General features: G+C 40.7%; 3 protein-coding genes, 1 non-coding gene and 1 pseudogene across 11 annotated transcripts in view; 2 read left to right on the plus strand and 3 right to left on the minus strand.

Moving 5' to 3' along the window:
• The first annotated feature begins 175,453 nt into the window (after nucleotides 1-175,453).
• ZP4 (zona pellucida glycoprotein 4) lies at nucleotides 175,454-182,346 on the plus strand. 2 transcript variants are annotated; one of them, XM_027596653.1, is made up of 11 exons: nucleotides 175,454-175,680; nucleotides 175,950-176,240; nucleotides 177,427-177,576; nucleotides 178,070-178,266; nucleotides 178,805-178,902; nucleotides 179,726-179,856; nucleotides 180,040-180,229; nucleotides 180,306-180,450; nucleotides 180,768-180,846; nucleotides 181,872-181,988; nucleotides 182,204-182,344. In XM_027596653.1, the coding sequence occupies exons 1-11, from the start codon at nucleotides 175,509-175,511 to the stop codon at nucleotides 182,305-182,307; spliced, it is 1,674 nt and encodes a 557-aa protein (XP_027452454.1). In that variant the 5' UTR covers nucleotides 175,454-175,508; the 3' UTR covers nucleotides 182,308-182,344. The 2 variants fall into 2 exon arrangements, with proteins under 2 accessions (XP_027452454.1, XP_027452453.1); XM_027596652.1 differs by having other exon boundaries at nucleotides 175,479-175,680; nucleotides 177,379-177,576; nucleotides 182,204-182,346.
• Nucleotides 182,347-237,211: 54,865 nt separating this feature from the next.
• Nucleotides 237,212-969,968, minus strand: RYR2 (ryanodine receptor 2). The gene is given in 107 exon segments (XM_027588196.2): nucleotides 237,212-238,656; nucleotides 239,393-239,444; nucleotides 240,321-240,421; nucleotides 242,083-242,147; nucleotides 243,609-243,765; nucleotides 251,804-251,938; nucleotides 253,680-253,768; nucleotides 253,771-253,825; nucleotides 257,723-257,783; nucleotides 261,617-261,750; nucleotides 264,769-264,811; nucleotides 266,145-266,275; nucleotides 267,774-267,992; nucleotides 268,634-268,720; nucleotides 271,675-271,822; nucleotides 273,275-273,342; nucleotides 274,505-275,802; nucleotides 277,860-277,941; nucleotides 280,757-280,861; nucleotides 290,186-290,314; nucleotides 292,024-292,112; nucleotides 292,902-292,982; nucleotides 302,788-302,861; nucleotides 303,657-303,733; nucleotides 306,297-306,376; nucleotides 307,901-308,000; nucleotides 319,205-319,228; nucleotides 320,456-320,509; nucleotides 330,075-330,126; nucleotides 331,659-331,762; nucleotides 334,149-334,245; nucleotides 336,673-336,785; nucleotides 337,544-337,579; nucleotides 340,792-340,926; nucleotides 343,656-343,715; nucleotides 344,819-344,989; nucleotides 352,092-352,184; nucleotides 354,446-354,533; nucleotides 354,947-355,187; nucleotides 356,856-357,176; nucleotides 359,693-359,823; nucleotides 364,868-364,949; nucleotides 366,622-366,860; nucleotides 368,082-368,142; nucleotides 377,926-377,975; nucleotides 384,108-384,229; nucleotides 386,632-386,696; nucleotides 390,099-390,214; nucleotides 390,686-390,839; nucleotides 395,171-395,246; nucleotides 396,995-397,072; nucleotides 398,850-398,987; nucleotides 399,655-399,744; nucleotides 401,858-401,936; nucleotides 404,158-404,321; nucleotides 405,773-405,913; nucleotides 407,901-407,991; nucleotides 409,301-409,521; nucleotides 410,668-410,837; nucleotides 415,976-416,096; nucleotides 417,886-417,991; nucleotides 419,625-419,811; nucleotides 420,360-420,495; nucleotides 424,114-424,217; nucleotides 424,424-424,556; nucleotides 425,933-426,047; nucleotides 430,600-430,873; nucleotides 432,566-432,709; nucleotides 439,239-439,344; nucleotides 445,537-445,737; nucleotides 446,931-447,735; nucleotides 450,428-450,654; nucleotides 461,165-461,251; nucleotides 461,850-462,009; nucleotides 463,866-464,026; nucleotides 465,005-465,119; nucleotides 466,843-467,195; nucleotides 467,666-467,874; nucleotides 484,111-484,285; nucleotides 486,100-486,308; nucleotides 501,964-502,111; nucleotides 505,152-505,311; nucleotides 529,090-529,173; nucleotides 534,660-534,763; nucleotides 537,937-538,041; nucleotides 539,806-540,022; nucleotides 542,127-542,319; nucleotides 547,181-547,422; nucleotides 549,103-549,236; nucleotides 549,576-549,694; nucleotides 567,854-567,949; nucleotides 590,314-590,449; nucleotides 593,642-593,825; nucleotides 597,967-598,088; nucleotides 602,471-602,635; nucleotides 612,100-612,256; nucleotides 617,730-617,804; nucleotides 642,052-642,148; nucleotides 642,868-642,967; nucleotides 650,291-650,403; nucleotides 653,557-653,635; nucleotides 657,518-657,592; nucleotides 663,145-663,159; nucleotides 671,400-671,420; nucleotides 697,580-697,684; nucleotides 773,802-773,921; nucleotides 969,788-969,968. Coding segments are annotated over 107 exon segments (14,955 nt in total). The 5' UTR covers nucleotides 969,836-969,968; the 3' UTR covers nucleotides 237,212-238,560.
• LOC113923986 lies at nucleotides 811,953-812,085 on the minus strand. Its single transcript, XR_003520491.1, has one exon. It is a non-coding gene; the product is annotated as a small nucleolar RNA SNORA2/SNORA34 family (small nucleolar RNA).
• Nucleotides 969,969-1,063,959: 93,991 nt separating the features above from the next.
• On the plus strand, nucleotides 1,063,960-1,064,046 carry LOC113924017 (annotated as a pseudogene).
• Nucleotides 1,064,047-1,076,431: 12,385 nt separating this feature from the next.
• MTR (5-methyltetrahydrofolate-homocysteine methyltransferase) overlaps nucleotides 1,076,432-1,153,433 on the minus strand; it is a 100,617-nt gene continuing 23,615 nt past the window's right edge. For 2 of the 7 annotated variants that reach the window (XM_027595885.2, XM_027595882.2), the window contains 25 exons: nucleotides 1,148,853-1,148,953; nucleotides 1,147,656-1,147,717; nucleotides 1,146,313-1,146,380; nucleotides 1,144,077-1,144,156; nucleotides 1,141,166-1,141,278; nucleotides 1,137,778-1,137,918; nucleotides 1,135,337-1,135,522; nucleotides 1,123,360-1,123,539; nucleotides 1,121,261-1,121,377; nucleotides 1,120,846-1,120,986; nucleotides 1,115,012-1,115,101; nucleotides 1,113,593-1,113,745; nucleotides 1,111,708-1,111,815; nucleotides 1,110,476-1,110,576; nucleotides 1,104,320-1,104,387; nucleotides 1,103,617-1,103,737; nucleotides 1,096,504-1,096,585; nucleotides 1,092,384-1,092,482; nucleotides 1,091,252-1,091,327; nucleotides 1,087,932-1,088,087; nucleotides 1,086,503-1,086,699; nucleotides 1,083,815-1,084,015; nucleotides 1,082,874-1,083,066; nucleotides 1,081,648-1,081,760; nucleotides 1,076,432-1,081,208 (listed from right to left, as the gene is read on the minus strand). In XM_027595885.2, coding sequence (XP_027451686.1) covers nucleotides 1,081,122-1,081,208; nucleotides 1,081,648-1,081,760; nucleotides 1,082,874-1,083,066; nucleotides 1,083,815-1,084,015; nucleotides 1,086,503-1,086,699; nucleotides 1,087,932-1,088,087; nucleotides 1,091,252-1,091,327; nucleotides 1,092,384-1,092,482; nucleotides 1,096,504-1,096,585; nucleotides 1,103,617-1,103,737; nucleotides 1,104,320-1,104,387; nucleotides 1,110,476-1,110,576; nucleotides 1,111,708-1,111,815; nucleotides 1,113,593-1,113,745; nucleotides 1,115,012-1,115,101; nucleotides 1,120,846-1,120,986; nucleotides 1,121,261-1,121,377; nucleotides 1,123,360-1,123,539; nucleotides 1,135,337-1,135,522; nucleotides 1,137,778-1,137,918; nucleotides 1,141,166-1,141,278; nucleotides 1,144,077-1,144,156; nucleotides 1,146,313-1,146,380; nucleotides 1,147,656-1,147,717; nucleotides 1,148,853-1,148,953 — 3,034 coding nt within the window. In that variant the 3' untranslated portion in view covers nucleotides 1,076,432-1,081,121. Of the gene's footprint in view, nucleotides 1,081,209-1,081,647; nucleotides 1,081,761-1,082,290; nucleotides 1,082,424-1,082,873; nucleotides 1,083,067-1,083,135; nucleotides 1,083,536-1,083,814; nucleotides 1,084,016-1,086,502; nucleotides 1,086,700-1,087,931; nucleotides 1,088,088-1,091,251; nucleotides 1,091,328-1,092,383; nucleotides 1,092,483-1,096,503; nucleotides 1,096,586-1,103,616; nucleotides 1,103,738-1,104,319; nucleotides 1,104,388-1,110,475; nucleotides 1,110,577-1,111,707; nucleotides 1,111,816-1,113,592; nucleotides 1,113,746-1,115,011; nucleotides 1,115,102-1,120,845; nucleotides 1,120,987-1,121,260; nucleotides 1,121,378-1,123,359; nucleotides 1,123,540-1,135,336; nucleotides 1,135,523-1,137,777; nucleotides 1,137,919-1,141,165; nucleotides 1,141,279-1,144,076; nucleotides 1,144,157-1,146,312; nucleotides 1,146,381-1,147,655; nucleotides 1,147,718-1,148,852; nucleotides 1,148,954-1,153,433 lie in introns of those variants that run through there. The other 5 variants (XR_003520298.1, XR_003520297.2, XR_003520299.2 and 2 more) reach the window with 5 other exon arrangements.

The raw sequence follows: 1,153,433 nt of genomic DNA on the forward strand, positions 1-1,153,433 counted from the left end.
TATATATATATACACAAAAACTCAAGATGTGCAATATAGACAAAAAAATACTCATATATATTGGATTTTCATTCCTAAGCACATTCATTTAAACAGGGTTTCAGTGAAATTTATATACTAATTTTTGTATTTACTCATACACGTTTACTACCTAATTCCATCCTCTATGCTCAGCTTGGCTTTTCACTATCTGGAAGACACTCGTGAAACGATTTTCAAAATGTTTTAAAAACCACCGAGTCTCAGAGGGAAAGATCCTCCCGTACAGCCAAAAGCAGACCAGAGTGATGGGCTCTGGAAGAGGGCTCACCCCCCATCTTGATGGTGCCTCCACCCTGAGTGCCTCCCTCTTGCCACCCCAGCTCACCTCCAGCCTGCCATGAAGAAGACCCAGCTGGTCCAGAGCAGGAAGGGGCAGGTGAACCTGGAAGGACCCTTGAGCAGAGGATGGCCACGCCCAACGAGAAAGTGCAGCTGATTAAGGATTACTGAAGGAAAGCGTCATCATCATCTTTGCTGAGCTTTATCTGCACCCCATCTGGAATCCTTCGGTATTGAGTAGCCAGTGCAATTAATCCAGAGGAATGTCTTGCATCTAAAAATGAAAAGATTTTCCTCCCAGTAGCTAGCTGAAGTTGCATGTGGTGATGATCAAAAACAAATGATAGCTAATTCCCAAGCAATTAACCAATAGACATTTGATATAAGTCAGAAAGAGACGCCACCCACACACCATTCTGCTTGGGGCTGGCTCTTCACTTTTCTGTATTTTACTAGGAGCTACCTAATAACCCAGAGCTTGCCTACACACGGACTAAAACAGCTTTCTAGGAGGCCATCAGAGAACTTACACATCGAAGGAAGACATAAAAGACAGTACCCTCCTCATGCAGTCTTTTAGGGACAACCCACAATCTATGACAGCAGACATTGCAGGAGAAGAATGTGAAGAAGCAGAATGGGCAGAAAACTAAATGCAGGGGTGTGGGGGACATCCTTCTTCCCCTCTAGAAACCTTTCTATACCTCTCCAATTTCTTATTCCGCGTGGATTTCCTATAGTGAAGGAACCCATTCAGGTGTATGGAATCAATTGTGTAAATAGACTTTTCACTCTGCAGGCTTGGGGAACCTCCATTCCTTGATTTCGGTTTGTCTTGTCCTTCCTGGTGTGCAATTACTGCTGTAGAAAAGTATTATTGGCCTCATTTCATATAAACACAAATAACGTCCAAACATTTCGTGTACAGGACTAAAAATGCATCTGGTATTGAAGTACCTGAACCAGTTCGGCAACTGTCTGTGTTTTATATTGCTGTCAGGGTATGGAAAGATAGTTAATTTGCATTTAAAGAGTGTTCTACGTAACTTTGTAATTTCTACATTCCTTTCTTTCCTCTTCTTTAGGACTTCCTTTCAGTAAGCAACTTTTCTGTGCTTTTCATGTATTTATTTTTAGTGGGAATCTAGAAGCATTAGATTGAATGGAAAAGCAGTTGACATTTCTGGCCTGGGAGTCACAAACTGAAAAGCCTCCTGTATATTAGGGAGGTCTTGTCTGTCTGTGACAACAGGATGTCTCCTTATTCACACTCCATTGGCTGTTGTTAAAGTTGACAACCTGTCTTTTTTTTTTTTTTTTTTTTTAAGTTGACAACCTGTCTTTATCATTCCGGTATTCAGTATTCGGTATTCGCTTTACCTTGTGAAAGAATTAGCATGGTGCTACCAGAATACAAGCCTTGCTTTTGGCAAATTAAAGGGCATGCCATTTCCTAATACACTAGAAATGGGAAATAAGGCACACAAGTCCACCTCTGAAACTTCAGTATTTTTCCCTGCAGATGTGTGCACTCTGAGAGTATCTGGGTTGGGCCACTACTGCATGTGGTTTATGAAATGTGAAACTGTTGTGCCCTGTGTAACAGCGGAGTTACATAAAATAAAATCACATTTTATAAACCATTTACTCTGCCTTTGTAACAAGGGCATGTGGGTATTTCAAGTGACAGATGAATTTACTACTTTCTGAAATTTACTAATAGTTTTTATTTTATGTAAGGTGTGTGGGGACACCCATATTTCTTCACTGTGATACCTTTGTCTAGGGATGCCTGAAAATGTATGGAATTGGACTACATTTATTACAGTAAGTGGTTTATCATGGACCAGTATCGGAGATTTGTTTCCTGCTTTCAGGAGACAGAGGGGGGTCTGAGTGTCCTTGCACCTGCTATTTCTCAAGTAACTTTTATTGCCCAAGTGGTCCCTACACGCATCACTCTTTCTGATATCTGGTATCTTCAATATAAGATTATCCCGATTAATGCATCTCATGTTAAATAGAAGGAAAAGAAAAGAACTGTTAACATATATATATATATATATATATATATATATATATATGCAAATATATTCACAGCAAAAGAAGGAAGAAATACTCCTACTGCTCTAGTCCTTGTTTCTGAAACCAGGCGTGTGGTCATAATATTTACAAAGTTGTTGCTTTTTTTCCTACCCATTCCATGTTCCTTTGCTGTCAGCAGAAACTTCCGCTGGTCCTTGTCCCTTGCAGAGTAGCATGACCGAAACCTTCCCTCCCGAGGGGCCTGTGCCTTTTGTTGTCAAGGTTGCCATAGGACGAGGGAGGCCGCTGAAGCATGCCAATGAACTCCTGCATTTCAGAGATTTCCTCCCTGTCCCCGCTGTGCCCTCCATTCCGCTGGGTCCCCTTAACCATACGACCAGTCATCTCAGCCATGTCTGCCATCACCTTTATCACCTGTAGTTTCTGAAATGAGAACGATTTCGTCCCACATCCTTCTCCAGGGGTTTCCGGGATTCATCGATCTATTATCTATTCTACTGATAACCTGACCTGGTTCTATGTTTGACCTTATGTATATTTGAAAAAGTTAACACTTTCAATATAGAACTATATATGATATATGATAATATATAACAGTTATACATATAATTATATATCAGTTATCATGTACTGTTTCCTAACTGTATTCCGAATTTTCTAGGCTACGTCTTCTTTTTTTTCCTTTAACCAGATTGATTATAAATTCCATAAGGTCTTCTGTCTCTTTATCTCCCAGAGAGATACTTTCATTAACAATTTTTCTTGAGAAGTCTTAGGAAAGTCAATAGAATTCTCTTCTGGAATGCACTGCATTCAAAGTGCTAAATTTTAGGAAGAAAACCCGATACAAATATTTCAACCTGATCACCTCTGAATTATTCATCCCTGATATATATTTTGCTCCCTGTAAGATTTGCCTGTGTCTTAGCAACCTAAGCTGACAGAGCCCTATTGAATGAAAAGTAATTTGAAAGCATGTCATGGGTGGCAAAAATAAATAAATGCTAGATTTTCTACTCCAGGTAATATAAATATGAGATTTTTTTATTATCTTCTCCACTGATTCCAGTCTTTAAGAGATGGCTGTAAACCTACTAGTAAATTCCAGATACTGTCTCAACATTCTTGTAACTAAATAAGAATAGTCAAAAGAAAAACATATATACATAGATAAAAGGAAATTTCAGGTTTAATAATTGTCCAGAAATTCACTTGTCCCAAGATTCTCCAGGCCAAGAGCCATGTCTTACTGGTCTCTGTAATTCCCCTGTTTGATATGGTACCTGACACAAAGAAGACACTCTATTATGAATGGAATCATTGTTATGATTGTGATTATTATTACTTTGCAGACTGAAGGTAGTGAGCGTGGCCGTGTTGGTAAAGGACACCATGTCCTCTCAAGGGTTTGTCTTCATTGGGATACCCTTCTATTGCAATCTTAGCTCGTGTTCTCCCAGGAAACAGATTGTCATAGAGAGTCAGATGCAGGAGCTGTAATGGGGCAGGTGCTCAGGACCCACACCTGGGAGGGAGAGATTGGGCAGAGGAGGAAGCTGAACTGGGATGCCCAGTTTCAACAAAGGTCTCAGCAGATCCATCCCATAGTAGACTCTGGAGCTGGGAAGGTTCCCTCGGAGTTGCTCTTCCCTGAGGCAGGGGGACCTGGCCCTCAAGGAGCAGGCATTTGGATGCAGGCAGATCCAGGGAGGGGCACCTCACTTGGGACAGGCAGCTCCCTTTAGCCAAGGCAAGGCCTCAAGAGGACCTCAGCTGAGAGACTCTGAGCAATTGGGTATCAACTATTCGGGTATTGGGTATTGTCTCCCTGAACACCGTCAGTAAGCCTGGAATAAAGTATTCATTGTGATTTTAATCATCTCCCAGCCACAGGGAAACCAGTATCTTTGCCCTGAAGGGGGATAAGGACAGGGCACTACACCCTCCAGCACGTTTTCTACGTGAATTTTCCAAATAATTCCCTCCCCGGGTTTTCATTTTGCACGGTTGGACTTGCAAGCATGTAGTTTGTGTTTTAAACTTTTCTAAACAAGCTGACGTCTGGTTTTCAGTTATTTTAGTTCTGAGCTGTACGTGGACATGCTCTCTAATAGGGTAAACATACTCTTTAGATATCGTAAATGACAAATGTTAGCCAGAATTTTTAGTGAATTGGAAAATGTAACAGCACGTCTAGAATATCTGTGTGTTGGCAAATGACAAAACCTACTTCTCAAGAAAAGGCTCAACGTTAGACGCATACATATCCCTCATATCCTTCCCTTTCCCTCTCAGTAATGATTGATAGAAGAGTATTTGTGGTCTCTTTTATGTGAAGGAGACAGGGAGGCAAGAGCAAGGGAGCAAAGACAATGAATACATAGCACCTTCCCGTTAACTGTTCAGTAAACTGTAAAATCCCACAGGGCACGTTTGGCCTCTTTCAATTCATCTCATTCTGCAAAGAATACATTCATGTGTTATTACAGAACTTTCTTTCTTCCTTTTTCTCCCTCTCTTCCCTCTTTCCCTCTCTCTTCCTTTCTCCCCTCTGTTCTTTCTTGTGACCTCAGATACAAAATTGTAATAAATCCTATTCTTCAATTCACTGCAGATAATCTCCCCGCATTCACGCAAGATGTACTCCTTGCCTGGGAAATATTTTTGTTCGTTCATTTTTCATTTGTTCATGTCCCCCGAACCTCCCAGACGTACATGCCTAATACATTTAAAAGGTATAAGTGAATTTGTAAAATATGTGGACATGGTGTATATATTTGACTTATGCACATTTTACTATAGATCTCATTCTGATTTTTTTCTCACTCAGCACCATTTTCTGGGATGTAGCCTCTCCTTCCTACTACCACACACAATTCTGCAACTTGGACCTTTTTCTTTATGGATGTGTGTGAGCAGGTCCTTGTGGACATATACCTAGAAGAGGGGTGGATGGATTGCAGCATATTTGCTCCCAGCTGACCATTCCACGCTGCCTTCAGCATGTACAACAGGTGTTTATTTATCAGATGGGTCATAACTTACAATTTCAGTCAAAACATTGAGACCCAGAGTACACACACATCAGGCAAGATGTGCCTTCAAAAAATGGTGGTGTCAGCGCATATAAGCCTGACATTTTGAGAGATAGCTAGATGTAGTTCTTAAAAAAAAAAAAAAAACACACACACAAAAAAAACAACTCTTTGACTTCTGTTAAAAGTGGAGATATTTTACCCTTCAAGGTGAATTTAATTTTCATTTAAATTAATTTTAATTTAAACTCAATTTAAATATCTTCATCTCTTTCATATGGTTGGACAAACAGGAAAGCGGCAATACTAGAAGCAGGAACCTCCTCCAATCAGCCCCAGATACTCAGCAAAAAGGTTCCTCTGTTCTCCCATTGCAGCCACCTTCTCTATCTGTTCTCCTTCACTATAGTTGTCCTGGAGGTGTCTTATGGTTCTAAACTCTCTCTTTCCCAACATCACTCTGCCTTTACTCCCGGAAGAACTAGATACCTGAGTCTAGGCACTTCACATATATATTATCTTCCTTAAACCTCTTTCTCCTCTCAAATGCATGAGCTGTGTATTTGCAGCTGGGTAATACTTTCCCCATCTACTGAAATGAGCAGATTAGACAAGAAGAATGCCAAGGGATACCCTAACTCAAAAATTCTAGGGGTGTCACATTGGCACAGTCAATTAAGTGTCTGCCTTCAGCTCAGGTCATGATCCCAGGGTCCTGGAATGGAGCCCCACCTCAGTCAGGCTCTCTGCTCAGCAGGGAGCCTGCTTCTCCCTCTCCCTCTGCCACTCCCCCTACTTGTGTTCTCTCACTCTCTCTCTCAAATAAAATTAGAAAAATTCTGTAATTTTGCCCATTTTTAAATAATTAGTGCTTTCTCTCTATTAAGTCACTAGTTTTGTTGCAAAAGTGTCATATCATTTAACTATACCCAGTAGCCCTGGGCGCCTGGGTGGCTCAGTTGGTTAAGCGACTGCCTTCGGCTCAGGTCATGATCCTGGAGTCCCGGGATCGAGTCCCGCATTGGGCTCCCTGCTCAGCAGGGAGTCTGCTTCTCCCTCTGACCCTCTTCCCTCTCGTGCTCTCTATCTCTCATTCTCTCTTTCTCAAATAAATAAAATCTTTAAAAAAAAAAAAAAGATAACTGTATCCAGTAGCCCTATTCTTTTCTACAGAGGAAAAGCAGGAGAGCTGAAAATTCACATAGTTTTCTTTATGATATGGTCCTGTAGTTCTCAAATTTAGAACCTATTTGAGTTGGGGCTTTGTAGAAATATAAAAATTATCTCTTATGAAAGATATAAATACACATATGCTGAACACTAGTTTCTCTTATAGCAAAGAATAAATCCATGCATATAAGGACTAACACACTGTTCCTTATTATTATATAACCAAAGCTCCACTATGAACTAGAGAAAAATCTCTATTACAGTGAACACATACTGATTCACCGCAATTTTTTCTTAAATGATTTATCATATATAAAAACAGAACAAGCCTTCCAAGTTGAGGTGATATAGGGAAAATTCCATGGATCGTGGTATAGAGGAATAAATCCCTCATTGCACAGGGAATTAAGCTGGGAAGAAACCATCTTCTGGAATTATTTTTATTCATGCTAAAGAACATAAGTGAAAATATTTAAAGCCATTAAGTTTTGTTGAAATAATGGAAAGTATCTTGGTTAAGCTCAAACTCCAGGAAGACTCTTGACAATTGGGTTTTTTATCCCTGAATGCTTACTGTCAGTGAGACTGGAATAAAGTGTTCATTGCAATTTAACAATAAAGACACATTTCAGTTTACACTGCCAATATCGCAGCCAAGGAAGTGAGGCAGAGGTAAGCTGGTTTCCATAGAATCTAGAACCTTGCAGTGTTATAATGTATTCAACAAACATTTCTTGGAAGCCTACCATGTTGCAAGCATATCATTCATTCAGCAAAGATACTGAGAGGCTGCCACATAGACTACTTCGTGCTAAGTGTTTTGGGATCTGAAGAGAAAAAGAACTTTCTGGGGTTTTTTTTTAAGATTTTATTTATTTATTTATTTATTTATTTATTTATTTATTTATTTATTTATAGAGCATGCACGTGAGTTGTGGGGGGGAGGGAGTCAGAGGGAGAGAGAAAGAAATAATCTCCAGCAGACTCCCCACTGAGCGTGGAGCCCCACTCTGGGCTCGATCCCATGACCTTGAGATCAAGACCTGAGCCAAAATCAAGAGCCTGACACAGGGGCACCTGTGTGGGCATCTGATTTCAGCTCAGGTCCTGGAAGTTAGACCGGCATGGGGCTCCCTGATCAGTGGGGAGTCTGTTTGTCTCTCTGCCCCTCCGCTCACTTGTGCTCTCTCGTTCAAATGAATGAATAAAATCTTAAAAAAATAAAAAGTCCAGGGGCACCTGGGTGATTCAGTTGGTTAAGCATCTGCCTTCGGCTCAGGTCATGATCCCAGGATCCTGGGATCAAGTCCCGCATCAGATTCCCAGCTAGCAAGGAGCCTACTTCTCCCTCCCTCTGCTGCTCCCCCTGCTTGTGCTCTCTCTCAAATAAATTCTTAAAAAGAAAAAAAAAAAGTCTGACACTTAACCAACTGAGCCACCCAGGTGCCCCAAGAACTTTGTTGCTTCAGAATATTTTCAACCATTTTACAGGAGGAAATAAGTAGAAAAAAGTTCAAAATATATGTACCCATCCATATATATGCTGGGTTCTCTAGAATGTTCTTTAGCACTAACACTTTTTTTAAAAATGTATGAGAAACTTGCCTTAAATAAATGTATATAGGAATATTGAACATACAGGTAATTATTAATGACATTAAGTATATGCAACTCATTGGATTCATGGCAGGATTGTAGACATAGTATGGGTCTACTTACTTCCTTTCCTGATGAATGTTTCCCTTTCACTATATCTCTATGGCCATTTCCTTGTTTGTTTTTCCAGAGTGCTTACAGCATTTTGAGGAAAGGGAAAAGTTCTCAGGAAGGAATGGGAAGGAGCAGAAACTTTGTTATAATGGTCCAGGAAAGATGAAGCCTGTTGAAGAGGGCAGCACCCATGTCATCCCCAGGGAAAGTACAGGTGGCACCAATATTTACTCCGTAAGGGCAGGAATCATGGGTGTGTCTTTGTTGCAACCAGCCATGTGGCAGACTGGCTAATTAACAATATTATTTGTTAATACTGCATGCATACATTTCTATGCTGGATTTACTGGAACTATTATACTGTTTTTTAAAGTAGGCTCCATGCCCATCAGGGAGCCCAATGGGGGGCTTGAATTCACAACCCTGAGATCAAGACCAGAGCTGAGATCAAGAGTTGGACACTTAACCGACTGAGCCACCCAGGCACGCTGGAATTATCATAATTTCTTAAATGAAGTATTAAGAATTCAAACTCACATCTGGATATTAAAATAAAAATTAATAGACTGACTAGTTTTTCTCTTTCTTCTATTCATCCAGCATTTACTACTCTTAATACTAAAATTAGATCCTGTTTTATAATTCACAAGAAATAATCAGATGGCTTCACAGAAATGAAGAAAATGTACACAAGAATGACTCTCATTCTCAGTATAAAATATTCCACCTGGAGGGGCGCCTGGGTGGCTCAGCAGGTTACGTGTCTGCCTTTGGCTCAGGTCATGATCCCGGAGTCCTGGGATTGAGGACTGTGTCAGGCTCCCTGCTCAGTGGAGAGTCTGCTCTCCTTCTGCCCCCCGGCCCCTGTGCTCTCTCTCTCTGAAATGAATAAGTAAAATCTTAAAAAAAAAAAAAGCACAAGAAGATCTTTAAAATAATATTCTACTGAACAAAAAAAAAATAAGAAGGGCTAAGTGCATTTTGCTAATAAATTAATGTTTTTCAATTTATCAATGCTAAATCATACCATGACCAGAAAGTTCATATTGTTGAAAAGAATTTTCCAGGAAATACTAATGAGTGAACAATTCCTTGTATAGAACAATAATCAGTACTCATTAAATGACATTATGAGATTTCTCTGTTTTATGAGGATGTTGGTTAAAATCATATACATAATGATAAGTTTTTAGGAAGGGGATATACATAATTCAATAAGTAATCTTAAAGTTTTAACTTTTCAAGTAAGCGTATGTTATTTCTTAAAAGTATATAGGGACCCACAGGTTTCTCCTCTCAGACAAAAAGTAAAACAGTTGTTTAAAACTATTCGGAATTTTCCATCTCATGGTTTTGGTTAATTATTATACTTCCCATTTGAATAGGGGTTTTATCTTTCATATAATATTCCCAATAAGTTCCTGAGAGTAAAGGACTCAAGTGTGTTTTTTCTTTGTAACACAAGTCAGGAGCAGGGACTCTCAGGAGGGCATTAGGGACTTTTGTATTATTTTTGTTTTCATTGTCAACTGTATTTGCTTAGTATACACAGAATGTGTTGCCTGTTCTTATGATATTGGTTCTATAAATTCTATATATTCCCCACACACAGAATTCTTTATGGCCATAAATCTGAATAGCAGACATATCCCAGGTGAGTCTCACTGGGGTCTCATGAGCCCTTAGTGACATGTTAGGAGACAACATGGCAGAGGGGCCCATGTACCTGTGCAGAAGGTAGGCAGATAAGGTTCTTCCCCAATGCTAACTACTCCTCTCAGGCTTATTAGGACCATTTTCTGTTCCATCACTCCTATCACCTACGTTTAAATAGCTCTCGGAACACATTGACAAAGGAAAAGAAAAATGCATTGTCAGAGTTTCCTAGGTGCTCATTATATTCATTTCCTAGGGCTGCTATTGAAAATTACCACAAATGGGTGGCTTAAAAACCAAAAATACATTGTCTAACAGTTCTAGAATCTAGAAGCTCACATCAAGAGTCTGGCAGGGCCATTCTCCCTCTGAAACCTACAGAGGGGAATCCTACTTTGCCTTTTCTAGCCTGTGATGTTTGCTGCCAATCCTTGATGGATACTTATAGAGGCATCATCACTCCAGTCTCTGACTATGTCACCCCATCGCTATCTTCTTCCTGTGTGGCTCTCCTCTTCTTATTAGGACAATGATGATATCAGATTAACGACCCACCCTACCCCACTATAACCGCATCTTAACTAATTGTATCTGCTTTGACTCTATTTCCAAATAAAGTCACATTCTGAGATACTGGAGATTCGGACTTCAACGTATCATTTTAGGGAACATAATTCAATCTATAACACTCATCAAACTCATTCCCTGTTCTTCCTCACATAGCTACACTAGAGTTTCTAGCCTCCATAGCAGACAGAGACATCCATAGAAGCCATTCTGGCTGATAGGATGAAAGCAGAAATTATTTACGACACTTCTGGCCCGGCTATAGAAACTCCCATGCAGTCCTCTGATACCTTTCTTTCTCTATGTTGCCTGTATCCAGTGGAGGAGACTGCTGAACAGGAAGCTGTAAACAATGGAGGAGGCTGCTAAACATGGTAGAGCCATTGGCTAGAAGAAGCTTGAACCTCACATGACTGCATGAAGCAGAATGCCACTCCCACTGACCCACATTGGATTGTGTCATGAGCAAAAAATAAACCTTTACGGCTAAAGCAACAGAGATTTTGAGTTATCCCACCGTGCCAAAAACAGGCCCCCATGGCTATGACATTCCTTCAACTATAAAAACACAATATAAGCATCATGAATTAAACATGGGCTGGTTTGGAGTATGGCAGAAAAATATAAAATCAAACATTTTTTTGTTGTTCTATGTAGTCTTCACATTTTTATTTGATTTCTCTTCCTTTCTGATCTACATCTATAAGCTTCATCATTTCCATTGTCAGAGGGAATCTTTATCAAATGGTCATACTTTTTGATATTGTTACCATCCTTTTTATTTAAATAATGAAACACATTAGCAAACCTTCCTCCTTTCAGAAGAAAAAGGTGGAGAAAGAAGGGTAACTGTCAGAGGTATAGGAATGTGTACATTTCCTACAGTCAGATCCATATCCTGATGTGTAAGAGCCAAGCCTATGACCAACCATGGGAATGGCTTCCCCTCAAGGGAGAAGCTATAGAAGTTCTGCCTGACCCTTGGAGTGGTTGTCTCCAGGGCCATAGTTCTGTATGTGTACCTCCTGGGACGAGTGAGATGAGAGTTCAATATTGGTTGATAAGCTCTTCCGATGCAGGTTAGGAGAAGATGATAATTACGTTAATCCGAAGGCTACACTGTCAACTAGTCACAAAGTTCAATTCATAATCTATTTCCCTCTTAAAGCATACCCAGCTACAATGTCTAACATAATTCACTGAAAATGACTACAGACACAAGACAATCTAAGCACCATATGAGTTTCCAAATTTAGAAAACTATTAGCTCCTGATGTTAGGTTCCTACAAATGAAAATCCAAAAATCGAAGTTTCATTTTGTTTTTACAAAAGTAAGAAGGGAAACATCCCCAAGTAAAATAATTTATCCCACTGAATAAATTAAATTCTCCCCAAAATTAAAGTTACAAAATCTTCTCTGGCCAATTTCCCCACTTCTTCATGTGAGCCCAAACATCCTTAAGTCGGATGCCCGGCTGATTAATTTTCCTACTTTATCACCTTCAGCAGCCCATGCCATCTCCTGCTGGAACCGATGTAACTTTTCAAAATCCAATTCCAAATTTCTCATGTGTCCTGATTTGCAAAATTTCAGAATCCAAAGGACACATAGAGCTATCAAGTACCAGCTCCAATTCCATAGCCTTTATAAAACACCAGCAACTCCATCAGTAGCCTGCCCAGCAGCTGTTAACTCCTTCCTTCTTGTTGGCAGGATCCTGACTTTGTTCAAGGGCCCAGTCTTCTCTATGAAGTGAGGTACTTTAGGGTACATGAATCCCAACCCCAGTCATACCTGTCCCACTGTATATTATCACATCTGTATGGGACGCCTGATTCTGAAGCAGCCAACTTGCAACCACCGAGGGGAACCAATCGTGACACTGATGATGGTTTTATCAGTAAAGGTTCATTCAGAGAAGCGAAACTGATATGAGTTATACAGAATAAGGAATTTATTATGGGGATTCAACTGTCCACAATTCTAGGAGAAGCTAGGGGAAATAACTATCCAGAAGGGAATTGTTAAGAGATCACAGAAGAGTAAGTGAAGAAGTCCCTACAAGAGTTCTATTGCCTCTGCATCTGGTCACGGGCATGAAGTCAGTGCAGGTTTGCAGGGTAGGCAGTTAAGAAGAAAAGCTGATGGGTATCTGGGTGGCTCAGTTTGTTAAGCGTCTGCCTTTGACTAGGGTATGATCTCAGGATCCTGGGATGGAGCCCCGCATTGCATCAGGGCTCCCTGCTCAGCAGGGAATCTGCTTCTTCCTCTCCCTCTGCCCCCCCCCCCTACTCATGCTCTCTCTTTACTCATTTAAATAAAATCTAAAAAATAAAAATAAAAAAGAAGAAAAGCTGAATGTGAAGTGAGGATAATCAAAGACAGAGTGGAATCCATGAAAACAAACTGAAATCTCTGTCTCTAACAACACCCAACCCTGATGCCGCACACAGGTAACCCATAGAAGATGGTACCCATCACCAAATAGCCGTACACAGATCTACCCAAGGACTCAGCAAAGCTGAAGGGGGAGATGTTATTTGTGCTGGAGAAGCTGCTGACTTAACCTGCTGCCCTTCACCGAGGACTGGAGCCAGCAGATCAGAGACAACAGGTGTAATCAACCACAGCACCTTCCAAGCTGAGTGGTTGCTGCCTCATCTTTCACTTGCAGATTGCATGCAAATTTGTCTTGTGGTCAACCCTAACTCAGAACTATAGAGGGAAGGGAGTTCCCAGAAATAAATTTTCAGCTTCACTATATCACCGTACAAATCCACCACGTTGGGAAATAGAAAGATGCAAAGAATTGGGCCTCTTGGTTACATCATTGAGCTGCTGTATACACCAACTTTGAGAACTATCTTACCGTCAGATTTCTTATTTATGAGAAAAAAAATATTTTTATGAGATAATGTCTGTTGAGTTGTGGTCTTCTACTTCTAGCCAAAATTATCCTGATAAACCAATATTCTTCATAATCTAGAGACATATTACCACCAGCTAAACACCATAGGGAAACTTAGTGTTATCTGGAAAACAAGGAGAAATAATGAAATTGAACAGAAACGACTCTTTATAATATTTCTCTAGATATCAATCACTATGTCAATGATTGAGCTAAAATCTGTGAATTGAAATTGAAATGGAAGGAACCTCCCACCCTTAAGGGGGAAAATATCCACCTATACATGGTTTCTCCTTTGTCAGAGGGTGGCATTTAACATACTCCTTCTTTTTGAAATGCAAACAACTATAAGGAAGAATCTGTGTCACCAAATTGATCCAGGGTTTATCATGGGACGCAGCATGTCTATTTAAATTACCTTTATTTCCGTGTCACCTCAACCCATGACTTTCTAGTGTCACAAAACTGGATGGCCCAGAGATCCACTTGAGAGGCTCTGTTGTGAGGAGAGTACCCCACTTCCTACAGCTAAGCCCTTTCTTGTGTTTATAATCCAAGGGGAATCCTAACTAAGGCATATTTGCCCTGTTCTCTAAGCTCCCTGCTCCGGTTGTGTAAACCTATGAAGGTTGTGTCCTATGAGAATGTTCTCATTGGTCCTCATCTTTGATCCAGCAGAAGAGTCACCTTCAACACACACCTGTCCTGAAGCACAGGACTTGATGCTTCAGAAGCTGGTCCCTTCCAGGCTCAGTGAAGGCTACTGTGTCGTCCGTAGTGTGCTCTTGCCCTGCTTGCCTTTCATCTTTTAATTTTCCAGGCCTTGGGTAATTTGGGTTATATCAGTAATAGCAGAAACCTGCATTGCTACTATTTTTCTCTATTCACGGGAGATGCCTCTGGTATCTCTACCTCTATCATCCATCTATCCCTTTTAAGAGATCAGCCAAGGTCCTCTTCCTACTCTACCACAAACAAGGCCCATCTCTCTCTGTTATGAGCATACCAGTCTCTCCTTTCTGTTTGTCGACATTCTTATTGCCTGCAAGAGTAAGACACCCTTTCTTCCTGAAATTCTGTGTTTCCCTCTAAAGCTCTTTTCTCATGTCAAACTCCAAGCCTTCTCGGTTTCTTACAGCAAAATTTCCTTCTGCCTAAGAGTGAATTTGATTGCAAGAACCAAACTGACCCAGCCACTTAGCTGGGTCATTTTAATCTCATTGGCACTTAATTTTACAATAATTTTATTGAGATTTTCCTAAGATGAAAAATGCCCTATGGAATAGAGGCCCCTATTTTTTATTATCTATGCATTAATATTTTAACCACTACAATGAACTTGACCTATGATTCCATATTCCAAAGCATAATTAGCATCTAACCCACATTCAAAATATGAAGGGGAGGAGGGGAAATATGACAATGCAGGGAATGCTTTAGGCTTGGATACAGTTCACAACAAAGTAAGGACATGTGTCTTTCATGTCACTACCACCGCAAATAAGAGCATATTAAACGTTAAGGTGGGCTTAGTGGATTCACCTAGAAACCCCTGCCACACCCATGGGCCCTTAAACTGTGTACATAATGCCCAGTCCTCCTTTCAGAGTTTTCTTAGAGATTTTTTTTTATATTCTGATACTTTATTATTATTAACATATAATGTATTATTTGTTTCAGGGGTACAGGTCTGTGATTCATCAGTCCCACACAAGACACAGTGCTCACCACAACACACATCCTCCCCAATGTCCATCACCCAGCCACCCCATCCCTCCCACCCCCTCCACAGAGATGTTTTATGTGTAAGACTCCATATCTTCATCAGGTGGAGTCAAATGGAGAGCCCCCAGAATTAATCCCGCCATCAAGAAGGTCCCTCTCCATCCTCTTGATGCTTGGAGACTCTCCAGCATTTTTTTTTAATTTGGGGATTATTGAGACTCATCCCCTAATGTCATTTTTGACTGTCCCTGTCAATTACCATAGGAAGGATCAATTTCCAGATTGGGGGAGTGAGGACCTCAGTGGACCACCCTCTTGCAAAAACAATGAAAATGTTGGGAAAACAACTAAAAGTAACCATTTCAGAAATCTGAAAATTACTCAAAGCCACAGAAAAACAAAATTATGTATGCAGGAGAAACTACTGACCCTCAGTAGGACTGTGGGGTCGGTGACATTTTCAATCCCATTTGTGCTGCTCAGTGGCACAGCAGACTCATGAAAACCCAGCGGACTCACAGATAGCCGAGGACTGACCACTGTTGGAGCTCTAAGAAAAGCTGAAGTTCAGCGTCTTGTCCAAACTTCCAGACACCTAGAAAATCTCTATTCCTAGGGCACTTGGCTATTTGACTTAACTCAGAACCCAGCTCAGCAGAAATGAAGGTCCCTACCTCCATGGCGTTCGCAAAGCAACTGGGATGTCATTCGGTGCAAACAAGAGACAGGCCCTGAATTTACAAGGATCTCCTAGAAAACAAGAGGAACAGAAGGAATCTGAAGAAGCTCCAATATATTCCTGGGAGCCTAAGAGGCTGTTTGCATTATGCAAGGTGGTGTGCATACCCAGGAAGGGCTGCAATCACTCCCTGGCTGGTCTTAAAGTCCTGTCAGAGCTGGAAGTGAGAGCTAAAATTGTCTTGTAAACCGCTGGAAATTTGAAGGTTTGCTTTCTCACATGGAACACCTTCAGAAATGCTGGAAGAAATGCAGGCAAGGCATTTAAGGAAATCTGCCAATCACTGGCTGACCGCTACATATATGGACTCACTGATGACCCCTAGGAAGCCAGGCATGAAGATAAATAGAATAATTAAAAAAAAAAAAATAATGGAGAATGTGTGCTATACATTGTATTGCAAGGAATACAGAATCCACAGAATTCGTTTAGGAAAGTCCATAAACAAATGAGCAGCAACAATAAGATTAAGAACAACAAACAGCCAGCAACAAAAACAAACTCTGGGGGATGGCCAAGGGGATTCGCTGATGTCAGAGTTGTTGCAACCTCCTATCCAAAATGTCTGGGTTTCAACAAGAAATTATGAGGCATGCACAGAACTCTGGAGTTGAAAACTACCATAAGTGAACTAATTCACTAGAGGGGAGAGGGGAGAAGAACGGGGAGTGACCACTAATGGGTCCTGGATGTCTTTTGGGGTGATAAAAATGTTCTAAAGTTAGATTGTATTAGTGATTGTACCATTCTGTGATTACAGTAGGACAAACCACTGGACTATATATTTTAAATGGATAAGTGTTATGATGTGTGACATATCTCAACAGTTATTTAATAATTACCATAGAAAGCCCAGCACTCTGGCACCTGGGTGGCGTAATCGGTTAAGTGTCTGACTCTTGCTTTTGGCTCAGGTCATGATCCTGGGGTCGTGAGATTGAGCCCCATGTCAGGCTCCATGCTGGATGTGGAGCCTGCTTAAGATTCTCCCTCTCCCTCTGCCCCTTGCACTCTGTTTCTCTCCCTGAAAGAAAGAAAGAAAGAAAGAAAGAAAGAAAGAAAGAAAGAAAGAAAGAAAGAAAGAAACAGAGAGAGGGAGGAAGGAAGGAAGGAAGAGAAAGAAAAAGAAAGAAAGAAAGAAAAAGAAAGAAAGAAAGAAAGAAAGAAAGAAAGAAAGAAAGAAAGAAAGAAAGGAAGGAAGGAAGGAAGGAAGGAAGGAAGGAAGGAAGGAAGGAAGGAAGGAAGGAAGGAAGGAAGGAAGGAAGGAAGGAAGGAAGAAAGAAAGAAAGAAAGAAAGAAAGAAAGAAAGAAAGAAAGAAAGAAAGAAAGAAAGAAAAGAAAAGAAAAGAAAAGAAAAGAAAAGAAAAGAAAAGAAAAGAAAAGAAAAGAAAAGAAAAGAAAAAAGAAAAAGAGAGAGGAAGGAAGGAAGGAAGCCCAGCACTCCAAATTCATAATTCATTTCTTACATTCTACTCAACTTTCAATCCTATTCCTGCCTTATTTTACCCCATATCCCATCCCTCCTCTTCACTAGAAACTCCCTCATTGTGCCCTCTGGAACTCGAGGTAGGTGATCACAAAATCTGCTTTGTCTTCATCATCTGCTCTCAACATTCCCTTCAATATTCTTGCTGTAGCTAAAACCTGCTCTCCCTGAAAACACTGCTTCCCTGCAATTTTCTCAAATGCTTGTTCTTTTATCCTACATGTTTCACACTTTGGGACATGCAGATGTCTTACCGATTTTCTTAAGTAATTAAACAAAGAATTTTTTCTTTTAAACAGCATTATTGAAACCCTATTTCAACACAGGCGAATGCTGCTAACATTTACAAGGCCTAGAAATGGATACAGGTGTGAGGGCTCCAGCTTGTAGCCAGCTTCTGCCTTCTTCCCACTCCAAGCTCCATCCCACACTGTGTGGGGCCTTATGTGCATGTGTGTACACACCACCACTGCACATCTAAGCTCAGTCTGCCTCCCTGTCCCCAGCCATTCTTTGGGTCCCCTTGGGACCAAGCATGGTCTACCATTGGGAGGATGGCTTCAGGTATAGGCCGATCCAGGCCCTAGTAGCTACATTCAAGACCATTCGGGGATGGACCTGAAGTGTTCCATATACATGGTGTGTAGTCCAGAAGGGGTCTGCTGGTTCTGAGTGACTTGTCCTTCTCTCCCCATGGAATTCATCCTCCAAGGAGATGGGCATGGCAGGAAGAGGACCTACTCTGAGCCTGGAAAAATGTAGGACTCAAAAACAGAGGCCTCACTTGTCTGAGTCTGAGGATGACACTGTCATTATAGTGCCCTGTGCATAAAATATATTTATGAACACCCCTATACATTGACTTGTTTTGAAAGTGAAATTTCCTTCATCTTTGAAGTAGTCAATGTTACATATGGGACTAGAATAAAGACTTACTCAAAAACAACTCTTCTTAATGAAGGGGGGGAAATCGGAGCAGGAGACGAACCATGAGAGACGATGGACTCTGAAAAACAAACTGAGGGTTCTAGAGGGGAGGGGGTTGGGGGGGATGGGTTAGCCTGGTGATGGGTATTAAAGAGGGCTCCTTCTGCATGGAGCACTGGGTGTTATGCACAAACAATGAATCATGGAACACTACATCAAAAACTAATGATGCATTGTATGGTGATTAACATAACAATAAAAAATCTAAAGAAGAAAGAAACAACTCTTCTTAAGCATTCCTTAAACTGCTCTGTTGAAATATGCAATTTTTGGAAAAAGACATGAATCAATAGTTTACCAAAAAAGATATAAAATTAGCCCTCAAATATTAAAAAAAGCTCAAAGTTGCTCATAATTAGAGAAATACACATTAATACAATACTGAGATACCATTTCTTACCTACTAGATTGGTAAAAATTTACAAGGATGACAAAACATTTCCATTGGACATTCTGTAAAGAAGCAGGCATTCACCTTTCAACCTGTCAATCCTGCTTCTAAGAATCAATTCCTGAAGATATACCTCCAACCATATCAAAATGCAGATGGACACATTTATTCATTGTAGTGTTGTTTGTAATTGCAAAATAGTGGGAACAACCTAAATGTCCACATGTAGGAAAGCAAGTGAATAAAGTATAGTACATCCCATGATGGAATACTATATACTTGTGAGAAAAGGATGAGGAAGATCTTTATGAATTGATACAGAATGATTCTGTGACATACTGTCAGGTGAAAAAAGCCAAGTGCAAAATACTATGGACAGTAGGCTACCCTTCAAGTGAGAAACTTGATATAAGTGATACAAATACATAAACATGGATCTGTTCATTTGTGCAGAGATACGGGAAGGATAAACCTGAAACTTTATGAAAAGAGAAGTTATCTACAGAGGGTGAGAGCTAAGGGGTTAGAGAGAAGGAAGGAATAAGAACAGGTAGTGACAATTCTCAGAACATACCTTTTTGTATAGCTCTGACTCTTAGAACCTTGGGTTTCATATACCACAAAATAGATAAACAATTAAAATCAACCAGAATGTTGGTATTCCTAAGTGAAATATCAGCAATAACAAACGAGCCTAAGTAAATGAATATTTTAATCACACTGAAGGGAGTGAGAGAGAAAAAGAACTAACCTAAGTAACTTTGGAAAACAATATTTTGATTGGATATTATGAGGCTATAGACAAAAACAAGTCTATTCAAAAACTGTAATCTAATTAGTAATTTTGTTTCTCCTAGGGGTACTGGTTAGCAATTCTGAAACCATTTTATGTTTATATTAGGATTAAACCAATAAATATATGAAATAATGAAAGCCAAGTTTCTCATCACTAAAGAATAATGTTGGGGAACATAGTTCCTGTAAACAAAGAATAAAGGAAGGCTAGAAATAAACCTGTGGTGTGGGTCTAGAATTAGAGGTATCAGTACAAGGAGAAACAGGATATTTGCAGAGTATCCAAGTATCTCCTTTAAGATGCATATTCATTGCAAAAGGAAAAGAGAGATTTTACAATAAAGAAATCTGGCAGATTTCTTAACCAAATGACTCAGGTTAATATCAATGGCAGTAAGACATACAGACCTCAGGTACCCCTGATATGATGTACTAATAGCACAGCATCATTTCTGTGGCATTCATGACAAAAATGTCTAACCTCAATCAAATTTTGAGAAGACACCAGACAAACACAATTTGAAGGACATTCTACAAAACAACTGACATTCTGACTTGTTGACAACAACACTCTTTAACAGTGTCAAGGTCATAAAAGACAAGGAAAGACTGAGGAACTGTCAGAGATTGGAGAAGACTAAGGACCAGTGACAATTAAATTCAATGTGAGATCCTATACTGGATCCTGGAACAGAAAAAAGGATATTGGCGGAAAAACTGGTGAAATTTGAGTAAGGTCTATGATGGTGTTTACGCTACTCTGTACCCATGTTGACTTCCTGGTTTTAATCATTGTGCTATGGCGACATAAGATATTAATTTGGGGGAGAGGGATTGTTGATGAACAACAAATGGGAAATTTGGTATAAATAAAAGTTATTTTTATTTTTATTTTTTTTAAATGTTTTCTATTGTTGGATCTGGGTGATGGACTCATGGGGGTTCATTATATTATTCTTTCTACTATTTTTTTTAAAGATTTTATTTATTTTTCAACAGAGAGAGAGAGAGAGAGACAGCGAGAGAGGGAACACAAGCAGGGGGAGAGGGAGAGGGAGAAGCAGGCTTCCCGCGGAGCAGGGAGCCCGATGCGGGGCTCGATCCCAGGACCCTGGGATCATGACCTGAGCCGAAGGCAGACGCTTAATGACTGAGACACCGAGGTGCCCCTAAAAGTTATTTTTAAATAAAAAGTTTGAAAATAATAAATGTTTTTTGAAACTCCTTGTTTCCTTGGACACCAGTTGGCTGCTTTTTTTAAAAAAATATTTTATTTATTTATTTGAGGGAGAGAGTGAGAGGGAGAGCATGAGCAGGGGGAGCAGCAGAGGGAGGGGGAGAAGCAGGTTCCCCACTGAGCAGGGGAGCGTGAGGCAGGGCTCGATCCCAGGACCCCGAGATCAGACGCTTAACCAACTGAGCCACCCAGGCATCCCTGTTGGCTGCTTTTTGAATCAGTTTTAAAAGCTAATCTCCTCTGAGCTCAGGAGGTTTTTAAAATCCATCTCAGAGACCTGGAAGTTTCCTAAAATTCTATGGAGGGTGAGGGAGGGGGAGTGGGGGAGCATGTAGCAACTAAAGAGAGGAGAAACATGCAAGAAGAGGCAGTGTTATCGGCCAAGAGTATCTGTAATTTGAAGGAGTCAAGACAACACAGTTTACCCAAATTAATTCACTGCACTACTGGGAGCATGAAAGTTCATCATTAACTATTAATGTTTTAGCCATGATAACTAGATACAAGATCTCTGGTTCTCTACGAAAAGGCAGAACGGGATAACATGAAGCCATTATCAGCTATTAACACTTCACTGTGCATTTATTCATGTTGCTCTTTAACACAAACATTGCACGGCTTCAGCTAGAACTCCAAAGGAGTGGGACCCAAGGCATTCATACCTTAGAAAGAGAACAGAGGGACACAGTTCAAACATCAACTCACTTGCATGCCTTCTGACCTTGTTTGGATTAGGTGGCCTTCCCAGTGGACCCCTCAGCCTCTGGGTCTTCTATATTATAGCATCTAAGGCACTATTACCCTTTGTCTCCATGACACCTTAGGTACAAATATTTTTATTCTATATTAAAATTTTTTGTTCCTAGAAACAATGGTGGTACTTAATGTACACAAGATAGTCAATATTATGCTGTTGCAAGATCAAGGCAAACATTTCAGCCCATACTTCTTCTACTATTAAACATCAGGTAAAATTTTGTGAAGAGTGTCTCTTGGTAGTTACTAATACTGTGAGGGATTTTTAAACCATGTTTGCATTCATTACAATTAGTATCTTTTAGTCACATTTGTGTGGATCATCTTCACATATCAATAGTTGATTGTCTAGTAAATAGTAAAACCTAGTTACTAGATCATTACTGCTATATACACACACATATATAGACAACTTAGAGTATATTCATACTTTATAGATTTATAAATGTATTTATATGTTATAAAATATAACATGATATAAAATATAAATCTATTTTTCTGTAACTGATTAGGTATCTTGGCCAATTCAGAAAAGAAATTTCTACACCACAATTGCACTGATTCCGATATATGTTTCCTTTGGGTGTCTGGGTGACAAAGTATTCACACAGTAGGGACTCTAAGGGCAAAGTAGAGAGATCCTTTACATCATTTGGTGTGGAGGCCTATTTCAGTGAGGGGAATGCCAGGCTCACTCACCAACCTTGATTGCATCAAAAAGTGGAGTCATAAGTGATTTGGCAAATAAGATGAAAGAGCCGATACTTCCAGCTACTGTCTAAAAAGGCATTAGGAACTAGAAACATACGGGAAGAACTTTCTACAGAGTCCCTCTGGAAATGGATTTCCTACATTCTACCATCAAAGATTCAGGTATAAATTAAGTGTGTTAGTTTCTCAAATTCTTGTCTTTCCAGTCAGAATAAGGTGTAAAACCATAAAAGTTCAAATGTCTGCATGCTGGCCTTTAGCAAGGAAGGGCGTCCTTCTCAGCCACCAGCCTATTGGTCAGCCTAGCTTATCCCGAACTGGGCTAGGCATTACAGAGGCTGCAGAGAACACTGATGACCACAGTGTGACAATGAGACTAGGGTGCAAACCCATCCGGGAGTTAATTCCACCACAGCCAAAGTCAGTAATTGTGAGCTCATCCTCATTCCAGAGGGCAAGAATTAGGAGAAGCTATAAAAGAAGATGCTCACAGGGGCGCCTGGGTGGCTCAGTCAGTTAAGCATCTGCCTTTGGCTCAGGTCATGATCCCAGGGTCCTGGGATCGAGTCCCGCATTGGGCTCCCTGCTCAGTGGAGAGTCTGCTTCTGCCCCCCACCCCTCCCCCCTGCTCATGTGCATTCGCTCTCTCTCTCACAAATAAATAAATAAAACCTTGGGTGCCTGGGTGGCTCAGTCGGTTAAGTGTCTGCCTTCAGCTCAGGTCATGATCCCAGGGTCCTGGAATCAAGTCCTGCATCAGGCTCCTTGCACAGCAGGGAGCCTGCTTCTCCCTCTGCCTGCCGTTCCCCCTGCTTGTGCTCTCTCTCTCTCTCTCTCTCTCTCTCATTCTTTCTGACAAATAAATAAATAAAAACTTGAAAAAAAATAAGTAAAATCTTAAAAAAGAGAAGATGCTCACATTCTCATGTCTAAGCCTCATACCAACCCTGTCTGAGAAATCTCCCTCTTACAAAGTTTGTATAACCATCCGATCCAGTTTCCTTTATTGTCAGCCCTCTTCAATTTCCATCATCCTTTTATCTTTCCACATAATTATTTTATCTATGAATATTTGATGACAGTGTGCAAGAAATCCATTTTTCCAAACTCCTTTTCAGAATATGCCTCTGAGTGTAATAATCTTAATGGGGTAAGCCTATTTTTAAACTGAATAGCTCAAAGCCTTGTTATCAATTCAAGTATGCTTATTTATTTATAATCACAATTTTAGCATGAAGAGTCTCTTAAAGGCCCTTTTTTCTGAGCTGTAGTAATTGCAATATCTCTGATTAAATTTGAAAACTAAAATCAAGTTTTAAATGATTTTGCAACTGCAAACTTTATTCCTACCATAAATTATTATATCCTATCTTTATAAAGAATAACCACAAATGCTATTTCCTTATACAGGTGAAGAAATTGCTGTTGTGTTTAAAAGAGCCTATTTCCATAAATGAAGATATGTTTTAGGAGATAAATTGCTTTTTGTTAAGAATGCAACAACTTTTTTAGGATATAGTTACTGGGATGTAGTCTGTTGACTTGAGTACAGTGTTCTGTTTTGTGACCACTTTGTACAACACAGAGTAACAAATTCTCAGACAGACAAGCGGTAAAGATCAGGGGTGGGGGGGGTGGGAAGATGGGGGAAGGTAGGGTCTGAAATCAAAAGTTAATCGACCTAAATACTGACTCCTACAAGCTCTCAGAAAACTGTGGGAAATATACATGTAAACCCTGAAGTATGAGGTAGACTCCATACATACAATAGGGTACTCAGTACATCTGAGCTGTGTTGCCAAAGCTGCTTCTCTTCTTCTTTTCACTTGTGTTTGTTATGAAGATCTAGAGCTACGACAAATTTTGCTTACTTCTGTCTCAGGATCCCACAGCAAAGTTATCTGCAGTTATTTCAACTGTATTTCTTTAGATAACTGCCCATTTTACAGCCCTCTACACCACTCCAGGGCTTTGTATTTATTTGTTAGCCATAAGCTTGGAACTTCGCCACACATAAAACCTTATAAAGAATTTCAGAGCTACAAAAAAAAAAAAAATTATAAAGGAAAAAACAGGACAAAGTGAGAAACAAAAACAGCATCACTAGAATTCACCCTGAGGAAATAAATGATAATGAAAAAGAAAGAAGCAAAGAACACGTGGGAGACGTGGATGGTCTTCATCCACTGTCAGGTGCTTGGTTACAGAGGACCACATATCTTTCTTTATGGCTCCAAGCTCGTCACCTAACTTTGCAATGGGTAGTATTTTTTTTTAATAATTTTTTATTGTTATGTTAATCACCATACATTACATCATTAGTTTTTGATGTACTGTTCCATGATTCATTGTTTGTGCATAACACCCAGTGCTCCACGCAGAACGTGCCCTCCTTAATACCCATCACCAGGCTAACCCATCCCCCCACCCCCTCCCCTCTAGAACCCTCAGTTTGTTTTTCAGAGTCCATTGTCTCTCATGGTTCGTCTCCCCCTCCGACTTACTCCCCTTCATTCTTCCCCTCCTATCTTCTTCTTTTTCTTAACATACTGCATTATTTGTTTCAGAAGTACAGATCTGTGATTCAACAGTCTTGCACAATTCACAGCGCTCACCATAGCACATACCCTCCCCAATGTCCATCACCCAGCCACCCCATCCCTCCCACCCCCAACCACTCCAGCAACCCTCAGTTTGTTTCCTGAGATTAAGAATTCCTCTTATCAGTGAGGTCATAGGATACATGTCTTTCTCTGACTGATTTCACTCAGCATAACACCCTCCAGTTGCAATGGGTAGTATTTATATTATCATGTATCTATAAATGGTACTTAGATTGAGTTAATTTAGACTCCCCCTGGAGGCAATACTTGGAATATTCCATCATAATACGTCAAGGGGTCAGGGAGGGAAGCTGGAATTCCACATACAGGTCGAAGCTACTGTGCACAGGAGGAACTCCTTCTCTTCTGGATACCTCAGCCCTGCTTGTATGGTCTTCCAAATGATGAAGGCAGGCCTCCTTAGATTATCTGGAACCAATTCCTTTAGTTCGAGTCAACTGATTAGAGATTTTAATTCCATCTGCAAAATCCCACCACAATAAAACCGAGATTAGTGTTGGATTGAGAAGCTGGGGACTGCAGCCAAGCAAGGTGACACATCAAAGCAATCATCACAGTCCACCACCAGTCAACCTCACACCCCCTAACAGTCCACAATCAGTCATCTCCCTTCCCACACCACCATCACCCCTCACGCTGAAGCACAAGAGGATTTTCCCAAACGAACCCAGAAGGTGGGGGATTTTAAGTTCCTGGCCAACGCTGGGAACCTGCCCAGAATCTGCCATTTTCTCAGATCCAAACAGTCAGTCCCACAGTCCCCAAAGTAGAGGCCATGAAAATGGAAAAAAATGAATAAAGGAGTGCTTATAATATATAGTCCCATGCCCAACCCCTCATTCTGAGGACTGCCAGTAAGACGCAGTAAGGGTAACTAATCTGCCTCCACTAGGTTTCATACAAATATATTGGAAGATGTCCTTTAATTCAGGAGGTTTCTTCTTCTTTTTAAGAATGAGGCAGAATACTTTCTCCCAAGAAAATTTCTCTGGTGTTCTCTACCAACCCTTAAGTATGTTTGGACTGTCCACTGCTCTTTGCTGAAACTGCTCCTGTACCAAGCTGATGTCCAAAAACAACTGCGTAATTCAAAGCTAAAGCTTTCAGAAGCTGACTTTCAAAACTGTCAAAGCAAGTAGCCACTGAGGAGAGGAGGGCTTCCATCACTCACCTCCCCTGGGGATACATTTTTTAATATCCTGACGTCCGTTTTGCCAGTGGACAGGCGGCCACGCACCACGATTTCAGACTGAACATCTCCAGCTGCCTAGTCCTGACCCACACTACCTCCTGAGATGTGTACACCTGGAAAGTGAGGCGTGCCTGCCACTAATTCAGAGAAACTCTCTCAGCCACTGGCAAAGGAAGGGACTCAGTTATGCAGCACTCACAAACTGAAGTTAATGAACAATGAAGCAGAAAATGTACCAGCTGGCTGACCATGTGCACGCAAGGTCATGGGGAAACTCCACTGAGAGCTCTCAGTGCAGCCTATCCATAGCAGGCAGGGGCCCCTGCAAAGCCAGCACCACGTCATCTAGGCCGGACCCCCGGGAGCTCTGTGCAGCTCCACTTACTAGGGCTTCAGGGGGCAGCCCAGCGTCCACACCAGGAGCCTCTACCAGCACCAGGAGAAGCCAGTCTCGCCGCCCTCAGAACTCTCTCACACAGACGTACGCCTCCATGATAAAAGAGTCAACAGGTACTGCATCCAGTTTCCTAATCTATCTAAGCCCACGGGGAACCCCGGGGGATTGGTGGCCTCTACAAGTTCACGCTCAAACAGGGAGTCACTTGGAATGATAGGCACTTGATTTACTAAATGCCAATGGTGAAAACATCTCTTCCGTATCGCTCAGAAGCCACTTTTTACTCTCCCGATATTAAAAACTTGCCAGGCGTGCTAATTTTGACCCAACTCCTACTTGTAATCACTCTGGTATTTTTGCAAATTTGGTTGGTGAACATGGTGGCACAGATAGGCCTCTTTTGTCTTCATTCAGTCAGCACACCCTGGATCACCTGCTTCTTGAGAACGGCTGCCTTTCAAGTGTGGGTACCCTGGTGCAGCTTATATCCCTTCGTTGGGGCCGCCTAGTGGCTGGAGCCCTGAAGACCAGGCTAGACTACAGCAGTAGTAAACAGGATTCCCTGGTCTACCCCTATCTACAAGTCAGCAGCCAGAAAAGAGCTGTGGCAGGATGGGCATGCAACATGGCACAACTGGGTAGTATGAGGCATCTATCCAGGGTGGGCAAATCCTGCCTCTTCAAAGGCCCGGAGACAACCACAATACCTACCACAGCTGAGGAGATCCAAAGGTAAGAACCAGCTTACATAGTCACCACTGGCCCCTGGTTGGCTAGAGCCCCCATCCATTGCACTTTCTGCCATGCCCTATCGCCAACATTCCCCCAAGCTTCCAAAGCTGTCCTCAGCAGACCAGCTGACACAGACGGGAGCACCCACCTCCCTGAGGGGTCATTAGCTCCATAAATTGCCCTTCTGCCCTAACAGCTCGGTCTCTACCTCCCCCCGCACATCACCGTGTTTCCATAAGGTCCCAGCTAACTCATGGGCATCTATTGATCCTGCTCAGTGGTGAGAAGAGGGTGTCTCTCACCACTATTTTTGCACTTCCATGATTCCCATTGAAACCACAAGGTGGTGGTCTCAGCAGCCCATGTAGAATGGGAAATCTTCCAGGTGAGAGAAGACCGGGATTGTGGGCTCACTGACTCCTTGTTATTTTAAACTTGGGTGGGAGGGGAGCCTGGGTGGCTCAGTCGGGTAAGCGTCTGCCTTCGGCTCAGGGGTCGTGGGATGCCTGCTACTCACTCTCCCTCTGTCTGCCACTCCCCTTGCTTGCGCTCTCTCTGTGTCGAATGAATAAATAAAAAAATCTTTAAAAAAATTTTTAAAAACTTGGGTGGGAGATATGGGTGGGCTAGCACCCTCAAAATCTTTCTATTACCATAAAGGAAATTTCTAGCTGCACCACAGCTGTAAAAACCTCATTTCTTTTCAATTTCATTTCATGCTGTGTCATTGGCCCACTGAAGGGTTCAGTGTATCAGAACTTACCTTAGTAATTCTTTCTGTGTTATTTTTCTATATTTATGAGGCTTTTTAATGAAAAAGAGCACATAATAGAAAAATAAGTTCTTATTTAAATTTGACCCTTGAGGGACATAAGAGAGATTCCTAGGGTGATAAAAAATGTGAATATCTTGAAAGAGATACTGGTTTCCGCAGTAAGTGTACCATGGTGACCATCTGTCACCATACCAGGTTATTACAGTGTTACTGACCATATTCCCTTTGCTGTGCTTGTCATCCCCATGACTTATTTTATAATGGGAAGTTTGTACCTCTTAATGCCCTTTCACCTAGCTCACCCATCCCCCACCCCTCTCCCCTCTGACCATCACTGGTTTGTGCTCTGTATTTATGAGTGTTTCTCGCTTTTTGTTTGGTCGGTTAGTTTTGTCATGTAGATTAGGTGAGCATTACGTAATGTGTAGAACTGTGGAATCACTATGTTGTGCACCTGAAACTAATACAACATATACTTCCATAAGGAGAGATCATGGTTTCACAGATATGTACATTTAGCAAAACCCATCAAGTTGTACACTTAAGATCTGTACATTTCCAACAATGTGAATGTGCTTAATGCCAAAAAATCCTATACCTAAAATTGGTTCAAATGGTACATCTTAGGTTATGTATATTTAACTACAATATTAAAACGATCTGGGCATTTCACTGTATGTTAAATTTGTCTTAAAAGAAGGCTATTTTAAAGTTCCATCCGTGTGTTAATTGAACATTCACAGAACATAAGGAATTATATGTCATACATACTGCCTCCAAGCCACAAAGTCTAAACTCAGCCTGTGATGCGGAGTTTTTATCCTTGCAGAGTGTATTACTTTCCAGCTTTATTCAGTCAGGCACCCTACTAGTTCGTTGGCACTGTTTTTCAGTGAAGAGTACTTTTGGGAATGACTTTTGTTGTTCCTTTCACCACTTCTCCTAAGGACTGTATAGCTGCCCTGAAGCCCCAGTAGCAGATTCTTTCCAGAGCCCCTCTCCAGAGACGGGATGGGGACCCCACAGCATGCTGGGGAATGACTGTGGGCTCCGAAGAAACCGTGGAGCTTTTCAGCTGACAGGTGCGAGGTAACCTGACAGTGAGTTACTGAAAAGCCTGCTGCCATAAAGACTACCCATGGCAGGGCAGTTCCTGGTAAAGACTGCGATTTTTATTTCTCACCTTTGGGGGGAAAAAAATCAATCTCTTTTTAAGAATCTGTACAGTGAACACAAAAATGCCTTTGTTGGATGAGCACGCTTTCAACAGCAGTTCAAATCAGAGCTAAGCCAACAAGTTAACAGTCTCAGAATAAAAAAAGAAAGGGAACTGGATCGAGGAAAGATGTTTTGGCTCTTCCTTTTCATTCACATGCAGGGACGTGTGTTCCAGTGAAGCCCGGATTTCCAGAAGACATTGTTTCTGAAGCCTTTAATTTCATCGACTTTGATAGTGTTGGTCACAGTTTAAAGGAAAACTGTTTTCCTCAATTAATTGGACTGATCAAGACTCCTAAAATAATTCCTGGTGTCTTACACTTGGGACTGGCATCTGGTCTATGTATCCTAAAACTGACATCCTTCATTGATATCATATAAAAATAGAAAAAGAAACCACTTCTGTGGAAAAGTAGAAAATGTACATTAAAAACAAAACAAACTTCATCCCTTGCTTGGGTCTTCTGATAGGATAAAGTTGAAACTTCCTGGCAAACACAGTTCTCAAAAAGAATGCAGATCAGAACAGGAGGACTACATTCTATAAGATTGAAATGTAGAAGAGTCAGTTTCAGATTTAGCACTTAGGACACCTAAAAGCAATACAAAAAAACAGGATGGAGCAAAAAGGTCTTAGCAAAACTACGTTTGAAAAGACTAAGAGGGTTTAGTTGACTACTAGTTTGTACAAATAAATTATATATACATATATAATTACACATATATATAGTTGCAAATTATACAAAATAATGCCGCTGTAACAGATTATTCTACAGTATTATTTTGCAGAATTTGTAAGGAAGGTCCTGGTTTGATGGTACTTGGAGAATGGCATCAATTTCTGGGACTACATGTATGTTAAGGATGTAAACAAATGAAAGTACATCCAGAGGAGAGTGGTTAGAATGTTGAAGGCTTTAGAACCAGGTCACATGAGGAAATATTAAAGGCATGAGGCTTCGTTGCTTGATCAAGGAAAGACTCAAGTGCATTTTTTGTTATCTTCACACATCATGGGAAGACAGATTTGAATGATTTTACATTACATTAAGATAAGGTACGATAAGTGACAATTAAAAGGCAACTGTCCAACACAAAGGCTGCATCAGAAGGTCCAAAAGTCCCCTTTAGAAAAGGTGTTCAGACGTATAGAAGTCCATTAAATTATGTTGTCTACAGGCTCTTTCTTCCTTTATATAAAATTTAAATGGACAGGGTTTTTGTGGTTTCTGTTTTCCTTTTTAAAGATTGTATTTATTTATTTGACACAGAGAGGAAGAGAGAGAGAGAGAGAGAGAGAGAGAGAGCATAAGCAGGGGGAGGGGCAGAGGGAGAAGCAGACTCCCCGCTGAGCAGGGAGCCTGATGTGGGACTCATCCCAGGACCCTGAGGTCATGACCTGAACTGAAAGCAGACGCTTAACCAACTGAACCCCCAGGTGCCCCTCTGTTTTCCATTTTAAAGGTACAAAATGAATTGTCTCCCTTCTGACATTGTTTCTTATTATGTATCAGTCATCATTCTTTCATCATTTTATTGTATATAACGTATTTTTCCCCTCTAGATAATTTTAGTTTTCTCTTTATTTCTGATTTTAAAAAACTTGACTATAATGTAACCTAGGTGTCTTTTTATTTGTATTTATCCTTACTCTGGTTAACTGAGCTTCTTAGGTGTGTAAGCTTACAGTTTTCATCAAATTTAGAAATTTTTCAGAAATTTTCTTCTTATTTTTTTTTTCTGCTGCAATTTCCTCTGTCTCTTTTATCCTCTGGAACCCCAATAACATGTATGTTAAACATGGTATTTTGCCAGCAGTCACTCTCTTTTTTTTTTTTCAGTATTTTTTCCTCTCTGTGGTTTAGCTTCAATGAGTTCCTAACATCTTGCCTTCATGTTAATTTCTTTTGTTCCACTGGGTCAGATCTGCCATTAAACCCACTTAGTGAATTTTTTTATTTCTAGAATTTCCATTTGTTTGATTTTTATAATTTTAATCCTTCAGCTGGGATCCCGTATATAGTCAGTATATTCTCATTGAGACTCCATACTTTCACTTAAACCCTTGAATATATTTGCAATAGCTATTTTAAAGTCCTTTCTCCTAATTCCAAAATCTTTATCATTCCTGTATTGGATCTATGCAACCGACTGTTCTGTCTCCTGATTATGGATGTTATGTTGCTTTTTTCTCTCATACACAAATTTATTTTTTCATTCTCTGACTGTATATTGTGGGTGCTACATTGTTGAAAATGTGGATGTTTTCTTCTTCCTTTAAAAAGTACTGTGTTTTCAGGGCACCTGGGTGGCTCAGTCATCAGACCCTGAGCTGAAGGTCACGATTCCAGGGTCCCTGCTTGGCAGGAAGCCTGTTTCTCCTTCTCCCACACCCCTGCTTGTGTTCCCTCTCTCTGTGTCTCTCTCTGGTCAAATAAATAAATAAAACCTTAAAAAAAAAAAAGTATTGTGTTTTCTTCTGACAGTTCATTACTGATGGAACAGTGTATTTTGTTCAACACTTGGTTTTACACTTCGATAAGGCAGGTCTAGAGTGGCCATTACTCTAAATCAATGATATCCAACGGAAATTTCTATGATGATAGAGATGTATCTTCACTCTTTAATACCATAGCCACTGGTAACATGTGGCCATTGAGCATTTAAAAATGTGGCTACTGTGACTGAATAACTATTTTTTATTTTGTTCCATTTTATTTCATTTAAATTTAAATAGCCACCTCTGGCTAGAGGCTACCATTTTGAACAGGACAGCCCTAAGACTTGAGTAAACCTCCTCCTTAGGCATAAACTTTCCGTGGTCTCAAATACATGTTCAGCATGGTTTCTTTACTCTGAATGACCTGAATTCTCATGTCCCACAGCATTGTGTGACCTCTTATATCCTGTTTAGCTCACCATCCTCCAGTAACTGTTCTCTGACCAATCTTTTGGAATTGCATGATACCCATAAACTTAGTATTCCATCAACGATTCCAAAGGGGGCGCCTGGGTGGCTCAGTTAGTTAAGTGTTCAACTCTTGATTTCAGCTTATGTCATGAACTCACGGTCGTGAGACTGAACCCCATGTCGAGCTCTGCGTTGGGTTCTGCGCTTAGCATGAAGTCTGAGATTTTCTTTCTCCTTCTGCCTCTACTAGTGCTCACTCTCTCTCTAAATAAATAAATAAAATCTTAAGAAAAAAAAAGATTCCAAAGGACACTCATGTGGATTTTTGGAACTTTTACTCTGCAGAGCTCTCCCTTCTATATTCAGTCTCAAAAATTCTAGCAACCTGGGAATCCCTGAGCTCCAATCTATTTTTTCCTTATTTAGTGACACCCACTGGTCTCTGTTTAGGTTCTACGGCCCACTGTTGCATTATGGAAACTGCTGCAGGCAGAAAGCTGGAGTGAATGTGGATCCCATGTCATGTGGATCCTTTATCCTCAAAGATGGCAGCCATCAGCCCTACCCTGTCTGTTTTTCAGTACCTATAAGTAGCTGCTTCATACATTTTCTCTACTTTTGTAATTGTTTACATTGTGAAAGTACTAAACCCATTAATTCTTCAAGATCTGATCCAGAAATAAAAAAGATTGCTTTCAGGGCATCTGGGTGGCTCAGCTGGTTAGGCGTCCAACTCTTGATTTCAGCCCACATCATGATCTCATGGTTGTGAGATTGAGCCCTGCATTGTGCTTGTGCTGGGCATGGAACCTGCTTGGGATTCTCTCTCTCTCTCTATCTCCACCCCTTCCCTGGGCATGCTCAATCTATCTCTCTCTCTCTAAAAAAAAAAAAAAAAAAAAAAAGGATTGCTTTCATTTTTATTTAGGTTTTTTTATATAAAGCTTTCACATAATTTCAAAGTTAAAATTATATAACCAGGTACATGTACACAAATGTCATCTCCAAACTTGTCCTCTCTGTTCTGTTCCTTCTCATAGGTTAACATATGAACTTTAGGTTTACACTTCTTTAATATGTAGGTAGGTAGATAGGCGTACTTTCTTGTGTAAAGGATGCCTTCTATAAACACTCTGCACATTGCTGTCTTTACTTAAAAATAGATCTTGAGAGTGCCTGGGTGGCTCAGTTGGTTGGACAGCCGACTCTTGGTTTCAGCTGGGGTCATGATCTCAGGGTCATGATATTTAGCCCCACGTTGGGCTCCATGCTCAGCAGGGGGTCTGCTTGAAATTTTCTCTCTTCTCTCCCTCTGCCCCTCTTCCCTGCTCGCTCACTCAAAAATAAATAAATCTTTAAGCAAAACAGGTCTTGGATATCATTCATTCCCTTTTATTGCTGCATATTTCTCAATTATACAGATATGCCATTTTTTCATTCAACCAATCTCCTTTATATCAACATCACAACCACTTCCAATTCTGTGCTATTAAAACAATGCTTCAGTGAACAGCTATGCACATTTGTCATTGCCCGTGTATCATTGAGACAGATTCCAAGAAATGGGATCTGGCGGGGTCGGTGGGGGGGTCAAAAGGAAAATCTCTTCATTTTACATCTATATGTGTCTGCAATTCTATATGCTACACACTACGTACTCTGCATAAACTGTATTGTTTGCAGTTTCCTAGAAAGCATTCTTTCCTGTCCCTGGGTCTTGCTACAAGTTAGTTCTTCTATTGGAAGTTCTATTACTCCATCCTCCTCCTAACCTGACTTCACTGAACTGACTCCTTTGGACTTCATTTTAGTGATCACTTTCTCACAGGGGCATTATTCTCAGCTCTACCCTCTGCCACACTCACACACAATTTCACACTCACATCCACAGGCACAGATCCATACACACACATGCACACACACATTTTCACACATGCACACACTCTTGCGTATGCATATACACACTCACACAGCCAACACTCACACGTGCACACACTCACACATGCACACACTCTTGCGTATGCATATACACACTCACACAGCCAACACTCACACATGTACACACTCACACATGCACACACAGCTGTGCTTGCCCCTATGCCTTTCCATCTCATCTTTGCTCTCACGCATGTTGCAGAGCTTACAACTCTACATCATGACTGTCTTCTTACTCCCGTTTCCCTTTTTAAATGACATTTCCTGAGACAGTGTCTTCTTTTCCCCTTTATTCTCTACTTCTACTTCTAAGATAATGCCTGCCAAACACTGGCACATTACAAACATTTGGCTAATGAATGTTATTTACGATCAGAAGGTAACTGTGAATACTAAAGTATTTCTTTTAAAGTTTTACTTATCCTTCAGCTGCACCAGAAAGATTTCAGGTTCTTCACTTTCTAAAGAAAGAGCACTTTGTTTATTTTCAGTGCTTTGATCTTTCCTTGTGATGAACACAAGAGTCTAAGTGTCTTTCTTTTACCTGTGAAATCCATAAGAAAAAGCTAGTGTATTAAAAGATGAATATTCATATCCAAAGACCAGAAGCAGAGGAAAAGGAATGCAGACCTGGTGTGGTGTGTGGTGAGAAAAAAAACAAACAAACATTGGAAAGATCTCTCTGCTGCACAGGAGTGCAAGCACATGCTGGTAATTCAGGTGAAAAGCCTCTCAAAGACAAAAATAATACAACAGCAGGAAGAGAGACATAGTAGCAGAGATGGTAGAAATGAGAAACAGCAACATGGATGAGGGAAAATAGGAAATCATATCTCTGTAAGCACAGCTGGTAAAAAATGAGCTCCAGAATTGGATCAAAATATAGAACCTGAGAAATTACCCTTGAGGGTGGAAAGAGGAAAGAAAAATTCAAGGAGTTCATGAAGAAAAACAGCATGTAGAGTTTGATGATTAGCCATTACCCACTTTTGGGGGGGGGCACTGAATAACGAATGACTAACTAAAATAACAACAAAACAGGTTAAGCATTAGAAATGACATATCAGATAAAGGGCTAGTATCCAAAATCTATAAAGAACTTATCAAACTCAACACCCAAAGAATAAATGATCCAATCAAGAAATGGGCAGAAGACATGAACAGACATTTTTCCAAAGAAGATATCCAAATGGCCAACAGACACATGAAAAAGTGCTCAACATCACTCAGCATCAGGGAAATCCAAATCAAAACCTCAATGAGATACCACCTCATACCAGTCAGAATGGCTAAAATTAACAAGTCAGGAAACGACAGATGTTGGCAGGGATGCGGAGAAAGGGGAATGCTCCTACATGTTGGTGGGAATGCAGGCTGGTGCATCCACTCTGGAAAACAGTATGGAGGTTCCTCAAAAAGTTGAAAATAGAGCTACCATACAATCCAGCAATTGTACTACTGGGTATTTACCCCAAAGGGGTACGTGCACCCTGATGTTTATAGTAGCAATGTCCACAATAGACAAACTGTGGAAAGAGCCAAGATGTCCATCGACAGATGAATGGATAAAGAAGAAGTGGCATGCATATATATATATATATATATATATATATATATATATATATATAATGGAATATTATGCAGCCATCAAAAGGAATGAGATTTTTGCCATTTGCAACAACATGGATGGAACTGGAGGGTATTACGCTGAGTGAAATAAGTCAATCAGAGAAAGACATGTATCCTATGACCTCACTGATATGAGGAATTCTTAATCTCAGGAAACAAACTGAGGGTTGCTGGAGTGGTGGGGGTGTGGGAGGGATGCGGTGGCTGGGTGATAGACATTGGGGAGGGTATGTACTATGGTGAGCACTGTGAATTGTGCAAGACTGTTGAATCACAGATCTGTACCTCTGAAACGAATAATACTATATATGTAAAAAAAAAAAGAAGATAAAAAAAGAAAAAGAAATAAATGTCCTTCATCCTATGGGTTTTCTGACATTAATTAATTTATTGGAGAAGGCTGAGGAATCTGATAACATTGAAAGGAAACCACCTTTGAAAATCATGTACTGATAATATAATATTGATAATAATTAAAAGAGTGAGGCATAGAAATGGACTGAGAGATCAATGTAACAGATTAGAAAATTCAGGACAAGATGAAAACATACATATATGAATTAGACTATATTAAAGGTACTAATTCAACCACCAATGATTTACCCAAGTAAAATAAATAAGGATGCTTGCAAATATTTAGCTGTAAGGATATGCATAGTAGCGCTTCACAGAACAGCAAAGAAAAACCAAATTTCCCAGCTACTTAAGTGTACCTGAAGAATGAAACTGCTAGAATATATTAAAAGCATTACTTTAGAAACATGGTCACTGATATGGAAAATGATCGTGATATGCATGCGATTGGGTGAATACAATGGATTATAAAACAGTATAGACAGCACGTTAGTATTTTGTAAATATATCTGCACCTATATACAGATAAAGTCTTCTAAACATAGTCACAGAACAACATCTGGGAGTTTATACTCTGAAATGTTATCAATTATTCTTGGTGGTAGAATTATAGATTTTTTTCTGCTTCTTTGCCTTTTAATTTCAGAATATTAATGAATAACATAAAATGCAGTATTAATACCATTTTAAATGAAATAGACTGCTTCTAGTCTAAGTGCATCGAATAATAATGAACACTACTAATACCAATTAGTTATTTGAAATAAAATAAACAACTTCCAATCTTTCCCAGAGGCATAAGAAGGAAAGGATTCTTTCCCCCCACGCTGAGCCTGTTTATATGGTAAATAGACATGACCTAGCTCGATAAAATAGTTCGATCTTGTAAACATCTCTTACTGTAGTCTTTAAAGGTTGTCTTGGTACTCAGAATTATTTACACCATTAAAAGCAAATTAAAAAGATCAAAACATTTCTCGTGGGGTTTCCTCTGTGGAAGTTAAAACTATAACTGCTGGGATTATGTAGATACCAGTTTTAATAACTTCATAGTGCCACATAAACACATGGCAAAATTATAATATGCTACTGAGGCAGAAACCTTCAGCTTCTTATACTAATGTGGAAACAGCTTTAAGTTACTGAAGACTGAGTGACAAAACAAAGATCCTCCACCAGACACACAGACTATTATATCCTGCTGATTCCCAAATTTAAGCTGAACAAAGGAATTTAACAAGCTCAAAAAGACCTACAATCAAAAGAGGCCCTTCTGTAAGTTGAAAAATAAGCTGTAATTGCTGTTTACTTGAAAACTGCACTGAAGGGTACATGGGAAGCCTTTCCAGGGAGGAGAAATAATGTAAATTTTCTCTCTCATTCTTTCTTTGGTTGCTACTGTCTTATTTGAAGTATTCATCATAAATTTTATGCATCACTTAATAGCATTTATAAGTAGGAGGAAGATATATTTTCCTTCTTTTTTTTAAGATTTTATTTATTTATTTATTTATTTGTCAGAGAGAGAGAGAGAGAGGTCATAAGCAGGGGGAACAGCAGACGGAGAGAGAGAGAAGCAGGCTCCCCACTGAGCAAGGAGCCCAATGCGGGACTCTATCTCAGGACCCTGGGATCATGACCTAAGCTGAAGACAGACGCTTAACCACCTGAGCCACCCAGGTGTCCCAGGAAGACGTATTTTCAATGTTGGCCACTGGGCAATTTATACCCACCAGTATCCATGTATCAAAAAAAAAAAAAAAAAAAGGAAAAGAAAAGAAAAAGACCATTCATTCATTTTACATCTCCACTCGGATGTGAACATTTCTCCAAGTATTTACTCGGATTTTACAGAAAAGCAGCATCTTTACCTTCTTGACCATGCTTCCACTGCTTTGCTGCACACACTGCCACACTCAACGCACACATTACACTGTTCTCTACTAGCTTCTTTATTCCTAGGACAGGTAGTGTCGTTTGTCCAGGATTCCTCCTTCCCTCCCTGCCACTGCCGTGCTTCTCCTGGATGTTGCATTAATCCCCACCTCACTGGCTGAGAAGAGCAGGCCTGGAACAGCAGCTCCCCCTTGCCAGGACTCCAGAAAGATGGGCAGGTGGAGGAGACCTGGACCCAACCAGCACCTTGCAACCTAGAGTTAAGTACAGACAAGAAGAAGCTGCTGTGCGGGTCCCTGAGCATGAAAGAAAAATGTGTTGCCATGAACTACCAAGTCAGGGGCGCCTGGGTGGCTCAGTTGGTTTCGAGTCTGCCTTTGGCTCAGGTTGTGATCCCGGGGTCCCGGGCATCTCCCTCTCCCTCTGCCCTGCCCCTGCTCATGCTCTCTCATGTTCTCTCTCAAATAGATATATTAAAAAAAAAAAAAAAAAAACTACCAAGTTCTGAGTTGGTTTGTTGTGCAACAAACCTGATTTCTAACAATGATGTATTCCCAGAAAGGTAGAAGCAGGATACTCCTAGCCAAAGGAATTCTGAGTAGATTAAGGCAATTGCACTGAATCATTAATTCCCCTTGCATTTTCCTAACACAAACAGTACTTTTTGGGTGGCTGTCTCATGGCTCTTGTATGAAATAAATACCTAGTCTCCACATCTAAAAAATTGCAACCATGTACAAAAATTAAGAAACAAGAAGGAACGGACATATGAACAAAGGAGCAAAATTCAAACATTTTGGCTAGAAAACCATCCACTTCATGCAAACCATCTGGGTGTACATTTTTTAAAGATATGTTTATGTGTTTGAGAGAGAGAACGAGCAGGGGGAGGGGCAGAGGGAGAGAGAGAGAGAGAGAATCTCAAGCAGACTCTGTGCTGAGCATAGTGCCCGATGAAGGGCTCAATCCCACGACCCTGAGATCATGACCTGAGCCGAAACTGAGTCAGATGCTTAACCAACTGAGCCACCCAGGTGCCCCTGAGTGTATTTTTATTTATATATAAAGATCCAATACATTGATGGATAATAAGATGACTGTCCAAGAAGAGTTTATATTCAGCACCATTATAACACTGTTATTCTGAAATCCTGGTACTTGGTCAGATAACCCTCCTTCGTCTTCCATAGCACCTACATCCCCCCCCCCCCCCCGTCTGCACCCGTGCTGTAGTGTTACAATTGCCCTTGTGTCTGTCTCATTGGACTCTGGAGTCGGGGAAAAGCGTGTTTCCCTCTCTCTATTCCTGGCGCACTGTAGTGGCTACCACTTGTTTTTCAGTGAGCTTCTTGACTTTCCTTCGAATTGTGATACTAAGGATACTTTTCTTTATCCTCCGATAAAAGTTATTTTCGCTTGTATCAACTGGCCAGTGAAATGTAGCAGAGAACAAAGGGAGGACTAACCGTAAAGGACAGAAATTAGTCAAGCAAGAAACAGTTAAACCATGTTAACATTTTCTCTGAATTTTTCCTGGTCTTCAGTCTAGGGTTCTTTTCTTCCTTTCCTGGCCTCCCCATTACACTAGAGTACTGAATAAAACTCACATCCCTGGGAGAGGGAAGAATAGATAAAAAATTGGAAATTGACACTACAAGTAAAAACTAACAGTGCAAAACTTAGTCAATGAGAGAAGGAGAACCCTGAAACCTCCAAAAATAATCACGGAATAAATGTGATGAGCTTTGGTAATTCAATTTGCTAATGCAGGGAAAATCAAATCTGAGTTACTTTCAGATGAAGTGGATGGAAGCAAGGACAGGGATTAGCATTCCTCAAAAAGACACAGCTGAAGTACTGCGATACACTCAGAGAGGGAGGTGAGAGTGGGGGAGGGGAAATCTCTGCCACAACTTGGAGTCAATTCTAACACCGAGTTTGGATAAATGGGAAGTAAGAGCCCTCAGACAGAATTCTTCATTTTAGACTCCTTGCCTATAATGGTACATATGTTAGTGTTGTCAAATATTTTGAGTGCTTTCAATAAGTAAAGCATCCATTAGACTATTGGTTGTGGTGTGAATATGCTGTCAAAGAAAAAGAAATATATATATATATCCTTATTTTCATACAATAAAATCCAAAATTTGTAACACTATATTATGAGCCTGTGTGTGCTGAAATATAGGAGATAGAATTATTAGAAGTTAGCTAATTAACTATCCAATCTACAGGGAGAAAAATTAAGAGGCAATAACACAATCAAGATGTCTTGGAATACATAGCAGAAACTACCTGAGCTACAAACACGGTCAGCTGAGGACGGGGGCTGCTACCCTCCTGACTTGAGCAACAGGGGAAACCTAGCCAGACTACAAATGCCAGGCATCTTTGAAGGTCCTCCACCACTTCTCTCCTCTGCACTCTCTCTCGATATTCCCTCTGGCATCAATGTGTATAGTTTCCATAACTCCACGATATTCAGCGCCAAGCGGAATCTAGCCTATTGTCTGCTGTACATGACCTTTTAAACTGCAGTGTGAGAATGTGGGGTGGTGATGTCACAAATACATGTAATGAACACCATCCGAGGTGACTTCCAACGCCCCCCAGGGACTGACAGAGTCCCGCATGGCTACAAGTTTACCAACCTTCACAGAAACAGAAAAGCAGAGCACAGTTCATAGAAGACAGGATGAATGCCCGGCTTTGTCAGTATGCTCATTGGTGGGACAAAGAAAATCTGTACATCAGAATTTTTCATTTGTAAACCATGATACCACCATTGCTAGAGGTGAATATGAACTCCACCAATGACTCACCCTTGGGGCAGCATCTAACATTTTTGGATTATTGTCACAAATGGGTCGCTCGTATATTTTCCTCATCGAGTTAAGATGTAGGCCTGAAGAGATGACTCACCAACGTTCCCCAAACTGGCTCTAAATGCCAATCCTGAGGGGAAAGGGTTTTGGCAGTCTACCCACAACTGACTCCCTCACCCCCCACCATGACACTGAGTACTTACAATGAGTACTAGAGAGAGTACACGCAAAGGACTGGGAGCACGGGGTCTGGACCAGCCAGGGGCACGTCCCAGAGCTTCTGTCCACTGAAGGGGGCAACACTGCACAAAATACCTGACCTCTCTGTCTTATTTCCTCATTTGTAGAAGAGGACAATTACAATCAACGCCCCATAAAGTTGTTGCGGGAATTATATGAGATAATGTAAGTAAAGAGCTTATAAGTAGCAAGAAGTGTTCATTGTTATTTGTTGCTTTTCATGGCACAGTATTTCTGTAACTATCACTACTACTATTTTTTTTATTATTATGTTATGTTAATCACCATACATTACATCATTAGTTTTTGATGTAGTGTTCCCTGCTCCATTACTACCACTACTACCATTGCTACCAGTACAAGTGTAACTCCTCCTTCTGCCACTAATATGTCATACTGGGTCTAAGTCTGGACTAAGCCAACTCCCAGAGGGCCCCTGCTCGGTGGAGCTCGTCTATTATGGAGAGGCAGACAGACGAATGAGTGCCAAAAAGCAGATGCTCTAATCAAATGTCTCCTCAGGGTTCCAAAGAAACACAAAGGGAAGAAGGCAGGAATGGAGACTTGGAGTACTGAAGCACCCTGGAATATTCAGGAATCAATCATAACTCAGGCTGGACCCTAGGGAGCACCCGATGGACTGAGGATGGAAGTAGGCGAAATTAGGAAGTGCTGTCAACACTGTTTAGGAGATAAGCGTCAACATCTCTGTCTTTTGAACAACTCCTATGTGGAAAGAACTTTCTAGATCTTTTTCTCAGCCTTTTGTAGTAGACAGCATTAAATCAATTTTAAAGAGAGGAAACTGAGGAAGGGGGTAGGGGGAGGTGTTAAATGATATGCCCAAAGTTACAGAGCTAGTAAGTGGTAATGCTGGGGCTTGAGCCCAGAATTCACACTCCCAGTCTCTAGAAGCCTGCCGTACACCACGGGTGAGCCTTGTTGGATGGACAGATTGCATGATCACACCTCTGGCTTGGAGCATCCTCTGCAACAGTATGGGGAGTGGCCTGGAGGGTTATTGGACTTACAAGAACAGCCAACTACAGTCAAATCATTTCCCCTCAAAGAAGAAGAGAAATCTTGGAATATTCTTGTCTGTTCCACAAAGCTTGGCGCACTGAGGTCTGGGCATAGAACCATGCTCCTACAGTACTAGATGAGGCTAGTTTTCTGTGTGAAATTCTTTAAGATAAAACAAACGCTGGAAGTTCCTGTGGAAGGGAAAATTCTAAACAGCAAGTTCTTATGTTCATAGCTTGGCCAAAGGTCTGTACCCATCACCCATTGCCTGTTTTATACCTGAGAACAAGAAAGGAATCAAACTGCGATTATTTGGACGTTTGTCCTCTTCACTACAGTTCTGGGAAGATTCTTTTGTCTTGACACAGGGGGGAAAGAGAGTTCATAAGGAGAGTTTACTTAGTATTAGCCAGACATTGTTACTGCCGTTGATGGGTTTTAGCTTACAAAACTGCAACTGACTAATTTTTCTCACTTCACAAATCTGTACTCTGTGTCATGTTCTTCCTGCCCACTCTCAATTGTCATGTAAATAAGGATTTTTCCCCAGCAGAAGCTGCCCTCCATTTATAAACTGGCTGTATTTCCCAAGTTCATTTGTAAGTCAATTGTTGGGAACTCAGAATACATTGTCTCAAACTAGCAATTAAGATAATGTTGATTAGGTCCCAGGCCTGCCCACAAGATCTAACCCAGAGTGTGACTAAATCTACCTCAGAGCGTTTCAGTCCCACAAAACCACCATTCATTCCCAATCCCGTTTCCTCAAGGTAATAGATCCTGGGTGCCTTGGAATATAATCCCCTCTCTGGCAGAGGAAGAGTTAAGACAATCCTGAACAGTTGCCACTGGTTATTGTCCACAGTTGTGCCAAAATAAGTCTCTTTCTAAGTCTACTTAAGAAAAAGTCCCTCTAACCTTCCTACACAGTTGGTGGGAATGCAAGCTGGTGCAGCCACTCTGGAAAAAGAGTATGGAGCTTCCTCAAAAAGTTGAAAATAGAGTTACCCTACGACCTCTGGCTTGGAGCATCCTCTGCAACAGTTTGGTATTTGGGTATTTACCCCAAAGATACCAATGTAGTGATCCGAAGGGGCACATGCACCCCAATGTTTATAGCAGCAATGTCCACAATAGCCAAACTGTGAAAAGAGCCTAGATGTCCATCAACAGATGAATGGATAAGAAGGTGTGGTGTACACGTACACACACACACACACACACACACACACACACACACACACACACACACACACTGGAATATTATGCAGCCATCAAAAAAATCTTGCCATTTGCAATGAGTGGATGGAACTAGAGGGTATTCTGCTAAGCAAAATAAGTCAATCAGAGAAAGACAAGTATATGATCTCACTGATATGAGGAATTCTTCATCTCAGGAAACAAACTGAGGGTTGCTGGAGTGGTGGGGGGTGGGAGGGATGGGGTGGCTGGGTGATAGACATTGGGGAGGGTATGTGCTATGGTGAGCGCTGTGAATTGTGTAAGACTGATGAATCACAGACCTGTACCTGTGAAACAAATAATACAGTATATGTTGGAAGGAAGGAAGGAAGGAAGGAAGGAAGGAAGGAAGGAAGGAAGGAAGGAAGGAAGGAAGGAAGGAAGGAGAAAGGGAGGGAGGGAGAGACCCTCTAGGGGTCCCTGGGTGGCTCAGCTGGTTAAGCATCTGCCTTTGGCTCAGGTCATGATCCCAGGGTACTAGGATCGAGCTCTGTGTTGGGCTCCCTGCTCAGCAGAGAGTCTGCTTCTCCCTCTCCCGCTGCCTGTCTCCGCAGCTTGTACTCTCTCTCTCTCTCTCTCAAATAAATACATAAAATCTTCCCAAAAAAAGTCCCTCTAGAGGTGCCTAGGTGGCGTAGTCAGTTCTAAGTGTGGACTCTTGGTTTCAGCCCTGGTCCAGGGTCCTGAGATCAAGACCTGTGACAGGCTCTCTGGTCAGTGTAGAGTCTGCTTAAGCTCTCTCTCCCTCTGCCCCTCCCTGCCACACACACCCTCTCTAAAATAAATAAGTCTTAAAAAAAAAAAGTCCCTCTCCATTTCTATATATATTCATCCACGAGAATGTTCTGCTTTATGTCAAATACCTTTGGCACTGCTTTTTGGAATTTAAGATTTATTTGAATTATTCCCAAAGATTCTAATTTAGTCTCTCTGGAGTGGGGCCTACGAATCTACATTATAAACAAACTCTCCAATGATATCATTTTTTTTAATTCAGATATAATTTACATAGAATAACATGCACAGATGTTATATGTTTGGTTTGATGAGTTTTGACAGTTGGTGAAACCACCACTCCAAACAAGATATAGAACATTTTCATCCTCTCAGAAACTTCCTGATACTTTTCTTCGTTCAATTTTCCCACATTGAGTAGAGTGGGGAAAACCAGAGATTGGAGTTTACTGTTTTAGAACTTCATATAAATGGAATCATACAATATATTCCATCTTGTGTGTCTCATGGTGTTTGTGAAAGACATCCATGTAGTAGCATCTATCATTGGTATGTTTCTTAAAAAAAAAAAAAGATTTTATTTATTTATTTGACAGAGAGAGAGACAGTGCACAAGCAGGGGGAGGGGCAGTCAGAGAGAGAGAGAAGCAGGCTCCCCGCTGAGCAGGGAGCCCGACACAGGGCTCAATCCCAGGACCCTGAGATCATGACCCCAGCCAAAGGCAGACACCCAACTGACTGAGCCACCCAGGCACCCTATTATGTTTCTTTTTGTAGCTGACTAGCAGTTTGTGGCATGGATGTATTACCAATTAGTTTATTACTTTTCTCTTTTTTTAAAATATTTATTTTATTATGTTATGTTATGTTAGACATCATAGAGTACATTGTTAGTTTTTGATGTAGTGTTCCATTGTTTGTGTATAACACCCAGTGCTCCACGCAGAACGTGCCCTCCTTAATACCCGTCACCAGGCTAACCCATTCCCCCACCCCCCTCCCCTCTAAAACCCTCAGTTTGTTTCTCAGAGTCCATAGTCTCTCATGGTTCGTCTCCCCCTCCGATTTCCCCCTTTTCATTTTTCCCTTCCTTCTCCTAATGTCCTCCCTGCTATTCCTTATGTTCCACAAATAAGTGAAACCATATGATAATTGACTTTCTCTGCTTAGCTTGTTTCACTTAGCATAATCTCCTCCAGTCCTGTCCATGTTGATGCAAAAGCTGGGTATTCACCCTTTCTGATGGCTGAGTAATATTCCATTGTATATATGGACCACATCTTCTTTATCCATTTGTCTATCGAAGGGCATCTCGGCTCCTTCCACAGTTTGGCTATTGTGGACATTGCCGCTATGAACACTGGGGTGCATATGGCCCTTTTTCTCACCACCTCTGTGTCTTTGGGGTAAATACCCAGTAGAGCAATTGCTAGGTCATAGGGTAGCTCTACTTTTAGTTTTTTGTTTTCCAAAGTGGCTGTACCAACTTGCCTTCCCACCTACAGTGTAAGAGGGTTCCCCTTTCTCCACAACCTCTCCAACATTTGTTGTTTCTTGGCTTGTCAATTTTTGCCATTCTAACCGGTATAACATGGTATCTCAATGTGGTTTTGATTTGAATCTCCCTGATGGCAAATGATAATGAACATTTTTTTCATGTGTCTGTTAACCATTTGTATGTCTTCTTTGGAGAAGTGTCTGTTCATGTCTTCTGCCCATTTTTTGACCTGATTATTTGTTTTTTGGGTGTTGAGTTTGAGAAGTTCTTTATAGATCTTGGATATCAGCCCTTTGTCTATAGTGTCATTTGCAAATATCTTCTCCCATTCTGTGGGTTGCCTCTTTGTTTTGTTTCCTAAAAAGCTGTGCAGAAGCTTTTTATCTTGACGAAGTCCCAAAAGTTCGTTTTCGCTTTTGTTTCCCTTGCCTTTGGAGATGTGTCTTGAAAGAAGTTACTATGGCCGATGTTGAAGAGGTTACTGCCTATGTTCTCCTCTAGGATTTTGATGGATTCCTGTCTCACATGGAGGTCTTTCATCCATTTTGAGTTTATCTTTGTGTATGGTGTAAGAGAATGGTCGAGTTTCATTCTTCTGTATATAGCTGTCCAATTTTCCCAGCACCATTTATTGAAGAGACTGGTCTTTTTTCCATTGCATATTTTTTCCTGCTTTGTTGAAGATTATTTGACCATAGAGTTGAGGGTCCATATCTGGGCTCTCTATTCTGTTCCATTGGTCTATGTGTCTGTTTTTGTGCCAGTACCATGCTGTCTTGGTGATCACAGCTTTGTAATATAGCTTAAAATCAGGCAACATGATGCCCCCAGCTTTTTCTTTTTCAACATTTCCTTGGCAATTTGGGGTCTTTTCTGATTCCATACAAATTTTAGGATTGTTTGTCCAATTAGTTTTTTGTTCTCTAGTCATGGACATTTCCAATTTGAAGCTATTGTGAATAAGACTATTATGAGCATTTGTGTATAAGTCGTTTTGTGGACCTAGGAGTAGAATTGCTGAGTCCTAGGTAGATGCATTTTTTTTTATACAGTCAAAAAAATTTTCCTAACTAACTATACCATTGTATACTGATAGTAATAATGTACAAGACTGGTCTACATCCTCCCCATATTTTATATGAGGAGTCTTTTTCATTTTGGCCATTGAAATATGTATAAAATAGTACTTTATTACAGTTTAATTTGCATTTTCTGATAACCATAATTTGAGTACCTTTGCATGTACTTATTGTCCATTATATTCTCTTCTTTTGGAAAATGTTCAAGACTTTTGCCCATCTTTCTATTAGCTTGTTTGTCTTCTGTGTGTAGGAATTCTAAATATAACTAGATTTGGTTCCTATGTCATACGTGTGGATTGTTACTGTCTTCTGGGTCTGGGATTTGCCTATTGATTTTCTTAGTTAAGTCCTTGATCTAATTTGTTGAATGTATTGCATAAAGTTGTCCATAACATCCTCTTATTATCCTTTCCACATCTATGGTGGTATCTTCAAAGCCTCTGGAAAGGTTCTATCTCAGTGCCTCTGCCTGTCTCCAGCATTTGGCATTCATACCCACCAAGTGAGGGGCAATGAGAAAGAAATAGTAAGTGTGTGCAGGTTCACTTTGTGCCTGCTTTTCCTCAGTATTCTAATTTATCTTGTCAGCCCAAACATATAGTCATTAAAAACTTACTAAAACTTCTACTTGTTTCTTCCTGCCCCTGTCCATGGTGGATTCCACACATTCCCAACACTCTGCCAGGTATGAAAGGAATAAAGTGTCTCTCAGCTCCCAGAAGACTTAACAGCTGCCTAGATTTTAGTTCATGTAAGTCCATTTCTGTTTTCAGGCCTCTGGTGGATTTTTTAAAACTATGGTTTTATAGCTTGCTGCTAATCTGGTTTATTATTATTAGAATAGAAGCAATAGTCTCTCGTGGCTTCCTACATCCCAACCAGAAAGGAAGTTTCCCCAGTTCACTGATGCAAGTGCCCCATGAACAACACTCAAAGGAGCCTTTCCTGTGTATTCTCATTGGGGATATAAACAATGGCTGGTTCCATTAGGGTGGAGGTTAAGACTCCAGTTGTAAAATTTTCTGCCCCTGTAGATATTCATATATCTTGTGAGGGAGTTCTTATTGCTTAGGAAATCTCAACATGGATGTACTACTTTTATTATAGAGTAAAATGGAAAGTTAGGAAGTGTATACTGAGAACTTTAAATACCAGACTTGAAAATAACTGCTTTATCATGAAAAACTTAAGCCCTCATTTCTTCTTTCTCTCAAGAACAAAACTCTAGAATTAGCAATCTTCATTCTAACTCTTCAACAATAAGAAAGTTTTCCTTTTATTCCATACCAGAACGAACTTTATTCCAGATGGTAATGCCTAAGCTAAGGAAGCAGTACTTTTAATGAATTTTAAAATTAAACCAGAGAGATGTGCTTTGACAGTTGGAACAGGAGAATATAATTCTAGATATGTACTTTTCCACTAGAAGTTTTTATTACTTATTTATAACTATTTACCATGTCAAACTATTCTACTTTCCAAAGAGAAAAGAAATTTTCTCTTTTTTGTGTCTGTATTGTCTCAACTCTGATGATCTCTGGGGAGATTCACATGATTAATAACATCTAAGGGGTCATTAATGAAATAACAGTATATATCATATCTACCACAATTTAAATTAAGGGTTCATGCCTGTGAGGTCATAATTCGTATCTTGTGTTTGAGTCACACAAATTTATATTTTTACTCGGCTTTTCAAAGCATACCCTGGTTTCTAAACAGAGTCATAAAACCTAGAGTCAAAATAACACCCTCAGGACGGCAGACAGGATATCTTCAACTGTACTTCTTTGAGGGTACCATATTTCAGAATCTGGTCCCCAGCCTCTCCGTTCACCACCCTGGATTTTCTTAATATATCTTCAGGCACTTGATAACTAAGAACAAAATACTCACAGAAACTAAATATACCCCAAAATGGTACATAAAGTGTAAAGCTAATTGGCAGCAGACCTATCACTTCTTCACGGTCAGTATGCTTCAGTTCCTACTTAGAACATCCTGTCCTCAGCAAACCAAGATGCGCAAATCCTGAATTAGTTCTCATCACTCTGCTCTCTGATCCTGTCATTCTAACAACAAAGGTAAAATAATCTCAAGGGTATGTTTTATCTGAGCTCTGGAAAAGTACAACCATATACTGATCCCATGTGAGGCAATGTAAGTTGCTCACTTTGCACAGATGTACTATCCAAAAATATTATCACTTTCTCTCCCAGCTCTCACCCATGCATATATTGATTACATTCCTTGTGGTTATGATTTTTCTTTTTCTTAAATATGTTATTATCACTAGTGAAACTCTGTTAAGGGTTATTTTCTTGAGCCGAGGAAACAATTTTGTGTTCATTATTAGGGTTGCTCATGATCCAATTAAAACGAGATTAAACAATGGTTTGAACAGAAAAGTACTTCAGTATTTAAGGCAGAGTTTGAATCTGGCCAGGATCCAGGCTCCCACCGTCCTTTTTTTTTTGGGGTCAATGTCATTGCTTTTTGGCTATCATCTTAAGTAAACTCTCTCCTTATGGTCCTGGGGTGGCTGCCTATCTCCAGGGCCAGCTTTCTTCATTCCTACGCACTGGGAAAATGAAAGTCTCTTTTGATTGATTTCACAGGGAAAAAAAAAAAAGAGGTACTTTAGAGATTGTGTCCTCAAATCTCACTGGCTCTGGCTAGATTATGTGCCTATCTCTGTCCCAGCCACTGTGATCTGGGGGTTGCGATATCTCAATTTCCTGAAGCCAATCAAGACCTAGCCCTGAAAGAAAATGAAAAAAGGAGAAGAGGAAGGGGAAGGAGGAAGAGGAGGAGAAGGAGAAGGAAGAAGGAGAAGGAGAAGGAAGAAGAAGAAGAAGGAGAAGGAGAAGGAAGAAGGAAGAAGGAAGAAGGAAGGAGGAAGGAGAAAAGACCTAGCCCTGGAGCTTGAAGTAGTCAAGGCCACCCAAACTACATAATTAAAATGGGAGTGAGTGGGGGCACCTGGGTGGCTCAGTCGTTAAGTGTCTGCCTTCGGCTCAGGTCATGATCCCGGGGTCCTGGGATCGAGCCCCGCATTGGGCTCCCTGCTCCGCAGGAAGCCTGCTTCTCCCTCTCCCACTCCCCCTGCTCGTGTTCCTGCTCTCGCTGTGTCTCTCTCTGTCAAATAAATAAATAAAATCTTTAAAAAGAAACAAATGGGAGTGAGTGAATTCCTCAAGAGAAAATTAGGCAGATGATGGGGAAAGAACCAACAATCCCCACTGTGGGCTCCTTGAATAATGAGTTTATCAAATTAACAAAATCTCATTGTATCTGGGGTCTCCGTGACAGTAAGCTACAGGAATTTCCCAAGGGAGGTCAGAGAAACAGGAGAGTGGACATAGAAGCAGCTCCCTATTTAAATATCTCTGCTAAGAAGAAGGTGGATAATCCCTACTTTCAGCTCACATCTGATGCTTGATAATGGTTAAGATTTTATTCTAGTTTCAACCGAAACAGGATGAAAGCACAAAATGAAAACTTACAAAAGTTTGATACATTAGACTGCTAAGCTTGCCGCAGTAATCACTGTCCCAGAATCATGCCCACAGTGACGAGACTGATGCAGGTAGAGTCCAGCCTCGGGCCATACAACAAGACACATATGACATCCTAGACCTATGTCAGAGGCATGTGACAAATACAGCCATCCCTCCTTTCCCACGCTCTCCGTGTCAGGTGGAATATTTGTTCTCAAGTCCCTTTTGTCCTTTCTCAACAACCAGTGTTGGATGGAGCCATTCCAATTTACTCAACATGTTGCAAAACGACTCAAACTGTTTAAAACCGATCATTCTCAGAAGACCCCTGGGTTTCTCTGCTCTTTTGCTCATCCTTTCTCCAGAAACTGCCGCACTCCCTACATCAAGAGAAACAGAGATTGAAGTAACTTCAGTCTATTCACACTCAGAACTGATGCCAAGGCTCTGGGTCAATACCAATGGACAGTGTGGGATGAAGAAGAAGTAGGATTCACCCCCAAACTGAAGATGGACGCTCAAAGATGGCTTAGCACTCCAACTACTCAAAATGAAAACTGTGCAAGAAATTATATTTTTAGCTGGAAAGATATCATAGAAGGGAAAAGGATAAGAAAGGAGAAAAACAAAGGAGAGAGGAAAAAATGCTACCTCCTAAGAAATCTCATTTTCACTTGTTTTGGTTATAGGAATGAAATAAAAATCACCCGCATTCCTCTGAATCACTATTTATACCTAATTATAGGCAGCATAGGAATAAATTCATTCATGAAAAATGGTCCAAACCTGCATTGCTGTTATCTTATTTGATTAGGACATTCAATCGTGTTCATTTCTGTTCAGCCATCCTAGCTAGTTCACTGAGTAACATGTTTATCTACTGAAAACTTGGGTGAATTCTGTAGGCTCACTGCTTTCTATCACATGCACAGCATTGCAGTTTGAGGGAGGGAAAGAAGTTGAAGTGGGAGCACAAATAAACACTCCATGATCCTACTCTCAGGTTACCAAGAAGCCAAAATTTCATTCCTACATTAAAGTGCGCAAACAAGAAAATCTCAAAAAAAACAACATATAGTATAATTATAACACATACATTTTGTGGACATATTAAAACCAAGATAAAAGTCTTTGGACTGGGGTGCCTGGGTGGCTCAGTTGGTTAAGGGTCTGACTCTTGGTTTTAGCTCAGGTCATGATCTCAGGGTCTAGAGATCCAGCGGGCCCCACGCCAGGCTCCGTGCTCAGTGTAGAGTCTGCTTGGGATTCTCTCTCCCTCTCCTCCTGTCGCTCCCCATACACCCTTCCCCCACCAATAAAAAAATCTTGAAAAAAGTCTTTGGAGATATATATATATATATATATATATATATATATATATATATACACACACATATACATACATACACACGCACGTTTATGTGACTTGAAAACAAAATATATTAGATATAAAACAAATTATCATTGTACACAAGTTTCAAAAACATGGATTTGTCAAGGCTTCACATTTTGAGATACTTCTATTTTCAGAACTCGTTACATTTCAGCAGCAGGAATTATTTATGCCAATCTACTTAAAAAACTCACAGTTTATAGTACAATACTAAAGAGTAAAACAAAGAAATGTCAAGAGTTTGATCATGTGTCTTTGATTATTCGGATATAGGTGGGAGTCATTGGATGAGACACAGGATGAAATTAGGAAGTGCCAAATAAGCACAGAAGGATCTTGTGAAAATACAGTAATTGGGAATGTGTCTATACTGGCCAGGTGGAAGTTGCAATGATTTTTAATATGTGATCAAAATAGTCTAATTGTGAAGTTACAGAAATTTTTATATATACATTTTCTTTATTTATTCATCTGTCAACTGGCACTTAGGTTGTTTCTGTGTCTTAGCTTTTGTTAATAATGCTACAGTGAAGGGGGGGCGGAGCGGGGGCAGATATTTTTTGGGGATAGTGATTTAATTTCCAGCAGCGGAATTGCAAAATCATATGGTAGTTCTATTTTTGATGTAATGAGGAACTTCCATACTGTTTCCCACACTGGCTATACCAATGTACATTCCCACCAGCAGTATACAAGTGTTCTCCTTTCTTCATATCCTGGCCAACACTTGTTATCTCTTGTATTTTCAACAACAGCAATTCTATCAAGTGTGAGGTGATATCACAGTGTGGTTTTGATTTGCATTCTCCTGATGATTAATGATGTTGAGCACCTTTACATTTACCTATTGGCCATGTGTAGGTCTTCTTTGGAAAAATGTCTATTCTGATTCTTTGCCCATTTTTAAATCAGATTGTGGTGTGTGTGTGTGTGTTGTTTTTTTTTTCCAGTTGAGTTGTATAAATTCCTTATGTATTTTGAGAGTGTTTCCTACTCTTCAATTTTTTGGAAGAGTTTGAGAAGGACCGGTGTTCATCATTCTTTAGTTGTTTGGTAACATTCACCAGTAAAACCATCTGGTCCTAGGTTTTTCTTTGCGGGGAGCTTTTTCATTACTGAGTCTATCTCCTTACTCATTATTGGTCTGTTCACATCTTCTATTTCTCCTGATTCAGTCTTGCTAAGTGGTATGTTTCTAGTAATATATCCTTCTGGGTTATCTAATTTATTGGCATATAGTTATTCACAGTAGTGTCTTATGATCCTTTGTATTTCTGTGATATCAGTTATAACGTCTCCTCTTTCATTCATAATTTTCTTTGAGTTCTCTCTCTTTTTTGCTTGGTTAATCTGCATTTTGTCATTTTTAGCTTAAAAAAAGCCAACTATTCGACTTATTGATCTTTTCTATTTTTTTTTCCTATTCTCTATTTCATTTCTTCCTGCTGTAATCTTCATTTCCTTTCCTCTGCTAACTTCAGGCTTTGTTTGTTCTCCTTTCCTAATTCCTTCACATATAAATTTGGATTGTTTATTTAACATCTTTCTTTTTTTTTCCTTCATGTAGGTGTTTATAGCTTTAAACTTCCCTCTTATAACTGCTTTTGCTGCATCCCATAAGCTTTGGTATGTTGTATTTCCACTTTCATTTGTCTCAAGATATTTTTTTTTTTATTTCTCTTTTATTTCTTCTTTGACCTATTGGTTGTTCAGGAATGTATTAATTCTACATGTATGTGAATTTTCCAGTTTTGCTCCTGTTACTGATTTCCTGTTATACACCATTGTGGTTGGGAATGACAGTTGATATCATTTCATCCTTTTTTAGTTTGTTAAGACTTGTTTTGTGGCCTAACATACAATCTGTCATAAAGAATGTTGCATGTGCTCTTGAGAAGAATGTGCATTCTGTTGCTGCTGGATGGAATATTCTGTATATATCTGTATGGTCCATTTGGTCTATAGTGTTATTCAAACATGCTGTTGTTCAGGGGCACCTGGGTGGCTCAGTCGCCAGGCGTCTGCCTTCGGCTGGGGTCGTGATCCCAGGGTCCTGGGATCAAGCCCTGGATCGGGCTCCCTGCTCCGCGGGAAGCCTGCTTCTCTCTCTCCCACTCCTCCTGCTTGTGTTCCCTCTCTCTCTGTGTCTCTCTGGATGGTTCAGTCAGTTAAGCATCCGACTCTTGATATCAGCTCAAGTCTTGGTCTCAGGGTCATGAGTTCAAGTCCTATGTTGGGCTCTATGCTGGGCATGGAGCCTTGGTACAGAAAAAAAAAAAATGCTGACAGCTTCTCCTCTGCTGTCCTGCCTGCTGCTCCCTTATGATGTATTCAAGAAACTTCTATCTCCTCAGGGATCTGCTGGGTTTGGAGATTCCACACCAAGTCGGGTGCCAGAGATAGAAACGCTTGGTCACGGGCCAGGGGAGCACAGAGTGCGGCCGGAGACCGGGGACACGGGAGTGACTGACCGCTTTTCTCTGGGGGCTCACCGAGGAGCAGGGGCCCGAGCCCCTAGCTCCCCCGGGGGCGGAGACTGGGAGGCCGCCATTTTCACCCTCGTCCTCCCGTGAAGTTATAGGAATTTTGAATTGAAACCTAGGTGATGAGTCTGCATTCTCTTTGTCAGTCTGTTCTAGAAAATACAGAGTGGCAGGGCTCTGGCACTGGAAGGAACATAGCAAGGGTCAACACAAGCAATGCTTCGTCGTTCTCCACCACTGACTCCTCGGTTCCGTGTGGTTCAAACACGTCAATAGCTCAAATCATCAGCAACTTTGTAATTTAGAAAAGATGTCTAAACTACAGAAAAGTGGAAAATAGTACAATAAGCTCTCCTCTATCCATCACCTACACTCAGCTATTTTTATCTTTTTGCATTAATGAGTCTCACTCTCTTACTCTCTCTAAAGAGAGTGTATACTTTTTTAAAAATTAGGATATGTGTCATCTATTTTTTTTTTATTTAATGAAAAAAAAGGAATTCAAATTTAATTTTTACTCTTCTCTTCTCTTTTCTTATCATTCACCTATCTTTACCAAGTTTGGCTCTTTCACCTCTCGAAGGGTTACTCATCCATTTCCTCCCATTTGCATGACTGTTGCCCTGGTTCAAGCTCCCATTGTTTCTTTAACCATGTTATAGCCACAGTCTCCTAACTGGCGTTCCTGTCTCTAATGTTTCCTTCCTCTGACCCAGCTTCTGTTTGCACAGTTGTACGTCTGACATGCATCAATGTCTCACCACCCCACCGTCTGTACCATCGAGCCCAGACTCCTTAGACATCTTGGAAGGGGCCCCAGGCTTCCTTTCCATTCTTGCTGTCTGCTTTTCCCCTTGGAGCTCCTTTTTTTTAGCCACAGCCATTTTACTGCCATTCCCACAAGGGACTGTCCATGTTCTTGGTCTCAAATGCCCTCTCCCCTCTGTTCATTCAGCGTTCAGAATCTCACTAGCGTAGTCTTCTTTGACTCCACAAGCTGCTGGATTCCTCTTCTAGGTTCCTGAAACATTTTAACTTGTCACACTGCACTGTTACCATTTATTTTCAAATCTGTCTCCTCCCATAGAATGTATTTCCACCCCTGCCCGATAGCTGGAGCATTGGACAGTTTCTCACTGTGGTTCTTAACTGTAAAATGAGGCACTTAATATTTTCTAATTCTGAATTTTAGCAATTTAGGACTGGAAAGAAAATACCTTTAACACTTGAAAGAAAGGACATTAGACCTTGTTTTCATTGGTTTTCCTAGGTTCTGGTATGTCTTAATGCCATTTGCTATTGCATGCTTCTGAGACTCACAAAGCCATTGTCTAAAGTATTTGGCCACCCACAGAGGTGGAATTTGACCAATAATTAAAGACCAGTGACTGTGGTCCATGTTGATAACAAAGAAGATCCCAAAACAAATAAGACCCTCAAAATTAACTAATATATAAGGTCCAATTAAATTACAGCCAAAGTGAGAAAAGTGAAGCTTAAGGAACAGAAAGTATAACACAAGAAATGGATTTTTCATAAGCTGCTAATGTGGGGACCAGCACCCACATGTTTAGGTACCTAATATTACATTACACCATCCCATCTAACTCTCCATCAGATAACATGGTTTTTTAAAAATTTTTTTCTTTTTCTTTTATTATTATTGCTAATTTTTTACCTGAGCTTTACATTCAGAACTTCAATTCTTTCCTAGGAAAGGCTTAAAACCTAGGGCTACACGTGGAAATTAAATGTAGATACATATTAGCATAGACTTATCTGGAAAACAGCTAAGAATAGCTTCCTTCGGACGTTTTGCAGCCAAGTATTTTTCCTTCTATTTTTTCCCCACACAGCTACAGGAAACTTTTTCTCCCCCTCCTTCCCCTGTTCTCTCATTCACAGCTTTGGCTTCCTGCCTTGTCTATTGTTTCCAAGTGCTTCTGCACTGTGTGTGAAAAGCCACTCCAGCTCCCAAGACGTCCAACAAGTAACCATATTGGTTTTGCCAAGGGACAGCAATGGGACTCCCACAACTTCCTGTAAGTAAAACCTTCTGGGATGAGTATTCTTTGGCCTAGATATAGCCTTCTCTTATCACCATACCTCCAGAAATAGCTAATTATTAAACTTTTACCCCCTGTCCTTAATGCACATACATGCACACACACACACACACACACACACACACACACACACACACACCCCTTAATTCAATAGAAGTATCAAGGAATTGAGGGCACAGTGCTCTTAGCTGCTCACTAAATCCCTGACAACATCAGCGTGGACTCTGGCCTTTAGGGGAGCCACTGTGGATTACAGCACATAACCCTTAGCTATTCTGATTATGGAAAATTCTCAGAGTCCAGAGCTAATGTATGAGCACCATAATAAACCTTTTACTTGTCTAGTGTCTGCCTCTGTGTGACAGATTGCCACTCAATGACTGCATTACTTAGACAATTCTGCACTATTTGAGGAAAAGTCATGACTACAAGTTGTCTTGTCCCAGGGCTTGAATTTGCTGTGTATAGAGGCCCAGAACCCCTTTTAGGGAGGTCGACTGCCTCCCTAAAAGGGAGGGGCTATAGGTCTCATTGCAGAAGGGCAGGGTCACCTGTCCAGTCTTCCAAACCCACAAGGAAAGTGGTCATACCAGTCCCAGAACTCAGTGAAGAACAAAGCCTGAGAGAACCCTGTGTTTCTTTTAGTAAACAAAGTCACCGCCCCTTCTGCACCGTTCAAGTAAGGATCAAGCAGGCTTGCACCTTCTGCTCCACAATGTAATAAAGTTGCTCCCCATCATTATCAAAAACAACAACTGGATATCCCAGTGGCCCATCCTACCTCAGCCCACACCCTGGAAATTGCTTACTCAAATAACATTATCAGGACTAGGATCAAATTGCAGCTTGTACACTTGTTTGTTTGTGGCTTCTTTATATACGCGTGAAAGTAAAATTTCACATTTGCATGGAGAAAGGAAGAAAAGAGCAGTCACAAAGCTAAGCCACGCTACTTGATTACTACATCCAAGTAATCAATTCAGCTCTGAATCCCTAAGTTGTTGCCTGTATATAGTTTATATCGTCTCCAAAAACCTAAATTTACTGCCTTATTTCCCTTTTATCACTCTAATCCATTTGCATTCAAGGTCCTGAATCAAGTTACTGTGAGCATTGGAAAATGGTATTTCAGTGTAACTCAGATTACTTCACTGGAAAGAAACTGTATCTTGTCTATCAGGTTGAGAGAGATCTGGCTTTAATGATTTTCTTTTTAAATTACATTTTCTACTGGAAATTCTTTGAAGCAAATTATCAGGTGGTTTGTGGACTATTTTCAAGGTTTGGAAAATCGTATTTAGGTAAGGAAAGCAACTTCTGTATCATAAATAACCTACTTTATAATCGTAACTGCCCAATAGTCACTGAGAGTGCTAATATTCGGTGGCTGTTAAACATCTTGCTTTGTCAGACAGTGAAATGTGGACTTTTCCCTAATGAGTAAACCATCTCATTTCTGACCTCTACACTATCAAAATTTAGAGTGTTGCACTGAGAGAGAAGATATTCTCATTGATTTGCGTGTTAAAAAAAATTAGTCCCCTGAGGCAAGTAACTTAAAAGATAAAGCTTGGGTCCTTAAGAATTACAATCAGGAAAAGATGAAGCCCCACCTGAGCTAGCTGGTGGAGAAGCAGAAAACAGAAAAGGGTTATTTAGCTGTACAGTGCAAAGACAACTGTTCATAGCCTCAGTCTGGTCACAAGGAGGAGAACATCAGACATGTCCAGCTTCCAAACTGTCACAGTCAGGAGAGATAAAGGAAGACAGGGGAACTGTCACAGATTAGAGGAGACAGGAGGGCGGGAGGACCCAAATCTAGAAGATGAGCCTCCTGTACCTCTGCTTCGGACTTCACATCTGTGCCAGGCCTCCTATACAATTAATTACAAGAAGGAGGCTCCCATCACCAGAACCTACATTCAATGACAAGCAAACAAGGATTGCCAATGAGAAATAGTAATGGTCAATTAAATACGCCCAAACATTTGAGGAAAATCCGTACCTGCAAGAGAGGCCCCAGAGCCAAAAAAAAGAACTAAAAGAGTCAGAGTTAATAAACAGAAGAAAACATAAAAATAAGATTAATTTGTATTCTCAGGCAAAGTCAAGACACATCTTATTCAAAATCCAAAGAAGCTGATATAAAGAAAAAAATAGTGGTTTTGGAAATTAAAAATATGATGGTCGAAAATTTTTAAAAATGCAACAGATAAGCTGAATAGCAGGACCTACAGAAAGTTTAAATAGAGAGCTTAAGTTTAAGCTGAAAGATTCTTCCAAAATGCATGCAAAATACAGAAAATATGCATGAGTATTCACATAAGTGGCTGAGATCTCTGTCTTGCATGTCTACAGAGGAGAATAATAAATTAATTATTTTTAATATACCTTTTTTAAAGTTTTTATTTTAATTCCAGTTAGTTAACATATAGCAAGTCTAATATATCTTTATCCTCCAGCCCCCAGCACAGTCATATAAACATAATACATGACAACTCACATGTCAGAGAAACTTAAATAAAGGTTTATGGAACAAACCTGAAATGGAAAGGTGTCAAGCACTTTGAAAAGCAATGAAACATAGTATATGAACTCAGATATATGTGGGATCCACTCTGGTTTTGCTGCTTAGGGGAACTGGAACAACATCTTGTTTCTCGCAACTCAAATAAAATTCATGCTGGCAATGTGTATATCCTAGGATTAGCATGAAGATTAAATAGTATGAGATTAGCTAGCATAAAACCAAAGAGTAGCATCATAAAAGTAAAAAAACAAAAAAAAACAAAAAAATGAAAGAAAGAAATTACAGACAGAATTTAATTTATTTCATTTTCACAATGTAACAGGAAAAAACCTGGAGATTACAAAATGTACAACTTTTGGGCCAAAAAAATTGGATTTGTTTTTAGAAAATATGCTTTCATGTAGCTTGAGGAAAACAGGCTGTTAAATAGAACACCATCCAGGTTACAAGCTGTCTCTATGTCGGATGTAATAACACACACACACACACACACACACACAATTCTAGCAGTCATGAAATTAAAACAAAACCAGAATTAAATAGGGAAAAGGGACATATGTTAGGTATGTGTGCCTAGTTGGAGCATGAGATCTGAGTTGCATTCCAAATCCATATACTATAGCACCAGGAAAACAGATGTATCATTGGAAATCAAAACCTTAGTCATGACTATGTCACTCCTCCAATGACAGTATTTTTCCTTCTCTTGACACCTGCAGACAACCTTACCTACATCTTCTTCCATTCCATTTCTCCTGTTCTCCTCTTCTCTCAATACAAGCTGAATACCCTTGTCAAAAGCTCATCTTCCGCTCTGACACTCTTGACTATTCCCTCCACAGTAGGCTTTTAAGATACCAGCTCCTGGTTTTTCTTATACCTTGATAACCAGTCTTTTCACAGGCTCTTCTTTTCCCTTTCCTTAGTTATTAGGCATTGCCCAGAGTTCTATCTTTAGTTCTCATCTTTCCGATCTAGATGCTCCAAAGCATCAACTATCGCTTCTAGATACATGACTACCAAATCTATGTAAATACAAATATCCAACCACTGTAGACATCATGTAGAGAAACACTGTCCTATGAGGAACTGGAATTTTATGTTTTCCTTACTAATATTTATCTGTAAAAGACAATGTAGCCAAAGACGTAACTTATAAAAGGGCATTGGGAGCGGCAGTGCTCTGGCATAATTAAGAGTTTGATATCCTTGGGGGATCTGGGTGACTTAGTCGGTACAGTGTCTGACTCTTGATCTCAGCTCAGGTCTTGATCTCAGGGTCATGAGGTTGAACCCCACGTTGGGCTCCACTCTGGGTGTAGAGCTTACTCAAAAAAAAAAGTTTGATACTCTCTTATCATCATAGTCCAGTAATGGTTGGCAAAGAAATTAATAAAAATCCTGTTGTTGCTGTTTTACAAAACCTCAGACAACTTGGTCTGTTAACACATTGTTTTCCAATATATTGGAGTGAATGAGTCTACTTTTACATTCTACTTCACAGTGTGGATTTTACTCTTCAGAAAGCCATCAGAGATAGATTTGGGATACTAACACAAATGAAAATTTTTATTAGGAAAAAATAAAATGATTGCAACTTTAACTATTTTGTAGTGGCGAATACGTCCATCTTGGACTTCATAAATTAAAAAAAAATTTTTTTTAATAAAATTAAAGCACAATTCTGAAACCAAGAATCTATATATCATGTGACTCCTGGGCTGTATAACATGCAGTATGTTAGAGTATCAATCCTAGGATATGTGCTTATCTCCTAATATTCACCAAATTGTTTTGAAGTTCTGTGTTATTTATTTTTTTTTACAGTAATGACTGTTTCTAATATGTCCTTAACCCCAAGCACCCAACACAATCATTTAAACACAATAAATGACAACTCCCATGTCATAGAAACTTAACAAACGTTTGTGGAACAAAACTGAAATGGAAAGGTGCAAGCACTTTGAAGAGCAAGACAACATAGTGTATGAGTTCAGTTATACATGGGATCTACTTGGGTTTTGCGGCTTATGGGTGTTGGGGCAACACCTTATTTCTCTCAACTCAAATAAAAATAATGTAGGACAAACAATCCTAAAGTTTGTATGGAACCACAAAAGACCTTGAATAGCTAAAGCAATCTTGAAAAATAAAAACAAAACTGGAGGGTATTATAATTCCATATGTCAAATTATATTACAAAGCAGCAGTAATCAAAACAGTATGATGCTGGCATAAAATTAGACACATAGATCAATGGCAGAGAATAGAAAACCCAGAAACAAACAATCAATATGGTCACTTAATTTTTGACAAAGGAGGAATGAATATAAAATGGGAAAAAGACAGTCTCTCCAATCAATGGTGTTGGGAGAACTGGACAGCCACGTGCAAAAGAAAGAAACTGGACCACTTTCTTTCTCTATACACAAAAATAAACTCAAAATGGATTAAAGACCTAAATGTGAGACCCGAAACCATAAAAATTCTATAAGAGAGCACAGGCAGTTATCTATCTGAGATCGGTTATAGCAACATTTTTCTAGATATGTCTCCTGAGGCAAGGGAAGTAATAAAATAAACTATTGGGACTACATCAAAATAAAAAGCTTCTGCAAAGCAAAGGAAACAATAAACAAAACTAAAAGGCAACATACAGAATGGGAGAAGATATTCGCAAATGACATATTCCATAAAGGGTTAGTATCCGAAATATATAAAGAACTTACATAACTCAACACGTAAAGATACAATCCAATTAAAAATGGGCAGAAGACATTAACAGACATTTCTCCAAAGAAGACATCCAGATGGCCAAAAGAGACATAGGAAAAGATGCTCAACATCACTGATAATCAGGGAAATGCAAATCAAAACTACAAGGAGATAATCACCTGTCAGAATGGCTAAAATTAAAAACACAGGAAACAACTGTTGGCGAGGATGTGGAGAAAACGGAACCCTCCTGCACTGTTTGTAGGAATATAAACTGGTGCAGCCACTGTGGAAACCTGTACGGAGGTTTCTCAAAAAATTAAAAATAGAAATACCTTATAATCCAGTAATCACACTACTGGGTATTTACCCCCAAAATACGAAAACACTAATTCAAAGGAATACATGTACCCTTATGTTTATTGCAGCATCATTTACAATAGCCAAACTATGGAAGTAGCCCAAGTGTCCACTGATTTTATATATATATATATATATTTTATATATATATATAATAAAATGGAATATTAGCCATAAAAAAGAATGCAATCTTGCCATTTGTAACAACATGGAGCTAGGGAGTATAATGCTGAGGGAAATAAGTCAGAGAAAGTCAAATACCATAGGATCTCATGTATATGTGGAATTTAAGAAACAAAACAAATGACCAAAGGAAGAAAAAGGAGAGACACACCAAGATTTTTTTTTAACAGACTCTTAACTATAGAGAACAAATTGATGCTTACCAGAGGGAGGGAAGGGGGGAGAATGGGGATTGAAGAGCACACTTATCATGATGAAATAAAATAAAGCATGATGGAAATGTGTATATCTTAGAATTAGTATGAAGATTAAGTAACATGAAATTAGGCAGCATAAAACCAAATGAAGCAGCATTATCATAAACCCAGTATTATGTGACTTTTGCCCTGGATAAAATGATGGTTAAAACTGTAAGCAATCATTTTCAATAAGAAATGAGGAGAGACAAAACTACTCATAACTACTTTTGATGGTGTAACACACTAAGTTAACCCTTTGTTTAGGAGAGTAAGAATCTTCCATTTCTGGAAATATGGTAGAATAGATATTCTGATAATCCTTCATGCTAGAAAATATCTAGATGATGGATAATATTTCAACAGGTGTCCTTTAAATACATAGTTGAGCTTCCAAGAATTTAAGTAGACACAACTCAGGGACCAAAAATGAAGAGGGAGCTGAAAATCAAGTGGTGAATTAGCACTGAACCCGAAGCTGTCCCAGGAGATGTGACAAAGCCAGAAGCCTGATGTGCAGGCATTTGTCACCACACAACCACTTGGAGCACAGAAGACAAAAATCTTGGCTACACAGAATGTTAGAAGTTGGAAATTAGATCTTCACATAAAGTTCTCAATTATTACACCTGCAATGAATCCGGGAGTCAGGGGGGAAAATGTCTTAACTGCTAAAATGACAAGAAATCAAAACCATTTCCACTGAGAACTTAAGAATGTTTTAGGACACGAAGGAAGTCTCAACAAATTTCAAAGAATTAGTATCTAACAGTCCACATTATCCGGACAAATGGAGTTCAATTGGAAATCAACAATTTAGATAAATAATGTATCAGTCAAAGAAGAAATTAGAATGGCAATCGAAATACACCTTTTGGAAAGAAAAAAAAACCCTGTGTTTCCTCATATATATCATATATATCTGCTAACTGTGGCCTCTTTGCTCTTATTATAACATACTGTAACATAAGAACTTAGAAAGAAATTATGATAATGTAATATATGACCATGGTTTTTTCTTTGTAAGTTAAGACATTATTTGTAAGTATGATATTTATGGAAGTAAACATAAAATAAGTGAATCAAGGGGTGCCTGGGTGGTTCAGTCAGTTAAGCTTCCGACTCTTGGTTTTGGCTCTGGTCATGATATTAGAGTCACGAGATGGAGCCCACATCAGGCTCCAAGCTCAGCTCAGAGTCTGCTTGAGGTTCCCTCTCTCCCTCTGCCCTTCCCACTCGTGTTCTCTCTCTCTCTCAAATAAATAAATAAATCTTTTAAAAAATATAAGTGATTCAGAGGTACAGGTCTGTGATTCAACATGTTAAAAAAAAGAAGAAGTAGGAAGGGAAAAATGAAGGGGGCGGAATCAGAGGCAGAGACGAGCCATGAGAGACGATGGACTCTGAGAAACCAACTGAGGGTTCTAGAGGGGAGGGGGTCGGGGGATGGGTCAGCCTGGTGATGGGTATTAAGGAGGGCACGTTCTGCATGGAGCACTGGGTGTTATACGAAGACAATGAATCATGGAACACTACATCAAAAACTAATGATGTAATGTATGGTGATTAACATAATAAAATAAAATTTAAGAAAAGAATGGAAAAAAATATAAGTGAATCGAAGGGGTTATTTTTAAAACACAAATTTCATTGTTCCATATTTACAAAGCCTATGATACACAGTAGGTATTCAATACTTGCTAGGTATTTTTATAAAAGGTGATGCGACATCATAGCAATAAGTAAACTTTACCCTCAGTCATTTTTTTATCCTTTTACCAAGAATACTACCTGGAAATTAGCATTTCCCACAGCCCAAGCCACAAACCAACTTTCGTTTTTCATTTGAAAAGTAATAGAGTTTTTCAAATGGGGGAGCGGGAGGTGTGTTGATGCACTCCAGACAAAATGAATAGAAACAGCACCGTGAAACCAACCAGTTCGTGTCTCTTTGCAAGAATGGAGGGGGAAACGTATGTAGTGTACTTTTTGCAGTGACATATTTATTTAACCTATTTATTTTTATTTAATATTTAATCTGAAGTGTAACCTGCATAAAAAGCCTATCAGATTTGTTGTGGACAACACCTCTGGCCATTTTATTTTTTTAAAAGATGTTTATTTATTCATGAGAGAGAGAGAGAGGGAGAGGGAGAGGGGGAAGCAGGCTCCCCATGGAGCAGGGAGCCTGACGCGGGACGCGATCCCAGGACCCTGGGATCATGACCTGAACCAAAGGCAGACGCCTAACTGACTGAGTCACCCATGCGCCCTACCTCTGGCCATTTTAAAACTGGAAAAGAAGTTTCACTGTATCCTTCCACAAGATGGACTCCTTCCGGTAGTTTTGTTGTTAAAGGGTGAATATTTTGGTGTGGGTAAAAATGTTCATTTTTAGGTGATTTTTAAATAAATTCTCTACCACTGTGTCTTCTCTGTGGACAGTTAATTGTTTAATGGGTATGTATTCATTGTGTGATGCAACCCTGTTTGTGGAGACTAAAATCCTGTTTAGCTTCATATTTTATAAACTGCCAGACTGTAGAACTTTTATGTGTATTTTCAAGGCTTGATGATGTGAGGGTAATTAAGTTAAATGGCATATTTTTGTACCTCATGTACAATCTCACAATTCTGCTGATCGATGATGGCATCTCAAGTTTAGCCAAACACAAATAAAGGTAGTTTTAAATTTGGAAAAAGGAAAAAGATGAAAAGGAGGAAAATTTTCATGGTCATTAAATCTTTTTGAACTTCCATGAAGCTCAAAAATGGCTTCTCCTGTCCCCATGGAAAAGAGAATGGCAGTTCCTCAAAATATTAAAAATAGAATTATCATATGATGTCGTAATTCTGCCTCTGAATTTATACAGGACTTGAACAGATGTTTGTATACCCATGTTCGTAGCAGTATTATTCAAGAGAGGCAAAGGGTAGAAGCAAACTGCCCATTAATAGATGAATAAATAAAATGTGATGTACACATATAATGGAATATTACTCAGCCTTAAAAGGAAGGACATTCTGACATAGGCTACAACGTGGATGAATCTTGAGGGCATTACACTCAGTGAAATAAGCCAGTCACAAAAGGACAAATACCGTATGAGTCCACTTGTACGAAGTACCACGAAGAGTCAAAAAGTAGAATGCTGGTGGCCAGAGGTTGTGAGGACAAGGGAATGGGGAGTTGTTGTTTAATGGGGACAGAGTTTCAGTTTTGCAAGATGAGAAGTGTTCTGGAGACGGACTGGTGGTGATGGTCGCACCACAGTGTGAACGTACGCAATGCCCCTGAAATGGACGCTTAGAGATGGGTAATATGGTAAATTTTACATTATGTGTTTCTTACTATAACTTATAAAAATGGCTCTTCCCACTTTAAACCATACAATCTGCCCAGCCTCCACTGTTGCCAACTGGTTTCTGCTCCAAGCTAAAGGGAAGATGAGGCTACTCTTAATTTTGTGAGAAGTATTTCTCTTTCTCCCACATTGGCTTTCCCTCCGTTATTTAAAGCGAACCCATCTTTTATGGATGCATGAGGATTAATGAGATCTGACAGAAATACTGACAAGAAACCCCATAAGAATGAAACATACGTATTCTTTTCTAAATATAGCATAAATATAGGCTGCTCTCCAGCAGTAATAATAGTTAGCATTCGGATGTTAAGAGTGTTTACTTCTACTGAACCAGGCCCTCATTATCCCACTATGATTTGTTAGGCTTCATTATATATAACAGGAGTATTACTAATATACAGTTATACACTCACTCACTCACTGCGTAGACCGCCACTTGCAGAGCAAAGTGTGACTGCTCAATTGTATAAGCGAGTTCATGGTTTTTTATGAGAAAAGAAATTGTTTTACCCAACAGAAATGCCTGCAGGGCAGTATCACTGCATATGAGAAGAAAAGGAAATTTGTTTATTAGGATGATTTCTTCTCTAACGTTGATTCTTATTTTTGAATTTACTAAGACTTTAAAATTGCGCTTTAAAATACGCAGGACCTATTTGAGCATCTCCAACAAATATATTCTGGACCCTAATCTCATTTTCAGTAGCTCTTCATTAAGCAAGGGTAGACGCTAGTGAGCCGCAGAGTGGCGGAGAGAAAGAAACAGGCTTATCCCATGGGTAAGGCAAGAACACACGGACGACTGCAGTGACTATATTAAAACCACGAGTGCACTTTTCAAAAATAACCCACCCTTCAGTTACTCCAGTCCCTAAAAATAAGAGCAGTAATCTTCACAGAGATAAGAACTACATGTCCCTGACCTCTTTTTTTTTTTTCCCCTCCACACATAGAGTTCTGTGTTCATCAATTATTTCAAGTGCTTAAATATTTACTGGGCAATTAGAATTTCCCAGACACTGTTCTAGTCACTAGGGATTCAAGTGCAAAGGAAACAAAGCCCTGTTTTCCCTAGCAGTTGTATTTGCATCTGGAACATGCCGTGTGTTCAATAAATTGGAACAGATTTATAAAGAGGAGAAAATTTTTAATGGCTTTTTGTATCTTTTGGTTAATTCAGGACTCACGTCAGGAGAGGGACTCCAGGTGTGAGATATTCCCTTATCTGTAGTAGGTATCTTCTACACAAGCTACAGAACTTTTGTTGCTTCTCTCTGTGGTCTCTTGAAATCGAATGTCGTGGGCATAAATGAATCTATGAGTTTTGTGCAAACACACACACCCTCTGACACCATGCCCAGGAAGACAGCCCTAAGCTGCTTGGTGAAGTATCTTTGCTTCCACGTGGGCTTTTTTCTCACTTGTAAACAAACCCAGTTCCCTTTCTTTCCCCAACTTAGGGAATCTTTTCCCAAAGGGCCCTCATCAGCTCTTCTTCACTGACGCCATATTACGTGTACTTCTCGATATTGTGCATGCTAAGTTTCCTTCAAGTGTTTCTTACAAGAAAGATACTTAAAGAAAAATATTTTCCGTGACTTTTTAAAATGGAACAGCGTAAAGGAGAGATTCTGAGTTGTTGAAAAGTCATTTCCTGAATTACACTGCATCATTTTACCATTAAACTTGATCTGTGCTGGTTTCAGAAACATGCTAAAAATGTCTCTAGTTGTAAAGGCTGCTTATTAGAAATGTATTTCTATGAAAGATGGCTTTCACTGTTCAGGCACAACATGACCTTTCTTCCCTGACGACTGAGAAAACAATTGTGAGACTGAAATAATAAAGATGTTGCTGGGAATGGGTATGCTTTTAAAATTCCATTTAACATAATTTTCTTTAACGGTGATTTTGTTTTTTTGGTTTCTCTCCCTTCCCAACTAGAAGTTGGCAGGTCAGAGTAAAACCTTTAGTAAAACAAACAGAACTGTGCTTCTCACAATTTTAAACAATGTCTCAACTGCCTTTTTACAACCAATGTCATGCTCACTTCATCTCCTGTTAAGGAAGGTTCTGCACACTTTTTTCTATGAGCTGGAGATTAAGCTACAACCATAGATATAAAGAACACTGATGAATTGGTGAATGAATTGTAAGATGCTGAAAAGTGGTATTTACATTTAGGATTCCATTGCCTTTCAAATTTCAAGAATAAAATTTCTGAATTTTGGAAGTGAGATGCACATCACTCAGCCTCCGTGGTCTCCTGGGTTTGAGGATCTGCTCTGGGGTTCTTTCAGAAGAAATAAGAAACAGATGGATAGAGCAGTTTCCACAAAGATTGGGCTCTGGACTGAACACTCAGAATTCTGAGACATTTTTATTTATTTATTTATTTATTTTAAAGATTTATTTATTCATTAGAGAGAGAGAGAGAACATGTAGGAGAGGAGCAGAGGGAGAGAGAAAATCTCAACCTGACTCCCCACGGAGCCTGGAGCCTGACTCTTGGCTCAATCTCATGACCCTGAGATCATGACCTGCGCTGAATCAAGAGTCTCGGGACACAACCAACTGAGGCACCCAGGTACCCCTCCCTGAAATATTTTTTATTTATTTATTTTTAAAGATTTTATTTATTTCACAGAGAGACACAGCGAGAGAGGGAACACAAGCAGGGGGAGTGGGAGAGGGAGAAGCAGGCTTCCCGTTGAGCAGGGCGCCCGATGTGGGACTCAATCCCAGGACCCTGGGATCATGACCTGAACTGAAGGCAGACACTTAACGACTGAGCCATCCAATTTTAGTATATGTGCTGCCGAAGCGAGCACGACTGAGCCATCCAGGTGCCCCTGAAACATTTTTTTAAAAATTCAAATTCTAGGACTTCAATTCCACACTAAGAATAAGAATACCCAAGATGCTACCCAAGGCACTGCATGTTTATATGCACCTTAGGTGATTTTTATGCACACTGAATTTGAGACCCAAATGTATTCGAGATGAAGAAATAAAAAAGATAAGAACTAGATGTTAGATTTTTATCCTCTTTCATATTCCAGCCAATACAAGTGACTGCCTCTTAAATATGTTGACTCTTCTGATCCCTTAGCTGATGGCAATAATTAGTAGCTAAGAATATAAAAGGTGGGGTATGGAAGAAAGAGATCACCAGGAAATGGTTCTCCCTCTCTCTCTGCCTTTCTCTGTCTCTCTCTCTCTCTCACATACACACACACAAAATGGACCTCGGTTGTTTCTCTTTTTTATTTGGATATTGCTTTTTAACAGAATTAAGTCATGCCAAATCACTGGAAAAGGAATGTTTATAATTTGATATTCAAATAAATAACATTTGACTAATTAATACGTTTAATGCCTACTTCTCTTTTTTTAAGATTTATTTATTTGTTTGAGGGAGAGTGCATAGAGGGGGTACAGAGCAGTGGGGAGAGGGAGAGAAAAACCTAAGCAGTCTCCTTGCTGAGCATGAGCCCAACACAGGGCTCATCTTGGGGCTCGACCCCATGACCCTGAGATCATGACCAAGAGTTCAACAGTCAACCAACTGAGCGACCCAGGTGCTCCTAATGCCTGATTCTTAAAAACGCTACTACTCACATCCCAGCCCATTAATGAGCCAGTCAAGACATTTAATGGCCACAGTAGAAGGATGTCTTAACATAAACACATAAACATATTGAGTTAATGACAGTATTAAAAAAATAGCAATGGAAGTAAATTCTGGTAGGAGTGGAAATGGGAGAGTAACTCTGGATTGCCTTTAAGGAAGATCTGAAACTTGACAGGGTTTTCAGCACAAGTGGGATTTTTCACAGATAGGAAAGTTTAGAGAAGGCACGTCTGAGTGGGGCAGTCAATTGCTTAAATGTTTTACAGATCTGTCTGTTGTTTACTGAAGGCAGCATGAAAAAGGTGTCAGCTTAGTTCAAAAGTATAAATAGACCAGGTTTCTTACTTCACCCAAGACAACAATTCTGTAAGATCTTTTGCCAGGAGAAAAATTATTCATTTTCTCCCTCTCTTACCTTCTCTCTACTGTTCTTGGTTATAGATTTTTTTTTTTTAGAGACAGCATTTTTTTAAAAGTAATGTCCAAATAGATTTTGCACTTGAGATATCAAGGGGAAAGATGAATGACTGCCTGACACAGAATATGGACTTCATAACAGACTAATTAATCATACAGATAGGGCCCAGTTCGCATATCCAGACACCCACTCCTTATGCCCAAAGGGCATTTTAAACTCGCCCTTCAATTCCTAGGTCAAACTTTATCTCCTTTGCGAATTATTTTGTCATCCACCATCAGAATCACTGGCTTCACTCCTGCATTTCTGCAGCACTTTCTACCTTTTTTTTACAGCACTGCTTCGAGTTGTTCTTCGGTCCATTTTTCCATGAAAGTCTAACAACTAAGCTATGAACTTCTGTAGGATTGGGGTCTTGACTTAGAAAAAAAAGGAACTACGCTGGGGTGGCTAGGTGGCTCAGTCAGTTAAGCACTGAGCTCTTGGCTTCAGCTCAGGTCACAATCACATGGGTGGTGAGCTCGAGCCCCCACATTGGGTTCAGCTGGGAGTCTGCTTGAAGAATCTCTGCCTCTGCCCCTCCCCCGCTCGTGTGCGTGCGCCACACACACTCTCTCTCAAATAATCTTTTTAAAAAGTATGCTTAAAACGGCATATGGCAGGCACTTAATAAATGTTTGATGAATGAATGAATGGGTGGATGGATGGATGAATGAATGGAAAATATAATACAGTATGATACCCAAGAAACTGCTAGACCCAGCTTGGCGGGGAGAAAAGAGTCCTGACGCCAGCCTCTATGATCTCCTCTGATCCTACAACCATTCATGTCTCATTGTTCTGTTTTCAGTTCTAATCCTCTTCTGGTTCTCTTTCCTCTGCCTACAAGTGGTCTCAAGTCTCTCTGAGGCTGCAACAATTAGAAGTAACAAAATGCTCCCGCTGTCTGCATTCACCTTATCTACTTCCTGAGTTCCCGTTCACTATGCAACTGGCAGCGGTTTGGTTGTTGGGCATTCTACATTTCCACTGAAACCATTCAGGCAACCATCACCAGCAACATCCCACTTGTCAAATAGTCACATAAATTCTTATTTTTTAACTCCTCTGTTTTTTTTTTAATGTTTTATTTATTTGACAGAGAGAGAGAAGGAACACAAGCAGGGGGAGCAGCAGAGGGAGAGGGAGAAGCGGACACCCCGCTGAGCAGGGAGCCCCATGTGTGGCTCCATATCAGGACCCTGGGATCATGACCTGAACCGAAGGCAGACGCCTAACCGACTGGAGCCACCCAGGCGCCCCTAACTCCTCTGTTTTTAATGAGTATGTTGAAACTTCATATAAAATTCTCTCCTCCCTAGACCTCTGTGACACTCCTTATTTTGGGCTTGCCTTCTCCTTCCCCCTCGCCCCTTCATTTACTCATTAGCTAAAACTCATGTCCCTCAGGACTTTGTGTTTTAGCTCAAAGCATGTCTACTCCATGCTTCCCCCGAGTAATAGCACCTGCTCTTGTGGTGGATGCCGATGACTCCTGAATGATCATCTGACACCTGCTCAGTTTTAGACTCCCTTATTCTATGACTGTCCTTATGTGTCTTAAACTGGATTCCCTAGGAGCAGGACCTGAGATGGAGATTATTTTTTCTTAAGCTTTTATTTAAATTCCAGTTAGTTAACACAGTGTAATATTAGTTTCAGGTGTACAATTTAGTGATTCGACACTTGGTGCTCATCACGACAAGTGCCCCCCTTAACCCCCATCACCTATTTCACCCATCCCCCCACCCCTCTCCCCTCTGGTGACCATCAGTTTGTTCTCTGCAGTTAAGAGTCTGTTTCTTGTTTGCTTCTCTCTCTTTATCCCCCTATGATCATTTGTTTTGTTTCTTAAATTCCACATATGAGTGAAATCATATGGTATTTGTCTTTCTCTGGCTCACCTAGTTCACCTCCATAAGACACTCTAGTTCCATCCATGTCATTGCAAATGTCAAGATTTCACTCTTATTTATGGCTGAGTAATAGTCCATTGTATTTATACCACCTCTTCTTTATTCATCAGTTGATGGACATTTGGGCTCTTTCCATAATTTGGCTATTGTAGATAACGATGCTATCAACATTGGGGTGCATATATCCCTTCAAATCTATATTTTTTTGTATCCTTTGGTTCAATACCTAGCAGTGCAATTGCTGGATCATAGGTAACTTTTTGAGGAACCTTCATACTGCTTTCCAGAGTGGCTGTAGCAGTTTACATGCCCACCAACAGTGCAAGGGGATTCCCCTTTCTCCACATCCTCACCAATACCTGGAGATTCTTGTACAAGGGGTTTAATAGAAGAATCTCTGCCTCTGCCCTTTCTCCTTTTGTCGAGGGAACAACAAAAACTTTTGGGTCTATGAGTCTAAAGTGCCTATCAAACACCCGGGTTGATAGAAAGCAATGGCATAACCTCAAGTCAGTGTCCCAGTTTAAAATACTGAAATGTCCAACTCTAGAAGTTCTGTAAACCTCATTTTTTAGTGTGGACTATTTTGTTTTTAGTTGAGAGTCTGAAATTTTCAAAATAAAATATTCTTGATAATACCTCTGTGGTGATATAACATTTCTGAAATACTATCAAAGATTTCTGTTCTTGGTATTTCCTTTTACCTCTGGTTCTTTCCCCGGTGCATCTAAGCAATGCATGTTCACCAACTCAAAAGAGGGATGACAAAACAGACAGAGAGGTCTAAAATCTGGTAAGACACTCTGGGCATAAACAGTAGATTTAGGAGAATATCTGGTGCATCTGGACAGGACTTCCATGTCCCAAGACTAAAAAAGTCCACAAGTTGGGGCACAGTAGCAGAGAGTATGAGTAGAGGAGAAGCAAGGAGAGCTTAGATCTGACTGGGCTTAGGGAAGGGGCCCAACACCTGCTTCTGGAATGCAGGGTCTGAGAGAAATCCAGAAAGCATTCAGGAATATATGAGCTTATTCTCAAGAGAAATGCTCTGGAAGAAAAATGGCAATGTGGAGAATGTAGGCATCCTGGTCCTAAGATAGTCACACCAAACTTCCTGTGCCCCAGGGTGGAGGGAAGAAGCATAAAGACACCTAGGTAGCCTGAGGGGGTCCCTGAGGTAGCAGAGAGCCCCAACAGAGGAGGCTTTGTGATTAGGAATGAGGGGTGACACAGCTGTGACCCAGGAGAATGGTGGACCTGGGAGGATGGCGGATGTAAAAGAGGATGCTCGGACTGACAGAGAGAGAGACAAACATCCCCGGCCCAACGCCCAGGACACGAGGAGCACCAGAGGAAAGGCCTCCCCTGAACTGACTCTGATTACTGACGTGGATGGTCAAAATAAAATTGAACTGATTTTTACATATCAAGACAGTTCTATTTCTTGCATAGATCAGGTTGTAGACTGAGATAAGTAACTAATAATTCATCTTATCTGAAAATATAGCTTGGGCCAAGAAGAAAGTATTTTTACTGCATTATATTTTTCTCATGTACAAGAACATTGCACTGAGAAGGGAGCACCAAAGAGTGAGTCCAAGGATGTGCGTTAGTTTGGCTGTGTGTGTGTGAGAGGGGGAGTGAGGGAGTGTGTGTGTGTGTGTGTGTGTGTGTGTGACTGCGTGTATGAGGGGGAGTGTGTATCTATGTGTGTCTGTGTGTGTGAGAGAGAATGTGTGTCTCTATGTGAGGGGGGAGTGTGTGTGTGTCTGTGTATGTGTGAGGGAGAGTGTGTATATGTGTGTGTCTGTGTGTGAGGGGGAGTGTGTGTGTGTGTGTGTGTGTGATGGCAAGTGTGTATATGTGTGTGTGAGAAGGAATGTGTGTTTCTATGTGAGGGGGGACTATGTGTGTATATGTGTATGTGTGAGGGAGAGTGTGTATATGTGTGTTTCTGTGTGTGTGAGAAGGAATGTTTGTCTCTCTGTGAGGGGGAGTGTGTGTGTGTGTGTGTGTGTGTGTGTGTGAGGGAGAGTGTGTATATGGGTGTGTCTGTGTGTGTGAGGAGGAGTGGGTGTGTGTGACAGGGAGGGTGTATATATGTGTGTCTGTGTGTATGAGGGGGAGTGTGTTGGGGCTACATCTTGAGCAAGTGCTTCTGGGGCAACTTATTCAGGAGGGAGGGGTTCCAAGACTCACATAAAATTACCACTCTGTAACAAATCTTTTTTCTTTGGTCCTCAAAACTAATTGGATAGTAGTATTAAATATAAAACTTGCTCCAGTAACTATTATAATTCAGCAATGTGAACTGAAATACAAATAGTGTTTAAAATCTAGGTGTATAACAAGCATTTGGTAGCATATTTAGAAATGATTGATGAATTCATTTTCCCAGGGCAGCCTGGTCCTGAGGTCATGCCAAGTTTAGGGAGACTCATTCTCAAATGAACCCATAAATCGAGCCCAATCACCATCCAGCCAAGGACAAAATATGGTATGAAGGCTGAGCAGTTACTGTTCCCTGGATGGGATGGGAAGGCCCGGATTCCCTCAGGGCCCCCCAGGTCACTTTGACAGTCTCTGTGATTCTGGTATGGGCTGTGTGACCTGCCTGGAGGGTGACCACTGTGACATTTTACTCTCCTCATTAGCGAAGGATCCTCCGCTTTCTTCCCTTACAGATGTACAGAAACACAGAAGGCGGCCTAAAGCTAGTTTGAGTTTAATCAGTAACTTCTGAGTGTGTATTTCTATGTAAAGGACCAGCTCATTCAGATGGAGAAGAATCTGCTCAGAAACAGAAAATTAGGCTTAACCAAACTCACACACGTTATGTGAGCTGAGGTGAATCCATGTAATTTTCAATGGCTTAGTTTCCTCATCTGGAAAATAAATAAATGATGATTAGTCGATCCCTTAGGTCAATCCCTCAGCTCCAGTATTCTATAATCAAGGTTAAGCAACAACCTTGGTGCAAGAGGGGTGCGGGCAGGGGCAGGGGCAGGGGCAGGGGCATATACATCTTCCCAGCCCATCTACTTCCCTAAATATTTTATTCTGTCAATATGGCATTCTCCCAGTTTATTCAAAGCCCATAGCTGTACTACACTGGAGAGAAATATTCACTTCCCAAGGCATCAGAAAGCTCCTCTAAGACAGACTTGCTCTTGTTCCCACCTTTTGTGAACTTATGAAAAAGCCAGATTCTTTTAAAATCTAAATATCATGTTGAGTTCCCCGACACATCTTGTGTGTCATACACATTTGAAATAGAACGTCATGCATGGCATTCAGCAATTTTAACATTTGGTTTCAAACCTCTGAAAAAAAAGAAATGAATCAAAGAATCCTCCATGCAGCTCTGCACCTCTCCTGGTCGAGATATGTGGTTGCCTGTCCTTTTCTGAAGTCTCTCTGGAAAAGGAGCTATTTCAGTTTCTCTTCTTAATCCTTGTCAGTCTGTGTTCAATGTTCTTTACGAAAGAATGGAGTGTTCTCCATGCAGGTTTCAATGACAACTGAAGCCTGTTATGCTCCCCACCCTTGGCCTACAGTCTAGAAAATGGGATCCCTAGGAAGGCATTTCTAGTTCATTTCCTTGACATGCCACATTCACATATAGCTGTAAAGCTGGACAGGCACTGAGTAACAACACTCCCCCTCATCTTCCTTCCCTTAGAAAGCTCCCTCTTCCAAATCAGAATCTATATATTCAGACATCCACTTTTAATTCTGGACAAGGTTATATGGAAAAGATCGTTGAGCTTTGTATTAGTTACCAGAAAACAGCATACTCAAATTGGATAATTTGATGTTAGTTCAGTAAGGGGACTACTTACAAAGAAGGAATCCAGAGTCTGGGGAAAGCGTCAAGGTATGAGGCAGTACTATGGAGCTTAGAACAGGGGGAACCATCACCACCCCCAGGCCTGAAGGAGCAAAGGGTTGGGGGTGGTTACCCAACCCAAAGAGATTGTTGTTTAGAAAGAGTGACCTGAGGAAGACTGTGATCTTTGGAAGAGGTGCTAAGACCTGGCAGGAAGGAATCAAAGAAATAAATGGCTCACCCTCCCCTCAGCCAATACATCTATTGCTGGGGCCCCCATAGCCTAAATGGAACCAGAATTCAGAGGGCACTCTAAATGGGTCAGCCTAAATGGGTGGAGCAGTGTGGGATATAAATACAGAGGGTCAAATGGAAAGTGATAGATGTCTAGGTTACAAATGGTGGAAAAGGCAGAGGAAACGTGGCTTTTCTATGATGGCTCTGATTCTGAAATTTTCAGCATCCAAATTGTATCAGTTCTGCTGCCTTTTAAACCGGGAAGCAGTACGTTATTTGTTGTCTATTGCTGCATAACAAATGACCACAAATTTTGCAGCGTAAAGCAACACACATGTACTTTATCACAGTCCCTGTGGGCGAGCAGTCCAGGGACAGTTTAGCTGCGTTCTCTGCAAGGCAGCAATCAGGGATGGGATGTCATCTCATGCTTCACCTGGGAAACCATCCACCTGTTTCTCACTCAGGTCATTGGTGGATTTTGCTTCTTTTAAGCTACAGAACCAAGGGCTGTGGCTTATTGCTGGCTGTACTGGAGATGGCCCTCAGATCCTAGGGACCATGCACAACTCCTCACCATCCAAAACCCCCAACATGGCCAATTGCTTCATGAAAGCTGGCGAGAAAGAGAAGAGTCCCTAAAGTGAGTCTGTTAGCAAGACAAATTTTTCTACTGTATAATGTAGTAACAGAAGTGACATCCCTTCACCTTTGCTATGTTCTATTGTTTGAATTACCAGCCCCACCTACATTCGAGGGGAAGAAAGTATACAAGGATGTGAACGTCAGGAGATGGGGATCACTGGGAATCACCTGAAAGCCTGTCCAGTGCCCAATACAAAAATCAATTGATTTGGTCATGATATCATTCTTTTTGCATATATAGTAAATATAATGCACGTGATTTTGGCTTCTACACTGGACATTTTACAGGTTTGCTTGCCCATATCTCTTGTAATGTAGACAGCCTACAACAGCTCCAAAGACCTAATGATATTTATGTCTGTCACCTGACCCAAGCATAGCCAAATCACGGGATGGCCAATAAACCTACCATCTGTGTGGCCAGTCTTTAAAATGTGGTTTTTGCCCTCATATTACTCTTACAGGAATAGGGAATTGGGAATTAAAGAGATTAAGGCAGTTGGTAGTGGAATCAAAGGTAAAAGGATGCCAAAGAGCAAACTGAGACCCTACTGAGCCAAATACATTCTCAAGGGGAAGGTATAAGGAAGTTGAAAAGATGTGGACAGTAGTTGAGGTAATATTCAACCAGGAGAAGAAAATGAAAGAGACACCCAGAGGGAAACAGATGGGCCAGGAGGGAAAAGCTGGTTCCTAGGTTGCCCTAGAGCTTATGTTTTCCAATTTCCAGCTATAAGCGTTTTTACCAGAAGCACTAATTCTCTCCAGTTAATTGGAGTGAGTCTGTTTTTCACAAAAACAATTTCCAATGTCTCTTCTCTCCTGGGGCTTGATTTCTTTGTTCTCTCACTTAACAAACCAATCTTACCTACCTGTTCAGTTTGATTATAATCTCCGGTCTTAACAACAGCAAAGTTGCTATGTTTTTGCTTTGTACAAAATTAGCTGAAAAGATTTGGTCCCATATTATAGTTGTTTTTAGGCCACAGCAGAAAATTATGCAATGTGAACTTCAAGAGATGAACAACTAAGCAACAGACAACTAGATGCTATCTCATCTCTTAAAAAGGTTTGCCAAAAATCTTAAATCCCTGAATGTTGATTCTGTCATGTTCTTGAATGTCCGGCAGTTCCTTGAAGTCAAATTTAATATTAGGAATTCAATGCAGTGACAACCATAGATTGAAAAAATATGTAAATTCATTGACCTCTGCCATCTACATAAGCATTTTATCATGAAATCATGTTCAGGAGATTATGAAAGTTAATCCTGTTTATTTACATCATATAGTATCAAAAGCCATTTAACATTGCTTCAGACACTGCTCAATATGACCTTGTATGTCATAGACCCTTGGGTTCTATTCCATTAGTAAGCTCTTCATCTCTCTAATTTTCAACACATGTAATTTTTTATTGCGATTAGTTCTTGGGTTTTGTTTACCCATATTGTACACCAGAGACTGTTTGTCACCTATATATCTCCTGAACTTAGCTTCTGTTTTTCAAGTTAATATTTTTCATGGAAAGAATAGTTTTAAAGAGACAGTACAGCAACTATAAGAAACTCCATTCAAAATATAAATAGGATAAACATGAGGAAAGGTTTCTTGTGTGATACTAAATTAAAATTACAAAAGCTCAGGGCATTGGGTTGCTCAGTTGGATAAGCATCCAACTCTTGATTTCAGCTCAGGTCGTGATCTCAGGGTCCTGAGATCTACCCCTAGTTGAGGCTCTGCCCTTAGCAGGGAGTCCGCTTGAAGATTCTCTCCCTCTGCCCCTCCCCCACTTGCTCTCCCTTTCTCTCAAATCTTAAAAAAAATAAAAGTATAAAAGCTCAAATTATACATTGTGATCTTAACTATTTAAAAAAACTGGATACAGATATAACAAAATATTAACAAAGTTGTTTCTAGGAATACAATTATAGATGTTCTTTCTCCTTCAAATTTTGCATTTGCCAAATTTTTATAGGGAGGATGGGTTGTGTTTTATTTGGAAAAACAAACTTTATTAAACAAGCACAATGCGGGGCACCTGGGTGGCTCAGTTGGTTAAGCAACTGCCTTTAGCTCAGGTCATGATCCCAGAGTCCTGGGATTGAGTCCTGCATCGGGCTCCCTGCTCAGTGGGGAGTCTGCGTCTCCCTCTGACCCTCCCCCCTGCCATGCTCTATCTCATTCTCTCTCTCAAATAAATAAACAAAATCTTTTAAAAAAAAACGCACAATGCATTGATTTAAAACTGGTTAAATTATTATCTTGCTATTTGGTGTTACATAGAACAGTATTTTCTTGATAATTACAACTTAAAGTACAAATAAAACATCCTTACAAAATTTGTTATTGTGGGACAAAACTTTCAAAGAGAGGATTTTAAGCTTCAGGATAGCTTTATGATTACTTCTCACTTTTTATTGTTCAGCAGGATTTAAGTTCATTATTGTCATATTGATTTCACTGCCTTTTTTTTAACTGTATCAGTGTTGTCATAAAACTTCCCTACATGTGCTGATATAGTGTTCATAATAGTTGTCATAAGGTCTCATTTATTCAACAGGAGAAGGAATTTTTTAAATTTTTAAAATTTTTAAATCTTTTACAAATGCAGCCCTTATCATACTGGTCGTAAGTAACATAAAAGTTTAGTGCTAAGAGCTGACTCCTACCCTGAGTCAGACAGGAACAGGAAATGTGGCACATCTGACTATGGACATGTCTGGACACCAACAGATATGGGCCACCATCACCAGGTCAGCCAAGAAGTCTCTGAGAAGAGCTCATTCCCTCACATCCTTCTAACCAACAGAGCCTACCCAACGGAGAGCCTCTACCTCCAGGACCTAGGACTGAGGAGAAACCACAGAAAATAAATAGGATGCCCCACACTTGTTATTTCTGACAGATGTTCATGTGTACAATTTCATTGGCCTTACACGAACCTCAAAGAAAACCATAAATTTTAATTCCTTCTGATTTTCTTCAAAAACGTGAACCTAGTGTGGAACTCCTACGTGGTTAGAATCCACTGTCTTTTATAATTTATTTCATAGAAATTTTATATTTTATTACTACAGAGTTTGATTTAGCCATTCACATTAAACCATATATAATGTTCATAAGATTCCAAGTTAAGGAACATCTTATAAATAATGTTACAAAATATATCGATGCCTGAATTCAGTACATCTACTATATTATAACAGTCAAGGTAAGTGGCAATCCTAAGAGAATTCTGCCTTCATTAGGCTTTTTTTCTGCCTGGGCTTTGCTACATGCTACATCAATAATTTCAATAACACCAAAAGCTCAATATGACTGAATAATATTGAGTATTTTAGCCTTCTAACACCAGTAAGTTATTAAAAACAAAGAGCCAGCTTTAAGTTCATGAAATTAAATTCATTCTTCCTTATCCTTGGCCATTCAGTGCTTTACCCATTGCTACTAGGCATAGTAAGTGTGATCATATTAAATCATTTTAACCTTTCATAAAGAAAGGACAATTAAGATTCTCAATATGATTTCTTATGAGCACACTCAAGTAGTAGGAAGAGAAACAAATGTGGTTATTTTCCACATCCTGCTCAGTTTTGCAATAAATTACTACCTTCTCTGTGTGTAATATCTAAAATGATAAAGACTTTTATTTACTAATAAAAAATGTAAACAAAAGGGGTCAAATAAAGATGATTGCTATACACTGAATAATCAAAAGATATCTAAAAAAAGAATAAATAAATGTTTAAGAAGAATATTTTCTGCAAGTAAACTATGATATTATGGCCATTTCAGACTTTATGTTGAAAGAAGTTCAAATAAAAAAATTTTAAGGTCTAAATAGGTTAGAACCCACCAACTATTTTTGTCTCTCCTTTTCCAGTGCGTCCTATTTCTTATTCCTCCTCCACATTTGTTCTTATAATGATGTTATATGTGTTCATAAACAATATTTATTTTAGTATTTGTTGTCTGGCTCATCATTAGAATAATTTATTAAGCCATGAATATTGTATGTCATCCTCATTGTTATAGTCCAGCACCTACAGCAGATCATAACTGCTCAGTAAATATCTGTTGTCTTTCCCCCCTTATCAATATACATGTGACTGAGACTCCAAGATGCATGAATCTACGTGGGTTATAATATTATGCAAAATTTCCTCACTGAGATCTAGTTCTTAAAACTTACTTCACTCACATAGACAAGGTACCTTGGAGTTTCTCTTTGCTCCCTTTTGCCTGGCAATAAGTCTCTTATACTCTATTTGTGGACAAGATGTAAGGTACGTGATTGTATAATTAGGTACATACGAGGTAAATGATCTTATTCAAAGATTATGTCTATAAAGAGCTGAATAATCATTCAGTTTTAGCTTGGAGAAGGAAATCCAGACTGATGGATTCCAAACTTGCCTGTACATCAAAACAAACTGAAGAGGTTTATTTAAAATTGAAAAGTAGAAATGAAGTAAGAACAATAATAAGTTATATATTATAAGTAACATATCATGTGTTGTATGCTCTGATAAATAGAAATGAAACAACTTAAGTAGAAAGAAGCAGTAAAAAGAAAAGTTGAACAGATCATTGCTTATTGTATAGACAAGAGGAGGGAGTTAAACATTGTATGAAAGACGTACAAATCCGATTAGAAGGTTAAACGAAAAGACATGGGGCTAAGGGCATTAAATACTGTATAAGTACAAAGATAATCATTAAAACAAAAATACAAACTCTCCCGAATACCCAAAGAATTCTTAAAATAAAAGATCACAGAAAATAAATCACAAAAAGAAACACACCAAATACACCATAATAACTCTAACATAAAATATATGACAGAACTGAGACGAAGTGATTCAGTCGTATCAATAAATATCAATGGGCACAACTTAACCTGTCAAAAGAAAAATATTTTCTCTTTGGCTCTCAAAGTTAAGATCCAACTATATCTGATGTAAAAGAAACAGGCCCCAAACACAGATATGCAGAAAAACTAATACTAAAATAAAATGCTCAAAAGTAATGGGGGTATGCAGAGGGTTACAGATGTCAGCGTGAAGGAGCTCTCATTAAATAGTATGGGACAATAAGAGCATCAAAATAAGTAATGGTGATACCACACTGAAGAAAATAGGAAGGAAGGAAGGAAGGAAGGAAGGAAGGAAGGAAGGAAGGAAGGAAGGAAGGAAGGAAGGAAGGAAGGAAGGAAGGAAGGAAGGAAGGAAGGAAGGAAGAAAGAAAGAAAGAAAGAAAGAAAGAAAGAAAGAAAGAAAGAAAGAAAGAAAGAAAGAAAGAAAGAAAAATATCTTCCTTAGAATGCTAACTAATGTAGAAAGAATGATGAAATTATAAAATCATTACCAAGTAACCAATAAATAATTATTTTAGGCAAGAATCACCAATATTTGCTAAAACTAGTGAAAAAAATTCAATGATATATAGGACATTCAGACATATCTCTTCACAGTGTATTTACTAATCACCAAAGGGAAAAAGTTGTTAGTTTGCAGTACAGAAACCCAGCAGACTTAACTCTTACCAAGTGACTAAAGTTAGCATTATCTGTGATGGGACAAAAACCATCATGTTCCTCCTGACACCATCCATATACTGAAAGGACACCACAGCACTTGTATGGTACCCATGAGTTTTGTTTTAATACATAACATGCATCAAATCATGAGAAAACATCACACACACCCAAACTGAAGGATGTTCTACAAAATAAATGGCCTGTACTCTTCAAAAATGTCAAGATCATGGAGGTAAGAAAACAATGAGGAATTGTCACAGATGAAAGAACACTACAGAGGCATGATGGAATCCACGAGTGAACATGGCGCCAGAATGAGAATGTCTTAGGAAACAAACATGAAATATTCAGTGGTAAAGGGGCACTGCATCTCATAAGGATCAGGGGGAAAAAATGTCTAAATGTATGTGTAGAGAGAATTCTCAAAATAATAAAGCAAAAGTGATGAATTTCTAATATTTGAAGAATTGTGGTGAAGGATATATGTATGGGAATTCTTTGCACTATTTTTAAATTTCTTCTGTAAGTCTGAAATTATTTCAAAATAAGAGTTAAAAAGAGTTACCTTTAAAAAAAACCTAAAAATTAAAAACAACCCAAAACAAATGAATGTAATCGTATATCTAATTGTTAATATTAGAGAGCTTTTTTTTTTATCCCTTATACATATTTAGTGGGATGTTGTCTAGGATTGAAAGGAATGACCCAGAAATTTCAAATTTCACTGGTGTTTCACTAGAGAAAAGAATTTTTTTTAAGATTTTATTTATTTATTTGAGAGAGAGAGAATGAGAGGGGGGAGGGTCAGAGGGCAGACTCCCCCGAGCAGGGACCCCGATGCGGGACTCAATCCCAGGACTCCGGGATCATGACCTGAGCCGAAGGCAGTGGCTTAACCAACTGAGCCACCCAGGCGCCCTCACTACAGTAAATCTTATAGAGTTATTGTTACTAATAATATCTTGTTATTTTGATACTATTTTTTTACATTATGAAAATAAGCAAAATAAGTAATTTGGTTAATGTCAAAAACAAGGTTTTCAAGTTAGGGGAAAAGGTACAATTGAGAAGTCAAATAAGAATTAAAGTGCTGTCATATTCAAATGAAATTGAAAATTAGCAGTATGAGCTTATGATTTCTAAACTGTCTCTTTTCTGACCATGTTCCACGAAATGGTACCTAAGCAACGTCGCCCCAGCAGCAATGAGCTTCCTTCATGCAGATTTTTCTAATAACATTCACACTGACAGGATGAACTTTCTTAGATAAATGGCTGATTTCATGCCTAAGACAGGGAAGGCCAAAGACGGGCTTAGGACACGTTGGTGGGTCAGAGGGCAAAGAGGCTTTCAGTGCTGTGTCAATAGGAAATGGTGGCCAGACAGAAGATGCGCCCAGGGGCTGCAATAATGACAGTTTGAACATGAGAAGGAAGAGGAGGTGAGTGTAACACACTGCATCTACATGCATGCGTGAGTCCGTAATGACACTCACCAAGGCCAGAAAAACCTCTTCTTTCACTGTTCAAAAGGCAATTTATTAAATCAACGCCTCAACCTGAAAACTGGCAATTGAAGGGAAAGAAGGAAGCAGTTATTCAGGAAGAACTGAATTTCAGGATAACCAAAGGCTCCTGTTGACCAGCAAAAGCTCTTTAGAAGAATTCCAGTTAAATGTCTAAGAAATGATATCATTTTTCATGTTTATGCCATTGCATTATTTCAATAATATAAAATCTGCATTGATTTATTGAATAGAGCTTTACTGAAGTATGACGGACAAATAAAAATTGTATATATTTACGGTGGGGAAAAAAAAGAAATGATACCATTTTTTCAAATTCTAAGGAAATTACTGATTAAGGCAAAAATTGATGTTAAAGCCATTAGGTGAATGGTTGATGGGCAATAAGCCCAGAGCTTGATTCTGAGAGTAGGGGAGGCAGGAAAAGAGGAAAAAAGAAACTGATGGAATCCAGCTATAATTTGAAAAGTTGACCCTGATGATAAGCCAGTAAAGATAATTCTATAATATGGCTTAAATGAGGAACTGCTAGCTTTTACATCTCCTTTTGTAAGTTAAATTAACATGAAGTTCTCATCTATGATTAGAATCCAATTAAAATTCTCCACACACAGTCTTAGGGGGCAACAATTTACATTCTCATTAGGAAAGCCCAAAAGTCAAACTTTGTCTTTATCTTCTTCACCTTGAACAAACTGGTAAAAACTCAACGTTGGGGAACCTAGAAAGCCCTACAATTTTCTAGACAACATAAGTTGATGATGTTTATTGTGGTTCATGGATAGCAAAACACTGTAATTACCAACTACAGTTGACCCTTGAACAATGTGGCAGTTAGGGGCACCAACCCCCATGCTGTCAAAAATCCATGCCTACCATTTGACTCCTCCCAAATTTAACTATTAATAGCCTACTGTTGACTAGAATTCTTCCTGATGAATTAAGTTGATTAACACATTTTTTTGTATGTTATATGTATTATATACTGTATTCCTACAATAAAGTAAGCTAGAGAAAGGGAAATATTATTAAGAAAACCATAAGGGAGAGAAAATACATTTACAGTACTGTACTGTCTTTATTGAAAAGAATCCAAGTGTAAGGGGACCTGTAAAGTTCAAACCCATGTTGTTCAAGGGTCAATTGTACTGTTTTGTCATTGAACAGTGATTGCATGCCAATGACTTTCCAAGGATAAAGCACATCCACTTTTGTGATGCAAATGTAGTGAGAAAAAAAAATTAATTATGCACACAACTCTTATGGAGGGCTCTCAGTATAAGACCGCTCAGGCTTGGATGGTGAGATGCTGAGGCAGGGATAAAGGAATTTAGAAAATCAGTTCTCGCCCAGGAATGCCTGTCCCCCGATCTTATGTTCTTGTAGCAGATCCTATTTATAAAAGCCAGAAGATGAATATCATTCCCCTACATGTTCTTGAACAAATGATACAGGGGGAAAAAAAAAAAGCAAATTAAATAATTTTCAAACAATTAACCATTACAAAAATGCTGCATTAGGTGGATTTCCAGAGAATTAGAAGTATTTAATGTTAGGAAATGCTTTAAAACAGTTGTAAAATCACTATGTACAGAATTTTATTGCTGATGTCATAATGAATATATTATCAATTTAACATTTACATTTCACTCATTGCCTAACTACAATTAATTCTATGCTGTTACATTATTATTATTGACATTATCTCATCATGTTGGAGCTTTCAGAAAATTTTCCCCATGGTAATATCAGTGAATAGCTTAGCATGAAGATTTTGATATCAATATTCTTTAGTTAAGCTAATTTGCATTATGTGATTAGATTTATCCTCAGGATAAAGGCAGAGTTATTTTATGTAATGCTGTTTCAATGAATTGTACATTTTCCACAAAAACTGATTAGTAACTTTATTATTGAAAAAAAAGTCTCAATTCTAGCAGATTTTGCACAGATTTACCTTGTAACCCTGAGAAATCTACAGGTTTGAGTACCATCCACTCCAAGTGATAAGCAGGACCATAGTATTCTAGATCCAACAACCAGGTGTGTTTCCCTGAAGAGGAAACCAGACACTCTTTGCCCATGATTTATGAGCAGGTATAAAGAGCAAACAATGAACCACAAGTGTGCAGAAAGCCCCTTCCTGGGTAGGTCTGCTTTCCCTGAAGAAGTCAGCTTGGAGATGTATATCCCTGGATAGTGCATCTGTATACTGTGGGCTCCAGATGTCTGAATGAGGAAAACTTTATTTGGGGTTCATGTACCAACTTTATTTAGCTGCTCTAATTTTCCCAAGGCAAGTCATTAAATTTAATAAGATAATGGAGTTTTCCAGTTATCTGTTTGCAGAGCAACATGTGACCGGGGAACACACCTGTTGCCCTACACTTCTTTTTTTTTTTTGATTTTTTATTGTTATGTTAATCACCATATATTACATCATTTGTTTTGGTGTAGTGTTCCATGATTCATTGTTTGTTCATAACACCCAGTGCTCCATGCAGAACGTGCCCTCTTTAATACCCATCACCAGGCTAACCCATCCCCCTACCCCCCTCCCCTCTAGAACCCTCAGTTTGTTTTTCAGAGTCCATCATCTCTCCTGGTTCGTCTCCCCCTCTGACTTACTCCTCTTCATTCTTCCTCTCCTGCTATCTTCTTCTTTTTCTTTTTTTTTTAATTTTTTTATTGTTATGTTAATCACCATATATTACATCATTAGTTTTTGGTGCAGTGTTCCATGATTCATTGTTTGTTCATAACACCCAGTGCTCCATGCAGAACGTGCCCTCCTCAATACCCATCACCAGGCTAACCCATCCCCCTACCGCCCTCCCCTCTAGAACCCTCAGTTTGTTTTTCAGAGTCCATCATCTCTCATGGTTCGTCTCCCCCTCTGACATACTCCCCTTTTCTTCCTCTCCTGTTATCTTCTTCTTTTTCTTTTTTCTTAAAATATGTTGCGTTATTTGTTTCAGAAGTACAGAACTCTGATTCAACAGTCTTGCACAATTCACAGCGCTCACCGTAGCACATACCCTCCCCAATGTCTATCACCCAGCCACCCCATCCCTCCCACCCCCAACCACTGCAGTAACACTCAGTTTCTTTCCTGAGATTAAGAATTCCTCATATCAGTGAGGTCATGTGATACATGTCTTTCTCTGATTGACTTATTTCACTCAGCATAACACCCTCCAGTTCCATCCACGTCGTTGCAAATGGCAAGATCTCATTCCTTTTGATGGCTGCATAATATTCCATTGTGTATATATACCACCTCTTCTTTATCCATTCATCTGTCGATGGGCATCTTGGCTCTTTCCACAGTTTGGCTATGGTGGACATTGCTGCTATAAACATTGGGGTACACGTACCCCTTCGGGTCCCTACATTTGTATCTTTGTGGTAAATACCCAGGAGTGCAATTGCTGGATCGAACGGTAGCTCTAATTTCAACTGTTTGAGGAACCTCCATACTGTTTTCCAGAGGGGTTGCACCAGCTTGCATTCCCACCAACAGTGTAGGAGGGTTCCCCTTTCTCCACATCCCCGCCAACATCTGTCGTTCCCTGACTTGTTAATTTTAGCCATTCTGACGGGTGTGAGGTGGTATCTCATGGAGGTTTTGATTTGGATTTCCCTGATGCCGAGCGATGTTGAGCACTTTTTCATGTGCCTGTTGGCCATTTGGATGTCTTCTTTGGAGAAATGTCTGTTCATGTCTTCTGCCCATTTCTTGATTGGATTATTTGTTATTTGGGTGTTGAGTTTGATTAAGTTCTTTATAGATTTTGGATACTAGCCCTTTATCTGATAGGTGATTTGCAAATATTTTCTCCCATTCTGTCGGTTGTCTTTTGGTTTTGTGGACTGTTTCTTTTGCTGTGCAGAAGCTTTTTATCTTGATGAAATCCCAATAGTTCATTTTTGCCCTGGCTTCCCGTGCCTTTGGCGATGTTTCTAGGAAGAAGTTGCTGCGGCTAAGGTCGAAAAGGTTGCTACCTTTGTTCTCCTTTAGGATTTGGATGGACTCCTGTCTCACGTTTAGGTCTTTCAACCATTTGGAGTCTATTTTTGTGTGTGGTGTAAGGAAATGGTCCAGTTTCATTCTTCTGCATGTGGCTGTCCAATTTTCCCAACACCATTTGTTGAAGAGACTGTCTCTTTTCCATTGGACATTCTTTCCTGCTTTGTCAAAGATAAGTTGACCATAGAGTTGAGGGTCCATTTCTGGGCTCTCGATTCTGTTCCATTGATCGATGTGTCTGTTTTTGTGCCAGTACCATACTGTCTTGATGATGACAGCTTTGTAATAGAGCTGGAAGTCCGGGATTGTGATGCCGCCAGCTTTGCTTTTCTTTTTCAGTATTCCTCTGGCTATTCTGGGTCCCTTCTGGTTCCATACAAATTTTAGGATTATTTGTTCCATTTCTTTGAAAAAAGTGGATGGTATTTTGATGGGGATTGCATTGAATGTGTAGATTGCTCTAGGTAGCATTGACCTCTTCACAATGTTGATTCTCCCAATCCATGAGCATGGAACGTTTTTCCATTTCTTTGTGTCTTCTTCAATTTCTTTCATGAGTATTTTATAGTTTTCTGAGTACAGATCCTTTGCCTCTTTGGTTAGATTTATTCCTAGGTATCTAATGGTTTTGGGTGCAATTGTAAATGGGATCGACTCCTTGATTTGTCTCTCTTCTGTCTTGTTGTTGGTGTATAGGAATGCCACTGATTTCTGTGCATTGATTTTATATCCTGCTACTTGACTGAATTCCTGTATGAGTTCTAGCAGTTTTGGGGTGGAGTCTTTTGGGTTTTCCACATACAGTATCATATCATCTGCAAAGAGTGAGAGTTTGACTTCCTCTTTGCCGATTTGGATGCCTTTGATTTCTTTTTGTTGTCTGATTGCTGTGGCTAGGACTTCTAATACTATGTTGAATAGCAGTGGTGAGAGTGGACATCCCTGCCGCGTTCCTGACCTTAGGGGAAAAGCTCTCAGCCTTTCCCCATTGAGAATGATATTCGCTGTAGGTTTTTCATAGATGGCTTTTATGATATTGAGGTATGTACCCTCTATCCCTATACTCTGAAGAGTTTTGATCAAGAAAGGATGCTGTACTTTGTCAAATGCTTTTTCTGCATCTATTGAGAGGATCATATGATTCTTGCTCTTTCTTTTGTTAATGTATTGTATCACGTTGATTGATTTGCGGATGTTGAACCAGCCTTGCAGCCCAGGGATAAATCCCACTTGGTCATGGTGAATAATCCTTTTAATGTACTGTTGAATCCTATTGGCTAGTATTTTGGTGAGAATTTTTGCATCCATGTTCATCAGGGATATTGGTCTGTAATTCTCTTTTTTGATGGGGTCTTTGTCTGGTTTTGGGATCAAGGTAATGCTGGCCTCATAAAAAGAGTTTGGAAGTTTCCCTTCCATTTCTATTTTTTGGAACAGTTTCAGGAGAATAGGTATTAATTCTTCTTGAAATGTCTGATAGAATTCCCCTGGGAAGCCATCTGGCCCTGGGCTTTTGTTTCTTGGGAGATTTTTGATGACTGTTTCAATTTCCTTAGTGGTTATAGGTCTGTTCAGGTTTTCTATTTCTTCCTGGTTCAATTTTGGTAGTTGATACATCTCTAGGAAGGCACCCATTTCTTCCAGGTTATCTAATTTGCTGGCACAGAGTTGCTTATAATATGTTCTTATAATTGTTTGTATTTCTTTGGTGTTGGTTGTGATCTCTCCTCTTTCATTCATGATTTTGTTGATTTGGGTCATTTCTCTTTTCTTTTTGATCAGTCTGGCCAGGGGTTTATCAATCTTGTTAATTCTTTCAAAGAACCAGCTCCTAGTTTCGTTGATCTGTTCTACTGTTCTTTTGGTTTCTAGTTCATTGATTTCTGCTCTGATCTTTATGATTTCTCTTCTCCTGCTGGGTTTAGGCTTTCTTTGCTGTTCTTTCTCCAGCTCCTTTAGGTGTAGGGTTAGGTTGTGTATTTGAGACCTTTCTTGTTTCTTGAGAAAGGCTTGTATTGCTATATACGTTCCTCTCAGGACTGCCTGTGCTGTATCCCAAAGATTTTGAACAGTTGTGTTTTCATTTTCATTGGTTTCCATGAATTTTTTTTAATTCTTCTTTAATTTCCTGGTTGACCCATTCATTCTTTAGTAGGATGCTCTTTAGCTTCCATGTATTTGAGTTCTTTCCGACTTTCCTCTTGTGATTGAGTTCTAGTTTCAAAGCGTTGTGGTCTGAAAATATGCAGGGAATGATCCCAATCTTTTGGTACCGGTTGAGACCTGATTTATGACCTAGGATGTGATCAATTCTGGAGAATGTTCCATGGGCACTAGAGAAGAATGTGTATTCCGTTGCTTTGGGATGGAACGTTCTGAATAGGTCTGTGAAGTCCATTTGGTCCAGTGTGTCATTTAAAGTCTTTATTTCCTTGTTGATCTTTTTCTTAGATGATCTGTCCATTTCAGTCGGGGGGGTGTTAAAGTCCCCCACTATTATTGTATTGTTGTCAATGTGTTTCTTTGCTTTTGTTATTAATTGCCTTATATAATTGGCTGCTCCCATGTTCAGGGCATAGATATTTACAATTGTTAGATCTTCTTGTTGGATAGACCCTTTAAGTAGGATAGAGTGTCCTTCCTCATCTCTTATTACAGTCTTTGTTTTAAAATCTAGTTTGTCTGATATAAGGATTGCCACCCTAGCTTTCTTTTGGTGTCCATTAGCATGGTAAATGGTTTTTCACCCCCTCACTTTCAATCTGGGGGTGTCTTTGGGTCTCATATGAGTCTCTTGCAGACAGCATATGGATGGGTCTTGTTTTTTAATCCAATCTGATAGCCTGTGTCTTTTGATTGGGGCATTTAGCCCATTTACGTTCAGGGTAACTATTGAAAGGTATGAATTTAGTGCCATTGTATTGCCTGTAAGGTGACTGTTACTGTATGTTGTCTGTGTTCCTTTCTGATCTTTGCTGCTTTTAGGCTCTCTCTTTGCTTAGAGGACCCCTTTCAATATTTCTTGGAGGGCTGGTTTCGTGTTTGCAAATTCCTTTAGTTTTTGTTTGTTCTGGAAGCTTTTTATCTCTCCTTGTATTTTCAATGACAGCCTAGCTGGATATAGTATTCGTGGCTGCATATTTTTCTCGTTTAGTGCTCTGAAGATATCTTGCCAGTCCTTTCTGGTCTGCCAGGTCTCTGTGGATAGGTCTGTTGCCAATCTAATATTTTTACCATTGTAGGTTACATATCTCTTCTCCCGAGCTGCTTTCAGGATTTTCTCTTTGTCTCTGAGACTCGTAAGTTTTACTATTAGATGTCGGGGTGTTGACCTATTTTTATCGATTTTGAGAGGGGTTCTCTGTGCCTCCTGGATTTTGATGCCTGTTTCCTTCGTCACATTAGGGAAGTTCTCTATTATTTGCTCCAATATACCTTCTGCCCCTCTCTCTCTTTCTTCTTCTTCTGGGATCCCAATTATTCTAATGTTGTTTCGTCTTATCGAATCATTTATCTCTCGAATTCTGCCCTCGTGATCCTGTAGTTGTTTCTCCCTCTTTTTCTCAGCCTCTTTACTTTCCATCATTTGGTCTTCTATATCACTGATTCTCTCTTCTGCCTCATTTATCCTAGCAGTTAGTGCCCCCATTTTTGATTGCACCTCATCAATAGCCTTTTTGATTTCGACTTGCTTAGATTTTAGTTCTTTTCTTTCTCCAGAAAGGGTTTCTCTAATAACTTCCATGCTTTTTTCAAGCCCAGCTAGTACCTTTAAAGTCATGATTCTGAACTCTAGGTCCGACATCGTACTAATGTCCGTATTGAGTAGGTCCCTGGCTGACGGTACTACCTCTTGTCCTTTTTGCTGAGGTGATTTCTTTTGTCTTGTCATTTTGTCCAGAGGAGAATAGATGAATGAGAGAACAAAATGCTAACAGGTTTACAACGTCCCCAGCAAATATACTGTATACAAATCAGAAAAGACCTGAAACCAGGGGAAAAGAAAGGGAAAGAAAGAAAAAAGAAAGAGAAAAAAAAAAAGATAAAAACAAAAACAGAACAATACAAAAAAAGCAGAATGTGATCAAATATGATCAGGCTAGTGCATAGATCAGTGCCACACACTAGATTTTGGGTGTATTTTGGTCTGTTAGAAGAAAGTGCCTCCTAAAATTTTAAAGGAAGAAAGATATATATATACAAAATAAGGGTTGATACAATGAAGGGATAGAAGATGACTGTAAAGATGAAAATTATAAAAGATTTTATAAAAGGACTTGATAAGATAAGAAGTTGTTTGAAAAAAGAAAGAAGATTTAAAAAAAAAAGACAAAAGGGAGAGAATGTGATCAGGCAGGAGACTAGAATAGAGCCATACACTAGTGAATTAGGGTATATTTTTATCTGTTAGAAGAAACTGTATCTCAAAATTTTAAAGAGAGAACAACTTATATATATATATGCCAAAAATAAGGGTAACTACTATGAAGGGATAAAATATGACTCTAAAAATGAAAAATAAAAATTGTTTTTTTTTTTTAAAAAGAGATTGATAAGATATTGGTTGAAAAAGGGAAAAAGAAAAAAAAACAGTTAACAAAAATTAACTTTGATGAACTAATGAATCATGGTAAAAAAAAGCCATGAATTCTTTGTGTAGTATTCCCCTAGCGCTGGAGTTCTCCCGTTCTCCTTGATCGGTAAACTTGGTCTTGGCTTGCTGGCTGTTTGTGCTGATCTTCTGGGGGAGGGGCCTGTTGCTGTGGTTTCCAAATGTCTTTGCCAGAGGCTGAATTGCCCCGCCCTTGTCGGTCCGGGCTAAGCAAGCTGCTTGGGTTTGATCTCAGGAGCTTTTGTTCCCTGCAAGCTCTCCGTACAGACTTGGAGGACCAGGTCAAAAATGGTGGCCTCCCAGTCTCCGCCCGGAGGAGCTGAGAACTCGGGGCCCCGCTCCTCAGTGCGCCCCCAGAGAAAAGCAGTCACTCCCGTCTCCCCGGTCTCCGGCCGCACTCCGTGCTCACCCGGCCTGTGACCGAGCGTTTCTATCTCTGGCACCCGACCCCGTGTGGAGTCTCCAAACCCAGCAGATCCCTGCGGTGCGCTCCCACGCCGCTCCTCCCCGGGAAGGAAGGGGAGTCTCCCCGGATCTGCCGCTTGTTGGGTTCCTGCTGCAGGAGCAGTGGCCCGACAGGGCCGCGGATCACAGTTTATGGCAACCCTAAGCTGAGAGCCCGCGCCTCGGCTCTGTCTCTGCAGCCGGCTTCCCCGCTCCGATACCTGGGAGCTCTGGCGCACTCAGGCACCCCCGGTCTCTCTGTGACCCCAAGGGTCCTGAGACCACACTGTCCCGGGAGGATTCCACCCCCTGCTTAGCCACTGCAGCGACGTCCCCCCGCGGAGCCGACTTCTAAAAGGTCCGATTTTGTGCTCCGCGGCTCTAGCACTTGCCAGAAGCGGCCGACGGAGGCCCCCTCCCCCGCCGTCTATCCTCCCGAATATCGCCTCGGATTCACTTTTCCGCACGTCCTACCTTCCAGTAAGTGGTCGCTTCTCTGTTCAGATAGTTGTTGCTACTCTCCTCTTTGATCTCCTGTTGAGTTCGTAGGTGTTCAGAATGGTTTGATCCCTATTCAGCTGAATTCCTGAGACCAGACGAAATCTAGGTCTCCTACTCCTCTGCCATCTTGCTCCGCCCCCTCCCCTACACTTCTCATGCCTCCCTGGTCTCCACCTCTATCTTGATCCAGAGCCTTTCACAATTTCTTTTATTCTATTCCCCATCCTGTGTGTTCTTGGCTGCAGTTTCTTTGCTTTGTCTCATCCAACAGGCTTCCATCTGCCTTAGCCTTCCAGAAATTTATAATCTACAACTCATTCTCTTCACTACATGGGTCATTCCATTCTTAAGTCATTTTATTGTTTGCTTAAGAAGGAAGGAGAGTCACAGCTGTTCTTAGCCTGACATTTTTTTTTTGTATTTTTAAGACTTTTTTTTTAAGAGTAGTTGTAGGTTTAAAACAAAATTGAGAGGAAAGTACAGAGATTTCTCATACACCCCCTACCTCAACACATGCATAGCCTCCCCCATTATCAACATTGTTCACAGAATTTTTTTTTTTTTTAAATCAAGGATGAACCTACAATGACATATCATCATCAACCAAAGTTCATAGTTCACCTTAGAGTTCACTCTTGGTATTGTAATTCTATGGGTTTGAACAGAAGTATATTGACATAAATTCATCATTATGATGTCATACAGAATATATTTACTACCCTAAAATTCTTTTGTGTTCTGCTGTTCATCTCTCCCCAACATATACAACAATACATGCCTGGAAACCATTGAGCCACCCCCCCCCCCCCCCGCTTTTTAAGATTTTATTTATTGGAGAGAGAGAGAGAGAAAGATCACGGTGGGGGGGGGGCATGGAGGGGCAGAGGGAGAGGGAGAAGCAGACTCTCCACTGAGCAGGGAGCCCAAAACCAGGCTCTATCCCAAGACCCGGAGATCATGACCTAAGCTGAAGGCAGACACAATCAACTGAGCTACCCAGGCACTCCCATCAATCTTTTTATTGTCTCTACAGTTTTGCCTTTTCCCAGAAAGACCTACAGTTGGAGTTATACACTATGAAGCCTTTTCAGATGGGGTTCTTTCATTTAGTAATATGCATTTACGTTTCCTCCATGTCTTTTCATGGCTAGACAGCACATTTCTTTTTAGCACTGAATAATATTCCATTGTCTGCATATACCACAGTTTATTTACCCATTCCTCTACTAAAGGACATATTCATTGCTTCTAAGATTTAACTATTATAATTAAAGTCCAACAAATGTCCATATGCAGGTTTCTTGTGGACATAAGTTTTCATCTGCTTTGGGTAAATACCCAGGAGCACAACTGCTAGATCATATGGTAAGAATATATATTAAGTTTTTTTTAAAAGAAATTGCCATATCTATTTCAAAGTGGCTGTAACATTTCACATTGCCTCCAGCAATGAGGGAGAGTTCCTGTTGCTCCACATTCTCACCAGCATTTGGTGTTGTCAGTGCTCTAGATTTTGGCCATTTTGATAGGTGTTTAGTGGTAGCTTATTGCTTTAATTTGCATTTCACTGATGACATATGATGTGAAGCATCTTTCCATATACTTATTTGCCATCTCTATATCTTCTTTGGTAAGGTGTCTATTGAGATCCTTGACCCATTTTTCAGCCGATTTGTTTGTTCTCTTATTGTTGAGCTTTAAGAATTCTTTGTATATTTGGGATAACAGTCCTTTACCAGATGTGTCTTCTGCAAATATTTTCTCCCAATCTATGTCTTGTCTCCTAATCCTCCTGATATTCTCTTTTGCAGAACCATTTTTAATTTTAATGGAGTACTGCTTAACCAATCTCTCTTTTGTAGATGTGTTCGGTGTTATATCTAAAAAGGCATTGCCATACCCAGTGCATCATCTAAATTTTCACCTGTGTTATCTTCTAGGAGTTTTACAGTTTTGCATTTTGTATTTAGGCCTGGGATCCATTTTGAGCTAGTTTTTGTGAAGGGTGTAAAGTCTGTGTCCATATTCTTTTTTTTGTTTTGTTTTTTGCCCCCGGCATGTGGATATCCAGTTGTTCCAATAACATATGTTAGAAAGACGGTCTTTTCTCCATTGTATTGCCTTTGCTTTTTGTCAAGAGAAGTCTTTGACTATATTTATGTGGGTCTATTTCCAGAATCTCTATTCTGTTCCACTGGCATATTTGTCTATTCTTTTATCAAAACCAAACTGTCTTAATTACTTTACAGTAACTGTACAGTAAAACCTAAAACCCTCATTTTGTTTTGCTCCTTCAGTCTTATATTGGCTATTCTGGGACTTTTGCCTCTCCATATAAATTTTAGAATCTGTTTGTCGATATCCATAAAATAATTCGGGGGGATTTTGATTAGGATTGTAATGTACTGATAGATCAAATTGGGAAGAACTGACATCTCGAGAATATTGAGTTTTCCTATTCATGAACTTGGAGTATCTCTCCATTTATTTTTTAGATTTCTTTCATTAGTTTTCCTCATATAGATTTTGTGCATATCTTGTTAGATTTATAACTAAGTACCTCATTTGGGGAGGTTCTAATGTAAACTTTTTTTTTTTAATCTCAATTCCACATGTTCATTGCTGCTATTTAGGGAAGCAATTGACTTTCATATATTAATCCTGTATCCTACCACCTTGCTATAATTGCTTATTAATTCCAGGAGTTTTTCAGCATGTCATTTGGAACCAAAAGATTCTTGTCCCTTTTTTCTACCACTATTCTTTCCTTCTCCTTCTAGTTTCAATCTTTTCAGCCTCATCTGTTCCTATTATTACCAGTAAAACCAAAATATTTTATTTTTGCCTTATCTAAAACCCTTTACAGGATTTCTGCTTAAGTATCTTCAAAGAAAAAAAAAATGGATCAAAATGAAGAAAATAAAATAACCAAATCTTGGTTCAGGCTCAATAATTTAATATTAACATTTACTAATACAACATAACTAAAGTACTTTCTAGCAAGATATATAACTTTTGTGAAAATAAGTGACAGGCAGAGGGATGGGATGAAGGAAAGAAAAGAGGCTATGATTTGATTATTTTCAAAAATTCCTTCAAAGTTAACTACTTTTGCTACCACAAAAAGACACATTAAACATTACGTGCAGGTTTTTCCCTAAGAAGGTAATGCTGACTTTGTGCGTTCTATTTTAGAGTGTCCTATTAATGGGTGTCCTATTACTAGCTTTCCCTTTTATACTGACCTATTAACGAATGCTTTCAGAAGTTCATGGATTTGAAAGACATCGTGATCAATTTTATAATTATCTGGGGAAGGAAACAGCACATGCAGCATTCAAGAGAACTTTGTATATACAGTGCTAAGGGAATTGACATGTTCTGTAGACATGTAACCACTGGGACTATCATCTACTGATTTAAAAAGCTACGCTTTCGCAGTTAAGCAATGAGTCCAAGGAATTTCACATGCATTCTAACGCTGGACACAGAGAATGACCTCCTCATGGTTACAGGAGTAGGAAAGGCTTCATTCTCACCTGGGATCTATATAGAGTCAAATCTATTTCTCTCTCTCATTTTCTCTCTCCCTTCCCTCTGACATTTTACTCATATTACTTAGTTCTAACTGGGGGCACCTGGGGGGCTTAGTCGGTTAAGTGACTGACTCTTGGCTTTGGCTCAGGTCATGACCTCAGGGTCTTGAGATCCTGAGGTCAATCCCCATGTCAGGCCCCGAGCTCAATGGGGAGTCTGCCTGAGATTCTCTCCCTCTCCCTCTGCCCTTCTTCTGCTTGTGCTCTCACTCTCTCTCAAATAAATAAATACATCTTTAAAAATATTTAGTTATAACTGTCCAGGAAACATGGTGACTCTTTTGATACATTATCTAAGGACAAAGCACATTAAATCTCCTAGAACATAATTTATCTTTAATATCAGATCCATTTAAGTAATAAATATTAATAAAATATAACCCAAAGTAGCTATAAAGATAAAACATACAAGAAATTAAGAATTCCTCATATCAGTGAGGTCATATGATACATGTCTTTCTCTGATTGACTGATTTCACTCAGCATAACACCCTCCAGTTCCATCCACGTCGTTGCAAATGGCAAGATCTCACTCCTTTTGATGGCTGCATAATATTCCATTGTGTATTCTTAATCTCAGGAACAAACTGAGGGTTGCTGGAGTGGTCGGGGGTGGGAGGGATGGGGTGGCTGGGTGATGGACATTGGGGAAGATATGTGCTACGGTGAGCGCTGTGAATTGTGTAAGACTGTTGAATCACAGATCTGTACTTCTGAAACAAATAACGCAACATATTTTAAGAAAAAAGAAAAAGAAGAAGATAGCAGGAGAGGAAGAATGAAGGGGAGTAAGTCAGAGGGGGAGACGAACCAGGAGAGATGATGGACTCTGAAAAACAAACTGAGGTTTCTGGAGGGGAGGAGGGTGGGGGGATGGGTTAGCCTGGTGATGGGTATTAAAGAGGGCACGTTCTGCGTGGAGCACTGGGTGTTATGAGCAAACAATGAATCATGGAACACTACACCAAAACAAATGATGTAATATATGGTGATTAACATAACAATAAAAAAATAAAAAAAAAAAAAAACATACAAGAAAATGTTAGGAGTATGTAAACCAAATCTCTACAGTCCAGGTAAAATATAACTGATATTCCTTATCACCTCTCATGATTCAAGGCCATCTTAGCTCCATAAGTTATGACAATTAAATGTCTCATTTCACATCATCATCATATTTCTTCATAAGCAAGGTCTAATTCATTCCTCCCCCAACTAATCCTTTTAGTAAGTACAAGAACAGTCAGTCATTCGGTCTTTATACAGTAGCTGGAATTATCTGTGTCTCATGAAGAGAAAACCAGAAAATATAATTGGACCTCTTATGGACCTCAACCTCTTCCCTTGTTGCTGCTACCATGTGATGTAATTGAAAATAAATGATCTTTTATTTTTATTTTTTAACATGGTAGAATGCAATTTAGGATATTTATTAAAAATTTTAACACACCACCAGGACGTCTGGATGATGCAGTCAGTTAAGCCTCTGATTCTTGGTTTCCTATCAGCTTCTGATCTCAGGGTCGTGAGACAGAGTCCCACATGGGGGTCCACGCTCAGCATGCAGTCTGCCTGAGATTCTCTCTCCTCTCCCTCTGCCCCTCCCACTCATGCTCTCTCTTGCTCTCACTCTAAAATAAATAAATCTTTTAAAAAATTGTAATACACTACCAATCCTTCAGTACTTTATCCGTGTTTACAATTCTAAAATAAAATTTTCAGAAAATGAAATCACCCTGATATCAATCAAAAGAGAAAGTGTTAAAAGAATTGGAGTACAATTGTAATGTGGAATACTAAGTTTCAGATTAAGAGAACTATATCTAGAGAGAGAGAGATGGACAGATAGATTACCATGTACATATACCAAATGTGTGTGTGTGTGTGTGTGTGTGTGTGTGTGTGTGTGTGTGTGTGTGTAAAGATTATCAAGAGGGGCGCCTGGGTGGCTCAGTTGCTTAAGTGTCTGCCTCTGGCTCAGGTCATGATCCCAGGGTCCTGGGACCGAGTCCCGCCTCGGGCTCCCTCCTCAGTGGGGAGTCTGCTTCTCCCTCTTTCTCTGCCTCTCCTCCCAGCTTGTGTTCTCTCTCTCAAATAAATAAATACAATCTTTAAAAAAAGATTATCAAGAAAGATTGGGAATATTGGAAACTGAATCCAAAGACTACATTATTTGGATTGCAAAAGTCCAAAGTTCCAAAAACGGATCCAAAGATCCCAGTTTTCCAAAGATGACCAACACATACTTCTAAGTAATAGAAGCAATTGCAAAATTAGACATGCAGAATGTAACTATGTCAAAATAGAAGAGAGGTGGAAAAAGGAGAAGTATAACTCTTCTGGTGGGAAGCAGTAACTTAGGACAGACCGGCCTCCCACTGAGAATAAATAGAAGAGCCACAGTTAAAATGCAGAGTGAAAAACACATAATGTGCAGAGTTGATGTGTGTGAAGGCAGTAGAGAGGTGTGGGGACAAGTAGAGAGAGTTAAGGGAAAACATGGACACTGGGCAGAGTTGATTCTGCAGCTGCTTCTACCGCAAAGCAATTGCCAATTGGGAACACAGACACAAGGGTCCGAATCAGAGCTCGGCCCCCTCAAAGGGCTACTGTCAGGGAACGAGCACCTAACAGAAGCTCTGGCAGAGACTGGAACAGTCCCAGTCCAGCAGCCTGATTTCTCCCCATGTTATCTGCCACAGCTGGCGGTGGGTGGGGTGGCACACCAGACTCCTAGGCAAAAACCCTCTGAAAAGCAGAATGAGGTTTTCAGTGGTTTCATGAGACAAAGACGAACTTCAGTGGCCCACAGTGGGGAAGGACTCCAGAAAATCCTCAGGTTCTCAGATGCAAATCCTACAGAAACAGGGTCAATCAAGAGGGGGACAGAGCCTTACCAAACCTGCGACCCAGCCCACAACCCAGCACAGAGAAGCCATAGCAACTCACTCTCGAACACATCTTTGTTCTGCATGTGATTACTTGAGTGGCAAGGCAGATGGACACTTGTGATTCTGAGCTAGGATGTAACAGGACATTTTCTGGGTGATTTACCTCCATCAGTAGAACAGGCAGCTTCTCTTGCCTCATCATACCACCAGGAAGAAAGAACAACCATCCCTAGAGCCTGGGAGCAAATGACCAGTTATCCTGTTTTCCAAATATGCACAACACATCTTAGAATGCTGCCCCTGTCTCAAAAATCTGGTGACCATGACATGCCTGTACCTTGCTGAGAGGGATGGGATTTTAGGACAAGACCTTACGGAGCAACTTCGATGCAATATATGACTTCAGTGTCTGCTCAAACTGACAGTCAGAAATAACACTAATTTATTTTTTTAAAAGATTTTTATTTATTTATTCATGAGAGACACACACAGAGAGAGAGAGAGAGAGAGAGAGAGAAGCAGAGGGAGAAGCAGGCTCCCTGCTGAGCAGGGAGCCCGATGTGGGACTCGATCCCAGGACCCCGGGATCATGACCTGAGCCAAAGGCAGATGCTTAACCATCTGAGCCACCCAGGCGCCCAGAAATAACACTAATTTAGATGAAGATGCTTGTTTACAATGAGAATGCAAAGAGGCTGTGCTTTCCAAAATAAAGGGCCTAGTCCTTAGAGGTGAGATATTCTTATCCTTACTTCATTCAGATGATGAAATTAAGTTTTAGAGAGATGAAGAAAGATGCACAAGGTAATACAGCCACTGGTACGTCTGGGAGTCAAACTCTGGTTTGATTTCAAAATCATACTTATTCTGTTACAAAACAGTGTCTCAAAAAGCTGCCGATATTGTCATCATTGTTTAAAGCGTTGGAAATTAAAAGAATTTTAGTCACACCCACATTCAAAACCTAGTACAAAACCTGTAAAGCAGGGTGAGTAATTAAGTCTGTGCCTTGGATATAAGGCAGTAAGAGGAAAGTGAAATTTAATAATGAGAATGAAGAGAGGCATTTGCACAGAGGAGGGAGGCTCAAAACGGGGAGGGTTTGATGTAACACGAATCATTCAGAATAGGCTGCATTATGCTGAGTAACAAATGATCCCCCAAAACTCAGAGGTTTAAAACCACAAAGATTAATTTTTTTTCCTGTATTATACCTCACTGAAAGTCAGCTTGGGTCCAGTCATCTTCCCGGGGACCAGGATAATCCAGCAGCCACTATCTTGATATATTCTGGCCACCAAGACAAGGGTGAAGAGAGCTCGAGAACACATCTTCAGTAGGAACACATCTCCCAAGCACATTCAATTGACTAAAACAAGTCCTGTGGACACCCCAAACTGCAAGCATGTTTAAGGGAGTGTGGTCTTACCATGAGCCTGCAAGGAGAGAAAGCCAGAATCTCTAGAATATCTGTGAACAGTCGTAATGGTCCCCACATAATGAAAGCTCATCTGAGTGTTGCTTTTATTACCACCAAAGTGGCCCAAACCACCAACTATACCACATACATAATGAGAAGGAAAGCTGTCATTTATTGAGTTCCTAAAAAGCAGAAAGTATACCCCTGAGTCCTTTTTTAAAAAGTTCAATATGATTTTCCCTACATTTTGGAAAAGAATCTGAGACTCTGAAAGCTTCAGTGAAGGATTCAGTTTCAAGATTGTATACCAGGAACATGCATTTAGCTTCTATCGCTTCTTTGAAATGTCTATCCCAAGTCTTTGAAATGGAAGCAAAGAACAAAAGGGAATAAATGTATAACCAGGCAATGAAAAGGAGAGAGATATTGTGGAAGAGAGATTTGTTGCATTTCTCAAACCAAAGAAGAACCCATAAAACAGAGTGGGAAGGGGGGCTCCTCATTCTGAATACTCACGGATGGAGGTGGGAGTGGAAACAATGACAGAGAGCAGCATGATTAATTGAAGATAAATCTAAAAAACAGCTTTGTCAGACCGCCCGGAAACCTCACCCACCACCATACCTGCAAACCACTTGGCAAAGTGACACTGATCACGTGCGACTCCTATGAGTCTGCCTTCTGACGCAGTTGAACGATTTCCTAGGGGAGGGCTAGTGGCCCTGTTGTGGGTATCCGTTTCCCTCTCTCCTGTGTCATGGGTCCAATCTGGTGGGGCTGCTCCAGCCCGCCTGCTCTGCACCCATGTGCTCTCAAGTGCATGCCATGCACACATGAAGAGTTCTCAATCAGCCCACCAGTCCATTGGAAGGGTGTAGGAGGCTGGCGGGCTGAGTCTTCACAACATCACCATCATCGTCACCACTGCAATAAAATGATAGCTAATATCCTTCGTGTGTGAAGGCTAAACAAGTGATCTCTCTGTTTCTGTGTGATTCTGGAACCACTTGGGACATAGACAATGGAGTCAGTCTGACAGAGAGTAAAATGTTAACTTTATTAATAAAAAGGCAACTGGAAAACCTGAATTAGGTCTCCAGCAGCAATGGACCTGGCTCATAGGACTAGACCCCAGAATCAGGAAGGTCTACCAACATAGTTATGGCAAGACCACTTCCTGGGGCTGGCCCCTCTTCCCAGAGAGCAAAGCAAAAATACATACTCTGCACAGGTTGGCTGGCCCCAAAGAACAAGAGAAAGGAAGGAGATGAACTATGTATCACTGTCCCTCCTCACAAAGTTACCAATCAGACTAAACACCGCTCCTTCTTGGGTGTAAGACCCCCAAATGCTATTCACATGGAAGCTTCTCCAAATGAAGCAAAAACCAGAGAAGAGGCTTCTACCCTTAACACCTTATCAGTCAGCATCCAACCAGAGAAAGAAAACCACCTGAGCTTTTTAGTACAGAGGCCATTTAATACAGGGAATTGGTTTCATAGGAGACGGAAGAGTCTGAACAGCCCACCAAAGAATAATCAGGCAACTAACAAATTAGCAATCTCAGGAAGCCACTGCCACCCACAAAAAGATGAGGCGGTTCTATTGGAACCTGTGGGTGTCCTTACCCAGAAGAATCTGAAAGCACAGCAGGCATCACCTTTGGGGCCGAAGCTATGGAAACACAAGGAAAACTGTCCATGCACCTGTACCCAGCTTCTCACTGGCTGCCCTCGCCAGCCAGAACCCAGCAGACACACAGCTCTAGGAGAACAGACTGAAGAGTCTCAAAGGGGAGACTGAGGTTGGGTCTAAGGACAGACAGGTCATGGGATGGCACAATCACTGATGTTTACTTGCATGCTCGCTCTGTACCAGACACTACATGTGCTAAATATTCTACATAGATTACCTCATTTAATTTTACAGCAAATGTCTATGGTAGATACTTACTGCCACTATTCCACTGGATAGATAAGAAGCCTATTTAAGTTGACCGACAGAACCAATATAAATGATGAGTAACAATCGGGGAGGGTAGTTTTGTGGGGTAATCGACAGATAACGTTTAAAATTGACAAATGGATACCTATATGTATAATAATACCATTTAGGATTCTGGAGGAAACCGGTAGAACTAAACCAAGAAATAGTTAAGAGGATCACCCCTGTGCAACATGACTAGGATGGGGGCAGGAGATTTTTGCCATTTTATTTCATAATTTGCTAAGATACCTGGATTTTTGCCAAATTCCTAATTGCTTTCATAATAAAAAGAGGGGAAAAGGGAGTTGATTGGCAGAGTCAATGTCATACAACTCTAACGTTCATGTTTTTACATTACATGGCACTGTCTGCACACCAGGATTGACCTGTAAATAATTTCTCTGCCCCAGAAACCAGTCCCACCTGTGACCGTGTGATACACTTACTGGACACTCGGTCTGCACGGCTGGGAATCCTAGAGGAAGGGAAAATGCCGTGGGACCTCAAGGCCAAAACAGTGTGCTTCTTTGTGATTCAAGACGTAGAACAGCCATCAAGCTCTTCTTAATCTACTGAAATAAGTTATCTGAAGGATGCTGATTGCTATACAACCAACAGCTACAGTGAGGCAGTGTTAGCATATATTCTGATAGTTGATTAGTTACTCTGAGGCACTGCCTGCAAAGTTTCTCTGTGATGGGTTTAAATAACTGAGCTTTTCATCTGTGAAGTGTGTACAGGATAAATAATGTAATCAGGTGTTGTGATTGGTTTTATGGACTATCTCTAATCAGTGATAAGGTAATTGACACAAAATTATTTTATAAACCTGAAATGTACTCTTTCTTCACTTCAGTGAACACCTGCTGCAATCTCAGCGAGATCCCATTGTAATAGCCAAACACAACATCATCATAGTGAACTTGATTCGCCCTCCAAAGGCTCATTTAATTACCCCCAGGAAATGAGGAACGTAATGCTTAAAGTCCTATGTGATTTAGTCTCCAACCTCATAGTTTTCAGCAAAACAAAATTATGACTTCACCTCAATATTTTTCTTCCTCCCTCAAACCTGGTGAAGAGGAAGTCCTTTTGTTGGAGACACAGTCAAGCATAATTATTCAAGTGAGTCACAGGAGGAGAGGTAGCCAGGATCAGGGAGTTGTCTCCTACTTGGGTTGATCCAGAGACTAAGGTGCATGGGAAGATCCTACTGGTCTTCATCAAAGATGGAGTAGGGAAAGGGCTCAGCGGGGCGCCCGGGTGGCTCCATCGTTGAGCGTCTGCCTTCGGCTCAGGTCATGATCCCAGGTCCTGGGATGGAGCCCCGCGTCGGGCGCCCTGCTCCGCGGGAAGCCTGCTTCTCCCTCTCCCACTGCCCCCCTGCTTGTGTTCCCTCTCTCGCTGTGTCTCTCCCTGTCAAACAAATAAATAAAATCTTTTTAAAAAAAAAGAAATGTGCTCAGAAGCTGCAAGCAGGTCCGGCTTCTTGGGCAGGCAACCCACGCAATCACACTGAGCCCTGACTCAGATGGATCCTGCATTTGGTTTAATGCCTCTGCTATCACCAACTTGAAATTCTTACTTTTTTTTTTTTTTATTAGGGGCCTGTATTTTTGTTTACACTGGGCCCCACAAATTATGTAGCTGGTCCTTCACTGAGGACAAAGCCAAGACCTTGGGGACTGGATTGAGGGGACTATGGGTGGGGATGAGAAAAAGGAAGAAGAACAGAAAAAGACAAGATCCCAGGACACTCAAATTGAGGTGAACTTATCTGGACTGAAAGGAGAGAAAAATGGAAAAAGAAAACTGTTTTGCATTATCTCGTGGACTGATAGAAGACTATCCCCAAAGGCTTGTTTATCCTAATACTAGATCCATAAGAGTGGGTGTAGGTTATCTTTAGCTCATATTAACTAACCTATCAATTCTTCTTCTTCTTTGAAGAATTCATATTTGGCCTTATTTACATGACTTTATTATTTTCATCTTACTTTATATTGCTTACTTTTATCCTATTTTTGTTATTTTGTTATCTAACCTTATTTGCCACTATATTATTTGACATAATTTGCCTAAATTTATTTGATGTTATTGGGACAATAATCCACAACCAACTTAGAATTTCTACCATATTTTTTTTCATTCCATTAATGATTACTTTCTCTAGCACTTAAAATCAGACATACCAAAAAAGGAAAAATCAGACATACCAGTTCAGTTCAAAATGATAACTTAAAAAGATTCCGAACTCACCTCTTCCTATGGAAGCATCCCACGCCTGGTGCAGCCACACACAATTGGGAGGGAACTCACAACCCTGAGCCCCTCCCTGAAGAGTGAAGGGTTTGAACCCCATATCTAGTACTCCAGCTTTCAAGATCTATAACTGAGAGAAGAGACGCCAAAACAACTAGCTTTGAAAACCAAGAGTGCTTATGTCCATGAGAACCACAATGGTATACTGAAATGAGAAACAGTTTTGTTTTGTTTTGTTTTGTTTAGGCACCAGGCCCAGCAGAGCCCAATGCAGAGCCCGAAATCACGACCCTAAGATCAAGACCTGAGCTGAGATCACGAATTGCACACTTAAATGACTGAACCACCCAGGTGGCCGGAGAAACCGCTCTTAACAGGGTTCCCCCAGACTTCTTCACCAGGACTCAGCACACAGGCAGCCAATCGAAAAGTTCCCAATGTTCTATGAAAGAGGCTTGTTTGCTTATCTTAAAACTTGGGCCTGAGGGGCAGGCATCTAATCTAACGCACAGGCAGGGGTTTCCGAGATACTCTCCAAAGCCTGAAGCCAGCAGGAGCTGTTTGCACCCCCCTCTGCCTCGCTCCAGGTCACTGGTATCCCCAACAAGGGAGTTTGTACACTCCTCTGGTGCCCCAATTTTTGTAGCTATTAGCCAGGGGACACCACTGGATTGCCTGGCTCTGGTGGCCAGTGGGGCTTATATTCATGGGTCCCACAGGACTTGAACAAGTGGGGAAAACACTTCTTAATCACCTGCTGTCCCTCCACCCTACAGCACACTTGCAGAGACCACAGACTGAAATTCATCCCCAGTCTTCCCGTGAAAGAGGTGTATTACCTTATCTTCGTAGCTGTGACCAGAGTGGTAGGCTGCCAATTACACACACATTTCAGGGCAGACTGCAATCCTCTCCAGAAACCAGGGAGACCAGGGGTACCATCTTTGCGCTCTCTGTTGTCCCATTCCGGGTCATCAGTGTCTCCAAGGAAAGAGCTTATAGACCTGTCTGGTACCTTGGCTTTGGTGGCTGCCACTCAGAGGACACAGCCCTCAATAGCCCCACTCCAGTTCTTAGTGGGGCTTATGTTTACAGGTTCAACGGGACAGTAGCCAACAAAGAAACAGTTCTTAACTGGCTATCACCCCAGGGCCCACTGCAGAAGAAGCAGACAGGAATGTCCATCTCCCCAGTCTTCCCTTGAAAGGGGAACTAGAAAATGAAATCTTTTCCTGTGGTGCTAAATTTAGAAACTCTCTTTGTGAGCTTAGATGAACGGAATGTGAGGATTTGAAGCTCTATGAGTAAGGTCAAAGAAATGATGCAACAGCTCTCCCTTCCCCTCAGTGTGACTCATTCTCTTTCAACTATTTCTAATGCCATGGGACCCTAGGGAGCATTTATGATATTGTTTCCTTGAGCATTCTTTCTTCTAGGAGCTTTCCTCTCTAACACCTTTAATGTCCACAGAGCTCCCAGACTCTTGCCAATTCTGTCCCCGGCCACATTCATTGGTTCAAGGATGGACACATGACCCAAACTGGGTCCCTCTAACACCTCACTTTCTTAGCCATTCTTTATTGGTGTGGGGCTGGACACCTTGCCCAGAGGGACTAATGGAAGCCCTCCCCTGGGACTTATAAATGTAGGAGCACCTTTTCTGGTTGTAAGAATCATAAGAGGTGACATCAGAAGTTGTTATTGCCACGCTTCCCGCCATCTGTAGGAAACTGGTTCAGAGGATGAGAACTAAGCAAATTGAGAGAAACAGAAGAAAATACTGGTGACAGAATTTTCTGGAGGTGTTCAGACCTCTGATGTCAGATACTCTGGAAGTCCAGCTGTATCTCAATACCTCATGACATCGTTCTTCAACTCTTCATTCAAATATATGAAATAACCACACATGCTTGCAGTAAATGCATCCCTTTTTCAAAGTTTGAGTTAAGACTTATCACTTGTAACCTAAATTATCATAACTGTAACAAGGACTAAAATGTTAGCATTCTTATACCTCACAATATGCAATGCTTGTGATAAAACATTTAATTTACAGCACACTTCTTTAACAGTTCAAGTATCCAAACAAAATGTATGATCCTCAAGAACGAACTCCATTATAGAAAAGTGACCCATGTAATCTTTTATCCTACATAGGTCCTGCACGACATCAAAGTAATATCATCACAAAGGTTACTGATATGTGTCCCTCAGAAAGCTAGAAACAGCACAGTATTTCAAAACTAAATTCTTAAGGTATGCTTTTTTGGTCCAGTTTTTCCTTACCCACAAAACTATAAGTACGAGCTCATACTGTTTGAAGGACCACACAGAGACACACACAGAGACACAAACAAGTTCCAATCATTTTAAAATTATTTCAAGAAAGCAGTAAATTTTGGCACTTACTGAGCCCGTGTCAAACTTTAGCTAGACCTTGTTTCATAGCTGAGAAATCTTGTGGGAGGGCTTAGTTGCCAAGGTGAAAAGGACGCTGGTCCCTGTGAAAAGGTGACTTAACAGAACTCTGTGCATGTCCATCAGGAAAGAGAAGGAGAGACAGTTGGGCCTTCCTGGTAACAGACGCTCATATGACAGCCCCAAAGGGACTTTCACAGCCGCCAACATCGAGGCTCATGGATTCCGTCAAGGCATTAATACTGTCATGAAAAAACATGCTTTACAATTTTTATAGCTTGGCATCCACATCCTTTGACAGATCATCTGCCCTATTCCATTCTGTCCCTTTCTCCCCCACCCCACCCTGCCCTCCATGACACCAGCTGCATTTAGAGACAAATGGAAGAGGAAAATGTGGACAATTGGAGTTTCTGTCTTTCTGTTTGCACGGCAGTGTTTCTGGGGTGACTAAGACTTCAGTGATTTTAATGCAGATGAAAAGAAATAGGAACGATTTTACCTGAATGGAGAGAGAGAAAATCTTAGCAGTACTGAGATAGGAAAACTGAAGGACTCCACAAAAAGCTGCTCTTTGCTCCTTCTCCTGCTTCTTTCCGTTCTTGCTAGAACTTGCTCCCCCACTTTATACATGCTGCGTAAGGCAAATGGTGTATGTCCTCCTCGTGAGGAGCAAGAAGTCAGTGATTTTTCGAGAACAGACAACATCTAAGGAAGGACCAAGTGAGAAATACGTGATGAAGTTACCATATGCCTATTCCAGACTACCAGAGCTAGACATCTTTCAACACCAAGACCCCTGGCTCCAAGGAATAACACTCATCTTTGCTCTCATGGCTCCTGGATGCCTGAGGGGACACGAACACCAGACCATGATCCTCACTAAAAAACCCCAGATCCCAAGCAAAGACTCCCTCCTTTCCTTTCTGAGTCTCTGTGTGTACCTGCGCTCCCTGCTCTCACCTCCTGCTGGTTCACGTTTGATTTCTATCCTGTGTGCAACCAGGTACCCTCTTGGCTGGTCCTGCGGGACCCCCTCTGGGTCCTCAGACTCACCTGCCAGCATCAGTATAAACCTCTCACACCAACTCTCATAGGACCCTCCCAGGGAATGCTCTGCCTGGAAGCAGAATAGAACAATCTAGCTCTGCCCTCCCCCACCCATCTTTGGCCTCAGGAGAGATTATCAGTTGGCCTGAATGGAAGTAGCAGATAGATCTTTTAGGAACTGATTCAAAGCCATTTTATTTGATTCAGACTATTGCGTTTTTCTAAAACCTGACAAAAGTATTTTGCTTTTGCTTTTGTTTTTTCTGGGGGAGAAGAGAAGCCAATTTAAATTGGGCATTGATGTGAAAGTGGATTTTTCTCAAAAGCAACTTCTCTGACAATAAGACATGGGGGGTGACTACAGTCCTCCGTCTTCTGGCTGGTGGCAGGTGGGGCTCAGGATGGATGCAGAAGGTTGATAACTTGAGCTTTATCTAATTTAGCTAACAGTTTTTCATGTTATTAAACACATATAAAAACTGCTGCTTTTACGAATTCTTCAGTACTACGAACATATAGGGAATGGAAAGAAGTAAAAAAAAAAAAACCCAACACACACTTATACACACACTTACACAGACACTCCCCACACAATAAAAATTCACTGACAGTTTACAGCTCTGAAAACATATCACATTGCTCAGGGCCTCCTTCCCAATCTGTTTACGCTGAACATTGATCACAAGTTCTTTATGTTTCCTGAGGCAGACAAGAGTTTTGTAAATGGATACAGCTTATTTGCGATCCCCAGTGTAATGAATAAAGCAACTCTCATAACCGACTGGTTCAAATAATGATTTGGGGAAGGAAAACAGTGTTTCCAGAGACATAGATACGGTCTACCTGCTGTGTATGGCCCTGAATCAAGGGCATCATCTGTGTTTAAACAGGCCGTGGAGCTTCCTCAGGGTGCTGATACCCATCTCTCTCCTCCCTAAAGGATCTCAACCTTATTCTCGGCCCTCCCCTTTCGCTGCCCCAGGAGCATCCTCAACTCTTCCCTCTCCAGTAGCTTCTTTCATTTTTCCTTCTAGATAACATCTCCCTCAGCTTATAAAAACTTCCCCTAATTGTCTTCCATGTGTTTCTTCTCATCTTTATTTTCAAACTGCTCACAATGTGCCTTAGTTCATGGGGTTCCTTATCCTCTGACTGACCCTCCACCTACATTCCGTGCTCTGTCTACACACACACTCTTTTCTCTCCCTGCTCATCCAACACACACACTTGGTTTACGGATGTGAGGGAAAGACTCAGACATATGGACTTCGAGGTTGAAAAGCATAAACCAAAAAACGACAAGGAGAAACAATATCTTATTTGATTCTCCAACACCTAGAACCACCTCTTGATGAAAATAAATACTCAGTGATTTTGTGCGGTGTCTTTAACAATGGGTGTCTTGTTCAGAGAATGACATAGGAAGAAGTTGGCCCATGACAGGCCTGGCTTCTAGCTGTTGTCCCAACATGACCACGAATAGTTTCCCTCTCACACTCAAAAATGAAGAGTGCCAGGACAGTTGGGAGGCTCAATCAGTTAAGTGGTGGACTCTTGATTTCGGCTCAGGTCATGACCTCAGGGTCCTAGGACTGAGCCCCAAATCTGGCTCTGTGCTCAGCAGGGAGTCTGCTTGAGGATTCTCCCTCTCCCTCTGCCCTTCCCCCCTCAAATAAAAAAATAAATCTTTTTAAAAATGAAGCTTGCCCTCTCTGCTATAGGTTTGAACAATAAGTTTTTTGATCACCCTACCTATGAGTACCTCATATATAGTCCCCAAAAGGACCAAAAATCCTTAAGGAGATATATATTTTATTTCCTGTTATAAACATTAGAAGTATAATAAAAGCATATTTGCTTTACTATAAAGCAAATAAAGGGGAAAATGTAATAATATTTAAAAATTTGATTATTCTAAAAATAAGTCAAGGGGTGCTGGGCTGGCTCAGTAGGGGGAATGCACAACTCTTGATCTTGGGGTTGTGAGCTTGAGCCCCATGTTGGATGTAGAGATGAATTAAAAATAAAGTCTTTAAAAATAAATAAATAAATAAATAAATAAATAAAATTAGTCAAGAAACGAGGGAAAAAAGAACAAAAACAGATGGGACAAATAGAAAAGAAATAATATATAATAGATATAAACCCAAATGCATCAGTACGTTTTTAAATATAAATGTTTAAACACACCAATTAAAAAGACTCTCAGACCAGATATTTTTTCAATCTTACTATATACTACACGCAAGAGAGACACAGAAAGTTTGAAAGCAGAAACAAACAAACCAGAAGGTATAGTATGTGAACACTCACCAAAAGAAAGCTGACATGGACCCTACAAATATTTAGACCTGTGGACTTTAAAGGAACACACAATCACTAGGTTAAAAAAGGACACATTTCCTAAAGATAAAAGGTCGATTCTAAATAAAAATGTAACAATCTGAAATTGATATCCACCTAATAACATAGCCTAAAGATACATAGTGTCAAACAGAGCAAAACTACAAGAAGACGGAAAAAGCCACCTTTATGGAGATGTTAACATGACTCTCTGGATAACTGATAACAAAACAGACAATCAGAAGGGACACTGAGAAACTGAACAACACAATTAACAAACTTGACATGACTGGCAAACATAGGGCAGAACAGCCAATGGGTGTAAAATACATGCCCTCTTAAACTGGACGTGGAACATTTGCTGAAACTGGCCAGTGACTAGGCCTGAAGCAAATCTCAAAAAAATTCAGAGTATTGTAATCTCATAGATTATATTTTTCAGCCATAGTAGAATAAGCTAGGAAACATTAACAAAAAGCTAGAAGATTTCCAAATACTTAGAAACTAACGATCTCAAATAATCCATGGGTCAAAGGAAAAATCAAAATGAAAATCAGAAAATATTTTCAACTAAATGCTAATGTAAAAAAGACACATATCAAAACTGTGACCTGCAGCTGAACCCATACTTACGGAAAAGTCGTAACCTTGAATAAATATATTTGCAAAGAAAAAAGACTGAAAAAAACCACAACGTACTCATAACCCAACTCAAAACGCTACAAAATAAATAGCAAAGTAGAAGCAAAGGATCTAGAATTAAGAAAACAAGAAAGAAAGTAAGTTGAAATGGAAAACAAACATACAACAGAGAAAAATCTAAAAATAGTTTCCTTAAAACTAAAAGTATTTTCTTAGAAAGTATTTATAAAATGTATAAACCCCTATAAGGACTAATCAAGAAAAGGAGAGAAAGCACAAATCATTAGTATAAGGAATGAGAAGGGGGACATCAGTAACACCCCAAAGACATTAAAAAAATAGGAAAGAGTGCCTGGGTGGCTCAGTCGGTTAAGCCTTCAACTCTTGATTTTGGCACAGGTCATGATCTCATGGGTCATGGGGATTGAGCCCCATGTGGGACTCTGCGCTCAGCAGGGAGTCTGCTTGAAGAGTCTCTCCCTCTCCCCCCTACTTTCTCTCTCACTCTCTCTCTCTCTCTAAAATAAGTAAATAAATCTTTTAAAAAAATAAGAAAAGGGGACTTTTCATTATAGAAGAATTCCATATAATATATGCAGATAGTGCTCCCATAAAAGGTGGACCTTAATTCCTCTCCTCCTGAGTATGAGCAGGTCTTAGCGACTCAATTTCAAAGAACAGAGTACGACAATCCTACAGCGGAGAAGCCTGGCAGACACCAGGTAATTAGCCCATAATTAAAAAATGATTCACAGATTAACACAAATCTGTTACTTAGCAAAGAGGAGATTCAAAAACCGTGTCTGTCCCTCTATGGCAAATGTATTATTTTGGATTATTAATTTGCCTCCTACCAAAAGATTATTTGCTTTGCTTTAATGTTCCCACTTCTTTGCTCTTCTTTCTCTTCCATCCCCTATCATCCTACAGAATGGAAACATAAATATCTGGAAACACAGTATCCAGAAAATGATTGCAGTAGACTGCAAAGGTGACCCCATGTGCTTCCCATTCTTGCATGCTCATTTCTTTGCCGTGTGATGTTGGCAGTTTCTCCCATCAAGGGCTGGATTTTATTTCTCTTCCCCTAAGTCTGGACTTGGTCATTATCTTGCCTCAGCCAATGGAACAATAGTAAATGCAAGCAGAGACTTGGAACTTTTGAGATAGCCATGAGAAAAGTCCAAGCCAGGCTGCTAAAAGATGAGAGCCACGAGGAACAGAGATAAACTGTCTTATCAGAGGCCCCTCCCACATCAACCAGTATGCCAAACATCACACACGTGGGTGAGACCACTGCAGACCATCCAGCCCCAGCTGGGCCAGCCCACACTGAAAGAATCACTGGACAAATCCACAGTCATGAGAAATAGTACATGTTTGTTCTTTCAAGTCACTAAGTTTTGGGATGGATTGTTAGGCAACAGAAGTTAACTGATACAATCACCTTTTCTGCTTTTTATCCCTTCTGAGATAGTCAAGCCAAAAAAAAAAAAAACAACAAACCACTATATAATTAATGACCAGATTCCCACGGCCATCACTCTTCAAATCCAGTAAAGAGGTTCTTGACCACACATCTAGAAGTAGAGTGTACCTCAGAATCTAGGCCCAATTTTGACCCTAGTGTTGCCATAGCCCTAGGGCAATTATGCACATGGCCAACAGTGAGTCCAGCTTGCCACTGGTCTTCGCCTGATTTGGGACTTCTGCTTCTTCAAGCTGCCAGTTCATGTACCTGAAACAGTCCCTGATTGAATCCACTTAATTAAATTTCCTAAATACCTACCTGTGCCAAGAATGTACCTGAGGGGTAGAGACAAAGGAGAGTAAGACAGCCTTGCTCTCAAGAAGGTGTGGTGCAGGGGAGACAGGCAAACCCAGAGGGAACATGACACACTGCCACGTCTAGTAGAGAGCGATACTGAACTGGTACCTCAGTTCTTCCCTAACACACATTTGCCTGGTTGCCTGAGACTGCCTGGCGTCTCCATCAACCAGGCTGTGGTTTCTGTGAAACCATAGCTCCTCTTTCTCAAGCTGCTCATTGCCTGCCTGAGCCTTCAGCAGTTGCTTGTTCTTTGAGTCTTGAGAGTCACAAATCTCCCCAGGTCCCAGCTTGGATAGAGGCCTTGGCTCAGGTGATTAGCCTGGCTACTCTCCTCTTCGAAATGTGATCTGTTGATCTCAGACCCACCTCTGTTTTCACATCCCTGTCAGCACCTCCCCTGTTCCTGTCTCTGCCCCCTGCTCCATGGTGTGGCCACACCAGTGTTTACGCAGCCCCATATGTCTTGCCTGGATATGTGATTACACTTTTCATGGGCAATGCTGATCCTGCCCCATCAAGTCTCCGCCTCGCCCTACCTGTGCTACTCTGGATTCCCCACTGCCAGCGGTTTCATGCACTCACCAATTGAGTATGCTTCCCACTATCTTCTGTTCTCCATTCCGCCATTTTCCCCTGCTTTGGGCATCACCACTTGTCTCATAATGAATCTGATTATAGTAAATGCCCAAACTAGAAAATATAAACCCAATGTCAATCGGGCAGAATAACTGAATCAGTCTACATTGATCAAAATCATGCCTCAGCATGTATTTATAAGAGAATGGATAATTGTAGTTAATACGAGAACATTTCTAAGTTTTCTAAATAACAAGGTATGGGAGAGTCATCAACATCTCAGGGACAAATTCCTTGGAGATATTTTAAAGGCTAACTAGTAGGTAGGAAAGACATGGAATCTGGTTCCATTACTGTTACCTTTTCCCTCAGCAGTGAATCTATGGAAAAAGAGTTGTTTAACACACTGCCTTAGAATCTCCTGACTAATCCTTCCCCTTCTCTGGGCAGCCTGATTAAAACAAAGGCAGGAAACAAAGCCCAGACGACCAGCAGAATATCTCCTGCCAGAACAAGCAAACAACAATAATAAAAGGATCCAACAACTGATGAAAACCAGGGCTGTCGTTTAGTCTATGAACAACCTTGAGTTGACATTGAACCCCTGTGCAGAACTCGGGTTATTCCACTGGGGATCCCTGTGCCCAGGAAACTCCCTCATCAATCACCCTTACCCTGCACAACCTCATATTTTCTCCTAGTAGCATGTGTAAATAAAACAAAACCTTCCCTGAAGGCAAAACTAATGACTGCCCATTAAAATGACACTGTTTGTCCTAAACAAATAGGGGACCGGGTATCTATAATTCTGCATGAAATGACAGTGATATTTTTTAAATAGCTGAGATGCTAGTAAGATCATGACTAGGCTGTATTTAATAACTCTAAATGTTAAGTGTAACATTTAGAGAAAATCAATTTAAATTGGCAAGGAAAAAAATGTCAGGGTTAGAAATGACGGATTTGGGCATATTATACGTAACTTCTGCTGATAGTTGAATAAGAAACTTGCCAGGGCTCAAGCACTGGCTGGATCTGAAGCAAGAGAAGAGAACCATGAACTACTGTGATGCTCCTGGCAGAAGTGGAAGCCGGTATTTCGGGGCAAGACGTGAGCTGGGTTCGTCATGTAAGCCAGAGATGTTAGCTGCCCTTGAGGTAACTTTTGAGAGTTGACCTGAATGCAATTCCTTGGCCGGTGACCACTCAAAGCCACTCACCAAGAGTTCCACTTGGAGTCCACGAGTTCCCCTTCTTCTTTCTGCCCCTCCCCTCTGTGCCAAGCACATCTGGTGCTGGCGCTCACCATCACCAGCTCCACAAGAAATGTTTTGGATGTACTGATAATGTATATTCGCAGGGAGGGATGGATCCAGCCATCTCTCTGACTCCACATCCACCAACTTTCTCTTTCTCTTCCACCCCTCATCCTTGCTTCCTGAAGCCTTAAAAGAGCAGCCTCCCGGACCCATGTGCTGATCAACATTACACACACCCAGGGGTCCCCTCTTTCACCCCCAGTACTCTCCAGAGAGATTTTACAAACAGATATAGTTCCTTCTCCAAGATGAGTATTGGTGGGTTGTTTTTTTTTTTTCTTCTTGATCCCATTGAATTATATCGATTTTCATCTTTGGAGTGTGTTGGAGGATGCCATTTATATTCTTGATTTTCTTTTCTTCACTAGTGCTACCGTTGCTGTAGTAGTACCTTACTTCTCTTACTTAATCAACATTTTAACAGCCTTATTGAGTTTATAATTGATATAAAAGAACTGCACATATTTAATGTGTACAATTTGATGACCTTGGACATAATGCAAATGCCCAGGATGCCATCATCATAATCGAGGTAATAGACATATCCCAGCAGCTCCCCAGGTTTCCTTGTGGCCCTTTGTTTGTTTGTTTGCTTGTTTTGTGGCAGGAACACTTAACACGAGATATGCTGGTACGATGCTCTCCCGTGATGCTGGGCAGTGGCAGCCCGCACAGCTCCTAGGTCGCCATGAATCGCAAGGGTGACAACCGATACACATACCACCATTCTGCACCCACATGGCCATTCTGTTTTTGTCTTTCAGTACAATATTCAATAAATTACATGAAATAATCAACACTTTATTAAAATACACTTTCTGAGAGTGCCTGGGTGGTTCAGTTGGTTGAGCGTCTGACTCTCGATATCAGCTCAGGGTCGTGGGATCAAGCCTGGGGTTGGGCTCCACACTCGGCGGGGAGTCTGCTTGATGTTCTCTTTCTCCCTCTCCCCCTCCCTCAGCTCGCACTCTCTCTCTCTAAATAAATTTTTAAACAAAAACACTTTCTGTTGGATGATTTTGCCCAACTGTAGGCTAATGTAAGTGTTCTGAGTACATTTAAGGTAGGCTAGGCTAATCTATGGCATTTGGTAGGTTAGATGTATTAAATGCATTTTTGATTTATGATACTTTGAACTTACAATGGGTTTTTTTTTTTTTAAGATTTTATTTATTTATTTGACAGAGAGACCCAGCGAGAGAGGGGACACAAGCAGGGGTAGTGGGAGAGGGAGAAACGGGCTTCCTGCGGAGCAGGGGCTCGATCCCAGGACTCTGGGATCATGGCCTGAGCTAAAGGCTGACGCTTAACAGACTGAGCCACCCAGGAGCCCTGTACAATGAGTTTCTTGAGATGTAACCCTACCATAAGTCAAGAAAGATCTGTATAGATTTATAAAAATCTTTTAGCCTCATAGGAGCACTTTTGGATGGAGTTACTATGAATCTGTCAGCCTCCCCATGAGGCCGAAATTACCTAGCCCCAAACTACTTTCTCCAGTGGGGTGCTTCGAATCTTACTACACAGATATTGGATACTTCTTGCTAAGCAGGGAAGATGGATAGTGACCAGAATAACCTCTGTTCAAACAGCAGCAACAGCAATAACAGGAGAGATCTATCATGTTTACTGGCAATGCCAACTGTTTGCGTTTAGTATAAATTCCCTTCCTTTAAATTGGCCTCATCAGGAAAAACCTTAGAATTTTAAATTGCTTTCCCTTGCCAAGTATAGAAGTTCTGTCCTTTTCTCAACAAAAAAATGATGTGTTTTCCTAGATAGTAAATTACTCTATTATCTCAGAAAGAAAAGAAATCCTGGAGAGGAGCATCATGAGAACTCCATCAAACATTAGTGAGAAAAAAATTCCCATAAACTGAGCTTTGAGACTTCGCCCTAAAGGATAGCCATTGAAGAAGAAGAAATTGTAAACTCTAGTAGAGAAAAGGACTAAACTATAAAGGAGGAACTGGTAAACATTTTTTTTTTCCAGAGCTGAAAAATGGTCAAATTCTTAAATGTTATTTTTCCTTCTTATTGACTCCTTACTACATTCAACAACAAAAATCTGATGATGTTATAATCATATTATGGTTCACATGCATAGATTTCCTTGACATTACAAGCTTCCTCTCTATCGGGAGAGTATTATAGTGGGGGTAAAAAACGATGTTGACTCTTGTACTCTATTTCAGAAAGTTTCAAAAAATTAGTAAAGTTCTCATCAATAGTCACAATTTCTCTAAGAGCTTCTAAACTCCAAAATCTAGAGGGCTTTTTCCTCTCTTTTAATATTTTTTTTTGAGATACCAGATGTTTTTCTTTATCACAATTAAAAATCAAACCATCTCCATTAATTTCCATTGACATTTTAAACTTCACGTTCTCTGGGGCAACTCAAGGGTTTTTATAATTTTCTCATTTCAAATGCGAGGAATAGGAATTGAGTTTATTAACATTTGAAAATAGAAAACTATTACTTGTGAGCCTTTTTTAAGAAAAAAAAATATACAGAGTAGCAACTAAAGTCTTTAAAAATAACGTACCCTACTCTCCCTGGAACATATATAATTTCTTTGAAGTTAAAGGCCTCCTGAAGCTAACATAGACTAAAAGGCAAACCCTGAGGGCCAAATTAATGTTCTTCCACTTGTATCTAAATGCTTACCAGGGAGCCATCCACACAAGAATTTTGAGAACCAAAGACATTACTGGTTACTATTTACATATTTTGTATTTCTCACCACAGGCTTGCACTTTTATATAAAGTAGGCTTTAAGACTAAATGCAAACTCAACTTACCCATTATTGAGATCCATAAGTGATTAGACTGAACTAATAATTTGAATTTTTTCTTGATTAGCTGTTTCAGTCATCAATCAGACTACTGGGCAGAACGTGGGCCATCTTTTCGCCTCGAGCCTTCCATCTGATCACTGTGGGTCTGTCAATTCCTCTTCCCACTGCACGTGGTAGGACTGGAATACAATTTGAAAGTCCCCCTGTTCCTTTTGCCTTAAACCCTAGATATTAAAATTGAGTAAGGACTTTCCCAGAGGGAAAGAGCTTAGTTAGCAGATCCAATTCAGGGGGGGATTTAGGGAATTAATCATGTGCCAACTAGGGTTAGTCGCTTGTGAATATGTCCCCAGGCTATAATTCCTTTGAGAACAGAGACCATAACTTACTCCCTTCTGTTTAGTACCTAACGCTGTAAAGTCTCAAAGCCTGTTTACAGAATTGAAGGAACAAATTAACGAGTGAACAGACGAACAAATGAATTCCTCAATCCTTTTCCCTTGACATTGGTGAACTGCCCTAAGCCTTCAAAGCAGAAGGGTTCGGAAAGACTAGGAAGGCTGGAAAGCTAGTATGTATTGGACACTAACTACATACATATTCATATATGTTACTTCATGAGGTTCAGAGTTGTTCCATGACATTGACCAAGGTCACACACAGCCACTACGTGGTGAGGTCGGGTTTTAAAACTAATTCTGTTTTCTATCTCACTCTCTCTCTCAAATAAATAAAAAAATAAATCTTTAAAAAAAAGAAGAAGAAGAAGAAGGGCGCCTGGGTGGCTCAGTTGGTTGAGCAACTGCCTTCGGCTCAGGTCATGATCCTGGAGTCCCGGGATCAAGTCCCACATCGGGCTCCCTGCTCAGCAGAGAGTCTGCTTCTCCCTCTGACCCTCCCCCCTCTCATGTTCTCTATCTCATTCTCTCTCTCAAATAAATAAATAAATCTTTAAAAAAATAAATAAATAAAACTAATTCTGACATGAAAGCCAGTGATCCTTCTGCCACCCCAATACCTGTTACTTTATGCCTGTTTTACAATACGTGGGGATGAGGAGAGAAGAGGAAGTAAAAGTTTTGCGTCCTGAAGGAGAGGATGTACTTTGGAAGACTTGTAATTAAAATGTCTTTCAGATGACTTAGGGAAACCAGTAATCGCGGAGAAAGAAAAAGCTGGGTCTGTGGTGTATTAAGAAACCGGGTAAGGGGGCGCCTGGGTGGCTCAGTCATTAAGCGTCTGCCTTCGGCTCAGGTCATGGTCCCAGGGTCCTGGGATCGAGCCCCACATCGGGCTCCCTGCTCAGCGGGAAGCCTGCTTCTCCCTCTCCCACACCCCCTGCTTGTATTCCCTCTCTCGCTGTCTCTCTGTCGAATAAATAAATAAAATCTTAAAAAAAAAAAAAAAGAAAAAGAAAAAAGGGAGGAAAGGCTACAATACTGTGTAAGTAATTAGTTCTTAATGGCCACTCATAGCCTCTGTTGGGGTTCATTAGTGAAGCACCACAGTCTCAAGTCAGCAACTAAATCACCAAGCCCAATCGTTAAGATGTTTGCCCCCCAAAATTCAGGAAATAACATGTATTCACCTTGGATCTGGGTCTGGGTCACTGCATATATTCATTAGCATGAAGGTTCAGTCCTCCTTAGCACCAGGAAGCCCACATGCTGACGAATGTCGCTGTAGGACATGTATTCCCTCTGACAAGTCTCTTTATCTCAGCTAATATCCTACAAACAAAGCAAGTCTTAAGCAAGGGTCTTAATGTGGGTCCAGTGTACCTCTACTGGTTCATGCTTGGACTTCAGAGAATGCAAGAAACCCTGAAATTGTAGAATTATTGGCAACAATTGCTGTGTGTGTGCATTTTTTTTTTTTTTTTTGGCAAGAAGTTCTCTAGCTATTATTAGACTCCAAAGTGGTTCAAAACTGAAAAGGTTAGAAATTTCTGGGAGAGAAAATACTCCTCGTAATTATAATTCCTACTTTATATTATATGTCTCTGATGCTAACATGTGTATTCTCATTTATATTTTATGACTGGATAAAGTATGCTTTTGCTATAAACTCCCAAAGGTAAAAACTGAATAAACACATCATTAGATAGTTAAGTCGAGGCAGTAGAAAGGCTGGAAATTGCTGAAGCGAAGCCTGCTGGTGGGTGCCGGCAAGAGGTCTCAGCCCAGAGCTCAGACTTCCTCTCCAGAGCAGGGCCTCACACACAGGACGGGGAGAAATGCCAAAAGCCTCTTAAAGGGAGTTCAAGTCTATGCAAAGCTTGCTACGAGGCATGGCCATAAAGACGCCAAGGTCATCACTGTTGAGAAAGCAGGTGCCACTTACTCCAAACACAAAAGAGTGATGGCATGCACTAGCATCAATTATATGGAGATCTGTCGCACCATGGGAACACAGGGCCGAGAGTTGAGTCACCTCTGTATGTCCCAAGGCAGCCAGGGAAAAGGTGCAGATCATTCCAGTTCCACACATTGCCGCTTTCCTAAAGCACATCCATCGACTGCTTGCACTCAGCAAAGTGCCTGGGAATCATTAGTACTTGTTATTACTGTGCTCACATGGACCAGGATGTTTTATGATTCCTACATACAAATTGGCAAAATAAGCCCTAACTACACCCAAGGAGCCAATATGGCACATTACATCAAGAACATAGCATGAACAATTCCCTGGATAGATACTGTGAAGTCACAGTCTCGTAGTTTCAATAGAGGTGCTGACTTGTATTGTGTCAAACAGCTGTAAGTTAAAGACTCTCTAGATAGTGATACGACATAATATATTAGCAGTTGCTTGCTGTGCCAATCATCTGAAGCTAATGTGATAAGACGTTGCATATAAAAACTAGAGGAAAAACAGATTAGGTCTGTTAAAATTCAACTAAGTCTAGTTTGTAGATTATAATAACCTTGCCAAACCCCTTGGTATTTTGAATTGAGTGGTTCCACTGCACAGCCTTCCCAAAGTCTAACACTGAAGCAAGAATGAAGACCAGCAAGCTGAGCTAGTTTGTACACAGAGTGTTCCCACCAACTCATAAATTTCACATGAGCTATTAAATCCATTCGTGGTACAAGATGCTAATGAGCCACGGTCAAGATTTGACCCCACAGGTGCCACTTAGTTTCACCGAAGTCTGTGACGGAAGATAAAATGCCAAGTGCTGACAGCCTTTCTGCTGGTGAGCACCAGGGGACAAGAGAGGAAAGGGCCAATTTCTCACTAATGCTAAGCAAGGTCGGGGGAGGAGCGGGGAGGCCTGTATTTTGCACAAGTCAAAACCAGTCACATTTCAAACCAGGACCACAACTTCGTTCTGTTCCCTGTGCTGGCTGCATGCTCTCTTGAAGGCAGAACATGGCACCATCCACACAAATTAGGCCCCTTCTGTATTCTCCACAGAATGTCACGCGGCACTAAGAACTTGGGACTAATTTGTGGAGTTAGAGTAACATGGTAAATATCTGCATTTTAATAATAATAATTTTTCTCATTAGAAAAAAAATAAGGCAATAATACAATTACACCCCATCAATCTCATATGTATACACATATGTACATATACATATATATGTACACACATACATATACGCATAGATACACAATACAAATATTGTTCTCTATGTTTATCTTCCACAAAACAGGATCACACTATATATACTATTGTGTTAGGTGATTTTTTTCCCCTTAGTGATAGGTCATAAAAATCAGCTAATTGAAGAAACAGTTCTAAAATATGCTTAATAATACACTGCATGATGTAATCTGAAACATGTACCTTCAGCAGAAATTCTTCCTGACCTTTTGAAAACTGAAATCTATAGCACTGCCAAAGGTTTGAAACTTTGGACCAAGCAACAATCCTATCTTGATTTTCCTTCTCAGGCCCTATCTAAACCCCTACCTTTACGGGTGAGAAGCTTTGATGCTCCTTTGCTGCCAACTAGTGGTAAATGTTGACCCAGGTTCCTCCTGAGGACAAGGACTGCATATCCTTTGAAAGCCCTTACATCTAGACAAGACCCAGACTTCAGACTACAGCCCACAACCCTTCAGTGATTGTGAAATCCATTTCATTTTTCAGGGAACCTATAAGAAAAGAAAGGAATAGAAAAATAAGAAGCACATCACAAAGTAAATACAGGTGTTGGATTATGAAACTCTAAGTAGAAAACAACTGATCGAGGGAGAGGAGCCTTTAGAAAAGCAGAATTCCAAAGATCCGCCTAAAACCCCTCTGTACTTAAAAAAAAAAAAAAGGAAAGAAAGAAAGTTTAATGCGTAAATCCATTAAGTCTGGACTCTCTCCAACAGCTTCAGGGCTCCAAGTAGCTGGCCTCCATATTTGTTAAAAGCAAACCTTTGACAGATTCCTTACTGCCTGCTGCTGGGTTCGTACAGGAAAAATGAAATGTGTGCAGCCTGACTTATTTTAATCATAAAACTAGGCATGTTTCTGGAATAATGAATCTTCTGATTAAAGACTGCAAAGTTCAAAGACTCGTTTTGGCCGCAAGAAATAAAATGATTTGGAATTAAAGACAAAAGCATTGAAGCAGGTGAAATGCAAAATGGCTCAACCACTGCTCTGGTACAAGTCTCTCCCCTTCTAAGGAATCTCCACAAGAGGAGATAATCAGAGGAGACAATTGCTATTGGAACCAATCCTCAGGCTCTGCACAACATCCATAAATTTAGGACACAATAAAAAGTTCCTGTTTTGACTTTTGACCATTAACAACTTTATGAAACAAGACACTATGATATCCACAAAAGACTGTAAAATACTGTATTAAATCCACTAACTCAACATAAGCCACATCTCCAAAATGTGATCATCGATTGGCAGGGTTTGAATTGAAAGGCTTAATAGTTCACTTTGGGAATTAATTGGACAGTTCTCGGTCTGTGTCCTTTAAAATAGTCTATTTCTTGTGAACGTCATGAATGATTACTTATCTGTTCAATGCAAGATCTGCATCCTTCACAAAGCTTTCCCTGACTCTCCTTTTCTTTCCTTTTAACAGTAATAACACACATTCTGAACCATAGTAAGGTATGTAAATATATATTACAGTGGACTATTCACTATTTAATACGTCGTAACTTTTTAACCTGGATCCTCACAGGTAAGGACAGGGTTTGGCATATCATAATCCCCAGATTAACAGAACAATACCGAGTACAAACTGGTCCCTCAACCAGTATTGATTAAATAATAAAACAGAAACTGAGAAGGAAACCAGCATTTATTGACATCCTAAATAGCACTGACAATTATTCCTATTTTACAAATGAAGAAAACTGAGCTCAGTAATGTTCAACAATTGATGAAGCATTCCCCAAGGTCTCCAGAACCTGGAGATCTTTGGACCATATCAGGGATGACAAATATATGCCACCTCCCTGGCAGATAATCATAGTGCTCCTTCCTACTGAGACAAGACATAACTTTAGAACCCTACTCTGCTCTGGGCAGCTTCAACCAATTGGGCACAGTTCATTCAGGAGCTGGAAACAAATTTCAATCCTTGAAATTCAGCATCTTGTCTCCAAGAAAATTTCCAACTCAGATAGTCCATAATTTCTACCCAAACCCATTAAAGAGTTTATAATAATACATTTTTGGAATAAAGATTTTAAATAATATAAATAAAATTATTATAATTTTTACATAATAAATTAGAAAAGTCAAAGTCCTAGTTGAAAAATGACGCTTCAAGATGTCACCTTATCAAGAGTCCAACTGTCAGTAGGGGCTTGTCTGTGCCTCCAAGCACCCAGGCTCCCTGATTTACCCTCCCCAACCATCTCTGCTTCACTGTCTCTTCTGGCATTATCTTAGATCTGCCCTGTCTTATCTGATAGCACTATCCACATGAACTATAAGCTAGTGCTAACTGAAATGTGCTGTAAGTATAAAATACTCCCTAGATTTTGAAGATGTGGTATGAAAAAGAGAAAGTATCTCATTAGTAATGTTTTATGTGGGTCACATAGTGTCATCAGAATATTTTGGATATAACTGAGTTAAATAAAATATATTGTTGGGGCAACTGGCTGGCTCAGTTGGAAGAGCATGCAACTCTTGATCTCGGGATTTTGAGTTTGAGCCCCACATTGGGCATAGAGATCACTTAAAAAAAATAAAGATTTTTAAAAATATACACATATTGTTTGCCTTCCCACCAACAGGGTAAGAGGGTTCCCCTTTCTCCGCATCCTCACCAACATCTGTTGTTTCCTCACTTGTTAATTTTAGCCATTCTGACAGGTATGAGGTGGTATCTCATTGTGGTTTTGATTTGGATTTCCCTGATGCCAAGTGATGTTGAGCATTTTTTCATGTGTCTGTTGGCCATTTGTATGTCTTCTTTGGAGAAATGTCTGTTCGTGTCTTCTGCCCATTTCTTGACTAGATTGTCTTTTGGATGTTGAGTTTGATAAGCTCTTTACAGATTTTTGGATACTAGCCCTTTATCTGGTGGGAATGCGAACTGGTACAGCCACTATGGAAAACAGTAAGGGGATTTCTCAAAAAGTTAAAAATAGAGCTACCCTATGACCCAGAAATTGCACTACTAGGTATTTATCCAAAGGATACAAACATAGTAATTCCAAGGGGCACATGCACCCCAATATTTATAGCAGCAATGTCCACAACAGCCAAACTATGGAAAAAGCCCAGATGTCCATTGACAAATGAGTGGATAAAGAAGATGTGGTGCGTATACACACACACACACACACACACACACACACACACACAATGGAATATTACTCAGCCATCAAAAAAGAATGAAATCTTACCATTTATAACAGTGTGGATGGAACCAGAGGGTATTATGCTGAGCAAAATAAGTCAGAGAAAGACAAATACCATATGATTTCACTCATATGTGGAATATAATAAACAAAACAGATGAACATAGGGGAAGGAAGGGAAAAATAAAATAAGACAAAAATCAGAGAGGGAGACAAACCATAAGAGACTCTTAACTATAGGAAACAAACCGAGGGTTGTTGGAGGGGAGATGGGTGGGGAAATGTGGTAACTGTGTGATGGGCATTAAGGAGGGCACATGATGTAATGAACTCTGGGTGTTACATGCAACTGGTGAATCACTAAACTCTACCTCCAAAACTCATAATACACTCTATGTTAATTGATTTTAAAATAAAAAACAACCCTAATTTGCCCCTATACAAAAAAAAAATAAAACAAGTAAAACATATACATTGTTAAAATTAGTTTCACACGTTTCTTTTTACGTTTTTGTAATGTGGCTACTGGAAAATTTAAACACACATGTGGCTCTTATTCATGGCTTGCATTGTATTTCTATTAGATGACCCTTCCATAAAAGCTTCCATCTTCCATCTTTAATTCTTCTGTCATCCTCCCTTCTGCCCAGCTTCTTATTCCATTTTCAAGTCTGGATAGTCCTCCATCTTCCTTAGTTGCTGGCTAAGCCTTGCTGCAGTCTGCGTCTGGCTTTCATGCGGTGGAGCCGCTGTTCCTTCTCTCAGTCGGCCACAGTCTCCCCTCTGCAACAGCCCTCTACCTCCCACTGTTGTTGCCAAGAAACCTCTGAACCCTCAGCCAGATTGCAGTTCTTCTAGCCAAACCCCATTACTTGTAGCAACCTTAGTTTCTTAAGAGTTCTTCTAGAGATGCACATCAAAAGATCAAATTTGGAATGGGAAAGTGGGAAGACCACCAAATCTCTCCCTCTGTTGCCTAGGAATATACCTTCTGTTGGAATACACCATCTCAAAGAATTCCACCAACGGCTGACTGATAAAGCATCAGAAGAGGGTGATCCATGCCGATGAGAGCTTACCAACTGTCATGGTATGGAAAATGGTAGTAGAAGTGGAACAGCTGAGGCCACAACTAGAAACAGCCAGAGCGAGGCAGATAGTGGTTAGGGGTCCAAACAGGAGATTCAGAGCAGGAACTGGCTCTTTGGGAGGCAGAGGGGAACCTCAGGAAGATTCAAAGCCAAGAAATTCACCTACAGACTACAGTAAAAGAGCAAACCAGCCAGAGACAAACCCCATTAGTCAAAAATAGAAAAACTGTCAAAAGATCTGTGTTCACATCTCTGCTCTACTGCCTGATGCTATCAGTTGTGTCATTAACTTTTGCATCTGAAAACTGTAGACAATAATGCTTATCTTACCTGGGTCGGTGCCAGTTAGATAAAACACATAGGGAAGAGGGGAAAGTTGCAGAAAGAGAAGGTAATCGAATTTTCCCCCAGATTGGGGAAAAATGTGTAGCTATAAGGGAATGTGATATTTACCAAAAAAGCACACAAAAGCAGGTGTATACATTATAAAACATAAACTGCAGTTTTGTTGCTTCTAAACAACATAAAAATATATTTTTTTAATCATGAATGACCATTTTAAAAAAGAAAAGAAAACAACAACAACAACAGTAATTTCAGTGGAACTTGGAGGCTGCTGCCTTTGGAAGGCTCTCTCCTCACCACACCTACTTCTCCAAAAGTTTAGGCACAAGAATGAAATCGTGGGTATGAAAGTTCTCTGGAATCTTTGCTCAGGTTACACTAGGCTTCTTGCTTTTCTTCAGTCATGGTAAACTTGTTCCTGCTTCTGGTAAACTTGTTCCTGCTTCTGGAAGGCCTCTGGACTTGCCGTTCCCCTGGCTGCAGTGCTTTCCCCCCAGCTCACCCCCTCATTCCTCTTCTGCTCATCGGGACCACCCCACCTGCTATGCGCCCCAGAAGACCTTTGGAGGTTAAATTAAACCACAGCCTCAGGTGTTTCCCAGTGGGTAATGTTGCAGTAAGTCCGGTGTCGCAGGCCACACCAGGGTGGGGAGAAGAGAGCCACTCGGGTGGTGTGGGAGCTGCCCAGGCATAAAAGCCTCCTGCCCCACAGAAGCCAGTAACTCCGACAATAAGTTAATGGGCATATCTTACAGAGTCTCCAAAACCAACATGCTGGCTGTAAGACTCATGGACTCAGAGAAGCCCAAAGCACGGCACCTCCATCAGATACTGAGAGTTTATTTGTGGTACCTCCTAGTTCAGATGCAACTTACCAATATGGCATCATTTGTATCATAAATAAGTATGCTTAATAACATAGTTGGTATTTTTTACCCTTATCAGATCACCAGAGAAACAGGTCTAGGAAGCTGAACTGTAGAACAGATTCTCAGGAAGAAGATTTAGTTAGCCATCTAAAATAGCCATGTGTTCTGTCACTCTAGATTTTCAACCCCCTTGCCCCGCTTTATTTCTATTCATAACATACATCATCGTTTACTTATTTATGTGTGTGTTTGTTGCCTGCTGCCCCCCATTATCAGCTCCATTAGAACAAAGTCCTATCCGATGTGTTCCCTGCTGTACCCAGAGACAAGAAGGATGTCTGGGATGACAATAAATGTTGTCCAAAGATGTTCAATAAACATCTGTTAAATTAATAACATCCAATAGCCAGGATTTTGTGCAAAGAGAAGGAATCCAGGCTATTATTGGCAGTCTAACCGGCAAGCAATGAGTAGACATGCAAGTGGCAGGCAGTCCCTTAGCAATCCATCAGCATACCCAGCGCCCCTGCTCCCCAGAGACCTGGTCCCAAGAGCACAAGGGCTCAAAGAAAATAATCATATTTCTAAAGCAACTGGGGTAGCAGTCAGGGCTTTTGTTACAGAGCAGTAATAGTGACATAGTCCCTAGGCCCTGGCAAGCTGGAAAACGGCAACAGCAAACAGAAAGAACCTAACACAGCAATCTAACTACTGGGACATGAGAATGCTGTCATTGGAATGGGCTCATCACCAAGACGGCTCCATCAACAGTTGGGTAAACTCTACAAGAGGCCCCAGCACAATAGATCAAGTTACAATATCTTCCACCAGGATTTCCCAAAGAGTTCTGTGAGCCGTCAATAAATACTATCTGGAAGAGTACTCTTGCCTGGTTAAGTCCCAGGTCAAACACTTCCGTGAGAATTTACTTTGGGAGAACACAAACCAAGCATTTCACCCAAATTCTTAAAACTGTAGAACCCTTCTTTCACAGAGCAGCTCACTGTCCTTTGGAACAACGTTCATAAACTTATTTTATGCTATTTGGCGGAAAATCATATATTGCATATGCTATGAGCAGAACTCCCCCAAACGAGGAAGCAGGAACTAAGCTGACAGTAAAATTAACATACTCAGTGTGATTCTGAGTGTATAATTTAACTATAAAAATACATCATTCTTAACTTAAAAAGTTATTTTTTTTTTCAGAAAATATATATACAGTTAGCAATTTACAAGTCTGTCCCTGAATACCTACCAGATCCCCGTGTCCCGGATCTGTTCCAGTCTCCACAGAATGGGCCCTTTTATGTCTTCTAATTTTAAGAACCGTGAATACCCACGAAACCATAGTGCTTATACAACCTGAATAATTTCAAACCCTTAAACAGCTAGCTTAATACCTACCTTTGATAATAGGCAATCTAAGAAAATAGCAATTTTATGTTTAATCAGGCACCGAATGGAACATTCTTTTCCTGAAATGTACCAAAAACAAGAAGAAAAGAAAAACAAATTTGAAAATAAATCTGCCAACCCAATTTGTGACCCAAACCTTGCATCCATTATTTGAAGCGAGCATCTGGGTATCTAAAGGCCACTCTCTCGTACACATGGATGGTGTGTGTGAGGCAGCTGACCCTCCCCATTCCCTTTCTCCTGGCCTCAGTCAAACACACCCAGGGAAAAAACTGGGAGTTTCGTTTGTCCCCTTCTGACACATGAGAAATTCGCAAAATTTTTCTAAGGCAGAATAATATGCTACCATGCAGAAAGCGAGCCGCATGCAAAGAAGTCTAAATTAACCCAAAATTATATACTCTTTTATCATTGTAGTCCTCAGATGCTTCCAACAGCCAAATGAAGAGAAATAAAGAGGGTTTTTTTTAAAATAAGAGAAATTACCATTAATTGCTTTCCACATAAACTAAGCTAATAGCAAATCAAGAATCTCCCGTTTTGCCTAAACATGTGAACAAAGGTTGTGTCCAGCATTAATATTCATCTCTGAAATACTGACATGTTAACACTTCCTGTAGTTCTTCACACTTCATGACAAGCAATTTATTATACATAAGAGATTTTTAAATGTGCACTTCTGGCAGAATAATCATCAATTTTTTACAACGAATGACCAAGGAAACATCTTAATTCCAATCCCCATTGCAATATATTTCACTGCCTCACTCCTGGCTACGGAACCTCAAAACATTTGAGCAATCTCCTCCCACATGCCTTACCCCTAGCAGCATAAGGGGAGTTGGGGGGGGGGGCACTTTAAAACTTGATGTGTCCTGCAGTTTTTTGGCAGTCTGCTAACACTTTAAGCATACCATGAATCATAAAACATTTTCAATCCTATCTGTCTCAAAGTTTAAAGAAAAAGATTCATTGATTGGTTTATAGAAAGCAGAGAACAAAGTTGAAGTCATTCTTAAAACAAAAATGGTCTGCTTCCCTGTTCATATGTTATCTCATTCCCAAATATGCAAAAGGAAAGCCTTCTCTATCACGTGTCTTCAATGCACGTAAGAACACAGCTATACATGCATGGCAATAACAGGAGAAACACGAAATGCCTATTACGATATTTGACTGCTATCAAATCAGTGAGCATCAGAAGGTGGCACTGCATTCCCCTTGGAGACCCCTCCATCATTCAGCTCCTGCCTCGTGGCAAGTGCTCGCCCGCTTCCAGCTTGATCTCCAACTTCCAACCAAGTTTCAGGTCATTTTATCCAAACCGGCCCACATTTAGCAGTCTATAATGACGAATTAGATGTGAAGTGCAAAGAAACCCTTCCATTGGTTATGTCCTTGTTCCCAAAGCTTTGCTGGGGGCTGACACGGCATAAGAAGAGGGCAGGTAAACCCTGGGTGTACCGTGTGACCTGGAAAAAATGCCACCTTGCTCCTCTAGACTTCCCATTACAGCTGGGGCTCTTTGTGACCCCGCACCAAGTGCTTAGACTGCTGTACTGAAAAGAATACTGATATTATGTGTGCTCTCTATAGAGACCACTTGAGGGCAAATCAAGTGAAACCAACTCGAGCTAGCTTAAGCAAAAAAGTTTTTATTATGAGAAAAAAGGGGTATTTCATGGAACCACAGAGGAGAAATTCTTCTAGGTCTCAGGAAGCCTGAAACGAGGACCAGCAAAGCTCTCAATGTTTCCATGTTTCTCTGTCTCCTTGCTTTTGTCTGCACTCTAGTCCCATTTTCCTTTGGCCAATGGGGCATGTTCTGCTTCACTCCAGTCCCTAGGGTGGAATATGGCCACCCCAGATCTCTAAAGAAACTGACTGGCTGGCTGTCAGTCCCAATTCAAATTTCTGAGAAAGAACTGAAGTGTCCCAGCCTGGGTTGGGTGTCTACTCCAAGCCTGAACTGTGTTTAGGGAAATTGGGTTAAGAGATGCAGAGGCAGTGCCGGAAGCCTGCCCTATAGATCAGTGATAAAGAGATAATTCACAGCGCCCCCCCCCAAAAAAAAGGCAGTCAGTAACTCATGAACAAACCAGACACCCAAAAGTCACATGTTCCAATGGGCAATTATGAAATGCAGGGTCTGGCTTACTGCTTTAGGGACATTTCTGCCTTAAATACAATGTTTCTTTTAACTTTATTAAATGTGAAAAATATTCAATTATCTTGAGAAATGTGTCTACTGTAAAATATCATTTAATTTACACCGATTCTATCAGATGGAGCTGACAAAACTGCTTATGATTTGTAATACTTTTTAAAAAGAGAGAACTTAGTAGCAGAACTTTGATGTGAAAAATTGATCTTACTTTATAACTATATTGGGCATACATGTATACAAGCATACCATATTTCCCAATTGGTTATGACGTCACATGGATTTTTAAAGCCCCTCAAATTCATTCTTGTGATGGAGAGTTATAGACTGTGAGTGCCTACAGGCTATGGTCTGGATCCCACCTCTGTCAATAGCTTTGTAAATGTCGCCTGCACTAAGTCAGTTTCTCTTTTGGAAAAGAGTTCATAACTCTCTCAATAGGCTTTTATGAGGATTTTTAAAGGAATATGTAAAATACGTTGTGCCATTTGGCACGTAATAAGTGCTCAGTTAATGTCAATTCCCTTCCTCTACAATAAAAGGAATATTAAATTAAAACAATTTTGAGAAGGGGAAAGGCTTCAAACACTTAAGTCAAGAATAGGCATTATCTTATGAATAAAAACAGATTGAGCCCCACAGTTGCCTCAGATGGAGTACCCAAGCAGAGGCTGGGCAACTCTCAGGCAGCTGGAGGGGGCCACCAGTTTGCCAAATGGCCACTCCTCCAACTGACACTAATGATTAATTTTTGCACCCACCATTTCTTTTCTGTTACCAACCACTTTCTTAGTTGGGGTCAAGTCTGGTTTCATAAAACAGAAAAACTCCAACTAAAAGTGGCCTAAACAAGATAATCGTTTATTCCCCCCTCCCATAAAAGAAAAAAAAAAAGTACTGAATTAGGCATGAGGGCTGGTGGGGCAGTCCCACGAGGTGACCAGAGACTGCACACCAACCTTCCTTCCTGCTCCACCATCCTCTCCCATGTCTACCATCTGCCGGAGCACTTTGTGGTCCAGGACGGTGGGTGGTGCTCCTGCTGTCACGTGGTTCTTCTAAGCCAATGGGAGGAGAGTAATAAACAGAGGGAGCCTGTCCGTTCCTAGACATCCACATATACTTCAGCTTACGTTTCGCTGGACCGAACTCAGGTATGTGCCACAGCGAACTGCAAGGAGGCTGACAAATACATCGTAGCTGGCTGGACCTGTGCTCAGGGGAAAACCAGGCTTCTGTTCCTAGGTCCCAGGCAGCAAGGGGACAATGGATGTGAGGGTACACAAGTAGAAATCACCACCATACCAAACTTGCCCAGACCATGTTCAGCCACAGACTCATAACAACCTTCCCCTCTGCGGCTTTCTCTAATCTATCACACACTCAAGTCAATCATCCTAAAAATCTCTTCCACTTGCAGAGTACAAGATGAGACCAAGCCTTTCAAATCCGCATCCCCTAACTCCCCACATTCACTTCATTCCTGAGAATATTTAAGAACCACCCCTGCCCAACCTTCCAAAAGTTCAGTGCCTTAAGGACGTCAATGGCCCAGCCACAAGATGCCCCTCTCCAGATTTTTCACCTTTATTAAAACAGGGCTCCAGCTAAATCATTCACTCAACATCCACTGAATGCAGCCAGGGTTCTTCTACCTCTGAAATCTGTCTTTCATTGTTTACACCACCGACCTAGAATTTATTCTCCTTCTCGTCCTCATTCCATGCCCCACTCCCTCTGTTCTTCTAGTCAAAATGTTTATATCCTTTAAAAGCAAAATAAAGTTCCATCTTCTCGTCGATGCAAAGCCTGGAATTCATCCCCCTAACTAGATATAATTCATCTGAATTGTATACCCTTCGTGTCTCTATTTATTTAATGCTTATTATTAATCTATTCCAGTCTTACCTCTCCTCTAAAGCTGTCACAGAGCCTTTCTATTCTTTAAGGTTATCATGCAGTTTAAATGGTATATTTACCGATTCACATCTACTAGAGCTTCTAGCCTACCTATAGTAAATATGCAACAAACACTTCTGGCCTGGGTTACCTCTATCTGGGTCTCACTTGGTATGACTTTAAACTTTATTTAAGATGCTATTCTACTTTCCCCCAAATACTGTAAGGCACAAAAAGCTGCTGTTATCCTTTTCTGGGTGATACAGGGTAGTCAAACCTGTAGTATTTTAATTTCTGTCCCCATACTATTTCAGGATTTCCCCTGCCAAAGCAGAAACTAAAGTCTCACATGAAGCATATAATTTTCATAGCTGGAAATCATCAAGGTGCTTTCCTGAAACTTTTGCGGCCTATATATCACTTTTACAGTGCCTTATCTTATTGGGGCAAGAAGAGCAGAGATTATATTTGATGCCAGAAGCTATATAAACTACTATGGAAGAGTGATTTTTAAACTGATGCTTTTGGAAACACCAACTAGATAAATCAAAGCAGAGGAACTAGAGAGAAGTTTACTTTGGAAGCATCTATGAATAAACATTAGCTCGGCATGAAAAATTTGTGCTTCTGCAGTCACTTAGAGGGTTCAAGATTAGACCAGGCAAGTCAGATCCCTGTTTCCTAATCTCCTAAACTCACTTCACTCAGCTCCTGAAAAACAACATCCAAAGTGGATTCACTGGCACTTATTGTACAGGTACAGAATTCTTTGTTTTGATCACAATTCCTCTGGAACAATCACATTCCCTTAGTCACAATCATGATCCCACCCTACTCTGTGATCCCAGAGAAACAGAAGTTTCTTTTTTTTTTTAAGATTCTATTTATTTATTTGAGAGAGAGAGAATGAGAGATAGAGAGCACGAGAGGGAAGAGGGTCAGAGGGAGAAGCAGACTCCCCGCCCAGCAGGGAGCCCGATGTGGGACTCGACCCCGGGACTCCAGGATCATGACCTGAGCCGAAGGCCGTCGCTTAACCAACTGAGCCACCCAGGCGCCCGAGAAACAGAATTTTCTATCAGCTGAAGCAGGGACATAGATTAAGTCCTACTGATGTGTTGAGAATAAATACTAATGTTCGTGATAAACTCTAATATTGACTGATTATTTTGTAGGTGTCTGATGTGGATAATACTACCATCTCCGTTTTGGATGAAGAAACCAAGGAGCAGAAAGGTTAAGTGACCTGCTTGCAATTATATAACTAGCAGGTGGCACAGCTGGGTTTGTGTCTGGCTATCAGGCCTCAGACTCTGTGCCCCTAATCATGCCGCTGCTCTGTAATGAGGTAAGGAAGTGATGCTTCAGATGTCAACAAAAAACACAGTTCACCATCAGGGATCAGGTACAACTTAAGATACTATAGACCTCACAGAAACACACCTGGCCTGGCATCCTGTTTCACCTACAGGAAAATAAAAGAAAGAAAAAGCGTAGGGAAAATGTAGTAGGAATTTAGAACACCAGTAATAATACTTTCCCAGTTTTCACAAACACATGCCAACAGGCATGTAACAGGCTTATTATATAACACTTTATAAATTGGAAATCCCTAGAAACCAATACTTCTGGTCCCACCAGTGTAACAGTAGGTCTAAAAACTTGCATCGACATACATATAAATTAATTAGGCTGCAGTCTATTTGCTGGGATTAGCAAGGATTTTCAGAAAGTCGTCACCTATGTTTTACTGATATTCTTGAACAATGCTGATGATTTGCCAATAAAAAAAAACTTTTCTTTATTTAGCACATAAAGGACAAAAAGAGATGCCATAAAGAAGTGGTCTTCTGAGCAATATTAATTATTTCTTTGCAAACTGACAAAAAATTTTAAAATGAAACACGTAATATTTTTTTAAAACTGTCTATTGGATGCTTGTGAAGATACTTAAGTCAATGTGAAAGCACATAGAATTATAAATATATAATGAGAAAGTACAAATTTGGGTAATGGGATATGAGGAATAAATTTACTTTTTTAAAGATTTTAGTTATTTGAGAGAGAGCACAAGCAGAGGGAGGGGTAGAGGGAGAGGGAAAGCAGGCTCCCCACCGAGGAGGGAGCCCTACTCGGGGCTCAAACCCAGGACCCTGGGATTCTGGCTTGAGCCAAAGGCAGACACTTAACTGGCTGAGCCACCCAGGTGCCCCAAATAAATTTAATTATAAAAGTGGGGTTATCATTGAATTTTCATATTAAAGAGTACAGTTGATAACTCCCCAGCTGTGGTTACTCTAGTTGTAAGAAAATCCTCTTTACTCTTTTAACGAACAAAGATTTAGCATTAGGCTAGCTGCTTTAGTTAATATAAAAAATCACCCAGCAAGTGTTGATCTTAACTAGAGATAGACAGCAACACTATCATCTTCCAAAAGGTCCATCTTTGGCAAGGTCCACATGGATTCCAAAAAATTATACAAGTCTCAGTTGGGTGAGCTACTGAAGATGGCTGATTAAAGAAGCTATTCTAACAGCTTGAATTCTCTAGGTGACTTGAGAAATGTGACAGAAAATAACAAGGAACTTTGAAATGATGTAGCAAATTGATGATTGCTGTCAGATTACAGCTCATTTTTTTAATCAATTTCAAAGGATTTGCAGAGAGTGCTGCCACAGCTCCAATCATTCTAAATAATAGATCTAATCAATTTATATACTGTTACACAAAATTAAAGCTTCTTGAAAAGTTCAAAGTATTTTCTATTTGAAAAATCTTAGAGCTTCTAATTTATAAGGAAAAGCTGAAGAGGTGTTTATCAGAAAAACATAATTTTGTTATTTAAACTATCTAATGTTAACATCTGAATAACTGATATGAACATCAGAATTTTCAGAGTCAGGGCTCTGAAATCATATTTGGTTAAAATTTTGACTTTTCCAATCTGTGACTGTGAGACCTAAGGCATTACTCACTTTGTTTAGGTTTAATTTTTGTCATAAGTACCGCATACTTCCACAAGGTTATCCTAAGTTTGAAATGAAATGTGCAGTAGTGTTTAGCATAGTGTGTGACATATTGCAAAGATCTCAATTATGATGGACTTTTAAAAAATTCAATATATAGGTATCCCTTACTGTCCCTCTCTCTCCATGGAAAGAAGGTGACCACAGTGAATATAGGAACACGAATTTGTTCAGTGCACTGCTAAAGCCATGTCTGATAATATTATAAGTGCTCAGTAAATATTTGTTGATTGGAGAACTGATACTTCATAATTATTTGAAATGGAATATCCTACTACTCTAAAGTCCATGATTTTCATATTCTAAAATGTTTTTTTCTATTATAAAATATAAGAGGGGCTCTCACTATTGATCCATGGACATTAAAAAGATAGTAAGGGAATATTATGAATAACCTATGCCCACATGCTTGATAACTCAGATGAAATGGATCAACTCCTTGAAAGATGCAATCTGCCAAAACTCAGATAAGAAGAAATAGATAATGTGAATGGACCTATAGCTATTAAAGAAATTGAATCAACAATTAATCATCTTCTAAAACAGAAAGCATCAGGGCAAGATGGTTTCCTTGGTGAATTCTACCACATAGTTTAGGAAGAAATAATAACAATTTTCTACAATCTCTTCCAAAAATAAAAGCAGAAGGGATACTTTATTCATTCTACGAGGCCAGAATCACCTAATACCAAAAGTAGATAAAGACATTACAGGAAAGGAAAATGACAGACCAATATCTCTTATGAACATAGATGCAAAACTCTCAAAAAAAGGATACTAGCAAATCAAATCTAACAATGTATACAAAGAATTATATACTATGATCGAATGGTAACAATTAATCCATCACATAAACAAGCTAAAGAAGAAAATTTACATTATCATATTAATAGAAGCAAAAAAAGCATTTGACAGAATCTGACACCAATATATGATTAAAAACTCTCATAGAAAACTAGGAATGGAGGTGAATTTCCTCAACTTGATAAAGCATATCTACAGAAGAACCTATAGTTAACATCATATTTAACAGAGAGAAACTATTCTGTTTTTCCACTAAGTTCAGGAACAAGGCAAGGTTTCCCTTCCCAGCCCTGTATTCAACATTGTACTGGAAGTCCTAGTTAATGTAATAAGAGAAGAAATGAAAGTTATACAGATTGGGAAGGAAGAAATAAAATTGTCTTAGTTCTCAGATGATATAATCGTCTATGTAGAAGATCCCAAAGAATCAACAACAAAACAGCAAAAAATTGGAACTAATAAGTGACTATAGCAAGGTTGCAGGACACAACACTAATATACAAAAAGTCATGAACAATTGGAATTTGAAATTAAAAATAAATATGCCATTTACATTAGCACCAAAAAGATGAAATACTTAAGTATAAATCTAGCAAAATATGAATAAGATCTGTATGAAGATCAGATAACTTAAATAGGGTAGAGACATTTGAAGAACTCTATTGAACTTATAGGCAATCCACACTTTTTATTACCTCATAATCCACTTTTTAGAACCCAATTCACGCAGAAATCCCTATTTTTAAGGACATCACTATCCCATAATAATGACAGGATGCATGTATCTTTAAAAATAGATCCATGTACATTGATAAGACAGGTTCAGAATTAAAATAGAAGATTCCTCTTAGGTGATACCATTGTTTTCTCTGGAGAACAGCCTCATCCATCAATTTTTCTACTTATACAGCCACAATCTCCAAGCCACATGACTTGAAACAAACTAATGGACCACTCTAAACTTAGTTTTCTTTATTAAATGGAGATAGTCATCATTAACATCCTCATTGACTTATTGACATTTAAATAAGATCATCAGTATAAAGCTCTTAGTTTAGTGCCTTGCACATAGTAAATACTAGCTGTTCTTGACTGGCTTTTCTAATCTTCAAAGTAGAAAGGGAAGAGGGAAAAGGAAACAAATTGTCATTCCATTTGTCTCAGTTTACTGTGGCTTGGAAATCTCTGGCGGGGTTACCTTTCTGCAGCTTGACTAACATGTATTCATGTAATCTGAAGACCAATAGCTAAAATAAAGTCTAGAAATACAAAATACTAAAGATGAAAGTAAGTGGATGTTAGCAGACACAAAAATGGATCTTGTCAAAATTATATCTAATTGATTTTTGCCAGGGCAATTAGACAAGAAAAAGAAATAAAAGGCATCCAAATTGGAAAGTAAGAAGTAAAACTATATTTACTGATGGCATAATCTTAAATATTGATAATTCTAAGGAATGTGTTTTTGAAAACTACTAGAATAAGTTTAACGAGACTGTAAAATATACGATCAATTTACAAAAATCAATTGAAATTTTTTTTTAAAGATTTTATTTCTTTATTTGACAGACAGAGAGGCAGCAAGAGGGAACAGAAGCAGGGGAGTGGGAGAGGGAGAAGCAGGCCTCCCGCTGAGCAGAGAGCCCACCGTGGGGCTCCATCCAGGACCCTGGGATCATGACCTGAGCTGAAGGCAGACGTTTAACGACTGAGCAACCCAGGTGCCCCAAAAATCAATTGAGTTTATATAGAATAGCATCAAAAGAACCAAAATACTAAATTAAGGAAATAATTCCATTTACAACAATATTCAAAAGAATATAATACTTAGGAATACATTCCATGGTTGGGAAGATTCAACATTGTAAAGATAGCAGTACTCTCCAAATTGATCTATAGATTCAATACAATCTCTGTCAAAGTATCAGCTTGCTTTTTCACATAAATTGACAAGCTAATCCTAGAATTCATGTAGAAATGCAAGGGACTCAAGTAGCCAAAATAATCTTGAAAAAGAAGAACAAAGTATGAGGACTCACATTTACTGGTCTCAAACCTTGCTACAAAGATGGTAATCAAGACCACGTAGTACTGGCATAGAGTAGATACAGATCTATGGAATAGCACAAAGAGACCAAAAATAAAAGCTCACATACGGTCAACTGACTTTTGACAAGGGTACCAAGACAATTCTTTGCAACAAACGATGCTGGGGTAACTGGATATTCACATACAAAAGAACGAAGTTGGACTCCTACCTCATATCATATACAAAAATTCACTCAACCTATGTGGACCTAAATGTAAGAGCTAGAACTATAAACCACTTAGAAAAAAACACAAGCATAAATCTGTGACTGTGGATTAGGCAATAATTTTCTAGGCAGGACATCAAAAGCACAAGTGACAAAAGAGAGAGAGGATAAGGGAAGGAGGGGAGAGGGGGAGGGGGGGAGGGAGGGAGGGAGGGAGGGAGGGAGGAAGGGAGGAAGGAAAAGGAAGGAAAAGAAAAAAGATAAATCTGACATCATTAATACTGAAAAATTGTTTTGCTTCAAATGACAGCACCATCAAGAAAGTGAAAAGAACTCATAGAAGGAGAGAAAACATTTTCAAATCACGTCACTTAAAAGACCTATATCCACAATATAATTCTTAAAAATCTTACTACCCCACCATAAAAAGACAAATGACCCAATTTTAAAATGGCAAGAGACTATTCAAGACTTTTGTCCAAGTAAGATATGGAAATGACCAATAAGCCCATGAAAAGACATTCAGCATCATTAGCCATTAGGGAAATGCAAATCAGAACTACTATGAGATACCCCCTCATACCCACAAGGATGGATATAATCAAAAAGAGAGATAATTACTGGGGCGCCTGGGTGGCTCCGTCATTAAGGGTCTGCCTTCGGCTCAGGTCATGGTCCCAGGGTCCTGGGATGGAGCCCCCATCGGGCTCCCCGCTCAGCGGGAAGCCTGCCTCTCCCTCTCCCACTCCCCCTGCTTGTGTTCCCTCTCTCGCTGTGTCTCTCTCTGTCAAATAAATAAAATCTTAAAAAAATAAAAGATAATTACTAATGTTGGTGAAATGTGAAGACATTGGAACCCTCATGCATTGCTGCTGGGGGTGTAATATGGTGTGGCCACCTTAGGAAATAATGAGGCACTTACTCAGAGAGGAATTTTCATATGATCCATCAATTCTACTCTGTAGTGGCTACTTTGAAGCAAGTGATTAGGGATCTCACCTTTAAGGATAGCCCTCAAATCAAAGGAATGTTATAAATTCTGACATTAAAATATCAAAGGTCACTTTTACACACATGTGCAAATCATACTCAGCAAAGTCCTTGTAAGTCTACAGAGGCAAACTCTCATTAAACCCTTATCAACATTAGCACTGGTGTTAGTTCGATTTGTTGTTGGTAAATTCATTTGCCTATTCCGTACATCTAAATATTTGATGTCTTCTTATATAATCAATGTCTGCTTAGACCCATGTTATAAGACTTGGACCTGCATTTTGGCATCTTAAATAATCATAGGTTTTTAGGTGGGCTATCTTTCTTTTGCCCAGCACAAAGCTCTTCTTTATTGAAGTTTAATCCCTGGACAAGAAAGCAACGTTAGTGTAGACATTGAGGGAGGACTCTGTACACTGACCTAAACTACCCAGCTGCTCAGCCCCTCCAGTCCAGCTTCCAACATACTTGCTGTTCCCCTGAGAAGCAGGACGCTCTCCATTCTGGAAAGTTCCCTCTGCCTGTGATTCCCTCTCATTCCCTTCTATTCTCTCTCTCTCTCTCTCTCTTTCTCCCCACTCCCTCCCGACCTCTCTTTTGTTCTGTCTTCCTCCACTAATCAAAGTCCTACCATAGCTAACTTAAAAAACAACAGCAACAAAACTGAAGGAAATTTCTTTCTTATTCCCTCCATCATAACGTTTGGGTATTTTCTCTGTGTTCCAACTGAATAAAAATGGTAAATCTAACACATTGAGGGTTTACCGCGTGGCAGGCTCTGTTGCTAAACACTACAGAGTTGGGGAAAGTCATAGAAAAGACATGACCGCCAAATGACCCATGAGGTGGACCCAGGCACTCAGAGGTTCCTCATCTCCTCTCCTGTCCTTGAAATGTGGGCACCTCCTGCCTTTCCCACTCCCAGAGTTTGCTCCAAGGACACAGCCTTGAGAAAGTGATGTGGTGTTGAGAACACCCATATGCTCTATGTGACTGAACCCAGTTAAGGCCTCTTTATAAACTTTTAAGATTTGGTGGACGGGTGTGGGGATCCATTCATCTTGCTGTCATCTAAGACAATCCTCATATGTGAGTTCCCTTCATTTATTAAAACTGCTATCTACCATCTGGAGTGGCCTGCTTCTTTCTTCGGTCTCTTCCTGTCCTCCACGTATAGAGGGCAGTTTCAGATTTCACTCTGGCAGCTCTGGAGAGGGCTGCAAACCAACACAGAGATCACCTCATTTAATCCCCCCAATATCCCACATAATGAAGGTTTTATTAATCCCAGCTTTTTTTTATTAACATTCTTAGTTTATTGATCCTCTCATGAAAAATCTGCACAACCACCACAGATAAAGCCACTGCAGCATCTTTACTCCCTCTGTTGTCCAATCTCCAGCTCACTTTTTGCCAGCACCATCGTTGGCTTTTGCAGTCCCCCTGACTTTCTTCATTCTGTTCTTACGTTCCTTTCGCTGTTTTCTTGATGTCTTTTTCTTCTCATACAGGCCATGTCTTGCAAGTCTGTGTTTGGGTTCATTTTTCTTTGCATAATCCAAAGAATCATAAATCATGCCAAAGCCGGTTGTCTTGCCACCACCAAAATGGGTTCTGAATCCAAACACAAACATGACATCTGGTGTGGTCTTGTACATTTTGGCTAGTTTTTCCCGAATTTCTGTCTTAGGTACCGTTGCCCTTCCAGGGTGAAGAACATCAATGACCATCTGTTTCCGCTGAAGTAGTCGGTTAGTCATGAACTTCCTGGTCCGGATAGTTACTGTGTCGTTCATGATGGCGGCGAGGCCTATTAATCCCATTTTACAGGTGAGAAAAACAGGTATGGAAATTTTAGGAAGACACCTGTCATAAGAGGTAGAGCTGGATTCAAGCCCAGGGACACTGACTCTGAAACTAGCCCTGGGCTCTGATCCCACTGGCCAGAATCCTACCTGTATTCAGGTCACTAGTTTCTGGACGGCCTGCTCTTCTCATTTGACTGTGAATCTGAGGATGAGGGGTGGGGACAGGGGTAGAAAAGCATCTTCTTATTCTTCCTTCTACCTTACCAGCCCCTGGCACAATGCCTGGGACATAATGGTGCCCAATTCACACTTATAGAATTAAATTATCATAATGTTCCCATGGTAAATTACAACCAGCTTTAGGATAATGCTTCATAATATTTGTCCAGAAACATCTTGTGGCCAAAAGACTGGATTTCAGTGATGTGCTTTTCACCCACTCCTTATTACTTGGAATCATCTGCCATATCAATACCACCCACTCTTGTTCCTCAGTACTCAGAAATAAGCAAAAGCTCTGTCCAACCACTGATGGAGAAGATGATGATTACAATAACTAGAACCATCATCATTATACATGTCAGTATTCTAAGTGTTTTATACATGCATCATTTCAAATATATAACAAACCTACGAAGTATGTGCTGTTATCTCCATTTTAAAGACAAGAATACTGAGACTCAGGTTAAATAACCTATCTGAGGTCACGGAGAATGAGTCCCAGCTGTCTCCCTGCAGAACCTGCAGGCACATGAACGGCCCCGCCAACATCAGTCACTGATCCTGCTCTGGAACAGAGTTTGGTGCATGTATCAGGCCAGAGAGTGAGCAGCTCCCAACCAATGCCTCCTCCGCTCCCCATGATGTCCTCCAGGTCGGAGAAGTCCCACGACATTCTTCAGCCCCAGGCAACACCATTTTATACGAACAAGTACCACGTATTTGTAAACACAAGAAAATATTTTGTTGTCTTAGTGGTTTTTTATTCCTCTTCTGTCACTAGCCTCTTGACATCTCCACAAAATTGCTAGCAGGATAATGATCATCTCAATTCCATTTCAAAGAACCAACTTATAATCCCTTTTTTGGGGGGGCGTCCCTAACCCAGAATACAGTCTTTCTGCTCTTCTCACATGAGTTAATGGGATGCTAGCAGTCTGCATTTTAGGCTAAAGCATGCACTCTACACCTGAAGAAGCAGTTCATTGTGTGGTGTCGTGCTCTGTTGTCTTGTCTCGTCTCATTTCATGTTACTGGCATAGTAAAAGTAGATTTAATGGCAGAGAAAAACATCTTCTGGGTCATTTCAAAGTAGTCATTGGAAATTCCCCTTCTAACAACAGAGAGCTGTTAGGTGCTGATGTCAGTGAAAACACAATACCTTAGTATCATTTCTGGGCATATGAAGTGCTTCATTTCCTTTTTCTTTCTTTCTTGTTTTAATCCCACTTTTCCTCCTCGTCGGCATAGTCAGAATGGCACGGACTCATCCTATGTTAACAGGATCAGTTGCCAAGAGTCCCCATAAAGCTGGAAAATAAGAAGTCCCTCCATAACTCTTGCTTTCTGGGGCCTTCCTACCAGACATGAAAGAACAGATCCCACTGATATGAAGAGAAAGCACTTTTGCAAAGAACAACATCTTACGGATGTTTGTACAAAATGATCCCAAGAATGAATTCTTAGAGGGGAGATATCTGAATGTATTAAATTTGCAACATAAATCCTTTAACCTTTCCATTAATTTGTTTAATAATTAGTCTGGCATTTTTGCTGCCCATTCTCAGCCTTGTCTAATCAAATTTAACTAATGTTTATGTAAATTTGCAAATCTTATTTGAGCAATTAATATTATAACAAGGATGATTCTTAAATTAAAGCCTGTTTACCAGGGAAAAACGAGCCCGTGAGAGTGGCTTGTCCATTGTTGCCAGCTTCTCTGTTTCCTTTAGGATTCTGCAGCAAATGGGCATCATTTATATTTTTGGCTTAGTTTTCATTTCCCCGGTAACAAAACTCCTGCAAAGGGCGGACTGTAGCTAGGTTTGAGGACCATGAGGAGGGCTTGCTCAGGCCTCTGAGGGTGTGCCTTTGACAAAGAAACAAAAGCAACAAGAAATAACTGACCAGGGAAATTATATTCACTATTTATATTCTGTCCCTTTGAATTCTCAGTGTTCTACTTTATTTTCTCTTCCAAATATTTTACAGAAGCATCTCTGACTAAAAGCCAATGAAACTAAATAAGCAGGCAAGGAATGAGACAGAAGCATGGTAAACAGAAAGAGTTGTTACTCCATTTAATTTTTATTATTTTTAAAAACTTTATTTTATTATATTATGTCACCATACAGTACTTTTAAACAGTAGATTTGGGTAAGGGTTGTCGGCGTCCAGAGCTAAGCTAAGGCAAGGTGGTGAAGCAGGTGCTTGGGCCTACCTCTCTTAATGTCCACTGCTAGGTGCTCAGCGCCCCCTGGCTTCCTACCTTCAAGGTCCAGAACCACTTTCCTCCACGCCTACCTGCATGAGTGCCCACTGGGCCTGACGCCATCTGATAGAACCCTGCAGAGGCTGGTATTTGGGCTGAGGCTTTAGCAAGTTTACACTGACATCTGGAAGTTAGCCTTTAACCCTTGAACCCAAAGGAATCAATCATGAGATGTCAAAGATGGAATTTTCCCCAACGAATTAATAATAATTACATCTATTTTTTCAGAGCCGTTTCTACCTGTCACCACATTTGCTTCTGCAAAATGAAATAACCCTGAGAGGTATTGCATAGCAAATAATAATGGCAGTGGTCGCATTCTCTTTTTAATGGAGGAGGATACTGACGTTTTCTTGGGGAAGAGGCAACGGGTTTCTCAAGGTCATGGGACTAATGTATTGGCAATTCAGGCCCCAGTCAGGGACATCAGCTCAGAGTAGTCCCCTTTCCACCTCCGACAAACAAGGCCACCCTATGGACTCAGTGCTTCCTGGATCTCACTGTGTCTCTGGTGGGCTAGGCTATATACATAGCCCGTAACTATCACAGTCTGAGCAGCGGTGTAGAGCCAGCTCGTGATAAGGGTTGTTCCTCTGATCTGGGATAGAGGAGATCCCTCCTCCTCAGCCTCCCCTCGCCTACACCATATCCACCCACTTTCCAAGGGCCCAGCTCAGAAGGAAGAACAATTTCTCTGCTATTTAACTGAAATTCCTCACATCCCTTACTCCATATGTTTTTCACTGAGTTTCTAAAGGAGATGGATTCCTAAGGTTTTAAAATATTTTCTTGTAAACTTCTTGTGTTTAATTCATACTATTCTTTAATGTCATAGTAGGAAGAGCAGTATATAAAATAAAATTATTACTTATAATCTCTCCCAACCAGTGTTGAAAATGGAAGGGCAGGAGCAAAGGTCTGGAGGGAAAGCATCCTCAACTTAAGCCCTCTTGATCCCCACAGATAAGGGCTAACTAAACAAGAACTCATCACCAAAGATCCCCATATCTTCACGGAAACAGATCTGATGGTGACAAACAACCGATAATACATTCAGAGCCCCTAGAACCACAGTCAACAAAATTATTGGATACAGAACACAAAGTGACCATGTCTGAAACATTAAACAATAAAATAAGTAAAATAAAATAAAAGTAGAGGAAAGACCAAGAAAGAAGCAGCTATCAAAAATGAATAGGCAGATATAAAAAAGAACTAAATATAACCATTAGAAAGAAACATAATTTTTGAAACTAAAAACACAGCGGAGGGGTTAAAAAGTACATTAGTCCACAGTCAAGGAAAAAATTGGGAATTAGTCAGTGGGAAGACAGATGTAAAATAATTACTTAAAAAGTGAAGCTCAGAGAGACTAAAGATAAAAATATGAAAGAGGGATTAAAAAATACAGAAAAGTAGAATGAGAGAACTGTTATAAAGAATTTAGCTGCCAGGGACACCTGGGTGGCTCAGATGGTTAAGCCTCTGCCTTCAGCTCAGGTCATGATCCCAGGGCCCTGGGATCGAGCCCTGCATGGGGTTCCCTGCTCAGCAGGGAGTCTGCTTCTCCCCCTCCCTCTGCTTCTACCCCTGCTCCTGCTCTCTTTCTCTCTCTGTATCTCTGTGTCTCGAATGAATTAAAAAAAAATAAAAAATCTTAAAAAAAATTTTTTTTAATTAAAAAAAAGAATTTGGCTGCCATTTGTCCCCCAGTTCCTGGGAAGAAGTCTCTGAATATTTGGAAGTACTCCAGTGATGGGGGTGTCTTTGTTTTTAGGGTGTACCCCAATAACACAGGTTATCATGGTGGCTGGTGGTGAGTCCCTAGATAGTTATGCTAATGAGAGACTCAGAAGGGGGCAGGCCCCATCAGAAAGACCCACCATGTTAGGGCAGTGGGGGTTCTGAGCCACGTGATATCAGCCCAATATCCACAGAGGGGAGGGAAGCTGGAGACTGTGTTCAGTTACATGGTCACTGATTCAATCAATCATGCTTACATGATGAAACTTGAATAACAGTTCTGCACACTAAGCTCAGGTGAGCTTCCCTGGTTAACGATACTCTGCGCATATTCTTTTTTTTTTTAAGATTTTATTTATTTATTTGAGAGAGAGAGAATGAGAGATAGAGAGTGCATGAGAGGGAAGAGGGTCAGAGGGAGAAGCAGACTCCCCGCCGAGCAGGGAGCCCGATGCGGGACTCGATCCCGGGACTCCAGGATCATGACCCGAGCCGAAGGCAGTCGCTTAACCAACTGAGCCACCCAGGTGCCCTACTCTGTGCATATTCTTACATAACAATGTGCTGGGAAGGTGATACATCCTGACTTCATAAGGAAAGGACACAGAAGTTCCACATCTGGGACCCCCTCGGAACTCATCCTGGCTGGTGTTGATTTGAACCCTTTCTGCCATAATAAAACTGTTAAGTATAGCTTTTTCCTGAGTTCTAGGAGTCATTCTAGTGAATTATGGAATCTGAGAAGATAGTGCGAACCCCTGAACTTGTAGTCAGTTGGTTAGAAGTACAGGAGGCCTGGGGACCCCTGAGTTTGTGGCTGGTGTCTGAAGTAAGGACAGACTGTGACCTTCACTTGTGATGTTTCGCTAGTTGGTATTGGAAGTCGTTGAAATAACATATGTTTAAGCAGAGTCCCAGAAGGGAAAAAAAAAAAAAAAACAAACTGGAAATTGTAACAATCCATCTGTGGTTTAGACAGAATGAAAGATCCAGTGTGTTTGTGAATGAGCCTGTCCAGGTGTTAGGGAACCACAGATCACAAGGCACAAACTCATGATCAAAGTCTGTCACCCCAGGTAGAAAGACTGGCTGTACAGATAGATACTCAATAAATTAATGAACCAGCTCCAAGTTTAGTCAGGCCTCTGGAAGGCCTGCGATGTCAGGTAGCGATCCACAAAGCAACTTTTGTTCTAAAAACATCCCTGGAGGGCGCCTGGGTGGCTCAGTTGGTTAAGCGACTGCCTTTGGCTTGGGTCATGATCCTGGAGTCCCGGGATCGAGTCCCACGTCGGGCTCCCTGCTCAGCGGGGTGTCTGCTTCTCCCTCTGACCCTCTTCCCTCTCATGCTCTCTATCTTTCATTCTCTCTCTCTCTCGAATAAATAAAAATAAAATCTTAAAAAAAATAAAAAAAATAAAAAATAAAAAATAAAAACATCCCTGGAGGGATCCGATCCAGGGTCTCAGTTTGTATAGTCTTCACCTCCCTCCACTGCGGCTCTGCCTGCCCATGGTTGTTCTGTTTCCTCTTCCTCCTAGCTCATGGATTCTGCTTCCATGTGGATTCTCCTGACTCACAGGCGACTTCCACGTTCTCCCTTGTCTGTCTGAGTGTCCCTCTCTGAAGTGTTTACATTCAGATTCTGACTAAGAGGAGATGTGACGAGCTGTCACTCCACAGAGAAGCCCTCTCTGACAGGCCGGCGCTCACAGTAGGATTTCTCACAGGCTGCTGGTCTTTCTGAAGCCCAGTCTGCAAAGCACTGACTTCCTTTGGGTCCAGAACTTACCCTCAACCCAATCAGTTACCCCAGTAACTGCTGTTTCCTGTGGCATTCAACATGTGTACCAGGAACCTCTTCTGGCTTCTCTGTACAGAATTAAGCTACGAAGTAGGACAAACAGCCCAAGTATTTTGGATTCCTCTCTATGGCTTCTAAGTGTATGACTCTTGAAGGGTTCCTGGATTTTGTTTCCTTCTTTACTTGGATAAAATATCACTGTGCCAAAGACTTCCACCATAGCCTATACAAGACAGGGACACAGCCCTCTCATTTCACTCAATCCGCTCATCCCTTCAATACTTTCATCAAATCTGCATTAATGGCCTATTGTTCTAGGGCGACGGGCTGGCTCAGTCGCTTAAGCATCTATCTGACTCCTGGTTTTGGCTCAGGTGGTGATCTGAGGGTCGTGAGATCGAGTCGCACACTCAGCGTGGAGTCGGCTTCAGTTTCTCTCCCTCGGCCCCTCCCACTTGTGTTCTCTCTAAAATAAATAAATAAATCTTTCAAAAAATAGCCTATCATTCTCCCACTACCAAATGTGCCATGTGATTTCAGAACATCCTGATAAGAACAGTATAGATCTGCTTCTGACTTCTGTTTCTACCACTTCAGCATCAGAAAAGCTAAATAACAAGATTGGTAGTAATAGCTGACTTATTAGCTACCAGGCACTATATAAGGAATTCTGTTACATCTGTGAACGCATTTATCGCTTGTAAAAGCCTCCATAAAACAAGTAGTATTATTATCCCCTTTTTTGCAGGTAGGGAAACTGAGTTTAAGGGACTGGGGTCACACAGTTCCTGGAGAGGCAGAGCCAGATGGCCCGACCTCCGAGCCTCTGCCCTTCCGAGCCTCTGCCCTTCCCCATCATGCTAATAACCACATATTTCGTGGCCATGCATTCAAGAGTCAGGAAAACTTGGACTGAAATCCAAGGTTTTTCACTTTTAGTTGTGTGGCCTAAGTTTTGTTATCATCTGTAGTGTGGAGTTAATTCTCTTACAGGATTGTCGGAATAATTAAATGAGATCATACATAAAGAGTACTTAGCATCGTGTCTAAAAAGCAGTAAGTGGCTATAAGTTGTAGCTCATTAGTACTGTACTGAGCCCTATTCAGAATGTTAGCCTCAAATCAGTATTAAATAAATATCAACTATTAATTGTTTTTCTTGTGACAGCATACTGAAGGCCATACAAACAAAAAACAGACAAGCATGGCGCTCACACTCAGACATCTTAGAGTCTGAAACTATCAACGCTGCTCTCAAGTTCAGAAAAGAAAGCACAGAGAACTACCCATTGATGAAATGCATGAACTGAACAAAGGATTGGACAAGTCCATCAATCTGAAGGGGAAATGTGGTGACGGAGGAGGGAAGGTGAAGGTTGTATGTGGGCTGGTGTGGGACACGCATATGGAGTTAGTACCGCATCCCGCCATCCAGGGAATACTTCACAAAGAGGTAAGAACTAAGGGAAACCCTGAAGGTGAAGAAGAGGATCATGGAACTTTTGAGAGGAGAAAAACAGAAGGAAATTTGTGAAGGGACAGAGGACTGAATTTCCTGAGTTTCTCTCCCTAGATGATTTGTTTAATGAATTGAGCTAACATCACTTCCCGCTTTGTGTCTTCTCAAATTATCAGGATTTCCTGAGCCATCTGTTCTTCCAAGCTATCTATTGGTTATCCTAGATGCTTAAGGGCAAAATATGTGTTCATCTTCCCCAGCCTCCAGTTAGGTGCCCAGAATTTAGTACGTGCTCAATAAGTGATTATTTGATGAACCTTGGTGACCACATGCAGTGAAAACTCCTACATTCTAATAAGGTCCTGCATGCCTAACTATGTGTCACACTGTTATTAATCTCAGCATCTTTCTACCACCATCATCTTATTTGACCTGGTGCCAATTGCAAAGACGCATATTTGTTTCTCTGCAGTAAAGAAAGAAAAGCTTCTGGCAGCATGATTAACACAAGTTCACACACACATATGACTGACAGCCCCTAATAAAAGCGTCAAACAAAACAAAACAACAAACAAAAACCATCAGAATGTTGGAGAAAAGAACTGGCTCACAGATCTCAGCAGACTAGTTGAAAGGTCTTTATGGAATTGTTCTATCGGCCACAAAGTAATTCTGTATTGACACGAGTTTGAATAAGGTTAACAAAAGATTTTTCAGCCCCCAATTTAACTTCAGAGCATTCACATCAAGGCAAATGGCCATGGTAGCTTTAAAGTTTTAATATACATATTCTGCATGAATGGAAAATTGTTAAATGAGGAGGAAAAAAACATTCTGATATAATTCTTGCTTCATTTAGTAGAGAATACAAGAAAAACTAACCTTTCTGAAATACTTTATTCTTATTCAATGAACAGTTCAACTTTTACTTTTCCCTCAAACATTGGTATTTATAATTAGTTTTCTTTGTACTTTTAAAAGAAATAGTGTTAAGAAAAGACTCAAAATGAGTTATATTTTGTTCATTAACATTGGCCATTCACATTCTTAGCATCTCATACGCCATTGTAAAGTTAATTCCAATTCAGTGGTTTCAGAAGAGTTTTTGTTGTTGATAATAACTAAGCATAAAAGGGAAGCAAGTGCAGGCGTTTTTTTACACGATCATCACATTTTGTAATGCAAATAACTTTTCCAATCTAACTTTTTAGCTATGTGACAAAATTAACTATATTTGAGAGGGAATTCTAACTTTTTTGTATTAGATACATTACTCATAGAAATAGATTATTATATGCTAAAAATATTGGGAGTAAGAAAACACTAATGTTGTGCGTGTCGGAAAGTGTTGCAAAAGGGGCATTTACACTGCCTCTGTTCATCCAACAAAAGGACTCGAGTTCGGTATGGGTTCCAATTTACCCTTCTGATTGGATGCCCATGGTAAACACTAGTGGCATTCACTTAGGAACAATATTACCCAATCGATCCATTTAGGAACCAATTCTGCCCAGTTCCCTTTCCTCTCAGTAGATGAATAGCCTCACCTCCTACTTCACAAGAATAGAGATCTCAGCTTTCTGATAACAGATCTACACACCTTCTGGAGGTGAAACTTGTCTGTTTCTCCCTATCGCTAGGTCCCTTCTCCAATGTAAAGTCAATTCCTCAGCTTATGCTCTGGGCCCATTTCCTCTCGCCTTTGCTGGATTCTTACTTAACACTATCACTGACCTCTTCTTTTCCTGCATTTTTTCTTACCTTTCTTGTTAATGATTTCATTCCAGGTTTAAAACAGTTTGAAGTCTCCTCCATCCTAAAATAAAAGTCATTCCTCTTTTACCGCTTACTCTTCCAGTCACTGCCCTATCTCTTCTCCTGGACAGAGAAATGTCAATATAATTCTGTGTTAACTCACTATCTCTATTTCTCACCTCCCCAAACTCAATTCTTTTCCAGATGACTTTCATCTCTTTCTCAATCAAAATTCTCTAGAGGTTGTCAGTGACTGCAATGACAATGAATCCAATTAAATTGTTCAGTCTTCATCTCACTTAACCTTTCAAGAGACTCCGTCAACCTTCCCTCTGAAAAGGGAACCTTCAGAGGGAACCTTCCCTCCCTCCCTACCAGCTTTGATGGCATTATACACTATTGGCTTCCCCTGGCTACTCTCCAATCTCCTTGGTTAATTCATTCTTCTCCGAATACCCTTTTAAATAAGAGGGGGCTCCTCAGGAATTAGCCACAGGTCTGCCTTCTGTTTCCACTTCATACTTTGTTTAGATGATCTCATGGCTGCCAACACCATCCAGATGTCAACAACTTCCTATTTAAATATATAACCCAGACCTTTTCTTGGAGTTCCAATACCAATACATCCCACTGCCTACTCAACATTACCAGATGAAGCCCCGAAGGCACATTAAATTCAGCATGGCGCAAACCAAACTTAGGGCCTTCCGCAAAAACCTAGTCTCCCTCTAGCTTTCCATATCTTAGAGAATGGCAACTAACACCATCAGGCTACGCACACCAGAAACCTAAGAGCCAATCCTGACACCACACCCCCTTCTTCCAGCCCTGCCAGTTACTACTTACCTAATTTCCACATCCTTCACTCTGTCTCTACCACTACCACCCTCGACCAAACTACCTTCTCTTACTTGGACTATTGCTCGAGCTTTCTAACTGGCCCTGCCCATATCCAAAGTTGACCTTCAATCTGTTCTTCACACCACAGCCAGAGTAAGCTTTTCAAACTGTGATCTGCTTATTTCATTCTCTAGCTCAAAATCTTGTGATGGACTCCCACTGCTGTCATGATAAGGAACAAAATATCTGATGTGTTCTCCAAGGCTCCAGGTGATCTGATCCAGACATGTCTTCACAACACCTTCCTCCTCTCTCTCCACCCCAGCCACACCAACCTTCTTTAGTATTCTCAGCCCGTCTAATAGCACTCTCCATTTTTTCTTCATTGCCTTTATCATACCTTTTACATATTTATTTTTGGAGTACTTGATTATCTGTCTCCTCCAAAAAACCAGTTTTTAAAATTATCCCTCAGCATTTTGTTCACACATAGCCAGTGTTCCCCACACATCTATTGGATGGAAGTCTAAATTAGGGATATTAGACTTGTGATTAATCAGTTAAAACTACAGGAGCAGATGAGCTCAGCTAGAATGAGAAGAGAAGTAGATCCTGAGAGAGCTGCCCCAAGGTACCTTCCTTGGGTACCCAAGGAAGAATGTGTAGGATAGTTAAGGTTGTAGGAAATTAAGCCAATATGGCATATTTTAAGTAGCTCTGGAAACGTATTTTCTTAGCATAGGTTATCCCCCCCCCCCCAATTTTACTTGTTTCTCCTCAATTCTTAACAGAACAGGGTATGCAATTTCTCGTGGATATACTATGGAGTAGAGACTCACCTCGTAACCTAGGGTGAAATAAGTACCAACTTCACTTGTTTTCATTGATGTGCAATAGAAAAATAATCATCGAGTTTACTCTAGAGGTCCCCAAGGCACGGTTCCCTCAGGAATTGGCATCACAGGTGTGTCACACACATATCTGCCAGGTGCAAAGTTTTCACTGTCTCAGAGGCTGGTAGGAGTGTGAATAAAGGACCCACTTGGGTGAAGAGGCTGTGACAAGCCTCCTCTGCTTTCTGAAAGTCACATGCCAGTCATCCATCTCCCTTCTCCTAGGAAGAATAGCTTACATCTCTCAATAACAAGGCAGCAAGAAATCCAACAGGAATACTGAACCTCATAAAAATGATGCCGGATCAAATATAGGGTACTCACTCAAGTCTAGATTTCAGATAAACAACAAATAATGTGTACTATAAATATATCCATGCAATATTTAGTTACACTAAAAAAGGGATTCATTTATTAGAAATTCAAATATACCGGGTGTGCTGTATATTTATTTGCTGAATCTGATAACCCTACCCAAAGTCCACTCATTGATTGATTCATTCACTCATTCATTCTTCAAATATATTTGAGTGCCAACTGTGAGCCAGTCTCTGTTCTAGCTGCTAAGGCTCAGCAGTGAACAAAATAAAATCCCTCACAAACTTTTAGTCAATAATGTAAACTAAACCTAGGTGCCTGTAAAACAAACCTGGCAGGGTTCACTGTCTGAGGAGTGGCCCCAACCCACCACTCAGCACAAGATGTCCCCGTCAAAAGACATACAGCTGGTCTCCCCTCAAAGACTCGCAGTCTCCTTGTTAAAATATTCTTTTCTTAGAAGAATAGATAGTCACACCAAAATGTTAACAGGGATTGTCATTGGGATTGGGAGTTTGAATAATTTTCTTTCTTTTCCTACGTCTCTGCATTTTCCACATCTTCTAAATGTATACATATTATTTATAAAAATAGTATGAATTGTTCCATCAACTCAAGTTGTCACTTTTTAAATAAAAGATTCAAGCCCTGATCTGTATCATTAGCAAGATGTCTATTATCTATTGCTGAGATGCCCCTTATCTCCAGAATTGTCCGGGTACTGTAGCAGCCCCAAAGCAGTTGCGGGTGAGGGTTGGGGGGAGGGCAGAGATCTCATCACTGAAGCAGGGCTAGCACCAGAGTCTACTTACCACCTCTTGAAGGCTCTATTCCTGTGGGAAGTGTGTCCTGTGCCTATACCAACAGCAGGATCTGAGCCTCTAGGGAATGGCTGCCTGCCTAGAGGCTCTCTACAGTAGGGTCCACACACTCCTTCAATAATCCACTGTGCACCTGAGGCTCTAGCAGGGATTTCAGGGAGGCCAACACCCAGGCTGGTGAAATTAGCAGTTTCCCTTCTGGGGTTCCAAAGCACTTTCCTGGCTCTCCTTTCAGGAGAGAAAAAAAAGGTACAAATGTAATTTCTAGAAGGGCCTCCCCATGTATCCATAGAGAATACATAAAAATAACATAAAGCATACTGAGCCTACATCCCACCATTCACCAATGGACTTGATATGGATTTCTTAAGCTCTTATGTCAGACAAAGCTTTTCTTTCATTACCTTTATCTTACTAGGTAACTAACTCATAATGGAAAAATCCTTCATTTGGACTAATTTTTAGAATTAGAAATAAAGCTGAATGTATCAAGGTAATGTGCCCTGACATACATTTAATGGAAAACTGTTCATTTTTAAATGATATTTTATTTCACTGGTCTTGGTATGATCTCTTATGCCTAACAATTCATAGCTATCTATATATAATTTAAAAAAAAACAGAGCTTGCCTTAAACAGAATTTTCATCATGAACAAAACTGTTAGGAAGACTTTCCAATTCGTACATCACAGGCCACAGTTAACATTTTTATCAGAATGAGTCAAAATGATAATTAAATAAAATAAGCTTCAGCCTCACAAGGCCTAAGTCATAGGATTTTAGTGCAGGAAAGATGATAACCAAGAACGCTTTTATTTCCCAGCAGAGGAAACTGATACCCAGACAGGCAAACGTACAAGATCCAACTAGCTTACCATGCATTCAGCAACACGTTCAGTTCACAACTCTGACATGCGAGCCCTCGGATAGCAATTCCAAGGATGAAGACATTGTACATGGAATTATCTGGCCAGGCCTCCTCAATCCCAGGCCAAATTTTTTCCTTCCCTAGAAGACAGGCTATTGCAATGGCCTCTGTTCCCTCTGGGACATTGAATTGAATGGCATTTAATGCCTGGTTGCATTAGCGAATACCCAGCCAATATCCCACACTCTGAGGGTTTCACTCACTGTCAAGGGGTCACCTGCACACCCATATACTAATAACCTCTGTTTGAAAATAAAGAAGGAAATGAAAATAAAGAAAGTTTGGAAAATTAATTATTTCCAAAGTCATACAAATAACTTTGAATCCAGTGGTATTATCAAATCCCCACATGACTTTGAATGCTTTCTCCTTCATTTCAAGTCTCTACTAAATTATCTATGCCCCGGAGCATGAAAATGCAGTGCATAAATCAAAAACAGGTTGTTGGTTGGTTGTTGTTTTTTTTTTTTTCCTGTGCTGTTACAGAAATGTCAATTTGCCACATCATTTAGCAGCAGAGAAGGCTATACAAATGGGAGAGGGGAAGCATGAGCAGACAGCCTGATCACTTGGGAAAAAACTTGGGACCGAAGGGAATTCCTTAGTTTCAGAGAAAGGTATTAACAGCATGTAGATAAAAGAGGAGGCGTGAAGAATTGCCTCCCCTCCCCAGACTGTCTGGGTTTTTTATTTACTCCTAATTCTCTCCCACATACTGACCCCTTCTGGCTATCCACAACACCATCATCGTCACTGCCGTCTTGGTGTTTCCCTTTTAAATTTCTTTCTTTTTTTTTTTTCCCTAATTAACTGATGGTTTCCCTAGCTGAGACAAAATCCAGATTCCTTATCTAACTTGGCAAGCAAGAATCCATGTTTTTGAAATACACGGAGGAAAATGAGTATGTACGCACCACCAGAGGACACACCTGGAAGAAGGTATTTGCTTCCATGGAAAAGTCCTTAGGCTTAGGTTTAGGAGAGCTGGATTCTGGTTCCAGGTCTGACATTCAAATATAAACATCTCCAGATCTAAATTACTCACCCTGTACATTTGCTCCCAATCAAGGCACATGTCAAATTTATCTCCCAACAGAGACCTGCTCCACTGGACATGACCCTTTACTGTCTCCCACCTACATCCTATTGATTCCTTGTTCTAAGTGTTCCTTCATGGCTCTAGTCATTGACTTTTCACCAGTCACTCATTCATCAAATCTAGATTTAACCTCCTTCCTTAACATCTACCCTTTCCTACGAGACCATCCTCAACAAGAACTCAAATTCCACCTCTGGATAGCTTCAATTCCAATGTCATTGGCTCTGCCCTGCTCTGAAGTCCTCTCTCCTTCTGCTAGCATCACACATTTTTCGCTTGGTTATATAATGTCTCGTGTTATTGTTTTAGAATTTGTTTGCATTATTTATTCATTGCTTCACTGGGTTTGCCTTGGCTCCCATCTGAGTTCTGAACTCTTACTCTATTTAATCAAAAGTCCCAGTTTCTTGCTCCAGTTCTCAACTACTTCTAACTACTCTGGGCAAAACCAACAGTATTCCATTTTCTTAGATAAAAAATAAGATCTTGAGGAGGCGGAGCAAGATGGCGGAGGAGTAGGAGACCTAGATTTCGTCTGGTCTCAGGAATTCAGCTGAATAGGGATCAAACCATTCTGAACACCTACGAACTCAACAGGAGATCGAACAGGAGAGTAGCAACAACTCTCTGAACAGAGAAGCGCCCACTTACTGGAAGGTAGGGCGTCCGGAGAAGTGAATCCGAGGCGATATTCCGGAGGATAGACGGCGGGGGAGGGGCCTCCGTCGGCCGCTTCTGGCAAGTGATAGAGCCGCGGAGCACAGAATCGGAACTTTTAGAAGTTGGCTCGGCGGAGGGACGTCGCTGCAGTGGCTAAGCGGGGGGTGGAACCCTCGTGGGACAGTGTGGTCTCAGGACCCTCGGGGTCACAGAAAGACCGGGGGTGCCTGAGTGCGGCAGAGGTCCCAGGTATCAGAGCAGGGAAGCCGGCTGCAGATACGGAGCAGAGTCGCGGGCTCTCAGCTCGGGGTGGCCATAAACTGTGATCTGCGGCCCAGTTGGGCCACGGCTCCTCCAGCAGGGACCCAGCAGGCGGCAGATCCGGGGAGACTCCCCTTCCTTCCCGGGGAGGAGCGGTGCGGGAACGCACTGCAGGGATCTGCTGGGTTTGGAGACTCCACACGGGGTCGGGTGCCAGAGATAGCAACGCTCGATCACAGGCCGGGTGAGCGCGGAGTGCGGCCGGAGACCGGTGACACGGGAGTGACTGCTTTTCTCTGGGGGCGCACTGAGGAGCGGGGCCCCGAGTTCTCAGCTCCTCCGAGTGGAGATTGGGAGGCCACCATTTCTGCCCTGGTCCTCCAAAGCTGTACCGAGAGCTTGCAGGGAACAAAAGCTCCTGAGAGCAAACCGGAGCAGCTTCCTTAGCCCAGACCGACAAGGGCGGGGCAATTCCGCCTCCGGCAAAGACATTTGGAAACCACAGCAACAGGCCCCTCCCCCAGAAGATCAACACAAACAGCCAGCAAGCCAAGACCAAGTTGATCGATCAAGGAGAATAGGAGAACTCCAGCGCTAGGGGAATACTGCACATAGATTCATGGCTTTTTATTTATTTTTTTTTTTACCATGATTCATTATTTCATCAAAGTTAATTTTTGTTGACTGTTTTTTTTTATTTTTCTTTTTCCCTTTTTCAAACATCTTATAAATCCCTTTTTTTAAAAAAAAAACATTTTTTATTTTTCATTTTTAGAGTCATATTTTATCCCTTCATAGTAGTTACCCTTATTTTTGGCATATATATATAAGTTGTTCTCTCTTTAAAATTTTGAGGTACAGTTTCTTCTAACAGATCAAAATATACCCTAAATCACTAGTGTATGGCTTTGTTCTAGTCTCCTGCCTGATCACATTCTCTCCCTTTTTCCTTTTTTTTTTTCTTAAATCTTCTTTCTTTTTTCAAACAACTTATCTTACCAAGTTCTTTTATAAAATCTTTTATAATTTTCATCTTTACAGTCATCTTCCATCCCTTCATTGTATCAACCCTTATTTTGTACATATATGTCTTTCTTCCTTTAAAATTTTAGGAGGCACTTTTTTCTAACAGACCAAAATACGCCCAAAATCTAGTGTGTGGCACTGATCTATGCACTAGCCTGATCATATTTGATCATATTCTGCCTTTCTTGTATTGTTTTGTTTTTGTTTTTATCTTTTTTTTTTCTTTTTCTCTTTCTTTTTTCTTTCTTTCCCTTTCTTTTCCCCTGGTTTCAGGTCTTTTCTGATTTGTGTACAGTATATTTGCTGGGGACGTTGTAAACCTGTTAGCATTTTGTTCTCTCATTCATCTATTCTCCTCTGGACAAAATGACAAGACGAAAGAAATCACCTCAGCAAAAAGAACAAGAGGTAGTACCGTCAGCCAGGGACCTACTCAATATGGACATTAGTACGATGTCGGACCTAGAGTTCAGAATCATGACTTTAAAGATACTAGCTGGGCTTGAAAAAAGCGTGGAAGTTATTAGAGAAACCCTTTCTGGAGAAATAAAAGAACTAAAATCTAACCAAGTCGAAATCAAAAAGGCTATTGATGAGGTGCAATCAAAAATGGGGGCACTAAATGCTAGGATAAATGAGGCAGAAGAGAGAATCAGCGATATAGAAGACCAAATGATGGAAAATAAAGAGGCTGAGAAAAAGAGAGAGAAACAACTACAGGATCACGAGGGCAGAATTCGAGAGATAAGTAATATGATAAGACGAAACAACATTAGAATAATTGGGATCCCAGAAGAAGAAGAGAGAGAGGGGCAGAAGGTATATTGGAGCAAATTATAGCAGAGAACTTCCCTAATGTGAGGAAGGAAACAGGCATTAAAATCCAGGAGGCACAGAGAACCCCTCTCAAAATCAATAATAATAGGTCAACACCCCGACATCTAATAGTAAAACTGACGAGTCTCAGAGACAAAGAGAAAATCCTGAAAGCAGCTCGGGAGAAGAGATATGTAACCTACAATGGTAGAAACATTAGATTGGCAACAGACCTATCCACAGAGACCTGGCAGGCCAGAAAGGACTGGCAAGATATCTTCAGAGCACTAAACGAGAAAAATATGCAGCCAAGAATACTATATCCAGCTAGGCTATCATTGAAAATAGAAGGAGAGATAAAAAGCTTCCAGAACAAACAAAAACTAAAGGAATTTGCAAACACGAAACCAGCCCTCCAAGAAATATTGAGAGGGGTCCTCTAAGCAAAGAGAGAACCTAAAAGCAGCAAAGAGCAGAAACGAACACAGACAACAGACAGTTAACAGTCACCTTACAGGTAATACAATGGAACTAAATTCATACCTTTCAATAGTTACCCTGAATGTTAATGGGCTAAATGCCCCAATCAAAAGACACAGGCTATCAGATTGGATTAAAAAACAAGACCCATCAATATGCTGTCTGCAAGAGACTCATTTTAGACCCAAAGACACCCCCAGATTGAAAGTGAGGGGGTGGAAAACCATTTACCATGCTAATGGACACCAAAAGAAAGCTGGGGTGGCAATCCTTATATCAGACAAACTAGATTTTAAAACAAAGACTGTAATAAGAGATGAGGAAGGACACTATATCCTACTTAAAGGGTCTATCCAACAAGAAGATCTAACAATTGTAAATATCTATGCCCCGAACATGGGAGCAGCCAATTATATAAGGCAATTAATAACAAAAGCAAAGAAACACATTGACAACAATACAATAATAGTGGGGGACTTTAACACCCCTCTGACTGAAATGGACAGATCATCTAAGCAAAAGATCAACAAGGAAATAAAGACTTTAAATGGCACACTGGACCAAATGGACTTCACAGACATATTCAGAACATTCCATCCCAAAGCAACGGAATACACATTCTTCTCTAGTGCCCATGGAACATTCTCCAGAATTGATCACATCCTAGGTCACAAATCAGGTCTCAACCGCTACCAAAAGATTGGGATCATTCCCTGCATATTTTCAGACCACAATGCTTTGAAACTAGAACTCAACCACAAGAGGAAACTCGGAAAGAACTCAAATACATGGAGGCTAAAGAGCATCCTACTAAAGAATGAATGGGTTAACCAAGAAATTAAAGAAGAATTAAAAAAATTCATGGAAACCAATGAAAATGAAAACACAACTGTTCAAAATCTTTGGGATACAGCAAAGGCAGTCCTGAGAGGAAAGTATATAGCAATACAAGCCTTTCTCAAGAAACAAGAAAGGTCTCAAATACACAACCTAACCCTACACCTAAAGGAGCTGGAGAAAGAACAGCAAATAAAGCCTAAACCCAGCAGGAGAAGAGAAATCATAAAGATCAGAGCAGAAATCAATGAACTAGAAACCAAAAGAACAGTAGAACAGATCAACGAAACTAGGAGCTGGTTCTTTGAAAGAATTAACAAGATTGATAAACCGCTGGCCAGACTGATCAAAAAGAAAAGAGAAATGACCCAAATCAACAAAATCATGAATGAAAGAGGAGAGATCACAACCAACACGAAAGAAATACAAACAATTATAAGAACATATTATGAGCAACTCTATGCCAGCTAATTAGATAACCTGGAAGAAATGGGTGCATTCCTAGAGATGTATCAACTACCAAAATTGAACCAGGAAGAAATAGAAAACCTGAACAGACCTATAACCACTAAGGAAATTGAAACAGTCATCAAAAATCTCCCAAGAAACAAAAGCCCAGGGCCAGATGGCTTCCCAGGGGAATTCTATCAGACATTTCAAGAAGAATTAATACCTATTCTCCTGAAACTGTTCCAAAAAATAGAAATGGAAGGGAAACTTCCAAACTCATTTTATGAGGCCAGCATTACCTTGATCCCAAAACCAGACAAAGACCCCATCAAAAAAGAGAATTACAGACCAATATCCTTGATGAACATGGATGCAAAAATTCTCACCAAAATACTAGCCAATAGGATCCAACAGTACATTAAAAGGATTATTCACCACGACCAAGTGGGATTTATCCCTGGGCTGCAAGGCTGGTTCAACATCCGCAAATCAATCAACGTGATACAATACATTAACAAAAGAAAGAAGAAGAATCCTATGATCCTCTCAATAGATGCAGAAAAAGCATTTGACAAAGTACAGCATCCTTTCTTGATCAAAACTCTTCAGAGTATAGGGATAGAGGGTACATACCTCAATATCATAAAAGCCATCTATGAAAAACCTACAGCGAATATCATTCTCAATGGGGAAAGGCTGAGAGCTTTTCCCCTAAGGTCAGGTACGCGGCAGGGATGTCCACTATCACCACTGCTATTCAACATAGTATTAGAAGTCCTAGCCACAGCAATTAGACAACAAAAAGAAATCAAAGGCATCCAAATCGGCAGAGGAAGTCAAACTCTCACTCTTTGCAGATGATATGATACTGTATGTGGAAAACCCAAAAGACTCCACCCCAAAACTGCTAGAACTCATACAGGAATTCAGTCAAGTAGCAGGATATAAAATCAATGCACAGAAATCAGTGGCATTCTTATACACCAACAACAAGACAGAAGAGAGACAAATCAAGGAGTTGATCCCATTTACAATTGCACCCAAAACCATTAGATACCTAGGAATAAATCTAACCAAAGAGGCAAAGGATCTGTACTCAGAAAACTATAAAATACTCATGAAAGAAATTGAAGAAGACACAAAGAAATGGAAAAACGTTCCATGCTCATGGATTGGGAGAATCAACATTGTGAAGATGTCAATGCTACCTAGAGCAATCTACACATTCAATGCAATCCCCATCAAAATACCATCCACTTTTTTCAAAGAAATGGAACAAATAATCCTAAAATTTGTATGGAACCAGAAGAGACCCAGAATAGCCAGAGGAATACTGAAAAAGAAAAGCAAAGCTGGCGGCATCACAATTCCGGACTTCCAGCTCTATTACAAAGCTGTCATCATCAAGACAGTATGGTACTGGCACAAAAACAGACACATCGATCAATGGAACAGAATCGAGAGCCCAGAAATGGACCCTCAACTCTATGGTCAACTTATCTTTGACAAAGCAGGAAAGAATGTCCAATGGAAAAGAGACAGTCTCTTCAACAAATGGTGTTGGGAAAATTGGACAGCCACATGCAGAAGAATGAAACTGGACCATTCCCTTACACCACACACAAAAATAGACTCCAAATGGTTGAAAGACCTAAACGTGAGACAGGAGTCCATCCAAATCCTAAAGGAGAACACAGGTAGCAACCTTTTCGACCTTAGCCACAGCAACTTCTTCCTAGAAACATCGCCAAAGGCACGGGAAGCCAGGGCAAAAATGAACTATTGGGATTTCATCAAGATAAAAAGCTTTTGCACAGCAAAAGAAACAGTCCACAAAACCAAAAGACAACCGACAGAATGGGAGAAAATATTTGCAAATGACATATCAGATAAAGGGCTAGTATCCAAAATCTATAAAGAACTTATCAAACTCAACACCCAAAGAACAAATAATCCAATCAAGAAATGGGCAGAAGACATGAACAGACATTTCTCCAAAGAAGACATCCAAATGGCCAACAGGCACATGAAAAAATGCTCAACATCGCTCGGCATCAGGGAAATCCAAATCAAAGCCTCAATGAGATACCACCTCACACCCGTCAGAATGGCTAAAATTAACAAGTCAGGGAACGACAGATGTTGGCGGGGATGTGGAGAAAGGGGAACCCTCCTACACTGTTGGTGGGAATGCAAGCTGGTGCAACCCCTCTGGAAAACAGTATGGAGGTTCCTCAAACAGTTGAAATTAGAGCTACCGTTCGATCCAGCAATTGCACTCCTGGGTATTTACCACAAAGATACAAATGTAGGGACCCGAAGGGGTACGTGTACCCCAATGTTTATAGCAGCAATGTCCACCATAGCCAAACTGTGGAAAGAGCCAAGATGCCCATCGACAGATGAATGGATAAAGAAGCAGTGGTATAGATACACAATGGAATATTATGCAGCCATCAAAAGGAATGAGATCTTGCCATTTGCAACGACGTGGATGGAACTGGAGGGTGTTATGCTGAGTGAAATAAGTCAATCAGAGAAAGACATGGATCACATGACCTCACTGATATGAGGAATTCTTAATCTCAGGAAAGAAACTGAGTGTTACTGGAGTGGTTGGGGGTGGGAGGGATGGGGTGGCTGGGTGATAGACATTGGGAAGGGTATGTGCTACGGTGAGCGCTGTGAATTGTGCAAGACTGTTGAATCACAGTTCTGTACTTCTGAAACAAATAACGCAACATATTTTAAGAAAAAAGAAAAAGAAGAAGATAACAGGAGAGGAAGAAAAGGGGAGTATGTCAGAGGGGGAGACGAACCATGAGAGACGATGGACTCTGAAAAACAAACTGAGGATTCTAGAGGGGAGGGGGGTGAGGGGATGGGTTAGCCTGGTGATGGGTATTAAGGAGGGCACGTTCTGCATGGAGCACTGGGTGTTATGAACAAACAATGAATCATGGAACACTGCACCAAAAACTAATGATGTAATATATGGTGATTAACATAACAATAAAAAATTTTAAAAAAAATAAGATCTTTAAAATTGCTTCCAGCTCCAATAGCATGGAAGTCTGAGATTTTCTTTACTATTTAAAAATTCAGATTTGTTCCTTTGAGTTTTATTATTATCACTCCTTTCAATTCCTAGCACAATTATAGCATTTCATACACTATTTCCTTGAACAACACAGGTTTGAACTGCACAGGTCCACTTATATGCAGGTAGATTTTTTTTTCGATAAATACAGTACCATAAATGTATTTTCTCATGATTTTTTTTAACATTTTATTTTCTCTAGCTTACTTTATTTAAGAATAGAGTATGGAACATACAAGATATGCATTAATTGACTGTTCGTGTTATCAGTAAGGTTTCTGGTCAACAATAGGCAATAGTTTTGAGGGAGTCAAAATTTATACATGGATTTTCAACTCTGTAGGGGGTCAGCACTCCTAATCTCCACATTGTTCAAGGGTCAACTGCAGATGCTTAATCAAGGAGAAAGTTTAAATGAGGCCAGTGAGATCATCTAACCCTAACCCTGGCTACTCTGTGGAAGTGCCAGAATTCAAGGGTTGAAATGAAGTGTCTTTGGAAGGGTCCCTCAACTCCTAAAGCTTTTGCTATTTAGCTCTGAGCTTCATCAAAATGTCTTTTTCCCCCATTCAAAGCACTGAAAAAGATGCTATACACACAGCTCACTCCTTATTGGAAGAAAAATCTCCCTAAAAATCCATCTTCAAAGCTTATGATTTCCAACCGATGAAAGACAATTCCTTTACCTCCAAAGGCCATAAGTCTTCTGTGTTTTTAAATAAAGGGAAGGTATGGGGGCACCTGAGTTGCTCAGTCGTTAAGCGTCTGCCTTCGGCTCAGGTCATGGTCCTAGGGTCCTGGGATCAAGCCCCGCATCAGGCTCCCTGCTCAGCGGGAAGCCTGCTTCTCCCTCTCCCACTCCCCCTGCTTGTGTTCCCTCTCTCGCTGTATCTGTCTCTGTCAAACAAATACATAAAATCTTTAAAAATAAATAAATAAATAAAGGGAAGGTATGACCTGTCACACAACAAGTCAACAACACGACCCAATTTAAGAAGAAAGAAACGAAATGATCAACATTTCATTTGCAATTCGGTTTGCAATTTGGAAAGAGAGGGCGATAGCTGATAATCCTGGCATGTTCCTCATTTTCTGCTTGAGGAAAAAATAAAGGGTATTTATGGGAACTGTCCTGTGTTATTAAAGTGAGATGATTGCTTCAGCCCTTCTAAAATGTTTTGTAATATTAATTTTTCACTAATGACATTTTTAATATACTCCATAATAAATCCCTGCCAGAGTCTAGCTCTCACCAGTGTGGGTACATGGGGCTGTAATAAGCATGACCCCAGCCTCCTACATAGATTGGAATCATTTATTACCCAATGCCATGGCCAATTTGCATCTCTGATCCATAAGCAATCTTTCTCCAGCTGTTACCTCAATTTGTCCTTGCAACGATTTTCATCAGTTCTGGAGAAATTTTTGTGATAAAGCTGTGCCAAGTATCACTAGGAGTGGAGGTAAGGGAGCAAAGAGAGATCGCGTGTCCTCCATGACAGGACACCAGGGAGTCTGCAGTCAGCTTCCAGGGGAGACTCACCAAGGCAGCCCTCTTGGCCTTCAGAACCTGCAGACTCCCCAGTCAGAGACACCAGCCCAAAAGCTAGTTGTCTGTAGGCTCCTGCTGAATTTGGAGGAATCTTACTTAAAATTTTACTGGCATCAAGGAAATCAGATGGCTTTGTAAAATGAGGGTTTTGAAGTTTGAGGGGAAATAAACAAGCAACCTCAAGTAGATTTTCTAGCTCGGATTCTGCCACATGCAGGAAGAAAGGAAAAGGAGGAGAATGAAAAATACACGGAGAAGATGAATATTGGAGGCATTCTCTGGAATACTTGGCACCTTGTCAGAAAGGACAGCCCCCAAACCACATGCCCTGATAAAACCAGCTGCTGGTTGTTCTTAAATGTATAGAAACATTTGAAATTGGCTTAACCATGATTTTATAGTTTTATTCATTTATTCATTCTTCAAGTATCCATTGCCAGATACTGGACTAGGCAAAGGAATCCATGTGTGATTACCTGTTGTTCAGACAGCATCTCATCTGCAAATTCCATGAGACCGAGGACCTCCCATTTACTACTAGACCCTCCAAGCCTAGCATAGTACGTGGCAGGGAGTATGTCTGATGAAAGAGAGAACCAGAAAATGAGGGCAGGAGAAAGCTTGAGTTCCATCCCCAGGATCTAGGAAAATATCTGATCCAGAATAGAGGCTCAGTGAATGTTACTTGTTGTTTATACATACAGTGGAATTAACATGAGTATTTTTGTTGTTGTCGTTGTTGTTTTGAGACACAGGGAGAGAGAGGAGAGAGAGAGAGTGCAAGTACAAGTGAGCCGGGGGACAGAGGGCGAGAGGGAGAGAGAATCTTAAGCAGGCTCACACCCAGCCCAGCGTGGAGCCTGGCTCGGGGCTCGATCTCATGACCCAGAGATCATGACCTGAGCTGAAATCCAGAGTAGGATGCTCAACGGACTGAGCCACCCAGGCGCCCCATGAATTAACCTGATTGATTCTCAGAACATTCACTAACTATATGACTTATCTGTGTTCAGGTTGGATAAAAAGATCTTAACAGAAAAATTTTATGCTCCCATTGATATTTGCTTAGACTTAAATGAACCCAGTTACGTCTGCTCTTCTCCAAGATACAGTTTTGTATATGCACAAATACAGTTAAATGATTTAACTAGTCCCACTTCCAGGGAAGGTTGTAAAGAAAGTAAACTCTGTTTAACTAAATGCAAATAGGACTGCTAGTCAGCAGGGTAGAATGCAGGATATATGCAAGAGGGTAGGAGGGGCATTCAATGGGTTAGTTAAATTTCTTTTAAGCCTCATTCCCAGAACATTATCTGCCCATTCTGGAATTATTTATTGAGGCCTTGCTGTGTTGAAGGCACGAAAGGAGAAGGGACACATCCTGCACTCAAAGACCCTGTGGTCGAGAAAGCCCCAGACAGAGGAAATAACAATTAAGATGCACTGAGAAGGGCTGTAGGAACACGAGGCACTGAGGTGCCCCGGGACACAGCCCCCAACCCAGCCCCAGGGACCAGTGGCCAGAGAAGAATTTCCAGAGGAGGTGATGCCTCAGCCAGACATTTGAAAGAATAAGATGCAATGATGACGCTCCTGGGGACTCAGCTGGTTGAGCATCCGACTCTTGATTTCGGCTCAGGTCATGATCTCAGGGTCCTGGGATTGAGCCACTCACTGGGCTCCACACTTAGCAGGGAGGTGGCTTGAGATTCTCTCTCTCTCTCTCTCTCTGCCTTTGCTCCTCCCCCCACTTGTGTTTTCTCTCTCTCTCTCTCAAGTAAATAAATATATTTTTTAAAAAAATGCAATGATGTAAGTTAAAATAAGCCAAACAGGAGCAAACAAGCAGCCAAAGCCAGAGAGGGTGTTCCAGAAGAAAAAACAGCCCAGGCCACAGCACAGGCTGGGAGAGGTCAGAGTAGGTATGGGAAACCTCAGAGGAATTCCATTTGTCCTGCCACTGGGAGGGAAGAGTCTGCCGTGGACCTGTGGGCAGGGACATGACTGGGGAGGACTTGGGGCCATGCCAAGGAGCCTGCATCTTAGCCTGAAGATAACAGGAAGTTTTCTACTCACATGCTGAGATAAGCACAAAAACACAGGCTGGTGGCAAATATGAAGTAGGCCCTGCAAAACTGGTTCTCCTCGGAAGCATGATGCAAATCGTTTAAATACTCAGAGTTTAAATACATACATACATACATACATACATACATACATACATACATATATACATACTCAGAGTTCATTTGTCTCAAAAATACTGTCTGAGCACATGGGCAAATCATGTGGTTAATTCAAAGGTGAGTATGACACGGCCTTCAAGGACTTTATAATCCATGAGGAGAAGTAGAATACTGGATCATAACGGTCCTAAGAGGAACAGAGAGAGCACTGGAAACCAAATCAAGAGGCAATGACCTCCAGTTTGGGGATCAGGAAATGCCTCATTAGAAGAGGATCTGGAAAACACTATCCCATTGCCCTGGTTCCCAAACTTGAATATGCATCAGAACCAACTAGAAGACTTAACCATACACTGCTGGTGCCCACACCAGAGCTTCTGATTCACCAGGTCTGGAGTCATGCTGCCAAATTTACACTTCCAGTATGTCCTCACTTGAGGCTGACACTGCTGGTCCAGGGACAAGTCTTTGGAGAACCTTTGCTTGCAGTGAAAGTAGGGAACTGGTCCAACAGAGATGAGACCATAGTCATCACATGAAGAGGAAGCTATGTATGTAAAGGCACCTGGTTAGAAAAGTAAGGCTATATCCTGGTTACAAGTTGGGGTAGAATGTAAGAAACTTGAGTATATAAGATAGCATCAGACACAACATTTGTAAACTACCCAATCGACTCCAATCAGCTGAGAACAATTGCAATGACCAATGTGGGCATGGCTTCCAAGTTGGCTGCACCTTTCCTCCTAAATTTTCTATCCTTCAGCTGTCCTGGCTCACCAGGTCCGCCCTGCTTTCTAAACCAAAACAGCCCATTGGTACCAACCAACTCAGTGGATTACTGATCCCTTTCCTCTAAACAAAAAGGAACTTTAAAAATCCCTTTAGTTTAGAAGGAAAATTTCCAAATTCATTCTATGAGACCAGCATTACCTTGATACCAAAACCAGATAAAGAAATCACACAAAAAAAGAGAACTACAGGCCAATATCCCTGATGAACATAGATGCAAAAATCCTCAACAAAATACTATGAACCAGAATGCAGCAATGCAGCAAAAAAAATCATTCACCATGATCAAATGGGATTTATTCCGGGACTTCAGGTGGTTCAGGATTCACAAATCAATCAATGTGATACATCACATCAATAAGAGAAAGGGTAAGAACCGTATGATCATCTCAGTAGATGCAGAAAAGGCATTTGGCAAAGTACAACAACTATTCATGATAAAAAACCTCCACAAAGTAGGTCCACAGCTATCATCCTTAATTGGGAAAAACTGAAAGTTTTTCCCCTAAGGTTAGGAACAAGACAAGGATGTCCACTCTCACCAGTTTTATTCAACATAGTACTAGGAGTCCAAGCCACAGCAATCAGACAACAAAAAGAAATAAAAGGCATCCAAATTGGTAAGGAAGAAGTATAACTTTCACTATTTGCAGATGAAAAATACTATATATAGAAAACCCAAAAACTCTATCAAAAAACTGCTAGAACTGATAAATTCAGTAAAGTTTCAGGATACAAAAATCAATGTACAGAAATCTGTCGCATTTCTATACACCAATAATGAAGCAGCAGAAAGAGAAATTAAGAAAACAATCGCATTTACAATAGCACCAAAAGTAATAAAACACCTAGGAATAAACCAAGCCAAGGAGGTAAAAGACCTGTACTCTGAAAACTATAAAACACTGATGAAAGAAACTGAAGATGATACAAAGAAATAGAAAGATATTCCATGCTCATGGATGTGAAGAACAAGTATTGTTAAAGTGTTCATACTGCCCAAAGCAATCTACACATTTAATGCAATCCCTATCAAAATACCAACAGATTTTTCACGGAACTAGAATAAACAATCCTAAAATTTGTATGGAACCACAAAAAAGCCCCAAATAGATAAGCAATCTTGAAAAAAAAACAAAGCTGGAGGCATCACAAGTCTGGACTTCAAGTTATATTATGAAGCTGTGGTAATCAAAACAGTATGGGAGTGGCACAAAAATAGACACATAGATTAAGAGAACAGAAGAGAAAACCCATAAATGAACCCACAACTATATGGTCAATAAATCCTTGACAAAGCAGGAAAGAACATCCAATGGGAAAAAATACAGTCTCTTCAAGAAATGGTGTTGGGAAAACTGGACAGCAATGTGCAAAAGAATGAAACTGGGCTACATTCTTTCACCATACACAAAAATAAATTCAAAATGGATTAAACACCTAAATGTGTGACTTAAAACTATAAAAATTCTAGAGGAGAACATAGACAATAACCTCCTTGACAGCAGCCATAGCAACTTCTTATTAGACATGTCTCCCGAGGCAAGGGAAACAAAAGCAAAAATAAACAGTTGGGACCGCATCAAATAAAAAGCTTTTGCACAGCAAAGGAAACAACAAAACTAAAAGGTAACTTATGGAATGGGAGAAGATATTTGCAAATGACATATCCAGTAAAGGGTTAGTTTCTGAAATATATAAAGAACATATAAAACTCAATGCACAAAAAGTGAACAATCCAATTAAAAAATGGGCAGAAGACATGAATAGACATTTTTCCAAAGAAGACATCCAACTGGCCAAGACACACATGAAAAGATGCTCAATATCACCAATCATCAGGGAAATACAAATCAAAACCAAAATGAGATATTACCTTACAGCTATCACAATGACTAAAATCAACAACACAAGAAACAGCAGGTGTTGGCAAGGATGTGGAGAAAGGGGTGCACTGTTGGTGGGAATGCAAACTGGTGCAACCATTCTGGAAATAGTATGGAGGTTCCCCAGAAAGTTAAAAATAGAACTACCCCAGGGGCGCCTGGGTGGCTCAGTTGTTAAGTGTCTGCCTTCAGCTCAGGTCATGATCCCAGGGTCCTGGGATTGAGCCCTGCATCGGGCTCCCTGCTCTGAGGGAAGCCTGCTTCTCCCGCTCCCACTCCCCCTGCTTGTGTTCCCTCTCTCGCTGCCTCTCTCTCTCTCTCTGTCAAAATAAATAAATAAAATCTTTTTAAAAAAAAGAGCTACCCTATGAATACAAAAGAATACAAAAATAGTATTTCAAAGGGATACATGCACCCCAGTGTTTATAGCAGCATTATCTACAATAACCAAATTATGGAAACAGCGCAAATGTCCATCAACTGATGAATGGATAAAGAAGAATTTATATATATATAAATAAATTTATATAAATTTATTTATATATATATACATATATATGTGATGGAATATTACTCAGCCATAAAAAAGAATGAAATCTTGCCATTTCCAACAATCTGGGTGGAGTTAGAGAGTATCATGCTAAGTGAAATAAGTCAGAGAAAGACAAATACCATATGATTTCATGCATATGTGGAATTTAGGAAACAAAGGAGCAGAGGGAAAAAGGAGAGAAAGACAAATCAAGAAACAGATTCCTATACAGAGCTGATGGTTACCAGAGGGAAAGGAGTGGAGGGATGGGAGAAATAGGTGCTGGGAATAAAGCATGCACTTGTGATGAGCTCCAGGTGATATATGGAATTGCTGAATCACTGTATTATACACCTCATACTGATATTACACTGCATGTTAACTAACTGGAATTAAAATTAAAAACTTTATGGGTCGCCTGGGTGCCTCAGTCAGTTAAGCAACCAACTCTTGATTTCAGCTCGGGTCATGACCTCAGGGTCAGGAGATTCAGCCCCACATTGGGCTCCATGCTCTGCACAAAGTCTACTTCAGAGTCTCTCTCCCTTTCCCCTCTGCCCCTTCCCTCCTTTCCCTGTCTCTCTAAAAAGAGATAAATAAAAATAAAAACTTTAAACAACAGATAAAAAATAAATAAAAATCCGTTCAGTTTTGCCAAAGCAAGGTGGGGAATTTTTTAAAGGAATTTTAATAAGGAAATAAAAACTCTGAAAGTGAAGAAACAAAGGCATTCACATGCACACAGTTCTCATGTCATCCATATATATATATATATATATATATATATATATATATATATATATGCCCAAAGATTGGTTTGGCTGATGCAGCTTTACAATGTTTTGCAAGATGTTTTGAGTTGAATTATGCCTAACAAAGACATGTTAAAGATAGGGTCTTTACGGAGGTAATGAAGTTAAAATGAGGTAATTAGTGTGGGCCCTAATCCAATATGCCTGGTGCCTTACCCTTAAGTAGATGAACATAATGAAAGGCGGGGGATCATTTCAATTGACACCCTAATATAAATCAGAAACAGCAATGGTATCTGTGAATCCCTACCCCAAAGTCCTTAATTTCAGCTCTTTTTCTTTTTTTTGGCAACTTACTCTCCTACCTCTTTCCTAAACATCCCTTCCACTTCAAGAGAGAGGAACACCAATATATTGACCTTCCTCTCAAAGTCCAAAAAGCTATTCATCTGGGTCTTCCTGTCTGTGCAAGGGGATCTTTCTCCCTACAGGTAGCCGTTGGCCCTGGTGGCAAAGAAAGGGGGGGAGAGGAGAGGCAAAACAACTTCAGAGCAGAGTGGGTACTAGGGAGGCGCGCTGTGCGGGCACTAGGGAGGCGCGCTGTGCGGGCACTAGGGAGGCGCGCTGTGCGGGCACTAGGGAGGCGCGCTGTGCGGGCACTAGGGAGGTGCGCTGTGCGGGCACTAGGGAGGTGCGCTGTGTGGGCACTAGGGAGGCGCGCTGTGTGGCTGAGGATGGAGACCGGAAGTCGAAAGAAGAGACCCAGCAATGGGACCCATCACCTCACAACTGACTCAGGCTTACATTTCATTCTTGTTTGTTGAAAAGAAAAACCATGTAAGTATTTACAGTAAATTAAGTTTGACATCTTCCTTCAGAAGAGAAGTGTCCTAATTTCCACCACATGCCGAGAACAGCTGGGTGCTCCCTCACTGCTCCCTAATTACTGATTAGCACACACAATGGTCTAATCGCTCCTCCATATTTGGGAGTAATTTTGATTATTGCTTTATCAGACTTGAAGAGGGTTTCCTGGGGTTTTGTTTACCCCATACATCACCCTCCAGTCAGAAGGACACACTCCAGTCACAGCAAGGGAACCACTGTAAATGCCTATCCCAAGGAACAGCCAGAAAACTTTGTAACAACACTGGTACTATCAAAATGCAACCAATCTCTAGAGAAATCGTTGTGTGTGCCCATATTCCAATAAAGGGAACATTAGTAAACTGCATAGTGATACCCTTGTTTTCTAGTTTAAACTGAAACATTCAAATATGACTTGGGACAAATATGTCCCGATTGAGTAAGGATTCTGGAAATCACAGTTTGCCTTGTCCCAGGGGCAGAAACTACCCTGTCCTCCCCTCTTACCATGACACTCAGTGGCAGACCAGTGAAAGAGGAATGGGCAGGATCTTAGCCAAGGTTCTCCAGAGAAATAGAAAGAATAATATATATATATATTTATACACACACACACACACACACACACATACACACACACACACGTTTATATATCTCTATATAGAGATTTATTATGAGGAATTTGGCTCACGTATTTATGAAGGCTGAGAAGTCCTATGATTTGCTGTCTGTAAGCTGGAGGCCTTGGAAAGCTAGGGCCATAATTCCAGTCCAAGCCTGAAGCCCTGAGAACCCAGGGAGTGAAGGGTGTAAATTGTAGTCCAAGAGCAGGGTAAGATCAATAACCCAACTCAAGCTTGCAGGCAGGAATTAAAAAGGTGGCAGGGGTGAGGGGGAATCCCTCCTTCTTCATCTGTTTATTCTATTTAGGCCCTCCATCAGTTAGATGATGCCTTTCTACACAGGGTAGGGCAATCTTCTGAGCCCACAGATTCAAACATTAATGCCATCCAGAAACACCCTCACAGACACACCCAGAAATAATGTTTAATCTGGGCACTCCATGTCACAGTCAAGCTGACACATAAAATTAACCATTACAGGCAGTTTAGCCTCCTGTTTGGGACTCCCCACTACTTTGGTAGGTGACACAAGGTGGATCCTTAAATATGCCTGTAAAATATGGATCAAAGGAATGTTACCATGATTACAGGGCTTTTGGTAAGTCTCTACAAGTTATGCTGATTTGTATTCCATATGTAATTCCACAAAAATTATTTTTAAATGACCGAGTGATTCTAACATAAAACAGCATCTGCCTTTCCAAATTCAAAGAGCAGAGCAATACTTTTGAGATAATAGGGGGATAGGATATCTTATCAGTTAAACTTGGGGCTCCTCAAGGTGGATCACATGCTATCCGTGCATTTCCTCTCCCGAAATTGAGTGGTATAGTTGAATGAGTATGTCTTCGGAGGATTTAGCCACAGGAGCGAGTGAGCATGAATCACCTAACCCCAGGCCCCTGCTGGCATATTCTCCTGGGAACTCATCCTTCATCCTCTGTGGCATCAGGGTGACTGGTATGAGCCTGGGTGGACTCCTCTGTGGCATCAGGGTGACTGGTATGAGCCTGGGTGGACCTCCAGATATCTCAACCCAGTCTCAGATTTATATGTTCATTTCTTAACTCTGTAAACACACAACCTCACTACAGAATGTGGTCCCACCAGGATAGGCTGTTCCTCGGACTCCCCACCAATCCAAGGAGGCCACTGCTTGGCACCCGCTTCACCTTTGTGTCCCAAGCAGGTGGACTGGTCTTGTTGACATTCCTGACACTGACAAGTAACAGTTACACAGCAAGTTTTGTAACAGACACTGTATACACATTATCTTATTTCATCAAACAATACCTATTGGTTGTACTAATACTTCTATGTGAGGTAGGTGTTACTATCCCCACGTCACAGATGTAAAATTTGGAACTCACTGACAGAGGTCACAGGTGTAGGAAGTAATGACTTAGAATTTGTACCGTTTCATTTGTTGCCAAAATCCAAAAAACCATGACACGACACTGCCCCCAAAGCATTAGCAAAAAGAGCAACTCTCCTTGAGCCTTCCCTGCTTTAGAGAACAGCATTCGTAAGTTAGCGGGGAGACTGGCCTTTAAGCTACTGAGACATAACACACATCACCTTCTTTCTTACACTTGCAATCACATATATAGTGACTTGAAGAAAAAACAGGTAAAGGTCATGAGTTGGAGCCACATTTTCAAGGAGGTAAGCCTTAGGACATGGCCACTAATGAAAGCACATTCACTGCTTCATTCCTGACTCAGAGAACACAAAGTATACACTAAGGCATTCAGGATGCAATGAAAAATAAGTAAGAGGCCCTTAGAATCCAATGTGGTAAGTCCTGTGAGCAAGTAAATGGGGTGTGTCAGGAGTGGCCAAATCCACTGCAGACAGAGGATGTCAGGAAGCCACATCCCACCCAGGAAGGCAGAGTCCAGCATTCCTTCAGTGTTTTCTGTTTACCACGTGGTTAAATGAGCCATCCAATTTCCCCCGGCTTATTTGCTCTCTTCTATTAGTTGACGAGAATTAGAGATACCTGTATATACATTCTCAGTGCTCTGGCTAAGACTTCTGCTGACTCGGGAAATGTTTTTGTATAATAAATATTGAGCTACATGTAGTCAGAAGACCGTTTTGGGGAAAGACCACAGAGGCCAGTTTTCATGTCCCTGCTTCACCAGGGGGTAGTAGATCCATCCATTCCTCAGTCTCTTAGAATGTGTCCAGAATCTGGCCTGACGCTATGGCCCAAACAGTGGCCAGAACACGTAAACCACATACCTCGTAAAGAGGAGAACAACAATGTGGAAACCAAACAAATAAGAAACTCCCACATATTTATGAAAATATGTCCTAAAACATAGGTAAGTGATGAGAGATTTTGAAATATCCGTAAGAGGCAAAATTCCTTTGGGGAATTCATGTCGTGATCCACATTTCCTCTTAGGTCCTGTAGGGGAGCCCGACAGGACAAGTATGGCAAATAAAAGCTTTGAAACTTGTCAAGAAAAGACTTCAGTGGTAGAACTCTCTCTTAGGACTAGGGAAAAGTTCTAAATCAGGTTGTGTGTGTTTTTTTTTTAATCAAGGGTAAATTTCTGTGAAATTTCAAGCCAGGCTCCAATTGTGCAGTGACTTCTTGTGAAAGCTTAGAACCATGAAGGTACCGGGGGTCCTTAAAGGCCCCAACAGTGTTTACCGAGCGCTCTTTGGCTAAGTATTTGCCACACACTTGACACAGAATATTCTCACTTAACCCTCAAGAATACTACTACCGTGAGATACTATTCCCATTTTACAGAAGAGAAAACTGAGTGTCCAAAAGGTTGTAACTTAGCCAAATTGCATAGCTCACAAGTGGCAGAGCTCAGACTCATACCCAAATGTGGAAAATGAGAGAGGATGGTCTTCTAAAGTCAATAAGCTACTAGAATAAGTGCTACCCTGAGCAACTTTGGGGAAGCCTCTTTTAGCTAAAAGGTACCACATTTTTCCTAAGCTTGGAATTGCCTGGATTGCAATGTTTAAAGTAATGCAGCTGCAGACTATAGCCTAAAGTGAATGAAGCTGGGGGAATCACCCTTTCCAAAGGAGGCCCACCTGCATATCACAGCAGGTGTGCCCCTGAAGCCAGTTTCTTCTGTATATAAAGAACCTCACGGAGCATGGGGAGCTCTGGTTCTTGGGAAACAAGGCAGGTCTTACGGCCAGTGGGGGCTCCTAGCGGCGCTATGTGGCTGCTACAGTCCATCTTGCTCTGTTTTCCCTTGGCTCTTGCTTCGAGCAGCCACCAGAAGCCGGAGGCACCAGATTATCCTGGTGAACTCCACTGCGGGCTACAGAGTCTTCAGTTCACCATAAACGTGAGCCAGGGGACAGCGACTCCTGCACTGATAGCTTGGGGTAAGTTTGCTGACTCACTGGGCTTAGCCCTCTAGCTTCCTTCCCCTCCTAACACTCTCCGCCTTTGGTAAACTCTGCAGCCTCTCCTACCGACTGAATCGTCTCAAATAGAACTTCTCTTCCCAATCGGAGCCCCCTCTTGTTCCTCTCTCTTCTTGCTGCTTCCCCCTTGGGGTCTGACGGCAAACCTGGCTGTCCTTTCCCAGCACTGAGGACTGTGGTGACTGACCCCCCCCCCCCGTGCTTTTTTGCTCCCCCCTGCCCTCCAGACAACCGCGGGCTGCCACACAGGCTGCAGAATGACTCTGGCTGTGGTATCTGGCTAAGGGAGGGCCCAGGCAGCTCCACGGTATTAGAAGCCTCTTACGGCAGCTGCTATGTCACTGAGTGGACCAGGATGACCCAGTCACCAGGAATGCTGAGACCCCCTGCACCGCCATCAGGGGTGACTCCCCAGGACCCCCACTATATCATGCTACTTGGAGTTGAAGAAGCAGATGTGGCCGGACACAGCATGGTTACGAAGACAAAGATGCTCAAGTGTCCTACGGACCGCCCAGGTAAGGGCTGGAAACTTTCAGGGTCTGGGTGGTGCGCTCTTGAGCCTCCTCTACCCGCTCTGTGCAGTGACAGTGACATGAAGGACCGTCCTCCAGCTCCCCTGCACATGCGGTCCTTAAGATAACTACCACATGAGTGATCAGATGACTCGGTGCAAGGCACTGTGGAGGGCAGAGCGCTTCGCCGTCCCCTCCCCTGTCCTAACCAGTGCGGTATATGCTATTCCTTCCCCCGCCTGGTAAGCTCTTGGTGAGCAGCAGAGCTGGGATTCGAACAAGAATTTACCCAAGGTGGGGGGGGGCGGGGGCACATGGGTGGCTCATGGGTGGCTCGGATGGTTAAGCGTCTGCCTTCGGCTCAGGGTCCTGGGATCGAGCCCCACATCGGGCTCTCTGCTTGGCGGGGAGCCTGCTTCCCCCTCGCCCTCTACTGTTCCCTCTACTGTGCTCTCTCACTCTCTCTGTCAAATAAATAAATGAAACATCTTTAAAAAAAAAAAAAAAAGAATTAACCCAAGACCAGGAGCTCCTTGGTCTTGAGAAGTGTAGGGAAAGAAGCTGAAGCTACTAAGGATACTTGGCAAATGCCTCTGAGGATCAACTGTGCCCTGAAAACAGGGCTCAGGCCTTTCAGCTGGAGGCTCCTTAATCACTTACCTGGGGAACTAGCAGGAAGTGTGACTCCTACTCAGCTTCAGCAAATCTTGTCTTGCCCTCTGCAAGCCCTACCTCAAAGTCCTAAGGGATTCAAACCTGTAGTGCACTCTTCTCCTCTGCCCTGTATCCAAAATCTAATCCAGAGAGGTAACACAGATAAAATGCAGAATCCCAGTCCCCGTATCAGACCTGCTGTACCAGAACCCGCACTTCAGAAAGACCCCCCAGTAACTCGCCGTGCGGGAGGACTGAGAAGCACCTCTGCAGAACAGAAGAATTCTTTGCTTGAAGGAAAAAAGGAGCCCCACTGCTTCTACTGATCTTGCTGGTATTCTCTTTCAAGAAGTACTAATTTCAGGGGACTTAAGATTTACTTAACTTTCGGAAACTTAATTGCTAGTATATAATATAGACCTACCCGGATCATCTGGACATCTGTGGGAATTTTAATACTTTGTAACGAAATTTTTCTTTTCTTAAGACACAACTTCGTTATCTAGCTCAAGTTACTCGCCTCTTCAAAACGTAGCCCTAGATGCTCCAAACGCTGACCTGTGTGACTCTGTCCCAGTGTGGGACAGGCTGCCTTGTGCTCCTTCACCTATCACTCAAGGAGACTGTGAGAAGCTTGGCTGCTGCTACAATTTGGAGGCAAGTTCCTGTTACTATGGAAACACAGGTGAGTTACTGCATCTCTGAAACCAGCTAAAGTACCAACAACTTGCAATTAAATCTGGAGAAGAGTGATCTTCCCTCCTCCCTACCCCTAGAAGACAAATGTTAAAGATGACCAGAAGTTAGTGTATAAGCAATCAGCATATCCTAGAATCCCTGACCCTAAGTGATCACTATTCAGACCCTAAGCTCTGAATACTGATAAGTAAAACAAAGCAAGTACTATTATCCCCATTTTATAAATGAAGCTAGAGCAAGGAGGTTAGATGCTTGGCCTGAGGTTGCTCAGTAAACGGTGGAGGCAACATTCAAACCCAGGGGCTCAATCCAGGCGCTCGTTCAGTCCTTCCGTTGAGCTCTGGACAGCTAAACTTGCACGGAGTCCACTCGGTGGGACTGCCAACCTCTTGGGGAGGGATCAAAACTCTCTAAATATTTAGCTGGCTCAAAACAGGCGGTATGACCTGTTTTCAGCACAGCCACTCTGGTTTTTTCAGTGACCTCACACTGTACCCAAGATGGCCACTTCTCCATTGCCGTGTCTCGGAAGGTGACCTCACCTCCGCTGCTCTTAAATTCTGTGCGCTTGGCGCGCTTGGCCTTCAGGAATGACCATGAATGTACCCCTGTGATGGCAACACGTACCTTTGCCCTCTTCTGGTTTTCGTTTAATTCCTGTGGCACCACAAGACTGGTAAGAACAGTTGGCCTTTGGCTCTGTTCCTAACTCTAGAAGTCGGATAGAAATGTCCTAGCGACTGGAGGGAGAGGTGGACTAGCTTAGCCCTGAAGGAGAGAGCTGACCACTGCTTGGTGCATATGATGGTCTCTAGGACGGAAGAATGCTTCACCATTGAGAAAGCAGAAACCTCCCCTGGGCATTCAGCTAAGATCACAGCTGTGCTCCAGCAAGGGGCTAGTACTTCTACCAAGCCATAGACGAGAGGAACAAGTAATAGTTTCTTCTCGCCACACTGCCCTGGAAAGCAAGCGGGTTGGCTGACATTGCAGTCCTGTTCCTGGCTGCCTCTATGATAAGCCCTATCGCCTTATCCTGAGGTAAAGTGAAGTGATAATGTCCCAGGTTAGTTGCCACCTGCTTTTGCCTCCACTCAAGGAGCAGAAAGTGCAGCCTAAAATAGCCTAGCACTGCTGATTATTGAGTCAGAGCAAGTTCTGAGTGAAGTGACACCTGGCTAGCAGGAATAATACTTCTTTCCCCATACTTCTAGATCATTGGAGACCAGGCAGTATATGAAAATGAGCTGGTCGCAGCTAGAGATGTGAGAACTTGGAGCCATGGTTCTATCACCCGTGACAGTATTTTCAGGTAAAGGTCTTAGTTAACCTGACCCTGCTTGACCAGAATGCCTTCCCTCCCATAAAACAGGAGTTCTAGGGTAAGCTCTGAATCCACAGAACCTCTCCTCATGACAAGAGAACCTCTCCTCATGACAAGAGAACCTGTCTCCTGCCTTGGTTGTCCGATCTCAAGGACCATTATTTAAGTCACTGCCATCAAACTCCCCTGGACTCCTATTTCACTTGCGTGGACTCTCATTTTGGCCGTCTCCCTCCATAGTCCATGCTGTAATAAAGAATCCCCTCAACACCTCAGAAGATTGCACCCTTAAAGCTTCCTCATTGTCTTGCCACAGCTTAAACTTGGCGTCATGAATGTAACCTGAAGGACCCTGCATCAAACACCTCCTACTTTTCTCTTCAGCCCCACCTCCTCGAACACCCTCCATCCCTCACTCACTATTCCCCAAACTCAGACTGAAGTCCCTTGAAGATTCTATAGAAGGACAAACTGGTGTCCATTCTCTGTTCTGTCAGCTGTTTCTCTCCCTCCCCTTACCTCCATTACTTTCTATCTTCCTTCAAGACCTCTCCCTGCAAGCTCTTCCCTAATTACCCTCTCTACAGAAAGCACCTGTTTCTCACAGTACTACATTGACACTGATCCCATCTACACATTGGTCTCCTGAACTAAGATCTAGCTCCCACAAGCTCAGGAACCATACCCCCTCATGTTTACAAACTTGTCCAGCACCTAGCATGTAATGGTTCCTAAAACCTTCAAAAACTGAACGGTGGCATGGCCCATCCTACCACCCACACTAGCTAAGAAAGCTCTTGTTTTTCTGTAGGCTTCGAGTTAGCTGCAGCTACTCGATCAGTAGCAATGCCTTCCCGGTTAATGTCCAGGTTTTTACGCTCCCACCACCCCATCCTGAGACCCAGGCTGGACCCCTCACTCTGGAACTCAAGATTGCCAAAGGTAAGACCCACTTGGCTGGAGCATCTGGCCTACAGTCTAAAGCCCTGTCTCTTTTCTGGGCATTAAGAGAACTTTGTAATGAGACACTTGCTGGAGGTGTTTATGTGTATATGCTCTGTCTCAGGCAATGTAGAGGTTCCTAATTCTGGTTTTACTGCTTCAACTCCTTTTGGCCTCTTGCAGATAAGCAATATGGATCCTACTACACTGCCGGTGACTACCCAGTGGTGAAGCTACTTCGGGATCCCATTTACGTGGAGGTCTCTATCCGCCACAGAACAGACCCCTACCTGGGGCTACTTCTCCATCACTGTTGGGCCACACCCAGCACAAACTCGCAGCATCAGCCCCAGTGGCCCATGCTGGTGAAAGGGTAAGTGGCTCTTTCATGCACCTGTGCTGGAGTCCCTCCGAGAAGCCCCTCCTGACTGCCAGATATCTTTGCTTAGATGCCCCTACGCTGGAGACAACTATCAGACGCAGCTGATCCCTGTCCAGAAAGCCCTGGACCCTCCATTTCCGTCTCACTACCAGCGTTTCAGCATTTTCACCTTCAGCTTTGTGGACTCAGTGACAAAGGCACTTGGGGGACCGGTATGATGCTTCCCTCTGTGTTCCTCAGCAGGGCTCAGAAGACCACCCCCCCAACTCAGAATTGTTTCCACATCCTACCACTCCGTGACCAGGACTGCCCTTTAAATGTAGTTGTTGGTACTCTCTCAGAGCCACCACTGATCCCAAAGCCATGAGTGACATTTGCCTACTGGACTCTACTTCTTTAGTGGTATTGTGATGTCATCTTGGGAGGTCAAGATTTTCTGATAACTTTCTTTCAACTTCTTCCCGGGGAGTTAAGTTTGAAGACTTGTGATGTGGTTCTACACCATGTTCTCCATTCTGTTGGCTCCCAGGTGTATCTGCACTGTAGCGCATCTGTCTGCCAGCCTGCTGGGACACCATCCTGTATGATAACCTGTCCTGTTGCCAGGCGTGAGTATCCAAGCTGTCCACACTGGAGGACAAACTTGAAATAATCTTGAGTCCCACTGCTAACCTTCTTTAGCCTGTAAGCAAATGATTCAAAGTAAAGATTCATCTTATTAATGAGGCTGCATTAGGCATTTTATGATGCAGTAGAACAGACAACCAGCTTCCTAGAATTCCAGGCCTTTTAAATATAAGTTACAAATCCTCAAGTCTCAGCCTTAGTCAAAATGTATATGGAAAAAGCTAAGTGAGGACTCAAACTGGCTCATGACCTACACATGGCTCAGTCTAACAAAACACTTATCTGGCTAGTTCACAAATCAAGCCATTTACACCTGCTTGAAGGCAAGTCTAGCAACATTGCCTGAAGATCTATAGTTGGCATATGCCTGCAGACAGTAGGTGCTCTAGTTGGTCAGACCCAGTCCTCCTATAATGTGTGTGTACTCCTAGCTGGTCCACTAACTTTCACCTGTCTAGCACCTGAATTAATTGGGATTCATGACCCCTAAAGCTTTAAGTCCCTTCTTGGGGTGGGAGGAGACTCATAGTAATGTAATGATAGTAATGAAATACTTCAATAAATATTTAGAACCTAACTCCGATGACATCTATTCCATACCTTTCTAAAAGAAATGGCTATGCTCCTAAAAGAAATGGATACCCTTCTAAAAGAAAACTTAGATCCTATAACTGGCAATAGAAATAGGATCAAACAGCTTTGCTCTGTTACTGTCTTACCAGTTACCTTTGTAGCTTAGGAAAAGGTCTTGATATTAACATATTTCTGTCCAAATACCTCTTCTACAGAAGAATGGCAGTTTGGGGAAAGTGTAATCTCTATTATCAAATTCTGGTGAAAATGAGGTAGCAGGGTTAGGTACAAAGTCTTAGACTTGTTTGAGTTTCTATTAACACACTTAAGACATGGAACAAAACTGTACATATTGAGGGACCTAACTCTCCCATTCCTACATCACCATGTGCAAAAAATCCTGACTAATCCCTAGCTCTCCTCTCTCCAACAGGAAGAAGAAACTCTAACATCCATTTTCACAACTATACTGCTAGCATTTCTAGCAAGGGTCCCATGATTCTACTCCAAGCCACTAAGGACTCCTCAGAAAAGCTCCATAAAAACTCAAGTGAGTGGGCAGAGACTTTAGCTACTGGAAGCCCCTTACCTGAACCAATAATCAAGCCAAAGCTACTTCCTCATCCCTAATTTTTCTCCCTTGCTGATATGACCGATGTGAATCTCAAATTGACCGGCTTGTTTTTCCTATACCTAAAGATGTCTTTTTCAGGATACAGAATCACTTGGTCTTGGCATACATTAACCTACCTTTCTACCCTACAGGTTCTCCTGTAGATTCCCAAGCTCTGTGGATGGCAGGCCTTTCTGGGACCTTAATCATTGGAGCCTTGTTAGTGTCCTACTTGGCTATCAGGAAATGGAGATGAATTATTCCAGTTGTGTTAATAAAACCAGATTGCACTACCAGCCTGTGCCCAGCTTCTCATTTGAAAGAAAGTAAGTAAAATATCTGCTGTTGGCATCTCCTCTTTCTAGCTTGGGGTAGTATTTTGCATGACAATAGAATAACAACATGATACCCTAGGCCTCTACTCCAGCCCTTCTAGCTTCTGAATAGAACGTTTCAGTAGATTCATAGTTGGTTGACAAATCAGGTAGTATATACAAGAACTATAGAGAGGGTTACAAGCTTAAGAGAGGTATAAAACAAAACTCTTCCACAAAATCAATCAAACTAAAGTAGAACTAGCCTAGAGCTAGTGTGGAATCTTCTAGACAGTGTGCATCAGGATCAAAGGAGGGCTGATGGGTGAAAATCGATTACTAGCCCCACCCCCAGAATTTAAATAGGTCTGAGCTAAGGCTTAAAAACTTGCATTTCTAACCATTTCTCAGGTGATTATGGTATTCTAAGCATCACACTGAAAACCAATGTCTAGAACAGTGACTAAAAGGAATTATCTGATCATGGATTGGTCAACTGGAAGTGGTTTGATCAGAAGAGGTTTAGTTTTGAGCCAGACCAACAAGTAATTCCCTAGTTTAATAGTCCTTAAGACTAATAGAAACACATGGTGACTTCTCAAGGTAAATCTTCTGCTCAAAGAACTCTCTAGTAACTAACACTGTTGGCCAGACTGTCAGTCTCTACTCTCATCATGGTGGAGTTCTGAAATTAATGCTGGTTAAACAAAGTTTCCCCATTTGTCTGCAGGGAAGAACTTTTAGGTTGCTTTATATTTCAGCAAAGTTAAAGGCATTAATCTTGGTACTTAAATACCTGCTTTGTAGGCAAGTCAACTCCACTTCAAACTGCTTCTAGGCAGGGACTGAATATTTCCTTATTCAACTGACAGGGACACTATATGCTTTTTATGTGACAGGAACTATCCTACATGCTGGAATAACACACTTGAGCTTCATGAAAACCTAAAGAGGTAAACATTCATCCCTGATTTCCAGGATTTGGAACACCTATAAAGCCAAGTAACTTACCCAGTATCACTTAGTCAACTAATGGCAAGGCTGGACCATGAATTCAAGTCTGATTTCAGATATTGTGCTTTTAACTCCATATTCTACTGCAAATACTCAGTTCTTCCATAGGACCAATTTCCAGTGGTACAGAGATTCAGCTTGACCAAAGTTTTTCTGAAGCTTGCCTGTTGCCTAGAACAAAGGTCTGGGACTAATGACTGACTACCCTCTGTGCTAAAGAGGAAGAACAATGATCTTCGATTGCCGTGGTGATAATGGTTAACTTGGTCCCTAAACAAGGGTAACTGTAGGTTACCTGGGCAATCATGAGTAGATGTATTAAATACAACTAAAATTTGTATCACTTAGGTAAAGCATAATTTGAGATTTTTATACCCATGTATATTTATAGTACATCACAATTTGCAGGTTAAAAATTAGCTAGAAGTACCATATTTTTAGGTCTCCTAAGATTTACAGTTAAACAGGTTCATGTACCCAAATTGTTCCAAACATAAGTCTTCTTGTAGCTGAACAAAGTAGGTGTTTCCAAACTTAAAATTCTTATACTAGCCACACTTCATGTGTCTGTAGCCACATCTGGCTAGGAGCTACTTGAGCTAAGAGCTACAGCATGCATGAAGTCACTAAATTCAAACATGTACCAGACATTCTATGTGACAGGCATTATACTAGCATGGAAAGTAAAGCAACATAAACCATGAAAAATGTCCCAGCAACAAGGGCAGACAAATGTCTGATGGCAAATAAGGGGGCGGGGGGGATCAAAAGAATGATGGGAAGAAGAATTGCCAAGTCCTGTCGTGCTCTGCCTGTGAGAACACTAAGTGGATATGGCCATGGGTTCTTGATTCATTCCACTAAAAGCAAGTGTGTGGGGTCCTGTAAATGAAACCGATTATGCCAAGTATCTGGTTTACAACAGAGAAAAGAAGGCTCCGGTAGCAGAGTACCTGGCATGTTAAGTTATTCACTGACAATGGACTTTTTTTTTTTTTTTTTTTTTTTTTTTAGAAAGAACATGAACAGTGGGGAGGGAGAGGGAGAATCCCAAGTAGACTCTGTGCTGTGCTCAAGCCTGACCTGAGGCTTGATCCCATGGCCCTGAGATCATGACCTGAGCCAAAACCAAAATGTTGGATGCTTAACTGAGCCACCCAGGTGTCCCCCACTTTTTTTTTTTTTTTTTTTTTTGAGGAAAGGTAGTAACATCTATAGTTATACTAGAGCCAATCAAAGGAAGAAAAAAATCCTGGTGCTTAAGCCTTGACCTAGAACCTGCCAGGTTCTCTCTAGCAGGGCTTCTCAGGTTGCTTATATTAATGTCCTGTGAGCCTCCAAAGGGAGCTAAAAACTATTTTGAAAACATATTTGACCATGGAAACGTGTCTCCCCCCCACCCCCGAGAATCTTACAGTAGTGTTCTACAGAACATACTTCTATAGATCTAGGGTGTTTCTGCTTTCCTAACCATGGAATCCTTATTGGAACTTAGCCTGCTCAACAGGGAGAAAGGAATATTGCAGGGAGAAATTATTACAGTATACCTCTGAATTGAAAAGTCTCTGGCCAAAACTACCTAGCTTAAAGTTAAATCATTGCTCTAAAGCGAAATATCAGGACCATTAATTTGAGTAGCTTATTAATACATAGTCTCTTAGCTAAATTGGAAACTTTATTATCCCCAGAGGGGATAATTCTAAACATTCTCAAATTTATACTACTTTTTGGCATTTGTCTAATTTTAAGAGACTTTTTCTGGTAACTTTTTATAAGCTTATATTCCCACCCCAGACTCTTCCCTACCTTCACAAAACCCTCCAAACTTAATGAAACAGATTTCTAGATAATAATTCTTTACCCATGGACTAAAGGACTGTTGAAATCTAGCTACAATAATGTAATTCACTCTTGTATGTTTTAGGTTTTTCCTGGATAAAATCATAGGTGATTTTTTTTATTCCTCTGTGTGTAATTAGATATCTCTAATTATCTTGCCAAGTCTTCACATGATAACATAGCCTCTCTTGGTGGCTCCCTAGGCCTGTTACACAGCTGTCAGCCTATGATTTCCCTTTGAGGTCTTCCCTTTCTCTTGGATGAGTTCTAGGTCATGTTTCAGTTTACTTAGCTCTGGCAGCATATATCATTTTTTGTATTCATTTGAGAAAGAATGGCATAGAAGGCAAACTTTAAGAACTTGGATGCCTGAGAGTATCCTTCTCCCTGCCCCTCCCCCCAAGCTGGCTCTTGACAGTTTAGCTAGGTATCAAATTATAGATAAGTGGCCTATTCTCTATTTTGAAGGTATTGCTCCGTTGACTTCCAGGTTTCAGTGTTGTAGCCTGTTATTCTGACTTCTGATCACCTGTCTTTGGCTATTCCATATGCTTTAGAACATTCTCTATCACCATTCTCTGGTCTTCTTCTATCTGTGATTTGTTGCTAGAAAAGAATTATAAGGGGGGTGCCTGGCTGGCTCAGTCGTTAAGCATCTGTCTTCGGCTCAGGTCATGATCCCAGGGTTCTGGGATCGAGTCCCACATCGGACTCCCTGCTCAGCGGGAAGCCTGCTTCTCCCTCTCCCACTCCCCCCCCCTGCTTGTGTTCCCTCTCTTGCTGTATCTCTGTCAAATAAATCTTTAAAAAAAATATATTAAGGGATGCCTGGGTGGCTCAGTTAAGCATCTGCCTTCACCTCAGGTCATGATCCCAGGATCCTGGGATTGAGCCCTGTGTTGAGCTCCCTGCCTAGCCAGGAGTCTGCTGCTTCCCCCCCACTTTGTGCATTCTCTAACAACAAAAAAAAAAATTTAAATCTAGAGTACATGCTTTTGAACTCAAGGAAAATTCTTATTTCTGATTTACCCTCTCTTCTGTCTTGTCTCTATCCCCCTGGTTCATTTCCAGAGGAAATGTTCTTAAATTGCCTCTTCATTTCCTTGATTTGTCTTTAGTTTAGGCACATACTTTGAGACTTAGAAATATTGTACATTCTGACTTTTCAAATACAAATCTTGTTTATCCTGAATTGTCTTCAACTCCTTCCTTGATAGTATGTCTTCAAATATCAATTTTGTCCATTCATATGGTACTATAGCCAATTGGAAGCTCTGTGTAACTGAAGACTAATAAGTGCCAACTTTGACCACAAATTACCAGTGCTCATATTTCTTCCCCACTTATATGGATCTACTTGTTCAAAGTAACACTGGAAGAATCTAGGTCTATAACAATTATGTTTTCTACAATGTCTAACACCCCCAAATTCCAGGAATCCCTAATCCCAGGTCCATCTCTTCACTGCCAGGATGGAAGAAAGTAAATCCCCTAGTCATATGACAAAAGGATTAGAGGTTTAACAGTTCCTGATTTTAACTTATCGAGTCCTACTACATACAACGAAGCATATAAGGTGTACCAATGTTGTAGAGAGCCTGCTGAAAATATATCTGTTTAACCACCACCCTGATCAAAAGATAAATGAAGCAACCCCAGAAAGTCTCTTAATTTTTATTCCTGATCAAACTTCCTAGAGGTGCTAACTATTCTATCACCAGAGGTTAGTTTTACTTGTTCTTGAACTTCATATAAATGGAATCATACTCTTCTGTTTAGACTCTTTAGTGTCTGAGATCTACACTGCGTGTGTCAACAGTTCTTTTATGTACTACATTACATTAAATATATCAGTTTAGATGTGCCTGGGTGGCTCATTCACTTGAGTGTCCGACTCTTGATTTTTTTGGTTCAGGTCATGATTTCGGGGTCATGAGTTTGAGGCCCCCATCAGGCTCTGCACCAGCACAGACTCTGTCCCTCTCCCTCTGTTCCTCCGCCTGTTTGCTTGCTCGCTCTCTCCTTCCCCCCACCCCTTTCTCTCTCTCAAAATCATTTTAAAATATGAGCTCAGGGCACCCGGGTGCTCAGTTGGTAAAGTGTCGCCTTCGGCTCAGGTCATGATCCTGGGGTCATGGGATTGAGTCCTGCTTCAGGCTCCCCGCTCAGCAGGAAGTTTGCTTCTCCCTCTACCCTTCCCCCTGCTCATGATCCATCTCTGTCTCTCTCCTCTCTCTATCTCTCTCTCAAAATCTTGAAAAAAGAATAAACTTTTTATTTTTTCTCTTATTGATGAGCATTTGAGTTGTTTCCAGGTTGGGGTTATTAAACACCAGTAACCAGTCTCCTTCCTAGTGTACAACAACCTTATGCAATCTCCTACTCTGAAGCAAACTTGGTCCTGTGACAACAGAACATAGTAAAAGTGACAGTGTGACTGGGCATAGATTATAAAAGACTGTGCGGCTTCCGCCTTGTCTTTGGAGAAGCCAGTTGTCCTGCCACAGTAAGGATGCTGAAGTGGCCCTGAGGAGAGGGACTGAGCCCCTCACCAGCCAACAGCCATGTGAGCGCCTCCTTGGAAGAGAATCCTCCAGCCCCTATCCACATCTGCCTGCAACCTTATAAAAGACCTTGCACTAGAACCACCCAGCGGAGCTGGTTCTGAATACCTGCTCTACACAACCACGAGAAAGAAACGATTATTACTCTTACAAGACACTACATTTCTGGGGTGACTTTTTTAAAGGCACAATAGGTAACTAAAATTCCTTAGTTGTTTGTTCTTTTGTGGAGATGTCTCATCTTGGATGTGAAAAGGTAGAATTGTTCAGTCATGGGGAAGTGCATACTTCATAAGTAACTGCCCAACTGTTTTCCAAAGTATTTCTATTTTTGCACTCAGACTAGCTATTAGCTATGTAAAAGAGTTCTAATTGCAAATTCCTGAAGGATAGGCACCTATTTTCAGAGGTAAGACCTGCTATAGTCCAGTGTCAGCTCCTCCTCCTTAGGTTGTACCTAATCCAGCCTACAGGGGTCCCCTCTGCCATCACTCTAGTTTCGGATACTATGTGATTTGGGAACCGCAGATCCTATTAGACTGCTATGTCCTCAGTGTTAGCAAGCTGGGGGGCTGTTGCTCCTTGCGTCTAATCAGCCCATAAGCAAGGGAGCTTTAAAATAAGCCAATGAAATACCTTAGATTCATAAAACCTATAAAATTGAGAGACAAAAGGTAACATTTTCAGTCAATAAGGATGGAAATCTGCTGGTCATTGACCACTTAGGGACCTAAGAAGTGCTAAGATTCCATCATTTTGTCACTTTCCAGAGAAACAGAATTTCCTCTTAGGACAAATCTAAGAAAACCCAAAGCAGTTGGCAGATGATGGGAAATAACATCTTGACTTGAGCACCATGTACTGAAACTATATCTTCATGTTCAACAAAATAAACTCCCTTTTGTACTAGGAATTGAAATTACAGTGATCTATTTCAATGGCCAACAGAGAATTTACACAGTCTGAGAACAGGAGAAACAACAGAAAACAGAAAATTGAACCTGGCATCACAGTGACCATTATAGAGAAAGCCTATTGTTTTTAATAGAGATTGTTGGCCCCTGCCGCCCCCCTCTTCACCCAAAATATTCAGACCAGGATACTAGCTACATGAGTGTTGGTAAAACATTTAACCTCTACAGACTTGACTTTCTCACATCTGAAATAAGGACTAAATTATTTCTATCTTTCTGGATTTAAATTCTTGGCTCTTGGAATTTTCTGAATCTCCTTTGGTCATTTTCGTTGGTCCTGATTCCTGGTTATGCCTTAGAAATTCTACTTCCCATAATTCCTTGCTCAGGATTTTCATGCTGTAAGTTGGCGATGTGCTTTTGTCCTACACCACAGCATACTTCTGCCTTCTGAGAGCTAAAGCCTGGCTGTTTTTCAATAAAAGTCTGAGCAAGCCTTATTGCAATAGCCACAGGCCAGGGGGAGCAGAAATTAGAAGGTCCTACCACTCACCAACCTCTTCTCATTTTTTCCAAGAAGTACTCTTCTTTCATCCTTGCTGTTATGGAAGGGACCAAAGACCTTGACAAAGAGAAATAAATCACTTTCTCCAGCACCCCCAATAGCTGAGTTAGGTGACAAGAAATGGCCAAATCCAGTGAAATCTCTCAAATAGGTTAGGAGGGGAAGAAGCAGAGGACAAAGTGCTGACTGTAAAAAGATTGATGGTGGTCAAATAAAGAATTAGGCTTCAATGATACTGGACAAAATGAAATATACTGGTCAAGTTTTATCTTTTAATCTCAATATTGGAGTAAGGGCTGGATTATAATAGTTACTGCTGCATGTTTACCAGCCGTTCTTCCCATGTGCCTGTCTGGTAATTCATCGCCTCATCAGTACATAAGCGGGGCTCTCTCAGCATGTTGACTTTATTTTCCATGGGTCAAAGATACCTATGAGTTTAGTTCTCAAAGAAGCATCTGTTCTCTTATCCTCGTGATTATTTGGCCTTATTGTGTTCTGCAGGGTAAACCTAGGGGTGTTGGCAAGGAGGGGGTGAGGAGACAGGCACCAACCTAAGGAGAGAAACCCATTGTCTACCGGTCACTATTTCCTCATAGTGGCAAAGGGCGCACCCAGGAAGTGCCCTGAGACCAACAACATGGCCGTTGGGAGGTCTGCTTCCTGTTGCCCGTTGCCTTCACAGCTGGTTGTGCTACCCAGATCTCCTCAGACTCTCATCCTTAAAAATTCCCTTGTCCTTGTCCAGGACGAAGGGCCTGGCACAGCCTGGGAGCAGCAAATGCCAGAAACGGGGAACATTTGCTGAGTGAATCACACCAAACTATGACATAATTTAACCAGATTTAAAGGAGCCTAGAAAATCCCCAGAAAATGGTTGAATGTATCCAGAACATACTCATTCCCTAGGGTGGGAATCCCTGACCAGGCCGGCTTTTTAGGACACGGACTCTGCTTCTGTTAGCAACCCCTTCTTCACTCCCTGAGTCCTCACGGTCCACAGGAATGGAAAATGCTTCAGGATAAACAAAGGATTGTCCCTTTGAACAAACTCCAGTGTCTTAATCTTTTGACGATTAGAAAACCCACAGACTTTGTTATCCTATTAGAACACCCACAACTCATTTTTTTCCCTTTGAGGAAAAGTACTTTACCAAAGCATAAAAATGCCCCAAAGAAAAATTATAAATCCAATGGCAACTATAGCCCTTTTTTCTCTTCAGAAACCTAGTCTTTGGTTCTCATATAACTTAATAGTTATATTGAGATATAACTCACATTCCATACAATTTAAAATGTGTACTTCCATGGTTTTTCGTATACTCAGAGTTGTGCAACCACCACTCCACTCACTTTTAGAACCTTTTCATCAGCCCAAAAGAAATACCAATGGCAGTCACTCCCCTGCCCCTCCTTTCCCTAGCCCCTGACATCCCCTAATCTACTGCTTGTCTTTAGAGATTTGTCTATTCTGGAATATCTCACATAAATGAAATCATATAATATGGCCCTTTGTGACTGGTTTCTTTCATCAGTGTAACATTTTCAAGGTTGATTTATGCTATAGCATGTGTCAATACTTCTGTCCTTTTTATGGCTAGACAATATTCCTTGTTTCATTTTTTTTAGTTGATGGGCATTTGGGTTTTCATCTTTGGCCATTAGGAATAATGCTGGTATACATGTTTGCGTGTACAAGTTCTTGTGCAGACACAGGTTCTTATTTCTCGTGGATCTCGACCTAGGAGTAGATTATGGGGGTCATGTAGCAGCTCTATGTTTAACATTTTAGGAGCTTCATGAGTGTTTTCCAAAGTGAGTGTAGGAAGGTCCCATTTCTCCACATCCTCACCAACTCCTATTACCCGTCTTTTTGTCTTATAAGGCAACATTTGTAAACTATTTTTAAATATGAAAAAGTATAAAGACAATGAAAGGGCCCATAATCCTACCAAAAAAATATTAAAGTGTATGACTCAAAATAATACAAACCACGTACAAAAGCCAAATGAACAGAACAGAACTCCCACCGCCCCCCCCCACGCCCTGTTGCTCTTCCTGAAAGCAAGTCTTCGATGGTATCCTGCATGTCAGTCCTGAAACAAGCCTCAAGGGCACGTGTGTTTCAGTTTACGCGATGGTGACGACGCTTTTTGTGCCCTCCTGTACACAGTTGTCACCGTTGTTTTTCCCTATGGTATAGGTTAGCTGGTTAGCTGCCTCTTGTCCAAAAGGCCTATAGTTTTCAAAAAATAAGGAAGCCCAGCATGCCCATCAGGAGTCCTGAAGGGCAGAGTACTATCTGTTCCCTCTGTGTCTTCCCACAGGCCTAGTCAAACACAGGAAAACCATTTTCACAAGATCACTTTTCTTCGACCACGATGGGAAGGAGGAGCGTGTGTGTTGGCTTTTTTGCTGAGCACTCTAAAGTAAATCCCGGGTATGCGGAAGGCAGAGGCCAGGGTCAGTGGTGCTTTTATGTGCTTGCATCGTATTCTACATTAGGCTATTAGATCAGTCTCCGTGCTCCTGCTAATACTCTGCACATTATCTTCCTTGTCTCCCTCAAATGGTTTATACCTGCAAGCATGCTGTTTCTGGCATTTGCTGTTACCCAGGAAGCTGCAGAGACAAATGATGGGAAAGTGCTCATAAATAAGTCTGTCCATAATGAAGGCCAGGGAAGAAGCCCTCTGTCAAAGTCACATTTAAATTCGGTGAGTCAACCCTTTCTGCAATTAACATGCAGACAAGCTTAATATAATCTATTGGAGTGGCCTCCGTAACATGACACCAAAGCCCTGAGACACCTCCAGGACGACTTGGTGCCCTTGGTTTGGGGGCCAATTGACTTAATGTTCTGTGTTTCCTGTGAATAAGTCCTTCCCCTCAACTCACCCCACTGGCAAGATTATAATTCCCTAAATTCTCACTTTACCCTTTTCTTTTTTTTTTTTCTTTCTTTTTTTAATCTCTGGTACCTCAGGAACCATCTTCTTCTGGCCACAAAAAAAAAAATAAAATCTGGAATGTGGTAGCACAATGAAAGTACTTCTCCAGCTGAGGTCTGATAAATATACGAGAATATATTAATGGGAAAGTGGACAGAGCACAAAAACAGTGTGACTTAAATATGACATTTGCAATAAATATTTATTTCACGTTAACGATGAACTGGGTAAAATTAAAAACAAAATGAGATGCAGAATTAATCATGAGTCCACCCTGATGAACTTATCCAGGTGAAAGGTTATTCTATGAAAGAGATGGTGTTGAAAGGAAAATATTAATTTGTGCGTACCCCTGAAGAAAATGTTTAGAAAGCATAAAATAACAATCATCATTTTTAGCACATACAACATGCCAAACACTGTGTAAGCAATTTCCACGGATGATTTTAATGCTCACAATTATCTATGAAGTAGGCAATATTATGATGAACACCTTAAAAAAAAAAAAGATTTCTGAGTGTTATAAAGCTCAGGCTACACAGAAGAGCATGATTTATATAGCAGACCTGCAAGAATACTTCATGAATGAATGGCGAATTAATGTTGTCCGTGGACTACACCACAGAACCAAGCAGGCTAGCCCAGAGGTCAACACTCCTCCAGTTCTAAAAGTCTGGGAACTAAAGAAGAAACCAATCAAACCCCTAATTTTGCAAGACATGCCCATATATTCCAACTCAAAAAGCTTTTTGATTTTTTGCTTTACTACTTACCAGCTTCCACACAGCTTCAGAAACGGAAACCCAGAGCACTCATTAATCCACTTGGTAATCCAAATTTGGATTTGAATTTTCCCAATTCCAAAGAGCATGTCCTTTCTACAGTGGCACTTCCCTACATTCTTCCTCATTCTAATATTTCTCTTTATTTTCTCCACTTTAATTTGGAAGTATCAAATTACAGTATTCCATGTAAGCCTTGGCTCCATACCTCTGTTTAGGTGCTTGCACAGAATTTATGAATAGAAGCCAGTGGCCAGCGGTCTGCGCTCCCCTCCTTGAAGCTCAGCAGGAAAGCCTTCCCCGCTCAGTCCTTCTGTTGGTAGGTGTATTTTGTTAGTTAGTGTATTTGGATATCTACATCTGCATCCTTATCTCCATCAACAGGATGCTCAAACAACCTGTGGCTTAAGTCACTAATATGAGATGCCTTGACTTTTCATGTACCACAGTTCAACTCCTACCAAGACTTTGAGGATCTGAGCAATTTGTCTCAAAATAGCTCTTCTAGGGGCACCTGGGTGGCTCAGTTGGTCGAGTGTCTGACTCTTGCTTTCGGCTCAGGTAGGGATCTCAGGGTTCTAAGATCAAGCCCCATGTCGGGCACAGAACTCAGCGGGGAGTCTGCTTGTCCCTCTTCCTCTACTCCTCCCCCCTGCTCTCCCACTCTCCCGCACTCTCTCTCTCATAAGTAAATAAAATCTTTAAAAAGAAAAAAGGTAGCTCTTCTATCACATCAGTCCCCAGCAGGACCTTCAAGACCCTCCAATCCGCATAACCGCCTTCCCTTAACTATGCTCCTTGTCTATCCTGGCCCCTGAGGCTTCAGCTGCCTCTCTTAGGTCACTTGCTGGGGACTTCACGCAAGACCCCCGCTCTGACTGCAGCACACTCTTCCTCTCTGCCTTCAAACCCCTGTTCAAAATTCGCTATTCGCAGGAAGCTCCAGAGTATACTTTGGGAAGATGGAAAAGATGACATTCATATATAGAAAAGAGTTATGAGAATTAAATGGGATATGTTTAATCAGCTTAGCACAGTGCATGTCACCCACAAAAATGGTAGCGATTCATGGTATTGACATCACTATTATCACCATGGGATGGTTATTAAATATTATACTTTTAGTACAGAAATATAGCTGCACCTAAGAAGATGAGCAAGATTAATGAGCTATCCAGGACCCACTTCCATCCCTCCTTCCTGACAGAACGGTCATTTGAATCTACCGCACCCCACACCTCTGTGTTCTTAGGTGAAGCTGACCCCACCCCTGCTCGGGGAGGTGGCCTCGTTGGTCTAAGAGCCATCCCGTCTCCTTTATTAATAGCTGGTTCTGGAGTGAATGTGTGAACACACCCTGGCTCTGAGACTGGAGAATTCCTGTTGAGGGAATTTGGAAAAGGCTCCTCACTCCTAAGGGGGAGCTATCAGAGATACTCTCCTCTTCCTCCAGGTAACTGTGTGCAGCTCTGGCAGCTGACGCTGCTGAGTCCTGTGTGCTTTCTCTCTACCTTCAAAGGCTGAGCCTAAGGGGACAGACTGAAGTTAGGGAAAAATACCGGCGTTCCTGGCGACATCTCTGAGCCATGCAGTCATCCTATCTCTGGACTTGTAGAAATACATGGGAACAAATGTCCTTTTCGTTTAAGACAGATACCCCTCAAATATACCACAGCTGTTAAATATATAGACACAGGCAAAAACAGCAAAACCTGCTGAATGTTTATAGTATGCTGCCATCCTTCAGAGGAGCAGATAATCATGGGAAAACAAACTCTTAACTTATGTACCCAAAAGTCTCTTTTGAGTTTATCATGGGAGGTTGCCTAAGATTGTTTTGTTTTCCCACCCACCTGGTACTTTCCTGGGCGAGAATGAGGGGTGCACACTCCTTCATGGAAGCCAAAGTAAAATTCATTCCAAAATTCAAAGACATTCTCTTAAACACTCTTTCAGGGCGCCTGGGTGGCTCAGTCGGTTGAGCGTCTGCCTTCAGCTCAGGTCATGATCCCAGGGTCCTGGGATGGAGCCCCACATCAGGCTCCCTGCCCAGCAGAGAGTCGGCTTCTCCCTCTCCCACTGCTCCTCGCCCCGTGCTCACTTGCGTGTGTGCCCGCACTCTCGCTCTCATAAATAATAAATAAAATCTTTTTTAAAAACCCACTCTCTCGTCAGGCACGGTGTGAGGGAGGTACTAAGGATCAGAACTCACAGTCTAGAGAATACCTTACTGAGGTAATTGTAATACAGAGAAAGAGACAAGGAAGCGTACTGACTATGCCACATGCAGGGACCCAAAATGCGAGGGCTTAAAAAGCTGGGGGTCAAATTGGTGAATAATTGGCTTGGGAGGGACAGTCAGAGGGCTAAGGGCTTAGAAGGAGACAAAGGAGGACATTCCAAGCAGAAGAAAAAGCATGATCAAAGTCAGGGGGAGGCAACAAACAGCCCGATGTAGCCAACAGATGCCCAAGCATATGATAAAGCTATCAATCCGTAAACACTCTGAAAATGGTTCTAGAATGGTCAAGCAAACCAGAGAGCTGAAAGAAAACCATTCATATCAGTGAATTTCATATATAAAAAAGGTAACATTTCCAATCATTGCAGAAACGCTGAGGGATTTCACTTTTCACTCTACCACTATATTGTTTGAATTCTTTACAACATATTTATATATTATGTATGTTTAATGAAAATAGAAATTCTTTACGCCTTTTCATGACTGTAAAAGTAGACATGTGCATTAAACATTTAGAAAACATATAAAAGATAACAAGCATTACCCTTGGGTGCATGCTGTTCCAAAATTCTTATTATTTTTCTTTTTACCAAAGTAGGATTACGATTTATGTTCTGTTTCCATTTTACTACCCCTAGCCTCGTAGTTGTTTTAAAATATTTCTTTGACATTTCTCCCATTAAGAAGTAGAGCCTTACTGCTTCCCCTGAATGTGGGTCAGGCTTAGTGACTGGCTTCTAACCAATACAGTAGGTTGGAAGGACAGGGTATGAATTCTAAGGGGAGGTCATAAAAAAGATATTGTTTCTGTCTTCTGTGCTGCTGTTGTACAGCAAAATATAAAAAACAAATAACAAATACACCAATATATCACAGACATCTCAATGTTAACATAAGTCCGCATTATTATTAAATGGTGTGGCAAACCGACCTTAGCCAATCTGACCAAGTACAAATCTTTAAGTTCTTTTTGGTAGATAGTAGTAGCCACAGAATGTTTAGGTATTTGAGAGTTAGTTACTTCCCACCACGAATGAAAGCAAGGCTCGGCCCACATTCACACCCACACACATACACAGACGAGCAAACCATCTGTACCAAGAGCTAGGTGAAAGCCCAGCGCTGTGGGTATTTTGTTTTTGTTTTTGTTTTGTTTTTTTACCATTTTTGTCATGAGCTAGATCCCAAGACTTGACCTTTACTGCTCACCTACTTGTACCCACTGACCTTTGTGCCACATTTTTCCTTAAGCTCTTCTTTCCACATTAGCTCTTAACTCAGGCAAAGGACCCTGTGGGCATAACATCCCACGATGGAAACAGAAACTACCCCTCAAGCAATAGTGACTGCCCAGAGGAAGAGCTCCAGTGGCCCAAGTCCAGCCAGACCAGTTTGAGCTAAGCCCCCGACTCATGCCTAGGCAGATGGACCATGGAGTGACCCAGTTATCTCTACCTCATTATAGTACTAACATCTCCACCCAAAAGAACCTCAGCCTCATTTACATAACATGCAATGTGTGTACAGGCATGTTTCCTTAAGGCGCATGCACAGCTTTATGCTCATCTCTACATATGATGGCAAGGCTCCCCTTTCTGAATATTCATTCTAACCCTAAATAAAAGGAACCCATCCACCCTTGCTGGGGAGTCCCAGCTTTGGAAGTTATTCCCCGTGATTCTCCTTATTTGCTGCAAATGAAGTTTCCTTTGTGTTAATTCTACCTGTAACTCACCAAGGAGCAGATTCACATTGATTTGGTTACATCTTGAATGAAAGCTTCAGTCCGGCAATATAGAATATCTTAGAATTCAGTCAGCCTGGGCAAGCCGAAACCAGAATCCAGACCCAAATGGAGCACTGTTGAAAGACCCGCTCGAATCAGCCACCGGATTTTTTAGGATCAAGCTTCAAGGCATCACCCCTTCGGGTGTGGCCCACAGGCCTTGCTAAATTCTTACACCTTTTTCAGGTGAAGGTAGGGGGTATTTCAAATAACGAATTCAACCCATGATCTTAAATACCACTGATTTCGCCAATGAGGCCCATCTCTAACAATCATTAGGGTAATTAGCTAAGTCTGTGGGGCTGAGGAAACAATGGGAGAGAGGCTCCCTAGCTGTGGTCACACTGAGTGGAGGCTTCCTGATTAGAATGTTAGCTGACTATCCCTGCAGGGCTCAAATTTCTGAGGGAATAAACAGCTATATCCAGGGTGTAACTTTTTTTTTTTAAGGTTTGGTTTTGTTTTTAGTGATCTCTACACTCAACACAGGGCTTGAACTCACAACCCTGAGATCAAGAGTTGCATGTTCCACTGACTGCACCAGCAGGCCACCCCTCCAGGGTATAACTTTTAAAACACTGCCTGTGGTGAAATTTTTTAAAGCAAGTAACAGACATCACTGTAAACAATGCCATAGTATTCCAATGTATGTTTATACCAGACTTTTTAAAATCATGTTCATTTAATAAACATTTATGTCATGGTCCATTCTTTTTCATATGGGAAACAATTCAGAGATGAATGCCCTTTACATATATTTTTTGTGCCCTGTTCTAATTATTCTGTAACTGGGGTTCAAGGGTGCAAGAGCATCTGGCTCCAGGGGTCCCAAACAGACCAGGTTCAGTCACCTGCCACTGATAAAATCCAAAGGCTGAGATAAGTGGTAGTGACACAAGAAAGGAACTTATTTCCGTGAGGCCAACACTGGAAATAATGGGAGAAAAAGAAAGACCGGACTTTGTTGCAGCTCATAGGCTCCAGGCAGGATTCCTAATTGTAACTCCTACAGTTCCCACAAGGACTTTCTTTAATGTTTTACCATTATAGCTTTGCTCTAGTTAGTGTCACTTCACTCCGATAACCATAAACTACCTCCCCCAAAATATACGTTGGCAATCATCTTTCAAACATATGGCACACTGACATACATCTGAAGGATCTCATAACTGAGGTTTTATTGGACAAGAATAAAAGCAACCTTTTCCCAACAACAGCTAGCCCTCCAAGCTCCTGGAGACCTTGCTTCTAATATGCAAAAATTCCTTAGAGACCTACCCTATCCCTAAGCCCCACTAACTAAAAAGTACATAATCAATGACCCCTCACCATCCCAGTGCAGCTTTTTCTGCCCACGGGTCCTGTCCCCATGCTTTAATAAAAGCAGCCTTTTGCACCGAAAATGTCTCAGGAATTCTTTCTTGACCTTTAGCTTGCAGCCCCACATCAGGAAGTCTGGGGACTAACGGTTCAAAGACGGTCTCCAAAGTGCTGAAAATACTTCTAGGTTTATATAAGGAGGACGTGGGACAAAGGTCAATGGGTATGAGAGCTGGGACTGGACTCAAGTCCCCTCAATCCTGACTGTAACCCCAGCTGAAACCAGACCCCCGAGTAGCACACCTTGCAGGAACGCAGGGGTTAGGAAACTTACCAAAGGGGGCTCCACCACGAAGACCGGTAAAGACAGCACCAAACCAGTCTGCTCTGAGGTGGACCCCAGTGCTGAGCCTCAACAAACTTTCTCCCTCATTATAACACTTAAAATCACCCCCACGGTGCGCAGATTTAAGGAGCTAAGGAGACCCACGGGGCAGGTTGTAGCTACTGTGCCTGTGCACGCAACTTCCGGTCTCTCTCTCCCTCCCCCCGCCCCTACGTACTTAGACGTCACTCCTTTCCCGCCTCAGTCTCTCAAAATCTCTCCTCGGCGTTTGATCCGGCAGCAAGCGAGGAGGACTCGCGTCTTTTGCCCGAGTTTAAAGGTAAGCTGAAAAAGTGCTCAACATCACTCGGCATAAGGGAAATCCATGAGATACCACCTCACACCAGTCAGAACGGCTAAAATTAACAAGTCAGGAAACGACAGATGTTGGCGGGGATGTGGAGAAAGGGGAACCGTCCTACACTGTTGGTGGGAATGCAAGCTGGTGCAGCCACTCTGGAAAACAGTATGGAGGTTCCTCAAACAGTTGAATATAGAGCTACCATACGATCCATCAATTGCACTATTGGGTATTTACCCCAAAGATACAAATGTAGGGATCCAGAGGGGTACGTGCACCCCAATGTTTATAGCAGCAATGTCCACAATAGCCAAACTGTGGAAAGAGCCAACGTGTCCATCGACAGATGAATGGATAAAGAAGAAGTGGTATATATACACAATGGAATATTATGCAGCCCCCCTCAAAAGGAATGAGATCTTGCCATTTGCAACGACGTGGTTGGAACTGGAGGGTGTTAGTCTGAGTGAAATAAGTCAATCAGAGAAAGACATGTATCATACGACCTCACTGATATGAGGAATTCTTAACCTCAGGAAACAAACTGAGGGTTGCTGGAGTGGTGGGGGGTGGGAGGGATGGGGTGGCTGGGTGATAGACATTGGGGAGGGTATGTGCTATGGTGAGTGCTGTGAATTGTGCAATACCGTTGAATCACGGATCTGTACTTTTGAAACAAATAATGCAATATATGTTAAGAAAAAAGAAAAAGAAGGAGATAGCAGGAGGGGAAGAATGAAGGGGGGGAAATCAGAGGGGGAGACGAACCATGAGAGAGGACGGACTCTGAAAAACAAACAGGGTTCTAGAGGGGAGGAGGGTGGGGGGATGGGTTAGCCTGTTGATGGGTATTAAAGAGGGCACGTTCTGCATGGAGCACTGGGTGTTATGCACAAACAATGAATCATGGAACACTACATCAAAAACTAATGATGTAATATATGATGATTAACATAACAAAAAAATTTAAAATAAAAAAAAGGTAAGCTGGAAAGAGAAACTGAATCACCTAGAAAATACAGACTGAGGTCAAAATGGAGGCAATTGAAGTTCTCTTTCATTTCCTTGGGATAAATTTCTCCAAGTGGAATTGCTGGGTCAGATGGTATGTGTGTTGCCCATTTTCTCAAAAAAAAAAAAAAAATGTGAGAACAATATGTAAGGAAGTTGGGTGAAGACTTTAAATGAAAGAGTACTTTTTTAAAGATTTAAATATTTGAGAGAGCACCGAGGGCAGGGGGGAAGGACAGAGGGGGAGAGAAGCTCAGGCCGACTCGCTGCTGAGCACCAGCCGGCTGACTAACCTGGGGCTGACCTCAGAACCCTGAAATCATGAGCTGAAACCAAAAGCGGTCGCTCAACCGACTGAGTCGCCCAGGTGCCCCAAAGAAATGGTACTTTAAAATTAAAAGCAGGTAATAACAAAGCGAAGCTCCAAACAGGAAAAGTAAAAGGAATCCGTGTTTTCAGATCGCCAATTCTCAAACTAAGGTTTGCGCCCAGATTGCTTCCAGGCTCCCTGCGACCTCACCCCCACCCCGCCATTCCTGGAAGGAACAAGTACATAGTCCTAGGTTAATTAATGGAATTGCTTAGCGTGAGGGTTTTTCCTTAGCATGCAATTCTATTATTTCCTTCTCTTTTGCCCTCAGGGGGAGGAATGGGAAATGAAATCTTAGTCCTTTCTCCCATCTCAAAGTAAAGACAACACAATTCTCTCAGGGTTGGATGAGCACAATTGGAGAAGACCCAAACTCCTGACTCCGGGGTGTTCTAGCAAAAAAAGGGATTAGCCTCGCTTCAGTCAGCACTCTTAAGAGGAGGCAGTGTAGGTCCAGACAAGAATAATCCAGTTCCAGTTTCTGAACTGAGGAAAAAGACTCTTCAAGTGACCAATTAAATCTTTACATGACTGAAACCAATTTACATAAATATTTCCCACTTTCAAACAAAGGGATAACAAACTTCAAGCTCCTAAAGAACAGAGGGGATTGGGAAAGCGGGTAGTCTCAAGGTTACCTGGGGCAGGATCTGGTACGCAGAGATAAGAGTCAAATCCTGGAGCCCAGGCTGAGTTCCCACGGGGCAAATGCTTGTTTTATTCATTGTCCAATTTTAAAGTGCTAGCCAACTATTCCACTGGTTGAGTTCATTTCCACTGAGGAAAAGTGAGAGAAGGAAGAAGCCGGCAGTGCCAAATGACTCCTAGGCAGGATGGACAGACCGACAAGGACAGGGACCATAGCGCTGTCTTACTGTCTCAGCAGCACAGGTCCGGCCAGCACTGGTAATCGAGGGACAGCTGATGACTGAATGCATGAATGTTTGATAAGCTTGCATCACGGCGCTGATCCCCCAGCAGTTATTCATCAGGGATCAATGCCCCCACTGGACTGTAAGCCACCTGATAGAAATTGGGAAACAGGTGCTGTCAGTCTGTTTTAAGTGTCCAGGCACAGGCGCTCGCTGAAGAACGAGTGGATGCCGCAAGAATGCTCCTCATTAGTGGTTCAGTTCCCATTGGAGCCTAGGCAGCCTTTAATCAAAATCAGACACGAATGATGTGTTTCAGCACTCTTTATACAGACTGTAAGCGCCCCTTCCCCTCAACAAACAGGAAGGTAAGCCACCTCCTTCAGCCCACGTCATTTTCAAAACCCAGGAGTGGCCTCAGAAAGCCTCCTGACTTACTTGACAGATAATAAGTGAAAAATAATGTTTTATGAGAAAACAAAACATTGGTATGTTATTTATCATTAAAAACAATCTTTAATGGGAAAAAGAAGTCACAGTGAATATGAAATCACAACTCCAGTCAAGCACATGCCCATTAATACAAAAAACACACAAAAAAAAACCATAAACGCCACAAGCAATTAGACCAAAATTGCCCTGTTCTGACCCTCTTCTTCGGATATTTCCTATCTTGGTTAGTGGCACCAACATGCATCTGTTTCCTAGGCCAGAAACCTAGGACTCTGCTAACTCACTCTCTTCATCCAGTTAATCTCCCTATCTCATTGTTCCTGACCTGGTTCACAGTCTGTCCCTCCTGCCTGCATAACTATGCTGTATGGCCAGAGTGGCATGCCCAAAACAAATTTGATCCCTTCCTCTCCTTTTTTAAGTGTTCATTATTTCTTCATTGCCTAGAAAATATGCAACACCCCCCCCCCCCATTTGATCCCAGCCTCACTCTCTCCTTCCCAGCCAGGCCTTGACACTGGGATGCCCTGATGACACCTGCCTCTCCCACGTGGCTTTAGTTAATCAGGAACCACCAAAGGCCAGCAGTGCTTTGGGAACAGTCCGGAGACCTTGGCCTTGGCGGAGAGGTCAAAACTCCCTCTGTGTGCCGGCAAGGCAGTGGCAAAGCAGCGCCCTCAAGTGGGTGAGAAGCAGAAGTCAGCATCTAAAGGAAGCAGAGAGTGTGGATCAGAAATACTTGGGTGGCAGGATGGTATTTACAGACAATAGAGGCCCCACATTATTCGTGCAGGTGAAAATGACAACACATTTGGATTATAACTGTTACTGTAACCCCCTTAAGCTAGCAAGTTCTGGAAAAAGTTAAATCAGACTTAAAGGCGATTTATTCATTCTATTTGATTTTGCTCTCACTAAAAGTAAAAATGATAGGGTTTTTCTTTGGTTTTGTTGTTTGCTTAATTTGTTTTTACTTTTAATAAACTTTCAGAAATACACATATGAAATTTTCTCAGAAACAAGCCAGGTGGCAGCACACAGTAGCCTTTCATGGCTTTGTTTTTCTGATGGTTAAAAATGACAAGGGGCACCTGGGTGGCTCAGTGGCTTGAGTGCTGGACTCTTGACTAACACTCAGGGCATGATCTCCCGGTTGTGAGATCGAGCCTGGAGTCTGCTTGAGATCCTCTCCCTCGGCCCCTCCTACCACTCACACATGCATGTGCTCTCTCAGAAAAATAACATAAATCTTTAAAAAAATGACAAGATTGAATTTCATGACTCCTAAATTTCCTTCTAGCTCAGGAATACTGTATTTCTGGGGTGCATGAGATGTTTATCTCTCTATTTGACAAGTTGTATTAGAATTGTCATAATTCCATTAAAAGTAGTTTAAAATAGGGAACAGGGTTGTACTCACACTGGCTCATATTAAGGGGATTTGCCTGGAGAGGAGGATTTAGGAAGGGCATCTCAGGAGAAGCCAGGGACACAAGCTGAAATTCACCCAGGCCTCAGGGATTTTTGGGGAGCTGTCAGGAGCTGAGCTATTCTCTGACGTGGCCTCCCCCTCTCATGGGCTATGAGCACCCCTCCTGGCTTCTACTCCCCCCCCGCCCCCCACCCTCCGCCACGCTGACCAGCTGGGATCCCTATGTCTTCACAGCTCCTAATGCTGACCAGGACCCTGACGCTGTTGCAGGGGCTTTAATGCTCAGTTCCCCAGAGCCAATCCACTTTCTATTTCCCAATTCCAAACTCCATGCAGAGAAATAAGATCGGAGCAGCTCATCTTTGGTGTCAGACCTCGCTAATTACTAGCAGCCCCTGATTGTCCTCGAGGCACGTAACCACCCCGGTTCAATCATCTGTGGGTAGGTGGGCAAGGTCGTGTGACACAAACCCTGGCCCCTGATGCGTGGGTGGGGCAGATTCCCTTAGCGTGGGTTGGCGTCCCTACCTGTGCTCTCTGACGTGGTAGCCACTAGCTACGTGCAGAAATTCAAATTGATTGAAATAAAGTCGCATTAAAAAATTCAGTTCCCACCCAAGTACTAACCAGGCCCGACCCTGCTTAGCTTCCGGGATCAGACGAGATTGGGTGCGTTCAGGGCGGTATATTTACACTATCCACATTTCAGGTGTTCATGTGACTAGTGGTTACTACACTGAATTGCACACGTATAGATAGGGAGCATGTCCATCATTTTAAAAAATTCTGTTGAATAGCCCTGGCTTCTAGATGATAGATATCTCTGGTGGAGTTATTACATGCAAAAGATGATGGGAATCTAAGTTCAAATTAATTGAGATAAAATTTTAAAAATCCAATTCCTCATTGACCCTGGCCACATTTCAGGAACTCAGTAACCACGTGACTCATGGCTACTACCTTGAGTCGCACAGATACAGGACATTTTCCATCGTAGAAAGTTCTGGCCTCTACAAAATAGATACCTCTAGTACTTACTAAATATAAAAGATGGCAGGAAGAGAGAATTCTTTCATCAGCTTGTTGTCTATCTTGATGTTACAACTTAGATTTTAGAGAGAGGCTTTTGAGAAATATAATAGGCAGAGGACATCCAGTTTTCCTCACGTACTTGCTGAGGATCATAAGGCAGCCAAAGTGACACCCCATCAGCCATCTCTTTCTCAACGAGGCAGAGACTATTTCCTAAGTTGTGGCCTGGTCCATGATTTTGGGATCAGCAAGAAAATCTGCAGATGCACAAGGGGAAAAATGAGAACTTGGGTTTTTTTGTTTTGTTTTTGATTCATTTTGTCTCTGTCATAAAAGCCCCAGATTCACAGTTGTGAGATTTGGTACCTATGCCAACAGGGGTTCCAATGTCTGCCCTGTCAGGATGACCCTCAAAGAAAGGTGTTGAAGCATTAGAAGCACAGTGTTTGGTCCTAGCACAATAAGAAAAAAAAATAGATTGGTCAGGGTCCTATTGCCTCTCCTGTCTTTATTCTCATAACCAGAGGGACCATTTATGAAGCACCTGTGGGGTGATATTCCTCACAGGGTGCAGAGGGGGGGAGAGCGGGGGAGAGAGAGAGAGAGAGAGAGAAAAGAAGTCAGAAGAGAGAAGCATTAAAGTGACTTCCTTTGTACCTCTGATCACCTGCCCCAAAGTGCCACCCTTGTAAACAGTCAATACTTTTCCTTTGCTTGAAGGAGTCTAATTTAGGTTTTTTTTTACTTGCAGCCAAAGGAATCTTCATTTTCCTCACGTCTTGAAGCCAGCTAATGACAGGAAAGAAAATTAGCTCATAATGTAACGGATGCTAAATTGTAAGTTACTCATGGCTTTAATGTTGCATCTGCTTACCCAAGTTTAATTCAGATTTTTGAAAGTACACTGAAGATTTGATGCTCTCTTTCTGTAACACTCTATTATTTGCTTTTTTGTTCTTTTCCTCACTCTCTCACCTTATTAACAGGGTTCATTTTTTTAAGAGCAGTTTTAGGTTTATAGAAAATTGAGCAGAAAGTACAGAGGCTTCCCCTCCTTCCCTTCACCAACTGTTGGTGGGACCCCAACAATTTCCCCTGTTATTAACATCTTGCATTAGTGTGGTGCATTTATCACAATTGATGAACCAAGAGTAATACATTATTATTAACCACAGTCCATAATTTACATTACGGTTCACTTTTTAGGATATTGTATATTCTCCAGGTTGTGACAAATGTGTGATGTTGTGTATCCACCATTGCGGTATCGCACAGAACAGATCCACTGCCCTAAAAATTCTCTGTGCTCCACATGTTTGTTCCCCTCTCCCCACAAACCCCTGGTAACCCCTGACCTGTTTACTGCCTCCATTGTTTGCTTTCTCCAGAATGTCAGAGTTGAAATCATACAATATGCAGTCCTTTTAGATTGGCTTCTTTCCCTTAGTAATATGCGTTAAAGTTTCCTCTATGATTTCTCATGGTTTAATAGCTCATTTCCTTTTATTGCTGAATAATATTCCATGTCTGGATGGACCACATTTTATTTACCCATTCACCTACTGGAGGATATCTCGGTTGCTTCCAAGCTGCATTAGATAGTATATGACCTTTTTCTCTTATGGCCCTTTTCTGTCCTTTTCTGAAAGCTGCTTTTCATTTTTCAGGAGCTACTCAGATGTCAGTGGCCTGACAACCTTCCCAGCTCCCCCAGATGGTATAAATCATACCACGGTGTCTTCCTACCACACTTCCTGTATGTTTCTATAAGCATTATCCCATTATTGGGTGGTTTCTTGGTGTCTGTATCTTTTGCCACCGTGAACTCTTTCAGGATGTACTCTGCTGAGCTACTCTACTTCCCTTTGTCTTGGTTTCCTTGTCTGTAAAATGAAGGATGAAGGGCGCCTGGGTGGCTCAGACGGTTAAGCGTCTGCCTTCGGCTCAGGTCATTATCCTAGGGTCCTGGGATCGAGCCCCTCATCGGGCTCCTTGCTCAGCGGGAAGCCTGCCTCTCCCTCTCCCACTCTCCCTGCTTGTGTTCCCTCTCGCTGTCTCTCTCTCTGTCAAATAAATAAAATCTTAAAAAAAAAAAAATTTTAAATGAAGATGATAGGGTTATTGTGAGAAGTAAATAAATAAGTAAATTTAGAATAAATTTATATTTACAATGTATATAGATTGTATATATTTAGAATATATATTTAGAGCATATATAGATTATATATCATTAGGATATATATTTAAAATACATATTTAGAATATGTATATGTATAGATTACATATATTTAGAACATGTACATTCAGAACATATATTGAGAATATATATTTTTGTGTATATAGATTAGAATACATATATTTAGAAGTATATACTTAGAATAGTACCTGGCACACAGTATACACATAAATTTTAGCTATTATTCTTTTCATTATTAATACTAATCTGCGTATACATAGCCACCAGAATATAGATACCATTTCATAAATAATTTTTGAATCAATAGTTTCCTCATGGGTTGGTTGATACATGACTGATGTTGACTTATAATTTAATGTAGTGATAACTCTGTCAGAGTCCTACCATCTCTGCTAGTGGGGGCTTCCCCACATGGAGACTCCAGGCTCAGCTCTACCTGGGCTGAGGACCTGACAGGCGATGGCCAGATGACCAGGCCTGGAATTATTTTTTTTTTATTTTATTATGTTAATCGCCATATATTACATCATTAGTTTTTGATGTAGTGTTCCAGGATTCATTGTTTGCATATAACACCCAGTGCTCCACGCAGAACGTGCCCTCTTTAATACCCATCGCCGGGCTAACGCATCCCCCACCCCCCTCCCCTCTAGAACCCTCAGGCCTGGAATTATTAGAAGAACTGGGGCATCTACCACTTTCAGGTTCACAAACTTGGTAGATCCAGAAACTTTACATCTAGTGCTTCTGACTTGATTCACCTCACAGGAATTGACACACACTCAAATAACATAAACTCAGCAGGCTCTGGGGAGAAAACTAGAACATTAATTCTTTAATTTTCCATAAAATCTATGATTGCCAGGGGGAGGTGAATGGTTGGCTAACCCTGATCAGTGCGTTTATTTTCTCCCTGTAGGAAACTCAGTGCCACAATCCTACCTCAGTCTGCGGGTTTAAAGACATTTCACCCAATTTATATACAATCTGTGCCATTTACGTAAGGAATATAGAAAACATCAATGCTTCCTTCATATCCTCGTCCCCTTTTCAGCAAGAAATAATTAAAGTCAAGCTATAGTCAGTGTGTGCTGGACACCCTGGGACCCAAGTCCCAAAGTCTCAAATTTGGAACATATCCGAGTTCAAATAATAATCCAACTGCCCCTCAGCTTGTTTTTGCAGTAGGGTTAGGGATACCTACTTCCAAGGGTGGTTGTGGAGGGAGTTGGATAGGGAATGCACTGCAGGCATTTAGCAGAGAACCTGCCTCAAGTTCCCTTTCTCTCCCTCTCTCTCCTTTTTTTTGGGGGGGGGGTGAAGAGAGAGCACACCGTACAGGGGTGGCATGCAACATGTGGCACAGAGGGAGAGAGAAAATCCCAAGCAGGCTCCACGCCCAACACAGAGCCTGATGCAGGGCCAGATCCCACAGCCCTGAGATCATGACCTGAGCCCAAATCAAGAGTCAGATGCCTAGAGGGCCCAGGTCCTGCTGCTGAACCCCCACCTCCCAGTGCAACAGGATTTCCGGAGGCCCCCCTGCATGGCTCATGGCTAACTTGTCTTAAGGCTTAGCTATAACCAGCTTTTTCAAAAGTTCAAAGATTAAAATTTCGAAAAAGTTCAATCTCTTTTGGCCACAACAGCACTTGAGACTTCATTACTTTATAAAGAGCTTTGATCTCTCGGTTGTGACAGGCTTTCCATCCCCCCCACCACAGTTCGGTCGACTATGGCTAATTATCTTATCTTGCTAAGTCATTAAGTATGCACTTGCTGAAGTCATTTCCCTTCTCCCCCCCCCCCCCCGCCCCCCCCACCCTCCCTGGAGATTTTATCCTAATTACTGATTTGCTTTCCTTCGGGAGAGTATGATTCGTTTGTGAGTCCTTTGTTTGCTAAGGTATCTGTGTAGCTGGGGGGCCTCGTGAATCCACTGTTCGGATACCAGTTGTGTCCCCCTTCCCCTTTCTCTCCCAAGGAGAGACTTGGTAGGAAGAGAAGTCCAAACCCCACAGTGGGTCTAAATGAGCAGTTTTTGAACTGGTTCAACCACTGCTGTCTTAGCCAGGGCTCCTCTGAAGCGAACGCTGAGACGAAGTCTTCAGGGCCGGTAGTTTGCATGTTGGCAGGACAAGAGGGAGAGACCAAGAGGGGTTACACTCTCCCTCAGGGAAGGAGTGAGAGGCAATGCAAGGGCATGTTGCCGGGTTAGCCACTCTTTCAATGCACAGGGGTTCCATCCTGCTGAACTCGGATATACCTTTCTTCATTCCCTTAAACCTATATTAGGCTCTCCCTCCGCAGTAACTTTACATGCTGCACATGGACACATTCCTCCACCTCTCTGCAGGAAGTGTTAACCTTGTCTTCTTGTTCTTTTTCCTGGAGTTAATTACAGGGGCCAGGGTTAGGATGCTGGTTGATAATGTCTGTCTTACCGATATCAGACATGAGGTGAACATCTAACAAACCAGAAGCCCCAGATGGCGCTAGGATGCCAACAACAACTTGTAACCTGGAGAAGTTTTGAGGTCTGTGCAGGTCCTGCCCTAACCTCCACATGCTTTGCTAATCATCTATAAAACTGTTCCTAGGCTCAATAGGACAAGGCAGATTTGGGACCGATCCCCTGCCTTCTCATTGGGCTGCCCTTCTGATAATAAAGCTTTCTCTGTTTCCAACCCAGTAATTCAGAGATTGGCTTACTGTGCATCAGACTCATGAATCTGATTTCAGGGTTTGGCAACACTGGCATTTTCTGAGGATCTTTCTGACCTGTGGCTCTGAATGTCTTTCCCAGGGAAGCAGCATTTATCCATTGACCCTGGTTCCCTATCAGTCATCGTGATGTGGTTTTGGAATACAGGTGAGGTTCGGGGTGAGGTCTGGAGCTGACGACCAAGAAAGAATTCTTGAGGTGTCTTTGGTGCAAAATGGTGGTTTATTAAAGCACATGGCCCTGACGCCTGGGCAGAAAGAGCTGCTGCACCGGGGTCTTGAGGAGTGGTGATTATATACTCAGGAGTTGGGGGAAGTAAGAAAAGGGAGGTTTCAAAAGAACTTTCATATGCTAAAGAGGACTGCTCTACAAGATACCAGAGGTCTTGCCATTGGCAAGTTAAGGTGGTTTTCTCCTCTAGCAAGGTATTAACATTAAGAGAGTTGGGAGATTCCTGGAAGAATGTCACACATGTCCCACCCAGGGGTGGGGGGTGGGGGGAGGTTGCAGGGTGTCATCTTGTGCTTTGTCTTCTGCTAGCCTTCTGCTCCCTCATCAATAGGACTTAACTCCTCCGGCTGTCCTTCCGGGTAGCAGGTGTATGAGTAACCTCATAGGTGATAGAAGCCTCCGTCTTGTCATGCTACAGTGGCAGAAAAGCCCAGAGTAGGAAGCAACAGGTCCACAGCACGATCCAGGCAAGGCCCTGCAGGAAGCAGCAGCTCCTGCGGGGAGACAGCTGCGTGGAAGGACAAGGATGACAGGCGTACACTAGGGATCACACCTTCACCCCTTTTATTTTTTTACTTCCAGTCTAATTTCACAAATGATACAACCCTTTCTCAAATCCTATATCTGGCGCTACTCATTTCGAACTGAAGTTGAGAAGGAAAATTAAGTCGACTCTCAGCACTATTTAATGACACTCTGGGTGCTGTCAGTTATTTCAAAGAACACATTGTGAAATCCTCCAAAAATGATTTGAACTTAATGTTTACAAATACCACAGCACACATTTAAGAGTAGTATTGAGTTGGGGAGGGAGGCATGTCGTTGAGTCAAGCAGCAATGATAATGTCCCTCCTCATAGAGCGTCAGGAGTTTGCTTCAAGCATGACACCCGCCTTGACACTGTCCTGTGGAAGCTAGTGGCTGCCTGGAAAGCTGCTGCCACTGAATACCCTTTAGGGAGCGAGGAGACCTCAAATCCAAGATGATGGAGGTGCAGAGAATGAATGCTGCCTTGACAAATAGAACGTGTTTGGGAAAATATTTTTCTCTGGCAACGCAGGAAACCGTTGCCTGCTTCTGAAGTGGCTGGCATGTGATTCAGGCGGAGCATTTTTATATTTCTTAGCATAACAAAAGTAATTTAGAGTCTTAATGCACGAGACTCTAGAGGGCAGGGTGTTGATTTATATACTTCCCACATTGTGGCTAATCATGTATTTGAAAAACAAGATGAATTACACTAAGTAAGACAGGCAAATATGTAAAGGCCAGAGTGTCTTCGGAAATCAATTACTCCACTCTGGTTAAAAGTCACATCCATGGTAACTGGCAGGAGGAGGTTTACATTCAGATCTGTAGAGAAAACATGACCTTCACCATCTAAGTTAATGAAAGAACACTGATGCATTGCCCTGAGGAAAAACAACAATCCTCTCTAGTCCCCAGAAAAGTGAGCTACTTAACTATATAAATTATGAGCATGTGGTTGCAGTTCTCATCAGCTGCGATTTCTCATTCTGAGGATGTTTTCAGGAAGAGAGCCTGACATTAGGGCAAGGAAGTAGGATATTTACCTGAAAAGAGTCAGTCGAAAGCCTGAAAAAAAAAAAAACTTTCAGGTATGTTACAATTTCTGGAGGAGAACAGACCTTATGGTATTTGTCTATGCTATTTCTAATCTGAGACAATGGATAATTGAAGAAAGTTGATGTCCTAGATGACCCTGTGGAGAAAAAGTCAGAAGGGGGATCCATCCATAGAATGATTGAGTGAAGCAGGTGGGTAAGTGGTGGAGGCAGAATGTTGGAGGTAGGGCAGAAACTAGGAAGGAATATTTGTAAGATTAGTCATCTTTAGACAGTATGGGCATCGAAGACAGAAGATAAAGTGTTGAGAAAGGGATAGGCAAGGTCAAGGCCTTAAGAAACAAAGGCAGTTTAGGAAGTTTATTTTAGAAGCTGCAAGCAAGATACGGACAAGAAGGTTATGCTAAAGGCATATTTATATGAATGAGGGATTTAGCTGCAAGCTTTGGATACATTTAGCTGTAACTCAATAAAAATGATTAAGGATAAGAAGAGAATCAGCCATGATTTTACTCTCCTGCTCCAATAACTGAGAAGTTTAACCTTTGCTCTTCTGGAATTGGAGACATGGCAAGAAGCTCAGGCCAAGCTGGATAATAATAGGAAAAGTAAGATTGCTGTGTGTGTGAGAGAAAAAGAGAGAGATGCTCTGGGAGGCTTCTACATAAAACCAGACTGCCAACATGTTTATAAATGTAATTAACGTCAATGAATTCTTATCAAGAGGATTAAAAAAATTTAAAAAATAGAAAGTGCTGTATAACTGACTTGGGAACATCAGATGCAAATCATATGGAAGACAAATTCCAGTTAAGGAAGACAAGAAAGGGGCGCCTGGGTGGCTTAGTCGTTAAGCATCTGCCTTCAGCTCAGGTCATGGTCCCAGGGTCCTGGGATCAAGCCCCGCATCGGGCTCCTTGCTCAGCGGGAAGCCTGCTTCTCCCTCTCCCACTCCCCCTGCTTGTGTTCCCTCTCTCGCTGTGTCTCTCCCTCTGTCAAATAAATAAATAAAAATCTTAAAAAAAAAAAAACCACAAGAGAAACTTTTAGAGGTTATCAGCTTCCAGTAAGCAAATAAAATAATAAAAGAAAGACCATAAACTTTCTCTTAAATACCAAAGGGTAGTTGAAGCACACAGTCTATTACAGTGCCATTGTGAGGATTATTATAATGTAACCAGAAATCCTAATCACATTCAATTTTTCAGTATTTTAAACTACTGAAATAACAAAAACAGCAAGGAGAATTCAGAGCATTTGATTTACCACCTGTTTGAAATATGGATACAGATTATTAACAGATATGATAAAGATTAATATTTACTGAGCATTGTTGCTCCTTGCTAGGCTCCTCCAGTAGTGATCCCCAGGGAGACAGACATTCAGCCTGAAACTCTGTGCTGGGAGAAGCTGCATGTCTTTGGCTCAGTTCAGTTGCCTTTTCCTGGCTCTGATTATGCCTTGCCTTGCTTTTGTGAAAATGGTTCAGTAAAGTGGTAAGTACTCATACAAAGTGCAGGGAGCGGGGGGACTTCCTTTCTGGTGGTATAAGTGCTCTACCTACCCTGAGCATCTGTCCCGGGAGAAACAAACAAATACACTGAATAAAATAAAGAAACTAACTTTGGTTTTAAATAAACATTTTTAAAATATTTGAGAGAGTGAGGGAGAGCACAAGCAGGGGGGAGAGGGAGAGGGAGCCCAACAGGGGACTCAATCCCAGCACCCTAGAATCATGACCTGAGCCGAAGGCAGATGCTTAACTGACTGAACCACCCAGGCGCCCTAAATAAACATTTTTATTCAAGTATATCATGCATAGAGAAAAATATTCCAGTAATTGCATAGTTAATTAGCACAAAGTGAACACATCTGGATAATAACCACCCAGATCAACAAATGTAACCCCACTTGCATTTTAAAAGCTAGCCTGTGCCTGCTCTCAGTCACAAAGCTTCTCCTCTTCCCAAGTTGATTTTAAAATCATAAGTTACTTTTGGCTGTTGGGTATCATATAGTACTTATTGTTTTCAGATGTAGCTTCTTTCAACTTTTCCCTCCCTCCCTCCCTCCCTCCCTTCCTTCCTCCCACCTGTCTATCCTTCCTTAATAATTCAGCCATTAGGGCGCCTGGGTGGCTCAGTCGGTTAAGCGACTGCCTTCGGCTCAGGTCATGATCCTGGAGTCCCGGGATCGAGTCCCACATCGGGCTCCCTGCTCGGCAGGGAGTCTGCTTCTCCCTCTGACCCTCCCCCCTCTCATGTGCTCTCTCTCTCATTCTCTCTCTCTCAAATAAATAAAATCTTTAAAAAAATCATAATAATTCAGCCATTAGATGGGGCACCTGGGCCAGGAGGGGCCAGTGGTAGCATTCCTGTGTGGGCTAAAGGAATCCCAAAGAAGTGAGGAGGACAGCTTGAGAGAGAGAGAGAGAGAGAAGATGAGGGGGGTGGGAGCAGCCCAGAGAGGGCTGTTGAGGGATGTGGAAGGTGTCCAGGTTGGAGGAAAGTGACCAGCTGGGTAGCAGCAGTGACTGGACATGGGGTGGCTGCATAGGCATGAGCAGCCTATGGAAATACCAGAATCCGAGTGAGGTGAGGAGAGGGGCCCAATGGATGATGTTGTAGCAATGGGAGACTGGTTACATAGAGTATCCATCTAATAAATAAATCTATTCAGAATAAGGGGGTTTTTAACTGTTGGAGAAAAAACTTACAAATATGGAAGGGGAGATTCTAGAATGAACTCTGTGGTTTTGGACTAAAGTTGGGAATATCATTGTGAATTCATAGTTTTCAATATGTAGAGATATAGAAATGTAGATGTGGATATAAGTGCGTGTGTGTGTGTGTAGAAATATACATATATCCCCTAGGTTTGTCCACTACGAATATGAATAGTTTTACTTCTTCCTTTTCAATCTGGGTGTCTTTTTTCTTTAAAGATTTGTTTATTTATTTTAGAGAGAGCGAGAGCGCACCAGGGGTGGGGGGAGCAGAGGGAGAGGAGAGAGAGAGAGAATCCCAAGCAGACTCCCTACTGAGCACAGAGCCCAACTTGGGGGCTCGATCCCACAACCCTGAGATCATGACCTGAGTCGAAACCAAGAGTCAGACACTTTACCAGCTGAGCTATCCAAGCGCCCATTTCTTTTTCTTGCCACCTACTTTCCCTGGCTAGAACCTTTAATATAAAGTTGAATAGAAATGGCGAGAATGACATTTTAATTTTGGTCCTAATGTTAGGGGGGGAAAGCATTCTGTCTTTTGTCACTAATTATGACATTAGTTGAGCGGTTTTTACAGATGTTATCAGGTTTAGGAAATTCCTATCTCTTGTTTATTGAGCGTTTTCATCATGAAAGGCTATTGGATTTTGTTAAATGGTTTTTCTGCGTCTCTTGAGATGTTCATGTATATTTTTGTGCTTTATTCATTTTTTTTTTTTAAGATTTTACTTATTTGAGAGAGAGAGAGCACAAGTAGGGGGCGGGTGGTGAGAGGCAGAGGGAGAGGGAGAAACAGACTCCCCGCTGAGCAGAGAGCCCAACACGGGACTCAATTCCAGGACCCGGAGATCATGACCTGAGTTAAAGACAGACGCTTAACCGACTGAGCCACCCAGGCACTCCATGTTTTATTCACTTTTTAAGTGAAGTTCCTATTTCCAGTCTTTTTTCTCTCCATGATTTACTTTCAGTAAATCATTGTGATTTCTTCAAGTTCCCTAGTCTTTTCTTCTGCACCCTAAACTTTTGTTAATCCCATCCCACATACCTGTCTTTGCAGACACTGTACCATTACATTACTGTGTCTCTCCTGGTATTTGTTTTCTATTGCTATCAGAACAAATTACTACACATTTGGCACCTTAAAACAACACTTATTAATTATCTCATAGTTCTGTAGGTCAGAAGTCCAGGCACCGTGTGACTCAGCCGATTCTAAGCTTTGTGTCTTAAAGGGTTGAACTCAAGGTGTTGGCAGGGCTATGTTCCTCTCTTGAGGCTCTGGGGATGAATACACTTCCAGGTTCGTTCAGGACGTTGGTAGAATTTACTTCCGTGCTGCTCTAGGTGAGAGCTCCTGTTTCCTTGCTGGCCGTTGGCCAGGGTCATTCTCACCTCCTGGAGGTCACCTGCATTTTTGGTCCTTGCTGGCCGTTGGCCAGGGTCATTCTCACCTCCTGGAGGTCACCTGCATTTCTGGTCCCAGCTATTCTCTATCTTTAAAGCCAACAGCTCTGGTATAAGTCCTTGTCACACTTTCAATCTTACTCTAACAGCCTCTTCCGACTTGTCTCTTTTCTGCCTTCAGCCTGAGGAAATTGTTTCAGATGTTTTGTTGTTATTGTTTTGTTTGTTTTTGTTGTTCCTGGCCTTAGGTGTTTTCCTCACAGGCTTCTGTTGTTCATTACCCAACTAAAGACTGGAGGGGACCCTCTACACATCACAGATTTCTGTCTCTCTCTCTCTCTCTCTCCAGCTTTCCTCTTTCTCTGGTTCTCTTCCCATAGAACCCTAACCACTGTTGGCCTTGCCGGACTCCTAGCAACATCTCCTCTAACTTAGACAAGGTGGTAGTGTTATTTCGAGTAAGGGAAATTAACCAGCTGCGCCCTCTGACCCTCCCCCCTCTCACGTGCTCTCTCTCTCTCATTCTCTCTCTCTCAAATAAATAAATAAAATCTTTAAGAAAAAAAAAAAAAGAAAAAAACCAGCACTATCTTAAATAATCGATTTACATTGGTTGCAAATATCAAAAATTTAAATTCTTATATTCACTGACACCAAAGATTATATCCTTGAGCACCAGTTGAGAAATACTGATCTATATGAAGAAATCCAAAAATATTATTTCAGGACTGTTAATGGGTTGAGTTGTATCCTTCCAACAAAAGATATGTTGGTACCCTAGCCCCCAGTACCTCATAATGTGGACTTATTTAGTGATGGGGTCTTTACAGAGGTAATCAAATTAAAATGGGATTCTTATGAGGGAGGGGGTTGGGGGGCTAATCCAATATGACAGGTGTCCTTATAAAAAAGGGAACTACGGACCCAGACACAGACATAGGGAGAATGCCATGTGAAGGTTAGAGTTGCATTGACATAGTGAAGTCACACTGAAGAGTGCCAGCAAACACCAGAAGCATGGTGTTTCCTGGGGCAGAGGCATGGGGCAGGTGTTGGGCAGACTCAGTGAGAAGTGTGATTTCAGAATGAACTGAGACAATACATTTCTGTTCAAGCCACTCAGAAGAGAATATAAACAAACTGAGCATTGAACATGTTTCTAGTTAGACAACTAGAAGGATGTTGGTTTTCTACAAATTAGTCAATAATTTTAACAATTAAAATCAAAACCCTAATAGGAATTTTTTGGAACTTGTGCAAATGATTTAGGTATTATCTGAAAAGAATTAAAGCATTAGAAAAATCAAGAATTTGGGGAGGAATAATAAATGAGGATGGAGCGAGGGCTTGCTCTATTATATATTAACACATTTTGAAGTTTTTGTGATTAAAATATGGCCCTTGCAAGTAACAGAAAATTAGTTCAAACCAGCTTAAGCAGTAATGAAAATGTTAGTGTTTCCTATAAATGAAAAGCTGTACGGTAGGCTTCTGGTGATGGTTTAGTCTAGATGTTCACGATGACACTAGGAGCACAGCTCTGTTTCTCTGTGCTTCTCTCTTCTGCCTTCTCCTTCTGCCAGCATCATTCTTGGACTGCCTTTTCTCACAGCAAAATGACCCTCTAAACTGTCCCATAGTATCAAGTCCCATAACTATCAAAAGTCCCAAGCTTATTCCTGGTGGACCGTCTTAAGTCACCTGCCTACCCCTGTAATAATCACCAGATCAAGGACATGGTTACTTCACTGCTGACCATCTTTGAACAATATAAAAAGGCTCTTCTTATGCAAGAATAATTTGGAACCAGAACGAAAGGACACTTGAAATAGGAGGGAAGACACAATTGAATAGAATTCACCACTAAAACCACCTTTTAAGGAATGTTTTTGATGACAAATTCAGTCTTGTCAGTGTGGTATAGTGTTTTTCAGGAATGTGTCCATTTCATTTTAGAAAAACTAAACGGTCAAGTTTATGGTTATATAGTTCATAATACTTATTCCTTTGGATACCTATAGTATCCACAGTGATATCCTTTCTTTTATTCCTGATATTAGTAAATCACGCTTTCTCTCTTTACTTTTTTCACGCTCAGTGTTCCTTTCAAAGGACCAGTTTTGGCTTAATTAATCTTCTCTATTTTTTGCTTTTATTTTATTGATTTCAGCTCGTATCTTTTTTCTACTTATTTTGGGTTTAATTTCTTTTTTCTATCCTACAGAATTGATTTTAAACCTTTACTTTTTACTAATATAAAGACTTAAGCTATAAATTTGCCTCTACCTAGAGCTTTAGCTACATCCCATAAATTTTGATATGCTCAATTTTACTTATCATTCTTCTTGAAATAACTTCTAAACTTCTTAAGGGTTTTTTTTTTATTTCAAATGGCAAAAAAAAAAAAAAAAAAAAACGAGGACAGGCTAACAATAATGATAAATATGAGAAAGTGGCAAAGTTCATATAATCATGGTCCCTATTCTCTGTTTTTAACCAGCTTCTGGCCTTTGATTTTTATATTAGGGTTGGGAAGAAAGGGGGCCAGCAAACCCATCTCCTCACCTTCCTTCCAGGTTAAGGCCTTTAACCAAGCACTTGCTAATTCCTTTTTCCATAATGTCCCTTTATCCAGTATTACAACCAAAGATGAAGTTCAAAATAAGTGGCCAGTGATTGCTTTCTGAATCTTGGACCTGGGTGGACTCACTTGCCCTGGAAAGCTAATACTCCTTACCCTTTTGGTACTTTCTCAGAGGAGCAATAAGAACCCAATAATAAATAAACAAAATTTGTATGAGATGATAAACATAAAATCTAAATATTCTTTTACAACCACAGAGAATAAAGTAGAAAGAATTAAACAATCGGAATTACAGAGAAAATGCTCCATTCTAGATTTGCTTAATGAGGCAATTTTTCAAAAGTTAAGGCACTGAATTTTACAATTATGAACAAACTGAACTGATAAAAAAATTTCCTCCTTAGTCCTAGGAAAACTAGGTTTAGGAGTGCTGGTTATCTCTTGCAAAAATCTCATTTAGCTACACTGTAAAGGTTAGTAATGTCAAGTCCCTTGCTTTGAGTTGTTTTTCAGTTCTTAACATTTGCATAAACTTTGATCCTTAAAATTCTGCCATTAAGTATCAGATAGAGCAGTCCAGTCTTAGCCAGGTTAAATGAATTCATCAATGCAGGTTAAATAAATTTACCAAATGTATATAGCTGGCAAGTGCCAGACCTGGGGTTGAAATCCAGGTCACCTGACTCCTAGGTCAGTGCTCTGACACATCACACTGAAGGCCAGTGCCTCCTGTCCTCAGCAAATAGTCAAAGGATCTTAGGGGCGTCAAGATCATTAATGCAACTTTCCCTTCAGCTGTAGTCAGTGAACTACTTGTACCAAATATTGTGCGCTGGGGGAGACTGGGTACTGATTTGAGATGCAGCGTCCCTGGCCTTATCAGGCCTTCCAAATCAGAATATTTTGGAGTATGGCTGAGGCATCTGAATTACTGATGAATTCCCAGGTGACTTATGCTCCTAGACTGAGAATCTCTCTTCTAGGAATGCCGAAAAATTGCCCTGTAGTCTCTACTTAAATACTTCTCAAGGGAGTATCATCTCCCAAATTTGCCTCACTGTTGGGCAGAAGTATTAAAAGGGCAACGGAAAGTTGAGAAGAATCTACCTATATATTACTTCTGACAAGTGGTTACACCTTTTTGGAACAAAAGTGTTTGTTTTTCCTATGACATCTTCAAAAACTTGTATTTTTCAAATTTGATGAGCAGACCATCTATACTTTCATTCAAGCAATTAATTGAACCATTCTCCTTGTTGGAGAAAATGAAAGTAGAGTAAATGTTAAGAAAACTTTGTTCTCTTTCTGTGACCTTTCAGCATGAGGCATGTTCCCCTAAGCTTTGAAGCTACTTTTTTCTTGTCTTTCATTTTTGATTATTAAATATTTCAAGTATATAAAAGGCAAATGAAAACTCATACAATGGACACTTGTATCAGACGCAAACCTCATGTGCTTCAGATTTATTTCCTCCATGCCACCTGTTTCTGGGGCCTTCCAGCCTTTGGCTCTGCCTCAGCCTCCTGCACCAGACAACTTTTTTTAAGCCCTCCTCGTTCAGCCTGGGGCTGACCAGTCTCTTGCCATTGACACATTGGCCTCCTCTAGGCCCTCTGTGTGCGTTCAGGCTGAGTGGCTCCTCTTCCTACTTCCCAGCTTGGATCCATATGGGTCATGGATCATATGGATCCAAGCATACGGATCTGATATGCCTCAGGGTGAACCTTGACCAATGGGAAACAGGAGATGGAGGAGAAATGACAGATGTACTCCCTGCCCCATCTCCTTCCCGTGGATTATTCCAAGGTACAATTTCTTTTTACAGAATGTCATGTGAGGTCCCAGCATGCCAACTGGACACACCTGCCAAGCTGCCAAGCAGCTTTTCTCTTTTCTCTTCCAGACTCATGGTGGAGTGCGACCATTGCATGCATCCATTAGTCGGCATTGCTACACAGCCTTCCTTGACTCACCCTTGCTGCTTGGCTGTCCCAATAAAGCACAAGCACTTCCATCTTTGCCTCAGGCTACATTCTGGAGACCGGAGCCTAAGATAAAACCATGTAGGCACTAGCTGACATAAATAGGACCTAGTTCTTTTCATGCTATTATGCCTAGTATGGAATATAAATTATTTGTGCCTCAGCTCATTCTAAACTTGGCCTTCATGACATTTTTATATGCGGGCAGTCCCCTATGTTAAGAGTTTCTAGCAGTTTACCTCACTGGTGAGAAAATGTTGCTTAAATAATTGTTTTTCTTCTGTATGTATAAAAATAATGACAATCATCTGGCTATGAATTTTTATTAATTTGTAATATATTCTGCCAAGACTTCTGCTCTGTTCATCTTTTATTTTATGTGGGAGGGAGGCCCTTAGCTTGGTCATAATATTAAAAGCTTAAATAGATATCTCCAATTGCTCTTTCTGCCAGTAAAGAATGTAACATCTCCAGACCATCGATTACTTCTTATCTTCCTGTATTTCTGAATTTACATATAAAGTACTAGGTCTACCTAATGTTAACACAGTTTTGAAAATTAGGTTGAAAACTGCAGGTAATTCAAATTACAATGTGCAATAACTTCCAGGTTTGGTAGTCTTTTTAAAAAGTCACTAACTCTAGTGTTTCTACTTACATGTTAATATAGTATTGTTCATGTTAGGAGCATCACACTTTATAATACTTAATAGTGTTAACCAGGTCTGTAAAAAGTAAATTTTTTTTCTCTACAAACAAAAATTCAAAGGCCCATTTAGCCATGCCTAATGCAAAGGGAGGGCACATATATCAAGTTTACAAATTTCTTAGAGGAAAATAAACTTTACGTGTGGAAGGAATCAGAACATACTGTGGGTGTGTGGGAGTTGGTGTACAAGAAAGGCAAATCAGATGCTCCTTTGACATTAAAACACCTTTGATGGGGCACCTGGGTGGCTCAGTTAAGCATCTGCCTTCAGCTCAGGTCATGATCCTGGAGTCCTGGGATGGAGCCCCACACTGGGCTCCCTGCTCAGTGGGGAGTCTGCTTCTCCCTCTGCCCCTCACCTTGCTCTCATACTGTCTCTCAGTGTCTCTCTCTTTCTCTCTCAATCTCCCTCTCAAATAAATAAAATCTTAAAAAAAAAATCTTTGAAATGCTAATATGTAGGATTCTTTGATTCCCTCAAACTTTTCCTCAACTGACGATACCCAATATGTTCAAGAAGAAAATATGAACCAAATTATTATTTTCTTTTGAGAGAGGGGGGGGGTGCACATGCATGCATCTGCGAGCAGGGTGGACAGAGGAGCAGAGGGAGGGGGTGCATCTTAAACAGACTCCATGCCCAGCATGGAGCTTGTTGCAGGGCTCAGTCTCACGACCCTGAGATCATGACCTGAGCTGAATCAAGAGTTGGATGCTTAACCATCTGAGCCACCCAGGTGCCCCTGAACCTGAATTATTTGAATCATGGTAAATATTACAATGAGAACTGGATCTGTTAGCCACAATAAAGTAACTTATGACCATTAGGAAAACCAGTGAAACATCCAATAAAACTATTCCTTATGTTCCACATATGAGTGAAACCATATGATAATTGTCTTTCTCTGCTTGACTTATTTCACTTAGCATAATCCCCTCCGGTTCCATCCATGTCGATGCAAATGGTGGGTGTTCATCCTTTCTGATGGCTGAGTCATATTCCATTGTATATAGGGACCACATCTTCTTTATCCATTCATCTGTTGAAGGGCATCTCGGCTCTTTCCACAGTTTGGCTATTGTGGACATTGCTACTATGAATACTGGGGTGCATATGGCCCTTCTTTTCACTACATCTGTGTCTTTGGGGTAAATACCTAGTAGTGCAATTGTTGGGTCATAGGGTAGCTCTATTTTTAATTTTCTGAGGCACCTCCACACTTTTTTCTGAAGTGGCTGTACCAAGTTGCATTCCCACCCACAGTGTAAGAGGGTTCCCCTTTCTCCACAACCTCGCCAACATTTGTTTCCTGCCTTGTTAATTTTTACCATTTTAACTGGTGTAAAGTGGTATCTCCTTGTGGTTTTGATTTGGATTTCCCTGATGGCTAGTGATGTTGAACATTTTCTCATGTGTCTGTTATCCATTTGTATTTCTTCTTTGGAGAAATGTCTTTTCATGTCTTCTGCCCATTTTTTGACTGGATTATTTGGTTTTTGGGTGTTGTTTGAGAAGTTCTTTATAGATCTCTTGGATACCAGCCCTTTATCTGTACTGTCATTTGCAAATATCTTCTCCCATTCCGTGGGTTGCCTCTTTGTTTTGTTGACTGTTTCTTTGCTGTGCAGAAGCTTTTTATCTTGATGAAGTCCCAAAAGTTCATTTTCGCTTTTGTTTCCCTTGCCTTTGGAGACGTGTCTTGAAAGAATTTGCTGTGGCCGATGTTGAAGAGGTTACTGCCTATGTCCTCCTCTAGGATTTTGATGGATTCCTGTCTCACATGGAGGTCTTTCATCCATTTAGAGTTTATCTTTGTGTATGGTGTAAGGGAATAGTCCAGTTTCATTCTCCTGTATGTAGCTGTCCAATTTTTCTAGCACCATTTATTGAAGAGACTGTCTTTTTCCATTGGATATTTTTTCCTGATTTGTCAAAGATGAGTTGACCATAGAGTTGAGGGTCCATTTCCGGAATCTCTATTCTGTTCCACTGATCTACGTGTCCCTTTTTGTGCCAATACCATCCTGTCTTGGTGATCACAGCCTTGTAATATAGCATGCAGTCAGGCAATGTGATGCCCCCAGCATTGTTTTTCTTTTTCAACATTCCCTTGGTGATTCATGGTCTTTTCTAGTTCCATACAAATTTTCGGATGGTTTGTTCCAGCTCTTTGAAAACATGCTAATGGTATTTTAATAGGGATGGCATTGAAAATGTAGATTGCTCTGGGCAGCATAGACATTTTAACAGTGTTTATTCTTCCAATCCATGAGCATGGGAAGTTTTTCCATCTTTCTGTGTCTTCTTCAATTTCCTTCATAAGTGTTCTGTAGTTTCTAGAGTATAGATCCCTTACCTCCTTGGTTAGGTTTATTCCTGGGTATCTTACGGGTTTTGGTGCTATTGTAGATGGAATCAATTCCTTAATTTCCCTCTCTACAGTTATATTGTTAGTGTATAGAAAAGCAACTGATTTCTGTGCATTGATTTCGTATCCTGCGACATTGCTGAATTGCCGTATGAGTTCTAGTAACATGGGGGTGGAGTCTTTTGGGTTTTCCACATAAAGTATGACATCGTCTTCGGAGAGAGAGTTTGACTTATTCTTTGCCAATCTGAATGCCTTTAATTTCTTTTTGTTGTCTGATTGCTGATGCTAGGACTTCTAGTAATGTTGAACAGTAGTGGTGAGAGCGGGCATCCCTGTCATGTTCCTGACCTTAAAGGAAAAGCTCTCAGCTTTTCCCCCATTGAGAATGATATCACTGTGGGCTTTTCATAGATGGTTTTTATGATATTGAGGAATGTTCCCTCTATCCCTACACTCTGAAGAGTTTTAATCTGGAAAGGATGCTGTATTTTGTCAAAAGCTTTTTCTGCATCAATTGAGAGGATCTTATGGTTCTTGTCTTTTATTAATGTGCTCTATCACATTGATTTGCGACTGTTGAACCACTCTTATATCCCAGGAATAAATCCTACCTGGTCATGATGGATAATCCTTTTAATATACTGTTGGAGCCTGTTGGCTAGGATCTTGTTGAGTAGTCTGACATCCATGTTCATCAGGGATATTGGTCTGTAATTCTCCTTTTGGATGGGGTCTTTGCCTGATTTTGGGATAAGGGTAATGCTCGCCTCATAGAACGAGTTTGGTTGGAAGTTTTCCTTCTGTTTCTATTTTTTGAAACAGCTTCAGTAGAATAGGTATTATTTCTTCTGTATATGTTTGGTAGAATTCCCCTGGGAAGTCATCTGGCCCTGGACTCTTGTTTTTTGGGAGGTTTTTGATTACTGCTTCAATTTCATTACTGGTTATTCATCTATTCATTTTGTCTATTTCTTCCAGGTTGCTTAATTTGGTGGCATATAGTTGCTTGCAATAATTTCTAATCATTGTTTCTACTTCCTTGGTGTTAGTCATGATCTCTCCCCTTTCATTCATGATTTTATTGATTTGGGTCCTTTCTCTTTTCTTTTGGATAAGTTTGGCCAGAGGTTTGTCAATCATATTAATTTTTTTAAAGAACCAGCCTCTAGTTTCATTGATCTGGTTTCTATTTCATTGATCTCTTCTCTAATTATTGTTTCTCTTCCCCTGCTTGGTTTAGGTTTTATTTGCTATTCTTTCTCCAGCTCCTTTAGGTGTTAGGTTAGCTTGTGCATTTGGGATTTTTCTAGTTTTTTGAGAGAGGCTTAGATGGCTATGTATTTCCCCCTTAGGACTGCCTTTGCAGTATCCCATAGGTTTTGGACCAATGTGTTTTCATTCTCATAGGTTTCCATGAATTGTTTAAGTTCTTCTTTAATTTCCTGGTTGACCCAATTGTTCTTTAGCAGGATGCTCTTTAACTTCCAAGTGTTTGAATTCCTTCCAAATTTTTTCTTGTGATTGAGTTCCAATTTCAAAGTGTTGTGTTCTCATAACATACAGGGAATAATCTCAGTCTTTAATTTTTTATTGTTATGTTAATCACCATACATTACATGATTAGTTTTTGATGTAGTGATCCATGATTCATTGTTTGTGCATAACACCCAGTGCTCCACGCAGAATGTGCCCTCTTTAATACCCATCAACAGGCTAACCCATCCCCTCACCCCCCTCCCCTCTAGAACTCTGTTTTTCAGAGTCCATCTTCTCCTCATGGTTTGTCTCCCCCTCTGACTTACTCCCTTTCATTCTTCCCCTCCTGCTATCATCTTCTTTTTTTTTTCTTAACATATATTGCATTATTTGTTTCAGAGTACAGAACTGTGATTCAACACTCTTGTACAATTCACAGCGCTCACCATAGCACATACCCTCCCCAATGTCTATCACCCAGCCACCCCATCCCTCCCACCTCCCACCACTCCACCAACCCTCAGTTTGTTTCCTGAGATTAAGAATTCCTCGCATCAGTGAGGTCATATGATACATGTCTTTCTCTGATTGATTTATTTCACTCAGCATAACACCCTCCAGTTCCAACCACGTCGTTGCAAATGGCAAGATCTCATTCCTTTTGATGGCTGCATAATATTCCATTGTGTATATATACCACTTCTTCTTTATCCATTCATCTGTTGATGGACATCTTGGCTCCTTCCACAGTTTGGCTATTGTGGACATTGCTGCTATAAATATTGGGGTGCACGTACCCCTTCAGAGCCCTACATTTGTATCTTTGGGGTAAATACCCAGTAGTGCAGTTGCTGGATCCTATGGTAGCTCTATTTTCAACTGCTTGAGGAACCTCCATACTGTTTTCCAGAGGGGTTGCACCAACTTGCATTCCCACCAACACCGTAGGAGGGTTCCCCTTTCTCTGCATCCCCTCCAACATCTGTCATTTCCTGACTTGTTAATTTTAGCCATTCTGACTGGTGTGAGGTGGTATCTCATTGAGGTTTTGACTTGGATTTCCCTGATGCCGAGCGATGTGGAGCACTATATCATGTGTCTGTTGGCCATTTGGATGTCTTCTTTGGAAAAATGTCTGTTCATGTCTTCTGCCCATTTCTTGATTGGATTATTTGTTACTTGGGTGTTGAGTTTGATAAGTTCTTTATAGATTTTGGATACTAGCCCTTTATCTGATATGTCATTTGCAAATATTTTCTCCCATTCTGTCGGTTGTCTTTTGGTTTTGTGGACTGTTTCTTATGCTGTGCAAAAGCTTTTTATCTTGATGAAATCCCAATAGTTCATTTTTGCCCTGGCTTCCCTTGCCTTTGGCGATGTTTCTAGGAAGAAGTTGCTGCGGCTGAGGTCGAAGAGGTTGCTACCTGTGTTTCCCTTTAGGATTTTGATAGACTCCTGTCTCACGTTTAGGTCTTTCAACCCTTTGGAGTCTATTTTTGTGTGTGGTGTAAGGAAACGGTCCCATTTCATTCTTCTGCATGTGGCTGTCCAATTTTCCCAACACCATTTGTTGAAGAGACTGTCTTTTTTCTATTGGACATTCTTTCCTGCTTTGTCGAAGATTAGTTGGCCATAGAGTTGAGGGTCCATTTCTGGGCTCTCTATTCTGTTCCATTGATCGATGTGTCTGTTTTTGTGCCAGTACCATGCTGTCTTGATGATGACAGCTTTGTAATAGAGCTGGAAGTCCGGAATTGTGATGCCGCCAGCTTTGCTTTTCTTTTTCAATATTCCTCTGGCTATTCGGGGTCTCTACTGGTTCCATACAAATTTGAGGATTATTTGTTCCATTTCTTTGAAAAAAGTGGTTGGTATTTTGATGGAGATTGCATTATTGCATTGAATGTGTAGATTGCTCTAGGTAGCATGGACATCTTCACAATGTTTGTTCTTCCAATCCATGAGCATGGAACGTTTTTCCATTTCTTTGTGTCTTCAATTTCTTTCATGAGTATTTTATAGTTTTCTGAGTACAGATCCTTTGCCTCTTTGGTTAAATTTATTCCTAGGTATCTTATGGTTTTGGCTGTAATTGTAAATGCGAACGACTCCTTGATTTGTCTCTCTTCTGTTTTGTTGTTGGTGTATAGGAATGCCACTGATTTCTGTGCATTGATTTTATAGCCTGCTACTTGACTGAATTCCTGTATGAGTTCTAGCAGTTTTGGGGTGGAGTCTTTTGGGTTTTCCACATACAGTATCATATCATCTGCAAAGAGTGAGAGTTTGACTTCCTCTTTGCCGATTTGGATGCCTTTGATTTCTTTTTGTTGTCTGATTGCTGTGGCTAGGACTTCTAATACTATGTTGAGTAGCAGTGGTGAGAGTGGACATCCCTGCCGCGTTCCTGACCTTAGGGGAGAAGCTCTCAGCTTTTCCCCATTGAGAATGATATTCGCTGTAGGTTTTTCATAGATGACTTTTATGATATTGAGGTATGTACCCTCTATACCTATACTCTAAAGAGTTTTGAGCAAGAAAGGATGCTGTACTTTGTCAAATGCTTTTTCTGCATCTATTGAGAGGATCATAGGATTCTTCTTCTTTCTTTTGTTAACGTATTGTATCATGTTGATTGATTTGCGGATGTTGAACCAACCTTGCAGCCCAGGGATAAATCCCGCTTGGTCGTGGTGAATAATCCTTTTAATGTACTGTTGGATCCTGTTGGCTAGTATTTTGGTGAGAATTTTTGCATCCATGTTCCTCAAAGATATTGGTCTGTAATTCTCCTTTTTGTTGGGGTCTTTGTCTGGTTTTGGGATCAAGGTAATGGTGGCCTCCTAAAAGGAGTTTGGAAGTTTTCCTTCCATTTCTACTTTTTGGAACAGTTTCAGGAGAATAGGTATTAATACTTCTTGAAATGTCTGGTAGAATTCCCCTGGGAAGCCATCTGGCCCTGGGCTTTTGTTTGTTGGGAGATTTTGATGATTGCTTTAAATTCCTTAGTGGTTATAGGTCTGTTCAGGTTTTCTATTTCTTCCTGGTTCAATTTTGGTAGTGGATACATCTCTAGGAAGGCACCCATTTCTTCCAGGTTATCTAATTTGCTGGCATAGAGTTGCTCATAATATGTTCTTATAATTGTTTATATTTCTTTGGTGTTGGTTGTAATCTCTCCTCTTTCATTCAAGATTTTGTTGATTTGGGACATTTCTCTTTTCTTTTGGATAAGTCTGGCCAGGGGTTTATCGATCTTGTTACTTCTTTCAAAGAACCAGCTCCTACTTTTGTGGATCTGTTCTACTGTTCTTTTGGTTTCTATGTCATTGATTTCTGCTCTGATCTTTATTATTTCTCTTCTCCTGCTGGGTTTAGGCTTTATTTGCTGTTCTTTCTCTAGTTCCTTTAGGTGTAGGGTTAGGTTGTGTATTTGCGACCTTTCTTGTTTCTTGAGAAAGGCTTGTATTGCTATATACTTTCCTCTCAGGACTGCCTTTGCTGTATCCCAAAGATTTTGAACAGTTGTGTTTTCATTTTCATTGGTATCCATGAATTTTTCTAATTCTTCTTTAATGTCCTGATTGACCCATTCATTCTTTAGTAGGATGCCCTTTAGCCTCCATGTATTTGAGTTCTTTCCGACTTTCCTCTTGTGATTGAGTTCTAGTTTCAAAGCATTGTGGTCTGAAAATATGCAGGGAATGATCCCAATCTTTTGATACTGGTTGAGACCTGATTTGTGACCTAAGATGTGATCAATTCTGGAGAATGTTCCATGGGTACTAGAGAAGAATGTGTATTCCGTTGCTTTGGGATGGAATGTTCTGAATAGGTCTGTGAGGTCCATTTGGTCCAGTGTTTCATTTAAAGTCTTTATTTCCTTGTTGATCTTTTGCTTAGATGATCTGTCCATTTCAGTCAGGGAGGGGGGTGTTAATGTCCCCCACTATTATTGTATTGTTGTCAATGTGTTTCTTTGCTTTTGTTATTAAGTGCCTTATATAATTGGCTGCTCCCATGTTCGGGGCATAGATATTTACAATTGTTAGATCTTCTTGTTGGATAGACCCTTTAAGTAGGATATAGTGTCCTTCTTCATCTCTTATTACAGTCTTTGTTTTAAAATCTAATTTGTCTGATATAAGGATGGCCACCCCAGCTTTCTTTTGGTGTCCATTAGCATGGTAAATGACTTTCCACCCCCTCACTTTCAATCTGGGGGTGTCTTTGGGTGTAAAATGAGTCTCTTGCAGACAGCATATGGATGGGTCTTGTTTTGTAATCCAATTTGATAGCCTGTGTCTTTTGATTGGGGCATTTAGCCCGTTTACATTCAGGGTAACTGTTGAAAGATATGAATTAATGCCGTTATATTGACTGTAAGGTGACTCTTACTGTATATTGTCTGTGTTCCTTTCTGATCTATGCTGCTTTTAGGCTCTCTTTGCTTAGAGGACCCCTCTCAATATTTCTTGTAGGGCTGGTTTCGTGTTTGCAAATTCCTTTAGTTTTTGTTTGTCCTGGAAGCTTTTTATCTCTCCTTCTATTTTCAGTGACGTCCTAGCTGGATATGGTATTTTGGCTGCATACTTTTCTCATTTAGTGCTCTGGAGATATCATGCCAGCCCTTCCTGGTCTGCCAGGTCTCTCTGGATAGGTCTGTTGCCAATCTAATGTTTCTACCATTTAGGTTACATATCTCTTCTCCCGAGCTGCTTCCAGGATTTTCTCTTTGTCTCTGAGATTCATAAGTTTTATTATTAGATGTCGGGGTGTTGACCTATTTTTACTGATTTTGAGAGGGGTTCTCTGTGCCTCCTGGATTTTGATGCCTGTTTCCTTCCCCACATTAGGGAAGTTCTCTGCTATAATTTGCTCCAATATACCTTCTGCCCCTCTCTCTCTTTCTTCTTCTTCTGGGATCCCAATTATTCTAATGTTGTTTCGTCTTATCGTATCGCTTATCTCTCAAATTCTGCCCTCGTGATTCTGTAGTTGTTTCTCTCTCTTTTTCTCACCTCTTTATTTTCCATCATTTGGTCTTCTATATCACTGATTCTCTCTTCTCCCTCATTTATCCTAGCAGTTAGTGCCCCCATTTTTGATTGCACCTCATCAATAGCCTTTTTGATTTCGACTTGGTTAGATTTTAGTTCTTTTGTTTCTCCAGAAAGCGTTTCTCTAATAACTTCCATGCTTTTTTCAAACCCAGCTAGTATCTTTAAAGTCATGATTCTGAACTCTAGGTTCGACATCGTACTAATGTCTGTACTGGGTAGGTCCCTGGCAGAGGATACTACCTCTTGTTCTTTTTGCTGAGGTGATTTCTTTCGTCTTGTCATTTTGTCCAGAGGAGAATAGATGAATGAGAGAACAAAATGCTAACAGGTTAACAACGTCCCCAGCAAATATACTCTGTACAAATCAGAAAAGACCTGAAACCAGGGGAAAAGAATGGGAAAGAGAAAAAAGAAAGAAAAAAAGAAAAAGATAAAAACAAACAAAAACAGAACAAAACAAAACAGAAAAAAGAATATGATCAAATATGATCAGGCTAGTGCATAGATCAGTGCCACACACTAGATTTTGGGCGTATTTTGGTCTGTTAGAAGAAAGTGCCTCCTAAAATTTTAAAGGAGGAAAGACTTAAGGGTTGATACAATGGAGAGATGGAAGATGACTGTAAAGATGAAACTTATAAAAGATTTGATAAAAGGAATTGATAAGTTGTTTGAAAAAAGAAAGAAGATTAAAAAAAAAAAAAAAAACAGAAAAGGGAGAGAATGTGATCCAGCAGGAGACTAGAACAAAACCATATACTAGTGATTTAGGTATATTTTGATATGTTAGAAGAAACTGTATCTCAAAATTTTAAAGAGAGAACAACTTATATATATATACCAAAAATAAGGGTAACTACTATGAAGGGATAAAATATGACTCTAAAAATGAAAAATAAAAAATGTTTTTTTTAAAAAAGGGATTGATAAGATGTTGGTTGAAAAAGGGAAAAAAAATTAAAAAAAAACAGTTAAAAAAATTAACTTTGAAAACGTAATGAATCATGGTAAAAAAGCCATGAATTCTATGTGCAGTATTCCCCTAGCGCTGGAGTTCTCCCGTTCTCCTTGATCGGTAAACTGGGTCTTGGCTTGCTGGCTTTTCGGGCTGATCTTCTGGAGGAGGGGCCTGTTGCCGTGGTTCCCAAATGTCTTTGCCGGAGGCGGAAGTGCCCCGCCCTTGTCGGTCCGGGCTAAGCAAGCTGCTCGGGTTTGCTCTCAGGAGCTTTTGTTCCCTGCAAGCTCTCGGTACAGCTTTGGAGGACGAGAGTGAAAATGGTGGCCTCCCAATCTCCGCCCGGAGGAGCTGAGAACTCGGGGCCCCGCCCCTCAGTGCGCCCCCAGAGAAAAGCAGTCACTCCCGTGTCCCCGGTCTCCGGCCGCACTCCGCGCTCACCCGGCCTGTGACCGAGCGTTGCTATCTCTGGCACCCGACCCCGTGTGGAGTCTCCAAACCCAGCAGATCCCTGCGGTGCGCTCCCGCGCCGCTCCTCCCAGGGGAGGAAGGGGATTCTCCCCGGCTCTGCCGCTTGTTGGGTCCCTGCTGGAGGAGCAGTGGCCTGACTGGGCCGCGGGTCACAGTTTATGGCCACCCCGAGCTGAGAGCCCGCGCCTCGGCTCCGTCTCTGCAGCCGGCTTCCCTGCTCCGATCCCTGGGAGCTCTGGCGCACTCAGGCACCCCGGTCTTTCTGTGACCCCGAGGGTCCTGAGACCACACTGTCCCACAAGGGTTCCACCCCCTGCTTAGCCACCGGAGCGACGTCCCTCAGCGGAGCCGACTTCTAAAAGGTCCGATTTTGTGCTCCGTGGCTCTAGCACTTGCCAGAAGCGTCCAACGGAGGCCCCCTCCCCCGCCGTCTATCCTTCCGAATATCGCCTCGGATTCACTTCTCCGCACGTCCTACCTTCCAGAAAGTGGTCGCTTCTCTGTTCAGAGAGTTGTTGCTATACTTTTCTTCGATCTCCTGTTGAGTTCGTAGGTGTTCAGAATGGTTTGATCCCTATTCAGCTGAATTCCTGAGACCAGACGAAATCCAGGTGTCCTACTCCTCTGCCATCTTGCTCTGGGCCCCAACTCTCAGTCTTTTGATATTGGTTGAGACCTGATTTGTGACCCAAGTATGTGGTCTATTCTGGAGAAAGTTCTGTGTGCACTTGAGAAGAACAAGTATTCTATTGTTTTAGGGTGGAATGTTCTGTATATATGTACGAAGTCCATCTGGTCCAGTGTGTCATTCAAAGCTCTTGTTTCTTTGTTGATCTTCTGCTTAGATGATGTGTCCATTGCTAGACTGTGGAGTGTTGAGGTTTCCTACTATTAATGTATTATTACCAATATGATTCTTAATTTTGGTTAGCAGTTGGCCTATGTAGTTGGCTGCTCCCATGTTGGGGGCATAGATATTTACAATTGTTAGATTTTCTTGTTGGATAGACCGTTTAAGTAGGATATAGTGTCCTTCTCCATCTCTTACATAGTCTTTGGTTTAAAATCTAATTTGTCTGATATGAGAATTGCTACCCCCAGTTTCTTTTGAGGTCCCTTGGCATGATAAATCTTTCTTCATCCCCTCACTTTCATTCTGGAGGTGTCTGGAGTTTCAAAATGAGTCTCTTGTAGACACCATATGGATGGGTCCTGTCTTTTTATCCAGTCTGTAACCCTATGCCATTTCATGGGAGCATTTAGGCCATTCACATTGAGGGTAACTATGGAAAGATATGAATTTAGTGCCACCGTTTTGCCTGTAAAGTCCCTGTTTCTATAGATTGTCTCTGTAAATTTCTGGTCTTTGATACTCTTGGGGTCTTTCTTCTTTTATAGAATCCCCCTTAAAATTTCTTGCAGGGCTGGCTTGGTGATCACATATTCTTTCAGTTTCTGCCTGTCCTGCAAGCTGTCTCTCTGTCCATTCTGAATGACAGCCTTGCTGGATAAAGTATTCTTGGCTGCATGTTCTTCTCATTTAGTACCCTGAATATGTCTTGCCATCCCTTTCTGGCTTGCGAGGTCTCTGTGGATAGGTCTGATATTATTCTGATGTTCCTCCCTCCATATATAAGAAACCTCTTCCCCCTAGCTGCTCTCCGGATAGCTTCCTTGGCTCTAAGATTTGCGAGTTTTACTATTATATGCTGGAGTGTTGGTCTATTTTTATTGATCTCGGGAGGTGTCCTCTCTGCCTCTTGGACTCGAATGCTTGTTTCCTTCCCCAGATTAGGGAATCTCAGCTATGATTTGCTCAAATATACCTTCTAGTCCTCCTTCTCACTCCATCTCCTCAGGGATCCCAATAATTTTGACATTGGAACGTTTCATGGCATCATTGATCTAAATCTGATCTCATGGGCTTTTTAGCTGTATCCCTATCTCCTCGGCTTCCTTCCTTCCTATCAGCTTATCTTCTAGATCACTAATTCTTTCTTCTGCCTTATTTACTCTGGCTGTTAAGAGTATCCAGTTTAGACTGCATCTCATTCATAGCATTTTTAAGTTTGGCCTGATTAGATCTCATTTCTGCTAATGATTTTCTCAAGCCTAGCTATTGACTTCATAATTGCTACCCTGAAGTCTGTCTCTGACATCTTGTTTGATTAGGTCTGTGGCAGAGGCCACTGTCTCTGGTTCTTTTTTTTGTTGGGGGTTCCTCCTCCTCCTCTTCATTCTGTTGAGGGATGGTTGAGGGAATGTACAGAGTCCAAAATATCAACCACGACTCAAGCAAGATACACCCTAGGAAAATCCAGAGCGGTCGGTAGCCACCACCAAAAAGACAAAGCCAAAATGAAATGCAAGAATAAAATTTATAAAATTAAAAAAAAAATTTAGAAAAAAAATTAAAAATTTTAAAAGGGAGGGGTGAGAGGAAGGGGGGCTATAATCTCTCAGTGTGGACAAAGTAGGGTGTTTCAGTTGTTCATGGGTGTATTTTGTTCTGTTTGTTAGAGGACACTACTCAAAATCACAGGGAAAGTAAAACTTGTATATATATTATATAAAGGTAATGAATAGGGAAAAAGGACTACATTGAAGCATATATCTATAAAAAACCATAGGTGTGAAAAAGTATAAGTTAAAAACCTATGAAGTATGATATATTAAACATCTAGTTGAAATGAGAAAAAGTAAAAAGAAAAAACAGAGGGAAAGGGAGAAGCAGACTCCCTGCTGAGCAGGGAGCCCCATGCGGGGCTCGATCCCAGGATTCTGGGATCACGACCCAAGCCAAAGGCAGTCGCTTAACCGACTGAGCCACCTAGGCCTCTCCCTTTCCTTCTGCCTGCCCCTCTGCCTACCTGTGCTCTCTGCCTCTCCGTCAAATAAATAAATAAATAAATAAATAAATAAATAAATAAATAAATAAATAAGTAAGTAAATAAAATATCTTAAAAATTAAAAAAAAGCGTAAGAGAAAGAATAAAAAGAGTTGTATCTGAAAACTAAGCCATGAGGCAACGACTAGAGCTCAATATACTATTTCCCCTGGTGTTGGGATTTTACAGTTTTATGGGAACCATAGCGTTGTTTTCCTCTCCTTCTTCCAGGTCTTCCAGCCTGTCTTCTGGGGGAGGGGCCTGCGGCACTGTTTCTCAGTTAACGCTGCTTGGGTAGAGTTGCTCTGCCCCCCCCCCCCCCCACCCCGGGGGTGCTATTTTCCATGGAAACCGGTGTTTTGAGCTTTTGTTCTCTGGTGACTTTCTGCACCTCTTCTGAGAGTCAGAACAAAAACGGCCCCACCCAAACCTCTGTCCCAGAGCAGAGAAATTGCATTCTGTTCTCTTCACTAAACCCTCCAAAACACAGTCTCTGTTTCTGTAAGCACCACTGAAAACCGTCACCTCCCGTAGTAGTGCGTGCCCACAATGACTCTCAGAGGTCGATCCCACGAACCTGCTGCGTGTCCCTGCCCTTGGTGCTTCTAAAACCTCCAGTCCATCCCGGGTTAGGCACGTGCACCGCCGCCCCCTGCAGCTCCTGGATCCTGCCTGAGGGCTGCTCTTACAGCCCTTTCCCAGCTGCTACTGCTTGCTCTTCGAGGTATGCTGGTCCCCCAGGGCAGGACGCTTTTGTGCTCAGGTGTTATATCACTTTCCAGGTGTCAGCTTAGGGCAGCTCCCTCCCCCTTCTGTTTTTCTTCTGATATCTCCCCACAGACGCACGACTCTACCCTTCCTACCTTGCAACAGGTGGTGTTTTTCTGCTTGTAGCGATCCAGATACATATTCTTACATCTCAGGCTGATTTCGTGGGTGTTCAGAATAGTTTCGTAGATATCCAGCTAAATTCAGGGGACTGGTTGAAATGGGGTACCCTACTCCTCTGCCATCTTGCCTCCCTGTCTTGGATTAAAATTGATGCTAAGTTTCTTTTTCTCAGAAATAGCTGTGTTCAGTGGTGCCTTCTGAAACCAGCTATTCATTTGATAATCACTTCCAGAATTCTCCTTATCACAGATGCAGACTGTCGGTGGGCACTGGTGACATTTCATCAAAGCTTCTGTACTAACCGCTTTCCGGTTTCATTTTTGCTGGGTCATAAAGAACCTGTTATTTTTCAAACCATTTTGGCCACAATAGGAAAAAGATTAAACAGAAACCTTGCTTTTTAGAAAAAGCTCCAGCTCTGCCACTAACCAGAGCTATGGCATTTAACCTGCCTAGAGTGCTCACCTGAAACATGCTTGCTCAAGTCTTTTCCGTCTCTAATGTTCTAGAAAGCCTCAAATGTTACACATACAAGGAAAGTAGTGCTTCCGCTGCTGTCTCCGTACTGAGTTGTGACATTATAAATACTGTGTAATTTGGGGAACGTGGAACTCAACCTACTTAGCTACCTGTTTAATACTCGCGTTAGCACACAATTGAATATTATGGCTCTAGATGATATGATAGTGTCAGACCTTGTCCCATTAAGAAATGTGTTATTTATATTTACGGCCATTAAAAAACCCAGGTGCCATGCATGTGCTTGTCCCAACATGGAGACCCTCCTTTTCCAGTTTCTGTCCTAGGTATTGCAGACTGCTGGACAGAAATGTCACCAGTAAGGGGACAGGGAGGTCGTCTTCTTTAGCACACAGTAGATACTTATAAAATAATCTGGAGAATGTCTAACTGTCCAAAGCTTTCCATGTCAAGTTATACCAGGCTTAGGTAAATGTATTAAATACATTTTTTTTTAAAGTTCTCCTTTACCGTGTCCAGAGTAAATGAAGCACTCACCACACTGACCCAAAGCCCTTTCCAGCAATGGCAGGGGTCGGGGGGAGGTATATTGGTATATTCACCCAGAAAATTAGAGTTTAAGGAATAGGAACACTTACACCAGGTAAAGCAAGACAATGGGGAAAAAAAGGTATCACTTTCATAGATAAGCGTTTACAGTCAGGAAGAAAGTATTTTCATTACAATATAACTTTTAAATGATGTTTTGAGAGGCTAAGAACGGCCTCCTGCACATGAGAACTAATGAGCATCAGTCCAACGACTAAGTACCATTTAGTGCATTTGGAAAACTTCAACTGTGATTCTACATTTGCTTGATGGAGTTAGATCAAGACATGTTTCCGGGGCAGGGGGCAGTGAGAAAAAGAAACAAGAATGGCAGGAGAATGTGAGTGTCCAGATGGAAATATGTAGACATTATAACGTCTGTTGTGAAGGTCTGAATAGTTGTATAATACAAATGCTCTAAAGGGATTACATTTCTGGAGCTTGAGTCAAGCAGTCGTGAGTTTAATCAGAGAAGTGGAGAGCCTCATTGACTTCATGGGACATTTCCTGGGAGAATTAGTAATGCTGAACCAGAAAAGCCCCTTCTTCCCTTGAGGCCTTGAGAAGGGAATGGAGAGGTGACCTCCCCTAAGTGTTGGCCATGAGGAGGCTGGGCAGTGGGTGGCTTTCTAATGTGACTGGCTCTGCTCCCTTACTCTTCCTTCAACGCTGATGCCCAAAGTCTGTGGGTGGGGGGAAAGCTTCCTTTCCAGAATTCAGTCTTTTTCTTGCTTCTCTGTGAGCACTGTCACCTTCCCATGCACTAAAGCCAGGAGCGATCAATTAGAGTCAACAAGTCTGCAAAATCCAGGCCGGGTGACAACTAGGCATTTGTTCATTCACCTCTCACCTGTGCTGTTGTTTCATATCAAACCTGCCTTTGTCTGATAAATAGAAGACCTGAATCTATGAGCAGATTTTATGTCCTGGAGAAATATTATTCCTGTTTTCTGTGTGCTTCCTCTGCGGTGTTTCCTGGCAAAGGGGAACATGCTTTTATGTTTTATGGGGCCGATCTGATTTATTTTATTCAGACTCCTGGGAAGCTTAGAGTACGTCCCCTGGGCAGGCTTGGGAGTTCCCGTGGTGTGGCCAAATTGATTCCCCCTTCCTTCTCCCAAACAAAAATAATACCAAAAGACAAATGCAAAATCTAGGTACCACGGCCCTGGTGGTGTGTCAGTAAGGTGACAAATGACAGGTGATACCCAGCACAGTGCTTGGCACACAGTGAGTGTTCAATTAGTGTTTTGAGTATTTAATACACCCATTCCTAGTGTACCAGTTCTTTCATACGAAGGCAGAAAATGAACCCCTGCTATTACAGGGAAACATTTGCCCCGAGCAAGGAAGAACCTTATAGAGTGAGAGCTGTATAAAAGTTGAATGATTTGGGAGACAGTGATTTTTCTGTCATAGGTGGTTTTAAGGAACTTGGGATGGCCGCATGTCAGGGAAATGACAGGGAGGGGGTAGGGCATTCAAACTGCCTGCTGACTCACTCTGGCTCTGTAATCCTAAAGGCGGGAACTTGCTTAGCCACAGGGAAATCTCAGTTGTTAAAGGCTGTATGGCAGGGTTTGCATTGCCCTGGACCCCCCCCCTCACGTTATTAAAAGCTCAAGATTTTATAAAGCCTCCCCACTATAAGTGAAACGGGGAAAGAAGAGAGTGAGAACGTTAGTGAAACAGTTTAATCAGAGCAGTTTTACAATTCTAAAATTAACAAGCAGACTCGTAATAAAAGAGCTCCAATGTTTGCAAAATGATCTTGCTTCCATTCTGAATCTGTCTTTTTATTTGTAAAGATAAAGCATTACATTTAAAAGGACTCAAAATGGAGTGATAATTAATCTGTGTTTTTTTTTTTTTTTGATGCAACTGATGAAATCCCTGAATGGATATTGCTTCAGCTTTGATATTAAAAAATGGCCTGACAAGAAGTCCTTAATCAGCAACTGATCACAGGTGGCCAAAAGAAAGAGAAAAAAACCCAAAACTACTGTCAAGTTTATAATGTATCACATTGTTGGTGGATGACACTGGCTCCGAACGTACAATTAAGCCCACGACACTTTATTACTATGAATATAATTATCATGAATGTTCTCTCACGTTGATCAGCTTGCTTCTGGAGGTTTTCTTTGTTCTTTTAAACTTGCATAATAAACATGCAATGAATTATTTCTTTTGAAAGTATATTTTTTTTGCAGTCTTTTTGTTTTCATACAAAGATTTCATAAAGTTGCGTTGTTGCATCAGAGCATTACCAAAATAAGAGCAGGAGCACATGGGGAGGGTAAATGTGAATTTAGCGAATGAGAAGAGCCTCCTCTCATCCTGAGACAGGCCACCCGTCTTTTTTTTTTAAAGGTGCGCACAAACTGCTTTTCTTACCCTCCCCCACCAGAGAAAAGAATAAAGAAAAAAAAAAAAACCCACAAAATCAATCTAAGGACAAAAAAAAAAAATCGACATAAAGAAAATAAAGATTTTTTTTCATGCACATATCTTCTGCATAGCTCAACCCACATATAGTAAGGCACTATTTCCCTTCGTAACTGGTGTCCACGGCAATCTCTTAAGTGCTACAGTGCTCTGTGACCATAAGAACGTTCCTTTCAGGATGGTGAAATAAAGAGGCTGGGGATGAGTGTGGCTGTCACGCTTTTATGTGACTGTCCCATAGCTCAAGGGGACTTCCCAGGAGTCTTGGAAGGAAATCAATCTGTTGGCATTACGTTTGAGAGTGTCCAAAACGGTGTTCTTTCCAGAGTTCCTAGTTTGTCTGTGTATGAGTTTAGGTTATTCTTCAGTCTTTATTCTCAAAGAAAATACACAAGGTGGGGGGGGGGAGCACAGTCAGGTCTTCAGAAACAGAGTTCACTGCTCCCAGAAAGCATAGAATGCTGGCAATTCACAAATTCAGCAAGATGTTTCCAAGAGAGCAGAGAGAGAGCAAGGGAGAGACTGAGACAGAAAGAGTGAATGTGTATGTTTTGGTTTTCAGAGGTGATCTGAGTCTGAGTCTAATTTAGCTGGTCCTCATACTGTTTCCGGAAACAGTCCCCTGCTGGGAAAAATTCCCAGCACCTTTCTTGATACATCTTCCAAACATAAGATTCCTGGAAAAGTAAAGGAAATGTATTAACATCAGGTCTTTCCCCAGAGTCTGTGCATTACCGCAAAACAGAAGACAGAAAGAAACACAAATTTGTTGCACGTATATGTCAGACATCTAGGTAACTGTGTAATTATACATAATTTACATGATTGGAGAAGCCCATATTCATTTAGGGAGCTCCTAACCATACCAGACCTCACTTAATGCTATTAATAATCAATCTTCATCTGGACCATAATATAATAATGATTAAAAAACCTATTTGTGGTATATGATTTTAAGAGTTCTTCTACAGATATTCCTATTAATTGTATCCTTCAAATTCAAGCTGTTAACAACTGGAGGCGGATATCTGCAGAGGCAGAATTTCAAATACTTAAGGAGAACCTTAGACATTTCATACACAATTATTTTTAACTGACCCGAATACTGTGGGTTGAAGTTCATCTGAAATCATCTGCTATCTGATTAAGCAATCAAGGACATTATACTTAGCAAAACCCAAACTCAGCATGTTCAGCTAATACAAGCTTAAAGTTTTTATGTGAACTTACAGTTTTACTTTTTCTACAAAGAGGATCTTTGCACACTCATCCAGGATAACAGGAATTTAAGATACTATGACTAATATCTGAAAGCAATTCCAACTCTTCATGTTTCATGCACACGTATTCCCACCATGTAGGGATTCTCTATCACTTCTTTCAGAAGATGGTGTATGGTCACTGTTTACCTACCTGTCCTGTGTGCTCTGTTTCATCTTTGTTTATGAGATACATCAGAAAAAACCTACAGATACAGAGAGACTAATCAGAGATGGATGGAATGGAAATGTCAGCATACACAGATACTTCTGATCGGGCTACATGGTAACTCTTCAGACTGTCGGCAGGGCAAAGAAATGGATCAAAATGGCAAGGCAAAAAAAAAAAAAAAAAAATGCCAGGGGAAACAAAAACTTAACCTTTTTTAAAGGTAGTTTTTTATTCACTCATGGGCTAGGAATCACAATCCCCACTTAGAAAACCAGGGATCAAAAATTTTAAATAACTTGCCAAATGCCCCACAGCTGTGAATTCCAAAGCCCACTTTTTTCTTTTGCTACAAAGCTACTCTGCATCTCTTCTGTTTGATATTAAAATTGCATTAGAAACTAAGAACTACATTTTACCTAACTGCAGTTCGCGCCAGTCGTCAGCCACAGCCACATTTCTATGTGTTTAAAAAAAAAAAAAAAATGGAACTTTTAACCATGTTAAAATCTAAAGAGATAATAGTGCCTTCAAGAGATCTGTAGGTCCTCAGAAAAGAAAAATGGAGATTCACAGATCTCTAGGAAGCAGCTGGAGTCTTCCTACTGGACACGGGAAACGTGGCCAGGGCTCTCTGAGAGGCTGAGCGTGTATTCCATTTACTCTTTTCCATCTTTCCATTTCATGTTCTAGAAGGTATCATTCACACGAAGGGCTGCAAGTTCTTTATGTGAACCTCCTCTTGAGGACAAGAGAACCACTAGCTGGGGGTCCCTCTCTCAAAGCCTGAGCTCGAGCCTATGAAGAAAAGGAAGCTGCTGCATCTCTCTCCTGTTTCTCAAGCTTGCTGAGAAGGGGGCATTGGTGAGGCGGGGGGGGGGGGGGCCTAAGAGTCTGAGACAGGCACACTCACAGGTAATTGGCCAGGTTGTGTTCCTGTAAAGTGTGGGTTTCAAAGCCATGTGGCACCGTGTCGAAGTAGTCGTTGCCTATTCCACAGATGAAGCATTTGGTCTAGAAGACAAAGGGAAATACTAAAATGTCCGATTTCAGGAAGCAAAACAGAGGAACGCACAACTCACCACTTAGGAGCAGCTGTTTGGTTTACTCAGTATTGTAGATGGTCATGAGGGAAGGCTGTGCCAAGCACGTGAATATTAATGTAACTGTTGCCTCAACTGTATCTTACTGGAGGCTTAAAAGCATAGAGCATAATGAGGGCCATAAAGCGCTGTCTTTTCCTTATTTTCTCCAGCCTAAGTGAGAATGCCCAGACTTAGCGATCACTCTAGTTCACGACGTTGACTGAAGTTATATCGGCAAGACTCTGTATCCTCGACTGAGACCACAAACTTGGCACCTACCTGAACAAAGTCTGATGGCCCAGGGGAGAAAGGCACAGATGACTCCCATTTGGGGAGGGCCAAATCAAATACCAAGCTGTGGGGTATTCAGTCCATGCCTGAGAGGGTCTGCTGTGTGCCAGGCACCATGCTAGATACAGAATTAACCAATGAACAGGTACTGGGGTAACTTTCTACTCTAGGGATGGGGGTGCTGCTCCTTCTGCACCCTGCCTGTTCTCACCATATCTCTTAGAGCAGCACCTCCTCAGGTCTGCCATCCACAGGACTGGCACACAAGACCCAGAGAAGCAGGCTTTTTTATTATTAGAATTTCATAGGTATCAGCTAGAGTGATTTTAATCATTGTGGCCCTCGTGTGGCTCCAGATGCTCATCTTCCTTGCAAATTAGAAACTGTTTAATACCATTGAAGACATGTTTACGATGCCTTAGATTCTAGGGCCTCGACTCGAGATGATTAAAATAATTTATTAAATTCTCTCTGCCTTATTGATCAACAACTGTGGACAGCAATAGGTCTTTATAGCACTCGGTGTCTTAACTAAACAGGCTCACACGCAACAGTTCACTCATGAACCTGCCCCTCCTCTGTGTTACCTCTTGTAGTTACTCTGGGTGTAACTGAGCCACCATCCGTCTGGTAGCACATGCTGGAAATCTGAGCATCCTCCCTGCTTGCTCCAAACCCTTCATCCTCTGCATCTGGCCACTTCTCACCCACTTCTCACGCCAACCCCGAAGTACTGCTTGAATCCATCTGGTCCCTACATCTTCGGTGGATTTCTTCAGCAGGAGCCTCATAATCTCCTGCTGAAAAAATGCTCACAGCCCGCTTCCCTGCCCCTGATCTCGCCAGTTGCTAATGTACTCCCCATGTTTTAAACCATAGTTCTCTTTGTAAAATGTAAACCCCCGTCACCGTGCTTAAAACCCATTTCTGGTTTTCCACAGCCTCTAAGTTACACCATAAAGTTCTCCTTTGAGTTATTAGAAAGGGCTCAACATACTGCTTTGCAGTTGTCTGTTTACTTATTTGTCAATGAATCCATCGTCTTGAATGGGCGGTTCTCCCACTCCTTGAGGGGTGGACGGTGCCATATTAGTGTGCATGCACCCGGAGCCCGCCACTGTTCCCACCTAGCACACTGGTCAGGGGTATGTATTGCCCAGATCCGAAAGAGGCCAAGGTAGTCACATGGTGCTTATGTCGTCCCCCCACTTTCTCCCGTAGTCATGATTCTTGGATAAAGACAGTAGGGGAAACAAGTGCCCACAGCAACAAAGCTGAGCCAGACACGGAAAGACTCACCTCCATGTCTTCTTTGACTTGCTCCTGTTGGTCTCTTAGTTCTCCAAAAGCATCAATAATTAAACCTAGTGTTCAATAAAAACACACTCTAATCTTTATCAACCAGAGAAGAATTATTAAGTTCACAGCCCCTTGGCTAATCCTTCCAAGGAAAGGGAAAATGGACAGCCACCGGGAAATGCTCAGAATGTGGTACAGGTTGTGAGCACACACCCGGCAGTCTCTCTTTGGGGGCAGGAAGGGGTTTCACAATGAAGGGATAGAGCAGGAAAAACCCTTCATTACCTTAGCACATACAGAGGGTATGTTTCTCGCTACTTCACCCTGAGAAAGAGCAATTGTGATTTCTGGTTGGAAAGCGCAGAGAACTCCACTAATGAGATTTTCAAGTACCAATTTGGAAATCAAACATTACCATATTAACTGAGGAACATGCCTCCAATCATTCTTTTCACAAGTTCCTGGCAAATAAACTCGCCATCACATTATTAACTGTGTCAGCCAGGAACTAACCGCCCTGTGCTGTTTTCCCTCGGACCCTTTTCCTTCTCTGACTCACTGGCTGCCCCTCTTCCAAGGGATTTACGAGTTTGCTCTCTTATAAAACACATCATTGTTACACGCAATAAAGACATAAAGGATGGACTATGAGTCCTTTAAACTTGTTCATGTGCTTTACTGGAAGAAAACAAAAGTCCTGTTTTGTGACCCGTAGAACCCAGAGGATTATATCACGTTCATAGACATTTAATTCAAGCCAGGATCGATGGATGAAGATAAAGATAACAAGACTGATTTTTCTGAGGGAGGAAAACACGACATTCCAAGTGTCCTTGGAGTAAAGGGAAGAACTGGTGGGTCAATGCGGTACTCTGGTTTCAAGTGAGGGCTCTGAGTTTGGGATTCCAGCCCTGACACTTCTTAACTGTGCACTTTGGCCAAGCTACTTAGACGTATTATGGTTCAGTTTCTTCAGATGTAAATAATACCACCATTCTCACAGGATGCATGAGGGTAAAATGAAAACATGTCTAGGCACATAGTAGATATCCAAGGACGATCGCCTTAAAATTGTTTAGGAGGCCCTAATTGTGCATTAGGTACGGCCTGGGTACTCATATATATCACTTCTTCAAAAGAAAAAAGAAAATCTTTTCAATAATACTATGGCTGCGAGATTTATATAATGCCAATTTGAAAGACCCAAGGGAGTTACATGGCTCACCCACCCAACATTTTAAGCCAGTCAGTGGCAGGGCAGAGAGTCAAACTGAGGGAAGTGCTCCTTCTGCCAGGTTATGGGAAAGGGGTCCCGTATCCAACCTCCGCATGGTCCCAGGGAGTCCCATGCTGCTTCGATTCTTCCCTCTACAGATTTTGAATGAAGGAATCCTGAAAAGAACAGTTCTATTTGGCTCTTCCAGAAAGCACTTGACATCCTTACCCTACCTAACCGTTAGCTTAAACAACAGGTGCCTTACATTCTAGATCCCCTTGCACTTCAGTGAAGACAATGCTTAGCTTACCTTGTATTATGGCCAAGAGAATGACAATCACGAAGAAGAAGAAGGTGATGTCAAAGATGATTCGATAGATTTCATATTCATCGCCCGCTGGGTCCTCGATTTCATCACCAATACCTCCTCCAGCACGTACCCCAACATACATGTGGAACATATAGCACTGCGAAGGAGAGAAAGGGTCACTTCTTGGAGGAACACTGCCTGTTTTCACATCCAACAAAGCTAAGATTCTCCCTCTAGTTCCTAGTCCTCACTCTGGAAACGATGGGAATCTTTGCATTCTACCTTGCCTCTTTTTGTTTCAGAATCTGTGATTGTGATGCCAACACTTGGCCTTTACACTCTGCGGCTGTTTAAACAAAACTCTGCACTGCACACTCTGCTTAGCACCTTCTGTCACACTTGGCGGAGAATGAAAAATACCTCACTAGAATCTGGCATAAGGTAATCCTGTTAAGATCACACTGAAGTCCACAAGACTATGCTTAATCACCCTATTCGTGTTTTTAGCATAACAGACATAGGAAAGAGGAAGTAAGAGCCCAATGTATAATAAGATGGACTCTCAGAAATTAAGCTAGGAAAAAACAGACCTGATAACCCTCGCCGGCCCCTCATCTGTCACGTATGGAATGTGGTGCTGAAATTTTTCTACTCGAACATGAAGAATAACAAAGACAGGGGAAAGGCAGGGAGGAAATAACAGCTCATTGCTTAAAGTGTGAAACATTAAAGCAAGCAATAGTAAGTACAGCTCCAAGTGCCCACTGCAGAAAAGGGAGGGGTTTCTCAGCATCAGCACTGTTGACATTCTGAGCCAGACCATTCTTTGTGTGGGATCTGTCCTGTGCATTGTAGGGTATTTTAGAAGGATCCCTGGCCTCTACCCACTTAATGCCAATCGCACCCATCCCGAGGATAACCAAAAATGTTTGTAGACATTGCCAAGTGTCCCCTGGGAGGCAAAATCACAACAGTTGAGAGCCAGTGGCTGAAAGCATCCATGATTTATCTTTATTCAGGATAAGCTCATACTCTCCATGTTGGCGCCTCAGATTTAGTGACACTTCACCCCTCTCCGATGATCAGTCATGGCTCCCAAACACCACCCTCCATCCTAGCCACGCCCCTCAGATAAACTATCCCGGGTTCTAGGTCTTGGTTTCCACATTCTCATCTTGAAAAATAATTTCACTTTTTTATCCCATCCCTTTCCCCTTCGACCCTCAGTTAATCCTTCCTCCATGAGACCGTCTTAAACTGTTCCCAACACCCTGATCTACCCAACCGATGTCACCCACCAGTACAAGGCACATTTACCCACTGTCTGCCATGAGGAAGGGGACAAAGGCCTTGCTTGACACAGTTCTTCTCTTAGGGAGACATCACAATCCCCTCGTTTTCTTCTGCATTTCTGGCCATTCCTTCTCAGCCTCACTGGCCACTTCCTCCTCATCTCCCTATCTTTTCATGAACCAATGCCCTAGCACTGGGTTCTCTGACCTCTCTTCTGTTAGGACACTCCCTAAGGGAGTGTGCCAGGTGCCTACTTAAGTTCTCATCTCTGTGCTAAGTACTCTGTGCTAATTAAAAACATTTGTTTAATGCCATGGGGTCTCCTTCCTGAATTCCACACCTGTATCTCCAATTTACCTATTTTTGATGCTTTATGATCCCTCTCACTCCGCTAGGATTGGCTTCATTACAAGAACTATTTTGGTTACTGCTCTCTTATCAGTGCCTAAAAGAATGTCCAGCACGTGATAGGAACTTGTAAATCACTTGTGGGATGAACGAGGAGTGAAAGGTCATGACTGATCAGTGTTCTCATGGAGACTTCACTGCCTTGACCTATGAACCTCAAATTCTCAGATCACCTTAAAAAGCACAAAGAGCAGGCATAGGACCAGCAGCAAGGGGACACCAAAATGCTTATAGTTCAACAGCTAATAGTGATAGATACAGATAAAAAGTTTCTTGGGTCAGAGGCCTGGAATTTAAGGAACAGAATTAAAAAAAAAAAAAGACTGGATCACTCAGAAAGGAAGTCTGTCAGCCTGACACACAATGAACAGTATCACAAGGCAGCTCTGCACTCCATCCCACCCCCCAGCCCCCCACCCCGTCTCAAGAACTGTTCTGGAGCTCAGGTACGGGGTCCTTCTTGCAGAGAGGCCCGGAAAGTCATTCTTTAGAGCCCAATGAGACCAATGTTGCCTAAACCAAACTCTGCATCTGGATCTCCTAGAGGCATAAACGCTGGGGATTCCTGGTACCTCCTACTGAACCAAACTCTGGAAGTAAAATTTTGAAGACAGTCATTTAAAAAAAGTATCCCTCCAGACACTGCATTAATTTCCAATAACTGTGTGTCTAAAACAGTACTTGAAACCCAGAACAGTGGATCTGCAGAAAAAGGAAATTTTATTTTCACTGTATACTCTTGCATACGGTTAGGATTATTTTTACCGTAAGCATTTATTTTTATTAAGAAAAAGCTTGGGTTGTATGTTTTTCTCCAAATCTGTCTTCTTATGTGCTTAGTCGTGGCCATGGGAAATAGATAATTATTGCAGCTGCCTACTCTTTACTTAGTGAACTAACATAGGCCACCCATTCCTGGCTTCCCCATACTTAGCTTTGTTTGTACTCCCCTCTCTGGGCTGGGGACTCAGTGTGGACACCCTGCCTGGCTCTGGTCTGACACTTCTCCATATCCAATTCTGGCCCTCTGGCCCCCACACTCATACTATACCCATATTGGGCCAACAGTGTATCACTGCCACTCCCCATCCAGGTTCTGGAATGTCCTAGCTCTCCAAGTCCTGCTTCTTTGACATGGAGGGGATGAAGATCATCTAGCTCCTTTTTGCTAAATCTTGCTAACCAAGACTTTGGATTATAATTTGGCTTCCAACATGGAGTTTGTGTTTACTTGTGGCACAAACTCTTAACGAGTAGGATGTTGGTATTCTGACTCATCCACCTGACTCTTAGGAGCCTGGTTAATAGGAGTCTGTCCTCAAGAGAATGATTCATTTTTATTTTCTAGACATGCACAGCTGGAGACAAGACCGTGGAATGAGGCTAAATTACCAAAGTAAATGTCTACTATTTACTATTCTCAGATTTTCAGATCTCAGTCATCTAGCCTCTCCCAGCAATATCCCGGTCTCTCTGCTCACCTTCGTTCTGTGACAACTCTGACTGATGACCAAAAACGGACACCACCATATTTCAGTAATAGACTTATGGCCATGCTGAAGAGATAGGTAGTCTTACGGATTTGATTATTTAGGCTTAATAAGATACATTTTAAAAGAATAAAATGCATGGTTCACCTGTGGGATTTTGATACTGATTTTACCAACCTTACCCTTCACAACCTGGTGAACTAGTAGGTAGATGGCTGCTACGGTGGAATATGAGATAGTGTGGTAAACACCTGTGAACCTGGGGCCGTCAGGCTTTTAGTTGTCAGGTTATCATTCTGCTCCTGAAAACGGAAAACCTCTCATTCAGCTTCCTTTTCATAAAATCAGCTCAAACCTGAATGTCAGAGCTGGAGAATGGAAAGAGTAATTCCAGGAGACAAACAGATGTACTCTGAGTCACGAGGAAGGAAGGTGCCTGGCACTACAAACAACTAGAAATAGTTGTTAATTCTCAAGATTTACTATTCTACGGCTTCTGCCCCAGTCACCCATCTCAATGGATTCAACAGCTTTAGGAAACACGGAGGAGGAGCAGTTGCTGAAGGATTGGTGAAGATCCTTACAAGATCTTTATCCTGACCAAAAAAAGGGAGGCGGGGGGAGAAAGAGAGATCGAGACAGAGACACATTACTTGTTGTGAGAGTAAAATAAGTGATTCAGAATTGGGGCGCCCGTGTGGCGCAGTTGGTTAAGTGTCCGACTCTTGATTTTGGCTCAGGTCGTGATCTCAGGGTCCTGGGATTGAGCCCTACCTAGGGCTCCCCACTCATGGGGGGCTTTGTCTCCCTCCCCTGGCTCCTCTTGCTCGCTGGCATGCTCTCATTCTCTAAAATCAGTCAATCAATCAATCAAAAAAAAAAAAAAAAAAAAAAGCAATCACCTAAGCTGGTAATTTCCCCAGGAGTGACTAGTTGTCTCAACCACCTGGAAAGTTTGGAAAGTTTTTTTTTGTTTTGTTTTTTTCCCAAAAATACACAGGTCTTGACACCTTCCCTGCAGTTTCTGATTCAGGGGATCTGGGGGTGGCCTCACTGACCTGTGGATTCATAAAGAGCTGCCCTGAATCCTCTGTGCATTGGAGGTTGAGAACCACCCCTTTTGAGATGAACGTCTTTATTTATGCCAACTCAGTCTCCCTGGCTATCTAGCTGCAATCATCTTTCTGCCCAGGACTTTGGAACTTTGGATCATTTTTCACTTTCTCCTCCTATCTTCTTGGAGAGGAGGTTCAAATTCTCTCAGGATACTGATGGCTTAATTAGATTGTCAGGCTCAAAACACCATGATCCTAAATAAGTAAGTAGAGAAAGAGAAAGAAGGAGAAGAAAAAGAAAAGAGGAAGGAAGAGGAGGGGAGGGAGGGAGGAGGGGAGGGGAGGGAGGAAGCCAGCCAAGTCTGAAGCATCACCTAGTCTGAAAAACTGCAGCTACAGCGCCACCTTCTGTTAGGTATGAAACACTGGCAGGTGAACCAAGACCCTGTGAAAACCTAAAATGTTCCTACAATACCCTAGGAAACAACCAGAAATAACAAAGGCAGTGGAAGCTCAGCATGATGCCCAGAAAATAGGGCATGAGTGAAGAAAACCTATCTCAAGCAAACAATACCAGGCTTCCCCCTGTGAAGACTAAATGCTAGAGATGATAGAAGGATTCTCTTGTGAGAAACACATGAAAGAAATCAAACATGACCACCTCCTACTCCAGCCTTCTGTCTTGCTGGCTGCTTGGTTGTGCTAAGCCATGACTTCTGATGAGCACTACCATAAGTGATCAGTTGCATTTTACATGTTGTTGGCTTGTTCAAACCTCCCTGCAGGAGTATCAGCATGAGGCAAATTAAAAGGTGTTTTGAGACCTAACACTGTAAGGGAAATCTAGGTCATGTGGCCTGTGATGCCACGGTTTTTAAGAACCATCAGCTAGACTCGGGCACGTGCAAAGCTACGCAGCCTCCCCTGTGGTTGGTCCTCTTGACAGCCATACACAGGACTGGCAGCCGAGATGGTGCTTGTATCTTGGCACTGAGTCTTCTTTTGCAAGAAAAACACTTCTAAGAGGTATCCTTGTGATGCCCCCAACCTTACCCCAGCCAAAGGCAAGACAGAAAGCTTGTCATGCGTAGGAATATAAACACGCACAACAGAGCTGGTTGTAGGTAGTCTCACTGGTAAGAGCAGAAACCCCTTCAACCGAGCAAAATCCAGGCTCAGTCCTGAGCCCATAGTTGAAAATATCAAACAGCTTTATTTCCTCCTCCTACAGTGAGGCGAATTTGTCTGCCTTCTCCATACATGCCCCATGCAATTGGTGAAGGCGGTTAGTTGTCTTCCTAAGCCACCTCTTGTTCAAATCACGCCTGGATTCTTCTCATAATAAGTACGTTGGCAAAATTTACAAAAGCAATGGAAACACATACTGAGAGTGATATTCAAAATGTAGTCATCCAAGGATACCATTAGGATAATTGAACAGGGTCACATCTGACTCATGATGTTAGAAGAGGAGACCAGGATGTTGCAGGGGTCCCACTGTGGTAGGAGACGGGGTGGGGAACAAAGGCCCCACTGTTCCTATTCCCTAAGACAGGCCACTCAGTACCACTCCCTGAAGTCATCCCGCCTCTCCAGCATCCTTCAGCAGTGCATGAGCACCATACCCTCTGAGAATGAACGACCTTAGTAAACCTTCTGACCTGGGGAGCGTGGACTTTGAGATTTAGAACCAAAGGGGAAGGGGTGCGAGGGGGGTTCTCCTGGAATAGAAATGAATCTCCCTGGAGTCAATGGAGACACAACGGCCTGCTGTTACTATTTACTGAGTTCCTTTTGTGCCTTGTCGCTTCCTCCAGCCTTCCGATCCCCTCCCTGCCTCTAGCCACCTGCTACCCCTAGTCTTCAGGGTCATCAGGTAGAGAAGCAAGGTGGATATTAAAAGCAGCTCCCGGAAGAGGAGGTGAAGGATCTCGCAAGTACTTCCTTACTGATTGTAAAGTGTTGCATGTTCGTGATTCTGGTGGGTGTTATGCTACCAGTGACCAGTCTCTTTACTGTTTATTCTCTCCCTAATCTGTGGTCCTACTCCCTGTAGGAACCCTTGTTAACAGTTTACTACGTATCCTTCTAGAAACACTGTATCCATATCGTAGCATACCCAACACGTGCATTGTAGCGTGTGTGTGTACGTGCGCGCATGCGCACAATCAGGATCTTACAATACCGTTCAAGATCTTGCTTCGCTCCGCTTACAGGCAATTTGTGTGTCTTTCTATATCAACATGTGCAGATCTGTCTTATTTTTAAATAGCTACTTACTTTTCTGTGGTATGGATTTGCCATATTGACTTAATTGGGACTCTGCTGATAATTTAGATTATTTCCAATTTGTGATTAGCAGCAAGTATCCTTGAACATACAGGAGCATATTTGTAAATAAACATTTAAATCAATACTAGCAGGGGCACTGACGAGGCAAAGGGTAAGTACAATTAAAAATGTGAGAGATCTTGCAAAATATCTCTGAAGTCATTGTGTTACTTTAAATTCCCAACAGTATTCATGAAAGTGCCAGTTTTCCCGTCAATTTAACAACTGTGGGTGTTAACAAACTTTAATATTTTGCAAACCTGACAGGTAAAAAGTGGCAGTTATTTGTTTTGAGTCGCATTTCTTTAATTACAGTAGAGGGTAAGCGTTTTCCCAATTTATAAGCTGACTGAATTTTACCACCAGTTGTCTGGACATAGTCTTCATTTTTCTCTTGGCTTCTTTATTTCCTAGTGATGTGATAAGGACTCAGTAAATTAAGGACACTGGCCCTTTGTTGTAGTGTTGAGTATATTTTTCCCAGTTTCTCATTTGTCTTTAGATTTTGCTTATAGTTGTTCCTTCTTAAAGTAAGTTTTTAAGCTTCCATGCATTTTAGGTTTTATGTCATACTCAGAAATACCTTTTCCCACAAAAATTGTTATTATTTCAAAAGTCAAATTCTGGGTTTTTTTTGCATTAAAATATTTGTTCCATTCAGGATTTATTTTGATTTAAAGAACTAGGCTGGTATCAATTTTTATCTAAATTTCCTCAAAAGCACATCCGTAGTACCAATACTATTTATTGAATTCTTTTTCATCCATGATTTCAGAAGCCACTTTTATTGCATTTTTAATTTCCAAGTGTGTCTGAATGTATTTCTAGACTATCTTGTCCTATAGATTTATAATTCTCTAGTTCAAAACCTGCCTGAAGTACTAGTTTTATAACATTGGTTCTCTCTCACTACTCTTTTGGGATGTTTATATTTTCCAGAGTAATTTTACTCTCATTTCGTTAGTCTCTTACCCCACTAACCCCGTGGATGTAGGTATTTTGATTTGGTGCTCCATGAAGAATTCCTATCCTTTCAGCTAGAGGTACATATTTCCAATCTAGGATCTCATGTCGGGTAACTTCTGATGTGCCATTTTCAGAGAGGTGGGTTACAGAACAGTGATAGGCCAATATGAAAACTTTCCCATCCGTTGATTTTAAAACCAAGACTAAAAAGATAATTTAAGCCAGGATACTGAATATAAAAGCAAAAACTCACAGTTCTATTAAGAGATTTATTTTTGGACTTCAGTGACGTCAGTTAATAGCATTACGGTGAACCAGTCACTAAGGCTTCAAAATATTTTCCGAGGAAATAATTTTACCTGCTGTCCTGGAATCTATGAACCAATAAGCTGAAGTGTTGACATTAATCCTTCCCGTTCTAAGTTCTTTATGCAGGAAATTTACTCATTATCAGGTTGGTGCCGCAGGTGTGCAAAAACAGTAGAAATGCTCCTTTATGTTTCATAAACTTTTTTTTTTTTTTAAAGGGCCACACAACTTTTTACTGTGTATGCTGTTTTCTCTTCCACATGGCTGAAGAATGACTACACAACCATTTGGATTGAAGAAGCAGGAGAATTTTTTCATTCACATGAGATCAAAGCGAACTTACCGTTAGCATATCATCACATTTCATATCTGGAGTATCACCATCTTCACTTTTATTGTAGAATTTTCGGAAAAAATTGAATGCCACAACCGTATATAGGTATACGACAACAGCCAGTAAGCCAACGGTTAACACAAGCTGGAAAGCAATGTGAATTGAACGTGCATTAGAAATGCAAGACATATATGACTGGCATATTTGACATCAGGGAGGAGAGCTTTCTATGAGCACATAGCTGGATTTATTGACTGGAAAGTAATGGAATCCATAGCTCACTCCCTATCTTCCTTACCCCGCAGGGGGTGGGAGTTTATTTTCATATTCTCTTTATTTTATCAAGTTTTCAGACTATGTCATGCAAAACTTCCCTACTTAATTGGCAGCTGGAATAGTATTAAACTCTGATTTACTTTCATGTCCAAACTGATCATGGTATGTCTATGTTGAAAACATGACTTTCACCAAGTTGGTGAAATATATTTCTATTTTTATCACAGAAACTCTAAACACACCAAAATGCATTCTCTTTTCTACTTCCTCTGACTACAATGAATCCCTATGTTCTGGACTGTGGCGGCATACATTAAGTTGTTCAAAAATCACTTTATAATTATCTGGAGAAAACATGTTATCTGAATAGAGGGCTTAATTCACTTCTATAAGTTAAGTACAATGCCACTGTAAATTTCTGCGTGTTTTACCTATAAGGACTATGAAGCTCTCTAGATTTCTGCAAATGAAAAACTGATAGCTCAAAAAGAAAAGGAATAATCACAGCAAAATTTTAGAAGTTAACTGAAAGTAGTGCCAGACCTTTTGTGTGAAAATACACAATAGGTTCAGCATCTCCAGTTCTTTAAATATATTAGGAACTCAATACTGTGAATGAATAAGCATAGTACACTTTTTTGCTAATGTCAAACATTCAGAAACTAAAATGGCATATATAAGAACAATGTGTTGAAATTTAGGAAACTAAAGATCATGATAATTTAACTGAATCATGTGAATTTAACAGTGGGCATGGTTCAAGTTTTTTGCAGGGGCACGTATTTAAAAATATGCTGGATTATAAAATTCTGGAAAAGGACTCTGTTAAGCCAAATAACTGACAGAGAATGTGTTATCTCTCCCAGTGGACACTTGATAGAGAATGAATCAATTAATACATGCTTCTACAGTAAGTTTATTAATAATGAAAGTTTTCACATTATAGTTGGGCTCCATTAAAACATAAATCGATTTATCTGGAACTAAGCCATTATTACGTAAGTACTCTAAGTATGACCCTGTCAAGTATGAAACATTATTATTTTTTCTGCCCAATTTAAAAGTAGAGAAAAGAATACCTGGATATCCACTTTTGAAATATTCCATTAAATTAAGAATGTGGCATCTCGTGTTTTATTACTATTACAACTAGTGCCTCAGGATGCTACAACACATTTTGGTTCCCTATGGTATCAAATGGAGCAAATATCATATTGGGAAAAAATTAACTATTTCCTGGGCGTGTTTCCTATGTGCCGGGACCTGTGCTAACACCTCCACATTTACGTTTTTATTTAATTTGCCCCCAAACTCTAAAAGGCAGGTACATTTATTGTATTCATTTTACAAAATGAGTAGAGATTTAAAAATGTTAAGTAAGTTATCCAAGGTCACTCAGCGAATCCGTCAAGCCAAGACTTGAATGTGGGTTTAGGGAACTCTTCAACTAATAATCCTCATGGTTTATAAAAGAAAAAGTGCAGATCCCCCATTCACAAAAATCTTTACAACTGCATATTGCCATTGGAGGTTGGGTTTATTTGGGTTAGTATATTATTTGTTGGGATTTTTTGGTTTTTTACAGGAGGGAAAAAAGATCAACTTTTACCTGCTTGCCATTGTGAGTTACTGACGACAAGATGGTTCTTAGTGTCTTGAATCCCATAGCAATGTCAAGAAGATGAGCGGCAAAAAAAAGTTGTTATAGTGTCCAAGAACGGACATAGTCATATACCAGGCCAGGTAGAGGAAGGACTGAGAAGACAAAACAGGAGGGAAGCATATCAGAATATAGAATGAGTGACTACTGTCAAAAACTACTCTGATTTCATTCTACTATAATCACTTCATTTACTTCTTAGTCTATACATTTATATCATTCTAAGTAGTTACATCAGTTTGTGTATTTTGTTTTCCTTTAGTTCTGAGAGGTTCAAAGTCATTCTCTCCTTTATATCAGAGAGGGTGTTCTTGCGAATCTTCCCACAGAGAAAGTTTTATTGACTTAATATTTGATAGCAAGGGATCTCCACTTCCGCACTACTGATAGTTTACCCAGGATAATTCTTCGCTGTGGGGGACCATCCATGTAGGATGGTTAGTTACAACCCTGGTCTCTACCCACCAGATGCCAGGAGCTCCCTCCCTAGCCTTGGCCACCAAAGATGTCCCCGGACATTGCCTAATGTCACTTGGGGGACAAAACTGCCCCCGCTGGGAGCCCCTGCTGCACAGTCAACCAAAGAACCAACTTTCCTTCCCTCTTTTCCTTTCCTCTTTCATTTTTCACTTACTTACTTAATCAGTGTTTGTTGAGACCTACTAGTTACAAGAGATTATATGTGGTGTCTTCTTAACCAAGCATCTCACTTCACGTGAGCCCAAACAAGTCGAGGAGAAAATGCAAATACTATTTAATGTCACTGAACACTATATAATAAACCTAACGATACGACTGGTACTACCTGTAGAAATCTCGATTACAATCAGTGTGAGGGATTAACTTTACAGAGGCTAGAAAATGTATATATTTTTGAGGGGAGGGGAATGAATAAAGTAGAAGGAAGATACTGTGATCATGCTTACTTTTTGGATTACAGTCTCTTGGGCAAAAGGCATGTTTTGCCAGTGGGGTCGGGAGCTACCTATTTTGGGAAGGGGTGGAAACCTTCCTTTTGACCAGAATATATCTTAGACCTTAGAACAAAAACAAGATGGGGGGGGGGGGGCTGAGGGAGTACAGAGTTTTTATGGGCAGCTTGGGGCTGAAGTTAGAAACCAGGCTGAGAAAAAGGAAACGGTATTTGAAGAAAGACACTGAGATAAGACTATGGAGAATGTGCTCAAGAATGACAGTTTGGCTTTAGAGTGAGTTTCTGTTTCAGGAGATGAGAGTCTGGAAATGTACAGCAGGGTTGGAAGGCTTTAAGGCCAAGTGAAGGGATGCAGGCACATCTTTTGGCCCGTGAGAGCCCCTGGAGCATCATACAGAATAATGGTGTATGAAAAGCAGCATCTTATGAACGTGTCTTGAGCACCTGCCAAGTGCTGGTCACTGCCCCATATATTTGTCTAGCAAGACCCCTGGTAAGTAGGCAATTTTAGCCCCAAATTTACAAATGAGGAAAGTGGGCTCACTCCGGCCAAGCTCCTTCCTGAAAGAAGGTGTAAGGGGCAGAGCCATTCCGTTAGGAGACCACTGGACGACCCCACGGGTGGGTGAGGTTATGAGAGCCATGACTGGCAGCAGAACTGGCCAGGGCAGAAGGGAGAATCACAGAGGACGGAAGAACAATCCAATCAGGCACATAATTAAAGGTGTATATTGAAGGAAAAGGAGGAGTCCAAACTGGTCATGGGAGTGTAGAAGATACTCAGGGATGGAGGCAATGGCAGATAGGGGACTGCATTTAGTGGGGAGGACAGGGCAGGGTACATTTGTCACGGGACTTCTGGATGGACACATCTAGCAGGCTATTAAGAAATGCCAAGGGGGCGCCTGGGTGGCTCAGTTGGTTAAGCGACTGCCTTCGGCTCAGGTCATGATCCTGGAGTCCCTGGATCGAGTCCCGCATCGGGCTCCCTGCTCAGCGGGGAGTCTGCTTCTCCCTCTGACCCTCCCCCCATCTCATGTGCTTTCTCTCTCATTCTCTGTCTCTCAAATAAATAAATAAAATCTTTAAAAAAAAAAAAAAGAAAAAAAAGAAATGCCAAGGGTGAGGAGCAAGGACAAGTTTGTGTACGTAATATGAGTGAGAGGCCTAATACAGGTGATAAGCTGAGCCAAAGATACATGTGTAGACTACACAGGGTCTCTGCTTAGCCAGATTTAGCAAATAAAAACAAAGGCTGCCCAGTGACAGCAGAACATCAGGTAAAGAAGAACTAGTATTATTATTACTTTTTAAGATTTTATTTTTAACCGACTGAGCTACCAGGCAACCCCCCCCCTTTTCTAAAAGATTTTATTCATTTATTTAAGAAAGAGCGAGAGAAGATTTTAAGTGATCTCCACACCCAATGTGGGGCTCAAACCCACAACCCCAAGATCAAGAGTCCTATGCTCCACTGACTGAGCCAGCCAGGTGCCCCAAGAATAAGTAATTTTTAGATTAAGTATGTCCCCTGCAATATTTGGGACATATTTATTTGTGAGCATAAGTACATAAGTGTCTACATTTAGTTATCTGAAATTTAAATTTAACTAGGAATCTTGTACTGCATCTGGTAACCCCCACTGTGTTTCAGACAGAAACTGCACTATGGAAGATTGAAGACATATTGAGAGGTGACGGGCCAAACAGAAGCCATGAAACTGCAGGAGGATGAATGATATATCAGAATACTGCATCAGGAAGAAGTCTGAAGAAGTCTGTCCATGCCCCAATTATCTGGAGAACAAGACAACCGCACGGCAAGATGAGCATTACTGTGGCATATGAGGAGGTCAAGGAAGATTGGCCTTCACAGGCAGAGGCCAAGTCAGTGGGGCTACCTGAATGGAAAACACCACTGCTGGAGATGAGGTGGTCTTTGGACCCAAGGGAGATGCTTCCATTATTGGATGAGAAATTAGTCCATAGGACATCTTATTAACAGTTGACAGTTCCAAAGGATACTTACAAGACTTGCTTACGAGCTCTGTGGAGAGTTCTCTAAGAGCCTCAGAGTTCTGGGCCCATGGTTGGGTGTGGTAGGGCTAAGGATGGAGGTGGGAGAAGGTCACGTGCCTTTAGGAGAGTAGAACTAACGTTCACTATAAAAGTCAGTGCTACTGAGAGTGACATTTTGAGACTAAATGAGATGTCCAAGGGAGAAAGCACAAAAGCAAAAACAGTGGGAGGCCTAGCGCTAAGCCTTTGGGTTTGTCTGCACGTTCCCCTTCACAGGTGTGTGAGGATGGTAAGAGGATTATGAGCCAGCAGGAGGAGATAAGCTGAGACCCCACAGCAAAAAACGTATAGTTGATCCATCCAGCCGAATTTCATGACTGTCTCCAGCAACTTCCCATTGACAACAAATGGGAGCATAAAAAAGGGCGATGGTAACAATTTTTTAAAACTGAAAATTCTAAAAGTCAAAAATGTACAGCTACTGAGCAAGCCAGGGTGGTAAAATGTGACTGACTGAGCTGACAGCTGGTGGCTTTTAGTACTAGGTGATTTTTTTCCTTATGTTTGTACATAGGCTTGGGCCCTATGTTTAGTTCATAGGCTCCTAGGCTCTCTGAGAAAAGAAGGATCGATCAAGAACTAGAAGAGTTCCAACGTACTTAATTGGGAGACACTTAAATTTATCACAGTTAATGTTTTTAAATTTTATTTATTTAGAACTTTCATTTTAACATCTCAAACTTTGAGGTATGCCACTGCCCAACTAAAACCTAAATGAAAATACACATGAATTTGCATCTCAGTTTCAAATTTTTCTTGTATAAATATATTTTCGTGTTAATCTTTTGGCTACTGAAAGAAATGGAATGAGAGATCGGCTAATTAATCCTGTGTTTCCCTGGGTCATTGTCAAGTAATGATCTGTATTAAATGAATTGATACTTGATTAACTTTCTTAAGTAACTGGGATTCATCAGAAGCCCAGCAGACTCATCTAATGTGAGTGTGGTGTACTTTGTGGAAATGAAGGAGGGCTTACGTTGTCAGTGAAGACGACTCCTAGTTTCCACATCTGATACTTCACGTCGATAGAGTTCAGTCTGGAAAGACAAAGAAGAATTTGTAGATATGCACATGTAGCAGAGACTCAGAGGACTGTAAGAAGCTGCCAGCATTGCTCCCATGGGATGAGACTAACAACCATCTTGGGAAATCAGTTCCTTCCTGGGGGGCGCCAAGGGAGGAGCTGATGGATGATATGTTACAGGGTTTTGAGATGCCTTTTCAGAGGGATCTTGGAAGACAAAACAAAACATCACCACCTTCAACCTCTATGATTTAAGAATAGCCCTTTCTTGTTCTACATCACATAGAAGGTTAACTCACTTCTTATGTGAGAATGATCCCTGGAAACTCTGCCAGGTTAACCAACATGGGTGCATCAAGTGTCCTCACTAGACATTGGTAAATGCATTCCAACAAAATAATTTTTACTTACACGAATAAAAACTTGCATAAACAGGCATATTCATTGTACAACTGTACTTAATTTGCCAAATGAAAGGCCTTTTTCATCTTGTTTGTGTTTCCTTTTGTTCTCAAAAGCCTTCTCTACCCAAGAAGGGATTCACCTCTTCCCCTTGGTTCCCAGAGCACCTTGTAGGCTTAGACTTACTATGATTACTCACGTTGTGTGGTCATGGGTGTGTAGGTATCTATGTATACATTTATGCCTTTCTCCCTAATCTGTGAGCTCTCTAGCCCACCAAGCACATTATATCATACATGAAATGTCTCTCAATAAATACATGTTGAGTGAATAAATCTTAGCATAAATATTCATGATCTTCGCAGATTAAATACTCAAAATATACTTTCTAATTTTTTTTTTCAGAACTTGACACTGATTTATGGGCTAAAAATTATACCTTTGTTCGCCTTTCCAATATTCCAGGTAACTAATATAACACAATATAATATTAGCATTATTTTCAAAAGGGCTTCTCTAGACTTACTGTTTTAGTCTTTGATTACTTCTTTAGTCATTTCTTTTAAGAAGGCCAATCTTAAATTATAAATGCTAGGATCAATCATTGCCAATCAAAACTGACTTCTTAGGAGACTTTGCCCCCAAAGTTTTATTGACCTTAGCCCAGGACTTTTTTTTTTTTTTTTTAAATATTATTTATTTATTTATTTGAGAGCGAGCGAGCGAGCAAGAGAGCACAAGCTGGGGGAGAAGCAGACTCCCCTGCTGAGCAGGGAGCCTGATGCGGGGTTTGATCCCAGGACCCTGGGATCGTGACCAGAGCTGAAGGCAGATGCTTAACCGACTGAGCCACCCAGGTGCCCCAGGACTTTTTATTTTAAGGAAATAAAGTTATCTTTGAGCTAGAATCAATTTTGTTACTAAAGGACACTTTTTAATATTAAATTTATTTTAGAGGCAGAGTGGGGGGAGGGGCAGAGAGACAGAATCTTGAGCAGAATCCCTGCTGAGCATGGAGCCCTACACAGCGCTCGATCCGATCCCACAACGCTGAGATTATGACCTGAGCCAAAATCAACAGTCTGATGATCAACCAATAGAGCCACCCATGCACCCCTGCTAAAGAATATTTTTTAAAGTTCCGTGAATATTTACAACGGGTTTCAATATGAAACTATATTATTTTCTTAAAAAAAGAAAAAAATGGGGAAAAAATGTGGTAAAATGCTCGGGAGCATGATTATTTTCTATGAAAGCAATCTAAAAGTAAGTATTTCTATCAGGATGCCTGAATGTCCCATGGCAGTTTCTTTATTTAAAATGCTGTTCTCATTTTTTTTCATCCCTATCAAAGTCTGCTGTCAACATCATGCAGAAGCATGTCCTTTTCCTAGTGCGGGGCATTTTTCTCACCAATCTTGGCAGTACTGATGTTTGGGTGGGGCTGGCCCCCAGGGATGGGCGATGGCTGACCTAGGCCAGCCAGGGCATGCATTCACCTCACCACAGCGCTTGGCTCAGGGGAAAACTATAAGCCAGAAGCTGGCTTTCTGCCAGCTTGCTAGATGGTTTTGCGATATGCCACAAATGAAATGAAAAGATGTAGGCTGCAGGCAGCCATTCTATCCCCAGAAGGTAATCTGGCTACCTATTTATTTGATTAACAAGCCCTGTATATTTCATTGGCAAATACATGTGCAGACAGATATGTGAATCATGCTTGTATTCAAACGTTCACATTAAGATAATATACAAACCAGATAATCTTTTAAAGATCTTTCTAAATGTTTTAAATAAAGGAACACTACCTGTAACTCTTTCCTAGTTGTGAACATTATTTACTAGATGTGTATTTTTCTATTTTTATTATCCATATTTAAAGGTATTAATGCCTGGGGAAAAAAAAAAAACTAAGAAAAAAATAAAGGTAATAATGCCATATTAATTTCTTGGTACTTTGTGAGGAGTCAAACTTGCAAACATTTCCTAGGTGAAATAATGGAAAATTCCCCTCATTTAAACCTATTTGTTCATAGTGGAAAAAAAAAAACAACCCACAAAAACCAACAATAAAAAACCAGTCTAAACTTTCCTTCCATTTTTCAGACTGATGTTCCAGGGTCATAAATATGGCCGTGGAAAGGGCATAATCCCGTAAAACTAGTTGTTTGTACACTGTTTGTCGGAGATCTGGAAATGTTAATAGGAAGCTCAGCACCACTCTGACCACAGTCCTTGTTTTACATGAAATCCTACCATAAGGGCTCGTAGTTCTCAGCACCATCAATGTGCTTCGTTTTCTATCCAGCGACACAGTCTTTAAGTCCCACATGTGTTTTCTTGAAGTACCCAGGTGATATTTTGGATCTAAATTCTTGCAGTTTCTGTCATATGTTTGCCAGTCTAATTTTCAACTGAGTTCATATTATTTAAAAAAAAAATGTAGCTCTAACAATTTTTCAGATAAAAAATATATGACCAATGAGATAGTTCAGCCCAAATGTTTTTTTTTTAATGCTAGCTAAAATATTTATCTGAGACAAAATACTACTACCCTACAGAGCCTCAAATATCTACAGTCACCACATCCTAGTTGACTGACATAAATACACAAATAAGAAAGGTTGACATGTTTTAAAGGGAAGGTAACTACTGTGTTTCCTCTAAAATCATTAAATGGCTACAATAAGAAATTACATTTTTAAAAGCACGTAGGCTTTACATTTATTCCAGAATTACAGGTGATCCAATTTGCAAAATATATTATGTATATATATGTACACTCAACACTACATATGTGTGTGTGTGTGTGTGTGTGTGTGTGTGTGTGAAATTCCATCTCGGGCAAATTCAATTCAACTGGTTCACATCCTGCTAGTTATATATTATTCCCTTAAAGCATGGTATTAGGAGTGCCTCATTTTAAAAATTAAATTTCCAAGTAACAGCATGACAACATAGTATTTCTGGCATACGAGTCTTTGCTATTTAAATAAAACACATTATAATAAAAGAATATGAACTTTGAACATTTCTAATAAAAGGGCTACACAAATTCCCTTTTCCAAAACATAAAAAAGATTAACCTCTTTTCAGGCAGGAAGCATCAGAAAAGAAAGTCAAATATGGTGCTTTTGCATATGTTTGACTTTGACTTAAGTGGCATTTAGGGATTAGAAAAAGCAAATTAAGAACACAAATCTTTATTTTTCCTTTATGTAAATACCAAAAAGGTCACCTTCCAAAATTATTAGGGAAGAAATCCAATCAGTCCGTAGCTGAAAATACCCGGAAGTTTAAAGCAGACCTTCGGTACATCTGCTTCCCTCCTCCCTTCCTCAGACATCGAGGGGAAGGAAATCAGTGCACTATCAAGTTCAGAAACGTCTGAATTTCTCCTCTTTTCAGGCTAGAGCTACAGGAAAGGTCGTAAGCAACACTCACACGGCCGACAGGGAGCTGTCTTTCTTCGGCTTCTTCTTCTCCCGGGCATCGCTGAAGTCCAGAGCAGCTTTGTCCATACCGAGGAGCTCGCTGATTCTGTCCCGGCCATAGAACTCTCCGTACTTATCCATAACCTGGGGGACAGGAATAAAAGCACTTTACCGGCCTCGTGCATTAACTAACCCCCTGTATGCATGTGTATACAAACATCTAATTATTTTTACACTTACTCCTTATTTGCCGTATGTTCAAGTTCACTTAAAAGTTCTTGTTTAGGGCTCCTTTTCTGTGATCGCACTGCTTAAGGTCCAAGCAACTTACAGTGTTTTAGATAAACCCTCTCAAAGGAACAAGATTTCTTACTCGAGGGAGGCGTGCCAAAGGAAGGGGCTAGGCCAAGTATCTAAGTCAAGAAGTGGAAGAAGATGGAATGAAAGGAACTTCAACCAAATTCTCATACTTTGTGCCTGGAATTACGGTAAGAACTCTGACCTGCTCTCCCTCATGGGATTGTCACAGTGTATCAGTTTCCTGTTATTAGCATCCTCCTCTGCAGATAAAGAAGGTGTGTCTTAGGAAGTAGAACATGCTCAAGGTTGCTAAGCCTGGCCAGAGACGGCACGAGAATGCTTCCAAGCAGGGCCTGACTCGCAGCCAAGATCTGCACAGACCACCGCGGACCCAGGGTGGGCCACTCGGGATGGCATCCCCTCTGGGGTGTCCGTTGCCACCATCCAACACTCCCTCCCATTGTTTCCTGACTGGAGCAGCCCCCCAGGAATCCCCGGAGCCTTGTCACCCACCTCGTGTCTTCAGCGCAGTCCTAGCATAGGTTCTTGGGGCACCGTTCGAATCCCTTCTGAGCAACCCCTCAGCGCCCTGGCCCCTCTGTCCCTCGGCCACATGCGCCTGGCTTGGCCCATGTGTCGTGTTTTCAGACCAGTGCGTAGACTGCCCACAGCTCAGCCCTGAGCCCAGGAAGTGCGGCTCCGGGACACGGCCACTCGACCCAGCGCTGACAGACCACAAGAGTTCCCCACACAGTGAAAGTGGGGGCAGCAGGAAGAGGAAGGAGAGAGGACCGGCCGCTGAGGGGAAAGGAGGCAGGGAATGCCAGCGAGAGTGGATGAGGAAATACACCAATGGAAAAGAAGAAGGGACTAGGAGAAGGAAAAATCAGGGGCGCCTGGGGTGCTCAGTTGGTTAAGGGTCTGACTCTTGGTTTCGGCTCAGGTGGTGATCTCAGGGTCACAGGATGGAGCCCTGTACGGGGCTCTGCGCTCAGCGGGGAGTCTGCTGGAGATTCTCTTTCCCCCTGTCCCTCCTCCCACCCTGTTCTCTCACTCTCTCAAATAAATAATTCCTAAAAAAATAAAATAAAATAAAAATCAGCTTTCTCTAAAGGTATATAATCAAGGTAAGTGAAAACATGAAAGAGTAAAGAGTCTGTGAACACTGATTACAAAGGTTCATGAAAACATTTGTTCTGCGTTATTGTCACGGCACTACAGATGGGCTGGGATGAGCTGAGTGGTCGCTCCCTCTGGATTGTGTTCTCACCTTGTTCCCAGGAGAACAAATCGGGCAACACACAGACACACACACACACACACACACACACACATATAGCAGGAATGCCACTAAGAGTCCTAGCTGCAATTACAATTTATTTATTTGACTCTGAATATGTAGTTTCCTTCCGAGAAACTTGTGCTTTAACAATTTAAAGCAGTTTCTTCATTAATTAAGGAGACTAAAATGATCAAATTATTTAAAATTATTTAAAAATAAGTCTTTCAAAGCTTTGGCCTAGTTTGGATGTGCTCGGAGGCAGAGCAATGTTACTCAAAATGCCAGGTCACACAAGGAGACAAAAAACTTGCACCAAAATAGGGGCGCTTGGGTGGCTCAGTCAGTTAAGCGTCTGCCTTCAGCTCAGGTCATGATCCCAGGGTCCTGGGATTGAGCCCCGCATCGAGCCCCGCATCGAGCCCCGCATCAGGCTTCCCGCTCGGCGGGGAGCCTGCTTCTCCCTCCCCCACTCCCCCTGCTTGTCGTCCCTCTCTCACTGTGTCTCTCTCTGTCAAATAAATAAATAAAATCTTTAAAAAAAAAAAAAAACTTGCACCAAAATAAAAATTGACAAACATGCTACTTCTCTCAACTAGAAAGTCTTGTTATTAAGGAAAAAAAAAAAGGTCACTGTGTTTCATCATGTACCTGACTTAAATTCCTGGTGCAAGCCTTCTATCTCCCCTCAGACTGGTAACATAAAATTTGCGACGGCTGGTTGCGAACCGTCCTGAGTAACACTGAACTGGTGAAATCCAAGGGAACAAGACCACTTCATTTGGCAGGTGTTTCTGTCTATTCAGACAGCATCCTCTGGGACTAGAACCCATTATGGAACAGAGGGTGAGCTGGGTCAGTTTGGCAATTAGAAAGGTTCAAAGAGTAAGTAGGAGCTAGCGTATAATCATTATAGTATTTTATGACATACAAGTAATGGCACATATATTATTTCATTCAAAAATGTGATTAACGTTAAAATTCTGTGTGGTGGAAAGAGCAGAGATGATCCTTGACTCTCAAAATCTGACTCAGCCGGTGCCACAGTGGACCCCTGACTCCATATTGCTGTTCTTTCTACCACCCTCTGAGGGAGTGGGCATCAGAAGAATAAAACTTGATGAAAATAAAAAGATCTTTAAAGTTTGTATAAAGTAAATAAAACTCGGTCCTTTGTTGTCATGCAAGAGCTTGACTTCTGTAATGTAAAGCAGGATTCCAGCCCTGGTGATTTATAGCTGTCTTATCAGAAAATGGCCATCGGCTAATTTAGGTTACCCAAACAATCACAGAGAAAATTCTCACTAAGTCCTGTTGCTGTGCGGACTGAGCACCGTTTATTCGCCTGAGTCAGAGGATAGGTGGATGAAGCAGTGCTTATTTATTTTATAGCTAGAGAGTATGGGTTTTTTTTTACGTGCAATTTTTGAAATTCATTTTCAATTCCACTGCCACTTTGAAATTGACATTGACAGATAAAGCACACCTCAATATTTCATTCTACATAGGAGCCACATCAAATTCAAGTCTGAATTGTGCTCTAGGAAAGAAACAGAGAACGCATTCCTTTTGAGAAGTATTACCTTTCTTTTAACAAATTTGTCCCAGTAGTTGTTGGGAAATGACCTAAAAAATATAAAAGCATAAAAGTAAAATAATAACATTTGAAAAATGATAAACAATATCTTGTTTGGAATATACAACATATTTAAAATAATATGTAAACATATATTCTTCCATTCACAAAAATCATAATGAATTTATGTCCCATCTTATCCCACAATTTTTCTATATCATAGGTAGATCAAATATTATTTAAAGGTTATGCTATCAATATATACATGCAGAATCACAAAAAGACTATGGACTACTATTTTAATGGAGAAGAATATGAGCATATTTATTAATAAGCAGTTCTTGTTATATTTATTTACTTGTCAATATATGTCATTTGTAACATGTCAAATACATTTTTTTGTCAATTGTGTTCAAAAATTAAAGTATCTAAAAATCTGTCATTGTTTTTCCTACAAAGTAAAAAAATCTCATTTGTCCTCAAGGAAACTGAGCAAGACACCAAATCCTCCAGGAAACTGGCACCTTGACTAACACCGAGTTCACTTAAAGGGACAGACTTAATTTGACTTCGTATAAACAGCTAGAGTTGATAAATAAAACACTGAGCCTTTAGAGTAAACATTTATAATGCACAAAGAAACCATCCCTATTTGAAAACTCGGAGCTTATTAGAAATTTTAACTTCGTAAGAATAAGCAAGACTGATGACAATAAAAAGATATTTCACACTTGAGTAGTACAGACCACTCAAAAGCTACTGCATCACTAATACCTTTAGCGGTGGACAATTACACTTTTGGGATGGATTTATACCTGGAACAGCAGCTAGTAGTTTGGGTCTTGATCTCACAAGTGTAATATTTAGTGTATAGAAAAAAAGTATTTGTTTCTCTGCCTTAAGTTTTACAGGTCTTACTCCTTAACTAGTTTGATGCCCGGCTGCTTGATGATATCAACAGCAAGTTTACAAGTTCGATACATTAGAAGTATGAAATGCAGTATTTCTGCCTTTAGTGCTAAAACTCTTTCCTTAATTTTTGCCTCCTCTGTGCTTTTGGAGGAGAGAACCCTGCTCTGTAGGTTACGTACCTCCAGCTACACTCTTCCCTGAACAGAGTAATGGGTGTCACATTCCATCAGTGCTTTGAAAATGGACTCAAAGCCATTTTTGATTAAGGAATTCAGAACACAGATGGGAAAAAATTGACGGCATCCATTAAGAAGCTGACAGCGTTTAGTCTTTTGATATTCTTGGCTGAAAATATCACTATTATTCACCTCCGCTAAACTTCTGACAAATCCGCAAGAACTCCAGCAAAGTATTTTTTTTTTGTCTTGAAATTTTTGAGCATAGAAATGTCTCACATAATTCTTTACTCACTGTGTGTTGATTACAAGTCTATCCCACTGGCCTTTAATATCATCTTCTGAAGGCTGTTCTGTAATGTAAAGCCCATCAAATTCCAATTTTCGAGCTACTTCCTTTTCTCGCTTAAAAATAACCAATGGGACCTACATTTGAAAAAATAAACACATTAAAATTAGTTTAGATTTACTGGTATCTCTTGTGGTCACTATCTGTACAAAACAGATTTTTGGAAAAAGAAATATTTCCCATGTGACTTCCAGGAAGGTAAACCTCGGTGAAAATGAATTGGTTATATTTAGGCAGAAAGGAACATCTAGAGGTTTAGGAAAAACAAATGGAATAGATATCATATATAATCCTATGTTTCTAAACACATGCATATTTACAGATACTTGCACTAAAGAAATCACTTTTAAGTATCAAAGAGAAAAGGATTCAATATATCCTTTATTACAACATATTTATTATATATCTTTATATATGAGACACGAACAGCTACAATAAAATGTAGCAATGTTCCCAATGTTCCCAAATGCATGCTTCTAAAAAGTGCAGTTTTATTTGTGAAATCTCTTTAATGATTCCATGCTCAGAGTGTCCACATGCATTTTGAAATAAGTTTTAATTTCAGCATCAGCAAAAATCTTTGTCAGTTTGCCAAAATGTTTCCAGAAGATATTGATTCATCTCATCTTCTCATCTGGACAGATTTTACACAAGGCAGATAGAAGGATGCAGACGTTTTGGAAGTATTCAAGAATACCTCCCCCTACCCCAACTCATAAAACAAAGGAAAGAAAACGAGGGAGAGGAATTTCTAAAGAAAATTTTACATTCTAGTCTTTTACTCTAGGCTCTGGTTTTTCAAAAGTCTTCTAGAAGTTTCACAATCAGAGGCAGGGGACAGCGAAATAAAGTGTTACCATGAAAAGGTGTCTTGCCAGGAAAAAATAAAGACGTTTGCAAAAGTGATGGGCAGCCCTGAGCGCTCGGAGACTCTTGAGTTCTAGTCACCAAATTATATTATTCTCTTGGTAGGGATCTAGGGATAGAGCTGTATTATTTTCTGGGTGAAATGTGACAAACTATAAAGCATTTGTGCCAGTGATGGCATTAGATAGGTACCTAATAACAGGACAATCAGAACGACTCAGGTTCCACACGATGTATTCGGTAACTCTAATACACCAGAGCACTGCTAGGACACATGGTGGGTTACTTCTGCGGGGTCAAGTTTTGGTGAAACGGGCCATTATGTGAATAATTACCAATATGTGATAAAGCTATATAACAAGATGGCCCAAAGCCATCTGCCCTTCCTGGGACAGCCTGCAGCCAACGTGGAGCTCTGAAGACCAGGCTCCAATGCCCTAGCCCAAGACAACCCTGTAGGGACATCCCAACTCATGGCCTGAGGCCCGTGCATGGGCCCTGTCACGTCTGAAAGGTAGCACCGCTTTCCCCTCTGTTGCACTCTGCTTCCTTCCCTTGCCCCGCTGGTGTTGACTCATTGAACATTCCCTAATAATCCTCATGCAGGTGATTTGCCCATCTCAGAGTCTGCTTCCGCAGAGGTCCAACCTGCAACAGACACAGGCATACACGGACACACACGGGTACCTTGGTGCCTTACTAGCTTACTTTCAAGCAGTAGTATCCGATGATGCAGAAGAAAGAAATGACCGTGTGGAGAATAGCTAAGATCCTCAGCGTGGGCTCCATATACCCGCTGCTCTCCTCCAGGACGTAGTGAACCGCGATGATTCTGGGCGAGCCGCCATCTAGGCTGCTAACTTTGGCATTTTCACTCGAACTGCGAGGGGGGAGCTCCTTTCCTTCAACCACAGAAGAAGTGGAGACCTGATTCAAACCATTTAAAGGAGAGTCAGTCGCTTCCTCGAAGATTATCGGTGCAAACAAGAAACCCAGTAGAAACCCAGGGGAAACCCAGCCTTATCAGCGAAGAGCCAGAGATGAAGCCCGTGTCCCATGAAAAGACTAAAAGCAAAGGCTAAAAATAAAGAGAGAGCTTTTCAAAACCCAATGGCAAATAATGAGCATACTCTTTAAAATTCCTTCTAACCCAAGCAAGAGTTATGAGGATTCTAAGGCATGCGGGGGTGGGGGTTGGGCGTGGTGAGAACAGATGGCTAAGCTGCCTTCCCAGTTATCCAAAGAATTTAACGTAATAAAAGTATGCCACACCCAGATATGGTAACAAGTGAGATATTCAGCCAAATTAGGCTAGGGACACTGGGGAAACCCTCCACTGAATCAAATGCTCATCAGCTGAGACATTTCCCACTTAGTTTGGAAGAAAAAATCTACTCCTGTCCTACTAGACCATCAGTGATGTGCTTGACCTCTAGGTTTTCTCTTTCATCAAAACATATTTTAGAATAGGTTTAGACGTGCTCGTTAGTGGATCGGTGAAATCTACACATGCAATTCAGTCCATCTGCAGTTTCATACTGGTTATTGAAAGACAAAGACATACGTACCTTATAAAAGAGCAAGATGAAATTGATTGCAAATGCGACAAATAAGGCTAACATTCTCATGTTGTAAAAGTTGCGAGCAAAATAGTTCTGAAGGTGAAAAAAATGATTAAAAGGTCACTGAATCAAGAGATTGACATGTGCAGACAATTTACATTAAGCATTCCTTCGTTTACCCAAAACTATTTCTCGAGAGCCTACTGTGTATCAAGTAGCATTCTTGGTGCTGTAGACATAACAGCAAATAAGAAAATCTGAGCCACCATGGAGGACACAAAGGATAAAGAAGCACATCCGCAGATTAAAGAAGACGAAACAAAACATAATCTCAAGGGATGCTAAATGCTATGAAGAAAAAGCCATCAGGTTAAGGGCTTAGGGAATGGGGGTGCTATTTTAGACAGGTGGGTCAGGGAAGGCTTATTTTAGGTAATAACATTTGAGCATGGGCCTGAACACCATGGGCCAGCAAGGCAAGTGAACAATGTCGGGGGAGAGTGTATTGAGAGAGAGAGAGCATGGGTTATGGGGCACCAAGGTTCTGAGTTCCGAGTGACGGTGCGCTTGGGGACAGCGAGAGAGGACAGGAAATAGTGGGAGGGAATGAGGTCAGAGAGGTGAGGAGGACATAGGCTTACAGGCTTTTGATAAAAGTTTGTAATGTTCCTTCCAGTGCAATGGGTTGGCTTATGACCTCTGGGGCCACGCTGCCCGACTGCGGAGCCCACCCTCACCACTCACTCACTGCAGATGCAGACAAGCACCTAACCACTCCTGCAGTATCACTCTGATCATCTGTAAAGTGGGCGTAACAACAGAACCTTCCTCAGAGGTTTGCTGTGAGGATAAGTTCATGGAGGGAAAGTTAGTTATTAATCTTGTTATCATCACTGGAATTATTACTGTATTCCAGGTGGGATGGCAAGCTATTGGGGGATCTGAAGAGGGCTTGATATGACTGGAAATTATAACTTCCCTGTGGGAGACAGATAAGAAGCAAGCATGGAAGGAAGGGGACGAATTAGAGCGACCACAGGAGAGCAGGAGGGGTGGTACTGGTGGCGGTGGCCTGGCCTGGGAGGAGCTGTGGAGACAGAAGAACTGAGCAGACTCTGGCTATACTTGGAAGACAGAACTGGGAAGAATTCCCACTGGATTGGATTTGAGGGAGGAAAGAGAGAGAGGACTCAGATATCGTAACTTCTGGATTTGGGGTCAGAGCAACTCAATAAATGGTTGGTGCCATTTATCGGCTGGAAAAACACCTAGAGGAGAAGTAGATCGAAGGAAAAAGGCGATCGGAAATATCAAGTACTTGTTTTACTGTGAAATGGGAGAGGTCCATGGGGCATCCAAGAGGATATGCCAGGGGCTTTAGCATGACAGGCCCTACCAAGATGACAACGTATCCTATTATCGGTCTCCATGTACACACCCCATTCGGGCTGTGTCATCTCCCACACAGGACCCCGCCTTTACTGCCACGGCTTATGGACTACCTACCACAGCCAAACCAGGTCAGTCACACTGGTTCTTCTTGTGGAAGGCTGGAACTGGGTCATGAGAGGCTGAGCTGGTAACCTTGGTTATCTGAGCTGGCAGGTCACAAAGACTTGAGGGACAAGGGGCCTGTGGTGGCCTGATGTGGCCATGATCAGTCTTGTGTAGACAAAATGGTGGGCAGAGGAAGTCATATTGGAAAGAGAAGCAGGAAAACAGAGAACACATGACCCTGAGGCAGACGATGGAAGACAGACCTCACTGACTGGCTTTGCACGACTGTAGTTAAACACGGTCTTCAGGAATCCACTGGGGCTATGGCGGGTTATCGGGGAGCCCATTCAACCCCATGCCCTACCATCTATGCTGCACCTGTCACCATGGCAACTATCACAACACAGCATATCAGTGATTATCTAGGGGTATCTACAGAACGTTTACGTTCGGAATACTTGGTACCAAACAATGTGGGGAAAATAAAGGGAGTTGAGGAAGACATAATTGAAACTATTAACTAAAATATGTTTGCATAAATTATATAAGAATGTGTAATATTTATTTATACATATATATAATTATATACATATATAATTACTGAGGACACTCCATTTCCCTTCTAGGTGAAGGGCTATAGTATACCGAGTTTCTTGCCTATTTTTGATTTCACAAAGGCTGTAAAACATTAAATATGATTTTGTCTTTCAAATGGCTTTATTATGAGGAATGTTGGTCTTGGTTTCTAGGTCGGACATTATTGGTTAGCACCTCTTGTAGGTTTACTCTGCACACTCATCTCCCAACATTTTCCTGCTTTAAAAAAGTGTATACATTATAATAAAAGGCCTTTCAGCCAAAATTTTTATGAATTCCATCTTGTATGAATATGAACAGAGAACTACACCTTTCTTGGTTTTTCAAATATGAATATGCATTTTATTAATTTGGAGAGCATTTCTGCAAAATATATAGGACACTACATAAAGAACTGTCTTCTCTCTTTTCATTCCCTTCTTTTCCTTGTTTCTGTTTAAAGAATAAATTTGAATAGACCTTATTATCAGTAGGAAGTCGGCTCACTACATTAATGTTTTTGTAACTGGGCTTTTAATAAAAAGGTGATGTTCTAGAAAAACTGATGAACCCAGTTCTGGAACATCAATATGAATTACTTGTACCCTCAAAGTCGTGTTTTGCTTTCATTCACCGCAGACCCTCACACAGTGTGTCCCGCAGAGTATACTTATTAATCTGCCCTAAAGCCTTTGTGGGAACACACCGGTTGCCCTGTGTTGGCAGTCACTGTATCAGATGGTTTCAGGTAATGTGGATGTGTGTGGAGGTTATGGTTTGATGACAGGGAGCAGTGGACCAAAGGCATTTATTATAAAATATGAACACACTCAGGTGAGTAAATAAAACATATTTGTAGGACTGACTTGGTCCCCTGATTGCCACCCAAGGAAAGGTCAACGAGTATTTACTAGGCCTGAATTGCTATGGTCTCACAATATATCAATAACAATATTCACTCTAGAACATCTTACTAGAAGTTTCTGTTGATATGCTATGATTTTCTTCCAGAACGCAGACTCGGGAATTTCCGGCTCCCCGTATCTGTGTGTGTGGAGCTGTCTCAACTTCTGTTTACCCTTATCTTCTTTGGCTTTTTCTTCTTTTTCCCCATCTTCTCCCCTGCAAACACAAATGACTGAAATATAAGCCATCCAGAAACTAAAGAGGTGAACGGGTTTGTGCCAAATTAGACACACGAACAAATACTTAAATCAGAGCATCCTTGTTGAAAACTAGTTCCTCTTTCAGTCCATTATCATATTCAGATTTTTAGAACGAGGGCTAAGATTTCCTGCCTCTCACTGCCTCCCATAGATGGACAATCCTGTGAGGGTCAAATCTAAAGGACATTTTACAGGCTTGAAGTGTTTTTAGAGCTATATGTAACACATTCCCTTCCGGTTGTGCAATAAAAACACTTAAGTAAAAAGAGGCTATCAAAGAAGACACTTTTTTTTTTTTTTTTTGCTGTGACTTTCCAAACAACCTTATTTTTAAATTATGATTTTCAGGTTCAGTTTTCACACTGACCAGCCATTAGGACTTAAAATCAGAGGCGTATGCATTTGGTTGTTCACATGGATAAAGCATGTCAAGATATTCATTTTGCAGACAATTATGGAATCAGAAGCACTGATATTTGACACCTACAACCCTTCTGGTTATAAAATACCAAAATCCTTCAGGAAAGCCTATTTATGTCACATATACACAACCCATACTTAACCTGTATGAGCTCTAACATTTTTTTAACATGAAAGAACTGTCCCTGAAATGGCTGTCATGCTGTTTCATTTCATTAAACAGTCATTAATGTGGCCATTTTTACAACCAAGAAGGATCTATAAATAGTGCCAACTGTAAAGAATAGCCAAAGAAAATAGCAATGAAGAGAAAAATATAAGTGCTAAGGGAGCACAGTGGCTCTTACAGGTACTTCAGATTTGACTTCACTGATTTTTTAAAAGTGTGCACATGAAGCCGTCTAAACTGGGGGAAAGATGTAGGTTTCAGTGATTGACAGAAAGCCAGTGTTATGAGGAAGTGATCCATTTTTATTGTTTCACATTCAGCTCTTTATTTCTTACTGCTCTGTAGCACTGGGAATGTGGGGGGAAACTGAAGATTTCTGGGTCCCGCACCAGATCTGCTGAATCAGGGATCTCTGCGGTGGGGCCCGGGGATGGATCTTGGTTTTTAACAAATTCGCCGGGCCATTTTTATGCGTGGGACGTCAGTGCAAGAATTCTACACAACGGCGTTCAGAACGTTTGTCTCCTCCCTGGCTGACGAGGACAGTAGTGTCTGCACGGTTTTAGGCCCGGAACTGAAGCAGTCAGTGCCCTTGTGGACAGCATGACACGGAATCACGGGAGTCGCCCACAAACAGAATCCTCATGGAACAAAGAAGACGGGATGGCGTGGCAGCCCGAGGGCTTGCCAGAGCCTCTCCTCTGGGATGGCGGATTTCGTCCTGTAGCACCAGACTGTCCGTCATGTGCTCAGGAGGGAGGGCGAGCAAGTAACGGAGACTTAGTGAAACAAAGGGAGGTACACAGAAACAACACATACTCCGCCTTTTCGGGTTCAGATTTGTTTTCTTCTTTTTCCTCCTTTTCTTCCTCTTTCACCTTCTGTTCCTTGAATGAGCCAAGGGGGAGAAGAAAGAAAAGCAGGGATTACACGTCACCTTTGAGCGAGTTGAGGGAACCCTGTGACCATGAGGCAAACCATAACCTGCAGATGATACCCTCTTGCCACACTGGCGCTTCCTTCCACTCGTCCCTCCCACGCCAGCAGGAAGCACAGACCTGCTGGGCTCCTTCTCACTTTCTTTGCATACTTCAGAAGGACCTTCTTGCCCTCATCCACCTCCTCAAACGTTACTCACCCCTTTAGGTTTCACCGAAGTACTCCAAACCGTAGTGACATCTCTGCTCTCTCAATGTTTGTGACCTCTACTGTCTAGTGTCTATATTTACTGAGCACTTACTAATTTCCCAGTTTTTTCGTGAGTGTTAGTTAGACCTTTCTAACAAACTCTTTAAGGGGCACCTGGGTGGCTCAGTCATTAAGCGTCCGCCTTCGGCTCAGGTCACGGTCCCAGGGTCCTGGGATCGAGCCCCGCATCGGGCTCCCTGCTCCGTGGGAAGCCTGCTTCTCCCTCTCCCACTCCCCCTGCTTGTGTTCCCGCTCTCGCTGTGTCTCTCTGTGTCAAATGAATAAAATCTTTAAAAAAATAAAAGGCAATTTGAAAGCAGTGGTCACATCTTCTGTTTCCCTGAATGCGCTATGATACCCAGTGGCGTTAGGCACATGGTAAAGACTCATAAAATATGTGCGGCCAGGATGACTGCTCAGCTGACTGTTGTCGTTAGGGTGGGGACTTGAGCTTATACCTTAACGGTTTAAGATACTTCAGTAATTTGTAAAGAGTCTTAACAAGGCCGGCGTTGCCTACCATTTCCCTTTGGAAACTCAAGTCATGTATTTTTTTTTTTTTTTTTTAAGATTTTATTTATTTGACAGAGAGAGACACAGCAGGAGAGGGAACACAAGCAGGGGCAGAGGGAGAGGGAGAAGCAGGCTTCCCGCGGAGCGGGGAGCCCGATGCGGGGCTCGATCCCAGGACCCCGGGACCGTGACCTGAGCCGACGGCAGACGCTTAACGACGGAGCCACCCAGGCGCCCCTCAAGTCACGTATTTAACACCACTCTGGCACCAGCCCGAGAACGGGGCTGAAGTTCATTTTTCACACCCACCTGAAGTCCAGAGGGCTACGGTGACTTAGAGTCCATTACCTGGAATTTTTCTTGCACATCGGGGATGGGGACCGGGTTGCTCATGAGGTCACTGAGGCCAGCATTTGGATTATGGGGAATGAGTTTGTACTGTCCTCCTTCTCTCTTCAGATCCAAGCCAAATATGTCTGAAAGAAGGTCGCTTTCCTCCGTCAGCTCCTTCAGGTCTGTCAGATCTTCCGAGGGCAGGGCGGCTTCCATGGGTCTCCTGTCTCCCTCCTCGCCATCCTCCCTCACCTCATCCTGAGTGGGGTCCGGCATGTTGGCTAAGAGCTCTGCCACCCTGATCTTCTTTGCTCCTTCTACCAGGCTGCCCCCCAGCAGCAGGCTGCAAACGATGCGGAAAAAGCCTCGGGAAACACTGGCCACGAAGTGCAGGAGGCTCGCGAACATACTCCAATAGGATGAAAAGGCGGCTGTGACCATATCCTTCACGGTCATCTTCTTCACCTTCTTCATCTGTTTCTTCAGGCTCTTCAGGCTGAGCATTCGCATGAGGGTCAAGATATTGTACCTGAGAGCCAACAGTGCCGACTTGACCGTCAGAATGGAAAAGAAACCCATTCTGGGCCCCTGCTCTTCGGGCTTCTCCTTCTCACATTCGTCCTTATTTGCCGACCTCTCGTTCAGATCCGACTCGGAGATCTGCGCCGCCAGTTGCATTTCAAATATGGTGTCCTCGCAGAAGTTGACGAAAAGCTCCATCTTCTCCTTTTCTCCCCCTTCGTTGACCACGTCAAAGATGAACTGCCGTTTGGACTCCTTGACCTGGGGCTTCTCCCACTGGGTGCGGCTGGACTCACTGATTTCGAAATAAACCCGCTCGATGCGTTTGGCACTTCCCATGATCTCGATGCGGCCCAGAAAGGGCTGGAAGTAATTCAGGACGCTCTCTGCCAACTCCAGGAACGTCTGCAGTCGAGTGTCGTTGGGCATGTGTTCGGACAGGTTGGTCAGGAGAACGGCAACGTTGAAGCCGATGTCCTTCGCGGGCTCGTGGAACCGTTTGACAAACTCTTCATAGTCGAGGGTCTCGTTTTCATCGGTCTCTGCACAGGACAGAAGAAACTCGGTTTCTGACTGCGTGTAGTGCTTATGGCTCTCCATCGCTTTATGGAAGTCCCTCTTGGAAATGACTCCCTTGCCGTCGGGATCATATTCCTTAAATGTGTCAGAAGAAGTCAAATCCTTTAGTTTTAAGAACATGTCAAAAAACTTGAGAATCATCTCCACGTTGTTGGAAGATTCCACGAGCATATCGACCATCTGTTTGCCAATGGTTCCATTAACAACATTACCTGGTGGCAAAGAATTGCATGCGTTCAAAGGAAACATTTTTGATAAAACCAGTGCCTACAGAAAGAAAATGACAATATAACTCTTCCATGACATCTGAATCAAGGATACCTCCTTGTTTATCTTCCACTGCACGAAGTCTCAGGAAAAGATGGAGAGTGATTTGTAAACTCTAGCTTAAAGGAGGGATTACATAAACACATGCAAAACCATATTTTGCAAAGGGGTTAGACTAACAAGGGTACAACAGTATTTGAACAAAAGCTGTTGTTTTTTTTCCCTCAAATTGATCAAGGAAGCAACATATTCTCAGATAGAGAAAATGGGGGAATATTTTTATATCCTAAAGCCAGAAACTTAAGTCCAGTTTCATATTAATAATAAAAATGAGCATTTGGACAGCTTTTTAGGGTTGAAAAATCATTACTCGTAGACAATGCCTGATTTAATGCTCATAGCTCTGTAAGGCAGTTTACTTTTTATTAATTCTGATTTTACTATTGAGGAAAGTGAAGTTTAGCAAATCAGTGGGCTAAATCAATGTGCCCGTTGTGACGGGATTAGTGAGGATGAGTGCCAGGGCTTTAAACAGATCCTCTGAAAGCAAATTATATGCTCTTTCTGGTTTACAATGTAAAGCCCTCTCCTTACATTTCTTCATGGTCCGGAATATTTATTGTCAGAAAATGGAAGATCACTGATAAGCTTGAGAAAATTAGATAGTACCCTAAATTATAGAGTCACAGAACGCTTTTATTCCTTGAACAGAATGTGCAGTGTAACATAAAGACAGAAACAGAACAAAGACACGTGGTGAGGTCTGCTGGAGTCCACTTGTGCCGCAGTAAACACCGTGGTTATGAGCGCGGGCTCAGGAGCCACACTGTTGGGTTTGAATCCAGGCTCCACCATCTACTAGCTGAGCAACCTCAGCTTTCGGTGCCTCAGTTTCCTCATTTCCAAAACAGCAGTAATGATACTACCAAACTCCTAACCCTGGCATGAGGATTAAATGAGGAGCTGCTACATGATAGCGGGTGGATTTACATTGTCACGGGTGCAGTCACTGCTTCTCCTGCTTTTATTCTGCTTGTTACTATTAACTAGACGAAAATTTGATTTGACATCATGGTAAAGGGTCCTGCGCTCCAGTGGCTGCCACCTAAGGGTTTCTGCCAACGTGGCATCTTTGAAGTCCTACCACAAGGCACGCCTCTTGCCTTCGTTAATCGAAGGGCAGTTACGCAAAGCATGGCCAACTGAGAACCAGAGAAAAATTAGGAGGGAGTCAAGAAAAAAGGATAGGTAACGATAGCAAACATTTTTTAGTAGCTTTGGTCACAGTCACATGATTTCACTGACTTCTCACATTCCCTCTGTCATTACCTCCATTTTACGGAGAAGGAAATGGAGAAGGAACTAGGGCAAGGGTCGCACTGCTAGGAAGTGGGAAAGCGGGGATTCGAACCCAAGCTCTTGACCATCACGCTTATTACTGCCCGACACAGAAGAGAAATGCAGTAGCAGAGAAAGGCAAGTTGGAAAGAGAAAAGAGAGAGAATGCGAGCGGAGGGAGGCCCACGGCAGAAGCACGCACGAGACTGCCACCAGCAGCTGTTCTGGGGGGTAGTGCCCCCTGTTCTCCTTCTCCTGAAGGATGTGAACAACCCTTGGGAGTCACAGTGTTTACGGAGTTGGAGTTTATCCAAATGCCCGTCATCCCCACTGATCATAAACAGACTAACAAGCAAATAGCATCTTTATATACTATGTGTCTGGAGAGCGTATTCTTTAGGCTATCGCTGTGAGACGAAAAGTGTCGCTATACATCACGACTGGTTTCACCCCACCGCTATGTAAACTGAGATAGGCAAGGCACCTCTTTTTAAAAAAGATAACTTTGAGAAAACAGTAATAAAGCCAGCGATAAATCCAAGGTATCTGCCGCGTCTCAGTGTTGGTATTTCATTCTTTGTGGCATGCTGACTTCATAAGCAAGCGCACACTGATCCTTGAAATAAGAGAATGACGGGAACTTGAAAATATAAATCAAAACTACCTTCTAACATGGACAGCAACATGACCACCATGTCCTTCTGAAGATCCATTAATTCTTTTAATAGCTCAATTTGACTGGAATCCTGAAAATATTAACATACATTATATTAACATACAACACATAATACATAATATATATAATATATAGCATACATACTGCATTTGAGAGAATATGAGATGATTATGTAGCAGGGACATACTTATTCTCACAAAGAGTAGTGCTTTACCAATCATAAATACTTTCTAGGATTACCGAATAAAAGAAAGGCCAAGTATGTAGCCTATTGCAAAGAGATATACTTCAGAGTTAGTATTTACTACTGATTCTATCTCATTTTATTAAAGTATGTGTGAGGACAATGAACAAGTCTAACAGAAGGATGAGAGCAGCCTCAGATTCTCTAGCACCACACGAGACTCATGTGCCTCTACACATCTGATTTCTTTTTTATTTTATTTTATTATGTTAATCACCATACAGTACATCATTAGTTTTTGATGTAGTGTTCCATGATTCATTGTTTGCGTATAACACCCAGTGCTCCACGCAGAACGCGCCCTCTTTAATACCCATCACCAGGCTAACCCATCCCCCACCCCCCTCCCCTCTAGAACCCTCAGTTTGTTTCTCAGAGTCCTGAGTCTCTCATAGTTCCTGACATCTTTCTTTTTACTTGAAGACTGAACTTGTTTTTCCTTCTTCCTAACTTATTATACAAAAATGTTATATGTTTTGTAAAAATTAACTTATTCAGGAAAAATAGGCATAACAGTGATATGACAAATTTATTTTATATAAATCTAACAAAAATGTACCCCAGTACCACCTATATGAACAATGCATAATATATGTTATTTACCAGTTTTATTAAACTCCCTGATATTTCTCTGGTTAACGTTTTCTAGGTCTTTTTGTTTGTGTTTGCTTTTGAATTTTCATCATGAAAAAAATTCTTTTACAGAGATACATTGTGTCCAAACATCACTGCTTAGATTCAGCGTCTAGAAACACAGAATGTACTTACATCCACATTACGACATTATGAATCACCAAATTTTCTTTTCATTTGAAACTATGCTTTGTTTCTTTTAAAAAAATTACACAAGGTATCATTGTATTCATTTAGATTTGGCTACATATAAGGCTAAATTTCTCTATGGCTGGAAAAAGGAGACTTTCTTTCTAAATAATGTGCCCTTGGCTAGGTCTACAAACTGAACAACTGCTAGGTAGCGCCAGATGTTAATAAAACGATGGAACTACACCAGAATGAGAACTCTCTTGTAAGTGTATCAATTTGGTTCATGTTGGTTTCTTCTACTTACTAAAATGTCACTAGTGATTAGATGAAAGAATCATGTTATTTCCTTATTTGGTGGAAGGCACCAATAACTAGATGTTGACAAAACTCAAGCCAGGCTCTTCTGAGTCCTCTTTTCAACTAGGGTTCAATCTTGGGCTATAACGACTTGAACAAAATACTAATATAGTTTCTACCTGCTTAAGGTTGCATCCCTAGGATGACCCTAGCCCACCTTAGAGGGACTGCCTGGGAAAACCCAAGGCTGCTAAAAAAAAAACAAACAAACAAAAAAAAATTGTCCCGTTTGTGCCTGCTGACACCTGGGGACCAGTCTCCTCTCCCAGTCTCTGTGTGAGGGTAGGAGCTGAACTTCAATAACTGTGCCTGTGGGCACAGCTGGTATAATCATCTCTCTCCCTTCCTGCCTTTACTGCCCTCCCCTGCCTGGTTCCTCGTTCTCCCTTTAAAACACCCACTCACCTCTGTACAAATCAAAGTGGAGCTCCGTTCATGCTGGACTCTTTGCCCTACTATGATAGTTAATTACTGATGAAAACCTGTCCTCACCACTTTAACCAATGCCTGGCTTTGTTTATCTCTGACAATATGCTCCTGCATATTGGGGGGGCAGGTGCAAGTGTCCTCACTTCACTGGAGAAAAGGAAGCTGGTGCACACATACTGTCGGGACACATGAATGAAAACACGGGGCAGGACGGGCAATGGTTGGCCTTAAATCCAGCAGTCTTTCCTCTCCCTGACACCTGGCAAACACCCATGCCCTGACAGGTATGTCAGATCTCAGGACCCATCATCAAAGTTCACCGCATCAAAGAGACTTATTTACTCTTTTCTGCAAATCTGTTCTTTACGTGCTTATCCTTACATATTTTTTCTCTTTGACTTTCGCAAAGTTAAATGTCCTGTTGATGAGTGAATGTCATCTATTGAGAACAGCAGCTCGTTTATGACTCAGTAAGAAAACTGTCGCTCTTTAGCAAGGGATTTGCAGATTACAAATCCTTTTTCAGTTACCTGGCAGGAGGAGGAAAATTCCAGTGAATAATCACCAAGAAGTGGGTCTATGAAGGATGGTAAAATGTACAATGTTTGAGGACTACACTGTGTTATTTCTCCATTATATTCAATTCCTTAATACCTTTTGTTCTCAGATTTGAATAATGGCTCCCACCTATTCTTAGCTTGCATAAAATTCTTTTATTAAAAGGTTGTTTTTTTGTTTTTGTTTTTGTTTTTAATAGAGTAAAAAGGGTGCCTGGGTGACTCAGTTGGTTAAGCATGTGACTCTTGATTTCGGCTGAGGTCGTGATCTCAGGGTCATGAGATCAAGCCCCACGTCGGGCTCTGTGCTCAGCACAGAGTCTGCTTGCTAATCTCTCTCTCTCCTTCTCCCTCTGCTCCTCCCCTGCCCAGCTCGCTCTCTCTCTCAAATAAATAAATAAAATCTTTAAGAAATATGTAGAGAGTAAACGATGTATAAAGAAGTGATCTAAGAAAGATGATATTCAAACAAAGGTAAGCATGTTGAATTTGCCAACGATTATAGTATTTGTCATTTAGGATGGAGGATTTACCTGAGACAGCTTCATCTGCATGTGGGCAAATACATGAAGAAAGCCCACAACTGCATCCCACAGCCTGCTGTGGGCCAAGCTCTGCTGATTCCCAGTACAAGGACCCTGGAGCAGAAACAGAGAGACAGCAATCATTCTCGAGAACTTAATGGCCAAAATAAACTTTCCACTAATAAGCAGGGACAAAATTAACTTAGTGTTTACGTATAACGAATTCTAAAAACAGTTTCTCAAGGATTTTCATGTTCTCTTTCTGTATGCTTAATAAAACACTGACAAAAAAAGAATGGTGAATTACTTCATGTTTGTCTGGTTTTTAGTTTCTTTTATTTAGAGGAAGAGGGTAGGAGCCAGTTGTTTTGGTTAAGTCAAATCAATCAGTCCTTACTCTCTGGTGTAGGATCTGAGATTAAGCTTAAGATAAGAGGCAATTACTTCTTATTGCTAAATAGTAACCTGGACAAAGCATTCATATCGAGGAAAAAGTCCTCTTTAGCGATTTCTTAAGTGTACAGCTGTTTTACCACCTTTACAACCATTGAGATTTTAAAAAGATGATTCCCCGGTCATTAACTTCGTGAACCCAGAATCCAGGGCAATTGGAACCTAACTTTGCTCTCTTAGCTCACACCTCAGAAGTGATCTTTATGTGATACCAGAGAAGGCAGACCGCTTGAATGGAGGCAGTTTCTATTTTTATTTTCCAAGGAAAAATTCTACAATCACTAAGTTTTGCAAACATGCCTACATCGACCAGGGAAATAAATGACGGATTCTATTAAAAAAGAAAAAATATATATACAACACAGTTCTTAACTTCCAATTCACTCATTCCTTTCAACAAATGACTCGCAATGAGTATAAATTTGAGAGAACGTTAAAACACGTTTACTCTAGGAACAAGTGACCTGAAGAGATGCCCACATTGAAGATACTGACAAGATGTTGAAGTGGAACTTTGTCCTGTTCTCGGCTTCTCTTTTCTCCTAAAGCCGATGGTAAAAGACAGTAAGTGCCAGGTACCTGCGTGTTTCAAAAGCAAGGTGCTAGACTAAGTGTGTGCAAAGGGGGAGACTCAATAGATCTTTCCACCCTAAGGATATAAAGGGGATGAAAGTGAAAACTGAGAGACTTTGGAGAGCTCCCCATGTCCTGGGCATCTCCACCTTCCGCTCCTGTTGTGATGGAAAAGGAGAGACACTGCATCCTTTACACCAAGCGAGCAAGGAGCCTTCGAGAGAGCCATCCGGAGTGCTTGGCACCTGTCTCCTGAAGCTGGGTATTAGAAAGTGTGAAAGGCACAGAGTGACAAAAAAAAAGAGATGTGTTTCTCATACGGGCTCCTACAAGACTATGGAATCTTGCCCAAGACACTGTCTGAAAAGGTGGTGATTCCACGGCGAATGGACAGAGGTCACGGATGCACAGTGTCTGGGTGGGAAAAGAGGCATGTCCGGGCACTGAAAGCCGTCGGTGGGCCAAGTCCACTCATCAGAGGAAGAATACAATAGGCCACCAGACCCAGCTCTGCTGTGCAGTCCGGAATTACACGTGCCCTGGAGGAAGGAAGACCTTCTCCACCATCCCTACCCCCTCGCCCACGCTTCTTCCTCTCAGCACAGGTCCAGTCCAACCCTGAGGACCCCAGAGGCTGAGGGGAAGGAGAGGAAGGAGGAGGAAGAAAAGAATCTTATGGGGGAGACAGACGAGAAGCGCAGATCATATGCCTGGCCCTCCACCCTCACATGAGAGGCATTTCTAGCCCAAGGGCGAGGGGAGATTACAGATAAGAAGGAGCTAAGTGTGCCACTGCACTATGACTGAGTGGGATGCTTCCTGGGACAAAATAAGCATGGAGGCTAATGATGAGCTTTTATTCACAGTGTTCATAACAGTCAGTAAACAGAATGCCAACACAAGCTTCCTCAAAATGTATTTCATTAAATTCAACGTGGTGGCTTAGACTGGTTCCCGGCAGAGAAAAAGGACCATCGTGGAAAAACTGGTAAAGTCAGTATAAAGTCTGTAATTTAGATTAGAAGATTCTATTTCTTGCTTTTGATAAATATGTCATAGTTAAATAAAATGTCAATGTTAGGGAGAGCTGGCCGGGTGAATCTTACATGGAGACTTTCTCTAGTTTTTCTTTTCAACTTTTCTGTATATCTAAAATTTTTATCAACATATACATTTCAGAAATGATTAGTTTATATAAAAATGCCATATAAACTAGGAGTAACAAGGAATTAAAAAATGAACAAGCCATGGGGCGCCCGGGTGGCTCAGTCAGTTGAGCGTCTGCCTTTAGCTCAGGTCATGATCCCAGGGTCCGCAGGATCTCCTGAGTCAGGCTCCCTGCTCAGTAGGGGGGTCTGCTTCTCCCTCCCTGCTCCTGCTCTCTATCTCAAATAAATAGATTTTTAAATATTTTCAAAAAAAATGAACAAGCCATAATAAGCCAAGCTACTTTATTCCTTGAATTCTCATATAGAATGTTCTCTGTTACACAAACATGTGAGAATAAAGTTTGGGGTTCCAGTTCAAGATGGTGACATAGGAGGATCCTAAACGCACCTCCCCCCATGGATACACCATATCTATAGCTACGTATGGAACAATCTCCTTTGAAAAAAACCCTAAAAATTGGCGGGCTGACCCCTACTTGTCAGCAAATGAGACAGAAAGCATATGGTAGCAGGCAGGAAAGGCTGAGCAGTCTCACCATAAACCCCACTTGAGGTATGATAACCCCACAACTGGAAGAAAACTCAAAACCCAGAGTTTCTCCATGAGAAGCAAAGGGATTTGTACCCTACATTGCGCACCCCAACTATTAATACCAGTACCTGAGAAATAAGCCCTCCAAACATTTGGCTTTTAAGACCAATGGGGCTCCCGCCCACAAGACCCACGGGGCTGTGGTGAAACTGAGGAAAGAAACTCTCATAAAGTGCCCTTGAGTGCAGACTCACCCACCCCAGGGCCCAGCGCAGAAGGAGCCCCTTGTAAAGTACCCACATTTCATGTGAAAGAGACTCATTTCCTAATTCCGAAGCATGGGTCTGAGGGGCAAGGGCCCGCCAGGATCTCCCCAGGGAGGGAGGCTGCCATCTTCCCGTTTCTCCTCTGCCTCACCAACACTAGCTGGCCTCATCTCTCTTCTCCAGTTTGTGGGCTTCTCTCATCTATGCTCTCCCAGGGCTTGACTAAAGCTGGTGGGCGCCATCTTTCAAATTCTTCTTCTTCTTCTTTTTTTTTTAATTTTTCTGGTGTGTACCCTGTTTACACTCCCCCTCTGCCTCACTCCAGCCACTGAGCGCTATCTTTGTGCTCTCCCTCTGCTGTGCGTGGGAGCGCCAGTATCTCCGCAGGGGAGCTTCTACACACATCTGGTGGACTTGCGATCCTGGGTCCCATGAGCCTCTAACCACCACAGAGGAGTTCCTAACGGACCACCCCTCCCAGGGCACTGCACAGAGAGCCGCGAGAAACACATCCTGGTGTTTCTGAGAAGCGGTCTATGTGTGTAAGTGCTCTGGCCTGGGGGCAAGCGTCTGGGGTGAGCCACTTACAGGGCCCTATGGAGCCGTGCTCAGGGAAGGAAGGCCGGTGAACACAGTCTTTGGGCTCTCCTCCTCCCTCGCTCCAGCAAATTGGTATCTTACAGAAAGGGGCTTATACTCTTCTCTGGTGCCCTGATTTTTGTGGCTGACAGGGAACCTCTACGTTGCCTGGCTCTGGTGGCCAGGGAGGCTTAACCTCAGAGGCCCACCGGATTATAACCAATGCGGGAAGAGTTCTTAAAAGCTACCACCCCCAGGGCACAGCAAAGCTGCAACAGACCCAGGAGCTCAATCTTTCTGTGAAAGGGGTCTATTAGCCTATCAACAGAACTGTAGCCTGAGGGGCGGGCTTCTCCTTAATAAACAAAAGGCTGACTCTAAATCCCTCCTGAGACCTTGGAGGGCATACATTTTCTTCACACTCTCCTTCTGCCACATTCCAGAGAGCCAGCATCTCTCAGAGGGGAGATCTTCTATGTGCCTCATTTCTATGTCAGGTACCCTGGTTTATGTGAATGCTGCCAGGGGATACCCCTGGATCACTTGGCTTTGGGGAGCAGGGTGGCTTGGGTTTCTGGGTCCCACTGGACGGTAAGGAGCAGAGAAAGAGCTCTTGGCAGGCTACCACCCCCAGGGCACGGGTCACAGGGAGCAGACAGAAACACATCCCTCCCCTTTCCATGAAAGAGGACACCTTGCTAGTCCTGGGGCTTTTGCCTTGGGGGCAGTCCTCAGGTTTGAGCACACATCTAGGAGCCAAGAAGCTGGTCTCAGGGAACACAAGCCAAGGAATGCCTTCATTGTGCCCTCCGGCCCCTGCCTTACTACAGTTCACTGGTAGTTCTCAGAAAGGAGCATGCACACTCATCTGGAGCCCTGATTTTTACAACTGCTGCCCAGGGGGACACCTCCAGATTGTCTTGCTCTAGGGCCAGCAGGGTTTATGCTTGCCATCCCACAGGACTGTACACATTTGCATTAAAAAAAAAAAAAAAAAGCTGCTGCCTGAGGATCTAGTTTCCGATCAGCCCGAATCTAGGTGCTAAGCTCTTCCCCTTTGGGACACTGACTGGCCCGGCACACCTTCAACTACTGTCAGTTATTAAAAATAAAATACACTGCTTGGACAATCATGACAGTTTGAGGCGCAACCAAGAGCTAGGGCAGGGCTGAACAGTAAAGTTCATCTCCTACAGGAGGCCCCTCCTTCAAGACTAGGAGGGTGGCTGTTTCATCTAATGCACAGAAACTAACAGAGTCAAAAAGAAGAAGAAATATGTTACAAATGAAAGAACAAGATAAAACCTCAGAAAAAAAATATTAACAAAACAATATGGAGTTCAAAGGCATGGTCATAAGGATGCTGCCCAAACTCAGGGGAAAAGATGGGTAAGTGAGAAATTCAACAAAGAAAGAAAATATAAGAAAATTCCAAACAGAAGTCACAGAGCTGAAGAATACAATAACTGAACTGAAAAATACACAAGAGGGGTTCAGCAGCAAACAAGATAGAGCCGAGGAGAGCATCAGTGAACTAAAAGGGCAGGGGCGCCTGGGTGGCTCAGTCAGTTAAGCGTCTGCCTTCGGCTCAGGTCATGATCCCAGGGTCCTGGGATCGAGCCCCGCATCGGGCTCCCTGCTCCGCGGGAAGCCTGCTTCTCCCTCTCCCACTCCCCCTGCTCGTGTTCCCTCTCTCGCTGTGTCTCTGTCAAATAAATAAATAAATAATCTTTAAAAAAATAATAAATACAAAACACAGATTTAAAAAAAAAGAAAGACAGGGCAGTGGAACTCACCCAGTCAGAGCAGCAAAAATGAAAAAGAATGAAAAAAAGTGAAGCTAGCTTAAGGGACTTATGGGACAGTATCAAGCCAACTAACATTCACATCAGAGGGGTCCCATCAGGAGAAGAGAAAGGAAGAGAAAACTTATTTGAAGAGATAATGGCTGAAAACTTCCTTAGCCTGGGGAAAGTAACCAAATAAGAAGCACCAAAAGAGACCAAGGCACATTATAATTAAAATATCAAAAGTTAAAGACAAGGAGAGACTCTTAAAAGTAGCAAGAGAAAAACAACTTGTTACATCCAAGGGAAACCCCCATAAAACTAGTGGCAAATTTTTTCAGCAGAAACTTTTCCTCTAAAATCAGAAATAAGTCAAGGATGCCGACTCCTTGCAAAAGTGAATTTTGCAAAGGCAAAAACAAACAAGTGGGACTCCATTTTTATTCAATGTAGTACTGGAAGTCTTAGCCAGAGCTATTAGGCAAGAGAAATAAAAGATATCCAAATTGGGAAGAAAGAAGTAAAACTATTACTATTTGCATGAGGACAGGATACTGTATATAGAAAACCCTAAAATACACTCCACCAAAAAATGGTGAGAACTAATAAGTCAATTCAGGAAAGCTGAAGGATACAAAATTAACATACAGAAATCTGTTGTATTCCTATAAACTAATAATAAACTATCAGAAAGAGAAATTAGGGCAGCAATTCCACATACAATTGCATCAAAAGATTAAAATACCTAGGAACAAATTTGACCGAGGAGGTAAAAGTCTTGTACAGTGATAACTGTAAGGCACTGATGAAAGAATTTGAAGAAGAGACAAACAAATGCAAAGATATCCCATGCTCATTGATTGAAAGACTATATATTGTTAAAATGTCCATACTATCCAAAGTGATTCAATGCAATGCCTCTCAAAATTCCAGTGGCATTTTTCATGAAATAGAACAAAGAATGCTAAATTTTGCAAGGAACCACAAAAGACCCTGAGTAGCCAAAGCAATCTTGTGAAATCAGGAGGTATCATGTTCCCTGATTTCAAACTATATACTACGAAGCTATAGTATTGAAAGTAGGATTGTACTGGCATAAAAACAGACCCGCAGATCAACAGAACAGAAGAGAGTCAGGAAATAAACCCACACATATGTAGTCAATTAACTGATGACAAGAAACCAAGAATATACAAGGGGAAAGGACAGTCTCTTCCATAAATTGTGTTGGGAAAACAACATATACCACATACACAAGAATGAAACTGGACCACTCCCTTACACCATACACAAAAATTAACTCAACATGTATTAAAGACTTGAACGTAAGATCTGAAAACCAGAAGCTCTTTAGAGAAAAAACAGTGGTAAGATCCTTGATATAAGTCTTGGCAATAATTTTTTGGATTTGACACCAAAAATAAAGGCCACAAAAGCAAAAACAAAGAAGTGGGACTATATCAAACTAAAAGGCTTCTGCACAGCAAAGGAAACCATCAACAAAATGAAAAGGCCACCTACTGAATGAGACAAAATACATGTAAATCATATATCTGATAAGGGGTTAATATCTAAAATATATAAAACTCACACAACTCAACACCAAAAAATAATCTGATTACAAATGAGCAGAGGACCTGAATAGACATTTTTCAAAAAAGACATACAGATGGCCAACAGACACCTGAAAAGGTGTTCAACGTCACTCATCATCAGGGAAATGCAAATCAAAATCATAATGGATATCATCTCACACATTTTAGGATGGCTATTTTAAAAAAATATATATATATAAGAAAAAACAAGCATTGGCAAGGGTGTGGAGAAAAGAGAACCCTTGTGCACTGTTGGTGGGAATGTAAATTAGTTCAGCCACTGCAGAAAACAGTATGGAGTTTCCTCAAAAAATTAAAATAGAACTACCAAACGGTCCGGCAATTCCACTTACAGGTATTTACCTGAAGAAAATGAAAACACTAACTCAAAAAGATCTATGCAATCCTATGTTCACTGCGGCATTACCTATAATAGCTAAGATACGGTAATAACTTAAGTGTCTATTGATAGATGACTGGATAAAGAAAATGTGCTCTCTCTCTCTCTCTCTCACACACACACACACACACACACACACACACACACAATGGAGTATTATTCAGCCATAAAAAAAGAAACTTGCCACTTGTAACATGGATGGACCTTGAGGGCATTATGCTAAGTGAAATAAGTCAGACAGAGACAGACAATTACTATATGATCTCACTTAAATGTAGAATCTAAAAACAAACAGATGAATAAGCTCATAAACACAGAGAATAGACTGGCAGTTGCCAGAGGTGGTGGTGGTGGGGGGGCATGAAATGGGCGAAGGGGTCAGAAGGTACAAACTTTCAGTTATAAAATAAATAAGTCCTGGGAAGGTAATGTATAACATGGTGACAACAGTTAATAACACCGTATTGCATATTTGAAACTTGCTGTGAGAGTAAATCCTAAATTTTCTCCTAAGAAACTGTACCTATACACAGTGACAGATGGTAACTAAGTTGACATAGTACAGTGATCATTTTGCAATATATACAGATATCAAATTATTGTTGTATGTCTAAAACTAATATAATGTTTTGTCGAGATATCTCAATAAAAAATTGTTTTGCACATAGTGAGAGGTTAATGGATTCTTCTAGCTCTGTATAAATTTAGGAATCTCACCTATTTTAGGAACCAGGAAATGCTCACTCTCCACTGAAAAGGCATTTAAGTTCCATATGTTATATAGAAACCATTTTATCAGCTTTCTAGAGAATTCACACGCTTGCTATGTCATCAGATAATTTTATTATTTAATCAAGAGAATTCATATATCGATATCTTGCGAGACATGCGTGAGAATATGAAGGCAGCAGTGGAAGCCAGTGAAGACAAGGAAACAGGAATGTGAACGGACTGAAACAGATTTAAACTTCCAGTTTTATTTGATTTAAAGAAAAATTCTCAGAATGATCAAGTGTGGCTTTTCCATTTTGAAATGCTGAGATAAGGCATTATCTTCTTCCCCACCCAGGGAGCGAATACAGAAAGTGAGATCCTTCGACTAGAGAGGAGAGAAAGGGCAGGAGGAAGTGAGGGTCATGTCCCTCTCACCCCCAACCTCTGCAGCACCTCCCCTGCATCAGCCTCACATGGCCATGCGTGGTCATGCGCTCAGTCAGTCATTCCTTAAACACCTGCAGCGATGCAGGCCCCGGGGGACCATCTGTTATTTTTACTTCTTCCCCCCACAAGATTCCGTTCAGTCTAATGAAACAAACTAGATGCAGCCCTCCTGTTTGCTCCTTGTCAGGTGGCACTTCAAACACAGTGACTGATGGATTCAGAATAATACTGGCCATGGAGACAGAAAACAGAAAGATGGCCCACAGTCCCCTAGGAAATCGCAAAGTTTCACGTGTTGAAAATAAAACAAAATTTTATAAACTCTTTTAAAAATCTGCAGGTTAAGTCTAGAAGTTTAGCCTAAGGAAAATATAAAACAAATTGATGTTTAAAAAAAAAAAAAGATACTTTCTTCATGGTTATTGGAATTCTACCTGGAATATACATTACTATATGATTTTATATGTATGTGTGTGTATGTGCCTTCACACACGTATGTGTTCTAACATGAAGTTTTACTATTCTCTTTTACATGAAGTTTCTATGAAACTCCTTCCTTAGTTTTACTGGAACACAATAAAGAGTAATTTAGTGCTCTGTCCTTTCTCTTTCCCGTCTTCTTTCTTTTTCCTCCCTCTTTTCTTTACTACTTACTGAGTGCTTAATATATATATACGAGGCCCTAGAGATACAATAGTCAACAATATCCTGATCTGCCAAACAGTAAAGCAAATTCAGTCCATACCAATTCCCATCTCAACCTGATATTTAATTGTCATCACTGGCTAAGAATCTATATGAAAGGTTAATAGCAAATGTGAAACATGGCAGGAAAGTAGTCACATTGTATTTTTCCATGGAATTCAAAGCTAACCACTTGACTATTTTTTTTCTTCAAACAGCAGAAATATTTAAATGTTTACCTGAATATACTCTGTGAGAGTGTTAAAGACTTGCTTTGCTACTTGAATTGCTTTAGAGAAATTCCGTTGTCCTTGTTCATCAATAACATCTTTCCCGGAGTAATACCAATAGAAATCACTAATGGATTCCTGGAAAAGACGGATGATACAGTTAAGACAGACTCTAAAGCTACCACTAACCTGTCCTCCTCAGACAGAAATAACAGCTGGGGAGAAGCAGCAGAAAACTGAGTTTTTTTTTTTTTTTTTTTAAGATTTTTTATTTATTTATTAGAGAGAGAGAATGAGAGAGAGCACGAGAGGGAAGAGGGTCAGAGGGAGAAGCAGACTCCCCGCCGAGCGGGGAGCCCGATGCGGGACTCGATCCCGGGACTCCAGGATCATGACCTGAGCCGAAGGCGGTCGCTCAACCAACTGAGCCACCCAGGCGCCCCAAAACTGAGCTTTTTTAAAAATGACTTTCTGTCTCTGATGACCTTAAACTTCACAGACGTAAGGATTCACAAGATTAATGCATAGTTATCCATTGAGCAAAGTTAAATGTTTACTACGTAAGCACAAAAATTAGACAAATCATGGATGTTTTCTGGGTTACAGACATCAGGCCTTTTTCTCCAACAAAGCCCGTAACGTTTCCTCATGAGAACTCCGAAACGTTCCTTGTTTCTATAAATGTCCCTCAAGGGTGACTGGGTGGCTCAGTCGTTAAGCGTCTGCCTTCGGCTCGGGTCAGGATCCCAGGGTCCTGGGATCGAGTCCCGCATCGGGCTCCCTGCTCCGCGGGAAGCCTGCTTCTCCCTCTCCCACTCCCCCTGCTCGTGTTCCTGCTCTCGCTGTCTCTCTCTGTCAAATAAATAAAATAAAATCTTTAAAAAATATATATATAAATGTCCCTCAAGAAACTGATTAGACTACTTAAAAACACTGACAACAACCATAAACAAACATCTAAACAGGATCAACCTTTTTAAACAGGATGTTTTCAACAATAACTTACACTGGAAGGAACTTTAGTTGGCTAAAGGAATAAAACCATGTAGTCCAGCGCACATGCTACATTTGGGTTTTGAGATATGATTTTAAAAACGACAAATGTGTTTTTGGCAATATTTTTTGTAATTTGCTTCAAAAATGGAAGCATTAGGTAAAAAAAATATCGTGCTTTTACATATTCAAAAGATTAAGGGAGAAACTGAAAGTTTGAAGGTGCAGGTTTTAAACTACTGTATCTGGCTGCTCTTATAAAAAAGATGAGGGAAATAAAATTTGTACAGGGCTCCCATTACTTAGGAGCCTACGCCTTCAGATTCAGTTTTATTATTAACATGTGAAAGATTACTACAAAATCAAGGAGATTCTTAAGTGATGGGGTGTTAAGCTGAATTTTAAAATTAATTCAAGTATCGGGACAGCTGAAAAGAACTACCTGTTAAATTTAAGTATATTGTAGGTATTTTGAAAGCCTTTCTTTCTCCCTTTTGAAAATGTTTCAAATACTCTTCCCCCATTTATCTATCAACTGTAACAGAAGGAGCAGAGCATGTAAATACTTTGCAAAAACAAAATGAATTTAAAATGCAATCAGGCTAAAAACTATGGGGGAAAAAATTCCCGCTTACAGAAATAATGAGCAAAGGAGGAGCCAGGATGGAGGCAAAGACAAAAGGAGCAGTTTCACCCTAAGACTTGGTGAAAGGCTATGATCAAAGACAAAGTATCTCAAAAAATTCTGTCTAGTCATCCATCAAAGCACATTACAACACGTCAGTTTAATAACTCTGTCCCCTTATTTCAACTAACCAATCCCTTCCATTTCTTCCTAACAGAAGGCAACATACCTGGACTCTCAGGAGGTAGTCTACGGTAGAGATGATTATGTTGACAGTTGTATTATTGCCAGTCTGAGTTCTCAGATAATTTTGAAAATCTACATAAGATCAAAAGACATTACAAAAGCTTCCTCAACGGTTTCAAATGAGATATTTGAAGAACTCCAAAAGCAAATGAGGTTTCCAGCAAAATCCTTGGGGCTAAGAGTGGTGCTTTATCCAAGAGGATTGTTTTAAGTGGGCATCCCAACCACATCGAGGTGCTTCACAGAATATCAATATTCAATTTTTGGTCTATGAGGTAGCTAACACCTGTTTCCCGATTCCTAGCTCTAGAGCTCTGGGCATGTGAATCGCTGGAAGGGGCTCCATCCCTTAGGGTATAGTAATTAAATTATGTATTCAAGAATCATTTGTTCCTGAGTACTGTGCTCAGTGCTGGGGAAACAAAGATAAAATTAAGATACGATTCCTGCCTGCACAGGTGCACAAGCCCGGGAGAGAGCTATTTATATTAACCACAAAGGAAAATACATTGTGCCAAGTAATACAATGAAGTAGATTCCCCAGTTGAAGAGAAGTGGTATAAAAGAAATAAAGCTATTTCTCTGTAGGTATCTGTCTCATGTATACCTTTTTTCCACCTGTCTTCTCTAACAGAAGAACAACTGATGGGAATTAAGGGAAGTGGCTAGCTAGCAAAGGACTTTGAAAGTAGGAATGTAATACATAAAATGTCACACTGCATATACCAAACATATCGAAGAAGGCCAAGATTGTTTGTTGACTCAGGGATGAAGTGTAATTAGAACTAGCAGGCCCCTGTCATTACTGGTTTCAAAATTCTGATTCCTTGGTACCATCACATAGTCTGAGGTCTCACGCACCTGAGTTGTGTCCCTCACAAAGCAGTTGTAGGAAGCGGAAGAGGTCGCAAGTGAACTCGTCATCCTGGAGAACCTTTTCTCCTGTAGAAAGTCCAGAGAAATCAGACATGATCAACGACCCTGGCCTGGTCCTCCCTTTCTATCCCACCTCCATAAAACTTGCATGTTGATCTAGCATTGTTCTGAACCAAAAACAGTCACAAATCATAGCCACTTTTCTATCTGAAGCTCATACAATCATGCGCTTGGCAGATAGATGCACTTTTTTCTTTGTCAGAAAAGAACATTCGAATCTTAAAACTCAAGTTTCTCTCTGTTAAAAGTAGCAGCATGGGTTTGGCAACATTTTAGAAACAACCTGAAGATTTAAACTTTTCTTTTTCTTTTCTTTCCTTTTCTTTTTTTGGGTAATGTATGTCTAGGAATGATCTCTCCATCTCTTGAAAACACCCAAGTTAAGTCTGCTTTGTTCCCGGAGTATGACCAAATGATTCAAAATGCAAAGGCATTCAGTGCATATAGAAAAGAGGGCCAAGAGTTTCTTTTATTTAAAGAATAATTAAAACAATCTTGTAGAAATTGTAAATGACTAGAAAATGTTCCTTAATTCATTTCAATTCACAGTCTCATTAACTTGCCTATGGATTTAAAAAAAGTAAAGGCTTCAGAAATCTGATATAGCGACTTCATTGGTTGGAGCATTACTTCCAGAGGAGAGAGGACTGGTGAACAGACCTAATTATAAATATTAAACCAAAAGAAAGACTTTGGTGGCTCATGCTCTGTGAGTAAATCTAAGCAGGAAAGATGAAAAGAAGGCTATCTTAGAGCTACAGAAGCCACTCAGCACCATTTAAAAAAAACTGTATTTGTGGGGCAAGCATGACACCTCAGAAAAGGGTTCAGATATTTTACCTACATTTCAATCAAAATGTATCTTGATCACAAGTCACTCTGAAAGCAAAAACACAAAGAAAGAAACAAACAGAAAAACAGCACCACACAAATGAAAGTTGATTTTAAAAGCATAGAGTGTCAGTGGAAAAATTTTCAACGTTATGAGTGTACGTTCTGGCATCTAAATTTGTTGTTTAGAAATCAAAATGACACAAAAATGTTGTTCAGCAAGTGGATGAATGTACTTATGTCTTTAAAAAAAAATGATAATAACTTTCCAGACTAGAGGAAATACTTTGGGCCAAGAAAGAAAACTATGCAATGACCATGTGTTTACTTTAAATAAATTATGAATGATTATAAGGACAGAGAGCTGATGGACTTACCAGTCTGCAGTCTGTGACTTTCAAAGTGAGAGGCTTCATATAATGGGAGGGTTAGGAAGCAAAACCATTTTGAAAACTAATATAAACATTAAAAAAAGTACATAAAATCACTGTACTGGTTTCCCTGCAAGATATGATATTTGGTGATCAAACTAAAATCACCATGCACACAGATCAGTCATGTGGCCAGTTCAAGTTTAAGTGCACATTGCTGTGAATCTCAGTCCATGGCTGATAAGCCCATTCCTCAGTGTCTACATTCATGGCGGGGTATAGAAAAGAAAGGGAGAACAGTCTAGGCTAATAAACTAAACTCTTCACTGATGATACTTACTATCTTTCCACGAACTATTTGAATCAGAAGAGTCTTTAACGTGATCTTTAAATCAAAATATTATGAGCTAGTTACACAGACTTATTGACTCTCTCCTTGTGAGCCCATCTAAAATGTTTTTTTTTTTCCCCTAGAAAATTGCATCAATAGGCCATGTACTTTCAATGTTCATATACTCAATGTGGAATAAGTAACCTTTGATAGAAAGTATTCAGAAAGGTTAACAATGAAAAAAAATATCATAGAGTCTACCTGTGTTCCTAAAAATGCTCTGCACAACGCACACTGATTTATAACATAAGGCTGTATTTATTGTCCGCATGCACAGTATTTTCATGACTATATGCCAAAACACATACAAGTAACTTTACTCACATAAGAACACGCAACACACAGCAGAACAACAGGGAGAGGAGAGTGGGGGAGGGGGGCGGCCAACCCTTTATTTACCATCAGGTGATAAGAGGTATAAACTGGGGTGCTATTGCTTAACGGACACATTACTATCTGATTAAAATGCTGCCATTCCCCATGCTGCATGTAAGTGGTACAGTAACAGAGATGGATGATGGCTTTATGTCTGCAGAAGGTACAGGATCAACAGTCTATTTTGTGATGTATGCAAAAGAAATTGCATTGTAAGATGGAAACCAAGATTAATAACATAACGAAATGGAGTAAAATGTACTTGAAAGTGCTCTGATGTTCTTAAAATATTATTTGTAATAGCTGTGTGATGGCCAAATGTGAATATGATAGAGGGCATTCCTTTGGTTTCATTTTTAATTATAAGGGGCTTATGATTGCTAATACTGTGATAAAGGGAGAGTTATTTCAATACTGTTGCTGATGATGAGATGGCCTTTTTGTGCCTCGGTGTTCTCATCTGTAAAATGAGAACATGTGCACTGTCTACCTCACTAGTTCTTCATAATTTGTGAGACCATTTTTAGAAATTGTGGAAAGGTTACAATTATTAGTAGAAGTGGCAGTAACACCAAATAAAGATGGGAACAACATGCCTAGGTGATGAATACGGTTATTTGAACATATTTATTAAATGTGTTTATTATTTCTAAAAAGCCAATTTTAATGGAGCGAAATACTCTCAAAAACATAAATTTTCACTTGGAAATAATATTAGTAGGCTTTCTTTTTTGTTCAAGCTATCAGTAAAATTAATTCCTATTTTAAAAACCTAATCCCTTTTTAGTTTTTACTTGAGAGAGTGAGCGGGAGAGAAAGCAAGTAAGGGGAGGGCCACAGGGAGAGAATCTTCGAGCAGAATCCCCACTGAGCGTGGAGCCCAGTGTGGGGCTCGATCTCACGATCCATGAGATCATGACCTGAGATGAAACCAAGAGCTAGATGCTCAAGTGACCGAGCCACCCAAGCACCCCTTAAAAATCTATCATTTTAAAGGTCACTGTTCTACTCACTATTGGTTTATCTAATTAATAGAAAAGTACACAAGGGTTTGCTTAAGTGTTTATTTTATTGGTTACCTAAAACATCAATGGTCATAGTTCAACACTGTGGCCTCGAGGGGCTTGGTTTAATTGTTATTAATTGCTAAAAGTTATCAATCATTGCTAAAAAAATGAATGCGATGAGTGAAAAGACTACCTAGTAGATATATAAAAACAACTGAATTAGGATAAATAAACCGGAAGACTAAGATCCTCTTTGTTGTAAGGTCTTTTCATGGCAACATCTCCAGCAATGGAAAGCTAAAAGGGTGAGAAGCATGGAATGGAAGACTGGTTGCATCAAAGAACTCCCTACAAAAGCTTGTTAAGTGGAACTCAACAGTGTTTTCCGCACCAGCCCCCACCCCGCCACTGCCATGGAAGAAATAATTCTGATCATTGATCTTCAGAGGACTCAAATACCTATTTTATGCAATGGCAAAACTGAAAGATTAAGATAAAAATATTTTTAAATAGTGAAAAGTCAGGTATTTGATTCCATGTGGGTGATTTTAATGTTACCGCTTAAATGGTTTAACTGGCTGCTTAAATTATACTACCACTCAACCAACAAAGGATACAATTTTTTAAATGGATTCACGATTAACGTTTAGTGACTACAGTGCGCTAGGCATTGTGCTAGATATATTTTCTCATCATGTCATTTCAGATTTGCAATAATCCTATGAATCGGGTGACATGAATCCCATCTTGTGGTTCAGTAAACAACTGAGAAATTAAGTAACTTGACTAAGGTCCTATAGCTATTAACTAGTAAAGGGTTTGAGTCCAGTAAATTTCAATAAACATTAAGTGTCACCTGTACGCTAGGCACCTTGTGAGGTCCTGAGCATATAAAGACTAACAAACACAAACCTGAGCCTGAAGTTTATAGTCTAATGGAAAAGATAGGCAATGAACAGGTCATTTCAATATCATAAGGTCTTTCTGAGTCCAGTATTCTATAGTTTCTAAACTTCCTAAAGCTCACATCAGTAATCGATAAGCTCTTTGGCTAACAATCATTGACTACATGTACCATATGTTAGTTAAATTGTGAACTCCTACTTGTTTTTAATCAATTTTACAACCTAAGGAAACCCATCTTCCAGATATGTGGTCTTGGGAAAGTCAATTCACCTTTCTGAGCCTCTGTTTCATCATTTTGATGTGCGAATTAACAATCTCCAGAACTCCTTACTTTACAGGGTTGTTGGGAGAATAAAATTGGTTTGAGCAAGTATAATTGCTTTGAAATATGCAAAGCACAATAGGAATAAAAGTGACATTTCAACAACATGAAGTCATAGGTTCAGAAGACCTAGGTTTCTAAAATATAGACTTTCAGTGGGTTGTGGATGTAATAAATAATCTACATATTCCATGAACTCAACTTGACACCAGTGAATAAAATGTATTCCTCTTTCAGATCCCAAGACAGCAAAAATGACCACTATGTGAAATAAATTAGGTATGTCCCTTGGATAACAGAATTGAAGTACATGTTAGCTATGGAAGAAGACATCCCTTTGCTTTCAAATGTGATTTGCAGATTATTTCTCTTATAACCTCTTCTTAATGCCTTTCAGCTTGCATTACTCTAACTGGAATCCTTACTGTTCATTCATCCATTCCATCCACCAACATCCTAACTGATCTCCCTACCCTCAGACTGTGATATCCATCTTATGCACTCTTGCCTACAACACTCGTAGGCAATTTAATTATAACACTCTCCCAATAAACAGATTCTTTTAACAGGAATTACGAAAAATATACTCTCAAAAATTCCCTCAATCTATCACTAAACATAATAACCTCAAAGCTCCACAACTTCCATGAAGGAAATCATGCTGCTCACTATCTTTGGAAGACTGAGGGTCTGTTTAGCATGCTAGCATTACTGAGGAATGAGTAATCTGTGCACTTTAATGTTGCTGGTTTGAACAATGGATGCTAGGAACTTACTGTGAGGTGGACACTACTGATGTGTTACTTACCTAATGGCTCTTCGTGGCCTCAGAAAGGAAGCATGGAATTCCTTGGCATGGCACAAAAGGCTTTCACAGGGTCCCACAAACTATCTTTCCCTTCTAGTCTATTTCTCTCCAACCATATTAGGTCAGTGATGTTCTTTGTCGTGCTTTGTACCTTCAGCATTGCATATGCAGTTCCCTTCCATTGAAATGTCTTCCTTTGCCTTCCTTCTTTACCAGGTAAACACCTACTTCAGGCCATCTGTTACTTCTTCTGTGATCCTTACCCCATGAGCCTGGCAGCCAAGTACTTCAACTCAGTTTACTCATACACACACAGATCATGGGTTTCGAAGTTATTTGTTTACAAGTCTGTCTATACGACACTGAGCCCATAAAGAACTCTAATGCCTAGGACAGCGTCTAGCACACAATAGCCACTCAAATTTCGGTCAGCGCTTTACTGTTTAAAAATTGTGCAGGGATGTTAGAAAAATCTATTTAGTGTCATGAATTAACACCACAGGCTTTCCTTGAAAAGAAACTTGACCCAAAAGAAGGGCAGAGCAGTGTAGTCAGAACTCAGGGGGTAAGCAGAACTACACTTGTGTTGGACTTTGCAAACCTGGGGTGGGAGATAGCCAATAAATAATTAAAGTACTAAGTAACTTCACTACTAACAAAAAATTAGGACATCCAATATTGAGAGACTGTGTTAATAATTGTTTTGATTAATTAACAATTCTTTTGCTGCAACTGCATACAAACTTGATGAGGTCACTATAAACACACCGAGTAAGAACCTCAATTCAGCGCATTATCAGATACAGATGGAAACTTAGAAAGGTTAATTGGTAGTTAATGTTTTAATATAGAATTTTTAAAAATCAAACAATTTCTGAGGGATGAGATCAGCTTCAAGATTTCATCTTGCTGATAAAGTCTAGGACCACTGCAAAAGGATCAAAAAATAAAATATCTTCCACTACATTCCAAGAAGTTTGATAGAAGAAAAATTGCACTTTCAAGCTCATAATGACTTCTTAATGAGGTTTAATGGTTCCGAGACAAAAAAAAAAAAAAAATCCAAGGAGGGAATGAAATTTTAAATACTCATATAGGTTTTTGGTTTTGAACTTCATTATATGTTAAAGGAAAACACATATGACTAAAAAATATACAGAGAGGACAACACCGAGCACATCACAAATCTACTAAACACACCTGCCAAGGAAAACTGGTTTTTGTTTTGTTTTGTTTTTAAACAAGTGGGTGGTCCTGGCTTTTGTAGAAATGGGGGAAATTTAGGAAGAAGGGATAGTAATACTGGCAAACTTACATGATGGTAACAGCAGTGGAAAAAGGAGTGTTAAATGATTAGTCTGAAATCCTTACGTACAAACCTTAAAAAGGCATGTATTTCCCAATGATATCTCAAAACAAGATTAGGAGTATCACGTGTAATCATACAAAGTTCCAAAGTGATTTTACAACTTCAACATTAAGTGCAAAAGTTAGCAATAGATTAGTGTCTTTGAAGGGAGGAATGAGCAATAAGTAAAGAAGCAAAAAATACTACCTAACCCAATACGGTGAGTATAAAATAAGCCCCGGGAAGATATTAAAAGATGGAGGAAGGGACGGGCTTATGCAATTGTTAACAGTGGGGGGGGGCAGAAGGCCTGCATTTCAGTCTTGACCCTGCCATTACACTGTGTGATAGTGGATAAGCCGTGTAACCTTTCCACCCCTCAGTCTCTTTACCTATAAAATGGGGACAATATCTTACTGGTGGTTGTAGGTATCAAAAAGGTATATTTAAATTAAACACTTGGCATGGCTATATAATTTACAGTCATTCTTATCATCATCAGGAAGAGATTTAGCCTAATAGAGACAGCTGCTTAGGATGGAGAAAAGTTAGATCATCAGATTATTTGCTCAGGGCTGAGTTTATACTGTTTGGGCCTCAGGCTCTGAAGCTACAACAGCACTAACAGATTGAGATTTTTCAACCTTCTCTATGTATTCTGGGAGGGATGATCGATTTTCCTTCTTCTATGAGGGTACAAACTTTTCTTAACTTCTGGAGACCCTTAAACAAAAGAATGGGCATGTCACAGAAATTTTAAAAATATGCCAAAAAACACAGTTGCTCTAGGTATTCTTAATTTGGGAAGTATATTATTCGTAGAGCGACTGAATTACCATCGTGTGTGCTAACTGGCCTCTTGATAAAGGCAAGACTGAATATTCAGAGAGCACAATTTGTTATTACATTAGTTTGCAACTGTTTCTACCCGACTTCGAATTCAGTCTCAAGAATGAAAACCAGTTTTTATGTTAAGAAGGTTTTTAATGTGTGATGTTTTCAAAGGACTAGAGTAAAACTCTGTAGATCTCTCAACATTTGGAAGGAAACTGTCAGAGCTCCCTGGCCGCAAGGAAACTCAGCCAGTCCCCGTCTCCCCAACCCCCAACCGGATCACCACTGATTTTCCCGTGCACCCATTGGTGCAGCCATAAAGCCACAGTATGTCCAAGACAGAAATGCCACAGGGAGACTACTGCACACATCTATGATTCATTCATTTACACAACAGTTGCAAACACTGGGTCCACCAGAATTTTTTCAAAACGAAAGAAACGGAACAAAACAAATCCAAAAACGTGAACTGAAATGCTTCTCGCCCCTCCATGGCTAATATGTTAATAACTGCACATCCTCATGGAAAGAAATAAAAAGGAAAGCTTGGTATATGAATTTCAAAATAAAAGGATGCATAACGATGGAAATGAAATGACCTATTCTTTAAACAGTCTATAAAAGGAAGAAATGCACACACAAAAAAACTGTTACTGTCAAGACTACACAAAGCTAAGGACAAATGAAGGAGCAAATAAAGAAAAGGCAGATCATTTGTAATAATTACCACGCTCATGTGTGATGACTGAGGAAGGGAGGAAAGTACATTTACAGTCGACAGAAAAAGAAATGGGGAAAAAAAGAAGTTGAGATGTTGTTTTTGCCTTGCTGTTTGTAAGGAAGTAAAATAGAAAAAGTGTTAATCAGTTTGGGCAATTATCTGTGTGTGTTGAAAAAGAATAAACAAATCAAATCAATCTCACAGTGAGAGATGGGACTAATTCTCGCATAGAATGGTCATTCTCATCAAGCGATTTCTGAGCTGGGACTCACGAATATTACTCCAATCCGTATCTGGCTGACAAAGGACAGTAGACCCAGTAAAGTAAGCCTGCTGGGGGCCACTGGTCCTGTGTGAGCCGATATGAACACTGATGAAGAATGATTAATGGGCCTGTGTTCATGCCTCTGGAACATTAAGTAATAACTGTAGGGAAAAATGAAATTGATTTCTAATTCCAAGACAGGGAAGTCAGACTTTGGACAGAGAATTCATTCATTTTCAGGCACTTTACAGCTAAAGGAATATGCCCAGGGCTTCCTGGAGACCCCAGAGGCAGGCAGGTAATAGGCCCTGCGATTTGTAAGGACTCTGAATTCTCTAGATGGGGCCCTCAGGCTGGGTGTTAGAATGGTTGACACAACCCTTAATAATGAAGAGCTTTAGCTGGATATTCATTTCGGGGAAAATTTAAGTTTAGATTGCTGCTGGCAATTTTTCTTCAAGTTAGCTAACACAATTAGGTAACTGTAGGACTGACAGTTGATGATTGAACCTATACATTCAAATGTCAAGTAGAAAACAAAAGCACACAGGAGCTGTATAGTAGTAGAAGCATTAGAATATACATAAGTGATAATTTTTAGAAAGCGGTAAGAAATATGCGGCTAATTCTTTTCACCTATTGTGAGAACAAAAATATATGGAAATAATTAGAGAGATTAGTTATTTCTAAAATATTTCAGAAAGGTAAGCAGACTACAAATGGCAGATGGGATAAAATTTATTTTTTTGCAACAAGATTAGTTTTATCAAAGATCTGATGCTCCAAAACTAATATATTGATAAGATGACCACTCCAAACAAGACCAAGCAAACAAAAACAGATAAACACACAGGGCCTCACTGAAGCTAAATTAATTGAAAAAAGTCAATGCAAAAGAATAAAAGCAAATCAAGACAAAAAAATATTGAAGATTTTTTTCTTAATAAATACTGAAATGAAAGTGCAGCAAGTTATTTCTGCTTTAAATGTCCTGTGTGCTAAATTTTCTAGTTTATACGCACATCTATTTACAGAGAAAAACAAACTCTAAGATTATGTGAGTCATTCTATTTGTGCACATGTATATTAAGTGATCAGGATTATTTAAACATTAAAAATGACTCCTTAATTATTTTCATCAAATTTGGACTTGCAAAGACATATGGATGTATGAGATATCTGTTCTAAAAGGGAGGAGACAGTCGAAATAATGGTTAAAGGAAGGATCGCAAAGCATCACTATTCTAAGGAGACAGAAGAATCTGAGAGTTGGGCAGTTTGCCAAAGTAGCCACAAGAAGTCAAACATTCTCTAATTTGGTTCATCCATGTGCTTTATAATTTTACAGATAATTCATTATCTAATAAGGGATCTTGATCTACCACCCAACCAGGGGAAAGGTGACTTACAGTAGGTCTGGAACAAAAAAGAGTTAATGGCCAACAGGGAAGGTTGAGTTTTGGGTGTGATCTGAGGGAGTGTGCAATTATGAACTTTTAAATGAATCACATAAGCATTTGGCCACTACTTAAAAATAACCTTGTATCTCTTTGTATTGAAAAGGTAATTGGTAACTGACTCATTTCAGGAAAGGGGGGGGCAGTTGATCCTTTTAACTTAAGTGATCAATACCTGATCCTTCCTCGGTCACCATTCCAAGTCCTTCAGCTTTGTTTTGTCGCTCAAATGCATTTAGGTCGAGGACACTACAATAACAGGGAGAAAGACGCTTAGAGGACGAAGAGAAAATCTTCTTTCTTCAGGAGAGTGAGTGTCTACAAAGCGTGTATCACAAAACGCAAACCAAATATTAACATACACTGAAGACATGCCCCAGTTCAATGTCTACCAAACATACTTTCCTAGTAGCAGCCCAGTTTCTCCCCAGGGTCTGCACTGAAATGATCCATGTGAAAGGCAAACATAAGGCATTAATGGGTTTCAACTTTGGGAGTACATTACAAAGTTAGCAGACATGCTGAAATATAATTATAATAATCATGTTTTTCCAGCTGGATAACTTATTACATTAAGTATCTGTCAGATTCCTTTGTCAAATGCTGTCTGAATGATTTTAAGTATTGTAAAAAATAGAAACTGATTATCATAAATTAGTTGGTGAAGGATCATTTATTTAGGGAAAATGAGAAATGGTCTACAAGCTCCCAAATAAAACTCATCAGAATTTTCCTTTTCCTCTTTTAAAATTCATACACTGCTCACTTTCAAGTATGCAGAACACACATTAATTCCCCAAGGTCCCTATTTCATCATAGGGAAGACTATTACAAGACATCATTAACAATGAGTACGTTAATAATTAAGATATTACTAACAGCTAACAATAAGACAGAAAATAAGACACCCTCTATTGTCCCACTTTAATGTGTACTTAATCATTAAAAAATATTCTCTGTATCATTAGTGTCAGCAATGCAAAACAAAAACTTTGAAAGATACAATCCACTGAGTAGACCAAAACAAGGGAGGTATGTGCTTACCTGCATGACTGCATCAGACCAGCCAGGCTCTGAAAGAAGCCCACATCTTTTTTCTCCTTGAGGTAGTCAAGCATTTTCTATAGTAAATATATAAACCACAGGGCCACTGAACACAAATCTCATTTTTTGTTAAATAAGAAACAACTAAAATATGCTTTCTATGCTGGAATAAAGATGAAAAAACACTCAGTGCATACAAATATGACCGTAACTTTACCATGAAACAGTGATGAGCATGTCAAGGCAGGATGGTTGTACATTTCAATGTCAATAAAAGTGGCTCTGAACAAAGGAGGTGCTTTACATAAACATCATAAGCACCATGAATATCGGGGGAAAAATAATACTCTTAACTCTCTTCTAGTCACTCTTTAAGTATTTGAAGACTCAGATTTTTTAGTTCAAGCCTACTGGGAAGGTCCACCAAGATGCTAGTCATAGATTTCCATACAAAAGTGGGGTCCTTAAATGAGGGTAGTGTTGACTACCATATGCTAATGTTATAGACAGAAATTTAGTTTCCATTATCATGATCTCTAAACCCAAGGAATGGTAGGAATCATTTGACTATTAAATTTTTCTTCTCTGTTGTCAGAATGATGTCCAGATTCTGTGGTCAATATTTTGATTAAACACAAAAGTAAAAAATGCGAGAACAATGCATGGCTCTACCTTCTTAGCTTATTAATTTATATTACAATGAAACAGCTGCTTTGAATGTGGAACAAATGTGTTGGAAGTTTCAAACAAGAAGTACCCACAAGATGATAGAGTGATAGAACGCACACCAAAGGTCTGAAGAAAATAAAGATACTGCTCTTCTCTGAATCTTGAATAGAGGTGAGTAATTCCTATTATCAGTGTCGTCTCAATAGGGTTGAGCTAAAAGGGTCAACATTTTGGTAGTAATCTGGTTTCCAGAAATTTGAGTGAAAGGTAAGTTACTAAAGATGTAAAGGCTGTGTGTGTGTGTGTGTGTGTGTGTGTATTACATATATATACCTCACATGTATATACACATACACACAAATAAGTACACACCGAGATACACACAAACACCTGGCCGTTTTGGGGGGAGTGTGATAAGTTACTGGTCTAATAAAACATGAAGCACTGATTAATCACTGGAAGTTTAAAACACAAGGAATATGGCTGAGAGTTAAAGAGAGGTGGTAGAATATGTATCTGAAGGTGTACAGAAAAAAGAAAAGCCTGTGTAGACAAGTACGTGTATTACGTGATCTCTCATGGCTCCTTTCAGCTCCAAGGATTTCTGAATCTATGTGCTATATAATTAAGGACTTTTGAAGTAAAACATAAAGGGAAATTATTTTGTGCTAAATATTATAGAGGTAGATTTCTTCAGTTTTCCTTTTTTTTTTTTATTTAAGTCATGTAGTCATTTGCTATGGAAATCAAAAAAGGACATCTGTAAAGTGGATGGGGAAAAAAGACATCATTATTTTCACTAAGTTCTAATGGAAACTTAGCATTCCTTTCAACTATTAATATAAGCAACAGACTCTGATATCATCACCAATAGAAATTTCAGAGATCTTCGTATCACAGTCATTGTTGAAGTGATTTAAAAATATTTAGACTAATCATTTCTTCTCAATAATTAGATCAAGTACTAGATCTTTTATTTAATGAGTTCATAAAGGAACACAAACTACTTTATCAAAAACCTGTTTATAATATTTGAATAATCACATTTCACGAGGTGTGGTTTCTTGTGTAAACCTGTGCAATTTCACTTTGCAATTTAAAAACATGACACCAGAGGAGTCCAGATGCTTCACTAAACTGTCAGAGGCATTAAAAAGAAAAAGTTAGGCACCCTGGGTTAAATTAGACTGATACTCCTCCAATCCGAAAATGTCACAATTGTATTTGCAGAAAAAGAGGCACGCAATTTGAGAAAAATGTAAAGACGAGTTTTTCAGCTACTCTGGGTTGCTAACTTAACCTAGTCCAAATCTTCACCAACCCAAAGGCAACCTTCAAATTTTCTCTGCTTTTCTTAGAATCAAAGGTCTTCTGGGAACATATTCAGGGCTTTGTCCCACTGTCGTGTTTCTGGGGCTCACAGCAACCTGAAGTCAAATATCCTAAGGTTTTCATTAGCCTTCCCTTCCTACCCCGCCCTTCCTGGTAGGGGAGCCCTTTCCCTGCCTCGCCAAAACTTACCCAAGAAACAATGGTTATTAGTTCCATGTTCGTAAACTGTTCTTTCTCATTACAGAAGCCGATACAGAAAAATATGAGAGAGATGGTATAACACTATAAAACATGTTGCCAAACTAGGCGCGTGAGGTAAGAATATTTACTTTTCTCCACTATGAAAACAAACCATTTCGTGCCGATTTATTCACATGAAATGCAAATTTCACATGATGACACCATCTGATAGGACTTCAGACTTCTCAAGAGCGTTTTAGTGCCCCACATGGCAGGGTGTGACCTAGATGTTTGAATCATGGGAGGAAATGGCCATCAAATAAATGCATTTTTTTTTTTTTTTTTTTTTTTTTTTTTACAACTAATAGTTCTTCTAGGATGACTAGAACAGTTCAATGGGATGACAATACGGTCCATCTGTTTGAAGAGCACTTTCTGGGGTTGGCTTATAGGCATTACCTGCTGTACTGTGGAGTTGCCACCATTTAAGATAGCAATTCCAAGTTTCAAAGTTGCAGCTACCATTGGTCCAGTATCACCTGAAAAAACATAAAAAATAGCATAATGTACACTTTTAAAATTATCACTCCCCTACAAATCTGCATAACGATGGACAGACTGACTTATGTACCAAAAACATTTCAAGAATAATAATGCATATTTTGCCATCAATGTTTTTACTAAATTCTGTCTAAGGTATCCAGGAATTGAAAATATATGGGGATGTTAAGAAAAAAAAGGTGGGGGCGCCTGGGTGGCTCAGTTGGTTAAGCATCCAACTCTTGATTTCAGCTTAGATTGTGATTTCAGGGTCATGAGATGGGGCTCCATGCTCGGTAGAGAGTCTGCTTCAGATTCTTTCTCTCCCTCTCCCTCTGCCCCTCCCTCTTGCTTGCATGCACATTCTCTAATAAAATCTTTAAAAATTAAAAAAAAAGAAACAATTGATTTTGAAATACTGACACCTAAAACTATAAAGATTCAAAACTAATCATGAATATTAAAATAATACTTGAAATGAATAGGGGCCACTTAAGATTTCAAGGAAAATTACTCTCCCCTCTTCTCTCAGTATTATGTTTGAACAATGTTTATCATTTATCATTTCAACTTTTATCTTACTATCTTTATAGTATTGCTTTATTAGGATGACTGGTCACAATTTTAAGTCATTCAAACAATAATGACAAAATTTTAAGTTTATTTTTTTTTTTAGTAATCTCTATAGCCAACATGGGGCTGAGATCAAGAGTTACATGCTCTTCTGACTAAGCTAGCCGGGTGCCCAATAATGACAAAATTTTAAATCCAACCAGTTGTCTATCATTGAGTATATTTTATTTTTATGTTATTCACCTCTACTTACCTGAGAAATGGAATATAGAAAAAAAAAACAGAAATAGAAACAATAATAGAGATAGAAATATCTTAGAAATCTGGGAAAGGGGTGCTTAATAACAGAATGCATAACTGTTATTTCTCCACTCCATTACAAAGTATAGTAAAAATGTTTCTACAAAGAAGATATTACTAATGTAAGAAAAATTATCTTGGCTGGCACTGAAAAATACAATAGTATTTTAATTGTTAAGAAGGGCTCACTTTAAAAGTCTAAACTTTTACATCAAGGGTCAGCAAACTACGGACTAAAGGGTCAAGTCCAGCCTGTCATATGTTTTTGTAAATTTATTGTAACTCAGCCACACGGTTTGTTTACATATTGTCTCTAGCTGCTTCCCTGTTACTATGGCAGAGTTCGAGTCCAGCAAAGCCAAAAACGTTTTATTATCTCGCCTCTCCCAGAAAACGTCTGCCCATCCCTGATTGATATGGTTTGTTAGGCTTGTGTCATGAGAGAATTTCCAAAACTTAATGAACAGAAATAAACATTTTAGTAAGACTGAAAAAAAACCCCAGTGTTGGACTGGGTTAATGAGAGCCTGCATTTCTGAAGTCACCTGACCTCGTGATGAACAAGAAATTCAGGGCCGACCAAATCAGTAGAATTGAAATAAGGGTGCTCCTAGGGAATGAAGAAGTCTGAGGAGAGCAGCGAGCCTCACCTTTGCTGGCACTGATGGTCTGCAGCACCATCTCTGCTGCCCCGCGGTCATGGAGCCTGGCTTGTTGGTAGAGAAGCTTTTGCTTTTCCATTTCTTTTTCCTGAACACAAATCCCAACCATTTATGTTGTGGCTATCATTAAGCATAGCAGCTTTCTATAAACCGTATTTTTAGTCATCTCTTCATGTATGGGCTCTATGACAACATTATGGACCATTTCAACACCAACAATGTTATTCAACAGATGTTAACAATATTCGACTCTCGGTTTTGCCCCTTCATATTTTTCTTGATATGCTTTTGGTACTGGCTCATCAGGATGGATTTTTCTCAATTGTAATTGTTTGATCAGTCCAAAGCCTGTATCACAGTTTTGAAGTACTATACTTCGTCACTGAAACTTGCACTTTCTGAATTATACATTTGTGCATCAGTTTGTTACGTTTTCAATCATCTCCCATGCCATGGCCGTAACTTGATACTGCTCAGCAAATGGCTCGAGTTGCAAGTTATCACTGAATGACAGAAAAACATTCACTGAGACATGTTGGCGTTTAAGCAAAATTGAAAAGTTGATATGAATAAAAAGGTAGGCTTCCACTAAGTAGCGGACTTATGATACACATCTCCCCAGTCACCCCCCCAAGAATAAAAGAAGCAATGTGCCTTTATATTTTGTATTCTCTGGTGGTAACAACGATACTGCATGGTGCTGCTAGTGCAAATGGCTGGGGTTTGTTCTTTTCCACTTAAACTACCACTGAAAACATAAAGAAGAAAATAAAAATAAAATATAAAGGCACAGCAAGTTCAAGACTGGTAGGATCATTCACTTGAGCTATCCAGTTCGCTGGAGAATTGAGACGGAACTAAGCAGTATAAGTTGCAAAATGAAAGTTGCATAGAGCCCTAGGACAGCGAGTCCATCAAATGGCGTGGTAGAGAAGCTTAGTCAATGGGACATGAAACAGTCAATTAGTATCATGTCCATAACACAACGGCCAAAACATATATGACCTAAGAGCAGAAAGAGCTGCAGCAGAAGTAGCCAGAGTGACAGTTTTGCTGCCATAAACTTTCCATCCAAAGTACAGAAAATAGGCAAAGGAAGATGGAAGAGGTTTAAAAAATGAAGGCTTGCTAGTTACAGAATATGAAAAAGAAAGTAAACTAAAAGGAGGAGGGGGGGAAAGAAATGGGCTCAAACAAATGAAAAAAGAAACCTTCAAATCAAAAGCAACCGACACAGACATTTATGCTGTTACCAGAGAGTTCTCGCCGAGGCTGGCAAATTTGTTTCTTAAATCTTTGATAATATCGTGCTGCGAAAACAAAATTGATCAGGTTTTGTTTTTTTTTTCACACTATAGTTAGAGCTCCTGTGGTTAAAGTTTTATTTTTTTCTTAAATTATGTGATAGGTCTAAATGGAAGCAGAGAAAAGGAAAAAGAAAAAAAAAAAAAGAGGCAGCTTTGCTTTATATGTAGCCATGCTAACATCTAAAAGGTTTGCCTTCATGTTTAAACCTCTTCCTGCAGAGTCAAGAACAAAATGAAAACAAAACCACACAGACACACAAAACCATATTGTCATTACAACACAGTTTCAGAAAAACTGAAAGAAGACCCTTTCGCCTGCTCTTCAGGTGTGGCTTAAAATTGGTCAGCAACATTTGATCCCTCCTTTTAGACCCAACAATCTTTCACTTTCCTCCTGTTGCCAGAGCTATGTAAGAACTTTGCACTTCTGCTTCCCAGGGTAACCAATGCCTTTCGTGGAAGACGTTTTCAGGAAGACAGTGATAAGCAATTACTGGCTAAGGAACCGCCCTATCGCTTTCATCAACTAAAGAGGCGAGGTAATTAGAAAGACTGATTCTTCTAGTGACCCAATAGAACATAAGAAGATAGTCATCAGGAAACCCAAAGAAGAGACAAGATGGCAGCATGCCGTATATTCTTGAGGAAAACAAACCAACCACAAAACCCTTTGCTGTTTGTGCTCCAAAAGTAGGTGGACCACCTCAAAGATCTGCTAGAACCACTTCCACAGTACATTCTAGACCCCCCTATCCTCTTCAGTAATGGAAATCATGCCTGACGGATCAATGTCAGGAGGATCAAGAGACAGACAGGATATCAAATTGCCTTCTTTAAAAAAATAAACTCCCTGGGCAAAGATCACCCTCATCTTTCTCACAATGCACCTAAAAATCAGTAATAATAAATACTTCTGGGGAGACGATGAGATTCATATGAAAAAAAAAAAAAAACAAGCTAAAAAAGATACACTGAGCTAGAAGCAGGAAACCCATACTTCCTAAAGAGGGATCAGGTCAACCTCTCAGTTGAGTTTCTTCTTTGTCATACTGAGTTGGAAGCTTTCTCTTCAGAAGATATTTAATATTATTTCTTTCTGGTGCTGTGTCCTTTGAGAAGTGCTTCTGGGCATGTAATTCAATCTCACCATTGGAGATTTTATCACAGCGTAATAAAATAAAACCTTGAAAGCTTAACCAGAAAGTTTTCAGACGATAAAATGATGGATTGTGTGGAAAGAAAGAAAATTCTTTAATTTCAAATTTACGGCAGATTAGCTTTTCTAAGAAAACTGTAGATATTTTTAAAGTATTTTACTTGGGGAAATAGCACCTTGAAAGGACCTTTTTAAAGCAGCTTTTTAAAGTAGGGTTCCTGCCCCATCCCAGATTCCGCCTAAACTGCCAAAGGGTCTTAAATAAACATTATACCTCTACTTGAAGTTCAGTCTTTCAATGATTCTAAGGTTACAAAAAAGGTTGGGGTGGGGGGAGGAGCTCCACAATTTCAATTTTCTCTCAGGCAAAAAGTTCCGATCACCAAGAGCAACTAGGAATTATCAGCTGTTTTCCTAAAAAGACCGTTAGGAGTCTTTTCAAGGTCAGTGGTGGTAATAAATCAGACCTATGATTAAATTGCAGACATTGAATGGGAAGTATTCTACATCATGATTGCTTTTAGTATGACTGAAGTTGGTAATAAAGGTGCTAACAGTCTTTCATTTTTTTCCCAGGGTGCCTTGCTTTTAGCAATTGATGTGGGGGGGGGGTGCGGGGGAGGGAGTAGAAGGCCTGAAGAAAAAAAATCCATTCAGTTCTTCAAAAATTTGTCTTATATGAGAAAAATACTGAAATTAAAAAAAAAAAATTACAACTGCCCCTTGCTCCTTGATGGAGAAAATAGTTTATCTCTATGATGGAGATAAACGATATTTTAAAGGAGAGCAGCCTTTTGACAGCAAAACTTGTACCCTGTTTCTGATGGGCCCTCCTCAATGATGTGGGCATTTTGGGCGGTTTGTGCATCACAGCTCAGTCTGTGCCTAACACCGCATGAGCCCAGTGGGCTTGCTTTTTTTCCTTTGAGTTTCCAAGCCTTCAGCAACTGCTGAAAAGGTTTTCACAATGTTTTTCTCTTCAGCTGCACGTGGAAGCTACCTGTAAGTGAACAGAAATCTCCAGCAGCCGAATTCTTTTTAAAAATCTTTCCCATAATTTTGCAATAAGTCAACATTAAATATTCTTCTGATTTGGTATCTTAAATGTAGTCATAACCTACAAGGTGATGTTGAATCTCAACATGATAAGAAAAAAAAGATGGAAATACAGGAGATTCAATTGGATAACTATGAGGACAAAAGCGAACGGCAGTGAAATGGTAGTAATAATTTGGTTTACGACACAAACAGGCCAACTCACACTAAGGGAAAACAAAAATATAGATAAGAGTTGTATTGTCCATTTCATTAATTTTGTTCGGTATTCTAGTTTCTGATACTGTAGGTTGGCCACATACATAAAGAATTGACTTGCAGTGCTAGGAAAACACTTAAGATTCTAACTTTGTTTAAAAATGGATGGTCCCTCAAATTTATCAATTTTAAATTTTTTTTTAAAAAATTAAATGAATGTATATGGAGTTTCCTACAAGTAAGTTGCCATGAGGACAGGGTCTCCAGAGGTTTTGTTTGCTTGTTTTAACCACAAGTGTACATATACTATATATCCAGTAAAGTTCCCTGCACATAACAGGTGTTCAAGAAAATGTGATGAATAACGGAACTAAATAATGTGGTATCATGTAGCATCTATAATCTGAAGTGACAAATGTTATCTTTTCATTTGAAAAGCTACAAAGCTAGTAAAATGAGAAACGTCTAGTTTGCTTTTGGTACATCGTCAAAGAGGTCGAGAATTATACACATGCGAACAATAATTCTCAAATTGTGGTTTTTTTTAGGTCAATTAATTTACCGTCTGTACCTTTATTACCCATTGTCTTTGTTGCTGAATACTGAAGAGTATAATAATCTTCCAGAGTTCTATTTTTCAATAGGATGGGCATAATTTCTAATGCTCTCTCTTTAACAACAACAACAACAAAAAAAACCAAAACACAAAAAAACAAAAAGAAAGAAAGAAATGTTTTTACCCAAAGCAAACTTTGTTTAAATGCCAAAGTTTTACTAATAGATAATCAGAGAGGACAAAAATTCTAAAGTAGAAAAATGTAGTCCAGTTAATATGTTGGAGGCTTTAAAGTTTAGATGTGCTGTGTAGTGTGACTATGGCTTACTTCTTTATCATTTATACTTCCACGCTTGTTAAAATATTGTTTCCCTTGGATTCAGCATATTTAGTCTAATTATCACTAGACTAAAACAATAAAATCTAGCTGCGCTGAAATAATTTTCAATTTCAGAGTCCTGTTGACAAAATTTATACTACATCACAAAAAGGTTCACAAACAAACTATAAAGTAGGAGGGGAAAAATGAGCCACTATAAAATCAGAAGGTATCAAATTAGCAAGGTTAGACTGAGTTATCATTAGAGGGAATGGGGTTTGTTCTGAGCACAAAATTGATTTAGCACAGGCTTCATTTACCTATTTGTTTGTTGAAGCCTTAAAAGCACCGAATACTGCCTTGAATACAGAAAGAAAATGCTGTGTGGTTCTACTAACATAGCCTGACAAAACAAAGAAGAAGAACAATAAGGTGATCGATGACCTCGACTAATACGAAGGATCACGAAGGTGCCAGAATGTTGGGATAATTTGCGGGAAAAAGAGAAGTTAGAATAAATTTTACCATAGAGCGGATCGTGACAAGTCATCATTTGGATTTTGAGTTCTCTCAGTTCTAGCTGTTTTAGTGTTTATAATTCTAAGTTTTCACACATGGTTACTGGTCCTACCCCAGATCAACCCTTGAGAAACAGCTGCGTGAACCCTGTAAGGACCCGATGCAGTCTCTAATTCCCTGCCAGATGTTACCTATTCAGCTGAGAGATGGATTTTTCTGGAGACTGTCTTAAGGAAACATAGTCCTTTCATTCTTCTAGATTCCTGGTACTTATCCTGTGCTCAGCCAGCCTCAGATGTCACCTGGACATCTGGACTTTATTGTATAAATTCTCAAATTATTACCTCTATTGAATTGCTGCAGATTATATGACATGTTGTCCTCCCTCACAGAGATTCTCGGGAATTTTTGTTTCTCCCAAACAAGAAGACTGTGTTTATTTCACTGATACAGTAAACTGTGAAATTTCTGTGACTTGATGCTCACTCCTAGAAATTCTGCTTGGGATCGGTAGTGCTAACAAACTCCTGTTAATTAGCAAGAGTCTAAAGCATTGGTTTCTGGACTAACCTCATCCTTGGAAGGCTCCACTTGGTGTCCCTGAACCCCTCTCAGGCCTCTATACTTCTTCCTTCTATATCTACCTGTGTCATGTATAATTGTGTGATACTTTAAACACCGAACTAGGACAAGGTAGAGATACATATATATGTACAGAAGCTAGGCTAGTGTCTATAAAGCATTTTTATTGTGACATTACTAGTCTAAATAACATCAAGTTTATTTTCTTTTTCACTCCTCCACAAAAGACTGGAAGAAGAAAAAATATCAAAAATTTGCATGCTTCTATTAATATTCATGCATTTAGGAGCAATATGAAATTGCCCTGAAAAATGAAAAGAACTTACTCATGAACAGCAAATCAGACACTTTTAAAGGTGAGTATGACCCCTGAAAACGTCTAGTTTAAAGCTTTTAGTTCAAAGCAGAAAAAGCTGAGGCACAGAGTAATTTAAATGTGACCCGCTCAAGGTCACCTGGTGAGCACCTGCACGAGACCCCAGGTCTCCTGTCCTGTGTAGTTCTGTGTTCACCATCCTGTGAAAGTTCTTCTAAGGGCTTCCCTGGCTTGATTTTAGTAGGAAGGTAAAATTGATTAAAAGTCATAATAACAGGGGCACCTGGGTGGCTCAGATGGTTAAGCATCTGCCTTCGACTCAGGTCATGATCCCAGGGTCCTGGGATCGAGCCCCGCATCAGGCTCCCTGCTCAGTGCAGAGCCTGCTTCTCCCTCTCCCTCTGCCATTCCCCCCGACTTGCTCTCTCTGGCTCTATCTCTCTGTCAGATAAATAAATAAAATCTTTTTTTTTTTTTTTAAAAAGGCATAAAACAGTAAATCCCTAGAGAGCTTGTTATATGACAGCCAATGTTCTGAGTGTATTATATGTATTAACTAATTTAATCCTTACCACAATCCCATGAAATAGATACTATAATTAGCCCCATTTTATAGATAGGAAAATTGAGGCTTGAGATCACATAGGTAGGTGGTGGAGTTGGGATTCAAAGGCAGGTAGTTTGTTCAAATATCTATGCTCTGAATGATTCTGCTATATCCCATCTGCTGTACATAATGCAGTCAGGCATTATGGGATTAATTATTATCAACTGGGATTATTTTTAAATAAGAGCACACTATGTCAAACTATTGTATGCATCAAAAATGCACAACTATATGTTTAAGTATTATGTTCTATACAGTTTGCTATTTGGGTTCACATACTCGATATGCTTGAATTACCATACACAATATAGAGAGGACTGTGCTTTCTGGGAATTTTCCTCATGCCAGAACCAGTACTTCATCGCACCCTTATACCCCCTTTCTCTCCAAGACTTGGCAACTTGCCTTGCTTCTCAGACAGAGTGTGGTTATAAAAGCTGGCTCCTACCACTTCTAGCACCCACTAAGGAGGTTCCATATACAGAGAGACTGCAGTACCTGAACACTCGGTAGGCTGGACCCAAGCTGGCTTTGGCTTTCCCGGGCGGGGGTGCATGGAAAATCTGCTTAACATCAGGAAGTGTGAAGAAACTAAGTCCCTATGACCAATAAAAGACAGGAGGTGGGACAGAACCAGTGCTCATCCTTCTTTCCCAGGAGGCACTGTTCCAAGATGCATACATACGGTTTTTCTAGGGCCATCTGATACTATGTTGAATAGGCACGGTCAGCTCAAGAACCCACTACCTTGTATTTGCGCTGCCTCCTTCCTTAGATAATATGCTCTCTTTTTCTCCTCATTCTTACTCCCCTGGGATTATATCAACCCCCCCCCCCCCCACCCCCCATAAAGTGTTAGCACAGAATCTCTCTGCTCTGTTTTCTAAGAAACCTGGGCTAAGACATGAGGGTATTAACTTAAGGATGATAATTTCGGTATATAACAATGCAGTTAGCAGGTTGCAGCAAGAGGGATGAGAACAGTGGCCATCAAAATTCCTTCCCCCTCCCCTCTATGATTCAATAGTACAACAAGCAACTCAACACTTTGGTCCCTAGTTTGGAAACCACAGTGCTTCTGTAGTAGAAACTAAGTAACTCTTAAGTTTACCTGATAAAAGGAATCAAGGTTTCAATGTTCTATATCCATAGCTGCATCTTTGATTTTTTTATATATATGAGGGTCGTCTTCGGTAAGATTCAGGGAGCCCTTCTTATTTAAATTGCTTTGTTCTGATGAACAGAACTAAATAAACCCATTCAAAGATCAAATTATATAGCTATTAGAGAGGGTACATCTTACAGCCAATTTATTCTTGCAGGATTGCCAAGGAATGGAATTCTATTCAAAATTAGACCACTGGAGGGGCCAGACAAAGGTGATTTTGTCATTAGGTAGAGCTATATAACATCAGACCTTAAGACATCGGGGCCTAAATTGATTCTTCCACACTTAGTGGTGTATCTTTTGGAATACGAGCTGGGTATTGGTCTGAATACTTTAGCAGGTATGATGTCATTTTTGGTTATGACTGAGGCCCATCTGGGAGAGAATGTAAGAGAGTCTCTTAAGTCTTTTATTACAGAATGTCAACTCTGCCATAGGCGTATTTAGTATTTAAGACACAAGTTATTCTCTAATCAACAGTACAGAATAATAGGACCTCAGGGCCTCAGAAGAGAATTCATCTGTGAATTAGAAATTGGGCATTTGCCAAAGGATGATGCAACTTGCCTAATATTTGAGAAAGATGGTCTAGAAGGCAAGTCAATGCTCCATCCCTCTGGCTTATTTAAGCTCCACCGTCATTAATTTCAGTCTTTATTAAGTAATAAATCTATATTATAGTACCTTAATAGTCCACAGAAATGCTTCCGTTGAATTAGCATTTAATTCCACACACTCAGATTTTAGAGAATGGCATTAGGGAAGAAGCAACCGTCTGGGGAACGTTTGTATGTATTTTGCACACAAGTTTAAAGTTTAAAGTTTAAAAATGGGGTTTGTTCTGGTACCAAATCTCTTTGTGAATCTAGATGAGAAAAATCCATGGTGCTCAGACTTGCTTTGACTTGCAACATTATTAATTTGTTGTTATTATTATTTGCTTTGGCTTATAAAAATTCACAGCTAAACAATGCACTCGGCTGTACTAATGGACATTTTGAGTCACTGCTAAGATATTTCTTCCCTTTCAGTTATTCCTCGCCTTTTCATAAGATTTAACAGTCCTTTTTGTAGTTTTAGTATTGAAGTAGTCCCAAATCTAAAAAGGTTATATATACTTAACTAAATAAGCAATAAAGTTTTTAAATAAACAGTTGTAGAGAATATTTACATATATCATTTCGATGGAGCAGGGAATTAGAATTATCAAGTTAAATCTCTTTGCAAGTTTTAACAGAATCCTACCAGTAAAACATAGATGTGATGGAATAAGAAAAGAGCTGGCAAATATTTTAAGCATTTTAGTCCCCATTTCCCGTGTTTCATGTTTCTTAAGCTTTGTTTCTTTCCTCATGGAAATTATAATGCCCCTTTTTAAAAATGCCTACTTCCTTCTTCGTATTTTCATTGAATACTTACAGATAAAGAATTTAACTGGAAAGTATAGCAACTATTAATAATCAGTCAGTTATGGGAATAAAATTCAATTATCACACACTATGTTATTCCCAAATTTATTTAACATAATTTAAGAGTTCTTGAAATTGCCAGATAACCTCTCAGATTTATTATAACTTAGATGAAAATTCTATGAGACTATCTCTAAATGATATTAAACAACCAGAAACTTCAACTAAAAAGTCTGGTATATTATTAAATTTATAAAGAGAAAGTAATAATCCAGTTGTCTGGTCAAATTTTCAGTAGTTTTGTTGGTATCACAGAGTCAACCTCAGACAAGAGTGTCTTCATAGGTTAGCGAGCACCTGCACACCTCTGTTTCTCAACTTGGCCGAGTTTCTATTGCTTACTCACAGAGGACATATTTTGTGAAAAGTAGCATGCTACACAAATTAGGCATACATAGTAAGTTATAGTCCCAAATCACATGGAAATTCAGTAAAATATCTGGTTAAGAAGTACAAATTCCCCAATCTTGTCTATGGTGTTATGCTTATAAGTAGCAATCATAAGAAATTTTAAAATCCTGTTTCATGGGGGACAGTTATACCTGCTGGTTTATAGTCTCTTTCCTGTGACTGAATGCCAGGCTTCACCACTGTGTGAATGTCTTGCCCATCATCCTAAATCCAGGGCAGGTAGCCTGTTCTCTCAGGTCAGGCTCCGCATCCTCACCTGATTTCTTGTCTTCACTCTGACCTGAATCCTATATGCTAAAAGCAGATTCCACTAACCATTCCTAGACTTCTTTTCTGAATTGGGAACTTCTCCAATGTCACCAAATTTGACCCTATTTACCAAACTGGATTTGCTTTTAGATTCCCCTGCAACTGCATTCCTCTTTCAGAGGAAGATGGTTTTCTTAACCAGCAATGCCTTCTGATTCTGACCTTCCTTATCTACACTTATCCCACAGATATCCACACTCTTGGGGCATGAAGTTTGGTGCTAGGACATTAAATCTCTGGCTACTGTTAGGAGGTCGCTTCTTGCTTTCCACCCTCAATCATCCACAAGAATTCTATTTGAGATAATTAGTGATAAAAGCATAAATATCAACTTAGTATCACACTCATTATTGCCTACTATTTAAGCCCAGAATATATTATTGTTATGTCTATTATAAATCATTAACTATTATATCCATCCAACTAGAGCTATATCTGATAGCTGTATGAATTCAAATTTTTAAATTTATAAGGATCGTAGTGTAATGATAATATATTCCTCCAAATATAAGAGTTAAAATATTATCATTTGTTTCTTCTAAATAGATTCTTCATGACATTCTAAATTCATTTTAACAGCAATTTTTTTTTTTTTAAACTAAAGCCATGATGGATATTTTTTCCCCCTGGGATGTTCTGTCTGATCAATTTTCCTATGAATTAGTCTCATGAAAATAAAATGTAAGCCTAATGGGGTTCCTACCAAAGAAAAAATTTTGTGATGCTAGATCAAAATGGTTTTTTTTTTAGCAAATGTTCCAAGCACTTAGCTATTCAAAATATATTAAGAGATAGAAATAATCATTAAGTGCTTCCCTGTAATGAATGCTGAAATCAACATTAACATCATGGAACACCCTCTCCAGTTACTAACTGGAGAGATTACTAGCACAACGGGAAAGTAGACTTCTTTCCAATCTCACCAGTGATGCCATTTATCATGTCTTTTTTTGAGTAACAAGACTTGTATTAAATAAGCATCAAGAGGGGATGAGGCCAGAATGCGGTCCTGAAAGGTCCCGAGCTAAAAGTTAATCAGCTAAAGGGCTAGCCCCTTTTTACCTGAGCACAGCATGCAGCCAAGAGTTCACATGTAGGATAAAATTTCAAATTATGAGTCATTTAAACTCCAAGAAGAATAAACCTATGTCAAGGAAGGGGTACTGAAGAGACCAATTGCATGGGAGCTACAAACTTGTAAAAAGATCGCCAAGACCTTTTATTACAAAAGAATCCAAGATGTTGGGTCTAACAAAGGTAAATGTCACAAGAAACCAAAACTCAGACCCGGACAAATACACACATATATATAGTTTTACCTTGCTGCGTTGGGATCCTGTGACCTTAAGGAAGGATGTGGACAAGAAGCAAAATAGCAATAAACAATTGCTCGGAAGACAGCTGGTAGACCATAAATGGTGTGCACTTCAGAAAACACAGTATTATTTGCTGCTCAGAGCTCATTCTAATTTACCTCAGTTTCTTATCAATAAAGACGGATTTGAGAATAGGACACACATACATTAGAAAAGATTATAGTGTCACATAGGAAATTAATCTGATGGCATTTTTTCTCAGCAACAGTCATGGGTTGTTCTCAGATTAGCTTTTGTACTTTCTACACACTGATTTCAATGTTGCAGAGATGCTATATCAAATTGTTCCTGGAAGAGGCCCTACTCTATGTCCACCCCTCAACCTGTTCCTTTCAGTAGGACCACTGTCACAAGGACTGACTGCTGGTTACTAATATATTTCCAGACTTCTAGCTCAAAATCCAGATACATAATAGAAAAAAAAAATAATAATGTAATCTATTTCTTTCTACTTCATTTCTTTTTGAACATTAAAAAAAAAAAAAGAAAAAAGAAAAAAAAAGGAGAAAAGTGGTAGTTAGCAACAACTCTTTTCTTCATAGAAAGCAAAAGTAAAATCTAAACAAATGGGGCCAAATAATATTTACTTTCCTTCTGGCTAATTAGCATTGAGCAGTATTTCTAATTTTCTGGATATTTAAGAGCTGAGAACATCTGAGAAAGTAACCGTAAAATAGAACACAGTCCCAGGAATATATGCACTCCTACCTCATGCAAGCAAAGGGCATTGTGTGCCACCATCTACATATGTACAGGGAATGAGTGACCTATTTGAAGTCAAAAGAGGCCAGATCTTTAAGACTTCTTCAATTCAGAAGAAAATAGCCAACCAAGGGTTTAATTAAAACCTCGATGTCATGTTGCTCTTCAATAAATGTTTTCCTCATATGTCCATTGGAAATTTCAGATCATGACATTCACTGAGATGAGAACAGTTTGAAGCACTCTCTGAGAGTTCTCAGGGACACTCATTCTGAACATATGGGTTTTATGGGATTATTTCATTATTCTATGTTCCTTGGTCTTAACTTTAGCAAATGTTAGGACTCAGATTTGTCCATCCAGCTTCTGACATGCAGTTCCTTGACACAATAAGCTGCAATAAGCCATGAAGCAAGAAACATAAATGTCAGTTATAAGCTATGAAACAATGTTTCAAAATAGAAAAGACAAATCTAGAAAGATCCATCTTACTTCAAAACTCTTCACTTCTTCTTCACCATCATCATCTTCCTCATCATGACAACTCTGAGACATGGAAAACATTAAGAAAAGGTCAGCAGGGTTAGAATATGTTGAGGCAGAAAGTACAAAACAATGCAGCACGAAATACCAAATCATTTGTACTAAGTTGTCATCGACATTGTCGAAACAGATGTATTAGATACAGTAAATGTAGATGGCATTATCAACGAATTCAGGACCTAAAAGAAAATTATGCTGTGCTTTTACAAAATCAAAAATATTAAATTGCCAATTTTAGGCACAGCACAGAGATACAGACGAGATACCTACCATAGTACCTGTACCTCTTATTCATGCATTTATTACCTTGTTCGAACGAAACTGCAAGCCTTAAAGACAAGGATAATTGTTTTCTCTTATTTTATGTTGTCATTAGAACACATGAATATAGATATATGCAATAACTGTGAATTAAAATTAACAGAAAGCATGTCCATTGTTTAAACTGAATCTTGTAATCTTTTATGTTCATTTTTTTACTGTAATTGGTCCAAAGGAGGAAAATGAAATTCTAGCTGCTACTAATATTATTATTTTATTGAAAAATAACTGACTAATCCATTATTTTGAGTTATTTTCCCAGAAATGATAAAGGAGTTATGCTAATCCATGCATATATTCTTACCTAATTGCCACAGCTCAAGTTTTTGCTTGCTAAATTTAAGGAAGAGCGGTGTGATTAGGACCAGAGCCTGAGGACACAGAATGCCTGCTTTAAATCCTGATGCTGCCAATCATTAGCTGTTCAGCTTAGGGCAAGTTTCTTTACCTCTCTGGGTCTCCCTTTCCTCATATTTAAGGTAGAAATAAGACAAAGAGGGGCAGGGCTCCCTCCCGAGAGGATTATATGATTTAACATATGCAAATTGTTTGCATAATTGTTTAAGTGTCCGAAAAATAATAAGCATTTAATAAATCTCAACTGCTATTATTATTATGGTCGGGAATAGAAAGTATCATGTTGACCAAAGGAAGCTGGTCACTAACCAATACCCGTGGCAGGGAAAAAACCTATAGCTCTTCCAACCCTTCTCAAGATTTCTTCTGGTCCACAAGCACTCAGTGTATCAGTGAAGTGAATGGTAGCAAGTAATTAAATATAAGTGACAAACCAGAAAAACAGTTTCAATTCAGTAATTCCCAGTATTTTGAGTATGGAGATGAAGTGGGGATGGGAGGGAGGGCAGAAAACATGATCCTTCCACCCGCACAATGATCAATTCTAAAATGTCTGTCAAGTTCTTTTGTTCACTCAACAAATACTATCACCCTTTCCAATTAGGAATAAGAAGACTGACAACATGGTTTGCAGAGGAGAAAATAAAGGATTCTGCTATTTGGAAGAGATGTCCCATCGCATGTTTCCCCACAGAAATAAAGATGTTAATTATTTATTCAAGAGTACTGGAAATATTCTGCTATGTGCTATCGTCACCTTGGCTCCCACACCATCGGTTAACTGGGAATTTAAGAAAAAGAACCCATGGGGGCGCCTGGGTGGCTCAGTCGTTAAGCGTCTGCCTTCGGCTCAGGTCATGGTCCCAGGATCCTGGGATCGAGCCCCCGCATGGGGCTCCCTGCTCCGCGGGGAGTCTGCTTCTCCCTCTGCCTGTCCCTCCCCCTGCCTGTCCCTCCCCCTTCCCCCCCCTCTGACAAATAAATAAAATCTTTAAAAAAAAGAAAAAGAAAAAGAACCCATGAAAATTTGAGCAAAACACATCTGATAAGCAAATCTGTGGTCCTCTGTAAATACTGTGCATCTAATGTTAAACACAGAGGAATTTTGGCTTATCTGCCCTCTAAGATTATCTCTGATGTTTCCTTCCTCTGCATTAGGAATTAGAAGTAAAGCACAGGCATTTTATCAGGTAACAAGCATGTTTACTATTTAAGCAAATCAGAACACTAATCTGTCTCTTGAGAATGTGAAGTTTAGGGGCGCCTGGGTGACTCAGTCAGTTAAGGGTCTGCCTTTTGCTCAGGTCACAATCCCAGGGTCTTGGGATTGAGTACCATGTCGGGCCCCTTGCTCTGGGAAGAGTCTGCTTCTCCCTCTCCCTCTGCCTGCCACTCCCCCTGCTTGTGCTCTTTCTGTCAAATAAAAAAATAAAATCTTAAAAAAAAAATGTGCAGTTTAAGAAAAAATGCGGTTTTACATTTTCTCAAATTATCTCCTTATAAATTTCATTATCTTTAGAAATATAGAGAAGAAACAAGTTCTGAGATGAAGAATACATTCAGAAAAAATATCATTTTCGGTTACAATGATATGCTTTAATCTATAAAATTCATATGATATGCTTGCTTTTGGAATGCCTTCAAAAATTTAGAGCTCTAGCTGACAAATATTTTTTTACAAATATTTAATTTTTTTAACAAAGATTTATTTTTAAATAAAATAAACTATTTTAAAAATCTTTCTATGAAAATTTAGTAGGATCTGCTTCTAATAAGGTTAAAATTTGTGGTCTTTAGAACCTATTTAGCTTAAATCAATTTGGAGTGGATACCTGACCAAACTCATCAAACCTATAAACTATTTTGAACGTCTACTGATTGGATACATTGAGGATACACTGGGACCAATTTTTTAATGTACTAGGAAGAAAAAGGATTTATAGGTATAGGAGATATGCTTTTCACTAGCAAACTGCATCTATGTAGTAGATATGGTAAGTAAAGAGGCAGTTCTGTTAGATGGCTTTAGCTTTCTGCATCAAAATGACAAACTCCAGGCATCGAGGAGTTATACCATATGCCAGAAGGGAAAAAGTGAGTAAAATCCATACACAAAAGGGCAGAAGCATGGAGCAAGAGAATTTAGAAGAAGAAAAAAAAAAAGAGAGAGAGAAAACTAAAATAGAGGATACTTCAGACCATTCAGGGGTCTAGATCAAAATTCAAAATTGGTGATGAGAACCCATAGCCAGTCAATAGGGCACTTCACTTTGCCCGCATCACCTGGGCATTTCTTTCTGCAGAGCAAGTACATTTCACACATGTTTAAGTTGCCTTTCTGACTGTGGCACTCCTCAGAAGATGGAGGAAGCAAACCAGAAACTTTTAGTATGGATTTAAATTTAAAAGCTGATGGGTGAGACCGAAGTGAGAGTAATCTCCTAAGAAAGTGATGCTAGTGTTTGATAATTTTAATAAAACCAACAATGGATAGAACCCTGGGCATAACTTAATGCAGATCCTAAATATTTCAATAAGTTAGTAAGAGAAGGAGGAGGAAAAGATTTTCTCAGCCAGAAAGTCAAAATTGTGGAAATACTGTTGAGTGTTTAACTTATGATGGCATCATTCTAGAGACTTCCACATGGTTATCTTGTTCATGTTGGTAGAAACATCCCAGTTGTGTGAAACGGCTTCAGATTCTTGAGGAGAGCTAACGGGTAATACTGAGGCATTCTGGGAACCGAGTGTGAGGGGCCATGATGATGACAAAAGCAGTGGCAACAGCAACACAAGCCAATGTGGATAAATTTGTAAAGTGGTGGCGTACACGACAGGAAAAAAAAGAGTATTAATCTCAGATTTAAAATAAAGTATGACTTGAAAAACACAAAGATTTTAAGATGATTTTTTTCAAGATATAGCCAAAGCAAGGAGAATGAGGAATAGTAAGTATAGGGTTTAGAGCAGAGGCTATAACAATAATAATAATAATAGAGAAGTTCAGAGGTACTCATCAGCTGTTTGATTCAGATTTTACCACCAGAGAGAGTGATTTTTATTTTTTATTTGTTTGTTTATTTTTTAGAGAGACAGTGTGAGCACGGGGAGGGGCAGAGGTAGAAGGAGAGAGAATCCCACACTGAGCATGGAGCCCGATGCTGGGCCACCGCCCAACATCCCAAGACCATGACCTAAGCCAAAACCAAGATCCAAAAGCTCAAATGACTAAGCCACTCACACACCACAAGAAGTGATTTCTAAATATAGAAATCAGCCAACAGAAATGAAAATTATGACCCCAATGAAAGACCATCTTATACCCATTTGGTTAACAGAAATTGAGAAACCATATAATATCAAATACTGGAAAGATGTGGCTCACCAGACTCTCTCTTAAACATTGTTGGTAAGAAGGTAATTTGATGCAATAAACCTGGAAAAATCATTTGCCATTTTCTTCTGAAGCTGAACATTCTTACATCTTACCACGGCTCTTGCCTCTCATACAATAGTAAAAATGAATAAGAATAGGAAGTTTGACCCAGTTACCCCATCTCCCCACCTTCCTCTCCTCCGGGAACTCTCACTTTGTTTCCTATGATTGAGTCTCTTATGCTTTGCCTCCCTCTCTGATTTCGTCTTGTTTTATTTTTTTCCTCTCTTCCCCTATGATCCTCTGTTTTGGAGGGAATGGGATGTAATGAGCACTGGGTATTATATAAAACTGATGAATCACTGACCTCTACCTCTGGAACTATATACATTATATGTTAATTAAAAAATAAATATAAAAAAATAACCCTCATGATGTCTTCCTTCCTTTCTCTGTCTCATTTCCCCAGTGACTTACCAGTATTTCCTGAAATCACTTCCTATATGCGCTATATGCTAATGTTAATATGTTATATGCTAAAGTTTGCCTCCTCCTCCCCCAAAAGTTTATGTTGAAACCTAATCCCCTATGTGATGGTATTTGGAGGTGTGGTCTCTGGGAGGTAACTACACCATGAGGGAGGAACCCCATGAGTGGGATTACTGCCCTTATAAAAGAGACCCCAGAGAGCTTCCTTGGCCCTCTGCTATGTGAGGACACAGCAAGATTTACACTTCCCAGCCTAGGACAGAAAAATGTCTCTTGTTTATTTAAAAAAAAAAAAAAAAAAGAAGAAGAAGAAGAGGAATTTTGAACCCTTTCCACATTAGCAAAACCACAGATTCAACACAAAAGGCTATCAACAGAAAACTAAGTGAATAAACTTTGGTGTAGTTGCACAATGGAATATAATGTGATAGTCAAATCCAATGAACTCTACCAATACACACAAGTGTCAATGAACCTCAGAAAACAGTATTGAGTACAACAAGTACCAAGAGATTATACAGAGCATACTGCCCTTTTAAAAGTAAAAAACAACTAAAATTAAAAAAATATATAACTATATGTATAATTATAATATATTCCCATTTGTATTTTTGTGATATATATGTATTAATAAGTATGTACGATAAGTGAAAATGATATACAAGGAAAGCAAGGGTATCTGAAACATGGGATTAGGGTGATGGTTTCCTTGTATGGGGAGGTGGGGTATGGGTTAATCGGGGGGGACCTTACAATTATATGTAAGTTATTATGAAGGTTTAACTCTTCTCGTGTGTTGTGCATTTTTGGGTACTTGCTACATTATTAGAAGTGACTAAGTCACTAACTTAGTAAAAGTGGGCCTCTATAATGGACCAACGACGAGAGTCTCACATGGAATCCAGAGCTATGATTTAACCCAATTCCGTGCTCCTGGGGTTAAAACAGCAAGACTGAAAATAAAAACCCAATTGAGATGTGAGTGGTGCATTCAAAAAGATCCTGCAATGGTGAAAGACACTAAGGCATACGTGTCTGAAAGTGAGTTCAGGTTCTAAGACTCAAGGCAAAAATAATCATTATGTGAATATAAAATGACTGTTGATAAACTCTGAGGAACAAGGAAGGCCAAGAGAAAGTCTCAGAAGCTGGGATGCTGATTCCCCCCCCCCCTTTTTTTTTAAAGAGAGTCTTCTTAGTGCTTCCTCAAATCATTAAAAAAAAAAACCAAAAACACCATATATTTATCTTCTCCTGATAAACATATTACTGTATTTCTAATCTTAATCTTGCAGTGGAGAAATAAAATATGAATAGCAAATAAGAATTGTAATTAAGAAAACATGAGATAATTTCAAGGTCTTTATTTGGCCCACTTTAGAAATTCCTTGTGTTTTCATACTTAATTTAGGGACTTTGTGGTCATTGGATTCTTCCCCCCAAAATAGCCACCCAAAGAGCTAATTCTTTAACTTTCAATTTTTGGTGTATACCTGTGAATGAATCTAAAAATACTTTTATTGATTAACTACGTAGTTAAAAATTAACAGCAAAGCCCCCAAAAATACTATTTTCTGCAAAAAATAAATTCTTAGTACTTAAAGAAATAGTTCTCTCTTCAAACTATTCTACACAGGCACATGCACGATTTTCAGTGAACTGTCAGTACAGTGGATCTACATTTGTATTTCATAATGCTGACTAAAACTAATACTCATCTGTTTATTTTTTTATTATTATTATTTTCATCGTGATAAGTGCGCTCTTTAATCCCCTTTGCCTATTTCACCCATTCCCTACCCTCTCCCCTCTGGGAACCAACAGTTTGCTCTCTATAGTTAAGAGTCTTTTTCTAGCATTATACCCTCTAGCTCTCTCTGTTGTTGCAAATGGCAAGATTTCATTCTGTTTTATGGCTGAATAATATTTCATGTATATGTACACCACATCTTCTTCATCCATTCATCAATCGATGGACATGGGCCGTTTCCGGTTTGGCTATTGTAAATAATGCTGCTCTAAACATAAGGGCACATGTATCCCTTTGAATTAGTCTTTTTGTATTTTGGGGGTAAACATCCTGTAGTGCAATTACTGGATTGTAGGGTAGTTCTATTTTTAATTTTTTGAGGAACTTCCAAACTGTTTTCCATAGTGACTGCACCAGCTTCTGGGATACTGATTTTCAAAATGAAGAAAGGCAACCTCCAGAGACTCTTTCCTAAGAAGTTAGATATCAATCATCAAAACTAGCAACTGAGATAAACACAGGGAAAGCACAGTTATCAAGTTCGTGGCTAGCGTAAACGTAAGGAGCTATTTAACACTGAATAATAGAGCTGAACTTTAAAAATATTTTGGCCTTGGTCTATGGTCTGACTCTAATTAGAGAAACGATGACATATATTAAAAATTATTAAAACCGGGGCCTGAGTGGTTTGGTCGGTTAAGTGTCCGACTCTCGATCTCGACTTGGGTCTTAATCTCAGGATCATGAGTTCAAGCCCTGCACTGGGCTCCATGGTGGGAGAGAAGCCTAGTTCAAAAAAATAAATAAATAAATAAAGACAAAAACAAAAAGAATTATTAAAATTAAAAATACACCGACTGTCAGTATAGGTAGGAGATGAAACTCCATAGAAATTCATAAATGCCTTGGAATTTTGGTGGACAGGCAAGCTCAAAAGGAGGCAAAAAATTTCAGATTAATGAGTTCCTACAATTTATTGTAAATGTATGGGATCCTAAGCAGTGCAGAGAGGATATGGTCCCAACAGGCACTACACAGGTGAACTCACAACTAGGACACTGTGTTCAATTAATTTCTGGGTGGCACATACTAAAAAACTAGAGTATGTGTGGAGTAGAATGAACTGAGTGATGGAAGACTGACACTCCTGGCATACCTCTGACGATAAGAGGAGTAAGGTGATTTAATTATCAAGGGGAAAATCTTGAGAGAAGGGGAGCAACACCAAATACTTGACCATGTATCAAAAGAGATAAGCTGCTTTAGGACACAAGGAGACCCAGGGGGAGGCAAATTCTGCTTCAGCAAGGAAGAACTTTAACAATCAGGAATATCTTATCCGCAAACCATGAGGTTCTACCTTTGTAGCCCACCTGCTTGGTGGTTCTTCAAATGCAGAGGACAACAGTCTATGGACTCCTTTACAACCCCCTTATTTGTCAGCTCCCTTCTTCTTCATGCCGTTATTTATCCTAGTTAAGAGTCCATGATCAAGGAGGAAATATCCTTCCCTCTTTTATCTTTTAGCTCAGTGTTTTTTAAACTATGGGTTTCAGCCCATTCACTGGATGCAGAATCTATTTAATGAGTCAGGATCCAAAAGATTTTTTTTTATTTAAATATAATAGAAAATATCAGACTCTACTGCTCATTGGAAGGGTATAATTTCATGAAAATTTTCTTTCAATGTATCTATTTTTATGTTTCCATAAATATACTGGGTAAATGTGTTTCTTATTGGGGGTTACAGCTTAAAATAAAGTTGGAAAGACACAGCTTTTCCTCATGCTCTGGAACCTGTGCTCTTGCCCTGCTCCCATTCACTCAAGACCTCACACCACAAATTACTCCCTTGGCCTCTCTACTGCTTCCTTCCCACCAGGACAGAAGCATGTTCAAATCCCTCACATAAAAGTAAACCAGTGTCAAGCAAACAAAAATAATCCCTCTTCAACGTCACAATCCCATCTAGGTATTGATCCCTTTATATTGTTTCTCCCCTCTCTCAATCTTCTAGTAAAGAAATGTCTAGGCCACATCTCAAATGTGAATCTCTACTTTCTTCCCTACAACATGGCACTCGCGCCGCCAATGGCCTCTCTCCATAATCTCCTGAAACTGTTCTTACCGTGGTCACATGATGCACATGTACTAAATCCCAGAGAAGTCTCAATCCTCACCTTGTTCATCCATACCCTCAGCAGCATACGGTTCTGTTGAGTACCCACTTAGGCCCACAGCTCCTACATATGCTCACGCTTAAGATTCTCTCCCCACCCCCTTTTTCTGTGGGTTCCTTTTCTTCTAATCATCTTTTATATACCAATGTCCTTAGAGGCGTGGTCATGGGCCTTTCGCTCTCATGATGCCTTCTCTGCCTGGGGCAAGACCATCCATTCGAATGGCTTCGATTCCCTTCAAATGTGCATACATCCCAAATCTGTTATTTATTAGCTGTCCCTGAGATGCTGAATGTCAGACAGGAACGCCTCATCACGTATCTGACCTCTCCACAGGGCTGTCTTACGGGCATTTTTAACTCACATGTCCAAAATGCAACTTGCCATCTCTCCCCTTCACTCCAGGCCTGCAATTCTTCTAGTGCTCCCCACCTCAGTAGCTGGTACCACGGTGGACCCAGTTGCCCACGTCAGAGGCCTCAGAGACACGCTGATTCCTCTGTTAAACTCACCCCCTCATTCACCCTCCCCTTGTGAGATATAAATGAAATAGACACTCAGTAAATACGAGCTGTTCCTATTTTTGCGTGGTCCACTCGTCATTAGGCAGTCGAGGACTTCCTTAAACCTTAGCCTAAGCAACCCTCACTACTTTCCTATGCAACCTCTTCCCTATACCCCTAATAGCGCCTCTACCATTAAACTTAGCAGAGCTTTCTGTAATCACCTGCTTACATTTTGTCTTCTCCATCAGACTATACACTCCAGGAAAGGTGTGTGCATTTCCTTCTTATTCACCGTGTTACCTCCAATACCTTGACGCCCTGTATTTGTTAAATGAATGAATGAATGTTTGGAAACTTAATGAGCTCCCCATAAAAAAAATGTTAAGTGAGCAAACAATAATTATCTGTAAAGGAAGTCAGAACAGAGACTCATGCAACAAGTGGAAAATTGAGATTAATACCCCTTAGGTTTCTAAGATTTAACAGTATTTTATTTGGACCCAGAAATACATATTCTTTATCCTTTGTCAGACGAAAATGATTTTCCTTTATTAAAATTAAACATTAAAATCAAGATATATCTGCTTACCTTTGCCATAATATCTGCATAAGCCATATATAAAAAATCTTCTTCCAGTTTGCTATGAAAAACAAAAAGAAAACATGAGTTTTTAAGTCGGAGGCTAGTCATATGTAAAACTGCCATCACTGTATAAAATAACCTTTATTCTTCAACCAGTATGCCTTTTTAAAATGAAATAAACACAAAACTTAGGCAAAGTCATCATTCAAAAATATGGTAGAATCAGACAGCAAAGATCTCAGACCTAAATAGCTGACCCATCTTACCGTCCAGAAGAGGCCTTCAAGACTCACAAAATAAATGGTCTACTGATTTACACACAAATGTAACAGCTTTAATTTTCTTGAAACTACACAAGCTGAAACAAGCAGGTTTAAACGAGGTAGGGGCTTTTGACAGAAGTGATATTTGACATTTGATGGGAGGACTCCCCAAATTATTATGCTACTACACTGTTGAAAAATACAACAGTCCTAGTGATTCTTAAAAATTAAAAAATATGTTTAATATCTTCTTTTTAAGACATATGGAAACCATTAATTCATGAAGAAAGGTTTCCATCAAAAAGTATCTAATATTTGCAAAGTTATTTTAGCAGTTTTAAGGTTCAGCCATCAGAAAAATTCACTTATGAAAATACCTCATTACCTGACAATGCCAGACAGAGGGTTGCTCTATGCTTAGGGATGAGATGATTTTGTTAGTTAGGAAATAATAAGAGAGAGAGAGAGACATCGTGAGAGAAGGATGGATCACATTGGCTAAGAGGGAGAAATGTGCATCATTATGGCATGCATAGAGGTCAAATGAACTTGTCTAGACTCTCAAAAGACTCATGTGGATAGGACTGATCATTAAATTATCTTCCAGCTTTTGCAGGAATGAGAGTGAAGCCTAGGGGAAAGTAGGCTCCCTTTTGCCTGGCAGGGAGGCAGATAAATGTTTTATAACCTCTGAAAGAGTTTCATCCACAGAATCTCTGCAGTGCTCCCTATTATGAGCAAATGCTGAGCCCATTTTGATTACTGGGCATCTGAGGACATAGAGGTTTAACTACACAGAGGTTTGGCCTTTGTAGCTTTGGAGAATTCATATAAATAAGACTGTAGAAGCCACGGAGCCCTTAAAACAGACCTCAAAGAAACTTCCTGTTGAGCTGATGGCTCACCTGCCTCCTAAAGGTTTCCTAAGACCCACTGCACAATGGAGACACAATCTACCCAGGAAATTTGGGTCACCATTGGCTTCCACACATTTTTTCGTACTGGAATTTGCTTTGGGCTCTTTTGTTTTATTTATAAAGGCCATTTGTGATAAAGAAAAAATAATTTCATAAGATTCGGGATCAACTGCATGAGCTAATGACAAAACTGTTACAAAAAATTGGAGCTCACAGACAGACATTAAAGCCTGAACTTGAATGAATGTTGGTCCACAGGCGTATGGCAGACTGCTCCTATCTCGGAACAATTCTCTCTCCTAACAAGAACAAGATGAAATTGCAACATGAACGTGTGAAACACAAGATACTCAGACATGGGGTTTCTTTATCTGTTCTTCCTATGCTCACACGAACCCTCCCAACCATACCATTTCTCTGTTAAAGCTGTTCGACTAAACAGAAGGATGAGCTGATGGAGGGGATCAACTCTCTTCGTGCCTTCCTCTTCTTCTGGAGGGTTGGCTCCAGGTTTCTACAAAAAAGCCAAATTGATAAAATTTCACATTAAATGAAATGCACACACAAAGCCAGGAGTAATATGAGGGTCAGGGACAATGACTAAAAGGAAAGTCATCTTCTTCCTGCTCTGGCGTGTGTGTGTCGTGTGTGTGTGTTTTATATGAAATGTGCATGCAAGCGTGTGTGCTTTTAGGCACTGTGCATGCACACGTGTGTTTTATATACATTGTGCATGCATGTGTGCGTGTTACATTAATCAGTGCAAAACTATGCAGCTTAAAAAAAAAGATATTTAGGGCGCCTGGGTGGCTCAGTGGTTAAGCATCTACCTTGGGCTCAGGTCATGATCCCAGGGTCCTGGGATCGAGCCCCGCATCGGGCTCCCTGCTCTGCAGGAAGTCTGCTTCTCCCTCTCCCACTCCCCCTGCTTGTGTTCCCTCTCTCGCTGTCTCTATCAAATAAATAAATAAAATCTTAAAAAAATAAAAATAAAAAGATATTTAATAATTGGACCAAAAGACATTGAGCAAGGATGACTCACATCATTTAAAAATTCTGAATGCTATTCTTAGAAGCAGATTCACAACTGGGAGTGTATTTGGTACAGAGATTTCAGCTTTAGGGAGGGCTCAACTTGCAAAGAATTACAACAAAATCCTCAGTCACTCCAAGTATAAACATTTAGTTCACAGAGCAGTGAAAACTGATTATTATCAAACAAAACATTTTCCTTGCCTACACAAACAATGTCAGGTAAAGAATGCTAAATGACTTAATGCTTGAACCACTTACATGTTTGTTTGTTTTTTTTATTTTCAGTTACTTTAAACTTAGAATACTTTTGTACTATTAGAACTTTTAACACGAGGAAATTTATTAAGCATTTTTACTCAATGTAGAATTAATCTTGACTGTTAAATGGTTTAATGACTTTTATATCTTTCTTGCCTTACACAGACTGATTTTTTGATTTTTTTGATTTTTATTTATTATGTTCAGTTAGCCAGCATATAGTATATCATAAGTTTTTGTTGTAGTGTTCAACGATTCATTAGTCATGTATAACACCCAGTGCTCATCACAACATGTGCCCTCCTTAATAGCCATCACCCGGCTACCCCATTCCCCACCCCCCCTCTGCTCTGTAACCCTCAGTTTGAGTGAATGAGTGAAACCATACGATAATTGTCTTTCTCTGCTTGACTCATTTCACTTAGCATAATCCCCTCCAGTTCCATCCATGTCGATGCAAACGGTGGGTATTCACCCTTTCTGATGGCTGAGTAATATTCCATTGTATATATGAACCATGTCTTCTTTATCCATTTGTCTGCCGAAGGGCATCTCAGTTCCTTCCACAGTTTGGCTATTGTGGACATCGCTGCTCTGGACGCTGGGGTTCATGTGCCCCTTCTATTTACTATATCTGTATCTTTGGGGTAAATACCTAGTAGTGCAATCGCTGGGTCATGGGGTAGCTCTATTTTTAACGCAGACTGATTTTTTTCTCTACATAAAAGATCTTCTTTTCCTGGATTTATGGCTTAATATTGTAGATAATACATGGGTAAATTTCTGTAAGCTATCTAATATTCTATGGGTTGTTTTGGTTCTAATTCACTTAAAATATATGGGGAAAATCAAGGTCAAGCTTTCATGAATTATATCAGTTTTTCCAATATTCCCTGATAACTTGTGAGTTAAAAAAGTAACTTTTAGAGAGGAGGTCATTAACTTGGGAATCATGAAGCCTCCAACTAGTCTGCAAAATTCTACCAGACCATATGCTTATCAATTTTTCTGAGAAGATGGCTTTAATCAGATATTTTAACAGATCCACGACTTAGAAAAGAATAAGACAATGGCTGTCCAGAGTGCTCTGCTCTCAGTACAAGAGCATCCTTACCAGCACAGCATGGTGGAACCAAAAGTCTACTTGCCATCTCCTACATTTACCATGACTTCCTGTTCTTCTTGTATCCAGTCTATCATTCTCTGCCCTGTGTGTTTTTAAAAGCCAGCTACTTTTCATTGGCTTTGTTAACCTTCACTTATGTTTGGTGAATAACTTCGTTATGGTTCAGGTTTTATAGCTCTATACTGGTTCTGAGGTAGTTAAAGGGGCTTTGAGGAAGAATTGAAGAGAATAATGGAATCAACATTTGGTTAATAATAAACTATCATTCAGCTTCACTTCTGAATTGCATGGTGTTGAAGAGAGCTCTTTGAAATAAGGATAAAATTTTCCCTAAACCCTGAATGCAATGACAATCAAGAATAAGCTTCCTAGGACGAATACACTACAACGATATTTTCTCTTCAATATGATAAGTGCTCACACCAATGTTATTCCTCCAAACCCAAACCCGCTTTCATCTTATAACCCCATTAAAACATACTGCTAAATCTTCTATCAGTTTATCTTCAAAGTAGTGTTCTTCTGTTTCAATCCAAGACTTTTCATATCCCTGAAGAAAGAGATTGACAGCCCGGTGCCTAAAAGATAAGCACAATTTCAAACAAAGAATTTTTTAAATACACTGGAAAAGTATTCATTAGTGCTTTATCACTGGACTTTCCATGCACTAAGAAAGATAAAACAGCAAACTTCCTACTCATGATTGCAGAGGCAATACATCGTAGTGAAGAAGGCAAGGCTTCTCCGATCACAGGCTGACTTACATTCACATTCTGGCTCAGCCATTTCTAAGCTTCACAACACACCGGCCAAGTTATTCACTGTACCAACTTTCACTCTTTCCATTGATAAAACTAGGAGAACCCCATCTGCACTTCAGTTTTGCAAGATGTAAAAGGAGAGAAGCAATGTAAAGCACATTGGGTAGACAGATGGTCATTAGGTAGTAGCTATTATGACATAAGGTGGCTCTGGATAAACCCTGTACTAAGTGTTCAGAAAGGAATTATTCAGTGTTTGAGTTAAGATTCGGTACAAGCCCTGAGGATTACAAAACAAAATGTATTACGTGAACTTAATAGGAGTATGTATCCAAACACTAAATCCTAGGATACTGAAGATAAATGGTTGCCTATGAAATAAAAGAGCACCAAAGACTAAAAGAATCAATAAACTCATCATGAAGTTGATGAGAGGTACACATAAGACTCCACCATAAGAAAGGATAAAAGAAAGTCATGACCATAAGGAAACATCCTAAGAGAATGTCAGAAGTGTTAAAAGGAGACGTGCCATCACAGGATGGAAAGCTGAGCCTAGCGGTACTAAGGGCGGGCTATGCAGTCATGAGGCATATGGTCAGATAGGTTTACAAAGAGTCTGGAAAATCAATGGGAGGAACTGACGATGCGCCTGGAACTGCTAGAAATCGTCATAAAGTCCTGTGCATGAGACAGGCATGACAAAGGATGGGACAGCCGAATCACAGGAACAGCTTTCGCACAATACACTTGCTAAGCACTCACAGAAATGCCGATTCAATAGGTTGAAGCTTGGGTGTTTCTGAAATGAATTTGAGTGTATTTCCCCAAAGCGCCAGCTTTGAGAGCCACCACAAAAAGGGATACAATTCTGAAAAGCTTTCATCAGAGGGAGTGGATCAGCAGACTCTGTGACATTGGGAAACGAGCTCGGAATCTGCTGCCATCAACCTGATAAGAGGCGATAAACAAGTGAGCTGAAGAGGTGGCCATCAAGGGAAGAGTATCCCTGTGAAGCAGATCAAAGAAAAAATCTGAAGGAACTTGGAGAATGACTGGACGGGAGTGACCAGAAAAGGAGTAAGACAATGAATTCAAAGTTAATGTTCTAGTGACTAACTGGTGACACCGTAACGGAGTCAGAGAATTTAAAAGGCGCACATGGCCTGAGGGGGAAATTCATGTGTTTTTGTACTCAGTGAGTATGTCAGAGCAAGGAGTCCAGCCGTCTTAGTGAAAGGGGAATGTGTGAAGTTTGTTTGCTTTTTTGTTTTGTTTTACTCCCTGACTCATTTATTTATTCAAACATGTACTGAAAGTCAGAGTTCTAGGTACTGAGGATATAAAGTTGAACACCACTCTAAAGGATCTCAAAGTTCGGATCAGAGAGACAAATAGGCCCAGCGCTACGGGAACGTGCCCACAGCTAGAGGTCTGGAAAAGCATCCTAGAAACAAAGAGGAGGAAGCATTCCATCTTCAAGGAGTGGAAGAGCCTGCTCCGTAGGAGAGATGCAGCTGAGCCGAGTCCTGTTTACCAGATGTGGGGATGATGCCACTGACACAAAGGTCCGAGTGGAAAGGGCACAGTTTCTTGGGAAAACTACAAGGAGGCTGAACTGGTACCTCAGCCCTGAAGGCAGACTCAAATGTACCAGGTTATTTCTCTATTAACAAGTACCCCGCTGTAAGAGAAGGTAGGGGGTCTGTTGAACGCAGTGACGTTATTGCCATGAACTAGTTCCATATCAGTTCTTCTCCCCAAGACAGACAATCCCCCAAAATAATAAACAACAATTAACACGTATAGCGTTAAGTTCGGCTCTAAGCACCCTGTACCTCAACCCATTAAGTCATCTGAACAAGTCCACCAGGCAAATCTCATCATGGTACACCTGAAGAAACTTGGTCAGGTAAGAAACTTGACCAATGTCAGGCAGCCATCAGCTGAGATGCCAGGATTCAAATCAAGGTAGTCTGAGTTCCTAATTACCGCACCCTGCCTTACACATGTGAGCAGATTTTCCTCAGTATTTAAGGGTATTTAACAATCACACTGTAGACCACAGTCCTCTGGGAACACCCAGCAAAGAAAAACAAACTCAAGTATTACACAGAAGAACCAAAGCATCTCTCCCATCTCTCTCAGACTATTGCACTCATGTTACAATGGACGCTACATTCCTACTGCTTAGTAGGGAAAAAAATAACTTCAATCTATTATAGACATTAAAAAAAGTCTGACCTTGGCAGATTGTATAACGGAGCCATCCGGAAGCAGGCTACCACTGCCCTTTTCCTCTGTTTGGATAACAGTTTGTGCCAAACAGCCTTCTTCGATCTCTGTGGATGCTCCACCTGAGGTAAAAGGATACAAAAAAAAAAAAAAAAAATTAAATATTTAAACCCCCGACTACCCTCAAAAACATAATAACAGCTGTGCCTTTTAGATTAAAAACTTTTGGAATTTCAATTCCAAAAGCATCTTGCAATTATTATGGAAAAACCCATGTCCTAGAAGTAACCCAATGCTAAATTGGAAATAGGTTTGAATGTTTCATATTTTCTTTAGTCAAAATATAATATTTCCCCAGTAGTGTGTACTTAAGAAGCTATGTCATCTCTAAAAATCAAAGAAATATAAAACCATTCTACATAAAATCATGTTTTCAGAATTTGGTTATGGTTCTAAAACATATTTTCTGTCTACACAAAAAATTAACCTACTTACTTATGTATCCATTTAAACCAATTCTTTCCTAAGAGTTTACAGCAGTCAACAGGAATAGAGGCAGACACAGAAAATTCTACCAAAAATTCAACTGTTCCTTAATAGGATGGAGAGAAGATGACAAGGCTTTGGGAACACATTACTAGGAGTGAGGTAAAGAATTTAATTTTGCAAAAATGTTAAAATACGTAATTATTTTGTTAGAGAGGGACAAATGAGAATTCAAAGTTGTAGTAAATGAGGCAAGCAAGCTATATATTTAGCTAATGGTGTTTGGAGCTCCAAGATGGAAAAGAGATTAATTATAAGTATTAGAGAGAAAAGAAACCCAACATGTAATTCTAAATTAATTAGTAGTCTCTAGGTAATTGAACACTGTACTTCCCAGACTGTAATATCTCCGGCGCATACATGTAGATTTCTGGAAGAAATAAAAATGTTGCGTTAGCTAAAAAAATAAAACTAAAATCTATTATCCTTTGCAGTAAAGGGTCAAAATATGCATGTCATAATGCATATTATGCATAATGCATAATGCAACAATGTCTGGACTACAGTGGTTTAGAAATTTTAACGAAGCAACTTGTATAATTGGAAAACACTTATTTCTGTGATGGTCATCCCTCCACAGGATCAGTAACCACTTTCTGACAATTGTCCTCTTCTGTTTTCTTCTGGATGACTGTGTTAAGTGAATCAAGGGTAGTACTGTTCAACTAGATCCAATGCATTCAAGTTCCATTTTGAGATTCAGTCTGTACAGACTAGCTTTCTGTGGGAATCCGGCACTCTGATCGGTGTGGGTGACAGTCAACAATTACAATAAAGTACCGAAGCACTGAAGATCCAGTTGCGAACACGGTAGAAAATGTGTCTGTCATCATGAAGCTTACCACTTGGCAGAGCATTTTATTATACATGAAAAGTCCCTGAATAGTGAATTTTCTTCTGTCTGAATGCCGGGAGGTGCTGATGTGTTAGCATGGCTTGAGTTTGAGTATTAGGAAATTGCAAGGGGACAGGTTACTCTCATGGGACCAATGACCAGATGTGCAGTATAAAATATACAATTGCAGGGGCACCTGGGTGGCTCAGTTTGTTAATCCTCTACCTTCTGCTCAGGTCATGATCCCAGGGTCTTGGGATCCAGCCCCACATCGGGCTCCTTGCTCAAGCAGGGAGCCTGCTTCTCCCTCTGCCTGCCACTCCCCCTGCTTGTGGGGCTTTCTCTCTCTCTCTCTCTCTCTCTCTCTCAAATAAAATCTTTAAAAAAAAAAAGAAATAAAATATACAATTGCAAAGGTTGCTGATATGGGAGATAAATTAAATCAAATATCTGCTACCCACCCACTGTTTTCGCACTGAGTTTAGCAAGTGAAGATATTCTTCGCAAGCTACTCAATGAATGAGGGACAAATTAACATTAGAATAGAGGTATTGAAGGCATGAATTCCTCTTGCAGCCCATCTTTCACTCTTTATTCTAGTCTTTGGTAATTGATGATTTCTTTTTACTCATATTCTTAACAATGTGAAGAATAGTTGACCTTAACTAAAATCTGACCCCCTTACCTTTTCCTAGAAAATTCCTTTAAGATTATGGGGATCACCTACTTGGCAACGAGACTGTCTGGACTCCTTATATAGTCTATTCAGCACATTTTGTGTCCCGGCACATCTGTATCATTACATCTTTATCTATTCACGTGTCCACATGCTCTACTACGGCATGACCTACTTGAGTCGAGAGACAGCATTCAATCCCCAGAACCTGCAGAGTCTAATGCTGCCATACAGTAGTGCATACAATAAATGTTCATGGAGGGAAGGGCTGCGTCATAGAATGAATCTCACTACTTTACATATGACTTCGTTCATTACGATTGAATACAGTTATCAGTATATGTCGCTAGAATAAAACAACATCAGATTTCAATAAGCTTCATTTAATGTTATCTAAAATTCATTCAAACAAATCCAGACATGCGCATGAAAACTAGGAAGAATTAAAACCTTACAGTACGGGGTGCCTGGGTGGCTCGATTGTTGAGCATCTGACTCTGAATTTCAGCTCAGGTCATGATCTCAGGGTCGTGAGATCGAGCCCTGCCTCAGGCTCTGTGCTGGGTGTGGAGCCTGCTTGGGATTCTTGGTCTCCCTCTCTTTGCCCCTCCCCCCACCCTCTCTAAAAAAACAAAACAAAAAAAAACCCTTATGGTAGGAGTACCTCTGCCAGACATAATCCTCCAGTACACATGAAATAGATATTTAACATTCTTAAATATGTATATAATGCTGGAAAAACAACTCTATGACTTTATATGTCATTTAAAATTTCATTACCTTAAGTCTCATCACCTGCTGACTGATAATTTGTACTTACTATTTCATGAAAATATTATGGAAATATTTAGGGGAGTATTAAGTTTCCTAAATTTTATTACATTATTAATAGTGTGGTGTCAAACAATGTAAATACATGTCGATAGCCATGTGGTTTAAAGGTATCCTAGTTAAATTTCATCAGGTGTAGTGATAAATTGTACGCCATGGGAGAAGTTATTAATGTCTGAGGGGCACTTGTGTAAGGAAGAAGGAAAGTAAGAGGCTACTACATTAGGTGATATCCTTATGTTATTCAACTGGTCAAGGCAGGGACAGAATCACCAGGTAACATAAAATAGGAATCAAAGAAAAATGTTTGTTATTGCTATGCCAATATGGTCTTCAAAACATTTAGGTGACAAATCTCATCCTGAGATGACATAGGCCCTTTTATTATTTTATGTTTGTTGTAAAATGAGAGAACTGTCATGTCAGGTGAGGACTGTCATGAAGGCCCAAGGACAGATCACACTGTTGGGTTCACACTGAGCTCCCTCACTTGGTGTCATTCTGCTGAACGGATCTCATGAGACACAGGGATGCTGTCTCTGTATCACAGATATATTACCTAAACCAGAAGATTCCTTACACAACAATATAACCCATGGATGGATAATGTTTCAAATATTACTGGTTGGGGAATTGCTGAATAATGAATGAGGAAATCAAACACATAGGGAACTTTGTAGTTTAAGGCAGGATACAACTGAAAATTTATATAAAAACACTATTCTCACACAATTTTCATACCAATGCACTGCTCTTCTCTAAATGTAATATGTTGCTGATCTTGGAGAAAATTAACTCAAAAATATCTCTAATGAAAGGTACAGCAAATGACCAAAAAAAAATTCAAATATTAAACTAGTGAGAGCATCTCAAACATATTGTTATGAGCAGTAATAAAAAATGATATGTAGAACATGCAATCAGGTAACTCTTGAAATTTTTGTTAGAATGATTTAAAATTAAATATACAGTCCTATTTATCTGTATAATCACAGAAATATTTTGAGAAAAGACAAAAAAACAAAGGCTGTGATATCCCAAAATACATTAGCTCTATATTGCTACAAAAGTTATAAGCTTGGAAATTTTGCTTATTAGATATAAGCACCCCTTAATCATATATTCTTTATAATAAATATGCTAAACATACATGTTTTTTTGGCCTACAGCTTACAATGAATCATTTAAAATGCGCTTACATGGTTAAGGCAAATACGATAGAATCAATGCAGAATCTAACCTGCTCAAGATGAAAAAGCACATTGGCTATATCTAATACTCTTTCCACAGTCTTCTCCGGATCTGATGGATCTTCAGTCCTGTTTGGTAAATCTTTGTAAAGAGCCATTTGCCATCTGATAGCAGGATCCTCCAACTGCAGAAAAAATGAAAAAGTTTCAAAAATACAAGGTTACAACCCAAAGGGGGGAAGACCTACTTTCTTGAGTGTAGCCCAGTGTCAAAACTCTGTGCAGAGATCAGTGATCTCGTACTCATGAAATTAATCATCTAGTGGAGAAGACAGAAATTAAATATGTACAATTGTGATGAAGGCTACTCAAGAGAAATATAAGGTATCATGAGCTTCAACTTAACCTGCTGGTGGTTGGTAAGATTCCCCTGAACAAGGGAAGGTTTGCCTAAGACGTAAGGATGAGCTGGACATAGTCAAGGCAAGGAAGTAGACAAAGCAACCTTCTATCTTTCTCTTCCCCTTTCACAAACACTGAAAGATCCACATACTTACTTTCACAGGCAATGATACGGGATCACACTTAACTATAAATAGAGGGACTCTACAACTGAGTTCAGTTTCACTGAAACAAAGATATCAATATAAACTGATGGAGGGCTAATAAAGTCATATTCTATAATAAAGGAGTCTTTTTAACACTGTCAAATTTCCTGAGTGGGAGATATAACTGAATTCTGTATGTTTTTGAGAAGGATTATTATAAAATCATAGAAACTGAAAAATACAAGCATCCTTACAAGGAACAGATCACATTACTGCAAAGAAATAACATAGAAATAACTATGTCATTAAAAACAGGCAAAGCAATCCCCTTATATTTCTCTTCCCCTTTCAAATTTCCATTAAGAATGGGAGACAGAGGGTAATGAAACAAAGGTAAACGGACAACATCTGAAACTTCACAACTCCTAGTCTGAGAAAACACAGTTGGAAATGTGAAAAATAACTTTCACCTAGAGGCAAACACTGAATGACTTGTAAACACCATTTGTCCTTTGATAAAACGAAATGTTTTCTCCCATATACTTTTTTCGTCCGAGGACTGTGTTTGGTACTTCTGAATTTTAATACACGTTTACTTGTATTTGGCAAGATAAGTAGAAACTTTATTCTTTCTAATATAAAATTACTCCTTCTGGCTCCCAGGATTACCAGTCCTACAATTTCAAGACAATATATTTGAGAAGGTGTTAGGAACAAAAGAATTCATCTTCTGTTAATCTGTATGGCTCCATAATATGTGTGCCTAACTCGCAGAAACAAGTATAGACTGAAATGTCAAAGAGAAAATCTATGTATTCATCACCACTTTCTTTTCATGTCTCATTCATTCTAAAGTGAAATGTTGATTATGAACGTGTTTCTTCCTCTGCTCTTCTTTCTTCCTGATTCCCCAGTACACAACATAAATTGTCCACAGTACTCTTACAAGTAACCTCTAGAATATAATGGAAGAATTTCCTTCTGGGGCACCTGGGTGGCTCAGTCATTAAATGTCTGCCTTCGGCTCAGGTCATGATCCCAGGGTCCTGGGATCGAGCCCCGCATTGGGCTCTCTGCTCTACAGGAAGCCTGCTTCTCCCTCTCCCGCTCCCCCTGCTTGTGTTCCCTCTCTAGCTGTGTTTCTCTCTGTCAAATAAATAAATAAAACCTTTTTTAAAAAAAGTTTCCTTCTGCTTCTTCAAGACAACCTTTTTCATTTGATTACTTCCTGAGAGAAGCACAGACCCTTCCTTAAAAGGTACTAAACATCTCCTGACTCTCCTGACTCTATCTGAGTCCCCCAGGAGACCCTTGACTACATGATCTCCGCAAACACATGTAGCATAAACCCTTCACTCGAGGTTTAGTTGGAAGATCTATTAGTACATTTTAAAATGTTCAAAATCTTTTAGCCATCTGAAAAGGGATCAAGCTCTAATAGGAATTTATCTCCTGTTCTAGACAAGTTTATAACTAAATGTATGACTGAGTACATACACATCAAGGTGCACAGGAAATTTGTTTTAATATTTGTTTCTTGTGAATATTGGAAAGGTACATCTCACCTCTATCATATTGTAGTCCTAAGTGTTAAAGGAAAAGAATATGGTTTTGATCTTGGAAAGAAACATTTTAATACCCAGAAAAGCAAACATTATATTGCAGTCACTACTTTTTGACATTTGGACATTTTCATAATTGAGAAAATTCTCCAGAAGGGACACCAGAATGGAAGCAAATACACTGAATCAAAATAATAAACTGCTAGATTTCATACATAGGAGGTTCCATAAACAAATGAACAATTTATCTCCTAGTATGAGAAAAATTCCAAATAATAGTATATGCTTACTGGACTGCAAAACGTACTTCTAGCATTTTTTTTTTTTTTACCCAACATTAATAAGTAGCTGTTCTCATGATTTCCATTCATGTTTTCCTTCACCTCCCTAGGTAAATTCATTTATTCCTATTATGGCAATTCTTAATATCTCCTATGTATTAATGACTCTTAAATACACATATTTAATTTCTGGTCACTAGATGTAAAAGTTTAAATTCTTATGGACACCTGTCTCCATGTCTCCAAAAGTCCTCAAACACAGCTAGTGAAGGAAATTTCCAACCTTTATTTCAAATCATGACAGAATTTCTTCAAAGTCTGAGATTCTTTGATGATCTACTTTAAAAATCCATCATTTGTTATCTTGAGAGTCTTTAATACCAAAAGGTTTACAAGCAGAATAAAGACTGATTAAAGTATTATATTTCTACTTTCTTAACTGCTGAAGTAACATTATATGTAGTACTATTCAAAGAGAGATTAACTAATTCATAAATACTAAATGTGGTTAAATTTGGCTTACCTTGCCTTGTAAATGAATATTACTGCGGATCATATCTCGTACTTCATCCTCAGTGTCTTTCTGTCAAGAAATAAATGTTACCTAAAAGAAGTCTTACAATGAATGCATCAACTGTCACAAGTCAATAGAAATAAATCTAACTGCTTTTGAAATAGTATATGTCAAAATAGACATATTTACAGGATTTAAATACATGTCACAAATTTGGGGGAGGTCCTTTCTCAGACAATTTCTTGATACTGCCGTAACTAGAAACAAGATAACAACCTACTTTATTTCTACAGTAAGTGCCGCTAAGACTCAATGGAACAGAATTTCCAGTTCACAAGAAGTGGGAGAACCATGTTCCCTTGCGTTCAAACAGAAGTATGTGTCCATTATTCTCTGAAATCTCCACCAAGTAATTTTGGCACTTAATGATATCCCCCATGCTCCAGTAATAACAAGGAGCATATCCTGAGAATCAAATAGTAGAACAACCGTCAACAGAACCGCATCCGTGCAGTCCAGTCCGCTACAACATCCCCTTAATCATCTCACAGTATTAAACTCTAGATATACAGAAAGGTGCTTCATTCAGTGTGGGAACAGGCAGAGGAAGAATATGTGCTCCAATTTCCCTAAATATAAAATAGTAATCCCAATGTATATTTTTGTAAAATTGCATCTTTATAGGCATGAAGAGAAAACACAGGGGCCATAAAGAGATCTGGAAAACTTAAATTTCAAAGCTTGCAAAGGAGAAGAGCTGCTGATTTAAAAGTCAACACCTTATCCAGCCACCATCAGCACAGTAGATGATTCTTCTAACAGTGAAAAATTACCCCTCAAAAATTTGAAGAGACGTTTCATAACAAATTTTATATAGGAGTTCATACGGAATCCATTTTTTTTTTTCCCACTACCAGGAACTTGTTTACATCTTTTCTCTATGGTTCCTGAGTAGTCCCTGAAGGTGATTAACATAATTTAGAAATAAAAACAGCCACAAAAAAAAGAGGCAGTCTTTGTATCTGAATGGTAGAGTTTACACAGAGAAACTGCTTAATAGGACATTTAATGCCAATGAAATATTGACACAGAGCAGTGAGCAGAAGGAGTCTACACATTTGAGAGTTGGGAGGACAAGTGATCGTCATCGCTGGTGTGCACAGGAAACTTACCATACTGAATCGGTTTTTGGCCAGAGCAATGAGCTCCTGGTCCCCAGGGGCACAGATATTCAACCCAATGGGCAGCAATCGCTTCAGAGCTGCTACAATAAGAGAAGTCTGCATGGAATATCGATCTCCTTTGCGCTTCATTTTCTTCCTTTCCTGATCAGAGACAGCTGCCTACAGAACAAAGCTAAGTGTTAGAATTTGTGACTGCTTTTCTCAAGTTCAGAACTATGAACCTCTCCTAACTTGTCTGTGGTTCCATCTTCCTTATTTTCAGTTCCCTGTTTTTGAGACCTATTTCCTTCTTAGCATCCCTTGCTAATTTCCAAGTCCTACTTTCAGCTTCCCAGGTCATTACCATTCACTGGTGTGCTTTCTACACACTTTCAGAAGGAGAACACACATTGCAATTTTAGAAGAGCAGACGGATATATGAAAAATCCATGGGAATTTCAGATATAGTATGTTTTGTAGTTTTCATTGCTTATGAGGAAAAAATGTGAGAATATATGGTTTATTTTTGTTTTGACAGATGCTTGCTTTGAAATATGAACTCTTTCTCTCACACACAAGCACACGCTACATATAAAACTATTAGAAAATATATTAGCCTTTTATGTAATCTGCAGACTTGTCTCCCTAGGGCATTAACCCCTCTCTAGTGGAAACAGATGTAATATACTAATTGGTGTAACATAAATATTCAGGATTATCTCTGGATGACCTGTTTACATCTGAATACTGCCATGCTACTTGAGGGTTCTTTTGTGATTTTGGTTAAATTTTATGTCCGTGCCTCAGGGTCACTTTAAATGCAGGGTCTAATTTTCACTGGGTAATGAGTTTTATTCTATTAAGGGGGTATACTCAAACATCAAAATTAAAATAATTGTCCCATGTCCACTTCTTTGTGCATGTTAAATTTCTTTGTAGCAATAAATCAAACACTGAAGATATTTTCGGGATAGTAACATACTGTAATAGGTTTGGCCAACTGAGAAAAAAAACAGAAGAGAATTTAACATACAAATGATTGGCTTTCCCCACAAAGAGACAAAATCTATCACAACATGTTGAATTTTTTCATATTAAGTAGGAAAATAATTGTCATCATAAAGTAATGGTAGCTTATATATTGATATTATGTAATGTATTTACTATGATATATATTATATATTGATCTATCAAACCCATAATATCTTAACTATAGCAATGAAATTATATTAACTTTCCAAAGAGATGTACTTATTGAATGGATCCTGCTCTTTACCAATTTGTAAGAGATTAATTTCAGTAAGTTTAGGAGAAAAAAAACCAATGGATAATTATTTGTACTATTAAATTGATTAACCCATTAAAAAATGGATCAGTGGTTTTAAATGAGCTCTTTGCTAAAAGGAAATGCAACCACAGTGATAAAAATAATTACCCAAATAAGGAACTGACACCCTAAAAATTAAACAAATTGATACAAATTACACAAACATATTTCTATCCAATTCTGGTAATTTCGCTTCAGCAAAACAATGTCCTACAATACGTTAATGTCTACATTTTGTTGGTGTTGCGGTTTTCTTTGATTTTAACTTGTAAAGTTCTTTTGGGTTTATGATTGTGTAAGCACAAGGAGCTTTTACCTGGTTTGATAAATATTTAAGTGACCATATAATAAAAATAATTAAAATCAACACTAAAGGCAACTATAAATTGCTCAATTTTGAGAAACACCAGATCAATAAATTCCTACTTATGCTCAAACAATAATCTTGCATCATATGCAACAGGAAATCTTGCCGTAGGAGCTGCTGAGTAATTTGAGCAGAACTGCTAAAGCTACTGAATTTGCATATTTCATTTTCAACCAATTCCTAACATTTGAATCAGAGAAGATGAATTTGCAATAGCTTGGTCAATATATGGCCATACTTAGAGAGGAAAGTAGGATAAACTGACCTCTGTCATCAGTCTCCCTCTGTCTCTCTCTCACTCTCACACACACAAAAATAGCTCTAACAATCTCACCTAAAATAATCTAAAATTTAATAGAGATCAGGAAAAAAGGGAAGCATTTTCTAATACTCCTACACTGAAATAGCCTGCCAAAGCAAAATAAAACTCACAGATATTTATTAATGGTTTTAAAAAATATTATAGACATATTAATTATAAAAGTGAGCCTAATGATCAAAAAGACAAGAGATAATAAATGCTGGCGATGATGTGGGGAAAGGGAGCTCTTGAGCGCTATTGGTGGGAATGCAAATGGGTGCAGGCACTGTGGGAAACAGTATGAAGGTTCTTCAAAAAATTAAAAATAGAAAGATATGATCCAGCAATTACACTGCCAGATATTCATCCAAAGGAAATGAAAACAGGGTCTCAAAGAGACACCTGCACTCTTCTGTTCACTGCAGCATTATTCACAATAGCCAAGATCTGGAAACAACCTATGAGTTCATGCATGGATATATACACGGGGTGGGGTGTTATTCAACTACGAGAAGGAAAGAAATCCTGCCACTGCAACAACATGGGTGAATCCTGAGAGCATTGTGCTAAATGAATAAGTTAGACAGAGAAAGACAAATACCATATGATATCACATATACGTGGAATCTAAAAAAGCCAAACCGAGGAAAACAGAGAGCAGAGTGGTGGTTCCCAGGGGCTGGGAACTTGGGGGGCAGGGTGGGGAATGGGGAGAGGCTGATCAAAGGGTACACACCTCCAGTTATAAGATAAATAAGTTCTGGGGATCTAAGGTACAGCAGAGTGATTATAGTTAATGATCCTATGTTATCTCCTTGAAAGTTGTCAAGAGAGTAGATCTCAAGTGTCCTCACCACAAAAAAACAGATGGTAATTATTTGACATGATGCGGGTATTAACTAATGCTTTGCTGATAATCAAGTCGCAATACAGAGGTGTATCAAATCAATATGTTGTTGATTTGTTCACCTTACATTACATAATGTTATATGCCAATTGTATTTTAATAAAGCTGGGGAAAATAGTGACTTTTAAATAACTAAGGCCAGTTGCTACATTTCAACAGGAACTGAAATCTTAATACAAAATAGGATATAATTCTTTTTTTTATTTTAAAGATTTTATTTATTTGTCAGAGAGAGACACGGCGAGAGAGGAAACACGAGCAGGGGGAGTGGGAGAGGGAGAAGCAGGCTTCCTGCGGAGCAGGGAGCCCGATGCGGGGCTCGATCCCAGGATTCTGGGATCATGACCTGAGCCGAAGGCGGACGCTTAACACCTGAGCCACCCAGGTGCCCCGAAAATAGGATATAATTCTATAATGCAACAGGCAAAACCCACTATTTTTTTTCTCACATCGACAAACAGAGTTTGTAACAGATGCTACCTGTATATGTTTTTTTTAAAACAAGTTATGAAATTAAAAACTTCAGCAATGCTAGCCCTATAATGATGCAACATTATATATTTTACACCAATCCAACAGTGAGTCTGGAAAAACAATAGTAAAGTACGACACACACAAATGCCCAGGTTAAGGACCAAATTTTAAACTCTTTAAATTCAAATTTTCATTTGATTTATCCATACTAATTAAGTAGCCGTTATGCACCAAGTGCTACATTGAGCTTTAGAGTTACCAAGTCAATAAAACATGTTCCCTGCCTTTGTAGAATGTTTGGTCTAAAAGAAGTCACAGTGGGGCTTCACACAAAGGGCCCAGGGCCCGGCTGGAAGGAAGGGCTCAGAGCAAGAGCAGGGGGCAGGAGGGAATGCCTTCCTTGGAGGGAGGGCACTCACGACCCTACATGTTAACAACCGGGGGAAGTACACTAATAGCCCCTTGCAGTAGTCAGCAGCACCATTGTCCACACCTTGGACAAAAGCAGAGCTGGGCTGCCACACCCCACATGTGTGGTCACCCTCTCTGAAGAGCATTATGGCCAATTTCAAATGCACTGGCCTCTCTCTGCCTTATGGGCTATGTACATATTAAGTCAAAATGAGGTTCCCAATCCCAGATTACCATATTCCGAATTGCTGGCTTCAGCTGTGCATGTCCATATTTTACCTAGAGTCATCTAATTTCATCTTATCAAGTGTGGAAATGGTACGCCATACAAATAGCAATCATCCCTGCTTGGATACATGACAATTTGTTCTGTGGTTTAAGTTTGGGTCTGAATCTCCATTCAAAAGAGTTCCTTCTTTCTTCTGGACTCTGGGGGATGGATCGATGGGTCATGGTGATGTCTCGGGCAGACAGTTTGAGGCTTTGTCAGAGGAATCCCCGAAGCCTTCTGCATCATTCTGTTCTCAGCATCGCATGGGGGGAACACCTCCCCGTCCATTTCAGCTTCAGATGTCAGACCTATGGCTGCCCTCCTGTTATCCATTCTTGGCACTAGATCTGAACAGGACAGACTTTCGGGAAAGATGTTACTCATCCCCTGACTATATCCCTCTTCTGGGTCCTTCATGCCATCTGGGCTTAGCAGAGCACCTCAACGGCACTGATAAAAGTATAGTTATGACGCTACTTTGGCCAACACAGTTACTCTCAAAGCTGTCCAAATGCTGAAACACAAGGGCATCATGATTCCTTTGGTGAAACAATATAGCATATTAGTGAATTGGACTCCATTATTTAAACTAGAAACATTACTTCTAGGAAAAAAGTTCATGGTACTCATGCGATATAAAATTTTAAGCACATATGCAGACAAAATCAACAAATCTTAAAAACAAGGAAGGAAAGCATGATCACTGATTTCTAAAAACTTCGTCAAGGGCACCTAGGTGGCTCAGTTGGTGAAGCATCTGTCTTCAACTCAGGTCATGATCTCAGGGGCCTGGGATTGAGCCCCGAGGTGGGGTCCCTGCTCAGCGGGAAGTCTGTTTCTCCCTCCCCCTCTGCCCCTCACCCTGCTCATGTTCTCTCTCTCAAATAATCTTTCAATAAATAAATAAATAAATAAATAAATAAAGTCCCTTGTCAATGTTGCTGTAATGTGCTATGATATCCTGTCTCAGAGTGTCAGCAGTCATATGGTAAAGAAAGGTTTGAGAAAATTTAGCGCATGTGGAGGTGGGGCTGGGGGGGTGCGGATATTAAGATGCTTCAATCCATTACTTTGCATTTTCTCCGTGCAAATAGGAGTAAATGTTACTCTGGGTCAATCTGTACAGAAGCCCCCGGTCTGGCTTCCAGGATGCAAAGTGGACTATAATGAAGAAAAAGAGGGAAGAGAGGGGCGCCTGGGTGGCTCAGTTGGTTGGGCAACTGCCTTTGGCTCAGGTCATGATCTGGAGTCCCGGGATCGAGTCCCACATCGGGCTCTCTGCTCAGTGGGGAGTCTGCTTCTCCCTCTAACCTTCCCCCTCTCATGTGCTCTCTCTCTCTCTCAAATAAATAAACCTTAAAAAAAAAAAGAGGAAAGAAGATGTCTGTGTAAGAACAGGCCAGGCCTCTGCTCTAAAGACTTTTCACTTATCATTGAGTTTCATGATAGACCAGAATCACCATTATTGACCCAAAGGAAACACTGACCCCCTTTTGCCCTCTCTCTATGCCTTTGTTAACACGGTCCTAAGTTGACAACATGCTGTCAAAGCAGAAACATTCACTAACAGTTTTCAGTTCAAAACATCCATGAGACATGCACAGGACATCTCAGGACAGCAACAGCTCACTCTTCAGGCTTATTGGCAGCCCAGAGGAGAGCAAAGTTCTCATCTTACATGTGTGCTTCCAGAGCACAGGCACATAAACAGTCTGTCAGTTGGACAGATGTTCTAGGTATGCAAACCTTCAGCGAGGCTTAGCTTTTAGTTCATGTGTAGAAGTGTCAAATCCATGGCATTTAAAACTCTAAAAAAGACCAGGAGCATTGAGTGATGCTAGTCAACTATCCTCGTGGCCACCAACAAAGCAGGTGACAGGTACCAATCATTCCTGGGGTCAGTGCAGTAGGTTGTCCCTCCCACTGAAACTCTCTCCCATCATTGACAGAGTAGGTAGACACTGATTTCCTTGGCCAGACTCACATTATTCTGCATCTTTGGCCATGTGGCAGCATACTTTCTCTGTTACCCCCATGTAACATATTCATATTTAGTGGTAATTTGAAGAATAAAGGCATGAATTTTAAAGTGTTTTGAACGTTCCTCCCCTCCCCAACATGAGTGACAGAGAAAACAAAAATCTAGAGCCATACATCCCATCTCCTATGTGAGGATCTGGAATTCATACATGTGGTTCTTAAACAGTGCAGCTAATTATTTTGATGTTTACATACTTGGCACAAATAAATGCACATATATTTAATCTTGATGAATAGGCGGTGTTGACTAATTATATGTATATTACACTGAGTGGCAATTATGTGTGTGTGTGTGGTGTTAAGTATGTCTTTTTACTCTGATTCTTTGACATCTTAGGGTCTTGCTGATCTTTGACTGTCCCTCCTAATACTGATCATTTCCTACAGATAATAAATTACTTTCCTGCAAGCATGCTTTTCATATACGAACCAACCAACCCAGACTCTCATATTCCCCAATTATGTCTTTTCTTGGGTCTCGATCCACCTGCTCTAATCGCCCCAGGGCTAGGTACCAGACAACTAGGGATGCTCCCTACACCCCAGAGTCCATTGAAATTACTCGAACTAGTCAATCCTAAACCTGCTTACCCTGCTTTGCCTGCCCCGTCCCACAAAAACCTCAACAAAGTTTCCTGCCCACCTCTTCCCCCTCGTTCCCTCTGCCACAAGACTAACAATGATGCTTTGCCACATGCCCCCACCATATACCATGCCTTCAGTTTCTAGGGAACTGTGAGTAAAACCTTCTTCCTTCATGAAAGTCATTTCTGTGTCTGTGTGTCTTACTGTAACTACTTAAATCCCGCATACCCTTAAAACCTTGTGTATGCGTGTATGCATTTAATCAGTAAACATTACAAAATCTCTAAAATCTCAGTTGTACACCTTCCAAAAAATGTAGAAAAAAATCAACAATGAAAGTTACATTCAAGGGGCACCGGGGTCGTTAAGCGCCTGCCTTCGGCTCAGGTCATGATCCCAGGGTCCTGGGATCGAGCCCCGCATCGGGCTCCCTGCTCAGTGGGAAGCTTGCTTCTCCCTCTCCCACTTCCCCTGCTTGTGTTCCTGCTCTCACTATCTCTCTTTGTCAAATAAATAAAATCTTAAAAAAAGAAAAAAAGAAAAAAAAGAAAGTTACATTCAAAAATTTTCTAGAACTGGGCAACAGATTATAGTAATACCTTTGACATCTTTGACTTGGTGTCAGTGATAAGGAAAGACATATTGTTGATTTCATTCTGTACCACGAAGTTCTGCTCTTCCCTCTTGAAATTCTGAGAATTTGCAAAGAAAACTTCAGTTAAAATATAACTGATATATAACATGGATAAGAAGTCCATGTAAGTAGAGGTTACACGGGACCCAAAAGTTTATACAAAGATAAGCAGTAATTTGATATATAAGACTTACCAAGAAAAGGGAGCAAATATTTTTTTAAATATCCAGTGAGGGTGCTTGGCTTGGGGCAACAATTCTGGGAACTAGATATAAATATGTAAGCTTCAAAGGTGGGAAAACTAAGGTCCAGAATATTTAAATACCAATGTCACACATCTACCGAAGGGTGGAGTGAGTATTCAAATCCCAATTTAGCTGGTGAAAGGCATATACTGCTTCTTGGGAGAAAAACAGGGTACACACATCTATGATGTAACTTTCCAGTCTGTCAGATATTTTATCTACTTTCTCATTATTATCTACTATAACATTATTTTATTCACTTTTAACTCAAGAACATAAGGACACAGGCAAAGCCAAGTGTCTGAGCAGTGAGTAAAGAAGGCAAACAAAATAAAAGCGAGATCATCAGAGTTTGAAAAGAGAATGTAATGATCTAAGCATATGCCTTCCTCTTTGGGATGAGCAAAACCCAAATAAAATGATTTCCTAGTGAGTATCCAAATATGTTAATAACTGATGAGTAATAAAAGGTTTTGTGTGAAGGATCATTCAGCTCACACTAACATTCTGATCTTACCGTTTATAATAACATGGTTGCTCATAGAGTTTCACCTTTAAATATCTGGGGAAGAGTATATACGACACATACGAACAGATTTGGGTTTTAAATATACCCATGAGATTCAAAAGTACATATTCAGATTTTTTTCTTACTCTTGAAATTATCATTAGACATTCCTCTAAAAATCTACTGACTGTGATAAATACTCCTCCAAATACTTGTTCCAAAATTTTGACTTGCATATATATTTAAAGAAGCTTTTTTGGTATTTGGGTGATTGATGAAGTTGAAGATTCTCAGTCCTTCAAGGAAAAATATGCAGTTTTTACTTTTCCTGATTTACTCCTGGGCTCTGGATTTTAAATATTCCTTCGGAAGCACCCTGAATGATCTAATGCACCCTTTTCAACATGAGTTACACAGGCTCAGAAATCATTTGCTTTTATCTAGAGGAACATAAAGGATCTAAAAGAATTTTAGACATCATAGAAAATGAAAGTCAATGTGAAGATATAAGTGCATATATTAAAAAAAAAATTATTCCACCTATTATTTCAGTGTAATTATATTTTATATACATTTTGGTAGCAAGTTTGACAGACTCCTCAGAAGTAGGCAATAAATAATATTTATTATCCTAAACATTAAGTAGAAAAATTTTATTTTTTAAAAAAATATGACATTTCTAAAATAAAAGAATTTGTATAACCATCTGATAAAATAAATTGGGAAGTCACCTCAAATAATGAAGCTGAGGTTGAGGTTTTGTTTTTATTTTCTTGGAGTCTCCCATTTGCTAAGTGCCATCAAGAACTATAATTGACACAAAAATTCTAAGCTTTTGAAATAATTTGGGGCAACAATAAATGCTTACTTACCCATAGTTGCTAGTTATTGGAAATAATTATAGAATACTATATCAAGTTCTTCTTATTAAAATCCTTTCCCAATTCAAAAATACAGAGTTCTACTTGTGACATACAAAATAGTGAAAATTCACTAAAGATGTACTTACAAGTTCTATCAACAGGATTCCTAGAAGGAGCTGTATTTTATTCTAACATGAGCAAAACTAAACTCCTGTAGAAACAAAGGTGTGTGCTGCTGGAGCAAATTTAAAGAAGTAGTACCTTTACAAGTAAACAAGTGTTATCTTGTGCTTGAAAAACAGAAGTCTATCTCAGCATTTCTCAAACTTGGCATGAGCCCCCCCCCCCGGGGGGGGGGGCTTAGCAAAACCTCTACACAGAGGAAAGCCTGCAGGATAAAAGGCCACATCTCTACGTCCATGTTATCCTAAAATTTAGGGGCAAATAGAAAAAAACCCCACCATTTATGGAGTGCAACTAAAAACCCCTGTGATTTTTCCCAAACTCAAAAAGAAGGTTTAACACTGCCTCAAACTACCGAAGGGAGTCTGTTCTCTCTCCACACCAGTTAAGGGATACCTAGGAAGCAAGCTTGAGAAACATTATCATAGGTATTTACTAAGGGGACCGGAAAATTGGTTAAGAACTTGAAAGCCCTTAACCTAAACCAAACAGGAAGCCCTGTCGATATTTTCCTACTTACATGGGATTTCGACCAGTAGATAAACACTTCGGCCACCATGCGGAAAAGGTCCTCTGCTTCTGGGTTAGGCTCTTTTAGCCACTTTGCCCTGGATCACATAATAAATGAAGTGGTTTCTTAGTTACTCCTTCGAGTTCATTTTTTTGTTTTTTAAATCACCCACTCAATGTTAAATTTGAAACCAAGTCAACTAAGGGCAAGCCTGTGCCCACAGAGCTCACAAGTGGCTTCAGAGTCCATTTGTTTAACATTTAAAACAGTTTAAACATTGTAACCGTCAAACTGCTAACTTTAACCTGCAAAAGGCAGCCTGCTCCAGAATGTGATTTCCCGCTGTAATTTTGAGATGCTTGGTGAAAATCACCCTGTCTATAAACATTTGGTTATGTCACAATCATGGACAAACTAATCACGTAGTCAATGACGAAATTCCACTGGGACATATGAACCCAGCAAGGACATGACTGAATCAGAGAAATTCATTGCTTTTGAACACTGTACCTGTTGTAGTCCACAAATCTAATCAAGAGCGGGTAGAAGGCATAGAGATCTCTGGCCAGTGTGGTGAACTCATCCAGAATGAGAAGTTCCGCCTCAGACATATCCCCCCTGGCCTCGGCCTTCAGATGGTCCTCCTCAGACACCACCATCGCTGCTTTCTTCTTGAGTTTCTCCATTAATGGCAAGAAATGAGTTTTCAGGAGCTGAGGTTTCACTTTATTTATAATGGGCTGGGAGAAAACTGTTTGAAGACAGACATTAATATTCTGCCCTGCATCAACATTCATTAAAATGAAGATAGATTATAATTACAATTGTAATTGCATGATTTACGCGCTCTAGCCACCCCGCCCCCGCCAGCACGTGGCTTCTTTCAGGATTCAGCCCATGCCTCAGCCATTTTTCCAGTCCCGAACCTAATTGCACAGTTGCTGTTCAAAAATGATTACTGAATTGAATTTGATGTGCTTTCTTGTTTTTTGTTTTTAATTGGCAGCTAATTTGGAATAGGAAAAAAAAACCAGAAACACGTTCATTCACTTCAGAAATCAATTATTCTTACAAAAGGAAGAAAAAAATCCCCAAATGGAAAAGGTTCCTCTGGCCCTTTCTTTACAAGGAATATGCACCACTGAATAATTATGGCAGTACATCCAGTTGTATTACTTTATTACGTTGTATTACTGTATTACCAGATGCTTCCCCATCCTTGTCTCAATGGGAGACTTACATTGCATGGGACACTGTTGCTTTCATTTACTAATAATAAATGTATAAAAGAGAAAACACCCTACCCAAATTAGTAAGACATCAGTGTATTACTTTGGAGTTTAAGTAAATGAATAATTTTCTTTCTTTTTCTTTCTTTCTGAATTTAATTCTTTAAAACCCCCTTTTTAAAAACATTTTTTTATGTGAATCACCATACATTACATCATTAGTTTTTGATGCAGTGTCCCATGATTCATTGTTTGCGTATAACACCCAGTGCTCCATGCAGTACGTGCCCTCTTTAATACCCAACACCGGGCTAACCCCATCCCCCCACCCCCCTCCCCTCTTAGAACCCTCAGTTTGTTTCTCAGAGTCCATAGTCTCTCATGGTTCGTCTCCCTTCTTTTCATCCTTGAAATTGCTTCCTGGGGTGCCTGGGTGGCTCAGTCGGTGAAGCGTCTGCCTTTGGCTCAGGTTGAGATCTCGGGGTCCTGGAATGGAGCCCCTGTTGGGCTCCCTGCTCAGAAGCAGAGTCTGCTTCTCCCTCTCCCCATTTGTGCTCTCTCTCTCAAATAATAAATAAAATCTTTAAAAAAAAATAAAAAGAAATCGCTTCCCATTATCCAATGTAAATAGTGCAATGATAAACAAATGTAAATTTTTGACTGCATGCTTTGATTTTCTTCCCCTACTCCTAAAAAGACGAATTGTTAAAAGGGGGTTGTTTCAAAATCCAGTTTTATTTTTCTCTCTGTCTACAGAATCATTAGTTTTCACCCGGCATTTACTGATTACTCTTACAGAGACTGTTCAATCAGGAAAACGTTTACTTGCGTAAAAGTTGTAATAACAACAACAAAAGTTGTAACGATATGGCAAGTTACCTGATGCCTGATTAAATCTATATTTTTTTAAAGAATGGCATGACAGAAATAATATTTTTAGTATTTTTGACAACAGAAGAAAATATTGATAAAGACTAAGATAGGAAAGTTCTAGTCTTCTGTATCTCATTTTTTTTAAGTTTGTTTATTTAGGGAATCTCTACACCCAACGTGGGGCTCGAACTCATGACCCCAAGATCAAGAGGCACATATTCTACTGAATGAGCCAGCCAGGCGCCCCTAGTCTTCTGATTTCAAATCCTTTTGGAAATAAAATAAATTCAAGTAGCTCATTCCTTTCCAATTCTTACCTGCTAACCTCTTCATCCAGGCGCCCTCATCAATTCCCAAGTTATTATATATGATTTTCAATATATTCCCCAGGAGTGTGTTCATGTGCTCGGAGTTCAGCGCGGTGCAGCACATTTCAGCCCTTTCCGGATTGTTTTCAGGTCCATGCTCCCACCAACGGGACATGTAGCTGCAAAGCATGGGCAGTATGACTTCCATCACATGTGGTATTTGTGTGTAGCGAATGCCAGACTCAGCTAATTCCACAATTTCTTCCATGAGTTTCTCCAAAGACGGTATATTTGGGCAAACATCTTCCACATTAGTTGGCAAATTGAGAGCTAAAGAAACACACATAAAAAATGAACGGTGTTCGGTGAAAGAATGGACTGACAGTGACAGCCAGATTTCTAGAAGGCACAAGCAAGACCGGGCATGCCTTCGACTGGCTCCTCTCTCTTTACTCATGGCAGCTATCACATTTTCTCTCGTTTTCCCAAGTTCCTATCCTACCCCCACTCCCTTAAGATCACAGAACGACCATTTCTTCCACTTCGGAGAAAACCAGAATATCCAACGTCTCTGCCTGTAAGCCTTCTGTAGGGTCCATCCTCCCACGTCCATTCCCCATTTTCAGTGCAAGGAGCTCTGAGGTCCCTGTTCACGGTTGGGCCTGTGTTCTCAAGGTGAAGAACTGCCCCACCTGCAAGAGCCTTGCCTGGCCTCTTGAGCCCCTTGCTCTGTAGCATCTCCTTCCCGGTAGCCTGTAGTTGTGCTTCCACTCTCCCCTGGATTAATTAGCTTTCCAGAAATGAAGGCCTCCGCCTACCGCACTTAATGATTTCCCTGTTTCACACTTACTGAAACTTTTACCCCACTAACTGATACGGGGGCTTCCGCATCACTGACGGAATTCCCTTTTCCTCAACTTCAATGCATTCGGTCTTCCTGACTCCCTCCTGAATTCTGTCAGGCTCCTTTCCTGGCTGTTCACTCCTTGATGAACTTCAAAATGTTGTGGGTTTTTTTAGGGATTCACCCTGAATTCTCTTTTCTTTTTCACCTTCTATGTTCGCCTGGGTAACTGTGGCCATTCCTATGGGTTTCTGCTATACGCTAATAACTCTCAGAGCCAGATTTCTTAAAACTTTTGCGTGTAATACTGAATGTCTCAAAAGCAACTTAAAACACAACGGATCTAACTTTAAACTCGACCTTTCCTCTCCCGCCCACCTCATGAACATGTCTTGGCGAAGACAACATTATCCAGTCTCCCGGACTAGAAACAGAGAAGAAACTTCCAGGCTGTAATGCCCCCGTGTTTCCCACACAACAGGATGGGACCTCCAGGATTTCTCACAACCATGAGATCCTCCAGCCAAAGGGCCTTCCTCAATCTCCTCTCTCCTGAATAATCATTCACTGCAATTTCTTTACTTTGTTATGCAGAGGATGTGTTACAGAAACAAAAGCAGGTAAATTATCTGCCCTGTGCATTTTCTTATCTGTAATGAATAACAAATCTGCCTCATTCTGGACTCATAGCAAAAGTATTCAACAATCAAAAATCCTAAATAAGACAACTTAATAAGGCAGGTTTACACAGATGATTAATAGCTCGAACTCAACCACGTTTTACTATTTACAAATATACTGTGGAATTTACGCAGAGAAATATTGCTAAATCACATTCAACATATTTTTCTTTAACTTCCTGTTATATGAAATTAGAATTATAAAACAGGCAAATTAAATAATGATTACTCAAGCTTTTAAAAGATTCCTTACTTGGTAAAAGGCATTATAAAATCAGTATAACCAGCAGCTCCCCTAAAAACATGAGTTTTAGTTACAGAGAAATAATCTCATTAACAGGGAGGTATGCATTTGTGAACAGCAAACAGTTCTTGCCCAAGTTTTGAGAACTTTTTAGGGCTACTGGAGAGCAAATAGAATACATTATACTGTATCAGACTTTGAGGAATTCAAACAAAAGAGTGCTACTAGAGGACATCTGTGTACCTTCAGGCCTTGAGAACTCTGTTTCCTTTGCTTTAAATGGCTCATTAGAGAAATAACTACTTTCTGCTACATTAACTATTTCTTATCCAAGTCAATTCAATCCTAGCAAATAATTCTAATAGGTTCTTATAAACGAATCCTTGAAATCATAAGCAATGGCTCTAAGAGGTTTTTTAACTGGGAGAGTGGGAAAAAATGAGCCTACCTACTCAGCCTACCTACTAAGCAACATGAGGTATACTATATTTATAGATGCCCAGTATACATGCAGACATAAAAATCTTAAACATATGCAGGCTAAGGTCAGGTTCAAATTTAAGTCACTGATTGTGTCTCAGTGACTTAAAACATTAAAAAAATAGGTTTTTAAATGTTAATAATTGGACTACACTATTAGAAAAAATCCCACGGAATAAAACTGTCCCAATAAAATGGACGTATCTGGTGAACAAAAGAACCCGAAGGGTATAAATCCATAAACGTAACAAATAAGAACACCACACACTTGCTGACTACCTATAGGAGATAACTGAATCAGAAATCAGATTGATCTACTTTTTTCCATTTCCGCCCATTATTCTGTCTTATTCTTACCAGTGTTAATTTGTCTGTGATTCATTAACTTAGAAGAAATTAAACAAATTTTCCTTTACAGACCCTATGGGAATAGTATGTAACATTCCAAAAAGATCCAAATAATAACATTTAAGAACCAATATCACTGGAGATAACAAATTGAAATGGCCCATTAAAAAAAAAATCACTGTAGGAAAATACAATAAATGCATTGAGTTTCAACTTCATATCTCAAATACTGAACATGCTTCTGTGTTACCTGCTCTTTCTCTTGAGGACTTAGTATTGTAGATAGAGTAAATGTTATGTTTGTCAAGATGAGTTTCCAAAAATGCTACAGGAAAGGCACCAGCAAAAGCCGCAAGACATTCTCCTAATGCAGAACGTTGCCTACAAGTGGAAAATATTTATGTTTTTTATGTCTTCCAAGTAAATAACTGAAGAAGTTATACTACAATTGACCAGTTTAACCTACAAGAGGTATAATACTAGTGCTACTAATAAAATTAACTCCAAAATCCAATTTCTATGTCGCAAACATCATATGCTTTCAATAGCAAAGTCCCCGCCATTTAAAAGAAAAAAAAAAAGCACAATTATTTGTTAGTTAAAAAGAAAACCAAATTCATACCAAAGCAAAGAAAATAAAACTAACACACAGAAAGAAAAAAAAAAAAAGAAGACCAAATTCAAAGAAAAACCCTGTCAAATCCCCCCGCCCCCCCCCCCCCACAAGTTTGGACATTTCTTTTGCTTTGCTTTCTTTTCTTTCTTTACATCTTCCTTTTTTAAACATAGTGACCTGATGAAGAATTCTTGCTAGGTAAATAAATGCATTGATAAACATTAAAAAAATAAAGTACTGACACCAATAGACTAACACAATTTACTATATAGAAGTAATTTCAGAGCAGCTAAGAAATATTAAGACATAATAAATGCCAAAAATTAATAACACTCCAAAATGATTTATCATTTTTAAGGGAAGGAAGAAGCGTAAGGAATCATTCTGTGATCAGTTGATTCAGGGCAGGGTCTGACCCAAAGCTCCCCCTGCCACTGACAAAAATTCTCTCTCTCTCAGTTACCTATGGCATCCAAGGATTCACTGGCACATTATTAAATGTAGAACAATATGAGAGTTATTTCAGCATATTATGACCTCCTTAAATTATTGTATATAAATGTTTTATTTTCAAAGTCAACAAAATGCATCTAATTAAGAAAAGATTACATTATTCAGTTAGGTAGTCCTAAATTTCTAACTGAAAAATATGATTACTTAAAATTAACAATGCCTCATTGCCTAATATTGTAATTAAAAATGATTAGGCATTTAGTCAGCTAGGAGAAAATATCCCTTCATAGAATGACATTCAATAACACAGAGTTTAATTCAAACACTGAGTAGCATTTCATTGTTAAAAATAATTTAGGATATCAAGAAATTACAAAGGGTACAGGCTTTGATTCAGATAGACCTGAGTCGCAAACTTATTCCTAATATTTGTGTCACTACAGGAAAATTACTCACTCTTTCTAATGTTTTGCTTTCCTCACCTAAAAATAGGGATGCAGAATTGCAAAAATTCTGGCACATATAATGAGTTCAATATATGTTTGAAAATAATGGGAATATATTTACTCAAGAATTTAATAGCCTAAAATGTTTCCTGTATGACCCCAAAGTAATTTATTTCCTTACATCTGACTGGATAAGTCCTTTTATTTCATTAATAATTCATGTGACCTATTTAATCATTTACTTCAAATTTTCGATTCAATTAGTAATTCCCAGACCAACTCTGATCATTTGTGTTGGTATTCTGGAAATAGCAATTGTTTTTAGATGAGTCTTATTAAAATATCTACATTTTTCTTTTTTTTAAAAGATTTTATTTATTTATTGAGAGAGAGAGAGAGAGAGAGCACAATTTGGTGGAGAGGTAGAGGGAGAGAGAGAATCTCAAGCAGACTCTGCTGAGCACAGAGCCCTTCTCAGGCCCTGAGATCATGACCCGAGCTAAAAATCAAGAGCCAGATGCTTAACTGACTGAGCCCCCCAGGAGTCCCAATATCTACATTTTTCTCAGTTATGGTGTCACTTTTTCATTTTTTTCAAAATATCTTTTACTCATCTTTTGATTTTCATTTTTATAATCTCCCCCAATGACTTTATAATTGCAAACAATTAGAACCTAACAAAAGGATCCCAAATTTTATCCAAAAAAAAAAAAAAAAAAAACCCACAAAACCCAGAAGTAAGAAAAGAAACAGCAACAGTACTGCTAAGGCAATGAGAGAGTTTGGACTGCCAGATACTAAAATGTATTACAAACTACTAACAATTCAGGCTACATGGTAATGATCTAATCATTTAAAAAATCAAATAATAGAACAGAATGGAGATTCTAGAAATATGATCTAGTAAATATATTACCTCAGAATATGATGAAGGTTTTATTTTAAATCAGCAGATAAAAGAAATATTTGATAAATCACTACTTGGGGAGGGAGTTGGGGGGACAAGTGAAATAGGTAATGAGCATTAAGAGGCACAAACGTCTAGACATAAAATAAGTCACAGAGGGGCACCTGGGTGGCTTGGTCGGTTAAGCGTCCGACTTTTAATTTTGGCTCAGGTCATGATCTCAGAGTTGTGGGATTGAGCCCCAGGCAGGGATTCACGCTCAGTGGGGAGTCTGCTTGAGGATTCTCTCCCTCTGCCCCTAACTCCCCCCCAACTCGTTGCGCTCACTCTCTCTAAAATAAATAAATCTTGAAAAAGAACAAAATAAAATACGACACAGAGATGAAAAGTGTAGCATAGGGAATAAAGTCAATAATACTGCAATAATGTTGCACAGTGATACATGTAACTACATTTATGGTGGCAAACACAGAGTAATGTATAGAAAAGTCCAATCACCACGCTGTACACCTGAAACTAATGTGACTTTGTATGCCAACTACATTTCAGTTAAAAATCAATACTTTCCATGTGGTGGATGATTTTAAACATTTAATATGAATTCTACGTAACACTAAAGAGAAATATGAAATTCAGATTCATTTCTAGTAAGTTCCCTTCTTCCTCCAGAGAGGATCACTTCACTTCACTCTCCTCGAACTTCTTACATTTCCTTTCTCAACCATCACTTGGCGGAGGCACACTTCATAGAGAAAACGGAAGCCATCCAACACAGACTGGTCTATACCTGATTTATCTACTACCCGCTTTCTGTTGAATGGAGGAAAGTTCGGAGCTTAAAAAATCATGTTCTCAAACATACAGTCTTGAGTACCCCATGTCATTCTCTTTATTGTGTGCTTATTCACACATGATAACCTGGCAGTATTACATTTTCCACTTTATCTGTTGTGGGTTTTGTTTTTTTTTTTTTTCTGTTTCCCCATTAGGTATAAGCTCTTTGAGAATAGGCATCCATCTTGCTTACTGCTTGTCACAGAACCTGGCATTTAGTATTTATTGAATGAGCAATGGATTAAAAAGCTAAATTTAAACTGAAAGGATGAAAAACCTAAGAGAATAAATATTTGAATTTCTAGCTGTTAAGAGAACGGTATAACCTGTCTAAAAATATTAAACTAAGGGGGAATAAAAACCCATGAAATAATTGACAGGTCAAATAAAAATCAAAATTCCCATGTCATAAAACATTATCTGTACATACATTTATACATAATCACTACAAAGTCATGAAAACGCTAAAAGTCACAAAGATGGTAGAAATAATAGGCACGAGGGTAATAGTTTTAATAAATAAAATTCATTAATCACCAACACATTAAGAGAAAAATGTATAACAGATATAAAAGGCAATTTAAAAAATAAAGAAATAAAAATGGCAAAGAAAACACACACAAAAAAAATGGCTAGGAACCAGAAACTAGGGAAATGCATGTGAAAAGAAAAATGGAATTCCATTTTTAACTACTATATTTTTAAATAGAAAAAAGAATAATAATCAGAAATGAGGAAAACGTAAGGAAATAAGGATCCTCTTGTAAAACTTAACAATGTCAACTGAAACAATTTTTTGAAAAGACAGTGAGATGTGTATCATAATCCTCTAGTCTATGTCTAATATATGTCTCTTTAACGTACATTTCTAAATTCTAAGAATACAGCTAAAATAAATAAAAATAAATATATGCAGAAAACTGTGAACATAGATTTAGCATTTACGGAAATGAAAAAACAGCCTACAAATAAAAAATAAAGTAACATTTCTATAAATTATAAAACTTCCTTAGTATAAGATATTTTGAAGCCAGAAAAATCATATGAAAATAGAGATTAACTGAAAATGTAGATAAGGGGCGCCTGGGTGGCGCAGTCAGTTAAGCGTCCAACTCCTGATTTCAGCTCAGGTCACTATCTCAGGTTCATGGGATTAAGCCCCGCATCAGGCTCCACACTCAGCACGGAATCTGCTTAAGATTCTCTCCCCTTTTCCCTATGCCTCTCCCCACTCCCCTCAAGCGCTCTTTCTCTCCAAAATAAATAAATCTATCCAAAGAAAAAAATATGCAGGTAAACAATATGCAGCGTGAATCCAATTATCCTTTTACATTGATTTACTGTCCTATCTCTATCCACTTGCTACCCTATTGTAATTATTGATACTTTATAAGTTTTAATATTCGGTAGGCCAATGAGTATCCTTCCATTACTTTTTTCATCTCAAAATTTTATTGGCTAGTCTCATGAGTTATTCTTTCAACAGAAATTTCAAATTCTTTTGTCAAGTTCAATAAAAAGCAAATTTCTACTTCAAATTTTATTGTAATTAACTATCGATTAATTTGGGGAGAATTTACCTCTTTTCAATATTATTCCATCAGAATATACTTTCATTTATTTATTTATCAGTCTTCTCTCTGAATGTCATTTTCTTTAGCCTTTCAAAAAACTGCCCTCTTTTTCTCTTCTCCTTTTCACAGAAATCTTATGCTGTCATTACCAGTGACCCCTTATTTTAAATGCAGTAGGGTCTTTGTCTTGACCTGTCCACATCACCTGCTAATCTCCTCCTCTTGAACGTAAGAACATGCAAAAATAAAGCTCATCCTAATAACTGCCAATATTTATGCTTATTTTCCTTTTCAGATATCTAATGAGAAACTGTTCTAGCAAACTCCTTCATAAAACTCATAAACACTCTCTTTAATCTTTACATTAAATATGATCTTTACCATTATTGCCTTACCTTTTCTCTACATAATTTAATTGACTCTTATTATATCAATTCAAATTTAACTTAAAGATTGTTCAATTACTCCCAAGGAATTCAATTTGTTATCTGGTTGTTTAGTTTATAACTAAGGAAAAACTGATAAAGCAAAGACTTGAAATAGTTATAACACTTGAAACAGCTATTAATACAAAGTTAAACTTTTAACAGCTTACCTTTCCACATAAATACTTTTGCTGGTTCCCAAAGCATATAAGCTAGTCAGAATTCTATAACACGACACCTGTACATCTTCCACTAAGGAAAAACAGAAACAAGAACAAAAACACTTGTTATTTATATGTTGTCCTAAGAAAGTTTAGGCTGAAACCAAAATTCCATACTGAGGGCATACTAATGTTTTTACCTTTAAAAAAAAGAAAAATTAGAACAAATAGGTAAAATGAAATATAAAAACTATTTCTCAAATACAATTCTTTTCTTTAAGGAGCTGAAATGTACTATAATTTATTTAGAACATTCTCAGGAGCATTTTTTTTTATAATTTTTCTCTAGATAGAAGAAAAAAGGATTTCTTCGAGAATACAATTAAGCACAAGACCATCTGGGAGGACAGATTTTTGTCTCCTGTTCTGAAGGTACATAAAGATTGGGTCTTTTATTTTAACACCTAAGTGAACAGTAATGACAATACTGGAGGAGGCAGTGAGTTAATTTCTGACCTGACATTCAAGGCATAAGTAAGTCAATCCTATAGTGAAGCCAGAAAATAAAATAAAACCTTATAGATGATCTATGATCCAATAAGACAGGTTTAAGAGGCAAAAAAAAAAAAAAATCTAAGAACCCTGGATTTCTAATTCTAATTCTTCTACTATTTCCTGGAGAATCTACCATGATAGGAATGGAGAAATCATTCTCCAAAAAGATCACATCCAGACCTGTTTCCATGACACTACAATGTAAGCAATGTTCCTATAATGGTTCAAGGAAATGTTTGGCGAGTAGCAGTTGTGTTACCCACTGAGTAATGCAGTGGTTTTCACCCAGAGCGCTGCTTCACCTGGGAGACCTACAAGGTTGAGGGTCTGAGAGGTGTGTCTGCAGTCAAGACCCACTTGACTGTTTAACAAGGAGATACATCTTCTTTCATGTTCATATCAGCAGGAAACTGGGACAGGTCTGATATTATTTGTATTTCCACACTGGGTTGAGCAATCTGTGGATTTTTTTGTTTTAAAGATTTTATTTATTTATTTGACAGAGAGAGACACAGCGAGAGAGGGAACACAAGCAGGGGGAGTGGGGGAGAGAGAAGCAGGCCTCCCGCGGAGCAGGGAGCCCGATGCGGGGCTCCATCCCAGGACGCTAGGATCACGACCTGAGCCAAAAGCAGACGCTTAACGACTGAGCCACCCAGGTGCCCCAAGCGAATATTTTTAATAATTATGGAATTCCAGGCAAAACCAGCTGATTAAATCCCCCATGAAAATAGACTGAAACCTATAAACAAAAAATATGTGAGCCACCCTAGTAGACCAATGATTTAGACACAAACTTTGTCTCCGTAGTTTCATATTTGTTGGTACAAACAGCTTGTACAAACAATCAGCACTGACTCAGATATAATTCAAAAACATTTAACGTTGCATGTCCCATGCTCAAACTGCACAGGAAAAATTCCATGGAAAGAGAGAACACAGAAATAGTAAAATTTGGAGAACCTGCACTTCAACAAGATGGCAGTGAGTGCCCACAACCACCGCCTTTACCGGTCCCTTCTGTAAAGCCACGTGACTCAGGGATCTATCTCTTTAAGAATGGTTTCTATAACTCAAATGTCAACCTAATGTTGTGGGGAAAAAAACAAGCGCAGTTTAACGAGTAGGCAGTGTATGAGTAACCAGAGCTTTTATAATTTCTCATTGTACTATTAGATAATGAAACTCTAAGTAATAGATTTACATACAGATCAGATCTTCTCCGAACTGATGCTGGCCAATATGCTCAAATAATGATGACAGCATCGGCAACAGAGCCACTGTGGTGTAATTGATAATCTGAGTGACACCTCTGGGTTGGTTTCGGGTGTGGGTGAACTGGCCCTGCTTGAGATTCTCCATGGTCTTCTCCAGGTCCTCCGCGGCGTTGTCCAGGAAAGCTCGGAGGGCGCTTTTAACACTCTCTAGGCCAGTCTTCATTACGGTCCTAGGAAGGAAAGAAGGGAGAACATACACCTTGCGAAAGGAGCAAGTGGGAATACAAATAAAACGTGCTTCTACTCTCTATTTATCCATTACAGCCACTCAGTCAACTAAATCTTTTTAATTCACTCCCAATTTTTTCAGTGTACTTGAACTTACAAGCAGTATCACTCTGTAAATGCATCACCTTTCCTAAATGCCTTCAGAGTCAACTTACTTAGGACCCCAATCAAAAAGGCAGTGGTAATGCTTTCTATTTTCTACCAGTATTTTCAAATTTTGAGAGTATTTGTTTTATACTCTGACAAAACACAGTTTTTGAGCCAGTTGAGTTAATCCCAAATCCAACACAACCAGAATGTTTCCTGAGGCACTGTATGGGAAAGAAACATTTAATCCCGGCTCAACCCAGTCATCAAATGATACGGATGTTTTGTGCTTTAAGTGTGGCAATCAGCTAAATGAGCCTCCAAAGGCTGAACTTTGTACAGAAGTGACCCTCTAATACCACCAAGTCTAGTAGGAAATGAAGGTGTATAATAGCATCTACTTATTTTTTTTCATTTATTATACAAAATGCCTCACATAAAATTTTAAACGTGAAAATAAATAAAGAGCATCATGGCACATTCTCTGTAGGAGACATTTAGGAACTTTTATTTAGATTTATCCTGGATAATAAATGAAATACACATATGGCTTAAAGGCTGAATCAACTCTGAGATACACTGATTTTGTATTTAGGCAACCTATTGGATTTCCAGTCATGTTGCCAGAAGCGCAGTACACACACTGAGCTGTGGTCTACTTCCACACTTGGTATGCAATCTTTAGCTTCACTGTACTCATCTGTAAAATAAGAATAAAACCCTGTTCCTATAAAGCTAAATGGTATCACAAATGCGGAGCACAATGGTACCACACCCGGAAGCTACTAAGACTTCTCAAGTTGGAGCTTACCGTTTCTACTTCATGTGATACATTCCCAATTCAACCCTCCGTTACGTTCCTAGCTGCTACAGAAATTACTTGAAATGTGAATAACAATTTATACAAGATCATAAAAACAATAAAATGCCATTGTATCCGTCATTTACAAAATATTTTTTCACCCACACTTAAGTCTTTATTACAATTCCAAAGAATAAAATCAAGAGACAAGGTGAGTCTTCATATTCTTGTGTAGCATTCCTACAGTTATGTAGACAAAAATGTATCCACTTACCTGGCATCCAAAGTCTGACCCAAAATATGAAGGCAGTTGACAATTGATGTGGCATCGTTTCCTAAAGAGGAAAAAGAAGGCTGTGTAAATTGCCCTGAGGATTTCTCACTGTTCTTTTCTAGTAAGATTTGCGTACCAAAAATTAGCCAGTGGTACAATTCCATAATAACGCAATTAAAACGATTTTCTGATGATCAAGTTTGAAATCATGCGGTTTTTCTGCTCAAAAGTGGTTATGCAAATGTAAGGAGAAAAGCGATAAAGCATGTCTCATCAAATAGCTGACATACTCAAGAAGCATTCAAAGCGTTGTGCCAGGCTGAGGTGCTTTAACTGAATTCTTCAAATATATTCGCCTCCCCATACTGGCTCATCTTCTTTCTAAGTCATATTGTGTGTCAACTTTTAAAGTGAACTCTTATGTTTAAGAAAGGAGGTGGGCTAAAAGTCTAATAAATTTAACTCCCTTTTAACTACCCAAGTGTCTCTACATTAAGATGAATTAATGCACCTGAATGTTTTTGGTCTTTGGTAAAAAAAGAACTACCAAACTGTCCTGCAAATAAGCTTCAGTGGCTGAAGAAGTTAAATCCTCTTCTTACGAGATGATTGAAATGGGGATGACTTTTCTTGAAAGTCAGATGAAATTCACCCATTTTGATTGGCATGTTTTATCAGAAAGTACAGAAATATGAGTTATGCAATTACTATGTCCATTCTACTCTGTGATAAAGATACATGTGAGCAAATAAACAAAATGATGAATCCAAAGTTACAAAGTAATTTGACCACTCACAATATAGTGTGCTAGTGTTACTTCCTCATTTTATACTTTCCTATTTATAATATGCAAAGTCATTTCCTGGGCCCAGAGATTAATGACTCCTATTTGAATGTAAGTTTTTGTAACTTTTGAGTATGTTATACTCTGTGCAAAAAAGAGTCTAAGATGAATGAAATATACATGAAAAATAACAACTACCTTGGAACCTAGATAAGCCAGTTTAGTGATACGATACAAATAAGAAAAAAAAAATAAGGTATTCGTTGCTAGACTCTGAGTTCTTAAATAAAATGTTCCATTCTTCTTGTGCTTTGATTCTCAGAATTTCTGGTAATAATGAAGACAAAATCAGCAGAAACGCAGAATTTGTTACATCCTTGTCTACTGATTAGTGGCAGTCTTAGAGCTTCCACTTTGGTCCGTAGAAGTATTACTCATTTAATGATTCATTCACTCAATCAATACTTGTCAAATACCAGGCATTCTCAAAGTTCCAGTAATAAGTAAAAGAAAGTTCTCATGGTACTTGCATTTTAATGCGGGACACAAGGAATAAAATTTTAAGAAAAAAATCAATAGGAAACATAATATCAGGCTACACCAAAATAAGTATTTTATATTTGTAGATTATATTAATTATATATAATTAAATAATTTAGAGTATATGTTATATAATTAATATTCATATATGTCAGGGGCTAGGGATTAGAGCAACTGGACAGAGTAAGAGGGTGAGTGGTCACCAAGCCCTTTCTAAGAAGGTGGCACCTGAGCAGAGATTTGAATGAAGGAATGAATCATGCATAGATCTGGGAGAAGGCACCCAGGCAGAGGGACCAGCATGTGCAAAGGGTCTGAGGCAGAAAATGGAGCTGGTGTTCCAGGCAAGGAAGTGGCTAATGCATGATCAAGATTCAGGGGAAAGAAGGACCCTATGAGGTAGAGAGAAAGGGAGTGGCCAGATTCTAGAGCCTTGCAACCAGCACAAGAACTTTGATTTTTTTTTTTTTTTTCAAGTGCAATAGGGAGACATTCTTAAGGTTTTGAACAGGATGGGATCTGATTTACATTTTAAAAGGATTAATTCACCATGTGCAAAACTCTGGAAGGGCAAAAGTAAAGTCGGTTAGGAATCTACTAGAGTCGTCTAGACTCAGAGAATTGATGGCAGTGAATTTGGATTAGGGTATCCGCAGTGAAGAATTTATTTTAAAGATATGCTTATGGCCTGAACATGAGATGAGACGGGAAGGAGCTAAAGATAACTCCAAGACTGTTTGGGTGAGCACTTGGTATGAGCAACTGGGTGAATGGTGGTAAGATTTCCTGATGCGGAAAGAGCCCAAGAAAGGAGCCACAAGAGAGAGAAGAGGGGCAGCATGGGGCGGGGGGAGGTAGCACGCTCTTCTTTGGACAGGTTGGGTATGATGGGCCTGCTGATCTCAGGTAGAGAGGCAGAACAGGCAGTTGGTACACAAATCTGGGATGCAGGGAACAGATCTGACCTGGAGCTCTACATTTGGGCACCATAAGCATACAGATATTTTCAAAAATTGTGGGCCTGAATGAAGTAAGTCAGCATGTGCATAAACACAGAAGAAAAAGGGTCTCGGGGCCTCCAATGTTTGGAAGTGGGAAAGATAAGGAGAATGCAGCACAGAAAAGGAGAAAGACAAAGGCCCAGGAGGAAGACGGGATACACAGCAATGTGCAACTATTATTTAGCACCAAGTCAGAGAGGCTGACCCTTCACTCTCATCCTAAAACTCACAGTTCTTTTCCCCTTTCCCTTACAGTCTGCTGGCTCCTCGTATAGATGACCTTGTTTGTACTTTGTCCTAAGCCTGACCATGCCCTCTTCCAAAGGAGCGGTTGGGGCATTTTAAACCTCCATTCGTAAGAACTCGTGAGGTGGGACTTTTGTTCCCTGCTGTGGGCCAGCCCCTAGGACAGTGTCTGGCCTACAGCAGGCATTCAACTGAATCTTGTGGGTTGTGAAGAGGAGGAAACTGTACCAGTGGCCAGAAAAGTTCTGTGAGTCAGATTAAAATGCATATGGTGAATGTGAAAGTTCTGTGATTGTAAAGTCACAAGCCATAAGCCCCGTGAAGCGGGGTGCCCCATAGGAGATGCAGTATGACTTTGAACGGCAACATCTCAGTGTGAAAAGTGGTGGAGAAAGGATCCTAACAGATCGAGGAAAAGTATTAATTGAATCTTCAACATTTTGTGGTGTACACCAAGCAAAAGCATCTATTCTATCAGCACAGGTAAAAGCCTAACTAATGGTTAGTCTTGAAGAGATTAAAGCTTGCAGTAGGAGTTTTAAATAAAATAAGAATTGCCCACATCCTGCCCTTCTTCAGGCTCTCCAGATCACCATCACCAGAAATGTCAATCACGCCATCAGTAAAAACAGGAAAGACAAGTGAACGTGTAGTACAATGGTAAAATTTTAAAGCGATGGTTGTATTTTCAAAATATTTAACTACGTGTAATTGCTTCACTGCTCAGACTAGAATAAAAACCAAAAGTTTGATACTTTTCAACTGACGCTCTTTTAAGGTCCAAACTACTTCCTTTGGCTTCAAACATACCTGCATCACCTCTAAACACCTAGGGAAACACCTATGGATTGCATATTTGTCTTTAAGATTGTGTGTTTGCATCAGTGTGTAAGCATAAAAGGTACATAATTAAAAGCATAACTTATACCTGAGTCTAACAGCGACAGACGGCCAGCGTCCAGTTTTTAAAATCATTGTACCAAGTCTCATACAATAACTCTCTAAATAAAAATAACGAAGTTAAAGATGTTAGAGTCAAAATATTCTTTGTATTTTACTCCCAAATTGTTTTGTGGTTTTTAATTTATGGTCTCTGTATCTCAGGAGCTTTTAGTGTTATCCACAATGTGACATATAATGGCCTGCTTCTGTTTTGCCATCTGATGTACGGAGTATTATCAGAAGGGACTTTCCCTCCACTGGGAAAGCAGTAACCACCATTCTAAGTTTCGTTCTTCTACCTCACTTTTCTTGCATGGCAATACCGCATTGCATTCTCTCCTTTGAAGAAATGATTAATCTTGGCAGAATCCTCATTAATAATGAGGCATAAAATTATGCTAGAGATACAAACTTCTCTCAAATTAGGGGGGGGATAGAGAGAAACTGAAAAGTGCCAATGACTTTATTCCTTCTGAAATCTGCAATCCTGGACAGAATAAAATTACTGAAACTTTAACTTGGTGAGAAGTTTCAGTTAAACTGAAGACATATTTTACGTAATTACATATTCTGTTCATTTACTCCAAAGTCAGGACATTCTCTCCCATAGAAATATGTACAGGGGAAAGAAACATCTGTATTGCTCTAATACTGTTTTCTGATGTGATCCTCATTATAGGTTTTTAACTCTGGTATTTTAACATAACCATAGAATTGTTATGTTAGGGAAAGACCTTAATGGTCCTCAAGCCATGACAACAATAATCAGCAAAAGTAGCAGACTGTGCATAACTGAGCCATTAGATACCCAGCATAATGACAGGTTCAGTTCTTTGATAGGCACAGTCCTCAGAGACTCTGAGTACTTTAATTTTCCTTTCATTATGTGTCCTAGGAAACAAATGCAAGCACGATCTGAACCTTCTTAAGGATAACACGTACATGGACTAATTTTCTAATATCTCCTGATACGAGATAGTCCTCATTTTAAACACCTCAGTGGGTTTTGGGAGTGGGCAGATAACAGATGGATCAACATAAACTTAACCCACTAATTTTTTAATCAGGGAGAGATACCAACTGATAGAATCCACTATATTAATAACTTCACTCTTGAAACTCTTCTAAATATAACATTAGGATTTAGGCAGCAGTTTAAATCAGGCATCCCCACCTGGAGGGAGAAAACCCAACATTTTAACAAGAACTACTGCTTCATTTAAATACATGACAATCCTTATCTTGTTCAATGGCCCTGTGGCTAATACTGGAGTGGAGTGAATGATGTGCCACATAGGGCTCTAGGGTCACTGAGGTCAAACCAGAAGAAATTTTGGAGTGCTGTGCTCATCATGTTACTGAGGGCTTGCTGGAGTCCAGGCCTTTCTAGAAGTCTCTCAGCCAAATTTGGAAACTCTCCAGTAACTCTGGACAATTTGCTCTCTCGTTAATATGTTAAAAATTCACCAGAAAATGGGAAAGTAGAAAAGGCCTTCAAATGACAACTGTTTGGTGACAGCCTTCTCAAATCGTTCTTGTAGCTGAAAGGATCACTTGTTGGTCGGGTTTAACGATCATGTTTGAAGAGTCATTACTTAACGTGTTACTTCCTGTTCAGTGTAAGTGCCCTGTTTTCTCGTACAGCTTAAGGAATAAAAAAAAAAAAAATGTGATTCTTATAAATTGTGGGACAACTGGGTACTACATTTTTCACAATCTCATAAGAAAAAAAAGTAAAATTTCAGTTATTCATGAATGTAAGAAAGTTTAAAATCAAGAGCTCTTACTGCATCGTTCTTAGTGTCTACTCTTCTCTAGCAGACTGTGGGCTGGGCTTCCTGAAGGCAGGACCTAGTTCGTTCACTCATTCAATCATCAGATACTGATAAATATGTACTATGTGCCAGACCTCAGATACAACAATAAGCCCTCAGTGAGCGGAGAGGTTTGTGTGAGTGAGACATGTGAATCTGGTGACATCATCACTGAGATGAAGGAAAGGTATTGGGAGCTGTGAGAATGTTGTAATAGGAGGGGGAGAGATTGGGGGAGGTTTTCCTGACAGAGTAGGTAATATTTAGGTTGAAGTCTGAAGGATGAGCGGTTTACTCCATTATGGGTGTAGAGGACCAGAGAGGTGACTGCTATGTCTGGAGACCCCATTCCAGTCAGGAATTATAGCACGTGCAAAGACCCTGCGCAGAAAGGAATACAACACTTTGAAGAAGCAGAAAGAGGGCCACTTAGGTAGAACCATCGAGAGTGAGAAAGTGCCAGGAAACGAGGATGGAGTAGTACACTGGGGACACTTTGTGAAACACTGTTGTGGCCAGATTCAGATTTTTTATTTTCAAGCAAAGGGAAGCCACTGAATACGCAGGAGTGTGACAGGAGAGACTGGGTTTGGGGAAGATTGAACTGTTGTGGAGCATGGTTTGGAAGAGCAAGAGGGGATTCAGAGAGAATGGTCAGTTTGCTCTTGGAGGAGGACCGGTGGCAAATGCCTGGACTGGCCTGGTTGCCGTGCACAGGTGCAGAAACCTTCATTTTCCTATCCCCACAGCCTGAAAGCATGCCTCCCACACAGCAGAACACAGTCAATGTTTATTGAATGGGTGCATCAAATGCATGTCATTAAAGCATTAGATTTATTTTCATATCTAAAAATAGAGCCCTTAAGAAGCCCTGACATGCATACACTTGTGGTACCATCTCTGTCCCTGTTGGAGGCTTTGTTACGGATTCTGCTTCCTGTAAAACTGACTGAAAGGCTTAAATGGGCTGTAATAGGAGGGCTTATGTATTTTCTAACTGCCTTGACATTAGTGATCAGAATTTCCACTTAGTAAAAGTGGGATAAAATGATGGGATTAAAAGCAATATTCCATTAATCAATAATGGGTCCTTGAAAATGGCCAGTGGGATCCTTACTACTTCTCAACTTGCCTGGGTCTTATCTACGCCCTAACCAATTTTCTAAAATACTAGAGTGCACCAACTTACAATCACTGACAAGCATTTCAGAATTCAAACAGAAAGCCTATCTATATATTATGAAGACACTAATTTATTTATTATTTTTTTCCATAAAGCACTTTAATGGATACACCAGAACTACTGTTCTGTGGGGGAAAAGGGCTTGTTCCCCTTTTTAAAAAACTTACCTTTTTCAAATATAAAATGAAATAGCTTAAACACCTCAAAAAGAATATATGAAACATAAAAACATGACTAATCTCTTTAATTCGTAGTGTGCCTCAATGTTTAGAACATATCTTAAAGTAGGTAAAAGACATACACAAAGAGAAGTCAAAATTGGGGGAATCTTCAATATATCAGATAAGTTTCCACTACAGATAAGGTCTGGAGGTACAACGACAACTTGGTAGCCAGCCTGGAATAAACAGTCCATTACTCATCAAACCCTGACCTCACCACAAGTATTCTGTCTGTTGGTTTACATTAATGTTCCCCCTTGTGTCTCCAATCTCACCTTCCTGATACGTTGAAGGCTAATGTGTATCTTTCTACATCTTTATCTTTGCTCATTGTTCATAAGACACAAAGCCCAAGTATTTCTTTGCTAACCTCCATTTCAAACTATCTTAATTTACCCTTAGCTTAAGTCATAAAAAGTGTTTTGAACTAAGTCAGTACAGGAAAAACATTTTGATCATCAGTTTATTCATTTATTCCATCAGAATATGGAAAAATGGTATCATGTAAAAGAAGGGAGAAGGAAAAAAATAAGAGATTAATAGGACTATAAAGGACCACTGTGTGTGTGTGTGTGTGTGTATATATATCATTAGGTCTCTCTCTTTAAGGAAATCCACAATGGCAGAACTGATACATCAAAAATAAATACCTGGCATACCACTTCCATTGCATTCTGGAAATGGGAAGATTATAAAGCCTTCATTGTACAGGTACTTTAAATAGCCAAGTCCCCTAGTCTGGTTCATTTGTAGTTTGATTTATCTAAATAAAAACTGTGCAGATAAGACTAGGAATCCCTTAGATTTGAAAGCTGGACAGTTAAAGTTTCCACAGCACTTGAGCATTCATTACCCTACATTAGACCAGTTATGTGCAACTGATCTCTAAGATCAGGAGTCATTTTAACCTACTTTAAAAATGACAAAAAAAAAAGAAAAACAAGAGTTCAGAGAAGTCAAGTCCTTTATCTAAATCATTCAGCTGGTCTAGTTGCAAATACAGCACCTAAATCTAGGTTTAAATCTAGGTTTTTCTATTTGAAGCCCACTATTTTCCCGGGACATCCTATTAGTGTCTAAAGTCAGGTTATAACTGTCAAGTGTAGACATGACATGGATAAGACTTAAAATTCCAATAACTTGACCAGTCTGTATTAGAAAATGTTTGATTAATGAAGGCCTCTTGAAGTTTGTATTACTTTACAGGCAAATGTCAAGCAAAATTTGAAACAATGAAAACAAGAGAGGCTAGAATAATATAAAGAAGACACACAAATACACTTTTGAGGGAAAGACACATAGTAGCTCTCCAGTAAATTCCTGTTAAAAATAAAAGTAATAGTATTTAAAGGCTAAGGGGTTTAAGATACAGTGCCTAAATGGGATATCAGCATCATAGAGGGATGGAATGGATGTTAAAGTCGAGGTATGACAAGTTTTATTGTGCATTTATCTTCAATTACTGGACCCTTAAAAAAAACAGGAGATTAAAGAATAGGCAAAATTAACCCACGGTAATGGAGGTCTACATATAATTTCTTTGCAGAAGGTAATAAATTGGAAAATGGCACAAGGGAGGCTTCTGAGATGCTGGAAATGTTCTATGTCTTGATCCATATATATATGGAAAATTTCAACAAACTATATCATTAAGCTATCTTCAAGATTTGTGTACTTTGTTCTATATATGGAATACCTCAAAAAATTTTAAAGAAAATTATAGTGAAATGTAACATAGAAAACCAAGAATTTACAATATGCAAGAAGTTAGAAATAGCACACAAGAAAGTATTATTATGCTCATTAGTAAGAATGCAAACACTGCACTTGAGAAAAGGGGTCCCTGTCAGAATGATATGTAATAAGACAAACGGAGGACACTTGAATCCACTGTTTTTACAAGAAAGTTGAAGAGTGTATAATTCTGTCTCCACAATGTTCACAGAAATTTTTCTATGTTGAAGAGAAGTCAAACAAAGGTCAGTAAACTAGAAATTATCTTGAAGATAATCTGCACATTGATTTGGGATAACTGAAACATTAATGCAAAAACTCAGGCAATTTAAATGAAATAGAACTTTCAATTACTAAATTTAAGAGCACCAAATATTGGATCTAATAAAATTAGCAACCAGAGGTTTAAGGAATTATATCCAGAAACTATCATTTCTCAAAAAATAGACCGTTTTAAAGGACTTAATTGTGTATGTGTGTGTGTGTGTGTGTGTGTGTGTGAAGATATATACATACACATACCTATTCCTCCGTTCATTCATTGTGGCTTTTAAAGAAATGACATAATCCTTAGCTTTTCCTGTAAATGGAATTGAACTTGCAACACGTGTATCGGTACACTCAATATTTTATGACCGATATTACCCCAACACTGTCTCATCACCTAGAGTGCACAGGGCTGAAGTTTGCTTTTGTGGTTTATAAAAGCAGAGACAGGAAATAAAAATACAAATTCTGCCAGTTTCTCTCGGGTCCTACAGCCCCACACCAAGGAGGACCTGTGGAAAGTGTCCAAAAGCAGGTGCTCGGATGGGTGGACTTCAGTTACGTGAATAGAATACCCAGACACAAACAAAAATGGGCTCGAAAAGTCCCTTTTGCCAAGTGAAGTCCTTGCCTCACTGTCTCTACTATGAAGCTCCAATGTCTGGAATGCAGTCAACATGCAGATCTGTAGTCAAGAGCATTACAAAAAAAAAAAAAAATTAAAATAAGTGCAGTTAAAATTTTTTGATTTCTGACAGCTCATTCTGCAATCTATTAGAAACAGACAAATTCGAGGGCCCAGTTCTGCTTCACCCCTCTGAAATAAAATACGGCAGAAGCTGCCACTTGCATTCATTTTTCTCTCTCATAATAAACCTTTTGATTTTCCCAAATGTGCTTTGGACCAGCATGAAAAAGTTACAGTCTTCAATTTCACCGCAGATAATACTACTTACAAACAACCTCGAGGACCTTATCTTGGCCTATGACGACCATGCATGCAGCCATGCAAACATGCATTCATGCAACATAGCAGCACACAACACAGTGCAAAACTGGCAAAGAAAACCAAGTGATGGCCATGCTCGTATTCGTTTCAAGGGTCTCCTTACCAAATAGTGAAATCCTATGCCTGACAAGAACTCCAAGTTTGCAGAATAGGCTGAAGACAAAAGAAAAACAAAAGAGAAAGGGGGAAAAAGGGGGAGGGAAGGTAGAAAAGACAGGGAGAAATTAAAATAAAATTAAAAAAAAAGAAAAAAGAAAAATAAACAGCTGATATATGAGCAGGAAAAAGCAACATGATGTCACGCAGAAAGAATCAATTCTCTGAGCAGAATGTGGAGTAAAGGTATTAAAGAAAGAATCTCTGAGTGCGTATCTTAAACATGGTTAAAAAAGCACATATTATAAGTAAAGAAACCAAAAAAAACTTGAAAGCAAAGCTAATTAATATAAAAGCCATCTATCTGAACTCCACAAGAATAAAACTACTCAAATACCACAAGGAACACACTTAAATTTTATCTGCCCAAATGTAACCACTGGAATTCTAGAATATTTGTTATTGTTGTCATGGACATTATTTAAAACCAGAAGTATGGCACATTGGGCATAAAAGGTTACTTGAAGTTTCAGTATGTTAATCACTTGAACTTTCCTTTTTTCCAACTGTGACCACACCCCTTACAAAGCATCCCGTGAATCTGAACACAGTGAAGGAGAGAGAGAATTTGAACAACTGATAAACATTACAGCTGGGATAACTTCAAGGGATCTCAATGCTAAGGCTTGAGTTGAGCTGGTTTCTTATCTCCTCTAGGTCTCTGTGTCCTCCCTGGGGATCAGTAGTGGGGGAGACTGCAAGGAAGGGTGGCCTGCATTTAGCATGATAGCGCTGGTATGCGCTAACTCGCACATCAGACCCCAGAACCCTGGGCAAGACTTGCTACTGACCTGGCTGGTCACCAGGCCACAGTCTAGTAGGCTCCTTCTAAGTATTTTTGGGAATACTCTTCACTCACTTCCCTGCTACACTCCCTTCTACCCACCCCTCAGGATTCAGCATGGGACAAGTCCACTCCAACAAACCTTTGCTAATACCCAGGGCTCCTTCTCCCCTGCCAGTCCAAGCTGGAAGGGGAACTCTTTGGCAAATCTCCACCATGACACCTATCCTTCCATATTCCAACTGATACTAGTGTCACATCTACCCACTCTCTCCTGAGCTCTGGGGAGAGCACAGGATCTGCATAACCCGAGCTTACCAAAGCTCTAGCCCTGACGATCCATTCATACGGTGCTACCCACACCCAGCCTGACTGTTCCAATGATGGAAACAGCTATATTCTGACTGTCCCATCCTGTCTTGCAAAGTTCTCCCGTGAACAGCACTGTGCAGACGTACACTCGTCAGGATATACACAATGCCATGGGGAAAAAAAAATGGAGTCACGTGCTCATGGCAGGATGGGAGAAAGGAGACAGGGAATCACCTTGGTGATACTGACCTTCTTAACATGAAGTTTTGGCTACCATTTCTCATTTCAGTAACTATGCCAATAAGGTAAGAATGAAAATTAATTATATAGGGCATTGTATAGCTTTTCCAAGAGAACATTCATCGACAAATGTCTAAGTGAATTTGAGGTCTTGAGAAATCTCCTAGCAGTTCTAAAAGTTTTGAAAACAATGATCTGTTCAAGTAGATATTAGAATTTAAAATAAGACATCAGCCTCCTGAGCTGCATTATTATTCATCTCTGTGTATACTGTAAGGAAAAAAAAAAAGACAATAAACCTAAAGCAACCTTTTCCAGGTGCCCTCATCCACTGAGCCTTATGCATGCTAACTCAACAAAGGTCTGTCCCCATCCGAAGAGAGTGATAACTTCTTAAGAGTTGTACACATTTTGGATCTCTACATGTATACCAACCTATTTTAAGTGGTCTCTTTAGCACTTCCTGAGACTCTAGGTCTGCATGAAACATATGGAGATAATGTTGAATTTAGGACACTAGGATCATGTTCTAAACCAATTCATCCGGACCTAGGACATTTTGCTGTGATGGAAAACAGAACTGCTCTGTATCACCTTCTGTTGGATACTGAATGTCTGAGAAAAATGACTTCTTATAGTAACAACTGCTTCTTAACTTTACTTGTTCCTAATCAGTGGCCAATGTGCTACCAGAGAGAAATACAGATATGTAGAAAACCAAGTGCACCTAAAAGACAAATCATATTTTTTTCCTCTCCTGTGCCATCCACTTTCAGATTGTAGTTTCTATCCTGACTATAAGGTTTCATTACGAAGCTTTGGCGTATGGTTTTCTCCAAAAATATTTTCCATAATGTTGTTATTCCCTTACTGTATATCCCATCATTACTAACATTCTTAAGAATTTATAATGCATCTACACTTCCTTAGCTTTGATGCCTTGCTTTGTCATTTTGCTTTTCACCTCATTGCTCTACTGAAAAGCTCCCTAGGTAGTCTCAATACCTGCCAATCAGCAAATCTAATAACACCTTCTCAACCTCCATCCTGAAGAGCTCTCTGCGGTACGTGGCATCATCGACTATTTCAATCTGGGAAACTCGGAATTCTGTTTTACAGCAATGCATTTCCCCTTTTTCTCCAATTAATCATTGTCAGTGTTCTTTAAGAGCCCACTTCTGAAAACCCTTCAGACGGAATAATTCGCCAAGTTTATTCAGACCTTTTTGCTTCTCTCTCCATTCCCCCTTCTCATCTGCTTTCAGAACTTGGAGCATCACAGGGGTACAATCTCTGAACGTGTCATTTCTTGCTCTGGTCTCTCCACCCATACCAAACTCTCATTTCCAACCTTTGGCTGGACATCTCCAGCCGAATGACCTGCTACTACTTCCTTATATACTTCAATGATTTCCTACCCAAATTTAACGTCTTCTACTCAAAACCAGTTCTGTCATTTCTTTTTGCTGTCACCACCAATATTGTTCCAACCACTCATCATCGAAACTCCAGCACCATGTTGACCTCCTTCTTCCTACCTTCCATAGGACTCATTGCCCTGTCCTGCGATTTTCTCTCATCCATGCTTCCCATATCCAGCCCCACTGTGCACGTGTATCTTCTCTATATTCCCGGACCTTTATGTACGTTTCCATTACTCAGCACAACTTACTAAGTGGTTAGCTCTACATGTAAGCGGCTACTCAGCTGCACTTTGAAGTGCACTGGAGTTAGGAACCGCATTGTTTTATGTGCTTGTTCATCCTCAAACCCAGGACAGCACCTTGCACATGGCAGCCGTTCAAAAAGACGCGCTGAATGAATCAGTGGGTAGAACCACCCATTTGAGGAAGCAGGTCTGTCTCAACAGCCTGCACTGCTGTCACAGCCTCCTAGCAAGCTGATTCTTCTCCATCCTGCTTTTGCTGCCGGACTGCCCTGTATCTCAATGGCTTCCTAGGGCTAATGAATTAAGTAAAAAAGACTAAATGTAAACATTAAAAAGAAAAAAGGAAGATGATGCCTTATTCTGGCAGTTAATGTCAATTAGAGTATTCCATAAGGAATCTACATAACCCACATTGCCCCTAAATTACTACATTCTACACTCTCTATGCTATTATCTACATGTAGAAAATAGTCCCCCTTCTGAATCTATGACCTACAAGTTCTCTAAGATCAATTGTGAGTTATCATGGCTTTTCCTTATCTCTAGCCTGTCCACACCCATCCAGTGTGGCCTCACTTTACTTGGAATCCCACAGCACTGCATGGCTTTCTTCTAGAATTGTATTTCTACTCACATACCCAGCTATTGCCAGATACACTCCCAGAGTGCAGAGGCCACACCTCACCCCTTTCCACACACATGATCATAGAGTAAATGCTCAGTACGTGAGGTCTAATGCCAGGAAGTATCTAAACATCCAATGGAAACAACCCGTTCTTAAATGTGCAAGTTAACTTAGACCCACAGAACTACTGCTACACACAACTGTTAAATACAAATTAAAATGATCACTTCAGTGTTCAACCTGCGTATGAAGGCATGACTGCTTATCCACAGTAGCAGGGCCAGTGTTTTTTGTTGGGTTTTATCCTATTTTTTTTTTTTTTTACCAATTTTGTTCACTGAAGTAATATTTAACTGAAGTGGTAAGAAATCACACATTTATAAATCTCAGTGATTCCATTTTAACATAGCAAACAAAAATTTTAGTCGGTTTTTATTAGTTTGATGGTGATTTCGGTTGTTTTAAAACACATTTTTAGGATTATAAAAGGTTTTTCACTTTAAAAACTTTAAAAATATACAAAAGTAGTAAGAAAAAATATCTACTATACTTCCCCCAATGAAAACAATTATTAAAATCAAGTTTCTTCCCTACCAGTATTTTTCTACATATACAAATATGGGTTTTTTTAAAAAATCTAGATGTATACTATTTAAATATGTATTTTACTTTTTAAGTAATCATTGTCCTAGGTTATTACATATTTGCATGCATACTTTTAGTGACTGGACAGCATTTTGCATGTGCCATAATTTATCATTACCTTAATTCATTTTTTCATTCCAAAATTTTTCTGAGGTTAAATTTATCTACATTTGGTGCACAGGTGCTGTGATGAAATTAATCTACTCCTATTAGTGTGTGTCTCAGTCCTGTATATTGTTATTTTAGACGGATTTCTCTTTTGGAAACGGCAAAGGGAAAAGTAAACTTTGCCAACCCTCTTTCCAGGAGGTGAAGAAAAACTGAAGATGACATTATGGAAAACAGTCTGGTGCAGTGTTAATAAGAAGGGGGTACCTCAGGCCCCCAAACCACATTAACTGAGGCTGGCACAGAATAACAATGCTCTTCTGATTTATTCTGTGAGGGAGAGTCGGCAAAGGAAAATTAGTTACTTCTGAGGTCAGGGAACAGTTCTAAGAATGAAACGTAATGAAGATAAAACATGATACAGGAGAGAGGGAAGAACAGAGTTTGCATACTTGTATTTTTTTCCTACAGTCTCTGACCGCATTGTCTCTTAGTTTACGTAATTGAGTGACAGCTACATCAACAACAACTCTGGGAACAAAGCTGTTGTTATGAAAGGCTGGGGGGGGTGGGGTGGGGTGTGAGGAGACTTTGCAGTTAGGGCTGCAGGAGGTTTAAAGGTAACTTGATGCCCTGGCATTTTCTAGCTGCTGAGACCCTCCCAGTCCCCTGGGGATGGTGAGCCTGTGAAATGCAGAGGGATGGGCCTCTCTCTCCTGGGGAAAGAAGACCACGCCAAAGGGAGAAGGGGAAGGGGGTTCACGTCTTGGAAAGTAGCCCCTCACTCCTTTTTTTCCGGTAACAAAGTTGGTGGAAACAAAGTATGCCCCTGGATGGATTCTCTGTTTCCTTAACTATCATCGGTTTTACCAACTTGACAGGAAGATCACTATTTGAGGAAGTTTGCGGCCATTTTTAACCCTGTTGCAATCTTATATCACATGACATCACAGATCACTAAAGTCAAGTCCAAGGAAAGCTTGTATCTTGCTTCGTGTAGGTTACTCACTTTTATATAAATTTTATTTTTCAGACACAATCTAAGGGCTTGGTGTCGATTCCTGTGCGATTTGGTAATATAGAAATAGATTTGCTGAGTAATCGAATCTCACACGTACTAAATTTTGGCAGAATTCTGCAAACTCAGACTTGAAATACCCAGCAGAATCACAAATCAATCTATGAGGACTACCTAGGTTCAAAGAGAAATGAAGAAAGCATGGCTAAGATACCAGCTTGAGTGGTGTGAGGGCAAAGCTTCAGAAAGTACATATTTTTAGGTCATTTTCTTCCACAAGTGGTCATTATTTTCAAACAAACATCGTAAAAGATAATTTCTGTAAATGGGATTTTACAATCCAGAAAAATGCCTGTATTTTTCAAGATTTTGGCAAAAATAATAGATCCGGAGAAATTTTAAAGGAAGGAATGTGAAAAGCAGCATTTATCACAAATACTAATCCGGACATGCCTCTACTTGTGGATTCTGTACTGGTTGCCTTATTCCTTCCATTCACCATTATATTTAGCAGCAAAAGAGAAGAGCTCAACATTTAGAACACATGTATTAACTTGCAGAGAGCATCCTCCTCCTCACAGTGTTTGGATTCCAAAGGGCCAGGGGTCAGGAAGCCGGGGGAGGGGGGGGGCATTCTGCATGCTCCCCTTTCAAGGTACCCAGCAGCTCTTTCTGCAATGCAAATACAGTTCACTCCACAACAGTCTTTATTTTATGTAGCTGTTTACCTAGTCACCATTTCCTTCTCCTTGTTTGACGCATGTCCTCCAGAACAGAGAGGTCTGCTTGCTGCAGATAAGAAGTATAAACGATGGTTTTTGAAATACTGATCAATTAAAGGAAGAACAACCTGAAAGAAAGGAAAAGAGAACAAATCCACACAGTGGGCTGAGGCCCTGGAGCAATCAGAGTTCTATCCACACCCAGCAGGTCACCCAATATCCGTAGCCATGCTAGTCGGCAGGATTTTAGAGCACACCTCTCTTAAATCTCACCCTATCTCCGGTCCCTGTGTGTGTGTGTGTGTGTGCGCGCATATGCACATGTGCATACATGAGACAGAACGTGATTATGGGGAATACACCAAATTTTCAACAGTTTGGAATTACTTTCAATATCTTTTTAAAATGAAATATTCTTAGCATTTTCATCTAATGTGGTTCAGTGCCCGATCGGTTCAAAAATAATCAACAACTACCATTTATGGAGTCTCTACTAAGTGTGAAGATCGCAACTGACATACTGGCATTTCATTTTTTCTAGCAACTTCTCTGTATGGCAAGCGTCATCACCCGTGTTTTATACGGAGTCAAGTGAGGTGCAGAATGTGAGCGACTTCCTCAAAGTCACGTTGCCCACAACCCACCTCCACGGTGTTCTTACCTGGCCTCTCCCCAAGCCCACTTGCGATTCCTGGATGCTAATGCTGCTGGTCTTTGGCAAATTCCCCCTCTTCACCCTGTGTGCTCGCACCACAAGGCTTTGCATATGCCATTCCCTATCCCTGAAATGCTCTTCCCACACCCCATAACCCATTCACTCTACTCCTGCAGACCTCAGCCCAGTGACACTCCCTCAGATAACCCTTCACTGACCTCCTCAACTAGATAAAACCCCCATATTCTGTGTTCTTATAGCATCATTTGCAAAAAACAAAAACAAAACAAAACAAAACAAAACACTTTGATTTTGAATTAGTCTCTCACCATAGAAGTCTATAAGGTATATACAACAGGCATTTCTGGGTTTGTTCCCCTTAGTGCCCTCTCCTAGCCTCTATGACCACTCTTGGCTCTGTTTTGTTTACTACTGGATCACTAGCACGCAGGACTTTGCGGGACCTACTAGATCAATACTGGTTAAAAAAAAATAAATGAAAAAAGTAATAATAACTGGATCACCAGTGTTTAAACTCAAGTCTGTCTAACTACATTTTTTTCCTACAATGTGGTATAGCATATTTATATAATAGCAAAATATAAATGTTTTGTAATCTTCCTAGAAAGTTGTGACATTGCTTGAACTTAGTGACTGGCACATAATAGCTACTCAATAAATATGTGAATGAATGAATCATAGAAGAAATTAAACCACATGAAGCATCTGCAAACAAAATCACTACCGGTGCTGAGTACACAGGGCGATACAAGAATGTATCTTAAATGTATGATTAGAGGCCATGAATACAGCACTTGTAATAATTGGCTATTAGGGGCATTACAACCCAGTAGAATAGAATAACTAGCGATATGCAGCTCAAGACAAACTTGAGATGGTTGATACAGATTTTGAGCAGTATACTGAGTGATAAGACAAGAGAAATCTCCCTTACAGAAAGGGCACAGTGCTGAAAACATATAATAGAAGTCCAATATTAATCAATTGAAATAACGTGCCATTTTGCAAATGATCTACAGTAACCACCAAATGCAAGTACTTTGAAAGTAAATTGACAGAAAACATTAAGTCTTCCGGTTAATTGTAGCGTACTATAAACAGGAAAACTTCCCAAGGGCATTCTGTGTCCATGAGAGTAATCCCTGGGATGTAGTCTAACAGCTGACAGAGGCTAGGCACATAGTACATGCTGTGTAAGTGAATGAAACCAATGTGGAGAATCTGCAACACTCTGTCTCCTTCCCTTACTAGCGGAAAGAAAGTCATGAATGTGCCAGGCAAAAAGCAGATTACTGATAAATTCTTATTAAATGGAATGAATAATAGAAATAGATATAGTGGATATATAAACAGTTTATCCTCTCTGATCCTCAGCTTCTTCATCTGTAAAACGAGGACAGAGGTCCCACCATAAAGATTATACGGTAAAGCTTCTAATAATGTAAAACTTTTAAATTTTATAATTTTAAATGAAAAATGCTTTTCCTCCTTATAAAACAAATGCTCATAATTTTTTTTAAATCATAACCACCGTCGCATATTAGGAAGTAGATATTTTTCTTCTATGTCATTTGATAAAAGCCCCAAAAAGGGGAGCTTTGAATTAGACTCCATACAGATGGAAGTGATTGTGGAGGATTCGGGCAGGAAGGACAGGGAGTTGAAGTATGACCAAGTATCCTGGCAACAAATTTATCCCACATGATTCAAGCAGTTACTTCTGTGCCAGAGAATATTTACTTGCAGAATTCACATTTGTAGACCAGCACGCCCTGGAAAGAGGCAAAGATCTATAGAGTATATTTGGTAAACAAACATACTGAAGCAAAAACAAAATGGGACTGTATACTGTACTTTAGCGAAGAACTTGATTTCCTGTTCGTAAGGGAAATGTTCTCCTTTGCTTCTGCTGCCACCATCTGTTGATGGGAAGAGGGGTTTAGGAACGTGTCTGACTTCAAACATTACAAGATATTCACCCGAAATGCAACAATTAGAACACACTGCTCAATGTGTTATCCCCGTAAACTGAACACAGAAAGGCATCCAAAATATCAAGGCTAACTTCATTCAGCAGGATAATAATATTTAAAAAGGATTTAAAAAAAAATACCCAAATCAAAATCAAAAATTTATTGAGGAGAGCCCATACATGGGGTTAAGAGCACACACGCGGAGTAGCTTTATGATCTTCTTGACACGTAGGGGACAAATGGAATGAAATAGAGTAAAAATCCCAGGTCTTCTTCCAGTAAGAAAGAAGCTCACTGGAGTGAGCACAGCCACTACAAACTAAGGAAACAAAATTGGTAACATTTTAACCCTGGCCTCTAATAAAGAGTGTTACTTCTTGCGGTGACTGACAGTTACAATATTACTATACCCAACTAAAAAGCTGCAGGAAGCCAGCTTGGGATGGGAGGGAGGATCACCACCATAGTATGAGATTGGAAAATGAACATGCTGCTCAGGGATAAGGAAGTTCACTTATGTCACAAGATGATTTCCATAAGCAAAGCAAAGACACCCAAGTTTTCCCCAGGGTGTAGAAAATGATTTCTAGGTTAAGAACTGATTGACCTCATGCATTTAGCTTGGAAGTGGCCTTCTGCACCTCCTTCATGCATACAGAAGGGACTTCCTGCATATAGAAGAAGTAACGGCAACTATAATAACTGAGATGATATGCAGAACACACCAGAGAGCAAAAAAATTCAGAACTGGATATAAAGTTTTGGTAAAATTTATAAGCAGAGCTTCCTTATTTTATTAAGAATCAAACTGATTTTTGCTTGAAAAAGTTCTTTTGCAAGTGGAAATTAAAGCAATTTGAGATATATTTCATTAAATCTGAGACATGAGTTTGGGATAATTTTTAGGAAATTTAGGTAATATTTTGTAATATCAAATACCAAACAATGCTCTTCCCATGAATAAGTAAAAGAAAATTATGCCTTTTTTATACTCACAGATTTCATTTTTGTATTGCTTTTACATCCGATCTCTCTCAAGACTATTACGTAAAATGGCTGCATCCATTTAAGGGACTGTCTCATATAAACTATGTCAAGACAGAGTTTTGCACATAGCTAAATATGCTAACATTTCAAGGAATTAAATAGGAAATATCTTTCCTTTTTACACCATTACACATTTTAACGAAAATGCTTATGTGCAAAGTCCTGATGGAGAGAATATGATCTAGATGTAATACAAAAATCAGAAAAAGGCATATGCGTATTCTTACTATGGCCATTAGCCTCAGATGTGTTGCAAGGGCAGTAAATTTAAAGATAAAAGAAGGCATGATAGAAGTTTCACTTGCAGGGACAATGAAAAATGAAAATCAAAATAAATGTAAACAATCCCAACTCTGCTCCTCTAACAGAGTTCTTGGTGACAGCCATCTGGAAAAGGAACATGTGGAAAAAACCTAATTCCTTGGGCTCTACACTGACCTAGCCTCACTTTCTCCCCAACATTGGGTTTAGAAGACCCTCTACCCTATGGAAAGAAAGAAATACGCTAAGCAGGTGAATTTGCAGCCACGTTCTCACCACTCCCTCTGCACAAACACTGGTTTATTCAGAAACTTGAATACAATGTGGATAAGACCCAAACACATTTGTCCGTCACATTTCTGTTTCTGTTATCCCTGCAGGGTTTAAAAAAAAGTGTTTTTATTAATACTCTGATTTTGCCTTCCTTCTCTCTTGACGTAAGGAAGACCAAATTTGAGTTGCTACTCATATCAGATACTTTTAAACATGCTTGAGAAATTTCAGTTTTTAGCTCTATGCACAAAGGCTTCAAAAATTCACCATGGCCTCATTTTTTTTTTTAAACAAATTTCATTAATTGAGACTAATTTGCTACTTTTCAGGGTAACTCATAAATCATATTTTTTTTTAAAAAAGTCATTGTATGAGCTACAGAGAGATTACGTATTACAAATTAGTTTGCACCGCTGGCTTTTGGGAAAAGATAGTTAAGGGGAAAGCCAAAGTACAGCCCTTGGCTACAGATAAAGAGCAGGCTGAGAAAGGAGGAGGCTCTTTAAGAGAACAATACTCAACTGGAAAATCTTCCCTCACATTTAGGATACAGGAGACCAGGAACAAGAAAATACCAAAGGGCTCGAATTTCTATGAACTTTAATCTGACATGCCAAACACTAAGTCCTAAATCCTAAGAAAACAGTAGCAAAAAGAGCCCCTGGTCAGGATGGGTTTGTGGAGGATATATTTATTGCTAAGGGATCTAGGACTATGGGCCCTGAGAATGAGGATTAAAAAACAAAAATTAAAACAGAAAAAAAAAGCATGAAAAAGAAAATAAAAAGATAATTACCAGAACACACTTGTTTTTCCAAAGGGGCTATCTTAATCCTTAATCCTTCTATCTTACTAGCAACCAGGGGCTGGAACATGATCTGACATGGAGCTCAGCACTTAACCACTCACATTTTAAGTCAGTAGTGCTGAGGACAATCATGAAATAAGATATGAGAAGAGGCTGTCTTGAAAATCTGTTCTGAATCTAAGATTTAAAACAAGGAATTCTTGAGGCACCTCAAGGTGGCTCAGTCAGTTAAGCATCTGCCTTTGACTTAGGTCATGATCCCAGGGTCCTGGGATCGAGTCCCACATCGGGCTCCCTATCGGGCTCCCTGCTCAGCTGGGAGTCTGCTTCTCCCTCTCCCTCTGCCCCTCTTTCTGCTCATGTTCCCTCTCTCTCTCAAACAAATAAATAAAACCTTTTAAAGGATAAAAAAAAATTAAACAAGGAATTCTCTTCATACTTCGGTAGCATGGGGTCACATGGGGAGGAGGTCTTCCGTTTTACTTTAACAGGGTAACAAAGTGTTCCTCATCGCAGATACTCTAGTATAAATGTATATCCCGACAAAGGCTAAACTCAAGGCCTTCACACCGCTTAGAAAGTTTGGGGATCCACAGTTTCGGTTTTTATCAAGAGCAGGGCCATTAATTTCATAAGGAAAGATTTAACTGTATCTTAAATTCTGATGTCCATATAGGTCTTTCAAAAATAAAAAATCAATCACAATAAACATTATAAGGAGAAAAGAATGGTATGTTTGATTTTTTTTTTTTAAAGGTTTCTAAAATTACCCATCCCTAAGAACACGTTTGCCTACTGACTGTTAGGTTCTATTTAGTAATAGGATGGGTAGACGGTGTTTATACCGCCAGGGAACAGACCAAAAACAGCCTGGCAGTCTGTGCTGTTCTAGACCCTGATGTTGTCAACATGAAGAATAACAAACACTGGACTGTTAGTAATAGGACGATGGTACCTACCAAACTCCAGGATGTACTGATGGGCTTCATCCACATAGCGAATGAGTTGCTGAAGGAAGCTATAGGCAAATCGTTTCTCAATGGACGGTGTGTCCAATTCCAGGTCCTTGAACCCCCTAGAGCAGCAAAAATGAAATATGGAAATCAGTTCCTACAAAGACTACTGGAAGGTCCAATTTTGCTTAAAAAGTATATATGGTATATATAAAAATGGAAGGTGATCTAATATCCTTGGAGCTAAAGGCAAAAGTGAGATTTAATTTATAAGGAATATCTTGTATCTGATATAAAACTCTAGAGAGTAACTCTATTATTACGCCAAAAAAGTCACCTTTAGAGAAAGAGAGGGTCATTTTCGCCAAAAATTTGTGCCCAAAAGATGGATGAGATTTAACCTAGGTAGTGAAAGGAACCAATCGGGTGACAAACAGCCAAGGGCGTTAATGTTTCTGATGTGTGTATTTTGAAGATACTATAGCTCTAAGGTTTAAATGGATCACTGAATCATCTTCAGCATTAAATCTGACAGGGATGTTTAAACATTCAGTCTTCTTAACAAGAACGTGTAGTGGTCGGTGTGCTTTTACCTGGATACAGCATAGCCATTGATCTGCAAGAATTTGAGGATGTCCTGTGCTTTTTCCCTATCCTTGGCTTTCTCTTTGGCTGTCAGTGTATCATAGGGTACCAGCAGGGGATGATTTCCACCTCCTGAGAGCATGCCGAGACAAGAACACAGCACTGCAATTAGAAAATAATCTGAAATGTGATAGAGCGGCATGTGTAACAGGACCACATTACAGAACTTCTAGTATCTATTATACACGGAGTATATATAAGTCATATAAGGCTCTTGCCTCTCCAGTGTCTTTAATGTTCTAATTAATTTAGGAAACCCATTCAAAGAAAGACTGTGCATAGGCCTTCTAAGAGGCAATTAAAATACGGATGCGCGGGTATTTGTGGTGTCAAGTTCTGATGACATCTGCAAGCACATGAGAAGGGAGGAGAAGCCGCATGCCCTCTCCATCCAAAGGAATTCTGGATGTGGAGTGTTTAAATACAGCCCAAAACATGCACAGCTTGAGCTAGTGAAATTATAAGGCACATTTCAAGGGATAGGCTTCATTTTCCACCCCCAAGAGAGAGAGAAGGAAAAAAATGTCTTAAGTATGGAATTTTTATTTTTTTTTAAAGATTTTATTTATTTATTTGAGAGAGCGAGAATGAGAGAGAGAGAGAGAGAGCACATGAGAGGGGGGATCAGAGGGAGAAGCAGACTCCCTGCTGAGCAGGGAGCCTGACGCAGGACTCGATCCCGGGACTCCAGGATCATGACCTGAGCCGAAGGCAGTCGCTTAACCAACTGACCCACCCAGGCGCCCCAAATATGGAATTTTTAGTATGCTTCCCAGATCAAACAGTACTTTAGAGTCACATATTCCACACAAAACCTATACTTACGCGCTAAAAGCGAATCTCTCTTAAATGTCTAATAAGACTAGCATAGATACTTGACTGATTAAAAATTTTGGCAAGCATCTAGGTTTCCAGTTTACCTATTTTAGTGAAAAGTACAAAAGAGCATCCTTTTAGATTTAGAAAATACTGAACTTTTTAAAAAACGAATACTGAAAAATGTCTTTATAAAATTACGGACTTTGTAAAAATTTCTGTAAAATTTATAAAAGTTTCAGAACATGCACTGGTAATTCCAGATGTAAAGATCTGATGAGCGGTGTGCCCCAGGTGTAAAGTTTATAAAACACGTATGGGAATATATTTTCAACAGGATGCTGAAATTCCTGGAAACCAAGCTGCTAATGGGAATTCCAGAAAAAATACCTAAAAATAAATATTTGATTTGAATTGTGGGGACAACATAGAGCCTATTAGATCAGTGTCCAGTATGATGTCGCCGGGAGCCATTAAAACAATCACAAATAATGAATTTGCCTGACGTGTGAAATAAGCAATCAAAAAGGCAAAGGAGAAAATGCCATATTTCCCTGGAATTTGCTTGGACTGAGAGTTCCATCTACAGAAATGCAATCGCGCACTGAGCTTTCTCACCATTAGGTGACACTATAGTGTCATAAATGCAAAGAACAGTCTGCTGCTACCAAGCCAACAAACACTGAACACATGAAGGATCCGCCAGTTATTTTATAGTCTGGTATTAATAGTATCGAGTATAAAGCAATTGTTAGAAGACAATAGAAACCAGCACTCTGCAAAGAGCAAGAAGGATAAAGAATATATTATTAAGCACACCGAGAACAGATTTGACTTCTACCATAGTCAAAGATGTAACAGGATGTTTTATGAAAAAAAAATTGTAAACCAAACATCGAATTTAATCCTGCAATCATCTCCTATTTTGAACTCCACTATTGCATTTAGTCCTTTATTCCTAGAAAATTATATTAATTTGGCAACCACAGTGATTTGGGAGTCAGATACCAATACCAGATAATCAAGGAAGGAGAGAGAGAGAGAGAGAGAGAGAGAGAGAGAGAAAGAAAATAAAAAGCCCAGGATAGGTGGAAACTAAAGTATGCAGCTCCTGAACAGATTCTTTTAGATGTCTAGGTGTGTGATTGTAAATTGTAAATGACTGTAAAGGTAAATGACTTTCTGTTTCTAGCTGTCTCCTTGTTCCTGACTTCCTGTACTTCTCTCCTGCTGTTCCTTCCTCCATCCCTCCCTTCCTCACTTACACACACACACACACACACACACGCACACACGCACGCACACCACAGGCACCAAGACAGGGACCGTGACTGGCACCTGAGGACACAGGTTAGTGTCAAAGTCCCCAGGAGAGAGAACAAATTTGAGAAAAGGCACAAGTCGTTTTTTTCCTAAAGCTGTCCACAGCCTCTCGCTTATCTTCTTCCTAAGACTCATCTCTCCGACTGTTGTTAGTCTCAACAACCAAAAGCCAAGATTCAGTGCTGTATATTCCAACACCTTTCCTCCTGGTCTGCTGTTTTGGTCCTCAACCACTCACTTTCTCCTTCAAAAGGGGAAGGTTATGTGGAGTAAGAAGATTAAAGGTTTTGAGGACTAACATCACCACCTCACCGTTTGGCCTGACACACCCACGCTTGTCTCCTAACCACGCAGTCTGAATCTGGACCAATACAAGTTGTCCACAGAGGTCTGGACGTCTCACAGGCAGCATGCCTTCAGGAAAACACTGGCTGTGGGACACCTAATGGCTGGCTCAGAAATTGACCAAGCCATAGTGACTGAAACCTACTTGGAAAAAAATAGATTTTTTTCATGTCATCAGCTCATGTGAAAAATAGGGATTTTGTTTACTAGTCATGTGGACAATGCTCCTTCAAGAATTCCACTAAGCAAAACTCTATGCCACTATGACTCAGCTAGCCATCCATCCATCCATCCATCCATCCATCCATTTAACAAATGTTCATGGAATGATTCTAGAAAAATAGGCCTAGCCCTAAGTCAAATTTTGCAGTAGCCAATTGTGGTGTAAGAAATCCTCTCTGTTCCCAAGATGTCCATCAACAGATGAATGGATAGAGAAGATGTGGTACACACACACACACACACACACAATGGAATATTATGCAGCCATCAAAAGGAATGAGATTTTGCCATTTGCAACGACGTGGATGGAACTGGAGGGTGTTATGCTGAGTGAAATAAGTCAATCAGAGAAAGACATGTATCATATGACCTCACTGATATGAGGAATTCTTAATCTCAGGAAACAAACTGAGGGTTGCTGGAGTGGTGGGGGGTGGGAGGGAGGGGGTGGCTGGGTGATAGACATTGGGGAGGGTATGTGCTATGGTGAGCGCTGTGAATTGTGCAAGACTGTTGAATCACAGATCTGTACCTCTGAAACAAATAATGCAATATATGTTAAGAAAAAAAAAAAGAAGAAGATAGCAGGAGGGGGAGAATGAAGGGGGGTAAATCGGAGCGGGAGACGAACCATGAGAGACGATGGACTCTGAGAAACGGACTGGGGGTTCTAGAGGGGAGGGGGGTGGGGGATGGGTTAGCCTGGTGGTGGGTATAAAGGAGGGCACATTCTGCGTGGAGCACTGGGTGTTATGCACAAACAATGAATCATGGAACACTACATCAAAAACTAATGATGTAATATACGGTGATTAACATAACAATAAAAAATTAAAAAAAAAAGAAATCCTCTCTGTTCATTTCCATGGCTGACTCTAATTTGTGCTACTCTGCTTCCTAGTGTTTGGTACATGGTACCATCCTACAATATCACAGCTATACTTTTCACCCTGAAATACCCCAGACCTTCAAAACTATCTCCCATATATTTTTACCTATGCCAACAAATAAGAAATAGAGTTTCTTGGTGCCTAGAACTACACAGTAAATATTACAAAAGTAACAGAAGTTATGGTCCTGATCTTGAGACAGTTATATTCTCGGGGTGGGGGGGGGAATAGAAGTCCATATAGGAAGTAATCAGAGGTGTGCACGTGCATGCACACACAAAATCATGTTTATAGACCAATACTGAATAAATAACAATGAACGAGATCATCGGTGTAGGAGGCACTAGACTGAAGAAATGATTTATGCAAATAAGTTAAAAAAAGATTTGAGAAATTACTAAGAATATTTAGTCATTTTAGTATGTAAGAAAAACAGCAGAAGAGAAAAGCAAAAGCATGTAAGAGAGAAGAACATGACTGGACTGACCAGAAGTGGAAAGGGATGATGTAAGGAAAATATTCAAGTTAGGGATAGAAGTCAGTGAGCAAGGTCTAAGTAATTCACAGAATACCTTGAATGTTAGGATGAGAAACCAATATCTACAAGCTAAAATGTGTAAGAGAGAGCCATCAGAATTCTGAGACACGAAGAAATGTACACTTGCCGTCAGGTAATTATGGAATTTCCACCTGAAACTGTTACAGGCGTATTTGAACTGTTCTAAGAAAACAAATGTATAATAAGTTCTCATTCTAAAAAGACCGTTTTATCCATTTCAGAGATTCACAGAGTCGCACTCTGATTGTTTTTTAATCAGGATTTTTAGAAAACATTACCTTTGGATTCCAGTTCCAGTTTCTTTTTCTTTGCCCAAATATTATGGTAGTTTTCAGCCATCATTTCTGCCATAGCCTTAAATGAACGAAATATTTAGCAAATCAGTTATAATTTAAGGAGTAGAAATAGAGGACTTTGCTTGCCAATATGTAATATCATAACATACTTTAAATTAATAAATCATAGCTTGTCAGTGCTAAAATACCTCTGAAAGATAGTGAACACAACTCTTAGTTGGAATCTAAATCCCAGATAATTCTACCAGCCTGTGAAACCACGCAGTAGTAAATGGCAGAGGTGATTTGATGGGAATGATTCTTGTTATTTGTAATGTTCAAGGACACAGGTTTTATTAATTCAATAATGAAACTTCAAATTAGCCGTGAACTTTAACAAAAAATCTATTTATTTACAAGTTCTTATTGTAATCTCCAAAGCTTTAAAAGACAATCTAAACTTTACTAAACAATGAATGCAAAGAACCCTAGAGGGACATTCTAGATTCCATGTCTGTCCCAAACTTGGGGAGAGACCAGACAACTCAGACAAACCACATTAACCTTTCTGTGGACTTTTGGTTTTTTTTTTTTTTTTTTTTATTTGAGAGAGAGAGAGAATGTGTGTGTGCAGGGGGAGGGGCAGAGGGAAAGAATCTCAAGCAGACTCCCACTTGAGTGGGGAGACCAACGCAGGGCTCGATCTCACAACCATGAGACCATGACCCGAGCTAAATTCAAAAGTCAGACACTTAACAGACTGAGGCACCCAGGTGCCCTTCTGTGGCCTTTTGCTTTTTGATAAGATTGCCTCTCAGATTCTTTTTCCCTTTTGATTTTCAAGTTAACTATCTCATTTTAAGATACCCATCCATACAGGAGCATCGGGCAAGCCAAACAATGGAAGATAATTAACATGACCAACGACATAGGGTTTGCCTTTACGTATTTATTTCTCTTGGAATAATACTAACAATACCAATATTGTTGTTTGATCATTATGTCAACCTGTCAACTTCTGATCCAGGACAACACATTTTCTTTTACTCAAAGCAGCCATTTCAAAGTATGTTCCTTAGGGACAAAGGAGAACAGATACACCTATGGATGGAACAGGCAGAACGCCACCAGTTCAAAATGACTTAAAAGATACGTTCTTTAATGAGTAACTGTGGTTACTGGATAAATGACTTAAAATTCACATTGTTTAATGAGTAACTGGATAAATGACTTAAAATATACATTCTTTAATGAGTAACTAAGGTTACCGGATAAATGACTTAAAATACACATTCTTTAATGAGTAACTGAGGTTACCCTTAAGCAGAGCATTACTAATTCCTTATTTACTCTCTTTTCACACACAACTACTTCATTATAGGAGGATTTTTTTTAATAGACATTATCTTTAAGGAAAAGAAATTATCTAGAGGAAACATCCTAGAAAAAGTTATGCCAACTTTAAAAGCAATTAAGAAGTTAAGGTCCATAATCTATAAATTCGATAGACCCTTTATATGATCACCACATTCAAATAATTCATGAGGAAAAATATGGAAAGGAAAGTGTTACAGTATGCTTTTTAAAAAATGAACTTTGCAGGATACTTTTTAAAAAAATATTTTATTTATTTATTTGATAGCGCACAAGCGGGCAGAACAGCAGACGGAGAGGGAGAGAGAAGCTGACTCCCCGCTGAGCAGGGAGCCCGATGCGGGGCTCGATCCCAGGACCCCGGGATCATGACCTGAGCCGAAGGCAGACGCTTCACCAACTGAGCCACCCAGGCGCCCCTGCAGGATACGTTTAAAAGTCAATAATACTTACGTGCAGGTCTCTGGACAGTGTGACATTGCTCATGTCAATGGCTCGGGGGCTATAACCATGCGCAGCATCTACAGAAACCTAAACGATTTATGTGAAAAAAATGGAGTCTAATTAAAAAACCCAGTGGAGACCTAAGACAAACGTCAGAAATGTGGGACAAATAAACCTCCACGTGTAATGTTTCGTCAGCTGAAACTGGCAAGTATATCTGTACAAACTTAGTTCACAAACATATCTAGCAAATTAAATCATGTTTGGGTGTCTGATCATTTCCATTGATGACTGAATAATACATCCCAACATCTCAGGGACTGCCAATCCCAAAAGCTAATGGTCAGAATTCAACAAATTGTGCAAAGAATCCAAGATTCTGAAACATTACCTTCGTCAAAGGATCCCTGTATTCTTCAGTTTCTCACAGATTCGAATTGGCTGCAATAAAATTTACTCTTCCTCATGCAAACAGTAATTAATCAAAGAGGGCAATATCTACAAATGTCTCAATGGGCCAAATGTTAAGACAACATACAACCAACTCTTTAATTTTAAAAGTAGTCGGTAGTCAACGATTAACAAAGTTATCCCCAACAACAAGGAAACATAGTTTCTGAATTTTGGCAATTTCTGAATTTTGGCACTTTTTAAAAATGAAACATATCTTTTCATCAACTCTAAGGCTTCTCATACTGTCTTGTGTTCTTTTTTTTTTAAGGTTCATTTATTTGAGACGTGGGTTGGGGGAAGGGCAGAGGGAGAGGGAGAAGCAGACTCCCCGCTGAGCAGGGAGCCCGATGCGGGGCTCGATCCCAGGACCCTGGGGTCATGACCTGAGCAGAAGGCAGACGCCTAACCAGTAGAGCCACCCAGGCGCCCTACTCCCACTTCCACCCATCTCAAGGTCTTTTAACTTTTTTTTAAATTTTTTTATTGTTATGTTAATCACCATACATTACATCATTAGTTCTTGATGTAGTGTTCCATGATTCATTGTTTGTGCATAACACCCAGTGCTCCACGCAGAACGTGCCCTCTTTAATACCCATCACCAGGCTAACCCATCCCCCCACCCCCGCCCCTCTAGAACCCTCAGTTTGTTTCTCAGAGTCCATCGTCTCTCATGGTTCCTCTCCCCCTCCGACTTACTCCCCTTCATTCTACTCAAGGTCTTTTAACTTTGATCGTACTGGGAAAGCCCAAGTAAAACAGTACTTTCATAAGATTCCAGCAACTGGGGATCATCTTTGGGAGATTCTGCCTAACACAACATCTATAATCAAATTATTGTTCTGACCTTGTCATGTCCGAGGGCTGCTGTGTTCCCTACCTTACCTAACATAACCACCCACCTGGCCGGCCGGCCCGGATCCATGGCTATCGCCTCGGATTACTCCTCCTCATCCACAATCCTCTATCAGACAGTCACAAAATTCTGTCTTTTCTACTTCAACAATATCTCCAGGACATATCCACTTCCCTCCATTCCCATTATCTTTGCTCTAATTCCGATATTTACTACTTCTGTTTTGTTTCACGGGATGTCTACAGTATCTCCCAAGGAATCGGCCTTTCTGTCTTCAATCTCCCCCTTCTTTAATTCATTCGCCATTCTGTCATCAGAACTGTATTTCCAAAATGTTTGTTATTCTCCAAATTTTTCCGCTATACAGGAAAAATCTGCGGACATAGGCTGAGCCATCCTTGCCTCAGTATTTCCTGTAGCACCAAGCCATACTTCATCAACCCCACAATGATGAAATGATTCCTAATTTCGCAGATACCATGGCAAATGTATGTCTTAAAACTGACAAAAACCAGAATTAGACATGAGCAGTGGATTCACCACTGTGGTGCTCACCTGACTTGTCTGAGAAATTCGACGCGTGCGGTTATAGAGCGCCATGCTGTCTCCCTCCCGTGTTCTCTCAATCCTCCAACCCCACGCCAACATGGTTTTTAAAGACTCTTTGATTGGCCAGCGATAAATTTCTTTTTCCTAGCGACAAAAAGAAAGAGGAAAAAAAAAAGGGCGTGGGTGTGATGAATCCGAATGAAACTAAAAAATCTGAAATAGACTGCCTCTACTTATAAAGAAAAAAAGATTGGCATTGTTTATTTAAAAATGAAAAAGTAAAGTAAAATCTCTGAAAAGCAGAGTGTGAGCTGAGACTTAGTTTGACTAAGACTGCTAAAGAGGGATCTCAGCGTGGAGGTTAATTGCCTTTAGTTTCCCTACTTCTGATACTTTAGATAGAAACTAAAAAGGAGAAACAGTGCCAGATTATATGATACGCATGTGAAGGCTTTTCCATCATCTGAATAAACAGACAAGAATAACTCTTGCTCCATAAGCACCAAGCTACAAAGTCCTTTTCACCTCATTTGTCAAGATACTGACTGTTCCTCCTAATAAGCAAAATACATGAAAACTTATAAATAACAATCATTGTAAATAATACTTCATTATCCCTCATCAAGAAACTCTTAAGCATGATAAGAATATTTTCTAAAGTCCTTAAAAATACTGGGGAGGAATAAAAATAAAAAAAGGGACAGAAAAATATTGTGAGAATAACCTCATAATTTACATAATTTACATAAATTGCATAATAAAAATTCAAAATAAATTAAACTACATATCCAAAAAAAAAAAAAACCCTCACCTTTTCAGATAATAGTTTATATGGCTTCATTAATGGTTGAACTTTAGATGAATCTGAATATATTTCTCCATAAATCCATCCATTTGCCAACTTAAAAAAAATCATCAAAATTATTTATACAGATTAGTTTTTTTTTTAAAAAAGATTTTATTTATTTACTTGACACACAGAGAGAGACAGCGAGAGAGAGAGAGGGAGAGAGCACAAGCAGGGGGAGCGGCAGGCAGAGGGAGAAGCAGGCTTCTCGCATGAGCAGGGAGCCCGATGTGGGGCTCGATCCCAGGACCCCGGGATCATGACCTGAGCTGAAGGCGGCGGTTTAACCAACTGAGCCACCCAGGCGCCCCTATACAGATTAGTTTTTGAGAGTGTAGGTGTGCATGTGTTTAAGTGTATTTGGTAAAATAAATCTAAAATAAACTAAGACATTAAGGTTTGATTTCCACCCAGCATAAGTCAATATAAAGATTTCCATCCTAACCAGTATTATTTTTGAGTAAACACTGAGAGCAATTCTTCTCATCCAAAGATTAAACACACCCAGTCTTCCTTAAACAGACCCAGGTCTGTGATTCTGTCATAAGCACTCCCCCCAGGAGCAAATTACGGGGTGCATGGCCCCCATCATATTGATTCTGCCACATCTTGGGACCCTCCACCTGAGATGCTCTTTTTATTATTTTTTAAAATGTTTTTTTGAAATGCTCATTTTAAACAGGAAAACTGGATTATTCTGCTTTATGTGGAAGCTTCTCTGAATAATGCTACCTGTTTTGTCTGCTCCAGTATTCAATCATCTCTCAACACATTTGTTCCATGTTATTTTGCCCATATACATATTCTGTATCCATCACCGTTTCCCTATCTCCTCTCATATCTGCCTATGGAATCTGAGTAACTGGACTGGAATTGCTCAGGACAGCCTACCTGGACATTTCCTGTCCATCACCACCAGCTCAGTACCCAACATAAAAGAGAAGTCTTTACATAAAAGAGAACTTAACTCATACTGACTCACCTCGTAAGTAAACGAGTGAACAAAGTGAAGGAGCCACACATTTATCAAACCAAAAAGAGGGTTTCTTAGGAGAAGGAGACGGACTGGTTAAGGCAAGAACTGAAATTGAATAGAAAGTCTAGCAGGATGACACAGAGCTGCTGTACAAAACCTCAGAACCTGTGATGTTTGACCTTCACGCCTCCAACAGTGCATGCTTCTCTTAGATTCCTGCATCCTCAGCTCAATTTCTCTGACAAACCTTCACAGTTATCATCTCTCAAATTTAACCAGCCTCAACATAGTGTGACTACTCAGCCACAAGCTTTCTTTTGGAGAATTTCATGGTAGGTAGGACATGTGTTACTTATCTCATTTGCTTACACTATTTTTTTTTTTTTTTTTGACAACACAGACATGTCATCTTGCCATGTGATTTATCCTTAGTGACCTACAGATCTTCTGGGTAGTAAGACACACAACAGAGGAGTAGAAGATGTAAACACTCAATTCGAATCAATAATTTTCAAGGTTTTATCTAATATAAAATTATATATAAAGTCAAAGTTTCTTTAAAGGATTTCTGATGCAGAGTCACCTTTTCAGATAATAGTTTCTATGGTTTCACTAATGGCTGAACTTTAGATGAGTCGGAATATGTTTCTCCATAAATCCATCCATCTGCCATGATTATTACTTGTACTTATGATTTTTACTTTGTACTCCCATAAACAATGTGTTTAGAAACAATATTTATGACTTAATACAATTTTTATTCCTAAAACTGTGCTTAAGAACAAATACTTTTTTTTTTAAGATTTTATTTATTTATTTGAGTGGGGGAAGGGGCAGAGGGAGAGAATTCTCAAGCAGACTCCCCACTGAGCACAGAGACAGGCGTTAGGCTTGATCTCACAACCCTGAGATCCTGACCTGAGCTGAAACCAAGAGTCTGTTGCTTAACTAAGTGAGCCACCCAGGCGCCCCTTTATGAACAAATATTGTTATTCATATGTATATTACACATGTGTTAATGGCAGAACTAACTAAATACTGTATCAACAAATCATAATTAAATGTTCTTTCTTAATCTAGACACAGCTTTCACTTTAAAGTAGAAAACTGTCATGGTCAGAAATATTTGAGCAGTGACTCGTCATTAGGCACACTCAGTACTGAGTTAGAATGTGATACTCTGACTTTTACCTTGTCCATTGACCATTTGTCATGAGAATGTTCCGCATATTTGTTAATGAAGTATTCCAACTTCTCAGGAATTGTAATACTATGAGAAAAATAAAGGAAAAAAAGCTTGATTTTTATAGGATTTACAGGAAATCATACCAATAATTTACTCACAGCTTATGGCTGCACAAATCCCACTTGATGCACAACTGTTAAAAAATTATCTTAACAAGGTATTACTTTTCCATAGTGTAGGAACAAAGTAAAACGCAAGCCGTAATGTTCTATCTGCTTATCTTATATTAATCCATACATTATTATGGCTCCACATAAGTTATATATGATAAAAATTATATATAATATAAATAAAAATAATTAAATTATATTCAAAGATAAGGACAATAGATTATACCAAAAAAAATTTAAAACCAGAATCAAGATACAGTTTGACGCAATGAGCTTAGAGACATACTTCTCTTCTATATTCATTCTTTGAAGTTATTCTCCCTTTTTGACTTAAGTCTTGTCTACAACAACTGTAAGTGGGTAAAAGATGGCTGAAATCTGGTTACATTTTTTAAATGTACTAATATTTTAAATTAATGTCCCACAACTGGTGATGTGTTAATGATTTTAAACTTCATGGTCTACAAATAACATTCTAACTGTTGTTAATATGGATTATAGTGAAAAGTAACCTACTCATGCTCTGTGATCTTAACACTTATTTTTGATTCCTTTCATATTTAACTAATATTTGATCTCTTGAACAGATGTTGAGTGCATGCAAGTGATAACCCAGTCTAATGGTAAATATGGGACTTGGAAATATTAAATATATTGATGAATGGACTATTAAATATACAAACACATATATATATTTCCATTCATTCACACACATAACTTATTAACACAATTAACATTGAGAACTGAACTCTAAATAAAACCTAGCATAATGAGATGGTTTACTGTTCTTTTTCAACAATGTTATTAGTCAGTGATTGAACTACAGGACACAGACATACTTAAGAAACGATATATAAAAATCACAAAGATGTAGAAATGATTGATATCACTAAGTAAACCTAACCTGGTAAGAATTCCCCGAAGGGGCAAGCCTTGGTAAATGATTACACATGCCCAACAGTTGTTAATTAATTAGATTTAATTAATCAACACCAAGACCATGACATGTTTGGATATTATTTTAAAATCCTGGATTATATTGTATGTTAGCAAACCACACACTTACCCATGTAGGAACTGAGCATGTGATAGTCTGATTTACTTACATTGGAAGAGATACAAAGGATCAATCACATAAGCCAAATACTGGGGGGTAGAGTCTTTTCTCACAGGACTGTCATCAAATACCAAACATGCAAATGTAAGGCATTATCCAACTAATGGCATACCACTCGGGTTGAAATTTTGATCGGTTATGGAAGCTCAACCAGCCGGGGGCCACCCAGAAGCCTAAAAGTTGAACTCCCAAGCCAATTCAGACGCTGTGGATGGTAGCTACCAAGTGACTACCTTGCTAACCACTGATCTTGCGGAGTCACCATGGAATCGATAAGATAATGTAGCATGAAGAGTCAGCTCTCCTCCCCAATGGGAAACCATGGTCCTACTCAAAGACAGTAACAACAAAAATGCTGAGACTCCCAAACACCTGAAGTACTGAGACATCCCACTTGCAAAATGATTTACGCAACTAAGTACGAGTAAGAAGTTTTATAATGTTAAGTAACATTTTATCTGTGGCTAAGGTTGTCACACTGTGTTCTAACTATATGCTCAATTTTCCACCAATATTCTCATTTGATATTCCCTGGAATCTCATGCTTTGCTTTATGATGCTGAACATCGGCTACTACCCCTAGGCTTCACTAGATGTACATGGTGGAGTGACTTCCCGCAGCTCAGAGGACCAGCTTTGCCCTGCGTGCTGGTATCACCCCCAGTCAAAGACAATAGACGGAGGTTGGCTGCAATTATTAATAAACATTCAGGGTAAATTTTCAACTAAAAATATAGCTGATATGCTTTCTTGATTCTCGTTATTGTAGATATTACCATGTGGTTACATACAGAGAATCTGGGTTGAGTATCCTAGAAGGTAGATCTTGTCTACTTCTGATATTTGTATAATCATTATTGGTACTACCATCATTTCGTCAAGTAAAGGGACCCCTATCAAAAGGATACCAATTCAAAGGGGGCATGGATTAGAGAAAGTTCACTTTAGTACCTTATTCAATTTCAGACTTCACACATCATTTACAATAAAAATCTGCTGCAATAGAAAGAGTCCATACTTTGAGGTATCAACAGGTTGTGGGTTAAAGTTCCCTTCAGAATCCATTGATGACTGTTTTTCCATCATACTGACATAATTTGACTCCATGTAGTCTGGAGGCAAAGCTCCCGCAACTGCACTCAGGCAAGGCAGTGCCAGTTTGAAAAGTTCTTGTTCATATTTCTGAGAAGAAATGGAGGACCAGAAAAAAAAAACAAAACAAAAAACCAACAAACAAACAAAAACACCAAAACACAAAAAACCTGTATTACTATTGAGCAAAATTTGTCAAAATGTTTGCTGTGGCTGGCAAGATGTTTTAAGAGAAAATCAGAATGACCCTAGGCTAACTCAACTCCCTCACAGATTCTTTCTCTAGCAAATGGAACATAACATTTCACGGCCTGAAATCCCACCAGACAGGAGAGAGGCTGAAGTCAGATTTACTGCAGTTGCCACTTAAGAAGAAAATCTTTGCTTCTTCAAGAGTTTTTCTCCAATATTTTATGAAATAAACCTGAATATTCTAAATGTGTAACATGTCTTTACAACACAATTTCAATCAATAGCATAATTATAGAAGATTGCTACACCATATTATAAAGACTATACTTGAAACACACATAAAAGGACATTCCAGAGAGTAAGAAATTTAAACAGATCTGTATCACATTACAAAGGTATGAAAAATAGAATTCTAAACTAAGAAAGAAATTGTATAGGGAATATGCACAATCAAAATTTCTGGGAAGTGTTATTTGTATATTAATTACATAAGTGATTAAATTTGTATTTATAGATTTTTTTAAAAAAATATTATTTAAAAATTATCTCACTTTAAGTGTTCAGTTTTAAATTAATGTTGTAAATCCTTCTAAAACGGCCTCCTACGTATTATTTTAAAAGGACCCTCAGTTTACCAAAGGCAATTCAGTGACAAAAAGCATCAAGATGTAGCTTCCAACTGTAATCTCGAGTGAACTTCACTCTATTACACAGCAAACTTCTCGATATCCTGCTCCAGTTGCTTAATAATGTCTATCCAGGAGTTCAAACTGATTTTGATTAATCATTTAAGCAGAAGCATACAAAGCACCCTGTTCTGATTTTCCCTGAAGAACTAGCCCCACCCCCAGCCTTGTGAAAATATATAAACTACTCTTTATAAATATATCAACTCGTACAGAATATTGCATATAGAAAGCAACACGGAGTGGAGTGACTTAAATCTCCACAGCAGCAAAGTGGGAAAAGCCAGTAAGGCCACTGGGATATTATAATTTTATGAGATTGCATATTTTTATATTTGATTGTACTTCTTCATGGTTTTTAAGATCCGGGTGACTAGGGAGGGTTTGAGTCCAGGTTAAGTCCAAATCATCAGAAACTCAACCATGTGCATGATTTCCTGAAATGCTTAGCCATTTTAAGTTCTGAAGGTGTTACGATCACAAGGAACGTGTTACCATAATGATTACCAAAATTAAATATAAATTGTATTCTCAACATTTGTTGGACATTAAAAAAGGAAAAAGAACTATCTAAGTCTTAACAAGTAAAGATAATATTCCACTAGGAATATTTATAGCTCTTAAATTATTGCATCACACAAAGTCCATAAAATCTTAAATCACCTTTTGAGATAGGGCGTCAAAAATGCCCCAAAACAACTTTCTTGATAAATGAAGTTCTTCTTCAGAGGCAGCTCCAAAGTTCCCCCACCCTCCAGGCAGGCAGTAATATTTCCAGCATCTTTCATAATGATTTGTCAGCAGCTATGTGAGAAAACAATTATAAAAGCAATGAGTGGAAGATACCTTTTATATTTTTCCCCTTTCTTCCCATTTGACATTCAAATGCCACGTAATAAGGTCAACTGAAACAGAACTGCTCAATCCCATACGAATTCGTCTGGAGAACACTATTTACCTTTTATACATGCCTCTTTGAAATATAACACTGAGCACAGTATGAGGACCCAATGCCCAATTTAACACATAAGTGCGCCTTGAACAGCATTCTTTATGAGGTTGGTTATTGACGTATCCCTGAGTCCTGTATTAGTTGCTATCATTTACTCAGTTTTACGAATCGCGATCCTCTGGATATGCACATCTGCACTTAATGAAAGGACTAATGTCAGGGTGACCCAGAGGCACAAGGAAGTATCTCTAGGATACAGCACCTGAAATGTACATTCTAAGGGAAATCTACCTCTGAATATTTTTGCTTCCTTTTTGCCAATCCTTAATCACCACACTTTAGGCTTTGCTTCAGAACTTAACATCTCTAAGTAAACTTCCCAAACTACTCCATTTCAGTAATTTCTTTACCTATCTTTCTTTGGTGGTTATGGATGCTAAATTTCTTATCTTGCCCAGTGTCTGTGTTCATCTTCAGTTTTCCTCTGTCTACATTTTGTTTGTTTAGGACTAAACTGTAAGTTTAAAGACAAGGATAGAATCTTCTAATTCTTCTGTGGTTCTTGAGTAATTCATTTTTGATCTTTAAACTAACAAATATTCACAACTACTTGCTGAATTAATAAAATTATCTTATGAATCAACTATAAATTTTGGGACTCTCTTTTCCGTAACTGAGGGAACTAGATCAAAAAGGATTGATGTTATTAAAACAAACTACATCTTTTACTAGAGAAATACTCACACACACACAATTTAGAAATCTCAAATGATGAAATGTTAAGAACTAATGTGTTTGGATTAACTTGGAAATATCTACAACCTAAAAGAGTTTAACACATAAAGTAATACCATCTCTTTTTTCAGGTAACTTCCAGCTCATTTGTATGAAGAAAATTTTGTATGGGAAGAGCTCTTCTAGAGGATAAAAACTGTAAAAATGGGATTTTCAGCAAGGATATCATTTACTCTGCATCATTCATTAACCTAAATTTATTAAACCAAGACGAATTTTCAGGGAGAAAGACTGTATTTGCTAAATATCTAGGGAAGCTTAGAGTAACAGCAGCTCAAAACACTGACTCATTTATATCTCAAACTTCTTTTTTCCAGCACTGGGTGGCCATGAGGAAAAATGAGGTTTACCAGATGACAGCGCAGAGAAGCTACCCATAAAAGAGTCCATTACATGCCTACGACCTCCACGCACAGACCATGCTATTAGATGTATTGGGACACACCGAATATTCTAATCCTAAAACTGGACTGCAAAATTAGATGACAGAAAAATATTCTCAAGTCAGTGAGACAGTATGAGACCCGTTCATTCATGTACAGAATAATGAAGCCAGACAGAGAAAATGTCAGTGATTCTTCCATACCCGGTGACAAACTGTAACTGCAGAGACAGAGAGGTTATCTTTGAACCCTAAGACATAACATTTGGAAATTGCCATGTGATTACCGACTTAGAAAGTGGGTGTTTTTGAAAGCCTGCTCTTTATCCCCGAAGGTTGCTAATATTTCAGGCCACACCTATTACATGTTTTCTACCCTAAAGAATACCTTGGCTCATGTTTTCTTTGTTCCCCATTTTTCCCATTGATTTCCATCGCCATTCACCCACAGGAAATCAATCTTAGAACTCCTATGATCTTTTAGGACTTATTGTATTGTGATGTACACATTTCTCAAATTTATATGCCCACTTCCAAGAATTGGGAGAAATTTTCCAGCATTGAAAATCAAGCCTGGTGTTTCTAAGAGCTGTACATACTGTAAGAGGAGAAAAGTCAGAGGACCCAGTAATCACCTAACTACAGCCATTTCCTCTACTTACCTTAAGAGGCATCTTTGCATGTTCATTTAATAATGGCACGTCAAATACTAATCTTCGGAGTAAGTGCTGCATCATAGAAGGTCTCAATTGGCTGGTGGGACAAAGTTCATTTTAATAATGAAGGGCGATGTCTCTAAACTGAGGAAATAATTCATGAGACTAACTTCTATAAGCCAAGAACCTGTACCTACATCTCTCTTCAGATGGGGTTAATGAGGTGTCCCCAATCCAAAGATTAGCCCACCACTACACAATTTTATACAAGGCTACATTTCCAACTCCTCTCTATCACCCAAGATCTGAAGCCCACTCCTTATTTGCTTCCGATGTTCCTCTTCTCCCTTCACTTCCCAACCACCCACCACGATAGGCCCTACTGTTTCCTGAGACCCTTGACTCCAGCAATTACAGTAAGCGCTTCTTCCCTCACTCCATTGGCCAGGAAGGGTCTTCCGTGACGGAATTAGAAGCAAACACAAGAGGGTGCGCGGAAACAGGAGGGAGGGGGGGAAAGGCTGAGGCAGAAATCCGGCCAGAGGAGGATGGGAAAGAAGACTCACACACATCTACTGTGTCAGGTCATCCTGACTGCTTCAGCTCCTTTAAGAAGTAGATAAACTCTGGGAGATAGTGACTTTGGTCACATTTTACAGAATGTTAGCGTCAGGGGAGTCAGAGACATAACCCTCTCATTTTTCATCTCCGTCAGCCCCATCTGGCTTCTAAATCCACGTAGTTGGCTGTGAGTGAAAACATTTCTTCACCAGGGCACCGCGAGACCACACGCCTTCGCCTGTTCTTGCAATCAGAAGGAAGCCACCACCCCACCCAGGGACGTGAGAAACTGTCACATCAGCCGTCAGAACCCCAAGAGGAGAAGGAACGTTCCGGCTTTCAGAGTAAGACCTATAGGAACACTTCGACCTATAGGAAGTGGTTTTCCAGCATGAAGGACATAGCCTTCATAATGGCCACATTAAGGCTTTAATATTATACTGCATCATCTTTTATATTTAATAAGTCTCTTTTTTTCCTTTCTCTTCTGGAAGAGGAGTTAAAATCATCGCACATAGTCAAAAGGGGAGAATCTTCTAATCTTACACAAAAGTGACCAGGGACTCCTCTCGCACAGTTCCCCTGCCCACCAACATCCAGAAAACTGGTCCAGCACTCTATCCAATGGCCAAATACCCTAGAGAGCCCTGGAAGAAGACTCCTGAACTTGACCAGGAGCAAGGGTGCCCTGATTCCAACCTCGGGTACAGGGCACTACCTAAAATGAATTCGCTTTTCGGTATGGAAATTTCTTCCAAAATTCCTAACCATCTGTCAAGGGCCCTATCGTAAATTCTCTCTCTCAAAGCAGCAGCAGCTTGATACGGAGTTAGTTTCCCACTTACCCACAAATAGAGAGTAAACAAACTTCTATGGAATCCCGCTGAGCTTTGGTAAGAGAGCAGCCCTTAGAGAGTCTGTACACAGTATGAAGTAAGGAGTCAATGAGAGAAGCGTGGTGCTCTGTGCCCGCAAAAAGAGGGGCACATCTCGTTAACAAAGGCAGCACGGCTGTGCAAAGGTACCGATTGAGGGCCAAGGCCATGTCTGTAGCACTCAGAGCAGCCTAGAAAGGAATTGTGAGAGTAGAAAGTCATTTGCGTTTGGCGGTAGACAACTCTCAAAGGGATGAACGTGCGGACATGGGATTTCATTCTCTAGAAAATGACAAGTACATGAACAATGGAGACGGACTCCTTGGGTGTGTCTTCATGTGTGGCTCATATGATTTTTTACCACTGGAAACAATCAACTTTCAATTGCTCATAAACAGATAAAGAGGAAGTGATATCTCTAGTCCTAGCTCCCTCACCAAGAAGCCCAAGAGGCTCACATTCTACAATAAGATATCAAGGGGAGGATGGATGTGTGATGAAGACACTGATGATAGTTAGGAATGTGAGTTATTTATATTTATATTTTAGCTCATGTCCAGCAGAATCAATAGCCAAAGGCTGATTGTCTTATTACAGTATCAGCTCTCCTGTTTAGGTTCAGAATTTCATGTGAACACACCCAACAAAGGAAAAAGAAACTTGAGTTTATTTTTATGATTCTCCTCTCCTGACTTTCCTGAAAGAGCTACTGTCAACTCAAGATCTGATTTCCTCTGGAAGCAAAAAGATCCATTTAATTGAGAATAAAAGGAGGTATTATTATAACTACTGAAATAACATTTAGAGCTTCAGCTTATTCTACAATGCTCCGGACAGTAGAATATTTACACTAGTAATGACAGATTCTTGATGTGGGCCACTGGATGTACAGGAGAGATTTCAGCCTTATCTGTGCTTTAAAAATAAAAGACACCAGGATGACAGTGTAATTGGCCCAACTCAACAATGTCCATTAAACATTCTTAATACTGTAATTGCTTTCATTGAGAAGCACAATTCTTTAGGCCAGTCTGGAGGTTAGAAGGAGCCACTGTCACTTCCCAAACTAGGGTTATATACACTTATTGTCTTCCGTAGTACCTGATCAGAATTCTTATCATACTCCTGAGGTGGTAAGTTTTCTCCACTATTCAGTGAATTCCTTAAGACAAAGTCTATTTTATTTTCTGTTTACCCACTGCCTCCCTAAAACTATAATAGATACTCAATAAACATTTAGTGACAATAAATAAATGAATGAATATATCTATGGAGAATATCGCAAGCCAGCGAAGGAAAAGTCAAAAGTTGAGGATGTCAACTGTTCAAATCATTACCGTATCTAAAGAAGCTGCAGCCCGGAGATCTGGCAGAAAGCCAACCTCGAGAAGGTGGAGGAGGAAATCTTGAACCTCAATCCCATAGACCCTGTCAAGGAACAAAACCATGGCTGCCTTGTGATCTGGGCAAAACCCCGCAGACATGTCAGGCTCCACCACATTCCCATCTAAAAGAGAGAAGGTGACATGTCGTTGTTAATGGATAGATTGCAAATGGATAGATTGCTTCTCTCCAGCCTCCTCAAGTTTTAAGTTACCAGTTGAATGGATTTTTGTCCTTCTACTACCCACATACAAGTGCTGGGAATTGGCTGAGGAATTATGCCAGTGCAATTTAAATTCAAGGTCATTCAAAATGTGATCTGGGAATCTATTTATTAATCGCGTGTATGAGCGAAGACATAGTATTCGGCTAGATAATGAGAAGGAAACAAAAAGCCACCCAAAATCTACATCGTAAAACTAGCAGTAAATGCCATAAAAAGTTAAACCGTGACGTTTTTCCTGTTTTCAAAAATGAGAGCCTCTTTTAAACACTAATAAAACTCATGGATCCCTATGTGATAATCGCGGTTCATTTACACATTTATGGCTTAGACAACTGCAAAATGATGAAACAACTCTATGAATTGGTTTGACTTTCAAAGGAAATATGCTTCCTTAAACATAATAGCATTTAACAACATTTAAAACATATTTGAGAGTCATATTATTTTTCTCTATTAATAGTCAATATGTGATGCCTAGATAGATGAGTGAGTCTCTTACTAGAATTCCATAGATTCACAGGTTGGGAACCACTGATGTGAGGAATTTGGGGATTATGTACCAATTGAAAATACTGGCAGATTTTGTTCCTGTTTGACCATGTGATAATTATGCCAAATAACACTGCTCAAATGACACACTGTAAAATTCTACAAATAATGTCACAGAATCTTTAATATTGATGCAGGACGCAGGGAAAGAGGATACATGACCACAATCATCCCGAAAAAATAAAGTCACAACTTTTTTGTTTTCCTTCATAACTAAGGAATGGATTTCTTATCCGAATCATGAAAATAAACAAGAAACAATATTTTAAGGGTAATTATATTAAAGGCTAATATGAAAGAGCTTCCATTCCTTATTAAATTATAATACTCAATACACTAAGTACTTTTCTTCCTATAATTAAAATAATGGGAATAATAGCTCTTGTTTGTGTTGTTATCAGGCACCCTGCTGGGAAGGTGACAGACACAATCTCGTACAGTCTTCAAAAGCACACTGTGAGGCTGGTATTCTTAGCTACGTTTAACAGATGGCAACCGACCTTCAGGGAAGTTAAGTAACGTTCCCAGGGTTGTATACCTAGTAATTGGCAAAGTTAGATTTAAACCAAGGAAAATCGGATTTAAAACCCAACCAAAGCTGATCTAGTCCTTAACGTTAAATCAGTGTGCTATATTCTTAATCAAAAATCTGTACAAAATTCCAGTTTAATATCTCCTAAAAATCACATTATTAGGGAGTTTAAGTTTAAAAGATTCTATGATTTTAATATGCACTTGTGCCGAAGGAAGCGGTAAGTCACCCATTGATCCGAAAATAAGATTTCTGTTTTAAACACTCATTCACACAGACATCTGTTTTCAAGCATGCTAACAGCTCCATATACCTGGGACTCAAGACTCATCGATTTGCTAGAGCTACTGTTTTATCTTCACTCTCTCCTGAACACACTGGAGACTATAAAGTTGAGGAACTGCCTCCTGTCAGACTTCTGGCTTTTGAACTGGAAGGAGGCGGACCAGGTGCACTGGCCTTTCCCTGTGGTACCTGCAAAAATATTCATCTGCCTGCAATTAGGGCCTCGGACAGTCTGTCCAAACCTGCCAGGGCTAAGCGCTGCAGGAACGGAACATCGACTTTTGAAACTGTGTGCTTGCCCTCAGGTTTCTGAACCGCTCCTGCTTGCATTATTATTCTGGGGCACGCTGTAGTTCTAAAATAGGTAGGATAAAAGATTTTGAGCTATCACTAAGGGAGGAAGAGGCAAACTTCACATACTAAATATAGGACATACAACAACAATTATCAGTGATAATCGGTGATGTTTAAAGAACCAGCTGATGGCTACGGTGAGCGCTGTGAATTGTGCAAGACTGTTGAATCACAGATCTGTACTTCTGAAACAAATAATGCAACATATTTTAAGAAAAAAGAAAAAGAAGAAGATAACAGGAGAGGAAGAAAAGGGGAGTATGTCAGAGGGGGAGACGAACCATGAGAGATGATGGACTCTGAAAAACAAACTGAGGGTTCTAGAGGGGAGGGGGGTAGGGGGATGGGTTAGCCTGGTGATGGGTATTGAGGAGGGCACGTTCTGCATGGAGCACTGGGTGTTATGAACAAACAATGAATCATGGAACACTGCACCAAAAACTAATGATGTAATATATGGTGATTAACATAACAATAAAAAATTAAAAAAGAAAAAAAAAAAAAAAAAAAAAAAGAACCAGCTGATGTGTCCCTGGAACATATAAAAACAAAACAAAAAAACAACTACCGATTGAAGTTTTAAAGTTGATTTAAATGCATGTCGCGGCAAAATAAAAACATGCAATTTTCTGTCTGTACTTTCCATAAAAGGATAGTGGTAAAAGAAACATGTAGAAATTTAACAATAACCAATGGATTGGGTTTTAAAAGTTCACCTTCATCATGATTTTGATAGTTCAGCCACCCACACAAAATCCTTTAAATCCCAAGGTAGACAATACAGTGCACATTTACAAAGAAAAACATCACAAAATAATACGATTATAGCACAACTAAGTGGAAGAAGAAAGAGACCAACTTGAAAAATATTAAAGGTTGGTAAAGGCAGGTAAGTAGAGCAAAATTAGGAGACATACAGAGACTTTGGGGAAATTCTGAATGGGTTATCTGCTTCTCTTTTTTTGTTTTTTTTTTTTAAAGAATGTATTTTGCTGCTTTAGGATGAAATGTTTTGTTTTGTTTTTTTTTAAAGATTTTATTTATTTATTTGACAGAGAGAGAGATAGCAAGAGCAGGAACACAAGCAGGGGGAGCGATAGAGGGAGAAGCAGGCTTCCAGCCGAGCAGGAAGCCCCATGTGGGGCTCGATCCCAGGACCCCGGGATCATGACCTGAGCCAAAGGCAGACGCTTAATGACTGAGCCACCCAGGCGCCCCGGGTTATCTGCTTCTCTTATCACCCATGCTCTTGGTTGTCATTACTAATTTTACCTTAAAATGTAACGCTTCTCTATTCCCTAATCTGTGTATCACTGGCATTCTTATCTTTTTCCTGACTGTTGTCAATTTTGTGGCTCAGAATGTGGGGAAAAGAAAAGACATCTTATTTAAGTAAATGAACACTAGAACAAGAAGATCTTGTATGTACACACAAAAAAAGAAGAAATTGCCTCAAGTGGAGAAGGGAACAAGCCATGGGACAATTTTTCAGTTGCAGCTTTCCCTCCCATCAGAATGAATGTTCGACTCTTGTGGTTGCTTATGTCACCTGGAAGGAAGGTTTGGGTTTGTGAGCTTGGGTGCATATGAAACATTGCTTCCTCATAATCAGAAGGCTGGCAAAGGAGGGGAAGCCGACTTCAGTTACGCGGTGGTCCCTTCATTCCAGACTTCAGGTAATAACAGTTAATCCTCTGTGGGGCATAACTGATGCAAGAAAATGATCATAACATGTATGTTCTACCTAACTGCATGTTCTTCTAAAATTAGAAGTTTAGGGAAAAATGATATGTGCAACAATACCCAATAAAGTATTGAAAAGGGAACACAACTGAAGCTGGAAAATTAACACTAACGTGGAATCTAACTATCCCTTGGGTGTCTTCAATAACTCTCAAATCTTTGTTTCTGTGGGAGGCAGAGTGTGAACCGCCACCAGGGGACTGGGCCTCAGGCCTATGCCATGTGGCCATTTCTGCAGTAGCTTGGGGGCGCTGCAGGGGAGCGGTGTGAGTGTCATTCGAGGCCCTCCAGGCACCCCCACAGTGGAGCATCTGCACCTCACTCAGTGCTGTCTGAGCCCTCTCTCTTCCCCAACCCAAGCTGGGCTGCAGGGTGACGGGCCACCGCTGCTGGCATTTACACAGAGAGCAGGTTATAACTTTATTCTCCATGCTTTTGAGTTAATTTTAAAAATTAATCGGTGTGCCTGGGTGGCTCAGTCGGTTAAGCATCCATCGGACTCTTGGTTTCCGCTCAGGTCATGATCTCAGTGTCGTGAGATGGAGCCCGAGGTCAGATTCCAGAGTCAGTGAGGAGTCTGCTTGAGATTCTCTCTCTCCCTCTCCCCACTCACACTCTCCCCTCCTCTCTAAAATAAATAAATAAAATCAAATCTTTAAAAGCAAACAAACAAAAAACTAATCGCAAGCAGTTGCTAAACCAAAATGACATAATGCAAAAGGACAATAAACATTTGATGAAAATGGTAAAAATTTTTATTTTGAAAATTTTCTCCTTAGCCTTTTTTTTTTTTAGATTGTATTTATTTATTTGACAGAGAGAGACACAGCGAGATGCTTAACAAGCATCTGAGCCACTCCTTTGTCTTGAGAAGAGCGCTTCTTTCAACACACTGGGAATCTTTTAATCTCTAAGTCAAAAGCTATAATTGGGGGAGGGGGGAAGTGTCATAAGAAAATGGTAATGAAAAATATCCCAAAGGGCAAATAAAAGAATTGCAGTCAAGAAAGAGAAGAATGAGGACCAAAAATAGTAGGAAAGAAATTAGGTGAGACAGGTGAGGTATGTATTTCCTCTTTTCAGGGAAACGGTCAGAAATGTCATATAAAAAATGATTCAAATTTCATTGAAAACAACTATTTAAAAACAAGGAGAACAGAAAATACTTTATAAAAAAGCGGTATCTTTTTTCATTTAGATATAAATGTTTGTAAACATATGCGCAGAAGAATATGGGAATAGAGCATTTCTTAACTCAATCAAAATAATGTACTTTATAGTTCTCTTCTTAAAGAAACTTAAGTCCTGTAACTATGCTGTAGGACAGGGTAGGGTGCAGGAGGGCGGGGGGGGGGGGGGCGCGGAATGCAGATGCTGATATTATTATTTAAAACTCCTGTCCTGGGTGTTATACGAAAACAATGAATCCTGGATCACTACATCAGAAGTAATGATGTATTGTATGGTGACTAACATAACATAATAAAATAAAATTTAAAAAATAAAAAAATAAAAAATAAAACTCCTATCCTCCAATGCCCCACTGAATTACAAAGAATGGAAGTTGGCTTACCTTTGGCTATCGTGGGCATCTGAAAAGCAATGCTGATTACTCCCACCAAATCTCCCAGCGGAATTAAGGATCTCAAAATGGACCGGATTCTGATGGCTTCCCCCTTACCAGCATGAATCAACTAGGGAAGAAAAATAAAGGAACATTAGAAAATCTTTGTGAAATCAATGTTATAATTCCATCCAGAAAAATCTCAAGTATGGGAATCCAAGTCTAAAACACTTTTCTGTTCATGATACCTATTAAAGTTAGACCTCTCGCAGAAATGGTTGTTTCAGGCTTACATTTCAGACAGGTATTGACTTGCCCCAGTTTTATTGACATCAGCATATGCCGATTTATGTATTACAAAGCAAAAAATTATCTTTAGACCCAGAATATATAGTAATAGTTATGACTGATTTAGCCTCTTTCTTGCTTGGGGTTGAAAATATAACTGTATATCCATCTCTACTCCACACAGATTTCTCCCAAGGAAGGGTGTGTAATGTGTGTGTGTTGGGGCGGGGGGCGGGGAGAGAATGGTGAATAGGAACCGTAACAGGTTTTTCAGACCGTCACTGGCTAACCAAGCACCTGTGAAGATCGTAAATCTGACCCTTCGAGAATCTCAGCCAGGCTCTGGAGCAGACTGCAGGCTTCCAGAACCTGGGTGCGCATCTGCTTCCTTCCCCACGAGGTGCGAAACACAAGGATAATTTCTCACACACAGGAGGTCCTCAACCAACAGTTACAGAAGATGAGTAAACACAGAAGTGCACGGTTAGTCCCTTATTGAATCACTTGGTTTTTTTCCTCCCACTGATAGAATAAAAAACTATTTATTAGCTAATTTCTTGGTTCTTTTGATCTTTCACTTGAATGGAAAAAGAATGAATGCTGTAAGCATAAACCTTTTTGTCTGCAATCACCTCCAGCATACAAATTTTTGATAATCTACTCCCATTTCCCAGGATGAAAATCTCATTAGTGGCAAGGTCAGCTTTTATAAAAATCAGGCTCTAGGTTTGCTAACATTCTGACATTTCTCCATGCTGTGATTCCTCCCTGTTCACAATGAAAGCTTATATCAAGAGGACATGGAGGTTTTATCCTACAGCTGAGAGAGAAAGGGACACCCCTCCCCCCAAAAAAGAAAAGAAAACACAACACAAAAACAAACACCCAAAACCTCCATAGATGCTAAGGGTGCTCTGGGAGCAAAGGACCCTTTGCTTCACGCTCAGACCCGTTTAGAAGCGTATTTGCTTTCTACCCCAGCACCACTCACTGTGTTTCAATCTCCGTGTCGTTTCCCATTTCCAGCTCACGAGGCCGATTTTAGGAGCCCTAACTAGCATTTTTAAAATGAGTATAATAGAATGAAACAGATCAGGATAAAATAAAGTAAAAGTTATCCAAATGCATTACAGAGTAAAAGGAAGTACCGTTCCGTGAAACTTAATTTCTTCTTGATTGAAACGTTGTGGAAAATGCCAACCCATCGATCCTGAAGAGCTGCTTCAGAATCGCAACTGCCCCCACCCCCACTGCCCCTCAGCCAATGACACGAAATGGTGTACTCCAAGAAAATGACTCTTGACAGAAAGGGTTGCTCCCTGCATGCACTAAATGAGGAGAGGAAATTTATAGGAAAACACTGTTTTCTTCTTCAAGTGCTGAGTTTTAGAGATACACGAGCAACGTGGCTCTTCTACTAATGACTTGTCCTGAAATCTCATTACTAATTTTTACAACCAAGACATTTCCAACTACATAAGCACTTGCTCAGCAATTAGGCTGCAGCTCTTATTTTTAATGAAGCGTGGAGATTATTGGTTTTGGATGCTGTTATCATCTTCGCCCGCTATGGATTTCTTCACATAGATGGATAAGCCAGGACCGCCGCTCTCAGGCGGCAAAGCACTTACATGCATTTCAGGAGCACAGCGTCCTAAGAGGTCGATCAAAGCTGCATAAAAGGTCATGATGGCGTTCCCCATGTGGATAGTGTCATCCTCCTGCTCTTCTGTGTCACTTTCATGGATTTTTTTCAAAAGAAACAGAGAGCAAAGCAAACAGGATAATAAAGTGACATTTCAGATTTATTGCATATTTCTTGGAGGAAAGGGATCCCCAAGATAGTTCATTCTGCCTCTTCTGGCAGACACATCCTGTGTGTGATGAATTTGCACCTTGACATTTTTAAAGGAAAATGACCTTAAAGACCGGACACCAAAAACACATTTGTGGGAAATTTGATAATAAGAGTCCTTCAAAAGGGAAAAAAGAGGAATTGCCAATTTGATGGATTCTGCTTATTTCTAGGGGCAGATCAGGCTTTGTTTTAACAAAGAAAATAACTAATGAAAAGACTTGGTAAGTTTAGACTACTTTTGAAAGCAGCGTACATTTTAGAGAAAGGGTGACAAAGATCTGTCCTATAAGGTAACACAGGTAAGGCACTCAGGACAGCGCTTTGCCCAGATTAAGTACTTCAGAAATGTGGTACCATTTACTTACCTATGTCTTTACCATCTCCTCTACCTCACCCATCCACTCCCCAAAATCCAACATGTCTCCCTCCCCACCTCTGTGAGAAAACACAGAGGTTCCATTATCTTGCGGGTAAGAGACAAATCTAGATGGGCCTTGGAAGAGCCCATCATTTTTCCTCCCTTGGTAGTTCAGGTGGGCTCAGCAGTCTGCAGGGTGACAGCGAGGCCTTGTTGAAAACATCATCCCGGCATGCAACACTGCTCCCAGGGCCCCCATGTGCCCACCCACCACTGTGGTCCCAGACCGGAGACCCCTGATGTATTTTCCATTACTTAGAGAAACTGAGGGCCCCCTAGTCCCTCTGTGGCCAATTGACAAACACGTAAGAAGGCCTTGGAGGACCTCCCAGTCTGAAACCATCTTGGTCTTGGCGTGGACAGAACATGTAAGGGCAGTCTATGTATGGAAGAATGACGGTTTGCAGAACTGCTCTGCTTGGAAATTTGCCTCCAGTAAGCCCTGTATTCTGTCTTTACCAGCGGTATTAATAGGACACTCACCTCCACAGATAAAAACTGAGAAGTGACATGCCTGGATTGACTTATGTCTACTGTTGGAATCAAGTATTAGTAACGTATACCATGGATAAATGTAAGGTAGTTACTGCCTGCCCTATCTGCCATAACACCTTAACCAAGCATTTTACTCCTCAGAATGACAATATCCCCTTTTCTGGACTTTAACACCATACTAGTTAAGCCCCCCATTCTCTCACTAAGGTCTTACTTTCTTACTATTATCTTGAAAATTCATTCCAGCTAGCTCTCCACTAAACCCTACTACAATTTCAGAGGCTCACCTGCCATCATTTGTAATAACTCACTTTGCCATAGCCTCCTGGAAAAATTCACAAAATACATCTCCTCCTACAACCTAAACTTCTCCCTGCTAAATCCACCCAATCTTCCTTAGTTTTCTCTTTTTCATTCAACCTACTCCCACAGCAAATTCCATCCATTCTTCCAGGCCTAATTCACTGTATTTTCAAGGGCAGAAATCATGAGCACCAGAAAATGATATTGCAATTGACAGAATGCAAATCATGTTTTATAAAATTTCAAGCCAAGGAACATGATTTACTCTTAAATAAGAGTGTGTATATTAGACCTACAGTGTTTTACTGGACCCGCTAGTTGGTGAGGGACCATCTCGAGAAGGATCCTCGGCTATTTTTATGGCTTCTTCCATGGCCGCGAGCAGACCATTCCCACCTTCCCCTCTCAAAGCAGGACCGAAACACTCGGGCCTCCGGATGAGCAGCCTCACCACGACGTTAGCATTCTCTTCCACGCTCTCCCCTAAAATCAAACGAGGAACAAGAGTAAATAAACACTGGTTATGTGGACGTTCTGAGCAAATAAATGTTATACTAATTCATTTATACTTAAAGAAAAATAACAAAAACCAAAGAACATAGTCACTAATAAAGCTAAAATTCAATTCAAATCACTAGTTTTATGTACACAAGACACAGTAAGTTTCTTCTTTTGTACTCACAATTTTCAAAGTAAAGAAAAGCATTATAGAGGCATAAAGTATTCATTTTTGTTAATTCTTTATAGGAAATGAAGCCATTAGCCCACCTATTATTAGAACCCAATTATAAAAGTCTGTAAGAATTTGTAACTGCCTAAAATTTTTAATTTAATAATAAAGGCAAAGCATTGCTATTGAAATATTAGAAATTAAATTATTACTGTGGAAAAAAGTACTGATTATAAAATATTCAATTTCTTTACTAATATTTACTTCCTTCATGAAAATGCTGGAATATACCATTTTTGATGTATCTATTTTTATGCAGTTTTAATCATGACCAAAAAAGACCCCAAGCAATCAGTCCTACCATTACAGAAGACAGCAAATCTGAGAAAGTCAAGGTATCTTTCCCCCTCAACTGGATTCCATCCAATGTCCGGATAACCCTTAGACACCAGCATCTGGCAGCTCTGCAGTCCACAACCAGCCAAATATCGAACTACCTACAAAAAAGATGATAAGCAAAAGTGTTATCCTGTGGGTAAGGAGTCATGAGATGCTAACACTACACATGACAAGTGATATCCTCAAAGGTTGGTTTAAAATGCATGTGGTTTTGCAAGTTCTTTTTAATCCCATGACAATCCACATGAACTCCCTGCAGTAAAACCTTAGAGTTAAGAAATATTTACAAATCATAACAAAGTGCTATCGTAATAAAAATATTTATGAATCAACTCTGTGAAAGAAAAATATTCCTAAGTTTCATATTATTTAATTTGAAACTTGTATCTATAAATGTCATGATATTTGGGGGGGCCTGCCTGGCTCCGTCGGGAAATCAGACGGCTCTTGATCTCAAGCTCATGAGATCAAACCCCATATTGGGTGTAGAGCTTACACAAAAACAAAAACAAGGGCGCCTGGGTGGCTCAGTTGGTTAAGCGACTGCCTTCGGCTCAGGTCATGATCCTGGAGTCCTGGGATCGAGTCCCGCATCGGGCTTCCTGCTCAGCAGGGAGTCTGCTTCTCCCTCTGACCCTCCCCCCTCTCATGCTCTCTCTCTATCTCATTCTCTCTCTCAAATAAGATCTTTAAAAAAAACAAAAACAAAAACAAAACACACAATATAAACGTCACTGGTATTTGATAAAAGTTGAAAATGTCAAAAGACATCTGACCCCAGTGTAAACCCGGATTCCATCTGAGGTATTCAAAGACCCATCTGAGATACAGTGATATTCCATTTGGAATTTACTTCCAAAATTATATTATCAAATTAATGCGGGGGGGATATATTTGAGAAAACACACAGAGAAATAGAAAAAACTAAGCTTAGGTTCAAATATCCTTGGATTCAAATCCATCCTGCATTACTTACTGGATCATTCTGTGCCATGATTTCATGGTCTATAAAATTTGGGATAGTATTAAGTACCTTTCAGTATCATTGAATTTAACACAAAGTTTTCTGCTTATCTTTGCCTTTTAAATTATTGTTTTATATGAATGCTGATCCTTTACAGTATTTCACAACTGATCCAGTTTTAAAAGAACTCCCTAAGTTATTATCAATGGTGGTAGATTGTCAGACAAACAACTTATCAATCAAGTTACACCTAGCTCAAGCTAAAGCAGGTTTAAAAAGAAATAAGTAACACAGCTAAAAATATTTTGTGCCAACTTTATCTAACTATAATTTATGTACAATAAATGCATCTATTTAAAGTATAAATTCAAGGTGCCTGGGTGGCTCAGTCTTAGGTTAAGCAACTGACTCTTGATTCCGGCTTAGGTCATGATCCCAGGGTCATGAGCCTGAGTCCCACAAGGGCTCAGCGCTGAGTGTGGAGCCTGCTTAAGATTTTCTCTCTCCCCCTCTCCCTCTGCCCCTCCTCCCCACCCTGCTTGTGCATGCACATGCACACTCTCTCTCTAAAAAGGAAATAAAAAATTAAAATATAAATTCAGTGAGCTTTGAGAGATTTATACTTCTGTAAAAACACACCCCAGTCAAGATGCACAACATTTCCATCACTCCTCAGGCCCCACCCATCCTCCCTGCATGCGATGGCCTTAACAATCTTCTTTGTAACACTACAAATTAGCTTGTGTATTCTAGAACATTTATATATGCAATCATCCAGTATGTATCCTTTTATGCCTGGCTTCTTTCACTCAGAATACTGATTTTGAGATTCATTTACACTGTAGCACATGTCAGTACTTCTTTCCTTCTTATTGCATAATAACAGCATTCCACAGCACATGGAAATCGTCCACATTTCCTTATCCATTCATCAGTTGATGGACATTTGAACTGTCCCCAGTTTTTGGCTAAGATGGGTAACGTTGTTACCAACATTCATGTACACACATTCCTATTTCAATTAAGTATCTACAAGTAGGAAGTAGGTATATATATATATGTCTATGACAGATGTATGTTTTATTAAGAAACTTATTTGTTAAGTTAGGGGCGCCTGGGTGGCTCAGCTGGTTAAGTGTCCGACTCTTAATCTTGGCTCAGGTCATGATCCCAGGGTTGTGAGATCAAGCCCTGCCTGCATCAGGTTCTGCACTGAGCATGGAGTCTGCTTAAGATTCTCTCTCTCCTCTCCCTCTGCCCCTCCCCTACCACGCTCTCTCTCTCTCGGGGTGGGGGGGGTAGGGGCGGGGGCGGGGGGATTTAAGTTAAATTTGTTAAGAACCTGCCAACCTGCTTTGCAAAATGACTCTACCATTTTTCATCTCAACAGCAATAGATGAAAGTTTCCGTTGCTCCACACCCTCCAAAATGTTTGGTATCATCAACTTTTTAAATGTCAGCCATATTTCAGTGTGTAGGTTAAAAGATTTTAAAATATGTATGAGAGAAAATGCTCCCAAGGGTTAGTCGAAGATGCAAAGCTTTGTGATCCAATCCTGGCAAGTCAGAAGTGTTTGGGAAAGAGTTCACTCTTTCATGCCTTCACCAGCTGTGCAATGATGACTTATCCAATGCCAATGTTGTTCTCGAAGACCGGAATAAAGTAGTGAACAACAGAGAAAAAACATGCCCTGAACTCATTGGCCTTACGTTATGATAGGGAGCGGATTTTTTAAAATACTCAAATGTTTATTTTATATAAATAACACGGAAATGTATATTTCTGTATATAATATACAAATATATTTCTCCAACTGTTGGAAAATAAAGCAGTAAAGAAGACAAGACAGGAAACAGAGAAGAGGTTTCAATTTTAAATGGCAGGGACATGAAGAGCTAACAAAAAGGCGACTTTGATCAATGACTAGAAGGACGTCAGGAAAAGAGCCATGAAGACATCTGGCAGAAGAATCCTGCAGATGGAGGGAAGAGCAAGCACAAAGTCCCTGCGGCAGGAGCGTACCTGGCAAGTTCCCACAAGAGCAAGGGGACCAGTGTGGTTGGAGCAAATAGAAAAGATCAGGAGAACGGCAGGCAATAAGAGGGATATGTGAAATCAGATGGGTTAGAAGCCATTATGATGCCTTTAGCTTTTACTTGAAGTGAGATGGTAAGTATCAGGAAGAGTTGTGGACACCGGATTAATCCGCTTTTTTTAAGAGGCTCATTCTGGCTGCCAAGTAGGGGAGCCAGGAAGGATCAGGAAGACCACTTAGAAAGCAATCACAATGACGATGCAGGGGAAACTTATCTATGTTCCAGCAAACATGCATGCAGCCTCAAGCGCTCAGAGCACAGGGTCTTAGTATGTCAGTGACGCCTTGCATTGGAATATATGTCTACACGATACAAAATGTACTTTGAAATGTTAAAACCACCTCTGAAAAAATTGGAACTGTATGACTAAAGCAAAAGTAACAACAAATACCATGAAAGGACAGAAACCCACAGGACAGAAACTTCCCTTTCCAGAGGAAAATGTACGTGATCAGAGGAAACACTTGATCTCAACTTTCCTGTTCTTTGTAATTTACAATTATACGTTCTATGTAATATATGTAACATGTTTATAATATACTATATTTTATAATTGTGTCAATATAATTACAACTCTATTATGGTTATACTTCAGTAGTCTTGAGAAACGACTAGCATGACTCACACAAACACAAGGGGCGAGGATGTTGCTTACCTTTTCCAAATCTGGCTCACGCAGAGCTAAGGCCAGTTCATTATTATCCATCACTGAGGCAGCTGCCACATCCAGTGGTGTTGAACCTCTCATAGCTGGTGAGGCTGTTAATTCAAACGAAGTTGAGACAAAACCTGGATTGTGCTACAACTACGGATTCCATATAAAAACACTGTCCCTTAAAATTTCATTTCTAAATACAACACATACTGCATTAATCTAAAATTACTTTGCATTAAAGTTTAAAATTTCACATAGTATGTATATTGTTTTTATCTTAAGGATTAAATAAAAGCCATAATTTACTTACCAAGACCAACACTGCTGTTCTCCAATAAATAGCTGAGATGATCAAACATAGCTTTTTGATTCTGCCTACTTATACGACAGAAGTAACAAAGGAAACGGCAACAGTTGGCCACCATCTTGGGAAAAGTGATTTCCTACATAAAGAGCATTTAGTTAGCTGTGAGAGCAAATGGTCTTCAGAAAACTGAGTTCAGAAGTTGAGGTCCAATCACATTGTCAACCCATGTGGGCCCATGTCTGCCAAGTTTCAGATTCTAAAGCCTTCAACTCACCTACTCCTTGAGCCACTGAAAATCAAAGCCGACACTAATTTAGAAACCTCATTACCATCAAGGGGGTGATCTGGAACTAATCCACAGCCCTAAATCTATAGGTGGCATAAACCTGATTTAGCAATCAGGCAGACTTGGTTGTGATTCCTGACTCACACTGTGAACTGTGCTTCCTTGGGAGACTAGTCTCATTGAATCGATTCTGTAAAAGTGGAATGAAATGGATAATAATACTTAATTTAGGAAAGAGAGGAAAAGTTCAATGAGACCTTTTATGAAAAATACCCTATTTCCTCCTTGAAACCACATTAGGGCATTCCTATCATAAGTGTTGTTGTTTTTAAGATTCTAGGAGTCACACCTTCCCTGATTTGGACATGACTCATCTGCTATGATGAACACCCTGACCAGAAGGCCTGCATGCTAGACCCCACCAAATACATCTCCCTTAAGCGCCTAATCTTGTTCTAGTATACCCCCAGAGGATCCCTGGAGTCTCTCCTTAACAGAGTATTTTATAAATATCTTTATGAGTCTGTCTAACTGGTGAACTGAACATGAGAAATATGAACGGTTCCCTATTTTGAAAAATACATCTTAAAATTTCAAAAAATAGTGAAATATATTTTGTAAATCATAGATCATAAAATTATACTGATTCACATGAAATTGTTATATTACTCTATTCACTAGGTTTTGAAGGTTTGAAAGTTTGAAAAGTTTCACTTCATCTTAACTTTGAATCACTTAAAAAAATTCACTTTATAGTCTTAAAACAAATACTCCAGGACATCATCTTCAAATTTTGGCCTGGATCAGGAATTTAGCAGAACCAACTGCCATCTCAATTAAGGGGAACGTCTGGGTCTGAAGAACATGTTTGTGTTTTGGACTTTCAATCTGATGGGCTTTAATTTATAATTAAAAATTTTTTAAATAGTAAAGTATTAACATTTAAAGTTTCTAAGTAACCACTAAATAGGAAAAGTTTAGGAGGCCGCAAATTACACAGCACAAGAGAGAAATTGTTATCAATATCAAAGGAAAAAATAACTAGTAGCATAGCCAATTCTCAATCTATAAGGTTTGCTTTTTGTTCTGTTTTGTTTTTGCAAAAGGTGTTCTTTAAAAAACAGTCCTCCTAAGAGGATTTAAGAAACCCTCATTAAGAATATGCAGTGTATGCACTCTAGGAGTTACATTCATTGGCATCTTAATAGTCAAGGGTTATCCTTTACCTTGGACTGTCCACCTCCAAGGACATTCACCATGACCTCCATCACTGTCTCGTGCATCCCAAGTGCCCTCATGAGATTAGGGTGCTGGTAAAACACTTTATTATTCATGATATCCCTAGAAAGGACAATATCGGTTTGGGGGGTGAGAAGCACAGAGGGCAGAGAAAATTTTAAATAAAAATTTATGTGAGATCCTGATAACAATTCTGGAAATAATTACTGGCATGAACAGAAAAGTAAGCTCAATCATGATGAAAGTTAATAAAAGCAAAAGTTAGTAAGCACAACTAATTGAGTTTTCCTCAAAAAATACTGATAGCCCCTCAAAAATAGTATACAAGTTATCTACTCTTTTCAGATACAAGAAATGTACTAAATATGTAAACATTCATCTATATGAAATATATTTTTGGACACTTATCATTCCTAATTTTATGTATATCCGAACATCTGTTCATTCTTCTTTAGCGCAGAAATATGAATCAGTTATACCATGTTCTATGAAAATTCCTATATAAATTATTGATATACAAGTATCTGCTTTTCATGTAGGATACTTTTAGTACTACCTTCAGTATTTGTATGTTTAATAACAGTAGTGTTATTTCTTACTACATTTGTGTTATCTTTCCAGAGATCTGCTTATAAAGGATTTATATTCTCAAAGAGAAACTGAATACCCATCAAGTCCAGGTACAAGTAATACAACAAATTAAAGTTGACATTTGATTTGAAAAACCAGCAGCAGCTGATACCCAAAATGTTTCATATTATCATGATTTCATTATATGTTATTATGCTATGTATGTAAAGGTATTCCTAAGGATATTAATGCTCCATAGTCATTAAAAATAAAGAACTCTGCTGATTTTTATTTGAACATAAATCAGATCAATACAGGAGGTTTTTTTTTTTTTTCCTACAAGACACTTCCTGTCACAGCTCTAACAAGAAAATTTTAGAATGCGCAGCCTACAAGAAAGCAAGCTTTCCCTGCAGATCTCATCTCCTTAGTTGACTCACCTCTTCATTTGGTCATATGCTAACTTTTAGTTACTCCACGTATATCAAGATAGTGAAACAGTAGAATTCCTGTATAATGAATCTTTTTTTTAGTTTTAGTTTTCCGCTTTTAATTGAGTTTAGTTTTGCCTTAATGACAAGAGTTTATAGATAGCACAACTCAAAAAAAATGACATGGGGGCCGAGGACTAAAATAGGTCTGATCTATTTTGTGCAAGAACAAATGGAGTAAAGAAAGGCCTCCTTTTCCCTCACATAAGACAGCAACATATTTAGTAGGAGAACCTTCAATTTTCAAACCACAGTTGTAATCACAGGAATTGTTCTTTCGTTATTTCAAATCCTTTTGTATGACCCAACTTTGGACAATATTGTATTGAAAAAGTCTTGTTTGCCTTTCATTCTAGGTAAATCAAGTGGATTTATAATTCTACCACTTGGTAGGCAGGTTGTCATTTACTAAATGTGTCCTTTGAGAAATATTTCTAATACCACAAAAACATAACTTTTTATTTTGTTTTATAATCATTGTGAGTTTTATCACTACTGAGTGATTTATGTGTTAACAGCACATACTACTGTTATATGTTCATTTGAGAAGAAAGTGCCCTGTATTTCCTGGAAGGCTTCCTTTCTCATGTGGTTAATGAAGATCACTCATGTGAAGCCCTTTTCAGTTAGACTGAAGTATTAATATCCAAAAAAAAAAAAAAAAAGATTCACGCTGATACAATTATAAAGACCACCAAATTTGCTTTTGTTTTTTTAAGCTTTTCTGTTCTTTTGTTCCGTTAGTATATTTATTTTTAGTGTGCAATAATAACAATTTTGGAATATAACCTTCAGGCTTATTAATGACTGCAAACACTTGACAGGTCTAAGGGCAATACATAGTATTGTGTTCTGCATGTACACAAATAATACTACACAAACTGAGTCTTTCTATACTATTATTTTTTACCCACAGGATAATTTTTTAGATCAAAGAAAACAGTGGTTATTCTATTCCATTAGTTTTTTGAAGAACCAACTCTAGGTTTCTTAAAACTTTTTACTGTTTCTTTACATCCTTTTTTATCCATGTCAATAATTACTTTCATTCTCTCTTCTTTATCTAATATTTATGTAACTAGATAAGCTTTTTTGGCAGAATATTTGTATTCTATCTCACTTTTCAACATTCTACATTCAATTTCTACATCCTTATGTTTCGGTATCTTTTTCTTGCAGACATGAGAAAGCTTAATTTAAGCTTCTATTGTTCTTCTATTTTTATAATCCCAAACTACGCAAGCTCGTGAATGATTCCCAGATTTATGCATATATGCGCCAATAATGCACTCACTGAAACTTTTGCTTCCCATTCTTTCTCTCTGAATTCCATTATCTTTTCTCTAATGTGCAGCCTTTAGAAGGTCTTTCAATGGACCGTAAGTAAATATTCTGAAATATCTTTGTTTTGCCATCACTCTTAAAATATGGGATATAAATCCTCATCTCCAAATCTCCATGAAGTACAAGGTCATGGTGTGGCATTCTCAGTTGAGTAACACATTCTAAATTGATGGTTATTTTCCATCAGAATTTGTGAGTGTGGTATTCCATTGAGTAATGATCTCTAGTTTTGCCGTTGAGAATTCCATATACTGGCAGGGGTTTTTTTGTAAGTATTCTGGCTTTTCTTTCAACTTGCTTTGAAAATAGTCTATTCATCACTGGTTTTATGGCAGTTTCACTAGCCTATGCAGGTGAAGATGTGGAGCTACCTGTGCTTTGGGATAATCTGTGAATTCATGCTCTTCATCGATTCTGAAAATCTCAAGCCAATAGCTCTTGAAATATTCCCATTCCATAAATCATCTATTCTGTCTTTTCCAGAAATCCTGTTTACCGTAACCTGGACCTTCTTATACTCTCCCTTAGGTCTCGTAACTGCTCTTTCGAATTTCCTTATCGTTACCTCTCAGGGCTACAGTACTCAGTAATTTTCTCAGATCTATGATCCAACTTACTAATTTTCTCTTCAGCTTATCCAATTTAATTAATTTACTGTTTTTAAATGTCATTTATTATATTTTTCATTTCTAGAAACTCTATTTGGATCTTTTTCAGATCTTCGTGGACTTCTCCCCACATCTTATTTTTGGAGAATTGATTTATTCCTTTGTATTCCTAACCATTTTAAATATAGTCACTTATGTTCTCTTTCTGGCATTGCACTATCTGAAGTTCTTGAAACAGGTGTTGTGACCCCACTACTATTGTATTTGTAGACCCTTGCTTATGGAGGATTTTTCCTTAGGAGCTTTGTAATTTTGATCATAAGCTAATCATTGGTAGTATTTAGTTTTCTCCTGCAAGGTTTCACAGTGACTTAAGTTGAGAAAGTATACCTCCGGGGCCAACTGTTACATTCTCGGTTTGGGACTCCTTAGACCACACATGAGATATAAACGTTAATCCCCAAATTCACACAGGAAGCACACCTATGGTATTGAACTATCAGAAGAACTGCGTTGTTTTCCCCATTCTTTTTTCAAGGCCCAGTGGATATAGACAAAACACCTTATTATTTCCTGCTGGTGAGTGTTTTTCTCTGCATTGATTTTAATGTGTTTTTTATTAATCTGTATTTTTTACATATGATTGCACATTACTGAAAAATTAATCTTAAAAACCTCTAAAATATGTGCTGCATATCATAGCCACCTTAGCATCTAGTTGTAAAATTAGTCACATTTTGCTGTTGAGCAACTTTTCTATTTAGCTTAAAAACATGTCTAGAAAAGCAACAATCTCATTTAATAATGATATACAGAAATACCTCACAAATATGGCAGATTTGGATCCAGCTCACAGCAATAAAGCAAATATTGTAATAAAGCAAATCAAATAAATTTTTTTGGTTTTCCAGTACATACAAAAGTTATGTTTACAATACACTATAGGTTATTAAGAGTGTAACAGTATTATGTTTTAAAAATCAATGTAAAAGAAGAAGATAGCAGGAGGGGAAGAATGAAGGGGGTGAAATCGGAGGGGGAGACAAACCATGAGAGACGATGGACTCTGAAAAACTGAGGGTTCTAGAGGGGAGGGGGTGGGGGCATGGGTTAGCCTGGTGATGGGTATTAAAGAGGGCACGTTCTGCATGGAGCACTGGGTGTTATACGCAAACAATGAATCATAGAACACTACATCAAAAACTAATGATGTAATGTATGGTGATTAACATAACAATAAAAAATTTTAAAAAATCAAAAATACTTTACTACTAAAAATGCTACCATCTCCTGAAATTTCAATGAGTTGCAATCATTGATCACAGGTCACCATAACAATTATGATATAATAAAAAGTTGGAAATACTGTGAGAATTGCCATCATGTGACAGAGAGACACAAAGTGAGCAAACGCCATTAAAAAAATGGTGCCAACAGACTTGCTCAATGCAAGGTAGTCACAAACCTCCAATTTGTAAAAACACACTATCTGCGAAGTGCAATAAAGGCACAATAAAAATGAGGCATGCCTGTAATCGAAATAGTGGATTTGTATTAATATACGTACTGTGCAACTACTGGGACAAACAAGTAGAAAGAAGACATTTATAAGACAAAGGTTGTAATAGTTAAATAAATTACCCTAATCCACGAATCATAAGCTTCTCTTCTTCTTTGCCCATTCTTACACTCAGGAGAGAACGAATCTGACCAAGAGATGCCAGCAGGTTGATGGTATCCTCCACGGAGACACCATTTATAGTGTAGGTCTTCGGCAGAGCCCGGACCAGACCCCCAATGCCATCATACTGTCGATGCAGCAACACAAACATGGCCCTCACCAATTCGGGGTCTTCAATGACAGACTCTTGCGCCCATCGGACCATGGTCTCAGAAATCAACTGCTGAAGAGTGGCTGTAAAGTCATTATGGATGTTTTTTTAAAAGGAAAATAATAAGAGAAGACAAATTCGTTGGGCATTTCAACTGTACCTCTCATAGTCCCAAACTAGTAACTATATTTGTACCAGAATTGAAAAGGCCAGGGATATTCTTTGAGGAAAATAAAGTTCACTTCAACATTTTATATATATGTCAGTAAAAATGAGTTATGAACATGCAAGGATAAAAATACACAAGCTTTTCCTTAAAAACTCCTCTTATTAAGGAATTTAAGCGGTTCAGAATTGCACCTACTTTTTCAAAACTACTGTTGGCAGTCCATAGGGCAATCAATAGGAGTTGTCCTAATACTTTTACTTCCATTTTCTTTGTTCCATTATTTTCCTCCCAGATCTGACATCATATATCCTTATAAAGTCAGTTATGGGCATCCAAGGAATTAACTATTTTTCTCTCTCCTCATTTGAACCATTTGCAAAAGTGACCTCATATAATTATATTTTTACTATAATTTGGATCCTTAACTGTCACTTGAAATGTTTTGATTGTGAAGCTGTATTAAAGTGAAACATTATTCTATACATAGGAGACTACGTGCAATGTGACATGCAGTGTAGTACACATAAAAGCAACAGAATTTCCAAACCTCCTGAAATAAACAGCAAAATTATGAAAGCTAAGTAGGGTTGAAGTGATAAAGACACAAGTAATGAAGTACTAATTCCTAATCCTGGCAGATTTTCAAAAGAAGCTGTTTTACCTGCTTTAATCTATACATTATTTAAGGACAAACAAAAACTACCAATTTTAACTGAATCCAAAACGCAGATAAAATGCCAGTATACCTCCACATGCCTCAAAACCACATTGACATTTTTAATAGGTCAAAATCATAAACGTGATAATGAAAAGTGGTTCATAAGAAACCTTGGACTCTCATTTTGAAGAAGACTTGATTCAAATAAATTTGGTTGTGATACTAAAGAATAAATTTAGAGTTCATTGTATGGATGAAAGGTTCCCATTGTAAGTTAGCACCAAAAAAAAAAAAAAAACCCTAAAATTTTTCATGAGTTCATTTTTCTTCTTTCAGTAAAAACTGTTCCTAAACCAGTGCTACATCAAAGAATGAATGGGGACTGAGATGTGAGGTAATAAGTAAGATGGATCTCACCAACCTACTACTTGAACCCATTCTGGATGAGAGTTGTGTCTGAGACTCATTGCCCCAGTGTGCTTATTTTCAGAGTATCAGCTGTTACTCTTAAGTAGGATAAAAATGAACCAGAAATGCTTAACGGTTTAGAAAATATCTCAGAACCAAAATATAGTTACAGATACTACTTAAACTTTAAGAAAAGTTTAACTTGGTACAAGAATATTTGAAAGTCAATAGCGTAATAGATAGGAAAGCTAAATTACTCCCTTTGTACTTTCTCTTGATAGTGTCTGATCAAATACCTAAATTTGTAGTCCTCTAAGGAGCCCATCCACCCTTATAAATACTGCTACCTCTCAATCTTTTCCTACAAACCAAGTTTGATGCTGCTGTCTACTTCTGTCAGCCACAGGCATCTACTTAAGAATCTGATTCTTGGAAGCTTCCAACTCAGTTTTCTCACTGGCTCATCTAGTCTGATGTTACTTCGAAGGATGAATAAATGTCAGCAGAGTCGCTTTGCCAGTGCCCTTCCATACTGCTTACAGGATTTCTTGGAGTCACTCTCAACTGGTTTTTCAGCTTGTTTCTTCTTCAGGTATGTCACCTTTTCTACCAGGGACAGCAGGCGGCCCCTAATTGTTAAGTCATTGTTCCCATCCAAAGACCCATCTTCATCCAGCTCAATTCCTAGCAACAGAAAAACAAAGAGAAAGAAGAAAAGAAAACTGCATTTGAAAAACATATACTTAGGAGAAATAATGCTCTGGTTTTGCAACTTTTTCCATTCATAGCTTAAAGCAACCCTGCCATGTCCAAAACATTTGACATTATTGAATTAAGCACTCCTGCTCACTAGCACATGGGTAAAATCCACTCACTGGCCTCTTGTCTTCCTTTCTCTTTTTCTCCTGTTCCGACGGGCCCAGGGCTATTAGTAGCCAAGACAAAATACAAAACTGAGCAGACAGCAAAAAGATGATCTCAGGAGTCAAGATCAATTCTGGTATTTGGTCTGACCCTTAGGCTGACCCTGAGACATGTCTGACTTTAGGGGCTATCTGCCTAGACCTACAGTTTTAACCTGCAAAAAACCTCCTAGGCTTTCAGCCTCCTCATTTGCCTCTAATAATCACAGTGGCATTTTAATAAATTGAGAGGAGAGCAGGCATAATTAGGTATCCTAATTCAGGGAACGCTTTATGTCTGAAGCAATAATACTACCATTTTAGAGTGCCCCTTTATTTATGGTAGATAATATAACTTTCTGGCACTCGTTTAGTGGCTCTTTATTCATAAGCTGAATTAATATGCAAGGTGATGCTTATATTCTCTTCATTAAAATAAAATAAGAACAATGCAACTGGTGTTACACATCACTTAAGAAATGGCAAATTCATTTTCCTTCACTGGAACACTTTGTCCATATCATGGCTTAAAGGGAAAAGAATCACAGATTCAGAACTTCAAATAAATTCCATTTTAAAAGTTCTTAGAGTAAAAGGAGAGTAAAGCTCCCTTAATAGATTTGGGCTACTGACATAAACTTAATGAAGGATTTCCTTAGGCATTAATTAATTTCAAAAGATACATGCTGCATTTCCTAGGGCAATACTAAAAAGTGCCCCACAACTGGTTTAAATACAACTATTTGTGATCAATTGTCTTTAGACTAAATCAATCTAACACTCATCTCTCTGCCAAAGCATCTGGTTACATGTCTCCATTCCCCCTTTCTATTCTCTGCCACTGAGGAGAAGAGAGAAAAGAAATAAAATTTTGGTTATCTCCTACTTGGTCTTAAAGTCTTTCAGATATCTCTACCTGTCATGATTTTCCACATAGGGTCAGTTAACCATTTTTGCAATAATAAATATTCTTACATGAGCTCCTACCAGGCAACATGTATATTTATGAGCCTATTTACATATATATTAACTTTTGTATCAGTATATGTGTATGAAAAATATACATTTGACAACTAAACAATATTATGAAAACAGTTCAAAACAAAAAAAGAAGTTTGACAAGGAAATAGTAACCAATAAATGAACAAACAGAAATCCTAGAGTTGAAAAATACAAAAACTGAACAATGCAACTGAGAGTGTCAAAGATAGACTTAACCATGCAGAAGGAAGAATCAACAACCTGAAGAATAGGTCAATGAAAATCATGCACTCTGAAGAAAGCCTGTAAGATTTATGGGACACAATGGAAAGCTTCCCACAATATTCAGGATATGGGGATTCCAGAAGGTGACAAGAAAGAAAAAGGGACAGAAAGTATATTTAAAGTAATAGTGGCTGAAAACTTCCCAAATCTGGGGAGAGAAATGGACATGCAGATCGATCGATGAGGCCCCAAAGACCCAAAATGTACTGAACTTGAATAGGGCTACACTGAGACACATGATAATTAAATTGTCAAAAGGCAAAGGCAAAGAAGGAATTTTAAAAAGGAGCAAGAGAAAAGAGAGAAGTTACATAAAAGGGAACACCCATAAGACTATTGGCAGATTTCTCATCAGAAACTTTTCAAGACAGGAGAGAATGGGATCACATATTCAAAATATTGAAAGAAAGTAACTACTCACCAAGAATTCTACACCCAGTCAAGCTGTCCTTCAGAAAAGGGAGGGGGGATAGAGGCTTTCCCCAACAAACAAAAGCTGAGGAAGTTCATTACTACCAGATCTGTCTTACAAGGAATGCTAGAGGAAATTCTTTGAATGGAAGTCAAAGAACAATAATTAACATTGTAAAAACACAAAAAGGTAGTATAAATCTCACTGGTAATGATAAACATATAATCAACATTAGATTCTACAATATGGTAATAGTGTTGCATAACTCATAACTCTAGTTTAAATTTTTTTTTAATGAATTAAAATAGGTTGTTATAACTTGTAGATATTGTATGTAAACCTTACAGTAACCACAAGGGAAAATCTTGTAGTAATTATACAAAAGAACACAATAAAGAAGTCAAAGCATACTCATAACAAATATATCAACACATACATACACGAAATACAGAAGGATATGAAACAAGGAAAAACAGATCTACAAAATAAAAAAAAAATTAAAATAGCAATAGTAAGTCCTTACCTATCAATTACTTTAAGTATAAATGGATAGACTTCTCCAACCAAAAGACATAGAATGGTTGAATGAAAAAACAAGATCTAACCATATGCTGCCCCTAAGAGATTCACATTAACCTTAAAGACACACAAAGACTAAGCAAAAGGATGAAAAATGACATTTCAAGCAAGTGGTAATCAAACAAAACAAAACAACAACAAAACAGGGGAAGCTATACTTACATCAGACAAAATAGACTTTAAACATGGCAAAAAGAGACAAAGAAGGTCATTATATAATGATAAAGGGGTCAATATATCAAGAAGATAAAATAATTATTAAATATTTTTACACCCAATACCAAAGTACCTAAACATATAAAGCAAAAACTAAAAAAACTAAAAGGGGAAATAAGGAGTAATACAGTAATAATTGGGGGACTTCTGTATCCCACTCTTAACAACGGATAGATCATACAGGAGAGAATCAATAAGGAAAGAGTGGATTTTAACAACACTGTAGACCAAATGGACGTAACAGACATATACAAAAACATTCTATCAAGTGACAGCAGAATAGACATTCTCCTCAAGTGTACACGGAATATTTTCTAGGATAGTATATGTGTTAAGCCAAAGAACAAGTCTTAGCAAATTCAAGAAGGTTGAAATTATACCAGTAATCTTCTCTGACCACAAACTAGAAATCAACGACAAGGGAAAAACTGGAAAATTCATGAACACAGAGAAATTAAACAACACTCTTTAACAACCAATGAATCCGAGAAGAAATTTAAGGGGAAATAAAAGAAAGAATTTACTGAGACAAACAAAACTGGAAATACAACATACCAGAATTAATGGGTGCTGCTAAAGCACTTCTAATAGGGAAGATCATAGCAATAAATGCCTACATGAAGAAGAAAGATCTCAAATAAACGACCTAACTCTACATCTTAAGGAACTAGAAAAAGAAGAACCAACAGAGCCTGAAGGTAGTAAAAGAAAGATTAGAGCAGAAATTATTGAAATAGAAATCAAAAAACCATAGAAAAGATTAACCAAACTAAGTTAATTTCCTGAAAAAAATAAAAAATAAAATTGACAAACCCTTAGCTAGCCTAAGGGGAATAAAGACAGTACTCAAATCAACAACATTATAAATGAAAAAGGAGACATTGTAAATGAAAAAATTAAAAAGATACCCCAGAAATTCAAAGGCTTGTAAAACAGTACTATGAACATTATCAGTGAACAAAGTGGACAAGCTAGAAGAAATGGAAAAGTTCTTAGAAACATACAACTTACCAAGTAAGAAATGGAAAATCTGAATAGGCCCATTAATCGTAAGGAGAGTACATCAGTAATCAAAACCTCACAATGAAGCAAAGCTTTACTGGTGAATTTTACTAAACATTTAAAGAATTACACCAATTCTTCTCAAACTCTTCCAAAAAAAACGAAAGAGGAGGAAACACTCTCAAAATCACTTTACTAGGACAGCATTATCCCGATTACCAAAAATGCAAAAGGACACTACCAGAAAAGAAAATCATAGGCCACTATCCCTGATGAACACAGATGCAAAATTTCTCAATAAAATACCAGCAAACTGAATTCAACAGCATATTAAAAGGATCATTTACCATGATCGAGTGAGATTTATCACTGGGATGCTAGGATGGTCCAACATATGCAAGACAATCAATGTGACACACCACAATAACAGAATGAATGAAAAGAATCATATGATCATCATATGATCATCTCACTAGGCACTAGAAGTAAAATGGTCTCTATATGCAGACAACATGATTTTATACGTAGAAAATCCTAGGGGCGCCTGGTGGCTCAGTTGGTTAAGCGACTGCCTTCAGCTCAGGTCATGATCTCAGGGTCCTGGGATCGAGCCCCGCATCGGGCTCCCTGCTCGGCAGGAAGCCTGCTTCTCCCTCTGACCCTCCCCCTGCTTGTGTTCCCTCTCTCGCTGTCTCTCTCTCTCTCTCTCTCTCTCTCTGTCAATTAAATAAATAAATAAAATCTTTAAAAAAAAAAAAGAAAAAGAAAATCCTAAAGACTCAACCAAAAAACTGTTAAACCTAATCAATGAATCCAATAAAGTTGCAAGACATAAAATTAACATACAACAATATAAAGTGTTTTCATAAACTAAAATGAAATTTCTGAAAAAGAAATGAAGAAATCAATCTCATTTACAATAGCATCAAGAACAATAAAATTCTTAGGAATAAGTTTAATGAAGGAGGTGAGAGATCTCTTACAAATTACAAGAGACTGGTGAAAAGGAAAGAGGATACAAATACATGGAAAGGCATCTTAAAATGGTAATATTATCAAAAGCTATCTATAGATTCAACGCAATCCCTATCAAGATTCCAATGGCATTTTTTATAGAAGTAGGAATAAAACCTTCCCAAAATTTGTATGAAATCACAAAATCTCCCTAAAAGCCAAAGAAATCCTGAGGAAGAAGAATAAAGTAAGAAGTATCACACTTCGTGGTTTAAGCTAAGCTATTAAAGCTATAGTCATCAAACAGTATGGTACTGACATAAAAATGGACAAAGAGATATATGGAAAAGAACTGAGAGCCCAGAAATAAACCCAAGCATGTATGGTCTACTATGAGTTGACAAGGGAGCCAAGAATACCCAATGGAGAAAAGGTAGTGTTCAATAAACAGGGCTGGGATAATTGGATATTCACATTTAAAAGAATGAAACTGGACCATATCTTAACCACTCATAAAAATTAACTAGAAATAGAGGAAAGACTTAAATGTATGACCTGATATCATGAAACTCCTAGCAAAAAACATAACAATAAAGCCCCTTGATATGGATTTTGGTAATAATTTTTTGGATATGACACCTAAACTACAAGTAACAATAGCAAAAAATAAATATATGGGACTACATCAAACTAAACAGTTTCCATAAAAACCAAAAGAAACCACTAACAAAGTGAAAAGACAAGCTACAGAATGGGAAGAAATGTATGTAAACTATATATCTGATAAGGAATTAATATCTAAAATATTACAAAGGACTCGTATAACTCAAAAGCAAAAAATAAACAAAACAGTATAGAGGATCCTCAAAAAATTTTAAAAATAGGGGTGCTAGGGTGGCTCAGTTGTTAAGTGTCTGCCTTCGGCTCAGGTCATGATCCCAGGGTCCTGGGATCGAGCCCTGCATCGGGCTCCCTGCTCAGCGGGGAGCCTGCTTCTCCCTCTCCCACTCCCCCTGCTTGTGTTCCCTCTCTAGCTGTCTCTCTCTCTCTCTGTCAAATAAATAAATAAAATCTAAAAAAAAATTTAAAAATAGAATTACCATATGATCCAGTAATTCACTTCCGGGAATATATCCAAAGGAAATGAAAACACTTACTTGAAAAAAGTATCTGCACCCCCCTGTTCACAGCAGCATTATTTACGACAGCCAAGATATGGAAACAACTTAAGTGCCCACCAACAAATGAATGGATAAAGAAGTCGTGGTATATACATACAATGGAATATTATTGAGCCAAAAAACAAGGAAATCCTACCACCTGTGACAACATGGTCAGAACTTGAAGGCATTATGCTAAGAGAAGTCAGACAGAGAGAAGAGAAATACCATGTGATCTCACTCATATGTGGAAACTAAAAACAAACAACAAACTCAGAGAAAAAGAGATCATATTTGTTATTAGAAGTGGGGAGTAGGGAGAGAGGAATTCAAGGAAAGTGGTCAAAAGTTACAAACTTTAAATAAGTACTAGGGATGCAACACACAGCATGATGAGTGTAGCTAACACTGCCGTACAATATACAGGAAAGTTCTTTTTCAGAGGGTAAATCCTAAGAGTATTTGTCTCAAGGAAAAACAAATTTGCCTTTATTTGTTCTTCCTTTCTTTTTATTGCATGTATATGAGAAGATGGATGTTAGCCAAACCTATCATGGTAATCATTTCAAAATGTAGGTAAATCAAACAATCACAAAGTACATCCTAAATTTATACAGTGGTATATGTCAATTATTTCTTAATATAATTATTTCTCAATAAATAAACAAGTAAATAAATATATAACACATCTAATAAGAGTTGTTAAGTCAAGAAGACTTTACCACAATGTGTCATCAAATCTTCATGAAAATCTAAGAGTTGGTCACGGATTTCTTCAGGACATGGACATTCACTTTTGTCATCCTTAAAATTGAGAAGCATATTGATCTGAAAGTTTGGGAAAACAAGAAGGAGAACAAGAGAAAAAGAACAGTGAATTCAGGAATGACAGCAAAAAAAAAAATCATAAAAACCTAAAGATGTTCAAACCTTTGAGTATTCATAAATTGATGCCCAACATATGAAAAATCATTATCACTCAATACAACGAATACCAAAAAATAAATAAAACTATTCAAAGCTTAGCTTGCTGCAAAACAGTCACATAATTTGCTTCCTTTTCCTCAATTCCAGAGTATGTTAGACCCTTGTATACTTAGTGTTCTTAAATCAACTAAAATCTAAATATTATTTTAAAAATATTTTATTATGCTTCTCCTAGATTTCCATTTTTTTTCTTGCTAATTTCTAAACTTCATGGAGTATTTTAAAGAACACTTTTTGAGAAGGATATACAGCAAAGATGAAGAAAAATCCAAATAGAAAATACAGTGGATAGCTATGCTTTTACTAACATTAATGGTTCAATTAAATAAACTTCAAGAAACTATCCTCCATTTGTTTTAGCTTTAGACACAAAAATACTACATTTATGAATGAAGAATGTTGCTGTTTCATAATTTCCCCTGGGGAAACAATTTTAAGTTTGCTTTTTAGACTTTTTTACGTGAAATTCTTGTTTAACTTTTATTTTGCGATAACTACATGCATATGCTGTAAGATATAATCAAAGAGATACCATACACCCTTTACCCAGTTCCCCCTGGGAATGGGTAACATCTTACAAAACAGCAGTACAATATCACAGTCAGAGCCCTGACATTGATAGTCAAAACAGAGAACAATTTCATCACTTGAAGGATCATTCCTGCTACCCCTTTATAATCACAACCACTACCCTCCTGCCTGCTCCTCATCCCTTGTTCCCGTCAATCACTAATCTGTTGTCCATTTCCATATTATTGTCATTTCAAGAATGTTACATAAATGAAATCATACAAGATATGCATGCATACATTCCCATCTGATCCTTTTGATGTCTGCAGGGTCTGTAGTGATACCTCATTTCATTCCTGATATTGGTAATTTGTGGCTTCTGTTAGCCTTTTCAGCAGTTTGTAGATTTTATTGATATTTTTAAATGACCAGTTTTTAGATTCCTTTTTTTTTTCAATTGTCCTGTTTTCAGTTTCATTGATTTCTGCTTTTACCTATATTATTGCCTTCCTTCTGCTTGCTTTGGATTTTTCTCTTCTTTTTCTAAATGCTTGTGATGGAAGCTTATTGATTTGTTTTTCTCTCTTTAAATGTAAATATTTAGTGTCATAAATTATCCTCTCAGCACTGCTTTAGCTATTCCCACAAATTTTAATATGTGATATTTTCATTTTCTTTCAGTTCAATGTATTTTTAAATTTCCCCGAAACTTCCACCATGGGTTATTTAAAATTGTGTTAATTCCCTAGTATTGGGAAATTGTCCTGTTATCTTTCTTTTATTGATTTCTAAGGTGAACTCCATTGTGGTCAGAAAAAAGATTCTGTATGAAAAAAATCCAATGCTTTTAAATCTGTTTAGGTTGTTTTATGGCCCAGGATACAGTCCATCATCGAGAATGTTTCATGGGAACTTGAAAAAAAAAATGTATTATGTTTTTGGGTGGAGTGTTCTACAAATATCCAAAGATCCTGTTAGGTAGTGATAGGGTTGTGTTTTCCTAGATTCTTGCTGACTTTTGTCTAGCTATTCTATCAATTCTTGACAGAGGGGTGTTGAAGTCTCCAACTATAATTGTGTATTTATGTATTTCTTCTTTCAGTCCTTACTGTGCAGACTTCACATATTTTTCAGCTCTATTATTTAGTATATGTACATTTGTCTTCTTGGTGAGTTGCTCTTTTATCATTGTATAATGTTCCTGTCCGCCTGTGATATCTCTTTGTTCTGATATACACTTATTTTAATTTTTCGCAATATATCTTTTTTCACAGATTTGAAGGGATACATACACCCAGATGTTTATAGCAGCCTTATCAACATTAGCCAAACTATGGAGAGAGCTTAAATGTCCACCAACTGATGAGTGGATAAAGAAGATGTGGTATATCTGTACAATGGAATATCACTCAGCCATCAAAAAGAATGAAGTCTTGCCTTTTGCAATGACATGGATGGAGCTACGGTATATTATGCTAAGTGAAATAAGTCAGTACCATATGATATCACTCATATGTGGAATTTAAGAAAGACAGATGAACATATGGGAAGGGAGAAAAGAAAAAACGGAGAGAGGGAAACAAGCCATAAGAGACTCTTAATGACACAGAACAAACTGAGGGTTGGTGGAAGGAGGTGGGTGGGGGATTGGCTAGATGGGTGATGGGTATTAAGGAGGGCACTTGTGATGAGCCCTGGGTGTTATATGTAAGTGACGAATCACTGAATTCTACTCCAGAAACCAATTTTGCACTGTATGTTAACTACCTAAAATTTAAAAATATCTATGTCTATATCTACATATCTACACCTCCATAGACATAGATAAATAGATATCTTTTTTCATCCTTTCACTTTCAACCTGTCTACATCATTCTTTTTGATGTGAGTTTCTCCTAGAAACATCTCATCATAGAAATATCTCATAGAGACCTAGCAGCATATGGTCAGGCCAAGCTTTAAAATCCACTCTGCCAATCTCTGCCTTTTAATTAGTGTATTTAGATTATTTATATTCATGACTTTATTGATGTGCTATGACATAAGCCTGTAATTTTACATGTTTTTTTTCGCTTTTGCCTCATTTTTCCCAACTTGCTATGGGTTCCTTGAACTATTTTTAGGATCCCCTCATTTTGAGTTATCCCTGGCATTTTTTTAGTGTATCTCTATGTATAGCATTTTAAGTGGTTGCTCTGGATATTACATTATACATACATAATTCATCACAGACTACTGGCATCAATATCAGTTTGAGTGAAGCACAGAAAATTCACCTCCCTTTATACCCCTATCCTCCTTTATTTAAAATATAAATATCTTGGGGTGCCTGGGTGGCTCAGTCAGTTAAGCATCCAACTCCTGGTTTCAGCTTGGGTGATGATCTCAGGGTCATGGGACCCAGCCCCACATCAGGCTCTAGGCTCAGCACAGAGTCTACTTGTCCCTCCCCCTTTGCCCCCGCCCCTTGCTCTAGCTCATGCACACGTGCTCGCTCTCCCTAAAATAAATAGATGAATAAATTTAAAAAAAAAATTAAAAAATAGTCTTAAATATTTCCTACATATTTAGAACACATTAGACAGCTTTATCATTTTTGCTTCAACCATCAAATATAACTTAGAAAACTCAAAATGAAAAGGAAAATGCATTGCATTTATCCATGCTTTAACACCTTCCATAATTCTTTCTTCGTTCCAGCTTTTCACAATTTTCTTCTACTGTCATTTTTCTGTTTCAAGGACTTTGTTTAGGATTCCTTCAGGGTTGATCTGCTGTAGTCCAATTCTCAGTGTTTTCCTTCATTGGTGACTGTCTTGATCTCCCCTGAATTCCTGAAGGATGTTTTCACTGCCTATAGAATTCTGGGTTTTCAGTTTTTTTCCAGTTGGAAACCGGTGGGCCTCTTCCGTCTCTGTCTGGCCTCCATGTTTTCTGACCTGAAATCACAGTCACTCACGTGTTGCTTTTCCCTCTCTAGGTGTCATATCTTTCTCACTGCTTTCAAGATTTTCTTCTGTGTCTTTAGTTTTCAGAGGTTTGACGATGATGTGTCTGTCTTGGTTTAGATTTCTTTGGGTATCTGGTTTATTCAGCTTCTTGAGTCTCTTTCTTGATATCTTTTGCCAAACTTGAAATGTTTCAACCATTATTTTTCGAAGGTTTCTGTTTGTTTTTAGTTCCCCCTTTCTCCTATCTCTGGGACTCTAATGTCACAAATGTTAGATCTTTTGTTATATTTGCAGGTTCCTGGGGCTTTTTCTTTTTCTGTTTTTCAGAATGGATAATTCTTTTTTTATTTTTAAAGATTGATTATTTATTTATTTATTTATTTATTTATTTATTTATTTATTTATTTAGAGCACGAGCGAGCGAGCGTGCGCAGGAGCAGGGAAGGGGCAGAGGGAGAGGGAAAGACAGGATCTCAAGCAGACTCCCTGCAGATCACAGAGCCTGACATGGGGCTTAATCTCACGACCCTGAAATCATGACCTGAGCCAAAATCAGAAGTCAGACACTTAACCGACAGCCACCCAGACGTCCCTGAACTGGGCAATTCTTGTTCTCTCTTCAGTTCAGTGATTCTTTTCTCTTTCTCCTTCCTTCTGCTGCTAAGTCCATTCACTGAAGGTTTCTTTATTCTGGTTATTTTTGAGTTCTAAAATTTCCATTTGGTTCTTCTTTCTATCTTTATTTCTTTGTGAAGACTTCCCCCCCCCCCCATTTCAAAGCAGTTTTATGATGGCTGCTTTAAAAGCCCTGTCAGACAAATTTAACATCTCCGTCACCTTAGAGTTGGTATCTATTGATTGTCTTTTCTTCATTCAAGTTTTTTCTGGCTCTTGGTGTGATGAGTGATTTTTTTTAAATGGAAACCTTGACATTTTGGTCTTATGAGACTTCTGGACCTTATTTAAATGTCCAGCGTCTTCTGACACTAGCTAGCAGGAGAAGTTTGAGCTGCCGTGTTACTTGCTACTGCCAGGTGGGAATGGAAGCCCTTTTCCTTACTCAGCCTCCATGGACACTTGAGAGAGGAAGAAGACCTTGTTCTCACTGGTGAGATTGGGAAATCCAGTTCCCCACTAGACCTGTACTCATACAACCCTGGCTGGAAAGGGCCAGAGTGCCATATACGTCTCCCTCTCTGGTCTCTAGTGACACTCTGGAAGAAGCAGGCCACATTACTTCTCACCAGCTCCCCATAGTTCCACCTGGAGCACCTCATTAGAGCCTGATGAAGGTGGAAGTCTAGGCTCCCCCCTCAGCGTCTGCTGGTTGGGGTGGAGGTGGAGCACAGCTCTGTCTAGTGTTCGGCTGGAGTAGTATGTTTAGTACCTAAAAGTTTTCGGTTTTGCTAGAGAGACGGTTTTCTTGGTCTTCTGGCTAGACATCGAAGTCTTTGGTTGAGGCTTTTCTTGTCGATGCCCATTGACATTTCTGGGTTGCTGGCTCCTTTACCCCCAAGTCTGGGATAGATGAGGCAAAAAGAAAACCCAGGGGACTCACCACCACGGTGTTCCTCAGGTCCCAAGTTCCATAGCCCGTCTCCTTGCTTCTATCTTTTGGAGTCTTCCTATCTAGTCTTTTGTGTAATTTTTATGTAATTCCTTCTAGTTGTACTTAGAAGGAAGAATAGAAAAAGGCACCCGTACTCCATTTTTCCAGAAGTAGGAGCCTCCCTTTAGCAGCTTAACAAATGGAGTTAATTTGGGAGAGCTTGGACTCTTTTTGTGCTCAATACATGTTGTTCATGGCAATGAACAAATTTCCATGCCCCCTCCCTCAAAGAAGTTACATTCTGGTGAGAAAGCAAATTCTGCTATTAGTTCCTAAACATTTTCACTTGGCAATTATCTTGATACAGGGAAATGCTAAGGGTAAGAGACTGAAGATTAGATCTGGCAGTTCTACCTTTTCACCACCATCTTGGTCATTTCCCACACTATGCATCCCATCTTGAAGTAGATTCCAGACTAGTCCATTGTCTGGCTCAGGCATGTGCCCCTTGTTCTACTGTATGCCAGGAAGAGAGCTGGGTTTGGAGTGAGCAATCAGAAGAACCATAAACAGGTGATCCATCTTCCAGCAAGCCTTGGGGCAGTGACATTTGGTCTTTCAGGAGGGACCAAACAGAAAGTATCTGACATTGAGTCTTAGGAGGGAAGGGCTCCTTTTCACTGGGGTGGTACCTTGCCAGCCAAAGCAGATCCACCTGTGGCTGGATATTGTTTCTATTTGCAGAACCTCAGAATCTGGCAAACACATCTCATCCAAGAGTCTACAATACACATGATCCCTTTCAGTAAGCCTCTTGTCTGTTTAAGCTAACTGAGTAGACTTTTTTTGGCAAAACAAAGAATTACTGACTAAGTCAACCCGGCTTATTCAAGGAGAACAGGAAAACAACCGCCCTGGGAACTTAGGATATAATGTCGTAATGTATGGATACTGAAGGAAGTAAAACCCAAAGTGAAAAGGAAGAATTTCCATTTCATTTCCATTTCCATTTCATTCTTGTACCTGCTCTTGAGGGGGCGATCTAAATTCCTTCGTTTTCCTGGCAGTGAGCGCAGCTGACATGTTTAAGGCTTGCATCACTTCGTTGTATCGGAAGCGTTGATTGTCTTGGAGCTTTGCTACAAAGTCATCTGAAAAGGCCACAATGGCTTCTATCCGGTGCCGGACCTGGCAGTCACAGAGGTACTGAAGCAGCAGGCACATCTAAAAACATGATGAAAAAAGACATCAGATTTAATTTCTCGATCTTTAAATGGTTAATGCATATCAAATCAAAATCCGTGGCAGACATGCTTAGTGGCCAACTCTTCCATGAACAGAATTCTGATTTTGCGTACACAGCACTGTGCTTGGTCCCAGGGGATAAAACATAATTTTTCTAAGCCGAAAGGGTAAATACATGTTCTTCTGGTGGACACTTACCATCCTGGCCTCCTCTGCAGCTACAGGTGCTATGGCGAGTAAGATACATAATGAGAAGTTAGACAGGGGGTCCTGCGGCAACAATTCCCCATCAATAATAGAAGACTAGGGGGCACCCGGGTGGCTCAGGCGTTAGGCATCTGCCTTCAGCTCAGGGCATGGTCCCAGGGTCCTGGGATCGAGTCCCACATCGGGCTCCCTGCTCCGCAGGAAGCCTGCTTCTCCTTCTCCCACTCCCCCTGCTTGTGTTCCCTCTCTGTGTTTCTCTGTCAAATAAATAAATTAAATCTTTAAAAAATAATAATAAAAGACTAGAACACCTTTTTTTCAAAATTGGTATAAGTGGGTAATGAGTGACAGGATCATTTCACTTGAGGATGAAAACCACACACTGAGGAGCACAGGAAAATATTAAGAGCTGGGTTCCTGAGAACGTTCTAGATGTCCTAGAACTGTGTACCTTTTCAGACTTCCTATGTAAATTAATTAAGTGGTTTCATTGCTTATCCATTAAATGGTTAGTTGCATATTCCTCCACCTGAAGCCAAAAGGATTTCTAACTGATAGAGTATGTTGGTAGAAAGTGGCGGCAGGGTAAGAAAGGGATGAGGTGCCTTCTATTCCAGGCATTCCAACAAAGAAATTGCTAACGAAGAGGGAGGAGAAAAAGAGCTGGCAGGCAGACACCTACAGCTACACACACAGACACAAATGACTAACGGTATCTCTTATGAACTACTATCAGTTGACTCCATTGGAAAATTCATGAATTCCATTCTAAATGCAACACAATTATTATACTGGCACATCCCAAAGCACAACAGGAAGTTAGTTAATTTTATGAAAAACTATCATGACATAGGAACCCAAAAGTACACACACACAACCCCCAAGAGTAAAGGAAGCAAAGGCAAATATCAATACCTTCATAGTTAGTAACTCTGAAATTCACTAAAATCATTTCTTCTGATTACCTGCAATTTAACTGGCTCAGGCAGTTTCATTTGGAGCAGGCCTTCCTTTGGCCTCTTATCCCCTTTGGCTTCTTCTTCACCAGCTCCTTCTGGCTTGGCATCTTCTGGGCTGGGCTCTTTGTCCAGCGCATCTGTCTCCTCGTCCAGAGTGGCGGCTTCCTTGAACACACTGGGCTCTATCAACTGCAAGATGTGTTTCAAGTCCTCATTGTGGAAGATCCCCATGATGAGCAGAGTATAGAAAAGCTTGATGAGAGGTACAAAGAGGAACTCAGTGGTCCCCCCAACGGGGTCCCGGGCATGAAGGCTGCCCTCCTTAACAGCTTCTGTCAACATCTGAATGGTTTTGGCCTTGAGGATGTCCAGCGGGAACTCTGGACTGTACTGGTAACATTCATTATTAATGCTTACAAAACTGGGGGAGGAAAACTGTATTCGGGGCCTGAGGGAGGTGCTGAGGCCAATCCCTGGGAGGCCATGTTTTTTGTTCTCGTCGGGGAAAAGGGTGATGCTTTTGGTCTCCTCCGTCATGGGCACGATGAATTCACTGTTCATCATGAGCCTGGCCGTGGCGTAGGAGCTAAGGTGGATGTCAATCAGCAGGTCATAGTAGCCCGCGCGCAGCAAACCGGGCATGTACTTGTTCTCGATAGCGTAGAGCAGCTGAGGTTCATCCACGTGGCTGCACAAAGCGTGCGCCACCCGATGGTTCCCAAGAGCGCAGACAGCGGAGTAAAGCCGGAGAGTGTGATAGTGGAATTTTAGCAGCTCCTCCTGCTCTGTCAACTCCAGTATGTCCACGGATCTGCGGAAGGGAGGAGGGTGGGAGCAAGGTTACACAGGCGACATTTTTCAAAATTCTGAATCAGAGGAGAAATCTGTGTACATCACAAATTCTGCACAGAGCACTGGGTGTTATATGCAAACAATGAGTCATGGAACACTGCATCAAAAACTAATGATGTAATGTATGGTGATTAACATAACATAATAAAAAAGAAGTTACTGAAACACTTTTGTTTTTATGGTTTTCTGTGGCAGGTTTCATGATAGCATAGTGGTTTGTTTGTTTTTTTCCCTTAGTCAGTACTACATATGTTACAAGTTTTCCTCTGCATACAATTCTACGTTGGAAATTTCCAACTGGTAGCACTTGGAGCTTCTTCATCTTCCGTCACCCCAAGGTTTGGGGCACCTCTTTTCGATACAGTCTCCATCTGGATGTGGGGACTGCCTTTCTTTCAAAATTTGAGCACTCCTTGGAAAATCCTGACTGTCCCTTTCCAACTTGGCTAAGCAGGCTCAAGAAGCCAGAAAACTCTGCCTTAAGCTATGTTGCCCTTGTCTGTGACCCGTGATTTGCTCTTACACTGCCCAGTCAGAAGTAAGCGAGCGGAGGGCTAATTCCTCTGACATGAGTTATGGTTTCATACATCCTTCACAGCCCCACACGTCCACCAACGCAGCTCTGGTTTCCACCAGATTTGTGCAGCTCATGAAACAAACATGATCTGTGACATTGCACTTGGGAAAGTTTCTACTGGGAATCTGGTGACAATGGGCTCTTAATTCAGGTCATTTTGCTTCTACCACATATCATGACCTTCCAACACATAAAACCTTAAAAGTATGGCCAGAATATGCCTAAAGTAAAGCCATTTCTTTCAAAATAGAGTCAATTTTAAAAGCACATAATTCTTTTCAATGTACTAAATTTCCTAGACTATTTATTTAAATTATTAAGATGGCTCATGGGTGACACTGTAGAATTAAAAGTAGAAACTTGATATATTCACAATAAAGGGAATGACTCATTCATCTAGGAAAGCGTCCTTAGTGAGACTGTAATATAAACTCATCAGGACATGGGTTATTATATGACTTGTGTATTAATATTCATCCTGCACTTAGCCTGGTACACAGTAGGGGCTGAGGATTTCTTTGTGATTATTTGTTGTTAAACTCTGTCACGTCCTTAGGTACTCTCTCATCCTGTCCATGCCCACCTACCGTATCTATGCTGCCCGGCTCACAGGTATTCCACTGAAAGCTTGACAGTGCAGAATTGTTCCAGACCGCACCTCCCAAACTTCAGAATCAGAAGCTTCATGCATTAGAAACCCAAAGTGAATGATTACCCACCCTGTGTACCACCTAGGCCTCCAGGAAACCACACAACCATGGGTCTCAGCTGCTAGCACCCAGTTCTGGGGAAGGTATAATTGAGCAGGCTTTCTCCTTCAAAGTATAGTGGACAATGATTCCCATATCTTAACTAGACCCCCCAGTGTCTCAAGAAGACTGTTAGCCTGGCCGATGGTCAAATATAGATAAACCTGTTCATTGTAGCAACACAGAACATCTGCATTCTAGGTTCTTATTGAAGAGCACAACTTCACCTACTGTCTAATCACCCTCAAATTGTCAGTTTCTAGAAACAACATCTAAGGACTCTACATTGTTGCTGCCACCTTCCAACCCACCCCCCATTATTCATTCTATGGCACACCATTCCTTCCTTTAAAGCACCTCTCTTCCCTACTACACCATGAAATCTTTTAAGGTAAGAGTCCTGTCTGTTTTGTACGCCATTTACTATCCAGTGCCAGGGACACAGTGGGAACTAAGACATATTTGTGGAATGAATGAATAAGGGAATTCTGAGGATGTATAGTCTACATCTCCCAACTCTACATTTAGGTCAAGGCAAACCAAAGCATAGACCTCAACCAGTTTAATCTGTCTTCCCATACCAACTCCTTATAGCAATATTCATATGTCAACAAGCTATGGCTTCAACTGGAGGATAGCAAAAGAAATAACTCATTGTTTTATCTGTTATGAGGACAATACTAAACATAAAACAAAACACCTGCTTGGCACATAATACAGATTATACTCTTGTTTCTATATATTCTCCCTCTTCCTTCTTCCCTGTATGTGGAGTAATCTCCGCCCTACTTATTTTGGGCTTGGCTATATGACTTGCTTGGGTCAAGAAAACATGAGTGAACGTAACATCTGCCACAAGCGAAAAGAAGTTCTCAGAGACCTCAGGTGTCTGTTAACCCTCCTGTACATCCATGCTTGGCCATGGAAACCCTATGTCTCAGGCTGGGAGCTGCCCCAGCAGCTTGGGTCTCAGGGTAAGAAGGCCCGTGGACCACACGCATCGCCCATCCCAGCCTGGCGCAGACCTTGTTCAACCGCTTAGTCTTAAGTCAGATTGCAGCTGTACTTGTCTGAATGTTTACCTGCTCTTAGCGGCGATAAAACAAGAGGAAAGGAACAATATCCTATGGCCCCTTCAAGGGTGGTATAATCATTTTGTTTCAGTAACAAAGTAGATAAGAAAGAGATTTCAACTTGGAATATGTGAAATAATATCTCCATTGCCCCCAAGAAATTAGACATTTTTAAGCTTTCTTTTGTATCCCCAGCAACATCCCCAATTCCGAAGGGTCCCAATCGGACAGCAAAGGGCATGCAGGGCTGACCTGTTCTCCTCCGGGATATGAAGAGACATGAACTGCAGAGGATCCAAACACTGCACTAGCCAGCCTTGGCGCTCACTTATTCGAGAGACATCGACCTTCAGGAACTGGTTGGGCATCCTGCTCCACAGGACATGGGATAGAAATTGCACGTGGAGACGCGGTGGACACTGTGGCACAGGATTTTTGTGCTCACTCTTGAATAATCCCGCCGATAGAGGCATCACATTCTAGGGAATGGGGGAGTAGAAAAAGAATTAATTTTTAACAGTTTTGGGGGTTAATGAAGTAATGACCACAGTCCTGCACAAGAGAGAGATACTGGAAGTAAGATACCCTCCGCATCCAGCAAAGTCAATACAAGAAATAGTAGAACTTGGATTGAGTTGCTTCTGCAAGGACAAGAGGAGAAAATATTATGAGAGAACGTATCTAAAACTGGTTGGGGATATTGCTTTCCTATACACTCTCTGGCTACCTGGGAACGCAATGGCAACCAAGTATAACCACAGAATCTTCATATTTCTTTGCCAAGCTGGGCCCTCGGTGAAATCCAGCAAGCCTTCAGCCTGCTTTTGGCGCCCAACTCCGGAAAGAGTTACATCCACTTGGCTCTCTCCTTGTCTGTCCCCTGTCACCCACCTCCTCCTTCAACCACTCACACACTCACTGTCAGGTTTATCAGGCTTTAGTGGCTGGTGGTATACCGGAGACAGCTCAACAAATAAATGGGACCATTACAGAAGGAAACAGAATTCATCAGACATTAACACAATTTATTTGTCGTTCACCTTCCTCCACCTCCAATACATACCATCTTCAGCCTTCCTAATCCCTTCTGTCTAGTCTCAAGGAAAGAGAGGTCTCTACTATGCCAAAACTTATTCTTCCACTTATGACCTTGATACTACCCCCACCTACCTCTTATGGGCCATATAAAAACAATGACTTCACCTTTCCCATTACCTTCAGTGTCTCCCTCTCCCATAAAGCCTTGTCTACTGCATACTTATACACGGTTTCATCCTCAAGCTACTTTCCTATTCTCCTCTGCTAATGGGGGGTAAAAAAAAAAAAAAGGCCCAGCATTGCTTTAGGCACTGAATGAACAGAACACACAAAATCCCTCCTCTCATCCAGCTCCCATCATTTTTTTATTGGAGATAAAAAAAAAAATAAAGTCAGAAAGCAGATTCAACAGCAGACCCAGGACGGAGGAAACAGAAGGCAGGGCAGGAATAATAAACAGAGTAGTCAGAAGGGGAGTCACTGAGAAGGTGATAAAGAAAGACCCAAAGAAGAAGCATGTGGACATGGAGGGGAAGAAATTTCCATGCAGAAGGGACAGTCAATGCAAAGGACCCGAGGAGGAAGTCTGCCTGGCAAGTTTGAGGAAGAGCTGGAGGCCAGGGTGGCTGGAGTGGAATGAAGGAGGGGACAGCAGCAGGAGATGAAGTCAAGGAGGTAAAAGGAGAGCAGACTGTTTAGACTTGAGAACCATCACGAGACCTTGGGTTTTTGTACTCAGGGAAAGAAGGTTTCAAGCAGTGGAATGACACAATCTGATTTCTATTTGAGAGCAGTGACAGTCACTCAGATTGTTGTGTGATGAACAGATGGGCAAGGGGGAATTCAGGAGACCCCATCAAGAGGTTACTGGAGGAATCTGATGAGGAATGATGGTGATGGAGATGGGTGTGATCATCAGAAGGGGCGATGGCGACAGGTCGCGGGCCAGGGATTAGCTGGCAGATGAAACTGGGATGCGGAATGTCAAGGAGAGAAGTCAAGCATGACCTCAAGGTTGTGGGCCTAAGCAAGTGGGTTTGCTATTTACTGACATGAAGAAGACGGTAGATCGGAAAGGTTAGGAGGAGGAGGTATATGATGGTCCGCATTTCTATTTTGGACATATTTAGACGTATTTAATTTGCGATGTCTGTAACATACCCAGACGGAAATGTCAAATAGACCAACATGAGTCAGAGTTCTAAGAAACGAGCACTTTTTTGGTTAAATTATATATACATATATATATATATATATATATTTATAAAATATATAAATTACATGTATATATACACACATATATATGTGTGTGTGTGTGTGTGTGTATATATATAAAACCATCCAAATTTGCTGTCTTTCTCTCATTTTCAGTCCTGAATTTGCTATAATATAGCTTCATCCATCATTTCGCTGAAATTCTTCTGCCAAGGTCACGGAAGCCTTCCTAATGAATAAGACTCACGGATTTCCTTAGTCCATATTATATTTGCCTTCCTGTGGCTACTGAGAATCTCATTTTACAAAGGTAGAAACTGAGCTCACACAGTTGAAGGAAAAAAATGTCCAAAGTCACCGAGCCAGCCCTGTAAAACTGTCTACGGTATGCATCCTGATGTGTGCCTTGCATTTCAAATTTATAATTGCAAAATTCAATTCAGTTCCTCTTCCTGCATTTCAGCAAGCTCTTCGGCTTATTGTATTAGCATCCCTTACTTGTCCAAACTAAAAAAAAAAAAAATAGTAATAATAATAATTTAATCCCTGAATCTTCATTCTCCTTGAGTACTTGGATCCAATTCAGCAACAAATCCTATCAATCCAATTAATTGTCACATTTTATTCATTTCTCCTCTACAACATCTTCTCATTTATCATTCTCTCTCCATTATGACTTCCACGGCTCTCATCGTCTTGTCCCATGAAGACAGTATCAAATCGGGGTACCTCATTGTTCCTGCCTGTTCTCATTCTCGAGAGAGCAGGTACTTCCCCACAATGCCACCTCCACATGACGGCCAATGTATTTTTCCAAAACAGGTTTCATTGTATTCAGGCCCCTGCTTCAAGTATCCAATGGATCAACAGTGTCCACATAAGAGGTGCCAACTTCTTAGCATGGCATTCAAGGCCTTTCCAGCTTGGACTCAGTCTCCCTTCTATCCACAATAATCTCCAGCCACATCCTGGAAGGCACCCTTGGTTAAAGTTGCATTGAATTCCTTAACCTTCGGCACTGTGATTCACATACTTTTGCTTTCTTGCACCCTCTGTCCAGAATGGCCTTTCCTATCCTACTAAATGTATTCTGAGCTCTCTTATTCAATGATTAAGAATCAACCTACATAGGGCGGAGCAAGATGGCGGAGGAGTAAGAAACCTGGATTTCGTCTGGTCTCAGGAATTCAGCTGAATAGGGTTCAAACCATTCTGAACACCTACGAACTCAACAGGAGATCGAAGAAAAGAATGGCAGCAACTCTCTGAACAGAAAAGCGACCACTTTCTGGAAGGTAGGATGTGCAGAGAAGTGAATCGGAGGCGATATTTGGGAGGATAGACGGCGGGGAAGGGGGCCTCCGTCAGCTGCTTGTGGGAAGTGACAGAGCCGTGGAGCACAAAATCGGAACTTTTAGAAGTTGGCTCTGCTGAGGGACGTCACTCCAGTGGCTAAGCTGGCGGTGGAACCCTTGCAGGACAGTATGGTCTCAGGACCCTCAGGGTCACAGAAAGACCGGGGGAGCCTGAGTGCGGCAGAGCTCCCAGGTATTGGAGCGGGGAAGCCGGCTGCAGAGACGGAGCCGAGGCGTGGGCTCTCAGCTCGGAGTTGCCATAAACTGTGATCGGCGACACAGTCGGGCCACTGCTCCTCCAGCAGGGACCCAACAAGTGGCAGATCGGAGAGACTCCCCTTCCTCCCCGCAGGGGAGCGGCACAGGAGCGCACCGCAGGGATCTGCTGGATTTGGAGACTCCACACGGGGTCGGGTGCCAGAGATAGAAACGTTCGGTCACAGGCCGGGTGATCACGGAGGGCGGCCAGAGACCGGGGACACAGGAGTGACCGACTGCTTTTCTCTGGGGGCGCACTGAGGAGCAGGGCCCCGAGTTCTTGGCTCCTCCAGGTGGAGATTGGGAGACCGCCATTTTCACTGTCGCCCTCCAATGTGGTACGGAAAGCTTGCAGGGAACAAAGCTCCCGAGAGTAAACCCGGGCAAATTGCTTAGCCTGGACCAGTTAAGGGCGGGGCAATTCCGCCTCCAGCAAAGAGATTTGGCAACCACGGCAACAGGCCCCTCCCCCAGAAGATCAGCACGAACAGCCAGCCAAGACCAAGTTTACTGATCAATGAGAACGGCAGAACTCCAGCGCTAGGGGTAACACTGCACATAGAATTCATGGCTTTTTTTTACCATGATTCATTAGTCTTTCAAAGTTAATTTTTTTTCAACGATTTTTTTTTGAATTTTTCTTTTTCCCTTTTTCAACCAACATCTTATCAATCCCTTTTTTTAAAAAAACATTTTTATTTTTCATTTTTAGAGTCATATTCTATCCCTTCATAGTAGTTACCCTTATTTTTGGCATATATATATATATATATATATATATATATATAAGTTGTTCTCTCTTTAAAATTTTGAAATACACTTTCTTCTAAGAGATCAAAATATACCCTAAAACTCTAATGTATGGCTTTGTTCTAGTCTCCTGCCTGATCACATTCTCTCCCCCCCCGTTTTTTCTTTCTTTCCTTTTTTTTTTAAATCCTTTCTTTTTTCAAACATCTTATCAATTCTTTTAAAATTTTTTATAATTTTCATCTTTACAGTCATATTCCATCCCTTCATCGTATCAACCCTTATTTTGTACATATATAAGTCTTTCTTTCTTTAAAATTTTAGGAGGCACTTTCTTCTAACAGACCAAAATACACCCAAAATCTAGTGTGTGGCACTGATCTATGCACCAGCCTGATCATATTTGATCATATTCTGGGCTTTTTTGTTTTGTTTTGTTCTGTTTTTGTTTGTTTTTATCTTTTTCCTTTTTTTTGTTTTCGCTTTCTTTTCTCTTTCTTTCCCTTTCTTTTCCCCTGGTTTCAGGTCTTTTCTGATTTGATTGGAGTATATTTTCTGGGGACGTTGTTAACCTGTTAGCATTTTGTTCTCTCATTCATCTATTCTCCTCTGGACAACATGAAAAGACAAACAAAATCACCTCAACAAAAAGAACAAGAGGTCCTACTTAATACGGACATTAGTACGATGTCGGACCTAGAGTTCAGAATCATGACTTTAAAGATACTAGCTGGGTTTGAACAAAGCATGGAAGTTATTAGAGAAACCCTTTCTGGAGAAATAAAAGAACTAAAATCTAACCAAGTCGAAATCAAAAAGGCTATTCATGAGGTGCAATCAAAAATGGGGCACTAACTGCTAGGATAAATGAGGCAGAAGAGAGAATCAGCGACATAGAAACCAAATGATGGAAAATAAAGAAGCTGAGAAAAAGAGAGGTAAACAACTACTGGATCATGAGGGCAGAATCTGAGAGGAAAGCGATACCATAAGATGAAACAAAATTAGAGTAATTGGAATCCCAGAAGAAGAAGAGAGAGAGGGGCAGAAGGTATACTGGAGCAAATTATAGCAGAGAACTTCCCTAAGGTGGGGAAGGAAACAGGGATCAAAATCCAGGAGGCACAGAGAACCCCTCTCAAAATCAATAAAAATAGTCAACACCCCGACATCTAATATGAAAACTTACGAGTCTCAGAGACAAAGAGAAAATCCTGAAAGCAGCTCGGGAGAAGAGATATGTAACCTACAATGGTAGAAACATTAGACTGGCAACAGACCTAACCACAGAGACCTGGCAGGCCAGAAAGGACTGGCAAGATATCTTCAGAGCACTAAACAAGAAAAATATGTAGCCAAGAACACTATATCCAGCTAGGCTGTCACTGAAAATAGAAGGAGAGGTAAAAAGCTTCCAGGACAAACAAAAACTAAAGGAATTTGCAAACACGAAACCAACCCTACAAAAAATATTGAAAGGGGTCCTCTAAGCAAAGAGAGAGCCTAAAAGCAGTATAGACGAGAAAGGAATACAGACAATATACAGTAACAGTCACCTTACAGGCAATACAATGGCACTAAATTCATGTCTTTCAATAGTTACCCTGAATGTAAATGGGCTAAATGCCCCAGTCAAAAGACACAAGCTATCAGATTGGATGAAAAAACAAGACCCATCGATATGCTGTCTGCAAGAGACTCATTTTAGACCCAAAGGCACCGCCAGATTGAAAGTGAGGGGGTGGAAAACCATTTACCATGCTAATGGACACCAAAAGAAAGCAGGGGTGGCAATCCTTATATCAGACAAATTAGATTTTAAAACAAAGACTGCAATAAGAGATGAGGAAGGACACTATATCCTACTTAAAGGGTCTATCCAACAAAAAGATCTAACAATTGTAAATATCTATGCCCCGAACATAGGAGCAGCCAATTATATAAACAATTAATAACAAAAATGAAGAAACACATTGACAGCAATACAATAATAGTGGGGGACTTGAACACCCCCCTCACTGCAATGGACAGATCATCTAAGCAAAAGATCAACAAGGAAATAAAGACTTTAAATGACACACTGGACCAAATGGACTTCACAGACATATTCAGATCATTCCATCCCAAAGCAAAGGAATACACATTCTTCTCTAGTGCCCATGGAACATTCTCCAGAATAGATCACATCCTAGGTCACAAATCAGGTCTCAACCGGTACCAAAAGATTGGGATTATGCCCTGCATATTTTCAGACCACAATGCTTTGAAACTAGAACTCAACCACAAGAGGAAAGCTGGAAAGAACTCAAATACATGGAGGCTAAAGAGCATCCTATTAAAGAATGAATGGGTCAACTAGGAAATTAAAGAAGAATTAAATAAATTCATGGAAACCAATGAAAATGAAAACACAACTGTTCAAAATCTTTGGGATGCAGCAAAGGCAGTCCTGAGAGGAAAGTATATAGCAATACAAGGCGTTCTCAAGAAACAAGAAAGGTCTCAAATACACAACCTAACCCTACACCTAAAGGAGCTGGAGAAAGAACAGCAAATAAAGCCTAAACCCAGCAGGAGAAGAGAAATAATAAAGATCAGAGCAGAAATCAATGAACTAGAAACCAAAAGCACAGTAGAACAGATCAACGAAACTAGGAGCTGGTTCTTTGAAAGAATTAACAAGATTGATAAACCCCTGGCCACACTTATCAAAAAGAAGAGAAATGATCCAAATCAACAAAATCATGAATGAAAGAGGAGAGATCACAACCAACACCAAAGAAATACAAACAATTATAAGAACATGCTATGAGCAACTCTATGCCAGCAAATTAGATAACCTGGTAGAAATGGGTGCATTCCCAGAGATGTATCAACTACCAAAATTGAACCAGGAAGAAATAGAAAACATGAACAGACCTATAACCACTAAGGAAATTGAAGCAATCATCAAAAATCCCCCAACAAACAAAAGCCCAGTGCCAGATGGCTTCCCAGGGGAATTCTACCAAACATTTAAAGAAGAATTAATAGCTATTCTCCTGAAACTGTTCCAAAAAATAGAGATGGAAGGAAAACTTCCAAACTCATTTTATGAGGCCACCATTACCTTGATCCCCAAACCAGACAAAGACCCCATCAAAAAGGAGAATTACAGACCAATATTCTTGATGAACATGGATGCAAAAATTCTCACCAAAATACTAGCCAATAGGACCCAACAGTACTTTAAAAGGATTATTCACCACGACCAAGTGGGATTTATCCCTGGGCTGCAAGGTTGGTTCAACATCCGCAAATCAATCAATGTGATACAATACATTAGCAAAAGAAAGAACAAGAATCATATGATCCTCTCAATAGATGCAGAAAAAGCACTTGACAAAGTACAGCATCCTTTCTTGCTCAAAACTCTTCAGAGTATAGGGATAGAGGGTACATACCTCAATATCATCAAAGCCATCTATGAAAAACCTACAGCAAATATCATTCTCAATGGGGGAAAACTGAGAGCTTTCCCCCTAAGGTCAGGAAGGCGCCAGGGATGTTCACTATCACCACTGCTGTTCAACATAGTATTAGAAGTCCTAGCCACAGCAATCAGACAACAAAAAGAAATCAAAGGCATCCAAATTGGCAAAGAGGAAGTCAAACTCTCACTCTTTGCAGATGATACGATAATTTATATGGAAAATCCAAAAGACTCCACCCCAAAACTGCTAGAACTCATACAGGAATTCAGTAAAGTGGCAGGATATAAAATCAATGCACAGAAATCAGTGGCATTCCTATACACCAACAAGACAGAAGAGAGACTAATTAAGGAGTCGACCCCATTTACAACTGCACCCAAAACCATAAGATACCTAGGAATAAATCTAACCAAAGAGACAAAGGATCTGTACTCAGAAAACTATAAAATACTCATGAAAGAAATTGAGGAAGACACAAAGAAATGAAAAAATGTTCCATGCTCATGGATCAGAAGAACAAACGTTGTGAAGATGTCAATGCTACCTAGAGCAATCCACACATTCAATGTAATCCCCATCAAAATACCATCCACTCTTTTCAAAGAAATGGAACAAATACTCCTAAAATTTGTATGGAACCAGAAAAGACCCCGAATAGCCAGAGGAATGTTGAAAAAAAAAAAGCAAAGCTGGCGGCATCACAATTCCGGACTTCCAGCTCTATTACAAAGCTGTCATCATCAAGACAGTATGGTACTGGCACAAAAACAGACACATAGATCAATGGAACAGAATAGAGAGCCCAGAAATGGACCCTGAACTCTATGGTCAACTACTCTTCAACAAAGCAGGAAAGAATGTCCAATGGAAAAAAGACAGTCTCTTCAACAAATGGTGTTGGGAAAATTGGACAGCCACATGCAGAAGAATGAAACGGGACCATTTCCTTACACCACACACAAAAATAGACTCCAAAGGGTTGAAAGACCTAAACGTGAGACAGGAGTCCATCAAAATCCTAAAGGAGAACACAGGCAGCAACGTCTTTGACCTCAGCCGCAGTAACTTCTTCCTAGAAACATCGCCAAAGGCAAGGGAAGCAAGGGCAAAAATGAACTACTGGGATTTCATCAAGATAAAAAGCTTTTGCACAGCAAAAGAAACAGTCCACAAAACCAAAAGACAAGCAACAGAATGGGAGAAAATATTTGCAAATGACCTATCAGATAAAGGGCTAGTATCCAAAATCTATAAAGAACTTACCAAACTCAACACCCAAAGAACAAATAATCCAATCAAGAAATGGGCAGAAGACCCAAAATGTCTGTACTTTTTTCCAAAGAAGACATCCAAATGGCCAAAAGACACATGAAAAAGTGCTCCACATCGCTCGGCATCAGGGAAATCCAAATCAAAACCTCAATGAGATACCACCTCACACCAGTCAGAATGGCTAAAATTAACAAGTCAGGAAACGACAGATGTTGGCGGGGATGCGGAGAAAGGGGAACCGTCCTACACTGTTGGTGGGAATGCAAGCTGGTGCAACCCCTCTGGAAAACAGTGTGGAGGTTCCTCAAAAAGTTGAAAATAGAGCTACCATAGGATCCAGCAATTGCACTACTGGGTATTTACCCCAAAGATACAAATGCAGGGATCTGAAGGGGTACGTGCACCGCAATGTTTATAGCAGCAATGTCCACAATAGCGAAACTGTGGAAAGAGCCAAGATGTCCATCGACAGATGAATGGCTAAAGAAGAAGTGGTATATATACACAATGGAATATTATGCAGCCATCAAAAGGAATGAGATCTTGCCATTTGCAACGACGTGGATGGAACTGGAGGGTGTTATGCTGAGTGAAATAAGTCAATCAGAGAAAGACATGTATCATATGACCTCACTGATATGAGGAATTCTTAATCTCAGGAAACAAACTGAGGGTTGCTGGAGTGGTTGGGGGGTGGGAGGGACGGGGTGGCTGGGTGATAGACATTGGGGAGGGTATGCGCTATGGTGAGCGCTGTGAATTGTGCAAGACTGTTGAATCACGGATCTGTACCTGTGAAACAAATAATGCAACATATGTTAAGAAAAAAAAAAAAAAGAAGACAGCAGGAGGGGAAGAATGAAGGGTGGGAAATCAGAGGGGGAGACGAACCAGGAGAGATGATGGACTCTGAGAAACAAACTGAGGGTTCTGGGAGGGGGGGAGTGGGTTGGCCTGGTGATGGGTATTGGGGAGGGCACGTTCTGCATGGAGCACTGGGGGTTGTGCACAAACAATGAATCATGGAACACTGCATCAAAAACTAATGATGTAATGTATGGTGATTAACATAACAATAAAAAAATTAAAGAGAAAAAAAAAGAGTCAACCTACATGTCCCCTCTTCCTTTAGCTTTACCTGGTCCACCCGGTCCAACCTCCAACTTCTTTGTTCTTCCACTTGTTCCCACAGTAGTGTACACCTGCACTCTTCTAGCACTTACCAGTATGTAGCAGTTTTGTGTCTTTAAGCCCATTTACTAGCTCACCTGTGAGTTCAATGATTATCGAATGGTATGTTATTTGGCATTTTTGTTCCATATAAGCCTAGTTTTCTTGAATAATATATTTATGATGACCACAGAGAAGCCCTTCTTTGTTCTTAACTATTTTAATGAATTAGTAAATGCTTTAAATTGTTGCAGAAACCCTTTCTAATTAATTTCGTTGCCCCAGTGACCTGAAGGAGATGACAGAACTTTCGAGCATGGCTTACCTTTCTTTCAAAGGATCATTTATGTAACTGATATCAGTACTAAAAAAAAAAATACTGAATTCATTTAAAGAAATAAGTGCTATTCCCTAATAGAAAGACCCCAAATATAATATCAGCAACGAGTCTTTCTCACCTTTATTCTTCCCAACTCAAACTGGAAAACATTGGGACTTGTAGCTTGTGCAAACACTGCAGGAAATAATTTTGTACTTGGCTCCACCTTAAACAAACAAATAAATTTGGTAAGATCAGGCAACGAAAAACACAAAGAAAAAATATTTTCTTTATAACGACTAAGGGACACTTTACAGAAGGGGACTGGACACTTGCATTCTCTCAGACAGATATCCCCTTTCAATAATGATTTGGATTATTTAACGGCATTATCATATGAACATTTCCAGAGGAATGCACTGTTTCCTCTGAAAGGCACTGTTATTATTCAAACAGAGATGAAAAGGGCAGAAATAAACTCATCTGTTTTCATTTTATTCTACTTTCTTTTTTTTTTTTTAAGATTTTAATTTATTTGAGAGAGAGGGATCGCATGCAAGCGGGAGGGGCAGAGGGAGAGAGAGAATCCTAAGCAGACTCCCTGCTGAGCAGGGAGCCTGACCCAGGGCTCAACTCCATGACCTTGAGATCATGACCTGAGCCAAAATCAAGAGTCGAGGCTTAACCGACTGAGCCACCCAGGCGCCCCATAAATAAATTTTCTTCTAATTTCTGATGTACTTTTTGGTCTAAAGTGTGTTTTTCCTCTCATGGGGAGAAAAGGCTTTCTTTCTGGAAGCACGCCACCATCTCTGCCCACAGACCTGGTAGTACGTGCCCAGCTCCTTGCCGTTGGCAGTGAACGTGAGCAGCCCACTGGCGGCGTCCACCACACACCCGATCTCCAGGCCATTGTTGTTGCGTCCTTGCCCGGGGCTCATGCTCTCACCCGCACACACCATATAGCAGTTGCTGCGTTTGATGCTGAATTTCAAAAAAAAAACAAAAAACAAACAAAAAAAAACAAAGAAACACATTTCATCTTCGTACGACCACAGACATGAGAGAAAGCATGTATATCTTGCAAACTAAACCTAAATTATGCTGCGCAAGCAACAAGCTCATGCTGTAATGGGAGAGGTGCACAATGGGCCTGATTCTGTGACTCTGAGCAAAACTCCATTGACTTCGTGGACATTCTGAATCAGGTCTTACACGTCTCTGAATTTCGCACCTAATGGAGACAGGTCAACAAGTTGGAACCAAGTAAAAACTGACCTGCACCTTCCCTCCAAAAACTCAAACCAAACTGGACCTTTTTCTGAGGTTCAAAAAAGTTTAACTATTTAATAATCATCCAAATTTGCAATTTTCATTCTCAAAGGGTTTTTTTTTTCTTTTTAAACCACTTGTTCATGGATGAGAAGCATTCATTTCCAAACACTATCAAAATCCTGAGGCAAATTCTACATGAGCCATCAGTGATTCAGTATATTTAAAATTTGGCTAAAATTATGTCCCTTTGTGGACAATTTCCGGTGATCTGTTATGAGAGAAAGAATTAGCTAGAATATGCATTAAAATAAGTGATATTAACAACAAACCCTTGTTTCACCCTCACCGAAACCTTTACCAGAGATGGTAATAAACGTGATTTGAGCTTTGCCTCCTTCCCTTTCTCTGCCACAACAGAGTGCATGTGTTCATGAAACGATCAAAAAAAAAAAAGTCAAAGGCAGGCAAGTAGGAGGAAAAGAAAAAGGAGACTGAGATAAAGTCAGTTTCGGAATCATCAAGTTGGCTCTGTTTCTTCGCCCTAGTTACGTGAGATTCGACAACCCTTCCCTACCCTCTTATTTCTTATGCTAAAATCATCTCTCGGGTATCCCATCCCCACTGTTGGGTTATTTCCTTATACTATTGCCATCTCTGAAAAATCAGCTGTGTCCTGCAAGAATATTCCCAGAGACAGGTGGTTTGGGACCCCCATACTGAAATATCAAGCACTCTTGACTGGAGATTTTGGCTTCGCCCACTGTCTCCAGGACTCCAGGGTTACAACCTGAAGGCAGGGGAGTGAGCTTCCAGTCATCACAAATGATGGTGCAGGTAGAGAAGAGAAGCAAGGTTATAGAGGACTTTTTCTATGAGACCTGTCACAGCAGATCAGAGAGGATGCATGGGCACAAAAGGTAGATGCAAATGGTCAGATCTTCTCTTGTCTTATTCTGCAAGGAAGATAGCCTTCTTCACTTTTTTGAAGGTTTGGTTTGAGTTTGGTTTTGTCTTACAAATGAAAAAGGATGGCACAGAAAGTGTAAGTGACTTACCCAAAGCCACACAGCGAGTCAATGGCAAAGCTGAGGAAAGAACCCACTGCTCCTCAGTCTGAGTTCAAATGCATCCACCTGGTCTCAACTACTAGCCCATATTCTCTTCACTTTTTTCTCCCCACCACATAACCAGTTCCCAAGACACATTTCAGACCACAGAGATCTCACATTCACCCATTCCTAATCCCAAAAACAAAGGCTAAGGACGGGTAACCCAAACTGTTAGTCACACACAGTGTCACCTGAAGGAATATACGATTTTTACCCAAAAAAAGATGCACTGCTCTTACTTTTATAATGTTTTTCACTTTTAATATATTCAGATTCCTTACTGGTTTGTAGGAGTAACAAAAAGGAACCGACATGAATGGTTTGATGATATTGTTCCTATAAATACAATATTATCCTGGACATGAAACCCAAGGTGGGGGGGAAACAAAACACCTAAGTTCATCAACATTTTCGTCAGATATCATTCATGTAAAAAGAAAATTGAGAAAAACCGACCTTTCATGCACTTTTCCCTTTTCGTCTCCTAGAGTAACGGTTACTGTACGGACTCTGTCCAAGTCAAAGCCTGTATCATATTGATGGAAATCTGATGTAATCCAGCCTACCCAGACATTAGTAGGTTCTTGGCCAGGAAAGATTCTCACTGAGTAATAGTACTGTCAAGACAGTAAAACCAAGTGTTGGCAAAGTAAGAAGAAACAAAACTTTGATAGGCAATGTCTTTGAACTGCCTAAGACTGTATTTCTTGGTTTAAAATCATTTGGCCTAATTCAAATGTTACAGGTACAAAGAACTGACACTGTGAGGTAGGTCTGAAAACAGAGCGAAGGGAAATTAAATCACAAATAATGGGAAAAAGAGAAAAGATTTTATCAGAGCAAACATTCTAAGTGATGTGAGGCTTTATTATACTCGTAAGTATGTAAGTTTTATGTACATCCATAACATACATACAAATGTGTGTGTACATATATATAGTACACTTATGTAGAAAAATAATCCATTTAGGCAGGTAAGTTTCATAGTCTTTAAGTTTACAGAAGCATACTTATCAATGCTGAGTTTTTATACCTGTCACCCACCTCTTTGAATATGCTTCACCTTTTCCACCAATAACATAATATTTTGACACCTTAAAATCACTTTGAAATAGTTCACAAGTAATAAGTGAAAATCTAGCTCAAACATGGGGGCACTCTATGAGGGGCAGAACTATATATTTTTTCCCATTTGGCATTTTAGGAAAAGTTGCTTTAAAAACGGTAAGTGGTGGATGGCAAAACGTGACCTCCAACACAATATTTTAAATCATCTTCCTTTAGACATATCACTAAGATGAAGGAAATCATATGCACTTGGAAAAATTAAATGGAAATCAAAATTTTTCCAAGAAACGGGATAGCAAAATCAGGATTAAGCACACCATCAGGATATTTTGCCTAAAATAGTTCTCTTAGTACATAATATACGTCAGAATATACCTATGCTTTTCAAAAGTTTGGCCCCCAAAATATAAGCAAATAATTATTTTAAAATAAGCTGACTAAATAGGATGAATGAAAATGAACTCTTTGAAATGCAACACATAATAAGTGACAAAGAGGAGTAAGTGACAAAAGCTGCAACCTCATACCGTGGATGTTTGCATCAAATAATCGTAATCATCCCGATCATCTGCAAGGACATCTTCAGTGAGTCTTGCAGAATGGCTCGTGCTGTAATCTGGCTTTGTTCTTCTAAGCAAAAATCTGAAATATATTACAGCACTAAGAATAAGCAACATTAAAATGTTCTGCCTCACTGGAACATGAGCATATAATCATGTTAGTAGAGTGGTTCGAAACAAGGGTGATTTTGCTCCCCAGAGGACATCTGGTACTATCTGGAGACATTTCTGGTTGATGCAGCCGGGGGTGTGGGCCCCTGACATCTAAATGGGTGGAGGCCAGGGATGCTACTAAATATCCTTAACAGGGCAGACGCTCATAACAAATAATTATCTGACCCAGAGCACTGATCATGCCGAGGTTGAGAAATAAGGATTTAGTGCAAAAAAGGATGCTAAAATAACTTGCCTTCTTGTCGATGAAAAAATACTACTTGGAGAGAATCCTCTAGAATACTCTCTAAGTTTCAACCAAGAACAAAAATATAAACATCTTAAAAACTAACTCTTAGGAGGGCACGTTCTGCATGGAGCACTGGGTGTTACATGCAAACAATGAATCACGGAACACTACATCAAAAACTAATGACGTGATGTATGGTGATTCACATAACAATAAAAAATTAAAAAAAAACTAACTCTTAGGAGAAAATACTTGTAAATAATATATCTGATAAGGGGTTAATATCCAGAATATACAAAGAACTCCTAGAACTCAACAACAAAGAAGCAAATAACCCAATAAAAAAAGGGGGGGCAAAGAACCTGAAAAGACATTTCTCCAAAGATGATCCACAAATGGCCTACAAGCGTATGAAAAGATACTCAACATGATTAATCATCAGGGAAACGCAAATCAAAACCACAGCAGAGATGTCACTTCACAGCCATTAGGATGGCCATTATCAAAAAATCGGAAAGTAACAGGGGTTGCTAAGAATGTGCAGAAACTGGAACCCTTGTGCACTGTTGGTGGGAATATAAAATGGTGCAACTGCTATGGAAAATAGTATGAAGGTTCCTCAAAAACTTAAAAACAGAACTAGCAGCAATTCCACTTCTGGGTGTATATCCAGAATAATTTGAAGTAGGGCCTTGAAAATATATTCATACATGCATGTTCTTATCACCACTATTTGCAATAGCCAAGACGCAGAATCAATCCAAAGTCCATCGATGGATGGATGGATAAACAAAATGTGTCTGTACTCAATGGGATAATATTCAGCCTTATAAAGGAAGGAAGTTCTGACACATGCAGCAACGTGGATGAACTTTGAGGACATTACGCTAAGTGAGTTAAGTCAATCGCACACAGAAAAAAAAAAAAAACAAAAAACAACACAGTATGATTCCGCTTCATAAAGTGGTCAGATTCGTAGAAATAAAAAGTAGAACACTGATGACCACAGGCTGGTGGGGAGATGGAAAGGAGAGTAGTTTAATGGGTACAGAGTTTCAATTTTTCAAGATGAAAAAGTTCTGGAGACCTGTCTCACAACAATGTGAATCTACTTGACACTACTCAACTGTACGCTTAAAAAAAACGGCTAAAATGGCAAATTTTGTTATGCGTTTCTTACCACAATAAAGAAGTGCCTTAAATAAGTAACTCTTGGGATAGATTATGTCTGTGGTAACAAACGAGATGGCAAACAGGTTGTTTTTCTTGTCCCCTGTTGAATCCTTTATACGCAGAGGAGGAGGAGGAGGAAGTTGACACTGGGAAATCCCTTGCTCTTTCCTGTATACCCCTCCCCGCATAATAACTACACATTTAAAATCATGTTGCATGGATCAATGACCTTTGTTTCAGACGAGAGGGCTTTTCCTGAGCATAATCTTTGTGGTTATTAAATTCTGGTTTTGTGGCTTCCTTGTCTTTGTCAACTCGATCTGGCACCAGATGGCCATGAGCAGTCTTCATTAGAACCTCAAAGTCAGAATCTGCATCATAGTCCTCAAGATCATTCTTGGGCCCAAAGAGGCCGGCGCCTGGGAGTCCTCCTGCCACCGTCTTGGAGAAGACTTCTGCGCACTCGATAGGCATGCTCAGACGATAGAACATGATATCGGTGCTGCTCTTCTGAGAACCGAAGGATTTCTGAGTCACCTTCAAACACGGAGAACTGTCTATGGTGCCGTCTATTCTGGTCACCTAGCAAATGAAGAAGCGAGAGTTCAAATGTGAATCAACACTGTCGACCTCCTGATTCTAAAGATCGCTAACAGACGTCACATCTTTCAAACCCCGAACACGGCCCGCGCGTGGCATAATTTAGCAACTGACAAGATTAAACGCAGGGAGTCCTGTGTTACAGACTCATAGCTCTGCTTCTGATTCCAAGGACAGTTTAGGAAATCCATGTTACAATTATATTTATTCCTATTGAGCCTGGTGTTGACTATATAAAAAGAGAATTGATTATTGTTAATCAGTCTAATCAGGTACTCATAAAGTACTTAACATCAGAATCTAATGCTGTGCTCAGCTTCCACTACTATGTAGCACTTTAGGGCCACCTTTTTAAGTAAGTGGCAATAATTGTCCAAGGGGGAATTCCCATGCATTAAAGACATTCATCCCTCGTTTTTGGCAATGGTCTGAATTTTAAAGAAAAAGCAAACCTCGATATGCTCATGATTTGATGGGACCTGGAGAAACTGAGGAAGCCTCTTGCTTAGCCACATGGTAATATCCCTGTTGGTGTTAACAGCAAATGGCTCATAGCCCTCTTGTAAGCCACAAATGGTGAAATATTTCAAGGTGCTGACATCCTTTCCAAAGTTCATCCTGCCCACTTGAGCCACTCCAAGGCTACAGACAGGAATGAATCCTGGGAAGAAAAAATAAATAAATAAAATTTTCAGTATCATTCGTACGACAGCCTGTTTGCATGGAATTTCCAAAAGCACTGCTCCATTACTCTTGTCTTTGGGAGACGGTGGCACAAGGTCAAACAATATTCGGAGAAAAGAGACCACTGATGCTAAGTATTAAAAGGTAAGGGTCAGAAGACCAGGGTTTGATCATAATTTACTAAATGCGGCCCCTAGATAAGACCCTTCTTTCACCCTGGACTTCTGTGAAAAGAGGTAAGTGCCCAGTAGCCCCCAGTCCTCCAGGGATCTCAGGGTGGTCAATAATAGAGGGACCTCCCCCACCCACAGCCTCTTAGCTCAGGAACGCATGGGACTCCCTCATAGAGGGAAGGTAAGAAAGATGTAAATGCCAAAGTGGGTTGCTCTTCAACCTAGAACAAGCATTTGAAACACGCAAAGTACTGAGCACAGCCTGAGCCACAGATTTCTTCACATATAACTCAAGGAAAAAAGATTAAAGGCAACATTTTTAAGTTTTCATTCACTTATAGCTGCTTTTGAGTTTTGAGGAAAACTGTGCCTTTATCTGGGGTACACTAGAACTAAGTGTAGAAAACACGTAAAAAACATATATAAATAAATTTTCACAAGTAGTTGCTAAAAATCCCACTGAAACTCCTCCCATCCGTCCCTTTCCCTTTGATGTCACTGCCATTATAGATTAAGTAAGGCAATTCACGTCTGACCTAAATAATTAAGATATGAAATCAAAGTATAAGTTAAAAATAAATAAGAAACTAAATCAAAAGCAATAGCTATATGCAATAGGGGCAAATATCAAAATACTTCATCAGCTAATCTAATGTGTGGCAGGTTTAGTAAATCTTTCCACTACTGAATAATTGTTTAATTATTTAATTATAATTTAATTATAACAATATATTATATTTAATTATAACAATAGAAATTAAATTATTTATAATTAAATAATTATAAACAATCATTGTTTCTTTGAATTCCTTGGAATCAATTGTCTTTAGCAAGGGGCTGAGATGAAATTTTTCAGTGTGGAGGGTATGTGGAGGGATGTTTATGTACTCTTCATTTCCTTCTAGAATATTTCACACAGAAATTCAAGTAGTCAGTACAATAAACAAGGTCAGTATTGGAAAACAGACTACAGAGCAGAGGATCTAATTTACGGATCAAAAAAGCAGTGGATCCTAAGAAAAAACTAGCAATTGTCTACCATTATGATTTATACTTCTTCCCTTGTTGAAATTAGTGACAATAAAAGCAATATATAACCCTCAAAATAGCATGAGACAGTAAAAACTGCATCCTATAATTCATAACGATCTCACTCAGTTTGTATTCATCACGATATATATGCAAATAAATGGTTGTAGAATAGTGTTACCGACCAGGAAGCAAGAACACACCCAGCTGTGTGCAAGGAAGTGTGGATGATGAGTTTCTACTTAAAACTAAAACCCACAGCTGTGTCTGCAGCTGTGACAGGTCTTGAAGCATCAGTCAAGGGAAATTGTTTAAAATAAGTGTCCCCAAAGGAATCAAAGGAAAGGACTGGATAAACACAATAGACCTGAGACAGCTTGAGCCACATTTGCACAAATCGGCAAATCGAACACCCATTTGACATAAACTAGGGGATACCAAGAGAGAAACATTTCAGATTGTAAAGACTTATTTCTTGCTAGTCACTTTACATGTAGAAGGAATCCCTACCCTATAAGTGAAGCTAGAAATCCCTGCATAGATCTTTGGGTGTTTGTTATACTAATATCTGAACTTTTCTGTAGGTTGAGATATTTTCATTTAAAAAAAAAAAAGAAAACAAGTAACTTGGGTTGCCCACAGAGATTCATGTCCCAAAGTGTTCGCTATGGCTGCATTTATGATCAGAGAATACTGAGTGCACGATAGATGTATGTTTTTTCCCTTGAGATGTAATATTTAGTCTTTGAATCTGGTTTTCAAAGGTTCATTAATATATAGAAAAAATATTCATAATAAGTATTTTATGAAAGATACAGCATATGATTTATTTCTAAACCTAGGAAAGCATTAGAAATTTTTTTAATTAAAAAAGTGACAGAATGTAAAAAAAAAAGGTTACAGAATGCAAAATAAAAGTTACAGAATGGTGGGATTTTTTAAAACTCATTGCTCTTTCTTTTTCTGCTTCTCAATTTCACAAATTGTCTTCACTGAATATATATTTTACTATGAAAACAAGTGATAGCCTTTGTAAAAAATAAAGTATTCATTGAATAAATCGGAGAACCGGAGTATACCTACATCTTTCTCATACAGAAACGTGTAAGAGTAGTGCGGGTATAAAAAAAAAAGTCAAACAAGTTCAGCCTCTTGAAGCTCAAGCTCTCTACGCTGCTGGGTATGCGGTGCGTTCAGTACCAGAGATCTTGCCAATAAATTGAATTAGTACAGGAATTATGAAGAGAAATTTAGTAATAGGCATCAAGACACTTTCAACCACTTCCTTATGCAAAAAAATACTTAGGAGCTGCTGCCATGGCCAGAAACTGGGAATAATAGTTGACTAACACACAGACATCAGCCCAAAGGTTCTCACAGTCTACTGAGGTGGGAAGACAGGCAAAGAAGTTCTACCTCCTGAGCCATCTCCGGAGATGGGGTGCTAAGAGCAGAGGAAGGGGAGAGCAATGAAATTCAGGCAGGTTGTCAGAGGAGTTATCATCTGAGAGGGCAGATGGGCGTAGGTCCTACGAAATGACTAAGAACACAGAGCTTTGCGTCTAAGACACCCGCATGAAAATCTCCTTCCACCAAGTGTCAGCTATTTGACTTTTGACAAAGTCCTTAAATTCTCTAAGCTTTAATCCTTTCTTCTGTAACATCTACCCCACACGATTACAGTTTTAAAAATGAGATCCTCCGTGGATAGTGCTCACAACATGGATGCTCAGTGAACAAAATTTAAAAATTGGGGGGGGAGGTAAAAGTAACTAAATATCCACAAAAGAAATGGACAATTATGATATATGCACAAAAAATGAGTATGTGTGGGCATTAAGAATCATGTTTAGGACTCATCAGAATGTAATTGCAGGGAGAGAGAAAACCAATATAACAAAATAAAAACAAGTGGTGATTCCAGCTAAGGGTAAACAGGTGTTCACTGCACTATTCTTGCACTTTTCTGAAAGGTTATTTCTCAAAATATAAAGTTGGTTAGAAAAATCAAAAGTTAAGTTTAAAATGTTTTTATATTGTGGAACAACATTTATAATATTAAGTTAAAAAGCTGGCTGGAGAAAATTATTTTTACATCTCCATGCTTTAAATGGAAGAAAACTACACTGAAGTCAAATTTCTCTCTGGGTAAAGGGAACCTCTACGGTTTTTAGCCATTTTCATTATACTCCTTTGTGTTTTCCAAATATGCAACCAGAATTTATTACTTCTTGATAAACAAACAGATGTAATTTTTCATTGTTTACAGCAGATACACACTTACACATGGTATTTTTACTGCTTTTCCTGTTTTAGGCCCCTTTCAAGGAATGTATTCATGAAAGTATATCCATACGTAGAAACTGGCATATGGTTTTTTTCCTCTCTTTAATTTAGATGAAGAACTTAATAAAAGTTAAATCATACTGTGACTTCTGAAGATGCAGTTTTATGTTTTGTTTTGTTTGTAGAGGGGAGGAGAAAGAGAGAGGGTGCTAGCTGTGGGAGGTGGGGAGAGGTGGAGGGAGAGAGAGAATCTTAAGCAGGCTCTATGCCCAGCAAGGAGCCGGACGAAAGGCTCCATCTCAAGACCCTGAGATCATGACCTGAGGCGAAATCAAGAGCCAGGTGCTTAACCGACTGAACCACCCAGGCGCCCCCGAAGATGCAGTTTTCCTAAAACTTCTGTGATAAAAAGACAACCAGTATTTCTAAAAATTGCATGTTTTTAAATTAGCGTACGCACAGCAGGAGCAACTGGATGGCCACGACATCAGGGAAGAGAGTGGAGGGAAACTACAGGTGCTTTTCAGTCACGTGACAGAAGGGCCAGGCCTCAGGCACTTGCATTTGGCCAGTACTTGGCAAAGTGCCTAGCAAAGAAAGGTGCAGACAATGGATGACATGCCCGTCACACAAGGCTCCCTAGTAGTGGCTAATGGTCCCTGAGTGTTTTTATCTGATGCTCCTCTCACTGAAGTTAACAACCATTGGTTGAGATAGGAATCATTATCACTTTCCTGACAAGGCAACCAACCTTTTAGCTTAAATCGCTTGCTCACAACAAAGTGGCCAGAGAAGAAACCCAGGCCTGCCAGATCCTAAGGCCCATGCTTTAAGTCAGGGCCATACATAACCAGAGAGGAGAGATTTTAGGTTTCGTGGGCCATACAGTCTGGCAAAACTACTCAAACCTGAGATGCAGTGCAAAAGGGGCCGTATAATTAAACGAATGAGTGTGACTATATTCCAATACAACTTTATTTACAAAAACAGGTGGCAAGCTGGATCTGCTTCAGGGCTTGGTATGCCAACCCCTGCTATAAGTTACTTTTCAACATTGTCTCCATATAGTATCAGGTCCTGCCATTCACTAAGTATTTAATGAACACCTACCATGTGCCAAGCACTGTTCTTGGCTGAAGATACAGCTGTGAACAGAATGGAAGAGTCCCTTTCTGGAGCTCACCTTTGGGTGGGCATAAGTAAATAAACATAGTTATATATACATATATAAAATATAATGTCAGGAAATGATAAATGCTACCAAGACTTACTGAATGTTTGCCATAAATTAAACAAGATGGGTTGATAAATGACATCACTCTTAATAATTGCCCAGAGCAAAACAGGATAACTGAGGTTCAATTCTTTATTAGTTCAAAATAAGCTGAACACACAAATACTCCAACACAAGAAAACAGATTTCCACAAATTCAGGCACATACCTCAGCATAAGTAAAATTTTGGTCCTACCTTCCTGTGCTTTGCGTTCTCCATCTTCCATTCTAGTCACCTTAACTGACACCCTGCAAATAACAAAGCCTGATGATATCTAAGGGAAGTTTTCTTCCTAGCAGTGGATCTTAAATTTAGTACACATGAGTCCAATTGGTTTCTTGGGACTGAGCCAGACCCACCCTAGCCATTTGTAAATCTGTTAAAACAGTAGCTACAACGTATGGTTAAACTGCTTCCTCCAACAAAAGACAGATGGCTTCAGCAAATTTTAACTTTCTCCGATGATGAGCCTCCCTGCTCCGGAGCAGAGGGGTGTGTGACAAGCGTGCAAGTCCAGCAAAGGAATTGGCAGGCACAGGATTGTGGGGGTGTGATGCAGGCGTGAAATCTGTGGCGGGGGCTAAAATGACAGAAGATAAAGCAGATCACAAGCATACCAGCTTGTTGTAAGACATACGGTTTCAGACTTCGAAATTTCTGAACTACAGATACGAATCCACATTTATAACCCAAACCAAATGGCCGGAAGCAGTAAAAATGGGCAGTATTAGACTAAAATGTACATCTGAATTATTTGATCAGAAGGAAGAATAACACTTAATAGTGGCTTAGTATGTGCCAGATAATATATAGGCACTTTGCCACTTATTATAAATTATTAACCTCATTTTTCAAGATGAGGAAACAAATAAGATGTTAAATCATTTGTCTAAGGTCCTGTAGCTGGTTAAACAGGAAGCAAGACTGAATCAAGAATGCAAGAAGGAGGGTAAAACAGAAATAAGACATACTTGCCTTAGATCTCTGGGATCTTTAGAACTGGAAGGGGCATAAAGAGATCATTTCCAGTTAGAGCTTTTTATTTTAAGGAAACAAAAACAGAGAGGCTATTTGCCCAAAGCCATACAAGAAGAATTATTTTCAGAATTGGGTCTAGAACCCAGGACTTCAGACATGAAATCTGCTGCTTTTATTCCACTTTGGCTTAGAAAATGACTTAATAAATACACGGAGGAAGGACTTTTGGAATTTATTATGTTTCAAGTGTATCTTTAGTGCAAAGACTTTGTATTACCAATTTTGGCACAAATAGGGACAACCCTATACTTTCCTCTTGGCTCTGGGTTCACTTCAGATAATCAAGATCAGTAGGCAATTTTATTTTTGCTCCTGAATACTATTAAGTGTCCTCTTTTCATCAACATACACAATGTAAATGTCAATTAACTGGTCAGTTTAAGCTAAGCAGGGTTTGGTTTTCACTGAACTCATCGATCATTTCACAGTGAATTTCCCCAAATAACATGTGTAGAAAATATATACGTGAACTCAAAAGACAGAAACTAGATCATCTGAAATTTAACTCTAAGTAATCAAAATAAAAGTTCCCCTCATTTGTTAAAGTCATACATATTTAAGAGTTTTCTTCCTGGAGAAGTCCAAAGAATTTCTAGAATCTCTCTTTTCTGATTCTAGACGAAACTATGAAATGGATTATGCCAGTTCCCAACATCTTCAGACTCTAGAATTTGTCTACCACTTTATAACTAACTGCCTTTATCGTCACTCAAAATATCCAGTGTCCCAACACAATTTTGGGGCTGTTTGGATGGCCCCACTGCAGTGACTCACAGTCTTGACTTCTCTCAGCAAGTGCTAATTTTTAATTAGGGATATCCTTAATAAGTTACTGTCCCAGGTGGGATACAGACGTGCATCTGAGGTCTGTATCAACGGCAGGTTTCACAGTGACACTTGTTACAGGAAGGACAGATGTCCTGGGCGAGCTGGAAGGCGGGGATCTGGGACTGTCCGTCCTTCTGCTACTCTTAACTTTATGTCATGTTGAAAACCTTCTAGGGCGCCTGGGTGGCTCAGTTGGTTAAGCGACTGCCTTCGGCTCAGGTCATGATCCTGGAGTCCCAGGATCGAGTCCCGCATCGGGCTCCCTGCTTGGCGGGGAGTCTAACTCTCCCTCTGACCTTCTTCCCTCTCGTGCTCTCTCTCTACCATTCTCTCTCTCTCAATAAACAAAAATCTTTAAAAAAATTAAAAAAAAGAAAACCTTCTAAATCTGTATCCATGAAGTGGTTAAACTGTTGCAATATTTCAAGGAGCATAAAAAAGAATACGTTAGTCTGCAGGTTCCATGCTCTTGTTTGTTTCCTTCTTTCTTTTTTAAAGGTAGGATGATAAAATCAGTAATGGAAGGTTATGCTTCCCTTTTTCCTTAGAGGGCTTTTCAGCCTAAAGCTACGCCATTACTTTAATTACAACAATATTCTTCTGTTTTTTTGCTCCCGTGGAAAGGAATTCCATGCAGTCTAAGCCCCGGGAGTTCAGTTTTGCTCGCTGTCCTTCCAGGTGGCAGACAGAGCATCACAAGCATCAGTTCTGGATTTGGTTATAATCATTACAGATGTAGAACCTGAGGGCCCTGAGCTGATCTTTACTTACAGAAGAGCCGAGGAGGTTGAAAAAGCTCCAGCACGATGAGGCCTTTACACAACACAAGATAACGTACCTACAGCCAACTCTGTCAAAGGCAGGTAATCTCCAGACAAAATAACTATTCCTTCACCATATGGCAAGATTTTAAACGACTCTCTTCCTTGCTTTAAATCAAGGGTTATGATTAGCTCTTCAAACCACTGGTGACAGAAGGCTCCGCACATAAATCATGAGTGCTACTAGGTTCGCAGGGGACATGTGCGGAGGGGGGGCAGTTTATCAGTTTCCTCGGGGTTCCATTTAACAAAATCCCCGACTAGGTGGGTTAAACAACAGAAATTTCTTCTCACATTTCTGGAGACAGAAAGTCCAAGATCAGGGTGTCCATGGGTTTGGTTTCTCTGGAAGCCTCTCTCATGGCTTGGGGATGGCTGCCTTCCCATGGCCTTTGCTCTGTGCATGGGCACTCCTGGTGTCTCTTCATCTTCTTATAAGGACCAGTCATCCCTGATTAGGGCCTGACCCTTATGAACTCATCTAACCTTAACGATTTCTTTAAAGGCCCAAATACACTCACATTAGGGGGTTAGGGCTTCAACGTATGAGTCTGGGTGGGGCGTACAATTCAGGCCATAACAGGGGGGATCGAGAAGTGGTTGCATTCAGAATGCCGTATTCACCAGCAGACACCTCTCTGAACCCATGCTTGCTGGGCCTCAAGGAACCCCGAAGGAAACCCTGGATCAGAAGAATCTGAACTCTAGGAAGAATTTCATTTAATACTCACACCAGGCATTTCTTCTTCTTTTTTTTTAAGTAAGCCTAGCTGATTTTTCATATGCTTCAGGAGGTAGCAAGCCCCAGCAGAAGACATGCATTCATCTTCATGGTAGTAAGGATTGGCTCATATTATACAGGCTCTCCTTTCAAGTAAGTGAGGCCATGAGTTATGTCTGAGAGGAAATTCTGTACACCATCAGTGTGTCAGGGAAATGTCATACCGTTTGCATGTTTCACCACTGTTTCTTTGTCTTTGTTTCCTTTTTGGCTTTATTTTTGCTATTTTGTTTTGCTTTCCTTACGTTTATATTTTTCTTTACATCTATATTTCGCGAGGGAATCTGAAATTTATAGTATGTGACAATTAAGAAAGTGACTGAGTAGAGCTGGTTGACAACCAAACTAAAGAAAAAAGAAAGGAGGGAATGCCTTTTAAGTTAGGGTATAACTATGTTTACTACCCACATAATTTTAGGGGGATTTGGTACTGCTTTAGTATAAATGAGGTTTAATTGGGAGGCTCAGGGATGCATCCATATTATTCCAATTGAAATTAGTGATAATTAGTTTTGACCTATGGAAATTTGCCCTATGAGTGTGCTTTTAAGTAATAAATTATCCTCATAAGGCAGGGAAGAGGGCACAGGACTAATAAAAAGTACCATTTGCTATGAGCTGGTATTTGGGACTAAGATTCTGTTTTTAAATCGGGGTACTGAGTTACATCATGCATGAACCACAAGATTTCCTTCAGCTTCTCCAGAGACCTAGAGAAAAAGCCACCGTCTCGTCTTCCTGGCTTCTTTTCTCCAGGCTAATAAACCAAATATCAGGCTTTTAGAGTTTGCCATTCTGATGGTACCAAAAAGCAAGAGATAACACCACCCCAAAAGCTCACCAAAGAAAAGGTCATTTTTCCCTGAGGCCGGAAGCAGCTTTGAGCATTCAATGAAGGGCTCCTCCCTCCCTGAGGTGGCCTCAGACTGACCCTAAGAATGGAGGGCAGGGGAGGAACACCCCATTCCCACTACCTCACCAAAACTGCAGAATGGGAGAAGAGATTTCAAAGAGATAAACCTCCCCCAAAGGGGTGACGCATCATTAGAATTCCTGTTCAGGAACCTCTGAAAAGTTTTCTCAGGCACCTGGATGGCTCCATCGTTAGGCGTCTGCCTCTGGCTCAGGTCATGATCCCAGGGTCCTGGGATCGAGCCCCACATCGGGCTCCCTGCTCGGCAGAAGCCTGCTTCCCCCTCTCCCACTCCCCCTGCTTGTGTTCCCTCTCTCGCTGTGTCTCTCTCTCTGTCAAATAAATAAATAAAATCTTTAAGGAAAAAAAAAAAAGTTTTCTCTGTGGAGACCTCTGTTGGAATGTGGACGGGAGACCTCTCCCCAGAGATAGGATTCCAGAGAAGGAAGCAACAAGGTAAGAGGTAGGACACAAGATGACCAAATATTAGGGAGTTGAGGGAGATGGAAAAAAAGCAAAGAAATTTGGGACTCTGGGAAATACGACACCATTCATTTTGCTTGGAGGGCTCACCTGCAAACGTGAGGCACTGTGCTCATAAGACACAGACCATTACTATTCCTTATATCCAGACCCTTACTTTCGCTGCTGTAAGAGGAAAAATTCTTCTTTGTGCTGGAGATCACACCCGCTTCACCTTACCAGGAACTTCCGTTAATATCGTCTCTCAGACTTTTACCATCAATTTCTCCCTCTCTACTAGATTATTCCCCAAAGCTCTACAGACATGCTCATGAATCTTATTTCTTTGTTAAGAATCTCAAGTGCACAGAAGGGGAAGGTGGATTAATTACAAACTGTTGTTCCTGACACACTCTCATCATGACCTGCTTTTGCTTCGTTCTTTAGTTGGAACTTTTTAGATACTGCAATAAGCATTTGCTAACCCACCACCCAAAGGAAAACCTAGAGCCTTAATGATAGCATACATCTAACCATATTACGCTGATTTTCCCATCTCCCTGCCTCCCTCCACCTGAAAAAAAAACCATCACCCCAAATCCTAAAATCAGCACTCTCTTACTTTCTTTATATGTACTTTAAAAATATACTTTGGGGGAACCTGGGCGGCTCAGTCGGGTAAGCGTCTGCCTTCTGCTCAGGTCATGATCTCAGGGTCCTGGGATCGAGCCCCGCATTGGGCTCCCTGCTCAGTGGGGAGTCTGCTTCTCTCTCTGCCTCTCCCTCTGTGTGTGCGCTTGCTCTCTCTCTCTCTCTCTCTGGCTCTGAGTCTCTCTCAAATAAATGAACAAAATCTTTAAAAATAATAATAAAATAAAACATACTTTGAAAGTTTGGGTTGTATGTAACTTTTACAAAAATGGTAACATCCTGTGTGATTCTTGATTTCATTTCCTATTGCTTTTTAACAAAACATCACAACTTTAGTGGCTTAAGACAAAACCAATTTATTAGCTTGTATTTCTGAAGGCCAGAAGTCCAAGATGGATTTTCCTGGGCTAGCAGGTGTCCACAGGGCTTGTGTTCCTTCTAGGGACTCTGGACTCTGGGAAGAGTCTGGTCCCTGCCCTTTCCAGCTTCTAGAGGCTTCCTATCTTCCCTCACTCTTTACTTCTTCAGAAACCAGCATCTTCAAATCTCTCCTTCTCTCTCTTGTGCCCCCCCCCCCAGCTAACTCCAGCCTCTCTCTTTTTCTTTTTTTAATTTTATTATGTTACGTTAGTCACCATACACCATCAGTCTTTGATGTGGTGATCCACGATCCATTGTTTTCCTCTTACACTGTTGGTGGGAATGCAAGTTGGTACAGCCACTTTGGAAAACAGTGTGGAGGTTCCTCAAAAATTTAAAAACAGAGCTACCCTATGACCCAGCAATTGCACTCCTGGGTATTTACCCCAAAGACACAGATGTAGTGAAAAGGAGGGCCATATGCACCCCAATGTTCATAGCAGCAATGTCCGCAATAGCCAAACTGTGGAAAGAGCCGAGATGCCCTTCAGCAGATGAATGGATGAAGAAGATGTGGTCCATCTGTACCATGGAATATGACTCAGCCAGCCTCTCTCTTAAAAGGACCTTTGTGATTACACTGGAACCACCCAGAAAATCCAGGACAATCTTCCAAACTCAAGTTCCTTATCTTAATCACATCTGCAAAATCCCTTTGCTACGTAAGGTCATGTATTGACTGGTTTTAGGGAGAAGGACATGGACATCTTTTGGGGGCACGGTCTGCCTACCGTAGTTACCTTTCAGGACTTACTTCTCACCTTGAAATATTCCTATGCCACCTGTCTCTGCAGCTTCCCTGTTTATTCATGCACTCTCCGGCAGGTGTGCATTGGATGGCTTCCTGGCTTTGGCTGCCATAAGCAGTGTTCCTATGCACATTCTTGTTCATGTCTCCTGCTGTCAAGATATACAAAGGTCATTGGGGAAACTGGGATAGAATTTCCGGGCCATTGGGAGGTAAATATTCAACTTTCAGAGATACTGTCAAAGTGGTTTTTTTGTTTTGTTTTGTTTTTTAAGTGAGAGCACCATGTGCACTCCTAAGAGCAATGGAAAGGGGTTCAATGGAAAGCCAATGCTTGGTATTGCCCAATCTCTAAAAAATTTTTGCCAGCAGAATGGATCTAAAATAGCATCTAATCATGGTTTACATTTCCCTGATCATTAACAAATAGTTCCTCAAATGTTTATTGTCCATCTGAATTTCTTCTACAAGATGTCTACTCATGGCTTTTCTTCCTTTTTCTTAGTGATTTCAGTTCTTTATGTTTTTCCTAACACTAACATTGTTTTCAGTTGTTTACATTGCATTTGGGTTCCCTGACCCTACTACTAAATTGTTTGGTTTTTTTCATTCCCTTTAAGGTTTTTTTGGTTGTTCTTTAAATGAAAGTTCTTAAGTTTGTGTAGATGGGTTTACCAGTCTTTTATAGTCACTGGGTTTTGTTTACATTTGTTTGTTCTACTCTAAAATAAAAGTTTCCCACGCCATCGTCTAAAAAGATTTCCCTCTATTTCCTACCAAGAACTGCAAAGTTTTATTTTTGACATTTAAGACCTCAGTCCATTTATGGTGTGAGGAAATAATCCAATCTCATCTTTTCATTCAAATCCCATTTATCTCAAACTCACTTTCCCCCACCACCCTGACAATGGCATCCATCACATTATAAGGTTCCACACGTGGGCTGATGGGTTATTCCATCCTCTCTACTTTATCCTCTTGATTCATTGCCTATCTCTGCACAAATACTACTCTCTCTTAATGATTACAGCTTCAAAATAAATCCTTATTGGGGAGCCTGGGGGGCTCAGTCGGTTAAGAATCCGACTCTTGGGTTCAGCTCAGGCCATGATCTCAGGGTCGTGAAATTGAACCCTGCATCCCGCTCTGTGCTCAGTGTAGAGTCTGCTTAAGATTCTCTCTCTCTCTCTCTCTCTCTCCCCCTCTGCCCCTCCAGCCCCCTGCATGCATGCACATGCATGCGCGTGCTCTTTCTCCAAAATAAATCAATCTTAAAAAAATCCTTATTTTATCCTTCAAAATAAATACAACAGAACATATACCCTATCCTTGCTCTTCTTTATCATAAGTAATCTAGAGATTTTAGTGTTTTACTCTCTCATATACTTTTTGGAAACATTTTCTTAAGCCCCATGAGAAACTCCTTGAGACTTTAATGGACAAAGCACAATGTTGGAAGAATTAATATCTTAAGGCTATTGTTTTCTCTCTGAACATAATAGAGCTCTCATTTATTGAGTAATAAATCTTTTTTAAACTATTTTATTAAGTTATGATGGACATATCAAAGTCTGTACATACTTAGTATGCACAACTTGATGAGTTTAGAGATAAGTATACGCCCATGAAATCATCACAATCTACACCATAAACCTATCAGTTATCTCCGAAATCTTACCGCTGCCCTCTTATTTTTATCATTATCATTATTAATGTGTGGGGGGGTGTAAAATAAGAACACTTAACATCTGCCTTTGCAAAATTTTAGGCATTGTAATTCAGGCCTATAGTTAACTAAAGGCAGGAGCTCTCTAGGACTTACTCATCCTGTATAACTGAAGATTTGTACCCTTTGATTAATACTTCTCTATTTCTCTCTTTCCTCAGCCCCAATCTCTACTAGGCCCTGCTCTTGTCCCCCCACCTAACATGGTAAGAATCACCTCCACTGTGCTCTTGAGGAAGTATATCAAGAAATGCTCCGTATAAAAATGATTACTTTAAAAGAAAAAAAAAAGCTTTAGTCCCAAATTTGATTTGGGATAATCATCTCTGGCTTTATTGAGATACACTAGGTTAAGTCAAAACTCCTTTCAGGTTCTTGCTAAGGGACGGAGGTCATAGCCTGACTGGCTATGAGAACGCTGTGGGTAACGGTATGAGAATGTCAACTGCTATAGGCAACATGGTGTGTGATAAAAATCTGCATAGGGACTGGGAGAATTACATACACGTCTAAGTGATTCCTGATGAAGAGGAGTGCTTGAGGCTGCATTACACGTGCTCAAGTTCCTCTTCACTATCCCTCTGAGTAGACTGGCTCCAGGGATGGCCTTTGTAGTACTTTAGCAACAACAGCATATTCCTGTGGCTTTTCATACTTGCTCTTTTGTGCCCCCGTTGTCTCGAGGGCTGTCACTCAGTGGTGACGGGGAAACGAAGGAGCCCGTCTCAAGGCCTCCCGTTAGTTACACCCAGAGCAGGCCCCTCGAATTTCTTATTTTTCAGTAAGCTGTGTAAAGTTAATTGAGAGGGAAATGGAAAATTCCACTCCAAAAAGCATTTTCAAGTCACAGGCCTGGATAAACTCCATTTATGGAGGAAGATTTAGAATTATGAGTGGCCTCTATAAAGTTAATTGCAAATGATCATGGCTATGTGAAATAATAACCTGCCTTGGAGACCAAAAAGATACCTCCCCAGCACCTCCAACAAAAGCCCAACAATATGTACCATAAAATTTTCAGGCAATTCATCAGAATGCTATATTAACTCTATAATAGAGGTACCAAAATAAGTTTCAAGTCAATTTTTTAAATCTTAAAAATTCTGTGAAGTGTAAAGTCAAAAACGTTGTTTATAAGACTGTACCAGACAGACTCGCTCAGAGTCTATTTCACGTCCACGATGTGACTGACTGGTCTTTGCAACAGCGCTGCAAGCATTAACATTTGTCATGTGCTTAAATAGTATGGATGGGCATTCCGTGTTGTTTATAATTCTAACATCATTCTCTGAATCTACGTGGCATTAATTAAGCAAACAGAACTCACACAGTCATTTCCTTCCAATGAAGGAAGGCACAGTATACAACAATTTTTAAATAACAACCAATTAAAAAAATAAAAGCTCAGGTCACATCTATCAATACAGACAGAACCCACAGAAAAAGCCCCTCTCCCACCTTCCCCTGATACATTAACACTCATAAAGACAATCCCACAGAAAGGGAGACCGGGGAGGGCCAGTTTTGCTACCCAGAGATACGGGTGTGCAAAGCAGAAATTAAGTTATAAAAATGTAGAATTCTGGGGTGCCTGGGTGGCTCAGTCAGTTAAGTGGCTGCCTTCGGCTCAGGTCATGATCTTGGGGTCCTGAGATAGAGCCCCATATCAAGTTCCCTGCTTATTGGGGAGTCTGCTTCTCCCTCTCCCCCCACACCCCTACTCATGCTCTCTCTCAGATAAATACAATCTTTTAAAAAAATGTAGAATTCCTATCACTTTTGCAAATCTGTATTTGAGAAATGATGGTCACACCTGTTTACAAGCTTACTGAATGAATGAATATAGAACTTAACGCAAATAATGAGGGGGCTAACTTTTTGAGCATCAGTGACTTTTTTTTGTTTAAGATTTTATTCATCCATTTGAGAGAGAGAGAGAGAGCACGCATGAGCAGGGGGAGGGGCATAAAGAGGGGAGAAGCAGACTCCCTGCTGAGCAAGGACCCGACATGAATGACATTGTACCTGGGGCCCACGGGGCTTCATGAACTCCAAGACCACGACCTGAGCCAATCAAAATCAAGAGTTGGTTGCTTAACCAACTGAGCCAGCCAGGCACCCCTCCAAAAGCCATTTTGAAAAAAAATGTGTTAGTGCATTTTAAAATGAGGTATTTATATAATATTTTACTAATTCTTTGTACCGTATTTTTGTACTGTCTTGTTTTCATGCTCTAGAGCAACACCATCGAATACAACTTCCTGTGATGCTGTAAGTGTTCTCCATCTGTGCTGTTCAAGAGGGCTACCATTAGCCACAGGTGGGCACTGCATCCTTGAAATGGAACAAGTGCCACTAGGAAACTCAATTTTAGCGGTATTTCATTTCAACTAATGTGAATTCAAATAACCCCACGTGGCCAGTGGCCACCTTCCTGGAAGTGCGGCTCTGATGAATAAATGCTCTTTCATTTTTCATTTGTTTCACGAAGGGCTTTCAACTTCCCTTTCCAACCTTGCTCAAGGTCATCTCAGAGCCCCGCGTTGTGCTTCTGCTATTTAGAGTTTCCTTACTAAAGAGAAAGCATTCCAGTAATGACTTCCCTGCGTATACTGTAATCTACACAAAAATAGGACAATATTTTACTAATCTCCATCATCTCAGCATCCGGCAGAGGGCTTGGTCCATGGTGGGTTCTCATTACATTTTTGTGAAATGAATGAACAGAAAGAAGCATCAGCAGTTGATTATACAGGGAAGTTCTAAGTGAAAATTTCACGTTTGTGGAAAACTATCCTTTTGCCCGCCATTTATTTTCTTATTCACATGCATAAAAGCCATTTCTACCTTATTGAAATCCTAGCTAAGTAGTAGAGGTGGTGTTTCTGCTACAGTAATTTCAAGGGGGTCTGATCAAATGAGCCATATGGCAACCTTGCAATTTACAGCTGCATCTCGTCTTCTCGTTCACCCTCAAAGATGGCTGGTGATGAAGCATGAGAGCCAACACTCGCTCATTCCTGCTGCAGACCTGAAAGCAACACCAAATGCAGAACACTTACCATCACCAACATCAAAGTCCTTGAATGCCAGTTCTGAGCCCGAATCATCAAGAAGGATTTCGCCATTCAGCGTGAACATCATGGTGTGCTCTGTCATGTCAACCATGCACCCCACCACATCGCCCGCTTGCCAAGAGCGCCCATAGTGCTCATTACCCTGGTGCCACCGCTGAGCCTAGGGACAGAGAGTCACCTGTCACAGAAAAAGCCAGGAGAAGAGGACCCACCCACCAACCCACCACTGCTGGCATGACTCACAGCACCTCCTTCTATGAACACAGCAGGAGGAAGGACTGAGTTCTACCACACACATCAGTGTGGTGTGATGCCCTAGCTGACGTGGAGGTGTCTGGGAATTCCGATTCCCTCATACTAACATTGTATGTTATTGAATCTTGAGGAAAGACCCAAATGCTATTTCATCATTTTGAGAAACGATTAATCTAAAAATCTAACCCAACATACTTTCTATTAACAAAACAAAACCCTCTAAGTCTTTAGAAATTAATTTTTTGCACTAAAATGAATGTTTCCCAGGATATGGGTTGTTTTTCTCTATTTCCCAAAATACAAAGAACTGTGAGTAGAGAATGAAGCTGAGAACTTATCTTTGGAAATGACATTCTAATTTTCATCTCTTTCAAAATAAAATTCCATTTGTTGGAACCAATGGCACTGATACATTAACAAAACAGAAATCTTGAAGCATTTCAGTATATACTAAAACCAAAAAAGCTTCAGATCAAACCTAAAAGACTTTTACTGAAATAATGAGTCAAAAATTAAATATACATGCCAACAATGTCTTGTATACATAGGTGAAATCTCATATTATAAATACATCTCAAACATAGTTTTGATAATGGGACTTTTGAGTCTCTAAATATAGTCCACTGATTTATGGGTACAAAATTAGTTATATTATTTTGTCAGATAAATCTTTTCATTTTTCCTAAGAATCGCCTCCACTGTGAATTGATATGTAAGGGGGGAGAGTCACCAATGCAAAGCAGTGATATGATTATTCCCAAGCACAATACATTGTACTTTTTAAAAATCTATTCCAGTGAATCAGGTATCCAAAGATGTTAAATTTTCCATATGAAGTAAAAAACACGTTCAGGAAATGTGGTGTTTCAAAACAAAGTGGGTCAGTTGTTCCAGAAGACACAATATTAACTTCTAGCCTAGAAATGCTTTCCCACACATGCATACCTCAGTACACGAGACATGTATAAATGTCAAATCTCTTCATGATTGCTTATTTTTCTAATTTTCCTTTTTTAATTAAAAATAACATTTCCCTTCCTATGAGAAGGAATGCAAATTCACAAAGAAAATAAGGAAATAAGATAAAGGAATAAAATATAATTTTATCAGTCAAAAATAGCTATCATTATCCTACTGTAGATAGATGCCTATATACATTTTTTATTTTAAAATATTTTTACACATAAAATAATTTTTAAACATTTATATAATGCCTAAGTAAATAATGAACAAGCACCTGACCAGCTTCCATCCACTGTAAGAAAAATTATAATATTGAAAATGAAAACTTTTTGTGATTTTAAACATTGTCTTAAGCACTCTCATGGCTATTAAATGCACACACCTACCATTACTGCTCAAGGATAAATTCCTTCTATGGAATTGCTGTGTCAAAGCGTGTGCATTTTTAGTTAGCATACGCATTTTTAACACTTCCGACAAAGATGATTCATTTTTTTGATAACGGTGGAGAAGCAATGTTTTACTTCTTGAATTTCACTGGGGGGAAGGGGTGTGGAGGGGCATGTTTTGAGATCACAAGGACCGGGAACCTTTTTTTCCGGGGTTGTGCTCCAGAAAGTCCCAATGTTGCTGCCCTCCCCCAGAGGAGTGACGGCAATGGAGGCACACACAGGCGTACATGCCCCGGCAGACAGCAGCCTACAAAATCAGGAGCCTACAAACTTCAGCGTCTGGGGCTCAGCAAAGTCTCCTTACCTTGAAGCCATCAAAAGCAAAGGCACGTTCGTCAGAGCCAAGCTCTTGATCAGGTTGACAACCTGGCCTGCTCCAGCCAACCCTCATGTCACCCGCAGTGACCGTCTCGAATTCAAAATACCATCTTCCTGCCTTGACAGCGTAGGTCTTCTCAGCACGGAAGATTCGGAACCGCTCCCCGGTGCCACTACACACTTCCGCTCTGGCAGCTGTGAAGGTAAAGAGATCCTAGGGATCAATGGGTGGGAAATTGAAAGAGGAGGGAGGATGTCCCATAACATCTGTAATTAAAGTTAACAGGGATGATGGTAACCATACGGTCTTTCTTACCCAGGCTCACATTTTATGAAGTGTTTTCATACACATGGATCAGCCACCATCCCATGGAACCAGCTTGGAGAAAGGGAAAGCACAAGGGCTCCCACTGGAGAGACTGGTGTCAAACCTCAGTGACCTTGCAAGGGTGGGCAGTGCTTCCTCTGTTAGCCCCGGGTTCAGGAGGGAACTATGTGCAGGGGAAAGCCTCTCAGCCTCTTGGCGGTTTGGCGGTGGAAACTGAGATGAACTTGAGGTCATGGATGGAAAGAAGTGAATAAAAGAGACCTGAACTGTTCTGCCCAAGAAATGAATAGACACTTGGGGGTGAGGAAGAAGAAGGAAGAAGCAGCCAGAAGGTGAGGAGGAGAGAGAAAGCAACAAGGTAAAGAGATAAATACTAGAGAAGGGTAACCATTGACTAATTTCCCAGACAGGATGGCTAAGAGCAAAGCTCTGCTAATATCTCACACCTTCATCATAATGTGCTACACATACAAATGTTGCGTTTAAGTTTTGAGGGAAAAAGAAAAGGGCCAAGTCCAACATCAAGGATCAGTGTGGTGCAAAGAGGTGGGTGGGGGGGCATATGTATATGTAAAAATAAGACGCACATGGATTGAAAATGCCAGGAGTACAAAACCTCAGACCCAGGGGCCTGGAGCCAGGACAGCCATGAGAACTTAAGTCCTTAGAAAATCACAGGGCATGAGGACAAGGGTCCACTGAGTTGATATGTCAAAGGATAAACTGTCAGCTCAGCTAAGATCTGGGTTAGACAGAAGGCAACATTTAAGTGACATTGACCAAAGTCACACAACTAACAGATGGAAGAATTCCAGAGCTGCCTAATGCTACAGCCCCTGTTCTTTCCATTCTGCCTCCAATAGCAGGCACAGAATCAACAGGTCCTGGTTAAATATTAGCTCTCATCTGTTTTCCTTTCAGGAGATGGGAAAGACCTTATAAATAATAGAAGTTTAATATCAGCTTAACCATGATTTGATATGAACAAACAAGAAATATAAAAATAATTCAAATAAGCTTGCCAATAAACACACAGCCAGATCATCTACTGAAGATTAGACTGGCATCAAGAAACAATGGGCTAAGATGTTTCTATTGATTGCAGGACATACAGGTGAACTGTATCTCTTGATAAATCTTTCAAAAGCTGGTTAAAAGCTTAAGCTTCTGAATAGGCAAAACTTTTGTTGTTCCATCTCCCCCACCACCACGTACACACCCATGCACACCCCTAACAACCTAGTCTGCTCTAAGCAACTGTCATGTCTCTAGCAGTGACAGCCTCAAATTCAAAACGCCACCTTGCATGGGTGCACGCACACACGCACACACGCACACACACACACACACACACACACACACACACACCATGCAATGCATTCAAACATCTTGCTGAAAAATAAATGCATTAATAGTTTAAAAATAAGACATTCATAATAGTATATGGAGCATGCTGCATGTACGGAATCCTCTGAAGAGGAAAAAGTTTGTTTCTAATACATTCAAGTTGGGGGTGGACAGGAACCTGAATGAGAAACATCTCTATGGTGAAGGATAAAAAACTTTTATGTCTGTTACTTAGTAACAATGATTTTTGGGAGATAGGAGAGCAAACTGCTTTTTGAGGAAAAAAATATGATCAGATTTTATGATACTTAGAGGCAGTTACTGCAATTAAGAAAATTGCCCAGGGGCACCTGGCTGGCTGTCAGTAAAGCATGCGAGGCTTGATCTCAAAGTTATGAGTTCGAGCCCCACAGTGGGTGTGGAGCCTACTTGAAAAAAAAAAAATTCTAAATATTGCAATAGTAAAAAAAAAAAAAGTCAGATTTTCAGATGTAATATTTCCTCAAGTAACAGCACACTGATCCATTACTTCCTTAAGTCATGGTTGCAACCTTCCCTGGATTACTCTAAGGCACACAGAATACTGAACCAAGATCCACATGGACATTTGGAAGTTACTTTTCATGAAAGAAAAAAGTTCCCGTGTAGTTATCCATATTTTTAATTATGTCAACATTTGCAGATAAAATCATACATTGTATTCTAGTATGTACTAATAAATTAAACTCCCAATTTTCTAAGGATAAAATATTGTTCTTTAGAAAACTAAAATACTAAAAAAAAACCTCACAAGTTCTTTTTTCCCTTTTTATGTTTCCAGGCCATTGGACCCCACTCACATGCACAGTGTTTTCAAGGAAAGCAAACAAATTTTAATATGAGCTTACATCAAGTATGTCGGAAGGCAAATTTGGTATAAAAATGTAACAGATCGATGAATCACGGATCTGTACTTCTGAAACAAATAATGCAATATATGTTAAGGAAAAAAAAAAAGAAGAAGAAGATAGCAGGAGGGGAAGAATGAAGGGGGGGAAATCAGAGGGGGAGACGAACCATGAGAGACGATGGACTCTGAAAAACAAACTGAGGGTTCTAGAGGGGAGGGGGTGGGGGGATGGGTTAGCTTGGTGATGGGTATTAAAGAGGGCACGTTCTGCGTGGAGCACTGGGTGTTACGCACAAACAATGAATCATGGAACACTACATCCAAAACTAATGATGTAATGTATGGTGATTAACATAACAATACAAAGTTATTAAAAAAATGTAACAGATCATTTCCTTAAAAAGCCACTACAAATTTCTCTTGGTAATAAGATTTACCACGAAAAATCTCTACATATAGATAATGAAAATAGGGGGCAGCATTTGGAAAATGTGTGGCAATCACAGGCAACAATGCAGAATTTCTTGGTCCTGGTATTTTTTTTTTTCCTGACCTTAGCTCTCGCATTATTCTTACACTCATTGATGAGACTCAACCTGAACTGGAAACGCACATGCTATTCATAGACACCATTATGCAAGGGACTTGTAACCTCCATGGATCTTCCTCCAAACGTCTGTATGATCCATGGTTCCTATTCTATATTTTTTACATTAGTTTAGGGCAGCTTACAAACATGGTTGCAAGAAGCAACAGTTCAGCATTCTATTTCTTGATAAAATACTAACATTAAATGGAAATCTGGATCTACAGAAGTTAAAAAAAAAAAAAGATCCCAGGCAATCTGTAACAATTTATTTTGCATACCCTGTGGCATCAATCAGCTGGACACAAAGTAGGTGTTCTTTAAGTACCTGTGAGAGTATATCTAGGAACAAAGACTTTCCTGAGCCTGGACATAGGAGCCCAGACAAATACCTAATGAGCAGTGTTAGTCTCAAAGGCATAGAGCTCTCCCCACAAATATGCAATTCTTATGCTTTCCTTAATTTTAAACACTACACATTCATATAAGTTTGGTAGGTGACTCTAGCTCATGTAAGTATGTATAGATGATTTTCTTCTATTGTTATAATGAACATAACAATAACTGACATTAAAAAAAAAAATGAACCATTAGCCCACGTATTCCTGGCGAATTTTATCAAGGATATTGATACTCAAAGAAGAAACTCAGGAATTGTGCCTTTAACAAACCACCTCAAGATAAATGGTAAGGCCTGATAAAATCCTGTGTTCCCAGGACCCCAGGGATCCTGGCACAAAGAGGGCACATACCAATGACTGACCAAATAGGACCTAAAGCATCCATACACGTTGTACTCCAAACCCTACCTTTAAAAGATACTTACCACTAGGGGGCAATCAAGATCTAATTATGTATTAAAAAATGTAAGTTACTTATAATAAGCTATAAAGGCAGGCAGGCTAGTCTCTTTAAAAATTTTATAGATATCTAAAAAAATTTTTACACATATCCTTCAGGTGTGTTTACATAACAATTTTAAAAATTATTGATACTAACCAGTCATCCTTTCAACTTCCTGGTATTATTTCTAATCAAACAATTCAAACCTTGATAAAACCTTGCGGGAAGAATAACTTAGTGTTTCAAATGTCTTAAAATGTTATCTAGAACAATACTCCAAAGTTAGTATGTTTCGCATACTGAGTTCATCTTCAAGGTGTAATATGTAAGCTGATGAATAGAAAACAAATTATAACCCGTGATTTAAGTACATAGGGTTAGATTCAATTTCATCAAAATTTTTAAGCCCTTTCTTTTTAATGTCAGCAAGGGCAACACAGCCAGTTATGTTTTTAATTTTATCTCAGTAATCACCAGATTTATTTTGCTTTATTCCATAAAATCTCTCCCATCTATCTTTTAATTTCCATGTTCACCATCCTTGTTCTGAAAATCACAAATTTTCCAAAGCTTCCCAACTGGTCTATCTCCGAGCACTCTCCCCCTCCAATCTGTTCCTTCCCACTGTTGCCATAGTTATATTGCTATTGTAAACTGTGATCACACATCAAGCTTTTGCTTTAAAACTTCCTGAGGCTAGAATTCCTTGCACAAATTTATCCACATTTCTTAGCGGGCCTTTCAAGATATTCCCTATTTTGTCTTAATCCTTCACCTTCAACCAGTAGTGCTTTCTCCCCACTTACAGCTCATAATTTTGCCCGATGAGACTACCAATCGTCCCTCAAATCTTTCTATACTTAATTACATCAGATATAATTTCCCTCTGGCAGAAATGCTCTCATCTACTCTCTACTTGTTGACATTTTGATCCCTTCCACACCCAACTCAGATGTCATTTTCTCCCCTTATTGATTCCTCCACTTAGAAAATAAATCTTTCTTGGGGCGCCTGGGTGGCTCAGTGGGTTAAGCGTCTGCCTTCGGCTCAGGTCATGGTCCCGGGGTCCTGGGATCGAGCCCCGCGTCGGGCTCCCTGCTCCGCGGGAAGCCTGCCTCTCCCTCTCCCACTCCCCCTGCTCGTGTTCCCTCTCTCGCTGTCTCTCTCTCTGTCAAATAAATAAATAAAGTCTTTAAAAAAATAAATCTTTCTTATGTATTTTCCATAAAGAACAGTCAAATCCCTACGATGAGGTTGGCATTCTATCGTATACCAGGACACAGTGGTGCACAAGAAACAGGATCTCAGCCTTCCCGCAGAGTACACTACACTAGCCTATCTGTTGCCCGTGGAACTTCGATGAGACCCTGCCCACCAACAATCAATGGTTCTCTCTAAATTCCCAACTTTCAGATACCATGCCATCCTCTGATCACCACCTTTTCCTTCTAGTGTCCTCATTTCCTGCACAAACACGTTCACTCCTTGAACACATTAACTTCTTCCTAGGCTTCCCTTATCTAGATAGCCTTTGACGTCTTCTGCCCTATTTCTCTTCTCCTTATTTGCTGTCAAACCCAACCGTTGTCTGATTTCAGGGTCTTCATTCTCCTCAACATCTATTATTTGCTCTACTGACCTTGCTGGAAAGCACAGGCACACGGCAGATTGGCGCTACTACTAGACTAGCCCATAGTCTCCAATCTCAATGGGACCATTAATGTTTCTCTGCAGTCTTTTTATCTGTTCTCAACTAGCTCTGTTACATCCCACAAAACAACCATTTCTAATTTTTATTGTTGAATGTCATCAGCAAGACAGAGTAAAGACCTCCAAAAATCCTCTTCCATAAAACTAATGAGAACACTGGAAAACACTGTCAAAATCAACTTTTCAGAGCTCTAGAAATTAGCCAAAGTCTGGCAACAAGCTGGGCCATGTTATTTGATCAAAGTGGATGAATGTTTGTTAAGGACAGCAGGCTTACTGGGGTTTTAACTTGCTTCGGTGCCATCCCCTTCTCTCTAGCTACATGCACACTGAAAACCAATAGCCTCTCCATTACAGTGAAAATCAGCACCCTAGACGCCTCAAGAGGGAACAAAATGGAATCAGAATTCCTCCAAAGCTCAATTCACAGATAACTATCATTATTTTCCCTTAATGGTAGTTCCTTGGAAAATCCCTTTTGCAAGGCTTCTCTTTATTTGACCTTTGTTTGCCCAGTGCAAACAATGATTTCCCCAAGGGCATTTGCTGACAATAATCAGAGGCAATTTTTTTTTTTTTTAAGCACTGCAGCTGCTTGAGGCTTCAGTAACCACTAGTGAGGCAAGCGTTAAGATGACCAAAAATTTAAAAAGAATAGCTGAGGAATGACATGTCCATGGTGGCTTGTGAAAAGTTCCAGTGTAATCCTGGCAATCCAGATTGCCACACTCAGGCCTGAGCCTAGGCGTGTGTGTGTGTGTGTGTGTGTGTGTGTGTGTGTGTGTGTGTGTGTGTGTGTTCTGGAAAGACCCGAGAAGCCCATGAGTTCTCACTACTGGGATACCTTAAGGCTTTGCACAAGCAGTAAGTGAAGGCTAAAGTGAGGACTGCCTGGTGGTATGTTGGAGGCTTGTCCCAACAGGCACACAAAGCCTCTCCCTCAACAAAGACTGGGAGACTTGTAAGTGCCAGACATTTACAGAAGTCTCTGCCCAATCCCTAGTTGACTATGAGGCTAATGAAAGACAGACTCCAGGGGCCACACATAAAAAAGAAAAAAAAAAGTGTTCAAAACTAGTTAAGAAAGTCATTAAACAAACAAATGACTGACAATTACAACAAGCATAATAACAAACCATGGGTAAGGGGAGATTCCAGAGATGCTGTATTATATTGTTTAAAATATCTGGTTTTCAACAAAAAGAGTGAGACATGCAAAGTCACAAGAAAGTATGTCTCCTACAGGGGAAAAAAAGGAGTCAGAAATTGTCCCTGATACTGGACTTATTAGACAAAGGTTTTTAATTAGCTATTTTAAAAATGTTCAAAGAACTAAAATAAACCATGTCTAAAGAACAAAAGAAAAGCATGAGAATGATGTCTCACCAAATAGAGAATATCAATAAAGAGACCGAGATTATAAAAAAGAACCAAACGGAAATTCTGGAAAAGTACAATAACTGAAAATAAAATCCCACTAGAGGGGTCACTTGTAGGTTTAAGCTAGCAAAAGACAGAATCAATGAACCTGAGGATAGATCCACTGAGATTATCAAGTATGAAAAACTGGAGGGGGGAAAAGCAATGAAAAAATAAACAGCCAGAGAGGCCTGTGGGACACCTTATGTGTATGCCAACATACACATAAGGGACATCTCAGCAGAAGAGAGGAAAAGGGCAGAAAGAATATTTAAAGAAACAATGATCACTCTCCAAATATGATGATATTCATTTATAGTTCCAAGAAGCTCACCAAAATCCAAGTAGGGTAAACTCAAAGAAATCCACACTAGACACATTATAATCAAATTACTGAAAGACAAAGAATCTCGAAAGGACCAGGAGAAGCAAGGCATCCCATACAAGGATCTTTAATACGAGTAACAACTAGTGTCTCATCAGAAAACACGGGGGGCGGGGGCGCGGCCAGAAGGCCAGTGACAGGACATATACATAGTGCTGAAGGAAAGAAAAAGAAAAGCCAACCTAGAAGTCTACATTTGGCAAATCTTCACTGTTCTCTTTAAGGCTTCCAACACAGCCCAGCCCTCTCCCACTCCTGCCCCCTTAGCAAGTAAGTTCACTTTATATTTCAACAGAAAATAGGACCCACGTAGCAAGAATTCCCTGTGCTTTGTCCTGACTTTCCATGAAAACAGGTTTCTCCATTCTCTTCAATCCTGACCTCTTTCCTCTTTAGGGGCGCAGATGTTCTCCCTATTAGGCCAGTCCCTTCATCCATGCTCTGAATTCACCCCCCACCCTCTCAGACACTACATTTCCTCTAGCTCCTTTCCTTTATCATCAACCTCCTACTTTCTGCTGGTTCTTTCCCTGAGCATAAAAAAATGTCCAAATGCCACCCATAAAAATAAATAAATAAATGAAATCTTTAATCCTTTCTTCCTCTCTAGTGGACAGTCTCAGCTTTATACTTACATATGGAACTGAGTCCTGGTAGCTCTGTCTAGTGTCTCGCATGCATTTCAAACTCAACATGTTTATTTTACTTTTTTTTTCTTTTTTTTTTGGGGGGGGGAGAGAGAGAGAGAGAGAGAGAGAGAGGAGGGGGGAAGGGCAGAAGGAGAGGGAGTATCTTAAGCAGGCTCCATGTACAGCACAACTCTGAGATCGTGACCTGAGCTGAAATCAAGACTCAGACGCATAACCGACTGAGCCACTCAGGCACCCCAAACTCAACATGTTTAAAGTCAAACTTGGAATCTCCCCAATATCCCATCTCTATCTGCTCTGACTCCCGTGCTCCCTGCGAAGGTGGATGCACTTGACATCTACCAACCCAGAAACCATCCCTGACACCTGCTTTGTCCTTCTGCTGATTCCACTTCTAAACATAGAATGAGTCTGTCCTCTCTGTGAACAGTATTGCCAAAGCCTGGGACTCGACACTCCTTATCTACGCTTCTTTTATAGCCAAACTGTTGTCCTCACCTCCACTTATGTTCACATTCAACCCATTCTCCCAAGAGTCACTAGATTTTTTTTTAATAGAGAAACCTTTCTTATTTTTTCTTCCAATCACTGCCTCCTCTACTTCATTTCCTGCCACTTCTCAGACTCTACATTTAGCCACACAAAGGTGAAATCGCCATGTGCAATGCTCCCTCGTGGCTCCAAGCTTTTAGACACAGCATTCTCTTGGAATACATGGAACTTGGTTGACTCCTATTTATCCTTCCAAATTTTACCGTAGCTTTACCTACTTTTAAACATGTCTGCAAATATTTTGTCACATTGCCTTTCAAAAAGTGTGGGTTTGAGTGTGGGCTGCTTTACTGACTCACTTGTAACAAACAGAATATGGTAGAAGTAACTGTAATGGGCATTGATGCCTCCCCCACACACTATGTCTTATTCACACTGGGGGAAGTCAGCTGCTATGTGAAGGCACTCAAGCATCTCTATGAGGTGGTCTACTGGCAAGGAACTTAGGCCTCTTGCTACAAGCCAGAGAGAAACCGAATCCTTTGGCCAACAATTATGCAAACGAGCTATCCTAGAAGCAAATCCTCCAGCCCCACTGAGGTCTTTATGACCATTTCCCTGACCAACTTGACAGCAACCTCAAGACAGACCATGATCCAGAACTACCTGACTAATCCACTCTCAAATTCCAAACCATGGAAACCTTGAGATGTTCATTAAGTCATTAAGTTTTCGGGGGAAATTTGTTACACAGCAATAGATAACCAACATACTTCCTCTGTGAAGACTGCTCTGACATCACCAAGCTTAGTTAAACCCTCTGCTGGGACACTTGAGCATTAATTCTTATACCACATAATAGTGTTGACAATTTAGTCTCTCTTCCTTGCCTCCCCTGAGAGCTACCTATGGGCAAAAACGGTTTTACTCATTTTTGAATCCCCAGAACTAGGCACAGATGTTCCATAACTATGTATTAAAAGCAAATGGAAATGAGGATGATTTGAAATATGGAAGTAACATTAAACCCAAACATGGATTTTATAAATATGAACTCCTTCCCTTTCTTCTTTAAATTCACATAGGCAACAAGAAAGTAGGTAACTGTAAGGTAGCAATACATTGCCTCACAAGGGTGTGAAGAAGACAAAATTGTATTATGGTTGTAAATACTGTAAAATTATATGTCATAAGGGCAACATCTTATGCAGTATCCAGGGAATAAGGTTATCCCTAAAAGTGAATATATTAGATGTAACTGACACAGTCTATGCCCTTGACTAATAATGTCTTTAAAATATAACCATCACTAGTTATTTTTTTCCGGCATATACTGCACATTTCCTTGTACAGGGTAAAATGCACTCCCTTTCTTGTATGTCAACCATAATTTTTTTTAACAGTGCATTTATTTTGTTTGTTTGAATGGGTAATGCAAATACAGTATAAAATTTAAAAGAAATGATATGTGGCAAAATGTAAATTTCCCCTCCCACAGCTGTCTGTCAGCTATCTAGCTATCTTTCCTAGAAGCAATCACTGTTACCATTGTTTTCTGTGTCTATCCAGGGTCCGTCTGTGCATGTGTAAGCATTTACGTATATTCTTCCTTATAACGCAAATAGTACCATGCTCTTCGCAGAGTTCATGACTTTGCTATTTAACCTTAATAAGAAACACTTGCAATTGTTTCCCATTAGCACTGCATTGTATTTAACAGCTTCATAATATTCCATTGTATGAATGTACCATCGTAATTTTAACCAGCTCCAATGCCAGGATGTTATCTAATCTGATTTTTGTTTTATTTTGGGGTGTGTGTGTGTGTGTGTGTGTGTTTGTGTTTGTATAAGTATGTGTGGGAGAGGGTGTGTGTGTGTGTATGAATATGTGTTTGGGAGCTCAAACAGAGACTACAGTATTCAGCTCATTCATATTATTCTGTTGGACTGTGTAAGTCTCCTCTATTGCTTTTGTTTTCCTTTTTCTTAATCCTTGATCACAAAATACATTTCCTCACTCCCTTCTCCATCACTGGCATTACTCCAATATGTGCGCTGTTTTTCCTTGGATGGTTTGTATTCTTGTAAGCTGTAGAATACTTAGAAATGATATTAATGGTATTATATTCCTGCTCTATCCCATACTTCATGATCACCACTTCTGAATTGCTGCATGTTATGTTTTTTTATTTTTTATTTTTTTAAAGATTTTATTTATTTATTTGAGAGAGAGAGAATGAGAGAGAGCACGAGAGGGAAGAGGGTCAGAGGGAGAAGCAGACCCCCCCACTGAGCAGGGAGCCCGATGCGGGACTCGATCCCGGGACTCCAGGATCATGACCCGAGCCGAAGGCAGTCGCTTAACCAACTGAGCCACCCAGGCGCCCATGTTATATTTTTTTAACATTTCTATTATTTTTATCTAATAATATTTCCCAGAAATAGACACATAGGATGCTTCCAGATTTCATGATCATAAATAATGCTGTAATAAACGCATTCCTACACACGCCTGTCTGGACCTATACATGAGTGTTTCTACATCCAAGTGTATGTAGCATTTTCTGGGACATATTCATGGTTTCTATATAATACAAGCTTTTCACACATCACCTTTGCCAAGTTACACTCTTAACAAAAACACATGGGGTTCCTTTTGTGTCATATCCTTGTCAACACTTGGGATCATATAAATATATCCAGTTCTTCATTAAAATGTACAGTTAGTAGGTCACGTTAAAGAGCGCTCATGGGGCTGTGAAGCCAGGGGCTCTAACACTAACCAAAGACTGAAGTCTGAGAGACTGGATGCCACAGTCTCTCAACAGTGCTGTTATTATCCTAAGGAGACAGGAGACATAGACACTCATAATTATGAGAACTGACTCATAATAATCCATGATTGGTAATGTGGAAGAATAAATAAGTACCTGAAAGTTTAACCAAAAAAATACATTTAAGATCAATTCACTCTTAGAAAGATTCATAAAAGCAATAAATCCCTAAGCAGGCTGACCATGACCAAAAAAGAGAAACATAGGGGCACCTGGGTGGCTCAGTCATTGGGATTCTGCTTTTGGCTCAGGGCATAATCCCAGGGTCCTGGGATCGAGCCCCGCATCGGGCTCCCTGCTTGGCAGGAAACCTGCTTCTCCCTCGCCCACTCCCCCTGCTTGTGTTCCCTCTCTCGCTGTGTCTCTCTCTGTCAAAATAAATAAATAAATTCTTAAAAAAAAAAGAGAGAGAGAGAAACATAAACTCTCAACACAAAGAATAAAAAGAAGCGCCACTAGAGACCCTATAAACATCAAAGGGATCATAAGGCGACATTAGGACAGCTTTATGCCAATAGATATGGCAATTTAAATGAAATTAACTTATTGAAAATGTATAACTTATCAAAACTGATATAAGAAGAGAAAATCTAAATATCTCCCATAAAAGCTGTTAAAGAAATTGAATTCATAATCAAATAAGTTTCCTAAAAGATAAAATGATATGCCCAGTTTTGTTTTGTTTGCCCAGTTTTAATGATAAATTCTATAAGACATTAAAGTAAGAAAGAATACAAAACTAACCCGAATTCAGAAAACAGGGGGAACATTTCCTACCTTATATCATGAAGCCATTATTGCTCTCATATCAATAACTGACAAAGTGATGTTGCAAGAAAAGGAAATTACGTATCGGTATTCCTTATGACATATATGCAAAAATCCTTAACAAAATAGCAAATAGAATCCAGCTATATATAAAAAAGCATAATACATCCAGGTAGAGTTATTGCAGAAATGCAAACTTATTTTAACATCCAAAAATCAGTGTTATTCACAGTATTAGCAGAATAAAGGAGAAGAATATATAATCATCTCAATAAATGGCAAAAAAGAAAAGTATTTGACAGAATTCAACATCCCATTCATGATAAAAGCTCCCAACAAACTAGGAAGAAAAAGGAAATTCTTCACTGTGATAAAGGGCATCTAGACCTACCGTTAACATCATACTTCATAGTGAAACATCAAGACTTTTTCCCTTAAGACTGGGAACAAGGCAGGATAAACTCTCTCACCACGTATATTAAACACTGTAAAAGTCTTAACGAGTTCACTAAGTCAAAAGACAAAAAAGGCATGATAATTATAAAGGAAAAAGTAAAATTTTTTGTGGGGTGGGGGGAGACATCATGGTTATGTAGGTAGAAAATCCTATATACTTTATACACAAAAAAAGAGAACGAGAAAAAGAAAAAAAGATGAATTCTGCCAGACCACAGGATATAATAACAATATATACATACTAATTGTGTTTCTCATATTCACAGTGAACAACTGGAAGGTGAAATGAAATGAAAACTAGTTTCATTTATGACAGTTCCAAAATATCGTATACCTCTAAAAAATAACGGGCAAGACCTCTACTCTGAAAGTAGGAGACAAATTAAAGAGGACCAAAATAAACGGAAAGCTATGCCACATTCATGAACTAGTAGACTAAATATTGTTAAAATGTCAATTCTCCCCTAACTGACCTGCATAGTCAACTGTAATCCCATCAAAACCAAATTTATAAGTGGAATCTAAAATTTATAAGGAAATGCAAAGAAAAAAGGAGACTGAAAAACCTCTTAAAGAAGTTAGAGGACCTACCTTACCTGACTTTAAGATTTTTTTATAAGGTTATAATAATAAGGACAGTAGTGTGGTACTGACTTAAGGATAGACATATAGATCAATAGAACACAATGGTCAACAGATAACTTGACAAAGGTGCCAAGGTATTTAATGAGGAAAGGATAATTTGTTCCAATAAATGGTGCTGAGACAGCTGGATATCCACCTGGACAAAAGTGAACCTTGACCTATTCTCTCATCACAAACAAAACGCAACTCAAATTAGACTATAGACCTAAACGAAAAAGTAAAATAATAAAACTTCTGGAAGAAAGCATAAGAGAAAATCTTTGTTTTTGCATAGGCAAAGATTTCTCAGGACATAAAATATATGACCATAAAGGGAAAAAAATCATAAAGGACTTTATCAAAATTAAGAATGTTCTGCTCTCTGAAAGATCTCACGAGAAAATGAAAGCACAACCCACAAACTACGAGGAATTATTTCCAATATCTGACATAGTCCTTATATCCAGAAAATTTATATATATATATATATATATATGCTTACAATTATATATACTTAAAATTCAATAAAAAGACAAAACCACCCAATTTTTAAAACGGATATAGATTTGAAAAAGAAAAAAGACCACTTATACCAATGGACATTAAGTATAAGAAAAAAATTTCAACATTATTATTCACGAGGAGAATGAGAATTAAAACTGTAAGATCCCATTTTGCATCTACCAGAATGGTTAAAATCAGAAAGATTCACTACCCAATTCTTGGCCAGGATGTGGGAGCAACTGGAACCCTCATACGTTGGTCATGGGAGTAACTTCGCAGAACCATCTGGAATCCTCTTATAAAGACTCTATCTGTCCCATGATCCACTAATTTTACTCCCTAGATATTTACCCAAAGAGAAATGAAAAGTCTAAGTCCACACAAAGACTTGTCTACAAGTGTTCATAGCAGTTTTATTCATAATAGCCAAAAACTGGAAACAATCCAAATCCTTATCAACAGAAGAATGGATAAAAAAACTTACGGTTTATTAGAATAGAATACTACTCAGTAATTCTGTTACGTCTTAGCTTAGAAGCCTTGTATTGTGTATTTCCATTCCAGTGGTCATGTGAACTACAGACTCTTTAAGACAGGGATCCTTCTGGTACCTTTCATACCTGATAGCATCTCATTAATAAGGGTTTACCAAATATTTGTTGCTATAAAACTGACCTCAAGAGAAAATAAGGAGTTATATTATAATTACGAATATTATTGTTATCAAGGGAATATCTAATTTTATTTGCAGCAAATGTAAGGACTCAATATCTACTAAGAGCTCTTAAGATGTTAACTACATACTGAATCAACTCCAGAGACTGAAATCTGGAATCAGAATGCCTGGGAATGGGATTCTGCATCGACAACATAGTAAATGGAAAGGCACAGCAGTCTCTGAATCTCAGGTTCCTAATCTGTAAAATGAGCATAATGCATGGGCCATCCCCACAGGGTTACTACTGTGAGGATTATGTAATTGTAAAGGTCTCAGAAATACTTGTTGCACATGATAAGCAGTATATAAACATTAGCTATTATTACTACTTACAGTCTGGATTTCTATGCACAGATACAACACTGAAGATATTGGTCATTAGAGAATATTAAGAATACATTTTTTAAAAACTTTCTATCAAAAAAATATAGGCACTATAAGGAAACACACATTGTTTATTTCACTTTGCCAATTTTAAAATATGGATATTCATACCAACTCAAACTTCAGGCATAGGATAAAGGAATTGATACTGATATTTTAAACTATATTCTTAAAATGTATTATTTTAAAGGGAAATGTGTTCTTTATAAGACATCTGAAAACCCATCTCTTCAACACAAATTTATTGAATACCTATTCTAATGTGTTTATCTTAAAGCAAAATGTTGCACTAATTAGTTACAATTACCTATAGGTATGAGTATCAAATAATGAAGATTCAGAAGACACTAGCTAAAGCAATTAAACCAACTCTTTTTTGAAGGAGAACTGGTGGGGTCGGGTGGGGGCAAAACCCGAGTTAAGAGAGTTAACTGCTCACCTCAAACTCTTTGGGAAGGTAACCCCACTTTTTCCCCCGGCAGAAACACTGTGGTCCTGAGACACTCAAATGGGAGAGGAGTCTAATCCCTCAAGTGTCCTTCAGGAAAAAAAAAATGCTCTAAACCACTGGCCTAAATTACAAACTAGATGACATCCCAAAGGACTCATCCTATACTCCCCACTTTTAGTTAATTATTTGGCTTTGAAGAACTACTACACAACTTTGCAGGCTGAGAGGAAGAAAGGAAAACCAAAATACCATGGTCCTGGGCGCCTGGGTGGCTCAGTGGATTAAGAGCCTGCCTTTGGCTCAGGTCACGATCCCAGGGTTCTGGGATCGAGCCCCGCATCGGGCTCCCTGCTCGGTGGGGAGGCTGCTTCTCCCTTTCCCTCTGCCCCTCCCCCTGCTCATGCTCTCTCTCTATCTCTCTCTCTCTCAAATAAATAAATAAAACCTTTTTAAAAAATACCATGATCCTGATCTGGCGCCTCCAGGTTGTAGCCATATCCCAGCAAGGTGCGCACGGCCTCACGGAGGCTGTCCTTATTGGATTTCTTGGTGCGGTCATCTAGAAGGGCATAGGGAACCAGGCGAGGGTTTCTTCTGTTCTTTACATCCTACAGGAAGAGAAAAGATGTTGGTCATCAAAGCAGTACTAAAGCAATCGTTTTGGAAATATGACAGCCACCTAATACAATAGAATGTGAAGCCCGTGAGGTAAAAGCTGCCCCTCCCCTACCACCTTAGTCTTCTCAGGTAACAGAAGTTACTGAACCCCTAGCAATATAAAAGATGGAATCAAATGAGTAAGTGTAGGCCCTCCCCAGGAGAAGAAAAGTAAAAAACAATAATAACAAAAGCGAACTGGAAGGATCTCTCCATCATCTTCCATCTGCTGGGGTCACAAGGCAGTGGGTGAATTTAGAGAACACAGAATTTCCTTGCACAACTGACAGACAAGTCTTTGTTACAAAAATAGCCAAATGATCACTGGTCACCTCTCGGTGATTTTAGTCTACAAACAACACATGGCTGCTGTCTCTTTCTCGGAAAAACCCAGGGTGTTAAAGACAGCCATTCTACGAACTCAAATAGCCTGAACAATATGCATTAGGGTGACTCCATCAACCTGTGAAGCCAGTTAATAGCCAAAGTACTGAAAAACCTACAAAACTTATGATTTGTCTATGACAAAAGAGGCTCCAGGTTTTAAATGTGATGAAACTGGTGTTTGTTGGCAAAGCAAGAAAGCTGGATATCCTACTATCCCGGCAAAAAAAATCACTTCCTTCCATCCACTCCCTGAGACTCTCCTGCAGATTTTGTCGGACTTTCTAGGTTTCTGGAAGCATTCTCAATTCTCAGGTTAACCTGAGCATGACTACGAATGAGGAGGCTGTGGATCCTCCCAAACCTTCTCAAAACAAATACGCTACATGGTGGATGGGGTTTGTCTTGGTTGGGTAGGAGCAAAGAAAGCTTTTCCTACTGTCTTCTCCCCTAGTCTCTAGCAAATTCGTACTAAATATCTGCTCCTGAATACATGAACATGAACTGACACAGTTGAGGGGTCAAGATCAGCTAGTTTGTTTGGCGGGGAGCACCACTCCAAAGCCACCCCAAATAAATCAACAGTGTAAACATCACCCCACACTCCTTTCCACTTGGTTTTAGCCCCCAAACTTTTCCTCTGTAGAAAGTCTGAAGCCTTGAATGAATCATCCTCTCTAGAGATGGTGTCCTGGGACTCTGTTAAAAGGAGCTCCCCAGGGGATTCAATGCACAGTCATGGTTTGAAAGCAGCTGTGCTAGAGAGACAGAGAAGAGGGTAATTCAAGGAAACTGCTCTCAAGGACTTTCAGTGAAGTTCTAAACTAGATTATGTTAAGGTGATGGAAGGTGATGGAAAATTCAAGACAACATTCATTCAAATAATCCGGCAAACATGGGCTATGTCAGTGGGGAATGTGGTGGAGGGATGGGGTGCAACCTGGGGGAAGGAATGGGGAAATGATTCCGGCAGGTTCAAAGAGAGCCTTGTGTTTTTACGAGGAACCACATGCACAGGAAGGAGCACCCCCACCCCCAGAAGAGAGGGACCTCAGGGAAATCCTGGTTTGTCTGACAGAGCTACGTGGTCTTCAAGGCAAGTAAGCCCTCCTTTTGCAGACAGCCAGTGTGGACCCCTGATCCTTCTGGTGTATGAGGTTCAGGTTCTCTCTCTCTCTCTCTCTCTCTCTCTCTCTCTCTTTCACACACACACGCACACACACACACAATGCTGGAGCAGATGTAGTGTTGACATTCTCATCAGTTACAACCAGCTTATTCAATATAAAAATATATTTTATGAGGTACATCAAGGCTCTTCAATGTTTCTTTAGCCTTCCCAATAGCAAGAAGTCAGTGGCTCAGAAGGATTTTAGAAGTTCATCTTTTCAAACCAATATTTAGGCTGTTTCCTGGACCACAGTCTAAGCCTGTAAGTAAGAATCCATTTTAGTCCTAAAGAATTTTAAGTAAAGGAAGGCTAAACTGAGCTGGCAAGAGGCACTGCAACAAGGAAGTGAAGAATTTTGGCTCTGGAGTCAGAAGGCTTGATCCCAAGCAGGTCTGCCACCTGCTAACTGTGTAGCGCTGGGCAAACTGCTCCCAAGAAGGCTCCCCGTGCACCATATGTGAACTGGGAATAAAAATAATCCCTCCCTCACAGAACTGTTGTCAGAGTTAAAGAGAATATGTGTAAAACTCTAGACATGGGGACTGCCACCTAATTGAATAGCAAACTGCCGTACGTATTTGGTGGGGCCCCGGCACTGCTATGAGCCTTTCTCATATGTAAGTTATAAAATGACATTAAATCACTTACTGATGAGGAAGACAGTGGTGCAGAGAATTTAAGTAGCCTGCCCAAGGTCACACAGTGACTCAGAGGCGAGGCTCAAATTTGCTCTTCGGCCCCTCTGCTATGCTGCCTCGGGATGTACTCAATGACTGTTAGTCACTCCCGCTAGCACCAACATTAATAGAGATCCATGCCTCTAACATCCAGAAACCTCAGAAAACTCTATCCTTTACTAAGTTTAACAAAAACTCAGTTGGTGGTAAAACACGACCTGAATTGATGCAAGCCTGTTTATAGGCTTTATTTATCCCTCTTGGTATTATCATGCCTACACTGTGCTGAACAAATAGTAATTTACATTCTGCTGTCCCGCTGAGGGTGCTAAGAAACATGTAATGTATCACCGTATCGCCATTCTGGAAACCGAAAGATATCTGGATTCTGACATTCATCTGACCCCGGGGTTTTTGAATGAGGAACTGTGGACCTCTTTTATTATTATTTTATCTCAACTGTCTCATATTTCAAAAGTTTCTCCTTAAATACAATCTCAGAGAGAGAAATGCCATGAAACCACGTTATAAATGACTGTTCTAGTTAAAATTCACTGTGTACCTCATGTGAACACTCAGGGTTATGGTCATCTGACTTCTTGAGTCCAGCACTGAACAGGTATGTCAGTGCATATGTACATGAAGATATGTATCTGAGTTTCAAAACAGTCATTATTTAATCTCTCCTGTTAGGAATTATGCTGATTACCACTTAAGCAAATCTCAGCTTCCATGCTATCAAGCTAAATTCCCATGTACCTGTTGGATGCCGTAAGTCCAGCCCTGCCGGATTCGATCCCGGGCCCACACATTATGAGCATTTTCTGCCAACTTGTCCACCATCGCTTCCTGAGATGGGGTGAGTTTGATGAAGCTCAGGTCCATTGGGGCAGGCTTATACCCACTTGTCAGCTGGTAACTACAAAGCAAAACAAAAGAAATATAAAATTGGCCTTTCTGAAAAAGGCAAGGCTTAAAAATCCCTGTAACAGTCTTTTTATGGCCCCACCTACCTCTAATGGTTCATTTAACCACGTGGTTACCACTGGTGAGCAAGCCTGGAACCCTTCACTTAAGCTAATAACTCATTAGGTAGAAAGGCCACACAATCATGGTCTTCATTTTTATACCAATAAAAGTGAAATGAGACAACTTACCGATCTCTCAAAGTTGAGAAGGATTTATTGAGTCCCTAACTGATGAGGCTTTTCTATAGTACAAACCAAAATACTGGTTACCAATGAAAACATCTGATGGATTTCTCTTCTTATTTTCTTCAACTTTTAAATGTTATATTAACTTGTATATTTACATATTTAATAAATCTGTGGATCTTTACAGATACTAGCTGTTTATTATTCTATAGGTAAATTTTAATGCATTTATAAATTATTTTCCTATTCGCTTTTCCTAGTTATAGAATTTAGGAAGTCTCTGGATAAGACAGAGTAGAAAATCCCAGATATTTTATCATCCAGAAAATTATTAAGGCCTGGATTTTAAGGAACTCTTCCCAGAGACTACTTCCATACTCTGAAATGGAGAGAAAGTACTAAAACAAGTATAGGTTTTCATCTTTTGGAAGAAATATAAAATTGAAAATATAAAATTTTCAGTATGTACATATTGGGGCATGGTACATACATATTGGGGCATGGTACATACATGGTACCATGGTACATAATACTGTCCTGCTCCCCAAAGACACGCACAGAGTCACCTCATTCTATTTAACTACTGAGATTCCAACAAAACCTATTTTATAGCTGCTTCTCTTACATTCTTCTGTCATTGTTATATTCCCTATTATCAACTAAGCCTTGAGGTCAGGATTTGTTTCTAATCCATTTTTCTAACTGCCATTATACTTGAAATAGTGCATGGCAGATAATTAGCCTTTTGATCTATAGTTTTTGAAAGAATTAGTAGGGAGAAGAAAGATGGAAGAGTAGGGAACCTTGTTTCATCGGGTGCCTTGTATTTAGCTAGGTAACTATCACATCATTCTGAAAACCTATGAATTCAACCTGAGATGTAAGAAAAGAATTGCTGGAATTCTACAAATAGAAAAGTGACCACTTTTGGCAAGGTAGGAGGTGCAAAGTGAATTGGAGGGGATATATTGGAAAATAAACAGCACGGGGAGGGAGCCTCTGTAAGCCAGCTACCGGAGAGAGATAGAGCCCCAGAGCACAAAATCAGTGCTTTAAAAATCTGCTCCAGTGAGAGACATCCCTGCCTTAAAGGTGCTCAGATGGCAAAGCAGGGCAAAATCCTAGGTGGGACTGTGTGGTCTCAGGATCCCCAGGGTCACGGAAAGAATGGGGGTGCCTGAGCGGGCAGAGTTCCCAAGCACCGGAGCAGGGAAACTGGCTATGGTCAGCGAGCTCAGGAGTGGGCTCTCAGCTCAGTTTGCCATAAACCGTGAATGGCAGTACAATCGGGGACCACTCTCTGTGTGGAGGTCCTGCAAGTGGCAGGCCGGTGAGAACCCTCTTCTCTCCCCCCGAGAAGATAAGCACGGTGTGCTTTGAAGGAGTCTGCAGAGTTCGGTGCACACAAAAGTGAGGACTGCTTTTCCCTAAAGGTTTACTTAAGTTAGGGGGCCGAGATCTTTCAGCTTGGGCTGGAGATTGGGATGCGGCCATTTTTATTTTCATCTTCTAATGGGGCGCAGAAAGACTTCAGGGAATAAAAGCCACACAGAGCAACCCAAAGCACCTTACACTGAGACCAGCCCCCCGGCAAGGGGCAGTGCAACTCCACCCAGGCAAAGACACCGGAGAATCAGCGCAACAGGTACCTCCCCCAGAAAACCAGCTGTAACATCAGTGGAATACCAAGTTTACCAAGCACACAGAATTGCAAAACTCCTGTGCTAGGGGAAAATAGTATATAGTATTTGAGGTTTTTTTCCCACGATTCTTTTATCCTTTCAGTTTATAATTTCCTTTTTTCCTTTTCAACTCATTTCTTATTTTAGCAACTCTTTGTTTTTTTCTTTTTTAACTTCCATTTTTACATTTACATCTTATAGCTATATTCTTCATTTTTGGCTTCCTTTCAATGTACTCAATTTTATTTTGTGTGTGTGTATGTGTGTGTGTGTGTGTGTATAAAGTTTTGCTTTCTTTGCAATTTTGGGATTTAGGGTCTTCTAACAGAGCAAAATACACCCAGGACCAGGTAGATCACCCTGTTTTGTCCATCTGGGAGATTATAATCTTTTTCCTTTTTTTTTTTTCTTTTCATTTTTGGTTTCAGACCGCTTCAGCTTTGTCTAGTGGGTATTTCGCTTGGGTCATGGTTGATATTTTTTATTTTGTTCCCTCGTTCATCCATTCTTCTCTGGGCAAAATGACTAGAAAGAAGAATTCACAACAAAAGAAAGAACCAGAAGTAATACTCTCTGCCACAGACCTAATCAATATGGATATAAGTAAAAAGCTGCAATTGAGGATAACGATTATTAAGTTACTAGCTGGGCTTGAGAAAAGCATAAAAGACACTCGAGAATCTCTTAGTGCAGAAATAAAATCTAATCAGGTTGAAATTTAAAAATGCTTTAACTGAGATGCATTCTAAATTGGATGCTCTAACAGCTAGGGTAAATGAGGCAGAAGAGAGAGTGAGTGAGTGACACAGAAGACAGGATGATGTAAAGGAAGGAATCTGAGGAAAAGAGAGAAAAAAACTAATGGACCATGAAGAGAGGCTTTGAGAAATCAGCGATATCATAAAGCGAAACAATATTAGAATTATTGGGGTCCCAGAGAAAGAAGAAAGAGAGAGAAGGACAGAAGGTATATTTGAGCAAATCACAGCTGAGAACTTCCCTAATCTGGGGAAGGAAAGAGACATTCAAGTCCAAGAGGTAGAGAGAGGGCCCCCACAAAATCAATAAAAATAGATTAAAACCCCAACATATAATAGTGAAGCATGCAAATTTCAGAGATAAAGAGAAAATCCTAAAAGCAGCTTGAGGCAAGAGCTCCTTAACCTACAACGGTAGAAACATTAGACTGGCATCAGACCTAGCTACAGAGACCTGGCTGGTCAGAAAGGGCTGATGGCATGATATATCCACGATACTAAATGAGAAAAACATGCAGCCAAGAATGCTTTTTCCAGCTAAGGTGTCATTCAGAATGGAAAGAAAGATAGAGAGCTTCCAGGACAAACAGAAACTAAAAGAAACTATGATTACTAAACCAGCCCTGCGAGAAATATTAAAGGGGATCCTGTAAGTGAAGAGAGAGCCCAAAAGTAACACAGATCAGAAAGAAACAGAGACAATCTACAGAAACAGGGACTTTACAGGTAATACAATGGCACTATATTCATATCCTTCAATAATTACTCTGAATGTAAATGGGCTCCATGCTCCAGTCAAAAGACACAGGGTATCAGACTAGATAAAAAGCAAGACCAATCCATATGCTGCCTACAAGAGATGGATTTTAGACCCAAAGGCACCTCCAGATTGAAAGTGAGGGGGAGTAGAACAATTTATCATGCCAATGGATGTCAAAAGAAAGCTGGGACAGCAATCCACATATCAGACAAATTAGATTTTAAACCAAAGACTGTGGTAAGGGATGAAGAGGGACACTATGTCATAATTAAAGGGTTTATCCAACAGAAGATCTAACAATTATAAGTATTTATGCTCCTAATTTGGGAGCAGCCAATTGTATAAATCAATTAATAACCAAATTAAGGAAACACATTGATAATAATACAATAATAGTAGGGGATTTCACCCCACTCACAGCAATGGGCAGCTCATCTAAGCATAATATCAACAAGGAAATAAGGGCTTTGAATGACACACTGGACCAGATGGACTTCACAGATATTTACAGAGCATTCCATCCTAATGCAACAGAATACACATTCTTCTCAAGTGCACATGGAACACTCTCCAGAACAGAGCACATACTGGGTCATAAATCAGGCCTCAGCCAGTACCAGAGGACTGGGATTATTCCGTTCATATTTTCAAACCACAATGCACTGAAACTTGAACTCAGTCACAAGAGGAAATTTGAAAGGAACTCAAACACTTGGAGGTTAAAGAGCATCCTACTAAAGAATGAATGGGTCAACCAGGAGATGAAAGAATTAAAAAAAAAATTCATAGAAACAAATGAAAATGAAAACACAACTGTTCAAAAACTTTGGGATGCAGCAAAGGTAGTACTTTTAAAGGGGAAGTATATAGCATACAAGCCTTTCTCAAGAAACAAGAAAGGTCTCAAACACACAACCTAAACTTACACCTAAAGGAGCTGGAGAAAGAACAGCATATAAAGCCTAAGCCCAGCAGAAGTGAATCCATAAAGATTAGAGCAGAAATCATTGAAATAGAAACCAAAACCACAGTAAAACAGATCAACGAAACTAGGAGCCAGTTCTCCAAAAGAATTAAAGATCGATAAACTCCAAGCCGGACTTATCAAAAAGAAGAGAAAGGACACAAATAAATAAAATCATGAATGAAAGAGGAGAGATCACAACCAACACCAAAGACATACCAACAATCATAAGAACATATTATAAGCAACTATATGCCCCAAATTAGGCAATCTGGAAGAAACAGATGCATTCCTAGAGATGTATAAATACCAAGACTGAACCAGGAAGAAATAGAAAACCTGAACAGACCCATAACCAGCAAAGAAATTGAATCAGTAATCAAAATTCTCCCAACAAACAAGAGTCCAGGGCCAGATGGCTTCCCAGGGGAAGAACTAATACCTATTCTTCTGAAGCTGTTTCAAAATACAGAAAGGGAAGGAAAACTTCCAAACTCGTTCTAGGAGGCTAGCTCTACCTTGATCCCCAAACCAGACAAAGCTCCATCAAAAAGAAGAAATACAGACCAATATCCCTGATGAACATGGATGCGAAAATACTCACCAAGATACTAGTCAGTAGGATCCAACAGTAGAGTAAAAGGATTATTCACCATGACCAAGTGGGATTTATTCCTGGGCTGCATGGGTGGTTCAACATTTGCAAATCAATCAACATGATACATCACATTAATAAAAGAAAGGACAAGAACCATATGATCCTCTCAATTCATGAGAAAAAGCATTTGACAAAATATAGCGCCATTTCTTAACTAAAACTCTCCACAGTGTAGGGATAGAGGGAACACACCTCAATATCATAAAAGCCATCTATGAAAAACCCATGGAGAATATCATTCTCATTGGGGAAAAACTGAGAGCTTCTCCCCTAAAGTCAGGAACATGACAGGGATGCCCACTCTCACCACTGTTGTTCAACACAGTGCTAGAAGTCCTAGTCTTGGCAGTCAGACAACAAAAATAAATTAAAGGCATGCAAGTTGACAATGAAGAAGTCAAACTCACTCTTCGCAGATGACATGATACTTTATGTGGAAAACCTGAAAGACTCCACCCCAAAATTGCGAAAACTCAACAGAAATTCAGCAACGTGGCAGGATATAGAATCAATGCACAGAAGTCAGTTGCATTATGTGCATTATGCACTAACAATGAGACAGAAGAAAGCAAAATTAAGGAGTTGATTTACAATTGTACCAAAACCGATAAGATAACCAGGAATAAACCTAACCAAAGAGGTAAAGGATCTGTATTCTAAAAACTATAGAACACATATCAAAGAAATTGAGGAAGACACAAAGAAATGGAAAAAGCATTCCATGTTCATGGAGTGGAAGAATAAATATTGCTAAAATGTCTACACTACTAGGGAAATCTGTACATTCCATGCAATCCTTATCAAAATACCATCAAGTCTTTTTACAGAGCTGGAACAAATAATCCTAAAATCTGTATGGAACAGAAAAGACCCTGAATAGCCAGAGGAATGCTGAAAAAGAAAACCAAAGCTGGTGGCATCATATTGCCAGACTTCAAGCTCTATACAAAGCTGAATCATCAAGACAGTATGGTATTGGTACAAAAACAGACACGTAGACCAATGGAACAGAATAGAGACTCCAGAAACGGACTCTCAACTCTATGGTCAACTAATCTTTGATAAAACAGGAAGGACGATCTAACGGGAAAAGGAGAGTCTCTTCAATAAATGGTGCTGGGAAAATTGGACAGCCACATGTAGAAGAATGAAACTGGACCATTTTCTTACACCACACAAAGATAAACTCAAAATGGATGGAAGACCTAAATGTGAGACAGGAATCCATCAAAATCCTGGAAGAGAACACAGGCAGCAACTTCTGTGACCTCGGCTGCAGAACTTCTTGAGAGACATGTCTCCAAAGACAAGGGAAACAAAAGCAAAAATGAACTATTGGGACTTCATCAAGATAAAAAGCTCCTGCACAGCAAAGAAAACAGTCAACAAAACTAAAAGGCAACCTATGGAATAGAAGAAGAGATTTGCAAATGACATATCAAATAAAGGGCTAGTATCCATGATCTATAAAGAACTTATCAACCTCAACACCTCAAAAAACATAATCTAGTCAAGAAATGGGCAGAAGACATGAACAGACATTTCTCCAAAGAAGACATACAACGACCAACAGACACATGAAAAATTGCTCCACATCCCTTGGCATCAGAGAAATACACATGAAAACAAGGATGAGATACCACCTCACACCCGTCAGAATGGCAAAAATTAACAACTCGGGAAACAATAGTGTTGGAGAGGATGAAGAGAAAGGGGAACCCTCCTACACTGTTGGTGGGAATGCAAGCTGGTGCAGCCACTCTGGAAAACAGTATGGAGGTTCCTCAAGAAGTTGAAATTAGAGCTACCCTATGACCCAGCAATTGCACTACTATGTATTTACCCCAAAGATACAAATGTAGGGGTCCAAAGGGGCACCTGCAACCCAATGTTCACAGCAGCAATGTCCACAATAGCCAAACTGTGGAAAGAGCTGAGAAGTCCATCAAAAGATGAAAGGATAAAGAAGATGTGGTATATATATATATATACGGAATATTACTCAGCCATCAGAAAGTATGAATACTTACCATTTACATTGATGTGGATGGAACTGGAGGGTATTATGTTGAGCGAAATAACTCAATCAGAGAAAGACAATTATCATATGGTTTTACTCATATGTGGAATGTAAGAAACAGCATAAAGGATCACAGGGGAAGGGAGGAAAAACTGAATGGGAAGTCATCAGAAAGGGAGAAAAACCATGATTTACTCTTAACTATAGGAAACAAACTGAGGGTTGCTGGAGGGGAGGTGGGCAGGGGGATGGGGTAATTGGGTGATGGGCATTAAGGAGGGCATGTGATGTGATAAGCACTGGGCATTATACACAACTGATGAATCACTGAACACTACAACTGATACTAATGGTGTACTATACGTTGGCTAGTTAAATTTAAATTAAAAAAAAGAATTAACTTTACATGCTGAATTAATATAAAGGTACATGTATCTTCATCTCAAAGATTCTCCTTTGTACAAAGAAAATTCACCAGCTAATTATGCCAGGTTAAACAAGATGATCAGAAGAGGAGAAAATGCTGAGATAAAACTAAGTCATCTCTTTTAAGTATTCTGGGCTATGGCTAGCAGAATTACCAGGTAAGCTTCTTTATGGCAGGGAGTTCGACTGCTTTATTCCTTGCTATCCACAAAACGGAGAATAGCATCTGATTCATGGTAGGCATTCAGTAAAAATATGTTGAATGAATCCATGTGTTACAGCAAATAATTTTTAAGCATGAATAAAGCTGAGATTGCCTTAGTTACTATTTCATTATAAGACGTCTCGTATGTTATAAATCATTTATCTATAGACAAAAGTATTGGAAATATTTTGTTTTGTGTAAGGGGATTAGATTAGTCTGGCAGTTGTAACAATTATGGCTAATTACGGCCTTATGTCATTCAATTTACATCCAAGCCACGTTTATAGATGAGAAATTTTGTTCTGTTTTAAATCAGAACTCTGCATGTTTAGGTAATCAACAATATTTTTTATTTCATTTTTTTTAAAAAGAAGCCACATGGGATTTTTTACTTATTTTTATTTTTTAAAAGTATTTTATTTATTTGTCAGAGAGAGAGAGAGAGCACAAGCAGGGGGAGCGGGAGGCAGAGGGAGAAGCAGGGCTGAGCAAGGAGCCTAATGTGGAACTCGATCCCAGGACACCGGGATCATGACCTGAGCAGAAGGCAGACACTTAACTGACTGAGCCACCCAGGCGTCCCACATGGGATTTTTTAATTGCTCATACAAATCATTGTATGTCAGAGAATTCTGATTCTAAATAGATAAATCTGTAAACTGTAAGCACAGCCTATGTACAAGTTCTCATTCAGAAAATATTTTTTTCAAGAAGGGACTCCCAATACATTTCCAACGTACCAACAGATGATCAAGCTGGCAGAGTCTGATTTCCAAGTTTAACGTGACTTGTTGGAAGCAGCGTTAGGAACAATGACAAAGAACTAGCTTCGCTCCTGTACCATCTTCCTGTCTGTCTGCTTGACACCCTCCCCTCCTGATTTCCGCACAACTGCCCAGCACAGGGTAGCCCAACAGCACACAATTCTTTCTTCTCCCATTTTCCCATGGCCCTGAGCCCTCCCAGCCATCACGGAAAGGACACACAGGACAGAGTTCTGAAACTAAACTATGAAAAATTGATTAGAGCCTAAGCCATCTTAATGAGCGATGTGTGCATTGAAAAGAGGAAAAATCCTCTCTGGCAACCCATTTTAATGGTAGACCTCCCAGCAATATCTCATATGGAAGAGGGGGGGATGTTTGAAAGGTGGAGGATGGGAAGGACGTCCTTCCAAGTCAAAGACTATAGGTAAGTTCTACTAATGTGTAAAGCTGGATAATATAGGACATAAGTGTTTCTCTTGATTTTCTAAATTTTTCCCCTCCTACGTGGAATATCTACTAGAGCTGCTTTAATTTGTGGTCACAATGAAAACCCATGGAGATGTATTTGCATCCGTTGATTTCAAACAGCACAATAATTAATTAGTTCATGCTCACTATCAGATGTAGACCACAATTCATTTTACTTTCCTAAATAACCCTGTGTGAGGAAGGATTTGAAGGTTTAAGTGATTCTTTTAAATGGCTAATAATCCCTTCCCAATTAAAGTTACCAACTTCCATTTCACCTCAACCTTACTTCCATACTGTTATACTTCAAACCGTCTACAGTAAAGATAAATACAAATATCTTTGAAATTCATAGACTTCAACCTACTGTATTTGATAAAAATGCTGACATCATCAATGCCTAACTAATATGAATCAGTATCAACAATGATTTATAGAACTCTCTTTGTTTGTAGTACATGTTGACAATCAAACCACTGATTCAAAATAGGATTTTTTTTTTAAAGAGCATAAATGAACTTTGGCAAATCGTGTGCATTTCACCTTATTAATGTAATTTCATTAGGTACATAAAGGTCAACCAACTGCTAATTGGAAATATTATCTTCTTGTGGTTGAAAAAGAACAAAAAGCAAAGCTTTTGAGAAAAATGAGATTGACACAAGCCTTGGAAGCTAAGTGGTTTCAAGTAAAGTTTCAGATTAATTTCCAGAAATTTAAAAGAAATGAAAGAAAGACTGCTGTATCAATTCTTGGGAATTAGAATTTCATAGCCCAAGTAATACGGAAAAGTAATATCATTAGTAATTACATTAATACAAAATACATACAGCTCATATTAAAGACATTCATGTGTTACATCCTACTTTCTTGAGCTTCCTGGGAAAATTCTACCAGAATCAGTCAATAGATATTTTCTCCTGCAAGCTATTTGTTTAGTTGGTATCATTTTAACTTCCTTTACCTTAATATGCAAAGTCCCCATTCCATCAATCATTCTGAAATTTAGCTAATGAGGAATATATGTGGAACTAAATAAATACCTTCAATATACTCACTTTCCAAGGTATCAAAATTCTCTTGCAGTTATTAGCTCTCAATTTTGGTGTAGCATATAATCCAGTAATTAAAATAAAACAGTAAGATTAATAAACTATATATACTGGGCTTCAGTTTCTTTTTTAAAATACCTTTTTGCTCGGAAAAAATAAAAACTGGCAAACTGCCAGTTTCATCTGCATTAAATTACCAAAGATGCAAACAAAAAATTGATAACACTTGGCCCCACTGATGAGCTGTCATGTTAAGTAGCTATTTAGTTTTGTGCTTCATTCCCACCTGACCCACTTTTTTCCTAAGCAGGTATTCTAAATGAGCCTTTGAAAAAAGCGTTCACTGTATCATCACTAAAGGGGCAATTAAAGTGGTGCGCAAAAAACATGGCAGAATACCAAAAACACTAAGCAGAAAAACCTTTTCTTTTTTTTCTAGTCTCTCCCACCTCTCAAGCTTCCTTGTTCAGTAGGAATCAGGTTAAATGAAGCTTGGAAGTCTTTATGCTGTGAAGGATGTGCAGTAAACATGAAAAGATTATGTCCAAGTTCAGTGGATGTTAGGTGTGAATTTCAAAACCAAATCAGCCCTTCAAGTACCTTGGAACAAATGGGAAAATCTCAGATGACTGCACACCAGAGATATTAAGGACAAGTTTTGCTGGAAGCACATCTACTAAAAATGCATACTGGGCTGACATTTTCACAGAAAGAATAGAGCGAGAATTAAAAAAACCCTTCTCTAGGAAACAAATACAGGAGAATTAATTTCAATGTAGAAATTAGAAAGGAAACAGACAAGGGATATATTTTTTCTAGGACTTCACTTCTTTGTCTTTAAGTAAATGTAATACAATGAAGTGCCTGGGAGGCCTCCCTTATCCCACCCAATTCCTTTTTTATCAATTTCTTTTTACTCCAAGGCCTTCCGTTACCCCACAGGCCCTTTGAAACAAAACCACAAGGTATCCAATGCCCCAAGGAGGGGTCATCTCAAGAGAGAGACCACAGAAGCCATTCTTGGCTTTTGGATTTTAAAAAATAGGCTTTGAAAATTCACTGCAGAGACAAAAGTCTTTTAGATAAAAGGCCTTCTGAAATTAAAAGTTATGCTTTTTGAATATCAAAAAAGCAAACCCTTGAGACTTGAGGAAAACCAGATAAAGACTCCTTCTCCTGCCCAGACAGGTTCCAGAACCTAGAGGACAGGGGAGCTGGAGGGAAGCCAAAGCTCCCCAACACCCACCCAGGTAGAGACAAGGAAGATCCCAGGGCCAAGGTGAACTTCTGTCTTGCTTCCAGAGCATACAAAGGAAAATGGCCAGGTCTTAGAATCTCCCACACTCAACCCGTCCCTTGCACAACACAACTTCAGAAAAATAGATATGGCAACCAACCAAGTCTAGGCTGATAGGCCACCCTCCCCACTTGCTCCACCAACAGATTGCAATACTCAAATTGCCAGAAAGAGTATTCTTAGGTTTCTGACACTCCCTAAATTGACTTAAAGGAAGCTAAAAGAAGAGCAGTGACCTGGAGTACTCACAGAAATGAGAAGAAACCCACTGTATAGACCCATGACCAAAGACCAGCGGGGAAAACGGTTATCCCGTAGGATACCAGCAGCGATGAATGAAGACAATTGACAAAGACACTCCTCTGACCAAACTTGAGTCAGGCTCCTCTGAGCCCCCCTCTTTTGGACTGGGACTCTGACCTTGGGCTCTGTCCTTGTTCCAATCAGTTCCATTTTAGCAAGAACCCTACTGGATCGGTTTAACAAAAATCCTCCATCCTTGATATCTGATCACAATCTTCATCTCCCACCCTTGATATCTTATCACAAGGTCTGCCTTCAAACAAGAATCCTGTCAAGTTCCTTTTGCAGAATCCCCCTTCTCCTTGATGTTTCCTATTAGTAATCTTCTATCCACTGCCCTCCTCCACCCCTGACCCTTACCCTTGGCAATAAATCCCCACTTGTCCTTGTTCAGAAAGGAGTTCAGTTTGACACAGAGGTCTCTCTTCCCCTATTGCAAGAGTTCCTGAATAAAATTTGCCTTTATAGCTTTGACTTCTGTCCAGCTCCAGTTTGCTTTGACATAATTCCGTCATCACGGCAAAATCAAAGGAGGTGGACCACGGATCCAATGTCTCCTCCCCAACGGGTGAGTGTCCCAAACACAGGAAGCCCCAGTGGTAAGAGGGAGGGAGACATTGAATTCAAATTCAACAACGAATACTCATTCAGTGGTAGAATTAAAACATTCTAGGCCCTATTCTAGGAACTAATGATATATCATGGAATAACGTGGACAAAAAAAAGTATCTTTATAGGAATTATGTTCTGATGCAGAATCAGGCAATAAAGTAAGTGCAGAACGATAGTATGTTAGAAGATGTAAGTGCTGTGGGGAAGAATAAAAGAGAAAAGGGGGCATGCGGAAATGTACAATTTTAAAAAGGGAGCAAGTTTATTTATTTTTTATTAAATAGGGAATAATCTTAAAGAAGTGAAGAAGGATTGCTTTGAGAAGATGGTATTTGAATAAAAACTTAATGGTGAAAATAAACACAGAAAACATTGATTTTAACAGAGTTTGCACTGAACAGACTAGGATTAAGTTTCTAATACTAAGCTTCATTCTGGTGCAAGGTCCATTGGGCTTAAATATGAAATTAAACCTGATCAGAGAAAATAAAGAACATTACATATTAGCACATTTTTAATTCTTTTTTAATTTTTTTATTGTTATGTTAATCACCATACATTACATCATTAGTTTTGGATGTAGTGTTCCATGATTCATTGTTTGTGCCTAACACCCAGTGCTCCACGCAGAACGTGCCCTCTTTAATACCCATCACCAGGCTAACCCATCCCCCCACCCTCCTCCCCTCTACAACCCTCAGTTTGTTTCTCAGAGTCCACAGACTCTCATGGTTCGTCTCCCCCTCCGACTTACTCCCCTTCATTCTTCCTCTCCTGCTATCTTCTTCTTTTTCTTTTCTCTTAACGTAGGTTGCATTATTTGTTTCAGAAGTACAGATCTGTGATTCAATAGTCTTGCACAATTCACAGCGCTCACCATAGCACATGCCATACCCAATGTCTATCACCCAGCCACCCCATCCCTCCACCCCCCATCACTCCAGCAACACTCAGTTTGTTTCCTGAGATTAAGAATTCCTCATATCAGTGAGGTCATGTGATACATGTCTTTCTCTGATTGACTTATTTCACTCAGCATAACACCCTCCAGTTCCATCCACGTCGTTGCAAATGGCAAGATCTCATTCCTTTTGATGGCTGCATAATATTCCATTGTGTATATGTACCACATCTTCTTTATCCATTCCATATTAGCACATTTTTAAATTTGTGGTTTGTGAAATTTACTCATTACACATAAAAGGAGTGTATAAACCTGTTTTTTTCCCCTTCACGATCACAGTGCTTCATCATTAAAGAAAAAAATCCAACTGTATTTGTAACACCATCTTTCATTTAGGTAAGTATTTACGTAAACTGAATGTGGTACATGTGCTATGTCTATATAAACAGTGTGTGTGTGTGTGTGTGTGTGTGTGTGTGTGTGTGTGTGTGTATATATATCTTGGGCCTACACAGTCAGCATCCAAGTCTTCAAATTAGAAAGTCATTTATATATACCTATATGCATTGAGAATATCATTCTTAGCCTTTTATGTGCCCCCATATGCCTGAGATACCACTCATCCCTTCACTTCCCATCACTACCAGGGGCTTCATAGAATTAGTGGTAAAAAGGTGATGGGAGACAGAGGGAATTTACCACTGGATTTAAAGACCTCTCAGACAATTCTAAACACTACCAATTCATAATTCAACACTAGCTGTTACCTCCCAGTGATATATACAGGCAACCAGTTCCTGATCTACTATGTTTGTGCTATTTTAATAACACAGATAAGTGCTCAAGTTTTAACAAATGGCATTGGTATTCAGACAAGATTTTTTTCATTTTTTTCTTAAAAGATTTTATTTATTTACTTGAGAGAAGAGAGAGAGCGTGCACACACAAGCCAGGGCGAGAGGAAGAAGGAGAGGGAGAAGCAGACTTCCTGCTTGAGCAGGGCGCCTGACACGGGACTCAATCCCGGGACCCTGGCGTCATGACCTGAGCTGAAAGCAGATGCTTACCTGACTGAGCCACCCAGGCGCCCTGGATTTTTTTCATTTAAACCTATAATTCTGTTCTGTTTTTAAATCTCAATTACTCAGGCATACTAGAAATTGGCAATCACAAGATCTCTAAGTGGATTCTTTCCACTGCATGTTTCTTTGTCCCTATGGTAAACATGGACTCTGTTCATCAAACTATGCAGTGTGTCCAGAGCTTCACTTTACAATAAATGTAGGAAGATCTATGAATTTAAGAACTGATGATAATGTTACACTCTTCAATTGCCTGCTTGTGTGTTTTGAGGAGGAATAAGAAGGGGGGAAAGAACTGACAAATCACACATTCCACAAAAGTCCTTAAAGATTTTTAATGAAATGGTGTGTTTTATACATAAGGAAAAAAATACTCAATTAGCCTATTTTCAAATAGGAAATGCAGCCTATAATTCAAATGACGCTTTGAGTCTATGGGCATCCTTAAATCTGAAAATGGGTCTCTTGTAGACAGCATGTAGTTGGATTTTTTTTTTTCCATCCAGCCACTCTGTGCCTTTTGATTGGTAACCAATCAACCCATGTACATTTAGAGTAATTGTTGACATGTAAGAACTTATTCATGAATGCCATCTTATTCATTACTTTCTGGTCGTTTTGTATTTTCCCCCTCTGTTCATGCCTAGTTTTGTACATTGGTTATACTCCACAGAGGTATGCTCTGTTTCCCTTTGTCTTTTGCAGATCCACTCTAGGGATTTGCTTTGTGGTTACCTTGTGAATTACATAAAATATCTTATAGATAAAACAGTCCATTTTAGGCTGAGAGTAATGTATCTTCGAACACCTGTGAAGAGGGGCAAAGGGAGAGAGAGAGTATCCCAAACAGACTCTGTGCTGCGCAAGGAGCCTGACCTGGAGCTTGATCTCACGACCCTGAGATCATGACCTGAGTTGAAATCAAGAGTTGGACACTCAACCGACTGAGCCACCCAGGTGCCCCAGCGGCTATAGTTCTTATTACTCTTCTACTTTGATTTCCATACTATAGTCGCATGGTTAACACACCATCCAAATAAAGAGTTACAGGTCTCTGACTGTCTGATTTTTCCCCATTATCAGTGTGCTGTTAGCTTTCACATGCTGCTATATTCTTGGGTTACCGTCTTCCCATTTCAGCATGAAGAATTCCTTTCAGCATTTCTTGCAAAGCAGGTCTAGAGGTGGTGAACCCCCTCAGCTTTTGTCTGGGAAAGCGTTTATTTCTCTTTCATATGTGAAGGATAACTACCAGATATTCTTGGCGGGCAATTTTTATCTTTCAACACTTTGAATACATCACCCCACTCTCTCCCGGCTTGTCAGAGTTTCTGTTGAGAAATCTGCTGAGAGCCTAATGGGGGTTCCTTTGTCAGTTACTTTCTTTTTTCCCTGGCTTCAAGATTCTTTATGGCTGATTTTTGACAGTTTCATTAAAAAGTGTCTTGGAGAAGGCATTTTTACACTGAGATAACAGGGTATGCTATTAGCTTCATGGACTTGTACATACAAGTCTTTCCCTGGGTTTGGGAAGTTCTTGACTATTTTTTCTTTAAATAAACTCTGCCCCTCCCCTTCCCTTCTCGAGCCTGATCATTCAGATATTTGCTTTTCTGATAGAACCTGAGAGCTTTTTTAGGCTTTCTTCACTCTTTTTAAACTTTCCCTGCTCCTCTTGTAAGTATATTAATTCTATATTCATATTCTCTAAGCCATTATTCTTCCTCCACCTGATCTGCCCTGAGACAGATGTTCTCCTCTACATTCTTCATCTCATTCACTGAATTCTTCAGGTTCAGTATTTCCATTTGGTTCTTTTTTAGAATCTCAATCGCCTTGGTAAAGAGCTCCTTCTGCTCATTAACTTTACCCCTGATTTCACTGGATTGTCTGTGAGTTTTCTTGTAGCTTGTTGAATTTCTTCATAACAGCTATTTTGAATTATCAGACAGTAATATTCTATCCCTTTGAGCTTGGTTGCTGGAAAATTATTTTCTTTTTGTGATGCCATATTTCCTTGATTTTTCATATTACTTGTAGGTATGCGTTTTTGCTTGTGCATTTGAAATAACCAAGACCCTCTTAATTAGCTCTGTGTCTTCTCTGGTTCTTACAGTCTGCTAGGCAGGTGTATTAAAAACCTCTATTTTTTTTTTTTAATTTCCAGAGGGGTGTGCTATATTTCAGGTTTGTGGCTTCTCCCTTGCCCACCAATGGTGGCCTGTGTTCTGAGCATGCTCCCCATCTCCTGAAGCTTGTCCATATAGATGGACATACTCAGGAGCACACACCCAGCTGGCAGAGTTGGGGGAAGTATGGATTTAACACTTGGTGAGTTGGGGATGCCCATGGACTTGGTAGGGAGATGGGGTAGGGCATATCACTCCCAAAGGCTTGTGGGTGGACTTTCTGCTGAGCACATTAAAGACTGTTTGAAATTTGTATCTCCCTCTTTCCCCAAATCCTCCCAGAGCTCTCATGACTAAGCTCCCACCGTAGTACTCTGGGTTCTGGTGGACAGAAATGGGTTTCCCTAGCTGCATCCTGCCAACTGGGAAAACTGAATCCTCTCTCACCACCTGCCTCTTTGCCTGCAGAAGAGTCACCTCTACCAATAAATCAGCCCCCAAAGGCTCCTTCTTGGAAGTAGGGCAGTGCCTAGAAAGTTTCTCTTACCACTTTCACTATGACTCAACTCATAGTTTTCTTTTCCTTTCTTCTTCAACAGCATGTTGGCATCTGCCTTTTGGAAGGCTAGATTTCTGCAAGTTCTCTTGGTCAGTGAGTGCATGCTCAGTTCAGCCATGCCCAATTCTTGCCCATTAGCCCCAAGAGGGGTCCAGGCAGTTTCACCGGCTACTCGGGTTCCACAGTTTCTATGGAGTTTGTCTGTGTCCTAACATCTGCACTGGTGAGTGAGATTCCTCTTGGGTCCCTTGGGGTAAGGTGCAAAATCTGGAAACCTCCATAAAGATGCTCTTGTTTATGTATGGATGTCTAATTTGTTGATTACAAAGGGGGATAAAAAGGAGAAACAACTTCTGAGTCATGTTGCTGATGTCATTCCTGTACTAAGCATTTTAGAAACTAGGGGCATTGTAATAAACAAAGCCCAGCCCTTACTGAGTGCATATCCACAGAGGTCTGTTCCTCTTTTGTTAGATTTATTCCTAGGTTTCTCATCTGTCTTAGATATTAAGGATTTGTTTATTTCTTTGTGTTTGTACATGATATCTAAATGGTATTTTAAAAGATATCTAGCAATATTACTGAATTTATTGTTAACAAATAATTCTGTAGATTCTCCTGAGTTTTCCATGTCATAATAACATTACCTGCTATTGATGACAGTTCGTTTTCTTCCTTTCCAATACTCATACTGTTTTTCTTGTCTCATTGTATCGGTTGTGTTGAATATACCAGGTTAACAGTGGCTTTTACTATCTCATTCCTGAATCTTAAAGGAAAAACTTTTGGGCTTTACCTTGTAGATTAGTGGTTGCTGTTGGCCTTTTATGAGGTTAAGACAGTTTTCTCAGATTTTTGCTTGCTAAGAGTTCATATGCTTATAAGTAAAACATCTTAGAGTTATTTCTAAATGTATTGGGATAATTTTAAACTAATACAATTCCTTTAATAGCTATAACTCTAATAACATTTTCTTTCTTCTTGACTCAGTTTTGGTTTTACTCTACACAACTGTCCGTATCATTTAAATTCAGAAAATTTTGGCACAAATTACCTTTTGCTAGATCTGAAAATATCCCTAAAATTGCGAAGCCTTTTTTTCCCTTTATCAGTGGTTCCAGATTTTTTTCCTGCTTATGAAAAATGCTTTCTCTAAGTAGTGTTTTATATAAACAATTCATGTTTTGATACAATCTTTTCCATTCTTGTGTTTTTAAATTATCGTGATGATACATTTGATTCACTAGTTATTTAGAACTACATTTTAATGTTTCTAAATATGTCATGGCTTTATATATTTTTTTGGTTGTTGTTGTTAGTCCTTGTGATCCAGTGAATATGATCTTTATGATATCAATGTCCTCATGTCATAGATGCAAAATTGTATATATGTTCCTTATGTACAGTGTTCTATATATGTCAATATTTTAGTTTATAGGAGTTAAAATTTTTATTAATCTTCATTAATATTTGTCTGTTGCACATATCAGTCTCTGAGAGTTGTGTTATGAGTTATTACTATGACTGCACATTTGTCTATTTTGGAAAATCTATTAATATTTTGACTTTTTAAAACTATTTTACTTGGTGCATACATGAGTAAGTATAGTCTAATGCTTGGGGTTTTTTTTAAATCTTTGTACAATGACCTTCTGTTCTTAATTTTGCCTTCAGAGCTATTTTGTCTTACATGGGACATGTAATTTCTCCTTTTGAATAATATTTCTTCGTACCTCATGTTCTCACTAGTTTCAATTTTTCTATGTTCTAACTTTAGTTTTTATTTAAATACTAGGTAACATAGAGTGTAATGTTTAGTTTTAGCTGTACTATGTAGTGATTCAGCACTCCCATACAAAACCCAGCGCTCATCTCAACAAGGGCACTCCTTAATCCCCATCACCTTCTTAGCCCATGCCCTCACCCACCTGCCCTCTGGTAACCATCTGTTTTTTTCTCTAGAGTTAAGAGTTTGTCTCTTGGTTTCTCTCTCTTTGTTCCGCTTTGCTCATTTGTTTTCTTTCTTAAATTCCACATATGAGTGAAATCATATGGTATTTGTCTTTCTTTGACTTATTTCACTTAGCATAATACGCTCTAGTTCTATCCATGTTGTGGCAAATGGCAAGATTTCATTCTTTCTTATGGCTGAGTAACGTTCCATTGTATATACACACCACATCTTCCTTATCCATTCATCAGCTGATGGACACTTGGGCTGTTTCCATAATTTGGCTATTGTAGATAATGCTGCTATAATCACCAGGGAGCAGGTATACCTCGGAATCAGCATTTTTGTATTCTTTGGGTAAATACCTAGCAGTGCAATATCTGGATCGTAGAGTAGTTCCATTTTTCTAAATTTAGTGATGTGTCTTCACATAGCTGGGTTTTATTTTTGTGCGGTGTGTACAATGTGAGTTATCTTTTTGAATCCAATCTGACAATCTCTGTATCTTTCCTGAAAAAATAAATCCATTTGCCTTTTATGATTATTGATGGACTTGGATTTTCAGTCATATTTTGATTTTTTTTAAAATAACTATTCTTGAGGCTCCTCAAAAAGTTGAAAATAGAGCTACCATACGACCCAGCAAGTACACTACTGGGTATTTACCCCAAAGATACAAATGTAGGGATCCAAAGGGGTACATGTACCCCAATGTTTATAGCAGCAATGTCCACAATAGCCAAACTGTGGAAAGAGCCAAGATGTCCATCGACAGATAAATGGATAAAGAAGATGTGGTATATATACACAATGGAATATTATGCAGCCATCAAAAGGAATGAGATCTTGCCATTTGCAACAACGTGGATGGAACTGGAGGGTATTATGCTGAGCGAAATAAGTCAATCAGAGAAAGACATGTATCCTATGATCTCACCGATACGAGAAATTCTTAATCTCAGGAAACAAACTGAGGGTTGCTGGAGTGGTGGGGGGTGGGAGGGATGGGGTGGCTGGGTGATAGACATTGGGGAGGGTATGTGCTATGGTGAGCGCTGTGAATTGTACAAGACTGTTGAATCACAGACCTATACCTCTGAAACAAATAATACATTATATGTTAAAAAAAAAAGAAGAAGATAGTAGGAAGGGTAAAATGAAGGGGGGGAAATCGGAGGGGGAGATGAACCGTGAGAGACTATGGACTCTGGGAAACAAACTGAGGGTTTTGGAGGCGAGGCAGGTGGGGGGACGGGGTAGCCAGGGTTGGGTATTAAGGAGGGCACGTGTTATAATTAACACTGGGTGTTATATGCAAACAATGAATCATGGAACACTACATCAAAAACTAATGATGTAATGTATGGTGATTAACATAGTAAAATTTTAAAAAAACTATTCTTGACACAAAAGAATATGCTTTAAAGCATTATAACAGAGTGAATTCCATTAACCCACCACGTTAAGAATTAGATTATTAATACCACCCTATCTGTGTGCTCCCCATATATATGTATACACACACATATACATATTATATATAAATGTTTTGTTTTTCAGTCTTAAAGTTAGTATTATACTTTATATAGCCTTGTGGGATATATTCTTATCCAACCTCAACATTATTTTTTAGGTTCATCTATGTTGCCATTTATGACTAAAATTCATTCATTTTATGATGTGATTATATCCAACTTAATCCATCTTCCTACTGACTAATATTTCTCCTATTCCTCTCCCTTATTTTTATGCCATTAAAAATAGTATTTCTAAAAACAATGGCTTTCATGTTTGTTGATGTGGACTTTCTCTAGGGCATATCTCTAGGAGTGACTGCTGGGTAAGAAGATGTGCAAATGTTTAATTTTATACAGTTATGTCAAACTACTTTAAAAATTATTGTAAACACATTCCAACCTTTTAGACTTGTGTGGATCTACATCCACATCAATCCTTGTTATTAACAAATTTCTTAATTTTTGCCAATAAATAGTAAGATGGTATCTCATGGAAAACTGAGATGTAGTATAGACTGCCAGCAGGTGTGAATAGTTTCCATTCAATGACATCATTGTGTCCATTTCCCCCATCTATTTTCAAGTAATGCAGAACAACTAAAAGCAACACAAATAAAAGGCATCAGTAAAAAATTATGAAGGCAGAGGAGTTTAATCCAACCCTCAACAAGACTAACTTATTGCAAACCCTATGCTCTATGTATCCATTGATCAATCATTTGGTTTCTATTTATCTCAGATTTAAGATCAGAATCGAGGTGGCTATTACAGAAACATACATCAACCCCTTTATTTCAACAGAAAAAAGAAGCCTGACATTTTCTGACCAAAGATAATTCTATTTAAACTGATGGTTTTCACAGTGAAAACTGGTTTTACCAATGAGGTTTTATGGCAAATGAATTCCATAAACTGAATAAGCTAAATTCTGACCCCCAGGAGGGGGTTGTTTATTTTTTTAAGACTATTTTTTGGAGCAGTTTTATGTTCACAGCAGAACTGAGAAGAAGATACAGAGATATCCTCTGCCTCCACAACAAAGCTTTCCCCATTATCAACATTCTCCACGCAAAGTGGTACATTTGTTACAATTCACGAACCTATATTGAGACATCATTATCATCCATTAACCATTATCGTCACCCCTGGCTTACATTAGGTGTCGTACATTTCATGGGTTTTGATAAATGTATAATGACATTATCTAGTCATTACAGTGTCATACAGAATATTTTCACTGTCTTGAAAATCCCTGTGCTCTGACCATTCATCTCTTCCTACCTCCCAACCCCTGGCAACCACTGATATTTTTACTGACTCTATCGTGTTGTCTCTTCCAGAACGTCATATCGATGGAATCATACAGATTTCATGCTTTTCAGAGAGACTACTTTGCCCCAAAGTTTTGACAAGATAAACACACACACACACACATAGCACATGATAATAATAGTTTCTTAAATATATTATGCTGGCAAAGGTAATCTGAAATTAGTATTTCCATCTTCTTATCCTTATGTACATCAGGTTAGGTATCTCTAAGTGAATGAGTAGCAGATATAACTACTCGTTTTGTTGTTGTTTTTCATTTTAATAATGTCTTTATGATATAATTACCAAAAAACCGAGATAGTGAGTGACTTTCATAAGATAATAAATTCTTTCCCAAGTAAGGTAGTTTCTAATTTTTTGCTTTTAAGAAACTCAACAAGGAAGGACATGACTGAGTCATCATGTGATAGGTCATCCAATATGATTTTTGAGGATGAACCACTATTAAGTTCCAGTTCATTGAACTGATTTTTATTTCTTCTTTCAACAGATTTTTTTCTTTGAACTGAATTTAATAAAAATGTATTTATTTATGTAAACAAAGAATGCAAATGACCCAGAACTTGTCTTTTTATCCATAAATGCTTATACATGGGTATATGATATAAATGGAAAAAGAATAGCCGAATCCATTTCATTATGCACTACTTCCAATAAAATCTTACTTTTTACATTGATTTTTATCAAAAATGAATTTATGTTGAAGACTTGTATACCCAATTAATTATAATACCTCGGAAGAAAAATGTCAACATTTACTGTGATCACAGAAAACAAAACAAAACTCAATTTAGATTTGGTTATAAAGAAGTATGATCAGAGAGATCAATCAAAATATATTTAATAGGGTAACATTTTGTGAAGGAAATGGACTGGAAACACAATTCAAAGAGAAAATGATGCAAAAAATATATTATCGATGTTTACATATAGTTTTAAATAGATGATGGTACATATCTAATCACTGAGGATCTGCTTTTATTAGTGATTCTCAAAACTGACAAAGAAGTGTCATTTCAAAACGTAAATATGCGAAAATGCCCTAAAATAGCATCCAATGGAAGTGCTCAAACTTTTGAAGAAAACGTTTAGAACTTAAAAATATGCTACGTAGTAACATAGCTTTTACACATTTTTTAACGGAATACCTGAGTAACAGTTTTTGTTGAACTACTTGCATGAACTGGCATCTGCAGAGCAAGTTCACGATTTCTATTTTGATTTTATATTTATCAGGGGTAACTTGAGGTCAGGGTGATAGATGGAGAGTATGGGGTGGCTGCTTTGCTTTATCCTCATATTACTTAACACGTGGCCAGAACTGCCATCTATAAGGCATAGGCCTTGGAAATTAAAACAAACATGAAACAGCAATCATTTGTCCCGAACTTACTCATTTAATACCAAACGTTTCCCCATGAAAAAGGTATCACCTGTTAGCAGCTAAGAAAGCTGAAGTTTTGAGAGGTTCAACAGGCTCACGGACAGAGGTTATAGCCCAGCAGGCAAAAATCACCCCAATAGCATTCACGGCCTTAGTTTACTCATCTTAAAGTGGGGGTAATAATACCAACTTTATAACTCTTCCTAAAATATGTTCTTTAGGTGAAAAACAAATTAAATTAGGGGTGCCTGGGTGGTGCAGTCAGTTAAACATCTGATCTTGGTTTCAGCTCAGGCTGTGATCTCAGGGTTGTGAGATCAAGCCCCGTGTCAGGCTCCACAATGCGCGTGGAGCCTGCTAAGTTTCTCTCTCTCCCTCTCCTCTGGCCCTCCCCCCACTTGCATTCTCTCTCCCTTTCTCAAATAAATCTTCAAAAAATCAAATTATATTATAAAAATATCTTTTGGTGCAAAGTGGAAAACTAGATATAAGCAGTTAGGGATATGGGCACTGGTGTGTTCACACGTACCTACATTCAAGAAAAATAACACACTTTTTATAACATACTCCCAATATTTTCTGAACTTTGTCTCCTCTCAGGGCAAGTCATCTAGGTATCCATCAAGAGGTCCAATCCATTTGTACCCAAGTAATTGAATGCATGATTGAATCAATGCACAGACTATTTAATATTGCTTAGACATTCAACTTACTTCTTGGGCAGCTTCATTTTTTTCACCTTTTCTTCAGCATGTTCATCTGATATACCCACATGACATCCTAATGCCAGCAAAGTCCTGGAAAACAAAACCAGAGATAAGCTGCAAGAACTCCTTCTCTATCTCCAGAATAACCCAACCTAATGGCAGACGGGAATCAGGTGTAACAGTCCACCTTGAAAGCAGAGCAGAAATTGCCTTTAAAGCAAAGGAAAAACATTTATTTATAAATCATATCCTTTTGAGTAAGTCATTGAAAATTGAAATATCACAAAGAGCAATATATTGAATAGTAAGTCTTTCTCCAATCACCTTCTTGTAGTCCTGTTTCTTTTCCTAAAGGCACTGATTGCTACTGATTCTTGAATATCCTGCTCTAATCTGTGCAAATACTAACACAAGTTTATGTGTGTGTGTGTGAGCATGCACACGGGCATGCATATTGTTTCGTTTTCCCCCTTTTACACAATGGGTACATAACAAGAGAGAGCTCTCTGCAATTTTCTATCTTGACCTTACAGCATAACTGATATACTCTTCTTTCATATAAAGCTGGTTTATTTTTCAACAGCTCTGAAGTATTCCATTAGTTGGATGTGTCATAATGTTTTTACCCAGTTCTTTGTTCATAGTCTTCTGTTGTTACAAATAATGCTGCAATGAATAACTTCATACATTTAATACATGTACTATATCCTTCATCTGTGGGTTAAAAATTCCTAGACATGGAATTACTGGGTCATAGGGTATATACATTTTAAAGATTCACAAATATTGTCAAATGTCTATAGAGTCAGTAGTAATTTACATTCCTACCAGCCATGTATGACATTACCCGCTTCCCAGTTCTCAAACTGCTTAAACTTTGTCAATTGGTAGGTTAAAAAGGCATCTAACTAGATAGATAGATAGATAGATAGATAGATAGATAGATAGATAGATAGATAGATAGATAGATAGATAGGGGAAAAAAAAAAAGGTATCTCATTAGGGACGCCTGGGCGGCTCAGTCAGTTAAGCGTCTGCCTTCACCTCAAGTCTCGATCCCAGATCCTGGGATCAAGTCCCACATCGGGTTCCTTGCTCAACAGGGAGCCTGCTTCTCCCTCTGCCTGTCACTCCCCCTGCTTGTGCTCTCTCTCTCGCTCTGACAACTAAATAAAATCTTTAAAAAAGAGAGAGAGAGAGAAGGTATCTCATTATCATTTTAGTTTGTCTTACATGGGGCTTGCTTGCACTTGTAATCCCAAGATCAAGAGTTGCACATTCCACCGACTCAGCCAGCCAGGCACCCATGTATTTTTCTTAAAATAAGTGTATTTGAGCACCTTTTTCATATGCTTGGTATTTGTATTTACTTTTTTCTGTGAAAATATTCTTTGTTCAACTTCCCATTAGATATGGGTTTTTAATTGCATTTTAGAAGCTCTTCCTGTGTCTGAGATATGAGCTGCAAATATTTTTCTCTAGTTTGTCTTTTTACTTTCTTTATATTATCATCTCCGAGCAGAATTCCAAATCTGTTTTTATATAACTGAAATTTTACATCTTTTCTTCTGGCTTTTGGGTTTCATATGGCACTCAGAAATTCCCCATTTGTAAAATCATTTAAAGGAAAATGTCCATGCTTTCCTGTGAGGGGGTGATGGGGAAGGGATTCTATTAGCTTAAGGACAGCTTAGCTTTATTTTTTTTTTTTCAGACAGATATCCAATTCTCCATAAAATACTTACTGAATAATCCATCCTTTACCCCTGGTTTGAAATGCAACCTTTATTAGATACAAATTCCCCATATGTTTTTAATCCTTCAGGGACTTTCTAGTCTAGAAACAAATCTCATTTTCAAATGACATATCGGGATCCCTGTTTGCCAGGAACTACTTGTCCATTTTTTAAGATACTCTATTTTTTTCCTCCCCTGAATGACCTTCGGTTGATTTTTCCCAAGGAAGATCCTTACAATTCACATGCACTCCCTTTAGAGTCCTCCAGGTTTATATGGAACAATATGACTTTACTCTCCACGACAGGGAGTGGTTTCTCCTATCTCAAAAGAATAAGATACAATGGCTTATCCTTTTTGGGTTACAGAATTTCTAGGGTCTAGTCAGTTCCAGTAGGGATATGGCAAGTATCTACAATTCACTTACACTTATCCTCCACAACATCTGAAAAATGAAAATCTGGAGACAGATAAGACAGATGGTATAAGTAGATAGAGCTGCATGTATTTATACATACACTGTTATCACATTAAATTTTAGGTTATACACGTCAAAACGAAGATGACCCTGTGAGATTACCCTCCAAGCGTTAACCTACATAACTATGGATAGATCAAGAACTGACCGAAGCTATAAAATTACCTAAATAAACCTTCTCTTTTAGACAAAAATCATGCCTCTTCCTTAACTACTTTTCTCCCTTCCCTATTGCTCTCCTTGGTGTCCCTGTGTCTTTATGCCTCCCATCCCTCCCTACATATATATACAAACACATTGCACTTCCCAAAATCAATTTTAAGGAAAAAAAACTACTTGAACAGAAGAAAAAATATTGTTCTAGTCTTGCTCTATTTTTGTTAACTTCCAAGGAAAGATTCTATGAAAGTATATGAGATGTTAAGAATCCTTGTAACATTCATTTCCTAAACATAAGTCATTTATTCAAAAGTCAAGATCTGGAATTCTGAAATTACTGTAAGTAAAGCAGAAACTAAACCTTTAGTGACACTGGTTAAATCGGGGGTGGGTTGACAGGCATGCTGTAACCACTGGGTTGTCCTGAGAGAGGGTGCGGGAAGTTTTGCAGGGCTCTGCAATCCACAGATGACCAGCAAATCTGAAGCTGTCTTTCCCAACAATTTACATGACAAAAAAAAAAATCACAGAAAGAGCATCTAAAATTCATATTCACGTGAAATCACTCTTCAATCCAAAATAAGGGATATTCTGGAGTAAGCTTCTGCTTATTTGTTACTTGGCACTCCTCAGAATCCAAATGAATAAAGTTTTGATCCTTCCCATGAATTTTTTATAGATTTTATTTATTTATTTGTGGCGGGGGGAGAGAGAGATGGAGGGAGAGAGAGAGTGCAGAAGCAGGGGGAGCGGCAGGCAGAAGGAGAGGGAGAAGCAGGCTCCCCGTTGAGCAGGAACCCCCGACATGGGGCTCAATCCCAGGATCCTGGGATCATGACCTGAGCCGAAGGCAGACGCTTAACTGACTGAGTCACCCAGGTGTCCCCTTCCCATGATACTTTTATGGGGTGTGTCAGACATATGGGGCTCCAAGCTTGATCAGCATTATCATTTAGTCCCCACCACAATTCCATGAAGCAGATACACCATGACCCCCACTTTATGGATGGAAGAAAATCTAAGGTTCGGAAAATCTAAGACTCCCTTTGGAGCAGCAAGTCCTTGACCCCATACCATCCAACACCAGAGCCTGTGTTCTTACTTACTCTGCTCTGGGGGCTACCAAGTAAACAAGGTTCTAATGGAAATACAGAAAGAAACTACCGTGCTTACTCTCAACTACGGAGATTGGGCTAAGTGTGAATTTTGGAGAAGTAGGGGTTCTCCCTGTTCTAATTTAAATTTTAAAGAAATAGGTTAAATCAGCTCATCGTAAAATCATAAAATATTGAGGATTAGCTCATGGAAAAGGTCATTAGCATTGACCGTGGGCTATAGCACCAGGGTACATGCAGTGTGATGATTCATCAAACCAGCCCTCAGTCCCTCTTAGGAATGAGATCAGATTACATGCAGTCAGAATCCACACACTATGCAAATACAGAATTTTCTCCACTTCATCGCTTCCTGGGATCTGTCCTTTGCAATAGCTGGCTAGTTGTCAATCACTAAAACTATAGGGAAAGTACTACAAATTTAACTAAATTATCTTAGACCTTTCAATAAAACATTTCATTGAAAAAGATGAGCAAATGGTGAGCTGCGTGAATCCCTTATTGAAATGTACAAGCCCCTCATCAAGGATGCAAAGGGAGGCAGGGGATCCTAAACACGAGGTACACAGGTCATAGCCATGCATTACGCATTCTTCATCACAGACAAGCTCTGTCAGTTTTTATCTCTGGGAGGTTCTCAATTTACTTGATTTGTATATATTTCCCTTTCCTTTTAAATTACTAGTAGAACCTAAACTCATTCTATGCCCAAAATGTTAATTTCCGTAATGATTATTACAATCACATCTTTGAAGAAATACCCCTGAACCCAAAACCTAGAGTTTGACACAATGGTGAAGTTTTATGATCTGAGTCCTTGGTAAAATCACTTCAAGGAAGTAACTGCTTATTCTTAACAAAACTGAAACAAAAATGTTCACAAGTATATAAGCCTAATATAAACATGCATTAGGGTAAGTGGCCTATTTGAATAAATCTAGTTCTAGAGGCCACCAAGGATAGAAAAGCAATTAAAGAAACATGATAGTCTTCTTAAAAATATTTTCTGAACTTTTCTTTTCTTTTGAGAGGGAGAGAGAGCTAGAGGGGCAGACGGAGAGGGAGAGACTCTTATGCAGGCTCCATGCCCTGAGATCATGACCTGAGTCAAAATCAAGAGTCAGATGCTTAACTAACTGAGCCACCTAGGTGCCCCTTTTATAAACTTTTTATATTAAAATTTAAAATTACTTTCCTTCATTTTACCCCACCTCATTCTTTCATTTGCAATGGTTAAGTGGCAAATTTCCTGAACACAATTGACAGTGTCACTGAAAAGCATATCTGCCTTTAAAGATAACATGCAAATTGCCTAAGGCAGCTTTTCTCAACATGTGTTTCTCTGGCAGAGCCCCCCCACCCCGGAAAAAAAAAGATGGTGTGGTAAAAACAAGGTACTCTCTGGAAGAAAAAAAAAAAAAAAGGTGGTAAACGGATTCCATCCCATTTTAGAGATTCACAGCACTAAAAAAATCCATCAGTAAAATAAACAATTGTTTTAACTCAGCATCTTTAAAATATATTAGAGCAGTGTTTCTCAAACTATCTGTGATGAAGGGCCAATTTTCTTTTAATTTCCAGCCTATTGTGAGTTGATTCTCTGATAAAATACAGTAAAACTTGTTAGAGAAAATTAAAATTTTTAAATGAAGACATATAAAATATAAGCCTACATTTTATAAATTATGAGATACAATAAGACATAAAATTGTTCCCTTAAATTGGTATAAAAGTTTTTCAACACTTACTATTAGTATCTTTACTTACGTTGTCACAAATCAAAAGCAATTTGTGAACAGACCTGGTCCCTGGCCCACACTGCAAACAGCATTTCATCTGATCAAAGAACCCTCGTATTCTGTAATACCCAAAATATCCATAGAACACTCTTTGGTAAATATTTTATAAAGCATAAAGATATAAAATAGCAGGGTCAAAAGTCTAATTCCCAACAAACAGTGATCCAGTCCACCTGTGCATTATGAAAAGTTCTGAGTTAATTTAATTCTAACTGAATTAAAGTGTATTGATACCTTGTTTGTTTGAGGTCAGGCAGATCAGAAAATAGGAAAAGTTAAGAAACTCACTTCAGGGTCTCAAGCGACATCTGTAAGTTGTAATTGCGTTCCTGTTCAGGCAGCTTGGAGAATTCCACCAGACATGGGTGTTGTCTCTTATTGTCATCTCTAACCTGAAACAGGACAGAAAATCCTCATAATAAAAATCTCCAATTTCAGATACCAGCAATGGCAATCCAACTGCGTGGCAGGAAAATGAAGGGGAAAAGCAAGAAGGAAGGCTCGGCTTACCACCCCAGCAAAGCTGTCCCTGTTAAGCCCCAGGCACGCTAATGTTTGCGGTCAGTGGTAAAACCGGGCATCATCTGGGCCCCCTGTTCTGTTCAGTACAGTTCCTGGCCCCAGGGCCCATGCCTGCTCTACCCCGACACCTGCAAGCTTACCCTCCAGCCCCCTCCAGCATTTGCTTAAATCTTACTTCCTCAACCAGGTTCATCCTGTTCCCTTCCCAATATGGCCAACTGCCCACTCACCCTACTTTCATTTTCTTCCGTAACAAATTCCACCTGCTGGCAGAACCAGACCCTTATTGGTTTAGGGTCTATTTCCTAGCACTAACATGTAAGACCAAAGAAAAGAGGGATTTTGTTCTCTTTTCTTCTTTGATGTATTCCCAGCACCCAGAACATGCCTAATACATGGTAGGCACTCAACAAATGTTTCACGTATTGAAATGAAGTCTACATAAGAAAGGTGTAGTGCTGACTTAGTTTTAATGTGTAGTAATTTTATGTGTTTAGAGCCAAACGGACTAGGGATGTCCATCGACAACGTGACTGATCTAAGGTCTTTGCAGGGGTTCCAGCTGTGCATTTCACCCACTGTAACTTGCAGATATTACAAATTATTCCTTTACCTTAACAAAAGTCAGTTAGCCTCATTCAGGCACTTTTCATACTAATCCTTCAAAGTGTATATTAGCCAGCCATCAGAGTAAACAAAATCCAAGATTTTAGGAATGAATTAATGAGAAAGATGTTCTAGATCCTTGCACTAGTAGATAGACTATCTTCTTGGAGTCCTAAATGACACAGCATTACCATGTGGTAGCTCCCAGATGACAGCCCAGGTTCTGGAAATGCCACCTAAAAAGTGCGCAAACCTAAGCAAGGACTTTTTACTTTTATTTTTTTTTTAAGAATTTATTTATTCAGGGGCGCCTGGGTGGCTCAGTTGGTTAAGCGACTGCCTTCGGCTCAGGTCATGATCCTGGAGTCCCAGGATCGAGCCCCGCATTGGGCTCCCTGCTCAGCGGGGAGTCTGCTTCTCCCTCTGACCCTCCCCCCTCTCGCGTTCTCTCTCTCATTGTCTCTCTCTAATAAATAAATAAAATCTTAAAAAAAAATAAAAAATAAAAACCTTTAAAAATATTTATTTATTTATTTGACAGAGAGAGACACAGCGAGAGAGAGGGAGCACAAGTGGGGAACTGGGGAAGAGAGAAGCAGGCTTCCCACTGAGCAGGGAGCCCGATGTGGGGCTTGAAGCCAGGACCCTGGGACCATGACCTGAGCTGAAGGCAGACGCTTAACGACTGAGCCACCCAGGCGCCCCGCAAGAACTTTTTTTAAACTCTTCAGGTCATCGCTAAGTTAAAAATAACATATTATTTCTTCTTCCTGGTGATCTTTACAATTGAACAGGACTTACACAAAAGCATAAATCATACGTACTTAATGGGTAGATCCATAAGTGAAATCTAGAATTACAAAATTTCACTCTGAATTCTAAACATCAAAGTAGAAATGAAGGTGTCCAAGTCCTGAAATAATCTACTCCCCATTTATGTAATGTCCACTTCGCCTCTCTTCTCTACATGGGAGAATCATGGACACCACTGTGCTCTTGGGTGTCCAAGCAAAAACCAGAAACTTGTGCAGATTTCCCTCCCTCTCTTCCCCATACCCTAAACGTGAACTCTAAAACATGTCTCGCAATCATGTTTCCCCTTCCCCACTGCCAGGCACACATTTGTGAAACTCTTGCCGTCTCCCACCTCGGTCACTCGAAGAGCATTGGCAAGTCTTACAGTGAAAACAGTTCTAGAGTAAAAGCTAGAAAGTCTGGATCCCAGTGCTAGCTCCTCATGAGCTCTGCGACTGTCGAGGCCCAACTCTCAGAGATGTCATCACCAGCAAAACTGAAATAACAGCCCTGTGTGCTGTTATGAAAATTTAACCCAATAACCTGATAGAGTGTATGTGAAAATGGAAAGCTCTAAATAAATATATAAACGTGAGGAAGTAGTGTGGGGTATCATATGGTATTCACCACTAGCACTAATAAAAAATGTTCTGTATTTAAAGCTCAATGCAATAAACTAGGAGAGGGTGAATGCACTCATTTCTACATTCAGTCAAATATAAGAAAGTGTTAGAAACTTTGGGCTACCTAGACTAATAATATTATAAAAATAAAAGTATTGCCACAGTCCTGCCAAAAATAGGTGTATGATACACTGAATTACATAGGAAATTTTTTTAATATAAATTTTATTGACAAACCATAAACTAAGATCTTTATTTTTTTTTTGAAGATTTTATTTATTTATTTATTTATCTGAGAGAGAGTGAGCGAGAGAGCAAGCATGGTGTGGTCGGGGGGGGGGGGCGGTGCAGAGGGAGAGGGAAGAGATAGAATTTCAAGCAAATTCCCTGCTGAGCATGGAGCCTGACATGGGGCTCGATCCCACGACCCTGAGATCATGACCTGACCTGAAATCAAGAGTCAAATGCTTAACCAATTGAGCCACCCAGGTGCCCCCTAAGATCTTTAAATAATAATTTGGAAATATATCCAATCATTATATCTCAGTCTGTCTTCCACCTATGAAACCAACTGCGGCCCTCAGCCCACAGGACCTGTAGGGACTCCTACACACAGTTAAGACTAAAAGAAGCAAAGCACCAGATAAAGGAAAAGGAAAATGACTCATTTCTTTCCATTTTCAGCTTTCACTTTCAATTTCAGTGAGTTTCTTTTTTCCTCAGGGGCTTACAAGTCAATGCCTATTGTCTGTATATATTAACTTTGATTTAAAAATATAACTCTCAGCCTCGAGAATGACAACTTTTCAATTGTCTAGTCAACTGAGCCATCCTTCAACAAACATGACAATAATGTCATTCCCTCTTGTAAAGAAAAACTGAACAAAAACTCACGTGTAGGGGAAAAAAAAAATCAATCTAATTGATTCAGGTTGCCAAATAGCAGGATGAGTGAGAAAAGGTTATGTTTTTAGAAAGATGTATTAACAAATCTGAAAATAAATTTCAAGATTACGTACCGGACCATACTGCCAGCCAAGTTCAATTTTATTCATAACCCAGAGTTCATGGATATTCTCGGCCAGTTTTTCTCTTATTCTCTCTAGGTGAGGAGGTAACACGATCTAAAATAAGAAAGAAAACACACATCAGAAACAAATGCAATAAAACCATGCTAATTGTCCTCACTGTGAATTGAAACAAATAAAACCATTGTAAACCATTAAAATGTTAATAATATAACTAGATTCTAACCCTTCTAATGTAGTTATAAATATATAACGAGGTATATCTAAAAATTGTTTAGGTAATTTGCGGACTTTTTGGTGGGACAGCTTAGTTTCCAAGTGAATTTATGAACAAAAGTTGGGAAGAAGGAAAACACGGGTGTTGGTGGGGACAGTCACCATTAAGAACAATGCCTTCATGGATGTGGGATGTAAGCACCAGAGCGTGCATCACTTAAAAAGAGAAATCACCCCAAAGTTCTTAAACTAACTGGCTAGTACACATAGGCCAGAATGAAGGCAATTCAGTGACCAAAGGATAATCCACTGGCTCTTTGAGCCTGTAAATATTTGCAGTGATTTATGCTTTTCCCTTGACTCTGCTGTTATTTCTAGTGGTTTCCAAGAATAAGCTTCTAGGGAAAACAATCTTTACATGTTCTCATTCAAAAGAGGAAGTTTAATGACTTCTTCATAAAGAACATGAATGGTTTTCAAGGTCAGGGGTTGGTTGTTGGTGTTTGGCAATGCACTTAGGTGTCACCCCACAGCCAGTCCCTCCACAAACATAGAGCAGGTGACTGCCTACAGCGTTCACTGACGAGACAGTTTCCCCAGGGAGCAGGCTATCACTGCTCCCTTTCCCCACAACGGTAGAGATAATCTACAACATAGGAAATCCTCAATGCGCTCCCAATGCATAATCCAATCGTCCATCCCAATCCATTTCTAGCCTCCTAATCATGTTTACTACTAAACTGGGGTAGCACCACACATATCCTGCCATCCTGCAGCAAGGAACACCACACTGAATTTTAGCCATGAACAAAGCTTGCTTCTTGCCCTCAATAATTTCAAGAACAGCATGATGAGACAGAAAACAGAATTCAAGGCGCTAAACAAGTTTTGCTCAACAACTGAACCTTCTGAGGCCTGGTATTAACTCTACTTCAGACTTTAGAGGCAATCTCATGGATCTTCACAAACTTTGCATAACTAACCTTACTGAAGTTACTTCAGCATCAAGATAAAGCAATTATTTATTTAATTCATTGTCAACGTCAAGATGTGTTCACATCTATGAAACAGAAAAGAATAAGGATTCACATTTCTCAGGTGCCTGTTTGCAAAGTGTCATGCTAATGTGTTATTTATTAACTCTGTCAAACATACTCTTAGCATCCCAATTCACAAGAGGAGCGACTTCCTCAAGGTCCCCAAGTAGGCAATTGACCCCAAGCACTCTTGACTCTAGAGTCCAGGATCTCAATCTCTACTTAAGATAAAGGTCAGTTAAATTGCTTCAAAATAATAGTGTATCTACATGACTGAAGAACTAAACTCCACGTCCACCTCCACCGTAGGTAAAAAGTGCACCCTAAAATTAGTATGCATTACCTCCAATTGTGACCCATATTAGTGCATCATGAAATCAGTGTAGTGGCTTGAGATCACTCTTTAAAAAACAGAATAGAATTGACTACAAAATAGGTGAGTGGCTCTGACAAAGGTAAGCATTATTTTACGAAACTTTCTTCGATTCTGCATATAAACTGTATGACTGTCAGATGGGTTCCCGTGCGCCGTGGTTCAAAGAGTCCAAAAGCCACTGCCCATCAGAACAACGGCACAAGAGCATGACAGTACAGGTGCTCTGGGTACCTGGCTGGTATCCACGGGGATTGGCGTGAAGGCGGCCTGCGTCAGGGAGACTGTGGGGCCCAGGAGGTCTCGTGTGTAAGTTCTTTCTTGCTTGTACTCTCGGCTGTGCTCCACTTTCAACTTTTCTTTTGGCAGAACAGCTTCGTAACAAGGAGCATACCCAGGTGGCGGGAGGAATTTAAATTCTCCGTGTCTCCCCCCGAGCAGAAAGCGTACCCTAAAAGGGATGCATGTCAGGGTCAGGTATAGCTCTGGTGTACTGAAAGTTCCCCAATCAACAAAACACAGGGAATAAATGATTAGCACAAAATGAACTTTATCAGAAGCCACATTTTCCCCCGAGTACCATCAGAGTGTGGACACCTTGGAGCCTAAGAACCTCTAAGCACAAAAGTAAAACAGGATGAGAGAACAAGCTGATTACGTTACATTGATGGATCCGAGAAAACTTACCACTCACTGGAGAAACAGCAAAAGCACATGCATCATATTCCTATAGGAGAAATACCTAATACCTGTGCACAGTAATTGCTCATTTAATGTCTCCAGGGGGTGCAAAGAGTCAACAGAGAAAGAGCAGACATTATCTAAATATCTACATACTTAAAATTACAGGACTGCATGAGGTCTGATAAAAAGAAACAACAGTCACTTTCCAATGTCCAACTTCCCAGTGAAATTCCTTAAAGAGAACTCAAATGATACTTTGCAGAAGAAAGAAGGTCACCTTATTTCTTCTTCAAAGACAAAAAGAAAACCCCAAAAAACCCTTAAAGTCTTTTATATATCAAAGTCCTTTAATTAAAAATAATTTAAAACAAGTTCCATTGAACAATGCTTTTTGAAACACAGCTAAACAATACTGATTTCACGGGCCCTCTGCTTACAAAAATAAAATCAGATTTTCATTTTCCTTGCAATTCTTTTTCTAATTTGTGGTTCATTTTCAGGTCAAAAATAATAGCAATAATAATAAAGCGAATAAAATAAAAGGCAAAGAGCAAAAAACGAGGAAAACAAAAATTTTAAAACATTCCAGAGGCTTGTAGAAAGAAATATAATTTGTATAAACAGAACAGAAAAGGTCATTGGTGCATGGAGAGCTAATACTTCATGCTTTCTCTGTCCCCTCTTCAATCTGGTGCTTCTATAACCATGAATTATTCATATGAATAGAATTATAATGGGAAAAATAACCAGAGTAACTTGATGGCCAGTCTTAATAAGGGATCCACTCTCCTGAGGTAGCTACATGCACATTTTCATATGTGACAGCGTAGTCCCTTATCGCAACAGACCATCGCTTGTTAAAGTTCTCTTTATAGGGGCACCTGGGTGGCTCAGTTGGTTAAGCAACTGGCTTTGCTTAAGGTCATGATCGGTTCGGGTCATGATCCTGGAGTCCCGGGATGGAGTCCCGCATGGGGCTCCCTGCTCAGCGGGGAGTCTGCTTCTCCCTCTGACCCTCCCCCCTCTCATTCTCTCTCAAGTAAATAAAATTAAAAAAAAAAAGTTCTGGGGGCACCTGGGTGGCTCAGTCGGTTAGGCATCTGCCTTCGGCTCAGGTCATGATCCCACGGTCCTGGGATCGAGCCCCGCATCGGGCTCCCTGCTCAGCGGGGAGCCTGCTTCTCCCTCTCCCACTCCCCCTGCCTGTGTTCCCTCTCTCGCTGTCTCTCTCTCTGTGTCAAATAAATAAATCTTAAAAAAAAAAGTTCTCTTTGTAGAACTCCAAAGAATTATCATTCATCTATTTCCATCTGCTAACAGCAAGAAAGCAAAAGGTTAGAGGAAACCCTCTTCACCCAGCTGTTCACAGCGGATAATTTACAAGTACAACAGAGAGAGGGTAACACAGAGAGGTGATAGCTTGACCTGATGAACAGCAACCAAAAAAAAAATCCATTCAGTTTCTGTAAAGATGAGGAGGTTTGGAGTGGGGTGGGGAAATATGATGACAAGAAAAGGAAAATTAATGAAATACAAAGAAAAGACGGTATTTTCTTATGCAGTGCTGTTCATTTCCCTTATTAAATAAAGAAGTAAACTGAAATGGGCGTGAAATATTTCAGGACACGGATTTGGGGCAGGGTTAGCTGACTGCCCCGTCTAAACGCTAGAACAGGTGGACAAAGCATTCAGCCTCCCAAGATGCCTCTCTTGGGTGAATCTTACCTCTTCCTCCAAAGAAATGCCCTGGGCACAGATGCCCAGGAGTGAGGTAGAAGGTTAGCAGGGCATGGGGCATGGCAGTGCCAAGTGTTCTGTGAAAGTATAAGAAGTCAGATGGGACACAGACCACAACACATAGAAATACTAACTTTATTCCTGCAGAGAAACTAACAACTGGAAAGAAGAGGCCATCAATGTTGAAATTCTCAAACATTCCTTGAACAGGTTGTCCGTTAATTCGGAACGAGATGCTCGGGGCACTCAGATCTAGACAGCAACTGATGACGTCATCAGTTCTCAGCAGATGCTGGTTTGGTGAGCTTACAGTACGAGCAATACAGCCTATAGAGGAAAAACAGTAAGGACGGTGATTTTTTTTCCCTCACAGAATCATCTTCAGAGGCAAAGATCTGACTAGGTACTGACAAATCAATGCACAATACTGGAAGAGAATAAATCTTGAATGCATACTAATGCTATATGTTAAATCCTTTGTCCAAAAACTTTTTTTTTTTAATTTTCAGAAGCCATGCCCCTCTCTTTATTGTAAAATGGACCTTCTGATATGCAGAGGAACTTCTGCTTGGAGAAGGATGGCATTTGATGCACAAATCAGCTGAAGCCGATAATATAATGATGTCAGAGAGAAATCTTGAGGGAGAGACTTGAGTTCCAACAGATGCTTTACCACCTACTACTTGGATGACCATCAGCAAATTACATAACTTCTCTAAACCTTGATTTCTTGGAAGCCAAATGCCATCACCTTGCAGAGTCGTTATGATGATTAAATTAATGGTTTAAAAGAACACAGAGTCTCGGACACAGCAGGGCTTGCACGTCAGGACCCTTTCCAAATATACAGTCCCCTTTGTTTTATAAAATAAAAATAATAGGGATAAGGAAAGCAGAAAATGTGTTCATAAGTGCATTGTTTGCTAAGAGGCAAATGCATGCCAACTGGTTTGCTTTACAGTTTATTTCACACAAGATCTTGGTTGGCTTCCTGAGAACAGCAGGATACGAGCTGAGGTGTGACAAGGATTATTTGATAAATGTCATTTCTTGCCCCGGCCAACCTGTGGCCTACGCTCATTCTTGACTATGTCAAAACTCCTTTGCTAATTAGTCTCTGTGGACATACTGGAAGACATGAAGGTAAGGCTCTCTCAAACACATGCTCACAAATGCATACAAACTTTCTCAATTTGAGCAAAGACAGAGATAGATTTCACGGTACAAGATTTGCATTTTTATAAGACCTTTTTAAAATTTCTAGCATGCCAAAATTTTTACCAACAGCATATCTGAAATGCCAGTGGTAGAGCATATCTACTTTTTAAAATGTGTCAGTTTTATTTTATCAATATTCAAATCTGCAAGCAATAAATTCATTATCAAGTAGGACTTCTAAAATTCCCTGAATAAAGATGGCTTTTTAAAAAAATCATATAAAAGCAATGCAACTCACATAAAAAGGTCTATACCTTTGTTTGTATCAAGAACTATAGCTAATAAAAATGTTATTATACAGATATTTATACACTCCAAATATACTGCTCAGTCTGAGGGATATTATTATGCTAATGCTAAGGACTAAAAACCACCATGGCAAACTCTCTTGTGATGCCTGAAACACACAGGATCACTAGTGAACAACCTCAGGTTCACAATTTCAGTGGTATGTGCACACCGTTGAATCCAATTAGAAGCATTTTCAGGTCACATTTATGCAAACCGATCACATCCAGATGACAACTACATTCCTGTTCTCTGTACTAGCCATAAAGGAAGACAGCAACAGTGTGATTTATCACTCCTGGATTAGAAATCTGTACCCATCTTTCGCTTCTACTGTTCTAGGACATTCCTCCACACTTCCATATTTAAATGCTCTCAAAGCACCAAGATTTTTCACACTTTTGGCCCTCCCTTACAAACACTTGGAACTTGGATGCCCAAAATCGAGTTCTGCCTTTGCAGAGAAGACAATGTAGCAACACTGTGCAAAGTTTAAAGTGGAAAGAATAAGTGAAGACAAAGCTCAAAACTTGTGCTCGTGAACCCAGTTCTCGTTCCAAAAAACATCACCACCCTTAAATTATAGCAGGTTAAATGATAAAGAATGTGCTTTATACCAGAAATCACAGATTTAAATTCTACTTTAACTATTAAAAAGAAAAAGAACAGAAGAGTGACCCCCAAGAAAATTATCTGAATTACTATGACTCTGACCTTGGTAAATCAGTCAGAAGCCAATTGATTTAGCTTTGTCTTTGTTGACTACGAATCTAAAACTAGGAAAGCATTTAATATGGCCAATGTCAGAGAAATTACTGCCTGTGTCCTCTTCCAGTATTTTTATGGTTTCAGGTCTCACATTTAGGTCTCTCATCCATTCTGAATTTTGTGTATGGTAAAAGAAAGTGGTCCAGTTTCATTCTTTTCCATGTTGCTGTCCAATTTTCCCAACACTATCTGCTGAAGAGACTGTCTTTTTCCCATCAAATATTCTTTCCTGCTTTGTCAAAGATTAATCAGCCATATAATTGTGGATTTTTTTTATTCCATTCTATTGATCGATGTGTCTATTTGTGTGCCAGTGCCATACTGTCTTGATTACTACAGCTTTGTAATAGAGCTTGAAGTTCGGAATTCTGACACTTCCAGCTTTGCTTTTCTTCAAAATTGTTTTTGGCAATTTGGAGTCTTTTCTGGTTCCATATAAATTTTAGGATTTTTTTCATTCTAGTGCTATTGTCATTTGCTAGGGATTGTATTAAATATGTAGCTTGTTTTGTGTAGTATAGACATTTTAACAATATTGGCTCTTCTAATCCATGAACATGGAATGTCTTCCCATTTTTTTGTGTCATCTTCAGTTTCTTTCATCAGTGTTTTATAGTTTTCAGAGTGCAGGTCTTTCACCTCTTTGGTTAGGTTTACTCCTAAGTATGTTATGGTTTTGGTGTAATTGTAAAAGGGATTGTTTTCTTATTCTTTCTGCTGCTTCATTACTGGTGTATAGAAATGCAACAGATTTCTGCACACTGATTTTGTGTCCTGCTACTTTACTGAATTCCTATATCAGTTCTGGCAGCTTTTTGGTGGAGTCTCTCAGGTTTTCTACATATAATATCACGTCAACTGCAAATAGTGAAAGTTTTACTTCTTTCTTACCAAAAAATGTGGATGCCACTTACTTCTTTTTGTTGTCTGACTGATAGACCCCAGTAGCTTGAGAGACCATACCTTCAACTATAGGCAAGACACAGTACATACTTTCTTGCCATTAAAAAAATATATATATAGTTGAATATTTTCTCCTGATATAAAGTTTCAAATGATTTTCTCCTGAATTCCACAACATAGCCTCCTTTCTGAGATATATTCATAGATTCACTGAATATTTTTGTTGTTTTCATTCTTATTTTATTTAACAGATACCTTGTAATAAAAAGTGTAACACATACAGATCAACTCCATGAGTGTTGGGTTCTTTTAGCGAGTTGAAAGAAAAAGCTTCAAACTAAATGCAAAAATGAAAAAAAAGTGGCGTGGATATGGTTAAAATAATTAGAGGCAATTCAGCATTATTTTATCAGAGTAATCTTCCCCCTCATCTCTGTGTAATGGGAAAACAAGTTAACATGTTTCATTCATTCACCTGAGTAGCCACGGCATGTGGGGCCATAGTAGGAGGTAAAGAGAAGAGAGAGTAAAATCTGAACGGTGAGAATTAATATGTATTATAAAAAGAGACATTACCTCTACTTTACGTTTGTTGGGCTTTCTGATGTTAGTGCTCTTTGCCTTTGTTCAGTCAGTAGGAAAATTGTACTGTGGGAACAGGCTCTCTGACTCTGGTCTGGCCAGAACAGTACAGTGTGTATAAGACACGCCACCCTCCTACCTGGACCCCAGCTACATGTCCCCATGGCTAGATGAAAAAATCCAAAATGGAGCCTCATCTCTTCCTGACTACTTAGCTACTAGCACTGAATAAAGGAAAAATTTGGTAAGTATTAATGATAAAATACAACATGAAGTGCTTTTATTTATAAACCTATTACTAAACTCGTAGATTTAATTCAATTTGACTTTCAAAACGTTCATGAGCTACCAGACCTCTAAAGCATTAACAAATATCTCTTGTACCCCCTAAGAGACAGATTTCAGCTTTTTATATGTAAAAATACATACATTTTCCATATTTTCTCTATGCTTAATATGTCACAAAATAATATGAGAACTGTATTCTAAAGCAGTTTTATGAGCACAAGTGTATGTCTGCAGAATCCAGATGAATTCCGGTTTCTAAGAAACAGCTACATCAAGACTATGGACTCTGAGAAACAAACTGAGGGTGTCAGAGGGGAGAGGGGTGGGGGGATGGGTTAGCCCGGTGATGGGTATTAAAGAAGGCACGTACTGCATGGAGCACTGAGTGTTATACAAAAACAACAAAGCATGGATCATTACATCAAAAACTAATGATGTACTGTATAGTGACTAACATAATAAAATAAAATTAAAAAGAAAAAAGAACTAAGCTTTTAAATGGAGCCAACTAAAATGCACCTTCTATTAAATTAGAGAAAAGGATATGATTTTTACATCTATCACTCATTCTTAATATATACTCAACTATCAAAGTTCAGGTTGATAGCTGGTGAAATGAACTACACACTTATTTTTAAACAGTTCCACATAAAGGGTCATCTGACAATAAACTGACACCTCGCAATACACATCACAAATGACCAATTCCCAAGGTTACATTATCTACTAGGAGATGGAACTTAATCTATTTCTTCCAATTATTTTCCAGGATCTGTTCTTTGGTGTTTATATTGGAAGCTAAAGCTTCACACACACCTGTTCAAGTAAGTAGGAAACACACAAATTTGGTGTTTTTTGTTTTGTTTTCTTTTTGCGGTTTATTATGAATCAAAAATGCCACTTTTCGAACATACTGTTCATCAACAATACAGTGTTTTGGAAATGTACCATAATTGTAAGTTTTGTTTTTCCCATAGTGAAATTCTGCTTTTTACTTAATATTCTCACTCATCGTTTCTAGAGTAAATTTCTGAAGAATAAATGTATCTGAATATATGTAGCGCAGATAGATTTTGGAAACACGGAGAAAGGGCAACAGATTTCCTTCGCACACACAGGGGAAGATGCAGATGGTGCTGACCTGACCAGAGATGAAGGCCATCGAATCCGTAGGAAAAGAGATCGTCTCCAACTCCATTTCCACCCCACTCCTCACCGCCTCCCGGGTAGGGAGAGTACCCTTCGGTGGAAGCCCAGCCCACCCGCAGGTGGGTGGCTTCAGCGGTCACGAATGGCTCCGTGTGGTCCACCATCAGCTCATAGTACCACTTCTTATACTGAGCCGACCCTTCGCTGACGCCCAGAAAAATATTGGGTCTCATGCTTTAAAGAGATAGGAAGAGCACATGAGAAACTCAGGACAAACCTCCTGTTGTGTTCATTTATGTCTATTTCAAACATCGGTCCTGTTTCTCCAAAATGCAATATATTAAATCTGTTTTCCTTCAGTACTGCAAAATTACTAAGTCACTGAGGCGGTAGGCGGTGACAGCCAGCCTACAGTTAACATTCAGTGGCAGGTGTCTGCTTTTCCGATTACTTGGCAATGTCCCTCAGGGACCTAAGATGATTTTTTTCTGAATTGCTTTTCAGCATATTTTATACCATTGATCATGTTTAAGGTGAGATACTCAGTATAACGGGCCCTTAGAATTCATGGAGTTACCATTAATTCAGGACATGCAGACATTTTCCTAACTAAGCTGTGGGCCAGGTAAGGTACAAGGCTTTTGAAGAGCCTTCCTTTATCAGTAAAGGAAGCAGAGTGATAAACAGCTTTGTTGTTCTCAATGCCTTTCTGACGGCAGAAGAATTTCTAGGTAGTTGTATTTAGTTTCTAAGGGACTTAGACCCTATGTTAACGCTTAGGATTAGTGAAGGTCTCAGGAAATACCACTCAAAAACAGCACGTCTGTTATACAAAGAGCCATTCAGGAAGTCTTAAATCAATCCGGTTAAAAAAACACAATATAGAAATATACACCAAATCCTACACTTTTGTTTAAAACAGGGTAAGGAAGTGATTACTTCCTGGATAGCTGCAAGATATAATATATTCAAAATTATTACTATCACGCAGAATATTTTCTTAATTATAAGCTGTATTATTTTTATTATACTACTTGGTATAAGGAAGGCAGTGTGGCTTGGTATTTAAGGGCCCAGTCTCTGGCATTAGACTTGAGTTCCATTTCCAGTCCAATATTTTAATCTTTAAAATGTGTATAATAGGGCACCTGGGTGGCTCAGTCAGTTAAGTGGCTGCCTTCGGCTCAGGTCATGATCCCAGGGTCCTGGGATCGAGCCCCGCATCAGGCTCCCTGCTCCACAGGGAGCCTGCTTCTCCCTCTCCCACTCCCCCTGCTTGTGTTCCCTCTCTCGCTGTCTCTATCAAATAAATAAATAAAATCTTGAAAATAAAATAAAATGTGTATAATAGTACCTAGTTGGACTAGTTGAACCCAGTGCAAACACAGTGTAGCATACATGGAAAGCATAGAGAATAGTGGCGGGGCACACAGTACTCAAGGAATGTCTGATACCTTGGAAGAGCTATCTAACCAAAAATGTAGTTTTATTGTTTTATGGAAATTATATCTTAGACATTCTGATTCAACTTTTTTATTATACATAGCAACCACTTTGAAGTTGGCATTGAAGGGTAGCATTTTTATTTATATTCTAAGAAAGCACAAAACATAATTATATATAACTGTATCCCTGTAAAATTGTCAGCCTGTTCCTGAAGAGGTCAGTGATAAGCCAACCTCATACGAATGTGACTATGAAAGCTTACAGCCTTGTGATAAAAGCACATTCTGCTTGGTTCACCTACTGTTATTATTACCCCATCCGACTTATACAAAAACTACACTATTCGCTGGGGTAGTATGTAAAATATCCTAATAAAACAAGCGGACCACAGGAGGCCTTAACTACAGAGCCAGAACATGAATTCCTTGTTACACCACCTATTTGGTGACAGTGTCTATCTGAGTCTACCTGCTGACATGGTTCACAAGACGTGTCTGTAATAGTAGGTCTCTTCCTGGCAGCAGGTTGTCACAGATGAGATGCTGGTTAGAACGGACTGCGACTCCATGGCAGACACAGAGAGAGCACAAGACGTCGAGAACCTGGAGAGAGAAAGCACTTCCAGCCGACTAATTCCCTTATTCAGATTTGAGTATCCCCGCACTTCTCGTGAATGCGAACACGTTCCCTCGGACCCAGCCATGTGAACGGGACAGCCACGAGGTCACGTATCTTCCAAGTTTCTCTTACATACAAACTGATAATTGCTCAGTGTCTCAAGGGTGCTACAAATAAGCACCAAACAGCATTACCTGACTGTAATTAAGAAATGAGAAACACTCATGACACATTTGACACACCTTTTAAAAGTTATCTTATTTAAAAAATATATTTAAAAATTATCCCGGAATTCATCCATGGCAATACATTGGTTCCCTTACCTTATGGTTTCTTCCATGCTTGTCTAAAAGTGAGATTATGGATTTAATGTGTCCTTCCTTAATAATATTTAGAGCTTCTGGACTTTCTACTAGCACACAGTGTAAAACTTCAAGAATACCTAAAGATAAAGAAAGAAAATATGATCAGAGAGTCTACAATGATCAGTGCCTTTCCTTTTTCTCTAGGTGTTCCTTTAGGTCAACATGTAATTATTATGGGCTCGATGTGTTTGTCACAGGGTACTGTAAAGGGGGACAAGTGATGTTTGTGATGGGAGGAAAAGGCAATGTTAGCAGAGTAAGCAGGTAACTCTGCCTGGGAAGGTATGAAAGAAAGCAACCCTAACTCGAGCCTCAGAGAATACATTCATGATCATTTTGCTGAGAATACATTCATGATCATTTTCCAGACAGCAAAGTTAGGGAGGCAGGAGGCTGAGTGAAGTCTTGAATGGAATGCATAACTGTGGTGCCTTGAGTACAGAGCAAGTAGGGGACAAGACAGGTAGGTAGTAGGTTAGGACCAGCTTATGAAGTTTCTCAGTTTGAAAGTATAACCCTACAACAATGCACCCTAACCCACAAAGAACATTACATTCTCCCAGAGGTAAATGGTATAAAATGTTTCTTAGTTTCCAAAACAAGAGAAATATAGAGAATAATACAAAAATATATAGAAATATACAACCTAGAAAACCTGATGACGAATGGGGGTATTTTTTCCCCAAGATTTTATTTACTTATTTGAGAGAGCGTGCATGCTCACGTGCACAAGCAAAAGCAGGCTCCCCGCTGAGCAGGGAGCCCAGTGCGGGACTCGATCCCAGGACCCTGGGATCATGACCTGAGCCGAAGCAGATGCTTAACAAACTGAGCCACACAGGCACCCCAAGAATGGGGGTATTTTAAAGTATTAGCCATCAGAGAAGATAAAATGAAATATACCCTTTCTTATCTTAAAGCTTGAGAGAATAGAAAATAATTTTCATCAGAATTTTTAGTGTGAACTTGGAAAGCTGAATGTGTACATATGTATTGTTTCTGAGAAAGCTTGCTTTGTCTACTGAGAGTGCAGGCCACTCGTAGCAATTAGATATAACATTCAGAAAATGTGATCTCTGAGAGCTACAAAGTATCATGAGGGAAATCTGCAGAAAGGTTTATACATCTCCAATGGAGTTCACATTCTTGGAAAAGTGCTCAGGTGTACAAATGGCCAGAATACATAAGTAATGGCACACTATGGTTGCCACAATCAATACTTGATCCAAATCCCAATCCATGACAGAACAGGGGCTATTAATGCTAATTTCTTTACCGACGACATAATTTGGTGAAGTATGAATGTACAGTTGTTTAAAAAAATACCCAAAACAATGAGCTAATTTTTGGTGTAGTTCGAAATTAACTGCCGTGTTCCAACAACCCATGCTGATTAAAAAATCCCAGATAGAAAAGAATACAACAGGCTAATGGATAAAGATGTTTATATAAGGGTACTTAAACCGAATGCTTCTGCTATTAAAGATGGAGAAATAAATGCGTTCATTCTTAGCTAAAATAAACTAAAATAATACAAAAGAAAAAGCATTTTTAATAGATTGCTCATATTTTATCCCGATGTCCTTGTTTTGTCCCAGTTACCTATTAGTGCAGAACACAACTATAGCTGCCCGTATTTGCAAATGAAAATTATACTGTGTACCAGGCAATGCTCATTCATTCCCATTTCATCTATGGTTGCTTTTACATTAAAGAGGCAGAGCTGAGTGGCTGCAACAACACTCAGCCCTATGGTCTACAGAACATAAAACACTATCTGGCCTTTTCCAAAAAAATATTGCCAATCTCTACTTACAGAGTTGATACAACCATTAAGACAAAAGACGAAGAAGTAGAAGACCACAAGAAAAATAAATTCTCTTTGTAAATAAATATACATGAAAACCAGTAACATTCAAAGACGTGAATATATCTGAAAAGATTTGACTAGATTGTGAAAATGAACAGCACAGCGATCACAAAACACAAGAATGGCAATACGAAATATGAAAATAAATCTGATTTTCCCATATTCAGCTTACTTTAATAGAAGGCTTCCAGAGTTTGGGACTTCATATTAAAACATTTTTCTTTAATGCTGCTACATCAGATCCAACAAATAAAAGTTGAAAAGCACTGACTGCCTCTAAGTCTGAGAGTAAAAAGTCAGAGAAAACTATTTTTATTTTCAACTGTTGGAATAAACAGCAAATAAACTTCTATTTTTGTGTGGGTGGTTAGAAATTCCTAAAAGAAAATAAATTGGAAATACCAAAAGACTCATTCTCCAAAAAAATAAAGGCTGGCTAGACTGACTATATTATATGTATGTATAAATTATGCCAATATATGTCTCAAACTCTTCTGTGAAAAAAGAAACAGAGGAAGGCGGCTTACTAAATATTACAATGTCAGTATCTAACCAAAGATGGTCTGGCAATTCTAAACACACTGAATAAGACCCAGAGATGGAAATAGTGCATAACACTTATTGCCAGATTCTCAAGGAATAAATTGAGCTTGGTAGATCCTAACAGTATTACCAGAATGAATTATGAACATAAATTGTCAAACACATACACACACACACACACTAGTAAGACAAAACAAGATTTTGTTAATCTGTATAACCTGATTTTATGTTTTAATAAATTTACAGAAATGATTTTAGTGAAAATTTTAATAACATGCAGAACACAATGTATAATGTAAACTTTCCTGAGTAGACACACAATTGGATATACATTATGATTGCAACTATGTAAAATATATTATGTGTATAAAATGTGTATTTCACAAAACACCAGGAGTTAGTATACCAGAATATTGGTGCTGGTTATTGCTGGATTAGTATACCTCTCTTCCAATACTTGATGAATTCCAGGAAATGAGTATGCACTACTTTTACCATAAGAAATATTCTTAGAAAGGACAACAAAATAGGAAGTTCTATTTCCATTTTTCTTTTTTTTTTTTTAAGATTTATTTTAGGGGGAGAGAGAGAGTACAAGTGAGCTGGGGGAATGGCAGAGGGAGAGAGGGAGAGAATCCTGAAGCAGACTTTGTGCTGAGCATGGAGCCCAACGCGGGGCTGGAGCCCAGGATCCTGAGATCATGACAAAGAGCCAGCCACTCAACTGACTGCGCCACCCAGGCGCCCCAACTAAAGCACACATTTAATTGATGTCACCCCTTACTTGAAAGCTCCCATGGCTTCCCAGGACATCCAAGGTACAAGTCCCTTCCCCAGAGCAAGGTACATCAGCTCTTTTGCTACATGACCCAACCCGACTACTTTACCACCTCAACTCCCACCAACTCCTCTGACAAAGAACAGTTAGTATATACTTTTACTTCAAAGTACATATTACAAATATAATTAGGTGCTAATGCATTTACAAGACACTGATATATTTATTAAGCACCTACGGGCACTGTTCTAGGCAGTGGGGTCATCAGCGATCAAGGCCTGCCAGGGCCAAGTGGGAGCTTGTCGGCTCTGTCCCACCTTCCATGTTTTGTACATGTTATTCTCAGACTGAAATATACTTCCCTCTTTGGAAGCTGCAAAATCTGAATCATCCTACAAAGGCAGAAAGTCACCTCATTTGGTGGGTTTTAACCAATACCCTAGAATGAATTATTCTTTCTTGGTAGTATTGATCACATTGTGTTAAAATCGTGTATGCTCATTTCAATCTCCTATTAGAGAGTGAGTCTTTGAGAGCAGAGATGTGTTGAATTCTGCCTCCTTGTGACCCAGCACACTTGGGCCTACGGAGGCCCACCTCATGTTTGCCAACTGAGTAACTGAATGAATGTAAATGGACGATTAGTACACACTTTCAGTTTAAACTACATAAACCTGTGATTTGTTTAGTCAATCATAACAAGATTCATTATTGTGAAGAGTGTGTAGAATAGCTACTTTGGCATATTTTCTGTCTGGAAATTTTAACATTAAAATATTTTTTTAAAGGTAGAGAAGTCATATGATAGAACACGGATGGAGAATTTATATTTCTTAGTTCCAGTATTTCCTCACTGAATGACAGGAATTTTTGTGGGCTTTAGTCTGTCTGTGGGGGTCATGTACAAAATTCAAAACTGATGGTGTAAGCCCTTTATACATAAGATACATGAAATATTTAGCTCTTTGCCTTAAAACTTTTATGGCTGTAACTTTGTGAATTATTTATAGGACTCATGACAAAGAAAAATCTCTGAGGGTGTTTACAAAATGTCTGGAAGTAACCTAACGGTATTGAAGCATCCAAGCGCTGTGGTGGGGCATGCCCCGGGCTGTCCAAGGTTGAGGGTTTACGTGGAAAAACTGAAAGCAAGCCATAGAACAGAAGTGCTCTATTGGGTCTGACTTTATTAACAGAAAGAATCTAGCCTAGGGATTCTGCCCCATCCCCAGTAGACACAAGCTCACTGGTGAGTCTTGCACTTTCGAGTGAAGTGAACAGAACCAGGCAGGGAGTCTCTCAGGCACAGGTAGCCAGTGTGGAGACAGAACTCCCATTATCTCAGGAAAACCAATGGACTTGGAAGACAATGCCAACATCTCCTCTCCAGAAACTGTTTTCTCACCTACGGTTCCAAGTGTTTAGCAAAAATAAAACAAAATTAAAATAATCTCAGAACACCGAGGTTTAGATGGAATGTAGTTCTCACTGCAAGAGGGACACATGGGTGTTATTCAGCTTTGGAAAAGGACCCCACTCCCACATCTCTGCTCTGAGTGTGGGTAATGATCCTGGACAATCCCTGATGCAGCACATGGCCTTAGCTGACAATTTCAACAGGGAAGCCTCTTAGTGTAATTGGCAAGCAAACAGAAGGCTTCAACCTGGGTGCTAATAGGTATGAATTAGACTGTCCCCCAGTGACAGAAACACTGGGGACTCAGTACAGATAACACACAGAACTGCAGTACCCACTTGCAGGGTCAGAAACAATCACAATTAGAGAAACTGTGAATTCCAAATGACCCAAATCACAGGTTGCATTTCTACTTTTTCCCCTACCTAGCAGTTAAAATCCTTCTTAATCTTTTGGTCAGACCTCATTAGTCATATCCCCAGGGCTCACTGAAGGCAAGTGGAAACAAGGAAAGTTGTATTTTTTGCCATGGATAATTAACGTAAATAAAGTGACTTAAGTAAAAAGACGGGGGGAAAGGCACTGAGAAATAACATGACAACACAGAACATGAAACACGCAGTCCAGACCTGTCTATATCACGGACCGTCATCCTTTCAGAAGGGGGACTGACAGCCTGGATATTTACTAGGCTTAATGAGGAACTATAATGGTAAGAGGTATTGTTATTATCCTTTTGTCTTACGTAGTGGTTATAACCATGGTCGCAAGCCAGTGTGCCCCGTTTGAGTCCTGGCAGATTTTAGGCAAGTTACTTAACTTCTCTGAGCTCCAGTGTCCCCATTTCTAAAACCAAATTCTAATAATGTTACCTACCCCGGGGGGGGGGGGGGAGATGTTGTGAGGAATTAACACATGTAAAGCTTTTAGGAAAAGGCCTGGATCTGAGCAGCACAATGTAAGCATCAACACTTATTTTATGGTTGTAACAGAATAATACAAATGACAAATGAAATGAAAGAAAAAAGGATCAACTGGGAAATCTGACAACTAGGCTTTTTATACAGAGATTAAAAACGTTGCATCAGGGAAAGGTAGAGAAATGCTGAATGGACAACACTGATCATAAGGAAAATCCAGGGAAAATGTTATTGATCACTATGGAGAAATGAAATCAAAGTTAGATACCAAAATAGTTAAATTAGTAAATCCAGGGGAAATTACACCAGAACGTTAGACAGAGAGACAAAAGTAGAGCAAGAGACAGAACAACAAGACACTCTACATTCTGGAGACAGGACTGTTGAGCCAAAAATACCATGAAAGATTACACCAAGTAGACCTCCTGGCTCATTAAAAAGGCATAACGGCACTCTTTTGACAAGAACCCCCTCTTCTCTCCATATTGAAACAAACAAACATGCAAATGAAGTGGGCAGCAGTTAGAAAAGCCAGAAGAAAAGTTCAGCTAGCTACATGGTGACAAAAGGTCTGAGGAGTTTGGGAGGTTTTTTTTTGGCTACACTCCAAAGGGGAGGCCAAGAGAGAAAGCAGCTGAGTTATGTACAAATACGTTAATTTGTTCCTGGGCCTGTGCTTTTGAGAAGGCTCTGTAGAGGCACACCTTTGCTGTTTTGTTCCACTAATCGGAATGGAACAGCCAATGAGTGATAAACCATGGATAGCATCCAAGTTGTCCTTCTTTGGTGGTTGGGCATGAATGTGGAACTTCTAGAAGTGGCAGAAACTTCTAGTTTGAGCTAGTGGAGGGACGGTGGAGAGCCTCACCAAACAGTATTGGGCCTGCCCAGAACAAACAGCAGGAGGTGAAAAACCAATTGATATATGGCATAATTACAATACATCTTAACGTTTAGAGGAGAATTCTGCATGCCACAGACTGAAGCACTGAGAGAAATAGGAATAATCCGTGGTTCGTTCAAAATGGGTATAAATCTGATGTCAAGGGCATATTTGAGTTTCAGTGTGAGATAAACTGATGAATTTATTTTTTAACTTTTGTAAGCAGAAAGGGACAAAAGATAACAGAAGCAATGTACGTTTTGCTTCCTTTCTATAACACAGGGCTTACTTGTAAAATAAACACTAAGTAGGGTTTCCATATCACAACTAAAGAGAGAGAAAAATGGACTAAGTTGATATCAATATTAAAAAATAGGCTTAAGAATAACAAGAGGTGGGGTCTTAAGCCAAATAGGGGAAACACATGATTATGCATCCTTCCATTTTTTTATAATGGTTTTGAGGCATGAGAAGAAAATACTCTCATTAAATCTTGAGCTAACATAAAGCTGAGAAGGGCGAGAAAAAGTGACAGAGGTAAGATTAAAATACAACAGAACTTGACAGAATTAGGAACATTAATAAAAGTGGAATAAAAGATAAAGGGATATACCACATTTTTACTCATATATAGAAACGTACAACATCATGAATGCATTAGCAAAATAAATAAACAAAAAAGATGGACTTAAGGTATTTTATTGGAAGACGAGATGAACACGAGTCAAAAATTTCCCGGGGTACATTATCTAAAATAAACAACACATAAAATAATCCATGTAATTATAGTGTACTATTCAGCCTTAATTAGGCTTCTGATGGTTTGCTGCTTTCAATTTAGGGAGCAGTATTTTATAAAAGATAGACAAATTAGAGGAGTTAAGGACAATTAAAAAAAGAAAGTGTCATCGGCAGTTCACGATGTAACAGTGAAATAATATTAGAAACGTTATGCCACACAAATATTTATTTGTATAAATTGCCATTTCTCAAAACCCACAGAGGTCTAAGTGCCAGACAAAAAAAATGCTTTAAGATATTCTTATCTTGCTATTTACTCTTGGGTGTTTTTGCCCCATTTACATGTTCAATTATCACTCCATAAAATGGGTTCTGGATATAAGTTAAATGAGGAGCGGAAACTGATATTATTCTTGCTTTTGTGGACTTTACAGACCATACAAATTCAGTCCTGGCTCCGTTACTTTCATTTGACCTTGAAAAGGTTACCCCTCTCGACTTCTCAGCTTCCAATTTTTCATTTGTAAAATGGAAATGATAATGGGACATACCTTACGGAGTCCTGCGGGATCCAGTGAAGTAATACATATGACATCTCAGCATAGTCCCCAAAATTCACTTATTTCCTTGGCTACACAATGTGCTCATTAACATGTTCAAAAAACAATAAATGCGTGCCTCTCTCTGAAGTATGAGAACCTATAAAAATGCTGGCAGATGCAATTAATTGCTGAAAAGGCCTTTAAATAAAATTTTCAAAGATCTATGCATCTGAGTATTTTTAAGATGCACCTTCCAGGGCAAGAGAAATATAGATTAATCAACTCTTAAAAAAGATACTTACCTCAAAGCAGCAAATATTTATTGAGAACTATTATTTGGGGGCAGGAATGTAAAATGATCACAGCATCTGAGCTTTGGTTCAACTTCAAATGTTCTCTTGAAAAAGGCAATCTCTTCAATAAATGGCGCTGGGAAAACTGGATATTCACATGTAAAAGAATGAAACCAGACTCCTATCCTATACCACTCACAAAAAGTAACTCAAAATGTATTATAAGATATAAATATATAGAACCCGAAGCCATGAAATTCCTAGAAAAAAGAGGGGGGAAAAAAACCTCCTTGGTATAGGAATTGGCAATGGTCTTTCAGATAGGACACTAAAAGCACAAGCAACAAAATAAAAAAATAAGGGGGACCGCATCAGGGGCGCCTGGGTGGCTCAGTCAGTGAAGCGTCTGCCTTCAGCCCAGGTCATGATCCCGGGGTCCTCAGATCAAGCTCTGCATCAGGCTCTCTGCTCAGCGGGGAGTCTGCTTCTTCCTCTCCCTTTGCCCCTCCCACCTGCTCATGCACTCTCTCTCTCTCTCTCATGAATAAATAAAATCTTTAAAAAAAAATTAAGTGGGACTACATCAAACTAAAAAGCTTCTGCACAACAAAAGAAATCATTAATAAAGTAAAAAGACAACCTACAGAATGGGGAAAAAAAGTGCAAACCAAATATCTGATAAAGGGTTAATATCCAAAATATATAAAAAATTCATCAGAAAAAATAATCCAGTTAAAATGGGCAAAAGACCCAAGTAGACATTTTCCCAAAGAAGATATTCAAATGGCCAAAAGATACATGAAAAGATGACCAACATCACTAGTCATCAGGGAGAAGTAAATCAAAACCACAATGAGACATTATCACACACCCATCAGAACGGCCATCATCAAGAAGACGAGGTAACAAATGCCAGTGTGGATGTGGGGAAAAGGGAACCCTTGTGCCCTGTTGGTGGGAATGCAAACTGGTGCAGCCACTATGGAAAACAGTAGAGAGGATCCTTAAAAAATTAAAAATGGAACTATCATATGATCCAGCCATTCCACTTCTGGGACTATATCCAAAGAAAACAAAAACACTGGGGCGCCTGGGTGGCTCAGTTGGTTAAGTGTCTGACTCTTGATTTCGCCCCAGGTCATTATCTCAGGGTCATGGGATTGAGCCCCACATCAGGCTCCATGATCAGCACGGAGTCTGCTTGAGATTCTCTCTCTCCCTCTCTGCTCCCCCCACCACTCTCTCTCCCTCTCTCTTTCAAATAAATAAACCTTTAGAAAACAAAAACACTAACTCGAAAAGATACCTGCACTTCCATGTTCACAGCAGCATTATTTACTAAAAACAGCCAAGACAGACAAGATAGGAACCAAAAAGGCCAAAATAAAAAAAAAACAAAAACAAAAACAAACACAGCAAGAACAAAAAACTCTAAAACCCTCAGAGAAAAAGAGATCAGATGTGTGGTTTCCAGAGGCAGGGAGTTCGTGACAGAGGGATAAACATCAGTAAATACTAGGGATGTAATGTACGATATGATGATAGCTAACAATGCTCTGTGATACACAGGAAAGTTGGTAAGTGGATGAAATCTAAGAGTTTTCATCAGTGTTGAAAGAACAAAAAAAGTGTTCAAAGAACAGTGTTCAAAGAACAAAAAAAGCTCTTTTTTGTTTTTTTCTTTTACTTTTTTTTTTTTTTTTAAGATTTTACTTATTTATTTGAGAGAGAAAGAGCACACACAGGGGGTAGAAGCAGCGGGAGAGGGAGACTCGGAAGCAGACTCCATGCTGAGCGCGGACCCCGCCGTGGGGGCTCGATCCCCCAACCCTGAGATCACGACCTGAGCTGAAACCAAGAGTCAGATGCTTAAGCAACTGAGCCACACAGGTGCCCCTCCTTTCTTTTTTACTTTCTTAAATAATTTTATATATATGAGATGACTGATGCAAACTAAATCTGTTAGAGTAATAATTTCACAATTTTTGTAAGCCAAACCATTATGCTGTTCACTTTAAACTTATACAGTGATGTGTGTCAGCTGTGTCTCAATAAAATCAGGCAGGGGGAGTTCTCCTGCGGAATGAAGACAGCCAAGGGCCTCATCTCCAATAAGCACAAAAGAAAAAAGTGAAAGCGCATAAAACAACCTATTTCTGATACTTGGCAAGTGTGGAATAAGGAGAAAAGTTATACAACGCATTCTTTAACAAAATACACATTTTTTTAAAGAGTTTAAGTAATCTCTACACCCAATGTGGGGCTCGAACCCACAACCCCAAGATCAAGAGTCACATGCTTTACTGAGCCAGCCAGGTATCCCGAAACCCACAAATTTTAGATAGGGTATTACGTGCAGAAGTGTATGTGGTCCTGAGATGAAACATTATGTATAGAGCAAAGTACAATTTAAAATGCTTTCAAAAACTGGCATGATTTTATTATTTTTTTAAAATATTTATTTATTTGAGAGAGAAGGAAAGAGCATGAACCGGGGGAGTGGCAGAAGGAGAGGGAGAAGCAGACTCCCTGCTGAGCAGGGAGCCCAACATGGGGCTCGACCCCAAGACCCTGAAATCATGACCTCAGCTGGTCAAATGCTTAACCAACTGAGCCACCCAAGCACACCCAAGTTTGTTTGTTTGTCTGTTTATAAGTTTTTGGCTAAAGGTCTTTGTGCTGTGCACAGAGTACAAGTCTGCACCTCCACATTCATGCACAGATCTGGCATCCAATACCTAATGGTCCCCCACCCGACCCCCACCCTGTGCTGAAGGCACACTTTTCATCTGAGTTCTCAGTGGTCTTCACTATCTTTATTGCAGAAGAGAGAACACCTGACTAGTTTATTTCTACGCCGCTCTTTTAAGAAAATAAAAATGATCCTGTAGTTAAAACACTGGCTAATTACAAATGAAAAAGGTGTGCAACACTTACTGGGACATTTTCATTCGTTTAACATAACGAACACATCCATAGTGCTGACTAACAATCCTCCTGAGACAGGTATTATTACAATTCCATTTTACAAATATATGTAAAGTATGAGGTACAAAAGGGTTAAGATCATGCAGCTATCAAGGATGATGCTAGAATCGGAACTGAACCAGTCCAACTCAGAATCCATACTTGTCATCAATCTTAAGCTCTGCTTCTCCTTAACACAGTGTAAAAGTAGGTAGAAACAAGAGATGATTAAAAACTGACCTGCCATTTCTGATGAGGCAGTCTCGGCAGATTCCACCCTGTTTTGGATGATGAAATGGTAGGAAACCCAAATGGGGGACCAGGGACACGAGAAGGGGCCATTGTGCTCAGCTGAGACATCATTTCCTCCTGCCTCATCTATACCCTGAGATCTAACACTACCTACCTCTCTCCAGTGTGGCCACATCCAGTGGGCACCCAGGCAGCCAAGCTAACGGCCATCCAGATTACACTTCCTGTATCACATCAGCCCTAAAGGAAGGCACCTGAAGAGTGCATCCTGCCTTGGGTAGTGATTGACTTCCTTCCTTCGACTACTGGGTCCAAGTAAATAGAACCCACTTTAAAAGCCTAGGTACTTAGAAGGCTTGATTCAATCGAGAGGCAAGTCGGCTTGAGAAAATTGGGATAAGTGACACACACGGCAAAGAAACTTTAATAAACTCAGTTCGAGACAGAGTCCTTCAGGCAGGATAATGTACCCAAGGGAGGTCACAGACACTTAACTTTAAGCATGACTGAAAGCGAATGACACAGCACAATTATTTCACCAAAGATGATGCTGAAAGCATTTAATATCCAGCACGGTATGAGCAAAACCCAGTCAGACCAGACGCTGGCATTAAACTCTCATCCATCCATAGTAGCACATAAGAGCTCAAGTCTCCTTTCTGTCCACAGTTCCCAAAAAGGATATGACACAGTCTAGGTCAAAGGTAGAAATCACTGTCTGTGATCTTGTGTTTAATAAGTTTTCCTCAAGCGAGCCCTTCCAAGATGATGTAGTTTCTCCGAGACAAGACTTCCTCTTCTCTTTCTCCAGCTAACCAGGCGTTTGTAGGATGCAGCCCTAACTGGCCGTGTGTGGGGGAGAAATAAAATCAGCAAGAGGGGTCAATGCTCCAACCTCCAAACCAACCCTGGGGAATCTAAAGAAGCAGAATGGGAACGTGGATTCCAGGAACTGCCCAAGAATACCCCCCGGGGAGCCAAAGGCTCTCCGGAACTGGTAGGAGGTTAGCGGTGGCAGCTGTAGCCTGCATGGGGAGCACGTCCACAGGACAGGTGGGGGCAGACTTCATGTGTAAACTCCTCTCCCCGCTGCCTTAGGGCAATCGCTTGCCCTTTGCTGGCCACTGGGGCCCATATGGAATAATGTCAGGAGAGCGCTCGACCCCACCTAGGGCCGGAAAGTGACTAAAAAGGGGCCAAATGACCTTGGGCTTTCAATCTTTCATACCTTCCTCACCCAAATCCTCAGGGGGCTGGTTAATTAGAGCCTAGGGAGACTGTCTCCGTCAGGTTACGCTTCTCTCAGAGGTAGAAAGCCCTCACCAGCATCCACACCAGCATCCCTGCCATGTTGGCAGAAATGGAGTGAGCAGCACTATGGCACCTGTGACTCTCAGCCTGGGCCTCGGCTTTCTCCTCGCTCCTTAAACAGACTGGACAACAAAGACTGAGCCTGGCTTTGGTCCTCCTGCCACTGGACCTATCCAAGAACCTGGCGCCCCCAGGACAACACAAGTTCACTGACCACGGAGGCAGAATTGTCAAGCAGACCAAGAACGTAAAACAAAGATGACAAACAGATGCAAGAATTAAACACCTGCTGTGAATATCAACTTCCTACTTAGTATCAAAACACGTGAAAGGAGCCAAATGCCCTGCAAGTCCACTGCATAATACAGACAGCCACCACCCAGAACAAGGCCATCAGACCCCGCCCAGAGATGCCCTTCGCCCCATCACTTCCAGTCTACTTCAACATTTAATACCCAGGGCCAGAGATGAGTCCTACAGTTAACAAGTAACTGCGGGAAATTATTAGAAAACCAATCAACTATGTCACAAAGCAGAATAGTTTTCTTCTCAAATGTGAGACAGCTGAAGATTTTTTTTCATCTCAAAGAACCATTTCTAAAAACACAATTTGCCATCTATCCCACACACAGGCTTTTAGAAGAGCATTCTGAAAAGCACACAGAGACTCCAGATAACAAGGCAACATTGATCACTTTTTTCATTCCGAAAAGAACGTTCTGTTCCATTTGGATTTTACTTGGAGGGACTTTTTTTTTTTCTTTCTACTTTTCACATTGCTGGTAAAATATATTTTTCAAAAAGCCGCCCAAATCTAGATTCTCCATTCCCTGTTCTCTTTTTCTTTCCAGCTATAACTTAATGCTTCGCTGAAAAAGGAAGCAGTATGGCTCTACTCAGACTTTTCCAGGATCGTTCAAAAATGAGTAATTTTTGACAAGGGACTTAGCTAAATACTAAATTAGTAACCTTTAATCGCTAATACATTATTTCAAACATTGAGTGATTATCTTTGAAAAATGTACACTATGTTTCCCTGTCATAAGTGATCCATCAGCATCAAATGTAATTTACTATCATGACGACTCAGATCATTTATTAAAAACACCAGTCATTATAAGGTGCTCTGGATGAAGCAAAAGATGAGGATGGATGATTACGTTATGGTGAGATGGTAGGGTCAAAGAGGTACTGACCCCGACAGCTATCACAAAAGGTTTTCTTGACAAAGTCTGCAATATCATCATGATTGTGATTTTATGTTTCTCATAAGGGTCAGGTGCACCGTCTCCTGGCTATAACCAGAGCTGACTTTCTGCACAATCAAAAGATGTGAATCCCGGCGCCTGGGTGGCTTAGTAGGTTAAGCCCCTGCCTTTGGTTCAGGTCATGATCCCAGGGTCCTGGGATTGAGCCCCCGTGTCTCCCTGCTCCTGCTCCACGTGGAGTCTGCTTCTCCCTCCCGTCTGCCCCTTCCCCCGCTCTCGCGTGCCCTCTAAGAAATAAATAAAATCTTAAAAAAAAAAAAAAGATTTGAATCAACCAACAGCTGAAGTTTCCTTCTTCCAAGTTACCTCGTCGAAAACTGTCCCTTTCTGTGTCATCATTACGTGTTGCTTAAACTGCAGATATCATTCTGAAAGGTTAGCTAGGATTTCTGCATCGCCAACAGCGGGTCTCAAACAATATCCTGTAGACTCCTGCTTTTGCTAACTCAAATGTTTGTACCTAAGTACCTATCAGGGAAGAGGATCCTGGCACACAACACTCTAGGGCAGATTTTTCACAGGTAACACATTTTCCCCTTTGAAAAATGATGAGCTTATGCTCTGCAAAAAATATTTGTGACACCTTTGGAAGCTTTAAACTCTCGTATTTCTAGGTACCACACGCTGTATGGTGTGTGAGCACACGCGTAGGCAGTTCAAGCACCCTGAAAGTTTCCTTCTTCTGCTTGAACCCAGAGGGAACTTCCTTCATGGCCCTTGCTAGGAGTGGGGAGGAATTGGCAGGAATCCCCAAGAAGGCCACTTTCACCACAGCCAAAACTATCTGTGAATAGACTGTACCAGAGTAAGACTCAGAGAAGGTATACAGCCTCCTGACCAGCAGACTGTGCTCAGTCAGCTGTTTCTTGAAATGCCCAAATAGGATTTCAAGTGTGCAGAATATCCTAAAGAAAACCCAGCCCTCAGAAATCGATCAGTTCGATCAACTGGACTTGCTCACACAAATCTTGTCTTTTCAATTAAATTTGGCCTAGAGACACAGTCACATAGGAAAGCTGGGAAAAGGTCTAATTTATCCTTTTTTTCTTTTCTCCCAAATAATTCACAGTGGCTGTTCTTACAGACTGATCAGATACTCTAATAAAGTTTTATGCACTTGTGATACTAGTCAGCTTCCAACAAAGCAGAACATGCATAAGGAAAAAAATCTGCTCACTCCTCTTCCTGAGCCCCACGATCATAGAATGAGATAAACAGCAGTTGGCTGGGTACCAGATACTGCCAGGGCCCTGCTCAAATTCTCGTCCTTTGGGTTCAGTGAACTTGCAGCAGCCGGCCTTGGCAGTTCTTTTCTTCAAGATTTGCCTTGAGCACAGTGGCAGCTGGAAAAGCCACAGAATTCATGCTCTCTGGGAGCAGCACCACTCAGTGACAGAGAAAAGTCGGTGGTAAACACCCTAAATGTCTCCCCACCGCCCCAGGTGGGAGAATGGTAAGGCACAGTCCTACAGAGTTTCCCAGAATTCCCCAAGAGAAAAGCTCCAGTTATTCATGGCGGTAACTCGCTTGTCAACACACCCTTCCCGGATTCCGTCTCCACCATGTCTCATGTGGAACTCACTCCCCGAATAAACCTTTAAGCCCTTTCTCAAGGTCTACTGCAGGCACCAAACGAATGTAAGCTTCCTCATTAACACATCCTTTTGCTGACCCTTTGCAGGTCTTCATCAGATCTCTAAGTATGCACCGATTTATCTTGATTTTTGTCCACTGACCTTTTCTGAAGGAAATCTTTTTTTAATTTAAATTCAATTAACATCTAGTGTATTAATTTCAGAGGTAGAGGTCAGTAATTCATCAGTTGTATATAACACCTAGTGCTCATCATATCACGTGCCCTCCTTAATGCCCATCACCCAGTTAACACCATTCCCCTACCCACTACCCCTCCAGCAACCCTCCATTTGTTTCCTATAGTTAAGAGTCTCTTATGGTTTGTCTTCCTCTCTGATTACATCTTGTTTTATTTTTCCCTCCCTTCCTCTATGCTCCTCTATTTTGTTTCTTATATTCCACAAATGAGTGAAATCAGATGACAACTGTATTTCTCTAATTTCACTGAGCATGATACCCTCTAGTTCCATCCATGTCATTGCAAAAAGGCAACATTTCATTCTTTTTGATGGCTATGTAATATTCCTACACACACACACACACACACTGCACCTTCTTTATCCATTCATCTGTCAATGGACATCCAGGCTCTTCCCGTCTTCTCCCATTCTGTAGGTTGTCTTCTGGTTTTGTCGACTGTTTCCTTTGCCATGAAAGAACTTTTTAATGGAAGGAAATCTAAAGCTCATAGGGCCCCCTCACTCTGCTCTGCTGCTCAAATACAGACAGAGGGACTAGCAATGCAGCTGGAAATGGACTAGCAAAGGAGAGCATGTTCTGCAGTCTCAGAGAGAGATTAAGATGATGCATTTGTGAGCACTCAAGAAACAATAACAGACGACTGAAATACATTTATGCATGTGTGTATATGATATGATCTTATGATAGGCGTATTGTTATTGTTACTGTCTCTAAAAACTAAGCAACATTCTACTTCCTCTAGGAGAAAAAGCAGTTCATTGAAAGCATAAATGTAACCACAGCAGAGAAAATTTGTTTAGTGAAAAATATTTCAGGTACGTACAAACTAGGAGGCTATAAGGTACAGTCAACATACCTCAAGCCTGATGTAAGATTACAAGCTGGGGTTTCATTTCTGCTATAACAATTCTATCATCTCCAATCAGTCATTCGAATGTCCTATGCCTCAATTTCCTTTCCTCTAAAGTGACATGTCAGGTTCAGTGTTCTCCAAGCGTCCTTCCTACGCCTGACATTCCCTTTGCATTCTGAGAGCACGGAGCATCTACTTGACATAGCAGTACCTGTGACCAACAGCTGGTTTGGAGAAAGATCATAGCAAATAGCAATTTGTATCCAGGGGAGCTGTGCCTACAACCAACTCAACTGAAGACTCTAGACAGTGGACTCTACTTGGCTGAGTTTAAAGGATGCTCCACTCTGTTCTTCCCTTCTCTCGTCTTCTGCTCTGAGCACTGTGTGTTTCTTAAGTGATTCATGTAACATTAACATTGTCCTGGAGGTAGCTCTGCCCCTCTCTCTAGAGATCCCCTGTGGCCAGAAAAGGGGATCAGCATACTTTTTTGTATCTACTGGAGATTGCCAACAATTCTGGATACCTTGACCCAAGAATCTATCCATTTTCGCAATCTTGCCATCATTTGTTAGCACTAACTTGACCACTTCCTCCTAGCACTTATTCAGTTTTCTCTTTATTCAAGATATTCTGTATTGATCCACAGTCATCCCATTCATGTTGCAATACCCTAAAAACCCTCCTCTTATGATCCTTGTGCCTTTTTTAGTTCAACAATCTCCTTTATATCTGCTACCCAAAAATCCAGCAATGCCTTAAGACTCAGTGTGTGACTCAAATTTTTCCTCCTCCTGAATCTTAAACGCTGAAATTTCACTCTGTGACTTAAAATTTCCCCCTTTGACCACAACCAGATGTTCTTCTATTCATTCAGTTCCAACAAACCTATCCTTGAATGAGTCTTTCTCATGCAAAGTCATGAAATTACATCTGTACTGACAGGCATTTGCTTAAGTGAATTCAACCATTCATTCATACATTCATTTATTCGTCCATTCCATAAATTCTGTAAGCACCTACTAGGTGCCAGATGATATGGTAGACCCAAAGATGAATGAGACCATGCCCCTTGCTTCAAGAAGTTCATTGCTAGTATAGGACACTGAGAGGAAAAATACGTAACACAAAGGGGCATCAGTGGTACGGAAGGGCAACTGATGAGCTACTGTGCAAAGACAGGGAGGAGCAATCCATTTCAGCTTGGGATGCCGCTGATAGACAAGCTCAGGAAGGCCCTGAGGTTATCAATTTTAAGTTTCCACAACATGAAAATAAGAATAACATACCTGTTAGGGAGAGAGATATCAGTTTCACTGACTGTACCCATTTGACTATGATAGAGACTACTAATATTAATATCTACACAATCACTTTAAAATATTGTACTGTATGATTTGGAAAAAAATCAGATCTAGGCTATTACTATTCAAATTTTTTGAACACAAGTTAAAAGTAGAAGTTTCAAATCGGGTTTTTTTTTTGTTGTTTATATAATACATTTGGAGTAACTGATTGAAAAAGAATGGGAGTTCTGACTCGTTAGATTTAGGGACTTCATTTTTTTCTAATGTAAATGAACTGTAAATCGCTTTTCAGAAATAATAAAATGCCAATGATTTGAACAGTAAGTAAAAATTTTAACCTATTAAAAGGAAAACATTTAAATGGCACCGATGCTCAGAATTTGTTTTTATCTTAATGTAAAATAGAAGAAAACAGGAATAATGTGTAAGGACAAGGAGATAACCAGAAAACATACCAGAAGAAGCTTCCAGTCTTTCCAATCGGCTGATCAACCAGTCAAGGGAGCCAGAAAACTGAGCACAGTTTTTACGATTTCCTCTAATTAGAGCCGCTGCAAAAGAAAAAAGCAGACATCACAGTTATATGACTCTCCAGTTTGAAATGCAAGGTAAGCTGGTACTAAGCCCTCAAATGCTAGAACAAAAACAAAATACTTAGACTTTATATCTGAGACATATACAAACATATAGATATATCTACATAGACAAAAGTGAGATTTTTTAAATTTAAATTCTATTAACATATAGTGCATTATTAGTTTCAGAGGCAGAAGTCAGTGATTCATCAGTCTTACATAGTATTCAGTGCTCATTAGATCATGTGCCCTCCTTAATGTCTATCACCAAGTTACCCCATCCCCTCACCCCCCTCCCCTCCAACAACCCTCACTTTGTTTCCTATGATTAAGAGTCGCTTATGGTTTGTCTCCCTGTCTGGTTTCATCTTGTTTTATTTTTTCTTCTCCTCCCCTATGATCCTCTGCTTTGTTTCTTAAATTCCACGTATGAGTGAAATCATCTGATACTTGTCTTTCTCTGACTGACTTACTTCACTTAGCAGAATACCCTCTAGTTCCATCCACACTGTAGCAAATGGCAAGATTTCACTCTTTTTGATGGCTGAGTAGTATTCCTGTGTGTATGTATACACACATATATACCACATCTTCTTTATCCATTCATCTGTCAGTGGACATCTGGGCTCTTTCCATAGGTTGGCTATTGTGGACATTGTTGCTATAAACATTGGGGTGCAGGTGCCCCTTCAGATCTCTACATTTCTACCTTTGGGATGCTGGGTCATAGGGTAGCTCTATTTTCAACTGTTTGAGGAACCTCCATACTGCTTTCCAGAGTGGTTGCACCAGCTTGCATTCCCACCAACAGTGTAGGAGGGTTCCCCTTTCTCCGCATCCCCGTCAACATCTTTCATTTCCTGACTTGTTCATTTTAGCCATTCTGACTGGTGTGAGGTGGTACTGAGATTTTTTTTTTAAAAAGGATTGATATTTATTAATAGGGACTGGAAAACCACACAGCTCATTAGAAGGAATATATTTTGAGAAAGTAACATTTCATATTGGGAGGAAATGATAAATGATAATGGAAAAGCCAGTGTCCTGGGACTCTCCTCACTTGGGCTCCGATACTCATTGCTTTTAATTAGCTGCGAGACTAAATTATTTCATTTCCCTAGAGCTCAACTTCCTCACATCTATAATGAAGAAGTTAAGAGCACATCAGTTTTCCTGAAAATGTAGCACAAAAAACTAGGAGATATAGTTAGTAACTATAACAGGCACACAGAGAGATATAATTAACTGATACCTGGAAAAAAGAGTGGGAGGGCAGATGGCTAAAAGTGTGAAAAGCTTCTGTTTTCCTCCTGTATCTCCACTTCCTTCTAAAGTTCACAATGCACTTGAAGGACTCAGAACTCCTACAGTCAAGTCACCTGTTCTAACATTGCTTCACCTAGTGTTTCAGACACGTCTTTGATGAAAGAAACCATCTTATATGAAATTCCTACACAACCTTTATGATCTCCTTCAATCCAATTTACATCAACTATTTGAAACTTTTAATGTTTCACAATCATGTGATTCTTTCAAAGCAAATCTGGTAAATATTTTATAAAAATTCTACTCTTCCACCCATGAGATTGTTCCAAAACAGTATAACTGTTTACAAAGGGTTGGTGAGATGTTGACATAGTAGGATATTTAATGGGAAAAAGATGTTGCCATAAGAAAACAATCACTATTTAAAATATGGTAGTGCTAGGAAGCAGTGTGAAGGACCTTAAGTTTGAGGGCACTGCCTGTTTATCTCCTTGGTAAGAACAAGACAGGGGAGTCCTTGTAGTAACAGAGTGCAATCAATCTTAAAGACTTTATCTATTTTCTTTATTTTGCCTGAAGATTAAACAATGATGCACTTAATTACTTGGGAATCCCTGGGACCAGAGCCCCAGCAAGAACTAGCAACCAGCTACACACACACACACACACACACACACACACACACACACACACACACACAAGTGACAAGTGCTGGGGAAAAGTGTCAAGAATGAGGTGTAGAATGAGAAGGAGTCCTATGTGCTCTGTGGATTTCTGATTTTAATCCATAAGAATATCTGTTCATGACTTACAACCACCACCATTGAGGGAGAGTATATAGTAAAGCTTTTGAATCTTTACAGAGTCTCATTTGTTTAAACTTTAACTCACACTTTTAATTTTACTTCTGAGTTTTCAAATTAAAGATATTAAATGTTTTCTAGAGGTCAGATATGAGAGATAAGTGCCTCTTGAAGAAACAAACAATGTAAGAATTAACCCTTTCAATAAACCATGAAACATTTAAGAAAATCACATAGTAAGACACAAACAGAAAACTACATTCAGTTTACTGCATACAGAAATGGCATAGCCCATGTTGGCCTAGCCCACTGACAACAATGTAATGAAACTAGAAATCAGTAAGAAAAGTAGAAACAAAGATAAAGTCCAAGCACTTAATAATTTAAACTCTCTCATTAATAATTTTTGAGTCAGTAGGGAATCAATATCACAATTATAGACTATCTAGTAAATAGCAAAAATAGAAATGTTACCTAATACAATCAGTGGTAGATGGTCAAAACTGTACTCAGAGGAAAATTAAACACTTTCTTTCACTGCTAACCAACGAGGTGAAAAGTGTTACCTAAACATCCTTTCAATATTTAAGAAATAACGTCACATAAATATAAGTAAAATAGGAAAAAGAAAACACATTAGAGATAAAGTGATCTATGTAATAAATTAAAATGGTAGGATTGAACAAGAGAGTCAAGATTTTTTTTAATATATGCTAAATGCCAACTGCTCTAATCATGAAGGAAAAAGACAAATTAAGAATAAACAGGAATTATAAACAGAGCCGCTACACAGATCTCTGTACTAGAATTTTTAAACATATAGGAAAAAGAATGGTTTCCAATTACACACATATGTACATTTTTTTTCAACAAAACTAACCCAAAGGAGAAAAATCTAAAGGGAAAAATCTAAATATAAAAATAAACCATGATTAATATTGGGTAGTCAGAGATCAAAAACTTTTTTTCTATATTCAAGAAGTAAGTTATTTCTAAACTATTTCAAAGTAAAGAAACTAAGGAAACCTCCCCAATTATTTTATGAAGACAGCATAACTTTGACATCAATGCCTAACAAAGTATGTATATGAGAAAACTAGAGGGAACTCTTACTTACGAATATCAATCCAAAAATCTTATACAAAGATGGTATTTACAAATGATATTCAGTAATACATTAGCAACATTAACTCAAGTAGGGGTTTGTTCCTCCAATGAGACAGAAATGTAGTAGGAAATCTGTTAATAAGTCACAGACAAAATGTGATGATCTTAACAGACACTAGCAAAATATATATTTCTAATGAAAAAAAATTAAGCTCTGTAAAAAAAGAATGCCTCCTGAACCTTATGCATGTGTGTGTATATATATGTGCAGGTGCATAGCATGCTTTGCAGATAAATGGAGTGTGTAAAACATTACAGTTCAGCAAGGTCGTTAAGAAGAAATCAGTTAAGTGAGTTTCTAAAGTAACTGAAAACTACACAGAAAATTACAAGGGAGTTCATCACAATACAGCTTATAATAGCAACATACTGGGAACAGCCTGAGTGTAGGCCAAGTCAATGGCACATCCCTTCAGTAGGCTAGTATACATCCACTAAAACCTGGTGAAGGTTCATTGTTCACTGCCAAGAAGAGATGCCCACAATACAGAAGACCATGCAAAGAAACACTATAGCGGAATATCGATCATATGATCCCATTTTTGTGAAGTATATATATATTCAATATAAATATATGCATATCATGGAACAATTGTGTTTTTTCAGAATATTTCCTGGAGAATGAGAACTGCCTCTGGGAACTATATCCTGATAAGTTCCCTGGGACAGAAGCACAGACCCTAAAGGGCATTGATAAGGATGGGACTGCTTTCCCAGTTCAACAGGGGACATGGTCTTATTTTAAAATAGGAAGGAAGATGAATAAAGCCAAGGTGGAAAAAGGATCATGCTCTGTGATGTGCTCCTTCACAAAGACCCCTGAAGCCATAATAACTTCCATTAAAAAAAAAATTAGAAATGCTCAATAAGAATGGCAGTTTGTTTTGTATGCACCTGTAAGGAGGTGAAGTTCTGTGGCCAAGATATTATGTAGCCTTAGAGAGAGGATATTGAAGAAGCATGAAATGGGAAACACCATGTCCAAATAATCCCCCAAAATGTACAGACACCAAAGAGGAGCCTTAAGCCTGTCTCAATCCCTGAAATTGGAATTTGGACAGAGCTAACTAAGCCTTCAGGAGAGGAGCATCCCAACTGATGTCTTAGTGCAGGATTTACATGCGTGTGAACACACAATGCTTCAGTACATGCGGGCATGTGGGGGTGTTAAAGTGTTTCATATGTGTATTATGTTATATAGATTCAAAGATATATTTTTTAAAAAGGTCATACATTAACATGGGTGGTTACATTTTAAACATGGCTTCCACCATTTTTTATTAAGTATCTAATTTTTATAATGAAGTATTAATTTTAAAATCAAGTAATACAATACAAAGTTACCTTCTTTTCAAGACAGAAAGGTAAAACATCATTGATACAACTCAATGTCTCAAGAGCGCCACTCTCAAGACCAAACCACAATGGTAACTGTAATCTCACGGCGCTTCAAGGTAAAGATGCAGAAACAAACTCAAGACAAACGTCCTTCCTCATGCAGGACAAGCATGCTAAACCCCTTTAAATTCTCTTTCCTTGTTGGCTAATGGGTCTTAAAGATGGTCAAGACCTTTCATCTTCCATACATCTCTATTTTTCCTTATTTATTTAAGAAATATGAAGGTAGGGGGTGCCCGGCTGGCTCAGTGGGTGGAATGTGCAACTGTTGATCTCGGAGTTGTGGGTTTGAGTCCCATGTTGGGTGTACAGAGTGCTTAAAAATAAAAATCTTTTTTAAAAAAATGAACGTAAATGCATCGGGCAACACAGTTGACACTTTTGAGTATGAGCTTGAATAACACATGAATATAATACAATGGTTTGAGGGTCTTCCTCTAGCATATTGTAAGTTCTTTTATATTTGACACTTATTACACGTCTGTACATTGCCTGAAATCTGGAAGGTATGTTATTTCTTAATATAGTGATGGATAAATAGCATCCAGTCTCTTATGGAATAAGAATATCCGTGGTTAAGTGCAGTACAACTTAAATACTATAAAAACATTTTGAACTAAGCTCTAAAAAAGAAAGTGGTAGTTCACTGAACCAATTTGTTTTCATGTTGAATAATTAAATCTCTGAACTTTTATACAATCAGAAGATGAAATGCAAGTAATATCAGCAGTCAATTGAAAAATTATGATCGTAAAAAATACTCCATCCTGCATTTATTTGTATTGTAATATCCCTGTGTCCTCATGCTTTAGTGTCTTTAAGCTCCAAGACTCAAAACTTCTCGATATACTCAAAGAATCAGGAAACTACAAATAGATTAAGATATAAGATCTTCCAAGAAAACTCACTTTTAAAATTTATTTAACAAATACTGATTACCTGCTTTGCACCTGGCACTGCTCTAGGTCTAAGAGATACAGCAGGAAATCAAACGAGGTTCTCCTTTGGAGCTTACATGCAAAGTCTGGAAATACTAATCATGCCAACCTTCTTAATCTGTTGATACACGACCAGGATTCCATTCCTCCTAATCTCTTCTAGATCAGGGGTTCCAGCAGGAAGGACAAATGAGGGACCAAAGAACTAGAATTCACAAAGATGTTTTTTTTTTTTTTTTAATATCCAGGTTAATAAGTGGTTGCTCCTAAATCCCGATAACCCAAGAAACCAAAAATAAACAAAAACTCCAGAATGTTGTTGAAAAATTTAAGAGCACGGCACCATGGAAACTTCTTGGGAAGCTTGGGGAAGGGTCCCTGCTGTTCGGGGACCTTGTGAACTCAGGTTTGATGACCCTGCCCTGTAAGTGGACAGTGTAAGAGAAGCAATGAACAACTGCTTTGCATGGCTTGGCCTACAAGACTGCGTTGGGCCAAGAATGCATGGGCATTTCTCATGGAGCCCGGGGAAGAGTATCTCTGTGGACTCGCCCAACAGCCACCCGGAACAGAGGTGCAGCTGTCCTGTCCCACGAGCAGGGACTCGTCTAAAAACATCTCACATGCCTGCCGAAAAGAGCCAGCTCCCAGTTGCTGCCAAGTCCCTCCAATCACCCCACCAGGGATGACAGCTTAACCTTCTGGCTAGAGCCGAGAAGAGGCAGCCACACAACCAAGTAAAAAAAAAAAAAAAAAAAAAAAAAAAACTGTGCTATGTTCTCTCCTCCCTCTCTACCATCATCAGGAAGCAAACAACAGCAAGCTCGTGGAGAAGGTAAGTAGAGACAGCAGTGAGTTCCTGCTCATGCAGCTCATAGTGCAGCCAAGACTTTAAAGCCAGGCAATTCTAATTCCAGAGTCCACACTCAGGTCCAGTTTATGTTGCCCCCCCCCCCATCACCAGTCTCTTCCTGCTGGAACCCCCGATCTAGAAGAGATTAGGAGGAATGGAATCCTGGTCGTGTATCAACAGATTAAGAAGGTATCTCATAAAATAGGTTCCAAAATGCATTTCCATTAAAAATGCAAGCTGGTGCAGCCACTCTGGAAAACAGTACGGAGGTTCCTCAAAAAGTTGAAAAAAGAGCTTCTGTATGACCCAGCCTTTGCACTACTAGGTATTTACCCCAAAGATACAAATGTAGGGATCCGAAGGGGTATGTGCACCCCAGTGTTTATAGCAGCAATGTCCACAATAGCCAAACTATGGAAAGAGCCCAGATGTCCATCAACAGATGAATGGATAAAAAAGATGTGGTATCTATATACAATAGAATATTATGCAGCCATCAAAAAAATGAAATCTTGCCATTTGCAGTGACATGGATGGAACTAGAGGGTATTATGCTAAGCAATCACAGACCTGTACCTCTGAAACAAATAATACATTATATATTTAAAAAAAAAAGATACTAGGAAGGGAAAAATGCGGGCAGCGGGGATTGGAGGGGGAGACAAACCATGAGTGACTAAGGACTCTGGGAAACAAACCGAGGGTTCTAGAGGGGAGGGGGGTGTGGGATGGGTCAGCCTGGTGATGGGTATTAAGGAGGGCACGCACTGCATGGAGCACTGGGTGTTACGCACAAACAGTGAATCATGGAACACGATGTCAAAAACTAATGATGTAATGTACGGTGATTAATATAACAATAAAATAAAATTCTTAAAAAATGGATTAGTGACTGTCATGGTCATTTCATAGACATGAGATTATTACCAAGTTGAAAAGAAATAATGTGTTTTGTTTATGAAGTGTCAGGATTTCCTGGAGGACAACACAAACATCTGTATGCCCAGATGCCAGAGTAATCCCTGGTATGAGCGAGTCTGAAGCGAGGCCCTCCTCTTACATCTCCTGACTACCTCCCCCAGTGTTTTACGGCATTTCAGAAGATCCGCCCCCTTACGACACCAAAAGAATGCCCCAGATGTGGCAAAATCCTTCATCACTGTTACCCCTTCCAAGGGTTAAAGTATTCAGAAACTGGTAACTTCTCCTTTCCTGAGAGGGCTATGGCCTTTGCTGTTTATTTCATCCTTTGAATCTTCATAAAATAAGTATTCATAGAGTTTGCCAAAGAGCCATTTCTCAGACATCTTTAGAAAACCACCCTGGCTTGCAAACCTCCTACAGATTAATTGTGTGGATTTCAGAGAAGACATACAGAAGTACACGACAGCAATGCTTTTAAACTATGAATACTGGTGTCTCTAAGATTCTCAGTTCCTCCAGGTGGCAGGCTCATAAATCTACTTTTGTCATTCTCCACCTAAAACACATATTAAATATACCTGTGTCAAATTTTTAAATTGTTATAGATTATCATTCCCACCTGCTCTCTCCATGCCAAATACACCTACAGAAGACAAACCAAAAAAAACAAAAAAAAAAAAAAAAAGAAGAAGAAGGCAGCTTATTTCCACACAGAAAGCGCAGACAAGATCTACAGTCTACCTCGGTGGAAGCACTGGAAGGGGGCTTAATGAATTTCGAGTTAATGATACTCGAGCTAAACTTCCTGATAGCTGGGTAAGAAAGGACTGTGACGTATAAATATCTTATGAACTCCAAATTTTGCTGCAGATCTGATACTTTTGTAGATAGACTGAAGTATATCCTTGAGTAGAGACGGTTACTTATCTCATGATCATATTGACTCCAATAAAAATTATTGGCAGCAGATGGTTCTTAAGTCAACCTAAGACTGTATTCGTTTTTTTTCCTAATCATGAAATCACTGTTCACTACAATGAAAAGAGAAAATCCAGAGTAGTCAAAGAAACGTTTAAGCCACAAAATCTCTCATCATTCTATTTACCTTGAACAACCACCAGTGAACCTACCATGTATATACTGAAAGAGATCTTTATATGCATGCACTGACTTATAAATATTCTATTTCTTCACTCAACTGGAATTAATATACTAGCTTTCCCTTTCATCCTCAATTGTGTAACATTACACACTTATGTTAATGACTTTTTCAATTATAGAAGTAATGTGTGTAAATAGAGTAAGAAGAAATACATAATGGAACACACAGGAAAGTAAAAGATCTGTCCCCGGAAAAGCAGCCACCTAGCAGTTTCCTGTGCATCCTTCCAGAAATGTCCAGGGTGTACAAGAACATATCTTTTTCTACATATTTCTAATACAATGCAATTGGAATCTTCATGTGCATACAGGGTTCATCTTGTTGTTTTTTATTGTTGTTTTTGTTTTTTTTCACTTTTTTTTAAGATTTTATTTATTTATTTGAGAGAGAGAGAGACAGTGAGAGAGGGAACACAAGCAGGGGGAGTGGGAGACGGAGAAGCAGACTCCCTGCTGGGCAGGGAGCCTGATGCGGGGCTAGATCCCAGGACCCTGGGATCACGACCTGAGCCGAAGGCAGACACTTAATGACTGAGCCACCCAGGCGCCCCTCCCTTTGCCCTCCTGTGCCACAGCTCATTTCTGCTAACCTCTTGGGATAAGTCTTTCTCTGTCACTTTTTTTTTCTTTAAATTTTTTTATTGTTACGTTAATCACCATACATTACATCATTAGTTTTTGATGTAATGTTCCATGATTCATTGTTTGCGTGTAACACCCAGTGCTCCACGCAGAACGTGCCCTCTTTAATACCCATCACCAGGCTAACCCATCCCCCCACCCCCCAATATTTCCTTTTTTTATGGATTTTTGAAAACTCTATATATTACAGAAACTGAGCCTTTGTCTTTCATATAGATGGCATATTTTACAAAATTCCCAACTGTTTTTTAAATGATAGCATTTATCATAAACATTTTAATTTTTGTGTAGTTAAATTTATCAGTCCTGTATTAATCACTTACTTACATGACTTAACAGTACCTTGCATCAAGATGGTCAAGGCAATAAAGTGAGTAACTGCACCGCATGACAAGCTTTGTTATTTACACTGTCTTGTACTCAACCATTAACTTCAAGGGAACAGGGACTATATCCTGGTCACAGCTGACCCCCACTGCCCAGATTAGGGCATCTTGGACAGCAAGTACTCAATCTTTTGAACGGATTAGACTCTTATTTAAATCGAGATCCATTGGACTCCAAGTCCACATTCTCCCAACATGGCACAGTTTCTGTTAGAGAGCATGCCCTTGGAAAAGACTGTAAAAGGAAAAGAGATTCAAGACACTAGGGAAATAACAAACAAAATGGAAAAAAGAAGCTTCCCTGAAGAGAGATATTAGAGAGAGAGAGAGATAGGTATGGGGGATTAACAAAAATTCCCAGGAGTAGCAATGTGAAAATATAAAAGTTAAAATTAAGAATATGTGTGCGTGTGTGTGTGTGCGTGTGTGTGTGTATTTGGAAAACACATTCAGAACTTACGTCTCTTGCTGCATGAAAAAATTAGTTTAAAAGCCACAAAATATGCCTATGTCTGAAATCACTCTGTATTATCTTATTGGCATCTATGATTACTATACTGTTATCTTCCTTTCAGATATGAGTGTTGGGGAATTCTAATTGTGTCAATTTTAAGTAATAGCTCCCTCAAGTCCTTTCTTCATCAAATGGGATGTAAATAATTAAGGAAACAAGATACATATATTTAAGAGATATTTTCTGGGGGGCGGAGCAAGATGGCGGAGGAGTAGGAGACCCGGATTTTGTCTGGTCTCAGGAATTCAGCTGAACGGGGATCAAACCATTCTGAACACCTACGAACTCAACAGGAGACCGAAGAAGAAAGTAGCAACAACTCTCTGAACAGAGAAGCGACCACTTACTGGAAGGTAGGACGTGCGGAGAAGTGAATCCGAGGTGATATTCGGGAGGATAGACGGCGGGGGAGGGGGCCTCCACCGGCCGCTTCTGGCAAGTGCTAGAGCCGCGGAGCACAAAATCGGACCTTCTAGAAGTCAGCTCTGCGGAGGGACGTCGCCCCGGTGGCTAAGCGGGGGGTGGAACCCTCGCGGGACAGTGCGGTCTCAGGACCCTCGGGGTCACAGAAAGACCGGGGGTGCCTGAGTGCGCCAGAGCTCCCGGGTATCGGGGCGGGGAAGCCGGCTGCAGAGACGGAGCCGAGGCGCGGGCGCTCAGCTCGGGGTGGCCATAAACTGTGATCCGCGGCCCAGTCGGGCCACTGCTCCTCCAGCAGGGACCCAACAGGCGGCAGAGCCGGGGAGACTCCCCTTCCTCCCCCGGGAGGAACGGCGCGGGAGCTCACCGCAGGGATCTGCTGGGTTTGGAGACTCCACACGGGGTCGGGTGCCAGAGATAGAAACGCTCAGTCACAGGCCGGGTGAGCACGGAGTGCGGCCGGAGACCGGGGACACGGGAGTGACTTCTTTTCTCTGGGGGCGCACTGAGGAGGGGGCCCCGAGTTCTCGGCCCCTCCGGGTGGAGATTGGGAGGCCACCATTTTCACCCTGGTCCTCCAAAGCTATAACAAGATTTTGCAGGAAACAAAAGCTCCTGAGAGCAAACCCAAACACCTTGCTTAGTCCGGACCTACAAGGACGGGGCAATTCCGCCTCCGGCAAAGACATTTGGGAACCACGGCAACAGGCCCCTCCCCCAGAAGATCAGCAGGAACAGCCAGCGAGCCAAGACCAAGTTTAACGATCAAGGAGAACGGGAGAACTCCAGCGCTAGGGGAATACTGCACATAGAATTCATGGCTTTTTTTTACCATGATTCATTAGTTTTTCAAAGTTAATTTTTTTAACTGTTTTTTTTTTTAATTTTTCTTTTTCCCTTTTTCAACAAACAGCTTATCAATCCTTTTAAAAAAACATTTTTATTTTTCATTTTTAGAGTCATATTTTATCCCTTCAAAGTAGTTACCCTTATTATTGGCATATAAATATATAAGTTGTTCTCTCTTTAAAATTTTGAGATACAGTTTCTTCTAAAAGATCAAAATATACTCTAAATCACTAGTGTATGGCTTTGGTCTAGTCTCCTGCCTGATCACATTCTCTCCCTTTTTTTTTTAAATCTTCTTTCTTTTTTCGAACTTATCAATTCCTTTTATAAAATCTTTTATAATTTTCATCTTTACAGTCATCTTCCATCCCTTCATTGTATCAACCCTTATTTTGTACATATATAAGTCTTTCTTCCTTTAAAATTTTAGGAAGCACTTTTTTCTAACAGACCAAAATACGCCCAAAATCTAGTGTGTGGCACTGATCTATGCACTAGCCTGATCATATTGATCATATTCTGGGCTTTTTTGTATTGTTCTGTTTTTGTTTTTATCTTTTTTTTTTCTTTTTCTCTATCTTTTTTCTTTCTTTCCCTTTCTTTTCCCCTGGTTTCAGGTCTTTTCTGATTTGTATAGAGTATATTTGCTGGGGACGTTGTTAACCTGTTAGCATTTTGTTCTCTCATTCATCTATTCTCCTCTGGACAAAATGACAAGACGAAAAAAATCACCTCAGCAAAAAGAACAAGAGGTAGTACCGTCAGCCAGGGACCTACTCAATATGGACATTAGTCCGATGTCGAACCTAGAGTTCAGAATCATGACTTTAAAGATACTAGCTGGGCTTGAAAAAAGCGTGGAAGTTATTAGAGAAACCCTTTCTGGAGAAATAAAAGAATTAAAATCTAACAAAGTCAAAATCAAAAAGGCTATTCATGAGGTGCAATCAAAAATGGGGGCACTAACAGCTAGGATAAATGAGGCAGAAGAGAGAATCAGCGATATAGAAGACCAAATGATGGACAATAAAGAGGCTGAGAAAAAGAGAGAGAAACAACTACAGGATCACGAGGGCAGAATTCGAGAGATAAGCGATACAATAAGATGAAACAACATTAGAATAATTCGGATCCCAGAAGAAGAAGAAAGAGAGAGAGGGGCAGAAGGGATATTGGAGCAAATAATAACAGAGAACTTCCCTAATGTGAGGAAGGCAACAGGCATCAAAATCCAGGAGGCACAGAGAACCCCTCTCAAAATCAATAAAAAGAGGTCAACACCCCGACATCTAATAATAAAACTTACGAGTCTCAGAGACAAAGAGAAAATCCTAAAGGAGCTCGGGAGAAGAGATATGTAACCTACAATGGTAGAAATATTAGACTGGCAACAGACCTATCCACAGAGACCTGGCAGGACAGAAAGGACTGGCAGGATATCTTCAGAGCACTAAACGAGAAAAATATGCAGCCAAGAATACTATATCCAGCTAGGCTCTCATTGAAAACTGAAGGACAGATGAAAAGCTTCCAGGACAAACAAAAACTAAAGGAATTTGCAAACACGAAACCGGCCCTACAAGAAATATTGAAAGGGGTCCTCTAAGCAAAGAGAGAGCCTAAAAGCAGAATAGATCAGAAAGGAACACAGACAATATACAGTAACAGTCACCTTACAGGCAATACAATGGCACTAAACTCATACCTTTCAATAGTTACCCTGAATGTAAATGGGCTAAATGCCCCAATCAAAAGACACAGGCTATCAGATTGGATTAAAAAACAAGACCCATCCATATGCTGTCTGAAAGAGACTCATTTTAGACCCAAAGACACCCCCAGATTGAAAGTGAGGGGGTGCAAAACCATTTACCATGCTAATGAACACCAAAAGAAAGCTGGGGTGGCCATCCTTATATCAGACAAATTAGATTTTAAAACAAAGACTGTAATAAGAGATGAAGAAGGACACTCTATCCTACTTAAAGGGTCTATCCAACAAGAAGATCTAACAATTGTAAATATCTATGCCCCTAACGTGGGAGCAGCCAATTATAAAATGCAATTAATAACGAAAACAAAGAAACACATTGACAACAATACAATAATAGTGGGGGACTTGAACACCCCCCTCACTGCAATGGACAGATCATCTAAACAAAAGATCAACAAGGAAATAAAGACTTTAAATGACACACTGGACCAAATGGACTTGACAGACATATTCAGAACATTCTATCCCAAAGCAAGGGAATACACATTCTTCTCTAGTGCCCATGGAACATTCTTCAGAATTGATCACATCCTAGGTCACAACTCAGGTCTCAACCGGTACCAAAAGATTGGGATTATGCCCTGCATATTTTCAGACCACAATGCTTTGAAACTAGAACTCAATCACAAGAGGAAAGTCGGAATGAACTCAAATACATGGAGGCTAAAGGGCATCCTACTAAGGAATGAATGGGTCAACCAGGAGCTTAAAGAAGAATTTTAAAAATTCATGGAAACCAATGAAAATGAAAACACAACTGTTCAAAATCTTTGGGATACAGCAAAGGCAGTCCTGAGAGGAAAGTATATAGCAATACAAGCCTTTCTCAAGAAACAAGAAAGGTCTCAAATACACAACCTAACCCTACACCTAAAGGAGCTGGAGAAAGAACAGCAAATAAAGCCTAAACCCAGCAGGAGAAGAGAAATCATAAAGACCAGAGCAGAAATCAATGAACTAGAAACCAAAAGAACAGTAGAACAGATCAACGAAACTATGAGATGGTTCTTTGAAAGAATTAACAAGATTGATAAACCCCTGGCCAGACTTATCCAAAAGAAAAGAGAAATGACCCAAATCAACAAAATCATGAATGAAAGAGGAGAGATCACAACCAACACCAAAGACATACAAACAATTATAAGAACATATTATGAGCAACTCTATGCCAGCAAATTAGATAACCTGGAAGAAATGGGCGCATTCCTAGAGATGTATTAACTACTAAAATTAAACCAGGAAGAAATAGAAAACCTGAACAGACCTATAACCACTAAGGAAATTGAAGCAGTCATCAAAAATCTCCCAACAAACAAAAGCCCAAGGCCAGATGGCTTCCCAGGGGAATTCTATCAGACATTTAAAGAAGAATTAATACCTATTCTCCTGAAACTGTTCCAAAAAATAGAAATGGAAGGAAAACTTCCAAACTCATTTTATGAGGCCACCATTACCTTGATCCCAAAACCAGACAAAGACCCCATCAAAAAGGAGAATTACAGACCAATATCCTTGATGAACATGGATGCAAAAATTCTCACCAAAATACTAGCCAATAGGATCCAACAGTACATTAAAAGGATTATTCACCATGACCAAGTGGGATTTATCCCTGGGCTGCAAGGTTGGTTCAACATCCGCAAATCAATGTGATACAATACATTAACAAAAGAAAGAACACGAATCTTATGATCCTCTCAATAGATGCAGAAAAAGCATTTGACAAAGTACAGCATCCTTTCTTGATCAAAACTCTTCAGACTATAGGAATAGAGGGTACATAGCTCAATATCATCAAAGCCATCTATGAAAAACCTACAGCGAATATCACTCTCAATGGGGTAAAGCTGAGAGCTTTTCCCCTAAGGTCATGAATGCGGCAGGGATGTCCACTATCGCCAGCCCTATTCAAGATAGTATTAGAAGTCCTAGCTACAGCAATCAGACAACAAAAAGAAATCAAAGGCATCCAAATCGGCAGAGGAAGCCTAACTCTCACTCTTTGCAGATGATATGATACTGTATGTGGAGAACCCAAAAGACTCCACCCCAAAACTGCTAGAACTCATACAGGAATTCAGTCAAGTAGCAGGATATAAAATCAATGCACAGAAATCAGTGGCATTCCTATACACCAACAACAAGACAGAAGAGAGACAAATCAAGGAGTCGATCCCATTTATAATTGCACCCAAAACCATAAGATACCTAGGAATCAATTTAACCAAAGAGGCAAAGGATCTGTACTCAGAAAACTATAAAATACTCATGAAAGAAATTGAAGATGACACAAAGAAATGGAAAAACGTTCCATGCTCATGGATTGGAAGAACAAACATTGTGAGGATGTCAATGCTACCTAGAGCAATCTACACATTCAGTGCAATCCCCATCAAAATACCATCCACTTTTTTCAAAGAAATGGAACAAATAATCCTAAAATTTGTATGGAACCAGAAGAGACCCCGAATAGCCAGAGGAATATTGAAAAAGAAAAGCAAAGCTGGCAGCGGCATCACAATTCCGGACTTCCAGCTCTATTACAAAGCTGTCATCATTAAGACAGTATGGTACTGGCACAAAAACAGACACATAGATCAATGGAACAGAATCGAGAGCCCAGAAATGGACCCTCAACTCTATGGTCAACTCATCTTTGAAAAAGCAGGAAAGAATGTCCAATGGAAAAAAGACAGTCTCTTCAACAAATGGTGTTGGGAAAATTGGCACAGACACATGCAGAAGAATGAAACAGGATCGTTTCCTTACACCACACACAAAAGTAGACTCCAAATGGTTGAAAGACCTAAACGGGAGACAGCAGTCCATCAAAAGCCTAAAGGAGAACACAGGTAGCAACCTCTTCTACCTCAGCCGCAGCAACTTCTTCCTAGAAACATCGCCAAAGGCAAGGGAAGCAAGGGCAAAAATGAACTATTGGGACTTCATCAAAATAGAAAGCTTTTGCACAGCAAAAGAAACAGTCCACAAAACCAAAAGACAACCGACAGAATGGGAGAAAATATTTGCAAATGACAGATCAGATAGAGGGCTAGTATCCAAAATCTATAAAGAACTTATCAAACTCAACACCCAAAGAACAAATAATCCAATCAAGAAATGGGCAGAAGACATGAACAGACATTTTTCCAAAGAAGACATCCAAATGGCCAACAGACACATGAAAATGTGCTCAACATCCCTCGGCATCAGGGAAATCCAAATCAAAACCTCAATGAGATACCACCTCACACCCATCAGAATGGCTAAAATTAACATGTCAAGAGACGACAGATGTTGGCGGGGATGCGGAGAAAGGGGAACCGTCCTACTCTGTTGTTGGGACTGCAAGCTGGTGCAACCACTTTGGAAAACAGTATGGAGGTTCCTCAAACAGTTGAAAATAGAGCTACCATACGATCCAGTAATTGCACTACTGGGTATTTACCACAAAGATACAAATGTAGTGATCCGAAGGGGTACCTGCACCCCGATGTTTATAGCAGCAATGTCCACAATAGCCAAACTGTGGAAGGATCCAAGATGTCCATCGAGAAACGAATGGATAAAAAAGAGGTGGTATATATACACAATGGAATATTATGCAGCCATCAAAAGGAATGAGATCTTGCCATTTGCAACGACATGGATGGAACTGGAGGGTGTTATGCTGAGTGAAATAAGTCAATCAGAGAAAGACATGTATCATATGACCTCACTGATAGGAGGAATTCTTGATCTCAGCAAACAAACTGAGGGTTGCTGGAGTGGTGGGGGTGGGAGGGATGGGGTGGCTGGGTGATAGACACTGGGGAAGGTATGTGCTATGGTGAGCGCTGTGAATTGTGCAAGACTGCTGAATCACTGATCTGTACTTCTGAAACAAATAATGCAACATATGTTAAGAAAAAAGAAAAAGAAGATAGCAGGAGGGGAAGAATGAAGGGGAGTAAGTCAGAGGGGGAGACAAACCATGAGAGACGATGGACTCTGAAAAACAAAGTGAGGGTTCTAGAGGGGAGCAAGTGGGGGGATGGGTTAGCCTGGTGATGGGTATTAAAGAGGGCACATTCTGCGTGGAGCCTTGGGTGTTATGCACAAACAACGAATCATGGAACACTACATCAAAAACTAATGATGTAATGTATGGTGATTAACATAACAATAAAAAATTTTTAAAAAGAGAGATATGTTCTGTATATCTACATATTGACCTTTAATATAGATATACGTGTACTGTCTGCCAAACCTCTTATATTGACCTCTTATATTCTAGACATTCTGGAAGAAAAGTACTGGACGGGAGGCACCCAAAGCTCACGAACTAGAAACAAAGTGAGTGAGGTCACAGGTGAGAAGGGAGAGAGACAGACCAGACATGGGGCTTGAGTATTCCAAAGACTAGAACAGGAAGGGTGCACACCAACTATCTGAGAATCAATGGAAATTCATGAAGAAGTGTGTGAGGGTTCCCCGAGGTCTCCAATAAAGACCGGCAGAGAGAAAGAGAAGAGTCAGAGAGATTAACCAGAAATCTTACAGCATCCGATTATCAATGTGATTCTCAAGTATTTACTGAATACCAGCTATATACCAGATGTGGAGGATATGGATGTAAGAGATGCGTGTGTTCAGGGAATGCATGGAACAATGGAATATAAAATTTTCAACCTGGAGGGAACTATGAAGAAAACTTTATTTCCTCCCTTTTCTGATGAGGAAACCAAGAGCCACCGTGTATCTACAATAATCATGAGGCTACATCTTCTGTATTTTCAAAATCCAGAACTTCCCTTGTTATATCCAACAGTTCCAAGTGAAAAGGCACATTTCTTTCTTTTTAAATGATTTTATTTATTTGAGAGAGAAAGAGTGCAAGTGCACAAACGTGGGGGAGGGGCAGAGGGAGAGAGAGGAGCAGACTCCCTGCCGAGCAAGGCGCCCGATGCGGGACTCGATCCCAGCACCCCGGGATCATGACCTGAGCTGAAGGCAGACCCTTAACCGACTGAGCCACCCAGGCACCCCTCTAAGGCATATTTATTTATTTTAAAGATTTTATTTATTCATTCATGAGAGACAGAGGGAGAGAGGGAGGCAGAGGGAGAAGCAGGCTCCCTAAAGAGCAGGGAGCCTGATGCAGGACTTGATCCCAGGACCCCGGGATCACAACCCGAGCTGAAGGCAGACACTTAACCGACTGAGCCACCCAGGTAACTTCTGAGGCATATTTAAAAGGCAAAAACAAAAAGAACAGAAAGAGAGGTCAAAATAGAAGGTTTTACTACGTTAATGAGGAGAAGGATGGTGATAAAAGCATCTCCCCAAGAAAGAAAAAAAAGGAATAATGAGAACATCAGTAAGACACTACGGTAAGCATTTGAAATACATTACTATACCTAAGCCATCCAACATGGACTATATAAAGGGAATTATTATAGCCATTTACAGATAATATGTATAACAACAATAGGTATCACTCACTATGTGCCTGGTATTCTTCTTAGCACTTTACATCAACTCGGGGGATTGCATGATAATCCTCAGGAATAGGAACTCCAGATTAGGTGTTGCAGATGAAGAAACTGAGCGTGAGTTTAGGAATCTGTTCAAAGTCATACAAGTAGGAGAGCTTTAATTCTGAGACCTTCTTGGCTAAAAGATGGGTCATTTTCTCAGACTGTTGCCTATGGATTAAAGATTAAGCTTTTGTTTTTCAAGAAAAAAGACAATGGTGGTGGAGTAACAGGTGCATTGGTATGTAATACAGTGTCTCGGTGGCCACATCTAACCTGTTACAGGAAAATCTAACCTCCATGGGAATCTCTAATGCATTTATTGAATAATTCAAACAAATACTTATTGAGTGCCAACTCTGTTTACACATGGTGTCACATGGTGGACAAAGGCACTCAGGTTAGAATTTAGTCCATAAAACCTTTTGGGTGAGTCGAGTATCTAAGATAACATTTGAGCTGGACACTTTAGCTTCTTCCCCAGAACTCTCTGCAACATTCACCTCTGTAGGGCAGCCAAGCAGTCCAAGGGCTTGGCCCCAGTTCCAGGAGTGAGTCCTTGATCAGTCAGAGCCAGTGCTGGTGAAACGCCTATCCTCCCTTGCAAGAATGATGAGCTCAGGAAAGACTAGAGACACAGTCTGGGCTAATGAGATGAAAGAGGTGATTTGCTAGGGGGTTTTAGGAAATGGCATGCTCTTTCCCAAGATAATTTCAAGGAGCAGCCTTCTTTCACTTCTTCCATGTCAGAGAGGAAATCTGCAGCACTGGAGCTGAGGGGAGCCCACTGAGGCCACATAAGGGAAGCCGGCATTGGAGGGAGCTGACCATTGTGGAAGGCAGAACAGATATAAAGAAGCAGGTTCTGGATGCCATGATGAAGCCATTGAGTACACCCACTAGCTGACTTCCAGCTCTACAAGCCAATAAATGCCCTCCACTGTGTGAGCCACTTGAGGCTGTAATTTGCAAGTGGACATATCCTAAGAGATCTATCATCATTCCACCTACAACAACTGCTTCTTCCCCCCCACTCTGAATAAACCATTTAAAAATCATATCTTTAGCCATGGTCTCATTAAAAATTAAACGATGAAACCAATTCTTTGTTTTTTAAAGATTTTATTTATTTATTTGAGAGAGCGAGAATGAGAGAGAGAGAGAGAGAGCACATGAGAAGGGGGAGGGTCAGAGGGAGAAGCAGACTCCCCGCTGAGCAGGGAGCCCGATGCGGGACTCGATCCCGGTTCTCCAGGATCATGGCCTGAGCCGAAGGCAGTCGCTTAACCAACTGAGCCACCCAGGCACCCCCGATGAAACCAATTCTGATGAGAAGCGGTGCTCCCACTCTTCACATCTCCAGCATTTTGTAGAGTTTATTACTACTACTCCAATAGGTTCTAAAATAATGAGATTTAATAAAGAAGTCTGTGAAGGTAAAAGGAATATAACCTTGAGGGATACGTAGCCTGAAATGATAAAACTGAAGTGTTGACTTTGCTGGATTAGATTTTTTCTATGATTTTAGAAAAAACATTATAATGCCCTCTGCACATTTTTATTACTTATGGATACATGAGCACATGGACTGGTTGAAACGAAAAAAGTAACAGACTATGGAAAGAGCCGATGTGAAAATATAAGATGCGCATTATCTAGATTTCTCTACAACATTGTCTCTGCACATAATCCTTCCTACGCTCAAACACAGATGAGGCACCTCTTGACCTTAAGCATCTAGTTTGTCACAGAAATGAATCCCATGTCATAGCAAGTGAAGATGTTCAATTGTGGTATTAAAACACTACCATACGTCAGGCCCTACCAAATATAGCAATTCAGTGCTGTAATTTCTTCACTGGAAAAGAAATGCAGCCCCTAGAATGTTGGCATCATAAAATCCTCGTCTTCATGATTTCATGGGTAAAATAATAAATCCAGATTCCTAGAAAGCCTCTGTGGTCTGGGTCCTACTCAAAGAAATGCTAGCCAGTGTTACCCCTTATTCTGAAAGTACCAAACTACATGTGTTTAATTTTCATGGCAGATCAAATAGCCCACCTAAAGGGAGGATATTAGAAATGCTAGCAGGTACAAGAGTTCTATTTGCTAAATAGTATTATTAAGTTTTAATGAGTTTCAATTATATTATAGAGAATTTCCAAATATTTTGACTACCTTTCATTCTTCACACGCACACAAAAAAATGCCTCAAGACTTCTTTTCTCTACTTAGGAATTATACTTTCCTACTCTATCAGAACTCAATTTATTTAATTAGTAAACATTTACTGAGTATCTGCCATGTGCCAGTCATGAAGTTAAAGGACAGAGATGCAAAAATCAGAAAAGGTTCCATTCTTGCCCTGGAGATCACAGGCACATATGTAACTAAGTAAGAAATGGGTAAGTGCTATAACACAAGTAAATACTAAGTGCCAAGAAAGCAGAGAGAGAGAGAGAGAGAGAGAAGGAACTGTTCAATCGTGCTTGAGAGTTAGCAAAATGTCAACATTAACTTCAAAAAAGTCAGGTGTAAACTGGGCCTCAAAGGATATACAGGAATTCTGGAAAACGGGGTGCAGGAAAATGTCACTGAAGCATGGACAGGGCACTCAGAAATGGGTATGGCTAGAGAAAGGGGAAAGACACTGGCAAGGACCAGCCTGGAAGAGTTCACCGGGGCCTCACATACCAGGTGAAGCAAGTTAAACTTCACCCTCTGGAATGATGGGAAAAAAGGTGAGAAATGTCTAAATGGAAGAGATGTGCAGTTACAGTGTACCAGATGAATCTGGGATTTTGGAACTGAGGGCAAGTGAAGAGAGAGGTCATTCTCCATGGGTCTTCTGTTTTTGCATGTCTTGTGAAGGAGCCACTGGAAGACTTTACTTTGGGTTTTCTTTTCAAGGATGTTTGTAGCAAGAAGCCTTGGAAGAGAGAGATGGTGTCTCCATCCAAAGCCAAAGGATGGGCAGAAATAATTCCAGTGTAACTGATTCGGACTCCCTAAGCTCACAATTCCTTTCCTGTGACTCAACCCATTGCATGTCAACTCTTCCCTTCATATTGTCCTATGAGAAGTGGGGTTTGAGGAATTGGACCCAAGAATGCTGATATTTTGGATTCATCCATTGCTTTGAGAAATAAACTATACCTCTTTATCCTCATTGGAGGTCAGCTCACTAGCTTGCAAGTTCATAGTTCTTGACAAGAGACAAGTGAAAGCTAGTGGAATAGCCCAGGCCAAAAATACTAAGGACGTATGTTTGCATACAGTCAAAGGAATGTAGCACAAACCACCACAAGCGTTCTTAATTTACCTCAAGCATATATAGAGGGTGCAAACGCAAATCTCAAAAAGACTACAGAAGGAAAAGAGAGAAGGTTCCTGATAAGATTCTTGTAAGGGAGAAAGAGAGGTCTTGTGGGACTAACCTGAGAATCGTAAAGGAAATATTTCATGCAAATTCACACAGAGGTCCCTCACCCACAAACTCACACCCTCGAAGACTCCCCTCCATAAACCAGAGACCAATCTACTGCTCTGGCCACAGTCCACACTCAGAGATGGACGTAAGTATTATAAACATCACTTGGCTTTAAGTGCAACAACAGTAAACACCAAAAGCCTCGATGAAGAAGCATATCATGAAAACTACATTACCTGCTAGGTGATCATTTGAAATAGACGTGAGTCAGTTGCCTTGAAAACTGTCATACTTCTTACCTAGCAACTCATAGAGAGAATTCAGAATCGACTTCCAGGACTCGCCGGCTTCTCTCCCAGCGACGTCAGCAAAGTGCGCCGCGCTGCTGTATACATGCAGCCTGTCTATACACTCGAGCACGAGGTTGATCATTCCCTGGAAGGTTAATACAAATTACCGTAAGAAACCGTGATTCTGCTCACAGACCCCCCCCCCAAAAAAATCTAAGTTAATTAAAAAAAAAAAAAAGCCTGGCTTAAAGTAAGACTGTTAATCATAAGAAAATTGAGGTCATATTATTTAAATCTCAGGAAGAAACACACTTGCATGTGAAATAAAATGTTCTTGACATAATTCAAGTGGTTTTTAAGTCCTGAGGGCTATTTTCAAATAGAAGCAGAAGAACAATACAAAACTATGTGCTTTATACTCCTATTTGCAAGGTTTACTACTGGATTAATGGATCGGTCACAACTGTAGTCTACCATGAGGGGTACATGAAGAGGTTCAGAGAATGCCACCCCAAGATATGCAACTTTGGCATAAGGATTATTTTGAGCTGAAGGCAACTGAGGAAAATCAGACACAAGAAAAATTCTCTGCCCTTTTCCTCTACCAGGAAGGACAGGAGATGCTTAACCACAAGAAACAAGGCCCAACACTTAACAGCCCAGAGGCTTCACAGAGGAATCTACATAGCTCTACTAACTCACCCTTAACTTCCACTAGTTCCTCCATATATACACCTTCCCACAACTTGCTGCCCCTAGAGGCTCAAAACTCCTTTCCTTTGTCTCTTTCCTTTTCTACAAATTCATTGTCCTTTTTTTGTTAAGAAGCTATATAAGCCTGAGTTTTTTTTTTTCCAGAATGTACCCTCTTTAATACCCATCACCAGGCTAACCCATCCCCCTACCCTCCTGCCCTCTAGAACCCTCAGTTTGTTTTTCAGAGTCCATCGTCTCTCATGGTTCGTCTCCCCCTCTGACTTACTCCCCTTCATTCCTCCCCTCCTGCTATCTTCTTCTTTTTCTTTTTTCTTAACATATGTTGCATTATTTGTTTCAGAGGTACAGATCTGTGATGCAACAGTCTTGCACAATTCACAGCGCTCACCATAGCACATACCCTACCCAATGTACAACACCCAGCCACCCCATCCCTCCCACCCCCCACCACTCCAGCAACCCTCAGTTTGTTTCCTGAGATCAATAATTCCTCATATCAGTGAGGTCATATGATACATGTCTTTCTCTGATTGACTTATTTCACTCAGCATAACACCCTCCAGTTCCATCCACGTCGTTGCAAATGGCAAGATCTCATTCCTTTTGATGGCTGCATAATATTCCATTGTGTATATATACCAATTCTTCTTTATCCATTCATCTGTCGATGGACATCTTGGCTCTTTCCACAGTTTGGCTATTGTGGACATTGCTTAAGCCTGAGTTCTAACCACTCCTTTGAGTTGCTCATCACTGAGTGCTCCCATGGATATGCATGATTCACATGTTAATAAACACCTTGTTTTCTTATATCTGTCTTTTGTCACTCTAATCCGCAGGACCCCAACCAATGAACCTAAGAGGAGTAGAGGAAAATGACTTCTTTTCCTCTCCTAGAAAAGTTTAAGAGCTATGAATCCTTGTTCTTAGGGTAGGCATGATTATGATCATGATCATTATCATTATTTTTAATATTAAATGAAAGAGCTAATAAATGAAGCAAAGCTCATGAAAAGAGATCTTTGAAGCAAATAAAAATGCATTATAGGGCTTTGTAAGAGACTGTCTACATTTGAAATTATGCTTTTATTATTACTAGATCAAGGTTGCCAAAAGCACATGAAAGGAGGAGCTGGTTCAAGTTGACTGATCAAGGAAACCTATTTCTCACAGCGTTGTAAGAGGTGCCATGAACCTATGCACATTTCTAGGTCCCCATCTAAGCTGTCTTCCATGAGAAATTGAAAAAAAAATCCAAATCAATACTTCAAAATTTCACAGCCCAGTATTTCATTTTAGTTTTTCAGGATACTAAGTGAATGCAGCATAGTCTAACATTTTGGCACACATCAAATGTAAAGGACCCAACAAACTACTCCATGTTGTTACTGACTCGTGCTGACCTGCCCTGTGCTTTCATACCACTACGGTCTCTAAACACATCAGTTTTTTGTATACACAGTGAAAAGTCCTCATAAATTAATGTGAATTTCAAAGGCCTTTGATGGAAAATCAGGAAATGGTTTTCAGACTAGAACAATGTAGAGTTAGGGCTTATGGGTCCTCAGCAATATTCTCTAACCTTTTTTCTTAGATACTTTTACGAAGATACTTTTACTCAGACACATTCATTATTCCACATACAGGGAACACTGAGAATGGGGACACCTGCTGAGCTAGGCTGATCCGCCAGCTCACCTCTGACATCCTCCCACTGAAACTCTTGAATATATGGTACTAATGCCAACACTCATTTTAGGATCGTTAAACATATCCCTCGGTCCTTCTGTTATTCTGTCTATAAAACATGGCACCTGAGCTCTTTTTAACTGGAATGTGCATGAAATAAAATCACACACAAAAACTGAATGCACATAAAAGTAATAAGTGGAGTTTCTCTAAGCAGAGAGCCCTGAGTTCTGCCTCCCCAGGTTGGCCTGCCCTCTCCTGGGCAGATTCCCTCCCAATACAAAGCTCCCTATGGACCCTCAGGCACGTCCAACTAGCCTCAAGAACCTGAACAGTCTAAACACCTTCTTGTTGGGTCGCCTGGGTGGCTCAGTTGGTTAGGCAACTGCCTTTGGCTCAGGTCATGATCCTAGAGTCCCAGGATCGAGTCCTGCATGGGGCTCCCTGCTCGGCAGCGAGTCTGCTTCTCCCTCTGACCCTCCCCCCTCACATGCTCCCTCTGTTTTTCTCATTCTCTCTCTCTCAAATAAACAAAATCTTAAAAAAATAAAAATAAAAAAACAAAAAATTTAAAAAAAAAAAACCTTGTTTTTCAAAGCCTGTATTCATTTAGACACTTCAAGATACTGTGTTTATATAACAAACATGAAGTAAACTGCAGTGCAATGAATGATCAGCATAAAGGCTGAGCAGACAGCAAAATAAAATGTCCTTTGCCAGGGGAAGAAAGTGTTCCGCTTTTTTTTTTTTAAATGAGAACTCCCTGACAGAGAAACAAAAATAATTGCAGGATTCCTCCAAGGTCTGGTTCCCTTATGCCATAGTTTACCTGCTCATCCAACTCAAAATGCAAACTGTCAGAGAATTTCCCTACAGAGAAGTTGTTTTCCTAAGACAGTAGCATAAAAGATAAATGTTGGTAGAAACTCACCTCTTCCTGGAAGAGATTCTGCCGGTTCTTTAAAGCTCGTAATCTGTTCTGCTTGTCTTCATGCTCTAAATGCTCATCTGGGGGGTGAAAGTAGCCAATCAGGTCCTGCAGACTTAGACTCACAGATTCTATAGGGAGGTCCACTGTGGAAGCCTTCACTTTTTTGCTGAGTGCATCAAGGCCCCTAAAATAAATAGCAAACATTTCTCTATATCAGCGATCTGCAATCATGATTTTTTAGACAATAGAGAATGCAAAGCTTTATTTTCTCTCCCAACACCACTGTAAAAGGAACCCATAGGCAAGGTCCTAGTTTTCCTCAAACAGCAATAATTAATATTTTCAAATAAAAAATTCTAAATTTTGTCAAGTATGTACGATGCTATATTAAAAGCACCAGTATCAAGAGAAACTCACCTAGACAAAAACCTGAAGGGCATTGAGAACCAATTCCTACAAAGCCAACGGTCTCAATATTCAGAAACCAACTGTTTTTCACTTTAAATCACTACATACACTTCAAGGTTTAAGATGCAGCTTCCCAGCTTCATAATTCTGACTTCACTTGTTCTGTTTTTTTTTGTTTCTGGAGAAGGAACTGTTAACTGCTACATGATCAGTGACCCTCACTGCCATTCTGAAAATTCCTGCCTGTTTAAAAATACATTCCAGTGATGTTAATTTTTAAAGTTTTCTCATTAATCAGAAAATAATATATTAAAATGTTTTTCTCTTATTGGACAAAAAAAGTATTTACAATTGGATTAAGAAATATCGTGGTGCATTTTCTTTGAAGAAAAACCTATTACTGGCATGTCAATGTGTTAATTCGTTAAGCTTTCCGAGATTCTGAGTTTTAAAATTCATAGCTTTGAATGTATCTGGAAAGAACTTTAAAATATGGTATCTGTAAATCAAAACCATTTCAAAATAAGGGGTGCCTGGGTGGCTCAGTTGGTTAAGCGTCTGCCTTCGGCTCAGGTCATGATCCCAGGGTCCTGGGATTGAGCCCCATATCGGGCTCTCTGCTCAGCGGGGAGTCTGCTTGTCCCTCTCCCTCTCCCTCTGCCTGCCGCTCTGCCTGCTTGTGCTCTCTCTTTCTGCCAAATAAATAAATAAAATGTTCAACATCATTTTAAAATAAGAAGTTTATTAAAAAACACACGACACCATAAAAGAATGGGAGAATGCATATACTATAGTTGATATAGCAGTACTCATATTAGGCATGACAAAATTTAATGCATAAAATATTATACTTCTTTTCCTGCTCTCTGCAACAGTAAAATTATGTGGCAATATTTTATTCCAAGGAAATGTTCCTGGCTAATTATCTGTTTTAGAATTTACATTTTAAAAACAATTAAGGGCCTCATAAATGATAATTAGCTTATCTTTGAATCGACAATGCTCACAAATATAATTAAAATGTATCACCAATTAGAGATTACAAATAATTTTGAAAGAGTTGACTTCAGCCTTATGAAGAGTAGAAATAGAAAAACTGTACAACTCTTCTTTTTGTCCAAAATTGCCAATTACAATAGAACTGTTTAGTTTTATCGTCTCTATAAGTCTTTCTATGCCCAAAAACTAAGAGAAATGACTTTTCAGAAGAAAATTCTTTCTCCCCTTTTACAATGAAAATTTATATACAATGATATACTTCTATTCTAAACATTTTATCCTATTACACTTCAGTTGAATCATAAATGTACTTATAAAGAAGTCAAACTCAACTCTCACACTAAAGTGAATGAAATTCAAAAGTGATTCAAATATAGTATCTACATTTTTTTAAAGATTTTTTTTTTATTTGAGAGAGAGAGAGAAAGCGTGCCAGTGTGTGGGCCAAGGCCCCGTGTGTGTGAGCAGGAGGCTAGTGTGGGAGGGGAGATGCACAAGCAGACTCCATACTCAGTGTGAGCCTGACAGGAACCTCAATCCCATGACTCCGAGATCATGACCCAAGCCAAAACCAACAGCTGGACACTCAACCGAATGAGCCACCCAGGTGCCCCATCAAATACAGTACCTACATTTTTAAATGTAAAAACAAATAATATATTCAACTTAATAACCTAAAAACTGACATTTATCTGCTATTAGCAATGTAACCATTAAATTACTTTCTAGAAGCCTCTTGTCAAATACCATCCAAGATTCCTAGAGTTGTTAATTATGTTAAGTATTACAACACCTGTCTCCTATAAAGACATTCACCATCTTAATGTATGAACAAAAAAATGAAGAGAAAAAAATAATTGAGGAAAACCAAAGCTGGTAGAATCATACTATATCAGAGCAAAAATTAAAGCTATGAATTTCATCTCTACATTCTGTACTTTGAAGATTAAACAATATTACTACCAAACACAGATTGCTCCCTAATATAACTTACTTTCAGAAAACATTCACTAATCTACCTAAAGGAAAAGAAGGTTTAATATGTTTTTCTTGCAGTCGAGAAAAATAGAATCCCTTCTCACAACACAAATGCAAACACACACATATACAATTCCATCACCACCATCACCACCACTACCCTGACCTGGAAGACAGAGACCAGAAGGGTCACAGAAAATAAACTGAGGGGCGCCTGGGTGGCTCAGACAGTTAAGCATCTGACTCTTGGTTTCGGCTCAGGTCACGATCTCAGGGTCCTGAGATCAAGCCCCACCTCAGGCTCCATGCTCAGTGTATAGTCTGCTTAGAATTCTCTTTCTCCCCCGCTGCCCCTCCCCACATTCAAGCATGCACTCGTGCACTCTTTCTCTCTAAAATAAATAAAATCTTAAAAAGAAAAGAAACTACATAAGAAAACACAAATGAAGAAAAACTAAATGACCTTGACTTTCACTCTAAGAAATAAAAAACAGAAGTCTGCCTATGCATTTTTTAAAAATTAGACTCTTAACAGTAAATAAGCCTACACTAATAAAACAAATACTTAAAAATAATTTACTTTGAGAAATACATTGGTGCCAATATTGTAAAGACATGGAGATTTTAAAGAATTTTGGTGCTTTCATGAATATTATGGAAGGATCAAATTATTTTACTTAAAATAACATACCCTTTAAAATATTCTGTAATTATGTAAAATGTTTCAAAGTTTCTAAGATAGGGCGCCTGGGTGGCTCAGTCGTTAGGCGTCTGCCTTCGGCTCAGGTCATGATCCCAGGGTCCTGGGATCGAGTCCCACATCGGGCTCCCTGCTCGGCGGGAAGCCTGCTTCTCCCTTTCCCACTCTCCCTGCTTGTGTTCCCTCTCTCACTGTCTCTCTCTCTCTCTGTTAAAAAATAAATAAAATCTTTAAAAAAAAAAGTTTCTAAGATATATTAAAAAACTATAAATTCAGGAAGTCTAATAGTTCAGTAAATACTAATAAGCATATAAGTAAAACTCACATATATAAAAAACATGAACATGATGAATTAAATTATATAATAGGTAAATCACAAAGAAAAACAAATCTGGTCAACAAAGATGAAATACCTATTTTCACAATTCTTGAATAAATTCAACTTAAAAAATTACTATAAATACATACATCTATCTGTATATACATACACACAAATTTTTTTCCATCAAATTGGCAAGTTTAAAGAGACATAGGTAAATCCATCACAAGCCAGAATGTATACTGGTATAATGTTACCAGGAAACACCTTGACCACAAGCTTGATTTAGTTTGTAGATATGCAACTGTTTCCATTATGAAGTAGGAAAAGTTATTTACTACAAGAATCACTTATAAATACCATTCGAGGGGTACCTGGGTCGTTCAGTTGGTTAGGTGTCCGACTTTTGATTTCAACTGAGGACATGATCTCAGGGTTGTGAGATGGAGCCTTGCGTTGGACTCCACACTGGGCATGGAGCCTGCTTAAGATTCTCTCTCCCCCTCTCCCTCTGCTCCTCCCCACACCCTTTAAAATCAATACATACATACAGTTCAAAACTCACAAGTATCTACGCTTCATTACCCTCTGTGTGAAAGGAAATTTAAACAGTTCCAGCATAAGGGTATATTATATTATTATAGAATATAGTATAGGTATATTATTATAGAATAATCCTGAATTACAGTTATGAATTATAAGTTACACACAAAATTTCTAAAAATCACATTCCCTTTTTATTCTCATAAAGGTTTATTTATGAGAAAGACATAAAATCATCTATCATTTTCTAATGTGTACTGCCAATCCACCAAATCATAGGTTTTCCACCATCGTATATTTTAGAATTGTGTATTTGTAAATCCAATAAGGACATTGAAATAAAATGTCAAACCACTACTACAACAAAAGAAAATGTACCTTATAAATCTATTGAAAAGGAAGACTGTGCTCCGGATGACTCGTGCAGTCCGTGATTCTTCATGCTGAGATCTAGATAAATTTAAGCCATCATCCATGTGACCTTCATGATGCATAATAGCCTGTAGAAATGCAGAAATAACATCATTACTCCCATCTCCTTTCTAAATGGGTGTTAAGAAGATGTGCACTCCAAAGGTAAACCCTAACAATAAATAGAATCAAAAGGCAGGTACAAGGGGCAATAAGCTGATGTGTACATTTAAAATAATAGGTGCAGGTCTCGTACAAACCACTCAATATATTCATTGAGTTTTTCTTTTAAAAAGAATGAGTCAGTAAATGAGTTCAACAAAACAGACACCAGAATGTTCGCACATATCTATGTTCAGTGACTGAACTACAGTCTAAGCAAACTCTGAACAAAGCAGTAAAGGAAAACATTGCATTGGTATGTCAATTAGACAGCAGTTCTGAACAAAGACTGAGTAATAAGTAATGATCATTGTTTCTCAGGCAGCAAAGTTCTTTAAAAAATGCAATATTATTAGTTCTTTGGTTAGGCTTTGTGTTTCTGAACTTTCTAGGGAAGTAATAAGTGTAGAAATCTTAGTTGAACAGCTAAATGAATGTACCATGCAACCAACACCCCAATCATGAAAGAGAACATTACAGTACCTTAAAGTCTCCCCTAGTGCTCCCTCCTGGCCCCATCCTCTACACTGCTCCCCACCTTCCCAACTCTTCATAGCAAAGGTCAGTTACGTACTACACATAAATGGTACTGTGTGTCTCTAGCTTCCTTCATTCAGTGCTTGTAGCAAGACATTTCAGCACATCTAAGCAGGTGTACTGAACTAAAATTAATAACTAGAATTAAAATTATACACAATTTAGAAAGTAAAGAGGAACTCTTTAGACCAAAATCAATGAGACAGAGCTATGTCTGTATTCAAAGGCAACTCTGTAGCCTAAATGTCTTCATTGACAAAGAAAAAAAAATGATTAAAATGAAGGAACATATTACTTGTTGTAAGACTCAAGAAAAGAAAAACGAAATGGAAAAGTGGAATTAATGAAGATAAAAGAGGAATTAATGAACTAGAAACCAAATTAAGTGCTAAAAAGGATAACCTAAAATTTAATTCTTTGAGATAAACCTTTCACAAGCCACGCTAAAGATAAAATTTTTAAAAAGAAAAAAAAAAAAAACAGAATAAGACATAAGACACAAAAGACATTAAAATTGTAGCACTGTCATAAGTCAATACTATTTACAACTCAATGGCAAAAAATGTAATATCCCAGAGGAAACAGATGGCTTCCTAGCAAATTAAGAATCAAATAAATAAGCTGATCTCATCAAATTTTCTACTTTAAAAGAGACTAGAAAGGAAATTAAAGAGTTAATATTTAAAAGATCCTAGGTTTACACGTGAGCTCTAATTAATCTTCAAAGAACAGATAATTTTCACAGTAAACTAGTCCTGACCAAAGGTCAGGAAACTATGGCCTGTTGCCTTTTTTTTTTTTTTTTTAGTACAGTCTGTGAGCTTTAAATGAATTTTACATTTTTAAATGGTTGAAAAAGAAGAGAAACAGAATATTTTGTGACATATGAAAATTCCATGAAAATTCAAATTTCAGTATCCCTAACAAAGAAAAGTTGATTTTATCTCTGAATATATAATAATTCTAATAATAAGTGGATAAGATCTAATATTTTAAAAGCATAATAAACTATGGCCAAATAGAGTTTCATCTATGTCTTTAAGAATTCTTCAATATCGTAATGTCCATTACCTTATTTATCAACAAATTGAAGGACACCAAAACATGATTTATAATTCCTTTAATTGATAAAATTCAGCAATAATTCCTAAGTTTTTAAAAAGCCAGAAAAACAGGAATAGCAGGATATCACTTACATATATAAACTATTTCAACTGTCCACAGGATACAAGAAGGTATAAGTTCTGTGAAACAGGAGTGAAGATTCACAGTAAGAAAGTACACAAGATGAGCAACCAGAATAGATGAAAAACAGAAAGCTGACATATAGTGACTGGGGGCGAGATCATGAAATACTACAAGAAAAGTGAAATTTCAAAGGCACTGAAAGAACTTAAGGAAACAAGTACCCAAACACAACAAAGTGAGTGATTTGGAGGACACACTGAGAAGCCAGATCTAGAAAACAGGAAGAAATTGAAGAGAGAAAGAGAAGATGGTTGACATGGAGAAGAGGAATGAACCCATTTCCTGAGAAACTAACCAACAGAAGGAAAACAGACACTAAAGATATGGTAGTACAATGCTCTCAGTTCTAAAAAGACCTACGTGTGCTAATCAAAAATTCTTGGTGACATCTTTTCAGATAAACTGTATACTATTTGTAATATTCTTGTGTGGCCCGTGCATCACTCTGCAATCAATAAATTTATATTTCTGCAGCAAAATATGAATATTCACATGATGCGGGATACATGTGTCTGTGTGTGTGTGTGTGTGTGTGTGTGTGTGTGTGTGTGTGTGTGTGTGTGTGTATGCATGCATACATACACTGTGACCACACTGAAGTCTTCCCCCTAAGGATTTACTATACTTGATAGTTCTCCAAGTGGTAATAAGTCTGCAGCAGAGATTTTATTACATTATCTCTTCTATGGCCTATAAAGTCTTTCTTTAACTTAAGACTACTTAGCTTCTCAACACCCTTAGCTTTCCAAAAGAAAAGCTCTATGCTAGCCTATGATGTTGAGTCTAAGTCCCACTTTGACTTTGACCCATGGCTAAGGAATAAGATAGTGGAGTAATGATTAAGAACCCTAGCATAACTGCAATGGACTGAAGACAGAGAAAGGAATGATTAAGCGGTGATTGGGTTTGTCATGGTAAGAAGACTGGAATTACCACAGGAAGTAAAGCTCAGCCATGACACATTTCAAACATGGCGGTCATAAAGCCAGAATAGATTGGAGAGAAGTAAAACTGAAGGCAGGCAGAGACGCTGGTTAAGAGACTCTGGAAATAGTGCACACAAAGGATGAAAAAGACTGAACTAGATCTGTAGCAGGGGGCAGAGGGAATTACTTTGAGGTACACTCGGAAGATAAAATTTCCAGGGCTTGGTGTCTTCACTGAACTCAGCAGAATGAGGAAAAGTAATTGTGGAGACTCCTGGTATTTAATTCCCATACAACGTATTTAAAAGACATATGCAGAGTTTGGTTTAAAATGTTCCTATTTACAATAAGCCAGAAATCATCTTATTTGCAACTATTTAAATTTATAACAAAAACTATGCCATGCGGTGTGTGGTTTTAAAAATCCATTCAAGTGGTACTTGGGCAAAAAAAGATTGAAGACAATTGTTTAAGCCATATATATATATATATATAATTTTTTTTTTTTTTGCATTTACCACTTAAGTATAGAGAATGGGGAAATGGCACCCAAAGTTTCTAGTGATCTTCTGATTAAAACTTACTTCTATCTTTGCAAAAATATGACAGGGCCCCCGGGTGGCTCAGTGAGTTAAGTGTCCTACTCTTGGTTTCAGCTCTGGTCACGGTCTTGGGGTCCTGGGATTGAGCCCTGCATCAGGCTCTGCATGCAGTTGGGAGTCTGCTTGGGATTCTCTCTCCCTGCTCCTCCCCCCAATAAAATCACCATCCATAAAATGGAATAAAAAGTCCTGCACAAATCTCATCCCCAGTATCACAAGCAATGATAGTATTTATCTTTCAGGGTGGTAGTAACTGGAAGGAAGCATGGGGTGGGCGAGAAGGGGTGGCAGAAAGTGTTTCTAAAATATGTAAATTTAAATTTTCTAGAGCACACATCAAAAAAAGTTTTTTTTGAAAAAAGGTAAAAATTTTAATTATATATTTGATTTACCCTCATATATCCAAAATATTATTTCAACCAATAAAAAGAATAAAGTTATTAATGAAGTATTTAACATTCTCTTTTTGTTGCTCTTTGCCTTCAAAATCCAGTGTAATTTTTATACTTATATATTTATTTTTTATACTTACAGAATATCTTGATTTTGATACCAAATTATTAGTGAAAATACTTGATTTTAGAATTGATGGCATTTAGCATTAGAAAAGTACATTCACATACCTAAGCTCCCAAACATGCACAAAAATCTTCTAATAACTTCATCAAGTATAAGCCTTTAAATTTAAAGTAATTAATTAGGTAGAGAGCATGAGCTCTCCTGCATTGTAGAGACATAACCCTGGCAGGAGCATGGAGAACAAAGTGAAGTAGGCAGACTGCTAGAATGCGGAAAAGAGTGTATTTCTTGGCTTAATATTTAAAGCCATGATGTAACATCCAGCATTGCTCACCTCACAAAAACCAAAGAGATTATTATGGTGGGATTTGACCTTTTTGCATGTTTAGCAGGTAGCTCAAAGTCTTGTCGTTTGGCGTTTGTGTATTTTTGTCATACAAAATGGCGGCTATAAATTGCGTTTTTACATAATCTTACCTTACGTTGTATGGATCCCATTCTCACTGATTTCACATCCACAGACTGGTAAGTAAGCCACAGGCCTGTATTTATATGTTGTATGTAACATACTGAGTCTCCATATTTTATTTCAGATGTCCCCATGCCATCGACTTCTTTTCTCACCCCTACATCCAATTTTTCCTAAGAAAAAAAAAAAAAAGATAAGCAAAAGTCCTAAAAATACTAGTTTATATTGAAAGAACTTTGCCTTTTTGTAAATATGTTCCTTGAAAAATTCAGCCGTCTGACATCCTTTAAAATAATAATGTCAATTACTCTATTCCAGCAGTTCAACTGATACTGAAAATCAAAGTGGGAAATTATAAAGATAAACAAACCTTGAATTATTCATACTGGTAGAAAATTATTTTGGCCCTAACATAAAATTTTATATTGCTTTATGGCAAACTCCAAACCAGAGATCTTAAAATTAGTAGCTTAGGCTTCATATTCTTTCCAGATTTTTTTTCATTATTGGTGGTTAAGAGCATAGGTTTAGGGGAAAAGAAAATCCAGTTTTGAGTTCAATCTCTGCCACTGATTACCTCTGTGACCTTAAGACAATTTAACTAAATCTTTTAAGCCTCGGGTTTCTCATCTGTAAATAAAGTTAACAGAAGTATCTTGCCGGTAGTATCAGAAAAAATGAGATAATGCACTTAAAGTGTTCAGCCCAGTGCCTGGGATAAAATAAACATTTACATGAATTTTAATGATTCTGACTGTGAAAATGGTGTTGATAATGCTGATGGAGATGTTACTAAGGATGTTAGTAATAGTGATGATTTCTTTTGAACTGATCAAAGCTATCATTCAGTTCCCACAACTACAACTTCCAATGTGGACTCTACAGAACTATTTGGAGCTACTAGGGTAAGCTCTCTGTGCTATGAAGAAACAAGCAATCCTCTGACACTAAATACACAAGTTCCTACTTATTTAAATGCTTCCTCCTTCAACACGCTCTTTCGGTTTTCCCTCCCACACTTAATTCTGGTCTTCAGGCACACATGATGTCTTCAAGTTCTACACAGTCCTTAAAATAACAGCAAAAAAAAAAAAAAAAAAAAAACTCATGTTCTTTTGGTTGCATGTACCTCCTTATGTAGTTAAATTTACTTTAAATTTCATCTGTGCCTTTCCTTGTTTGGCTTTCATAACAGTTACACAAATGTTTTTGAAGATTAGTTTGGAGTAATAGTTACACAATTAGTTGGAAATTACTAATAGTTAACACAAATGTTTTTGAGATTAGGTTGCAGTAAACTTTACAGCTGTTATACAAAAAGGAAAGATTCAAGTAAAACATTTTGATAGATTTTGTTCATGTCATTTGCACATTGTACTAACAACTCAAATGATTACCAACACTCCAACATTTGAAAATTAAAATGAATTGAAATTCTTAATACAGTAAGTCAAGGTCATATAAGAAAATGAATACAATTATAAGTTGATTTAACCATCATTGCAGATTCTAAGAATCTGCAATAAAACAGATAATTAAGCCATTCCAACTTCATTCTATCAAAGAAGATAAACTACTAATCCACTTACACCAAACCTATCAATGGGAACATTAAATTCTAGGGGAAAAAATAACAATTATCTCCTCAGAATAAAACAATGAGCTTCTAACATTCTAACTTTTTGTTTTTCTTTTATCCAAGGGAATTAGTTGGTGGTCTATTTACAGACTGTGGACTGTGTTTTGAGAAGTCACAATTACTAATTGTAAAGTTATGCTTTGTCCGGTTTTTATTAAGTAGTTCACATCACTCTCTGGGTTAGAAGTTTTAATCATGGGGCGCCTGGGTGGCTCAGTTGGTTAAGCGACTGGCTTCGGCTCAGGTCATGATCCTGGAGTCCCTGGATCGAGTCCCGCATCGGGCTCCCCGCTCAGCGGGGAGTCTGCTTCTCCCTCTGACCCTCCCCCCCTCTCATGTGCTCTCTCTCTCTCATTCTCTCTGTCTCAAATAAATAAAATCTTTAAAAAAAAAAGTTTTAATCATGACATTTCACAAAGACTGTTGTAGTAACTATCTCTGATCCTCAGCTGAGGGAAAAACTGCTGAAGTAACATTAGAAAAAAGTAAAGTGTGATTATTTGCTGTGTAAAAGAACAAAGGCCATTCATGTTCTTTCCTTTTTTTATTTCCTGTCATTTTCTGTAAGTTAGGTTTAAGAGAAGGAGAAATTCAGGTGAGAATAATCTAGATGCTTTGAACAACTATACGCATAAGCATGAGTCAAGAATGTGACAACTCCTAAAAGCCTCTAACATAAAATTAGCCTATATTACTAGAAATACAGTGTCCAGATTAGGCAAATAATAATTTTACTAATACTCTGTATTAGCTACACTGTATCAAAATTAGCAGCTTTTGGTTTTGGCATCACTTTTTTATTCTTTTTTTCATTTTTTTTTTATTCTTTTGTTTCTGTTTTTGTTTTACTCTGGCTTTAGGAAATGACAGAGCAGTTAAGTTGGACTAATCCTCCCATAGATAACAATTATGAAATTTAGAAAAAAAAAATACTTTCCAGGATCTGTCTGAAGATGCTTGAGAGGGACCAAAAGCAGGGAGAAACTGGAGAATATTTTTCTCTCTGGAGGAAGAGTACCCAGGTGATTTTTTTAAAAGCTGCCTTTTGCTGTGGGGCATGTGCCGTGCCCAATCTGCCTGCAGATCAGGCAGAAGAAATCTGCTGCTATACTGGCTTGAGATATCAGAGAATACACTTTAGGGCTCACAAGCAGCCGGAAAATTAGATGAGCTAAATCCTGGACCAAAAAAGTATCTGCAAAGTCTGCTTATAAAATTCACCCAAATTCTTGCTGACTGCTAAACTATGCCCCACAGAATGCCAGCAGATGAAAGCTGAAATGAGTGAGCAGAAATACAAGCCACTGCCCACTGCAAAAGAGAGAACAAAACTGGAGATTCAGTCCAACAGGGTTAACTGCTTGCTGAAACTAAAATCATTCTTCAGAAAAAAACAAACAAAACAAAACAAAAAAACAAAAAAACCAAAAACCCTTAACAAAATTAAGAGCTCTATAACCTATCATTTCTAATATCCAGGGTATACTGTCAAAATAAGTAGATATAAAAAAACAACAAAAGGTGATCTACACTAAATTAAGAAAACAGAATCAAATGTGACCCATACCAAAGAAAAAATAGTAACAGGTAATAGAAATGATGCAGAGATAGCCCTTACAATTAGCAACTATTATAAATATAAAATACATTTAAGGACATAAGGGAAAACATATGCATAATGAATAAACTGATGGGAATCTCAGTTGAGAAACAGAAACTATATAAAATGAAATGTATTAGCAAAATGGAAACAATAATTGAAATACAAAATTAATTGAATCAGCTTAACATCAGCTTGGAATTACAGGCTAAGGGGTCAATGAAGTTGAAAGTAGATCAATAGAAATTTTCCAATCTCAATATCAGGCTGCCTTTTCTTTTCTTTTTTTAAGATTTATTTGAGAGAGAATGCACGCATGTGCATGGCGGCGGGGGAGGGAGAAGGAGAGAGGGTCCCAAACAGACTCCACCCTGAATGTGGAGCCCAATGTGGGGCTTGATCCCAAGACCCTGAGATCATGACCTGAGCCAAAACCAAGAGTCGGGCACTTAACCAGCTGTACCAAGCAGGCACCCCCCCAAGATCAGCTTGCTTTTAATAGCACTCTGACATAATAGGCACTTTGCCATTAAGTGGAAACTTTCCTCAAAAGACTACATAAGATTTAATCCCCATACCTCCTTCATTTAACTTAGGAAAGGTTTAGATCCTCACTATCATCTTGGTATTCACTAACATCCATAAATTTTTGAATTATCTAATTGTCCATCCTAGAAGAATAATCTTGAGATTTGAGAACCATAAAAATGCTCAAAAAGAAACAACTCTTTTTGACACAGTCTAGAGTTACTGAAAAGACTTCTATTTTTACTATTAGATGATTGTTTGGATAGACATTTTCTCTTTTGCTTCATGGACAACCACAGCATGCTAATACTACAACTATGAGCGAAATGCTGGCATTTTACTGAAATTGCTTCTCAACTGCCTTCTTTCCCACTTGACTATTACTTAGTTTTTCAAGGGCAGGAATCATATGTCTGGTTCCTTCACCTCAATGGCCCATATCCCCAGGAGCAGAATGGTGCCTGCAAATACCAGATTCTCAATAAAGATTTATTAAATGAATACATTTTTGGAAGAAAATCACATACCCCATCAGATTTCCCACAGAAAATATACTTATAAACTACTCCCAATCCTAACATTCAAATAATTCCACTTATGAATGCTTAGAAAAATCTAATTTCCTAATGAATATCAAAATGGTTCTAGGGGCGCCTGGGTGGCTCAGTCGGTTAAGTGGCTGCCTTTGGCTCAGGTCATAATCCCAGGGTCCTGGGATGATGGAGTTCTGCATCGGGCTCCCTGCTCAGCGGGGAGCCTTCTTCTCCCTCTGCCTGCCTCTCTGCCTATTTGTGCTCTCTATCTCTCTGTCACATAAATAAATAAAATCTTATAAGAAAATGGTTCTAGAATTAGAAAAGATCAGTATGAAAAATATTAAGTAACATTTTGGCATTGGGCATACCAAACTGGCTCATAAAGCCAAAACTATTTCTGACAACTGTCCATATGAAGTGATACACAGGCATTAGATATACCAAACGAAGCTCATCAAGGTCTTTTTAGAGGAGGGCAAGGGCAGAAGGAGAAGGAGAATCGTAAGCAGGCTCCACGCCCAGCATGGAGCCCATGCGGGCCGTGTGCGGCTCGATCTCATGACCCCAAGATCATGACCTGATCCTAAATCAAGAGTTGGACACTTAACCAATTGAGCTACCCAGGCACCCCAAGGCTCATTAAGATTTTTAAATTAGTTAGGTAGGATTATGTTCTTGTTATATGGACAAGGTAGTTCAGAGAGATTCTTCTAGCATTAATTGAAATCATCCTTAAATCCTTCTAAATTATTCCATCAGGTGGCTGACAGGAAGGGGGGAAAAAAAGGCTTTATCCTTCAAGGATGGCATGTTTGTTTTTGTCATGGTTGGTTTTCCTTAAGACAAACAATGGTTAAAGTTAGGAAAATTAAAAGGTCAAAAATTTTTTGGCTTCTTTATGGTGTCACACTTAAACATAAAATAGTCACTGAGAACTCGGAGTCTAAAAACGCAAGAGGGTCAGAGAAATTACTGGAACAGAGAGACCAGGCCAAGCTTTGCCCATCCAAAGCAGGGTTATAAAAAAGACACAGCTATTTTTTATCGCTGGTGTTCAGAAATCTCGTGAGGAAACACTCTGGTGGGTGGGTTTGTGGAGAGAAGGGCTTTAGAAAATTTCTTGTTCTGGAAGGGTCTTTGAGCAGCAGGAAAACAAGATCACAGCACCTTAGGAAAAGCTCTCTGATATCCTGTGTAATCTCCGCCCCCTGAGTGTAGGTTGGGCCAACGAACATGATGGGAGAGCACTCATGGTCAGATTACATTACATGGCAAAGGTGGAAAGATCCTGCAGATGTACTCAAGGTCCCTTTCAGTTGACAGGGAGCAAATACCCTGGATGAGTGACAGTTAATCAGGTGAGCCCTTTAAGGAGGACTTAGGCTTTCCCTGAACTCAAAGACGCCAAGCAGCTAGTACCCATGGGGTTCCACCCTAATCACGATCTTCCTTTCCGGCCACTTGCAGGATGGACTCCAGGCTTACTTAACCAGCCCTCACAATCTCATAAGGCAAATTCTCGTAATAAAAATCCCTTATTATACACATATCTCATGCTGGCTCTGCTTCTCTGGTTGAACTTTGACTGATACACCTCATCTTAACCATAGACGGTTTCAGTGAGCTCATTCTCGGGCTGACTGCCACTAAAAAGGATCAGCATAACAACTCTAACTGAATTTCTGTATCTTCTATGAAACCATAATTGGCATTATTTTCTATTATGCCATCAACACCCCTTGAAAAAGGGTGACTGAAAAAATGTATTTTGAATTTAATCCTGATTAAATGCAAAATCTATCTCCATCGATGACTTTGTATAACTATTTTGATAAGAAAAAAACAAATTCTCCACTCTGCTTTTATTTTTTCAGATATTTAATCAATCACTAAACAACCATAACAGATGATCACAGGTGAGCAATGTATCTTTTCTACCTGACATTATCATTATTATTATTATTAAATCTTTAATTTTCTTATTCAAGAGGGCTTTAGTTTTATTATTTACGTCCAGAGTCTGAAACTGCCACATAATTCATCCAAGCCACAGTTTCTCATCTGCATAATGAAGATTAAAAATATTATCTAAGCTTCATAGGCTTGATCTAGGATTAAATAAGATAACGCAGGTAAGGTGCTTAGCACATTACTTGGCATATAATAAACTGTTAGTTGTTATACTTATTTTCATTGTGTGTGGATATTTTAAAACATCTTAAACATTTTTTGAACCAAAAATTTAAAAAATCCCAAATAAAAATGACATACTAAAAACTATGTCCTGAAATGTTTTGTTCTTTCTATTTCTGCCTTGTGATCCATAACCCTTGTCATCTCGACGGCAGTCTTATTTGAGGTAGGTATTCCATAATTTCAGTAGCAAAAGGTTGTCGTTCAGGGTGTGTGGGGAAAAAGAAAACTGGAGAAATATCACCTACAGGGGAATATTTTAGTGGCATATTAAGCTAAAGACAAATTACATCTTGGGGGAAGTACAATACATTTGTAATTGGCAAGACCTACCAATGATTAAAACTGACATTTCAACACACTGGAAAGTGATGGTTCAAGTTTTAGCAGGTAGAGAAACTGAAGAACACTTGGTCTAAGAAAATCTACATGAATCCAATTGAATTCTTCATTATGTAAAATGCTGTCTCTAAAGAAGACCAACATAATCACTTTGCAATATATACATGTGTCAAATCATCACGTTGTATACCTTAAACTTACACAATGTTACATGTCAATTTTATCTCAATAAAGCTGGAAAAAAGAGAACATAGGTTATATTATGAACTATTTTCCACTTTATTCAGTGTATTCTGAAAATATGTACTCACCAACAATTGTTGAGTCTTCTGTCAAATCATGAATTTGAGATTGGGTCCTGAGTGCTCACATTAGTGTCAAAGACATCCCGATGACAATCAAAAAAAAATTCCTCCTTATATTAACCAGAATAGTTTTTTAAAGCCACTTTCACTTATACTTTTAAGAATAATCCTAATGGTTTGCTAAATTTTAAAGTGGTTTCAACAGTTACAGGTAAGTGACTGCTAATGCAAGTACAAAGGATCATGAGAGATGGTTTTTACTTCAGAATTTCCAAAACCATACCCTAAATCCAAGATAAAAGTTGATATTTTCAACCGATCTGGAAAAGTTCAATTTTTCATCAATAATGAACAGTTGATTTGCAACACAGTAGTACATCAATCAATAGTCATTAAATGTGTACTCAGAATGTATAAAAAAGTCTTTGCCTTCCAGAAATCGAAGTACTCATTATTTTTATTGGAAATAGGATAATAAAAATATATAAAGATATGACAGGCATTTTTAACCTGTCAATAGCACTAAAGGAAAAAAAAGCAACAAATATACCTTTAAGTGAAAAAAAAAAAAAATATATATATATATATATACACACCTTTAAGTGAACCCTATATTTATTTCAAAGACCAGGGCCATGATCAAATGTAATGAGAGAATCTATTTATACTATATTCTCTAAAATCTTAATATAAAAATAGTATTTTGTTTTAAAAATATATAATTTCATCTATAATTAAAGACTATCTTAATCTGTTTTAGTTGGTTCTAAGTTCAATGCTTCTTTATGATGTAATTGCAGAAAATAATTTTCATCAAATAGATTTCAATTTTAATTAGCTTAAATATAAAAATATGTATATATTTACTAATAACTGAAATATACACTCATACACACAACTGTTTGTAAGGGAATATAATTTTCCCCTTACTACACTTCTTTATCCCCTTTAAAAATTTTCTGTGACTATTATACATAATAAAGAAGTAATTTTAGAAAGAAATAATGGTTACTATTTTTATATTATAAGAAAAAACTTTATTACCTAATTTGCCAGTGATTTTAAAATGAAAATTCTGTGATTCTAGAAACAAAGTATTTTCCTGGCTTTCACCTCTACCTTCACTACTCTCAACCATGTTATCATATACAATTGTCATGGTGAATTTAAAAAGTGGAGTATAGGACAGTGAATTATTAACTACTTGCATATTAGAGTGATTTAATAGGAGATTAACTTTAGAGAAACTGAATAGTTCATTAAGAAGGAACACTAAGCTCATTCACAGCAAGACCAACTGTGCTTTCCATCTACAGAGATAAAGAGCAACTGCCCACCAGAGGTCCATGAAATAGAGCATTCAGAGCCGTCTATGGGTCCACACAACAAATATACATATGTGAATCCTGTCTGAGATCGTACATTGGGGTTTACCAGCTTCACCTCTCTATTCTCACCATACAGAATAGGGATCTACACTGCTGTGTCTCCCGGAGATCTCTGGGCACCTCCAGAGTCTGGAGCATCTTCCACCACTCTGTATACGGCAAAGCAGGACAACTAACAGAATGGCACTAGGGATGTGTGCTCAGGCTACTACTGTCTTCTCACATTTACTTCTGGACTCACCCAAACTTCCCTTTAGCTATAACAGGGACATCAGGTTTTCCATCTCTGCAACAAAAGCTAATCAGTAATCCAGCCTCATTCCTACCATTATGCTCAAATTTCACATTCCTCATTAGCTTAAGGACACAAGTATATAATTACGATAAAAATGAATACAATAGATGCTTGGCATCTGTCAACTCAACATGTGATTTTCAACTATTCCAGAGATACCTCACTGTTGAGGACATTTGTTATTTTGCTGAAGCCTGAATGGGAATCCATTGCATTGTGCGGTTGGTATGTTGGCGACCATGCATGATGTACTGAGGGGACCAGCTGTGCTGGAGCACCAGCATTCCAACTTGACCTTGATGCATATGTGTTTTTTCCTATTCTACTCATCATCTGGTTCAGAGGAATTTTTATCAGAGATCTAAAGAGTTTTCTTAGAGGATTTTTCCCCCTACAAATGATTCAAAAGACCTAAGAAAAAAGGTCTGCATGTAAGAACAGATGTGTAAATGTGCCTTTGAGGTTCTGACATGCTTTACCAACATATTGTTACAGGTTTGTGCTAAGTGCCCTTGTCAAAGCTTAAGTAAAACAGAAACAAGCTAGATGCATGTGTTATATGTAAACAACCAAAGAGCTATAAACCAGTTGAGACACCTGGGCAGTTTTAGTGGTTTAGGAAATGAGTTTTGCTGGAAAGGAATGGATGGAAGAGAAACTGGAAATTTAGAAATACATGTAAAAAAAATGCAAAGAGAAATGATACTCACATCCTTTCTCTATTTGCATTTCTAACATCAAAAGAAATGGGGACATAATTACAGGTGGGGACATAATTACAGGTAATCCAAAAATATATTTTCTGTCTTACCTTGGAAGATCGGAAGGTAAATGCAGTTGATTTTACATCAGCTTTTTCTTTGTCCATGAGTAGAAGGCTTTTGTCTTCCATGAGACTCAAGTATTTTCCTGTTGTGACATGGCGTAGTCGGAAAGGTTGGCCCCATCTTATGTGGCTTCCACTCCACCTAACAAATACAGTCAAGACTTAATCCAATAGCATCCACAACCACAGGAGAAAAAGCAATTAAAATATATGTGTTGGGACAATGAACTTTGCTTAGCATATATTGTCTTATTTAATGTTTCTCAAAAACTTTGTAATGTTGGTGGTATGAATTTCACTCCACAAGCAACAAAATGGTGATCCAGTATAAGATTAAGTAAAAGTCAATGTTACACAGCTAACAGTAGCAAAATTTAACACAAAGACTTTGACTTTAACTATAATGCCATCCACGCTATTTACTACCCCATGCAAAAATGACTAAGGACTGTGGCCCAAGTTAACATCTAATCTAGTCACAGATATGGAAATTTTAAGTTTCAAGAATACTTTCGAATTTACTAAAAACTTCTGTTGGATTTGCAGACTTGGAAAATAGTGGTAATTCAGTCAATGCCTAATTATGATTAACTGGAACTCATATATATAAAGTATATATTAACTTGAAACCTATTCCTATGCACTGAATTTTAATAATGTGGAACTATATCATTAAAAACTGATCAACAAAAAAGACAAACCAAGAATATGAGAATTCTAAAAAGGTCAAGAGGGGAAAAAAGGAAAAAAATAAAATGCAATAAAGAGCATACAAACTAAGGTTGCAGAAAAAAGATAAAAAGCAAAGTTATGATCATTAAAATCTGCTTTTTAAAATGACTTTTAGATAGGGTAGAGAAGAAAAATCAAGATACAGACCATCCTTGTTTTGCGCAGTGCTGTGTTAAATGAAGGTCGCATGTATCTGAACCTTGTGCTCACTACGGTACGGAAGGAAAACAACGTGATATGCACACCTTTAAAACGGTTATGTGCAAAACAAGGATGGCCTCTTATCAATGATAAAAATATGCTGAAAATCAAATAATTTTTTCAAGAAATAAAAATAAATGAATGAAAAAGATTTACCCTGCATATAAATTCAAAAGGAAATAGTGATGGTAAAGTTGATATTAAACAAATTAGAATTTAAGGCAAAAAGCATAAAGGGGATATAGTCAGGTATTTTATAAAGAGAAAAAAACATACTCTAAAAAGAACATATGTCATGAAGCTTCACAGGGCAATGGAAAAGAGAAAATGAGGCAAAAGAAAAAGATAATTACTTATAAAAACAATTACAGTGGAAGGTTTTATCATTAATGACTCAGACAAAAAATGAAAATATGGAAAATTTTACCATGATTTAATTAATAATCTTGTTTTGTTTTGTTTTTAAGATTTTATTTATTTGACAGAGAGAGACACAGCAAGAGAGGGAACAGCAGCAGGGGGAGTGGGAGAGGGAGAAGCAGGCTCCCCACTGAGCAGGGAGCCCGATGCGGAGTTCGATCCCAGGACCCTGGGATCACGACCTGAGCCGAAGGCAGACGCTTAAAGACTGAGCCCCCCAGGCACCCCTACGAAGCTTGTTTTAATATAAGGTGATCAAAAAGGTCATCAAAAAATATAGGGTCTTTTGTATTCTACAAATTGAGAATACTTTTTTCAAATTTACCAATCTTAGTAAACTGTAAGTCATTTTATGCTGATTTCCTAACTTGGATTTTTCACTTTGAGTATTAGCAGGGAAAACTAACAGAATACTACTGTGATAAGATTATTACATGGATTTGTTTATAAAGGCAATTAATTTGGACAAGTCTCCCCAGTAAAGTAATAACCGTGTACCAATAAACCCTACTAATAGCACAGTATTGTTAAAAATGAAATTAAAGTTTACCAAGAAGATAATATTAAATCATTTCTAGTCTAGTAAATAAACAAGCTTTGTTTATTCCCCTCTTATTAAATAAGTGTATTCTTCATGTTCTGCGTGGAGCACTGGGTGTTATGCACAAACAATGAATCATGGACCACTACATCAAAAACTAATGATGTAATGTATGGTGATTAACATAACAATAAAAAAATAAGTGTATTCTTTGCAGATGCTATGAGAAACACAATTATTTTTAATATTCACTTTCGTTATTTGAAAACCATCTAAATGTTTTTTCCTAAGTAATGACTCATCCTAATCATAAAAAACAACTTCGTTTTCAAAATAGTTCCAAATTTGGACCATGTAATGCTTTGCACTAGATTTTTTAGAGGGTATTCTGGATACTGTGTACAAATCTACTTAATAGGGGCGCATATTTATAAGTACTCCTTTCAGGTCACCAACAGGATTATGTTAGAAATGGAAATGAATTTGGCCAATTATCAGCAAAACACTGTAAAGTCTAAGCACATTTTCTTTAGCATACAGCCATTCAAATTAGCTGGCCTCTAATGCCCATGGCCCAGAAGAAAAGAGAACAAGCCCAGGAGAATCAGAGGGCAGCAAATATTTAGTAAAAACCAAAACCAGTAACAGTAACATAGTGATACAATGCAATTTCCATGGTGACATAACAGAAAACTGTTCCCTATGTATTACCTATATTCACTTGAAATGACCTCAAAGAAACAGGAAGTATTTGGTCACTCTTCATGATACATCCACCTTTGATTTTGTGGGTTCTTTGTAACATATAACAAAGTGGAATCTGAAGTATACTTAATGCATATTTTTAATTGCAATGAGCATTCCTACTACAGAGACCAACGTATACTGTACTTAATATGTTCTTACAGCTTTACATTGGGATATAATACAGGCATGTGTTTTCTATTATGTTTAGCTCCCAAGGTTAAAACTTACCTTATTAAAATGTTCATGATACTGAAAAATTTTTGACAACATTAATTTTATTTGCAGGAGTATGCAATATAAAATATATAATTACTAGGCTGCATAAATTATATCAAATATATAGTTTGAGACCTGGTTGGAGGAAATAAAAAAGAATATCCCAAATATTATAGTATAAGTATTGCCCTTTGGGTATAAAATTCTGTTGTAAACATAAGCGGAATCTTTGACTATCATTTTCTAAGTACAAAGAAAAAATGAGTATTTATGCGGCCAATGCATATAAGAAGGCATGTAAACTCAATGCAATCTAATGTGTACCTTTACAATGAAGTCAAAGTAGTTCAAAAATTCAATAGAACTTGAACCTGAAAAAACACTTAACATAATTACATTCATTACAAGTGAACCTCCTGCTTTTCTGCCATAGACTGGAAGATGAAATGGTGTAAATCAAGGTCAGAGTCCAACAGAAACATCTCTCTTTCATTTTTTAAATGGTTTTGAAAAACTACCTGCTCTGCTATTGTTGTCAATTCCTTTTTTCTTGCTGTCATTTGGATTCTGAGGCAATCAGCAGACATGCCCACTTTCACCTCTGGCTGACCCGGAGATCAGGCTCTTTCTATATTCTCTGTCACCCCCATTCAAGTTAAAACAGACCCCACATTTCCCATGTCAAACTTCAAACATTAGGCAACAGTCGAGAAGAAGAATCAAGACCACATAATGCAAGGATGCGCAGGACGATCTGGATTTATGTTATTACAGTTCATCAAAAACAACGTTGACAACAGGCAATTAAAAGGAAGCCCTGCCTGGTTTTCAGGAGTTCGTAACCTTCCGGTTTTTTAATCTACAAAATGAGAGAGATTTAGGGCCTCCTTTGCTCAAAACAAACCAACCAACCAACCCATTTCTCTAAGCACACAATCACGAACGGGAGGGCTATCTACAAATTTGAAAACACCTCTGGAGTCTGTTTTCTAACGGCAGCAACATCTGTCCAAACTTCACTTTTATTGACTATTTCATTTCTCTAATTAAGCTGTCATCTTTATAAAACACAAGGTAAAGGAAATACAGGTAGGTCTTTAAAATCCCTTTCTTTCCCTCAATTCTCTGAATCCTTTATGAAGCACATGAAAGCTTTGAGATCTCCTTCCTTTGCTTTATGAGGCCGCCACTTCTTTTTCCATCTTCAGTGATGCATTTCCAGCAAAATTTTACTTTTAAATTTCAATGCTTACCAAAAGTTTTAATATTTAGGTGATTTCATCAACTATGTATTTACATGGAAGAATTTATTATCAGCTAATTAATAATTAATGGGGTTAATATAGAACTTTTTTAAAGTTACAGACTATCATGAGAAATATAAAAATATTTTACATACATATTTTTGTTGCATAGGTATATGCTAGAGTAAGCAAAAAAAGTCTTTCAATCACAAAAAAATACCATTTGGGATAAAGAACTCTGTCATGGCAGAGTAACAAATATCATGACAATGAGAAAGAGAGTACATAAACTAACACAATAGAATTAAAAAATAATTTACTGTTAAGGAAGACTATGTTCAAGTATTTTTAAATAAACAAAGATGGGTATTAAATCATAGCAGTATTTAGAGTCAATGAGATACTTTTAAAAGAGTGGTATGCTCATTTCATTCTAAAATATCACTACCTTTAATACACCATAAGTTATATTCTATGCATCTATTTAAACTGATAATGAAAAAAAAAACAGCAATGAAAAATGTGCATTTCAAACCTTACAAAGCTCAAGGACATCTTTCAAATTTTTTCAAAACTGATGTGTGGGATATCTAAGCCAAAACAACTGAAGACCACTAAACTATTTTAATCATCCTTAGATAAGCAATAATCTCAAAACAGTAGGCCTTACAAAGCTAGCTATTCTATATAAGATAGTTCCCTACAGCCATTCATGGAAACTATAACCTTAAATCAATAATTTCCTAAAAGTGTAATGTAATTGGGAACAAATACACCGAAAACTTATTGCTTTGTAGGCAAAGGAACGAGCCTTCCAACCAACAAAAAAAATCTGACCAATATTTTAATTCTACTTAAAATAATTCAAAATGACACCTTTATCATCATTGCATTATCTATAGGAACTAAAAGTCAACCTCTGAACAAAGTTTTGAAGCCACCAAAAAGGAAAAAAAAAAAAGAATATGAATATATATATTTGTTTGTATATACACAGTGACTTTGTATTGCAATCCACATTTCTTCCTCAGCTATCAAGGTGTTTGTAAATAAGGAGAATGGCTGTCTGTAACGACCCTTGCACTCTCGTTCAAGTTTCCTGTTTTACATGGGCCTTTAGACTGTCAAACCCAGACAATGTCAGGCCTGAAATGCGTTAAAAGGCTTGCAAACCATTTGTCCTCTTTCCAAACCTTACGTCACTCTGTCCTAGGAGCACCTTCTGATAGGAGATGCACAGACGGGAATGAGAGGATGTTACCAAAACAAATCAGGCTAAAGACAGGAGCAGATCATACAGAATTACTGCATACCGCGTAGTGAATTTAAGCTAAAGAAAGCGATATAAAGGTAGGCAGAAGGGCAAGAAGAAACACTCCACCACTTTCTCAGTGTTTCATTTGCTTGTTTGCTGTGGTTATTAGTGTGAGCTTTCACATAAAAGCTCAAGTCCACAGCGCTGGAAGTATTTAGTACACGTGAAGCACTCAGCTGTATTTACAAATTCTACTTACGCAACTCTTAGTGTCTCTAGTCTCCACAGGGAACGTGCATGAACAGATACAGCACCACCTTCATAGTGAACAGTTCTGGTTAAAAAAAGAGAAAAAAAAGCCCAATTTTAACATGTGTCATTCTTGGACTCTGCTTTCTCAAGTCAATTACAAGAGAAAAACTAATGGAAGGCCTTTAGATAAAGTTATACTTTGTGGCATGAGACAGTATAGCTGGAAATAAAAATAAGAGAAATAACAGTAACAATGATCAAGGTAAATTTGCCCTGAACAATTTAAACGCATTCTCTCATCATTTTCTCCCTCCACTCCCATTCATTCCCTTTGCCTCTCCCCTGTCCAGCTCTCCCTCCCTCCCTCTCTCCCAGTAAATTAATTCACTTTGCTTATTTAACTTATGTCCATAAAAGTACTCAGCTATGAGTTTACATATGGTTTAATATCTTATTATTTCAATACACACATATAATTATTTGTGGTTCTAAATTTTGTGCTAGATATATAAAACATTGTAAAGAAACATAAGAACATAACTAAGTTTAGTGCTTTATTATAACAATCTGCAAAAGGATAAAAGTATAAGGATCACCAAAAATATAAACCTCAACAAAAAAGTCACACACACAAGAAGAGAAATAACTTTAAATGAGCATCACACATGCACAAATTCCAAAGCTCTCATTATGATAATTTGTTAATATGGTAGAAGTAACGCTAAGTAATTTATATACATTACCCAAATTGAACTCTGTGCCAACCCGTTGAGATGGTTTTAAGGAAACCAATGCTTACACATACTACCTGTTTCCTCCCTGAGACTCACTGTCTCTGTCTCTACTGGATCTCTTTCATCATTCAAACACACATAACCCCATTCTATCTCAAACATAACACACTTGACCATATTCTCCTCTCCTGCTCAACCCCTTAATCTGCCTCATGATCACCCTCTCACTTCTCTGTGCATTCCAATCCTCCTTTCAGACCCACTTCTCCAATGAAACAGATTTGCTAAGGCCATCAAATGACATTCATGTCCCAAATCCAATGGACTGTTGTTGGTTTGGTTTGGTTTTTTTACACTGTGGAAACACCTACTGTCTTGACAGTTTTTCTAACACCATTCCCTCTCACCTGCTTTTCCTCTCACATACTTAGATACTACTTCTCATCGTTCTTATTGTGGAATTTTCCAATATACACAAAAGTATAGAGATTATTATAATAAATCTCCATATACCCAGCACACAGTGTCAACAATGATCAATACAGGGCCAATCTTGTTTTACCTATAACCTCTAGTTACCCCTCCACATACAACTCCAAAAAAAAAAAAAAAAAATACATACACATGCATAAAATTCACTTTTACGAAATATCGTATTTTTATGTTCAAATTTTCCATCTTCTCAGAAATGTTTTGTTTTTCTGTTGCTCTTTCAAACCAAGATCCAAACAAGATGTACAAATTGGCTAAGTATCTTAAATTTCTCTTAAGAACACTTCTCCCTTTTTTCCTTGTTGGCATTTTTTCTTGATAAAAATCTCTATCATTTGTCTTAAGAGTTTCTACATTCTGGATTTTGCCGATGACATCCTCACAGTTTTTAACATGTACCTCTAAAACGGTAGTTAGATTTCTAGATCTAGTGTTTTATACTCCCTGCTACATCACATCTGAAGGTAATAATGACTACTTCTCTCTTTTTATATTAAAATTGAATGGTAGGTTCAGAATCACTTTGATCCATCCATTGTAAGAGTTTTACACGTACTGATGAGCAATGCCATAGTGGTGGTTTTCAATCATGGCTGCAGATGTAATTATGTAGATAGCTTTTTAAAACGTGATGCTATACTCTAACCAATGACCAATTAAACTGCATCTGGAGTCAGGATTTTTAAAAGCTCTCCAAATGGTGGTCATAAGAAAGTCATGTTTGGAAATCATGGTGCAGATCAATTTCTAAACAGCAGCACTACTGGTATTTGGGGGGCAGATAATTCTTCTGAGGCGGACTGTCCAGTGCCCCAATCCCTGGCCCCAACCAACCAAATGTCAGCAGTAGCTGTCTCCTCCACCACCACCTCCTGGTTTTGATAACCAAAACTGTTCCTAGATGTTACCAAATGTCTTCTTGGGGACAAAACCAACCCCACTGTTGAGCAACTGGTATAGCTCAGTGGCTCTCAATCTTTAGCGAGTATGAGAATTATCTTGCAGGCTTTTAAAAATACTTATTGCTGGGTCCCCAAGTTCCCAATTCAGTAGATCTAGAGTAAGGCACAAGAATTTGCATTCCTAAGAAGTTCCCAGGTGACCTTGGTGCAACTGGTCCATATTCTGAGAACTACTGGGCTAGAATCATTATTTTATTAGGGCAGTGATTCTTAGCCTTGGTTGTATATTAGAATCACCTGGAAAGCTTTAAAAACTCCAAAGCACAATTCTCAGACATATTAAATTAGAATCTCTGGGTATATACTTAAAAATAAATGACAAAATATAGATGTATATGTGTGTGTATACATATATAGATACATAGAGAGATTTTTAAATCAATCGGACCTTTCATAAAGACCTTGTATATGGCCATAAAGAAAATTTTATCAGATTTTTTGAAACTAAAGCTATTTACTCTTATTTTCTAATTATAACCAATAGCACTTGGAAATAAATACTAAAAAGATTTTTATAACTTAACAACTTGGAAAACACAAAGTCTTGTAAATAATTCATGAGTCAAAGAGGAAATATAAATCACACCCTATCTAGAATGTAATGAGGACAAGAACACTTCATAACAAATCTAGGATTCACCGGTAAACTTTGAAAAATTTAGGCTAGAAATCCCTTAATTATTAAAGAAGTAATGAAAACAAAACTCAAGAGTTGTCTGAAGAGATTAAACGAGACCAAAATAAACCAACAGAAAATAAAAGGAAGGGATTCTATGACATATTAAGGTAAGTAAAGTGCAAGACTGTAAATGATATACATTTTGTGTACAATATATAAAAGTTATGTAGGAGCTAAGCTTGAATTAAATGGACTCTAAGATACAAATAGCATGAATAATGTTTATGTAATATTCGTATACCTTATGTATATATTATATACATACTTTTTATTACTTTTTCTTTATTAGTTGAATTTAACAATGATCTTTCATTTTTTATATACATAGAAATCTAAATGATATTTTAACTTAGAGGGAAACTAATATTTAAAACACCAATATAATGTCAAAAGGAAAGCTGGATCCTCCTTCCTACCTGAAATATTTTTAGCTTTATCTGGTTGGCTTCCTGAATATTTGCCTCCTGAAGGGACTTCCTGCCTTTAATTATTTCTTTTTATTTTCTTAAGTGTTTCACTGGCAGTGCAGGAAATCTGATGACTTAACAATTCTTTGTTGCCGACTGGGGAAATCTTTCCTATTATAGTCTCCCCCTATAAATACATGGCATGTTATTGGTTGTCTAATCAAGTATTCATAGGTGATTTCAGACTGAAAATTGGCCTCCCAATATCAAGATCCTAAATACAGTAAGCATCAGTCCATCATAAATGACACTAAGGACATTTAAACTTATTTAGAAATCGGTCCACCTGGACAGATACACCTGTTCTCTGAGGGGATCATCCCTTTTCCTTCCAAGGTGTCTCAAGTATCCAATCAGAATCCAGGAAAACAACTGTTTTAAAGACCCACAAATTTACCAAATGGCATTAGAGACCCTATTTAAACCCATACAACTAAATGATCATCATCATAGCAAGTGCTCGTGCCAACAGGAAGACTAAGAAAGATTCTCGAAGAAACTGAGCAGACTCAGAGCAGTAGCACCTTTGGAGGTCAGCATCCCAGGAGATTTCAGGGCAAACAGTGGCAATGACGTCAAAATTTAAGGGAAGGTCAACTGGGTATGAAACACAAGGTACTATGCCGCTCTCTGTTCACAGACTGTTTTGGCCATGAACCACGACAACGTTACCGCTAATAAGAAAAAGCTGTGTGAAGTTAACTGGCCATTAATACCATTTGTAGCAGAATTTTTTGTTTCCAAAGAATTTTCCACCTCATAAATCAGAAAAACTCAAAGTCACTGTAATTTCACTATTTTTTTTTTTAAAGATTTTATTTATTTGGCAGAGAGAGACACAACAAGAGAGGGAACACAGCAGGGGGAGAGGGAGAGGGAGAAGCAGGCTTCCCGCGGAGCAGGGAGCCCGATGCGGGGCTCGATCCCAGGACCCCGGGATCATGACCTGAGCCGAAGGCAGTCGCTTAACCATCTGAGCCACCCAGGCGCCCCTACAATTTTTTTTTTAAATACACGCACCTAATAACCATCAGTGTGTGCCTTATTCAACAATACTTTGAAAACTTCCAGGCTTCAGGCTGTAAGTTATGCCTACATAACACATTATCTCCTCATATAATATGCTTCATTAAGGAGCTCCTATTTCAGGCTGATCACATTAAATGGCCTGAAGAGGCCCTTCCAGGTTATTCTTTTAATAAATACAAATTCTCCCTATTATGTCATCAACTCCACTTCTCAGAGGTATTATAATGTTGTCCACTGAAATAAAAGTGGTGAGCTACTTTTGCATTTTCAGTTTATAAAATACAACTTAAGTCTAATCTCAATTGTTGAACCACTTATTTTTCAGTAAAAAGCAGGCATTTTGACAGCCAGGATAGGTCATCTTCAGAATCTGAGGCCCAGAAAAAACGAGCATTAGCATAGTAATAAGAGTACCGTCCTTAGGACTTTTTCAGAGTATGACAGTTTGGTGTCTATTGGTATATATTTATAAGAATTTTATAAGATACACAATTCCAATTAGTGGACTTTCACAAAGAACCGTAAGACATGATTAATAAAAGATTCAACACAGTCAAGAGAACCCTTCACCCTGGAGGAAACTACTTTTTTTCACTTTGTGAGTGCTGCCACAGAGCACCTTCATTAGACAGCATCACAATTCTTAGCTCACATCTAGACCAGGCACCGAGAAGGGGACAAATCCCTCCCATACTTGATTGGGGCTAGCTTTCTCAACAGGTCACTCCTTCATATGAACTTGTGCAAAGTCACTGAATTTCTCCATGCCTCATTGTTTTCACACACAAAATGAAACTAATAGTCACTGGGTTACCGTGAGGAAGAAATGGAAGATATAACCCACAGAGACCTCTTGGAAGAGTCCTTACACAGCAAATGGGGCTCTGAGGGTGTGGAGGAAGAGGAGGAGGAGCATGGGGCCACGTTCAATCTTCCCAAATACAGGGTGAAAGACTCAATACTGTTGGGGTGCCTGGGTGGCTCAGTCGTTAAACGTCTGCCTTCAGCTCAGGGCACAATCCCAGGGTCCTGGGATCGAGCCCCGCATCGGGCTCCCTGCTCTGCGGGAAGCCTGCTTCTCCCTCTCCCACTCCCCCTGCTTGTGTTCCCTCTCTCGCTGTGTCTCTCTCTGCCAAATAAATAAATAAAACCTTTAAAAAAAAAAAAAAAAAAAAGACTCAATACTGTTTGTTGAATTGAACTGACCAGAGTATCATATACTTGTTTATACACAAAGGTAGAGTAAGTCCTAAATTATAAAATCGCTCAGTACACCATAAGAAGGAGGTAAGGCCATAAATCAGATGAACTCCTTGCTAGATTCTTCCACCGTACAATCGTGTGGTTCTAGCATTCCTCTTCAGCCATGATCTACATACTCCTTTTGCTTCCAATAGTTCTATGTATCAAATAAAGTGATTCTTCATTTTGTAGCTTTGGGGTCTCGAGATTCACATTCAAATCAATATGACTGTTTTTGGCATCTATTGCAGGACACTAGAGAAAACTCAAGTTCTGAAAAGAACAGACACATTACATAGGTTGAAAGGATACGTTTTTTTTTTTCCTAGCCACCTTCTCCCTCTTGCAAAGAGCTACTTCTGAAGGCACCCTAACTTGGGCTCTCAGCACAGGACTGCCCCATGTCTCCAGGACTGTTGGGGCTGACAGCCCAGCCAAGACTTTCACTGCCACTATGCAAAGGAGTTGACCTGGCAAACTCTTCTGTAAATACTTTAGGTTGAATGGGCCATATGTGTTTTTTTTAATACTCCTTAACTCTGAAAGCATATTAATGGACAATATGTAAGGAAATGTTCATATCTATGTTTCAATAAAACTTTATTTAGAAAAACAGGCAGTGGGCTGGATTTAACCCACACACCACAGTTTGCAAACCCCGGTCTAAAAGATCCTGCCCACATTACTGGTAATTTTAATCTCAGAACCAGCTAGATGAGAGCTGCGGCCTGGAGTTTTTCATAACCGTATGAGTCAGGGTTCTTCAGAGAAAAAGAACCAATAGGATATAGACAACTCTTTCTTTAAAAAGATTTTTTTTTTATTTGAAAGAGAGAGAGAGAGAGCGTGCACAAGTGGGGGGCGGTGGAGGGAAAGGGAGAAGCAGACTCCCTGCTGAGCAGGGAGCCCAACATGGGGCTCCATCCCAGGACCCTGGGATCATGACCTGAGCCGAAGGCAGACGCCTAACTGACTGAGCCACCCAGGCGCCCCGAGCATTTTCAATATCTACTTGTTTCTTTGCTTTTGTTATCCTCACTCCTCAAGTGGTATCACTCAGGAATTGTTAGTTTTCTATTACTGTGTAACAACTTACCACTGACTTATCAGTTGCAAACAGTACCCACTTATCATCCTGTAGCCTGTATGTTAGAAGTCTGGATGTGGCATACTGGGTTTCCTGCTCAGGGTCTCACAGGCTGAAATCAAAATGTTGGTTGGGGCTGCCTTCTTGCCTGGAGCTCAGGGTATTCGCTTAAGCTCACTGGTGGTTGGTAGAAGTCAGTTGCTTGCAGCCGTATGGGCCCTGTTTTCTTCCAGCTATCAGATGGGGACCTCTTTCAACAACTAAAGGTTGCCCTCAGATCCTGGCCCCATGCACCCCTCCACAGACCCTCTCACCACATGGCAACTTACTTCTTCAAGCCTGGCAGAAGAATCTTTTTCACACTTTGAATCTCTGACTTCAGCAGGCTCAGTCCCTTCCATTCATGGCTCACCTGGTTAGGTCAGGCCCACCAAGGAAAATCTCCCCTTCAACTCAAGGTCAGCAGACTGGGAAACTTAATTACATTTGCAACATCTTTCCAGCTTTGTTATATAATGTTACCTAATCGTGGGAGTAAAATCCACCATACGCATAGTCCCATCACACAGAAAAAGAAGGGAGTTATATAGAGCTTATAGAGGAGGAGGCAGGAATCTTGGGGGCCACCTCCATTCAACCTTCTACTCTATTTTCCTACTCCATCTAAACTTTCTTCCTGTCTTTTGAATTAAGTATTTTTTCATTATATTTCTGTTTCCCTCTTAATATTTTACATCCTTCTACTGTATTTTCACTGATTACTATAAAGATTACAATATGTGCACCTGGTTATTAAAATATGACTTAATTACTAATTTTACCACTTCTCAGACAACACAAGAACTGTCATTTAGTTCAACTTATTCTCCTCCTGACTCGTGCTATAATATATATATAATAAATTTTATATATATATAATATATATAATAAATTTTGTTCTCTATAGTTTTTTCTATAGTTTTTAAAACCAAGCTTTACAACTGCCATCATCATCATTTTACTTAACAGTCTTTACAAGTTTTCCTCATATTCGCCTTCCTTCTGCTCTTTTCTCCCCTTTCTGTATCTCCAAAATTATATCTGAGATAATTTTCTTCTACTTGAAAAACACCCTTCAATATTTCCTTTGCTGTAGGTCTGCTGGTAATAAACTCCCTCAGCTTTGCTTTAAAAAATTGTCATTTTAGGGGGCACCTGGGTGGCTCAGTCAGTTAAGCATCTGCCTTTGGCTCAGGTCATGATCCCAGGGTCCTGGGATTGAGCCCCATGCTGGGCTCCCTGCTCAACAAGGAGTCTGCTTCTCCCTCTACCCCTCCCGTCCCTGCTCATAATCTCTCTCTCTCAAATAAATAAAATCTTTAAAAAATTGTCATTTCAGTAGATAAAATAGTCGTCAGGCTGGCAGTTATTTTCTTAAGCACTTTGAAGATTATATCTCATGTCTTTGTTTCTTAGACAAAGGGAGATGTAAATCTTACTGTTGTCACTTTTAAGGTACTATACCGTCTTTGCTATGTTTTTAAGTGTTTCATTTTATGTTTACTTTTCAGCAGTTTTACTCTCATGATCTTCAGTATTCAGTCTTACTTAGGATTCACAGTCCTTAACTGTGCCTTAATATACCTAGTCAGTTGTGCAGAATCCTTAAGCAGTTGTATTAAATACTGCCTGTGTCCTAATGTATTTGCAAGCTTTCTTGTTGTTGCTCTCTCTCCTTCTCTCCTTCCCCTGCTGCTCACCTCCCTTCTTCATCTTTTTATTTGGGGGCTCTAATTACACATATGATAGAACATTCATCGTTCCCCACATATTTTCTTACTTTCTCTTCTATATTTCCCAATCTCTCTTTTTTAAAAAAAAAATTTATTTATTTGGGAGAGAGAATGAGAGAGAGAGAGCATAAGAGGGGAGAGGGTCAGGGGGGAGAAGCCGACTCCCTGCTGAGCAGGGAGCCCGATGCGGGACTCGATCCTGGGACTCCAGGATCATGACCTGAGCCGAAGGCAGTCACCCAACCAACTGAGCCGCCCAGGCACCCCTATATTTCCCACCCAATCGCTTAACCATCAGTATTTCAGTCTGAATTCTTCTGACCTAATCTCCAGTTCACTAATTCTCTTTTCAGCTACTTCTAAGCTGATGCTAAATTTATTGAGTTCCTAGTATCAGTTATTTTAATCTTCAGTTTCAGTTTAGGAATGCCTACATGATCCCTTTTTATAGCTTTCAATTTTCTACTAAATTTCATCTTCTAACTCTTAGGTCATAATAATCATAAGTATTTTAAATTCTATTTGTGATAATTCTATTATCTGTGAATCCATGACCCGTGTGCCTTCTTCTATCTCCTTGGTCAACTCCTATCTTTTTTTTTTTTTTTTTAAGATTTTATTCACTTGACAGAGACAGCGAAAGAGGGAACACAAGCAGGGGGAGAGGGAGGAGGAGAAGCAGGCTTCCCGCAGAGCAGGGAGCCTGATGTGGGGCTCAATCCCAGGACCCTGGGATCATGACCTGAGCCGAAGGCAGACGCCCAACGACTGAGCCACCCAGGTGCCCCTGGTCAACTCCTATCTTATATGCCTGTGTTGTATGACAAACAAATTGGCTGACCTATGTCCCTGGTTCCTGGGACGGAGACTCTAAACCCTTACAAGTTCCCATGTGAAAGAAGTGGCTTTGTTATTCAGGAGCGCCCCGAATCACAGCTCAATTTAGGCTAATGAGTTCACTCACGGCAGCCCCAAACCCCCTTCAACATGGCGGTTTGCCATGCTGGAAAGACCAATGATAACTAGAAGGTTGTAAGTTTGATCCAGCCTGACCTCTGGGGAGTGAAAGGTGCTGGAGACTGAGTTCAGCCATGCAGTTAAATATTTAATCAACCATTCCTACATAATAAAACCACAATAAAAACACTGTGGAACCAAAGCCCAACTGAGTTCCCTGAATGGTGGACACAGCAATTTAAGATATCCTGGTCCACAGGGAGAGGGCAGAGAAGCTCTGCATTCAGGCCCTCCCAGAATTCACCTTATGTATCTCTTCATCTGGGTGGTTTGATTTGTATGCTTTATAATAAAACTGGAATCATAATTATAGCACTGTCCTGAGTTCCTGAATCTAAAGAGATTGGGGGCACCCCCAAATTTGTAGCCAGTTGGTTAGAAGCACAGATGGACTGAGGATCCCACCCCCAAATTGTATCTAGAGCCTGAGATAAGGGCAGTTTTGTAGAGAACTAAGACCTTAACTTGTACTCTCTGGTAACTTTGGGTAGTTCGTGTCAGAATTTCACTGTCATATACCAACTGGGGTTGAAACAGAAGAGCTCATTTAATTTTAATGATCAGACACTGTATATATAAAATTATAGAGATCATTTGAGTTCTAGGTCTTATTTTCTCCCAAAAGATACACTTTTTCGCTTCTGTCAGGTACCGTAGTGTAAGGTCACCAGCACTCTCACATCATCCTAATCTAAACAGCAGCGAGTATTCTTTAAGTCACAGTCTGAATACTTGTGAGGTCTGGTCTATTTCTGGTTCAGCACTGCTTCAAGGGGATAGCTCTTGAAGTTATACCTGCAGTTTGGAAAGTGCCTCTCCTCTGGGGGGGGGGGGGTGTCCTGTATCAGCTTTGATCTGCTTCCACTCTGATTCTTCCAACGGCCCTGCTCCTCAGCCACCGCAACCCCCTAGAGAGAAGAGGCTGCTCCAAATGCTAAACTCAATTCTCTGGTCTCCTTGGATTTTGGGACATTGACCCCACACATGTTCACTGCTTTTTCTGCTCTCCATTATATTCAAACAGATTTTAGGGGTTGGTTTACCATTTTTAGTTTTTTCTCAGGGGGGACACTGGTTTGAAATAACCTGTCTACTATTATTACCGATGTCACTTTTTAGAATTATCTTTAAGGGATGCGTGGGTGGCTCAGGTGGCCTGTTCCTCTCCCTCCCCCTCTGCTCCTCCCCTCATTCTCTCTCTAAAAATAAAGAAATAAAATCTTTAAAAATAAATAAAATTATCTTTACAATATAATTATTTTCTACTTTGAGTCTACCAGGCTAGTGGGGAATTCAAGCACTAATTATTCTTGCTAGGGTACTGAAGTAAGTTTAAACACTGGATAAGACCAGTTCGCTTGTTAGATCTCCTATGCACACGGTTTTCATCTATATGCTCCTTTCCTGGCTGAGAGCTGCTGCTTTCCATTCACTTGAGAGGCATAGGACATTCTGCTAAAGTAAAAAACCTTTACAGCCACTCGCCTCTGACTTTTTGCCATCTTCTAAGTTGAAATGAAATGGGGAGTAGAAAGCAATCAGGTAGTAGACAGTTGGTCAACCTAAAAATAGAACCCAGAAAAATGCTCCCTCTCTGCAAATGTTTTAAAAGTTGTTTTAAACTAACACCACAGAAATACAAAAGATTATAAGAACATATGAAAAACTATATGACAACAAATTGGACAACCCAGAAGAAATGGATAAATTCCTAGAAACATACAGCCCTCCAAAACTGAATAAGGAAGAAATAGACAATTTGAACAGACCGAATACCAGTAACAAAATTGAATCAGTAATCAAAAAACTCTGAACCAATGAAAGTCTAAGACCAGACTGGCTTCACAGGTAAATTCTACCGAACATTTAAAGGAGAGCTGATACCTATTCTTCTCAAACTATTCCAAAAAAGAAAAGAACAAGGAAAGCTTCCAAATTCATTCTATAAGGCCAGCATTACCCTCCTACCAAAACAAGACAAAGACAGTACAAAGGAAAAAAAAGAAAGAGAACTGCGGGCGCCTGGGTGGCTCAGTTGGTTGAGCAGTCTGCCTTCGGCTCGGGTCATGATCCTGGAGTCCCAGGATCGAGTCCCACATTGGGCTCCCTGCTCGGTAAGGGAGCCTGCTTCTCCCTCTGACCCTCCCCCCTCTCATGTACTCTCTCTCTCTCATTCTCTCTCTCAAATAAATAAATAAATCTTAAAAAAAAAAAAAAAGAAAGAGAACTGCAGGCCAATATCCATGATGAACAGAGATGCAAAAATCCTCAACAGAATACTAGCAAATCAAATCCAATAACATGTTAAAAAAAATTCGTTCACCATGCTCAGGTGGGATTTATTCCAGGGATGCAAGGGTGGTTCAATATTTATGAATCAATCAACATGATCCATCACATTAACAAGTGAAAGGATAAAAACCATATGGTCACCTCAACTGATGGAGAAAAAGCATGTGACAAAGTACAACACCCATTCATGATAAAAACTCTCAACAAGGTAGGTAGAGGGAACATGCCTCAACATAATAAAGACCATATATAAAAAACCCACAGCTAACATCATCCTCAATGGTGAAAAACTAAGACTTTTTTCTCTAACATCAAGAACAAGGGGCGCCTGGGTGGCTCAGTTGGTTAAGCGGCTGCCTTCGGCTCAGGTCGTGATCTCAGGGTCCTGGGATCAAGCCCCGCATCAGGCTCCTGGCTCAGCAGAGAGCCTGCTTCTCCCTCTCCCTCTGCCTGCCCCTCCCCCTGCTTGTGCTCTATCTCTCTCTCTGTCAAATAAATAAAATCTTAAAAAAAAAAAAAAGAACAAGACAAGGATGCATACTCTTACCACTTTAATTCAACATAATTCAACTGGAAGCCCTACGTGCAGCAGTCAAGAAAAAGAAATAAAAGGTATCCAAATGGTAAGAAAGAAGTAAAACTTACAATATTTGCAGACATGATACTATATAGAGAAAGTTCTAAAGATTCCATCAGGAAAACTACTAGAACTGATCAATGAATCCAGTAAAGTCATCCAGACACAAAGTTAATATACAGAAATCTCTTGCATTTCTATACACTAATAATGAAGTAGCAGAATGGGAAGTTAAGAAAGCAATCCATTTATAATTATACCCAAAAGAATAAAATACCAAAGAGGTGAAAGATTTATATTCTGAAAACTATAAAACACTGATGAAAGAAAGTGAAGATAACATAAACAAATGGAAAGATATTCCATGCTCATGGACTGGGAGAACCAATATTGTTAAACTATCCATACTACTTAAAGCAATCTACAGATTCAACGCAATCCCTATCAAAATACCAATAGCATTTTTCACAGAACTAGAACAAACAATCCCAAAATTTGTATGGAACCACAAAGACCCCCCAAAGCAAAAAAATCTTGAAAACAAAACAAATCTGGAGGTATGACGATCCTGGATTTCAAATTATATTACAAAGCTGTAGTAATCAAAATAGTACTGGCACAAAAACAAACACGTAGATCAATGAAACAGAATAGAAACCACAAAAATGAACCCACAATTATATGATCACTTAATCTTTGACAAAGCAGGAAAGAATGCCTAATAGGAAGAAGACAGTCTCTTCAACAAATGGTCTTAAGAAAACTGGACAACAACATGCAAAAGAATGGAACTGAACCACTTCCTTACACCATACACAAAAATAAACTCAAAATGGAGTAAAGACATAAAAGTGAGAACTGCAACCATAAAAATCCTACAAGAAAACATAGGCAGCAATTTCTTTGACACCAACCATAGAAACATTTTTTCTAAATAGGTCTCCTGAGGCAAGGGAAACCAAAGCAAAATTAAACTATTTGGATTACCTCAAAATTAAAACCGTTAGCATGGTGAAAGGAATCATCAACAAATGACAAGGCAGCCTTCTAAGTGGGAAAAGGTATTTACAAATGATATAACTGATGAGGGGTTAATGTCTAAAATATATAAAGAACTTGTATAACTTAACACCAAAAAAACTATCTAATTAAAAAAAAGAGGCAGAGGACCTGAATAGACATTTTTCCAAAGATGACCTATGCGTGGGCAACAGACACATAAAAAGATGCTCAACATCACTAATCGTCAGGGAAATGCAAATCAAAACCACAATAAGATATCACCTTACACCTGTCAGAATGGCTACAACCAAAAAAGGTTAAGAAATGACAAGTGTTGGCAAGGATTCAGAGAAAAAGTAACCCCCACACACTGTTGGTGGGAATGCAAACTGGTGTAGCCACTGTGAAAAACAGTATGAAGGTTCCTCAAACAGTTAAAAATAAAATTATCATGTGATCCAGTAATTCCACTCCTGGGTATTTACCCAAAAAACTCCAAAACATAATTTGAAATGATATATGCACCCCTACGTTTATTGCAGAATTATTTATAACCAAGATATTGAAGCAGCCCAAGTGCCCATTGACACATGGATAAAGAAGATGTGATATATAAACATATATATGTACACAAAGGAGTATTACTCAGCCATAAAAGAAGAATGAAATCTTGCCATATGCAACAACATGGATGGACCTACAGGATATAACACTATGTGAATTAATTCAGAGAATGACAAATACCATATGATTTCACCCATGTGTAGACTTTAAGAAACAAATGAACAAAGGAAAAAGAGACAAATGAAAAACAACAACAAAAACCAGACTCTTAAATCCAGAAAACAAATTGGTGGTTGCCAGAAGGGAGGTTGGTGAGGGGATGGGTGAAAAATAGTTTAAGATAACTATAGATTCACAGTGAAGTTGAAAGAAATAGTACAGAATGGTATTTTTGTACATTCTGTTCTTGAACCTTTGTTTAGTTTACCCTAATAATAATATTTGTAAAATATAGAATAGTCTTTCATCAAGGCCTATCCCCTGATCTTATTAGATTTACCCAGTTTTGCTTGTATTTGTGTGTGTGTGTGTGTGTGTGTGTGTGTGTGTGTGTATGCATTAAATTCTACACCCTTTTGTCAATTATGTTAGTTTCTGAATCCTCATGGTGGGAAGGTCGTATACCACAAGGATTCCTCATATGCCCTTTTATAGTTATACCCACTTCCCTCTCTCCCCTGCTCCTACTTCCCTAACTTTGGACAACCATCTCTTCCATTTCTAAGATTTTACCATTTCAAAAACGTTATAGAAGTGGAATCATACAGTACGTACGATTCTGGGAATGACATTTTTCACTCAGCCAAAATTGCCTAAAGATTCATCCAAGTTGCTGTATCAACAGGGCACTGCTTTTAGTTGCTGAGTAATGTTCCATGCCATGGTGGTACCACGGATTGCTCAATCATCCACTAGTTGAAGGACAGCTGGGCTGATTCCAGTTTTTGGAAATTACAAAAAAGCTACTCTTTGCTAAATACTTGTAAGTGTTTGTGTTAACACAGTTTGCATTTCTGCCAGATAAACACCCAGGGATGCAATTGCTAGGTTATATGGTACTGTATGTTGAGTTTTTGAAGCAACTGCAAAATGCTTTCCAGAGTAGCTGTACCACTTTTCAAGCAATTTATGAGTGATCCAGTTTCTCAGCATCCTCGCCAGCATTTGGCTATCAGTATTTTTGTGTGCCTTGGTCAATCTGTTTAGCGTGTATTGATCACTGCTTGCAGTCTGCCTTTACCACAATGACTAATGATGCTGGGCATTTTCCCATGTGCTTACTCGCACTCTTCATGTCCTCTCTGTGAAATACCAGTTCATGTCTTTTGTCCCTTTTCTAATTAGGTTGCCTTTTTTTTTTTTTTTTTTTTTGCTGAGCTTTGAGAGTTCTTTATATATTTTTAGGTGCTAGTCCTTTATAGGACATATGACCTACAAATATGTTCTGCCACTCTAGAACTTGTCTTTTCATTCTCTTCAAGTGGATATTTACAGAAGTTTCTCATTTTAATGATGTCCAGTTGATCGATGTTTTCCTTTTATGAAGATGTGCTTTTAATTTCAAGTTTTAAAACTCTATGATCTCAAAGACTTTTTTTCCTATTTTTTTCTGAAAGTTTTATAGTTTTATGTTTTATATTTCTGTCCATGATCCATTTGGAGTTAGTTTTTGTATAAAGTGTGAGGTTCGAGTCAAAGTTTTTTGGGTTTTTTTGGTTGTGGTTTTGGGGTTTTTTTTTTTTTGCCTATGGGCATCCATTTGTTCCACCTGAATGTCTTTTAAGTTGAAAACTCCCTTCTTTTTCTGTCAGAGACAATCTGTCTCTCTCCCTTCTAAGACACTAGACAGAACAACTTCCTTGAATTTAGTCTTTAGGGAATAACAGGAAGGGAAGTATCTTGTACAAAACAAGCTTTCTGTGAAGTCACTAACTCCCCCTTTGTGGGGATAAAAAGCAGACATACCACTAACTGCTTAATTGGGGGAAAAATAATGGGGAAAATTCGGCGAGCAAACCTACATTAACATCACAGAAACCCCACAGGCACAATCTTCCATGTTGGTAAGTATGTGAATTTTCTAGGAATGTGTAACACGCATCAGATTGTCAAAGATACCCACAACCACCCTGTTCTTTTTTTGAACATCACTTTTTCAAGGCTCAGCTTCCTGCTACAAGAATAGGGACTCTTCCCGGTCAAGTGATTTGAAGTCAAGGTCCTTCCAATACAGAAGGCTCTGAGCCAAGGATGTGGGACTCACAGGCTCCAAAGTAGTTTTCTATCACTCTGGTTGGTGTGCTGACTTAGTAAGATATATTTTCTTCCCCTCCTTGAAGTACAAGCAGATAACAATCTTTCGGGAGTCACCAAAATAATACAAGTGGGAGACCTCTGACCCTGCTGGGTGAGCCAGAGTGGTGGTCAATGCAGGCACCTCATTGCTCTCTTTCACCTACAGTAAAGTGCATGACTTTTTTTCCATTTTTATCTTTTGAAAATACAAAAGAATAAGCATTTGTGTGCAGACTCCCATATCCATGTCACTGAATGAGGCAATGAATAATGCAGTCCTGGCTGAAAACTGAATAGATGATCAATAGAAGAGACTGATCACCAATAAAGATAATAAATGGTAGTTTGTGACAAGTGCCATTATTTGTATGGGGCAGTTAAAGATAGTCCTACCACCAACATGGCCCCAACCAAATTAAGTTCAGCTGTGTTGATATATTACCAGACCCTAGATACTGAAGCTCCATCTATGAGTCCCCTGAAAAATAATTAGGTTCACAGGAAAATGACCCCCACACAATTTCTATTTACAGTTGATAGTGAATAGCAAATTCAAACCAATTAGTGGAAAGAAAAGCTTATTTTATTAACTCGTAGAGGCTAACAAACTTACTGCTTCAGAATCAAAGACTGACAAAGATTCCTGCCTTGCTAATCTTCTTCAAAGGGTAGAATGGTTTAAGAGATGTTTTCTACGATTTAATTTGTAAGAAGATTGTGATTGGCCTCTCTCAGATAACATTTGCTTCTTCCTAGGGCACCTGGGTGGCTCCGTCATTAAGCGTCTGCCTTTGGCTCAGGTCATGGTCCCAGGGTCCTGGGATCGAGCCCCACATTGGGCTCTACGCTCAGCGGGAAGCCTGCTTCTCCCTCTCCCACTCCCCCTGCTTGTGTTCCCTCTCTGCCAAATAAATAAATAAAATCTTAAAAAAAAAAAAAAAAAAATTTCCTTCTTCCTGAACGTTGTATGGAGATCTTACTAGATTGTGAGTTCCTTAAAGACAGGGGCTGGCTCTCACTCATTATGAGCAGCACACACCAAAATGCCTACACCATACTAGTCCCTCAATAAGCATTAAAGGAAAGGAGTTGAAGTGACTGAAAAGTAGGTCCAGGATTCAAAGGTTATTTCAGAGTGGAATTATAAGTGTTTGCATTTACACATTTGTCAAAGTAGAATTTGTGCTTCTGCAACACTCCTCTCTGTGCCTCTGAGGGTGTTTGGCTGAGCAACTGAGCTACGGGCAGGTGCTAAAGCAAACTGTCAGGACTGTCTTCACAGCAGCAGCGAAATCAAGATGTATATGCCTACCCAGCACTGCAAGAAGCATTATGTATTCATTCAGGGGCTGAGTCTGTGATATTTCTATTCAAATTGCTGTACAAGAGAAAACAGGTATGTTTTGAGATGACACATCTGAATAACTGTAACTGAATCATTGTGATTAAAAACAGTATCCTTCTACTCCAAATCATTATCATAAAGAATCATGTAAATAGGACTAGAGCAGAAAAACAGCAAAATAGATGTTGCTACTTTTACTTTTCACTCCGACCAGAACATAACCACAAAGGCATTTGGAAATTAAAAAGAAGAGGAAGCTTTTCTTTCTTTTTTTCTTTTCCTAAAAGATACTGCTTATACATCCAGTGAATAAATGAAACATGGATAAGTAAAAAATAGTCTTAAATTTCGTTGAGACGGGCACCTGGGTGGCTCAGTCGCTTAAGCTTCCAACTCTGAGTTTCGGTTCAGGTCATGATCTCAAGGTCTTGGGATTGAGCCCTGTGTTGGGCTCCCTGCTCAGCGGGGAGTCTGCTTGTCCCTCTCCCTCCGCTCCTCCCCCTGCTCGCGCTCTCAAATAAATAAATAAATCTTTAAAAACCTTTTTAAAAAAATTTCATTGAGAAAATAACTGGAGGATTTCTTTTTTTAATGTTGATGTTTTTATTCTATTGTTTCCTTTTCAATTCACTCAACTTAAAGAATATCCAACATTTCAACTGGTTTTTTTTTTTTCATTTTTACTGAAATCCAACGGCTCCAATTCCCGTAGATTTTTTTTTAAGATTTTATTTGAGAGAGAGCACACAAGCAGGGGCGAGGGGCTAAGGGAGAAGCAGGCTCCCCACTGTTGTGGGGCTAGATCCCAGGACCCTGGGATCCTGACCTGAGCTGAAGGCAGATGCTTAACCAACTGAGCCACCCAGAGCCACCCAGATGCCTCCCACCCAGTGAATATTTTTAATCTTTGGCCTTGTAGGCCTTTCTTTTTTTAAAACAGTGCATTCCAGCCCAGTCCTTCCTTGAGAGAGTGGCTGCAGACCAAGTCAGGCGGCTTAAGGAGGACAGGCTGAAATAAAGTGCTGTGCTCTCTGCAATCAGCAGGGAGTTTAAGTTTGGGGAAAACAGTGAACCTTTCTCAAGGGAGAAGGGGCACAGAATAGAAAATAGCTCTCGAAATGTACTTACTCTTCCATCAAAACTGCTGAGCAAAGCCATGCTGCTCCCAGACCCAGGCTGAACAGGTACAGCCTTAGCTGTACCTTAGGAATCAGCCATAGCATGATTCCTAATCAACCTAAACACATGGGACTTCCAACAAATCACACAGGTCATGAAAGGGAAGGGGGTGGAAGAGAAGCCCTCATATGATAACTTTATCTCCTTGATCATTCAGGAGCACAGAAGGCAGTTTTATAAGCTTCCTCCTAGGTGGTGACTGAGGGCATACAAATCCTGCAAGGATATTAGTCATCCAACTGTGTACACAGACATAAACCATGCATCTCTTTCTAAGCCTGACTGAGAGACATTTAATTCGTGGTATCAAACCCATCTCACGCCTTATCAATTATTTACAACTAAAGCTCATTAAATCATCATAATATCATACAAGGGGCAAGGAGGCAAAAAATACTGTCATGCATACATATGGCAGAGCTCCTGCCTGCTAAGTCACATTCTGGAAAGCAAATGTAGCATTCATTTCCAGATATTGTCAGAAACAATAATTTAATTGTCCTGCATTTGAAAGTAGCAAGACAGAGCAAGTATACTCCAATAGTGATAATAATAAATAAAATACTAATAAAAATTTTAAAAAATTATAAAAAAATAAAAATAAAATACACTAATTTAAAAGTACAGCATACTTAATTCAGATAGTGCATATTTAATGCAAAAGTAAGTGTGTGTGCACATAAAGGAAATGCCTTTGTTTGTATTTTATTACACTTCACATAAAAATGGACAGAAGTAATAAGATGCAATCCAGAGACAGAATCTAGGGCAGAAAATACTCCCTATATAAAATAATTTCATGCTCCAAATGAAAATTGGTAATCAAATTTCCAGCCTCCAGAATGAAAGCTTATTTTTAAGTCAATAATTAAAACACTATGTTGCATCTGACAAGTCCCTGTTTCTCCTTAATGTATTCTCACTATCCGCAGAGCTTGAGTAAGAACTAAGAAGTTACAATTTAAGCTAATGCTCAAAGTATCTCTCCCTTTTACCCAAATGCTCACGACCCCTAGAGATTATATGTTTACTGTTATTAAGACAAGCTTTATACCGTAAGTGATTTTATAGAGCCACTGCTTTTCCTGGACAAAAAAAAAAAAAAATCTCAAGAAATTTAAAATAAATCTATAGTGCTGCTGAATTTCACAAGAAATGTCAGAATGCAAACCAGAAATGTAAGAAGAGTGGAGAAAGCAAGAAGAGTGGAGAAAATTGTAAAATTATTTAACTTGGGTAGGGCCTCATTCGCCCACTCAATTCCACTTAATTGAATGGGACACTGTATGCTCTTCGTGCTAAGAGTTTTTATTAATCCTCCCATGAGAATGTATAAGTAATCACTTCCACGTACAAATTTAAACGTGAAGAGGAAATTAAAGATAACTCCATTGGTCTCTAGAGTTACGGAACCCAGCCCCGAACTCATTTTCAAATGCGACGATTACAGTCGTGTCATTGGAATGAGGCATGGACGGACTGACCAAGCCAGTCAGGAACAGAGCATTTAGGACCAAAATGTTCCTAACTTATTCGGAAGTAACAGTTCCTTCTGGCCATCTCCCCATTTCCACTGCTTCCTACAACAAATCTGGTTTGACCTTAGCTCTTTGACTTTTAATAATAGGACACAATTAATGAGCATAAGCAGATCAAAAGGACAGCAAAGGGCTGTGAGGTAAAAGAAATGTTTGGTATTTCCCTCGAACTTCTCCAGCTTTCAAGTCGCTGTCCAAAGGTCAAATTATTTTCACTTTTTTTTTTTTTTAAATGAATCAAGATATATATGATCCTAGGTTATCCTGCTGTTTTTCTTCCCCAGTATGGATTCCTATCAATTAAAGAACTTCTGCCTTCAGGCTGAGCTGCCCTTTGCCTCCCCGAGGCACCTAAGGCACCGAAATGACTCCAGATAAGAGCAGACAGAGATATGGTGATTAATGTAACATAATTAAAAAAAAAAAAAAGGCAGACAGAGATCAACAAATTTCTACACCATGATATTAACAAGACTTGAAATAACAAGAGTGCTCGGTGAATGTGAAATTGAAGAAATTATTTTTATCATTTCATGCAAATCAATGCCCAATCTCACCATTTAATTTAATGAAGGCAAATATAACTCTCCTTTCAGAAACAACACCCCCTGGGCTCCTGCTGCATATTTCTGACTCATTTTCTCCCTCGAGTCATGATCTGACATCTATTTAAATCTAATTTCATCCGTGTAAACATGCTGTATGAAGGGCACAAATGGAGGTGTTCTTGCTGACATCACTCCCTAGAAAGAGCTGTGATGCAAACTGCATACTGAGATTAATTTGATACAGAAATTAACAACATTAAATCAAGAATGATACGAGAAAGGACAGACTTTAACCTGTGTGCAGTGGGAAAGTGGGTCCAGAACAACAGGAAAATACCTTTGAAATGGCCCCTAGTCTTCTCTGCAGTAATAACCAACTACCTACAGAATCAGGAGAAAAATCCACTCTATAAGGAAATCACCTACTGAACCTACAGGTTCTCTGAAGTCCAGGAGATATGCAAAACGGTACTCATTGCCAGGGAGCTTAGCTGAGGAAATCCGGGGTCTATCAGACACTTAAATTTCATTTAAGAATGAAAACATTCGGCTGTTACAACGAAAACTATGCTCATCCATTCCTGGCTTCCGAACCTTAGCAAGAATCAGGAGCCCTTCTTCACCCCACACCTACTCCATTCAATTCAAAGAAAAGAGAACTTTGTTTGCTAGAGTTTAGACTCTCTTCCTCCAAAGTCAATGCTCTATTAAGCTTTCATGCACATGCCTGGGGTCCCTCAAATTTTTCCCTGACTAAATGCTGCTCTTCTGCCTAAATAATAATGCCACTGACAACAAAATCTGTTGATCTCTTAATATGCGTCAAGTATTCTACCTGCCTTTTCTTCCTGAATCTTCACAACAATCCCACAGAGCAGCAGCTAATGTTTAAGCTGCATTTTACAGAGGAGCAAAGCAATGGTTCAAGAAATTCAGTCACCCCACGAGTCCGACAACTGCGAAGTGGCAGAGCGGAGGCCCAAACCCAGGCTGTCTAGCTCCAGAGACCATTTCTTTAACTACAACTCTCTCAACTGTCTGTAGAAAGAATAGAAAGTCTCTAAGAGGGGTGCCTGGGTGGCTTAGTGGTTAAGCGTCTGCCTTCGGCTCAGGTCATGACCTGGGGTCCCGGGATTGAGCCCCGTGTTGGGCTCTCTGCTCAGTGGGGAGCCTGCTTCTCCCTTTCCCACTCCCCCTGCTTATGCTCTGTCTCTCTCTCTCTCTCTCTCTCTAATAATTAAAATCTTTTTTTAAAAAGTCCCTAAGAATCATTTAAGGGTTTCATTTAACAAATCAAGGAATAAAGACCCCAAAGACTACAACACAACCTCTTTTTGCTCCTATGTCTATATAAACATAACACAGCATTTAACACATCTGTCCCCCAAACCTCCTTTGGCTTCCATAACTAACTTTTCTGGTTCTCCACTCAACCATCATGCCAAAGCTTCTTTTCCCATTCACATCCCAAATGTCAACATTCTCTGGGATGCCACTCTTGGCCTCCTCTCTCATTAGTCTAGTTCAAGGTTTTACAGACTTTTTAAAGCAAGGCCCCAACTGACAAACACACCCCCCTAATCTCAGCTTTGCCCTTCCGACCTAGGACTCCCATTCCTCCAGCTACCCCCTGGGGCTTGGGATTCGCATCCAAGGCAAGCTTCGCCTAAGTAAAGGACTCAAAACTTCTAATTTCCTGTCGGATTGTCCCACAGAGCCCCGGTCCTCACCACTGTCCACACTTTAACTCAATCCTTAGTATGAAATACGCATGTCTCATACGATCCTTAGCACCATCTCTCTTCGCTCGAGTCAGAAATATCAGGACACCCTGGATCAGATACATTCCCTCATAGTCCACAGTAGTTCATCCCTAAACCAGTCAATGTGACCTAAAATGTCTCTGGTCCAGGTAGACTTCTCCATTCTGACGGCCACTCTCCAGGTCAAGTTTCTCCCTCCTTCTCACATGAATGCCTAAAAACAGCCCTGTCCTCGTTGATTTCCCTGATTTGGACTCTCCTCATCTTTGACCCAAGCTCCTCCTGCCCATCAGACCTATCTATTTCTTTTTTTTTTTTTTATAAAGATTTATTTATTTGAGAGAGAGAGAGAGAGAGCACATGAGAGGGGGGAGGGTCAGAGGGAGAAGCAGACTCCCCGCTGAGCAGGGAGCCCGATGTGGGACTCGATCCCGGGACTCCAGGATCATGACCTGAGCCGAAGGCAGTCGCTCAACCAACTGAGCCACCCAGGCGCCCAGACCTATCTATTTCTTTACAAGAGATCTGACCACTTCACCCCCATGCCACCCTCCTTCCTAACTACTTCAGAGTAAAAGCCAGCCTGTGGGAATGGCACCAAGGATCCTTCAAAAGCTGACCACACTGGTCTCTCTTGTCTAGTTTCCACCTCTGATTCCATCCTTCCCCTGGTCACTGTGGGAAAACTGTCATCCCCTTGAGTCTCATCTTTATTCTTCTGATGGGAATTAATTCCTCAAACCAACTGCCTCTTGAATCCCCCTCGTCTTTTATACAAACCCTATCAACACCATCAACATCTCCTTCCTAACCTAGCATAAGCAGCATTTTCTGTTGACAGAATTTTCCAGGCTCTGTGTTTCACCCTTCATTACAAGCCAGGTCCTGCCTGGTCAGAGAGGCACGACTAACACCCACGTCTCCAAGGGACTTTTCCCAAGATTAAACAGCTAGTTAATTGAGTATTAACTCTCTGAATGTTCTCCAAGTTATAAAAATAAATATGTATAATAGTTACCTCTCTCTGTTAATATTGTGAGCCATGTCCATTAAAAGAATTAAAAACCTGTAATAAACCATCCAGACAATGCCTTCTCTCACAGTAATCTCTCACTTGTGTGTTCAACTCACTATTCACCCATTAATTCATCAAAGCAGAACATTCAAATCATCCTAAATATCTTATGGCTTTGCACTATTTGTGGACTTTTCCCAGTGATTCAGAGGACTTCAGTCTCCACCCAGTGCCAACAAATATTAATGTGAGAGAGATAATATAATCACATAAAACATTAGGGAGAGTGGTCAATTTTATTACGTATGTATGTAAGTGGGAGGCAACAGAAAAAGATCCCAAACTTCTGTGCCATTTGAGAACTCTGACTTTAAAACTGAATTTGAGCCTAAATATGCCAGAAGGAAAAACTAATCAAAATTAATGAACATTTAAGGAAGTTTTAAGTAGTTTAATGTGTTCATTCCTTCCACTCTGTATGTTTTAATCAATAGTTCTGACCTTGTTTTATTTTTACAAAAATTTCCAGCAATTCTATCAAGAGGTCATAAAAACAGAACATAAGAGAAAACTTCTAAAGAGGCCAACACATGGATCCCTTCAGTGGACAGAGGAGTGTTAGTGGCCCACTTTCTATTATGCGAATGGCCTGAACAGACATATCCTTAATTTCAACAATTATATCAAGGCAAGGAAATGCAAGGCTCAAGGTGCGGGGCTTGGTACCAACCTCCGCTGCTCTTCCCCGTGTTCTCCTGAAGGGACAGTGAGGCATTCATCCATGTGTCCATGCAGCAACCTGAGGACGTCACCACCAATTAGATACCCTGTAAGGATTGAAATTCAGTCACATTCGAACGGTCATGGTCAGATGCTGATAGCCAGACAGACAGATCATCTGGTCTGATCTTCTCTTTTCATAGAGAAACAAACGTTTAGTGAGGCTTCAGTACCTGGCCAAAATCATAGAGACAAATGGTGCCACCTGCCTGCCAACTCTGAGCTCAAGGTTCCCAAGTCCCACAGGTAGTGATGTCCCCACTAAAAAACACAACCTCAAACCCCGTAAAATCCTCCCTTTAACATACAAACATGGATAGGTTCAGATTTGAACCTGTATAAGTGAGAATAATCAGAACATAAATGCAGACATTTCCTGAGAAATCCTGATGCATGAACACCATGTGATCTGGCTCTAAGTCACCCAACCATGGAAGATGAAAAACCTCGATGTTAGCCTAACTGAGCAACACCCTGAGGCCAAAACATTGGAGCAAATAACATCTAGAAAGCTCACCTATAAACCACACACAAATAAGCAAAACCTACAGAAGCATAAGAATAAACATAAAAAAAGATCAATCTTCACACAAAATTCATTTTAAATAGCGATTTGAACAAGATTCTTTTAAATGTCACATATCTGCATTCCAGAATACTCTGACACAGAATGCTCTAATTACCAATCTGCTCATTATCACAATTCCAGAGATGGCTGTCAACTGTGCATCTAGGATGAGCCCTCTCCTGGAAGTGGAGTTTTTACCTTGGGCGGCTTCGCTTCCTGAGCTGATGGGGGCCACGCTCCAGAGAGTCTGCTGGAAGGCAGCATCCACGTGTAAGCTGCCGTTGCCATAAGACAGGTGCTGTGGGAGAGGAAAAAGGAGGCATCTCTTCAGGTGCTTCAAAAGTCTCATTACCTAAGCGCTCCTGGCAGTTGGAACTTAACACTGCAGATTTGGAAATGTCCACTGAGAACATGTGTTTCAATCCTGTCACTAAGTCATCAAGAGACTAGAAGGAAAATGAGAGTTTGTTTGAGTTTTTCAGCTTCATTCTAAGCCACTCATCAGAAAACACACAAACAAGACTACAAAAATAAATACATGTGTTAAAACAGACTACTTTCGTTTAAGGTTTATTGATGGACAAAACTGTTCAGATAGTGGGCACTTATCATTAAAATTGTAATTAAGTGTTCTACAGATCACACTGCAACAGTTTTTTTTTGACGGTGAGGTAAGTAAAATCTACTTGGTTTTTATAGGGTCCTCTGGGAACTTTTCTCTGCAATTTGGTATAATAGCCATTAGGTGGCAATGTTTCCTAATACGCATTTAAAACCGGGGCAATAAAATTCCTCCAAAATTCAGATACTACAAATTTCAGATTTTCCTTCTCAAAAATAGAAATGTACTAAAATAATATATTTCCTATCTTTGAGCCCTATCATATATGAGTTATCAAATGATTAGTAAAGAAAAACAAAATTATGAGCACAGCCAAATGTGTTGCTCATTTGACTAATCACTACTTGGCTGCCTCTAGAATTTCAAATAGACATAGAACAACCCCTTTTTCCTTAGAGTCATCTCAGTAAACAACACCAATATTCCGGTAATGTTTCTGCAACACTTCTCCAAATCTGAGGACAGTCTAAGCTTTTAAAGTCTTTAACTATATTAGATTTCCCCCCAGAAATCTGACCCTCCTAGTTAGATGAAGAGCAATCACAATCACACCGCCATGCTCCACGGGTCATTCAGACCCTAATGTTCTCTTACCTAAACATACCATTCTCAAGTCACTAGCAAAAATAGGTATTTTGCTATCTTTCTCTTAGGAACAAAACCAAAGAAAGTTTTGACATTTGATACCTATACAGTCATCTTATCAATCATCTTTCCAATCAGTAAAATTAAAAGTTTACCAGTTGATGCAACAGATTTGGCCATTACTCATCCCGACCCCCTCCTCATCTCAAGGAGATGTGCCTGTTTCCAACCTCTTCACCTCAGGCTGTCCCGCTGACAGAAAATCCCAGCTGAAATTTGGTTATTCAATTTCTTCCCCACTATTAAAAGTCTTTAAGTATTTACAAATAAATTGCATGCGCTGCTTCCACAACCAAGAAAAACATATGTTCTTTCAGAACAATCATCAAACGATGTAATTGTTCTGTGTATTTTTCTTTCTCCACCTCATAAGCTATTAGACATGGTTCATGACTGTATACCTCACATCGAGCAGCGTTGTTCACTAAGCAAGTATGTGGGAGAAGCCAACCAAACCTTTAAAATCAAAGTAGTTTAAACCCAAAAAATTTCTGAAGTTATTCCATAAATATTCCTATTTCAATGACCTGAGTCAAAATAATGGCATGCGCGCACGTGTGCGCACGCGCGCACACACACACATCCATATGGATTTTCCCAAACCATGAGACGATTCAGAATACCAATGCTTATATTTTTACTTCTGAATCTGAGTGAAAGCTCATGCCACATTATGATAAATAGGTTACCATCATTTGTTAACTCATCAGGTCCCACTGAATATGCTATGTGTGAAGCCCCGTGTCAAATATTAATAGAACACACTCTCTACCCTGAGGGTGCTTGTCATATGGAGGGGAAGGTAAAATATATACACAAAATGCTATAGGTCAGCATTTTTTTTAAATGTTAGGTGAAATGTAATCAAAGTGCTACAGGAATGGAGAAAAAGAACATTTTAGCCAACCTAACTGGAACAGAGTTCATTACATGGAACCATGACGACAGGTGGCATCTGCACAAGACAGAAGGTATTTCCCGTGGGATGAGGGCTTTCAGGGGTCAGTAGCACTGTGTGGTCTCGGCGTCACATTTTGTAAACCAGTTTGGAGATTTTCATTTTCAATATACCAGAAACATCGTAACGGGAAGTGGCCTGGACCTCCTTAGCCCTCCAAGAGGCTCTGTTAACGGGAATGCTATGACGAAGAGCAGAGGGTCCCCAAAGGGGCAGAGATATGAGATCATCAAGTACAGCAGAGAGTTTCACCTGTGGGGCTTAGAGCATATGCTTAGGAATACAGTGAGAGATGGATCGATCCACAGAGAAGTCAGGTGCAAGGGCCTTATACTTCAGACAATAAGGAGTCACTGCTGTGGGAAAATAATGGGGGTGGGGAGGTGGGTTGAAACACAATTTTCAAATCCTATCTAAGCCAAAAGATAAATAATACGTATGAGAGGATCATAAAAATACGAAAATTTCAGTCTGCCAGAGAAAGCCCAAAAAATGTTCTTCAGATATTACACTGTATAAACTTATCTAGATAACGCTCACTCTTCTCAAGAAAATATTCTCTAGGCATAAGTATTTTGGAGGCTTCTAATTAATTTTGCTGCTTAAACGGCAAAAGGAAATCTGAGGAAGAACAACATCAAGTCAGGCCTGTCGCAGTAAATATTCAGAATGCCTTAACAAGTTCAATTACTAAAACAAAGATGAGTTGTCCTTAAAGCAAAACAGATGTTGCCGAGGTTGAAAGAAAGTGGGCCTTAGGCTGAAACATGTAACTACTCTAGAATTTACATACTATGGTAGCATCAACCCACCAGCAAAGGTCACCTTGACGTTTCTGTTAGTGACTCTCAAGACCTAACAGCCACAGGAATCATCAGGTGAGGATCTTGTCAAAAAATGCACATCGGATCTCAGGAAGTGCGGGGGAGGGGGTGGCGCCCAAGGCTGCTGGCCCCAGAACGGTGTTTTGAGTAATAGTACACTACCGGACAGAAGCACAAAATCTCAGCAACAGAGAGGATATTCTAAAATAACCAGAACTCCACTTTGGTAACTTTTAGTTTTCTTTGTAACCCTATGCATATATTTAAAGCATTTTAAAACCTTACGATCACAAGCGGTCAATAAGCTTTCTCAGGTTACCAAAGGGGTCCGTGGCACAAAAATTTTTTAAGAACATCTGAATTCAACCCTTATCAGATGCATCTATTTCTCTAAGTGTCAGGCACTTAGGCCCCGGTGAGCAACATTCTGGATAAATTATCATCCAGTGACGGGGAACACAAGTAAGGGAGACATAGAACCCCGCGGGCTTCATTTTTCTTCTGAGAAAAATGAGGGGCACAGGACACTCTTTCCCCATCACCTGAGCCACAGACAGAAAAAAAGAAAAAGGCTCACAGTAAATAAATAAATAATGCACTGGTTGATAACCATAATTAGCTTGGAAATATTTATGATCGCAATCCTTTTTAGTTATCGATATTTTTATGCAACTTGAGGCAGTCAGCAACTTATTCTGCCATCAAAACACCTAGTACCTCTTATCAGAAATTCAGAGATGGGTAGGGGAGAGGTAGGGAAATTCTTAGGAAGGCCAGAAGAGCCTTCTTTAAGCATGTGTCATCACTCTTTAGATTGTGGGATTCTGCTCTTCCCAATTACTTTTAAACATTTGTTTGTTTGGCAATGTTTTCATGGATCTTAAAAAAAAAAAAAAAACCTATTTCTATAGGTGACCTAATTAAGAAAAAATTAGTCAAAAATCAGTGTTTCCAACGCAAGCAATCCAAACCACAGATTGAAGACTTCTGTGCATACCAACGTGATTTTACATCTTTCTAAACCAGTAAAAATTGTTTTGTTTGCTTTACCTTATTTTGTTTAGTTTGAAATAGATTCAACAGTCAGCAATACCTACTTGGCCATGTTTTCTGTATTTTAAATTGTTTATTTCTCTTCTATTTAAGCTGCTTTGCCCAAGTCTTCTTGAAAAGAAAAAATAAGTAGTTCCGATAGGAGCAAAGGAATTTTTTTCCCCCTCTTGGACATTCCTGAAAAGGGGATTAAGATATCATTCCATATTAAAATATGAAACGGCCAGATGAGAAAAGACAGAATTTGGATGAGTGGTTTACAACCGTTTCTAGAGATAAGACCCTTTAATTTCTGGGAAATCATGTAGAGAGGTCCAAGGTGTAATGCAGGGGAAGATGAGGCCTGGGGCTCCTGGTAGCCGACACAGCGCCCTCTTCTGTCCATGAGGCACCTCTGCAGAGCACAGGGTGAAAATGAGTCCCTCATAGTCCAATTTAACCCATTCAGCACCCCAACAGTTATGAGCTATTGTAGAGCACCAAATGCACATTTCGACAGTTTAACCTCAGCTTAACCGTCACTGTTAGTGGACAAAAAAAACAGATCTAAGGTCAATAGACACTAACGACTACAAGTTACAAAATCAATGACTAGAAATGTTTATTTAGAGCAGTTAGTTTTAACTACTGTGTGTTCAGCCAAGAATGTGAACCTGACTTTCCATGCTAAGCCTTTATTTAAAATCAACTACCCTACTCCCTTCACTGCTCCTGTCCCAACTTTTTCTTCTGGTTAATTATCTGCAGTTTCCTTAACCATTCTCAATAAAAACAAACCTCCCAGGTAAACAGTGGGAGGAACTCATAAGCAATTCCTACATGTACCATTCACAGAGCCATGAGTCTTGCTTGGATCAAAGCATTTACTCCTCTTAACACCCCTGTGAGCTAGGTTTACCATCACTTTACTGCAGATGAAGAACCTGAGGGTTTTGCGAAGTTATGTGATTGGCCCAGGCTCATACTTACCAGGCCCTACACCAACTAGCAAATATATAGACACACAGAGCCCATTTTTAGGTATCCAGTTTCAGTACGTGGATTATTCCAACTGCCATATTCCAAAGACCTTTTACTCCCTCACTTCTTGCCCGTATGCACTTTCTCTAGATTCTTCTAATCAACTACAGTGCAACCTGAGATAATAATTATATCCCATACCAATAACCTAAATGGTAACACGTACTTACTGCCTTGTAATATTCTCATACAGTTCCCTAGGTGTCTGGTTCATTCCTTCCACCAAGTTTTTGACAGAAGAAACCACGCACAACATGCCCTTGGTCCTTCCTATGGTTTCTACGACAAGCTAGCTGCTCAGAGATGAATTCTAAAAGCACTGACTTGGTCCGATGAAAGGGAAATCTTAACAGTCTGGTTAGCCACCGTGTGTAGCTCTCTAAAAGGTTACCAGAAAAGGAACCTGCATAAATGGGCTAAAATGTAGCTTGAATTTGTGAATTTCATTAATCATGACATTTATTGATTTCTAAAGGCAAGAGAAGGTGAACCTCATGCATTAGGATTATTGCTCTTATTATTGCTCGTATAGTGCTTTTTCAATCAAACCATATTCAAATTCATTCTCTCATTGCTTCATCCCAGGAACTTTGTGTTAAGTATAATCATCACCATTTTGCAAATGAGAAAGCCAGAATTCAGGAAATTACACGCCTCTCTCAGACATGTGGTGGCAGAATTGATGCGAGAAGCCGCGGCCCCTGCAAGATTGCAAGTTTTCTACTCCTCCAGTGGGAAGTACAAGTCGTACAGCAAAAAAACATGCACCATTATGCCAAAATCAAAATAAGATCTGTAGATCTTTAAAAGCATGCATGGATTATTTTTAGCTGCTACTGGTTTCCATGTAAAACTACAACTCAAAATGTCTATCTCCTGATCAAGACATACAGCGCCTGAATACACAGCATATGCACACAGCAAGGGATTCATAAATGCTTCTTTGACAAGCTGACACACTTGTATTGCCCTAGAAATGGGGATGGTGCCTGTTTCCACCTGCATCGGTTAAGAGACAAAAGGAGAGAAATGCTCCAGGCCTCCCCTTAGCAAGGCAATGTTAGTGTTCCATTTGATTTAATACTCCCTGTCAGTTACACGAACGCTGTTCCATCATTTCCCTGGCTTCGTTATTCCCTCTTTGCACAAAGCAAGTAAAACAAAACCGTTCTCTCAAAATTGGAACTGAATGGGTTGGGAAGCAAAAACTGACTTCCAATACCCCCAAACCCACTCTAACTCCATGTTCATAGAGCGAGGGATACCAACCACCTACTTAATCCTAAATCCATGACACACAAATAATATTTTGATTTATGGCAGTTGGAATACACTTTCTATAAATCAGTGTGTGCTTAACTGAAACAATGTTTTACTTCTGATTTTTATTTCAATCATCATCCACTAGGATGGTTGGATTTTTTTATAGTAATAATCATGTAAAGTTTATAATACCCCTATTTATGTCTGTTTACTTTCTCTTTTTTTAAAAAAGATTTAAGTAATCTCGGGGCACCTGGGTGGCTCAGTCGGTTAAGCATCTGCCTTCGGCTCAGGTCATGATCTCAGTGTCCTGGGATCAAGCCCCACATTGGGCTCCATGCTCAGCAGGGAGTCTGCTTCTCGCTCTCCCTTTGCCTGCCGCTCTCCCTGCTTGTGCTCTCTCCTCTCTCTCTCTCTGTCAAATAAATAAATAAAATCTTTTTTTAAAAAAAAAATAAAAGATTTAAGTAATCTTTACACCCAAAGTGGGGCTTGAACTCACGACCCCAAGAGCAAGAGTCGCATGCTCTACAGACTGAGCCAACCAAGCGCTGTTTGTCTAATTACTTTTTCATCCTTAAAATAACAAGAATATTTTGCACTGGCATCTTTCTTTGAACTTTGGTATATGATTATTCTTTAGCAAAAACAGAGTTTACTAAATAAGTGAAATCAAATATACCATGGCCTCGCCACAGAAATAAAATACACCTTCAAAGATGACACCTCAACTTTCTTCCTTCTCCCATTTCTAACCCCGGCCCTCTGAAACAACGCCGTGTGGATGAGAGCCTGGAGCTGGTTTTCATTTTGTCTAGTTCTCCTTTCTCAACATGGCCTGAGTTTCTCATATGATGACTTGCTTTAGTGTCAAAACTGGTCTCACAACCTCATTAATACAGCCTCCTTCCATGGCCACAAAATAAGGCCCGTGGAATTTTGAAATCCTGATTAGACCGCATTCACGTGCCGTTGATACAACAATCTAAGAGCAGGTGCTGTCAGGATCACGGACACACTAACTAAGGATACCCGGGAAGCCTCGGACAAACCTGGAAAACCACGCTACCTCAAAGGTCTCATTATTCCCCATCTTAGGGAGTTGTCACTCATCAGAGAGAGATATGGACTTATTTCTAAGCCATTTCCCTAGATGATTTGCAATCTACAGAGAAAGCTGGATTGGGCTGTGCTGGATCCTATCGCTAAACATAACGACAGCATGGGCCCACTTACCAGGTACCTCTCAGAGGATACACTGACCAAGATGAGGTCATCTCCAACTCGAACCTTTTCTCCTTCCGATCGCTGCTTAGAGGCAGGGTGAATGGTCCACCAACAAGCCTCCCCTGCAGGATGAACACAAAGAGGCGCCTCTTACTGTAAAACCGATTTTCTTGGCCAGCGCCTCCAAAATGGAATAAGGCTTCCAAATCAGTCTCCTGATAAATAAGTAAAATGGTCTTTCCCACACAGCTTCCCGAAGTTTGAAATTGACTGCAAGCTCATCTCGCAGACTACGAAAATCAAAAGACTTAGGCCAAATTAACTCAGGATAAAGACACACTGAAATGCAAAGATTCTTTTCATGGAACCCGACTGTGGCATTTTGCAAACTTTGGTGTCCCTCCCCTCCACTAAGAACTGCTTAAAAGGCTATTTATTTATGCTACCATAAGGCCAAATTTACCAGTCACGCCGATCTTCCTGCATTCTTTATATAATCACATGTTCATTGCTCTTTGTACTAACATCTAGTTTTCTGGCACATGATTTTCAAAAGGACTTGGGGTGTGGTAATGCGACAGTTGTGTCATAGCAATTTTAAAACACTGTATGTATGGGGCATACGGATTAAAGACAGATTCAAAGTCACTGAAATTTTACTATTCTGTGCCTTGTTTTATTCTTTATTCTAAAATATGGTAGTTTCCACTAACCTAAGGGTAAAATATAAGAGAATCCTACTATAGAAGGATACATTATAGAAACATCTGGGTACACATTCAATCAAATCATTTCTTCTAGAACAAGTCAAGCATAAGCCTCATGAGCCACGTATCAAATCATTCTCCAGGCCCATGAGCTAAGATATAAACTTATGCAAACAATTCTTCAGTCTGTTTATAGTTCCTTTTAGAATCTAAATGTAAGTTCTATCCAAAAATGAGAATAGATTTCAGTGGTATCTGTTATCTAATACTTGTTTTGTCCCTTTGACCAGCTTTATTGTTTTTCCCTAAACACTTATTTTTTCTTCCTCACTAATTCCCCAGTGTCAGAATTTAAGTTCCGTAATAGCGGGGACTTTGTGTATTTTGTTCACTGGGGTTTTCCCAGCTCCTACTAGCATACTGTAGGTACTAAATAAAAATTCAATTTGCATAAATGGGTAAATTAATCATCCAATAACATTTTTTAAGCATTCATACAGCCAATAGGTAATGTACCCTGAGATGCTTTTCTTAGACAAATCACAGTCTTACTTGAATGTCACCTTACGGGATTCATTACTCATTCAATTCACATTTTTAGAGTTGCAGGGAATTTTCATTCATCCACGCAAACATTTATAAAGCAACCACTATTTGTCAATCACTACTTTAGTAGCTGGGGATAACATCGATAAACAAGGAAGAAAAAGTCATCTGCCTTATGAGTTTAATTCTGATTCAGGCAGGCACCTAAGAAATAATAAATCTAATAATACAGCAATTCAGATGAAGTAAAAAGCTATGGGGAAAACTGTAGCATAAAGGGATCAGACTTAGGGGGAGGGACAGCCTTGTTTTGTTGTTTTGACTCTTACATAATCATCTCAATGTATGAAAACAAATTATAGATCGTGCATATGTCCTTCACTCCTTTTGAGAGAGAGAACTGAAGACTTTTTCATGTAACTGCTGCTGACAACCAAAAGGAGAAAATTTTTAACTACTAGCAAAAACAAAGAGGAATGACTGAGCTTCTATAAAATGAAATAAAAATCAAAACAGTATTTATCTTGAGGCGCCTGGGTGGCTCAGTCGGTTAAGCATCTGACTCTTGGTTTCAGCTCAGGTCACGATCTCAGGGTCCTGGGATGAGCCCCACAAGGGGCTCCGTGCTCAGCAAGTAGTCTGCTTCTCCCCCTCCTTCTGCCCCTCCTCCCGCTCTCCTCCCCTCTCTCCCTCCCTCTAAAATAAATAAATAAAACCTTAAAAAAAAAAAAAAAAAAAAGCAAGGGCGCCTGGGTGGCTCAGTCGGTTAAGCGACGGCCTTTGGCTCGGGTCGTGATCCTGGAGTCCCGGGATCGAGTCCCGCAGCGGGCTCCCTGCTCAGCGGGAAGTCTGCTTCTCCCTCTGACCCTCCCCCGTCTCATGCTCTCTCTCTCTATCTCATTCTCTCTCTCAAATAAATAAACAAAATCTTTAAAAAAAAAAAAAAAAGCAAAAACAAAGAAAACCGTACTTTTTGGTGCCCGGGATTCTGGAATTTGTCATGCATAGGGATGTGCTGGTCTCTTAAAAGTTAATTAGGTTGGTGAATATTACTTTATTTTTATGTTTGTTGTCTGTGAAAAATTTAGAGTATGGGAAAGTATGTTTTTTAGAGATTTATTTGAGAGAGGGAGCAAGCAAGAGAAAGCACAAGATGGGGCGGGCAGAGGGAGAGGGAGAAGCAGACTCCCCACTAAGCAGGCAGCAGATGTGGGGCTCCATCCCAGGACCCCAGGATCACAGCCTGAGCCAAAGGCAGACACTTAACTGACCGAGCCACCCAGGTCCCCCTCGGAAAGTATTTTAAAAATAGGAAGAGGGGGTAGGTGTGGGGGCAAAGCTTGACCCCACCTCTGAAAGGAACTACTTAATAAGAGTAGAGGTCTCCTGCCCTCCTTTTTTCTCTACTTGGTCTTTTTACTTATTTTTAATTCCCAAGTAATGCATATTCATTGTAAAAGATCACATTGTACAGAGCTGTATAAAGTGTACAGAAAAGTCCTATTTTGATTCTCTGAGAGGATAAATGTGTTTATGTATGCATTTTGTTTCAAAGTATAAAAATGCATGTGTATTCAGACAGATATGTGGCCCTCTGGACACAGAATGAAGCTGACTTTCACTTTCCACCTTTTTGTTTGAATGCTAACATTAAGTGTGTTTCATTTTTTAGACAAACTATCTTTAAGATAAATGACGAAAGAGATATGCAGTTATATTTCACGAACAGAACAGTGCCCACTAATATGGTGAGCTTCCAGTAAAGCATGTAACAGGTTTTGTTTTTCTAGCCAAATCCCTAAAAAGAATAAGGCTTGAGGTACAGTTTGAACATTCAGCTAATTACGTGGGAATCATAAGCCAATAGGAACAATACACACTTCCTCCCAAGGCATTCATTTTTTCCTGACTCCACACAGAAGAACATTTACCTAACCTACCTTCCAGTCCTGTGACTTCTTCCAGTCCCATCCCTGCCATGCTCTCTCGGAACACAGCCCCTTCCGGGACCAAGGTGCTCACCTGTTGTGTCCTCTTGCAAGCCAACATCAAAGGCCAGTTTATCAGTTGAAGACCGGGAGGTGGACAAGCAGCACAGATACTAAAAGATATAAAATCAGTAGTTGTCACTGAACATTTTTAGTCCTGTGAGAGTCTGATTCTGACACATAATTTGCTATCAGTAAATCTCTGCTCCGTCAGTCTTTTTCTTCACATCTGGATGCTTCAGGGCACAACCCAGGTTCTTCACGGGAGGTAGAAAAACACTTCCATGGCATTCATTAGGAGCACTGTTCTAAAGGAGATGCACTCCTTTTTTCCCCTCATGAAAAGACTGAGGAAATGTGTTCTGAGGAAATGAAAACAAAACTTGAAGATAAAAGACGTAAAAGATGACACCTTACTGGGGATATGTTTGTACATCTCTCACTTCACGGGATATTCATGATCATAAGCAGAAGTACAACCCGACCCGACCGTTGGAAATCTTTTTCCCGACAGAAATTGGAAAACTGTTCACTCTTATCTTCTAGCTTTGTTTTCATTTTTAAAATTGTAACTCTCTGAAATCCATCCGGAATTTATTTTGGTGTGCAGCATGTCACCTCACTGCAGTGAGGGTCCCACAAGTGTGCACATGTGTGTTTCCCCAGGAGCAATTCAACTCTTGCAACACCATCATCTCCTTAGATCTCCTCATCTTCTTTCAGTTTCCCTAACTGTATGTAAACTTGGGACGTAAAGTTTCGGATCATTTGTCAGTCCAACTCCCTTAACCCCATTCTAACCTCCAAAACCTTGTTAACTGGTATAACAATGAGGACACAAGCTGGTGAGGATGCAGAGAAAGGGGAACCCTCCCTCCTACACTGTTGGTGGGAATGCAAGCTGGTGCAGCCACTCTGGAAAACAGTAGGGAGGTTCCTCAAGATGCTAAAAATAGAGCCATCCTAAGATGCAGCAACTGGGTATTTACCCCAAAGATACAGATGTAGTGAAAAGAAGGGGCACATGCACCCCAATGTTCATAGCAGCAATGTCCACAATAGCCAAGCTGTGGAAAGAGCCCAGACATCCAACAACAGATGACCGGATAAAGAAAATGTGTTTTGTGTGTTTGTAAACACACACACACACACACACACACACACACACACACACACACACACACACACAGAGGAATATTACACAGCTATCAAAAAGGAAATCTTGCCATTTGCAACGATGTGAATGGAACTGGAGGGTATGATGCTGAGCGAAATAAGTCAATCAGAGAAAGATGATTATCATATGATCTCACTGAACCGTGGAATTTAAGAAACAAAGCAGAGGATCAGAGGGGAAGAGGGCAAAAAATGAAACAAGATGAAACCAGAGAGCGAGACAAACCTTAAGAGACTCTTAATCATAGGACACAAACTGAGGGTTGCTGGAGTGGGGTGGGGGTGGGAGGGATGGGGCGGCTGGGTGATGGACGTTGGGGAGGGGATGTAGCACTGTGGGTTGTGCAAGACTGATGAATCACAGGCCTGTGCCCCTGAAACAAATAATACATGTTAATTGAAAAATAAAAAACAAATAAATAAAATTAGGCATTAAAAAGAAAAAGAGTGAGGACACAAGGATGGATGTAGCCTGAGGTCAAGATACACTACCGTCTACAGCAAACAAGGGCACCGTCAGCAAGAACAGGAGCCCTGCAAAGAGCACTCAGAGCCAATTCCAGGCACTGAGCAAGCCCAGATCTCCCAGAGTCACCGGACAAAGAGTGCAAAGCCTAGACAATTCTTACTGGGAAACTGGTCCACCCATCTCCGTGGGTGTCTGTGAGTGTGACGAGCTAGGAGATGAACCAATCAGGGGATAGATGTGTTGACATATTAAGTGGAAGTCAGTGCCACGGGGATATAAAATCAAATTCACCTGGAGATTCCAATTTCTGTCCCTTGACAGCAAAACACTGGCTCCCAAGTTTATAGAAAAGATCCTTTTAGGGTCCCCAAACATGTTCTTAGCCGGTATAGAAGTGTGAGTCTGACCTTGAGAAAGGCTGCCCTTGGTGGTACCTGAGGTTTATAGACTTTAGATCTAACGATACCAAGTGTTCCATGAAATTTTGCAATAATATTACAGTACTAGGCACTGTACCTATTAACATACATTTTCTCTTCCAATACTGTTCACAGCAACTATGATGTAAGTAATATAATTATTCCACTAAACGTTCATTAAGTTCCATGAGTACAAGGACATGATCTTCTTCACTACTATATACAGCACCTTGAACAGTGCCTAGCACACAGTAGGGGCTAAATAATATTTATTGAATAAATGAATAAAATGTTAACATGCAATTACAGGTTTAAAGAAGTTCAGCATGGTCTCCAAGGCTGAACAGCATATAGGAAAGTGAGCCTGAACCCAGATCTACTGACCAAGTCCAGGCTCCTAACCCACTATGTACAGGGAGTAGTTTTCTTAAAAACAGACCCTCATGTTTATTATTCAATGTAGTTTTTGTGTTTTGATTGGTATTAGAAGTAGAATTCTCTCCATGTATTTTTAATGCATGATTGCTGTATGCAAATAGGTTGCATTGATATATTTATCTAGTATCCAGCCACTTTATTAAAGTACATTCCTTATTTTATCTCTTATCTTGCTGTGTCAGCCAAGATTTCTGGAACAATGTCAAATAGATAATTTTGATTTCTGTTTATTTGTTTGAGTTAGTTTTGTCGAGAATCACTTTAGTGTTTGATAATTAAAATTTATGTTGGTTACTGATTTGACATTTATCACTGAGAAATTAATCATCAATGCTTAGTTTTTATTAGAAATGGATGTTGAGTTTTATTAAATTGTTTTTCAGCACCTATTAAGATGATCACAATTTTTCTTATTTGATTCTATTTATATGATGAAGCACATTAATAGAAATATTATTAAGGCATTATTAAAATCATCTCTATACTTTCCCTATACTTCTCTTCCTATACTTTTGAATTCTATCAACCAGAATTTTAAGTCAGATGTTCACACTGGTATTTGTGATTAAGATTGACAATTTTTTATATGTTTTGGGTATTGATATTGAGGCTATGCTTAGTCACCTGTTCTGGAATGATTTAAATAATATCAGAACTATCTCCTTCCTGAAAGGAATAATCAATTATATTATACTTTCAAATGTTGGACCATCATGTATTCACAAAAATTATACTGATGAAAAATTTAAATAATGTGGAAAATGCTTATGCTACAATATATTTTTAAAAATCAGGACATAAGTTTGGTTATTTAGTAAGATCTCAATTAGGTAAAAAAAATTAAGAACAGAGAAGATTGCAATTTTTTAGAAGGCCCCACACTTTCTCTCATTAACATGATCATGAAGAACTGTGTCTTCTGTAATTTCCAAATTTCATAAAATGAATATGAATTGCTTTTATAACTTAATAAGGCTTTTAAAATAGAATGACATTTTTATATATTTTATAATATATTAAATGTATCATTTTATATAACAAAAATATATAGAAGTGCACATATATCTAGATAGATGGAAATGTATATGGTTATTTATACCTATAGGGATAACCCATGTGGATATAGCTTTTTTTTTATCTTATCTGTTTAATTTACTAATCAAATAAGTCATTTTTCTAATAAATGAACTGTTTAAAAATAATCAGAAATGAGAAATATTTCTTGACTCTCACACCTGTTTCCTCCTAAAACTAGTCTATTAAAAGAGACTAAAAAAAATAGGAGTCACAAATGATAGAACTGAAGGACTTTACAGGTCATCTAAGCTAACTCTTATTTTATAAATGAGAAAATTAAACAGAATACAAAGATACTAAAGAACACATACAATTCCAGAACTCATTAATACCATCACTAGAAAAGCTATTACCAACATTTCCTGATGATATATGTCTAAATGGACCCTCTAAGAGACACCAAAATCCCTACTCACCATGCCACTGTAGGAATGGCGTAGCAATATGGCGTGTCCATAGAGGAGTGTCCGATGACCACCACCTTGAGCAGTCTATGGAGAAAAATGAAAGGGTTGACAAGAAAAAAAAAAAAAAAAAAAGAGTAAGCTTAACTAAGTCAATAAGATACTCTCTTGTTATCAAGGAAAAGTTGAATAGGAAAGAACAAAGTAAAACTAAGCAAAGTTCTGTCGAAAGAATATTTAAATTGGAATAAGGCTATCAAGGAAATCTCTACTGTGGGGTTGGCAACTGATCTAGTCCTCAAAGAATGAACTTGATTTTGGTAACTAGTCATAATTTGTAATTATTTATTCCTGGTTATTTATTGTATTCCCCATTATATTGTGATCTGCCTTGGGTAGGGACTATGGTACTTTATTCACCATCCTCCCCCAGGTTCCTAGCAAAATGCCTGGCACACAATAAGGATAAATATCTGTTCAATGAGAGACTCTTTCTAACACACAAAATTGATCAAATCATCTCCAGGTTTAAAATTTTTTCATGGCCTCCAACTTTTTTTTAAAAAGGGAGTTCACATTTTTTATATGAAATAGAGGAAGGTTTCTCAAATTTTAGCAGGCTTACAAATCACCAGGAGAGCTTAGGATAAAGAGTGAGGATGCTAATTTGTGTATACTTTAAGAAGTGAAGAAAGCACATTCATATCTAATACTACTATACCTCTTTTCATTCAAAAGATATCCCCCTCACTATTATTCCATACAATTTCTAAATATAACTTTATTTACATGTTATGGTTAAAAGACCGCAAAACCATTCTTAAAACAGGTATGGAGAGGTCTTCCAGTAAGAAAAACTGCTTTTGAAAAAGGAGAATCACTTTTCTCATATGCTGAGAGTAAAAGGGAAAAATCTCCTTTGCAAAATCATATTCCTCCTCAGAATGAGGCCCTCTTTAAAAAGTACTTTCATTTTTTTAAGATGTTTGATTTAGTGTGGCTAAGAACAATTTTATTCACCTTGTCTGATCTGGATCACTTTGATAGGAGCTTACCTTTTCATACCAGATGTGGGCTCCAAAGCCATAAAATACTGCTGAACTTGAATAACACTCGACAGTCATACTAATCAAAACAGGATTTTTTAGAAATGAAGGACAAGGCTTTAGATTTAACCCAAAAGTGTTAAGTGCTCCTTTTATTCTAAAGCTTTGCCTACAGAATTCACATACATATAGTATGTATGTGCACACACACACACACACGCACATACACACATATATAAATGTTCAAATTGGTTAAGCTAACACAGATATTGTAGTGTCATAGTGTCTGAATTTTCTTTCAAATATAGATTTTACACAATTAGACAATTATAGATATTTACACTATAGATTTCCTCACTACTTAAATACAAACTTATTCCACAGATTTAGTTTTAATAGAAGCCTAAATCTATAAGCACTCAGCTATATGACCGTATTATGCTATGAGAATCCCGCTAGGACCAACTAGATAGGAGTCATTCAAGCTCATGGAGCAGGAAGCTCAAGGCTGGCCTGCCTTTCAAGATCACACACAGGAAAAGATAATCTTGGCATTTTTTGAAGGTAACATTTTAACTGTTAACACATGAGTAAAGTAAGCAGGGCTTTCAATTGTACCAATTCAAAACAAGAAGTAGAAAATTAAATTTTACATAAGGCGAACACACTTTCAATTCACACTAATGTACTTTAACTAATCCTACTAATTCTCCAGTAAGTATTATAGGAAAGAAACACTCTGTCCTACTCATTCAAAAAGTATTTGTTCGAAGACTACTGTCTGAGAGATACGATAACCTGATGCCAAGGGTATCATGCGTAACAAGCTCACATTATATTTTCTTCCGCATTGAGGATGAAGTCAGCCCCTGCGAGACTACTGGGGTCTCCTATAGATGATGGGGTCTAGGTGAAGGAGCTGCTGCCCTCTTGGGGAAAACAACAACACAAAAACATGAACAACTGTCATCCCCAAACTCTCTCCGTATTTCTGATGCTGGAGAGCTAAGCATCAGTTATTAGAAGGTAAAATTTGACTTTTTGAAAGTATCAGTTAAAAACGTGTTTTTGGTGTGTGTGGGTTTGGTCCCCTTACCCCTGAAATGAACTGACAGGGTTAATGATACACAGCAGTGTAAAAAAAAAAAACAAGAGCTCATGAGCTGTAAGTGTATAAAAGAGTCCAGAATACATTCAAACACAATCTAAGCAACACTGCTGTATGTATTCTAAACCAGCCTCGTTTTACACAAATTACCTTAATATCAATTTAGCATTAATAGGCATTCTTGTGCCTCTAGCTTGCCAGGATCTTGCCAAAGATGTCCAGTTAGGGGACCCATATTATAACTGAAAGCTCTGATGTCAATGTGTCTACATTTACATTTATTTAGAACAATATGCAGTCGAGGGGCATATAATGTATTCATCTGTTATTCTCCGTGGGAAGGGGGACAAATTGGATCACTGTAACTACATCTGAATTATTACTATTAGAACTTAAAATATAAGAGCAGAAAAGTATAAAACATAAAACCGTAACAGCAATGACTAAGATAAACTAAAGGCGTTGATATGCACATAAAAATTTTTGGCACTATGTTTCTGTTGTTTGGGTTTGTTTTTTTTTTTAGCTCTGTTCTTTAAATATGTGTGTTACATATTGGCTTACTAACATGTCACTTGTATGGCTGCTTTTAAAACTAATTTACTAACCACATAATATCTAAATATTGTTTTCTGTTTTTCTAGTCTTTCCTGTACAGAAATGTTAACAAATGGAGGACATTTCTCATAATTCCAGGTCCTTATTATGCAAACACTTTTTTAATAAGTCAAGACTACAGAAATTCTCCATAGCCCTTGACTGCTATGACATAACATGCCATTTTAGAAGTAAAGCATTGAAATCTTAACAGGAACTTATTCCTGCAGGTAATACTTAGCTAAGCTGCCAAAATTTAAAACAACAGACAAGGATAAGAAATTTGCATTAGAGAACGTCTTCCATTGTGTTCAGATATTTAAGCAGAGAAGCTTTTCAGTTTACCTTCAAATACTGATAGTAAAACTTGAGAAATGAGTTATCCCAGGGAGAATAATAAAAAAATATCTCCACGCTTAAGCTTTCAAATCATCTGAGAAAAACACAAATGGGAATGGCTCAAGATCAACCAGAGCCACACAGAATTACGGAGCCTGGTTATTCTGATCGACCTACGGGTCTGCCAGCAGCCGGAGATACTCACAGTCCTGCCATCTTCAATAGTGAATCACATAACAGATTCACAGGATGACTGTAATACTTAATGAGAAATCTGGCTTCAGTGCAAAATAAAGGTGTCTGACAAGGCCAGTTGAACATTGTCAAGACAGCCATTTGGCACTGGATGGCTTACTTCTGATGGGGTCTTAACCAAAAGCCTCTGAAGGGGGGCAGATCTAAGGTCGATGGCAATACTGATCAACCACTGTGGCAAGAGCAGAAATGGGCTCCCGCCACAAGGAAGCATCTGTCTGGTTCTGGGAGGTTAAATGATGCCTGTCCAGGTATGAAACCCAAAGCAAATCATGATTGAAAGGTGACAGCTGAAGAAAAATCAGCATCTTTTCCCTTTTAAGTGGCTTAAATTACTATAATTTCATGCATATACCCTCTGCTCAGATTCTCACCTTTCCAAGATCATCCAATACAGCTAAGAAAATAAACCACTGGGCTTCTGGCTTTGCAGTTAAAAGGAATTAGAGCCTAATTAAATTATTTTAGGTATGCTACCTGGTTTAAATTGATTCTGCACGTCACCTTGCTGTTTGCATTGATTTTTATACGAACCTGCTCTCATGAAAGAGCTTGGAACAGAAGTTTCAGGTAACTATTCCATTCACCCTCTTCTAAGGGAAAGTAGATACGGCACTGGATAAGGGATTGATGTGATAAAATGGCAAGATGATAAAAGGAGTACAGTAAATGCAGAAGTGGCAAGAAAAACTAAATTTTTCAAACCCAATTTCATTAGCTAGGTATTAATATTTGCATAGGCAGGTTTTAATGCTATTTATACCATTTTCACAACTAAAATGCTTGTTTGATGATGTTTAAGTGGTTAATGTCCTCTCTCCCCAATGTTATAATTAGTATCTTCTACTGAAAACTAATAGCTGTAGTTATTTGAAATTTTGGAAAATGTCATGTCCTTGTTGACAGCTGGCTTCAAAGAAGGCTCTGCTCTGTCATCCCATCCCAACTGTCAAATTCCTAATGTTCATGAAGAGGTCCAGTTGTCAGGACCTCATAATGCTCCTGGTTCAGAGTTTTGGAAAATATGAATGATAGACTTAGCTAAGTAACTCCATGCACGGACACAAACACTTTGCTTCCTTTTTTACACGCCACCTTTTTATTTTTTCAAAGATTTTATTTGAGTTCACCTTTTTAATCTACATCCACAATTTTGATTTAACAGATCTCATAGTTTGTATCTTTTTAAATGATATTCCTTTGAATTTTTTGATTATATTAAGCCTTTGCTAAGTGAATACAGCAAGTTTCTCTATATGTTGTTTCTTGGCTTTTGGAATAAAACTAATTTCACGAATGATATATGAGAGATAGGATAGGTATGTAAAAATGAAAGCAAAAAAATGTCTAGTTTATGTCTCAAAAGAATGACATTCTGCTCTTCCCCTTCTTCACCTGCATATTTTCTTCAATAACATGACCATGTACCTCACTCTCCTCTTTGAGCTTATCTCCTTTTAAAACCTTTCCATTTTTCTAATTTGGTTAAGAAATGAAAAGGAGTTAAATTATTTTCACTTCTCCTGGAGTAGGTAATTTGATAGTAGCTTCTTGGTGCCTCTTCTAATTTCCCAGAGTACAAATCTCCTACTGTAGTCATGCAAGACAGCTTAAAAACAAAACAGTCAGTATAATCCCGAGTGAAAAAAAAATTTTTTTTTTTAATTTTTAAGTAGGCTCCACGCCCAATGCAGGGCCCACCGTGGGGCTCAAACTCACAACGCTGAGATCAAGAGTCAGATCCCTAAGCGACTAAGCCACCCAGGTGCTCCCTGCCCCAGAGTGAAAACTCTGAAGGAAAGCTGTTGAAAAAAAATTTATGTTTTAACAGGAGAAATTCCTAACATTGGCTAAATAAAACAGTATGTTACAATATGACCCAAGATGTCAAATGTCTTTCATTAAGCTGTCAAACCTAAATGCGTGATTTATTTATATTTACAAGTTCCAAAGTTTGATTTAAATTTTTTTTAAGATTTTTTTTTTTTTTTATTTGACAGAGAGATAGAGCCAGAGAGCACAAGCAGAGGGAATGGCAGAGGAAGAGGGAGAGGGAGAAGCAGGCTCTAAACTGAGCAGGGAGCCTGATGCGGGGCTGGATCCCAGACCCCTGGGATCATGACCCGAGCTGAAGGCAGATGCTTACCCATCTGAGCCACCCAGGTGCTCCTGATTTAAATTTTAAAAACTTGAAAATGTGAACAGAAGTGCCATGAATTCAAAAATAAATACATGTAACCAAACTTAAAACGCACAAAGTATTATATACATTAACAGATGATCCAATGTCTTACCTTCATCATGAATTTCTGTAGGGGCATAAGGAAAAGAGAAAATATTAAATATACATTATTTCAAAGATTTATTTTAAAATCTCTTATTTATAAAGATTCCACTGTTCAAAATGGGGTTATGTGAACAATAAGCAAAAAACCACACTCACTGTGGTGTCACAAGAAAATTTAGTATCAACTACATGCTAGAGAAAAGGTGTAGCAAGCAAAACTCTCTTTAAAAATGTCTTTATATTAGTTTTTCCTATTTCTGTGAAAACATGCTCTACTTTAATGCCCGATTCAATTTACAACATAGCTAAGCAGAAAAAATAACCAAAGGTAAAATCTCAAAAATTACACTCTGAAAATGCTTTAAATTTTTTATTTCTTTTTTTGCATAAAAATGCCGTGACATAAACAGCAACCCAACAAAGTTTAGTAAAAATAGTGCATTAGAAACAGGTAAGGTGGATTGTAAACTAAAATGCTGTAGATAAGCTGCTCATATTTCATGCAAAATAACAGTAAGCAAGTCCTACACACTAATGTGAGATGTGAATTTCAAAGAAAAATCACAAAAACTTTTTTTCCCTTAAAATGACACAGCCTCTTTTCATGATTTACATATATTATAACAGCTCTTTTTTGCTTCTACAAAACATAATATGCACATGGCATTTCTTCATTTTCCTTTAGACCCATAGAGTTTGACTCCCTCTTCTTAAAAGGAGTACACAGATGAAAAAGAGCTAAGAAGGAAAAATGATACTATATTTCCAAACTTAGGATTAAATTTGGTTGTCAGGGCATGTAAGCCCTACAGAGAAAAGATACACATATTTACATTCATTTTAGAGAAAACAGCAAGGGGAAGTTTTCTAAAATAGGTATTTGTAAATACCACAGTAATGTTCCTGAAATATACATGCATAGTAATTTATATATAACTAAATGGCAACTCTATTGTGACTGGGTTTTTTTTATTTTTAATATTATAATTTGGTTAAAGTTTTAAGTAATCTCTACACCCAACCTGGAGCTCTCAACCCCGAGATCAAGAGTTGCATGCTCTTCTGACTGAGCCAGCCAGGCATCCCTGTACTTTTATAATTTTTAAGGAAAAAGTGCAAAGACCCATTTCATTCTTAGCTTTAAAAATATAGGCTGTTTGCTTACATTGTTGTGATATCAGTGGTAAATGATATCAGAAAACTTATTTTCCATGATGAAACTGACCAATCACACCCTAAATGTGATCTCTGGTGATATATACTATCACTACATGAGGAATTAGGAAAAAATCATTTTTCAGCCTTAATTCAAAGAAAAAGAAAAACAAAAACCCAAAATTTTGCTACAGATCATGGTTTATGAGAGATACCTTATTCATAAGATTTTTTTTTTTAATTGATCTAGGTTTTGGAGATTTTTCCTTAAGAAAGTTCTCAGCCAATTTTGTCAGTTATCTAAGGTTTAACTACTTCAGGACTATAGTAAATAGAAAAAAGAACGGTCAGGGAAGTCCTAGGTCTGCTAGTCACAAGTTCTAAGTTGTGTCTCACTTCAAGAAGGGCAAGTCACAGGAGAGAATAATCCGGATATAGAGTAAAAGAGGACAAAAACTGAAAATTAGCAAAGGCCAAAATATCCATCTGTAGAATGAGAAAGAGCAGATGTAATAGACTCACATTATCAAAAGATAATCAAAAACGTGATTTGTGGCGTTACTAACACTAGCTATTTGTACAAATCATCTGTTGGTCCATTTGGCTTAAGTTCTAGTGATAACAACGGGGTAGGTGAGAAATTCAAAACAGATCATTCAAGGGCGAAAAAGAAAGCAAGATACATTAAAACAAAAAGGATAAATGTTATTTTAATCTCAGTATAAATACTGTATGAGTATGATAAAAAGCAACAGAAAAAAGTACCAAAAATCCTTTAAACATTTCTGACAATGATTAAAAAAAAAAAAGAAACCCAGGCATAAAGATAAATATTGGAGAGAATAGGCTTGATGTGGGTTAAGAATATCACCTTATGCTTACAAGTTTACGCTTATTTATTTCCCTCATGGAAAGATAATTAGATAAAAGCTAAAATTCTATTAGATGAGATACAGAAATGCAGGACTATAAACACAATTAAGAGTCCAGGCACCAACATGGATTGACACTGCTTTCTGTCTAAGAGACTGCAGGAGGATGAAACCCAAAGGGGGAGATTTTAGTTCTTCAGGGTGAAATTGCAAGTAGCTATACCTCAGCGTCCCCGGTTTAGTGCAATTACTTCAGAATTGGCAGTCAGATGAAGCTTCGAATGTGAGCAAGAGTTGGAGGCATACCAGGCATTATGCAAAATGAACATGAACCAGCAAGAGAAATAGTGCTTCTTACGCTTTAATTCCAACAAAGATGGCCCCGGGGGTCTAACGGATGGCAAACTGAAGCAGAATAGTCTTTGGTCTAGAAAAGTATGTCATTTGATCTAGCACATCAGAAAGACCTTAGGGATTTTCTTAGCATATGCAAATGATCATGAGTAGAAAAACAAATCAAATAGCAATACTCCACTCTGAAAATTGTAATCAAACACTGGACATCAATAGAATGCATAATTACATTCAAGCTGTTGCTGGTATATAGAAACGGTGAGTCAGGTGACGTAAAAAGCTCCTCTACCATAATTATACCTTTCAGTTCAACTTTGAGTTTTTTTAAACTGTTATTTCAGTTTTGTGAAGTGAGTTGATTAAAAAAAATTAATACTTCTGTCTATGGACCTGTTCCAGAAGTTTCTGAAATGCCTTTTTAAAAGTTATATAGATATAGAATTAGCACAAAATAAAAATTGGGGGGCTTGTCACTAAGGAGAGTTAGCCAATACGACAATCTAAGAGACTAAGGCAAAATTTTGACTCAGGAGTCCTTTTTAAAACAAAGTTTCCATTAGGGGGAGGGAATGTCCTACCCTGCACACAAGCTATCCATCGAATTTCACCTCACGGGTCACCTTTTCTCTCCATGTCTCAAAATGCTAAAATTTCTCCATAATCTTCCAACTGGTAACCTCTATTTTGTGAGTGAGGATCCATCTGGTAAGCTTCATTATGTCGAGAAAAAAAAATGTTATTTCACCACCAAAGACTTAGGGTTATTGGTGGATGTTTCTTTTTTACTGAAGTCTAACTGACATGCAATGTTTTATTATTTTCAGGTGTACAACATATTTATTCGACAATATATACATTACTCGATGCTCCCCACAATAATTACCATACATTACTATAATATTGCTGACTATATCCCCTATGTTATGCTATTTCAGTTACTTTATAAATGAAAGTCTGTATCTCTTAATCCCTTTCACCTATTTCGCCCACCCCCCCCCCCCCCAACCTCCCCTCTGGCCATTAGTTTGTTCTCTGCATTTGAGTCTATTTCTGGTTTTTGTTATTGTTCGTTCATCTGTTTCGTTTTTCAGATTCCACATATAAGTGAAATGATACAGTATGTATCTTTCTCTGTCTGATTTACTTCACTTATAATACCCTCAGGCCCATCCATGTTGGTGGCTGTTTTAAGGTAATAACGTTCCCAACATATTTCAGGGAATGAAAGAAGTTTAAGAGTAAAAACTCCAAGTTCCAAGTGTGTATCAAGATAGACTATCTACTAGGATATATAGTTACATTTGTAAAAGCAAAACCCTCAACTACTTCCCTTATGATGACAACATCGTAGGCAAACGCTTAACTTTCTAGGGATTCCCCAGTAAAAGCATCCAAGACTGAACTGATGGACAGACATGTTGACTGTAGGCCCAGAAAGCATCTAAAAGGAGCTCAGCTTCCAGCCCATCAAAGAGCAATGGTAACTGTAATGACAGGGCCCATGGCTATGCCCTCACATCGCTCCTATTAATGACAATCCCTGGCACCTAGTGATATGTGCATGCTGGTATCTTTTAAAGAATTCATTATATTTTGGGGGACAGGTCGGTACTAATGTTGTCATTTTTAACCTATCAACAACTCTGTCTAGGCAGGGTTTAAATGGACTGCCTTTTCTTTTGAGTGTAATGGATTTGACATATATATATATACATGTGTGTGGAATTATCTGGTTCTTCTTGAGAAGGATAAGAGAAATAGTAATAAGCTGATAAACAACTATAAATCCTCCCATTTTCTCTCTCTGACACACATTTGTAAATCACTGAGCTGCATGAACATCCAAAATATGAAGTAGAAGAACAATCTAGAGCTTTTCGTCTTTGCATAGCCTGTCTTGTGAAAAAGATTTCTTAAATCAAAAACAAAAAATTCATCTCTACACAGAATATATGGGTCATAATGACCTGAATAAACATAAAGCCTCACCTATACTCAGACCATCTTGTATATCAAGATAGAGAAGATTCTATTTTTCTAAATAATTTCAAACATGAACGAACCTTGATAACATGAAAGCATTTCACAGACCCTCACATAATAGCACTTGCACATGAAAACACATCATTTAAAAAAAAAAACAAAACTGAGTTAGGAACATTTGAAAGAATTCTGTATTCTAACAACAGCATCAATGTATTCTTGAAAAGAGCAAGTAAATATATGAGACCTCATTTGGTCTATAGACAATGCTTCACATATAAAAATATCACAATCCTTTCCACCCCTTCTCCCCAAACTCCACCTGTGACCCGCAATCCCAGGCCCCATGTTAGAGACCAATGCTATGGGTTAGGGGTGCCAGAAGGCTGGGGTGGAGTAGAGGAAAAGAACAGGCGATCAATCACCTGTTAATCCAGGACTCACCAATGTTATTCTCCCTTGGTGCCTGAAGAGCAGAATTTGATTACTCAGGAGGCTCATGATCAAATGCAAAATACTCAAAGATGCTCAAAGAGACACTGGGAAACAAGTGGGAAGAGAGAGGGAGAGAGGGAGGAAGAGACTGATTAAGAATGATTGATTGACCTTGGAGGAAACTATCCAGAATCATGCTAGCAGAAAATTTATAAAGAAGCCATCTTAGTTTCCATATATATTTAAGTTTTAGAATGCTCCTAAAGGTCTTCATCTGGGGTTAAGTGTACTACGTAGGTAAGCATAACAGTGTTAAAATAGGACACCTGTCTCAGAACAAAGTCATGGCAAATACTGCCACATTCTAAACCACACTGTTATACCACTTAGGGACACCAAAGGGGGTGGCTGAAAATCCACTTGCTGCCCTTGGCTGACCCCCAGTTCTGGTCTTTCAGAGCAGATGGAGAGCAAAGAGATGATTTCTGGGAGGGAGGGTTTGGTAGGCTCATAGTCCTGCTCTCCTCCACACCCAAGCTTGCCCTAGCAAGAGTGGCTTCAGGGACACCTGTCCTCAGGATGCAGGACACTAGAGACCAGCATCTGACTGTACCTGAAGATCAAGATGAAGAGACAGGCTAAGTAGGCTGTGGCAGCAGAGGGCGGGGCTGCCACTGGGAGGTGGCTTGCTGCGAACAAGCAGACCGGCCATCCTAGAAAGAGGCAGGCTGGAGAATGTCTGTAATGCCCCCAGGAGAACTTAGGACAAGGCAGTCATCACCACCAACCAGCTGGGGGGCCAGTGGCTGCAGCAACAGAACCACAGGTCAGATTTCTGGGGATGGGCACGCCCCAGAAAACCCTCCCAAGTGCCCCCCAAAGCGTGTCAGCTTTAACACCTGACAAGCTTGATGAACAGCACTGCCATCAAGACTTCCTGTCAACTCTCCTCTTCTCCCATGTTCCCACAGCACTGAGAGGGGCAGGAGCTCTGGACTAGGGGCAGAGGTGTGAGGAACATGGCAGTGTGAAGTGAGAGGCAGCTTCCCAGAGCCCTTTCCACTCCAGGCCTCCTGCCTGGGGCAGCCTGGGCCCCAAGACAAATAACTTGCACTAACTTCAGACTTCACCTATTACACAGGATTGGGCGATTTAATTACCAAAATGAGACTTTTGTGACTTGAAATGACTGGCGGGGGTGTCTCATGGTCTGAATGTAAGAAAGGCTGTGGGACCCATCCTAATTTAACCAATGGGACAGAGGAGAACAAGCCCCCCCACAGAGCAGGCAGGTAGGCGGGGAGTTAATCTGTTTTTGGCTACCCTTCAAGGTACCTGTTATCGTAGAATTTCAAACTTCTAATGACAAATGCATAAGATTTTAATTACACGGGTCTTCAAAGAAGGAAAGAGCTCAAATCTAAAAATTACTGAGTGATGTGCTCAGAGTGACTATCAGTTTTCTCAAATGAATCCAGAAGGGTATTTTAATTATATGATACCTAAATGGCAGTATATTCCAGCATCGATGTTTTATTATTAATATCATGGTAATATTTTAGAACAATAAAGGACTAGTCCAGATTCTGACCCTACAGACAAGGAGATTATATCCACAGAGAGCCTACATAACTGCATGATTTTCAGCTCAATACTAATTCCATTACTTTCTCAGAATCAGAAAGAAATCTCTACTGTGAAGATTTACAAATAAACTTAGAGATGCGAAATTGTTACAAAAATAAGACAAAAGCCACATAGTGAGGCAGATCAAATTCCTCCCCTACACAGAGGAAGAAAGAGGAAATACTTACAGACGATGGCAAAGGGGGTTTCTATTTGCGCAAGCATCCTATTTCCAGGAGATCTGAAAGTGGCTTGAATGGTTGGTTCAAGAAAAGGTATCTAGGTATGGTACAGAAATGGTGTAATGGAAGTGAAGGGGTACAAAGAGAAAAGACAAAGAGACTTGTTTCAGGATGGCTGATATTGCCGGGGGACATAAAAAGGTGACAAACATGTTCTGAGAAACAGGCTTTCATTCCCAAGACCAATGTGAAGCCTGGATTGGAACTTTAACTACAGGCACAGAAGATAAGAAATTTCAAAACAAAAGCAAATTGAACAAAATTAGGAATAGTTTAGCTATGAATAGATAACGGATTTAAATTATCGCTAGAAATATAATATTGAAGCAGGAGTTCTCAAAATCAATATGTAGGTGTCATCATCATGGAAATGGTCACTTATTAAAAAAAAAAAGTTTCCACGAATATAAACGGATATAGTAAGTGCAAAAGAACCAAGAGGCACAAAAAGAGGTGGACATGGACTCATTTGGGAAACAGCACTGAAAGGCTCCTGAAAAGGTAGCAAAATATTCACAATATGGAGAATATCGAGAAAATCAGATCCCACAATCAGGAAAAATAATAAAGATAAAAATGAAGCCCATCAGTTAAGCCAATCTTTAAAAAGTCATCCTATTAAGTCACAGAGCAAATAAAAACAAAATAATTCAACAATGGAAATAATACAATATGCGCCTCCCTGGTTTGCATGCTCTGGAAAAATGTGGATCAGGAACATCAGTGTTGGTGAGACTCTAATTTCCATTCAGAATTATTTGGGATATTCAGGGTCTTCGGGACTGGAAGGATCCTTCCCTCTCCCTCTCTTTTTAGCAGAAGAGGAAAGGGACACCAACGTAGTAATGTGGCCACTTTACACAATTTGTCACAATGTTGGTCCAGACTTAGCCTCTGGAATCCTGCGACGGCACCTTTCCTCATGCTACAGTCATTTCCCTTTTCTTTTTAAGATCACATTTTAGAGGGGAGGGGGTGGGGGGATGGGTTAGCCCGGTGATGGGTATTAAGGAGGGCACGTACTGCGTGGAGCACTGGGTGTTATACGAAAACAATGGATCGTGGATCATTACATCAAAAAACGAATGCTGTATTGTATGGTGACTAACATAACATAATAAAATTAAATTTTAAAAAATAGGAACTCAATATAGAAAATAAACCTGAAAAAAAAAAAAAGATTACATTCATACAGATAACAAACCGTTTCTATAAGACCTGGAAAAATAGATGAGGCAAGAAGTAGGACTTGAAATAGTCAAGATTTTTTTTTGATAAGAGATATACAATATTAATAATAAAAGCCTTCCTTTGATCAGAAGCATATTATAATTACAAAGCCACTGATAGAGAAAGCATATGCTTGTAAGGTATGGAGAGTATTTCAATCTACCTCACTTCAGATGAAGAAAAACCAAAAATCTCTAAGGTTCTAACTAGAGATCAGTAAAATATTGGTTCATTACAAGATAGCGGTTATTTCTAAGACTCAGAGTCCAAGCCACAATGGGAAGCAAAGCAGAAGGACTGGAGGCAGCAGCAAACATGCACTCGCTTAGATCACAATTTCTTTGTAAATACATAGAAACACATACCCATTTTTCCACATCAACTTGCTGTGGAAAGAAAAAGCCAAAATAAATAAGAAGCAAACAAATAAATATGTGGCGATGTTTCAATTAATGTCACTTCAATAAACTGAAATGTGGTCCCTGCACTAAAATCTACTTCCAATTCTAAGAGATAATAAAAGTATTCAAAATTTTCATTAAAACATTTAATCTCCTCAAACCACAAGAAAAATCAATTAATTTAGTAATTGGAACTTCTAAAGTTATTAGGCTAGAAAAGCACCAGGTACATAAAATAATAATAATCCAACATATTTAAAAGCAAACATGAACCTTTACCTAATTCTCAAACCTAATAGGCCTCCTGATTTAGGGACAACTATTCTCCTCTAAGTATCTAGTTAATGAAAAAGGTCACTTTAGAAATACAGCACCTAACTATAAAAAGATTTTATGTAATACAGGTAAAATTTCTCTTACTCCAATCTTCCTAATAGTGTATAAAATGTCACAATAAAAGGCATGCCTTGCCAAATACTTCTGAAATTATATCAGCAAATTATTTTTAAAAATGCATTAATGAATGCCTGTTACCCTCATAATCATTATGTGATTCTTTAAAAAACTAAGTGAATATAATTATACTCCAAAGTGTAAAATAGAATAAAAAAAACCATACATCAACAAGGACTGTCTTCTACAATGCTCTAGGATTCCTAGCAAATCAATCAGAACAACAACAACAACAAATCAACATTGAGGGGCATACTCTGTCTCAAAGTTAAGTTTCCATGACCCATACCTCCCCCTTCTATAACACATATGACTAGTGTCCTGTGACATTGGAGCTTTGCTTCAGATTCTTCATACATTTAATTTTATTTGTAACCATTTTCCCTAGAAAAATCCATTAATCAGGGAAGAATCTAATGCTATTTAGGCAGAAATCTTAGGCCATAGCTAAGAATCTGCTTCCCTTGGGAAGCAAGCTCCTAGGAGGAAATGTGTATAAATATAACATGCAGAGTGGTATTTTTAAGATATTATAAAGTGATATAAAAATATCAACCTAAATATACAGGTGGAATTGTTTTGAAGCCTCAGTGAAATTCAATCCACTTAAATTTCTTGTAATAGAGCACTTTGATTTATTTAACAATTTGGTTAGTCCTCTGAAAAATCTGTTCTAAGCCTCCTCCCAACCTTTTCATTTTAAGAACACACAATGGCTATTTAAGAAAGAAAAATTTACTGAATGGAAAGGCCTGGTTTTCACTATACATTTTTAAGGTAGTTGGCTGTGATAGAAAGGTCAAGTCCTCTTTTTAAACATTAACCTATTAGAGCGATGAATTTATTTCTCTGGGTTCTGGGGCAGAGGGAAGAAATTTAGTCAGTTATAAAATAGTTACCATTTACTTTTCTACCTCCAAAAGGAAAAATTCTTATATTTATTGTCTTTCGAGAACAACAACTCAAGGAAATGTGAAATGATTTCCTTTAAATATTTGTCAGGAAAACAAAATATGCCACACTTTCAGTGACTTCAATGATTAGCAAAGACATATTAACCCATCACTATTTTCACTTCTAAATGTTAAACATTCTCTCTCACCCCCACCCCTCCCCGCACACACACTTGCATCAGTGCAAATATAGAGGCTTGCAGGATTTTTCTAGAAGAAAGAGAACTTAAAATCAAGAGTCAAAACTACCATTAGTAATAGAAGTTCTTTAATGATGTGTATTTACAAAGAGAAACAGTTTCATAAGTAGCAAGAATTAGTAGCAATATAACAAACTCAGTATCCCAATACCCAAAGAAAGGCTTAGCAACAGCATGTGCCAGGGATGAATTATCAGATCAACACACAAGACAAGACAAATGGCCCACAGATTTAAAAGACGAAAGTGCCATACAGTTGTAATTATGCATAAGCGATGCAGAAAGATTTCATGACACATCTCTTATTAATGTTAACAAGAATCATTTCATTAAATGCCTGCAAATGGTGAAGAGGAGAATGATTTCTGTGGAGCTAATTGAGGAAGGGAAATATAAAGTTCACAATAACCTTGATTAATTTTATACTTTAATTACCAAATCCATAAAGCATATAAGACAAACGAACATTCATTCCAATCATTTATTATCCAAACATTTGGGATTTTTAAAAAATAGAGATTTCATTAATTTAGAGAAAATATTTTAATATCTTTAGAAAATTACATCAAATATTCTATCATAATAAGACTAAAAAGGGGCAACCTCATTTTTCAAATAAAACAAAACTTCCATTAAGAGAAACAAAATTTAAGTAAGGGTTGCTGGAGTGGTGGGGGGGGTGGGCGGGATGGGGTGGCTGGGTGATAGACACTGGGGAGGGTATGTGCTATGGTGAGCGCTGTGAATTGTGCAAGACTGTTGAATCACAGACCTGTACCTCTGAAACAAATAATACATATGTTAAAAAAAAAAAAAAAGATAGTAGGAAGGGAAAAATGAAGGGGGGGAATCGGAGGGGGAGGCAAACCATGAGAGACTATGGACTCTGAGAAACAAACTGAGGGTTCTAGAGGGGAGGGGGGCGGGGGAATGAGTTAGCCTGGTGATGGGTATTAAAGAGGGCACGTTCTGCACAGAGCACTGGGTGTTATACACAAACAATGAATCATGGATCACTACATCAAAAACTAACGATGCAATGTATGGTGATTAACATAATAAAAAAATTAAATACCAACCTGATTTAGCAGAGAGGACAGGAGTTAAAAATATAATACAAGAGTAATTAATCCTAAATTATATCATTATATGAAAGATGGAACATTCATATGACATCTCTATTTCTCTACTCATATTTTAATTAATACATTTAAGACATATAAACATGAACTACTCCATAACCTTAAAAAATTTAGTTGCTTCTTCCAAATTGTTTAACTCATTTTACTGTATGAGGTGAAGAATTTTATTGCTATTAAATCTATAAGCCACCCATTAAGTAGTTACTATGTGCCTCGCTTTGAACTAAATGCTTTATATGTAATCTTACTGTCTGCATTTTACAATATGAAGAAACAAAGGACATATAAAGATGTTATGAACACAATGAAAAAAAGTTACTGAATAATGGAACTTGACCTGAAATTGGGTCTCTGGCTTCAAAGCCCCATACTCCCATGCCACAACTAGGTACACCATATGCAAGTCACATCATTTTTTTGTTTTTTTTTTTTTTTTTAAGATTTTTATTTATATGAGAGAGAGAAAGCAAGTGTGCATGAGCAGAGGGGAGGGGCAGAGGGAAAGGGAGAAGCAGACTCCCCACCGAGCAGGGATCCTGATGCCAGGCATGATCCCAGGACCCTGGGATCATGACCTGAGCCAAAGGCATATACCCAACTGACTGAACCACCCAGGCTCTTTTGTTTCAAAATTTTATTCGCATTTAACTTGAAATTGCTCTATAGCCTATTTCTTCTGGTAAGTGCCACCCAATATAATGTGTTAACATCAAAATAAGAAAAAGTAAAATGCACCTAGAAATTTTTTTTTAAGTAGGCTCCATGACCAATGTGGCCTTGAACTCACGACCCTGAGATCAAGAGAGATGGTCTATGGACTGAGCCAGCCAGGTGCCCCAAATTCTTGTAACATCATAGGTGTTATTTAGTTTCAGTTGTTCAAGGCATGTTTGGTTTTCTGCATAGATACGTTTTCTAAATAATTACACCACAACAATAAAACATTCATCATGAATATACAGTTTTTAATATCAAGACATTACACAAAAAAAGTAACTAAAATATTTAATGCAAACCTACAATCGACTACCATGCTAATTTTTTTTAAGTAATAAATTACAGAAAAGTGAAAAGAAAAAAACTGTTCTACCCTATAAATAATTCTCCACCACACAGGCTGTTTATTATTAAGACTGCAAGGGAGGGGGCGGGGACATGAAAATTTTGCACACTGTGTTCCAGGATTCAAAATATTATGAAGTCATCTAGATTTTTTAAAGCAAATTATGATTCGGAGAGGCCACGTTTTTAATGAGTATAATGAGTTTGGAAAAGTATGTAAGTCATGAGTATACAGTTTGCTGAAATTTTACTGCATAAACAAACCCATGTAATCAGCACCCAGATCTAAATATAGGATACTACCATGACCTAGAGGCTACCTTCACATCCTCCCTAAAGGTAACAATTATCCTATCACTATTAATTAGTTTTGCCTTTTCTTATTTTGAAAATATAGAGTATGTTCTCTTTTTATCTAGCTCCTTTAGCTGACATTAGGTTTATAAAATTCATCACATTGTCTCATGTGGTAGTAATTCGTTTTCCCATTTTCCATTGTATGAATATATCATAATTTACTTATCCATTCAACAGCTAGAGTAGTGATCTACTGCAATGTGGAAAAGGTACTACTGAAATTTTTTGCCAAATTTTCAAACAAGATGTTCTTCAGTGGGGTGACTGGATAAACGGTTGGGCTTCCATACAATCGAATACTATTCAGCAATAAAAAGAAATGAGCTATCAAGCTAGGAAAAGACATGGAGGAATATCAAATACACATTGCTATGTGAAAGAAACTAGTATGCAAAGACTATGTACTGTATGATTCCAACTACATGAAATTATGGAAAAGGCAGAACTATGGAAATAGATCAATGGTTTCCAGTGGTTGGGGGAGGAAAAACAGGAGAAACACAGGGGATTTTCAGGGCACTGAAACCATTCTGTATGACACAATCATGGTGGATACATGACATCAAACCTTTGTCAAAACGCATAGAATTTACAGCATGAAGAGTGAACCCCCAATGTAAACTGTGGGCCTTTATGTGATCAGGATGCATCAACAGTGGTTCACCAATTGTAACAAACGTACCCCACAAATGCAAGACCCTAATTACAGAGGAATTGAGTGCACGGAGTACGGAAATGTTCTCAACAGTGTTCTGTAAACCTAAAACTGCTCTATAAAAAATAATTGAAAGACATTTTAATATTAAAAAGTGGATATAATATATACCAAATAATTGTTACATAATATAAAATGAGAGAAGGGTAAGCAAATGTAAAAACCCAACGATGGGGGTTGTTCTGTGAGTGTAAATACTACTGCTGGCCTGGAGCTTTACGGAAGGGTTCAACGAAGTAGTACACTTGGGACATGTGCACAGAACGGGGCCGGGGCGGAGGGGGTGAACTTCTGCAAGACCCAGGATTCTAAGTTGAGGCATGAGTGTGGTAAGCGTACAAGAAATGGCATCTGCAGAAAAGAGAGCATATTCAGGGAGTGAGTCCAGTTTGGATAGTGAATGGACAGGAGAAGGTACTAACGAAAGGGAGACAAAGTAGAGCCTACGTTCCTTCACAAACACTGAGGTCACCCAGTAACAATTAAATTAAAAAGTCTGCACAGGGGACAGATGTACAACAGTCATACACAAGTCAAAGGCCTAGGAAGAGAACATCATCAAAGCAATCCTGGCCCAAACAGCGTGAGGGTGATCTAATGACTGGCTTGACCTATCGAGGTGCACAGATTCCTTCCTAATCCACATTTGACTCGTTCTCAGAGGAACCAACAACTCCTTCTGGGGAAACTACAAACAAATCAACCAACTTTACATATCTCAGCAGCATCCTCCTCAAATGCACCCTGGAGGCTTAGCAACTAGAGCTCATGAGTAAATAAATGATAGAATTCATTTCCCTACTCATATAATTGTTATACACACTAACACTTCTGTTCTGTAAACTTTTAGAAACAAACCAGAACTTCCAGGCCATGGACATGTACAGATAATCCCATTTTTATCTTTGACTCCGAAACCTTGCTTTTATTCTTCACTCCCCAAAAAAGCATTTACCTCGTGTTTGCAATGCCCACATTCCACTTAACATCCTGTCCTCCTGTCTTGGAAGAAACCACCCTGGCTTCCAGACTCTCTCACCATTTACCCTGCAGAGAACCCAGACTACGGTTACTCATCTGTAGGGTGAACAAATTCAACTAACTCCAGCCTACAAAGTGCTAGATTTTCCTGGCTCAGTGTGGCTTCTTCTGTTACTGATCTATCGTTTTTCTTTCTCTTTGCACTGTCTAATCTCATCAGGACATTTTTCTCTCATGTCAGATAATGCAATGCTTTCAGTCTGTTCCTCCCATCTTGCATCAGGCTCACTTTCTCCAGAACTATGGGAATCGGTACGCTATGATATGGAGCCCTTTCCGTGCACCCCTGGTGTGCTGCTTTTTGCACTCTAGTCCTGAGGTTTTCTGGACCAGTAGAGAATAGGCCCACAGCTCCATGACGTCTTAGAGCTACTGGCCTCACCACGACCTCAGAAGACACATGAGCATCATCTGGTTGTACCACCAATCCTGGCTTCACTGTTCCATCTGGTCTCTCGAATCCTCACCTTACGCAGATCCTACTGGTCTTCGTCTTTCCCTTACAGCTCTGAGATTCACTGTAAAACAGAACAGCTTCTGAGAGTCCGTCTGTGGCTGTGTAACTTCCTTTCAAATTGTCACATCTGAAATTACATGAGAGATTTTGTACGTGTGCACGTCATCTGCGTTTTCTTCTGGGGAAAGGTACTAGAACTTCTATCTGGTCCACGAAGGCACCATGCCCAGGGATGGCCACATAAATTCTCACCCAGACTGAGACACTTTGGACATTACAAAGGAGAACCGGCGGGAATTAAGCAGGAATTAAGCGTGTCAGTGGTAGAGTGAGTGATCACAACAGACTGAAAGCCCGGCCCTGATGGGGTTTATGCTCTACTGGGGAGAGGTGGTCTTGAAAAACAAGAGAAATGAAAAATAAAAACAGAAGGACATAGTATGTCAAAAGGTAAGGGTGCTTTGGGGAAAACTCAAGCAAGCTAAGGAGAAGGACTAGTTAGGGAAGGAGAGGAGTAATGGGTGATTCCACCTGATAAACAGTGGTGACAGAAAGTATTCTATCAAATAAGACTAGAATGTTTTAAGAAGATAAGGTAGAACTTTAAGAGAATAAAAATTAGGGGACAGTTGGCTCAACAGGTAATGAGTCTCTTTAAATCACTAGTAAATTCAGGAATAGTTTATCACATAAATTTACCATCTGATTCATTTGCTATCAAAGATTTCCATGTGCAAAATATCTTTTTAAATTTTGAACACAAAAAAAATCTGAGGAAGATGCCCAAATTGATAGTAATCAAATAAAATAATCTATACATTCAAGATTCATAATCTAAAACAGTGCATAACTGTACCACAGTGATTAAATTACATGTGAATTAAATTGGCCTCCTTATTGAGTTTGATGCTGGAGTCTCTGGAAACCACATCATTCAAATACACAGAAATACATGTATCCTTAGCTTCGGAGTACAAAGTAGTCTTTCTGAATTCGGAAAGACCATAAAACAGACAACGTCTACTAACAGGAGATGTGCATTTTAGACACAAACATCCACATTCACATAAGCAGTAGATAAATAATGGTTGCTCAGTGAATACTTTCAGCTACATGCCCTTCAGGAGATTATAATCATATTCATCTTTTAAATCATCGCACCAAGTTCACAGATGAAAGACAGGTACAAGGCTATGCACAGAGGCTTTAGTCAAGATACTGGTGGAGGACCACTTCAAGTTAGTAATCTGTTAATGTATTTGCATTATAACTCCATTCCCAGAGCAGTCAGTATTTGTGCTTTACCAAGGATGTTCCTGAACAGCAAGATAAAACAGAAATCGGCCTCTGGAAAGAAAATGTTAAGTTATAGTAGATATTTGGGAATTGCTGTTTCAATATAAATAATAACATCCAATTGTCTGCAATATAAACAGACTAATCTATTAAGCTTTTCACAGTTTTTACCTATTGAGGACATCAGCCATTTATGATGTGATAAAGGACTAGATACAGGGGGAAGAGTGCTAAGTTATCAGAAGCTCCTTCCTCTGTACTGAGAAAAGTTTCTCTTCACGATTAGATCACTAAACTTCTCAAGAGCAAAGATTCATTCTTATTTACCACTGTAGCTCCAGCCCAAAATTCACAACAGCAACCTAATAGACTTTTGTGGAATGAATGCTGCTTGAATCAGTTGGGCGGAAAAGGGACATGGCTTTTCCATTTCTCAGCCGTGGAGACAACTGAAGTATAGAGTTTGATCTCTTTTTCTAGATAAGGATCTAACTTGTTAGACCTAGTTTGGCTCAAGAACCTGGAGAATCTCAAATACAAGTAAATAGTTCCAATTAAGGCATAAGGATGCTAACTCCATGTCTGCTATATAGTGTAGCAAACGATGTTAGAAATGATCCAAAGGTCACTTACACATACAAACGTCTTCCTCTTCCAAAAAAAAGAACCTAATTTTGTAGATGTACCTTTCTTCTCTCCCTCCCCATGCTCTGAGCCAGCTGTTGACCACATTTCCCCCCATAAATAACAGTCATAAGCATGTAACAATGTGCATGAGGGAAATTCCACCAGGAGGTTTCTTTACTGTCATAAACGAAAACACACAAAGTCAGCGCTTTTTCGTGCCTATGGAAGATGTCGAATTTAGAGATCATCCCTGAAATTGCTACAGTCCTGTTGTAATCACAGGGAAACTAGCCTAGGAACTAAGAGAGAACAGAATGAAGAGAACTATAGAAAACCTGAGCCAGAGCCCTGATCGATTAAAATTAGATTATCTGCCTTTGGATATTTTGTGTCATTTTTTTAAACCATATATGATTAAGTTGTAAAAGAGGACACAACAGTTTGTAATATAATCCTGTTTATGTAAAAATATTTTTGTACATGACGCTCTAGGTGGATATAAACCAATCTTTTAGCAATGGTTGTCTTCAGGGGAAAAGGAGGATTATGAAGCAGATATTTGCATTCAGTACTCTGCTATATTACTATTATGAGAATGAAAGATTTAAATGGTTCTGGAATTTAAATTTTACCTGAAATTTAAGTGTATTTTATATCGCATGCATGGCAGGCACTAATTATGCGTGTTCCCCCAGCTTTGAGATATAATTGATACACATCACTGTAATATAAGCTTAAGATGTTCAGCATAATGGTTTGATTACACACATTATGAAATGGTTATTGCAATAAGTTTAGTTAGCATCCACCATCAATATAGATACAATGCAAAAAGTAGTAAAAAAAAAAAAAAAAAAAAAAAAGAAAAACACATTTCCTTGTGATGAGCACCCTTAGGATTTACTCTCTTGACAACTCTCCTATACAGCCCACAGGAAAGGTTAACTATAAGCATCATGCCGCACCTGACAGCCAGAGAACTCATTCATCTTATAACTGGAAGTTATCTTTTGACCTCCCCCTTTCTTCCAATTCTCCCTCATCCCACCTCTGGTAACTACAAATCTGATCTCTTTTTCTCTGAGTTTGTTTTTATTTTGTTTTTGTAGATTCCACATATAAGTGAAGTCATACAGTATTTGTCTCTGTCGGACTTATTTCACTTAGCATAATGTCCTCAAGGTCCATCCATGTTGTTGCAAATGGCAAGATTCCATTCTTTTTTATGGCTAATATTCTATTGCTTGCATGCATACATACACACACACACACACACACACACACACACTATGTCTTCTTTATTGATTCGTCTATCAATGGACACTTGGGCTGTTTCCAAATCTTGGCTTTTGTAAATAATGTTGCTATAAACATAGGGGTGCATGTATCCCTTTAGAATTAGTGTTTTTGTATTCTTTGAGTAAATACCCAGTAGTGTGATTACTGGATCATAGGGTAGCTCTATTTTTCGCTTTTTGGGAAACCTCCATACTGTTTCCCACAGTGGCTGCACCAGTTTGCATTCCCACCAACAGTGCAAGAGGTCCCTTTTTCTCCACATCTTTGCCAACACCTGTTGTTTCCTGTGTTGCTGATTTTAGCCATTTGACAGGCGTGAGGTGGTATCTCATTGTAGTTTTGATTTGCATTTCTCTGATGAGTGATGTGAGCATGTTTTCAGGTGTCTATTGCCCATTGGTATGATTTCTTTGTAGAAATGTTCATGTTTTCTGCCCATTTTTTGGATTGTTTGGTTTTTGGGTGTGAAGTTCTTTATATATTTTGGATGCTAGCCCTTTATCAGATATGTCATTTGCAAACATCTTTTCCCATTCCATACGTTGCCTTTTAGTTTCGTTGACTGTTGTTTGCTGATTGTGCAGAAGCTTTTTATTTTGATGTGCTCCCAACAGTTTTTGTTTTTGTTCCCCTTGCCTCGGGAGACATGTCTAGAAAAAAGTCGCTACAGCTAATGCCAAAGAAGTTACTTTTAACAGATAATTAATCAAGCAAGTAAATAAACAAATGAGGACATATATATGTATCCATATTTATATTTATAAAATTTATTTATTCCCAACCATATTCCAACCAGGCATCTTGAAGCAAAAATAAAAATTGTGAGTGTGGTATTATTTTAATTAAAAAGTATCCCTAGTTCAGTCTTTGGCTCTGGTCTCTTCAGAGTCAGGTATCTACCGCTATGATATTTAAAAGTGTAATACTAATCATTTGATTCTGTATTTTAACAGAAACTTAGAACATGCAGAGCAGTAACATACTTAAAAATGGATGAACAACATCATGTGTTTAAGTTAACTTCACTTTCTTCCAGTGAGACTGGCATTAGCTCAGCCATCTGAGAAACTGACTTTTAATAATGTACATAACATAAGCTATATTACATGAATCACAAGCAAGGTTATTTAACCCTTCATCTTCCCACCACACTATCCCATTTACTTTGATGAGAAGGAAAGCAAATGAACATGGAGATAAAACTCAACCAGGGTGAGTTTATTAACTCTTTTAATTTCTGATCTGCCCAAGAACTTGAACAAATGTCTTTAACATGAAGTGCCACTGGGCATATACCCAAATACCAGAAGAATAAGGATATAAAAGAAACATTAAGATTCACTTCTGGAATATCCAACAAATACTGAACACTCAAAAAACTCTTGAGAGAATAAAGTCTTTTAAATATGTATCTATGAGTTGATACCGGTTATATATATTATATATATATATATATATATAATATATATATGACTGATAATAACACTGATTGGTTTACAAGAAAGTACACCTTTCAGTCCATATCCAACTAGATTACTCTGATCTTCATCTGAGCTTGTCAACAACATCCTCGAACTACATCACAGAAGTCGTGGGCTGAATAATGGCACCCCACAGACATCCACATTCTAATCCCCAGAATCTGTGACTGTTACATGGTAGTATGTAGTTCATTTTGAAGACAGAGGATGGGCCACAAACCAAGAATGTAAACGAGAAAAGGCAAGGCAAACAGACGCTTCCCCAGAGCTCCTCTAAGGAATGTAGTTCAGCTGACACCTTCACTGCAGCTCACTGAGATTAATTTTTATACTTCTGACTTCAAGAACTGTAGGATAATAAATTTATGGTGTCTTAAGCCATTTGGTTTGCGGTAATTTTTTTACAAGCAGCCACAGAAACCAATACATGTGGCTTCTGTGACCCCTTTCTCCCGGTTTTCCTCATCTCTCCGACCAGATCTATCTTCCCAGAGCCTTCCAAAGGATCCTTCTCATCTTCCTACTGCTTTAATAGTGATATCCCTTTAGGCTCCTTTGCTACGTTTATTCCATGGACATTCCATAGTAAAGAGTTTAAAAGCAAAGGCTTTAGAGTCCAGAGGACATGGATTTGTACCCCAGTTATACCACAGGCTAGCCATGTGATCTTTCCAGATACTGTAGTTTTCAGGTCTAGAAATTCCATTTTGCTTCTTTTTTTTTTTTTTAATTTTTTATTGTTATGTTAATCACCATATATTACGTCATTAGTTTTTGGTGCAGTGTTCCATGATTCATTGTTTGTTCATAACACCCAGTGCTCCATGCAGAACGTGCCCTCCTCAATACCCATCACCAGGCTAACCCATCCCCCTACCCCCCTCCCCTCTAGAACCCTCAGTTTGTTTTTCAGAGTCCATCATCTCTCATGGTTCGTCTCCCCCTCTGACATACTCCCCTTTTCTTCCTCTCCTGTTATCTTCTTCTTTTTCTTTTTTCTTAAAATATGTTGCATTATTTGTTTCAGAAGTACAGATCTGTGATTCAACAGTCTTGCACAATTCACAGCGCTCACCGTAGCACATACCCTCCCCAATATCTATCACCCAACCACCCCATCCCTCCCACCCTCGACCACTCCAGTAACACTCAGTTTCTTTCCTGAGATTAAGAATTCCTCATATCAGTGAGGTCATGTGATACATGTCTTTCTCTGATTGACTTATTTCACTCAGCATAACACCCTCCAGTTCCATCCACGTCGTTGCAAATGGCAAGATCTCATTCCTTTTGATGGCTGCATAATATTCCATTGTGTATATATACCACCTCTTCTTTATCCATTCATCTGTCGATGGGCATCTTGGCTCTTTCCACAGTTTGGCTATGGTGGACATTGCTGCTATAAACATTGGGGTACACGTACCCCTTCGGGTCCCTACATTTGTATCTTTGGGGTAAATACCCAGTAGCGCAATTGCTGGATCGAACGGTAGCTCTAATTTCAACTGTTTGAGGAACCTCCATACTGTTTTCCAGAGGGGTTGCACCAGCTTGCATTCCCACCAACAGTGTAGGAGGGTTCCCCTTTCTCCACATCCCCGCCAACATCTGTCGTTCCCTGACTTGTTAATTTTAGCCATTCTGACGGGTGTGAGGTGGTATCTCATGGAGGTTTTGATTTGGATTTCCCTGATGCCGAGCGATGTTGAGCACTTTTTCATGTGCCTGTTGGCCATTTGGTTGTCTTCTTTGGAGAAATGTCTATTCATGTCTTCTGCCCATTTCTTGATTGGATTATTTGTTCTTTGGGTGTTGAGTTTGATAAGTTCTTTATAGATTTTGGATACTAGCCCTTTATCTGATGTGTCATTTGCAAATATTTTCTCCCATTCTGTCGGTTGTCTTTTGGTTTTGTGGACTGTTTCTTTTGCTGTGCAGAAGCTTTTTATCTTGATGAAATCCCAATAGTTCATTTTTGCCCTGGCTTCCCGTGCCTTTGGCGATGTTTCTAGGAAGAAGTTGCTGCGGCTAAGGTCGAAAAGGTTGCTACCTGTGTTCTCCTTTAGGATTTGGATGGACTCCTGTCTCACGTTTAGGTCTTTCAACCATTTGGAGTCTATTTTTGTGTGTGGTGTAAGGAAATGGTCCAGTTTCATTCTTCTGCATGTGGCTGTCCAATTTTCCCAACACCATTTGTTGAAGAGACTGTCTTTTTGCCATTGGACATTCTTTCCTGCTTTGTCAAAAATAAGTTGACCATAGAGTTGAGGGTCCATTTCTGGGCTCTCAATTCTGTTCCATTGATCTATGTGTCTGTTTTTGTGCCAGTACCATACTGTCTTGATGATGACAGCTTTGTAATAGAGCTGGAAGTCCGGAATTGTGATGCCGCCAGCTTTGCTTTTCTTTTTCAGTATTCCTCTGGCTATTCTGGGTCTCTTCTGGTTCCATACAAATTTTAGGATTATTTGTTCCATTTCTTTGAAAAAAGTGGATGGTATTTTGATGGGGATTGCATTGAATGTGTAGATTGCTCTAGGTAGCATTGACATCTTCACAATGTTGATTCTCCCAATCCATGAGCATGGAACGTTTTTCCATTTCTTTGTGTCTTCTTCAATTTCTTTCCTGAGTATTTTATAGTTTTCTGAGTACAGATCCTTTGCCTCTTTGGTTAGATTTATTCCTAGGTATCTAATGGTTTTGGGTGCAATTGTAAATGGGATCGACTCCTTGATTTGTCTCTCTTCTGTCTTGTTGTTGGTGTATAGGAATGCCACTGATTTCTGTGCATTGATTTTATATCCTGCTACTTTACTGAATTCCTGTATGAGTTCTAGCAGTTTTGGGGTGGAGTCTTTTGGGTTTTCCACATACAGTATCATATCATCTGCAAAGAGTGAGAGTTTGACTTCCTCTTTGCCGATTTGGATGCCTTTGATTTCTTTTTGTTGTCTGATTGCTGTGGCTAGGACTTCTAATACTATGTTGAATAGCAGTGGTGAGAGTGGACATCCCTGCCGTGTTCCTGACCTTAGGGGAAAAGCTCTCAGCCTTTCCCCATTGAGAATGATATTTGCTGTAGGTTTTTCATAGATGGCTTTTATGATATTGAGGTATGTACCCTCTATCCCTATACTCTGAAGAGTTTTGATCAAGAAAGGATGTTGTACTTTGTCAAATGCTTTTTCTGCATCTATTGAGAGGATCATATGATTCTTCTTCTTTCTTTTGTTAATGTATTGTATCACGTTGATTGATTTGCGGATGTTGAACCAGCCTTGCAGCCCAGGAATAAATCCCACTTGGTCGTGGTGAATAATCCTTTTAATGTACTGTTGGATCCTATTGGCTAGTATTTTGGTGAGAATTTTTGCATCCATGTTCATCAAGGATATTGGTCTGTAATTCTCTTTTTTGATGGGGTCTTTGTCTGGTTTGGGGATCAAGGTAATGCTGGCCTCATAAAATGAGTTTGGAAGTTTCCCTTCCATTTCTATTTTTTGGAACAGTTTCAGGAGAATAGGTATTAATTCTTCTTGAAATGTCTGATAGAATTCCCCTGGAAAGCCATCTGGCCCTGGGCTTTTGTTTCTTGGAAGATTTTTGATGACTGCTTCAATTTCCTTAGTGGTTATAGGTCTGTTCAGGTTTTCTATTTCTTCCTGGTTCAATTTTGGTAGTTGATACATCTCTAGGAATGCATCCATTTCTTCCAGGTTATCTAATTTGCTGGCATAGAGTTGCTCATAATATGTTCTTATAATTGTTTGTATTTCTTTGGTGTTGGTTGTGATCTCTCCTCTTTCATTCATGATTTTGTTGATTTGGGTCATTTCTCTTTTCTTTTTGATCAGTCTGGCCAGGGGTTTATCAATCTTGTTAATTCTTTCAAAGAACCAGCTCCTAGTTTCGTTGATCTGTTCTACTGTTCTTTTGGTTTCTAGTTCATTGATTTCTGCTCTGATCTTTATGATTTCTCTTCTCCTGCTGGGTTTAGGCTTTCTTTGCTGTTCTTTCTCCAGCTCCTTTAGGTGTAGGGTTAGGTTGTGTATTTGAGACCTTTCTTGTTTCTTGAGAAAGGCTTGTATTGCTATATACTTTCCTCTCAGGACTGCCTTTGCTGTATCCCAAAGATTTTTGAACAGTTGTGTTTTCATTTTCATTGGTTTCCATGAATTTTTTTAATTCTTCTTTAATTTCTTGGTTGACCCATTCATTCTTTAGTAGGATGCTCTTTAGCCTCCATGTATTTGAGTTCTTTCCGACTTTCCTCTTGTGGTTGAGTTCTAGTTTCAAAGCATTGTGGTCTGAAAATATGCAGGGAATGATCCCAATCTTTTGGTACCGATTGAGACCTGATTTGTGACCTAGGATGTGATCAATTCTGGAGAATGTTCCATGGGCACTAGAGAAGAATGTGTATTCCGTTGCTTTGGGATGGAATGTTCTGAATATGTCTGTGAAGTCCATTTGGTCCAGTGTGTCATTTAAAGTCTTTATTTCCTTGTTGATCTTTTGCTTAGATGATCTGTCCATTTCAGTCAGGGGGGTGTTAAAGTCCCCCACTATTATTGTATTGTTGTCAATGTGTTTCTTTGCTTTTGTTATTAATTGCCTTATATAATTGGCTGCTCCCATGTTCAGGGCATAGATATTTACAATTGTTAGATCTTCTTGTTGGATAGACCCTTTAAGTAGGATATAGTGTCCTTCCTCATCTCTTATTACAGTCTTTGTTTTAAAATCTAGTTTGTCTGATATAAGGATTCCCACCCCAGCTTTCTTTTGGTGTCCATTAGCATGGTAAATGGTTTTCCACCCCCTCACTTTCAATCTGGGGGTGTCTTTGGGTGTAAAATGAGTCTCTTGCAGACAGCATATGGATGGGTCTTGTTTTTTAATCCAATCTGATAGCCTGTGTCTTTTGATTGGGGCATTTAGCCCATTTACATTCAGGGTAACTATTGAAAGGTATGAATTTAGTGCCATTGTATTACCTGTAAGGTGACTGTTAACTGTCTGTTGTCTGTGTTCGTTTCTGCTCTTTGCTGCTTTTAGGTTCTCTCTTTGCTTAGAGGACCCCTCTCAATATTTCTTGGAGAGCTGGTTTCGTGTTTGCAAATTCCTTTAGTTTTTGTTTGTTCTGGAAGCTTTTTATCTCTCCTTCTATTTTCAATGATAGCCTAGCTGGATATAGTATTCTTGGCTGCATATTTTTCTCGTTTAGTGCTCTGAAGATATCTTGCCAGTCCTTTCTGGCCTGCCAGGTCTCTGTGGATAGGTCTGTTGCCAATCTAATGTTTCTACCATTGTAGGTTACATATCTCTTCTCCCGAGCTGCTTTCAGGATTTTCTCTTTGTCTCTGAGACTCGTAAGTTTTACTATTAGATGTCGGGGTGTTGACCTATTTTTATTGATTTTGAGAGGGGTTCTCTGTGCCTCCTGGATTTTAATGCCTGTTTCCTTCCTCACATTAGGGAAGTTCTCTGCTATAATTTGCTCCAATATACCTTCTGCCCCTCTCTCTCTCTCTTCTTCTTCTGGGATCCCAATTATTCTAATGTTGTTTCGTCTTATCGTATCACTTATCTCTCGAATTCTGCCCTCGTGATCCTGTAGTTGTTTCTCTCTCTTTTTCTCAGCCTCTTTATTTTCCATCATTTGGTCTTCTATATCGCTGATTCTCTCTTCTGCCTCAGTTATCCTAGCATTTAGTGCCCCCATTTTTGATTGCACCTCATCAATAGCCTTTTTGATTTCGATTTGGTTAGATTTTAGTTCTTTTATTTCTCCAGAAAGGGTTTCTCTAATAACTTCCACGCTTTTTTCAAGCCCAGCTAGTATCTTTAAAGTCATGATTCTGAACTCTAGGTCCGACATCGTACTAATGTCCGTATTGAGTAGGTCCCTGGCTGACGGTACTACCTCTTGTTCTTTTTGCTGAGGTGATTTCTTTCGTCTTGTCATTTTGTCCAGAGGAGAATAGATGAATGAGAGAACAAAAGGCTAACAGGTTTACAACGTCCCCAGGAAATATACTGTATACAAATCAGAAAAGACCTGAAACCAGGGGAAAAGAAAGGGAAAGAAAGAAAAAAGAAAGAGAAAAAGAAAAAAAAGAAGAAAAAAAAGATAAAAACAAAAACAAAACAATTCAAAAAAGGCAGAATATGATCAAATATGATCAGGCTAGTGCATAGATCAGTGCCACACACTAGATTTTGGGCGTATTTTGGTCTGTTAGAAAAAAGTGCCTCCTAAAATTTTAAAGGAAGAAAGACATATATGTACAAAATAAGGGTTGATACAATGAAGGGATGGAAGATGACTGTAAAGATGAAAATTATAAAAGATTTTATAAAAGGACTTGGTAAGATAAGTTGTTTGAAAAAAGAAAGAAGATTTAAGGAAAAAAAAAAAAAGGAAAAAGGGAGAGAATGTGATCAGGCAGGAGACTAGAACAAAGCCATACACTAGTGGTTTAGGGTATATTTTGATCTGTTAGAAGAAACTATACTTCAAAATTTTAAAGAGAGAACAACTTATATATATATGCCAAAAACAAGGATAACTACTATGAAGGGATAAAATATGACTCTAAAAATGAAAAAAAAATAAAAAATGTTTTTTTTTAAAAAAAGGGATTTATAAGATGTTGGTTGAAAAAGGGAAAAAGAAAAATAAAAAAAAGTCAACAAAAATTAACTTTGATGAAATAATGAATCATGGTTAAAAAAAAAAAAAAAAAAAAAAAGCCATGAATCTATGTGCAGTATTCCCCTAGCGCTGGAGTTCTCCTATTCTCCTTGATCGATCAACTTGGTCTTGGCTTGCTGGCTGTTTGTGTTGATCTTCTGGGGGAGGGGCCTGTTGCTGTGGTTTCCAAATGTCTTTGCCGGAGGCGGAATTGCCCCGCCCTTGTCGGTCCGGGCTAAGGAAGCTGCTCCAGTTTGCTCTCAGGAGCTTTTGTTCCCTGCAAGCTCTCGGTACAGCTTTGGAGGACCAGGGCGAAAATGGCGGCCTCCCAGTCTCCGCCCGGAGGAGCCGAGAACTCGGGGCCCCACTCCTCAGTGCGCCCCCAGAGAAAAGCAGTCACTCCCGTGTCCCCGCTCTCTGGCCGCACTCCGTGCTCACCCGGCCTGTGATCGAGCGTTGCTATCTCTGGCACCCGACCCCGCTCGGAGTCTCCAAACCCAGCAGATCCCTGCAGTGCGTTCCCGCACCGCTCCTCCCCGGGAAGGAAGGGGAGTCTCCCCGGATCTGCTGCTTGTTGGGTCCTTGCTGGGGGAGCCGTGCCCCGACTGGGCCGCAGATCACAGTTTATGGCAACCCCGAGCTGAGAGCCCGCGACTCTGCTCCGTATCTGCAACTGGCTTCCCCGCCCCGACACCTGGGAGCTCTGGCGCACTCAGGCACCCCCGGTCTTTCTGTGACCCCGAGGGTCCTGAGACCACACTGTCCCGGGAGGATTCCACCCCCCGTTTAGCCACTGCAGCGACGTCCCTCCGCCGAGCCAACTTTTAAAAGGTCCGATTTTGTGCTCCGCGGCTCTAGCACTTGCCAGAAGCGGCCGGCGGAGGCCCCTCCCCCGCCGTCTATCCTCCCGAATATCGCCTCGGATTCACTTCTCCGCACGTCCTACCTTCCAGTAAGTGGTCGCTTCTCTGTTCAGAGAGTTGTTGCTACTCTCCTGTTCGATCTCCTGTTGAGTTCGTAGGTGTTCAGAATGGTTTGATCCCTACTCAGCTGAATTCCTGAGACGAGACAAAATCTAGGTCTCCTACTCCTCCGCCATCTTGCTCCCATTCTGTCCATTTTGCTTCTTTGAAAAATTCTTCTAAGTATTGGAATCTTTTATTTCATTGAACATAGTTATAATAAGCTTCTTTATACTTTTGTCTGGTAAGATCATCTCAGGGATGATCTGAGATCTGGTAAGATCCCCAGATTCTGGGGATTAGAATGTGGATGTCTGTGGGGTGCCATTATTCAGCCCACGACTTCTGTGATGTAGTTCGAAGATGTTGTTGACAAGCTCAGATGAAGATCAGAGTAATCTAGTTGGATATGGACTAAGTTGTTGGTTGTTTTTTCTCTTGAGATTGGATCCCATTTGTGTGTTTCTTTCCATGTCAAACAATCGTGGATTTTATCGTCTTTTAAAGCTGTTAAGATTCTGGACTCTGGGTGCCTGGGTGGTTCAGTAGGTTGAGCATCTGCCTTCCACTCAGGTCATGATCCTGGGGTCCGGGGATCGAGTCCCACATCGGTCTCCCTGCTCAGCGGGGAGTCTGCTTCTCCCTCTACCCCTCCCCCCCGTTCATCATCTCCCCCTCTCTCTCACTCTTTCTCAAATAAACGAATAAAATCTTTTAAAAAAAGATTCTGGATTCTGCTACATACTTCTGAAGAATGTGGAGGGATTTGTTTTAACAGATAATTAACTTGGTGAAACTCATACCGTAGGATGCTGGGTGGCAGCACAAATCTCAGTCCAGTATTGTCCTTAGCAATGGCGTCCGAATTGACATCTGCCCCCCCCACACATGGTTTAAGCACCCGCAAGAGGCTAGGCAGTTTATACACAGAATTTAGGGGTCCCCATCTCTGGATTTCTCTTTTTCAGGATGATTCCTTGACTTTCCCAAGGCCCCGAATTCTGCCTCCAGGGAGACGACGGGTATTCTCTCAGAGTCTGAGCTGCCACACAGCATTGACTAGTCCACTGTCAGGCTAAAAGCCTTAAAAATGAGGAAACTCATCCACATCGATCCCATTTTCCGAGTCTGACTCCTCTCCAGAATCTGCCTGCTTTTGTCCAACCCTCCAGAGCCTGCAGGTATTTAGGAGGTTTGCTGTTATTTGTTTTGATTTTAAGATTTGGCCCAAAGTTTAGAGTTCTTCCTCCAGAAGAGTCAGGTCTGGTAGGAGCTTGTGCAAGCAAAGCCAGGCAAAAAAAATCCCGAGAATAATGATTAACAGCCGTAGTGTCTCCTGGGTGCAGGGGTTGGCTGGCACACGTTAGTTACATTAAGTTATTAGAGTCTCACATCAACACTATCAGGGAGATATAACAGTTTCTCTTTATAAATGAAAAACTGAGGGAGAGAAAGATTAAGCAGCTTTCCTAAGATTACCAAGAATTGAACTCAATGAGTTTGTTCCAGAATCCACGTGCTTCACACCGCTCTGAAATCTGCACAGGTCTTCTTGACCTGCTTCATCTGCTGCTCTTGTATTTATATGAAATGATCGTAGATGCAAACACGTGCCTGAAATTGGTGCTTCGCTGTTTGATAAAGGTGTTTAGAAACTCATTTATGGTGCTTCAGTGTTTAAAAAATGTATTTTTAAAAGACTCGCTTACTAGTAAATTTAGCCAGCAGCTTTCTTGATGCATTGATATTCTGAGTACATGCTTCAAAAAGGCAGAGGTTTTATTAGAAGAATGACAGAGCTGTATTAATAATACTCTGCCTTCTAGAACTTCATTCCTCATAAAAACTGGACATGTCTGAGTCTGATGTATATTTTTCTATTGATAATTAAATCACTGTAGTATCTTGTACCTTTAATTACAAACAGTATATAATTTAAAAATATGGAACAGTCGTAGGATCTCATATAAAATAATAAACCATTTTAGTAAATTGAGACATAAAAACCACTTTAAGAATATCTCTAGATATGTTAGGCACTGTCCTCCTATCAAGTATGGTTTTCTATTAGAATTCTAAAAAATAGCCTAATGAGATCAAATTATTCTTTGGAGAAAAATTTAAAATAATTTTTATATTAATACTTTTAGTATTATTTCTGCTTGTCTTAGAAATGATTGGGGAAAGTCCAAAGAAAATTCAAAGCAATGACAAGTTCCACATACCCAATCCCTTCATTGTGCTTATGAGTGTATATACTTACAGGGTAATACACATCAAACTGTAATTGCTTTTCTATACCTGCATTAGACTGTGGACCCACGAATGACAAAAATCACTTATTATTCATCTTCCGATCTAAAGACCCTTCTAAAGTATATCTTATAAATGTTCAAGAAGTTTACATTAAATAAATGAATGATGAGAACTGAATGATTTTATTCCTAATATTTTACATTCTGAATGTTATAGATACTTAAAGTATTATTATAATTTAAATTATAGTAAACTACCAATTACCTACAATATGAGGAAAATCGGACATAAATTAATTAATGATACCAATCATAATCACCTAAGTTATAAATTTCAACTTACTTGCCCAAAGAGCAGGATAGAAGGGGCAAATACTGGTTTAATTTTAGGTAATTTTTCTTGGTTCAAGCTATAAAATTCAAACAACAAGGAACCAATAGAGTCAAGTGGACACAAGGCAAATCCAAGAGATAGGGTCTTAGAATTCTTTCAGAAACAACTAAACCAAAAGACAGAAAGGCCAGTAAATGTTACAAATTTAAAACAGTCTCCTAAACACAATATACAAGTAAGCCACTTGATACACTTATGGCATTAAAAAAAAAAAAAGGCAATGCCTTTTCAACAAATGATAATTATTAAAATTATTTGAAAAAGTAAGACTTTTCAATAAACTGCACGGACTTCAGAAACAAAGTTCTTTCCACTACACTATGTGCCCTCTCACTTCATACTGTGCTCCTATAAAATGGAATCCTTCAACTAGACCTTAATAAAAAAAAATACAACCATGTGGAGAAAGTGTTCATCCAAAAGGTCTGTGAATTAACATTAGTAAAATAGTCCAAAGGATAAGATCACCTAAATCATTAAACTTTATTCCCTACAACGGTGACTCTATAGTTTAACATAATTATGCCATCGTTAAACTGGCAGAACCATGATCTCACTGATATGAGGAATCTGAGAAACAAAACAGAGGATCAGAGGGGAAAGGAGAGAAAAATGAAACAAGATGAAACCAGAGAGGGAGACAAACCATAAGAGACTCTTAATCTCAGGAAACAAACTGAGGGTTGCTGGAGTGGTGGGGGCTGGGAGGGATGGGGTGGCTGGTGATGGACACTGGGGAGGGTATGTGCTATGGTGAGCGCTGTGAATTGTGTAAGACTGATGAATCACAGACCTCTACCCCTGAAACAAATAGTACATTATGTTATTAAAAAAAAAAACAACAAAACAAAAAAACCCGGCAGAACCATGTGCCAGAAGTAGGGTGGGATGCTGGAGGAAGGAAGACAGAACTGGACCCGCCAAGATGGCAGAGGAGGACTACGCCAAGCCCAGGGAAAAGGCAGTCAGGAATCAGTAACGGTTCTACCAACGGAACATACAGGGATGAGAAAAAAAGTAGAATAATAATAACGGCCGCTGTTAAATATATACCATACAAGCAATAGACTACATGCGTCATCACCAAACCTGACGATAAAGACTTACCTTCCCCAAAGCCACAGAGTGAATACAAGGCAGAGCAGGTATTCTAAAGTATTTCTCTAATTCTACAAAGCCCTGCTATTGGCCCCGTGCTCTCTAACCAGCAATCAGAAGAGTGAGAAAAGAAAGACAGATGTGGGTTCACAAACAGACAAGTTACACAGAACCACATAAACCCAGGGAGAGGACAGGAGTAACAGAAGGATGCCCCTGTACAGAAGCCCAGGTGAAATTCACCCCCAGGGACAGGCACTGCTCCAGTGGTCATTTTCTCCTTGTTGTACGTGTATTATCTCCACCCTCAAAATTCTAAAGGCTCTAAGAGCAGCTACTCAGATAAATGGGTCTTAGCCTCTAATATTGATAATGCTTTGAATAAGAATAAAATCTAAATGATATTCAATGGATATATACATGTGATTTAGATCTGCCTTACTATATATATTTTTTTTATTAAACAGATATTTTAGAAAATCCCTTTAGAGAAAATCCTTCAGAATGCTTCTGTGCCACAAACATATTAGTTATTTTACTAATGGTCACAATAAGCAACTTAATGGAATCAAAACTTCATAAATTAGGTAATATTTTTCCTTGTTTCATCTTACACAAATCTTTTTGTTATCAGTAATTTTCTTGATTTGTTTTGGCACAAGTGATGCTGGGAATTTCTCGCTACTTTCCTGAAGCTTTATGAAAACCATGCATTTATTTAAAGAGACCCAAAAACATGAGCAAAACAGGTTAACCACAAAAAGAAAAGGCACAGTTCTAGATGGAATTTTTTCCTTATCATCAAGTGTGTTCGTATTGTTATGTGCATATGACAACATTTTGGACATTAAATAGTATTATGCAATTTACTGAATTACACAAAGAATTTAGAAAGAATTACTTTTCTTTTTTTTAAGATTTTATTTATTTGAGAGAGAGAGAGAATGGAAGAGAGAGAGCATGAGGGGGGGAGGGTCAGAGGGTAAAGCAGACTCCCCGCTGAGCGGGGAGCCCGATGTGGGACTCGATCCCGGGACTCCAGGATCATGACCCGAGCCGAAGGCAGTCGCCTAACCAACTGAGCCACCCAGGCGCCCGAAAGAATTACTTTTCTAAAAGAGGACAAGGCTTTGTAAATAAAGTTGATTATGAATGAGTTAGGGAATCGGGTAACACGTGAGGTTCTTTTTGATACACTGGTGATTTGTAAGGGAAAAAAAATGATTTCATGAAAATCGCCATTACTCTGTTGATATACTTCCTCCTAGTAAAAGTGGATCTTTGCTTAAGCAAATCTACTGTCCACAGTTTATTAAGTTGGAGATGACAATTTGCTTGACATACGTCAAGGTGGCCATAGGTTCCTAGAATGAATTCAAAGCAGAACTAGTTAGTTATGAGGGTATGGATACCTAATAAAGTCCAAAAGACTTGACTCCTACAAGTGCGAAAAGCATCCACTACAGCATATGATCAGACATGCTTCCTAGCCATCTTACACTATTACAATTAAGACAGCTGCTAAGGTGGAGATCTTCTCTCCTCCTTGGTAAATAGTCATGGCACCAAATCCCAAGTGTTCCCTACCTCTGACTACCCCAGGGCTACCCCAGGATACCCCCACATCACTGGGACCAGCCCCAAATCTCTCCAGGACTTAGCCTCTAGCATTATAGCTGAGATCCACTCTGATTAATTGACACCTGTGCCAAAGTTGTTAAATATTTTGAGTATCATTTCAGGGTATAATCGAAACTCCTCTATGATCTAGGAGAGTATCTTTCCTTCTCCAAAATATAGGATCCCCTTGAGCTATTGGACAGCGGTTTCCTCTTAAAAGTTACTCATCTAAAAGTGACATTCAGTTCAATGAAAGATGTCCCTTCCCTGTAGCAGATTCTTCTCAACTTACATTTTCTAATTAATACCTTATGGTAGCTATGCTGGGCTTTAAAACATGGTGTTCTACACATCACATAAATTGCCACTTCAGAAACTGACAGAAACCTGTAGATGGGGACCAATTCAAAATAAAATATAGCTAAATAAGAATATGAGGGAGAGGATGCAGAAATTCTAATAAATATCTTAAAAGCATAACTCCTAAAACCGTATTTCTAACACTTCTAGACACACAGGAAATTTAGAGCTTGCCTAGGTAAACTCCATGATTTTAGGGGGATAAAACATCTTTTCAAAGTCATTAAATTTAGAAAAATTAGCTTAGCAATATAAAAATTAAATTTATGTCCATTTCATCCATAAGCTGGTATCTACAAAGTAAAATGACCCAATACATACTTTCCTGGATGCTTAGGCAAAAGAATATGATTTTTCTTTGTAAAAACAGATTTGAATTTCAAAGCTGACATACCTCAGTAATGTTTAAAAATCAGAAGAGGTTATTTCATGTAGAAACATGACTAGTTGAACTGAGAAATGTTTTACTTCTATTTAAGCCTATTCTAAAAGCTTTGGATTAAAGAACAGAAATTTAAAAAAAAACATTTTATATAGTTTAATACAGTAATTTCAAACTTTTTGTAACCAAAAATGAACTTGAAAAGTTAAAACACATATATTTGGATCTCTCATAAAACAAGTTGTTATTCTAATATCAAATAAAAATCACTAAAGTTTCTCCTTGATACTAGTGTACTATTAACATTTAAAATGAATTTAGAATTAATGCAGAAACCAATTAAATTTTGTGTGAAACTAAATCTTTCAAAATTAGAAGGCTAATGAAAATACGTTACATCCTAACTGATCACTCATTTTCTGTGGAGCTACGTGTTATTTTTCAATGCTCTTGCCTATCAAAACTGGAACAATGATTAAAAACTGTAACAGTAAGACATAGTGCAATAATGGTAAGACAAAATTTTAAGTTTCATTTAAAACATACACTACAGTAATTATAGTACAAAAAAATAAGTAAACAAAAGACAAGAAACCAAAATTTGGCCATCCATCCTCTGCTTAATTCTAAACTCTAATGAATTGGTTAAGAACAAAAGTAGCCCAGAAATCAGTCATATCAAGTTATAGCATGGAAAAAATTTAGATTACCAAATCAGATTTCAAAGAAAAATGTCCTCATTAGGGGACAGAATAAGAATTTCAATTTTCAGAAGAAAACTCTTAGATGTTTGCAAAACTGTAACTGATTAAAGCCATATTGCCATAATTTTATTACTTAAAATATATGAGTGCCATGAAATTTTACTTGCCATAAAGAAGCTTAGAACATAGTCACATGGTTAGAGGCATTTGAAAATGAAATAAAGGTTAATGACAAATAGCCATGCATAAAGCAACTAATTAAAATAGTAACAATAACAGCTCTGAAAACGTAAGAAAACACACAAATTGCTCCAAGAAAGATTCTGTTTTAAACCACAGACATAAGCATGAGGTTCCAAGACACACATCACCTTGAGGCTGGATTTTTTTTTTTTTTTTTAAGTTCTTTAAGCTATCACAGGTCTGCTGGACAAAGCAGAAAGTCAAACTTAAGGAAATCACAAGTAAAATGCATTGACTTAATTTCAGCAAAAAGAAAACATCCAACACCTATGAACGAAACCATTCATACCGTCAAAGAGTTCATTAAAATACCACAAGTATACATAAATTAAGTACTTGCCCCTTCTGACTTCTCCACTGTGTTAGCCAGCATTTCCTGCAGGGCCCGGACAGAGAGAGACTGTTCCAGCACAAAGGTGCAGATGGAGAGGTCTGGGGGAACATTCTGTGTGGAAAGAGGAAAAGATTACCATCATTGCTGCCCCCACCACCACCATCAAGCAATCAGACCCAATTTACCTTATTATATATCAGTTTCATTCATAGAAGAAAAAAAGAGTACTTGGCAATTCTCTAATAGCAGCTCCTAAATCATCAAAATATATTATCTATTCCGGTCACACATTTTAATCCATTTTTGAATTTATGGATAACGACAGCTAACCATTTATTGAGTGCCTCCTCTCCTAGGCATTGCACTCAGAGCTTTATCAGTACCTCCTGTGGTTGTCTATAATGATTATTACTATCATTGTGCGGACAAGAAAACAGAGAAGTTAGGTTACTTTCCCAAAGTCACAATAACTAAATTTTTCAAGGCAGTATTAAAAAGCCAGATTTCTTGGACTCTCAAGTTCTAATCTACCATGCAGCCAGCTCATTAAAAAATATATAGAAAAATACTTGCCTCAAACTAATATTGAAATTAATAAATAGAAAATTGAATTGGTACAAAAAAGCCTTTTACACAGGCTTCTCTTCATCCAGAAAGAAAACCATTACTTTGTTTTACTCAAGTAGGATACATATTTGGCCTCTAACTTGAGTTGTGGCAATATGATTTTCTGCTCTGTCCTGGGATGGATGGATGGACGGACGGGTGTATGTATGTATGTATTATTTTTCTCAATCATACTTTTCCCCTTCTCTTTCCTTCCTTTGAAACTGCCACTCCAATCAATAACCCCATAAGTTCTGAAAATCCCAAAAGGTAACTATCAAGGTGGTGAAGGAAACAGGGTAATAGCTACCCGGTGAGTTAAAACTACCCCAATCAGGAACAAGTACATTATCATTCACGCAGGCTTTTGCTTTAGATAAGCAGGATCCAGCAGGCAATCCAAATGGGTCTGGGAAGATGCTCAAAGGAGGATTTTCTTAACAGAGGAACATCATAAATACATTAAACACCGAATGTAAGTGAGACAATATCTTCTTCATAAAAAGAACATTAGGAGGATAAATTTGATAACCTGATATAATGCATCAAAATTACAATTTTCAATGTTTAAATATGTATTAAATTGAACCACTACCACTAGAATGATTCTTATCAGCAGACAAGGATGCTTTATGGTTTCAAGGCAAGATGAAGAGCTAGGGTTCCAGAATTAAAATTCTTTTGTGGATGAAAGGAACATGTCATCTTGGCCACTGGGGTTACTCATACCCTACAAACCTTCCTGGCACCCATGTTTTGTTCTGCTTTGTTTTATTTTTTAAATGAACTTTCCCTCGCTGGAATCCTCCATCCTCCTGTCATGGGCTTCTGTGACCCCAGCCAAATGTCCTTCCATTCCTCCTCAAATTATCTCAGCTAGTCGTCAAAACAAACTCCCAGATCTGGGCACAGCTACTGCCTTCATAATCTGCAGTCAGCCAGACAAGAGCTCTCTTTCCAAAATCCTCAGATAAAGGACTGGAAGCTAGGAAAGAACCTCTCTTCTACTTTGACATTTAGGAATAAATTCTTTGAAATTTAATTTTCTCAGTTCTAACTATATTAATTACAATTTATCAAACCAAGACAAATGCTACGGGGTAAAAAATCTGATACTCAAAGCATTTATTCTGATCTTATCCATTTAAAATGTGAGGGTTTGGAAGCTATACTCACAGTGCTAGTAGAATCCTATGTTATTAAATGGTATGCTAGTGAACCAATTTCTCAAAACAAAAAATGCCCTGATTTGTAGCATTTGCCCATTTCTGTGACAAAAATAACTGATTTCAAAGTCAAAGTTTATACATCAGCTCACAAAATTCCTAAATATGTAACACACAGCTCTCAGGAATCTATGAGAACTGTTCCCAGGGCACCACCGGACTGATTTCAGACCCGTATCCATTAATTACTTCAGAATGACTATAATGTAACAGTTAAGAACTTGGATTCTATAAAGTTACCTAAGCAATAATCCTGGCCTCACTACTTAATACCTGCTAACTTTTCTTATTTTTGGTTTCCTTCCCTGGAAAATGATATAGTAATTATAATAACTATACCATTAGAGAAACATAAATGAGATAATGTAAGTGAAGAGCTTATGACAGTGTCAAGAACATAACAAGAACTCAAAATAAGGGAGCCACTAACCTTAGTTTTGTATATTGTCATTTCTTTCTGTGGCAACTAATGAAGTACCACTCATTTCTTAAAACTGATTCTTACACGGAATCTACTTCAGAGAAATAGTGTTTGAAAACACAAATCAATTATGACCCTGTTCATAACATCCAAAATGTTCTAGTATTTTCAAGAAAAGGTCATTTTTGGTAAAGTTTATATACTGGATGTATTTTGATTGTTTCATGCTTCACTTTGCTCAAAATGTTAAAATATATCCATATACCAGCTTGCATTTATTTTAAAGATCCTTGAAAACCACATGGATTTGGAATGAATTAATCCTGCCACACCATTTTCATTTTGCCACAGACGGACATGCTTGTTACAAGATATTCTTCTAGATAGTGGGAGTTAGCAAGAGTAAGTAAACAATCTACGGAGGCAGCTCTGTCTCTCAGAGACTCAACCCACTTTCTTCTGACCCATTCTTCCTCTATTCCCTCTCACTTTGCCATTCTCCTCCTCAAAATACACACAGATGTAACAGAAAAGCTGAGCAGGAAGAAAATGTTGTTTACCCCTTTTAGGAAAATATGAAACAATACATCAGAGCTCTCTAGTATCATCTGTTTGTTTTGCTCTAAAGAAAAATAGTCTGGTTATTTTAGGCAACAGAATCATTACCCTAACTTGTGACCTTTTACAGTGAACTACCAAAAGTATTCCTTAATTTAGCTGAGTGTTTCTTCAAATAACCTTAAACATTTTACAGCTAAACCATACTATGGCATTTATGTTAAGCCTCTGTTCCCACTTCCCAGAAATAAAGTTTAGTCGGGGGAGGGGGGCGGAAAGGGTCTCATTCATCATTAAAAACCAACTAAATGGCCAAAAATCAAAATGACTCCTAACACTAGGCACAAGAAATAAAGTGTAACATTCTATAAACCTCTGGAGTGAGAGCTCGAACTCACAAACAATTGCAAGCTATCATCTTGTCCTTCATCTTTTATTTTTTCAATCAAGTTTTACTATAACTGAGAAGTTTAAGTTTTCCAACTTCAATATGAAAAAACGTTGCTTGCCCTTACAATGAGCGTCAATTGTAAAAGCAACCTTTAGGTCATATGCTTTACATTACTAAGTGCTTCAAAAGAGACCACGTCAAAATGTAAAAGAAATACAGCACAGCACATATGCATATCTGCTTCTTATACATTATACATGGCGTTTATTTTCCTGAAAAATTAAGTCAGAGAAAGTGCTTCTGTCTAAATGTCTACCTAGGCTGCCCAGAATAGTACCCAAAGCAAGCAGACCAAAGATTAGCCATACTCTTCATGTGGATAGAACCCCAATATTATCGAGACATGTACTTTCACAATAACAACAAACCTTAAGCTAGCAGCCTGGCTATGTACCTTTTCTTTCGTTTAAAATACACACTGGTCATTGTTCTCCTCTGCCTGACGATCACCTAGACTTAAGGGGAAAAAATTCTCAAGAAGAACCACACACTGCATCTGGCTTTGTTCGCACTGGAGAAGACTGTGAGATCAATTAGGTTTCCAACTGAGATATCCATCAAACCATTTGGCTTCCAAGGATATATCTACCTAACCCACTTAAAAACCTATTGAAACATGCCATTACCTTAACTGAACTGCAGCTGATAATATGCGACTACATAAGTCACAGATCATCTCTCCTGTTATCACATATAAAAACTGCATAGTAACTAACCACCCTATTTTAACATCCTCATACCTTTGCTCATGTTTTTCCTCCTTTAGCCTACAATATCCATTTCCAGGTCTCCCCCTATGGAAAATACTTCATGTTTTTGAATCACACATAAATAAAAACATTTTCCTTACTGAAAATTCAAACAATATCGAAAAACTGAAAACTCTCTTTCCAAATTTAATTATATTTATTCTCCCTTAACCTCCCTCCCAGGCATCACCAATTGGAGTTTGATGACCTTTGGATGTGCACCTTTTCAGGTCTTTTTCTATGCATTTACATACATATCCTCATATACGAGTATATAGAATGGCTTTTCCCATTAATGGGCTCACTTTGTAAAAGTTACATATTTTAAATTAGTAATACGTTTCAGAGATCATTTTTTAGAGATCATTGTCTATTAGGAGATCTATATCTACCTCATTCTTCATGACTGCTAGAGAATCTAGATATACCATATTCCTCCTAAAGATTGGTTCAAGTTCTCTGCCATATAACACTGTTATTCAACTTGGACCCTCACCCTCCCAATCACCACTACCAACCTAAAGTGGTGACTTACAAAAGAAGGCGTTCACTGTTTCCTTGAGTTGACCTCCAGCTCTGAGTCCATCTACTGCTGGAAAAATAAGCAAATCTGCACAGAGGGATATAGGTGGTTACAGCCCTGAAGACACATCTCTACTTTTGTTTCTGTTTTAGCAGTCCTAGATTTCTAATACAAAGACAAGTTAATTTACCTTTTTACAGTGTCTGTTAAATGTGCTCCACATAACCTACAGGGTAACTCAGACATCTCAAAATATATTTTGAAAATTAATGGGGTATTCAATCTTGATAATTTGACAGCATAGGAAAATGAGTAAGTCACTGCATCAGAGGACATGGGATTCAGATCCAGCGCATAACTAGCCAAGGGATTTCAGGTAAATCAGTCTGAGCTTTCCCATCTGTTAAGTGGCAAAATACTTAACGTATTTCCAAGAATTGTTTCTGAGGTTCAAATAAGAAAATCAATGCATTATAAACCAAAAAATTGCCAATAAAATAAGATTTTATCTGCCTAATTTAAGAAAAACCTAAATCAGATAGAAAGCTCAGAATCACAGAGATGTAAATTAAGATAAGAGCTACTCTTCTATGAAGAAATGTGAAGACAGTATATTTTAGAGTGGAGCAGATGGTCTGAGGTTGAGACAGCTTTGTTTTTGCTCAGCCACCCATCTGCTGAGTGGCCTTTGGCAAGGCACTATAACCACGGAGGATCAACTTCTCCATGAACTATGGAGGTACCAAACTGTATCTTCTCCAAAAAATAAAGTTGTTTTTCTTTATTTTAAGTTGCCAAGTAGAAACATGAACCAGACAAAAATTTCACCTACCAGATGGGGAATAATATTCTTTAAAAACATATACTTATATTCTACCATTCCAATAAAATTATGGTGTTGTATCCCACTTACATGAAATACTGTAAAAAGAAATATCAAGCAGGATATAAGAAAAATCTTAGTTGACTTCTTCCTCTTTACAGGTCTTCAGAACTCCAATGATAACACTTCACCATATTCCTAGCCTGACAATGTCGTTATTACAAGACCTTCACACTTTTCCATGGGAGTTCACAGTTCTGGGTAGTTTTTCTGGGTTTTTTGGGGGGTTTTTTGTGTGTTTTTTTGTCATATTCTTTATCACTTCATCCCACTTTGCACCAAAGGTTAATAGGAAATTGCCTTGGAGAAAGAAATACTTACCCTATATAAACTACTTCTTTTAGATCAGCTTTTTGATACAAGGCTAAATGTAATTATAACAGATGAAACTGATATGTCTGGGTTCCCCTAGATCTAAAGCCTTTGAATCTCTTAAAAAAAAAAAAAAAACTCAAGTCATTCCACCTGGCATCCTTGACAACACAGGTCCAGGTGGGGAAGGATCTATTAGCAGGTTTAAATGACTAGTAATTAGGGCGCCTGGGTGGCTCAGTTGGTTAAGCGACTGCCTTCGGCTCAGGTCATGATCCTGGAGTCCCGCATCGGGCTCCCTGCTCAGCGGGGAGTCTGCTTCTCCCTCTGACCCTCTCCCCTCTCATGCTCTCTCTCTATCTCATTCTCTCTCTCAAATAAATAAATAAAATCTTTAAAAATAAATAAATAAATAAATAAATAAATAAATGACTAGTAATTAGTGTAAATCACTACTACACACAGCCGTAACTCTGTCAATTCAGCAGTTCATTAGGAAAATCCTAAGTGAGTTAGTAGGGTTTCCCAGGATTTGCTCAGTGTTCATTTTGCCCATTGACACACATCTTTTTATACAATGTATAAACACAATAGTACATACAACAACAACAACAACAAGAGTACATACAACACAGTAATTTTAACATTCACATGACTCAAATGTGTCAGTGCAAATCTAGAGGCAACTAGTTTGACTTTCCATCATGCATCACCTCTCCCATTCTACTATCACCACAGGAATATTATCTCAGGTCAAGTCTGCTCACACACCTGAGCTGGAGCCACTGTTGGTGAGAACACAAGTACATGATATTTTGAAAGCAGAACACTCAAGATAAAACCAGAGGAGAGACTTCTGCTATGAATTAAGCCTCAATATGTAGGTATCTTAAAAATCACACATGCGACTAATGGTTCACTGTATCTAGACCCCAGCTTCTCAAAACTGCTAAGTCAAACCTATCTATCAGTCACAATTTTGATAACAGCCTAACTCTCCAGACTCCAGGTAATGGCCCACTTATGTAATTTGCATTTAAAACACAGCATTTCTAGTCCTGTAAGTACATCATGACGATGTTCTAGGAATGTGGGCTCCAAGTTAAAAAAAAATATTTTTTTTAAAAGATTTTATTTTTTTGTCAAAGAGAGAAAGAGAGCACAAGCAGGGGGAGTGGCAGGCAGAGGTAGAGGGAGAAGCAGACTCCCTGTTGACGAAGGAGCCTGATGCGGGACTTGATCCCAGGACCCTGGGATCATGACCTGAGCTGAAGGCAGATGCTTAACCGACTGTGTCACCCAGGCAACCCTTAAAAAAATCTATTTAAAAAGCTAAAGTCTCACCACCAAACTCAGAGAGTTTAGAGCTAATTGAGTGAATATATATATGTAAATGGATAGATACACAAACCACAAGAACAAATAAATTAGTGCAAATGGTGGAACCACTGCTGTAGTTCAAGTCACCACAAATTATTTTGGAGCAAAGTTTCACTCTACTCAAAAGAGATTTTTTAAGAGTTAGCAAAATACACACATGTTCATTACTTATGCAGCAAGGAACTGGAATCATAGTGACCGTAAGTATACCCTGATAACTAAGACAAAAATACTGTGTGGTCCAAATATTTGCTGAATCAGTGACCTCTCAGCCTTGCTCCCTGTTAAAATCCCAGTGAAGCAAAGATAGTGCTCAACCTTGGTAGATCCTCCAGTGAAAATTTCTGATGATCAACAGTACCGTCTCCAGAAAGTTTTGTGAAAAGGAGATTTAGGTGGAATCTATTCACAGGCTTATTGCTTTGAAAGTACCTGGGGAAAAAATAAATTTTACCATAACCAGGTCAACCTAATTATCTGACCTTTTCCTACAGTAATCATGGTCCCTGGTCTCATAATCTGCTTAAAGAAAAGGGAAGAATTCACACAAACTTGTGAAAAGGGCAATCAACAGATTCTGAAATTACCTAGAAATCCACAGTAAGTCAGGAGAAGAAGAAAAAAAGAAAACAAGAATTATGGCTTCCAAATCAATTATGTAGAGAATAAGCTGATGTCTGCACATTTAATTAACTATGTAATAGAGTACAAATTTATTCAGGCATAATCCTACCAATACCAAGCATCTCACCCTTTGTAGGTATCTCACTTCGTGATAATGTGCTGGATGATTTCATCTAAATTAATTTAAAATGGCAAGAGCTAAATTAATTGCTTAGTATCAGTCTGAACAAATCAAGCTAGAATCAACTCAGTAACATCACTTGGAACCTCAAAACTAGAACTCCAAGTAGACTCAAATTGAGACATTCAGCACCAGGGAATTCTTACTAGGAATTCTGCCAGCATGGCATTTTTATGCAGTTGCAAGAATGTAAAATAAATATAACCATGTACAAACAATTATGTAGATAATAATGGCTATATCACTTTTTAAGTGTTCTTTGCATGCTAGGTCCTAATTCTCATCACAACCCTACAAGAGAAGCAGTATTATCCCCAATATGGGTATATTGGTGAGTCAGGAAATTCAATGACTTGATCTAAGCCAGAAACTAGTAACAGGCATATCTGCTTCGCCTAAAACCCATACCACATTGCCACTCTCAAGGTAATATCAGCCTGGTACTTGGCTGTTTTGTTTTTCCATCCATTTGTGGTATTAGTTATTACTGATAAATTAAACCTAACATGACCGTGTTCATGCTCTAAAAAGAGCTCACATACAGAAGCAGAGTCATGAGTAACCCAAACTCTAGGATTTGGGCTTGAGGGACATTTTAAAAGTTTATAACCTGGTGTGAGTCCCTCTGGGAATGTATTAGCAGGAATAAAAGTGTAGTAAGGCATTAAAATAATCATCCTTTCTAGATAGATGCCTTTTGGGTATATTTGGATATAAGGACCTTTTCCTTGACCGAAGAAGAGAATCACCTCTTTGGTAAGAGATACAGTTATTTTCTGGCTGATGAGAAAAGTATATAGGAATGTGTCAGACACTTCAGTTTAAGTAACACAGAAAAACTAAGTCAGACACTTCAGGTTAAGTAACACAGAACTGAAACTGAAGCTGTTTTGGTGAAATTTAACCCTGACATAATGTTAGGTGACCTGGACATACTTCAGAGTTCAATTAATCCATATAAACTATAAACATACAGCTCAAGAAAACAAATACAGTTTGGATAACCAAAAATTCCATCTTGCCTAATTTTGGCTCAGAAGGGGTAGGTAACACAAAGGTTAACACAGAGGTAACATGAAGAAATTAGAGGATATTTTAGGAAGACGACTCCAGCAGCTGGGTACATGATAAATTAGAGCCACAGTGTGACACTTTTTGATATTCAAGAATCATTTCAAAGAAGATAAAAAGGTTGATGAGCTACATTAAAAAAAATTATGGGACTTCCTCTTATGGCTGAGTGTGGATGTTGGCTAATCTTCACCCTAAAAAGCAAGGTGGATAAAATGGACAAAAATAAGCTTTCAGAACCGTGGAACTTCACCAAAGGCATTAAAAAATATATGTGACAAACTTTCTTACTAGAAAACTGCTGAACTTCAGATAGGAACACTAAGAGTTGATGGTATTATTATCTCAAGGCTTCTCCCATCTGCCCCCAGCTCAGCTGCTATGGAGATTCTGCCAGAGTGTGGCATGGGGTAATTTGTGAGGACCAGAAGCTGTACTACATCATGGAAGGGAGCTCACTTGATGTGGAGTAGATCCTATGCATCATGCATACTACCTTGTCTGTGAAAGTGACACTTTCCAGCAAGACCTGACAGCTCTTCTAGACTGATCCAGTACATTTTTTTTTTTTTTTGAGAGAGAAAGAGAAGTATGCACGATGAGGACAGAGGGAGAGAGAGAATCTCTCATGCTTAGCATGGAGCCCGATGCGGGGCTCAATCTCATAACCCTGAGATCATGACCTGAGCAGAAATCAAGAGTTGGACACTTAACCAACTGAGCCACCCAGGCACCCCCGACTCAATACATTCCTGACTCAAGTAACAAACATGCCAAATAGTTCCAAATTATTCACAGACTCCAGGCTAACCTGAAGTAGCATGTGCACAAAGAGACACAAAGAACCCAACACAAAGTAAATCCAAAGAGGAGTTCAAATGACCTGAACTCCTCATGCACTTCTCTACCCACACACAGGTCCATCTGCAGAAGACATAAACCCTACTGCTCAAAGTATCTGTGTGCAACCTCTGTACAATCATTTCTCTAATTCTAAGCTATGCAGGAACAGGGCAACTTATAGGAATCCACGTTTAAATAAAAACAAGAATGAAAAAAAAATTGGAGAAGGGACATCAGTGTCAAAACATCACAGGGAGACATATTTCACAGATTTAGCCCAGGCAAGTCACTGAAAAAAGAAAAAACAAATTAAACTAACAACACCAGCAACTTGAATTGGGGAAACATCAAAATTTATTCTTCCTACATTATAATAAATTTAACCCCCCAAAAATGTACCATAGGCAAAAACAAAACAACAAAAAAAAAAAACCCAGGGACGAATACCAATACTGCGGAAAAAAATTAGTCAAGAGAAACAGTCCCTGAGTGTCCCCAGATGTTGGAGTTAGAGAAAATCTTCAAAGCAACATTTAAACATATAAGTATGTTTAAAGAACTAAAGGAAGCTGTGTTTAAATAAAGGGAAGTGTTACAATAATGAATCAACAAATAAAAATTCTCAGTAAGGATACAGGAATTACACAAAGAGAACCAAATGGAAATTCTGGATTTGAGCATACTAAGTGAAATAATAAATACACTAGAGGGTCTCAACAGCAGATCTGAGATAAAAGGAGAAAGAATTAGTGAACTTAAAGCTGTACCAATAGAAATTATTCAATCGTTTCTGCACAAAGGGAAAAACATGGGAAAAAATTAACAAGCCTCAAAAACCTCTGGAATAATATAAAATATATCAATATACAGGTAATATAATGTTTGTTGAAGAAGAACAGGATAAAAGGCACACACATACACACATATACCTCTATACACACATATACATATTTAAGTTTTTACTTAAATTCCAGTTAGTTAACATACAGTGTAATATTGGGTTCAGGTGTACTGCAGCCACTCTGGAAAACGGTATGGAGGTGCCTCAAAAAGTTAAAAATAGAACTACTCTACTATCCAGCAATTGCACTACTAGGTATTTGCCCGAAGCATACAAAAATCCTGATTCAAAAAGACACAGGCATCCTGATGTTTACAGCAGCATTATCTACAATACCAAACCATGGAAATAACCCAAATGCCCACTAACTGACGAACAGATAAAGATGCAGTACACGCACACACCCACAACCCAATGGAACACTACTCAGCCATAAAAAGACTGAAATCTTGCCATTTGCAATGATGTGTATGGAGCTAGAGAATGTTATGCTGAGCAAAATAAGTCAGTGAAAGACAAATACCATGATCTCACTCATACATGGAATGTAAGAAACAAGATATAGTTGAAGAAATAATGGCCAGAAACTTCCAAAATTCTAGGAAAATAACTAGTTTACATATCCACACATTCAAGAATCACAACAAATCCCAAGTAGGATAAATACAAAGAAATTCACACCTAGACAAATGATAATCAAACTGTTAGAGTCAAAGACAAAAAAAGAAGAAAAAAAAATCTAAAGCAGCAAGAAAAAAATCACTCATAACAAACAACTGAGAATCAGTATAACTGCTGACTTATCATTTGAAATAAAGACATTCCAAGATAAACAAGGATGGAGAATGTATTGCTACCACAGCTGACTTACAAGAAATGATAGGGGAAGTCCTTCAGGAACTTTCGTAAAATCGAAGAAATGAAAAGCACCAGAAAAAAAAAAAATATATATATATATATACATATATGTGGACTAATATAAAAGATTGCAGAAATACTGTTCTCATTTTATCAACTAACTTCTTTAAAGGATAGAAGGCTGTAGAAACAAGAAGAAAAAATCTAAGCCCATAGTTAGCAGAAAGAACAAAATAATAAAGAGAGCAGAAATAAATGAAATAGAGACTAAAAAGACATGGCAATGATCAATGACACTAATGTATGAAAGGATAAGCAAAATAAGCCAAACTTCCAGGCAAACTATCCAAGAAGAAAAATAGAGGGTTCAAATAAATAAAATTATAAATGGAAGAGGAGTTATTACAACAGATACAATAGAAATACAAAAAAAAAAAAAAAACTACTAGAGGTTACCATTAACCATCATAATCCAACAAATTAGATAACTCAGAAGAAATGGTTGAATGCACAGAAACATACAGCCTATCAACACTGAGTCATAAAGAAATTAAAAATCATACCAGACCAATTACTAGTAAGCAGGATTTTGTGGGTGACTGAATAAGCTTTTAATTTTTTAAAATCTTGGAACATTCAATACATAAATTCAATTTCAATACTTATTAATTATTTATTTCAAAAATGCTAAAGATAGAGTTTACTGTAAGAGATATTAGATATGAATCTAAATTTCATAAACCTGCCTTGATCATTTTTGGCCAAAGTCTTTTCTTTTTTTTTTTTTTTTTTTTTTTTACTAGTAACACGGCTGAAGAACTCATATCTTGAAAAAAAATGAAGGGTTAGCTCTGCATTTTCTTGTTACTGTTACCATCACACACTTTAAAAATTTTTCATTCCAGTGTGGTTAATATACAGTGTTATAATAATTTCAGGTATACAATAAAGTGATTCAACAGTTGTATATATTACTCAGGGCCCATCAAGGTAAGTGTACTCTTAATTCCCTTCAACTATTTCACCCATTCCCCCCACACACCTCCCTCTCTGGTAACCATCTGCTTGTTATCTATAGTTCAGAGTCTGTCTCTTAGTTTGTCTTTTTTCCCTTTGTTCATTTGTTTTGTTCCTTAATTTCACATAGGAGTGAAATCATATGTTACTTATCTTTCTCGGACTGACTTAATTGATTAGCAATATATTCTCTAGGTCCATCCATGTTGTCGCAAATGGCAAGATTCCACTCTTTTTTATGGCTGAACAATTTTCCACTTTGTCATATGTATGGGTATATATAAAGAGAGAGACACTTGAGCTGTTTCCATAGTTTGGCTATGGCAAATGATGTTGCAATAAATATAGGGGTACACGTATCCCTTCAAATTACTGTTTTCGTATTCTTTGAGTAAATACCCAATAGCGTGATTATGAGATCATATGATAGTTCTGTTTTTAATTTTTTGATGAGCAGCCACAGTCTCTTCCACAGTCGTTGCACCAGTTTGCATTCCTGCCAATAGTGCACGAGTGTTCCTTTTTCTCCACATCCTCGCCAACACTTGTTGTTTTTTGAGTTTTTGATTTTAGCCATCCTGGCAGGTGTGAGGTAATGCCTTATCGCGGTTTTGATTTGAAATTTCCTTCATGAGTGATGTTGAGTATCTTTTCATGTGTCTGATGGCTATCTATAGGTCGTCTTTGGAGAAATGTCTGTTTATTTTTTAATTGAGTTATTTGGGGGTTTTTTGGTATTGAGTTGTATAAGTCCTTTATATGTTTTGGATGCTAACTCTTAAACAGATATGTCATTTGCAAAATATCTTCTCCCATTGAATAGGTTGTTTTTTAGTTTTGTTGTGTGTTCCTTTTGCTGTGCAAAAGCTTTTTTTATTGTGATTTAGTCCCAATAGTTTATTTTTGCTTTTCTTTCCTTGCCTCAGGACACTTACCTAGAAAGATGCTGCTATGACTGAGGTCAGAGAAATTACTGGCTGTGCTCTCTTCTAGGATTTTCATAGTTTCAGGTCTCATATTTAGGTCTTTAATCCATTTTGAGTTTATTTTTGTGTATGGTGTAAGAAAGTGGGCCAGTTTCATTCTTTTGCATGTAGCTTATCCAGTTTTCCCAACACCCTTTACTGAAGAGACTTTCCTTTCCCATTGAATATGCTTTCCTTCTTTTCAAAGATTAATTGACCATATAATTGTAGGTTTATTTCTGTTCCACTGATCTCTATTTTTGTGCCAGTACCACACTGTTTTGATCACTACAGCTTTGTAATAAAACCTGAAGTCTGGAATCATAACACCTGCCATTTTATTTTCCCTTCTCATGATTGCTTTGGCCAGGGTCTTTTGTGATTCCATACAAATTTTAGGATTATTTGTTGTAGTTCTGTGAAAAAATCTATTGGTATTTTGATAGGGATTTCATTAAATGTGTACACTGCTTTGGGTAGTAGAGACATGTAACAATATTTGTTCTCCTAATCCATGAGAATGGAATGTCTTTCCATTTCTCTGTGTCCTCTTCAATTTCTTTCAACGGTGTTTTACAGTGTTCAGAGTATAGTTCTTTCACCTCTTTCATTAGGCTTATTCCTAGGTATCATATTTTTGGTGCAATTGTAAAAAGAATTGACTTCTCTTTCAGCTGCTTTACTGTTAGTATATGGGAACTCAACAGATTTCTGTACATTGATTTTGTACACTGCAATTTTACTGAATTCATTTATCAGTTCCAGTAGTTTTTTTGTTGGGAGTCTTTGGGGTTTTCTATATAGAGTTTAATGTCATCTGTAAATAGTAAAAATTTTACTATTGCTTTACCACTTTGGATGCCTTTTATTTTCTTTTTGTTGTCTTAACTGCTGTAGTTAGGACTTCCAGTACTATGTTGAATAAAAGTGGTGAGAGTGGACATTCTTGTCTTGTTCCAGACCTTAGGGGGAAAGGTGTTAGTTTTCCCACATTGAGTATAATGTTTGCTGTGGGTTTCTCATACATGGCCTTTATTATGTTGAAATATGGTTTCTCTAAACCTATTTTGTGGAGGGTAGTTATCATGAATGATGTCGTACTTTGCCAAATGCTTTTTCTGCATCTGTTGAGTTGATCATATGGTATTTATCCTTTCTCTTATTGGTGTGATATATCACAATGAATGATTTACAAATATCAAACCACCCTTGCAACCCAGGAATAAAGCCCACTTGATCATGATGAGTAATTTTTAATGTATTGTTGGATTGGGTTTGCTACTATTTTATTGAGAAGTTCTGCATCCATGTTCATCAGGGATAATGGCCTAAAATTTCAATTTTTTGGTGGTATCTTTATCTGCTTTTGGTATCAGGATAATTCTGGCCTCATAGAATGAACGTGGAAGTTTTCCTTCCTTTGTTTTGGAATAGTTTGAAAATGATAGTTATTAATTCTTCCTGCAATGTTTGGTAGAATTCACCTGTGAGGCCATCTGGTCCTCAATTTTGTTTATTGGAAAATTATGATTACTGATTCAATTTCCTTGCTGGTAAACAGTCTGTTCAAATTTTCTATTTCTTCCTACATCATTTTTGGTAGGTTACAGGTTTCTACAACGTGTCCATTTCTTCTAGGTTGTCCAATTGGTTGGCATATAAGTTTTCATAAAATTCTCTTAACAGAAGGGGGCAAAATGGCCGAGGAGTAGGAGACCTGGATTTCATCTGGTCTCAGGAATTCAGCTGGATAGGGATCAAACCATTCTGAAGACCTATGAACTCAACAGGAGATCGAAGAAAAGAACGGCAACAACTCTCCGAACAAAAAAAGACCAGTGGAAGGTAGGACGTGCGGAGAAGTGAATCCGAGGCGATATTCGGGAGGATAGACGGCGGGGGAGGGGGCCTCCGTTGGCCGCTTCTGGCAAGTGCTAGAGCCGCGGAGCAGAAAATCAGGAACTTTTAGAAGTCGGCTCCGCTGAGGGACGTCGCTCCAGTGGCTAAGCGGGGGGTGGAACCCTCACGGGACAATATCATCTCATGACCCTTGGGGTCAGAGAAAGACCGGGGGTGGTGCCTGAGTGCGGCAGAGCTCCCAGGTATCGAAGCAGGGAAGCCGGCTGCAGAGATGGAACCGAGGCGTGGGCTCTCAGCTCGGAGCTGCCATAAACTGTGATCAGCGACACAGTCGGGCCACTGCTCCTCCAGCAGGGACCCAACAAGCAACAAATCCGGGGAGACTCCCTCTCCTCCCCTTGGAGGAGCGGCACGGGGACACACCGCAGAGATCTACTGGGTTTGAAGACTCCACACCGAGTCAGATGCCAGAGATAGAAACGCTCGGTCACAGGCCGGGTGAGCACAGACTGCGGCCGGAGACCAGGGAGACGGGAGTGATTGACTGCTTTTCTCTGGGGGCGCACTGAGGAGCAGGGCCCTGAGTTCTCAGCTCCTCCGGGGCGGAGACTGGAAGGCTGCCATTTTCACTCTCGTCATCCAAAGCTGTATGGAAAGCTTGCAGGGAACAAAAGCTCCCAAGAGCAAACCCGAGCAGATTACTTAGCCCGGACCAGGCAAGGGCAGGGCAATTCTGACTCTAGCAAAGACATTTGGGAACCACTGCAACAGGCCCCTCCCCAGAAGATCAGCAAGAACATCCAGCCAAGACCAAGTTTACCGATCAATGAGAACGGCAGAACTCCAGCACTAGGGGAACACTGCACATAGAATTCACGACTTTTTTACCATGATTCGTAGTCTATCAAAATTAATTTTTTTTTTAATTTTTCTCTTTCCACTTTCAACCAACATCTTATCAATCCTTTTTAAAAAAACATTTTTATTATTCATTTTTAGAGTCATATTCTATCCCTTCATACTAGTTACCTTTATTTTTGGCATATATATATAAGTTGTTCTTTCTTTAAAATTTTGAGATACAGTTTCTTCTAAGAGATCAAAATATACCCTAAATCTCTAGTGTATGGCTTTGTTCTAGTCTCCAGCCTGATCACATTCTCTCCCCCCACCTTTTTTTTAAATCCTCTTCATTCTTTATTCAAATTCTCTTATCAATTCCTTTATAAAATTTTTTTGTAATTTTCATCTTTACACTCATATTCCATCCCTTCATCGTATCAACCCTTATTTTGTCTGTGTTCTTTCTTTAAAATTTTGGGAGGCACTTTCTTCTAACAGACCAAAATACACACAAAATCTAGTGTGTGGCACTGATCTATGCACCAGCCTGACCATATTTGATCATATTCTGGGTTTTTTGTTTTGTTCTGTTTTTGTTTGTTTTTATCTTTTTCTTTTCCTTACTTTTCTCTTTCTTTTTTCTTTCTTTCCCTTTCTTTTCCCCTGGTTTCAGGTCTTTTCTGATTTGTTTGGAGTATATTTTTTGGGGACGTTGTTAACCTGTTAGCATTTTCTGTTCTCTCATTCATCTATTCTCCTCCGGACAAAATGACAAGACGAAAAAAATCACCCAAACAAAAAGAACAAGAGGTAGTAACGTCTGCCAGGGACCTACTCAATACGGACATCAATATTATGTCGAACCTAGAGTTCAGAATCATGGTTTTAAAGAGACTAGCTGGGCTTGAAAAAAGCATGGAAGTTATTAGAGAAACCCTTTCTGGAGAAATAAAAGAACTAAAATCTAACCAAGTCGAAATAATCAAAAAGGCTATTCATGAGTTGCAATCAAAAATGGGGGTACTAACTGCTAGGATAAATGAGGCAGAAGAGAGATTCAGCGATATAGAAGACCAAATGATGGAAAATAAAGAAGCTGAGAAAAAGAGAAATAAACAACTACTGGATCACGAGGGCAGAATGAGAGATAAGTGATACCATAAGACGAAACAACATTAGAATAATTGGGATCCCAGAAGAAGAAGAAAAAGAGAGAGGGGCAGAAGGTATATTGGAGCAAATTATAGCAGAAAACTTCCCTAATGTGAGGAAGGAAACAGGCATCAAAATCCAGGAGGCACAGAGAACCCCTCTCAAAATCAATAAAAAGAGGTCAACACCCTGACATCTAATAGTAAAACTTACGAGTCTCAGAGACAAAGAGAAAATCCTGAAAGCAGCTCAGGAGAAGAGATATGTAACCTACAATGGTAGGAACATTAGATTGGCAACAGACCTACCCACAGACCTGGCAGGCCAGAAAGGACTGGCAGATATATTCAGAGCACTAAATGAGAAAAGTATGCAGCCAAGAATACTATAACCAGCTAGGCTGTCATTAAAAATAGAAGGAGAGATAAAAAGCTTCCAGGACAAACAAAAACTAAAGGAATTTGCAAACACGAAACCAGCCCTACAAGAAATATTGAAAGGGATCCTCTAAGCAAAGAGAGAGCCTAAAAGCAGCATAGATCAGAAAGGAACACAGACAATTTACAGTAACAGAATAGAGAGCCCAGAAGTGGACCCTCAACTCTATGGTCAACTAATCTTTGACAAAGCAGGAAAGAATGTCCAATGGAAAAAAGACAGTCTCTTCAACAAATGGTGTTGGGAAAATTGGACAGCCACATGCAGAAGAATGAAACGGGACCATTTCCTTACACCACACACAGAAATAGACTCCAAATGGTTGAAAGACCTAAACGGGAGACAGCAGTCCATCAAAAGCCTAAAGGAGAACACAGGCAGCAACCTCTTTGACCTCAGCCACAGCAATTTCTTCCTAGAAACATCGCCAAAGGCAAGGGAAGCAAGGGCAAAAACGAACTATTGGGATTTCATCAAGATAAAAAGCTTTTCACAGCAAAAGAAACAGTCCACAAAACCAAAAGACAACCGACAGAATGGGAGAAGATGTTTGCAAATGACACATCAGATAAAGGGCTAGTATCCAAAATCTACAAAGAACATATCAAACTCAACACCCAAAGAACAAATAATCCAATCCAGAAATGGGCAGAAGACATGAACAGACATTTTTCCAAAGAAGACATCCAAATGGCCAACAGACACATGAAAAAGGGCTCCACATCGCTCGGCATCAGGGAAATCCAAATCAAAACCTCAATGGGATACAACCTCACACGGGTCAGAATGGCTAAAATTAACAAGTCAGGAGACGACAGATGTTGGCGGGGATGTGGAGAAAGGGGAACCCTCCTACACTGTTGGTGGGAATGCAAGCTGGTGCAGCCACTCTGGAAAACAGTATGGAGGTTCCTCGAAAAGTTGAAAACAGAGCTACCATAGGATCCAGCAATTGCACTGCTGGGTACTTACCCCAAAGATACAAATGTAGGGATCCAAAGGGGTACATGCACCCCAATGTTTATAGCAGCAATGTCCACAATAGCCAAACTGTGTGAAGAGCCAAGATGTCCATTGACAGATGAATGGATAAAGAAGTGGTATATATACACAATGGAATATTATGCAGCCATCAAAAGGAATGAGATCTTGCCATTTGCAACGACATGGGTGGAACCAGAGGGTATTATGCTGAGCGAAATAAGTCAATCAGAGAAAGACATGTATCATATGACCTCAATGATATGAAGAATTCTTAATCTCTGGAAACAAACTGAGGGTTGCTGGAGTGGTGGGGGGTGGGAGGCATGGGGTGGCTGGGTGATAGACATTGGGGAGGGTATGTGCTATGGTGAGCGCTGTGAATTGTCCAAGACTGTTGAATCACAGATCTGTACCCCCGAAACAAATAATACATTATATGTTAATAAAAATAAAAACTTTAAAAAATAAAAAAATCTCTTAACAATTGTTTGTATTTCTGTGGCGTCCATTGTTATTTCTTCTCTTTGTGATTTTATTTGAGTCCTCTTTTTTTCTCTTCTTCTTGCTGAGTGTTGCTAGAGGTTAACCAATTTTCTTGATCTTGTTAAAGAACCAGCTCCTAGTTTCACTGATTTTTTTTTTTTTTAGTTCTGTATCATTTATTTCTGCTCTAATCTTTATTACTTCCTTCCTTCTGCTGGTTTTGAGGGGTTTTTCCGTTGTTCTTTTTCTAGCTCTTTTAGGTGTAAGGTTGAGTTGTTTGACATTTTTCTTGCTTCTTGCAGTAGGCCTGCATTGCCTTAAAACTTCCCTCTTAGAACTGCTTTTACCACATCCCAAAGATTTTGAGCCATTGTGTTTTCAATTTCATTTCTCTCCATGTAATTTTTGATTTCTTCTTTCATTTCTTGGTTGACCCCCTCATTGTTTAGTAGCATGTTATTTCAACTCCATGTATTTGCGGCCTTTCTGGCCTTTCTAGATTTTTTTTCCTGTGGTCAACTTCTAGTTTCATCGCGCTGTGGTCTTAAAAGTTACATGGTATGACTTCAATCTTTTCTCAATTTGTTGAGACTTCTTTTATGGCCTAGTATGATGCTATTCTGAAGAATGCTCCATGTGCACTTGAAAATAATGTATATTTTGCTGATTTAGGATGGAATGTTCTGAATATATCTGTTAAATCCATGTGGTTCAGGGTGTCATTCAAAGCCACTGTTTCCTTGTTCATTTTGTTTGGATAATATGTCCACTGATGAAACTGGGGTGGCAAAGTCCCCTACTATTATTGTATGGCAATCCATTAGTTCCTTTAGATTTTTATTAATTGTTTGATGTATTTGGGTGCTCCCATGTTGGATGCATAAATATTAACAATTGTTTCATCTTCTTGTTGGACTGTCCTCTTTATTAGTGTTCTTGTCTCTTATTACAATCTTTTTTTAGGTCCATTTTGTCTGATATAAGCACAGCTATCCCAGCTTTCTTTTGATGTTCATTTGCATAGCAAAAGTTTTTCTATCCCCTCACCTTCAATCTGCGTGTGTCTTTAGGTCTGAGTCTCCTGTAATCATCATATAGATGGATTTTTTTTTTTTCTATTCCATCACCATATGTCTTTTATTGGAGCATTTAGTCCATTTACATTCAAGGTAATATTGATACGTATTTGTCATTTTTTTTACATTTTATCATTGTTTTGTGGTTGTTTCTATAGATTTTCTCTGATCCTTTCTTCTCTTGCTCTCTTTCATGCATTGTTGTCTTTCTTTAGTGATACATTTGGATTCCTTTCTCTTTATTCTTTGCATATCTATTACTGGTTTTTGATTTGTGATTACTATTAGGTTTGGATATAACATCTTCTGCATAGGGCTGTCTAATTAGGTTGATGGCTGCTTACATTTGAACTCATTCTTTACTATCATCTCCATCATGTTTTAGGTATCTGGTATCAGACTTTACATCCTTTGATTTTTTTGAGTCCCCCGAGTTTTACAGATACACTTATTTTTACTGCTTTTGTGTTTTCTAGTTTTCATACTCTTATGGTCTTTTTTCTACTCAAAGAGTCCCCTTTAACATTTCCTGTAGCTCTGCTTTAACAGTCATGAACGCCTTTAGGTTTTGTTTGTCTGAGAAACTCTACCTCTCCTTCTATTCTCCTTGCTGGATGGAATATACTTGGCTGCAGATTTTTTTACTTTCACTGCTTGAATATATCGTGCCACTTTCTTCTCATCTGTAAAGTTTATGCTGAAAAAGCCACTGATAGTCTTATGGGGTTTCCTTATATAGATGTAACTGTCCTCTTTTCTCTTAATGTATTTTTTTTTAAAGATTTTATTTATTTATTTGAGAGCGAGAGTGAGAGAGATCACAGAGGAAGCGAGTGAGAGAGAAACAGACTTCACGCTGAGCAGAGAGCCTGATGTGGGGCTGGACCCCCGGACTGTGAGATCATGACCTGAGTTGAAAGCAGATGCTTCACCAACTGAGCCACCCAGGCACCCCTTTCTGGACGCTTTCAAAATTCTTTACCACTAATTTTTGACATTTTAATTACTGTGAATCTAGCATGGACCTCCTTGGGTTGATTTTGTTGGGGGATCTCTATGCCTCCTGAATCGGTATCTGTTTCCTGCCCTAGATTAGGGAAGTTTTTAGCTATTACTTCTTCAAATAAATTTTGTCTCCTTTTCCTTCTTCTTCTGATATCCCTATAATGCAAATGGTACTATGCTTGATGGAGTCACCGAGTTCCGTAAGACTGTTCTCTTTTGCATAATTGTTTTCTCTCACCTGCTCAGCTTGATTACTTTCCATTACTCTCTCTTCCAAGTTGCTGATTCATTCCTGCATCCTCTAGCCTGCTAGTTATTCCACTTAGTGTATTTTTAACTTCACTTACTGTGTTCTTCATCTCTGATTAGTTCTTTTTTATCTCCGTGTTAAGGGTCTCACTGACATCCTCCACTCTTTTCTCAAGTCTAGCGAGCATCTTTATGGTCATTACTTTAAATTCTTTATCGGGCATATTACTTATCTTCATTTTGCTTAGGTCTTGCGCTGTGGCTTCGTCCTGTGCTTTCACTTGGGTTGTATTTCTCTCTCCTCCTTTCTAATAACTCTCTAGGTCTGTTTCTACATGTTAGGAAAGTCAGCCAATCTCCTGCTTTTGAAAGCAATGACCTTCTGGAGAAGAGGTCCTGTAATGTCCTGCAGTGCAGTGTCCCCTGTTCCCCAGAACCTGGCACGTCAGAAGGTATCTCTTATGTGTGATGCATGTGCCCTGTTTCGTCCTGGCCCCTCTTTTCTTCAGCCCCATCGACTGCAGAGACTCTCTCTGCCTATCATGAGCAGTGTTTGCTTCCCAGATGGGGTGAAGTGCACAGTTTTATCAAGGTGCCCACTGGTCTGCTTGCAAAATGAGACCTGCTGCTGCCTGGAGGGGGCATGCAACTTTTAACAGGGGATGCCTTGGGCTCCTGGCAGGCCACCTCCAATGCCAGTGGAACTAAGGCCCCACAAAAAGTCCACATGGGAAGACACGATGTTGCCAAGGTTTGCACCAGTTTTCCGGAGGAAAGGACCCAAAGAGCTGGGACTGAGGCAACTATGAATGGAAAGGGTAGACCCATGAGTTGGGAGGGGGGGCGGCGGTAGGGCTTGGTGTAAACAAATTATACAGTGGATGTCGGTGCTACTGGTTCCCACAGGTGGCCGTGTGTTTATGCTGAGAGGCAAGGAAGGGAGATGGCACCTGCCAGCTCCTTTGTTCCTGGAGGAGTCTCGCTGCAAACCCTGTAATGTACCTTTGGGACAAACTGTGAGATGAGTAAATAAGTCTCCCTCCTGTATATGCCCCCAAGCATTTTTCATACTGCAGCTTTCATGTGTATCTCTGTGGATCGTTTGTTGTGCTGGCTCTCTAGGAGCAGTGACTCAGCTTCCTGTAGTCCACCCCAGCTCTCCCAGAACAGAGCCCACTGATATTTAAAATTCCAGGTTTTAAATCCCGCTGGTTGTGACAACGCATGAATTTTGGCCCCTCTTGCTTTCAAAGCCATATGTTATGGGGGACCTGCGTTCCCTGTGCGGGCTCTCTGGTGTGATAATCTGTGTCTTGCCCTTCTCGGTGCCTGTGGCTCCCTCCCAATCAGGGACAGCTGTGGTCCCTTTTGCTCCCCACCACATCACCACCCTTCCTACCTTCTTCGATGGGAACTCTTCTCTACCTTTAGCCGTGGAATTTGTTCTGCCAGCCTTCGGGTTATTTTTGCTGATGTGAATGTTATCTAGCTGTATCCATGGCAGGAGGTGAGCTTAGGGTTCTCTTACTGCACCGTCTTCCTAGCCTCCACTAGTAAGCAGAGTTCATCAATAATCAAAACCCTCACATTAAAAAAAGTCCAGGACCAGACGGCTTCACTGGTGAATTCTACCAAACATTTAAGGAAGAAGTAAATATCACTTCCCTCAAACTCTTCCAAAAAAAAAAAAAAAAGATGAAGGATCATTTCCATACTAATTTTTTGAGGCCAGAATTACCCTGATACCAAAGACAGACAAGGATACCATAAGAAAATTATAGGCTAATAACCCTGATGAACATAGATGCAAAAATCTTCAACAAAATACTAGAACATCAAACTCAGCAATACATTAAAAGTATCAAAACATCAGGATGCCTGGCTGGCTCCGTCAGTAGAGTATGTGACTCTTGATCTCAGGGTCATGAGTACAAGCCCCACGTTGGGGGTGGATCCTACTTAGGGAAAAAAAAAATGGGAGCGGGGGCCCTGCATGGCTCAGTCAGTTAAGCATATGACCACAGCTCAGGTCATGATCTCAGAGTCCAGGGATCAAGCCCCTCTTCAGGCTCCTGCTCAACAGGGAGTCTGCTTGTCCCTCTCCCTCCACCACTCCCCCTGTTCATACTCTGTTTCTCTATCTCCTCCTTTCAAATAAATAAAATCTTTTAAAAAAAAAAAAAGATGGAAAGAAAAAAAGAAGGAAAGAAAGAAATCTGCTAAGATTACAAATCTTAAAAGTCCTTATCACAAGGGGAAAAGAATGGTAAAGGGATTATACATCATGATCAAATGGGATTATTCAGAGATGTAAGGATGGTTCAACATCCACAAATCAATTAGTATGATGCACCACATTAACAAAAGGTAGGATAAAAATTATATGACCGTCTCAAGAGATGCAGAAAAGTATTTGACAAAATACAACATCCTTTCACGTATAAAAATTCTCGATAAACTGAGTACAAAGGAAAAGTACTTCAACATAATAAACTGAGTAACACTGAAAGCATTTCCTGTAAGATCAGAAACAAGGCAAGAATACCCACTCTAAACACTTTTATTCAACATAGTGCCAGAAGTCCTAACCAAAGCAACTGGGCAAGAAAAAGAAATAAAAAGCATCCAAATTGGAAAGGAAAAAGTAAAACAGTCTCTATTTGCAGATGACATTATATGCAGAAAACCCTAAAACTCCACCAAAAATCTGTTAGAATAAATTAACTCAATAAAACTATCAGATAAGATTTCAAAATGCAAATTTCAGTATCAGCTTTGTTTCTATACACTCAACAAAAAAATTCAGAGAATTTTTTAAAAAATCCCATTCATCAAAAAAAATACTTAAGAATAGGGGCACCTGGGTGGCTCAGTCATTAAGCGTCTGCCTTCGGCTCGGGTCATGATCCCAGGGTTCTGGGATTAAGCCCCGCATCGGGCTCCCTGCTCCACGGGAAGCCTGCTTCTCCCTCTCACACTCCCTCTGCTTATGTTCCCTCTCTCGCTGTCTCTCTCTCTGTCAAATAAATAAAATCTTTAAAAAAAAAAAAAAAGAAATTTAACCAAAGAGATAAACATCTACACACTGAAAACTATATGATATTGGCAAAATAAACAGAGTAAGACACACAAATATTAAAGATATTCTGTGCTCACAGACTGGAAGAAATATTAAAATGTCTACACTAAAGTGATCTACAGATTCAATGCAATCCCTATTAAAATTCCAGTGGCATTTTTCACAGAAATAGAATACACAATCCTAGTATCTGTATGGAACCACAAAAGACCCCAAATAGCCAAAGCAATCTGGAAACAGAAGAACAAAGCTGGAAGCATCATGCTTCCTGATTTCAAACTAGATTACAAAGCTATAGTTATCAAACAGTATGGTGTTGGCATAAAAAAAAGACACACAGATCAGGAGAACAGAACAGAGACCTAGAAATAAGCCTATGCATATGTAGTCAATTAATTTACAGCAATGGAGCCAAGAATATACAATGGGGAAACAATAAACAGTATTGGGAAATTGGATGGGCACATGTAAAAGAATGAAACTGGACCACTCTCTTGCACCATACACAAAAATTACTGCAAAATGTATTAAAGGTCAGACCTGAAGCCATAACATTCCTAGAAGAAAACCTGACATCAATTTTGGCAATGGTTTTTTGGATTTGACACCAAAAGCAAAGGCAACAAAAGTGAAAACAAACACATGGGACTACAAACTAAAAAGATTCTGCACAGTGAAGGAAATCATCAACAAAATGAAAAGGCTAAAAAGGATCTGACAAAGGATTAATATCCAAAATGTACAAAGAATGCATACAACTCAATAGCAAACAATCTAGTTTAAAAATGTGCAAGAGAACCTAAAATGATATTTTTCAAAAGAACACACTCAAACGCCCAAAAAGGTACATAAAGGTGCTCTATATCACTAATTATCAGAAAAATGCAAGTAAAACCCACAATGAGGTATCACCTTACACCTGTTAGAAAGTTTACTATGAAAAAGACAAGAAATAACAAATATTGGCAAGGATGTGGAGAAAAGGGAACCCTTTTTACACTTGATGGAAACGTAAATTGGTATAGCCACTATGGAAAAAAGTATGGAAGTTTCTCAAAAAATTAAAACTAGAAATACCGTACAATCCAGGTATTCTACTTCTGGGTGTAGATCCAAAGGAAATGAAAAGCGTATCTCAAAGAGATACCTGCACTCCCATGTTCATTGCAACATTTTTCAAAATATTTAAGATATGGGAACAACCTAAGTGTTGATAAATGCATGGATAAAGAAGAGGTGGTATATAAACAATGGAGCATTATTCAGCCATAACAAAGAAGAAAACCCCGCATTTACAACACTTACATAAAATTAAAAAATAGTGCAAAAAAATGGAGCTATATGGCATAAAGCTCCTTTATTTTACTGGAATTAAACTAGTACTTCTCTGAAGTATATTGTGAAGTTACAGTGGGTTAAAATAAATTAAAATAACACATATTTTAACGCCTAGAGTAACTATTAAGAACACAACTCAAAACAAATTTTAGTAAAAAAAACCGAAAGGATTCAAAATGACATACTAACCATTTTACACAAAAGGACAAAGAGGAGGCATATAACAAAAACCAAAAATGGCAAATGTAAATCCAACCATTCCCTACATATTTTTAAAAGAAAATATGAGGAAAAGAAAACACAATGTGTATACACACACATGCAATAGATTACTGGAATGATACGGGAATGGATATTAATTATACTTGAAAAATAAATTATATAATACACACATGGAGGAGTATTATTTATCTTTTAAAATAAAAAAGGAAATCTTACCATTTTTTCATTTGTGATATGAGCCTGACATTACACTAAGTGAAATCAGTTGGACTCAGACAAATACTGCAAGATTTCACTTGCAAGTAAAATGTCTAATAGTCAAACTCACAGAAGCAGAGAGTAGAATGGTATGGCTAGGGGCAGGGAAAATGGGGAGATGTGAATCAAGGGGCACATTTCAGTTTTGCAGAATGACTAATTTTACAGATCTAAGGTACAGCATGGTAACTATAATTAATAATACTGTATCGGGTATTTGAAATTTGTTGAGAGTTAATCTTAAGGTTTTACGCCACATAAAAAAACAATCATAACTGTGTGAAGTGAGGGACATGTTAACTGGCCTGATTGTGGTTACTAATTCACTATATAGATCACATTTTTACACCTTAAATATATACAATTTTAATTTATCATTGACAACCTCAGTAAAGGTGGGGGGTGAGGGACAGAGGGGAATCCCATTGCCTAATAAGTTAAGTCCAAGCTCCCTACCTGGTGTCCATATTCTGGATCCAACCGAACTTTCCACCCTTTATTTAATGCTTACTACAATTAGGCTCAATTGGACAACTCTCTACGTTTCACAAACATATCTCCCTTTCCCATCTTTGTCCTTTGTCCAATTTCTACTCATCCTTCAAATCCAAGCTCAAATATTACCTCATCTGTGAAGCCTCTCCCAATGACTCAAACTAACTTGTATTGTCTGTTTCTATGCAACACAACCTTCTCACTACTTAATAAGCTGATGAGACTTTGTTACCCCCCACAACACTTTACGTGTTATGTATCTTGTTGAATATTCTTAACAGTGCTGCCTGTGCTTCAAGTTCAAAGCCCATTTAAAGAAGAACAATATTGTGACATGATACATATACCATCTCATTGCAAATAGACCACTGAAAAAATATTTGTAAATAATCCCTAGAAGTATTTTAAATCAAATTACTTTTTAAAATTTAATTGATGAATTTTAAATAATGTAGATAGGATTTTTTTCAAAGGTAAACATGTTAAAACAATGCAAAAACTAATATTTTCATGGTCTAAAAATTCTAATTTATGCTGATTTTGAAAAATAATGTATTTATAAGATTGAACATTAAAAAATCAAATTATCAGGGCACCTGGGTGGCTCAATCAGTTAAGTGTCTGCCTTTGGCTCAGGTCATGATCTCGGGGTCCTGGGATGGAGCCCCAGGTTGGGAATCCCTGCTCAGCAGGGGGTCTGCTTCTCCCTCTCCCTCTGCCTCCTCCCCCTTGCTCATGCTGTCTCTGTCTCTTTCAAATAAATAAAATCTTAAAAAAAAAAAAAAACTAGTTTAAAAAAATCAAATTTACCTGCTCAGAATTTAATTACATTATTTCAGGATCCTCTATTGCAGGAAATTAGATGGATTCAGACACACCTAATCCATTCACACGTAGGTTACTAATGTGAAAGATTCGTTGGATCTTTATGGAGGTAAATTCTTTAGTGATAAAATCACACTTCTAAATCTTTTATTTGGCAAATACCGTAATATTGAATGACCGATGCCAGGTTTAATCCTAGTAAAAAGATTCAATGATAAAAACACCCATTAAAATAACCATCCATTTTCTACAAGCTAATCCCAGTTTATATTAATTTCATCCACATTAACCACAGTTTATGTTTATACCCCTAAGTGCTTAAGGAATGATCTACTTAAGTTTCTGGTGCCGGCTGAAATGCATCTTCGTTAGACTGATCTCATTTCCTACAGAAACCAATGTCATTTCCTTCATGACAGAGCACCAGGCCATAATCACCAGTGAAAAGTAAGCACATAATTTATCAGGGACTTCAGGAAAACCTCCCTCTGTTGGACAAAACATGCTCATCTTTAAGCATGAAACTGCTCAAGCTCTTGCAGTTTACAATACGCCTGTACCAGTAACTTAAACAGCTCACACTGAATTGACAGATGCTCAACGGAGCTAACAAGTTACCATAGTATACTCAAATTCAAATTGGCAATCTGAGCACCTGGGAAGCTAGTCCTACTTTTTACCTACCTAACTTTAAACCTTTAGCTATAAACACATTTTTTAAAAACAGTATAGGGATGGGTGCCTGGGTGGCTTGGTTGGTTAAGCGACTGCCTTCAGCTCAGGTCGCGATCCTGGAGTCCCAGGATCGAGGCCCACATCAGGCTCCCTGCTGATCACGGAGTCTGCTTCTCTCCCTGACCCTCCCCCCTCTCATGCTCTATCTCATTCTCTCTCTCAAATAAATATTTTTTAAAAAAAATAAGTAAATAAAAATAGTATAGGGACACCTGGGTGGCTCCCCATCAGTTAAGCGTCTGCCTTCGGCGCAGGTCATGATCCTAGGGCCATGGGATCGAGCCCCAAATCGGGCTCCCTGCTCAGCGGGGAGTCTGCTTCTCCCTCTGCCTACCGATCCCTTTCTCTTTCTCTCTCTCACAAATAAATTAAATCTTTAAAAAAAAATTAAATTAAAAATAAAAATTAAATTATATTAAATTTAAAAATTAAAAAATACTATCAAAACTGCCCCTTAAACCAAGCCTTATTTTTCAAGGATGCCTAATTGAACATAGTTTTGACTTTGAAAATGCATGCTTCCTGAATTTGATTTTTAAATATGATTTTCCTATTAAGTTATTCAGATCATTTTTCAAAAGAACTTCTGAAAAAAATTTTCGAAGCAGAATATTGGGATCTGGTGCAGAAACTCATGGAAATCAGCAACGTGATGGTAGACTGCTATCAGAAGAAGAAAAATGAAGGAAAACACGATGCTCTAAAACACCTAAGGTTAATTTCAGTAACCTCAAGCAGGAGTATTTCATCAAGTTGGAAACTGGTCTCCAAACTTCTTTGACTTTACACCCTGTATGACTTTCCTAATGCTGCTTAACCAATTACCATGAATTTAGTGGCAACACAAATTCATTCTCTTCCAATTCCGAGGTCAGAAGCCTGAAAACGGTTTCATTAGGTGAACATCAAGATACGAGCAAAGCTGTCCTTCCTGGGTCTGAAGGGAGGCTCTGGCTTCCTTTTTCAGGGGCCATGAACCACCTGTAGTCCTTGACTTGTGGTCCCTCTCCCACCTCCAAAGCCTATCCCTCCAGTTACACAGTCACCACGTTCCCTTCTGCCCTTCCATACTCAGATCTTTCTGGGCCTCCCTCTTAGAAGGGCACTTGTGATTACAAGCAGAACTTAACCACATCTGCAAATCCCCTTTGCCATATAACTCGTTCACGGGTTACAGGGATGAGGACCTGAGGACCTGAGGACCTGTGACATCAGTTCAGCCTACCACATACTCCAGAAACAAGTATTATGAACGTACATTTGCATATTAAAATGTTTTCATCATATATCTGCACTCCAGTGCTAATACCAATATACATTATAAAATATTAAAAATGAAACCTATTTCCTACAACTCAGTGTATTTGAACAAATAATTTTTCACTTGGTTATAAATGGAATACGACTGAATATGCTTCCTGATTTTTTTACATCACAGGTGAAAAAGCTGTGATACAACAATATGAAATGCTGGTTTCGAGTGAAGTTTAATCTCAAAAATAGTTTTTTAATGGCTTTTAAAGCTGAAAAAGAAATGTCACATATATGCCCAGATCCAAATGGGAAAGGATTCCTCTTTTTCATTTTAATCCACCAGTTAAGCGTCTGTTTAACTGGTGTTAAAATTCAGCTAGTAACTTATTTTCCCTATTTTCAATCAATTCATACAAATTAATCACACAATTTTTCAATTTTTGCATGTTAAATAAATGGGTTCACTATTCACTTTCTCTCTTTATTTCAAGAATTAGAAAATCCTACATTCAAGTTTTTAAAGTCTGCTTATGTTATAGTTTTTATACATGACACATTTAGATCATTCTCAGCAACACATTCATGTAATGAGGAAGCGAACACAAACCTTTGTTTTTAAAATGTTCTTTCCGTAATAAGACCACCTGGAAAGAAAGTACTTTTGCATTGTACAAAAGTGTCATCTTCACCTTGGAAATATCTGAGGGAATATGCTAACAAAACACTCCCGATTCTCACTCAAGACTGGAGCACTTAAACTTTTGTAAAATTAAGCACTTTAAGTATTTTGCCACAAGATTACAAGGAGACGGTTCATGATAGAGTGATTGCATATTTCATTATAAAGTACTGTTAATATCTTGTATTCTGGTTCCAACTTTTTTGCTACAACAGCTTGCCTATGAAGGAAGCTGTGAATTCCACGTAAGGAGCTAATTCTGTGAACTCAGCCCAAGATTCTTATTTTATTTCCAGTCAAGCAGCCCCTCCACTAGTGATTCTATCTGCCCATTTCCCTTCATGAACACCAGTCTCATCTCCAAGAACTCCTTCCTTTCACAAGAGACTTATTCACCACTACTGAGACTCTATCTTTCTCCCTAATGTTTCCATTTTTTTAAACAAAGTAGCTCTTCATGAATTTCATTGTTGAAACAGAATCAATGCAGTTCTACAGCTGATCTCCCCTGCTGAGTAATATTCCAGATGCTTCTTTCACTCATTCAGCAACGTTTTCCATACATTTCCCGACAATATTTCCTAGCATAAGAATGCATCTTAGCATGTGACAATATGGTTTCCTAGAATTACTTCAGCCAGTTTCAGGACTCCCAAAGGAATGTGACATTTTGTCTTCTACTATTAAAGACAACACGGGAGTTTCTAAATATTTTTCAGGAACACACTCAAGTCCTAGGATACTCAAATTTCATGTTCTAAATGTTTAGTTCTGAACTGTCTTGCTAACTGTGATGACTGCACACTCTGATTAATGTATGTGGCTCAAGGAACACCTGAACCATAAAATTTGTAATTAAAATAATATAAATCCGTATATATCTTCAGATAGATTTAAGTGTTTTTGACCATTTTCTTATCAGATCTAATTACTGTCATTGTTTGACCTCATAATACACCTGGCAAAGAGTTTGTGTACCAACTCTTGTATTTTCCTCTCCTTTTCACTTGTGCTCACACTGCTAGGATAGTTTTCAATTTGTGTGTCCCTACAGAATATCTTAATGCCAAATGTTCACTTTTTGAGCTAATTTAGATAGAACTAGAATATTTAATAGTAGTAATAATAATCATAATGGCTAACACTCAGCAGATGCCTACTCTGTGCCTATTATTGCTGTCAACACTTGACATTTATTAACTCAATTCTTCTAGAAACTTACAGAAGATAGATATCTACTCAACTCTGCTATGATATACTAACGTCAAACAAATCCTAATTGTGGAACTCCCGTTCATTTGCAAGATATCTCACATACTTTAGGCAACAAATGATGGTGATGTGTAACCAAATGTCATTCAAACCAACAAAGAAAGAGACTGTCAATCTGTGTCACAACTGTTACTGAAATCTGGTTTCTCGGTTTTTAATGAAAATAATACAAAGAGCTATTATAATACCTTCCCATACCCACCGAACTGTCTGTATATTTCCTAGAGTCAAGACTTTAGACTGGAAACCATTACTAGAGATAATGGTAAAAGTCTATTACACCGAGACTACAATAACTGAATAATAATATTGAACAGATAGTACAGTTGCCTGAAGGATCATACTTTAAGGTAACTATTAATAGTTCCAACATAACTTACAAATATATTTACTTATATTCCATTATATATATATATTACAAATATATATGTTATATACATTATATATCTATTTCATAATGTGGTATTAAACTGTAATTGGTACTGGAAGCAGCCATTCTCAGGATCTACATATATATCAGAAGGAATAAAGCAGACTCTAAGGTGAAAGCACTGAGTATTTCAGGGGCCATGAAATTTGACAGAATGCTAACAAATACGGAAAACGGGAACAAAGTTCAAATGAGCCTAATAAATAAATGACAAAGTTCAATAGGCAAATAAACCAATAAATATACACAGAGAATAAAATCATATTGAACATAGTCATGATCGCAATTTGAGAATTACTGTAGAAGTTCACGTCTGTTCCCTGTGACCTTGTCACCCTTATACTGTGAAAACCTAGACAAGCACTTCCTGTTGCTTTTCAATTTAAGAACACCTATGCATTCACTACTGAGTCAAACGTTTATTTCCTGCTAAAGACAATTCATCATGCTGTAGTTCAAGAGAACTGGGTTAGAATTCTGGCTCTGCAACTCAGCTACTGTGTGCTACTCGTGGGTAAATCACCTAAACTCTCTGAACTTCAGATTCTTCCCCACGACATAAAAAGTGGAAGAACGCAGAATCCCTGACACACCATGTGCATGGAACAAGTGATAATAAGGTGACTATTCTAAAGCTTTCAAGGAGGAGAAGAAAATACTGGCTGGGTTCAAGGACAGTAGACAAGTCGTCTTGTATCCTAACGAACACACTATAGCAAAAATAAACTCAATATGGCTCCCAATGTATTGCTAATTTCTCAGGTACGAGTTAATGAAAGTGTTGGAACATAATTGTGTACCTCAAAAAAGTTAAAATTATCTTTCCAGTCATTAAATTATATGTTTTTATTATAAGTAGTCATCATATTAAGGCATGATGGATACAGAAGAAATGAGGTACTAGAACTGAGAAGGCCCAAATTTCCATCTTGATGGATGTAAACAGATGGTCGGAAAATTATTAAAATGGCATCTGCTATTATAGGTGAGCACAGTATATCCTATCTACTACTGTAGGTGAGTAGGAATGATTATTCAATAGTCCAGTCTTATAAATGTTTTAAGTTTCTCTCCTCAGTTTAATTGTGAATCATTAGTTTCTTTATCCACATAGTTGCTCTTCTGCTTATTAGGGCAGCATTGGTAAAATAATACTTAAGAGAAAATTTTTCATTATTGCTAAACATTTTCTCTATGGCCAAAGTTGGCAGACTGGGCTCCAACCAGTATCTTCTAGGCCCTCACAGTTTAATTGAATAAGTATTGTATTCCGAAAAGAGTGAATATCAAGAAATATATGGTTTAAATGAAGTGAACACCCAACCCATGAATCCGTCAAGTTAAAATACACATTACAAGTGATTTTGGAGGTCCCTGTGTGCCTCTACCCAATAGCATTCCCTTGCGTCTCTTTATAAGATTATTACAAACTTATTTTTGTATACCTACACAAGATATTGTTTAAATTTGCTGGGGTTTGCCCTTTAAGTAATTAGAAACAAAGTATATAACTTTTCATAATTTTTTTGGTGGTGCAATATTAGATTATCGAGATTCATCCATGGGGATGTGAATACCTGTATTTCATTTTTTATTGCTCTAGAGTAATCCACTTATAACCGTAGCTCAATTTATTGACTCAGTCGGATGCTGTTTCCAATTCTTTTTGTATCAACAATACTGCAAAAGACATTCTTACATGTGTTTCCTCGTGCACACATGCAAACATTTTCCTAAGATATGTACCTAGAGTGAAAAACCTAAGTTATAGGGTACCCACATCTTCGAGTTTACTAGTTACGGTTTTTCAGTATACATTCCTGCCAGGAGTGGGCAAAAAATCCTATCACTCCACGTTCTCGCCCACAATGACACTGCCAATCTGTGAAATGGTACTTCACTGTGCTCTAAGTTTTCAGGTCACCAATTATTAATGAGGCTGATAATGTTTTCAGAATATCATGGCTCATCTGTATTTCCTCTTCTGTGAAATTCCTCTTCCTGTGTATCTCTGGGGTTTTTGTTTTCTTCTCTATTAGGGTATATGTCGTTCTCATATTGATTGACAGCAATACTCAATGTATTCTGGACACTTCTAGGTCTTGAATTTTATGTTTTGGCACGCAGCAAACCAAGTAATAAAATTGGGTTTTCCTTTAATGTTTATTCTGTTTGCTTTCCTGTTAAAATACATTTTCATAAAATACATGGCTCTCTAGTGTTTGATATTATTCCCTTTTGGACACACACACACACACACACACACACACACACACACACGACTAATAAACACATAAAGATAAAGAGAAAACCTTCATCACCCTTACTGTGAAAACTTGATCCCAAGTTCCCCACCCCTAGAAATGGAAGAAGGCATAATAGCCAAGTGAGCTTGGGATGAATAGAAAGATCTATTAATAAATAGGCTTTGGGGCGCCTGGGTGGCTCAGTCGTTAAGCATCTGCCTTCGGCTTGGGTCATGATCCCAGGGTCCTGGGATCGAGCCCCGCATTGGGCTCCCTGCTCGGCGGGAAGCCTACTTCTCCCTCTCCCACTCCCCTTGCTTGTGTTCCCTCTCTCACTGTGTCTCTCACTGTCGGATAAATAAAATCTTTAAAAAATAAAAAAATAAAAAAAAATAAATAGGCTTTGAGACAGACAGCCCAAATGGCAGAGCACTTATGCACCTTCTGGGCACTGGGCTTATGCACAGAGATTCAGAATAACCTGAGTGGAGTTTTTTTTCCTCTTTACCCCAAGGAGCAATTTACATCTCTATAGTACTTTACATATTTTCAATGTACTTTACACACTTTGTATGATGTTCAAAACAATTACAACGGATGAGGAAAATCAATTATCAGTGACACTTCAGAACTATACATCAACTATAAAGTTGATGAGGGATTTGCCCAAACTGGGAAGAGGCTGGAGAAAAGTCCAAGTCTCCTGACCTCCAGTCCAGGACGCCTTCCTCAACATCATATTGCCTTCCAGTTAAGGACCCAACACTGCCAAAGCAGGAGAGATGGCGTTTTTTTAAAGTCTGATTCACCCATATAGTCTACGTGTATCTACCGCTCATAAAAGGATTACATCGTACTTGGAAGAATTCTATCGTAAAGTGAGGTCCATTTCAGGTGCTGAGACGGAATTAGCATACGGTAATCCATACCCTCCCATACCACTCACCCTCTATTAGGTCACAATTTCTCCTAAACACAGATCTCTTACCCCGTCACAGAAGATTTACCCAAAAAAATAAAACATGGCTATTGTGGTGTGAATTAGTAAATTATCTGATAACTAGGAATATCTAGCTGGATAAAAGATACTTGGATTTGGTCTTGTGAGTCCATATTCTCAAACAATATGATAGCCATATAAAGTAGAGCACACTCCAAATGTACCTGACTCATCAACAAGGCAGTTTTAAAAACTGGAGAAAACCTCTACACTCCATACGACTGCAAAGACCATCATAATTTATATGACTGACAGGAAAAGGAAGGAATAGGTACACATATGTGTATTTGAGATCATAAATGCACCAAGTTTTCAGGACATATAAACATAACTTTGCTTTTTTAAAAATAAAATTTAGGGGCACCCGGGTGGCTCAGTTGGTTAAGCATCTGCCTTCAGCTCAGGTCATGATCCTGGAATCTTGAGATCCAGCCCGGCGTTGGGCTCCCTGCTCAGCGGGGAGTCTGCTTCTCCTTCTGCCCCTCACCCCACCCCATGCACGCGCTCTCTCTCTCTCTCTCTCTCTCGAATAATAAAACATCTTTTTGTTTGTTTTGCATTTTTTAAATTTTATTATGTTATGTTAATCCCCATACACTACATCATTAGTTTTTGATGTAGTGCTCCATGATTCACTGTTTGTGCATAACACCCAGTGCTCCATGCAGAACGTGCCCTCTTTAATACCCATCACCAGGCTAACCCATCCTCCCACCCCCCTCCCCTCTAGAACTCTCAGTTTGTTTCTCAGAGTCCATAGTCTCTCATGGCTTGTCTCCCCCTCCGATTCCCCCCCTTCATTTTTCCCCTCCTACTATCTTTTTCTTTAACACATAATGTACTGTGAATTCTGTAAGACTATTGAATCACAGACCTGTACCTCTGAAATAATAAAATACCTTAAAATAAAAAATAAAAAAATTTAGAAGGACAATCAGCGTCATTTTCACGTGACTACATGTAAGAAAATTTTTAATTACTAATGAATTAAACTCCTGGGAACTTTAAAATAGTGATATTCATATTAGTCAGGGGTAGGAAGGAGACTGTCACAGTACCTTCTAAATTTTGTACCAATTATATTGTCTATTCAAAAAAAATGCAATGCAAACCTCCTACACCTCATATCAAAGTTAATTCCATAAAGATTACGAACATAAGAAAACTATGAAAGTACTAGAAGAAAATCCTGACATTTTTATAATTATGGGCAGGAAAGACCTTTCTAAAGTCCTTTCAAAAGGCAGAAATATAACAAACAAAATAGACAGCTTTACTAAATACATTTTTTAAACTTCAATATGATAATATTAAAAAGCAATATGTTAACAAGAAACTTTATATACATATGACTGTGTGTGTGTGTGTGTGTGTGTGTGTGTGTGTGTACAAATGACAGTTTCAAACCAAAAAAAAAAAAAATATTCTAATAAAATGGGCAAAGGCTATGAACAGGAAATTCATGCAAACACATAAGAATGAGAAATGGTCAACCTTGTCAGTTATCAAAAAAGTTCAATTTTTCCAAAACAGAGACCTTTGGGGGCACTTGAGTGGCTCAGTCGTTAAGCGTCCGCCTTCGGCTGTCATGATCCCAGGGTCCTGGGATCAAGTCCCACATGGGGCTCCCTGCTCCACAGAGAGCCTGCTTCTCCCTCCTCCCACTCCCCCTGCTTGTGTTCCTGCTCTATCTCTCTCTGTCAAATAAATAAATAAACTCTTAAAAAAAAAAGAGAGAGAGAGACCTTTGCCTTTCAGATTGGCAGGCTGCTTTTTATATTCAAATGCCTGCAGTGAAGAAAAAAAACAAAAAATGCCTGCAGCAGACTGTGGCATGGGAAAACGGATGCTCAGAAACACAGCCTATAGGACTGTAAATTATTCTGGAAGGTGATACAGCAGTAAATATCAAAAGCTCTAAAAACTATATGCCTTTAACTAAGAAAACCCATTTCCAGGAATTTAGTCTAAGGAAATAATCAAACAGTGCCCACAGATATTTATACGTGGATGTTCACTGCAGTGTTGTTTATAATAGCCAAAAAAAAAGGTTTTTGTCTGAAAATAAATGATAAAGTTGAGATTTTTAATTGAAGGCCTTTGCCTTCAGTGCCTGTACCCCTGATAAATTGGATTCAATTCTCCTAGCCTAACAACTTTCCTGTTATTTCCTCCCCCAATAGCAACCTACATCCAGGTGCATTCTGATGGAAACATCCAGCTGAACACTCTGTAGTAAGGAGAACAACCTGTATAACCCAGGGGCACTTGTTAACCAGTATGATTAACCTACCCCAGGAAACCACTCCTAGGAATTAGGAATGGGACCATCGTGAGTACAGTGAGACTTGTATTCCACCTGTTAGTATAATGAGTGCACATTGGTCCCAATTCCTGAAGCTCTCAAGTTAAACAAATATACCCTTTTTCTATTCCTTACAACCGTGAGTCACACTGATATGTTTTCTATCATATTACAAAGTTATGTAAAGCTATTATGTCGGTGGTAAAGAGAAGTCAAATACATAAAAGTTTCTCAGTTTCAATTTTTACCAATTTGACAGCAAATAAATTCACAAATCAGTAAAATAACAGAAAAGCTTTTGAGCAGAAAGTTGAGGTTTGGCATTTTTAAAGACATATTGTCAATTATTAAAAATTTCATGAATTAAGTAGAAACATATTACAATAATATATTTACCGCAAATTTCAATTAAATTATGCCTTAGGTAGAAGGGTATGAACCAGAGTGGGTTGTTCAAAGAGAAGAGCTTCAAAGCATTTAATGACAATATTAGCAACTAGTATAGAGTGATAGACTAGTAACATAATCTTTAGGTGGATGAACCTTATTAACTGAGGCTCCTGGCTTTATCACAAGCATTTACCTCTTGGCAAACTTTCTATCTGAAGTAATAATCAGATTATTTTTGTCTTTTGTCATTGGGAAGATGCAAAAGTCATCAAACTAGACTCTGTCTTATCAATGTCGTTATTAAAAAAAATCAGTATTATTTAATAGCAGGAAAAAAAGAAACCCTAAATAAGAAAATTTCGAATTGTAACAGGAAGCTGTGGTTTTAGTAAAGACGGCTACTTTTTAAACACATGTCAACGACTTGGAAAGTTGCGGAATTATCAAGATTATGAATCCTTTCCTACAACAGCTGTTAATACCCTTTCTACCATCCATATTAAAGGAAGCTCCTGCAATAGCTTTATCACAACCTTTCTCTTCAATTCTTTAGCAAGTATTTAGAATCCTCTTGAAAACACAAGAAACTACTAATTCCAATACTAAATATTCACAACCTTGAGATTTAGAGGGATGAGAGGTATCAATTGAGGAAGATCACAGATGAGTACAAGGCAGAGAATAGCAAAGGTTATTTTTTTAGGCTCCAAGTAGAATTTTAATTGAGATTATAGGTTTTTTTTAAATCTGCTAATTATTTGATTCTATTTATTGGTGTTTAAGGGAGGTAAGGCAATTGGCTCGTTATTACAAAGTTGGCATATGTTTAAATCAAAGGCATATGTCACAACATTCACAGCATACCCACTCCCTTCCCCTTGGGGAACAGCGGTCCTTATCAACTAAATTCCAAAAACATTTAATCAGTACCTAGTATGTAGCAAGAACTCTACTTTTCCATTACATTCATTTCAGTTATTATAAGACAGTTGCAAAGACTCAGTTATACTTAGGACTGACTGGCAGAAAACTCAACAGACTTGATGAATGCTGTGATGTTCTCTCAGCACCAAGGGAATAAGGATGGGACTCTACAGCAAATTCCTACGTATTTCACTAAAAAGTGGAGAAGTCACATATCTCCCTACTAGCACCAACAAATTCCATCATTATAACCATCTGATGACAAATTGTAGGAGCACTATCAGGAAACTTAGGATACAAACATTTTGTCTAAGTCAACATCAAAGATCTTTGCTTTGTGTGTTGGCAGCAACTCATGACAGTCAGCGAACATACATGACCACTGAAAAGTTTGCAGTAGAGCAGAGCTTTACTCAACAGGCTAGCAACAAGGGTGATATTTGGTCCTCTGAGGTTATTAGAACAAAAACATCAGATAATTACCAAAATTATATATACATACAAATCAACAGGATGTAGAGTCCAGCTCATACTCCAACAGCTATGCTTAAGAGACTAAGGGAATACAGAAAATGAGAGAGCTAGAATATCAATTGGAAGGGGAAAATATTACCAAAGTAACCAGATTTCCAAACAGGCAGAGAACTAGTGGCTCTGTTAGTTATGAATTAAAGGCCCTTCACCAGAGCAATAAGGAAGAGCTCACTCAAATTTTCATAGTTTGCCCAGGTATCATGTTACTGGATTCTGTCAATAATCCTCAGTAAGCCCCTATATCATAGCTTTTACATATGTTATAGCTAAGGCATAATGAAGGCTTCATGTCAGATAACTTGTTCGAATCCAGACAGAAAGAAAGTGAAAACCTTGGACTAAAATCAGCCTCCCAAAGTCAAGAGCAGGCCTTCTTTCATTCCTCCCCCATGTGGATGAGAATGCTGTATGAGTCAACCATACTCTTCAACTTCAGAAATAAAAATAATAGGTGGCATTTCCACAAAGAAAATTATTTTCCAAACATTATTCCAGGTTAAATCTTTGGTTTGTGCTTTCCATTGTAGCAATTTAAAACACATTATGAATTTGTCAGCAGCTCCAGGATCCATAGCCTTGGCATAATTAAAACCCATTAGTTTGGTTCACAGTATAACGGCACCACATGTGCTGTGAAAACACATTCTCCTAAAAGCCCTTAGGAGGACATTAAACATTCACAACCCACAATAAAAACTTAGCAAAACATGTCAAAGAGTAAAACTTTTTATTAGCAGATGGTGTAACTCACCACTCAGGGATACTATACTTAGATCCAGCCAGTCCTGTTTATAACTTCGAACTAATGGAAGTGGGAAAACGATCTCAGGGGGCCTCAGAAAACCTCTTCTGGCCCAGAATTCCACCACACCAAAGTGTCATCACAGGGCTGAGAATTTTCCACTGCACTTCTGACAGAAGATGCATGTTCAAAGACACCTAAAGACTTTTTTTTTTTTTTAAGAGCAGGAGGTGGGGGGGGCGGGGGGGAAGGGGCAGTACCTTAAGCAGGCTCTACACCCAGCACAGAGCCTGACCTGGAGCTCGATCTCAGAACCCTGAGATCAAGACTTGAGTGGAAATCAAGAGTCAGATGCTTAATCGACAGAGCCACCCAGGTGCCGCCGGATGACCTTATTTTATATCACTCCTCTTTATTATTAACTCTCTGCAACTCAAATCTTGCACTTTTCTTCTCTTATACTCAATTTTCAGCGAATTTCATTCCTAGTCTCATTCTCTCTAGCAGAAGGTCACCTTCTGGGAGCCACATTAGAGTAAAAACACTGACGAATGAAAACTCTCAGTTCCACCAGCAGAATAAAGAGGGGCAAACAGAAAAGGCCATAGCATTTTAAGAATTTAAGCTAAGACTAACTATGAGTTTAGAGCAAAATCTATGTAGATACAGGCAATAAAAACTTTAAGAATTATACTTTAAGCATTCATACTTCTGATCAAGAAAAATACCTCTACGTGCATTTATATAAATGATAGTTTATAACAATGACAGGCACATGTATGATACAAAAACAACAGAACAGTGGATCTTAAAAAAATGTTTTTTCTTCCTCTGAGCAAAGTGAGAGCCTAAAAGTAACATTGACCAGAAAGGAACACAGACAATATAGAGTAACAGTCACCTTACAGGCAATACAATGGCACTAAATTCGTATCTTTCAATAGTTACCCTGAATGTAAATGGGCTAAATGCCCCAATCAAAAGACCCAGGCTATCAGATTGGATAAAAAAACAAGACCCATCGATACGCTGTCTGCAAGAGACTCATTTTAGACCCAAAGACACCCCCACATTGAAAGTGAGGGGGTGGAAAACCATTTACCATGCTAATGGACACCAAAAGAAAGCTGGGGTGGGAATCCTTATATCAGACAAATTAGATTTTAAAACAAAGACTGTAATAAGAGATGAGGAAGGACACTATATCCTACTTAAAGGGTCTATCCAACAAGAAGATCTAACAATTGTAAATATCTATGCCCCGAACATGGGAGCAGCCAATGATATAAGGCAATTAATAACAAAAGCGAAGAAACACATCAACAACAATACAAAAATAGTGAGGGACTTTAACACCCCCCTCACCGAAATGGACAGATCATCTAAGCAAAAGATCAACAAGGAAATAAAGACTTTAAATGATACACTGGACCAAATGGACTTCACAGACATATTCAGAACATGCCATCCCAAAGCAACGGAATACACATTCTTCTCTAGTGCCCATGGAACATTCTCCAGAATAGATCACATCCTAGGTCACAAATCAGGTCTCAACCGGTACCAAAAGACTGGCATCATTCCCTGCATATTTTCAGACCACAATGCTTTGAAACTAGAACTCAATCACAAGAGGAAAGTCGGAAAGAACTCAAATACATGGAGGCTAAAGAGCATCCTACTAAAGAATGAATGGATCAACCAGGAAATTAAAGAAGAATTAAAAAAAATTCATGGAAACCAATGAAAATGAAAACACAACTGTTCAAAAGCTTTGGATGCACCAAAGGCAGTCCCGAGAGGAAAGTATATAGTAATGCAAGCCTTTCTCAAGAAACAAGAAAGGTCTCAAATACACAGCCTAACCCTATACCTAAAGGAGCTGGAGAAAGAACAGCAAGTAAAGCCTAAACCCAGCAGGAGAAGAGAAATCATAAAGATCAGAGCAGAAATCAATGAACTAGAAACCAAAAGAACAGGAGAACAGATCAACGAAACTAGGAGCCGGTTCTTTGAAAGAATTAACAAGATGGATAAACCCCTGGGCAGACTTATCAAAAAGAAAAGAGAAATGACTCAAAGAGATAAAATCATGAATGAAAGAGGAGAGATAACAACCAACAGCAAAGAAATACAAACAATTATAAGAACATATTATGAGCAACTCTATGCCAGCAAATTAGATAACCTGGAAGAAATGGATGCATTCCTAGAGATGTATCAACTACCAAAACTGAACCAGGAAGAAATAGAAAACCTGAACAGACCTATAACCACTAAGGAAACTGAAGCAGTTATCACCAAAAATCTCCCAACAAACACAAGCCCAGGGCCAGATGGCTTCCCAGGGGAATTCTACCAAACATTTAAAGAATTAATACCTATTCTTCTGAAACTGTTCCAAAAAAAAACAGAAATGGAAGGGAAACTTCCAAACTCGTTTTATGAGGCCACCATTACCTTGATCCCCAAACCAGACAAAGACCCCATCGAAAAGGAGAATTACAAACCAATATCCTTGATGAACATGGAGGCAAAAATTCTCACCAAAATACTAGCCAATAGGACCCAACAGTACATTAAAAGGATTATTCACCACGACCAAGTGGGATTTATCCCTGGGCTGCAAGGTTGGTTCAACATCCGCAAATCAATCAACGTGATACAATACATTAACAAAAGAAAGAACAAGAATCATAGGATCCTCTCAATAGATGCAGAAAAAGCATTTGACAAAGTACAGCATCCTTTCTTGCTCAAAACTCTTCAGAGTATAGGGATAGAGGGTACATACCTCAATATCATAAAAGTCATCTATGGAAAACCTACAGCGAATATCATTCTCAATGGGGAAAAGCTGAGAGCTTTCCCCCTAAGGTCAGGAACGCGGCAGCGATGTCGACTATCACCACTGCTATTCAACATAGTATTAGAAGTCCTAGCCACAGCAATCAGACAACAAAAAGAAATCAAAGGCATCCAAATCAGCAAAGAAGTCAAACTCTCACTCTTTGCTCATATGATACTTTATGTGGAAAACCCAAAAGACTCCACCCCAAAACTGCTAGCACTCATACAGGAATTCAGTCAAGTGGCAGGATATAAAATCAATGCACAGAAATCAGTGGCATTCCTATACACCAACAACAAGACAGAAGAGAGACAAATCAAGGAGTCGATCCCATTTACAACTGCACCCAAAACCCTAAGATACCTAGGAATAAATCTAACAAAAGAGGCAAAGGATCTGTACTCAGAGAAGTATAAAATACTCATGAAAGAAACTGAGGAAGACACAAAGAAATGGAAAAACGTTCCATGCTCATGGATTGGGAGAATCAACATTGTGAAGATGTCAGTGCTACCTAGAGCAATCTACACGTTCAGTGCAATCCCTATCAAAATACCATCCACTTTTTTCAAAGAAATGGAACAAATACTCCTAAAATTTGTATGGAACCAGAAGAGACCCCGAATAGCCAGAGGAATGTTGAAAAAGCAAAGCAAAGCTGGTGGCATCACAATTCCAGACTTCCAGCTCTATTACAAAGCTGTCATCATCAAGACAGTATGGTACCGGCACAAAAACAGACACATAGATCAATGGAACAGAATCGAGAGCCCAGAAATGGACCCTCAACTCTATGGTCAACTAATCTCTGACAAAGCAGGAGAGAATGTCCAGTGGAAGACAGTCTCTTCAACAAATGGTGTTGGGAAAATTGGACAGCCACATGCAGAAGAATGAAACTGGACTGTTTCCTTACACTACACACAAAAATAGACTCAAAATGGCTGAAAGACCTAAATGTGAGACAGAAGTCCATCAAAATCCTAAAGGAGAACACAGGCAGCAACCTCTTCGACCTCAGCCACAGCAACTTCAGGATGGGTTAGCCCAGTGAGGGGTATTAAAGAGGGCACGTATTGCATGGAGCACTGGGTGTTATATGCAAACAATGAATCATGGAACACTATATCAAAAACTAATGATGTAATGTATGGTGATTAACATAATAAAAAATGTTTTTTCATATAGATATACACATACACACACACACACACACACACACACACACACACACAGAAATTAGCCTCATTTCACCCTGTTATGTTGCTGCAGTGGCCCCAAAAGAAATAGAAAGCAGTGAATGACGTCAAGGTTAAGAATTTTGATTCCCTAAGAAGAAGATTAGGAGAATTAGAAAACCAACACAAAAACACTAGGTCTTCCAGTTACATGGTATATTTGTAGAGCCTGGGCCAGTGGTTATTACTTTTTTTTTTCTTTTTGATCACAGACCTCACACAACTTCCAAAGAGTTCTCACAAGCCATCCTTGAACCATTAGAGTCCCTGTAGGAAACCATGAGCTCCTGAGGTCAGAATTCTCATCTCAATCCTTCCACGCCAGCACCAAGCACTTAAGCCTGTGTCCAGATGGTGGCAAAGCTGATGGACAAGAATGGGTGTCCATGGTCAAGTGATGACTGAATGATCACCAGAAAGAATAATCTGATTGGTTAAGGGAACGGTGCAACCTGCTCTTGAAGAAATGAATGGTCCAAATGCATCAGGAGCATCACTGTAATATATAAAGAATATATTAAAAAAAAAAACTTAGTCTTTTGAAAGGAAATGATTACTAAATTTATATGTGAGTGGTCCCAATATATGATGAATATTTTCTTCACGGTGAAATTCTCAACATGAGTTCAGGATACTTTTTTAAAACTAAGAGACTTCTAAATTGAAGTTCCTGGAATTTAAGAGTAGCTACATTGCTTTCCACTTATTCTGAACCAAGCCATCACTTTATACTCCCAATGGACTTAATTCTACTGCAAATGCTTTTTCACTATTTGCAACAGTTGTTCTTCCTGAGTTTTAGAAGCGCACTGAGGTCTTTAAGCCAAACACCCATCTTTACCTTACTTTTCTGTAGATAGGCTATTGTAGAAATGGAAGACAGTGGTTTTAACTTTTATGTAAGTCATTACTCTGTGTTAAAACACACTAAAGAGCTTATGCCTTACCTGTTCCTGCAGTTTGCTAGAGCAGAGCACAAAGATTACTTCAGCCTCTCCCTCTAATTATTTAAATCCATGCATGAGCCTCATGGCTTTGTCTTCTTTTGTCCTTTTCCCTCTTTTTCTATACAAATCAATCTTCTCCCTCTCAAATATTTCTATTTCTGGGATGGGGTTTTCCATTACCTTCACTTTTCTTTCCTCTCCCACATAAGAAGTATGACTATAATTATACCATTGCTTTTATCATTTGTATTTTTGACAACTATTTTGTTCCTTTTACATTCCTTTTTCCAAATACACTCATTTGTTAAATAGTTTCCAAAAGTGTGATTTTATTTTTTAAAGATTTATTTATTCATTTGGGGGGGGGGGGGGCAGAGAGAGTTCCAAGCAGACTCTGCACCGAGGATGGAGCCTGACATGGGGCTCAATCTCACATACCACAACCAACAGTCAGCTGTCCAACTGACTGCACCACCCAGGCACCCCGAAAAGTAGGATTTTATTTTTGTGCTCATCATGCACTTTTCAACTCTTACCACTACAGTTCAACTGTATGAGGTATTTATATTTAACTCACAGTCCATTCTTCCAATTTTGGGGAAAATAAGTATTTCAAGAAAGATTCTGACATTCTTAGAAGATTTAAAAAAAAAAACCTGTCACTTTTGCTGAGTCATGCTCAAAATGCTGGAAATGTTTGACCTGAGGCCCCTTTTCTTGCATGACTGCTAATTCCCCTGGAAACCTGTGACCATAATATCACCAAATGACTCTCAAGTCTATGTCGCCAAACCTGACCTCTCCTTGGTACTCCAGACTAACAACTAAGCTGCTCACTTGACAATCTCTATTCAGATGTCAGAAACCTGCCATAGTCAAAACAGAACTGAATATTAACTTCCTTTCTCTGGGCTTTCCACCAACCTTCCTCATCTCAACAATATGCTCAAATCCAAAAAGCTTTGATTCCTCTCTTTCCTTTAATGTAACAAAGATTCTGAATTCAACCACTTGTATTGCCTTTACCACCACCCCAGTTCATCTTTTGTCTTCTTCGATCCCCGTTCCTTGCAGCAACTCGCACAAAAATTAGAAACATAAATCATGCAATGCATTTGCTCACAACCATCCAATGGTTTTCTACTGAACTTACAATAAAAAAACAAATCTCTTAGTCTAGATTGCAAAGCACTTGATGACTTGGTCCCTGCCCATCTCATCCCTTCACATGCTAGACACCAACCATGCCGGCCTGTTTCTGTGCTTTGAACTGTCCACACTCCTCAACTTAAGAGTCTTCACATCATGTCTCCATCTGCCTACACTGCTCCTTCCTCTACATCTCCAGCCACTCGCTCCTTCTCGTGATCCAGCAATCAGAGAGGCCTCCACAACCAAACCAATCTAATGGAACTATCCCATCATTTACTATCACCTTACTTATTTTAATATTCTCTATGGCATGTATCACCAATGTGACAAAATTGTTGTTTTCACCCACTAAGATGAACTCTGTCACAATCACCTCTCTATCCCCCATGATTTTGGACACTGCTTGGCACACAGTAGGTAGGTACTCAGCGTTTACTGAATGAATGAGTTTTAGGAATTTATTTTGCAACACAAACCAAACTATGAATGTCGTGGCATTGATTCTTTTCCCTTTTTATACAAAGTTATTACATATACTAAAAGATCTCAATCAAGCTTATCCATTTTAGACCATTTTCATGGAAATTTTAGCCAGGAAAGAATATTAAAATATCGCATTACAAGGTTTAAAATATTCCAGAAACTGTGGTACCTCCAAACCCTACATGATATTAATTATACATTCTAAATCATTATATTTTCAATAATTAACAGAAATGCAGATAGCCCAAACCTCAATGTCTACGTTATCCAAAATATCCTATGTTTCTCCAGGCTTAAGGAATTTAATCTCACTGTTATGTGACTTTTACTGGTAATGTGAAATATATCACCAAGGCCTGCTATGGTTTTCTCTCCAAATTTTTTGGACTCCTTTCCTTTTGTACCAGTGCAAATCAGATTTTTCACTACCTTATATATAATACTGCAAGAAGTAATCCTCCCTCCCTTCTCCTGGCTTCCCTCACCCCATTTTTGTTCCAAACACTGTAAGTACAATTTATAAAGTATTCTATTTAGGCCACTCCCTTGTCCAAAAAAAAGAAAAAAAGAAAAAAGAAAAACCCACACTCATGAATATTATTTCACTAACTCTTCTCACAAGACTTTATGCTCCAGGTTAAATAACTCTTCCTAAAATCCCCAACACATAATTCAGTGGGTGCCAATCTGCAGGCCAGAGATTAGGGATTATAAGGAATCAGGGAAACCACCATACATTCCAGAAGCACTGTCTGTATACTGAATAATTTATACATACTAAAATGGAGATATCTGTATACATATATGTAGGTACCTGTGTAAATATATACACATATATTTGCAACTGCATATGATTTAAAAATGTATCTGAGTAATCAAATAAAACATTTTATTTAAATAAGCAGTAGTTCCTAAACATAGTATTTTCAGTCATGCCCCCTTTTCTCAAAAAATGGACACCAGATATATAACTACAATGACATTAAAGTCCTAAAAGCTTTTTGACATTCAAAAGGGATTCCCATTTTAAGAAGCTCTCTCACATTCTTTTCCTTTAATTGAACTCCTAATACAAATGCTGTGCTTCCAACTTATGTGCCTCCCACTCCGGAGCAATATCAACGTACAGTGCCTTCAAAATCTCCCTTAGTCAAATAAGACTTTCTACCATCAGCCCGTTACACACGTTAATCATTATTGGGCCAATTTGATCCAATTAAGAGAAATAATTTTTATATTTTAACTAGACTCTCATTTTACTCATCAAATATTAAGCGAGTAAGAAAAAGTATTAAAGATATTCTTAAAAACCTCTAATACTTTACTCTGTTAAGTCTGGAAACTGCTAATACTGATGGAAAATTACTTGAAAGGATCTCTAAACCAAAAATGAAAAAATTTAAACATGAATTGAAACAATTTTTTTTTTTTTTTTTTTAGAACTCAGGGCTCATCATTTTTTACCTTTAGATGTATACAAGGAAAACCATCAGCATGCCGTAACATACCACAGTAGTAGATATATCAACTTATTCATTTTAAGCTACTTAACTTTTGCTTATTAACTTATTACCAATTTTACTTTATTCATCAGAAATAAAAATAGGAGACACTCAGTACAACCAGTCAAATCCTTGAAAAAGTAATAATGAAATGTAATATATTCAATGGATATAAAATGTCAATATTTTAAGACCTGTATCTCAAAAAGTTGACTCCATTCAAAAATCTTTCCAAACAACTATCCTTAAAAAGTTGATTTAAACCTTAAAGTGCATCTCACATAGTAGGTAGGCTCTATATTTATGAAAAGTGAGTCTATTACTATATTTCTGTGTTTGCCCAACAATAAAACTAAGTTTTATTCCCCTCTGAGGAGCTTATCTACTCTCTGTGTAGACACAATAAATAAGCTTTCTGTATAGCCATAGTCTACTAATCTACAGGTTCTTCCCCAAAATAAGCTCACATATTCTTCAGGGCTTGATTTAGGCATCACTTTATCCAAAATGCTAAGACTGGGCAAGATGACCTTCCTGTAGGTTCCATTAGCATCTTATACTAGACTCTGGATAGCACTTACCATTTGTAAAGAGATATTTCCTTCCTATCCTCAAACCAGGCATAAAAGCTAACAACAGTAAAGATCATGTTGTTTTCACAATAAAGGGAAGTTGTTTTCATGTTAAGGGATTCACAACTTTATCCTTGGAGCCCAAAACGAATGCTCAATAAACATTTGTTGAATTAATTAAGCTGTTCAAAAATTCACACAACACACAGGAAATTTTCAAGGGGGAGGATGTCCTCCTTTCTAATGGAAAACCAGTAATTTCTAAACTATCCCAGACATACTTTGCTACTTCTGAAAACTGAAAACCTACAATACTGTTTACATGGGTTATTTTCACTCTTAACTAACTTTAAGATAAAGTCTTCAGGAAAACTACCCAACCTAATTTTTAGAATATATGCACATTTAATTTTCTGTAACAATGGAAAACAATTAGCATCCTAGTTAGAAATACTAATGAGCAGTAGGAACCACTGGTTGCATTTACTGTGCACTTGAAAAGGCACACTGTTCAAAGCACTTTTAATTTATTTCATATAATCATTATAGTGATAGCATAAGGTAAGGACAATTATACCTCACACATTCTACAGGTGAGGATACTGAGAAACAGGCATTATACTAATAATGGTCCATGGCCACATACTCTAAGTGCTACACAAGTCCACTTTGGTATTTTTAATGCCACTAAGTTGATTTTCTTGGATAAACAAGGCAAACTCAAAACTTCTGTTTTTCTATGGAACCTATTAATAGAACCTATTTTCTTTTTTTAAAGATTTTATTTATTTGAGTGAGAGAGAGAGAGAGAGAGAGCACGAGCAGCGGGGAGGGGTAGAGGGAAAGGGAGAAGCAGGCTCCCTGCTGAGCAGGGAACTCAACTCTGGACTTGATCCCAGCCAAAGGCAGACGCTTAACCAAGTCACCCAGGCGCCCAAATCTATTTTCTTTTAATCACTTTAATATCCTCTGGTATTTTTTGATAGATATGATGTTAGCAAACAGAGATTATATACAAAGGATTATATAGTTCTTAAGCATTATATTTAGGTTAACACATCCTAAAAGGTTGTTTCCTTTTTCAAAAAACTAGCCTAACATCGACAATACATATTCAATGATGAGGCAATCATTCTCTACAAATCTCCAACATCTTCATCCATGTTTTATGTATAAGTTTTTTTACAATTTCTATTATATATGTGTCTACCCAAAAAATACATTCTCTTTCATTCTTTTCTTCCTCATGTCTGTCAATAAGACTGACGTTTCCACCAGAGGTCTCAAACATCCTTTTAACACTTGGTTTCATATGTCCTATCATTTCTGGTGTTAATGTGAATGACTTTTTCTAATACATTTTCCATTTGGTTATTGTTAGCGTATAGTAATGTTACTGCATATGAGTCCTGTATACAGCAACTTTGCAGAATGATCTTATTAATCCTATTAATTCATCTGCAGATTCTCTCATATTTTCCCTGTAGACAATCATATTGTCTCTATATATTGACAGTTTGATTTCTTTTTCAATTTAGACCCAACACTGCCACTATCTGTCTGATCTTGAGTAAGTTACTAGGATTCACTTTGCTTATTTATAAAACTAAATGACTGAGTCAGGTGATCTTTTTTTTAATGTTCATTATTCTAAATTTCATAAATTACATTGTATACACATAGAACAGCAGGTTATGTAGCTGGTCCTGCCCTTCACCCAATGCAGTTCCTTTCAACTGTGCCCTTCTGAAGTGTAGGAAACCTACTACTCTACAAGTATGCCCACGTGGCAGAAGCACAGAGTACTTACCGCATAGACATGAGATTCCCCAAATTTCCCAGCTTCCTTGCAGTTATGTCAGACCATTAGCCATTAGCTCTAGCCATTGGCTATAAGCAGAGACGACATGTATCTTCCTTGGGACCAAAACACACACACAACATTAGCTCTCCATACTCTTCTTCCCCTGCCATGGTAACTGAGACCATTCTAGATGTGACGTGTTAGTTACCTGGGGTTCCTGAGTGACCATCTGCAGCAGAGCCCCCTAACCTCTGTTGGACATGTAACATATATGTGAATTAAACCTTTGCTGTACAGAAAGCCACTGAGATTGGGGGGTTCATGATTTTTTTCTTATTAAGCATAACTTAGCCCGTTCTGATAAACCCAAGAGGGCAAATCAGTTTCATTTCAGGTACAACTGATTGGTACTAACTACCTGAAACAATATATGTTAAATATATTGAGAGGCTATGTCTGGGGAAATTAGAAAGGAATGCCATACACAGTCAACATCTCCACAAATATGGAGAACTAGATGAAAGTTGGAAGCCTGACTTAGGTCTTCTGTTTTATGCAAATGGAAGCTTACAAACCAAGACCGGTGGTAAACTTTAGTTACTAGTGGCATGAACACTAAGTCCAAATAGTAGTCTGCTAATACTAACAGCTGAACCACAGTCTCTGGAGCAAATATCCTTAGCTTTTGTCCGTTCCCATATTCCTATTCACCAAGTTGACTATCTTACCCCAATACTAAACTTTCAGTTAGGATGAATTTCCAGTGAACCCATTTCTTCTGCAGGATCTTAAGGCATAATCTTGAAAATGTAAATATAAAGAGGCAAAAAGTTATTATTCATAACGTCAAAACCTCCTAGATTACTTGAGTGTTTACTCCTCATCTTAAAAATGTTCTAAATAATCTGATTAAAAAATGGGCAGAAGACATGAAGACATTTTTCCAAAGAGGACATCCAGATGGCCAACAAACACATGACAAGATGCTCACCATCACTTACTATCAGGGAAATGAGAATCAAAACCACAATGAGATGCCACCTCACACCTGTCAGAATAGCTAAAATAAGTAACAAAAAACAACAGGTGTTGGCGAGGGTATAGAGAAAGGGGCACCCTCTTGCACTGTCGGTAGGAATGCAAACTGGTGCAGCCACTCTAGAAAACAGTATGGAGTTTTCTCAAAAAGTTAAAAATAGAACTACCCTATGATCCAGCAATTGCACTACTGTGTATTTACCCAAAGAATACAAAAATACTAATTCAAAGGGGTACATGCACCCCAAAGTTTATAGCAGCATTATCTATAAAGCCAAATTATGGAAACAGCCCAAGTGTCCATTGATTGATGAATGGATAAAGATGATACACACACACACACACACACACACACACACACACAAATATTACTCAGCCATAAAAAAAGAATGAAATCTTGCCATTTCAACTACATGGGTGGAGCTAGAGAGTAGTATACTAAGGGTAGTAAGTCAATCAGAGAAAGATAAATACCGTATGATTTCACTCATATATGGACTTTAAGAAACAAAAGAAATGAGCAAAGGTGGGGGGGGGAAGAGATGGAGGCAAACCAAGAAACAGACTCTTAACCATAGAGAATGAACTGGTTCCCAGAGGGGAGGTGGGTGTGGGCTTAGGTAAAATAGGTGATGGGGACGAAGGAGTGCACCTGTCATGATGGGCACAGGGTGATGTATGCAACTATTGAATCAGGATACTGTACACCAGAAACTAATATTATGCTGCATGTTAACTAACTGGAATTTTAATAAAAACTTTAAAAAATGTCCTAGCTACAAATCATTTTCCATGAGCTATTTTCAAATGGAGAACTTCAGAAATACAAAATAGTAAAAAAAAAAAAAAAAAAAAAAAGTACTATAATAAACACCCATGAGCACCTGGGAGGCTCAGTCGGTAAAACGTCAGCCTTGGGCTCAGGTCATGATCTCAGGGTACTGGGATCGAGCCCCGTATCAGGCTCCCTGCTCAGCAGAGAGTCAGGTTGTCCCGCTCCCACTCCCCCTGCTTGTGCTCTCTGGCTCTCTCTCAAATAAATAAGTAAAATCTTAACAAAATAAATCAATAAACACCCATGTTTCAATACCCAGCTAAAAAATAAATTATCTCAGAACCAGTGAAGGCATCTACCAGCCCCGATTTTATTCTGCTTGTTCCCCTGAAGGAGTACTAACCATTCAGCTGAACTTAGTGTTTATTATTCAAGTGCATTTTTTTTAGAATTTTACTATATATGTCTATATTCTAGTATTAGCTATAGACTTATTTTTAATATTGTAACATGACATGAATAACTGGTATCATACTGTGTGTCCATCTGTAATTTGAGTTTTTAGTTTTGTTCAACATTATGTTCTTGGGATTTATTTTTGTTGATATGTTTATAGTTTCACTATGTATATTTAACATTGTTTAAATATACTCCAATTATCAATTTCCCTGAGGTCTTTCGTATGCATGTTTCAAAAATATAAATTTGGAGCTGTTTCAGGTTCACAGCAAAATGGAGCAGCAAATACGAAAGCTTCCCATATATGCCTCCACCCCCATCCCTCCCAACACACACAATCTCCCCACACCAGAGTTGTCCCTTTGCTACAGTTGGCTAATCTACATTGACACATCATTATCATTCAAAGTACATAGTTGACGTTAGAGTTCACCCTTGCTGCTGTAGATTCTATGGGCTTTGAAAAATATATAATGCCATGGATCCACCATCACAGTATCATACAGAGTATTTTCACGGCTCTAAAAGCTGAGCTCCACTTGTTCATCCTAGCCTACTCCCTAACACCTGGTGACCACTGATCCTTTTACTATCTCCACAGTTTTGCCTTTTCCAGAATGTCAGTTAGTTGCAGTCCTGCAGTATGTAACTTTTCCAGATTGGCTTCTTTCACTTAGTAATATGGCTTTAAGTTTCCTCCATGTCTTTTCACCACTTGGTATTTCAATTCTTTTTAGTGCTGATTAATATTCCATTGTCTGGATGAACCACAGTTTGTATCTCTACTCATCTACCGAAGAACATCTTTGTTGCTTCTAGGTTTTGGCAACTGCATACAAAGAGAGCTGCTATAAACATCTGTACGCAGGGGCACCAGGGGACTCGGTCAGTTAAGTGGCTGACTCTTGATTTCTGCCCAGGTCATGACCTCAGGGTCCTGGGATCAAGCCCCGGGTTGGGCTCCACGTTCAGCGTGGAATCTGAGGATTCTGTCTCTCCCTCTGCCCCTCTTCCCATTCCCACGCTCTCTCTCAAATAAATAAATCTTCTAAGAAATTAAATGCTTATTTTTTTTAAAAATCTGTGCACAGACTTCATGTGAATATAAATTTTCAACTCATTTGGGTAAATACCACAGAGCACAATTGCTGGATCATATGGTAAGAGTAAGTTTAGTTTTGCAAGAATCTGACACATTGTCCTCCAAAAGTACCTCTTCCATTTTGCATTTTTTTTTGAAGATTTTATTTATTTATTTGAGAGACAGACAGTGAGAGAGAGAGAGCGAGCGAGCGAGCACAAGCCAGGGCAGAGGGAGAGTGAAAAGACTCCTGCTGAGCAGGGAGCCCGACACAGGGCTCGATCCCAGAACCCTGAGATCATGACCTGAGCCGAAGGCAGATGCTTCACCGACTGAGCCACCCAGGCGCCCCCCCATTTTGCATTTTCACCAATAATGAATAAGAATTCCTGTTGCTTCACATCCTTGCCAGCATTCGGTATTGTCAGAGTTTTGGATTTCACCGCTCTAATAGGTAAGGGGTCTTTTGATTGCTTTTGTTACTACAAAAAAATATTGAAATGAACACGTATGTTCCTATTTTCATGAGCCCATGTGCAAGAGTTGGTCTAGGCCAGGCATATTTCTTGAAGTGTATTTGCTAAGGTCTAGATATTATCATCTTCAGCACTTAGGTGTAATACTGGTATAATTAATTTTAATTAATACCAATAGGTATAAAATAATTAGGTATAATATTGCTCTCCAAAGTTGTATCAGCTTATACTCCTAACAGGATTATGTGAATACTCCCACTGATCCGTATCTTTTCCTCCATTTTATACTGCTAGACTTACCAACTTTTGCCAACTTCATTCATGAGAATTAGAATGATTTTAATTTGCACATCCCTTATTACTAATGATCTTGAGCATGTTTTTAAATATTTGGAAGCCACGTGAGTTTTCTTTTCTGTGGACTACTTCTTCAAAGGTTTTGTTGACATTTTTGTACTTGGATATTCTTTCTTCTTTATTAATTGGTAGACGTTCCTTATACATTTCTGGATAGTAACATTTTATCCGTTTTATATACACGTTAAAAATACCTTCTCCCAATCTGAGGCTTTTTTTTAATGGTTTCTGTTGATATCCAGGAGTCTTTAACTTTAATGTAATCAAGTATGTACTTATTTTGCTTTGTGGTTCGTGTTTTGGATTTTTAAGGCATCGACTTTGTTGACATATGATTTAGTGCACTAAAATTTGCCACGTAAAGGTATACAACTTAATGAGATTTTTTTTTTTAAAGATTTTATTTATTTATTTGAGAGAGAGAGACAGATAGTGACAGAGCTAGCGAGAGAGAGCACAAGCCGGGAGGAGAGGAGAAGGAGACTCCCCACCGAGCAGGGAGACTGACATGGAGCTCGATCCCAGGATCACGACCTGAGCCGAAGGCAGATGCTTAACTGACTGAGCCACCCAGGTGCCCCAACAACTTAATGAGCTTTAACATGTGTTTACAGCCATGTAACCATCACCACAAGCATTAAAAAAAAAATCATTTCTATATATTTTATGGAATAAAAGCAACCGTGAGTCTCTGCAGTAGATTCCCACCTCCTCCCTCCAGCCCTTGCCAACCACTGATCCGCTTTTTGTCACTGTGGCTTTGTCATCCTACCATTTCATATGAACAGAATCTCGCATTATGGAGTCTTTAGTGTCTTGCCTCTGTCACTAAAGGTCTTGAGTGGCATCTACCTCGTTGTACAGATTAATAGTTCATTCTATTTATGGCTACCTACCTAGTATCCCTTTATAAATTGGTGGAAATTTGGGTTTATAAATAAAGCTGCTCCAAACATATAAGACTTTGAGCAGAGACATGGGTATATAACTCAGATAAATAGCCAGGAATGGATTGGTGCATTCTACACAAATTTATGCTTAAAAACTGCCAAACTGCTTCCTAAATGTGCCATTTTGCATTGCCATCCATCGACACCGGGAGAGCTGCAGTTGCGCTTGGTACCATCAACTCTTGGTAATAGGCATCTTTTCAATTTCAGCCGTTGCAGCGGTTGTGCAGTGGTTTACCACCGTGGTTTTAACATGCACTGCCCTGACAACTGATGATATTAACCATCTTTTCAAGTGCTTACTCACCTCCTTCCCAAACATGTTTTTCAGCTGCAGTGCAGTATTTAATGGACTCTAACTTCTCCAAAGGCATTCTACACATATCCACTGGACTTTCCCCCACTCATCCCCTCAGCCACAGTTGATACTATTTATCCCTTTGTTCCCACCAAACTCCTCTGCTCCTTTGACCTTCTGACTCTGAACTAGGTTGTCTTCTTTGTGCTTTCCTTGTTCTCCTCTCGAACCCCTTCTTGGTCACTGTCAAGTACTTCCATGGCTCACTGTTCTTCCCCTTCTGCACGGGACACACAGACATTCCTCACCAATCCAAGTAGAGCCTGCCTCTAGCAAATCTCAGCCCTGAAATCCTTGTTGACAGCCCAGCTCGTAGTGGTCCTTCCCTTATTTGCAGAATCTGCCGCGATTCCTAACAGATGCACCAGTACATCTGATTAAATCAATCTCTTATGTTGTTCTCTGGCTATTTTAGGTCTCTTTTTTTTTTCCCTCCAGTGTGAGCCTGATTAAGTTTTTCAAGAGAGAGGATATTTTAATAGTAAAATACATGTTAAGCATTTTATAAATAATGGTGTCTGTCATATAATTTAAGCAAAACAAAATATAATCTCAAGTTATTTATTACTTACTATAAGTATATGAAATTAAAAATTTTCTATGCCACGGGCGCCTGGGTGGCTCAGTTGGTTAAGCGACGGCCTTCGGCTCAGGTCATGATCCTGGAGTCCCGGGATCGAGTCCCACATCGGGCTCCCTGCTCAGCGGGGAGTCTGCTTCTCCCTCTGACCCTCTTCCCTCTCCTGCTCTCTATCCCTCATTCTCTCTCTCTCAAATAAAATCTTTAAAATTTTTTCTATGCCACGATAGTTACGCTAGCAAAAAAAAATCCTAGCATTTCCTTCTGTATCAACTTTGTCAACTACTTCTATTTTTTATTATGTATGAGCATGCGGACAAAGATTCACTCTTTACATCAAGCAGAAAATTAATTATTCTGCAATGCACTGTACCAAATCCATTATCAATCTGTACCAGATTAAGCACTATTAGCGTCACAAATATGAATATTTACCCTGGTAAATCGGAATCATTAAATTTTAAAACTCCTTAAATCATGAAGACAGTGTCCATGCATTCTTTGGAAGGTAGAGTAGGATTTAAAAAGCCAAACAAACTGGTAAAGTGTCAAAATAGATACATCACTATTAGTCAAGTCATTGGCCCAAGGGAAAAAACAAAATTAGTAAAAATCAACAACCATTCATGGATCATCTACTTCCTTCAGAAATGTGTTAAGTACCTGAGACATGAGATGAATGAGATACTCCCTGCCTGAAGGTGTTTTAGATTATTTCATAGTAATTTCAAAAAGTCAGTGTAAAGGGACACGTGATTTAGCAGCAAGAGGTGCAGAAGAAGGAATTCGCTTTGCTTGACAGAGGGGGGAGGAGGAGGGAGAAAGTGCATGAGAATCAGAGAGAGTTACCTTTGCAGGGAGGAGGGGATGCATTATAAATGCAGGAAGGTATGAGGCAGGCAGGCAGGCAGGCCTACTTGGACAGTGGCCTAGAGGATGAGAAGGCTTCCTTCAGGGCAGGCACCGTACGAGAGCCTTCCAGGAGGAGAGAGAACTGAGCATACACAAAGGCAAGTCTTCTTCCAGTCAACTCAGGCTGGATGGTTCACAACTCCAGGGAAGGTTATGCATGTCCCAATATACAACTCAGTGAGTGGTGACGGTGATTAACTCCTTGGCCAAACTCTTACAGGGCCCTCAGAACCCTCTTTTGGCCTAGGCCTCAACACCGGCCTATAAAAACCAGACGGTCACAGCAAAAATGATTTTGTCCATACACCTCCCCCACGCATCAAGAGACTTAATAACAGTTTCAGACAGCTCAATGCCATCCCCCCAGGATGACCCTAGCCATCCTTCAGGGCCTGTCTGGCAAGGCTGCCACAAGATTTTATCGTTTGTTCCAGCCAACACCTGGCAATAGGCCCTACTACCCTTTCTTAGAGCATTTACTAAATAAAAAGGTTTTACAACTGCGAATCCTTCCTCTGTCCCTTCGGGATACACCTAGATCTCCTGCAACTCAAGAGCGTCTTTTGAAAACCTGAAAGCCATTCCCTTGGAATGGAATCATCAGGAAGGACAGGACCTCTGTTCCCCCGTACTGCCTGGAGAATAGAATCCTAACTTCAATAATTGCCAGCTAGCAGACACAACTCTCCTCAACAGCATTTACTGTGACTATTCCTTTTAATTTCTCGCTTCTCTTACTCTACTAAGCCCTCACGTCCCCCCCCCCCAATTCTCCCCACTGCCTCCTATAACATACCCAGTCACCTCCACACAAATCAAAATTGAGTTCAGTTCCCCCTGGACTCCCTTCCCCAATGCAGTAATATATTGCTGATTAAAATCTGTCCTTGCCAGGATAACGAGCCTCCGGCTTTGATTGTGTCTGATAGAAGCAGAGCCTAAAATAATGCAGTCCACTGTTCTAAGGCTTTCAGTGGCTCTCTTTATCTTTCAGGGTTACCCTGCACTTGAAGCCCTGCCCCACCCCAACAGAACACTTAGGAATTCCTATTCACAGACAAATGCCTCTCCTCTGTTCCTTTGTCCTCACCCTCCTTATGCAAGGCTTCTTTCCACATCACATTCTATTTCTCTCTATTGCTATTTCACTCCTTTGTTCTCTCATTCATATGTCAAACATTCAATAACTTTTTTTTTTTTTTAAAGATCTCATTTATTTATTTGTCAGAGAGCGAGGAAGTGCTGCAGCAGAGGGAGAAGCAGGCTCCGCTCTGAGCAGGGAGCCCGATGGGGGACTGGATCCCAGGACCCTGAGATCATGACCTGAGCCGAAGGCAGGCACTGACTGACTGAGCCACCCAGGCGTCCCAATCATTAACTCTTAATTACCATCGGTCAAGAAGTCCAGCTCACATGCCATGCCTCTAACCTTCATAAAACCTCTTAACAGTTCTAGCCAGAAGCACTCTCTTTCCAAACTTTAGGATAGTGTGAGGACATTTAACCTGCAGAGAGAACATTTTTCTTATATCTTATCTTTAATTGTTGCCCCTGTTGTATTTGTTCTGGCTTCTCCTTTAAGAATATACCTGATAGAATATACGTTCTATCAGGTACAGACACACTACAGTCCATGGACCCAATCTGGCCCACTTCTTGTTTCTGTACAGCACATAAGCAAAGAGTGGCTTTGATACTTCTTTAACAGTTGAAAAAAAATCCCACGCATGATATTTTATGACACAGAAAATAGAAATCAAACTGAAATGCCCATCAAGATAGTTTTTATGGAACACAAGGATGCTCATTTGTTTACATACTGTCTACGGCTGTTCTCATGCTACAATGTGAGAGGTGAGTAGCTGCGACAAAATCATATGACCCCCAGAGCCTAATTTAGTATTTGCCTTTTTACAGAAAAAGTGTGTCAACCCCTATGTGAGATCATCATTTGCTACAGTTGTGTTCACTCCAGTGATGGCTAAACCATACTTTCAGATCCCGAAAGTAAAACAGTGTATAAGACCCTCCTTCAGTTTTCAGGTTTTTACAGGCTTCCATTTAATTCAGCCCTGATCATCTAAGTTGTCAGCTTCTCCTTCCCTTCTCTTGGTTCTGCTCTCTACTACTATAATCAGTATGCCATCATCCAAGTCCTAAGTCCTAGCCTGGGCCTCCAGGACAATGCTGCTCCTCTCTCTGCAGATGCCTTAGGTACTTTTATTTGGGGGGACCAAAGCTTCCAGAATGCAAGACGTCATCAGTTTCATGCCCACCAACGCCCATGCCATTTGGCAGGAGTGTGATTTGAGGTGACGGGAGTCACTGGGGGGACCAACACACTGCTGTTCACTTTCCTCGTTAGCACAGTCCCTTGAGCAAAGGCAGGTAGGTTGGTTAGGTGGATTCAAGTGTCTGCCAACCTTTCTAGAGTGTTTGAGGTGAACCTGTGTGTGTCGAGGTGAACTCCAGGTAGATTTTTCTCCAACTGGTTCCATCTGCCTTATAACTAGTAGATTTCTCCCCCAGATTTTAGATAGTTTTCCAGTCTTAGATTTCAGGGTTTTCTCAAGTGTTTATTTCAAGAAACATAGTGGGAGTCAGAAGCTCAGTTTTGACTATAATGAGAATTCTTTAAAGTCTTTAAAAGATTCCAAGAATGAGTCCATAGCTCCTAAGACAATCTATCATTGTGGTATTATTCAAGCATCCCATAGGATGCTTCCTACTTGGGGGATTTCAATTAGGTCATCTTTGTCCTTTGGTATCACCACCCTTTCCTAACTGGGTAGCAGCATCAACGTATACTTAAGACACTAAGAACAACCATTTCCACACAGCTTACAAATTACAAGTTAACGAAAAGTTCTACTCTGGCCATAAATAATAGGTTAAAAATTGGTAGGCATTTCCTCACGATGCTTCCATTCCAGCAGAACTTTGTGTAAGTACTCAATCGTTGAGTCTCCGTCAACTGGATATTCAAAATTAGGATGTTTCCTTTCTGCCACACTTACCATTGCCTTTGTTTTCCTCTTAAAGTACTGGCAAAGAAATAATTATATAACTAAAACACAAGCATTTTGAGAAACAAACATGGCTACTGATCATTTATGTTCTTTCACAACCACGTTGGCCTTTTTCCTCCCTTTTGCCCAAAGCAAAATTCTGTGAAAATCATAATATAGTAAATAGAACAAAACAACGTTAATATTTATTTTCCTATAATTATATTAATCTTTAGAGGAAACATACTGAGAAACTACCATCTGTTGCTTAAAATGTTTCATAAACTTTATTTTTAAAGTGGATCTTCCTTACTTCATCCAGCATTTATTTTATACTGACATTTTTATTATTCAAAAATTTTCACTTGAATAGGAAGAACAGTTCATCTGGAATATCACAACTATTATGCATCATTAATATCCTAATGCATTATTTATAGTGGTGAATAATATCCTGAAATGAGAAGTCACTGAAGATAAAATATTGCTCTATCATGTTCCATTAAGGCAAAATATACTTTTAATTAAAGGGATGCCAGAGAAATTAGAAGAAATGGAAAGAGCTTTTGAGATTGTTCTATCGACAAGCCTCAACTTCCTTTTTGGAAGCCTGATTAAAAAAAAAAAAAATCAACAGTGTTGCTTTAATACATGCGGTGGCTATGGACCAGTCTTAGAAATATAGTAGCACTGAAGTATTAGGCTGAGACAAATCTTAAAAATTCTTATTTTATCTCTGCCCTGAGTCCACAAAGAGTAACACCGGAAAACTATGCTTGTCACAATAAGATTAAGAATTTTTTTTTAATAAATTTTCTCTTTTGGGAGACTCCATGACTGTTGACAAACGATTGACCTAAGACTATTACTGATTCTCTTTCTAAGTTAATATACACTTAAATTCGTACACACGTATGTGTGTGGGCAGGCCAAGTATCATGCCATACATGCGTATGTTTCAATATCCTTTCTAACTGGACAATATACATAAAGGCTATGGATACGTTCATTTTTATAACCACCTACTTTATGGATTTCTCTCATAAATCCATTTTGCAGTAGTTTTTCCACTGATTTTCTTGGAACTTTTAGGTAGATCATCAAGTCATCTGCAATGGTCTCTTCATATCCAAGCTTAAATCTCTAGGTCTAATTACATCGGCTCAAGCCTCCAACACACACATGGACAACAGAGAGATAGTGAATATCCTTACCTTATGCTTAATTCTGATCATGATTGATCCCCTGTAAATAAAGTATTGACTTTTCAAGTCCGTGTTTATAAAATAACAGTGAAGCTATCCACCAAACTCCTATTTTTATTAACTTCTGAAACACACACTCCGAATTTTGTCAAGTGACTTTTCCCTATTTTCAGAGATGTCCAAAAGATTTTTCTCCTTAGCACTACTAAGAATATTCTAATTATATATATATATTTTTGATATTGAGCCACTCTTGGATTCCTGGAACAAACTACTTGGTCATGATATTTGTTTTAATGCAACATTGGTTTCTTTAAAAAAGTATTTTATTTCAGATTTCTGTATCAATATTCAAAAGTGAAACTGATCCACAATTTTCCAAAATAATTTTAAGATTTTTAGAATCCATTTTATAACTTACTTGATGAAATTAATGTGGAGGTTTTCTTTCTATTCTAAATTGAGTAATATACATAAGAAGGGATAATCTGACTCTAGTGTATTTCCTGTCAGAAAATTCTTTTACTGATTTATCTGATAATTAGCCTGTTTAGACTTTCTGTGGTAAATTTAATTTTTTCTAAAAGGTGATTCATTTCATGAAAATCCTCAAATCCACTTGCATATAATTGAGCAAATGGTCTCTTATGATTTAATTTCCTGTTTCTATCATTATGCCCTACCTTTATGAAACTTTTAATATTTGAATTTTGTGCTTTCTTTTGGATTGAATTAGCGGTTTGCCTATTAATTTTTTTCCCCAAAGAACCAATCTTTAACTCATCCACTTCCTTTTTCCTTTTTAATTCATCCTGTTGCATTCTTTTGTTTACTTTGTTATTTTTTCTCGTTTTTAATGTGGTTAAGTCATTTATTTTTTCGGGTTTTTTTTTTTTAAGATTTCTTATTTATTTATTTGAGACAGAGAGTGAGAGAGAGCGAGCGAGCACGAGAGGGGGGAGGGTCAGAGGGAGAAGCAGACTCCCCGCCGAGCAGGGAGCCCCATGCAGCACTCCATCCTGGGACTCCAGGATCATGACTTGAGCCGAAGGCAGTCGCTTAACCGAGTCACCCAGGCGCCCCTACTTTTTTTGTTTTTATTGATATATAATTTGATGCTAAAATCTCTATTCTCATAGCTTCCTTAGCCGCGTCCCACATATTCTACAACCTCACGTATTCATTCTATGTTCAAGAAGTTCTTCAATTTTATTTGATATTTCTACATTCACTGAACACTTAATACAGCGACTTGTTAATTCTTACGTAGAAGGGACTTTTGTTGGGTTTTGGGTTTTTTTTGAAAAATCAATTTCTAGTTTTCTTTCTTTAGACTGTTGTTTTTATTATTGCTGCTCTTTGGAATTCACTGTTTTTGTGTATGTGTGTGAGACCTAATATATGGTCAGTATTCTTTAATGTTTTATGTGAACCTTTTAAAAACGTATACTCTGAGGTTCAGGTCTTGACATGTCTTTACAAGGTCGACCTCAGTGAGCATTTTTATACTAAGCATTTTACTTATCTTTTCTACCTGAAGTGTGTTATATCTCCTCTCTTATTAATTTGTACTCTATTCTCTTGGCATCTATAGTTTTTGGTTTGTGGAAGTGGTTTCTGTTACTGGGTGCATATACCTATGTAATCTTCACTGAGAAGTATACCCCTTAAAATTATTAGATATCCTTGTCTCTTTTCAAGCCTTTTGGTCTGAATTATGCCTTATCCAATAATGAGTTTGAGAAACTCACTTTATTTTTATTTGTGCCCCTTAGTATATCCTTGTCCATCCTTTTATTTGTACTTTCTGTATCTATTTCAGTAGATAATAATGTCACACTTGCCTTTGCTAATCAATCCTAAAATTTTAAGTTCTTATTTTAATAGGTCAGTCAAGTCCACTTACAGTTACTTATATGAAAGTTTCATGTAATTTTTGCGAACTCCCCCCACTCTTCTCCCATTTTTGGTAGTCGACCAACTTGACAGTGTTAAGCATAAACCCACTTCACGTGATGCTCTCTCCTTCAAAATCATGAGTCTCAACAACTTGAACAAATGCACATTGCTTGTTTCCAACCAGTCCTCCTGCCAGAGTCTCTACTGGAGCTCATTCTCCAGGAAATTCCTAAAGAAGGGCTCACAGAAACAATATCCCCAAATCTTTTCACATTCATAATAGTTTGTTTCTGGCTTTTACATGAAAAGTCAGTTTGGCTGGAATCCTTGACTCAGATTTCCTTGAGTTTCTTGATATATTACTTCATTTTCACTTGGCATAAAGCACTGGTGTTATAAAATCTGATGACAATGTGATCTCCTTTAAAAGTGACTTGTCTTTTTGCCTGGATTCAACAGATTTTTTTTTTCTTTACCTTTAATGAATATAGTTTACTAAAATAATCGGTCCTGGCCAGCCAAGAAGTTGGTTTTCCGAGGTATGCACTATATATTTTCATTGTGTAGTTTCAAGCAAGTGTTCCTGAGCTTTCGTATTCTTCCCAGGGTCTTTTATTATAAGTACATTAGATGTTCTTCTAACATGTTCTGTTGTTCTTTTTTATAGGTAGACTTTTTTCCTTCTTTTTTTAAGTAGGCTCCATGCCCAGTATGGAGCCCAACACAGCTTGAACTCACAACCCTGAGATGAAGACCTGAGCTGAGATCAAGAGTCAGACACTCAACCAATTGAGCCACCGAAGAGCCCCCATAAACAGACTATTTTTTACAGATTTAGGTTCACAGCAAAACTGCATGGAAGGTACAGGTATTTTCCCATACACTCTCTGAATGCACATCTGCACAGCCTTCCCATTAACATCCCCCACCATAGTGGTACATTTGTTATGACATTGATGCATTTAATTGCCCAAAGTCCATAGTTTACATTAGGGTTTACTCTTGGTGCTGTACATCTTATGAATTTTGACAAATATAAAATGACATGTATCCATCATTATATTATCATACAGAATAAATTTGCTGTTCTAAAAATCCTCCATGTTTCACCCTTTCATCCTTCCTGTCCTAACTTTCGGCAACCACTGATCTTTTCACTGTCTCTAGAGTTTTTTCTGTTCCAGAATGTCATATAGCAAGAATCATACAGTTCATAGCCTTTTCAGATTGGCCTCTTTCACTTATTAGTAGGTATTTAAATTTTCTCCATGTCCTTTTGTGGCTTGATAGTTCATTTCTTTTTAATGATGAATATTCCATCATCTGTATATACCACAGTTTATTTATCCATTCATTTACTGAAGGATATCTTGATTGCTTCCAAGTTTTGGCAATTACGAATAAAGCTTCTATAAACAACTATGTGCAAGTTTTTTGTGTATGTAAGTTTTACAACTCCTTTGGGTAAGTACCAAGGAGCACAATCACTGGATTGTGGTAAGGGTATACTTAGTTTTCTAAGAAACCACCAAACTGTCTTCCAAAGTGGCTGAACCATTCCCCCTTCTTACAGATCGTAAGTGAGAATTCCCGTTGCTCCACATGCTCACCAGCGTTTGGTGTTGTCAGTGTTCTGGAATCTGGCCATTCTAATGGGTCTAGTGGTATCTCGTTTTCATTTGCACTGCCCTAATGATGTATCATGTGCAACATTTATTCATGTGCTGATTTGTCATACACATATCTTCTTTGGCGAGGTGCTTGTTAAGGTCTTTGGCCCATTTGTTAGTCAGTTTGTTTATTTCCTACTTTTGAGTTTTAAGAGTTCTTTCGATATTTTGGCTAACAGTCCTTTATCAGAAGTATCTTTTGCAAGTTTTGTCTCCCAGTCTGAGGCTAATCTTCTCATTCTTTTGACATTGTCTTCCCCAGAGCACAGGTTTCTAATTTTAATGAAGTCCAGCTTACCAATTTATTCTTTCATGGGTTGTACTTTTGCTGTTTTATCTAAAAAGTCATCGCCATATCTAACATTACCTAGGTTTACTATTATGTTATTTTCTAGGATTTTATAGTTTTGTATTTTAAAGTCTACGATCCATTTCGTGTTAATTTTTGTGAAGGGTATCATGTCTGTCTAGATTTTTTTTATTTTTGCACTAAGGTGTCCAGTTACTCCAGTACCACTTGTTAGAAAGACTGCCTTCGTTCCATTGTATTCCTTTTGCTCTTTTGACAAAAATCAGTGACTGTATTTGTCAGTCTATTTCTGGACTCTATTCTGTTCAGCTGATCTACTGGTATATTCTTTCACCAAGACCACACTGTCAATCTTTAATACTCTAGTTTTTAAGACAACTTTGTTTTCTCCTTCAATATTACCCTGTCTATCCTGGGTCTTTGGGCGCTCCAAATAAACTTCAAAAACCGTCCATATCTGCAAAATAACTTGCTGGGATTTTGATAGGCATTGCATTAAATCTACAGATCAAGTCTGACAGAACTAACATTTTGATAATACTGAGTCTTCCTATCCATGAACATAGAATATCTCTCCATTTATTTAGTTCTTCTTTGCTATCTTTCACCTGAGTTTTACAGGTTTTATCTTACAGATCTTGTAATATTTTCTTAGGTTTATAACTAAGTTTTCTTTGCTTTTTTTTTGCATTCTAAGATAAATGGTATTGTATTATTTTATTTTCTTTTATTTAAGGATTTTATTTATTTGAGAGACAGAGCAAGAGAGCATGAGCAGAGGGTGGGGCAGAGGGAGAAGCAGGCTCCCTGCTAAGCAAGGAGCCTGATGCAGGGCTTGATCCCAAGACGCTGGGATCATGACCTGAGCCTAAGGCAGACACTTAACGGACTGAGCCACCCAGGTGCCCCAAGGTATTGTGTTTTAAATTTCAAATTCTAGTTGTTCATTGCTGGCATTCAGGAAAGCAGCTGACTTTTGTGTATTAAATTTGTATCCTGCAACACTGCTGTAACTGCTTATTTAGTTGATTCTTTCAGATTTTCTACACAGATAAGCAGACCATCTGCAGTTATATTTCTTCGTTCCCCATCTGTATGCCTTTTTTTTTTTTTTTAAGATTTTATTTGAGAAAGAGAGTGCACAAGCACAGGGTTGGTGCAGAGGGAGAAGCAGTCTCCCCACTGAGCAGGGAGCCCGATGCAGGGCTCAATCCCAGGACCCCAGGATCATGACCTGAGCTGAAGGCAGACGCTTAACTGACTGAGCCACTCAGGTGCCCCTTCTCTTTCTCATCTTATTGCATTAGCTAATACTTCCAGCATAATGTTGAAAATCAGTGGTGAGAGCAGTTTTTTTATTATGTTAATCACCATACATTACATCATTAGTTTTTGATGTAGTGTTCCATGATTCATTGTTTGCGTATAACACCCAGTGCTCCATACAGTACGTGTCCTCTTTAAAACCCATCACCAGGATAACCCATCCCCTCACCCGCCTCCCCTCTAGAACCCTCAGTTTGTTTCTCAGAGTCCACAGTCTCTTTGTTTCTGATCTTAGTGGGAAAACTTCAAGCTTCTCACTAAGATGTTAGCTATAGATTTTCTATAGTCTTCATGAAGTTGAGAAAGTTCCCCTCTATGCCTAGTTCACTGAGAGTTTTTAGCATAAATGGATGTTGGATTTTGTCAAATTCTATTTCTGTACCTAATAATATGATCCTGTGATTTTTCCTTTTTTCCTTTATAGGGTTTGATTTTTGAATTTGAACCAACCTTGCTTACCTGGGATAATAAATCCTACATGGTCATGGCATATAATTCTTTTTATACACTGTTGGTTTCAATTCGTTAATTTTATTTACATTTATGTTTATGAGAGGTATTGGTCTGTAGTTGTTTTTTTCCTTGTATTTGTCAGGTTTTGATCTTAGAGTAATCTTGGCCTCAGAGAATGAGTTAAGTATTTCTTTTGCTTCTATCCTCTGAAAGAGCTTATCGTTAACTCATATAGTTTCTTCTTTAAATGTCTGATGGAAATCACAAGTGAATCCATCTGGGCCTGTTGCTTTTAGTACGGAAAGTTATTAACTGTTGATTCAATTTAATACTATAAGCCTATTCAAATTGTCTGTATCTTCTTCTGTGCATTTTGGCAGATTGTGTCTTTCAAGGAATTGGTCCATTTCACCTAGTTTATGAAATTTGCGGGCACAGATTTATAATATTGCTTTATTATCTACTTAATGTCCGTGGGATCTATAGCAATGTCTCGTTTCTGATATTAGTAATTTGTATTCTTTTTTTTTTTCTTAATTAGCCTGGCTAGAAGCTTATTGATTTCATTGATCAATGAAATGGCTTTTATTGATTTTCTTTGATTTTCTGTTTTCAGTTTCATGGATTTCTGCTCTAATTCTCTTTTCTTCTGCTTACTTTGGATTTAATTTGTTCTTCTCTTTCCAGTTTCCTAAGATGGGAGTTTAGATTACTGATTTCAGATCTTCCTCTTTAATAGATGCACTCAGTACTTTACATTTCCCGCCCCCCCCAATACTGCTTTTGCTGCAGCTCACAAGTTTTGATAGGTTGTGATTTCATTTTCATTTAGTTCAAAATATATTTTTTATCATAGGTTTATTAACCATGTGTTATTTAAAAGCATGTTAATCTCCAAGTATTTTGAAATTTTCTCCCTTTCTATTTTAATTCAGGTGTTGTCTGAGATCAGATATTGTAGGATTTCTGTTCTTTTAAATTTGTTAGGTTGTATGATATGGCCCAGAATATGGTCTATCTTGGTGAACGTGTCCATGTGAGCTTGAGAAAAATGGGTATTCTGCTATTGCTGGGTGAAGTAAACCATGCATGCCCATTATATCCAGTTGACTGATAGTGTTGTGTAGTTCAATTATGCCCTCACTAATTTTCCGCCTTTTAGGTCTCCCCATTTCTGATAAAGGGGTGTTGAAGTGTCCACCTGAGACAATGCATTCATTTATTTTTCCTTGTAGTCCTTTCAGTTTTTGCCTCACATGCTTTGATGCTCTGTTGTTAGACACATACATGGTAAGGACTGTTATGAGAACAGATTCCTTTATAATCGTGTAATGCCCTTCTTTGTCCCTGATAACTTTCCTTACCTTGAAGGCGAATATTCCTTTATTATTATTATTATTATTATTATTATTATTATTGTTAGCATGATATATCTTTCTCCATCCATTTGCTTTTAACCTATGTGTCTTTATATTTGAGGTGAGTTTCCTGTAGGCAAGAAACAGGTGGGTGTCATTTTTGATCCAGTCTGACAAGCTCCGTCTTTTAATTGATTCATTGAGATCACTAATGTTCAAAGTAATAACTGATATAAGTGGATTAAGATCTACCATATTCGTTTATGTTTTCTATTTGTTGCCCTTATTCTTATTGTTTCCACTTTTGTCTTCCACTCTTTTTCTGCCTTTACTGGCTTTAACTGAACATTTCACATGATTTTATTTTCTCTCCTTTACATAAAAGTTATACTTTTTTTGGTTTACTTTTAAAAAAAGTGGTTTTCTTAGAGTCTGCAATAGGCATTTACAACTAATCCAAATCCACTTTCAAGTAACATTATACTCAAAGTCCATGGATAGTGGACATACCTTATAACAAAATAATCCTAATTCATCCCTCTCATCCTTTGTAGCACCGCTGTTATTCATTTCACTTGTATGTAAGCACACACAGGCAAATACAGCGTTGCTGTTATTACTCCGAGTGAACTTTTATCTGTTATATCAATTAAGAAAAACCAAATTTTAGTGTTACCTTCGCCAATGTTTCCTTCCTTCTTAATGTAAACTCAAGTTTCTGAGCTTCCTTCTTGCTGAAGAGCTTTTTTCAACATTTCTTCTAAGTCACTTCTACCGGCAACAGATTTCTTTGATTTCTGAGAAAGTCCTTTCTCCTTCACTTTTAAAGGGCAATTATGCAGGATACAGAATTCTAGGTTGATAGCTTTTCCCTCCCAACATTTTTAATATTTCATTCTCTTCTTGCTTCCATAGTTTCTAAAAAATTGGATGTGATTCTTATCTTTGTTCTTTTATAAGTAAGTTGTTTTTTCCTCTAGCTTCTTTCAGGATTTCTTCTTTACCTTCAATTTTCTGTGCCTTGAGAATGATATGCCTACATGTAGTGGGATTTTTGCATTCATCCTTCTTGGTGTTGTCTTAACTTCCTGGATCTGTGGTTAGATGTAGGACATGAACTCGCAGAAATTCTCAGTCATTATTGTTTCAAATATTTCTTCTATTCCTTTCTTCATGTTTCTAGAGGTCTTTTGTAGTTGTCCTACAGTTCTTGAATATTCTGTTTTTTTTAATCCAATCCTTTTTTATTTTCCTTTAATTTTCAGTTTTAAAGGTTTCTATGGAGATATCCTCAAACTCACAGATTCTTTGCTCAGCCGAGTCCAGTCTAATAATAAGCCACCAAAGGCATTCTTAATTTCTGTCAGTGTTTTTGTTCTCCAGCATTTCTTTTTTCTTTCTTTGAATTCCATCTCTGCTTACATTGCCCATCTGTTTTTGCAGGCTATTTTATGAACTGGAGCCTTTAGCATATTAATCGTGGTTGTTTTAAATTCCTGGTCTGGTAATTCCCACACTGCTGCCATATCTGAGTCTAGTTCTGATCCCTGCTCTGTCTCTTCCAACAGTGTTTGTTGCCTTTTAGTATGTGATTTTTTCCTTGATAGACACACAGGATGTTTTGGGTAAAGGGAATTGCAGTAAACAAGCCTTTAGTAAAGCGATGGTAAGAGATGGAAGGAGGAAGTGTTTTATGGTTCTATTAAGTCTCAGTCTCTCAATGAGCCTGTGCCTCTGGATTGTGAGCTTCACAGGTTTCTCAGTTTCCACCTCCCCTTAGGTGGGACAGGATGGCGAGAGTGGGCTGGACTTGGGTATTTCCTTTCCCCCAGCTGGGTTAGTCACTGATACTATCCCAGCAGGTTGCATTCTAGCAAAACAGTCTCTCTGGAGGGCAGACCTTGTTAAGAACATAATACTCTGGATTATTTCAAAATGGTTCTTTTTCCCCTCTCCCTGGCAGAAGCGCAAGGGAATTTTTCTCCAAAATTTGCTGTGAGAACCTGGTAGAACCCCAGGAGGTAAGACTCCCAAAAGCGTGGGGCCCCCTGCATAGTTGGATCCCCCTGGATTTTCTAACTCTTAGGGTTGTCCGCACTGAGCTTCCAGCAACTCGTCAGTTCCAATTCAGGTTTCCCCACCCAGCACTCGTTCCTGCAGCGGTTGCTGCTCATGTGAGCTGTGATTCTCTGCACCTGCCTGCCAGTCTCTTCAATTTGGGGGGTACAAGTTTGCCCTGTGACCTCATGGATCTAAGAAGCATTGTTGATTTTTCACTTTGCCCAACCTTTTACTTGTTAGGACAGAGTGGTAACCGCCAAGCATCTGACATGCTGGATAGGAACCTGGAAGTTTCCCACATGCATTTATCTCTTCATTTCCTTTGTGTGTGTGTGTGTGTGTGTGTGTGTGTGTGTGTGTGTATAGGATATGTATATATATGCAATACATATTTATATATATTTTATATATATATATATATATATATTTTTACAAGGTTTTCACTTTTCCATCTTCTATTATTCTTAAGGCATTACCCGTGGGTTTATATACTCTCGTGTCCTTTCTAGTTCAGTCTCCATTTCTAAAGTTAGTTTCTCCGTGATTTTTATTCCATCCTGTTAGCTTTTAGCTCTTTTCAAATCTTTCTCTTCTCTACTCACCTTTTTTCTGAGTATATAATCTATGCTGTTCCCTCAGAGCAGCTCTCTTCTCTGAATTTCTTTTAGTTCATTTTGGAACATCATGTAACAGTTTTAAGTCTGATGGACTTGTATTGCCTACATTACTACTATGCTCCTTGTTCTCTTTGACATATAAAATTACATATACATATATAAATTAAATGTAAAAGATAACTGCAATTATGTAAATAAATATAAATTAGATTACTCCACTCATTGTTATACCTAAGTTACACATAATTACATATAATTATATAGGTATACCTAATGGCTTTATATATAGTATAATTATATGTATACATGTATAGTATCATATAGTATTTAAAATACGTAAATTATAATTTATATAATTATGTATGTATATATAGTGGTTTTATATATTGTATAATTATATGTATATAACATATGGTATAATTATATGTATATTATATTGTATGTGCAGTATACATAGGTATATATTTATATAAAATAAAAAGAGAAACACCAACCAGGAACAGAATTATGTCTACAGGCAATGAAGACATAGCAGATAAACAGATAAAACTGGAAGGAACTTTCTCATAGAAAAGGAGGGTGGGTCAGGGCAGCTTCTGTAGCTATGTGGCTCCCGAGTAACATATTCCTCGGCTTTCACCCAGTATTCAAAACACAACCACTCTTGCGCGCCCGTGGGCGCCCGGGTGGCTCAGTTGGTTAAGCGTCTGCCTTCAGCTCAGGTTATGATCCCAGAGTCCCGGGATCGAGTCCCGCATCAGGCTCCCTGCTCGGCAGGGAGTCTGCTTCTCCCTCTGACCCTCTTCCCTCTCGTGCTCTCTCTCATTCTCTCTCTCCCAAATAAATAAAATCTTAAAAAAAAAAAAAAAAACCAACCATTCTTTATGAGATCTCTCGGGTCTGTTTCCCTCCCTCCCCTCACCTGATACATCTCTATCCTTAGCCCTGCTCAATCCATACTCGATTCGCAATCATTTCTCCTCAAAGCAAGGCCTGTCTAGAAGGGGGCTTTAACAGGTTCGTTTCAAAAGTCATAGGCCAAGACTGCTGCAGAAACACCGGTTCATCTTTACCATGTCTCCCTCGTCCCCTCCTGGTTTCAGGGGCTGTTTCCACACTGGCCCACCATGTCCTCCGGGAGTACGTGTAACTGATTTTTGGACACGACAGAAACCAGGCGGCCTTTCCTCCACTTTCTGCAATACACGTCTGGACACCCTATGTGGGGATAACATGTCATCTAGTTTACTCTAGATCCTACGTTGTCTGTGCACGTGGGGTTCTGCAGTCTTCCAGGCCCTCACTGCTTTTATGTCCGGATTCGCGGAGATGAGAACCTACGCTTCTCTGATAACTTCTCATCTCCCCCTCAAAATTTTAATGGTAACAAGGGAGGTCTGTCTGAAAGGGACTAGGTTCCTAAAAGCAAAAGTCCAACGTCTCTATCATAAAAGACAGAAAATGAAAAGTCATTCATATAAAGAATGCAAAGTATCCATGATTACAATTTACGAATGAGTAACTGAAACATATCGTCAGGTTTGATGTTTGCACGTTCTACAGGAAAACCTATGCTGGAGTTATGAACCATCCTCTTTCAGGCAGAAATCTGCATGAAGAGCTGTCCAGGAACATGAAACAGTTTTCTGAAAAAGGCAGTCCTGCCTTTGATTAAAAGATTCTGTAGCTTAAGACATGTCTGGGATCATTTCCAGGAACACATATATAATTTACTGTGACTGACTACACACTGCCACCAATAACTTCGTTCTCTCCACCGTTTTAATAAATGCAGAAGACAACAAACTTGGGGGCGGGGGGAGAAGAGGGGCCATCTCCCGTTTTCCACCAATGAAACTCAAATCCAGGTATATCTGCACAAAACACATCTGGACCCAGGCTTACATATTTTATTATTTTTTTAAAGATATAATTTATTTATTTGACAGAGAGAGACACAGCGACAGAGGGAACACAAGCAGGGGGAGTGGGAGAGGGAGAAGCAGGGGCCCTGCCAAGGAGGGGGCCCACTGCAAGGCTCAATCCCAGGACCCCGAGATCATGACCCAAGCCGAAGGCAGACACTCAACGACTGAGCCACCCAGGTGCCCCCAGGCTTACATATTTTAAGCATGAACTGAGATCCAGAGTTTTGACTCTCTGTAATTATAGAAAATTAAAAGTCTATAAAAGATATAATTGGGCTACTAATGGTGGTCCCCTTTCAAACTCAATGATCCACTTAATTTTGTGGATGACTTACTGGTTCAAGGCACTGTGCCTGGTACTAAGCAATAAGAGATAAGAAAATAAATGAGATATGCTCTGATCCTCAGGGAATTCAGAAGCTGGTGTATGTATCTGAGAGCAGGTGAGAAAGTGGTGCAGGTATTATACAGAATTAAGCCCAACGGCCAACATAACAGAAGTATAAACAAAGCACTTAAGAAGGGCAGAGAACAGAAGTCAGGGATCTCGGAAGAAAGCAACCCAGAAGAGAGACTATTTGAAATAGGCTTTGAAGGACAAGCAGCATTTCAGCCAGCTAAGTACAGGAAAGACACATAGCACAGGGACAACAAAAGCAGATGGAACTATGAAAAAAAAAAAACAAACAAACAATGACATAGTAAGGGGTTTTCAAGTAAGAGTGTATTTATGTTGTAAGAACTTACAAAAATAAATAAATAAAGTTCAAATAGGTTTACTGGACTTCAGTTGCTATTCATTCTATGCTTGATCAACATTCTCAGTATCTCATCCTCCATGCAAATTTTCAAAGATGCTAGAAAAGAATAAAATAGGATGATAACAAAAATGGTCAAAGTGGTCAGTTTGCGAGATCATCATCAGTTAACAGTGAGAGTGTCAAGTAACCCTCCTAGGAAGGAACCAGTTTAAACGGATGCCTAGCCCTAATCAATGCCTTGATTGACGCATGATATGCCTACTACAAATCATGAGCATTCGCTTTTAGTATTGGAAAACAACTCTCACATTAAAGGAACAAGAGAACAAGAGCCAGCATAGCGTTCAACATAATGTGAAAATCAAAAACCAGCCAGCTAAATGGTGCCTGGTTCTAGGCACTACAGAATATCAGAAACCACAGGGAATGTGCTAAATGTTCAAATGCTTAATATCTCCATCTTAAGAATACTTTTCACAACTAACACCTATCACCGTAATCTGTACAAAGAGAATGCTCAATAAATACTTGTTGAATCAAAAATAAACCTAACCCACGCTATAAAACACATAATGTTTTGCCACCCACTATTACAATGTTAATCATGTTACCTGGCATTGAATTATCATAATAAATGAATCATATGTATACATTGCTCAGTATTTTTTCACAGAATAACCAAAGAGGTACTGTGGTATAAAGGAAAGAATCAGGGATTTGAAGCCAAAAGGCCAAGGTGTAAGCATGAAAAACCATTGCTAATACGGTGGCTTTGAATCACATTAAGCCTTTTAGGCACAGTACCTGACCTCTATTAGGTTCCCACGTCCCCACCTGTACAATGAATTTGACAGCAAGAACGATACACACTCTTACAGCAGCCGCTGAATGAGACTGTCTGTCAAAGGACTCCACAGACCAAAAAAGTGCTACAGAAAAGATGACTACATGGACTGATTTCTGGTTGACTTCCTACCTATGAGACGTCTTCCTCTTTCCCTTCCTCCACACAGTCGGATCTTTCAGCACATCGTGTATGTCCCCAAGGCATGTCGTCAATCTCCCCCAAGTCCCCCACCATCACTCTAGTCCGAAGAACCAGCAGCTCCCATCCAGATGTCCATCTCCCTGCTTCCATGCTTGCTCTCTCAACATCCTCCATCACATAAGAGCCAAGATGATCTTTGCAATGTCTACATCAAATTGCACCACTCACCGGTTCCAATGGCCTCCCTTCATCCTAGAGCAAAACCTCAACTCCTGGCCATGGCCTCGAAGGCCTCCATGACCAGTCCCAGTTGAGGAGAACTAACTAGGGGCCCCTACATTACGTGGTTCCTCTTTCTGCAATGTTCCAGAATACTCAGGACGGCTCACTCTCTCTCTCACTTCATTCCAGATTGCTCAAGTTTCACTGCCTCAGAAAGCCTTCCGCAAACATCCTTTGTGAAAGGGTGAGTCCTTGCTCCATCACTCTATACCCTATTATTCTGCTTTCTGCATAGCCCTGAGTTCCAAAATCACACTACTTATTTACTTGTTTACTAAACACCATGGGGGTGAGAGCTCGGTCTCATTTTTGTCAACAATCTTCTCTGACTTGCAAAAACTAGAGGCTCAACTAGAAGTCTGCTTAATGAATGGTAAGCACATTTTTCAAATCCCCTTCAGTTTATCTGTTCCACACACAATAACAGAGCGCCCACAAATAACTCCAATACCACTAGTAAAACCCGAATACTTGAAAGGCCTCAAAAGGCTTTATCCCACCTTGGAATTCGAAGTGGACTCCAAGAAACAAAGTCGGTTGCCAAACCCTTCTGCAGCCAAACACAGTTTCTGTTGTTCCTTGTGGATGGTTGCGGTGCACTGCAGAACCACCTCGTCATCCTGCAGAGGGGGAGGAAAAGAGAAAAAGAAAGTGAGGTTTGACATGACTCGACAGTCTAAATCAGACCTGGAAGACTTATTTTAGCGCCTACTAAAAATCAGAGAAAAAGGTAACAACAACTGTCCCCCGCCTCCCCACAAAAAAAAAAAAAAAAAAAGAAAAGAAAAACCCGACAGAATCAATCTCTCGAAAATTTTCCCTTGTAAAAAAGGTAAGGTGGAAGGAGGACAAAGAGCTGATTGCCACTCAGGCAGTCAACAGTTTCCTCACTATCATTACTGATCCCCAGAGGCAACCCACATGAGCAATGGTAAAATACAGAATCTCCACGTTAGCGCACTTTTGCACACAGTTTTAATCATCAAAATTACCAAGAAATTGTCTGACATCAAGTGTCATCAGGACCAGCACCAGTTCCAACAGCAGATGCGCACAGCGCTCCAAAACCAGCACAGGAAGCCAGGTCAAGAACAGAACACCTGGGTTCAAATCGATCTGAAAAGTCGTCTCAGCTCATCCACACATTGTTCACATTTCAAAGGACCCTCGGGTGCTTAAAAATGTGCAGAGAGAGACGAGCTGCTAGTTCAGTCCTGTGAAATCCACACTGGTTTCCAATTAACTAAGCAGCGTTATAGGGCAAGTTAGGCCAGGGAAAAGATGATACATGGGACGACTCAGTGTAGGCAGCATGAGGACAGCAAGAAGCACGGACTGGAGACTCAGCAACAGCTCGAGCTCGACTGCTATCACGGCTCTGTCATCCGCAGGTTAAAGATCCTAGACAAAGCACTGAATCTCTAAGAGGACAAGGTAAACGAGTCACACAGAGACTGATATGCAGACGGGGCTCAATAGACAGTAAGCGGTAGATAGCATTGTCATTTTTAAACAGAGTATCTCACTTTAACAAGTTCTAAGTAGCCACTGCCTAAACAGTCTAACCTCTTGACACTTAAAGCAGTCCAACAACAAATACATTCATTGACCCTTTTAATTAGAATGGGAGAGAAAAGGGACAATCAAGTATAACCTAGAAGCCCCTCATCATGGAAGAACGGCAGGCAGAGTAGGGGTGAGGAGATGTGATAAAAATTCAAAAGCAGAAAACAAGCCTTTTGGGTTGACCCAAAGAATATGCTGTATCAAATGGAAAAGTACAACTCCAATCTGCATTTAAAACCTTTATAATACTACGTATTTGTTTTCTTTCCTACACGGTGCAGCAATAAGTAATAGCTGGCTTACAGCACCAGTCACAGGCAAAGTCCAATCTCTTAATCACCTCCCAACTCTCCCTCCAGGTGCTCATTAATTTCCAGCGAACATTCAATTGTTACATTTAAGAAGTCATCCGCTAAAAAAAAAAAAAAAAAAAGCATTATTTTCATATAACAAGCACATCTGAATATTAATTCATGCTCCGCATGGCTATAATAAAAATAATGAAGGGTTTTTGTTGCTTAAATAATCTGCAAAATCACAGATATATTTTGCTTTGCACATGTGGAGCCTAATAACAAAGAACCGAATTGTGTCGATGTGCTCATTGCCTTACCAAATCCCACCAGTTTTTTACTATCTTGTCTCACTCACCCTCTGGAACTAACTCGAGCATGCAAACTGCACTCTTGGGTAAAATGGGCTCCTCTGGATAGTGGAGACCATCTAAATTCCATTTAGTAAATAATTACTTTAATGCACTCATTAAAGACAGTTTGAGAATGAGAATTAAGAGAAAATAGAAAGGTATAAGACAGGCGAGAATAACGTGCTACCCAGGAAGCCCCCAAAAGAAGAGGGGGCACATCACATTTGCCAAGAAGTATAGTGTATGTCGGTCTTGGCATTAACTGATTTATTCTTCACCACATCCTGTGATGTAAAGATTATCCCCACATAGACAGACGAGGACAATGAGGCTCAAGGTAACTTGTTGCTCACAGAGAGGGCCGATCATACATATGTCTAGGAACTGGTCATTCAACCTAATTTATCTGAATCTGAAAGTCCTCAGCCCCACGCTGCTTCTAGAAGCTCAACTGATTTTTTTTTACGTTTGTTATCTAGAAAAGTACCTCTCACCTTTAATGTGCATCCAATCACCTGCTGAAGTGCAGATTCTGGTTCTGTCGGGCTTGGGTGGGGCTGATTCTGCATTTTCAACCGGTGGATCCGAGGAGCTAGGATCCCCAGTGGGTCCCAGAAAGGACAGAGATCCCAAGAGACAGGTGAGCAGGCTCTTATAAGAGCTTGGAGGCAATCAGTAACAGCTGAATATTAAAGCAAGTGTATACTTTGGACAGAACCAGAAATGAGAGCACACGTGGAGATGCTCACTAATATGTGGTCCATACCAACCACGTTAGGGAAGGGAACTAATATAAATAATATACTGAACTCCCCTACTAAGTTTATAAAACCAACTCACTTGTGCCAAGTGTCCCTTTAATCTAGTGCCTTAACACTAGATTATTGTGTGATGGAGTGTCTGGCCACAAAGCCACATGAAGTTCAAAAGCACTCTGCCACACAAGGAGAGAAGGCGCTAACTACAACCTTCAATCACGATTCCACTTTGAATGATAGAACCTAGCCTGACGTACTTATAAGGCTTTTTCCAGTTTACCTGGGAGCGGTTTTCATTTTACATTCCAGTAAGCAGAGGGTTTCTTTCTGACAGAAACTAAAATATACTCAGCATTGGATGGACCAAACACCAATTCATAAATACCTGCCAGTCCCCTTTAATTAACCCATCATTGATCTCGAAGCATCATTTTTCTCCAGAACCACTCTGGTTCTTGAGAGCACACTGACTATGCATTGGAAAAGCCTCAGTAAGTAGTTTTTTTCTTATAACCCATGTGCAGTAAATCTGGTTTTTGCCAACGTGTACACGTGCGCATACGGATCTAGTTACACACGTACACATACATGAAATATCTTTTCTAGTCTAAGAACAGAGACTAAGCACAGCCTCATACTGATGGGATCCAGAGAGTTAACACTATTAAGGTAACAGAACAGTAAGGCTATAGGTTAAAGTGTGTCTCTTGGGTCATAAGGCTTCTGAATTAGTCTCTGCCACCCGGCCTGAGGTCCAGGCTCCTAACGTCTCTTTTCCAGGCTTCACATTTTAATTCCATGTGTCAGTGGTGTACCAGAGTGCCAAAATGCACACAGTGGCCATCACTTTTCCAGCCTTAGTCCACAAGAACTAAAATCTTCCTCCAATATTAACCTTTCAGTATTGTTTTTTGAGTCCTCATGTCTTAGGTCTAGTACCTAGGGCTACAAATTTTGATTCAACTCACAAGAAATCCTATTCCATAACCAAAATGCTACAAAAGTATATTCTGCCTACATTCTATTATTTCATTTTTTTAATTTCAATGTCTGTTAGTTAAAGGCAAATGACTAGCATGAAAAGATACTAGAACTTTCCTGGAAATACTTGAACTTACACCATTGCCCATTTTAGATAAAACAAACTGGAAAAAATAAAGTTACTAGTTTTTGTTTTTTAGTTTTTGTCTTTTTGTTTTGTTTTTACAAATTTAGAATAAAATAAAATGTAAAAAAAAAATTCTAGGAGAAACTTCCTGAACTTTGTGAAGATCAAGTGCTATCTGGCTTACGATTCCCAAGATCCTATAGATTCTATGCCAAATCCAGCAATTTCAAATCCATCAATTTCTCACCACACCAGCTACCGTCATCTCTTGGTTATTATCTTCAAAACACAACAAATAGTTTTCCACACTGCAAACTCCCTTCCAATGGTGTTTCACCTCAAGGTCACCCCATCAACCTGACTGTAATGTTCCCTGGCTTAAAATCTTTTAATGGCTTCCCATTGCTCTGAGGAAAAAGACCAAAGGACTCTAGTCTACAAGGCCCCACACTGCATAAAAAAGTACCAGCTTGACATTTCCTCCAACCAACCTTCCTTCCTTCCTTCGTTCATTCCTATGCTCCTACAGGACTTTGCGCATGCAATTAAACCCTTTCTCTCTCCTCTAGTTAAGACGTATTCATCTTTCAAATCTTAACTCCAGCATCCATTCCTGAGGTGGGCCTTCCCTGACCCACCAGGCTGCATCAGTTTCTTTGTTTCGTGCTCCTATACCACTTACATTCCTTCAGCTTAAATAACTGAATGCATCATGACATTATTAAATTACAGTGCCTAACACTGCCCTGGGCAAATATACTCAGTAAAGGATTATCTTAATCCACTTTATGATTGCTCATAAATATGTGTTGCCATGCTGACAAATTGAGTTGCTTTTTAGAATTGCCAAGGTAAGACCCCACCTTCCCAATTAAAGCTACCATGATAGGATCCCATTATGTGATTTTCTGGTTCTATTCAGCCAGGAAATAGGGCAGTATTTGAGGAAAATTGCTCATCCTATTATATTTATGACAATTTTTAATGGATTGTAAACATCTGTGGCATCAATATAAAACCCAATGGGATTACTGGGGGAAAAAAAGCAGTGTAGCCCCTCATTTCCCCATAAACATAATAAAACTTTGGTTACAACTCTTTCCATATGCAATCTAAGCAAATCAAACATACTGTCCTCTTGAACCGTCAAGAAATGTTCTTCACAACTCAGGTCATTAAAAAGTCCCTCAAATCATACCAAGGACCTTTCTTAGATGCTTATAATGCTCGTCTTTTGAAATATTTATCCACATCTAGACCTTCTGTAACTTGTCTTCTCCCACGGTTAGGTCTTAATAATTTTTCCTCAATTGGTTCCAACTCAAAAAGCTCACTATATGTATTGTATCCTATGGCTACTGGTCAAGCAGGTCAGATTGAATTCCATAGAAACCAGGTGTCCACTGAAAATAAGTGTTTTGGGATGCTTGGGTGGCTCAGCTGGTTAGGCATTGGACTCTTGATTTCAGCTCAGGTCGTGATCTCATGGGATCAAGCCCCACCACGGGCTTCGCACCGAACATGAAGCCTGCTTGGGATTCTTTCTCTCTCCTTCTCTCTCTTTATTTGCCCCTGCCCACCCCATGCACACACACATGCTCTCTAAAAAGAGAAAAGCACTTCAGTTAAAACCCAAGCAATCACATCATCCAATTTAGATATAGTAAATGCTCCATAAATACACGCTGGATTGAATTTATTTTTGTTGAAAGGCTCTTGTACTCTTCCTGTGACCTGACAACTCTTTAGAACAGAGATTAATGCTGCATTCCAGGCAATTCTGTGCTGAGTAAATAAGACATGATTTCTAGAACAAATGCTGCCAAGTCTGCTGGAATAGTACAACATGGGAAACAATCATCAAACGACAGCAGTAGCTTCTTTCAGACATTCATTTATCATTTAATAAATATTTACTGAGGATCTAATATGTAATAGGATATGTCCTAAGCACTTGAGATAAATCACTGTATAAATCGAAGATCCCTGAACTCATTAGGCCTGCATTCTGGTAGGGGAAGAGGAAGAATAAACAAAAACACCACAAACTTGTAAATTACATTAAAGGCAAAAGGTTCTATGGAAAAAAAAAAAATGGTACAGTTTCAGGGGGATCAGGAGTGCCCCAGTGGTGGGAAGGTTGAAATTATGACGAGAATTGTCAGGCCTCATTGAGGGGATGACTTCCAAGCAAGACTTGAAGCAGGGAGGGAGAGTGGACTGCAGGCTGAGGGGTGGCCAATGAAAGTCCCCAAGGCAGGAGAGCATCAAGCCTGTTCAAGAAAACAGAGGATTTCCTTGTGGCTGGAGGAGAGCAGTCAGAGGGAGGAGGGTGCGAGGTAACAGGTGGGACCAGATCATGAAAGGCCTTGAGCCCAGTGTCAGATTTTTGGCTCCTACTGAGGGAATGGGAAATCCACTGGGTGGTGTACTAAATCCACACTGCAGGGAAACAAGGAAGCCGACTGACCGAAAGGGGATGACTTCAGCCAATCAGGGGAGAGGAAGGTGATTCAGATGAAGGTGTAGCAGTGGAGGTGGACCGAAGTGAGCCAATTCTAGACACATGCTGCATTTACTGAGTGCCTCCTATACTCCAGAACTGTGGTAAGTGGTCACAAGTTTGTCTCCCTATACATCATCATCGCATCTGGCTTTTCTGGCAAATGGCCAAATAAAATGTTATCTCTAGTATGTTTTTCTTACGGCAAATATGTGGTTATCAGAACAAATCAGTTAAGACAAAAAAAAAAAAGGGCTATTTTTGGTCTTGTACCAAGTTTATATTCATTTAAAAAAAAAAAAAAAGCCTATCCTCAGTTTGCTCATGAGAACCATAAAAATGACCATGCAAAGCAATCTTTGGGAATATTTATGATTGTACCATGATCTTTAAAAATTTTTGTCCAAACCTTAGAAACTCTTACCGTCAGTTACAAAAGTACCAAGAAATGAAAAAAATAGTCAACTATTTAGCCCCCTATAATCTAAAACATTAGAAACACGGATTAAGGTGTTTTTGTTCTTTGTAAAACCCTTATGGAGGGCAGTCTGAACAGCGCCCGCCTCATCCTTCCCATGAGCACCTCCTCCGTGTCTCGGCAAACAGTCATACTCCATCTGGATCATTCCGAGCATTTTCCAGAGTTTAATGTGAATTTCTTAACCAGTGTCACTTCTTCTGGGACATCTCCATCCTCTTTGTCACAACCATGTTCCTCATGTCTGTCAATAAGGTCACCTTCACTCGGTCCCTCTGGCTGCACATCTACGGTTTCTCAAGGGGCAACCTTGTTCGCACTCTCACACTGGGATACCGCTTCTACGATTCCACTTACGTTCCATCAGAATTTCATTTCCAGGGTTCCTACTTTTTCTTTACTGCCCTTTCATTTTTCGATGGCCAATTCCCACTTATCCATGTTCCGGAAATGCCCCAAGCCTTGCTCACAGGGAGACCAGGAGGTAATGACTGCACCAGGTGTGGTCTGTGTGGGACGTGAAGAACAGACGTGCAGTGACCAATCACCACAGGCTTAGAAAGGCTTAGAAAGAAGCGCTGTGACTGGTCACTGATCATGACGTCCATCTGGTATGTATTTGATGGCAATTCAGACACTCAAGAGCTAGCAGTGAAATCTGTGCTTTATGCAGTTACTCACAGTTAATACATCATGGTAAATGAAATCTGAAACATAATGTTGGGGTACTGATGCCATTTAACCAAACCCGCCAACTGAAACTGTGCCTATGATAAGCATGCAAGGGGTCACCGAAGTTTGAGAACCTACTAAAGGTATAGCAATTTGAACATATTATCAAGGTTGAAGCAGCAGGATTTGCTGACAAATTATATGAAAATAAAATCCAGGAAGCTACTATTTCAGAAATTGTGGTTCTACATCTGGACAAAAATGAAATTGTCACACTAGAGAGAAACCCTATAAATAAAATGAATGCAGAAGAGCCTTCAACCACAGATATTAACCTTTATGCCCACCCGGAAACGCAGATAGGGGGACACCCTATGACTATATTCTTGGTATAAGAACCTTCAGTCATCATTCAGCCCTAAAAAGTACATTTTTACTCAGCCATCAGAAAGGATGAATACCCAACTTTTGCATCAACATGGACGGGACTGGAGATTATGCTAAGTGAAATACGTCAAGCAGAGAAAGTCAATCATCATATGGTTTCACTTATTTGCAGAACATAAGGAATAGCCTGGAGGACATTAGGAGAAGGAAGGGAAAAATGAAGGTGGGGAAATCGGAGGGAGAGACCAACCATGAGAGACTAGGGACTCTGAGAGACAAACTGAGGGTTCTAGAGGGGAGGGGGGTGGGGGATGGGTTAGCCTGGTGATAGGTATTAAGGAGGGCACGTTCTGCATGGAGCACTGGGTGTTATGCACAAACAATGAATCATGGAACATGATATCAAAAACTAATGATGTAATGTATGGTGACTAACATAATAAAATTAAATTTTTAAAAAGTACATTTTTTAATTCACACTAGTAAAAATACACTAAGAGGTCGGCAGAGCAAGATGGCGGAGGAGTAGGAGACCTGGATTTCCTCTGGTCTCAGGAATTCAGCTGAACAGGGATCAAACCATTCTGACCACCTACAAACTCAACAGGAGACCGAAGAAGAGAGTAGCAACAACTCTCTGAACAGAGAAGCGACCACCTTCTGGAAGGTAGGACGTGCGGAGAAGTGAATCCGAGGCTATATTCGGGAGGATAGACGGCAGGGGAGGGGCCTCCGTCGGCCGCTTCTGGCAAGTGCTAGAGCCGCGGAGCACAAAATCGGACCTTTTAGAAGTTGGCTCGGCGGAGGGACGTCGCTGCAGTGGCTAAGCGGGGGGTGGAACCCTCACGGGACAGTGTGGTCTCAGGACCCTCGGGGTCACAGACAGACCGGGGGTGCCTGAGTGCGGCAGAGCTCCCAGGGATCGGAGCGGGGAAGCCGGCTGCAGAGACGGAGCCGAGGCGCGGGCTCTCAGCTCGGGGTGGCCATAAACTGTGATCCGCGGCCCAGTCGGGCCACTTCTCCTCCAACAGGGACCCAACAAGCGGCAGATCCGGGGAGACTCCCCTTCCTCCCCCGGGAGGAGCGGCGCAGGAGCGCACCGCGGGGATCTGCTGAGTTTGGAGACTCCACACGGGGTCGGGTGCCAGAGATAGCAACGCTTGGTCACAGGCCGGGTGAGCACGGAGTGCGGCCGGAGACCGGGGACACGGGAGTGACTGCTTTTCTCTGGGGGCACACTGAGGAGCAGGATCCCGAGTTCTCAGCTCCTCCGGGTGGAGATGGGGAGGCCACCATTTTCACCCTGATCCTCCAAAGCTGTACCGAGAGCTTGCAGGGAACAAAAGCTCCTGAGAGCAAACCCGAGCAGCTTGCTTAGCCCACACCGACAAGGGCGGGGCATTCAGCCTCCGGCAAAGACATTTGGGAACCACGGCAACAGGCCCCTCCCACAGAAGATCACCACAAACAGCCAGCGAGCCAAGACCAAGTTTACCGATCAAGGAGAACGGGAGAACTCCAGCGCTAGGGCAATACTGCACGTAGAATTCATGGCTTTTTTACAATGATTCATTAGTTTTTCAAAGTTAATTTTTTAACTGTTTTTTTAATTCTTCTTTTTCCCTTTTTTAACCAACATCTTATCAATCCCTTTTTTAAAAAAACATTTTTTTTCATTTTTAGACTCATATTTTATCCCTTTCATAGTAGTTACCCTTATTTTTGGCATATATATATATATATATATATAAGTTGTTCTCTCTTTAAAATTTTAAGATACAGTTTCTTCTAACAGATCAAAATATACCCTATATCACTAGTGCATGGCTTGGTTCTAGTCTCCTGCCTGATCACATTCTCTTTTTTTTTTTAAATCGTCTTTCTTTTTTCAAACAACTTCTTATCAATTCCTTTTATAAAATCTTTTATAATTTTTATTTTTACAGTTATCTTCCATCCCTCCATTGTATCAACCCTTATTTTGTACATATGTCTTTCTTCCTTTAAAATATTAGGAGGCACTTCTAACAGACCAAAATATGCCCAAAATCTAGTGTGTGGCACTGATCTATGCACTAGCCTGATCATATTTGATCATATTCTGCTTTTTTTTGTATTGTTCTCTTTTGTTTTTATCTTTTTCTTTTTCTGTTTTTTTTCTCTTTCTTTTTTCTTTCTTTCCCTTTCTTTTCCCTGGTTTCAGGTCTTTTCTGATTTGTATAGAGTATATTTGCTGGGGACGTGGTTAACCTGTTAGCATTTTGTTCTCTCATTCATCTATTCTCCTCTGGACAAAATGACAGGATGAAAAAAATCACCTCAGCAAAAACAACAAGAGGTAGTACCATCAGCCAGGGACCTACTCAATACAGACATTACTCCGATGTTGGACCTAGAGTTCAGAATCATGACTTTAAAGATACTAGCTGGGCTTGAGAAAAGCGTGGAAGTTATTAGAGAAACACTTTCTGGAGAAATAAAAGAACTAAAATCGAACCAAGTCGAAATCAAAAAGGCTATTCATGAGGTGCAATGAAAAATGGGGGCACTAACTGCTAGGATAAATGAGGCAGAAGAGAGAATCACCAATATAGAAGACCAAATGATGGAAAATAAAGAGGCTAAGAAAAAGAGAGATAAACAACTACAGGATCACGAGGGCAGAATTCGAGAGATAAGCGATACGATAAGACGAAACAACATTAGAATAATTGGGAACCCAGAAGAAAAAGAAAGAGAGAGAGGGGCGGAAGGTATATTGGAGCAAATTATAGCAGAGCACTTCCCTAATGTGAGGAAGGAAACAGGTATCAAAATCGAGGAGGCACAGAGAACCCCTCTCAAAATCAATAAAAAGAGGTCAACACCCCGACATCTAATAGTAAAACTGACGAGCCTCAGAGACAAAGAGAACATCCGGAAAGCAGCTCGGGAGAAGAGATATGTAACCTACAATGGTAGAACTATTAGATAGGCAACAGACCTATGCACAGAGATGTGGCAGGCCAGAAAGGACTGGCATGAGATCTTAAAAGCACTAAACGAGAAAAATATGCAGCCAAGAATACTATATCCAGCTAGGCTCTCATTAAAAATTGAAGGAGAGATCAAAAGCTTCCAGGACAAACAAAAACTAAAGGAATTTGCAAACACGAAACCAGCCCTACAAGAAATATTAAAAGGGGTCCTCTAAGCAAAGAGAGAGCCTAAAAACAGCATAGATCAGAAAGGAACACAGACAATATACAGTCACAGTCACCTACAGGCAATACAATGGCACTAAATTCATGTCTTTCAATAGTTACCCTGAATGTAAATGGGCTAAATGCCCCAATCAAAAGACACAGGCTATCAGATTGGATTAAAAAACAAGACCTATCCTTATGCTGTCTGCAAGAGACTCATTTTAGACCCAAAGACACCCCCACATTGAAAGCGAGGGGGTGGAAAACCATTTACCATGCTAATGGACACCAAAAGAAAGCTGGGGTGGGAATCCTTATATCAGACAAATTAGATTTTAAAACCAAGACTGTAATAAGAGATGAAGGAGGACACTATATCCTACTTAAAGGGTCTATCCAACAAGAAGATCTAACAATTGTACATATCTATGCCCCTAACATGGGAGCAGCCAATTATATGAGGCAATTAATAACAAAAGCAAAGAAACACATTGACAACAATACAATAATAGTGGGGGACTTTAACACCCCCCCCTGACTGAAATGGACAGATCATCTAAGCAAAAGATCAACAAGGAAATAAAGACTTTAAATGACACACTGGACCAAATGGACTTCACAGACATATTCAGATCATTCCATCCCAAAGCAACGGAATACACATTCTTCTTTAGTGCCCATGGAACATTCTCCAGAATAGATCACATCCTAGGTCACAAATCAGGTCTCAACTGGTACCAAAAGATTGGGATTATTCCCTGCATATTTTCAGACCACAATGCTTTGAAACTAGAACTCAATCACAAGAGGAAAGTCGGAAAGAACTCAAATACATGGAGGCTAAAGGGCATCCTCCTAAAGAATGAATGGGTCAACCAGGAAATTAAAGAAGAATTAAAAAAATTCATGGAAACCAATGAAAATGAAAACACAACTGTTCAAAAGCTTTGGGATACAGCAAAGGCAGTCCTGAGAGGAAAGCATATAGCAATACAAGCCTTTCTCAAGAAACAAGAATGGTCTCAAATACACAACCTAACCCTACACCTAAAGGAGCTGGAGAAAGAACAGCAAATAAAGCCTAAACCCAGCAAGAGAAGAGAAATAATAAAGATCACAGCAGAAACCAATGAACTGGAAACCAAAAGAACAGTAGAACAGATCAACGAAACAAGGAGCTGGTTCTTTGAAAGAATTAACAAGATTGATAAACCCCTGGCCAGACTTATCCAAAAGAAAAGAGAAATGACCCAAATCAACAAAATCATGAATGAAAGAGGAGAGATCACAACCAACACCAAATAAATACAATTATAAGAACATACTATGAGCAACTCTATGCCAGCAAATTAGATAACCTGGAAGAAATGGGTGCATTCCTAGAGATGTATCAACTACCAAAATCGAACCAGGAAGAAATAGAAACCCTGAACAGACCTATAACCACTAAGGAAATTGAAGCAGTCATCAAAAATCTCTCAACAAAAGCCCAGGGCCGGATGGCTTCCCAGGGGAATTCTATCAGACATTTAAGTAGAATTAATACCTATTCTCCTGAAGCTGTTCCAAAAAATAGAAATGGAAGGAAAACTTCCAAACTCATTTTATGAGGCCACCATTACCTGATCCCAAAACCAGACAAAGACCCCATCAAAAAGAATTACAGACCAATATCCTTGATGAACATGGAGGCAAAATTTCTCACCAAAATACTAGCCAATAGGACCCAACAGTACATTAAAAGGATGATTCACCACGACCAAGTGGGATTTATCCCTGGGCTGCAAGGCTGGTTCAACATCCACAAATCAATCAACGTGATACAATACATTAACAAAAGAAAGAACACGAATCATAGGATCCTCTCAATAGATGCAGAAAAAGCATTTGACAAAGTACAGCATCCTTTCTTGATCAAAACTCTTCAGAGTATAGGGATAGAGGGTACATACCTCAATCTCATCAAAGCCATCTATGAAAAACCTACAGCGAATATCATTCTCAATGGGGAAAAGCTGAGAGCTTTTCCTCTAAGGTCAGGAACGCGGCAGGGATGTCCACTATCACCACTGATATTCAACATAGTATTAGAAATCCTAGCCACAGCAATCAGACAACAAAAAGAAATCAAAGGCATCCAAATCGGCAAAGAGGAAGTCAAACTCTCACTCTTTGCAGATGATATGATACTGTATGTGGAAAACCCAAAAGACTCCACCCCAAAACTGCTAGCACTCATACAGGAATTCAGTCAAGTGGCAGGATATAAAATCAATGCACAGAAATCAGTGGCATTCCTATACACCAACAACAAGACAGAAGAGAGAGAAATCAAGGAATCGATCACATTTACAATTGCACCCAAAACGATAAGAAAACTAGGAATAAATTTAACCAAAGAGGCAAAGGATCTGTACTCAGAAAACTATAAAATACTCATGAAAGAAACTGAGGAAGACACAAAGAAATGGAAAAATGTTCCATGCTCATGGATTGGAAGAACAAATATTGTGAAGATGTCAATGCTACCTAGAGCAATCTACACATTCAAGGCAATCCCCATCAAAATACTATCCACTTTTTTCAAAGAAATGGAACAAATACTCCTAAAATTTGTATGGAACCAGAAGAGGCCCCGAATAGCCAGAGGAATGTTGAAAAAGAAAAGCAAAGCTGGCGGCATCACAATTTCGGACTTCCAGCTCTATTACAAAGCTGTCATCATCAAGACAGTACGGTACTGACACAAAAACAGACACATCGATCAATGGAACAGAATAGAGAGCCCAGAAATGGACCCTCAACTCTATGGTCAACTCATCTTCGACAAAGCAGGAAAGAATGTCCAATGGAAAAAAGACAGTCTCTTCAACAAATGGTGTTGGGAAAATTGGACAGCCACATGAAGAATGAAACTGGACCATTTCCTTACACCACACACAAAAACAGACTCCAAATGGTTGAAAGACCTAAATGTGAGACAGGAGTCCATCAAAATCCTAAAGGAGAACACAGGTAGCAACCTCTTCGACCTCAGCCGCAGCAACTTCCTCCTAGAAACATCACCAAAGGCAAGGGAAGCAAGGGCAAAAAGGAACTATTGGGATTTCATCAAGATAAAAAGCTTTTGCACAGCAAAAGAAACAGTCCACAAAACCAAAAGACAACCAACAGAATGGGACAAAATATTTGCAAATGACATATCAGATAAAGGGCTAGTATCCAAAACCTATAAAGAACTTATCAAACTCAACACCCAAAGAACAAATAATCCAATCAAGAAATGGGCAGAAGACATGAACAGACATTTTTCCAAAGAAGACATCCAAATGGCCAACAGACACATGAAAAAGTGCTCCACATCGCTCGGCATCAGGGAAATCCAAATCAAAACCTCAATGAGATACCACCTCACACCCATCAGAATGGCTAAAATTAACAAGTCAGGAAATGACAGATGTTGGCGGGGATGTGGAGAAAGGGGAACCGTCCTACACTGTTGGTGGGAATGCAAGCTGGTGCAACCACTCTGGAAAACAGTATGGAGGTTCCTCAAACAGTTGAAAATAGAGCTACCCTATGATCCAGCAATTGCACTACTGGGTATTTACCACAAAGACACAAATGTAGGGATCCGAAGGGGTACGTGCACCCCGATGTTTATAGCAGCAATGTCCACAATAGCCAAACTGTGGAAAGAGCCAAGATGTCCATCGACAGATGAATGGATAAAGAAGAGGTGGTATATATACACAATGGAATATTATGCAGCCATCAAAAGGAATGAGATCTTGCCATTTGCGACGACGTGGATGGAACTGGAGGGTGTTATGCTGAGTGAAATAAGTCAATCAGAAAAAGACATGTATCATATGACCTCACTGATATGAGGAATTCTTAATCTCAGGAAACAAACTGAGGGTTGCTGGAGTGGTGGGCAGTGGGAGGGATGGGGTGGCTGGGTGATGGACATTGGGGAGAGTATGTGCTACGGTGAGCACTGTGAATTGTGCAAGACTGTTGAATCAAAGATCTGTACTTCTGAAACAAATAATGCAACATATGTTAAGAAAAAAGAAAAAGAAGAAGATGGCAGGAGGGGAAGAATAAAGGGGAGTAAGTCGGAGGCGGAGACGAACCATGAGCGACGATGGACTCTGAAAAACAAACTGAGGGTTTTAGAGGGGAGGAGGGTGGGGGGATGGGTTAGCCTGGTGATGGGTATTAAAGAGGGCACATTCTGCGTGGAGCACTGGGTGTTATGCACAAACAATGAATCATGGAACACTACATCAAAAACTAATGATGTAATGTATGGTGATTAACATAACAATAAAAAATTTTTAAAAAATACACTGTCTATGGTAAAGTCTTTAATGCATACTCTGTCCCTAGATAATATCAGAGACTTCATGTGCAGAGAAATCCTATAAATGTGGTGAATATGGAAAAGCCCTCGGCCAGAGCACACACCTGTAAGGACACCAGAGAACCCACACAAGGGGAAAGACTCTATGAATATAATGATTATGGGGAAGACATCAGCCAGAAGGCTAACCTTTAGTCACACTATAGAATTCATATGACAAAGCAACTCTATGCACTCAGTGTGGAAAGGCCTTCATTGATAAATAAAAAACATGAGCAAATTTGCACTAGAGAGAAGGTCCATCTCTGTGATCACTGTAGAGGGGTTTCATGTGAGCTCCAGCCCCAACATGTATAAGATAACTGCAAAAAGTCATCATCTTTAAGAAAGAAGGCAAGGTGGGGTGCCTGGGTGGCTCAGTTGGTTAATCGTCTGCCTTCGGCTCAGGTCATGATCCCAGGGTCCTGGAATCGAGCCCCACATCGGGCTCCCTGCTCAGTGGAAAGCCTGCTTCTCCCTTTCCCACTCCCCCTGCTTGTGTTCCCTCTCTCGCTGTGTCTCTGTCAAATAAATAAATCTTTTAAAAATTTTTTTTCAAAATAAAGACTTCACCTGAAGAGACACTTATCAAGTCAAGCTTCAGCTGGAGCTCACAACAGAAAACCCATACTGGAAAGACACTCCATGAAGAACCCAATTCTAGCAACAATTGCCAAATGACTTATCACTGAAAAGATGTAAGATAGAGAGGTAATGCTGTGAGAAATGGTGAGTGCAGAATTGGGTAACAAATAATACAATTATAATATCAAACGATAATCAAGCAAAAACATGCTCAATAAATTTGTACTTGTGAATATGAATGCAGTAAAAATTGTTGAAAATCTAATGTGTTGCTATTTATCTTGACATAACCATGAAAATATGCTGAGTGAGAATGAGCCATTTTTTTCCATTAATAATCCTTCCCTGTTGATCAGTTAGATGGCTCCTGCCATTTATGCAGCACTAAACATAATTATAAATACTTAGGTTAATCAGAAAGTAACTCAATGCAACTAAAACTTGTAGAATACAAAATAATGCACCTTTATTGAAGTGTTAAAGTATGTAATAACATAAGAGTGAACAGAATCCTAAATAATTCATAAAAAATAAAAAAAATTGGGTTCCTATATAGTCTCCTACAAAAAAAATAATTCTAAGGATTAAAGATTTGGGGCACCTGGGTGGCTCAGTTGGTAAAGCATCTGCCTTTAGCTCGGTGTCCTGGGATCAAGCCCAGGGTCAGGCTCCACACTCAGTGAAGAGTCGGCTTCTCTGCCCCTCCCCCTGCTCATTCTCTCTCTAATAAAAATTAAAATTAGAAAAGAATTAAAGATTTAAATTGTAAAGGCAAACTTTCAGAGTTTTAGAAGAAAATACGGGTGAATATTGGTATAAATTTATAATAAAAGAGGATTTCTCAAGCAAGACACAAAGAACACAAGAGATTGAGAAATTCAACTTTACTAAAATTAAGAACCTCCATCCAATAAAAATCACCATAAAGTAAAGCAACAAACCAAGATCTATGAGAAGATATTTGAAATTCATCCTAGAAACAAATACACACATAAAGGATCTATAAAAGCCACTGAGGAAAAAAAAAAAAAGAAAAATAGGCAAAAAGCGTGAATAGCATTTCAGCAGAAAATGAAATACAAATGGTGCATTATAAGAAAAGAGGTTCAATCTCATTAATAATTAGAGAAATACAGACTAATAGGGAAATAAAATCCATTTTATATTCTCTAAACTGCCAAGGTGGGGGGGGTGGGGGAGCCTGACAATACCAAGTGTTGGCACCAATGTGGAAAACTGGGAATTCTTGTCCATGTATGATGGGAGAATAAATGGTTAAAAACCATTTTAGGAAACAATTTGGCATCGAAGTTGCAAATGCATGCCTTGCAACCTGGCAGTTCCATTCCTAAATAAATTCCCCAGAGAAAAATCTTGTTCATTTGTATGAGAAAGCATGTGTATTAATGTCCATAACAGCACCAAAATCACGAATGAGAAATGGTGATAACCATCACATTTAATAGAAGCAGCAAAAAGAGGGACGGAGTCAGCCATAAGACTGGAAACCAAGGAATGGGTTGAGGTGAGCATTTCAGAAGGGAGGCCATGAATAGTCCATGTGTGCCAGAAGAACTCTCTTTTGTGGTGCTTATCATATGACTCAGGGGCAGACATGGCTATCTCAGGGGGTCTAAGCTGAGCTGGACATCAGTAAAAGGGTCACAAGTCTTGGGAAAAGGAGAGGAACCAGGACATCAAAGTCTAGAAGTACCCCAGATCCTCCAAGTGACTAGTTCAGGACTCTGAGCCAAAAGACATAATGCTTTGCAATGAAACTAAAGGCACTGAAGCAAAACTGAAGACTCAATCTCTCTCCCACACACACAGAGCGAGAGGGATGTCAAAGCCCAGTGAGGCATGGGAAGCACCAACGGATCAACACGGCAGAAGCTTGGGGTAAAAAATCTATTCTCCTCCTGAGTAGTATTTTTATTGGCAGGGATGTGATCCCATTTGCACTCCAGTGTGACTGCTCAATCCTCAGCTCCTCACCAGTAAGTTAACTGATTTATCCTTCCAGGTCCCTTCCAGCACTCGAATTTTATGGTTCTGTGGAAAAGACAAAAGGAGAAGAGAGAATTCCTCTCCGGTAGAAATTCAGAGACAATTACGTGTACCTTTCACACTTTTACTATATAAACTATCTCTAGCTTCCTCTTTTTTTTCCCCCCCTCTTTTCATGGTAGAGCATATCTAAACTAAAGGATATCTCATTAGCATCCTTGACTATTCATGCTGTGTGTTTGTTTTAATTTTATTATTTTATGTTAATCACCATACATTACATCATTAGTTTTTGATGTCATGTTCCATGATTCATTGTTTGCGTATAACACCCAGTGCTCCATGCAGAACATGACCCCTCCTTATCTTGACATAACCATGAAAATATGCTGAGTGAGCATCACTGGGCTAACCCATCTCCACACCCCCCTCCCCTCTAGAACCCTCAGTTTGTTTCTCAGAGTCCATAGTCTCTCATGGTTTGTCTCCCCCTCTGATTCCCCCCCACCTTTGTTTTTCCCTTCCTACTATCTTCTCTCTTTTTAACATATAATATATTCTATGTGGTTTTATGCAAGAGGATAGTAGCACTTTTTTTTTTTTTAATCTCTTCTATCTATTACAGAAGTAATCTGTGGCTCAGTGCTGACGACCATCAGGCAGAAGTATATACACAATATGGCATATACGAGCTGATGAGCTACGCAGCCTTAGCACATGCCTGGGTAATGTCAGCTGAAGGGAAGCTGGACAGAAACACCCAAATACCAGGGAAGATCAAGACATAACACCTCTTAATTTCCCAGTCCCAAGTGGCAGCCATCCAAACGTAAGGCACAAGGCAGAAGGTTTCCTCTGAATATATAAACATTTCATCAATGACTTTCAATGCCCAGTCTGGTAGAAATAAACACTTCCATTAGAGAGGAACTTTACCTTTTCAGTCTTGATACACTGTATCAGGAAATCCATCAGCGCGCAGTAAATTCAGTGCACCAATCAGCTCTAAGGAAACCCTTTGGCTTCTCTGGGATCTGCACTGTTCTAACCAACACAGTAGAGTCCGACCCTGCGGTTCTCCTCACAGGCCGGCAGCTAGCTTTAGTGATGTGGAGTTTTAGCTTCCTACCAACCTAAGACTTGGCAAAAAATAAAAGCTGGAATCATCTACAAAGGTCTTGAATGCTGCAGAAACCAAGAGAAAGATCAAACAAGGTACAGATAAGCCTTTATCTTACGAAGGGTCACAAATAATGACCCCATTTTAATAGGTCTATATTCCTCTTGGAATTTGGCATACCCAAAATGTAAATCTTCCTTGAATCCCCCCCAATTTTGCCACCTCCCGTTGTGTCTTCTCTCCATAGCCAGCACTGTCGATCAATGTCATTAAAACCAGACACCTTGGGGCGCCTGGGGGGGCTCAGTCGATTCAGCGTCTGGCTCTTGATTTCGGCTCAGGTGATAAACTCACGGTCCTGGGATCGAGCCCCGTGTTGGGCTCCATGCTCAACGTGGAGTCTGTTTGGGATTCTCACTCTCCTTCTCCCTCTGCCCCTCTCCCGCGCACGCTATCTCTAAAATAAATAAAATCTTAAAAAAAAAACATAAAAACAAATACCTAACTTCCTGCTACTAACTCCTGTGTTCCTCTCGCCTGCTCTCCCACCACGCCAGGCTTCATGCCAGCCAACTCATTCTCATGGTCTATCAGGCCCCACATGCTCGATTTTCTCCAGCTCTACAACTCTCTCTCATGTCCTTCCCCATGTTGCTCATTACAATCCAGCCATACACATCTCCTGGCTATTCTTCAAATGTGGAAAGCCCTTTTCTGCCTTGTTTTTCCCTTCACAGAAATGTTCTTCCTCTGGACCTTTGCAAAGTCTGCTCCTAACCATTAGCGAGGTCTGAGCTTATGGTTCTCTCTGTTGCTTACCACCCTACCCCAGCCTCATCACTCTCATTCCTTTATACCATGGGTCATGCTCTGCAATTGTCTTGTTTTCTTGCTCATTGTCTTCTCCCCTAAAATTATGTACACGCCATGAACAAATCCTCCAATTTCCTTTTATCGAATATGTTTGATGATGTGGCTACAGGTAAAGTGAACAAAGTTACCATATGCAGATTGAACTGTGTTAAAAACAAAGTCAAGTGAGGGGCACCTGAGTGGCAGAGTCACTTGGGTGTCCGACTCCTGATTTCAGCTCAGGTCCTGATCTCAGGATCAGGGGATCGAGCACCGCATTGGGCTCCTGTGCTCAGCCTGCCTGGAGTCTCCTTGAGATTCTCTATCCCTCTGCCCCTGCCCCGCTCTCTAAAGTTAAATAATTTTTTTAAAAAATCAAGTGAAAAATGTACTGAAACAAGCATATTAGTTTGGATAGAGTAGCAGGAAGAGGTGAGATGAGAAAGAACATTGGATGTATCATTAATAAGTCACTGAAATTTAGTCAATAGTCAGAAGTTAGGCTAAGGAAGGGCAATCTAAAGTAATGCCGCTCAATTGCTTTTTCTTCTGTCCTTTCTTAAAAATCTAAGTGAGACAGATGGACACAAGAGGAAAATGGACCTTTTTAACTTCCACATCTGAGATGTAATCATACTAGCCTAAAGCTTTTTCTGGGCTATTGTAGAAAGAATTAATGTATTGACATTTGCCATATCCTTTGGAACTCATTAAAATACTTGACAAAATAAAGTCGTCCTCTTAGAACTCAGCAGAGCACCTTCCTCTTCAATCACTGCTTTCCTACATTTCCACGCTACCCTAAAGCCCAAGGGCAGGAATAAGACATTAGGAGCAGTGGTGAACAAAGATGGGGGAAGGTCATAGGCACAGGACGGCCCCAGGGGCAGACAAGACGGCAATACTCTCTGCAGGGAGCTTCAAAACTATAATAAAACCCAGCAAAAGTTGGCCTGCTTTTTACCATCACCATGCACAGGCAATTCTCAACAGTTAAGGGAATACACTCCCTCCTGCCTGGTTGACTGTTCCCTCCCATACATCTCCTCCTCCCCAAGGGAAGGTCACCTAATATTAGAGCTGCTGAATTACTAGAGGAAACCTACATACATACGCACACACTCACACGCATGCATGCACACACAGGCTAGTATACTAAACAGCACCAATAGAATATCTCACCAATAATTTATGGATGCAGGTGCAATCCTATAATCGATCAGATCCCAACTACAAAAGAACTGAGGTAGATCAGGACTGATACACCCATATGACCACATGAAAAATCCATTCCAGTATCCTGGTAAGACATAGCCCATCTATTCTTTAGTGAAATTTTATTTCAAAATGTGTGTGGGGGAAAAAAAAAAAAAAAAAAACATTGAAACTACTCTCACAAATATCACCTAGAAGAATATAAGTTTCCCAGAAACCATGGGGTAAATGAAGTTTTTGTTCCTATCATAGATCTTTGAAAATTAATTTCTGAAATATGTTCATAGCTGTGATATAACAAAATTTGGAATTAAAAAAAGATAAAGGGAATTCAGGAGCCGAAAATGGCTTGGATGATATGTAAGGTCATATATGCAAAAGTCTAACAGTGGAAACAGCTTGCAAAAATTAAGCCTTTAAATTGACCTTGATTATAAGAAAATTGACTTGCAAATAAAAAATCAGATCTAGAAAGACTGAACATATTTCAGACATTCTTAGTGTCTGTTTCCTACCAGATAGAGATTGAGTCTGACAGATACATTCACCAACAGTAACGTCAACAGAAATGTATCTGTTTCTCTTTTCCACTTAGAAAATATCATGCATAAAATCGAAGCCTATGTTCCCAGCTCTGAAATGATCTGAAACTCCTACTTGGCACCGAAGATTGCCACAGATAGAAGAGTCCTGTTAAAAATGCATCTTAATGTATGCGCTGGGTATAAGAGTATTATTCTCACTCTCTCACACCTATATGTGGAACACAACCAAAGAAACACCTATTACAGAAAATGAATGTTCCTCTTTGCATATAAAGCATTAAAATCTAACACGGAGATAAGTAGAGGAATTGAGCACTCAATAATGTCTCCCTGTCACCTGGCTGATGCTCAAGCATAAAGTATGAAGAGACCAAAGACAGCGTCAGATGGGCTGACCCCTCAGGATTCGTTCTGAAATTAGACCAGAGTGTTACCTACTGTACAAACCATTTATGAGATATTATGCTTCCATGAAAAATTAAATCTATTTAGTCATACTACTCTGAAATATTTAGTATCTGTGCAGAGCAGGTAAGACCCATAGAGAAGTAAAAATATAGGTGCATTTCATGCATAAGAGATTGGTTGAGATTATGTGCATATTTTAGAATATTAGAAGTCCGCCGCCTCCTGAGGAATGGCAGAGGCCACAGTGAGCGAGTGGTACAGATTCTCAGAGATCCATACTAGACTCACACTGCAGAAACCACATTAAAATCCTGAAAACTACCGTGTACTAATTAACTGAGCACTAAGGAAGAACACCAAAAAGATTACATTTCAAGTAAGAATACTGAAAAGATGTATAAGTAATTTTAGACGCAATTTTCAAGATCTGAATCTACATATCCATAATATGTATCTATTATTTCAAGATAAGGTAAATTTCAGACATTATGGTTTCTTGCATGCATGCGCGCGCGCACACACACACACTCTCTCTCTCTCTCTCTCTCTCTCTCTCACTTCCTGCCTTCCTCTTTAGGTGTTACATATGTAACTCTATGATCTCCAGTAAGGGCGTTTTTCTTATAGTGCATAACACAAGGACCAATTTTCAAAATCATCCAAAAAAAAAAAAAAATATCTAACAGCCGTCTGGATAGATACATAGTACGTATACCACCCAGAGGAGAATAAACACCACAGTTTTCAGCAAAAACATGGAACATGGAATAATGACATTCATAGAAACTATTTTAATCTTGCTTCTGGGATGTTTTAATACATATCTCCCTACTTGCACGTTGATATAGGGTCACCGCACAAAATGTATAGATAAAACATGTATCCATGAATTTCTAGATTTACTTTTGGAAAACAGTGAAATATTAGTTTACAGCTTCAGCCTCCAGTTTATTTCTGTAACTGACAAACCTATTAAATTCTGGTCTTGCTAATTATAAATGCAATTCTGTAATAGAAAGGGAGATTACCATCCAGTGTACGAAGCACCAAACCTCTCTATTTTCATAGGCTTCCAGTAATTTACCTCACTTCCCTTGCAATCAGGAGTATCTCAGCTGAGGGTTTCTCTCTGACCTGAGAATCAATGAACCAGCCAATTATATCTGAGCATGAAACTCTTCCTGATAAAGAGTTGTGTACATTTATACTGTAGATAGTGAGTACAAGCGAAGTAGCCAATCTCAGCTCTTGTGTTGTTTTCACTCAGCCTACGCAAGTATTATAGAGATCAGCAAAAGGTTAACTTGTACATGAAGCAAATTCGTGATGTAAATTTTAGGACTAGATTTTGGAAAGCTTAGCACTGAATTCATAAATGCCAGTTTACAGGGGGTCAAACATAATGGATGGCCAACAAATGCCACCCAGATAAAGTGAGACACACAAATGCCTGTTCCAGAAACCTCGTGGTTGCAGGGAAAGAGCCCAATCAGAACCCAGGATCAGAAGCCCTTGATCAGCCCTTCCTGGCTGCATGACCCCAGGCAATTCACAATCACTTGATCCTCCGTGGTTTTCATCTATTAGGTGGAAAAAATAACATTCCCTAAGAGTAAACTATCATAAGTTGTCCATAACACATTAACTTATAATAATAAATAATGTAAGTTAAGTGGAAAAAGCCTTATTTTTGGACTAAAATCAGTTTGAATGCCAGCTACCCAGCTCTACTAGCCCCTGTGATTTACAGTATTTTCATCTATGAACTGAACACCTACCTTAGAGGGTCATTGGGAGAGATCAAAAAATATATTTACAAACGACCCAGGACAGTGAGCTCAGAATATAAAAGACTAATAATTATTGCTTCATCATTCCTATTTTTGTAAGGATTAAATTCACTCGTTCAAAACCTACTACCATCAACAAGATTAGAACAAGTCCCTGTAGCCACGGAGCTCACAATCCTCGGGGAAGAGAGAAATCATCAGCAAATGAATGGTTGTGAAAGTGAACACCAGATAGTGGTAAGAGTCAACAATACAGAAGGACAGGGTAGAGTAATGAAGAGGGGTTATATTACAGGCTGGTCAGAATCGGCCTCAGATCAAGTTGCGAGTGAGCTTGTGGAATATTCCAGGCAGAGGTTCCAGGGCAGCAAACACAATTCTGCAATGGGAAAGGGTTTGGTGAGCTCAAGAAAGAGTGAGGGAGCTGGTGGGTCGAGAGGAGGGAAGAAGGACAGAGACCCGGCGGGGCTGGACCCTTGCAGCCCATGGGAAGGGCTTCGGAGTTCAGTCCAAGTAGGATGGGAACTGTGAAGGGTTGTGAGCAGGGGAGTGACATGACTCATTTCACTTCCAAGGAATCCTTCTAGCTTCTATGTTGGGAGCAGCAATTCTAGTGGAGAGGTTATTACTGCAGCTGAAGCAGAAGATGGTGGTGGCTTCCGTTGGGGTGCTGCCCGTGGAAGTGGTGGGAAGTGGCCACAGTCTGAATGTAATTTAAAATATGAGGCACCTGACAATGTGAAATATCACAGTGTGTTTTTCTTTTCTTATGAATAGAATTTAGATTATTATTATAAGCAATGGTGAAAAGAAGAACCCTGCCTGTGTGAACAGGAATTATACAAATTAATATTTAATTTGATGTATCATTGAAATATGATAGAACAAATATACACCCAACTTTATGGATTTTGGAAAAGTTCTCCACACATCAGTTTACATCTATGCATGTGTGTTTCTGGATCAGTGTCATGCTGCATTTTTCTAGTTCTCTTTTTCAAAAGATTCTATGTTCTCTAAATTTTTAAACCTTGATAATTACTGACATCTCCTGGGTAACTCTTTATATTTCCCAGTGTCTTTGTATTTCTGAGATGAACCCTAACTTGCCTTGGTTTTTAATGTATTTCTAGGTAAAATTAATCTATTTTCATAGAACCCGTGCATGCATGTCTTTGTATTAGTGAGATTAGCCCTTATTTAACTTGTCTTTTATTATCTTATTTCTATTTTGCTATCATGATTACAGTAGTCTTATAGAATGATTTGGGTAGTGTTGCTTCTTTTGATTTCTCTGGATTGTATAAATTACCACTGATCTATACCTTAAAAGTTTTACGTAACTTGCCTCTAACTTTCTGGGCCTACTATCTATTCTGAAGGAAGACCTTTAAAATTTTTTAAGCAAACCTACACCCAACGTGCAGCTCAAACTTACAACTCTGAGATCAAGAGTCACACGTTCCACCGACTGAACCATCCAGGCACTCCTGAAGGAAGACGGTTTTGCTATAAATTTTATTTATTTTAATCATTTTTGTAATTTCCAGTTTTCCATTTCTTCTTAAAGTCATTCTTTTCACTGTAACTGTCCAAATCATCTAGATTTGCACAAATGTTAACTCAATCTTACAGTAATTTATCAGTATCTTAGTTCCTGTGGTGTAGTTCATAAAGTTTGTTGCTGAATTATTTTTATTGTTTGGGACACATACTAGTTTGTTGTGTTTATTCTCTGACATTTATTTGTGTGCTTATCTATTCACTTACATAAATGGCTGCATTCAAAAAAATAAATAAAATACGAGGCGCCTGGGTGGATCAGTTGGTTAAGCATTGGACTCTGGATCTCAGCATCATGAGTTTGAGCCCTGTGCTAGGCATGGAGCCTGCTTAAAAAAAAAAAAAAAAAAAAAAAAGTAGCATTGACAGGAAATGAGATATAGATAAAGGAACAATTACAAGCTTTTAGGCCTGAACATCTGGGTTAAATGGCAGCACCAAGTACTAAAATGGGGAATGCTGGGAAAGCAGTTTGAGGCAAGGAAGGGGAAAGGGTGTGAGGTCAGTTTGGGACATATTAGGTTTGGGATGACTTTTATCCAAATGACACATCAAGGAGGCAGCTGGAGACAGGAGTCTGGAGGTCAGGGCAAATGTCACAGCTGAAGATAAATACTTGGGAGTGATCGGTATAAGATTGCAAAGGGGAAGTCAACCTCAATGGGGAAGAAGGCTGAAGATGACCATCACATCTGGCAATGTGGTATTTGCTGGTGGCCTCATCAAATGTCATTTCAGTACAGTGGTGAGGATGAGATCCAGAACGGAAGGGATTTAAGAGAGAATGGGAGGAGAGGAAGTAGAGATGCGGGTACAGAAAATTCTTGAACTGTGCTATAAAAGGGGAACAGAAAAATGGTACAGCAGCAGGAGGGGAATATGGAATTAAGGCAGTACATATTCTGGGGCTTCTGTAATATTTCTGGCATTCTTCTGGGCATCATGGAGTGAGGTGATAGAGACAGTCAAAATTCCTGCTCTCAATAACGTCAGGACAATAATATGAATAAAATAAAGCAAGCGAGGACAAAGACATAAGGGGAGTTGATATTTTAAATGGCTGTATAGGGAAGAGCTCTCTCAAAAGATGACATTTGTGTGAATGACGTGGGAGAGCCGGCCATGAAGAGAGCTAAGTAAAGGTTCTAAGAAAGGTACTGTTGATATGTTTGAGAAATAGATTATCAGATGTTTATATGCTGGTGCAAACAATCCTGCAGAGACCCAGTAAAGAGGAAAAAGCTTGGGACTGAGGAAGAGATGGGACAGGTGCACCTCCACCTGTCAGGAGCACAGGGGGGAGGCGGTGGCCTCGGGTAGAAGCAAAGACAGAGCTCCTGGTAGATTGGTTGATTTAGTAGAGGGAAGATGTGGACATTCGCTTCCAACTAGGTCTGTTTTCTCCATGAAATAAGAAGTAAATCATCAGCTAAGCATGAGAAGGCAGAGGTCTGAGAAATACAATATGGGACGGTGAACTGCCTAGGGAAATGAACGATGGTCTGTCAAGACCCCCTTGAGGTTAGGGGTCCTAAACGTTAGCTGATACACACGGAAATAAAAGATCTATAAACTCTAAAATACTATGAAACGATGGTATTATAAGTAAAAAAAAAAAAAAAAAAAAAAAAAAAAAGACAATGGCCGAGCAGAGAAAATAAAATGCCCTACTAGTGCGGACATAGGTTGGACATGGTTAAATATCCTGAAAATTGCTTGCAACAAGTACCCTCAGAGCACTTAGAGTCCACTGAGGAGATAGAAGAGGGAGATAACCGATTACACAGGAGCATACACATAATATAGTATCGTGACAGAAGAAAGAACAAGATGGGGAAGGAGCAGGAAGGGATGGGCCACCTAGAATTGTAGTCCCAGCCTGCTGCACATGTAATAGACATCTGTAGAGCTCCTCCACATCTATTATCCAGTTTAATTCACCCCAATATTACTTTAGACCTATTGGAAAGGCTACTACAGTCACCTAGAAAAAAAATACACCTCCATAGGGTCAAAGTATCATTGACTGTAAATCTTGAAGTAGACTGATGGAATTCCCCATTGGGAATTCACAGCATCCCTCACACCTCTAGCCTAGGCCTCTCTCTTCCTAGACCACACTCTTCAGGGACAGGATGATGACTTATTCTTACTGCATCTGTGGTGTCTAGCATCATACCTAGAATAGTATAGATTTTCAATAAATGTTGGATAGATCAAATGAATAAAAACGTGTAAATAAAAAAAAAAAATCAACCAAAGTCTAGCCAAGAGACATTAAAATATCAAGTCTCTCACTTCCTAGCTACTTAACCTTGGAATAATCCCCTTCAACGAGATTCAATGATCTTACTCATACAAAAAATAAACTACCAAGTCACATTGATTACTATAACGATTAAGTTAAACATACGAAGCCCTTTGTAAACTGTTAAGTACTAGATTCCTAACATCCACACACTGGTAACTCGGACAAGCCACCGAGATAATGAGCAAGGCCATGCGCAGTTTCAGCAGCACGGCAAACCAACTAATAGTGAGACCTGATCACCCACAAGAATTCAGTCTGGGTCAGTATTATCCCTGAAAGACCGCTGTCTTAGGCAAAACAAAGCTTAACGGAAAATGAAACAAGGCATCCATTATGAGTGATATGAAAATGACACTTGGTTTGGACAGAAAAGTCACTAATCTGGCAAAGGTACTCACCCAAACTTTCCTCTCAAAGGAAATGGGCACTTTAAACTTCCCTGGTTTCTGATATCCTATCCCTGACGCTCAATCAAAAACTATCAAAAATGCTCAATTCAACAACTTAATCTTTGGATTAAAAAATTGCCTAGGAGGACATTCAGTGTCTACCATTTTTATAGGTCTTTTAAAAACCCAAACTGGATTTTTTAGAAATCTCAGTGTTAAGGTGCTGTCACAACTAGTTTAAGTCTCTTTATCATGAAAATTGGGTTCATTCCTTGTCTTGCATGTTCCTTAGAGCAAATACAGGTATATTAAAACACCCTTTTCTATCCTTTCTAGCAATCTAATGATGTCAAGTCCGTATTATGAGCAAAAGAATAAATTTCATATGAATAGAGAAAAAGAACTGCCTGCCTGGGATTCTTTGGATTAGTACTGATGGGGAAAAATAAAAACCAAGAAAATACCCCTCAGTTCATGTTGAAATTGTCTTGGAGATGTCGTCTATCTTGAAGATGATTTAGTCGAATAATAACTGAAACACAACCCAAAGCAGTATTTCTCTTCTCAAATGGATTTTCCAAATTATGCATCCTCTTTGTATTAACGTAATCAGATCCAGTGAAATCCCAAAGCATCATGATTCATAGGTGAGATTTCAACGTCATAGAAACCTCTAATCCTTTGCTCAGCCCCTCCAGATGTCAATTACAGTGTAAGTTTTCACCTTTAAGACCCACCTAAGATAGCCTGGACTCTGTTTTTCACCCGTGTTGTTAGCATAACCAGGCTCCCCTCTGGAAACTACCATGTCTCTCCCCGCCACCCCCACAAGGCTCTACCCACCTTTCTCCTGTTAGCCAAACACCCTGTGGCATGGCCTTTGTCCTACAAAATGTTTCTCCTTTGTGTGTTCTTCCCATGGTGCAGCACACTCGTGATTTATCTACAATGGCCAGCAAGGGATAGCTTATTAAGCTGTCATCCGAGTCCCTTTTCGTAATCAACTCTGGCAAGAGGAAGTCTCTTGTGCAGCTGAACATAATGAAGCTTCCAACCCACCAGCACCTCAAAGGTCTGCACATCTGAGTGGGCTCCATTTCTAATGTTTCTTTTACCCAGTAGTTACTGTAACTACCTCTTTTTTATCAAAGATTGCCCCTCACCGGGGCCCTACCACAATAAATGGGCAGGAGAGTGGGCACTCTCAGTATGAAAGTCCATGTAATTTAAATTCCACAGCAAATGGAAATGCCAAGGAAAGTGGAGTTGTAGCTAGAAGGATCATTTCAAAGAAACAATTTTTTTTTTTCCAGGAGCTCAAAATGCTTCCTCTTCCTTCACTATTTAGTAGTTTTGAGGGCTTTGTCCTTTCCCTTCTTCTCACACAATCTCACAGAAAAAAAAAAAAAAAATCCGAAAAAACTTATTGTCAAACTGTTTGTGATAAACTGTGAATCACTTAAAGATCTTCTTTTTCAAATTAAAAGTAGGTAAAGGCAACATTTACACAAGTGCCAGTCCTCAACAAAATAAAATTCAAAAGAGATCTTTCAATTAGGCCCAAGAATCACTTGCAAAATAATATACAGGACCACAGGAAATAAGGTTGTCATGAGGACAAAAAGTTTTATCCATCGCCCATTGAAACTGGTAATCAAGTATTTTAAATTCTCCATTGCTTGGCTGAACTACCAAATTAAGCCAGTGGTCATTAAATCGTGTAAACACAAATAATACATACATACAAAAACAAAAACACCCCACAAAAAAAAACACAAAATTTTTAAAAACCATGGAAACCATTAAAAACAAGTTAAAAAAAAGTAAAAATTATCACGTATAATCCTATTTCTGAGCAAAAACCAAATCTAATATGGTAAGAAGACAAAAGCCATAAATAACCAAGCCAAAAAAACATGAAACGGGACAGAGGTTCCGTTACTTTCAAAGTGAGTACAAACCGTTCATGTTACACTCGAGGATTCCAGTATTTCATAAACACTGGTGTGCAGAAAGTGAACGTAACTGCCTGAAAACGAACAGCACTGACAAGCTCCAGATAATTCAGTAATGCTGCTCGCACAGATGGTGGTCACCCCGAGTGACAGAACAAGCAGGGCAAAGAAAACAGACTACAATACTCAGGGTGTCATCTGACTTCCAATTAAAGCTGCTTCTACCATGAAAGCAAATGTTCAACAGTTGTTGATGGACAAACCTGTTGAGATTCCATGAAGAGAGAACAGAGCTTTCCCAAATCAGAATTAATGGATGGATCTTCACGCTCAGCACTGCGTTTTCTCAATACTCTCTTGGTTGAGGTTTCCCTCTCACTCTTAGACAGTATTTAAAACTCCTCAATTTACATCAAACCTGAGCCTCAATTCATAGAAGTCTTGACACAAAACATCTACTTATGTTTTAATGGAAATGTACTTTTCCCTGCATGTGCTAACCGACCCTGCATCCTTACTGTTCCATGATCCTGGCCAACATGGAAAGAGTTGGATTTTATTTCCACATTAACAGGTGCATGTTTGCCTTTTGAGGCCTACGTAGAAATGGTCTCACGGGGCTGCTCAGCGTATGGTGAGTCGTGCCCTGCCCAAGCTCCAGATTTCAGAGAGGCTTTCCAACAGAAACAAAGGGGTATCTAAAGGGGCCAATCATAGTACACACATTAATTACCTTTAACAAATACTGATAAAAAACAAATTATTAAAAACTATGTTTAAAATAAAACAATCCCTTGTTTTCTGTTTTGTTTTTAGGAGATAAACATACCTTAAAAGCTTCACTATAAATGATTTTCAAGGAGGGAGCCCCCACTTGAACTACAGGATTGGACCAGAAGCACTAAATGTGGAAATGTTCTTTTTCTAAATTTTGAAATACCACCTTGTGCATAAATGCGAATGGACAGGAATATTTAAAGGAGAAGGGAGTGGCAGTCTATTGTTTGGATAGCCCAGTAGTTGCTGCCCCTTCTGGTGAGATACCTTGATTTTCCTCTTTGGAATGAGCTTCACCTCCCAGACTCTCAGTCTAAGTGATTTGAGTAAAATAGACCATGCACTCCCACTCCTCTGTGGGGCACACTTGTGACCAGTAGTTTCCATCCTGGTGACATGACCCAAGTTGGTGCGACGAGACTCAGTCCCAGCAATGGAACTACTAGGAAGGCGAAGCTCTTTCTCCCAGTTTCAAAGGTAGTAGAATGTGGGCCTGGAGCTCCTTGTGACCATCTGGCCACGTCAGAGGAAAAACCCATCTGCATCGGAAAGCATAACCAAGAACAAAGGGGACCAGTCATAATGGCATCATTTGGATCCCTGGAAATGGCCATGCATGAACTGAGACCTTCCCTGGCCCTTTCAATCACATGAGTCAGTAACACACCCCTCCTTTATTTTGCCTTAAACCAGTTATGAGTTGGGTTTCTGCACATCCCAAAGAGTTCCACCAGTAACTGGAGTAAATCATTACAGCATTGGCAACAGCAGAAATTCAAAAAACCTGTTCAGTGAAAGGAGGTCACTTTCTGTAGGAAAAGTCCATGGGGGCCTTGGAGTGAATTGATTTCCATAAGGTCACTGCTCCTCTGCAAGAATCTATGTTATATATTTTCTTAATCCTTTTATACTTCATAGTAACATGACAATGGTGACCTACCAGCAGGAGAACTCCTACAGTTTTGAAAAAAAAAGAAAATCTAGAATTCAATGATTTTGTGATACCAGAGAATTAAACACCAGATGAAAACAAATATATCTGGCAAAAGCCTGTGACTTTCTTTTGTGCTTAAACATTAATGGCAGTCTTAATGAGCAAGCCAAATGATCTCTTCTCATGACCAAATCCTAAAAGAGAAAGGGAAAGATTCTTTTATCCAAGCCCCTTCCCTCCCTGCTGGGGATATTTAAATCTTAATTATTCCTCAGAGTCTTTGCAACCTTGCAGAGTAAATTCCTGATGGAAAAAAAGGAGATCTTTTCTTGGTATATACGCTCCATAGTGCAGCAACTGCTAAGAAGGAAACATTAAGATCCTTGTTCAAGTGCACTGCGGTATGACCGTCAAAAGCTGGGGACCCCCCAATTGCATGGGTTCAAAAGCATTTTTCCAAAGAAAAACAATAGCAAAAATATACACATTTCCACATAGAGGCAAAAGTTCACCTGTCTTTTACACTTTCGTATTTTTAAGTTTATGTGTGGCTACTGAAAAGAGAAGGCAAGAGGAAAGTCTGATTGGGAAGAGCGCTGATGTTGACCCAGGTAGCAGGATCATTCGTCTGGATGCTCCCAAATCACCCTAATTGGCTTAGTACCCCTTTCTGTGGTTTTTCACACTCAACTGCCAAATGCTAATAAATACGCTAGAGAAGAGGTCATTGTTCCATTCAAGACAAAGTCAAACCAGTAACTGCGAAGGTCAACTGCAACTCTAGTCTAGATCTGAGGTGAATAGCAAGTCTATTATTACCCTGGACATACCCGGCAGCTACAGATCAAAAGAACAGAACTCCAGAACAGCTGGTCTGGCAGATGGTTCCACAGACCTCATCATGGACCCTCACGGTTGAGAAGGAGGCCAAGACCAAGGGACCGGTTAGGATTCCCAATATCTGAAGATCGATATTTTCCTTCTCTGAACTATGGGCTCCTCCTAGCACACCACAGTAAATAATTAAAGGATACTGACATGGCCTCCAATCATTCCACCGCCCCCCCCCCACCCTTCAGGAAGGGACCATACCAAAAACATTTTCTCTTGCAGTTATCTCAAAGTACCACATGCCATTAGTAAAAGCTTCAACTATCAAATGCTTCTATACTAAGTTCAGTGTAACTTCTTTTTCTCTAGTTTACTGCTCCAAGGATAAGGAGTTTACAGCCTGCTATCTTCACGATTTTGTTACTTATTCTTAATTCTAACAAAGAACTTCAGATAAGCTTTTTTTTTTTTAACCAGTAACCATCTTTATCATCTTGGATGAACCATTTAATTTTCCTAGACCTAAATTTCTTCCTCTACAAAATAAAGTAACAGAACAAATTTGTGGATACCTAAGGCTTTTACTAAGTCAATGTTCATCCCCTAATTCTAGCTTGGTTCCTTAGACTCTGTTCTAGCTCTTTAAATACATGCCCCGTGTGCATTTTTTCCTAAATTCCTTATTCTTTCCTGGCACTTGCCAAGAAAAAATAAAGATGCAAATAAAAAGAATCCAATACAAAATTTCAATGCTATTCACTGACCTACTATCTCACAATAATCACTACAGGTGAATGGGAGGTAATATGGGAACTAATATAGGAACCACTAAGTGTCTGAAACACGGAAGGTACACCCTTCCTTTTCCTCCTTGTATCAGAGCTAATGAAAGGCATCAATTGGTCTGATTAGAAATAAACCTTTCCAATTTGTAAACCAGGTTTTTGGTGTTTTACTGTTATTTTGAAAAATTGATGGATGATAGAACGCTATGGAGGGGAAGAGAAGTTTGTGTACATGGACTCCCCATATACTCTCAGAATATGCTAGAATGAATATAGGCTTGGGAAATTCCTACTCATAATGCAAAACACTGGGATAAAGATAAGTATGTGATAAACACCAAGGCTTCCTTCTCAGGCTTTCCTCAAATATACATACACCTGACACGTAGAAGTTAGCATTTGTCTGTTTAAATGATGGCACATCTGTACCTTACCCTTTGCTCTAAAAACTATTTTAACGACCATGTGTCTAGCCTTAAGGGATGATGGTAAAGCATCTCAATGATCTATCCTTCTCTTAGACCCCTTGTTACTTAGATGATATGAATGATCATAGCTTTGGGATCTTTACACACGCTTGGGGAGCAAGTCAATGTTGCAATTGCAGTAGTCAAACCCAAACTTTTTCAAATGTTTGATCAACTAGGCAATAAATAGTTCACAATCTCCACTTTGCTTGTTAGTAAAGAGGCACTGTGCCATGAATTCAGACGAACTGGTGTTCATATCCAGAAACCATTTTGAGAAGCAGCTCTACAATTTATAGAAACCATAAAACCAATCATGATAAAGAATCTGATTGATAAGGAGACCAGAAGTGATATGGATCCTCATTGACCTTTACTAGCTGAATACCTACTCCTGATTTCAAGAACAACTGTGCATCAGTGACCAGGAGAAGACAAGTTAGGAAGGCTCAGACAATCCTGGGACCTTCCCAAATTGAGATGGGCCTTTGGCTGAAAGTACGAAAACCCCTCTTGTTTAAAGGACAGCCCTCTAGAATCATTTTTTCTACTTTTGATAAATATACTCTACAAAAAGTAAAAGTCAATGCATATGGACTGGAGTCAAGGGATCAAATAGTAAAACCTCATCTTTTTAACATTTAGTCAGAATTTTGGAAAGGATGCCTGGGCTTCTGAATGAAGACTCTTCAAAGACCCCAAATTCCAAAGAGGGCTACATTAGGGCTTTTAAGCACCTAAATCATTAAGAGTAGAGGACACAGTTCTCACGGTATCCATAAGCTTTTTTAAAAGTTAACTAGATTTTGGGGTACCTGGGTGGCTCAGTCGGTTGAGCATCTGACTCTTGGTTTTGGCTCAGGTCAAGATCTCAGAGTCCTGAGATTGAGCCCTGCATCAGGCTCCATGCTCAGCGCACAGCCCGCTTGGGATTCTGTCCCTTTTCCCCTCCCTCCCCCTCTGTCCCTTCCCCCACTCATATGCACAAGAGCACACATGTGCTCTCTCTAAATTTAAAAAAAAAAAAAGAAAAATTAGATTTTTGACCATTAAAAAAAAAATCACTAAACTGTGAGTTTCTGGGGGCCACATCATCTGAGTCCCCAACATTTACTGCAATGCCTAGAAATTAGTAGGTACCACTAAATGTTAATGAAAAAAAAAAAATGAAAAAAGTATTCTCTACTTCTATACATCTAACAAGATTAGGCTATCTAGAAATGTTTTCTATTTCCTAGAATATTAACCATGAATCTACCACCTGTTTAATACTCACAGCAAAAAAAAATTAATTTACAATCATATGTTTACAACTTTCAATTTACATATTTTAATTCATCCCCACAGTTAAGAAATTTGCAATCATTCCAATATAGAGCATGTAAAAATGTTTTTTTAACACCTGAGATTTGATGACAAGCCAATTCCCACTGAACATATACTTCAGATGTAAACTTCTGAATATTTCATAGGCTCCGTGTGGTAAGGAACTCATGAAGGAATTAAATACCACAACTTACTAACAGCCAAAACTACTTTCTGGGAAGTATTGTGAATTCTGTCTAGACGTAGCCGAAGGGTTTATGAACGAAGTATGGGAGTGACATGGAAAGGTTCAAAGGTTCACTTTGAGGGTTCCACCCAATTCCACAACCTTATTATACAAGAGTTGTATCTTTAGAAGAAAAGGCACAGAAGCAGGGAGGATACTTGATTCTTGTTGAAAAAGGGTTTTACTCTAAGGTTAAGGTGACTTCAGAATGTTCTAGAAAAAATGTCAGTGGCTCTAATCAAGGAAAATGCACACTAAGTGCATTTCTTATGAGGTTCCTGAAGTCAGTTACTTAGTATTTCATGTATGAATGCATAGTACTGACCAGTAGGCCCACTATCTTGTATGTCCACAATAAACTTTTACTGACTAAATTCATGACTCTGCCTCTCTCGGCAAATGTAATAATTTACCAAGTAATTCAAATAAAGAATTAACACCAAGTCTTCTGCATACAAAATAACAAAACTGGCAAAGACAGAATTGAAGCGTAGCCCATCACAATCCATTAAGAAAAAATGGGTGCCATGTTTTTTTCTATTTAAATTGTTTGCTGTAGCTGGTAGGGCTGGGGTTATTTAATGTCTTGAAAAAAAGCAAGGACTTTGGAGATTATAGGATCAGCTTCATCAGAGGGCAGGAGGTAGGTCTTCCCGTTAAAAGAAGGCAAGGCAAAATTTCAGTAGATGGGAGCATCTTCCTCCTAGGAGCTGAGAAGTTTCCAGGGATCTTGAAGGTAGGAGAAGAAAGCTATTGTTCCTACAAATGTCAGACAGTTTACCTGGAACTTCTTCTAGAAGAAACTTTAGCAAGTTTTTCATCTTTTGGTACTGTGCTGGTAATTATCTAAGTGGGACAACCACACGGAACTGTCCAGTAGGATATATGACCCAGGGTTCTAGCTAGAGGAGTAAAGCAAAGGCCTACGGAACACGTAGAGCATTTCTAATACCTTAGAAAGAGTTGAATACCCAATTCTCTGATTGGTAGATAACATGCTTACCAACATACATTCCTACAGTTGGTATTATTAACAGGAGAGCTGTATTTAAGTGGAAGCTTTGATTTGTAGAATTTCTAAACAAGTTACACTAAAAAGAGCATATCCTTCCTAAGGAACACTCCAAGGAATGTTTAAACAACAACAAAAATAATAAGACCACCAAGCTGGGAATGGCAAGACTAATAGCCATTACACTTGAATGATGCATGTCCTAGCCATGATACATGCACAAAAATACAGTGAACCTTAATCAGAAATTCACCCAATGGAAATAGAGTATGAAAAATCACCCAAAACGGGGTCCATTAATAACTAATAACAAATTACTGGGTAAGACCAAGAGAAAAAGCTACCTAAATACCTAAAATGATCACTTATACCATAAACTTCTCTCTCCCAAACAAAAAATTCTGTTCAACCGGTGGGTTTAAGGTTGCACAAGGAGGAATTTCAAGATGGATAAAGCAATCTGTGAGCCTCTAAAAACAGTCTGAGTTCCAATTCAGTCATGTGTTCTCACAGAATTAAAAACTTCTGGGGCACTGAAATGAACTGGAGTCCCTTACCAAACAGTAATTCACAATTTTCACGGGAATATAGGAATTATCACAGGGTATTTCCTCTTAACAAATATGCCCTAACTACAAACTGGTGTTTCTTTAATCTTCACATTCTTTCCGCGTAGGCTTCCCAGATTTCTCCTCCAATATCCTACCCTACTATGCGAAGCTGATAAAAATATCAGTTATGTATGGTACCCAAAACATCCCGCGGACGATGCAGTCAACAAAAATGTCTTCAGTGTTGAAGTACATTCAAGCATAATTTCCTAACCCTCTAGCATCCACAACTTTCTCTCCTCTGTTCACACTTTCTAATGTGCTTTGGTCTAAATGCTTGAGTACCCCCCAAAATTCACGTGTTGGAATCCTAATGCCCAAGTGATGGTGTTGGAAGGTGCTCAGGTCATGAACATGAAGCCCTCACGGATGGGATTATTATCCTTGTCAGAGACTCCACAAGTCTCCCTAGCTCTTCTACCATGTGAGGACAGTGAGAAGTCTGTGACCCAGAAGACAGCGCCCACCCAACCATGCTGGCACCCTGACCTCAGACTTCCAACCTCCAGAACGGTGAGCAATAAACTGTGTGGCTTAAAGCCACCCAGTCTGTGATATTTTGTTATAGCATCCCAAAGGGTAAGACATCATGTAGACCACAGAAGTTGCTATCTAAAATTAGATAAACGTTAATTAGAATTGAGCTACAGAACGCTGGGTCACTAGTGAAAAGACCTCATCTTATTTGGCATCTAATGGGGGAAAACAGGCCTCCTTACCACCTCAGAGAAAAAGCCCATGTGAGGCCCAGAGATGCTAAGTGATTTGTCCATCACCACCCTGATCCACGGCAAAGAAAATGGTGACTTCTTTAAAAACCAAAGTAGGGTAAGATTGGGTGGGAGGGCGTGGAGAGGTGGAAAAGGCTTGACAACACACAAGGACCCACTTAGGCCATGAGTGCAGCGTTGTGGACCTAAGCCTCCTAACAAGGCAGGCGGGTCCAGAGTGCCCGACTACAAAGTCTAACGCCGTACACATCTCCCTTCACTGGGGAGCATCTTCTGTATTCATAACCATGTATTATGTCATGGAGAGATTAACCAAGTTCTGGCTTGGAAGGGAATTTCTGTGGGTAAAACAAAATACAGGAAAGTTATGGTAAGTATTTTAATAACCGTATGTGGAGCTAATGCTAAAACTGGACTCTCCATTATAGATTCACATACATCTAATCAACATGAACTACAGTCGTTGACAAAGTTTTTGTTTTTTGTTTTCCCCCCGTAAACTATGTTCTTCCCATTGAATGAGCCATTCCCACCGTGGTGCTGAATGGCTAACAGACCGCAGAAACACATCACTCTTGGCTCCTGTTTGAAACCAACAGCTATTACAAACCACGGGTCTTGATTCAGGGCCTACGTCGACACAGTTTTAAGAAGCTCTAATTCACTTTACGCCCCTCTGTTCAGCAAGGCATTTAACCGGCTTAAAAAATAAACAGGAAAAAACGATGCAAAAAATAAAAATACCCAGTTCTTTCATTTTCATGATATAAAGCTGCTCACAGACAAAACAATCAGCTACATAAACAAATCTCATGATCCTCATTTATTATGCTAAAATCATGCTCCTCTTAACAGATTTAACTTGTATACAAGGAAAAGTATACTTCAAATTACAACTAGTCACAGTTTTAGGATTATCATTTTAAAAAATGAAAACACCCCAGTATACAACTGACTTCTATTAAGCCATCTATGAGGGGCAGAACTAAATCTATAGTTGGTTTCCAGATGAACATGTTTTTTAAAAACTTAATTATGTCTCTACTGTCAAGGACGATTCCTTAAAATACCTCCATTTGGGAAAAAAATTAGCATAATGTTGAGAGAACTTATTCATTTCAAGTGACTGCTGTTTTTTTTTTCTAAAGCTATTTAGCATTAAAGGACTTGGTAACAAGTCTGAAAACTCCTGTAACTCACATGTAGAAGAGAGATTAAAGTCAACATTCTCTTTTAAATAAATCAAATAGCTTAGGGATGATATTAGAAATATTTATTTTTAAAAGCATTAGAACGCTCACTAGAGGGACATTTGCCCTCTCTATTTATGTTAGCCACAATTTAAGTTTTTTTCCCCAGTGTTTCCTCCAGTATAAATAAAAGATAGTTGCTTTTCATGGTTAATTTTAGTTATTTTCCTTAGGGTAATGTAATAGTTCAACATTTTAGTCACCTTTCCGATTAACAACAAGATACAATGACATAAAGAAGGTATCTAGATGGCAGTGTCCAGGCAGAAGGCAGAGTTCCAAAGACAAAAACAAAAAAATTAAAAACAAGGAAGACTGTCTTCCTAGGCTGGTGTTTTTCTACAGGAGCCAACAGGGATGGTGCTGGGGGGCAACTCTTCTCTACAACACCCCACAAGGTCTTCACCTGCCCAGGAGCAGAGGCAAGGCCGGTGGGGGATCTCGCTATGTCTAGAACCCACCACGGTGCACTGGGCTACTTCAGTCCAAAGCCTTCTGGGTTTTATTTCACTGTGTTTTGAGCACCAAGCGAGAACAAAAACCTCTTGAGCATAGGAATCTTATGAAGTTAACTATTTGGCATAAAATGCCACCTCCCTAGCCCCAGGCAAGCATGCTGAGCCCTGCATGCAGGAGGCCAAGGATACAAGCATATTCAACACCCTTGAGGATGTCCTAGGTGCTCACACCCAAGCCTGGGGCGCAGCTTTACCCGCCCCCCCCCCCCCCCATCACCTGCACAACCACGGGGAACTAGCTTCACTACTGAAAGCCTGAGACTCTGCATCTGTAGAATGGTGAAGACCTCCGGAATTACAGGAAGCAGTGATTAAAGTGACTGGCACAGTCCGAGGCACACTGTCAAATGTAATACATGTTAGCTGACATGGTTCTTTCTTCCCCCCAACTTCCTTCACGGCACTGAAGGCTTCTCCTTCAAGCTCTACGCCAAAGAGCATTCGAAAACCATGAAAAGGAAGAGAACGTTTAACGTGGTTTAGAAAACATTTTCTATAAATTTTGGACAGCACACGTCTTTACCATTTACACATAATTATTACTAAACAGTATGTGACCCACGTGCCTCCCCCACTCCATTCCAGAAGGCATCCTACAAATGAGCATCTGGCCTCCTACACTGTCCTGTCACTCTTAAGAACCACAAATTTTGGGGCACATGGGTGGCTCAGTCCGTGAAGCATCTGCCTTCAGTTCAGGTCATGATCTCAGGGTCCTGGGATTGAGCCCCACATTGGGCTCTCTGCTCGGTGGAGAGCCTGCTCCTCTCCCCCCCCCGCCCCGCTCCCCCTGCTTGTGCTCTCTCTCAAATAAATAAAATCTTTAAAAAAGAACTACAAATTTCACCACTAATTGCTTCTGGTCTATACTGCAAAGTAGCATTGGAATTTTTTTTAATTTTTATTTACTTCAGAGAGGGAGAGAGAGAGCACAAGCATAAGTGGGGGGAAGGGGAGAGGGAGAAGCAGACTCCCCGCTGAGTGGAAAGTCCAATGCGGGGCTCGATCCCAGGGCTGTGGGATCATGACCAGAGCTGAAGGCAGACACTTAACCGACTGAGCCACTCAGGCACCCCAACACTGGAGTTTTAAACACTCCTAAATGGTTCTTACAATAGAGAACAAGGAAAAGTCTAAAGATCTACTAAGTTACCTCTCACAACAATCTGTTTAAATACTGTTGCTGAGCTCTCCATACTGCTTTGAGATCTGAGGTGCTTTTCTAAATAAACATAATTACAAGTTATATCACAAAATATTCACTAACACAATCATGCCTTAGAACTAGTCACATTGTCAGTAAGAAAAACAGGTAAGCAATGGCTTTGAAATCAGAAAGGAAAAGACAAATCACTTCAAGAACAGAGAAAAGAAAACCGAAGTACATAGGTCCAGAAGGATCCACTTGTAGTTTCCAGAAATCAGGGAGAGTTGAAATATGCAGCAATTCAATACGAACTCAGGAGGATTCCAACTATATTCATACCATCATGCGATTTTTCCGCCAAACCACACAAGAATTACTGAACATCACGGCAACCCCTCTAACGGGATTGTTAACTTTTAGCTAGATTCCAGACTTGATGAACTCCTAACTCTGAAGTGAGAAGGGAGCCCCTTTTCCCCATCCCTGGTTTCCATTAGGAAGGATTCTCTCAGGTCTCTCTGTGTCCCTTCCTCCTCTGCACCCCCAGGACATGGCTTAACCGAGCAGATTGGTAAACAGGGGAATAAGCAAGCATGCTGGTCTCAGCTCCACCCTTTCCTCCTATTGGAAACACGCTGTCCACAAGAAGAATGGGCCACCCAATCGGTAATAAACGCAAGTCATAATCTCTCACTTGCTCTACTCTTTTATTTCCCATGTTCTTCAGAACCCAAGCAAGAAAATGGATGCAACTGGCTGGGCATACTCAGAAAGAATGAGATACTACCAGCTCCCAAGAAGATTCAAACAGAATCTCATCTTTGGAAACACAGTCCAATGGTTAAGAATAGAGAATCTAAAACTGGGAAGCAAGGGGCACCTGGGTGGCTCAGTCAGTTAAGTGTCCAACTCTTGGTTTCAGGTCAGGTCATGATCTCAGGATTGTGAGACTGAGCCCCACGTTGGGTTCCACGGCCAGTGGGGGGTCTGCTGGAGAGTCTCCCTCTGCCCCTCCCCCTGCTCGCTCTCTTTCTAAATAAAAACTATTTTAGGGAGACCTGGGTGGTTCAGTCGGTTAACATGTCTGCCTTTGGCTTGGGTCATGATCCCAGGGTCCTGGGACAGAGTCCCACATCGGGCTCCTTGCTCAGCGGGGAGTCTGCTTCTCCTTCTGCCTGATGCTCCCCCAGCTTGGGTGCTCTCTCTTGGACAAATAAAATCTTAAAAAAAAAAAAAAAAAAAAAAAAAAGAAAAAGAAAAAGAAAAAGAAAAACTATTTTAAAAACTAGGATGCAATGTTTGAAACCCTCTCTGTCAACTCTAAGTTTGCGTAAAATTCTTAACTTTGCTGCAACTCAGTTTCCTCACCTGTAAAATGGGGATAATCATAGTAACTCATAGGCTTGTTAGTATATGTAAAGACTTCAGAACAGTGCCTGGACATAATAAACTGAGTACATTTTACTATCACTACAAAGATTACCGTTTTTCTCATTATTACTATCATTATTTTGTCCCACAAGGTAAGACTTGAAGGGAAATACTCATCCATGCTAGGTTAGATTCTGTTTTATGAGTTCATGTCTACATCACCAAGAATGCTGAACGAACTATAATGGACAAATTGTAGGAAAATGAATCAGTTGGCCCACCATGGGCATGGTCACCTGAAAAAGCAATTCTGCCTCACAAGAAAAGGCAACTCCCTAAGCGTACCCCATTTGGCACACACACCAAAGATCTTTGTGTTTGCTGCTGTTCTTCATGTCAGTAATTGCTCATCACCTGGTCTCCAGAGTTTGGATGTGCATGCATCTGCCTGATGACCAAATGACTGAGGCCAACCTAAGGTGTGGTCAAATGTTTCTGGGTGATGGCAGAAAACCTATGCATCCTTTCTGCTCAGGGTTTTCTATGACCCACGGCCAGTTACTTCTCTCCCTCTACCATGTACTTTAAAAAAAAAAAAAAAAAAAAAAGGAAAAAAGAAAATTTTGTTATTTGATGCACCAGAGTGCATCTTAGCTGACCAAATATGCCTACGGCTAAAATGCTAATTGAGTTGTCAGAGACCTTTCATCTCATTAGTAACTGAAACTGACGTTCTGTCTTACCTGAGGAACACAAGGGCCTCCCTGCCGATCACAGCGCCGTACAGAGCACCGGTAATTGGCCCCAGGGAAGTCACCAGCACTGGCGTTCAGGCCATACATTATCTTTAGGGGTCAAGTTGCTCTACACGCAGGCACCAGAACCAGTGCTCAGATGGAAGCTTGGGGAAGAACCTCATTTTTAGAAAAGCACAGTGTGTCTGAATTAGCTTAGGGCAAGCCGGCTCTCACATTTACCCTTAAAATAATAATACGAAGAAGAAACATGAGTTCGGGGTTGGAAAATGCCATTGCTACTAGACTATTATTTTTTTCCCCCAGCTTGCATCTACCTACATCGCAGGTATTATCAAAACCTTAAATACAGACTGAAAACCTCAAGGAAGAGGAGAGACGTTTCTTTCCAGTATACGAGCAAAAATCCAAGGAAAGAGAGGATAGGAACAGCAAAAAGACAGGACTCTGGCTGGCCCAACACAAGACGTTTAGAGTATGTTTGAAGAAACAACATGGAGAGCGTCTCTCTGGCCCATTTATTATGCACCAACTTATTATGCACCAACATATCCCCAACACTGGCCCCAAGCCTCCATTTTCACACGTCTGAAAGAGGATACAAAACATCACACAAATGCACTATTCCAAGGATAAAACAGGCACACAAGTCCTCCCGGAGCCCACTGGCTTCTCTCCATAGTACCTGCCAACGGTTATTCTCACACCTCGCACACCATCTGCTCTGGACGAAGCTGTTCCTTAACTTTCCAAATGTGTGTTTTCCAAAGGAAAAAAAAAAAAAAAAGTAGGGTCACCATTCCATTGAAAGACTATGATACCGGGATGCCTGGGTGGCACAGTTAAGCATCTGCCTTCATTCAGCTCAGGTCATGATCCCCTGGGACTGAGTCCTGTACCGGGCTTCTTGCTCAGCAGTGAGGCTGTTTCTCCCTCTCCCTCTGCCTGCTTGTGCACATGCGCATGCTCTCCCCCCCGGCAAATAAATAAAAAAATCTTAAAACTCTCCAATGGTTTCCCAAGCCTCTTAGAATAAACCCATCTTCCTTACTACCACCCAGAGGGCCCTGTCTGCTCTGGCACATTCTACCTGCTCTGAATTCACTTTTTTAAAAAGGGAGAGAAAAATGACTATGATACCATGAACAAAATGGAAAATGTCAACACACCATGCCCCCTAGGTGGCCCTCTGGCATGGGGCGGGGCGGCGGGCGGGGCGGGCAGGGAACAAAACCTGTGTCTGCTGACCACAGCCCAGAAAATATCACTTCAGTGAGACACTGGATAAAGAGATAAAAACATCTCCTTTCTTGTTAACTCACACAGATGCTTTAAACCCAGAAACAGATAAGAACCCAGTTACTAATTCGACTTCTGAATATGTATCTAATAAGGCAAATAGACAATTTTCTTCTTGGCAAACTGGCAGTACATGTGACTAAATCAAGTATCGGTGCTATTAGCCGAATGTCTGAGGTGTCCTGTATTTTCATGCCCCTCACTTTTTAAATCGAATCTTTCCCTATGATCCTAATTCCTAGGAAGTATCCTGTGTTGGAAATGGCATGCTTGTGACCCAAACAAAGTGAATCAAATCGTTCTTTCTAATATTGACTGATTTCCTCAGAAACATCACTCTGCTTCTGGTACATTTCATAAACTAAATTTAATGTCTTAAGTGAGCAAAAGCATAGATTAGCTGGTATGGGGTTTCATCGAATCAGTGCTTTTATTCAAGTCTATCACTAACCATAATAATAAATTCACATTAACAGAGAAGTTACAGATTTTAAAAATTATAAATGCATGAGATACTTTAGCTACCAACTTTCCAGGGAAGCAGACGGATCTCCAATGTCTATTAATGAAAGAGACAAGCCGTCTTTGACCTGCAGGACTCGTTCAGAACAGTAAGTTTTGCCCCAACCAGCACTCGGTAATATTCACTTAACATTCCTACATGCATTTCCTCAATGGGGGAAACACCTGCTCTGAGGTGCTGTCGTGAGCACCATGGATAATATATACGATGCACTATGAAACACATAATCCTAGCTGATAGTATGCACACACATACACATACGGCACAGGTTAAGTCCTGTGTGGTTCCCAGCACAATGCCCACCACATGGCAGCCTCTCAAAAGACCGCTGTTGAACAGTTAAAAAGGAGAGCCCAAGATTGCTTAAAATTGCATAGCTTTCAGTACATAAGCCTAAGTAGAGGATGGAACGTGTGGCCCTGCTCTCTTGCACCTTCAAATGCATGGTAATCCCTTGTTCTGATGCTGGTCTTTGGTGCCCGTCTCACTTGACAACCGTGTGAGCTAAGTGTTAGCCTCCCTCATTTACACATAAGGAGACTGAGAATTGCAGAGGAGATTAGCACCCTTTCCCTCCTTCCTGTCTAACGAGATCTCAGTTCTGTGCAGTTACCCATTCCACCCCCACAAAGCCATGTGCTTCAAGGGGAGGTTATTTTCATTTTGTTAGCAATTATTTCAGAAACGGGCATTTGACCAAACTCTAGTTCCCGAAACACAAGAGAAGCCTGGCTTCTGGAAAAAAATGTTCTTTTCTACTAGGAAACGGCCCCCAGAAGAAAGAGTCTGGTTTCTTTCTTTGGACAGTGCCACATCGGCATGTGATGACTAGAAGTCCTTCAGCTTTCTTGCTATGAGTTAAGAGATGGATTAACATCAAGAGTAGCGGAGAAGAGAGATGTATCACCTGGAACAGCCAGTTCTGGACAGGCTCTACCTCTAGATTTAAGAAACTCCCTTTGGTATAAGGCAATTAGAAATAAGGGTCGGGGTGCCTGGGTGGCTCAGTCGTTAAGCCTCTGCCTTCGGCTCAGGTCATGATCTCAGGGTCCTGGGATCAAGCCCCGCATCGGGCTCCCTGCTCCACGGGAAGCCTGCTTCTCCCTCTCCCACTCCCCCTGCTTGTGTTCCCTCTCTTGCTGTGTCTCTCTCTGTCAAATAAATAAAATCTTTAAAAAAAAAAAAAAAAAAAAAAAGGGTCTCTTGTTTGCAACCAGAATCCCCCCACATGACCTACAGCCCAAAGTTAGAGAGCGCCATATTCATAACCAGGCCTATTTGACACTCCAGCTTACTCTCTTAGTTCCTATATTCCAGCAGACTTCAAAAGCTTCAACAGGTGCCCCATCCAATGCTAGAGGCCAAGGTGAAGATAAAGCACTGACCGTGTGGCAGGTCCCCCCACATACTTTATATACATTATTTAATTTAATCCCCCATAGCTCAAAATTGGACTCTAGGACTCAAATGCCAAATTTGCCACAGTGATCGGACTCCTATGGAAGGCTAGATTTTACTAAAAAACTCTTTTTGTTGTTAGTCGATTTTATCAAGAGTTGTTTTTTTTTTTTTTTAAGATTTATTTATTTGAGAGAGAGAGAGAGAGAGAGAGAGAAACAGCATGAGAGGGGAAAGGGTCAGAGGGAGAACCAGGCTCCCCGCTGAGCCGGGAACCCGATGTGGGACTCGATCCCAGGACGCCGGGATCATGACCTGAGCCAAAGGCAGTCACTTAACCAACTGAGCCACCCAGGTGCCCCTGTATCAAGAGTCTTGATCAAAGTATGAAAGTAAGAAAATGAGCTTGGGAGTGGAAACCCATAACATCTTGGGTCAGTTGTTCAACCTCTCTGCATTTCCTCAACTATAAAATACGTCCTCTGGGAAGCTCATGTGGGATAGTAGGTGCTCAACAATCAGTACACAATCATAGTTAATAGTATTCCTGGATCCACCTACGGTAACACTAGAAAAGAATCCATGAGCACTGAAGTATTTGAGTGGTCTCATTAAACCCGTGATCATAATCGATAAGTCAGTCTCCATTCAGCAAGGGTGCCTCTTCATGTTTATCCACCATCAACATGAAAAATCACCCTTAATAATCTATAATCTGATTTATCTTTCCAGAAATGACAAGGAATTATTAAACCCTACTGATATTTCCTGAATGGAAGAGCAGAGATGAAAAATGAATGTGCATCCAGCCAATTTCTAAACAGCTTAGAAATGTTAATAGGATAGCCAACCTGCATATCAAGATACAGACTGCATAGGCCACTAAGGTATTAGCCACTAAGTGATTTTAAATTTTGCCATTAATCTTCTTGTCCCCATTAACTATCATTTCACATTCTGAATGCCACAGCAATAAGCCTTTGGAGCAAACAAATACAACAAAGCCTGCATATGGAGACCACAAATCCTGATACAAATCACTGCTCTCTCTCACTGGGGACTCAGGGTGCATGGGTAAGAATTGGCGGTCCCCTCTGGGGGGCAGGAAGGGGGTCAGCAGCCGTGGCTCCCATTTAATTACAGGACACAGCTACCCGACTACACCAGCAGGGCACCTTGTAATCTGCACCCACCGGCTGAGCTGTGCTCTCAGTCTGTCCCAGCCACTGCTTAAGTCCTAGGCAATCATGTGAACTAGGTGCTATCTATCATTATCCCCACTTGATAGAGGAAGCACTGAGAAGTTCAAGCCCAGGGTCTCAGGGCTAGTATGTGGGATGCTGCCAGGATTCAAAGCCAGGCCCAATGACTACAGAACCTCTACTTTTAACCACCACCTAAAGCCCTTGTTAACAACTAGCTGCTAATCAAACTAAACTTTCCCAAATATTCTTATGGTCACTTTAGGTACATCTCACTTCCCACCCATGATCTTTAAAAAAGTCTTTTAGACTCTAACATCAAGAGGACAAGTAGATCAGTGAGTCCCCTGAAGCCTGAGTCACCTAGAAGGAAAAGAAGTTATTATAATAATGTCACCAGGAACTAGCACCATACAGGGCAGAAAATGAGAACAAGTATCATAAAGGACTTCTTTGGAAGAAAAACCAAGTAAATTCTACATATCAGACCTGTGACTGATAGCTGAGCCAACCTCATCTCCCTTCTGGAGGCCCCCTCCCTACCCAGGAAGCTCAGTGACCTGGAAGTCAAGGTCGCCATGGGAGAAGCCTTCCCCAGGGGAGGTGGCCTCCTTGGGCAGGGGTCCAGAAGGCCTTTTCTCACCAGCCCACACTCACTGTGTGAGAATCCTCCTTTCTATCAGAGACCAAAGACTATACTGTCCAGTAGTTGGAATTCTAGGCAGCCTAGAGGGGCAGGAAAGATTTGGGGGACAGTCCTCCACTTAAACATTAACACCTATATGCAGAGGGCACTGTGCTAGCCAGTCACTGAGCATGGGGTATACTGGGTTCTATACTGAATGCTTTCAATTGCATTATCTATGTAAACATACTGAATAGGTTACAGTTCTCAAAAGATGCAATCATTTAACACCTAACATAAGGTGAAGAATCTTCATTTTTCCAGGTTTTATTATAGGTCCATAAAATATGATTTTATTGTTTTTTTTTCAAAGCATAGAAACTTTTGTTTTAAAATCCAACATTCGAGGCTGAGTGTGGCTGGCCTTCAATGTACCTACTGAAACCAATAAATAGGTGGAATACACCGAATTCAGAGATTCAGGGGTCATATGGAACCTAAAATTCATCTATGAACCAGAAAAGTCTTCAGAAACCAGAACTGAGGCTAATTTGAAGGCATGGGGCCCTAATATCGGATATCATTGGACAAATATTTTTCATTCCATGTGTCATTACACAAGTTTGACTGAAAAAGATAACATGTCCTTTTGCTACATATTTTTTATTTAGACTTCCCTAAACTTCAAATATTCATTAACTTGCACAAACTGGACTGTTGGTTATACTAGCGTGAGATGACACTATACAGTTCTATATTTGTAATTCCTTAAACTTTATGACCTAACACAATTTTAAGGATAGAACTTCTATATTATAACTGAATATGTGGAGAACCTTCAACAAACAATCTGTCAAGTTCCATCCATACTTCTAAAATGTTAATCCACTAAAATATGACTTTGGCAACATGGGTCTGCAGTAGACAGATGAGAATATAACCATTTCCCAAGGTTACAAGACTAGTAAACTGCTAACTACTGGTCTTCAAAACCTAGTCTGTTTTCTCCCTTCATTGGTGTGTGAATACAATAGAAGTATTTTAATATGTTTACAACGATTACCACTGAGCCAAAACCCCGAGTTAGAAGGAGGAGAATAGAAAGAAATGGGAAATACAGGAAAATTTGTAGGCATAACTATATGAAGACAAATACTCCCTATGATTCCAGGACTACCAATGAAATAGAATCCTCATTTAGAGCACCTTAGTTTGTATTAGAAAAGAAGAATGATAATAAATACACATCCTGAAAACAAAGTGTAACAACCCACAGAGTCATACCACTGCTAATCAATAAAGAGCTTAGAACCTGCAAATAGAGCATTCTGCAAGATTCTAAAATACGTGCTGGTATTCTATACTAAATATGCTTCTGACTCGTACCTTTATGAAATATCAGAAATCACTGTGAGGCTGGGGTTGAGCTGAGCCTTGGGTATATCATTTCCCAAATTTAAAATCTAGGGGCGCAACGAAACTAGGAGCTGGTTCTTTGAAAGAATTAACAAGATTGATAAACCCCTGGCCAGACTGATCAAAAAGAAAAGAGAAATGACCCAAATCAACAAAATCATGAATGAAAGAGGAGAGATCACAAGCAACACCAAAGAAATACAAACAATTATAAGAACATATTATGAGCAACTCTATGCCAGCAAATTAGATAACCTGGAAGAAATGGGTGCATTCCTAGAGATGTATCAACTACCAAAATTGAACCAGGAAGAAATAGAAAACCTGAACAGACCTATAACCACTAAGGAAATTGAAACAGTCATCAAAAATCTCCCAAGAAACAAAAGCCCAGGGCCAGATGGCTTCCCAGGGGAATTCTATCAGACCTTTCAAGAAGAATTAATACCTATTCTCCTGAAACTGTTCCAAAAAATAGAAATGGAAGGGAAACTTCCAAACTCATTTTATGAGGCCAGCATTACCTTGATCCCAAAACCAGACAAAGACCCCATCAAAAAAGAGAATTACAGACCAATATCCTTGATGAACATGGATGCAAAAATTCTCACCAAAATACTAGCCAATAGGATCCAACAGTACATTAAAAGGATTATTCACCATGACCAAGTGGGATTTATCCCTGGGCTGCAAGGCTGGTTCAACATCCGCAAATCAATCAACGTGATACAATACATTAACAAAAGAAAGAACAAGAATCATATGATCCTCTCAATAGATGCAGAAAAAGCATTTGACAAAGTACAACATCCTTTCTTGATCAAAACTCTTCAGAGTATAGGGATAGAGGGTACATACCTCAATATCATAAAAGCCATCTATGAAAAACCTACAGCGAATATCATTCTCAATGGGGAAAGGCTGAGAGCTTTTCCCCTAAGGTCAGGAACGCGGCAGGGATGTCCACTCTCACCACTGCTATTCAACATAGTATTAGAAGTCCTAGCCACAGCAATCAGACAACAAAAAGAAATCAAAGGCATCCAAATCGGCAAAGAGGAAGTCAAACTCTCACTCTTTGCAGATGATATGATACTGTATGTGGAAAACCCAAAAGACTCCACCCCAAAACTGCTAGAACTCATACAGGAATTCAGTAAAGTAGCAGGCTATAAAATCAATGCACAGAAATCAGTGGCATTCCTATACACCAACAACAAGACAGAAGAGAGACAAATCAAGGAGTCTATCCCATTTACAATTGCACCCAAAACGATTAGATACCTAGGAATAAATCTAACCAAAGAGGCAAAGGATCTGTACTCAGAAAACTATAAAATACTCAGGAAAGAAATTGAAGAAGACACAAAGAAATGGAAAAACGTTCCATGCTCATGGATTGGGAGAATCAACATTGTGAAGATGTCAATGCTACCTAGAGCAATCTACACATTCAATGCAATCCCCATCAAAATACCATCCACTTTTTTCAAAGAAATGGAACAAATAATCCTAAAATTTGTATGGAACCAGAAGAGACCCAGAATAGCCAGAGGAATACTGAAAAAGAAAAGCAAAGCTGGCGGCATCACAATTCCGGACTTCCAGCTCTATTACAAAGCTGTCATCATCAAGACAGTATGGTACTGGCACAAAAACAGACACATAGATCAATGGAACAGAATTGAGAGCCCAGAAATGGACCCTCAACTTTATGGTCAACTTATTTTTGACAAAGCAGGAAAGAATGTCCAATGGCAAAAAGACAGTCTCTTCAACAAATGGTGTTGGGAAAATTGGACAGCCACATGCAGAAGAATGAAACTGGACCATTTCCTTACACCACACACAAAAATAGACTCCAAATGGTTGAAAGACCTAAACGTGAGACAGGAGTCCATCCAAATCCTAAAGGAGAACACAGGTAGCAACCTTTTCGACCTTAGCCGCAGCAACTTCTTCCTAGAAACATCGCCAAAGGCACGGGAAGCCAGGGCAAAAATGAACTATTGGGATTTCATCAAGATAAAAAGCTTTTGCACAGCAAAAGAAACAGTCCACAAAACCAAAAGACAACCGACAGAATGGGAGAAAATATTTGCAAATGACATATCAGATAAAGGGCTAGTATCCAAAATCTATAAAGAACTTATCAAACTCAACACCCAAAGAACAAATAATCCAATCAAGAAATGGGCAGAAGACATGAACAGACATTTCTCCAAAGAAGACATCCAAATGGCCAACAGGCACATGAAAAAGTGCTCAACATCGCTTGGCATCAGGGAAATCCAAATCAAAACCTCCATGAGATACCACCTCACACCCGTCAGAATGGCTAAAATTAACAAGTCAGGGAACGACAGATGTTGGCGGGGATGTGGAGAAAGGGGAACCCTCCTACACTGTTGGTGGGAATGCAAGCTGGTGCAACCACTCTGGAAAACAGTATGGAGGTTCCTCAAACAGATGAAATTAGAGCTACCGTTCGATCCAGCAATTGCACTACTGGGTATTTACCACAAAGATACAAATGTAGGGACCCGAAGGGGTACGTGTACCCCAATGTTTATAGCAGCAATGTCCACCATAGCCAAACTGTGGAAAGAGCCAAGATGCCCATCGACAGATGAATGGATAAAGAAGATGTGGGATATATACACAATGGAATATTATGCAGCCATCAAAAGGAATGAGATCTTGCCATTTGCAACGACGTGGATGGAACTGGAGGGTGTTATGCTGAGTGAAATAAGTCAATCAGAGAAAGACATGTATCACATGACCTCACTGATATGAGGAATTCTTAATCTCAGGAAACAACTGAGTGTTACTGGAGTGGTTGGGGGTGGGAGGGATGGGGCGGCTGGGTGATAGATATTGGGGAGGGTATGTGCTACGGTGAGCACTGTGAATTGTGCAAGACTGTTGAATCACAGATCTGTACTTCTGAAACAAATAATGCAACATATTTTAAGAAAAAAGAAAAAGAAGAAGATAACAGGAGAGGAAGAAAAGGGGAGTATGTCAGAGGGGGAGACGAACCATGAGAGATGATGGACTCTGAAAAACAAACTGAGGGTTCTAGAGGGGAGGGGGGTAGGGGGATGGGTTAGCCTGGTGATGGGTATTGAGGAGGGCACGTTCTGCATGGAGCACTGGGTGTTATGAACAAACAATGAATCATGGAACACTGCACCAAAAACTAATGATGTAATATATGGTGATTAACATAACAATAAAAAATTAAAAAAAAAAAAATAAAAAAAAAAATAAAATCTAGGGGCGCCTGGGTGGCTCAGTCATTAAGCATCTGCCTTCGGCTCGGGTCAAGATCCCAGGATCCTGGGATCGAGCCCCGCATGGGCTCCCTGCTCAGCGGGGAGTCTGCTTCTCCCTCTCCCTCTGTCCCTCCCCCCGCCCCCAGCTTATGTGGGCTCTCTAATAAATAAAATCTTAAAAAAATAAAATAAAATGTAACATATCTCCAAGTTTTGACTTTATTCACATGAAACATATCTCCAAGTTCTGACTTGATTCACATGAAAAATATTTAAAATAGAAACAATATAGTAACTCAAGGAAAAAAGAATGGCAGTGAGAAATAGTCCTCTCATCTATTAACTTCTAGTTACATTTTTATACAGTACATGCAGAAACACCTGGAAGAGATTTTAAAACTAAAAAATGTTAAATACTGTCAGGGCAACTAAAAAATATTAAAGGATTAATAATGACTTGACCAACAAGTGGGACCTAAAACAAGGTTAAAGAAAAAACAGGTGGGAAGACCTGACAAGACAGTTACTAGAGATGTTAGCTTAATTTTAATTACATAGACTGTATTTTAAGAGTGCTGTTCTTTTTTTAAGCACGGACTTACGAGTGCCTAGGAAACCAGTCAGACCTCTGGCACCGAAGGATGATGAATGAGACACACTACCTTTTCACGTGCACTTACAGGAGGAGAGCGCAGGAGTTCACTCAGGTTCTGCCAATGCTACAGATCTTCCTCCTGAGAAGTTTTTCAAATGCTTCTGGGGAAGAAAACTTCAAGGTTGCTTGACCCCCGCGATTGCTGGTTCAATTCTTGAGCCAAGTGAAGGTGCCATAAGTGTCGGAATTAAGTTGCCATTTCTTGTTTACAGAACAGAAAGAACTTAAACCACATGGATCCTCACATTCTCCAGGCCAACATCCTCTCGTGAGAGGAGCACATTCCTTGGGCCATTTTCTTTTTTCTTTTCAAGAACTGCAAACCTTGCAAATTTCTAACGTCAAGGTCAAACTCCTAGCTAGACATGTGCTCCAAGATGCCTTTTCTCGGAGAACACAATCTAATTCCTAGTTCTCACATTGATACCGTTTAAAAAAATATGGATATCCGTATTCTTAAAGTTCATCTGGAAGAATAAATAAGCAAAAAAAATACTGGAAAAGAACTGTATTGAATGAAGCTAGCTTTCCTACATATTAAGATAGAACATAAAGTTACATTAATTAAAGAAATATGAAAAAGGTTTATAATTTTGTGTACATACATTAAAGCAGCTAAAAATCAATGAGATGATGATTTGGACAATCAGCTACATAACAGTTTGGAAAAAAAAATAAAGCTCTATCTCAAGCTTTGCCTGAATAAATTTCAGATGGATTAAAGATTTAAGTCCTAAAAACTGAGGAAAAGACAAAATATTTTAATGAAGCATGGACAAGAAGAAATAAACAAGTGACTACATAGTAATATAAAACTTCTGTACCACAAGTCCACTTAAAGGTAAAATACAAACTGGAAAAAGCAGTCCTATATAAATCACTGAGGGTAAATATTCTTATCATATAAACAGCTCCACACACTGAAAAGATCTTCCTCACAGAAAAATAGGCAAAGAATATTAAGGAGAAAATTCACAAAAGAAGCAATACTCTCAACTAAAGAGAGAGTTCAACCTCACTACTGAAATACAAAACTGGAAATAAACCAAACTCTGGGTTCTTTTCTTAATCTATCAGGCTGCCAAGTGAAAAGGATTAATAATAACCAATGACGGCTAACACACAGGGAAATGAGCATTATTTTACACGGCTGGAAGTGCACATTAATGTTACCTTTTTTTGGCAAAATGTTTCACAAGACTTTAAAACGTGCACCTTTGGTCCAACGATGCTACTTCTAGAAAATTTTACGAATTTAGTAAATTCACAAAGGTAGGTACATTTAACAGGACATTCCCTGTAGTATTTATAAAGGTGAAAAATTGGGAAAGCTTATAAATGTTCATCAATGAGAGGATGAATACAATAGAATACAATGGAGCCATTAATAATGCAGGTGGATAAATGATGTTACTAATGTCCAGCCAGGAAACATGTCCATAATGCAGTTTTAACTGGAAAAAATAAAAATTGTTACATATACTATTAAAAAAAAAAGAAATATGGGGGGTACTTCTCTCTGGATTACAGGATTAAGAGTGAACTTAGTTTTTTCTGTATCATTTGGAACATTTTCTGAACTTTTTTCAAAGAATATTCTTTGTAAACAAGAAAAAAAGACTCCAAGAAACAGTCAGAAGTAAGACAGATGTCTGCAATTGTTTTTAATGCTTACTCACCTGCCAAACCGATTTAAAATGGCACGATCATAAAATTTGGAGATATCTTTATAGCTCTGTGCAAATCTGACTCCAAATATCATATTTATCTATTTAATTTCCCCTCACCTAATTAATTTCATTTGTTTTGATCATCAATTTTCTCCTAACTACATCCCACATAAAAGGTGACACTTCCCTCAAGTGGGTAACCTACTTATCAACCATCCTCAGAGTAATAAATCATGCTAACTAGAGTGAAATTACGGGGGGGGGGGGCAGTCGCTAAGAATAATCCTTAAACACACTGCAATTATTCAATACACATGAAAGCACCTTGGCATTCAGGTAAATCAAGCGTGACATTGTTGATATTTCTTAAAAGTGGGGCAATCATGGTTCAGAGACCTGTCAAATGGATAAATGATAAAGCAAAGAATAAATCCATTGCAACGAAACTGCCTTCCAGAAAGCAAATGATTCAGTGGTTTGGTTGAAGAACTGGTACAATGGTAGACAAAGCACCAGACTTGGTACAGGGAAAACCAGCTTTTCATCCCAACCACACCCCTTACACTAGCTATGAGAACTCTGGCAAGCCGAGGAATGGGATTCATTTCCTTGCCTGAAAGAATATGAACTCTGGGAAAAAATATCAGGATTATTTGGGGGTACAAAGGAAAAATGATCATGCCAGAAAGGATGACTCAAAGAGCAAAACTGACCCCTACAAACTGTAGCATCTCTACCACCACGGCCAAGTAAATTGATTGGTTTCACGGATATGGTCCAAGCAAAGTGTGGGCATGGCCCAAGCTCCTGAGTCCATGCCGTGGGATGGTACTACATGCTAGAAACAGTGGGGGTGCTGTGGTGAGCCTAGAACTGTGTGATCTATGGAAAAGATAGAGTTTCTACGCCCTAGTCCAACAGCGAAGAAACACACACTCATCCCAATCTGTGCCTTCATCCAGGAATGCCATCTCAGAGCCTCAGCAGTATCCGGGGCTAAGGCTGAGAGGAAACACTGAGCTGAATGAGACCCACCCCCCAGCATATACACTTCTGTTGGATGAGAGCCAACTCACTCAGCTTCATTTGTTCTCCCACAGTTTCCAACAGAAATATCCATGACAACACATAAAGGCTGCCAAGATAGAGCAGGACTGCAAATGAAGAAAGTCAAGTAGTTACTAATTATCTGTGGAATTATCCCCACCTTTGGCCCCGGGTGGCCCTATCCTGCCTCCCTGAGGGATAGAGAGCTGGACTGCTGGCCCCAGAGCCTGCTTTCAGAAGTGGTGGGACCAGGGGCGCCTGGGGGAGGTGGGGGAGCTCAGTCGGTTAAGCATCCGACTCTTAGTTTCAGCTCAGGTTGTGATCTCAGGGTCGTGAGATCAAGCCCTGCGTTGGGCTCTGCACTTAGTGAGGAGTCTGCTTGAGATTCTCTCTCCCTTGCCCTCTGCCCCTCCTGCTCATGCTGTAAAATAAATCTTAGAGAGAGAGAGAGAGAGAGAGAGAACAAGCTCTGGGCTGGCAGGGGAACCTCTTTGCACCCAGAACTGCAAACCCAGGGGGAACAGGGACTGGGGAAGTCCATTTGCCTCAGGACACAAGGCCAGCAAAAAATCGTGGTGGAGACATGGGAAAAAACAGGGTCTTATCTTCATAGGAGGATCAAGAGGAAATGCTGACTCGGTCCAAGATCAACCCCAGAGCCACACATGCTCAACCTCAGAAATCAGCCAGAGCTAGGCATATCAATTTGACCTCCAGACCTGAGGGGAGTTTTTAGGAGCATTCAAGCACAAAGAGATAGTTCTTAAAAGACAGGCTCTTTTTATTCAAGGATGGGCACACAGGGAAAATGGGTACCTAAGAAAAGACTGATGTGAAACAAAATACCCAGCATTCAGAAGGAAACCTTATGCAGCATCAAGACACAGGCCAGCAGAAGATAAAGATGGTGATACAGCCATGCTAAAAATTATTTTTACAAAGAGCTTATTAGTAGAGAGTAATATGAAAAATAAAAAAAAAAAAAACCAAGACATGCATTAGGTAAGATGACTCCCAATTTATTTTTTTTTTAATAAAGAAAAGAAGATGTGGGGCACCTGGGTGGCTCAGTCAGTTGGGCATCTGCCTTCAGCTCAGGTCATGATCCCAGGGTCCTGGGATGGAGCCCTGCATTGGGCTCCCTGGTCCAGTGAGGAATCTGCTTCTCCTTCCCCCTGCTTTTGTTCACATGTGCTCTCTCTCTCTCTCTCAAATAAGTAAAATCTTAAAAAAAAAAAGAAAGAAAGAAAATGCAAAGAAATGGAAAGGCACCCCATGCTCATGGATTGGAAGAACAAATATGGTTAAAACGTCCATCCTATCCAAAGCAATCTGCACATTAAATGCAAACCCTATCAAAATACCAACAGCATTTTTCACAGAGATAGGACAAATAATCCTGAAATTTGTATGAACTACAAAAGACCGTGAATAGCTAAAGCAACCTTGAAAAAGAAAAAGCTGGAGGCATCATAATTCCAGATTTCAAGTTATATTACAAAGCGGTAGTAACTAAAACAGTATGGTACTGGCAAAAATACAGACACATAGATCAATGAAATAGAACAGAAAACCCAGAAATATAACCACAATTATATGGTCAATCTTCAACAAAGGAGGCAAGAATATACAATCTGAAAAAGACCATCTCTGCAAAAGAGTGAAACTGGAACACTGTCTGACACCATACATAAAAAATAAACTCAAAATGGATTAAGGACCTAAATGTGAGACCTGAAACCATAAAACTCCTATAGGAGAGCACAGCCAGTAATCTCCCTGATATCAGCCACAGCAATATTCTTCTATGTAGGTCTCCTGAGGCAAGGGAAATAAAAGCAAAAATAAACTATTGGGACTATGTCAAAATGAAAAGCTTCTGCACAGTGAAGAAAACAATCAACAAAGCTACAAGGCAACCTACTGAATGGGAGAAGATATTTGCAAATGACGAATCTGATGAGGGGTTAATATCCAAAATATATAAAGAACTGATATACCTCAATACCCCCAAAAAACAAATAATTAAAAAATGGGCAGAAGATATGAACAGACATTTCTCCAAAGATGACATACCGATGGCCAACAAACACATGAAAAGATGCTGAACATCATGACTCATCATCAGGGAAATGCAAATCAGAAGTACAATGAGATATCCCCTCACACCTGTCAGAATGACCAAGCAAAGAAACAACAGGTGTTGGCGATGATATGGAGAAAAAGGAACCCTCGTGCACTGTTGATGGGAATACAAACTGGTGCGGCCACTATGAAACAGTATGGAGATTCCTCAAAAGATTAAAACTAGAGGGGCATCTGACTCTCGGTTTGGGCTCAGGTCTTGATCGCAAGGTCATGAGATTGAGCCCTGCATCGGGCTCGGCACTCAGCATGGAGTCTGCTTGAGATTTTCTGCCTCTTCCTCTGCCCCTCCCTGCTGCTCAAGCTCTCTCTCTAAACTAAACAAAATATTAAAAAAGAAATAAGAAATAAAAAATAAGACTACCCTAAATCACACTATTGGGTAGTTACCCCCCCAAAAAAAGAAATCACAAAAGCACTAATCTAAAGGGATACATGCACTATGTTTATTGCAGCTTACAATAGCCAAATTCTGGAAGCAGCTCAAGTGTCCATCAGCAGACAAATGGATATACACACACACACACACACACACACACACACACACACACACACACACACACACACTGGACTATTATTCAGCCATAAGAATGAAATCTTGTCATTTGCAACAACGTGGCTAGCGCTAGAAAAAATAAGGCTAAGCAAAACAAGTCTGTCAGAAAAATACAAATAGCACATGATTTCACTCATATGTAGAATTTAAGAAACAAAACAAGCAAGCAAAGGAAAACAGAAATAGACTCTTAACTATAGAGAACACACTGGTGGTTGGTTACTAGAGATAACTGTGGGGCAGGGGGATGGGGATAAAAGAGTATACTTAGGTTGAAAAAAATAAAGTGATAAAAAAGAAAAATATAAACATTGACAAATACAAAAAAGAACGGAATAAAATATATTAAATATATTAACAGCAATTTATCTCCAGGTAGCAAGCTTATAAGCAGTTATCTTATTCTGTACATTTGTATTTTCCAAATTTTTCTACATGTTAAATTTCTAATTTTAAAAATGCTATTATGAATTAAGAGATGGAAAGAAGTAGAATCCTTCCCAAATCCTAAGGATGTTTCAGGTGTATCACCCCTCCCGCCTCTGCTACTTTTAATTCACTGGACTTATACTTCCCAAAGGAAAATAATATAGATGCCGATTTTATACTATAGCAAACCTAGAGTACAGAACAAAGCTTTCATATATGTAAACATATAGGCACATATATTATAACTTCTAATGACTCTTCTCATCACCTAAAAAATTTAAGATGGCAATTTCCAAAATCCTATCTGCCCAACAAAATGCTAGAAAAAAATTTATATAATATATAGAAATACATATTATATTATATTTCTTAACATACATATTATATATATGGTATCTCAAGAAGCACACACACTTCTAGTTCAACCCACTCTATTATTCAAGCATTTTCCAAAAGAAATCACATCACACATGCATCTCAACATCTTAATTTAAGAGAGTACAGAGTGCTTCAATTGAGGAACACACACACACGGAAATCACTCAGCTCCTCTTGTTAAAATAGTCTTGGACACTCAGAAGTGTCACCATTGTGAACAAACTGAACCCGAACCTGTTTTTGTCATTGGCTCAATGGATATCTGAAAGGTTTAGCTGCTCTACACATATCTTAGTCAACCACATTAAAAATCATTCCAAAGTGCCCACATATGGTGCACTGGGTCTGGCTGCAATAGGGCCAATGTGCCATCGTGTGTGACCTCTGCACGAGATTCTCACTGGTCAACCTAAAGTCAGCCCATCCCAGGTGGTACAGTTGGCTAGGGCCACAAGGGCCCCACCAAGCAAATCTGAATCCTGAAATCTTTCTAGATCCTAATAGACCTCAGCTATTTTCAAGATCCTGAGTTGAAAAATAAGAAACAATTACTATGCTACTATGGCTTTGTAATTATGTTCAAAGTCAAAAAGGATGGAAACCCTTTAGAGTGTTGGGTCCCACCAGCAGATAAATGTTTTCTTTCTGTAGGTCATATTAGGAAAATTTCAAAAAGATCAGCGTCATATGGAGTTGGGTAAACTAACAAAACATTTCACAAAAAGTACTTTTCCCATAAAAGCTATTCCCACAGAATTCATCACCACTGGTCTTTCAAACATTTGGCTTCTTCCATAAAAATACAATGCTCAGGAAAATGTCCAACAGTGGACTGATGACCGTTCGAACAAAGGTTTTCTGAATGAGCCAATGTGCATTGTTTGAAATAGCTACAGAGTTGATATGACCTAAATCACTCACAATACAAGAATCATCTCATAAACTAAGGTATACCTAACTTGGTACAATATTACTGAGGATTTAAATCATGGGATGAATAATATGACACAATATTAAGTGTATAAGTCAACATATGAAAATACATCTATCCTATTATCTATATGGACTACAATTAAATACACATGCAAACGTAGTTTGTGTGTTAGTGTGAAAGGGTTGTGAAAAACTCCTTAAAGAAAACTTTCATCAGGTGTCTGGATTGCTCAGTAGGTTAAGCGTCTGCCTTGGGCTCAGGTCATGATCCCAGGGTCCTGGGATTGAGCCCCATGTTGCACTCCCTGCTCAGCGGGGAGCCTGCTTCTCCCTCTTCCTCTGCTCCTGCTTGTGTGCTGTCAACTAAGTAAAATCTTAAAGAAAGCTTTCATTATGTTACTTTAGAAAGTCAATCCTATTGTAGACATTTCCTCCAGGAGGGCTGAGCGCTCACAACATGGCCCTCCTGTCTGCCTGCCATCCTCCTGCCTTCTCCACATTTCAGAGAGAAAAATCCGAGTAGAAACAACACTTGAAAGATGCAGAGAGCCATCTTCAAAATTTCTCAATGAATACCGTTCAGAACCAGTTTTCAGTCAACAAGTTCTTTTTCAAAGGAACCTCTTTTTCAAAGGAAACTTCATGTATCATTTACAAAGGAAATGAAGTAGGGGAAAATGTAAGTCATGCTAAGAGACCATCAAATCTATTCCTGACATAGAAGTGCTCAGAATTGAAACCGGGTAGGAGAAAGTCTTGAAAGTAGAAATGAGATCTGAATATCAGACACAAAAATCTCTGCCACAGCGCACACCTGTCTATTTGAGGAAAATTTTGTAATGCAAAGTTTATAAGGGATTCCAGGATTTTGATGACATTAAGATGAAAAGCTTTCCTCATGTATAATAAAATTTACCATAACCAATAGTATCTTTTGGGACTTACACTATGGTTTTTGTCTACGTCAGTCTTCTTTCTCCAACTTCTGTATTAACAAGGTTTTATAGCTTCCACTCACATTCATTACGAGCCTCCTTCTCTGAGAAAAGCCAGCCAAATCCCAATTGCCTGTCTCTCTGTTATCTGGCAAGTAAGGCAGCAAATCAGTAGACATGATGGAAAAGCTTGGAAAGAACCAAATGGTGCTCAAACTGATGCTGAATACACTCTGTCTCTCAGTCCAACACCTGCCAGAATATGTTAGCATACCACAGGCTTGTCCTAAAGCTTCCCACCGTCCAATGGCAGAGTCATCATGCAGCCAAGAGGGAAGAGACATCAGCAGCCCCGAGGGGCTGTTATCCAATGACCATTCCACATGCAAAAGTGGACCTTCTTTTAAACCTCGGTGATCAAGAGACTGATTAGGGGTCAGGTGGTAGGTCAGGAAGAAACTGATAGTGGTTTATGAAAGGGGCTCGCCTGACTTACTGTAAACACGGCACCTATCAACTAACCATTAATTTCATACTTTGTGCAATCAAGCTTTTAGGAAAAGAAGATCCTGCCCATGTCTGCTTGCAATTTCCCTATACTAGCCAGAAAAAACACAAATGAGATTCACAGCACCAATCACAAAGCTATTTTTGTCTAAGCTGCCAAGTGTGCATCTCATCTGATGCTACAAATCAACATATCTGTCCAGAACTATTAGAGGGGGGAAAACAGATAGCTGTCAAGACCAAGTTCTGCCAGTAAGGCTAGACCTTGAGTAACAGCAAGGGCAGTGTCAGGACCTCAAAATGACACTAATAGAGTGCAGGAGTAAACAGGCATCAAGTCAGGTTGATTTCTTTTATTCAATTGCTAGCAAGGAAGGCAATGACAGACTCAGGTCAAACATGTCTTGGGCCAGTCATTTTCAATTCTCGGCTAAAACATTTTTAAAAATGTAAATCAAGAAATTGATGCTCTGATGTTGCTTATCATTAAAATTACTCTCTTCCCACAAACGTTATCCTGTATCATTAAAACCCACGTGGGAAGGCCTGGCAGGAGGAACAGAAATAACTGGATTTGGGAAGCTTACATTGATTACGCTCATAGGAGTGGCCCGCTGAGAGAGCCAGACATTCCTTAATGACAAATCCCAGCCCCATCACCACATTCCTTATTGGATGAGACCCATAAGCGATCAGTTCAGGGACTAAAAACTGTAAGAGATAGTCTTAGAATGTATAACTTTAGCAACTGATGGGGGGGAAAAAAGTCAAGGTTCCTCTGAACCAAATTCAGAGAAATAAGCATTCAAAATAACATTATCATCATATAACTGTTGTTTTCCACGGTTTGTTTTTGCTAGGGGTGGAAGGGTTATAAACCCACAGTGTTGGGGCGCCTCGATGGCTCAAGTTGGTTAAGCAACTGCCTTCAGTTCAGGTCGTGATCCTGGAGTCCCTGGATCAGAGTCCCGCGTCGGGCTCCCTGCTCAGAAGAGAGTCTGCTTCGCCCTCTGACCCTCCCCCCTCTCATGTGCTCGCTCTCATTCTCTCTCTCTCAAATTAATAAAATCTTTAAAAATAAATAAAACCCACAGTGTCAACATACTGGCAACTATTAAAAAGATGCTCAGAATGGCAAAAGTCATGTCCCCCCTCCTCACCCCCAGCAAATGTTCAAATTTCCCACTTCTTTTCTGATGCGTATCTACTTCATTCACTACAAGATAATACCAAGAACAGGTGGTAAGGAATAAAATAGAAGAAATTAAAAACAAAGAGGCACAGTGGAGCTTGATTACCAGGATTCAAATCCTAGCTCTACTGAACATGCATTAGCTGTGTGACTTAGGGCAAATTACTTAACCTCTCTGGTTTCCTTATCTTTAAAAGAGAGGATAGTAACAGACCTAGCTCATAAGGTTCCTATGACAGGTTAAATGAGTTATCAGTTGTAAAGCACTTAGTACAGATACAGAATGAGTGCTATAGAAACATTTATTGCAATAAACTAAAAGTTCGTTAAGATATGTTTCTGAAATAAATTCAAATTAGCATAATTTTGAATTTAATATAATGGAGATATGGATATATCATTTAATTTTTAGTAGGAAACTCTTTAATATTTGGTTTTTACCCCATACATCAGAGATGTTTGCAGACATATTTTTCATAGATCCAGAGTTGAAAGAATCCTAAAAATTGGTGGTGCAATCTTACGCGGTTCTGCAGTTACATTTTCAATCCAAGAATGTCTTGCCTCTATTGTGAAAGTAAAATTGCCTTCAAGACAAAAGCCGTATCAGACTTTCATTTTGTATGCTCTGCGGGACCTTGCAAACTATTTGGCATGAGGCTGACACTCGTCAAGTTAACCGAATTAATCCTAATTGGATTAATCTAACAATTCTTATGGCATTGGCCTAGAATTAAGTTTGTTAAATTCTTACTGTAAATATAGAAAACCTAGTCAATTTGGTTAAACTATAGTCCTACAATTTGTTGAAAACCTTCCTTAAATCATACGTGGACTAGCATTTCTCCAGGGGGAAAAAAAGCGGATATATTAAAAAAAAAAAAAAAAAATCCCTTCCATCGTCATCTTCTTAATCCTTTTCCAATTTTTCAAGAACCTAAAAATTGTGGATGACAAAATTCTGGACACTGGTCCTTTCCAAAACACCAGGAATGAACAAATCCATCCTCCAGGTTGAAAACCTACTCTTTTCACATTTTTCCCAACACTTCTCTGAGTGGAAGGCAATTTGAGAAAATGAAATCTTTGAAATCTTTGTTCCTTCTTATTTATAAATGCGAAAGGGATACAAACTAGCATACAAAGAATTCTAAGAAAAAGACCATGCCCCACAAGGAAACAAAAAAAGTCAACAATGTATCCAAACATACTTAAATAAGGACAATTATAAATCCAATTCCATTAAAATATAAAGATTAAAGAGCCTAACACCACATTCCATGTCAGGACAATGCAGCATATTTCAGGTGATAACACATTTGTATGAGGACAGAAAGCCAACTCAACACTTGTGTAGACTCAACACATAAACTCAATAGACCTATGGTAATAAAAGGGCATTGTTTTCAAATGAAAACAAGTGGGCCATTCCATCAGCAGACCATCTACATGACTTAACTCATCTACAGAGCCCTCTGGAAACTACTGTATCCTAAGCTCTGAAATGCATGGCCATAGTCTAGACTTTGTCAATACCTGCAAACAGTTCTCTTTTAAATCATATACCTTCACCTCCCCATCAGGTAACAACCTCCTTCCTTCTATCTTTCCCACTGCATTTTTATTACCAAAAGTTTCTCCAGGAGTATCAACCCTGTTCCTGACTTCTCTTCCTTCTTAAAGGAATCCCACCCACCCAGGATGGATCAAAGCAACTACTCTTTGGAACCATTCCCTCCTTCATTCCCTACCGGTCTTGCCATTACGCTACAGCCTTGCACACTCACATCTTTAGATCAATCCAGCTAGCTGAATTCCTGTACGCTGCCCCCAAACTCCAGTTATGGAGCACTAGTGTATTTAACTCCTAAAACTGCTAAATAGTGCTCCTAAAAATGAAATTTTAACCTCAGCTGTGTGTGTGCGCGAGTATTCATTTTACGTCTTGTTCCCTCAACTACAACTCCAAAGTTCACCACATCTTGCAGCCCCCCACTCAACCCCTACCACACCCATTTCCACAAGATGACACTGCTTCCTATCCACATCAGTTCCTTGATACATCCACACCTATATAAACGTATCTTTCAGAAACTTGCTTCATGTATTATGTTTGTCCATTTCATCCAGAAAAGTTTTTGCCTCAGTATTATTAGGTGATTATATAATTAGGAAATATATAGTTGAGATTAAGAGACAGAAAACTTTGGCCAATCAATAAAAGTATAAAAGCAGTTTAAAAAAAAAAATTCAGCACCAATTTCAAAGAAAAATCTCTTGGTGAATCAGGATGAATGGGAACTTTCTCACTTGACAAAATGTTATCAAAACTCTCTAGCCAACATCAGAGTTCATGCCCACTTTATACTACTCCTACTGAACTCTGGGCTAAAAATCTAAGCTATACAATGAGACAAAAAATACATACCTGAGGATTACAAAAGACATTGTTCATAGACAATATAATTGGCTATAGACTTTCCAAATTATTTGAATAAGTTCAGCAAAGTAGCTATTATCACATCAGTTTACCAAAAAAAAAAAATCCATCTACTTCATACACCAGGAACAGAATATGTAAATGGAATCTTTTTAAGAAATTACCATAGCAAGAAAAATATTAGTATCTAAGAATAAATGTAACAAAAGATATATGAGCTCTTATGAAGAGAATTATGAAACCTGATATTATACACACACACACACATACACACTTTAAAGGGAACCAAAAATAAATGAGAGAAACAATTTTCATGGAAAAGTCAGGATTTTAAAGACAAACTATTCCCAAGTTTACCCATCAATGTCGTCCTAATACTAACAGTATATTTCAGACCTTGACAAGCTGATTCTTAAATCTTCATCAAAATGCAAAGTGCCCAGAATAGTTAAGAACATGTTAAAAATAAGATAGCATAATTATCAAGACTTATTATAAAGCCACAATGCAATAATGGCTCAGAACTGGAACAGACTTGGAAGGACCAACTGAGACCCGTAAGTACACAGAAACTTGAAATATGACAGAGCTCAAGTACAGATAATTGGGATAAAGATTAACAGCAGTATATCATTAATATGGAAAAAAATAAAGTTCCAAAAGAAATTCTAGATGAGTTCAATGAGTAATTGTGAAAAGCAACACCTAGAAACTTGAAAAAAAAAAAAAAAAGGACAAAATTTCATGACTTCAAGGATAAAAAGAATTTTAGATTAAAGAACACAAACCATAAAAAGGCTGAGAATTCTGACTTTGTTAAAATTATGAAATTCTGTGTATCAAAAGATATGTTAAAAGATAAACTGAGAAAAAACAGTCACTATATGGGAGAAAAAAAATTTATATCCATAGCATAGAATAAACCAAGGAAAACAACCCAATGGTAAATGGACAAAGAATATAAATACGAAATTCACAGAAGGAACCCAAATGTCGAATAAATACAAAGATGCTTAAACTAAGAGGAAAATGTAAATTTAAAACTTCAAGATAACTTTATTGTAACCCCTCAGATTGGCAAAATAATTAAAAGTCTGATAATACCAACTTCAGGCAAAGATAGGAGGGGTCAGGAACTCTCTCTTCTTCACCACAGATGGAAAAGTGATTGGCACAACCTTTCAGAGAACAATCTGTCAATAGCTAGAAAAGCCAAAAAGGCACAAAGCCCTCAGACTTGGCAATTCTGGCCCTAGGCTCACGCCCTAGAGAGTCTCTGTACATCTGCCCAAGGAAACAAAGAAGAATGTTCACTGGAGCAGTGTCTCAAAGAGAAAAAACAAAAAACTAGCAAACAAACAAAAAACATTTGCAAATATTGATACCCAAAGAAAGAATAGATGAATAAATTGTGGTATATGCAATATGCTTACAATACATCAGCACTATACAATGACAAATCAGTGACCTGGGTCAATTTGGAAAAAAAAAAAACTCAAAACATTAAAGAAATAAAGTTACAGAAAAATACAAAAACTATTTTATGTTTTAAAACATACTGTATTTTGCATGTGCATAGATGCATATGGAAAACATGCACATCGGGTGCCTGGGTGGCTCAGATGGTTAAGCGTCTGCCTTCGGCTCAGGTCATGATCCCGGGGTCCTGGGATCGAGTCCCGCATCGGGCTTCCTGCTCCTTGGGAGCCTGCTTCTCCCTCTGCTTCTCCCTCTCTCTCTCTCTCTCCCCTCCTCTGTCTCTCATGAATAAATAAAATCTTTTAAAAAAAAAAAAAGCAAAGGAATCTTAAAAAAAAAAAAGAGAGAGAAGAAAACATGCACATCAATGATAAACATCAAATTTAGGAGAATGATTTCCTCTGGGAAGGCAGGGAGGGAATGGGAGCTGGGAGGAATACATAAGGAATTTCACCAGTAGCTGTGAATCTTTTCCTTAATCTGGGTAGGGGCTACCTGAGTGTTTGTTAAAATATTCTTCATACTTTTTTGTATGCCTAAAAATTTCATTGCCTTTTCAAGAGCTTTAAAAAAGAGAGAGAGAGAGAGAGAGAGAGAAATCTGAAAGTAGAAGACATTAAGTAGGGACAATAGTAACCAGTGAAGATTTTACCAAGAAAATCCCGATTAGACCAAATGCCAACCATTTACCTTTCACCCTACAAAATGGAATCTGATTCAGTGTAAACATCTCCATGATAGCAGAATCCGGTGGAAAGGATGTTTAATCATTTCTCACTGAATTTTAATCAGCCTTGACTGACACGGCTATAAAAAAGGATGAGCTCAAACAGTAAAGTGATCATAAAGAGTCTTAAAATTATCATATAGAACATTATCTATGCAGATTTGTCAGGGAATCAAAAATCAAGTTCTTCACAATGCAATTATCCAGTTTTCCTTTTTTTCCCCGAGATTTCTTCTGTCTTCCAACTCATAGCATTTGCCATTGCCATAGTTTTAGCTTTGTCACATCATATGTAGTCAAATCTAGAACATTACCTTCTTTGCAGAGACTGTGACAATTCCAATATTTCTTGAATGAGTTATATGAATAAATTCAGTCTTTAGTGACAAGCAATATTTTTTAAAAATGTGATATACATTAAGAACCCCCACTCTTTAATCCATTTCTAATTTTTTAAATACAGTATTAGTAAAAACTATTCAGTAAAAAATTAGTAAAAAAAAAAATCTCCATCCTTTCATTAATGCTAAAGGATCTTCTCTCAGTAAGATGTAGGAATGAAATTACAGGGATACCACTCAAGTTCAGATGTTTGAGCCACAGTATCAAACTATGGGAATATGGACTAAATAGCTACTAAATTGTCCCTCATTACACTAAAACTGTGTTTCTGTAAAGTATCACTATCCCCTTTCTACTAGAAAGGTAGTGTAAAAGAACAGTTAAGAACACAAACTCTGAAGCTCTACCACCTACTAGCGAGGTGGTGACCTTGGTCATGTCTTGAACTCTCCATGGTTCAGTTTTCTCATGTGTTAAACCAGGATAATAATAGTACATGGGGTGTTACTGTTGCTATTCTAGTTAATGGACCTATATAATTTTCGTAAACTGTTCCACAATACATAGAGATGGCACACACTCTCATTAAAATCTTTGCAATCACCGGAAATCTTTCCCTTAAAGTACTATTTTAGTACCCTTCACATGGAAAAGGTTTAAAAAATTATTCCTAATAATATCTTTAGTTTATTTAATACTACATACAAACTTCGATCAGCCCTACAAACTTTTTAATTTCTGCTGTATGCTTGGTCTATGTCCCATGTTTTTTCTAGCCCATTGACCCTCAACCAGGGTAGTTTTGCCTCATCCCTATCCTTTGGAGATATCTGGCAGTCTGAGACATTTAGGACGGTGACCACTTTGGAGATGGAGGGGGTCAGTGACATCTAGGAGGAAGAGGTCAGGGATTCTGCTAAGCATCCTACAATGCACAGCACAGACCCTTCACGGCAAGGAATTCTCTGGTCCAAAAGGTCAAAAGCCCCAAAGTTGAGAAACCTTGATATAACCGATTAGGATTTCCCCTCTCTACTATTCATAAAAATATTATTGAAAGGTTTTTATAAGTTTTAAAGAGATGCAAGGAAACCCTTTGAAGGAATGTCAATGTTCTATTAACTGTGGTGGTCATTACCCTGGTGTACGTTTGTCAAAACTTATGGAAATGAACACCTAAAAATGATGCATTTAATAATTGTACATAAATTGTACAATAGTTTTTTTATTTTTTTTTTAAAGAAACAAATTATAACCGGTATTTAAGGAATTGTTCTATATCATCGGTCCAGTTCCAGCCTGGGTGCCTAAAGATAGAGCCTAAGCCAGTTATGGGTAAAATCTTTTAAAATACTAATAAACAATGAATAATTTTTAAAATAGAGTTCATTTAGAAGTCTAGAATTAATCTTAATTGCATTTTAAATTAATTTCTATAAATTAAACTTGGAAAGTTTATTAATTATGAACTCATTAATACAGTATCAGAAATATGAATTTGTTTTTAAAGCCAAAAGAATTTTCTCAATGTAGAAAAATCCTAGTAGCCAAATCACAAACATCCTACCCTGCATAACCAACATACCATGGTTTCAGTTAAAGATAGCTAAATTAGAGAGAAGGCTTTAGTTCCAATCTACCTTACTTATTAAGGCTTTGTAGAAAATCTAGCAATACACCATTCGATCCAGCAATTGCACTACTGGGTATTTACCACAAAGACACAAATGTAGGGACCCGAAGGGGTACGTGCACCCCAATGTTTATAGCAGCAATGTCCACAATAGCCAAACTGTGGAAAGAGCCAAGATGTCCATCGACAGATGAATGGATAAAGAAGATGTGGTATATATACACGATGGAATATTATGCAGCCATCAAAAGGAATGAGATCTTGCCATTTGCAACGACATGGATGGAACTGGAGGGTGTTATGCTGAGTGAAATAAGTCAATCAGAGAAAGACATGTATCATATGACCTCACTGATATGAGGAATTCTTAATCTCAGGAACAAACTGAGGTTTGCTGGAGTGGTCGGGGGTGGGAGGGATGGGGTGGCTGGGTGATGGACATTGGGGAAGATATGTGCTACGGTGAGCGCTGTGAATTGTGTAAGACTGTTGAATCACAGATCTGTACTTCTGAAACAAATAACGCAACATATTTTAAGAAAAAAGAAAAGGAAGAAGATAGCAAGAGAGGAAGAATGAAGGGGAGTAAGTCAGAGGGGGAGACGAACCAGGAGAGATGATGGACTCTGAGAAACAAACTGAGGTTTCTGGAGGGAAGGAGGGAGGGGGGATGGGTTAGCCTGGTGATGGGTATTGAGGAGGGCACGTTCTGCATGGAGCACTGGGTGTTATGAACAAACAATGAATCATGGAACACTACACCAAAACCAATTATGTAATATATGGTGATTAACATAACAAAAAAATTAAAAAAAAATCTAGCAATACATATGAAAACATTTTGAAAGGCTTCACAAAGCATATCACAAATATATGAGGCAATATCATAAGTATTATAAAGCCAGGTAAGTACGTTTCCATGTATAATTACTCAGGTCACCCAACTCATTGTTTAATTTTCCTTGTTTCTATTTATTTAATATGGTTAAAATGCCATCAAAAATAACTCATTAGAACCTTAAGAGCCTAGGGAGCCTGGGTGGCTCAGTTGGTTAAGCAACTGCTTTCGGCCCAGGTCATGATCCTGGAGTCCCGGGATCGAGTCCCACATCAGGCTCCCTGCTTGGCGGGGAGTCTGCTTCTCCCTCTGACCCTCTTCCCTCTCGTGCTCTCTCTCATTCTCTCTCTCTCAAATAAATAAATAAAATCTTTAAAAAAAATTAAAATAAAAATAAAAAAAAAAGAACCTTAAGAGCCTACCAAAAGTCCATTTCCATAAGTACTCATAAACCATAGTATACTCAGTTGTTCCTTAAGCTGCCATTTATTTGACACTTGTAATTAATGGTTTCTTAGCTTATCCTGACATTTGCATTATGAAAAAAGAAAGCACTTCTATGACGCCCTTGAAAGTGAGTCTTGAGATTGGAAAAGAAACGAACAGATTCCTTTCAGTACCCAAGGATTTCAACAACGTGCCAAAGGGTACTATTCAAAGGTATTTGAAGAGTAAAATTATAAAGGACTTTTCCCAAAGAATTGCACTATTTCCTCATTAATACTCACTATTCAATAATAAACAGCAGAGTTAATATTAACTGACAGCTCACTGTTTCCTGGGTATCATGCTATGCCGTTCACATACCTGAGCTCATTTATTCCTCGTTTCTACACAATGAATATTGGGTCTCTTACAGGTGAGGACAAACAGCTAACCCAAGATTATGCAATCACTCATAGTAGACGTGGACCAAATCGTTTGGTGCCAAATCTGGTATTTCTAGTCACTATTCAGGAACGCCTCATTACCTGGATACATATGCGTGAAAGACAGAACAGAGCACACTCCAATCCCAAAAAGGGAAACAGAAGAAAACCAATGAAGGAGACTGAAATTCTAATACTGGTTCTTCTAAGTGCCAGAATGGTGGGTGATTTCATTTTCACTTCCAATTAATTTTAGTAATTGAAGACTTTAATGGATTCCTTCTGTGGTTTCCAAAATCTACACAGTGAGCATGTTCAAACTTTATAATTAGAGCAAACATACTGGAATAACAAGAAAATATATCGACACGCATGAACCTAACAGCTTGAATAACAGTTTAAGAGCTCCAAGAGTTTGGGTAAATGTTAAAATATCTATTCACAGATCAGATTCAGTGAGTGTTTCCTGATCACCTGAAAGGGGCCGAGCACAGTGGGAGGCCCTTGTGCAAATGTCATCTCATTACGTGCGATTGCCGAGAAGAACCCCACTTTTCCTGTGAAAAAAAGTGGTGTTGAGAGGATTCTCAGCGGGAGCAGGACTACAGCCCAGTGCCCCTCACACTGGTCCTCAGCTGCTTTTCATCACATCAAGGAGAGTTCCCATGGGGGACACCCGTGATGTTCGCCAACTAGCAGCTAAAACCACTTCAAACCCCTGGCTCTCAGACTCAAGGAGCAAAGATGCTTTGTCATCCTTCTCTCCAGCAACAACGTAGTTCTGTGGGCTCTGCTCGCTCCCTAAATCAATCCAAAAGATGAGCGCAGGGTGGGGGTGAGGGGAGTCTACATCACTGATCAGTACAGACTTCCTGAACTCTCTGACCTAAGCACCTGTCTGCCAAACACCATGGGCCCTGCAAGTCCATTTCTATCTCAGCCAGGCAGCCCTTCTTCCCCCAGACTTGCCATCAGCACCCGATGCTTCCAGAGGTAACCTCTCCTGCGCAACAATCTCAGGGACTGGATCATTAGCACTTGGGGGCCGTGTTTCATTCATGTACAGTACACACTGGGGTTCAACAAAGGGCTTCGGAATAATTAATTCCTTAATGATCTTGACTTTGTCCCTGACACAAGTGTGAGAGCCAAAAAGATCTCTTTTCTTCTCTGGATTTCTATTCCAGGTCCCACCACCCTGCCAGTGTGTCTAGAAGAAGAAAAGGAAATCAGCGAATGCTAAGGATCTATAAAATCATATCTGTATGCTGCCAGCAACTACCTCAAGGTCAAGAGAAGAAATTAAATGCATTTATGCAAAGGAAATGCTCCAGAATGCAGAAGACAGACATTTCCAAGCAGAATTTCTTTCCAAGTGCTCCAATCAATGGCAAGTGCTCAAAGACATCAAAAGGATCCTGCTTCCTCAAAGTTTTGAGAGGAAAAAAAAAGGTAAAGATGGCACAGCAGTGATGAGGCAATGTTAGACTCAAGACAGAGACCATCTCCCCTTCGAGTTTTTTATTAAACTACTAGAAATGCAGTGAGAAAAACAACAAGTATATTCTTCTTGAATTTGGTCAATGTCCTGATGCCTCCAATTTTGTTGTAGAGCCTTTTATAGTAAGTCTCTTTATAAGGACTTCTCAGTTTTGACGTTAGAAAATGTGCATATCTCATTTCCACAAAGTTCTCAGAGTTTATAAAAAAAAATGTGAGTTACATAAGAATGAGATCCAAATTAATCTATAATTGACAATAGCTCCTTCCCCAAAAAAGCAATATGGAATGGCTAGTGCAGAGGGTAAGGATACCTATCTATGGAGGGCAATGAATTCCCCTTGGATTAATCATTTTATTTTGTCATAGTGACGATGTTAACCAGTTAGAAGCCTCTAAAAAACATTTGAGGTGTTTTTCAAAAGGCAGAAAATGGTAATTTTCAGAGAAACTCCCAACAGGTGTCATGGGACCCACTGTGTTTGGATTTGAGAGGGCACTGAATGGCATGCCTGCTTTATCTGTTATTATGTTTGGCTTCTAAATAACATCAACTGAGTTAACTACATATCATATCTAGAATACCATTATAGATAATGCATGATCGATCACTATTTGGTTATTCTCAACTTGAAGCAGCACGTTTAAGAGGAGTAAAATTAAAAAATTCAGGAAAATTGGCTTTTAGTAAGTTATATTTAACAGTCATATGCCTCTGATTCCAAAGTTGTGAGCTGAAAATAAATGCCCTCTGGCTTCTTCCCTTAAATTTTAAAATGATTAATGTCTCCCATGATCTTTGACCCCCGTATAAAGGCACTGTCCAAAGGCTGATAAACTGGCCTACTAGTTGAATGCAGGGTCTCTATTAGGTAAGAGAGTTCACCAAATTTGAGATTACTACTAAATTGGCCAAATGCCATCTGAAATGATTTTGTTAGGAGAACAGCCCTGGTGTCAAAGAGCATGGAGTCAAGTCCTGGCAATGCCCCTAGGGCCCATCAAGCCTTGGACACATGACCTAATGCCTCTGAGCTATGGCTCCCTCCTCACGCTGAGTATTTTCTAGAATCCTGTTTTGTCCATCCCACCATAGATGTTGGGATGGGGCCGTGGAAGAAATTTAAAAATCTGTTCAAAGGTGGGTATTAAACACATAAAACCCACCTCTTCTTAAGGGATGTGACCCAAACATATGGAAAATATTACTCAGCAAGTGACAATGACAGCAACAATAGACAACTGTCCCCTACGTCTTCCTCTCTACATTTCCACGAGTCATTTTCTATTTTCAATAGTTAATTAAGAGGCACCTGGGTGGGTCAGTGGGTTAGGCATCGACTCCATTTCAGCACAGGTCATGATCTCAGGGTCATGAGATCAAGCCCAGCATCCAGTTCCACGCTCCGCAGGGAGTCTGCTTAAGATATGCTCTCCTGGGATGTCTGGATGGCTCAGTCGGTTAAGAATCTGCCTTCGGCTCAGGTCATGATCCCAGGATCCTGGGATTGAGTCCCACAGGGCTCTTTGCTCAGCAGGGAGCCTGCTCCTCCCTCTGCCTGCCACTCCCCCTGCTTGTGCTCTCTTTCTCTCTGACAAATAAATAAAACCTTTAAAAAAAAAAAAAAAAGAAAGAAAGAAAAAGATTCTCTCTCCCTCTCCTTCTGCCCCTCCCCCTACTCACAATTGCTCACGCTTACATGCATGCTCTCTAAAATAAATCTTTAAAAAATAGTTAATTCCGAGTTTTTCAACATAAAATATATTTGTCAGCAAGAATAATAAATGCTCACTGCTCTTACCATTAAGTAAAAAAGTTGCTCAAATCGTCTCTTCATCATTTAGAGCGAGAGAACATTTGTCTACAGATTGGCCTGCATGGTCTGGGGGTGCTGCTCTTTTCTCTCATCTGGCCTCAGTCAGAACACAACACAGACCACCTTACAGCAAAAGAAAAGTTTTGTAGCCTACGGCTCACTCTTCTTGCCAAGTCTGATGAACAGTTTTGTCTGATAAAATCTAAGGCAGTCAAGATTCAACACAATTCCTATCAATATTCCACTAATATTCTCTGCAGAAAGAGAAAAAAAAATCCTAAAATTCACACAGAATCTCACAGGTCTTGAGATTGTTTCAGGAAAAGCTTGCAAAAGGAAGACCGAAATTGGAAGACTCACACTTCCTAATTTGAAGACATACCACAGTGCAAGGGTAATCGAGATGGTGTGGTACTGGCATCAAGACACATACACAGACCAGTGAAACAGAATAGAGTCCAGAAGAAAACCTTTGCTCATAGGGCCGAATGATTATCAACAAGAGTGCCAAGACCACACTATGGGGAAAGGACAACAAATGATGTTGGGGAAACTGGATACCCCCATGCAGAAGAATGAAGCTGGGCCCTTGCCTGACACCAAATACAAAACTAACTGAAAATGGATTAAAGACCTAAACTTAAGACCTAAAACTAAAGTCTCCTAGAGGAAAACGGGAGGAAACCTACAAACTAAAACTAGAACAAACAAACAAAAACACAACTTCGGGACATTGGATTTAGCCATGATTTCTTGGATAGGACCCCAAAAGCATAGGCAAAAAAAATATGTATATATAAAAGGGACTACATCAGACTTAAAAACTCCACATCAAAGGAAACGTTCAACAGACTGAAAAGTCAACCTGCAAAATGGGGTTAAATATTTAGAAATCATCTATCTTTTAATATCTAGAATATCTAAGTAGCCTCCACATGTCAACATGAAAAAATAATGGTCCAATTTAAGAATGGGCCAAAGACTTGAACAGGCAATTCTCCAGAGATATACAAATGGTCAACAAGCAAATGAAAAGATGCTCAAACACCACTAATTATAAGAGAAATGCCAATCAAAACCACAAAGAAATATCACCTGACAGAAGAGAAAAGAACAAGTGTTGGTAAGAATGCACAGTGACAGGAAACCTGGGCAATGCTGGCGGAAAAATGGTGCAGCCATTATGGGAAAACAGCACGGAGGGGCCTCCACAAGTGAAAAGGAGCATTACCATATGATCCAGTAATTCCACTTCTAGGTATTCATCCAAAAAGAAAAAATTCAAAGCAGAATCTTAAAGAGCTATTTGCATACATATCCACTGCAGCATTACTCACTATACAAGCATGGAAGCAACCCAAATATCCATGAACAGATAGAGAGATAAAGAAAATGTGGTTTCTACATACAGTGGAATATTACACAGCCTTAAAAAAAGAAAACCCCGTCACATTCTACAACATATGTAAGCCTAGAGAACATTATCCTAAGCAAAGTAAGCCAGTCACAGAAGGGCAAATACTGCATTATTCCACTCCTATGGATTCTCTAATGTCATTAAAATCATACTAACTGGAAGTATAGAGGTGGTTGCCAAGGGCTGGAGAAGGAGGAAAAAAAAAAAAAGAATTAGGGCTTAATGGGTATGGAGTTTCAGTTTTGCAAGATGATGTTCTCGAGACCTGTCTGCACAACAATGTAAATATATTAATGAACTATACATTTGAAGATGGAAATGTTAATGTTATGTGTTTATTACCATATTTAAGAAAAGACAAAACAAAAAGCCTTTTAAAAAATTTAAGGATGTGGGGTGCTTGGGTGGCTCAGTCATTAAGCATCTGCCTTCGGCTCAGGTCATGATCCCAGGGCTCCCTGTTCAGCGGGAAGCCTGCTTCTCCCTCTCTCGCTCCCCCTGCTTCTCCCTCTCTCACTCCCGTGTTCCTGCTCTCGCTCTCTGTCAAATAAATAAATAAAATCTTTAAAAAAAAATTTAGATGTTAATATTGAGTCTACAAAATAGTACTGCAACATTGGACTCCCCAGATAAAGTCACCTAAGAATCCGTTCTAAATGAGGTAATGATGACAACTAACATTTAGTGAACATATATGCGAGACACAGTGCTAAGAGCTTTACATGCCTTTTCTCAGTTAACAATCCCAATAGTAAAATCAGAATTATCATCCCCAATTTACACAGATATTGAGGCTTAGAGAGGTCACATTCTGGTAGGAGCTGCGTGACTCCCAGCCCCTGCTGATGAGTGTGATGCTGCACGTTGATCTAATACCTTCTCCAATTAAACACTTATCGGGGCCAGAGAATGAAACCCATCACTGATGCCATCTTTTCCTAGTTAAACAGAAATCAATAGCCAACAAGCAATTCTGGGCTTGGGAAAATGGAATAGAGGTGCCCATGTCAATTTTCCTTTTTTATCATAGAGCCTCCAATAGCTAACTCCACATGAGGAGTCCCTCAGTCTGCTTTCTTTTTGACCTAAATTTATAAATAAATGCTAGAAAACCCCCGAGGGGTAGCCAATTGACAGCTGAAGCATGCTCATCCACCAACCCTGGACAGCAAAACCACAGCAGGCATATATTATTACGTTCCTTCACGAAGAACAGAGTCAATGAGACCAGATCGATTTCAGTTCTCTCATCTCAAACTAGCTGCTCAAGGCCTGGGGACTGAGAGACGCAGTTGAGGCTGCTGGCTGGGTCACACGGCTTTAGTGATCTGAGCCAAGAGAACAGGTTAAACCCAACTACAAAGAGAGGGGATGGTTTCAAAGTACGCATAACACGATGGACAGCAAAGGGCTTGAGGATTTTTCATGGGCATAACCACCAAGATGAACATCGCAACTCAAAAAACAAGTAAAAGAAATCCCTGCTCTGATAGAGGGAGTTTGGGGAGGATCTCCAGTTCTTAAAATAATCCCGGCTGTTGGTCCACAGAAGACTGTGCCATTCCGCACCCTGCCCTGGCCAAGAGAGCAACTTCATTATTAGTCTATATGCCATTCTTACTGCTACATTTCTATTATAACGTGAATGCCACGGATTTACTTTGTGAACCTACCCAAGAGCCAGGTTTCATTCAGCAAGGCTGCAGGGAGCTCTGCCTCTAGCTTCTGCACGTGGAAGAAAGCTGGTCTTGTTCCTCGGGTCGCCTTCACCAGCAGAGCAGACCACCGAGCTCCTCCTCAAAATGCTGCAGTGGGACGAGGCACAGCCATCACAGCAAGACTCCCTGGAGGCCACGCAACGTGGGCTGAATCCTCTGCAAATACATCCAGATGCTGAAAACTTACTGCAGGCTTCAGCGACACCACCACAGGGAAAAGCCAATAATTATATTTTTTTAAAGGCCTTCTCTACTTTCCACAGTCAATCAAGACCATGGGATTTCGGGGGGACATATGTGACAGCCTATACTTTCAGGCACAGTGATGTGGCCCGTTACACAACCAGACCTTATTCTGTCTCTGTTGTCCTGTTAGGAGGAATGCCCAGAATCATCCTCCAGCATCTTTTCGAGCTTAGTCATCAAAGTGGAGAAAGAGACCAATGTAACTCGAAGCATCGAATCAAAAACTCAGGATCACGGACACCTTAAAAGTCAAAAAAATTAAAATGACTTCGATACTCAGATTCATACATGTTCAATTTGGTCCAGTTGAGCCGAACTAGGTACCACCACCACAACCTGGTGGTGGAAACCAGACTCCTCCCTATACTAACCATCTCCTAGGACCATGTATTTGTTCTTGCATATGCAACTGTATATTATAAAAGAATCAAACAACCATAATGCTTGCATTAAAATAGCTCCAAATGTACTCTCTGTACTAATGGGGAGACTTTGCCACAGGCGGTAATTAGGCTGGAAATTGCAAACCGGGAAAGAGAAGGAGAGAGAAGTGTTTTCCTAGTGCACAACTAGAAAACCCCGCAGGACAAGATCTCATCTCTCATGAATCAAGAGGCTTCATTTACCTAAAGAGGGCTTGAGATTTCATGGGGGAGGGGGGAATTGGCAGATTGCAGACCTCAAGGAGGTCCTGGTGTCACAGCCCTCAGAACCCTGCAACCCAAGAAATCAAAGACGTAAGACCCAGAGATTGATGGTGCCAATACAATCCCAGCAACACAACCCTTTAACAGGCTCCTAAGGGAACAAGCGGTATGGTTTCCCAAGGTATACAAGTTCAGGTACACTGGGAATTGTACACCAGAAGTTCTGGAAACCGTGTTGTGTTCCAATTGTGGTGCACGGAGCAGCAAGAGGAGAGGCAAAAGTTTGTGCTTCCTGGGCTTTCGGTGGCCTTGGCCTCCCATGTTAACCACACGGGTCTAATGGCCCCAGAGAGACGAACCCCGACAACTGCCCAGGAACTTCCACTCCCCTCTCCCGAGCATGCACAGCCACGTGCATCCCTGACCTTCCCAAACTGCCCATGAGGCTGTGGAGCAAGGGGATTAGTCTTCTCCATAGCCCTATCCCCACAGTACATAATAAATGAGTGCTCAGAGATTTGCTCTTAGTTATTAGATTGAAGGCACAGAGACGAATAAAGACCGAGCCACCCGGTTCGAACCCAAGGGGTCCCAAAGTAAAGAGCGCAGGTGAAGGGGCTGGTAATGGGGAATCTGTGGATTCCCTTATTCTGAGCAAAGATAATGAGCTCTGCTTTCGATATATGGGGCACTGCTTAGTCTGTTCGGGCTGCTATAGAAACATACCACACAAGGGATGGCTTGTAGACAACAGACTTTTTCACAGGTCTAGAGAAGGGCAGTCCAAGGTGATGGGGACAGCACAGTCGGGTTCTGGTGAAAACTCTCTTCCAGGCTGCAGACTGCTTACTTCTCACTGTGTCCTTGCACAGCAGGGAGCACAGGGAGTAATCCGGTGCCTCCTCCATAAGGGCAGGAATCCCATTCAGGAGGGCTCCACCCTCATGACCTAATCACCTCCCAAAGACCCCCACCTCCTAACACCATCAGTTTTAGGAGCAAAATCTCCACATACCAATTTGAAAGAGGACAGAACATTCAGTCCATAACAGAGCACAAAACCTAACTCAAGTAAACTTGAAAAAACATACCAAAATCTAAATACGTTATGCTAAGTATATCTATGTAACAGTGATGCTTGGGACTTTTTTTTTTTTTTAATATAAAGACTCCTTCAGATGGGACAGATAGCCTTCAACTCAACTGAAGAAACTGGCATTCAGTGAGACTACAGGAGGTTCCATAAATTTTTAATTAAAAAAAATACATAAACTGTATCTTCTTTATCGTGGACATTGCTGCTATAAACATTGCGGTGCACGTACCCCTTCAGGTCCCTACATTTGTATCTTTGGGGTAAATACCCAGTAGTGCAATTGCTGGATCGTATGGTAGCTCTAATTTCAACCTTTTGAGGAACCTCCATACTGTTTTCCGGAGTGGTTGCACCAGCTTGCATTCCCACCAACAGTGTAGGAGGGTTCCCCTTTCTCCACATCCCCGCCAACATCTGTCGTTTCCTGACTTGTTCATTTTAGCCATTCTGACTGGTGTGAGGTGGTATCTCATTGAGGTTTTGATTTGGATTTCCCTGATGCCGAGCCATGTTGAGCACTTTTTCATGTGTCTGTTGGCCATTTGGATCTCTTCTTTGGAAAAATGTCTGTTCGTGTCTTCTGCCCATTTCCTGATTGGATCATTTGTTCTTTGGGTGTTGAGTTTAAGAAGTTCTTTATATATTCTGGATACTAGCCCTTTACCTGATATGTCATTTGCAAATACCTTCTCCCATTCATTCGGTTGTCTTTTGGTTTTGTTGACTGTTTCTTTTTATATATACACAATGGAATATTATGCAGCCATCAGAAGGAATGAGATCTTGCCATTTGCAACTACGTGGATGGAACTGGAGGGTATTATGATGAGCAAAATTAGTCAATCAGAGAAAGACATGTATCATATGGCCTCACTGATATGAGGAATTCTTAATCTCAGGACACAAACTGAGGGTTGCTGGAGTGGTGGGGGGTGGGAGGGATGGGGTGGCTGGGTGACAGACATTGGGGAAGGCATGTGCTACGGTGAGTGCTGTGAATTGTGCAAGACTGGTGAATCACAGATCTGTACCTCTGAAACAAATAATACAATGCATGTTAAAAAAGAATAAGAAGATAGCAGGAGGAGAAGAATGAAGGGCAGGGGGGGATCGGAGGAGGAGACGAACCATGAGAGATGATGGACTCTGAAAAACAAACTGAGGGTTCTAGAGGGGAGGGGGGTGGGGGGATGGGTTAGCCTGGTGATGGGTATTAAAGAGGGCACGTTCTGCATGGAGCACTGGGTGTTATACACAAACAATGAATCATGGAACGCTACATCAAAAAACTAATGATGTAATGTATGGTGATTTACATAACAAAAATTTTTTTTAAAAATACAAAAATCCATCTACTCCCCATCTACTCCCGTGACCCTGATGTTCTGCAACCTTGATGCCCAGCGCGCGCCATTCAAAGGCTACCCATCAACAGCAGCATAGGTACTCCCAGAAATGGATGGGGACACAGGCGGCCTCCTTAAACAGTCAATGATGTGGAAAGGATCGGTCATAAATCCTGACCAATTCACAGCAAGACCTTCCAGTGTAAGGAGCCTCCTTCCCTTAAGTAAATGGGGTTTCAGGCTTCAGACCACCGACTTACCCAGAAAAGCAATAAGCAATAGGAAGCTAGGTCTTTAGTCTTCAGATGAACTGAAAGGGGTCACAGAAAAATTGAATTAGTAGCAGTTCCCTCGTTTACAGAGGAAGGCCCTCCCTGCTCTTCTACCCTTGTCCCATGTCACTGGTATTTTAGTCTCTAAAATGGAACAAAGGAGGAGACATAATATCGTGTCAACATTTGGGAAAGGCACTGAAAGGTCCCCTAGTCCATCCCCGTCTTTCTCCATTAGCCTAAATTTTAGCTGTAACATTTTGCTTTGTTGTTTCCCCCCGCCAGGTGACCTTAAAAGAGTCCCCAAAACTCATTTCTACATATATTCCTTATTTTTACTACCTGGAAATTCTTTCTCCTCTCCTGAACATGTCATATTAACATTTAAATACACTTTCCTTCATTAGGTACTCAGTGGCTTCTACCCCTTCATCCTTCCTAAAACTGCTATTGAAAGGTCACCCATGGCCCCCCCACTGGTTGATCCACAGACTACAGGAAGTTCCTACCCTAAAAGACTTCATTTGATCCTGCTGGTCACTGCCTCCTTTATACACAGAGGTGCCTTATAACTCCATTCAAATCTGCAATGCCTGTACAGCCCCCTTGTTACATGGTGGTTAGTCCAGAAGAACTAGAGTCAGGATCTTGGCAGAGCTAGAACCCGGTAAATTGAACTGCAGTCTGGCTGTCATAATCCAGTGTTCGCTTATCACACTAAACCAGAGTTCTCTGGTTTAGCCACATACCCTATATATACACGCAACATAATTCTTTCGTATGTACCCAGCGTTTCATAATTTAAAAAGAAATTTAAGACCAAATTTGCTGTGCCACACCATGGCTGCCTGCAACCCAACTGTAATTCAATTCTCCCTGCCCCAGCTCTGGCAACAGCAAGACCCTGCTCTCTGCTGCTAAGATCCCAGTCCTCCTGGATTAACCACTGCATAACAAGTCGGCTGTTACAGGAACTGCAGATTGGAATAAAACTATGTCACTACTAATCCTTCCCTTTTTCAAAACTCTACCGTGCAGTTTCTTAACCCTTTGTACACAGACCCTACCTTGCACTCATTCGGCATATTTAGGAGGCCTGCAATCCCCTTTAGCAGCCATTGTGCACCGGTTATTTTCCTAGGAGACGGAGGCTGATGGGTTGGCTGGTTCTGTACCCTTCACAATGCTTTATTTCTAGTTGAGGCCCGAGTGAGCCTCAGCCCAGAGCCAACTGGGCTGAGTCCCAGGACTCCCCAGCTCTGTCCCATCACCTGACATGCCCTGAGCAGTTCTGACGTCTGCTGGCCTTGAGGGATGCTTACGTGTTAAAGAGCTCCCTGAGTTCCAGTCGTGGCTCCCCGACTCACCCACAAGCTTGACCTTGAGTAAAGGACTTAAAATGAAAATAATCATTGGAACCTCTTACTTGGGCTGTCATAAAGATTAGATAATGCACCTAGAGCAATGGCTGAATATGCTCAGCGAGGAGTAGCATACAGTAATTATCCAAGCTGACCAGAAATTGTTATCAGAGTGACTAGAGGTAATATAATTATTAATTATCTGAGCTGACCAGAAAGACAAAGCATAAAAAGAGGTTGGACTGAACGATCAAAAGTAAGCAAAGCCTCAGAGAGACATAAAGTGATACCATGTGTTAGAAATGAAGCAGCCAGAGGGTCAGTAACCAGAGAATAAACAAGAGACAAACCAAGGTCCAAAAAGAGAAGAATGTGAAATGCAGGCTACATAGTGGCCCCGGGTCTCCCACTGAAAAGGAAGGGAGGACAGACTAAGTTGGGGATGGGCAGCATGAAATCCATGGTCACTGGCCATCAGTGCTGGGCTTGCCCCCTTGATCCCCAGAAGCCTCTCTCTCCAGACCCAGGGACCAAAATGCAGCATTCAGCATCCCAGACTATCACTGCTAGGCATCTTGACGTGCCCTCACACTGCATGGCACCCACCGCAGACAAAAAGAACACGATTCAGTAGGCTGGACCTCCCATCAACCACACACCCAGGGTCAAAGCCTTATCGCTCAGTGCCACAGACCTGCAGTTTGGTCAGAAAGCCGGGGTCCCTTTGGCACCTTGGTCTACCCGCCAGGCTCACAGAGGGCACACCGACCCACTTGACTCTTTGCTTCCTCTTGGTCAGTCAAGCAGCACCCAGTCCCAGCATGGAGCTCTGCAAGGACAGTCATAGGACGCAGACCAAATCTGCATGGCTGCCCCCACCCCCTCCATACATCCCTCTGTGTCTAATCCCAGAACCCAGTCGGCCGTGCGCAGGTGCCGCTGGGCAGCAGGTATGAGACCACGCAGGTTCTGGGTGAGGACAGAAGGGGAATGAAGCCTGTGACCTATGTAACTTCCCCGCAGTTCCTCCACACGCTCCAAGTCTGTTTTCTCAGCCAGAAGACAAGAGGCATGATCCCATCACAAAGGTGCTGGGAAGGTAAATGCAATAATGCACATAAAAAGCTTAATGGAGTAGATGAAGGCCACAGGTTCCAACGTATATTAGCTCTTCCCTTCCGCTTCCTCCTCCTTTCCCACCCCCACTTCCAGAGAACTGTCGCGTAAGATTCTGAAGTCATTCCTAGTCTCCGAAAAGAATTTCCTGGGGATTCTCGAATATAATACCAGCTTCTAAATTTCATGCTAAATCTTCAAGCTTGCCTGTTAAAAAAAATTATATATATAAATTTTCTCATATATATATATATATATATATATATATATATATATATAGACATATATAGGACAAAGGCAGAGTTATGGTGTGATTAACCTTATCAGCAGATGGTAGTTTTAGTGAATCTTTGTCCAACAAGCTCCACGAGGAGGTCTCTCAACCATTTGAAATATTTCTGAAAATGAGTGAAAGCAATGTAGACGTCCTAGTACTATTTCTGTGTCACTGTGACCTGTCACATGGTGGAGATAAAACTTGCTAATCAGGACACTCTTGAAGAAGAGCAAGATTGCCCGGAAAGATACCAAACTTATTACAGCAGCTACTGTAATGCAAGCAGGAGAGTGCTGGCAGAGGGACAGACAAATCTATAGAATAGAGAACTCAGAAACACACACATGACAAGAGGTGGCAATGGGCAAAGAGGACCTAGTCAATAAACAGTACTAGGACCATCATTTATGCAGCTTTTTAAAAACACTGGATATACACCTCACACCATACACTGGACATTTTTTAAATGGTTGTTAAGAACCTAAAGGATAGGGGCGCCTGGGTGGCTCAGTCGGTTAAGCAGCTGCCTTCGGCTCAGGTCATGATCCCGGGGTGCTGGGATCGAGCCCCACATCCAGCTCCCTGCTCAGCGGAGAGCCTGCTTCTCCCTCTCCCTCTGCTTACTTGTGCTATCTCTTTGTCCAATAAAAAAAAAGAACCTAAAGGATAGCAAGTAAAACGTTGAGATTTTTTGGTGGAAATTTTTTAAAACTATGACCTTGGAAGAGAGAAGGATTTCTTCAAACACAGAGGAGTCCTAACTACGAGGAAAAATAGACATTCTCCTATTCTAAGAATTAAGAATGCCTGTTCACTATAAAACTCCAGAGAGAGTAGAAAAGCCAAGCCAGTAATTGGAGGAAGAGAGATGTTCATGGTACATGTCACTGACAAATAACTGAACCTACAAACAAGAAAAATGACAACTGAATAGACAAGAACTATTTCCAAAAGAAAGATCAACAGCCAATAGCCATGTGAAAAGATATTCAAGCATGTGAGGAATCAGAGAAACGGTAATTAAAGCTACAGATTTTATGTTACATTCCTCAACTTGGCAAAAAAATTTAGTGTCTGATAATGTCAAGGACAATAAAGACGTAGAAGCAGCAGAATTCTTACGTAACACTGGTGAGAGAATCTTCTGGGAAACAGTTTGGCATTATCTTGTGAACGTGACCACTCCCATACCCTACAACCCAGTAAGTTCCTTTCTAGGTATAGATCCTAAAGAAACTCTTGCACATGTACCTAAGATGACATTTATGAGACTGTTCATAGCAGCTACTTAAAAAAAACATTAACAGTCTAATGATGGGCAATAGTTTAATTATTTGTTTACAAAATGAAGTACTGTACACTTGTGCAAATAAATGACCTATAGCAACCAATGAGAAACAATGTTCAGTGAAATTAACAAATTGCAACAGAATACATTTATAGCATGAGAAATCCTTTTTAAAGCTCAGAAACAAGTAACACATACATAACATGGTTTTAAAAAAATGGGAAAAGAAAATGAGAAAAAAAAACTCAAGCTAGGTATTATCCATTGGAAAATGAGAATTTCTATCAGGAAAAAGCTCCCAGGGGGAGCAGGCAATGCTTCTTAAATTGGTGGGTGTGCTCACACATTTTCAACTTATTGCTAGCTTTTATAATTTACATATCTGTGGCATTACTTTGAATATGTAAAGATTAATTCTGAAAAGAATTTTAAGATCCAATTTGCTATTCGTATCATGTCCCCAAATCACAGAGGATTCCAAAGCAGACAGCTGACTTTATTGTATAGTATCCACATCAGAAGGACTCAGGCAGATACTGTCAGAAGGAGAGCAAAGAAATACTGTAACAGGCACCCAAACCAGGCTCTATGCTTTGAGGATGATGAGGAGGTACTATTTTGAAAGGGCAGCATAACATATACTGAAACCTACCTTCTTATTTACAAAGAGATCTAGTTAGTTTGTCGGCAAAAAGCTCTGGTGATCAAAAAATATCAAAATATTATTTCTTCCCGTTCTGCGTGGAGCACTGGGTGTTATGCACAATGAATCATGGAACACTACATCCAAAACTAATGATGTAATGTATGGTGATTAACATAATAAATTAAAAATAAAAAATATTATTTCTTCCCTTATAATTAAACTGACACCCATCTATTCCCAGCATTAACTTGTGTCAGACACAGTTTTCCTGAAACACTGTGTGTTCTTGAAACTTCTACGACACTCATGCAAATTTCAGTAACATCTTCACAAGACCCACGGCAGTCAAATACAAAATAAGGGTGTGCAACCAACTCCAACAAATGTCGATATTTTCCCTGGGATCCCAAGCAAAAAGTTAACACCCTGCAGTGTTAAAGGCTTCTAACTCTTCTAAAAACCCGTAGTTCCCCAGATACAGAAAGTATTAACGGTTTGATCAGGAATGGAACTAGATAGTTAATGGAAATTATAAAGTAATACTCTAAAATAAAACCTGTGATATTGTTTGTTTTTCAAAATAGCAAGACTTGCATGTCTCAAAACCTAGGGTTTACTTATTTCAAATAATACTCAGTGCAACTAAGTGACAGAATCCAACAGAATCACCTTGCAGCCATTTCTGTGATTTTTGTAAAAGGAGAACCCTAAGTATTTATATAGGAGAGTATATTTTTCTTTAAGATTTTACTTATTTGAGATAGAGCAAGAGTGAGAGAGAGAACAAGCAGTGGGGAGCAGCAGGCAGAGGGAGAAGCAGGCTCCCCGCTGAGCAAGGAGCCCAACTCGGGGCTCGATCTCAGAACTCCAGGATCGTGACCTGAGCTGAAGGCAGACGCTTAACCGACTGAGCCACCCAGGTGCCTCCAGCATAGATTTTAATATAAAGTAGGAACCACTGTCAACTGTAATTAGACAAAATTATCTGAGAAAATTTTATAACCTGAATGTGAGTGAAGTAACACTTGCCATTTGTCTGAGTTACGGGCAGGACTCTAAATACTAAATGTTCTAAAGGCCAAATGAGAAAATAAACCTGGAACACTTCCAACAGACTGGCATGTATCACAGCAGTTTCCAGAGGAACCACATTTGCTATTTTAAGATCCACTGTAAGGAAAATAAAACGTTATTTCTGAAAAATGTATGAAAGATTCAAGAACTAGAGCATATAATTAAGGTGCCCCAGGGGACACTATCTAGATTGAATGTGGTATGTGAGATTATACGGTAGATAATATATCTATAAAATGTAATGTAAACTAGACATAACATTTTTTAAATAAACAAAAATAGGAGCCCTCGGATTAGGAGTATTATAAGACTTGCATATTTAAATGCTATGCATCAGCACATGATTCATGTAGAAGTGATGATACATTAATAAGACGAAGGCTTTGCTATCATAAAGGTTGACTCATGATCCTATACTTAAAATCTGGAGAAAAATATTTGTTAAGAAATGTTGCCAACAGAAAACCTTAACTGAGACAGTTTTTTTAAGCTTCAGTGATTAACTTAAGTCAGTGACTTGGTTCTTTTTAAGTGGAGGCTACCCTTTCCCTTACTAGTCACTCAAAGATTTTATAAATGTGGGGCACCTGGGGGGCTCATCTGGTTTAACGTTCAACTCTTGATTTTGGCCCAGGTCATGATTTTGCTGTTGTGGGATCTAGTTCTGCCTCGGGCTCTGGGCTCAGTGCAGAGTCTGCTTCAGATTCTCTCTCTCTCAAATAAATAAAATCTTATAAAAAAAAAAAAAAAAGATTTTACAAATGCTACTTGATCCCCATCCTATATCGTTAGAGTATTTTTTTATTATGTTATGTTAATCACCATACATTATTAATTTTTGATGGAGTGTTCCATGATTCATTGCGTATAACACCCAGTGCTCCATGCAGAACATGCCCTCTTTTCTAACCAGCATGGTCTAAAAGAGCCCCATTATGAGATTACTCCTAACTATTTAGCACAAATTAAATGCATCCTCCCCACTCGCTGACAGCTAAAAAGCAGCAGGTAGATTAGAGCATGAGATTGGTAAATTTCAGATTCGGTCTAATGTTAAAATAAAGAACTAAGTAGGTAACTGCAGTTCATTCTCTTGAGTGCTAACACAGTGAAGCACCACAGCTGGGCGGGTGGTGGAGATGAACCCCAAGTGAGGTCAGCACAGGCTGAGAGCAAGGGTAGGTGCAGCAGGTAGGCAGGGGGTGAAGGAAGGTTCCTAAGTATGAAAGAGCAACAGAGAGAGAGAGAGAGAGAGAGAGAGAGAGAGAGAGAGAGAGAGAGAGAGAGAGAGAGAGAGAGAGAGAGAGAGAGAGAGAGAGAAGGTGCATTTGAACTCAAAGTTCAGTTTAAAGGGAGCCTTGTTTAGAAGCAAGAGACTAAAGATGATGCCTTATAGCTAGACAGAAACCAGATCACAAACAGTGTTACGAGCCAGCTCAATATTAGCAAGAATATACTGGCTGTTTACAATCTTTTAATACTACCACTACCCTGAGGACCGATTAAAACTCAAAATACTCGAGGGAAACTCCGAGCTACACTGCTTTATAAAGGTGCCACTCATGGTTTAACCCATTAAAATCCTTCTGCTTAAACTACATTGTATGATTAAAAAAAGGAAACATTTTTAATTCTCTTGATGCTGAACACTCTACCATAATCAAGTATCCCTGGAATGATCTCTCAAATTATGTTAATCTTTTATCACAAAGGTCGACTCTCTTTTAATGAGTCTGTCCAATTCTCTAATGCCTACACAGCAATTAAGAATCATGCATATTATCTACAATAGACAAATAATGGAAACAGCTCAGGTGTCCATCAACTGATGGATAAAGATGTGTGTGGACGTGCGTGTATGTACACACACACACACACACACACACACACACACACACGCAGTGGATTATTACTCAGCCATAAAAAGAATGAAATCTTGCCATTTGCAATGACGTGGATGGAGCCAGAGAGTATAATGCTAAGTGAAATAAGTCAGAGAAAGACAAATACATATGATTTCACTCATATGTGGAATTTAAGAAACAAAACAATCAAAGGGGGAAAAAACAGAAAGAGGCAAACCAAGAAACAGACTCTTAACTACAGAGAACGGATGCTTACCGGAGGGGCAGGGGTGGGGGACAGTTTAAGTAGGTGATGAGATTCAGGAGGGCACTTGTGATGAACACAGGGTGTCCGATGCAAGTGCTGAATCACTCAATTCTACACCTGAAACTAATTTAACACTGTATGTTACCTGGAATTTAGCTAAAAATTTAAAACGAAAAGAATCATGCATAAATGGGGCACCTGGGTGGCTCAGTCGGTTGAGCGTCTGCCTTCGGCTCGGGTCATGGTCCCGGGATCGAGCCCCGCATCGGGCTCCCTGCTCAGCGGGAAGCCTGCTTCTCCCTCTCCCACTCCCCCTGCTTGTGTTCCCTCTCTCGCTGTCTCTCTCTCAAATAAAATCTTAAAAAAAAAAAAAAGAATCATGCATAAAAGCTGCCTGTGCCCTATACAGAGAAAGAAACCAGTAACTCCCGAGGTGGACGACTGCCACCTGACCCAGCTACTCTCTCCTGCAACTCCTCTCGACTCAAGGTCAGTGTGTGTTGTCAACGAAGTAACCACAACATTAGGAGCTGACAGTCCTGGAGAGCGGGCTTCATGCAGGACCTCATGTCACACATACCACCTGTAACTCACCACTGCCCAGGGAGATGGATTCTATTCTACCCATTTTTTGCTTTACAAACGGAGACATTAAGGTTTGGAGAGATTAAATAACGTGCCCAAGACACACAGCTAATAGCAAAAGTGCCAGGCCCCTGACCAATTGTCTTCAGTCTCAAACCCCAGTAGGAGCAGTCAGCCATGAACCAAGACACCAGAAAACTGTAGTAATGCTTCCTTTTTCTTCTCAGAACCGCATCTAACCCGGTCTGGGTACACTGAGCTGCTAAGACTCACTAGTTGGATCTAATTATCTATAGCAAGGCACCCGGTTTCAAGTTGGTCTTGCTGAACTTCATCTGAAAAGTCAGGTCAATAATACCTTGGCGGTAGGGGCGCCTGGGTGGCTCCGTCGGTTAAGCATCTGCCTTCAGCTCAGGTCATGATCCTGGGGTCCTGGGATCGAGTCCTGTATTGGGCTCCCTGTCTGGCAGGGAGTCTTCTCTGTACCCCCTGCCCGTGCCCCCGCTCATGCTTGTGCACTCTTTCAAATAAATAAAATCTTTAAAAAAAAATATTAATACCGTAGTGATAATAATAACCTTATGAAAGTTACTGTGAGGATTAAGTGGGCAAGAAGATCACTTTGATGCACAAAACCAGCCTACGGCCCCCTACAAGCAGGTCTCTGACAGTGGATATCCCACGACCTTGAACACAGTGAAGAATCTTACCTAGGATGTAAGTCTATCATTCTATCTATCAATCAAGTCTATCATTCTGTGTATACAGCATGGCACAGTGCAAATGACTATCCCAGTAAGGGGAAACGGGGATTCCTCGGGAACCTCCCTAGGGCCCCATAGTCACATTTATACCTGGATGATGGGGCCACTCCTCTTGCTCCAACATTCTACAATGAGCACTTAAATAAGTCAGTAAAACCGGTCTTCCCAGAAGCATCCCAGGGCAAAAGAATATTTGGTAAACTTATGATTTTTTTTTTTTTTTGGCTTTTCACATCTCTTATTACCACTCCTAATCAAATTATTCTATTCTGGCTTCACTGGCTTTAGGAGGATGCTGTACTCATTGGAGCACTGGTCTTCCTCTTTCCAAAGAGAAATCAAAATAGATATTTAGGATGAAAGCAGTTTTAAAACCATCAGCTCTTTTGTTTCCTGTGCACACTGGCCTATGAACCCTTGGATCTCACCTATGACCTCTGAAATCATGTCTCCCACAGGTGCTAACCTGTATTCACCTTGATCCACCGATGGAGGCCAGGTTAACAACAGAATGCTGTGTCTGGATCCACGCCTGAGAAGCAAAAAGGAGTTTCACCTACTCAGCCGCAAACAAAATCCCAAGTCTAGTGAAAGAGCTTACTGATTAAATTCATTTTTTATAGCTATACTTTAAGAATTTAAAGAGGAACGAGATCTCTTCCAACAGAACAAAATCCACAGTGCTTTCATGACACCCCAATACTAGCGCTCAACATGGAGACCATTGAAGCCAGACTGCTATGCTCTCCTCAAAGGTCTCCATATTTGTAAAGGCAGATCCTAGCCAGCCTTCTGCTTAGCAGACACGGCCGTCAAAGCAAATAGAGACAAGGTCCAGGACACGCAGTGCTGAGAAGAATGCAAAGTGCTTTTAACCTCATGGGAGCAAAGCAGAGAACCCTGGAAGTGAAAGCATGGATATTCATTCCAATAACAGAATGACTTCTGTTTGCACTGAGCTCTGTGATCTTCAACTTGGGAAGCAAAAGCACAGTACCCCTGATTGTGCTAAATCAAACTCTGAAGCCATGGGGGAAGGAAAGATGAATCTACCACAGCCTTTTTCTAAACCACAGCTCCGCGTAATTAGAGAAACTCTGATGAACGCAGGCTTTGAATAGTAAGTTCTAGACAAGTCTTATTGGAGATTTTTGCTGGTCCCTAGATAATATCTGATAATATTTTGGTAGTACCAAAGGCTAACAGCCACAGTATCAACAGGCGGGTTACCTAGGACACCGAGCTACGAAGGTTTCTAACACCTAGGAAGGAAATGAGTACATGGAAGGGAGATAAAAATCAATCGTAGGCGTCCTGATGCAGATGTTACCATCATTCCCATGTTTCCTCTGGAGGTGGTCGTCAACAGGACAGGGTCGGTGACCTGTAAATGTGTGGCCAAATGTGTGCTTAAAAATAAGAAAAATCCTCTATGTCCATAAACATTGTTCTGTTTCACTCATATGGGAATTACTTCATGCCAAAGATGGACATTCTAGAGCAGAGTATTTTAAAACTTTTTTTTTTCTTAATGGGAGGGCCTGTTTTCAAGAAAAGCTCACCCATTTGGCTCCCCCTCCTCTCTACCCTAACCAATATCCCTCCAGGAACCTCCAAGAAATCCCACAACTACTTAGAACACAGATTAAAATCACAGGTGACATGCATACCCCTCTCCTCCTTCCCCAACACCCACACCTGTGCCCACTTCTACATCTACACCTTCAGTTACACCTGCTCCTACACATAGGCTTACACTTGTTTCTCTTTGCAACACAGGATCTCAACATGTGACTCTAAGTTGTAATCACTGTTTTGAAACATTTTCTCTATCTAGAGGATAATAACCTCTTTTGCTTCCTAATTTGTCTTACAAAGCACTTTAACCAGATTTTTTTAAAAAAACATCAGCTTCTTATGAGGGTGAAATGAGATGAAATATATACTTTTATTACCTACAAAGTTGTTTCTCTTTAGTCACATTTTTATAATTAGCCCAACCAGTCTTCTGCAAGCCATTGACAAACCCCAGACCACCTGCTGAGGCTAAGGAGCCTTAACTACTCTAAGTGTTGTAACAGTTCAAGTGCTCATTGGAGCCCTGCCCCCACCCCCACCTTTCACACTGGATATACTTCTACAACAATGCCCTCCGACCTGCCAAGCTTCTTCCCACCTGACAGCTTGACATTTGCTGCTTCTGTGTATGGAAGGCTCTTCCCTTAGATATATTCAGGGCTGGCTCTTTTTCATCATTCATGACTCAACTCAAATAGCACCTCCATAGAAATGAATGAATGGATCAACCTGCCTACAAGGCCCTCCCCTTCTCCTACCCCCAAATTCCATGTTGCCCCTTCTCTCATTACTGTTTTGTTCTTCTTCAAAACAATATCCCCACCTTCAATTCTCTCGTGCACTTATTTTGTTCATTGTCAGAATCTTCCCATCTTCCAAGGTAGGCTTCCCATGGAGAAGGGTGTTTGTCTATTTTGTTCACCCACTGAATCTAATCCCAGCACCTAGAATAATGACTTGACCCAAAAAGCACTCAACCAATGAATAAAGGGGAAAGTCCAAACTATAGCTAAATCAATATCAAACAGCTAATTTTAGAGGAATTTTTAGATATGAAGTTTTATGTGGTGTCTAACAGTTCACAAAAGGTAGGATTTTAAGTAGCATTCACTCTTATAATTTTCACTAAAAAGCATATTCATGCCTCTAGTAGGTGAATTATCCTTACAATAAAAAACTACCTACATGCAAATGGTACAATTATTTCTAAGACTCCAAGCAGATCTGCTTACTTGATCATTTTGTGCTTAAAATATTTCAATTACGTTATGCATTCAGAAATGTGAAAGTAAAATTCCATCCATATTTACTTTAAAAACCCAGCAAGGAATTAGAAGTATATTTCACATGGTAAAAAAAAAAAAAAAAAAAAAAAAAACTGCACACAGAAGCCCATTTGTATCATAAGCAGCCAAGGCAAAAACAAAATGATCTTTTGGTGTGTGTGGGGAAATTAAATTAGAAATCTGATTAGATGACATTTAGAAAGTGATGAATGCATGTTCATCCTAACTATAATTTAATAACAATTTAATATTTTATGCAATAACAGACAGCTCAGTCTATCATTATCAAAAGACAAAAGAAATCACCATGGCTTATCAAAGGTACTTAAAATTTCCATTCTTACTACGGAAGACACAAAGATTGGAAAAAAAAAAGTCAGAGTTAACTCTCTCAAATGAAACATTTAATCAACTCTGCTCTTTTTGGAGGACTAAAGAATAAAACAAAAACAATCAATAGCCAAATTTTTTTCCAATGGTCTGGGCACCATGGGGAGGAGAGAACTGGATAGACTTAGATATCCGGTACTTACATTCCAGTGTATTTAAATTAGCATCCTAAAATATCAAAAGGCAAAATCACTTTTAACCATCAAATTCAATCTAGAGCTAGTACAGAGCATTTAACATCGGAAAACAGGACAAATTGAATGGCAGTCAGCTCTGCTGTCCCTTGCACTGGCAAACAAAATTAGCAAAGACAGATCATTGAAATCTAGAGATTTCGGGTTACCACATGTAAGTTTTCCCCCGAACTATAATCAAGTCTTATACACTACACATATTTTCACCTCCATCCTCATAAGGCACTGTTATTTCTCTCACAGAAAGGCTGAAGAAAAGGTGATGTAGAGGAGAAGTCGTCTTTGGAAATCTATCAAGATCAGACCCATTTTTCGTAAAGCTTCATCCCTAATGAAATATTTCATGAGTCATGCCCGGAAACCTGAGAAGGACAGCACTGGCTCAGAGTGGGGCTAACATCCACCCCTCTGCTCGGCAACGGGCCAGCTTCCCATCCCAGGCAGGATGCACACAGACCACCTACAGGTCAACTGAGTGAACACCAAGCCTCTCCTTACACCCTGTGCCAGCTACGGGCTCCAGCCCGCCCCAGTCGCCAGGACTCCTGGTCTCCTAAGGTCAGTATTCCAATGAAATCAGTTTCCCTTTAGCTGGGGAGGTATCCAGGAAAAAAAACTATTCTTGTGGTTTTTTGTTTTAAGAGCAAGAAAGTCAGCCTGTACCTAGAATCACAGCTTTCCAAATAAAAAAAAAAGTACAGCTTTCAACAAGCAATCACCATGGGCTCTCTCTATGCAAACCGATATTATAAAACTACACGGATGCCCTGATTTAGAGAAAACGACTACTGACAGACTGCATTGCTTACTCCTGGTCTTCCAGACAAGAAGGATCAAGCTATCACAATTCAACAAATCGAAAAAAGTTATAGCACACCAAAGGATCCTCACCCTCGTGCCCAGAGATATTACTCAGCAAAACTGTCCTCACTGGAGACAAACTGCTAATGCAGGCTTTGTTCCTCTAAGAAAAGCTGGACCATTCTTCTCTTCGATGGGAGGCCCCTACTGGAACTGTATGTCGACTTTTTACTGGAAGATGGGAATTCTGAGGGTTCACTCATCGTTCTGGTGCTCTCTCATGTGATGGTTAACAATCACGCTTCTCTCCTCTCTTTTCCAGATGGAGAGTCAACCCCTGGCAGTCTCCAGAAGGACAAACTCCTAAAGCTGCCAGTAGGGATTCACCAAACACCACTGCAGATATCCGCAGTCTGTTTCATCAAATATTCAACAAAGCAGGCTTCGGAAATCAAACAGAAAGCTTTGGTTATAGCTTCTTTGGACCATCTTAGAATGCTGAGAGCTAATAGCCAGTCCGTGGTGATGAGGATGGTTTTGTTAGTGTATTCGTTGCTTCACTACTTTCCAGTATGTTTTTATTCAAACCCAAATAAAGACATTTAGCTTCATCACGTGTAATGTAATGCCAAGCACAGGCTCTGGTGACTACTGATTTTCTCGTTAAGTCCTGATATACAGAGATTGAACCCGAGGCTCCAGAACCTAACCAGCACACCCTGATGTTTTTTTCTCATCTCTGAACTGATACATGAGGCTGAGGCAACAAATGCTCTAAGCTCCACAGACCTTATGCACTGCAGTGCAATTTGTAACTAGAGTCACAAATGCTTTCTTATGCCCAACTGGCAACATGAAATCTAGGTATGCCACAGAATTACTGTTTTCTTAAATACTCGTTAACATGACTCAGTAATGTAACCCATCTAAAAAACACACAGGGGCGCCTGGGTGGCTTAGGTGTTGAGCATCTGCCTTCGGCTCAGGTCATGGTCCAAGGGTCCTGGGATCAAGCCCCACATTGGGCTCCTTGCTCCGCAGGAAGCCTGCTTCTCCCTCTCCTACTCCCCCTGCTTGTGTTCCCTCTGTGTCTCTGTCAATTAAGTAAATAAAATCTTTAAAAAAAAAAAGAGCACTTTGACTCTATTAAATAAAAAAAATAAACACACACAGATTTTACCTGCCTCTCAACAGTCCACCCTGTTCACTCATTTTAGAATACAGGGCCAATTTCACTTAGAGTTTTACACTAAAATAAAAAAAAAAAAATCTTCCATATAGTTTAAAAACCTGGGTTCCATTTCTGACAGACTTCAGTCTGAATACCATTGCCAATAGTAGCAAATCACAAATTTCAAAAAGACCATCCATGTGTACAAATGTTTCATATGCATCAGAAAACAAAATGCTTAATTGACTCATCTTTCTGCTTCCAAAAACATTCATGCAGAAAGTATCTGTTTTGTTGCGGTGTCTAATACAATTTTCCCAAAAGACTGTTCACAAATAATATCAGGTAATCCAGGGGAAGATGGCAAAACACCCAGGTGTTCTAGGTGAGGTGACTGGCACCTGGACCTAGGAAGCTAAGCTCCCAGGATCAAAATGGCCGGCCCCATAAAGTCACATGCTGACAAGCAAAGTGGGGCCCACAAGGGACACCCACACTTCTGTGGGAGGTATGGTATGAAGTTTCAATAATAAATGAAAGATTATTTAAAATATATTAAATATATTAATACTGGGTAATTTGGGGATAGGCAGTTTCATAATTTGCCCCAACCTTAAGAAACCCAGAGCCCTATCTTTGACAGTCTCAAAATTTGTAATTCACAAATCTGTTCCTATGGTGCTTTCCAAATGAAGCTAGTCAGAAGCAAAGAGATATTGATCCATTTTAAGGTCTCATCTCTATTCAACAGGAATTTGTACATGAATTTCTTAAAGATACTTAAGATTCTCCTGAAAATAAATTCATTTCTATCATGTTATGGATTTTCAACCATCTAGCCCTTCCCCTCGCTGTCTTGCCTTGCCCGTCAGTATGCTCATTCCAGGAATGAAAAGCAAAATGAATAATAAGTAACATAAGACCTGAAAGCAGTAACATGGCAAATAATTTTCTGAAACATATTCTGACACAGGGCCAGATCATTTCATGATTTTCAATCAATTGTAACAGGCTCAGGGGGTATGGACAGGAGCTAAACAGAGCTCTGAGGATTCCAGGGTTGGGGGAGAAGAGGGGTGTGGGGAACTTTTTGAGAGTTAGCATACAGAGTAGAACAGTTTAAAAAAAAAAATAAGCAAAAATCAACTTAAAGCCCTTTGGCCTGATCTAGATCATATTTATCAACTTAACTTCAGAAAGCCTATCTGTCAAAAAGGTAAGGAGTCCCAGGAGTCCTTGATTCCAACCCCACAAGCACCCTTTGGCTTAACTGCCAGAAAGGCTTTGGCTGACCAGCACGATGTAGGCCAGCAATCCGGCCACTCGATGTCACGGCCTCCGACTGTCACCTTCTATGCGGCACACGTCATTATCTGATAGTTCTCTTGGCTTTTCATGTGTTGCCCGTCTCCGCGCCCTCACCCGGCCTCCCTCTCAGCACACCCTACAATGTGGGTCTTGTTCACAGTGTACCCAAGAGCCTAAAACTGTTTGATGAACAAAGAAGCTTGTGGCTTGCCGAGTCCACAGCTGGGCAGCTGCAAACATCCAGTCCAGCTGATGGTAACATTTCTCCATGACAGTTAACAAGTCAATGCTCTGATGGCATTCCTCAGTTTTGTGAGCTTTTTCAACGTGAGGCAGTGAATCTGATTCACTCCAGGACACTCATAAAATTATTTTTCAGATCCTGCAAGAGGCAAAGCCAGACCTCCACTCCCACCTGCCTCCATCAGCAACCTGGGGGGCAGGTGACTGAGGCGGCCCCTCTGCTCCTTCCGCCTTTGAGCCTATCAACGTGCACACAAATGGTTTTATCTTACATCCAGTGGCTGAAGCAGATACCCCAAATTCCTCACCTGTCAAATGTGAATCAAATCTTTGTGGTAAGCTCACACACTCGGGAGTTAACAAGCAAATAGATGGTACTCCAGGTCCCTCTTTTGTCTGGCTTTCAAACGGAAAGACCAATTCGCCAACATCAAAAACTAATGACGTAATGTATGGTAATTAACATAATAAAAAACAAAAAAGCAAAAGAATAGTTTAAGAGAATTACTTACTTACACATGAAGCGATGGGGGCACCAATGTGTGCATGGACATAATCCAAGTAGTCATAAAACCTGCAGTGTTAAGGTAATTCCCAAGGGAAACCCAAGGGGTCTGGAGCTTGCCCATGCACAGTTTGTGCTTTCTGGAAAACACCTGACAGGGGCAGGGGTGGGGGGGGGGCGGTTTGCCCACTGTAATCTCTTCTACAACTTCTAAGGAATGCTATTGATGGAAATGTGGCATGGCATATCCTTTAAGTGGATAAAAAGAAGGAACCACGCATTAACTCTGAGTGTAGGTGTGTGGTTAAAGGTATTTAGAAGTCTCTGTTGGTGGAGAGCCTTGGTATCGGTGCTTGCGTGTTCCCACTGAAAAGCTGAAAGAGGAACGGATCTCAGGCCAGAGTCTACTGTTGCCCCATCTCTGCCTCTGTCAAGTAAAAAAAGGTATAAATAATAACCCTAATATCAAATACCCCTGGGTTTACCACTGGATAAACAAGATGGAGGATTTCTGACTGACCCCCGTTTCCACTGAAGTAACAGTTGTAGAAATAAATAATTTACACCAAATGAACCCTCTGCTCCTTGGATATTCTAGAACTACTTCTTAGCCACACCCTTGTAACAGCCAGATTAGACTCCTGGAGAAAACTGTTACCCTACCTACAAATGGTTTAGATAATGAGATGTTCATTGCACTTTATTTTTCCAACTGGCATAACCATCCTACTGAAACACTGTTCCACAGTACAGTAGGATAAGTACCCTTCTGCTTGACAATAGTCCCGTCTCCCTCATTTAAAAGAGCCCTGAGTTACACTCAGCATACAACTAACTCCCTTTTTCTTACTAGATAAGTGGAAAAAAAAAGGGGGGAGATTCTGGAATTGTAGTCTATGCTACCTCGATACCTACTACTAAATAGTAAATGGATTCAATTCATGATGTTCTATGGATATACTAAGCCTGGAGCCTTTAGGGGTGGCAACCTTTGATCAAATTAAGTACCAAACGGGCGCCTGGGTGGCTCAGTCGTTAAGCGTCTGCCTTCGGCTCAGGTCATGGTCCCAGGGTCCTGGGATGGAGTCCCGCATCGGGCTCCCTGCTCCGCGGGAAACCTGCTTCTCCCTCTCCCACTCCCTCTGCTTGTGTTCCCTCTCTCGCTATGTCTCTGTCAAATAAATAATCTTAAAAAAAAAAAATTTAAAAAAAATTAAGTACCAGAGATCGTAAGAACTCATCAATTTATAGAGGAGAATCATGGTTTCCCAACATGTGATGTGAGGACCCCAAGGGGACCCCAGGGCTCCACATGTCATCTCTTTTCCAACCACGTATTTATGTGAGGCTGTATTTTCTTCCAACTTCAAGTACCTTAAGTAGCATACCACAAGGGACTGAGCACAAAAAGCAGATCTAAGAATCCAGTTGTTTTCTCTCAAGCCAAACATTAGAAATTAACAAAATTCTAAAATAATGTTATTCTTCTCACTATTTGTTATTGTTTCATTAAGAGATATGTTACTTAGGGGCACCTGGGTGGCTCCGGCGTTAAGCGTCTGCCTTCAGCTCAGGTCATGATCCCAGGGTCCTGGGATCGAGCCCTGCATCGGGCTCCCTGCTCAGCGGGAAGCCTGCTTCTCCCTCTCCCACTCCCCCTGCTTGTGTTCCCTCTCTGTCTGTCAAATAAAATCTTAAAAAAAAAAAAGAAATGTTACTTATGTTAGTATGATTTTAACTGCTAATATCTATTTTATTTTCTAACACAGTAACTACTGATAACTGTAATTCACATAAACAAAAGCTCTTCAAAACCTTCAATTTCTTAGCATAAAAAAGAACCACTTTAAGAACCACTAACTTAGACCAGCTCTAGAGCGAACTAAGTGAAGCCGGCTCGTTGGCATCACCTAGTCCAAAAAATTAGCCTGCTGGCATTTCTCCATCTTGAAGACCAAGTGTGTCTGCAAAACAGAGAGGCATCAAATGCTAGTTCCCTTACCTTCCTTTTCTTTTCAGAAAAACAAACCACAACAACAAAAAAGGGTTTTAAAGAATTGTATCTTTATGAGGTTCTATTTTTGAAATGGCAATGTCTACCATACTTATATAATACAAGTACCAAACACAGCTAAAAAGGTTAAGGCTGGGACCAATTACATTTAAGACATTTTATAGTAAAAGCAACTAATGACGTCACTGCTTTAAATGTGGAAAAAATTAAGTCATCCATGTCAAGAGTCCCTCATATGGCTAGGACACTCAGATAATCATGTATCATGGTACTTGAGCATTTCAGACGTTGAGAACAGTTATGTTGGCATTTTCCTGTAATGTGTGATTTCATTTCCCATCAAAATTCTACTCATTCTTCTCATATAATCCAAATATTTTATTAAAGGAAAACAAGAGCAACTTATAATCAGAACCTGCTGGCTAATGTTCATTAAGTCTAAACATGCTTTTGGTCATCAGATTTAAGTTTAAATTAACTGTGTTGGTTAAATTTGAAGAGGGTTTCAGTCCTCACATCCCTAATTATCTCTATTTAGCCTTTTTTAAAGCACCTTGATGACAGACTTTAAGGTTACTCCTGGCAGTGGGGGAAGGGGAGTGTTACATGACACTGAAGTCCCATAAAGATTTCTTGAATGAATTATGTCATTATGTGGTGGCATGATTATTCTGTATCAACATACTGTATTTAGTTACAAATGCCAGCCTCATAAGTGATCCACCAAAAGAATAAGCTGGGTAACCTGCTTCCTCACCCCATCTCCCCTAGAAGAAGCTGTATACCAGTTTGGAAAACCAATTCAGACACAATAGGATACTAAGGAGTGACAAAACGGCCAACACTCCTCACAAGCCCAGAAGATGCTTCAAATTCATCATTTGTAACAATTTTACAACAAAGTAAAATCCTAATCAAATACATAGTATAACCACCAATCCATCTGGTCGCACCTGGTTTTCAGATGCTTAGCCTCTTTATCTCTAACATCCACATGCATACTCCACAGCTCAAACAAATGATTCCTAATCTTTAAAAATCAGAATCTCTTTGGACGCCTGGGTGGCTCCGTTGGTTAAGCGACTGCCTTCGGCTCAGGTCATGATCCTGGAGTCCTAGGATCGAGTCCCACATCGGGCTCCCCGCTCAGCGGGGAGTCTGCTTCTCCCTCTGACCCTCCCCCCTCTCATGTATTCTCTCTCTCTTTCTCGTTCTCTCAAATAAATCTTAAATAAATACAGTTTAAAAAAAATAAAAAATAAAAATCAGATTCTCTTAATACAGCCCTCCATGCAGTGTGGAACTTAGTTATCTACTAAACAATTTTAAATTAGAGGATTTCATAAATGCCTCTCAAGAAAACAACTGCACTGGGCAATAAAACTCTAAACAAAAATCCCATCATGAGTCTAACATCCAGGAATGTGCATAAGCCCCCTGCAGTCTTATTATGTTTCTATAAGTGCAAATAATTAACATATAAACTGTAATGGTTTAGGATTAAGTTACCAAGAATAATTCTTTCAGTTTTCAGAATCAATTTAGTTTCTTGTTTTGCTTTATCATGGGGGGGTGGATGGGCAGCACATGGAAATCCCTAGTTTAGACCAGTCACCTTGAGCTTGTAAAATCTTACCTTCCCAGAAAATAACTTATAAAGATCAATGACAGGTTGTCAGTAGACATTAGTAAAATGGACCACTCCATTAACAATAGGATGAAGATAGATTCAGACACTCAGGACTACACTCTCAAACATCCCTTCCATTAAAAAAAAAAAAAAAAAAAAAATCACAAACATTTGTTTCAAGTTCAAAACAAGGACTCAGATCAGGAAAAAAATTAGATTTCACTGTCTTTCGAGATGGCAAACTCTAGATAACCGAATAGAAAAGAACATCACTTCATATTAGTGATCAGTAGAACCGAAGAATTACAAACAATATTTCAGAAATAAGGAGTAAAATGAAATTGAAGATGATAAAATTGTTGAACTATATTGGCGTTTGGTCTAAAAACTGACAATCTTTTGTTTCTAAAAAAATATTATTAAGGTGTATACTCCAGACCCTAATGCAATTAATATGAATAGTACATAGAAACCTGTTTTATAAATTGAATGACTTTATCCCAATATTAAAATATCCTTTAGTGTTAAGATAATACAAAAGATCCACTACTAATATAGTATGCGTTTGTCAAATATCGATGGCCAGAGTCTTTAGGACTTATGTAAGATTGTTCTATTAACACGCGTTATTCCTCATTCCATTAGTAACTCATGGTCCCTGACCTCCAACATTCAATCTGGAGGAGAAAATAAAACTAATACCCACATAGGAAGCAATTGGTAAATAATGACAAAATTAAGTTTCCAACTGCATATTAATAATTTCATAGGCTTCTGAGTTCACTGAGGATGAGGTTATGGATGAGATGGTGATATAGGCATTAAAAGCTAGCTCAAAACTTGTATGTATTCTCTATAAAATTGAAAATTTCCCAAAGGACCAATCTACCATAAGGTCTTTGTATCCCTCTGATTCCCAGCTCCTTGCTGAGTACACATTTAAAAATCCAGCACTTAATGAGCCGAATCACAAGTGCCATGAAAATATAAGTTTGTCATCAAAGCAATTCACACATTTAACAGGACTTTCCTGTCCACTCAATCACTGTTCCTCCCTAGATGCACTCCCCGCAGACCACACCCTCTCCTGGACCTAACGACACTACCAACCAGTTTCCGTTTCTCTTCCTGCTTTGTCTCAGGCTTAACACCAGTGGATAACCTGGATTACATAGTATGTATGTATCACAAGCATGCTGCTCCATCCCATCGCAGTAAGTCCCAAAGAAAGGACTTGTTTTCTAATACTGGCAACCACCTAGCACTTCACAAATTCATGAGAGATCCTTAGTCTCAGTCTTAGATACACAGAGCTCGACACATTCTTCATTCATTCATTCATTCTTCATACAGGTGGCCATTGTTTAGTCTAACTACTCTGGGTTGAGTACAATGCTAAGCACTGAAGAAATTAATGTGATTCTTGCCTTTAAAAAACTCATAGCCTATTAGTTCAGGTGATAAGACAGAGTAAGAGTATTTTGGAAAAAGACACAGCATACCAAAATGCTAACAGCTGAAGGTGAGGAAGCCAAGACCAAGGCACTTTAAGAGCAGGAGAAAGAGGAAAAGAAAAAGGGAAAGAAAGGAAAATAAAGCAAAAACTGTCCTACCTTGATAGATATAGGTGTAAAGAGAGAAACATCACCAATTTCCTGCTGAAGAGAGAAACAGTATTTGAGAATGATAAAATGTGGAAGTGACCCATTTTTCTCCAGAGTCCCTGAGTACTCTCTTCTCTTGCCTCCAGACACTTATTCATCTTGTTCTCGCTCTCTAATGTCTTCTCCCTGTATCTGCACGTCCAAACTCCATCAATTCCCGAACTCCTCCACATACACCACCTTCCCTGATTCCCACAGCTGGAGGACATCTCAGCCTGAACACCCAGATCACTTCACCAGTAGTTTATGATAATTTAATTTTCTACGGGAAGAGAAAGCAACTAGCATTTCTTTACGTTCTAGGCCAGATACTTCAACTGCATTAACGCTTTTAATCCTCATAAGGTGTTTTTAATGTGCATTTAATAGATGAAGACATCAAGACGTCAGAGGTCAAGCAGTCACCGGAAACCACACAGTAAGTTTGAGAGTGCTCTGGGTCTCCACCTTCTGTTCACTCTCCCACTGTCGCCTATCAGTTAGTATACAAATTTAAGTGTATCATTCAACATAGATTTATGAAGCCTCATTCTGACCCGTATTCTAGGACTACGAAAGCAGTCCTGTCCATGCCCTCAAGAAGATCACCATGTAGTGTGGGAGCGGTACAGCTGAGCAGGCAACTGCAATTTAATGTCCCAGAGAGTATTAGTTAGCAGGACATTAATAGGTAACTGCTTTTTAAAAATATATATATATCTCTCTCAAAAAACTAATGATGTAATGTATGGTGATTAACGTAACAATAAAAAAATTTGAAGAAAAATAAAAAAATATATCTCAGCACTGGGAACACTGAGTCAAGCAAAGTGAAAGAGGTTTTTAAGATTTCTCAGATTAATGTGAAATCTCCAGGAAGTGAGGGTCAGTGACTATTTCGCAGGCTTTTGTTTGTTTGGGAGTATTTAGAATTTTAACCATGTTTTCGTGTGCAATTCACTGGCTTTACATACATTGACAATGCTGTGCAACTATCGTTAGCATCCATTCCAGAACTTTCTGACCACGGATTTTGTGGAAAGTACTACCAGTGAGGGGGGGTCCCAAAAAACACATATAGATAGATCTGCGAGATGATGTTCAGGGTCACAGCAGTGGATGCCTGGGACTCTAGGAGCACCCAGGGCGTGACTCACTAAATAACGGAACAGGGCCGGTCTCTCCAACACAGGCCTGACTGTCTAACCAGACACCTGCAGGTCAAGAGTTAGGCAGAAAAGAGAGCTGTGAGGTTGAACAGAATGAACAGTAATATAAAGGCCCAGCTTTGAGAGTGACCATGCATCGTCAGGGCTACGAAAATTACTCGCAGGCCCACAGAGACAGAGTCACACCACATAAGCGAACGGCTGGTCAAGTGGCAAGGACGCTGGACAATGAGAGGCCTAGTTGATGCCTGTGTTACTTTTGTGGATGTCATGACGATGGTAAACTCTTATAATTTCTGGAGGCTCACAATTCAACCTCCATTCTCAGCCAAGATGGGCAGCAACAGCCCTAACCTTTCCCGTCCCTCCCCATCAGATCTAAAACAGCATGAAGGATCACTAAATACTTGGCCATGCACACATTCCTAAGGTACTACATCACTTCGATATAAACTACAGGAACATTTAGGTGAACGCTTATATTACGCAGTAAAAACTTAAGCTCTCGTCCCATACAAAACTAGTAACATCCACCTGTTTCCAATCAAGCCATCTATTCTTTCCCCAAAAGAAAATTCCAAAATCAAACCTAATCTCTTTCTCTGGTTTGAAGTAACACTGCCTGCCTGTTGGTTTCAGGTCTTATTTTACTTCCCTCCTTTTATCAGGGAGCTTAATTTGAGAAACTCAAGAGACAACCATTACCTTTACCAAAGTAAATCCCAAAAGACCTAAGACCCCTGAGACCTGAAATGCAACGGGCCCGGTGCCATCAGAGACTTTAGTAAAAGCAGGAAGATTATGAACAGTGAGGAGGTGGCTCTTCTACTCATTCTCAGTAACAGGACAGGCTTCGTCTTCACTACGGACAAGGATGGTAGCTTGCTACAGAGGGACATACACATGTTTAAAAATCCTATTTCACTCTTCAACGGGAAGAGAGTAAAAGGAAAGATATACAGGTATAATCTACTTTAAACCATGTATGTTATGCACACTGCAGTCTATAAAACCTCGTAGAAAGAGAAAAGGTCCAAATCCACAAAGGTCATTCCTGAATTCCTCAGCTTAAATCCCACCTTATCTTCAGAAAGCTGGGTAAGCAGTTTAACGGGGTTTCACTGGCCAATGAGAAACTGAAAATAACTTCTTTGTGGAATCTAAAAACCAACCAACCAACCAACCAGCTCATAAAACCAGAATACAGATATGTGCTTGTCAGAGGTGGAGGGGCGGGGGAAGACAAAATGGGTAAAGGGGGTCAAAAGGTACAAACTTCCCATTATGAAATTAATACTGGGGATACAATGTACAGCATGACCTAATACTGTGTGGCATATTTCAAAGTTGCTAAGAAAGTATATCCGAAAAGTTACCACAAGAAAACAAATTCTGTAACTATAGTGATGGATGCTGACTAGACCTATCATGGTGATCACTCCAAAACTGATGCAAATATCCAATCATTATGTTGTACACCCGAACCTAATATAATGTTGCATGTCAATGATACCTCAATAAAATTAAAAATCCTGACTCTTAAAAAAAAAAGTAAAAGTCACATGTTATATGAAGCCATCCACTATATTTCCCAGTTGTAGATTCACCCTAAACAGTCTGAAAACTTCTGCAATACAGAAACTTGTCTTTGTCTAAAAAAGACACACACACACACACACACACACACACACACACACAAATAAAATAAAAACTGAAAATCAGCTGCAACTAACTTTCCTTAGCCCACAGATCTTCCGTGGTACCCAGGCAACAACCTCATCATGGAAAAGCTGAAAAGCTTCATCATCAAATCACTGCAGATCTGCACAGACCTCAGATTGCCCCACCAGCAAACCTTTGTTCAGAGAAGCAATGAATCACTCACCTACCAAGGGGTGGGCACTCTTATTTTGTGTCATTGTAAAGTCACAATGAACCAACAAGCCAACCCCAGTAGGAGCGCTTAGAAATCAAAAGTGCAGAGAAGCCCAGCATCTTATCTTCAGAGAAAAACTGCACAATCCATAATCCACAAGTCCCATGACTGCTTCCCTTCAGGGCTCTAACTGGAGGTCAGCAATGTTATCTGGTGACAGCAATGCAGCCCAAAGTCCCTCTCCCCGGTTGCAATTTTTTTTTTTTTTTAAGATTTATTTATTTGAGAGAAAGAGACCCTGGGATCTGCTTTTTAAAAAAGGTGACTCAAGGGATACCTGGGTGGCTCTATCAACCTAGGCGCCCATCACATTTGCTATTTTATTTTTAAAGATTTTTATTTGACAGCGAGAGAGGGAATGCAAGCAGGGGGAGTGGGGGAGAGGGAGAAGCAGACCCTGCTGCTGAGCAGGGAGCCCGATGCAGGACTCAATCCCAGGATCCTGGGATCACGACCTGAGCCGAAGGCAGATGCTTACCCAACTGAGCCACCCAGCGCCCCTCCCAGGTTGCAATTTTTATTCCTACTAGTCTTCCCCTTAATTTGCATTTATCAATTTATGACAAGGCTGCTTCCCAAGGTCATCCACCCTTTAAATCTATGGTCCTGCAGGACGAAAATTTTGGGAAGTAGTAAGTACCAACCCAGAAAATTTTAAGAGACATATCATTTTAATCTATCCTTTTGAGAATCAATAAACACTCTTTGCCCACTAGTGAAACAGAATTTCTACAGGAGAAGACTACTTTTTTATTTCTAATACAAACACAGCCTTGGGGTGATTTAAATGAAAAATATCTAACTCCTCAAAGAAGCATCATCTAAATTTATGATGTTCACTTGCTACCCGTGGCCTAAAAATGGTTTCGCAGGTTGCCTGCAAACTTACTGGAAAAGCTAAAAGATATCTATATAATATAGTATATATACATAATACTTTATGAGAGAGAGAGGGCGGGAGGGGGAGAGGGAGAGAGAGAATCTTAAGCAGGTTCCACGCCCAGTGCAGAGCCCTACACAGGGCTCGATCCCACAACCCTGAGATCATGACCTGAGCTGAAATCAAGTCAGACACTTAACCCACTGAGCCACCCAGGCGCCCCTAAAAGATATTTATCAAGTCGTGATTTATAACCTTTAAGAACTACCCAAAACTATGCTCCTCATACACATTCCTCATACTATTGATAACTATTCCATGACAGCAGATTCAACATTAAATTCATTATTTCAAATGTATTACACCAGCACACCAGAATTTAATAGAAATTGTATGACCTAATTTGAACTGTCAGAATAATGATGGGCAACAAAGGCCCATGATTGTTTAAAAAAAAAACTTCAGGTTTCAAATAAGTCCCAGGAAAGACAACTGTCTCCTTTTCCTTAACTTACCAACTTGTTCCTATTCTCCCCCATGTCCCCTCTTCTCCATTAATAAAGTCATCATTTACCCAAGTGTCAACACTAGAAATCTTTATTCAAAATTCATTCTTCTCCCTCCGCAGCATTTCCTCAGTCCAATTCATCTGCCTTCTGTCCATTCTTGCTCCAAACAGTCTCTGTGCTCATCTACTCTTGTCCAGACCTTCATTATCTTTGACAGGTCCATACAAGAGTATTGATTCACCCTATTTCCAGTCTCTATCTACACCTTGAATCATCTTTTTATTTATTTTTTGAGGGGGGAGAGGGGCAGAGAGAGGATCTCCAGCAGACTCCCTGTTGGTCACTTAACCAACTGAGCCACCCAGGTGCCCCTTGAATCACCTTTTTAAAACAAAAATGTGGGGGCACCTGGGTCAGTTAAGCGTCTGCCTTTTGGCTTGGGTCATGATCTTGAGGTCCAGGGATCAAACCCTGAGTCTGGTTCCCTACTCAGCGGGGAGCCTGTTTCTCCCTCTCCCTCTGCAGCTCTCCCTGCTTGCGCTCTCTCAAATAAGGTCTTTAAAATAAATAAATAAGGGGCGCCTGGGTGGCTCAGTCATTAAGCGTCTGCTTAATGCCTTTGGCTCAGGTCATGATCCCAGGGTCCTGGGATTGAGCCCCACATCGGGCTCCCTGCTCAGCAGCAGGGTCTGCTTCTCCCTCTCCCACTCCCCCTGCTTGCATTCCCTCTCTCACTGTCTGTCAAATAAATAAAAATCTTTAAAAATAAATAAATAGCAAGTGTGATGGGTGCCTAGGTTGACAGAGCCACCCAGGTATCCCTTGAGTCACTTTTTTAAAGATTTTATTTATTTGAGAGAGAGAGAATGCGAGCCAGAGAGCACGAGAGGGGGGAGGGTCAGAGGGAGAAGCAGACTCCCTGCTGAGCAGGGAGCCCGATGTGGGACTCGATCCCGGGACTCCAGGATCATGACCTGAGCCGAAGGCAGTCGCTTAACCAACTGAGCCACCCAGGCGCCCCTGAGTCACCTTTTTTAAAAAGTAAATGTCATGAGCACCTGGGTGGCTCAGTCGGTTGGGCATCCGACTCTTGATTTTGGCTCAGGGTCGTGAGACCAAGCCCTACATCAGGCTCCATGCTCAGCAGGGAGTCTGCTTGAGATTCTTACTCTCCCTCTCCCACAGGCCCCTCCCCTCCACTCACATACACATGTGCTCAGGCTCTCAAATAAACTCAAAAAAAAAAAAAAGGGAAAAGAAAAAAGCAAATGTGATCTAGCACCTAGCACAGTGACTACCGTGAAAGACCTGAGTCAGTATCTGCTGGATGAATACAGTTTGTGTCCCATTGCTTAAAAACCTTTGACTCCAAACTTTGCCCACCTCCCTTTCCCAAAGGTCCTTGCCCCCTCCATCAACAGCCAACTTGTCATTTCCATTATTTTAAGCAACAACAACAGCAATAATAAGGGTCCCACACTAAGTATCACACACCTTGACGTTTTTTAACTAGGTATATGCTCCCTTAGCAGAGGTAAGAAAATTGGGGGTTACAAGGAAATACAGAAAGACTGCAAGTAGCAAGACTTGAACTCGGGTCTTTCAGAATGAACTCCACAGTCATCTACTACCCTGCTTAAAGCTCCATTATAGCAGGAAACACAATTCGTCACTTTCAAGTAACATTTAGAAGTAACCACTCACAGAGCATTTTGAGAGGTGCCTTATGCACTACTGAAAGTCATTTTCTTTAGAGTCAAAATACCAAAAGTTTGAGTGGCTCCCTCTGTTAAGATAATTCCTCCACTCTGACATATCTATCACTGTAGCAGACAGATGCCCAGTTTTTGTTTTAAGTAACAATGTCTTTCAGAAGAAGTACACTTTGGTCTCTGGACAGTCCTGGCAATTGCAGAGTAGCATCTGAATACTAATGTCTAGATACTAAATTTTAAATTAAAAAATCAGGCACAGTATCATCCTAATGCAAAATTAAATGGCCCCTAAAACTTTTCCTGACAGCATCATTATTATGCCTAGATTTAAAATTATTTAGAAGTAAAAATCAAGATGAAAACCAATCAACTCGACCTATTTTCTCCTGTGATTCCTATTTGTTAAATTTCACCTTCAAAATCATGACTCTGAGATATAAGAGAGTCACCAAAGTAAAACTAAAAGCACTGACAAACCTTTATCCCTCATGTCAGCAAGTTAGCATTCTCTTCCTCCAGCAGTATAAGTAGACCCCTGACAATCAAAAGCCAAGTCAAAGCCTTTGAAGCCAAAATCTGTGGGATTTTCTATTAATTCCTCCAGACATGAAATCCAGGAGGATTTCCAGAATCCTCCAGTTGAAACCCTCCAGAGCTTCCTCCCTGCATTTTCAAATTCCTCAAATACATTATTGAAAATCAGTAAAATGTACCATAGGTTCAATATTTCCATTGCCTAACTTCTACCAGTAGTGTTTTCTTTCATAAAATAAAGAAGATAGTTGTGCGGAGCATGCCATTTAAAAACAAACAAACAAACAAACTTTCCAAGTGCTAGTCTGAGAAAAGTACCCACCTTACAGGGGCTTTCCACATGCAAGTGTTATGTTAAGTGCTTGAGGACACAAAAATGAAAGGCTTGGTGTCAGCCCTATCCAGAGGCTTGCATTCAAAGAACCTTCCACCCTGTGACCTCACTCCATCATAACATTGCTCACTGGGAGCCAAACCAACATGACATCAAATGCTCTTTGTATGCTTTTTAAATTTTAACATGTCGAGAAGGAGAGATAGAGGAACGATCAGAAGCACAGGCTCTGAAGTAAGACAGATCTTGTTCAAGTTCCAGCTCTGCTACTTACCCTTGTATGTCCTTGGGAAAGTGATTTGATGTCTCTAAGCCTCGGGAGAGGAGAGGAACAAAGGAAAAGAAGAATGTACCTCACAAAGTTCTCACAAGCAATGACATACAGAGAATACTTAGCACAGGGCCTAACATATATAGGTCCTCAAAACCCCATTAATGAGCTTTCTTGAGTGGAAAATAGGCCAACTTGTGAATCACAATGGCAAGGTCTCTTATATTTGAAAATACCGGTGTCTATCTCCCCCCTCCCAAATTTCCCAGAGGAGCACCGTCTCAAAGTATCTTTGAAGTAAATAGTGTAGGTTTCATTTCACAAGAAAACAAGGTAGTATGATAACCAAAGGCCAGTTATGAAATGTCTTGATGTTCCAGTTAAATTAATGCGGAAGTCAAAATAAAAGTTAAATTAATACATTATAATCATGGTGGTCTAGAACAGATACGGGGGGGCGGGGGAGGGCTTCTTTGCATTCCAAAGGAGAATAAGAAATCCCTCATCGCGCTCTTAATGGGATCCAACAATACTCTGATACTGTCTTGTACTCTCCCCATAGAGTGCTGCCTGTGGTTAACTTTATTAAATGAATGTTATTTTGCTTACAGCACTTCATTGGCAAGTAGGTTTTGGGGACCTAACTGCTAAATCTCACCAAAACATCCCTATAAACTAACTAGCCATGTCAAGTACTTCATGCATGCCCTATTCTAGCTCCTTTAAATTTTTCTTTTTCAGATATTTCAAGGCTACACACTGGCATAGAAAATAATGTAAAAGGCACCTTTTGAACAAACTCCCCAGATCTAACAATGTATCCTCAACCATGTTTGGTATCAATTATTGCCTTAGTTTTTGAGGCACTCTATGTCCCAGTACATTTGGCTCCCTGGACATTCCATCGATGCTTTGAAGGGTCTCCTATTGTACTTGCTTTCTCTCAAGAGAAAGCTAATCCAGAAGAAGTTAAGGCTTGGCGCCAGCAGTCAACACACAAATATAAGAACTTGAAGAATTACATTTTAGGTAGGGCACTGGATTGTCCACCCTGAAAAATGAGGGTCGAAGGCAGTCTTATCTAGATCTTCAAGGGTAGGGCAATTCCAATGACAATACAAGTAACTACTACTGTTTCATACCTACTGTGTACCAGGCACTTTATTAATTAGCCCTCATCAGGGTAACAATCCTACAAGGTAGATATAATTATCACCATCTTTATATGAGGAAATGGAAGCTCAGAGTGACTGGCCCAAGGATGACACACAGCCAGAAGCCAGAACTTGGATTCAAACACAAGCCCACATGGCTTCAGAACCCATATTCTTCCCACTCTGTCATGCTGCCCTTTCTAATAAACTTCTGCTTACCCCCAGTCATCCACATATGCAGACTGAGGAAAAACCACCTCCTAAGGAAAGGGAGATTGGGAAGGAAAGGTATGTGTTGTTTTTTAATTAACTATTGATCCCACCGTCTGACGTTTATTAGACCCTGGACACTTCAGCCAAAGCCCATGCACAAGCCTCTCTAATCTCCCCAGCTTGTGGTGGGACACAGTTTGCTAGAGAACTACTGTACCATCCAATTTTCAGACAGTTTCAGTTAGGAAGCCCCACTGGTTGGGTTAGACAAATTCAAATTGCTGAAGGTGTACAATGTTCATCATTTGTGCAGGAGGGGGATGGATTAGTGAGGAGGAAAAGTGAAATTTAAGTGAAAATATTACAGGAAGTTTACCCTAAGCAGGTCATTGTGTGTACACCCTGCCCTTGCTGCCCCGTGGAAATGCTCTATTTCTTTGGGTTATTGCTAACATTACCAGAACAGCCACAGACCCTTTTCCTTGTAATAACGGTAATAGGGGAATTTATCAAAGTTAGCAAGACTAACAAGGTGCTGGCTCAATTATTAAGCTAAACTAAAAATGCTCTAAAAGTCCTTTTAGCTTTTAATAAGAAAGATTTCTCAGTCCCTCTTATGTAAACATAGAATTCAGCATGGTATCCTTGATCTTTTCTGGCACTCAATATGTTTAGGTAAAAAGAGTTTCCTGTTACTTCAAATCCGTATTTTCAAGTTCTCTGGAAACCCCCCCGCAAGACTCTAGAAGATTGTTTAGGCATTCATCATCCCCAGCCCGAAATTTTATCATCCCCAGCCCCCCAAATTTTAAAGCTGGCATAAAATGAAGGGCAAATTTAGATTTTGAAAGGTATTATGTTTACTGCTAAACGAATTACAAATGGGTGATTATTCTAGATCTTAAGTGGGGAAAGAAAGAAAAAAAAAAAAAACACTCCAAAAGAAGCTACGTCTCCAAACCACAGTCTTTGTTCAAAGATTCAACAGGAGGATGAATCTGGGAGTTTAAAATTCAAAAACTTAAACCACTAGAATAAATGAGGGCAATACATAAAATACATTCTGGAAATAGATTAACACATTTGCCAAGTGAAAGAAAAAAAAAAAAAATCCTGGCAAAATGACAATTCACAAAAGCCCAACTCCCAGTAGGGCTAGGAAGTATTTTTACTAGTGGACAGAAACTGGTAAAAAAGAAAATGAATTTTAAGGATTTAAATTGCCACAAATGAACTAGTCAGGGAAAACTGCTGGCAACATAGCCAAGGGCTATAAGAAGAAACCTAACCTACCCACGGTGGGAACAGTTTCCTCCTGGAATGCAGGCTGCCATATTATCTGCATAGTTGAAGTGGGTTCCCAGGAGAGCCATGTCAGTGAGCCTCGGGACGCTTCTCTCAGGCATTCCTCTCCATGTCAACTGAACAACTTTCTCAAAGACACAAACCACACACTGAATTCAGCAGCACGTCTTTCCAAGACAGGCGTGTTCTTCAGATAGCTTTCTTACAGCCCATAGATACCAGGCACCGAATTAGAACGTGGGATAAAAATAGGGAAATCAATGAAGTCAGATTTTAAATCCTACTTGGACATCTCCCTAAGTTTCCAAACCCTGCCATCTGATGAAGTTTTTCCACTCCTTCTAAAAAGACAGCTTTTTAAGAGAAATTCAACAGCTGATTGTTTTTGTGATACCAAAGACAACGCCATCTATCAAATTTCTTATCCAAGTGGATGCTAGTCCAGAATCCCTCAGTCAGTATCTATTATCAGCATACCTACCTCTTGGCAAAATTTACCCCAACATTCTTACTAATACTTACATTATTACTCTATTTACTGAGACGTCAATGCTTTAAACAGGATTGTTTACTCCAACACAGTGGCAGCTGAAAGAGAAAACCCTTTCAACTTTAATAGATCTTGACAGTCAGAAACCCCTACATTTAAAGATACAGCCAAGGCATGTAATTTCTCCCTTAAAACTTCTATTTTAGGGCTAGCAACCATCAGTTTCCTCGTGTTGCCTTTTTTTTTTTTTTCTTCACTGCCTTCACTTCACCAGAATGGAGAGTTGGTATTCTCTGGAGAGAATATTTAGAAAAAGCCATCAGGATTCGATTCGGGTCACTGGTGTTCACATGTAGAGCAGGACTAGACCCGACGTGTACACACAACATACTAAGACACAGGCCCGCTCTAACAGAGCTCACACCAGAGCAGGAGGGGAGGAGACAAATAATAAGGAAGGAAACAAACAGATGAACAAGCCATCTTCAGAGGCATCCATGCTAGAAGGAGAATAAAACAGATGCCTCATCATTCCCCTAATACACATCAGTAACTCCTGCATATGGTACCAGGAGGTACCATGAGAATGTTCCTAGATTCTCACAGAAGAGGCAATCAACCCAGTTGTCCACAGACAGGAAAATGGATAAATGCTTATATATGCACATCACGGAGGATCAGAGACTGGCAAAAACGTACACAGTTGCAGGAAAAAGGTGAGTCTTAGAAACATAATGCTAATTGAGAAAGACTAGTCCCCAAAGACCACCTACAGCGTTTTTTTTTTTGGTTTTGGTTTGGTTTTTTAAGTGCAAAACCAAGCAGAGCTAAACTAGTGGATTGGTTTAGAACTAGTGGTTAGGGAAACATGCAATAGGTGGTACAAACAAGGAAATAATAAACAGAAAACTCAGGTTAGGAAGTCTCTGGAAGGGAGTCGAAGGGTAGAACAGAGGATCCCCAAGGCTTAGCTCTCAAGCCGGGTGTTAGGTTCACGAGTATTCACCTTATTACTAGGCTTTCTACCTTAGCTAGGTGTTACATATTATGTATCAGATTTTACATTCAGAAAGCTCTACAGAAAGTACTACAGGAGGGAGGGACAGGCTAGAGCTCCTAGGGCAGCTAGGACTGAAACATGGTGTCAAGGCAAATACACATTTAAAGCAAGTTTAATTCCCACTGTTGAAAATAAGGGAAGGGAAGTCTTATCTCCCTTTTGAGTACTGGCTTTAGAAAATTTGTAATTACAGATGTTTTTCTTGTCTCTTTGAAATATGTGGAAAGTATTTTACAGCTAAATAAGGCTCTACCAGCTTTATAACCCAGTTGGGTCTTTCTCAAGGACTTGAGAACCAACTCTTCGGAATGTTAGCATCCAAGGAAGGTAGTACCACCATCTCCCAGTCTCTGTGGGAGGGGAGGAGCCCCACTTGGTGGCTGTGCCTGGCTCCAGTTCCAAGAGTATTTTCTGTCCTAAAGCTAGCAAAAATAAACTTTTTCTTTGTATAAAACCCATTAACATTGGTGATCACCCCAATGGCGTGGTGAATTTGGAATGAACTGTGTTTAACAAAAGTGCTGTCATCCTCCCTGGGGACTAGTTCTTGTCTGATTGAGAACATGCATGCACTGGGCTGTGTCTACTTCACTGTATAAAAAGGGGAGATTTCTCAGTCTTTGCTATCTGAGCAGATGGCCCATGTGCCCATCATATTTTGGTTTAAGGCTTATTCAGTAACAGAACTATTTTTTCTCTACTTCTGTAGAGAGGATTTCTAGATTGGAAGGACATTTCTATTTTTTGAAGGTTTAATTTTTAATTTCATGTCCCCAAGAGTGGTTGGAGAGAGGTTACTGAAATTGGGTCTTAGGCTGGATTCCCGTGAAGCAGACCCTAGAAGGAAGAGTTGTATGCAGGACGATTAGCAGGGAAATGCTCCCAGGAAGGTGGTAAGGGCTTAGGGATGGAGTCTGGAGGTGGTGAGGGGAGAGGGGGCAAAGCCAAGCAAAGAAGCTATGGCAAGTTCCTGATTCCACAGGGGGAACTCTGGGGCGTAAGTTGTGCCTCAGCAAGAAGTCCCCATAATGAACAGTTAGGGAGCGCTAGGGGATGGCCAGGGGCATAAATTCACTAGCAATGGCTGCTGTAAGCCAAGCAACTATGTACAACAGCTAAAGGAATCTCTTCCAAGGAAGAGCTGCGGGGGCGTGCACTGAAAAGCGAAACTCTCCAGAATAAGGCTTTATAGAAAGGTCGTGAGCCAGGCAGGACCCTGAGGCTGGAGGTATGTTAGCCCACGTGAGGGAGCTTGGGGTTTATCCTGAATGCACTGGGAAGCTACGAGGGAACTTGAAAGGAATGGCTTGATTTAGGTTTGGCACAATAATTTCCATTTCTGCACCATCAAATCAGAGCCACAAAACAACAGGGAAATAGCCTCGGCAAGTTTACAAGTATCCTGTCACAAACTTTAGTAGGAGTAACTCACCAAACTGCGAACGTTAAATTTAAAAACACAGAGGAACTATTGAACCTTCCTTCCCTAAGGAAGAAGGAATCTGGAAGATAGTCTCACACTACTTGGAGCCAGCCAGTGTTTCGGGCAGGGAGCTGATGGGCTCCCTCCACCAGCAGGGAGCTGTGACATGCAGCTGAAAAGGCAGAGATCACCTGCAGAACTGGTTTCCATCTGTAAGGGAGAGGACTGAGCCGTGAAATGCCTGACACTCTCCCACCCATTCACAGCTTCCAGCAAAGTAAGGAGAGGATAAAATAAAATAAACTGTCAATAGGGAGCACCATGCTGTGCTCTGGCAATCAGAGCACCCTCTGCGCACCTGGCCTTGAGCTCATTTTGCAGAGGAGATCAAAGACCCCCAGCATGGAAAATCTCTATTCCAAGAGATCCATGTGTTCCTCCCGGCTGACAGTTCGCACAGGGTAACAGGACCTCCAGCAGTACTGCTAGCAATGATGTTCCCCTCTCTTTTCCTCCACGCCTCTGTGGAATGCTTCACATTACCAAGTATTCGCCTTAATCCTACCAGATTGCTTCCCTCCCTGGGGTCCGTGCCCAGAATTATTATTCACTTTTACCTAGGCTAAATGGAACATGGTTGTTTTCTTAACTCACAGCTCCAGCTCCCAGCCTTGTTGGACTTTCCTGTAGAGCCAATAGGACATGCAACAGAAGCATAAAAGGTTATGAAATATACAGCATTTCCCTTTTTGTCCATGAGCAAGAGACTGTCGCACTTTGATTTCATACAAGCGCCTGGTAAACTGTCCGACTGCGCAGGAGTGTAACAAATAGGAGAGAGGGGCGCTCAGACCCCTGAGGGTGCACACCTCCCCTGTGGGTTACTGGAATCACCCTCTACTCCCAAAGACGGAGGACAGGACCCAATAAATCGGTGCAATATGGGGCCCCTTCCAACCAGAAGGTGTCTCCAGGGAGAAACTTTTTAAGAATACATGTAACTGGCTGGTTTTAAGGAACAATCTATTGGTAAATCCCACAAATGGTCTAGGGGAATGGGGGAGTAGGGTTTCTGGAAGACTGTGACTAGATGAAAGTTATAGGACTCCTCCCCAAGATATAAAGGCTAAATTTAGGTGACTGGAGGCCTCCAGACTTCCCCATAAATAGGAGACCTTAGGAAACTGGAAGGATGCCCCATTTGAAGCTGGAAGACTAGATTAAAACAAAGGTGGCTAAAAGGAATTTGATAAAATTCAGCCACCACTTATAATTAAAAAAAAAATCTTTCTGGGGTGCCTGGGTGGTTCAGTCGGTTAAATGTCCGTCTTTAGCTCGTGATCCCAGGCTCCCGGGATCGAGTCCTGAGTCAGGCTCCCTGCTCAGGGAGCCTGCTTTTCTCTCTCCTTCTCCCTCAAATTAAAAAAAAAAAAAAAAAAAAAAAAAAAATCTTTTCAAACAAGGAATAAGAGATTTTCCTTTACCTGACCCAACAGAGTTGTCTACCAAAAACCTACAGCCAACATCTTAATGGTGAAACATCAGAAATCCCCTTTAAAGTCAGGAACACGACAAGGACACCCACCAACACCGTTTCATTACCCATGGTGCTAGAAATTCTAGAAGCACAGTCAGATAAAAAAATAAAATAAGCCTATGCTCCATCACTCAGCCATCCATCCCTAAGTATGTCTGGAAGACATTCTCACACTGCACACAAGGAGAGGTGCACAAGATTGTGCCTTGCAGAACTGTCTTGTAAGCAGGAATTGTGAAAAGGGAAACAATCTAAATGTCCACTAACAGGAAAATTTGTTTAAAAAATTGTAATATGTTTCTACAAGGGACTAGAACAAAGCAGGTACACTGCTTAGCCCACAGCTGCTGATAGAGAAAAAGCAGACTCAGCCTGACCCTGCATATCTAGGGGACACAGAGGGGCGGAGAAAGGTGAGGCTGAGTCCTGGTACTGTACATACTTTTACGCAGATAATCCAAAGATAGCCCATGGCCCAAAGTGAGCCAACTTGGCTGTCATAGTTCAAAGCCACCTGATAATAATTAACCCACTTCCATAAGCACCAACATGGTCTGGATGCAGAAATTCCACAGCTTTCCAGAGCTTTCCTATTTAAAATTTTTTAATGTACCTTAAATTCAGATCTCTAATATTATCCCATAGACTTCACCAAGAAATGCCACCAACTAGAAGTGCCTAATTTCAAACTGTTTGGAAATAGAAAGTTGGACAAGACCACCTCTAACAGCCTCTCGTCTCCTCTAAGAATATAAATAAAGCTATACATAAACAGCTTTTGTGCTGGGGTTTTTCAGACACCCTCAGGACATCAGTGTTTTAAGTTTTCTGAGATAAAATTCAGTTTAACAGGGCAGTGTGGAGAACAATTCATCACAATCTAACCTGTGATAACCAGCTTAAAAAAAAAAAATAAGGACATGGAAATTATTAAAGTTTGTTATCCAATACCACTAAAAGTAATTTTAAACTCTACCATGCAAATCATCAAGCACAAAGGATTATCTACTCAGCACGTATTAAAAAAGTCAATCCATCAAGTCCTTGGGATGAAGGTAGGTAGATATTCATATGTAAACTAAATAACAAAACATGAAAGCTGAAAAATAGTAACTAATCCAGGGGTTTACAAACTATGTTCTACAACAGTGCTTCAAGTTTCCATGGACATTTGATTCTGACTTCTCCTCAGAGATTTCAAACTTAAAGAAACCTAAATATTCAAATGTAAATTGTTCTGTCATCAACTTTATGTTCTGCTTTTGAACAAACCTCCCCTAAATATACACGTCACCTTCTCAACCTTGAGTTTGAACTTGCGTGCATCTTTGTACACACGTTGGGCAATCCCATCGCCAATCAGTAACTCCATTCTGTTAACATCTCCCTACTGACAAAAAGTAACGGAGTGTTTATGAAATTATCTGAAACTGTTCCTGCACCTTGCTCTTGCCATTTATAAAAACATGAATATAAATAAATATTTTGATGCACTGTCTAGTGATAATGGAGGCAAAGAAAGTCGTTAGGCACTAGGCATGCCAGGTGAGAGGTCTCAGTCACAGTTCGTGTGGAAAGGTGGACCTGCTGGATACAGATCACAGCTGCTCATAGGGATTTCACCATAGTGTTTTACTCTGAGTCCTTTTTCTGTTTCCTACTGTGTATCATGCAGCTCATTACTTCAATTTGGCACATTCAACTTTTTCATGATGGTTCCACTGAGCTAGGATTCATCCATTTCCAATGGACCACTGAGTAGTTTTCAGTATGTCCACAGAGTTGTGCAACCATCAGCATGATCTGTTTTAGAATATTTTCATCACCCTGAAAAGAAACTGCACCCTTTAGAGGCCACTCCCCAAATCTTCCAGGCATTCTCAAGCCTGGCACCCACTAATCTACTTTCCATCTCTAAAGATTTGCCTATTCTGGACATTTCGTATAAATTAAATCACACAACATGTGGTCTTGGGTGTCTGGCTTCTTTCATTCTTGTTTTCAACTATCATCCATGTTGCCACAACCAAATAATATTCCAATGCATATACATTTTGTTCAGCCATATGTAAGTTGATCGATATTTGCCTTGATCCTACTTTTTGCGGGTTGTTATGAATAATGCCCCTATTATCATTTGCGTGCAAGTTTTTATGTGGACCTAGCTATATAACCAAGCTAAAGGAAAATCTAAAAGTAGAACTGCTGGCTCATCGGATAACTCTGTGTTTAACCATTTAAGGAATGCCAGGCTATACCATCTTCCATGGTCATGGGCAAAGTATGAGGGTCCCAATTCCTTGACATTTTCACCAACACTTGTCTTTTTTATTATGGACTATAATAAAGTCCATAGGTGTGTAGTATCTCATTGTGGTTTTGATTTGCATTTCCCTAATAATTAATGATGTGAAGTATCTTTCTATGTGCTTATTGGCTACTGCACATTCAACTTTTACACACCTTGAAAATGGGATTACTCCAAATTTGGGGACCTCCAGATGACAAAGTTTAACACGTTGAATACTGCCAAGTGCTAATGTGTTCTCATTTATTGATTTTATAATGACCAAGTTTTATAAATCCGAACTTACCTAATACTAATGTATGTGCTTTTATATTAGAGTTTCATAAACATCTTACCAAAAAAAAAAAAAAAAAAAAAAAAAAAGAAAAACAGCATGAAACCACTAATCTAACCAAATCTCTTGTTTTTTCCACATTTAAGAAAATAATCCCAGAGACTCTAAATGAAAAAACTAGATTGGGTTGGAGGGCTAAAGGAAAGGGGAAAGAAGAAGTAAATAAATAAGAAACTTACTTTTTATTGGTTACTTATTTCCCAGACTACAGCTCTAACAGAAGCTGAAGAATAAAAAAAAAAAAAAAATCTCAAAGATGCATTGTATAATATGCCCAGCATAAAAGTAGTGATACTAGAAAGTAAAACAAATGATTATCAAAAAAGTCAGGAGAGTGGTCATTCTAGAAGGGCACACATGTTTTAAGTTTCCATGGTGCTGACAATGTGCTATGTCAGGTCATGATTAAACAAGTATTCACTTCTTTTTTATTTAACTGTTTGTAGATGTATGGAACCTGTATTTCACAATAAAAAAGTTTAGAAATAAATTCTTACTCATGCAAACTTATAGATAAGTGGGAGATTTTGCTTTACAAAAGAAACTGCTTAAAATCCATCCAAAGCCAACAATTTAAAGAGAATTATCCCCCTTCCATCTCTCATCCTTATTTGAATGGAGACCACATTGCACATCTCAGTTTATTCTCTACAAACAGAAGCCTCACCTTCAAAGAAAACCCATTTTTCAAAGTGACTCCCCTTTAATAAACATCATTTGCTGCCTATGTACTGAAAATTACATTGATTGCAACATCATAAAATCCCTGACACGCTCGACAACTCTCAACCAAGCACAACCCAAGGGTCACACCTGCTCTTCCTCTTCACCAGGAAATTATTAGCAGCAGTAAGGACCTCTCACATTAGATACTAAAAGCCTTAATATTTACACTGCTTGGCAGCCCGGAGCCTGCTCTCTAGCAAATTATTTTAGAGCTGAGGAATTCGAGGTCAGCCCAGCAGACCAAACATGTGCAACAAGGTGCTAGAGACAATGACAGGGTAAGTAATGCTCCCCACTCTGGCTGACTCAGACTCCTACCACTGGCAAAGAATCTTTCATTAAAGAAAGTGAAATTAATGGTTGCAGTGGGGTACGTGTGCACATACACACAATTATGTTACTTGGGGACTCACGAAGCAAAGTAAAATTTTGCAAGGTCCCTAGTACACGCCATGAACATTAAGTGTGAGACCACTGGCTAGAGGGATCTACAATATTTTCTTCAGGATTCTTTTTTTTTAACCCCCAAGCTGTAACCTCTGAGGTACTAAGAACGGTAACTTTGATTTCACATTGCCGTGTATTTGAACAGGCCACCCTCTGCCTCGCCCCCGGTACTTGTCCCTCCCACACACAGTCTGCTCTAGAAAGATCCAATGCATTGAGCACACCTCCTCAATAATCATCACGGTGCAAGATGGCAAGCCTGCCCGGGACCTGCTGGAGGAAGCAGGGTGTGCTCTGTGTACGTGTGTTGGGAGTCTGACAACCCATACGGTGGAGAAAGGCAAGAGAGAAAGGATGGATCTGGCCCTGCAACAGTTGGAGCCCCAAAAAGCCCTCCTACCCAGCATGCACGCTGTCACCCAGCCCAGGCAGGTGACCACAGGAAAGAGGGGATGGAACTATTCACAGTAAGCATAACCCATGGTTCTTTAGCGCCTTACACCCTTCTGCTCTGCACTATTTTTCCAAGAACCTCCGTATGGTAGCAATATCGTACTCCACATTACTTTCTTTACATGGCAACTGCATTGCGAGCAGGGAACAGAGTATTGCTCCTACACTGTTCGGACATCAAATAACATTCATGAAATTCAACGGGCAAAGCTGATGGTTTGGGTCAGGGTAAGAGGGCAGCTTGTCATGGACATGGAGTTACGGTAGCGAGTGAATTACTTACACTCGTCTTTCTTTCCCAAGAACTAGTAAGGAGCACAGCAAGAGGAACTGAGTGGGGCTTCTGCTGCCCATCCCTTGGGCTGGGGCAGCTTGGGCTTCTTCCCAAGGACCCTGCGACCAGGTGGAGATGTGGTCACAAGATAATACACCTACATGCCCACCCCCACGGGGGAGGCTCTGCCCTTTCTCTCTGCTGCGTGTTATCAACTTGAAAGACTTCATCCATCACTGCAAAGACCCTCCCGAGGGATCCACACAGATAGGAGGTAGGAAGTGGAAGGCTGTACACGAGACAAATCTCTCAAAATTAAGGATGCTCAAGAAGCCATATATCAAAACTTGGTGTAAAACACAAGCAGTAAGAAGAACCTGGGAGAAGCTGGAGTGTGGGACTAGAATTTCTAAGCCACAAGAATATTGAGAAACCTCTGCTCCCCACGAAATTCTATTACGGGAACTTTCTTCACTTGCCTCATGGTATTCTATCACAAAGATAAATGAAGAGGGATGCTAAACCATCCTTGGTTGCTGTTGCTAAGATTTCTCGAAGACACCTGAAAATAAACGAAATGGAACTCAAGGCCTGAGTCATCTAAGCCCCAAGAACTCACATACTAAATGTGTTACAAACGGCCGACTTGTTCACTAGAAGGGATCCCAGTTTTCGGGTTTCTGGACTCAGCCTCCACTTTCAAGTGCCTGGCTCGGTTGTGCTCCATCATCTCCCCCTATTTTCTGCCATCGTGAGAACACAGGATAGCGAGAAGCGCAAAGCATTTAGATCCCAACAATCTGGCTTTGAAGTCCAGCCCTGCCACTTGCTAGCTCTGGGACTCGGTTTTCCCTCCTGTAGAATGGACGAAATACTAACAAAGTGGTCCACGGATGAAAGGAGCTAATAAACTGAGCATTTACAACAGTCCCTGGCACCTTCTACAGCTGTTTAGGATATTATTACAGAATCAAAAATGCTGACAGGACGTTGACCACTTTCCTTGAAAGGAAGTATTAAATTCTATTTTACACATACATTATAGTTAAAGAGAACATCAGACAACCCGGTTGAAAAATAACACCAAAAATCAGTTGTTGCTCTTCCCAAGGGAGGGGCCCACCGCAGGGCTGGACTGACTCAGAGTCGGCCAAGCTAGTGATGGTGTCCGGAGATACATATTTGGAGCCAGGAACGTCACAGGCCTCCCCCACCATGGGGTCCCAGAAGCAGCCCAATACGCTTGATGCATCCCAAATGCTGACTCAATCCGATCAGTGGATGAATCATGCAAAAGTCATCCCAGTAAACACAGTACTTCAAATCCAAGGAAGCACCTCCAACAGCTGCAAACAGTCATGTGGGCAACCAACAGAGCACGTGCCTTCTTGCTTTTCCTAAGGGATGATCACCACCTTCACAGAGCCCCTCACACCCCCGCTCACTCCCTATAAACAATTGGGGAAGGTCTACTTGCCCTTTGAGAGGCAGTCCAGCCCTGAACATCCAGTATTAAAAAGCTGAGATACCCACCGCTCAACACACTTTCTTCTTGGGCCTACATTCTAACAAAGGTATTTGCAATGGGCGTGAGCATAAGGCCACTCGATCTCCATAAGAGGGTTCAACCTACCTCCTGTTTGAACTGGCTGCAAGCAAAATATTCTGGTCTTTATCAGCCTAGACAAATTGTTTACTAGCTCCTACCAAATCCCAAGGAAGAAAAGCAGTCAGGGATGCACATTCTGAACCAATGGTCTAATCGCAATTCCAAGCAAGTGGCCTAGCACTTCTCTTCCAGGGATTTCTTCCCTTCCAGTGATCTTGTTCTCCAACGGATTGCCACCCCTCATATCTAAGGTCATGGCCCAGACCTCACTAAGGGTAACGCCTCCAGCAGCTCATTCTCAAGCCTCTGACTCACATTCTTGCTAGTCCCTTGTCTGCAGGATTTATGTGACACCCTGAACCCCACAATCCCTGATCCTGCCACGAGCCCCTGGCCTCCAACCCCCATCCCCACTCCTCCGAAGTCCTCCCTTCCCTCCTCACTCAGCTGAAGGACAAGCCATCGTGGCATCACTCCCTGGCACGCACCCCACCCTCATTTCCTGTCCTCTCTTCCTTCCCTCGCCTGACAAAACCATCCCTGGTAACGGTCCGGTTCCACCTGAGCGCTAAACTAAGTGGGACCACAGGGAATCCTTGATCTTTTCCCTGTTCAATCTCACACCATCCTAGGCTACTTCGATTGTTCCTCTCTCCTGAAAACTCAACATCTCCCCAGTTCCTACGGTCAGTCGAAGCCCAGGCCTCTTAGTTCACAAGGAAAACAAAAGCAATCAGAAAAAATGAACAAGCTCGCACCCATTCCCTCACCTAAGTGCAGCTGTGCCCATAGGCTCTGCCTTCTCTGTTTAAATGGATGACTAGCTTGGCTCCCGGCTAAGCCCCACCCTTCCCTAGAAGCACCAGGTCCTAACCCTCTCTTTCTCCTGTTCAAGGACATGACTCTCCTCTCTCTCTCTCCTGCATCATCAAATACTTCCTCTCAATTGGATGCTTCACATCAACAGACTCCTAGGCTTTTATTCCTCCCATACTGAAATTCTCTGGACTTTGATCCCCAATCCAGCTGTCATCCCATTTTTCTCCTTTCCTTCAGAGCCATAGTGGGTGGCTCAGTCGTTAAGCGTCTGCCTTCGGCTCAGGTCATGATCCCAGGGTCCTGGGATCGAGCCCCGCATCGGGCTCCCTGCTCGGTGGGGGGTATGCTTCTCCCTCTCCCGCTCCCCCGCCCACCCCATGCTCGCTCCCGAATAACATCTTTTAAAAATAAATGTTTATCTAGTATAGCTTTCTCCAGTTTTTCACTATTTGTGTCCTTATGTTGTGAACGTCTCTCTTCTGAACAGTACATATTTGAGTTTCATTCATTTATCCCAGCCGACAATCCTGGTCTTTCAGCTGGCAATTTTACAAGATTTTCACTCAATGCAATTACTGATATGTTCGGGTTTAAACAGACCATCTTTCCACTTGCCTATTTGTCCCACCACCACTTCCCTCCTTTGTTGCCTTCTTTTGAAATGATTTAGAGGATTTGTTAATTTGTATTCAGTTAAAAATATTTTCTAATTTCCCTTGTCATTTCTTCTTTAGTACATGGTTTTTCAAAAAGTGTTAATTCCAAATATTTGGGTATTTTGTAGATACCTTTATTGTATTGATTTCTAGTTTAATTCTATTTTGAATAGGGGAACATACTTGGGATTCCAATTCTCTTAAATTTGAGGGATTTTTTTGTTTGTTTTAAGGATCCAGAATATGGTCAGCCTTGATGAATACCCAGGAGTATTTGAAAAGTGCTACTGAGCTGCACTGAGTGTTCTATAATTGTTGTTGATGGATAATGCTGTTGAAATCTTCTGTAGCCTTAAAGCTTCTCTATTTCTTCTATTCATTGAGACAGGAGTGTTGAAGTATCAAACTAATTGTGAATTTGTTGGTTTTTCAATTTTTTATGTATTGTGAAGTTATTAGTGTACACCTAAAATTATGTCTTCTTGATGAATTGATGCCCTTCTCATGTAATATTCTTTATTCCTTGTAATATTTCTTCATCTAGAATGTAAATGAAGATCTAGAATTCCAATTTTCTTTTAGTGTTTGAATACTTTTTCAATACATATCTGTATCTTTCTATTTAAAGTGGATTTCCTATGCAAAGCATATAGTTGGGTTCCTGCTTTATTATCCAAGCTAACAACTTCTACCTTTTAAGTATTTAAATTTTTTACATTAAATATAATTCAGTATGCTCAGTGTGTATTTACCATTTTGCTCTTCATTTATTATTTCTCCTACCTTTCTTTCCCTTTTTTAAGAATTCTTATCTCTATGAATTGGCTATTGACTATATCCCTTCATGTGTTTGTTATTACTCCAGAGTTTATAATATACCTTAACATCACTGTCTAGCTCACATAAGGTACAGTCTACTCGTGTTTGCAACCTGCTGCCCTTTGTGCTATTGTTGTCACATGTCCATAGGTTATATACTCCACAATACACTTTTCTTTAGACAGTCAATTATTAAAGGAGATCAAAAATTAGAAAAAGGTCTGTTTTTGTTTTTTGACATTACCATTTCCAGCACTCTTCGCTCCTTTGTGTACATCTTCCATCTGCCTGATGAACTTCATTTAAAAGTTCATATACTCAGTCTGTTGGCAAGAAGTTTGCTCAGATTTTACTTGTCTGAAAAGGTTTTCTTTTTTATCTTCATTTTTGAAAGATATTTTTGTCTAGGTAAAACATCTAGGTTGACTTTTTTTCTTTCAGCACTTTAAATATAGCACGCCATTGTCCTCTGCCTTGGATAGTTTATAAGACAGACATCACTATTACTTTATTCCTCTGTAATAGTTCCATTTTTTTTTTCCTGTATGTTCAAAATTCTCTTTATCTTTGGCTCTCAACAATTTGACTACTATGTGCCTAGGTATGTTTTTCTATGTATTTATCCTGCTTGGTGTTCTCTAAATTCTTGGATCTGAGGTTTCTGGTCTTTCATTAACTTTGAAAAGTCCTTACCCATTACTTTTAAACACATTTCTCCTATACCTTTATCTCTTTTCCTTCTGGGAACCCAAATGCATGTATTTGATATTTGCCCCACATATGAGATATGTACTGTTACTTTGTTCTGTTCTTCCATCCTTCTCATTTTTTGTGTTCCGGTTTAAAAAACACGGTTTCTGTGAATCAGAAATTAAAAATACCTTAGTTGATGGTTCTGACTCACGGCCTCTCAGGAGGCTGTATCAATGTCAGCCAACGCTGGGGTTATCTGAAGGACTGGATGAAGCTGGAGGATCTGCTCCCAAGATGACTCACTTACATAGTGCTGGTTATGGGTAGAAAACCATGGTTCCTCTTCACATGGCCCCTCTACGAATTGCTTGTGTGTCTTCATCACATACAAGGATGGCTTTCCTCAGAACATGTGACCAAGCAGAGGGCAAGGTCTGGTCATCTGGCTTGCTCCCAGCTCTTGTCCTAAATGAACCTTCTCAATGAGGTCTTCCCCAAGGATCCTCCTGAAAACTTTCTTCCTTACTTTTTCTCCACAGCACTTTTTGCCATCTGACATACATTTTATTAGTTAACTTATTCATGCCTAGCAGCTCCCACCAGGATATAGGCTCCACCTAAGAAATTTTGTTCATTGTTCTATCTCCAGTACCCTGACCAGAATCCAACAAATATTTGTTGAATGAATGAATGTGGTGGTCTTTAAACTTCCCTATTTTTTATCTTGCACTCCATAAATCATCCTCTCAAAGTTCGGGGGGGTCTCGTGCATAGAAAGAAACAAAGCCCCTTTCTACCTAAAACAGGTATTTGTCTATTTTCAACTAGTCTATCACATTTGTCACTCATGGTAAATTTCAAGGACATTTACCAGATATATTTAGTAGGAACAAATTTTGAGCCTGTTTCTTCATCTCTGAGAGCTATTCTAAGGTATAAGACCATCTCCGCATCTACTTCTCCTGGAATTCAAAGCTTTTTCTTTAGATAGCTCTAGATAAGAACACTGTATATTTATATTTCATTAGTTAAGAACCTCATGAAATCAACACTACCAAGACACACCTAAATAGCAAACCCTTGGTTTTCATCAAACATCAAAAGAAAGGGCCACATGAAAACATTTGATTTTACTGAAGAACTACTGACAAGGACAATATTTACACTTAGTATCCTTCTATGAAATACCATGTAGGAAATTCCTTTAAAAATTTAATGCCAAGAAAAAACAGTTTCTCCAAAATAGATTAGCGCCTATGGTAAGCATATTTGCTTCCTCCTTTGCTCAATCCTGATTCTATAAATGGTTTAACATTAACTTATGTAAGTCCTTGATTGAGAGCTACTCCAAACCCTTTGGGGGAAATAACCGAAAATGTCAATCAACAGATACATGTACACATACCACAACGGGTGGATAGGTATCACAGCTTACCCAGGATGGGGTTCATAAGACACGGGACTTTCAGTGCTAAAACCCAGAAGGTCTCAGGCAGACCTGGATGAGTTGGGTCAGCTGTACCCCAAGCTTGGTAAGCGGACAGTCAACAATACCCTGAAGTGATCTTAAAATTCCTTCAATGATTGGGGGTGCCTGGGTGGCTCAGTCAGTTAAGCATCTGCCTTTGGCTCAGGTCATGATCCTGGAGTCTGGGGATCGAGCCCCGCATCGGGCTCCCTGCTCAGTGGGGAGTCTGCTTCTCCCTCTGCCCCTCACCTCGCTCATGTTCTCTCAAATACATAAAATCTTTAAAAAAAAAAATTTTTTTTTTTAATCATTCAAGGATTCTTTACACATGTAATGCTTTGGGGCCTCCAAAAGAACCAACAGCAAGGAAGATTTAGACGTGCAAGCAGTTTTCTGGGGAGACACCCACGAAAGACGAAGGGGAAATGAAGCCGAAGCAGGCAGGAAGAAGGTGCAGACCCAGTTACAGATCTGACATCTGTGAAAGGGGCGGGAGGAGGAGGGAGGACTGGGAGGCCAAGGCCTCAGGCTGGAGTGCAGCTCTGAGCAAGTCCGGGGTTAGGGGTAGAGGGAAGACTGCCTGTCCGGAGAGTCCCCAGACTGCTCAGCGTGGGAACAGCCCAGCTCTGGTCGGCCAGACTCCATCCTCGGATGGACGCAGGCCAGGGAGAGTGCGCGCTGGGCATGACCCAGAGCACATCTGAAGGTCCAGCCGTTGAAAGCTGTCTGTTACCCACTATTCCTTCCCAGCAGGTTCCGGAAGGTGGAGGGGGGCAGGGGAACAAGGAGTGTCAGCGGACGTCCATGGCTACCATGTGCTCTCTGCCAACATTTTGTTCATTAGAGAAAAACAAATTTTTTTTTAAGATTTTTTTATTTATTTATTTGAGAGAGAGAGAATGAGAGAGAGAGAGAGCACAAGAGGGGAGAGGGTCAGAGGGAGAAGCAGACTCCCTGCTGAGCAGGGAGCCCGATGCGGGACTCGATCCCGGGACTCCAGGATCATGACCTGAGCCGAAGGCAGTCGCTTAACCAACTGAGCCACCCAGGCGCCCCGAGAAAAACAAATTTTGAAGAGAGGTTTTCATTTATGAGTAACAAAGGTCTCTTCCTGCCCATGCTAAATTAAAACCGAAATCAGCAAAGAAAAAAGTAGAATTCCATTCATTACGTTTACTTACTTTGCTTGTCACAAAGGATCTTCCTTTGAAAAAAAACTGTCTAAACTGATTTTTCATTGTTTGATAACTTTCTAAATGCCGCTTGAGGAACTTAACAGTGTTGCTAACACTTAGATCACTTATCAGTTTTCAGTCTGTAATTAAATTTTAATCTCCAAAATGAAGCCATTCCCATCAGAGTAGAATACCTTCAAGGGTTACTCAGCTTTTGTAATTTCAATGTTAACAGAATGAAGCACTAAATCACAGGGTGTTTGTTGTTTGGAGCGGGGAGTTTATTTAGTTTTTGTTTTTAAACAGCCTTAACGAAGCAAAGTGATGAGTTAGTAATTTCCCCTCTGTGGCTGAATGCCCCCCAGAGCAGACCAAGCTCCTGTGGCTCAGCAGATTATAACCTCTAAAAAAGTCAGAGCTGTCCCAGAATCCTCTACAATCACTCACAACCCACCGACCCCTGGGTCTGGTGGCAGCCACCTTACAAAGGACTTTCCAACCTCAGCCAAGTAGAACAGTGCATCTAAGACAGTGACCAGCCCAATGCCTTAGATTCTTCTGGGCTCTTTATTCAAGATTCATGGTTTCTCCTCTTTCTGGCAAACACCAAGCAAATACTGCTTTCTTCAAAATGCACAGAGTACCATCAGAGCCAACAGAGAAACCATACTTCCTAGGAATTCGGTTCCACCATAGTTTTTCCTTCCTCCCTCCCAGCGTTCAACGCTGGTTTTCTTGAAGGTTCCTTAGTCCACTTTCAAAAAATCACCTGTTACAAATCCTTGTCCTAAGTCAACCTATACATGTTCCCCAACGTTAGAATCAACAGACAATAGGGACTAGCTCAGAAGACCTTGAGTATGGCAGACACAGTAATGGCCCCCAAAGACGCACAGGGTGTAATCCCCAGAGCCTGTGAATAGCTTATCTTACCTGGCAAGGGAAAATTAAGGTTGCAGGTGAAATTAAGGCTGCTAATCAGCAGACCTTAAGGAAATTATCGGAGTCAATCTAATGTAATCACAAGGGTCCTTTAAAAGACAGAAGCAGATCGAAGAGTCAGAAACTTGGGATGGGAGATTCAGCTGGCCATTGCTGGATCTGAAGATGGAACGAGGCCAAGGAATGCAGGCAGCCAATAGAAGCTGTGAAGGGATGAAAACATTCTTTCCTAGGATCTGCAGGAAAAAAAAATGCAGCCCTGCCACCACCTTGATTTTAGTCCACGAGACCCATTTCAGACCTCTGAATTACAAACCAGCAAGATAATAAATTTGTTTTTTCAGCCACTGAGTTTGTGGTAATTTATTACAGAAGCCACAGAAAACTAAAGCAGTGAGCTGCATATTTTTAAAGGTAATCAAGCAGATGCTGGTCAACGGTGAAGACACCACAAAAGTGACCCCTGAATTGAGCGACAAGTTTTAAAAGACTTCCACAACTCCTTCCAATTTTGACAATTTGTAAGTTAATATTTTCTCCTAATTTGCTAACATGAGGTAGCTGACAGGTTTGAGGCAAGTCATCCCAAAATGGGCCATAAACCAATGATCAGACTCCAGTTTCTTTCCTGACTATGGCAACTGGTCACTGGAGCTGCCGTCCACCTGTAAAACAAACTCCCATCTAGAAGCATTTCGCCTGACATCCTTCATAGTAATACTAAGACGATAATATAAAGATTTCTCCTAAGAAAGGAACAACTACGGTTTTTAAACATACTGAGGTTCTGCTAGAACTACTTTTAAAATAGTGAGATTAAAAAAAAAAAAATCAATAAAGGAGGTCTTCACCAGGATTAATATAGGATAGATTTAAACAAGGCAGAAAATCGAAGTATCCAACACAGGGTATTATTCCGTGAATTTTTATTTCAGTAGCATGTGTGAGTGCCTGTTGTATATACGTTGATCACCATGCAAAATACAGTTCTTATTGTAAGTCACAGCCCCCAAAAAGTTTGAAAGCCCCTGTAGTGGAAAAGATAGGAACACATCATTTAGAATAAAAGGCAAACACCATCTTGGATTTGTGTGTGTAACAGAGTTGCAGCATTCACAACCGCTAGGACACTGACACTTGTTCATTAATTAACTTCAAGGAAGATATAAACGTCTTTCCATCTCAGTCTCTGGAAAATTCCTCTTGGCCCTTGTAGGTAAGATTGGTCTGAAAAATTTTTTGAAGACAAAATGTTTTACACCGTTCAGTAAAAGCTATTTGCAGAGGGTGACGGTACATTGTAAAATGTGGCTTACCCTTGTATGCAAACAGTTAGTCCTTCTGCAATCCCTAACAAAAATCAGGTAGCATGCCCAAAAGTGAGCTAACTCCTTCTATCTCTTAATGAGGATCAGAGAATTTGCTGAATAAGCCTTTATTCATCCTACATGTGCCATCATTTCTGTGCATGTCCCTTTTCTTTTCAAAAGCTGAAAAGTCATATTCTGTTAAGTCTTTCCCTATTTAGAAACCCATTTTTCTGAAGAGGAGTAAATCGGAGGGGGAGACAAAACATGAGAGACTATGGACTCTGAGAAACAAACTGAGGGTTCTAGAGGGGAGGGGAGTGGGGGGGAGGTTAGCCTGCTGATGGGTATTAAGGAGGGCACATACTGAATGGGAAAAAAAAAAAAAAACGTTTTTCATTTCAAATCAGTAAAGTTTATGTGAAGGTACTTCACTGCTAAAATAGGACCCACACCTCTGATTTACTGCCCCCTTGACTGGCTCATTCCCATCAGCATCCCCCAAAATGGGACTGCAATCCCGTTTTTCTGGCAGCTCACATTACTAATAACATTCAATGTTCCGCAAACCCGGTAAGTCTATCATCATTCAAGGCACTGATACAGCTGAACCCAAAGCAGCTAAAGCAGGCTTCCCCTAGGGGGGAGACCCAAACCCACCAACTAACACTTTGAGAAAACTGCAATTGAACTAGTTTTGTCTCCACATAAGTGAACCATCATCCATTATACTTCCTCTTCTACCTCAACTCCCTTTTCCACAAGGGTACCAAGAGAGACTTTATCAAGGGCACCATGTCTGAATCCATATATACCCCACAGTTACAACAGTCAGCTACAGTTTCCAGTGTAGTGGTACTATTTAGGACTCCACCATGGTGCTTTGAGCAAAACCATGACGGGCTCTGTTGGTTACTGCTTCCCTTTCTCGCAGGACACAGATTTGACAAACAGGCCAGAACGTCATCATCTGAGACTAACATCAAAATCCCCAATCTAAAGTTTGTAAGATTCCATTCTTGGTCTTGCACTACCTCGCCTTCCACAGCACCTCAATGACCAATGACAGTGGTTCAGCAGCTTCACCACAGATTCTGGAAAAATCCTAGGAAGGAATGAGTCTGGATCAGGAAACGAACTTATCTGGAGTTTATCTTTCCTGGGCTTCAGTTAGCTTACAAGCAAGCTTTTTCAGCCTTCTCCTTGACCAAGAAAACACAAGCCAAGGAAGGAGTTGAGTGTTCTATCCTCAGTTACGCTTAAGCTGAAGGACAGAATTTTTGTACAGTGCCAGCCACAATGCTTGGCACTAAGTTGCTACTCAAAAACATTTGCTGTCTTCCCTCTCCAATTTCCCCAGGAGCCAAAGTAACCCTTTTTCATTTTTCTCCTTGACCTAAATACAACCCCAAAAAGATGGCGTCTGTTGGTTTGTCTGCATTCTGCAAACTGCATGAGCCTCACCTCTCAGGGAGATAGTTATCCTTTCTGTTGACCGTTACAAGCCAGTACCGTGCCTTCTGCGGACATCACCTGGGTCAGAAGTCTGACTAAACACACACATGCACACACACACAGCCCACTGCTTACACCTGCCGTTCTAACAGATCTGAGGGTTCTAACAGGAGAAGGAAGTTCCTCCCCCTTTACCTACAGAGCTGCCCTCCTGTCTAGAAAGGTCATCTTCTTGGATGCAGCCCACAGCCTCCGGGGGGATGCGCATGGCATAAAGGGAGACCTCCAGATCACCTGGCAAGCAGCTGACTGTTCTCACGGCCGCTCAGAACTCCGCTTTTGAAGGCCCTTACCCCTCATTAGCCGTAATATATTTAAGACAGCGGGGAGATCAGGGAAAGCATCAATGACAGCAGCAAAAATAGTAATTCAAAGTCCCATGAAGCACATTTAGCCTCAAATCAGCCTAAAAAGATAGGTTCTACTATTAACACTTTACCAACAAGGAGACCAGTGAGGCTCTCAGGCAGTAAGAGACTTGCCTGGCACAAAGCTCCTTTGTAGAAGAACGGGACCCAAACCAAGCCCAGAGCCACCGTGACTCCACTCTGCACACATTGAGCCAACATTTGTTGGGCACTTACAAGATCCCAGGCACGTGTTAGACACATTTGCACACACTGTCCCTTCTCAGACTCCTAACAACTGTATCTTAAAAGATGAGTCGGCTACATCAAATCTACTATATTTCTGACACAAATTTAAGGGGAGCCAAGTAGTCCAGGCTTATTGGAATTCAAAGATCATTTCCCAACCACTGCAAATCCTGAGGTAGTTTTTGATGGGATGTTTAAATACTGTGATAATAGTAGCCAGCATTTATCAGTCTCTTACTGGGTGCCAGGCAGTGTAACACGGACCACAAATAAATTACCTCACTAATCCTCCCAGTGCGCCTAGGATCTAAAAAAAAAAAAAAAACTATTAAACTATTTTATAGATGAGGAGACTGAGGGTCAGAGAAGCTGACTGATTTGCTAAAGGATACAAAGTGAACAGGGGAGACAGGAGTCAAAACCAAGTGGTCGGACACCAGAGACCATAAAAATAAACCTCACACTACATTACCTCTGCTTTTAAGAACAAGCACCCAGGTATTGGCCTAAAGTATTTGTACTCAGGGAAAGGGGACGGCTCGATCCTTTAATAACCCATTTAAGGATAGTTTGTCACTTAACAACATACATGTTGCGAACGAAGCCCAAAACGATGAATAATAGTCATCAGAGATGGGATCCAGCAAGATGTGGTCCCAACAGACAAACTTTAGAGACCCAGGTGAACAGGCCTTTCCTCCCGGTATTCCTGGTGCTGAAAGGTGGACAGAGGGCAGGCCCTTCCCTTACTACAGTCCGTTTTTCCAGCCCTGACTTCCACCGATAAAACATGAACAGCAAAGCAGCCCCATGCCCACTGAGGCCAACCTAGGCTTTCCTCCCATTCATCAACTGTGTGTGGATCCCCCAAAGGGACCACCAGAGAGGGACCCACTGGAGCCTGGCTGGCCCATCTGCCACTGCACCTGCAGGTCTGTCTCTGGACACCTGGAGTCCAGGCTGTTCTGACCAGCCCCGCATCCAGTGCTCACTCAGGTGCATCAAGTTGGGAGCGCACACACACATGCGATGTTAGCAAGGACTGTCTCAGTTGGCTAGGCCTGTTGTAGCCGAGTACTATACACAGCTAGCTTAAACAAGAGAAATTATTTAAGTCCTGGGGACCAGAAGCCGGAGATGAAAGGGGTCGACAGGGTTGGTTTCTTCTGAAGCCTCTTGTCCTCGGCTTAGAGATGGACACTGTCACCCTGTGCCTTCAAATGGGCCTCTGTGTCCTATCTTAACCTCTTCCTATACGGACAACAGTCATACTGGGTTAGGATCCACTCTAATGACCTCATTCTAATTTAACTGACTCTTTAAAGGCTCTGTGTCCAGTCACATTCTGAGGTGTTGGGTGTTAGAACTTCAACGTACGAATTTTGGGGAGACCTAATTCAGCCCATAACACCCACATTAACAATAAACTTCTTTACAACTAGTCCGAACAACGGCATTCCACGTTTTATAAAAGATTTTTTTCCTTTTTCACGTGAATTAGGTCCAAAAAGTTAACAGCTTCCTTTAAATATTTGGCCATAACTACTTGAGTAATGTTAATAAGTAGATAGAAAAAAATCATTAAAAATTTATCATCCCTTTGACCCAACTCCACTTGTCTAGATATACTCTGAACATTTATGTAAAAGGAAGTTCATCCTATCATGCTTTATTCTAGCAACCTATAGAAACCCTAATATATTCAGTTTTTGTTTTTTGTTTTTTTTTAAAGATTTTTATTTATTTGACAGAGAGAGAGGGAACACAAGCAGGGGGAGTGGGAGAGGGAGAAGCAGGCTTCCCGCTGAGCAGGGAGCCCGGTGCAGGGCTTGATCCCAGGACCCTGGGATTGAGCCCCGTGTGGGGCTCCCTGATCCATGGGGAGTCTGCTTCTCCCGCTCCCTCTGCCCCTCCCCTTGCTTGTGCTCAGACACGCACACACTCTAATAAATCTTCAAAAAAAAAGTTACATGCACACATATACACAAAGCTTTTGTTTTAACTGTGGTTAAAATCCACATCGTATAAAATTTGCCATCTTAACCATTTCTAAGCGTACAGTGTGCCCAGTTAGGTACGTTCACACTCTTGTGCAACCAACCTCCAGCACTCTGCTCATCTTGCAAAACTGAAACTCCACCCATCAAACAAGGACTCCCCCAGTCCCTGGCAACCACTGTTCTACTTTCTCTCTTAATTTGACTACAGAGTAAATCCTTTTGACTGATGAGCCTGTCCCTTGGAGGCAGTGACCATGACTAATTTTATTTTTGTTTCCCCAGGGCCAGGCACAGCATCCAAGGACGTAGCTGAGACAAATTACTGAATGATGAGAACAGCAGTTCCTTTGTTGCATCCAGGAAATGTCTGTGGCTCCCGTTATGCGGCCTCCATGATGTGGAGAAGCACTGTGTGTCAAGTCGGTGGCAAGGACGATCATCCTCCATGGTGGTAGTTCCCAGCCATGGTTTCAGATGCACCCGGGAGTCTAATTCAAGAAATGTCTTTAGGGGCCCCTGGGTGGCTCACTGGTTAAGCGTCCAACTCTTGAGCCCAGCTCAGGTCTATCTGCCTCCCCCCGCAAAGATTTTATTTGACAGACACAATCAGAGAGAGAACACAAGTAGAGGCGGAGGGAGAAGCAGACTCCCCGCCGAGTAGGGAGCCCGACACGGGGCTCAAACCCAGGACCCTGGGATCACGACTTGAGCCAAAGGCAGATGCCTAATGACAGCCACCCAGGTGCCCGTCAGCTCAGGTCTTAATATCAGGGTCGTGAGTTCAAGCCCCGTGTTAAAATTTCTTAAAAAAAAAAAAAATCCAATCAACTCCCATTTAAAATGTACCTACATGTGTGCATATTCCTCTAAGTTCTTTTAAAATGGGAGAAAGGATATTTTTGCAGGTCTTTGTGTATATGCTGTAAATGCATAAAGGCTAAAAATGGATTAAAACAATAGCCAACCGGTAGCAGACTCCAACTCTTCCTAAGGATGACCAACAACCCAGCCTCAGCATGAGGCCTTCCTTAATTTCATTGAGGGAATCCAAAAATACCCAATTTAGGGAGAGGATCAAACAGAAAAAGGAGTCCCTCCAGCCAAACTGTCCATCCTCCACACTGCTACCACATTTATCTTCCTAATAACACAACCTGAGGTTTCTCCTCTATTTACAAACCTCCGCTGACCTCCACTGCCTGGAGGAACAGGTCAGAAGCCCTCAGTGTAACAAAGAAGGTCTCCTGTCCGGTGAGCCCGACCTAACCCCTCCAACCTGCCCCAGCAGTACTTAATATTCTACTGCTCACTGTTCTCTAAAACTCTCTCCAAACTTCTCTCTCCACTTTTATATTTGATGTTCTCTTCCTTCTTCTTCGTCACCTTCTTTATTTGAGCAGCTTTTATTTACCCTTCTAGAGGCAGCTTCCCATGATCTGGGTCTTCCTTGATTCACATGCATGGAGGTATGCCCCCCCAGTCTGGGAGCACAGACCATCTGTGCTCATGCCCCTACTAGATCAGTGTCTCCCAGGACGTCTGCCTCCTCCTCTGGACCAGACTCCCGGAGTGCAAGTGAAGTGCCTTGGCCAGGGGCCAGTCTCCAAGGCCTGGCCACACTTCTGACATGGAACAGGTCCCCGACGAAGAAAGGGCAGGAACAAATCTCCCACCTGCTTCTCCTCTCCCTCAGGGACAAGTCCACGTAAGCTGTGTGGGGTGTTGAGCAGGTAACTTAGCCTGGCTCACCTTCCCTTGCAAAACAAGGACTATGATCAGACCTAACCTTTCTTTACAGACTCCTTACAAGGATCACCACAGAAGGCTTACAAAAAAAAAAAAAAAAAAAAATCACTCTGAAAGAATCCTAGTTCAACAGAAGGTATTCAGATTCTGATATCTTAATTGCAGGTTTTAAGATCAACTGAAATCATCTTTTGACCCTATTAAACTGTCCTCGATCTTTTTTTGACACACACACACACACACACACACACACACACACACACACACACACACACAGTGCGCGCAAGTGAGGGAAGGGGCAGAAGAAAGAATCCCAAACAGACTCCACACTGAGGGCAGAGCCCAACATGGGGCTCGATCCCAGGACCCAGAGATCACGACCTGAGCCGAAATCAAGAGTCTGACACTCAACTGACTGAGCCACCCAGGTGTCCCTCTTCTCTTTTCTTAATGGGCCCACACATTCTTTCGGCTTTCAGCCATAGACAAGAATACACAAGAAATGTCTTGTTCAAAGTACAGAACGATATGATCCACAAAAAAAGGGTAATATGTTCACATTGATATCACATTCAACCTTCCCATCTAAAGTTGATTGAAAAAACAAACAACAAAAAAATGAACTTGGAGCACAGTTTGAGAGTTTATTAAGTTAGCTTTTCAGCTCTTGAAGAACATTTCATACCTTTGAAAGCACGACACAACCTACAGGCTTGCTCTCACCCAGACGCACAGGGACCTTCACACCTCTTTCGGTCACCAAAGCTGAGTTCTAGTATTTGGGGCCTCACATTTTCTGTGTGAAAATGAACTTTTGTCTTTAGGAGTAGTTCCTACAAAAATCGACTTCATTTCCAAAAAGAAGAACACTTTTGTCCCCACAAGGAAAATTATTCTATCACATTTTCTAAAGAAAGGCTTAACAAAACTGCCCATTCCTTTTTTTAACCACCCTGAGTATTCCTTGGTGCTACTACAGTCAAGCTGAGCTGGGGACTCCCGTTTCCAGGAATTAGCCTTGTGGTGCCGCGATCCAGACACTGAAGAGGGATTCTGCTCCACAGCTGTCAGAGATAAGGGACAGTGCCAGGGAAGCAGACTGACCCCCAAGAGCAGCGGACCGCCAGCTGGCTCAGAGTCCTCACCTCGCCTGGCCCTCCTTTCCTCCCCCACCCCTTTGATTTTGATCTCCAAGACTGGGAACTCTCCCCAAGTCCTAGCCCTTGGGGATGACTACCTTACCCTTTCTGGTTTCCTGCATAAGCTTTACCACCAAGAGCCCCCAGTTCAAGACACAGTCATTACATTCCGCTTACCCATTCCTTTACCTGCATTAACTCAAGGAATCCTCCCAACAGCCCTCACAGGCAAATACTATTCCTATTCCCATCTTACGGAGGAAGAAGGTACCGAGGGTCAGAGAGGCTGAGTGACACGTCCAAGGCCACTGTGCCAGTTGAAAGGTGGTGGGCTGGGACTTGAAGCCAAGCAGTCTGGCTCCAGACACGGGCTTCTACCCTCCAGGGTAGACCAGTCCTGGCTCCCATTACTTTCCTAAACTAACATTTCTCAGTGGAGTCATGCTCCATCCACCCTAGGTCTTTCTCCCTTAAGAGCGTGGCTCCTAAAAGGATCTCCCAGTGATGTAGATAGAAGAATCACAGCTTCTAAAAATAAGTATTTACAAGTTCTGACAGAGCTGCAGTGTCCAAACTCACATATCTCACTTACATTCCAGAACAGGAACTTCTTTAATTCTGGATCACTTGCCAAAAAGGTGCAGAGGTCTTCGGTTTATTTTTGAAAACTTTCACATGGTAGAAAGTCTTCTGTTAATCTGAGACTTTTTACATAAAGTTATCTATGCTCGTTAAAATTTTGAGAAATCATTACATATCAAATTTAAGATTTTTGATAAATAAGAAAATCTAAGACTAAATAAAAAGAGTAATCAGCACCAAGGGCAGCCTTTGTCATAGTGAACAGACCAGGTCTGTCTTGCGGGGCTCTGGCCTCCTGACCTTTCCCCTCTCTCCACACCCCCCCCTGCACAATTCAGATGTGAATTTATATCAGCTGGATTAGGTTTCCCAAGGACATTTTTTTAAAGACTCTTTTTGTGAAATAGAAGTCTCTGCTCCCTTCACAAAGGAGTGCCTGGTTGGCCTTGTGTTAGTTGGGCAAACAGCTGAGAGAGAAAGAACCAAGGTGCGTGCCTGTGTGGAGCAAGAAAGACGCCAAGCAGGTGTCATGCCAAGGCCACCTGCTCCATGTGAGCCTAGGGCCCTCTTGAGATTTTTTCATTCACTTCAACAAAGAAGTGTGAACCAGCCTATCAGTACTACAGTTTTAAGAAGTACTTATTCTCATGTGATCTTTAAAAATATTGCACCCCAAGATACTGAAAGACAGGTAACTGAAATTCATCTCTCTACCACCCAGTAGGAGTTAGCCTACAGAATTTCACCTTCTAGCTCTACACTGCCTGCAAAATTCTGGTCATCTACCTTTCCGCACACGTGTGCTGCGTGCTTCTTTATCCTATCCTGTGACAGCTGCAATTCCACTCAACATTTATGAGGTGCCCTCTCCAGACCAGGGACTATGCAAGGTGCTGGTAGATGCATTAGGACAACAGGCACCTGACCTCCAAGGATGAGACACATCCTTAAATGACCACGGGACAGAGTCCTGTAACAGGGGAACCAGCATGGTCCTACTGCCAGTCGGAGGGAAAAAGTTGTACCTCAGAAATTCTCAATACCCAAAGAACAGGGGTTGATTTTCCATGGTGCAGAGTACTGTGTCTAGGGTAAAGTGCCGAGCACATGTAGGAAGGAGCATACTGGGGAGATATGTGAATACAGCCCTGGTAAGATTCTGAGAAGCTTTTTTAATAAATATTTATAGAACGCCAAGGCTCTGTGAGGTAGGGCACTTGAGGATAAAAAAAAAAAAAGCCAACAACCAAGACACGGGATTAAGGATAAACCAGCTACACACAAGAATGACAGCAAATTACACAGTGAAGCATAAACTAAATAGGAGCCAGAAACTCAACTGTTATTTTAAAATCAGCCACGTGTCATGAAGGCATCGTGGGCCCCATTCCTAAAGAGGCTTACATCCTCGTAGGGAGATAAGTCAAAACACACGTGGACCCCCAGAAATATAAAACTATAATTACCACATGTAGGTTGGAAAGGGGAGGCTTTGTGTCAGAGGAAGGAAACATTCAGCCACTGAATCCTAGAAGTTTGCCTGGAAGGGGTGAACCATTACCTAATATTTTAAAAATGATGCAGTTTAGAAAAAGAGGTTGGGTTGGACTTCTCCTTGGCTAAATCATAGGCGAGTCAAAAAGCATTAGCAGAGGGGCTCCTGGGTGGCTCAGTGGGTCAAGCAACTGACTCTTGATTTCAGCTCACGTCACGACCTCAGGGTCGTGGGATCGAGCCCTACCTCGGGCTGGGCATGGAGCCTGCTTAAGATTCCCTCAACCTCGGGCACCTGGGTGGCTCAGTTGGTTAAGCGACTGCCTTTAGCTCAGGTCGTGATCCTGGAGTCCCGGGATCGAGTCCCGCATCGGGCTCCCTGCTCAGGGGGGAGTCTGGTTCTCCCTGACCCTTCCCCCTCTCGTGCTCTCACTCTCTCTCAAATAAAAAAAAAATCTTTAAAAAAAAAAATTCTCTCAACCTTTTCCTCTGCTCATCCCCCACTCCTGTGGGTGCTCTCTTAAAAAAAAAAAAAAGTAAAATAAATTTTTAAATGTTAGTGGAAAACCAGCCACTGGGGCTGGTCAGGAGGAGTGAGTGAGGTAATGGGTGTGTGGAGGGAAGTGTCCCTGTGACTCGTTCTTTGCCGTCCCCATCTCTACTCTGGTTCCTTTTAAAAATTTGTTTATGTTTTCCACTAACATTTAAAAATTTTTTTTATTTTTTTTTTTTTAAGAGAGCACCCACAGGAGTGGGGGATGAGCAGAGGAAGAGGTGGAGAGAATTTTTTTTTTTTTTTTTTTAAGATTTTAAAGATTCCCCCGCCCGAATCACCTACCAGGTGCCCATTTGAAGGCTGCTGGGTGGGACGGGGGAAGCCACCAGGGTAGTGAACAAATGCGGCGCCTACTTCCACGGAGCTTACGTGGGACAAGTTACACTTTATCAACCCAGTTTCACAGCCCGAGACATCCAACCCTACAACGCTCCCGGAAGCCTGTGGTAGAGCTCTCATGGGGCAGAACCAGGGCATAGACCACGCAGGTTTACAGGACCTCAAACTCATGCGCCTTCTGTGACCCTTTATGGCCACTGACCAGAGAGGCAAAAAGGAGCAAAAACTAAACAAAATCCCCAAGGTGGCACAATCTTCCACTTGGTATTTTCCCTATCTATTTCCAGGCCCTATCCTGAGGCACACTTCACACTCAGGACTTCCAACTTCTGCTTGCTCTCAAGAACTATTTGAAAAGCCACATCCTCAGAGCAGTGGCCACTGCCGAGGACCAGGGAAATGCTCGGTCACGCATGGAAGGCATTGTGAGAAGTCGGCGGCGGGAAGGAGTGAAGTACAGTCATCTCCTCCCGGAAACAAATACAGTCAAGTTCTCCTCCATCGTCTGCTGCTTTTGAGAGGAAGAACAGCAAAACAGAACAGCTGGGATGGATAATCCCACAACTCATTCAACAAGGAGAGGGCTGTTGAATGAGTTGTAAGAGGGCTCTCTAACCAAGTTTGTTCCCTGTAGCAGCCTAACACAGCGGCGTCAGAATTTTCACCAGATACACATTCAAAATAAATATTCACAATCCGTATCTAATCTCGACACTCCACCCTCCAATCCCTCACACAGGACGCAAACGTCCAGAGAAAGACTTCGCGGTGTTGAAAAGAAAACGCAGGCGCAAAATGGCGTCCTTTGGGCCAAATCCCCAAACCAGGACTTAACACATAATCTAATTGCCCTTTCAACCTCCCCCAGAAAAGTCATCTTAAGGTTGGTCAGGAAATTTGTAATGAGCGCCAAAGAGTCTGCCACAGGGGCCCTCTTCACACCCCCGCCAAAGGGATGAGGAGGTGATCTGCCTGACGACACCCCTAGACGGGATGCTGCCCAATTCATGAATTTAGTAAAGTCAATTAGATCTTCAAAGATACACCGTCGAATTCTGTTTTTTAATAACAGCGACAGGGAGGACAATGGGCCCAGCACTGGTCACAGAGGCTGTGAGACTGAGACCCGTCACGTCGCTGGACCTTGATAAAGACACCTAACGCTGGTCTCAGGGAAGGGAGACTCCAAAGAGTTACCTCGGGGGGGGGGGGAAGTTACCAAGTGGAAGCACCTTGCAGCAGAGCCCATGGCTCAGAAGCAGTGCACACAGATATGCTGACGCCCGACAAGCATCTTAGTTTGCATTAATCAAACATAAAGTTGGATTCCACACCAGGACATTCCCGAGCACCGGAGGGAGGAAGGAAGGAAGTGGAAAAGAACCAGAGGGAAGGAGCAACGCTTACCGGGGAAGGTAGGAGGTGTGCGCCTGGGAGGAGCTGAATTTACCAGCTCTGCCAAGAGCAGCGCTTCTTAAAGTGTGCTCCCCGGACCAGCAGCATCGGCAACACCTGGAAACTTGTTAGAAATGCGCCCCAGGCCCTCCTAATCTGAATCTCTGCTTTAACGAGCCCTCCAGGAGATTCTGAGGCATGCTTGAGTTTGAGAACCACTAGGGAGCAAAGTCGGGAGCACAGAACATTTAGTTCTGGGCCTCTTCGTTTCCAGAAGGAAAGTTAATACAGGATGTGGGGTCTCCAACATCCCTCCCCTTGGAAAGCACAGCAGGGGGATGAGACCTTCTCAGCTTCGCAAAGAGCGTGCAGCTGGGCATGTATGTATCTTAGGGCGAAACTCTGGAACCTGTAATATTGGGCAATTCTCCTGGAGCTCGAAGCTGGGTCACATGCCCCATAAACGACGTTGCGCAGCATGAGAAGGCATTTGAGGCCAAAAGCCCTCTTGGAGGTAACCTTCCTTGGAAAATAGCAGGAGGCCGGCCATCATCTAACTTTCCCCATTTCCCCCACCTGCCCCAGCGCATATGTTTTAAGTTTCCCAAATCAACAGAGTTGCAGCCTTGCTACAGAGAAGAAGCTGCTGCCTGCCTCCCCAGTGACCAGACCTGCCCTGGAGGCCCTTCTAGAGAATTAGTAGGCGTGTTAGATACTCAGATACTGCTTTTAGATTTTCCAAAACATACAGCTAACATCACAGATGAAAATCAATGCAAGAAAAAGTTCTTCCTTTGCAAGTCCCTTTTCTGAGTAACTCCCTGCCTGAATTTCACTGCACGTTCCTTTGCCAGCTTTAAAAAAATTGTTTCTCAATTTAAAAAAGTTAAATTAGGGGCGCCTGGGTGGCTCCGTCGGTTAAGCATCTGCCTTCAGCTCAGGTCATGATCTCAGGGGTCCAGGGATCGAGCTCCCCCCAATCAGGCTCCCTGCTCAGTGGGGAGTCTGCTTCTGCCTCTCCCCCTCCCCCCCTGCTCATTCTCGCTCTTGCTCTCTCAAAAAAATAAAATCATAAAAAACTAAAAAAAAAAAATAATTGTAAAAAGTTAAATTGGAGGGGTATGTGGCAGTTTCCTGCACATTTGCTTGCAACCTCCGTGAATCCATACTTATTTCAAAATAAAGTTTATATATAAAGTTGAGAGAGAGAGTGAGGTTTTCCCCCTGCTTATTCTGTTACATACACAGGGGCAAGCGCTCACAAGCCAAAATTTTTTTGGTGGTTTCAAAATTAAACCCACTTGCTCAGGTCTGTGTGAAACAGGGGCATCACCAGCGTGGCCATCAAGAGATAACCCAGGGAGGTAGGTCCCTGTCTAAACACCATCAGGTGCACGCCTTAGCTGCCCTGGGGAGCCAGCAACCCAAAACATAGAAGCTGAGGTAGCTCAAAGATGCTGAAAGTGTAAAAGTAGAGGGTTCCAGTGAAAACTCACAGAGACAAGAGACAATATTGTAGGAATCCTAGGACCTGCTTCCCAGGTTTACCTGATCATGCAAATCACCTGGCGTTTGGAGGTAGAAGGGTTTTCCCCACTCCCGACTGCTGGGAGGTGGGATCTGCCCCAAGCACACTCTGGGACTCTCTCAGTCTCTCCCCTTCCTCTGCTCCTGCAGGGAAAAGTAACTTCTCGGACTGACAGATCTGGGGGGAATGGCACACCCTGCTCAGCTCAGCTCAGGCCCCCTCCCCCCTTTGGAAGTGAGCTTCTGCAGCCTGCCAGGGGAAGGGGCTACTCAGGACTCCAGGCAAACAAACTTCATTCCAAGAATTCAATCAGCAGGCCTCTGAGGCTAGCTGACTTAACACAACACCCTCCAGCCAAGCTTCTGTTAGGGAAGATGGGACATTTTGACGTCCCTTTTGTCCGACTCATTGTTTTTCTTCTCAGTTTGCTTAGGGTTTGGGCAGGAAAGAAGACTTGTGGACCTTGGGCCCCTCAAAGACCTCCCCACCAGATGTGGTCTAATGATGCAGACTCTTCCCCCCCCACCCCACCCCCACCATGGGTGCTGCTTTTAGGTAAGTCTGAATCCGAACCTGATGCTTTCATTAGAACCCAGGAGATTCTTGTTATCTGGAAAGTTGGGGAAATACTGTCTGAAAGAACATTCTAGTATTGAGTTTACCTGTTATGTAAAATTTGGGTATATATGAGCCCGCTTCGCCAAGGTTTACAGCATAATGAGGAGTTCAGCCCAAACCACCCCCACGGGGCAAATTAGAGAAACCAAGCCCCGGGCTGGAAGCTTTTTGCCAGGAGGTAGAGCAGTCCAGCAGAGGAGGAGAGGTTTTCCAATGACAGCTCCAAGGGAAGGCTAGGGAAAGTCAAGTTGGGCCTTTGAGAGTGTCCAGGGCCGTGGAGAAGGGTGGGGAGAGCTGTATTGTGGAGACTAAGTGTCGTCCACCCCAAGCCCCGCAGCTCTGTGCATCTCTGTGGCCACGTCAGAGCCTGAGTGTGCCCGGGGGCAGGACATCAGGGATGGAAGTCACCAGCGCTGAGCCAGAAATCGGAAGCGTGACACCCATTACCTGTAACAGGGCAAGGTGCGGTTTGTTGTTTTGTTTGTTTGCTTTTTAAGATTTCATTTATCTATTTGGGGGCGAGACAGCAGGAGAGCACAAGCCAGAGGGACAGGGAGAGGGAGAAGCAGGCTCCCCGCTGAGCAGGGAGCCCAGCGCGGGGCTCGATCCCAGGACCCTGGGACCATGACCTGAGCTGAAGGCAGACGCTTAACACACTGAGCCACCCAGGCGTGTTTCTAAGCATCTCAGAAAAACTACAGTCGCAGGGAATGTTTGCTACTAAGCAAGGAATCATAACTGGGGATTCACAGCACAGCACCCATGACCTCTAAGTTAAGGACAGAGCATAGTGCGGTCGGGCCCCATTGTCACTGACATCTTGGTATCATTCTCTAACGCGCCAGTCTGTTTTAAGAAACATAGTAATGTTTATTAGAGACTTCACTGGTTCACTCCTGACTTCAGTCCTCCAACCCTATCTATATCCCACATGACCTTAGATTTCTTTTTTTTTAATTTTTTTATTGTTATGTTAATCACCATATATTACATCATTAGTTTTTGGTGCAGTGTTCCATGATTCATTGTTTGTGCATAACACCCAGTGCTCCACGCAGAACGTGCCCTCCTCAATACCCATCACCGGGCTAACCCATCCCCTACCGCCCTCCCCTCTAGAACCCTCAGTTTGTTTTTCAGAGTCCATCGTCTCTCATGGTTCGTCTCCCCCTCTGACTTACTCCCCTTCATTCTTCCTCTCCTGTTATCTTCTTCTTTTTCTTTTTTCTTAACATATGTTGCGTTATTTGTTTCAGAAGTACAGATCTGTGATTCGACAGTCTTGCACAATTCACAGCGCTCACCGTAGCACATACCCTCCCCAATGTCTATCACCCAGCCACCCCCTCCCTCCCACCCCCCACCACTCCAGTAACACTCAGTTTGTTTCCTGAGATTAAGAATTCCTCATATCAGTGAGGTCATGTGATAACATGTCTTTCTCTGATTGACTTATTTCACTCAGCATAACACCCTCCAGTTCCATCCACGTCGTTGCAAATGGCAAGATCTCATTCCTTTTGATGGCTGCATAATATTCCATTGCGTATATATACCACCTCTTCTTTATCCATTCATCTGCAGATTTCTTATTCTGATTTAACCTCCGCACGTTCGGGGAAGGGATACTGTATGTACACCACACTGAGAAATCCATTTCCCCAAGGGCAAGTTTGTATCTCCAGCCCTCTCTCCTGAACCCCCATACGAACCACCTCCCAGCAGCTCCCCTGACTCCCAGCAGCTGTGGAAAACATCCACGTGTCCAAACCCAACCTCCCGGCCGCACTCCTGTCAGCCCATCTCACAGGGCAGCAACACCACCTGCCAGAACCTCAAAGAGATCCCTGACCCCTCCTTTGCGCTCACAGCCCACATGAGAACCGCCAGGAAATCCTGCCTCCTGGAGGTCCCGAAGGCCTCCAGCGTCCTGCCGCTTTGCACCACTTCCACCTGCTGCTCCAGGGAAGCCGGTCTCCCCGCCCCCCTCACCTCTCCACCCTCTCTTCTCATCCCAGCAGCTAGACTGGTCCTTCCAGAATGGAAGGGGAACGAGTCATCCCTCTGCTCAAAGCCCTGCAGTGATTCCCTGGCTGCTACTGGCAAGAAGCCGGGTCCTCTTTCCTGCTCTCCTGCTCCTATGTGGACTCTCCAAGCCCACTCCCCCTTGGGCCTTTGTGCTTGGCCGTTCCTTCCTCCGGGAGGCCCTGGACTCACCTCCTCCAAGTGGGCTCCAGCGGCACCATTTAAAGAAGACCGATCCTCACGACCATGTATTTAAAAATTGTAGTCGTACCCTCCTTCAGCCCCCTTATCCTGTTCTCATTTTTTTTTCCCCACAGTACCTTCTAACATACCACGCAATGCACTTAGCAGGTTTATTATTCTGTGTCCCCCACCAGAATCTCAGCTCCAAGAGGACACAGTGTTTATTCAACAGTGTATCTCAGTCACCTAGAATGTAGCAGGTGCTCCCTAAAGCCCAGCATCTTCCCCAAGCACAACCTGAAGGAAGGGGCTGAGCTACCACGGCGCTCTGCGCCACTTGGCCCAACCGTGTTTGCCGGACGGAGGGAGCCCCCTCTCAGGAGGAGGCATGACCCACATGCAGGAAGCAGCCACCCTTCCCTGAGGTCTTTTTTTTTTATTTTTTTTTTTAATTTTATTTATTTATTTGAGAGAGAGAATGAGAGATAGAGAGAGCACATGAGAGGGGGGAGGGTCAGAGGGAGAAGCAGACTCCCTGCCGAGCAGGGAGCCCCATGCGGGACTCGATCCCGGGACTCCAGGATCATGACCTGAGCCCAAGGCAGTCGCTCAACCAACTGAGCCACCCAGGCGCCCCTGAGGTCTTTTTTTTAAGACTTTATTTATTTATGTATGAGAGACAGAGAGAGAAGCAGAGGGAGAAGCAGGCTCCCAAGGAGCAGGGAGCCCGATGCGAGACTCGATCCCAGGACCCCGGGATCATGACCTGAGCCGAAGGCAGACGCTTAACCATCTGAGCCACCCAGGCGCCCCCTTACCTGAGGTCTTATTTGCAATGTTCCAGAAGGCCCTTGTGTACCAAAGTTTCTCTCCCAATAGTAGGCCAGAGTGCCCGAAATTAGCATATCAGGGAGACCTTTGACAGGGCCTCTACAGATCCTGGGGGTGGGAGGGGGGAGCCAGGGGCAGGCAGGAGAGGGTGTTGGAGGGAAGAGACCACACTAGCAGGGCCCGAATGAAAAGGCCGTCACGGGAGTCCCAGGGAGAAACCAGATACGCCGGAACCAAGGCAGGAGCAACGAGGAGGGATTTATGAGCTGGAATTATCTAGCCAACCACCCAGGAAGACTCAGGGAAGTGGGAGAAGGCACACACTTTGGTGGAAGAGAAGAAAACAGCCCAGAGCATGATGCAAAGCTGGGACAGCTGGTGACCTCGGAGGGGAGTTCCTGAGCACCAAATGGAATGCGAGAGGGACCCAAATCCCCACAGTCCAAGGCTCCAGCAGGCACCTGCCGGGGACGAGAGGTTACCGTGGCCCCCTCCCGGTCCTACTATACACAAAAAGGGTACGAGATGGGCTGGAGACGGGGAGCCTCATCCTGGTCCAGGTGAGAAATGACGAAGGGCTGGCCTACTGCGCGGGCCATAAAGATGGAGTTACAGCCACAAGAGGGGGGGGAACGCCCCCTGCGGCACTTCAGCCTGGGGTGATATGGACCAAGAAAGGCCTGGGTGACCACAGACAGACAACCAGACCAGAGAGAGCCAGAACTCCTGGTTGCAAATGAGAAAACAGTTCACTGAGCTGGAATGCTGAGGGGGGCGCTCACACGTTGATGGGGGCAATGGAACAGGTAGCTCAGAAGGAATCCAAGGAAGCTGGTGCCCAGACCAAGGCCCACAGCCAAGAGCCACATGGGAGCAGTTAGGATCCCCCAGCACCCACACGGGAGCGGGCTCTACCCGTCCCTGTTTCCTCACATCACTGACTTCAGGCTCCAAGTCCCAGGCCAGAGTTTGGAGGGTGGCGTGAGGCCAGGTCCATGCCCTGGGCAGCAAGCCTCTCTCCCTGGTATGTATAAATAAAATCTTTAAAAAAAGACCTCAGGGGCGCCTGGGTGGCTCAGCTGGTTGAGCATTTACTAAATGAGCAGGACATGGGTTTTGGATTTGGAAGGAAGAGGCACTGACTGCGGAAGGGTCACTGATGGGTATATGCGTGTGCACGCTTGCACGCAGGGTTGGGGTTGCGGACGGGAGTCTGTTCTTGACCGTGTTTCTGCAGACAAAGAAGCACCAACTCTCCCCTAAATGAACCCTCGACTCGGGGCCGACTGATGTACCCCCGCTCCCATTCTTTGTCTTCTTCGGGTGTTCTTCCCACCTGCGTTCCTGTTCCTCATCTACCTGCCGACATCCCGAGCTCTGAGGGCTCGCCTCAGCCCCCGTCTACTTAAGATGGGGAAACCAGAAGTAGTGAAAAAGATAAAAAGCGATAAAAGGTGAAAAACAGATTTTAAAAAAGTGTAATTCTTTCAGGGCTTCCTGGCTTGTAAGGGGCAATAAATCCCCTATTAACAATGGGGCACGTGCTTTTGCTTTTGTACCAATAAAGGTTTGTGTGGTACGGGACACCGATTTGGCACTCACCTTATACTATTAATTAGCCTCTTCTGTGAATACGTGCTTTAAACAAGGTTGAAAACATTACGAGAGCAGGAATCCGCTCTCTCGCTCTGTGTATTTTTGACCTCTACAGAACCTAGTGAGTGCTCAATAAATAGGTAACTGACTGATTAGCTAAAAGAACAGAAAACAGAAATGAGATTGCCTCCCTGACTAATGGTGAGACCACACGTGGTTGCCTCTACCCAAAAGAAAATGAGTTTTGTTAGTGAGGTTTTACTGAAGTTGAATCTGGGAGGTAACTGCCCTGGAGGCGACGAATGAATGAGTCTAAGAGAACAAAATGGCCAGAGCCGCGGACCTAGAAGTCAGGCCGGCTGGGCCAGTGAGCTCAAAGGGAGAGCTGTCCCTCAGACAGAACGGGGCCATTAGGCAGTAGGCCAGACACCAACAGGGAAGCTTCTGGACCCTGAAAGGAAGCACTGTCACGCAGCACTGAGTTAGCAGCCTCTATGGGTCTCCTCTGTCAGCTTAGAAGAGGTGGTGGCCAACACAGGCCATGCAAACAATCCCCTTTGGATGGACCAAGCAGGACGGGGAATGGGTCTGGGGTGAAGGGAGACTCCGGGGTCTGGACAGATAGGACAGAAGGGGTGACCAGGAGGTGAGAGCAGCAGCAGGCAGGGAAGAGGTGGGGCGGTGCCATGTGAGGAAGTATCTTCCATCCGCAGGGCCCGGGGAAATGGGGAAAGAGGGACCCCAAGGGGCCGCACAAAAAGGTGTCAGTGGCTGTCTCAAAAACCCCAAGAATTCCAGGTACACAACACCTTTCTCGCCCTGCTGCTCTGATCAGCTGCCCGTTTACGTTCTAGCTAGGGAACCCCTTGAAAGCCCAGACGTGCAGGATGTGAGGAGGAGGGAAAGAAGTTCATTCTCTTTCTCCTCATCTACTTCTCTGCTTTTCCATTGTCCTCTCTCTCATGTCACATCCTCTCCCGGCCCCTCATTTTTTCCATAAGTGTTCCCTGAAAAGCTCCAAACTGGCCCCGATGGGGACATTCCAAGAGAAATGGAAACCACCCCATTTCTAACCTAAGCTGTTCCCGAGGGCAGGTGGGACGGCCCGGGGGCGGGGAGGGGTGGAGGAAATGGAGGTGACAGCTCCCCTCTCCTCAGGAATTGGGGGACAGTGCACTTGAGCTTGAGAGAAGGCCTCCATGACCGGCTCTGCTTCTTCTGGCTACTTACCCTGGGGAAATTTACAAAAAGTCCTCTCTGCCTCAGTTTCCATATTTGTAAAACAGAAAAAAAAAAAAGAGTGCTTACTTGATCGTATTTTTGGAAAAAATTAAATAAGTACTTGGAGTAGTGACTGGCACTAAATACTCACCTCTTCCTCCTTTCATTACCCCCCAAAACAAATACCTAAACATTTGTTTCAAAATGCAATGTTGAAAGTTCTACTGATCCACCACAGGGTATGCGAAACAGAGTAGGAGTATTAATTTAGATTTTGTCCTCGCCTGTGTGCCCTGTCCCTGGATGCATCCTGTAACCAATGGCAGAGACTTGCAGAAGAAGCCACTGAGGCTGGCTGGCCATCTGTGGTTCTGGAATGAGGGGAGAACAGCCATCTCTGCTGACCAGCTGGGCTGAATTGACCTAAATACTGTCTTTACATTGATTCTACATTGTCTGAGCTGTCTTTTTTTTTCTTAACGTTCACACTATGTTCTCATGGTTAAAAGATGACTGTTAAAACCATTCATTTGTCAGACGGGTAGTGGGACTCAAGAGTCCGTGCACACAAGGAGTCCGTGCACACAAGGAACCCGGGTGGCTGTCAGGTTCCTTGCATATCACACATAGTGGAGACAGGGCATGTGACTGCAGCAGAGACAAGGAGGGAGCCATGGGGGAGGGGCAGGCCGGGGCAGGCCCTGAGATGGAAGCTGTCACCTCCATTCCCTGATGGCAGGGTCCGCTCCAGGCCTCCGGGCCCTCTCTTGAGGTCAAGGACGCACCACGGGCCTTTCTTCTCTGTTCAGAAATCTTACGGCACAAGACACTTTCCTTTCCAACTAGTCTCCACTTTCAAGGTCTTAAATGCCATTTTCCTACATGAATAATTAAATGTTTACCATTCCTATGGGAAATGAATAGGGAGCCAAAGAGACCATCGGAGCTGATCTTGGTTTTTATCTGAAGTACAAACATTTTAATGCATACATTTTAAGAAAGAAACTGGTAAAGGAAATGCAATTGGAAATTCCAATCGTGACCCAAAATATTTATCTAAGATACAAACGTGCACCAATGAAACCCCGGCAACACAAGTCAACAGGACTGGGGGCATTTGCTTGCCGAGACATCACAGAATGCAGGGTTTGGTGTCTCCAAGTCTCCAGACCAAATGATGACCACCGACGTTACTGCTAATGGATGAACATGGAGTACATACTTGGTTAAAAGAAAATAAATCCCCAGAAGGAGTGAAATGAAGTCTTTTACATAAGCCCCACATCCTCCCTGCCAAAAAAAAAAAAAAAGTTGCTTTCATTGTCTTATAAAAGATATTTTCCTTTTGTCTTATCCGTTCAGTCTCTTAGAGTGTGGTGTCACGAGGATCCCTAAGAAACAGAAATAGGTTGTAGGTAGAAATCTTTGTACATATACCAGGGACCCAGAGCCAGGCTTACCAAAACATAATTCTTTCTTACTTAACCTGATTTAAGCAACGGAATAGATCTCAACAGTCACCCAATAAAAGAAAATCCGTTCTGGCATCTGGGGTTCACTTCCTTATTAAAAATTAGCAGCCAGTTAGCATCAATGAGTGGAACCTGCCGCAGCTAGAAACGCTCACAAACCAGCTGGTCCAGGAAGTGGAGGTCTCTGGTAGGGACCCTGCAAGCTTGTGGGCGTGGCTTCCCGGGGTCCTAACAGGTCTTGCGTTTAATGCCAATAAATGTGCCCGCTGAGCAGAAGAAAAATCAATTAATACGTAAGCATGAAGAACCCAACAGGATAGAGCGTTCTGGGTTCCTTAACTCAAATAGCTCGGTCTCTTCCCCCCTTTAGCTCCAGGCTTTAAATCTCTGTACCATTTTCAATGGTACACTGAAAATGTTTTTCAGAGTGTAGCGCTGATGGAAAAGGTCAGTCTGGCAGCTCTAAAGAATTCCACTCTTTATTTATCTACCTAAGGGACATAGTTTGGATCCTTTACTGCACTGGAATACTTGAATCATACCAGTTGGAATATGAGCCATCCAGAAGTTGAGAAAGAAAAGAAAATATATACTCAAACTAAACTCAATCCGATTTTAAAAGGCGGCTATTAGTCAATTCCAATTTTAGTAAAGTTTTGAACAAACAGGCTAGACAAAAATAGACTAAAATCACAAGTGCGACTGAACAGCTTTCACTGGGGACTCTACTCCCACAGCCCACCGGGGAGAGGGCGGGGGAAGGACTTCCACCCCAGTGCCTAATTCAATACAAATTAGGAGAAAGGCTTTCTGGAACACACCCCCACAGACTGAAAGTGGGCATGAGCTATTGCCCTCTAGCGGCTAGGTCCCAGAAGACACGTTCCAAACACCGGAGAGCTCATTTTGTACTCTTCTGGCACTTTTCATCTCTTGTCCGAGTTAATTTTACAGTTACTTAATTTTACAGGGAAGGATCTTCAGAGTTTTCTTTCTGAAGCAGGTCACCGATAACGGAATAACCAGCATAAAAGTCAACGCTATCCCCAGATACCATTACTGCGGTTAGAAAAATTAAGATTCCAGTGTCTATTCCCTTGCCAAAAGGCAAAGCTGATCAGGGAAACGAGAACTGAAAAACATGTGGTTCCAAGGACTTTAAGTTTTAAGTCTTGTTATCTTCCACATGGTGCTGTATAGAAATGATTCTCCTAGGAACCATGAACTAGAAGTGCTAATTTCTGATTTAAAAAAAAAAAAAATCACATAGGGAGGAGGTAGGAGTGTCTCAAGTACAATGGCAAGAGATGGAGAGAGGAATTGCATGTGATTTTAATCCCTAACAAAACAAGTCCAGGGAGAGATTTCCCAGACTGGTAGTTGAACAGCACAGGGCACTCTTTTTTCCATGGAAGGTATTTGAAATAGGGCATTGTTTAATATCATAAACCCAAAGGCATGTCCCTCCTGTTGAAGGAAGAGACTGTCAAATCCAGTTTTTATTCCTCCTTCCCATAAATCCAGGGCTGTGAAAGTCTATGAAAACACAAAATAATTTTCAGGATCACCGGGGCCATGACCTTCAGCATTTTCCTGTGACAGTTTATAAGTCCAACTTGCCACAATAATTTATTGGAAGACTCAGACCTCTGCATGAAAAAAGGAAAACTATTCTAGTAGAACAATTCAAGGGAAACCTAGTTTTCTCAGGGCTCATGCTGTCCCTCCGGCCTCCCATGTCCAGAGTTCAAGGTCAACCCTAAGTCTACTTCCCTGTATAACCAGCCGACAGCCTGGTAATCAGTAATCACTTGCTGATTCCTCTTGTCTGGGTCATCGCCTGAGCCAGGTTGAGCCGACAATAAGTAGTTCATACCATGCCTATTGCAGGCCATCTCGTTTTCTCATTGATTTCCTTTGCAAATAACTTCTCCCCAGCTGGGAGCACTGCGTGGCGATGGCTGGTGGGTAATGCTTCCCAAAGCAAATCCCCCTCACAGATGGCACACAAACAGTTAGCTCCTTGATCTCCAGTGACCAGGCTAGGAGGATGCACTACAGTTTGCCTAGAGGGCATTTCCCTTTAGTGAGAAAAAGGTGTCAGCAGCCTTGCAGTCAGCAAAAATGATAGTAAATAACCCTCCTTCTTTTGCGTAGCACATTTCGACTACAGAGTGGTTTCAAAGTCCTGGTAAAATGTGACACTTTTCCTACCCGCACAGCAGGACAGTCATCCTGTAACTTCTGGATCATCGTTGTTGGAAGAGTGTTGCACAGCCCCACAGAAGAAGAAGTATGTGGTACATACTTGGGAGTATTTATAGTATTCTAGTTAAAGACCAAATTCTAGAAATATGCGGTGGCCAACTCTGGCTTACGTAATCCAAGTTTTGAAGTTGAAGCCAAGACTTCCCTTTACCGGGCAAAGTGATTAAGTTTGCAAATTGTATCTCAGATACCCTTGACATGCCCTGTGCCCACTGCTGTCTCGAAAAAATTTAAGGAAAAATTGCTGAAGGGAGAAAAGGTTGCTATGTGTATGATGTTATTTTTAAGACTGCAATTTCCTAGAGGAGTGTGGTCTAGTGGCAACCCTAGCTAACTCGCAGTGTCCACTGTGTGCACAGCCCCAGGCTCACGGTGGGGTCTCTCTTGCACCCCCCCCACATCTTCCCTTACCCAGTGCTGTCAGCTGGCCCCCAGTGGGTGGGCCCCTAACCCACTCCATTCTGCTGCTCTCCAACCTAAGGAGAGATGAACCATCACCCTGCTTCCTTTCCCTCCTGCCCGGCCAGCCACAAAAACTGCCCCTCCAGTCCACAAATCCACAAGGTGGCAGGAAAAATAAGGACTGTGGAGTAAGGCAGGCAGGGGGGAACCCCAACTCAATAACCTGCAACTTTCTACCTGTCGTATTATTCCTCTAGAATTTGGGGGGGGGAATTAGCGAACGGAGAAATCCAATAATATTTCCAATATCTTAACCGGCCCCTAGAGCCTGAAGACGGTACTTAAGCTCCCTGAGCCTCAGAAGTCCCATCTACAAATTGAGGATAATGCTTACCTCATGAGGCTGTCCAAGTTTCTGTGACGTAAGCCATATAAGGCGCTTAGCCCAGCACAAGGCACCTGAGAAGTACTCAAAACACAACATGTAGGTTATTTGCCACTACTGTTTGGAAAGACGAAACAAATGTTCGCATTTGCAAAACTACAGGATGCTCGGTAAAATTAAGTCACTCTGTAATATTTATTGAACACCTTCACTGGTCTGGTCTGACTGTGCTCCCCCCAGGTTTGGATGTTGACATCCCAACCCCGAAGGTGATAGTGTTGGGAGGTGGGGACTTTGAGAGGTGACCAGGTCATGAGCAGAGACCCTAGAACGTTCCCTCACCCCGCGACAACACAGCAAGTGAGTAGGTTCCATCTATGAACCAGAGAGCAGGTCCTCACCAGACACCAAACCTGCTGGTGCCTTGATCTTGGACTTCCCAGCTCCAGAACGGTGAGAAATAAATGTCTGTTGTTTGTAAGCCACCCAGTCTGTGGTGTCCTATTATCGCAGCCAGAATGGACTAAGACTCTCACATTTAAGAATTCTATCAAGAAACAGTACCCTCTAACCCTCCCCCAAAAAAGAAAAAAAAAAAGATACCTATGTTTCTTGCGCATAAGGATTTCATTCCCTAGTAGGTCGGTGATGCATGGAATACCCTTAAACAGCACATGAGAGAAAAAAGAGAGAGAGAGAGAGAGAATAAAGAGGGGAAAAAAAGCACATGGGAGCATTTGGAGATTGTGCATAGAGAGGAAGTTAAAGCAACAAGAGGAGAGCACAAACAATATGAGGTGGCAATTATTTGCAAGACAAAAAGAATTTTTCAGAGTTGTGGCACGTAGCAAGCCTCCCCTAAGTACATTTAAGCTGTACATTGACTTCCTTTTATCATTCAACTCAGCATTTCAGGAATACCCCTAATCTATAAAGCCAGACGTATCCATGCAAAAACATAGACGTGGAAATGTAGAAGGGTGGCCCAGCTCCCTGCCCCACCAGCCCCTCCATACTGAGGCTCCCCAGCCTGCCCTCCCTACAGCCTACTAGACCTCTTCCATTGTCCCTGCTGGGAGTTCACATATCCACCCTCCAAATATCCAGGCTTCCTGCTTCCCCTGTTGCATCCCTGCCCACACCCTGCACCCACCTACTCTGGTCTAAAGTGCTGAGTCGGGTGTTTAATGGGACCTACTGTGCTGTAGTGTGCGGAGAAGCTGGCACATACATGGCACATGGCACATACACAAATTATCTCACTTACAGGGAAATCACCACCATCAATGGCACCTGACAGCAGAATCGATTCATTTCTTTGCCACTGAGATTCCACGCCTTGTAATACTCTGGCTGCCCTTGAAGCTCCGATCACTAAGAGTCACTCCGTCCCTCCTCCTTCCTGCTGGGACCCCAACACTCATGCCCACCTCCGTGGCTCGGGGCAATTCCCCAGAGCCCACGATCCTAGCAAAACAGAGGGGTTTCTCTATGAGCCCATGTCCTCGGGGCTGACACTGCTCTCTGTCGGTGTCAGCCTGGACCCCTACAGAAGCTCTCTGAGTTGCCACTCCTACCACTGTCCCTGTGGGCTGCCCTGATCTCCTGTATCATTCATCTCCTTCCTAGTTGAATGCCCGGGCAGCTCATGTCATGAATGAATCAACCTCCATCTTTTTATATTCAGGGTTCCCTTAAAGTCTCAGTTTCTCCTTGGCTCTTCCCCCAAAGTGCCATCATCCTGGGCTCCAGCCAAATGTCCAGTCCAAAGTCCCTACACACCCCTCAAAGAGCCTCTCACGTAGGTGCTCAGCTTCTGGTCACTCTCTCTACTCAAATGATCATATCGAGCAGTGCTGTCCAATATGGCAGCCCTTAGCCTCACGTGGCTTTTTACATTCAAATAAATTCAAATTAAATAAAATTATAAATTCCACTCCTCGGTGGCACTAGCCACATGTCAAGGACTTAATGGCCACATGCACCTAGCGGCTACAGTATTGGATCGTGAAGATAAACATGCCCATCATCATGGAGCGTTCTCTGGGACAGTGCTCTTACAGGGCACTGATTTATACCCAATATCTGCTGCTCTGGCCACAGGTCAGCAAGGTTGGGCATGCAGAGGGAATTTATCCAAGCAGCATCATGAAGGAAGCCAGTTTCGAACGAGGTTTTGGAATCATGATGACACTACCTCATACTGTACAGTATTTTGCATGTACAAGGAGTGGAAAATAGACATTACGTATATTTTAAATAACACCGTCGAAAGGGGTAACATTTCACGGGACAGAACGGCATATGCAAAGACACACAGGAGAAAATACAAAGCCTGGTAAGTCAGAGGACATTCTCTCTCAAGGAAACAAACATTCTTTAATTTGAGGGGCTTTTAAAAAGTATCAAAAAAGCCCCGTAGATGCTGTCTAAGCATATTTGGACCTGTTTTTATATTCCTTTCTTTACCTTAACAACTCTCTACACTGCTACCAGGTAACACTGATCCATTACTAACGCAGATGCGAACAGACTACATCCTATTCTACAACAAGGTCTCTGTGAAGACTCCTGTCTTCTGAGAGCGGTATTGGAAAGATGCTCCGGGACATGTCGATCGGGCAACTGTCCTTTCAGCTGTACTCAATGTCAAATCAAGACCAGAGAGGGCTGGGGGAAAAAAGGACCAAATAAAGGATCAAAGAATGTACCATATCAAAAACATACCTCCCTTTATAACCCATCCCCCCCCGTTGACTCTCTGCCGTTCACGTAACAGTGCTCTGGCACGGGTCTAGAATTTCAAGGGCAAGGGTGGGACTCAGAGGAAGCAAAAGTAGGAGCTCAGGTTTGGCCATGGTTTAGGATTTGAAGAACAGGTCTTAGAAGAACAGCATATCATATCATCCTACAGCAGCTACCCACTTTTTCTAGATTTTCCTAGAGCCACCAACCCCCCCGAGAGTTACCACGGGTGGTTGGTCTCAGATTTCTTTCTGGTCCATCCATTTGCCAAGTCACATTTTCAAACTCAATATTAATACCTTCCTCCAGAACAAGAACACTCCTTCACCAACCAAAACTCTTAGGCTATAAAAACACACGAAGATTTTTTTCAAGAATAAATGTCTAAGACCAAACGCGAGTACATACTCTGTTTAGCTCAAAGTTGTAATGCACGTGTGGCACAGTTCTCAAGTCCCTGCACTGTACCCGTAACACCATGCTATACGCTGACCCTTTGGGTTCCATCACCAAACTTTCTTCTTAAAACTGGACCTCCCTCCTAAAACACTTGGCCAAGTCGAAAGACCTTGTGGTGAGCTTTCTGAAACTGAAAAAAAATTTCACATTTAGAAATCAAATCACAGACTACACTTCCCTTAGAGATCAGAGAGGACAGTCGGTCATTTATAACCAAAGGTACACAAAGCCTCACACCATCCAAGCAGACTGCACCAAGGGTGCCTGTTATGAAACCCTACGTCTGCACCCGACTGTGTTAGTTTCCCGTGGCTGATGTAACCAATTACCACAAACAGAGTTGCTTAAAACAGCGCAAATTTATCCTCTTATGGTTCTGGAGGCTGGAGGTCTAAAATGGGTTGGCAAGGATGCATTCCTTCTCAAGACTCTGAGAGCCAATCTGTTGTCTTGTCACCCCTTCCTCTAGCTTCAAAGTCTGCAGTGTGGCATCTTCCAATCTCTCTGTCTGACCTCTGCCCCCTCCATCGCATCTTCTCTACCTCTGGCCCTCCTTCCTGCCCCCCTCTTCTCAGAACCCTGTAATTCTGTTGGATCCACCCAACTAATCCAGGATAATCTTCCCATCTCAAGATCCTTAATTTAATCACAACTGCAAAATCCCTGTGGCCTTGTAAGGTAACAGTCACAGGTTCCATAGATTAAGACATGGATTTTTTTTTTGGAGGGGGGAGGGGGCATTATTCTGTCTAGCACACCAGCCTTATAAACTTATCTCCGTGAACTACCTGATTAAGAATAATCTTCTAAAGTACCAGGGATTCATTAAAAATTCATTATATGTAGTCTCACCAACTGAAGTTTTATACCTGCATTATGCACTTCACTATCACACGGGACACACTGGGAATAGTTAAACAATGTGAACTATTTTTCTAAACTATAGACTATTTACCTTTTCATATTTCTTAAACTAACCTGTAATTTTCATTTGTCAAAACTAGTGGGGATTCCACCGAATCCTTTGAGGGATTTTGGTGATAAAACGTGAGGTCACACATAAACCCGACATGATACAGTGTAGTAGCTTACTTCTTTAAAATCATGTGGCTTTTGGGATGCCTGGGTGGCTTAGTCGGCTAAGCATCTGACTTTGGCTCAGGTCATGATCCCAGGGTCCTGGGATCGAGTCCCACATCGGGCTCCCTGCTCAGCAGGGAGCCTGCTTCTCCCTCTGCCTGACGCTCCCCCTGCCTCTGCGCTGTCTCTCTCTTCCTCTCTGACAAAAAAATCTTTTTTAAAAAATTTAAAAAAAAAATCACGTGGCTTTTGGTTACTTCTTATTGATTCACTACCTCATAGTGACAAATCTGAACTAGTCCTAGGCTGAACAAAAAAACGATTTCCAATAATAAAAGTCTTTGAGATAAAGGGATGGTTATTCTTTTGAACACCACTATCTTATTTGGAAATGCATCTAAAAATCCGACAAAGGAATGGGAAGAATGGGTTCTGCTTACTCTCAGACGCGCCTACCAAAATGTCAGCTTTCTTCGTTTACACCTCTGAAAAACCGGTCCGAGATCAATGAGGGAATAAAGCCACTCCATTAGGAACAGATTAATATGGAGGCAGATGAAAAGGATGGGATGAGCAGACATCTCCTGAGAGATCTGAAATACTTAAAAGGTAGCAGTCAGCAGCAAAAAGGTCAAGAAGCTACAGGGTGCCTCTCTGTGAGTTTGGAGCACTTTTGAACCCAAGGATGCGAGGTTCAGCTTCGAGTGATCCACACAGGTTTGGTTGCTGTTTAGGAACAAGAGCCTTTTTTCTGTTAAGAGTAAAAACTTGGTCAAGAAAGGGTTATTTTGGCCTTATAAATAATACAAACACTTAACTGAAATTCAATAAAATGCTATGTCTCAGAATACTGACCCGTCACCTCTTTTGAAGGCAACATATTATAAGCCATAGTTTGTATCCTTCACGTGAGAACTTCATCTAAACATGTTAAGTCCTACAGAAAAAATACTACCCACCACAGAAACAAGGAGGGAAAGAATTAACCTGATGGACAGAAAACTTACTTTACCCCTTGAATATTTTCTTCAAAAACATAAAACCAATACAGGCTAATTTGTGAGTCCCTAGTTTAATCTCTTACACAGTAACAGAACCCAAAAACACGGGATGATAAACCACAGATGAACCACCTGAGGGAAGTCAGGGACAACACCAACGCCCCTGGCTTAGTTTTGGCTTTGGTTTTGTCTCCGTACATCGTAGGTGTCCGGGCTGACAAGTCATGAAAAGCATTTACCCTGTTGCCCAACACAGAACAGACACCCAACATACATTTGCACATTTCTTGAACGGGGTCCACTCTTGCAAGGAATGGGCAAGCAGGAAAGCAGAGGACAAGAACTTGCTTCCCATTGCTCCTGACCAGCCACTGAGACTCAGGAGTCACGGTCATAGAGTGTGGTAGCGGCCAGGAGGACCTCACTAACCTTAACCTGCATTTTGTCCAAACACCAAAGGCTGCCAATCCACGAATGCACGTATGCCAGGCAAGTATGCCAGGCACAACTTTGTGTAGGTAGCTACTCCCAAGCGACCTGGAATTGGCGGGGGGGGGGGGGGGAATTCAGTGAGTATCATTTCTTCCATCTATTTATGTCAATTTCCAGCATTCTCTGAAAGACAGCAATAGCACACGTAGCCATCATTCCACATCTAGATTTGAAGGTGTTACTGGACACGGGTCTCGGCTGATGCTGGCAGATACCAAACGGGTGGCACCTCCACCAGGGAGTCCGGCCAACATTCACAGAGAAATAATGGCAGTGACTACTGTCTTTTAAAAGTGGTCCAGGGGCGCCTGGGTGGCTCAGTCGTTAAGCGTCTGCCTTCGGCTCAGGTCATGATCCCAGGGTCCTGGGATCGAGCCCCGCATCGGGCTCCCAGCTTGGCGGGAAGCCTGCTTCTCCCTCTCCCACTCCCCCTGCTTGTGGTCCCTCTCCTCGCTGTGTCTCTCTGTCCAATAAATAAATAAAATCTTTAAAAAAATAATAATAAAAGTGGTCCAGAATGTTCTCTCTATTCTCAATAATGAGAAGGGTTTCTGAGATGTAAACCACAGAAAGCTGAACAGAGATCTCAAGTTTTTATTAAGGCACATTTTAGAAACACACCCAAGTCCACTGTGGTAGGAGGAATGTGACAAAAGAAACTGAAGATGGCCACCCAGACGCAAAGAGGGACATCAATTCTGTCAACATCTCAAGTCCAAGAATGTGGTGAGATCCAGTCGGTTTCAGTCCTGTACACTCGGCGTCTGAAAGAAAATGCGCGAACGCCATTTTCTGCTTCTTGACATCTCTGTGGGCTGAAGAGAAAAAAAAAAAAAAATGTGTCCTGGTATTAGGAATAAATCTACATCCACACATGGTACTGGAAGAGTGAATCACTACTCATTACAGTTCTCACACTTTGCATCTCCATTTAAACAAAAACATTTACATTTTTTATCCTGACTTTGCTAGACTATAAAACCAGATGATTCATCACAGGCAGGTAACCAGGTTAGTAAAATTAAAAAAAAAAAAAAAAGTGGGGGAGGTGGGAGAGGAGAAAAGCCCAAAAAGCAGTGTATCTTAAGCCTAGGATCGTGCCTGAAAGCAAAACAGTACTTAACAGAGTACACCCCGCTAGGAATACACTATAAAAACCAGGCCCGGTGAAGGAAGACAGGTTTAAGTACATTCTTCTCTCGGCCCGGATGCTAGTTCAGGTGTTGCTGGAAAAAGTTACAGCAACTACTTGGCGATTTGCAAGTTCTCCCTAAAGCAGTCCATCCTGTGGGGGGGATTCAAGCTCCCCTGTGAAAGCCGCCCTCCTGTTTCACACGTCCACGTGGAGACGTTTCCTCGTGGCCACGGGCCGTGAAGATACACTGTGCCGTCTGCAGAGAGAATCCACGCCACGGCCGGCCGTAGCACTGTGACGTGAGAGGTGCAGGTATGCCGACACGCAAACACGACCACTTCTTACTCCTTCAGGCTTAGCATGCACCTGCCCACCGTCATCAGGTCCATCTCACAGAAAAGCGTAGTTTTTACTGCCAGGGGGTCCGCCGCAGCTAGAGGATGAAGGTCCTGTATCTTTGCACAATGAAGCCCTTAACACTGCCGGGGGCCTGTCTTCCCAGGGCCCCGCTGCTCCCAGCCTCCCAGAGCAAGGAGATGGGCCCCCGATCAGGGCTCCCTGCCACCCCGCCCCCCCCACCCCCCGCCGAATACCAATGATATTGGAGGGAATCAGAGTGCCCTGAGCGAGCCCTGGCTTGGAATTAATCAACCTGCTTTTAAACTCCCCATGGAGGTCAGCTCCCCTCCTTTCTTTCCCACAGATTTATCTTAGTAAGAGAAGGGGACGGAGGAAAGGGTGAATCCAGAACACGGAAGAGTTTTAAAAAAAAAAATCTTGGTCGCGGGGCGCCTGGGTGGCTCAGTCGGTGAAGCGTCTGCCTTTGGCTCAGGTCATGATCTCAGGGCCCTGGGATCGAGTCCCTACGGGGATCCCTGCTCAGTTGGAGAGTCTGCTTCTCCCTCTGCCTGTCCCTCCCCCTGCTTGTAATCTCTCTCTCTGATAAATAATTAATTAAATCTTAAAAAAAAAAATATCTTGGTCCCTAGAAGTGTTAGGGACTGAACTGTGCTCTCCCAACATGTATATGCTGAAGACCTAACTACCCGTAGCTCAGAATGTGACCATATTTGGAAATCGACTCTACGAAGAGGTAATTAAGGGAAAATGAGGCCATGAGGGTGGCCCTAATCCAATCTGACTGGTGTCCTGAGAAGAAGACAAAATGAGGCCACAGACACACACCGAGGAGAGACGGTGTAGAGCCCCAGGGGGCAGACAGCCCTCCACAAGCTGGGAAGAGGAGCCTCCGGGGAAGCCAAACCTCCCGACGCCTTGCTCCTGGCCTTCCAGCTTCCAGAACCGTGAGAAAATCAAACATCCCGTTTAGGCCCCCAGCCTGTGGTGCTTCGTTATGGCCACCCCAGCCAACGACCACAGGAAGGAATGGGCCGTGCCTGGATTAGTGTCCGAAGTTGCCTGGTGTTCTTCCTGCCCTGTCTACACAGCAGTCTGCCCCCTGATGCTCCCTCGAGTCCCCCGGAACCTGGGTCTTCATACTGCCCCCCCCCCCACTCCTGAAATCAGGTAACGGAACATTTCCCTCCAAATGCTCCTGGCTCTTGATATTAGAAAAGCAAGCTGATTGGGACGCCTGGGTGGCTCAGATGGTTAAGCATCTGCCTTCGGCTCAGGTCATGATCCCAGGGCCCTGGGATCAAGCCGCTCGGTGGGCTCCCTGCTCAGCGGGGAGTCTCCTTCTGCCACTCCCCCTACTTGTGCGTGCTCTCTCTCTCTCATATAAATAAATAAAATCTTTAAAAAAAAAAAAAGAAAAGCAATCTGATTAAACACACACACATGTATAATGTATAGAATTGCTGAATCACTATGTTGTACACCTGAAACTAAGGGAACATTGTCAACTATATTTCAATTTTAAAAAATCCAAGAAAAAAACAACAAAAAACAAACAACACACACACACACACACACACACACACACACACACACACACACACACACACACACACTTACAGTGTTTCCAAAGTACAGCTGCTGAAAACCCAGTGGCTTCTTTCCGTCCCCTCCAGCTTCTTCCAGAACAGCAGAGAGGACATTGACATTTACTGAGCAAGTGAAGATTTTCATCTTATGAGGTAGATTTTATTTTATGCAAAAGGAAAGGAACTCGGAGAGATTAAAGTAACTTTTCCAAATGGGTGGAATGGAACCAGGAATTGAACCCAGATATTTCCAACTGCAAAGTCCTTGTTTCCACCTGCCCCTCCAGCAACGCCACAGTTTCCTTCCTGAAGTTGAGATGGCCCAATGCTTATAAAACAGTTCTCTTGGGGGGGGGGGGGAGCCACCATAAATGCTATTCTAATATCCCTGCAGATCAATGTTAAGTTAGTGTTAACTAGATGCTCTCTACTATGTAAGCTTGTAGAGAAATTAAATGTTCACCTCAAATTTTATAAATCATGCTAAAAATTATGATAGCGTCCTTGAAGAGTTTTCACTGAGAGATAACTCAACAAAAGATGGAATAATAAGAAGGCAACGTGAACCCTGTGTATCATTATTCAGCCTTGGGGGCTACAGCTCAGAGGACAAGGGCTCTCAGAGGCCAGGGTCCGTGACAGAGCCAACCCCCACCTCCTGCATGGGTACAGCAGGTGAAATCAGCAGTTAACTTCACCTTTTAATGAGCCCCAGATCAGCTCTTAATTTAATTTTCTTTCCTGAGAACTGAAGAGGGACAAGCACGTCCAGGAAATACTGGACTAAAAGCAAAGCAGCAGTCCCTAAGCAGTAAAACTGGGAAGAGAGAAGGCACCAAAAACTGCAAGGTCAGCTCCCTCCTGGGACTCGAACTGATGAAAGCAGAGCATCAACCCCCTCCTGGCAGCAAGGAGGGGAAGGAGGGTCATAAAGCCACTCCCTCCCCTGCTTTACCAGCTGCTCCCCAAAAATGCTTGCTCTGCCCATGAATAAAAGCAATCACCACCTTAATGTTCATGAATAGCTCTATATACCTAGTCACCTTCCTGCCTGTAGGAATTATGCACATCATTAAGTATGTTGGGCTTTCTTAGAAGTGCCATTCAATTTCCACAATGCCGTCAGCTCTTGGGTTCTCAGTAGTCACAGCTTTTTGCTTACATGGCCTGATGGTTCTCTTACTGTTTTATAAAATTAGAGGCAACATTAGAAGCCAGGAAAATACAAGAAGCATGGATGTAAGCAGACGGGCCAGCTTTGTACGGATGCATTTGACTTTGGACAAGCTGGACTGGCGGTAACAATGGGACACCTGGTAAAATGGAGACAAGGCCCTGGCGTGGTGTCCTTGCCCCACGGTGCTGGTGGCTGGCAGGGAATGAGAGCGTCAAAGGGGAGAAAGTGTGTGCAGATGAGGGACGACCCAGGGCCAGACTCTCGAGGCATCCACATTGGGCCATCAGAGAACCATGGGAAGCCAAAAGAAACCAGGCTGGGTAGGGAAATGATCATGGTTTAGAGCCGCGCTATCCAGAAGGGCTCGTCATGTGTGGCCCCTGGGCACCTGAAGTGTGGCCGGTCCACACTGAGATGTGCCCTAAGTATAAAATTCACACTGGATCTTGCGGCCTAAATGGACAGCCCCATCTCCACTAGGAAAAGTTCAAGTTGACTAATGCCGAGGGAAAGCGTTTGATTGCCCACAGGTAATTTTTTAGACAGCCTTTCTGGAGAGTGGTGAGCCGCACTACATCAGGCACAGTGAGTAAATAAAGCCTTGCCGTATCTAGACATCTCTGGCAGGGAAACAGCGAAGTGCAGGTAAGGGACATTTTGTTGTGTTGTGTATGAAAAGGAAGACCTGTGAATGTTTATAAACAGCATGCCAGCCGCCTTTCTTCCCAGCAAGACACAGACCTGCTGTCTCCCAAATTCACGTTCTCATCCCCACGGAACATTACAGACACTCACAGAGAAAACAGAACAGGCAAGCAGTTACAGAAGGTAAGTCATGTGGCAACCTGCTGAAACATCCAGCCTTCGTTTCATAAACAACTAGACCTTATTCACGCTTCTGTGATTTCTCTAGGATTTTGTAAGAACAGCAAAGAGACACGAGAATTAAGGTCACCTGACACTCCAGGTGTGGATGGAAACATTCATTTCACGGGTAAATTGTGCAAATTACAAACTTTCCCTTTATTTCCCTGATTATTAAATGCCTCAAATGATGAACCATAGCCATAGCAGTGTCCAATTTGACACTTTTTACATACAGAAGAAACTCACAGAGAAGCCCACACACATCTGCGTATCCAAGCACCTGATGGTTAACCTTACGGTACTAAGAACCTGGTACGGAATCGCTGCAGGGGCAGCTGGGAGAGGCAATCATCTCTTTGGTACAACACATACATAATTTTCTTCCTAGTTGAAGAAACATAATAGCAGGGTTTTCATCCCACAAGATAACGGGGCAATGCATAAAAGCGGCACCAAGGAATTAATACAAAAGTGCCCTGACAATAACATTTTTAATATGTCACCTCCAGACCACTAGAAAGAGTTAGCACCTTAGCTCACTGATGGCTCCTACAAAATACCTTTGCTTGAAAGCTGTCTAGGATAGTTGTCCGCATGCAGACTCTGGCACCGGTCTTGAGTACTGGCCCGGAAATGATGAACTGTGTGGTTTAACCTCCCCGTGCCTCAGTTAAAACGGAGTTAATAATATGCTGCTCTGTGATGTCAGCCGGCATTTTAATCTGTTAATGCATATGAGAACCTCATCGGAGCAAGCCAGGATGCCAGGGGATGACCTCAGAGACACAACCCATGTGTGACGGGGCCAGAAAGCTTCACCTCTGAAGAAGTTTTTGCCCTCACCTCTTCCTCTCCCCATCAAACATTCACAGTGATTTTTGGAGCCGTTAAGTTTTTCCCTTCATGAAGGTCCTGATAATGCCTACCCTCCAGGGAGTATTTAAAAGAAAAAAAAAAAAAAAAAGGAGTCCAGTGATGGCAGCCAGGAGAGGAGCAGCTGTGAGAAGAAACCAAGGATTTCTCAGGAGTGAAGGTCTGGGTTAGCCCTTGGGCGGCTGTCTCCTACCGACAAAAGCAAGTTTCCAGGTAATCACCAATAAAACCATCTTTCAATCTGGATGGGTCACTGGGGGGTACGATACTATGGCAAGAGATGTGTGGCACAGGTAACCTATCTTATGCATAAACTCATCAAGAAACTTCTAAATTGTCATGAGGAATTTTATTTGGTAACTAACTTCAAGCACATATATACAAACACAGACGTGTATGTATGTATGTATATAGGTGTGTATACATAGGGAGATGCATATGTGTGTGTATGTGTATATGTACAAAGGGAGAGACCTCTCACAGGTGCAGGTTGTCCCTTTGTAACTTACAGTCCCTCTTTGAAATGTGGGTGTTGGGTGTCCACACACGGGGACTAAGGAGCAAACCTGAGCACCCTGAACCAGAGCAAATGTAGATACATCACCTCTGTGGCTCAGAACTTTTGTTGACATCCTTTCCCACAAACTTGCTTCCCACATTTTTTTTTAAAGATTTTATTTATTTGAGAGAGAAAGAATGAGAAAGAGAGAGAGCATGAGAGGGGGGAGGGTCAGAGGGAGAAGCAGACTCCCCGCTGAGCAGGGAGCCCGATGCGGGGCTCCATCCCAGGACCCTGGGATCATGACCTGAGCCGAAGGCAGACGCTTAACGACTGAGCCACCCAGGTGCCCCTGCTTCCCACATTTTACCCTCTTCTGAAGGTAGAAAAAAATACAAGGGCAGAAAAGGTGGAAAACCCTGAAGAAGCAGAATTATGAAACAGGCTTCCCAAAATTTTGTTTTAGAGCCTCAGATTTTAAAATCACAGCACTGGCATCTAAATCAGGGTGGGTTCAGTTCTTGAATCTCTCTTCTCCTAACAGCAGGGTGACTCCCACATGCCACTGTCTCTATGGATAGGGCTCCCAAACACGTGGTGTCAGCCCTGACCCCTCCCTCAAGGCCCAGACACAAAATTCCAGCCACATACACTACAGTATTGCTACTGAAGACACATTCCAGCCTAAACGTCACTGACTCATCACCCTCACCTGCAACCTCTATTATTAAGACAAGCATAGCTCCAACCACGCAAGCATAAAACCTCTTCAGTCATTGCTGATAGATGGCTTTCCCCAACCCTCAGTGACCAGGCATGGGCGAGACTCCACACAGGACAAAGAAGGTGGCCACCTTGGCTCAACACTGGTCATAGGTGATGCTGCATTTGAATATCCGTTATACCCACAGTGAATGACTACTCATAAAATAACAGCATAAATACGTCTGAGCAGGGAGAAGTTGGGGCAATGGCAGACCATTTGAAACAGGTTATGTAAAAAGAAGCAGGTGACTCTGGATCCATGCAAATGACCTCATGGTGAATCCTGCTCGAGGCTCCTACAGTTTAAAGAAGACTCATCTGTCTCCTATCACTGCCATATCTTCCTCCCCAAGGATCCATCCATTCTTCCTGTGCCCAGGGCTGTCACACGGCTTAGGGAGCACTGTCTGATCAAATATAATGCAAGTGGCACCTGGGTGGTTCAGTAAGTTAAGCGTCCAACTCTTGATTTCAGCTCAGGTCATGATCTCAGGGTCGTGAGACCAAGCCCTGCACTGGGCTCTGCACTGGGTGTGGAGCCTGCTTGAGATTCTCTCTCTCCCTCTCCTTCTGCCCTTTTCCCCCAACTTGTGTGCTCTCTCTCTCAAAAAAAAAAAAAAAAAAAATACATATATATATTGTATGTATATATATTGCAAGCCACATGTATAATTTTAAGTTTTCTTACAGCCATGCTAAAAAAAAAAGATGAAGGGCGCCTAAGTGGCTCAGTTAGTTAAGCGACTGCCTTTGGCTCGGGTCATGATCCTGGAGTCCCGGGATCAAGTCCCGCATTGGGCTCCCTGCTCAGCGGGGAGTCTGCTTCTCCCTCTGACCCTTCCCCCTCTCATGTGCTCTCTCTCTCCCATTCTCTCTCTCTCTTAAATAAATAAATAAAATCTTTAAAAAAAAAAAGATGAAAAGAAAAAGGTGAAGTTAATTTTAACCATAGACTTTATATAATCTAATACGTCCAAAGCATCATTTCAACATGCAATCCCTATTGAAAAAGTATTAATGAGATATACTACATTTTTTTGCCACACTAAGTCTTTTTTTTTTAAAGGTTTTATATTTATTTATTTGACAGAGAGAGACACAGCGAGAGAGGGAACACAAGCAGGGGGAGTGGGAGAGGGAGAAGCAGGCTTCCCGCCGAGCAGGGAGCCCGATGCGGGACTCGATCTCAGGACCCTGGGACCATGACCTGAGCCGAAGGCAGATGCTTAACGACTGAGCCACCCAGGCGCCCTGCCACACTAAATCTTTGAGAACTGGTGTGTGTTTTACACATTACAGCACATCTCAGTTGCCACTAGTCACGTTTCAAGTGCTCAAGAGCCACACGTGGCAAGTGGCTACCATACTGGACACCAAACACACTAATGATTATTTTGAATACAGACCCTGCCACTAACTTGCTACGTGGTCCTGTGACTGCAAGTTCTCTCACTCTGGCCCGGGCCCACTCTCACTACCCGTGTTCCATGTTGCCGCTGGATTAATCCACCTAACGTGATCTGACTCACTTGCTCAAGGCAGGGGCCCACCTTAAGCAGGAGCCATACTGGTACTGTCAACACCTACCACAAATTAGACATCCAGTAAATGTTTGTTAAACAGTCAGTGAATTAAGTACTCCAAGATGAAATTCAAATTCCTTAAAATGACATTCAGGTTTTGCCTTTAATTCCCCCACATTCCTATCTGTAAAGCCTCTACTCGAGGCCCCAGATGTCTATTCCAGCGTGCAAGGGGGTGAAGATCGTAAAAGGTCACAGAGTGAACATGCTACATCTTCCTGGAGCACCAGTTAAACCACCTGCTGAGTTTTTAAAATATCTTTATATTAAAATGCTCTGATACATCCTGAAAGAGAAACCGAAAACCCCAACCAGTTTTTAAGATTAAATACGAGTCTCCAAATATATTCTGTGCTTACAGCAAGGAGCATTAAAATGGACACGAGCAAACCTCCAGCTACTCTGGTCAGCATGTGCTCCCATCTCACTGGCTGGCACACAGATGAAAGTACCCCGGGCAGCCCTGGCTGCCGGGTGGCAGCTGGTCACGACTCACGGCTGGTAGTACCCCCTTCACTCCCTCCCTCACCCGATCTGCTCATCTACGATGCCAGGAAGCCCGTCCTGACTGGTGGGAAGGAGAACTTCCCAAACTCCACCTGAGCTCAAAAGCTGCACAATTCTCTTGGCATCAATTATACACACAAGGTTAGGTAACCAGCTTTCCCCGCTCCTACACTGGAGAATCCCTGAGTGCAGAGCCTGTACATCCTGCTGCTTCTAATTCCCTGGAGCGACTTGCTTTTGACTAAGTGGATGAACAGAATGTGCAGCCAATTCTGCTTCAGGTCAGCATGCAACATTAAAAAAAAAAAAGGAAAAGGAAAAAGTTGGACACACACGTAAGCATGTCAAACCACCCTGCAACGGCTTCCCTGGGCAAACACGTCCTTCTTAACAGTGGGTGATGAGTTTAGGATAATATGATGAAGCCTGGAAAACAATTAAAAATTTAGGGTGAGGAAAATAAAGGAAAATGTTTGTTCACACCAGGCCACACTCCATGTGGATTTCCATTTCAAATAGAATTTTTTTTTAAATAAAGAAACTTCCTGATAAAAGCAATGCTTAGGGAGAAACCAGTATTGAAGTGAAAAATAATCAAGCAAAACATATTCCTTGAGAGATGGCCTCATAAAATGAGCTGAAGTAAATAACTTTGAAAACAAAACCTCTAAAAAAAATGTCCAAACTCAGCTAACACTATTTACAAAACAAAAAAATGGACTTTCTCAAAATACTGAAGAAAATTATTCACTCCTGATAATTCAGGACTTCTCTTAGGTTTAAAAAAAAAAAACAAACTGTGAAAAGCAACAACATTGGCTGATAAAAAGCATCATCAAGGATTTTCCTCGGGAAATATTTCTCTCCTGAGTTAAATGTAAATATAGTTAAATATAGTTAAATATAAACATTCCTGATTTCTTTGGACTACTTTTGGCCATCCAGATGACAGACATTAATAATTAAGTTCAGTACTAAAGTCCGCTCTGTACCCATCATACAAGCTATAAATGTCCAACTTGCCATACCCACTCTGAAATGCATTACTTATACTAGATACAAATAATTTTTAAACTATTAAATCCCATAAAAAGTTTGTGTATCAATACACAAGAGAAAATTACCCTTTTAAAAATCACTCCTTTTAGGGCACCTGGGTGGCTCAGTCAGTTAAGCGACTGCCTTCGGCTCAGGTCATGATCCTGGAGTCCCGGGATCGAGTTCCGCATCGGGCTCCCTGCTCAGCGGGGAGTCTGCTTCTCCCTCTGACCCTCCCCCCTCTCATGTGCTCTCTCTCATTCTCTCTCTCGCAAATAGATAAAATCTTTAACATCACTCCCTTTAAATTCTAGTGTTAAACATCTGAGGGGTTTCCTCGATATCTCCCTCACTCTCTCTTATTGCAAGACAGCCATTTTATCAGTAAACAACGCGTAACCAGGATAAGCTGCAAATATATCACGTCAATGTTCCGTGGGCCTACAATACATCCACCAACATTCGTCCAGAGCAACTACTAAAGAGAAGACCTTAATTCCATTTAAAAAATATCAGCAGCTCAAGGGGCGCCTGGGTGGCTCAGCTGGTTAGGCAACCAGCTTCAGCTCAGGTCATGATCCCAGGGTCGAGCCCCGCATCGGGCTCCCTGCTCAGCAGGGAGTCTGCGTCTTCCTCTCCCACGCCCCCTGCTCATGTTCCCTCTCTCGCTGTCTCTCTCTCTGGGTCAATTAAATAAATAAATAAAATATTTAAAATATACATATATATCAGCAGCTCAAGATCATAATGTCCTGAAGAGCCGTTTTCCCCCCATCCATCATTAAACTCTCCATACTATAACAAGCTCTTTTCAGAAAAAGGCAGTTACCTGGAGTTACTACAATCATGCCAAACTTTAAGAGATACAAGAGATTTTTGCCCCAGTACAATGTCTCCACTGCAGGTATCTTTTCTCAACTGGCTCACCCAGGAGCAGGTTGGAAGACAATGTCAGTTAAAAGCCACAGTAGAGGGAGATTCTGAAAATAGTAACAGAAAGTTCATAGTATACATCAAAAGCCAGAAAAGAGAGTCCATGAAACTATTTAAGCTCAAAGTAAAAACGGATTTTGGTAAATAAGAATTCATTTCAATATTCCCTTCCATCATAACAGAGTAGAACTTTCTTAAAGAAATTGCCATACCCAGGAATGCTGGGTAGAGGCAAAAAAAAAAAAAAGATCATTATGCATAGAGGACATAACTGGGTACACAGAAAATCCAAAAGAATCGACAGATAATCTATTAGAATTAATATGTGAACTTGGTAAGGTTGCTGGATACAAGATCATTAGGTAAAGCCAACTATATTTTTACATTCTAGATAATAATTTTTATTTTTTAAAAGATTTATTTTTTTATTAGAGAATGGGAGAGCGGGCACCCACATGAGTGGGGGGAGGGGCAGAGGAAGAGGGAGAGAGAGAATCCCAAGCTGACTCCCCCACTGAGGGCGGAACCCAATGCAGGGCTCAATCTCATGACCCTGAGATTGTGAACCAAGCCGATAATAAGAGTCAAATATTTAACCCACTGAGCCACCCAAGTGCCCCACTAGAAAATAATATTTAAATGATAACATTTACATTAATATCAGTAAGTATCAAGTACCGTGGAATAAATCTGATCCAAAAAATATGCAAAACACTCCATAGTAAACTACGTGTAATTCCTGAGAGAAATTTAAGAATAGCTAAATTTAAGCAGAAAAATTCGTGGTCTTAGGACTGAGAGACTTAATACTGTGAAGATGCCAGTCTTCCCAAATTAGTCTATAGATTCAGTGCCATCTCATTAAAAATCCCAGCAGTTTGGGCGCGTGGGTGGCTCAGCTGGTTAAACAACTGTCTTCAGCTCAGGTCATGATCCTGGAGTCCCAGGATCGAGTCCCTCATCGGGCTCCCCACTCAGCGGGGAGTCTGCTTCACCCTCTGACCCTCTCCCCTCTCATGGTCTCTCTCAAATAAATAAATAAAATCTTCAAAAAAAAAAAATCCCGGCAGTTTATTTTGTTGGGATTTACAAGCCAATTCCAAAATTTAAGCTGAAATGAAAGGAGCCAAGAGTACCGATGAAAATTTTGAAGAATGAGAGCAGAGTCAGAGGACTAAACCAACATATAACAAGCCAATGTAAAACCAGAGCGATTTAACAGTCACAGGATTAGAGCAAAACCTGGGGGGAAGTGGTCTTTGTAATAACTGGTGCTGGATCGGGACATCCATGGGAGTGCAGGTAGGATACTGAACTCTAACTCAGACTATAATGGAAAATCACCTCTAGATGGATTAGAGACATCAAGGTCAACGTTAAAATAATATAAGCTCTAGAAGAAAACATGGGCAAAAATCATCATGGCCTTTGGGTAAGCAAAGACTTCTTAAACGGGGTACAAAATGCACAAATCATGCATGAAAGGCCCAATCACTTGAAATTCGCTGGCACGAGAAACTGCTGCTTAACCACCCACCACAAGGATAAAGTGCCAGTAAGAGCGGACAGCAACCGTGTTGGAGAACAGATTTGCAATAGACATATTTGACAAAAGGCTCATATGTAGAATAGATAAAAACTCTCAACAAATTAATGAGAAAAAAGATAATTTACTTAAAAATGGGTCAAAACTTGAACAGGTACTTCACAAGAGAATGTCCAAATGGTCCTTAAAGATACAAAAAGGAGTTCAATATGATGAGTTATGATGAAGTGCAAAATAAAATCGCAATGAAATACACCATGGTGATTAATTTTTTTTTCTTTTTAAAGATTTTATTTATTTATTTGAGAGAGAGAGAGAGAGAATGAGAGATAGAAAGCATGAGAGGGAAGAGGGTCAGAGGGAGAAGCAGACTCCCTGCTGAGCAGGAAGCCCTATGTGGGACTCGATCCCGGGACTCCAGGATCATGACCTGAGCCGAAGGCAGTCGCTTAACCAACTGAGCCACCCAGGCACCCTAATTTTTTTTTTAGATACTAACTAAGTCCTGTAGGTGGGAGCACTGACTGGCGCAACCACTTAGAAACGAGTTTAGAGGCTGAGCCTAAGTATCCCCCGGTCAGTAATTCCAATCATAGTTGCACATCCAAGAGAAACGTACACGTACCCGTATTTCAGGGCATCAGTCAATATTTAATATTTGAGAACGCTAGCATTATTCATAACACCAGCTCTATTCATAACAGGTAAAAACTGGAAACAACCCAATGTCTATCAACCACATGACTCATCAAATTGTGTCATAAAACAATGACAATAATGATCCACCGCTTGATACAAGAAGATGAACACATCCCACAGACATAATATTAAAGAAACCAAACACAAAAGAGCATCTATTGTATTATTCCATTTTATATAAAATGCAGAAACAGGCAGAACTAGTCTATTTTGCTAGAAGTCAGAATGGTGGTTACCTTTGGAGAGGCAGGTAACCACTGGGAGGGGGTAAAAGGGAGGCTTCCAAGTGCACATAACATTCTACACATTGATCTGTGTGGTAGTTACACGGGTGTGTTCATGTTACAAAAATTCATCAAGCTATACGCTTAAGATTTATGGTCAATGATATTGTAATAGCAATGTAATGGGACAGACGTAGTTGTGCTTGTGGTAAACATAGCATAACATGTAAACTTGGCAAATCTCTAAGTGGTACACCTGAAACTAATTTAACATTGCGTGTCAACTATACTAAAAAAAAATTTTAAAAACAAATAAAAAATGCACTAAACCAACTTAAAAAAAAAAAGATTTACATGCTTTACTATAAGTATGTTCTAATTACACTTGGATTTTTAAGAACATTTTTTTAATTTACTTAAGAAAAATTCAACAGGAAAAAAGTCTATGAGAGGCAAATAAATCAGGCTTAGGAATAGTCACCTACAGGCAAGAACTATGTCTTATATATCTCATTATGTCCATGGAGTCAAGTGGAATGTCTTGCATATAACAGGTATTTAGAAATGCTAAGACTATAATAACTAAAAATAATAATAATATATAAATTTACGTGTAATTTCTATTTCTATGGATACAAATACGAAGGCTTCCAGCCAGCATTTGATTATCCTCATTAATTTCTCCTTGGACAAAATGGAAAAAATGAGGACTGTTTGATGGTAATGTTGAACTGATTTGACACCGACTTACAAGGAAATCTTAGGTTGGCCACTGGATTCTAGCCTCAGCCCTTTCCTATTTAGGAGACTCATTAGCGATTCTATGGAAATATTATTTTAAAATACCAATGAAGAGGGAAGCCTGAGGATAAGCCCACGGCACCCCACAAATACCTGCCAGGTGGGAGGTAGTGAATACATTCTTGCTGAACGCAGAAACACACAAACCTAGATAATCACGGTCCCTACCATTCAGTATATCCTTAATATCACCATTCAGTGAGAGAACATCAGCCTAAAAAATGGCCAATCCAATATTTATGGCATTCATAATGAACCGAAGCCACCACAAAGCCAGTCATGTAGTTAAATAAAAATGAATGCCCAAAAACGTATTGATTCAGTGCCCAAATATAAACAGACCCTTAGTCTCCTATATGTTATAATTTTTCTTCCCTCTCCGTCACTCATGTGAAAAACTGTTATGCTCTCAGTAGTTCAGTTTACGGCATCAAAGAATCTTACCAAAAACACGTCAGCGATAATTTTCCTCTGCCCATAAAAATAGGATGAATTTATCTAACCTTAAAAATAGACTCCATTTAGGGGCACCTGGGTGGCTCAGTCGTTAAGCGTCTGCCTTCGGCTCAGGTCATGATCCCAGGGTCCTGGGATCGAGCCCCACGTCAGGATCCCTGCTCGGCGGGAAGCCTGCTTCTCCCTCTCCCACTCCCCCTGCTTGTGTTCCCTCTCTCGCTGTGTCTCTCTCTGTCAAATAAATAAATAAAATCTTAAAAAAAAAAAAACAAAAAACAGACTCCATTTATCCACAATATTGGCCCCATCTTGGAAGTTGTACCATTAAATTACATTGACTCCTGATGGTCTGCACAAGCAAAAGAGGGTGCCATTACTCATTTTCTCTCTGATGCAAAGATCTGCAAGTCCTTCTCCATGATTTATTTACCAGACTCCCTTTGGGTCAGGTTTTAGTTTGCTCCATTACTCATAGCAGAAGGCAATAGAAGCATCATTGTTAACGCTGAGATTTTAAAGCCCATTTCCATACCCTGAGTCATCGGGTCATCTATGGACATGGCCCTTCTTACAGGAGTCTGGGCTGCAGGCTGCCCACCTGTTGAGGCAATGGAGAAGGGGTCTCTCTGGCCCAACCCTACCATATGACTGCAGGACACCGGTGTGATTTATGGGATCACTGGTACCACTCTCCACGGACATTCGGGTCCTTGCTTTAGGCCTTCCCAGAGCAGTATTTTTGTTTGATACAACTTATACCATGTTTCGAGCTCAGCCAATCCTGTGAAATACTCAAAATTTTGTTCTGTAGAAAATGTCCTTGGCAGGACCGGAATGAGAAAATGTTCTACTAACAGTAGATACGGCAGTTTCTTTTCACCCTATAATGAAAATGTTGGGTTGCGATCTCGCACCTTCTAATTTGTGCTGGAGTGTTACCGTCCTCCTCATCCCCCTTCTCTGGATCAGCATCCATAAGCATTGTGACCAGATGAAAAGATGTCAGAGTCCCAGGGATCGGCAGGAAGAAGCCTCTAGATCATCTGGTCCAGCCTCTCTTCTTCCCCCTGCGGCATGCCCAAACCCTTTTTACATTTGCACAAAGAGTGATTTTCATTTTCTAAGAAAGAAGTGAGAACTGGATATGTGTGGTTTGGTAAGTTGGAGTCTGAGGCTCATTCTAAAATTTAATTCTGGCACATGAAAAAGTAGTCTTTGACCTTTGAACTGTGAGGACCTCGGTTTATGTAGGTAATGCTGGCATCCCCAGGTACATCCCTGCAAGACCCAAAGGACAGACGATGTGTCTGACTACTTCTAGGAGGTTACTGATCGAAGAAAGTTCTTAAAAAGTTATAGAGTAGGGGCACCGGGGTGGCTCAGTCGGTTAAGCATCCGACTCTTAAGTTCAGCCCAGGTCATGATGTCAAGGTTGTGAGATCGAGCCCCTCATCAGGCTCCACGCTCAGCACAGAGTCAGCTTGAGATTCTTTCCCCTTCTTATCCCTCCCCCTCTGTCCCTTCCCCTGCTCCCTCTCTCTCTCTCTCTCTCTCTCTCTCTCAAATAAATAAAATGTTACAGAGTATATAAATTTGACATTTGGCATACACATACAGGACCTATCTTTATACATTAGACAAGGTTAAGACGTATCTAATTTAACAGGGGCACAATGTGACAGACTTTTATCTTAATGTTGTATGGCTGCATGGTGAGCATGCGGTTTGGCTAGGTTTGGGTAGATCCTATAATAATCATCATCTCAAAAGGAGTTTCTTTTGAAGAAAGTACTGTAGGCAGTGATTGAGGGCAATAAAGAGATTAAGATACATTCTTTTGTTGTTAACTACAGACACTGGCTGAAAGCTTTTACTTTTACATTACTGGTGTTCACTATAAGACAAATTGGGATGTGCACACTTAAATACTATATGCATTTACTACTTAGATTTTTTAAAAAAACAGCTTTGCAAGCTATAAATTATATCTGCAGTATAGTGCCAATTACATGAAAATGTAATTTTTATGGAAATTAAAATACCTCAGAAAATGTAAATTGCTTAATTTTCTGAAAAATTACTGGTTTCGCCAGCTAAGCTATATATCATAGGAGAGCCCACGGCAGCTGCTATCAACACAATCACTTTGTTTCCTAAGATATTTCGACGTGTTCCCCAATCCGAACTGTCAAGAGAGTTGTTCTAACATATTCCTAGGCTGTCCGTTGGCCAAAAATTATTTGTAAATACCTATACAAACCCTGTCATCTTTCTGAGTCAGTAGCTAAAGGAAAAACTTTTTTAGAACACCACCAATATAAACTTCCACACCTCCTCATGAGATACGCTTGCTTCAAGCCTAGGTGGATTATTCGGACACCAACACCATGCAACAACCAAACAAAACATGCCCAGTGTAGAACCAACGAAGCTCTACCTTTAATTGCTTCCCAAAAGGTCCCCAGCAGAAAGTGAAATTATGCCAAGCTAACCGAAAGCCAAATGAAAATAAGCGTGTGCTCTCGAACTGGAAAAAGTACCAATGACGTCTCTGTAACAAAGGGGGTGCGTCAGTGTCTTTGTGTGCCCAGCTACGGAAGCAGGTGGAGGGGCTGTCTCTGTCTCTCTCCCGTCCTGTACCTACACCCTTGCTCCATCAATTACCCCTCCTCCTCCATGACTTAGATGATGATCTCTCTCATGGGAACAAAGTAATCAATAACTCTGTCAAGCTTGCTTCCCCCTGAAGCTAACACCTCTCCGTCCCTCCCCCTCCCCGTCCTCATCAGTGGCTGGGATGAAAAGGTCATCTCTGTCATCCACCTCGGCTTCCTGCCACCCTCACCTCTTTCCTGCAGCCTGGCGTCTGCCTTCACCTTCCTCTTGGAGACCACGTCAAAGGTACTTCCGGTCACCTTCCGCTCAGCCTTGGCGACAAAGTGCTCTACGTGCTCCTGATCTGACACCGCCATTTTCATGGCTTCACTATCAAACTAACGGTATCTCCTTAGGCCCAACCTCTCCAAAACACTAAATGCACATTTCCAATATTGCACCCCTGTTCGCTTCCTAGGGCTGCCAGCACAAAGAACCACAACTGGGTGGTTCAGAAATTTGTCGTCTCCCCGCTCCAGACACCAGATGTCCGAGATCAAAGGGTCAGCAGGGCTGGGTCCCTCAGAGGGCCGTGAGGTCTCTCTCCTGGTTCTGGCGGCCCCAGGCATTCCTTGGTGCCCAGGTGCATGGCCCCAATCCTGTCTGCATATGGCGTTCTTCCTTGTGTGTCTTCACATCATCTTCCCTCTGCACATGTCTGAGTCCAAACGTCCCTTGTATAAGGACGCCAATCATCTCGGGTTAGGACGAACCCTAATGAGCTTATTTTAACGTGATCACCTCCTTAAAGACCCTGTCTCCAAATAAGATCACATTCGGAGGTACTGAGGGTTAGGACTCCAATGTATTGTTGCAGGGAGGACACAAGTCAGTCCATAACGTACCTCAAATTCAGTAGGTCCAAAACTAACCCCGCCGCCCTCCCCGGAAACCTTCACTTGGACCACGTTTCCTGGAGTCTCCTAAACTCATTTTTGTCTTATTCTTCTCCTTATCGGTTACCCTTCTTCTACAGCATCTCCTAAACTTCTCCCCTCCTCTTCATTCCCACAACCACCACACAAATTTAGGCCAAAGTATCTTGCACCAACTGCATGGAGACTGTCCCCTAATAGGCTTCCGACCTGCAGTCTCTGTCTGATCTCTCTCTATACCAATTCATCTTATAAATTGCTGCCACATTAATCTTCCTAACAGACAGCTCTGACCCAGTTCCCTCCCCAGAGAGGGGGAAAAAAGAAAATGAAAACAGAAGAATAACTTCAAAGGCCCTTCTTACCTTACGAATTCAGAATAAATCTCTGCCCCTGGTGGTCTCAAGGCTCCCCATCCTCCCAGGACTACCACAGCTCACACCCTCATACAGCCTCGTTCCCAACCATGGCCCCGGGTGTCTCCTGGCTGTCTCAGTTGGGGTCCTGCCAAGAAAAGAGACACTTGCAAAGAGCTCTTCACTGCAAGGTGTTTAATGAAGGGAGCAAGGAGTGGGTAGGGAGGGTGACAGGGTCCAACAGAGAGGGAGCAGCAACAGTGGGGAGCTGTTACCAGCCCTGTGTCTGGGGCAGCAAGGGGAGTCAAGTGCTCCCAGGGCTCAGGGAGAACAGGTGCATCCTGGACACAGAGCAGGGCAGAAATGAGGGGGAAATGCGTGAGGGATGGGAAAACAGAGAACACCCACACCCCGCCTCCACTCACATTCCCTTTCACCGGGGAGCCTGTCTGCCCACCCTCCTCACCCAGTTCATCAAAACCTACCCTTCTTTAAAAGGCAGGTCGGTGACATTGAACATTGCTTTTAAAAAGGTAAAAACACGACTTAAATGAATATAAAATGAGCACGTGTCTGAGATTTTACTGAATTCCTAAGTAATGAAAGAACCAATATTATGTTACAGCAGGTTCAAAAGAGCATCCAGGGGCACCTGGGTGACTCAGTCGGTCGAGCGTCGGACTCCTGATTTTTGTCTCAGGTCATGATCTCGGGGTTGTGAGATCGAGCCCTGCTTCAGGCTCTGAGCTGAGTGGGAAGCCTGCCGGGGATTCTCTCCCCCTCCCGCTCCCCCTTGCGTGCTCTCGCACCCTCTCTCAAAAAAAAGTTCAAAAGAGAATCCAAAGAATGTGCACATATCAAAGTCCACCAGGAAAACTGACACGAATTTGCTTGCTGCGTGCAAAACCACTGAGCGTCCACAAGCACGTTCCACCAGACACCTGTGTATTTTCTGTGATCAAGAACCACACACTCCAGAATCATGGCTACATGTTTCCCACAACTTCCAGAACTGTAAAATAGCTCAAAGACAAATGAAAGGCAGAGATGACCCCCAATGGGTGAGCGGGGCCGACGGGCCACCCACAGTTCTCTTTTTATTGGCCATGTTCACGGTCTTCCACAACTTTTCCTGACCCTTGGAAGGAAAGAAGGAAGGAAAGAGGGAACAATAAGAAAGGGCTGTGGCACCGGAAGGACCTGGGTTCACCACCAACATCGCATAGTCCCTCGATGCCCCTGAGCAAGTCATGTCACATCTCTGTCACCGCTTCCTGATGTGCACAAAAGCAATCAAATGCCCTAGGGACTAAACGAATTGCTACAGGAGTCAAATGAATGGCGGCTATCCCGTCTGAGCTAAATAAATGGTAAGCAGAACACCTGAGGAACTTTCACGTCCCTCCACTGTGCAATCCTGGAATTAGACCTGACGTTCCTCGTGAGTCCGAAAATTCTGTGACTATAAATGCTGCCCCCTCCAGGAAGCCTTGGACAGCCGTAATTATCAGACACAGATCCCTCCCACCTCAAAATCCTCTCCCACAGCAGTTATCTGTAGTAGGACATTTGCTTTTTCCTTATTGCCCATCCCGCCCACCAGAGACAGCATAAACTCCATCAAGCAGAAGAGGCTCGGATCGATTTGAGTCCCAGCCCCCAGCATGGTGCCTGGCACACAGTAGGTAGTCAACAGACATTTCAAAATGAACTAAAGAAAAGACCGGTCAAACCACAATGAGCTATCACCTCACATCTGTTAGAATGGCTGTGCTCAAAAAGGCAAGAAGTAACAGGTGTTCAGGAAAAAAGGAACCCTCGTGCACTGCTGATAGGAATGGAAATCGGTGCGACCACTGCAGAAGACAGTATGGAGGTTCTTCAAGAAATTAAAAACGGAACTACCGTGAGACCCAGCAATACCACTTCTAGGTATTTAATTGAATGAAATGAAAACACTAACTAAAAAAGGTATATGCACCCCATGTTCACTGCAGATATTTACAACAGCCAAGACGTGGACGCAACCTAAGTGTCCACGGATGGATGAATGGATAAAGAGGTGGGGTATATATACATACAATGGAATATTACTCAGCCATAGAAAAAGAATGAAATCTTGCCATTTGTGGCAATACAGGTGGACCTCAAGGGCATTATACCAAGTGAAATAAGTCAGACAAAAACAAGTAACAGTACGGTCTCAGTTATATGTGGAATCTAAAAACAAAAGCAAAACCAAAAAACCAAACTCACAGATACAGGGAACAGCTGGTGGCCAGGGGTGGGGGATGGGTGGGTGGGTGAAATGGGTGAAGGGCATCAAAAGGGACAAACTTCCAGTTATAAAACAAGTTAAGACCTGGGAATGTAATGTACAGAATGGTGACTACAGATAATAATACTGTATTGTCTATTTGAAAGTTGCTAAGACTTTCAAAATCTTAAAAATTTCCTCATCTCGAGGGGCGCCTGGGAGGCTCAGTCGTTAAGCGTCTGCCTTCGGCTCAGGTCATGATCCCAGGGTCTTGGGATCGAGTCCCACACCAGGCTCCCTGCTCGGCGGGAAGCCTGCTTCTCCCTCTCCCACTCCCCCTGCTTGTGTTCCCTCTCTCGCTGTGTCTCTCTCTGCCAAACAAATAAATAAAATCTCAAAAAAAAAAAATTTCCTCGTCTCAAGAAAAAAATATTTTGTAGCTCTGCATGGTGATGGACGTTAATGAGACCTGTTACCTGTTAATGATCATCTACGCAATATGCACAGCTATCAGATCATTATGTTGTATGCCTGAAATTAATGTAATGCTATATGTCAACTATATCTCAAATAAATAAAATATACAAACACACATACATGCATACTAAAGCAGTCCTGTGGTGGGAAGAAAAGACAAGACAGAGCACGGGAGCCAGAAGGGGTAAAACCGCCATTCGCTCTTGTCCTTTACCAATTTCTGTCTCCTCTTTTGCATAAGTAGGACTTAAGTTAGGCCGATTCCGCAGGCTTCCCTAAGGGACGCCGTTCTCTACATCAGCAGCAGCGGGACAACCTCTTCTCCAGATGGTGGCCCCCTTTACTGTCACAAAGAGGACACCAGCAGAACGGGATGCTTTCAGCTGCCCTGACAGCCATCAGTCAGAAAAGTATTCATCTCAGCTTTTCATTTGTCTGTGACTCGGGAAGAAATGTTCTCCTGATATTTCACTGAACCTACAAGTCAGAACTTGTAAGCTGATCAAGACTCCCAGCCACGGGCACTGTCCCTGAAGACAAATCATGTCAGATGTGTCCGGGACCGGAGGAGGTGGGAGGGATATTCTAAAAGAGAATAAGGAAGGCAGCAAAATGGCACCGAGGCTTAAACCCAGTAAATGTGTACGTGCGTATGTGTGCATGAATGTGTCCGTGTGTGCGCGTATCTGCTGAATTTTTCAAGTGCCTCCCTCATCCTTCAATAGGCTGCTCTTCTCTAAAAGAAGAAAAATTATGTTCTGCTCTATAGGCTCCTAACTATACATGTCCCTGAAGCACAATTCTTTAAAATACTGTCTTTCCTTTTTCAAAAGGGCACTTTGAGGGGCGCCTGGGTGGCTCAGTCGGTTAAGCGTCTGCCTTCGGCTCAGGTCGTGATCCCAGGGTCCTGGGATTGAGTCCCGCATCGGGCTCCCAGCTCAGCGGGGAGCCTGCTTCTCCCTCTCCCTCTCACTTGTTCTCTCTCTCAAATAAATAAGTAAAATCTTTAAAAATAAATAACCCCAAAAGGCACTTTGATGTGTATTTTCACCCCTTAGCTTATCCCCCCAAATTTCAACTTGTTCCAAAGGTACAATGAATCAACGTTTTCAGAAACTCTACAAGTGGAATTTGGGGGGCGTTTTCAGAGATCTCTTGCGGCATTTTCTTTAAGTTTGAATTCCCATCTTAAGTGTTGTCCTACATTCTAGATGCGGCCTTTTAGGTTATTTTCACATCTTATGTAAAATCTCATCTGTTTTTATGGCCGCTTAGCCCACACCTCACGGAGGTGGAGTCTTGGAGGCCCCCTCCCCCATTACGGCCACGGTCCCCATCTCTTCACCTTTTGTCCTCTCTGAATTTACATAGACCACAGGCCTCCGGGACCATGAGCTGACTGCTCCCGAGCTGACGTGTACAAGGCTCCGCTGTTCTGACACCTCAGCCGTACAGGACTGTCTTCTTCCCAAGTAGCTCCCACATACCTGGTATTACGCCATGAACAAACATAGTTCCCAATGTGTGCATCCTGAATTAGGATAACCTAGTCAACTGTGCATACAATTACTCTATTCTGTATTTATTATCAAAGTATTGGCTCCCCGAATCCGTCCCATTCAATTCCACAAACATTTAATGAGAGCCTGTCATGTGGCACGGATCCTGTGAGGCGCTGGGCAGTTTAAGAAATTCACACTCGATATTATAAAGTACGTTCCCACAGAGAAAAGCATGGCATCAAGCTTCCCTCCTGTGTGAAAACACATTAATCTACAGCAGAAAGGGACCCCAGAGAGTCTTTGAGTGTATGGGTTCTACAGCCCCTGGCCTGGACCTGCCAACAGGGGACAGGTGACTGACTTTCTTCGTCCCTGCTTCTGAGGGACTTTTGTAAGGATTTCATGAGAGAATACATGTAAGATACTTACAGCAGACATTCTAGAAAGGGCATATAAGTGAACCTGCCGAAAATTAACAAGTCAGGAAACAACAAATGTTGGCGAGGATGTGGAGAAAGGGGAACCCTCCTACACTGTTGGTGGGAAGGCAAGCTGGTGCAGCCACTCTGGAAAACAGTATGGAGGCTCCTCAAACAGTTGAAAATAGAGCTACCCTATGACCCAGCAATTGCACCACTGGGTATTTACCTCAAAGATACAGACGTAGTGAAAAGAAGGGGCACATGCACCCCAGTGTTCATAGCAGCAATGTCCACAACAGCCAAAGTGTGGAAGGAGCCGAGAAGCCCTTCAACAGATGAATGGATAAAGAAGATGTGGTCCATATATACAATGGAATATGACTCAGCCATCAGAAAGGATGAATACCCACCATTTGCATCGACATGGATGGAACTGGAGGGGATTATGCTAAGGGAAATAAGCAGAGAAAGACAATTATCCTACGGTTTCACTCCTATGTGGAACAAGGAATAGCACAGAGGACATCAGGGAAATGGAGGGGAAACTGAATGGGAAGAAATCAGAGAGGGAGACAAGTCATGAGAGACTCTGGACTCCAGGAAACAAACTGGGGGTTACAAAAGGGAAGGGGGGGGTGGGGGAGGGGGTAACAGGGTGATGGGTACGGGTGGTGATGAGCACTAGGTGTTAGATGAAACTAATGAATCGTTGAACAGTACATCAAAAACTAATGATGTACTGTACGCTGGCTAACTGAACATAATAATAAAAAATGAACCTGCCAGAAATAAAGTCACCAACAGTATAGGTGGGTAACTATATAAAATAGCTTCGGCCCCCCTACCACCCCAGAGAGAAGGTTACCCCTTCAGGGCTGCCACCATACTTCAGATGATTTCTGTCAGCCTCTAGAACTGTTCGGGTATCTAAGAATTTCCCCAGACAACCTCAAAAAGACATGTGGGATAGTGCTGGTGTGTCTCTGGCCCTGACACCATCAAAATGGCATCTCTCACAGCCAGCACCCCCACGGACCCTGTCTCTTACTCCCTTCAAAAAACAGAAACAAGAGCTTCAAAGTACTAGAAGCAGCACCAGAGACCAACATCTCCTTGCCACCCATGAACTAATCTAATTGAATTTCACTTTAGGGTCAAAATTTGGATGAAGGAATGAAGGAAGGAAGGAAGGAAGAGAGGGAGGGAAGGAGGGAGGGAGGGAGGGAAGGAGGGAAGGAAGGAGGGAAGGAAGGAAGGAAGGAAGGAAGGAAGGAAGGAAGGAAGGAAGGAAGGAAGGAAGGAAGGAGGGAAGGAAGGAAGGAAGGAAGGAAGGAAGGAAGGAAGGAAGGAAGGAGGGAAGGAAGGAGGGAAGGAAGGAGGGAAGGAAGGAAGGAAGGAAGGAAGGAAGGAGGGAAGGAAGGAGGGAAGGAAGGAAGGAAGGAAGGAAGGAAGGAGGGAAGGAGGGAAGGAAGGAAGGAAGGAGGGAAGGAAGGAAGGAAGGAAGGAAGGAAGGAAGGAAGGAGGGAAGGAAGGAGGGAAGGAAGGAAGGAAGGAGGGAAGGAAGGAAGGAAGGAAGGAAGGAAGGAGGGAAGGAAGGAAAGGAAGGAAGAGAGGGAAGGAAGGAAGGAAAGAGGGAAGGAAGGAAGGAAGGAGGGAAGGAAGGAAGGAAGGAAGGAAGGAAGGAAGGAAGGAAGGAAAGGAAGGAAAGAGGGAAGGAAGGAAGGAAGGAAGGAGGGAAGGAAGGAAGGAAGGAAGGAAGGAAGGAGGGAAGGAAGGAGGGAAGGAAGGAAGGAAGGAGGGAAGGAGGGAAGGAAGGAAGGAAGGAGGGAAGGAAGGAAGGAAGGAAGGAAGGAAGGAAGGAAGGAAGGAAGGAGGGAAGGAAGGAGGGAAGGAAGGAAGGAAGGAGGGAAGGAAGGAAGGAAGGAAGGAAGGAAGGAGGGAAGGAAGGAGGGAAGGAAGGAAGGAAGGAGGGAAGGAAGGAGGGAAGGAAGGAAGGAAGGAAGGAAGGAAGGAGGGAAGGAAAAGAAATATGGAGTGCTATCTTTCTCTCAGGAGAATGTGTTTTGTGTGTGTGAGAGACCAAAATTTCTTAATGAAAATTTCTTTGAACGTGAAACAAATACAAACTCCAGTGAAATCTCAAAGAAGTTAAATCGTAATTCCTTTTAGTGTGATAACCAGAAACCCACTGTGGAAAACAAGTGAGCACAACTTTTAATGGCTAGAAAGTCAGTGTGACCGACTTTAACAAGGTCCCAACTCCTTCAACACTCAGGGATTTGATTTTTCCTGTAATTTTTGTTTTCTTGTCTTTTTTTTTTGTCCTCCAAAAACATATCTTTTACTTTGTATCTCTGGTTATGTATTAAAATACGAATGAAATTCATGGGATCACGTGAACATTAGGAGTCAGATTCTAAATTCAGAGGGAAATAAAATATTTTAAAGTTTCATTAGAAGTGGAATGAGTGTGCAAAGTTTTTTAAATCTTAAACTTTTTTTTAATATTTTTTATTGTTATGTTAATCACCATACATTACATCATTAGTTTTTGATTAAATCTTAAACTTTTGTAAGGGGAAAAAAAAGTGCTTGCTGTAGTGGACAAAATAAATTGGCCACAATGAGTTGTGACTCTGGCTGTGTTGATGGGGGTGTATGAACCTGTGTCCCTCACTCACCAATCACACGCAAATTTCCCCCGTGCACATTAAGAAGTGTGTGTCCTCGTGAACGAGCGTGTGCTCAAAGCACCCCCTGGGTAACTCCTACCTCGGCCCTCCTCAGGCCAGCAAGGCCCCATCGCCCTGCGAGTTCCTACAGCACGTTCTGCTGTTTTGGTCACTTTGCCCTGCATCTGCATAGCTCCCCAGATAGATTAAGGTTTTCTTCCAGTAAGTTGGCAAATACTCATCATCATCAGTTGGTCACTGTGCACAGCCACCTAGAGGAGGTCTCACCTGGGCAGCCAATGGCTCTGGCTCTCTCGGTCCCTTACTCTGGCAAGAACCCTGCTTGGTTAGGGAGCACGGAGGCAATGACAGGCAGGTGCCCTGGACACTCCAAGTTAGTGGCAGGGAAAACTTTCCAATTTCTGTTTCACTGCAAAAAAAACATCACTATAGAACTTCTGCTGGGCCACAGGAACCAGGAAATACACCTTCCATCTGGGCTTTGAGGTCAACTGTCATGTTTTAGGAAACCCCAGAAATACGGGCCACTTGTTCACAACCCAAGTACCAGCAAGCCAGAGAAGCCCTTCGAAGCTGAGGCAGTAGAGGAGATGAGCAAAAAAGTTCATTAGGAGTTCAGTGACTGACCAACCCTGTGATCTACCAGGATGAGAATTTCCAGGGATCCCCAAATCACTGAAAGTACGCATTTCCAGCACAAGGGCACAGTTGGTGGTTTTATTATAGCCCTCCTTGTAAATGATTTGAGTTTGGCTGACCCCAGGAAATCAACACGGCAACAAGAAACAACCTCAGAGGGCCCCTCAGAGCTAAGTCTCTGTTTGATCTTCCCCAGAAGAATTTTTATAGGACACCTCCAACCCCAAAGTTCCACAACCCCTCATCTTCCAATGTTCTTCCCGTGATTAACAGAGATGAAAATAAGTGAATGAAGCTGCTCCACTTGATGCCCCTGCAGTGCCCTGGAAGTCATTTCACCATCTAGAAACTTCTCACTTGAAATACAAATCCTGACAGGGTCCCCCGGGGTCTCTCTTGAGCAGCCTCCATCACTCAGACCTACTTAAGTCTTCATTTATTCTCGCTCCTTAGGTCACCTGTCTCCGTAACTTCCCTCTCTCAAATGCTCCTCCCACGCCTGGCGCCAGATGCCCTCCCCACCTGGCCCAGGAGCCCCTGCAGCCCTCCCACAGCCGACCAAGCCGACCATCATGCCTGTCTCACCCACACACCTCCTCTCGCCTCCTCTCAAAACCTAACTGCCTACCCTCCTACTCTTCTGCCTCTAGGAGGGATCTTACTAACACTCTCCCGCCCCCACTGTTTGCCTACTCCCCTCATCACAGATTCCTTCTTTCTGCACTTGAACACATTCACGTGATTTGCCCATTTAATCGGGGGAGGAGAGAGGGTGGAACTCCTCTCTTGTCCTGACCATCCATTGCTATACGATTCCTCTCAAACCTGTCCTTGTAGGGAACGCCGTGCTAAGCATCATGGGAAATGAATGCCCGCCCCCCCACCTCCGCCACTCACCAAAACAGTTGCAACCCTCCCACAGAGCACCAGGGGACCAAAATTAGGGCCACGAATAAATGGTAAAATGTGTGGAACTGGGACACTCAAGAGATGGTCCAAGAAAGGTAAAGTCAGAACTGGCTGGAGCAATCCAAAAGCTCCAGCAGGATGGGGAACATGTAAGGGGTCAAAAGTCAGATCATGAAGGGTCATGAGCCAAGCAGAGCAGTTACACTGGATGTGACAGGAATCTGGAACTGGGCAGGGGTGGCATGAACACAGGGTTTCAGGAGGATTCAGATCGCAGGAGACTTCAAGGTGGGCTGCTAACGGCTGGTGGGGGCGGAGGGCCGATGAAGGTCAGAACAAGTATTGGGATATGAGAGAAATCTAAATCTGAGCTAGATGCCAAGGAAAACACCACAGGGGATGATGTCAAATGAGATACGAGGGGAGGAGAAAAGAGCTCAACCACTGCATGCGGCGCCTACCATAAGCCAGGCACTGCAATAGGTTTTCCCAAGAATCCTATCACGTGATCTTTAAAAATCCCTCTAAGATGCTTAATATGATCTTTATGGTGTGAGAAAAATTTCTTAAATTTTTCCCAGGTACCTAAGCTAGGTGTTGGTGGAGAAAGGCCTCAGACCCAGGTCGTCTGAAGGTTAGGACCACACTGGTGTTTCGGAGCCAGAACTTAAAATGGCAGCGACATTGGCCAACAGAGCCACCAGGAAGAAGAGCCACTCAGGGGACCGAATACACATGAGCTCAGGATGGTATATCCAGAGGTGGGAGGGGAGTCAAAACAGAGGCCACAAGAGCTGGAAATAAGGGGCTGAGGACTCTCAGATCTTGGGGGGGGGGAGTCTCCTACAGGAAGGAATGACCTTGAGAAAGTTCCTATAATTTCTCTGGCTCTCAGAGTTGGATGAGGTTATTGTTAAGTCTTTTCAAACTCTTACTCCCAGGAACCCAGACTTTGTGGCACAGATAAGATCATGAAGGCAGAAGAGACAGAACAGGAAATGGGAGAGAATCTTTGGGGATAATCACAGACTTGGAGTTCAAGAAGGAAAAAGAGCCCCAAAAAGCATGAACTGAAATGTATAATGACTCCAAATGTGCCGTGTGTCCAAAGGCAAACAGAGGAGCTTCCAGAGGGAGGGTGAAGTTAGCAGACTGTGAGGCGTTCTAAAGGAACAGGGGTGGAGGGGAGCATTTCTATTTGGCATGGAGGAGGTTACTGGAAACATCCAGCAGAGTGGTTCTGACGGGTAAAAGAAGCTAGATAGCAATTACAAGCAGGGGAAGAGACAAGTAGTGGGTGGAGACCATATTGGGAAGAGCTGAGCAGCAATATGAGGCGGGGGGGTCAAACCCAGACATTGTGAGGTGGGAGAAATGACCGAAAAAAAAAAAAGAAAGAAAGAAAGAAAAGAAATGACTGTGCTTCAAGATCCACCAGAAGGAACAGTGATGAGGGAGGCAAAGAAAGGATGGAAAATGTGTACGAGAGTCCCGTCCTGGACCAGGGGGCAAGCACTGGGGTCTAGAGAACCTGCAACTTTAGAGAAGGAAAGAAGCTTCCTTGTCAGTGGCTAGAAAGGCGGGGCCAGATTTGGACAGTGAACTCTGGGAAGAGGAAGAGAAGGATAGAATGGGACAGTGGGTTTAAAGCTGCTCTGTAAGGAAGAACAGTGCTCTGTAGGGTTTAAAGCTGCTCTGTAAGGAAGTGTGGTGTTCTGTAAATGACCTTTCTGACATTCTTCAGAGATTTTCACACCTTCTGTGTTACTCCATGCCACTGAACGTCTGCATCCCCCTAAAAGTCATACGTACACCAAACTGCTAACTCCCAGTGGGAAGCTAGTAGGATGTGGGTCCTGTAGGAGGTCAGCAGGTCAGGAGGCTGGGACCCTTATGAATGGAATTCACGCCCTTAGAAGAAGAAACACAGAAGAGATGATTTTTCTCTCTCAGCCATATGAGGATATAACAAGATGACCATGTGCAAGCCAGGAAGAGGTCATACGTTGCACCTGCCAGCACCCTGATCTTGGATACCCCGACCTCTAGAACGGTGACAAAATAAATGTTTGCTGTTGAAGCCACCGAGTCTACGGTACTGTTATAGCAGCGTGACCAAGAGAGCCCCTGATTTGGAGGATGACACTGGGCCAAAGCATCTTAGCTTCCTTACCTGCAAAATGGGGGGGAGGGCAGGGGCAGAGGTAGACCGGGTGATGTTTTCTAAAGGTCTCCTCCTACCCTAATATCCTAGAATTTTTTGCATGTGTTTTTTTCCTCCTGATTGTTCCATGCCAGCCCCTAAATCTTTTCTTTGCGATTATAATTGCAAACCACATCTCTCCTTATTTTGGATGCTTCCTTCACACCGAATGTCACACCGTGCATACAGAAGGTGTTCGACAAATGTTTCTCTGAATTAACAAAATGTCCAAAATGTCACAGTTTCAGGAGACCAATGTGTGCTTCAGTGCCTCTCACTCTCCCCAAGGGCTGTATCTACAGGAGCACGGTCCCCAGAAGTTGCAATCTTTTCTCAGTGAATTCAGCCTTTATAAAAACACTTATCTGAAGCCCAAGTACAAATAAGACTGAATGTCAAGTAAATTAGTGCCCTAATTGTTTCAGAGTCTGCCCTTCCTGGGAATGTGTACACACCAATTTTTGAGTAAAAAAAAAAAAAAAAAAAGTCCAATTATGCAAGCCTGGGTGTGCTTTCCAGCAGATCCTTAAAAAAAAAAAAAAGAAACCACAGTGCATATCTATCTAAAGCTCCTCATGCCTTCATTATCAAGGGAGGAAAAAGGTGCAAATTCCCACCGCTCACTCAGAGTCTTTTTCTTTGTACTCTGCGACATTCCTACAGCTGACAAAAGCGACTGGGTATCCTGTTTGCTGCAAAGCTAAAACAGACTTGAACTGCAGATAAGCAGCCCTTCTCTGCTGGAAAGGACACAAGCCTAAGATCTGAGTTTTAGTCTTAGTTCTGCACTGTTGAGTCCCTGACTCTGTGCCGTTAACCTTCCTGTACCTCTCCAAACGGGGCTAAACATTCCAGCCCAATCTCTATTACACCGTCGGGCACTGGTGCTTATACTTTATGATTCTTACTATTAATTGCTGAGTACTTTCTAAAATGCTTCTTATCATTATCCACAAGATGGACACGCACTGTGAAGAAATCCACAGTGTTCATTCTGCAAAGGAAGGCGGGAGGAGAGCTCGCGCATTCCCATCGGAGTAATTTTTGCAGCCCCAAATCAGTTTTCAATCTCAGTCTATGCCTAAGTACAAAAGTAGATGCCACGGTGTATACCGAGGGTCACTCAACTTGTCTATGCAAATGAAAGAAAGGTGAAGTACTTGGAAAAATCAACCCTTGACCAAGGTCATTTTACATCATGGATTTTCTCCAAGTCAAGGATTCCCCCTCTAAAATTTTGTAACATTGCTTGAAAAAGAGAGAGGGGCATCACTACGAAGATCCATGGTTTTAAATACCAAATTACAGCTCACTGACACACAAGGAAGTTAATGAAAATTTTACAATAAAATAAACCACACATTCCAAATCACGGGCATGTCGGGATATGACAGTGAATAAATCCATTACGGGCTGAGGGCTCATTTTATGACTGGATTCTGTTCCAGCACATCCAGAGTTTACGCGTCCACATTCTCAATTTCTCTCAAAGATAAACACATCAGAATGGGCATGCTTCCAGCTAGTGGGGCAGCCACTGAATCAAAGCTGATCTTCCATCTACGTAAGCACTTGAAAGGAATGTTAGCAAACTCCCAATCGCATAATGGAAAAGAGATGGGAGAGGGCCTGGCACAGACTAACCAGTGACAAAACTCCCCTTCACAGATGAGGAATTAATTCACAGCAGTGGCCATAACTCATGGACACAGTTCATTAAAGATTTCACCTCTGGTTCCCTTAACAGTGATCACAAACCTCTTCTAGAAAAAGAAGAGAAAAGCTTCATGGACAGAAGGATGCCAAGGATGCGTCAATGAGCTACAGTGCTTGAATAAAAATACAAGATAATACTTAAGGTGCTCTAATCAGGTACAGGAAACGATCAGTCAGCTTCACTAGTCCTTAATTAGGACTCCTAATGACTGTTTTCTTTTTTTTTAAACACAATAGTTTTGTCCGTAATTCCTAACTATTTTATCCAATATATAAATTGTTAATACTCCCTGGATCATTAGCTTGAAAGAAAGAGAGAAAAGAAAGAAAGAAAGAGAAAGAAAAAACCTAATGACAAGATGGCAAGATTGCACACTACAAAGAAATGCCCCAGAAAAAATAAAAAAGAGATGAATTTACTATAAGAATGACATTCTCTCCGTTACTAACTCCATTTACCATTTCTGAGCCATTCACATACTCAGGTTAAGAGAATAAAATGGAAAGGAGCCAGGGCAGAAGGCAGAGGAGCTGGTAAAGGATTTCCATATGAAATTGTAAAACTTAGAGGAAAAGACATGTTTTCTTTTTAGATGTTAAACTACACCAAAAAAAAAAAAAAAAAAAATTCCCCTGCTCCACTGTGCCACCTCTTTCAAGGTCATTTATCATCAGCACAACCTACGGATGTTTTATTAAAAGAAAAATCCCAGCCTAGGACTGCCAGATCTCTACACAGGACCCACTTATCAAAGGTGTTGCTCAGGCTGACAGGCACTGTTGAGTGGCGCAGAGTTAACATTACTTTATATGTGCAGAACCCCATCAGCAAGCACATTACCCCCGTCTCTATTAAGTATTCTGATAACACCACCTCCAACCAGCTTGGCTTAACATTTAAGCCTGCAGGAAGCCCTTGAGTGCCTGAAGCCTTCCAAAATTTTCTAGCTGATTTTAACCCTATAGAGTTTGAAGGAAAAAAACTGAATTTAAAAATTACCCAGCAACTAAATATTTTGTCCATCTGAACAAAAAAGATCTCGTGGTTTGGAGAAAAAATATTTCCATGTGCCTCTTATTTTTTTAAAACCTTACAGTTTTTCACTTAAATAAAATAATAACTTGTATGACTAGTAGGCTTAAAACATTCCCCATGAGCAAGGTTTTAGCATACAGGCTCTTCAGAGCCGGATTTTGGGCCAATAGTACTTCTAACAGCATATGTAATGGTGCATAACATGCAGCCATTCCTTCAGATCATTCTCCATCTTATGCAGACCCTGGATTTTGTCCTTTCCAGAGGCTTACCGCCCCCACCCTAAATATTAAGGGAAAATGAACGCCTTAAAACAATAAGAAGAGCAAAAGGAAAAAAAAAAAAACGGTCACTTACAATGTTCTCCGACAAATTTACCCTTTCACTTGTTCAGCTCCCAGATACATCACCTACACTATTTTCACACCTAAAAGTTACTGTCTGGTTAATATTTCAAAATTTCAGCATCTCGATGATTTGCGTAACTATGGAGGTAATGGGGAAGTGATCTCTTTTGCACTGTTGAGGAAAGAAGTGACAGCAGAAGCTGCAGTCCCTCGGGCGGGGGTGGGGGAATCCTGGAAGGGAGTATCTTTCCGAGACAAGTGCAGGAAAGGATGGAAAGGATGCTGCAAATGCTAACTAAGTTATTCTTAAAGTGAAGTTACGGCATTTTCTTTTGCCAAGAGGCTCTCCAGTCCCAGCTTTGAGGTGAGCAATGCCTCAGCCTGGGAAGTATCTGCAGCGTTCGAACAAATCAGCGAGAGGAAGGAGCAGTGCCAAGAGGTACTTAAGGAGAAAAAATTGTATTAGTGTGGAGCCAACCTTTCCCTGCTGCCACCCAGCGTGGAAATTCCGGGCAGCCACCCTGCCCTTACACACACACATACACACGCATACATACACGCACACACACTTTGCTGCCCTAGGCATTCAATAAGCCAGCATTTCGAGAACGACACGTTCACAATGTCCCCGCCACCCCCGCGCGCGCGCGCACATTCTCTCTCTCTCTCTCTCTCTCTCTCTCTCCCGTCTCCCATCCCTTCCACGTTCTGCAAGCGGTCGAAGCACCACGGCCCCAGCGCCGGGGAACCGCGCTCACCACCGGGGCGACTCCCCCTCCCCTCCGCAGCACCCGGACTTGGGGGAGCTCCGGGGGCCGCGTCCCGCACCCCCTCCCCCCCCCCACCGGGACCAGCCGGCCGCGGCGCGCTCTACGCCAAGTAGGAGAGTCCCCGGGTTGCGCGACAGCGCGCGGGTCTAGCCCGCAAGCCAGAGAAACCGCGCCGAGGCGGAATTCCCGGCGACAGCCAGCGTCCCCGCCGGCCCCGAGCCCCGCGGGCCACCCGGTCCGCACCCTCCCCCGCGGCGAGCCGGAAGGCGCCAGCCCCGCCACAGGTCAGGCAGGACGGCCCCCTCCTCCCTGACTCCCGCGGCTCCGAGGCGCCGCTCCGAGGCGCCCCGGGACCCAGGCTGCGCGCCTCCCGCCCGCTCGCAGCGCTCCCGCCGCGCTCCGGCCCCGGCTTCCCCCACGCGCGCACCGGCACGCACCCTTCCCTCCCGTCGCCCCCACACGGCTCCTCTGGAGCCCCCGGGGCACCCCGCCCCGCCCGCGCGCCCCCGCTGCCGCCGTCGCTCCGCCGGGCCCCGGCCGGTGGATGCGCCGGCGCCCCCGTCCCCGGGGGGAAACACGGGATACGCGCCGCTTACAGTTCGCAGGAACTGGATCTCGTCCTCGCCCTCGCCCCCATCGGCCATGGCTCCGCGCCTTCTCGCCGGGGCTGGCCCCCGAGCCCCGCGGAGCCCGGCGGCGGTGGCGGCGGCCCCTCGCGCTGCCTCCTGCCGCTGCTGCTGCTGCCGCTGCTGCCGCTGCGCTGCCCGGAGCCGGGGGCGGAAGGGGCCGCGGCGGCCGGGTGCGAGCGCCGGGCGGTCCCCGCCTGCAGAGCTGGGGGAGGAGGCGCGGGCGGGGGCGGCCGAGGCGGGAGCCTCCCTGCGCCGCACTGTGCGGGAGGAGGGCGACCCCGCAGCCCAGCCGCGCCGGCCCCGCGCTCCCTGCCTGCCGCGGCGGACTGCTCGGCCCCGGCTCCCGCGAGCAAGTGCGCCGAGCCCGCCGAGCCCGGGCTGCTGCCGCGGTGGGGGCGGGGAGTGGGGGCGGCGGGCGGGGAGGAGCTCGCCGGCTCCCCTCTGCTGCAGGTAATCCGCAGCCCGCCGCTCGGGCCCGCCAAACCCGAGGCCCAGCGCCGCTTACTGGCTGCGCTGGGTATCGGAGCCCTAGAGCACCGACGAGCGCACAGCCGTGCACCTGCGCGGGTCTGGAGCCCCGCGGCTCTTACACCAGCCCCTCCGACCTTGGGCGAAACCCAGGGCTCAGCGTTCCTTCCTCCCGGAGGGGGCTTCGGAGCTAAGTGCCGCAGCACTTCGGATGGCACGCAGGAATCATCTGTCACCCGGATGCACGGAGTGGGTAATCTAAAATTAAGTTACCCAACACAGGGTATTTTAAACTTGGATTTCCTCTATTCCTGACCAACAAGAAAATTCTGCAGTATCTAGTCTCCGTGTACCGTGCTTTTCGCTGGTCATCTATACAAAGTGCACGGTGCACAGAACTTTAACAAATTCTTTCAGCAAGTATATGGCGAGTGCCTATGCCAAACACCTGTGGTACAAGACAGGAGTTAGATTGGAAGTGTAAAATTTAAATCAACGACGAATTGCAATACAGGAGGGGATAAAATAAATTTGAATCACTGATGAGCTAAACAGACTTTGGTAGCCATTATCTTCACCAGGAAGTCATTTATTTCTGAAGAAATTCGAGCATAAATAAGAATATTTACCTCGCGCAAATCCATGCAGTAGCTCACCACATCACATTTGACAAAGGGCTGTGACTAACAAAATGCAGGGTCTAACACAATTTGGACAAGAAAGCACTAATCTCTTGTTCCTGGTCCACAGCTCTTGCACTGAAGATACTCAGCAATAGGGCACCCGGGTGGCTCGGTCGGTTAAGCGTCTGCCTTTGGCTCAGGTCATGATCCCAGGACCTGGGACTAAGTCCTGCATCAGGCTCCCCACTGAGGGGGGAGTCTGCTTCTCCCTCTACCCCTCCCCCCCATCCGCTCGTGATCTCTCAAATAAATAAGATCTTTAAAAAAAAAAACAAGATACTCAAAAATAAATATATGCAGTTTCCAAATGTCAATCCTACAAAGATGAAGAAACTGTAAAGTGAAGGTTTAGCCTCAGTGTACCTACCTACCTTACACAGTTTGTCTCATTTAGTTTCTAAAATCTACCAGTAAGTTCTATCTTTCCTTTATTTGCAGCTTTCATCTACTTTATACTTGCTGAGTTAGTTTTGCATATTTCCAGTAAAATTAATACCAAAAAGAATATGTATATAAATACTTCCCTCCCTGGTAAGGCTAGTAATGTTCTGTTCTATTTAATGATACTAGTCATCTTACCTAAGTACTTGACATATTCTTGGATAGTGATCCATGACCCACTAATTCTTAAACCATTACAATTTAGGTGAATTTTTACTCCTAGGAGCCTCTAAATGAGCAATCAGTGTTCTCACAAAAGATAGAAGTCCTCCATGAGGGATGACTATATTCTGAAATTAGCTCATAATTTTATGTTAAGTAATCTGATCTTCCAAACTTATGACATATCAAATTGAGCTTTTCTGTATTTTATGCAGAACTATGCACACATAGACAGTTTCTTTTTTATATCACCAATGCTCAATAACAACACATACTCTCCCCAATGTCTATCAGCCCATTCCACAATCCCCCCACCCCCCTCCCCTCCAGCAACCCTCAGTTTGTTTCCTAAGATTAAGAGTCTCTTATGGTTCGTCTCCCTCTTTGATTTCATCTTGTTTTATTTTTTCCTCTCTTCCCCTATGATCCTCTGCCTTGTTTCTTAAATTGCACATATCAGTGACATCATATGATAATTGACTTATCTCGCTTAGCATAATACCCTCTAGTACCATCCATGTCGTTGCAAATGGCAAGATTTCATTTTTTGATGGTTGCATATATATATATATATATATATATATATATATATATATATATATAAAACATCTTCTTTATCCATTCATCTGTCGATGGACATCTGGGCTCCTTCCATAGTTTGGCTATTGTGGACATTGCTGCTAAAGCAAACATAGATACTGTATGTTTGGGAATTACTCCATTCTACCCATACAGTAGGTAAAATATAAAAACTCTAACTCACTAGTTTTTCTTTTTGGCATATTAGCTAAGCTACACATTTTTCTAACAAGCACTATATTTATGATTTCTTTAATTCTCTCAACATAAGTGATACAATGCTAAATGGCCTGAGTACTCGATATTTACCATATAGTAAGTCTTCAACAGCAAACAGAGCAGAGGATTTTTGTAAAACCATTTATGTGGACTTTAACACAAAAATACAATACTATGAGGTTTATAGATCTCTAATCTGTACTAAAAGTATAAAAACATGTTCAAGAATGACACATCATATTTATTTTTAAAAGAACTGCAGGAAATACAGCAAGTGGTTTAATATTGGTGGTGAGTATATGGGTGTAATATTATTTTTGGTACTCTGATATGTTTTCTATATTTTATAATTATAAAACTTGAGATAGTTTTTATAAGAAAACTACTAAAGTTACTAAAAGCTATGGGAATTTTTTCCTTACAGTATTTTTAAAAATCGGCTGTTTCAACACATGAAAAGTTGCTCAACATCACTCATCATCAGGGAAATACAAATCAAAACTACAATGAGATATCACCTCAAACCTGTCAGAATGGCTAAAATAAACAACATAAGAAACAGCAGGTGTTGGGGAGCAGGTGGAGAAAGGGGAACCCTCGTGCACTGTTGGTGGGAATGCAAACTGGTACAGCCACTCTGGAAAACAGTATGGAGGTTCCTCAAAAAGTTGAAAATAGAACTACCCTATGATCCAGCAATTGCACTACTAGGTATTTACCCAAAGAATACAAAAATACTAATTCAAAGGAATGCATACTTCCTAATGTTTATAGCAGCATTATCTACAATAGCCAAATTATGGAAACAGTCCAAAGAAAATGTGGTATGTACACACACACACACACACACACACACACACACACACACACACACACACTGGAATATTGCTCAGCCATAAAAAAGAATGGCATCTTGCCTCTGCAACAACGCGGATGGAGCTAGAGGGTGTTATGCTAAGCGAAATAAGTCAGTCAGAGAAAGACAAATACCATATAATTTCACTCATATGTGGAATTTAAGAACCCAAACAAATGATCATAGGGAAAAAGAGAATGAGGCAAACCAAGAAACAGACTCTTAGCTGCAGAGAACAAACTGATGGTTCCCACACGGGAGGTTGGGTGGGGGTGGGGGAAATAGGTGACAGGGCTTAAGGAGGGCACTTGTCATGATGAGCACTGGCTAAACTATGGAAGTGTTGAATCACTATATTGTACACCTGAAACTAATATTACACTATGTTAACTAACCGGAATTTAAATAAAAACAAAAAAAAATCTGACTGTTTCGTTTGTTTAGTTCACGTATGATTTCCTAGTTTCTTCTGGTGAACTACCACAGTAAGAAAAACTGGTTTTGACTGGAAATATCATAGAATGAGAGGATGAAACTAATCTCCATTTAAAATATAATTTTAATTGAGAAAAAAATAATTTTGGTTACAGCTCAAAGTTTATATTCAGCGTATTTTTCTTAGAGAGAGAGTAAGCACATGTGAGGGGGGAGCATGGGGAGGGGCAGAGAAAGAAGGAGGATCTTTAAGCAGGCTCCATGCTCAGCTCGGAGCCCGATGCAGGGCTCAGCCTAACGACCCTGAGATCATGACTTGAGCCAAAATCAAGAGTCTGACACTTAACTGACTGAGCCACGCAAGCACCCCTCAATGTCTTTCATTCTTATTGTAGACTTAAGCTATAAGGAGTTGGCAAGTACATATTTTCACAGGTACAAAACTACAGTTCATGAAATAGAAAAAAAGATTTTATTTAGAATTTTCATAAGCATCCATTCTTAATATCTCTGGTTTTTGTAGTTCTTATAAAAATGTTTCCTTTTACCTATATGCATATTACATATAATAGTTTATTTTGCGGGCGCCTGGGTGGCTCAGTTGGTTAAGCGGCTGCCTTCGGCTCAGGTCATGATCCTGGAGTCCCGGGATCGAGTCCCGCATCGGGCTCCTTGCTCAGCGGGGAGCCTGCTTCTCCCTCTGACCCTCCACCCTCTCATGCTCTCTATCATTCTCTCCCTCTCAATAAATAAATAAAAATCTTTAAAAAAATAGTTTATTTTGCTTTTTGTTACTGAAATTTGTCATCTTAATATTGCTTTATTGGAATCTTTGTACTTACAGAAATATATGTGTTTCCTATAACACTCCATTTTAGGACTTCATTAATTATAAAATAATTTAGAGGATGATATTTCCATACGTTTTAGTCTAAACCTGGAAAGTGTTTTACTTTATGACCAATGTTAAATCCTGCAAGTGATAGGAAAAAAAAATTTCCTTTTTTGTTTTCAATTAGAATTTTTCTACAGCCATCTAATTCAAAGTGAGGCAATGTGGCCCATTGTTCACTTGGCAGGACTCTAGACATCCTTAAAGAAGAAAAAATTAAGACAGATACAAGATTTTTCATTTACGCTTACAACTTACTGATCTCACCAATGATGTACATGGGCATTAGAAAAAATAACTACTTGCTGAAGATCTCTACAGAAAATGAGCTAAAATACTCAGTGTTATCATTTTAATTCAGCTTCTTCCAGTTAAGATCATGTAAATTAAAGACCCTAATGCTGAGGTGAAAGCATCTGGAATTGTCACTACAACATTATAAAATTAGGGTTGGATAGGCCAACCCTATCTAGAGATTGAGCCTAATGCTTATCAACTCAGATTTCCAATTTCAATACCTAAGGAAGTTTTCACAGCATTTCTTCTGATCCTGTTTCAGAAGTTAACAAACCAATATTTTAGAAAATGTCCATTGGTATTTCCATCTTTATTATGTGTGTCCTAAAATAGTACAATTCTGATGTGGACCTGAACTAAAAATAAACTCCAGTAGATCCCTGGAAAGCATAGCCTGAATCTCTGGGTCTTCATTAATGCAAGATGGTCAGGAATGGTGTCAGAATGATGGTGGTGATGAGGATGATGATGGTGATGAGGGTGGTGATGATGTGATGATGGTGATGCTGCTGATGATGGTGATGATAATGGTGTTGATGGTGATGATGATGGTGTTGATGGTGATGGTGATGGTGATGATGGTGTTGATGGTGATGATGGTGCTGCTGCTGCTGATGGTGGTGATGATGGTGTTGATGGTGATGATGGTGCTGCTGATGATGATGGTGGTGATGATGGTGATGATGGTGATGCTGATGATGATGGTGATGATAATGGTGTTGATGGTGATGATGATGGTGTTGATGGTGATGGTGATGATGGTGTTGATGGTGATGATGGTGCTGCTGCTGATGATGGTGGTGATGATGGTGTTGATGGTGATGGTGATGGTGATGATAAAGGTTCATTTACTGAGCGTTTACTGTGCTCCAGGCACTTAATTTTTATTGCTTTTTCTGTCTATACAGCACTGCCATTTTAGAGAAAAGGAGACCAGGGCTTAGAGAAGCTAAGTGAAGACTGAGATTACACAGCTGCTGAGTGGTGGGGCCGGGATCAGAGGTTTCCAGGCTGGAGCAATCTGTCACTGTTTCATGCAATTGGCCCTCCCCCATCCCAGCATGGAAAGCACAAGAAGAGTCTGGACTAACAAACTGAAAAAAGGCTCTGGCAGCCCCAGGAGATTTATTCCTGATTTAAAGCCAACCCTAGGGGTCCTGCTAGCTCATAGAATGCCAAGTGAGTGAGTTCTGGAGAAGGAAGCGGGGATTATTATATGATCAGAAACACAATCTAACTTATGCCTTCCTCTGTAGCTTGGGTTCTTAGGGGAAATCAGCTTTTCAGGATTTGAAAGTTATTCATCACTATCTTATCAGTTCCATAAATTGAGCTAAAAATTGTGAAACCCCAAACTATAATTAGTAGAACAGAACTGCATATAGATGATAAAAATGAACATGATCTATCTCTTGGGGTCAGCAGAGCCCTTGACATCACAATGAGGGCTGACCCTACATGACTAAAAGTTTGCTAAGTAATCACCTTCTCTACTGAGAAAGGTGTTCCTGAGGAGGTATGGGCTCCCCAAACACATTGCCACCCCAAATTGCTTCAGTGCCTTCACAAGTTGATAATTATGGCTGCCACACACTCCCCAAGGTAGTTCTTCCTCCTGGTTTTGCCCACACCTATTGTACCACAACTAGGATCCAAAAGCTGATCACCCTCTTTGATTCTTCCCTATTATAGACTGAACATTTGTGCCCCCCCAAATTCATACTTTGAAGCCTGGCCTCCCATGTGATGGTATCGGAGGTGGGGCCTTTGGGAGGTGATTACATTTGGATCAGGTCAAGAGAGTGGGGCCCCCATGATGAGATTAATGCCCTTATAAGAAGAGGAAGAGACAAAAAGGACGTTCTGTGAGCACACAGTGAGATGGCAGCTGCCTACAAGCCAAAACAGGCCCCAGAATGAAACCCACCTTGGGAGAACCTCCAGAACCTCAAGAAATAAAGTTCTCTTGCTTAAGCTGCCTGCCCAGTTAGTGGGATTTTGTTAACGCAGCTGGAGCAGACTAAGACATCCCTGACCTTCACCACCCAACATCAGTGTCCTTTTATGGGTAAAAAGACATCACCCTGATTTTTGTCTTTATGTGCCCAATTATTTCACTAACTTCATAACTAGTCTTCCTGGGCTTTTCTCTTTTCTACCGTGAGCCATCTTCCAGACTCCACCAAAATGACCTCCTACAACAATATTTCCAACGAGTTACTTCCTTGTGCAGTAAGAATTGGAGCCACTGAAGAATGACTCCCAGACACCTACCACATTACATTCAAACCCCTCAGTCTGGTGTTTGAGACCCTCCGCAATAAAGCCTTTCACGTTCCTTTCAATATTTACTTTCAAGTACTCTCTCGTGTTGGTTCCAAACCAAGCTATACTGTTCCTCAGACAAAATGTGGGCATTAGCCAACCCTGCCTTTTCTTTTGCTGTTTCTAGATATCAGATGCATTCAATGCTGTGAAGAAATATAAAGCAAGACAAGGAGATAGGGAGCAACAGAAGGGACCATTTTGCAGATAACATGGTCAGGGAAGGCTGAAGCAGTCACATAGCAGTGACTTGAATCAAGTAAAGGAGTGCGCCTCAAGGTTATCTGGAGGAAGAGCATTCCAGGCAGAGGGACTGGTGTGTGTAAAAACTTTGAGGTGAGCTGGCATGTTTGTAGGACAGCAAGGAGAGCAGTGTAGTGCACCGAGCAAGGGAGTGAGAGGGTGGTGGGCAATGAGGCCAGGAAGGCAGAGAACACGGTACATATTCTGTCCCATTCCGAGTGGGAACACCCACCATTTTGTTTTGTGGTTGGTTGTGGTTGTTTTGTTTTTTGTTTTTGTGTTTTGTTTTGTTTTTCCAGGAAAAGGCCCTGGTATGCTCAGTCTGGTTTAAACTAGACCCAGTTGACTACATACTTTAACATCTAACCAGAATCTCCATGCTCTATGCGTGTCAGATTCCTGGGTATTAGGAATCATCCATCTGAGTACAAATTCTCTTTATCTGTTGAATTTTGCTAGGAGGTACAAGTTGATGGATTATGTGTATTTACTGTTATACCGAAGCACCCTGCATTATACCATTCTTGCTGTTGAATTGACAAATGATTAAAACACAGGGGCTCATGCTCATCTGTTCATGATCCAGGAACTAGGACAAGGTAGTAATCATCAATGCAGGTTTTGAGGCTAAGCAAACTCAGTTCCAGGCCTTTCTTTGCCACTTAATATGAAGTTACTTATTTGTCTCAACCTCTATGTCCCCACATATAAGACAAGCATAAGATAAGACCTCGCAGGCTTACCATGAACATTAAATGATATAAATGAACATAACTTGCAGAATATGGAATATGGACACACTCACTGAATTGTGTGTGTGTGTGTGTGTGTGTGTGTAATTTAAATTTAGAACCAAAAGTATTTATATTCTCTAAAATAAAATCAATCAGATGGTATGTTCAGTGCAACAACTTCAAAAATAAAAACGTTTCTAATTTTTTCATGATGATTAATATGAGAAGAGTTTCTCTGGTAAGTTCTCAAGCAGAACACACATGAACTACTTTCCCATAAACACACCATTGTCTTTTAGAATTTTTTTGGTTATAGGCAACAAAGACAGGGGCCTAAATAACATAGGCAATCATTTCTCTCATATAACATGCCTGAAACTAACAAATCTAAAACTAGGCAATCCAAAACTGGCACAGCGGCTCTATAGTGTTACCAATGTGCCATTGTCCTTGTATCTTTCAGCTCCATCATCCTTAGGTCATGGAATCAAGCCTCATTGTTGCAAATGGCTGCTGCAGCACCAGATGTCAGGTCCAAGTTCCAGACGGGAATAAGGGATGTATGGTGGGACAAAAAGGCACCTGCCGTATGAGCTAACCCACCATGTAAGGAGCTTTCCTAGAATTCCCCAATAACCTTAACTTCTATCTCATTGGCCAGAATTTAGTCATTATCTCTTCATAGGAGAGGCTACAAAATACAGGTTTTAGTTGGTTACATTAAAGCCTCAAGAAAATCAGGACTCTGTTGGTAAGAAAGAAAATGAACGTGAACATTGGGTAGACAACCAGCAGATTTCACCTCAACCTTCTTACAGTTGTCTTTTCATAGGCGGTATGTACATAATTTTACAAGTTTATGGTTAAGAGGGTGGTCTCAAGAACATCTGCAATCCCTTAAGAAAAGAAATATATTTTATGTCATCAAATCAGGACATCCATTTGCTTAATTCCCAAATGGAAATACTTTAGGCATTCCCCAAAACCTAAGAAAATTAATTATGTAATTTACTAAAATAGCTTCCTGCCTGTTTCATCTTCAGTTTGATCAGATGCTCCTGTCACACATACTAATTTTCTTCTCCATATATTGAATTTTATTTTAACCACAAGTTCTTAACCATATTCTAGCTTTAACTTGATTTGACAATAAGAGATCCATTTGTCTGGTGCTAGGAAAAGACAAGGTGACACACACATCCAACACTGTAATACTTTTGGAACAAGAGTGGAAAGTCCAGGAGAATTTTTTTAAATATTTATTTATTTATTTATTTGAGAGAGAGAGAGAGAGCACACGCGCACACGTGTCAGTGGGGGAAGGGGCAGAGGGAGAGGGAGAGAGAATCCTTAAGCAGGCTTCCTGCTGAGCACGGAGCCTGACACAGGGCTCAATCCCAGGACCCTGAGATCATGACCTGAGCCAAAATCAAGAGTTGGCCGTTAAGCAATTGAGCCACCCAGACACCCCAGTCCAGAAGAATTCTGACACTGATTTCTACAACTCTCACCTGCATATGAACTGAATAACAGTGTTATGATATGAACAGAGATATGTTTTTTTTAAATTTGCCATTGGATGTCATGATCACAGTGACATTTCTAAAGATGATGGACTAAAGAATGTGAGTTTGAGAAAAGGAGCTATAAACCTCAAGAGGAAAGTAATTGATCAAGCTCTCTGATACAATTCCTGGGCACAGTTCTATACTTACACTTTAGTTAGCAGGTGTACTGAGCCGCCAATGAGAGCCATAAAGGATGAGGTTGTCCAAACCAGCACCCTCCCTTTGATATATGTTGGGCTCTAATGAGAGCTGAAGGCCATAGGCCAGGACAGACCTACCCCTGAAACCCAACCTATGAGCCTTTACAACTGATACTCTGGCAGCAATTCATTCATTCATTCATTCATTCATTCATTCATTCTTACTTACTCCCTGGGTCTGTGCTCTCTTCTTGGAATGCAGAGTGAATGATCCAATGCTGGCCTTCCTGGAGCTTCCAGGGGTATACAATGCAGAAAGGTAAGTGCTGTGACAGGTATTTAGGATGAGGAGTGTCAGGGGACAGGCTGATGAGGACGATAAAGAGAAAGTGATTTGTAAGCTGAATGGTAAGGAGGTGTCAGATTCTGGGGATGGGTAGACACAGGAAGAGCAATGGTCCTCATGATTGAGGAGCACAGGAAGGACCAAGGCAGAGAAGAGATCGCAGGGTTGAACCTCAGAAGCTGAAACATGGCAGCACCCTCCCAAGAGCCTCCACTTGAACTGAAATGGGACAACACATTACCTAAGAGCCTGTTCCTGATGTTCTTTCATACTGTGCTTAGGGGAGTCAGGAATTGAGCAGACACTAAATTCCCTCAAGTCCTATCTCACTTCAGTTGTGAAATCTCAGGGTTCAGGGAAATATTTTGTGTGTGCTAGACTAATGGATTGTCTGGATTGGGAACTGCCAACCTCCTTTCCTAACTGTACTTTCTTGTTAATAATTAATTGGTTCCAAAAACAGGTATTGGGTGTCCACTATACACCAGGCACTCAGCTAGGGGCTAAAAATACAAATATAACAAAAGATTGTCTCAGCTGCAGCTAAGGCACCAAAGCCAAAATCGACAAAATAAGTGGCAAAGACTCCCACATTCTAAAGAGAAGTTCCAGAACACCCATGTAGGACTTGCAGAGAAGGTGCTCGAAACTGACTTTGAAGCCCTTAGTCCTTGGGGATATAAAAGGGTAGCGTTTGCAGTGGCTGAGAGAGCCGATCTCTCTGGAGAAGGTTGGAGTGCTGCCAAATTCCTGGAGCTACCACTCCATCTGGGGGAGGAGAGGAGAGTGTGTGCCCCCCACTCAAAGTCAGTGAGGGGACCCAGAAAGCGTGAGGTGGGTCCCCTGGAAATTCAATCTGATTCATGCCTGAGAAAGGCAAATAGTGAGAGACACTGGGAAAGAGACACGGCCTCACCAGCAGCCAGCCGCGTTTAGCACAAGTAGAGGCATTTTCCTACAATTTAGGATTGTTTTTTTGTTTGTTTTTTTAAGGCACCCTATTCCAAGAGGGCTTCCTGCTGGGGCAGGACAACCTCAACACAGAGGCTGGAGATGGATGAAGAAGTTGGGAGGAGAGGGGGCAGTAGGGAGATGCATCGTTGATTATAGGGAGCAGAGGTAGGGAGGGGTGGGTCCCCTGAAAAACCCGTGAAGACTGCCCGGAGAGAAAGAATCACCTTTAAGGATCTGCCAAATGGGAGTAACTTCACTCGCTCTTCCTTCCAGTTCTTCCTCCCTCTCAGTGACCCTGACCAAGTCTGGAGGGTTGGGCGGGGAGGAGGTGAGGATCAAAGTAGGAAATAAGAGAGAAGCGGACCACGTGGTCCCCCAGCTTTAGGATTCCCTGCCAGATGCTTCCAGGCTCCAGGAGAGGAGAAAGTTTCTATATGAAGGTTCAAGCCAGGACTATGAAACTGGACTAAATATTCTAGCACCGAACCAAGACCATGCTTGTGACTAAAAGGCCCCTCTAAATGAGGGGCCTGAGATTTCATTTGTGGAACAGGGAAAAACAAACAAAAGAGGCCTTTAAGTGGTTTTAAAGGGCCAGTGACAGGAAAGAATAAAGTTGTTTTCTGAATGTCTCTACTCAGCTCTGGTCTTTCAATGTAACGGTTGTACAAGGTTGTAGAAGGAAGCGTACAAATTCTAAGAGGGAAAAGAGGTTTACAGCCACTATAACCCAATGTACTAAAAAATAGAACCACAATTGTGGGATGTATGGGGTGGAGAAGAGGAAGACATATGGAACGTTCAACGAGGGTTGCCAAATAAAAATGCACGACATCCACTTATACTTTAATTTCAGATAAATAATGAATAAATCTGTTCAGTGTAAGACTGCCCCATGCGATGCTTTGATTTGCTAAATCTGGTAAAGCTATACTCGTGGGACAGAGGTTGGCCCTGGAATCCCTCTTACTCATGTAGTCTGTCCTCCTCGTTGCTCTTGTTCTTCCTGGATTTGGGGTTCTACGGACACCCCTGGTCACATCTGGACCTCTACGTACCTGCTACTCACCTACTGTTGTTTGTAACTACCACACAGAGAACCCGTGAGGATCCAAATGAGGTCATCTCAATATCATCTCCATGCTGCGACTTATAAATGGTCTCTCTCCAACTCTAACCTTTCTGCCTGACCTCCGGAGTAGTTGGTGAAAGTGTCCCACTACCTACTCAACTCCTCCATGTGGATGGAGGGCAGGCAGTCAGACACGACATATCCCAAACATAACTGACAACTCCCAAATTTCTTCCCCAAATCCCTCTGTCTTGAGTCGTCTCCCATCTCAGCCAATGGCGCACAGTGGATCAAGCCAAAGACCCAAGCATCGTCCTTGGGTCATCTCTCTTTTCTCACCCCCCACGTGTAATCCATTGGCAAATCCCACCTCTAATGATATTCCAGACCTGGTCCTCTGAACTCTGCCCACAGCCAGCATCCTAGTCTAAGGCTTTGCTCTCTGCTTTACTTCCAGGGCCTCTCTCCACCGCCCCTGTTACCCACCTTCGTCCACCCTGCACAGCAGCCGGGGGGGACCTTTTACAAACATAAAGTGGATCACGTCATTCCCTTGCTTACAATCCTCAAACCCCTTCCCATTGGCCTTAAATAAAATCCGTACCCTTCATCACACACCCTCCAGGTCCAGCATCTCCTGTCTTTTCTGACCCCTCCTGTCATCCATGTCCCACCTTTGCTCACTACCTTTCAACCCCATTGGCCTTCTCTCTACCCATCAAGCAAAGAAAGGTCACCCACTAGCTGCCCCCTCCTTGGACTGTTGCATGATGGGCTCCTTGTTGTTGCTCAAGCAGCCTCTCCAAGAAACCTCCCCAACCACCAGGTCCAAGGCACCGGCCTTCATCCACCATTTCCTTCACAATATTCTACTCTATTTCCTTCTCAACTAGTTACCACTACCTGAAATTAACCTATTTACTTGCTCCCCAAACAGAAATCAAAATCCTTCCTGAAGTCATGTTAGCTAATATCTATTACCTGCCCCTCAATGCAGAGACTTGTCATTCTGTCATAGGAGGAGGTTAATTTAGTCTGTCAGCATTTGTTCTTTCTAAAGCCATGCTGTTTACTACCATTCTTATTCAAATATTTATCACATGGTTTCACAATTATTTTCTTCCAGCTTCTTTCCTGACATGGAGGTTGTGTTTGTCAGTCTAAAGACATCTAGATTCTTCTTTTTGTAAATATGCAACTTAATGTTTTTGTTAGTGTCCAAACTTCTCCTCTGCACATCCTCTAAAATGGAACCAATGCTTCTCTATAGGTAAAACTGTAAATAACCAAAACTCCTGGACATATACACCTCAGATTTTTCTCCTTACTTTGGACTCAATTTATACCTCCAAAGTAAAATCATGTGGTGCTATTCTAATAGAGATGTATACCTGGATGGGGAGATAGGCGATTTTTTAAAAATGTCTCCAACATGGAGGTATCACTTAAAATCAGATTTCTGTGTCTGTCTAGTGAACAAAAATACTTTTGTTTATATATTTCATTAGTAAAACATTTAGTCTTCTCAAACTTTCCTCTTTGAACGTTGCTTTGGTTTTCTCATTTTACCTACTGTCAGCATTGCTCATGGTTCTAGTAAACTGTCCTAGTTTCATTCCTATAATATTCTCATTTATATTCCATGTCCCAGAAAGTATTTTGCTTAGTCAATTAGTGTTCCTTTTACATGTTTCTCTTTCTCCATATATGGAAATTACTATATTGCTCTTAATAAAGTAGAGGCAAAAATGTCCAGTCTTTTTGCTCTGGCTTCATTTTATATTTCGTTTTCAGTTTCTACTAATTTGATTTGCATATCTTTAAAATGCATATTAATTATGTGCCCATCAGTCTTAATCCGTTCAGCATAAAATAGAGAGGAAAAAAAACACAGGTTTTTTTTTTTTAACTTTTTAGTTTGGTTTTTTTAAGATCCTTCTTACACTGAAAGTCAACCCAGAGCTACAACAACAAAAGCCTATTATTTAGGAAACGACAGGAGGAGTCACTTGATCCCATACATATGCTGGGTCCCTTCCCTGCATCCCTAAATCAGTCTGAGCCTGTCTTAGTCCATTTGGGCTGCTACACTATAACCAAAATACCATAGGTAGAGTGGCTTTAGCCACAAACATTGATCTCTCACAGTTCTGGAGGCTGGTAAGTCCAAGGTCAAGGCACTGGCCAATCTCTGAGCACCCTCTACCTGGTTTGCTGATGGCCATCTTCTTGCTGAGTCCTCCCGGGGCAGAAGGAATGAGGGAGCAATCTGAGTTCTCCTATATAAGGACACTAATCCCATTCATGAGGGCTCCACCCTCTGGACCTAATCACCTCCCAAAGGTCCCTTCTCCTAATACCATCACATGGCGGGGGGGTAGGATTTCAGCAGTGAATTTTGGGAGAACATGAACAATCTTATTATGACATACTGCTTAAGCAGAAAACATTAAAAGTGCAATTTGTTACAAGATATATTTAAAATAAAAAAAAACAAACAAGTAAGAGTTCTTAGGAATTCCAAATGTTAACCAAAATAAAAATTTCAATTGAGTGTTGTAAGTTGAAACTGAGGAGCTTTCCAATAAGTGGAATCCAAAGACAGACGGAATAGGAGAGGAAGGTGAAAGCCTGCGGTCTCAATCTAGGCGGTACGGCATCAGGCTCATGGTAATAGAAAAGAAAAATGGAGAAAATAAAGGGAGCAAATTATCAAACAATAATACAGAAGTGAAGTGTCCAAGTAGAGAGTCTGAGGTGGCACAAGGAATGTTTGCTGCACTGTCTTTGAGCTCTATCTGAAAGAAGGGAGTGTCTTCTGTTTGGTAACAAGGTGCCCATTAAGTTGCAGTAGACACCCCCCTCCCCCACAGTCCTGGGGACAACAAGGACCAATGGGCAGATTGAGGTGAGACCTGTAAAACCTGGAAGCAGTGGCATCCTTCCCATATAGCATCATCAACACAGTCAGAGGAGAGGACTTAGCCCAAACTTCCTTACCCGGTTCTCATAATTAGAACACTTACAATCCCTGAGTAGCCCATAGGTTGCTGGGAGCCACCTAATTCAGTGTACTCGAATCACCCCCTCTCCATTCCCAGTGCCTGGCCCGGAGGAGGCAGTCAACAGACACTGACTGAAAGAAGGAATGAATGAACTACTGAGTGAACAAAGAACTCTCCTGGAGTGGTAAGATGGGGAGGCCGTTTGGAAAGAGGAGGTCTTGTGTGTCAATATTTGTGTTCTTCTGTTCAGCAAGAGACACAGAAGGGCTGGAAAGACAGAGAAGGGCAGGGGTCAGGGACAAAGCAGAACCAGGAGGAGTAACACCATGCCAGGAGCCAAGCCTCCAGACTGAGCCGGGAAAGCTAGCAGCCCTGGGGAAACGTCAGATCGGATCAGTTAGTGTTAATGGAGAACTTCAATAACCCATGCACAGATTGGTGGAATGCCTCTTCTGGAGCAGATGTAGATGAGGTTTTGGATAAGAACCAGTCATTTTAGAGGGCACAAGGAATGGAAATATATTGGGCTGTTCACTGAACTGTTAAGAGAAATGGGTGCTGAGTAGCTCGGCGTAACAGAAATCACAGTACAATTAAATTCAGTGTTCTGGAGAAGAGAACAAGCCAACCCCTCCCACCAGAATATAGAGCCTTGACAATGAAGAAAGCAGTCTTTGATAAAAGAGCAAATAACTTGCAGAAAATCCCATATTTTCAAAACAACCTTATTAAAAACAGAAGGTAAATGTAGGAGGTACATGACAAATCCAAAAGGTCATATTCTCCAGCAAAAATCCTCTGTGATTAGGTGACAGAGTGTTTGTTTCTGAAAGAACAGCAAATGAGGTGGGGAGGGGAAGTGGGGAAGAAAAAAGAAAGGAAAGAGGGAAGGGGGAGCTTTTATAGCTAGGCACTCATTTAGACTAATTGACTCCTCTTTGGGGGTATGTAAATTACACTGAGATAGAAATTAAGTTAATACTGAAACTAGCTATCATTTCTTGGGAACTTCCCATGAAATGAGCATGGAACTAGATGCTGAAAACATGTTCCCCCCCAACTAGATTTAAGCTGTGGGCCATGTTGAGTTTAGATTTAATTCAAGGTATGATAGGAAACTGTTGAAAGGTTTTAAGCAAGGAAGTAACATGATCTGATTTTTTGTGTGTAATAAGAAACAATTTTTTTCTTCTTTTTCTCATTGTTAAATTTCTTTAAGTGGTAGTTGACTATTTAAAGCAAAACTAATAACCATGTGTTATGAAGTTTATAACACATGTTATAATGTTTTGTAAACTGTCTGATAATAATAGCACAATGGATGGGAGGGAGAAATGGAAGTACACAGTTACAAGGTTCTTACCCTAGATATGAAGTGGTGTGGCATTATTTGCAGTCTGAACTGTGAAAGTTAAAGAAAGGTGTGTCTTTTCAATCCTAAAGCAACCACAGAAAATCAGTAAAACAAGGGTATAGCTAATATGCCAAAAAAAAAAAGGACATAAAATACAATAATAAAAATCCTTGATTGATCCAAAGGAAGGCAAAAAAGAGGAAAGCGGAAACAAAGAACAAATGGGACCAACAATACAAATAGCAAGATGGTGATTTAAGAGAAGCTTGTTCCTGATTATGTTAAATGTAAATGGTCTAAACCTTTTGATGAAAAGGCAGATTGGATAAAATAACCTCTCTCTCTACCGTCTCTCCCTCTTTCTTTTTCCTACCCTGCCTCCTTTCTCTCTTCCCCCCCACCCCCATATTCCTTGCCCCCCCCCGAGATTTTCTCCTCCCTCCTCCCTTCTCTCACCTCCCCCTCTCTGTTCCTCCCCTCCATTTCTCTGCGGTCACCTCTTCTCTGTCTCCCCCTCACCTTTTTTCCCACTCTCTCTCTCGACATCTTTATATGTCACTTTTCTCTGTTTTTTCAAGGTCCCCTCCCCTTTCCTTTGAGGCCAACTAAAAGAACTCTAAGTTCTTCTCACTTTCTCGTGCCAAGCAGTGTAACTCTTCTTTCAAAAAAAAAGTGACAATCTAGACTGGCTTCCAAAGGCCTCACCTTCGTGACCCATACGATCCTCTCCCTTACTATCACACCTTCCTCCTTAGCTAGTCAGCCCAAAATTCCCACTGTTTTTCTTCCTATAACATCTGTATCACTGAGCAACTCTAAAGATATGGAAAAAAAGATGTGCCAAAGAACAGAAAATGGGCAGAGAAGAGATTATCTTCCTTTACCATGATCATTATAATAAGTTCACTTTTCCACATACCTTGGGAGGTCATGATATGCTCTCTGATGACTAAGTCAATAAGGAATCATCAGTATTAACCTCAACTGTCCCCACTGTCTTAGTTTCTAAGGGCTGCCAGCAAACTATCACAAACTGGATGTGTTAAACAACAGAAATTTATTCTCTCACAGTTCTGGGGGCCAGAAGTGTGAAGTCAAGCTGTCGGCAGGGCCATGCTCCTGCCAAAGACTCTAGAAGAGGATCCATCCTTTCGTTTTCCAATTCCTGCTGATTTCTGGTGTTCCTTGGCTCACGGCAGCAAACCTCAGATCTCTGCCTCTCTTTACATGGTGTTCACACCGCCTTCCTCTCTGTGTATAGTTATCTCTGTGTCTTCTCCTCTTCTTATAAGGGCGTTAGTCATTGGGATTTAGGGTCCACCTTAAATCCAGAGTGATTCTATGGTGAGATCTCTAATTACAACCGCAAAGATTCTATGTCCAAATAAAGTCAATTATGAGATTCTGGGTGGACATTAATTTTGGGGGGGATGCTACTCAACCCACTATACCTACTATCCTGAAATTTATAATAGCACCCAGGGATTAACTTTAAAACTCAGTATTTTTTCCCTAAATTTTTCAGCAAAGCTTGTCACATTTTTCACTCATTCATTCACTCACTGAATCCACATTTATTGCACACTGACCACTGTGCTCGACATAGGAGTTTGGGTTCTTTTAATAAGCCTAAGTATTGTTGCTACTCCTGAGTTCTTCATACTGATTTTGCATCTCTTCTTTCCAAAGGGAGTTGTCTGCCAGAAAGAGAATTTCTTCCAGGCTGGAGTTATCTTCACACGGTCATTTTTAAATTAAAACAATAGTAAAGTGCACTGACATTTTGTTCCTAGAGCATGTGGAGTAATATTTTTATGGTTACTCTGGCAACCACAAGGCAAGAGTGGGCAGGAGGAAAGGAGCCGAAGGGCTGGAATCAGTAGCAGAGGGTGGAAGGAGCACCTCTCTGTAATGTGCTGGCTCAGGTCCTAACAGGACAAGGCCAGGAGTCCGGCTACTTACTGCCCAGAGAATGGCCCAGATCTCTGGCCTGAATCACCATCCTGTGACTGGACAGATTACATTCTCAAGAAATGAGTGATAGGGCGCCTGGGTGGCTCAGATGGTTAAGAAATGAGTGATAAACTGAGGGGTGTAGGAATTAAGAACTCGTTCTAAAAAAGAAATGTTTATACAGGGCTAGACGTCAGCACATGAAGGACAGTCATGGGTTGCACCACTACTTGCAGACAACAGATACATGCATTGCCAAGTCCACAGCGGCTAAGGCACTGTCAAGGACTTGATTTTACCAATGGTATCAGATCCTGAGACAAAGCCTGAGCTGGGTCCTACTATCTCTACTACCTCTACATTTAGGAAATATGGCTCTACCATTAAATTAGTCAGTTTCTAGCCACTGTGCACCAAGTACCTGCACAGCACTGAACCAAGGACTTCGGAAATATTAAAAAAAGAAAAAAAAAAGACCTACGTTACTCTGGTCAAAGATAAAATACAAGTGAGACAATGAATTCATGCTTGTGAGACTCACACACTTTACCTTGTAAGTCTTTTTCAAAAGAAAATAGTTGCGGGAAGGAAAAAAATATCCAAAACCCTGTCGAAAGTCTACACTTAGTTAAGCATATGAGTTTGACTTCATGTGGCCCTGGATTCGAATTCCAACTTTCACTTACTCATTATATATCCTGGCAAGTTACCTATATTTACTGATTCTGTTTCCTCAATCGCAAAAAGAAGGGGGAAATTCTTACCTCATGGGCTTGTTGTGAGGGTCAAGCGAGAAAATGTTTGACGAGCACTAATATAATTTCTTGGCCTATCACTGATACACAATACATCGTCACAACTAATCATTCATAGGTTCAGTGCCACCCTTGTCATAACTTGGGACATGTGCATAGACATGCCATGTCTTACTGCCAGCAGTATGGCGCTGGCAGGGATAACCGGGAGCTGGGAACACCGAGAGACCATGGAAGCTAACTTCTAAGACCCAGCCTTCTGGAACAGAGAATGCACAATGATCTGATCATCAGGATCAGGGACAACTTAAACGCTCAGTCATCAGCTGGGACCTATTCAGGAGGGTCCCTGGCTCCAGCCACTGAACCTGGAATTTGTTGGGTTTCTACTACTACACTAGATACCGTGTCAGAGGTATCAAGAGAACACAGCCTGGGTGGGGTCAGCCAAAACCTACTCCATAGAATGTTCCAACGCTGGGAGAAAAAGTGATGAGTGCAGGAGGAGTTGCCATGCATGGAAGTGGCTGGTCTCTTCTAGGGGCTCTGGTGTCACTCAGGAACCCACCTCACAGTCTTCATTATGAATCCTGATAGAGGAAGGGCAAAACCACTCATGTGAGTTAGTTTGGAAACAGAAGCTAGGTTGGGTCTTCAAAAGAACTGTCCAGGGCCCTGATGTGGGAAGCCGGGCAAAAGAAAAGTGGGGTGGCCAGCAACAATGTGGCGAGGAAGCTGCCCTTGGCCGTCATCCCTATAACTCAGAGAAATCACCTTGGATGAACAAGAAGTCGTTCCACCTCCCTGTTAGATTAGTCACCAAATTAAAATTATTTTTAAGATAGTGTTCTATTTATGTACCGAAGAGCTAAGTATGGAATGGTGTGAATCCACGAGTATTCAAAAATATTCCACATGCGCTACAATGAAAATATGAATTATAAAATAAAGCCAGACCAGATTACCTCAACTCTCAGATTATCGTATCTAGAAAGTAGACAATATTAACATTCAAATGTTTTTTTAATCAGAGAAGGAGATAAAAATATTTCCATTTGTCAATTTCTTAAAAACAAAAACCAAAACTCCAATCTCTGTAAGTATATGACGTGATTTTGAATATAAATAATGACTTTCTGCAAATACGGTCAAATTGGTTATAAAGAACCACAAAAGGCAGGTAGTTTTATTTAGTTTCCAGGGAGATGATATAATTCTGACTTGCCTTGACTAGTAGAACTGTCTTCCACATTGTCTGGCAAAACATATAAAATATCACAGAGTTAGGACATCAGTGCTATAACTTCCAGAACAATGGGCTTGTGGACAGAGAATTGAAGACCCAAGTCCCAGTCCCCTGCCCTGGACAAGTCACTCAACAAGAAGTTGAGCAGCATAGTTTGGAATAAATAAGAGTTCTGGGAGAAGAGACGGTTGGTCCTTTGCCTCAAGGGATTTCGCATCTAGTTGGTGTCACAAAATTGAAACCAAAGGTACAGTGCTACCAGAAAGAGAGTTTGTGAGGAGGTTCCACAGTGATGCACCGTCCGGAGGAATGAGGGAGAAGGGGAGCCCGTGGGATCTGGAGGCAGAAGACAGGCTGGCCCTGCACCGTTAGGGAAGCTGCAGGTAGGGAAAGGGAAGAGCAGAGCGTCTTCGGGATAAGGAGCCCTGCAAGGGAGCATGGGTGGGAGCCAGCACGGGGTTGGAGTCCGAGAGGGGTGGGAGCCTGCCTGGGCTCTGGGAGACCCTGGGAATGGACCATGCACAGGGAACTGGTTAGCCAGACTGGGGAGTTTCGATACAGTGTGAAAGGAGTCTGTTGAGCACCTGCCACGTGCCAGACACTGCAGGGACACCGGGAAATGACACTGATATCAGGAGGCATGATGGCAGTGTGCCATTGAGTTGGGGCTGGGGGGAAGCCAGGAGGAAGCGAGAGGCCTCCGCTAGGGGATTCCGGACTACACTGGTGAGGATCCAGAGAGAATGGAGAAGAAAAGAGAGTATCTTGAAAGAAGTGGGAGATATTGCCCAGGATTGGGAGACACAAACTTTAAATGATTCAGAATCACTGGGTGAGCCGGTGATTGTTGGTCCCAAAGATAGAACCAGCTGTCAGGTGACCAGGGCAGGGCCCTTAGCTGATCCACTGGTCAAATGAGGGTGTGAATAATTTCCTTCCTACTTTATGGGATTGCTGTTAAGAGTGAGAAATTGTTTTAAAAATCATTTAAAATCTATATCTCACAAAGAATTAGAACATGCTTGACTTAGTGTGCTGCTGATCAGTGGGCTGCCATCCAGTTGGTAGTGATCTCATTTCTTTATTATTCATTTCAGATGCACACGGTTGTTTTCTGACTCTAGGTTATACCATTTTTAGAAATATTAACAATAAATGCCAACATGTAAGCCACATCCCCACCGCTTACGTGCAAAGGCCACAGTTACTGTGCGTAGAGCATGTTCTAGTTGCAGTTTTCTCTCTTTGCCTTGGGTTCCTAATTTCAAAAGGGCTTCTCTCGCCCCGACTGGCTAGGTCAAGTTGTTCTGTAGAATTCTGCTGTTTACCAGCAGGACCAGGATTGCCACGTGACGGATACTGGACGTCAGTGCAGCCCTGGGGCATTTCCACTTTTTTTGCTCGTTGTCCTCAGGTGGTTAGAGACTGAGCAGCCCCTCTATCTTATATACCTGGTTTGCACAGACAAATTGATGTTCAGTAACATTTTTTTTTAGTAACTAGTTTTTTAATGCCTTATTAATGAGTCTCTGTGGTGGGACGCCTGGCTGGCTCCGTCAGTAGAGCAGGTGACTCTTGATCTTGGGGTCGAGTTCGTGCCCCATGTTGGGTGTAGGGATTACTAAAAAATAAATAAACTTGAAAGAGCCTCTGCGGCTGTACTTGCAAAGACTAGCAGTGTGGAAAAACGAAATGGACCAGTAAAGGGAGCAGAGAGAGAAGAAACTGAAAAGTGGGAGTAAGAAGCAAGCCCTCCCCTCCTACCTCCCCTATTTTGGTGTCTCAACCCTGACCAGCAGTCTCGCCCAGCTTTCCCTTTCCTGTTGCTGATGTGGAGGCTGTAAAGAGGGAGGTGATGGGGGGAAGGAGTAAGAAGAGGTAGAGGTAAGATGCTATAAAGCTATAAGGAAACTAAAGAGGTCAGTGGCACCCCCAACTCCTTCCTGCTCATCCAACTCTTGCCCCCCCCCCATATCATTTCCAATTAAGTTTTACTTTTTGCTCTTTGCTTAAGCCCTTAGAAGCCCCTTTGGCATTAAAGTAGGAATTTAAGGATGGAGCTCACTTCCACCTTTCCCTCTTTTCTCTTGGCATTAAGGAAGTGCCCAGCCTCCGTGGAGTTTAAAACCGAGTATGGGCGCCCTGTCCTCAAGGAGGCTGGGACTCACAGCCTGAGGGGGGGAAAAAAACACCTAGCTCCACCTTGTCTTGAAAGAAAAGCTAAAGTCATAGAAAAGATGCAGCATGGTTGCTGGACAAAATGGACTGGGCAGAATTTCAGGCATTTTCAGAGCAACTCATAATATTTGTACCATGATCTCCCATCTTCCTGAATGTTTAGCCTTTCTCTTTAGTGGCAAATCGGTTAATATCTGAGACATTTGTGGCCTTCAAGCCACAATACTTAGCTCCCAAGAATGTTACAAGGATTATTCACATACACGCCTTAGAGGAATGACCTAAAGGGAACGAACGTAATTAATTATAAAATGTTTAACAAATAATGGGTGCGGCACACAAACTGATATTACCAACACCCGTAATTATTGCATTACAATACATCCAAAACATCTACATAACTTTCTCTATTTCACTTAAATAATAATTGTTAAATTGCCGTGAGGATTCTAAAGCATTAAAGACTGTACAAGGAAATTTCAGTGCTTTTCTACTTTATATACTCAAAACATAGTCATTAACATCCTTAAAATTTACCTTCCAAACCTGCTCATAAATTTAAAAGTAGGCTCACAGTGTAGAAAAGGAGAATTAACTTGGATGATAAAATAGTCTCGAAATGAAGACAACCTTCCAAAGAATGAGCAGAAATACCATTTACAACAGTACACAGTAATGGTTTGGCCAGAAGAAGGAAAGCCTATCAAGAGCTAAATGGTCTAACAGATTTGAGTTTCTATACATTTAATAATTTTTGGCAACAAGCCAGAAGGAGCAATGGCCGTGTGTGTATGTGTGAAGTTTACTCATTCGTTCATTTGATCGGTGTTGACTGAGCACCTAATTCGTAACCGGCACTGGGGATAGAATAATGAACAAAGCAGACAAAAATCCCTCCCTCCATAAACTGACATGCTAGAAGCTAGCAATAAGCAAATGTACATATCACCTGCTTATTTATATATAGACTCAAAGGTGTGTGGTGTACGTAGGTACATGTATTCTATTAAAATATTTATTTCCTTCCTATCTGCAACACTACCTTAATAGTACAATAATTATAATCTATAGTTACTGATTGTTTTCTGCTTCCACGAACCTTTTCAACTTCTCCTCGGTGGGGACCTGAATAATGCTGACTGGATACCTGAAACCCAGAATAAACAGTTCTAATACGCTGATCCCTGAGTTAAACTAAGACAACATTCGGGGCACCTGGGTGGCTCAGTCGTTAAGCGTCTGCCTTCGGCTCAGGTCATGATCCCAGGGTCCTGGGATCGAGCCCCGCATCGGGCTCCCTGCTTGGTGGGAAGCCTGCCTCTGCCTCTCCCTCTCCCACTCCCCCTGCTTGTGTTCCCTCTCTCTCTGTGTCGCTCTCTGTCGAATAAATAAATAAAATCTTTAAAAAAAATAAAAATAAAAATAAACTAAGACAACATTCAAAAGTGAACTCCTTGCTCTGGGTTCATACATGACTACTGCTCTTTTCTTTCGAGAGTCAATTCACTTAAGGGGGAATAAAAGATACACATGGAATAAAACCCAAAATAGAACAAAAATGGGAAAAGTTAGCTATCAAGGAAGCGGAATTTTTGACAAATCTAGAATATGGTACATGTATGGAATATTTAATAGTTAAAAGAAAAACCAGAGTGGAGGAATCTACCATCCAGAACTTGCATTAGGGAAATGCAATGGGGATGCCAGTAGGCGAGCTCCTTCCGTCGAGGCTCCAAACTTCAAGAGTGGATGGGGGACAGTGATGTCACCAAGATGATGGAATTGGAGTCCCCAGCCTCTGGCCCCTAGCCAGGATAAACAATTAGACAGGCATCCATGAGTGAAAACAATTCTGAGACAGCTCTGGAGTCCACTTAGGAAACTTCAGCAACACAACGGAACAAAAAGAATAACCACACAAGATTAACCATACAGGAAGAGAAAACAGCCTCCTTTTGCCTGCATCATCCGTTCCCCAAAGCCAGCATTGCTGGACACCAAGATGGCATTCTCTAGCTGGGAAGAATTTCCCTCACCAGGAAAGGGAGATGGGGTGACTGACCAGCTTCCCCAGCTTTTCGAGTCACAGCTCAAAAGTCCTGCTTTGATTTCACCTCACCCAGACAAGCAAAGCTCAGATGTAGACAGTTGGCTAGGAACAAGGAAGAAAAGCAGGGACTAGTAATAGCAGCCACACAATGGAAGTGATGGAGATCCCAGTGACACCCAACCCTGGCCTCCACTGCCATGTGTACACCCATGGGGAGAGCCTTCAGTCCCACAACAGCCAGGGCCCCTGCAGCTGTTTGTGGGCCTGGATCTGGTCCTATCTCCTGTCGCTGGCCTGTACCAGTAGACTTACCTGCAGATAGTCCCTCCAGCTGTGCACCTGCATGCCCCCAGCCTGACTCCTGACACTGGCTTCCATTGCCTTGCACCCATGGTGAGAACAAGCACACAGCGTAGTTCACACCAACATCGAGGGTCCCCAAAGTTGCCAGGGTGCCCACAGTTGGCCTCAGCCCTTGCTGTTTGCCCTGACCCCCCAGGTGGGCAAAATGGGTAAAGAGGGGGAAAAAGTACAAATTAATATACAGCAGAGTGACTACAGTTAATAATAATACCATATTGCATATTCCAAAATAGCTAGGAAAGGGGACCTTTCATTACAAGGGGGAAAAAATTAACTATGTATGGTGATGGGTGTTGACTAGAGTTATTGTGGTAATCATTTTGCAATATTTACAAATATCAAATCATTACATTGTGCATCTGAAACAAAAACTATAACTACAATGACTTGCTAATGGATACACAATACAAAAAGATATGAATTTTGATATGAAAAACAGAGTGTGGAGGTGAGGGAGTAAAAAGATAGAGTTTTTGTATGTGATCAAAGTTAAGATGTTATCAGCTTAAAACAGACTGTTATATCTATGTTTCAAGTCAACCACAGGGTAACCACAAAACAAAAACCTGTAGTAGATACACACAAGATAGAGAGAGGAATCAAAGTCTACCACTACAGGAAAATCATCAATTCACAGAGGAAGACAGAAAAAGAGGAAGAAAGGAACAAAAGAACCACAAAACAATTAACCAGAAGGCAATAGTAAGTCTTTACCTATCAATAATTACTTTAAGTATACATGGATGAAATTCTCTAATCAAAAGGCACAGAGTGAGGGGTGCTTGGGTGACTCAGTCTATTAAGTGTCTGCCTTTGGCTCAGGTCATGATCCTGGGGGTCCTGGGATCAAGCCCCACGTCGGGCTCCCCGATAAGTGGGGAGCCTGCTTCTCCCTCTCCTCCCTGATCATGCTCTCTCTGTCTCTCTCTCAGATAAACAAATAAAAATCTTTTAAAAAGTTTATTTAAAAAAAAGGCACAGAGTGGCTGAGTAGAATTTTAAGAAAACAACAAAGAGAAAACACACACACACAAACACACACAAGACCCAACTATATGCTGCCTACAAGAGGCACACTTCAACTTCAAGGACACACATAGGCTCAAAGAGATAAGATGGAAAGAGACAGTCCATGCAAATGGAAACCAAAAGAGAAGAGAGGTAGCTAGCCTTCTATCAAACAAAATTGACTTTAAGTCAAAAACTGTAATAAGAGACAAGGTAATTGTGATGATAAAGGGGTCAATTCATCAAGAGGCTATAAAAATTATAAAGATATGTGAAACCAACATTGGAGCACCTACTTATATTAAACAAATACTAACAGACCTGAAGAGAAAAATAGACAACAATATGACAATAGCAGGGGCTTTGATATCCCCCACTTTTAACAATATATAGATTATCCAGACAGAAAACCAATGAGGAAACACTGGACTTGAACTACACTTTAGACTAAATGGACCAAACAGACATATATAGAACGTCCCATTAACAGTAACAGAATACACATTCATCTTAAGGACACATGGAGCATTCTCCGGGATAGGAGAAAATTAGGTTACATTCATTCATAGACTACATTCATACATACATTCATATGTTATGTTACAAACAGTCAGCAAATTTAAAAATATTGAAATCATACCAAGTACCTTTTCTGACCACAATGGTATGACACTAGAAATCAATAATAGGAGGAAGACTGGAAAGTTCACAAATACGTGGAGATTAAACAACACACTTCTGAATAAGTAACGGGTCAAAGATGAGAGAAAAAAAGATACTGAAACAAAAATGGAAACATAGCATACCAAAACTTGTGAGATGCTAAGAAGGAGGTATATAGCAATAAATGTTTATATTAAGAAAAAAAATCAAGTAAACCCCCTAACTTTACAACTCAAGGAACTAGAAAAACAAGAGCAAACTAAATGCAAAGTTAGAAGGGAGGAGGTTAGAGCAGAAATTAACGAAATAGAGAACAGAAAAACAATTGACAAGATCAACAAAACCAAGCGATGGTTTTTTTAAAACAAAATTTATGAACCTTTAGCTAGACTTACTAAGAAAAAAAGGGGGACTCAAAGTTACAAATGAAAGAAAAGACATTACAACTGATACCACAAAAGTACAAAGTAAAGACTTAGGAAAATTATATGCCAACAGACTGGAGAATCTAGAAAAAATGGATTAATATCTAGAAACATAGAACCTATCAAGACTGAATCATGAAGAAATACAAAATCTGAACAGACCAATAACAAGTAGGAGATTGAGTCAGTTATCAAGAACTTCCCAACAAAGAAAAGTCCGGGATCAGATGGCTTCACAGATGAATCCTACCAAACATTTAAAGAAGAATTAACACCAATTCTTCTCAAACTCTTCCCAAAAATTGGAAAGGAGGGAACACTCCTCAACTCACCTTATGAGGTCAGCATTACCTTGATACCAAAGCTAGACAAGGACACTTCAAGAAAGAATACTATGGGCCAATATCATAAATGAGAATATTCTCAACAAAATACTAGCAAACCGAATTCAACAACACATTAAAAGCATCACTTGCTATGATCAAGTGGGATTTCTCCCTGGGAAGCAGCGATGATCGGACACAGGGAAATCAACAAAGGTGATTAATAAAATGAAAGACAAAAATCATATGATCAACTCAAAGGATGCAGAAAAATCATTTGACAAAATTCAATATCCTTTCACGATAAAAACTCTCAACCATTTGGGCATAGAAGGAGCATATCTCAATATGATAAAGGCATATATGACAAAGCTACCGTTAACATCATATTCAATGGAGGAGGATTAAAAGCTTCCCCTCTAAGATCAGGAACGAGACAAGGGTGCCCACTCTCACCACTCCTACTCTGATTGAAAACAAAAACAAAACAACAGGAACAACAAAAGAACAGTTCAAGGGCTTAATTTTTTTTTTAAGATACAATAGGAATTTTATTCCGTTTATTTTGTTTTTTCAGTTCCATTCATTTTCTTGCTCAGGTCTCCACCAGCAAAGGTGCAGTCCGGCATCGGTAGGCTGTGATCACCTCAAATGCATGGACAGTAGCAGCAGAAAGGGTGGGGTTTTCCGAATCATCCGGGTAACAGCAATGGTGCTCACTTGGCTTGGCTGGACGAAATGTAGCCACACAGACATTTTTAAAGACTTCAGGCAGCTTTGCAGGACAATGTCCCTCATTCGGTGCCCCTCATTAGCTAAAACAACAGCAGATAATCTCCAAAAGATCATCTCCGTTCTGAGTGGCAAAGCTGTTATCTACTGCAATATAATTGCCCACACCTCGTGGCTTCATACAACCACCATTTTCCTACAGTATCTCACAGTCATGTGGGTCAGGAATTCAGGAAGGGCTCGCCAGGCAATTCTCCTGGTCCACGTGGTCTCTCAGCGGAACTCACTTGGCAGGGAGCCCAGGATGGCTTCCATCCTTTGGTGGGGACGGCTGGAAAACTGGGCTCCTCTGGGATCATGGACCAAACTCCCAGTACATGGGAAACCACCATGCTGCTTTCTTCTGTATGAATTTGACAACTCCGGGTACCTCATAAAAGTAGATTCATACAACATTTTATGCTTTTGTGACTGGCTTATTTCGCTCTGCATTATGTTTTCAGGGTTCATCCATATTGTAGCATTGTCAGAATTCCCTTCCTTTGTGTTGTTGTTGTTGTTGTTGAAGATTTTATTTATTTGAGAGAGTGAGAGAGCGAGCACGAGCAGGGGGAGAGGCAGAGAGAGAAGCAGTCTCCGCTGAGCAGGGAGCCTGACTCGGGGCTCGATCCCAGGTCCCATGCCGAAGGCAGACGCTTAACAGAATGAGCCACCCAGGCACCCCTCCCTTCCTTTTCAAGGCTGAATAGTATTCACTGTACAGATGTGTACCACCCTGGATCCTGCTGCTTGTCCGTTCATCCATCGATGGACGTCTGGGAATAACACTGTTATGAACATGGGTGTACAAGTATCTGTTGGAGTCCCTGCAGTCACCAGAAGTGATTATGTTGAGGGCTCAAAAAGTGAAAAATCACAGGTGAGAAACTGTAAAGCAAAGAAGAGTTCCTAAAAAGAAATAAACACAGACTGATGTCTGCAGCTGCCTTCTAGGCATTTGGAGCGAGGTCCTGTGGGCAGATGACATTTGTGTAACAGGACCAGGAACAGCAGAGCAACCAGCTCTGATCCATGAACACATCTGAAATAGTTCTCCCATTTCCCTTTGTGACCAAAGGTAAACATTTAAGAGCCATCTGGCCGAGATGAGGGAGTGTAGCCTGTGGCTATAGTCTCGGATGCACTAATTGTTCAAGAAATATTTACTGAGTGCCTTCTGTGTGCCAGACACGGTCCTCGGTGCTTGGGATATACCTATGAACATAGCAGACAAAAGTCTGGCCTCATCCTAGTGAGGGGGGATGGACAGATGCTTAAAAATATGCTTCATAATTAAGTCACTTACCCAATATTATATATCAGCATCACTGAATTAATCCACTCATTCATTTATTTAATCACTCAGCAAATATTCACTGAATATCTTTTTATTCTTAAATAAAAAGGCATTTAAAAAAATAGAACTGGGGGGGGTACCTGGGTGGCTCAGTCAGTGGAGAGGCCCACTCTTGATTTTGGCTCAGGTTCTGATCTTAGCTCAGGTCATGATCTCAGGGTCCTGTGATCGAGCCCCAAGTGGGGCTCCCTGATCAGTGAGGTGTCGGCTTAAGATTCTCTCCCTCCCTCTTCCTCTGCCCCTCCCTCACTCATGCATGCGCTGGCATGCACACCCTTTCCTTCTCTCCCTTTCTCAAATAAGTCTTGAAAAAAAAATAAAAATAGAGCTGGGACAGAACTGTGCTTGGACGACATGCCATTTACTGGCTCTTCAGAGCTAAGCTAACCAGCATCCTGTGTGAGAAATACTGTGCATTGTGTTTTCTTTTCTAGCACTGGTATTTATATTAAAGAAGACATGAAACAAAGATCTGAACTAAAAAGAAGACTAGAGATTGTGTTCAGTTGCTGGAAACTCAATTGTAACATAAATTAGAATCTCTATAAGTCGTACTAATGGCATTAAAAATGAGGATGAAATAAATACAGCGTTATTTGAGGCATGCTTCCATAATTTCAGACCTATTCTTCAGCTATGTTGCAATTAGAAAACAAGAAGCCAGACTTCCCAAAAGCCTGAAAAAAATCACTAGACACTAAAAATGTGCTTATGCATATTTAGCATCTCAATGGCAACAACTCTCTTTAACGCTTTTCACTTCAGACTATTAGTAATATCTGGTCAGAAAGCACACCCGTAAAATTACACCTAAGAGCTTATGTGTATCAGAATGGCAAGAAATAGTCCATTGTGCACCAGTTCGATTTGACATTCCTTAAAGAATGGCATGTCATTTCAGGGCTGCAAGAGAGAAAGGAACATTTAGAAACTATCGAGAGATTAGATGAAGTAGAAACTAAGACCGATCATCCAGTTTGGCTAAAAAACGAGTTTCCTCCTCCAACTCAAGGGTCCATGGTAGGCGGGAGGCTCTTCCATGCAGTTCTGCCTGGAGGTGAGTGGGAGGTTCCCCTCTGGAGCTCAGGCTGTCCCTGGGAGAGAGAGCAGTAGAGAAGGACGGGCAGGAGACCACCCAGCCCCCACCTTCCCCACCCAAGCCCCTCTCTCGCTTCTACTTTCTCCATCGGCAAAAAAAAAAAAAAAATCCACCTTACGTGCTGCCTGCGTGTTGGGACTCTTGTGGAACACAGTTCCGAATATTTTTATATTTGATGAAAATACACAGAGTGTAAGCACGTGACATTAAGCTTTATGATTGTAATGTAGGGTCCCTGACATTAGGCTTCTGATTGCCAAGATGTTCCCTGGGAAGACATCCATCTCCAATAAGCACATTGCCAGCCATAAGATACAGCTCCTGGCAAAACGTTCAGCCAGAGAAGGAACCAGGCCACCCCAACCCAGGAAATTCCCTCTCAGAAAGTCCTGGGTAAATGACATAATGACAGTTTGAGTGACGCCGCTTCTCCCGCCAGTTGCCCCAATTCCCACTCTTATGCCTTAAATGAACCAGTAAAGAGTGAACTCAAGAAACTCTACTAGACACCCTACCCTCAGACCTTAATAAAGGCAGAACTCCAGGTCCATCCTCTCTCTGCTTAGACCTTGCTGTACCACATACCCTGTAGGACCTGTGAGGAATACATCTTGTTCCTCAAAGTTTCCTGATAGTTCTTGCTGAAGTGCATCCTGCAACCAAAATAAGAACCACAGGGCTGGATACAGCCCCCACATCGGCCCTGGTCGGGGCATGTCTGTGGGGACTCGCTATGAGTAACATCGGCCCAGGCGTTCCTAGAGGATAGCACCCCTGTCAATAGGCCAACACAGCACTATGGCTCTATGAGACTAAGGAGCTCAGTCCCTTACCAAAGGAAACGCCTCCAACCTCCTACCCATATCCCCGGGTTGTTGAAACGATGTGGCCGGCGGAAAGAGCAAGGCTTTGAGGAGGAATCATGAGAGGTGCTAGTGATCAGGCCACGTCTAGTTGGCGAGGGAAAGAATGGGGGTGTGAGGTCCGCCAGACAGCAGCTACAAGAACCCCTTTTCCATGTGGGGGCCAGGCCTGTGCCCCAGCAAATGGCTGTGATAGGAAGAGCACCCCATCAGGTTTGCCAGCTGTGTGCACATTGCCTCAGTTTCCTTGTTTGTGAAGGAGGGGTGTGCTGGGGATTAAAGCATTAAGACGGGAAAGGACTCAGTAAGTGTCAGCTTTCATCCTGGCCTCAGTCATCATGGCGGAGCTGGATCCCCAAAACCCCCCCCGGAGGGCTCATCGGTCAAGTTCTCGTGGATTCTGAATGCCCGAAACAAAAGGAGCTGTGTAGCTCCTTTGAGGGTGCTGTCTCCAGACAGGGCGCCAGGCCGAAGCTTCCCCAGTCCTTCACAGGAGGAGGAAAAGGGGGCACGTTGGTGGGTCTCTGTGGAAGGTAAGCCACTCTCCTGTCCTTTATTGGGACAGAATGTCCTATGTTGCAGGATTATTCACTTCAGGGCTGCCCACAGAATGTGGCTGTCACTGTGCACGCACCTCCAGAGGGCTCCGTCCACGGTCACCACAATGACAGCCTGGCCTGCTCATTTGCTGACATGGATGGTCGTCGGTTTTCTTGTCTTTCTTCTCCTTCTCCGCTTCCTCATCTACTCTCCTCTTCCTCTTCCTCAGTGTCCTCACCAGCAGTCACAGGAAGCAGGGAAGCCACCAAGAATGTAGGTCCAGGGGCACCCGGGTGGCTCAGTCGGTTAAGCGTCTGCCTTCAGCTCAGGTCGTGAGCCCAGGGTCCCGGGATCGAGCCCCACATCGGGCTCCTTGCTCAGCAGGGCGTCTGCTTCTCCCTCTCCCTCTGCCCCTTCCCCCTGCTTGTGCTCTTTCAAATAAATAAAATAAAATAAAATAAAATAAAATAAAATAAAATAAAATAAAATAAAATAAAATAAAATAAAATAAAAAAATAAAATAAAATAAAATAAAATAAATAAAATAAAATAAAATAAAATAAAATAATAAAATAAAATAAAATAAAATAAATAAAATAAAATAAAATAAAATAAAATAAAATAAAATAAAATAAAATAAAATAAATAAAATAAAATAAAATAAAATAAAATAAAATAAAATAAAATAAAATAAAATAAAATAAAATAAAATAAAATAAAAAAGAAGGTAGCTCCAGAGCCAGTCTTCCCTCACCTGGGGGTGGAGGCGTAGCCAGGGCATGAATGGAGAAAAGAGAGAGAGGATCAGTTTACGTTCTATGTTTCAAAATGGACACAGCAAACCTAATAAAGCAAACGAACAAAAACTCATCAGGAAACCTTAAGCATAAGAGAAAGAAAGGAGGAGATACTAGGATCTAGACCTAAGTCTCCTTTGTCCTATCCAGACAAATACATCTACAAGTCCCTGGTGGATAGCCAATGAGTGACACAAAGATGAGTATCTGCATTCTGAAGCAAGCCACCTAAACATTCTCCTTACTACTCATTTACTATGCCAGTTTTCCAATTTCTGTTCTTTAAAATTCCACGCAATTTCTATTCTTAGAAGAAGTGAATAAACAGGGAGTCGGGGTGATATGGTCAAAACAGTATAGGAAGACAAAGCAGGATTCCTAATGGGCAGTTAGTAGGGGTGCTTACCAATGGAGAGCTTGGTAAATTTATTTTCTCCAAACCTCCTTGTTCGAGAAAATGAGGGAACTGTACTAGAGGCTTTCTAAAGAGATCATTCTGAAATTCAACGTGGATTTTCCCAGCTACATCAAAAAGCCTGCAAATGAAGCCAGGGCGTTTAATACACTGAGGCTGATCCCCTCTTCCTGCGCTCAGATGCCACAGTTTACAGAATCAGCTACCATAAACTGTAACCATTCAGTGTACATGCCAGAGCCTGGGACTCCCAGGGAAGCTACAAGCCAGCGTCATATTTATTTCCCACCCACTGGACAACTATTTGATGGACATCTCCTGTTTGCCTGGCTCAACATGAGATCCCAGGGACCAAACAAAGAAGGCAGACTTCCTCTCTTTAGAGCTTTCAGAATCCAGGGGGTAGGGGGAATTCAGCATGAACAATCCCCACCACTGTGATGTATGCTTTAAGAAAATGTGAAGAGGGTGCTCTGGCAGCAAACGGTGACACACATTACTGTCTTCACTGACAATTTGGAAAGGTCAAAACATGCCCTTGTGACAGAAGTCAGCTCTGCCTCAGGGAAGGGAACCGATAGAAATTCATGTTGCAACGGTGCCATTTATTACTTGGAGGAAGCCACTGGGCCACGCTGGGCTCCAGCGACTCTCAGCTGGGAAATGACCACCACCCTCTGGGCCCAGGGAGGGCAGGAGTGGCTTCATCCTGGGGAAGGCAGCTTCAATCTAATTATTCAAGCCATACCCCGCCCCCACTCTCCTGCTCTTGCCCCGCCACCCACCCCGCCCTGCCTCTCCCCTGTCTCTCTGTCTCCTTCCCTGGTTCCTCTCAGCCACAGTATCTCTGAGAAGACAGAAGGGACGGCGTTGTGTTCCCCGCCACCACCCCGCCCCCGACACCACTGGGATTCAGTGACCAGTAGGTGAGGGAGCTTTGCTTATATCTGATGCTAAAAACCATCCGAGGGTCCGCAGCTCAGCCTCTCCTAGTGGGAGAGGCATAGCTGCTCATGGAACATGAAATATTAATGAGGAGAACATGAGTGGCCCGGGCTTCCTCTCTCCTCAGGCCAAACCAAATCAATACAAGTCCCAGCTCCTGCCAGCAAAGGGCAAAACAGAAGTGTGCATTACCCACGGACAGCCAGAGAGCCAGCAGAACTATAGAATATTCGGAGCTGCAAGGCCCTGGAAGCTCCCCGCAACTGGACAGAGAGGAAAACGGATGCCCAGAATTTTGGAGATTTAGCCAAATTTTGGTGGCAGGGTCTTGGTTCAGACCCGTCTCTGAACAGGCTTTGCTGACACAAGTCACAGTCAGGAATCCCACTGGCCTCACAAAGTCATGGGGAGACAGGTCAAGGGGCGACATGTTGCAGAGGAACCCCAACTTCCTTGGTCTCAAAAGGAACCCCCCCCCAAGTGGGAATGGAGAGAGAGAGAGAAGCACACCCAGATTCACCCACTGCTCTCACCCTGCCTGGACCCCTGGGCACATTGGTTTCCTCTATGCCTTGGGAGTAGCGACACACATGGCAAGAACTGGAATCCTGCTCAGACAAGAACTGGGGAGAGCCTGGGAGGAACCAGAGCCAGTGAGCCTCAGCCTGCACCAAACCAACAGTCCCTACGCATTCTGGGCAGCAAGACACGTCCAAGACCTGCCCAGGCTACTTGGCTGGCAAATGAGGTAATAATAACAAAGCTCTTCGGAGCCAGTCTCATTTTCTAGGCACAGAGTCAGATAACCTTATTTAGTACTATAGTTTAAACCATTTTTCTTAAAATCCTGCATTGGGAATTTACAGTGCTTTTATTTTTTTAAGACTTTACCTTTTTAGAGCAGTTTAGGTTCACAAAACAATGGAAAGGGAAGGACAGAGCGTTCCTATACACTCCCTGTCCCCACATACACACAGCCTCTCCCATTAGGAATAAGCCCACTGGAGTGGTACGTGTTACAATTAATGAACCTACACTGACACATCATTATTGCCCAGAATCCACAGTTTACCTTAGGGTTCACACTTGGTGTTGTATTGGTGGAGCTTTTTGAGCCTTTTTATTTAACTGGTAGTGTTTTCTTCCTTTCTTCCCCAGCTGTGAGTCTGGGGAAAAGCCCATCCTTCCACAAAGTCCTCTGGGGGTAAAAGGGCAACCCCAACATAAGAGAAAATATAGCACGCCTGGCCCCATCCCCCTTCTTGTGGCATGTGAAATCACTGAGTGACACAGAATGTCAGTGACCCTCAGATTCGTGGGGGAAATGAGGACACGGATCTATCAAAAGGGCCACAGCCAAGAAGGAGACAAAAGGCCACCCTGCATACGTGTTACCTCAACAGCAGAGTGACAAGAAGCTATTCTGTCATGGTTGGCTTTGCCAAACCTTGTGAGCACAGTCCTGTCAGCAAGCAGCAGGGGAGGGGAAGGGTGACAAGGGACATAGAGCAGGGTGACATCCACAGGAGCGGCTGGCCGGGTGCGCCTGACACCAACAGCTCTCTGCCTCCATTCAAGGAAGTTGGGCAAGAGAACATCTCACCAGCGTGACCGACTTGACCAGACCAGAAAGACAATCACAGAGGACAGAAGGACACCACGGTCACAGATTGCTTTCTCAGCGTCTGGAATTTTTATAATATTCTACCCAAACCTCTGCCTAGCAAAGACCTTATCACCAATCATAATGAATAATGAGTACCCGCCTCCCCCCTCTGTGCTCCCACACACACATTCATCAGACACCTCAAGGAAGCTGGTGTGGCTCCATATGCTCACTCCGGAGACATCTCTGCTCCCTGAGAGTCCCCACTGAGGACTCCAGTGGAGTTGGTGACCCCAGAACACCTGTCTGCTCTGGGGCCCTGGGGAGCTTGCTCCTCTTACAAGAAAGAACTTATAATGGCCAAATACACTGGGGTGTAGTGCGGATGTCTGCCTCACCTTCAGGCCCTTCCCCCTGCTTACTTCAGACACCACAAGAAGCTCAAACCTCCAGTTCAGCATCGCCCAACTCCTGTTGCTGCATTACTCATACCTCCCTCACATAAGCTGGTCCTCAGTTCTTCTCCCCCACCCAAACCCTCCCACTGGGACTTTGGAAGGAAATTGTGTTCTGTCATCAAAACATTCCTCCATATCTTCAAACCCTTCTCTCCAGTATGTGTGTGCCTCTCGGCTCTGAAGACCCTGATTACTTTGCATTCTCTCAAATTGAGAGTGAGTTAACCACCTCAGAAAAGATGTCTTAGACCCATTATAAAAGGGTCCTAACATTCCCACCCCAGTCTCTTTATTCGTTACCTTGTTTTATTTTCTTCATAACACTTAAATCATTACTCGAAATTGTCATGGTTGTTTGTATGTTTACCTGCCTATTTGTTTGTTTCATCCCCTAGAATGCAAGCTCCATGACAGCTGTGTACTTTATTCATTGCTGTAGCCCTAGTGTCTTCACGGGCCCATAGCAGGTGCTCCATAAACATGTACCAAGTGGATGAATGAAGAAGCTATCTGCAGAGCGCGCTGTGATGTCATGGAAGCACACAGGAAGAATTCTGGAAGCACGTGACCCGGAATGGCAGAGAAGGGACAAGAGAGAAGAATCAGAGAAGGCTCAAGGGGAGGACTAATGGAAGTTGCCCAAGTGAAAACAGGTGGCTGGAGCCTTCTGCGTAAAGATGGCAGCCTGGACCTATACACTTACTTTAGTTCCCATCTAAAATGATAGTAAAGAAAAATGTTTAAAGGCAAAAATTCTCATAAAAATAAGACAATGGGAAAAAACAGGTGGCTGGCAAGCTATTGGAAGTGATAACTAACTGGAAGACCCAAGAAAATTGAATCCTAAACCAGTATTGGGGAAAGCCAAAACTCAATCTACTTTACATCAGAGAATGGCCAAAGGCTCAGGGACTGGTGGAACTGGTTGCCTCTTGGAAGACAAGTATGTGTGGTGGTGGGAGTGGGGGGAGGCATAAATATTATGACTCTATTCTCCATCAAAACAATGAAATAAACCAAAAAAGAAAAAGACCGGCACGGGACACAGGGATTACAACAGGTTGACTGATAGAGAAGCAAGACCAAGTAGAATGGTGCTAAATTGTTTCCAAAGAAGACCCATCCGCTCCTTAACTCCTGCCATACAAATGGGTGGATGCCCCTTCCCATCCCAGTGAGGGATGACTAGAGGCTTATTCTGAAAAGGGTCTCTACTCTCGTGATTGCAGGCCAGCTGGGGGTGAGAGTGCCATACTGAAAGCAAGGGGATTAAGTGAACATTTATTTTACAGATGCCCAGATCCCTAGCCTCCTTCCCCAACTCAGCTCCCAGCATGCTGGGAGGTGTGATATTGGAAGACACTTGGGGAATCTGAGTAGCTCTGAAAGAAGAATTAACACTACTGCTAGAGTTTTCCAATACAACACCCAGCTCCATTCCCTACAGTCTCACAAGCCCCATCAAAAACTCAGAGCTTCCAATGTCCTCTTAAGATAGTACTCCAAAATATGAGCACACAACTAAGCATCACCAAACATTTGAGAAAAGCCCCTAAAATCGGTGAAAGAATCCAAAAATGTTTTTTAAAATAGTAAAAAAAGACTTGAAAGAAACAAAGTCTATATAAAAAGAAAATTCAACAATTTTCTTTAATATCACCAGAGAGAGAAGATATTACTTCCACAAAACAAAAACAAGACGCTTTTTCAAAAAAGAATGTGCAGAGAATTAAAAAAACTCTTGGAAATTAAAAACATGACCCCCTCAAAATCAATAAAAATAGGTCAACACCTTGACATATAATAATGAAACTTGCAAATGTCAGAGACAAAGAGAAAATCCTGAAAGCAGCTCGGGGGAGGTGGTCCATAACCCACAAGGGTAGAAACATTAGACTGGCAGCAGACCTATCCACAGAGACCTGGCAGGCCAGAAGAGACTGGCATGATACATTCAGGGTGCTAAATGAGAAAAATACGCAGCCAAGAATACTTTATCCAGCTAAGGTGTCATTCAAAATAGAAGGAGTGATAAAAAGCTTCCAGGGCAAACAGAAACTAAAAGAATTTGTGATTACTAAACCAGCCTGCAAGAAATATTAAAGGGGATCCTTTAAGTGAAGAGAGAGCCCAAAGGTAACATAGACCATAGGGGAACAGAGACAATATACAGAAACAGTGAGTGACTTTACAGGTAAAACAATGGCACTAAATTCGTATCTTTCAATAGTTACTCTGAATGTAAATGGGCTAAGTGCCTCAATAAGGACACAAGGGTTATCAGATTGGATAAAAAAGCAAGACCCATCGATATACTGCCTGCAAGAGACTCATTTTAGACCCAAAGACACCTCCAGATTGAAAGTGAGGAGGTAGAAAACCATTTATCATGCTAATGGACATCAAAAGAAAGCTGGGGTAGCAATCCTTATGTCAGACAAATTAGATTTTAAACCAAAAACAGTAATAAAAGATGAGGAAGGACACTATATCATAATTAAAGGGTCTAACCAACAAGATCTAACAAGTGTAAATGTTTATGCCTCTAACATGGGAGCAGCCAATCGTATACACCAATTAGTAACAAAATTAAAGAAACACATTGATAATAATACAATAATAGTAGGGGACTTTAACACCCCACTCGCTGCAATGGACAGATCATCTAAGCAGAAGATCAACAAGGAAACAAGGGCTTTGAATGACACACTGGACCAGATGAACTTCACCAATATATTCAGAGCATTCCATCCCAAAGCAAGAGAATACACATTCTTCTTGAGTCCACATGGAACATTCTCCAGAAGAGATCACATTCTGGGTCACAGATCAGGTCTCAAACAGTATCAAAAGATTAAGATCATTGCCTGCATATTTTCAGACCACAGTGCTTTGAAACTTGAACTCAATCACAAGAAGAAAGTTGGAAAGAACTCAAATACATGGAGGCTAAAGAGCATCCTACTGAAGAATGAATGGGTCAACCAGGAAATGAAAGAATTTTAAAACATCAGGAGAACAAAGGCACAAAGAAATGGAAAAACATTTTCTGCTCAGGGATTAGAAGAACAAATTTTGTTAAGATATCTATGCTACCTAGAGCAATCTATACATTCAAGGCAATCCCTGCCTAAATACCATCAACTTTTTTCACAGAGCTGGAATGAATAATCCTAAAATTTATATGGAACCAGAAAAGACCCCGAATAGCCAAAGGAATGTTGAAAAAGAAAACCAAAACTGGTGGCATCACATTTCCAGACTTCAAGCTCTATTATAAAGCTGTAATCATCAAGACAGTATGCTACTGGCACAAAAACAGACACATAAATCAATGGAACTGAATAGAGAGCCCAGAAATGGACCCTTAACTCTATGGTCAACTAATCTTCGACAAAGCAGGAAAGAAGATCCAATGTAAAAAGGACAGTCCCTTAAACAAATGGTGCTGGGAAAATTGGACAGCCACATGCAGAAGAATAAAACTGGACCATTTCCTTACACCATACACAAAAACAGACTCAAAATGGATGAAAGACCTAAGTGTGAAAGTGGAATCCATCAAAATCCTAGAGGAGAACACAGTCAGCAACCTCTATGACCTTGGCCGCAGCAACTTCTTGCTAGACACGCCTCCAAAGGCAAGGGGAACAAAGGCAAAAATTAACTATTGGGACTTCATCATGATAAAAAGCTTCTACACAGCAAAGGAAAGAGTCAACAAAACCAAAAGACAACCAACAGAATGGGAAAAGATATTTGCAAATGTCTTATCAGATAAAGGGCTAGTACCCAAAATCTATAAAGACCTTATCAAACTCAACACCCAAAGAACAATAATCCAGTCAAGAAATGGGCAGAAGACATGAACAGACATTTCTCCAAAGAAGACATACAAACGGTCGACAGACACATGAAAAAATGCTCAACATCACTGGGCATCAGGAAAATACAAATCAAGACCACAATGAGATACCACCCCACACAAGTCAGAACGGCTAACTTTAGAAGTCAGGTAATGACAGATGTCGGTGAGAGGATGCAGAGAAAGGGGAACCCTCCTACACTGTTGGTGGGAATGCAAGCTGGTGCAGTCACTCTGGAAAACAGTATGGAGGTTCCTCAAAAAGTTGAAAATAGAGCTACCCCAGGACCCAGCAATTGCACTATTAGGTATCTACCCCAAAGATACAAATGTAGTAATCTGAAGGGGCACCTGCACCCAATGTTTATAGCAGCAATGTCCACAAGAACCCAGATGTCCATCAAGAGATGAATGGATAAAGAAGATGTGGTACACACACACACACACACACACACACACACACACACACACACACTGGAATGGAATACTACTCAGCCATCAAAAACATGAAATCTTGCCATTGGCAATGACGTGGATGGAACTAGAGGGTATTGTGCTAAGAGAAACTTATTTCAATCAGAGAAAGACAATTATCATATGATCTCACTCATATGTGGAATTTAAGAAACAAAACAGAGAATCGTAGGGGAAGAGAGGAAAACATAAACCAAGATGAAATCAGAGAAGAAGACAAACCATAAGAGACTCTTAATCTTAGGAAACAAACTAAGGGTTGCTGGAAGGGAGGGGCGTGGTAGGATGGGGTAACTGGGTGATGGAAATTAAGGGCACATGATATATAAGACTGATGAATCACTGACCTCTACCTCTAAACTAATAATACATTGTATGTTAATTAATTGGATTTAAAAAAAAAGAAAAACATGAGAGTAAAAATGAGAAATTAAGCAGAAGCAATGAAAAATAAAATTGAGGCATTCTCTTGGAAAATGAAACAGAGAGATGAATTATAGGAGAGAAATGATAAGAAATTTGAAGTACCAATGTAGGAGGTCTAACACCCAAATAGTAATTCAGAGAGAAGATAGACAAGGAAAAAATTATCAACAAAATAATATAATTTCTTAGAACCAAATGGCATGAGTTTCCATTTGAAAGGGCCCAGGAAGTGCCCAGAATAATGTCATAAAATTTCAGAATACCAAAGACAAACAATAAATCAGAAGTCAAAATGGCACCAGAAACAAAGGACAATGTCAAAATGTTTTAAAGTTTTGAACGGAGCATTACTCCCAATGTAGAACACTACATCCAATCAAATGATCACTCTGATAACAAGATAAAGGCAGATTTAGATGTGCAAAGCCTTATAAATGTACATGACAAAAACCTTAGGAATTATAATTACCTGCAGAAGCTATTGGAGTATATTCTCCATCAAAACAATGAAATAACAACAACCAAAAAAAAAAAAAAAAAGGCACAGGAAACAGGGAACTCAACAGGTTAACTGATAGGCAAGATTCAAGCAAGACCACCAAGGTACCAGGCATACAACACAGCCAGTCAGTCCAGACTGAAGCACATCAGGAAGATGAAATTAATAGAATACCTGCTGCATCTAAGTGTATTGAGAAGAAATTGAGACACTAACACAGAGTTTGGGGTTGAATTAATGATTAGTATTGGATTAGTGATAGAAACTAAGCAAATAAGCAAAGAACACCCTGCTTTAGAGGAAGCAAAATATTTTTCAGGAAAGTTAAAATAATTGTAGTTTACTTCGTGGCTTAGCTCTGAACACTGTTTAAAAGGTCATATTAAAGTAAAACTCTAAATATTGATCTTACCAAAATTATGATATAAGCAAATATTTTTGGAAGCTGGTGGAGGGGGGCCAAATAGGTGGATGTTCACAATGGGGGAAAAGATGAAAGAGAGACAAATACTCATTTTCTATAATGGACTATAAATTGAAATTATCTAAAGCTAAAAAATCTAGAAATAACCATCCAAAAGTTTAGCGTGTTTAACATGTTGTCTTCTGGGAAAGGGGCTCAAAGGAGAGAAGGAGCAGGAAGTGTTGCCTTCATTAGCAAGCCTTTTAAAATATTTGCTTTTAAACTGTATTGTAAAAAAAAAAAATGGAATAAAGCAACAACAAAAATAAAAGCAAAAGGTAATGATAGAGCAAGACATTCTTGGCAGAGGAAATGGCAAGGCCTTGGGTCAACATCACAGAATGTTCTGTTTAAATAAGGCTTGGAGAAGAGGCAAAGAGATGCAAAGAGGAAAAAGCAAAAGGAGATGAGTCTGGGAGTCCTTCTCTCACCTATATTGTGCAGAGCTCCAGGAGAATGTTGCTCCTGTCCTAACAATGAGAAAAAGCAGGATAGTCCACAGAATCCTAACATGTCTTGAATCCAACAGAAAGCTGTGGTTTCAGGGCAATCAAGGGAGCTGAATTCCAAAGAGTGACAAGGACAAGGGGATATAGTAACTCTTTCACCACTGGAAGAACATGGGAGGAAAAAGAGGCTGTGGTAGAAGTAAGATGAAATCAGCTAAAAAGTGAACCAATTCCTAGAGGCCACGTGTGGCTAGCCCATCAATTTAGAACTGGGAGCCCCAGTCACACAGAAATTTTTCACTCACCCCAAGACTTTTCCATGAACCTCTACTTGGTGCTCACAAGAAAGATTGGAGGTAGCAGAGCAGGGGACCTGAAAGAGCTCCTCTCATTGACACAGATGTGTGGGAGGTGAATGCTGCCTTTGGGGCCAGGCACAAAACATCATCTGCTTCCCCAGATGTTCTTTGCACATGAATCAAAAACCTTAAGCCATGGGAAGCAGCAGCAAATCTTTCTTTCCCTAAGGCTGCTGAGGAAGATGAATGAAACCTGTCTGCTTCTAGGGGAGAGGTAGAAATTCTCCTTCTTGCCCCAGGAATGAGCCAAAGATTTACTGTCTGGAGGAAGGATAGACGCATCAATCATCTGTCCCTAGAGGAGAGGCAGGAAAACTTCACTGACCCTGGGATCCTGCACCAATATATAGCAGGCATCTTGCTATTGTGGGAGAGAGGCAGGAAGCTCTCTCCTGCCCAAGACTTTCTACAGATGCAAGGCAAAGTTTGCCTGTGATGGAAACAGAGATAGGAATTCTAGGAAAGCTCACACCTGAGGCACACAAGTCCTGCCTAAAACTGAGACCGGACCAATAGGACCATGAGAACCTCCCTATAGCTTCCTAATAAATTCAGCACTGAGGAATCAACAATAGCCATTTACCAATGGAGAAGAGGAAAGGGTATGGAGAACCCCTGGCTGCTTAGATGTACAAAGATGGCTGAAAGCTGAAAGTGGAGTGAGAACACTGAGAAAAACCCACTGGCAGCCTAACCCTGAAGGAATATGAAGCCAGGGTGCACTGAGGATAACAAATAGCAAGAAAACTCGAACTTTGCTCAACTAGATTGACTCATTACCACCACCACCACCACCACCACCACCACCACCACCACCACCACACACACACACACACACACACATACACCGTAACAAATGAAATAGAGTTTCTATTTCCAGATGTAAATACTGCTTACCTAAGTCTCTACTGTTCCATGAATGATGCCCATCATTCAGTAACAAATTACGAGACACATAGAAAAGCAAAAGGAAATACAACCCATGTGGTCAAGAGACAAAGCAATAAATGGAATCAGATTCAGAGATGATCCAGATGTTGTAACTCTTAGACAAGGACTGGAAAATAACTGTGAATTATATGTTACAGAATCTAGTAAAAAGGATGGACCAATGCGTGAACTTAATTTAAGCAGAGAGACAGACACTATTTTTAAAAAGTCAAACAGAAATGCCAGAAATGGAAAGCACAATATCAGATATGAATAATTTTTGATGGGTTTATTAGACAGAGCAGAGGGAGGAAAATCAGTAAACCTGAATTTATATTTTTAAAAATGATCCAGAATAAAACAGGTAAAAATATTAGGGATATAATGCATGGTTAATAATGTGTTGTATATTTGAGAGTGGCTAAGACAGTAGATCTTAAAAGTTCTCATCATAAGACAAAAAACTGTAACTATGTGTGGTAATGGATGTTAACTAGACTTATCATGGTAATCATTTCATTATATATGCAAATAACAAAATCATTTCATTGTATACTTGAAGTTAATGTAATGTTAAATGTCAATTATGTCTCCATAAAAAAGAAAAACCAACAGAAAAATAAAACAGATTTTACTTTAAAAAAAAAGTTAATGGGAAAAATGGATACACAATTTGAATAGACATTACCCTGAAGAAGATATTTAAAAAGCCAATAATCACATGAAAACACAGTGAACATCATTAGTCATTAGGGAAATGCAAATGCAAATCAAAACCCCAATAAGATACCGCTTCACACCCCCTAGGATGGCTAGAATTAAAAAGACACTAACAAGTTTTGGCAGAACGTAGAGAAATTGGAGCTCTCAGGATTGATGGCAGGAATGTAAAATGGTACAGCCAGTTTGGTAAACAGTTGGAAGTTTCTCAGAAAGTTGAACACAGACTCAGCAATTCTACTCCTATTTTAGGTATATATATATATATAAAAGAATTGGAAACAAGTGTTCAGAAAAATATTTACAGTAGCATCATTCATATTAATGAAAAGGGGGAAACAACCCAAATGTCCATCAACAAACACATGGATAAACAAGATGTGGTATATCCATGCAATGGAATATTATTCATCCATAAAATAGAAATGAAGTCCTGAACTTCATTCTATTGCTACGTAGAGGGATGCTACAATAGAGATGAACCTTGGCAACATTATGTTAAGTAGAAGAAGCCACTCACAAAGACCACAGATTGTATCAACACATTTATATGAAATGTCTAGAATAGGCAAATTGATAGAGACAGAAAGCAGCTGAGTGTTTACCAGGAGCTGGGGAAAAGAAAGAAGGGAGTGACTACTGGAGGGTTCCTGGTTTCTTTTTGGGTTGATGAAAATGTTTTGGAATTAGACAGCGATGATGGTTGCACAACCTTGTGAATGTACTAAAAACCACTGAATTGCACACTTTCAACAGGCGAATTTTATGGTATGTGAATTATATTTCAATTAAGAAAAAAATTAATGGGAGGGAGATGTTGATAGAGAGAGAGTATAGACAACTATTTTTTCATAAACTTGAAGGACGCTACAATACTGATAAAAGGCAAAGTTTGAAGACAGAGGAGAGAAGAAAACAGATGGAGGAAGGGGTGGAGAGGGGTCCCTGAAGAAGCTGATGGGATAGAATCTAGAGCAGCTTTACAGAAACCAGCCACAGGAAGAATAAAGCTTTCCATTTAGGGGCATGAGAAAAAAAGGATGACGGCTGAAGGTATACAGCTAAGTGGGTATGTAGAAGGTCCAGAAGTTGAGAGGCTTGCCAAGACACTGTAGAGGCTCAACTGGATGGGGGCCTAAGGGGAAGGGAGGCATCAAGGGTAACTGATAAATGCCTCTCGAATTTGGAAACTTAAAAACCCGGGCAATACTGGTATGGAAGCAAGATTGATTTGGGGACATTGATGAGGTCCGTTTTCAATATGTTGACTTCAACACTTTGGCAGGACATCGGGGTGAAATGGTTAGCAAGTGGCTAGAAGTTGAGAATTCCATAAAGCACTCAGAGGTACAGATGGGTTGTGGAAAGGAGATACACAGAGTAACAGCTGAAGTTGTAGGCGTGGATAATCTCACGAACAGAGACAACAGAGAAAGGAGAGAAGGTGGCCAAGGGTACAAGTCTGAGATATGTCTGCTTCTGGAGATAGGAGATCACGAAGGGACCCATAGAGACAGCCAAAGAGTGGCCCAGAATAAGTAGCATAATAGGAGGGGAAAAGCCTCAGAAAGCCACAGGATGGGAGAGCTTCATGGACAAAAAGGGGTGTGATGGTATAACAGGTTCCCATAGGGATGATAACTACTCTAAGGCTCTTGAATATTATGAGATCTGCAGGAATCCTGAAGGAACAGTTCTCTAGAAAGAGTGCGAGTGCGAGTGAGATCCAGAGTCCTCTCCATGATCAAAGTCTGAGAAAGCTTAGTGCCGGGACCACAGAATACAATTCACTGCTCTTGACTTCTTGTAAGAACACAGCCAGAGAGCCCTTTCTGGCAAATAATGCTCAACACAGTCTTATAGTGTGACTTTTCACCACAGAATAGAGCACACCAGGCATGAATATTCCAGCCTGAAAGCCACTGTCAGACCAAAAGGCTCTCTGGAATTCCATAAATTGGTATGGCACGGCATTGTTAAAGCAGGCTAGGTGCCAAGTGGTCCGTCCCTCTCAATTTCTAGACGACACAAATCCAAATTTTCCACATTTGGGCTAAATTAATTTTCCCAAGGAAATTCTTTGGGTTGGAAGAGCCAGTTCTATAACTAAGGATCTCTGTCTTCTTTACTGCCATCTGTTTCCCCCCAAAATACCACTCACCTTTGTGAAATAACCTCCAATGCTCTTTAGGAAGTGGAAAGCGTAAGCAGTAGAAACGCAATGCCTAGAAAAATCTGCTCCTTAGCCTATCCTGTGGGAAATCTGCTCAGCCTGTTCTGTAGTGGTCTTCCAGTTGCAAAAGCAGATGCTTGTTCATTTGTCATTGATTTGGTAAATCTAGTAGAACATCCCTTTCCTTTCTTTCTCGTGATGATTCTTGCCGCAGCGTGTCAACTGGGATGTTAGTGGATGACAGCATTTATCCAGCAATGACAGTGGTTGCCCTTAACATCAGCCATCAGAAGAAGCTTACTAAATGTTATTTGATGATGGTAAGGTGCAGGAACCATCCACAGCATATATTCCCTTGTCCCTTTTCCCTCGCTGCTCATAATCACAAAGAAGAATCGCATCTACGCACGCACACATATATTTTTAGCTGTCTCGAAGCACTTGGCAAGCTGAAAATTCATGCACCAGACACCTGCGAGGACCATCTTGCAGCTCACGGAAATGCAGCCTGCTCTGAACCAGCATCTGTTCTCCAGTGCAGGGCAATGGCATGGAGGAGCTCAGGGCAGGACCCGAAGACAAATGACTTAGCAAGTGGAGCAGCAGGTGGGATTCTAGGTAGCCAGAACACAAGGAGCAGATGGGAGAAACTGAGCAGCCAAAAAGGGCTTCTGTACGCAAAGTGCTCTGGATTCCTTCATGACCCCAAATGCCTGAAACCTGGAACACATGCCTGTTGGATCTAGAAAACAAGAAAAAGAAAAGATATTGGGAAAAAAATACACATCACAGTCATCCAATACCAACAGCAAAGTCCACCCGAAGTCCTCTGTGTCTAGAGGGCTGGGTGGCTGGGACATAGGCAACCGACATTCAAGAAAGTCCAGATTCCAATATTTAGAATCAGACTTGCAACTTCAAGGTAGTGACCAAATTTGACTACAGGTAGTCACCAAATACTTGCTGGTTTTGCCGTTGTTCAGAGAATGTACCTTTATTGGATTTCACTAGTCCACGCCAGGGGGGACAGTATAAAGGTTCTTATTTGCCCAAACAAATTAGAATTTAAGTCAGAAGGACATCTTAGATCTTTCACCTCATTGTCATGGGCCTGGGACCTCGAGAGACAAGCATGGACAAAAGGGGGTCTTCCTAAAGCCGAAAACAAACACAAACACTCCCTCTGTCCTTCTCCCTCCCTCTCCTCTGCCCTGTTCCTCCTCCTTATTCCTCCTGCCCTCCTTTCCTTCCTTCCTTCCTCCCTCAAATGTTTTTATTATAGTTTGCCTTTGACTTCTACACAATTGGATAAACACACTTCTTTTGGGAGTAATTGCTAAAAATAGCAGATCATTTTTGTCCCTGTTGTTTTTTGTTGTTGTTGTTGTTGTTTGTTTTTTTGCAACGCTGCATTAAAAGCATGGGAACAATAAAGGAAAGAACTTGTTCATCATCACATCATCCCATCAGCTGTGTATTTTTCCTTGTTGCCTTCCGGTCCTTGTTTATGGGATTGGTACATGCATTGCGCAGAAAGGGATTGTATTTACAGTCTGCCTTTTCCGCATTTTTCCCTGAATTCTGAACCTTCATTCTTTCCCTACTGTATCTGTCCGTCCGGGCCATGCACACCAGAGTACAAACTAGCACCAGCAGGAACTCAGCGGGCTTGGCTCACTGTTTCAGCGTCTGGCATTCTGGAGGCATCCAGTACCCATTTTTTGAATAAATCTAGTCTTTACAATTGTACTTTTTAAAGGCTACCTGGGTTCCATTGAGATCATATGGTTATTTCCTGCCGTCAAGTTGCTTCCAACTTTCCACTCCCCTATGTATAAAAATATATGTATAACAAAATACCAGCCATCATCATATCTATGGCTTTTTCCCTCCCCTTCACTTATTTCCTAAATATGAAGGTCTCATGTGGGTTGTCCGTGGCTTAAGTGGCCTTAACGTTCTTATACTTCTTTTTTTTAAAGATTTTATTTAATTATTTGACACACACAGAGAGAGAGAGAGAGAGACAGCGAGAGAGGGAACACAAGCAGGGGGAGTAGGAGAGGGAGAAGCAGGCTTCCCGCGGAGCAGGGAGCCCGATGCGGGGCTCGATCCCAGGACCCTGGGACCACGACCTGAGCCGAAGCCAGACGCTTAACGACTGAGCCACCCAGGCGCCCTCTTATACTTCTTGATATGTATTTCCAAATTACTCTTCCAGCAGAGATAGTCTCTCGCCATGGCTAAGCGTGCTTTGTCAGAGAAACTTCCAGCTGCCTCCTAGGGGCAGAGCCAGAACCCTGGGAGATCTCGCTGCTTTCCGTCCTCGGTTTTAAAGAGTAACCAGATGCTTTTCTTGTCCTCTGTGCACGTTCCCAAGCACTTCCTGAAAGCCATCACCTCTATCTTTGGTTTAACTCACTAAGAGGAGGCTAGGAGCTGGATCCCATCTAGGAGCTGACGCTGACAGCAAGTTGGAGTGCAGGGACGCCTCTTGGAGCTCTTGGCTACCACGTGGGTTGAAGGCAGCCTTCACACATCTGCTCCTCGGTTGTGGGACCTCTTCCTCTGCTCCAGCATCGCTTACTTTGCACAAGATGTGTCTGTGTAAAAATTTTGTTTCCCCACCCACTCCTTCTCTAGAGTTGCCCCGTGCCCAGACAGCACCCAGTGCGCTACATCTGCTGGGAGCACATGGGGCATCGGCTCCTAGAGGAAATTCACACAGAACTTACAGTCGAGCCACAACCAGGCACTGCCAGTTACCCTGCCACGTGCCCGTTGAGGGGACAGTAGAAGACTCCGGACGCTAGTGGTGGAAGCCCTTGTTCTATTTCTAGAAGCTGCAAGATCATGGGTGAATCACTTAACCACCTACAATCCTCGGTCCCCTTCTCTGTGAAAGAGAGGAAATAACAGCTCTCCTGTTTCTCCTGCTCCTGGTGAGAATCACTGAAACAATGCACGTGAACACTTTGCAAACTGTGAAGTGTTACGCAAGGTAGAGCATTGGTGTTACCCTGCAGTACCGACTATGAGGTACACGAGAGACCAGTGGGGTGGCAGACGCCCTTGTTTACCTTCCTACTCGGTCCTTACTCGCTGAGCCCGTTGTGCTCAGGTGGCAGGTAGCTCTGTGGCTGGTGCACAGGCACAGGTCATGATTGATCTCCAGGGGTCGTGGAAATCCCATGCCCTCTTTGCTGCTTTGAAGTAAGCATGTGATCTGATGCAGACTCATGACCCCTGCAGGAAAGCAAAGCAGTGACGGGTGGCTGGCCCTGCGGGAAAGACAGCCCTCCCTGACATAAGGAGAAAGCCACGTGAGGAGAAACCCTCCCCTTTCTCCCTGCTTGGTGTTGCCACATGAGTGCTGGTGCTTGGTGCCACTGGCGCGGGGCACGACAGCTGCTCTCTGGCACCCAGCAAGGGAAAGCCAAAAGCAGCTCGGGTGCTGAGCCAGGGTCCCGACTTGGTTGAACCAGTGCATCGACACCTTCTGGAACCACCAATCTCCAGATTCCTTGTTTTGTGCGATTTGCTACGAAAACCAGTTATTCTCTGAAAGGGACAAAGGGGACGCACCTGGGGGTGATGCAGTGGTCAGATTGAGCACATCGCGGTGGGCAGGCCTGATTCCTCGTCCTCTGCTTCCGCTCTGCTTTATTGTGGTTCACTCTTAAAATTACAGTAATGAGTACATCTCTGAGGCAAAAGCAAAACCATATATGAATTTAGGAGTGGAAATAAAATATGAAAACTATGTGACGAGGGGAACGGTGGGCACTGGGGACTGGCAGTGGGCTGGCAGGCCTACCCCCACCCCCCGAACACAGGGAGGCTAGGACAGAGAACGGGGCGGTGTGGGCATGGCCCTGGGTGCGGGGTAAATATGGGGATTCTGGGGCTTGAGGAGAAACTGTGAGGAGGAGATAGACCTCCCCCCGGAATACTGCCGCCTACCCTCTATCTGCCTTCCCCCAAATGCGGCTCTTACTCCCATGATTAGGCTGGATAGTTTGCCTTATTACCATAAAAGTTATCAACTTAGCTTTTTGTTTAGGTTTTGTTTGTTTGTTTGTTTCTAATTAGGCTCCACACCCAGTGTGGAGCCCAACTCAGGGCTTGAACTCACAGCCCTGAGATCAAGGCCTGAGCCAAGATCAAGAGCCTGGCACTTAACCAGCTGAGCCATGCAGGCGCCCCTAGTTTTTCACCTTAAGTGCATGGAACTTTACCAAGTGCAATCCGTGGCTCATGACGCATAATCATCACTGGTCCTTACATAACCCCTCTTCCTTTCATGATTTATTTTCATTACATAACAAACACAGCTAAGCCAACCTCACCCGAGACTTAAAAATTTCCCAATGACATGCACCCACCTATGTGCTCATCTACTTCCCCGCCTGCTTCCTGCAGCAAGTTAACACCTTGGATTTTGTGTTTATCGTTCTTATCCTTTTTCCTCTTTGTGTGTGTTTTACCCCATATATTTTTTTTTTTGAATTTTAAAGTACATCTGTTTAATTATATTATAACCATTAATGCAACATCTGCCTCAATAATTTCATTTCGATAATAAAAAATGATGGTATAATGATGGTTTAAAGCTGGTTCAATTGCAATTTTAGAGGCTTACTTATCAAGAGTGAAAATAGAAGACTATTAAAAAATAGCTAAAAAGGTAACATGTGTCACAGTGCTTAATGTTTCTGTAACTGTTGGTAAGGCTTACATCTAAATTTGATGCAGAATTCTTAATGGCACTGAAATAGTTTTCTCAGCCACAGGGTATATACCGGTACTATGAGTCTGGAAGAGACTGGCTATGGGTACCACTCCTTGTCTGCGATTAGGACTGCGCAATATCAGCAAGTGCACTTTGTATCTTTTCCACAAGCATGTCCCCTCGATAAACAACATCCTCCAGACATGTAGCAGCTTAAGTGCCGTGAAGATTCATCCAAGTTGTCTCATGTGGCTGGCGCTAATCTATTTTCACTGTGGTGTGGTAGTCCACTGTGTGGATATGCCACAATTTATCTATTTTCTTGTCGAAGGACATCGGGCTGTTTTCAATGTCTTCATGAAAAGTCTTGCACGTGCCTTAATGCACAAGTGCTATAGATTCTCTTGGGTATTTACCTCGTAGTGGAATTGCAAATATGTAGGTATTGCAAGAGACATGATAATGCCAAATTATTTTACAAAATGGTCGCTACATTATTTTCCTACTGGCAAGATAGAGGAGATCCCAATCACCCTTTTATCACTATATTTAGCATTGTCAGACTTAACTTTTGTAATCACGTGGGTATAAAATAGGGTCTACTTATGCACATGCTGTAAAATCCCCCGAGGCTTTTACCATCTTTTTATGTGTTTATCGGCCATATGTGCTTTGTCTTAGATAAAATACATTTTTTTATGTTTTTTGCTCATTTTTCTATATTGGGTTGTTTTCTTTTTCCTATTGATATGTAGGAATTCTCTCTTACCCTTGAGTAATCTTACTGGTTATTTTTTGTGGTGCAAATATCCTCTCTCTCATCTCTTGCAAGGATAGAATACAATTATTCTCAGAAACAATATATTCTAAATACACATTAAGAAAGACTTCAGTATTTGGTATTGTCAGCTTTTTGGAATTTGGCCACTTTAGTAAGTGTGTGATAGTATCTTGTTTTAATTTGCAATTCCATAATGACGAATAATGTTGAGCAGCTTTTCATATGCTTATTTGCCATCTGTGGATCTTCTTTGGTGAGGTGTCCAGATATTTTGCCCAGTTTTTTTCAGTTGGGTTCTTTGTTTTCTTATTATTGAGTTTTAAGATTTCTCTGTATATTTTGAATACTAGTCATTTTTGCAAGTATTTTCTCCCACCCTGGGTCTTCTCTTTTCATTCCCTTAGCAGTAGCTTTTACAGAAAATTCTTTTAAATTTGAATAAAGGCCAGCTTATCAACTTTTTTCTTCTGTGCATCATGTTTTTGTGTATCCAAAAACTCATCACCAAACCCCAGGTCACTAGATTTTTTTTCCTGTGTTTTCTTCTTGAACTTCGTTAGTTTTGCATTTTGTATTTAGGTCCAAGATGTATTCTGAGTTAATGTGTATGGAAGTTGTACGGTCTGTGTCTAGACTTTTGTTCTTTGGTGTGTGTCTGTGTGTGTGTGTATTTCGGCATATGGTCATGCATTTGTTCCAGCACTGCTTATTGGAAAGAATATCTTTTCTCCATTGTTTGCCCTTGCTCCTATGTCAAAGATAAGTTGACTACATTTGTGTGGGTCTGTTTCTGGGCTCTCTCTTCTGTTCCACTAATCGAATGGTCTATTCCTTCACCAGTACCACACTATCTGAATTACTGTGGCTTTATAGTATATCTTGATGTCCAGAAGTCAGCCTTCTGTTTTGTCTCCATTTTCAGGAGTGTGTTGGTTGTTCTGGGTCTTTTGCCTTTTCACATAAATGGTAGAATCAATTTGTCAATATCCGCAAAAGAATTTGCTGAGATTTTGATTAAATTGCATGAAATCAAGGGAGAAGAAGTGACATCTTAACAATACTGTCTTCCTATCCGTGAACATCAAATATCCCTCCAGTTCATTTTTTAAAAATATTTCATATTTTATTTTTATCTTGAATTAAAGGAACAGAGCATGAAGTGGAAAGAAATAGCCACTAAGGGGGTGCCTGGGTGGCTCAGTCAGTTGAGTATCTGACTCTTCGTTTCACCTCAGGTCCTAATTTCAGGGTCCTGAGACCAAGCCTCACGTCAGGCCCCGCGCTCAGTGCAGAGTCAGCTCAGGATTCTCTCTCCCTCTGCCCCTCCCCCTGCTCATGTGCTCTCGCTCTCTCGCTCTCTCTCTCTCTCTCTCTCTCTCAAATAAATAAATAAAATCTTTTTTTAAAAAATAGCCACTAAGGAGGTGACTCAGGTGGGACGAGACAAACCTCTTCTTTTTAACTACAATTGAGAAAAATACCTTCAAATTAGGGAAGAGGCAGACCTTGGGTCACATGTACAACAAATAAGCAATGACTGGGAGCTCTTTTGATATTTAGACCAAGTGTAGAGGGTATAAATAGGATTATTTCAGCCCTAAAACAAAAGCTCTCTGTTGAAAGAATCTGGTGCACATAAACCGTTGTCTGTTTGGAGTACCTGAAGAACTATAAATGTAAATCATAGTCAAATCTAAAAATTGGTTAAGTTGGACTCATTTTAAAAAGAAATAAAGTGGAAACTTAATTTGCTTATCATTAGTTAGGCCAGTGATCCAGGACTGCATTGGGTGAAAATCTAATTTATCTTAGCAAACTAGGGCGTGGCCATCACTGATAAAATGAGGAAGTAATTTGAAGCAGTTCTTCTTCTATTTGGGTCAAAATATAGTTTGATCTCAATTTTCTAGGTCATTTAAGTAAAAGTTGTCCCTGGGAGTGGAAAATCAGTAATTGCTTCATTTCTCTGTTTTCTGTGGTAGGATGATTACACACTGGTATTTCTCCGAAGAAAACATAAGCACAACCTGGATCCAGTTTAGCATTAAGAGTGAATATGTTAATTATTCATTCATTCATTTATTTAGTCAACAAGATTTTATTGAGCACAGCGTGCCAGCCTCTGTTCTAGGCCCAGAAGAGAGGCGTGCTCCGAAGAAATATAGAGCAAAGAAGGGAGACAGAGCTTGGATGGTCAGTTTCATATGGGGTGGTCAGAGAGAGCTCCTCTTACAAGGTGACCTTGGAGCACACACAGACCCACAGGAAGAAAGAAGGGGCACCATGTAGGTACCTGAAGGCAAATGCTTCTAGGTAGAAAAAGACAAGCGCAAACACAGGAGCACCCCTGGGGTTTCTGAGGAACAGCAAGGAAGCCAGAGTGGGGGTCAAAGGACGGAGTGAGGAGGCAATCAAGTCAGAGTGGATGCGGGGGCCAACAGGACCATGTGGGGCCTTGTAGGTCTTGGGGGGACTTCTGGAGGCCTTTGAGCAAGAGACTGAAATGTCTTGATTTCCATTTTTAATATCTTTTTTTTTTTTTTTTTTAGAGTGCGGGTGGTAGGAGCAGAGGGAGAGGAAAAGAGAGAATCTTTTTTTTTTGTCTTTTATGCGTGCACTTTAATTCACATAAACGTTGTGTTTTATTTTCTTAATGTTTTTTTATTAACATATAATGTATTATTTGTTTCAGGGGTACAGGTCTGTGATTCATCAGTCTTACACAATTCACAGCGCTCACCATAGCACACACCCTCCCCAATGTCCATCACCCAGCCACCCATCCCTCCCACCCCCCACCACTCCAGCAACCCTCAGTTTGTTTCCTGAGATTAAGAGTCTCTTATGGTTTGTCTCCCTCTCTGGTTTCATCTTGTTTCATTTTTCCCTCCCTTCCCCTATAAACTTCTGTCTTGTTTCTCAAATTCCTTATATAAGTGAGATTATATGATACTTGTCTTTCTCTGATTGACTTATTTCGCTTAGCATAATACCCTCTAGTTCCATCCACGTTGTTGCAAATGGCAAGATTTCATTTTTTGATGGCTGCACAATATTCCATTGTACATCTATTCCACATCTTCTTTATCTATTCATCTGTTGATGGACATCTAGGCTCTTTCCACAGTTTGGCTATTGTGGACATTGCTGCTATAAACACTGGGGTGCATGTGCCCCTTCGGATCACTACAATTGTATCTTTGGGGTAAATACCCAGTAGTGCAATTGCTGATCATAGAGTAGCTTTATTTTCAACTGTTTGAGGAACCTCCATACTGTTTTCCAGAGTGGCTGCACCAGCTTGCATTCCCACCAACAGTGTAGGAGGGTTCCCCTTTCTCCACATCCTCACCAACATCTGTCGTTTCCTGACTTGTTAATTTTAGCCCTTCTGACGGGTGTGAGGTGGTATCTCATTGAGGTTTTGATTTGCATTTCCCTGATGCCGAGTGATGTGGAGCACCTTTTCATGTGTCTGTTGGCCATTTGGATGTCTTCTTTGCAGAAATGTCCGTTCGTGTCTTCTGCCCATTGAAGAGAGAGAATTTTAAGCAGGCTCCATGCCCAGCAGAGAGCCCGAAGTGGGGCTTGATCTCATGACCCTGAGATCATGACCTGAGCAGAAATCAAGAGTCGGACGCCTAACCGACTGAGCCACCCTGGCGCCCCTTGATTTCCATTTTTAAAGCCTCACTCCTCCCATTCCTCTTTAATAGAAGCATTTTCTAACAACTAAAGCTAAAATAGGAGCTCAAAGCTCAGCTCTAACACATGGTCTTTTACAGGAACAGGTCAGAGGCAGAGTTAGAGACAAAACCACAGAATGTTCTGGTATATTCCAGAACCTCAGCCATAGGACACTAGTAATGTCCCAATAAATGTATTTCTCTATTAGCATTAGTCTTAGCAGTATTATTTTATTCTTCCATAAGAGGATTTTCATACTCTCTTACTGATAGGGAAAGGGATGCTTGCAGAGCCAACAGCATTTTCCAGAAGCTCTGTAGGCATGGGTTTCTTCTTTCCTCGGTGATTTGGGATATTTGATGGTTTGCCCACAGGAGCTTGAACTCTGAGGATGTAAAAGCAGTTAAGTTCAGAGCTTCGGTGGGGATAGTGGATGAACTGTGTCCGTATCACATCATTACAGGTCTTCCTAGGTTCTTAGAGTCCATCAAGACAATAAGCTCTGGATTGGTCAGTTATATGTTCTCAACAGATCAATAGCTTTCACAGGAAAGCAGTCTTCTTTATCCTGAGCCAAGAAGCATAGTCTATGGAATTACACAGACCTAAGCGGCAAGCCTGGTTCTGCCTTATTAACTGGGGGACCTTGACTAAATTACCCAGTCTTGCTGAGTCTTAGTTTTCTCTTCTGTAAAAGGGAAGTTGTGATGATGAACTGAGAACATGCTTGTAAAGCGCTTAGCATAGTGCAGAGTAATAATTAAAAGTCCACACGTGGTGAGTGCTGTAATTATGATTATTATGATCCTTATGAGCTTCCTGCCATCATTCCCATCCATCCATCCATCCATCCATCCATCCATCCATCCATCCATCCTAAGCAATTGCTATCCATGCTGGCTTGTTTTCCACACCTTCAAGGACCCACAGGCCAGTATACCATTGCTATGTCTTTTAGTCTTTCCATAACCCACGCTTTTCTGTCACTTCCTAGCTCACATCTTTCTTGGTTGACACCAGTAACCCCCACAAGGGCTCTAGGTTGTGCCTCTGTGGCCAGACAACAGTTAATCTGTTTGGGAGTCTGTTCTTTCAGGGGAGTAAACTGGGTGGAGGACGGAGACGGGGCTTGCAATGAACATATCTAGGGTCTGCAGAAAGGTCTTTGAGACCGAGTGCAGGAACGGAGTGGAGTGTTCTCACCTGCAAGAGATTGGAGATAACAGGGTACTGAACACTAAGTCAGGAGCCTCCTTGAGAGGCCTCTGTGCCCTAGCTTTGGAAAGAACTATATGCTCTGGGGCAGTGTTGCATTTCAATACAAAAGCAGACTGAAAATCAGAAATCAAGAGTCAGACGGATGCTTAACCGACTGTGCCACCCCGGCACCCCAGGGTAGGTAAGTAAGGCTTTTCTGCTGAGCCACTGGGGGCATACACAGCAGGAGGGCACCTTCATCTCATCTGAGCTCCAAAGTTTCAAAATAATCCCACTAGCACTTTTCTCTCTAATCCAATATGGTCTAGAGAAAGTTCTAGGAGTTCAGGTGCTTGAGCTGTGACGCAACGTGTGTGCAAACCTTCCTAACTTACTAATTTATCACCACCACAGGGGCCCACACCCCTCCCCGGTGACATTTTAAGCATTGATGCACTCCACACAGAATTTACAATCAGATTCGCTTTTGTGGTTTCCTCCTCTCTTAGTTTTTACTGGTCACTGACCCCCAAACATCCCACTTTTCTGCTGTCTGTCTTGGATCCCCCTAGTAGCGGGGCCCCCGCTGAAGCTAGTACCACCTACACCTACTGGGCTGCTGAATCTCGTCTCATATATTTTTTCTTAAAATGTCAAGTTAGCCTAGACGTAAAGCCAACTTTTGCAGCAGCATCATTAAAGTCAGCTCAAAATCCCTTTCTCACTTTCATTCTTTTGAACCAAGGGGCTGCCTCCTCCCCCACACTTCTCCCATCTGACTGGCTTTTTCACGACAGAAAATCATCACTAACGTCAAAGCCCTTCTCCCTTCCTGGGGCTCTTCAGTAGATCCTACTCTGAGAACAAAAAACTTGCTGATTTTATACTCACTGAGAAAGCTTTAACTCTTCCCTTACCAAGTAATATAAAAAATAATGACAACCTGAACTGCAATGCTTTCCTTCTATAAGCGTAAAGCTCTTAAAACTAATATGGGATGAATTTCCATGGGAGTGAGAGAATGGAGGGCATGATACATATCAAGGCACCCACCTTCCTTCTCTTTCTCGGGACCAGGAAAATTGAAGGTGGAGGACTTTACAGAGGAAGCAGAGAGCAAAAGCACCGCCTTTCCTTGGTTTGCAACCAACACCACTGACACATTGACATGGTAGATTTCGCGGAGGATTCTGGGGGTTAGGGCAAGGGTTTACATTGTAAGCCAGGTCAGCAGATAATTTAGAGTGGAGTGTTAGACATCCCTGTCCTTTGGAGTTCCTCAGCTGTCCCTTCCTGAGTGGCCCCTTCTCCGCTGGTGCCAGGATTCTGGCGTGGTTCTCGGCCCCTTCTCTCTCCCCAGACACCCCCTATCTCCCTCCCACCAGCTTCCTGAAACCTTTGCTCAGAGACTTTCAAACGTCTTGCAGCTCCCTTAGCCTCCCTTAGCCCATGTTTTTACATTTGTGGCACACAGGGTGTCCTTCCCCCAGCTTTCATGGCCTCCCCCTCTTCTACCAGAAAGAGGGAGGAGAGAGCCCTAAATGTTTGTGATTGACAAAAGCCAGGAAAGCAAACTAGGCCACTGATCTTAGCAGTGAGATGGGGGATGATATCAGAAAATGAAATTCTTTCTATCGTCACTGTGACCATCAGCGTGACCTCTCCCCACCAGTGTGCCGTGGTGGGCCCTGTTGGCCAGCAAGGTGAGGCAGCTAGGCTCACAACTGAGTGGCTGGGCACTCGCTCCTGCTCACCCACAGTGGCAGATGGCAGAGAGAATCCCACTGAGTGTGTGAATCCCAGGAAGGAAGGAAGGAGGGAGGGAAGGAAGGATGGATGGATGGAAGGAAGGAAGGAAGGAAGGAAGGAAGGAAGGAAGGAAGGAAGGAAGGAAGGAAGGAAGGAAGGGTATTCAGCATCTCAGGGAGGCACTGGACACAGAAGAGAAAAAGTGCACAGCAGAATAACACCTCTTACAAAGGGCCATGAACCAGAGAATCCTGACGATTCATGATAAGAAACTTTTCCTTTTCTGAAACCTTGGCATCTTGGGGCTGTAGGAAGAGAGTCCTGGCAACAAAGTCCCTGAGTACAGCAGGTGGGGTAGATGCTGCTGAGGGATGTGCCCCTTCCTGTTGGAAATTTGGGCAAACTGAAAATCAGTGGGAGACAGGTAGTTTGGTTCTCTACCTACAAATCCGGACCTGTACATACTGGGGTCCTCCACCAAACTATCCCTTGGGTCACCGCGTCCCAATCCCACGGCATCGCCTGTGTGCCTCCTAATTACCCCAACGGGAGAGGAAGGCTGGCCTGGACACCAGCAGAGAGTATACGGGAATTCTCCCTACTGCCCTCACAACTCCTCTATTAATCTGAAATTATTTCAAAATTTCATTTAAAAATCAAAAGTCATTATTTTACTGCTCAAAACCCCCATGGGATTCACATCGCACCCTGTGTAAATCCTTATCATGGCCTCCTGGGTCCTGTATGGTCTGGTCCACCTCTCTTTTTGATCTTATCTCCTTGTTCTCTCCCTCTTTCTTTTTTTTTTTTAATTTTTTATTGTTATGTTAATCACCATACATTACATCATTAGTTTTTGATGTTCTCTCCCTCTTTCTAACTCTTCTTGTTTCTACTGGCCTTCTTACTGTTCCTCAAACCTCAGAGCCTCTGTTCTGCAGGCTCCCTCCATCTGGCACAGTCACATCTGCACACGGCTTGTCCCAGGGCTGGATCCTAGGGACGTTCTATTTTTAATTTTTTGAGGATCCTCCATACTGTTTTCCACAATGGCTGCACCAATTCACATTCCCACCCAACAGTGCACAGGGTTCCCTTTAGTCCGCACCCTCGCCAACACATTATCGCCTGTCTTTTGTTTTTCTTTTTTCTTTCTTTCTTTTGAGAGAGAGAGAGAGAGAGAGAGAGTGAGCAGAGAGAGAACAGGCAGAGAGAGAGAGAGAGAGAATCTCAAGCAGACTCCATGCCCAGTGTAAAGCCCGACAGGGGCTTGATCTCGTGACTCCGAGATCACGACCTGAGCCAAAATCGAGAGTCAGACACCTAACCAACTGAGCCACCCAGGCGCCCCTACCTCCTGCCTTTTTATGACAATCAGGCCCACAGGTATAAGACGATCACCTCATTGCGGTTTTGATCTATGTTTCCCTGGTGATTACTAATGTTGAACATCTTTGCCCAGACCTGTTGGCCATTTGTAGTATGTTTTCTTTGGAAAAAATGTCTATTCAGTTCCTCTGCTCTTTTTTTGATTGGATTGTTTGGGTTTTTTGCTATTGAGTTGTACGAATCCTTGTATATTTTGAACATTAACCCCTGACTGGATTTGCGGTTTGCAAATATTTTCTCCCATTGCATAGATGCCTTTCCACCACATCTGTGGTGTTGGTTGTGGTGCGACAGCAAACAAATATACCTGCATAGTCACCCCGTGGGCTTCTCTTCCCCATAAGACAGTTAAACTCAGAAGAGTTTCACATCTGCTTTCTAGCTACATTTTCTTCCCTGGCAGTCTAGTTTATTCCAATTTCCTTAAATACCGTCTACATCTTGGTGACTGGCAAATTCTTCTCTTCAACCCCAACAACGCCTCTCAGTACCAGATGTATATATTCGACAGCTTGCTTTACCTCTGCACTTGGAGAGAATGTGCAAAGCAGAACTCTGATTTCCTATCCTGCAAACCTGTTTCTCCCCTTGTCTTCCTCGCCACGAGAGAGGCACCTTGCTGAGGGTGGGCTCTGCTCTCTCTCTCAACTCAGCTAGTTGCTGAAGCCAAGAATCTAGGTAACATCCTGGGCTCCTCCGTCCTCTCATTCTGCCCACCCCAACATCCCACCATTTGTATGTCCTGCCAATTCTACACCCAAAATATAACGAGACTCGGCCCACTCCCGCCACCCCATGGCCACCACCTGGTCCACGCCCCCATCATCTCCTGGTGATGCAGTAAGTTCCTGTTGCCACTCTGGTCCCTCAAAGTCTAAGTTTTCCATATATATCCAGACGGATCCTTTAAAAGTACAATCAAACTGTGGCCATTCCTGCTTGGGAAGCTTTGCTAGCTGCCCTTGGTGCTCAGAGAAAAGTTCAAGTCCCTAACCTATGAGAGAGTCCAGCCCAGCCCGGCAGCTCCCTTGTGCCTCGTCATCTTTTGCTACTCTGCCCTTTGCTCATCACACTGCCAGGCTAGTGATACCGTGATAATTTCGGAAACATGTCAAACTGTTCCCCCACTTTGCACCCCCACGTCCTGCCACCTGGGCTTGGCGGGCTCCAGCTCTCCCTTTGGTCTTGGCATCCTGAATGCCCCCCCTCCTCAGAGGTGCCTCCCTGACCACTCTCAGAAACTCCCGAGCCTCAGCCTGTGTGGATCCATCATAGTATTGATCACAATGTTGTTTGTCTGTTATGTATTGTCTGTCTCTCCCTCTCGAATGAAGGTTCTGTGACAGTGGGGCCACATCAGCTTGTCGGCAGCTATGAGAAATGCCCGTACCCCTTCCCCCAAAAATCACTGAGTGCATCGATGAATCAATACTCGGCCCCTTGGACCCTTCAGCCTGGCTGACAGCAGGCTTCCATATCTTGAGTTTGGGGAATAGGAAGTTAGGTTCTCTCAGGAAAATCTGGCACTGATTTGTGATCTCGAGTAAATCACTTCACTTCTCTCATTGCTCACTTCTTTCCCATGAGATGCTTCTTACCTAACTCTGCTCAGATGGATGGGCCCCGTGCCAATGAAGCAGGTCAGGCGGGAAACAGAGCCTCATCCTCATGGATGCAAGACGTTTGTTTGCAGGCACTTCCTGTGCAATGACTCTATTTATTCTAGAATCAGATTTAAGAATGCTCCCAGGAGGGCCCTCTGTTCCACTGCCATTGGTGATCCTAACTGCCTGAGTTGAAGCTATGGGGCAGGAAAACAGCACCATTTCTGGGTCCCAGAGCTGTTGTTCTTGAAGATTTCTGCCACTAAATTCTCTTGTCAAAGAGCTCAGTATTGAGCCACCTTCCTGGTATGACACAATCAGAATGCTGCTCAGCTCATCGAACGTGTCACAGGACACAACAAAACAAGGGGACATGTCTTCTACGAAGGGCTCCGGATTGTGAATGAACCAGTACTTCCAGAAAAGACAGTAGATTGCACACACAGCTGTATCAAGGGCACATCATCAGCCAGAGAGAGGAGGTAAGAAACACCAAGCTGAGCATGACCAGGCCTGCTGTACCCCTTAAATGGAACGGATTGATTTCCTGCCCAAGACACATTCACAAGCCCAGAAAATCTTCACTACAGATGACATGTGCCTGAAGGACACAGTATGAGAAGATGCCATTAGAGAAAATGTTAATATAGAGAAAGATATTTTCCTTCTCCTTTTTCTTCTCACTCTTTCAGAGATATCTCTTGGGGGAATAACCCTGCAGCTATTCATTCCTGGATTCAGACCAGTCATATGACTGTATGAAATTAAGATCCTCAAGCACAGAGAAGAAGATCGGCCCTGGATAAGGTCTTCGATCTACAAGTAGGACTTGGAATCATTGATTTCAAGTTCCTATGAACGGAACGTGATGTGTGAGTCCCTTGCATTCATGGAGACATGATCTCCAGTTTTGAATGTCTTAGTACCTACCTTCCCACACCAAAGCGCGTCCCCAGAAGCAGTAACCTCTGTTCCTTGAGCTTCTTGACTGTGCTGAGCCACTTCCAAATGGTGAGAGAGGACTTGAGCTCAATTATCAGGGTTTTGTGCTGAGATCAGGCCTTCTAGTCCCTGGAACGCTTCCTGAGAAAAGAAAACTACTTTGAAATTCTGCTCAAAATTAGCTCTGAGACGTCACCTAGGGATAATACATTCAGTTAGGTAAACACATTTCTCTCCGGAGAGAGTCAAGTATAGTAGACCTTTTTGTGAATTACTTTGCCCAGACACTCAGTCACACATTTATTCAATGCGTATTTATTACCCTCCAAGGCAGCGATCCATAAGTAAATGGAGTCATAAAGCTCAGGGAACAGGAGGCTTGGTTTGAGCTTTCTGGAAGGCCTAGACATTGTGGGGACTTTGGCTGGCTCACTGGATGGCCTGAAAGCAACAGTAATGGAGAGAAGGAAGGAGGAAGAAGGAAAAGAAAACAGGGAAGGGGGAAAGCATCCAGTCAACCGGCCATTTTCCTGGAGCCCCGGCAGAGCCCCAGTGCCAATGAATGGCATTGCCAAGTTTGCTCCTATTTGCTCTCCATAGCCACATGCTCTCATGTAGGGAAACTGCCTGGTTTATGGATAAACCAAAAACTTAGGACTTTTCGTTAGTTTTCAGGTCTACAAGTAGGAACTTCAGGTCATTTATTTCAAGTTCCTGTGAACTGAACACCCTCCATGAACCACCCTATGGTAACGACAAGTGCCATGATGGCAGCAGCTGATGCCACAAACATATGGAGCACTGTGTCCACATCCCTCTGAATCTTCCTTAGGGGAAGACCTACGTTGCTTTCTGTGGCCTCCAGCACCCACACGATCTGGCCCCTGCTACCTGGCTGGCCTCTTGCCATACCGTTCTCCTCGCTCACCGATCCCCACCCACAGTGGCCTATCTGCTCCTTGAACACAGCCACGTTTTTCACTCACCGCAAATGATTGTTCTTGATATACCTCCCGGCCTTGGCACTCTTCCCCAGATCCTGACGATGCCAGCCCTTCTGCACTCAGGTCTCCGTCCTAATGTCACTTCCCGAATTTTCCACTTCTGGAAGTGGTTCTCCCCTCAAGAACAGCTAGGAAGACTGGTGTAGCTGTAACAACATCTGTTTGGAGGGACCAGAGAGCTATGAAAGCAGCAAGGAATTGCAGTTCTAAGAAAGAAAGGAGGCCAAGGGGTGAGCCTGGTGCCTGGGAGAACTTGTCCTCAGAGGCGTACGCAAATTCTGAACGTGGAGGCCTAAGGCCTGAAAAACTGAGCGGAGTTCTCCACACAGCAAGAGACTATGGGTTTCATCATGCCATTTATATGCGAAATCTAAAAAACAAACCAAATGAAAAACAAACAAAAAGCAGAATCAGACCTAGAAATACAGAGAAGCAGCTGATGGTTGCCTGAGGGAAGAGAGGCAGGGGGTGGGGGTCGGGGTGGGGGCTGGGTGAAATGGGTGAAGAGGAGTGGGAGATACAGGCTTCCAGTTATGGAATGAATAAGTCATGGGAATAAAAGGTACAAGCATAAAGAATATGGTCGATGATATTGTAATGGCATGGTATGGGGACAGATGGTAGCTTCGCTTGTAATGAGCAGAGCATAACCTATAGAATTGTCAGATCACTATGTTGTATACCTGAACTGTGTGTGCTATACTTCAAACTGTGTGTCAATTATACTTCAAATAAAAAGAGAGAGACAGAGACACCATGGGTTTCAGAAACAGCAGAGGAGGGAAGCCCAGGAAAATATCCAAGGCTATATCATTTGCCTTGGAAATAAGTGTGAACCAACAGACCAGCCCTGTCAGGGTCTGAAGATCAATTTCAAATAATCTAAATCCTTGATTGAATTAAGGCAATCTGGAATTGTGAGTGTTTGTAGCCTAGATGACTGCCAGAAGCAAAAGTGCATCCTCTCTGGAAGAATATCACAGCATCAAAAGCCTCAAATGATCTCTGCAGATGTTCATATACAATATCCGGCACTCATTAAGACATAATTAGGCGTGGAGAAGATAAAACATGACCAAAAATGAAGACAAAAATAGACAATAGAAACAGACCCACAGCAGGTCCAGATCATAAAGCAGACCCAAACTTCAAAATAATCATGACAAACATGTTTAAGAAATAAAAGGGTGAAGGATTTTGATGGATAACTGGAAATTTCTGTTAAAAATTATAAAAGATGAACCAAATGGAAATTCTAGTGTGGAAAAATATCATCATTGAAATGAAGACCACACTGGATGGGTTTAATATCAGATTAGACAGAGCACAAAAGAAAATATGCAAACTGGAAGCTAGGCCAGAAAAAAATAGATGAAGGAGAGACCCAAAGATGAAGAAAGAAAACAAGAGACAAAAGACATTGTGAAAAGTTCTGACATTGTCCAACCGGTGTCGGAGAATGGGCCCAAATTGATACCACCTTACTGACGAGAATCGATGGCTTCGTGTGTGCGTGCGCACGCATGTCCACATCACAGTTCAGCATCTTTAGGAGCAAGGTTGTACTGACCTCAAGATTTTATATGTAGGAACATGGTGACATTACGTCCCTGCCAGATTTACACCCTCCTGGATATGTGCAGGGATCCCCACCCAATCCCCCACTCCTGCCCCCCTCCCAGCTCCTCTGATGTGTGTGACCCTGGTTACCACTCCCCGTGTCTTCCTCCATTCTTCTCTCATTTGGTGATGCTTGCTGGGGTAGTCATTAGGATTGGAAGTTAGCTGTGAGCCAGTGTTGCCATGGTAGTGACACGTGACAGCCGCATCTATTTTGTGTGGGAGCTTGAAGACCTGGTGCTCAATCGAAACTTCGTGCATGTTCTTATCTTCTTGCCTCAAAGTCAAGATGGAGCCTCCACGGGCCCAGTTCCTGTATGTTCACAAGAGACAGAGCTTCCGGCTGGTCTGCGAAGAACAATCAACGTGCCTGAGAAATGAACCTGTGTTGTTTGAAGCTGCGGAAACAGTGGGGCTCTTTGTCACCAGCATGTAACTCCGCCCATGTGTCCCCGCACAAGGTCTGCTTTTCACCATCTACTTCCTATTTCAATCCCGGCACCGGGAGACCTTTGCTTCCTTTCTTTCTCTCGGGCAACAGAATCTTAGTTTCCCCTTAGCTTCTCTGTATCTATTCTTCTTCCCTCTTTCTCTTGGCTGAAGGTGGTGGCCTTCTTTATCTCTGAGAAAGCACCTTTTATCCCGACAGCTGCAGCTCAACACAGCAAGGGAAGTTTCTCAGCAAACGACTACAAATCACGTCCTAGGGAAGGAGCTACCTCCCTCACCTCTCTGACGGCCTGAGGCCCGCAGTCTTCTCTGAACTTCCGTCATTCTGCCCCGGCAGCAACGATTCCCACTGCAGACAGATGGAGAAGCTTCCCCAGGTCTTGTCTGACCGCGGAATTCAGCAGCTGACTCCCACTGGCAAAGCCTGCAGTTCCTTATGGATTCTGGGCCATTCCCTAGCAGGCTGTTTGCAGGCTGCAAATGTAAACAACAGGCTTTGGATTATAGCTCGAGAGCTGTATAAAAACTAAGAAGAAAGCAGTGCTTATGATGATGGCCTGGATGTGGTGAGCCTCATTTCCTGCGAACAAGGACAGAGAGGCTGGAGCAAAATATTTCCTCTATTGTTTTTAATGCACAAAATCAGCTGCGAGTGTGTGTGTGTGCGTGTTTAGATATAAAAGGTCCTTCCTCTCAGATTAGCAAGAGATAAGGAAATCCCTCCTGATTCGCAAGGTAAAATTATTTTTCATTTGTTGAGTATTTTGTTTCTAAAAGCTCCGACAGATCTCTGAATTCAAAGGCTGCAGTGGTGAAGGTGTTTGTGCATGCGTGTGCACGCGTGCGGATGGACACACACACACACACACACACACACACACAATTTTCTTCAAGCAGAGTGATGATGAAAGTTTCTGTCCCTCCCAGGCACAGAAGGATGAGTCGGAAATATCATTTGGAGGAACCCCGTCTCTCCAGGGGACAGGTGGAGTCCTGACGCCCTCTCTGAAGGACACTGGCCGCTGCTGGGCTCAGTTGGCTGTTTTCTGCCAACAACGTAGCCAGATTCTAGCACTGAGTCTCTGAGTGACCCAAGGCAAGAGCCAGGTTCTTTTTACAAAAAGCTAAAAAAAAAAAAAAAAAAAAAAAATCCCCTTTCTCTCTTGCTTCCCCCACAAACCACAGCAGGTAATTTATCTCCACTGCTGGCTGCAGCTGGAGCAGGGCTGGCTCCCCGACTCGGAGAAGTGGCGGCCGGTTCAGGGCTGTGCCCTTCTGCTGAACACTTTGGAGTTCTTCCTTTCTCAGACTCACATAATGCTTCTCCCTGTAGTACTCAACAGTTGGCAAGGCTGGCGGCTCAATTCTCCAGGCAGGGCTGAAACAGCTGCTGTCCAAGGAACTATTTAAAAAATACTGGTGTTCCTTAGAGGCAGGGAGGTGAGAGTGGCTTATTTCTTTGGAATCCGGGAAGAAAATGAAATGCAGTCCATCTACCCAGCGCCAGCCGTGTTTCATGGGCAGAGCAGGTGGCTGCCTCTATGTTGGTCTGTGAAGGGTGCCAAGAAAATCCCCAGCCAAAAATCCACCCCCCCCACACCCAACTGGTCATGAGATGCTAGAATCTACCATCCTGTATCCAGTCCTCCTTTCCTCTATGATTCCTCCTTCAGCATCCTCGCCACCAATGCAAGCAACTTTAGAAGGAGGAGATCGTTGATTCTTAACTCTTTGCTATGGGCTGCATTGTGTTTTCCGAAAGTCTTACGTTGAAGCTCTAACCCATAGAGGCCCAAAATGTGGCCATGTTTAGGGAATGGACCTTTAAAGAAGTAATTAAAGGGACGCCTGGGTGGCTCAGTCGGTTAAGCGTCTGCCTTCGGCTCAGGTCATGATCCCAGGGTCCTGGGATCGAGCCCCACATCGGGCTCCTTGCTGAGCAAGGAGCCTGCTTCTCCCTCTGCCTGCCTCTGTCTCTCTTTCTCTGATAAATAAATAAAATCTTTAAAAAAAGAAAGAAAGAAAGAAAGAAAGAAGTAATTAAAGTTCAATGACATCTCATGGTGGGTCCTAATCCAATCCGACTGGCATCCTCATGAGAAGAGGACATTTGGACACATAAAGAGATGTCAGGGGTGTGTAAGCACAGAGAAAAGACTTTGGGAAGGCCGCCATCTGCACACCAAGGAGAGGGAGGGGCCTCAGAGGAAACCAACCCTGCCAGCACCTTGATCTTGGAATTCCGGCCTCCAGAACTGAGAAAAAAATAAGGTGCTGTTGTTTAATCTATCCGGTCTACAGTATTTTGTTATGGCAACTCTAGCAGACTCATACACACCTTAAGGTAAATTAGTTTATCCAATCCTCTGCTCTTTGTCAATTAGTGGAGGTTTGGAATAGAAATGAGGAATAGGTTCTTCCCAAGAAGGGAAAGGTCTGGAGAAAATTCCCGAAGAATTATGGGAGCCGAGCACATGGGAAGAATGGTGTGATGGATTGGGAGGAAGAGCTCGGGAACGGGAAGGAGGAAGGTCGTTATACCACTTATATCTGCTACTTACGTAGGATTACATGGTTCCAAAGCGCTTTCACATTCCACATTTTATCCTGATGACTGTGTAAGGGAGATACATTCTCCATTTCTGAATCTCAGAAAAGATGGGTCAATTGCTCAAGGTCACCTACAGAGCCTAGACTCAAACCCGATTCCATTGAGACGCACTAAAGACGATGTCTCTGGCTTCCCAAGTTTGCTGTGGTCAACCCTGTGCACGTCACTCTCTCCGCCACTATGCAGCTTCCTCTGGCCAGTGCGAGCTGGACTTCCCCAGGAACAAAGGGCCAAACCACTCCTAACCCCCCAGTTTTCCACTGCAACCTCTCCCACCACTGAGACTCCCTTTGGGGCCAGAACTGTGTCGTGGCCCCCTCTGAAGCCCTCGCCACACCTGAGGGAGAAGCCTTATCTAGGAGCAGAACATCTGCTGATTGAACCAATATGACTCCACTTTATTTTTTGCAAAAGCCAGGTCTGGATTAATCCAAGGCACATACAAGGACTTATTCCAAAGATCCTTCAAAATGGGGTGAAAGGCACTAACCTGAACACAGGGGGCCCCTTTGTCAAGCGGGGCAGCCAGCTGCCGTCACCGAATCCAAGGGCAGTAGCTAACCTAAAATCACACCCGGGGGCCGCTGATGACACCCAGACCTGCCCTACCACGGGTTCGGGAAGAGGAATGGTGAGCGGCCAAGGAAGTCTCGGTGCCACGGAAGAACAAGGGTCAGAAGCCAGAAAGTTCTGTGCAAACTGCTGCAAGGACCGCTGGGAGCGGGGCGCAGACCCTGTAGAGAAGCAACGGGCAAAACCTGGCCTAGGAGTTCAGGGACCCAATCCCCCCAGGCTGGGCTGAGGGGCTGGATCCCCGCCTAGCTGGGAAATGGGCTGGAAACCGGCAGCCACAGCTATTCCAGCAGATACGAAGGAAGGAAAGGAGGGAGGAGGGAAGCCGCTGTTCTCCCTCCCCGTGGCCCGGACGCATCTGCTGAGCGAGGCCCTCCCCTCCCCTTGTCCCTTCGGGCTCCCAGGGGCGAAGGAGCCGAACCTGCTCAGAGAGCTACATTAGAACGGCTAGCAGCAGGGAAAGCCCAGCAAACAGAGCCTCGCTACCAGGGGAAGGTCTTCAAGCTAAATCTAGACTCTTCCTCACCAGGATCTCCATAGCTCTGGCTAGATGGATGCTCTGCTCTGCCGCTGTACAGCAGCACATTTTTGTCAAAATCCTAGAATGGAAGAAGGCATGGCTCATCTTCAATGTTTGTACTGCAAACCTGTTTCTGCTAGGGGAGCAAAAGATCTCTCCTTCTCTCCCCCGCTCCCACCCTCTCTCTCCCTCTCCTGCCCTAGATCTCCCTGGTAATAAAAAGTCGCCTGAATGTTACTGGAAAGGCTGCCCCACCGAGCCTCCCATGCTTACCACAACCACCCACCTGGGCATGAGCAGCCGCTTGGAAAACCGTCCACCTGCTGCTTGGTTGGGACTTGCTGTTTGTTTGATTTCTCCATGTGTCACGCACCGACTCCTAGTGTGGAGGCTTTCGCTTTGTGTAAGAAATACAAATGGAAACACATATACTCTGAATTCTTTCTGGAGGTGAGAGTAAATGATTTCTAAGATTCCTGCCAGAAGCTACTGCAAAGAAACCAAAATCTAACGGATAAAGATTCTACCTGAAATTGTCTGAGATCTAAAGCACACAATCTCAGTGGACACAGACTTGCGAATGAGTCTAACAGTAAGATGACCATAGCTCATGTTTACTGAGCACTAACTATGTGCTAACTGCGCCACCTCTGAGGAATGATCCTTAACATATCCCTGTGTTACAGATGAAGAAATTGAGGTTTGCAGGGCTTGAATGATGCCAGAACCACAGAGCTGGGAAGTAAGGGCGCAGGAACTTCCTGTCCATGTCACACCCATCTGACCACCTCGGCAGGCTGGCATTCAGAGGAAGCCAGTCCCAGTGATGAACCTGATCCTGGGCCCTGGTTGCGGTTTCCCATGACAAGCACCCAGACTTCAGCGTGGTGACTCGGCTGGGGCTGCTGAGCGCATAGTTTTTCTCTGCTCCTGATGTAGATTCTGACCATTTCTCACTTCGCCTTTATCCCTGCACCGTGTCACTGCTTCTTAGCCTCGACTGTGTTCAGACAGAATCTTTCCCCAAACGCTCTGGAAATGAGTTGTTTGAGGTCAACAACTCTGGGATCAGAGGCAAGGGTCTGCACCTTCTAGAAGGGATACCTGGTTGGTCAGACGGTCCTGCCTTTCCATTCTATCTGCTTCCTCTAGTCGATTTTTAGTCTCTCGAGGCCAGGGACTCTCATTTATCTTTGCATTTCACTGTCACCTAGCAGAGAGTTTTGATCACAATAGATGTTTATTAGATGTTGGCTTAGTTGAGTTCGGTGGCTACAGGATCATAGATACGTTGGGGAATTTTAAGGTCATTTTAGCCACCCCCCTTCCTTCCAGTGGGACTTTCCTAAATCTAGGTAGATGAAGGTCTGGCCCACTGACAACCAATTCCACTTTGACATTTCAAACAACTGCCTTCACAGACCTTACACATCATCCCACGCAGGGACGACAAATAGATGCCCTTTTCTGAGCTGATCAATTCATCACCATGTAGCCACAGCAGCGCTATCATTCATTAGCGATGCCTGCTCCTCGCATGCGTTGGGTGACTGGGCACATGCGGGTAGTATATTTGCTGTTCTCAAATCAGTCCCTTGCTCTCATTCACACATAAGGAAACCAATGTCTAAAGACGTTGAGTGGCATCCTCAAGGCCACTCAGTTAGAAAGCAGGGTACAAACTAGAAGTCGGACGTCCTGAATACTAGTTCAATGTTTTTTGTTTCTTTTTTCTAGAGAGAATGGAGATGGAAGGGAAGAAGAAAGAATGCAACCGTGAGTCTACACCTCATCTGCCCATGGATGTAAGCGTCCACGCTCATCACTCTGTGGCCTGGGGATTGTCTCTCTGAAGCATAGCACGTGAGCAGAAGTAACGTAGGGAAAGAGAGGCCCCCTCGAACCATGGGCACACCCTTCTCTCAGACAGCCTGTCCCAACCTGGAAGTTAAGACCGAGGCCCAACCCCCTCTCTTGACAGAGGTCCCCCCCAAAGAGTGGCTTAGCTGGGGCCACACTGCCAGTTATGGGCAAAGCTCGCATATAAACCTGGTGGTCTCCATTCATTCTCTCTGCTGTCCCGTATACACACGCCATGGAAACACAGACCATTGCAAAGCATCCAAAGAAACTGTATTCATCCCCGAAGACCAGTATTTTTTGTCACCTGAGTTAACAATTCCACTTGTTATCTTTTGCTTTGAAACAGCCAAATAATGTTCATGTACCCTCCCCTTGGGCCCCGAGAGTGCCCCTATTCTTGCCTTACACATGAGTAGAGGAACCAGTATTTGCTGATTGCTATCATGTGCCAGGGCCCACCCCTGTCACCTCACTAGACCCTCTCGATTTACTTTCAAGAACCTGATTCTTTGAGAGGTTTGGTTGCTTAAGGCCATTTAATGATTGCTAACTAGTGGAGACTGGATTGAAAGCCAGGTCTGCCTGCCTCCAAATCCTACGGACTTTACACACCACCAAACTACCTCCTACGACTGACAGGGTTAGAGGACATTTACGGTGTTATTTCAGAAAAGGCAGGGAGGGAGGGGGTGGGGGGCAGAGGCAGGTACCCTGGGTATTCACGTCCGGGCCCGCCCCCGCGGGACTCGGAAGCGTGGAATCTCTTCCTCCCACTGGCTGCAGGCCTGGAAACACAAGGATTTTACGGAGTGTCCCGCTGTTCTCTCCCCAGTCGAGCAGGCCCCAGCCATGAGGTGAGTGTTCATTTTATATATGGACTTGGCCAGGCCACGGCACCCAGATACTTCTAGAGGCTAGAACGTGTATCGGCTTCTCAATCCGGACTCTGCACACATTTCTGGTGGGAAGGAAGGAACTTGCAGCATCCTGCCTGGACCACTAGGGTGGGCACCAGGCGCCTGAGTAGTAGCTCCAGTGAAATTGTGGGTCCTGGCGTCGGCCAGGCCAGGGCTCCAACCCAAAGCAGCCTCAACATCCCTGCTTCCTTATCTGTGAAACACCCCCTTTCTCCCTCTAGTGATTTGAATATCTATTCCATTTCTCCTCTTTTCGTGGATACTTTTACAGAGTAAATAAGTACGGATTTGGTTGAACCATGTGAATATTATGTGAATATTGCCAATATGAGGTCATTTCTTATTTACAGAAGATGGTAATTTCATGTGGTTCAACCGGCTCCCCCAGCATAAGGATCTCCCAGGATCCTTAACACACTTTTTATCTCCCTCACGCAGACGTGTACACGTCCTTCATCTCTACACACTACGTGGATATTATCTGCAGATGGAGGCCGATATTTCCGACAGAAGGATGTTTTTTAAACAAAAGTACATTTTACTTACTTTTCCTCACTACTACACTTTGTATAATACTTCTTGCTGCCAGACTCTCATAGCTGCTAACTGGAATACAACCTCTGGTCATTTTCCAGGCAAAATCTATGGGTGATACCCTTCCAAAGACCTTAGATGACTTAAAATGTCTTTATTTCACTCCCACTCTTAGGTAATTATTTGGCCAGATAAAGAATTACGGTTCACATTCTTCCCGTGGGCACTTTGTAGATACTCCTCCCTCGTGTTCTGACTTCCAGTGTTGCCGAAGGAAAAGATGTTGCTTTTGCAAACGTGTGCCTTCTGTTTTCAAGGTATCTAAATAGCCTTTCTTCAAAGTCACGTGTTCTCACTTCAGGATTCACAGCTTTATGGATGTGACACTTCCTTCGTTCGAGAATTTAAGTTTGCTTTTTTTTTTTTAAGTTTTTGTGATAGCTTTATTGATGTATAATTTAGATTCCATAAAAATACACTCATCATAATGGTAGGCTGCAATTTAAAAAAATTTTTTAAAAATTTATTATTGAAGTGTAGTTGACATACAGTGTTAGGTATTAGTTTTAGGTGTACGCTACGGTGATTCAACAAGCCTATACATTATGCAGTGCTCAACACAGTAAGCGTAGTGACCATCTGTCACCATACAACGTTATACTATTATTGACTATTTTCTGTATGCTGTACTTTTAACCTCTGTTACTTAATTATTTTATAACTGGAAGTTTGTTTTCTCCCAGTTCCCTCTCCACCTCTCCTCTGGCCACCACCCATTTGTTCTTTGTATTCCAGAGTCTGTTTTGCTCTGTTTGCTTGTTCATTTGTTTTGGCTTTTAGATTCCACATACAGCATCTGCCTTTCTCTGTCTGGCTTATTTCACTTAGCATTACATGCTCTAGATCCATCCATGTCATTGCAAATGGCAAGACTTCATTCTTTTTCATGGCTGAGTAATATTCCATTGTGCATATATACCACATCTTCTTTATCCATTCATCAGTCAGTGGGCACTTGGGCTGCTTCCATATCTTGGCTATTGTTGATAATGCTGCAGTAAACATCAGGATGCATATATCTTTTCAGATACTACTACCATTATTTTTAATAAATGTTCAGAGTTGTGCAACATCACCACCATCCAGTTCTAGAACACTTCCATCACCTGAAAAAGCATTGTTGTGACCATTTGTATTCAATCTTCCCATCCCAGCCTGAGGTCATCACTGATAGGCTTTTTATCTCTACTTTTTCCTTTTTTTGGAAATCTGGTCTTTCCTGTCTGGCTTCTTTTTTTTTTTTTTCTCTCTTAGCATAATGTTTTGGAGGTTTCTCCACGTGGCAGCATGTCTTACTAGTTTGTTATTCCTATTGTCGAATGGAATCCCATTGCACCTCATTGTTATCAAGCACTTCCTATGTGCACTGTTCTAAGCCTACTTCAATATGGCTTATAGCCTACACAGGGGATATGGCCATCCCCAACCAACCTGGAACCACTTCCAGAATAAGAGAGTGTTGCTTCTTTAACAGAGCCAAGCCCAGCCTCGTTACCTATCACTTCAAGATGAACAACAGCATCCTCCTTCCACAGCTAATTAGAAAGCAGGTATCATACCGTGAGTCCAAGGTCCTGCCTTCATCATTCGCTGGCTCCACGCTGGCTTCCAGGTCAGGTTAATCTTAGCTGGTAAAGGCAGGGAGAGAGAGGGGAGCTGCCGGCATCCAGCTCTGGGGAGGGGCCTGGAAGGTGGAACTTTCCCACTGCCCCTTGCAGAACAACATGTCTTACTCTAAAGTGTGCAGCATAGAGTTGACTCTTCCCGTAAAGAAAACTGTTCTGGGTTTTCAAATGCTTAAAAAAAAAGAGAAAGATAAAAGAGAAAGTGAAGGAAGGAAGGGAGGGAGGGAGGGAGGAAGGCAAGGAAGAGCCACTTCTACCTTCCTTCTCTTTCAAATCCATCTCTGGACACGTCTATTGGCAGCCCTGCCAGCTACTGAAAGTATCTGGGAGTTGGCAGCAGGCTGTAGCGAGAAAAACCAAACCTCTGCTCCTCCAGAGAACTCCATTAGTGAGGTATTTAAACTGTGGCTTCGTCTGAAAGAGCAAAGGCAGCAGCCTAAAGGAAACCTCCCGTCTCCTCAGAGAGCTCTGAGAAGCAGCTGGGTCCTGTTTCTCAGGCCTTGACAACACTACCTACTCCTTCCGCCTACAGAAATATTCTGGAAAAAGACATTAGTACACTAGCAACACCACCTTTCCTCCCATGCTCCACCTCACGCAGGCAGAATCCAGCTAGATGCATCTGTCAGTGTTCCCGGCAGGCTGAGAATGTCCCCGGGGCCCAGAGGGAGCAGAGATGGCGCAGAAATCCTGCCCTCAGGCACAATCCTGTAGCTCTCCGAAGCTAAGAACACACTATTCATCAGAAGACTGACAAATCTGGCATACACGTACTCAGAAGCATACGTAGATTTATATAGTACGAGTGTAATTCAGAATAGCTCGTCTTCAATTTCAAAACCAGCAACATGGCACAATTTTATCTGTATGACAGTTTCTTTGGAAAGCTCAGCATTCATTTTCCAATTAAATTAATTATCGGAAGCCATGGAAGTGTTTAGAACGATTGACCCCGGAATCCCACTGCAAGGAACTGTGCCCTACGCCACCAATTCAGCCTGGGTGGGAAAAGCCAAGACGTTCAAGGATTGTTCTTGTCATTACAATGCAGAACTAGATACTATCAAATTGCACCACAAAGAAAAATGGTTAAGTAAATTAGGAGAAATCAGTGTGTTGTTGACAGTATGCAAATACTAAAAGTGATTATGATGTCCATTATGTTGTCACATGGGAAATATTTGTGACATAATGATTCAGAAGATATATCTGGTATGTGGCCCGAGCTTACAATTTCACAGAAATATTTATGTATATGGGTCTGCCAAGAGCATGGTAGAGAAAAATGAAATTCGTTGTAGTAAAGTGAGAATAAAAAGAGGTAATAGTAGGAGCCAAAGTTTTCTTTTGATGGTGCAATATTTTTTTCAGATTTTATTTTTAAGTGATCTCCACACCCAGCAAAGGGCTTGAAATTACAATCCTGAGATCAGCTCCTCTGATTGAGCCAGCCAGGCGCCCCCTTTTGTTGTAATAATATATTTTAAATAAAAATGGAAACGAAAGACAACACAAATTTTAGTTAACTCCAATGCATAAAAGCCCCTTCAGCTCACACGCTGTTAATCTAAGTACCAATTGTTCCACCCTCAGTCGTAGGGCCTACAGACAGGCTCTGCAGAAGGAAAATTAGAGAGAAGGGGCGGGCGGGGAGAAGAGACTCAAAGAAGGAGGGGGAGGCAGAAGAGAAAATGGATCAAGACTTACAACCACCTCATCTTTAATCTGTGTTAAACATTTTGTCTTAAGTTGAACTTACTTCTTTAGCTTCCAGAATCAATTCCTCCCAAATTACATTTTTTTGTTTTCTGATTTCACATCTATTTCTCTCCAAACTGACACCAGATTCTCTCTTCAGTCAGTATTATGGTAAATCAAGATCGATGGGTTTCAATAAATACTTGATTAAAAATCAGCTTGGCAAAAGAGAGCAAGAAGGTGTCTTCCTTCCAAAGGTTACTGGCTTCATCCATCAATTTACTGTAATGGGGATAATATTTTAAAACCTAGGAATATTTGATTTTTTACCTTTCTCATTGCGTGACCTTCTTCCTAGTTGGTCCAGAGCATCCATTTTCCTAGGGGCAGGCACAAATTGGGAGGAGGCGATGTTTATGCAGAAGATTAAACATGTCACAGAAAAAGTATAAAGATAAATACAATTAATATTCAGCTTTTGACATGTAAAGTAGGATTAACTACAAAGGCAATAATAGTCTTGCAATAAGGCTGCAGCTTTAATAAAAGATTAAACATTTTTCTCTCCTCTGTTCGCATATTGACTATCAAGCCTGGATGATTCGCGTTATACAGTCATCCATATAATGAAGAAGAGGTAACCCACTGGCCCATGACAACCACATCGTAGAGATAATTCCATGACCTGAGTTCCTCTACGGTAGAAGCAGAATGTGACTGTATGAGTTGAATTGCCTCCCCTCTCAAATACATATGCTGAAGTCCTAAACCCCTAGTTCCTCAGAATGTGACCTTATTTGAAGATAAGGGCTTTGCAGTGGTAATTAAGTTAAAATGAAGTCATTAGGATGGACCCTAATTCAACATGACTGGCATCCTTATAAAAAGGGGAAACTTGGACACAGAGAGCTATACAGGCAGAATGCCGTATGGACATAAAGATGGCCATTGACAGCCCAAGAAGAGAGGTCTGGGACAGTCTTCCCTCACTGCCCTCAGAAGGAACCAAGCCTGCTGACACCTTGATTTCAGACTCCCGCCCCCAAAACTGAGAGACAAGACATTTCTGTTCTTTAGGCCACCAGTTTCTGGTACTTTGATATGGCAGCCCAGGCAAACTAATATAGTGACCAAGGGAAGGTGAGAAGAAAACCCCCCTTGTCCACTCTGAGGGGCTGTAGGAAGAAGAGGAAAGGTGTGTCTTCCCCTCCCATTTGGGGGTCTGGAAGAAGACCACAGTAACAGGCTTCCCTGTACCAAACCAGGATCCTGCCATGGAAAGGTAAACATGGCCACAGAGGATAGTCAGGTGAGCAGGCTTTGGTCACATCTTGACTGGGCTTTCCTCAGTTCAAGTGTGGTATACTGTAGAGGGGGAAAAAGAATTTCCCCTCTACCCTTTCTAGAGTCTAGGCTATGACATCATCACTCCCTCAGCTCCCCAAATAAAAAGGCAGATTACAGGAGAAAAACAAACAGAAGTTTAATAACATGTATACCTGAGTAACTCCTGAGTAACTCCCCAAAATGGCCCAAGCCGCCACCTTAATACCATCTCCAGTTGGAGACAAAAGAAGGTGTTAGGGCAGAGGAAGGCCAGTTATGGGAGGCGACCAGGAAAAGCACGGGGAACAAGGGTATGGTTGTTACACAGATTTAAGTACCTTCTCCATTGGTAAGAGTGTCCAGAGACTTAGTTATTTTCTTCCTCCTGATAGAGAAAGACAACCTTACAAGTGGAGATTTCCCTTATAAATGATACAAATGTCCCTCACAAAACAGTAACTTCTACTCCATTTTTCAGAGATTTTTCCTATGTCTGCTGTTTCTTAAAAATAATAACCAACTCAAGACAGTCCCTATGCCAAAGAGGCATATTTTGGGGTTTATGTTTTGCTCCCCTGCAATATACAAGACCCCCAGTGATTGACCAAGTCTGCAGGGTGGGAGCTGACCAGAGGAGGTCACAGTAATAGGGATGTGGTAGCTCTGAAGGACTACCGTGGGGGCCCAGCCCGGTGGGAGTCACAGCGGAGCTTCAGAAAGGATAGGGTCCAGTCTGGGCCCTAGGCAGACAGAGGCTTCAGCTGAAGCCCCAGCAAGGTGAGTAGCTTCCGACGGACAAGAGACATCACCTCCAAAGAACAGAGCCCTGCTAAGCATCCCAACAACTCCCCATCACGCAAGACATGTGGAAGCCTCACTCCACTCCATATACCATCTCAGAGAGGAAAAGTGAGAGAAACCGTCTGAGAGACTGAGCATTTTTAGTCAATAGAAGCTGGGCACAACGAAATGATCAGATCAGACTAAATTTTTTAACTGGGATGGATATTGTATTTTTCCTCATGGTACCAAGTCATTTTGTGGGTTTACATTCTACAACATATACACAAAATGCTCACTAGCACAGAACTTGGGGGCCGTGGGGAAAGAAGTGGGACTATTCGTCATCAAACTCTCCTTCCCCCACCCACAAGACACAAGTCTCTCGACTTACCGTTATCACTCATGTCAGCGTTAGCCGGAAACAAGAGCGAGTCATGAAGCTTCCTTCCACTTCCAAAACAAACCTTTAACTCAGGAATGAAGATGAAAGGATTTTTTTTTTTTCCCCCTAAACCAACAGTGTAAACCAGCTGGACTGTTTTGTAAAAATATCACACCCTCTCGACACTTCAGTGGCTGATCTGCATGATGCCAGATGATTTTCTTTTTCCCTCTTTCAATCAACTCAAGTAAATATACAACACTCAGCCAAATTACATCCTCTAGCAGGAGGAGAGGTTCTGAAATGTTCTCTTGTTAATTGTTCACCTTAACCCGTTTGTTCACAATTTCTGAGACAGGGATGATGGATCATCAGAACAGAGTTACTACAAGGATTTTCAAGGGATGGGCTACAGGTGGAGGTTTGTTATATAACTTCTGTTATATGGCTCTTTCCACTTTTCAAGGTGTTCAGGAGACACTGACTAATTAAGACAGGAATTGATTTATGTGCTTGAGCATCCCAGCTAGGTGCAACAAGCATTTCACACTGGTGTCGGAAAACATTCTCTTTGCTTCCTTGGTAATGCTGAGCCCTGGTTAGAGAGTAATGACAGTTCACTGTTGTCACTCTGTGAATGCTGGAGTAAGTTCATGGTCCACAGAACCTTGGGGATCATGCAATCCTCCCAATGAAGGGACTCCAGCCCCCCAACTTTGACACATCCCAGATTCTCCCTGAACACATCCAGTGACAGCCAACTCACCAGTGCCAGGCAGATGTTTGCTGGGGTTCTGGTGGGTATGAGTCAAAGGGAGTTGTTCCCACAGGTATTTTCCCCTTTGGGGGTCCCAGAAGGAGACATGTGACCCCAAGGGGCACCTGGAAAGATGTCCATCCGAGTAGACTCTCATCCAAGGTCAGAATTCTCCCGCTAGCGCTTGCACCTCTGAGTTTAAGAGATCATCATCACCATTATTTTCCATTATTATTTATTAAGCAACAATTCTGTGCCAGATATTGTGTGGTCCTTCAGGATGCAACTTAAATAAAACCTACTCTTTGTCCCCCAGGAGCTGACCATCTAGTTAAGTTTTAATTACTTCCAAGTTGGCAAAATAGAATTCGTCTTTTTTGTAAGTTTCATCAAATATACATCAATTTATTCAATAAAAATGCATTGACTAGAAGTTACAGTCTAGTAGGCAGAGAGTCCTAAGTAAATTATGGCAAGTACCACGTACAAGTTACAAGTGCCTTAATAAAGCACAGTTTTCACAATTGATCCTTCTCAAGGTAATTGGTCAGGGAAAGCTTTCAGAGGTGTTAAGGCAGAAAACTTAAGCGCATAGAACGCCTGTAGGAGTGGGCTTTGGGAGAAGGATGCTGCCAGAAAGATCATTTATTTTCTGATTCTGTTCAACGGCAGCTCAGCCATATGCCAGCTGACTCCGGGAGTCCTTGGACATCACCTAAAATCATTCTTACCTACTAGGGTGGGGTAACTAATGAGAGGTCTTGTGGTCGTGGCTTAATGAGGTGAAACGATTAAACTGTAATTAGCACATTTATTACCTTAATATGAATCAATGCTTCTAAAGCTCCTGAAATGAATTTAATCTCCAAAATAAATTAAGCCCTTCCTACAAGTGCCTTCATACCAGTAACACACCAATTTTTTTTCTTCTTGGTATAAATCACAGATTTCATCCCCCAGATAGTCTCAATCATGCAACCAGCCAGGCTAAAAGGTAATTAAGTTCGATTGTAAATCGTTCTCTGGGCTTTTCTGCAAATCCCAAGGAAAGGCAAGGAACAGCAGACCTCTGGCTAGGATCGAATCCTGATCGACCTTGATGAGGGCACCATGTTTCTGGTAAAGCCAAAAACGGTGCTTTTCTGGCCAGAAGGGCTGCCAGAAGTTGGCAGGCAGCCAGATCTGTGCTTTCTGCAATCACCTGTTGCCTTCACACATTCATTCGTCAGGCTGAACACAGAATCAATAACTAGTTGCCTAGCCAGATTTTTTAAGGTTATTGCTCGCAATCCTTCATTTGATGGATACTTAATGTTGATCATATTGACCGAGAGTTGAGAAGTAGCCTTCTGATGCAGGTTTGAAAAGTGACCATTTTCTGCCAGATAAATAAGTTCCTACAAAAGGATAAATTACTTTTCTGGACCCTGCTTTTGCTCTACAGGAACAGAAATGCAGCTAAGAGGCTTAAAGTAGAAACACCAGACAATTCAGGCTTCACCAAGAATGATGCTGATTTTTGAGAGGAAATTCCTCGTGTCCTGCACATATATAGTCAACCCTTGGACAATGCAGAGGTTAGGGGTGCAGGACTCCTGCGCCTGTGCATAGAACTTGTGACTCCCGAAAAACTTTATCAATAGCCTACTCTCGACCAGAAGCCTTACTGATTAACATACACAGTCAATGAACACATATTTTGTGTATGTACTATACACTGTATTCTTACATAAAGTGAGCTAGAGAAAAGAAAATGTTATTAAGAAAATCATAAGGAAGAGGAAATACATTTATAGGATTGTACTGTATTTATTGAAAAATCTAGGTATTAAAGTGGACCCGTGCAGTTCAAACCCGTTGTTCAAGGGTCAATTGCATTTTTAAAAAAACCACTGTATCTTTTTGCAAGAAAGAATTTTTTTTTACAGGAAATCATTTTTAAAAGGAATTTCCTTTGGAAACTCCAAAGCAAAGCAAAATCTATTAGATATCTGAGATGTGGTCTTAGAATAATCCTAAACTCTAATCAATACATATCAAAAACTTGTAACTATCAAGTTACATTCTAGGATATTTTTTATTTTTATTTTTTAAGATTTTATTTATTTATTTGAGAGAGAGCGAGCGAGCATGAGCAGGGGGTCAGGGAGAAGCAGGCTCCCCGCTGAACAAGAAGCCTGACCTGGGGCCGGGATCATGACCTGAGCCGAAGGCAGAAGGCAGATGCTTAACCAACTGGGCCACCCAGGCACTCCTAGGATATTTTTTAAAATTCAGATTAGAAAAGAGATACCTGAGTGCTGGCTTTGGCAATGGACTTTCCTTTCCATATTTGTGACTGCTTTCTCCAGCAGGGAGAAACATGCCTTTTATTAATAAAAGTAGTTTTCTTTCAGCTTTATTGGGGTATAATAAAGCTGTGATACATTAAAAGTGCACACATGATCATTTGATAGACATATACACTGTCAAAAAAGTCCCACAATCGTGTTAATTAACAGATCTGTCACCTCACATAGTTGCTTTTTTTTTTTTTTTTTTGGTGAGAACTGTTAAGTTCTACTCTCTTAGCAAATTTCAATTACATAATACACTATTATCAACTATAGTCACCATGTTGTAGATTAAATCCTCAGACCTTATTTGTGTTGTAACTGAGAGTTTGTATCTGTGTTTCTCTGAGTTTGACTTTTTTTTTTTTAAGGTTCCACATATAAGTGATACCATGCAGAATCTGTCTTTCTCTGTCTGGCTTATTTCACCTAGCAATCTCACCGTTTACAATCTCTTATCTTTTTGCTAATAGATATCCTAACAGGTCTGAGGCGATACCTCACTGTGGCTTTGATCTACATTTCCCTGATGGTTAGTGTTACTGACCAGTTTTTCATGTACTCTTGAATATCTGTATGTTTTCTTTGGAAATTTGTCTATTCAGATCTGGTGCCCATTTTTAAAAATTGGGTTATTTGGTTTTTTGCTAGTGAGGTGTATGAATTCCTTGTATATTTTGGATATTACCCCTTAATCAAATAGGTGGCTTGCAAATACTTTTTCCCATTCTGTTGGTTGCCTTTTCATTTTGTTGGCTTCCTTTGGTCTGAATAGAAGTAGTTTTAGAATTGTTAGCCCAGGGCACCTGGGTGGCTCAGTTGGTAAAACGTCTGCCTTCTGCTCAGGTCATGACCCCAGAGTCCTGGGATCAAGCCTGATGTTAGGCTCCCTGCTCAGTGGGGAGTCTGCTTCTCCCCCTCCTTCTGCCCCTTCTCTCTCTCAAATAAATAAATAAAATCTTTAAAAAGAAAAGGAATTATTAGCCCAGACCACTGCAAAAAGCAAGCCTACTAAGTAGAGTTCAATATTTGTTAAATTTATCGCCCCTTGGGGTAAAATTTGCATGAAGTGCAACGCAGATGTCTTAGATGTACAATTCACTGAGGTTTGATAAACCCATACTCCAACCAGGATATAAAGAATCACTGCTCCAACCAAGACATAAAGAACACTTGTATTATCCAAGAAATTGCCCTTGTGCCCTCTTCCAGTCAATCCCAGGGCCCCCCCCCCAGACACCACTGCTCTCAAGCCTATCACCGAAGATTGCTTCAGCTTATTCTTGAATGTCATATAAATGGAATCATCAAACTATGTGTTCTTCTATGCCTGGGTTCTTCTGCTCAACAGAATGTCCGCTTTTGCCATCAAGACTAAGCTAGGCTCACAGAAACAACTGGGGAGTATTTGATGTTTTATTATTCTCTAGAAGAGTATCTCTAAGATTAGAATTATTTGTCCTTTGAAAATTTGTTGGAATTTCCCTGTAGAAATTCTCTGGTTTTGGAGTTTTCTTTGTGTGGAAATTTTAAACTACTATTTCGATTTCCTTCCCTTGCAGATATTGGGCCATTCGGCTTTCTGTCTCTGTTGAAAGGTGAATTCAGTATGTCATATTTTTCTATGAACTTGTCTGGTCTGTCTAAACTTCCAAATTTATCAGCATAAACCTGTTTGTAATATTCCTTATTTTGTTTTGAATTTTGCTTGGATCTGTGTTTATATCATTTTTGCCACTCTCAATATTACTATTTTTACTCCATTAATCTCACCAGAGATGAAACTATTTTATTAGAGTCTTTTGACGACAAAAGTTTGGCTTTATTGATGATTTCTAGGGTATTTTTTAAAATTACTATTGATTTCTGCTCTTATTTTTAATGTTCTCTCTCCACATTCTTTGGATGTATTCTATTGTTTTATTTTCCTCAATATCTTTATATTGACAACCTTTCTTTTTATTTTTTTCTAAGGCAGGAAGAACTTCAGCATTTAAAGATTTATTTGTTTGAGAGAGAGAGAGTGTGTGTGTGTGTGTGCAGGGGAAAGGGGGAGGGGCAGAGGGAGAGGGAGTCCCAAGCAGACTCTGTGCTAAGCATGGAGCCTGACACTGGGCTCAATCTCATGACCCTGAGGATCACAAGCCGAGCCGAAACCAAAAGTCAGCTGCCTAACTGACTGAGCTACACAGGCATCCCTTTCTTCCTCCTTAAAGTAAGCGTTTAAGGCTATATATTTCAACCTAAGTATCAGTCATAAATATTTTAACATTTATATCTTGCCTCATTTGAGAAAAGATTTGTAAAGAGGCATACAGTACGAGATTTTAAAATAAGATTATGAGGAGATTCTTAAAACATGACAATGGTGGTTGCGTAGGTTTGTTTTGTTTTGTTTAACTGAGTTGTCTTTTTTTTTTAACTAAATTACTTCTTTACATTTACAGTGGGTTTCTTGTCGGCAGCATGTAGTTGGGTATTGCTGTTTTATCAAATTTGATAATCTCTACATTAGAACTGGATATTTAGACAATTTACATATAATGTGATTACTGTTACAGTTTCATTTAAATCTTCATATAGCTCTTGTTTTCTCTATGTTCCATCTGCTCTTTGTTCTTTTTACTCTTTTTATGCCTTTTTTTGACTGAGGGTTTTTTATTATTCAGTGTTATCTCCTCTGTTATCTTATTAACTATAATTCTTTGTTGTGTTTAGTGTTGATTTTAGGGTTTATAGTACACATCTTATTTTATCACAGTCTACCTTCAAGTGATAGTATATCACTTCACAAATAACACAGAAAGCTTATAATAGCATGCTTCAGTTTCCTTGGAGAAATGTTTACTCAAGTCCTTTGCCCATTTTTAAAAAAAGGTTGTTGTTGTTTTTTTTTTGCTATTGAGTTTTAGGTGTTTCTTATACATTTTGGAAATTAACCCTTTATCAGATACATGGTTTGCAAATATTTTCTCCCATTCTGTAGGTTGCCTTTTCATTTTGTTGATTGTTTCCTTTGCTGTGCAGAAGCTTTTTAGTTTGATATAGTCCCACTTATCTAGTTTTGCTTTTGTTGCCCGTTTTTGGTGTCATTTCCAAGAAATCATTAGCAAGACCAATGTCACGATTTTCTTCCATGCTTTCTTCTAGGAATTTTATAGTTTCAGTCTCATTTTATCTGTCTTTTTGAGCATAGCCATCCCAGTAGATATGAAGTAGCATTTCTTTTTTTTTTTTTTTTTAAGATTTGAGAGAGCGAGCACGAGAGTGAGTGGGTGGGGGTGGGGGGACGAGGGAGAGGGAGAATCCCAGAGCAGATACTTCACAGAGCTCAGAGCCCGACATGGGGCTTGATCTCATGACCCTGAGATCATGACCTGAGCCAAAATCAAGAGTCAGATGCTTAACCGACAAAGCCACCCAGGGGCCCCATGAAGTAGCATTTCATTATGCTTTTGATTTGCATTTCTCTGATGGCTAATGATGTTGAGCATCTTTTTATGTACTTATTGTCCATTTGTATATCTTCTTTGGAGAACTGTCTATTCAAATATTTTGCCAACTTTTAAATTGGGGTTTTTTTTATTACTGAGTTGTAATTGTCTTTCCATATTGTACATGCAAGTCACTTATCAGATCTATGACTGGAAAAAAAAAAAAAATTCCCATTCTGTGAATTGTCTTTTCATTCTCTTGAAAGATACCTCCTTTAAGGCAGAAAAGTTGTAAATGCTTTTTTTGTTGAATTCATTTGTTTTTTTTTTCTTTTGTGCTTGTTCTTTGATGTCATGTCTAAGTAACCATTGTCTAATCCATTAGACATAAATCATTAACAGAATTTATGCCTGTTTTCTTCTAACACTTTCACATGGTCTTTAAAAAAATAGTCTTTTGATACATCTTGACTTAATTTTTGTATATGGAGTGAGGTAGGGGTTCAACTTCATTCCTTTGCTTGGGGATATCCAGTTGTCCCAGTATCAGGCCTTAAAGAAACTATTCTTCCCCCCCACTGAATTGTCTCGGCACCCTTGTTGGAAATCAACTGACTGTAAGTGTTAGGGTTTATTTCTGAACTCTCAATTCTATTCCTTTGATTTGTGTGTTTATAGTTATGACAGTACCATATTATCTTGAAAACTACTGATTAATAGTAAGATATAATAACTATTAGTTTAATGCACAAAATATCTAACAACAATTTTCAGAAAGGAGGTGCAAGTAGAAAATGACAAAAATACAGTAATAGAATTTAATTACTTCTATCAGTCCAAGACCAATAAAATGGATCAAAAAACTAGTAAAACTATAGAAGACATAAACAATACAATCAATAAGATAGATTTTATAGAACTATATCAAACTCTGAACTCTAATAATAAAGGACACACATCCATTTCAAGTGTTCATGGAATAGTCAAGAACACTAATCAGAGTTTAGGTCACAAGCAAAAAATGCTATTAACTTTTGGGTAAAAGGTAAAACAAAATTAAATTGCAAATTCTTTTAAAAATAACACTAATGAGAACAGTATATATCAGAAACTGTGCGATAAAACTAAGGCAGTTATCAGAGCATTAAATGTCACACCAATAAATATTTTAAAATGAGATGAATTAAACACCCAAGTAAAAGAGGAAGAAAAGCAAAGCAGAGGACAGAAGAAATCTACAAACAAAAAAGTAATGATTCAGAAAACAGAAATGCAACAGAAATAACAGAAAAAAAAATCGAAAAGCTGATTCAACAAAAGAGGCAAAACAATAGCCAGCCTAATCAAGACAAAAAGTAATAAAGCAGAAATATACAGAAATATCTATGACAAATGGGAATAACCAACAGAGAAAGGTGAGGAAAAACCTATGAGACTGCTTTGCACAACTCTCTACAAATAATTTTAAAACCTAGATGAAAAGAATAATTTTTTAAGGTACAGTTTGAAAAAACTGATCCCAGTAGATACAGAAAGTCTTAACAGACTACTTGCCACACGAAAAAATAAAATGGTTATTAGCATACACACACATGCGAATGCACAAAGTAAACAAACAAACCAAACTTAGGTGGTTTCTCAGGGGACTTCCACCAAGGCTTCAAAGGTCAGATATTTCCAATTAGACAATTATGGAACAAAAACCAAATTTGCTTTATGAAGCAAAAATAACAGTGGTACAACATTCTGATAAAGACTGTTGTAAGAAGAAAGCTAAAGAACAATTTTACTTATGCGTGTTGAGGACATGATCTTAAAGAAAATCATTAAATAAATACGAAAAGGTTCTCAACAGCAATGGTCATAAGGGAAAAGCAAATTGAAGTCACAGTGTGACTTATTATCCTACACGAAATGGCTAAAATGTTAACAGCCTGGCAGCATAAGTGTGGCAAGAATGTGGGACATCAGATTTGAGTTCCCCCAGGGCACCTGGGTGGCTCAGTCATTAAGCATCTGCCTTTGGCTCAGGTCATGATCCCAGGGTCCTGGGATCGAGCCCCATATCGGGCTCTCTGTTCAGCGGGAAGCCTGCTTCTCCCTCTCCCACCCCCCCCCCCCCGCTTGTGTTCCCTCTCTCGCACTTTCTCTCTCTCTCTGTCAAATAAATAAATAAAATCTTAAAAAAAAAAACCAAAGATTAAGATTTGAGTTCTCAAAAAAAAAAAAAAAAAAAAAAGGTTTGAGTTCTCCCAAAGGCTGATGCTGAGACAAATTTTCAAGTGCAGGTAATTTATTTGGGATGTGATCCCAAAGTAGAGAAGTGCAGAAGGGAGATAGGGAATGAAAGGCAGAAAATAAATTATGCTTTATCAAGCAAATTAGCAGCGGGGGTAATTGAAGCTTAATCCCACGGGAACTCTGAGAGATGCTGTAGAACACTTGCCTTAAGAGTTATCCTACTTTGGGAGTGAGGAACTAAGGGTTTATATACCAACTCCTGTCAATTATTGGTTGAGAGCGCCTCCTGTAGGCAGTAACCTTAGAGTATTTTCCAGTATGCCATCTGCATGGGCAGAGTAGGCTCCAGCCTTCAGAGAAAGCCCCTGGGCAAAGAAAGATGCAGATCTTGGCAGGGGGTATACTCAATAACCCAAAATGACTACTAAAGGGAGTAACTGGAACTCATAAACTACTAGTGGGGGTATAAACTGGTACAACTACTTTGAAAAATGTTTTTGGAACCATCTGCTAAAGCTGAAAACACCCTATAACTACTCTTGGGAATATACCCAATGTAAATGAGTGTGCATGCACGCCAAAAGACAGGCACAAGGATGTTCACAGATGCTTCACTGTAACAGTAAAAACTGGAAACCCAAATGTCTACCAATAGTAGAAAAAATAAATTGTAGTATATTCAAACAACAGAATACATCAATGAAAAATTAAAGACTACTATGATACACAACATGCTATAATCTCAGAAATATAATGCTAAGTAAAAAATGCAAGACCCAAGAATCCATATAATAGGATTCTGTTTACATAATGTACAAAAACCAATCTGTGGTGATAGAACTTAGACTGTTTACATCTGGGAGTGATAGTAACTGGGAAGGAACAAAAGGGAGGCTCCTCAGATGCTGGCAATGTACTGTGTCTTGATTTGAATGATGGGTACACTGGGGTTGACATTTGTAAAAATTCTCTAAGCTGCTCACTGGTGATTTGTGCATTTTTCTGTATATAGTTGTATTTCAATGGAAAAACTTTTAAAAAATCACATTTCCCTGCTCTTTCCACTGAATAAAACAAGAACCAATGTACCAACACAGTAGTAATCAGCACCCCTGAGCTAAGACTGTAGTTTTGAAATACTATTTCTCATTAAAAGGACAAGGAATTTTACAGAAATGGCTGATTCTAAGGGAAAGGAAATGTAAAAGATAAGTCTGGATCACACCAAGAGCAAGGACACTATTAAAGATCACTAACAGCACAGGGACTCAGGAGTGAATCTGAGTAATACCACACTAGTCAAAGGTAGGAAAATTTGAGCATCAAAATAAAACAATAAATGAAGTGGAGGTAAACACTCAAATATGTTAATATCTATGAGTTAGCTCAAAGTGTCATCAAATAAGCCTCACCGGTCAACTTTGGAGGATGGAAACATTATTTTGAATATAAATAGGGAAAAGAATCAAGCATCAATTTTTGCTGTATTATCTGCACTGTAACCAAATAATTGAAGAGAACAAGTTTCTATTTACGTAAGTACTTGAGCTAAAAAATGAAGGGCTGGCAGAATGAGAATATTACCATTTTGCAGCTCCTAATGAATTAACAGATCCAGGCAATGATCATCAATGGCAGGTAACATCACAAAAAGAGATTCCAGATATGATATCCCTCCTGATGGACATTCCCAACACCACCTATGCAGTAGTTGGGCAAAACTAAAACAACAAACAAAAACTTTGAATACACAGGAATTCTGCCAATTTACACAAAACATAAGGGACAGAGGAACACATTAAACAGCAGTATGGGGACCCAGACCAAATCTAGACCAAGGAAAATCTACAAGACAAACAACTTACTTTCTTCAAAGAAAATTACAATCAAACACATAAACACACACAAGAAATGGAAGAACCTATAGACTTAAAGAGATTTAAGAGTCATAAGTCAATCGCAATATACGGGCCTTATCTGTATCCCAATTCAACAAACAAACCATAAGAAAATAAATAGCAAGACATAATCGGGAAAATGTAAACACTGACTAGATATTAAAGTACTGTTAAATTTTAGGTGTCATCCCCATCAAAATACCATCCACTTTTTTCAAAGAAATGGAACAAATAATCCTAAAATTTGTATGGAACCAGAAGAGACCCCGAATAGCCAGGGGAATCTTGAAAAAGAAAAGCAAAGCTGGCGACATCACAATTCCGGACTTCCAGCTCTATTACAAAGCTGTCATCATCAAGACAGTATGGTACTGGCACAAAAACAGACACACAGATCAATGGAACAGAATCGAGAGCCCAGAAATGGACCCTCCACTCTATGGTCAACTCATCTTTGACAAAGCAGGAAAGAATGTCCAATGGAAAAAAGACAGTCTCTTCAACAAATGGTGTTGGGAAAATTGGACAGCCACATGCAGAAGAATGGAACTGGACCGTTTCCTTACACCACACACAAAAATAGACTCCAAATGGTTGAAAGACCTAAACGTGAGACAGGAGTCCATCAAAATCCTAAAGGAGAACACAGGCAGCACCCTCTTCGACCTCAGCCGCAGCAACTTCTTCCTAGAAACATCGCCAAAGGCAAGGGAAGTAAGGGCAAAAATGAACTACTGGGATTTCATCAAGATAAAAAGCTTTTGCACAGCAAAAGAAACAGTCCGCAAAACCAAAAGACAACCGACAGAATGGGAGAAAATATTTGCAAATGACACATCAGATAAAGGGCTAGTATCCAAAATCTATAAAGAACTTATCAAACTCAACACCCAAAGAACAAATAATCCATTCAAGAAATGGGCAGAAGACATGAACAGACATTTTTCCAAAGAAGACATCCAAATGGCCAACAGACACATGAAAAAGTGCTCCACATCGCTCGGCATCAGGGAAATCCAAATCAAAACCTCAGTGAGATACCACCTCACACCCGTCAGAATGGCTAAAATTAACAAGTCAGGAGACGACAGATGTTGGCGGGGATGCGGCGAAAGGGGAACCCTCCTACACTGTTGGTGGGAATGCAAGCTGGTGCAGCCACTCTGGAAAACAGTATGGAGGTTCCTCAAACAGTTGGAAATAGAGCTACCATACGATCCAGCAATTGCACTACCGGGTATTTACCACAAAGATACAAATGTAGGGATCCGAAGGGGTACGTGCACCCCAATGTTTATAGCAGCAATGTCCACAATAGCCAAACTGTGGAAAGAGCCAAGATGTCCATCGACAGATGAATGGATAAAGAAGAGGTGGTATATATACACAATGGAATATTATGCAGCCATCAAAAGGAATGAGATCTTGCCATTTGCAACGACGTGGATGGAACTGGAGGGTGTTATGCTGAGTGAAACAAGTCAATCAGAGAAAGACATGTATCATATGACCTCACTGATATGAGGAATTCTTAATCTCAGGAAACAAACTTGAGTGTTGCTGAGTGGTGGGGGGGTGGGAGGGATGGGGTGGCTGGGTGATAGACATTGGGGAGGGTATGTGCTATGGTGAGTGCTGTGAATTGTGCAAGACTGTTGAATCAAAGATCTGTACTTCTGAAACAAATAATGCAACATATGTTAAGAAAAAAGAAAAAGAACAAGATAGCAGGAGGGGAAGAATGAAGGGGAGTACGTCGGACGGGGAGAGGAACCATGAGAGACGATGGACTCTGAAAAACAAACTGAGGGTTCTGGGGGGGGGATGGGTTAGCCTGGTGATGGGTATTAAGGAGGGCACGTTCTGCGTGGAGCACTGGGTATTATGCACAAACAATGAATCATGGAACACTAAATCAAGAACTAATGATGTAATGTATGGTGATTAACATAACAATAAAAAAATTTTAAAAAAATTTAGGTGTCAAAGTGGTATTGTAGTCATGTTTTTATGGGGAAAAAAGTCCTTTTAGAGGTACATACTAAAAAAATTACAGACGAAATAATGTCTGGGATTTGCTACAACAGGGAGTCAGAGGGATTTAGATGAAGAACGATCGGCCATGTTTTAACAGTTGCTAAAGTTGAGCATAACTGTTTGCTAGCGCTGCCATAATGAAATAACACAGACTGAGTGACTAAACAACAGAAATTTATTTCTTCACAGTTCTGGAGGCTGGAAGTCTGAGATCGAGGTATTGGCATGTTTTGTTTCTTCTGAGGCCTCTCTCCTTGGCTTGCAGATGGCTGCCTTCCCACCATGCCCTCACATGGTCTCCCCACTGTGAGCATATATATCCTAATCTCCTCTTCTTACAAGGACACCAGTCATGCTGGATTAAAGCCCACATATATGATTTCATTTTCGTTTAATTACCTCTTTAAAGGCCTTTCTCCAAATACATTCACATTCTGAGGTACTGAGGGTTAGGTCTTCAACATATGAATTTGGAGGGGACGCAAATCAGCCTGTAACACTGGGCAGTCATGACAATGTGTTCATTATACTGTTCACTCTACTTTTGTTTAAGATTGAAATTTTCCATAATAGAAAGTTTTAACATTTTTTTTAAATGAGAAAATCAGTGGAAGAGAAAGATAAAGTTTAGCTAGTGTGAACTATTCCACCTAATCTAGGTAGAAACCTAATCACTTATCTTTTATTTTTCCAATTACTGGCTTGATAATCTGTAGGCCTACTAGCAGGTCACCTTTTACATTCTTGAGGTGCGTCCATTCCCAGTATCTAAGAAAACCAAGGGTATATCCAATCCAAACTGCAGTGAGACCTCCTCCAGTGCCAGGCAAAGAGAGAACTAGAGTCCTCTTAGTTCAGCACTGACTGGACTTTGCTGACGCACAATGCTGCTATTTGTTCCTTCACAATATAGCATACTTGCTTGCTTAGCACAGCAAATAAAAGTGACCTTGACGGCCTATATCATGGCACACACTGAAATGTTTGAGGGAAGACAACTGCATCTCTTCATGATAGGTTCAGCCACTGCACTTAGGTACCAAAGTTCAAGTCCTTCGCTCTCAGCTCTTTTAGTTCATTTATGCCATCTCTTACCAAGACGCTTCCAAGAGAACTGAGTCAGGACAGTTCCAACATATCATGGATTCAGAAGACCCAATTCATGAAGATGAAATAAGATAAATATCCAAATTAGCAAAATGGGAGAGAGTGGTTAATACCCACATAGAGTTTAGACAGCTGACTTCCATTTCTGGCAATATGGTAGATCATGATAACTGAGAAACTTACCATCTGGAAATGACGCACAAAATATAGTAAACATCTTTTTAAATACATAACAAAACATGCAAGAAAGTAAGGGAAATCCCTAAGGGCAAATCCAGAAACAAAATTAAAAAAAGCAGAAGTTCAGATAGCCCTCATGAATTTTGCTGGACTTAACAACTGTTGGGGAGGAAAGCTTTTTCTCTACTCTTCAAAATTGTTCCAACTGGTCTAAGGATTAAATTGGCATGAGAGGGCACCTGGGTGGCTCAGTTGGTTAAGCGACTGCCTTCAGCTCAGGTCGTGATCCTAGAGTCCCAGGATCGAGGCCGGCATTGGGCTCCCAGCTCAGCGGGGAGTCTGCTTCTCCCTCTGACCCTCCTTCGTTTCATGCTCTCTCTCTCAAATAAATAAAATCTTAAAAAAAATAAATTGGCATGAGACCTATTAACAGGGGAAAAAAGCCCTGTTTAATTAAGTGTGCATGGCAACCCAATGAAGAAACTGACACCTAAAGAAATGGCTGAGGCAGACAGTTTTTATACCTTTTAGACAGACAATAAATCTGTGAAGAATTGACAAGACAAACTTACATTCAGGGGATTTAATTAGTAAGACATTTTAAACAGGGCTGGGGTAGTAAGTAAAGTAACAAGAGTTGTTTATACAGCCATCTCCACTCTGAATTCCCTATCTCTAGTAATAAGGATATCTTCATACCTTCTGGTATGAGGGAAAAGTACTTTTTACATGGGAGATTTATTTCCTGCTTTCTGGAGAAAAAGGGGTTCAGAATCCTTTTTTGCATTGTTTCTTACATAACTCTTAATTTAATATCATCAATATGCCAAAAGGGCACACCTGGGAAGCCTATCCTTGGCTCCTCTATGGCCAAGAAGCTATCATTTTAATAGCCATGTAAAGACCAAAAAAATAGCCTTGGACCCATGGTAGGAAAATGGAGCAGAAGTTCTTAACAAGGGGCACCTGGGTGGCTCAGTTGGTTAAGCATCTGCCTTCAGCTCAGGTCATGATCCTGGAGCCCTGAGATCAAGCCCCACGTCAGGGTCCCTGCTCAGTGGGGAGTCTGCCTCTCCCTCCCCCTCACCCTGCTCATGCTCTCTCTCTCTCTCTCTCTCAAATAAATTTTAAAAATCTTAAAAAGAAAAAAGAAGTTCTCAGCTTTGCACAGTGGCAGTATCGTAGCCAATGAGGTTTATCCGAGGCGCGATTATTGCTAATTGAAAAAAAGAAGTTCTCAACAAGAGTCAGGACCCTCAAGACTGCCATCCTCAGTAAAACTGTGAATTAAGAATATCACCCATCAGCAAAGTGATTTAACAAGACAGCTTTCTGGTTTCATCCTGTGCTTTGAGTCTAATTGTCTTTAAAATCAAAACTACTCTGTGAGTTTTATCCATGGACCTTTTATCTCCTGTGTTTGCAGTTCACATTTGTACTACCTTTGTGTAGGGATTTCTACACTGAAAGATTCACACAAAAAAAGCCATCTCAGGCTGATAATACCCCTGGTATGCCTGAAAGAAAGAACTATCTAGAGGGACACACCTTTAGTCAAGCCTACAGGACTCCAGCAGATAAAACTCCACCAAACGTGAGCGCACAACCCATAATTATATGATCCTTAGGAAAATGTGAGGATTTAACCCACTCATACATAACTGAACCATCTGAAACCCAGATGTTTTAATGACTTGCCAAAGTCACATGGTTTTTTAGTGGCTGAGCCAGAGCTCAGGTCTTATGAACTGCTTGCAAATGATATATTTTTTTTCTTCAGAAATATGCCTTCTTTTCATTTGGAACTTCTCTCTCTTGAGACTCTAAGGGGAAAACCAGTCTAATTGTCTTTAAATTCAACATTCCAACATTGAAAAATGAGCCTTCTGCCCTCAAATAAGTGGATTATGCCAGTATGATTCTTCAAGTTCACAGGTATTCTGATCTGTATTCTAGAAATACTCTGCACCTGAAAAAATATATTTTAAAATGTGCTACTCAGCACGGTCATCATCTGCTAAGCAGAACATCCTTTTGGAAAGTAATTTTGTTAAACACACCAACAGTTTTCAATGTAATGTTCCTTGGAGTAAATCATTCTTAGGACATTCTCAGAGATGTGAACAACAGTTTAGTGCTCAATTATGCTCACACTTTTGTAATCTACAATGACAAAAAAATTAGAAACAGCCTAATGTTCCACAAGGAGGAATAGTTACACAAATTATAGAATATATTTAGAATAGGGGTTTTGTTTTGTTTTTGAGACAGAGTGAGAGAGAGTGAGTTGGGGGGTGCAGAGACAGAATCTCAAGCAGGCTCCAAGCCCAGCGCAGAGCCCAATGCAGGGCCCAATCTCATGACTCTGAGATCCTGACCTGAACCGAAATCAAGAGTCGGATGCTTAACCAATTGAGCCACCCAGGCGACCCTAGAATAGATTGTTATATGGCCTTTAAAACGAAATCTTTAAAGACTTTGATACAAAACTGAGTGGGAAAAAGGTAATATGAAAATATACACGTATAAACCACCACTAGAGTGGCTGTTATAAAAAAAAGTAAGAAAATAGTAAATGTTGGCAAAGATGTGGGGAAACTGAGGTTCTTGTGCTCTGCTGATTATAATGTAAAATGATACAGGTGCTGTGGAAAGCAGTATGGCAATTCCTCAAAAAATTAGACATTGAATTACCATATGATCCAGCAATTCCGTTTCTGGGTATATACCCCAAAAGAAATGAAGGCAGCGATGTCAGTAGGTATTTGTACAACCATGTTGTTAGCAACTTTATGCAAAATGGCCAAAATGTGGAAGCAATCCAAGTGTCTGTCAACAAATGAATGGATAAACAAAATGTGGGACATCCATACAATGGAATAGTATTCAGCCTTAAAAAGGAAGGGAATTCTGATACCTGGTACTAAACGAATGAATCTTGAAGACATGATGCTCGGTGAAATAAGCCCATCACAAAAGGATAAATATCATACAGTTCCAAATATATGAAGTCCCTAAAGGAGTCAAATTCATAAACACAGAAAGTGGCATTGTGGTGACCAAGGGCTGGGAGTGGGAGGAGAGGAAATAGGGACTTAGTGTTCAATGAGGACAGAGTTTCAGTTGGGGAAGATGAAAAAGTTCTAGAGATGGATGGTGCTGATGGTTGCACAATGTGAATGGACTTAATGCCACAGAACTATACACTTGAAAGGTAAATTTTATCACAATAAATATGTGAAAATATACAATATGTATAAAATATATGTTAATAATGTACATATACATATTGTACATATAATTATGTATATATGTATCTAGTAACATATAAGTCATATAAAGAAAGACAGCATGTGGTGAATGGGTTGGTAGGTATAAAAACTGGTAAGATTCATGGTATATTCATTTCCTATCACTGCTATAACAAATTACCATAAATTTGATGTCTACAGTTACAGTCTCTTATAGTTTTGGGGGTTGGACATCAGAAATCCACATCGCTGGGCCAAAATCAAGGTGTCAGCAATGCTGGGCTCTTTCCAGAAGGCTCCAAGGGAGAATCCATTTCCTTGCTTTTGCAGCTTCTAGAAGCTGCCTGCATTCTTTGGCTCACAGCCCTTTCCTCCCTCTTCAAAGCCAGGGGCATCTTGCCTTAATGGTGACTTTGTCTTCTTCTGTGTCAAATCTCCCCTTGCTTCTCCCTTCTAAGGATACATATAACTGCATTTAGGCCCCATTGGATTATCCAGAATAATCTCCCCATTTCAAGATTCTTAATTTAAGGCCACCTTTCATCACAGAAGGTAACAGTCGTCCTTTTGCCATAGAAAGTAATATTCATAGGTTCTGGGGATTAAGACATGGCTATATTTGGGGCCCATTATTCAGCCTACTCACACATGGATGGAAAGATAACAGAAGGAAAGGTCATGAAATATTAGTAGTAGCTAAATGTATATTCTAGAATCATGAATTGTTTTCCTCTATATACTTTTATATAGTTTATAATTTTTTTGCAATAAACAAGTTTTAGGATAAAAAAAATACTACTGAAAATGCAAATATAGCTCAGTGTATTGGGGGTGCTTTTCCAGGTGTGGGATGGATTTAACTCAATCTCATATAACTCTCCTGATGACCACAGTAATCTATCTGTAGACATCAATCCTCTAACAGGAATGTTGTCCATAATGTAGAACCAAAATAAGTTACCTACTTATGACTTTGTTCAGGAATGAATCCAGGCAAAATTAAAATGAATTTCCTATATAGAGAAAGGTTAATTTAAAAAAAAAATGTGATGCTACAGTTAGAAGTCATTTCATAACACCGAGCTCTTAATTCCCAGCATGGCCTTGGTTTGCACCCAGTTGGCTCATCTGTAATATTTATGGCTCCTTTTGGAAATTTTCCAGTCTCGCCACAGTTAGGTCTCTTGTCCCTAAACTCTTGTGCCACTAGCATTCATAATTAGACTTATACACATTGTCTATAAATGAGGTATATTTGATGTGGTGTTGCATTATTGTGGTAGCACGGTGAAAAAGTGAGAAAATTAAATCTCTCCCAAGGATCTTCACTATTATCCTTCAGTTAGTGATTTTTTTTTTTTTAAGCAAAGCACCATGCCAGGTGTGCAGCCACATTCCAGCAGACTCTCAGCCAAAGGTGGGTGATGGTCCAGAGAGAACAAAGACAAGACAGCGATCAAGACATAGGTATACTGGGGGAACTTACATACAGGGAGTCTAGGAGCAGCCTACTGGACAAAGCATCTGCTCTGGGATCTACAAGCAGCAAGCTTTTATGGTGTAACAACTAGTCCAGCAACTATCTGTAGCTTCTCCCTCCTTAAACAGTCAGTGTTCCAAGGCGATCAAGGCTTGCCATCCAGACACTCTTCATTACAAAGGAAATGCTTCAGGTTGACCACCCCTGGAGCCCTTGACCTTGAACGCTGAACCACATGCTTCTCCACATACTCTGCTCGAGGGAACAGAGAGGGAGAACAGGATCTCCACTTTCCCAAGATAGTGATTAATGGGCATTCAGGGTGTGCTTGCACAAGCCAGCCTTCCAGCACATACCATGTAGCTGCGTGCTTTCCGTAGAGTACCACATTCAAGTTCCTACACAAGCATAATGGTCCTTCTACAGGTGGAGAAGCTGCAGCTTACAGAAGCCATGTAACTTGACCAAAGGCACCCAAGCTAGTAACTGTTGGAGGCATGAGTGGAGGGCGGGGGGCATCTATGAAGCAACACAGAACATATACTATGGCTGATCACACACCTGAGAAGATAAACAGTCTGACTCGAGTCCCCTCACACAACTGGTCACCTCAGGTCGGATTCTTCATTAACAAATGCCTAAGTATCTGCTCTCTTCAAAGTTTCAAAACATACAAAGAAAGCAGAAGAGATCGTTTTTGCTCTTTTAAATGCCCTACAATCTAAATTGGGAGCTAATACATTATAGCCTATGATGTAAATAGAGTTACGAAGCAATATGTAATCTCGAGAGCCCCGCACAAGTGACAGACGAAAGGCTAAAACTTACGAACTGAGGGAGCTGTAAGGCTGGCGTTCACCATAGAAGGGTATTGGCTGATTAAGGGCATTTATCTTTACTAGTCACTTGAAGGCAGACTTATTTAATGCAATAAACCAGGGTTCTAGAGATTTTGCTCACTATAAATACCCTTTAATGACAGAACAGAAAAGATGTTGTAAGGTAAGGTGGGGGCTTTTTAAAATTTATGTTACCATCAAACTCCTATCTCCTCATGTACCAAGGCTCCAAAAGCAAATTTTTAGGAAAGACATTAGGAGGGAAAAAAGAGGGAATCATGATTTAGGGCAATGGCAGGAAGGCAAGCTGCATCAATAAATCTGTAAAGAGCAGTTTGTTAAATAAATGGTTTCTCTCTGGAAGGCAGATGTTTATCTGTAAATACTCTTTGGAAGCACAGTTTGTTAATCTGCAGGGGGAGATTTCTGAGCACTTTTGTCCCTCAAAGGCCAGGGTGAGATAGGGCGGAGGGAAGCTTGACAGTTGCTCTTGGATCTGTGTTCATGAAGCGACGCAGAGCCGTGTTTCTGCTCATGGCTGATGGTAGACGTCTCCTGCTAGGATACAGGCTGGGGCCGCTTGCGCACACACGTGCGGTGCACACAGCCACTGTACCTGATTCTGGCAGAGCAACAAGGAGATTAACATTCAGAAAGAGGTCTGTCACGGGATTGTACCAGTGTTTTTGATGGTACTACATAGCACACTGGTTTCAACCTGGGTTAAGCAAGAAGAAAGGCAACCAAACTTACCTGATGAAGTCTCAAATTGGGGCTGGTGAGGGGACAAAGCAAAAGGTCGTTTCCTAACCGCTGGCATTGCACTCAGAAGCATCTTGGGAAGGAGGCCTGAAATCTACATGGGTGGTGCAACATTCCTCCAGGCCTCGCCCCCAAGCAGACCAAGAGAGGGGAGGGATGCCTCCTCTGCTTTTAAATCTGCAGTGGAGGATGGGTTTAAGGCTTGAATGACACAAGGTACTGGAGAGAGTCAGCTGGCTAGAAACTCTGCGGAGAATTTTACTCTCCCTGAGCCCAGAGAATCTGACTCGTTTGCTATCCTTGCATACCCAGCCCTAGAACAGGACCCAGCCCAATAAATAATTGATGAATGAGCACTGAAATGAATGAATTGAATGAATATGAATGAATGCACAAATGTCATCTTAAGGCATGCATTCCCCCTCTTGGGGATCTCAGCCAGAGCAAAAGAGAGGTAACTTTCCCAGCCAGCATTTCATATCATGAGCGCTGTTTGAGCTCATGACAAAAGAAAAAAGTAGACGTCAACGGTTTTTCCCCTATGGCTGCAAATCTCAGCAGGGCCCTGATCACAAGGTACCAACCAAATCTACAAAATAATAAAAGTTTTTCAGATTTTTACCTGAAAGGAGTAAGAGAAATTACTGTATTCATAATACCAAAGCCACTGGCAACTGCATACACATATCTTTTTCCCTATGAAAGGCAGGCTTTACCCCTCTAATGCTGGTAAGAAAATATTTGGGTAAAGTCCCTCCTGCCCCCTCCCAAATATGCCCACAAATGTTTGCTACTTACATTACCAGACCCTTTGAAAAATTTACCCTCATTTCCCATCATCAACTTTCCACAACCCCTCGGACCCCGCACACTTTGTGAGTAAAAATTTACAGGTGGCATCCAAACCCAATGAAGTCATCACTAAACAAAACCCAATAATTAGTCTGCTTTCTAGAGTCAGATACTTCTGCTAATCGGATACAAACCATCCAAAATTAGCATCTTCCTTCCCCCTCGGTGCCAACGGCACTGAATGACTCAACCCCGCCATGCACCGGTCCCTAAAGCTCCCAGGGTTTGTGCTGACATCCTTATCACGACACACTCCCTCATCCTGTAACTGCATTCTGTCTGCATCTTCACACTCACCCGGATGAACCCCCTGCCCTTCAGCATCGCTTGGTCTGGTTTAAACACCGTCAGGCTGGGGGCTTTGGCCACACAGTGATAATGGCGGAAGATACTCTGGTAGCTGACATGATGGGGGAAGGAAGAATTCTTCTTAGTCTGTATTCTGGTTAAGGGAGAGGGATCACGCTTCTCATACTTGTTGGGTGGCCAGCCTTCAAATATAGTAATTCGCACGGGAAAATGTACTGCATGCTGGAGTTATCCTGAATTTTAACGAGTCTTTGATGATTCAGAAGGCGCTGCGGGAATACTGCAATACTTGTGACTCATCGTTCTGAATATCAGTGATCACGGAGGAGTAGGTTTTGGAAAGGCCACTGACCGATGCTTCAGATTGGTTTCGGCTCAATTCTTTCTTTGCATTGAACAGGTGCAGCAAATCTCTGAATGTGCCTGGAAAAGCCCTAGGGAGTCCTAGCTGTTTTTATTATTACTATTATTATTATTGAAATATAACTGACATATAACATTGTGTAAGCTTAAGACCCACAATGTGTTGGTTTGATACATTTATATATTACAATATGATTATTACAGGGGCTTAGCTAGTACCTTTACCACGTCACATATCATTTCTTTTTTATGTGAGAACAGTTACAACGTGGTCTCTTAGCAACTCAGAAGTTTATAATACAGTGTTGATGACTATAATCACTATGCTGTGTATTAAGTCTCCCTGACTCATTTGTCTACTAGTTGTAAGCTTATACCCTTAAAACAACATCTCCCCAGGCCCCCCACCATTCTACTGTTTTTACAAGTTCAGGTTTTTTTCAGATTCTACATACAAGTGAGATCATACAGTATTGATCTTTCTCTGTCTGACTTCTCTCCCTTCCTGGCTGGCTTCTTGGTGCTCGAGCCTCCAGTATGATTTCATCCATCCAACAAATATTTAAGTTCCATCTACACGCCTGACAGAATTTCTAAATTTTTGGTTCTGGCATTACCTATTGCAAATGCTCTCCTTCCTTGAGTACCTCATCAAATAGAATAGAGGCCATGCCTCCTTGCCTCCAACTTTCTGGTAAAGGTTTGTCTTTGCCCATTTTCTTCACGATGGTCAATTATGGCAGACAGAGAAGTTTCATAGGGCTCTTGTCTTGGCTCATCTGGTCTGGTGGGTAAGAAGGCACCAAGTGTGAAACATGAAGAGGTTTTTAAATTATTTTCAGTTTATTGACCATTTTTCTAATTTTTTTAAAAAAGATTATTTATTTATTTGAGAGAGAGAGACAGCATGAGCCAGGGAGAGGCAGAGGAAGAAGCAGAATCCCCACTGAGCAGGGAGCCCGATGTGGGACTCGATCCCAGGACCCTGAAATCATGACCTGAGCCACAGGCATATGCTCAACTGACTGAGCCAGCCAGACACCCCCACTTTTCTAATCATAAAAAAGAACTGTACCCAAACTCATCCCTATGTCAAGCTGAGAGGCACCCCAAAACTTAGAACTGTACCCATCTCCTTCCTTTTATCATAACTCTCTGATTTGAGGGTGGGGGGGAACGAGGAATATATTCACTCACTGATACTTGATGCTTAATTTTATTCAAAGTTTAATTAATTTGAAGGCACACTGGAGGGAAATAGGATTCTGCAAACCAGGGACCAACATTGGCTCTGCTAGTAACCAAGCTCTAACTTGGCTTTTCTGCACTTCAACTTCCTGAATAGTTTTAAAGCAGGTACGTTATGACCTGCCCAGAGCAATGCAAGAGCAAGCAGATGACTGAACAGAAGGCTTTATATAAAACCAGCCACTGAAAAATGTCTTGGAACTAACTGCTGCCTTTTCTCAAAAGAGTTGCAATATTTAAAAATTAACCAAGCACTTCTGACACTCAGATGTTTTCCACTGAAATTCTTTGCATTTTCTTGATATGCTCATTTCAACAGAATTAAAAAGCAATCTATCACATCAGGTATAAATGTTTTTAATTAGTGATATTTAGCACTATCCACCAGGACAGCTGGAGTTCACAGGTTTTTACTGAAGACATGCGCAAAATAAATGGCTCTTCTTTTCTATAATAGGATAAACAATGCCACATGATTGAACACAGGTAAGCCTTGAAATCCTTCAGAGAACTTGGGAGGAAATGTCACTTTTTTCTCTCTTCCTTCTCTCTCGGTAAAAGAACAAACAGGACCGCAAAAAGTTCAAAGTTCCTTTCTCAGCAGCCATGAGCATCATAGGCTGCAGGCTGCCATACATATCCCATTATGGAAGGCAGAGGCTGTGAGAAACATCACTCATCAGTCTGTCTGCTTTTTGTTTCTTCCATTTCACGCGATATCTAATTTTAAGGTTCTCAAAAATGATTTAATCCAATCCTTTTCTAGGCAACAATTACAGAAATCACTTGTTTTGTGAGTCTCCAAAAGGCTATAATAATACTTAAAAGCAAAGGACAAGGCAAGAGATAGCCTTGAAAATCACATTTGAAGAAGGGAGAATGTAAGTGGAATTAGATACTCCACGTGTTGAGAAATGGGACCGAGTTTGGGGCTTAATTGATTTAAATCCTAACTTTTCACTCAGATTATTCGAAATAGCATCTATTTCAAGCTGGGTTTGTTGCCAAGCTAATCTTTTTTTAAACTACAGCCATAGAGGCTTGTTGTAGAACTCTGAGGCAGTGCAGAAAGAACGAGCCATGCCCCAGCCATAGGGTCCCTCACCCCTGGTCCCCCAGTCCCATTCCCCAGAACCTGTGTACCCTTCCAGACATTTTCACTGCATGTACTAGCGTGTTTTCACATACACATATGGAATTAAAACATACTCTGTGTCCTCGGGGGGCCTGCGTGGCTCAGTCGTTAAGCGTCTGCCTTCGGCTCAGGTCATGATCCCGGCCGGGGTCCTGCGATCGAGCCCCGCATCGGGCTCCCTGCTCGGCACGGAGTCTGCTTCTCCCTCTGCCTCTGCTCCTCCCCCTGCTTGTGCTCTCTCTCTCTCTCTCAGAAATAAATAAAATCTTAAAAAAAAATACTCTGTGTCCTATAATCTGACCATACATCCAGATATCTGTAGCAAGTAAGCTATGAAGCGAGGTAGCTTTTCTGCAGGACTGTCAATGTGCTGTCTTCATGGGGCAGCATGGGGAATATGAACAGGGCTGTTTCTTCTAATATGAAATTGTGAAGATGGGTGTTTAGGGCGCTAGGGTTTATTTATGTCCCAGTCTCCTTCTGAGCAAGAGAAAATCATCCTGGTTCTACTCCCACTCACTCAGAAAACACTTTATGTAGTGAATTACATGGCAGCTGGTGGGCTAGGCTCTGGGGGTTCTGGGCCCAATCATCGAGCTTTGGTCCTGCCCTCATGGAGCTTCACAGAATGCTCTCCCTATAAACCACTGTCTCTGAGAGAATCTGCTCATCATCTCAAGCCAACCTTTATTGAGCACCTATCAGGAACTGAACTCTGTTTTAAACATGTTAATACAAAGATGAACAAGGTTTCAAATCTGTCCTTAAGAATCCCAGTCTAATGGGGAAATAGATTATTCTGTCACCATGGGAGCAGTGGGAAATATGCACGGTTCTATTGCCAGGCAGGAAGAGGGGTCACATAGCTTTTCGGGGACTGGAGGGTTGTTGGGAAGGTTTCCTGAAGCCTGTGGGTAGAGTTGGGGCAGGGTTATGTCAGGGGGGAGGAGACAAGGTGAGCAGTACCTCCTTCAGAGCACGCACAGGGAGAACGTGGAAAGCTTCGCAAGTGTGTAAAGACTTTGGACAGATCCTAGGCAAGATGGGCATACTGATCTGGGCAGCAGGATAGAGGTGGGCGTGAAGGTTCAGAGAGCTCACTAGTAACAGCTGTAGGAGCCCGAAAACCCACCCAGCGGACTGAGTCCAGAGGAGAAATGAGAATCTAAGCCTGGGCAGGGTAGGAGAGACAGACTGAAGACGTATTTTAGCGTGTAAAATGGTCAGAGTATGGCCCCCAACTGGATGTGATGTTTCACAAAAAGGGAGGGTAAGGGCAACTCCCAGGTTTAAAATGTGGGGGACTGGTAGATGGAAGTCCAGTCTCTCTGGACTTAGGGGAAAATATACATTTTTTACTTTTGCATTATCTGTAACCCTCTTATATTTCCTCTTGGCATAAAACTCCTTTTCTTATCTTAAAATACTCTCTCCATTCTACCTACCACTCCAACGTTATTTTTGTTTATTTGTTTCAAGTTTTTATTTAGATTCTAGTTAGTTAACATATAGTGTACATTAGTTTCAGGAGTAGAATTTAGTGAGTCACCACTTACATACAACACCCAGTGCTCATCACAGCAAGCGCCCTCCTTAATGCCCATCACCCATTCAAGCCACCTTCCCGCCACCCTGCCCTCCAGCAACCCTCAGTTTGTTCTCTATAGTTAAAAAGTCTGTTTCTTGGCTGCCTCTCCCCACTGCCATGTTCACCCGTTTCCTTTCTTAAGTTCCACATATGAGTGAAATCATATGGTATTCATCTTTCTGACTTATTTTGCTTAGCATAATACACTCTAGCTCCATCCACATCGTTGCAAACGGCAAGATTTCATTCTTTCTGATGGTTGGGTAATATCCCATTGTGTATGTGTGTGTGTGTATATATATATATATATATACACACACACACACATCTTTATCTATTCACTTATCGATGGACATTTGGGCTCTTTCCATAATTTGGCTCTTGTTGATAAAGCTGCTATAAATACTGGGGTGCAGGTACCCTTTCAAATCAGTACTTTTGTACCGTTTGGGTAAATATCTAGTAGTGCACTTGCGGGATCATAGGGTAGCTCTATTTTCAACTTTTTGAGGAACCTCCATACTGTTTTCCAGAGTGGCTGCACCAGCTTGCATTCCCACCAACAGTGTAAGAAGGTTCCCCTTTCTCTGCATCCTCATCAACATCTGTTGTTTCCTGTGTTAATTTTAGCCATTGTGACAGGTGTTAGGTTTTGATTTGTGTCTCACTGTGGATGTGTCTCACTGATTTGTGTCTCATTGTGTCTCACTGTGGTTTTGATTTGTATTTCCCTGATGATGAGTGATGTTGAACATCTCTGCATATGTCTGTTGGCCATCTGGATGTCTTCTTTGGAAAAATGTCTATTCCTGTCTTCTGCCCATTTTGTAACTGGATTATTTGTTTTTTGGGTGCTGAGTTTCAACAAATGGTGTTGGGAAAACAGGAGAGCAACATGCAAAAGAATGAAACTGGACCACTTTCTCACACTATACACAAAGATAAATTCAAAACGGGTGAAAGACCTCAATGTGAGACAGGAATCCATCAAAATCCTAGAGGAGAACACAGGCTGCAACCTCTCTGACATTGGTCATAGCAACTTCTTACTAAGGGTTATGTCTCCTGAGGTAAGGGAAACAAAAGCAAAAACAAACTTTTGGGACTACAGCAAAATAAAAAGCTTCTGCACAGCGAGGGAAACAATCAACAAAACTAAAAGGCAATCTTTGGAATGGGAGAAGGTATTTGCAAATAACATACCTGATAAAGGGTTAGTATCGAAAATCTGTAATAAACTAATCAAACCCAACACCCAATGTTCTTTAAATAACAGCTTTCTCACCTCCGATTCAATCTTCAACCCGCCACAGTCCACCAACGGCCCCCACAGCCCCGACGATGCCGCAGCTGCACCCTCTCTCCTGGACCTCTGGATGTGGGCTCTCCCAGCGGGCTGCCTTCCCGCCCCGTTCCTGGAATCCAGTTCTGTCTTGGGCTCCCTCCTCCTCACATCCTCCCCAGGCTGTCCTGTCCACGCTTGTGGCCTGACCTCCATCTCCACACTGAAGCCTCCCAATCCTAAGGCCAGACAGTCTTCCTAAATTCCAAAGTCACGTATCCGGCTGCCCGCATTCAGTCATGTCAACCTTGTCCCGAACTCATCTCTTCTCCCCTCCTACATCCTCTGCCGGAGCAAACGGCACTGCATGCACTCATTCACCAAAGCCCGTGCACAAAGCACCCCTCTGCTCCCGCCTTTGCACTGCTGTTCACTCTGGCCGACATGTCCTTCCTTTCTGAAAAAAATCTATTTGACACATACACAACATTATATGCAAAGTCACCATCCCAGATTTTTGCTTATTCTGTCTTTATTTAAAATAGACTTAAAACATGCATTAAGTACAACATTTAATACATATAAAACTCTGTTACTAAAGAATAATATAACAAACAGCCATAAACCTATCATACAACCCGAGAACTAGAGTATTACTAATGACCTGCATCCACCTAGGTGTCCCTCTGTGATCCGCTTAGGTTCCCCCTCTCAGGGTTAATTCCTCTGCTCAATTTTGGTTTATCAGTGTTACTTCTTCTTTTTTTTACAACATAGTTGTAAAAAATTTCTAATTGTGCGGTTAGACAATATATTCTTTGGTTTTGCTTGTTTTTGAGCTCCATAAAAATAGCATCACAGCCCATGATCTCCTGGGGTCTGCTTTTGTTCTTATTTCCTGAGATTCATTCTTATTGTCCCATATAGCTGCAGTTCATTCATTTCCACTACTGAATAATAACCGCTTAGTATGAATATACCTAACTTATTTACCCATTCCCCTATAGACAGATGGGACATTTCGGGTGTTTCGGTTCTTGACTATCATGAAGACGTTGCTATGAACCACATGTGTTCTTGTGTTCCAAGTGTTCTTGCCCACACCCCTGGGCACATGTGTGCAAGTTCGTTGGATACCCGAGGGGGAGTCTGAGTCGTAAGCCAGATCCTAACGCGTGCAAGAGTTCAGCTTTGGGAGGTAGCATGGTTTTCTGAAGCAGAGGTGCCTGGTCATGTGCCTGCACCCTGAGAGTTCTCACAGAGCTTCTTCGGCACCCCGTATCATCAGGCTCCTTAACTTCTGCAAAATATGGATGTAAAATGGGATCTCGTTGTCGTCTTTATTCATACTTCTGATCTCCGAGGCTGTGGAACACCTGTTTTATAAGCCATGTGTATTTCCTCTTCTGGGAAATGCCTTTCCAGACTAATTCTGCCAAGTTTCTCTTTTTCTTAAATAGGAACCCTCTATCTATTCTGCTTACTAATCCTTTGTCAGTCAAGTGTAGTACAAATATCTCAAGTCAGGGTTTGTCTTTTCACTACTTTAAATTATTAGCTTAACATCAATCTTTAAAAAAAAAAACAGTTGATTTAATCATCTTTTCTTTTTGTGGTTAGTCCTTTATGTCTCGAGGGATTCTTTCCTGCCCTTAGGCTTATCCACGCAAACACTGAAATATATATTTTTTGTATTTAAGACCTCAATATATTTGGAATTGATGGTTGGATAACACGTGAGGCAGAAACCAAATTTCACCTTTTCCCTTCAGATAAGCATTGTTGCAGCACCCCGTGTGGAGTCACCCTGCCTGTCCTCCCGGATGCGCCAAGCCACCTCCACCATGTTGTGAAGGTCAACACACTCACGGGTTATCCTGCAGGCTCCTCATTTCACGGCACTGCTCGGAATGCCCACCTCTGCACCACGTACAACAAAACCTACTACCTCGTAACCTCTTCTTCACATTTGGAAGCACTCAGCCATTCTTAGTCCTTTGCTTTTCCATATAAATTTAAATATCTGCTTGTCATATTGAACCCAGACTCTACTATAATTTCTGCTGGAAATGGCACTGAACCTATAGATCAATTTGGGAAGATGTGATACCTTTACAACCCTTCATACTCCTGTTCATGAACAAAGACAGCTTGTTCCTGCCTTGTTTCTTCATCTTCATCCCTCACATCCCAAATCAGGCCTTCACCTAAGCATTGCCCTCCCAAAATATCCCTACCGCCATCCTGACTAAAGTAGGCTAAGTGTGTCTTTCATGTGCTGACTTTGTCAGATGCCTGCAATAGTCTAAGCCAAAGATGATACAGGCTGAGTGTGAGGTTTCATGTTGGAGTGGTGGCACCATTCTTCATGACTGAATTTCACGGTTGGAGAGGGATGAGACGAGACACATGGAGGTGTCTGTCTGTCTGCCTGCCTGGAAGAGGCTGCTGGCTGTACGCTGTGCTCTTCAGGACAGAGCTTAGATGGGGATGCTGACTCCGTGAGATCACCCACTGGAACTACACATGCCAAAGAGGCCACTAATGCCAGGCCCTTGAGGCACCAGGATTTAAATGGGCAGAGGAAGAAAAAAAAAACTATGAAAACGGCTGAGAAATGATCAGAAACACAGAAGGGTAAGCAGAGAGTGATGCCAAGGGGGAAGCAGGGAAAGGAGAGTTTTGAAGAAGTGGGTCTGCGTTGTCCAGGCCCACGCAGATGACAAATCTCCGCAAAGGCCACTGGGTCTAACCTCTGAGAGGTCACTGATGCCAGAAGAGGCAGGTAAAAACCTAACTTCACTGGGTTCAAGAGAGAAAGGGGGAGCAGGTGGGGGGCACACAGCAGTCAGTCAGTATCTGCTGAGGGCATGTCGGAGAGAAACAGAAAGAAGGCGGACTATTCTTACGCGAGTTCAGCTGTGAGCGCAGCGAGGACATAGGAGAATCTCTCAGAGGAGAAACGGGTTGTCATACACCCGATCTCCCCACCATCCCACCAACCAGACTCCTCAGTGTGGACAGCAGAGCAAGCGGCAGAGAGAGGAAGATGCCAAACAAGCGCCTCTTTACAGGGAAAAATACTGTGGGATCTTCAGTGAAAATGATGACTATGAGTGGGTTCGAATGACAGCCACAGACGGAGACAACCAGCAGAGGTTCTGCATGGACAGGCACTGACACTGCATTCAGGACGGCCACCTACCTGCCTTCCAAGTGTGTGACCTAAACAAGGGAGGGGGCTTCAACTTGCATTTTATATTCTTTCATGAATATACAGGGGCTCGAACTTGCACAAACTTGTTTCTGTCTTTGGAAAAAAAGGCATCCCTCATGGGATGAGATGAACAGTACATTTAAGGAAGCCATTCTGTCACATAACCAGCTGAGGGAAGAGATGGTAAATACCTAATGAAATCAGGAGACTCTTAGCAACTCTAATTCTGACGAAACACAGTCAAATATTCGGAGGAGGTTACCCTTTCTCACAGAAGAAGGTACCAAGAATAACACACCTGTTACAGAACAGAAGATAAGTCTCCCGACTAAGTGCCTCGGGAAACTGAGTCCCGTTCTCACTCACGCACAGACCGACTGTACCTCAAGAAGCACACAGCTGTGTATGCTTCAAGGGCAAGTGGTGGCTGAAAGGTCCGTTCCTCTGTAAGTCCACATGGATACACTGCAGATGTGGAGGGTTCTCCTTCTCCGAAGATTTTTTCCTTTCACCTCCGATGCACTTGAATGTACATTTGCTAGAACTGCTTTGGGAACCAAGGCTTAAATCACGAGAGCCGAGGGAGAGGGCTGTCACACAGAACATGAGTCCTAACGGTTCATGGGACACGAAGGCAGCTTCCCTGTCCCAGTCACAGTGTAAATGGGGCTCTAATCCCAGAAAGGGCACCTCATGCAGGCAGTCCAGTCTTTATCAACTGCGATCCCCTGGTATCCTTTTCGCTTCCGTTAATCTATTCCCTTCCCAGGAAGACTAACCGTGTGCTGAGCTGGAGGCGCTACCCATTGAGCTCTACAGAAGCTACTGTGTGTCAGATCCCCTGCTACATGCCCTATGTGCATCACCTCATTTATCGGCCCCTCAGGCCCATGACAGAGGAACTGGTGTCCCCATTGTACAGATGAGAAGATAGTGTTGGAGAGTGGAAGCAATTTGCCCGCATTGCACAGCGAGTGGCAAAGGTGAAATGTGAATCCAGGTATGTCTGACGTCAAAGTCCATGTTCTTAGCCATTTCCCCCAAAATAACTGAGAACACATCAGTGTGCTGTCCTACACTGCAGGAGTCTGCAGTCGGGTCGGCACAGAAATGGGGGAATTGAGTGCAATCTCACTGCTCGTCTGTCCAACTCTGCACAGGACACAGCGGCTCAGCCGAGAGCCTACTCAGCTCCAGAAAACAGTGACAAGATGCTAACTACCCTGAGCAGCCACTTCCTCGCCCCACCTCCTTCTTCGCCCTCAGGGCAGAGAATATGAAACTAGAAGAGGACAGAAATGCTAGAAGAACACCCCTGTGTCTGACCACCCTAGGGCAAACAGCCTGAGCATCTCTGAGCAGTCAGCGGTGAGAGCAGGCCTTCTGCCAAAGGGACTTCCGCACGCATGTAACCGGGACTTCAGAAAATGAAAATGAGGTCTTCCAGAGGGAGAGCAGAGTTGTACTTTCTTCCCTGTCAGAGTGCTGTTGCAACCGTTTTAGATTAAAATGCCCCATTTCGCACAGGGTGATTTTGCCACAGGGTCACGTTTTTCTATACATTTCTCTACTCAGCTAAGTCTCAGGCCTTTTTCTAAGAGAGCAAGAGAAAAAAAAAAATAATAGTAAGTGGCCTCCTAGACGCAAGGTAAAAATGGGGGAAAAAAAAAAAAGCAAGTTGACTTGCTATGAAATGCAGAAGACCTCTAACTCCAGCTTGTCCTGTCTGTGCGGACCAGGAAAACCACCAGCGCTGTGCTTGCTGCTCTTCGTTCAAGGTCCCCCGGAAAGGAGCCGCTTGCTTCCCAAGGACACAGGAAGGCCCTGCTCCTCTACAAGGTTCCACCAAACAGTCTTCCAAAGCCTGGAGCAGAGTGAGGCGGCCGGGCTTATACGCTGCTACTACTGCTGTTCATTTTAAAGGCACTCTGGACTCTATTTCCTTGAGGATCCTCAAGCAGAGAAAAGGATTTTAAAAATAAATAAATAAACAAGTTACTCTGTGTCGTATCCCAAAATGGGTCCCAGCCATTTCTCAACCTCAGCCACAGACATGTTCTTCCGCAGAGCATAATCCTCAATCTGCAAAAGATTAGAAGCAGCATATCAAACCAAAATGATAAGACTTTCTGAAGTGAGGTTTCCACAGGATTTGCTAGGAAACCCGAAATGCCTTCCATTTCTTGTCGTAATAGCAATCTACTGAGTTAGATGGAGATGGATATTTATCTGTTCACCAAGTCGCCTCATTCTCTGGGCAGGAAACAACACGCAGTAAGTTGCTGGTGCCGAGATGCCGGCTGGAGTGTGTGAGCGCTGGGGGTGTAGGTGTGCAAATGGGAGGGCGAGCATCGGGGTAACGAGCTGATATCAAATTAAGACATTAACTGGGGGTAAATTTCATCACGCTTTCCCTCCCTTTTGATTCTCATTCACATGTAAAATAAAACAGGTTCTTCAGTTCCATTTAAGACAAGATAGGCATCTAGGGAAGCCATACACAAAGAAACGGCTAACTTACCTGATCCTTGGAAATTTTCCCCACTGCAAAGTATTTGGACTTCAAATTGGAGAAGTAAAGGCCGGATACTGCTGAAGCAGGTGCCATTGCTAGGGATTCCGTTAACCTAATGCCTGCAGAGAGCAACACGGGGGCAGGGGTTAGGGGTGGGGGGGAGAAAATGCTGATTTCTCCAGTGCCTAGCATAGGGCCTGGCGGTTGGCAGCACCCAATAAGCTCTTGTTTAGGAACGAACAGGTGAATGAAAGTGAGCTCACGCCTTGTAGGTGGACACATGACACAGCATGAAATTCAGGCCGATCTCCTCTAACCCAGGGGGACAGACCTTGAAAAGACCGTCTGTACCCCCCCGCCCCCTGCCAGTCCTCCAATCTCAGGGACAGAGGCCTCCACTTGGTCCTATACCTGGGCCTCTCAGAGAAGGAGCGCCAGCCCTGGGAGGAAGGCACCATCTGGACCCCCAAGCTCCTGCCCCTTGGGATGACCAACAGTTGGGCCCTGAGAACGAGCCCACAGGACACAGAGGGAGCACCGGGCTGCCCCATCCAAGCCTCTCATCTTATGGACAAGGAACAGAGCAACACAAAGCTTCAGCACTTTGCTGGAGATCACGAGGAAGCTCACGGCAGGGAAGGACTCGAACCTGTGTCGTACAGTTCCGGGAGTCCACACCATTCCTGCCAACGTACGTCCAAAAGCCTCAGTCCCTCAGCTGAACCCAAGTCCCCTTCACCTGATCGGCACTGATGGCACGCTTCTGATTCATTCCACTGACACTGTTAGTTGTGATAATAAAGGGGAAAAGCTGAGAGGCGGGGGCGGTGTCCAGAGACTCGGTCTGTGGGCGGAGGGAGGAGGAGCTGACGGGAACTACGTCACTGAAGGCTCTGAAGGCCGCTAATGGTGAGATTAGAAGCAGGGACAGCCCTGTAGCAGGAAATCAGGGCGGGAGATGGGTGGGAGCTACGATAAGCTAAATTCTCATCCGTTACAGCCCAAGATAAACTACTGGGAACTGATCCATCTAAAAGTGGGGGGTGTGAGACGGCTATTCAATAATGTGGACGTAAAACAGTGAGATCAAGGGCTAGACAGGAGGAAGGGGGGTTCATTCTGAGCCTTCCCACGTGTTGACACGGGTGGCCACATGTGCACTGCTGTGTGTGACCGGAGCAGGCCCATGACCCGCACAGGGAAGGAGGGCGCTCCCCGCTCCCCGCACACACCCGTGCACCGCTCCACGTCGGCGAGCTTCCACATGGTGAGCTTCTCGCTGTGGTCGGGCTGGCTGGGGTAGCCGGGCGCCGGCCGGATGCCCTCGTAGCGCAGCCGCCGCAGGTCGGCGACGTCCAGCTCTTCGTGCCTGCAGTAGGCCCACAGCTCCCTGCGGACCCGCTCGTGGAGCTCCTCCGCAAAGGCCTGCAGCAGGGAGCGAGGTGTGCGTGTGGGCAGAGGCAGGAGCCCCCTGCACCGGCGCCCCCCCGCCCCCCCGCCCCCGCCATCAAAGCGGACCGGGGCAACCCCCGCCCTCGCCTGCACCACAGGCGGGAGGAACTGGGCAAGAGGGGCCGACTGGATTCTCAGTTCGCTTGTCGCTTCATCAGCTGCTCTCTGCCCAGTTTTGGCCTCAGCCTGGGCTCTGACGTATCCTCTTCAGTGATCTGAGGATTCGAGGGCCTTGAACTGAAAGACTTCCCTGACAGTGGCCACGAGGAGAAGCGGGGACCACTACAGCTGCCAGTTCCTCCCCTGCCAGCCTCAGGGGAAGCAGAGGGGACTCCGGCCACGCACAGGAAGATGAATCTACAGAGGATCACAACACGAGAACGAGGAGCCCTGGCGTAGAAATCTGTCCTGAATTTTTCAGGCTCCTCAGGAAAACGTCACACTACAAGCAAAGGGAGACATCAGAACTACAGCGAAGAGGTCGCGGTTCTAAGGACAGCTACAAACTACAGCATCGCTGGAGGCATTCCTTTGCCCAAAAGATGATGTATGAGAGCAATTCCAGAAGGGCTGATTTTTAAAACTGCGTGTGATGCTAAGGCCAGCCTCATCTGACTCGGTAAAAACAAAACGGCAGGACATGGGTGCTAAAAGGGCTGCTTAGCGCCTGGCACCGTCACGTGCTCCCCCACCCGGTCTGTCCCCAGCGCTGCCGCTCTACCTCAGCCAGCCGGTCTCCCAGAGCCTTGACCATGATGCTGCTATAGTCGTCACACTCCTGCTCATAGGCCTTGCTCAGCTCCTCCACCCCGAAGCAGGCGACGGCAAACAGACCCAGGTAGTCGCGGACGCCGGAATGCAGCGGAGCAATGAAGTCCGAGAGGCACTGGTATGGGTCCGCGCTGGCAGGGTCCTTCTCGGCCTTCAAACCCAACAGACGGACAGACAGACCGTCAGCACGGATGTGGGAGCAACACGCAACAGCAATCTTGTCTCTTCAGACGGATCTCAGCTTCACACAGTGATGTCTGTTTTGTTCCCTGTTACATCCCCAGTACTTAGAAGAGGGCCTGATATGTAGCGAGTATTCGGTAAATATTTGTGGAATCAACAAGTGAAAGAAGATTCTAAAAAAATACATGATGTGACATGACAGACAGTCAAGAAACCACTGAATTTGCTCCTTCCCACATTTACTGCATGCCTCCAGGCACTGTGCTGGGAACTGGAACCCTAAACATTCATATAAAACAAATTTCCCCCAAAAGTGTTTTCAATTCAAGATCAACATTAAATCCAGAAGTTACATCCAAAAGGGATCCACAAATGCCTAAGCCTCTACTTAGCATCAACAGACACAGTTCAGCAAACTTCTGGTCAGCAACCCAGGGCCCCGTGCTGCCCGCCACAGTGGTGGCTCAGGAGACCGCGAGGCCACCCCTGGGCCAGCCTGACACCAAACCCAGAATTCAGCAGCCCAGCTTCGGGAGTCTCTCCTCAAGGCCAGGTGCCCGTACTTGCCCATTTCTCATGCCCAAATGGTGATGGACTCCCCCCTGCCACCAAGCAGACAAATAAGGTCGTATACATATCTCACAACCAACAAACACTTGCCCAGAAGGTAAAGAGCTAGTAACTAGTATTTACTGAGTGCTTACTGTACGTCAGGCACTACTCTTGCTGCTGTACAGGAACTCGCTAATTTCACGCTGTCAACAACCGTGTGAAGTAAGGAAGTGATACCATCAGCCCCATTTCACAGACAGGAAACCTGAGGCAGACAGAGCTTGATCAGCAAGCCCAGTGTCAGATGGTAGTAGGTCCAGGGGTCTGATAACCATAACCCACGCTCTTGACCGCTGTACGGCACATAAGACTGATCAATTAATCGGTGAGCAGCACGCCAGAGGCTTCAGAGCTATTATTTGCTTGCTGGCTCTGGAAACAAGCACAGCCTAACCAACACTGGGCAGGAAACGGTTAAATGGCCAGAAGGTGTTTGGTAATGGCCCGCGGAAATGTCACAGAGCACAGGGACCACTATGCGGGGGCCATTATCAAATGATGTACTCTGTCCATCCACCATTCTTCACTAACAAAAGCCAGAGGGAGACACAGAGCTTCCCGGCACCACAAGGGCAGACAGGTCACGGAGCCCCTTCACAGCTCGAAGAGACAGCCACTACAGTCTGAGACAGAAGCCTCCCAGAGCAGTAAGTGGCTGCAGCCAGAATCATCTTCCGGAGCACTGGAAGAGAGCCCCTCCTCAGCAAGAGCTATCTGAATGTGTCACACATGCACATCGAGAAGTCCTGCTGTTAAATGCCCTAACACGGTCTGCCACAGCCTGCCGGGTCACGAATGGTGTTGGACATAAACACCAGGCCAGGGCAGAGGTTTGTGACCCGAATTACACCGGCAGAAGAAAAGTCACCAGTTGGCTAGTGGGGGGGGGGGGGGGGGGGCGGGACTGTAACATTACAGCCGGTGGCCTTCTGTTCTGTGGTGTCGGAGCCTGGGGGCAGACAGGAGTGATGTAGCTGCCCTACCCGATCTTATTACGGTATCAACGTCCCAAGTTTAAGAATCCCTTCAGATGCTGTTACGGCGAAACTAGCTGTCATTATGAATTACGTGGTGGCTATGATTAAAAGCAATACTATCGCTTCTGAATGACTGAGAATGGTAGTGGAACTTTGCAGGACGATTTACTGCAACCCTCTGTTAATGGCTCTGGTGAGTTCTGGCTCCAACTCTGGATGAGGACAACTCTTTCATCGCGGCCACAGGGACACGCACGAGGTATCTGCGTTCTTCCGGGTGGGGACACAGGAGAGGCAACCGTGTTGAGAAATGCCAGTTCTCACCACACTGAGGGAAGCCACCGGGTGTGGACGAGGTGGGCTCTCCCCTCTAAAGCTCTGGACTTGGCACCATCTCCATCGGCCTTCATCCCCCTCCCCCCGTAGAATGGAAACATAAACTGTCTACAAGGCAGCGTGGAAATGAATGAAGATGGTCCATCCAGCACCCGACTAAGCACCTGGCACGTCACAGACGTGTCTTCCCCTTGAGAAAGGGAGCCACCGGCCTGTTTTAATAATATGCATGCACACAAACCGATGTTTTTGATCAAGGAAATGTCCGTCTGTGTGTGACCACCGAGGCGGCAACAGCGTGTCCCAGCGGCCTGTCCAACACCACATCTGACACCCCTCTCCTGCTGGTGCCAAAGGGCCAGCCTCTCAACCCACACTGGCTCCTTCTGTCCACTGTCCTCCCAAATGCCTCGGCCTCGGGCCTATGAGTGATCATTATTTGGGGTGAGGTGGGCAGACCTGTCATGTATACACAGCCCAGGCTTGCTTAATTCCTAGTTATGATTTTTCCAGCACCGCGGCCCCTGTACCTGCTGCCTTAGCCCGTGGAAGGTGGCTATGGGCTCCGCGGCCGGTGGCGCAGCGTCCTCCGCGTACAGGTGGATGTCGTCGTCCACGCTCTGCGCCGGCCAGAACCCCACCACGCCCCTGGCTTGGAGCTTCTTCTCACTGATCAGCACTTCCAGCATGCCCTGGGCATCGTCATAGACCTTTTTGGCCTCTTCACCTATTAGGAAAACATAGTCAGAATTCACTTAAAAATGCCAATGATAGCCAGCAAAAAAGACTTCTTTTTAAAGCCACTCCCCCTCCTCAGCCAGCCTCTCCCATCCCCCCTCTAATCCCCCCAAATACTTCACTGGTGCCTGTCAGCAGCTGAGGGTTAGTGGTTCGGGCTGACTGCAGCGCCCCTGAATGCCTCTATTCAGTAAGAGGCAGAGAGAGCCCAATCTGGGGCTCCCCAACGCAGTCTCAGACAGCGAGTGAAACGGAGCCAGCCAGATCCTTCCATCACCGACCTTCTACATGCACCCATCACTCCAGTGACCTCACAGTGGCCTCTGGGGCCGTGGACCAGGTAGAGGAGGGAAGTGTGGGCCCAGCCCCTCTGCAGGGGCTCCAGCGCTGCACTTGGGTGGTTGTCCCTGCACGATGGGCACCTGGCTCCCCCTGACCCTCACCCCAACTTCCTAGCAGAACACCCCTCCACCTTGCTCTCCTCTGGCTCTCTCCTAATCCTCTAGCGGCTTGGCATTGTGATCCCATGCCTCTGGGGGCAGATTCTGGGGGTGGGGCTGGGCCTGAGAAGTGGGGCCAGCAGTTTACCAGCTCACCCACGTCTCCAGCTTGTCGCTCCCTCCCCCCACCAGTGATCCAGGCACAATGGGCTCCTGGCATTTCCCCCAATGGGCACATGTGACTGTGCCTTCCCAACCTGTCTCCTCTGCCGGGGACATCCTTTTGTCCAGGAACATCTCATATCCCCAATCCCAGTCCCTCCCACTTCATCTTCAAAAAGTACTTCACATACCACCTCCCCCAGGTCTGCCTCGTCATCGTGTGTTCACAAACGCCCTGGACTCAGCCCCAAGGCAGGAGCTTGGCGGGCCACGCAGGAACTACCCATCGTTGGCGGCCACACCAGCTGTGAGTCCTGCACTGGAAGGCCGGGTTTACCCCCGTTACCTTCTGTTTATCCCCGGTGCCCGACACAGAGCCTGCCTCGTAACTGACATCAATAAGCATTTATCAAAGAACAGATCAACAGAATGCCCAATTATCCCATAAATAAGGACCGATCTAGCAGTTTAAAACCACAGAAGAGCTGAACAGGTGAACGATTATAGCAATAAACTATATCCGACAGAATCCAAACCCTCTGCCCTTTCTCCTCTTCAAAGTCCCAACACTATGTCTAGAAGAGCAGAGCAGAAAGGAAGAAGGGCTTACTGAACTAACCTACAGTTTTGTCCTTAAATATCTTGGGAAAGCTTCGATTCGGGTACTTGCCCCGGAGCTGCCAGACATCGAAGAAGGGCTTCCAGTCAATGTAGGCCACCAGCTTCCGCAGGTCATAGTCTTCGAAGACCCGAGTCCCAAGAAACGTGGGCTTCACTGTAAAAAGAAGCCCCAATGTCAAGGCCAATGCCAGGGACTGGGGCTGAGCCACCTGCATCAGACGCTCCTGGCTGGCTCTTCCCTGCTCTGGGGCTCCCCCTCTCCCTCCCTCCTGTTGCCTGTTGGACTTGTTTTACAGAGGGCGGAACTTTAAATGATCACGGAGGAGGAGTAACTCCGCAGTGAATCTTAAATCAAATCACTCTTCCCGAGGGGCTGACTGTCTACACCGCCCTTGGAAATTCTTCCCTCAGCCCTTCGGTCCAAGAGAAGAGACTTGGGCTTCTCTTCACTTGCACAAATGAAGACAATACTACAATAAATGCTACTGTAGAAAGGCACACACAGTAAGCCACTTAGAAAAACGTTAGAAACATGAATCAATCATCTCTACCGCCCGCTGCTATATACGCCGGGAAAATATAAGGAAATGCACAGAAACAAGGCATCAAATTCAGGATCCTGCAGGGGAGGGAGGGGCGCTAGGGCGACTTCCACTATGTATGTGCTGCTTTGTTTTTGTTTTTGTTTTTAAATGGGCACGAGATTCTTTTTTTTTTTCTAAAAGATTTTATTTGTCAGAGAGAGAGAGCATAAGCGGGGGGGGGGGGGGGGGGGGGGGCGGCAACAGGCAGAGGGAGAAGCAGACTCCCCGCTAAGTAGGCAACCCAACAGGAGACTAGATCCCAGGACCCTAGCATCATGACCTGCGCCGAAGGCAGACGCTTAACCGACTGAGCCACTCAGGTGCCCTTATACCAGGGGTTATTTCTTAGGTGGCTAGCAGGTATACATGGGTGTTCAACATATTGTTCTTTTTTTTTCTTTTTAAAGATTTTATTTATTTATTTGAGAGAGAGAATGAGAGAGAGAGAGCACGAGAGGGAAGAGGGCCAGAGGGAGAAGCAGACTCCCTGCCGAGCAGGGAGCCCGATGCGGGACTCCATCCCGGGACTCCGGGATCATGACCTGAGCCGAAGGCAGTTGCTTAACCAACTGAGCCACCCAGGCACCCCAACATATTGTTCTTTACACTTCCCTGCGAGTCTAAAATAGATCATAAGTGAATTAATGACAAAGAATTTGGAGACAGATGGTGCCCTGGGGCCCTCTGGGATACCAGGAGTGACGTTACTGCACCCTGCCCCCCCAAACCTGCAGCAGGGTCGGGCCAGGGTCAGATGCCATGACCACCCCCCAGCTTCCTGGCCTCCGTGTCCTCAGTTCCCTGCTCTGTAAACAGGGATCAGAGAACTTACACTCTCCTACTCATCTCAGGTGCTATGGGATAACACCAGAGCCTCCAGAGTATTTTTGTGTCACCTGATAGTCAGAGGTAGACATGAGAGGGGGAAAAGTACAGGGAGAGTAGGCTCTGCTTCTTACTTCTGCCTGGAAACCGCTATCTTTTCATACATGCTAACAGGAGCTTTTCTCATTTGTTGTCATCTTTTTACTATTCAGAACAATCTCTTCTTCATAACATTAAATTGTGTTGCTGTGTTTGACCATTAAGAAGAAACTAGAATTCCTCTGGATGAAAGCTCCCTCTCCTTGTAGTCACTGAAGGATGCTATTCTGGGATTTTACCACCAAGGACCTTGAGAGAAGAGCTCTTCTTTTTCCCCTTAGTGACTTCCTGTGACTACTGGAAGACTGGGTTTTCCTCGGAAACTTCTCTGCGGGCTATACCTCAGGGCCTCAGCCCTTCTGAAGTAGCAGGTGCAGAGCCCCACAGCAGCCCCGCCCTGGGGACAGAGGGCCATTCGAAAAGTATCCCCACTGCTGCCTTCAGAGGACTGTCTCCGCTGAATCATGCTGGATATTTGGGCTAAAATGGAATTTTTCGGGGCGCCTGGGTGGCTCAGTCGTTAAGCGTCTGCCTTCGGCTCAGGTCATGATCCCAGGGTCCTGGGATCGAGCCCCACATCAGGCTCCCTGCTCTGTGGGGAGCCTGCTTCTCCCTCTCCTACTCTCTCTGCTTGTGTTCCCTCTCTTGCTGTGTTTCTGTCAAATGAATAAATAAAATCTTTAAAAAAAATAAAAAATAAAATGGAACTTTTCTTGTGATGTTTTTCTAATTTTGTAGTGAAAGGTAAAGGGAAAATAGCAGTTGGACTATCCAGTGATTTACATTTTTCAGAAGTTGATCTTTTATCCTCACAATCTTCCATAGGGTAACTCCTTTTTACACATTAGAAAATGTCAACCACGGAAGTGAGATGCTCAAGGTCATTCAGTGATTCGGAGCCGGGAACCAAACTGGGAGTAGAACCCAGACCTCCTGACTCCCGATGTGGGATTCCTCCTACTCACCCACACTGAACTCAGCAGGACTGAAAGTAGAACCAAGTACACCTACATTTCTAATTTAATGCTCTCCACTCTGCCAATCATATGCATAACACTGATGTTGTGAGCCAGGAGAGTGGATTTGAGGCATTACCTTGGAAATACGGATTCAAGTAATACAACCCCTGTTCACCCTGTCTCAGTTCTGCATTTGTACCTCATGCCCTTCTAAGCGTGTCAAAACATCTTCCATATTTTATTCCCTTATGAACACCTCCATAAGGCAAGAGAGATGGCTGGAAATAAGGAAAAAAAAGAAGAAAAAAAAAAAAACAAAATAGAAGGAAGCATTCGGAGACAGCACGGGAAAGAGTGAACAGGAAATAGGAGCTCTTGCTTTGCTGGAATGTTCTAAAGGTCTGTTCAGGGTGAGGGCATCTTCAACCTCAGGCACTCCATGTCTACTAGACTTGGGCCTGCCCCATGACCCAGGGCCACCCAGGCAGGTCTCCAGAACTTATGTCAACCTGCAGGGGGCCCCTCAAACCCCACAGAGAGGAAAGAGTGTGGGGTCATAAGACAGACCAGAGAGAGAATCCCAGTAACCTTTCGTGTTCTCACCCGAAATTCAGGGTCTTCACATGTGAGTGGGGACAACAGCACATTCACTACAAAGTGCAGTCAGTCTGGTCCTCCATAAATGGTACCTATTTCCTTTCCTTTTCAATCATCACTGTGCTTCATCACTATTATTAGACACAAGTAAGAGTCTCTAGCTGCCCATTTGATTCTGTAGCCAAGGACGTGCAAACACCTCTCCAGCTCTCACTATCACACACAGCCTTTCTCTAACCCATAGCCAGACAGACCTGGAGGGGGCTCCGACAGCCAGTCAATACGGAAACCGTTTTTTCTAGCTTGACTTAAGGTTAAGTATCTTCTCTCCTATGAACAAAAGAAAAGTTATTTTAGTTGGAGACTCTTCTCTCTCCAGCTGCTACTATGGAAGTATGTCCCCAAAGCTAGTACATGAGTTGTGTAAAAACAAAACAAAACAAACACAAATGCTTTTATTAATGAAAATTCATATCCTAAGAAGCTCTTCCTTTTCCACCCAATATGGCTCCATGTTAGCACCAGAACAATAGAGAGTAAAGATTCAGTAAATACGCATTAAATGTTGCTATGTAGCTCCCTCAACCTTGCGGTAAGCCCGGCAACAGACCGGCACCCCGCCTGTCCTTTTAGAACATCCGAGGCCAGGGCTAACTGGCCTGCCATCGACTGGCCCTAGGACCAGAAGGCAGAGCTAGGAAACTGTCAACTGTGGGCAGACCAGAGGAGAGGCAGAAAGCCAACCACAGAATTTTCGGCTAGTCAACACCTCAGAAACACCTTTTCTCTCCACGCCGTTTGTCGTCTCCTTTCGCTCGCCTAACCATCCCCAAAGTGCCCCCCACCATGGACAAAGTCCAACAGGCAGATGAACCAGGAAGAAATATCCCGGTGTCTTCTAACGAGTGATTACGTCTGCTGCCCAAGGATTCCCTGACGCTTATGTAGAGAGGGACAGTTCCCTTAACACTGCTCTGCAGCCTGCACTGGGCAGGAGGGAGAGAGGCTGCAATGGTCCTGTCTGATGTCCTCATTTTCTTCCATTATTTCAAGAACAAGGATCCGGGGGAGTCATGTCCACACACCGTTTCAGTTCCTGTTCTCCTGTTGGGTATGTTTCATTTGTTCTCATAACTCTGCTCTCGGGCACAGCACCTAACACCTAGAGTGTACCCAATAAATGTTTGGTGGAATAAATGAAATTAATTTTAGTATAACCCCAAATTACTGGGAACTCAGACACCAGAGAATTCTGATTTGAACTAGAAAACAGGGCTTCTCTAAAATGATCCTAAACCTTTGCCCTCCTTAAAACAATGAAGTCACATTCAAAAATGCAGGATCGTTTTAATGCCCAACCAGCAGGGACCTGTTTTTGTCACTTACCTTGAGAGACTCGTAATGGTCCTGTCTAATATCTTCATATTCTTCCATGATCTCCTCAAAATATTCATCCTTTAGATTCTCATCTAATAGTTGCGAGCACTGAACACGCAAGATCGAAGTTCAAGAACCACAGAGGAGCAAAAGGAGACAAACGAAACAGGAGCAACACTGGTCAGTTCTGGTGACGCCTCCTTCAGGGAGTTTTCCCTCGTTCATGTCATTCCCTCTCCCTTCGCCAGCTTCGCTAATTCCTGCCGGGGTGTGCAGCTGAGGGCTACCTCAGTAGACCTACGATGTCCAACTCTCACACATTCCAGAGAAACGCCTGGCTCTTGATGGCTCCTGAGAGATAAGCTCTAAGTCCTTGCGATATCCTGCCTGATAAGAGTCTTTGTCCACCTGGAGCCCTGGGCCACCCTGCATAGTTTACGCTAACAATGTGATTTGCGGGGAGACCTGGCTTATGTTGTGTCTGTCTGACTCTGAAGTAACTAAGGCCAGTCAGGTGCTTAAAGCATTCCATTCCCATGGAACTGACTCCCAGGAGAAGCCCCAGATACCAAGGCTTAGCTGAGCTTCCCTGGTTGGCAATGCGCTGCCTGTGGTGTCCCGCCTCACTCTCGGAAGGATTAAGCACTGTCTGTAGGACTCCACCGGGGAGGACACCTGGAAGCTGGTGCCTGGCCTTTCTTGGATTCCACCTTTTGTATCTTTTGCCTCTGCTGATTTTAATCTGCATTCTTTCACTGCAATACGGCATAATTGTGAGTGTAATGGTGTTTCTGAGTTCTGTGAGTCCTTCTAGCAAATCACTGAAACTGAGGGTGGTCCCGGGGACCCATACAACAACACACTGGTCAGGTACCGATCTTCTATGCTTCAAAGGTACTTGGTGCATCTCTCCCTTACTGCATTTCCCACAGGCTTTTAGTATCTGTGTATCCACTTGGCTCACTAGAGGACAAGCCCTTGGAGGGCAGGACTGCACCTTAACCGCCTTCGTGTCCCCGGTTTCTAGCTCTGTGCCTGGCACGTACAAGGTGCCTCCTCACTAAATGTCTGCTGAAGGAATGAGGCTGATCTTCACAGTCAACTACGAGCTTGTGCTAAGGAAAGAAAGGAAACCCATCATCTGAGAAATGTGAGGCGACTCAGTCAACTGTAAAACTAGGATCAGCTAAATATTGTTTATGACTGGGATTATCAAGGTGATGGGAGAATAACCACCACCAAAGCTCAAAATACAATTATCCAGAAAGAGGAAATGGCTGCTGATCATCATCAGCTCAAAACCCTGCACTGCCCCATCTCATCTCTGAGCCTCCAGCTGGATCTTCCAACACAAGGGCTGGAAGGTCAGTATCATTATGTGAAACTGACCTAGTTAGGCTGGACGATGGCTGAGGTACCCACCGGCTTGAAATGCCTTTAATTCTACGTGAATTTTCTAAGTATCTCTAACAGCAATCCAATCCCCTAAGAGTTAGCATAAAGCCAAATCACTTTAAGGAACCTAATCAGAAAAGACCACCGTGACAAGCCTGACAACAGACTCCTGAATGGTATTCACACCACAAAGTACCTCCCAGCCTTTCATCCACCTTAACTCAATGGGGTCCTCGCTTAGGAAAGCCAGCAGGGCTAAATGGAGAAAGGAAGGGAACACCTGCTCTGGAGCCTGCCAATGTACATGGAATCGGTGTTTTTAAATATTGCTTAAAATATTGTTTAAAATCCTGCATTCTGTGAGATTTTAGACCCTGAGAAAGCAAAACCCTAATTTTTCTAAACATCCAAAGGACTTTTAACAGGACTCTGACATGGCTCCCATTGGGTAGACAGAGCACACCAGTTTGCTGGCACTGTCCACACCCTGGGGGCCCCAGCCCAGAGCCAGAGTGGCAAGCCCCTCCCTGCCTAGTCTGACTTGCTCATGGCCCATTATACGGGCGGATCTCTGTGATCTTTCCACCACAAATCAGCGCTCGTCAAGGGTTTTCAGGCCAACCATTCACACGTTTTATGCTTTTATTCTTCAATTTTCGTAACAGCAACAGCACAGTGAGGGGGAGAAGTTGAAAATACAGTTTATAATTTAGAAAGAACTAAATATCGGCACCTCGTTTTTTACTTAAAAAGAAAGGAAAGACAGCAGGGGCATCCTGAGGTCTAAAGCCCCAACAATCCCGTAGTTGCCACATTTCGGAATCTTTCAGATGCTGGAGCCAGTGGTCCCGAGCACGGGCCCGGACCACGCTCACTGTGGTCGGATCAAGAGACTCTGAACCGACAATCAGCCTAAATGAATTGTACCACTGACTCCTGAAAAGTGTCACCAGCAATGACCCAAATGACTTATCATTGCACTTATGTCTGAGTAATTTCAGAAGGGAGCCATCTCTTTGAATCTGAGAAGAGCTAACCACTGCCAGCTGTCCAGCCGGACCGACCAGAAAGAGCACCAGTGCCCACGCCTCATCTCTGGGCTTTCAGCTCAGCCCCTGCTGCATTAGCTCTTCAAGACGGTGATGGAGTGCCCTCAAAATAGAACCCAGAGGCCGGTTCCTTCCCCCCGCCCCGAGTCGTCCCCCTGCCTGTCGGGGCAACGCTACCACTGTGGACTTAAAGAGGGACAACAGCCTGGTCTCCAAATGGGAAATGTTCAGTCATTCATTAGCATCTGAAAATAGCAACAAGCCTTAAAAAGAGGCCCAATGGTTACTCAGCCGTGAACTCAATGTAAGCTCGATATATGAAGCACAATCCAAATATAACATACAAAAAACTGTCCTGAAATTGTAGAAATGTAGTTTATTTACACATTAGTCTATGTCAATGGCAAATAAAAAACTGCAACTTTATGATCCCAGTCTGATTTAATTGTATCCTTTTGAATAAAGGAGGATCATTTAAATATTAATGGAAGCAAGTTTAACAGAGGCATAGAGTTAAGACCACCTGCCTTCACACCCCACACCTGCCGCTTGACGGACCTGTGGCTTCAAGAGGGGTACTAACCTCTCCATTCCTGTGTCCTCATCTCTCAAATGGGGATAATGAAAGTATCTGCTTCACGGGGTTTAAAAAAAAAAAATCCACGGAAAGCACTTAGCACAGTGTCTGGCACCCTATCAATTTCCAGTAATGTTAGCCATTATTGTTCAACTTCAATATAAATGAATTCCCAGATCTGGAAGGATGCCTTTGGAAAATGGCTTAGGACATGTGGTCACCCGAGCTCAGGCCACGTGATGTCACTGGGCGGTCTCACGAGTCATCAGAGCCCCTCGGTAACTCTCCTTGCCCGCAAATCAGAAGTCTGCGCTACATTAGCAGTTTTTAAAATTGTGCTCTTTTGAGAACGAGGTGCGGAATGAAGGATGGAAGGGGCCACTCTCACCCATGCGGTGCTGTACCCGCAGACAAGGTTTCCGTGGCTAAAACAAACCTGGAAACCACAGGACCACACGGTCCCTCAGACTCTCTCCAGCTATTATTTCCTATTACACAACGAAACAAACGAAACACGTAACAACAAGAGAGGATACTGGGCTTCACTGATGGACAGAAGCATAAAAACACACTCAGGTATGTTGTTTACTACATTCTTTGAGAAAAAGCATCTATTATTCCGGGTTTTGAACATCTAGAGAATGTTTTTCTCTCTTTGGGTAGGGTCAACTGGCCCATTCCGGGTTAAGGGTCTTTTTATATGGACATAGGTCATTTTTTAAAATTCCACATTCCTTTTAGCTCTGGCTTGGAGTTAAGACAGTATATATTCATATTTGTAAATGCATGTAAATGGCTGAAACCTCTCTCCCTCCAGGTTGGCGTCAAGGTCACGAGTGTCTTGGTACCATGTCTCTGTTACTCAGACCAGCGTTCCGCTGCTAGCTCAGGACGCAGTCTTCGAAAGCACAGGACACCTTGCCTGGCGCCCCCCTTCCAGCAGTGCAGACCCCCGCGGTGACACCGTGACAAGCTGTAGGCTCTTTTTCCACATTTTTTTTTAGTAGACTTGGACAAAAATAAAAGAAGATCTTGGGAAATACCCTGAACTCTGCATCTTCTCCTCTCCTTACGACATATCTGAAGGAACGCAAGGCCCCACACTTACCACCACCACACTCTTGGATGCATCCAGGACGTGGATTACAGGCGCACTGTACCTTGGAGCTATTTTAACCGCTGTGTGGGTTCTAAAAAGAGGGGTCGGGAAGAAAAACACATCCATCAGGGCTGACAGTTCCTCCACAACATGTGTTTGGAACCATTAGAGATAATGTGTTTCTACAGAGTGCTTTCCAAGGAAAGATTGTAAGGTACTTCAAATATTGAACTTCACATTTTCCTTGTAAAACAAGGGGACTTCCTCCCCTCCCCCACCCCATAAGATGGGGAGACCGAGGGGAGAAGACATGGATTTGTCGGCTCGCACCACCAGGCAGGGGACGCATGCTCTAGCTCAGGACGTGGTCTTCGAAAAGCCGACCTCGGACCTGCAGTAAGGAACCTCAGACCCTGAATAAATTTGACACGGAGTAACACAGAGAGGCAAAAGCGGCAACAACATTCAGCCCCAAACCCCTCCTGCCAGACTGGGAAACAGGAGCAGCGAGGAAGAAACACCCTTTAACCGTTGGAGGGGCCTAACTGGCTACAGTGCGCAGCAAGCTGCCCTCTGATTACTGAATCTCATGGCCCAGGCTCTGCAGCTGCTAAAGTGAGACCCAGTCGCACACCCTCCCCGACAGTGGTCACACCAGGGCCCTGAAGGTGGGACCCAAGTGTGGACTTTGCCACAAGCACATTTAAAAGGGTAGCCACTGTGGCTCCCCCAGGATGGGCTGTCCTTCCCGGTCTTTTCCCGCCCCATCCTGTCCCCCTAAGGTAGCAGCACTCTTCCCGGGGTCAGATGCTTTCCCATTCTTCCCCCTCAACTAACATGCACTTTCCTGTGTAAAGATGTCCAGAATAAGCTACTACGTGGGGAGAAAACCAAAGTAACAGAACAGTCTGTTTAATACAATTCTGCTTTTTAAATAAACAAGTACTACCACCCTGAACCTGCCCTCACCTGCCAACCTTGTACATGTATTTAGAAAAAAACAGAGAGACACACATCAGATGTCAGCCCTGGTTACACGGAGGTTGGAGGTGGAGTGGAAGGCAGGAAGGGAGAGACTAAATTTTACTTTCCATTCCTCTGAAGGGTTTGACATGTTCTAATAATAAGCGTGGATTACTGAGGTAATTTTTAACCAGGAGAATATTAAAGGCACAATATATGGGTGAGTGTGTTTTTAATAGGCTTCTCAGGGATGACTAAAAGTTTATTCCCAAGAAGACAGACAAGAGCCTGACATTTCACCTGTCCCCTTTCTTTTTTTTTTTAAGATTTTATTTATTTATTTGACACACAGAGAGAGAGAGAGACAGCGAGAGAGGGAACACAAGCAGGGGGAGTGGGAGAGGGAGAAGCAGGCTTCCCGCTGAGTAGGGAGCCTGACGCGGGGCTTGATCCCAGGACCCTGGGACCATGACCTGAGCCGAAGGCAGATGCTCAACGACTGAGCCACCCAGGCGCCCCTCACCTGTCCCCTTTGTACAGGTCCCTCCACACATGGACAGGAAGCAGAGGACTAAAGCCCAAAGTCACAGGCACTGAGCTCTACAACAGATGTGCAGGCCCAAGGTGCTGGGCGCAGGAGGCTCTGCTGGACCGGGGGGCTGGGGCGTACAGAGGCAGAGGGAGTCAGACCCAACACCTCCACGGCCGTCCCAGGGAGTGCTGTTGGTGCCAACTGTGTGCACAAAAATTTGAAAGTATCTCTGGTATTCTACAAGGCAGAAGATTTTCAAACAGTGGGAATAGTTTTAAAGAAGAAACTGCTTCCGGCTTCTCAAGAGAACACGTGAGACTATGCTTTCTTCCTCTTCCTCAGGTGGTCAGCTCTTCGAACATGCAAATAGCGCTCAATATATATTCTGCATGAAGTTCCTCTAGGAAAAATAGCCCTCAATAAATATTCTGCATGAAGTTCCTCCGGGAAACATTAGGCCTGATGTGACTTGGCTACTTCTCTTAAAGGGAACCAGCGCAGTTTTAAATCTTAAAGTCAACACAATCAATATTCATTAAGCATCCAAGGATTCCCAGTGCAATTCTGGCCATTCTCTCATTGATGATCTTCTGGACAAGGGCACCGGGAAGAAATGGATGGATTCCACTATTTAGAACGAGCAACAACAAATAAAAGCAAAGTGCTGTTTTCCAGCGCGCGAGCGCGCGCACGCGCGCGCACACACACACACACACACACACACACACACACACACACACACACACACACAAAGCTAAGGGAGCACAGCCATGAAATTTGAGTTGGCTCAGCCATCAAGAGCACTTCTGGTTTCCTTATAAAATAGTATGACATTGATTCTACTTTCTTCTAAGCTTCCATTTACGCATCCTGTCTCCAGCGGGAAGCAGACTTCTTTCCGAAGCCTGAAAAGATGGCAAACACTGTAATCTCCCCTCCCCTCCTACAGACCGACAGCACAGGCTGGGCCCTGAGGCTGAACCTCAGCTCTGTCTCTGCCGAGTCCCTCAGCAGTGCTGGGGATTCAGTGAGTTGCCCCCGACGGCTGCCCAACGGGCAGGACAGTGTTAACTTCAGAAGGTCTTTTTAAAAACTCTGAAAAAGAACAAGTTAGTCCAAGAATTTTTTTTAATGCCTTATCCTTCCAGAATTAAAACGTTTTACATAAATGCAGCATGACCAAAAAAACCCTTAGAATTTGATGAGAAAAATGAGAGTCAGGGGAAACGAAGATGGGAGGCAATCAGCAGTGGGGTCAGACGCAGAAGTCGGGTCCGTGAAATCTCCCCCAGCACCTGAGCCCCAAGCTTCCCCGTAGCCAACGCCATGAGGAAAACAATGCTAGTTATGCGATTCAGCATCTTACCTCCTAACAATTCATAAAAAAAACAAAAACATGGGGCACCTGGGTGGCTCAGTCATTAAGCGTCTGCCTTCGGCTCAGGTCATCATCCTGGAGTCCCAGGATAGAGCCCCACATTGGGCTCCCTGCTCAGCGGGAAGCCTGCTTCTCCCTCTGCCACTCCCCCTGCTTGTGTTCCCTCTCTCACTGTGTCTCTCTCTGTCAAATAAATAAATAAAATCTTTAAAAAACAAAAACTGTCAAATAAATAAATAAAATCTTTAAAAAACAAAAACTCGGGAAATGACCTCTCTCTTCGAGCAATGTGACTTCCTTTTGAATTCTTCACTATTCACCAAAAAATAACTGAAAAAGACACTGTGAAGTTACTGGTTTTGAACCATTTATAAAATTGAGTGCTAACTACCAGACTTGTGCCTTTGAGAAGCTGTGCAGGTAACAGGGCCAGATTTCCATGCAAGTCATTTCTAGCTTGTGATACAAAACAATATGCATTACGGACGGAAGAATATTCAGTTTCTATCCTCTCGGAGCTACAGGTTAAAAAGGGAACTCCAGGCATGTTTCCATGTGCACATGACCCCAAGTCTGTAGAGCCCTTTCAACTCGTCCCGGGATCCATCAGTCAGCCGTAAGGCTCATTGCAAGTGTCCTGGGAGTAGGGTTCTAATTCCATCATGCCACCACAGGCCACTGAGATCTGGAAAAGCCATGGACGTGGTACAGCCCCTCATCTTCTTTAAGGACAACTTGGAAATCCTGAGCCGCCATCTGCTCAAATAACAGTTCGCAAAGGCAAAAAATGGAACACGGCTGCTCTCTCAACAGGTCTACAGGAGGTAAGAGTAAGAGCTCCCAGAGGGCTTCTGAGACATCCCAACTCTCCTTGCCTTCTAGCAAAGCTGACTCTCCCAGGAGTAGAGGGCATTCTTAGATGCAAAGAGCACTAGCCGTAAAGGAAGAGACTGATAAATCAGACTTCCTGAAGATTAAAAACTTTGTTATCCAAAAATACAACTAAGACAGCAAAAGGCAAGCCATAATGGAAGAATCTATTTGCCATATATTTCTAAGAAAGGGCTTGCATCCAATATAAATAAAGAATGCATACCAATCGGTAAGAAAAAAGGCAGAATACCCAATTAAAAAAAAAAAAAAACAACTTAGAAAGCAAACCCAAACGGTCAACATACACATGAAAAGGTAGTCAGCATCACTAGTCAGCAAGAAAGGCAAGTGAAAACCATACCAAGATACTATTATATATGTACTGAAATGGATAAAATTGAAAAGGGTGTGGAGTAACTGAACTCTCATAGTTGCTGGTGGGAGTGTAAATTAATACAAACACTTTGGAAAACTACCCAGCAACATCTAATGCCAATGATCGTATGCACAGGACCCAGCAAGTTTGCTTCAGGGCAGAAATACGAACACAGCAGCATTCTGCCCAATAGCCCCAAACTGGAAAAACCCAACGTCCACCAACAGTAGCCTGGATAACTAAGCCACAGTATATTATACAATGGAATATTATATACACCGCGGTGGAAAAACAACTACTATACCCGCCAGGTTGGGCCTCACAAGCAGAACGGTGCACAAAATAAGCGGGACACAAAAGAACACAAGCAACAGGATTCCACGTCTATGAAGCAAACCCAACCTACGGTGATGGGAGACAGCACAGTGGTCATTTTGTTGTAAAGGATGAGGAGGTGGGGGACCAGCCAAGCGCCCACAGGGCCGATAACGTTCTATTTCTTTATCTAGAGGTGCTTACATAGGGGGTTCAGTTTTGTAAAAATTCATTGAGTTGTAGATCTCTGACTTGTGTACTTCTCTGTATGACCGTTGTATTTCAGGAAAAGGGCTTCCTTAAAGAGGAGGGCTGGATTAAGCAAGACTGAGTGAGGCTTCACCCACTGTCACTACTTTAGAACGGAGTCAGAGTCAGGGAGTTTTATGCCGAGGTTCTTAGAATCTAAGAAATCTATCCTGCAAGGGCTGTTCTAGCAGAACGATGGAGAAGAGAACATGTAACTGGCAACTGGCTTTTATTTTCCAATTATTTTCCCAGAAACTGTAAGAGGTATGAAGAGAACAGCATGAAAAAAGGCAGAGTTCATACAGAAACAGAGCACTGGAGATCTGAAGGAACTTTGTGAGGTTGTAGGACCCAGATTTCCACCTTCAGGGAGGATCACATCACCGATTCCCAGACCAAGAGAACAGAAGTTTTGCAGGAGCACGGAGAGACAGTGGGTAACTTCTGACCTGCCTCTGACTTGATATGCCAGGTTCTAACTGTCAGGAGGCATGTGTGGCTAATTTTGCATATGGTATATCTTGGGAAGCTAGTTATGTCACTTCTGAATGTTTTTTTAAAATCCTCTTTAATCTGGTGTCCCTTACTTGGTAAGAGATGTAACAGACTGGACCATTTATAATGTTCCAATTTGCATAAGAGCAATACGTGGTTTCCCGACGTTGAACTTCTCAGTGTGGTGTCCTGCCTTATAAAATGGTTTATTTGGAAACCAACATCACATCTATTTATTCTATTTTATAACTGTAATTTTAAAAGGTATTTCATCCTCACAACAGTGGGTAAATTCTGATCATTCTCTTTACTAAGCTGATGAATATTCACATTAAAATCATCAGTTACCCAAGACCCTGCTCACTGAAACCCCAATTCTTGACGGGTGGTCAGATCCCTAGAGAATAATCTGCCCCATATCCTAGTGGGTAAGTCCTGAGTGGAAAAACAAACCCAGTTTTCTAAGGTGAGCAACAATGGCCACATTATGGAGTCCTTCAAGTACGAAAAGCAGTTAGTGAATAAATGACACATAACACTGTTACTACTTGTGAAAATGATGCCCTCAGATTATAAATGGGACGATGGTTCATTTTATGTGTCCATTTGGCCACACCATGGGATCTAGGTTTTGGTCATACACCAATCTAGATGTTTCTGTGAAGGTATTTTTTTTAGATGTGATTTAACATTTAAATCAGTAGACTCTGGGTGAAGCAGATTACTCTTCCTAGTGTGGGTGGGCCTTGTCAAATCAGTTGAAGACCTTCAGAGAAGAGACTAAGGTGCCCCAAGGAAGAAGGAATCCTGCCTCCAGACAGCCTTTGGAACCAAGACTGCAACATCAGCTCCTGCCTGGTCTCCAGCCTGCTGACCTTCCCTGCAGATTTCAGTCTTACCAGACCCAAAAATGGCATGGGCCAACTCCTTAAAATAAACCTCTGTATATATAATATATAGTATATATTAATAATATAATATAGAGTAATATATATAACACAGGTAAAGTAAATATATACATACACATCCTATAGATTCTGTTTCTCTGGAAAACTTGGTTAATACGACTGGCTTAATGTACAGTTGTTTCTAGTGTGAAAGGAACTTTGGAATATCTTTGGACTCTACTGTATTCTTGTATCAGAAAAAAAATAAACTGTGTGCTAGTAGGATCATCAAGTTCAATGTTCCACCTGGGCATTATTCCCTGCCAAAGTAAATAACATGGGGCATAAGGAACATGTCAGAAAAAGTCTAAGAGTACCCATAAATTAACATATTTCTCACCAAATATCATTATGATCACGACCCCAGGAAAAATCTGACAAACTGAATAATGTCATGGAACCACCTTATAACTTTCTCCTCCTTAAATTGCTTAATGGAAAGTTTCTCAAAAGGCTCCCCCTTTCAAAAACAACTTCCCAAGGTGATCCTTTGGTTCATTCTTGCTAGCTTGGCCTCCTGCCTCAACTATTACAAAGCTGGAGTTTCTTCAAGGGAACCTGTAGTTACTCAGACACCTGCCTCCAGACAGAGAATGGGCTAAAGTTCAAGCACCGTCTTTGCGCCAAAAGATACACCTTTCTCCACTTGGTTTGATTTCAAGAGGAGTGTTTATCAGAAATCTCAGGAACTGAATGGGAGGTGAGGGGATTGAGGAAAAGACAATGACAAGCCCAAAGGAATCCAAAAAAAGGCAAAGGGTGGGGACATCACAAAGGGGTTTCCTAGACCATGCTCCAAAAGCACGCCGGCTCTTGTCCAAGGGAAGGCTGAATGCTCATGGGCTTATACAGAAGGAGCCAATGCACTGTGCATAAAAAACCAAACCAACAAACAACGTCCCCCCCAAAAAACCCACAGGTTTTATCACTGTTTTTAAACACTGGCATTTAGATGAATTTAAAGGAAAGCAAACAGTTCATTAGCATGACTTACCTCGAAGTGGTTGCTCCCCCAATCAACAGTGGAATCTTTATAGCCAATCTCTCCATTTCTTTGGCAACAAAAATCATTTCATCCAGGGAAGGAGTGATGAGTCCTGATAGGCCAATTATATCTATTATTTCAAAAAAGAAAAAAGGACGGTGAGAAGGAGCATGAGAGAAAACGCAGAAAAGTATGCAAGACTCACTTTAAAACCTTTGTAATAAAGACCAGGAGACCTCAAATGAATTCCCAACTTCTAATTCTAAGACATCTTTTCTGGGGAATCTCAATTTATTTGTTTGCTTTTGGTAGTAAACATGATTTGCAGCTTCAAGTTGCAATAATGTGCTTGCCACAGTTTGGGGAAGCCATGCAAATAAAATACACTGTTTAGGATTTCCCAGACTTAGATGTGTCACAGTGTCTCAAGAAACATAAAAACGATGATACACAGAGAAAAATCTAATACGACCCTGTAATAATCCTGTTCCCATTCCCCATCTTCAGAGCTGGGAGGAGTTTCACTGGTACCTATTCACCAATCCAAACCCCACTATAAACGACAGTGAAAGCCCCCCACGCAGGAACTGGCCCCTAACTGCCTGAATGCCCCACTGGTCCCACGCAGGCTGGGGCGTCGCCGTTCACCGACAGACACACCCTGCGGGTGAGGACATCCAGTGGAAAGCCCAGAAGCACAGGTGGACTGTACCTGCTTTGTGGTCAAGAGCAGCTTTCAGGATCTTGTCGCAGGGAGTCATGACTCCTAAATCAATAACTCTGGGGGGCAGAAAGGACATGTGAGGAAATTAATGAGAACCCATCAGAGACAAAGCCGAGATGAACATTTTTACTTAGCCACCAAACACTCCTCTAATGTCAACTGGAGTCACAGGGACATGCTCACTAAGCACTGACAATCATCACAACTACAATGACCACTTATGAAGGAAGTACTTACCATATATGCCAGGTGCTATGCTAAGATTTTTAAAGCAGCTTTATTGATACAGAATTCACACAGCATAAAATTCACCCATTCAAAAACTACGATTCAATCATTTTTGGCATGTGGCATTATTTTTTTTTTTAAGTTCTGGTAAAATATGTAAAATATCGTTTGCCCTGTTACCCAATAAGTTTACCCAGACGCACGAATTACACTCAGTCCCAATGTTGTGCAACCATCACCACTATTTTCAATACCCTGTCATCATCCCAAATATAAACTTGGATCATTCAGTAACAATTTCCCATTCCCCCCATCGTCAAGACGGAGAAAGGACCCACCATGCCAGTCATTTTTACAATTTAAGTTTATCATGAGTATGCATTTCACAGCATGCACTTTCACTTCTTTTACAATGTCATTAAAATAGGCAAAATATTTTTTTTTTCTTTTTCAAAGACTTTATTTATTTGACAGAGAGAGAGAGAGAGAGACAGCGAGAGAGGGAACACAAGCAGGGGGAGTGGGAGAGGGAGGAGCAGACTCCCCGCTGAGCAGGGAGCCCGATGCGGGGCTTGATCCCAGGGCCCCGGGATCACGACCTGAGCCGAAAGCAGACGCTTAACGACTGAGCCACCCAGGTGCAAAATAATTTTAGATTAAACAAAAAAAAAAAATCAATGCTTACGAACTACTACTTGACACAGTATCATCTGGTAACAGTGGATGCCGGGCAAGAAGGAGTTTGCTTCTTGCTATATACGTTTTATATTGACTTTTCAGCTTGCTCCCATATCACTTAAAAATTTCTTAAAAAATAAACTAGCACATACAGACTCCTCAGTAAAAACCAAGACAATTTCAAATCAATAATAACTATATTCAGGGTGTTAGCACTAACCTGGTAGAGGAAATGCTGCAGATTTTAATGCTGTCTTACCACAGGTTATAACAAGAGTCAGAGGACACGAGCTTTTTTTTTTTTTTAGCATATTGAAAAAGTCTGGTAATTGGATCTTTTGCTAAACTATGACTAAATATAGACTGTTGCATATAAAACTAAGCAAAATAGTATACTGCCTTTATTTTTTTAATTTAAATTCAATTAATTAGTATATTATCTTTAAATCAAGACAAAAAGGCATACATTTCAAAGCTAACTGTAATCAACATTGTATATGTATTTTTAAAATTCAACTAAAAATCGTCAGTGTGATATAGGAATCAACTTGCTCTCGTGTCTTTTTCTTGTTTTAAGCGATGTGTCTTTCAGGAACATCTCTGCATGCTTGCTTGGTTTGAGGACAGTAAGGAGACCTCGTGACTGAACGGAATGGAGGAGAGGAAATGGGAGGCAGAGAGGTCAGGGGGGAGGAGGGAGCATCTTAAGGACCACAGATAGTTCAATTTTCAAAATACTAAGTTTGCGATTTCTTTCTTTCTTTCTTTTTTAAGAGAGAGTGCAACTGAGGATGGGGGGGTGGCAGACGGAGAGAATTTTAAGCAGGCTCCACGCCCAGCACAGAGCCCAATGTGGGGCTCAATCTCATGACCCTGAGACTATGACCTGAGCCGAAGTCAAGAGTCGGACACTCAGTCGACTGAGCCACCCAGGCACCCCCTAAATTTGAGATTTCTTTAGTTACCCAAATGGAATCTGAAGCATCCCAGGAGGGCGATAGCTCAGCTGAATTTTCAAAGAATAAGTAGGTATCAGCTAGATGAAGGAAAAAAGGGAGCAGGCAAGGAAGAGACGGGCAGTAAAGGTCCAGAATGAGGAACCAGGTGCCCCGGGGACTTCGGCTGAAGGAAGGACCTGATGCCCGGAGGGGAGGGGAGGGTTACAAACCCAGCCCTGTGTTCCGCGGCTGCCGCCCTACTTCCCACCACCCCCTGCCGTTGTCCCCCATCTTCACTGCCACGTCCTGTTTCCCCCACACCTCCATTCTCCATTCCCCCATGTCTTCCCTTCTCCACCTCCCTTCTCTATGCCCCACGTCCACAGGCCTCTTCTTATACACAGTCTTGTATTATGCCACGTGAGAGGTTAAAGACAATAAAAATTAATGTTATGGGAAAATGGTGATTTTAAAATCATCTTTCTAAAGTGTTTATAACAGCTGTACACGCAAGCAATAATTTGGGATTGTAATTCAGAAAAAAATGTAAGCTGCACTCGCTGCTTTAGCAAAGGCATCCGATACTACCTAAGAATACATATAACTTAAAAAGTACTGTAATAGATAAAGTCCCTTGTACTCTCTGGAAGAATTAAAAAGGAAACTCAGAGCCACGCATCTGCATCCATTCAGGGTGCCTCCTATCTGCTACAGTCTCCAGAAGTGAACTGAACAAAAAGACAGAATTTCCGTTCTGATCCTGCAATTCACAGGTGCTACCACCAGATGGCAGTACCCTACCACTCTGCAGTCCCCGTGGACCGTTTCCAATCTGAGGTTAAGCCGAGCTAATAGGGTCTGTTTCCATTTCTCCTTTAAAAAAAAAATAAATTCTGGAAAGTCTCCCTTTCAAATATAATAAGTTGGGCAGACATACTGAATAGCTATTTTTCCAAAGAAGACCTATAAAAGACCAACATGTATATGAGAAGATGCTCAGCATCACTAAGCATCAGGGAAATGCCAATCAAACCCATAATGAGATATCACCTCAAATCTGTTATAATGGCTGTTTTCAAAAAGACAAGTGGTAACAAGCGTTGACCAGGACGTGGAGAAAATGTTCTCACCACAAAAAAGAAATGATAATTATGCGAAGCGATGGTGGTATTAGCTAACACTATGGTGGTAATCATATTGCAACATGGGGCTGTATCAAATCAATACGTTGTACACCTTAAACTGACAAAATGTTACAGGTCAATTATATCTCAATTAAGCTGCACACACACCCATACACACATATACTCATACATACACACACGTCAGGTTGAAAGCCTATGAATAATCATCAAGTGAGCATGTGCGGTCAGGACAGGGTGGATTAGTGTGCCCTCGACTTAGTATAGTTGAACACTTTACCATTATTCTCTTCATTCATAACTCTTTGCTGCTTAATTTTTACTTATACTCCACAGGTAGATTAGCAAGCACTGGTTAAAATATAAACAGGCCTCTGTTATTACATTTCACCAGATCCATATTTTTAAAGTACTAGATATAGGATATCTAATTTTAAAATTTCTTTTGACATATCCTACTTTTTCTTACACAATTAAACAGTGTATTACCTGTTTATTAAGTGGGAAAAATCCACATTTTCTACGTAATAATTAGTAAGGAGTCTATCTGAAATCCATTTTCATGTACTATCTGATCAAAAATCAAATTACATAAGAGGAATTTAACTAGAATATCAACATTAAACAGTACAGTTAAAGTTGTTTAACTTCATAACTAGAATCAATACTGGAAGATAAACTGACAGAGCACAGGGTCCTGACTTTTGGAACCAGAAGCCCTGAGCATATGGCCTGCCTCTTGCTGGCTGTGTGACCATGAAGAAACCGCTTAACCTCTCGAAGCCTCAGTTTCCTTGTGAGAAAGTGAGAAAGACAGTAACTGAAGCAGGCAGAGCAGGATCAAAACCATAAAAAGAAAGGAAGGATGAAAGAAAAGAAAGGAAAAGAAAAATATCAGGAAAAGACAGAAAAAAATCAGTGCTGTGAAAGCACTATCTAATTTGTGAAGTGGTAAACAAATGTTAGGTATTAGTAGACTCTCAGTGGATACATCCCTGAGGTCTATTCAGATTCTCAAATTTATACATTCTATTACAACATAGAATCTAATGCGTCATCCCCATAAAAATGTTCTCTGTCTAGACAGGACTATCGTCTTTAGTCCCCTTTACTTTCTTTTCCTTCACAAAGAAGGAAGTTCTTTCCATTTTATTAGATTTTCTGCATCAATGACAAACAGCCAGGAACTAGAAAGTTGTATTAGGATTTGGTACCGGATGGTTTGCTAGACTTACTCACTAGCTGGGTGGTTCACCCCAAATCCAGCCTAAAAACCTGATGCTCAGCAAAAGTACATGTTTAACTCCACAAGGTAGATTTTCGGGGCACGTGTCTACTAGCTGACGCCATAAAATTAAACTGACCAGGGGACCACGTGTTAAGAGACACAAGACCCAAAAGGGTGTCTGACGGGATAGAAAATGTTTGCACATTCACTTATATTTTTATAAAAGGAATAATTACAGTTTCACTGGAGAAGATATTCCTCCAGTTAGACTTATGAGCAAAGATAAGCAGACTTTCAATGCACAAGACAAAGGACTAGATGTGCTGGAGGAAAGCCTCGGGTTTAATAAGCAGGCTTTCACAAATGCTGACATTCCGCACTAGGAGCACCCTGGAGAAATGCCACAGTTCTCCCTGGCCTCTTACAATGTCTCTACTGGAGGAAAAAACATCCCTAGTGCGACTCTCTTGGCTACTTACCATTTTTCAAAATAAAAAATTATAAACACATGACAATTATATCTCAAGAATTGCTTTAGGAAGTTTACCTACAAACTGCTTTTTTCAACAGTTCTGTTCCATGATCACGGTTGGCTATGCAACCTGGATATTTAGTAAACAATAAATTCCTTGAATTCTTGAGAAACGCCAACTAAACCATTTCAGGTGTCGCTAGTACAATGTGTGGTGTATAGGAGTTGACCTATTCACATTTACAAGCTGAATTCAATTTTAACTAATTATGATGAATGCCAACAGAAGCCAACAACATGGGACTTGAAAAGGTGAGATAAGAGCGGAAATGTCTTGTAAATTTCAGGAAGCAACCACCTTAACCAAATACTTATTCTACGGGGGAAATCTCATTACAACCACCTCCGCAGTATCTCCAATATATTTATCATTTAAAAAATAATGAATGCATTCCAAGAACAATATTCATTTCCAAGGACAAGAAGGAAGTGCTAAGTGTTCTGACAGTGAGTAGGCAGCAAACAGAAACACCAGTGAAGACAGAGGCAGAAAGGTGCCATCCTGACGCGGCTCCTCCATCTGGAGCCTCCCTGAGTGCTTCCTGGTTGCACTGAATTGCCTGGAAGGCAGAGATGGTTAACCAAGATGAGAGAGGGAGGGGATCAACAGAGAATTGTCATGGGACAGCAGGGGACACCTGTGAGGGGCTCCCGACTTCACAGAGAAAACAGCACATTGGAAAGAAGTCCGTGACTCAAAGGGACTGGTGGTTGGACACGGACCAGAGAAGGCATTAGTTGTATTAGGCTTCTGATCATAAAGAATATGTTGAAATCTGGGCAAAATGTACACTTACGGTCATCAGCTCTCACATGGAAATAATTGAGAGCTGAATATTCACTCTAATGAGATGTATCAGCCAGAGATTTTACTTCTATACAACATTACAAAATCTAGCTTCATTGTTTCCAAGAGGGATACATGCTCCTGTTCTAAGCAGAGGAAAGAGAGAATTGTACAGTCAAAGCCTTTTTACAAAACCCCATTTAGCCAAAGTCTTATAAGATCTCAGTTCTAAAACATGGCACTTTATTGAGAAGAAAAACAGAATATGCCCCATGCCACTGGCTATGGGCAGGACCCCAGTGTTCTAGTTATTAGAGCCTAGGCCCAAGGTCAATTCTCTAGAAGCCTCTTGGTTGTTCTGACCCTGCTGGAATAGCTTTTACTGTTCTTTTTGTCCTTACCACACAGATCACAGATTAATTACTAATTTATTTCATTTGAAAAGGTGTATTCAATGTAGAGAATATACAAAACAGTCAGGAAACAGAAATTAAAAATCATCTACAAGATCCACAGCCATACCCTCCCCCTCCTGACCAATAAAGAATCATCCTGTTAATGCTTTTATTTTTAAATAAGAAAGGGGTTGAAAGAGGTGGGTCTTAACTTACCTGAAATTATTGCAGCCAAGGACCACGCCAACTATGTTCTTGCCTATGTCGTGCACGTCGCCCTTCACAGTAGCCAACACAATGGTGCCCTGGTAAGGATCCTGGGGAGTAAGCCACGCAGCTGAGCATTGCTGTGCTCACTTAGAGCAGATCACCTAATTCCCTAGAGCCAGACAGGTGTTGCCACAGAAAGCACTTTCATAAAACCAAGACAACTTCAAAAGCAGACCTAGAACCCACATCCCATGCTCTGCCAGTAGAAAGCTGTAAGCCCGAGCTGGTTGAAGGAGGCCTGCCTCGTTGGTTAGCCCAAGAAGCTTCATCCGGGGGTTCCATCACCTCAAAGAACAGGTTAAGGTCAACTACAAAACAGTCCCATAGCTGAAGAACGTATCCTTAACTCCAAAAACGCTGCCTGATGAATATTTATTGTGAGCAGTAAGGGAGAAGGAGGGACCAGAGGGAGAAGCTGGAGAGTGCATACGGCCCGTCGGAACCCGAATCACCATCTCAACAGCCCACTGCAGGGGCATTTCATTGTATTTTGTTTCTTTAATACCATTGTGCTATGCATTGTGGGCACCCCTTCTCCCAAATACATAACTAAATGAATGAATAAATCATTTTTTTAAAAAGAGAAAAGAAAAGGGCACGCAAGGCAAGTGGGACTCTACATCTGTCGGGGCCATTGGCAAACGTCAGCGTAAGAACTCAGAATCCCACAGGCCAAAGCCGGCTGCGCTTCACAGGACGCTAAACAAGGTCAAAGCTCAATGATTTACTCTGGTGGTGCAGCCAGCAGGAATTAAACTGGGTCCAGAAGCAGTGCCAAGAATGTTACCAGTGTACAGAGACAAATCAGTGAAGAGGTTTTCCAAAACCAAACATCACTCAGTTACCTCAAGGGCAGGGACCGAGCTCTAAAGCTATAGTGTGGAGCACCGTGCTGGGCACACAGTTGGAGCTCTGTTAAATGGTCAGCAGATGAATGAACGAACTGGTTTTGATTTGAAATCATGGGCTCTATCTGAAAAACTACGGTCATATTAAAAATTCACAAAGCCACACACAAAGGAAAAGCCCAGGGTATTCCGAGACTGGGTCAAAGAGATCGTTGCTCTATTTTATCTTCAATGACAAGCACAGCCAAGCCCCATGGTCCCTACCCCACCCCAGTAAGTCTTTGAGGCCAAGTGCTCCCAGGGCTCAGCGGCCTGGACAAAATGACTTGCCTCTTCTTCTTCTATGCCAGCATGCATTTTATTTTCTTCTCTTTCTTTTTCCATGAAGGGAATAAGGTGGCCAACAGCCTTCTTCATGACTCGAGCTGACTTTATAACCTAGGAAAAACACACGGAGTCGGGCGTCTTTACCTGACCCTAAATGGTTGCTGATGGCCACTTGTGAATTTCAGCAGAAATCAAGAATGCAAGCTTTGACCACTGGAGTCCCCTTTTGACCGCAGACAGGATAAGGAACAAGTTCCTTGTGGGCAGAGACGATGAGCAAGGCACAGCAGAAGGAAAACAAGGCTAGGCCCCGCGTGCTGTGGTTTCCGTCTTCCTAACTGCTGCACGGTGTTTTTTCCTCAGCCTAGAAGGCTGGCTGTCACTTCTCCAGGTTCTAGGCATCGTTTTCCAGCACGAGCCCTTTCTCAGCCTTCTCCTCTCGACCCCCAGCATTACAATTCACTTATAATTAAGGCTCATGCTTAAGCAAGAACAGGGCCTTTTACAAAATTCATCAATGTATGCTAAAACTCATGGGCGGAAGTATGATGGGAAACAGGATATTTGCGCAGTCTCCAGGTTTCTCCCTACAAGTAAACTCACAGTGCAGGAAACCTAGCAGACACCATTAACCAAACGACCAGAGTTCATATAACCATTAATGAGACCCAGCAACATTCTGGAATTCCTGATAAGAGCCACTGTGAGGGGCACGGCAACGCTCTTATTCTTGCCGAAGAATGAGCAAACGTCAGACAAACTCAAACCGAGGAACAGTCTACATACTCACTGTACTGTACTGAGGAAGGTAGGATAAAAAAGTAGTGTGGGATCTTGGAATAAAAAGAAAACAGTAGTGGAAAACCTGGTGAAATCCGAATGAGGTCCTTCTTTAACAGCATTACGTCGATGTTAATTTCTGGGTTCTGCTAACTGCGCGAGGGTCAAGTAAAAACGCTAACATGAGTGGAAGAAGTTGGGGGAGGGATACAAAACATTTTTCAAACTACATTGCAAAATGCCTAATGTTCACTCAAAAATGCAAAGTGAAAAATAAGTCAGCACCATGAAGAACCAAGACGGAGGACCTGTCACAGGTTGGAGGAGATTAAGGGAACTGGACAAGGAAACGCTCCTCAGCTCGAGTGTGGCCAGAGTTTCACTGGTGCCTGGGTTAAAACTCATCAGACTGCATCCTCTAAATATGTGCACTTCACTGTATGTTAATTATAAAACAATAAAGCTGTTTAAAAAGGGGGGTAAATGTTATAAAGGAAATGGACAAAGAATTGAATACAGAGTAAGTAATAAAAAAAAAAACAAAACAGAAACAAAAACAGGGCCTTTAAGTTTTGTGTAATGCCTCGCAGCCCTAACCCTGATGGCTCAACACAAGTTTGTTCACTGATATGGTCAGCCGCTTCTATAAATCAAAATGAGAGTTCTGGCTTTCTCAAAAGTTACAATGTAATGTATATCACTATTTTAAATGGGAATGATTTGTTCAAAATACACATCCTTAAAGATGAATACTAGCTGGCAAATCAAACGCAAATGCTATGAACTTTACATTCATCTTGGGTTTTATTGTAACTTGGGGGAAGAGCAGATGGGTGCTGGGAGTAACAGATGGGACACAGATCCAAACATGGAGATCAGAATGCCAACAGTTTCCAATGACCTCTAACCTGCACCTCACCCTAAAGATGGACCTTCCAGACACTACTCCTGAACACATTTAGAGAAAGAATGACCCAATCTCAAATGTCCACAAACTCTTATCAAAACCAAAACCTGAGAAATATACCCAAACTTACTATTTATTAAAAGACAAAGTGTTTTTCTTCCAGTTGTAAAAACTACCCCCCCTTCCCCATCTTTTGCCAACCTGAGGTAGAAACATTTTTCCAGCTCCAAAAAGGTCACCGACAACTTTCATGCCGTTCATCAGAGGCCCTTCGATTATATTCAGAGGCCGGGGATATTTTTCCTGGTTTAACCTGGCTTCCTCAGTGTCCTCAATAATATATTTTTCAATACCCTATTTAAAAAAAATAAAGTTAGGGAAAAAAAATCACATTAAAAATTGGCTTAAGTCCAAATACCCAATAAAGAATGAATCATGGAAATGCTTAAGAGTCTAGGTTTTGGAATCAGATTGCATGGGTTCAAATCCTGGCTCCTATCACTAATCTTAGCAATTTACCAAGCCTCAGTTTCCTAAATTAAATTGTCATATGGCACCTGCCTCAGGTGGTTATTCTGAGGATTAAATGAAATACCCTATGCAAAGTGCTCAGATGACTGGACTGATACAACGTTAAGTACCCAGTAAAACTGTTACTAGTGAGGGAAGGAATGCTGGTAAGTAAAGTTCAAATTCATCATAAAATACACTTTGCATCCCAGGGGTTCAGCAGAGTACCCATTACTAAGGCTCCCCTGTGAAATCAGCATGTTTTGTCCCCCTGAACCTCTGGGGCTGGGTGAGCAATGACAACGGGCAGGACCCTGAGGCAAAGTTCAAATCCATGAAGCCTCCGGGGGCTTCTCCAGCCTTCACTGATCAAGCCCCAATCCTCCGTGTCCACGGTCTGAGGTCCCTTTGGATGTGGCTGGCTGACTGCACAACTTCAAATATGTGAATCTCAAAAGCTTCAAGAAGTTAAAAGTTAAATTTGAGAGCCAAGAAAAAAAAAAAAAAACCTGAAATTCTCCAGACCACAATGAGGACAATGAAGCCAAGAGATTATGTTGTCTAAAATTCCAATTATCAGGATGCCTAGGTGGCTTAGTCAGTTAAGTGTCTGTCTTTGGCTCAGGTCATGATCCCAGGGTCCTGGGATCGAGTCCCGCATCAGGCTCCCTGCTCAGCAGGGAGTCTGCATTGCCCTCTCCCTCTGCCACCCCCCCTCATTGGGCTTGCTCTCTCTCACTCTGACATATAAATAAATAAAATCTTAAAAAAAAAATCCAATTATCAGCAGAAGAGCCCAGACTTGCCTGTCGATCAAAAGACAGCAATTTGGTCTGGGAGAGCGTTTCTCAACCTTCGCACCACAGACATTCTGGGCTGAACGACTGTCATGTGGAGCCTATCCTGTGCACTATGGGATGTCCACAGCATCCCTGGCCACTGGATGCCAGGAACACCTCCCACCCCCTTCTGTGGCAACCAAAAATATCTCCAGACCCAGCCAACGGTCCTGGAGGTGGTTGGGGTGAGGGCACACTCCCTCGGGGCTGGTCTAGGGACTCTCCCCTCCAGCCGTCCCGTTCACGCTCACTCCAGGCTCCCACAACTCACCTTCACGAGGGCATACTCCAGGCGTTCTTCGATGGGGCCATTCCTCCACTCATCAGTCTGGATGACTTTCTTCCCTCCTTTGCCATGAGTCTGAGTTGAAATTAGGACAAACAGATGGGTACAACAGGCCCTCCTTGAACTACGTGGGAGCAAAAAACTGTGCCTCATTCTTCTCATATACTACCAGCACTTAGCTGAGTATCCAGCATGAATTAAGGTCTCAATAAATGTTTGCAGGAAGGAGAGATAAGGCGAGGTCTTTCAGGATTTGATCCTGTAGCAGAAGGACACAGTGAGGCCCCATTCTTCCTTTCCTACAAGGTAACAACCTCAAATGAAGGATTTCCAGGGCAGTAAGAGAAGCTCTTCCCCACATGTGAGGAGCCTCCAGAGCCCTCCACAAGGAGCATCATTACCCACAAATATGTGCAGAGAGCTGAGGGGTGGAGTCAGCATCCGGGAGGTGGGCATGCCAAGAGCCGCAGGACATGGTCTACGACCTCCAGGACGTGGCCACATCCTAGGGGATGCAGAGAGGGCAGGCCACCAGAGAAAGCACGTGCCGGGGTCTGAATGAGCAGATAATACGGACAACTGCGTGATACAAACTAGACCGGGAACTTTGAGCAACGAGTCATCATCACAAACCAGGGTGGAGAGAGACCTCGAAGAAACGGATGGATTCAGCAAAGGGACAAAAAGTGCCACAATCGTGGCCCATCAGGTGAACCGCAGGACCTTATTATCTGTTTTCTCCACATCAACTGGTGAAATCACTTGCCCCAGCCAAAAATCTACGGAACATTCTTTAATATTCATTCCTCTCGTTCGGTCACTCCCCAAGTCCTAATGGCCACACCTCCTCTACACTTCCTGCCCTGTTTCCACATTTTCATGGTCCAGGCCACTAGCTGGTCTCTGCAGCCCAGAATCCCCCCAGACTGCAGTGTATCTTCTGCACTGTAACCAGAGGGCCCTTCCCAAATGCAAATCTCATGAAACCAACCCCACGTGACAAAAGTCATCATCAGTGTCCCATCCCTCCCGGGACAGAGTAGCTTCCGTGCCAAGCACTCCTTTTCAAGGCTGCTCTCGGGGCCATGCAAAGCCCCCCGCTGGCTCTCTCCAAATGCTTCATCTTCTGCCATGCCCAGCAAGCTCAGCTCTCGCAAACACTTCAGTTCCTCACACTCTCTGTCATCTCTTTCACCTCTGGACCTCCACATTCATTCGCATGACACACATTTATTCAGCACCTACCCTCACGCCGGTCCCCGGCTAGACGCAAATTCCCCGCCCTGGCAGGGACCACCAGCCCTGCACTCCAATGCCAGAGCCCAGCCCGGCTAAGTCCCATTTAGCTTTCACGTCTGCCCTGACCCGCGCCTCCTGGGAAGCCTGCCCGCACCACCTCTACTTTTGGGATCAGGAGCCCTCCTGTGCATTCTCACAGCCTCCTGCACTTGCCCTATCCCAGCACCAACCCAACTGGGTTACAAATGCCTCTTGCTTTTCGTACACCTCACTCAACCGTAGGCCCTGGAGGGGCCCATCTCTCTTACTGGTTAGATCCTCTAGGCTCAGTGAAGTGCACAGCACAGAACAAGAGCTCAGTAAATATTAGCTGAGTGATTTCATGCTGAACAAAACCAGATTTTCTGGAGCCACGTTTATGCAGGATAGTAGAGGCCAAGTCTCAGAGCACCAGAAATCCATGCTATCGAGTTTGGATTTAACCTTCCAGGCAGTTGGGGACGAGGGGCGGTGAGAGGAGGACCAAATTCAAAATTCTGAAGCTGCTGGGGCGCCTGGGTGGCTCCGTCGTTAAGCGTCTGCCTTCGGCTCAGGTCATGGTCCCGGGGTCCCGGGATCGAGCCCCGCAGCGGGCTCCCTGCTCGGCGGGGAGTCTGCTTCTCCCTCTGACCCTCCCCCTGCTTGTGTTCCCTCTCTTGCTGTCTCTCCCTCTGTCAAATAAATGAATAAAATCTTTAAAAATTCTGAAGCTGCAGAATAGCAAAGCAGTATTTTTAAGAGCACCCAAGAAGGGGGAAGAGATTTTAAAAGTCTGTGGTCAAGGCCTGGACCACAGCGGTGGTGACAGGAAGGAAAGAAGACAAGCATAAAGACATTACGTAACGGGCACCACGTTAGAAGAGAAGGAAGGAGGACCCGGGGAGAGCACCCAGAACCGCAGGGCTAGAGTGCTAACGGCAAGACTGATGGCACAAGGGCTTCCTCCCCCACCGGAAAAACTAAAGATGGTGACTCCAAAAGAATGACTGGCAGCATTATTGCCAGTAGCCGGGCACAGAAGTGACCTAAATGTGCATGAGTGGATAAACAGACACAGAAAACGTGGCATAGACACATACAAGGTAATACTATTCAGCCATAAAGAAGAAAAACCCAAACCAGAGCTTTGAGGCAATGCCAGAAGAAAACCAAAAAGAGAAGAGAAAAGGAAGTCCTTCTGAAGCTCACAATCCTCTCACTTGAGACGTGCGATGCACCATTTGCTCTGTTAGCCATGGCATCGGGCAATTCCTGCCGGTGGGACAGAGTCTGAGGAGTGAAAACAGGACAGGGATCCTGACACTCTTGGAGAAAGGACTGGTGTGTTCACAGAAAGATCCCAGGGTGCGCAGTGCCGTGGGGTGGGGAGCGGTCAGGACCTATGTGATGATGAACAGTGGCTACTGAGGATCTGGGGAAGGCCAACAAAGATTTCATCCGAGTGTCGGAGGCTGCAACGAATGAAAACTACCCAACCTGATGACCGTGCTTCAGAAAATCAAAACTTAAAACAAAAGGCACCTTTGAAAGCTGCTATTTCAGGAGTACAACATGGCATGCTGAGCCCACCTTGCTTTCCAACTAGTTATTTGAAAGAATGCTCTTCACAATCTAAGTGCAAAATCCGCACAGGTGGGACCACACATCAGCCACACTGTGGATGCTCATCGAACACAGGGTTACCGAGCAAACCGACCAACGGTCATGTCCATCTGGCTATCCGTGTCTCTGCCGCTACTACTCTAGAGTAGATCCCGAGTCAGAGGCTCCCCACGGGATCTGTGCTTTGTTTCTGACAAGCAAAAAAGCTGAACAGGCATCAAGGGGAGTAAACTGCTCGAGAGGAAGACAAAGAAGAACATGACCTCCAGTGGCAATGAGGAAGATGAAGGACAGACCAAGGATCCAATAACTTTTTTCCCAGAAAAGCATCAAAAATATTCTCACAACCCACGGTCATTCAGGAGCCACTGTATCCAGAGCAGAGATCCTTCCAGGCCAAAGGGGTCATGACCTCTATTAGGGTACCACTTAATAAAGAAACTCCATGGGAAAAAAAGGAAAGAAAAAAACTCCATGGAAATCATACGGTACCACGATTCCTGGAACTTTTCGTTACCAAAAATAATTTACTTACCACAGGTCAGGCTGCGCCAAATTTAAATAATTATTTTTCGATAAACCCATTAGGTCCCCCAAAGTGGGATTAGAGAGCTTAGCAAGATCAGAGAAAAGACTCTTTCCACCTTTTCTTTTAAGATTTTATTTGAGAGAGAAAGAGAGAGAACAAGCAAGGGGAGGGGCAGAGGGAGAGGGAGAAGCAGACTCTCCACTGAGCAGGGAGCCTGACGTGGGGCTCGATCCCAGGACCCAAGATTATGAGCTGAGCTCAAGGCAGATACTTAACCAACTGAGCCACCCAGGCGCCCCTCCACCTTTTCAATAACATATCACACAGGAACTTGGGTGCAGACTTCATCATTTAGTAACAAAAAGAGATAATAATTCTCTTACAAAGGAAAAAAAAAATCCTTGCCCCTTATTTGCCTCTTAACTTCACTGCTTTTTATGCTCCATTTGCACTCAGTATATCCTGAGAAATTGCTACAGAGCTGGCAACTCCTGGGACTTATTAAGTATACCTGTTTTGGTTATTAATTCCCTTAATGGTAACAGAAGTCACCTTGAATGTAGACAGCCTACTTGACAGAGGGGTCAATGGCTTGTAATAAGTCCTTGTGGTTACATTAAGAGGGAGGAAATTTCTTATATGATGGATTATTAAACTCTTGCAATTGCTATTAAGATTTCCCTGAGTTTGGCTGTGCCCCAGAGGCAAGACCTCTTGACAGCTCAGCACAACATGTAGAAAGAAAAACTTGTAAACAAATGCTAACAGGGAACAGACCCAAAAGAATGACTGACATAAAATACGAAGTAAACAACACCTTAAATGAGAGTAGTCTTCCAATGAAGGAGCCCGATCTTTCCTACGTGAGAGAGTGGAGGAAAAATTGAAATAGCGCATCCTTGAGTGGGTTAAGAACTCTCTAGTATAACTTCATGTTTATAGAACCTGTGATGCCCTTTTGGCCTTCAACAGAACCCTGTCTGAGTTATTATTCCACTGGGTGGAACACAGGCGAAGAAGAAAACGGGGTAGTGTTCCACACTCAGGGGCTAAGTACTTTGTCTAGATGAGCAGAAACAGCCCTGGAAGGGGGGGGGGGTGGAATCTAGAGACTGTTTCTTATGCAATGAGCTGAGAAGCAGAACATGATTATATTTGCAATAATCAAGACCTGAGACATTCTGTCCTGGGTCCACAAGAGAAATCAGCAAAGTTTTTAAGGAACTGGGAGGAGGGTCCTGTGTTCGCCGGCACAGTCTGATCTCCATCAGCTTTGCTGAGCCTACGGCAATTTCAGAAATTTAAATCTTGCCACCCATAAAGCTGATAAATCAAGGATGCAGTTAATCCTAAATGGTCCTAGCCTTCTTCCAGAACACTCTAGTACTCACTCTGCGACAGAAGAGGAAAAGTGAACATTTCTGCCAGAGTTATATTCAGATTCTAACACGGAAAGCATTAACAAAGGGGACAACATCCATGAAAGCATTCTACCACTTTCCCCACGTACTTTGTAAGAAAATGTCCTTCCTTGCCATTGCTTTCTGAAATAAATTAAAAAGCTTTTTTTGAGGTAAAGATCTCATCTCCCCTTAAACAGAATTCCAGGAAGCAGCACCTATGATAGATGCTTAATGTACCTATGACTGCCCAGCACATAGTAAGAGGAAAACAAGGAACCAATTTTTGGATTAACTATCATATTCTCATGTCTTTAGATCAAATGTGTATAGACCCCCAAGCCTCAAACTGCAGAACCTTGCCACAGATGGACCAGATCCTGATATAAACAAATGTAAACACATTGCAATGGGTACCAAGTAATAACATAGCCACACAAGAAAAGCCAAAATAGCGAATTTAAATTATGAGGTGGAAAAATATCTCGTAAAATGGAAAGATGTTCCCAATATACTGCTAAACAAATAGGTTACCAAAAAGCATCTAGAATAGAGGTCTGTTTTTGTAAAACTGTGTGTGTGTGTGTGTGTGTGTGTGCGCGTGTGTGTGAGTGTGTGTGTGTACACATCTGTGAGGACATAATCATTTTGAAAATAAACCAAAACCATGACTGGAAGGTCATAACATCTCAACAGTGGTTAACTTTGGGTGACGGGGTTCTGAGTGATTTTTATTTCCTTCTTTTGCTTGTCTATATTTTATACATTTTCTAGAATAACTATGTGTTACTTCGGTATGGGACGAAATTAGTTTTACCATTTAAAATAAATTTAAAGAAACCTAGACCCTTAACTAAAATGGCTTCTCTAGGACTCTCTGTAGAAATCTTCAGTGACCCAAAGACATGATTAGACGCCTGCTCCTGGTCTACAACGGAGGTCAAATAACTGTAAGTGGGTGACAAGTTCGAAGGCAGGAAAAGCCCTCATCAGAACACTTTTCTCTCTACCTGAGCATAGCGCAGGAGCTTCTCAGTGGCTTCAGGGTCTTTATTCCAGATGAGATCTTCACAGAGCTGGAGAAGCTCCTTGTGGATATCATCATATACCGGGAGGCTTCCCGCATTCACTATCCCCATGTCCATACCAAACTAAGGGCAAGAAAAAGAAAAAAATGAGGATTTCCAGGGATACTCTACATCAGGAGTCAGCAAACATTTTCTGTAGAAAATATTTTTAGGTCATGGTCTCTGTCACAGCTACTCAGCTCTGCAACTGTCCCAGAAAAGCTGCCACGGACAACATAAATAGCACGAATAAGACATTATTCACAGAGTCTGGCAGCAGGCCAGAGTCAGTACCCCCATAGGGGGCTAACCCCTGCCCTAAGCTGCTTTCAAAGGGCAAACGGGTGTTCTACCGTACCTTGATTGCGTGGTAAAGGAAAACCCCATGCATTGCTTCTCGAATGGCTTCCATTCCACGGAAAGAGAAGGACAAGTTGGAAAGACCTCCACTCACTCGGGCTCCAGGTAGGGTTTCCTGGCAAAAATTTTAAAATGTGAAAAGATTTCCCTATTTTGCCAAAAGAAGCAATCACAGCCCTCAAGCTTTATACGTAAGAGTGGAAAGTAAAAAACATGAAGTTCGACATAATCCGGAGCTTTTTTAGCCAGACAGAGACCAAAACTTGCCATATTATGGCATCGCCAAAGCACGGACTCATAGACAGTTTTTCCTACTAGACTCTACTATCCCTGAGAGAAAATAAAAAATTCTGCCTTATCTCTGTAGATATCCTCAGTGGGCCTGATGAGGCCGCGGTACCTAGTGAGTGTGCCATAAAATATCTCCTGAGTCGGTAACAGAGAAAGAACAACACAGAGACAAGAGTACTTTGTCGTTCACTCAAAGGCTTCTGGAGCCTGAATGAACCAACTCCCTAATTCACCACAACCTTGACTAATTCTAACAGGATAGAATGAAACTGAGGTTCCCAGCACACCTTAGGACGACGTCCAGCATCAGCACGCATATGGGAACAGCAGGAACTCCTACTTCCTGTCGGCTAAAGTGCAAACCAGCTCAAGTGTTTAGGGAGACAGCTCACCATACCTACTGCTGTGACCCGAGCATCCCACTTCTGGGGTATACGCTATAGAGAAACGCATGTGCACCCAAGTTACACGTACAAGAATGACCACAGCATTGCTCATACTGTCCAAACTGGGAAACAAACCAAATGTCTATCAACAGTAGAACTGTTAATTGTGGAATAGTTACACGATGAAATGTTACACCTTCATGAAAATGAACAAAGTCCAAGCTACGACAACATAGATGAATTCTTTAAATAAGTTTGGGTAAGCCAAAAAGGCCTAAGAACCTTAAGACTCTATTTATATGAAGCTCAAAAATTGGCCAAACTAAACCGCATTGTTTATACAGCCGATTCTCGGTATTTGCGGGAGTTATGTTGTATAAAGTCACCGTGAACAATGAATCTGGGAATATCGAGAACCACTGCTCCTCAGGGGAAAAGTAGAGTTTTGCTTCTGTGAACCCCTGGTCACACAATTTTCATCTACTCATCAATACAGAAACCTGTTTCATGTCTGTTTCTGTGTAAAGACATCTTGTTTAACGAATACTATTGATTCACTAACACCGAGCTCGTGGCCAACTGGCTCTCAATGACTCACGTCTAAACAAAGCTTATCGAAACACAAGCATTTTCTCCGTAAGGCTCATCATGGCCTTCCTGCAACCAGGAACATTAGAAAGCACGTTCGCACTATACTTGGGGGCCATTTAGACAGAGAAATAAATTACCAAGAGAAAGGCCAAAACGGTGAAAAACATGGCACTACATAGACTGTGCACTGGACACTTGTTTACAGAATGAGAGCTGAAACAAGTAGCAGAGTTTGTTGGCCTCATCTGGGAACACGTGGGTTGGGCCACTCAAATTGTTCACCTCTCTGCACGCAGGTGTGTCCGAGAATGATTGCAAAAGCACCAAGAGAATTGATTTTGGGGTCACAAATAAACTTTAGCAAGTAGGTGAATTTGCAAACACAAAATCCATGGATAATTCAGACTGTACATAAGCGATAAAATAACAAAGAAAAGCAACAAAGTGGTATCATAAAACAGGATGACAGTTGCATCACAAAATTCAAAAGTTGAGGGTGTAATCTGAAAGGGAGAGTCACAGGGGCGCTAGGCATGGTCTGCTTCATGACCTACATGAAAGCTATTATGAAAGCTTCCTAATTATTTATTATACCCTATATTTTTTATATATTTTCTTCAGTATGTACATTCTACTTCATAGCGTAAAACATCACATCAAAGAAAAATAATAAAGGGCCCTAAGTTTCAGAAAACCAATTTACTACCTAAGAGTAAACTGTCAACATTCCCAGCCAATAAACAGGTATGTTAGCTCAAACTATTCACTGGAGCCATGAGATAAATTTGAGTGATGTCCTGAGTAGAAGAGAGAAAATACCCATACTTACTTTAATGATTTTTGTTGCCTGGATAAAATTAACAGCATACAAGTTGTGCTCTTCCAACCCGGTACCAATGGTGAGGATGTTAGGGTCAAAGATGATGTCATTTGGATTAAAGCCCAGTTTTTTCACAAGTAGATGGTAGGCCCGCATGCACACTCTGGTTTTGGTGTCTGTTTCTGTCGCCTGGGGAAAGGAGCAAAAGATGTAATTTAAAATAGAAAAATGAAGTGTTATCTATGAAAACAGAAGCACATTTCACTTTTCAAAGGCACTTAACTATCAATGCTTGGATTTCATAGAAATCCAAATGCCAAGCAGCCTCTCAGCATTTATCAAATTATCTCAGAGGAGGAGATGGTTTAAAGTCACTTTGTGTTTTCATCCGCACAACAGCTACACTGCTTCTGTGAAAATCACATCTTACACACACACAGATGGTAGATTAATAAACAGGCTTCATACAAAATACACACATGTGATAAAGATTCAAATGCTCCTAAGGAACAATGAACAAAAAAGCTTCCCTGCAGTACCTTAATGCATCATCCAGGCAACACTACCACAACCTTCTTAGATCTTCCTGCTCTGACATTCCACAAAGATTCAAGGATATGTCCCCAGCTTCTTCCCAACCCCCCAAACACTAGCTAATTAACGTGGGCCTTAAGCCATCAATATAAATTAGTATTGCTCTTCAAAATAATGACATTGGAAGGCAAAGGACTGACTCCAGCAAAGACTCAAACTCCCAGTCGCTTCCCCTCATCCTCAGAATCAGGGCCCACATCTCCGGTTTGATTTCCTGCCATCTGCCCGTCCTCTACTCTCCCCTCAGTTCCTCTGACGGTCCTGAAACCTGCCAAGCTCCTCCTACCTTAGGGCCTTTCCATTTATCAATGCCACTGCTCAGGACACACCGGGACCTGGCCATGTGCCTCACGTCACGTCACTCGAGTCTCTTCCCAGTAAGGCCTTCCTCACTCACCGGCTCCAAACCAGCCCCTCCGCCATCTTGCCTGCTTCCTTTGTCTTCTTTATAGTACCTCTTTCTGGAACTTGTATTTATTTGGCAACTTCTTTATCTGTTTTTTTATTATTAACTTGTTGAGATACAATGCCAATCTTGCTATACCCCCCGAGTCTAGAGCAGTGCCTGCCCAGAGTATGTACTCAATACTGTTCACTGAATGAATGTATGCTGCTTTTACTCAAAGCCTTTCCAAACTTTGTCATGGAGACTCTCTTCCCATCTAATTTACAACCTCAACACAGAGCTTATGCCACAAAGTACATTCTGAGTGATTTCTTATATAAAAAATCAAATCTGGGGTGCCTGGGTGGCTCAGTTGGTTAAATGTATGCCTTCGGCTCAGATCATGATCCCAGGGTCCTGGGATCGAGTCCCGCATCGGGCTCCCTGCTTTGTGGGGAGTCTGCTTCTCCCTCTCCCTTTACCCCTGCCCACCCCCGCCGTGTTCTCCCTTGCTCTGCTCTCTCTCAAATAAATAAATAAATAATCTTAAAAAAATATATCAAATCCACTCTGAAGAAAAACCGAACACTTGCTAGCACTAGAGTGGTTCCAAAAAACTAAGTCACATACAATTCTGGAAGAGATGTGCAAAATGCTCCTGAAAAGTGGCCAACACCACTGAACTGCGTGTTGAGTCTTCAAGCTGCCTACTTTGAGGGAGGGTGCCCTTGGCTAGATGTGGACACTAAGCATGGTGAAGACTCAGGTCCTGATCACACACATTCTGACCTCCGGAGAAGGCTCTCCAGGCAAGCACACAGATGAGGGTGGGGACACTGCTGTAGCTCTGGGGTATTCAGGGAGGCCCCACCTTCCAGAGAAAGACATGGTAGTCTAATTACACAAAGAGCTCGCGCTTACACCTAGGCTTTCAATAGCTTACCTACTTTGGTATCCATTCAACTATTCCCTTCAGTCTCAAATGTCTCCCTGCTTCCTGCAGCTGGTGGGGTTAGATTTCACCTCTGGCTGCCTCAGTGCCCCCATGACAAAGCAGACCAAGGGGCCCAGGGAGAGGGAGACAGGAGTGGGCTCTGTGGCCTCACTGCTCCAGGCTGTAGGGAAGGTGGCAAGCTCTCGTCTTCCTTAATTGAATTTCTTCAACAACTTACTTACTCCTTCAGTGAGAGTGACAAGGTTAAAAGCAAGATGTGAGCCCAGAAGAAAGGAGTCAGGAACAGGTCACCCAGGGAAGCCTTTAGTCTTAAGACTTTGGTTCACCCTTTACCAGCGAGCCAAATAAGAATTCGAGGTTCAACAGGTTCATGGCCCAGCTAAGCTCCCTAAGAAAGAAGGTACAGGGGTTTGGGGCTACAAAGCTAGAAGCTAGACCTTCTTAGAACCTAGTTTGGTTGGTAGGTCAAGAAATCAAGGTCCTGCTCATTTCTCCAAGCCACAAAGGACACCTTGGCCTTATCTGGCTGGCTAAGTATGCTCCACACAGGGAGGAGGAAGTCCAGCCACCGCATAAGCAACAAGAAGGAAGGTCTTCCCAGGACAGGAATCCTTTTATAGGGCCGGAACAGAATCACCAACTATCAGCCTCAGAAGGATGGGGCCTTGTCAAATTGTTCCTGTAGCACCCAGCAGAGTGCCTATCACCTTAACAGACAACTCCTATCTGCTGGATAAACAAAAGAATCTCAGAATGACCAGGCTTTCGGGGTACGGGCCTTTGCCAGGAGCAGGTCATATCACATTAGATTCGCCAAAGTTTTCTTTGTCGTGTTCCTCAGCCAGGGTTATGAAATACGCACATCAGTCAGTCTCAGTCATGCCTGAGGATCTCACAGACCTAGAAGAGAGGTCCAGGAGACCCGGAAGAGAGGTCCAGGAAAGAACGGAATGGGAGCCTTCCTCTATTTGCAAGGGCTCTCAACTTTGGTTGCACATTATCGCTGGAGGCTTCTTGTTCGTGTGCTAATACCTGGACCGCACCCTAGACCCATTAGATCAGGATCTTGAGAAGAGACCTAAAGCAACAGTATCTTTAGGAGCCCCTAGTGATTCTAACATACAGACAGGATGGGGCCCCGGGGTGGTGAGGCAACATCTTCTCCGGTCAAGCTATGAGAAAACCTGAGTGACAATACCACAAATCTAGGAGTCAAGAAGGAATAAATACTTTTAATGATTTTATGATTTACCCAGTTTACTCTTGAGTTTACTCTTCTAGCTTACTCTAGAACCACTGTTGATGCAGGTAGAAGCTTTAGTTAAGAAATCCAATAGTCAGGCTTTGCTAGAATATCACGCTCAGGGAAAAAGGAGATAAAATAATTTTTGATTGACTCATCAAGGTGGATGCTGGGAGGAAGAGAAAGAAAAGGTGGAAGATACCTAGAATCTGTAAGAACGCAGCCGGACAAGGAACAGGGAAGGAACAAGACCAACTGCTGAGGTAGGTCAAAGGTTCCCCGCGGAATGAGCTTCACATGGGCCAGGGAATGCGGCAGGAGGCCCATCCTGCTGCCACCAAGTCCCCAACAGCAGTGATGGAAAGGGACGTCTGTGCCACCATCAGGAGGGCACTGACAAGTCAGAAGGAAAAAAGCCAAAGAAAGGGAAGTTTATGAGGACAAACGCTCTGGCTTTTCAGAACCACTGAGGGCGTCAGCTTAGTTCAGAAATTTTCTGGATGGACTGTCCACTGTGGGCAGGAGTTAGGGATGCAGGAGCAGCATCTCAAGGTCAGAAGCGAAGGCACGGGGTAAAGACGGGGGTGGCGGAAGAGCAGAGTAGAAGACCGAGCTGGGGTCACTAGAAATGCAAGGCCAACCTGGAACGCGGTGCCCCCGAGCACAGCTCATGTTCCAGCAGGGAATCCAGAAGCCAGGAACTCGGGACTGAGCAGGAAACAGACACGATGTCAGACAGGGAACGAGACTGAGAGGCCATCTCCACAGTGTGCCAACCCCAGGGAGGAGAAATGGGTCTCATCTGGGACCCCTGGTGACAAAGCAAATGAGGAAATCGGACACCAGACTCATCCGCCTGGTCATCATCATGATCCAATGCCCACCCATGGCTTTTTTTCTAGAAACCACAGGGAGAGGCTGCTTGCTGGAAAAATCCTACTCGGAAGTGCCCAGGTGAAGCAGCACCATATCCTAACGGGGGCACACGACCCGGTTCAAATCTTCTTTCACAAACAAGAATGCCAGGTGTGTGTGCTGGGAAGCCGGAGGGCCTGAGCTGAGGGAGACGCCAGCTATATGCTGTGCTGTTACTTCTGGGAAGTCAATGAACATCCCAGGCTCTGTGGATGTCTTAGGACTGAGTGCTTGGAGGCCCCCTATTCCTCACATCCCTACATGAACTCCCACCTCCGAAGGTAACCTGGAGAAGTCTCTTTCTTACTAAGAATTTAAGATCTGGGGTGCCTAGCTGGCTCAGTCAGAGGAGCATGCAGCTCTTGATCTCGGGGTTGTGAGTTTGAGCCCCACGTTAGGTGTAGAGATACTTAAATAAATAAATAAATAGATAAATAAATTTAAAAAAATAATTTAAGATCTATAGTCCATCTTATAAGGAAAGGCCCAAGAATGGAAATAATCATGTAAGCTTAGCCAGGGAGTGGGGACCTCTCTAGAACCACTGAAAAGGAGGCGCTTAAAATGCAGAAATATAGGTCGGATTTTCAGAAGGTCAGAGGAGAACATGTGAGAATCAGTTCCTAGGTGTGGGCCAACTGCCTTCAGGAAGGTAAAAATGAAGGGAATGTTAAGAACTATTACTTCCGTTTCCTAGAACTATTTATAATACCATGGTGCATATTTTCCTGGAAAATACAACTGAAAAACAGTATCAATTTATCTAAATTCAATAAAGAGGCTGTTACCAAATACAAATCCAAAAAATCACTACCAAAGGAAAAATATTTACGAAAGGAAAAATAAGCCAATCACAACAAAGCAACACAAAATACCTAGGAACGTTCTTGAGATTTCCTATTTAAGAACAACTATAAAACTTGATAAATAGTAACTGGACAGACATACCATGCTCCTGAATGACAACTCTGAATATTGCCAAGATAGCACTATTTTTAGGTTAGGGTTAATTAAATTTTAATCACTATCCCAACGGGGCTTTATTACTCCATAAACTGGAAAATTATTTTTCACATCAGTTGAACACAGTTTGAAAATGTGTTGAATGGATGCATTTATAGAATATTGATTCTTCTTTTATATAGTTTGCATAGGTGCAAACAAAAATGATACAGCCCATTCTATCATGTGATAATTATATTTCTATGAAATCGACCTTATCAAAAATTATCACTTAAAATAATCATTTCAATTAGAAAAGGAAAATTAAATCTAGAAGTGAGTAGGAATAAAGTTACTTTCCCACAGAAATTTCAATGATAAAGGTGTTTAGTATTTTGTTAGAGTTAAAATAACAGGAGGGGGCCCCTGGGTGGCTCAGTCAGTTAAGCATCCGGCTCTTGATTTTGGTTCAGGTCATGATCTCAGGGTTGTGAGAGCGAGCCCTGCATTGGGCTTTGCGCTTGGCACAGAGTCAGTTTGGAATCCTCCCTCTCCCTCTGCCTCTCCTCCCTCTCATGTTCTCTCTCTCTGAAATAAATAAAATCTTAGAAAAAAAAAGTGATCAAAACTACTGACATCAACAGAAGACAGAGAAATGCTTCCTTATTCGCCTTTTATTCCAGAAGTTTCAGGGCCAGTCCCCTCTGCCACAGATGGCTTTGACTTGGCAGTCTTCATTGCAACATGAATCATAAACGTAAACTGAAACTGAAATCGCAGGCAGATACTGCAACAAAAGCAGGTGTGAGTTCTTCTTGCTCTCTTCAGTTGCAACAGTGGTTTTCCATCTGAGAGAGCCACATTCTCCTTAGAAGCAACTGTGTCATGCATGCAAAGCAGATTCTGGTTAATGGACCATTACACCCAAAAGCATGACGAGAACTCGTCGATAGAAGACATGCTTTATAGCAAAATATCTGGATTGTTGGTTTCTGAGCTTTGCAAATACATGAATTTTTTGTTTTGCTCTTTATAACTGCTTACCACAATCCTTCAGTGAGCATTTACATCTATAGTCATATAGAAAAATTACTTTGTAATAGGAAAAGCAGTATTTAAAAGGAATCTTTAGTTCTACCACCTTACTCTAGCAATTACTTCCCTTTACAGCATTTTCTGCCCATCTTTATCAAATGTAGTTTTTACATCATCATATACACAGTGTCTAATTTTCAGTTTTACATTTTTATTTACATTTTTTATAAGCAGTCATCTTGCTCCATAATCTTCATAATTATTATCTGAATACTCTGAATAATATTCCAACAAAATGATGTAATCTAAGTTAGCATTTCTCTCCAGTTGGGCATTTAGGTTGTTTTTTTCTTCAATAAAGCTAGTGAAAAATCTTTGCATATATTGCATTCTTATGCTGTTGAATTCTTTTATTGGGATAATTTCCCAGAAATGAGATCATTAGCTCAAAGGGTAGGAAGTTTTATGCCCCTTGGCAGGTATTATGGTGTTTTTCAAAAGGACCGTCCCAGTTGATGCTACGCTCTAGAATGAATAAGGCTTTCTGTTTCCTACTGCTGGACCAGCACAGATCTTGATCATTTTTAAGTTTACTTTTACTAACTTAGTATGGATAAAACACTACCTTAAAACTGCTCTAATCTGCATTCTTTCATAAATAGCAAGTTAAAAATTTTTTTTGCCCTACACTTGCTTTTTCTTTGTAGTCACATTCAGATCTAAAATGGAAAGGCTTGTTCTCAGACAGGATCAAACACTGTGCAATGCTAACAGATAAAGCACGGGGATTACACAAGGCTTGGAAACATGCATCAGTCTGCAGACTGGCAGAGCAGGGATCCAAACTTGGCTCCAGCTTGTCCTAGCTGACCTTGGCTCACTGTAAAATGGGACGACAGCTACCCCAGGTGGTTGCTATGAGGACTGAGATCCACTCTGTTGGTGGTTTTCAACCAGAGTATATGTACATCACCTCTGCGGCTTTAAAATTCCCGAAGCCAGATTTTAAAAACAAAACAAATGAGCAAAGGAAGAAAAGAGAGAGGCAAACCAAGAAACAGACCCTTGACTACAGAGAATCAACTGATGGTAACCTGAGGGGCGGGGGTGGGGGGATGAGTGAACGGGTGGTGGGTCGTGACGAGCACCAGGTGATGCAGAGAACTGCTGAATCACTATACTGTACACCTGAAATTAATGTCACACTGTATGTTAACTATACTGGAACTTAAAATTTGAAAAAAAATGAAAAAATTACTGAAGACAGGTCTCACCCCCGACCCAGTGAGTCAGGAACTCCAGGGGTGGAGCCCAGGGACGTATGTGGTTTTTAAAAGCACCCATAGAGACTACCCTTCCCCACGGGAGTGTTTCTGCCTCACATTCCAGGTTAAGCACCACAGACACGCAAAGCACACAACACTGCATTCTCATTCTCGTTCTCAGAGCTGATCTTGCTTCCTACTTTCACTGAGAAAACAGAAGCAATTATAGACTCCCACCAGCACACCGCCCAGCGTGCCTCTGGATCCACACTCTTACACTCGGCTTCCTCTCCCGCCGCGTGAGCCAGGCTCCCCCTCCACTAGCACACTGATTGCCCTCCCTCTCCACTTACAAGGTCACGGACCCAGCAAATGCCCCCTTTCTCTGGTGCTTCCCTCTCTACCAGATCATTCCCATCATCAGCTTCCGGATATCCGGACACATACTGTCACATCACCTATCTTCACACACACACACACACACACACACACACACCCTTCCTTAACCTCCTATCCATGTCTGGTTTCCACACTATGTCTCTGTTCCCTTTTACAGCAAAACTCCTCAAAAAAGGCTGTTTACACCTGCTGCCACCAATTTTCCTTATTCTCTCTTGAACCCACTCCAATCAGGCTTTCATTTCCTTGGAAACAGTACAGCAAGATCATAAACTATCCCATTTCTAAATCCATCCAAACAATGACAAATTCTTTGTTTCATCCAACTCGATCCACCACAGCTCTTTTAAAATAGCTCATCATGCCTTTCTTGAAGCTTGTTCTTCTCTTGGCTTCCAAGTGAACCCTGTCTTTTGGTTCCTCTCCTACCAAATAGGATGCTCCTCCTCAAATTCTTCTGATGAGGATGGTGTCTCCTCTTCTCCCCAGCCCTGAGCACTGCAGCTCCAAAATGCACTTAGTCCTAGGACCTCTGCTCGACAGTCATTCCTTTGGTGACAGAGTAGTCTCCCTGCTTTAAATCCTATCCATGTACAAATTATTCCCAAGTTTATCCACATATGTCTATGTATGTTGGATGATGTATGTGACCTGTGTTTTTGTTTCTTACTCCCTTTGCCATCTAAGAATATAAATTGCACAAGGACAGAGACTAGGCTTTTCCCTGCAATCTCCCCAGGGCCTGGCACACACTAGGTGCTCAAGATAGATTTGAAAGGATTAAGGCCGGTATCTGCCTCCATCAAACAACAACAGATTTCCGTATCAATTCTTAAAAGAACACTTAGGTAACAGCAACAACAAAGAGCTCCTAGAAAAAGAAGAGATAAGGACTCAACAAAGGGTTTGGAGAATAAATGTTAAGTGTAGAAATCTCACACTGAGCAGAGCAAAATGCTAGAGCTCAAAAAACAGGAAGGACAAGAAAATCAGGCAATCTTTCCAAAACATCGAATATCTGAAGGCCCCACCTGCCAAAAGAGAAGATAAAACCATTCAAGAAAACCTGCTACAACTGTGGCCGCAAGTTTCCCAAATGAAAGGGCCCAGTGAGGGCCCAACATAACGGCTGGCTCATCATGAAGCAATTTCAGAACATCATGGGCACAGAAGGTCCAAGAAGCATCCAGAAAGCAGGAAGATAAATAGGTTTTGCAAAAAAGGAACCAAGGGTTAGAAGAGCACCAGGGTGGAAAACGATTCAAAATGATGTCAAGCTTGTACTCCGATACCCATACAATTGTCCCGGAAGTGTCAAAGTAGAACAGGGCCACTTTCAGACATGTAAGGCTTCAAAAATATTTACTGCCATGTTTTCTTTCCTAGGCAGCTGAGCGAGGACGCACTCCACCAAATGAGAGATGAAGCCAAGACCTCGGACGTAACGAGATGGAAAAGCCTGAGAGAGGGGCGAGAAGAATCCCTGGGATGGTGGCTGAGGAGCCAGGGGGGCAGCCAGCCTACGACCCTCCAGACCATGTCAGGAGACCGGGAGGGAGAATTCTTCAAGAAATCAAAATGACCATCTACTGAGACCTAGTCTCTGTCCTGGAAGTGTACACAACCAGGGGGTATTGTGAACATACACTCTGTAAGAAACAAAGCAGACGGAAAGCCCTGATCTTGGGGTGCAGGAGAGGACCAGAGCTCTCGCACCGTCTCAGCCTGTGCACTGCTTACTGATGTGAGCGCCGAAAATAGTTACAACTAAAATTAACTGTACTGGGAGGGGGGTAGAGGAGAGTAAAAACGCCAGATCTGCGGCCACTACAGAGAGGCAATGATTAACAGCTGAAACTGGGATTTGGAGATAAGGAGGTAAATGCTACAAGGAGCAGGTAAGAAAGCCCACAGCCGGTGCCTCTGGGGGTCTGGAGGGCTGCCGGCTTCTGTTTTCCACACAGAGCCACACAGAACCATTTGTCTCTGGAACCACCCACAGAGACATCTCAGGGAAAAATAAAAATTACGTCCGAGGGTCCCACCGCACGGAACTACAGTGGAAGAGGGCTGGTAACAACTTCGCAGACGCGCGAGTTAGCAGCGTGTGTCCAAATGCTGCAGGCGCATGCGCTTTGACCTAGCAGCCCCACTTCCACGAACGGACGAGGAAAACCAGGGCACGGGGGTAAAGGACTGAATGAATTCGGGTATTTGCTGACCACACTCATTCCACTAAAAAATCAAGAAAACAACTGTCATTTCACTCTGCTGAATGATAGCAGATCTCGGCTCAAATCCTAGTACTACTATTTGCTACCTGTGACTGCAGGGACTCAAGTGCATGGAATACAAAAATAATAATATATACCCAACATTTATACGTTGGGAGGAAAAGCTGATTTAACGTGTGAGGTGTGCCTGCTTGGTAAGAGTAAAGGTTCAATACCCGTTCATTATCAAAATGATCTCCTCTGCACTCTTCTGAATTATTTGAATTTCTCTCTTGATGAAAATACATCTTTTGTACAAATACAATAACCCTTTAGTTAAAAACAATTTTATTCTAAAAATACACAAAGCAGAGAAAGAAAAATGACATATAATCCCACCGCTTGTCAATTATATAAAAGAAGTCAGTATGGCCCCATCTGAAACCATCCCTACCCTCCAGGTACCTAGCAATTTTTTTCTCTGCTTATACAGACACATGTACACCCATATAATTCCATTTTCCGATATATTGTATCCATGGCTCCCATCACCTCATTCTTTTTACCTGGTACACAGTATTCCTTGTGGCATGTAGTAAGAACTGAGGCAATCCACTACTGAAGAACTTTCAGAGTATTTCCCATTTTTTGCTACCGCAGAGCCACAATAAGTGTGAACACATACCCTTACATATCAGCTTATTATTAAGATTCCAAGAGGGGGCTGATTCATAAGGAATGGAGTTTTTCTCATTGTTTTTTAAAAAATATTGAACAGACACAAAAATAGTTGTACAAGTCATGTGAGGTATATAGCAACAACAGGGGCGCCTGGGTGGCTCAGTCAGTTGAGCATCCAACTCTTGGTTTCAGCTCAGGTCATGATCTCAGGGTCATGAGATCACCCGGTCGGGCTCTGCACTTAGTGGGGAGTCTGCGTGAGGATTCTCTCCCTCTGCCCCACCCCCCCACCCATATTTTCTCTCTCTCTTTAAAATAAATAAATCTTTAAAAAATAGTAAAGCAACAATACAATATAACCACTGCATGCCCTCCCTCCGTTGAACTATCATTATGTTTGAAGTTTCCCATTGCCCCTCCCTGACTCCACAGCAGAGACATTATGAGGTGCCATGTATCAATCTTTTACTTTTTTTCTCTTTGCTAAAAGAAACAAATATCTCATTAATGCTTCCTTTTTCCTATCTTTAATCATTACAACATATAGTATCTTCTCATAGGTTTATAGGCTATTTGCATTTTTTTCTATAAGCTGCTTATTCATTTCCTTTATCTTTTTTTTTTTTAAAGATTTTATTTATCTGACAGAGAGAGACACAGCGAGAGAGGGAACACAAGCAGGGGGAGTGGGAGAGGGAGAAGCAGACTCCCCGCTGAGCAGGGAGCCCGATGCGGGGCTTGATCCCAGGACCCCGGGATCATGACCTGAGCCGAAGGCAGACGCTTAACGACTGAGCCACCCAGGCGCCCCTCCTTTATCTTCTTTTGGGCTGATCTGGGTGTTTTATTTTCTGATTTATGGAAACGCTGCATATTGGGGATATTAACTCTCTGTTACTACACATGTTGCAGATAATACCACGCCCTTCACCAGAGAAAGTGTTACATTCCCATGCGGATAGCTCTATTAATTTTCCCTCTGGCCTCCCAACTTTAGGTGAGGATTTGCCCATACACTCTTTAGAATTTTGTTTTATATGTTTAGATCGTTCACTGACACAGACTTTTAGTAGATGGTGGGAAATAGTTCTGCACTTTATTTTCTCCCAAGTGCACAGCCAGTAGGTCTAACAGCTTTTACTGAATAATTCCTTTCGCCGTCGATACAACTAGTACACATCCAATTTTCACGCACATACATGGATCCAAGTGTCCGTACGTGTATATGATGCGCGTGTGTGTGTCTATGTGTACACATACGCATTTATGGTGTTTACACGGCTGTTTCACACTGTTCTCTTCCACTGCTCTGTCTCGCTCAGGGACCGCCATGGAGCGAGGTCCAAAGAAATCACTCACCTGCCCTTCTTCGTCAAAAGCCATGACCACCACAGCAGCTCCAAACTTCTTAATCTTTCTAGCCTTCGCCAAGAAGTCATCCTCTCCCTCCTTCAGGCTGATGCTGTTGACAATGCACTTGCCCTGGCAGCACTTCAAGCCGGCTTCAATCACGGCAAAATTGGAAGAGTCGATGCACAAGGGCACCTAGATCAGAGGGGCAGGAAGAAGCAGGGAAAAATCACAAGTCACCACGGATTGCCTTCCGAGGGCCAGCTCCCAAACAGTCCTCATTTCGTATGTAGGAAAACACTACACCAATAATAGTAGTGTGGCAGAAAAAGGATTTTAATGTACTTGTTCTTTTAAAGCCCATAACACTTGGAGTGATTCCGGTCCTACAGGAGACCCCATACATGAGTCCAAAATTTATACACATCAAAGATCACAGCTAAACACCAGGACGAAATCACTGAGCTCAGCTCATCCGCTTCATCCCCAGTTTACACCTTCCAGTGCCTACAGCTTAAACAGGATTCCAGTATCCCTGATCTGACTCTGGGATTAAGGTTTGGCCTCACACCCTCGAGAACAGCCCTTCAGCCAAGTTATTCACATCCAATCTTCCCTTTAGAAAATCAAGTTCCTGACTGGAAACACAAAATTTTACTCTTAGAAAGGAAAAGACGTAATATTTAATAAATGTATATAAGAAAGGACAGAGTTGGAAGGCACAATGAGAACAGGGCCATTTTTACTAGTCTCCATGCATTCATGCCTCTGTTCTGGAAAAGGTGAAAGTAAGGGTTTCGAGGCAGGACTCGAGTCAAGCACAGAAATGAAACAGGGCAGCTGATCTAGGCTCCATTGCTTAAGTCACTCAATAAGTATATAAGTAAGCGACAACCACATGAGGCCCCATGCTAGCCTTGGGGGCAATGACAGAGTAGGTGGCTCCCTGGCTTCCCAGAGCTTTATAAAGATAAACGAGCTTATATAAAGATAAACAAGTAACGACATAAAGTGTGGGGGACGTGAGGGCAGGAGAGGAGCACAGCTATCATGAAAGCCTGCTTCAGGGGCACCAGACCCCACCTGTGCATGGCAGGGGGGCAGGAGAATCACAGCAAGGTTCCCAGGGCAATTGGCTCTTCCTCAGGCCACATCTCCAAAGGAGAGAGAGCACAACGGAACACGGGATCCTCGATTCTACCCTTTCCCAGCACGCTGGTAATGACAGGTTTGCGGTCAAGTACCAGTGCCAATACCAGGCCAATGTTTTAAAGTGCTGGCTGAGTCTGGTGTCCCAACTCCGCTGGTGAAAATGTGCTAGTCACACCTTTTTATGCTCGACTCCAGATGTTCATAATTTGGCCTCAAATAAATTGTGGTAGGAGGTCCAATCCAGGAAAGATAAGGAAGAACAATGACTGGAGCAATCAGAACAGTAATTAATTAATCATGTCTTAAGTTACACAAGGCTGTTCATAGTGAAGGCACTTTTATCTTCAGGGTCCGAGAGTCAGACACAGCAGGTATGACTGACTGCTTCCACCTCGGGGCAGAGGAAGGAAACTCGGGTCAATGGTCAGTTGGCTTGCCTGGGACTGTAAAAGTCTTCCAACTCCCAGCAGAGCCCCCTTCCCATCCCTCAGCTGATGAACAGCGGCTCCCCCTTCTCCGCATCTTAAATTCTCAAAATATTTACTCCCAGAGGAGTGATGAGGCTTTTTTACTGAGGAGTTTAAAGACACAAATGAAAGATGGATTAATGTAATCCACTGCTTACCACAAGACGCCTAACTTAAGCACTGGCTGAAGGCCTAATGAAACACTGACAGCCCCATCTCTCAAAGCACTAGGAAGTTTCTTTAAAAAAGAACTTCACAAATCACTTCCCCATCACAAACGCAATGGTAGAGAAATGAAGTAAAAACTTTAAAGATTTTAGGATCCACCTAAAAAATGTTCTAAAGAAATGGACACACAAATTAGCTTTCATCTTTTAAAGAACAAATGTAAAAGCTGACATATGCTATTTTGATTTAATCTTGTCTTATAATTTTGTTTACTCTGATAAGCCCCAGAAGGTCTCTTCCTCCCGCAGTAAGGAAGAACTGCCTGAGTGACACTGTGCTCGGAATAGAACTAATGTCTTGGTGGGAACAGGCAAGTGTATCCTTCAGAGACGTGGGAAGGAGGTTCTTCGTCCGTCCAGACATCAGAGGAAACTCAATTCTTGTGAGCAGTTCCAGAAGCCTTGGAAACAGCTGAGCTGAAGTCACAGCTCTCTCTGGTTTACATCGAAAGGCTACCATTAGGGAAGAAAGTGACAAACAGAAACTGTTGGGCTTTCACTGTAGGAAAACAGAACAGGGTGTGAGATGACGGATCCCTGGAACAAGTGACAAAGTTAAATGAATGACAGAGGAGGGCAGGTAAATCCCCTCATTTTGTACAACCTTGGCGATGTCGGGCTCGGAAGCAATGAAGCTGCAAAATCTGGTCATTGCACTCGAACCATCCAGCATGCCATCATCCATGTTGATATCCAACACCTGCGCTCCCATTTCCACCTGCACTTTGGCAACACTCAGTGCTTCCTGAGAGAAGAACGCCAGAGGAGGCAGCATTAGGAGAAGGTGACTCAAGAGAAGTCCTTTCAAATCAGACTGGACGAACCAGCCTCCCCAAGTCCCGGCCTGCTCTCCTCCCGTCCATCGTCACAGTCTGATGATTGGCCTTTCCTCCACATCTCCTCCCGCATGTCAGTTCACAACTCAGAATCCACCAAGGTTCTGTGCTGCCATAAAGAAGCTCAACTCCCTCAGCCTGGCATTCAAGGCCCTCCGTGACCCAGCCCCACTCTTCCCCTCCTGGTTCCCTTCACCCAACCACATCTGTTTCCACTTCAGGGTCACAGATCACGTTGTCTCCTCTGCCTGGGATACAATCCCCTTCCCTTCTGTACTGTTGAGGACCCAGCTCAAGCCCCAGCTCTGCCAAAAAAGTCCTCAGAGAAACCATCCACAACTTCTGTGACTCTTCAGTGCTTGCCAAGACATGCAAAGTGTGTTGCAGACTGTTGGTAAGAGTTACATGAAATAGGAGTTAAATAAAATCCAGCAGGTTTTTATACTGGAAGGCTTTTCAAATCCTTTAATACACTGTCACCTGCTGTAAGTATCCAAGAACAGAATACGCAGCATTTCCCAACTTATGACCACTGAAGGAGTATCTTGTAGGCTCAGTGCTCCAGAAAACATACTTTGGGTGGGAAACATGGCTTATTCCACAATGACCTGCTGCCTCTGTAACTTCTGTAACGACTGTGATCGTTATATCATCGTGGTCTATGAGATCATCATTTCCTCAGCATTTCATGAGCATTAGCTTATTCCTCAAAATAGAGTGTAAGTGTTTGGAACTCTGGAAAGGTCTTAGGTTTCTCCTGCTCTCCTCTGAACAATGCTGGGAAAATATACACATTCCAAAATGCTTTCTAACTAACTGATAAAACAGAGAGTTTATTTTAGGTCTTCATCGTACACTTTGTAATGTAGTAAAATAAATAAGGATAAAATCAATAGTAGCTTCTGATGTTGTCTTATTTTTTCTTTAGCTTAAGAAAACCACATCGAAATTTTAAGCAATCATTGTGACAGAGCAGGCATGAGACCTTTTGCATATGCCACAAGGAAAGACCATTCGTAATGACCCAAGGTTACACAGGAAAAGGATCACAATAAAATTCAGCACATCAAAAAATGTTTTTTCAGTGTCGGCAATGTGTTAAATACTATAAAGAGTCGAGAGCATGCGTCCCAATCCCTGTTCCTGGAGGGCTTACATCTAGCTGAGGGCATATGACATAGTCACACAAACAGCCAGCAGTGTTGCCATGTGAGGTGCGAGTCAAGTTCGAGATGACCTACAAAGCAGGAGAGGGCCAGTCTCTGCGGACTGCAATGGAGGAAGCCACCTCAGAGGGACAGTCTTCAGCTGGCCCCTGGGAGACAGACTGGAGGAAGCAGAGCGGAGACAGCTAGCAACCTGGTGAGACCAGAGATTGAAAGAGCTGGAAAGCAGAGATGCCAATACCTGACCTTTCTATTCCAGAAAAGTCACGGAGTAAAACCTTGGAGGTCCAACCCTCCCAAATGGGCTGGCTACGATGACATCATTTGTACAAGGTGAGCAAAAATCAGCCCTGGAGCTTCTTTCAGGGTCAGTGCTCCTTCTGTTAAACCACAAAGGCTCGAGGGATCGCTGACTCCGGGAAAACCAGAATCAAATGAGGAGTCAGCCCTAGCGGCCCCCTGACAGATCCCACGCCTCCTCCTGTGTCCTGAAGGCAGGGACAGCAGAGTGGCCTTGGGGTCTACCATTCACTTGCTGTGAACAACAGGCGAGTCGTTTGCCTTCCCCCAGATGTACGTGGGAAAAATAGGGGTAATAATGGAACCTATCTCATGGGTCTGTGAGGATTCGGTGAGTAATGATGGAAAGCGCCTCGCACCATGACTGGCACATAGTAAGACCCTACTAAAGGCTAGATATTATTACTCCCATCCGCTTTCATGTTCCTAAGTTGCCCTCTGTCCTCAGTATCAAATCTATCAAATCTGACAGCTCAAAGGTACACCACAGAATGGCCACAATAATCAAAAAGTAAATAGAAACATGGCCAACTGAAGAATGCTATGTAACTACTAAGGGTCATCAGGATTTCAGAGAGGAACGAACAAGAAAAAAAAGGCATGGGTGCAGAAGCAAGTCTTCTGGAATGTTCGGGTGACAGGCTGGGATGGGAAGACGGTCTGGTGTCTAAGTGAGCTAAATGAATGGTGGCCTAAAGAGTTTGGATTTTCTCCCACCTGCACAAAATGCGACCCCTGTGAAAGCTTCTGATCGGGGGGAGGGCTGTGACAGGAGCTCACAGCGGCAGCAGCAGGAATGCAGGGCAGAGGGCAGACAGCACCTGCCAGGAAGCAGCAAAGCAGCTAAGCAGGCCTTGTCGGTGTGCCTCAGAGGGGCGCCACTGAGGGCTACCATGGAGCAGTAACTAGTAAGTTCATGAAGGCTGATAAATGGGTCCTTTCTTGGTGATTAAAATGAAGTCTGCTTTGATACTGATTTCTGGAAAATCTATTTCCTAAAGCTTGCAAAACCTCCAAGTGACAGTTGATGATAAAATAAATCATCACGAAAGCCCAGACTAAATTCCTCCAATGTTTAACTTACTATTTTAATAAGAAAAAAAAAAAAAAAATCCATCCGGCTGTGTAGGGTAGGCTCTGTGGGGATCAGAGTTTGCTGACCCACAGAGTGACCAAGCTGAGAAATACTATGGCTAAGCCGTCATGCAGACTCTCCAAGGCAGGGGCCTATTCCTTCTTTTCTGTGTGCTTGTTTATTTTAGTCTGGAGCCAGCAGAATCAAGACCACCGCACTAGTCAGCTGTTGGATGTGGTCACGAGGAAGTAACTAGGAATGCTCTTGGCTTCCCCTTTCCCTGTAAGGATTTGTGAGAAGCCAACATGAAGAGTATTCTCAAATTCTTAAACTTACTTCACAGTTAACAGAAATAGCCAGAACCTGGATCCCTCCCCCCTCACCCCACTTCAGACCCCAGAGGCAGTTCTTTTTGACAAATATTAATAATAGCAGCTTCCGTCTTACAAAGCCGCAGGCTCCCACCCGCCCACCCGCTGCAGACACACGTGACTGTTCTCCTCACGGTCCCCAGAAGCTCTGCTAAGAGCGCTCCCGAAGGCAGAGCTGTCTCATTTACATGCTGTCTAGCCAAAAACATGGCAGATGCCTCAAGGGTCTTAATGAGATGCTCACTTCATAGTTTCCTGCCATGATGAGTTTAGCAAACTTCCTGGATCCTGCCACGTTACAGCGCTCTCCAATGTTAACAAAGTTGGTGTACGGTCCGATCCTGAAGGGCTCTAGACCTTAAAAGGAGAAGCATTTTGAAAATTTTCTGAAAAGTCATATGATGACATGAGACAGACAGAAACAAATGTTTTCATTGAGAAAGAAGCTTCGGCGGCACAGCCCACAGGACTAGAGAGGATCCCTGATGTGGGATTAGGACCGTGGCCCCCTCCCCCAGGGATATTTAAACACAACAAAGGCTACATGTTACAGCTACATGGACACCCAGAACTCCCACAAGAAGTATTTTCGGAGTGGAGATGCAAAATGTTTCTAAAGAACTGCTTCATACCAGCTCTGAGAAACAAGGAAACATTATCATCATACCCCTATTTCACCAAGAGTGGGGGGTGGAAGCCGTGAAGGTAGAATCGAAGGATCACTCTGCAGCTGTCCACCCAGACATCAGCTTGAAGCCAGATGGAGTAAGCTTTCGTCATCCCACCAGCCGTGAGCTGAGAGCTTTACCGTGTGTCTTTGATCCAGGGGCCAAGAACCCATAACCAGCAAGGACGCATGAGATCACAAGGAAGGACCCAGGCTGAGCCCTGGGAGACAGGATTTGCCGCGGCACACCCCCCACTCATGAGCTGATGCTGGAAAAACCGGGGCTCTCTGCACCTCTCTCCTTATCTCTCTCCTGTTACAGGCCAACTGAGGGGCGAATACCAGCTTTCTAATTATGAACACATTCACGGAGGTAAAAAGCAAGATGAGGCGTAAAGTATCACTAGAGAAACAGCCCTTAACTGTTTTTGTTCTACTTGTTCTATTGAAAGTGTGAGGCGAGGGGGGCTTGCAGCGTGGTTACAGGCAGGATGGAGGGACAGCCAGCCGCGGGTTCAAAGCCCAGGGACACTTCTTTCATAGCCTCTGATCGTATAAAAGAGAGACATAAAAGGATGGTTTTTCATAATTGTTTTACACATTTCATAGCACTATTGCAAAAATGAGACTAGAGAACACTGATAAGCATAAAATTAGCACCAGCAATCATTGCCATTGTTGTCAATAAAAGAAAATGGCTTTTGTGTCCTTTGTCAAAGCACTGGTTGAGAAAGAACAAAATATCAGGGAGAGGAAAAAAACGAATATGAGATGAGTAATCACAAAAGTGTTCCAGACTGTTTAAGGGACTGGGGAAGCTATCCCTTCCCAGTTTTGTCCTGTCATTTCTTCCCACTGGGAGTGACCCTCCGAGGGAGCTGCAGGGTGGTCCCGGGCCTTAGTCAGACCCGGGAGCGCGCAGGGCAGGCAGACAGCCGGGCCAAAGCGTAAATGCTCAAGGGGCCCTGCATCATCGCCCTATGAGCGCCGCATACAGAGGGCTTCTCATCGGTTATACATGTGAAGTATCTGATATAAAAACTACAATTTTCTTAGGTTTGTAATCCATGAAAGAGTATGTTTGATGTCATTCTTTTAAAATCTGATTGCAGGTGATTTTTAAAGCAATTTAGAAATAGCACATGAAATTCAAATCAGAAGAAGAGGATTCTTTTATTCTTACATCTAAATTCTTTTTTAAAAAATCATATCTAGGGGCGCCTGGGTGGCTCAGTCAGTTAAGCATCTGCTTCGGGCTCAGGGCATGATCCCGGGGGTCCTGGGATGGAGCTCCGTGTCGGGCTCCCTGCCCCGCGGGGAGCCTGCTCCTCCCTCTGTCCCTTCCCCTGCTTGAGCCCGCTCTCTGTCAAATAAATAAAATCTTAAAAAATAAATTAAAATAAAAATCATATCTAAGTGGTTCTCTTCTTGTTTCAATTGTGGCAAAGCCTGACTATTTAAACTGCTAGTCCTTGGCTGAAGCAAACAATAGTTTTAAGATCTAAGGATGACATAAACTATCCTACCACACCTCTCTCTGTTTTCTGGAGAATAAAAAGAAAACAAGGAAGACTGAAGAGGGTTTTTAACCCAACTTCACACTCACTCACTGGGATGAATTCGATGAAGTTATATTCCAACTGAGAAAAGTAGGTGTTCCTTTTACTTTCCCTTGTATTTTATTTCAATTTTCTTAGAGGAACATAAGGAACAAAAATACTTAAATTCAGAGAAATGCTAAATTCTAAATTATTAGGGTGCCTAATTTCCCATGTGCGCTATTTGCATGTTCTCTAAGAATCTGTGTGTATATTATATATATATACATATATAATATACACACAATTGTTTTCCTTAGAAATGCTACCTAACAATACATCATTGAAGTATTATGGGGAAAACATAAAATTTAAAGTTATGTTTCTAATGGATGGCATGATAAACTCTTTTATTAACGTTCCTTATTTGAACATCAACACTCATTCTCAAAAAGGGAAGCTGCCCACCTTATGGGACTGTCGAGCACCAGAGAACAGTCAATACCACACCTCTTTGTAAAGTCCTAAATACATGGTGAATCTAAAATGGCGACAATAATGTTGTAGAAGCAAGCACAATTTTCTATGAAGAGGCTGCTGTTGTGACAAACCATTGAGCCTTGGAATTTTCAATAACTAATAGCAAGTCTGACGATTAAAACAACCTGTGGCCAAGAATATGTTTTCAAAGCAGTACCTCACAGAGCCAGGACCATGTGAGTTCTAAATCTAAGCAAGGGCCCCACCTGGGCAAACCACCTGTGCCTTCTGCCCATTTCCCACCCCTGATCTTCACTAGAATTCATCTAAATGCAAGAAAAAATATGGACGCTTCTTTGACCTAAGAAACAAGTTACTTGCCACACACATCACTACCACTTAGGATAAACATATGAAATTAACCCACAAATGGTTTCTGAAATGATAAAAATCATGTCTTTATCACTTACCAGATAGTAACATATGCTCTTCAAAAACAGTGGCAGGTGGAACTCTAGGCTTACAGTTTTTCACAGCTTTAGCAATCTCCCTGAGTTAAAAGAGAAAACACTGCCTCCATTAATTCAGAATAAAATAAATTTAATTAACTAATTCCCAGCTATGAAATTAAGCCTATTTAACATAACTATGCACATAATTATATACCTAATTCCAAATGCGCAGCAACAGTTATGCCTTTTAGTTTTCTCAGCAATGCAGAAAATGAATGTGTCAACTTTAACTTTTCTGTATTTTCCCAGTCTGCTGTGTACTGACTGCACGAGCTTCTGCCCTCAAGAGATAGAAACCGAGATACGCGATGGTTTACACAAATGCAAACAGCAAATCTCCTTTCTTTCTCAAACCCATAGATGCCCTTTACTCCACGAAATATGTGCTTGCTTCTTAGTGGTTTAAAAGAAAAAAAGGCTTCATCGTTGAGAAGGAGGAGCATACAGGAGAGGTGCCACGATTGGAGGCCCGTGTTTCAGGTCAGTTTTTCCCGGGCACAGAAAGCACAGAGTAGGGAGGGACCATTGTAATAAATCACTAAAACTCCAAGATGATTAGTCTTCAAAATTTGCTTTGATTATACATATACTTTTTAACCTTATTGGCTGTGGTAAATTATGTCTTTGATCAACCTGGAAAAATCTGGCTACTCCACTAAATTTATCAGGGCCAGTATGAACTCCTCGCTCTGCTGCCCCCTAGACTGGTATGCCCAAGTAAAAGCAGCACACGCGCGCACACACACACACACACACACACGTAGGAGATAAGTAGATACAGACATATATATACCTGCATGTCGATACACACGGACACAGAAACACAAACACACAGGTATTTTTAAAACAACTCTTTTTAAAAAGGAGGAGATAACCTTAAAAACAAAAAGAGATCCAAAGATTTAAAAACAAAAAGAGATCCGCCTTCAACTATTGATAGCTTTTAGATACTATTTAAAAGATATTTCAGGGGCGCCTGGGTGGCTCAGTCGTTAAGCGTCTGCCTTCGGCTCAGGTCATGATCCCAGGGTCCTGGGATCGAGTCCCACATCGGGCTCCCTGCTCCACGGGAAGCCTGCTTCTCCCTCTCCCACTCCCCCTGCTTGTGTTCCCTCTCTCACTGTCGTCTGTCAAATAAATAAAATCTTAAAAAAAAAAAAGATATTTTTAAAAAATTCCATAGGCTCTTCACAGAGTCTATCACAGAAGCCAACAAAAGCAGTGAACTGTTAGGTACTTCAGGATGGCAGACACATCGTGTGCACAAAAACAGACTCAGAACAGTGAGATGACTGGCTCAAAACAGGATCATCAGTCATGGGAGAGAAAAAACAAATTACAAACAGTCTGAAACTGGATTTTATTCCACCTCTTATTCCTCTTATCAGTCACAAAATGGCAAGGACTTGGAACACATACTCCACCGGGCTCTTCTTCCACACCGCCATGCTTCACACGCTCACTCAACAACATGGAGTACGCAATGACCTTAAGGTGCCTGGTTGTCTTACTGTCTTCCCCTTCCATGAGACAATTAATGGAGACATGTACTTGCCCACAAGATATATGAACTGTCCCTCCTTAATTTTCTGAATACTAGTATTTAAGGATAGAATATCATGATATCTGGAATTTGTTTCACAATATTCTAAGGGGGAAAAAGTTGGAAAATAGACAAAAAAACAATAGCAAAATCTAGAAAATTATCGAAACTCTGTGGTAGGCACATGGAAATTCATTTTATTATTTTTCTACTTTGCTTTTGGAATTTTTCACAATATAAAGGCATCTCGGTTTGCTAGGGCTGCCAAAATAAAATACCACAGGCTGAGTAGCTTAAAGAGCAGCAATTCCTCAAGGTTCCGGAAGCTAGAAATTGAGACGAAGGTGTGTGGACAGGGCAGGGCCAGTCTCCCCTCAGGCCACTCTGGCTTGGAGACAGCTGTCTTCCCCCTATGTGTTCACTCGATCCCTTCCTCTGTGTGTCTGTCTCACAAAGACACCAGTTACACTGGATTAGGGTCCACCCATAGGATCTTGTCTTACCTTCATTATCTCTTTAAAGATCCTATCTCCAAATACAGTCACGTTCAAAGGAACTGGGCGGCTGGAACTTCAACACATGAATGGTGGGGGGGTGGAGGACATGACTGGTCCCATGACAAAAGATAGCGCATTTAGAAGTGATTCCTACCTGATATGATCTGGTGTCGTACCACAGCAACCACCCACTATATTGACCAAGCCATCCACAGCAAAGGCCTGCATTTCGGAAAAGAAAAGGTTTCACAGAGCCCATCTGAATTCTAAACTTGCCTCCACCAATTTAGCAGAAGGAGATCTATGTTTCCTGAATAACGAATTTTTCATTGTAAAGAGAGTTAAACATACTTAATCCAAGATATAAAGCTTTCACGCGCCTTGGATGTAAGTTTAAAAGCAGTAAACAGTTCAGATGCTATGAAATCCTTTACACCATTTATAAGTACAATGACATAATCATTTGCCTACTTGGTCATAATAGAGATTTCTTTTTTTTCCCCATATGCTGAGGTGAATGACTGTGAGCTGGAGAGTGTATCGAATAACACATACAGTGAGCATCAGTTTTTATATTTAAGTTAATTTTAAATTTTAATGAACTAAAAATTCAGGGGCGCCTGGGTGGCTCAGTCAGTTAAGCATCTGCCTTCAGCTCAGGTCATGATCCCAGGGTCCTGGGATCGAGTCCCGCATCAGGCTCCTGAGCAGGGAGCCCACTTCTCCCTCTCCCTCTGCTCCTCCTCCTGCTCATGTGCGCATGCACACTCTCTCTATAATAAATAAAATCTTTAAAAAAATAAAGAACTAAAAATTCAGTTCCTCAGTCACATTTCAAGTTCTGCAATAACCACATGGTAGTGGCTACATACTGGGCAGTGTGGGTCTAGAGTTTAACCATACGCTAGTTAGCAAAAGACAGTAACTGAGGCAGGAAGTCAAGAAACTGAGAAGTCAGAGTATTGGAAAGATCATCTACGAGATAAGGAACTGAAATCACAAGAATCAAGTCAGAAATCATTTAGGAGGGAATGTTAGTGAGCCAAAAGTTGAAAGTTCAAGGAATGAGGAAGAGACCCGGGAGTTAGTGGGCAGTATGGTCCCATGACCTGGAATTCAAAGATGGGAGGTATGTGGGCGATAAGGTGTGCAGGTGTCAACAGGGAGCAAGGAGGACACCTACTCCACCCAGCAGTTTGGTTGGGGCGGAGTGGGGAAGGAAGCCACCACAAGAGAGGATTGCAGAAGACAGCAAAGTTTCAATTAGTCTGGGTCCAGCCCGATTGGGGATTTTCCAACAGCCCCAGGGCCAGATGGGGAGAAAAATACTGCCGGTGAGCCCCTCCCTCTGCCTCTACCATCATAATTCAGAGTGGGTAAGCTTTTGTTATATAGACACTGGGATTTCTTTAGGAGAAAATTCTATTTCTAAATATTCTAAATCTAAGATTCCATTACTCCATCTCTTAAAAAACCAAATGAAAGACCATCCTTAACCTTCAGTTGCGTGGCCATCATATGCGGAGTTTCGTCGTAGTCACCAAACGTGTTGGGAAGACCTAAGAAAGCACATTTCAAGCATTACTGAAAACCATCTTAACAAATAGGCTAGTGTCTGTGAGGCTGCAGGTTTAAAAGTTTGGAAATTTTATATTTATAATTAAATAGTGATTACTTGCAAAAACAAATAATAGTTCTTAATATTGAACACAGTAAATGCAGAGATACACCTCTCCCCCCACCCCCCAAAAAAAAAATCACAGAGACAAATAAACAGACTATTTCTCTTCCATTTGAAAGAAAAGAGTCACTACTATATGGGACAGAATTTCTCCAACCCCATCCCCTTCCCACAGAGGAAACTCAATCTTGCCAGCTAGCTGCTTGAGGATAGAGGCTGGGGACTACTACATACCCTTTGAACTAATGAGCACCTGGCGATATGAATTAAAAACAAACTCAAAACACAACCAGTTCTCAAATAAATTTTTCCAAGTTCAAAGATTCAAATAAATTTTCCCAAGTAAAATTTTAGCATCAAATTAACCAGTTTCCTGTTTTATCTATTAGCTCCTTCCAGTTATCTTACTCCTTCTGGTGAAATAAAATTTGGTGAGCATTAAGATATACATATTTCAAGAAAGAAAGCTGGAAAATGATGGTTAGCCGTAAGGAGCTAAGCAAATACTCAAAAACATTCACCAGGAAATCTGGTTAATGCAGAATGGGTTACTAATTTCTAATTGGATAGTTTGAGAACGGTCTATAAATATCTGTATCTGTATCTATACATAGTAAGCTAGAAGTGCTAACTTTTAGAAAAGAAAAAGCTGACAAAGGTTGTTAACACAGAACACAGAGGAGGGCTCCCTCTCCTCTTCTTTTCACTCATCTCTTTGGCTATGTTCCCATGGCCAGCACTGTCACCCCCAAAGCAAGGCTCTGTAACTGGGCTTCATTCCCCCAAAGTTCTGTCCAATCCTGAAGCTTGCAGGCTGAGTCAAATTGTTCCTTCAGGTCTACAGACAAGCAGTGGTCTAGACCCAAATACTCTTCATTTAGAAAATGGCCACTGAATTTCAACTACATACCAAGACCAGCAAAACAAATTCTTTCAGCCAAACTCTTTTAACCCTACCTACCCTGTCGTGTGTATTTGGATTTACCCGTGTGCAACTCCCTAGAAATACACACCTGCATTGGGATAACAGAGGACATAGGCTGTTGTACATTTTCCAATTGTTTCAATAAAAGGTCTCATTTCAGCTGCACCCAGAGCACAGTTTAATCCAATGCTGTAAAAACAAAAAGCAGGTATCAGAAGCATCATCTTGTATGCAAGGTATTTATGTATATAAAACATTACAATAAAGAAAGGACTATATTTAAAACCAAGCAGATAATAAATCTCCACTTTAGCTTTAGCACCTTTATGCAGATATAGTCAAAGCCATTTCACTGAAGTCCCTCTGAATGTTTCTGTCCATGTCTCCAATGTCAGACGATCTTACAGCTAAAGGCCCCTGCCTGTGGTAGCTCCTTTAAGAATTTGACAGTTTGGTTACCAGTATACCGAAAACAGAAATGCCAGCAAACTACCAGTGCTAACAGACGTCTGATCTGAAAGCAATACTTATGAGAAGGAGAAAAGAAAATCATGGAGGTAGAAGAGAAGGCACAGTAATGATACATGGAAGCCACTGTGGGAGTCCAGAAGACCAAGACTGAGTAGTCATTGCTCTATAACTGACTTGCAAGGTGACCTTGGCCTTACAGTTTGTCCTCTTATAAATTAAACTGATTTATCTATAAAACCAAGTTTCATTTTGCATATGAAACTTACTGATTCAAATGAAACAGATCCGAACAGAGCTGCTCTAACTGAAGTTTTTAGGGTGGAGGGCCTGAAACCCCTCCAATACCACTCTCAGAGGGGCCCCTGGGGCCCTCAGGAATTCAGAAATTAACTAGGAAGCTACTCGACCATTTCAATTGTTTTCTTTTACAATGATTCCTAAGTGCAATGTGATACACTAGATTAGATCCTGAGGCAGAAAAAAAGGGCAATTGTGAAAACACTTGAAATCTGAATAAAGTCTGGAATTTAGTTAATAGTAATACTATTCTTAGTTTGACAAAAGGACCATAGTTATGTAAGATGCTAACATTAGGGAAAACTAGATGAAGAGTATATGGAAATTCTCTCTACTGTCTTTGCAACTTTTCTTGTAAATCTGAAATTACCCCAAAATAAAAAGTTTATTTAACAAATACACACAACACCCATTCATGATAAAAACTCTCAGCAAACTAGGAATTGAGGGGAACTTCCTCAACTTGATAAAGAACATCTACAAAAAAACCTATAGCTGACATCATAACTTGATGTAAAACTAGACGCTTTTCCCCTAAGATGGGCAACAAAATAGAGAATGTCCATTTTCAACTCCTACTTGATATTATACTGGAAGTCCTGGCTAATGCAAGAAGAGAAGGAAAATACAAGCTATACAGATTGGAAAGGAAGACATAAAACCATCTTTATTCACAGACAGGATGTAGAAAATCCCAAAGAATCAACTAAAAAATTCTTGGAACCAATAAGCACTGATAGCAAGGTTGCAAAATACAAGGTTAATATACAAAAGTCAATTGTTTACCTATATCCCAGCCATGAGCTATTGAAATTAGAAATTAAAAACACAATACCATTTGCATCAGCACCAAAACAGATGAAAGAGTGGGGTATGATTCTAACAAATATGTACAAGACCTACATGAAGAAAACTACAAAATGATAAGACTCAGAAGAAAGAAATCAAAGCAAATCTAAGTAGGTGAAAAGATATTCCATGGACATGAACAGGAAGACTCAGTATTATTAAGATGCCAGCTCTTCTCAATTTTATATATATATATACATATATACATATACTCATTCACACAAACCCAGGGAAAATTCTAGCCAGGTATTTTGTAGCTATCAACAAAATGACTCCAACATGTATATGGACAGGCAAACAACCCAGAGTAGCTAATACAATATTGAAGGAAAAGAACAAAGTTGAAGGACTGACACTAAAAGCTAAAGTAATCAACGATATTGGTGAAAGAAGAGACAAAGAGATCAATGCAATGAAACAGGGAGTCCAGAAAAAGAAACACACAAACACAGTCAACCGATCTTTGATAAAGCAGCAAAGGCAAGCCAACGGACAAAGGACTCCCTTCTTTCAGCAAACAGTGCTGGAACAAATGGACATTCACATGTGAAAAAATTCGATGAGACACAGACCTTACACCTTTCACAAAAATTAACTCAAAATGGATCACAGACCTAAATATAAACTGCAGAACTATTAAAGATATAAAGATACATAAAAAGATAACAGCCTGAAACTAATATTATACCATATGTTTACTAACTGGAATCTAAATAAAAACGTGGAAGAAAAAAAAAGAGGTAACATGGGAGAAGACTTAGGTGGCCATGAGTTTGGCCATGAGTTTTTAGATAAACACTGAAAGTAGGATCAATGAATGAAAAAGCTGATACGCTGGACTTCACTAAAATCAACAACTTCTGCCCAGTGAAAGACACGATGCTGTTAAAAGCATGGGAAGACAAGCCACAGACTGGGAGAAAATATTTGCAAAACACATATTTGATAAAATAAGTGGTAACCAAAAGATAAAAAATTCTTAAAATTCAACAATACATATGCACCTAACGTAGGAGCAACAAAACATATAAACATTATTAACAGACTTAAAGGGAGAAACTGACAGCAACACAACAACAAGGGACTTTAGTACACCACTTCCATCAATTGTGATCATCCAGGCAGAAAATCAATACGGAAACATTGGTCTTAATAAGACACATTAGACCAACGGACTTAAATGATATATACAGAACCTTCCATCCAAAAGCAGCAGAATACACGTTCTTCTCAAGTGTACACCGAACATTCCCTGCAACACATGTTAGGCCACAAAACAAGTCTCAAAAAATTAAAGAGAAATCATACCAAGCATCTTTTCCAACCACAATGGTAGAAAACTAGAAATCAATTACAGGAAGAAAACTGGGAAAACTACAAATATGTGGAGATTAAACATGTTACTGAACTACTGAGTCATAGAAGAAATCAAAGGAGAAATTTAAAAATACCTAGAGACAAGTGAAAATAAAAATACAATACACCAAAATCTACGGGAGGCAGCAAAAGTGACTCTCTAAGGGGAAAGTTCAGAGCAAGAGAGGTCAACCTCAAGAAACAAGAGAAATCTCAAATGAACAATTTCACTTTACACCAGAGGAACTAGAATAAGAATAAACGAAGCCCAAAGTTAGCAAAAGGAAGGGAATAATAAAGTTCAGAGTAAAAATAAATGAAATAGACAGGGCACCTGGGTGGCTCAGTCAGTTAAGAAGCCAACTCTTGATTTCGGCTCAGGACATGATCTCAGAGTGGTGAGACTGAGCCCCACATCAGGCTCTGCATTCAGCAGAGAGTTGGAGCCTGCTTGAGATTCTCTTTCTCTCTCTCCCTCTGCCCCTCCCCCTGCTTGTGTGCTCTCTCTAAAACAAATAAATCTTTAAAAAAATATAATAAAAAAATAAAATACAGACTAAAAAGACAAATAGAAAAGATCAATGAAACTCAGAGCTGGTTCTTTGAAAAGATAAACAAAATTGACAAACCTTCAGCTAAACTCACTGAGAAAAAAGGAGAACCCTCAAATAAATAAAATCAGAAATGAAAGCAGAAGTTACAATCGATACCACAGAAATACAAAAGAATCATAAGAGACTATTATGAACAATTATATGCCAACAAGTTGAAACTTCAAGAAGTGGAGAAATTCCCAGAAACTTACAACCTTCCAAGACTGAATCGCAAAGAAATAGAAAATCTCAATAGACCAATTACTAGTAAGGAGCCTGAAGCAGTAATCAAAAACCTCCCAAAAAACAAAAGTCCAGGACCAGAAGGCTCCACTCGTGAATTCTACCAAAACGTTCAAAGAAAATGTCATACCTATCTTTCTCAAACTCTTTCAAAAAATTGAAGAGGAGGAAATGCTTCCAAACCTCCTTAAGAGGTCAGTATTACCCTGATACCAAAACCAGACAAGGACAGCTCCAAAAAAGAAAATTACTGGCCAATATCCCTGATGAACACAGATGCAAAAATCCTCAACAAAATATTAGCAAACCAAATTCAACAATACATTAAAAGGATCACACCATGATCAAGTGGGATTTATTCCAGGGGTGCAATGATGCTCCAACATCTGCAAGTCGGCCGATGTAATATACTGTGTGAGCAGAATGAAATCTTAAAAACCACACGATCATCTCAAAAGATGTCGAAAAAGCATCTGCCGAAATTCAACATCCACTTATGATAAAAACTCTCAACAAAGAGCGTATAGAGGGAACATACCTCAAGATTATAAAAACCCTATATGGCAAACCTACAGCTAACATCATACTCAATAGTGAAAAGCTAAAGCTTTTCTTCTAAAACCAGAAAAGGATGCCCACTCTCTCCACTTTGATTCAACACGGTATCAGAAGTTGTAGCCACAGCAATTGGGCCAAAAGAAATAAAAGGCATTCTAATCAGAAAGAAGTAAAACACACTATTTGCAGATGATACGAACTCTACAGAAAACCCTAAAGACGCCACTAAAAATATTGCTAGAACTAATAAATGAATTCAGTAAAGTTGCAGGGCACAAAATTCATATACAAAAAAAATTCGT

The sequence above is a fragment of the Zalophus californianus genome, chromosome 15, assembly GCF_009762305.2.
Source record: "Zalophus californianus isolate mZalCal1 chromosome 15, mZalCal1.pri.v2, whole genome shotgun sequence".
Lineage (NCBI taxonomy): Eukaryota > Metazoa > Chordata > Mammalia > Carnivora > Otariidae > Zalophus > Zalophus californianus.

What these genes read in the sequence shown, in the direction of transcription:
- ZP4 (XM_027596652.1), top strand. Translation starts at nt 175,509, where the DNA reads ATGTGGCTGCTACAGTCCATCTTGCTCTGTTTTCCCTTGGCTCTTGCT. An exon ending in GGAACTCAAGATTGCCAAAG is followed by an intron (nt 179,857 to 180,039) that starts GTAAGACCCACT and finishes GGCCTCTTGCAG; the next exon opens with ATAAGCAATATGGATCCTAC. An exon ending in CAAAGGCACTTGGGGGACCG is followed by an intron (nt 180,451 to 180,767) that starts GTATGATGCTTC and finishes GTTGGCTCCCAG; the next exon opens with GTGTATCTGCACTGTAGCGC.